The 904,537-nt window shown below is 47.2% G+C and overlaps 2 protein-coding genes and 1 pseudogene across 8 annotated transcripts; 2 read left to right on the plus strand and 1 right to left on the minus strand.

Annotated features, from left to right (window-relative positions):
* Window positions 1-17,976: 17,976 nt before the first annotated feature.
* ASTN2 (astrotactin 2) lies at window positions 17,977-767,479 on the minus strand. 4 transcript variants are annotated; one of them, XM_079789926.1, is made up of 23 exons: window positions 766,939-767,479; window positions 655,454-655,641; window positions 602,831-603,215; window positions 553,964-554,116; window positions 513,219-513,326; window positions 473,442-473,588; window positions 448,049-448,216; window positions 422,631-422,715; window positions 422,044-422,118; window positions 421,149-421,274; window positions 336,541-336,691; window positions 312,489-312,655; window positions 298,475-298,663; window positions 247,021-247,145; window positions 243,099-243,203; window positions 239,513-239,692; window positions 187,960-188,225; window positions 157,454-157,587; window positions 155,494-155,642; window positions 66,668-66,809; window positions 32,905-33,005; window positions 30,352-30,535; window positions 17,977-18,723 (listed from the first exon to the last, which is right to left on the minus strand). In XM_079789926.1, exons 1-23 carry the CDS (start codon window positions 767,411-767,413, stop codon window positions 18,486-18,488), a joined length of 4,041 nt encoding a protein of 1,346 aa, XP_079646052.1. In that variant the 5' UTR covers window positions 767,414-767,479; the 3' UTR covers window positions 17,977-18,485. The 4 variants fall into 4 exon arrangements, with proteins under 4 accessions (XP_079646052.1, XP_079646051.1, XP_079646053.1 ...); XM_079789925.1 differs by having other exon boundaries at window positions 421,149-421,286; XM_079789927.1 differs by lacking the exon at window positions 553,964-554,116 and having other exon boundaries at window positions 421,149-421,286.
* LOC307111038 (ubiquitin-conjugating enzyme E2 A-like) lies at window positions 89,632-90,046 on the plus strand (annotated as a pseudogene). Its single transcript has one exon. The product of its transcript is annotated as a ubiquitin-conjugating enzyme E2 A-like (transcript).
* TRIM32 (tripartite motif containing 32) lies at window positions 208,997-220,879 on the plus strand. 3 transcript variants are annotated; one of them, XM_079789846.1, is made up of 2 exons: window positions 208,997-209,042; window positions 217,816-220,879. In XM_079789846.1, the coding sequence occupies exon 2, from the start codon at window positions 217,893-217,895 to the stop codon at window positions 219,855-219,857; it is 1,965 nt and encodes a 654-aa protein (XP_079645972.1). In that variant the 5' UTR covers window positions 208,997-209,042; window positions 217,816-217,892; the 3' UTR covers window positions 219,858-220,879. The 3 variants fall into 3 exon arrangements, with proteins under 3 accessions (XP_079645972.1, XP_079645973.1, XP_079645974.1); XM_079789847.1 differs by lacking the exon at window positions 208,997-209,042 and adding an exon at window positions 214,431-215,036; XM_079789848.1 differs by lacking the exon at window positions 208,997-209,042 and adding an exon at window positions 217,056-217,710.
* Window positions 767,480-904,537: the final 137,058 nt, after the last annotated feature.

The following is a 904,537-nucleotide window of genomic DNA, read 5'->3' on the forward strand; positions in this document are numbered from 1 at the left end:
GGAAGGCTGTTCCCTGAGTCCACCAGTGTATTAAACAGTGTCCCTCCCCTTCTTTGAAGCGTCCTTGGTTTTCTTTGGTCTTCTGCAACAACACAACCCACCTAGAGACACGAGGGAGGGCACCAAATACAATGAAGGTCATTGGGAGAATCTGCCAGATCACTGGTTATTTCCCAAATAAGATAAATGATTACAGTTCTATTCATTTCTCTTGAATTCACTGTGAAGACTGACACGAAATTTAAAGAATGGTTTCATGAAAAGAGGCACATGTTTCCCGAATAGAAAGATTAAGTGACAAAGTGTGAATGTGACTTTGTGTACGCCCTGGTTTTGTCCGCAGAGACCAGAAGTCACGGGGCAAAGAGATTTCTCTCAGAGGATATGAGACATTCCTTCTGGTGTCTTCCACGCACACGCACACCAACACATACTTTGTGATAGAGAAGTTCACTGGGCTTTAGTGGTTTTGACTTCTCACTATCAAACAGGCAGAAACAGTCAGCATATAGATCTATATGTCACCCAAGGTTTTAGAATTTGTCTAACCACAGTATTTTAAAGTCTTTTTACCAAAAAAATAAAAATAAAAAATAAAAGGGTAGAGGCGGCTATCATGCGATGCTGGCATTGGTAAACCCAGTTCTCAGATGCCAAGAATAAGAACCTAGGACAAAAGCATGGCCCCTCTAGCCAGTAGCCCTGGAGACACTTTGCTTCCTCAAATGACTGTATTAAACCCTCTCAAGGAATGAGGTCTGAGTTAGGAATCAGGGGAACCAGACTCAAGAGCCATCTGCCCCTGGTGTCTATTTTCTAAGACAGGAGGAGTCAGTGATGTGAAAAAGGCAGGTGATAGGTTTAGCAAATGGGACCAACATGTGCAGCATCTTAGGTACTAAATTAAAAAACAAACAAATATGGCACTCTCGCAAAACTGAATGACAGGCCAATGCACTGGACCAGTGAGAGGGCAGGGAGGTGATCCTGGGCCCGTGAGCCATGCTGAGGGTACCGGGCATTATCTTAGCAGCAATGGGGAGCTGTGGAATGGCTTTTTTTTTTTTTTTCATCAGATTTGCGGTTGAGAAAGATCCCTTAGATGGCATGTGAAGGAGAACACTGAGGGAGGGAGGAGCAGACGTAGGGAGTCAGAGGACAAGGTGTGGACCAGGAGAGAAATGGTGGCTATTTGGATGGCAATGGATAGTGGGTGGGCAGAGGATGTTTCCCCTTCTATCCCATGGTGAGATTGGACAGAATGAGCTGCAGTGTGTCACATTCCGCAATTCTAGAAAGTCCTTGTACCAGCCACTGCTAGTGACTGATTTTAGATTCCTTTTTTAAAAAATTAATAGACTATTTTTCAGAGAAGTTATGGGTTTACAGAACAATTGAGCAGACAGTAGGGTTCAAATTGGATTTCGTTTTACATAACACACGATGGGGATGGGGGCATCTAACTATTTTCTAAGGTGAGCTATCAGGAAAACATACAAACAGAGCCATTTTTATCACGTGTGTGATTTCAAGTCATCTTCCTGCTGAGAGGAAAGCTCTGGAGAAGGAGTCAGGATAGGCTCAGGGGGGACCTGGGAGCCTCAATCATTCACATGCTGCACCTGCTTGCATTCCAGTGGCCTTGTTTATGGAATGGGTTTTATCATTCCTGCCCTAAATGGGCCCCAAAACACTATCATTTAAATACTCTAGGGATGGCAACTATTTCAACTTAATCTCGACACAGACTGACGGGTGGCGATTGCAGTGCTGGGTTGAGAAAGGTTTTCATAATGGGGCCGGGCTCCAGGGAAAAGAGGAATGTGACCTTGCGCAAGTCATCTCTGAGCTTACTTCTCCAGGCGGAGCTGCCCGGGTGGAGATGGAAAGGACGGTGGCTGTGTAAATGTTCCACTTGCTTTTTGGAGTTTGATGCAATTGCTTTTCTTGTCAAATGATGAACTGAAGTCTGCTGAAGGGGAGCTTCTCCAGGGCTGTGCACCACGCGGCCACAGGGCCCCATGGTGGCCTCCCTGGCCAGCACGCTCTCTCCTTGACCAAGACTAGAGATTTAATCATCTTCACGCTGTGCTGAGCCCCTTGGACAAGTGACCAAGCTGCACTATGACTGTTGCAAAGGGAGCACTTTTGACCAAGTTGCAGAATGTCCACCAGCAGATGAGTGATAAACAGACTGTGGTCTACTCAAACAAAGGGCTATTACTCAGCCAAGAAAAGGGATATAAAGTACTGATGTATGCGGCAAAGTGGATGAACCTCCGAGTCATTCTGCTGAGTGAAAGAGGCCAGACATAAAAGGTTACATGTCATTTATATGAAATATCCACAACAGATAAATCCATATAAACAGAGTGCAGATTGTCCAGAAGGTGGGGTCCTACTGTGTGGCTCCCACCAGGAGCCTGTCTGGGCTTCGTATGGAAAAGGAACAGCGCATCGTCCCAGAACCTTGCACCACAGAGAACACATTCCTCTCCAGGATTACAAGCACCTCAGAGTAACACGGACCACATGTCAGAAGGGAAGTGACCAGACATCCCATTTTCTCCTGAAACAGACACAAGGTGTCTTTCCGTCCATACATCTGTGTGCATGCATGCACGCAACACACACACACACACACACACACACACACACACACACGCGCGCGCGCGCAAGGAAGGCGCAATTCCCATTTCAAAACCTCTTTCCAAGGATCCAGAGAGAACTTGGTTTCCAGACGTTCAGTGCACCATCCAAGGCCTAAACCCAAACCTTGATATTCCTCGCCCACCAGGGGAATGACTTTCTGTCGAGTTGTTACAAATTTTTCTCTGTGTTGATATTTTCAAAATATTTTCCACGAAGCTCCCTGCCAAATGCTTTCATCTCAGACATCTGCAGCTCTCCTGGAACTCATATGAACACATACAAAGCGTCGGCTGTTGGGACTCCACTCACCTGTACGTTTCAAGTTGTGTTCAGAGCCTGAGATTGGTAAACAGCCTCAGTTCTCAAGAACACAGCTGCCCCACGTTTTAGCTAGCCTACCTGCCCCCTTCCCCCTGTGGATTCTGCCTACCCCCCTCACTGGATGCTGCCTACCTCGAGAGACTTATCTTTTGCCACCATCCCCGCACCACCACTTACCGCACCCTCACTTTCTGCTCCACACAAACTGAGCTCCCTTCAGGTCCCGTAGCATTCCATGCTCTCTCAGTTCTGAGCTTGGAAGTCAGGCTTGCCCTTCACCTGGAACACCCTCCCTTAACTATGAAGAGCTCACGCCCGTTCATTTTTGAGGTCCCAGTCAGATAAGCATATTAACAATTATTGTTATTATTATAGCTTTCGTTGACTGTAGGCTTGCTATGTACCTGACATGAAACAAAATACTTTACAGGCACTCCTTTAATAGACACAACAACCCATAGAAATAGAGATAATTATTGGTTTCCTCATTTTATAAAGGAGGAAACTGAAGCATGAAATGTCCAATAACTTTCTCAAGGTCACATGACTAGGAAGGGGTGAAATGTGAATTTGAACCCACGTGATCTGATCCTGAATCCTCAAACACAACGAGGCCGTATGATGCTCCTCGAAGCCTTTTTCAGACTCAACCTCGCCTGGCAGGCCTGCGAGCTCCAAACAGCCCTGATTTCTTCCACAGCTGCCTTCGCCATCCTACACTCATTAGGATGTCCCTTTACTCCTCCCATTCCTCAAACACACACACAATCTGCTTTTCATTCAACCACTACCCCGAAGCTCACAGTAGGTCTTCTGTGATTGTTTGAGGAAGATATGAATACATTTGGACAGAGTCTGAGTTAAATACCATTCATGGAGAAAATACATGCCGATCCAATTAGTGGTATAAACTCCAGGCTGTGACTAAACCAATCACGGGAACAAAAGTTTTCAGCATTTTGGTAGTCTGCCAACATAGAAATCATATGTCAATTATGAATCTTTTTCATTTATCCATCGAAGGAGCCCCCAAAGGCCTCCGATGCTAAGGCTTACCCAATATGAGCATGTGGTTAGAAATAGGAAAATCTGATTTTTTTTTAAATCAGTAATTCCAATGCTTAGCACATCCCTGTGGCCTGCGTTTGGATGAACAGAGTCATAGATGAATAAGAGTTGGTTAATTGAGGGCAAAGCTATGTTTAAAGTTTTGATGCAAAGTAGCGAAGTGGGCAAACAGAGAAGGACATCCGGGTACCTGAGAGGGGGTTGGTGTAACCAGGACTAACTCACCCACCCAGGTTGTCTAGTAAGTTACAGTGGGAAGACAGGTCTCAGCCTTCATAAGCTCGGACAGAAGCAAGTGCCGACCTATCTGACTCTGAACCTGCAACTCTGTCAAGAAAATGAGGTGGCTTCCTCTCTTGACACCTCCAGGCTCTGAATGAGAAGAATGTCAGTTACTAGACTACCAGCTAGTTCACAGAGCTGATGACTGGTGGAAGTCCTAGGCTTAGACTTCCTCATTGTGTAACCAGGGTCACCCAGACCTCTGATCTCTGAACCATCACCTAAGTCAGCCAGAAATGTGGTGCCATTATTTTCAATTTTCCCAGGTTTTCTGGCAAAGCCATAAACTTTCTTCTTCCCCAGGGCAATGGACAGAGAAAGCCATAAACTGGACAGCAGCCCTCCTGCTATCAGATGATACATAGAAATCCCATTGCACTGAAGCTACTGCCCAGATGCCATTGCCAGCCACATGGCTCGGAATGATCGCCGGGCACTGGCCCACGCAGTGACCGCCCAGCCATACGCCACCACGGAGCACCTGAAACCTGGTCTGTTTGAGATGTGCCAGATGTGAAAATCTACCAAAAAATAATGTGAAGTCTCACTAACAATTGTGTATATTGATCACATGTTGAAAAGATAACATTTTGGATAGTTGGGGTTAAGTTTAACATGTCACTAAATATAATTTCACACATGCCTTTTTCAGTTTTTAAATGAGGCTACTAGACAATCATAAACGACACGTGTGACTCACACTCTATTTCTCTTGGGTGGCACTGACCTAACAAACACTTAACAGTCAGCCTCAATGCCCGTCTCTTCCCATCACAACCTGCGCTCCAGGTGCACCGAACTCCTTCTAGGCCTCCACCCCGGCAAGTCTTCTATCGCCCCCCAGGCTTTACTTATAGGGAACATTTTATTTTCATTTCATTTACTCTTACTCATCCTTTGGGCCAGAGTTCACCTGTCACGTCCTTGTAGTGGTGGGGGGTGTGTTCAGCTTCCAAATTTGGGTTCAGGGCCCCACTCTGTGACCTCATGACCCCCTGATTCTATCCATCACAGGACTTGTCAGGCCCCTATGATTGACTCTATCACCTCTACTGATAGAGTGAGCAATAAGAGTGAAGAAATTGCTGCTGTACGTGGTACATAGTAAGTGTTCAATACATATTTAAGGAATGAGTAAAGAAGGAAAAGAATCTGATCACATCACATCAATGGCACCCAACACCCTACAACAGGGATGGGCAAAGTGTAGCCCAGAGGCCAAGCCTGGCCCACTGTCTACTTCTACAAATAAAACTTTATTGGGACACAGCTATAGTCACCCATTTACACACTATCTATCGCTGTTTTTGTAAAGCAGAGGTGAGTCGTTGTGACAGAAACCATATGGTCCATAAAGCCCACAAATCTTACTGTATGACCCTTTAAAGAACGTTTGGGATCCCTGCCCTATAAGATAATCCCTAGCTCTTCTCGCATCCCTGCTTTCTGCCCAGGCTTCTCCAGTGATGCTCCCCCTGCACTCCCTCTCCATGTCAGGGGGGCAGCCCTTCAGCAGGGCCAGGAAACCTCCCACACACATGCTCATCCATTCCATCTCCAGAGCCCACTGCAGCTCTCAACACTTTAACACATGTACCTACGTAATTACTCAGTCGGCAATAAAATGAATATATGTCCACTTGTAAGTCTTTCTCCTCTAGACTGAACTACTCAAGAGCAGGGGCAGTGAATTCATTCAATTCTTATCTAATAAGTGCCCAACATGCCCCATATGCTGTTTCAGGGGCAGAGACAAAATGGTCAGGGTGCTCAAGGCACTTACAACCAATGGACTGGGCGGTAAGACTGCTCTCCCTCAACTGTGGCCCCACTGAGCGCCAGGAATATTGTAGTTGCCCCGTACATACTTGAGTGAATGAATGAACGTCTCCTACCAGAATCACACTTTAATATTTATACAATGCTATAAGCAGAGAAGTGAAATTAGGACTCAGGCTTGCTTCGATTCCCAGTTTTGACAGGCAGGCAGGCAGGAAATAACTGTGAAGAACATAGATTTTGGAGGCAAACTCCCTGGGCTTGGATCCTGGCTTTGCCACAGGCTCTCTGTGTGATCCTGAGCAAATTTCTAGACCCTTGTGTGACTCACTCTTTTTACCTGTAAAGTGGGGATAAAAATGCCACCTTGTAGATATAACCTGTGGGTTCAATGACCGATACTCTACATGCAAACTGCACAGACCAATGCCTGGCCCAGAGCAAATGCTTTGTACGTGTTGGTAATCATCATTCTCATTGTCACTGCTATTGGCTTCACTGCCTGAGCAAGGACATGTGACAGACATGTGATGGCTTCAAGAGCCCAACTGGTCAAATGAGGACAGAGAGATGTGCTCCGCCCACTTTGCGTGGGACTCAGATTGGAGGCATCAGGGAGAGAACTTCGCAACCTGTAAAGTACTCTCCAGATGTGAGCCATGGTGATGATTATCTCCCAGATGTGGAGGCCAAGCCAGCACGGACACATCTGCAAGGAGCAAATGTCTGGAGGCCTGTCATTCCATCATCCAACCTCTGCCGCCCTGCCCGCCCCTGCTCGGCCCCCCTTCCCACCCAGCGCTTGCCGACTCCAGGCTTGGAGCAGGAAGAATAACATTCTTCTGGGTTCTGCCCAGGGTGGAAATTCCAGCTCTTCGCAGTTTCCATCATGTCAGAGCTGCATTAAGGCTTCTTATGGGCAGTGAGGAGGGTGTGGAGAGAGGGTGGGAATGGGAATCCCTTTCCCTGAGCGTTTTACTAGCACCCCTCGCTGAAATCTTTCCATTCAGTCACCAGAGCCCTCACAGGGGCACGGCTACTGCTAGAATGTGATCTTTAAAAATAGGCCAGCAGAAAAAGAATGCCTCATTGAATCGAAGCACACATCCATTGCGATTTTCCCCCCAACCATTTTTTTTTTCCTCTTTGCTTTCCAGAATACAACACTGTCTGGCTTGGTTCTCAAAGCAGTTTTGGATTTAAGGCTGAGGCTGATTTGTAGGGAGGCCCCCAAAGTAAGTCAATTCCCTTCAACACAGATTTATTCAGCATGAAGTATGTGCCCAGCATGGTGCTGGGCACTGAGGCTCACAGATGAATGGAGCACTCGGTGGCGATCTCACAGGCTTAGCAGGAGACAGTCACAGAACCAGAGCTTCCTGACAAGCTCGGGGCGGGGGAGGGGGAGTGCTAACATAGGCACTTGAGGATCTCAGAAGAGAGGATAGTACAGGACCAAGCACATAGTAGGTCCTCCTTAGGAATAACATGAATGAATAAATGAGCGCTATATGGAGTTCACTCAATAGAGTTCAAGGAAGGCTTCCCAAGAACCCCAACATAGTCTGGGATCATGGTTGACTATCCGTGCCAGAGTTCATAGTTTGCAAGCAGCAGCAAGAGAATGTGGCAGAAGGAGAATGTATTGCAAACATTCGGGGGAGGCTGCCCTCCCCGCTCCCCTGATGAAGCACAGAGACCAAGGCTTGAAGGAGCTAGAAAGCCAGGCTGTTCCGGAGGCTCAGCAGCAAGAAGAGCTAAAACATCTCCTGGCTCTACAGCAAAACACACCCCAGCAGCCCCTCTCTGTATCCCTCACTCCTGGGAGTGGTCTCCAGTTGGCACAGCAGGTCATATGTGGGTCATGAGCAGGAAGACTCCTCTGCAGTGGTGGACGATAACCCTTTAAATGCCACCACACCATCCCAGTGGGTTCTCTACCCTGTCCTTCCAAGAAATTAGGGTGTTGCTGAGAAGCAGTAAGTGTTACTGAGCAGCCAAAAGAAGACACTGCAAGTGCCTCACAGAGTTAGGCTGAAGAAAAAGAAGAGCAAGAGTCTGCACGCTCATGAAAGCTGAATGAGCAAAGTTAGGGAGGTCTAGAACAACAAGCAATGGCTGAGGACTTTCAAGCAACTTGGCACGTCTTAGTTATAAGGCGCGAGATGAACAGTGACCAGGTGTGAATAGGGGCACAACGTGGTAGGCTTAAACTTGACATTGCACTGTGCAGTGACTGGGACAAGGAAGAGGCTTCGGGACCCAGTGCCACGCTTGCCTGTGTCGCTGCTGCTTGGAAATAAAATACTGCCCAGCGTCAAGGGCTGTAGTGTGCGCTGTGACTGCTACATCCCACTGACACTGAGACAAATAGATTCAACAAGTCCAAATGCCAATAACCCGATTACAGATGTGCAGAATGAGCTCTGAGCTTGGCCTACCCCCTACTGGAAGCTTCACTTAAGACTTAAAAGGAACAAGGGCAAAGAATTCTCATCTGTGGCACATGCCCCATCCCCCGTGCCCCAGCCAACCACTGAAACTTCTGCTGACCAGTGAGGACCTTGTGTTCTGTCTGAGTTTGTTGACTTTGTGTTTAGCATAAGCCCATTTCTTACATAACAGAACAGGTGGTTGGGTGAGAAGCTCGCTCTCTCTCTCTCCCTGAAGTTAGGTTTTCCTGGAACCTGGAGTGATGCCAAAGGAATGGGCAAGTGAAAACCTAAGAGAAAGCCAACCACACACACCTACTGTATGCCAGGCCCTTTCTTATTTATTTGTAAGGTCTCCCCTACAGTGTCCCGTTGAGGTAGATGAATCTAGTGAGTCCTATTTTTCTGGTGGGAAAATTTAATTCCAGGTCTGTGAAGTCCCCAGGTTTGGAGGAGCTGGGATTTAAACCCACGTTTGTCTGACTCCCAGAATTCCTCTGTCCCTTAACAGTTCCTCCATCGTTAGTTTGTTCTTGGCCATGGGGACGAGAACTTCAACTTCGTTGACTCAATTTGTGCCTTTCTATGGATGGAAAGCACACCACCTCACACACACAACATCCCCTACATGAAGACAAAGCTGGCCTCCCTGGGCAGACCTCTTGTCTCCACTCTATTCTCTTGCATGCCAACAAAGGAGTTCATTCCTTCAGCTACGTGCCTACCGTTCTAATCTCTGAAGATGAGATTGGGCCTCGGTGTATTCTCTGTGTAAACTCACAAACTCTCTGTGATCTGGTTGGAAAAGTTCTTGGAAATCCTCTAGATCTGTAGTTCTGACACACGGCATACATCAGTCACGTGGGAGACATGCAAGGATGCAGATTCCCAGGTTGCTCCCGAGACACTGGAGTTTCAATGAGTGGCGCTTAGAAATCTGTATTCCCCCAGCTCCTGAGTCATTGGGACGTTTTGGTTTAATTCTCCAAATCATACTGCATGGGAGATCAAGATCCAAAGAGGAGAAGAAATCTGCCCAAGGCCACAGAGCCCATCGGTCATGCTCTCATTTCCTGATGAGGCAAGGCCAGACTGCTGATGCCGCAGATGGCCCCTCTAAACACACGCCTCTTTCTTGTGCTGCCCCGGGAAGGCTGTTCCTTGACTGTGGAGTTGAATAGCTTGCAAGTGAGTGAAGAAACTACGTCATCCCTGATCATAAAACCTGGTGAACTGCAACCAGGCTGGTATTTGTTCTACGGAGCCACCTGGGAGGCTGGCCTGACTTGGCACTGGCCTTGCTTCCTGAACAGAGGCAAGGCTTTCTTCCCTGCCCCTCCCTACCTGCCCGGACGTCGGGAAAGGAGATGGGCGTGGGGTGGCAGAGGGGGCAGGAAAGCACTGGAGATGAAATCAGGGAATATTCCACTCTTGGTTTTGCCAGCTGCATCGCCTGCGACAGGTACTTTCTCCTCCTGGCCCTCAGTCTTCCCATGTCTAAAATGGGGACATTGGCCCCTGCCATGGCTACGCAAACAGAGCTGCAGAATCACTGGGTCTTAACTCAGAACTGTACCCCAACTCCTAGGAAGGGCATGACTCCGGGCACCTCACTCAATGTCTCTATGCCTCAGGACTCACTCTGTAAAATGCAGTGTCAACCATTGCATCATGGGGTGCGAGATACAGCTCAGCAGACTATGGCCTTGGAAAGTGCTCAATGAATGACAATCATTGCTCTTATTGTGACCGAGTTTGTTATTCTAATCTGAATCCCCAGGATACCTTGCCTCTCTGGCCAAGGGGGAGAGTGCCGAGCTCAGCCTTACATCTGGACAGATTTTTCTAGTTCCTGCTAGAAGGTCTTTCAGTCCCCTTGGGCTCCATGGCAACCCCAAAAGTGGACCTTTTGGCAAAGGGACTGCTCTGCAGATCAAAAGAAAGACCCCAAAGGCTCACGCTGGAGACCCTGTGTGAGCACAGATCCAGCCTGTTTCCTTGTCTACAAAGTACAGATGGGAGCTGTTTCCTTGAAGACTCCAATAAAAATGGTCTTGAGACGATGTAGAACCACATCAGCCCGCATTTCTGACCATTTACAATACGTTTCCACCTGTATCAGGCAGACATTAAACATGGCTCTACCAGGACTTTACATCTTAGGGAGAAAGAGACACCTACAAGGTTAACGAGAACTCAGTGGGTTAAGTAGAAATAGCACAGAAATATGGGGATTATGAGAACCAAGTGCAGAAGCTCCTACCCTGAATTTGGGGGGCATGGTTGGAGCAGCTTTCCTGAATGGGTAATGATTCTCTCTTGAGAGTTTGCTTTGTAAACCTCAATATCTATCCTCTACACATACATAGACTTGTTTACTTTGCTTTCAGTTGTGGGCCCTGAGGGCTTGAGAAGCCTGGACTATCAGAGCTGAAGGGTCCTCCAGTGAAGGTCTAGTCCAACCAATCTCTTTATGAAAAGACACTGAGGGCAGCACTAGGGAGGAGCTGGCCCAGGGTCCCACCACCTGTCAGGGTCAGAGCTGGGTCCAGAATCCGAATTCTCAACTTCCCATTGGGGGGCTCACTGACACCAGAACTTCAGCTTCCTCCCTCACCTCATCATCTCTCTGTCTCTCTTTGCTTCTCTCTCTCTCTCTCTCTCTCTCTCTCTCTCTCTCTCTCTCTCTCTCTCTCACACACACACACACACACACACGACCATCAGAGCACACCTGTGGCCCTCGCCCTCTCCTGCTGCCAGCTCCCATAAACCAGGAAAACAGAGCAGCTTGGCTTCTGCTGTAACGTGTACAAACACATGCAGCAAAGTTTCCAAAGGGAGACAGACAGTGAGTGCCATTCAGGGTCGGGCAGTTTTACAGGCAGAGGCCCATTAAAAAGCACACCCCACACACAAAGCCCGTGGGTACCCCCCACACAGAGCCCATGGGTAAATCTACACCCAGAGCCTGTGGGTACACCCCACACACAGAGCCTGTGGGTTGTGTTTGGCTGTGGCCTTCTCTTCAGACCCTGCGTATACTACATTGATGGTACAAATGGGAAGGGCCACTCTTATCAAGGGATTCTAGGCTTTCATGTGCCTCCCTCAGGGTCCCCTCATTCTAGGCATCAAGCTCAATTTTCCTGGATGAGCTACTTTTATTATGCACTAAGTCCAGTGAAAGGCCAAGTACAGGAAGAATCTTTTCCAGTCCATGCCCTTGCATTGTTCATAGTCCTATGGGCGGGGGGTGGGGGTGGGGGTACGACAATGCAATTGAGAGAGAAAAATGCTGCAATGAGGCAAGGAGTCCAGAGACAGTTACCTTCTTCTGGGAGAGTCAAAGGGTCTCAGGGAGCCAGTGAACACGGTTTCTGCTGAATCTGCCCAAACTGGAAGGGCATTCCCAGCAGAGGGAGTGGCATGTGCAAGGCGGAGAGGCGGGGTGGGAGAGGGCATTTTCTGAGATTTTTTCAGTGCGGTTATAGAGTAGGGCGCTGAGTACAAAAATGACAACAACTAATACTTGTTACATGACAGGTACTGTTCTAAGTATCCAGTGTGTTGACCCATTTACTTTTCACTAAAACTTTGTGAAGGGTGCTGCTAATTCCCCTAACTGGCAGAAGAGAAAACTTGAGACACGGAGAGGTCACTTGTCCAAGGCATTGGACCTTTAACAACCAGTGGCATCTATGACCTTAAGTGTGAGACTGGGGTTGTCTTGGGGCAGTAGAGTTGGCTGGGGATCCAGGCTCTGCTCCAGCCTTGCTGGGACCTTATCCTCTCCAGACTGGCCTACTGGAGCCATTCATTCTGCCTTTTCAACTTCAAAGGGAGTTGGTGAAGAAAAAAAAAGGGAGAGAGAGGTGAACAGTGTTCCTTGTACACGAATCATCATGTGGTGTAACCCCTCATGTCCATGGCACATACATCTTCCCCAGTGTGGAGGGGGCATATGGAGAGCCTGAGGCCCTCAGAGGGTCAATGGCTTGCTCATGGTCACCCAGCCACTCTGCTACAGAGGCAAGGCTAGAATCCAGAGCTCCCCACCTGAGAAGGCAACAGAATATAGCAGTTAAAAGCCTGGGGTCAGATGACATCTGGATTGAAATTTTGGTTCTGCCACTTACTAGCTTCCTGAGTCCAGAAAATTTCTTAAACCCTCTAGGGTCCAATCCCCTCATCAATAAAATGGGAATTATAATTAATATAACACAAAGTTGTTTTGAAGAGTATATAAAACATTAAATATGTAAAGAATCTGGCAAATGGTAAGTAATCAATCAATTAAATGATAATGGTAATGAAAATAAAGATGGTGGTGATGATGATGATGTGGGGGAGGAGGAGAAGAAGAGGGTAGGGAGGGGAGAAGATGATGACAATGGTGATGAATCCAGCACTCTTTCCATAAGTCTGGTACTCTACACTGGCTTTCCACAGCCCCTCACTATGGTTCACACACCTGCATTTGGAAGTCATAACATATTTGTGCATAGTTACACACAGGCCCATGCAGGATTTCCACATAAAGTTGTATTTTTGGCTCTAATATGTTCCAATTACTTTACCTGCATGATGTAAATCATGCCTCATCCATGCACTGTATTGAACCCAGGTGATTTATCATCTACTTCATGCCCCAACTGGTTCTGCCCGGTCTAACATTCAGACACCAGAGGGAAAAGGGAAGGTAGCAAGTCCTGTTGACCCAACTTCCATAATACCACTCAGATCCAGCCTCAACACTGCAATGGCTCTGGCTCAGCATCATCATTTCCCTCTAAAATAACACTCATCTAGTCCCTATCCTACCCTATCTATTCTATCCACCCTATCCTATCCTGTACTATCCTATCCTAACTTATCCTATCTATCTATCTATCCCATCCTATCCTATCCTATCCCATACTAATCCTATCCTATCCTATCCTATCCTATCCTATCCTATCCTATCCTATCCTATCCTATCCTATCCCATCCCATCCTATCCAGTCACCATGCCACTGACTCTCCCCTGTACTCTCCTACCTGCAGCCAGAGGAGTCTCTTCAAAGTACTATTCTGCCCACGTAACATTCTTGTGTTCAATTCAATGCTTTCCAATGGCCAGTGTGGTATGGCTCTGCCAACCTTGTGAAACACAGCCTCCGTCGCTCAGCCCACACCAGTTGCTCACCATCCCTTAAACTGACATGCTGGCCTCTCTACTCATGATGCCCTTTCCATACTGCTCTTCCTACTGAACTCTTATCCATCTTTTGACTGTGAAGGCTTCCCTGGTGCCTGCCTTCCAATGGCGAGGCAATCGCACCCATCCTTTCTCCTGTATGGAAGACATTATAATAACTATTTATTGAGAGCTTTAGTTTTTAAGCACCAATGACTTTATATATACGTTATCTAATTTAATCTTTCCAACAGTCCTTTGAGATAGTGTTTATCCCCTTCATAGGTGAATCAAGTGAGGTTATGAGAGGTTAAGTTAACCTCTAACCTGAGCCTCCTATTATCAAGTCTCAGGGTCTAGCCCCTCCTCACTGTAAATTGCACAGCTAATATTTAAACCCAGATTGGCATGATTCCAAAATGTCTGATTTTATCACACAGTATTTAGTTAGCTAAGTTCTGGGAGTTCCTTAAGGGCAGGGTCTCAGTCCTGATCATCTCAGTGCCCCAAACCTAGAAATTAGCACTCAGGTATAGGCTGGAAGTGAGAGGGACTTAGCTTTTGACTTAGGTTGAAGAAGGGGGCATTACCCACATTTGCCCACGGAGATAGTAAGCACAGTGCTCACCAGTTTGAAATACTTAGTCTGCCCAATTTTAGATCTCAGTATTTCAACATCATTGCCTACTAGCTTTAGGATTTGGAACAGGTTATTCAACCTGCCTAAACCTCAGTTTCTTTCATTGTAAGACTATGAATAAGCACATGACTGTTTTGTACATAGTTAAATGAGATACACATGTAGAATCACTGATATGATAAGGACACCATAAATGGCAGTTAGCAGCATTTGTCCATGCAGTCCACTCTTTGTTATAAAGCCTACCCAAAGAAAACACTTTCTGACCACACAGAAGATGGGAGTCATCTAGGAGCGATTTCCTGTGCACCCCAACACACACTTCTGTGTTTTCACAACTTCCTTGTTCAGTAGTGGAAACCACACGAAAAAACCCAATTTTTGCCAGCACAGTGGACATGAGCTCCCCTGGCCTTTTCCGCAGCACCACATGAATCAATGTGGCCGTGCAGTGGCCAAGGTGGGTGCTGGACCCAGCAGCCTCATTTGCATTTCAAGAAGTTTTCTTTTTCCAATGAAACATTTTGTTATTATTTTTTTAATCCTCACCCAAGGATATGTTATTACTGATTTGAGAGAGAGAGAGAAAAAGAGAGAGAGAGAAATGCAGGGAGAAGAGAGAGAAATACTGTTGTGAGAGAGAAACATCAATCGATTACCTCCTGTACGCACACTGACCGGGGATCGAACCTGCAACCTGGGCATGTGTCCTGGCTGGGAATCGAACTTGCGACCCACACTGGCCAGGGCTCTAATGAAACACCTTAACAAATATTGTTCTAACGTCCGTTCCTGTCATGGCAGGGCAAACACACACACACACACACACACACACACACACACACACACACACACACACCTGTCCAGTCAGGATTCTGAAATCTCCCTCTGTAGGGCCTTGTGGCTGGGAAGGGCAATAGGCAATAGGCTCCATAGTATCAGGACATGGAGACTGAAACCAGAGAGAGACGTGGACGGAAGAATGAGTTGGGGACAGCCTGGTTGCACATATTCTTAGGAACCAGCTAACTTTGGCCAACTGAGAGCGATCCAGAGGCTACAGCTGTCTTTGAGAGGCTCAAAGAAACCTCATTTTCTTGCTATTGCTTAAGTGCCACCATCATTACAACTTCTCTTTGAGTTAAATTTTTGATACTATTTACAACTCATACATCCAACTGGCTATTGGTTATTAATTTCTACTCTTGATCAGACTTCCGTAGACCTTTCCCAGCCAACGTTTCCTAGTTATCTCCCCCAAGTTCATAGCATTATGTATAGTGTCTTTATGAAGAGAAAGAAAACGTGACTGTATATTGTGCTGGATGCATTAGCATTACCCTTTCACTCAGGCCTCACAACAACCCCACCAGGTGGGACTATCATTGAACCCATTGTGTTGATGATGGAACTGAGGTTCAGAGGTCAAATTACTCACCCAGAGTAATAGCTGGTGAATGGCAGCAGTCACATTCAGACTTAACCAGGCTCAGACCACAGTCCCAGCACATTGGGAAGTTTAACTTTCTGCCACTGATGAGCTAAGTTTTTCTTCAGGTTGGGTCAAGACAATGGAAAGCTACAGCAATGAGGAGACTCAGCAAAGGCGTGAGACCTATGGTTCAAAAAAGGGTATATATGAGAGGAATTTAGAACAGGGCTTGGCATGTGATAAAGCTACAGACTGAATGTCTGTGTCCCCCACCCCCAAATGTATATTTTGAAACATAATCCCCAATGTGATGGTATTTGGAGGTGGGGCCGTTGGGAGGTGATTAGGTCATGAGGGTGGAGCCCTTGAGAATGGGATTAGTGCCCTTCCAGAGGAAACCTCATAGAGCTCCCTTTCCCTTTCACCACGTGAGGACACCGGGAGAAGATTTCCACCTATGAACTAAGAAGAGGGCTCTCACCAGACACCAAATCTGTTGACGCCTTGATCTCGGGCTTCCCAACCTCCAGAACTGTGAGAAACAAAATTGTGTTGTTTATAAGTCACCCAGTCTATGGCATTCTTTTATACCATAACTGACTAAAACGTGCAATTGACAAAGTACACTGGTAAGTACATAATGAATGGTAAGTATTGCTTTTTTTCTGGTATAAGATGTGGGTTCCTCTCTGAACATACTGTTCCTGGGAGAAGGGTCATCCAAACTGTAGGGAGAATTTATTCAGCTGAACTCCACCTCTATACTTCCAGAATCGTAAATCCAATAGTCATACTTCTTGAAAGGACACCTTTGAGCTTAGATTGTTGGAAGTTGAGCAGATCTCTAGGTACCTGAGTCATTTGGAAGAATATCCTTCTGCTTTGTTTCCCCTGTGGATTAAAATCTGGAGGTGGGGCAGTAACCTCAGGGTGTAGATTTTCAGGAAGGGGGTTGTTGACCTCATCAGCACTCATCAATATTGAGAAGTAGGCATATTTCTAACTGCTTATATTTTACTGATATTCAGTATCTTTTTCTCTCTCAATCCCCAGTGCCCGACTCTCACAGGGATGGGGAACGTCGGCCCACAGGTTGTGTAAGGCCTGCAAAATCATTTGGTCTGGCTCTGCAGGGCACTAGGGGTTAGAAAATTAAATGTTTGACCAAATATAGCAGCTAATTTTTAAGTTGATAATGTTGTAAGGCCTGAGGATGATGATATAAATATCCAAATGGCCCCTGGCAGAAAAAAAGGTTCCCCACCCCTGCCAGGTGTCATCCTTACTTTATGAAATACCTGACCTACATCACACTTCCTCTACATCAGTCAGCTCCTCTGAGCTACTGTCCAGCTGTTAGGAATCTAAAATGCCTCTCTGTACTCATTACCCTCCCAGGTGACACACTGGAAGCAGCTCAAGTGTCATTTAAAAGATTTCAGAGGCGGACTGTCTCCCTCAGAACCACAGGATCCAAACCACCATCTCCTGTTGCCTGAAAATGACAACAGTCACCCTCTTTGGGGCTTTCTCCAGCCCCACCTCCACCCCGCAGCTGGCATGGTTTTGTCATAAAGAGCAAGTTGGCTATTTCACTCTTGGGCTCTCAGCTACTGCAAATACTGCCAAACCTTTTACTCAAGACTTCTCCAGCCCTGCCTAGCCCCTAGCCTTTCCGCTTGCTGCAATCTCTACGCTCAATGACAGTGCTTGCAGCCCTCGAATGAGTTCTGTTTTCTCAGTCGCTTTTGCTCATGGTGTCCCATCTGACTGGAGCAAATCCCATTCTTCTTCACTCTGTCTGGCTTACTCCCCCCCTTCTTTTGATCAGAGCTCTCACTCTTTAAAAAAAAATATTATTTTGTCTTTTTGTCTAATGACCCAACAATGCATTAAGAGAATCTCTACCCTTCACCCATAGCAGCCCAAAATCACTAGATTGCTTCTCTATTTCCATTGGACAATAAGTTCCCTGAGAGCAGGGACCTCCTCAGTCTTCCATTCCATGCCCATGCCTGGCAGATAATAGATAATCAATACGTATTTGTTGAGTGAATAAACAGAGGTCCCCCGTTGGTAAGAAACACCACCCAAGCAGAGAGAAAGAGAGAGAGAGACAATAGGAATTTTTAATGCATGGAAAGTTCTGCAGGGACACTGGGCAGACCCACAGGGAGTAGGAAGAGGCCGAGGTCCTGCAAAGTCAATGCCAGCTGGGAGTCAAGTCCTAAAGACCCACGCTTCCTCACTGCAGCTTCCTCGGGGCTTCCTTCCTGAAGCTGAGGAGGGCCGATCGGATCATCTCTCCATACATCTCCTCCCGGGGTCCAGGGCTGGGAGGAAGCTGAGTGTGGCCGCGGGAAGGAAGAGGAGGAAAGGCCGCTTGGTCTCCACCTGAAAGCTCCTGCCTCGGAATTGACCGCCATCCATAAGAAAACGTTGAAAAACGAGAGACTTGGATAGAGTCAAATAATATCTTAGAAAAAATAAAAGATAGAGAAAAATGGATAATTCCAGTGTTTACAAAGTCCTCTGTCGGCTATCCACAAGAGAGAGAGTTTGCTTTGGCCTCACTGCCAAGCCTAATTGGCCAAGCCCGTCCTCCGCTGTCTCCCAGCCCACCTAGGCCCCGGAATCCACGGGAGTGCTGCTCCCCCTCCCACGGAGAGTCTCTGTGCTCATGGAGGGCGGCGCCCCCCCTCACCGGCCCTTGGAGTCCCCATACGTGTTCCGGGCCATGGACACCATCTTCTCCTCGCACGTGATTTTGGTGTCCTTGAGGATGCTGTACCACACCATGCCCGCGGGCCGGACCTCCTCGCTGCGGCAGAAAAGGTAGGGCACGGTGTCCACGCGGCTCTGGATGTGGGCGCTGCGCAGGAGGCTGGAACAGTGGCTGCTCACCCTCTCCAGTCGCCTCAGGATCAGGTGGGCCTTCCTGAAAGGCAGGCGGAGACAGTGAGGAAGGAAGAAGCCCCGGTCAAGGGGCAGGTCTTTGGTGAATGAGGATCAACAGACAAAGGAGGCCTTGTCTGTCCCAGCAATTTCCTATCCACTCCTGACTTGAGTGTGGCACTTGAAATGCCCATTCCAATATCACCCTCTACCTTTCCTCTCCAATTGTTCCATGTCGAAAAAATGAAAAGGAGGGATAACCCTTTGCTGAGATAGGAGAGTCCCAGGCATCAGCTTTGGGCCTCCAACACAGTAGAAATTGTTATAATAATGATAAACAACAAGAACAATGACTAAAATTTATTGATACCATGTGTAAGAAATTGGTCCTTTACATACATTTTAAAATGTTTATTTATCTTTACAATAGCCCTGAAACAAAGGCTCGGAGAAATGGTATTACGTGACCAAGTTCAAACATCAAATTGACCTTGGAGTTGGGCATTTGAATGCAGGCCATGAAAACCCACAAGTCCCTCCCTATCTGCTTTCATGCTTCCTTCTCTAATTCCCTCCTACTCTTTTCACAGTCAGGAAATTTGGAATCGTATGTCAAAGCCTAGTATATATGTCCCCAAATCACAGGGTCTCTGCGTGTCATTGCTCTCACCTCTAGAACAGTGACGGTGGTCTTACCTTCCTCAGCGGGCTGTGAGATTATCTGAGAAATGCCCAAAGCCTGGCTGGCACAGAGTCAGTGCCCAATAAATGACAGCTACTCTTATAGAGAATTATGACTTACTATGGTGATGTCTCAGGATTAAGGTCATACTGAACAGTAGTCTGAGCAAGAATCACTCTGTCCTTGGTGGTTATCATTAGTAATTTACCCAGGGCCCTTTATCCAGCACCAGAGTGAGAAGCCCTGGAGAGAGATGAGGGCTGCATAGAAAATTAAAGGACCTTTGAGATGACCTAGTCTGGGGTTTCTCAAAGGCAGGGATATTACATTGGGGCTGGTCATTCATTACTGGGGGTACTGTCCTGTAGAAAGTTCAGCAACATCCCCAGACCTCTGCCCACCAGATGCCCAGAGCAATACCAGTTGGGAACCAATGACCCAGTCTGACCTCTCATTACAGATGTGGAAACAGGCTTAGAGAGGGAAAGGAATGTCCCTTTCCCAGGTCAGACCACAAGTCCACGTCATTGTCCAAGTGCCTGTCTCCTGTGGGACCCATGTTTCTTTATATCCCATTACCTTCTAGATCCCCAGGAAGCCCGAGGGGCTAAATAACAGGCTCTCCCCCGCTGTCCTCCTCATGGCCCTCCGAGACCCCAGGAGGCAGGCAGTTTTATGACCACAGACCCCACAAATGGGAGATTGTGTTAGGCACCTGTGTGGCGGCTGGAAAAGGGCCGGGATTATGTGTGTGCGTTTTGTGGGCACAATTTATGAGGTGCCTTTCAAAAAGTCCTCTTTGTATAGCTCACCACTTGGGTGGAATACTTCCTGAGGTGCCAAGAATTCATAGCTTCATAATCGCACTTGAGTGGCCGCACTACCCTAGTCCTCGCTCCCTCGGGCAGGCACCTCCCCGAGAGCAGCCTGGGGAGGCTATTCCTACCCCTCCTCCTTGGAGTGCTTAATCTGTTCCTTAATAGCTCCATGCCCTTGGGAGACTTACTTAACGTCTCTAAGCCTGCGTCTTCGCTTGAAAAATGGTGCTGTTGTGATGTCAGTGGGGATAAAGTCATCGGTTGCCTATTTATTGAGCATGTAGTATGTGGCTGAGCTCCCCATCCAGTGGGAAAGACGGACAGATTGAAAGTTACAGCACAGGTGGCAAGGGCAATGATGTAAGGAGGCACAGGACCCGTGGGAAAACGGAGGAAGGTGCCTGGGCAGGATTGGGGACATGCATGAAGATGTCGTAGTTGGAAGGGAACTTGTGTTGAGCCTCATAAATGAGGAGGGGTCAGGCAATGAAGAGGGCAAGGACATAACAGGAGGCAGGGGCAAAGGCAAAGAGAGAAGGGACTACACGGAAGTTCTTACGGCTAGAATCCAGTGTGTGAGTGAGGACACAGTGGGAAACCGGGGAAGCGGCAGGGGCCCGTAGAGACTGCCTGCTCCGGGAGAATCAACTGGGGGAGGGCAAGACCGGCAGCAGGCAATGAGGTAGACAACACACAGGTGCCGCTGCTCTTAGGCTAGGGCTTGCTTTTGCTCCCTGTGCTTTTCAGAAGCGACTTCCTCTTTCTGTTTCCTGATTTAGAAAAGGAAAATAACATCTGCCTACCTCATCGAGTTATAGCAATGATTAAATAATACGTGTCAATTATTAGTTAACCCACGTAAAACTCCTAGGCAAGTGTTTGGCACACAGTAAGCCCCTCATGTGTGTTAGAAAGTATCACCATCATCGCCACCATCATTATTATTTGTGTGCTGGTTTAAGCCTTGAGCATCTTTATAAGTCAGTGGCAGGAGACAGGCAGACAGAAATGGTAACAGCCTCTAATACAGGGGCCGAGTGCTGGGTTGAGAGCTTGCCTGGTGCTATGGGAATATATCAAGGGGACACCCAATCATTAGTTTGGGGGCTCAGAAGAGTCTTCCTAGAAGATGGAACATCTAAGCGAGGTCGTCAGTGATTAAAGAGTGTTTCAGATGGATAGAGAGGCAGAGGAGATACCCTCCAAAGTTAGACGAGGCAGCATAAAACCACCAACTGCTTGAAATTGTCAGCGCAAAATGGATAGAAGGCCCGTCAGTTTGGCAGAGAGCAGCCCATCAAGACTCTTCTAAGCCCTGGCCACGTATTTTATTTGTGGGGCAGTGGAGAGTTGCAGTCTGATCCAGACAGTCACAAAAATGAGCCACATACAAAATTAGGTTGGAAAGGGCAATTCCTCCAACATACCCACGTGCTTTGTCTTCACAGGCTCAGCCCTTCCCTCCAAGAGAATCTTGGAACTCAACTGGACCAAGCCTCCTTTTGAATGGATGGGGAAATGAAGGCTTGGAGAGAGGAAATAATTTGCCTCAAGGAATGGCTTAAGTTGGCTACAAAGGATATGCTAGAAGCAATATCCTTTGAACCTGCTAGCGGTTCTCAACCTATGGGTTGCGACCCACAGGTTGAGAACCGCTGCTGTAGAGCCTAAGACCATTGGAAAACACAGATATTTACATTACGATTCATAACAGTAGCAAAATTACAGTTATAAAGTAGCAATGAAAATAATTTTATGGTTAGGGGTCACCACAACATGAGGAACTGTATTAAAGGGTCGCAGCATTAGAAAGGTTGAGAACCACTGCCCCAGAGGGAGAGATCACAGGCAGAGTGACTACTTTTCTCAAATACCAAAGATGAAATCTTCCTCATTGCAGACAGGACTCAAGCCCGCTGGGATAGGAAGCAAGAGGTGAAGAAGGGCCACCACATACTAACTTACTGGTTCTATCAGCAGGCAAGATTGAGACAGGGCTGGCTTGTGAAAGAGTCAGGGGCTGGGATCAGATGCCACTACTCCGGGAATTGTAGAACCTTTGACCAACTATTCTATTCCCAGCACTATTACCCAATCAGCTGTTTGACACAGTTATCAGACAGAGACCTAATTTCTAAGGGGGCCTTGGAATGGAGAGGAAGAGAAGAGGCAATAAGGAAACATTCCTGTTGGCCTCCTTCCCTCCTCCCACCTCCTTGAGTTGAGCTCCAATGTGTCAGTGTCAGCTGACCTCAAGTTTAATGAGTCGAGGGCATGACATGGCTGCAAAAACTTGGAACGCAATCTCCAGAAGTGGAGGGGGCAGATGAAGGGAAGTACTGATGTCATTCATGCTGGCCGGGTCAGGACACAGCTGGAGATCCCCGGTCACTTCTGGTAAGAGGGACATATGCAAATTGCAGCCAGGTCATGATGATGAAGGTTGTCTCAAAAGCACATCTTCTGAGAAAGTACTGAAAGCAGGAGTAGAGGTGTCCACTGAAGGGGGAATTTAGGGAAATGGTTATGTTGTTCTAGTAAGTGAAGACAATTGGTGGGAAAAACTAGAATCAGGGATGATAATGACTATAATTGATTGAGTACCTATTATGTGTCATCATTCTCACCACAGTTCTAAAGTGTGTGCTTTATTCCCAGGCCGCAGGTGGTATAAGTGAGCCTCAGGCTGGTTACATGAGTTGACCAGGGTTAACAGGGTGAGAGAGAATAGGGTCTCCGATCTCTGCTACAAGGCGCCCGAGTTTTACGCATGAAGCCACTTGAAAATCGACAGAAGGCAAATTTTGACACAATATAATAAAAACTTAAAACTGGAGTCCTCTAAATATATAGTGAGTATTACCATATTTCCAGTGGGTTCCCCTTCACTGGAATTGATCAAATAGGTTCTAAAAAGGAGTCTGTCTTAGTCTATTCAGGCTGCTGCAACAAAATACCACAGATGGGGAAGCTTATAGACAACAGGAACTTTTACAGTTTTGGAGGCTGGAAGTCCAAGAGATCGTGGTGCGGTGTGGTGACTGGTGAGGACCTGCTTCCTGGGACGCTGATGGTACTTTCTCACTATGTCCTCACCTGGTGAAAGGGTCAAAGGCTCTCTCTGGGGTCCCTTCTATAAGAGCACTAACCCCATTCATGAGTGTCGGCCCTCTTGACCTAATCACTTCCCAAAGGCCCACCTCCTCATACCATCATGTTGGGGATTAGGTTTCAACACACACATTTAGGGGAGACATGAACATTCAGACCATAGCAGAGTTGGAGTCAATTTTTGTTGGTTTGTTTTTAATCTAAAAGAAACTGGGGGCTTGGTTCACAGAAAAATGCCATCTGCTGGGCATCTGATGAGCACTTCACAACAGGACCTGGTGTCACACCATTGCCAAAGAATTCAGTTCCTGAGATGAGAGGATCACATTCACTGAGGTCTACTCATGCTTCCAAGTCATGCTAAAATGGGGGTCTTCCAGCGCTTCCTAGGTACCATAAATCGTGCTTTCCCTTTGTTGCTGAGACGTTTGTGTATTTTGTATTGAGTCTCGTTTTCCCTCATTTGTGCACATATCATGGGATGCAGCGTGTTATAAGGGATAGGACACTGGCTTGATATCGGAGGACAATGTTTTGTATTTGGGCTCTGACACTTGCTGGCTCTGTAACCTTGAACAATTTACTTAACTCCATGATTCTCTCTTGCTTAACCTTCAAAACTGATTATTCAGGAAGTGAAATGAGATGTAAGTGACTGGACCCATAACAGGTGCTCAACCAGGATTTCCCGCCTGGTTCTCAGAGTACCTCTTCCCAGGTGTACAGCTCCTGACTGCAAGAAGATCAGTCAGTTTCATAAGGGTGAACCGACTTGAACTAAGGAAATTCTCAGTCCTCAGCTTTCAAAACCTAGCAATTCTCTAGGAAGGGTAGGTAAAGGGAATTCAACTGCACACGGGCACCATGTAGACCTGAGGAAGCAACGAGGCAAGAGGGAAAAATGCTTATACAGAGTTATTTCTGATAGCAAAGCAGCTGAAAGAAACCCAGTTGGTATTTAACAGAGGACTAAATTCATATAACTGCATGGTTAACGGGCCCTTGGAAGATACAACATATTTGCATATACATCCACGGGAAAAGACTTTTTCTTGGAGTGTTAGGTGTGGACAGTCAGATGACAGAACACAGAGTACCTGTGTTCTGTGGAGATGGAGCTGTGGTTATAGATGGAGACGTAGCCTCAAGCCTGTGCCAGTTTTCCTATTCACGTGCAGAGCCCCGTCACTTCCATACCTGTGTCTGGAAAGGTCTGTGCACACTGTTAATGATTTGGGTCGGGACTGTAGGGTTCAGAGGTGTCAATTTTTCACTTTGTGTTTTACATACGTCTTTATCATTTTGAATGTTATAGAATGAGCAAGAATTACTTTTAGAACAAAATACAATCGAGTTATTTTCACTTTGAAAACATACTTCCATACATGTATACTTTAAGCTGGTGTGATACATGTGTACTACAATAAAACCATAGTTTAATGGCTTCCCAGTAGTTCACTAGGTTCCCTTTCAAAATAAATCCGCATCAAATTTAACCTCCGACCATACCCACCTAGCAGAACACCAGAAGCCCAGGTATTAATTGTTCCTGAATATAGATCCTCAACACCAGGCTTGAAATATGAATTTTAAGGCGACTGGTGAAAAATAGTTACATTGGGCTTTGTCTTCTCATTCTGTCACAAGAAACTGTGCTACCTTCCCAAGAATCCATTCCTAAACTGATGGTAAGGATGACTTGAGTCTCAACTAACCCAAAACTGTTTCAGTTTGGGACTGACAAAGACTTGAAGATAATAAGCAATTTTGCTACATTATTGGCGGGAATCTGCTCTATGGGACACTTGTTCAAAGTCACAGTGTGCGCTGTTTGTATTTATCTGTTCTAAGACATCTTCAATGATAAGAGATGCTACTTCTTTCAAGAAAATAAAAAATACGCCCAATGTGCACAGTCCATCCTGATTTCAGAAATGGCAAAAAATGAAGAAAAAAAAAAAGTAACAGTGCATCTCAGATGATAGGAATATGGCCCTGGAAGCCTAGGTTTGCTCTTGTTCTTAATGTCCTAGAAATTCCAAGAGCGCTAATCCACAATATCTAAGGAAGAAACTAATATAATCTTGTACTGAAAGGACATCCAGGGACACCCCAGGCTTGATGCACTGAGGACACAGAAGCTAGGTTCACGAATGTGCCAACTCCTCAGATGGGAAACACTTCTCACCGAGCTATGCTGAGAAAGATCCATAAGCGATGTCTGCCGTGGAAGCACGTGGGGCTGACAGCATGACTACACCCTTCCTAGGCTAGAGAGATCGATCCCACTGAAACAAAACCGTTTCCAGAGCTTATTCTCTTCTCCCTACTCTATCCTCTTATTCTACTGTAACCGAGAGGATTGAGAGGCCCAAGAGTGGTCAAGGCCGTTCAGACTGGAGCCAGTGCTGGTCCCTGGCCACCTATGAGCTCAGATTTTCAAATCTCCTAATAGGAACCGTGTGGCTGGGACAGCTGTGTCAGCAGGTCTTTTCTGCGCAGCTGTTTGAAGTAAGCTGTGGTTGCCATGGGAAGCAGGCTCTGGTGGTCACTGGCCTGAAAGATTTACTAGGTAGAGGTAAGAGCTGCCCTTTTGTCACTGAATTTTATGGGGGTTATACGACCACAGATCCGGAGGGTTGGTGATTATAGACCAACAGAATCCTACCAGAGCTCATCCCATGGTATCTTCAGGATGCTCCCTGGAGATGCTCTTATCACCTGAGCCAGCTTAGTCCCTGAGAAACAGGACATGCTGGGCTGGTGTCTGTTCTCTGGTCGCTATACCTTCAGGGCTTGCTGGTTCCATGGCTTACCAGCCGGAAGGAACTTTGAAGTCCAGCCCTTTTGTGTAATTAAGCGAGGTGCAGAATGGGATGGAATTTGTCCAAAGTCACACAGTAAGTGGGTAGCAAAGCAAGGACAAAGACCCCATCGCTCCTGGCTCTGGGGCACTCTTGCTCTCTCTCCTATACCTTGAGGTTCTGCACACTGGCTAACCTTTGAGAGGCCTGGCACATCGGCCCATATGACTCCTCTGTTTAAAGCCAGCTTTTAAGAGAAAGAACAGACTCCAGAAAAGGGCTCAAAAGAGCCATCATGACCTGACCTCTGCTGAACTCTCCAGCCTTGTTTTTTACCTTTCCCTCTCACCTTGAACTCTCTGCCCCAGTAAGACTTCTCCTTCTTGACCGAAGTATAGTCTCTTGCCCGGCTCTCTCTTGTCTTTGCACAGGCTGTTCCTTCCAATGAGAACACCCTTCCTTTAATTGGGAGGACTCCTATTCATTCTTTAACTCTAACTTTCTTCTCCAGAAATTCTTCTTTCGGCTCCACGTCTGGGTTAGCTGCACCAGCTACCAGCATCCAGAGCCTTGTCACTCAAAGTATGCTTTTGGATCAGAAACATCACCATCACCTAAGAGCTTGCTAGAAATCCAGCATCTCTGGCCCATCCCAGACCGCCGAGTTGATTTGCATTTTCCTAAGGCCCCAGGCGATCCTCATGCACATTGCAGTTTGAGAAGCACTGCTCTAAAACCTGCTTCCCACCCTCTTTAGCTAGTGTGGTGCTTCTACCTCGTTTCACTGCACCTGCCCGCTGACCAGCCTTTTCCCCACGAGATGCTGAGCCTTGTGAAGGCAGACGCTGTCTTCTCCACGCGTGTGTTTCCAGACCACAGCACAGCATTTGGCATATAGTAAGCACATTAAATGAATTAATGAATCAATAAATTAATGAAGTGAGGGCTCATCAAGTCTCTTACTATTTGCAAGGAAAAAAAATGCATTATTTTACAAGGCTATTTTTGAGCTGCAAAGAGTTTAGAGTTTGTGGAATTCAGGTGTTTGCTACTGTGATCTATAGATCCTCGATAGCTCAGAGAAACCTACAGGACCCTTGGTGTTGGTGGGGAGTTGAAGAGGAGCCCCAGCAGGTGGGGCTCCAAACCACCCACTCTAGCTTCTCTCGAAACAACTCAGTGGCCCACAGAGTTCACACACCTACTCATCCCATTATGCGATTATTCAATAAGAGTTGGCGCCTGCTTACAGGAGTGAATTGGACATAAAGGATCGCCAGCTACACAAACTGACATTGTAGTGGGTTAGAGAGGTAACATATAAGTAAAGACCTGTGAGGTACAGAATACTAAAACTAACAGGTACAGTGCAAAAAATTAAAACATGAGGTGTCAGCGAGTAGAAGTATTAAGGATACTCTAAGGAGATGGCATTCTAGCTAAGACCTGGGGTTCTTTGTAAGATTTTCTTAGAAGATAAATTTTCCACGAATTAAAAAAAAAATACTAAGTACTACTAGACTAGCTTAAGTGATCACTTTGCAGATGAGGCGACTGAGGGCCAGTGAGCACCAGAGCCCAAGGGTGCACAGTGAGTTCACTAGCAGCGCCGGGACGGAGTAGGCTACATATGCCTTGGTTCCTGCTGACACGCCAGTGTGCAGTGTTGGCGGAATGCCAGAGGCCCTCTGGGGACTGGGAAGACCAAAGGAGGAGGGAGCTGTGTGCCCCGGGTGTGGGTTGGCAGACAGTGGCTGGTGACTGGCTGGCCAGAGGTCAGCGACTCATCACAATCCATTACCGAGTGAGCTGCCCAGTTTCCCTGGGCAGCCAGGTGGCCTTTCCAGAGGATTTATGTCCCGGAGGGTCATAAAGGGTCCCAAAGGTGTAAAGGCAGAGTCAGGAGTGGGACTCTGGTTCAGCTTCCACCCAAACTCCCTGAGCCCTGTGGGAAAGCCCCATGCAGTGGCATGTCTTTCCCTGCCCACAGCAAGGCAGCAGCCGAGGCTCAAGCCTATCTGCCCTCATTCCGCTTTTATCTAAAGAACCTTCCTTTTGTGAGAAAGGGAGAAAGGTATGGTCTAGGACCCCATAGAACAGATAAGGCCCCACCCAAGGAGAGATCCCTTTTATCCCTGGACCAGGCTCTGGTCTCTTCCCTTGAGGGCCTCGTGTTTTCAGAAGGTTATTGCAATTGTGAGGACTCAGGGTGAGAGTTCCGGGCAGACCCAGACTCCATAAAAAAAATGTCGCACTCTGGGCAGCTCATGTAACCCCGGTGGGCCTTTAATTCTTTATCATCTTGAAAGAGGGAGGATACCCTACTTTGTCCAGCTTACGGGGTGATTTTAAAGCTTTTTAAAGCCCATTAAATGTTTCAAGAAGTCATGTGATTCTCCCCAGCACTACCGATGCTATCCTGGCCCAGAGCATGGCTCTGTCTCTCCCCGCTATTATCACAACAGCCTCTAGGGCCTCCATGCCTCCCTCCTGTCTGGACCTCTCTAGTCCATGCTTCCAACTGCAGTCAGAGGGATCTTTCTCTCTTGAAGATCTAATAATATCACCCCCTCCCTGTGAAAAACACTTGAAAAGCTTCCCATTACCCCAGGGAGATAATCCAAACTCTTTAACCCTACTTAGCGGGCATTCAGGACTGGCCCCTGCTGACCTCTCCCTTCTTATCTTTTACAGCTCCTGCTGTCACACACTTTGCTCTGACAATTTGGAAATTCTTTCAGTTCTTATACACACAGTGTTTACCGAAGTGCAGAAGGAGTTCCCCTGAGGCGGGGGAATGGATTTGAGGTGGTGCTTGAGATGATCATATACCCAGTATTGAACAACAGCGAATCACACTGGGAAAGCAGCTAGCTCCCTTGTTCACTCTCGTCCCTTCCTCCAGGTTACTTAAACACACACACACACACACACACACACACACACACACACACACACATCTTGGTTTGGGACTGTGTCTTAGCACTATTCTAACACTCACCCATCTCCTCTTTTAAAGGAAGAGCCTTGAGTTGCTCCAGGATGGAACAAAATTGTGTGGTTTTTCCATTGTATGAATGTTTAGGTTTAATTTTCTATTGAGGTTAGATGGTGCTATGCTCCCCTTTACAAGATGACACAGTGTTTTCTTTTCAAATATATTTGCAGTAAAAAGTGAATGTAAGGAAGAGGTAGCAAATGAACAAAATATATATGGTATGGTGATATGACAAAAATCATACATGTGGCAGGCAAATGATCAAACTTTGAGGGAAAAACCTAGCTGTAGTGTAATATCATCATCTCCTCTGAGCATTTCCCAGGGAGTCCCTCTGCTCCAGACCCTCCAATCCTTTTCTCCCTCCACTTGCCTGACCCCTCCTCCCTGTTTAGGTCTCAGAGTGTCAGCCCTTGGGAAGCCTTCACCAGGTGTCTATGCCTCGCCTGCCCAAAGGGCCCTATTATTTTGCTGTCATGATACTTGCTATTCCTATTCTGTGCTATTGCTTGTTTAATTACCTGCAAAAGCAACCTATGTGTAGGTAGGGATTGCTTCTACCTTTTTACCATTGCACGGTCAACAACTAACATGCTAATGAGTATGTGCTGAATAAAAGAACGAATGAATGGATGGATGGATGACGTTGTTAGGTGCAAGGCAGGAAATGCAGCCACCATTTCATATGCTGCTTTATGAAGCTTCAGAAAATGGCAACTGCATCTTAGTCATGTTTGAATCCTCCATAGCACTTAGAACAGTGGTTGACAATAACTGCTGATGACAAAAAGCATACCTTAACATTCATGTGTTATGAATGTATTTAGTCATGGTCACTATTGGACTTCATTCCAGAAAATCTCGGGTTTCTTATGGAAGAGTGGGAAGAGCCCTGGATTTGGGGCCATGGCCTGTCAACGGTGCCTCTCCATGATCTCGGTTAGGACACAGCCTCTCAAGGAGCCCAAGTTTCCCATCTCTAAAATCAGAGGTGGAAGTTGGGCAAGGGGAGCGATTAATCAGAAGAGCACTGATGTTTCTCTCTTATCTGACATTCCAGGAGTCCAAGAAGCTAAGATTCCAAGATTCTTCCTCCCTCCCATGTCCAATCTCTACCTAGCCCTGACATGAGACCAAGGTGAGTGCAACCCTTATTTATTAGATAAAGCCCATTCTCAGCCTACAGGGAATAGGGTCCAGTCAAGTCTAATGAAAGCAAGAAGAATGTACCCCTCCACTCACACTCATATGTGCATACCTGGGCCCCAGTTCATCCTCGCTCCTCCAGACGAAGTCCCCGAACTTCTCATAGTGAGAGTTGTAGTGGTGCTGGACTCGGAACAGCATGGAGGCTGAGACCTCCATCAGCATGTTGTAGGCAGTCTGCTGCTCCTTTCCACTCGTGTACCCATTGTACAGATTGTAGATCTTGTCGGCTATCTCTGAGGTGGGAGAAGGCACAAATCACTGGACAGTAGGGCAAGTGAGGATGGAGACATGCTTTGCAACAAGGGAGGCGTATCCATGCAGGAATTCACTTGCATGGTCCTTGGGGGCAGACAGACCTCAGTTCTATCCTGAACGTGTCAGGAACTAGCTGTGTTCAGTTTTTCCTTTCAACTAGTGATAACAATGTCTAATCTGAGGAGCACTGGGAGGACTAAATTAAAAACTGAATGTGGAGGACTTGACACAGGGCTGGGCACAAAGTTAGTGCTCATAACGGCAAGCTTCATTATTAACAAAAGTTTTGTGCCTGCGATTTAACATTCAACTTTCAAGCAAGTACAGAGGCTTAAGTAAACTGTCTTGGGCTCATCTCAATAGTCTACTTCTGTCTCCCCTCTGCCATTTTCCCTGCATGTTTCTGTGATCAGGTCTGACAGGTCCCCATTCAGTAATCGTTCAAAGGAAATCCAGAATCTTCCGCTTGCCATTCATGGTAATTCATATGCCTTCCACCATTCCAACCAATCGATGGAACTTAATTGGCTGCTCTCCTGAGTAGAAAGCATATCTTTGTATCTTTGAAGACTGATCAAAATTTATATATGTCCCCAAGTCACTGCTAATAGCTGCCTCTAGGAGAACTGGGGGGCACATTTACTTTTACTTTGCATTATTTTCTACTCTGATTTTTATCTTTCTTATATTTTTTAGCAATGTGAGTGTATTATTTTAAGGTATCTTTTTTATTTATTTTAATCTCATCTAAGGACATACCCAGAGAGGAAAGTGTGTGTGGGAGGGGGGCGGGGGGAGGGGAGAGAGAGGTAGACATTGATTGGCTGCCTTCCATACATATCTCAACCAGGGATTGAAACCACAACCCAGGTATGTGCCCTGACAGGGAATCAGACATGCAACCTCTTGGTGTCCAGGATAATGCTCAACCAACTGAGCCACTCCAGCTGGGCTGCATTATTTTAAAGTAGAATTAATAAAATTCTCAGGAAAACATCTCAAGTCCCTTTGCCTTTGAGACTCATTAGTTCACCATTTCCTCTCGCCTACATGCACACAGAACATTTGTTCTCGAGCCTTTTGTAGAAATGTCTCTCCCTGTGGGACATGAACTTCGAAAAGGAGGTTACCGCGTCTCTTGCATTGCTTGTGCCAGGGCCTTAGAAAGCACTTGCTCAGCCTGAAGTGAACCAGCAGGGCTTGAGCTGCTATCTCATCTTTGCCAGTCCTGACATAGAAGCTGCATCTACACGTTGCCCAGAATGAAGTGTACGGTGGATCTGATTGACTCGTTCTATTCTGTCAGGTGTTTTGCCTGATATTTACAATTCCACGGAAAAGGAACAGCAAAAAGGTTTAATCTTGCGTGTGAACTCTGACTGATAGTACCGCTCGCTCATTGTAGCTCTATGGTGCAGAGGATTCTGAGGCCACCCCCGAGCTGGATGGGAGAGCGTGCTGTGCTCAGCTAGTGATGTCTACACGGGTGCAGCAAGCTGAAGTGGTGTTGGGGAGTACACGAGACTTGGTTGGAAAGTTTATAAGGAGGACATTCTGATAAAAGGGAAGTGTGCAGAAGGCCGCCTGCCCTGTTTATCAGAATTCCGACTTAGAGGAGTGTCGAAGGTGGTGCCCTTAATTATTCCTTGACCTTTCCAAACAAGCCTGTGCATGTGCAGATCCCCTGGGGGTTTACTGGAATCCTTAGACTTAATCCCTGGACGCCCTTGCCTAGAGGACAATGTAAACATGTGTCCTCCCAAGATTACTCACCCTATTGATTGTATCTAAAGATAAAAATTCCAATAAAGGCATAACGAGCCAGGCAATAGAGGCTGCTCTGGCTACTAAAACCAGGGGCCCCTTAGCCCTCTTTTGCACAGAGTCCACATCCCAGAGGCATCAATCTGTTCATCCGTCGTTTGGGGGCTGCTGGTCTGCCCCGGCAAAGTGGTCTTCTAGGTGCCACTGTTCTGCCAGCTGCAGCATCGACTGAAATGAACGAAAGTGACCGATCTCTAAGAAGTGCAGGCGAAGGGTCAGGATACAGCCAGGGGCCTCTGCCTCTCCCTCATTGCTTGACTCAAAATCAAAACACAGACAAACTCTATAAAAGGGGAGCAGGTCTGTCCACTGGCAAAGATATTGTGGACCATCCTGGGTTTCTTTTATGGCTTTGATGAACTTAGCTCCATGTTCCTCCTCCCTCAGTTCCTTTACTTTCTTCTCCCAATGCCAATAGATGTGGGGGGCGGGAAAGGGGTGGTGGTTAGTGACTGTTGGGTACAAAAGTTAGAGACAATATATATATGGGAGTCCCTGGGAAGTGAAGCAATGGGTCACCTACCTTCTGCCTTGTTGTCATCCACCAGTGGGCAGGCTGTCCTCAGGGTCACCGTGCTGAGCTCCGAGTGCCTCCCCCGCGTGTCCACAGCATACAGAGTGAATCTGCAGCACAGCAAGAAAACACAGCACCAGGCTGTGGCTTCTGAGAAGCCCTGGACAAGTAATACAAAGAGGAAGCCGAACCACAGCACAGGTATGGTCGGGAACACTCAAGCTGCAGGAGAAATGATTTCCCCCCAAAAAAGATAATTATAAACCATTTACTGAGCACCAATGCCTCCTGGGCCCTTTGGACTTAATCTCTTCATTTACAAGCAAGCAAACCTGGAAGGCCGGGATTATTATCGCCTGCGTTTCACCCTTGAGGAAACTGAGACTTAGACTGCGCATCTTTTGAGGGACTCATAGCTACTGAGGAACAGAGCACTTGAGAAGTGAACCCCAATGCTATCCTACATAGCGGGGTGCACTCACATATCTTACTCCATTCATTTATTTAATAAATACTTATTGAGCATTAAGTGTGTACCAGGAATTATTGTAGGAAGGTGCTCAGGTCATAAAGATGAGCAAGAGATTCAAGGTCCCTGCATGCATAGAGTGAATCAAAAAGTACACAAAATATTCTATAATGGTAAATGTGAGAAGTAATATAATAGGAGAAGGTGAAGAAGACTAATGTGGGGGGGTGGGGGAATGTGGATGCTTTAGACAGCGTTGTCCATGGAGGACTTGAGGTGGAGAGCAGGACTGGGCTGAGAACTGAATAATCAGAAGCACTGGCTTATGGGAGGAAGACCTGGGGGAAGAGCCTTCCAGACAGGGAGAGCAGTAAGAAAAGGCCCTGAGGAGAGAAGGAGCCCAGACTGTTGGAGGAACAGGCAGCGGGTATGGCTTTAGTAAAATGATGTGAGGTGGAAGGTTAGTGGGCACCTATGGGAGTCTCAGTATTATTCTAGGTACAAGGCATGTCCCCACCTTTCTATGATGTCACCTGAGGCTCCATGCTGTGCTAGGGGACGTAGACAGACAGTGTGGCTTTAAAAGGAAAGAGCTGGAAACCGCGGGCCAGGTGGATTCGGGTCCAATCCAGCGCACAGAATTCTTTCTGGAGCAGTCCCTACCCGCTGGCCTACCTTGAGAAGGCTCCCTGACCCTTCACGCCTCCAGATCGCAACGTTCTGTGGTTTAAACAAAGTCTAAAGAGACTTCCAAGAGGAGGTGAGCCTTGAAGGCCAGGAGCAACCTGAATAGGACTGTTGAGCATCTGAGTGTCTTGTCTCTGTCATGCCATCCTCTTTCATCTGTCCTCAAGGACAGAGGCAATAGTGAGCGTGGGAAGAGGCTTCCCAGGGTCAAGCAGAAGAAACTGTGGTCTCAGGGGGCCTCTTTCCTTTCCTCCTTCCCCAATACCTCAGTTCACCTCATGTTACATAAAATGGGCTAAGACTACGGTCTCTGAGCTACAGAATGATGAGCCCTGATTGACTGCACATGGTAGGCACTTAATAAATGAGTTTATTTTACAACTTAATTAATATGTATTAGGACTTTAATATGTGTCAAGCACTGAGCTGAGCAGTTTTACCTGCATTTTCACTATTAATTCCCCCCAAAAAATCCTAAAAAAATAGCAACTATTACTCTATTTTATATGAGGGTCAGGAAGAGGAAGTAGCTTGCCCAGAACCACAGAGTAATTCCTGGGACTGGCAGGTTAATTAAGCCTAGGTTTGTTTGACTCCAAAGCCCATGAATTTAAAAACTGTCAGCTGGCCAAAGGTCTCTGGATACCAACTCTGTACACATTTAATTCCATTAGGTACACTCGCCTAACTCCAACTATAATGAGACAGTGCCATTTTTATGTGTTGTGGGTTATTGTTTTTTAAATAAATGATCACATTTATTGTCTCCATCTTTCAGAAGAGGAAATCGAAGATTAAAAAAAAAATGAAGCAAAGTCACAAGGTTAGAAAAAGAAAAGAGCCAGGACTTGTAGCCTGGTTTGTCTTACTTTAAAGCCGTACCCTTGGCTCTCGACTCCTGCTGCTCCAGGTCTACCCTAGATGGCTTTGGAGGTCTGGACTGGGTGATCTACACGGGCCCTCCAAGCATGGATAACTGGTGGTCTGATGCCCCAAAGGATGTTTTTTACAAAAAACACCATGAATCAGAACTTCTTGGTACAAGGGTCACAGAAAGCAGAAACCAGTATCTTTATGGAAAAAAGACCATTTGTCGTGTGCGCGTGTTTGTGTGTGTGTGTGTGTGTGTGTGTGTGTGTAAACCTCTTTAAAATAGCTCAATTTCTCTTTTAAAGAACATACTTAGCCCATCCCAGGAATAGGTTTCTAACCTACTCCTTACTATTAATACGGAACCTCACTGTAATTAAGACAGTACAGTAGCAACGTCCTCTCTTTGCTTCCCCAGTTGAAATAACAAGCAGTAGGAAGCTGACATTCTTGGTGCACAAAGGAATTTGTCAGCCGATCAGGCCAGGTTTGTATCTGTGGTGCCACAAGCCAAGCTGGCAGCGAGCCCCATGACCATACATGCTCCACATCCTCGGCTGCAATGGGACATGCCACTGGGCCCGTGACAGGCCCACAGAGACACCTCCTCGCACTACAGGAATGTCAGCACTGAGCCCTCCGGCTGCAGAGGCCTTGGGAGAGGGTGGAGGAGGGATCGCCCAGAGCCCTGGTGGCATGCTGTTCGGAAGCAGCAGGAGTCTTGCAGCCCAAGGGGCACCCACTGGAGTGGTGCTTACTAGCGTCATGCCTTAGGCTAGTTGATTATCCTCTGTGATCCTAGTCTCCTCGTATGTGAATCAGGAAGAAACAGTCCTTCCTTGCACAATTGGTAGTTCAGGTGCAGGGAACCCAACGCACTGCCCTGTTGTAACACTAGGCATGGCTGCCAGCTAAAGAGTGCTCACAGGTACCGGGTCATTTACATGCATTATTTCATTATTATGAGCTGGGTACTGTGACTGTTTACAATTGGTGATAAGGACATTGGTTCCAAAGATGTAAGTAACTGACCGATTATTACATATTAAGTAGCAACAGGGGACCAGAACTTAGATCTGCCTGAATCCAAAGATTATGTTCTTAACCATATTGTACAATAGTCCCCCCTTACCCAAGGGAGATATGTTCTGTGACCCTCAGTGGATGCCTACAACTGCAGATAGTACCTGACTCTATGCGTACAATGTTTTCTCACACATACATACCTACAATAAGATCTTTTAGGCAATTTCATGGATAGAAGGTTTGTTCTTAGCAACCTCAGCGTAAGATGTTTTTTCTTTCCTTATTAAGTTATGAACTTTTTCCTTTTCAATGAGAGGAAGCACGTTATGGCTCCTCCTTGGCACGTCCAAATTGCCAGCATCACTACTCCTGTGCGTTGGGGCCTTTATGAAGTAAAATGAGAGTAACAAGCACTGTGATACCGTGGCAGTGGATCTGGTACCCGATGGCTACTAAGTGACTCGCAGGCGGGGCGCGTCTACAGCATCAGGCGTCGGTGACAGGAGGCTGCTGTCCACCTCACAGCGCAGCGTGCATGGATATGAAACGTAAGGGCTCTGCAAGGTGAGTTCAGATTGGGAAACCTTGCAGAGGGAGGTACTGAAAGCAAGATCGCAAAGGAACGTCAGGATGTGGAAATAAGTAGCAAAGTAGGGCGGGGGGGGGGGGGGGCGGTCAGGACAGTGTTGGGTAACGTTGAGTAAGTCCTTACTATACAACAACCCATCTAGAAAGTGGAGGAGGCGGGACCCAAGCCCCAGCCTGGGTGTGCACTTCAGCGTGGGTACTGCCGCGCCCCGGCATGGAGCCCAGCACTGTGTAGATGGTAGGCATGTAGTAAGTAGTTGAGTAAATGAAGGGACTCCAGCCTGCCACATCTCATTTCTCAGTGTCAGTTTCTGCCTCAACAATATGGGAACAGGGCGAGGCTGTCTCAAGGAGGACCATGCGGAAGGATGTGTGAGAAGGGGCTTGTAAGTTGCAGATTTTTATAAAGACCATAGAAGAGCACTTATTTGTGCAACAGTACACGTTTGAAAAATGCTTTCTTTGAGTGGGAGAGAAGGGGATGCGTTTCAATGGAGGGAAACATTAAAGGCTGCAGTGAGTGGCCTCTGTGAATGAGCCCAGACATGAGGAGGTGGATTCTTTTTAACTCTGCTTTCCCATTGGCTATGTAGGTTTCCATGGTGCTTCTGCAATACATCTCCTCCACCGAGAGGGTCCAGGGTCACCTCTCTGCTTAGCCAGGCAGCATGAATAACGGTATGTTGGGAAGAAGGAGTCTCAGGTTTTTAGGTTATAAAACCTGGGGATAATCCTTGCTTTCCCCTTCACCTTCCCTGAGCCTCGGTCTCTGCACCTGTCAAATAGGGTGACATTATCCACATCTCACACATGGCGGATCAGGACTCAACGATATAATGATTGGGACAGGCCTGGTTCAATCCTCGCTCCCTAAAAGGTAGCGACTGTTTGTGTTATGAGAGTAACCGAATGTATCAGGGGAGGCCCAGGATGGAGGCGGCCTGGGCCACCCTGCCGGCAGGGGCAGAGGGGTGGAGAAAGAGGAAGATGTCAACCTCACAGGCCTGGGTCAAAAGTCACAAGGCCATACGCTTTCTGCCTGTCTCAGCTGTAATTGAAGAACTGTTCCAGAGACACATCTGAAAGCTGTTAGGGGACCAGGCCGGGCCTCGGGGGCCCTTTGTGAAGGGAAGAGTGCGGAGGCCTCTGATGGGGAGAAGGAAGAGGGAAAGGGAGAGGGAGAGAGAGAAACAGACCCACGTCCACGCCCGCCCGGAGAGCAGAGTGAGAAGCGGGGAGAGCGAGCGACTGAGAGGGAGAAGCCAGACCTCTGCGTTTCTCAGGGATCCAGCAGGGTGCCAGCTACCTTCTGCTCAGGTCTTTCATTTTCTCTTTGCCCCTGGGACAGGCCGAGAGCCATGAAATTTGAACTGGAACTCCAGAGCCATCATAAACGCCACATCCTAATGTCACGGTGGGGAAACTGAGGCCCAGGGAGGAAAAAGACTCGAACAAGGACCCACCCTGGCTTTTCTAACTCCTCCTTGTGTTTCTTCGATGGCTGATTTTGGTCCCATTGCACCCCTGGGGCACCTGTATTATAAAAGAGGTGCTCTGAGGATGACGTGCACTGGGCTACGTAGGAACCTGGCGCTCCAGGCTCGAACCCTCGCTGTTTTTCCCTCTGGTCTTGTTTCAGGAGAAAGAACACTGGCCAAGGTGGCTGAAAACCTGAGTCCCCGTCCCAGCTTCTGCACAGATGCCTAAAGGCAAGAGGGCTTAGTGTATTGGGATTTCAACCTGTGGGGAAGTGCCTTGGGATTGACTATTTGAACGCAAAGTATCGGCCCATGTTTCTCCAACATCCTCAGGACAAAGTCTAAACCCCTTACCTGGGCCCCTTAGTGCCACTTCATCATGTCCATTCACGGAACAGTAATCATCACTGAGTTGCGAATGAACTCTGGCCACCCATCGAGCCTCGTTTACCAGTCTGTTTGCAACTCTGACCCACAGCAGGATCATATCCAGCTGCAAATGACTCTAGAACACGGATTCCACCTCTGCCTTTGCACGTGCTGTACCCTCTGTCGGGGCCACCCTTTCCCTTCTCCACCGGACCCTCGCCACCTTGTCCTGGAGGCACCAATCAAACCTCATCTCCTCCGGAAGGCCTTTCTCCCTGCAAGAGACCCTGTGAGAACCCATGCCACCTGGGCAGGCCAGTGCCCATACACCTGTCTCTTGCCCCATGAGTAGGTGAGTATCTTCAGGACCCACCCCTATCCACCTCCACCCCGGACTCAGCTACCTAAACCATGAGGTGCCTGGCAAATACTTCCCAGAATGAATGAATGACTGAATGAGTGCCTCGGTCAACTATGAGGCAGTGGTTCCCTTGTCTGGAAATCAGTTTTTCCATCTGTAATAGGAACAAAATGTGATGACACTGAAGGGTCGTGACAGGAGACAGAAGAGGGGAACAGCGAAAAGCATGGCTTTGGAATCAGGCGATGTGGTTTTTAACTTCTGGCTCCCTGCGTATTGTGAGACCTTGCCTCAGTTTACCCACCTGCACAATAGGAATCATACTATTAAATCCCACTGTGTGGGGTCCTCTTTGGAATGAATGAAATGTGGTATGGAAGTGCTTGCCATGATGCCCGGCCTGTGCTACCCTCCATGTGAGACGGCTGTGGGCATTATTCTCACTAGTGTTATTAGGATGCCACGGCCCAGGGCCTGAGTCCCTCACCCAGAGCAAGCTGTCCTGGTGGACATCAGAGGAGGTGGGTGGGGAGGAAGCTGCTGTTGGTCTCATCAAAGACCCCAGGCCCGGCGCACAGCAGGGGTGAGAGAATGAAACTGAGAAGTTAATTGGCGGTGAGAGCTTCTCACGGATCTGACAGGGGGTAAGAGCCGAGACAGGGCCCCTGAGGCCCACGTCAGGACGGTCCCGAGAGTACGGGGGAATGCGTTTGAAGTCTCCAGGCCAACGCCTGCTCTTCCCCAGCCGCCACATGATTTAGGCACTCTGGGGAGGCAAAAGTCTCCTCGCTGATTTGAAGGGAAACAGATGTTTCCAGGCCAGAAGCCCTGGTCTTGTAAAATGCTCTGCCCCCATCCCCCAACCCCCAGCTTTGGCAAACAACCTCACTGCCCCCCCCCCCCGCCCCCTTCAACCACCATCACTCCCCTCTAGGCTGTTCCCAGCACAGCGTGGAGGCTCGGCTCAGGGCTGGGGAGCTGGATGGCCAGGGGCACCCGGCCGCCCTCCTCTGGGTCTCGGTCTCCTGTCACCACAGTGAGAGAACGAAACCAGGATCACCTCTGAGCAACAGGCTAGATCTGACACTCTCCCAGGGCCTGGGGGATTTTCCCTCAGAAAGAGACGGGGTATTCCATTCCAGATTTTTCTCTATCACAGCAGATGGCACAGAACATGTGCTTGAATGTCAGATGGCTCTGGGTTCTAATCTCAATGCCATCAGCTACTGGACAAGCAGCAACTTAACCCTGGGCCTTGATTTCCTTATCTGTAAAGTAGGGAGAAGGGTTCTAGCTCATAGGGTTGTGAGAATTAAATCAGAATTCAATCCCCTTGCCCCCATACGTTAGGTTTCTTATGAACAAAACTGAGTATCATCCCTCTTCCCTTTTCCTACCCATGGTGCACAGAACAGTCTGGACCCCGAGCAGGTGCGTAAGAATGTTTGTAGTTGATTATTGGCTAGTAGGGAAACTTGCTAGGCCCCCAGCATTCCAGAGACTCGGGGTCTGAATCCTGCTCTGCCCGAGGAGTAGAAAGAACATTCTCGTTCCATGACCACAATGCAGCAGGGTATGGTGTGCATGGTTAGAACAGTCTTTGGAGCCTGACTACCCAAGTTCAAATGTTGGTTCTACCATCTATGACCTTTATGACCTTGGGCAAGTTAAAGAACCTCTCCGTTCTTCAGTGTTTCTTGTCTTTAACCTTTTGCACTCGGATGTCGAGTGTGACTCGACATGGTTAGCATTAGAATAAAGGAATCGAGAAAAAAGCAAGCGAGTGCAAAGGTTTAAACTGTGGATGATACTATTACCACCTTCAAAGGGATATTAGTGGGATAAAGAACTCAAAACACACCTGCGTGCGTGCTTAAATTGTTAATCTCTTCTATGATGGTCTTAAAATGAGCTCCTCCCCCAATTCGTTGACCTTGCTCCCACTGAGAGGCGGAGGATGCTTTATGTCCCTTCTCCTTGAATGTGGGTAAGTTCACAAGCACTTTGATTAACAGAATACAGCAGAAGAGACATCGGGTGACTACTGAGTCTGGGTCTTAACAGGCTATGCGACACCTTGCTCGCTGAAACACTCTCGCTCGGAGCCCTGAGCCTCTGTGCAAGACATCCCAGTGTGAAGAAGCCATGCCACATGGAACAGCTACTCCAGGTGCCTCAGGGGTCCTCGTGTTAGGGCCATCCAAGCCCAGGCTCCAGATGGATGTAAGAAGGAGCCTTCAGGTAATTTCAGCCCAAGTAGCCAAGTCACCCCCAACTTTTCAAGCATTGAAACTGAGGCCGCAGACTTCATGGAGCAAAGACAGTCCAACCTGCTGTGCCCTGTCTGAATGCTGGACCCACAAAATCCATCAGCATAATCAAATGGTTGTCCTAAGCCGCTAAATGTTAAGGTCATTTGTTGTGTCACCAATGATGACTGATGCATCTAGAGCAGGGTCAGCACACTGTGGCCCATGGGCCAGGCTGGGTCTGCTGCCTGTTTTGTAAATAATGTTTGAATGGACCACTGCCAAACTCATTTACTTAAAGTGTATTTTCTGTGGGCGCTTTCACAAGGCAGTGGCAGCACTGAGTAACTGCGACAGAGACTACATGGCCCACATGCCTAAAATGCAGAGAGAAGTGTGTTGACCGTGGTTAGAGCTTGGACAGCACTTGATGTCAGATCATTTGCTTATGTTATCGCGTTTGATCCCAGTGTTAGAAATCATTCCTGTCTTACGCATGGGCTCCCTGAGTTCGGGTGACTGTCCAAGGACACAAAGCCCTTCTGTTTCCAGGTCTAATGCCCAAACCACCTGCTGAAGATCTGAACTCCAGGTGGGTTCAGACACTGAATGAGCAGCATGGCCCTGGGCACTGCCCTGGCCTTCCCAGCCTGGGCATGAGGGCACTGAGAAGATGGTATGTATGGACCGGCTGCCAGAATCCCCATGTCGTTTTCCCCAGCTGGGTGCTTGTCACCAGGCAAAACACCTCTCTTCTCTTTTCGTCCAGGAGTGTCAAAGTGAGACCTGACAATGGACCCCTGCCCTGCTCCACAGGCAGCCCGCCCACTCCAGGCTCAAAAAAACAACCTTCGTATCTCCCAACTCGGGCAACAACCCATGCTTTCTACCAAGATAAATACTGAGTTCCAGTGCCCAGCACAGAGAGGACGCCATGGTATTAAGGACTCGGGTCCTTTCCTGTCTGAGGCATGGGAGACCCTTCCTGGGACAAAGGTGAGTCAGTCTGTGTTCGGACTCTAAACATCAGCTCCCCCGACTGGCACTCCCTTCAACCCCTCCAAGTTCATGAGCTATAACAGGCAAATAATGTTGGTGGGCATGGCAGCAAAGAGAGCTCTGAGTGGGGGCCAAGTCTGAAACCAAGGTTGGTGCTAAGCTCGGGCACAGGCAAGAGCAATCTAGAATCAGGGCTAGATACCCACTGCTCTCCCTGCCCTAGTCCCCAAAATTCAATGAGATATGAGCAGCACCCTAAAATTCACAGTGCCAAGAATTCAGAAATGGATGGTTGACATTTAAAATTAAATAAATACAAATTGACTTACAATTAAAGCACGCTGGGTATATCTCCAATACCTGAGTGAGGAGTAAGTGGTTACCACAGCAGCGTGTGTCTGTACCAATGAAAACCTGCCAGGCGCCTGGCACTCCGCTAGGCACCTGGCGCTTCACTAGGCAGGGGAGACACTCTCATGGAGAATGAGTGTGGTCCTTGCTTTCGGGGAGCTCACAAAAGAACAGGGAGATGGTCAAGTGCACAAGAAATGGGATGCAGGGCTACGAACACGTCAGTAAAAATGTATTCTTGCCCCCACCCAAGTTGGCTTCAGGTGTGTCCCTCCTTCCTTTTTTTAAAACACCAGATTAAGCATGGGACATGCAGGCCACCTGGGTCCTCTATTAGCTATACCCCACAGGAATGTCAACCATCTATAAGAATCTCAATTTTTCCTATTAAAAAAATGGTTGATGATCCTTACCCTCCCCACCCAAAAGCCTCAAAGGAGTGAACATGCCAAAGGATTTGAATATACAAATACTATGCCAATGACCTGTCCTAGTTCATTCATTCACCTGCCAAGTACAACCTGACCCCTCTTGAAAGAAAAATCCAGGTTAGCACTTTACTTGGCTTCTCACAGCAGTCCTTGTCCTTGTCCTTCCTTTTCTTCTTCTCCATCCCTTCCCCTTCTCATCCCCTTCTTCCCTTTTTTTTTATTTTCAGGGAAAAAATAGTAACACAAAGTTGGAGGGTGTTCATTGTTTGGTGGGTTGTTTTAGGACAAAGCAGACAAAGACTAATTTTATGGTTTCAAGTCAAGGAATGAATTAAGCATGGAATGCCTGACTATTCTACTTCAACTTGTAGTCCTGGGATCTTTAAAGCAGATTGTGGCCTTTTTCTTATCTTTATTGTGTACTGGACAGACTCTAAAACTCAGATAAAAACCAATAATTTTCAAGTGACTTCAGTTACAGAAACTTTTTGCAGGAAAGCATAACTTGGAAGTATGTTGGATTGAGAGACAGAGGGCATGACTTGTAGGTTTAATCTTGTTGTTAACGAGCTATGTGGCTTTGACCAGACTGTTTGATCTCTCTGTGCCTCAGGTACCTCTAGATAACCCCCCAGGGATGCTATGAGGACCAAATGGTCATTATGGATGTGAAAGTGGCTTAGAGGTTCCACACACATTTCCTGGGCACCTACTCTGTATCAGACCCAGTCCTGGGAGCTTTTATACAGTCGTCTTCTGTTCTCTTTATAAGTGCCTGAGGAGTGTGTGTTATTAAATCCATTTTACAAGGAGGCAAGTGAGCCATGGAAATTTGAATTGACTTTTCCAAAGACTGCACGGATATAGTTCAGCCAGGCGCCGGCATAGGTCTCCTAACTCAAAGTCCAGTGCTGTTTCCAAATAGATAGAATTATTAGGTATTCATTGGTCCCAACGGGGTCTTGAGTCACAGTTCAGAGGAGGTTAGTTTATTAGGAGGATGAACTCCATGTTCCTAACTTTTGACAAGAAGGAGTTCTTAGTACAGGAACACCATCACCCGTACCCCCCTTTCTCCTCACCCCGTGTCTGACTCGAAGGTCTCTCTCTTCCTACATGGTGCCTTTTGAGACTGTGTTTTGCCAAAGCCACGTCCAGAGGAGAGGAGGCCAAGCAGAGGCCACCAATTTGGATTTACTCTTGGACGTTGAGTTAGGGAACACTATGGGCAGGATGATTCTTATTTAGTTCAAGTTAAGCTCAGTCTCCACATCCTGTGTGAGCTGTGCTTTCCCGTGGGTGGAGGGATGAGTGTGGGCAGAAAGAACAAGCCTGCAGTTGGAGTCGAAAGGGCTCAATTTGTATCAGGTCTCCATTTCCTATTCCTATAATCTCTGAGAGCCTCAGTTTTCGTACCTATAAAAGGAAGTCAACAAAACCCGACTCCCAAGATTGTTGTGAGAAAGAACACAGAAAACACCTAGGACAGTGCTTGGTACGGTAAATGTTATCGTGCTGGTCATGCTTATTCATGGTACCCATGTAAGATAATGTGAGGATAATGTGTCTTGAAAATCAACCCCCTGGGCAAAGGCAATGCTCCAGAGGGTGTTATAAGCAATAAGGCCATTATTTTCCATAAGCTCAGCCACTGGGTGTGTAGGGAAGTCCCACCAAGTCTCTGAGCCTCCTTTTCTTCATCTGTTACATTTTGAGAACCAGAGACAATGCACACAGTGAACACTGGCTGAGATGGGTCTGAACCCTGGGCTCCCCTGCCTTTGCCCCCTGGTCAACACTATGACCTTGGGTGAAATCCTTCCCCGTGGACCTTCCTTCTTTTACCAGATGAATTTACCAGTGATTCTAGCAAATGTTAACACCAATTAATTACCAACACTTCACAAACTCTTCCAAAAAAGTAAAATTGTATAAATCCAGTAAGTATTACTTGGATACCAAAACCAGATAAAGACACCACAGGAAAAGTCCAATATCCCTTATAAATACAGACACAACAAGATACTAACACAACCCAATAACATGTAAAAAATGGTACACTATGACCAAGTGGGATTTATCACAAGATTCAGCATATGAAAGTCAACCAATATAACACTTGTATTAATGGAATATAAGGACACAAATTATATGATCATCTCCATAGACAAAGAAAAAACTTTCACAAAACCCAACACCCTTTCATGATTAAAACAAACAAACAAAAAACACTCAACAAACTATAAATAAAGGGACCTTCCCAAATGTGATAAAGGGCATCTGTGGAAAACCCATAGCTACTTAATGGGAAACAGTGAAAGCTTCCCCCTAAGATCAGGAACAAGACTAGGATGTCCACTTTCACTATTTCTATTCAACATTGTACTGAAGGTTCTAGGAAGGGCAATTAAGCAAGAAAGAGAAATAAAAGTCAGCCAGCTAGTAAAGGAAAATGTAAAACTACCTCTACTTGCAGATGACATGATCTTGTATATAGAAAAACAAAGGAATTCACAAAAATAGATCTAAAAATATCCAGTAAGGTTATATGTTAAAAGATTTATAAAAGTCAACTATATCTCAATATGCTAGCAATAGACCATCAGGAAATAAAATTAATAAATAATTACATTTACTGTAGCATCAAAATGAATAAAACACTTGGGAAATTTAACAGAAGGACTGTGAGATATATACATTAAAAACTACAAAACATCATCAAAAGAAATTTAAAAAGATCTAAATAAATGGAAAGACGTCCTGTGTTCATGGGTGGAAAGACTTAACATTGTTAAAATGGAAATAATCCCAAATTTATCTATAGATTCAATACAATCCCTGTCAAAATTCTAGCTGTTTTTATTTTGTTTGTTTGTTTGTTTGTTTGCAGAAATTGACAAGCTACTCCAAAATCATCTTGGAAAAGATAACAAGGTTGAAAGACTCACACATTCTGATTTCAAAAATTACTACAGAATTACATGAATCCATACTGTCTGATATTGATATAAAGATAGACATAGATCAACAGAGTAAAACTGAGAGTCCAAAAATGAGCTCAGACATTTATGATCACCTGATTTTCAACAACAGCACCAAGAAAATTCAATGGGGAAGGATCTCTTTAAAATTTCTGTTCCTAGGAATATACCCAAGAGAATTGAAAACATGCCCATAGAAAAACCTGTACACAAATTTTCATAGCTGCATTATTTTTAATAGCCAAAAAGTGGGAAACAACTCAAATGATCACCAACTGATGAATGGATGAACACAATGAACACAATGTTGTATTTCCATACAACTGAATATTATTCAGCCATAAAAATGAATAGAGTCCTCATTCACACTACAATTTCACTGAACCCTGAAAACATTACGCTAAGTGAAAGAATCCAGGCCGAAAAGACCATATATTGATATGAAATGTCCACAATAAGCCAATTTCTAGAGACAGAAAGTAGATTAGTGGTTGCCAGGCTGGGGATGGTGGGGGGTGATGGGAGTGACTGTTCATGGGTATGGGGTTCCTTTCTCAGATGATTAGAATGTTCTGGAATTAGCTGTGATGGTTTCACACCCTGTGAATATCCTAAAATCCATAGAATTGTATACTTTCAAAGGGTGAATTTCAAGGTATGTTAATTAGATCTAAAAAAATCCAAAAAGCTCTATTAAAAACAACAACAATTTATGTCCGCTTCAAAGGACCCTGCCTCCCTAATGTGTCATGGAAGAAAATTGGTGCCTGGGTCTCTTCTATCTGTAGCTTTCTGAATTCTGAGTTTGAACAAACACCTTCTGCCCCACCCCTAGCCCCGTACTTGCACATGGAATAGAAAGCGTTACTTAAAGGGAAAACAGGGACCTCCGATGGACAACGAGGTAGGTCGTGGTGGCTTTGGTGCACTTGGAAAAGTAGGAGGAGTCTGAGGAAGGCAGCAGGACTGCTCCAAACCTGAGTACGATGCCGAGCTTAGGGCAGAGTTGCGTGTTTAAATGTCATCTGAGTTTAAATATCATCTCTGTTGCTCATGGGCTATGGGACACCAGGTAAGTACTTCACATCCTCCCGCCTCTGCTTCCTTGTCAATAAAATACACACAGTTCCACCTGCCGCACAGGGTGGCTAGGACTCCTCAGAGTAGAGAATATGCCCTCAGCCAAATTCTTGACAGATGCTAACAGCTCCATCCATGGTTAGAATAATTATTTTTAGTGATCCTCATCTGCATTTTCTGTCTCTTTGATAAAAAACAAACAACTGTTTCAATCCAGCGTGGCTTCACCTTGAACCTCGGGCATCCTCCCAGCAACCTGCCTGGCCTCCTCCCTCTGCCTGATGTTTTCTCTCCAGTTTCTTCCCTCGCCTCCTTCAGATCTTTATGCCAGTGCCTCCTTCTCGTCAGGTTCCCTTTTAGATTTCAACTACATCCCGACTGCTACACCTAGAGTGCATTAGAATACCACTTACCCAGCTCCATTTTTGTCCATAATATTTATGATCTTCAAATATATTATATCATATTCTTGTTTGTTATCATTTTTTTGTTTGTCATTCCCACTTGAATATAAAATTCACAATAACTAAAGTTAATCACTGATCTATCCCCAGTGGCAAAACTGTGCTAGATCACATGGTGAGTATTCAATACATAGTTATTGAATAAATGATGATATAGATATAAAGATATAGATATGAATGTTCATGTGTCTGTGCATAGTTTGTATGTGTGCTTGTGTGTGTATGCACGTGTGTGCATGTGTCGGGGGAGTTGGGGGTAGAATGTAAGAAATAACATGCTCATTACTCAGGGCAAGGGCAGATTCTTTTCCCCACGCTCCGCCCTGGAAAGCTGGGGTTTAGAGGATGTGGAGAGAGGGAAGGAGAAGAGAATCACAGTTTTCACAAGTTCAAAGACTTAGGAAGACAAGTCCCTCTTGTCGATTTGAACAGCTGTTTGCTCACTTTACAGCATTTCTGGAAACCTATGTCCACCCAAGTGCCTTGGCTGAAGCTATTATACAAGCAGGTGCAGCCCAGCAACCCTACGCCCCAGAGGACACTATGTGAGAATAGATTAAAAAGAAATCTAAGAACCCAGAACCTGCCTCCCAAGGGGTTCCTGATTTACTTAACCAGACAAGATGTCTATCTATCTCATATGTGCATATCATCATTGCCAATCATTGGCGATATAATATCTACTTTACTCTTTACAACAATCCTAAGTAGTAGATCATATTATCTATATTGATCTTTACAGATAAAGAAACAGTCTCAGAGAGCAGAAATGAGATCCTTGGGTCACATGGGCTGTCAGTGGCAGAGCAATTTCCAATCCCAGAGCCCACCTGACCCCAAGTCTGCATGCTCTGTATTGCCCAGTATCCCCCACGCACCAATGAATGAGCAACACATCAGTCCTAATCCAAAAGACAACTGAACAGGTAAGACATGTCCACATGAACCAATGGTGAGCAGGACAGGATAGGGAATTAGGTGCTGGTAGAACTACTCAGAGTAGACGTAAGGGGGCTGGCAAAGCCCTCCCTTAGGTGAGAGCTGGGAGCTGTTCCCCTCTCCAACTTAGAATGGCCAGAAAAACAGAGGTAAAGTTAGGTGGTGCATACAGCATGACTTAAAGATCGACTATGCAATCCAGGCTGCGAATAAAAGGCTAGTGATGATGCAAGCACACGGGACTTGGCCTGGTGATATCTCAGCAGGATTCCCAACAGAGCAGGGACTGCAGGGGAGCTGGGCAGCTGCCCAGGAAGCCCTGAGGAGAGCCTTGCCTATGTCAGTCCTGAGCTCCAAGGGTGAACTCAAAGCTTCTCACGTGCTGAGATATTGCACCAGGACAGAGTCTGGTCAAGTTGCTCATTCAACCCTTGGGTAAGGCTCAGAGAAGCCCATCAACTGGCCCTAGGTCACACAGTAAGTTCAAAGCAAACCCAGGATTTGACCCCAGGCCCCCTGCCTCCAAGGCGGGATGCAGATTCACAGTGGGGACAAAGCAGGGCGCCGAGAGTATGGTGCCCTCCCCAAAGGTGTCACCTTGCCTCACCTCCACTGGGCATAGACTATCAGTGGGGTTCCCAGAGAGCTTCTCTACCGAACACTTTTTGCTCTGTTTTGAATGCTTTTTTCCTCCTCTCACTCCTTCGATGCTTGCTGGGCTACTTTATCCTGTTCTCTGCTCGCCCATACAACCCACCTTACTACCTCTTCCCATCAGCCACCATGCCTGGTATGTAAGAGTCAGGCAAACAGATGCCACATGCCGGACCCCTGTTTTCCCAAGGGACCTGCGAGGAAGGTGCCGGTCTCGTGCCCCCACCCCCCACCCCCCACCCCCCGGGTGCAGGCTACAGTAACAGGCTCAGAGCCTGCCAGTCACTCTGGCGGGACACCTGCCCGAGATGCAGCAGAATATAGGATTCAAACCCAGGTCTGTGGCCTCCACCCCTAGGGCTGCACACTCCCCACTATGCGGCCCCTCCCTGCCCAGCCAGCAGGTCTGATCACGGCTGTGAACTCCAGCGACCCCACACAGCCCTTGTCTAATATCTCAGAGCCACCGCCGCCAACCAGCTCCCTTTGCCCATGAAGATAAGCCTCTGCGCTCGACTGGACACAGTGGCCTGAGGAACCTTGAGCTACCGGAATAAGGACACAGCCTGGCTGGGCACAGTTGGGGCATCCGGCCCCGATAAGACCTCGCCATGGCTGGACAAGCTCTCAGAGACGTAAGAATTTGCGTAAGCAGGAGATTGGAAGAATACATTATTAAAATATTTATTTCTATTTGTACAGGTATTGACATAAAAAGGGGAGGGAGGAAGGTTCCCAGAGAGATAAGACCCAGTGGGACTTTCTGTACCTGACTTTTAAATACATGGCTGTTACAGAAATGAAATAAATATTAATAACAAATAATAACAAAAGCTGCAAGTGCTGGCTGGAAGCAGCTGCGGTTTCAATAGCTAACACGTGAGGCCAAGGAAATGAAAAGGCAGAAAAGCCAGCAAACGCACAGACAAGCAAACAAGAAAAACCTCACTTCACCAGGATAAATTAAGACACCATTGTGGCTGTGTCTTAGGAGGAAGGGGCGAGCAGGGTAAGACTGCTGGGGGCAAGACCGTCACCTTCGGGTGTGTGTTTAGTTTTAGTTTGTGTCAGGAGAACAGAAAGGGCTCCGAAGCAAATGCGACCGCATCCTGACAGGTCTCCATCCTGCATGGCGGCTCATTACACCGTCTCCGTACTTTTTGCATTTTATTTTCGTCTTCATGATTAAAGCAAACAAATGAGCCCATCCCTGACGCCCATCAATTCACACGTTGCAAAGCTTATTACAAAAATAACCTTGAAAGCAAGACAAAGCAGGGTGTATGGCCCACATTTCACATTCAGAGAATGTGATGCTCGCCGGGCGGGTGGGGAGGGGGCTTTCTCATCAAGGACAGACGTGGTGGCGGAGTGATAGAGCCGCACGCACAGAACTGCTGGGCCCAGACCGCCTGGTGCTGCGTTCACCTTGACTTGGAAGACAAAACTGTCCCTTCTTGCGGAAGCAGCCCCGGGAGGTCTGGATGGGTCCAAGGACTAGGCAGCACCCAGGCACTCCTGCTCTCCTGCTTCTTGGCCAGTCCACCCACCTTCCCTCTCTCTGCTGTCTGTCAACGAGCCTGGGCCTCATTGTTCAGTGAAAGCTTCCAGCCCCTGCTTCTGGTTCACACCAGTCTGTTCTCTCCCTGACTCTCCCTGCCTAGTCCCCTGTTGGGGGGTTGCTTGCCGGGCCTGAGTGGGGCTTCCCACCTCCTCGCCTTCCTCAGTGAGGCAGGACAGCACAGGAGTTAGGGATCCAGGCTGATGGCATCAGAAAGACCCTGACATGGACCCTGCTCTGGGCTCCATCCCTCTGAGCCCCTATTTCCTCATCTGTGGAATGGAATGAAGATGGTACACTGAGGACAACCATGTTTGCTTCGGTTGAGTTTGCTTCCCTTACCGAGCCTCTCCTCCTGCTTTGCTGGGAGCAGGGTGCCTGCATCCACTTGAGAACCATTTCTCCACTTGTGATTTGGGTAGGACTGTCTGTCTGATGTCCCCGCCTCCCACTATATAAGTGGTGACACCAACCAAGCAAGGCGACCACAATCCTTTCCTGGGGGTTGATAGGGATGTTAGGGAAAGGGTGTGTGTGTGTGTGTGTGTGTGTGTGTGTGTGTGTGTGTGTGTGTCTGAGATCACAGGCATAAAGGATCAGCAAAGCCCATGGCTGCCGAGGTCCATATCCACTCCCCCGTCTAAGAAACACCCACCCCAGAATGCAGCCAGTGCTCAGGGAAGTGGAGTAAAGAAAGAAACAGAGTCCTTAGCTATCTATCATCTGGACTCCTGGACCCCTCCAGGGCTGCCGTCAGCACACCTGCAGGACTTTCCTTAAGTGGATATATTCCACTTTTTCTGAGAAGCAACTGTGAGTTTCTGTCACTCACATCCAAGAGTGCAGACCCACATGTCCTTCAGAAAATCCTTCAGAAAGTTGCCCTGAAGATTAAACAAGATAATGCTGTTTAATCACACGCTTAACGTAGTATCTGGCACGTTTCTAAGTGCTTAAGAAGTGGTGTGAGAGGTCATTGTTATCGTTAACTGGGCTCTAGTGGACTTGTCCCGGAAGGAGGACTGCCCCTTGCTCAGCTCGGCAGCTCAACCTAGTGACCAGCAAACACAACTTCTACCACTGCCTGGCTACGCCACTTTGGTCAGGTCTCCCTCGCCTGGCCCAGAACCAAATGTCCAGGCTGTGGGAAAGGCCTACACCTGTTCATTTGGGGCTAATTGCTCCTTCCTCTGCATGTCTTAATATCTAAGACCCAAAGCCGTGAAGGACCCTGTCTTCATCTCTCCTTAGTTGTCATCCCCACTCACGTGTGAGCTCCCTGGGAGAAAGAAACCACATCTCATGCCTCTTTCAACCCCGTCAGCCCCTCGCATGGTAGTGACAGCCCGGAAGAATTTCTTGCTGTTTCAGAAACAGATGAGGCCAAATACTCTTAAAAATTAGAAAGGGAATAATGGGACTTTTGCCAATTTACATAGGCTTACTTATTTCATAACTCCTAGAGGAGAGCTACGGTCCATCGCAGGTGCTTGGAAAACGCTTCCTGGTTGCTGCTGGCCCTGCCCTGCCTTGAGCCAGCCGAACAGGCCAGGGATCGAAGTAGAATTCTGGCCAATAAGCATCAGGCAGGATATTTGCTGATGAGCTGCCTCTGGCTCACCCCTCGCCCTCTCTCATCCTGTTCATCGGATACTGCAGATTGCAAGCACCCTCCTTCAGGGCTGGCCCACACTAGACCTCTCTGCCTCTCCCCCAGGCCTTGGGAAGAGCTTCCTTATCTGCTTCCTACAGTTCTCTTCCACCTCCAACCCACTACCAGTCTATTAGCCAGAGATCTTCCGAACGAGCAATCTGACAATGCCTGCTGAGCAGCTGGCTCCAACCCTTAATGGCTCCCTTCCCGTCAAGATCAAGTCCACCCCTCAGCCTGGCAACAAAGCCCCTTGATGATCTGAGCTCCACCAGCCTCTTCAGCCTCATCACCCACATTTGCCCCATTGCCCCATGATGGCTTCAGCAGGGTTTGTAAATTGCTACGTTGCCTTGATCTTCAATAACTTTAGCCATAAGGCTCCCTCTTCCTGGAAAACCACCTCCCCTTCTCTCCATACCTTCATCTAACTGACCCTGTTCACCCTTTAAAACTCAGCTAAAAGGTCACCCTTTCCGCACAGCTTTCACCGGGCTGAGAGGCGTTCTTTCCTCTGAGCTCTCACGTCAAGGGACACATGTTATCATGAGCTCCATGGTGGCAGGGACGATGGGCTGTTCACCTCCGGGTCCCTAGAAGGCAGTGCAAAGCCATACTGAGAAAGAAGCCCACACTCTAAAGCAAGAGGAACGAATAAATAGCAATGCTTACGGGGAGGAGGCGACACCTGAGCACACCCTTAGGGAATCAGTGTGCTCTGGGTAAGTAGAGGAAGGCTGGAGGAGGTCTTTCCTGGCCGGCAAACACTTCCTGTTTCCCCGCCTTTTCCCCATAGCTGATCTGCTTGATGCTGTGCAATCAGTTCACTGATTATTCTTGGCTTGTGGCATGGTAGTTGTGTACACATCTGTCCCCTCCAGTAGAACAGGAAGCTCTATAGGGCAGGCACCGTGTCTATTCCTTCTGTTGGTCCCTTATAATAGGCCCCGCAGGAGGGAATGTAGTGCAGAGGCTCAGAGCGTGAGCTCTGAGGTCAGAAAAGACCTGCCTTCTAATCTCTGTTCTGCCATTGACACCCTCTGCGACTCTGCCCAACTCATGAAACCTCTGTGGGCCTTCATTTATTTTTCTCTAAAGTGAGGGGGAAAACCGTGTCTGTCTCATTGGATGAGAGCTATGATTAAATGTAATATTACATATATTCATTTATTTAGCCAATAACTATTTATTGACTGCTTTCTGCATGTCTAAAGCTGAGTATACAGAGATAAATAAAACATTCACCCTCTTCACCCTCATAGACCATCAAGTTTATGAGGACAGACTAAATAGGCCATTGCCAAGTTTAATCATTGCAATCATGGAAAGGGATGGGGAACGTAATTGAGATGATGGGTTCTAGGGATGCTATTCTGAAGAAGCACCATTCAGGCTGAGAACTGAAGGATGAAGAGGAGATGCAGCATGTGCCAAGGCCCTGTGATGGGTGAGAGCACAAGACTTGGTGTGCAGGAGGCTCATTACATGCTACTGTGACTTCCCCGGAGGCTGGGCTAGTTAATGATTAGGGACCGTGGGCTCTGGAGCCAGCCTGTCTGAATGTAAATCCTGGCTCTGCTCCTGACTGGTGCATGACATCAGGCAAATGTCTCAACTCCTCTGGGCTTTCTCATCTGTAAAATGGGAACAATAAAATACTGCCCTCCTGGGGTTATTGAGAGGAAGGATGAATTAGTTTATATAAAGCATTTAGAACAGTGCCTAGCATATCAAAACCACTCTTTAAATAATAGCTATGCCTATCATGATTCTTTTGCTTTTTCTCTAAAGTCTTTACAGGAATACTATTAGGAAAGAGAAGTCAAAAGTCTTGCCTGAAGGAGACATAGCTGGGCTAGTAACTAAAAAAGAGCAACGGAAAGGTATGGGAGGTTGCCTAATAAAATACGAGGAAGTCCGTCTGCCTCTCCCATGGTACAATCCTTGTGTCACCTCACATAGTGCCACTGGCGCTCCTGAGATGCCTCCGGGGGACTCCCTGGGGCCTGCCCTTGGTCATCTGGATTTGAACAAGGCTACTGAGATTCCTGGAAGCAAGTTTAAATCCAAGACAACATGTTATTTAAAAACTCACAGGATTAAAGCAAAAGCAAACAAAAAACTCTAGGGATATCCTCCTCTTCTTCTTTTTAAGATGCTTTTGTGGATTTAATATCCACCTAGAAGCCAGCAAAATTGCTGTTTATTTATCCTGGAGCTTCTGAGTATCTTCCTTCTCCCTGTTGCAGACCATAGATGTGATTAAGAAAGCTCTCGTCATGGTCTTAAATGACTGCACACCCCGAAGGAGAGAGTTTTGGGGGCAGGCCCCTGATAAGGACAAGAGGAGATGCGTCAGGCCTTGGGAGTCAGGCAGGCTGCTCCCCCACCCACTGACCTCTCCACAACTGAGGCAGATCCCCCTGCTCTCCCTGCTTGTATGAATCTGTGAATGTTTCCCAGAAAGAAACAGTAACTTCTCCTTTTTCTGGCAGGGACACCTGGTGAAACTCCCTGCAAACAGGGCCTCTCCTCCCCTTCGCGCTGGCCTCACACATGCTAATGCAAATGAGTCCTGACCCAGCCAGGGGTCTGTGGGAAGGCTGCCAGGAGCTTTAGAACAAACATGCAAAGAATGTTATTTCATTTCTGGCATCCTGGGGAAAGAGGGACAGAGAGAGGGAAGCTGGGCAGCAAGGGGGTGGAGGGAGAGAGAGAATGAATAGGAATGCTTACTGCAATAAGGCTGAAGCAAATGGGAGGAGACCGATATGCATAAAGGGCCTACTAGGTGCCAGAAATTAACATCTAGAATTATTTTTTATTTTCACATGTACTAGAGTAGAATTTATTATGCCCACTTTTTTTTTTTTTTTTTTTGGATGCAGGAAAAGGCTTGGTCTCAAAAGTTAGGTATTTTTTTTCAAAGGGTAGAGTCAGGATTTGAACCCGGACTTTAACATTTTGGAGTCCATGATATGTTTGCATGGAGGCTGGCTTATTAGTGGTCCTTTGATAGTTTCCCAAAGAAAACTGTGAGCACAAACACCCCACATCCTATGAGTCTCTTTATCCACTTCCTCTCCACATCCCCTGCTGCCATTGTTATAACTGCACATGCATTCTCTCTCACCAGGACTATTGTAACAGCGCCCTAAGTCTTCCTACTCCAACCCATACTCCACAGAGATCATTCAAAAACGAAATCTGTGGCCTTCTCACTGCTGTTCAGAATGGGGGAATGGCTCCTTAGTCTGCATTACAGGCCTCGCCAGTCCTGCTCCTCCAACCTCGTATGCTCTTTATCTCAACTACCCTGCACTTCTGCTGTTCCTTCCTGTGTCACTTCAACTCCCACCTCCTGGTCTTTATTTCAGCTATTTCCTCTGACTGTGCTGCAATCACCTCCCTGGTTCTAAAAGGTCAATGTCATCCGTTCTTCCAGACCCCAGCATTTGCACCTCCCCCAAGGCCCGTTGGCTGTTAGAGATTACAACCCCTCAGAACTCCCGTGCCTTCATTATGGGGAAAGTTACCTTCTATTCCAGGATAATTAGCAGCTTCCAAGTTTATCCCCAACACTGGGCACAGCTCTTTCAATCTGAGCCATACGATTTCAAATTTCGGCCACACCACTGCCTACATGAGGAATGCATGACATACTACAAGTGTAGACTCTGGAGCCAGATATCTTGGGTTAGACTCATGGTTCTGCCATTTACTGATTAGGTGAACGTGGGTAAGTTGGTTAGCTTTTCTGTCTTTGTTTTCTTATGTATAAAATGGAGTTATGGTAGTTTCTGCTACCTTAGAGCAAGCATGTCAAACTCACGGCCGGCACATGCGGCCCACCAGCCGTGAGTTTGACATGCTTGCCTTAGAGGGTACCATACTGTGAAGTTTCAGCGAGTTAGTGGAATAGAAATCTTAACACGTTACGTGGCAGGCAGTACAGCTGGATAAATGTGAGAGGCAGACAGGGGCGAGGAGCTATGTCCTCGGTTCATAGCTGTAGACATTTACAGGAAGGACTGACCATCCATTCAACCTGCAATCCCTATTATTGACCCTTGTTGTTTGCTGAATTGGGCACCTACAAATGCCAGGCCACATGTCAGGGATTCACAGATCCCTAAAACATGATTTCTGAAACCTGTCCCATTCAGGTCACTGACCATCTTAGTTTTCCTATGATCCTGAGAACTATATTAGAGATGGGTTCAAAAAAGATAAAAAGGAATGAGGGAAGGCACCTCTTGTTATGTTAGACATTAGGGGGAAACAATCCCAGATTTGCCACATCTTGTGTCCAAGGGTTCCTCAGAGATGCTGGGAGAGAACAGAGAAATGGGAGCAGCTTAGAGTGGGCAGGACAATGAGCTGACCATGTGTCCCCTCCATGGTCATCCCAGATAAAGACCTACCAAAGGCACATATGTACTTGGTGTGTTCCTGATACTGAGTACCGCCTGTGTGCTGGACATGTTATGCCTGGGAGCTCTGCATGTGTTAACCACTCTCTATTGTGTCGAAATGAAAACTCTAATATAGGAATTAGCAATACCCAGACCTTAACACATGTGAAAACGGAGACCCGGGGAAAATCAGTATCTTGTACAGCCAGACAGTGCCTGAAGTTTGAATTGACCCTAGGACAGTCTGAGTAAAAAGCCACGACACTTAGGCTCCCAGACACCCAGGCTCAGGGCACCTTATTGTTTGATCTGGGACAGGAGAGCAGCAGGGGGCTAATGTGAGAGCCTAGAGCCCTGGTGCAGCTCTGACCCTGGTTCAGCGCTGACCCTGGTTCTATGGGTGACCTCGGGCAGGTCTCATGCCCTCTCTGAGCTTTAGTTTCTCCTAGAAAGACAGTTCAGTCAATGTCTGATGCCTTGAGGTCTATTATGCATTGATTCCAATGTGAAAGCAGAAGAGGGTTGTTGGCACATGGAAGAGTCTGTCCTTAGGAGAAAGGAGAACAGAGCAGGAAAATAAAAAAATAAAAAAGCCAGAAATCTGGATTCTGTCTTGCCTCTGAGTTTCTACACATCATTGATGGCGATTCCCTGCAGTCTGCTAACACCTTTCCAGTGATGATGTCAAGACTATTAACAGCAACAGTCTCTCCACGGACGGAGGCAGGAGCCAGGGGTAGGTGGGCGGCAGGCCCTCAGCAGGCAGTGATGGGCCCACAGCTAGGACACTGGATGCAGGGAGAAGCTGGGAGACCTGGCTGCTAGCCTGGGGTCATTCCTATCCCCAGGAGTTCCCTGAGTCCTGGAGGGTCAGCAAGGAAGGAAAGGGACTCTCCATCTAATCCTCCCACTGGAACAAGGAAGACACTGAGCCCCTGGTGGATGGGCAGCCAAGCTGGGGTCAGGCGCAGTGCGGCTTGTGACCCCACCCCGGGAGCCCTCCTCAGGCAGAGCTGTCTCTGCTCTTTCCTCTTAACAAGGTGACCCCAAGGTGCAGGTAAGAGCCCTGGATTGGGTGTCAGGCCCCCTGTGTTAATCCCGGCTCTGCCTTGACTGTGAAGGCCCAGGGTGCCCCCCGGGCTTCACCTTCCCCATCCATACCCTGACAGCGTTGATCTAAATGAGAGGTTCCAAATTAGTGACCTGCAGGCTACTTGTGCACTGAAAAATGACCAACTTTAAATTGGTGGCTGGCCAGTACCAATTCAGAGATTCCACTTAAACACCTAAACTTAGGGCTCGTAAACATTTTCAACACTGGGTCTACGTGCTCCCACACGAATGGCTAGCTGTGGCTAAGTATCTGCTGCGTCTCTGGTTTACCACAGTCCCCGCTGCTCCCTGTTGTAGAGCACCTGGCACACTGTCCATTGGCATCACGTTCAACGTCCTCCTTCCAGAGCCCAGCTGAGAGCTTGCCTCACCTCCCCCAGCATCCTGCTGCCCTGAGCAGGGGCTCTTGCTGCCCCTTGGGACAGCCACCCCACCGAGGGCCTGCAGCAAAGTGCTTCCTGATAGTGACCTGAACCCTGCCTCCCTCGCAGCTTTTCACCTCGTCCTGCTCCCGCGGGTCCGAGTGCCCACACTTGTGGCCTCTGACTCCTGCATAGCTCTACTGAGAGTTGAAGAGGGGGCCACCCCGCTCTGTGTTTTCTTTTAACAAACGGTCCAGCTCCCTCCATGTCCCTCAGGGACATCATTTCTAGGGCCTTCGGTGGCCTGCTTCCTCTCCTCTGGACGCTTCCTGACACTTGGCCTTCCCCCTGAAAGCCAGCTCTTCCCTGCAGCCATGCAGCTTATTCACACCTCCCTTCCCCCTTGAGCCTTCGCCATGCTGCCTGGGCCCCAGTGTGGCTGACACGGTGCACGCCGCCATCCACAGCCCCAGTGCCGCACTCCCCCTGCCCTCGCCCCCACCCCCCCCCCCCCCAGCTACACTCTCTGCCACAACAGCCGTGCCTCTTGGCTCCCATGCTCCTCACAGTCTGTCCTCTGCTCGAAGCCCTCTGCTCCCCTGCATGAGTTTTCTGGGGCTGCCAACAGATGGCCACAGGTGTGGTGGCTTAGAACCATAGAAGCGTAGCTCCTCACATCTGGAACAGTGGTCGCTAACCTTTCAGACCTCACGGACCACAAGTGGTCCACATTCTACCGGTTGGCGACTGCTGGTCCGGAGGCCAGAGGTCTGAAATGAAGGCCTGGACAGGGCCATGCTCCCCCAGCAGCCTCCTGGAGAGACTCCTTCCCTGCCTTTCCCAGCTGCCGATGGCATCAGCACTCCTTGGCTTGTGGGAGCATCACTTTGATCTCCGTCTGCCTTCCCTGGCCTTTTCTCTAGTGTCTTTCTGTGTCCTCTTCTCTTCGTATAGTGACTCCGGTCGCCATCTTGGATTCAGGGACCCACCTAATGTGGTATGATCTCATCTCGCTTCCTAACTCATTACATTTGCAAAGACTCTAGTACCAAATAAGGTCACCTTGAGGTGTCAGGCTGGCATCAATTTGGGGGATTGGGGGGCAGCACTATTAAACCCAGTGCGCCCTCCTCCTCCCATTTCCTCAGGAAGACTGTGCAGTGGCCCTGGATGGGCAACAGCCCTTCCTTGGCGTCCCCAGTCCCTGGCTTTCCCAGCAGAGCGTGACGTGAAGCATGTATAACTGCCTTCTCTTTGGCCTCCCTGCCAGGACTGTGAGCAACACAGGGGCAGAGACCTGGTTTGGCTTCGTTAGTTCTGAATCCCAAGTACCTGGCTCAGTGTGAGGAGCTGTGCAGACGCCCAACCAGTCCGTCCTTTCCCGGCACACTCGGCCCTGCAGACAGTTACTAGGAACAGGAAAAGCTGTTTCCAGATGTTTCCAGAACCGTGCTGAGCCCACGCTGCGACGCTTTGGCCCAGCGTATGCCCGACTCCCCGGGGAAGGGCACCATTCCTTGGATCCCCAAATGTGTGAGGGCCCGCCCTTCCCCTTTACCTGCACCAGTTCCTCCCTGACAGTTCTCCACACCAAGGTTACCGTCATCACCACAAAACACAGGCTAACATACGGACTGTCCCTCCTCAAAGGCCGTTCCTGGCTCCCCACGCCTGCGGGATAGAGTCTAGCTCCTCCGCCCGGCATTCAGGGCCCAGCTCCCCGGCACGGCCTCAGCTCCCGTCCTTCCAGCCTCCACGCACTCACACACACATCCGTGCCCCGTCCCTCGGGAGCCCTGGCGGGCGTCCCATTCCTGGATGAAATCCTGACGCAGTTTGGGGAAAGAAACAGCCGGCCTGAGAGTCCCCAGCAGGTTCTAGGAGCCTCACTGTCTGTCGCTGAAAAACAGGGTTATTTTTCCTCCACGAGCCTCTCTTGGCTTGGGACACGCAGCTGTGTTTGCTTCTGGCCTGAGGACAGCTCTTCCCCTCTGTAGGGCCCCGGCTGTGCACTGCGGAAGGTCAGCATGACCTGGTGCTAGATGGAACTGAGTCTTAAGTGGCTAGGCTGCCCCCTGACCCCAGCCCCTGACCAACAGGACAAGGCACATTCCCATTCCACCAAGGTTTGGGGACATTGGAGGTCCTGGCCCCTGCTGAGCTCTGGGCCCCTTGGCCACACCCAACTGGCTACCCACCCCAGAGTCAGATAATAGGCCCGGACCTCTGTACCTTAGGGGTGAGGGGGTGGGCGGGAAAATGCTCAGGAGGGTAGAAGAGGCAAGGTCCAGGAACCCAGCAAGATGGAGACTGAGAAGTGATAGGAAGAGGAGACAGGCCGATGCAGAGAGAGCAAGTAGCCATAGGAGGACGGAATTCCCAGTGACACAGAGAGGACCAGGACCAAGGACCAAGTCAGGGAGAGGACAAGACAGTCAAAGGGGAGAAAGAGAGGGAAGAAGAGAAAAGAGTCAGACAGAAGCAATAACAAAAATGCACAAAAGGGGAAAGAAAAGGAGAGATGCTGGGAAAATGGAAGGGAAGGAAGGAAGGGAGGGAGGGAGGGAGGGAGGGAGGGAGGGAGGGAGGAAGGGAAGACAGGGAGGGAGAATTGGAGAGAAGAAAGGCAGAGTTTCCCAGGGAGAAGAGAAACCAGTAGAGAGCAGGGCAGGGATGTCGGGCGGCCTGGCTCCCTTCCCCAGTGTGTCCTGGATCAGCCTTGGGCCTCGGCCTCCACTCACACTGGCCCAGGATCCCGGGTCCACACGGGAGGCTTCCTCTGTGCCCATCTTTCTCCTGGGAGCTGAAGGTCTCCACAGATGCGGGTCTGGCTGCATCAGGGACGTGACTCAGGAGGCCACTAAACAGACTAGGTCAGGGAAATGCTCGGGGGGGGGGGGGGGAGGGGGGGGGAAGAAGTGTGGAGCCTCAGGGCTGAAGAAGCTCTTGGACCTGCGGCAAACCCTTCTCTTTCTAATGGCCCGGGGCCTGAGCCCATCTTCCCCGCTTCCGTTATCTCTTGAGATGCACAGACTCTGAAATCAGGAAGCAGCCCTCTGGGAGGGTCCCATTCAATCCCTCCTCTCCAGATGAAGACCTGGAGGCCTCCAAAGTGGCAACTCCTTGCCCAAGGCCACATAGCAGTGTGATCCCTATCTCTGCCTCCCGTCATCTGGGCAGGCACTTTTAAACCCAGTCCTGGAGGGCTCCTGACAACTTTCATGCTGTTTCCAGTAAGTTCTGTGCTGATTCTTGGCACGAAGAGAGGAAATGAAGAGGGTAGAGTAGGAAGGTAAATAACGGGAAACTTTGGGATTTCATCTACTATATAATTGTAGTATCCATGGTGGTGGCCCTGGCTGCTCCTCCGATGTGCTGGCCAGGCTATGTCCAGGGAAGGCTGTCCTGGGCTGATGAGGAACCCAGTGATGCTCCCTCCGAGGCTCCAAGCCCCCTGGGCTTTTGGAAGAGCATCCTTGGGCCAGGAGCCCGGACTTGTTTGCAGAAACACATGGCATTCCGGAGGCGCTGGAAAACGACTCAGCAGTGAGAGCTGGGCATCTCAAAAATGGCACTGGGAGGCTATGCCCGGGCAGAACAGGGCCCTGGTACCCTTCCAGGGTTTAACTGTTAGTTGGCCCCGGCCAGGGCTGTGGAAGCAGGCTTAGCTTGCCATCCGCTGGAATGCCCTGAGCACGACGGTGTCAGCAGGGGTGGCCCAGGCACAGCTGCTCAGGTGAAGTACGGAATCCCGGATGGCCGGCGTAGTGGTCACGCCTCTCCTCCCCCGTTTATGAAGTACTGACAGTGGGTTTGACACTCTTGTGCTCTCTACATGTTTCAGGTCATTGAAGCCTCACTGTCTTACGGATTAGGTCGAATTATGATTTCCTTTTATGGATGGAAAAACACACTCAGAGAGGTTAAGGTAGGAAGGCCACACAGTGAGCAGGTGTCCCAGCTGGGTTCTGATTTCAAAGGCCTCGTTAAACTATATGTGTGTGAGGTGGGGAGAGGCATGTGCCTTCAGACATCTACTGCCTTCTGCTCTGGCTGCTGCCCTCTGCCAGATAGTGATCATGCTAACCCTTCTCTCTGTCAGACAGTGATCATGCTAACCCTTCATGTGCACGGGACCCGGTAAAACATTCCAAGCCCTTTCTCATGTACTCTCTGGTTTCATCTTTGCAACAACTTGAGGAAGTATAATCAATGGTCTGCATTTTGTGATGAGATGAATTAGCTCCATTTCACAGATGAGGAAGATGAGGTGAGAAGTACCTTCCCCAGGGACCTGCAGGCTGGATCTGGCCCTTCCTGTCCCCAGTGTTGGATTTGTTTTTTTTTCCATTGCAAACAGGGTGGCTTGCAGTTAGAAGGCACCTCTTCCACTCTTCATTCATACCCTCACCAGGTACTTCTGCCAACTCCACAGGTGTGTGGACAGGACAGAGTCAGCATGTGGAGGGAGGGAAGGGGAAGGCGGGTGTGAGAGTCAGCATGGGTATGAACCTCAGCTCTATCTCTTTGTGTCATGTGACTTTTAAGCAAAATGTTTCCTCCTTTAAGCCCTAGTTTTCTCATCTATGAAGTGAGAGGTGATAATGAAGATGAAGATGATGATGATACCACCAGATCCATAGAGTTGTGGTGAGGATTAAATGAAATGGTACAAGTAACATCCTTCACAATTTCCTGGCATGTACTGAATGCTCAATAAACTGATTACCACGACTACTACTATCATCCAGGAAGTACTAGAGGTACAAAGACTGGAGCCTTTGGTGTGGAGCCTGCATCCCCACCTGAATGTGCAAGTCTTACAGCTCACTGAGTTCAACCTTTCCATTTCACAGATGAGAACACTGAGGCCCAAGGAGGGCTGGAGAAGCAGCCCCAGCTCTCACTGGGAGCAAGTGTGGGAACTGCTGTCTGACTCTTGACCTCAATGCTGGCATGTGGTTGCAGTACCCAGGCTCCCTTGGCATTCCTTCCATAGAGCTGAGGCCAGGGAGGTGAGGATGGGCCTGGGGCAAGCCTCCGAATGTGTGGGAATGAGCCCCCCACCCCAGGAATCAGGCCTGGCTGCCACTGTGTGTTTGCTCAGGAGCCTTTGGCCGTCATCCATGGTTAGAGAAAGGCAGGGCAGCCAAGACAAGACAGAGGCTAATTACCTTGGATAATAGGAAACCAGGGATCGGCAACAATGAGGGAGTCTAGGCCTCTGGCCAAGCAAGGGCAGGAGCCATGGATGCCTAGCCTGGCCCAGTCCATGTAGAGATTCCTGCTCAGGGTCACCCTCCAACTCCAACAACCCAAGGGTATAGGAGCTGGCCACACCGTCAGACCTTCTGCAGACCCCCTCCCTCTGCCGTTTTTTGTTTGCTTTCATTCAAAAGCAAAACAAATGAAACAAACAAGGAAATTCAATTTAAATAGGGCCCGAGCACTGGTGTTTCTGTTTTGTTACACCAGGGTGAGCTTAGGACAGAAACCCAGCCTTGACTTGCACTCCTCCAGTTGGTCTCAACCCCGCGGCACTATGTAAAATGGCATGATAGACGGGCTGCAAAAGCAATTGGCCTCTCTAGGTGGGGTGGAGAGAGGGAATGGGGATGGAGGAGGCCTGATTTAGAGAGGGAAAGAGACAGACAAAGAGAACAAGATAGCAAAACTCAAAGAAGAAATAGAGAAACTGAGACACACACAGTAACAGAAATTAAGAGAATAAATAAATAAATAGGCGAAGAGGGAAGAGTTGGGAGAATGGCAGGCAGACAAAGACAGGGTGCTATGCAGAAAAAACAGAGAGAGAGAATGAAAGGCAAGAAGAGACAGAGATTCAGAAAGGCACAGTAGGGCAAAACCAAAGTGAGAGAGGTAGAAAAGTTGGAAAGGCCAGAGCCCAGGAGGAGGTAAAGGGGGCGAATGAGAAAAAAACCCATGGCAAAGCTATGTATTCCCAGAACTCTCAAGCTGGGGTTGATCTCATGCGCCTTCATTTTAAAGATGTTGAAATTGCAAAACAAGGAGAGGGACATTTAGCTCAAGGTCCCAGAGGCAGAAGTGATGGTGGTGGGATATGAACCCAGACTTCCTGCCTGACAGACTGGTCCTGTACACCTGTGCCCCCTGAATCCTTCCAGTACATGCCCTGGCAGCATGGATGAGGGGTTTGGTGTCCAACGGTCCTTAATGAAAACTCGGGGGCCTGGACCCATGCTCTCTTTCTATCCTATTTCTTCCTGAAAGATCCTGTATGGTTCTTCTTTCCAGGGCTAGTGGGACCCCCACCTGCCTCACAGGGTATCGCTCCTCCAGGATTATCCTTGAAAGAAAGATAACCTGCAACTAAGTCAAGGAGAATGAAGCAGAAAGAGGAAGAAAGTGACTAACATGCTGCAGGCGTCCTGGAGGCCAGGTAATCTGGTCAACCCTGAGCGTGGAGTTTCTCATGTAGTGCTCTTCCCTGTAACCCTGTGGGATAAGATCAATGAACAGCCCTCTTCTTCCAGAAGAAGAAGCCAATGCCACCTCCTCTGTGAAGTCTGCCCAGATGTCCCACTGGAAGAGGTCTTGTAGCCTATTGCACTTTGGGGATTCCATGCCGAGAGCTCTCATTGTTCCCAATGGATGGTTGCCTTTCTGCATAAAATAAAACTTGGCCCCAACATCTTTGCAAGGTGCTTATTCAGTCAGTGGCAGAATCCGAGTCAGAAGGCCCAATGTTCAGCTTACAGCGACAGTCCTGAGTTTGGTGCTTGAATATGTTGGGTGCTGCCAATGAGCCTGAATATGTCGAGTGTTCACCATGGTCTTTAGAGAAGTCATGGTCTCCCCGAGGAAGTGGGGATAGAATGCTCTGGAGGTAAGGGAGATTCACAGATTGTGGAGGGACTACTACTTATTGAGTGCATACTTAGATACTTTGCTAGGAGGTTTCTTGTTTATGTTCATGCAACTCTGCATCCTAAGTTTTATTATTTCTGTTTTACTGGGGTTCTTAGAGGTACAGCGACTTATCTAATGGTCACTTATCTAAAAATGTCAAATCTAGATTGGAATACACAGTCTGTGGCCTTTCATACCATAATTAGGTTGTAAGTTATCTGAGGCTAGAACCTTTGTCGTAATCACATTCACACCTGCATTTCCTAGCCCAGTGCCAAGACATTGGAAACCCTCAAAATATAGCTGCTGAATAAGCAAATGAGTACTGGATGAGTCAATAAAAATGCAAATGAATAAGAGAACTGATGAACAAATAAGTGAATGAATGATGGACTATAAATGGATGAATAAATAGATGGATGAATGGAAGGAAGGGATGGATGGATGGATGGATGGATGGAAGAAAGAAGGAAGAGAGAGGTGAATGGAGGGAATGAATGATTGGTTGGGTAGATGGATACTTGAATGAATCACTGAGCGAGCAAATGAAAGAAACAAATGAATGAGTTTAATAACTGCAATAATTGTGATAATACTGCGCACCTTGTTAACAACTACAGCTTTCTAGGTTGGTAAGAGAGCTGGTCTATCGTTTCATGATTAGGGTACAGGAAGAAAACTGGTCTCTAGAACTCTTATGTTATAGCTTATGATGGCTGCATCCAGATGTGGCAACACTCACTGAGATGGGAAACAAAAGAAAACTAAGCCCCTTTTCCCTCTGAGATTACAGAGGAGGCTCAGAATGACCTCCTTTTTCATCTCCAAAAGTTTGGATGCAATGACTCCAATGTACTCTATGAAGGAGTGATAATGCTGCTATTTCTAAGGGACTGGCTGGATCTATCACTAAAAATTTATATGTATACTAGCGTTCCCGTTGCAGGAAAAATCCTGCAATAGGGTTTCCTGCTGCACTCTACCCTGCCCCGCCTGCTCTCCTCCCTTCTCCCCCGCCCCACCTTCTCTGCCAGCCCGCCTGCTCTCCTTCCTTCTCCCCAGCCCTGCCTACTCTCCTTCCTTCTCCCCAAGCCCCGCCTCCACTCCTCCCTTCTCCTCCCCCCCGGCTTGCTTGCTTCTCCGCAGCTTTGCTCCCTTCTGCAGCTCTTGGCTTCTTTCTATGCTGTCTTGATATGCAAATTAGCTGCCATCTTGGTTGGGGGTAATTTGCATACTCATCCTGATTGGCTGGTGGGCATGGCTTGGGGTAGCGAAGGTGCGGTTAATTTGCATATTTGTCTATTATTAGGTAGGATACATGTATATGCATATATACTTCTATACATGTATATGCATGTATATATGTATATGGATAGCATGTTTACATATGCATTGCATGTATATATACTTCAGATATGCTAACAGAATATTTTTCAGAGGAGATGTCACGGAACTGAGAAAAGAACACAAGGCAAGGGCACCTGCCCCAGCCCTCCTTGCTAACTTGCCTCTTCCCCTCTCGGCCTACAGTTCTTTGTCAGCTGGAGATATGGTTTTGGGTTTCCGGCCTCCCTGGGCCCTTCAGCACTAACCAGTATGATTCTGTGACTCACTGTGGCCACGCTTCTCCAGTGAATACTTGGAAACCTTAGCATCTCAAGGTGCACACACAGGCTGGCATATAAAACACTGGGTTGGCCTGGCCAGACTATGCATGCCTCGCCTCCCAGACTGAAACCAGCCCTGTCTGCTTCACACTCCCCGCGCACCCAGCAGGTCTTACTTGTAGAGGCCGTCGGGCTCCAGACACTTGAAGATGACGGAGTAGATACTGACTTCGGGGACCTCTCCATGGCTTCGACCAGCTGCTACACAAGATGTGCCCAGGCCAGAGAGTAAGTCATCGGCAAAACTCAGGAATTCTCCTGGAGGGAGATAGAGAAAGATAAGCTCCCCGGCTCAGGCCCTGGTGGGCAGACATTCTTGCTGCTGTCCAATTCCATCAACTGTCTGCATAGCACTGCTAAGAGGGTTAGTGGACAGAATAAGCACAAGATATGAAGATGACACAGGCCAGTACATAGCCCTGAACTCTTCATTTAAATTCATGCCGGGACTTTCTCAACTGTAAGTGGGGATACTAGTACCTACCTTCATAATATTGTACCAAGGTTTAATTGATGTAAATTATTGTGCAATAAAAATGCATAAAAAGGCTAGAGAATTGCATTTCCCTTCCTGTATAACAAAGGAGTTGAACTAAGAATAGAAAATGGGTTTTTTGTCACCTGGAGCTAGATTCATGGAGTGTTGCGATGGACAGAGACCTGGTTTAGCTAAGGAGGTAGGAATTCCGAGACTGGTCAGTGATGAGGGGCATGGGATAGAAAGGGACGATGGAAGAACAAGGGCTGGATGCTGTGATTTCTAGTCACCTAGCCATCAGGTTTTATTTATTTATTTTTAAGGTTTTTCAATTGATTTTTAGACAGAGAGGAAGGGAGAGGGAGAGAGAGGGGAAACATCAATGTGAGAGTGAGACATCAATCAGCTGCCTCCTGCATGCCCCTTACTGGGGATCGAGCCCACAACCCAGGCATGTACCTTGACTGGGAATCTAACCAGCCACCTTGTAGTGCACGGGATGACACCCAACCCACTGAGCCACATCAGCCAGGGCCAGCCATCCTATGTTAGAAAGCACCTGATATTTACTAGCTATAGGAGTGAAGCAGAAGATTTGATGAAGACTAGAAAGAATGAACATTTAGAATCCTGAGATTTCATCTTAGCTCTGTGAAGAATTTGCTGTATAGCTTTGGGCAACTCAATTCCCATATCAGAGCTGTGATTTTTCTCCTCTATAAAGTGGAGGTACTAGAATCACTATTAGGATTTTTGAAAAATAAAATAAAAATGTAGATGTGCACAAAGATTAAGTTATGAGGATAGACATCATGGCACTATTTAAACGAGCAAGAGTTTAGAAACCAAATGTTCAATGACATAGAAACAGCAATACCAATTAGAGTTCAATGGTGCAATGGAATATTTTATAGCCCCTAAAAGTAATACTGTGGAATAACATGAGTTACATGAAAGGATATTCATGACATATTAAGTTTATAAACAGGTTGCACTATTACAGAATAATCTCATTTGGGGTAGAAATCTTACATGTGTGTCTATTTAGAAAGAGAAAGGAAAAATACAGCAAATGCATAATAGTGGCTTTGTCTGTAAAGTGAGATAATGGGTACTTTTTCTCTCTTGTTTTTGCTTATCTCTGTTTTGCTTTTTTAATTTATCTACAATGAACATGCATTGCTTTTGTAATAAGGGGGGAAAAAACAATAAAATTTACTTAAAAATAGATAAAGTGAGTGAGCCAGACCAAATGGCCTCGGAGTTCCCTTCCAAGTCTGCAATGGGATGATTTCGGAGCAAAGCAGGCCTGTGTGGTATTTGATACCACACAGTACGAAACGGTCCAAGGCCTCCACACTGCTGAGTCCTGGTCCTGCCTGACCCAGAGGGCCCCACACTCTCTACGTGCTTATATTCTCAGGAATAAACAAGAGGAGGATGTCCGTTCAATGCTATCTTCTCTACCTGGGCTGAAGGACAATCCGATCTGATGGAACCATCACTGAACAGTGTCTGGGACGACTGAGACCCAGAGAAACCACGTGGCACATCTGTCCCAGGGAAGGGGGTGGACAGCCCATGCAGCTCGCTTCCTGCGCTCCCTGCTAAGGGCAGTCCACTCTCCACTCACAAGTGGCGTGTGTTAACGCTTGCCTGACGGGCCTGGATTCCAGTGAATGACAGTTCTCTAACGTATCGCTCCCTGTGGTCCAGGACAACAGAGCTGATGGGCAGTGTTTTCTGTTTTCCAATTTTTATTTATTATTTATTTAATATATTTTTATAGATTTCAGAGAGGAAGAAAGAGAGAGAGAGAGAGAGAGAAACATCAATGATGAGAGAATCATTGATTGGCTGCCTCATGCACACCCCCCACATTGGGGACTGAACCCGCAATCTGGGCATGTGCCCTGACCAGGAATCGAACCATGACCTCCTGGTTCATTGGTCGATGCTCAATCACTGAGCCATTCCGGCCAGGCCTCTGTTTCCCCCTTTTTAAAACGACGATGTACAGTGCACAGCCTTGATCTGTAGATGCCGGAGCGCATGTCTGGATCAGGCTGACACAGGCCAGTTCAGCGGCTCTTGCCAGACAGACTCGGGACCGAATTCTATTTCCACCCTTTATTGCAAATCCCTTAACCTCTTAAAGTCTCAGTTTTCCTTTCTGTGACCAGGGACCAATAACTCTTTTATGGGTTTTGAGTCTAGAAAGAAAAGCGGGGTCTAGGAAGAAACTCTCGGTGCAGAACCAGAGGTCTTGCTAGACAATAAAGAGGTAAATGAAACCCTTTTCTCATCGCAGACGTTCTCATCCCCTATTTCTCCTGGAGGCCTCTTGTGTCAGTGCCTTTCATAAACCAACAACATGCCTCTTCCAATAGGTACCAATGCAGAGCAACGCAGGGGATGAAAAGTGGAAAAAAAGAGAGAGAGAGTGGGTGGTGGTGGTGGACATGGGATCATTCACCGAAGGGAGTGGGACTTCGTTTCTCTTGGTTTCTTAGGATTCCCAGTCTGGCTGCTTACATTTGTTTTCTCTGAGCTTGGATCCATGTCTGTGTGCTTTTCAATTTGTTCCCAGATAGCCACTGGAAAAGTTGGCCCTTTGTGAGGGAATGCAGTATGCTGTGGCCTGTATTAATGAGCTGTCTTTAAGCCAAAAGATGGTTGACATTCACTTTCAAATGGGCATAGCTTTTCAGATATTTCCATGCATTTCAGGGTAATTTAGACCATGGACAAAAGCCCCATGAATGCTGGCGCACAGTTCTACGGTTTATAGGTTCAGTTCAAGGGAAGAAACTGGATAATGCGGAGCATGTAACTAGTCAGTCCAAGGGCATTCTGAGGACATGTAGGTCCCAGTTCTGTTTGGGACTAACTATACATAAGGACCTTCCAATGGAAAGCATTTAAAAGAAGAAAACGGACCTTTAGTGGTAACTTTTTTTTCCCCATCTAATCCTCACATATAATGAGGTAAATGGTAGTGTCTCCATTGTAAAGCTGAGATTACGCTTGCAAATTTAGGAAGAAATGGGGCTGAGATTTGAACCCCTTTTCCTCCTAATGCCGAAGCCACACCTTTTCGTTTATACGATGCTGCCTCCTAGAGAAAGTTTATAGAGAGCGAGCTTTCTCAATCCTCTTCAATTTGCCATTGAATTCCTGCCACTCTCTTAGCTCTATGGGCTTGAGGAGTAAAATAATAAAAGAAATGGTCCCTGACCTTCTACAGCTTGTAATCTGACAACGGGAAGAGTTGTTAAATACAAGAACAGACCCATAAAGTAAATTGTAATATTGCTTTTCTTGGCACTCTGTTCCAGAAGGTTTAAACGCGGCCTAGATGGAGGCAGGTGGATGAGGCAACCCCTCCCTGGCCCCCCTCACTTAGGGGAGCGGGGGGGAGGGGGGGTAAAAGAGGCCTGGGGCTTCTCTATGCACAAATGTATTTCAGTGCAATTCTACACACACATGTGGTTCCACAGGACAATGTACTCCGCCCCTGGCAGTGGTACAGCCGATGGACAGTAACACAGTGCAGCAGCGAAGAGGCTCGGCTCTGAATTTACTCCGCCTAAGATTAAATCCTGGCCCACCCCCACTTACAATGGGCCTCGGACAGGCCCTGCTTTCTCCTATGTGAAATGGGCATAATCACAGCAACTAACCTGCAGTGCTGTGGGGAATATCATATAAAATACCATGTACATTGTTAGAAACCAATCAGAACGATGTCTGGTAAACTGCAAGAGCTCAAAAATATTTCAACTATCAGCATTGTTTTTTTTGTGTGTTTTTTTTAATGTTTTTATTGAATTTTGAGAGAGAGAGAGAGAGGGGTAGAGAGAGAGAGAGAGAGAGAGAGAGAGAGAGAGAGAGAGAGAAAGAGAGAGAGAGAGAGAGAGAGAAACATCAATGTCGGGAGAGAATCATTGATCGGCTGCCTCCTGCACGAGCCTCATTGGGGACTGAGCCCACAACCCAGGCATGTGCCCTGACTGGGAACTGAACCCGGGAACTCTTGGACCATGGGACCAGCCTGGCATATCAGTATTGTTTCTGTCACTATTGCTGTCATAACCCAGAGAGAGACAAGGACCCTTAGAGATTTTTGTTTTTATCCAACCTACTCCTTTGCCCGGTGACAAAACTGAAGCCCCGAGAGGGAAAGGGGCCTGCCCATGGCCACGCACGGAGTGGGGGTAGACTTGGAACAAAGCTGGATCTCTCAACGCCTAGGGCCCACCAGATGAGGCAGAGCAGCCGAACTAGGAGACAGCGTCGCCACCGAGAACTGAAGAGCTTCCGGAGCTGCCCCAGGAGCGCTGGCTCCTCAGGTTCTGACCAGCTTTATTCCGCAGGAGTGTGAGCCACAGCTCCTGGGCATTCACTATGCGCTGGGCAGTGTACGAGGCACCAGGTGCCACCCGGCTAGCTTCTCCAACTTGGACACTTTGAGAAAGATCGAAGCCCAGGAGAGACGGAAGGAGTTCGGCCGGTTTCCAATGTGGAGCCTAGTCTAACAGCGGTCTGCAAATTAGAAAATCTAGAACTCAGGGCTGAGAAGGAATGGCCAAGGTGGGGGGAGGGGCCAAGTCTGTCTCCTCTACCCACACTGACCTTCCACCAGACAAACTCCACGTTAATCTGTTTTCTATACTGACGGCTTGTGTTTTATTTGGGTTGGGGGGAAACACTTTAAAAATAAAAAGCTTGGCTGAAAAGTTTTATTGCTTGAAGAGTTTGAATCCTAAAACCCTGCCACCTTCCCTGATAGAAACAGGGGAGTTCAGGAGTGTTGTGCGTGCGCACACACACACATACACACACACTCCTTCTCCCCCTCACTGCACCCCCCCCCCCACTCCCCGCCAACCAGGGCTTTGCTTCCGAGTAACCAGCTCCTGGCCTCTGAGATCCTCATCCCTTCCACGAGGACACAGCCTGGGCTGCCCCTGCCCCTGCTCCCGGGCACACTGTCATGGCCGAACCCTCCTGGACCAAGGCTGCTGCTGCAGCCAGCCTCACCCAGGCCTGTCCAAGACACTCACATTCTTTCTCTGTTTTCCTTTCCTTGAAAACAGATAGGGAGTTGGGAGTCGCTGTAGGAATGTGCCTGTTCCCCATTATGGCTCTTCTGGGGCTGTAACCCGAGTGGCTGGGGCCAGACCCCCACACGTTTCTTCATCCACTCAGCCTCGAGCCTCGCTCGCATTACGATCCACAGAAAGGGTCGACCAGGATTCTGCAGAAGCTCCCGAACCAGCCCAACGGAGCACTGAGCCGTTTTTCCAGAGGCCCCACCCCTGCCTCCACTCTCTCTCCTGCTCCTTTCATTACTCCCTCAGCCCTCTTCCTCTTTGGTGCTCCCTCTCCCTCTCTCTCTCCGTGTCCCCTCTGCCTCAGCCTCTGATTGAGGTCGCAGTCAGAGCTGGCCTCCAGAGCAAACTGAAAACAGGTTGGGAGAAGAGCAGCCGAGAAATTCCAAAATGGAAGGGGCGGGAGCTATTCAGCCCAGGTGGGGAGAAAGGTCCCCACTCAGGACTCCACACTCTTTTCAGCAAACACCAAGGGGATTTAGAGGCCACCCAGGCTGGCCTCTCCTAGCCTGCAGCTGCTCCCTGCCGGGTGCCCAGGGAGGGGCAGGGCCCTGCGTTTCCCCACCTTTCCTTGGCTTGGGCAAATGTAGGCAGGCATTCATTCTGAGACAGAGTGCCTCCTGGAGGACCTCACGCCATCAGCTGGAGTGGACTCTTCTTCCCATACATGATGCTGCTTTAACATGATAGGCCAGGGTTACCATGCAACATAGGGCAAAGGGGTGCATTTGGGGGGTGGGGCAGAAGAAACCTGTTTGTTTTTGTTTGTTTGTTTGGAGCCAGGCTCCACCACTTATGAACTATTTTATCTAGGGATAAGATCTTCATCTGGAAAGTGGGTGGTCCTCAGAGAATCCAGCCAGGAATCAATAATACATGCGGCATCCCCGCTACATGGATGGTTCCCCAATCTCAGTGTCCCGCACACTGCTACCTCTTCCTCCCTAGGTCCCATCAATTTGTCCCCCAAAAGAAGTAAATTTTAAAAGAAGTTAGAAAGGAAGGAAGGGAGGGAGGAAGGAGAGAGGGGAAAATGTTTGTTTACTATTCGGTATCAAAAGTGTTTGACATTTTTACTTATATTGTCTTGCTTAAATGTTCAAAACAACCCATGTTGATTAATATTCAATACGACCTAATGAATTCGGTTCATTGAGCTTTTACAAAAGAGGAATTAGGTTCAAGGTTGGTTAAACAACCTGCCTAACAAGATCCCCTAGAAATGGTGGAGTGAAGGCTAGAACCCGGGCATCGGAGGTGCAGAGTCTGTGCTTGACCTATAGCATCCTGGCGTTAGAACGCTTTTAGGAGAGGCAGGCTGCCTCCTGTGTGGCCTCCTTCCAAAGTGGATAGGACTCCCACGGTATAGGGCAGAAGGGACTGTCAGAAAATGAAGTCCTCCAAAAGGCGGTAGTGGTCCAGCAAGCATCTGCTGAGAGCCCCTAGGTGCCAGGCACTGTGCTGAGGGGCTCTGGCTCATCGCAGGCCAGTCCTCAAGTAGGCATCTGTTGGTTCCACTAATAGTACCCTAGTTTCTACTAATAGCACCCTAGTTTTCCACTGGGGGGTCTCCCCCCCAATTTCAGTCCATATGATTTATGTGTAGCTAAGGCCTCCTCCCTCCTCCAGAGATGGACATGAGATCAGTGGCCTGATATTCCGTGTCAAGAGGCCAAAAGGAAATAAACAAGTGACCCAGGCCTGATCAACCAGACTAACTCTTGGGACGGAGACCAGGTCCCGATGATGTCACTTGAAGGCTTGGGTCAGTGTGTCTGAACCTTGATATACCCGTGGATATTTTAAATATTGTGTGAATATTTCCCCTTTTCTCTCAAAGGCAGTTTCCATTTGTTTTCTGTTACTTGCAAATAGGAGTTCTACCAGATACAAATTCTGCCTGGCTACAATGGCTCAGTTGGTTGAGTGTCATCCCATGCACCCAAAGGTTGCCAGTTTGATTCCTGGTCAGGGCACATACCTGTGTTACAGGTTCTATCCCTGGTAGGGGCACAAATTGAAAGTAACCAATTGATGTTTCTTTCTCTCTCTTCTTCTTCTTCTCTCTAAGCATGTCCTCAGATGAGGATAAAAAAAAAAAGTTCTATGAAGTCAATTTTATGATTACCACTTTATACATGAAAAAAAAATTGTTTATAGGTCTTAAGCAAGTTGCCCAAGGTCACACTCCATCTAAATAACAAGGCTGACTTTAAATCCAGAGCTGTCAGACTCCAAAACCTGAGCCTTTCCCATCATAAAATACTACCCAGGGCAAGGCACACAAAGAGTCCATTCTTGAATAAAAATCACTGCATATTTCCAATGCCCTGCTTCCTGTGGCCTCGTCTTCTGGCCTCATTGCTCATGTTCCCTTCCTCACTTACTCACTCCAGCCACACTGGCCCTTGTCCCCCATGCCAGTATGCCAAGCACGTTCCTACCCCAGGGTCTCCAACCTGGAGAGCTCCTTCCAGATCACTGCTTAAATGGCACTTCCTCAGCGGGGCCTACTCCAGCTACTCAACCGCATCCACACCCTATCGCCCTCTGGCCCTTTTCCCTCCTTTACCTCTTGTCATTAAATGTATCTTGTTCTCGGGTATATTGATGGAGTAAAACGTTATCTGTATCTTTCACTTCAAACCCCAGGAGAAAGGGTCACCGTGGAGCCTGTACGCCATGGGTTCCCCATAAATATTTTTCTAGGGAGTGTATGTATTTACTGCGTAGTGTAAGCTGAGCTGATGGCTGGGAACATGAAGAAGAATGTCTCAGTCTTGGGGCCCTGGAAATCAGAGCCTAAGAGAAGGGCTCGTGTGCAGATGGCTTATCTGGGAGGTGCTTCTCAGAAGCAGGCATGGGGAAAGGGAAGAATGAGATGGGGAAGAGGGAAAGTCCACAGAGAGGAGTGTCATTAACCCTTTGCACTCGCTAGCGTTTTTCTCGATTCCTTTATTCTAATGCTAACCGTGTCGAGTCACACTCGACATCCGAGTGCAAAAGGTTTTAAGTTTGCTTCTGTGAGCGAAGGGGCTCTGTCCCACAGGGGCCTCTAGGAAGTGAATGAGATGTCTCCCAGGATTGTTTGGCTGAAAGTGGGGGAGCTGAGGCATGTACCCCTGATTCCTGATGACCACAGATTGAGAGCCTCCCCGGGAGGGTAAAGTTCCCCACAGTATTTTTTTTTTAGCTGTGCTCACTCATGGGTGTACAGAGCCCGCTCAGTCTTGCACGAGGCCACAGGGCAGAAGCTGGCAGTAAGCGTTCGGTACCACTGGCAGCACCTGGCTGTGGACAGGCGGCCCAGCATGCTCCACGGGCCGAGAGGAGGGGGCATGGCCCCTGAGGGGCCTGCTGCAGAGGCCCGATCTCCGCCTTTAGGACATTTACAGAAAGAGAAATAGGTGTGCCTTCCTCACTGAGATCTAGGACCTCCCTGGGCTGTTGAAACAGTCTGCAAATAGTTACTGCACACCCAGGAGGTGCCGGGGGAAAACGAACCGCTTGTGGACACAGCACACAGCCCCCTCCCTCCCTGTGGGGCTCACAGCTGAGCAGGGCAGAACCGTAGTGGTTGTTTTAATGAGCGGCCCATCGGAGTCCTGCAACTTATTATTAATACGGAATTCAATAATACTAGCCTCAGCATTAACAGGCACTTGGCTAATAGAGTCTGCCCTTTCCTACAGTTGGATAAATGAGGGCCATTAAAAGCCCTCGTCATCCCCACCGTCCCGAGGACAAATGATGCTGATACATTTGGCCGGAGAGGGTATTGCTAACATGTGTGAGGAGAGCCGACCTGGGGACCGGACTGCGGAGGAGGAGGAAGGGGACCCAGAGCCAAGGCCTGCCCCTGCCGTCCCTCTCTGAGGGCCAATGTGTTTACTGCGGGCGCAGCACTCACCCACGGAGGGTTTTCCTTCTTTTCTTTCCTCTTTTAAAATCTCAATCCTACGTGTTACACGACTGTGAAGTGGAAACAACCAACTGAACAAAATGTGCTTCTCATCAGGGTCTCCGTTCCTCTAGCAGGTCCTGCGTTCCCTGGGCTGGGCCCTTGAGTCAGCGCCTCCCTCCCCGTGCAAGCGGCCTGCCGTGGGTGCTGACGGAGGGAGGGCCGGAGAGCCCTCTGGCTGAGATGGTGACGCAACAGCCTATAACCTGAGCAGCTGGGCTTAGGACTCTCCTTTTGTGAAGAGGAGAAGGGAGGCTCGGGGAGGCGGGCGGGCTGCCAAGCACACGGCTACTGCAGCGCGCAGCGCGGCCTTGCACCCAGGCTGATCCGAGTCCAGGGCCTGTGGTTTTGTCACAACACGCGCTTCCTAATTGCTCTGTCTCCACGGCCTTGGTCTCCTTGTCTCTGTCAGTCCCACTCTGCCAGGGGTCGGGATGAGTGAATTAAATTAAGTCCATAAAAAATACAAAAGCAGTTTATAATCTGGGAAGCATGCTGCACACGTAAGGAGTGGTTGTGAAGGGAAACCCACAGGGAGCCAGGTGAGGCAATGAACACGTCAGAGGGGCGCTGCTGGGCTAGAAAGGGGGAGGGGGGCCAGGCTTTGTGAGCACTGTGGTTTGTGGGTGTTCAGAGCTAAGAACACACCAGGACACACAGAGTGTGGGGATGAAGAACCTCTCCCCAGGGAAAGGCACAGACACACCCACAGGTGACACAGAGGCAGTTCTGCAGCACAGGACAGGAGGGAAGAGCTGGGGGGATGGATGAGGATGCTGAGTGCAGAGGAACGGGATTGGAGCTCCCAGATTCCCCTCAGCTCTGGAGGGCGGCCTTCTCTTTCTGCCCGTCAGCTGAAGTCCCACCTCCTCAGCCCGCACCAGCCAATCTAGAGCAGACCTGGGCCACCCACTACAAACACTTCCTGGACTTTTCTTCTGGGCATCAGTGACAACCTATGGTTACTCTGTTTGCTTCTTTACCTCTTTATTGTCATCCAATTACTAAAATGTTAGCTCCAGGACTCCAGGAGCCTGTCCACTGTGGTCCAGCGTGTCATGGTCTCCCCAGTGTGTAGCAGAGTGTGTGTGTGGGAGGGGGGGGGGTGGTGGGCACAGTAGCTGCTCATTAAGATCCACTGATGAATGAGGGAGGAGGAGGCTGGAGAGATGGATTTGGAAACCTGTTGAGACAACTTGTGCTCTTCCCTTAAGTTTTGCTCATACCCAATCTTTCCTCCCAAAGCTTTCCTTGGCCACCCTTCCATTCACAGAGGGTCAGGCCCCTCCGGGGATCCCCACAGCGTCCTTGCTTCCCACCACTATGGTCCTTAACCCAATGCCCTGAGATCACCTACACCAGTGGTCGGCAAACTGCGGCTCGCGAGCCACATGCGGCTCTCGAGCTGCGGTTTGCCACTCTGTTGACTAATGAGTTTGCCGACCACTGACTTACACAGTGCCTCCCTCAGCATCTGAGCCCTGGGACTGGGCGTGTGGAATGAGCAAGTCAATGAACGAGCAAAGCTTCCTTTCTGGATGGAAGTCAGCCCAGGAGGCCAGGGGTGGGCTAGGGTTTCTGTGCACACTGTCCTTTGCACTGTGTCCCATGAGGCCAGCGGATCTAGTGGGAAGGAGCAGTGACTGCAGAGTTGGGGACATGAGCTGCACCCCCACCTCCCGGGGAGACTCTGTGAACAGGTGTTCACCTCGCTGCCAAAGCAGACGGCTGTGACCGAATGAAGGTGCATCAAACACTCCCCCAGCCTCTGCCTGACATGATCTTGCAACTAACCCCAACATTGTAACCCTCCTGACTTTTCTCTGTATTTGCCTGTCCCTTTGCTCCCTCAGCCTTAGCCTCTTGGGGTTCTTCGTCTAGCTGCCAGACCCCCACACTCCAGGAAATTATTTTTCCCTCATCAATAATATTGCTTCTTGATCTCTAACCAACCCTGGCATTTCTGCCCAGCAGAGACCTCTGCAGCCTCATCTCAGCGTCCACGCTGGCTGCCCAAGTCCTCTCTTGACAATGAGGATGGCCTTTCGCTTCCTACAGCCTCTCCTTTTGCCAAGCCCTTTATAGCTTATAATTCATGCCCTCGCCTTCTCGTTGCATGTAAGCTTTATAAGTGCTTGGTGAGGTCGGCAGGATGAGATGGGGGTACAAATGCCCTTTTTACAGGAGGCAAAACTGAAGATGGGGAGAGGGATGTGTCCCCCCCGATGAGGCAACTGGGCTCGAGCCTGCATTTCCTGACCCCTTGTCGGGTCTCGGCTGGGCCGTGTGCTCCAGCCTCCTGTCCCAGCCTCTGTGCCCAAAAGGACCAGCACAGACCGACAGCCACCCCTGCGGTGCTCATGAGACACGCACCTCTACTGAGCCCTCCACAAGCTCCCTGATCCATACCTACATTTATTCAGACACCAGGATCAAATCCCACGTGTGGAGAAAACCGTGGCAAAGGTAGTATTTTGCTCAGTCCCGAGTGTAAATCCTGGCTTTGCTAAATGACTCTTCTAAGCAAGTTCCTTAATCTCCCGGAAGCCTCATTCTCTTCATCTGCACAATGGGTGTGAAAATGCCCTTTGGAACGTAACCCCTGGAATCGGGTTGAGAACTGATTTAGGCAATGTACGCAGCGCTTAGCACAGGGCTTGGCCCATGGTCAACGTTCAATCAATGGCAGCCTTACTCTTCTTATTACTGTTGTTACGAAAAACACTGATTCATGAAGCAGTCCTGGGCACAGTAGCTGTTCATTAAGATCCACTGATGAATGAGGGAGGAGGGGGCTCCCTTGTCTACTGAAGATATCTCTGCTCTCTGCTAACCACAGGCCTCAAGGCTTACCTTTAGCAAAGGGAGGGAAGCTGTGGGCATTCAGCAGTTTTTAATCTCCGGGCCGTTCTGGTTTGGGAGGGGCATGAGGTGTTCCGTTCTAGCTTCTAATTCATACTTAGCCCCGCGAGTTTACAGCTTTACATATATATTTTTTATATATATTACACACACATTTATATATGCACACATAAGCACACAAATACATGTGTGCGTGTCTGTGTGTACATCCATCTCTCCACACTATGGGGTGAGAAGAGAGGAGAAATTCAACAATCCAGGAAAAGTGAATTATCCTTGGGAACGGAACACCTCATGCCCCTCCCAAACCAGAATGGCCCGGAGATTAAAAACTGCTGAATGCCCACAGCTTCCCTCCCTTTGCTAAAGATAAGCCTCGAGGCCTGTGGTTAGCAGAGAGCGGAGATATCTTCAGTAGACAAGGGAGCCTCCCTTTGTCTGTCTTCTTCTCCCCTAGGGTGGGACCAAGCTTCAAACCCAAATCTGACCCGAACCCATCAAAGGTAGCTCCTGAGGACCCCCTGCCCCAAGGCACCAGAGGGGATGACAATGAGACCCTGAGGCCATTCCACTGCCCGACCCACTTGCACACCAGACTGGCACATGCACACACACACACACACACACACACACACACACACACACACGCACGAAGGCACACCCCTCCTCGGCCCATCCCTGTGCCCAGGCCTCCAGCCGGGAGTTCTCAGGGTGGAGAGAAGGTTGGCAAAATGAGTCAGGTTTTCTGATCGTGCAAGCGACACCATTCCACCAGGCTGAGATGAATCATTGAGAAGGAGGTGGGACCTGGGAGGTGGCAAAGAGAGGTAGATTTCCAAATGGGTGGGGAGAGAGGGAGAGAAATAAAGGAGGACAGAGTTAGAAAGAACTATGACCAGGAAATACTCAGAGACAGAGAAACTGAAGTAGAAATACACAAAAAGGAACAGAGAAAGAAAGAGGAAAGTAGGGGGAGAGAGAGAGAGAGAGAGAGAGAGAGAGAGAGAGAGAGAGAGAGAGAGAGAGAGAGAGAGAGAAGGGTAGAGATTAAAACTTAGAGAAACAGAGATAGAAGGAGACTAAGATTGAGAAATAGAGAGGGAGGGAGGGAGGGAGGGAGGGAGGGAGGGAGGGAGGGAGGGAGGGAGGGAGGGAGGATATTATCTAAAAAGAGAATGGACAATAGCAAGACAAAAGCAGAAGCTGGAGAGACTGAGGCAGAGGATGCAGAGAGCGAGAGGGTGGACACTGAGAACCGCCCTGCCAGGTGAAGAACAGAGGGTGCCTGGCCGTCACCGCACACAGCGTGGCTTTCCTGAGGGCTGGCGAGTGCCTCTCCTCATTCCACGCTGCATGGCCTCACCGAGTGCCCCGGGCAGAGGGACAGACCCTGGGCCCAAAGTGTGGATGCTGCGCTCTTCCCTCCTCAGCTTTGGACCAAACACCAAGACCGCCAAAGGTCCCATTCCCACAGCCTGGGTGAGGGATAGCCTGGGTGCCACCTGAATCCCACAGGCAGAGGCAACTTTCTGGAGATGCTCGGAGGCCGGAAGAGCCTCCACCAGAAATGGATGCCCTTGAGCCCTTGACCGGGGCAATTTTCATGACTGTTTTCATCCAAATCGCCCCCATCGATCCCTCCCACACACATACAGCTTTTATTTTCACTCTCTAGCAAAAGGACTCCCTGGCTTCCCCATTTACACTGAAATTTTCCTTTAAATAGAGAAAGGGAAACAAGCTCTCTCTTCAATCCACGATGAAAGCTATGAAAGCGTTTTTAAGCTTGGAAAATTCGGCGGGTCAGTTTTTCCTACTGTTTAATACATGCGTTAGGTTACCCTGCATGAGTGCACATGGCGTATAAGCTTCTAATTCATACTTAGCCCCGCGAGTTTACAGCTTTACATATATATTTTTTATATATATTACACACGCATTTATATATGCACACATAAGCACACAAATACATGTGTGCGTGTCTGTGTGTACATAAGTAATCCCTCTAAGTTGCACAGCTCACTCACCTTTACAAAGAACTCTCTCTCACTTGATCCAAACAATGACCTTGGGGGCAGGCAGGGTGGGATTATCGCCTCCCCTTTACAGGTACCTGAGTGTAAGGACTGGGTGTCACCCGGAATTCTGTTGTTGAGGTGAGAAGCCACAGGGACCCACAGGTCTCCAGTGCACAGCCCGAATCACACTGATCTCATGCCCACAGGTCGGGCAGTGCCCACAGCTGAGCCTGCAGGACGCACAGCCGAGGGGAGCCGGAGCATCCTCTGTCCAGGGTTTCCTTTCCCAGATGGAAACACTGAAGCTGGGAGTCCCTGCCAGCCCGTACGGCATTGCCGTGCAAAGGAGACAGCTGGCCAGGGTGCCCACGCTGGGCTAGGACTGTACAGTGTACATGGCATTTCATGTCCAGCCCCTCCTTACCACGGTCCGTTGAGACCTAAGGGACCCGGGGCCCCATGACTCCTGTAGCCACAGCCCCTCTGCTCTCCCCTTGCTGATCCCACTCTGAGTCACCTTCACTGAAACGCCGGCCCCAACCTCCATGCATATACTTGCTGTTTTCTTCCTTTCAAGCTCATCCCACTCTCTGGCCTTACATTGTCCACATGTTCTTTATCATCGCTGCTCCCAGCTCCAAGATGGGAAGGGCTTTGTTTTGCTCAGTGCTGTCTCCTCAGCTACTCGGCTAGTGTTTGGTGCATAGTAGGTGCTCAGTAAGGATGCATCGATGGCCTAACTCATTGTTCCGCACAAAACACCCAGAGTCTAGCCAGGCTGGACTGCGGTTCCCAATTCACACCTGAGGCCCGGGGAGGTAAAGAAAGAGCCCCGACGCCCTTCCATTGGTGAGGGACTGGCAAGCCGAGCTGTCGGACTCAAATCCAATTCTTCCTATCCCAAGCCATATTTCCAATGGTCACTCCCCTTCCCCTTCAAGTGTACCCGGGGACTGGGTGTCACCTGGGATTCTGTTGTTGAGGTGAGAAGCCAGAGCAGATGGAGGTGTTAGGAGGGATTTTCCCACCCAGACGCAGGCCTGCCAGCGCCATCCTATACACAAACCGGAACACGGCCCTGGGCTGCGAGCACGCATGTTCTAGACCAGCGTCTGGCAGCCAAGAGCAGAACGGGATTGGTATCAAGTTGGTAGAAGGTGGGAAGAGGGCAGGAAGGGGCTGCCATCCACAAGGCTCTGAGAGGCAGGCGGGAGAAGCCCCATGGCCCCTTTAGAGCAATTTCCACCCTGTGAAGAGGTGCTGACTTTCTTCATTGCCCCAAGGTTTCCATCTGCCTCCTGGAGACAGCCAGGTCCTGCAGGGGAGGAGGGACTCGCTGACTCCTGGGTCAGCGAAAGGAAGGAACCTGGGATTGGACTTGGGCTGTGCGCTGACTTCCTCTGTGACTCACCTGCCCCCTCTGGATGCCATTTCTTCCACCTATTCAAATAACGCTTGGGCCTAGAGGAACTCCAGGGCTTGGTCTGGGGAGATGATGCTGAGAAAAACACGGCCCATAGCCCCAGGCCGGGCACTGTGCCCGGTGCTCTACATACACGATCTCTTTAGAATTATTCTACTCATTTTGCACTTGGAGTAAGGGAGGTGCAAGGTCAATGATCATGTCTAAACTCACATAGATGGTGAATAACAGTGTTGGGGTCAGAACCGAGAGCAATCTGTCTCCTTGGCTTTGAAATTCAAGGTCGGGATGCCTTCCTTATAGAATTGTGAAGGCGGGCAGTAATTACACAGAAAGATCCTAACAGTCCTTGGACCACAGTAGACCCGACGTCATAGGAGGCCCTTGTGATTTGGATAATGATGATCCTTCAGGGAGGCTCTGAGGATGAGCACAGGGGAGGCAGGGGTCAGAGAGGAGGTTCGGATGGGCTGGCAGGCTTGGCTTGGGCAGACACAGGCACTGCCTCATGAACCAGGCCTTTGACGCCTGCTTCAAACAGTACTTTCTAAAGTCATAATTTGCTAAACCAAGCAGTTCATGGGCCTTACTTCACAAATTATTACTTTGCTGTTTCAAAAGCCTCCCATAACGAGAACCAGCCCTCCGCCAGGCAGGCGGAGAGTCGGAGCGGAGTTCCGCGGGGAACGCATTGTCTCGGGGCAGCCGACGCGTGCAATATATTCCTGGCCGGTGCTGGTTGGATTTTTAGCAAGGAGAGGAAGGCCAACATGTTTTCAGAAATTCACAGAGCTTAGATGCTTAGATTTGGACTAAGGGCTGCTCACTCTAAACTTGAGGCACTGTGGGTGCTGCTTCCCTGTTTCACCTACAGGATATTTCTAATATGGGTTTGCACAGCCTGGCGAAAGGAAAAGAAAGTGATTCCCGGTGGGGAAAGACTGAGGTTCCTTTTTTAAATTTATTTTCTGTTAATCCTCACCGGAGGGTATTCCTCCATTGATTTTTAGAGAGTGGAAGGGAGGGCGAGAGACACACAGAGAGAAACACTGATGTAGGAGATATGCAACCCCGACCAGGGCCAGGAATAGAGCCTGCAACCAAGGTACATGCCCTTGACCGGAATCAAAACCAGGATCTTTCTGTTCTCCGGTCAATGTTCTAGCCACTGAGCCAAACCAGCTAGGGCTGAGGTTCCTATAGTTGAGTGACTTCTGCAAACGTCTGCATTACTCACCATAGGAGGGGAAAATGTCTTTTTACTTTGTTATCGTCTTGCCGGGTAGGTGCTACATAAAACGTAACAACGTCGACTGGAAGGCAAGGGCGCTGCTGAGACACAGAGCTTTACTATTCCAGCCATGGATCTCAACCACCATGGGGGAAAGTGTTTCCATGGGAAAATGTGGTCACAGTTCCCTTCCGTGAGGTGCCAGAAGGCCTCTCCCCGCCTCCACCCGCCGCCGTGTGCCGTCTCTGCGAGCAGCATGGTGTCATGGAAAAGCTCTATGTTTAGAGCATGAGGACATAAGTTCCAGTCCCAGATTTCCTGCTGTGCTAGTTGAATGACCCTTGGACTCTCTGGGGCTCAGTTTCTTTATCTGTCAAGCAGGCATGAAAACTCCTACTTCTCTGAGGCTTTCTGAGCTTAAAGGGAAATAACACTTGCAGAATCACTTTGAGAGCTGTGAAGGCCCCATACAATTTTTTAAAAATATGTTTTTATTGGAGAGAGAGAGAGAGAGAGAGAGAGAGAGAGAGAGAGAGAGAGAGAGAGAGAGAGAGAGAGAGAGAGAAATGAGAGAAACATAGATCGGCCGCCTCCTGCACGCCCCCTACTGGTGATTGAGCCTGCAACTTGGGCATATGCCCTGACTGGGAATTGAACTGGGGATCCATCGCTTGATGCATGGGACAACGCCCAACCAACTGAGTAACACTGGCCAGGGCACCCCATACAATTTTGAAGCGTGGTTAGCAACTCTCCAGTCTGTTAGGATGGGAGCCCCCTAGACCTAGACAATTTCTACAGGAAAGTGGGCTCCTTGGCCAAGGTTGCAGGCCTCTCTGTGGACATGTGCCTGCTTCTGCTCAGAGATCCCCAGGTGACTTCTCCAAACACTTCAACTTCCAAACTGGCATGAGCGCCAAGATGTGGAGAACTAAGAGAGCAATGACTGCAACACATGTGGACAATATGTGGTGTAGCTCCTGCCCCTGTTTGGGGCCCTCCAGACCGAGCGTAGGGAGGAGGCGGAGGGTGTGAAGTAGGAGGAAGCAGCAGAGCACAGGGCAGACGGCCTCGCAGCTCAGGGGGTGGGATTTCCTCACCTCCTCCACCCATGTCCAGCCAGAGAGGCTAAATACCACCGACAGTTTCCGACCTCGATGGCCACCGTAACATGTTAAATCAAGCATGAGATTAAAACCTCTATCCCAAAGCTATTCATCTCAATTCTACCATTGGTCCTTGTACCTGAGTGATAATGTTAGCCCAGGACAGTGAGCACAGTGCATTTATTAAAGCAGTGGTCGAAGGAAGAACAGAATTCCCAAGGTGCCAAGGGAGCTTTTTCGCTCCTTTATCCTTTATCCTGCTTAGGGTGCCGGCCCTAAGCAAAGCTCTCCCCATACAATTCCCTCGCTGAAAAGCCCTTCATTGTTCACCAGAGGCCTCAGAAAAAGACTGAAGCTCTTTAGAGTCACCCTAACCAGTGCAGACCCAACCAGTACTCCAGACCCCCTCTCTCCACAAGCCATCCCTTCTGGGGTTCATCCCCAAATGGAGCTTGCAGTTTTACACCTCTGCTTCTGCCTGAGCTGTTCCCTCAACCTGGCAAACCACGTCGCCCTGTCCCCTTGCCTGCCACCAGCATCATCCCTCTCACTGAAATCCTCTTCACTTCCCAGGCCCAGCTCAATGCCATCTTCCCTAGGAAGCCCCTCTTGATCCAAACCCCTCCACAGCCCTCTGCACCCCTTCTTCTCTAATCCATAGTTGACCACTCTTATGTGGTGCTAGTTTCATTCACACAAGGGACAAGGCATCCAAAGGCTCAGGCTGCGTACATGCACCTCCTACACGCATGGGCATCACATCATGTAAAACTCTAGAAGCCTCTCTTTCCTTATCTGCAATATGAGGATAATCATGATATCTGCTGTGTGGGATGGTGTGACGAGAGATAGGAAAGTAAATTTTAAGTTTGGAAAAAAGAAAAACCGGTCATTGTGACTTTTTAATAAGCCTCCCGACCCAGGTCTTTAATTTCCTGGTGAGCCTAGTCTGCTATCTGTATCCCAGGTGCTCAGATCCAAATCTGACCCAGCACAAGTGATTAGAAAATGCATACATTTTAAAAAATGAATGAGTTATACAAGAGTTAGGAAAGAGAACAGAAGGCTATTTTCAACATGAGAATGACCCCTTCTCTGTCAACTCCATCAGGGTTCTCCTGATATTCCTTTTCAGAACATCTGATTGTTCCCTTCACAGAACCTGTCACAATGTGACTGTCTATGTATGGATGTTGGCTTATCTCTCAGCTGCATTTGACAAGCCCCACCCCCAATGAAGGAGACCAATTCTCTTTTGTCCGTTGAATACCCAGCATCTAGGACAGCACATGGCATGCAACAACCACTACAGAGGATATGAATGAATGCACAGCTTTCATAAAACCAGAAAATCATGCCCAGATGAAGGGTGAAGAAAAAGTGTAGCCTTTGTTCAATAACTATTTATTAACATAAGCAGTGACACCTTCTTGCCCTCACTCATCCCCTAGCCTGGGGTAGGGGCACAATCTTTGTTCCCATTCTTCCACTCTCTCCCATGAAAACACGTATCATGCTGTTTTGCATTTGTCCGTATCCTCGTCTGCTTACCTAATAGACTATAATCTTCAAAACAGAACCTGCCACAGGAGATGGGTAAGATCAGAGAACTCTTTTGCTATCACAGAATCAGAAGAGCTGGGGCAACTGCCACATGGGAAACAGGATACTGGTATAGAATCAAAAAGTCAAATTTTAAGTCATAGGTACTGAGAGTGGAGGTGGTGATCACAGCCAGAGAACGCCAGAGCCAGGGCAGCTGGGACTGGGAGAGGTATCATCTGTAAACACCAGGCACTCAGGTGTGATTTCACAGAGTGACCACAGCAACCCTTCTAGGCTGCTATCATTTTACAGAGCAGGGAACGGAGGCTCAAAGAAGCTTAATAACCTGCCCACGATCACAAGACCTCTAGGTGGCCACGTCAGGACTGGAAACCAGATCTGTATGTTCCAACTTCACTCCTGGCGTCATTCTGTGACGATGCCTCCTGGTGCTTAGGCTGCCTCAGACTAACCTGTCAGGAATGAGCCAGAGCTGTGGTTGTCAATTCTGGATTAGCTTCTAAGAGAAATAAAGAAAGGAAGAAAGAAAAGAAAGAGAGAGAGAGAGGAAGGAAGGAAGGAAGGAAGGGAGGGAGGGAGGGAGGGAGGGAGGGAGGGAGGGAGGGAGGGAGGAAGGAAGGAAGGAAGGGAGGGAGGGAGGAAGGGAGATAAAAGAAGGGAAGAAGGAGAAGAGAGAAAGGAAAAAGTAGATAGATCCTGTTACAAAGCCAGCCCTATTGGAAAGGGATCTTCCGTGTTGTGACCTGTGACTTCACATTGAAAAACATTCTCCAGGTGATCCTCGCCCAAGAACAGAGAACCGTGGTCCTGTGGGGATTTATGCTCTGGTTCTGGTGTTTGACTTGTGACTTCTACTATCCCTTCAATCCATGCTTTATCAATTCTGAAATACTTCCAATAGCGCTGACATTGAGACGCGTCCTACAAGTGATGCTAAGGCAGGAATGGTTTCCGCCAGCCAGGCAGTAGCCTTCACTGTGTGCACCTGTGTGAGCCTGGATGCCATTCCTGGTGGGTCAGCTGGATACTTGGTGTTTCAGGGCACACACTACTCAAGAACTAATCGTGGAAGGAACATGAGTCCCAGCTGTTGTCTGACAGCCTTCTCTGACAACTACTGGTAAGATGATAGAAGTGCCAACATTAGAATTTAAAGGAAAATTCCAGAGATAACAATGGAGTCTTCTTTTTAAAAATGCAATAATAAAAATGAGTGATGTATTGATACATGCTACCACATGGATGAACCATGAAAACATGATGCTAAATGAAACAAGCCAGATACACAAGACCACCTAGTGCAAGATTCCGTTTCTATGAAATGTCCAGAATGGACAAATCCATACAGAAAGATTAGTGTTAGTTTAGGACTGGAGAAATGCGAGGACTGTAAGAGTGGAGGCTCATGGGGGCGGAAATGTCCTAAAATTGATTGTCATGATAGTTACAACTCTATGAATGTACTAAAAGCTATAAAATGATACACTTTAAACATGCAAATTGTATAGTGTGTACATTATATCTCAATAAAACTGTTTTAAAAAAAACTATGGGGGAGGGGGTGGGGGAGAAATAGAGCATAACCAATCCTTTGGCTATTAAAGAGACAATGGTATGTGGAAAAACCCAGAATTCAATGACCCTGAGTCAAAAAGTGAATCAGAAAAGGCAGGCAGAAGATGGACATGAAGAAGTTTCATGAATATGTGAACACGTATTTTACTTTTATATCACAGGAGTGATGTACTGTAAAAATATAATCAGAATAAATAAACTCTTCTAATACGTCTAAACATTTAATAGGTAAGAAAGCATTGGTGTATAGTTCCGTGGGCAGCATTTTCTTTTCTTTCTTAATGGCACTTAAAATAAAGTGGCTTCTCGATAGGATGAAATACAGCATTTGAGCCTCAGCTACTTGAGGCTGGTTTTTCCAGTCAATGACCAGCAGTGAAATATCCCTTTCCCTCTCCATCCCTAAGCGTTCCTCTCTCCACAGTGGATTTATTTCCAAGAAAGCTCGTGGCTCTCAGGTGTTCCAGTTATAATCTAAATTTCTATTCATGTCTGGTGGGAAATTCACCGTTCATTAGATCCTGCCCCAGATCATAGGCTTGAAAAGTAAGGAGGAGAGGACACTGCCACATCTGTCTGTATGTATCTTCTACGGAAAGAAATGTGCTAAGAAAGGTAAAATGATTTCCTGCACCTTTCCCTTGATTATCTGTAGATTTCATGGCTTAATCCTCTAGGAAGCCCGGATCCCCAGAGAGCTGAGAGTGAATGAAATAACACATTAAGAGGGAAAAACTCGGGGCCTGTGGTCAAATTGTTTTCGCCACCCAAGCCAACCGCTTGGGCCCCGGCGTTGGCCTCCGGGTGAGTTCCCCTGGGGGTGCGATTGTCCAGCTTGTAGGTGGCTCCCTGATCTGCGTGCAGGGTGCCACACGGGACATGGGACGCACTAGCCTCAGAGGCAGCTCAGGAAGAGAGAAGACTTTCAAAAAGAAAAGAAGCAAAACGGAAGAAGAGACTGGCCTCCAGGCTCTGCCAGAGAAGCACATCTTTTCCAGTAGTTCCAGGATTCCTTCAGTTACCAGACTTTTCATAAAAGATTATTTGTGTCTAACAGGCAAAGACCCGTGTTTATTTGAGCAGTCTCCAAAGCAAGTGAGAAATTTAAAATGTTAACACTGGAGAAAAGGTAAATAAAATCTGGGCTATAAAACACTAAACAGACACTAAAATGTTTGCAATACTATAAGGGAAGACTTGGCTTTCACAATGTAATAAAAGAGGTAGGAATTTTTAAAAATTATGTTCTCCATTATATAAAGAATATGCATTGTCTGGGAAGGAAATATGCCAGATATTCTGATCATCTCATACTGGTAGAGCTCTGAGTGATGTGTTCCTGTTTCTGCATTCCCATTCTATAATAAACGTGCAATGTCCTTTTCCATCATGAAATTTAATTCTACTAAACATAATTTAAAATGTTTTTCTCATTATAAAAAATAAAGTGTTCGTTACAGGAAATTTAAGAAAAAAGATGGAAATAGAAATCTGCCAGACCTAACACACATACACACCAACAACTTAGGATAGCATGTTGGTATATATGCTTACAGTCATTGTTGCTTGGATATATAAACAGCGCACACACACACACACACACACACACACACACACACACACACACACACGGGATCCATAATAGATGAGACACTGTGAGCTCTATGCATTCTGTCACTCTACTTCTGTTTTAGGCATGGTTTTTCTAGGTGACCCTATCCTTTGAATGGCAGATGACTGGACTTCAAGAGATTACAGGAGGTCCTCTAGCCAGAGTTAGTGGGGCTCCATCCAAGAACAACCTATGGTTTGGAATGCGGTTATTTGGGGGCCAGAAGGGACCCCATTTGAGGATGGAACATGTAAGTTTATAATAGAATTCACTGAGGACTATCCAAATAAACCACCTACGGTTACATTTGTCTCTGAGATGTTTCATCCGCATGTCTGTGCAGATGGTAGTATATGTCTGGGCATACTTCAGAACCCCTGGAGTCCACCTTAGGATGCGTCTCCCATTTCTACATCCTTACTGTGTCTACTGGATGAGCCCAATCCCAATAGTCCAGCAAGTAGCCAGGCCTCCCAGCTACACCAGAACAAGCGGGAATATGGAAGCTGTGTTTCTGCGAAGGTAGAACAGAACTGGTGCGATTGTTGACTTGGGTGAGCAAAAGAAGAGGCAAGGCATAGGAAAAATATACACTGAGAGGCCAGATTATTATGATCTCTGAATGCATAATAATCTGGCCACTCAGTGTATTTGTATCTCAAATGGGTACCAAAAGTATTCTAGACTTTTACTGGAGATCAACCACCTATTCGCCCTGAGCTTTCTATCAGCTAGTGCAAAGGGGAAAACTGATCAGGTGCACGATTTATAGTATCTTTGATATCAAATAAATGAGGTACTTAAGAGAAGTACACTGAGTGGCCAGATTATTATGCGTTCAGAGATCATAATAATCTGGCCACTCAGTGTATACTGATGTGGTTGTCACCTTCCTATTCCTCAGCGTCATTAAAAGCAAAGTACTGTGCTGTTTCCACCTTCCCTCACTGAGTTTTTCCTACCCTTTCTACCGCTCCTTGAACATCAAATAAAAAATAAAAAACAAAACAAAAATAATCCTCTACAAGATCAAATTACTGTACCTGGGTTACAAGCAAAATTTACTAATACTTAATTCCTTTTCTGTCGCATCTCACCTCCAGCTTTGGGGCAGTATGCTGTTACCATAGTTTACAAGAAGCTGTTGAAATGAGTTGTTATACACATGGTGCTTCTGCATAGCTTGGATGACTGGGATACTATTTTTAACAAAATGATTGCAATACTACTAGTATAAGAAAAGACTTGGCTGACGTGGTTCATCCACTGAGCCAAACCAGCGAGGGCAACTTTTAGTGGTTTATAAGATCTCTAAGATCCGCTGTCTATAAAGGAGCCTAATAAGTCCTATCACTTTAAGTTAATAAGTTGTTTTCAATTCAGATCAATTCAAGTTAGTATGTTTATTATTTTGGGCTGAAGATCATTGAGAGCAATACAAGCTCATTGTCAACTTTAAGAATAATTAGAAAAGTATGAACCAAGCCAAGTTATAGATTCAAGAGGGAAAAAAAGGGGGTAACATTTTGAAGCTCTTAAAGACCTTCATCAGTGCCATTCATCAAACTGCTGTTTTAAGAATATTATTTTTGAAATAAACTTCGTGTTTATATTTTAAATGTACAAAAAGGCCATATAGTATATGTGTTGGTAATATTGCCTTTTTGAAGCTAATTTAGATTGACTATTAGCTCAACTAAATGTGCATTCTAAGGACCATCCCATACTGTTTTTTGGTGCATAGAAAAGATTTGAAGGAAATGAAGGAAGTTCTTCATAGTCATGGGTTCTGGGATTATAGCATAAAAGAAGACTGACATATTCTTCAGCTGATTATGGCATAGTTTTGAAACAGATTGTCATAAAGGAAAAGGAAGCTTAAGAGGACATAGGATTGCTACTATTTCTTGGAGATCCTGAAATGGAACTGTTGGATCATATGGTAGTTCTATTTCTCATTTTTTGAGGAGCCTCCATACTGTTTCCTACAGCAGCTGCACCATTTTACATTCGCACTAACAATGTACAAGAGTTCTGATTTCTCCACTTGTTGTCTTGTGTTCCTTTGGTAATCTCCATTCTAACATGTGTGAGGTGATATCTCATTGTGGCTTTGATTCACAATAGCCAAGATATTGAAACAACCGAAATGTCCATCACCAGATAAATGGATAAAGAAACTGTAGAATATACATACAATGAGGCATTATGTACAGACAAAGGAATTTGGCAATGTGACAACATGGATGCACCTTGAGGACATTATGATAAGGGGAAGCAGCCAGTCACAGAAGAACAAATACCGCATAATTCCACTTATGTGCAGTGCCCAAAATAGTCAAACGCATAGACACAGAGAGTGGAACGGTGGTTTCCAGGGGCTGGCGGAAGGGAAAAGGGGAAGTTACAGATAAAGAGGCCTGAAGTTTCAGTTTTGCAAGATGAATAAGGCCCAGAGATCTGCTGTACAATAAGGAGTTATAGTTAACAACACTGTATTGTGCACTTAAAGTCTTGCTAAGAGGGCAGAGCTCATGATAACTCTTCTTACCACAATAAAATAAGATTTTTTTAAAAAACAAAGAAGCTGGAAATTGCATAAAAAACAGAAGCTGAACAAGGTAGACTAGCATACACTATGCCACATCCTATGCTGCCGAGCTGAACCAGCGATCCCTTTCCGATCCTGTTCCCTTAAGACGAAAGTCTTTGCTTTCCTCGTCCCCCTTTCCAGTGGCCTCTCTTGAAAAGTCACCCTCATCCACAGATGGTCAACATTATGATGGAATTTTGTTTTTCTCGCATGTGAATTTGGAGCTGATAGAAGCTTCCCGGCTCCTTGGTGGGACCCGCTGACAGACCCGCTGGCCCCAGAACCATCTGTGACTGCGAGAGGACACTTCTGAGGATCCTGTTGGCACCTTCCGCTGAGCCACGGGGCTCTGTGCACAAGCACCGATGAGGACCTGGAGGGCAGACTTTGTCACTGCCCCCCACAAGGCCAGCGTGACCTGGAGGGCATGACTGGCCCCTTCCCTGTGGTTTCCCCCATTAGAACGCGACAGAGAGAATGGGGAATGGGTTAGCAACGTCAAATTCCCCGCAGAAGCTCTTGGGAAGAAGCTGCCAAAAGGGACTTCTTTGTAAATTAAGGGGGTTGCACTCAAAACTCTCCAGGGGCACGTCATGGCTAACACCAGAGTCCTCTGTGATGAATCAACCCTGCAACTTGCACGGAGGCAGACGTTCTGAGGAACGTGCACTATCTGGGGAGCAGTTATCTGCATGAACATGGAGTGCCTCTAGATAATGGGGGGAGGACAAGGGAGGTAACGAGAGCCCTCCATGTCTCATCAACCAACTCACCTATGACCGTCACCCTTTCCCACACACACGCACACAAAGTGTGTATCATCTAAAACTGACACAGGGTATGGGTATCTTAGACATGATGGTGGTAGGTCTTTCCCTGAAATGGCCCACCTGTTATTTTTTCCATATTTATGGGTGATTTGCTATATTGACACATCCCAGCAGGAAAGGGAAGGATAACTCAGGCTCCTCTATTTACATAGATTTCATGTAGTTTTGATACAAAGTCTACCACATTTCTGATAGTTAACACATTTTTTGGTCTTGGGTTGTTTAGGTGATTATTTTTAAGGAGTAACATAAGTTTGCACTGGAACACTGTAAGGGCATACATACCTCTTAGACTTTAAACATTTTTTAATTGATCTTTTTAGAGAGAGGAAAGGAGAGAGAGAGGGCGAGGGAGAGAAGGAGAGAGGGAGAGGGAGAGGATAGGGAGAGAGGGAGAGGAGAGGGAGAGGGAGAGGAGAAGGAGAAGAGAGGGAGAGAGGGAGAGGGAGAGGAAGAGGAGAGGGAGAAGGCGAGAGAGGGAGAGAGGGACCGGAAGAGGAGAGGGAGAGGGGGAGGGAGTAGAGAAAGAGAAAAACACTGATCAGTTGCTTCCAGCATATCTTTCAACTGGGTATGAAGCCCACAACCTGGGCATGTGCCCAGACTAGGAATTGAACAGGTGAACTTTTGATGCATGGGACAACACTCAGCCAACTGAGCCACCCCGACCAGGGGAGACCTCTTATACTTCTGATGCTGAAGGTCACATTTTGGATCAGGTACTAGGGGCCAGGCCTCTAGACTACACCACAGGCGCAAATACAACAGCAATTTTCCAGGCCCCGAATCAGTGGGAAATATGGCAAAGAAGATGAAGCCGAGAGACATTTTTGTGGCTGTCTTAAGGACATAAAAAGTCATGAGGCATAAAAATGCCTCGGAGGGGCATGACTCCCTCTTCCCAGCGCAGAAACACCCTCCCTTGCTTGTTTTGGAATCTAAGCCAGAAGACCCTCGATGGGAATGCCAGTGCCCAGCTCCCGGCTCCCTGGATGCCTGAGCAAACACGGATGGGCCTCGCTCCCCTGCAGCCTCTGGGACTGCCGGGTTCTTGGGCTGTCCCAGCAGCTGCTGGCCCAGATGTGCCAACTCGCAGCCAGGGACACCAGACCTGGCACAGGGGGCCGCCCACTGGGGGCCGAGGGCTGTCCTCAAAAGAACCGAGAGTTTGGGAGGGCCTGGAGTTTCGACCCCCAGCATGGCTAGATGCCAGTGAGTTTCTGCAACTTCCACACATGTGCCTGCGGAAGCGCCTAAAGATATATGTAGAAAGCATTACTACCCAAATCGGAGAATGAACTGCCATTTGGAGTCTTCACATACACCACCAGGCTACACTCTGCACCTAATCTGGGGTATCCCAACCCCTTCTCATTCCATCAAACCAGTCATTTCTCAAACATGTCAAAGCAGTAGAACCCACCTTTCTGGAACGCCTTACCTACACATCCTGTATGAGAACAGATGGGAGTGGGGACATCTGATTGCACCCAACACTCTCCCTATACCCTCATCAGCTGTTCCACAGCGCAGCTCGCTGTCCCCTGAGGTCTAGCCACAGATCCTTAGGCTCCAAGGAACATATCTGAAACCATGATTTACAGATTTTTATAATCAACTTGTATCTTCCTTAAAATCCAATTTCCAACTCACCAATTTGTAGTGGGGAAAGAATGTTAAGCAAATGCACATGCCGTTGGTGTCAGAATGCATTTGGCAAACATTCTCTGAATACAGGGTGCAGGCCAGGCACTGTGCTTGGCAGTGAGGATGAAGAGATAAATAGGATGCAACTCTATCGCCAAATAGACCTGATTACTGAGTAGCCTTAGGAAAGCCACTTGCATTGCTCTGTGGAGTGAGATGTGCTAACAGCATGAGCGCCCATGACTGCTCGCACCTGGAACCTCTTCCTTTTCCACTAAACAGAGCTGGGTTCCAGAGCAGGACATCACACTCAACTCCTGGTCTCCTAACGTCCACAGCTGAGCAGGGTTTCAGACGCCAGGACTGCAGGGCATGGGAGAAGTCACGAGCACATTCTGATGACAATGACGTTGGGACAGCAGGGGTGGGGCTGATGCCTGAGTCCTCTGACCCAAAGTGCTGGAGACACTGAGTCTCAGATGATGGTGTGCAAGGACTCCAGGGGTCGGGCGCCCAGAGCCCAGCAGAAATGACACCGTCAAACATCTCAGTCTGGTAGACAATGAGTTCCCTTGCAACATGCCCTTCTGCTTGCCAAATGCTTTGCAATGTGCAAAGGATTTTCCCTGGTGGCATCATACATGATCCTCCTAGGTGTGTAGGAGGGACGCTTTCCCCGTTTCAGAGATGGAGAACCTGCGTCTCAGAGATGTGAGCTGACAAGTGACAAGTAGCAGAGCCTGAGCATCTGGACAAGTCAGGGGTCCTGAGCTCCAGGCTCCCTGTTCTAGTTGAGTAATATATTGAATCAGAGACAGGCATGGGTCTGAGCTTTGGCTTGGGAGTATAAAGATGGAGCAACTCCGAGAGAATTAAAGAACAGGAGTTTACATTTGTTGAGTATATGTGCCATCATATTAACTCATTGCGGACCAGTAGTTTTATTGCTAGCTTTACCCAGTGGCCAAATAAGTTTCTATTGAACGAGTACAAAAAATGTTTTACATAAATGTTAAAGGCACGCTTTAAAATTAAATACTCATTGCATTTTGAAGTTATTTATTACATGCTAATATCTTTTTAACCTTTTGCACTCGGATGTCGAGATTAAAATTACTCTTTGAATGTATCAATAATTTGAAATATAAAAAAATCCAAATAAATAAGTTTGTATGAAAAGAAACTCCAGTTTTTTATTCTACTGCCGCACTTTGTAAAATCTGGGGTATTTAAAAAATTAAATCCCGAGTAGAATAAAGGAATTGAGAAAAAAGCAAGCGAGTGCAAAGGGTTAAAGTATGATACTTTGTAAAACACTGTGTAATATGAAGCGAGAATTCTCGTGATCCGTCCGCAATGTGTTAAGATGAAGCACAGTTCTACCTTTGGAACATTACAGTAGAATGGGGAAGCCAGGCTCATCAAGAGGGAAATAATATTTCATGTGTTGAGTCCTAGTCCAGAGATATGTACAGGCACTTGTTATTTGTTTGTAGCAACTAGATGATAGATGTGTTGTATTCCCAACTTTCTGATGAGAAAATAGAGGTTCAGAGAGGCTAAGTCACCAGCCTCCGGTCCCTGCAACCAGCAGGTGGGCGGGGGACAGGGAGCAGGAGTTGAACTCCAGTGACTATGACGCAGAAGTCCTTGTTCTCTGGACTTCACCCAGCTGCCCTTGGCTTCAATGGGATCAGCAGCAGCCACGCTGGCTGGAGAGGGCAGGCACAATATTATGTCGTTGAGGTTTTATTTATGTGGTATTTATCTGGAAGCTTTCATCTGAGAGATGCGGAGTGTTTTATAAACAGGTTCTTATTCTTGCCTTTCTCCCCCTTCCGCTCCTCCACCTGAGTCCTTGGGAACCAAAGAGGTTGCCGGAGATGGCCAAGGTCACAAGTGTGGACAGGTGTACGTGTGAGGGTGGTCCCCTGGGTGCAGACACAGCTGTGTTTGGTGATAAGAGCAGTAATCTCTCACCTTGTGTAGCTCTCTGTTGTTTCCTAACCTCTTTCATGTCCAACCTGCATGTACTGGATCCTCACACCAGTCATGTGAAATTGGCAGGACGCGCATCAGCTTACACAGGGCAAAGCTGAGGCCCAGAGGGGTCAGTGAAAGCCTGAGGCACTCGGCCTGACACTTGAGGAGGGGAGGTTCGAACTCAAGTCTGTCGATCTGTATGCAAGCAGTATTGCACGGTGGCTGAGAGGCTGGGTTTTGGATCGGGCAAACCTGCTCCTGAGTTCTGCACCTGCCATGCACCTTCAGAGCTGTATGCCTGAGACAGTTTCTTTGACCCTGTTCCTTCCTCTGTGAAGTGGGCCATCCAATCACCCCTGCCCCAGTGAGCAGTGAACACATGTCTTGCCCCACATGAGAGTTACACACAAAATAGAAAGAAGGCATCATAACGCCTGGCGTGTAGGGAGCGCTCAATAAACAGCAGCTGTAACAAGGTCCCAACCCAGATCTCCTGCCACTATGCCCGTCGCCTGGGAGGAAGGAGTGAGGCTTGCATACCCCTGAGAGGGTCTACTGGGAGGCAGGTCAAGGCATAAGGTTTACCTGCAGCTGAGGTGCCAGGCCCCGTGCCCCCCTCAGGCCTCGGCTCCAGGGAGGAGGAGTGCATTCTCGGACAGCCCATTGGCAGCTGCTGTTGTCACGCACTCCCCGGCTTACCCTCCCAAGTGGCCCTGCCCACCTGTCTCCATCCTCCCATGTTGGCAGCCCCACTTCGCCTGGGAGAAGAGCAAACCTGCGTCCTCAGGTGCTCTCCTCCCTCTCTCCCACCTGGGGACTCCGCCAGAGAAAACCAAAGCACTCTGTTTGTTTTCTAAGCCGGAGCCAGAAGCCATTCCCGGAAGGCCCTCCTGGCTTAATGGGGCTGTGTCTGGGTGCTGCCCCGAAGCCAGGCTCCAGCAGAGTCCAGGCCGTCCTCTCTCCTGGCCCCGCTGCCCCCGCCCATGGTGACATTTGCTTAGTGGCGGCATCTCGGTTCTGGCTCCAACTCACCCTGCATCAACTCACTCTGTGACTCTGGACGTGTCCCTTTCCCCACTCAGGGCCTCAGTTCCTCCACCTTTACCAAAAGTCTGCTTCTGCTTCTTCCTTTTCTTTTCTTCTTATTTTATTATTATTATTATTATTATTATTATTATTATTATTATTATTATTACTACTAAGGCAGCCTCTTCTAAATCAGTAGGTGTCTACCAGGGCTGCACAGGGGAGTCACCCAGGAACTTGTCAAAATGAATGTCTGAGCCCCACGCCCATACATTCTCCTCTGATGGGTGTGACATGGGGTCTGGGCAACAGGTTTTCAGAAGCTCAAAGGTGACTGTAGCCGGCAGCCCGGGTCCTCAGGTGCTCTCCTCCTACTCTCCCACCTCAGCCCCAAATGAATCCTGACAGCCCCCTGGACTCTGCCATGTAACGATTCTACGAAAGAGGTCAAGGAGCAGAAGCAGAGAATTCTAGAAGGAGACATCCCGATGGCCCTTTGTTTCAAACCACCATCTAATCAAACTGCCTCCCTGGACAAACAGGCAAACTGAGGCCCAGAGAGAAGGGGGGAGTTTTAACGCCCTGGTCTAAACCTGCTCTCCTGAGTCTCATTACAAATAACAAAACGTGGATAATAAAAGGACACAAAGGAGGGAGAGGGAGAAGCTGAAAGTAAAGAAAGAAGGAAAGGCAGATGAGGGCAAATTATAAAAAGGAAGAAGAGAAAGAAGTAAAAGGAAAATAAAGAAAGCTAAGGGGAGGGGAGGGGGGGTACATGGAAGAGAAGAAATAGAGGGAGAAAAGCCGGGGCAGGGGCGTGTGCCCCTCGGATAGGCCCCGTGCCAGGGCAGCGCTGAGCCACTCTTGGCTGCAGGGTGCTTACTTGGTGAAGGTAACCTGGGCGGGAACTCCCATCCCCACTGGGGCCCCAGGCCGGCTGCAGCCCTGCGTGGGGCGGGCTGAGGTACAGCTGCTGCCTCCTCACCCAGCTTCCAGCCTCTTGCTCAATGGAGCAACAGGCAGGATGGATGCTCTTTGGTAAGGTGATCCCAGCGGAGAGGACCCCACCACCTTTAGGAGGAATTCCTGCGACGGGCAGGGAACAGATGGGCAGGGGACCCTGTGCTCCCGCCATGCCACCAGCTGGGCGACTCCGAAACAGGCCTGTGTTTCCCGCCTCCAGGCCCCAGTTTGATGCACACCTCCGCTGGGTGCCCTTCCCACACCCCCCTACCCAGCATGGCATTCGGGCCCCTTTTGCTCCTGTGACAGCTCCTTGCTCTGCATTCCCCTCCATGCTTTCCCCACCACACGTAAGACCAGATGTGAGTGGAAGGCTCCCACCTCCTTTGCTTATGGTGCGTCCATCCTCCTGTCCTGCTGAGCCCACAGGCGTCCTTCCAACCCCCACTTAAAGTCTCAAAGGGGTGTCCCTGTTTGAATCCCACTCCTTCCAAATGCTCCCCCGGCCACCGCCATCAGAATGATTCCCTCCACCTTCTAGGATTCCACGTCAAGTGTCCTGACCCTCCTCGGCCACCCTTGGCACCCTGCGCTTCTGTATGAGACCACACACACACACACACACACACACACACACACACACCACACACCACACACCACACACCAGACAACCCCCGCACAAATCCGGGGTGACCAGATTTACTCTATATAAAGTCTCTGGGCTTGAGCTGTGCACTCTGGACAGACCTGAGTGTCAATCAAGGCCCAACGAAGAGCACTAACAGCATTCGCGCAGCTGCAGCCTTGCAGGGTTAATGTTTATTTGCTCTTCCTTCTCTCCTGATCTCCTGGGTGGGGAAACTGAGGCTGGCAGCTCTGAAATAATTTCACACTCAAGATCTCACTGCCTCCTCCTAATAGCCCTGTGAGATAGAATTTCTTGGCCCTAAAATGGGAGAGAGACCCTATCTGATGTAGGCTCGCTTGGGCCCGGCCAGGGTAGATTAGAACTGGGACCCTCCTGACTCTAGGTGCCTGGTCTAGTTCTGGGGCTCTGCCTGCAGGACGAGAAGTGGGTGTGTCATCTCCTTTTGGGTACAAGGGGACCCAACTGTGGGCCTCAGGGAGGCGGGACACACTCAGGGAGACCCTGCCTGCTCTGCCTTTCACGGGAAGCCAGGTGTGGAGTGAGGGCAGAAGGGGCAAGCCAAGGGCCTGCAGAACCCTTTGGGGAAACGTTATTTGGTTTCATCGTCCCAAGGAGAGTCTCAATCCTGGTGACTCTCAAAGGTGAGCAGACGTGGAATCACTTGGGGAGTGTGTAAAAAGTAAGGACTCCCAGAAATTCTGACTCAGCAGCTTTGAGGTCACCCCAGTAACCTGCAGTATTAAAATGCATACCCTGGCGATTGTGATGTAAATGGACCACAGAGGGTGCTTTAGCCCATTCCCTGATCTAAGTCATCTCTCTCTCCTCCCAGCCTGGTCTGCCCTTCCGCAGAATTACCTTCTATGCGAACACTGAGTGAATCAGTGTCTATATCCCTTCCCTGCCTCTGCCCTCGCCCTTCCTGGCCTCCTGCCCTGTCTACCCTGGGCCCCTGACTGGAGGAGGAGTGCCAGGGAGGACAGCCCACCCTTCCTCCTCCAGGAGCCAGTCCCTCCCAGGGGCTCAGGTCCTGGAAGCCATCCCCTGGAATCTTTGGGGACTTAGTTCTATCTTCACTGTATCTCCTTCCCTCCAGAATTCTTCTTCTCCTCCATTAGTTTCCATTTGGGAAACTGGCCCCAATAACAACAGTCAGTGTCCTGGCTCAACCCTCAGAGTCTATATCCACTCTGCCAGTCCAGTCTTCTCCAGCAACCTCCCACTACACATACACATACACACACCATACACATACATCACACATGTACACACACACCATACATACACACACCTCATACACACCATACACAAACTACACACACCATACACCCCCCACACAAACACACACCACACATACACCCCATATACTTCACACACACACCACAGATCACACACATATACCCACACCAGAGACACATACACATAATACACACAGACACACACAGCACATACATACTCCCTCACCCTCTCCACTGTCCCATAGATTCTACCTCCCAGCATCCCTCTGTCCTCATTGCCATCACTCTAGTATAGACTCCTCTCTGCCTGGAGCACTGTGGTTCCATGAGCCTGGAGAGCAGAGAATGAGGGGTAGGACATCAGGTGGAGGATCAGAGCTAGGAAGAGCTGTGGAGAACGAGGGGAGTCAAGGTGATGTCTACCCAAGTTTGTGGCTCTATCCATAATGATAAGGCCAACCGGTTTTGAAATAGTCTGCCATATACATTATACATATACAATACACATACAGGCATATGCACATTTACATACATACACATGCACATATACATATTCATAGACACATCCTTGGTTGTAATAAATTTCAGAAAAACAAAAGCATCCGTTACACTTGCTTCCTGTCCTCCCAGACTTGGCCCACTGGACTCTTCTAACACCAAAGATTCTAAGATTCTTCCCTCGTGGAATGTGTGAAGGCGTGGTAAGTGAGAAAAGCATTTTCTTAGTCAACTTCCTTCCCGTGTGTCAGTTAATCTATCATCTGATGGGCATACTACTAGGAAAATAATATGTTTTGTTCATTTTCATTTCTTTTCTCTGGGAGCATTGTGTGTGCATGTGTTTGTGTGAAAGTGGATGCATGTGCATGGGGGGCGGTGAGGGGTTTGTCTCAGCTGACAGTGATCTAAGGAAACATGCATTTTTTCAAACCCTTTTATTTAAATAGAAAACCATTTATTCCTAATAAGATCTCATGAGAAAAAACCAACAGGTAAAGATAAGACACTCTGCTAATAAACAGAGGTGAGTGGGCATAGAGACTATCTGGCCTCACATGTCCCCCTTGGGATGGCTCTTGGGATACTTCATAGCATCGCTCAGGTTCTAATAACACAGTTTTGTAAACTACTGATGTGGTCCAAGCTCCTTATTTTGAGAACCAGAGAGAGTGGGGGACTCGCTGGAACTCATACAGCAGCCACAGTAGAACTGGATTGGAACCCTCGGTTTCCTAATTCCCACATCCATGTCCCTCTAGCTAAGGGGCTCTGCTGTGTGTGCTGGGGTGACACACCCAGCCTGGGGCTTGAAGGAAGAACTTGGCATCACCTGGGACCAGGTTTGGGGCCATCCACTCTGGCCCAAGCGATCACGGGCACAGGAAAGGGGCACCCCAGCCTCTGCAGGGCAGTCACGGGCTCCTGGGGAGCCGCCACAGCTTCCCTTGGAAATCCATGGGATTATCTGTGTCATGAAGAGAATGGGAAAGGTTCCCTCGGGGTCAGGGAGAGGGGGCTGCAGGGTGGAAGGCAGGTGGCCCAGTACAGAGAAGGCGGAGGCAGTGCCCGAGGGTGTGGCCAGGTGAGACGGAGCCGGGGGTGTCCCCTGCTGACAGTCCTAAGAGAAGTCCAGCTCAGCAAACCTCTTCTTGAAGAGCAGGTAGTCCCCTCCCTCTCTGTGCTTTCCTGTTTCCTTTTTAAATGTTTCTTCTTCTTTTTTTAACGGCCTGCTGGTTTGAGTCTGCAGACATGCCGGGGAGGAAGCCGGAGAGTCTGCCTTGGACTCTAAAACAAGACGGATCAATAACCAGTCTCACCTCACTTCATTTTAGTTCCCAAATTAAAGAGATATAAAAAGATGCAACTTGAGAGGTTCCGAGCATTCAGCTCCGAGGAGCCTTAGGTCGGAGCGCACTGGGCCACGGGTCGGTGCTGACTTCCTTCGCTTTTCCCTTCTGGGCCTCAACTTCCCTCATCGGTCACATCACGATTACCCTCAGCAGGTATTTCCTGAGCCGCATTCTATGTAGGGCACAGAGAGAGAATGGGGAGCAGGTGTGAGCAGAATTGTCTGCCCCCAAAATGCTTATGAGCATGTGGCTCTGAGAGGCAGTGGAAAGAGTGCTGGCTTTTGGAATCAGAAAGTGTTGAGCCCAAGTCAAAGGTCTACCTGCCCAGGCTGGAGCGACTCGGACAAAGCGCTTCAGCCAAGTCTCCTCTGCTCTGGGCCTGAGGTCGGATAGCGCCTACCTCCCTAGCACAGCCCTGGGCACATGGTTGACACTCAACAAAACCAGAGCCTCTCTCCCCTCTCCTACAAAATCTTCCAGAGTCTTCAAGCCTCAGGAGTCACAGGGCCTCAGCCTCTCGATGGGGTAGCGTGTCCCTGGATTCTATGACCTTGAGCAAAAGTCATGGACAGACAGGATATCGGGCTCCAAAGGGTCTTCTACGTGAGACAGGTAGATGTAAGTAGAGGTGTACATTGCTAAATGAGCATTGAATGAATGATTAAACTACGAATAATCAAAGTTCAGTGTGCTTCTGACTGACTTAAAGTTTTATAATTTCGCACAGATTACCTTATCACTATAATAGCCATTTAATTCAAATTCGCTTCTTAAATAGGGTACAAAAATATGAAGTGATAGCTAGAATGCTGAAAACCTATTATGTGTCTTAACAAACCACAGACACAGTGTCATGGTACAAAAAAAATAAGAATAATACAATCTTTTTTTTCCTAACAGATTTCTTCCCAGATGAGACCCCACTCCTAAAAAGTAAACAGTTTCCTGCATAAAGGACAGGTGATGTATGTGTTTGTTTTATAGAATGTGATGGTGTATTTTACTTTAATTTTATTATTATTTTTTAAGTTGTTATTTATTTATTGACTAGAGGCCCAGTGCACGAAATTCATGCACGGGGGGGAGGGGGTCCCTCAGCCCAGCCTTCTGCACCCTCTCCAATCTGGGACCCCTCGAGGGAGGTCCAAATGCCCGTTTAAACCTGATCCCAATGGGTAGGGCCTAAACGGGCAGTCAGACATCCCTCTCACAATCCAGGACTGCTGGCTCCCAACCACTTGCCTGCCAGCCTGATCACTCCCTAACCACTCCCCTACCAGCCTGATCGATGCCTAACTGCCCTCCCTTGCTGGCCTGATTGCCCTTAAATGCCCTCCCCTGATGACCTGGTCATCCTTAACTGCCCTCCCCTGCAGGCCTGGTCTCCCAACTGCCTTCCCCTGCTGGCCTGGTCACCCCCCAACTGCCCTCCCCTGCTGACCTGGTCACCCCTAACTGCCCTCCCCTGCTGGCCTGATCACCCACAGCTGCCCTCCCCTGCTGGCCATTTTGTGGTGGCCATCTTGTGTCCACATGGGGGCAGCCATCTTGTGTGTTGGAGTGATGGTCAATTTGCATATTACCTCTTTATTATATAGGATTTCAGAGAGAAAGGAAGGGAGAGAGAAACATCGATGTGTTGTGTCACTTATTTATGCATTCACCGGTTGACTCTTGTATGTACCCTGACCACAACCTTGGTGTATTGGGATGACACTCTAACCAACTGTGCTCCCGGCCAGGGCTCAGCTGACATGTGTTTAAAGGGCTGGGGAGAATCTGCTCTGAAGCCCCGTGTCCTGGGTCTGATCCCACCATTGTCACCGATTTACAGTGTGACTGGGATCCGGCCTCTGGTAAAAATGATTCTATTGGGTTCCACGGTGTTTACTAAAGTGTGGGATGCACCCAGATTAAATCATTTAATGGGGAAAATAATAGAGAATGTTCCAGTTTTCTCTCAGTCCTTCTAATCCAGTCACGGAGAAGGGCTTGGTGTAGTGCTGATATCTGTGACAATTCTGGCACATTTGCACCCTCCTCTCTTTCAAAGAGGCAAAACAAAGCCCCGGCTCAGAACCTTCCAGAGGCAACAGCATATGTCTAGAATTATATAAAACTGCTTTGTTTCCTTGTATTGTCTTTGGGGGGTTGTCTTCTAGTATGGCGAGTAATCCTGCTTTTCCATTTACTGGTAGTGACATACATTTCCATTCTGAAATCATTGATTTGACCAAAAATAAAAATAATGGAAAAGAAGTGAGTCGATTTCAAGAAGAACACGGTAAATTAATAATATCCCAGGGAGGACAAAATCGGGAGACGGATGCTTCCCTGCGGGGCGGGGGCGACTGTGCTTGAAGACTCTGTGGGGTCCTTTGAGGAGGGGAACTGGGGCTCCAGAACTTGCTCCCCAACACCGAGGGTGCCAGCCCCAATATCCTTCAGGGGCTCAGATGCACGTTGGTTTTCAGGGAAACCAGGTTTGGGTTTCCAGGAAAATGAATTTGGGTAAAGTGATACCCAGATGTTCAGGAGCGTTTCTTCTCCTCGACCCCGTTGCCCAGAAAGAGGAGAAGCAGGTCTGGGAACCGTTAGTGCCCTGTATCTGCCCAGGCCACAGAAAACAGCCCGCAGCTGCCCAGACGCCACCCCAGCGAGAGGCTGAGGCCCGGTGACTCCTCCGAGCTCCCCAGCCGGGGCCTCTCTGCGCCCTGGCCAAGGAGAGAGGCAAGGCCAGCTGTGTGAGGCCGGCCCACTCGTGTGCAGCTGGAATCTCGGAGCCAGAGCCAGTCAGGCCCCGACGCAGGCCCCTTCTCCTGCCCCCGCCTCCCCCAACCGCGGCTTGAAATAGAGCAGATCAAGAGGGTGAAACCAGGACAACCCACTGCCGGGTTGCAGTGGGATGGGGTGGGCTTCCCTCTCCCCGGTTAGCACACACCATCCAGCTCCTGCAGCTCCTGTCCCCGTCCCCCCTCCCACCCCACCCCCTGGTCCCCAGCTCACCAGAGCTCACCAAGACCCTTCCCTGAGGCCGCCCTGCAGGTCAGCTACCACAGAGCACTCTGAAGACCCGGGGAGGGAGAGGTTCCCAGCTCAGGAGGGGGAGGGGGAGAGGAAGGGAGGTGGATTTCTCCACGGATTCCACATGCACTGAACAGTAAATGGAGTCAAATGAATTAAAAACAAAACACAAATCTGCACCCTGAACCCAACTGCCGAAAGACAGCAGCTACTGGCTGTGCACTGGGGAGAGGCCTCAGGGAGTGGGGCGTGGGGAGGGGTCGACTATTGCCCACGATAATGAAAATTGCATCTCTGGTTAGGGGCTGCCAGTCCTGTGACTCACTGACCCTTCCCGTGGCTGCCTCATAAACTCTCAGCACAGGCAGCACCGGGCTGGGCAGAAAGGATCTACTTCTTTCTCCAGCTGCTCACCCATTCGGCAGCATTGTATTCAACTCCTACCAGGAGCACGGCTCAGAGCTAGGTATTCAAATACAGCGGAGAACCTTCCTGATGCCCTCTTTGCCCTGCAGGTACTTCGCATTTCATCAGCAAAAACAGAAAGCTGGAAGAAACATTTGTAACAAAGTGGGAAGAGAGCGTCTGGAGGGGGGCTTGAACCCCCCTCGCCTCTGCTCAAAGTTCCTGAGAGACGTGGAGCAGTGTCTACGCATCCCTGGCCCGGTGTTGCCTCATTGGTGCCCAGTCTGGAGGCCTCCATGCCTGGTGTTAGGTCCCAGGGCCCTTCAGAAGCGCCCAAGGGTGCTGAAAGGATGCGCCAGCCCAGACCCCTCAGCCACCTGCTTTCGTTGGGCTTTTCCAAATTGGGTCTGACAATGCATTCTGCTAATATTCAAAGGAGGAGAAGAAAGAGAAGAAAAAGAAGGGGGAGAGATGAAGAGGGAGGGAGAGTCCTAGATTTAATCTCCCTAAATTTAATGCAGTAACTCTGGGTCATAAGCAAATACATGTATGGCCATATTTACACGGGGAGATCGTTTTCCCCCACTTTACCCATTTGTTTACCTGTAAGCACCTAGGAAGCCAAAGTCATGAGTGTGTATGTACATGCACGTAAATACATGTGCATAATACAGCTATCGTGTATGCATAAAATACAAATATACACAGATGAATGTAGATGAGGAGATATGTAAATATAGGCACCACAGGGTGTGACTAGGGGTTGTTCAATTCAGGGACGTAATGGTTACAAGCACAGTGTTTCAGTCTATGTGATTACTATTTCCTGGTTCTGTGACGGGGGGGTGGGTGCTGACTTACTTTTTCTAAGCCTCAGTCTTTCATTCTGTGAAATGGTAAGAGTCATGCCTAACTTTGCAGTATGTGGGGGTGAATTAAACAAGAGTGTAATTACAGCACTTAGCGTGGTGGGCAGCAAGAACAGAAGCCCATTCAGCACCCTCTGAAGGATACTCTCTTTCCTTCTTTTGCTGCTTCCTAGATGCCTCGGCACGGATGGTCACCGTCTTTTTCTCTGTGCCCTCCTTGCTCTTAACTCAGACAGGGCCTTGCCGCGTGGAAACTGTCCTCAAGGAAAACACAGGTTGGTAAAGAAGGGAGAGAGCTATGATTTGGGAGCTCTTAGGTGGAGTCCCTTTTGCATTTCTACATAAATTACCTAAGTAATGCATGGTCCTGCACTTGGGACTGTGGAAAGTATATGTGAGCAAAGAGGAAAACAGAGTTACCTGCAATCACCCCACTTCAAAATAACCACTGTTGGCACCTCAGTGTATATTTCCCAAGCCTTTTTCTAAGTATATGTAAACAAGAGTAATATTTTCTATGTCTCTGAGCAACTATAAACCCCCAGGATGAAAGAGGCACCGCGGATAATACAGACAAAACACTACGACGGACAGACACACACACACACACACACACACACACACACACACACACACACCCCTTTCATTTTGCTTGTTGGTCCCTGAACAGCTCTGAACTTGCATTCGCTTCGACCTCTGCCCACGTCCCAAGAGGCTAGGACTGACTGCACACGGCTGGGTTTTTACGTTTACCTAAGTCCCACTACGGAGCTGTGAGCATAGAGATAGAATGACACATTCACTCCGCTGCGGATCGACCTTTCGGCCAGTGATACCGGGCTCTCTGTGCGCCATGGCCTCTGTGATGGGGACTCAGATGAGGGCACTGTCCCCATCCTCCCGGGGCTCCCGGGCTACTGTCACCACACAGTCCCCACTCCTTTCGGGTCCCAAATTCAGCCTGTGACCTAGTCAACCAGAGGGAGACCTTGAGATAAAACAGCAAGACGAACAGCAACAGTAGTGGCAGCTACGGCTGAGGAGGGCTCGTGAGTATCACAGCAACTATGCTAGCACTTTACATCGGCTGTGTCTGAGTCTCTCGACACCTCTGCAAGTTAAATACAGCCACCCTTGTTTAACTGCATTGAGAAGAAAATCAAAGTGTGACTTGACTTGCCTAAGGTCGTGCAGTCAGTGAGAGGTTGAGCCCGGGTTACATAATAAGGCTCCCTCCTCCTTGCCTTCTGTGGAGCAAGAAAGCGTATGGAAGGACACGGACCATTTCCCAGCAGGACCAGGGCCCACAGTCACAGGCCAGTGACTTGGCCTTGCCTTGGCCCAGGACGTTCAGCTCCGGGAAGTAAACCCAAGCAGCCCAGGAGTATCAGGTCTGAGAAAGCCACACCTGCTCGACGCGGTGAAGCCAAGGGTTCTGATTGGGCCAGACTCTCTCAGCCTCCGCCTCAGTCTGGAGGCCAACTGCCCCATTCTAGTCCCCTCTGGCACCTGCTGGATACCAGGGGAGCCTACCTTCCATGAGGCACCGGATATGCTGGGACACAGAAGAGCGAGCCTGGGCTGAGGCCAAGATGTGGGGCCTGTTCACGGGAGCGTGTCTGAGCCTCAGTGTCCTCAGATGTAAGACAGAGACGGGGACCTTACCTACTACATAGAATTCATAAGAGGATCAGGGAAAGGATGTAAAATGGCCTGGCTACATGATAGATCATTAGTAAATGCTCATTCATATTCATTTTTTTCACGCATTTAATAAATATGTATTATCGACTATGGGCCAGTCATTCTTTTTGTGTTTCTTGCAATTACAGTTTACATTCAATATTTTTAGTATTAGTTTCAGGAGTACAGAGAGCACAGTGGTTAGACAATCATCTACTTTACAAAGTGGGCAACCCAGGTTGGGCCAGTCATTCCTGCGCTTACAACAGAGCAGTGGACAAAACAAACCAAACGAACAAACAAAACCACAAAGCCAAGGGTAGCTTGGCTGCCCTGGTGGAGGTTACATTGGGGGAGAAAACAGTTCTCACTCCACCTGGACTGCCTTCTTTCTCGCCAGCCTGTGACAGAGGAAGGAGCATGCCCTGTGCAACGGCCCTGGGGGCGGGAGGAGCCCTCTGCCACTCTTCCCATGAGTGTCAACTGCTGTGCTCAGAAGGACTCCAGGAAACTCCACGCTGGCCTTTGCTCCAGTGTAAATCCTTTGCCCCAACCTTACTCGTACGGGACCGATTCAGAAGGCGGAGACCTTGGGAATCTCATCTGACCAGATGGACAAGAACATAATTTGAGGGGAAGCGGGGAGAATTCAACGGACACATGCTGAACACATCTCTATGCCGGGTCCTATGCTAATGCTACTGTGGGGAGAATCAAGATATATGGAGCACACACCCAGATCTTTTCACAACGTATTTAGAGGCAAATTCTGATCTCAAATAGCTGTGAGCTGTTTATGGACTTTTCTCTGTAATTCCACTGAGTGCCGTTGTATAAGCAGATGTATAGCTACAGAAGAACACATCTGATTATGGGGTGTAGGGGGGGGGCAGGGCAGCGCCATCTGAGAACCCAGTGGGGATGTTATAAAATATATGGTATATGCATTGCATTACCTTCCTAAAAAAGAAGAAGGAGGAGGAGGAGGAGGAGGAGGAGGAGGAGGAGGAGGAGGAGGAGGAGGAGGAGGAGGAGGAAGAGGAGAAGGAGGAGAAGAAGGAGAAGATCTGAATCCAGAAATACATCTAGTATCATGAATTCTGGATAGGGAACTGTGGTCAAGCTGCAGAGAACTTAAGGAACTTGTTCAAGGTCACACAGCTAGTAGCAGAACCTCGGGAATCTGCATTCCTGGCCTCTATACTCTTCTTTCTTACTCCTGCAACTATGATGTGGGACGAGGCACTTTATTTATTTATTTTTTGAAATTTTAATCCTCACAATAATCAAATAAGTAGTCACTACTATTGTCCCTATTTTGTTAAATAAGAAACAATTGCTGAAATCCACATACTTAATTAAGGTTATGCTGCTTAAAAGGTAGCAAGACTGGGATTTGAATCCTGTACTGTATGACTCCAAAGCCCTCATTCTTAGTCACTATATTATGCATTGCCACATACCAGTGAAGTTCAAAATGGGCTGCAGTTAAACATGACTTATGGACATCCTCTCTCTTACCTCCTTGCAATTCATTTCCCACATAACAGCACAATGATATCTGTAAAATGAAATCTGATCATAGCACTAATTCACTAACTCATTCATTCATTCAATAAACATTTTTTAGTAACTTCCTGCCAGGCATTTTTTGGTCACCAAGAAGTCAGGGATTAAAAAAAGAAAGAAAAAGGGAGTCTAGCCCCTTATGTTATGGAGCGTCAACCTCTTCGCCATACTTCCATTCTATGTAAAACACTGAGAGCCTTAAGGTTAGAACCAGATGATCAGAACCTCCCATCCTGCCTCCTCTTCTCTCTCCCTCAATTTCTCCTCCATTCACATTGATCTTTGGTGAGTTCACCTATCATTCCAACTTCCCTACAGTCTCAAGTCCTTAGCATGTCAGGCTTCTTCCATCAGAAATGGTTTTCCTTTAAAGTAGTCCCCCCTTTATCCATAGAGAATATGGTCCAAGACCCCCAGTGGATGCCTGAAACCACGGATAGTATTGAACCCTGTACGAACTATGTTTTTTCCGGCACCTACTTACCTTATCACTTAAAGGAAGCACTTTATAGCTTCTCTTTGGCATATCTGAATTTCCAGCATTGAGGCTCACGCTTTGGGGCCATTATGAAGTAAAATAAGGGTGACTTGAACACAAGCACTGTGATACCTCGACAGTGGATCTGATAATGCAGATGGCTACTGAGTGACTAACGGGCAGGGAGAGTCTACGGCGGGGATGCGCTGGACCGAGGGATGAGTCACATCCCGGGCGGGACAGGCTGGATGCCTGGAGATTTCATCACACTGATCAGAATGGCACACACTTTAAAGCTTATGAATTGTTTATTTCTAGAATTTTCCAGTAAATATTTTTTATCTGTGCTTGACTGTAGGTAACTGAAATCATAGAAAGCAAAACTGTGGATGGTGGGGGGAACTGCTGTACATTAACAAATTCTATAAATCAGTTTTAATGTTTGCCTTCCTCTGGGCCTTTTCTTATTGATGCAGGTATCTCCAAACTCTAGCAAAAGGTTTCAGGAACCCAGGGGCCATTCAACAAATAATTTTTGAATAAATGAAGATATAAACACTATGTTAGAGCACAGCTGTTTTTAATGCTAAACCAGTAGTATAATATTAAGACATTTATGTTCTCATATAACTTTTCGTTTTGGGGGGCTAATTATGGATCATTTTTTCCCTCCACGCCAGCTTTATTGACATAGTATTAACCTATAACCTATGTAAGTTTAAGGTATACAACATGAGGACTTGATAAATGTATGTATCCTGAAATTACCACAATAAGGTTAGTTAACACTTCCACCTTCTCTCATAATTACCTCTTTGTGTGTTGATAACTTTTAAGATCTACTCTCTTAAAATCCTTCCAATATATAAATAGGACTGTCGAGGATAGTTGTCATGCTGTACATTAGATCCCTAGAACTTGTTTATTTTAGGGCTGGACATTTGTACCCTTTAACTAACAAGTCCCCACTTTCTCCACCCCCAGCCCCATTCTGTTCTCCATTTCTTTGAGTTCAGCTTTTTAAAATATTCCACATATAAGTGAGAACATGCATATTTGTCATTTTCTGTCTGAATTAATCACATAGTACAATGCCCTTAAGATTCACCCATGTTATCATAAGCAGCAGGATTCCCTTCTTTTTTATGGCTGAATAATATTCAAATCACACACATATATGCACACACATGCACACACAGATAGATACACACACACACACACTCTTTGGTTTTTAAAGTTGATAAAACTTAGGTTGTTTCAGAGGCACAGAACTTAGGTATTAATATTTGGGCCTGGATGGGAAAAAGTAGGAGTGATGTAAAGGAAGAATCATGAATGGGGTTTGAAAGGAGCCACTGGAGGAAGGACAACCTGTGCATGTGCTAGGAGAGCTAAACATAGAATGTCTAGGTGGACCCTGGGTTGCTTGTAAAAGTGAAGCTGAGAGTGTTTGGGGGAGATAAGTCTAGAGACATCATACGTGTTAAAAACCAATGCTCTTAAAAAAAAAAAAAAGAGCTCCCCCCCCCCCCACTTCAAACCCATCCCAGGAGCACAAGCCCTCTAACCCCTCCCACCTGGGTCCCCTCTCACCTTAGACCCTTTAATCCAATGGGCATCACGATGCATTTGATCTCCTGCCTCTGTGAGTCTCCCTCACCAGGCTGTGATGGCTGTCTATTTTAGAGGCCCTGGTAGGAGTTCAAGAAATGTTTATTGACTTGAACCGAACTGAAGCAAAATAAAATAGGCGGAGGCACAATCAGTGGCATTTTCCTCATCTCTCTACTGTCCCAGTTGTCATCTTGCACTTCCTAAATTTAAGCTGGATTGTCAGGTTCCAAATTGGAAAAAGTCATTCCAACTTTACGAGACAAAGGAGACCACCAAAGAGAAAAACAGAAACAAAGAACAACTTTGAGACACATAAAAAAATGAGGCTGAGTCTCCTTGTCCAAATCTGGAGGGACCTGTTGGCGTCTCCCACCAGCGCCAGGGAGTGAAGATAAAGATCCTATCCCTCTGGGTAATCAGGCTGCATCCATGACACAGCGCCACTAATTTAATTGTTGTGGCATGAACTGACCTGCCAAACTCCACTTGTTGAGACTACTGGAGAAGGTAGCAAGGAGGCTAAGAAGGAAAAAAGCTATGCCCTCTTCTTCCAGGGCCTGGGTCATGGGTGTCCCTTTTCATTCCCCTGGCATTTTCCCAATGCTCCTAATTGCCAGTCTTTATATTTCATTAGGGGTTCCCTAGTGGCCAGCAAAATTTTAAAGTCTGAGGTCATTTCTCCTTCCTGAGCGGCCTTTTTCTCCGCAGGCAAAGCAGGCGGTAGAAACCAAAACCAAGGTGGCTGCCCTGGGCCATGAAGCTAAGAATGGCATTGTGGGCTGAGGTTAAACCAAAGACTATTCCAAAAGCTGGGAGAGTCCCAACCAAGTTTCAATCTAGTATTTCCCAGAGTGGGCTCCTAAAGATCGCTCCTGTGGCAAAAGGTACATCATAGCCAAATATATACACAGGAAACACTCTCCAACAACCCCTCTCTGAGCTTCACAATGCCCTTTACCATATCAAAGTGTCCAAGACGTCATTGAATAAAGAAACCCACTTAGATTTAATTCAATTTCCCAAGTTAACTGATCTCAGAACTCGTTTTATGTTCCATGGCTCACATATGAGTCCCGTAGGACTAATGTTTTTCTGGGAAGACTTTGGAGTTCCGGTCAAGGAGATGTAAGCAGGACCTTGTCAAGATAAAGGATGATTCTTAGAGAATACAGGCTTATGCAGGACCTTGAAGGATGAACGGTGAGGAGGGACTAACAAGGCAGACGTGAGAAGGAAGGTTCAGAAGGCTCCTTTGCTCATTTAAAAATGCATTCGATCAATATTCATTCCTGCCCATTCTCAGGCAGAGAGTCTTCTTAGTGCAGAAGACATGGGGACGACCCAAAGAGGCATGAACCTGGACTTCATGGAACCTCTATTCTGCAGTGGGAGGGCAGATGTAAGCTGACCATCACAGAGCAACTCCTCTGCCCAGATGCCCAGGGAAAAGGACTGGGTCTGCAGGTTAATGAAGAAATCTCCCAGCAGCGTGGCAGGGAAGGGAATTTGAAATAGAGAGCACCGTGAACAGTGGTTCCCTTCCCATCCCTTAATTACAGCAGGTGCACTCCTGCCTCAGGGCCTTTGCACTTGCTCTTCCTGCTGCCAGGAACACTTTCTCCAGGACCCTCATCTCCTTCAGGTCTTGGCTTACACATATTTTTTTCTGTTTTGTTTTGTTTCTTTATCTCTGTCTCCTCCTCCTATTAGAGGTATCCCTCAGAGATATAAGTGGTGTCCTGGAGTTAGGCAACACTGTGATCCCACCCTCCAGAATGTTGACTCTATAAAAGCAAGGATTTTGTCACTGTTTCACTCATGTGTCCCCGGGACCTGGTGCCTGGCCCACAGTGAACACTCAAGAGGTATTTATTGAATAAATGAATTAAGGAGTGGGAAGTTTGAAGGACAAAGCATGGAGGAAAAAAATAAACATTTATCATAAATGCTTTGCAAAGCACATGGATCACAGAAACATGATCAATATTATGTCCACTTTATAGGGGAGTACACTGAAGCTCAGAAAAGTAAAGTGACTTACCCAGCAAATAAATAGAACAGCTCAGATCCAAACCTAGATTGAAACAGTTAAATGACTTAGGCTTGGTTAACTTTTAGTGATCTCAGGTGGCCTTCTGGGTTCTTGCTCTTCACCTTAATGCACTCTTCCCTGGAACTAAATGTGCAGCTTTCTGAGGTGGCCCAGAGTGCATGGAACTGGTTGGCTCCTGGTCATGGGACTGATGAATAATGGCATGGCAGCCATCAAAGCTGGGGATGACTCAGCAGACCAGAGCTGGGGAAAAGAGCCCATCTCTCCCCACCCCAAACACCTCATTCATGCTCTGATATCAGGCGCCTGACTACCCCCATGCTGGGCCAGTTAATAGCTCACCCTATAAACGGGTGCGTAACAAAGTCTACTGCAAGGCCGTCATCACTCCCTCAAGTTTGGCTGATCTCTGTGCTGACCACAGGATTAATTCCAACTGGCTGTGGTCCCCTGCCTGGGGTCATTCAGAAATCCTTCACTCCTTGGCTGGGAGACTACAGACTCACAGTGTTACTGAGGGGATTTGAGAGTTTCCTTCCGCCCTCCGTCCCTTTTTCCCTCTCACCTCTCTTTCCTTCCTTTGTTTGTTTGTCCACCCAGTTTCTCATAGTTACACATTCATCTATTCATTCATTCATGAATTCACCTATTCATTCATTCATTCATTCATTATTTATTCAGGTATTGCTATCCCGTTAATTTATAATCTGCATTCATTCATAAAAGCATACACTGATCCACTCTTAATCAAACCAGGTGTTGTAAAGGATATTATGAGAATTGTCTGACCTTGGAGAAATCACTGACTTCTCCAAGCATCATTTTCCAACTGAAAGAGGCAGAGCGGGGCTCCTCGATGGCACGAAACTTCTAAGTCAGTGAGAACCAAAGGCCTCCTTTAGTCCTATAACTCCGTGCGCTAAGATTTGTAAGATACAATCCCAGTCCGATGAGCGTTCATAGCCTAATAAAATGTCATTCAAATGATTTTTAATGGTGATTCATATATTCTACATCCCAACCCAGTATATGCATGCATGTATATATAACTGAAACAAATTTTATGAAATACTATTTACCCTTGCCTGTATAGTCCATTCTATTTATTTTTTTAATGTTGGCCACAATCCAGTAAGTTAATTTCATGACCCACTAATGGGTTATGAGCTGAAGTTTAAAAATTACAGTCTGTACCATCTAGAGAGAGACTTGGTTACAAGTACTTATAATACAAGCTAGCTTCTTGGACATCATCATAGACTCTTCACTCTCATATTCTTTCAAATCCAACAGCCATCTACTCGTGGCAACTCTGTCTCTTAAATGCCTCTTGACTGGCTTTCCTTCTTACACTCAATGTCCCTGCCACCTCCCTCCCATGAACCTTTCTTCCCGGCCTGACTTCCTGCCCCCTGTCTTACTCCTCCAATCCACCCTGGAAACTGCGGCCAGTGATCATGCCAAAATATGCATTTGAAGAAAAGTCTGCAATGCGCCTCACGCATCTTTAGTCTATCAGATAAATAAACGCATCCCGTTCCTCAGCCTTGTCTGGCCTTGATTCCTTCTTCAGGGTCATTTCTCACTAATTCCACTCTTGGATCTTACCTTGAATTCATGTTGAGTCACTCGCAAGCCCTTGAATCTTCCCTCCTCTTTCATGTCTCGAGCCTTTGATTTTAAAGATTTTTCTGTCTAGAATTCCCATTCTACCAACACTGGGCTCATTCAAGGATCACCAAACCACTTACTTTTCTATGCAGCCTTTACTGACAGGCTTTTCCACCATCCCCTTACTTTTCACACGAGTCTGATTATGTTCATTTACTTGTCAATCTCCCTTGTATGAGTCCCTTAAGGTCAAGGACTATGTTCCGAACCCAGTCCTCATACAGTGTTTGTTACATGTTTAGGGGACTAGAACACATTTTAAAGGCATACAGTGTCATCTGGATAAGATGCATCTAATGGAACTTGATGTGTTATCTCTGGCAGCCATGAGAAGGCATCTTGGGACTCCAACTATAGGGGGTGCAATGAGCCAGGAGCCCTGGTCTGAGTGCTCCAGATTCCATTGGCCAGGAGGCCATGCTTCCTGCGGGCTCCTCCCAGCCAGTGCCTGGACAAGGCAGGGACAAGGTGGCAGGCCCATTCCTGGGATGCACAGGACTCGTCAGATGGAAGACCATCCGGAGGACTCCTCAGTGGCCCTGCCAAACATCCCTTAAACCTGTTTTTCTCTGTCTCCTTCACTCAGGGAAAGACCTGCACCACAGTCTGATGGCTTCCCCAGCCTTCTCTGCAACCTCACATCTTCTCTCACACAGGCATTTCCCCTAACAGAATCCTTGAATGGTCCGTCCCATCTCAGCACCTGCTTCTCAGAGAAGCTGACCAGCACACTATCCTCAATGCAGAGATGATGGAACTGAGGGTCAAAGCACTCACGTGGCTTGCGAACACTTGATGAGACTGAGGTCCAGTGGAGGACAGAGGACACCATTCTCTGGTATCCCCAAAGGGTCCTTTCTAGACATGGGGAGGCCTTTTTTGACCCTGACATTAACTGCTTTACCAACCCAGACAGGAAAGTGATGGGCCGAGCTTGGTCCAGGGAGCAGTGGGAAGGAAAGCAAATGAGAAGCTAGGGCCTCGGGGTCTTCATAATCGGCTCTGAAGCACTGAACAAGAAACTCCTCTTCTCAGACCTGAGTTCTCTCTAAATCGGGAGTGACTGCCCCAGCTCTAGGTTGGTCAGGGAGGCCGCAGACCAGAGCAGCTAGGAGTGGTTGCTGGGAGTCAGAGAGGCCTTGCTTGCACCTCGATGCTGACATAGACTAGCTGTGCAACCCACGGCAAGCCACTGCACGTCTCTGAGCCTTGGTGTCCTCAGGTGTGAAAACGACGCATACAGTGCCTGCCTTCAGGGGCGCTGTGAAATCTGATGAGGCAACGCGCGCAAAGCCCTCTGCGTAGCTCCTGGCACAAGAGTAAGTACTTAGTAAGTTACTGATATGATTACTGATCCAAACGTAACAGTAATAATGGAAGGCATGTTACTGCACCTCAGCTCTCCTACCTGTAAAATGACCAGCTGATCGCAGACATGCCTCCCACCTCTGCCACTAACAACCCACCACAGACCCTCGGTGACACAGGAGAGGAAGGTGTACTCCAGACTCCTGGCCAGGAGAACAGGACTCAGCCTCAGTCCATTTTCGGGCTCATCTTCTTTCCTCGACCTGTAACCCTAGGGAAACCCCAGAAACCAGAGATCTGTCCCTGACACCAGCTCACACATCAGGCAGCGTGACGATGGCACTGAGGGCCCAACCGCACGGGACAGAGTGCTCACCCCGAAACTGGAGGACAGGGGCCCCTGGGAAATGACCAGCAACGTTACAACCCAAGGTTTCCCCTTGTAGGTGGGAGAGTCCAAAGGATGCCCTTAGGCCCCCCCCCAACTCAGAGGCTCTTAGCTGGGACGCTCTCTCCCCTCTCCGTTGGCTCTCGCACCAGATCTGAAAAGCCAGAGGAAACGCTTAATTATTACCACGCAGCAGAAGAGACGGGGGCTTTGAAGTCAGGCCGTGAGGTCTGACTCTGCACCTCTGAGCGGGCTGCCCTGGGCAGGTGGCCGCCCGTTCGCAGCCTTGGCCGCTTCATCCACAGCCTTGGAGCTTTTAATCCCCGGGTTCCAGAGTTTGTTTTATGAGCTCAAACCAAGATAACGAATGGACGGTGCCCAGCACAGTCCACGCGGTCTGCTTTCAATTAATGTTCGCTCCCCCGGCCCCCTCTTTCCTTATCAATGGAAAAAGGACGACATTCTACACACAGGCGTGGGCAACGGTAGGGTTACAGTGGTGAGGACGCGAAGCACAGCGTTTATGCTTGTATTATTATTTATTAATTATTGTGTTATTTATTATTATTACTAATCTGCTTTGGTCCACCCCTGTATTTATGTACCCCCAGGCCCCTCATTTTATGAGTTTTCCATTCTATAATCCTCTACCCTCGTGAGAAGGTGGGCTTTGAGTCTCTTGTTTCTGTAGCCCAGGCGCCCTGCATTCGTCTGGACTGGGATGGTCGCACGAGAAGATTTGCTGATCTGATTCTGTCTCACTGAAAACCCTGCGCTTCCAGGAAGTGAGTTTTATTTGCTTTGCCAAGTCCTTTACCACCCTGACCTGGCCTATCTCCTCTGGAGGGACAGCCCCTCATAGGATCACTCAAGCGATGCTTTTCGTTTTTAAAAAAGTACACTTTAAAAGGGGGAAACAATATATCCTGAGAGTCTGGGTGGCTGTCTTTGCGATACTGCTGCCTGGGGACATCAGACTGTGGACCGGACTGTGAGCAACGCGTAGATCAGACTAAATGAGATGGGTGGGTGGGTGCTGGGATGGACGGAGATGCAGGGACCCAGGGTGAGGGGGCTGTCGTCCCGGCCGTAGCTTGGGCCCAAGCCCTGGGCCCAGGCCGGTGGCTCATTTTCCTGGCAGCACCACTGTCCCAGCTGTAGCCACCAAATCTGTGTGGCCTCCCCAAGGGTACCTCCTGATAACAGAGAGGAGGCCAGACCAGCTGACCTGGTCTCCAGCCTCCTCCCCAAGGCTGCTCCTCTCTCTCTTGCTTCCCTGTCCCCTGTTCCGCCTTTCAACCCCCTTTCTCCTTTCCCAACCACGCCTGGCCTCCCTCTCTCTTGTCTTATAGCAACATCTACTGAGTTCCAAGTGCTTCGGCTGCACGTGGACCTGTGCTCTTATAGTGAGTGTGAGCCTTGTATGGGGTGTGCCGTGTGAGCGGACGACATGTGTTAAGTGCGCCTGTTTGTTGGGTAGATCAACATGGTGTATGTCTTCACATATGCACAGAACATATGTCTTCACATATGCCTGTGGGGAGCTGGCTATGTTTGTGCTTCTGTTGCTTGCGGTGATCTGCCTCTGGAGGTGTCTGTTGTGTGTGGTGTGCTGTCCCCGGGGCCGGGTGTCTGCAGGTGTCGTGGGTCCACCGGGTGTGTCTTTGTTATCGGCCCCTGTACATTGTGCATGGCTGGAATATCCCTGTGGGGTAATGTGTTTACTTCCGTGTGTGTGTCTGGGTGTTGTCTTTGTTGTAGCCTAAGCTGGGCGAGATGACGGTCATGTGTATCCGTGTGCGATGGATGGCATTCATGTTGTGGTTCCACATCCTGTGATTCTTTAAAAAAAAAACCTCTTTGCTGTGTCCCATGTCTGTGCCGGGTGCACTGCATTTGTTGTTTGTGGCACCATGTGCATATGCTGCCTGCTTTCCCTGAGGCCCTGTCTCGGGGAGATGTTTGTCTGTTTCCCCTGCCAGCGTTTCCCCCTGCGGGTGCCCCAGCCTCCCTCCCTCCCCTCTCCTCCCTAGACTGTGACCGCTCTCAGCTGACACCTCTGCTGCTCTGGCAACCGGAGAACAGCCTGGAGAAAGGTCAGCTGGCCGCCTTCCCCCTGGCCTACCCAGAGCCCGGGCTCCCGGGTTTGTGGAGTGGGAGCGCCCTCTGTTGGCCACGTGGACAGTGAGCGGCCCTCACAACCGGGGCTTCCTCTTTCCAATCCAGATCCACACCCCCCTCCCTCCCCAGAAGGCTTCCCGCTGGGTTAGGAAAGGGCCTCAGAAAGGGAAATGGCCATGTACTTTCTCATTCAAAGTGAGATGCTTTTGAGAACAAAAGTGGGTGTTAAGTGCTTGGTGATGCTAAGTACACACCAGATACAAGCTGAGTGCACCAAGGAAGACCTCCCTGACCACTACTCAGGTCACAGCCCCACCTAAAGAGTCTGCAAAATGTGTGCTGGCCCTCGTTTAAGGGCTAATCCCAATTTATATTCAAGGGAGTCAGTATCTCAAACCCACCTTTACCTGCCGACTTCATGCTCTCCCTAAACCATCCCCCCGCCCCCCAAATAATTCCCTAAGGCTTTAATTTTCCCTTTGCCACAGCGACCCAAGGCTGAGACTCAGGCGTTGAAGGTTCAGAAAGAGGGAGGCCAGCTGTGCAGGGTGCACACTGATAGGTTCCCAGTGGGTGGACATAAGGAAGTCAGAGGCATCCTTGCCAGAGGGCTTCACTTAGTGGGAGACGAGAGAGTAGTCATGGATGCACCTGGGACTTGCACTCCCCCAGCCTTATGGTTCCAAGAGCCTCAACACGAGGAGAAAGGAGCTGTGTGCTCAAATGTTGGCGTGCACACCACACACACGCGTGCGCGCACCCCCCCAAAATGCAGAACTCTCAGACAGTCTCTATGGCAAACACCCATGAGGTCTGGGGGCAGGCACATTTACCACTTTTTGACTTATTTCTTCTCAAGCAGACCTAAACAGCACTATTTTATGCAAAAAAGTAGAATTTCATTGCGTTCCTTCTGCTGGTGACTAGAGAGGAGGCGGACACGCAGTGGCTGCTTCAGTAAGCTCCGGATGACAGGGTTGCACGGACACTCGGGACCACCTGGCCCAGGAGGTCTAAAGTGTGTGTTTTCAGGGCAAGATCTCTCATGAGACATTGCTAGTTATTTCAAGGTGTGGCCAGATGAATTTTTAAAATGCAGGGTTAAATAAAGTTAAACAAACTTGCTTCCCACAGGATGTCTCAGAGTCTTTAATGTGATATGTCTTATGAATTTCCGAGAAAGGGAGAGACTGCAGGCAGTATTTCTCCAAGTACATGGATAATAAACACTTTCTCTCTCCCTGAAATTTAAGAGAGAAAATTTAAATTTACACCCTGGCAAAGCAATATCCCAACTAGCACGAGTCAATTCCCATTTAATTCCCACTGCCTACAATAGTCACGCGTTTTGTTTTTCGCTTTGTGTGTCTGTTTGAACTTATCTCTTTGGATCTTATCATAACCTGAATAGGCAGGTCCCATGATAACTTGCTAAGTGACAGATGAGAAGAGAGACGTAGGAGGGGTGAGTGACTTGCCCCACATTCATGACATTTTGGTCAGTGACAGAGCAACACTTGACACCAGGCGTGTCTCTCCCCAAAACACAACTACTTCTACTCTGCTGCAGAGCATACCTTACAGAAAGTTTAAAAGGTGCTTGTGAACCTGTGCCTGGATGTAGTCTGTTGGGGATTCAACAGACCTAGTTCCCTCTTGAAAAGGGGATTGGCCTTCTCTCCTTGCAAGAAGTCAAGGCGAATGCTCAAGTGCTTGCCTGTTTCTGCATACAGGTCATGGACCACCTGCCCCTTTGCAGAGAGCCAAGCCAATCTGCGGAAGTCTTCATTCCCACCAAATGTAATACATCAGAGCCACCTCTCTGTTCTCCTTTCCCTGGCATAGGCCCCAGGGTGCTCTTCCTTGCACATTAGACTTCTCTAGTCTCCACGTGGTGTAGGGTCAAAGTCAAGTGCGCCGGCCTGGCGTTCAAGGCCTCCATCTAAGGTTCAAGCCTTGGTCTGCCAAGCATCCACTCCGGCTGGACTACACTTGCCTCTGTGTCCCTGGGCCTGGTGTGCAAGTTCCAACCATCACGCCTTTGCACTTGCACCTGGAACGCCCTCCTTCTGCCTTCCTCTCATCCAAGCCCTATCCTGACCTTCAAGGCTCTACTCCTAATTTCCCCGCTTGATGAAGACACCCCACTCTCCCCTCTAAACTGCCACAACCCAGATACTGGGTTTCTTAAGAGAAGTATGACGCTCCTTGGCTGTTTTTTTTTCTTTGTTTTCTAAAGTGAAACTAACTTTTTAATGATTATAACAAAAATACAAAGTCACTGCTTAAAAGATTGAAGCATTCTAGAAACTGTAACACAAATAGAGAGAAAAAAACTCAGAAGGGTAAGAAAGGATGAAAAGGGGTCAGAGGGCACAGTTCTCCAGGGAAGGCAGCAGGCTTGGCGTGGCTGAGTCAAGGGACCCTACACAGGAGTGACGGGAGATGATGCTGGGGAAATGGCAGGGGGCAAAGCACCCTAAGTTCTGTAGGCTTCCCTGAGACCTGCTTTATAGACTTGCAGGGAGAGAAAAAAAGGCAAGAAATCCGAATGGCACATCCCCACTGGGCACCTAGCCTGCCACACTGTAGGTGATCAATAAATACGCATTAAATTAATACAAGGCTGGTCGTGAAGTCTTTGGCTGAAAGCACTTCTGCCTGGATTTCCTAACCTTGCTCAGGGAGGACAGGCATTGAGCGAAAGAGAGGTCCGCAGTAGAAAGCTCAGGGGGACTGGCTCCTGCCGATGGTCCCGAAACTAATCCCTTCATCTCTCCCCTCCAAACACTGACCAAGCGCCTCTCCCTCCAGGGGGACCTGTGGGCTGAAGCTCAACACGAGAATGTGCGTGGGAAGTTCCACGGCGAGCTGCGTGGGGGAGCCCCCTTGTCTGCACACTGACCTCCTTGACGTTGGGAGTATCTCACCGAGTAGCGGAATCATACGTTTGGAAGAACCCCAAAGGTACCTCTGTCCACATCCGGGTGCCATTTGGCCCCGCCTTGCACACTCCCAGTTACAGGAAACTAACGTCCTGTGTCCAGGATGCAAGCACAGACGGAGCAGAGGAAGGGGGACTAATCCCCCAAGGAGCACCTGCCTGAAGCCAGGCGCTGATGAGGCATGCTCCCCCCATTGTTCCACGGAGCCCTCGGGACAGCCTTGTGGCTGGGGATTAGTACCCCTGCTTCACAGGCAGGGCAACCGGGGCTCCGGGATACTGAGTCATTGGGCCTGATCACACCTTTGGTAAGGAGGAAGGCTGGAATGCTAACTCAGGCGGTCTCCCACCTGGGCCACGGTAGCTTAGCCAAAGAAGAGCGTCCGGTCAGACCCCGAGAAGGCAAGACGACTCGGGTTTCCCCCACAAGAGGCTGGGGTGGCAGGGGAGGAGGGTGCCTGGCTGGGGCAGGAGCGCAGGAAATGCCCCGGGGCAGGATTAGGGCGCATTGGCACGGACAGCCCTGCTGGCTCACATGTCTTGGGTTCTCTGTATGTTTGCCTGTGCCTGCCCCACCGGGAACATGTGGGCATCCCCCCTTCCCAAGTCTCAAACAAAAGAGGGCGGGAGTAGGGCTCCCGGGGAGAGGAGTGCCCTGGCCTGATCCCATAATCGCACAAAGCAAGCCCCACCCTGGATCTGTTACCAACCCTCCCCTGAAAACCATCAGAACACGCATCCCACACTCCCCCTTGCTCATAAAGCGCTTTCATCTTTTCAACAACCATTGTATCGTCTCTGGGCCGGGCACCAGGGAGAATAACAGCAATAATAGCAGACATTCATCACGTTCTTTCTGTGTGCCAGGGGCCCGGCTGCTGGGAGCTGTGTGTGCATTTCCTTACGTAACCCTCACGACATCCTTGTGAGAGAGGCTGCCCTTGTTCCCATTTTGCAGATGCGGCATGGAGGCTCTGACGAATGCCTCCAAGCGATGGAGGTGGGATTATTCGAAACCAGAACCCACACGAGGTCCAGAGGAAGAGGAAGGCACAGGGCGGGGTCTGTGTTGGGCACTGGGCTTGGGAGAACACAGACTGAATGTGAGGCCTCGTCCAGGAGGTAGCGATGAGCATAAAAAAAAGGGGGAAGGGGGACTAGCCCTGTGAAAAGTATTTACTTCACGCCACGTGCTGAACAAGGCCAGTTATGAGCCTGTGGAGAGGGGATTAGCATCCCATTTCACAAAAGGGCAGTCTGCAGCTTGGAGAGGTGGAGTCCCTTGACCTAAGTGATAAATCAGGGGCGAGCTCTAAGACCGTGTTAACCTGACCGTGGACTCTTGAATGGAGTAGGTACGCAAGGGTATATCAGCAGAGGGACCACAGTGGGCCATGGCCAAGGGTGAGGGTGGCAGGCTGGAACCAGGGAGGTGAGGAGAGATGAGTCTGGAGAGACAAGGGAACCTTAAAAACCGCACCAAGAAATGAGGACGTTATTCTGAAGGCAAAAGAGAATGATGATGGTTTTAGAATCTGCCCACTGACTGCCAGGTAAAAATCAGAGGGGTGTCAGACAGGGGAAGGACGGGTGAGGACAGGAAGAGCTGTTACTAAAATACTACAACAACCAGGAGAGCAGTGACGAGGACAGGGCCCGAGGCTGCGGAGCAGGAACAAAATCACTCTATTCCTGGGAGGCAGAGGCTCTGAAAGGTAAGTCCCGATCACGGTCAAGGCTGGGATTCGCACCCTCTGGTCTCCTGGCTCTGAGGCCCTTTCTGAAAATGCTTACACGCTTTCTTCCAGAATTCTGTCTGGAAGAAAGAGTGTAAGCTGCTCACTGCTACTATTTAACAGTGTGAATACATCTTTAATTCTCCAGATATGCCTTTTATGGTTCTCATTTTGAAATGAAGAAATCACACAAGTTCAGGAAAGAAAAAAACAAACAATTACGTCTAAAAATCATCTAAATAGGAAACAGCAGAGGCAGGATTTGAACACAAAGCCTGTGTTCTCCTATTTTGTCATGCCAACACTGGAGACAGCCACTGCTTCTTTTTCCTCACACCCTACCTCCCCACCAATCTCTCTCTCTTTAAAAAAATAAAAATAATAATAATAAAAAAAATATATATATATATAATTTTTTTTATTTCAGAGAAGAAGAAGAAGAAAGAGAGAGAGAAAGAGAAAGAGAGAGAGAGAGAAAGAGAGAGAGAGAGAGAAACATCAATGATGAGAGAGAATCATTGATCGGCGGCTTCCTGCATGTCCCCTATTAGGGATGGAGCCCACAACCCAGGCATGTGCCCTGACCAGGCATCGAACCGTGAACTCCTGGTTCATAGGTCAACACCCAACCACTGAGCAACACCAGCTGTGCCGACATCTCTTTTTAATGTTGGGTTTTTTCAAATAGGAAAAATACTGACCGAGAAAATAAAGTCTGCAATCCATTATTGGGTGAAGTTATTTTTGTCCACGGTGCTTTCTCCCCTTCGGAAGAATTATAGACGGTTCAGATCAGCAGAAAAGCAGCCTGCAAATTTCATGCTTTAACAAGTTCCAAATATTTTTGTGTTATTATTTACTTATTTTCTTAGGAAGTGAATTCCGCATGTGGAGGAAGAGGAGGCCAATAAGTGGCCACAGACACAGGTTTTGGTTCACTCTTAAGAAATAAGGCACCTGGGAAAACCCCAGCCTCTAATCATTGATCCCCTAATGCAGGTCTATTATACCCACGAGCTCATTTCACTGTCCTTCCTGGCAAGCCCTGGAGAACCACGATATTTAATAGATGGGGTAACGGATGCCTAGAAGGGTGAAGTCACTTGTCCATGGTCACACAGACCAAAAATGGAAGGGGCTGAGATTTGAACACAGGATCTGCCCAAGGTTCTTCTCCCCCTACTGCATTCCACCACATCCACCTTGACAGTCAGCCTAGCCCATCGCTGTCTCTTCCCATGATTGGTTTTAAGAGAAGGTGGCAGATGACAGCACCGTCCGGGTGGAGTGGGAACAGGGCACACACTGCCCATCCAAGCCCACACTGTTTTCTCCCACCACCTGCTGTCTGAAATCGCCCCCTCAAGAGTCATCTGTGAGAGGGAGCGGCAAGCACACTGAACAGAGAAGCGCCTGGCCCTGAGGTCTAACCCTGGCTCTGCTGGGCCAGGTGTGGGACCACCCCCTAACTGGCCCTAAGTGCCACCATCTGTGAAATGAAATGGTAGAAGGCAACGAGCAGCCCCTCGTGGCTCCACATTCTAGGATGTCAACACCACAGAGGAAATGCAGGGGGTCAGTTCTGAGAGCAACGGTGGACGGATACTGGGCCCAAGAGGCGGGAGGGGCGGGCTAGGGACTGAAATGGGAGTATTTAGGTATTTGATATGAGGGGGCAAGAGGCGTCTGAGGTGACAACTCTGCCCTCTTCTCCAGAGCCTTGCTGATAAGCTTCATGGCCGATCAAAGGACCCAGGGCCCAGGGAGGAACATCAAGTGGACCCTGATTGGCATCTAGGACGGAGAAGGGGAGCAGGAGACAGCCAGTGGCAGATCTGCTTCCACTCTGTGCCCCGAGACCAGGCTGTGTGCTAACGCTGTTGTGGGCTGCACGGAGAGGGCCAGACATAATTGCAGAGCCAGCGCGGTCTTCCTCTCCTAATTTTCCCTGGCTGCCATTTTCACATGAAAACGATAAAAGATCCCAGAAATGGGAGGTGCACTTAATGGGGTTTTTTTGGCACCAAGAAATTAATCTTTTTTAAACCAAGGGGATTTTTTTCCCCTCCTTTCCTAAAGATCTTTGGCAAACAGAAGCTAAATTGCTTCCAGACCTCATGAAAGGTATTTTGTGCAAACGAGGTGTGATTTACACTTCCTTTAATTAGTCTGAACCCTGGAAAAAGGGAGAAATAATAGAAAACAAGAGCTATGTGGAAAACAAGTCCAAACAGCCCTAAAATAACAGTTTTGTAAAGGCATCAGTTGAGGGTGTTAGAAAGAGACCAATAACAACAACAAAATCCTCCTAATTCTGGGAGTGGAGCAATTACAAGTGAATTGAAGTTTTGTTGGACTCGGGTCCCTGGGGGTGGGGGTGGGGAGGCGTTTGGCAGAAAGGAGCCTCAGTGAGTCCCTTTCAAGTTCTGGTTGACCTTCCTTCCCTGGAGCCTCCGTCTTTCTGAGGGCGTTTGGGGTCTAGGGAGCCAGAGTCAGGAAGGGGGTGGGGGACAGTCCTGCTTGTGATCACAGACATTTTACCATGTGGTTTGTCACATAGTGTTTTGGAAGGGGCACAGCTTTTGGGATCACAGACCTACGTCCAAGTTTGGGCTCTGCTACTGCCTATAGTGACTCTGGGCAACGTGACCACGTCCTTACTCCCTTACCTCCCCTCCCCTGGCTGCCCAATCCCCCTCGTCTTATTGTCCTGTCAGGTTGCTTGCTCCTTCTTTGTCTCTGCTGCAGGTTCAGGCTCATCTACCTAGAAATTTCTTACTGGGATCACTCAAAGCTCAGACCCAAGCCCACTTCTCCCCCATCAACTGACTTTGTCAAGCCAATGTACCCTCATGAATTGGTTCACCTTGTCATCTGAGTACGTCTCAACGTTTGAGTGCCCAGCCACATCGTCTCCCTTGGCTCCAGTCTTCATATCCAATGTCTACGTCTTGCTCCATCTTTACCTGGAGGTTTCCAGGTACCTCACATTCAACACTGAACTCAAGCTCTCTCCCTTTAATCAGGTCCACTTCCCAGAGCAGAGCATCCCCCTCCATGCACATATTATTCTGGATCCTCCTTCTCCCTCACCTTTGGTATCAGCTCCAGCTGATTTTATCTTTGCACTGATATGGCATGGCACAATCCAATCTGTTCCCATCTCTGTGCAACATGGTGAAGTTGAGGGAGATGGCGTCTGAGCAGGTCCTTGCTGGAACACTGTGCGATGGCTCAGTGGTGATCATCTCCCTTCACCCACTCTCCTCTTTCCCTCTGGATTCATCCACAGCCTGGGCCCAGGAGCCCTTAGAGTTTACGTTTATTCATACAATACAGGACCCAGCAAGAACAGCCTCTCTGTGAATTTTAACTTTATCTTTGTTAATGCCATCCCTTCTGACTACTCATCTCCTTCAGCGAGGGGGGTGCGGGGGTGGGAGAGAGACAAAGAATAGAAACAAAAAACCATCATAACACCTCTGGGTAAAGGAATGGAATAGCCAAAGGGATGTACTAGGTAAGCTAAACAAATAATTTCATTGGACCTTGTCAATGTTTAAGGGCCTTGGGCTCCCTTCTGCCTCTAGAATACGGGAAATCATCAAGCCTGTTTCATTGCTAACTGCACTGTCCATACATGAGTGAAGAGTAGTGGACCAGAGGACCGGGGTTCTGTCTCTACCTGCTGCTGTCACTGGGGTCGGCTCCACTCTCCAGGGCTCAATCCTCACATCTGTACAACAAAGGGGTTATACCAGATGCTCTACGTGGGCTCTGGCAGCTCCGGGTTTGCAGGGCTTTGTTAGAAACCACACAGAGAATGAGACGCGGGTCCAGGGAATCTCCTTTGCATCGTCCCATGGCTAAGAAATGATATAACTGAAATTTCAAACTTCACACCCACTGATTCCAAGCCTGTGTTGGACACTACGCTCTCCATCTATCCAGATATTGTTTTTGTTTGTTATGCCTTTGTTCATTTATCATTCATTCATGCTACAAACATTCCCTGCGTACTTACGCTGTACGTGGAACTGTGCTAAACACAAGGAAGCATGAGCAAAGATCCATCAGGGGCTCACAGACTGGCTAAAGGAAGAAGAAACCATGATCGCGAGATTTAGAAAGTTACCCTACTGTCCAAAGCGCCACTCTGATCGTGTTCCTGATCCTCCACAGAAGGCTTCCAAGGCTTGCTTTGCCTACAGGATGAAGTCCAAACAGCTTAGCCCGTTTTCTAATCCCTCTGTGATCTGACTCCGGTCTCCTCGCCTCTCTACTGGGTTCACTCAACATTTGTTAAGAATTAAGCATGTGCCAGACACTAGAATATGAGAATGTAATGGTGAGTGACGAAGACTTGGGCCCTGCTCTTCTGGAGCTTACAGGGTTAATCAGACTATCACATTAATACAGGAGGGGGCGTTCCCTTAAGCTTTCAGTGGTCCAGCTCCACTACACGCGGGGTCTCCAACCCTCTCAGATGCGCACGGCCCAGTAAGCCTACCACGATGCAGTTCTCCTTGGATTCCTTGGACAATCAGCTGGCCGTTTTAGCAATGGGATCTGTCCTACTAATCATGCAGAAATATCTGCTTGTAAAGAGAGAATTTTTTTGATGTTGTTCCATAAAGAAATGTTTATTTTAGTAACAAAATAAACTGATGAACGGAGTGGATCCAGAGACATGGAAGCATGGAACAAGGTGTGGAATCTCCGAGGGAAGGCAGGGGAGGGTGGTTGGGTGGGAAGTAACCAACCAAAGGCCCTGTATGCATATAGGTGTAACCCAAAGACACAGATGTAACCCATAGACACAGACAATAGGGTGCTGAAGGCCTGGGATGGGGGTTGGGGGCAGACTGGAGGGGGTCAATGGAGGGAAAAAGGGGGCATATGTCATACTTTCAACAATAAGGAATTTTTTTAAAAAAAATCTTTAAGCATTATAAAAAAGAGAGAAATGTTTATTTTATTTCAAAAATGTTTTCCAACAATAGTTTACAACTCCTTGCTGTGAACTACCACAGAACACCATGCTCCCCTCCACAAGACTCGCTGTGCTGAAAGGCAATTGCTTGTTGTCTGGCTCCCTTAGTCAAGTCTGCATTTCAAGAAGGCCGAGTCCTTGTCTATGCTGGTTCACCTAAGAGTTCCCAGCAGGCAGCCCAGAGTGTGGCACACGGCAGACACTCAGAATCTGTGCTGGTTAGATTGAATCACTTTAGTGCGCCTTAGAAGCTGCATTCAAAAGGAGGCTGTGGCAGACATAGATTCTTACCCTCCCTCCACCCCTGACCTTTTTTTTTTTCCCTCCTGGAGGGGAAACAGAGCCTGAAAAAAAAAGCAACTTTCCAAAGGTTGCAGAGCATGTGGGTAGCTTAATTGAAGTCAGAAGCAAAGGGAATCCTACGTCCGTCCGGCACTCCTGCTTCACCACACCCACTCATAAACCTTGAGTCTGAAATGGCCAGGAAGACACGGCCTCGGGGAAAAGCAGTGTCTGACAGCAGCTTCCCAGCCTTCCCTGTGCAGGCACTTACTTCAGAGAGAGTCACTGAGCAGAGTCCCTGGGCGTGGGAGAAACCCTAGCTGCCCCCAAACAAGACCTTCGACTGAGAAAAGGATTCAATCACTCTCTCTAACCCAAACTCCTTGAAACACTATTTCCTATTATGTCTCAGTAACCGAGTTCAACCCGCCGCACCTCAAGATTAGATCTGTGAGCCCACAATGGCTCAGCCACTCAATTAAGAGGAGGGAAAATGTTATCCTCTCCAGACAAAGTGATGTGACATCAGCCAGTGGCCAGGATTATGTCTCACTCAGGAAAAAGGGGAGTAGGGAGAGATGGGTGGGTCATTTTCCAGGGAAATTTGAGTGGGATGGCCCTGCAAATTTCAATGTTCCAGTTCCCAAAACAATGCCGAAGGCAAGGTCCCAGCTGTCGGAGAGTCACGAGGGTGGGGCTAGCTCTTCTCCCCTTGCCCCAAATCTCCGGGCAATCTCCAGGTGTGTTCTGATTCTTCCCTGGACGACCTGCCTGGCATTGATGAGCTTTATCCCCAGGCCCTGAGAATCTCCTAGAGCAGTGGTCGGCAAACTCATTAGTCAACAGAGCCAAATATCAACAGTACAACGATTGAAATTTCTTTTGAGAGCCAAATTTTTTAAACTTAAACTTCTTCTAACGCCACTTCTTCAAAATAGACTCGCCCAGGCTGTGGTATTTTGTGGAAGAGCCACACTCAAGGGGCCAAAGAGCCGCATGTGGCTCGCGAGCCGCAGTTTGCCGACCACTAGAGGAAAGTGCCAATCTCCATACCTACTTGATTAGGCTAATGCAGAGCATGGGAAAATGTCTCTTAATGAACAATCCATTTCCTTCCTGGGCCTTAATTTCCTCCCTGGGTCTAACATCTTTAAAAGGAAGTTGACTTGGATAATATCTAAAGTCCCTTCCAACATCGAGGCTGAGTAATTGCAAGACAATTTGGCTTACCAGAAAGGGCAGGGACTCTGATAGACCTAGTTCCAATACCAGCTCTGCACTGGACAAGTGCTATCACCTGATGGAGCAGCAGTTTCCTCGTCTTTAAAAAAGGGAATACCAATGTCTGGCTCACCAAATTGCTGCAAAGACTTGGGAAAGGATAGCTGGAATCCTTACAACAGTGTCCAACATTCAAACATATGCAGTCAATGGTGGCGGTCCCTCCAAGAAGGTCTTTAGACTTTGGCTAATTAAAGACTGATTTGAAGAATCAGAACTTTATAGATAAAATCCTTGAGTTGAGGAAGGAGCCTGGTCTCAAGTGAAAGATTCTGCTCATTCATCAGCAACTGCTTGTCTCCCAGAAGCCACTAATTCACAGCTGGTGAAACCTGCTTTCCTAAACTCAACTGGCCACGCTGAAAAGCAGTCTGATTATAGAACACCCCGATCTCAGGCCAGCTGCGAAGGGAACTGTTGTTTTAAGGTGGAGGGTTCCTAAGCGGGACCTTGGTTATGGACTCAAGTTTAGACATTCGGAGCTAACATCTGGGGACTGAGCCATGTAATTAAATTTGGGCCATCCACATTACCATGCCCAGGTTTCAGCCTTCCCATTCATCCAGTGAGGACAATAAGAGAAGCAGCTAGGAGTTACTGAAAGGATTGACTGTGGGGTCCTCAAATCCTTGTGGGGTGGCTGGTTGGCAGTAAGTCCTCAGTATTCCCTCCCGCACCTCGTATTAGCTACATGTCCTCGGTTGCATCACTTTCCCTCTCTGAGTCTCCATTTTCATATCTGGAAAATGAGACCGAGGATACTCCACACTACACTGTTGAAAGTCATTGATGAGACAGACAGCAGAAAGCATTATCCAAGGGCAGGAAATGTTCACGCTGTGCCCAGGCCCTTTTATTATTTTTTTTTAAAATATATTTTTATTGATTTCAGAGAGGAAGGGAGAGGAAAGGGAGAGAGAGACAAAAACATCAATGATAAGAAAGAATCACTGATCAGATCAGCTGCTTTCTACACACCCCCTACTGGGGAGCAAGCCCGCAACCCAGGCATGTGTCTAGACTGGGAATCGGGAATCGAACCCGGGACCCTTCAGTCCACAGGCCGATGCTCTATCCACTGAGCCAAACCATCTAGGGCGCTAAGCTCTTTTAGGGAAGCATTCCAGTGTCTCTCTTACCCTCCCAGTCTTAAAGTGACTCTACTTCCCTGTAGACAGGAATTTGAAGGTTGCATTTCCAGCTCTGCCCTGGAAAAAGGTTACCAGTATATATATATTTTTTTAATTGTCATGAAAGTGACCTGAGGCAAAGTGTGCAGACTGTTATCCTAGGTCCAGAGTCTTACCACAAAACTAAAACTCCACCCAGAAACCTGAGTCAACCGAAGAATGAGGCACTGGGCACAAATCACGCCAAAACCGCCCACCCTCTGCTTTCCAGGATCCCAGATGACACTGGTCATTGAAAACCCATCCCAATAACCCAGAGGAAAACTTCAGCTCTGCTTAAGATAAAGTAGATGCCCAGCCTTCGTGTCAAAACCCAAAAATTCCTTCCAAAACTGTGACCTTCTGGTAAAAGACTTGCTCTTGTTTGGTTATTTCTTGTAAAACACTTTCGCAGCAAATTCAGGACTTATAAAATAGGGCCAATTGACAGCCTTGGGAAAGGAAAGTCTCTGTTTATTCACTGAATACAGACAGTGGAGGCGGAAGCAACAGATGAGCTGGTGCCTCTGCCAGGATTTCTGGAGCAAAGACATCTCAGAGCCCAGAATGGTAATGGGTCCTGGGGTGGGAATCAGGAAAGCAGAACCAGTTATAATTGCAGTGGGCTTGGGAATGACGATGGGTGAGAACAGACACCCACCTGACCTTGGATACTTAGCATCTCATTAATAAAATGGGTACTACACCTCCTACTTCATTAGTTCTACCGAGTGTTATTATGCCAAAGGGTTCAGTGAAAGGCAGTTTTCTTCTCTGACATCTCACAGTGACTTTTTTTTTTTAAATTGAGGAATCTCACTTACATACAATAAGAGGCACAGATCTTAAATAGATTTTAACCCTCAATGTTTTTGAAAAAATGGCCGGGTTCTCTATTTTTACATAGGCAGTGGACCCATGTTGTAGAGACTTAGGCAAGATAGATAAAGGGGAAGAGATGATCCCTCTGGGATCTGGGAAACACAGACCTACAAGGGAACTTACACATGAACTGGTACAACGGTTTTCTCTTTTTCTTCCAGTGGGGAAACTGACATCTAGAGAACTGACTTGGGGACCTGGATGTGGGGAAAGGTAATGGAATTCTACAGTGATGAAATGATGCCAATAATTTGCAAATAACTACTTTGTGCTTACTTTGTCCCAGGAAGAAAACTCTCCCCACTAAATGCTTCATCATCGACCACATTAGAAGGGGTGTAGCCTTTTAACCATCGGTCGCCATACCGGTTACATTAAGAAAGACGGAGGGATGGGAGACATGCTGAAGGAAGGAAGAGACTGCTGCAGGCCAAAGACTGAGCACACAGCTTACAGCACCTCAATGAACTGATGTATAATCTGCAGACAACTCCATCCACTTGGACTACAAACACTCCTCTTAATGTTTGGAATAACTGCTCTCTTAGTCCCACACATTGCTAAGTCCAGTGTCCCCCTCGAGGCTCGCTCCTCTCTCATTCTAGAGGTTTTCTCAGTCGAGGCGTTCTAGTGCCTTGTGGAGAGAGAAGGGAGAATGACACCAGGTCTCAAAGGGCCCTCTTTCCTCCTTTGCTTGTCATCCCCATCGCTGCCACACCATATCAGTATGGAAAACAGGCATTCTGTATGGCGCTATGCCAGGTCATGGTGGAGGAGGAGGCACGGGACAGTTGCCTTACCTGGACCACAATGGTTCTCCAAGGGCGGACAAGAGGCCCAAGCTTAGGCTCCCAAAGCTCCAGGTTAATTTCATTCCTCATTCTCCGTCATGCCCACTGTGCCGGGCGGCTGTGTATACTGTGGCTTGGAGCCTGAGGCTCTCTCAGACGCCTCCCTCCTTCCCTCCCTCATGCTGAGTTCCCCTACATGTTGGGACAATCTTAACCTACCTGAGGGGTTCTATACGTCACGAAGGAAAGGGGATCGCGATCTTTCACCCATTTGTTTCCAGCAGCTGCTGGATTTGTAACCAAATTCTCATAACTGCTGCCCTTGAGCTCCATGTAACAAATATTGAGGGGGAGCCTTTCTTAGGCCACAAAATGCCCCTAGTCCAGTGGTCGGCAAACCGCGGCTCGCGAGCCACATGCGGCTCTTTGGCCCCTTGAGTTTTTAGCAAAGGCCAGCTTAGGAGTACCCTTATTAAGTTAATAACAATGTACCTACCTATATAGTTTAAGTTGAAAAAATTTGGCTCTCAAAAGAAATTGCATTTGTTGTACTGTTGATATTTGGCTCTGTTGACTAATGAATTTGACTGTTGATATTTGGCTCTGTTGACTAATGAGTTTGCCGACCACTGCCTTAGTCAATTCTTCCCCCAGAGTAATCAGTGGTTACCTACTGGCCTTAAGTACCTGTATACCGTACATCGAAGAGAGGCCATTCACGGGAACTTCCTCAGGCAAAAAGGCTGAGCTCCAAGCTAACTTGCTGCCTCTAGATATCAAAACAGCTGCCACCTTTCTAAGTGGCAGCTTCCCTTAGAACCAGAGAAAAGAATAAAATAAAATGAAAAGCTACAATTCTCTCTCACGAGATGAAGGAATCTCACAGGATGGTGGACAAAAGAACCCAGGTACAACAGAATGTATATTGTATGATTTTATTTATATTTTTTTACGTAGAGTTAGATAACAGGTAACGCTAATCTCTGTTACTAGAAGTCCAGATAGTGAATTACCCTTGAGGGAGGGTTGTGCCGACTGGGAGCAGGAGGTGAGCTCCCGGGATGCTGGCAACATCCCGTCTCTTGAGCTGGGCTCTGTTACAGGGCTGTGTTCGCTTGGTGAGAAACTCATCAGGGTGTAAACGTGCGGTTATGGTACTTCTAAGTATGAGTGCCACGCTTCTGTAGAAATTTCAAAAAATAAATATGGGCACTCTGCCAAAAGGAACGAAAGGAGAGAGATTAGCATATGCATTTAACACCCCAGAGGCTTGAGATCGTAAAACCTTCAAGACAGAAAGACCTCGGAAGTGATCAGCTTCAACCACCTCATTTCAGAGAGAGAAAAACTGAGGGCCACGGAGGAGACTCCCAAGAGCACACGGGGACTCAGTGTTGGATCAGGTCTCCCACGGCCCAGCCCTTCAAAGGGTCGCTTTCCTTCTCCAGATGACAAAGCAGAGTTGGGGACGGAGTCTAGAGTCTAGTCATCAGGGTATCAAGGTATGAAATTTGTCCAGACACCAATTAATCTGCCTTGCACATGGCCTGAGCAGCTGAGACAAGACAGATGTGGCCGCCTAAATGTGCTGCCCATGACACATGGGGTTGGGAGAGTGAGGCATAGGCAGCTCTAAAGGAACAAAAGGAGAGCTTGTCTGCCAGGAATGCATTGGGAATGAGGATTCCAAAGAGGTCATCCAGGGAGAAGCTGCGCCTGAACCGGGGAAAAGGCTGGGTGCATTTACTGACATTCCAAACATCTGTGCTCTTGCAAGGGAGATAAAAGGGAATCCGCTTCCCTGCCTCGAGGCATGATATATGGGCTTCCGAGGCACTGGGTGTGGGCTGTTGCTGAAGGCATGAAGCGGTGTTTGATGGATGAAGGCCGAGCAAACTCACTAGGCCACACATTAATAAAAATTATCAAACTGTCCTGGTTGGCGGAATAGAATGCTAATGCCATTCTCCATGTGGATGTCAAAGGCAGAGGATGTCTGGAGGGAGCTAACCTGCTTTATATCTTTACCTTGATCCCACTTGTCCAAATTATGGCCTCTGTTCTGTTGCCAAGAGCCTAAAGAAGCCAAGACTGGTGGGGCCCACTCTACATGGAAACCACCCATGATACTCACTGGCATCTAGCCATTCTTAATTCAGAAGGTAAAGATGTATTCTAGTCACAGCTTAGGCTTAGCAATGTGTTCTGTGGCTCTCCGTGGCCCAAGGAAAAGGTCCGCATATCTTATCCTGGCATTCAAAGCCCCCAACCACTTGACCACAGACTCTAGCCTCGCTCGTGTCATATTCCTACAGGCGCTTTTCTATCTTCATGTCTTCTTTGGTTTATGCTCTTCCCTCTGGCTGAATGTCCCCTTCCTCATTTCTGTTGAAACTCTTCTCATCCTTCCAGGCTGAGGCCAAAGGCCACTTCTTCAGGAAGGCCTCCTTGATCACCAGTTCCCCAACCTGAACCAATCTTTCTTCCACTGTAAGTTTTCACATCCATTTAGTCAGATTTCATTGTTACTATAGTATCACATCGTTGTCTCTTTTTCATTCCTTTCTCCCCAGAATGAGTGCTCTCAGAGAGAAGGGTTTGTATTTATCATGTTCTCCGTTAGTTTCCAAGAACGCAGCCATGTGCTTGGCATGTGTTGTTGGTTGTTCCATATACACATTTTCTAATGAGTATGTAAGGGAAGCCTCGGGGTGGCCGAGCATACCTAGTTTCTGATTTCAGCCTCAATCGCAGTGGACAGTTCCAGCGGGAGCTGAGGCGCAGTCCCAGGGACCTCCACCCTGAGCACATGCCAGGTATGTCTCTGAGGACTTCTCTGAGTGCTCGTCTCGCACAGACAAGTGGAGCCTGGGAGTGCGGGGAGTGGCAATGTTCAAGCAGCATAGGTGGGGAGCCAGAGTACACGTACCCCACCCTTAGTGTGCAGAGCGGCTTTGCATACTCAGGCAATAATGCTGATGCTGGAGGTATTAGTCTCCTTCGCAGCAGATGCCAGCGGAACGGAGCCCAGGTTCGCTCCATAATGACCTTGTGAGCACAGCCCCTGTATTGGTTTTCTCTCCTGGTATCACTGCCAAGCTCCCGCACAACTGTTTCCGGCGTGCACCTACCAAGTAAGTGACCTGCTCCCAATCCTTGCTCAGGCTCTGTGGGGTTTTTTTTTGTTGTTGTTGTTGTTTGTTTGTTTTTAAATATATTTTTATGGATTTTAAAGAGGAAGGAAAAGGGAGAGAGAGAGAAACATCAATGATGCAATTCATTGATTGCCTGCCTCCTGCACACCCTCTACTGGGGATTGAGCCCCCAACCGGGGCATGTGCCCTTGACCAGAATCGAACTCAAGACCCTTCAGTCCTCAGGCCGATGCTCTATCCACTGAGCCAAACTAGCTAGGGCCAGGCTCTGTTTTTAAGTTAATCAACACGATAAATAAAACAAAAACAAGACGAACATATGTCCTCTACTTCACATTACAGTTAAGGAATCAACCCCGACACAGAGTAGATAGTCTATCATTGTTTGTCAGCCAAAATGACTTAAAAAATATGAGCCACTAGCTTCCACATAGCGTGTGGTAAAAGCCCCGCTTATAAACCACATAATCACCGAGACAGTGGTCCAACATTCCAGGCATAGCCCATCCTAGGTGAGAACATTAGGAGAGTCCAGTCTCGCTGACATTTGATTTCGTTCTGTCACTTTAGGTTCAGCCAGTTGAGCATATTCATTGGACCCGCCTCCCTCTGCTATGGGCCCGGGACTCCCCCCGAGAGGCTCCACTGCCGCAGAGCAGCCGGGCCTGACCTTCCCAAGGTGTGATTCATCATGCACACGCTGACAGCACATCTGTGCCCGATGCTCGGAACACGGAGACCTGCGGTCCCTGGCCCCGGATGGGACCCATGGGGCTCGGAGCTAAGGTTTCTCCAAGATTTCTGCCTAGAAAACAATCCCCAGCCCCCCACTCCCCCAAGTCCCCAATCAAAAAACACTCCTGAAAATTTGATTTATTTTTCATTATAGTCTCCTCTCCTTTCTTTCATTTAAAAAAAATTAACCCTTTTCCCTTCAGGAATTCCTTGGAAGCTATCAAGAGGAAGGGCAAAGAACATGAACTTCTGAGTGAGAAATAATTGGCTTCCAATCCTGCCTCTGTCGCTTAGTAACTGCACATCCCTGGGTAAGTGACTCTGCCCCTCAAAACCTCCGTCTTCCCATCTGTAAAATAGAGATAGTAAGAACTACTTTTCAGAAAAAGTATGTAATTCTGATTTTAAATATTATTAAATATATTTTTATTGATTTCAGAGAGGAAGGGAGAGAGATAGAAACATCAATGATGAGAGAGAATCATTGATCAGCTGACTCCTGCACAACCCCCAATGGGGATCAAGCCCACAACCTGGGCATGTGCCCTTGACCTCAATTGAACCCAAAACTCTTCAGTCCGTAGCCGATGCTCTATCCACTGAGCCAAACCAGCTAGGGCTGATGATTAAATATTACCCAGAAGCACTTGGTATATACATGCTCAATAAACAAAGGTTCTCTTTCCTTTCCCTGTAATTAGCTCTACACTTTCTGTTTACAAAGCTCCTGGTATAGAGCAGCTAGTCAACAAAGGCTACCCAACCCTCTTGCTTCAGGCGCACTTTGGCCCTTTATATTAGAGACCTTTCTCCTTCTTAACTTGTGGCTCCATTGTCTGGCTTTATGACCTCTGGCAAGAGCATAGGGTTGTGTCCCCCGCACCCCCAGGGTACATGTTCCAAGACTCCTAGTGGATGCCAGAAACCTGGAACAGCACTGAACCATATATATATATATATATATATATATATATATATATATATATATATATATATATGCTAGTATATTGGTATTTTTCCCCATGCACACCAAAGATAAAGTTGCATTTATAAAGCAGGCACAGTAAGAGACTAACAACAATAACTAATAATAAAATTGAACCATTATAACAATACTAGAGGCCTGGTGCATGAAATTCGTGCATGGGGTGTGTGTGTCCCACAGCCCAGCCTGCACCCTCTCCAATCTGGGACCCCTCAGGATTGGGCCTAAATGGGCATTCGACATCTCTCTCACAATCCAGGACTGTTGGCTCCCAACTGCCTGCCTGCTTGCCTAATTGCCCCTAACTGCTTCTGCCTGCCAGCCTGATCACCCCCTAACCACTCCCCTGCCATCCTGATCAATGCCTAACTGCTCCCCTGCCAGCCCGATTGCCCCTAATTGCCCTCCCCTGCCAACCTGGTCATCCCTAACTGCCCTCTCCTGCCAGCCTGCTCGCCCCTAACTATCCTCCCCTGCTGGCCTGGTCGCCCCTAACTGTCCTCCCCTGCCGGCCTAGTCACCCCCAACTGCCCTCCCCTGCTGGCCTGGTCACCCCTAACTGCCCTCCCTTGCCAGCCTGGTCGCCCCTAACTGCCCTCCCCTGCTGTCCTGGTCGCCCCCAACTGCCCTCCCCTGTAGGCCTGGTCCCCCCAACTGCCCTCCCCTGCAGGCCTTGTCCCTCACAACTGCCCTCCTCTGAAGGCCTGATCGCCCCCAACTGCACTCCCCTGTAGGCCTGATCACCCACAATTGCTGTCCCCTGCTGGCCATCTTGTGGCGGCCATCTTGTGTCCACATGGGGGCAGCCATCTTGTGCATTGGAGTGATGGTCAATTTGCATATTACCTCTTTATTATAGAGGATAACCTAATAAAAGTTTTGTGAATGTGGTCTGTCTCTGAAAATACCTTGTGTTGTATATACCCTTCTTCTTCTTGTGATATGAAATGATAAAAGCCCTCATTAAGTTGAGAATTTTCACTTTTTCATTTAAAGGAGGCACTTTACGACTTCTCTGTGTTATAGCTGAACTGCCAGTATCCAAGGTCTACAGCACTGGGGCCACTAAGAAGCAAAATAAGGGTGACTTACACACAAGCACTGAGCTACCCGAGATGGCTAGTAAGTGACTGGCGGGAGGGTAGCATATATACGACTTGGATACACCTGACAAAGGGATGAGCCAGGTCCCAAGTGGGACAGAGCTGGACATTGTGAAATTTCATCACATTCCTCAGAACGACACAAACTTTAAAATGTATGAGCTGTTTACTTCTGGTATTTTCCACTAAATATTTTTGGACCTTGGCGGATTGCAGGTAACTGAAACCACAGAAAGTGAAACCACAGATAAGGGGGAAGGGTGGGATACTGCACTTTCTATTTATGGCACTAAGGATACAGCATGGAATGAAACAGGCGAGGCCCTCATTTGTATAGAGCTTACATTCAAGAGCAGGAGAACAAAAAATAAACAGGCAAAAACATACGTAAATGATATTATTTCAGAGAATGATTAAGGGATGTGAGGGCAGTAATACTGGAAGATGTGACAAGGAGGGGCAGGAGTGACAGAGAAGCGACCTATGCTTGGCAGTCAGGGAGGATTCTAAGTGAAGATAACAGTGGGATGAAGAAATCAAACGCTGTGAAGGAGCCAACCATCCAAGCAACTGGGGCGGGAAGTTCTAAGCAGAGGGAGTAGAATGTGTCTGAGGATGAGAAAGAAGGCTGATATTGCTGCCCTTACATGTCGCTAGTTATCAGCTTCCGAAAAGCCAGCTCAAAAGGGAAAGAGCTTGAGTTGTATTGTTCTCTTTTACAAATATAAAGAAAACCTCTCTCAAGGATGGTTACAGAAAGAGAGTTATTTTTCTTGCCTCCTATAATGTATGGCTTCCACCTTTCTGAACTTTGAAAATAATATGTCTCCCCCCCCACACCCCTACCCCAGTCAGCATGTCTCAGTGACTGAACGTCGTTTCGACCTATGAACCAGAAGGTCACGGTTCGATTTCTGGTCAGGGCACATACCTGGGTTTCGAGTTTGATCCCCAGTGTGGGGCATGCAGGAGGCAGCCAATCAATGATTCTTATCATTGATGTTTCTATCTCTCTTTCCCTCTCCCTTCCCCTCTGAAATTAATAAGAAATATATTTCAAAAAGTTTTAAAAATAGGAAATCATATGTTCATTTCTTGGAGGTTATTCTTCCCAGAATTCAGACTCCCCCAAACATTAACTGCTGCCCAGGAATCTGAAATAATAAGTGAGTGAACCCAAATCCATAGGTTCGTGACCAAACTCTTTGGCACTTGAATTGTCAGTGTTGAGGGCAGAAATTATTCCAGGACTCTTTCTATGCCTCCTAGGACCCACACAATGACATTCATGAACTTGGAGTGGCCTCAGTCAAGTCACTTCTCTTTTCTGAGTCTTATTCCTCCTCAGTGATTGAGGGGTGCATGATGGGTGGGGGTACTGAGTAGAGGTTTCTCTTTGAACTCTATGGCTCATTCAGATTCCCTGTGATTCTAAGAGGCCTTTGCAATTATGAAGTGAACACTCTCAGAGAACTCTGATCTGCTGGAACGATCTCCCACATCATGGATGATCTCTGTATCTGAAGCTTATAACTGGGTCAATGGTCTCCAAAGATGAGCTGGAGAGAAGCCGGACAATTATGGATTAAAAGGATATTACAATGGGGCCCATAATTGTTCTCTTATAAGCCGATCTTCATTGTTGGTTATAGCCCAATTCCCTCTTTTCAGGGGACTCCACTCTTACCTTCTCCTACCAGGGCAGGTGAGGCCAGATCAGGGCAGGGTAACTAACTGAGTTCTCCCTGAGGAGTTTGGGGTCAGATAAACACGACTCTTTGATCTCGTCTCCTATGGCTCCAGGGATGGAAGGCAGGGCAGGATGACTCAAGGAGTGGGAAGTCAATTCCAAGAAGTGTCTGAAGACTGGGACTGGGATTTGTGGACAAATCCAACCTGGATATTCCTGAGGGCTCATGGCAAGGAGACCAATGCTGGGCCGGCAGCCAGGAGATCCTGTCTTTGTGCCAGCCCGAACTTACTCACTAGGAGACTGAGGGCTGGGGCCTTGGCTTCCGGGATTCGGTGTCTTCATCTGAATTGAGGGGACTAGCTTAACTGATCTACAAGGATCTTGTAAGTAGGATATCTTAGGAATCCAGGAGCATGTGAGCCAGTGGGATACTTCTGAGCCTCAGTTTCTACTTTTGTGAAAATGAGAATAGCAGCGATAACTTCATCACAGAATTATTGAGGATTACGTGAGCTTATCATGCCAACACTACTTCGTTCATTCAGTGTACTCCTGGTGTGGTTACCCAATAGGCTCCTGCCCTACACCAAACTCTGCTAAGAGGGTGAACAAATGAATGCAGTGATGAACTAGAGAGAGAGACCCACACAGCCAGAAGTCTTGTTGGGCACACAGCAAACACTCACAGATGGGAGCAATTGTAATAAGACCTTTCTGTTTTTGTCCAACAGTCAGCACAACACCCTGCCCATGTCATGCGCAAACAACAGGCAAAAACAGTTCGAGAAGACACGGTGAAGACAAAAGTCTCGGGGAAGATGGTCTCTGACCCTGGTCTAAGTTAGAGATGGCACATTCAAATACCTACAGGGGGGAAGCAGATAATAAAACTCATGTAGGGGGTTGGATGTCAGACACCCTGGAAGAGGGGGTCTATCACAAACTAGAGCTCCCAGGTATTCTCTAAAGTGGGCAGCCACTACTCACCTCTGCAACCCGCTACTGCCACCGGGAAACCAGAGTCCAAGATTGCTAGAACCTACTCTTTTCCAGCCAGGAATCCAGATTTTCATGTAAAAGTCATCCAGATTTCAAAGACAGCAACTTCTTCAAAAATTTAAACATACTATCTAGACACTGGTTTGCTACCTCTAACTTAAGGACAATCCTTACAGATAAGTGATTGTGTATATTTTCAAGACAAAGGGAAAAGGATGAGTGATTATTGTATGTCCTCTGTGTGCCTGACATCTCACATACATTGTACATTGTTTCGTTTATTGCTCACAACCGCGCTGGGAAGTATTGGTGGTTAGTTCTCATTTTTTCCCCTAATACATTCACATATGGGGAATGTGTTCTGGGACACATGTACAGACAGATAAGACTCTGGCAGCATGAGGAAAAATTAAATGGAGGGGCAAAACTAAAGGCAGGGAAGCCTGGTGAATAAGTTATAGTGGAAGTATCTACAGTGGTCTTGGTGGGAAAGAAAAAGAGGGCAGATTTAAGGTGTGATGGAGAAATAATTTACAAAGATTTAAAAAAGTCAATCAGTAACGTCTTAGAGGGAATTCATTTTCTTGTCTTTATTTTTCACCACTAGGTTATCTCTTTGATGCCTCTGCTTAGTCCCATACCAGCCAGCTGGGCACCAGAAGCTGAATCTCAATCCTACAGACTGGGTTACCTAAGTCCCACCCCTGATGCAACACAGAATCCTTTCTTAGAGCAATGGCGTTTTGCAGAAATGACCATTCAGCCATTCTTGATTCCCAAATCCAGAGGCTTCTTGTCTCTGGCTGGCATTACATTGCCAATGAAAAATGGGAAGGGGACCCAAATTCAATTCTTGACCCCACTATTCTTTGAAGTGTGGCCTTCAACCAACAACTTCACAAAACTGATCTTCAAGTCCCTCATCTGAAAAATGGAGATGGTAATTGCCTCCTAGTTGGATGAATTTGTGAATAAAATGAGAGAATAGCCCCAGCCGGTTTTGCTCAGGGGATAGAGGTCAGCCGGCTGACCGAAGGGTCCTGGGTTCAATTCCGGTCAAGGACACATACCTCGGTTGCAGGCTCCTCCCCAGCATGAGCCCTGGTCAGAGCGCATTCAGGAGGCAACCAATCAATGTGTTTCTCTCACGCCATATTTCTGTCTTTCCCTCTCTCTTCTACTCTCTCTCTCTCTGAAAATCAGTGGAGAAATATCCTCAGGTGAGGATTAAAAAAACAACAACAAACAAACAGAGAAAGATAATAGATTCAAAGGTCCTTCAATTAATCTTCAGCCAAGTAACCAGGTGCTAAAACTTACTTTTAGCATTCCTTAAACATTACCATAATCTCATTCCTTTTATAGTCCTTTCCCTTTTAATTCTACCACTCAAAATTTATACTCAGCTACACTGCCCTTTTGTTTCTTAAGGCCACTGCATATGCTCATCCCTCCGCCGGGCACACTCTCCATCCTCATCCACCCCTCAACCTTCACTCCATCTCGCTAGTTCCTGCTCACACTTCATGTCTTCATTGGTTGCCTACTACAAGCCTGGCATTTGACTAGGCACTGGGGACAGAGTGATGAAAAAGATAAACATAATGCCCACTTGGAGGGGATGGTGTTTTAGTGGGTTCAGCAAATGCTACACCTTCTCTTCCCCCCAACCAAAATGCAGTCATTATAATTGTGGTAAGTGCTACCAAGCAGTGTTAAATGCAAAAAATTTACATAATCCATGAGAGGGAAAATCCAATCTACAGATTTGGATAAGTGACATTTAAGCTGAGACCTGAGTGTAAAGACCCACAAAGCAAAGAACACTGGTGATATCAAGAGTAGATAAAAGACTGGAGAAGGAGGCAATAACAATAACTCATAATTATTAGGCCCTGTCAGCTTGTTTCCATTCAGTCAGAAGAGTTATTATAAAAAGCTCTTAAAAGGTTTAAATTAGGAAAGCAATACTTATAAATCAGATATCTATTCATCAAATATTTATTGAGTGTCCATGGTGTTCCAGGAACTGTGCTAGGCACTGGATCAAGAGCTGTATTTTGAAGGGTAACTCTGGCTTTAGAACTGAAGGGTAAAAAGTAGTGGTAAAACTGGTAAAAAGTAGCTCATATGAAGACTAATTACAAGGTGACTGCAAGAGATGAATGCTGGCTTAGACTAGACTAATGAAAACAGAAAGGAGTAGATTAAAGAGACAGTGTTATATGTCAATTACATCTCAATAAAGCTGATAAGGAAGATATAATGGAGATCAAAGCCAAATAACCTGGTTATGAGTTGAATATGAGGATGAACAAGAGGAAAAAACTGAATTTATAGTGGTACCAGTTATAGAGAGAGTAACTAAACACTTGGATAGAAGCATGTTTGTGGGCAGATGGTAACAAGTTTAGCTTTGGATGTGTTGAGCTTGAATCGCTTGCGATACATCAAACTGCAGATGCGTATAGTCATTTGGACATGGGTAGAGAGCTTAGGAGAACGAGGTGGAAACATAAATGTCAGGGCAGTGATTATATCGATTGCAACCACCGGATAAAAAAAGAAGAAACAAGTCTAACATCTAAGGAGAATGAAGATTTAACAATTTGATTGAGAGGCCCAACAAGGGAGGCCGAGTTGGAGTCAGAGAGGCAGGTGGTAAACCAGGAGAGTGTGGTATCAGAGAAACCAGGAGAGGCAAAGGTTTCAGGAGAGAATGGTTGGCCTTGTAGACTGCTCGAAGATATCAAGTAAGTGTACAACAACAACAACAACAAAAGAAGTTATGGGATTTAATGACATGGAGGTCACAGATGTCTCCTGAGATAAAGGGCTTTAGTAACTTGGTGGTAGCGGGAGACAGAGTGAAATAAGCTGAGGAATGAATAGCAAGTGAAAAAATGAATTCAGCCACCAGAAGTGTGTTTATACAGCAGAAGAGAGAAATAGTTATGGTGGTGGGCGATGAAGTGATTTGTTTTTTTCTCTGTTTGAAAAAGAAATACTTACAAGCATATTTGATCTACTAAAGAAGGAGAATTTAAAAATATACAATAGGGGGAGATAATTGACATGCAAATTCCTAAGAATTTAGTACAGTATAGAAAACAATGCAAGAGAGGGTTTAACATTAGAGAGGAGGAGGGTACCTCCCACAGTTTATGGAAAGGGAAGGGAAGAGTATGCATACAGAAGCATGTGGGTTAGAAGGTGAACCACTCCCTGTACTAGCTTCTCTCTGAAAGAGGAGATAAGGTTATCTGATGAAGAAGAGGGAAGGGTAGGGTGTGAGGCCTTCAATGATGATGAAGAAAGTAAATTGACAAGATCAAACAGATTGGCTGGGAAGGGCCCTGTTGACTTTGGCGACAGATGATGCATTGGAGTCAGGTATTCTCCATGTGTGCTTCTCTCTAGCTGACTGTGTGCCGGGGCACAGGAAATGGAGAGCTGCGCCCACCCGCATGTCTGGGCAACTGAAGGACAGAAAGGAGAGGAAGATCAGCAGGTTGTTAACAGGGATAAAAATACGAAGCATGGACTCCACGATGGTGTCTTAGTCCGGTTGGGCTGCTGTAACAAAATGCCACATATTGGATGGCTTATAAACAACAGAAATGTGTTTACTGCAGTGCTGGAGCCTGGGAAGTCCCAGAGCAAGGCACCAGCAGATGTGGCATCTGGTGAGGGGCCCACTTCCTCCAGATGGCCTTCTCCTCACTGCAGAGGTGGCGAGGGATCTCTCTGGGGTCTCTTTTATAACTCGTGAAGACTGTACCTATTTTTAAAATTATACATTATATATATATATATATATGATTTATTTATTGATTCTTTTTCTTTCTTTCTTTCTTTCTTTCTTTCTTTCTTTCTTTCTTTCTTTCTTTCTTTCTTTCTTTCATTCAGAGAGGAAGGTAGAGGGAGAGAGAGATAGAAACATCAAGGATGAGAGAGAATCAGTGACCGGCTGCCTCCTACATGTCCCCTACTGGAGAGCGAGCCTGCAACCTGGGCATGTGCTCTGACCGGGAACTGAACTGTAACTTCCTGACTCATAGGTCAACTCTCAGCAACTGAGCCACACTGGCTGGGCAAGGCTGTGCCTCTTAATACCATCACCTTGGGGTAAGGATTTCAACATATGAATTTGGGGGGGACAGGAATATTCAGCCCATTGCACAAGGTTAGGGAGATGATTAAAGAAAAAAAAAAACAGAACAGGAAGAGGGAGACAGAATAGTGATAAGAAGGGACTGGAAGTCCCATTGAACTTAAAGACATGCATGGTAGGCATGGGAGATCAATACAATCGGCAGGATAAAAGATGAGGGTCAGAGAGTAGCATGTTTTGGAACTAACAGTTCTTGCTGGGACAACATCATGTGAGGATAAAGTCCAGGTAGGACCTAGGATTGAGTGGCAGAGGTGGAATGAATGGAATGACTTTAGTTCACAGGAGCTGAGCAGGGTAAGGAAATGAGAGAAGATTGTTGGACAGGGCATGTGGGAGGATGTGAACTCACCTACTGTGGTAATGACGAGAGCACAGAGAGAAAGCTGCGAACCAACAGCTTAAGTGCTTGGAGAATCAGCTCCAGTTGAGGCAAGAAGATCAAGTCTGGAATGCATTTGACTTTACCTTTTGCTGAATGACTAGATTTCATGGACGTAAAGTGGGGTGGGTTTTGTCTTGACAAAGTCTTTGGATGGGAGGTAGGCACTTACCTACCATCATTCCTCCCTGGCCTATAGGAGGTTCCAGAGCACGTGGAGGAAAAGCTAACTTCTCTTGGCATCTGTGATGAGCAGCTGCCTATGAGGTCAAGCATGGCAAAGGTGGTGGCGAAAGGAAGTGAGACCTGAAGAGCATCTTTTTTCAGCCAGAGGGGTGAGCTCCACCTGGGGTCTGGTAGTCTCAAGTCTGAGGCCTTGATTGGTATGACTAAGTACTGGGACCAGAATCTCCAATAATGATGTTACTCTTCTAGGTAGCCTTTACTGACCCCAATGCAGAGTTAGAAGATTCTATGCTGTGCTCTTACTGCATCTGAATTAGCTCTATGCCTATCTCTAGTGTAGTTTCTTGCTAAATTACACCTCTCTCCTTCTAGACCATAAGCTCTATGCGGACAGGAACCATGCCTGTCTGTGACCAGGCCATGCCCAGCAGGTTCTGCAGGCTCTGGACCATAGTAAGAGCTCTATATACATTAATGGCATGAGGGAGTACGCTTTGCGGGCTGTAATAAAAACTCTGCGATATAGAGGGCAGGCTGGGTGGCATGGGGGGATGGAGAGAATTAAGACCCTCCAAGTTCCTTCTCCCCTTGGAGGCCCTTGACTTTAGAAACGTCTCACCCGAGGAGCAGCTGGAGTGACAGAAACATTTTCTGAGGACCTAATATCAGTTCCAGATGTTTGCAGTCATGTCGGTTTGTACCTCACCCTGTAAAACATATTTTCCTCACCACCCTCCCTCCACGCTAGCTGAGGGAGTGGGGCCCTGTGTCCAATGACATCACCTCCCTCAAGCTGGTCCAGCGCAGGCAGACAGCAGGCGGGCGAGGGCCCCTCTAGCTTCCCAGACAAAGCATGTGGTTCAGCCGTGTCCGTGCTGCCTGAGCTGTGTGTAATTTCCACAGGATTTCATACACAGCCCCAATAGAATTGCTCTCTTGGCTGCTGCTGTCACCATGCTCTCAGCTATGGGGGTGAAGGGGGATGTGGGGTCTTGCTGCCCCTCACCTTAAGTTACTCCCCATACAAACTCACCTCCATAGCTGCTCCCCTTCAATTGAGAAGGTCCTCAGTCTAAGGTCTAAGATAGGATGGTGGGCATAAGAGGGGCTATCTTTTAAGGGGTAGATTGGACTTAATGAAAACAGGGAGAGAGAGGATTTAAAGTGGGACTGGGATAGATGTGTCTTCTGATCACTCTGGATATTCTTCTTTTTTTAATACATTTTTTATTGATTTTAGAGAGAGGAAGGGAGAGGGAGAGAGAGATAGAAACATCAATGATGAGAGAGAATCACTGATCGGCTGCCTCCTGCATGCCTCCCTCCCCCGCTACCCGCTCCCCCGGGGGGATGGGAGGGATGGAGTCCACAACCTGGGCATGTACCCTGACTCAGGCTTGAACTGTGACCTCCTGGTTCATAGGTTGACGTTCAACCACTGAGCCACACCAGCTGGGCTGGACAATATTCTTGATCCAGATCTAGATGAGTCCAGATGAGCAGCTTCTACTTGAGCCAGCTTGGAGAGACAAAAACAGGAAAAGACAGGCTGCCACATGGGCAGAAGGTGACATGGAGTGAAAAAGACAAAAGAAGAGACAGACAGAAAGATATAGAGAGGAGACAGAGAAAGAAAGAAAAAGGAGGTGGCGGAGAGTCAGGACAGGATAGAGAAAGGAAGAGCGAGAGATGAGAGTTGCGAGTTGGCAGGAGGGGGGCCTGGTGCTGATCATCTGGGGAGCAGACCATCAGGCTCCCAGATGCCAGGACAGCAAGGGGCACTGGCCAGCGCCAGATGCGGCTGCCTTCCGAGCGGAGTGTGGGGGATGGTGGAAGGGCCTGCTGCCTCCGGGAGGGCAGCACAGCCGCTCGCCTCCCAGCCCCGAACCAAACAAGCTGCAGCTTGGAATCCCCCGGTGGGAGAGAGAGTCTCTGATTTTGAAAAGATTAAAGAAAAATCAAGCAGGTGACCCAGGAAATGCAGGGGAATGTAGTGGGAGATTATGACGTTGGGTGAGACCCTTCCCCTTCTCGTCTCCCCTCTTCTGATCCCCACAACGAGGAAATGGCACTCAGTGGCCAAGGTCCGGCTACTCTGAGCCGTGGGGTTCTCAGAAGCCGGCATATGTAACAGCAGTGATGCCAAAGAGCCCTCCAGCTGCCATCCGGTGGCTAGATACCCCATCCTGTCCCCTAATTTCTGCCTCTCGGTTTATTCTCAACCAGAGCAAGCCACATCGGGGGTAATAGGACTGGTGGAGAGAAGGTTGGACTTGGGGGGGGGGGGGGAGAGCAGGTCAAGAAACTGAAGCCCCTCTTCTAGCTCCGACTCTACCACTAAATCATCATGTGTGTGCCCTCTGGATAAACCCCTCCCCTTCCTCAGCCTCCCTCTCCATAGGTCAAAAGGGATTTGGAGCCACTCCATCTGCTTGTGCCATGGTCCCTTCTTAGTCCCACCCCCCTGCGTCTACCCCTGCCCCAGAGGCTGAAACCCATGTCAATTGCTCTGATGAGGCCACGCAGAAGAACCAAACGTCTGTTTTTAATATTGATGACAGATTAGCATGCAGGGAATTCAGCCACCGCCCCCTCCCCCCCGCCCCAAACAAGCCTCATTTTGCTCCAAAACAACTGGAACAGGAGGCTACTCATGCTTGGATTTCCCAACAGAGTCCAAGAACCAATAGAGCAATGGCTGCTCTGAAGGAGACAAAGTGGGCGCCAAACCAGGGGGCTGGGAGCAGAGGAAGGATACAAGGAGAGAGAGTTAGCATTTCAACAGCTAGTGCAAAAGCATGTAGAGCAGATGGCAGCCATAAAGTGTGTGCTCCTGTGCTTGTGTGTGTGTGTGTGTATATGTGTGTGTGTGTGTGTGTGTATGTGTGTGTGTGTGTGTGTGTATTGGGGTGTGTGTGAGGGGGGATGTTGTTTATATGCATGTATATCTGCGCACACGCACACGTGAGCTCACAAATAAATAAATAGTTCCAGCACTGCATTTGGCTGCCAGCAAAAAATCGGGAGAGATCAAAGGAAAAAGTCCACATTTCCCTATTCTGGCCTCACCTGGCCAAATGTGTGAGTAATCCTAATTCTCTATCCAAAGCAAGTCTTGGACCTTATTTTGTTGTTTTCTTCCTAACATTTAATTTTCCTTTTCATTTTTTTTTAAATTCAAGAAAATGAGAAGCAATTAAAATTTACTAGTAACTGTTTTGTGCCAAGAATTGTGCTACATTAGACGTTCAACGTAGACTGGGAAGTAGGTGGTATCTTCCCTCGTCCACAGAGAGGAAGACTGAGACCTCGGAAGGATGTTGACTGGCCCTAGATTTCTCAGTGAGATGTGGTAGAAACTGAAAGAAGAAGCCAGCTTTTCTGAAGTCCATACTCCTTCATTAGGCTTATATGCTCCCAGAAAAAACCCTCAGTCAAATAAGCTGAAATCCTTGAATTTGGGTTAGGGTCAGTATCCAGATGGTTGAGACATTGTAAAGATGGCACAGAAGTGCCTGGCAAGTGTGGCTCAGTGATTGAGCATCAACCTATGAACCAGGAGGCCACAGTTCGATTCTGGGTCAGGGCTCAATCCCCAATAGGGGATGTGCAGGAAGCAGCCCATCAATGATTCTCTCTCATCATTGATGTTTCTCTCTCTCTCTCTCTCTTCCTCTCAACTTCCTCTACGAAATCAATTAAAAAAAAAAAAAAAAAGATGGCACAGAAGCAAAGATGTGGGTTTTTTTCTTCATATTCCACCACAAATCTTCTACATATTTTAGAAAGCCTACATATACTCAGCTAGTCTCTAAAACTACATAAGACCCATAGGACCACAGAACACTCAAAGAATTAATGTCAGAGTTGGAAAATTAAGACATGGATATGCCTACAATTCAATTCGGTGAACAATGAACATCTATGTATGGCAGGCACTGTGGGAAGATCCCAAATTATCCTAATATATAAAAAGCCAGGGGCTGTCACAACCGAAACAACCAGACGGACGACCGAACACAGGTTGCATAGGGCAACAAGGCTGGCAGGGGGGTTAGTGAGGGATGACCAAACAACTAAACAGCAGACTGTGTGGGGCAACCAGGCTGGCAGGGGGGGAAGCTGGAGGTGACCAGGCCGGCAGGGGGGCAGTTGGGGGCGATCAGGCCGGCAGGCAGAGGCAGGGGTGGTCTGGCTGGCGGGGGGGGGGGGGGGCGGCGGGGGGGCAGTAAGGGATGACCAGGCTGGTGGGGGGGCAGTTAGGGTGACCAGGCCAGCAGAGGGGGGCAGTTGGAGGTGACCAGGCCGGCAGGGGGAGCAGTTAGGGGCGATCAGGCAGGCAGGCAGATGAGCAGTTAGGAGCCGGCAGTCCCGGATTGTGAGAGGGATGTCCGACTGCCGGTTTAGGCCCAATCCCTGAGATCAGGCTTAAACCGACAGTCGGACATCCCCTGAGGGGTCCCAGATCGGAGAGGGTGCAGGCTGGGCTGAGGTGACTCCCCCCCCCCCCCATGCATGAATTTCATGCACTGGGCCTCTATTATATTTTATAATAAAGTGTTGAATATCCATGTAATTTATTACACATGTCTCTTTTGCATCATTGTAGATGTGAAAAATTATAAGTTGACCCATAGTAAATTGGGGACCATCTGTAATTCTGGGCTTGGAGCTTTTCTTTGAAGACAACTGCCCACTGAAATACTGGATAATGGGGAGAGTGAAAGTCAAGTCACACAAGGAATTGTTAAAGGAACTGTAAGGATGAAGGCAGACACTATGTCATTATCTCCAAACTTCTGAATGACAGCAGGAAGGAGGAGGGGTAATATCTGTGGGAGGTGACTCCAGGCCAAGAAACTAAAAGGAAGTAAGTTTTACCTGTGTCAAAAAAGAAAAAAAGAAACGCTTAGATCACAGCAACTGCTTTTTTGGACTATTAAGAGGAAGAATCTTGGATTTTCCATTTCTGGACTAGATGGAGAAATGGGGACTAGAGTTACTTACCTACTACTATGGGGACATTCGGGTTGTCTGTGCCTTACTGAGTGATCTTTGGTAGCTTGTGGATTTCAAGGAATTTGTCCATGTCACATAAGTTATAAAATGTACTGGCAAAGTTGTTTGTGACATTCTGTTATTATCTATTATGGAATTCGTAGTGATATCACTCTCTCATCCTTGACACTGGTAATTTGTCTTATCTCTCTCTTTATCTCATCAATTTGGCTAGAGAGTTATGTAACTTATAGCCTCAAAGGGTCAGCTTTGGTTTCATCGATTTCCTCTAGTTTCTATTTCATTGATTTCTATTCTGATCATTGTTATTTCCTTCCTCTGGCTCCCTTAGGCTTTGGTTTGCCCTCCTTTTTCTGGATTTTTAAGATGGTGGCTGAAGTTATTGAGATTTTTCCTATAATATAGGCATTTCCTCTAATTACTGCTTTTGTGACTTACTACAGAATTTAATAAACTGTATTTTTATTCAGTTCAAAATACTTCTAAATTTTTATTTTGTTTTCTTTTTTGACCTATGGATTTTTTAGAAGCTTATTACTTAGTTTCTAAACATTTGGGGATTCTGCAGATATCTTCTGTTATTAATTTTTTACTTGGTTCCACTATATTAGAAAACATATTTGTTTTGTGAGTTTAATCATTTTACATTTATTGAGACTGGTTTATGGCCCAAAATATGGTTTATCATTGTGTGCAGTGTCCACTCTAAAATAATGTGGAGTGTCTAGAAATGCTAATTAGACCTGACTTTTTTTGTCCTCTTGTTCAATAATTTAGAGATTGGTATTGAAAACTCTGATTATAATTATGGATTTATCTATTTCTCTTTATAGTTTTATCAGTTTTTACTTCATGCATTTTGGAATTCTGTATGTGTGTGTGTTTAGCTTTAATCATGGCCATTGTGACTTCTCAGCATAGTAAGAAAAATTGAACATGATTAACATGTTGTATTCTAGGGATGGGCAAAGAGTAGGGGAAATAACCTTCTTAGAAAGTACAACCCGAGTTGGGAGGACCGAGGGGTGGGGAGAGAACCCTCCCCATGCCTGAGGCAAAGTGCAGGAGCCTCCCACCCCCAAATAATCAGAGTCTGGCCCCTCTGGGGAAGGTAGGGGTGCATGAACTTCCCCTACTCCACAGGCTCTCCCTGTGGCCCACGGTCCCACTGCCCTCCAACTGCAGCCCTCACATGAGCCATTTTACATAAAATACAAGTGAAAAGGTCTGAAGGTAACATACCCTGGTTATGTACAGGGCTTGGTGGAGGGAGACTGTGCCCCCCGCCTTCCTCTCAGCTGCTTCCCATCACTGGGGGAGAGGGATAGACAAGGGGAGCAGGCCTCACTGTGCCCCAAACTGGGAAGTGTAAAATAGCTTTTTTGGTGAGGCGGTAACCTTCCTGCCCACATTCCTGCCATCTCCATACTGTCCATATCCTGCTTTGTGTCAGATGATTTTGCCCACCTGAAGGCTAATATGTGTTCTGAGCACGTTTAAGGTAGACTAGCTAAATTATGATGTTTATTTAGTAGGTTAGGGGGTTTAAATGCATTTTTTTTTTTTTTTACTTAGTATATTTTCAGCTTACAATCCATTATAAGTCGAGAAGCATCTGTCCTTCACTGGTGAATTCTATCAAACAATTCAAGGATAAATATTACTAATTCTAACCAAGCTCTTTCAGAAAACTAAGAAGGAGGAACTATTTAGCAATTCATTTTGTAAGGCCAGTAATACTCTGATAGCAAAACAGACAAAAGCACGCATGACAAGGAAACTATAGGACAAAATCCCCCAGGAACACAGATGCAAAAATGCTACAGAAATTTTAACACATCAAGTCCAACAATATATAAAAAAGGATAACGCTTCGTGACTATGTGGGGTTTACTTATTCCAGGTTGCTTCATCATTTGAAAATCCAATGATGTAATTGCCATATTGACAAACTAAACGATATAAACCATACAGTGATAGACACAGAAAATGAAATAAACATTTCTAATTAAAATAAAACAGAATGAAAACCTCTCAGCAAACTAGCATTCAGTCTTCCACCCTCGAGTGTGCTGTTACATAAAGAACAGGTGCTGAGTTGGGAGGACCACAGACCGGGGGCAGAGCCTGGCTCCCCCATGCTTTGGGTGGGTGTGGGAATTTGGGACAGTCACATACCTCTCTGGGATTCACTTACTTAATCCTAAAACAAGGATGGTCATCATTCAGAGGATGATATTAGCAAAATGGCGCCATGGGAATTTCCAGCCCTCATCCCCACCCCCACCCCCATCCCTTCCAACCATCCTGTCATGCCCCAGAAAAATCCATTTGAACCACTATCCATGCCCCAAAAGACTTTCACAAGAATTAAGGTCTCCAGGCAAAAGGTTGTAGCACTTGGGTAAAGTACAAAAATGAAAGGATGCTTTGAGGAAGGTAGGAGAGATAGAGTCATATCACTGCCATAACCCCTCCCCAAGCCGGGGCAGCCTGTACAGAGAGAAACCCTCCCTATGGAAGAGAAGTGAGCACCCGACTTCACCAAAGGCCGCAGAGCAGCCCCACCCCAGGCCAGCCTGGCCCCCTCAGCTGTAGGTGGGCTCCTACAAGGTGTAAGCTCCTGCGAACCCAGGCCCCTGCTCACCCCAGTGGCCGCTGCTTCTCATGGCCCCAGTAGCACCATGGTACCAGGCTCCCAGTAACCCAGGTCCCCAACTTAACCTGGTGCCTTCTAGCTCCCATGGCCTGACGTGGCCCCTGTGGCCCTGTCTCCTAATCAGCTCCCATAAATCTAGGCTCCAGACAAATACCCTTCAACCCAAGCTCCTGGCTGGGTCCAACACCAGGGTGACTACCACAGACCCAGGCTTTTGACCCAACTCAGCACTGGGCCCCTGATACCCCAGCAACAGTCCTGCCCGAATGGCCACAGCCACGCTCCCATGGCCCCAGGCTCTCAACCTGCCCTAGAGCCAGCCCTGCCCGGGCAGACCCAATCTCCAGGATGACATAGCTCCTCAGGCATGTCACACTTTGAGAAGAACTCGGAAAGCGCTCTCAATTACAACCCTGTGCACACTCATAAGGGCCACGTTGCTCATCTTCTCCTGCATGTCTGAATCTTATGCAAATCCCTCTTCCCCAGCACTACAGACAACTATCTCAGCACATCTCACTAGATAAGGCAATTCCTTGAATTTCTTTATCTCAGTCCCAGCGATAATGTATTTAGAGAAAAGGCCAAATTCTCTTCTGAATTAACTAACCCTTTAACATATAGCATTGCAGATCGAACTCAGAATCAGAACTTTTTCCAACCACAATTTGCTGTCTTTCCCTTCTGAAATCATACCAAAAAAAAGCACACAGGTGTGGGTATGGGTGCTAGGAGACAATCATCAGACAATGAAACTTCCCAATGTCTTTTCAGGTCACATGACATCAAATCTCCCAAGGCATTAGAAATTCCTAGTTTCCCTCCTCTGTCCTAACATTAGGGGAGGTCGTGGACTTTCTACTTACCTGTGTAGAGGTCTGTGTCTGTGTACTCATCCACCTTCTTGTGCTGCAGAATATAGTCAGAGACCTTGGTCCCAATTGCCGGCTGAACGTCCACCCACTCCAAGGAGACCACGGTGCTGGAGGGCTCCACGGTTGGGGACAGCCGCAGCCTAGAGTGGGTGACAGGCAAGACTGTTTGTTTGCCAGTTGGCATGGGCTGGGCCCCAAAAGAGTCTGCATGTGCCAAGATTAAAAGCACAGGACTCAGCCTGGGTTAAAACCCTACTTCAACACACTGCCAACACCTTGATGAACATAGGCGATGCTTTAGACCTCCTTCAGGCTCCATTTCCTCACCCATAAAATGGAGCTAAGAAGAACTACCTTTCAGAATCAATGTGGAATCCAGTAAATTAATCCGAGCACACAGTATGTGCTCACAGGAAGTTGACAGGCTTTCTGTTTATTTAAACTATCTTCTCAGTGATGCCTCATTGTCCAGTCAATTGGCAGCACCTTCAGACTCAGTAGCTTTCCACCTCTCTGTCATTTTTCATCCCACAATATACCAACCAACTCTTTCATATCCTTAAATGAACGCTCCTTCACAGAGGGCAGGCATCCTGGGGAATCCTTCTATGAAGCAAGAAACAACTAACAATGATTTAAGGTCAGAACTGGGAGGGTCCTCACAGAGAGGGGAGGGCATTCCCCCATTTGACAGATGGGGAGAGTAAGGCCCAGGAAAGGGAAATGATTTGCACCAAGTCTCACAGCTAGCTGGGGACAGAACCATGATGGTGACTGCTTGTCCTCAACCGGGTGTCTTTCTGCTGTCTTTCCACACTAGCTCTTTAAGTACCATCCTACAATGTAATTCTTCTCACCCCACGGAGGTGTTATGGGACTCTGGTTCCCCTATGTGGGCTCCCGCCCAGCTTGCCTCTGCTCCTCACAGCGCTCCCCCTCTTGATTGCACGCCTCGCTGCAGATGCCTGTCCTTCCCACCCTCCGCATGGATTTTCTGCATCAGGGTTTTCACACACACTCTTCCTTCTCCTGAAATGTGATTCTTATCTCCCATCCAGACTTCCCTGACTACCTCCCTCCCTCCCTCCCCTCCAAGTAAAGCACCCCCACATCACTCTCTCCATTAGCACCTCTTTGTTCTGCTTTCATGTGTTTACTTAATTTTTAAAAAGCTGTATCTTATTTTCCTGTTTTTGCTTTGACATCTGTCCTCCTCACTAAATGGTCAGCTCCCTAGGTTTACAGACTGTGCCTGACTCATTTATTGATGAAGTCCCCAGTATCCAACACGTAGCAGGAGTTCAAAAATTACTCATGGACTGAATGAATCTTAGAAAAGGTTCTACACTTTCTCCATCTCAGTGGCCCCACTGTCCAGACCAGGAGATGACAAAGCATCAGTCAGCACCCAGCGAACCTTTGCTGAGTGGATGAGCCAAGGAAGTTACAAAGCATCGAGTAACATCATTTAAAAAGCACACGCTGCCCTAGCCAGTTTGGCTCAGTGGATAGAGTGTTGGCCTGCAGACGGAAGAGTCCCAGGTTCGATTCTGGTCAAGGGCACATGCCTTGGTTGCGGGCCCGATCCCCAGTGTGGGACATGCAGGAGGCAGCCGATCAATGATTCTCTCTCATCGTTGATGTTTCTATCTCTCTCTACCTCTCCATTCCTCTCTGAAATCAATAATAAATAAATAAATAAATTAAATAAATAAGTAAGTAAGTAAGTAAATAAATAAAAGCACATGCTGCCATATCAGTGTCGACCCTGAGCCGGTTTCTCCCCTGCCAAAGCCCCCTGCTTTCTTAAAGGAGGAGGCAGGCCCCAGAGACCCCAGCCATCTGGTGAGGTCCCCTGGGAACAGAAGCAAGTCCTGGCCGGGACTGGCAGGACAGGGGTGTGAGGCCATGAAAAGGGGTGACGGAAGGAGGAGGGGCCATACATACGTACACCGGCTGCGGGAGGGGGCTGCAGCTGGGGAGCCCACTGGCGTCGAAGGCGCTGAGGTCACACCGGCACCAGTCATCAATCACATCCCCTTTCCCCGAGCACCAGTAGGAGCTCATCAGCGCGCTCCTGAAGGCCTGCAAGAAAGGAGGACAGAGAAATGATGACGGCTGTGCTGGAGACTTGACCTGAAGGTGCCCACGGCCATGAGAGGAGCCGAACAGCATGTTAAGAGCAGCTTCCTGGGCACAGGACACCATCTGGTGCCTACATCGCCACCTAGCACTCTACCACCAGGTCTTCCCATTCTGAGCTATCCTCTACCCGGCAGCCAGAATGTTCATTGAGACGGGATCCAGAGAGAACCTCCTCTGGGCCTGGCATTGTACCTGCCTTAACTTATTTCATCTCTACCACTGCACATGATTGGTATGTATTATTATAATGACTAGAGGCCGGATGCATGAAATTCATGCAAGAGTAGACCTTCCTTCCCCAGCTGCCAGCACCGGCTTCCCTCTGGCACCTGGGACCAGGGCTTCCCTCGCAGCCCAGGCTTCATCCAGAAGGTCGTCCAGAAGGACGTCCGGTATAATTAGCATATTATGCTTTTATTATTATAGATCATTACAGTCGTTTCCCATTCTGCAAATTGGAAAACTGAGGCACAGAGGAGGTCAGAGAGGAGCTGGGATCTGATTCAAGGCAGCCTGGCTCCGGACCCTGTGCTCTCAAACCCCTTGCTACACTGCCTTGTGGAGAAGTCTGACCTCCCTGCTCAGTCGCCTTCGGAGGATCCCCGTGGCCCTCAAGGCAAAGCCTAAACTCCTCGCTCCAGTTCCTGACCAGCGGCCCAGGCTCACCTATCACCACTCCTCTGACATTCCTGTGCATGCTACCATCCACCTTCCTGCAACGGCTAACATCTCCACCAACAGTGACTTCCTGCCTGTGTGACGTGTGCTCCAAATCAGGAGACAGCAAATTGTTTCTGTAAAGGACCAGGCAGTACATATGTTTGGCTTTGTGGCTAGGTAGTCTCTGCCGCAATTACTTACCTCTGCCTTTGTAGCATAGAAGCCACGCAAGCAATGCTTCAAATAAATGGGCTTGATTGTGTTCCGATAAAACTTTATTTACAAAGACAGGCAGCAGGCTAAATTTGGCCTGAGACTCAGAGTTTGCTGGCTCTTGCTCTAAATGATGATCAATGTTCTATTTAATTGCAATGTGCTTCGTGGCCTATTTAAAAAATTCTTTTCTCTCTGGTGTTTTACTCTGCCACCCCACCCAGCCCCTTGTATGCTATCTGGCAATTCACTCTTGTTTTATTTACCTTTTTTTAGAGAGAGAGAGGGAGAGAGCGAGAAACATGGATGTGAGAGTAAAACATCAATCAGCTGCTTCCTGCTGATTGCCCCTACAACTCAGCCCACAACCCAGGCATGTGCCCTGACCTGGAATCGAACCAGCATCCTTTCTGTGCACAGGATGATGCTCAAGCAACTTAGCCACTCTGGCCAGGGCCCAATTCACTCTTTTGGTCTCAAGTGAAACATTCCTTTCTCTGGGAACCCCTCCTTGACTTTCTTCAGCCTGGGATCATGCTCCTCTCCTAGCTACCGGCACACACTAGACCCCGCCTACCACCCTGTTCCCTTGCTTGTCTCACCCAACATTTGGGTCCCACCAAGGGCACCCATGCCTTATTCATATTAGTGTGCTCAGTCATTTAATCAGTATTTATTAGAGAAAAGAAGGGACGCTGAAACACTAATCAGGAGACTCTGGCTCAGATGTACTTCACACTTTAGTCACCCTCTTTACACGGATATTTCAGGCGCTGGGGATTCACACTGTTTCACAGCTCTTTTTAAAACTCAGGGCTGTGGCTCAGTTGGTTGAGCATCATAAAGTACACTCAGGCTGCCAGTTCGATTACCGGTCAGGGCACACACACAGGCTGCAGGTTGGATCCCCAGTCAGAGTACTCGGGGTGCATATGGGAGGCAACTGATCAATGTTTCTCTCTCACATCAATGTTTCCCTCCCTCTGCCTTCCTTTCCCTCTAAAATCAAGAAAAATATTCAAAAATAAAAAAATAAAAGAAACTTAGGGCTTCCAGAGAATGTTGATCTCTTACACTTTGGCCAGGTAGCAAACTATGTTCTTTCTTTCTTCTTTCCCTCCTCTTTTTTTTTTTTTTTTTTAACTTTCTGTCCACTTTTTAAATGAAAGCTTCATACTGCCCATAACTAAGGTGTCACTTTTTCCATGCTGCACTATTCCGAAGACTCAAACACAGCACGTTTGTGTATATGGGCCTGGGTCTGCCTCTTGAGTGACCCGGAACACGGATCTAGAAGGAGAAGGTGTGTACAAGCATGCTACTGGGTAAGCCCCGTCACATTTCTATGGTGCCTGTGACGAGGAGGCTCGTTATTCCTGCCTCATGTTCTAACCCGTATCCCTTCCCGGGGTACAAACAAATGATGTAATTTCTCTTGAATTAAGAGTAGTGATCCAAACAAATAAAGAAAAATAATGATAATAAAAACCAATGTTCACAGAACACCCAATTCACACAGGGTAAGGTGCTTTAGAGGCATTTAAAAGTGTCACCTTCACAAGAGTCCTGAGATACAGACATCATGATCCTCACTTATAGCTGAGAGAACCACCAGGAATCAGAGCAGTGAAGCAATTCCCCCAAGACCACACAGCAAGTACCTGGTGGAAGGAGAACCCCAGCCCAGATCTCTGGGACTCACAAACTCAGATCTTTTCCATGTAACCATGCAGGGAGGGCCCTGGATTAACCCTGAGTATGCGTGCCAGATTTAGTCAATAAAAATAGGACGCCCAGTTAAATTAGAATTTCAGATAAACAACAACTTTTTTTTTTTTTAGTGTAAATATATCCCACCCAATGTTTGCACATCAGGTATGTGAGCCAGGATCTGGTGCATAGCAATAGCGCTGTTCCCGCCACACGTCAGAAGCTGTGTCTGTTCCCCTACCAGCATCAGAGGGGGCACTCTCTGAGGACTGCAACCAGATGGGATGGCATGCGGTCCTGCTGACTGACAGGCTGTTTGCTTCCTCCCTCGGCAGCTTCCCCCTCGCTGAATTACCATGCACAACTGCTCATGGCTGGGGATTCTCTAACATCTCCAGCCAGCAGGAAGGGCTCAATTACCATAATGGTGCAATCCAGGCCCTGGGTGAAAGTGACGCAGATGGTAGGAGATTGCCTGAGACTCCAGCAAGGGGAGCAGAGAGAACATCCTGTTTTGTTTGTGTATGTGGTTGTGTTTTTGCATGTGCGCGCGCATGTGTGGGTGGGTGTGTGTGTGTGTGCATGTGTGACTGTGTGTTCTGTACTCAACAGTCACTTGAGCTTGTGGAAAACAAAACAGAAAATCTCTCTGGACTCTGTTTCACCATCCAAGCAGCTCTTGGGAAGAAATCCTGTCTGTTGAGTCTCCACATCCACTGGCTCCTTCCCAAACCCCGAGGAACAGAATGAGGACTGGTGCAGCGGCCAGGCGAGCCCTGGACAAGAGCGCACACATGCCCTGATAAAAGGCCGACATCAGACAGGGAGCCCTGACAGAGCCGCGGAGGCCAGCGCTGTGTCAGCGAAGGCTCCCTGTCTCCTTGCGTCTTCAGCCCTTGCAACACTCCATTCGAATCCAATTCGCTCTCAGGGGAGGAGAATCATAGCGTGTTCCAGCTTCGGTGGGGGGGGGGGGGGGCGGGGGCTCTGCAGATCATCTCATCTAATGTGTTTTTCTGATGTAGATACAGTGGCTCAGAAAGACTGGCTAGCTGGTCCAGGGTAACAGAGCAACTCTGTGACGAAACCACTCTTCCGCCTTCTAATCCTCAAAAATTGTCCCTGGAGATGGGCGTCCATTCACGGATGAGCATGGAGGAGTGAGAACTTGAACGGGAGTCCATCTGAATCCTGGCACCTCTGACTTTCCCAGGTCACACAGGAACTATACGTGCCAAGATTTCATCCCAAACATCCTTTTCAGCTGCCCTGCTCCCACCACGTGCTCATGCGTTGTTTGTGTGTGTGTCTGTGTGTGTTCTCTGAGGGGAATGAAACCTTACACGGGAGGCATTGTTGACTCCTGGCTTTTGAGTAAGTGAAGGGACTTAAGAAACAAATCCTGCACTTAATAAGGGGCTAAGGGCTCTATTTGCATGGCCATTGGTTCTCATAACAAAGGAGGTTTGCATTTCCACTACTTGCAAATGCTTCCAACTTCTGGCTAATTAGCTAGCAAACCGACCTGGGCAGGAGGAGGAAAAACAGCCACAAAAATGTGAAGCAATCAAAATAAAACTAGGATTTATTTTTCACTCTATTGTTATTTTCCCATTTGAACTTGCATAAATTAGTCCCTTTCTTGAAGCCTCGATTTCTCCATCTGCAAAACGAGGACACAGAAGATAGATTTTCGAAGGTTTAATTAAGTTTAATAAACATTCACTCCAAATCAAGCGGCTGCCTAACTGCTGAGAAAGGGGATGAAAAGTCCCAGTCGCTGACTTCAAAGGACTCACGGTTTCATGGCGAAGACAAACACAATTACAATTAATATGGTTCAAGCGCTATGAAGTAATAACACACAAGAGGCTGTGGGGATACACAGGAAGTGGCCCTTCCAGCTCTAAGAATGTTGATGATGTCTTAGGAATCTTAAGCTGTAAGTAAACATTCCATATTTGAATAAGGTACTTGGGACCATCTAGATAGAATGTCACCAAGCCCGTGAAGTAAATTCCATACTCTACACTTACAATAACTGCATATTTCACACTAAAAATTAAACTCAGGCGTTGACACCAAGTCTGTTGTTTTTGATATTAAGAGGGTTCTAGTCGGTATGATCAGAAAGATGGCTTGAAGCCCTCACTCAAAGCTTAATGGGTTTTATTAGCCACACAATATAGATCTTATGGATGCCCAACCCATTGCAATTGGGGTGAAAGTCCTTCTAGAGACAAAGTTATTATTACCTTGTTACCTCTGACTCCCATTCAGCACCTAACACAGTACCTAGTAGATAACATAAGTCAGTCAGTATTTGTTTAATTAAATTAAAGGTTCACAGGAATGCTGAATGAAATAAACCTATAAATGATTAAAAGCAAAGGAAATATGTGTGTTGTGTGTGTGTGTGTGTGTGTGTGTGTGTGTGTGTGTGTGTGTGTGATCCTCTTCTTTTCCAAAATTACTTGCATCTCCCATGTCAGTGAACATCACCCCCATCACTGGACCTTAAGACACTGGACATCAATTTGGTGCCTTCAGCCAATAATGGAGCATCAACCTTGGCTCCTTCCTCTTCTCATAGCTTGTCTTAAAACCAACCTCTCTTGCCTGGTCCCACGTTGTCTCCCCCGCACAGGTCAGTAATGCCTCTTCCTTAGGCAACTTCTCTCCGGGCTTGCTAAAACTGCTTATTCCACCCCCTTGCTCAGGCCCTTAGGAAGTTCCACCATCATCTGGGTAATACCTCCGACTCTTTAACTAACCCAACTTTCAAAGCCCTTTGTTTTTCATCCTGGGGCTCATCTCCTGTCTTCTCCCCACTGTGCCCACTCTGTGACACAGCACGTACCATCTTCTTACAGTGATGCATTGTTCCATACCAAGCCTTTTCTCAGAACCCGCCTTCGTCTACAATGCCTGTTCTCTATTTATTGCTCCTTGCTGAACTCTAGGAAACTTCTTGTCCACCAGGACCCAGCCACACTTGGGGAGATTTTGTCTCTCCCCCGTCTCATTCCATTTTTGCACATTGCACATTTCCTTGCTATTTGCTTGTGGATGGGTCCTTTTTGCTTATCATACTGTGAACTCTTTCAGGCCAAGGTAATATGTTGGTTTATCTCCATGTCCCCAGCTCTAGGTAAGAGTCAACACATAGTAAGGGTCCCCTGAATTCCAGAAACATGTAATAGGAGCTCTGCCAGGGACTAAACTTGTAGACTTGCTCTTGTTTTTCTCTTCTAGCAAAAGTGATGACAGAAAAGCAATTGGTAACCATAAAAATAATGAATTTCCATGAAGCCATTGGAATGGGGTTTGGGGTGGGGTATAGAGATGGAATCCCTTTTGAAGATACTTGAGATTACTTCTCTGGAGAGTGGGTTGATAGTTTTTTCCAAGAAAGTGGTTGAAGGTCTAAAATAACAACCTCCTAGGGCCCTAGAGAGAGAGGAAAGTGGTTGACATCCTAGCGCTGTAGGGAAACTAATTCCTAAGCCCATGCTGCCCACATGTTTGATGGGTCAGGAGGAACTGGGGTTGATGAACACAGCAAGGATTGAAGAGGACATCACTGCAATGCTTCTGCAGAGGCAGAGAGAGTGGTTCCTAGTCCAGCCTAGACCTCTGGGATAGGGCCTACCTGGGCCATTACCATTCAGTCATCAGCAAGCTCTGTAGCAGTGGCTGCAGGAGATGCTGATCACTCATTGCCCTGGCAGCTATAGGAGCTGGAGAACGGGGGCTGGAGTCCCCCACCCCCTATTTCCCGGATAGTGAGGCGATGAACTGGTCATCTTGTTACACATTGATGACTGCATAATTGAGCAGCATGTGTGAGAACACATTTGGGGAGCAAAGTAGGTGATGTTCATTGCCTCAAGTTTGCTTATTCCATAACAGAGCAGAAAGGCAGAAGTGGTGACTTTAAAACATAACCCTAAATATCTTTGACCTTTTTCTCATCACGAAGTAGGATCTAGGGTCCCTCCCCTTGAGTCTGGGCTCTACGATTACTGGACCAAATAAGAGTGTTGCCACTTCTATGTCTGGGTCCAGACACTGGCAGCTTCCACATGTCTCTAGGGATGCTTGTTCTTTGAACTCAAGCACCCTGCTGTGAGGAAGTCCAGGCCACATGGAAAGGCCACATGGACATATTCCAGCCAACAGACCCAGGCGAGGTCCTAGCCAACAACCAGGTCATCTGCTGGGCATGTGAACGGGGAAGCCTTTGAGATGGCTCCAGCCATGGCCACCAGCTGGCTGCAACCACATGAGAGAGCTGAGTAAGACTGGCCCAGCTCAGTCCACTCAGTCTCCAGCATGATTAGACAGGATACAATAATCATTGCTGTTGTAAGGAATTTGGGATTTGGGGGATTACAGAGCAATAAATAACTGAAACAGCAGGTAATTCGCCTCTGAACAATCCTGAAAGATTGCCTGGAAGGGTAGCCACTGAGGAGCAGCTGGGCAAAAGGAAGTTAAGAACCTCAAGCTCATGCAGATCCCAGGAGCTGAAGGGCTCTGAAGCGCATAAGTGCATACTCATTGTCACAGGTCCCTGTCATTTCAGATCTAGAAGAGTCCTGAAAGGTGATACTGGCCTCACAACTTCGCAGGCCAAGAGGCTCAAAGAGGAGAAGGGAGTTGTCTGGGTTTACACCATAAGAATCTGGCAGAAACAAACCAAGATTTTCCTATCAACTAACATTCACGGCATGAGGTCTCCTGTCTTTGGATCTGGGTTTAAGCCACGAATATGCTGTGTTGCTGGACAGGAAACACACATACCAACATGTACCGAGAGTGTGCTAAGCACTTTCAAATACATTATCTCGAGAAATCCTGCCAATAGCCTTACTGACGCAGAACCTGTTGGTACCATTCCCATTTTGCAGATGTGGAAACTGAGGTTCGGAGGGCAAAAGTGCCTGTTCAAAGTCACCCCGTTAAAAAGTGGGAGAACAAGAACTTGAACTCGGGTCATTAGATCCTGAGGCCCATTCTCTCAGCCACTCCCATCATGAGCTGTATTCTCACCAACCAGAGGACATTAGTAAGAGTGTTTAACCGCTCCTATAACCCTCCCAACAACCTGCACAGCAGCAGCTCTTCCTGTCTGCGGTACCCCTCACAGATGAGCAAGTGTAGGGCCGGAGAATAGAGGATACGAGCCCAGAGGCCCCCAGATACAATGCAGCAGAGCAAAATCTCTAACTCCAAGCCCAAGCTTTAGCCCCTCACCTCCCTTGTCCCACCCCCCACTTTCAGCCTCTACATTAGACACCCCCCCCCCCCCATCACCATTCATAAGGCCACGCACTGGAGGAATACTAACTGGCAGGGACCCATTTCCTATATGAGAAACTGTGCAGCTTAATCTATGGCTCTATAAATCACATAAACGACACCTAATTTCCCCTGTCAGGATGAACTTGGCTTTTCCAGCCATTCTCCCCTGAATGATGAGAGCCTGACAGGACAGCTTGTTAATCTGGGTGACAGGGGGAAGACATTTAGAGCCAGCCAGACCCCCCCTCTTGCCACACTTACCTCGGCTAATGAAAAAATATTAGAGAAATAAATACACAGCCCGCTGAGACGCTCGTGCGCGGGGCTCTGTCAGCTGTCTGTTCCGCAAGATGTACAGACACAAGATGATAGGGTTATACTATCCTCGGGCGAGGAGCTATTTTTCTTGTCAGTTCGCCCCGTATTTCGGCTCTCATCCATCTCACGTGGAAGATGAAGTGCTAGGTTTTAATGCGTTAACAATAACAGTGAGGATTTTTGAGCATATATATGCCAGACACAGAGCTCAATGTTCGCCATGAAGAGAGTCGCTTCATTTCCACCGCAACACCATGAATTGCTCCTTCACCCCCTAACTCTCCCATCACACACAGGATGAGACTGTGGCCCCGGCAAGTTTGTGGTCCTTTCCTGGGTCACACAGCCATTATTTGGAAGAGCAAAATTCAAACGCACTTTCTTGGAATTCCAAAGCCTAAAGGCTTTACCACGAGCTAGTGTAATCCTCGCAGAAAGCCTGCAAACCAGGTTGCATTGTCTCCATGCAAGCTGGAAAAAGTTAAGATTTTAAAATGTTTGGGGCTCCTGTGAGCAGCTGACTTGCACTACGACAGGAACCTAGGATAACTCGGAGTTAGCATCCCAGCACAAGTCTGAGCCCAAAGGCTGGATCCTCCTCTCTGCCCCCATCCTTCTCCTACGAACCGAACACAGATGGGTGTTGAGGTGCAGGGCACATTCTCAGGAGGAGACAGGTGAGCAGGTAACCTTGTTCTGGTCATTCCCAAGTCCTTCTTCTCCAGAACATTCCAAAGTGTGTCTCCAGGGACATGACTTCAAGGGGATATTAACTGATTTGAATTAAAAAACAAAACAAAACAAAACTGGGGGGTGGGGTGAGGAAGGTTATCTGTGGTCAAATAAATTTGAAAGAGACCAGATCAAACAAAACCAAATAGAATGCCAATGGTCACCAGGAAGCCCAGGAAGGTAATGTCTAAAACATGGCATTTCCCAAATATGTTGTCCTTGGAATCCCTCCCCCAGCCCACACCCCTCCCACGCACACGGTATCTGGGGATCTGGCATCTGGAGAGCCTTCTCCATGCTGTGTGAGTCCAGGTTCTGGGCTGGACACAGAGCCCTCTGCCAGCTGGGAGCCACCCGGGAAAGAGCGCTCCTCCCCCAGGTCTGTCAGTAACTGCGATGCTGGCCCGATGCTGGGACTTGGTTATCTCATCTATAAAATTAGGGTGTTGAATGCTCTTATGTCTGAGGCCCTGACCTCTGGCAACACCATGTGTGCAAGAAGTACATGGATCTCCTCCCACGGATGCGCCCTATCTGCTGCTGGATCCTCCCCAGGCAGCCAGCTCAGGTGCCTGCTCTGGCTTCCGGGCCAGACCCTGGGCCGCCCTGATGACCTGGGCCCACTGTGATGGGCCCATCTGGACACAGCCTCCTGCCGCTTCTCACTGGATGCTTTTATGCTAATGTCAGGCCCCCCAAATCTCAGGCCTCTGCTTCTCCCTCCAGCATCACCTCTTGCCAATACCCTTTTCCTACTCTGTTCTCCAGCTACACTTTCTCACTTTTAGCCTTTTACATGCCATTTCCTCTCCTTGGAACACTCTCCCCCCACCCAATAATTTCCCCAATGACTAATCCATCAACTCTCAGCTAGGAGATCACCTCCTACAGATGGCCTTCCTTAACCCTCTAAAGCTGGGGCAGCCTGGCTGGGGTGGGTCAGTGGTTGAGCATCGACCTATAGACCAGAAGGTCACAGTTCGATTCCCCATCAGGGCACATGCCTGGGTTGTGGGCTTGATCCCCACCCAGTAGGGGGCGTGCAGGAGGCAGCCTATCAATGGTTCTCATCATTGATGTTTCTATTTCTCTCTCTCCTTTCCTCTCTGAAATAAATAAAAATATATATTTAAAGCTGGGGTAGACCCCTTCCTTTATAACATATCTCCTGCACTTTTCATGATAATAAGCCTTATTTTACTACGTTCTATTTTATTATCCATTTCACTGCTCCTCTGTCTCTCCTAACACACTGTGTGAGTACAAATTGAGGTCGGGGCCCTGTCCACTTTGTTGACTATTAAATCCCTAGTGCCTGACATAGAGTAGGGGTCCTGAAATTGATTAATCAATTGGTCTATCATAGGTTAATTAACGTTAAGAACCTTGATTCTGTTGCATCTGTCTCTGCTCCTTCACCCTATGATGACCTTAGCATAGAGGATTTCTCCTCTGCCTGAGCCTTAGGATAATTTTGTGCTCTTGACCTCTGCATGCTCGTACCAGTTGCTAACTTCATTCCTGAGAGCAAGCAGTCCAGGAGATCTAAGAGACAACGCTCTTGACTTTAAAATCTTCAACATCCTCCAGTAAAATATGGGGGGGTTTTAAGCTTTTCATACAAAGAATCCCAAAAGTCAGCAGGGTCAAATGCAACATTTCTGTGAAGTCTCTTTCTTAAAAATTGCACATGCCACTCCACAATAGATGTGGGTTGTTTTAATATTAAAATAATACATTTTCCCCAAAATGTTTCTCATAATGTGATACCCTGGACCTCTTGCCTTATTAATGATGTGAATCACTTGTTAGAAATTCAGTTTCCCAGGCCAAGCTCAGACCTACTGAGCTGGAATCTAGGAGAGTGATTCTTATGTACCATTACTTTCAAGAATCTCTGATATCTTTATCCTGTGCCTTGGGTATATTTTAGCATATCATAGTGTATCCCCCTGGATTAGGGGGACTCCAGTTTAAGAATAAAAAAAAGAACTACAGATTTTAATAGCTATCTTCTGAGTATCAGATATAAGAGACAGTTTGGTGGTGATATTTGAGCTAAATAACCTTGCTTTGGCCAACGGTAGTGAGACCAAAATTAATTACTTGGCTCAAACTGGACCCATCAGATTTTATTTTCTGGAAATTTATTTATTTATTTTAAATATATTTTTATTGATTTCAGAGAATGAGGAAGAGGGAGAGAGAGATAGAAACATCAATGATGAGAGAGAATCATTGATTGGCTGCCTCCTATATGCCCCACAGTGAGGATCGAGCCTGAAACCCGGACATGTGCCCGGACTGGGACTTGAACCATGCCTTCCTGGTTCATAGGTCGATGCTCAACCACTGAGCCACGCCAGCTGGGCTTTTCTGGAAATTTAGATTCACAGGTTCATGGGCATCTCTGAGGGCTTCAACTGGTATGACATACAAAGCTAGACTTGGCTAGGTGGGCTTCTAATTCTGAGCTATAGGCATGGAGACCAGAAAAGAAGAGAGAGGGAGAAAAAAAGAGAAGGGGAGATAATGAGTAGGGAGGGGAGAGGGAGAGAGAGACCTTAAGTGCAGCGAAAAGCAGAGATGACAGGCTCCAGGTTACTACTCAGAATGGATCCCTGCATGCCGGTAGTTCAGCTGTACTCTCTGCCCTCGAGTTACATGAGAAATCACTCCATCATGATAATAATTTTTCCTTGTTTTTTTTTTTTTTTTTGCTTAGAAAGTTTCAGTGTGTTTCTGTTTTTCACCACTAAAAAGCTTTGACTAATACAAGTATAAACATTCTGCTTCTTAGCCTGGCGCACAGGGCCCTTCGTGCAGTGGTGCCAAACAATCTCTCCAGCTCATAGCCCAGCACCACAGGCTGCCCCAGTCCTACATACCAGCTACATTGAACCACTCGGCATGGACCAGACGGGAAACAAACTTTATGCCACTGTGTGTTTGCATGTGGTTTCCCTTGGCTTAGAATGCCTTTCCTGCATTCTGCCTTTGATCACATCATACTCATTCTTTAAGACCCACTACAACTGCGATAGTTTTTGGAAACCCTTTTCGGACTTCCAAGCAGAATTGAAGGCCCCCCATTGCACGTTGGGCAACACATCAGTTAAGTGAACTACAATATTTTATTGAATTATTTATTTGGATGTCCCTTCTCGCCACTGAACATGGAGTTCTTTGCCTTATTGTATCATAAGGTCCTTGCACAAGGCCTGACCCAAAGTAGGTACTCCATAAATGCTTGTTACATGAATAAGCGGTAAACTCTGAAAGACAGAAGCCTGGGAGCTCTCTGGATGTCCCATCTATGTTATCCTAGTAGACCTGCTCAGTCATCGGAGCAAGAGCTCGTGCTTACATTGTTCCAAACTATCTCCAGACCATTTGTCCTGCCTGTCACTGAACTGATAGCAATTATGAAAATGATGAATAGCAGACCAATTATGAGCAATAGGAAACATCAGTTATAACTCCAGGGAGAAGACGCAGCCATATCAGTAGCCTCATCCATCTCACTGTGAGTCATCTTCCCAAGGAATCTTGCCCTGTGACCTTGAACTGCCAAGGGCTTCTTAGTCTTGTACAAATCCAAGTCCTTCTGAGGATGGCTCCTCCTCTCAGAGCCTGTCTTCTACAAGGCATCCTTCCTAGCCCTCTCAGTTCCGGGAGGGGAAACCTGAATGGAACTCACACGCTTTTCCTAAAGAAAGCCTGTAGCCAAGGATCCCAGCCCCACCCAATAGACAAGACCTGTCTTTTAAGGCCTGTTGTCCTTTAAGAGATAGCAACTCCTCTAGGCTGTGGCTGTGGTCGGAACATCTGGAGGTGAGAGGCGGGTGGGAAGGTTTCAAGTGGAGGCTTTGTCCAAGATTGTGGAGCTTATGTTGCTAAATGCTAGCTCAACTTAGTGGGGAGTTCCTGAAAGAAGGACTGCACAATTTCCCTTCTGTGGCCACTGGTGACCTCATTTTCCAGTACACCACATTTTCCCTCGGGAGGCATCGGAGGGAGGCGGTCTCCCCAGCCCGTGGGAGGTGGCAGGGAAAGAAAGGTCAGAGGACAGGAGGGGACATGCTTAGTCTAGACCAGACGGAGCTTATCTCTGCCTCTGGAAGGGAAGCCTTCAATATTGGGTTGAGGAGTGTGTGAAAAGAGAGATTTCCATTTCCAGGCTCACTGAGCCACACTTCCATCGTGGCATGTTGGATGCGAGAAGTCCAGATCCCTGAACCCAGCCAAGGAGGCCACACATGCTGGAGGGAGGGCACAACAGAGAGGTCCAGAGTGTGGTCTTTGGAACCACATCCCTAGATTCCAATCTTAGTGCTATCATTAAGCAAAGTGACAGAAGTGACTTCAACTATCTCTCACTTTCCATGTGTGTCGAATGGGGACATATGAATACCCACATCAATACGAATGTTCTAAGGATCACTTATAAACTGTCTAAAATAATGCCAGATCTGTATATGTATCCACACATATACATATACTTGATAATGAAATGACTATTGGCCAATTCCTGAACTTGGGTATTCTCTAGATGAACACAATCCGATATATATATATATATATATATATATATATATATATATACACACACACACACACACACACACACACACACACACATACAGACAAAGGTCATTCTAGACACATCTATGCTCATAATTATTTTTAGTATTTTTAATATTTTTCCAATGGGGAAAAACCATATCCTTAGAACCAACTGTCAGAGGCAAGATTCTTTGTTTTGGGGTAAAGATGCTTTTTTTAGTCTCTGTGAACTGACCACCCTTTTTGTTTTTTTAATCAGTGGATGCCTGAGGGCGAGGCAATTACTATTTATTTTTCACCTACTCTGCTTTAATCAGAAGCAAGAGCAGGAGCAGAAGAGAAAAGGAGGAACAGAAAGAGAAGAAGAGGGGAGATGAAAAGAGGGAGGAAGAGGAAACAAATTGCAGCTAATACTGACCAAGTTTTTAATCTTACCAGACATTGCTAAGTGCTCTTCACACAGAGTCTATTTAACCTACCAGAAACTCTATGCTATCCTCATTGGGGCCCTGAGTAATTAAGTTATCTATATATATATATATATATATATATATATATATATATATATATATATATATATAATCTATATATATATAAGGCTAAGAAACCGTTACGACCAAACGACCAGAACAACCAGTCACTATGATGCGCACTGACCATCAGGGTGCAGACACTCAATGCAGGAGCTGCCCCCTGGTGGTCAGTGCACTCCCACAGCCAAACTCCCCTGGCCTGCCAACCTCCTGCAGTCTTTCCTCTCCCCTATCCCCCACCTTCCCTGGCCGGCAGGCCCTGATTTTCCGATCAGGGCCAGGCCCCAGGCTGGGACGGGGAACCAGGGGTGAGTAGAGGCGGATGTGGCACCTTTCTCAGGGGGGCCAAGGGCCGGCTCCCTCCTCGGGGCCAATGGCCAGCCTCCCATGCCCTGTCCTTCCCCCCCGGCCGGCAGGCCCTGATCAGCCTGCTGCCTGCCTTCATTGGTGGCGGTGCGGTGGTGAGGGAAGAAGGAGGGAGGGAGGTGGGGAACCGCGCGGTGGCGGCATTGGCGTCAGGCGTCCGTTCCTTCCATACCTGGCCTGGCAACCGTTGCCTCCTCTCCGGACCCTGCCAGGGCCTTGGGGCCCCGATTGACCTGGCCCTGATTGTCGGCCAGACCTAGGGACCCCCACCCATGCACAAATTTCGTGCACCGGGCCTCTAGTCTGTATATATAAAAGCCTAAGTGATTGGACGACCAAATGACTGGTCAACCGGTAGCTATGACGCGCACCGACCACTAGGGGGCAGACGCTCAATGCAGGAGCTGCCCCCTGGTGGTCAGTGCGCTCCCACAGTGGGAGTGCACTCAGCTGACCGACCTGTGCTGGCGGCCCACCAGCCGGGCGGCAGTTACTCACTCCCTCAGTAGTCCTGCAGGTCCAATCTCTGGAGAACAGGCCAGGCACTGATGGACCAGCACTGCCAGCATGATCCTGACAGCACCCACTGGCCTCCTGGAAGTCAGCCTTAGGTACCGCGGCCACTTCCCCTCCCTAGATGCTCCACAAGGAAGAAATAATATAAAAGTGGCCACCAGGTGGCTCCCGACAACCAGAGCAAACGTCCACGGACGGATTCAAATCCCGAGCGGGAGCAGCAGGCAGGAGCGGCAGGCAGCATTGGACTGCTGGTTTCGGCCCAATCCCCGCAGGCCATGCGAGGGACTCCATGAATTTGTGCACCAGGCCTGTAGTATCTCCATAGCATGGAGCAAAATGAGATAGTCAAGGTCTATCTGATTCTTGCACCTCTTTGCTTTACAACTTCCATGTTATAAAATATCCAGAACCGTCCTAGAAAGCAGGTCTTCTTATCTCCTTCTTACAGGTGAGAAAATGGAGCCCAGGTAGGCTAAATCACCTGTGCAATGCCATCCAACAGGTGAGCATACCATCTGGAATTCAAATCTCTATCTGGTTGACTCCAAACCGTGGGCCCTATAAATGACATCTCACTAAAACCCTAAAATTTCAAAATCTCACTAATACGTCTGTTTATCTTGAATGTAATTAATAACCTTCTGAAAAAAGAAAGGTAAATAACCTACGAATATCTATATAAATATACATAAGTATTATGCATAGCAAGTCCTTGAAGAACATCATTGTGTTCAACTTCATTTCATGAAAATATTGACGAAATGCCACGGAACTTTTTTTTACATCAAGCAGACTATGGTAAAATTAGTTTCATGATACATTGTTTCATTTAATGACACAGAACCTACTGATGACGTTAAGTGAGGATTTACTTTATTTACATCAATATACCTACCAATAGGTATATACCTATTCTCCATTTTCTCCAACTCCATTCAAAATGAGTATCAACACCTAGGGGAGAAGTACAACACCTAGGGGAGAAGTACGATGGAGGGATGGAAAGGGCCTCATGGATGTGTACTTGCCTACCTCCAAGCGGCTCCCATGTTTCCACCGCCTGTACCTCATTATCTGAAGGGAAGCAATAATTTTTGGGGAAAATTCAGGCTAGGCAAGCTAAGGTTGGAGAGGCCAAGTCCACGCTCCCTTAAGAGTGGATTGATACTCCCAGAGAAGGGTTGAAGAAAGGGTTTCGGATTGAGTTTAGAGAAGGTCTTTGTTGACTTTTGAGACAAGAGCTCCAATTAGATGGTGGAACAGAACCCAGCTTCCAAGGAGCTGCGAAATGACTAGGTGGTGAGAATAGAACAAGAAGTTTTACTTTGGAGGGAAGGTGAACAGGAAGATAGTGAAAGGAAGGAATCCAAGAAAGGCTACTTGCCCGTGTCACAGTGTACAAAAAGGAGCCAACGATGGGGCCATCTCTATCACTTGCCTGTTGAGACCACAGGCTACGAAAACTAGGAAAGCATGTTAAATCCTGCCTCCCCAACTACTGGCTACGTGACATTGATAAGAGATTCCTCCTTCTCCATTTCAGTTTCCTGTAACCACGCAAAAGTTATGTTATGAATACCTACTATGTGCACTGAATACAGAAGCCATTGTGATCCAGGACAAATCCAAAAGTCTGGAGGAGAGACTTAGAGTCTACCTTTAATTCTGTGGGCAGGTGGAGCAGTGGCTGTGCACTCGACCTTCTTGCTTCCTAAGTCACACATCATTAAGGAGAACACAGACATACTAAGGTTCTTTCAGAGGCTGGGAGAGGCAGGAGGGCTGGGATGAGGAGAAGCAGACTGAGTTAAGAAGCAGACTCATGAGATGAAAACCTATTGAAGGGACTGGGGATGTTTACCAGGAGAAAAGTCCAACCAAGACCTAACGTACCTTCAAGTTCCTGAAAGACTTAGAAGCAGGAGAGAGGACTAACTTTTACTGAGCTGTTTCTATGTGCCAAGCATTGTTACTAATTGGAGTTCTTGTTCATGGACTGTCTTAATTTACAAAACAATTACAGCCCTAGACAGTGTGGCTCAATGGATAGAGTGTTGGCCTGCACACCGGAGGGTTGTGGGTTTGATTTCTGGTCAAGAGCACCGATCTCAGTTGCGGGTTCCCTCTGGGGGCCTGCAGGAGGCAACCAGTCGATGTGTCTCTCTCACATCAATGTTTCTTTCTCTCTCTCTCTCCCACTCCTTCCCTCCTTTCTACTCTCTCTGAAAAGCAATGGAAAAAATATCTACAGGTGAGGATTTAAAAAAAAAATTCCAGAAGATAGACATTATTATTCCCATTTTACTGATGAGGAAACAAAGACGGAAGAACTTGAGTAATGCAACCAAAGGCACAGAGAAATGTGACAAACCTGATATCTCATTTCTCAGATTTCAAAACATATGGTGTATCAACAAATCAACCGGTAAGACTATCTCATTATAGTGTTGATGGATGGAACTAGACACAAAAAGAGTAGGAAATGTATAGGGAAATATATGACTCAGGATAAAAGCTGGATGCTCTAGTAGTGAGAGAACAGGCTGCCTAGGGGTCACTGAGCAAGCTATTAGTTGGGAGTATTCAAACACAGGCTCTTACAAAGAGTGGTAAAGAAGAATTATTAATTTGGAGAACATAGTGAAGGTATTGAGGATTTTCCCTTTGTCCTTACCTTTTAGAAATACAAGCTTTCGCTTTTACACGTAAATTTACATAATATTGGAGGTGAGAACGGGTGATGCAAACTCGGTGTGAGTTGATCACTGTTGAAACTAGAAGGTGGTAGGTACATGGTAGGTTCATTACACTATTTTCTTTACCTTTGTACATGTCATACTTTTCTACACTAAGTTTTTTTGGGGGTTTGGGTAGCAGGAGATCCAGGGAGTTAACAGTGCTCCCCCACACAGGAAAATTTGGAGATGAAGCTAAAAATGAAAAGAAACACATGGTCCAAAGAGAAGCCACATTCCTTGAGGATTTCTCCTCCTCCTGGGACTTGAATTCGTGGCCTGGAACCATTCTGCTCAGACATGCCAGGAAGGCGTGACTCTGCTGACCTGAGACAGCTCTGTCCAGACTGACCAGCTGTGCAATGGTACAAATGCACGTGGCTCTCACTGCATCTGCCCAGTGACCTGCGAGGCCCATCTGGAATGACTCTTCTTACTTCTTAGATGAGAGAGAAATGGACAGAGAGTGCTGGATTGCTTGTGGATGCTCTCTGGGCCCTCAGCATCCCTAATGCCTGAAGCTGCCTAACAACCCAAGGAGTGCCCCCTATGAGCAGGCTCAGCTCCAACAGGGATGGCACAGTGTGCTCTGCAGGACTCCCTTAGGTAAGTGATGGCTGTGTGATGAATGCATGGCCGTGGGACAGCTGGAAAGGGATTCCAGCCCTAACTTTGACATGTGTTAGCCCTGGGTGGTTTCAGAGGGTGATACCTACCCTTTCTGAGCCTCAGTATCCTTATCTGTACCATGAAGATAAACAATGAAGCCTTCATAGGCCTATGGAGAGGATTAACAAAGCCAGTGTCTGTGAAAGCAACATGTAGGCAAAGCAGGGTAGGTTGGTAACTGACCTGTTTTTCACTCACCCATTCATTTCTTCTCAAAAATATGTTTCTTGCCCAGCCAGCATGGCTCAGTGGTTGAGCATCAACCTATGAACCAGGAGGTCAGGGTTTGATTCCTAGCTGGGGCACATGCCCTGGTTGCGGGCTCAATCCCCAGTGTGGGGTGTGCGGGAGGCAGCCGATCAATGATTGTCTCTCATCACTGATGTTTCTGTCTTTCTCTCCCTCTCCCTTCCTCTCTGAAGTCAATAAAAATATATTTAAAATATAATTATATTTGAAATATAATTTCTTGAATGTCTATTATGCATCAGGCTCTCTACTACAAGCTGTTGGTACAATGCTGAGCAAAAGTTTGTCCAGACCCTGGTCCAATGGAGTTTACCCCTAATGAATAGGAAAATGTTTTTATCTAATATAAGGAAGGTTATTCTAAAAGTGAAGGAACCAGGATGCTTAGGAGTCGCCGAGCAAGCTGTTACTGAGACTGTTCAACACAGGCCCCATAACCCTTGCACGTGTGGTAGAAAGAATCAAGAAATAGATGAGAGTTCAACTAGACGCCTGTATAATGCCTGCATTCCCGAGTTTACCAGCTCTTTCTTCCTCATAGTCACTGTTGTCATCATTAATGAAAATAACAAGATGTGGAGGAGGAGACAGACATTAATTAAGCAATTATACAATATAAAAGCATATTAGAAACTATAATGACTGCTATGGAAGAAAGATGAAAAGATTCAAGGAAGTAAGTAAACAAGCACACAGGGGGGTCTTATCAAATCTGGAAGCCTCAGCAATTTGGTAGATGAGCAGCAACTAACTCGGTGGACAGAAGTGAGTGGAGTGGGGAAGCACATTCCAACATAGGGAACAGCATGTGCAAAGGCTCTTGGGAACGATGAAAGTCATTGTTTCCGCAGACTGGAAGATCACTGTGACTAGAGCACAGAAAGCCAGGAGGGTAGTGGGACAAGGTGAGTTTTAAGGAGTCTTGGTCATTGTAGACACCTTGGTCTTGATGCTAAGAGCATTGGAAAGTCAGTTAAGGATTTTAATCAGGAAAGTGATGTGAACAAATTTTAGTTTGGAAAATATCACTCTGACTACAAGGAAGAGAGACTGGATTAGACAGGCAAGGTTCATTGTTAGCCAGTCAGGAGGCTCCTGCAATAGTCCAGGTAAGACTTGAACCAGACTGGGTAAAGGTGACTGCATTTGAGAAATCATTAAGAAGAGAAATCTAGAAGATTTGTTAATGGGTTGTCATGCTCAGGGTTTAGGTGCAGACAGGGAGAAATGAAGGATATCAAAGATGTCTTATTGTTTCCAGGATTATAAGAACTGAGTAAGAAAACACTATCAAAAGATAGAGAAAGTCATTTATGACAGATGAGGAAAAGCCACTACATTTCCATTGGGTGAGAGAACCAACCCTGGAATGAATGAGGGTGAGTCAGTGCAGAGAGCAGGAAATAGTCGACTTTTTCAAAAGTGGTGGCCATCATGTGAAGGCATGAAGACAGTAGATGGGGAAGGCAATATATTGCAGTGATAGTGTTAATAGTACACATTAGTTCGGCCAGTTGTGGCTCAGTGGTTGAACGTCGACCTGTGAACCAGGAGGTCATGGTTCAATTCCCTGTCAGGGCACATGCATAGGTTGCAGGCTTGATCCCCAGTGAAGGGCATGAATGGGGGGCAGCCAATCAATGATTCTCTCTCATCATTGATGTTTCTCTCTCTCTTTCTCTCCCTCTCCCTTCCTGTCTGAAATTAATAAAAAATATATTTTAAAAAATAGTACACATTAGACCTCCATTTATTACACTTCATTTACAAATGTAGCTAGTCGAGAGAGAGTGTAGCAAAGTGAGATCAGGTGTCCAAGTCACACGCTGGCTCCACCAGTTACTAACAGTAGGACCTTGGGGCATAGCGATCTAACGTCTCTGTGCTTCACTTTCCCCAATGAGAAAAGAAAGGTAATGACAGAACTCACCACGTGGGGTTGATGAGAGGAATCAGTGAGCTACGTGCATAAAGGGCTTGAGCAGAGCTCCTGGCACAAATGACGTGCTCAGTAAATGGCTGTTGTTTTTAAAAGCACATGGGAAAGACATCCCGCCATCCTCTTCTTTATTACATTTGCTAACTGAATTCCATGTCCCATGCGGTGGGAAAACAACAACCACAACAACCAAAAAAACAAACAAACAAAAAAACACACACAGCCTAATGCTCTAATCTCTGACAGGCAAAAATGTTTGCCTTTGCTAAGTCTGAACGTCTTGTCTCTTATTGAATCTGGTAGTCTTCTGGTCTCACGAGATTGCTACGTTTTCCAGTTCTGCAAGTAGGCAAGCCAAGCGTTAAGTTCCTCTGCTGTAATTGACCGTGAGCATGTTGAGTAATGTGTGGATTACTTCCCGCTCTTCCCTTTGATCTCCCCTCTTGCCCAGGATTGCCTGACAGTCTGGTTCCTGACCAGGTCACCTCCTCAGAATGCACAGGAGACGATGAGCAAGTGGCCCACAACAGCAGAGGAGATTTTCGCCAGATAACAAGAAGGACTTGACTTTCTTTATCCTTAAGCAAGGAGCTGCCTGAAGGAATTCCAGAAGGAGGACAGCGAGAGATGTATGAACCCTGAATTTGGGGCCGTGGTTCTCCAGCTCAGGGTGCATCACACTCACCCAGGACTCTTGTGACGATGGGGACTCCAGACTCACCCCCCGCCCCCAGAGAAACAGAATCAGGAAGAGGAAGCCAAGAATCTGTTCCCATCCAGGAGATTCTGATGGACTTGGAGACACTCTGAGATCCAGGTTTCCACACCCCGCTAGGAACTCCTCACCCCCTTATTCTGCTTCACTTCCCTCACCCCTTCACTTTCCAATATACTCTATCATTCACTATTCTGATGGTTTATGTCTCCCACACATACTCCAGTCCAAATTAAGTGTCCAGACGGTAGAAATATATGTCCGTTTTGCTCCCCGGTGTATCCCAAACGGCCAGAACAGGGCCTGGCCCCTAGGAGACCTCGGTAATTATTTGTTACAATGATTTGAACTGAGCCTCCCGGCCATCTCATACATGGACTTCTGCAGTGGACACCCCAGCTAACTGGCCCCTGTACATATTTTCATGTCTCACAACATATGAGTCAACAACATTTAGAAAAATGTGCTGATGCCATGTATCTTTCTTCCCCAGAAAAAAAAGAATTTACAAGAATGCATAGTGCTGTAAAAACTTTCTGACGATGGAGATCCAAAGACGCTTTAAAATCAGAGATCTGAAGACCCCAAAGGAGTAACCTTTGCTATAAAGCAGCCCTGGTCCCTGGAATTCACCCTTTCACTGTCGCTGTGGTGATTAGCTAAAACTCACTTCGGGTCATGTCTTTCCCTTGACTCCAAATCTTGAAGGCCTCCTTATAGCACAGCACCCAAAACCCTCAGCACAGCATTCAAACTTGCCCACAATTCAGCCTCCTCCTTATCACTCCTCCAGTTTCTGCTCTCCCAAATCTTTCAGACTTATCACAATAGTGAGAAACGCATAAGCTTCAGACCCTGACATCTGGGTCTGAATTCTGACCCCACAGGTCAGTAGCTGTGTGACCTCAGATAAATCATGTATCTCTTTAAAGCCTTCAGTGTTTGCTTTTGAACTGGTGAAGCGGGCATAACTGTGCATACTTCAAATGTGTGGTAGCAGGACTGAGTGAGGGGACATACATTAATATGCATAAAGCACTTTACAATGCTAGGGCTATAGATGGCACTCAGTAGCAGTTGGGTTTTTGTATCATTTCACTCATAAGAAACACACAAAACAAACAAACAAAACTAAACAAAAACACCTCAGATGCAGACAACAGAATGGTTACCAGAGGGGAAGGGCGGTGGGGGGTAGGGTGAAGAGGGTAAAGGGGGTCAAATACAAGGTGACGGAAGGAGACTAGACCTCGGGTGGTGAGCACACAATAGTGTACAGGTATTGTGCTATAAAGTTTTACACCTGACATTTACACAGTGTTATTAACCAACGTTACCCCAATATATTTGATAATAAAACTTTTTTAAATAATTGTTGGGTTTTTAGTCTTCTCTAGGGTTGGCACGTAGTATTTGACATGCTTTCTTTCCCCTTCTTGTCTAATACACCTTAGACCAAGGTTTGCCAAACATTTTTGTCAAGGACTTCCCAGGGGTAGGGAACCTTTTCTCTGCCAAGGGCCATTTGGATATTTATAGCATCATTCGCCGCCATACAAAATTACCAACTTAAAAATGAGCCTGCTATATTTGGTCAAACATTTAATTACTCATCCCTCATGCCTTGGCAGGGCCAGGCCAAATGATTTTGTGGGCCTTATACAGCCCACGGGCCAGATGTCCCCCACCCCCGACTTAGTGAACCTTTGGGGCTCTGTGCATCATACGTCACAGGAAAGCGGCCATGGATGACATGCAAAGAGGTGAGTGTGGTCACGTGCGGACATTTTCTTTATGAGAACAGGTGGATTGTACAGGCGGAGGACTCATTTTCCAACTCTGGCCTAGACTAGCCCTGGAGTTTTACAGACCTGGGTGCAAGCTCCTCCGAGCCTCAGTCTCCCCATCTATTACACAGGGATAGTCGGACTTCTCTCCTAAGTTGCCCAATGATGAAATGAGATAGAGGAGTAAAGCCCTCGGCACAGCTTTCGCAGATGATTTGTATCTGACAGTATTATTTCAGCAGCAGCCGACTTGCCTCGAGCTACTCCGCTCTCTTGCCCACATCCACCTGCCCTGCCCCAAGAATCGTGTCCAGATCCTCCCTTTCAGAGTTTCCCTCTCCCTCTTTTCTAACGCTGTTGGAACGCCTATGGTGTTATTTGAAAATAAATGGTGCGTTAATGCAGCAGATGCAAGTAATTAAAGTTACTCCTGTGGCTCTTCTGCCTCCTCCACCCCACTATGGGCTCCTTGAAGGCACGATTGATGTCTTCCTCCTTCTGTACCTCCTAGCCTGGTCCCCGGCACGCACCGAGTGCCCCATGCACGGTAACGGCGGTGATGGCGAGGGTGGCTGCGATAACCATAGTGGCAGTGGTGGTACTAATAACGGGGTGGGTGTTGGGGGGCACGATTTTGGCTGCTCACGTCTCTTCAAGGAGCAATCCTTGAAATTCTCTTCTCAGTCTGGGCCAAGAAGTGTAAATAGAGAAAACAAGAGTTTCTGGCCGAGAGGGAGGCTCTGCTGGAAGGTCCGACAACCACAACAAGACCAAAATTGCACATGGCTCTCCCTGGGGCAGAAGGAAAAAAAGAGAGGAAACACACAGCTCACACTATCGGAAGTCAGGGGAGGGGACCCGGGCCCTGGAAAAGAATGCTTCTGATCTACAGGGTACTTTACAGTCTTCAAAACAATAGCCAGCGGGCTCCTGATTTTTCTACACGAGAGCCCTGTGGGGCAGTTAGCACCCCCCGCTTCCCAATGGGCAAACTGAGTCTCCGAGAGGTGGCATTTCTGAGGTCGGAAGCCAGGCCTGACCACTCCGATTTCAGTACTGGCTACGTAACCTGGAGCAAGTCTCTTCATCTCTAGGTCTCAGTGTCAAGGAAAGAGGTTGATCTGGAGAACAAACAGGATATAACTTTAACATCCCTCTCCACTCATAAACGCTGTGAGCTTGGGATAGAGAACGAGATGTGCATATCGTTGCCTTCCCGATATTCACTTAAGGAGTTAAACTGGGACTATCTCTGGATGAAAAATGTGTTGCAGGTCCCAGGATGCCTCTTCCAACCTCAAAATATTTTCCTTATTTTCAGGGTAGAAGTTAGATCTGAATATCACAAGGCCAGAGGGGAATGTGGGTAAAGTTAACCAGGACTTATCATACAGATAAAGGCACAGAGACCCAAACAGTGGAAGCATCCATGTCTAATGTCATGTAAAAACCAAGGACAGAGCTCGGCCAGTAAGGCTTAGTGGTTGAACATCGACCTATGAATCAAGAGGTCACGGTTCAATTCCCAGTCAGGGCACATGCCCAGGTTGCAGGCTCAATTCCTGGTAGGGGGCATGCAGGAGGCAGCCGATCAATGATTCTCCCTCATCTTGATGTTTCTCTCTCTCTCTCTCTCTCCCTCTCCCTTCCTCTATAAAATCCATTTTTTAAAAAATTTTCAAGGATGGAGCCTGGGTGTCCCAGGTGTCTCTGATTCCAGATGCCAGGTGTCCCAATTCTCTAGCTCAGTGGTCGGCAAACTGCGGCTCGCGAGCCACATGCAGCTCTTTGGCCCCTTGAGTTTTTAGCAAAGGCCAGCTTAGGAGTACCCTAATTAAGTTAATAACAACGTACCTACCTATATAGTTTAAGTTTAAAAAATTTGGCTCTCAAAAGAAATTTCAATCATTGTACTGTTGATATTTGGCTCTGTTGACTAATGAGTTTGCCGACCACTGCTCTTAGCTCTTCCAAAGAAAACATTTAACCCCAAGATGGGTAGGGACAGATGGTGAAGAGTGACTACTTCCTACACGTGAGTAAAAGTAAGTCACCCAGGCAGTCGATGGCAGAGATAGAATTCAAATCCAGCTCCACCTGGCTCTTCCCCAGGACACTGTTCTATCTCCCCACCTCGGAGTCTCCTCCTCTTCTTCACCCAAAGGCTAAATTACCAGGCACACGAAGTCTTGTACATCAAGTACTAGTTATGCTTGGCCAAGCTCTGCGGCTTTGGGCTCTGCGTGGGTCAGTGAACACGTGAGGGAGGAGATTTACATATTAATCAAACTCTCCATCACAAAGCCATTTCCCTGCTTCACTTGTTCTAAACCACAGCGTGAAGCAGAATGATGGGTTCTTGTCCAGCTGGGGCAGAAGGCACGCTCTATGCCCAGTGGTCCCCAGGCTATCGGAGCTCACCCTGGCCCTGGTCCCGATGCAGAGGCCAGAACTTCCCCAGAGACCTCAGGCCAGTCACACCCACTTCCTGACGCTCCTGACTGCGTCTTGGAATGGGACAGGGAGCTGCCTGGGCACCTCCAATAACCCAAGGCGTCGGGCGCTCTCCCGTAGTAGAGTGGTTCCATCCTGCTCTGGAAGGGCTACAGGAGGAGGAAGTCGCTCTACTCAAGTTTAACTCCACCTGTGGTGTTCCTTACCCACAGAGCATGTGTTCCAGAAGTGTTTACAAAGCGAGAAACGCTCCGAAATGCCCTCCACGTGTGAGCTGCCCTTTCGGGCTCACGGGTGACTTCTCCCATTCAAAACACAGGTCCCACCCTACTTGTCCTGTCCCTAGCCCTTTGGGCATCTGCAGCATTATCAAGTACCACCTAGAAGAGAAGGTCCCAAAGGAAGCAAAGGTAAAGGAAGGGGCCGGTTTTAAATACACACAGTGTTTCTCATCATTGTAGAAAAAGGCTGCCTGTTACGTGCTATGAGCCAGGCAGGCACTACACGGTCATTATCTCATATGAGTCCCATGACGTAGAAATTGTGAGACCCCATTTTACAGATGTGGAAACTGAGGTTTGGAGAGGTCAGTCAGCATCGTCCGGGACTGCGGGATTAAGGCAGGATTCCAAGCCAACCTGGGTGGAGGGCAGAGCCTCTACTGTCTGATTACACTTAGACGGAGTCCCTTGCAGGAAATCCAGAAAGAAGTTCACTCCTCCTGGCAGTATTTTGTTTTCAGGTGGGGAAAGGAAGGCCCAGCAAGAACAAGGATGGCCCTAGCCGGTTTGGCTCAATGGATAGAGCGTCGGCCTGTGGACTCAAGGGTCCCAGGTTCGATTCCAGTCAAGGGCATGTACCTTGGTTTCGGGCACATCCCCAGTAGGGGGTGTGCAGGAGGCAGCTGATCGATGTTTCTCTCTCATTGATGTCTCTAACTCTCTATCCGTCTCCCTTCCTCCTGTAAAAAAATCAATAAAATATATTTAAAAAAAAAAAAGAAAGAAAGAAAGGACAAGGATGTACCCAGCCTTGCAAGGCCTCAGTGTCAGAGTCCCGGTCTTTTTGTGTTTTATGCATATGGCCTCTGCCGCCCACTGAACAGAAAGGCGGAAAGATGGAGAAACCATGAGAGAAGGAGTGATAGGGACTTGGGAAGAGGAAGAAAAACAAGTGACGGAGACCATGAGAACGGCTGCTTTCTCATCATGCTGCCGGCCTCCCTCCGTGCCCAGAGTCCCTCCTCCAGGATCCTTTCCGGATCTGCGATGCGGCAGTCCTACCCGCTCCCTCCGCAGCCTGGCTCCCTGGGAATGCCAACCACCACAGCCCCCAGGCTGCCGAGAAACTTAAACAGGCCTGTCTTGGGGTTCAAGGGTGGGGGCGAAGAAACTGGAGCCTCAGAGGAAGCCAGCTCTAATCAACCAGCTCTAACATTTCTGTGCGGGGATGACAAAGAGGGGCAGTACTGGGAGCTGAGAGTCTGCCGGAACCCCTCCATGGCTCCCCACCACCAGGGACCACACTCCTTGCCGCCCCAGCCTTCACAGCTCTACCTGGCCTGGTCCTGCCGCCTCCCCTCGGCATTGCCCGTGGGGCTGCCCCTCGGCCTCGGTCTCTGCCACACCGGTGGTCCCTCAGTTCCCCAGGGAAAGGGGCCGCCTTTGCTCCTTCTTCAGGCCTTCGCAGGAGCGGGGTCTTCAACCGAGCACGTGCTCAGCCTTCTCCCCTCCCCCAAACGCAGTCCGCCACACTTTGTGCACCTGGCCCCCGTTTCAGTGTCACTTCCTCAGGGAAGCCTTCCCGCACGGCCCTGGACTTCTCTTGGTGCTCAGCACAGCCTGTCTTTACTTATTAATATCTGTCTTCTCCAAAAGTCTGTAAACCCCATGCAGATAAAAGCCATGTCTGCTCGTCATACTCCTCACTTCTCAGGGTATGACAGTGTACTTGGCATACAGCAGGTGCTCAAGATACCGAGTTAATGAATCCATGGTTAGTGCGCCAAGGGCTCGAGTTCTGTAAGGAGAACAGTGACATCTAGTGGCCACTTCCACACCCTCCTGAATGGGCCTCAGGAAGACCTCCCTAAAGGTCCAGAGTTTTGACTATTGTAAGGGAAGCTGGCGCAGGATTCAGAAATGAGGTCATCTGACTCCTAAGCAAAGAAGAACAGAAATACCACTCCTCTGCTACCGTGCATGTGCCAAGAACACGTCGCAAAAGTCCCTGGACCCAGCTGGTATTGTGCCACTTCTAGATGCGGAGGGCGGGGTGGCCCTGGATGGCGGTCCTGGGGGCAAGCTCACAGAGCAGTACATGGGATTCTTAATAGCCTCACGCACTGTGGTAGCCATGTACGGGGAGATCAGCCACCCACTGCTCACTGACATAACACTGGTCAGACCCACCTTGGTCTTTACTGGAAGCTTCAACAGCTGCCACGGGGGCCTGCTCCCACTTACATGCCCACAGTGGACTCCTGCCCTGAAGCCAGAGGTGTGCAGACAGATGCGTACCTGCCTGTTCTGGTGTAGTTACTTTGGGGACCTCTGCTGCACAGAATTAGATCATTTGCGATGCTTGGTTCATGACTCAAGCTCACTGTTGCACAACACCTGGTCAGGCTTCATGTGACATGCAGTTGGTGCTAGTCAGTTAGCTAGTTTGAATTCTCTAATGAACTCCCACGAATCCACCACTTACTACGCCAGCTGGGGACCTGACTAGGTAAGTGTAGTGAATGCTCCCTCATGCCATCCCCCTGCCTCCCCGACTCAAGACGACCATCACCCTGAATCCTATGCTCACCATTTATTTCCTTGACTCCATTTCTAAATGGTTTATTGCATCTGTATTTATTCCTAAAAGGTAGTATATTAGGGGTGTGTGTGTGTGTGTTTAAACAAAATAATAGAAAGGGTATCATGCTATTTAAAATGTATCTTTGGAACTTGCTTTCTTTATTTAATATTGTGTTCACTCATGCCATACTGTCACCACAGTTCATTCATTTGGGCCATTGTGCAGTATTCTATCGCATGCATATTCCACACCTTAACTCCACCCCGTGGACGGCCATCTGGATTCTCTCCAGAGGGCTCCTTCCACCACACAAGTCTAACCCTATCAGCCTCCTGCTGATCGTGTACCTTCAGCATTGCAATGCCCACCAGATAGGGTTCAAAGCCCATGACCCAGCTTACAAGGTCCTAAATGACCAGACTCCTCCTTACCCCTCTGGCTTCATCTCCGCTCTCCTTGCATATCTTAGACCATCGTTGGGAATTTCTTTCCATCTTTGTGCAGGCCATGCTCTTTTCTGCCTCAGGTTGTCTATCTGATACTCTCCCTCATTCTTGTTCTCATCCCTTCTTAGTCGTCAGAAGCCCTCACTACCCTCTGGCACTTGCTCAGCTCATTGGGATGCTATGGGAGGGGCGTGTAAACCAACGCATCCTACTGGACTTGGTCAGGGGTCTACCAGATAGTCTCCTCTGGATGCCTAGAGCTGTAAAGGAGTTTCTGTAGAGAGGAGTGGGGACCAAGAAGAGACGCTTTATCCACCTTCCTCCTCCTCACTGAATGAGTGGCATCACTATTCCTGCTTTTATGGATCGAGGCTTCTGAAGACTGAATGTGAAAACAGGGTGCCATGAACATGAGTTTGCACACCAGTGAACCAAATCATGCAATATGGTCCCCTCCAGCCCTGGCACGCTGTAACTGAAAGTGAGAGGCGCAGAAAGAGGAAAAAGAGACGTCATTTCACAATAAAGCCTATTGTCTCTGGAGCAAACCAACTTTCAGCAAATCACTGAACATCGTTGAGGTTTCCTCAGTTGTAAAGCAGGTATGACATTAAAATGAACCATAAGCAATTGCCCCTTTCACAAACAAAAGATTGTCAAATGACTGCACTTTCTTTGGAAGCCACCCAATATTTATAAGAAAGGTAGAGCTTTGAAGGGTGAATTAAAGAAGGTAACCCAAGGACAGTGCTGCGGCAGATACCACGAGTTTTTCACCAGACCCATATCTCCTCCTAGAAGCACAGATGGAAAACATGTCCCTGTCTCACTGCACACAGGTGTGCCCAGGGCTGAGTTCTAGCCACTGGAATGGGAGCTGAAAGGACGGGTGCCACGCTCAGCCTTGACCCACTTCAGCTGCTCACGGCACCCCCCATGTTCTTTCCTTCTCTACCTCAACTGTGGATGGAGCACATGACAAAACAGGCTGGATCCCCGAAGTGCATCTCAGAATAAAGCTATGTGTTGAAAAAAATAATTGAGCCCCAGCCAGTTTGGCTCAGTGGATAGAGCGTCGGCCTGTGGACTGATGGGTCCTGGGTTCGATTTTGGTCAAGGGCACATACCTAGGTTGCAGGCTTGATCTTGGCCTTGGTCCGGGCGAGAGCAGGAGGCAACTGATCGATGTGTGTCTCTCACATCAATGTTTTTCTCTCTGTTGGTCTCTCCCCCTCCCTTCCACTCTATATAAAAATCAATGGAAAAATACCCTTGGGTGAGGATTAACAAAAAATGGAATATATATATTTGGTACTGACTTCGCACAAACAGGAAATAACCTATATTGTATTAAGCCAGTGAGATTTGAGGGGTTGTCTGTGATAGCAGTTGGTGTTATCAGCTATATATGTACTCAATAAATGCTAGTCATGATGATGAAGATGGTGGTGGTGGTGGTGGTGGTGGTGATGATGATGATGGTGGTGACAATGACAACAATCCCGACAGACCAAGGGCCCACAGGGCAGGAGTAGGAGGGTTGGTACTTAGACTTGACTTAGTGCCGGTGTCGGGGGCTGGGAGCTTACCTCCTTGGTGCCATTGTCTTGGATGAGGGTGTAAAGTGGTACCACACGGTTGATTTCTAGCAGCACCGGTGTGGGGCTCAGCTGCTCCTTGCCTGGTCGGCGGCAAAGGTGGCAGGTAGAGGGACAGCGGCCTTTCTCCTCACAGCGGATCTCCACACCTGAGATGAGGTGGTCATCTGACAGCATCTGGGCCGTCAGCAGACCTGAGAGGTAGGTGATGAAGGGCATGGACTTGAGCTCTTTCTTGCTGCCCAGTTCCGTGGTCTCTGGAGAGGGAGAGAGAAATTCAGCATTGTTCAAAAGGTCGGACTTCTGAACCCACCATGAGTCTGATGTGCTAAGGACCTTGTGTCAACAGGAAAGGAAAAGAGATGACAGAGTGGTTTATGCATGATGCTTTGCTAAGAGCACTGACCAGATGGCTCAGAATGGAGCCTTGTTCTACCATTTACATTAAATATCTCCCCTTCTCTCTTGGGACCTCACTTTCTACATATTTAAAGATGGCAGGTTGGACTAGAGGATTCTCCAAGGACCTTGCAAAATGTGAATATTCAAAGATTTTGTTTTCCCAACCAGGAATTCTTTTCTTCAACTGTCAATTTACAGAATTTCTACCTTTCTTTTTTTTTTTTTTAAAAAAAAAATATATCTTACTGATTTTAGAGAGGAAGGAAGAGGGAGAGATAGAAACATCAACGATGACAGAGAATCATCGATTGGCTGCCTCCTGCACGCCCCAGACTGGAGATGGAGCCCGCAACTCAGGCATGTGCCCTGACCTGGAATCGAACTGTGGCCTCCTAGTTCATAGGCCGATGCCCAAACATTGAACAACGCCACCGGGCAAGAATTTCTACCTTTCTTTCATGAACTATCTCCAGTCCTATATTTTTCATGAAGTCCCATGGAGCAGGGGAAACACACGCTTTGAAGTCAAGTCAATTTCCGTTTAAATCTCAATTCCACTTGATAATAGCAATGCAACCTTGGAAAAATCTCCCAACCTCCAAGAGCCTACAGTAGCTAACTCCAAAAAAGGGGTTGATGACACCAATGGAAACAGTTCTGAGTGATACATGTGATAGGAGGAGGTGGCCCTGTCTGGAAAAGACATCCTTTCCCCTTTCTTTCTGTGTTCATCTATTCCCCGGTTCAAACTCTTTTCCTTCCTTCTTCTCCATGCACACGCTGAGATCTGATTCATGCCTGCTCCATTCCGTGTTGTCTCTCTTCATCCTACAAAAAGTATCTCCCATTTCTGTGCCTTTGCTCACTCTGTCCTATGTTTCCCATCTGCTTCGCCAAATTTCTACCACCCATCCATGCTCCACTCCAATGTGACCCTCTTCAGGAAGTCTCTCCTCCTTGCCTCTTCTCTGAACAACCATTTCCACTTGTAAGATCTTATCTTGTTAAGCTCATCGTCTCATCCCATTTTCTGCTGACCTCTCCAACCATAGTATCAGCTCTCGGGGACCAGGGACCACTCCTGACCCCACCTCTTTGGGGCCTAGCACGGTGCTAAGGATGCACTTGAGACTTAATCAAAGAGGAAGACTATAGAACTCAGAATGGCTAGAATGACATTCATGACCAAGTCTAAAGACTCCAAAATTCTTCTGAGGAATTCTAGGGATCCCAGGAAGCATCTCAGCAGCTACTTGAAGAGGACAAGAGGAAAACCAAGCAGGCAGAAGAACTCCAAACCCACATCTCAAATTCAAATAGAGCAGTTCCACTTCTATCTGTTTTACAGACTGATTTCATAGGAGAGAGGGATCAGTGGCTATATCAAAAACCTAGAAGGAGCAAAATGATATGTACAACCCAGAGGGTTCCACTTACATTGCAGACTATGGGTAGGATATCTTCAATGCACAGTCCGAGTAGCAAAACAGGGAGTGGGGGGAGGCTGTACTAAGGGGCAGAGCTTGCCACAGATGGCAGCTTCTTCCAAGCCTGGTAAAGTCAAGGCAAGCTCCTGCCTCAGTGGAACTCCAGGCCCTGGGCCCCAATGCCTAGCAGGGAAAGAAGGGTTGTCTCCTGCTCTTGCTCTGGGCCTGCAGTGACATGCAGCTGAACTGGAAATGGGCTTACCAGTTGGAAATACAAATAAATGCAGCCTTCATTCATTACTCTCTGGGCCCTCGGGCCTGGGATCTGGGCTCCACCTTTTCTGTCTGGCTGTCAGCAAATGCTTATGAGCCTCAGATCAAAGGCTCTGGGGGAGGAAGACAAGACGTATTCCAGCTCACCAGTCCTTCAGAGGGATTAAAGATGGGTAGTTACCGAAATAAACAAAACAAAGATGTGAAGGAGGCATCTCGGCAGCTGGGGAGATGGAGACAGTCTTGCATACAGACACATCCAATGAAGGTGATGACTTTTGGAAGTGCAGGTCATAGGGACAGTTTTGGAGAAAAAAATGACTTCAAACTTGGGAGAGAATAACCATTCAAGAGAGAAGGGGAAGGGGTATTAGAGCTGCAAGGACATTAGGGAGCCATTAGCATACACTCTGACCCAGAGGTCAGTAAACGATGGCCCATGGGTCAAATCCAGCCCTCTGCCTGTCATTGCAAATAAAGTTTTATCGGAACACAGAAGCCCTCATTCTTCTTATTGTGTATGGTCACAATGGCAGAATTTAGTAGCTGCAACAAGGACTCCACGGCCCACAAAGCCTAAAATATTTACTACCTGATCCTTTGCCGAAAAAGTCTGGAAACCTTTGCTCTAGCCTTAGGTTATCAATGGGGAAACTGAGTCTCAGAGAGAGCTCCGCCCATAGTCAAACAGGAATGTGGAAGAATGATGGATTAGTTTAAGTAAAACCTTCAGAATTATTTAGACCATCAGTACACTTGGATTGCGCCTTTCCAAGGAGAATAAAGTAGGACATCTTTTCTCCAGAAGACATCTTTCAAAAACTAGTGAAAAGCACACCTTTGGAGAAACACTAATCGAATACGGCGTTCCCATTTTAAACAAGAGGCGATGGTGTCCCAAGGAAGAAAAATGACTTTGCAAAGTCACACGGTGAGTTAGTAATTCTTTCAGCACTTGGCCCCGTTCTGTCTGATAATCAATACACCACTTCAACCATCGTTTTTATGTCTTATTTTATGTATTTTAAAAAATTATTTATTGATGTTAGAGAAAGAAAGAGAGAAACATCAATTTGTTATTCCACTTATTTATGCATTCATTGGTTGATTCTTGTATGTGCCCTGACTGGGGATCAAATCCACAACCTTGGCACATGAAGTTGATGCTCTAACCAACTGAGCTACCCAGCCAGGGCTTATCGCTTGTTATAAAAATGCAGATGGCCTGCCCCTCTTAGTACCTTGCCATTTGCACATAAGGTCATTGAGAAGGAATGCAAAATCCCCTTGATCACACATTCATAGCCATTGGGTTAAATATATAACTACCCTTTTAACAACAGAACAGGCTACAGGTCTTTGCTGATCTGCCCTTGTCTAATAAATCTTTAGCTTTTTCAATCTATCAGGTCAACAAGTGGAGTTAAAAGCCTAGTGTCCGGGCTGAAAACGGCATTGAAATAGCAGGACAGAATTCACAGCCGAACTTAAGGACTGGTTTTGCAAAAGGAAGGCACTTGGGTATCATCTGGTCCAGCTCCATCACTAAACAAGGAAGGAACCCAATGCCTAAATGGAGAAAAGCATTTACCTCTAAGTCCCATGTGCACTTATTAACAATGGTCCTTTTGGTAAAGATTGTGTCCCGCCTTGAAAGCGGCAACAGGGAAGACCTTTAGCCATCCTATTAATGACCCCTCTGAAGACTTTACAACTGCTAAAGCTAACTGCTTCTGACACCTCACGCTGTGGCTAAAGTCATCTTTTCAAAAGGTGAAGCCTATATTTCCCTCCTGCTTAACACTCTTCCATGGCATGTCACTGCTTTTAGGATAAAGACCAAACTCTTTAAGTAGTGTGGGCTCCAGACAACCTGCCTCTCCAATTGGATCTCATACCCTGCTGCTCCTAGTTCTTTTACTTTCGGCCGCAATGGCCTTTAAGTTGCTTGCACACGTGCTGTGCCTTCCTAAGTCTCAGCAGATGCTCTTCTCTGTACAGAATGCTTTTTCTATCCCACCCCCAACCCCTGGCTTCTCCTGGCTCACTCTCACTCATCCTTTAGGTCAAGGGCCAATTCCTCAGCAAAGCCTTCCCTGAGCTCCACTCCACATGCCACCAATCTAGAGTAGGGTTTCACATTAAAGACCCTCTTAGCATCCTGCTCTATGGATCATCCAGCACTATGGAACTTTCCAGACTGAAAGTTCCATAAAGGCAAAAACAGTATTAGTCTTGCTGATCCCCATATATATCCACATTACACAGTATCTGGAACACAGTAGGCTTTCAATAATACTTTAAATAACTATTTATTGGAAATCCTATATAATAAAAGGCTAATATGCAGATCAAACGGCGGAATGACTGGTCACTATGATGTGCACTGACCACCAGGGGGCAGACACTAAATGCAGGAGCTGGCCCCTGGTGGTCAGTGTGCTCCCACAGGGAGAGCGCCACTCAGCCAGAAGCCCTGAGCCGGGCTCACGGCTGGCAAGCGCAGCAATGGTGGCGGGAGCTTCTCCCGCCTCCGTGGAAGACGAACATCCCCCGAGGGCTCCCAGACTGTGAGAGGGTGCAGGCTGGGCTGAGGGACCCTCTCTGCGCACTGCCCCCAGTGCACGAATTTTGTGCACCGGGCCTCTCGTATAATATATTTACATACCCCAACCGCTGTGCTCTTATGAAAGCACTGATGAGTCTCAGAGCCACTGTGAATTTCAAGATTGATAATGAACCTGGCTGGTGTGGTTCTGTGGTTGAACATTGACTTATGAACTAGGAGGCCACTGTTCGATTCCCAGTCAGGGCACATGCCTGGATTGCAGGCTTGATCCCCAGTGTGGGGCGTGCAAGAGGCAGCCAATCAATGATGCTCTCTCATCATGGATGTTTCCATCTCCCTCCCTCTCTTCCTTCCTTTCTGAAATCAATAAGAATATAAATTTTAAAAAAGGATTGATAATGAATTGGTGACTTCTAATCAAGTGACCTCTTCCCAACGTAAAATTAGCTCTCTCAACAGGAAAGTTAACAGATGAAGAGCTGATCGATGTGCCGGTTGCTCTGACCTCCTTGTGGTTTTCACATGGGGCCTGGCCACTGAGGGTGCGGGAGTGCCGTTGAAACAGGCTGTCTCTAACAGGCAAGGATCAAGAGCGTTTCTGAAGAGTCTTATCCTCTGTTCCCATTTCCCATCCCTCGGAACAATGCTCTGAAAATAGGATCATGTCTGGTTTCAAGCCCAATTCAGTCCCAATGACACTACAAGCCATTCATCTGAGAACCTGCCAACTGAACTCTCTTTTTTCTCCTCCCAAATTCCTGCTGGGCATTATTTTGTTGCCACAAAAAAAAATAAAAAAAATAAAAAAGCCTCCGTTGAAGTGATAACTCCGTGTTGGGAGGGTGGCCAGGGCTTTTCGGCAGGAGGTGATGGCACTGCTTGGCCTTGTGGAGCAAACAAAACAAAGGCTTCCGACGAAGGGCTTCTGGGAGAGCCAAAGTCGTGCGAATGTTTGTCCAATAGTCAGCAACAGCTCGGGGCACTGCCGCCCAGTCAGACGGGCTTGCTTGGCAGTAGGCTTGCACTTGGAGCATTTAAAGGCTCCACGGGGACCAGAGGGGCTCAAATTAGAAACGTCAAGGGTAGAGGGAAGAGGGTGAGCCTTTTATATCGTAAAGAATGGCCTTTATTGCAGCAATGGCCTCCCAGGAATTGCTAAAACGGGATCATTTCTTAGGCGGAGTTACTGTCTCCTGTTGGAGCTGAGGCCTGGCTCCAGGGCCCGCACAAAGGTCCTTAACGAAGGGGAAGGAGCCAGCTACACCGCCGTCGCCAAGGCCTGCGCTTGTGTGTGGTGCCGTCTGCACTTCCCAGCCGGTGGTCCGAGTTCAGCACCACGAGTGTGCCGATCCCAGATAACAGTGCCGACCTGAAAGCGTTACTGGGAGGAGTAAATAAGGTGCCGCAAGGTTAGGCGCTCAATCATGTTAGCTGTTATTACTGTCGCTGCTGTGGCGCAATTATTATGGTCACAATTACTCCCTATTACTGATGCTGGAACAGGATGTTCACACTGGACTCCCTCTTGAGACACCGAGACAGACTAGAAGTGAAATCCCAAAGCCAAGCCCCTGTATGCAGCATTTACGAAGGAGATGAACCCAAACTTGTTTCCTAACACTGGAAAGCCCAGCCAGAACAAGGAACTAAAGCGAGGTGAGAGGGTAGACAGGGAGGGTTGAGGGGAGGTCTGCTTGGCAGAGAGCTAGTATTACCTGAGGTTGCAGGTTTCCAATGACCCAGGTGGGGCAGGAAGAACATGCTGCCTTCTAATCCCAAGTCTTGTGAGAAGGGGCCTCCAGAGCGCCTCTCGGAGGACTCCCCATGCGTGGGCAGCTGGGAGGGTCCTACTCTACCTGCCGGAGCTCTGATAGGTCAGGCAGCAGAACAGGATTGGCTCTGAACCCAGAGGTTGCCAATGTGAGAAATGCTTGAGGATTTTTCCCGGGACCAGATACGGGGCCCTAGAAGGAAGGGCTGTCACCTCAGCATCATTCCATGCTTGTGTGCGTCTGATTCTGTAAATTTTCCCTCGAAACCTGCTGGCACTTTAACCGCCCTGTCGGGAATTTCTCCTTAAAACTACCTGCTTCTGGCCTGGCTGGGGTGGCTCAGTGGTTGAGTATCGACTAATGAACCAGGAGGTCACTGGTTCGATTCCCATTCGGGGCACATGCCCAGGTTGCAGGCTTCATCCCCAGTGGGGGGCGTGCAGGAGGCAGCCAATCGATGATGTTTCTCTCTCATCGATATTTCTCTCTCTCTATCCCTCCCCTTCCTATAGCTCTAAAAACCAATAAAAATCATATTAAAAAAACACACAAAACAATCACCAAAAAAATGACCTGCTCCCTCCCTAATGGAACAGAGTAGACAAGGGTAGAATTGGATGCTTAAATCTAAAGCTGTTGAGTTTGCAAGATCTGATCTGAGATCCTGGGCAAGTCACTTCACTTCTACTCACTTTCCTTTTTTGTAAAATGGGGATGTTAGTTCCTCACTGACCTACTCGGAGCATCCGGGTGAGGTGCAGCCCTCACTGATGTACACCTGTGTCCTGAGATGGCCCCCCTGTCACCCTACAGAGTAAAGACCGTTGCCCCCTCTCACAGGGGAGGGAGCGGAGGCTCAGAGTGACATGGAGGGTAACTGACGAGGAGACTCACTTCAGGTCCACCTCTGAGGAAGGTCATACTCTTTGTGTCCAGGGAGAGGGAGCCCTGGACACTGACCAGTATACTGCACAGCAGTGGCTGATGTCTATTGTTTGCAAGTGAGAATTACTTTATTTTTTTCTTTAAGTACAAACATACCTTTGTGGTTCTGCTGTGTTGTTTGACCTAAAGAAAGAAAGGCGCCCTAACCGGTTTGGCTCAGTGGATAGAGCGTCTGCCTGCGGACTGAAGGGTCCCAGGTTCGATTCCGGTCAAGAGCATGTACCTTGGTTGCAGGCACATCCCCAGTAGCAGGTGTGCAGGAGGCAGCTGATAGATGTTTCTCTCTCATCGATGTTTCTAACTCTCTATCCCTCTCCCTTCCTCTCTGTAAAAAAACAAAAACAAAAAAAGGCACAGAGTGAAGAATCCCAGTGCAGCTCAGTGGACCCAAAGGCGCACTTTCCCACAGACTAAGGTGTGCTCAGGCTTCCTTCCCTGCCCACACCGGTTTTGGTTTCTGTTTTTAATCCCTCTTGCTGTTCAGTCAGAATTAAAGCTTAGCATTTCCTTCAGCCACTTGAAACAAGGTGGGCTGTAGCCAGTAATGGAGGCTGACAGAGCCATGTGTGGTCTCCTGCTGCCCTCTAGTGTCGGTTTAAGATGATTGCTCTTGGGAAAAACTTGGTCCTCCTATGCCAAGGAATGAATCCTGTGTGCAAAGCAACTTGCTGCTCACTGAGGGCAGCAGGGAAGACAGTAAGGGCTTGGCTCTGACTCAAGGAAGCCTGGTGTCAAGTACAAGGTTCTGAACCAGCATTTACTTAGAGGGCGGGTACAGGGCCAGGTTTGGAGCTAGGCGTTGGAGGGGTGGGGGTGATGGTAGTGAAATTATGAATCACTAGAGGCCCAGTGCATGAAATTTGTGCACGGGTAGGGTTCCTAGCAGCTGCCAGCTGCCAGCCGTGCCCCCTAGTGGTCAGCGCATGTCATAGCGAGCGATCAAACTCCCAAGGGGACACTTTGCATATTAGGCTTCTATATATATACTAGCGTTCCCGTTGCAGGAAAAATCCTGCAATAGGATTTCCTGCTGCACTCTACCCCGCCTCCACTCCTCCCTTGTCACCCGTCCCGCCTTCTCGACCAGCCCGCCTGCTTTTCCCTTCTCCCCCGGCCCCGCCTCTGCTCCTCCCTTGTCGCCCATCCCGCCTTCTCGGCCAGCCCGCCTGCTTTTCCCTTCGCCCCCGGCCCCACCTCCACTCCTCCCTTGTCGCCCGCCCCACCTTCTCGGCCAGCCCGCCTGCTTTACCCTTCACCCCCGGCCCTGCCTTCGCTCCTCCCTTCTCCTCCCCCTGGCTTGCTTGCTTCTCCGAAGCTTTACTCCCTTCTGCAGCTCTTGGGTTCTTTGATGCTGTCTTGATATGCAAATTAGCCGCCATCTTTGTTGGGGTAATTTGCATACTCGTCCTGATTGGTTGGTGGGCGTGGCTTGGCTGGTGGGCGTGGCCTGGGCGTAGCAAAGGTGCGGTCAATTTGCATATTTGTCTATTATTAGATTAGATATATAGACTAGTAGCCCATTTGCAGGAAGAATCCTGCAAGCGGCCGCTGCGGCCGCGTGCGCTGCTGCTGCCGCTGCCATTGCGGCCACCGCGCCTGCACCGGCACTGCTGCCGCCCACCCCACTCCGCCCGGCTCCGCCCCGCCTGGGCTTTCCCTCTGGCAGCCACTTTGCTTTCCGCTTTTCCTCCCTCTTCCTTCTAAGTTGTCTTCAGTCTTCACCCCTCCCTCCCTCAGCATATGCAAATTAACCTCCATCTTTGTTGGGTAATTTGCATACTTGCCCTGATTGGCTGGCGGGCGTGGCTTTTGGCTGGTGGGCATGGCTTGGGCATAGCGAAGGTGCGGTCAATTTGCATATTACTATTTTATTAGGTAGGATGATTTGCTCCAGACCAAGTGATCCCTAAGAATAGAACTTTGATTGAGTATGTGAGCTAGGAAGGAGAAGCCAGAGAGAAGGAGAGGGATGGGGCTGGAGATAAAGCAGAGAGAAGAGACCATTGATGGAGCAGGATCCTGAAGGTACCAGGAAGAGATGAACTCCCAGGCAGCTGTGGAATGGATGTGGTCTTGAGGACAAGAAATGGGCCAAAGACTAACCTGACAAGGAGGCCTACATGGCAGCCTTACAAACTCAGGAGACCTAAAGTAACCACCTAGGATGGTCTGAAATGAAAACTTCCTAACTAAAAGCTAGGACATGGCTGGTAGTCTTATCCTCTGTTCCCATTTCCCATCCCTCGGAACAATGCTCTGAAAATAGGATCATGTCTGGTTTCAAGCCCAATTCAGTCCCAATGACACTACAAGCCATTCATCTCAGAATCTGCCAACTGAACTCTCTTTTTTCTCCTCCCAAATTCCTGTATTTTTCTCTAACAAAGGTCAATCTTCACCTTAACTGAGCCTGCCTATTGTCTTGTTTTGCATCTACAATAACATACCTGATAACTTCTCTTTGGAATATCAAAATAATTTCCTCCTTCACTCCTCAAAGCCAACCACCTCACCAGAGCAAAGACCACAAATCCCCTCACGGTTATTATCATCATGTGAATTGTTAAGAAGTATGAGTCTGTTCCTTTTTCTTTTATCCAATCCCAGAGATTTCCTTGCTTTGCTTTCTCCTGCCTTCCTATCACCACTGGAGTTCATGTAACCCCCTTAAGTCTTCTCCTTTGACTCTAATCCTATATAATAAAAGGCTAATATACAAATCAACCAAATGTCAAAACGACCGGTCGCTGTGATGCACATTGACCAACATGGGGCAGATGCTCAATGCAGGAACTAGCCCCTGGTAGTCAGTGCACTCCCACAGGGGGAGCGCCGCCTAATCAGAAGCTAGGCTCAGGGCTGGTGAGCGCAGCAGCGGTTCCTGCCTCCAAGGGCAGTTGGACATCCCCTGAGGGCTCCGGGACTGCAAGAGGGCACAGGCTGGGCTGAGGGACCCCCCTGAGTGCATGAATTTCGTGCACCAGGGCTCTAGTGTATAAAATAAGGTGCAAAACTGCCATTCTCGGGAGCATTTTCTCAATCCTTTGAGATTTTGCTTCCTGTCATCAGTTTGGCTCAAATAAACTCATAAAAATTCTTGCAGCCTTGGATGTTTCTTACGTTGACAGTCTGAATGTGAGGCAGATCTGGGTTTGGGTTTCTATGCATGCGACCAGGGCCTCTGGGCACAGGTGTGCAAGCTGTGCCGTGCAGGGGGAGTGGAAACTGGGTCCCACCTCAGGCAGCCTCACAGGCCATGCCTGTGCCCACAGGATTGAAGCCAAGTGGAAGAGCACCATCTCCTGATTCAAACAAAAGGTGACTGTGGCCTGGGGGAGGCCCTGCAGGGGGCCATGGACAAGCTTAAGAGGCTTCCTCTCAGAGCCTCTCCTCTTCTATGTATACAATAAGGATAACATTACGGGCATGGCAAGGTTGCTGTTTAAATTTAAAATAATGTATATTCGTGACACCGAAGGAATTCCAGTTCTTATTGTTCCAATCTATCTATATATATCTAATCTAATAATAGACAAATATGCAAATTGACCGCACCTTCGCTATGCCCAAGCCACGCCCACCAGCCAAAGCCACGCCCACCAACCAATCAGGACGAATATGCAAATTATCCAAACAAAGATGGTGGCTAATTTGCATATCGTGACAGCGTAGAAAGAAGCCAAGAGCTGCAGAAGGGAGCAAAGCTGCAGAGAAGCAAGCAAGCTGCGGGGAGGAGAAGGGAGGAGCGGAGGCAGGGCCGGGGGAGAAGGAAGTTGATCAGGCGGGGCCGGGGGAGAAGGGGCGGGGCCGGGGGAGAAGGGAGGAGCGGAGGCGGGGCCGGGGGAGAAGGGAGGAGTGGAGGCGGGGCCAGGGGAGAAGGAAGGAGAGTGGGCTGGCTGAGAAGGCGGGGCGGGGGAGAAGGGAGGAGCGGAGTCGGGGCCGGGGGAGAAGGGAAAAGCAGGCGGGCTGGCAAAGAAGGCGGGCCGGGGGAGAAGGGAGGAGCGGAGGCGGGGCCAGGGAAGAAGGAAGGAGAGCGGGCTGGCGGAGAAGTTAGAAAAGCAGGGGGGCTGGCGGAGATCGCGGGGCGGGGGACAAGGGAGGAGAGCAGGCAGGGTGGGGTAGAGTGCAGCAGGAAACCCTATTGCAGGATTTTTCCTGCAACGGGAACGCTAGTATATATATAAAAAGCCAGCGACCAGAATGCTGGAATGACCGGAACGACCAGGTGCTATGATGCCCACTGCAGCTGGCTAACTGGCCCGATCAGGGGTGGGGCCGGCCAACCACCCGCACACCGCCCCCGCCCCCACTGGCCTGGCCCCGATTGGGGTGGCAGGACCCCACCGAACGAATTCATCCACCGGGCCTCTAGCATTATCATAACAACCTAGTTTTATTTTTAAGAAAGGGTGGGGAAAAGTCCATAAAAAAGGGAAGTAGAAAGGAAAGCCTCATTTCTTGAGCTACTATTCTTCTTTGCAAAGCACAAGACATTATCACTGAATTCTCATAACCGCGATTTGGACTCAGAATGTTTGTTTTTATAACCCTCCTTTACAACTGAGGAAACTGGGTTTCAGAATAATGACATTGTTTTTCACAGAAATATTGCAGGTTATAAAGGCAGGAAGAATGACAGAATTAGAAAATTACTATTTTGCGCAGCTGACCTGTTGTTTAATGTTAATATCACTAAAAGTAGTAAATAGAATAAGTAAGTGTTTTTGATATGATGCCATAGGAAGTACATGGCACGGCCTGCCTACTTTAGCGGGCATTCCTTGGGCCCAGGCGTAGAATTCAAGGGTCTGTGAACTTGCGTAGAGGAAAATACAAACTTATTAACTTATTTTTAGTATATTCTAAGTGCAATTTAATATTTTTATTTATTGTTAATGGTGGAGAGAGAGAGAGAGAGAGAGAGCGAGAGAGAGAGAGAGAGAGAGAGAGAGAGAGAGAGAGAGAGAGAGAGAGAACACTGCTGTGAACAAGAAACACTAATCAGTTGCCTCCTGTAGATGCCTCAACTGGGGATTGAACCTGCAAACTTGGTATGTGCACTGACCAGGAATCAAACCAGCCACTTTCTGGTGTACAGGATGATGCTCCAAATAACTGGCTAGGGCATTTCTTTAAATTATGAATGGAGGTAATGAACTATACTAGTGTAGCACTTCCTGTGACTCTGACACAATCAGATTCACACATATTTCTATCATATTATGGGTTGTCACAAATATTTGAATCATTTATGTTCATAGCTATTAGAATATCCATTAAATATTGTCATTAATAAAGAAGGCTCTATATTACTCCATTACAAATTTGTTTTTTAAAAATACTTTGATAGTTCTATCTTGGTATAATTTCTTTCTTACATAGTCCTCATGTATCTCATTTTATGCATTTAAAAACATTATTTTGAGAAGGTGGAGGGAGATGGGGGGGTCAATAGCCTGCATCATTTTATAAAAGGGGCCCATGAAACAAACAAACAAATAAAAAACCAAACTGATGAATCCCTAGGAGAGAGGAACATGTTTAAAAAAAAAACATGAACAAAGAAACAAAAAACAAGAAAAAGCAATCAGCTAATCTGCAAATAAAAAAAAAATTCTAAATGTCAAAGAAGCCAATGTCTTTAACAAATAATGGCAAAATTTTACGGTGTAATTATTACTGATTAAGGAAGACCTAGTAAAACATGTAGACATTTTGATTCTTATTTAAACACACCTATTACAGAAAGATATTTTGAAGCATTAAAGGAAATTTGAATATGAACTGCTAGATGTGATGATGATGTTAAAAAAATAATTATCTGTTAGAGGCACATACAGAGGTATTTACAGGAGGAATGATATTATATCTGGGATTTGCTTTAAAAGACTCCAGCGGCAAAAAGCAAATTGGAAGTGAGAGATAGTTGAAGCAAAATTGGCAAAATATTGACAAGTATTGCAAGGTGATGAGCTCACAGGGACTCACTACCATCTTCTCTCCGTGTATGTGTACTTTCCCCAATAAAACACCGAGAGAAGAGGGCTACCAGGAGAATTACATAGAATCACTACAGACAGTTATTGCCGGGGAGTAGGATGAAGAGGGATTTTCCACAACTACATTATGTACTGTTTTGATTCTTTCTTCTAAACACATTTTCACTTGCAGTATATTTAAATATTTTTAAAATAACAGTAAAATTTTCCTATTTTTAGAAAAATAAATTAGAATGAATAGCAGTGACATGAGAATGTGTGGTAGAGGTGGGGGTGGGGGGTGGAGTAGAGCAAAAAGACTATCTTTTCCTGGGCTGCCAGCCAGTCTTACAGACACCAATTGATGGAGAGAGTAATGATAGCCATCAAGAGACAGCTGGCTGAAACCCTAGAGCCAAGAGGACAGGAAGCCTGCACTGGGGTTGAGAGGTGGGGCTTAGCAGAAATTAGGCCCATGGGATATTTCCCAATAGTCCTCATTTAGCTTTGAGTTGAGTTGAAGTTCATGACACTACCCAGCGAATATTCCCTGGGCAAGCCTTCACTGCTACTAGCATTTATCAAGCAACCTACTCGGCCAGTATTTGATGACTGTTGATCTTTGACCATCTACACTAGTTCAAATCATTACAAACTAGGTCTGGCCAATGTATACAAATATATGTGATATTAAAATAAAGTTTCAACATTTTGAATCAACTGCTTCCATATCAGCTCAAGGAAATAAAAAACAAAACAAAATGAAAACAACAAACCAAAAAAAAAAAAAAACACCCTCCCAGTACAAGGGCATTTATGCAATCTTGTTGTGATGGTTAAATTTTCAAAGATAGACTTGTCAGCTTGACAAACTCTCTCTTGCTGACTTGAATGAAACACGCTGGAGACTCACATGGCAATTTGAGGACAGTCTCCACCCAAAGCCATCAGGGGACTGAGGCCCTCAGTCCGACAACCCGCAAAGAACTGAATCCTGCCAATTCGAAGTCAATCCTTCCCCAGTTGAACCTTAGAATGAGACCCCAGCCCTGGCCAATAATTTGACTGCTGTCTTCTAAGAGACTGTGAAGCAGAGGATCTAGCTAAGCTGATTTCTGACTTACAGAAACTGTGAGATAAGAAATGTATTCTATTCAAAACTGAAAAGTTTAGAGGTAATTTGTTAATACAGTGATAGGTAAGTAATAAAGATAGACTGATATAATTTAATATTATTTCATAAACATTCTAGCAATTATAAAGTTCTAGACTCGGACAAATTTGGTTAGGATGAATTAGTGTTTTAATTTTCTCCCCTACAATCTATAAGCAAGAAATTCCTCTTCCTCCTCAGAATTCAATTGTTAATAAGGTAAGAGGGGGACGATATTTTGTCAAGAACAGCAATAATGATAATAATAATAATAATAATAATAATAATAACATAATAGTAGCTAACATTCATAGACCACTTATTCTTTATCAGGCAGTGCTCTAAAAGCTTAAGACCTATTAAGTCATCTAACATTTACAAAACCCCTATGTGGTAGATAGCTATTATTATACCCCTTTTGCAGAGGTAGAAAGTAAAGTTCACAGTGGCTAAGTCAGTTGGCCTAGGTTAAGTAACTTGCCTTACAACAAGTCACCAAGCATTATTTCAAATTATCTTCTAACCTATTCTCCAAAAAAATCTTGCAGGTGGATGGAACCAGGGTTCCAACCCTGATCTGATCTGATCCAAGCTGATCCAAGCCTTCACTTTTTCTACTGCATAATGGTGGACTTAAACTTATTTATTATAATAATAATTTAAGTCCATAATGGTGGACTTAAACTTATTTATAATAGTAATAATAATAATTATATATATATATATATATATATATATATATATATATATGTGTGTGTGTATATATATATATATATATATATATATATATATATATATATATCTATATCTAAGCAACCTGAAAGGCTGGAATGACCAGTCACTATAACATGCATTGACCACCAGGGGGCAGATGCTCAATGCAGGAGCGTCCCACAGCCAACTTCCCCAGCTGGCCAACCGCTCGTATTCCCTCCCTGCAGCCAGCAGGCCCTAATCAGCCTGCCACCTGCCCACTGCAGTGGGGGCACAGTGGCAAGGGAAGGAGGAGGGGGGGGAGGAGGGGAACCGCATGATGTTGGGGCACAGACAATGGCAGCGTCGGCATCCAGCGTCCGTTCCTCCTGCGCCTGGCCCTGATCAGCCTGGCCCTGATCAGCCCTGATCACCAGCTAGGCCTAGGGACTCCACCCATGCATGAATTTCATGCACCGGGCCTCTGGTAATAATAATGACAGTTAATATTAATAAATGTCAGGCAACATGCCAAAATGTGAGTGCTTAACATCCAATATTTTAAGTTGCTCCCCACAATCATGTGACTTAGCTATTGTTGTCCCCACTTTAAAGAGAATGGAAAGGAGGTTAAACTAAAGATCTTCTTTGTAAATGGAGAAAATAATACTTAGCTCATAGGGTGATGTTACTGGTTGAATTGGGTCCCCCAAAATATATGCTGAAATCCTAATGCCAAGTATATCAGAATGGAACTTTATTTGGAGATAGGGTCATTGTAGATGTAATTAATTAGATGAGGTCATGCTCGAGCTTTAATTAGGTAAGATGAAGGTCAAGCTTAATCTAATAAGACTGGTGTCCTTGAAAGAAAACACAGGCAGACATACACACACACACAGAGAAAATGACCACATGAAGACAGAGGCAAAAACTGGAGTTATGCTACCACAGGTCTAGGAATGCCCACGGCCACCAGGAACGAGGAGAGGCAAGGAAGTATCCTCTTTTAGAGATTTCAAAGAAGGCATGGCCACATGGACACCCTGATTCAGACTTCCAGCCTCCAGAACTGTGACAGAATAAATTTCCCTTGTTTTAAGCCATCCCTTTGTGGTACTTTGATATGATAGTCCTAAGAAACTGATACAGGTGGTGTAAATGTGAAATGAAAAGCCATTATATTAAAACTAGAGGCCCGGCCCTAACTGGTTTGGTTCAGTGGATAGAGCATCAGCCTTCGGACTGAAGGGTCCCAGGTTTGATTCCAGTCAAGGGCATGTACCTTGGTTGCGGGCACATCCCCAGTTGGGGGTGTGCAGGAGGCAGCTGATCAATGTTTCTCTCTCATTGATGTCTCTAACTCTCTATCCCTCTCCCTTCCTCTCTGTAAAAAAAAATCAATAAAATATATTAAAACAACAACAAAAAAACAAACTAGAGGCCCGGTGCATGAAATTCTGCACTTGGGGGGGGGCAGGGTCCCTCAGCCTGGCCTAAGCCCTCTTGCAGTCCAGGAACCCTCAGGGGATGTCTGACTTCTGGCTTAGGCCCACTCCCCTAAGCCGGCAGTTGGACATCCTTAGCACTGCCACGGAAGTGAGAGAGGCTCCCACCACTGCCGCTGCGCTCGCCAGCTGTTGAGCCTGGCTTCTGGCTGAGCAGTGCTCCCCTGTGGAAGCATATTGACCACTAGGGGGCAACTCCTGCATTGAGCGCCTGCCCCCTGGTGGTCAGTACGTGTCATAGCAACCAATCGTTCTGCCATTTGGTTGATTTGCATATTAGCCTTTTATTATATAGGAGGATGCTGAATAGAGTACAAGCATACCTTGTTTTATTGTTTTGCTTTATTGTACTTCGCAGTTACTGCGCTCTTTTGCAAATTAAAGTTTTATCACAACCCTTTTTGTTTGCACATTTTTGCACTATTGTGGCACCAATAGGTTTGAGGCAAGCCTATTGGTGCCATGTTCCCAAAAGTATTTGCTTACTGCATGTCTGTGTCGCATTTTGGTAATTTTTACAATATTTCAAAGTTTTAAATTATTACATTTGTTAGGATGATCTGTGATCAGTGATCTTTGATGTCACTACTGTAATAATGATTCAGATGAAGGTTAGCATTTTTAGCAGTTAAGTATTTTTAAATTAAGGTCTATAAATTTTTTGAGACATAATGGTATTGTACACTTAATAGACTAATTGGGAAACCAAAAAATCCCTATGCCTTGCTTTGTTATCATATTCCCTTTATTGCAGGGATCTGGAGCTGGACCCACAATATCTCTGCGGTATGCTGTATTTAAAAGGCTTCACAGAGAGTATTTTAAAAATGTTTCTGTGTAGGAGGGATGCTAACATAGTACCAGGGTATGCAAAGCCACAGGATTAGAATGAGTGCATTTTCCTAGTGTGTTTATTTTACTCTGAGATTTGTGGTGTGATAATTAATTAAACTGGTAGCTAATTTAAACATTAAAAACAAGATAGTTAAACACATATTTTTTTAAACACTTTTTTGTTGTTGTTGCTGTTGTCATTGTTTAAAACCTTGCTTGAACTACATCCCCAGACTATCAGAAGCCCCACTGGCTCCACTCTGTGATTGGGGGAACATCAGTAGAAAAATATCACCAGTCTTGAACTGAGACATTGGGCTGGCAACTGGCGTTCAGCAACCAGGGTGCAAATTCCCCACCTGTCTGAGAAGAAGGTATAAGTAAGGTCTGAAGACTGGGAAGAAGATACCTGACAGTAACTCTCCCATCTCTCCCACCTGACCGGGGCTGGTGGAAGTACCCAGGCCCCTGTCTACAGCAGCTCCTTGCCATTCTGGTGTAACTGGCCTCACTGAGCTCCAACACAGCAGAAACCCTAGGCGGGGGGTGGGGGGTGGTGGCGGGTGGGGGGCAAGGCCGCTCCTCTGGTGATACGGCTCAGAACAGTTCATGTGCGTGTCTTCCCCTTGGCAGCAACATGCTCCATGGTTATGACAGCCATGATTTGACTCGTATTCCTTGACTTCCTGAACATTGTCATCATCTCCTCTCTCTTTTGAGTCTTATCAACAAAGCTTACCCAGTAAAAAGAGAGCTGGTGTTGAAAAATGTGGGTAGTCTAGGTGGTGATTCAGAGTATGCCCTAGGCCCAACTGGCCTGGGTTTGTACCCCAGCCCGACCACTTCCCAGGCGGCAACTGTGAGCGAGCTAGTTAATCTTGCTGAACCTCAGCTGTCTCTTTTGAAAGATGGAGCTACTGCTATCTCCTTATTCATTTGTTGGTGGCATTAATTCTGATTTGTGATAATATCTATGAAGTACCTGGTATATTGCTGGTGTGTACAAAAATGGTTGGTTCTTATCCACCTGACCCCACGGAGCTATTTTGCAGCTAGAATAACTCTAGGTCAGACAGGGAATGTGATTTGCCTAAGGTGACATCTCTGCGTCTGACTCACTTACTCAGCAACTCTTCTGTGCTGGGCACTGTGCTAATAAGATCTGACAACCAATGCTCACTGTCCTTCAGGGAGCTCGCAGCCCACTGGCGAGGATGGCAAGGAAGTGGGGAATTAAAGCCCAACCCAGTATGTGCTTTATGAAAAATCACCAAATTATAAGTCCTGGTACTTGCTGAGCATGCAGTGAGCACCTGGGAGCTCCCAGGAGCCCAGGAAAGTGGGAGAAGCAAGCACCCCTGCTCTCCTGGCCCCACGTGGTTCTGTCTGCACCCACTGTCTGTGCTAATTCTGATCACAGCCTGCCCCAGGGTCTTCAGCCCACTCATGACTGGCCTGTCTGATCAAACCCTGGCTGGCCCTGGATTGTAAGCATATCCTTGAAGTCTCAGAGAGGCCCAGAGCTCTATGCCAACCCAGGTGTACAGAGCCCCCAGGCCCACTCAAAGGATGCCATGAAGCATGCCAATCCAACCTCCCATTGCCTTCAATATCTGAAATGCTGGGAACTGGCGCTCCTGGGACCAACAGTCGGAGAGTATAACAGCTAATTATAATACACATGTTTACAATTAATTAAATGTAACCACTATATATTAATAATCTTAGTCCTTATTTGCATTTAGAGATAAAGATCATTTCCATTTGGAGATAAACCTCATTTACATTTAGAGATAAAGAAATGGGCAGAGAGATTAAACAAGGTTAAGAGGGTGCATTCTCAGGTAGAACTGGGTTCCTATCTGGGCTTTATACTTATGAACTTGTGGCTTTGTCATTTAATCACCTGCGCATCAGGTGCTTATCTCATAGGTCTTTATGAGGATTAAGTGAGCCCTGTGAAGTGTTTAGCTGCATTCGATACTGAGCGCTCAAAACAAAAACATTGTGCAGCATCACACTCCTAAATGGGATTTCAAGTCCAAGCACATTCTACCGTAAATCCCTTCCTGCTCCTAAGCTCCTAAGCTAAACTGTAAGGTCACCTGCACTCAAGCTAAGGGGTCACGGGTCCTCCCTAGCCAGTAGGACAGACCACCTCCCACCTGGGAAGACTTGACTTTCCCTGCTACCCCAAAGCTGGACTTGGGTTTGGGTTCCTGGGTAGCTTCAATCTGCAGGGACAGGTGCTACAGAGTGTAGCTCCTCTGCCAAGTGTGGATGAAAAGGGGCCAAGTGCTAACCTGGCAACCTCAGGAAAGGCCTGTGTGGCAGCCTTGCAGACTGAGAGACCGAGAGTAACCACAAAGGATGGTCTGAAATTAAAACTTCTAAACTAAAAGCCGTTTATGGCAAGTAGTCATGTCCTAGGCTAGAATCTTCCCTGACAAAGGTCAATCTTTATTTCAACTAAACCTTTCTGTTGTCTTTTGCATCTACCATAACCCCTTTCTCCAGACCCTCAGGGCACAACCAATGCACCCCAGAGGAGACCATAAATCTCCTCCTTGTTATTGTTGTCATGTTAATTGTTGACTGTTAACTATCCTGTACCTGCATCTGTAAAAGATGCAAGTGTCTATCATTTTACTTTTCAACCAGTCCCAGAGGTTTCCTTGTTTTGCTTTCCCCACCTCCCTAACCTATCACCAATGGATTTCATGTAACCCACTTGCATCTTCTCTTTTTATTGTAATGTATAAAATAAGGTGCAAAACTGCCATTCTCTGGAGCATTATCTCAATCCATTGAGATTTTGCTTCTTGGCAACTGTCGGCCGTTTGGCTCAAATTAACTCACAAAAAACTCTCTGTAGGTTTCAGTGTTTCTTATGTTGACACAAAGGTGCCTCCTGAGTAGGCAAAAGACTCCTTCCAAAGAGCAATGTGTTTATCAGATAAACTTGTCTCTAGGCTTCTAAGTGTCCAGGGAAAACAGGGGCCCAGAGAAGCACTACCTTTCCAATGAGTCCAGGTTCTGTACTTGCCCCAGGGTGGATGTTGTAGTCTTCCCTTAGCCCATTTCTCAGAAGGGAAAGCTGAGGTTCAGAGGGGCCTTCCAGACCTTGAGGTGCCCTGGCTTTGCTGAGGACCACTCCTGGAGGTCACAGTTTAGCAAAGGGGTTAAGACACAGATTGGAGTCGGGGTTAGTTCCCGAATCTCTGGGCAAATTTACGAAGGCCTCTTTCAGCTCAGTTTCCTTATCTCTACAAGGGAGACAGAAAGCTCAACCATGTATTGTCAAGGTCCACAGTTAGCTTGCCTCTCCCCGCCCACTGGGCTCGGAGCACTCCGGTATGGCCGACTACAAGCCCCAGCATGCCTCAGGAAGCGGGGTCCAGTGACAGACAGGTGGCTCTGCGAATTGGAGCCGGCCAAGGGATTCGACGCGGCGCGTGCGCAGAGGGCAGCGGGCGGGTGGGCTGGAGGCGGTTGCCGAGTCGGAGCCACGGGCGGTCAGGTAGGGGGGCGGGAAGGAGGGTCGGGGAACCGGGACCAGGGCCCCTGCGGGAGTCGCGGGCTGCTGGTGAGCCGCGGGGTGTGGGGGCTGCGCAGCGGCCGTCCCACGCTTGAATGGCAGGGTAGCGGGACCAGATCGGAGGGGCGGGAGCGAGGTGGAGGTGGGGGTGGGGGTAGGGCTGGCGCTGGGGGGGACCCTGGGACTGAGGAGTCGGAGGACCTGCAGCTCTGGGCGGGGAGCTACGGGCTGGGAGACGCTTCCCGGTGCAGCTTGCTGGGAGGTATGCGGTAATGTGTGGGCCCCCGAGGTGGGTCAGGGTACAGCATCTGGGAGAGGGGAGGGGATCTATAGGCCCTGGAGGAAAAGGGTGCAGAATTTCGGAGATCTGATGACATTTGGGGTGCAGAATCTAAGGAGGTTTGAGGGAATCTGGGGGCGCTAGGATTCTGAGGCTGCAAGATCTCTGAGATCAGAGGGAGCAGCGCGAGGAGCTCCCCTAATTGATAAGGAAGAAGCATTTTCTGGGTGGCATTGGGGAAAATTGAGGAGGCGGGTTCTTGGGGGAATCAGTGGGAAGCTGTGTCTTGTTTGCAAGGAGGTGAAGGTTTGATGAGTAAAGAGGAAGGCGCAAGGTTTGAGGGTGCACAGTGCTTGATGGAATTGGGGGATCAGATTGAGGGAGGGCAGCAATCTGAGGTGTGGGGCTGGGGTATTAAACTGGGGTGCAGGGTGGAAGGCTGCAGAGATGAAAACAGATGAAAGGATCTGTTTCAGATTTGGGGCATGCGAGGGAAGAATTGGTGAGGGTTGCAATATGGAGCCCTAAAGACTTGAATTCTGTACTGTGAGAGGGTGGGGCACTGGGTTCGGGGTGGACTGAATGGTGGGGTAGCGATGTCATAACTATAGAATTAAAGCGCTCCGACTAGATTTGTGAGTTGTTGGCTGCTGAAGGAATTTTCCTGAAGTCTGCATGGGAAGCAAAGAGTTCTGGGGACTGGAGGACCAAGAAGTGATGCATGAAACCATGAGTGTATGAAGTTTAACAGCGTTCAGGGTTCAGCAGCAAAGTCCTAAATCCTGCAGGAGCCTGGCTTTCTCTGTGAGAGGGCCGAATCTCCCTCGCTCATTAACCAAAGATCCCTTTGCACGAGGCGGCCATGGTACTGCCACTAACTTGCCTGGGGACCCAGGCCCGAAAGTGGTAGGCCTGGGGGGAGAAGGGAGTGGTCAAAGGGGGCATGAAGCAGGAAACTACCCAAGGTCCTCCACCTAAGCTTTCTCTGCCCGCCCCCCCAAGCTGAGGCAGCAGATAGGATGTGAGGCCTCCAGAAAAATGAGAGGAACGTCGTGATCTCAGGCCTTATGTTCCTCATCAGCTAAATAAGTAGGTGGAATTAATCCTGCATAAGGTCCATGGTAGCTCAAAGAGGCAGTGGCTCTGTGAATGAAGTGTTTGGGCTGGGAGAGAGACGTGGGCATATGTACTGAGTATTTAGTCCTGTGCCACATTCTGCAACAGTGGTTCCTAACCAGGGCGATGTTGTCCCCCAGGGGATGCTTGGGAACGCCTGGGGACATTTCTGGTTGTCACGGTTGGCATGTGGGGCATCGCTGGCCTCTAGTGGACAGACACCGGATGGGGTTTAACATCCTTCCGTGCACTGGACAGCCCCCGCAATAAAGAATTATCTGTCCCCATGTCCATAGTGCCAAAGTTAAGGAACCCTACTCTATAGTGGGGTACCCTGGAATCAGAGCCTGGCTCTGTCATGTCCTGATTTGGTGATCTTGACCCTGACTTAGTTTTCATAATGGCCCTTCTAAGTAGGCTCTACTAGACCCAGTTTTACACGTAAGGAAACTAAAGCATAGGAAGTGACTTGTTTAGGTTGCATGGCTAGGAATGGCAGGGCTGGGCTCATACTCAGATCTCAGTAAACCTGTATATTCCCAGTTGCTTTGCTTTGTCCTTTGCTGGACTTGCTTAGTCTTATTATCCCAGCCGATTCCCCTCTAATGAAAGGACAGTCCGGTGAGAATGCCTGAAGATCCAGTTGAACTCTAAGGGGGTAAATCTGACTAATTAGGTAGGGAGTAGCCCTGACCTTTGTTCTGATTTGCTCTTAGATTGGGACCAGTGGGTAGATAAGGGAAGGAGCTTTAGATTAGCAGACACGAAGAGGTGTAAGAGACTAGAAGGTGAGGTATGGAGGTCTCTGGCTTGAAAAAAATACCTCATCGCAGGGGCTGCGGCTGGGGACAGTCATAACTGTTGTTCTCAGTTAGATCTCTTGGGCTTCTCTCCCTGGGACAGAATAACAGCATTTGTTCTCACAGCCCCAGGACTAGCTGTAGCATTGCTGAAGCCAGTTCAGAAACATAGTAGGACTGGATCGGAAGCCAAGAGACTTAGCTTGAATAGTCACACACACACACACACACACACACACACACACACACACACCCTTAAGGACAATATGTAAAGGAAGTGGAATCAGCGTGGGAACCAGAGGCTTGAAGTCCAAAGTCCTGCCTCAGCTGCTAATTTACTAAGTGATCTTGGACAAGTACTTGCCCTTATCATCCACAATCTATTTTTTTAAAAAATAAAAATAGCTACCATTTATCACATGCTTATTATGTGCATTAACTCTGTTAATCTGGTCAATGATTCAGCCAATAATCTAGGTGTTACTTCCCCATTTTACAGATGAGAAAAGTATTAATTAAATGATTCACCAAGGCTAAGTAGTGAAAGCCAAAACAGGGATGCAAGCCCGTTCTGACTCCTAAGTTACATTATATGCGTTTTACTAGAAGGCTTTTCAAACACTAGAGAATCCACAAACACATTAACGTCTGGAGAGGGGTTGGTAGTCAAACGCTGATAAGGCCCTTGAAGTGGATCACTGTCCATACACACTGACCTGCTGCCTCTGTGACACTCCCTCCCCAAAGTGCGTCTGGTTGAACAATCAGATTTAAAAATCATTCCCAGTCTCTCAGCCAGACTGCAGCCAGCTCGGGAGCTGTGACATCTTTCAGTCACTGTGGTTTTATGGCTGCAAGTGGACATACTTGGATTTGAACTTCACTTCTACTATTTATTATCTTTGAGACCTTGGACAGATTGCTTTTCTCTCAGCCTTGGTTTCCTTATTTATAAAGAGGAATAACACATACTTCAAATAGTTATTATGGGAATAAGAGGTTATGTATAGAAGGTGCCTGGCATTCAATAAACGGTAGTATTATGAGAGATTATAAATATGAGAGGAAGGGAATGCTAGAAGGGGACTGAGTTGCTTTGCCACCAAATTTCAGTAAACCTAAGTAGCCCCCACTAGGCTCCCCAAACTGCTGTCCCCTCTTGTACCTTTCCCAGGATCTGCTTCCTGAACCTTGAACCAAAATTTCCTGAGTAAATGAATGTGTGTTAATATGCAGAGAAAAAAACTGAAAGAAAGTTGAGTGGGTCAAGTTGAGTCGGGGTCCCCTGAGAAAAGACCATTGATTTCCCCCCCCCCCCTTATCCTATATTCTTTGGGTCACATTGGCGTTCCCCAGATGTTTGTGGAAGATGCAAGGGAACCTTTCTAGGTCCTTCAATTTTAGAGGAAGGACAGAAAAAAGGCAAGCATTCTTCTGGCAAACTATCATTGGTTTAACCTGTCCTTTGATTTAACCTATCCTGACATATTTTAGCCAAAGCTTCCTTTCCCACAAGTATTTCCTTCTGGGTTTTAAGTGCAGGCTGGTGCAGCTTTGAGGTCAGTCCTGTGTTTCCCTATAAGCCTTTACTTGTTGAGTTTATCCTAGCTGTTTGCAAGGTGGCTTATGTGCCTTAAATGAGTTTCAGAATCTTCTCCCACACAGGACAGGGTGGCAGGTGGGGACTTCACAGACTTCCTTAACATCAGTCCTGCTAGCCACTCCCAGAGAGTGACCACTGGTGGCCTGGGGTTGGCCATGCCCTGGCTTAGCATTCCGTTCAAATGCAGGAGGAATAAACACACTGTAGAAAGCCCTCACGAAAGGAAATGTGATAAGCCTTGCAAAAAACCAGTCAAACCGGGGCAGTGAGACCTCTGTGTCTGGTGGAAAGAAATGTGGTACTTTTCACGTTTTCTGGTTTTTAGGTGAAGAGCTGGTTTAGCTCACAATTAAATCTCCAGTATTTTCATGGGGCTTGACTCATAGTAGGTATTCAGTAAAGGTTTATTTAGTTGCTTAAAGTTCTCCAGTTTTGGTCATAGCCTAAGACCCCAAGGGGCTGATAGAACTATAGGAGATAAAGGCAGCTAGACAAACTACCCCATGGTGGGAATTCAAGCATTGGATAGAGATTGAAACCTTAGGTCATCTCTCAGCCATTGATTCTGAGATCAGGTAAGCCAGTCTCCAAGGAAGGCTCAGAATGTTTACTTTTGAAGTGTATGGGTCTGATATCTTGGGTATGGCCTGCCTATTGAAGTGCCTGTTCATTTCTTCTGATTGGCTGGGTGGTGGCCACTGCCGCCGCCGCTGATACTATTCAACTATTATCTATTGTACGATTAATTGTATGCCTTGCTTGGTATTGCACTAAGCCCTTTATTCACACCATCTCATTTCATCTTTACAATAACCTCGTGCTGAAAACACTATTTTGAAGTACCTTAGATAAGCTGAGAACTAGAGAGGTGGGAAACCTTGCCCAGGTCTCCAGGGTAAGTGACAGAGCTGGGATTCAAGCATTGAAAGCCTGATTCCTGAGCCCACTGTTCCCAGTTCTGCCACGTGACCTAATGAGGTCTTGATTTCTCTCTCCTGTCTCAGTTTACTCATCTCTATTACTCTGTGAGATCACTACTAATTGTAGCAGTCCATATTTAGTCCCTGCAAGAATGAGCTGGCCAGAGGATTCTAGCATGGCTGTTTCGTGTCCTCAATCAGATTCCTCCAAAGCTGACTAGTCCTTTTCTTCATCTTTATGTGCCATAAAAGGAAAGATTCTTTACCCTTTCAAAATACAGTTTGTAAACGGGACATTCTGTTAACACTAGAACTACTTTATTATTGTTAATCCTGTTCCTGACTGCTGCTTGTCATCATTTTAGTAACAGTCTCTCATGGCATCCCCACCCATTTCCAGGCTAAGCACTTCATATGCATTATCCCTAGTTGTCAGTAGCTTTTTTATAAAATAAGAGCACATGTTAGTGGGGCTGAATAACATGGGGTTCAATGACTGCTCATTTGATCCCAGGTCTGTCTGTTTTTCTGTTTTGTTTTTTTTCTGCTACTCTGGTTATCTCTGTCATGGACTGGGATGCCAGAAGGGACTGGATCAGGCTAGGGAATGACTAAAATGTTCCTGCTTAAGGGATAGATTTTCATCTGGAGCTGGAGAGCTGGGCTGGCATCAGATGGGATGTGCAGTGTTAGTCGTGAGGTCAAAAGAGTGGGGTACACTGAGGTGAGGGGTCAGGAGTTAACAGTACAAAGTGAACAGGACACATGTCCAAAATTTCATGAGACAGCCAGGGTTATAAATAACATGTTGGTGGTTCATTCTGATTGGCTTTAGATTTTATAGCTGGCAATAGTGGGCAGCTAACTTAAAGACCTGGGAGGGTAAGACAATTCCTTTCACCCATCTAGTCTTTCCAGGGAAACTAAGTAATAATGGAGTTTCCATCGGAATCCTTCTCAGTATGCACAGGACTGACCGGATCTGCCCTTCTGGAGGAGAGGACCTGGATCTGTCCATCACGGAGCTCCGTTAAGGCCGGGAACCTGCATTCCCAAATCATAGGAATGGGAGACACGGCTCAGGCTTTTTCCAGGTCTGAGGCTGTCTCCGTGCCTGCTGCTTTAGCGATGGGAACTCATGCTCCCTTGGCAGAGCACGAAAGCTTTGGGGAAAGAATCCTTGACACTGTTTTCTGCCTCAGAGAGCCCAGTGAAGGTGCAGACACTGAGCTAACTCTCTGTACGGATGTGCACACAGTAAGTTCATTTTTTAAAGGGGACAGCTTAGACGGGGAGGCAGGCAGGCAAGCTTTTTAATCAAAGAAAGTGGTATGGTATTCCAGAAATGTCGGGGAAGAATGTGTTGGTATTTTTACAAGTTGGCAGGCTTGTTCAATTAGCTGATCGGCAGTGCCAGCTCTGGGAAGCACAGATGTCCCTGTGCTTTGTAAGGTAACATGCTCTGGGTCCAAACACCAACTGTTGCCCTCAGTCTGTTGTCCCAGATGATGGGAGGACGGGAGCTATTTTACTGGTTTAGAACTGAGAGGGTTTGCGTGGCTCCTGAGTTCAGGTTTCTATCAGTGTTTCTCTACTATTACCCTCAGACCCACGGCATTTCAGAACTCAGCGCTTATGGTTTCAGATATCTACAGGAGACCTTATAGGTTCATGACAGGTGGTAATGTGTTATTTTGTTGAGGCATGGATATGAGTTGTTACAGGGCTGCTGTGAGCTTATCAATCACACGATAGCGGCTAACTCTCATAAGGTATTGATTGTTCCTCCTTCCTTGTGGAGAAAATTATATGCTATAAGGTTGCATGGAATCTAGCACATAGTAGGTACTATATGTATACTATTTCTCATCTAGTAAAAGAGAAATGGGTTTCAGGGAGGTGGGAGTGATGTTAGAAAAATTGTGCATGCCTGCTGCCATCTGTCATATTGCAGTCCAAAGCTGAGTATGGGAAAGTCTGTAATGTGTATCTCTGCATTGACTGCCGTTCTGTATGCCTGGGAAAAGAACTGACATTTGCAAAGCTTTCCTCGTTGTCCTCAAAACCAAGCTAACTTGCCTGCCACCTCCGTCTCCTCCTTGATGGTTGAGCAGCTGCACATCACGAGACTGTGCAGGTGCAGCTGTAGGATCTGCATTTCTGAAGAGATGACTGTATCTGTGCGCCTCACCTTGCTAAATCTATTCATTCTGATTCGGGGTATAAATTGACAGTGACATAAGGCTGCAGAGCACCGAGATTCTGTGGTTCTACTTCGTGAGCATCTGTGGATGGAGGAGGTTGGGAGTATTCATGGCATGTTCTGCGTGAAGCAGGGGTTGTTCCAAGCCTAAAATAAATTGTCTGGATAAAGCACTGCCGTGTTTAAAATCATCTGGGCTTGACTCTTTGGCTCTCGTGGTTCCACCACTTCCCCTGCCTGATCCACTCAGTTTATAAATCTTAGTGATTATATTTCTGGAATATTACTCAAATGTGTCTTTCCGTTTTCACCACCTGCTCGCTGCTTCAGGCTCCCTGACACTTCCGGCTGTCCCTCTGCATAGCTTCCAAACCAGTTTCTCTGCCCTTTCCCCCACTCCATTTGAACTTTGCTCATATCAGTTCCCTGCTCCAAAACACGCATTGCTTCACTATGCCAGAAGGTCACATGGCTCGTTCTGGCTGTGAAGACTTCTTACAGTTGTTCCCCAGTTTCCAAGCCAGTGAGTATAAACCCCCTGCATCCTCCCACAATTTTAACCTAAGAATGAGAGGAAAGAAAACAAGTTTGTTAAGACCGCTTTGGTGCCGAGTCAAGTCTTAGGGTTTTGTACACTACACATATTATCTCACTTAATGCTTACACTGAAGGCAGGGGAGAGGAAGAAACAGACCAGAGAGGCTACGTGTTCTCTGTTCTCTTCGAATCCACTGAGGTTCTATCCTTCTCCCTGCTTTCTAACCTTTCCTAAGACTGTGCCCTTTGCCTGGAACTCCTTTCCCCCATCCCCACACATCTGTGTGGCCTTCCAGGTCCCTATCCAAGGCCATCTCCCCTCAGAAAGATCCCCTTTCCCTTCACGTTAGAGTGAATCTCTATTAGGCTCCATCAAACGTAGTTTATATCTCATTATACTCCTTTCTGCCCTGATTCTTACTACCTATCTTGTCTCCTTTCCTCAAGTCTGAGCGTCTGAAGGACGGAACTTATACCCTGAAAACTTAGTGGCTAGTACTTGGTACCTAGTCTTAGGTGGGTGGAAAGGTGAGTAGTTATGAAGATAGATGAATGGAAAATGCATGTATTTTTCTGATCTGATGTTTTGCTAATCGTAATTTTCTATTTCTCTGGGTGGCTGGTTGCTAGGCCCCCAAACGTGACGCAGTGAACTCTATGTAACATGATAAAGAAAGCCTCCATGCTTTTGCTCACATTTTCTGTGCTTAATGCTGTTATGCCTCGTTGCCTTGTTTGTTGATTTTGTGACATATGTCAGGAGCATCTCTGCTTCTGGGAAGCCTTCGCCACCTCCTCTGGGCAGAATCTGTTGCCCCATCCACTGTGTAATCCTTTTCTGGACGTAACTTTTCTACGCTTTTCTCCTCGTATAAATGATGAGTTGTAGCCAGAAAAATGGTCACCCACATTTATCAGGATACTACTTGGCAGGGCTCTCCTAAGTGGATCCTATTCCTCATGTTATTTAACCCTTCACAACCCCATGTAGAGTAGGCACCGTTATTATTTCCATTGCACAGATGGGTGGTGGGGAAACTGAGCTTTGGGGAGCGTAGCTTCCTTCCTGCAGGTCACACCACTGAGTATCAGAGACTCCAGAACCTGAGTGTGAGCCACTGTGCGAAGCCGTCTGACTCGTTTCCTCTGTGTCACCTTCACCTGACAGGCAGACCAGTAACCACTTGTTAAGTAAATGAAGGACGGGGTGGGGGATGGTAGCTATTCTCGAAACGTTCCTTGAGTGCATGACTGTATCTAGGCAGTGGAATAACGGCTTCTTTTTCTCCTTCGCAGAGTTTGGCCTTGTGGAGCATGACTGGTAAGCCGTTCAGTTCTGCGCTGTGCTGACAGGACCCTTCAAAGGGAGCGCGATGGCCACGGCAGCGGCAGCTTCTCACCTGAACCTGGACGCCCTCCGGGAAGTGCTGGAATGCCCCATCTGCATGGAGTCCTTCACGGAGGAGCAGCTGCGGCCCAAGCTCCTGCACTGCGGCCACACCATCTGCCGCCAGTGCCTGGAGAAGCTGCTGGCCAGCAGCATCAACGGCGTCCGCTGCCCCTTCTGCAGCAAGATCACCCGCATCACCAGCCTCACGCAGCTGACCGACAACCTGACCGTGCTGAAGATCATCGACACGGCCGGGCTCAGCGAGGCCGTGGGGCTGCTGCTGTGCCGGGGCTGCGGGCGGCGGCTGCCCCGGCAGTTCTGCCGGACCTGCGGCGTGGTGCTGTGTGAGCCCTGCCGGGAGGCTGACCACCAGCCCCCCGGCCACTGCACGCTCCCCGTGAAGGAGGCTGCTGAGGAGCGGCGCCGGGAGTTTGGGGAGAAGTTGGCCCACCTGCGGGAACTGGTCGGGGAGCTGCAGCGGCGGAAGGTGGCCTTGGAGGGTGTGTCCAAGGACCTGCAGGCCAGGTACAAAGCCGTCCTGCAGGAGTACGGGCACGAGGAGCGCAGGGTCCAGGAGGAGCTGGCTCGCTCCCGCAAGTTCTTCACGGGCTCGCTGGCCGAGGCCGAGAAGTGCAACAGTCAAGCGCTGGAGGAGCAGAGCTACCTGCTCAACATCGCCGAGGTGCAGGCTGTGTCTCGCTGTGACTACTTCCTGGCCAAGATCAAGCAGGCAGACGTGGCGCTGCTGGAGGAGACGGCGGACGAGGAGGAGCCGGAGCTCACTGCCAGCCTGCCCCGCGAGCTCACCCTGCAAGACGTGGAGCTCCTCAAGGTCGGCCACGTGGGCCCCCTCCAAATCGGGCAGGCTGTTAAGAAGCCCCGGACAGTCAACATGGAAGATTCCTGGGCCATGGAGGCTGCAGCCTCTGCGGCCTCCACTTCCGTTACCTTTCGAGAGATGGACATGAGCCCTGAGGAGGCGGTGGCCAGCCCCAGGGCCTCGCCTGCTAAGCAGAGGGGTTCCGAGACAGGTGCCGGCATCCAGCAGTGTCTCTTTCTCAAGAAGATGGGTGCCAAGGGCAGCACCCCGGGCATGTTCAACCTTCCCGTCAGCCTCTACGCGACCAGTCAAGGGGAGGTGCTGGTCGCTGACCGCGGCAACTACCGAATCCAAGTCTTCACCCGCAAGGGCTTTCTGAAGGAGATCCGCCGCAGCCCCAGCGGCATTGATAGCTTCGTGCTGAGCTTCCTGGGGGCTGATCTGCCCAACCTCACCCCTCTCTCAGTGGCCATGAACTGCCACGGGCTGATTGGTGTGACTGACAGCTACGACAACTCCTTCAAGGTGTACACCCTGGATGGCCACTGTGTGGCGTGTCACAGGAGCCAGCTGAGCAAACCCTGGGGCATCACCGCCCTCCCGTCCGGCCAGTTCGTGGTGACTGATGTGGAAGGTGGGAAGCTCTGGTGCTTCACTGTGGAGCGAGAAGCCGGGGTGGTCAAGTACAGCTGCCTCTGCAGTGCCGTACGCCCCAAATTTGTCACCTGTGATGCCGAGGGCACCGTCTACTTCACCCAGGGCTTGGGCCTCAATTTGGAGAATCGGCAGAATGAGCACCACCTGGAGGGTGGCTTCTCCATCGGCTCTGTGGGCTCCGATGGGCAGCTGGGCCGCCAGATCAGCCACTTCTTCTCGGAGAATGAGGACTTCCGCTGCATTGCTGGCATGTGCGTGGATGCCCGTGGAGACCTCATCGTGGCTGACAGTAGTCGCAAGGAAATTCTCCACTTTCCCAAGGGTGGGGGCTATAGTGTGCTCATTCGAGAGGGGCTCACCTGTCCCGTGGGCATCGCCCTCACTCCTAAGGGGCAGCTGCTGGTCTTGGACTGTTGGGATCATTGCATCAAGATTTACAGCTACCACCTGAGAAGGTATTCCACCCCTTAGGGAGAACTAGGAAGTTTCCTCTGTACCCCGGCCAGCTTCCCCTTCCCTTAGTCCTTGGTTATTGGTGGTACTGCAGAGTAGACCTGCCCTGTGTCCCCGTTCCAGCTAGCTAGCCCTAGACTTTTAGAAGCTGCTTTAGTTTTCATTTGCATTATCCCCCCCCCCCCACACACACACACACATTTAGAGCTTTATCAGATGCATTGCCTCACATAAGACCTGGGGTTAGCTGAAGTTTGATGAGAACTTAGGCACTTGTGAGGCTTCAGTAGAGCCTTTTGCCCTGCATTTGAAGTCTGCCCTTGTATTGAAAGCACCCTTGTCCATTTTCCTGTCTCTTGGCTTTGAAGACCCGGGGCCGTGACTTCCCTCCTGTTGTAGTGTGTTTCCTCTGTGACACTTCCTCTTCAACTCTGCTGCCCTCAGTGTGGGTGCTCCAGTGGGGTCGGCCCCATCTTTCAGTGACATTCTGGACCTCGTATCCTGTGGCGTAGCATCTCAGGTCTGACCGCCTTGACCAGCGTGAGAGCTCATCATTCAGTGTCACCAAGGCAGATACACCGCCCCTCTGGGAATCAGCACCTCTCTGCTCCGGGTGCTTCGTGCCATCTCTGATTGGTCTCTACTTGTGGATGTGACAGAGAATGGATTGACCCTAATTGGTTGATGTTGAAGACTTGAGCCTGGATGTTGCTTGCCTTTTAAAGGAGCCTATGGATTGGAATTATGCCAAAGCACAGGAAGATGGTAATAAACATATGCTGATGTAGTCACTGTTGGATGGTCTCTGGAGCTCATCATTTTTCATCCTACCTCTGTCCACTAACCTGTGCTGAGAGCTGTCTGTGAACTTGGACTGTACAACACAGGCCAGCGCCAACCGCGTGGGGAGGGGGATGCATCTCATTTCATTAGTGAAACAAAATTGTTGAGTCCTTATTCTGTATTTCCCTCAAGTGAGGTTAAAATACTTGTTTTTGGGGTTTCTTTCCATTCCTCTATCAAGCATTAAATAATTGATAACTGTTCCTTTGTCACTGGTTTTCACCTTTTTTTCCCCGCTTAACATATTTTTATTGATTTCAGAGATGGAGAGGGTGAGAGAGATAGAAACATCAATGATAATGATAATTGGTTGGCTGTCTCCTGCATGACCCCCAATGGGGATCAAACCTGAAACCCGGGCATGTTCCCTGAGTAGGAATCGAATCGTGACCTCCTGGTTCATAGGTCGATGCCAGTCGGTTGGTGTTCGTCTTTTAATTAAATATGGGATTTGTGAGGTGAGGAAATGGGTTAGTTGTTTTGTTTCCATGCTGTTTCGCTTCCATGTCTGACACTGCATTCTTTGAGAGCCATAGGATATATCCAGGTCAAAATTCAGCCCAAATCACCATTATGTAAAGGTAATTCAATCTTATTCCCAATCTTATGTATACATGTGTATAGAAGCAGCCGCCAAGGTCTAGAGCTGGGGTGGGGAATGCCCGGCCAACGGGCAGTGTAAGGCCCAAGAAATCATTTGGTCTGGCCCTGCCAAGGCATTAGGAGTTAATTAAATGTTTAACCAAATATAGCAGGCTAATTTTTAAGTTGAAAATTTTGTATGGCCCAGGAATGCTATCCTATATAATAAAAGGCTAATATGTAAATTGGCGGAACGACCGGTTGCTATGACACGCACTGACCACCAGGGGGCAGACGCTCAACGCAGGAGCTGTCCCTTGATGGTCAGTGCACTCCCACAGGGGGCATGCCACTCAGCCAGAAGCCAGGCTCATGGCTGGCGAGTGCCGCAGTGGTGGCGGGAGCCTCTCCCACCCCCGCAGCAGCGCTAAGGACCCCTCGGGGGAGCGGGCCTAAGCCGGCAGGCAGACATCCCCTGAGAGGGCACAGGCCGGGCTGAGGACCCCCTTCCCCTCCAGTGCATGAATGTCCCGCACCAGGCCTCTAGTAATCTCTAGTAATGTTATAAATATCCAAATGGCCCTTGGCAGAAAAAAGGTTCCCCACTCCTGGTCTAGAGTCACCCACACCCTGTTCTAAACTGAGCCTCCCACTATCTGCTTTAACCTTACAGTGACAATTCAAAGAGGAAGAAGCCTTATGCTTTTCAGACTAGAAGTGGGTGAGAGGATTTGTGACAACAGTCCTGGAGCTTTGGCATTTACTAAGCTGCACATCTTGCTGTGGGTGCAGGGCTGATGGCAAGCCAGAGAGCAGTTACCTCGCGTTCATGGAAATAATGTGCTCAGCCAAGCTTCTCAAAATGGTGTTTTTGGTGGTGGAGGGTGTTGTTGCTTTGGTTCTTCTTTATTTTGCTTCTGTGGGAGTCGCTGCCACACGACATGAAAGGAGATAAAGTGATGTTGAACTAATCTGTCTTGTGCTTTTCACCTGGAGAAAAGCCCCATGTTCTGATTATGAAATTGCATCCGGTTTGCAAAGATTGTCTACTTGAGAAGAAATTGATCCAATTAAAAGTGCATCACAAATGAGGCCGCTAGTTATTAGAGCCGCTTTCTCCGTACTGCAGCCGACAGCAGGAGGTCCGTCTTGGCTGTCAGCGAGGGACTTGCTGAGGCAGTAACAGTGTCAGAGTCCCTCGGAACGTGGTTTTCAGCAGGGAAATGACTATCCCGGGCTGGCTTGCTGTAAGTAAACTAGGCCTGGGGTTGTGGAACTGCTGGTGCCTTTGGAAGGAAATGCTACCACTGCTGGCATTCGCATTCAGGTCTGCCCATCTCTGAACTGTACGCGAGTACAGCAGAGTTCCGGGGCTCAGGATGGAAATAAGTGTGGTCTGCATGTGTTTCTTTCTTTGATCTGAGTATTTTAGGCTGTGCTTAGCTTCAGTTATCTACCATGTTGACTAAATTGCAGAATATAACCCCCAAGAAACTAATTTGCTCAATTACAAGTTGTTTTTTGTTTGTTTGTTTGTTTTGTTTTAGCAGCAGTACCCTTATTCAAATAAAGTCTTACATGCAGGTCTGTGTGTAGACTAGATCAGAGAGCAGGTGCTCCGGTTGAGCAGGTCTGTGAACTGAAGGACAGGCTTCAGCAACCCTCACCCGCGCACCCCTGCAAAACTCCTGTGAGTCTACAGAACATTTGCTGCAAAGCACTGAGCTATAGCATTGCTTATCTCCTGTCCATCTCATTAGCCCTGCAGCCCTGGCTGAGTCATTTAACCATTCCTCTTCTTGAAAAGGATGAAAACGGATCTTGCATCCAGGAAGTATGTAAGACGTGAGATCACAGATGTAGAAGTCCCAGTTCTTGGGGACAGTTCTTGGCATTCCCATTCAATGATAGCAATTAGTATCTTCTTTTATTGAGTTGTTCCAAAGAGTGAAGCTGCCCGACCACTCCAAACAATACCTGCCCACTTTCCTATTTTATACATTCCCAATGGGCAACCAGAACCCTCCTCAGGCATCTCTCCCAGCCACACGTCTCCAAGTAAATCTGATCACCATTCCTTCTTACCATCTCTCTACCTGCTCATGTTTCCAATGCTGTATAAATAACCATGTTGCAATTATTGGCCCATAGAGTTGAGCTTTATTGAGGGCTAACTTTAATAGCTAGCTACAGGCACTTGGCATGGTGTCTAATTTGGAGTACACCCTCCGTTTTTAACTGGCTGTTACTCACTAGACTCAATGGTGATGGGTCCTCCTGGAACCTGTGTCTTTTCTAACACAGCCCCTTAACATTGGGTAAATACTCTCAGGCAAGCCCTTTTATAATGCATACAGAAGCAAAACAAAACAAACAACACTAAAGGCAAGCAAATGACGTACAGGTTGGTTACGGCCCAGCTTTCCTTTATCATTCTGAGTTATTTAGAATTTAAGGCCTCGGAGCCATGACCCATTCAGTATTTACTGAGTACCTACTGTGAGCCAGGTACTGTCCCAGGTTTCAGAAAAGAATAACTTAATGATAATTATATTATTGATGTGTCTACTTTCTCAGAAATTATTTCACAGTCTTTCCTGTCTGAAGTATTTGAAATCTAGTGTTCCATTGCCCTGGACTTCCTCAAAGGCCAGGGACAGGCGGTGTCTGAAAGACTGAGGATCATACCAGTGTGTACTACACTCCAGCAGGAGGCAGTCCACAGAGGGGCACTCATTCCAATTGATGGATAAACGTGGCTGAAGTCTTACAGGTAGGGTGTGTAATGCTTACATCGTGGTGCTTTTAATCCAGTACTAATTAATGGCGTCTGAAGAGTGAGGTGTTACCCAGGCCTGCAGGAGGGAAATGGAAGGGCAGAGCCTAGTGTGAAACTTGGGCCTCTACCTCGCACCTGACCAGCCTGCTGATCTACACTCAGGACGTGCAGCCCCTCAAGGGATCTCCAGATAAATTACAGATGTGAAACGGGAGATGCCTGGATGAATTTCACAAGCATGGCAGTGATGGGGCAGGAGGCTATTTAGCAAAACACACACTTAGACTAGAGCCCTATGGCTCTCTTTTGTCAATATCATTAATATTCATGGTCCCCTGGCTAAGTGAAGTTAGTGAGGCCGCTCCAGGATGGCTATTCTAGTGGGAAAGTCACTGGGCTCGGTCTGGGGCTGAGTCTCAGCTCTGACTCTTAAGTAGCTATGTGGCCTCAGGTGATCACCATACACCTCCGTCTCCTTATAAAATAAGGAGTAAGGACTAGATCATCACTAAAATCCCTTCTGGCTCTATGATTTTAATTGATTTCTTAATCAACTAGAATTTGGTTGAGTTTTCCCCCAATGATTTTGTATAACCCTTGCTATAACTTTTCTCGTGTTTACATGAAAGTAGTAGAAAGACCCTGCCTTTGGTAACCAGCCCCACGTTGGTCCAGTTGCTCACTCTGCCCCCAAAATACGACCTTAGGTCAGTTACTAGCTATCATCACTCTGTTGAGCTACAGTTTCCTCACCTGGTAAAATGCAACGATAGCTTATGTTTTAAAGGGTTGTTGCAAGAATGTAAAGATAATGGGATAGCACATGCAAAAGGATCTAATTCAGAAAATGTGGTTTCCATTGCAGGGAGCAAAGGCTTCCTTCTTCTCACCATGAGTGATGCAGATTTTTCACGTTGACACTGGGGGAGATTTCTGATTCGCATCGGTGATGCAGGGGCACTGCCTGGCTTCTTAATTTAAAACCTATTGGAGGGAAAGTGGGATTGCTGGAGGGCAGATGCAAAACTCCCAGCAATGTGTCCCAGTAGGAACTTTTTGAAAGGTTCAATGGAGTCAAGAAACACAAAACCATGCATATTTTGCTATTTCTGTAGATGGCTAGAGACTAGCATAAAATGATTTTTTTCCTCCAGGTCAATATCCATTAACACAAATAATTTAAAAATTAAAATAAACCATAAATATCACTGTTAGGTTGGAGGTAATACAACATATGATAGTTTAAAATGTGCAGCTCTCTGGAGACAAAACAACATATAAATGTGAGCAGGTAAAGAGCTCTCCCCCCACCCATCCAATTATATACAGTAACTACGAAAAGAAAAATGAATACAGGAAAAGGAAACAAGCAAACAAATAAAACTGAACAGAGGTCCACAATTTGAACCAATTAGAAGTTAGGTCCTGAGTTTAGTTCTGCCTCCCCCTACCCGCCACTTATTAACTATGACCACTGAGTCCTTTAGCCTCACAACCTCAGTTTACTCATTGTTAATAACCTGATGCGGCTTACTGCATTATTCTGAAGAAATGATGGATGTATAACACTTGGTGCACTTCCAGACATTCATAAACTTTCAGTAGTGGTAAATACTTTTATAGTAAATGTATCTCAAGATTACCCACACTTTTGTGATAGAAGGGTTATATGAAACCAGTGAGGGAAAACTATTTCCCTCAAAGGAAAGTCATTTAGTAACTCACTGAAATCCGATTAAAAACATGAAGAGTTTGTATGAGTGTGGGAGTGAGTCAAACACATGTCTTTCCTACATAGATAAAACCAAAAACTTCTTTTGGTGATTTACTCAGTTTACCCGGTTATGATGCCACTGTATATCTTCACAGAATATTAAGATCTGAGATTCTACTCATTCATTCAATCACTCCTTAAATATGTATAAGACATCTACTGTTTATTATTGGCAGTCATTATATGAGCATAGAATGCAAAGATGACTCAGTCGTGAATCCTGCAGTCAGGTAGCCTGCGGTCTAGCTGGAGAAATAGGACACGTAAGAAAAAATACGAACATGCTGAAGAGTAAGCGGTACAAGATAGAAGTGGAATGCCAGGCGTTGGGGAACAGGCTACTTCTCCTTGGGAGGATCTGGTTGCTGAAGGGCCTTGCAAGTAGAGGGAATATCAGGAACCAAGGTACAGCATTGTAGGGAAAAGTGAGATGTTGGTTCCAGCAGGAAGTTCGCCCCCCCCCCCCCACCCGCTTTAGGTAATGATGCCAGTGTTCCTTTCCCCTGCCCTAAGCTGTATCACTAATTCCTATCAGTAGTCATGGCTCAGTGAGGTTTCGTTTTCATAGAGGTGGGAGGGTGTGGATAAGAATCCCCTTGGAGACTGGAGTGGGGCTGAGGTGGAAGGAGACAGTGTAGTTTGAAAAGTCACCCCTCCCCATATTTCACTCTCTCTTCTTACTGAGAATCCCTGATGTCATCTGTCTCAGGAATACATGTTCTGCCTTTTTAAAATCCTGAAATAATACCCAATTGCTTCCCCTCAAAAGCCTGAGCCAAATGAGTTTCGACAGAGTTTTGTGAGAGTCTCACTCTCTTTTATGATGTTTGATGCTGACAGCTTTCAAAGCCAATCATCCCCTCCACCCCATCTGCCCCAAATCTGGACATGCTGATAAGAAAGCTTGAATACTTCCACCTTTGGGGCCAGTGGGAAGTTCAAACCACACAAGCCCGAGCCCAGCATGGAAGCTCTCACCGCCCCACCTCCGCACCACCCTATACTAACTAGTAAACCAAGCCAGTCTCCTTTTCCTGCTCTCAAGTAATCTCTGAACCACTTAGGAACCTACACCGCTCTCCCCAGAAAGCCTCGTTATGTGAGTTATAAACCTTTTCATACCCAATTGGTACATGCCTTGGTTCAGTCTTAACAGTTTTGGGGGTTCCCCTCCTGTCTATGGGATAACCACAACAACTGGCACACTAACCAGTGTTTTGGGCAATGACCACCATCACTGGGCGGCTTTCTTCTCGCTTTGATTAGCTAATGGCTCTGTTGCTGGCCAGCTTGTTTCTTGGGTCACTCACTGGCAAGCGTGGGCTTTGAGCTGTGCTGCCTGAGCTGCATTTGCTGAGCCCTGCCAGGAAATGCCAAGTCTCTGTTATAGATGTACTTGAACTAAGGGGAAAGCTTTATAACTGGCATTTAAGAACAGGAATAAAGTAGCCCTGGGTTCTCTGGGTCCAAACACGTGTGTCTCAGGTTGGCGCGTGTACCTAGAGTCCAGCGTAGGCTGTGACCACACTCGGGGAATTACTCTTGGGAGTAATGCCCTGGGACTACTGGCCATTTGTTGCAACCACACATTGCCCCCAGTCTATAGAGGGCTTGGGAAGCACACCCCGTGCAAAATGTGCGTTCATGTGCAGGGAGCACGGTCACCGTGTGGAACGCTGTGGACCACACTCTAAAAGCCGATGGCTCCCTAAGGTTCCACTGGCTGTCTGCACTGCTGCTTTGTCCCTGCTGCCCCCCAAAAAGGTCCTGATCTCCAGGGTTACAGGGGGAAGCACCCATCGCTCCCCCGTGGCATATCCAAAGGCTTCATTCAAGTCTGACTTACTAGTAAGTCCATGGCCCTTAAACCCTAATAATGTAATCATTGCCACTAGTCCTAATCCTAATGATAGGGACTTGCCCCTCTCGGGAGGAAGAAATTTATAAATACTAATGTGAGCAGGGTAGAGAGGACTCCCCCAACCCACCCAATGAACTATATACAGTAACCACCTAAAGAAAAAAAGAAAGGAATACCGGAGGAAAGAAACAAAAACACGGAAGCAGAGGTCCACAATTGGACCCTATTAGACACTACCATTTACTAAAAGATTTCATACAACAACAAAAAGATAAAAGGGTGCCAGTTGGCTTTTGCACCCCCACAATATGGGTTCTAAACTAAGTGTTAACATCTGCCGAAATGCACTAATATAGCCTTAATCAATACTGGGGCTCAAATTACAGTTACATGCACATGGGCATTCCCCTACATTTAGACAAAGTACCCCCTATAATAGGAGGGGAGTTACCAACGATATTCCAGGACACTAAGGAAGACAAAGAGGTATGCCTCACCTTAATCACTGTAACTACTGCCTTGCCAGAAATTCCCCATAGCTACAGCACCCGTTACCCTAAAATATCCATACTGGGCATGGCCACTCTGACCCAATGAGGAATAAATTAAAGTTGAATTAAGTTGCTGCCACATTGGCTTGCCAAAATGGGACCCCGGGGACCTCCTCCTCCCATTAGTTAACATGGTTAATGTGGCCCCGTTTAAACAGGGCCTTTGAGGTTTGAAACCCTTATAAAAGACCCATTTAGAAATAGAGTGATTATCCCCTCCACATCCTAATCTCAGAGCCTGTGCGTGCTTCACCCTCCGGATGGGTGCTGCAACCTGTTAATGCTGAGGTCCCGCCCATAAGGCTCCCATACCTAATACTGAAGTTACCGATTCCATCCAATCAACAACTGGCAAATGCTTTGCAGTCATAGATTTGCCTCAGATGTTATTTTCATTTCGCATTCAGCAGCCTCTCAGCCACAGTTTGTTCTCATCTTCAAAGGCACATGGGGACCTCCCCCACTCCCCCCGGCATTCCATCCCCCAGCCATTACATAAGAGCTACGCTCGTCTCCTCCCCCTGCTTTCAGGCCATTCTGGGACCTCGGTCTCCCCAGAAAGCTTCGTTATCGGAGTGACACATCTTTCTACATCCTCTCGGTGTCTGTGGGGCGTCACCAGTTCCATCATCTGACCCTGCATTAGGTGGGAGCCCATCTCACTGCTTCCGTGACGGCAACTGTGTCAAGTTAAACGTGGAGAACAACTTCATACTGGGATAGACGCAAGCTGTGTGAATTTAATTGCTGAGAAACCTCATGAATGAAACCATGTGTGTTTATGAAATGGCATTCAATATTTACACTTAACAATAATAATAACTATCTCAGGCCCAGGGATCTGAAATGTGTGTGACAGTTTTGGTGATTCTGTAGAAGTATTAGGAATCAAGTTACATTTTAAAAAGCATGGCTCTGAGGGTGGAGGGAGCAGGCATGCCTATTTCCTCACCCGATCCAAGGCTCAGGGGCTGCATCTGGGAGAAAAACACGTGATCGATACCCTGGAAGGAGTGACGCCCACAAATGGGCACATGTACCCTGCCCCTGCCCAGAGGACTGGCTAATTGTTAGCTACATGAGAGGGACAAACCCCTGGAAGTCTGTGCTGTGCCCTTCTGCTCAGGTGACTGTCTCCTCAGTGAAATGGGGAGCGTAGTCCCAGGCTTCTTAATGTGCACAAGGACTGTTCTTCACCGCCCATAGCATTGCACACAGGGAAATCCGGCCCGAAAGGAACAGCCAGGGCCACTCTCTGACTGACCTAATGCCTCTAAATAAAACAGAACAATCCTGGGTGTGGGAAGAGAAACAGCTGCCCATGGAAAGGCGTTGCAAAAGGGGAACTTTACTTTCATGCTGGAGGGCACTGCCTTCTGCTATGACTTCAATAATCTACACAACTAGGTCTCAAACCTGCATTTTTCAGGCCATACCTTTCTTTTGATCAACAGTATATATGTCCATATATATATATATATACACTGAGTGGCCAGATTATTATGATCTCTGAATGCATAATAATCTGGCCACTCAGTGTCTATATCTAAATCTATATCTATATCTATATCTATATCTATATCTATATACCTATATCTGTATCTATATCCATTTTATATTGCCAAGTGATGTGCCAATTGTGAGCTAGTGCATTACATGCCAATATCCCTTAGAAACCTTCCACTTAGCATATTCAAAACAGAACTCAGCTCTCTAATACCTTCTGTTCTTCTTTTGTTCCTCTTAAGAGATAGCAGCATGGACTCAGGCACATAAGCCAGAAACCTTGTCCCCATCTCTAATCATTTCCCTCACGTCCCACCTCCCACCACCATTCAATGATAATGTTCCCATCAAACTAGCAACTTATTATAATGTTGTTCACATGCATCTACTCTTTTCTTCAGCCTCACAACTATTAAGTATAAGCTGCTATTATTTTTTCTAGAAACAACTGCTATAGCTTCCTAACCACCCTTCCCCACCCAAATCTAGCATCCTGCACACACTTCCTCCCTTCCCAAATCAAGCCCCATACACATCAGCCAGAGTCGAACTCGGAGATGCAAATGCTACTACTAATAAATAAAGCCTTTAAATGGCCTTAAACTGCTCTGAGGAAAAGGACACATTCCTCACCATGGCCTGCGCATTAGTGGGTCTTGTTCTGGATAACCACCTTTCTAGGTTTATCTCAGCACTGCTTCCTTCCTCTGGCAATCTGCTCAATCCACGGCCCCCCAACCCCTGCACCTTATCTTAGGACCTGTATTGTACGTGCTTGCCTTGCTACAGGCATCACTCTCCCTCTCTCTGCCTACTTCTGCTACTAAAATCATACCTCCTCCAAGGTTTTGGGGGTGCCCTTCCTGACCTACCACCCAGTTGGAGTCAGGTGGCCATGGCACACTTCGGGTTTCCTCCTTCGGGTATGCACTGTGCTTTCCTCGTTCCTGTCTCTCCAAGACCAGGCTGAGCTCTGAGAAGGCCGAGTGACAATGACTTTACTGTTGCATCTACAGCACCTAGCACGGTCCCCGGCACAAACGGTTGCTGGTTAAAGCCAGGGCAGGGGCCAGCCAGCTCAGCTCCTGCGCGGACTTGAACACTTTGGTCGCATGCAGCACCAGCTGTTCCACCACCGCCTGCTCCTCCCGCCAGCTGCCTCCCTGAATCACTGACCATGGCTGCGACACAGAGCGGGCGGTGGCTGGAAGGTGGGAGGGAGTGCTTCCCCAGACTGCGTTTTCCTCAGAGACTCTTCTCAACGATCACATGATTAAACGATGCCTTCCCTTCTGGAAACCCAATCAAAACTTTGTCTTGGTGCAAAGTCGCCACTGGAAGACCAGGCTCGAAAGACACCTCTGATTGTGTGGTATGTAAACTATATCTCAATAAAACTGTCACAAGAAATAGATACCTTTGGACACATGGGCTCTTGAATTGCCTCTCAACACACTTTCTTGGATGAAGGAGGGAAGAAAGGAATCTAATTTGAGTCCTAATGCTTTCAAAGACAAAGTTCCCTTTGAGCAACTTGCTTATTCTCCCTGGGGCTCTATTTCACCATCTATATTAATAGATTTATTAAATTAAAGATCTCTCCGCTGTAAGTTTCAATGATTCCAGTGCCACAGACCTCAGGGACATCTTGGACCAAGATCTCCAAAAGGAGCCCTCCCTCTCCCTGGACACCTGTGGGATGGGAGAAAACAGAAATGCAGACCCCATGGACCCTAACGAGGAACCCCTGGGGCCTGGGACTGGCGTGTCAGATGTAGACAATCAGGCCAGCCCAATGGACCAATGGTCAAGTCCGTCTCCAGGGCCTGGCTCAGAGCCTGCACCCTGACCTACAGCCAAGGCGTTGCTAGGAAACAAGGCTCTGGCCCCAGCTGGCCGGCATCAGACTGGCCGGACTCATGCTGATCTGTCTGCCTTGTTTCTCACTCTTCCTGACCAAGTACTTCTAACCATTTCAAGGGAAAGAGAAATGCTACTCAGAGAACTCTTTCTGGAGTGTCCACCAAGGTGACGTGATAGCAAAATGCTGATGGCGAGAGGACTGGAGAAAGCAGGGATGGAAGAAAGAGAATGCCAGGGAGAATATCTTTTGCCAGCTATGCCTTTGAATGATGTATCCTCCCCCACCCAGAGCCTCCGTTTCCCAGGCATAAGGAACCAGCGTTAGAGGGTTGTTTGGGGGTCAAGTGAGATCATGTATGAGAAGTGCCCAGGGAACCTCCTGGCACATGGTTCGCAGTACACGGCGTGTTGTTACAGGGAGACAGTAGAGCATGAACTTCAGAGTCAGACAGTCCCGGGAAAACTCCTGCCTCGGCCTGTGACCCACCAGTGACCCTGCACAGGTGAGTGTTTCTCCTTTGGAAGATGGGAAGAATTCTCTCCACCTCATGGGGTTACTATGAAGACAGCTGGGGTCATGTGATTTATCGGCCCATTGTAGGAACTCAATGACTGACTTGTAAGTCAGTCCTTGTTGCCTGCTCCCGTCACCCCTCCATCAACATACACACACACACACACACACACACACACACACACACACGCTCCTATACATTCTTCTGGACCATGACAAGCTTGGTATTCAGCTTGCAAACATGCCTCAGTTTCCCCACACGTAAAATGCAGGTTGATGTGCCTCCCTACAGGCCTGTTACGAGGAGGAAATCGGAAGAAATAACGTATGTGGAAGAGCTCCGTGAGGTGCACTGCGCGGAGCACATGCAAAGGGTTATTATTTTTGGGACGCACCAATTGGAAAAAGATGAGGGTGTTCTGTTCCAGATGGGCTCGATCTAAACTGGAGAACAAATGCTTTTTTTGGTAATTTCATCTGGTAGAAACGGCAGTCTCGTGGGCCTATTTGTGTTTAATGAACCACATCTTGTATCTTCTTTTTACATTGTTCCGAGGAGAAATAAGTTGGCTCTCTCCTCTGGCATCTGCAGGCTAGAGAATGTCCAGTCATGTTTAACCTCTGCTCTCCCTGCCCTCTCCAAGGAAAACGTGGGGGGGGGGGAGTGGGGGAACAGTACTCAGCCTCTGGCCACCACCACACTGGGACCACAAACTCAGCCAGGCTGAGATCTCTGACCAGTGTCATAGTTAAGGTGTGAGGCTCAGTGTGACTGAAAGGCAGACAGCATGGGGGCAGGTGGGGCTGGAGAGGTGGGCTGGGGACACATCCCATCTGAGAGGGCCATGGGGAGGAGATTGAAAATGAGCCTCAGGGCAATGACAAGGCACTCAGGAGTCTTCATCCCAGGAGTGGCATGATGAAACATGTCATCATGCTTTAGAAACATCCGGTGACAGTTACTTATATATGTGAACTTGACTGGACCACTGATGTCCAGATAACGGTCAAGCATTAGTCTGGATGTATCTGTGAAGGTGTCAGATAATCAGGAGGCTGAATAAAGGAGATTGTTCTCCCGAATGTGGGTGGGCAGCATCCAATCAGTTGAAGGCCTACATAGAACACAAAGGCTGACCTCTTGTGAAAAAGAAGGAAATCCTCTGCCTGACTGTTTGAGGCTGGGACATTGATCTTTTATTTCCTTTTGGACTTGAACTAAAACATGGGTTCTTGGGTTTCAAGCCCTGCCAGCTATGGGACTGGCTCTCTTGGATTTCCAGTTTGCTGAGAGGATTTTGGCTTGGAACTTCACAGCCTCCATAATCACATGAGCCAGTTCCTCATAATACATATCTATCTCTCTGTCTCTCTCCATATATATATAGAACCAATGAAATAATACCATATTTTCTGGCATATAAGATGACCTTTTAACCCAGGAAAATCTTCTCAAAAGTCGGGGGTCTTATACCCCGGAAAATACGGTAACCCACCCATCATTTGGCAATAACTCACTTTAATTCTAAATTGTAAATACCGTATTTTCTGACGTATAAGACCCCCAACTTTTGAGAATATTTTCCTGGGTTAAAAGGTCGTCTTATACGCCGGAACATACGGTACCTATCTTTCATACATAAATCACATATGATATATGAATATACCACACATATCCTGCATATTAACAGTATAGGTAATAAAGGTATTTTTATCTATATTTCTTTCTTTCTTTCTTTCTTTCTTTCTTTCTTTCTTTCTTTCTTTCTTTCTTTCTAGCTATCTAGCTATCTAGCTATCTAGCTATCTAGCTATCTAGCTATCTAGCTATCTAGCTGCCTAACTTTAGTTCTATCTCACTGGAGAACCCTGGCTGATCCATGTCCTCAGGGCTGTTGTGTGGTTGGGTTGATGGTAGACAAGAGTGGATGCAGGGAGACCATAGGAGGCCAACACTGGAGTCCAAGCAAGACATAAAATCAGCTTGGGACAGGGTGGTACTTCTCTAGGTGGAAAGAAGTGGGAAAATTCCAGGGCTATTTGGGAATTAAACTGGGAAAGACGGGATGGCTTGGAGATGGGAGGAGTGAGGGGGAGGGAGAAGTTGGAAAGGACACCTAGCTTCCTAGGTGTCTGGTCTGGCTCTGAGCAGACAGCGGTGCCCTTCCCGGGAGCATAGGGAAGGACCAGCAGTGTGGGGCAGAGCCGGGGCGGGCAGATATCAGAGGGAAGCTTGGAGGTTGAGTGGGGTCATCAGGGTAGGGGTGGTAGCAGAGAGCATGGCTGAGATTCCCCATGGAGAGAATGCAGTCCAGAAAGGGGGTACAAGGGGGGGCTGTGAACTGCAGTGACTGGTTCGGCAGAGGATGAAGCTGCCCAGGAGACAGAGGAGGAGCAGGCAGGAGGGAGGTGGGCCCTCAGGAGGATCTGATGCCATGGAGCAAACTCATACAGCCTCAAGCTGGAAGCGGGCAACTCCATCAAAGGCGAATGAAAGGTCACACAAACAGGATTTGCCAACTGCCCCTGGGTGATTTAATCTTCGGGGTAACCAACTAGTACCTGTGCAGCTCTGAAACTAAGCCCTTCCATACCTGCTTGCCGCCTTTGAAGTGTGTTCCCCTAGGACAGTGGTCGGCAAACTCATTAGTCAACAGAGCCAAATATCAACAGTACAACGATTGAAATTTCTTTTGAGAGCCACATTTTTTAAACTTAAACTTCTTCTAACGCCACTTCTTCAAAATAGACTCGCCCAGGCCGTGGTATTTTGTGGAAGAGCCACACTCAAGGGGCCAAAGAGCCGCATGTGGCTCGCGAGCCGCAGTTTGCCGACCACGGCCCTAGGAGACTGAATGCAGGGACAGCTCTCCAGCTCACATCAGCCCCTGGCCACACCTGTCCTCACAGAGGAGGTGACATTTACTACATCTTTCCCTTCCTTCTCTGCTCCCACCCCAACCCCTGGGCTGCCTTTCAGACAGCCAATCTTCCTTTAAATAGTAGTCAGACAAGTTCCAGCTGACGTTCAAAAGGGCATTGTAATTCAAATGGAAAGGCAGAAACTCGTTCCCTGGACAGCCCTGGGAAATTACAACAGATACATCTTTTAAAGGTGGCAAACGGCATGCATCTGAGGGGGCAACTGTCTACTATGGACTCTCCCAATCCCAACTCAAGGGCAGTGCGGCCTTCACACCGAGAATGCCCTTTCACCGGGTCACCGAGGCTCCAAACTTGAAAAAGACATCTTAATTGCACATCTTTTCTCTTCTACACTTTGTCTCTCCATTTCTCTTTGTGGATTTACCTGCATTTATCTCTTTGTTTTTCTGTCTTTTCCTACCTTCCTCAGTCAATTTCTCTCTGTCTTTCTCCCCCCCGCGGTTCCCTCCCCCTCCCCACCACTGCAACACACACCTCACCTGACACACAGTTACCTGAGTGGATGTGGCACCTATTGGTAAAACAAATGGGTTGAACCCAGGCAATAATTAGTGCCAGGCGAGTCCATTACCGATCTGTCTATTCGCTCATTGGATCCTGTATTTTGCAAATGGGAAACTTGATCTCAGTGAAGATCACTCGGTTACTAAGAGATGGAGCTGGGATTTGAACCACGATCCAACTGACTGCAAAACCTGGGCTTTCTCTCCAGATGAGGAAGTCTATCCAATTTAGCCAGAGGAAGGCTACCTTCAAACCGAGTCTTAATCGTGATCTAGGACTAATGTATCAAGATCACAGGTAGGGAGAGCAGGTGACTATCAGGCCAAAGAGTGACATGAAGGCCTGCGTGGGAGAAAGGTAACTTTCCAATTGGAGGTAGAGTAGAGCACAGAGGCACACAGCGGAAGTACTGAGCTGGGACAAGAGACTCTGAACTTGGCACGGGGCTGGGGGCAGCAGGGCGGAGAGAGAAGCCTGACGGTGAACAGCTCCCATGCTCGTCCAGTTGCCTGCAGGGCCCATCTAACTGACCTGCCGGTGCTCCTGGTCCCTCCAGCCGGCTGGATGCCCAGGACACTGGGTGGTGGCAGAAAGCCCCGCCCCCCCCACCCCCCGCCCAGGTCTTTCTAGTCCTCTGCATGCCCAGGGCCCCTCTGGAATCAGTGTCAGACACTGGGCCTATTGTTCTAGCTTTCGTTTTGCCCTGTTACAGGGAAAACAATACACTGGATACAGACCACCACTCCTGTTTTCTGTACCTAGAGCAGACATTGCTAACTAATCACAGCTTTCTGCTTGAACTGTTACCTCTGTACAGTGGTCTAGGCCAGTGGTCGGCAAACCTCGGCTCGCGAGCCACATGCGGCTCTTTGGCCCCTTGAGTGTTCTAACGCCACTTCTTCAAAATAGACTCACCCAGGCCGAAAACCGACTTCAGCGCATGGGCCATGAAGTTTAAATCACACTGTATGTGCGTGCCCGCACATGGTATTTTGTGGAAGAGCCACACTCAAGGGGCCAAAGAGCCGCATGTGGCTTCGAGCCGCGGTTTGCCAACCACTGGTCTAAGCAAACCACCCACCTGATCAGAAATGGCACACGAACCGAAAGCTAGGAGCCACCAGGTGATAGTGGCTGGGTTCCCTCCCACATGCCAGCCCCTCCCTCCTTCTAGCTGTCCATCAGTGGATTAGCGAGTCCATGACAAAAATGAGGAGATGCTGGGAGGCTAAGACCGGCCCGTAATGAACAGCGTGGGGCAGCGCTCATGTCTTGTCCTTTATGGAGCCCCAGCGCCTGGCACAAGGTCTGCGGAGGGGAAGCAGGTAGGACATAGCAGTGAACTAGAGGATGAGTGATAGTAAACTGTAAACTGCTGTACCATGTCTGTGGCTGTCACCCCTGCCCTGCTGGGTCCCTTCTCCCCACCTCCTCTTCCACCTTTGGCCTCCTGTCAGGGAGAATTCTGGAAGCCCTCCCCGCCCGGATTGAAGGGAAATTTGTGGAGTGTCTTTCATGTGATATAGAGGCTGCACAGGGAGGAGTGAGAGCTGTGGCCGGGACCAGAATCCTCAGCTGATGCCCACAAGTTTTGTTTTAAGCCACTGTGGTTCATGTACCCGCTATGCCAGGCCTCTTACCTACATTACCTCACTTCATTCTCCCCAAAGTCACGCAAGGGAATCACTATCCCTTCTTTAACACAGGAGGAAATGGACCCTAAGAAGCTACTTCCACCTCAGACAGCTGGCAGGGGTTTCAGAAGAGCCATCGGGATGAGAAATCCTGTCTGTCCCACGTCAGCCCTGCTCCTCCGCCCGGCCTCTTCCCACAAACTCTGTCCTCCCCCCCCCCCTCCCACCGGCGTGATGAGCTTCCACACCCAGATCCTTCCCAGCTGGCTGCCGGGGGCCCTGGCTCAGCAGGTGTCCGTGACGCATACTTGGGGGCTGGGGAGAGACGATCACCGACTACATCTGAGACAAGAGGTTTCTCGATTCTTCAGGGGAAAACTCCCCACTCACTGCTCATCCTCCTACTCCCCAGCATCACTTCCAAATTAAAAATAAAATAAGCGATAGTGTTTAGATTAAAATCAAAGCATAGTATCCAATGCGCAGTCTAAGTGGCCACAGCAGGTGGGGACAGAGAAAGGAGGAAACACACACAGCGGTTCCGCTGGCCTCAGCGCAGCCCCTGATCTTCCTGGGTGTGACATGGACGACGGAGAAAGATACGTGCCTTTGCACAGGAGGCCCGGAGAGAGAAGCCCCACGCCACATCCACCCGGCAAGCTCACGGGAAACGTGAAGGGGGCCGAGCTTCTCCACGACATTCTCTCTGCCGCCTCCCCATCCTGCAACAGATACACGCATCTTCCATGCAAAGAAGCGCGATTTTTCTGGAGTGAACGAGACTGCGGCCATGAGTGGAGATGGGGTGGGAGTTGGCATGAGTGTGGTGCCCTGGGCCCCAAATGCAGGACGAGGCAAACGAGTCCAGTGGCCACAGTGCGCGAAGGTTTTTATAAACACAACCTAATTGTATTACCTCAAACTCTTGAAGCTTATTGCCCTGCTTAATGATGTGTCACATTATTTATAGGGTGGCCCGACGAGACTTCAATTGATTTAATGCACTTCCTTAAAGACCGTCATTGTCACAGCCATAAAACAGCTATTCCCAGACAACTCAATTACGTCCCCTGCGCCTATAAACCAACCCGCGCCCCACGCAGCTGCACACAGGAGGCAGGGGGGTGAGACCACGCGGCGGGTGGGGTGCAAACCCTTCAGGACAGAGGGAAGGGTCTGGGGGTGTTGAATGCAGATGGACCAGGCTTCATCTAGTTGGGGAGGAAGGCAGCGTAGGAGATGGACAGGGAGCGTGCACCCCACTCTGTCTCCGCTGGGCCGGGTTGGGTGGAGCCCTGAGATTCTGAGCAAGCTTCCTCCTCCCTCCGGGCCTTAGATTTCCCAACTGGGACACTGGAGGGCGACGCTCAGTGAGACCGGCAAGGTCCCCTCTGGCTCCGCATTCTGTGGTTTTGAGTTCTGGTTGAGCCTTATGAAGAAGGTGCAAGCACGTCTTTAACGTCATTCCCCACCTTTCCACCCTCCCAGAGCTTTTCTTTTTAATTCAGTGATAATAACAGTAACAATGATCATAGGGAACAATCCTCACCCTGTTCCTCATCAGTTGTTTGTCTAGGGGCACTTGATTTGGCATATCTGTGACTCCTTTTCTCATCTGAGAAATGGGGGTATGAATACATGGACCTAATAAAGTATGTAATGCATGCCTGAAATATTTCTGTCTTTCTCAAAATGCTATTACATACACCACTTTCCCTTAATGTGGGAGGTACACAAGAATAGCTACCTATGTACCCATCTCACAGGAAGGGAAAACTGAGGTGGGAAGGGAATGACTTTTGCAAGGTGAGTGGTGGAGATGGGTCTCCATCTGGTGTGGGAAATTCCAATTGTGGTAATAGCTGGAAGTCCAAGGGAAAAAGGATCTGGGGATGTCCCTGCGGATAAAAGCCCCTAGGTGGGAAAGATTTGAAACTGCCCCTCTGCCATGCGACATCCCTCCCAGAGGATCTGGGGCTCTTCTGGGTTCTTCCAAGAAGCCTGGAGAGATGTCCCCTCCCCTCGGCCCTCCCCAGACAGTTGTTTCAAGGCGAGAGTGGGAAACAGGGGCCTGCCTAGACCAGGGTTCTGGAGTCCAGAACACCTCCTTCTGGACTCAGAAAATGCTGATTGGAAGCATCTGTGAAATCATCACAGGGCCCCTCATTCTGTCCAGGGTGAAACTGAAGCCCAGAGAGGGGCAGGGGCTTGCCTAAGGCCACACAGCTTACATGCAGCAGAGCCAGGATTTTGTTCCCAGGGAGCTCAGGTATCTCCCCAGCTGGCTGCCACCTCCACCAAGCCCTCCAGGCTTACCTTTCTGGTACTGGAGCCACAGCTGCTGCTGGACCTTCTTGCTGGGGAAGTGGATGATGCAGGTGAGCTCGGAGCCATAGAGGGCCTCCGCCAGGTAGTGGGAGCCGTAGTGCTGGATGAAGGTCAGCAGCTCGTCCCGGCTGCTCTCCTTGCTCAGGATCTTGAGCACGTTGGTGAAGCCTGGACAGAGGAGGAGCATGGGAAGGGGTCAGAGTCTGGAGGCTGGTGGCTGGCAAGTTCTAAGAGGCAGGGGGCTCTTTCCAGCATCAGCCTGGCCGCACCAGTCCAGACAGGAGCAGCATCCCTCACTGACGTAGCAAAGGCTGCTCTCTCCGGGGGGCACACCAGACCCTGGGCTAGAGGGAATCGATCACGGAGGAAGGCCTACACACGGTGACCTCAATCACAGGGGCCTGAAAGTCTCAACCAGGAAGTCAAAGCTGGTGTCTATTGAGTAGCTAAGGTCCATCGGGCACACGGTCAAACATTTCACCCCCTCCCCCCACCCCCGGTCTAACTTAACCTCAGCGTCCACTCTGCAACCCACCACAACCACCCGTTGTGTCGATGAGCTCAGAAACTGTAAATGAACTTGCCTTGGCCCTCTGGCCAGGGTAGCTAGGATTCCAACCACTTCTATCAGTCCAAAGTACATGCACTTTCCACTGTCCCCCATAGCCCAGGGCTTGACTGTCCATGGCTGGAGGCCTGGGGCCACCTAGCTGGGGCTCAGCAGATACTTTGTATGCCCTTTCCTGATCCCTGACTTAACTCCCTGTAACACCACCTCCCTTTCTGTCTCAGCCATGGCCTCCCTAAACAGCCATATGATCTCTTGCCATGGAGCTCTTTGCGGCTCTGTTGTCCTTAGTCCTAAGCCAGAGTCCGGAGTCCGCAGGTCCCACCATGGGGCCTGCACGGCAGTCACTACTCAACAGCCACTGTCCTTCTTCCCTCTCCTTCCTCCAGCAGCCAGGTCACCAAGCTATGCTTCCAGGAGCCTCAAGACCTTCCTGGGCTCTGGCTCCTGGATAAAGCCAATGGCCTCATCTCAGCATTTAGGCCTCCAAGGTCACGGCCCAGGAGCCACCTGCATCAGGCTTTTACCTCCAGCTTAGTCAGTGTTTTCTTCTTTTTGTTTTTTTTGTTAATTCTCATCTGAGGATATTTTTCCATTGATTTTTAGGGAGAACAGAAGAGAGACGGAAAGACAGAGAGAAACATCCATGTGAGAGAAACACATCAATCGGTTGCATCCTGCATGGCCGGGGAGGAGCCTGCAACCAAGGTATGTGCCCTTGACCAGAACTGAACCCGGGACCCTTGGGTCTGCAGGCCGACACTCTACCCACTGAGCCAAAGTGGCTAGGGATTTTTTTTAAATTTTTTATATTTTTATTGATTTCAGAGAGGAAGGGAGAGGGTGAGAGAGAGAGAGAGAAATATCAATGATGAGAGAGAATCATTGATCGCCTGCCTCCTGCACAACCCACTCTGGGGATCGAGCCCACAACCCGGGCATATGCCCTGACCGGGACTCGAACCGTGACCTCCTGGTTCCTAGGTTGATGCTCAACCACGGAACCATGCCAGCCAGGCTAAGTCAGTGTTCTTATTTGTCCTGAATTTTACATAGGATTTCTACTATCGTTTCTTCATTTCTGCCCCTCATTTCCCCTCCAACACCCACTTCTCACACACACACACACATCATCATCATCATCATCATCATCATCATCATCATCATCATCACTGCCCCCAGCCCCACCTGGATGGCCTCCCTACTTCCTGCCTAAGTCTCACCTGCGCTTCAAGGCCCTGGGAAGGCCCCCCTCCCCTAAGGAATCTTTCTCACATCCTGATCAGGGAACCTATCTCTGCACCTTCAACACACTCCACCTTGAAACAGAAGCTCTGCCCACGGGTCTCTGAGTCTGCATATCCACCCCCACCCCCACCCCAGCCAGGTCCACGGCACCGTCCCGGCAGCCACACCAATCGCCGTTACTGTAAGAACCGCCAACTCCAGGCCACGTCAAGTAAAATGTAAACGAACAAGCTCTTTTTCAACATTAAGAATGAGCTCCGATTTGCCAACATTTGATTTACAAAGGGGTTCTCAGGAGCATCGTTAGTGATTAATTAAGGCCAATCCACCTTTGTAGTTCCAACAAGAACGGCGCCGTCTTACTCAAAAGTGCCATGTGAGGGTGTGGGTGGTGGGGAAACAGAACAGGGCTAGAGGAACGGGTGCCTGATTAGAACAACCTCTCTCCATCAGCCCGTTAACTCCTGCGGCCGGGTAATTAATGCCACAGTGTTAATGATGAGATGGTGCCTGTAGGTAATAAATAACATCATGGCGATGCCCTGCGGCTCTTTACCCGGCAGACAAAACTGCACTGGGATCCCTGCTCTGCTCCTGTGCTGCCACTCACGAGCTGTGTGATCCCGGGCAAATTACCTAACCCCTCTGACCCTCAGTTTCTTTCTCTGAAAAACAATGGAATAAAAAATGCCTTCCTTGCAAGACACTGAAAGATAGAAAATTTTATCAAGTTCTGGCTGATGTCAGAAATAATTACAATTTGTGCTCCTCAGAAGGTGAAGTCCTCTGATTCTCAGGCTAAATGAGCGATGTTACTGGAAAAGGGCACTGAAAAAGGCAAGCTAAGAAACGGGCTGGTGGATAATTAGGCGACGCTGGGACAGTCACCCAGTGGCAGTGTGAGGAAGGGCCAGGGTACAAAACCTGAGCTCAGGCCCATATTCCCAAAGTCCTTCTCTCATTCCTTGCTCTTCAGTTGTCCTTTATATATTTTGTATTCCCCGATCAAACATGAGCACCGGCCATGTGCTGATTCTCTGTTACAGAGAATACACAAACATTGGACCCCAGCCCTAGCCGAAGTCTCAGATCTGTGGGTGTGACAGGAGGACTCAGACAGGAATCAAGCACTTGATATAGGTAGTTGCCCACAGGGAATTTCTCGAGTTACTCTGAGGGGAATGGGGAATGTGGGAGGTGTCGCTGAGTATAGCAGGATTCCCCGGGAGATCCAGACAGAGGGAACAGCATGTGCAAAGTCACAGAGGCATGATAGAACATGTCCCATTTGGGTTCATGTGGGTAAGTGTGGGCAATGTGTGTGTGTGTGTGTGTGTGTGTGTGTGTGTGTGTTGGGGGGAGGTATGTGTTACTGTTGCATAGAAGATGAGCAGGGAAAGAAATCAGCCAGGAGGAGAGACCGGAGGAATCAGTGCCTGAGAACTTACACTTGAACTCTTTCAGGTTCATAAGTGGGACACAGATTGTCCTTTAGCCTCTCCCTCCATTCATCCTTCCACACACTCCCTGCTTAGACACTCCTTCCTCCAGGCAGCCTCTCTGGTGGCTCCCTCTCCTGTGCCTCGGCTGTCCCGTTATTGGGTAGATGTCACGGTCTGTCTGCTTGCCCGTCTGCTCGCCCTGTGAGCCCCTGGATGGCAGCTCCCCAGGGCCAGCACAGGGCCTGGCACACCTAGGTCCCCGGGAACGAGTGCTGAATGACGCCACGTCCCCTGGCTGCGCGGGTGCGGTCCTCACCTGCCGAGAGGGTGATGGTGCTGAGCTTCACGCGGTACAGGTTGCTCCGGACCCTCCACTGCTGCACCATGGGGTAACCCATGGCCTCGTCATACCTGATGTCTCCTGGGGAGGGAACAAGAGGGCCACGTGAGCCTAGCATTTAGAGGCCTCGCATCACCCCCCCGCCTGGCATCCCTGGGCTCCGGGGGACGGCACCTCTTCTAAACAGGCCGGCCCTGGGCCTCGGGTGCGGGCTCTCGCTGGGGCTGACAACTTTATCTGGACCCCAACTCCAGATCTCATCCTGGCCTCTGATTTCAACCGCCTTTCATCTCTGCCCAGCAGCGTGTGAGGCCCTTTTACCCGACAAACAAGACTGGCTTTATGGGCTCATCGGGCCCTGTTGGCAACATGCCATGGGAAACCAGACATCCCGGTGCCTCAGTTTCCCCGTCTGACACTGCTGCTACCAACGCTGATCTGACTCCTTAGGCACATTGTGAGACTCAAGTGAGGGAATGAGAAATGCGCATTATACGTAAGGACCAGGGTCACTGAAGTACAGCCCGTTCACCACAGATCGCCGAGGGCTGCTTTCACGGGAGGGCCCCAGAGGTGAGCAACTGCGATGGAGACACATGAAAAACCTCCCCCATGCCCTGTCCGACCCTCTGAGCCTGTGATGACCACTGCTTCCCAATGTGGAAACATGCGAGGGTCATGCAAAATGCACGTGTGAATAAAAGGCTCCCATTTCAAGACTGAGAAACGCTGGCTAAGCAAAGTCAAAGGTTTTGTTTTAAAACACTGTGGTTCCTCAGAACTTGAACAGATTAATATGCATGTAAAAGCTCCCAGCAGGTAGGATATAGCATTCTGCAAACCGCTTTAACTACGGAATCCCTTTCCTACAGAGAACCCGCTGGAATTCACATTCCATGGAATACATTTTGGCAGAGAATAGACAAAAAATAAACAACAACAACAAAAAAACACAACAAAACGTGAGCAAGCGGTTAACTTTGGTGGTGGGTGTATAAAGATTCTTGCTTCCTCATTTATATTCGTCTCCATTTTCTAAATCTCCTACTCGGAGGGTTTCAAACTCTCTTTTGTACAATCAGAGAAGAGACACATGAATAAGGCTGGTCACATCGGCAGTTATTATCGCTGTTGTTGTGTCTCCTCCACAAACGGCAGGCGCATCTGCCATCCTTTCCCTTTGCCCCCTGGTGCGGAGGCGCTTAAAGCGATATTTGAGACTGAGATTAGGACGCGAATCTCATTGGAACCAGTGATTTCTTTCTGGACATTACAGCGGTATTAAAGTTGTCCATTATTGTCAGCTTCCTGTTTTCCTCCGCAGCCTTTTCAAAAGTAATGCACTTTTTTTTTTTAAGAGGCTTTCATTTTAAAGTAAAATATTCATGGTCCCCAAAGATCTGTCCACTGGAGCAAGGCTGTTTTGGTATAAATAGGCCCTCTCTGTCCTCCCCTTCCTCTGCAGGGGCAGGGAGAGAAGGGCGGTGGGTGGGGAAGGTTGGGGCCGTGTTTGGAGTCAGGGCAGAGGCCACTGTCTTCGCAGGAAAACCAGACGCCAGTGCCCAGCAGCCTCTGCCCAGCTAGTCTTGCTCATCCTAGCTCAGACCAAGCGTGGAGGGTGTATTGGCAACTGGGCCCGATCCCCAGGAGAGAGGGCAGACCTATGAATGCAGGCTGTTGACACAGCTCGTCCACTGGGTGGCGTGATGTCCAAAAGAAGAAAAAAAATACTGCTGCTTCTGGTTATCGCGCCTTAGCCCATCGCTGGGCCTCCCCCGTAGGAGGTCATCACGCCACCCCTCACCTCCCCCCGCCCCCGGTCCTTTCTGGATTCCAACCTGCAATAAAGGTCCTCCCGTGGGAGGTCAGCTACTGGAGGTTGACCCCGTGGTCTGCATGTCTCACTTCTGCAGAGCCTAGAACAGCGCCTGATGCACAGCAGGCTCTCAGTAAGTAACGATGTACTGGCTCATTCACATTCACAAACCCACCCCTGTTCTGCCTCCACTCCCGAGTCCATCTCACCCGAATCTCTCCTGGTTCCCCACCCAGGGATTAGAGGTAGAAGGAAGCTCTGGGATGGGGGAAGGTATTTTTTCCTGGTACCGAAAAATAAAATAACTCTTGAAATGTAACAGTTCCTTTATTAGGACACTTCCAAAGACCCCCGGATCAAAACAAATAATCCTACAAATTCAAACCACTCATGTGCCAAGCATTTTACATCCGTGATTTCCAATTCTCACCATAATCCTGAAGAAAGTAATTGTTATACCCCATTTTTCAGAAGGAGAAACTGAGGCTCAGAGAGGGAAACTGTCCAAGGAGACACAACAGTCAGTGACAGATCCAGGTCCTTCCCATTGGAGCACAGCACCCCCGCCCCCCACCCCGCCATGGGCCGTGGCATTGTGGCTTTAACAGGTGGTGAATTTCCCGTCACTGGGATATGGAAGTGGGATAATCAGAGAGAGAGTGAAGACCTGATTTCCTCATCAGTAGGAGGAGTAGAAGGCCTTTCTAGTTTGCCAGCTCTGAAATTCTATGATCTTATGATCCATGAAACATAAAAGTTAAGGAAGGGACAGCAATTTTTAGACACGTTTTAGTAAACATTTTTACATCCATAATTTCGTGGGATCTCAAACTGGGCTCCTCCCTGAAGTAGGACAGGTCATGGAGGTGATGCGCATGCGGATACAGCATCCGTTTCCGAGTGAAGACCAACTGGACTTATATCCTGACTGGACTTCAGACCGCCATGTGGCCTCGGACGAGTTAACTGACTTCTTTGCCCATGAAAAGGGGACACAACACCTTCACAGGGTTGCAGGGATTAAGGCCCGCACAGTGCCAGGCCCCAGGAGACTCTCAGCACCTGTGGGTTCTCCCGTCTGCGATGAGAGGACGTGCACAGGTTTCCGAGAGCGTGCAAGTGCTGGAGGGGAATGACCCCAAACCTCTCTTGTTTCGGGGCTTCCCTGGGAGACAGTTTCCCTCTCAGCGAGATGGCGCAGCCCTCCCTCAGCCTGGCCATTCTCCCTGTGCTGTAGCTGAGAGAACCAATTCCACCGCAGAGAAGTCCCCAGGAAAAGGGGAGGAGAGGACCCGGGGAAAGACGCTGAGGAGGGAAAGGCACTGTGGGGTGGGACAGAAACATGGGGCCTCGGGAGCGGCTGCGAAAGGTCGCTTTCCATAAGGGGGAGAGAGCTGCAGAGGCGAGAGAGCAGGACGGACGCCCAGAGCCATGGCACCTGGCTCCAGTCCCAGAAGATGTGCTGTGTGCCCTTGGGCTGGTCCCTTTCCCTCTCTGAGTCTAGATTCCTCCTCTATAAAATGGGGGAAAATCATACCCACCCTACAGATGGCTCAGCACCGATGGTCAAAGACAAGCTGGGTAACTGAAGTGCTTTCAAGTGAGAGAGGCTTGGGGCAGAGGGGTTAGGGGGTCCCTCATTGATTTAAAAATGAACCTCATGAAATAAGCCAGACAGACAAATACTACATGATCTCACTTATATGCAGAATCTAAAAAAGTTGAACTTGTAAAAGCAGGAAGCAAAAATGGTTTGGGGGTAGGGTGGAAAAAATGGGGAGATGTTAGTCCAAGGGTAGAAGGTCTGGTTATGCAGGATGAGTAAGTCCCAGAGAGCTAACATACAGAAACGGTGACCAGTTAAAGATATTCTAGCATTTACTTGAAATTTGCTAAGAGCGTGGACCTGGCCTGGGCTCAGAGTCCAGAGTCTCAGGCAAGGCCCCAGTTCTGCACAGAGTAGGAGCCCCCCAAATGGCAGGTCCCTTTCACACCCCGTCCCTCACGAAGGCGGAGGTCTGGTGGCACCTGAGACCAGGTGTGCGGTCAGGGAGGCTGGGGAGGGGTCCGCACGTGTCTTACCAGTGAGCAGCTGAAGGTCCGGGAGGGGCTCGGAGAGGACCCCCCGGCACTGCTCCTCCACCGGCAGCGGGATCACCAGCAGCCCGTCGGCCAGCTGCGGGAAGTCCTTGATGAAGTTGTTCTCCCTGTGGAGAGGAGCAGAGAGACTGCCAATGGAGGGAGGGGAGGCCGCGAGCTGCAGGGCAGGGAGGCAGGAAGCCGTGGTCCGAACAGAGGCGGCTCACGAGTGGACAGGTGCCTTGCGGCGCTACCACTGGCTCCCGGATCCCAGCCCTGAGAACATGCTGTGATGACAGGCTCTGGCATCTAGCAGGCAGGGCTCAAACCCTGCCACCACTTACCAGCTGTGCCATCTTGAGCAAGCTAGGGGGTCCTCTTAGAACCTCAGTTTCCTTGTCTACAGAGGGAGACCTCAGGGCAGTAATAAACACTTCATGGGCTAACACTGCCAAACTGCTGAGGACACAGTCTGATGCTCTAGAAACTGCGAATTTGGCTGCTAAACGTCCATTGATTAGCCATGCTGACGGTGAAGGAAGCTGGGAGGGAACGGAGGACAGCATGCAGTGCTTTAAGAAGACGGGGTGAGGGCAAGCTGGAGAAAGAGCGGCTTGAACGACTGGGTGTTTGCTTGTTAAAGTAGAAGGACCCCAATGGTCTTTGGGATAAATCTCCTCCTTTTAGAGACGGGGAGGGCAACCAAGGCCTGGAGAAGGGCAGTGACTTGCTCAACAGCAACCAATGTGCTATCCTCAAACCCAGGCCTCCCGACTCCCAGGCTAGTAACCCTCCTGCCTTCACTTCTCCAGGTGCCTCTGTCGCTTACCTCGAGGAAGAGATGCAGGAGGCAGACTTCTGGGTGACCAGGTTACTGAGCCCAGAACAAAGGTAGTCTTGGTGGGGAGGGAGGGCAGTAACAGTGCACCACAGGGAGGCAGGCTTTAATCTTCTAGACAACAGACCTGCCTAAAACCAGAGCCGCCTGCCAAGAGAGGGGGTGAGCTTCCTGCGTCTGGGAGTATGCAAGCTGAAACCTGATAGCCACTTGGCATGGACAGCATCGAGGGCATTTCTGTATTGAAATTTGACTTTTGAGCCCTAGCCAGTTTGACTCAGTGTCAGTGGTGAGAGCGTTGGCCCGCAGGCTGAAGCGTCTCAGGCTCAATTCCAGTCAAGGGCATGCACCTCGGTTGTGGGCTCGATCCCCGGCCCTGGTCACTTGCGGGAGGCAACCAATCGACGTGCCTCTCTCACAGGGATGTTTCTCTCTGTCTCTCCCCCGCCCTTTCACTCTCTCTAAAAATCAATGGGGGAAAATATATGCTCAGGTGAGGATTGACAACAACAAAATATCTGACTTTTGAGATCCTCAGAACTAGAAACGCTGATAATAATCTGGAGGACGAGGAGAAGAAAAAAGAGGAGGGGAGGAGAAAAACAAAAAGAGGGGGATGCTTAGCACTTCATTTGCAGCCTTGAAATGCGGTTCAGAGAGAGGAAAACAGAAATCTGGGAGGCAGCCCGTGGACACCCTCAGGATGGCGGGGGGCCTGCTCAGGATGCCCCTTCTTGGAGGAAGGTGTTCCCCCCTGAGCTTCCAGGAATCAGGGGTGGCGGGGCGGGGGGTGTCTTGAGGAAGCACCTGAGAAAGATGGAGAAGATGGAAGGGTGGGAGTTCACAGGCCAGGCTGGGAGGGAGGCAAGGACAAAGCAGAAGTGACAAGACAGCAGCAGCAAAGACCAAGGAGGGTCCCTCAGGACTGGGCCACTCCGTGCCATCAGGGCGACAGCCGTCTTGTGAGGCCTCTGCCAGCAGAGGGCGCGCTGGGCCTTTGCATCAATCAGCTCTCTCTGGAGGCAAAGCAGGGATGGGAGCCTCAGCCAGGGGGGACGTTCCTCTGCACTGGAAGCCACAGTGGGAAGGCCTGCAGGACAGCAACTTTGGAACCCACCCACCTGGGACGGGTGTCGGAGGCTGGCAGGGTGCGGGCTGACCCTCAGGCTCAGGCAGAAACCAAACTCAGGTTCGCAGCTTGTGAGTGAGTGTGTGTGTGTGTGTGTGTGTGTGTGGGGGGGGGTTATGGATTGGGGTGAGGGGGCGGAGATGAGAGTGTGTATGAATGAGCGTGTGTGTGTGTGAATGAGACTGTGCGTGGTAAAAACTACCAGGCAACTAACTAATCCTAATACTAGGAAGAGAGGAAGGAGAATGAGTAATACTGATTGATCGATCATATTAATCATCAGCTCTGTTCTAGGTAGTGTGCCAAGATATGTATGTGTTAGACAACTATTTTATCTCCATGCTGTGGATGAAGAAATGGATGACCAGGGAGGTTAAGGGACTTGTCCAGCTGAGGTCCACAGGTAGGAAGTGGCAGAGGCCTGGACCCCACTGTAGCGAAAGGGGCTGCTAGCTCAATGCCTGGCACTCGGGAAACAGGCTCAGTGAATGGATCGGAGCCTGGGCTCTGGGTCACTGGGTTAATCAGAGACCAGGCCGTTCTCGTTTACAGTCAGAGCGGACTGTGCTTTTGTGCCCATGACTGTGGCTGCATGCGCACACACGTGTGTGTGTGTGTGTGTGTGTGTGTGTGTGTGTGCGCGTGCATAAGTGGACAATGTGTTTCAAACAGCAATGGGACCACTGTTCCTTGGATAAACATTCCTCCCAAACATCTATAAAACAGTTCCTTCTTGACTGACATGATATGGAAACAACAGATCAAATTTTAAAAGCAGACCCTGGGCCCCGTGGACTCGACAACTCTGGGAGTGACAGGCCTCACTCATCCCACATGCCTTGGGCAGTACGGGGAGGTGCCTCCACCCGTGAGGACCAGGAGAGAATGCAAGCGCTGCAGGAGGTCTGCAAGGCCTCCCACCCAGCCCTGCGTCCCCTCCTGCCTTCTGCCCTGAGCACTGCCCGGCCCACCCTCTCCAGCCGCACCCCACTGTTCCTGCATTCCTCTCACGGGCCATGCTTGCTGCCTACAAAAGGGCCTCCTGAGGTCTTGCCCTCTCTCTGAAAAGCTCCTGCCCCCGACCCCCTGCACTTGGCCAACTCCTCCTGATCCTTCCGCTCCCACTGATCCTTCATCCCACACATTATGTCTGCCTTTGAGGAACCTTCAGGGATCGGTTCTCCCATCTCATTCTCTCAGAGCACCTTGCTGCCTGCTTCTGCAAAGAGCTTCGCGGTTCCTCAGCAGAGGGGGCTCATGGGGACCTTATTTGATACTTAGCACTCCCACTGGACTCTGACTCCAAGGGACCAAGGCTCCACCTGTCCCATGTCCGGCCACCTTGCCCCTTCGTCCCCATCCCCCAGGCCTAGCACTGTGCGAATTGCATACAGAGTGGACGCTCAAGGAAGACAAAGAAAGGAAAACCAGAGACGCAAGTGCTAACGTGTGTATGACCTACGTCTTGATAGTCCGTTCTAATGTTTTATCACAGGGTTGCAGGATGCTTCAGGATCCAAGGCACATCGGGGACTGGTGCCTAAACTTCCACTCTTCCACAGAAGCTAAAAAACCTGCTTTCTTCCTCTAACTTCTTATGCACATAGGCACCTGCTCCTGTGTGGCTCAGCTAGGGACCAGGAACCCCCCTGAGCTAGGAGGACCAGGGAGGAAAGGTGATCTCTCCAAGCTGGGGCCGGTCGGACCTCCCGCCCTTGGAGTGCAGGTATGTGTGGGTTCGCATCACATCGGGGTGGAGGTACAGAGCTTGGGTGGGGTGAGCTGTGACAGCAGGAAGAGCCCGGTCAAAAACCACCTCTGCCATGAAACCATGCCCTTTTTCCAGCTGCAGTCAACCTTCCCTGTCACCGCTCTCGCATGCATCTTGCTTGTGAATGAATTCCAGGAGTGGCCTTGGGATCTGGTAGTGGAAAGGTCATGGGCTCACAAGTCTTACAGACAAGGATCCAAATTCAGGCTGAGCTGGGAAGCCTTAGGGCCTTTTATGAGCCTTAGTGCTTTCATCTGTAAAATAGGCATAGTGAGGTTAACTTCAAGGGGTTGGGAGGAGGAGTCATGTAGTTATCTTTAATGCTCATTCCTTTGCCTGCCTCCCACACTAGATTCTGAATCTCCTGAGAGCCTGGGAGCGCCCAGCACAGTGCCTGCTCACAGCAGAATGCCCCTAAGCATCTGTTGGATAGTTCGTGGAGGTGGGAGTCAGGCCTGTACACTTTCCTGCCACCTGCTGTGACCTCTAGGTGCCACAAACCTGCAGAGCAAGGTGCACAAAAGGCAGATGCACCTTGCCCGGTTCCCTCAGATCAGCCCTGCGAGCAGCAATAACAAGCCAGGGAAGCCGGGCTCAAACGCCACCCTCCCCCAGGTTTTCTCTGGCCCCATTTTTAAGAATATGTGTGAGTGTTTTGGATACATTAATGCACAGCGACCAGCTCGCAGGAGCCCATCACCCCTCACTTCTGGAGAAATTAGCATTTAAATTGAGGTATTTTAGGGAAGTAAATCATCCTGGAGAAGCCAGTGCTGTCTGCAGCCTTTTCTTGTGGAAGGAAGCTAGGAGCTTTGGCCTTGAGCTGCTGAGTTTGCAGGGAGGGGTCGGCTCCCCCTGGGCTGCCCAAAGCCACCTGAAAGGGTGGCATCAAACTCTCAAACGCCAATGCAGACACCTCCCTTGGTTTAAACCGTGCCCCATCCCTCGCCCCCAACTAAACACGAGCCTTTCTGCCACGTGAGGGAGGGAGGAGACTGGCTGAGGTGCGATTTCCTCTGCGATCCAGCAGTTGGGAGACCTGTTCTGACCGTGGCTCTGTCTCTGCCTGGCTGGGTGCTCTGGGAAAGCTACTCCCCGCGTCTGGAACTGGGACGGGGGAAGGCGGGAATACAATATGGCTCTCTCTAGGCTAGATTTTATCCATTCTGCAGGCACATGCGTCTCTAGGGTCTGGGAGTATTTAAACCAAGCCCACCCTCCAGCTCCGCCCTCCTCGGGCATCAGGGTGAAAGTTCTTTCTCAGGTGACCTGCTTCTTCATTATGGGTCTTTCTTCAAGTTCTCTGGTCTAGCACTCCAGACTTAGTCCTTCTTTCATCAGCCTTTCACCAACTCAGTCATTCCACACATGGTTACTATTATGTGACAGGCACTGGGGATGCAGTGCTAAAGCAGACAACCCCTGTCCTCAAGATGCCCGTAGCCTGGAAGTAGGCAAGTATACAAATGCCTCCTACATAGGCATGCACATGTGTGCAAGGTGAATATGGTTTTGAAAACGCCACAATGAAGCATTTTTCAGGCCCCATCAGTCATATTTGCCCGTGGCACCCCAGCTGCTAAAGCAAAGGCCTTCATCCCTTAGGAAGAAAAGCAGATATCATCTCTGGGGGAAGGGGACCACTGTTCAGCTGACTCTGTTGTGTCTTGAGCTACACAATGGTTTGGAAAGCCAGCCCGCACTGGCGGTGAAGATTCCATTTCAAATCAAAGCTAAGCCTGGCCGACTCTGGCCATAGTCTTATTTCAATGTACAGATGGTGCGGGCTGTGACCTGAAGGGGCTTCCCACCAGAGGGGAAAAGGGAGGAGAAAACTCTTTTTTTTTTTTTCTTTTTGCCAACTGTGCTGGAGGGATTGGTGAGGAGAAAAGACCTGAGAGTCACACCTTCTTTCTTGTCTTTGGAAAGTCAACATACTCTCCCCACTCACCCCCACCCTGAGGGTGGCGCCAACAAATTCCCAAGATCCTAACAAGGGTTTGGGGAGGATCCCAGGGCAGGTGAGCAGGAACAATGGGGTTTGCTCCCCCAGATCAGTTATAGACTGGGGAGGGAGTTTGGAGTCCCTTTATCTAACAAGCCAATGGTAGCTCCAGTGAGTGGGTGGCGGTAGGTGAGCAAGAAGCCAGTAAAATTTAGCCCCCCCCCCCAGTTTTGCACCCTCCAGGACAGAGAGAATGAAGCTGATAAGACTCCCTGGCTTATCCCCCTGCCATGGAGACAGGGATGGGGAAGCCCTCCAGTCCTGCACCCACAGGACAGAAAGAATGAAGCTAAGACTCCCTGGCTTATTTCCCTGCCATGGAGACAGGGTGGAGAAAGGGGCCAGAGATTAGAACAAGGGGCTTCAGAGTGTTAGGTCCCTGTGATTTTGGGCTTCCATAGTGGATTCTGACATGTTGCTCTCGCCCAAGAACACCCATGTCACAATGGATGACAATGCGGGAGTCCAGAGCCACGCTCAACAAGAAATCACATAGTGACTGCCAGCAAGGGTCTGGTTGACCGTGTCTGTGCCATCATTCTCCCATCAGCATCCATCCCGAGAACTGAGGAGGTGGGGGTGGGGAAACTGCCAGGTCAGGGAAAGACAGGACAGGTAGTTGGGGAGTTGAACGTTGGACTAAATAGTTACCCTAAAGAGGATGTTCTGTATCCTTAAATGGCAAGTTGAAATGCTTTTTTTTTTGCTATCAATGGAATGGATGGAGGGAAAGATCTTGTCAGCTATAGAAAACTGAGAAGACTACATTGTTTTGCCTGAGTTATAGTAGAAAAGTGTTTGAGCTTTTTACTTACTAAACAGATGATCATAGGTCAGAGTGACAAAGTGGAAGATTCATAGGGAGATTCAAAAATTGAGGGAGTGTAGGAGAGGGGCATTTAACATAGACTTGGGAGATCCGGAAGGCTCCCTGGAGGAGGTGATTCTTGGCAGATTGGAAGGGGCTATCTAGGGAAAGACCAAGGAAGGGAGGCGTGGTTGGGTATGCCTGCATGAGAGAGAGAAGGGAAAGGAAGTGAAGTGAAGGGAAGGGAGGGCAGGAGAGGGAAGGGGAAGGGAGGGGAGGCGAGGGGAGGAGAGTAAAGGGGAGGGGAGGGGAGGTAAGGGAGAGAAGGGAAGGAAGTACACTCACATAGTGCATTCTAGAAGCCGAAAGAAGCTAAGATTTAGGATGGACAAGCTTTGATTAAAAAGTGCAGGTGAGCTAGGGAGGAGCAGGCAGGGATCAGATCTCATGGCCTTCTGAGTGATGCAGAGGACTGTGGGTTTTATCGGAGGGCAAGGTGACCCGCTGTCGGGCTCTAAGCAGGAGTGCGATACAGCCTGACTGGAGCGTTGGAAAGCTGCCTGGATACAGGGTGGAGGCTGGGCTGGAAAAGGAGCAAGACTGGAGGAAGGGAGGCTAGTTCTGAGGCCCTGAGCAACCCGGAGAAGATAGGGTGGGGCAGCTGTGTGACAGAATGCTGAGGAGAGGCACCGATTAGAGAGACAGGAAGTAGAACCTGCAGGGCAACATTGTCAACTGCACGTGGTGGGGGGTAGGACACGGAGTTGTGGGATACGTTGGGCAGTGGTGACTCCAGGAGCCCATCTCCCTCAGCTTCCCTTTCTTTGAGCGCTAGAGCCCTCTGGGCACCTGTTCTCACTGACCGTGGCCGGAGAGCAGACCAGTGTGTCTTGGCCCATCATGGAAATCCTTGCCTCCTTTCTGCTTCCACCTACCCCAGCCCACCCCAGCTCCGCTGCTCTGTGTGAGACCCGCAGAAAGACAGCCAGATATCGAATAAAGCCCCCAGCACTGCATGGACACTCGACCACCTCCAGATAGAGGCTTTCAGGGTGGCCATCTCCTCCTGGGCAGAAGGCAGCTCACGATCGCTATCCTCCTGGCTGTTTTAAGGTTCGGGTGCAAGCTTGCTTCACTGGCTAAACCGTGGCCCCCATGCACAGGGCCATTCTCATCTTAGCCAATGCCCACGCAAGCGATGGGAGAGAGGGCAGAGGCAGGGCAGAGAAGGGACTTATTTAAAGGCTCCTGGGCCGAAACTGGTTTGGCTCAGTAGATAGAGCGTCGGCCTGCGGACTCAAAGGTCCCGGGTTCGATTCCGGTCAAGGGCATGTACCTTGGTTGCGGGCACATCCCCAGAGGGGGGTGTGCAAGAGGCAGCTGATCGATGTTTCTCTCTCATCGATGTTTCTAACTCTCTATCCCTATCTCTTCCTCTCTGTAAATAAAGGCTCCTGGGTTTGCAGGATCAGGACTGGCTGCCCATCCACATTCTCGACTCCCAACCCAGAGCTGTCTCCACTGCATGTTCTCAGAGGCTATCAAGAATGACCCATCTGAACTGGGGACTCCTTCAAATGAGGGGCTGTGTTGGACTCTCCTTGGCAACTTCTTCTGAGCCCTCTGGGGGCCTTGCAGACGGACCTCATGGTGTCATCTCCTCCAGAAGCTGTCCCTGAGGCCTGGCTTTGGGAGAAATGTCATTTTGCTTCCATAGCACTCGACTTTGGCTCTGATCTCAAGATGACCAGAGTCTGCCAGGTATGGTTGTTCTTTGCAGGTGTCTCCCGGCCTGATTCTGGAGCTCTCAGCTGCACGGATCTGTCTGTCTGATTCCCCTCTGCACCCCTCTCATCTACAGATCCCGACTCCAGGTTCTGGGACAGACACAGCATGTGAACAGACAGTCCCTGTTCTGACTTAGAGCACACCCCTCTCCCAGGGACCACCACAGCAGCCTGGCAGAGACTCTCTGCATTCAGTCTTGCCCTTCCAATTCATTTACCAAGCCACCGCCCGAATGGTTTTCTAAAATGAGGATGCTAACTCAAACATGGCATTGGCTGCTTGTGTTAGTGTCCTGTGGCTGCCGTAACAAATCACTTAAACCTCAGTGGCTCACAACAGCGTAACCTGGTCACCTCATAGTTCTGGAGGTCAGGCATCTTCCTTGGGTTCCTGGGCTAAAATCAACATGTCAGTGGGGCTGCATGCTTGCTGCAGGCGATAGGGACATCTCAGGGGCCGTTATTTTGCTTGCCAAGTTCCAATTTTTGTTTTGTTTTGTTTTGTTTTGTTTTGTTTTCCAGGAGGGTTTTGTCAATGCCTCTCCCTTCACATGGGCATTTAATGTCCCTTCGCTGGGTTCCTGCAGCACCCATCCTCCCCTGCCCCAGCATTTTCACACTGGACTTGTTCTTGCTCACTCACTGTCTCCCTCACTGGGTCAAAGGCACAGAGAGCAATGACCATGTATGTTTTACTCACTAACGTGCATCCAGTCCTGAGGCACACATGAGGGGCTCAGTGAATGCTTGGTCCATGAATGCATGCATGCCTCTTCGCCACATGGAGTGTAGGGGAGACCATATGTTTGGCCGTGGTCCTGCAGGCTCCCTCCTGTGGAGCCTGGGTTGTTGCCTTATACATGTCTGCCTCCCTTCCCAACCCTTCCTTCCTTCCCTAGACATCCAGCACGCACTGAGTTGTTATTACAAGCATCATTTTTTAAAGCTAATGTCTATTGATTGTTGACAATGGGCTAGACATTACTCTGAGGACTTTGCACAGATCTCGTTTCACACTCACAATGACTCTTCGCGGTAAGTACTCTTATTCTAATTTTTTTTTTAAGTGAGGGAGCAGAAGTATAAAGAGGTCAAGTACACAGAACAAGTAAGCTGGACGCTGAAAAGTCTAACTCCATGTTCTTAAAAGCTATGCACAAATAGGCTGGTCATGTTTCATTTTGCCCCTTAAATGAAATGCTGAAAAGTAAAAGTTGACTCGTTGAAAATGCCGGTGTTGATCAAATGTTGCAGGTGGATGCCCTCACTCATAACAGTAACAGCTCTTTGCTAAATAAATGCCACATATGGGGGCACAGGCTTTCTCTTTCCAACCGTCTTCCTATTTATAGACTGAATGTGTCCCCCAGGATTTATATGTGAAAACTTAATCCTCAATGAGGCAGTATTTGGAGGTGGAGCCTTTGGGAGGTGCTCATAGAAGACCCCCTTGTCCCTTCTGCCACGGAGGACACAGCAAGAAGGTGCCATCCACGAACCAGGAAATGCCTGTCACCAGACACTGAATCTGCTTGACCTTGACCTTGGATTTCCCAGCCTCCAGAACTGGGAGGAATAAATGTTTGTGGTTTAAGCCTATGGTAGCAGCCCAAACAGACGAAGACATGCCTCAACAATCTTGCAAGTTAGGTATTACCTCCATGATGAAGGTGAGGAAATGGGCTCAGAGAGGCGAGATGACTTTCCTAGGGTCATGTTCGAGGAAATCAGGGCTGTCAGCTTCACTCTGCCACGCACCTGTCCGACCACGCCCACACCTGCCTCTCTCTCTCTTGCCCTACCTTATTCACATGTTGCTATGAACACACACACACACACACACACACACACACACACACACAATATGTGATGCCTGGGTTACCCATGGCACATGCTTTCTTTCTCAATGCAAAACAGCTTTCACCAGTGGCACCCAAACTCACTTAAGCATTCCAGGCATGGCCATTACTAACTCCTGCCCGGGTAATTGCGATCCCTGAAATTGAAAGAAATTGCAGGCTAGAGAAACATTATCGTCTCATCAGCCCCCTCGCCCTCCATCGCCTCGCCTGTGTGTGTCAGCTCCAGGGTTCCTGTCCTGTCATAACACTGGAATGAGCCGAGCTGCTGTCACTGGGCCTCAGCAGCAGCTAGCTCAACTTTTCTTTAATCCTCACCTGAGGATATGTTTATTGATTTGAGAGAGAGATGAAGGGGGCAGGGAAGGGAGGGAGGGAGGGAGAGAGAAAAAGAGGGAGGGAGAGAGAGAAAAGGAAAGAGGGAGAGAGGGAGGGAGAGAGAGAGAAGATTGAAACATCCATGAGTTGCCTCCCATACATGCTCGACTGGGGATCAAACCTGCAACCTTTTGGTGTATGGGACAATGCTCCAACCAACTGAGCCACCCCCAGCCAGGGCACCTGCTCAACTTTTTCTGCCAGTTCTAAGGGAAGGATTCAAAGGCCCTGACTGACACCTGGACATAAAACATTAGAGTTGGGGGTTGGGGAAAGTTCGACATCACTAGCTCCCACCTCTGCATTTCTCTAAGTACTATCATTATCTTGCTTTCTCGGATGCTATCCATGACATCTGAAGAGGAAAATTGGCCTTGCCCAGGATCACACAGCCCAGAGGCAGCCGGAAGCTTAAAGCTTCGTGCACAGGTCCGCAGGGTCTGAGCGAAGCTTCCCTGGCCCCAGGTGCCCTGAGACTCTGGTGGAGGCCACTGCGTAGCCCAAATCTCCCTCGCCAGCCCAGCCCCCGGCTGCAGGCTCCACTTCACCTCCCCCACGCCCCGAGGGGTCTCGCTGCTTATTTCCTCACAGTCAAGAGCAGAAGCCAACATCCCAGTACCTTTCAAAATATTTCAAGCCCAATTAGGACCTTCATATTGTCATGCTCAGTGCATCCTGCTCTCAGGGCCCCTCCACTTGGGTCTCGCATGCCAGCAGCCCCCCAGCAAGGACAGACGCTCTTCCCTGAGTCCTAGGTGTGCTCACCAGTCCCCATGCACCCTCAGGCTGCCCTAGACGGGAGCCAGTTCTGGGAAGCTGTGCCACCAACCAGCCGTATGGCCGTGAGCAAGTCAGTTCCCAGCTCTGGGGTCTTTTCCGTGTGGGGTCACTTCTTTGACAGACTTAGGGATCCCCAAATGTCTCCATCCCAGAGGGCTAAGAGAAAGCCCCCGAGATGAGAGCCCGTTGCCGTGGGCACTTTGTGTCTGCTTTCTTACCTTTTCGGAAGCAGCCTTTGCAGCCAGAGACACTGGGCCTTGCACCTTGGTTCTACCTCCCATTCCCCATGGGGCCCTGGTTGAACCGTTTCTGAGTCTCTGTTTGCTCACCCGAAAAATGGAAACGGGAATCCTCCTTGCCTCACATACTGGCTGGAAGGACGAAAAGAGTCCATAATGCTAGGTGCTTAGCGGAGCACTGAGAACAGCAGACTCTCAATAAATGGCAGCTATTGCTGCGGGAGCGGGCACAGTGCTAGCAGCTCTAGTTAACGTTCTCAAAATGTCTGTCTTGATTAGCCAAACTTTAGAGCTGGAATGCACCTCAAATTCGTTTCTTTTTAAAGCATACTATTTATTTTTATTGATTTCAAAGAGGAAGGGAAAGGGAGAGAGATAGACACATCAATGATGAGAGAGAATCATTGATTGGCTGCCTCCTGCACACCCCCTACTGGGGATAGAGCCCACAACCCGGGCATGTGCCCTGACTGGGAATCGAATGGTGACCTCCTGGTTCCTAGGTCCACGCTCAACCACTGAGCCACACCAGCAGGACTCAAATTATTTTCTTTTACTCCTTCCCACAAAGCATACACAGCTTGTCCGAGTCTCATGATAGAGCTATAGTAAGACCCAGGACAGGAGGCTGCTAACGTGGAGGTCTCCTCTTTATGTCATGGAACTCTTTTGTTTCTCTCTTGCTGACGGATTTGATTCTTGCCTAACCTCATGCCCTACTCCTGGCTCTAGGAGAGTTATTACTGCCAGAGGCAATGGCCAGCACGCCGTGGAGCACTCTTCCCGCCAGAGCAAGGGCTGAGAACCAGTGCCGCTGTGCCTGTTCCCCCCGCCTCCCCCACCCCATGCTGTAGCAGAGCCTGTCTTCTCTCTCCTCTCCGGCCCCCAGCGCAGCGTCAGGTACATAGAAGATGCTCAACAATGTTTGTGAGACTGAACCCGAAGTAGGTCAGACTCTCAATGAAAAGAAAAAGACGTTTCAAAACTCCTAACTTAAAGCTACAGATAGGAAAAACCAAAGCCCCATTTTCACAGACCACATGGCATCTGTGCATTGATAATAACTTCATTCCTTGTAGTAGTTAGAGAGGAAGGACATTTTTAAAAATGTTAACATTTAAATCTAAGCCATGAGGGGCGTTTTAGCATCAGAACACGTGGCCCAGGGACAGCTGGCTCTGGGCTAAATGTGTGGCTGGGATCACATCGCTGTACGTTCTCTCTTCCCTTTCGTCTTTCCCATTCTCCCCAGGGCACCTTGGAAGTCTTTCCGTAGAGCCTCCTCTAATGAGCTTTGCAAAATGAGAAACCTGCCGAAGTCAGAGAAATCTAATAGCAGCTGCTTTTTCTTGTTTGCTCTCTCTCCTCGCTCTCTCTCTCTCTCTCTCTCTTTCTCTCTACTAGTCATTAGCAATGGAGAAAGAAAACCCCCAAAGGGAGAAGAAAGGCTACAATGTTTGCACATGCCTTCTGCAATACTGTGCTAATGAGAAGACCTGACCACCTCTCATGTCCCTTCTTTTTTAAATTCCCACAGACCTGCCCGCAGTTGCAGCGAAATCCAGAACCCAGCTAGTGTGGCCATTAGCCAGTTTACATCATAACCAAGGTGAAGTAGGCATATTGTTGTAGGACAGTTCGAAACGGTTTTTAGGTGTTCTTTAAAACCAATGCCTATCAAGACTAAAAAGTATCTGGGAAAATAGAAACCCAATTAAGGAACACAATTTTTGGTCTTTTCAAAATGTGACACCAACGTGTAAGTTAACCCAGGTTCCAAAACCCCAGCTTCCATCCAGCCTTGTTAGTTACTGGTCATGTTGTCATACACAGTCACGTGGTCACACTGAGTCTCGGGTTGTGTCTGTAATAACTCTACCCACAAGCACGGAGAACGGATCTGAAACTTCACCTCTTACTGGCCATATGATCCTGAGCAAGTTACTAGTATTTCATTTCAGGAGCCTCTGTTTCATTTGTATAATGAGCATCTTAAGAGTACCTACTTTTACCAACACAATTAGTAGGATCAAAAGGGGCAATGCATTTAACAGCCTGGCATATACTTAAGTCTGTGGTGGTTACTATTATTACGGCTATAATTCATTTCTTAGTCAGAAGGAACAGGCTTAAGTCTTGCCTCTGCCTTTTGCAACCTTGAGTAAACTGCCATACCTTACTAAGCTTCAGTTTTCTCACTAGTAATAGGGACGACATAACAGCAACAATACTGGTGACTGTAGGTGCTGTGGAACGAAATGAGATGATGTGTGCAGAATTGACACCTGGCACATCATACTATGTGTTCTACAAATTATTATTATTATTATTGTTATTAGATACATGATGTAGGTTTTAAAAAAATAGAATATGCAATTTAGAAATCCCAAAGAATTAACAACAGCAACAACTTCCTGGAACTACTAAGTGGTATGGCAATGTTTCGGGATACAAGGTTAATATAGGAAAGTCAATTTCTTTCCTATACACTAGCAATGAACAAGGGGAACTTGAAAGTAAAAATGCAATACCATTCACATTGGCACCAAATAAGCTGATACACTTAGGTATACATCTAGCAAAATAGGCACAAGATCTATAAGAAAAGCTATAAGACTTTGATAAAATAAATCAAAGATCGAACTAAGTGGGAAGATATTCCATGCTCATGTTCAATATTATTAAAATGTCAGTTCTTCCCAACTTGGTCTATAGACTCATTAAATCCCAGTAATTTATTTTGTTGAGATTGAGAAACTCATTCTAAAGTTTGCTATGGAAAAGCAGAGCCCAGAAACAGTCCCACATACTAGTAAAACCAGTCAACTAATTTTAAAAAAATGGTGTTTTTTTTTTTTAATTGATTTCAGAGAGGAAGGGAGCGGGAGATATATATAGAGAGAAACATCAATGATGAGAGGGAATCATTGATTGGCTGTCTCCTGCACGCCCCCTATTGGGGATCAAGCCCGCAACCCAGGCATATGCCCTGACCCAGAATCGAACCGTGACCTCCTGGTTCATAGGTTGATGCTCCACCGCTGAGCCACACCAGCTGGGCTAGTCAACTACTTTTTGATAAAAGAGCAAAGACAACTCAGTGAAGAGAAGAGTCTTTCCAAGAAATGGTATTAGAACAATGAGACAGCCACATATTGGGCAGGGGCGGGGGGACGGGGGAATCTAAACACAGGCCCTATACTTTTCACAAAAACTAACCCCAAATGATCATAGACCTAAATGTAAAGAGCAAAATTATAAAAACTTCTAGAAGATAACATAGAAGAAAATATTGGTGATAGTGGATTTGGTGATGCGTTTTCAGATATAATACCAAAAGCAAAATGCATTAAAGAAAATAAAAGATAAGTTGGGCTTTGGTAAAATGAAAAACAAAAACAAAACTTCTGCTCTGTTAAAATGAAAGACACGGTTAAGAGAATAAAAGACAAGTCACTGATTGGAAGAAAATATTTGCAAAACACATATCTGATAAAAGATGTGCATCCAAATTATACAGAGAACACTTAACAATTCCACAATAAGAAAACGAACAAGCAGATTAAAAACAGGAGCAAAAGAGCTGAGCAGACACCTCCTCAAAGAATATCCCCCAACAGATAAGCATAGGAATAGATGCACAACACTTGTCATTCTGAAACTGTGAGTCCATGAAATACCACTGCATAACTATGAGCAAGGCTACAATTGAAAACCCTGACAACGCCCAATGCCGGTGAGGATGTGGAGCAACTGGAAGAGTTCATGGCTGGTGGGAAAGCAGCCACTTTGGAAGAGTGGCAGATTCTTACGTTGATATTTCAGTAATTGATATTTACCCACAAAAATGGGAAACTTACACCTTCACAAATCCTTGCACATGAATGTTTGTGGCGACCTTATTCCAAACCACGGAGGCAGCCAAGTGATGCTTCAATGGGTGACTGGGAAAACAAACTGAGAGAGATCCATACAACGGGATGTTTTTCAGCAATGAAAGGAAATGAGTCATCAAGACCCAGAAAGACATGGATGAAGCATAAATGCGTGTTGCTAAGTGCAAGGAGCTGAAAGGCTACATGCTGTCTGACTCCAACTACATGACGTTCTGGAAGATACAAAGCTGTGGAGACATGAAAGATCAGTGGTTTCTGGGAGTTCAGGGATGAATAGGTGGCATGGGAGACGTTTAGGGCAGTGAAACTATTCTGTACGCTACTGTCTACTGTAACGGTGGATCCATGGCATGATGCATTTGTCAAAACCCATAGAACTGTACAACCTAAAGTGTGAGCAATGGACTTTACTTAATATTATATCAGCTTCTTCCTTCTCTCATTCACTACTACCTCTATCTGTGAGATACTTAGAATAGAAACAAAACAAAAACAAAAACATGGTCATCATGAACTCCAACCCTGCAATTAGGCACTTAAGGGAGAATGAGTGGCTTACCTTCGGAGAGGCTAAGCCACTTGCCCAAGGACACACAGCTACTCATTGAAAACTCTGGGCCTGAAACCCAGGTTCCCAAAGTGCCATCCACTACGCCACTATAGTGTTACACCTGCTAGACCTGGCTCTCCACATTCTGTACCTTAAACAGGGTGCTCCCCCTCCCAGCACCTCCTGAACTGGGTGCACGGGTTTCCTGCCCATAAGCCAGACTCTGCCTTCCACCCTGTGGGGACTTCCTTCTCCAGGGCCGCTCCCAGTGAGGAGGCAGATGGGACAACTCCAGGCAGGCGGTGGGAAGCCCCCAGTCTCTGCGCCCTTGTGGTGGAGGAGGTGGTGACTCACCTAATATCCATCCTCCCCCCAGGAAACCAGGAAACCGGCATTACCCAGAGCGTCTTCCCACTCTGTCAGCAATCCAGACCATATGGTTAATTAGCTAAAATTTGCCACCGCATCTGTGATGCTATTTTTCTTTTTGGCACGTGCGAACTTAATTACTGAAGCCCTGGGAAGCTCTTGGCCCACGGAGAGTGTGGTGGGCACGGGGGTGGCAGGGCAAACCGAGGGCTCAGGGAGTTGAATGGTGAGGGTCTGAGAAACTGAAGATGGAGAGGGCCATGTTTGGCAGGTGAGGATGGGGGGCTTATGGTGGTTGCATGGACTCCAGGACACAATGTCACAGGAAACCCACCTGGGAATGTTGGCAAGCACCCACACATAGAGGCCAACCTCCCTGCCTGGTAGAATGCAGGGTTCATTCCCAGGTTGCCCTTCAAATTCTGTCCTTCGTTACTCCACAGAATGTGTCTCCCCAGCACCTAACCACTGTCTCCCCAGAACATGAGACAGGGCCTGTAACACACAAAGCGTTCAATAAAGAAGGCTGACCGGCCCAGTGAATGAGCTAACCCTTCGGAGCCTTTGTTTCCTCATTTGTGGAATGATTCATGAATGTTATATTCTACCATTCTGTTAAGATTAAATGCGATAAAATACCAGGAGCACCTGTCACAGTCCCTGACGTAGTGATAGGTGTTCAACAAGAACTTGCTGAATGAATGAGTCGATGGAAGGATGGATGGGTGGATGAATAAATGAATGAACAGCAGAATCAGAGAGGCCAGTAGGAGAACAAGCCTGAGAGATCAGAATCTAGCCCAGTCCCCCCACTGAGCTTGTTTCCTCATCTGTAAAATGGGGACCGTGAAATCACCTCCCTTTCTGGGTTGCTTGGGAGTACAATAAATAACTTCTAGTGTTTAGCAGCATCCTGGGATGTAGCAAGCACTCAATAAATACTCCTGAGGCTGTTGTGAATGGTAATGAAATGGGGAGACTTGCTGCTGGCGAGGGAAGGGCCTTGAGCCAGCACCATCAGTCCCTGGTACATCCTGGGCTCCTCTCCACCAACACTGCTATTTCCCAAGCAGCACGGGCTGGCGCCATACTCAGAGTTCCGGAGCTCATCGGACGCTTGAGTGCCAGCCCTCAGGAGTCACTGGTATAATGAGGGAGAGAGAGAGCCCCTACTTTGGGGAACAATAGACTAAGAAGTAAGTCAGGATCAAGGGGTACCTTGTCCAATGTCAACAGAAGAGTCCTGCCCCTCGAGGGGGGCTCTTCCGGGCTCCCACATATGGTTTTGCAGATTGTGCCGCTGCTGAGGGTGAAACCCAGCCTTGCCCTGCAAGCCAAGCTCGATGCCCGCACAGGTGTGCGTCTGCCCAGAGGAGTCTCCTTTCTCCCATTCACACACAGGGTGCTACTGGCAGCCGAGGCCCTGCCGCTTTCTCTGGGGCCAGTGGACAGCTCGGGGGCAGAACCTGAAGCCTCGCGACACTGGGCAGAGGTTTGTAAGAGCAGGACCAATGCCGGCTGTACTCAGCTCTCCAGCCCTAGTGCCTTGTTGAATAAAGGAACCATCATATTCTTAATATCTATCACAGACCTACTGTGTGGGATGGGCTCAGCGCGTGCTGAATAAAGTGTCTGACTGAAGCAGCCAAAGCGTGTGTGAGGAACACCATGATTTCCTGAACCTTTAGTCCTGTGCGGTATTAGGAGCTAATTTAGCGAGCGGCGATTCCATGCAGGGGTAGCATAAAGGGCTGTCTGTGCATTATCCCCGAAAATCTCACATGAGCCTATGAGGAAGGTACTAAGACTGTTTGCGCTGCAGAAATGAGGGCGCAGAGGCTTAGTGAGGCTCAGGGATGTGCCTGAGGCCACGTGGCTCCAAAGAAGCAATGCTGACATTCGAGCTGGTGCTCCTTTCCTCCTCGGGGTCAGTTTTACCCAGCATGCCCTTCTCCACTGGGCAGCTGAGCCGCTAGTGAGGTATCAGGAGACTTCCCATTCCCTCTGTCTGCTACGCTATTTCCCTGCACTCACCTAGTGCTCTCTCTCCCTTCACTTCATGCAGGGCTCTGCTGTACCGTCACCTCCTCCGAGAAGCCTGCCATGACCACCTCATATAAAGCAAAACTTTCTAAGTTCTTGCCCTGTTTAATTTTTCTTCATATCCTTTTCTACCACTAAAGGGAGATGTTGATTTTCTCTTGGCGGCTTCCACATCCCAGTCCCTTTCCAGGAAATTGGCTTTATGAGGGCAAGGACCTTATCTGTTTTGTTAACTACTATTGCCAACATTCCAAATGGCACCTGACATAAAGGTACTTGCATGTATTCACGAAATGACTGGGTCACCATAGGTCTGTTATTTCAATGTCTGTCTAATGCCTGACATTCTCTTTCTGTTCTCATTCTCTTCCTCTGGTTTCTTCGTGGGTCAGACAAGAGAGAGATATCATACCTGATCCCCGCTCCCCCTACCCCTGAACTTATAAGGACCATCGGGACAAGTTCCCCAGCTCGCCCAAGTGTAGCCAGGTTATAAAACACGTGGGTGAGCAGGATCTTTTCTCCCGTCCAAGTGGAAAGTGCCCAGCTCACTGCCAAAGTCTGACACACACACTAACCTCAGAGCCCCCGTTTTTGCCACGCCCAGGACCAGGGCCTCCCGAGACACGTTGGTGTCAGGTAGAGGGAAGCTTTTCTCTGAACAGGAAGCAGGGACAGCTTGTTTTGGCGGCACCATTTAGTGACAACATAGTAGTGGCTCGGTCACTCTTTCACCTCAGTCGCCTCTTACACAAAACCGAAGTAATGACCACACCAATCTTCGAGGGCACCGGCTAGAATGGCATGAGCTGATGATTCTGAAAGCACCCCTTGCAGCATAAAGCTTCATACAGCTCTAAGGCCCGTTATAACCGTGGGAGATAAAAGCCGCCGGGGCAGTTCAGACCAGACTGAGGGCTGGGAGCCTGGAGGATTCGGAGCCAGGAAGAGATGCACGAAGACGTCATTTGGGGGGAGGGAACCTGAGAGTGTGCACACTCAGGACTCCCAGCTTTCTTCCTCCCCCACTTTAGATTGTGCCTGAGGAGGGGGGAGGGAGAGAGGTAGGATCTATAGGTGCAGCACCCCCCTTCCATGGGAGCAGAGGGAATGGGGGGCGGGGACCAGGCCTGGGTGACAGGCAAGACTTGAGCCACCCTGATTAGCTGGGAAAATGCAAATCGGCACTTCCTTCCCTGCAGCAGCTAACAAGATAATGAATATTTTCATCAGCTGCAGAGAATACAAACATCTGTAGGAACACCAAACCTACTCTCAGAGGTGGGGGGAGGGGAGGCGGGAGGATGCGGAGGTGGGGGAAGGCAGCTTCTCAGCAATTTTAGGCAAGAGGAGACTGCTGAGATGCTGGAGGGGGTGCTGGGAGCCGGAAGCGCGGGCTGGTGCCTTCGGTACAGGGCACAGTGGGAACAGACAATGCTCGAGTGCGACCTATGCCTGCTGCTCATCCGGGGCTGACACTTGGTCATGACTGGACTTCAGTCATCCCCCCTCCACCTAGATCTCTGCTCCTGCATCCAGACCTATGGCAGAACCCTATTGTGGGTCAGGCATGGACCTGGATGGAGGTAAATAAGACACTCCTGCCCTCAAGAAGCTCCCTCATTCACCAATTCACTTAAGAAATGCCCACGCACGGAGCACGTGGTATATGTACGCTGGGCACTCACAATCTACCTGCAGAGACAGACACGTGGACTGGCCCCTACTGAAGGGGGGTTCTGATAGAGAAGAGGGGAGAGGAGGACTAACCCTTCTGGGGAAGAGGTGTCCCAGAGAGACGCCTGGAGGAGGTGACAGACCCCTGATGTAAATCAAGGGTGAATTAGAGTCTTTTAGGCCAAGAAACCGGAAGAGCATTTCAAGTAGAGGGAACAGCATGTGCAAGATCAGGATGCAAGAGGAACCCCACAAGTCGCTCCGTAGAAATGGATGACACCAGGCAAAGTGTGGGCCAGGAGCAGGGATGGAGGGAGCCTGAGAGGTGGGCTTGAGCCCCATTAAGTGGAGCCTTGTCCATCCTTCATCCTGCGCGTAATGGGGTACTACAGGCGAGTTATGGGCAGAGGCGTGACCTATCAGACCTGCACTTTAGGAAGCTCGACCTGGCTGCAGCATGGAGAGGGGATTCGGAAGGAAGACTGGGAGGTAAAAAAGCGGGCTGTCGGGAATTCCGGTGTGAGGCAGCCTGGCTCTCATGCAATATGCAGCAGGTCCATTTCTCTAGGGCCTGGCAGACACTTGCGTGTGCAATCATGTGGCTTTGCCATTTTGCCGGCTCTGTGACTTTGCAGAGCATCCAGGAGCTACTAATAATGCCCCCTTCATGGAGTTTTAGTGAAGAACAAATGAGATAATGTGTGTCAAAGTGACCTACAAGGTCCGCGGCACTATAGAAACATTAGTTACCAGTTATTTAATTACAGCAGCGCTCCTGGGTCTAATCACTGCTTCGCTCCGCGGTCCTCCATTCCCGCTGCCAACGTCCAGAGACAGACACCGCACAACGCACAACATCGGAGCCGCAAGGCTCTGGTGCTGTCACTTCCTCTATGAGCTTGGAAAGTTCCCGAATCTCTGTGCTTCCTTCCATTGCTGCATCTCTTAACTCAGGGAGAATACTCTTCTCTTGGTCTATTTTTTTTCGGGATCTTTAACAACTTGAAGAGAAAGTGCTGTGAACTGAAATCTCAGGTTAGCCTTTGACACACTACCATCTATGGACCCAATCTAGCCGCTGCCCTGTGTTTGCACTGACCACAGGCTGATACTGGGTTCTTCTTCAATGACTAGAGAAAAAAAATCATAAAGAAAATGACATTTGTGTGACATATAAAAATTATAAGAAATTCAAAACTGAAGAGCCCACGGGAAAAGCTTTACCAGAACACACCTGCAACTGACCCTGCTTGGGCTCAGTGCCTTCAGAGAGGACTGCCACCCTCTCCAGTTACAGATGAGGAAACGGAGGCTCAGAGACACCGGGTCATGTGCCCAAAGCGACACAGATGAAAACTGCTTCCATTCCGTGGCTGCTGGATCTGAAAACTCCTTCTCTTTTTACTCATTCTGATGCTCCCTAAGGGGCTGATTCCCCCTTCTCCGAAGGCACCTCACAATCGTGGGCTCAGTGCCTGTCTACCCCACCGGACTGCACGCATTGTGAGAGTGAGGACCGGCCGCCTGGTTCCCCACTCCGCAGTGTGCACCATGGTCGGGGTCGTCCTTCTGTTCTAGCACATTCCCGCCTCCCCCCGGCCTCAGCATTCATAGGTATCAGTCACAAATATATAAAACACACTCCCTTTCTGCTCTGGAAAGGGGTGTAAATTTGCCCCCAAGTGCAGCAATTTGGAGGTGTCCGCAGACCCTCCGCTCATAGTTCCCCATAGGAGCCCACTGTGTGCTACGTGTCATTGCACGCAGCTCCCGCGAGCGATACCCACCCGCCTCTTCCTCCCGTTGCATGGCAGCTCAGGGTCCTGAAGGCCACCTTCAAACATCCTGAATTTCTACTTCTCCAGGCAACCATTGCTACACAGACTTCCTGAAAAGAGGCAAGAGAAACCCCACTGAGAGTGGATCGCTGAGAGGACACACTGCCTGTGGATCCCACAGCCGCGCCGCAAGAAGCATTCTGCTTGTTGGACTCAAGTTTCTGCAGCCTTGGCAACGACAGCTAGTAAGCGATGGAGCTACCAGTCAAACCACTCTTATTTAGTTCTCACTTCTAATAACCTCTTTCTGATAAGTTGACAACTCAAGCCATTCACTCATTCATTCATTCTTTCTTTCATTTATTTCTTCAACTATTCACTGAATCTCCCAAGAATTACAATCCCCTTCCTCATCCCTGCCTGCCTTCCAAAAGCTTGGAGTACAAGAAATGTACCTTTATTGTTTCTGATACCATTATCTCCCCACCTTTATGTGAGTGCAGGCGTCCGAGCATCGGAACTGCCTCCTGTTATTTTAATGGAAAGTAAGGGCAGCATGCATTTAAAAAAATAATCACCATCGAATGCAGGCATCCATCTGCCCCTTGGTCCTTCTGGAAGGCCCCTCTGTGCCTTTGTGCCTGTGCGTGCCTGCACGCTCAGCCCACATCTGGCCCTGCCTGCCTTTCCCCTCACCGAGTCCTGCTGACAGTCCTCCCTCTCTTTCAGAGACGCTGTGTGAAGTGCAGTGCCGCTACAGGGTGCCTGCTAATGACAAATCTGAGGACCAAGACAGCATGGGGCTGAATTAGGGTAATTCAGCCCAAGGGGGTTCCTTCGGAGTGGAGGCCAAGTTCTACAGGAGAGCACGCCGTCAAGCAGCCTAATGAGAAAGGCCCGGTGTCCTGTGGTCCCTGCACCGTCTCCCGGGCACCTTGCAGCAGAATCTCTGGACAGCTCGGGGCCCCCGAGTCCTGGACCAACCAGGTCTGTGCGACATTAAGTCTTCCCTGCAACAGTTCTGGGAGCTGAATCAGGATCCCCGACAACACCAGCTGCCTCCCCTCTGGCTGGCTTAGTGCCTGGCCAAGCCAGGGCCTCAGGGACGTGCAGTGTAAACTGAGCTGACCTTTCTGGAGGCTGTGTGGCTTTGGGCATCAATCGTTACATGTGCATACTCTTGCCCAAGAGGTTTTAATCCTGGATTTATCCTAAGGCGACAATCGATCAAATGCTCACAGCTGTATTTACAAAGATGCTCATCACCACACAGTTTATGGCAGTGAAAAGCTGGAGAGGATCTAAATGTCTGTCAATAAGGGATTGATTGGGTGAATTATACGTCTGGGGAATGGAGTCCTGTGCAGACATTAAAAAACATATAGCTGATCTTTGTAAATTAGAAGAGAAATATGTAGGGAATATTAAGTGAAAAAGATAAGCATATACGGCATCGTCCTAGTTACACAAAGTGATCTACACATAATATGTGGCCACAGCACAGAGGGTATTTGGAAGGAGGTTCACACACAGATGTGAAGGTGGCCACACACAGATGAGGTTTCCGGTGACTTTTGTTAAAAATATTGCTTGGATTTTCTGCAGAAACATATGTTAATTTTATGGGGCGGGGCGCAGATGGAGGACGTGTGGCCTTGTGCAAGTAATTTTCCCTTTTTTTCCTTCGTGAAGAGGGGACTAATATTACCTATCAATAAGGCTATTAAATTGTAAATAAAAAGATATCTAAGTGGCTCAAACAGAGTCTAGGGCGTGGCGAGTCTCCATCCATGGTCACTGGTAATAGTTACCATAAAGAAGCCAAGGTAGGGCAGGTATCTTGGACAAATGGCCCGGAGCTGTGACCAACAGATGTCAACCCACTGCGCCAAACTTCATCCTTCCCACTCCCATAGGCCCAGGCCCATGTGCACACACACCACATATACATACTCATGTATACATAAACACAGACCCACACACACTCACCCCCATATACACTTAGGCATACATAGATACACACATACGAAGACTCATACATAGGGCACAGGCATATTTGCACTCAGATACACACAAACAGACTCACACACATTTACATACAGACAGGCACACAGCAGCGCGCACGGCCAGGAGATGGAGAGGATCGAGCCTGCAGCACCCACTGAGCTGGCATGCTTCCCTCTCCTTGCCCTCCAGCCCGCTCAGGCCCTGGCCTGACTGCACTGACTGGCTGCTCTGTGCAGACTCCCAGAGCCTGTCTCCTGCCAGGAGAGGGAGGGGAGGCTTGCGAGAGGCAAGGCAAGGGTGATTGTTGGGGTTTAATTACGCATGATGCCCGGAGGCAGCCTTGGAGGATGCACCGTAAGAGACATTTCGCTGAACTTGGACCCTTGTTCTCCAGGCGTGCGTGGGCCTGACACAATATTTCAAAGCCGAGGAGAGCATCGGGCACAGAGGAGCCGACAGCTGCTAACAGCACGGTAACAAGGAGATGCTAATGACGAGTGTGTCTGTGAATGGAGCAGCTCTGCAGACGAGACATGGCCAGGCTTCTTCAAAGGCACATTGGCAATGCCAGGCCTTCCTTCTGGTCTCCTGTCCCCCATCCATCACAGCAGGAGGGGCAGAAACTCCTGGTGAACTGTGCTCAGACACCCTCTGCGATCAGAGGTCCCTTCAGCGGGTACCTGGGAACATGACCTTGATAGCCCCTGAAGGTTAAAAGGTGGAGAGCACAGCACAATGGAGTCATGCAGTAAATATCTCTGGAAGGAAGGGAAGAAGGGCGGGTGGGAGGGAGAGAAGGAGAAAGCTCTCCACTCCAGGACTGCACATCTGCAGCGAGAGAGAGATCTTTACCCCCTACCCTCCTCCCCCCTCTAAACAACCCTTGTCCTCCAGAATGGCTCTTGTTCTCTTTTAAGACGAAAGTTACGTAAGACCTACATTGTGTCAAACCCGATGTATTGAAAATGAAAGCAAAATACAACTCAGCAGAAAAATGATGAGCCTGTCTTCAAGCGCTTAGCGGCCTGGAAGGGGAGTCGTACAGGTAAAAAGACAATCATAATAAATTGTAAACTCCCCCAGTCCAATGTGCTGCCTCTTCTTTCTGGCAACATTCCTCTTCGAAAAGGGTTTATCCGGCTGACTCCCATTTCCCACGCTCATCCTTCCCTAACCCATTCCAACCTGCTTTGTCAGACTCATTCCACATCCCCCACGGTCACCGATGACTTCCAATTTGTCAAGCTCCCTGGTGCCCATCTTCCTGCCAGGTGACCTCTGAGCAGCATGGGACACAGATGACCACGCTCTCTCTGAAGTCTGTTCTGGGGATGGCGACATCCCCCCTCTGGGGTTTCCTCCTCCTCCTGCCTCCCCAGCCACTCCTTCTCTGTCACCTTGGCTGGGCGCTTCTCTTGCCCTAAGTAATCTGCCCTGACTCTTTACACGATCTGTCCTCTCTTTGATCTCAACTAAAATTTTTATTTAAAAAAATTATGTAGCCTGGCTGGCATGGCTCAGTGGTAGAGCTTCGACCTATGAACCAGGAGGTCACAGTTTGATTCCCGGTCAGGGCATATGCAGGCTGGATCCCCAGTGTGGGGCGTGCAGGATGGGCCCATGGATGATTCTCTCTCATCATTGATGTTTCTATCTCCCTCTCCCTCCCTCTCTGAAATCAATAAAAATATTTTAAAAGAATTATCTACATGCTGTTGACTACCAAATGGTTTTGTTTAGAACTCAACTCTGAACTAAATGGAGTAGACTCATCCTGTAGAGTGTCCTTGGAAGGTTGAAAACACCGGACTAGCTCTGAAGAAGGACCTGGGCTGGGGATGCAGGCTGGGGACAGAGCATCCGTGGAGAGGGAAGATGGAAAGAAGGCCAACGTGAGGAGGATCACGCTCACCAAGGCTGGGGTGCGTCCATGGAGGCGAGAGGAACACCAGGAGAATGGGGAGCAGAAACCAGGGAAGAAGTTCTCAAGAGAAAGAGAGTGAAGCACGGTGCTAAGAGAAGAGTTGGTGCAAGGAGAAAAGTGAGACGCGGGATAACCATGAACGGGTGCACTCGTGGCCTCGGGGAAAGCACGTGCAGGAGCCAGGCTGTGGTGGGTGGGAAACAAGTGGGAAGTGAGGGACTGGAGACCATTTGCACAGACTTCCCTTCCAAGGAGGCTGGCTGCGAATGGGAAACATACGGCGGTAGCTGAAGGCAATCAAAGTGTGGAGAGGGGACGGGATGGGAGAAATGAACACATTTATAGACTGAGGGGAATGATAGGAGGGATGGAGACATTTAAGAAAAAAAGGGGGGGCTATTGGCACCATCAGGTTTCTGAAAAGATCGAGGAGATGAACTCAGTAGTAGGCAGCTGAAGAAACATCTCTTCCCCTAAGACAGGAGTGGGTGTGTAAGCAGACACGTGTGAAGGGGATTGGAAGCTATGCCCTTGCTTGCCTGATGGTCTCATGCTTTTTCTTTAATAAGTAGAAGAGAAAGGAAGGCGGAGGTTGTGTTAGAGGCTTAAACAAGCACTGTTAAAAGTTTCAGAAAGCCATACAGAGCTGGGGAGAAGGCTGATACTGGAGACCATGGATGGGCATTGGCACTGTGGTGGAGATTATGCAGATTACACGAGGCTGTCCCTGGTTGCCAGGAATATAGCTGATTGGGGAATTTTGCAAGACTAGTCATTCCCTCACCTACATCCTCTACAGGACAACTATAGCGACAGCGGCTAGCATCTTGTTGAATGTTGGTTATGTGCCGAGTGCCTTACATACAGTGTCTCTAATTTTCAGGAGAGTGCCACAAAACCACTAACTAGTTCCCCCTTGACCCTAAAAAATTCAAGTTCCACAGAGGTGATGTCATTTTCCCAAGGTTTCACAAGCATTGCTGACTCCCAAGCCGGGCTCTTTCCCTTTATACCTTGTCACTATCTTTGAGACCTGACTTCTCATTTCTCCCCCGAGAGTTTCCTTCTCTAGGATAAACAACTCCTGACTTTGAACACTGCCTTGTGGGACCTTGTTTCTGGGCCCCTCACTCTCTCATCTTTCCCTCTAGTTTGTCAGTTTCACATTCACAAACACGTGTGTACTTGCATGCACCTTTTTCAAGGTGGTAATGAGATCCCTACGGGAAAGTGGAAAGTTCCCTACGCCTCCGTGGAAAGTTCTTGCGAAGGCCCCCCTGGAGGGTTTTCCCCACAGACACCTCCACGCTTCAGTCTTGTTTCCTTCCTACGCTACACTAATTTCCACCTAAGATGCCCTTCCAGGAGCCAAGGGTGCAGAGCCCCGCCTTACAAGACTTTGATCACCTCTCTCTCTCTCTCTCCCTCCAAAGACTGGCTCCATGTTCCCAAAAGACCAAACCATTTGGAGTCTTAAGTGCTTTCTTCCCAAGTTTAGTGCTTCTTCCTCTGTTGACTTCTCTGCCTGAAATAGCCATTCCTTTGTCCTTTCCTATAACTACTCGCCCTTCAAGATTCAACTCAGGTATCACCATTTAGAAACCTTCTCAAGTGACCTGGCTACATCATGTGCCCCCTGTTTTTTGTGCATTTTCTATAACACAGAACAAGCAGAGAACAGTGATTAAATAAGTGGCCTACTGGGCTTGTCAACCAGACTAGACAAGACCTGGTTCAAGGCACTTACTCCTTGTGTCACTCAACCTATCAGTGTTGCCATTTCCTCATCTATAGAATGGGGACATGTATAACCCACCTCATGGGGTTGTTGTGAGGAAGAAATAAGTGAATCCACTTAAAGCTCTTGGCATAGTGCTCAGCACATGATAAATGGTAGTTATTCCTACAACACTTGTCAAAGAGTACTTTATATTTACTTCATGCTGCGATCTCCCCTACCAGCCCCCGAGTAACCCAGAGGACAGGGATAGCATCTGGCTCATGTTTCTATCTGTAGCACCTAGCTCAGAGTCTAGTACACAGTAGGGGCTCATGAATAAATGAATGAATGAATCTAAGTCACCATAGTGTATATCACGTAATCATATTATCTGAAATTACCTATTACATATGCAATTGAGAGAATCTATATATATTAGTATAAAAGGCTAATATGCTAAGTGTCCCCTCGGGAGTTCAACCGGGAGACCAGGAGTTTGATCGCTCGCTATGATGTGCACTGACCACCAGGGGGTGGTGTGGAACATGGCAGGCGACCAGCAGCAGCGGGGGGTGAAGGGGGAGGCGCTGAGGGTAGCAAGGGAAGGAGGAAGTGGGGAGGCGGGGAGGTGGGGAACCTGATCGGCCTTGATCACTGGCCAGGCCTAGGGACCCTACCTGTGCATGAATTTCGTGCACTGGGCCTCTAGTATGAGGGGTAAGATATATCATCTTCCTTTCAAGGGCAGGAGGCCTCCCAAAGGAATGACTGGACGATGGAGAGATTTATGGGTCAAGTGCGAGGCTCCATTCAGGACCATGGACAGTGGTCATGGCCATACCCAACCACAGTACAGTCACATCCATTTAGAAGTGGTCAAGACCTAGAGGGTTCCATTCTGATTATTTGGCATCCATGCCATTACATTTATGAAATATATTAAACATTACCCTAGTTTCTCAGCAGATCTAGGCAAAGTGATGAAGAGCACTATTAAAGGATTGCAACCCCCAAAATTGGATTCCAGGTGGCCACAAGCTAAGGGCAAAGAAGCAGAGCTCAGGTCCAGCAAAGGCCAGCCAGCCATCTAGTTGTAGCAGTGCATTAGCAATCTGAGCCCCACCATGTAAGCTGCTCCTTAGAAGACTGTCAGCCAGAGTTTACCACAGATTTAAAAAATCAGTCCCATTCTCAGGAGTGTGTTCCCCTTGACCACTCCCTCCTTACCCCCTCCCCTGCCCCCCGCCCCAGCTCTCTTCTCCCCACACCAGAGCCACATGACTCTAGACAGCAGCCTCATCTTGGCTGCAGCCACCAGGACCTGATTTCAGCCAGAGGAAATTTATGAACCTCTGGGTCAGAGCTCAGGGATTTAGCTTCATGTTAGCACTTGGTACTCATGTCTGTTAAGCATGCACCAAGTGGTGTAGTCATTATTTCTTTCCAAACGTGTCTCCTGCTTGCCTGAGGCTTTCCTAGAAGCACAAAAATTTTTAATTAAAAAATAAAGACAGGAATGGAAGAGAGGGAAATTAGGCTGGCCTCTAAGTTTACTCTTCTGGAACCAGTTTGGACACTGGGACTCCATCCTATTTTCTTGATAACTGTCTTGATAACCTGTCCAGATAACCAGCTATGTGATTTTTTATTATTTATTTTTTTTTTATTTTTATTGATTTTAGAGAGGAAGTAAGAGGGAGAGAGAGATAGAAACATCAATGATGAGAGAGAATCATTGATTGGTTGCCTCCTGCACGCCCCCTACTGGGGATTGAGCCTGCAATCCAGGCAGGTGCCCTTGACTGGAATCGAACTCAGGACCCTTAGGTCCACAGGCGGATGCTCTATCCACTGAGCCAAACCAGCTATGGCACCAGCTATGTTCTTTTGATCCTTGATGCTGTCCCTCCAGGAGCTAGAACTCGATCTCTAAATTTCTGCTTCCTATCTGGTCTGAGGCCCCTAGTCTTTGGAATATACCTACTTCCCACTGTGAAGTCTTGGGCCATAACTCTGAACCAACGTGAACTTCTGCTGCCCAAGAGGCACCGTAGTGGACTTTCTAGCTTACAGCAGTAGTTCCTACCTTCCGGGAAGTCTCCTGCCAAAGCTTTGCCCCAGAGGCCTGTGGATCAAGGATGGATAAGCTGTAGGTGAGTGAGGAGGTCATGAGGACCAGGGGTCACAGAGAAGACAGCTAAGGGCAGGGAAGGTAGGTGAGGACTGTCTCCTTCATAAGGGGGCACTTCACTTAAGGACAGGCCTTGAAGAGTAGGACTAAACACAGAGTCCAGATTCAGGTGGAGAAGAGGGGAAGAAAAACATACATCGCAGTAGGAGCACTGCCCCCATTTCACAGATGAGAAGGCTAAGGTTCAGAGAGGTGAAGAATCTTCACCAAGCAGATGAAGCACCAGTACACAGCCCTGCATGGAATCAGCTCTGCCTCTGTCTGTCTCCTACAGAATCAGATCTCTACCCTAGATGGATAGACTCAGGATGTCCTCACACTTCTAAGATATGCCTTGTCCCCAACCCAGCCCTACAGCCCCAGCATAACTATTTTTTAGTTTAAGAGAGAGACCACTGTCCCCTCTGCTTGTCTGGCTTCTTCCACTAGGAAACTGTAGAATCATGTGCCGTTGAAACTATACGCACATCAGTGATCTGCTAGAGCTGTGGTTTTCACATTTCTTTCTTTTATTTGTAGCAGAATTTGCGTGTGGAACTCCCACACGTGGAACAGATATTAGATGGAGTACTCTCCAGCCCCCACCCCATCTGTGCCTCTTTGCCAGGGGCTCCGGAGGCTCTTCTGAAGACTCCATGCCCCTCCAAGAAACAGCCTTGCCTATTCCGGCCTCTCCTTTGTGGATGAGGAGGCTGGGACCAAGGGCAGGAAGGAGCTTGCCCAAGGTTACCCAATGACCTTGAGAATCTACATCTCCAGTGCTCTCTACTCTAGAGTGGCTGAATCAAAACCATCAGTGTGGAGGAGGTATCCCAGGTCTATGCAGGCTGCTTGTGTGGGATCTGAAGATAGAGATTTCCTTCGGGCAGAAGGGTTAGCATTACTAATAGTGGCCAATACTAAGGGGCAGGGAAAAGAGCTTTGCTTGGGTTATTCCACTCAATGCCCTCAGCAGATTATCATTCCATCCTAGAGATGAGGAAGCTGAGTCTTAGTTCCTTAGCACTAGGCTACCCAGCAGCTAGTCAAGAGCCGCAGGAGGATCTGAGCCTTGGTCATCTTGCTCTAGAGTGCAGCTCTTAACCAGTCAGCCATGTGGTCATCCTAGGAAGCCTAGACTTGTTCATATTTACCAACATATCCTTCCCGGTCCTCCTGCCAATCTCCCAGCCAACACTCTGCACGACCAGACAGCTCACTTTCCTCCCTGTGACCACCAACATTCAGGGTCTGGGGTATAAACTCAAATCCCCTACCCTCCCTCCTCCCACAGACCCACAGGTAGGGGTACACATGGGCAGTGTGCACACATGCATTATGCGTGATGCCGTGGCCTGGAATCCTGCTGAGCTGAGACTTAGCAGCTGCTGGGTCTGGAGCCACCTCAATGCCTGTGTCATTAGCTGAGCCCTGAGAGCCATCATTACTGCAGCCACTGGGGCTGACTCACTGCGACTGTGAGCAGGTAATAGAACTGCGGGGGCACATCATAAAAGGGACTGGAATAGGACTTGGGCCGGAAAGAAGGACTGTGTGTGCTCCAGTCCTGAAGGGTGATATGTAAACAAGGAACTCCCAGCCCCTGCAGATGGCATTTCTGCCAGGTCCCTGAGCGGAGGACAATGAATGGCCTAATTATAACCTCCACACTCGGAAGTTTCAAAGGAGAGGAAGGAAAGAAAAAAATCAATGAAATTAATTTACGTGGGCCCATTCTTTTTGTTTGTTTTGCTCTAGCCGTTGTATGAGATTCCCTTATAGACCCGCTCATCTTTCCTCCCCCACTGTCTTCACTTATAAAAGAAAGAAAAAAGCTAAGACTTCAGGTGTATTTGTTCATGATATCTCAAAGAAGGGAGCCAGACCCGAGCATCCCAGGGCTGGAAGAGGCTTTCAAATCTCATTGTTCATGGCACGGGGGAAGGCACGGGGCTTCTACATACAGGTGTGCAGGGTGAGCACCGTGCGAGGGAGCCCCGATGAGGGTTAGTGCAGACTGATCTTGGCAGGGGGTTACATCCACCTCTATGTAATTTACAGGGAGGGGTGGGGGGCCAAGCTAGGCCTACGGAGTTTCACTGAGCAAGGACTCAGAGATGTGCCTTCTGTGGGGTTCACATTCTATGAGATCTTTCCTGTGTCTCCTTCCTAGGTCTGCTCCTTCCTTTGTCAAGGGAGGGCACTGGATATGGTGCAGGATAGTGGGCCACAGCTAACAAGTTAACCACCAAGCTTCCAGCAGGCCCAGTGCTGAGAATATGAGCCATCTGTCCTGTTTTATCCCTCCAGAACCCCCTGGAGGTTCACTAAGTCCTATTTTCCAGATGGAAAAAGAAAGGTGAGCCTGGCCGGTATGGCTCAGTGGCTGAGTGTTGATATATGAACCACAGGTCATGGCTCAATTCCAGGTCAGGGCACATGCCTGGGTTGCAGGCTCTATCAGAGTCACCTGATCAATGATTCTCTCTCATCATTAATGCTTCTCTCTCTCTCTCTCTCTCTCTCTCTCTCTCTCTCTCTCTCTCTCTCTCTTCCTCTCCAAAATCAATAAAAATACATTTTTTTTTTAAAAGGTGAGATCCAGGGAGAGGTGTTCACCTGCCCCAAGCCACAAAACACTTGGGGGGAGAAGCCAGGCTTGCAATCCAAGTACCTCTGGGCTCTTTCCCCACAAGACGCCTCCTCTTGAAGACTGTTTCCACTTCTAGCTTCCTATCCTCCTATATGCACAACGGCTTTGGTCATTGGGGCGTCTGGGTGTGAAGGCTGAGGAATGCCTACACAATCATCAAACAGCTGGCAACGTCACCCAGCAGTGGCCAGTGAGTGTGCACAGAAGGAAGCAGAGGTCATTGACCAAACACAGAACTGGCTGTCCAAGGAGGTGAATGAGAGGTAATCCTGCAAATCATTGTCGAGTAAGCCGGGTGTCAATATCGAGTAAAATAATTGGACCGACGTACCCAGCGAAAATCTGTAAGCACTAGAGAGATAATGGATCAGTGAGCGAAAAGGAGCATACGGTGCATGCAGAACAAATCATTCTGGACAACTTGACAGCTTTTCCTGACAAAATTATGAAATTAGTGGTTGAAGGAGATGTAGCGAAGGTTATACGTGTCTGAGCTCCGGCGAAATATCGAATAGGGCCACGTGTGATGTTCAACTTGCCAAACTCATTCCCATTGCCTCTGATTCCAGCAGAAAGGGTCTAAATCTAGCCATTGATTAAGCGAATGCACGTGGAAAGAGGGAGGACTCCTGCCTAGCCTTCTCTTGAAGAATTTGGGAATCTCAAGACAGAAATCAAAGAGACTGTTCTATGCTGTTAGGTACAGTAGAAATGAAATAGCTAATTGTTGTGATAATTACTATACATGAAAAAGCCAGTTACACCTTCAGCTTGATATTGCAGAACCCTGTAACAAATAGAACACCACGTCAATTTCCCAGCCTCGGTTCCTTCCTGCCACCCTCTCCATAATCTGCGTGCCCTTCCCACCTGCGTGTGTTTCTCTAGCATTTCCTGACCCCGGTGCCTAGCATAACAGCAAATTCTAAATATTGATTTACTTCTTAATGATCTTCAAACACCAGGAAAGATACCACTAGTTTTGTTCACCTCCCAGGCTCTTTTTTTCCACTTTCCCAGAGTGACACAAATTTCCCCCAAAGCCATGGGACTTTTCTGGCACTCCTGGGCCAATGTCAGGTCCAGGGTCCTCCCATGTCCACCTGGGGGCAATAGTTAATTTATTCATTCATTTACCTTTTCAGTAACTTTTTTCATTATGTCAATAACATTCCTGCCTCAGCCATTCCCTCATTTATCTCACCATTCACTCATTTATCACTTCATGAATCCATTCATAGGTTCACTCATTTACACATGTATTCTCATATATATTCTCCAACATATTAATTACATTAAAATATATACTCATCTGCTGCCTCGGACATACCATTTTTCATTCTCACCAATCCCCTCATTCACTCACTCATTCATGCATTGAATGCCACAATGCTCACTGGATCTGACTTAGACACTAACGTATAATAGGTGTGGCATCTACTTTTAAGAAATTCACAAGCTGGGTAAAAAAGGTGAAGGGGTTAAAAAGTAGAAATTGGTAGGTACAAAATAGTTATGGAGATGTAAAATACAGCCTAAGGAAGATGGTCAATTATATTGTAATAACTAAATACGGTGCCAGGTGGGTACTTGAAATATCGGGGAGAACACTTTGTAAAGTATATGATTGTCTAACCACTGTACAGTACACCTAAAACTAATATGAAATAATACTGAATGTCCACTATAATTGAAAAATTAAATTAAAAAGAAATTCTCAAGCCAGCCAAAAAGACAAAGAAACAAACATATAATTGCAAATGCTGTGTGGTCGGGGTGGAGCACAGGAGGGCAGGAAGTTGAAAAGAAAAGGAATCCATGCATCCCCAGCGCCCCCTGTAAGCTCTAAAGGCTCCCTTCCTAGCAATGGATGATGAAACCAAATTTACTTAGTAAGTAAACTCAGTTGAGACCTGAGCCCAGGCATTCTCTTCCCACCATTCAAGCTCCTAACCACTCTGTGTGTTCACGGTCTATCATCAGGGCCCATAATGCAGACTAGCGTTTCAGGGGAGTGACGTGGGTGAAATCAAATCAGAAAGGCGTGAGAAGCAATTGGAAAGAGAGGAAGTAGAAACTACAAGTTTCTATTAAGGAGTGTGTCCTTCAAAGCGAGGAAAGAGAAGGTTGTAACTGAATTGGGGCTTAGGATCGAATCCTGGACAGGACTCAAAAGAATCTCATTTGGTGCAGCCACTGTGGAAACCGGTATGGGGGGGTGGTCCCTCAAAAAAGTATAAATGAAATTGCCTTATGACCCAGTGATCCATTTCTGGGTATATATCTGAAGAAACCCAAAATATCAATTCAAAAGAACACACGCACCCCCATGTTCTCTGCAGCGTTATTTACAATAGCCTAGATATAGCAGTGATCTAAGTGCCCATCAATAGACAAGTAGCTAGAAAAGCTGTGGTACATATATACAATGGAATATTACTCGGCCATAAAAAAGAATGAAATCTTACCATTTGCGACAGCATGGATGGACCTAGAGGGGATGATGCTCAGTAAAATAGTGAAAGACAAATACATATGATTTCACTTATATGTGGAGTCTAAAGAACAAAATAAATGAATAAACAAAACTGAAATAGACTCGTAGATACAGAGAACGGCCTGATGGTTGCCAGAGAGGTGGGAGGCTGGAGGATTGGGTGAAAAAGGGGAAGGGGCTGAGAAGTACAGACTGGAAGTTACAAATTAGCCATGGGGATATAAAGTACAGCACGGGGAATGTAGTCAATAATACTGTGACAGCTATGTGTGGTGCCAGGTGGTACTAGAATTATCAGGGGGATCACGTCATAAATTATATACTTGTCTAACTACCATGCTGTACATCCAAAACTAATATAAAATAATAAAAGTGTGAATAGTAATTGAAAAAAAATAAAAAGAATCCCATGCGTAAGGACAAGCATGTGTATCTCTGCAGCTTTCTTCCATGCTCTTCCCTTAATTGTCTTCATTTCTGCTGTCCCCCACCATGACCGTGAGCTGTTCTATGTTCTTCTGTAAATGCTTGGACTTCACACACAGCCTGTCGTATGTAGTTGCTAAGTTAACACTTATAGAACGAAGGTCACAGGTTGTACAATGGATTCACATACCACCCGGAACTGCTCTTTACAGAGAGGAGGGAGGTGCAGGTTGGCTGAGTGGGGCTGCCCACTAAGCAGCCAGTATAACCAGTGGGTTCCTGCAAAGCTGGGGATGCAGAGGGAGTGGCGTGGGAAAGCCAGAAAGATAAGAGAAGTCAAAGGTGATAAGAAAGTGTAGAGTTAACACAGGGAAAAACTGAACTCCGGCTCAACCACAGGGTTAAAGCAGGGCGCTGGAGTGGGTGCGTAGGATTACCTTGTACAAAGGACACGGGCCACAGAAAACGAACCCAATCAGCCAATGTCACGATCCTGCATTGTTTGCACAATTTCCTGGAAATGTGCACTGGTTCAGGAGCGACAGCAGAGAAAACAGTCTAAGGGGCGCGGAGAAAATGAAGGCTTTCGCTTCAGAGGGGTGGGTTTTATTAGAACTGTGATTAGTCCATTGAACAAAAAGCTCGTTAGAAAGTCGCTGGGGCTCTCAAAAGTATTACCCATTTTCGTAATTGCATTCCTTCTGATTCCTCCATGGGTTTCTCGGCGCTGCCTGAACACTGCGCCTATTAAAGGTGTGTGGGGAGAAATAGCTTCTGGCTCCCTTGTCACGTGAGTCCAGGGCCAGATGCCTGCAGTTCACATCCCCCATGTTGTTGAAAGGAAGAAAAGGAGCACATTGGTCCAAACGTAAAGACCAAAGGGCAGGCGGCTTTGACATACGTATTACAACAAGCATCAGCCACCTCAAGATTTCACAAGGCCACGCAGCTCATTAGGGGCGGAATCATCATTCAAACCCCAGTTGGTCTAAGGGCAAAGCCCACGTCCCTTTCCAGGGCCCCACGCTGCCCCCAACAATGGGATCAATTTTGTAAAAGCGGAGATTCCTCCTTCACGTTGGCAACCTAGGATGTGGGGAAGGGAGGAAGGAGGGGGCAGGAGGAGAAAGAATAATTTTGCGCTCGTTTCAGACTCAAAAAAAGATTACTCTCCAGCTGTCAGCTGAGCCCACAATCACCGTGGAGTTTTATTAAGGAGCAAGAGTCGGAGATGAGGGAAGTGACAGATTTAAAATTAACTTGCCAAACTCCCCATCAATATTGTGACAGTCCCCAAGCACCAGTTCAGCGACCCAGTGCGGCAACTTGACAACATTAACATAACTTTGTTGGAACAAAACCTTCCCCTCTGTCTTTTCAAGAGGAGCTAATTTTGGGGGCGACAGGTATTCTTGTCTCTGTCTTTTTGGCACTTCTGTGGCAGGTCCCTTTGGGCCAACCCAGGAGTGCATGTTTCATACACTTCCATTCTTCTTCCCCTCTCTCCCTGGGGACCATCACCCACAGCAGGGTGGCAAAGTGACTCAGAGAGATGCTTCTCCCTTTTAGGGACCTGCTGAGCGAACGAAGACCATCAAGAGAGGTCTTCACCGCCACTTCCTGGACACTGACATGAGTTCCCTTGAGTCTTTACACTTGGAGCAATGTGCTCTCTGTACCAACTCTTATCAGCTCACCACAGTCTGTCCCCTTTCTGCCCCTCACCCAATAACCTCTTACAACCCAGCTTTGACATTACTTCCTGAACAGCATCTGGACTCCAAAATCCACGTGAGTCCCTGTGTTTGTCCCCGGGGCACCCTGACTTCCACATGTCACTTGGCACAGCTCACTTGATGAAATTTCACTTGAATAAACATCTGTCTTTTGTCATCTACGAGCTCAGTAGGTAGAGTGAGTAAATAATTTATCATGTAATCCAGGTGACTTTTATCTGGGATAAATGCTAAGCCAGACAGGGCTCTGGGACAACAGGCATAAACCAGAACTGTCCTAATCAAACCGGAATGTAAGGTCACCCTACAAATACCGGCATATCTTTGTGTCTCCATCACTTTGCGCAGTGATTAAAAGTTCAGTGAATGAATGTAATAGTTTCTTTATCCTAAAGATAAGCTCATAGAACCTTCCTGTCTTCCTTCCTTCTTTCCTCCTGCCTTCCAAATTGTTAGTCAACTTCTATGCATCGAGCCCTGTTTCTTTTTATCACTGGGCATACAAATAAACATGCTTTAGCCTGGAGGATGGAAAGGGACAATAAACAGAATGTCCTGCGCATCTATCATGAGTAAGTGGATTTAAACACTGTGTGTTATTTAGCTACCAGACCAATGAGGTAGTTAATATATCCACCTTTTAAAAAAAGACAAGAACAATGAAGTTTAGATAGGGCAGGTGACTTGACCAAGGTCACACAGCGAATAGCAGCAGAGGTGGAATTTAATTCCAGGTCTGCCTGAGTCCAAGCCGTGGTCTCATCATCCAGCTGTGCCAATGACCTCAGCTTCGTAGAGGGAAGGTGAACTATGAGCAGTGAGGGGTATAAAGTGCTGTGAGGGAGGGTGGGCCCAGGTCTGCAGACAGTGTTAAAGCTTCTCTGACCCACCATTGCACACACTTTGTACACAAACTTAAAGAAAACCAACTGCTCACTACAAGCGCCAACAACGGTCGAGACCGTAGTTGTGAGGAACTGCTAGGTCTCAGGGATTTACAGTAACGAACGGTCAAAGAAGTTCCCAGGTCTCTTTTCAGCAGGGAAGGTAGACATTCAAGAACCACACAAATGTTAAGTTTTTACAAATATCTCATAGGAAAAATAGCACGAGGTCCAGACACAGGATTTTTTTCATCATTATTTTCATGGAAAGGGAAACTGAGGCTGGGCGGATAAATGACCAAGTTGACATTGCAGAGACGTGAGATTTGAACCCCAATCCACTTGACCCCAAAGCCCATATAGCTCTTCATTCCCCCCCTTTCTTTCTGAACAATGTGGTCACATTGTGGGCCACAGCACATCCCTCACCACCACCATCTCAGCTCTGTGACCTCGGGGTCTCCGTATGCAGGTATACAGAGTGGATATAGCACGGACTCATCTCCATGAACCTGCTGTCAGGATTAAAGCCTGTGATGCGCTTTGCAGAGTGCGTGACCCATGGCGACGAGCTCAGGAAACAGCGACCCTTATCATCACACTATTCTCCGGCAAGGTGGACTTACCGACCGCACTAATTTGGTGGTCCACCACACATATAAGGTCCTGCATTGTTAGCTAACTTTGAACGTGGATATATTTTTAGAATGTTCTCTCACTCTGCTCCCCATCCTCAAGTCCCCCAGCCTAGCACAGCGACACCAGGGAGTGGAGTGTGTGACCAGGTGGTGGATGAGGGGGCAGGAATGGCCACCTGAGGATGGGTTTCGGGTCAGACTGCCTCCATTCCCATCCTGGCTCCACCACTGGCAAGCTGAATGCTGCTGAGAAAATGAGTGCCAGACCCTCTCCTTGACACTGCGGTGAGAACTCAATGGGTTTCATGGGGTGCAGCTGCCCCCTGGCTCCACCTCTCTGTTCCCGGAAGCTGGCGGCCCTCCTCCTTGGCCGCTGGCTCTTCCTCTCTCTGGCCTATGAGAGCCCCCAGGCTCAGGGCTGGGGCTGGCTCTCCACTGCTCTCTCTACTCCCTGCTGCCTTTGTCTCCTCTCATTTCTTTTTATATCATCTATATGCTAAACAATCTGAAATTTGCATTTCAAGCCTGGCCTCTCTTGGGGACCGGTACATCCAGCTGGCTTCCTGACATCTCCATGAGGGTATACATTAGACATGACAAGATGATGGTGATGAGTACCTGAAGTTTTATTACACTATCGTCGGCTTTTATAAACGACTGGAATTTTCCACAAGAAAGTTCATTTTTTTAACATGCTCGAAATCGAATGTCTGTTTATGCTCCCCTCCCTATGCTGGCTCCTCACAAGGTCATTTTTGTCTCTGCCGATGGCACTTCTATCCGTCCAATTGCTCAGGCTAAAAGCAAGGAGCCAACCCTGCCTCCCCCCTCCTCTTCCTCATCAGTACATTTCATGGCTCTGCCCTGAGAAAACACCCAGAATCTGCCCACTTCTCTCCGTGTTGAATCCTACGACCCCGCTCCACGGTTCACCTGGACCCCTGCCTAAGCTGGGGATGTCTTTCTCTGCTCCCACCCTGCCCGCCAGCATCTATTCTTCTCACCCCTTTAAATATCTGAGCGAGGTCATAGCCCTTTTCCGCTCAATCCACACACTGGCTTCTTCCCAAGTACTGTAGTCACGTGACTCCCAGGACCTGACACTAATTGCCACGCTGCCCCCTCGATGTCCATTACCTTTTCGTTTACAACCTGTTCTCGTACCACTTGCCTCCCCTCTATGCCTACGCTCCATCCAGCGGGGCTGCTTTTTGTTCATGGAACATGCCAAGGGCCCGGGAACCTGCTGTGCCCTCAGCCCGGAAGCTCTCCCCTGGACAACTGCAAGGCTCACTGTCTCACCCCTGAAGGCCCCTGCACAGCTGTTACCTTAGCAAAAGCTCTTCCCTGTCCAGCCCCCATGAAATAGAATCCCCTGCCTGGACACCCTGCACCCCTTATCCGACTTCCCCCCATGCTGTGTTCACTTGACATAGTACATATTTATCTGTCCCTTGTCTCCTACACTAGAGTGTAATTCATGAAGGCAGGATTTTTATGACTTAAGTTCACTGTAGTATTCCGGTTTCCTCATGAGTGGCATACAGAGGTTGGCCAAAGTAGGTTTCATTGTTGTTCGTATGGAAAAAAAAATATACAAGACAAGAATAAATAATAACACAAGAATAAACTCTGTGTTTCCCATTATTCACAACTGCAAACCTTCTTCAGCCAACCCCACATCATAGGTACTCAATGAATGTTTTGATTGCATAAGGATACAATGGTGCCTAATGCAGGGTAAATCCTGCATGTCATTGCTAGCATCATTACCATGGTTACTACTACCATTCCTATCACTTTTACTGGTTCTAGATCCCTTACATTTATTATCTTAGCTGTCTCACGGCAACGCAATGAGACTTAAGGACCCTTATACCTATGAGGAGACTAGGCTGAGAAAGGTGATATCACCTGAATGAGGCCCAACATTCCAAGAGGCAGAACCACCCGTCTCCAAAACGCCATTCTCTCCACCTCCCTGGGACCCCTACTTTTTCCAGGGGCAGGGGGGCATGGTATTCATCAATGGGATGCCTATACTAGAATGTTCTCTGTGTCAGTGTTCAAAGTCTGTCTATGGGAAGAACTTTAAGAGATATCACTAAGTGGGGGAAAGTGAAAAACAATTTACTTTATGAATCTTTTATGAAATATCAAGGGCGGGATAATATTTAACCTTTTGCACTCGGATGTCGAGTGTGACTCGACACGGTTAGCATCGGTAGCAGCTCTTTTTATACTCTTTGAATGTATCAATAATTTGAAATATAAAAAAATCCAAATAAATAAGTTTGTGTGAAAAGAAACTCCAATTTTTTATTCTACTGCCACGCTTTGTAAAATCTGGGGTATTTAAAAAATTAAATCCCGAGTAGAATAAAGGAATCGAGAAAAAAGCAAGCGAGTGCAAAGGGTTAATCTTATTTGCTCAGATTTACACACCAAAAAAAAAAAAAAACAAAACCCAAAAACAAAAACAAACCCCACACACATCACACTGGAAAGACACCGAAGAGACTAATAAAAATGGGTGGAGGTCGGGAGAAAGGGATGGGAGGAAACAGGGAAGGAGTGACACTCCTCATTGGGTGTCTTTAATACTCTTTGTTTTCGAACTTTGTGAATTCAGTGTCTACAAAGAAATATAAGCCAACCACATTGCCACAGCCAAGAGGAACCCAAGGAGACGGACAGTAAGGGTAAGGGAGTGGCAAAGTGGCCTGAAGGTTTCCTCCGCCTGAGCAAACTCCAGACAAGCTTTACCCTGGCTCCGGGTCCCTGACCTCCCTTCTCTTAGAGCATTTTCTTTGGCAATGTGTCACCGTAAATTTTGTCTCTGCCCCTTTAACATATAATTTATTTTATTTTATTTTAAAAAATTAAAAAAAGAATTTATTTATTTTTTGTTGAGGGTATTACAGATGTCCCTCATTTTCCCCCCATTTCTCCCTCCACCCCACCCCACTGTTGTCTGTGTCCACGGATTATGCATATATGCATATAAGTTCTTGGGTTATTCTCTGCCCATAAATCTTTTTAAAAGCCTCTTGCCAGTTTTATAGCCCAGCAATGTCTTTCTCAAGGACTGGGGAGCCCCCTCTTTGAAATGTAATCATCAAGGAGGATGCAGAAAAGCACATTTGCAAAGTCTAGAATAACTGCAACGTACAGGACACAGCCCGTCGGTAAGTCCCACAGCACTTTTCCACGCTCACCACAGCCCTGAAAATACCCCTGCCCTTGTTTCAATGGGACGGAGCTCAGACCTCACTCCCCTTGCAATGGCCTTGAATATAGTCTTCCATGCCTGCCCGGTGTAATTTTTGCTTTGATAGTCATAACACTGGGTAAGATCCTGGATCAGAAAAAAAAAGGACAATAGGTAAAAACCAAGGTAATATAAACAACTGACTTTATTCAAGGCTATTGCAATAGGGCTATTGCAATCTAACAGACTTAGATAATACCAAAAAAAGAAGTATATTCTTTCCTACTTTCTATCATGTTTGATTCTGTGAGTCTTGTTCAGCTTTCATGTCCAAAACCTGGCACATAATAAATACACGATGTATAGTTATTGGCTGAACCATAAGGTGAAAGACAATTTAATTGCAATGCAGTTTAATTTCAAGCGAGGTTGGCAGCTCCTTTGCAAATACAGCTGTGGCAAACCTGTATGGCCTCAGGCTTGTGCATTCCCAGCGGCTGGGTCCTCATGACCTCCTTAGGAGCAGTTTGGAAGGAATAGACACTTAAAGGGGTATCACTTGGTGTAACTATTCTCTTAACCTTTTGCACTCGGATGTCGAGTGTGACTCGACACGGTTAGCATTGGTAGCAGCTCTTTTTATACTCTTTGAATGTATCAATAATTTGAAATATAAAAAAATCCAAATAAATAAGTTTGTATGAAAAGAAACTCCAGTTTTTTATTCTACTGCCGCGCTTTGTAAAATCTGGGGTATTTAAAAAATTAAATCCCGAGTAGAATAAAGGAATCGAGAAAAAAAGCAAGCGAGTGCAAAGGGTTAACTAGGAGCTGGCAAGGAAGACGAAGCCCTTCATCCTCTTTCTTTCCTTCCACTCTAGAAAGCACCCAAAGCAAGTTGCAGCCGCTTCAAGGTCACAGCCAGTGCCAGGACCCTCATAGAGAATAAAGAGGCGGCTGGCTGATTTGAGGGTTACGGTTCTTTCAAAGTGGTCAGGGATAGACTGAACTAAATAGGACTGGGTTATCCGAATGCCGGCTGCTTCAGCTGCGAGCTTTTGACTGCTAAGTAAATGCACATTTAGTGGGCTCCTCAGAGGATCTTAGGAGACATAAAAGTACATGCTCATGTTAGACTGTTTTAAGAGCCACCTTTGAGGTGTTCCACTAGATTATCATTAACAGTAATTATTCAGTGGCGATGTTACATCAAACCACAGCCACTGCCCTTGGAGCTTTAGGTATTAATTCATATCCAATAAACCGTGATCATGGCTTTCATCAGAATTGTTACTAAGTATATTTCTATTCAGGGCACCTCCCTGAAATGGAAATATTTCCCTAAAAATTAATTATCTTGATACACACGCGTAGACCGATTAATGTGATCTTAGAACAGACATGCTTTTTCATTTCTCTGGAAGGAATACAAAGAAAGCAAATGCTGATGAGTTAGCATCCACATGATTTCGAATGTGCCAGCAGACACACTCCAGCAAAAGGTTTCGAAGTAAGTGGTAACCCACAGATCCTCAGATTTATGCTAGGAAAGCGTCACTAACATTTGCGTATGTCCCTGCACTTTACAGAGCATTTTAACCTGACTTTTCTCATCAACTCTCCTTCCCCACGATAATTACCCTCTAGGGTTGGTGTTATTATGTTCCCGGATTTAGTGGTGAGCAAACTGGGCTTAGAAAGGTTGTAAGACTATGCGAAGTCTTATGGCCATAAATGGTCCCGTTCCTGTGGTCCTTAAGTAACCTTTTGTGTTTGAATGCCCATCCTTCATCATGGCTTATCTCTGAAATCCCATGATCCACCTGGATGCTCATGTCTGCAGATGCTCTGTGCTCTTACTTGCCTGGAGCCCTCTCCCACCTGGCTAACTGTGAACCATAGCCCCTAGGTTAGGTGTCTGCCAGTATCTCTTTCAGGAATCCTTCCCTGCCTCTCACCCACATCGACGCTGGACCAGCGGCCGGACTGCTTAAGAGTAAGAACCTTGACTATCTCCTTCATCTCTCCATCCCCAGTGCTTAATAACTCTTAGGCGCTGGACAGAAACTTGGTAAATGAGAACAAGTAAAAGCCAAGAGGGGAATCTCTGACCCCAAGTGCAGTCCTTCGGCCCCATCCCACACCCTCCTGTAATGAACAAAACGGAAATAACAACAACAAATGAAGTCTGAGGGGCTATGATTTCTGCAGAGAGTGACCTACCAGGGTTGCCTTAGCAAAATGCAAATCGCGTCAAATTTCAGTGCTGTGGCCTCCATCGATTCAAGATGCCTAATCCTTGGCCAGGGGATGGGCGGCGCTTGTACCTTTGGAGTGTTTATTTATAAAAGAGACTGCTAAGCACATTAGTGCATTAGCAGTGCAAACAAGATCACCAGGAAAGGCAGGAGATGCTTAGAAGAACAAACTGCCTGGAGTCACTCTGGAAGCACCCATTATGACCAAACAATCGCTGTGCTAATGACAACTGCTCTGCTAATTACAGTCGCTGTGCTAATTAGCATCTATCCTTATCTTCGGGGCAGGTTCCCCAGCGGACTTTCCCTTCCCAGCGCTTAGACCAGCCGGAGTTACTGCCTGTGCTGGTGTGGAATGAAATTGCTGCGGTTCCTTAAAAATGGTCTCTGCTTCAGATGCCCCAGTGATTCAGACGGGCTTCCCTCTCCTGGAAAAAGGACATCGTCAGGGATTTTGAAGCCAGAAAATTAGAAACAAAACCGGAAAAAAAAAGAGAGGGGAAGAGAGATGCGAGATGGACCTGGTTGCTTTGCTTGTTTTAAACACCTTCTGCAGACTAGACACACATGTTTAGGTTACTTGGAGGACATTCAGAAAATACTACGTCTAATTTGTTTTCTTTGTAAAATGACCGTGTTTGGTATATTCCGAGATGTGGACATTGAGGATAACATTTTCAAATTTTGAAGTGGCTATTTTTCTTTCTTCTCTTACTATAATCAGCGAGAAAGATTAGCGGGGTCTTGTTTAAACATGAATTGCGACTCCCCGCTCCCAGGAAGACACCAGAAAAACGAAGCTATGGAGGCCACTTAATAAGATGTGACTCAGGGCCTTCAGCTAGGGAACGAGTGGCTGCCACTAGCGAGAGGCAGCCTTCCTCCAGTCCTCACAGAGAGCCCTCTGTCTGGCCGGGCGTGGGCCGGTGGTGCCTCAGCTGGAAATCCCACATCTTACCCCACACGGTCCTCTCCCGCGGCTCAGTATGCACACGTGATAAGCAGACGGATTGAAAAGCGCTGTCCAGGCAAATCTTTCAGGAGCTCCTCAGGCTCTTTGCAGGCCACTCTTGAAGGTTCACGAGCAAATAGCTGCTGCTGGCAGAACGCTCTTACTCTGGACTGGGTTTTTGCAAAATCTGTCCGTGCAATTTGTGCAGCCCCCATTCCCTAGCAGCTTCTCCTCCCTGCCATTGCTGAGACTCCAGGCTCAGTAACAGGTCTTGACTGATGTTTATCTCAATCCAGGCAATCTGTAACCAGAGCTGACCTTTCTTACAGGAATGAGGTGGGATGCATGAGAATGGGGGAGGGAAGGAAGGAAAAATCAAACCACCAAACACCACCAACCTTTGATGAGTTTATCTCACTCTAATAGTCTGCCAATTCCCTCACTGATCAAGAGCTGAGAGAAGCCCGGCTGGTGTGGTTCAGTGGTTGAGTGTCGACCTACGAACCTGGAGGTCACAGTTCGATTTCTGGTCAGGGCACATGCCCTGATTTCGGGCTCAATATCCAGTGTAGGGAGTGTAGGAGGCAGCCAACCATTGATTCTCTCTCATCACTGATGTTTCTCTCTCCCTTTTTCTCTGAAATCAATAAAAAATTATATATATATATATATATATATATATATATATATATATATATATATATATATATATATTTTAAGAGCTGAGGGGAGGGGATTCTGAGAATGACCCTGCATGCTCACCAGGACCAACACAGAGCAGCGCAAGGGATTAATGCCAACAGAGCTTGACCTCACTTACTGGGTTCAGGGACAATTCGGGTGTGATCTTTGACTCTTCATGTTTCCACAGAACTTGACAGTTTACTAAAGATTTTATGTCCATGCATCTCCATCTGAACTGGACTCCTCATCCAGAACTCTCCTGGCAACAGCCAGTCTCTTAAAATAACCCTTATTGCCTCCTGGAGATAAATTCCCTTGTGACTTTAGTATGAGCTCTGTGTCTTTTTATTTTATTTTACTGTAGAGAGTAAGACACATGTTGTTCTCTATCACTGGAGGCCTCTCCTTTAACCCTTCCACCTTTCACGCCTCTCCAAACCTTTCCACCTCTCCCATCCCATCTCTTTGGTTATGAATCTGACTTCTCCCTAGTGCCCTTGGGTCCTCCCTCTCTGCTGAGTCTCACCACATGCTAACAAGGGCTATTTCTAAGTCATATGTATCCCTTATGACAGAACCAGAAACCAGGAAACGCTAACTTTTAATGTCCGAGGGGCCCCACATCAAGGTGAGCACTGGGCAAGTTATAGTCGTTCCTGGGCCTCAGTGTCTCCATCTGCACCACAAGGAGTTAGTTCTGAACTAACTGGTAGATCTTTAAGTGCTTGTCCAGTTGGCAAACTTGGAACATGAGACTTTCTGTAAAGCAGAAATCTGGGTTGCTCTTTTGGAGATTCCATAGAGGATGTGAGAATGCAGACCTGTCTCCTGTCAGCAGTTGCTAGGTGCAGGGATCTGGGCAGGGGCAGGGAGAATGAAGCAGAGCTGTAGCGTTCACACCAGAGACTCGGCGGGGAGAGAGTTGGAAAGCCCAGGCCAGGCAGTTGTCAGGAAAGGAGGCATATGGCAGGACAGCTGGTGGGGTGCCTGCTGGCCACTCAGGAGGACTGGACTGGAGATTACTTGCAGGAGGGAGGAAGAGGAGGTGAGAAATGATGACTGCCTTTGATGCTGAAAAATCTGCAGGCCTGCCTTCTGGAACTTGGGGGACAAGGGAGCTGCAGTGCCCCCACAACCTGTCTGAGGCTCAGGGAGGGAGACGTGAAAGAGATAAATTTAGACTCATCAGAACTGCCTTAGCAAGTGGCTCCAAGAGGTGACATAGTCTGGAGACGGAAATAATTGCAAAGAAAGTTTAAGTGAAGCCAACGATGAGGAGCTTAGTGAAACGGGCTACGCTGATTTAATAATAGTCTGGGAAGTTCTGTAAATCTGGAGGCTGTTGTCAAAAGAGAAAGAGTGGGCTGTTCACTATACTGCCCTCCAGGAGCAAATCAGGGCACACACAGACCCTGGCTATTCAGAGACAACCTCAAACTGAATGGTTGGGAACAATGGACAGCATGTGAGGCTGAATAAAAACACCTCATGGGGATAAAACTGTCTGAGCCTGGAGACTCCGCCGCCAGGCTTTAAGGAGCCATGCTCTCTCTTCCTCTCAGTCTGTTGGTAGGAGAATGGCATCCCTCTGGGGCATCAGGAGATCTGCGATCATGGGCTAGCTCGGCAGTGACTTGCTTTGTGACCTTAGCCAAGTCCCTTCTCCATACATAAAATGAGATCCGGGGATTCCACGAAGCCCCTTCAAGATCTAACATCTTGCCCTGGCCAGTGTTTCTCAGTGGTTAGAGCATCAGCCTGCACACCAGAGGGTTAGGGGTACAATTCCTGGTCAAGGGCACATACCTAGGTTGCAGGTTCAATCTCCATCCAGCCCTGGTTGGGGCACATGCAACCAATCAATCTCAATCAATCTCAATCTCTCTCTCTCTCTCTCTCTCTCTCTCTCTCTCTCTCTCTCTCTCTCTCCTCTCCTCTCCTCTCCTCTCCTCTCCTCTCCTCTCCTCTCTCTCTCTCTCTCTCTTCTACCTTCTCTCCCCATATCCCCCTCCCCTTCCTTTTCACTCTCTCTAAAAATCAATGGGAAAAATATCCTCACTCCTCGGGTAAGGATTAAAAAAAGATCTAGCATCTTACTGCCCAATGAACCAAGTTAATTTCCATACAAGAGAATGAGAGCTAATGCATTTGATCACTTATCACATGCAGCCACTCTGATGGTAGCTGTGAAAAATCAAACCACATAAAACATACAATGTGCCTATCACAGTGCCTGGCATCTGATGCAACATCCCTTTTTAAAGAGGAGGCAGGAGGACTATGCTTGTCACGTGTGTGACCAGGGTTTAGAGCAGGTCTTTCTGGGGGTCTGTTTTCCTAACTTTCCCTCCTGCTTATCCATATGTCTGAGCTTCTTCCTGCCCCTTTTCTCTTCAAAATCCTCATCCTCTGAGAAGCCATTTATCAAGACATTGGTTGCATTTTTACACACTAATAATGAACTATCAGGAAGGGAGACTAAAAAATAAGTACCCAATCCCATTTACAATTGCATCAAAACACACAATACCCAGAAATAAATTTAACCAACAAGTTAAAAATCTGTACACAAAAATTATAAGACACTCAAGAAAGAAACTGAAATAGATACATATAGAGGCATATACAAGATCATGGATAAGAATAATTAACATCATTAACATGTCCATACCACTCAAAGCAATCTATTGACTCAACGTAATTCCTATCAAAATACCCATGGCGTTTTTCACAGAACTAGAGCAAAGAAACCAAAAATGTATATGGAACCACAAATCATTCCTTGTAATTCCTCTCAAAATGCTTCCCATGGGAAGTCCTTGGAAATCGCTGGCATTCCTTGGAACTCCACTTTGCAAATTGAATTTTCATATATGTCTTTCAATAGCATGAAATCTACAAGCTTGTAAATTCCTTTCTCAACTACAAGGGGTAATTTACTTTTTTCCATGCAGCATTATTCTATCCATCATGATTCTCAAGGTAGAGTTTCATAGATTTTATTAAAACAACAGAAAGCCAGTATTGTAAAATCTCAGTGTCAAGTAATTCATCCAGATTGTCCTTAAATTTCTCCCAGAGTTTTTCCAATAATGAAGCATTCAGCTTCTGCTTGAGCCTCTGAGTAGCAGAAAGCAATTTGCTGGGAACTGGAGGGCTTGGCTCAGCCACTAAATTGCTGTGTGGCTGCCAGTCACTCTATCACCCTTGACTGATCCTTCAACCTTACCCTTTTGCCTGCAATTGCTCACTGGGCCTTGTCCATTATACCTCACAACTATCTCCCAACATTCCTTTTTATCTTCAATAGTAGTCCCATCATCCTGCTTCAAGGTGGCTTCAACAACAGACACCTTATTGACCCTCCATTCCACTCCTCCTGCCCCTCTCATCACAATCTACTTCAGAGGCAGCCACTGCGAGGGTGAAAACTCCAATGCGGTCAAGACATGCTCCCCTCCCTTAACCAAGTAAGAGCCCTCCCATCTGCTATTAGAATAAAGACCAGGCCTGCTAGGCTCCCGTGACCTGCCACTGATTACTGTGCCTGGCTTCACCGCCTACCATCCCCCCTCACTTGCTCAGCTTCAACCTCACCAGCCTTCATTGCCTGAAGTTTTAGAGTTTTTCCTTCTCAGAATATATGTCTCTGCTTGAGACCTTTTCTAAGGCTAACTCTCCTGCATCTTCCAGGTATTAGTTTAATAACACGTCATCTACAAAGAAGACCCCAAAGCCTTATTACTGGGTTCTAGTCCAACAGATGTGCTCCGTCCCTCTCTAAACTACATCCAACTGCATTAGATCCCACTGCCGATTGCTTTCCTGGGACCCTATATCTTAACTTCATAATACCTACTGCAAATCAAGAAAATGCAGAAGATCACGATCACGCGCACACACACACACACACACACACTCACACACACATTCACACTCACACACTCACACGCACACACACACACTCACTCACACATTCACACTCACACACTCACACGCACACATACTCACTCACACATTCACACTCACACTCTCACACACACACACTCACACATTCACATGCACACACTCACTCATTCACACTGACACACACACTCAAAAATTCACACTCACACACTCACTCACACATTCACACTCACACTCATACACAAAATACCTAAGCACCACAGGGTATGGGGCCATTTTCATCTCATTTTCCACTGTATCCCAAGTAACCAGCATGGGACCTGGGACATATTAGGTGCTCAGAGCGCGTGCGATTGCTACTGAGGTGAACGCTCTTAGGGAATTCACATTACATTTCCATTCTAGTTCTATGAAATGGGAAGCGATGAGGTGTGCTGAGCTAGAGGGCAGGAGCAGGGCTTTGGAGCCAGCCAGGCTGACAGGCGAGTCCTCTCTCTCACTCGATGGTGACCTTTTCCTCTCTGATGTTAACTGCTCAGGTGTGAAATGAAGGCCATGGGGCCTCCAAGGGTTTTACTGAGGAAGCTAAACTGGCATTCTCCTGGCCCTCCCTCTCCCTGGAAGGGGGATGTGGGAAAGCCACTAGACATTGCCATTTCTTAGCAGAGTAAAGGGGGTGATCACAGTCCCTGCTCCCTACGACCACGGTGAGGATGACATAGCATAATGGGTCAATGGTGCTAAGAATGCCCTTCGCATGTGCTGGACTAATGTTAGTGGCTCTTCTTCTTATTATTATTACCATTATTATTATAGCTTGACATATAGTAATTCTTATTAAATAGCAGCCACTATTACCACTCCAAATACAATAACCACTATTATTAATTTGATGATGGGATAAGGATGACAATTTTTATAATGGTGATGTTTCTTACTAGCTCCAACTTTTGTTGGTAAAACCTCAAGTAGTAGGGAGAATCTGCTTTGTAATATCCTGTCACATATTCATGCCTAACAGTATAGTTGTTCTCTTTAAAAAAGAGAATTTCTTCTCCCTCTACCATCTTCAGATTCTGAGGCATGAATACATCCCACCCAAGGTCTTTCTTCTCCCAAGAGAACAACCTGTTACTTCACCCTTCCCAGGAAGCCTTTCTCAACGAGACTGCACGTCTAATCCCCATATCATTTGGCCAACCCAGGCCCAGTGCTGTTTGCTCTCATAAGAGAGTAGTCTCATATTTTAGTTTCTCGTGTGCCTCTGTATTGGTTAATAGGGAAAAGGGTCTTTGACATATTGATAACAAAATAATTAAGGGGTTTCTAAATAGCTTTACTGAGATTTGGTGTATGTGTATACGTACGTGTGTGTGTGTGTGTGTGTGTGTGTGTGTGTGTGTGTGTATGTGCGCAGATGGAGGAAGAAGGAGAGAGAGAGGTGTTTTAAGAATGTTCAAGAAAATGTTAATTCTGCATGTTTCTGGGTGATGGTAATTTTATTTTCTACTTCATTAAATGTCTTTATTTTTTAACTGCTTGACTAGACTACACAGGACACTTATTTTGTAATACACTGAAAGATTAATTAAATTTTTAAAAAACTCCATTAACTATACTTACAGGAGGAATTTATATTGAATTGAAAATATGTGAACAGAGTTAGAAAAATGGGAGGGTGGGAGGAATAAGGGCTAGCTAGGTCAGAGAAGGAACCTCATGGTATGAATTTTCTGACTTCTAACACTCATGGGCGGGCATCAGTGAGCTTGGGGAGATGCTTGCCAGTGTAAGAGGACTCGATTCAATGGTGCCCATGGCTCCTCCCGCCCATATTTTGGGTCAATGACTCAACCAGTGAAGTGCCAAGGACGGCCCCCATACCTAAAGGTCATCTGGAAGACTTGGCCTTGGTTCACATGCTGGGTCCGGTTGTTGTAGCCATGTAGCATCTCTCCAAAGAGGGTGTCGTTGAATTTGGAGTCGGGCTTGAGGCACTTGGGGCCCTCGCAGACATCGGAGAGCATGAGGCAGGATTTCCCATCAGGCGCCAGCTTGTACTCCTCCACGCAGCTGCATGACAGAGCAGAGCCGAGAGTTAGCAGCGTGTGGGGATGCCCCCCCCGAGGCGACCTGAAATGGAGGCCTCCTTTGCCTGCAAAACAGGTCAGAGTTTAGGAACGGAGACAGCTCTTCTGGCGGGAGTCTATCTAGGGCACAGGTGTCTTGAGAGAAGCACATTAATCCTGCAAATTGGTAAATCCAAGGGAAGTCATTTGTAACATTTCGGAGGAGCCGAGGGGAAACCCGGAGTGCACATTCATGCACAAAGGAAATTTAAGAACGGTTTTCCATGAGCACACAGACTTCCAGAAGCATGACCGACCATTTCACTGGGAATCGTCAACTAGCTCCTCAAACTGGAATCTATTCCCAGTGTATCTGTCAACCAAGGTGAAAGACTAGTGCAAAAACAAGATTTTATTGCCCTGGTAGCTCAGAGGGGATTTTTCCAGGACCACGGACAGCGCAGGCAGCAGCTGCTGCTTCTGTTCAATTAGCAATGTTCACAGCCTCTGCTGGCCTATAAGGACCAGTCCTGACAGCACCAGGGCCCTGGACATACCTCTGAAGCAGGGCGGGCTCCTCTATGGACCAAAGAGGCAGCTGAATGGGATGTGGAAGTAATATTTATGATGTGTGGGTTTGCAGTGGGAAAGGAATCTCTTAAGAGAGGCATAGGGAGAAGGGAGGAAGCATAAAAATCAGCCCCTGACAAACATCAACCCAGAAACGGGACTTCTTTGAGTGTCCACCTGTTCATGGTCCTTTGCTACACACAAGGGATAGGGTGCACATAATAAAATAAACAAGAGCTGGACAATTGGAGAAACGGTATCAATATCATCTCTGCTCCTTTGGACCTCTCTAAACCTTGGCAAGTCATTTGACTCTTCAATCTCCAGTTTCCTCATCTGTAAAACGGGGTAGACACTCTGACCTTAATTTACTAGGATGCTATGAGGTCCCATGATACATTGGATGCAAAAAAAAAAAAACCCAAAAAACCCACACAGGCATTGCAGGTAGTTAACAAGATAATTGTAGTAATGGTGGCAATGGTGGTGTTTCTATTTATTGAACACATACGATCCAATGGGTACTTTGCATATCTATATTTGATCATGAAAAAAAAAAGTAGTGTCATTCCTGCTTTACAAAGAAGCAAAATGAGGACCCAAGAAATAAAGCATGTCACACCAAAAGTGGCAAAGCTGGCAATCAAATGCGGGTCTCTTTATAACCAATGTGCAGTGGGAAAGTCTAGGAAGAAGGCATGTCCTGGTGCCCTGGTCACGTCTATTTCCCTTTCTGCTTGCCTGTGTTAAATGTAAGCAATTAACCTTCAATAAAGTTGCAGTACAGCTAAAGTGAGTTATATAAACATGCAGAGTATATAACAAGGACTTGAAAAGTGTAAATCCATCCATGTATGCCAGGAGCTTCCCAGCAAATATGAGAAATGATTTACCCACTCATGAATAAGTACACTTTTTTTTTGTAAATGATTTAATATTACCAAAGCCTACGGAGTAAAATGTGGAAATTCCTCATTTCCCACGCCGCATATATTTTTACTGCCTGTTCTAGTGGTCATCATTGTTAACTATTATGTATTCTTCCAAAGTTTTTTCAATGCATTTAAAGATACACATTAAATATAATTTATATATAAAGTATCCCCTCAAAAATGTATATATATACTTTGACAGATAATTACATTTTGAAAATGAAATGTATTTTAATAAACACTGCCTTTATAATTATTCAAAGTGTGTATACATTTTTTGGGACACCCGCGTGTTTTTGTGTGTGTGTGTGTGTGTGTGTGTGTGTGTATGTGTGTGTGTGTGTTATGAGATAAGCATTTGTACCTAATACTATTTCTTGAAGATCTTTTCAAATCTGTATTCATAGATCTTTTTAATGGTTATTTGGCATTGCACATTATAAATGTACCATAATGCTTTTAACGAATCTTTATTGATGGGCATTTTGGTTGTTTATAACTGTTTGCTATTATAAACGGTGCCATAATAAAGATCTTTGTACATATATCATGGCACGTGTGTGCATTTCTGTAGAAGAGATTCTTAGAAGAGGGATTGCTGGGTCAATGTTTTAGGAATTTTAAAATTTTGATAGATCTTCTAAATGACTGTCTGCCGAGACTCTACGAGCTTACAATCCTATCACTGATGAATGAGAGAGCCCGTTGCCCACATTTTTCATGTTCATGACTGCTGATCTGGGATGGGGGAAAATAGCACGCTTTTGTTGGGATGTGCATTTCCTGATGACTGGTGAGGTTCACTATCTTTTCATGCCATGGTCTGTGTACTTCTCCATCTGCACATTGTCCGACCATATGCTTGGACCATTTTTCTATTGGAATACTTACCTTTTTCCTTACTGACTTGTAGATGTTTTGCCTATTTTGTGAATAGTGACCCTTCTCCTTCCATATATATTGACATTTTCTTCCAGTCTGGATTTGTATTTTAATTTTGCTTTTGAGATCTTACACCCTCTCTATCCTGGCTGGTCCTTTATTGCTTCTGAATTTTGTGCAATGCTCAGGAAGCCACACAATGACAAAACATCTTCCTGTATATTCTTCTAATATATATAGTTTTTACATCTTCAGTTATTTAATCGATGTGGAATTAAATTTTGTGCATGATAGAAGTGGTTATTTTGACTCATTTTTATAATGAGTACTAATGACCTGAGGGTCCTTGCTTTCACGACTTTGAAATGCTGTTTTGTCATGTACTACATCCCCACGTATACACGGTTGGAGTTTTCCCTACTGAATGATCTGTATACTCCTGCAATAATTCTACTCCAGTTTCATCACTATGGCTTTATAGTGTGGTCTGAATATAGTAAAGTAAGTCCCCTCCACATCATGGACACAAATTTTCTATTCAAAATGTTCCCATTGTTCTCACTCATTTCCCCTTCAGATGAATTCTGGAGTTGGCTTGTCAAGTTCCATATAAAACCCAAGTGGAATTTGGGCTGGTATTGCATTGAACTTGTAGACTACATTGGGGGAGGTTTAAATATATTTTTCTCATTAAGAAGTATATATTAAGAGCCAACTGTGTGCTGGGCACTGCTGACCACTGTGGCAGGGATGGTGTCACACGCTGGGTCCTCTTCCTGGACCTGTGCTGTAGACAGAGGTTCCGAGCCACCCTTGCAGCTGGGCTGGAGGGACCCTGTGACAGGACCGTGAAGGATGATGGCATCTGTGCTGAAAGGGCACATGCCATGGCCAGACCCGGCTCTGTTTCTCAGCCCTCTCCTCTCTCGCCACGGCCAGCCTGGATCCAGATGCGCAGTGCTGGATGGAAGCGGGCTGCCCATTGCTGCCCATTCACAATGGACCTCTCATGAACAATGCATAAAATCTTGTGTGTGAGCTTCCGGTTTGGAGGACCATTTGGGAGAGCAATATAGCTTCTCTTATTCTAGCTGACTGATACAGCATCTTCACAGTTGTGAGTCTTCTAATTCTAGCTTGCATCTCCATTTATCAAATGTCCCTTTAAACCCTTCACTGAACTTACCGACATTTGAACACAACAGTCTTGCACATATCTTGTGGGCGTGCGTGGGGGGATCCTTCATAGGCATTTGTGTGATGCACTACGCTCTAGAGCAGCCGTCCTCAAACTACGGCCCGCGGGCCACATGCGGGTGTTTTTGCCGTTTTGTTTTTTTACTTCAAAATAAGATATGTGCAGTGTGCATAGGAATTTGTTCATAGTTTTTTTTTAAACTATAGTCCGGCCCTCCAACGGTCTGAGGGACAGTGAACTGGCCCCCTGTTTAAAAAGTTTGAGGACCCCTGCTCTAGAGGTTACAAACATGCGTTTTGGATCCGGACCACCAGAGTATGAATCCTGATTCCCTTCCTTCCTCACTGTGTGACCTTGGGAAAAATGCTTAACCTCTCTGGACTTCCTCTGTTTACCTATAAAGAAGCCCCCACCTCATCGTGCCATTGTTAGGATTAAATGAGTTGTGTTTGGAATATAGTGTGAAAAACACACAGCTCCATTACAGTCTTCTCCATCTCAGGAGTAGGATCAGTTTTTCTCTTATGTTTTCCCTTATATTTTCCAGTGAGTTATTGCTGATATTGAGGAGAGCTATTACTGATTTTCGTACATTGATTTTTCATCCTACCACATAAGGAACTCACCATTTCTAATATGTGGACAGATTCTTCGGGATGGAGGACTTTATATGTGCCCAGTTTGGGGCTGAGGATAATGCGAGCATGTGGAGTACATTAGGACACTGTCCTTTTCTTTCCTCTCTCTGAGTCACTTTGTATAAGATATGTGGTCGGACCTGCCTATAATCCCCTGGGCTTGATGTCTTCTTTTCCACTGTAGCTCTTTAGCTCTCTTATCAGTTTATTTTATGTTATCTGTCAATTTAGATTTTCCACAGCATCGTGACTCTAACTTGGTAATTTATATTTTCTAAGAAAATATTGCATTTTATCAAGACTCAAATTTATGGGTCTATAGTCATACACAGTATTCTCATTAGATGTGTTTTATCTTCTGTGCTTCCATGGTTATGTCCCTAGCTCTTTCCTAATGTGCTTATTTGTATTTCTGTCTCACTCTCCTTTGAATGGGCTTTTTTTCATTTTATTGATGGGGCTCCTTTTATTTTTTTTCCTATTTTATTTATTTCGGCTTTTATTTGTATTAATTCCTTCCTACTGCTGTCTTTGACTTTGCTTCAGAATTCTTTCTTATGGTCTCTTGAGCTGAAGGCTTCTCTTGCTTGGTTTCAATCTTTCTCGCTTCTTGAAAAATGCCATAGGCTCCTGAGTACGACTTTGCCCATGTCCTGCTTGAGTTTGAAATGCAGCCTTCCAGCTCCCGCTCCTTTCTCAAGAGGCAGGGATTCGAGTTTGTGTTTTTCCTTACCCAGGTGTTATGCTGAAGGCTGTCTTTCTGTAATTCTCAAGTAGATAGATTCACTTGCTAGCTAGAGTGTTGTTAATACAGAACAGCATTGCCTTCTAGTCTGAGAATGTACCATGTACAATTTCAACTTTGAATTTATTGAGATTTCATGCCTCCTAACTTAAGACACAGGTGTCAAGTTCACAAGTATGTGGGACCTAATTAAATTTGACTTGAACAGAAGCTACACCACCTAGCAGCTATAGGACCCTGAGGAACTCAGTAAGCTTTCTTAGGCCTCAGTGTCAGAATCTATTAAATGGGGTAACACTAATCCTTATCACAGAGCTGATGTGAGGATTAGAGGTAACTTACATAAAGGATAGAATAGCATCCATCCTGCAGGAGCCAGGGCATGCATCAGGCGTTGTGACTGCCATCATGAGTGTTATGGTGACTATGCTGTTATTGATCTGTTAGCCCACTGACACTTCTCAGGAAATGCAAACTTATCTCCAGTGGTTCTCGGGTCCTGGTTTCTGACGTCTCTCTAGATCTAGATTTCTTTTTTTTAAAATTTATCTTTATTGTTGAAAGTATTATAGATGTCCCTCTCTTTCCCCCACTGACCCCTTCTAGCCTGCACCCCCTGCCCCCAAGATCTAGATTTCTTAAAGTCTGCAAAGCTGCTCTTCTTTGACTCTTCTTTAAAAAAATATATTCAAATTACATAATTGGGAACTTTTACGGGCCATTCATTGAAAATAAATCATACATATTTACATATATGTGAATATATAAATTTGTACACATATAATTACATGTTACATGTATACATTATACACATATATGGATGCACATACACATCACATGTGCACAGCTTAGCCCTAGATTCCAGATTCCACAGCCTAGTATAATTTTTTTCTATATGTGACCTGCTTTGCTCCTTATTACAACCCGTAGTAGAGAGAATAATAGTCCACAAAATGTTCCGTGTCCTAATCCCTAGAACCTGTGACTATGTTAACTTGTATGGCAAAAGGAATTTTGCAGATATGATTAAGAATTTTGAGATGGGAAGATTTCCCTGAATTATCTTGGTGAGCTCCATGTAATCCTAGGGAGCCTTATGAGAGCTTACAAGGTAGACAAGAGTGTCCCAGACAGAGAATGAGATACAGAGAGAGAGGAGAGAGTCTCTGGCCTTGAAGTCTTGCCAATATCTAGATTTTAGGCATTCTGTCTGCCAAAACTGTATAATAATAAATTTGTGTTGTTTCAAGCCTGCAAGTTTGTGGAAATTTTTTGCAGAGTCATTAGGAAACTAATGCATAACCTTCACAGGGCAGTGCAACTCCCAATTTCAGATAAGGAAACTAGCTAGAGACTCTAGTACCTTGGTTGGCAAACCGCAGCTCGCGAGCCACATGCGGCTCTTTGGCCCCTTGAGTGTGGCTCTTCCACAAAATACCACGTGCCGGGGCGCACATACAGTGCGATTGAAACTTCGTGGCCCAAGCGCAGAAGTCGGTTTTCGGCCTGGGCGAGTCTATTTTGAAGAAGTGGCGTTAGAACACTCAAGGGGCCAAAGAGCCGCATGTGGCTCGCGAGCCGTGGTTTGCCCACCACTGCTCTAGGGGATTTGCCGTCCATGGAGCTATCTATGCCTTGTCAATAGTGGTGGAAGGAAGTGAACCTTGGAGTTAATAGGGTGTGGGCATATGACTCTATGTGTGTGTGTGTGTGTGTGTGTGTGTGTGTGTGAGAGAGAGAGAGAGAGAGAGAGAGAGAGAGAGAGAGAGAGAGAGAGAGGGAGGAGAGTTTTAGCCAATTACAACTGTAGGTTCATGGTGGTTTTCTTTTGCCTGGGGTGGGAAAGGGCTGTGGCCCAGTAGGAGAGGGAGGAGGGAAGGTGAAAAGCCTGGGGTAGTTAGTAAGCCCCTAAGAGATGCAGGAAAAAAACAAAATAGGGACTCACCAAGACCAACTTTCCTCTCAGTTTTGAAATGTGGGCAACTCTCTCCCTCAAGCCCCCCTAGGGCACCAGAGGATTTATGCAAAGGTCTGTTTAGTTGCTGGTTTCTTTTTTTGTTAATTTTATTTTTGTATCAAAATGACAAAAATATAGAGCTCCTTTAGAGCTCTGTCGTCTGGGAGACTTTCTTACAGAAATGCTCAAGAGTGTTTGTTGGCTCACAGGAACCCTGCCAATATCTGCATGAGACTATTTATACACATGCCAAAATGAAAAACATAAAATAAAGTAAGTACAAAGATACAAACTGGGCATTTGAGCCAAAGGCGACAAATGTGTTACCCTTAACATACCCACCACATTACAGAGAATAGAACTAGATGGGACTTCTGAGGCCGCACCACAAAAGGGGAAGAAAAGGGGCCACATGCTAACCTGACTAACTCAGGGGAGGCCTGCATGGCGGCCTTGCAAACTCAAGAGACCTAAAGTAACCACAGAGGATGGTCTGAAATTAAAACCTTTCATTAAAAAGCAGTTTGTAATGTCATGTCCTAGGCCAGTATCTTCCCTGACAAAAATAAACTTCGATCTTTACTGAGCCTATTGTGTTTTTGCATCTAAGATAACATACCTGAGGAATGTCAGTGTAACTTATACTCCCCCCTTTCCCCTTTTTTTTCCAGACCCCCCAGGGCACAACTAATGGCACCAGAGCGGAAACCACAAATTCCTCATTGTTATTGTTAGTGCTAGTATTAATTGTCTACTGTTAACTATCCTGTATCCACCTATGTAAAAGAAGCATGTGTCCATCATTTTACTTCTTATCCAATCCCAGAGGTTTGTTACCCTCCTCCCCCCAACCCTTGCTTTGCGTTCTCTGCCTCTCTAATCTATCACCAATGGATTTCATGTAATCCACTTACATCTCCTCTTTGGATGGAATTTATAAAACTAAGTGAAAAGCTGCCATTTTTCAGAGTACTATCTCAATATGTTGAGATTCTGCTTCCTGGCAATTGTCGACAGTTTAGCTCAAATAAACTCACAAAAATCCTTTACAGGTTTGGAAGTTTTTTGTTTTGTTTTTTTATGTTAACAAAACTTTACTTGTGCTTAGGCAAAAGCATGCTTTCCTTAATCCTTGTAGCAACATCACAACACGGATACTCTCATTGCAACCTTGCCTTCCAAGGACCCCGAGGCTTGGCATGGCAGATTCCTTGACCAAGACCCCATGAACAATTTAGAAACGCCAGGGCCTTGCCATGGATCTTCTTACTCCAGATCTAGTGCCTGTTCCACTTCAGTACAAATAACTTCTTCCAATCTGCTTGTTTTTCAAAGAGAAAACTGGGACCTACAGAGAGTGGCCTTCATACAAATTCTCTAAAGGCAGATATTTATTTATTGATTCATGTATTTGCTCTCTCATTCATTCCTCATTGGTTTATGGAAGCAATGAATTATTTATTGAAATGCCTAGATTAGGAACTACTGATTTTTAAACAGGGAAGGGAATCAAATCCTAGAAAAAATAAGTATAGAGGAAAGTGAAGGGCAAGAAGAGCTCAAGGAACTGCACATCATACAGATGTGGACCAGTGTTAGGGATGGAGGTGAGCACTCTACTGCCAAGGCAAGAGAGGAGCAGAGGCTTCTGAGTTCTCCCGGTCTGACACCTGTGAGAAATCCCACCTGGGTCATCAGGGCAGGACCTTCTGTGACCTAGGGGGTATGGCCACCTAACACATGCACCCCACTCACCAGTGTCGAAGGAGTCTTTCTCATGAGAGGCCTCGGGATCATCCCAGTGTTACCCAAAATTAAGTTTAGTGAAACTCTTCTCAGGGAGGGTGCTATCTGAAGACTTCACTCATGGCAAAAACTTAGAGTTCTAAAATAGCCATTTTGAAAGTAATGTACTCAAGGGTATTCTTTAGAAAAGAAGGAAGGAGGGAAATGGAAGAAAAGGAAAGGGAAGGGGAAAAGAGAAACAATTTAATGGAGAACTTTGGGCTAAATTATATAACATATTGTATTTACGCTAAGACCCTCCCCCCCACCCCAAAACTTGAAGAAACTCTAGTATTACAACAAACACTAAAAAAGAGAGAAAACATCACTAATTAAATTTGTCAAAATAATAATGTAAAATCCTATCTAATAAAGAGGGAATATGCTAATTGACCCTCAGGCCATCGCAAAGATGGTGGTGCCCACAGCCAATAAGAAGGGAATATGCTAATTTACTGCCCTGTTTCCTCAAAGATGGTGGCATCCACACCCAATAAGGAGGGAATATGCTAATTGACTGCCATGCCCTCAAAGATGGCAGCGTCCACAGCCACAAGATGGCGGTGCCCAGTCCCCTTAGCCCTCCAAGCCACCCAGGGCTGGCCCGAGGTGCAGGCAAGCCTCAGATGGCGGCTGCCCAGCCACCCAGGGCCAGCCCGAGGTGCAGGTAACCAGGGGTGGCCGAGGCTTGTGCTGCCGGAAGTGGCAGCAGCAGAGGTGTGATGGGGCGTCGCCTTCCCCTGATTGCTGGGTCGCCTCCCACCCCTGAGGGCTCCCGGACTGTGAGAGGGGGCAGGCCGGGCTGAGGGACCCCCCTCTCCAGTGCATGAATTTTCATGCACTGGACCTCTAGTATATCATAATTTCAAAGATATTAAAATGTGGAAAACATGGGAACTTTAGAACCAAAGAAATATATGTTCCATCACTGTAGGACTTGTCAGAGCCTTTACCACCCCCAGGTGCACTGTGAACTTCCAAGAGGCAGTGATAGAGTGCAGTCTTCCCCACATGGGCTTGGTCACCAAGCTTCCCCTTTTTGTCTTTATGTAGCTCATGGAAGTAATGACACACAAAACCCACATTGGAAAACCCCTATCTGAACAAATGGATGGACTCGGTACACGTTTACCAGGTGTCTGTGAATATGTCCTACACCTGAGCTTTCAAAAATATTTCAAACAGCGGAGAACACAAGGCTGTAAAGCTATGGCACGTGGATGTTCTATGTTAACTATGAGAGGTTAACTGTCCTATATTAATTATGAGAGGTTAATTGTCCTATGTTAACTATGTTAATTATGAGAGGTTAACTGTCCTAAGTTAACTATGAGAGGTAAATTCCACATCCTTCAATCGAAAGTCAGAGGGGTGAGAGCTCAGGTCTAACCCAAAAGTTGGAGACCACCATAAAACAAATGCCCCACACCCCTGCATCTACTAGTAGTTACTAAGAGTCATGTTCAAATCGCTGTCTCCATTCTCAGCTTTCTGCTATTAGAGGAGGCTTAGCTTCAACGATGAAAATAAACAGCTTCCAGTTAATGACGGGTATAAAACACATGTATTTATCTCCTCTCCCTCCTAAAATCACTTAAAAATGACATTAAACAGAGAGATAGGCTAGTAAGGACTATTTGAGGGTGGACATGCTCTGGGAACCCATGTTTTTAAAATACATTTTCATTACATGTTTAATCAAATTACAGTTAAATACATTAAACATTCAAATTAGAAGACAGAAGCTTGGGATACCGTCTCTCTTCACCTCTTCACTGCCTGCGAGACCCTTCAGTTACCGCCTCTAAATGATCGAAGGAACACTGACACTTCAAAAATGTTGGTGACATTCCTTCCATAGGCATATAGGAAACAGCTTTTTTATCGCATTAAGTCAGGAAAAGATGTACACCCTCTGGGGAGGAAAAAGCAAAAAACACACAACCTTTCTATTCTCAAGCAAGGACAACTATATAACCAACTAGGTGTGGGTTGTTTTTTTTCCCCTGTTCACTTGGGTTGCCAAGAAGCACAGAGCTAAACGTATCTCTCTTGAGATACTCTCCCATTTCAGGCTCCTGAAATCTTATTCTCCCTCACCCTTTCTCTCCTTACAAATGTCTCTGATAGATCCTATTTTATATTATACAGGTTGGATTTATGTGGATAATATTAAACCCTCCTGAAGGAATGCACAGTATATACTGTACACACACACACACACACCAAACATTGTTGCTAGGTAACTTGCCAAGGTCTTAGAGGAAAGTAACATTCCCTCACCTATAAGATTTCATTGTAAATGCCTCTGCTTAGCATCCAATGACCTTATCAACCTATTTCAAAATCACCGGCTGCTCTCTACCATCCGGTACCTGTGCTCCATCAACATCAATCAGGTCCAAGGCTCAGCCACCTGCCCCCAGGGTCCACCTTTGTCCCTGGTAGGCACAGACTTGTGCTCAATACTTCTTTGCATTCTCAGCACTCCAGGAAAGACTGAGCACAGAGTAGGTGCAACAAATCTTAGGTAGATGAATTCCTAGTTCACCAATTACGGTTTGGAAGAAGTCTTTGGGCCAAGCAATGGGAAATGACAATGGGGACACACAGGTGACTAAGGCCCAGTCTCTGTTCACCAGATGTTCCCAGTGTGACTGGGACCAGACAGGAAAGCAGGTAAGTCAACAGAGCAGTGGGGCTCCCACAGGGAGAAGCACAAGGTGGGGGGGGGAGGTGCTAAGTGACCCCAGAGAAAGGATTCTTGGCTCACTTTGGAGGAACTTGGCCTGACTAGGGGCTAAGAACCAGGGCAGCTAGCCAGAGGTCCCATCTGCAAGAGGTGTCAAAATTTCATGAGAATAACTTAGAATTTAAGGCCAAATATAAATGGATCTCTCCCTTGCAAGAGGGTCTTGTGGGTAGAAATAAAAAATACAAAGCAAAATAAGACAATCAAAAGTCCTGCTTTGCATATCCTAACCCTATTCAGTAATTACTGAGCCAATATTTAAATAGTACCCCCTTGAAAGGAGGAGGTATTATGTTACCCAGCCCAGGGCAACTGCACTTCTCACCCTTGTACCTCCCACCACCCCTGCACCTCCCACCCCTGCACCCCTCAGCCCTGCGGGGCTCAGAGAAGTCTTCCTGGGGAAGGTGACCTTTGCACCAAAACTGGAGGATGACACAGCTGCCCAAGGTAAAGAGACACACACATGGTGAGGTCACAGAGAGGAGGGGAGAGGCCGAGGGAGCAACGTTATCAAATCGCCAGAAGCTGAGGCCAGGAGGCCTCATTCAGGAGGAGGAATGGCTAGAAATGCGGCCATTCCTAGGAAGACTGGACTGGGAACAACCTCTTAGCCCTGTTAACTAAGGAACTCCACTTAGCAACATTTTTTTTAATGCTGACAGTATCACAGATGTCTCCATTTCCACCTCTTACCATCACCCTCCTTTGCCCCACTCCACTTCACCCCCGTCCCACCCCAGGCCTTCATCAGAGAGCACCTACTATGTGTCAGGTCACCCAGCAAAGATGTGGGGCACTGCATTACTAGCCACATGACGGCAGGCACATTCCCTAACCTTAATGGAGTTTCATTCAATGTAAAGGACCCTGCACTCTTCACACCCATCCTTAGAGTGAGGTCGATATTATGAAAACGGCAGCGCTGAGGAAAGTGAAAGTCAGGGATCTGAGAGATTCAGAGGTGGAGAGCTAGGACCAGAACCCAACCTGTCGGCTCCCCTTGACCACGGCCCTGTGCTGTGGATAGCTGCTATGTCAACATCCACAGGTGCTGCCGCTGTGCTGTTACTGTTGCTATTTGCAACAGAAGGACACCTCCCCCGAAGGGCACAGGGGGGAAATAACAATGACAGACCACGACTGATTCTGTATTCAGCCTCGGATCGGAGCCCATGCATAATTTACTCCACTAGCTCTGCAGTCACTTAAGCGCGGGAGAGCCTGCTATAAATTCAGGTCTGCATACAGTAATTTATTTCTTATTTATTTTACTGACACATATCCCGGCCTCAGGTGAGCTCCCCCAACCCCTGCTGGAAGGCACCTGCAGCTCAGGTGTCACGGGGGCGAGAGGGCAGCCCTGAAAATAAGCCCCACAAGGAAAACTGGACCCCACAGATTAGAACCAGGCAGGGAGATTAATTTTCTCTGAAACCCAGATGAAACTCATACCCACTCCTCCACCCCCTTTTCCGTAACACGCGAGGCTGAAAAGGTTGTTCTGTGCCTTTAGCCTGCTTTGCTGTCTAGTGATGCACTGAGCGTGCCTCAATGACTAACACTCTCCCCGACCACAGGATTATTTTTCTGAGTCACAGAATGTCAAAAGGTGAGGAGGTTTTCTAATACGAAGACCTCATCAGAAAGGGAGCAAAGAGAAGGAAAAAGGCTGCTGTTTTCTTGAGTGATTGCTAAGGACCAACCAGCATGCTAGATGCTAGGGATGACGGGGTAACAATCACCGAGTCCTCAATGTAGGCATCGTTGTCCAAATGTCTCATTTCATAGGGGGTCAAACTGTGGCCCAGAGAGGGAAAGTGACTTGTCTCTGGCCACTCAGCAAGTCGCTAGGCGTGTGCCCCTTCTTTCCATCTCAGATTAAATTAAAAACTCCCTGAGTTCTTAGCTTTTGTCTGCGTGGTTTCCTGTCCATCTCCCCGCCCCCAGTTAACCATCCCTATAGACAAGGGCGCTAGGGCAGAGAGAGGCCAAGCCCTGCATCTGGCACTGCTACCTTCCTGCAGACACAATCGTTGGAACCTGGGCCCAGCCCACACTCTTGTCACCACACCTGCTGATCTCTTAGCGCCACCTCCATGGTGCCTGCACTTGCCTCCCAACTGCACTACCAGGCCTGCAGGGGGATGCAGGCTGGCCAGGGATTACATTTATTGTAACTATTAAGTAATTATTTATGCTTCCTCCCAATACCCAACGGGAGGTGATGTACACCCTTGCCTTCTACCTCTTGGGCAGCAAGAGCAGAGGCAGAAGGTCAGGCCCGACCTGGCCAAGCTGTCTTTCCAGGCCTTGGCTCTGTATCCCCTGTCCCTGGGAAGGGAGTGGCTGGGCCTTGGCAACACTCACCCGCAGAACATGAAGATGGTGCTGGAGGTGGCATCGTAGGGCAGAGGCAGGGCCTGCTGCAGGCACAGCTGCTCGCAGCCGCCGTTGAAGCCGTCGGAGCAGTCGATGCCTTTGGAGTGGTCGTAGCAGCCGGAGCCGTCCTTCATGGGCCGCAGCTCCTCGGGACACTGCCCAGAGAGAGAGCGACAGGGAGTTATGGCCGAGGCGGCGGCGGGTCCCATCACACCCTTTCCTCCCACACCCTTTCCTCCCACCTTATGAAAAGGTACATGAAGTTCCCTTTGTCCAACGGAGAGCTGTGTGGCCTTGGTCAAGTCCCTTCACCTCTCTGAACCTTGGTCTGCCCGCCTGTACAATGGGACTTTTGCCAGTATCTGCCTCGTAGAATTGTGAGAATGAAGGGAGAGAATGTCCCCAAAGTGCTTAGTGTGGGGTGGCTCATGGGGTAACACGGCAAATGTGAGCGGCTATTAGTATTGACATTGCTGGGATCACCACCACTACCGTGCTTACTGTAACTGTGGAATTAGGTCTGCTGCTAGGAAGGTCATTTGGAGAGGCAGCCGGATGCAATGTAAAGAGCTTCTACCCAGGATGAGTTTCCATTCAAGCTCTTCCCCTTCTCCCTGTGTGATCCACGGCAAGATACTCACCCTCTTTGAGCCTTAACTTCCTTATCTGATATATGGGCTGAAGTTGGATCATGAAAGTGCATACTTCACCAACTTGGTACCCATCAAAAGTGAGTTCTCTTCCTTCCTGCCTTAAATCTGCCACTTCTCAATCGCCGTGCTCGGAGCCCTACAGGAGATGCCCGCATACTCACACCAGGAGCCTTTGGAGGCTTCTAAGCCATTTGCTGGGCTCCAGCCTGCCCTCCTCACACCGTCCTCTTAATGGCCATTGGAGTGGCATTTCTAAATAGCATCACTCCCCAGGTTAAGTAAACGAATGGTTTTTAAGTGACCACAGTAACCTGGATCTTCCTGAAGCAGATAGCCCAGGTCCTCCATGCCGCCACGTGGACGTTCCTCCGCGTAGTCCAATGGGTGCCCTGTGGACCCCAACAAACCTCAACAATCCGAACCCTGAGTGGCTCAGACAAATGCTCTTGTTGGTGGGCCTGGCGCCTGCAAAGTGCTCTGTGAACGGAAGAACTTGTACTGTAGGGACAACTGGCTATTTCACTTAGTTCTCCACCCTTTGAGGAGGCTGAGCTCATCTCCACTCCAGCAGCTGGAGGAGCCGTTCCAACTCTCCTGTGTGCGGGAGAGACGGCGAGGCACTAAGTTTTAATTTCAGTCACCCTGCTGGCATTTCCTGTCCGCAAAGATGAACACGCAGGGCCCAGCCCTCCCCATCCATCACTGAACACAGCTGATTAAAACACCTCCCCTCCCCAGTGTACTCCCCTCTCCCAACCAGCTCCCCGATGCCTTTGCTCTGAACAGCATCAATAACAACACACATACACACACACACACATACAAAGATTAATTTACAAAAACCACAGCAGCAAACAAAAGGTCAGCCCTCCTGGAAATTAAATTTTGCTTAAGAAGGATTCATAATTACAGATGCAGGACGGAGTTCTTCGAGACATTTGCGACTGGCGCCAGGAAGGACGACGGAGAAAGTAGGTTATAAATGGCCTTTGTCAAACTGCAGAAAGGTTATAAGACTGGCCACATTTTGTGCTTAAGAAGAAAAATCAATTTCCCATGTGAGCAAAGTGCTGTACATATTAATACGAGCTCAGGGGAAGCCTCTGCTTGTCTGGGAACACTCGCTGGAAGACAGGAGGGCACCTGGTCAAGGGATCATTTAGGGTCATTGGCTGGTCCTGGAGCTGGTCTGTCTGTCTGTCTGCAGAAACTCAGGGATGTCATTTGGACAGAATGACTGACCTCACTAGGTGACGAGAGATATCTGGGGCAGGATATTATAGTTCTCATTCCCCGCTTATCCCCTACCACTGTTGTCCTTTCAAAAAGAATGTTCTATAAGCCAGGTCTATTCTAAACACTTTACCCGTTTTTACTTAATCTTTCTAGCAAACCTGTGAGGTAGTGCGGTGGGCGGATAATGCTCCCAGAGGTATGTCCCTGTCCTGCCCCCTGGAAACTGTGAATGTTACTTCTATTGTACAGTTTTTGCAGGTGTGACAAAATTAAGGCCCTTGAGATGAGGAGGTCACCCTGGATTAGCCAGTGGGTCTGAAGGTCGTCACAAATGTCCTCATGAGAGAGGCACAGAGAGATCACACACACACAGAGGAGAGACCATGTGGAGGCAGAGCAGAGACCAGACTGATGTGGCCACAAGCCAGCAAATGCTGCAGCCACCAGAAGCCAGAAGAAGCAAGGAAGTATTCTCTCCTGGAGCCCTTAGCTGACAGCTTGGTCTCAGACTTCCAGACCCCCAGACCTGTGAGAGAACACATTTCTGTTGTCTTACACCACCCACTTCATGGTACTTTGGTACAGCAGTCCTAGCCAAATGCAATGCGTTTTGTTTTAAGCTGCTTGATTTTTTGGGGTCATTTGTTATGCAGCAGTAGATAACCAATACAGTGAGCTAAATGTGTCATGTGCTTAGCCAAGTGCTCAGCAAGTGGTAGCTGCTGTTTGGAAAGAATTTTATAAATCTAGTTTAAGAGATAAGAAATACACGCATCTGTCAGACAAAGACCTAGTTACAGAAGAAGCATAAAGAAGTAAATCTTGAAAGGAAAAAGTGAAAACTCTGCTAAAATGAATGACCAGGGACTATTGGGGTAGGGAGGCCTTGGCCAGGGAAGTCTTGGAGGGCAGAGATGCCACTGGAGCAGAAGGGAGATGATGTACTAGGATGCTAGAAAGAAAAAGCTCAGAGCCCTTGCCCAGGCACCAGGATGCACTTGCCTTGTGATTTTGGAGCCTCAGTTTCCCTCTTTACACGGGGGAGACAGCTTGCAGATAAGACTATGTGGACTGAAAGCAGGTCTAAGTTTCATACAGGCTTTAGGACCCTGAGCACCCAGGCCTCAGCTCCCTCAGCATGGGAACATCAATGCCTCTCTTGGAGGCATTTCTGGAGACTAGGGGAAAAAAAACTAAAACAACCCAACAGGCACTCAAGAAATGAATACAGTAGGTGCATGTTTAATTCTTAGAAAGCTGCCAAACTCTTCCTGGGTGGTTGTACTATTTTTTAAAATATATTTTTATTGATTTCAGAGAGACAGGGAGAGGGAGAGATAGAAACATCAACGATGAGATGGAATTATTGATCAGCTGCCTCCTGCCTGCCCTCTACAGGGGATTGAGCCCGAATGTGTCCTGACCAGGAATTGAACTGTGACCTCGTGGTTCATGGGTTGATGCCCAACCACTGAGCCACACTGCCCAGGCATGGTTGTACTATGTTAAATCCCCACCAGCAATGCATAAGCAATCCGGTTTCCCCACATCCTAGTCAGTATCTGATGCTGTCAATATTTTTTATCTTAGCCACCCCGACAGGTGTCTAGCAATATCTCACTGTGGTTTTAATTTGCATTTCCCCAACGGTTGATGACGCTGAACATCCTTTGTGTTTATTTTCAGTCTCTATCTCTGCGGTGCGATGTTTCTTGCCCGTTTTCTAATTAGATTGTTTGAGGTTGTTTTTTTTTTTACTCCTAAGTTTTGAAAGTTCTTTATATTTTCCAGACACTAGACTTTTGTCAGACATGTGGTTTGCAAATATTCTCTCTCCCACTCCGTAACTTGTCTTATCTTCAAATGAGCTTCCACAGAGCAAATGTTTTTAATTTTGATAAATTCCAAGTTATCATTTTCTCTTTTATGGATCATACGTTGGAATCTAAGAACTTTTGGCCAAGCCCAAATCCCAAAGATTTTCTCATGTGCACACGTGTGTGTGTGTGTGCATGTGTGTATGTGTGCTTTAGAAATATTAATAGCATTTTGTTTTATGGTTGATTCTGTGATGCATTTCGAGTTCATTTTTGCATGAGGTGTGAGGATTACATTGAGGTTTGACATTTTGCCTATGAAAGCATACTTGAGCCTGGCTGGGTGCTCAGTGGTTAGAGCACCCCCCTCAGACTGAAGGGTCACGGGTTCGATTCCCATTCAAGGGCACATACCTCAGTTGTGGGTTCCATCCCCAACCCCAGTCAGGGCATCTGCGGGAGGCAACCAACCAATGTGTCTCTCTCACCTGGACTCTCCCCCCCCCCCTTCTCTCCCTTCCACTCTGTCTGAAAATCAATGGAAAAAAATATCCTTGGGTGAGGATTTAAAAAAAAAAAAGAAAAAAGAAAGTGTACCTGCCAGCACCCTTTTCTGAAAAAGCGCGCCCGCCTCCATTAAATTGCTTTTGCACCTCGTCTGCCTGGCTCACGCCTGGGTTCTGTGTGCTGTTCCATGGATCTTTGTCTCTGTTCTGCCACTAATCCTACACAGTCTGGGTTACTGGAGCTATTTCAGTCTAGAAACAGAGTCGACTGACTCCTTCCATTTTATTCTTTTTCAAAATAAGTCTCGCCCGTTGTAGCTCCTTTGCCTTAACACATACGTTTCAGAAAAATCTTGTCTGTATCTATTTAAGGAATCATGCTGAGGTTCTGATAGAGATTACATTAAACCTTCATGTCGAAGCGGAGGGAACGGAGATTTCTGCTCGAATGGTTATGTCTAAGAAGAGTCTGTCTTGTTAGCTGCCTGTCCTGGCACTTTGGCTGAAGAGAGCAGGCCTTCGGAGTGGTCGTCCTTTTTTGTTCTGTTCGTTCTGGTCTTCGCCAACTGTGTTTCAGTTGCTGGTTCCTTTAACCCCAAATTTGGGACATGAGGGGAAGAAAATTCCAAAACACTGAGCACCGTTTCTTTCGTCCCCCAAATCCCTAGCTGGCCTGCCTTCTTCTTCTTCTTCTTCTTCTTTTTTTTTTTTTTGACCTGCCTTCTTTTCTCCACTTTCCACTGTCCTCTGTTTGTTTCATATATAACCTACAGGCTTTTTAGTTGTATTTCATGGGAAGAACCGAGAAAAGACATATACTCCAAAGCCCTAGAGCTCAGAATGTATTCTTACTTAAAAAAAACATTTTTTTTGGCATTTTTAAAATTAAGAATATAAGATAAAGAAATAGACCGCATGTGACTTTCAGTGTCTAAAATATTTACTGCACGGTCCTTACACAAAGAAGTTGCTGATGCTCGCCCCCATCCCCTGCCCTCCCAGACTTCAGCCTAGGGAATGCATCTTAAGTTTATTCCAAGTACAGCTAGAAGGCATTGGAGGGCTGTTGGCAGGGGAATGAGGTGATTTGATTTGCTACTTTACAGAGATTACTGGTTAGTGAATTCAATTATCTGTAAGCACTTTATTAGAATCATAAAAGGAGCTTGGGGAGGCAGGCCCTGTGGGACCAGGAGTGGGCTAAAGAAAGGGGCAGGTCTATCTGATAATGACCCCCTTCTTTGGAGGGCTGCTCCTTTGCCTGGAGGTTTTGCGGTAAGTAGATGGGAGAGCTGGGCTCTAACCCCCTCAGCTGGGCTCCAGGACTTCACAGTCTCCACTGGGCTCCAACCCAGACAAGGACCCACAGGGAGACCCTGGGCCTGGGTCCCTGAGCCTGAAGGCCTTGAAGATTGAGAGGGAAAGGGCATCCAGGGGGATCCCCAGCTGTTCCCATCACAGGCTGGCCCTCCCCCAGCCTCCTCCTCCATCCCCTGAGCCTGCTCTCCCTCTTTCCCAGCCCAACTTTGCATCAGAACCAAGCCATTTGTTTCTGTTTATAATTATGCATTTTAATGTTCATTAATTATGGAATGCAAATTGCTCCGAGTGCAAACTTTGTAATGAGCTGCTCTCCCACCCGCCCCCAGGTCTAGAAGGTGGGCCAGCTGTTGTGAGCAGAAAGAAAAACAACCAACTTACAAAGCAGAAGTTTCCCTGGGCCCTGAGGCTCTCATAGTATATGAGCTTGGAAGACCTCCTGAGGTGCTGGAGGAGAGCCCTGCCCCTCTCCCTGGATCTGGGGGACACGGTGTGGACACTCTCTGGCATCTTGGGCCTGAGGGGCAGGGTGGAGTAAGAACTCCAGCCTTGAACCCAGCCTCTTCCAGGCTCACACTGAGCTAGTCACTTGGTGTCTCTGGACCTCAGTTTCTCCATCTGGTAGACTTGATCATGACCAAACCATCCCCAGAGTGGTCGTGGCAGACCAATGGATGCTGGAGAGGAGAAGCCAGCTCCCAGCAAGCCCTCCACAAATGCCCGGAGTGGCTCTCGGGACAGCTCAGTTCCTGTTCTGCCTGGCTGGGTGGCTTCAGGCAGGCACACCTCGCCCTCTGCGTCTGTTTCCTCCACTGTAAAATGAAGGGATTGGACAACAGGAAGTTGGGGAAGACTTTGAGCTCTGAGCTTCTGGGTATTTGTCGAAGCAGCTATGAACTGGGAAGAGGGGAGAAGCGGCTCTGAGTCCCTTTCCTGTGAGCTGACTGAACAGGCTTGGACAAATCACAGGGATGCCTCCAAGCTGCCTAGCAGGGCCACGCCTTGTCCTCCTCCAAGTGCCCGGCAGCATTTGCTCTCTCTCATCACCAGGCAAGTGGGATGATGGCACTGCCTAAGAGCAGCCTGCCTCCTAGCACTGCCTCCAAGGACCACGGGGTAACGGAAAGAACTCCAGTCTTGAACCCAGCCTCTTACCGGCTCACACTGAGCACTTATAGTCACTTGGTGTCTCTGAGCCTCAGTCTCTCCATCTGGAAGACTTGATCATGACCAAACCATCCCCAGAGTGGGTGTGGCAGACCAATGGATGCTGGAGACCAGAAGCCAGCTCCGGTCAAGACTTTCATGGCAACGATGAAATGAGACAAGGCGGCAAAGGTGAGGTTAGATGTGAATGAAAGGCTCGGCACACCGTCAGCCACATGGGATCCCGCAGCTGCGCAGGAAGTCAGCCACTTCCTTCCTGTGTGCCTTGCCTCTTGGAGCCTCAGTCTCCACATCTCTATGCTGGAGCAAAGAAGTCTGGCCTCCCTGGGCTTGTGAGAGAACCAAACCAGATCCAAGCCCTGCCCACAATGGCAGGGCCTCAAAACATGATGACGCTGTGGTGGATGCCTTGTTACCTGCCCCCAAGTGGGAAATGCATCCAGGAGCCATGGGAGTGGGGGTGGGGGGAGGGGGGCCCCACACCTGCAGACGGGGAGGAAGACTGCCACAGGCAGCTTTTGCTCTTCCCAGCAATGTTCAGGTGGGACCAGCACCATCCTGTTCGCTCTGCAGATGAGGAAACTAAAGCCCAAAGAGGCCAAGTGAATTGCCCGAGGCCACACAGGAAAGGGGAGTCTCCTGTGTCCACCTTAAAGGTTCCCCGACTGCCACCAGGTGCTCTCTCCTTTGATGCACAGGGAGGTAGCCGGCTGGGATGTCACGGTGGTTCAGACTGGTTCAAGGACTCTACAAACTTCCGGGAAGGTCACTGGTGGGTAAGAGGGGATTTAGAAAGGTTGCTGGCAGTGATCTCGCATACACAGATCCGAGACAGCAGCCTGGGAAGAAAAGGAAGAGGAGGAAGTGCAATGGATATTTCTTGAGCACCTACTATGTGCTGAACATTTTTCCACGTGCTGTTTCTTCAATCTCTACAACAAAACTCAGGGGCACCTCTAAGCTATACCCATTTCACAAGCAAATTTACTGAGGAGCACACAAGCTAAGTAAGGGCTGCTGAGCCCTTCGGCACGCACCATCCCTTGGACTGGAGGCTGGGATGGCCTGGCTCTCCTTGTCCCAGGAGATGTCGGGTGTACTTGCTGGAGTGGAGGTGAGTGGAGGAGGCCCCGCCAGGCCCAGGCCCCCGCCCTCTCACTCCTCAGCCTCAATCTGTCACCAAGGCCACCATCACCGGGCTGTCGCAGCCGACATTGATTTGGACGGCTGGAGCATCGAGAGCCCCTTATTACTAGGAGTTTTAATCAACTCATGCCAATTCAGCTGCCACTCAATCCACTCAATGTGTGCTGGGCTGGGATGCTGACAGGGAGGAAGGGGTGGGCATGCAAGAAAGGATTAAGGGATCAATAGCCCTGGTAATGGAGGGCTGAAGCCCTGGGCACCGCCAGGGGGTCTGGGGCCTCCTGGAGAAGGCAGAGCCTGTCCCCAGCCCCAAGGGGAGCTTCCAGACACACAGCCCAAGCCTCCCTGCCTCACCTGGTCCTCCACCTGGCTCTGGAAAACGCCCCGTGCACACCCAGCAGTGCGTGCTGCATGCAAGGTCCTTGGTCCCTGCTCTTCTGGGAGATTCCTATTTATCTATCATTTACAGCTCAGAGAGCCCCCTATGCAGGTCCTTCCTGACCCCCAGAAGCAGAGGGATGCTGAGGAGACAGAAAGAAACGATGTTGAAACCAGACACTGCTACTGCCTCGCTGTATGACTCTGGGCAGGTCACCACACCTTTCTGACCTTGGTTTCCCCATTTAGAAACGGCCTTGATAATGAAGAGCTGCCTGCTGGGGCGGCTGGGAGCACAGTGCTGCAGGGGTCGTGTGGAAGCCCCTACTTCCTTTCGATGCCCAGAGTCGGCAGGCATCCTTTTCCCTTCTCTCCCTTGTTAATGACTCTTCCAGTGGGCGGCCCGGGTTCTGGTTCACAGTGCGTCTTCCCGTGAGTCTCTGGGCCATTTGAGGGGAGTGTCACACACACAGTGTCCTCCCCTCAGCACCACCCAGTGCCCAGCACAGGGCAGGGAGTCACCTGGGGTGGCCCTTGGGGTCAGGCGGGCCCGGCTAGAGTCTGACCTGGCTTTGCCCCTTACTAGCTGTGCAATGTTAGCCAGTCACTTCATTAACCTCAGAGCCTCAATTCTCTCAATACAAAATGAGCCTAATTATACCTACTCAGACTTGCTATGGGGGAAAGAATCAGACATCTGATGATGTCCCTGGCATAGCGCCTGGTGCATGGGAAGCTGTCCACTGTTATAAAAATTTAGCTCTTGTGATTACTATCACTCAGTATTGGCTGCACAGTCAGTATTTTTGGAATGTAATAAGATGTCTGGTTGCATGGCTTAGCTCTGGCCTGAGCTCCAGTGAAATACCAACAAGCTCTTCTCCCCTCCTGCCAGCCGTCTGGGCTGCATCACACACTGAAGCCACGAGAAAGGGAAACTCAAAGGCTCTGAGCACCTACTGTGGCCCGGTTGCCACACTAGGTGTCTTCCTCTTTCTACTGCGGAAGGCCCGCCATTCTGTGAGCTTGCTCTTGGTACCCCAATGTTTCAGAAAAGGGAGCAGCTTCGAGGCCGGAAGTGCCTTTCCTGTGTTGCTCAGCTTCCCAGGACTAGAGCCGGGTGCAAGCATGGCGTGTCTGACTCCCAACCCATGCTCTCCCCGCCGCACCGCAGGGCCCATCCTCTGGAGATGTAGAGGAGAAGGGGTGTGCTGGTCCCTGACCTCCAGGAAAATCTAGACCAACTAAAAAAATCAGGAGGGCAACCCTGAGCGGTTTGGCTCAAGGTTCAAGATGGCTTATGCTTACGAATAGTGCTGAAATGGCCACAGTGCTGAAACCCAGGGCTGGATTTGCCTTACGCATGATCACAGCTGGCTAGCAGGAATATGATCACCTGTCTTTCCCACTAGAGGACCCAGGGCATTAGGAGACACCGGCTGCAATCCCTGCTTCGGGCGCTTCCCTTCCCATCTCTGGCCTCCATCTTCTCATCTGTTCAACAAGAAAGGTGCCTGTACGTCCCTTGGTTCTCTGCAAGAGGCTGGCAGGCATCCCAAGGGAGGTTAGGTGGGAGGTTCAGGTCATAGGTGGACCCCGAGCTGGGGAGCCCTGCAGAAGGGCTACTCTAGGGGGAGGGACCTTAGGGCACTGCTTGCTGGTCATCCCCTCAGCCTCTTCAGACCACTGGCTACTCTCCTGGTGGGAGGCACCGACCCTCTGCAGCTCTCTCTGGAGCTGGTGGTGGGAGGCACCAGGCCTTCGCAGCTCTCTCTGGAGCTGGTGGTGGGAGGCACCAGGCCTTTGCAGCTCTCTCTGGAGCTCCCCAGGAACTGCATGGAGAGGGCATTCGGTTCAACAACTGCCTCATCAAAGCCTCCTGTCCTCCAGGTCACCGAGGTGAGGAAGCCTTGGGCCCAGCCCTCCGGGGGCCTAGGTTCCAAAGGGGGGTAGGCCTGGGGAGGAACATGCGTGCGCCCATTCTTACAGTCCTTGAGGCTGTTTGTGTGGCACAGGTGAGCACGGAGGGCTGAGAGAAGGGAGGCCAGGGAACACTTTCCCAAGCACATCTGCCAGGAGACCTGAAGAATGGCTATTCAATAACTGTCTGGGGATGATAATGACTAGCCTTTGTATAGCTCATTAATAACAATAATAGATCGCACTCAACAGTGCTGAGCGTGTGCCAGGCGCTGTTCTAAATGTGTTGTGAATATCCACTCGGAATATCAACCGCGACCCGATGGCGTAGGTACCACTACGCTCCTCCGGTGGGGACCTTCCATTACCGCCTGGCTCGCACTGGCTGGTTCCTCTTCCCCATGGCGATGAGAGCTGAAATGATCTGAGTGCTCGTTAGGGTCCAGCACCTCTGAGATGGGTCTCACTGTTATATCCCTGTTCTTCCAGATGGGGAAACTGAGGCAGAGAGAACTTAAGTAGCTCACTGAGGCCCGCATAGCTCCTACATTCTAGAGCGGGACTGAAAACCAAGCAGCCGGAGACCAGAACCCTCATCCAGGGCACATTCTTCATAATGTCGTTTGCAATGGTTGCCTATATTCCATGGATGGGAATATACCATTATTTACTTTGTCTCAGTGATAGACGTGTTAGTGTTTCTAACTTTATCCATTATAAACAAGGTGACTCTGAGCAGAAGGCTTTGAGTTATTTGTATATTTAGAGTAGACATCTATAAGGACAGTTTTTCCATTGTGTTGTGTTCCACAATGTGGGATGGAATTTTTAAATTAATGCTCCTGCGGGAATATAGTTAGCCCGCGTGTGCTGAGTGGAATGTTGGGCGTTTCGCATATTTTATTCTTTTTTGTCGCAGACAGCAAGGTAAGAGAAAGAACAAGAAGGAAAAAGGCCTACCCCTGAATGGAGACAGACACCATATAGGTTGGATGCTGAGGTTCCCCAAGTCCAATGTGAATAGAAGTGGGCGGGACATTAAGCAGCAGCTCTGACACTCACCTCCCTGCCACCCACAGCAAAGCACCCACCATCCAGCCCCAGGGCGGGTGCTGCAAGTCTTCCTTTCCTTTTCTTTTTTCCATATACCTTCTTGTTATTGACTTCAGAGAGGACGGGAGAGGGAGAGAGAGAGTTAGAAACATCAGTGATGAGAGAGAATCATTGATCGGCTGCCTCCTACATGACCCCCCCCCCCCCACTGGGTACGGAGCCTGCAACCTGGCATATGCCCTGACCTGGAATGGAACCATGACCTCCTGGTTCTTAGGCAATGCTCAACCACTGAGCCACGCCGGCTGGCTGCAAGGCTATTTTAATAGCCTGTCTGACACTGTCCCCTAGCTGCTATTTACTGAGTACTACAGAGCGGCCAGACTCTGGGACACCATCCCTCTGAACTCCCCGGCCACCCATGTGCAGGTGCCGCCGTACAGGTTGGAACATTGACACATCACTGACACATCAATGTCCTCATGATTGCAACAGGGCCCTGTGCTCCGGGAAGCCCGCCCCCAGACCAGCACTTGCAACGCTCCCACCAAGGTTACCCGCGGCCGCCAGCTCTGGGTTCTGATCCTGTGCTGCCCATCACAGATGCAGAATGGGGGCGGCAGTGCCATTGGGCTGGGGTGGATCCAAGGTCCAAAGTGACACTGAGCAGTCACTCAAGAGACATTCGTTCTCTTTCTCTCTCTACCCCCACCTCTTGTCTCAGGCTTTCTTCTCCCCCAGCATGAACTCGAGCTGTAACATTTTAAAATATGTCTTCGAAAAAGCCTGCAAGGTTTGGGACCAGCTGGAAAAATAAATAAATAATGTGCGTGTGTGGGTGCTGGTGCTTCAGAGGACCGGAATCTACACCAGAGGGAGGCAGCAGGGCAGGAGCGAGTCTGTCCTGTGTGTGTGCCCAAAGGGGGTATCTATGTGTGGTTCCCGGGGGCAGGATCCGAAGCGGCAGTGTTTGGCTAGGTAAATGGACTGGGAGCTTCCTGCCAGCCAGGACCAGGGCCCAGGGCTGTAACTTTGGGGCCCGGCAGAGTGTCCCACACATAGTAGGTACTTAGGGTTGCATTGTGAATGCAGCTACAATTTAAATAAAACTGTGGATCACCAATTTTTGCTTCAACCAGCAGAGATCAGTTTCCCTAGCTCAGCGAGATGTGCCAAAGGCTGGAACTCCCACCAACAGCAATAAAAAAAAAAAGTGTGTTCTGTGTTTACATAGGTGGGGAAACTATAAAGAAAAGATTAGGGACATGATTAGTATAAAAGTCTGGGCTGTGGCTACTAAGGCCCAGTCCATGAGAAGTTGGGGAATATAAGGGAGAGGATATATTTTCAATTAATAATAATGATGATTATTTCTCACCCATGTATTCCAAGACCCATGATAACAGATCAAAGAATGATGATGAAAGATAAAAGGAAGCTACACTGTATAAAAAAGTAAATCTGAGACTATAATTTGGGATACCAGGGCTCAAGCCAAACTTAGCACTTGTGCTTTTGGGCTCCATCTGCTCATCTTTATTTTTTACATAAGGAAAGAGGTTTACATATTGTTAAGATCAAGATAGGGAGCTAGTTCTCTTTAAAAAAAAAAAAAAGAATAAGAAAAAGGAAATGCTCTTTAAAAGCATGTACAAAGACATGCAGCTCTGATATAGAAAGGTGCCCGCAAAAAACACAACTTTATGCTTCCATTTCTAAACTTACATGTACAAATCCTCATTTATATTTGCAAATGCAGAGGGGTAAAATGTACAGCAAGAAATATATAAACCAAAGTGTGACGAAGTTATTTCTAACGTGAGTGAGTAGTAGAGAAAGAGGACCTTGGTTTATACATTTTAGCAGTGTTTGGATTTGTTTTATTTTATTTTACAATGAGCACGGGTTACTGAACAACAAAAGAAAACGAAGAAGAAAAGTGTCTAATTATCGGCATTCCAGCGGCTATGGGCTCTGTGCTCACAGCACTCGGCACATTCCCCGAGAACCTTGCAGGTGCTGGGTCTGACCCCACCCATCGCCTGCCTCCTCGTTTGCCCTTCTCTGTGCTGACCCTCTGCGTTTGGACTCTCTCCCACTCGCATCGCATCGTGCACATTTCATCAGTCTCTACCCCCTAAAGTACCACTTTTATTTTATCATTCCTCTTTCCAAGGACTTGTTTGGCCAAACCCCGTAGCCTGTTTAAAAAAAAAAAAAAAAAAAAGCCCAGCTGGTGTGGCTCAGCGGTTGAGTGTCACCCTATGAACCCAGAGGTCACGATTGGATTCCGGGTCAGGGCATATGCCCTGGTTCTAGGCTCGGTCCACAGTTGGGGACAGGCAGGAGGAGGCAGACAATCAACGATTCTCTCTCATCATTGATGTTCCTCTCTCTCTCCTTCCTCTCTGAAATAAATTTAAAAAAATATATACTTATAAAAATTCTATCCCACATTGTGGAACACAACACAATGGGAAAACTGTCCTTATAGACGTCTACTCTAAATATACAAATAACTCAAAGCCTTCTGCTCAGAGCCACCTTGTTTATAATGGATAAAGTTAGAAACACTCAACACGTCCATCACTGAGACAAAGTAAATAATGGTATATTCCCATCCATGGAATATAGGCAACCACTGCAAACGACATTATGAAGAATGTGCCCTGGATGAGGGTTCTGGTCTCTGGCTGCTTGGCTTTCAGTCCCACTCTAGAACGTAGGAGCTATGTGGGCCTCAGTGAGCTACTTAAGTTCTCTCTGCCTCTGTTTCCCCATCTGGAAGAACAGGGATATAACAGTGAGACCCATCTCAGAGGTGCTGGACCCTAACGAGCACTCAGATCATTTCAGCTCTCATCGCCACCTCCACCACCATCACCATCACCATCAAGATCCCAGCATGAAACATCAGATAAGGGTACTAACAGCTCCCCGGTTCCCTGCCTGCTTCGGGCCAGGTGCTGGCCCCTTCTGTCTGCATCATCTCAGTGAGTCCGAATAGCAGTTTGTCAGGTTTTATTATCCCATGTCACTCAACAGGAACCTGAGACCAGAGGCCTTGAGTGATTTGTCCCAAAGCCACACGGCTAGTGAATGACAGAGAGTTCTGGGCCCAGGTTTCTCTAATGCCAAGAACTGAGCTCTTAAACACAATACTGACCTCCTGGAGGCGAAGGCCATAGAGATTTCCCCTGGATAGTCACTTTCCCACCAATCACAAGTTAAGCCCCAGGGTGTGTTTTCTGCCCTCAGGCCCTTCCAACATTAGAACCGCTGCCCTTTGAGAATATATATTGACAAGGTCATAGATTTCAGGAATCGAAAGGGATTTTGGCCCCTCCCAAGGCTGGTCCCAAACTGCTTCTCTGGTACTAGGGTACTGTCTACCGGAATGGCTGGCGCCTGCCCTGAAGTCCTTCATCCCACACTTGAAGCCCACAGGCCGCAGGACCCGGCCTCAGCTCCCATCCCTGCCTCCGGGCGTTCCTTTCCTTCCCCTGTCCTTCTTCCAGGAATCAATGGGTGAAACCTATCGCTTTGGAGGGGTGGGGGGCTGTTCCCTGACTGTAACAGAGAATGACTTCCACACAATGAGACCAGCTGACCAGAAATGCCATCAGACCCAGCAAATCCAGGTCCCAAAGAAATAAACCGGGGGGGGGGGGGGGGGGGCGTTGTAATAAAGAAGGCTTCAAATGTCACGCAAAGAATAAAAAAACACACGTCACATCACAAAAGGGTGCACAGGCTTGATGAGAATGCCACACATCATCTTAGAAACCTATCCTCCCCGGCCACCGCGCACCCGGAAGTTTACAAAGGAAAGATGCAAGCACAGAGCTCCCCGTGGAGGGACAACGCCTTCCTTCTCACCCCCAGAGCCTTGTGTGCAAGCACCGAGTCAATGGGCACAGTTCCAATTTCCTTCTTTTCTGACCATCCCCACCCCCCTTTCCCATACTCATCCTCTTTTATTTATTTATTTTTTATTAATCCTCACCTGAGGATATTTTCCCACTGGTTTCCAGAGAGTAGAAGGGAGGAGGAGAGACACACAGAGAGAAACATCAAAATCGACATGCCGGGGAATCGAGCCTGCAACCAAAGTAAGCGCCCTTGCCAGGAATCAAACCCAGGACCCTTCAGTCTTGGGGCTGACACTCTATTCACTGAGCCAAACTGCCTAGGGCTCACACGCATCCCCCTTTTTTTTTTTTTTTATCTTCCTCCAGGTTCGTGGATGCAGAGGAGGGAGAAGGAATCGTGGACACTGAAGGAGAGTGGAGAGAGAGAAGTGCCCCCTCCCTTGATGTCCCTGGCACTGAGGACGTTCACTTTATCCTGGCGAACCACCCTCAGCCGGTGGAAGCTGACATCTGATGAGTTAAGACAGTGGTCGGCAAACTCATTAGTCAACAGAGCCAAATATCAACGGTACAACGATTGAAATTTCTTTTGAGAGCCAAATTTTTTAAACTTAAACTTCTTCTAACACCATTTCTTCAAAATAGACTCGCCCAGGCCGTGGTATTTTGTGGAAGAGCCACACTCAAGGGGCCAAAAAGCCGCATATGGCTCGAGAGCCGCAGTTTGCCGACCATGGAGTTAGGAGAACGGGCTTTGGGATTACACAGTTTGAATACCTGCTCTGCTTTTACCTGGCTGGTTGGACGTGGGCAAGTTTTTCGCGCTTTCTGAATCCGTTTCCCCGTGGACAACAGGGGAGTGATAACAGTGCCTGTCTCATAAGGTAGCTGTGAGCGTTCAAGGTGATGCTGTTTACAGCATTTATCCCAGGGTCGGGCACAACACAGGCCTTCGGAAGCTCTATTATCTATCTCCATCTGTACTACTAGTGCTGATATTGGTGGAGCATTGATTTGTTCATCAATGGCATCAGGTCCCTAATGCTATCAATACTAACATCAGCACTGGTGTTGCTGATGAAGGTGTATATGGAGAATTCTCTGTCTCAGGACTTGAGGGCACTCGGGATGAAGATACCATATGGGAGATGGTCCACCCTTTAAATACTCATTCCCAATCCAGGCGTCTCTGAGTTTCCCTAAAGATGCTTTTGCCTCCTGACTTTGCGTATTTCTAAAGGGTTTTTTTTGTTTGTTTGTTTTCTGGAGGGGAGAAAAATGTGGCCAGCACCATTCCTCCTGTTTTGGACTCTGGCACAGCCTGTCCTGGTTGTGCTGTGAATCCATCACACCCCTGTCGCTGATCGGCAGGGATGGGCTGAGCTCTGAGTCTGTTTCTGGGGAGGAAGAACCAGTTCCCAGAGGCCAGGCCCCTGAGGCTCAGCCCTGCTCCACCCACCCCGGAGGGCCGGACACCGGGCGGATGGGGTTGGGTTTCCCCGGTCAGCAGCGCCTGGGCTGTGCTTCAAAGTGACTCCTCAAGCTGCGGCCCTTCCTCGCCCGCCTTCCCTGTCCCTCTTGAGTTCTGTTTCCTTTAATTATACTCCAATTGAGTCATTAAAGGGGGGAGAAGGAGGGGTGGAGAGAAGCCACCTCTCTCCTAAAATGAGCCAGATTCCAGGTTTTGCCTTTTGCTGAGCAGTGCCAAGAGGCGCCTGACCTATAACAAATGGAAATTCATATCTTTAGGCATCTTGACTTTTTAAAAGGCAGCATTTTTTTTGTTGTTGTTGTTGCCTCTCAGCATCTCTGGGCAATCAGGGGTCCTCAGGTTTTTCCATAGGGAGGCCAGGTAGCATTTTAGGTCAAATGGAAAGAGAAAAAGAGGAAGAGCAGGTGAGAATGCGGCTGGGTGACGAGGGGGTGGATCGGAGTGGGATTGGTCTGGAACCCAGAGGTAGGACTACAACTGCCACTAGACACACCTCTGCCCCCAACGGCACCATCACTCCCTAGGACCCGGCCAGGGTGCCAACCCCCGCACCTCCCGCTGTCCTAACTTTCTATGAAGACCTGGACTGGCTCACCGGGCCCCTCCTTCCTCTCTGCATCTTCCCAGTCCCTCTTTTTCCGACAGACAGTTTCGTTTTTTCTCTTGTACAAAGTGGAGACAGTCATAAAACCTAGCTCCGAGGACGACTGTGAGAATTAAATTGGCTGAAATGAGCAATGCACTCAGAATCATGCCTGGCACCGGCACTGTGTGGATGATTGCTCTTCTATGACTAGCTCTTCTCTCTTGTGAAAGGGATATAATGATACCCATCTAGGAGTCTAGTTACAAGCATTTGCTGCCGTGAACATAAGGGAACGGGCATACAGTCGGTGCTTAGTGAGTGCCTGGTCTTTTCTACCACCACCTCCCTCTCCACACCACACCTGCCAGTCCTATTTGATGCTCTTGTGCAAATACAAAGTGATTTGTGCCAGGTTACAACCTGGCACAGCCCCGCTGAAGTGCATCTCGTCTTGTGAACTAGCCTATAAAACAAGGCGGGGCTCTGGGTTTTGTCTCTTTTGATCGATTCACGGTCCTGCACACTAAATAAATCTTTGGGACGCTGCAGTGGCTGATGCTCTGCGGCTAAAACGGTAGGAAGGTGCAACCGGGAGGAGGAAAGGACCTTGGGATCAAGTCTTGACTGGATCACTGCTTCCTACAAGAGCTTGAGTGATTCCTGCATCTTCCCAGGCCTTTGTCTCCCTGTCTGTATAGGGTAGAGGCGCTGGCCTGGTTAGGTTCTCTAGGGTCCCTTCCTGCGGTGGCAGCTTTGGTCTGAGAGTTCACGCTGTAGGTAAGTGGGTAGATGAAAGACGGCCACACAATTCCTATGGACAGGCCAAGTGCTGTTCCCGCCCTTGGATCTGAGCTGACCTAATGGCGTTTGACTGATGGCACGTGGTAGGAATGATGTTCTGGGATATCTGAAATCCGTGCTAAGAAGCCCCGAAGCCCCTGCCTAGGCTCTTGGAACACTTGATGCTTCCTTTGCACACCCAGCCTCCCTGGTGTGAGATGCCCAAGCCAAATGCAGAGGCCATGGGCAGGCACTGGAGTCGACAGCCCCAGCTGAGGTCCAACACAGCCTGAATCCACCGCTGGCTGCCAGCCCCAGCCCCAGACAGATAGGTGAAGGGGCTCTTGTGGACTCGAGCCCCCCAGCCTCAGGTACCCCACATGTCCTGGACCAGAGGCCAATCACCCAGCTAAGCCCTTCCCATATTCCTGACCCACACAACTGTGAGCAAAAAAAACTAGTTGTTTTAAGCCACTGAATTTGGGGGCAGTTTGCTATGCAACCACAGATCATTGGAAGGAGCGGGGGGTGGGTCTGTGAATTGGCATTTATTTCACTTGATTGCCTGGGGTTGAGTCCATCAAAGGGCCCCTTCCTGAGCGGGGAAACCAGGATAACTCAGAGGAACAGCTTGAGTGACATGCTTCCGGGGGATCAGCGACTCAGAAGGCGGAACTGTCCTCAACATCATGCCATGATTAAGTGCTTACAGTTTTCTTTGGTTTCGTCCTCTATCTTGATTAAAGTTTTGCAATGTTTATTCTGCCACACACAATAAGTGGAAGCATAGCTGGCTTTTCAAACCGCCTCGCTGATGTAATTACGTTTGTCAGGTTGATACCATTTCTAATAGATAACAATTTTCTACTCCTCAGCACCTTGTAGGGGAACGCAAGTCTCCCTCCCTCTTCTGACGCTTTGCTCATTGTCACTTCCTCCACCCTGGTCAGGAGGCAAGTGTCTCCCTGGAAACAAGTGAAAACTGAAACAACAGGATAATTCCTTATGTAGTGTCTCCTGCATCACCCTCCCTTTCCATCGTCTCATGCGCCCTGCATTGATTTTCTTTTGCTGTTGTAACAAATTACCATGAACTTGCAGTTTAAAACAACACAAATTCATTCTCCTACAGTTTCATAGCTTAAAAGCCTCCCTGGGCTAAAAGCAAGGTGTCCGCAGGGCTGCATTCCTTTCCTGGAGATTTTGTGGGGGTTCCATTCTTGCCTTTTCCAGCGTCTAGAGCCTTTCCTTAGCGTGTACCCACTTCCTCCACCTTCAAAGCCAGCAACGGGGCACCGCTCTGAACTCCTGCCGCCTCCCTCCTCCACCTTTCAGGACCCTGGGATTCCACTGGGCCCACCTCATAATTCAGGACAATCTCTCTCTTTAAAATCAGTTTATCAGCAACTTTAATTCCACATGTGAATTTAATTCCCCCCTTTGATGTATTCATAGTTTCCAGGCATTAGGATGTGGACACGCTTGGGGGAGCCATTATCCTGCCTACCACACACCCTATGACCCTCTCCAATTTGGGCAACTGCATACAAGAGGACCACGTTATCCCAGGGGGAAGAGGACCACAGCCGAACCAGGAAACCAGGCAAAGAAGTCATTTTAAAAAAATTGGGTTTCAGAAGTTAAGGTCTAATTACAAGGTAAAATAATCCTATATAATATAAGGGTAATATGCAAATTGACCCTAAAGGTGGAACGACCAGAATGACCACGCGACCAGCCACTATGAGGTGCACTGACCACCTCTCGGTCCTTTCCCCTGGCTGGCAGGCTCCCATCACCCGATGACGAATGGGGACCCAGGGGTGGGTGGCGGGGAACGTGAGCAGTGCCAGGCCAAGGCCCCCGCCCCGCCGGTTGCCCCACACACAGAGGATGAGGAAAGAAGGGGATTCTTAAAGAAGAAAATCATGTGGGTTTAAGGGATCTGAAGGCAAAGGAGATCTGCGCCTCTCTTGCCGGGTAGTATTTGGTGGATGGCAAGCATGGTCCTGTGCCATCCCTGTCATAAAACAGCCACCTATAAATGGTCTGTCTAGGTCAGAAGGGCTCCAGCCAGCTCTCCTCAGATCCTGGCCTCAGGGTGGTATGGGAGAGCTGCTGGCCTTGCCTCAGGCTCCCGTAGGGTGGAGAAGCCATCGGATGAGTTCAGCCTGCTGGACTCAAATGACCTGTGGCAGGGATGCACAGAACACGGCAGCAGATGCTGGAATGGAACACATATCTATACATTACCTGGGAAAGGAGGGGTCCTGACATATGCCAGAGAGTAAAGAGTGGTGGCCCAGGGCCAGAGGAGACAGCAGGTAACATAACTGAGAGGTGATGGTCCAGCACAAAGCACCCCTTGACCTCCATGCCTTAGGCATACACCAGGTGCCCCCTGAACTTGGATGTTTAGGAAGAAGGAGGAGGCAGGAAACCTAAATTGACTGGAATTAAGTTTCCACTACTAATGAATGGAGCAAAACAAAAATGAAATTCAGTTACAGAAACATTAAAAAAATTAAATATGGTGTGTTCCTGAATTTTCAACATCCCAAATAGAACATAGAAACATCAGCATCTGAGGTTCTATCATCTCACACATAAATGGCACTTTGAAAATCCCAAATCATTTATAGTTATACTCTTTAAATTTTCAGAAAACCTATGAGTTCAAGAGCAATTGCTCCCTTTTTAACAGATTAATAAACAGAGGTTAATGAGGTCAACATGGATTATAAAGCTCTCTAATGACCACGTCAGCACTTAAGCCCAATTCACCCAGACCAGCCTTCTTTCTAATGTTCTTTGCTGCCACCTCCTCTCAGTTCCACAGGAGAGCAACCCAATTATCATTCTTCTGGCACTAAGAATAATATTGAAGACATGTCATTGGGCCTCCATCCCACCACCTTGTGGTGAAACCTTGAAAACTTCGTTTGCTTCCCACATGGGTGAGGGAAGCTACTGTCCAGGTTTGTCCTAAAGATGAGTTAGGTATTGGGTGTAGACATGCCTTCAGAACTCTAAAAGTGCTCTAAAAATATAAAGCGTTGTTTTGCCATGTGGATGTTATTAAAAGAGGGGCTGTCAAAAAAAGTTTCTCTTTGCAGGCATGAGGAAGAGCCTGCAGAGAAATGAGAGAGATGTTACATTTCAGTGTGAAAGCTGGTATTCATCTGTCTCCTCTGAAGGTGTGGAGAGAAAGCCTGCCTTACAGCCATCGAGCCCTGAAGTTGCAGCTTCAACATTAGATCCTTAATCTAGTGAGGAAGGTCTTTGACAACCTCATCAGACTGTGGAATTTTCTCTTCACCTCCAGGGACCGAATGTTCTTGGTTTTCCCCCTCTCTATCTCTTCATCTTTCCAGTTTACATTAACGAGAGGAAAAAAGACAATTCTTGCCTAGACAGACCCACGCGCACGCGCGCGCGCACACACACACACCGCATTCTGAGGCTTCATTCTTCTGGGACATCTAACCTCAAGTAGGAGCATAATTAGTTCAGGAAAAGAGAACTAATGGAAAAAGGGAAAAGAGACAGACTACTTAATCCTTTCAGAAAGGATTAAGTTCTAGAGACAACACCAACCTTGTATTTGTCTACTGAGTAGCTCTAAGACTCAGCCAAACCCTCCTCTCTCTCACTGGGCCTCACTTTTCCAACATGCAAAGTGAAGGGATGGGTTGCAATAGTCTGCAAGACACAGCTGCGGATGCATCCACAGCCCCTCTTTCTGTCGCTTGCACCCTGCTTTTCCTGGAGAGTCTATGCCTTCCCCGCGACTCACTACCACACATTTTAGGTGCGGTGGCCACTTGGCCCAAGCCCCAGGAATGACTGGTTCTGGGTTGAGCCCCATCCTTCCCCCCGACCACAGTGATTGGTACAGGGAAGGGCTGAGAACCAAGTTGGTCCATGACCTTACGAGGAATCCCGTGACTTTAGGAGGAACTTGGAGATATTCTTGTACTGCAGAACGCACTGAGTGGCCCGAGAAGGACAGGGTGCCGAGGAAAGCAGAGCTAAGAGAACGAGAGGGATCCCAATGACACTGGTTGAGCCTCTCAAGCCTATTGTGCCTCGACTTCCATTTGAGCCAATATATTTCCTCTTTTTTGTCTAAAGTAGTTTGCATTGAGTTTCTGTCCTTTACAATCCTAAGAATTCTAATCAATAAATTCCCCAATTGCCCATCCACCTCTGAAGGCACGTTGAATCTTTGAGTATCAAATACAGTTGCACTGCATTATCTCATTCTCTAGAAGCTTCTCTGTATTGGTCTCCTGGCCAGTCTAGTTGCCAGCTGTGTCAGCACCTTAGGAACCCACTTCCCAAGAGCCTAGTCCAGAGCAGAACTCCCATTCCTGGGCCCATGCCTTCCTTCCTGCCCTCCTTCCTTTCTTTCCTCCTCACTTACTGAGATGGCCACTACTGGGGCGCTGAGCTGAATCTACAGATTCCATGGGTTTCCCTCAATTTGTTGGGCGAGATAAACTTGCAAAGAGCCAGGCTGTGCAATAAATCACCACAGGTGACAGAACAGATGTAGGCACAGAGAACAGTGATGATCATTAGAAGAGCATGGCCCCTTCTGCAAGCCAGGATGGGAAAGGCTACAAGATGAATCCAGAAAGAAGTCTACTTGTTTGCTAAATAAAATGGGCTGGGGGAGCAACTCACTGTAGGTAACAACCCCCTCAAAAAGAAAAAAAAAGAACAACAGCAAAAAAAAAAAACAAAAAAAAAAAACAAAACAGCCTGAGCAAAGGCTCTGAGGCAATAAACAGGCACGTATCTGTTCAGAGAATGACCTCTGATTAGCTCCATTTGGCTCTAGTGTAAAAGGACGGAAAGGGGACCAAATCTAGAAAGGGCCTGAATGCCGGGGTAGGAGTTCAGTCTGCAGAGCAATGCTTCCAAGGCAGCCCCTGCCTCCCCGACATGCACACACACTCATTAAATTGTTACAAATCCTGGGACCTAAGCCCCTCTGTAGCACCCACATTTCTCACGCCTGCGTTTTAAATAAGCAGCCTAGGTCAGTGGTCGGCAAACTGTGGCTCGCGAGCCACATGCGGCTCTTTGGCCCCTTGAGTGTGACTCTTCCACAAAATACCACGTGCGGGCGCTCACATACAGTGCGATTGAAACTTCGTGGCCCATGTGCAGAAGTCGGTTTTCGGCTCTCAAAAGAAATTTCAATCGTTGTACTGTTGATATTTGGCTCTGTTGACTAATGAGTTTGCAACCACTGGCCTAGGTCATTCCTATGGGGGAAATCACCCAGTGACATCCTCTTCTATAGGCCACACCTGTCTTTGTCTGTGCCCTAATCCCACATTAGATACTAAACAAAGCTCCATACTACACATTCACCATCCTTTCGTCATACGTTAGCCAGCAATGCTCTTTTACTGATGTAAATGAACCCTGTATTTTTTTTAAATAATAGTTTATTGATTTTTAGAGAGAGGGAGGAAGGGAGAAGAGAGAAACATCGATGTGAGAGCATAACATTGATCAACTGCCTTCTGCACACTCCCTACTGGGATCAAGCTCCTAACAGGGGCATGTGCCCTAGCCGGGAATCGAACCAGCGACCTTTTGGTGCACAGGATGATGTCCAACCAACTGAGCCACACTGGCCAGGGCAGGGGCCCATCTTTTGAAACCAGTTTCAACTCCAGCTTCCCCAGGAAGCCTTCTACAAACCTGAGACTCAACTAAAACTTTCTCTTCTGGACATTGCATTGACTTGCCCCCTCATCGTGCTATTAGAGATAAGACTGCCATGCCCTACCCCTCCACCCCATTCCCAAATGAGCTGCAAGCTTCCCGAAGCCAGGAGCTTTCAAGGACCTATTGTATATTGGGGACTCAAGTTCTAATATCTTACTTCATTCTTTCAACAATTCTACAAGGCAGGTTTAATTGTCCCACTTTACAGACGAGGAAACCGAGGCAGCTGGTGTGCTGAGGCCACAGAGGTAGGAGTGGTGAGTAGTGTGATCCTCCTTGACTGTCTCCCCTCACAGGGAGGGGCCTCCCGCAAGCAGCCTTGGCACCGTGGGCTACCACCATGTTCATGAGCTGATGGGCACTTACCACACAGCCCGAGGAGTCCACCCGGCGGTCAGACACGCACTTGAAGTTGCGAGTGCAGCCCCCATTGTTCCGGGAGCAGTCGCGAACTGGCCCAAAGGAGGACAGCAGGTCATTGATGGTTTCAAAGTAGGTGGACAGCATCGCTTCTTCCCTTGGAGAGAAAGGGGATGGTTAAACCCCAGAGACCTCTGGGCCAATAGATTTTTAAAAACCTGTGCATTCATTACCTTTAATAGCATTTACTATACATATAATCAAGAAAATGACACAAAAACCTTTCTAAAAAGAAAACAAGAAGAACAAAATAATCGAATAGGTTTATTATCATATGACATGATGTGTGTCTACCTGTGAAAAATAAGGCTGTACTTGGAACTTTATACCCTTCATGTCATGAATCTCATAATTTTAGGAAGAAGGCATCCAAATTCCACTCAACCAATAGGGAACGGTGGCTGAGGAAGGTGAAGAAATATTTGTCTTACTGATGACCACCAGCTCACAATCGGGCAAAATGGGAGTTTGTGCCAAGCTCCTCCCACTGCCCAACTCTTTAACGTGCATCATTTATGTTTCTACAGATTCCTGACATCCCCGGGGTAACTCTTCAAAATGGGCACCCTCCTACTATTCTGACTTTGTGGATATATACCAAAACTATGTAAGGGGTGGGACTTAGCCCCAATTACACAGCCTGTAAAAGCCAAGCCACAAATATTGTGTACAAGTCACACCATCAAGACTGGTAACAATGGATGTGGGAAAGGTCATGGGATTCTAGGCAAAAGCATGATTACTCCCAAATGAGGTTCCCAAGAGATACAACTGGACGAGGTACCGTCATTCATGGCTCTTCCGGAATTCTGTTAGATGAGAGATACAGATGGAAGTTTCTGGAGTCTGTATTCCTGAGAAAGGTCCAGGCAAGGAATATTCTAGCACTGGAATATCTAAGATGCTCACCATTGCAGGAGATAATAAAGGGGCCCACGGGCCATGAGAGCGGCACTGTGCTGTTCCATGACATGTGACTCGTAGAACCCGGAACTGTGAGAGGGAGATGTCTGTGCATGTGCACGTAGCAAGCAGAGGTCCTGAGAACTGTTGGTGATGTCCTGGGCCACCCTCCATCCCTTCTCAGGCCTGGAGCTCCAGGGTTTGGTCTCCTAGCTTCTTTCCTGTCTCCAGTCTTACCGCCTTCTGTCCGATCTTTTGCACCGACTGCGAGTGAGCTGTTAAATTCCAGCTCTAATTGGATACCCCACTGATCAACAGCTCTCCATTACTTATAGAAGAAAATCTAAATTCACATCCTTGGCTTTCAAGGTCCTTTATAATCTGGTCCCTGCCCGCCTGTCCAGCTACATTTAACCTTCCTCATATTCTCTATCTGCCAGCCACGGGCCTCTTTCCATCCCCTAAACACAGTAACAGGTCAGATTACCTGAAAACAGACTCTTGAACAGACGATTGCACATGGGGCGTTACCAAGGAGCCCACGTGGGATACAGTTGGAGGAAGTCTAAGGCAGGATTGGGCAAAGGAGAGGTTGGCCTGCAATATGGTTGATGCTATGTAGATCGTCAGCCTCATCTGGTCCTAAGGGGAGCTCGGAGCAGCTGCAACGGTCTTTACAGATGTCCCTGATGGAGGCAGGGATCCGGCCAGTCATGGCCAAGCGCTGCCACCTGGAAGGGGTACCCTTGGGTGAGGCAGTTCCCTGTGGCTGAAGGAAATGCTCGGTAAGGGGCACAGCTGTGGGCCACCAGCCATGATCTCGAGATGGGAGGGTCAGCCCTGAAGAGGGAACCTGAGTACCCTATGTGCCTTCACCTCTCTGAATCCTTAATCATGCCGTTCTGTATGATTCCCAACCTTTTGCTGGCCACGCCCCACCTAAGTATCTCTCAAATTCTGATGCCCCCCTGTGACATATAATTCTTATTATTCAAAAAGTGAACTCGCATTCACATGGAGGAAGCCTAAAAGGCCATTAACTTGGTCTAAACAAGCTTCCAAAGAACATGGCATCCATGAAAGAGAAAAATAAAAGAACAAAAGGACAGCTGAAGTACTGAGGAAGAAATCATTAAGAAATTGTTAAAATAATAATAATATGAAGTGATATGAAAAAATAGCAAATAAAGTTTTAAAACATATAATAGAGAACTGAAATGCATAACTATGTCACAATACATATTTATATACTGTATATGAGGCCCCAAGAACCATAAGAAATGCAAAAAATTCACTATTAATAACTCATTCTCAAATTGCCCCCCTTAAAAATCAAATTGCCCCCGTGTGGGGCGTGTGCCCCACGATGGGAACCACTGGTCTAGAGTGCTCATCTTTGCCTTTTTTTTCCATCACATCCCTAAAAATCCTTCAAAAGTGTTCAAATTCATTCGTTCATTCATCCATATATCGCACTGCTTTCTGAGTGCTTGCTGTGTACCAGGCACTGTTATAGGTACTGGGGATGCAGCAGTGACATTGGGCAAAGCTCAGCTCCCCAGAGCTTACTATGTCTGACCGCCTTTGTGACCCCACCCCCCCGCAACCAGAATCAATTCCTTTTCCCTTTGAGAACACTGTTTTTTCCTTTTATCTTATTGATCTCAATTAGCTCTATGGTTTCCTAGAGAGACTGTACGCTTTTGAAGTGAAGAGTTCAAGATTCACTTATCTCTCCTTAGCCCCCAGCACAAGGCCTGGTAAGAACTTGTACTAAGTAAATGTTTTTCAAATGAAACAAAAAAGACACCAGAAGGCATGGATGCAGTCTCCACCCATCACTAGTCTTCCGGAGAGCCTCTCCCACAGGACCACCCTGCCCACCCCCACCTCTGGGTTCCTGGTCCAAAACCTCCCTGCTCAGGCTGAAGGGCAGGGCGAAGGAGGAGATGCCGAGGGAGCTGCCAGATCCCCCTCCCTCCCTAACTTTGTACAGAGTGCAGGCAGGTGACAGGGGGTGGGGGAAATGATAGCACCTGAGCTGAAGCCCTTGGGAGACATGTCACTTTTGAATCATGGAAAGAGTTGAGGATCCTGAGGCCACATTAAGGCTACTAAAATATTAACTTCCTGAGAGGGAGAAGTTCAAGTGGGAAATGACAGGAGGAGATAAAGACATAGGGAGAGATTGTCTGAGAAAGTGTGAGAACAAGAAAAGAGATCAACATGTACAGAAACTGCTAGAAAGAAAGAAGAGAAACAAAGAGGCAGAAACAGTCATCCAGAAGATAGATGTATGTATGTATGTATGTATGTATGCATGTATGTATGTATGTATATTTAGATGGATGAATGAATGGGTGAATGGGTAAATAAATGGATTGATAGACTGATGGATGGATGGATAATAGATGGATGGATAAATGGGTGGATAAGTGGATAATCACATGGATAAATGGATGGATGGACAGACAGATATGGATAGATATACACATAGATAGATCCAGAAGAGTATCATAAAGAGAAGAAGATGGAGGCAGAGGTGTAACAAGAGAGACAAAAATAAAAATTAGGAGAAAGAGAGGGGGAAGCAGAGATTCTAAAAGGAGAAACCGTGAAGGAAAACAGAACAACTGTGTGCATGTGGAGGAGGAGGAGAGGGAGAGGAGATGGGGTGGGGGAAGGAGACAGAGACAGAGAATGAAATGCAGATAAACCACTGCGTGAATGGGAAAGAGCACAGACACTGAGAGAAGAGACAGGGAAGGCTAAAGAAAAGGAAAGACAGAAGAAAACAAGAAAGAAAGAAAAACAACTTTCAGTGGAACTGGAGACAGCTGGCTGAACAAATAAGGAGGCTGTTAGCTTTTGAAAGGATTCTGAATAAACATCAGTTACATGGGGGACATGATTTAAAACACAAAAAGACCTGCCACGGGCCGCGGCTGTCTAGAGAGGAGACTGTCAGGCTGGGGAGTGAAGGATCTGGGCGCGAGAGGAGCAGCTGGAGGCAGAGCCTGCACTCTCCTAACACAGGACTCCACCCCTCACTTGGCTGCTGAGCCCTGGATCTGGGGTCTGCTGAGCTTAGCGCTGTCCCATCCAATCTCAGGGGGCAGAGGGGTCTGGGGAATGACAATGGGGGTGGCGGCAAGCTGGGGTGACAGGCAGATGTGGGTGAGAGTCCCAGCTTTGCCAGAAATCACATCATCGCCAATGTCACTATCATCTAGGATTTCCTGAGCACCTGCCTTGCGCAGAGAACTGCACGGTTCCTTCCTCTGCTGTCCCTCTTTTAAAAATCCTCACCCGAGGATATTTTTTCCATTGATTTTTAGAGAGAGTAAAAAAGAGGGAGGAGAGGAGAGGAGAGAGGGAGAGGTGGAGAGAGAGAGAGAGAGAGAGAGAGAGAGAGAGAGAGAGAGAGAGAGAGAAAGAGAGAGAGAGAGAAAGAAAGAAACATCGATGTGTGAGAGACATATAACTGGTTGCCTCCTCAACATGCCCCAACTGGGCTGGGAATCGAACCTCTGACCCTTTGGTCTGCGGGCTGATGCTCTAACCACGGAGCAACCGTCCATGGCTGTGCTGTCTCCTTTGATTACCACCACAGCACTACGAGGAGTGCAGCTTTACTCCCCCTGTGCAGCTGGAGGAACTGGGTCTCAGGGACGAAGTCCCTTGTCCTGGTTCACACAGGTGTGCAGGTCTGCCTGGTCCAAGCCAAGGGCATGTCTGTCCAGCTTGCTCTGCGCCTTTGGGCAGGTCAGGGCTCTTGTAACAATAAAGCCGGTAGAAATCTGGGTCCAGTCCCTCTGTGTCTTAGAGGAGGAAGACTGGGAGGGCAGAGACGGTGCCACCTTGGCGCACCTCCCCGCGCCACCTCCTGGCCTATGGACGTGCCACAGCAGCCGCAACCCATGTGGGAACAAAACGGGAAGGCACAGTGTCTTCATTTATTAGAGCTGCCGTAACAAGTACCAGAAACAGGGTGACGTCAAAGAACAGAAACGTCTTCTCTCACGGGTTTTGGAGGTTGGAAGCCCCAGGTCAGGTGTGGGCAGAGCCGTGCTTCCTGCAGGCTGTAGGGAGAACCCTTCCTCGCCCTTTCTGAGCTCCCGGGGCCCCTGGCAACCCTGGGCATTCTTTGGCTTGCAGCTGCACCGCTCTGATGTCTACCTCTATGGCTGCCTGGCCTTCTTCCTGTGCCTTTTCCTCTTCTTACAAGGATACCATCTATGGGTGTGAGCACCCGCCCTAATCCAGTATCACCTTATCTAATCCCATCTGCAAAGATCCTACTCCCAAATACGGTGGCATTCTGAGGTTCCGAGTGGACATGACTTTTGTGGGGGGACACCGGTCGATCCACTGCTCACAGCTCAGAGGGATGTCCTCCGCTCACACAGGGCAGAGCCGGGACGGAAACACCTGTTTCTGGGTCCTGTTCCAATGTTCCCACCTGACCCCAGCCCTTCTCACTGCAGACTCTGAGGTAACGGTGTAAGAATTACAAGGCTTGTAAAGCAAAGCCTCAGAAAAAGGACCACGAGGAAGCCACGTCTCCTTCATTTGAGAGAAGAAAAGACCAACATGAATGAAGTACCTCACACACCCCAGGCGGAGTGGGGGTCAGCAAACTTTCTATACAGGGATCCACAGTAAATATCTTAGGCTCTGCCAGCTACACAGTCTGCCCCAACTACTCAATCCTGCTTTTACAGCGCATAAGAGGCCATAGAACATATGCAACGACAATAATCAAAATGCAACGAAGGAGCATGGCTGTGTTCAGTAAAACTGTGTTTACAAAGAGACACAGCCGGCGGGATTGGCAGTTCCCGTTCACATGGGAAACCCGCAGGTCATTGCTGGAGTTAGGACTTGAACCCAGGTATGTCCAACTCCAGAACCTACATTCTTCCTCCCCCATGAAGTTTCTTCTGAGCCTCAGTCTTCTCATCTGTGAAGTAGGGACATCTTTCTAGCTCTCAAACATGTAGAATTATTTTTGAGAATGCAATGATGGTGCATAGAAACTTGTTTTCCAGACTCTAAAACCCAATACAAATCTACTCAAATATTCATTCAAATATTTGAACACCTACTGCATGCCAGGTACAGAGCAGATTAAGATTATCTCTCTCCTGTGGCCTCTCTCTGTCTCTATTTCTACATTTGAGCACCTACTACATGCCAGGGACTGAGCTGATTAAGATTATGGCTCTTCTGTGGCCTCTCTCTGTCTCCATTTCTGCACCTATTAAGTGCAGACACTGTCCAAGATATTTCCAAGCAGCTCTGACACCCTAATTATTTTTTCCGATAATACTGCTCTCAAAACAGAGTTAGCCAGACTTTGCCCGGCTGAGAGAGGCTGCCATCCCTCCCTGCCTGATGGCTCCTGTGTAAATGCAGCACCTGGGTTCCATTTGGCCGAGTTGGCTGAGCCCCACGCAGGGTGAGCATTAAGCACGGCTGGGAACAGATGCTGACATCGCCTGCTCTTAATCAACACCTGGGAAGGTCTGTGCCACTCGCAGAGAGGTGTGAATGGATGACACGGGTCCAGACAGGGACACAGGGACGAGGCCCCCAGGGGTTCAGACTAATCATTCTTTGCTGACAATAAGCAGCCTTGTTTCCTGGGCTGCCAGGGAGGGAGGAACCAGGACAGGGCTTGAGAAAAACCAAGCTTCCCTCCCAGCCCAACGCCTTGGGTTTCAGGGAGCTGTCTGAGCCTCAGCAGCATGAGCAGCAGTGGAGACTTGTGGCTAGGAGACAGGTTTGCTTCCAGATCCACTCACTGTGAGGCCATGGGAAGTCTCTGAAACACTGAGCCTCCATTTTCTCATCTGAAAAATGTGACTATCCTATCTAATAAAAGAGTAATATGCCAATTGACCGTTACTCCAACACACAAGATGGCCACCCCATGTGGTCAAAGATGGCTCCCCCATGTGAACACAAGATGGCCACCACAAGATGGCTGGCAGGGGAGGGCAGTGGTGGGCGATCAGGCCAGAAGGGGAGGGCAGTTGAGAGGGAACAGGCCTGCAAGGGAGGGCAGTTGGGGGCAATCAGGCGTACAGGGGAGGGCAGTTAGGAGTAACCGGGCCAGCAGCGGAGGGCAGCTAGGTGTGACTGGGCTGGCAGGGGAAGGCAGTTGGCGGGGAGGGGGAGGGTAGAACCAGGCCTGCAGGGGAGGGCAGTTGGGGGGGACCAGGCCAGCAGGGGAGGACAGTTAGGGGTGACCGGGCCAGCAGGGAAGGGCAGTTGGGGGGGCCAGGCCTGCAGGGGAGGGCAGTTGGGTGTGACCAGGCTTGCAGGGGAGGACAGTTAGGGGCAACCAGGCCTGCAGGGGAGGGCTGTTGGGGGCGACCAGGCCAGCAGGGAAGGGCACTTAGGGGCAACCAGGCTGGCAGGGGAGGGCAGTTAGGGGCAATCAGGTTGGCAGGGGAGCAGTTAGGCGTCGATCAGGCTGGCAGGGGAGTTGTTAGGGGTGATCAGGATGGCAGGCAGAAGAGGTTAGGGGCAATCAGGCAGGTAGGCAGCGAGCGGTTGGGAGCCAGCAGTTCTGGATTGTGAGAGGGATGTCCAGCTGCCCTCGAGGGGTACCATATTGGAGAGGGTGCAGGCTGGGCTGAGGGACACCCCTGCCCCCGTGCATGAATTTCATGAGGCGGGCCTCTAGTCCCATATAATAAAAGCCTAATATGCAAATCGACTGAATGGCAGAATGACTGGTAGAACGACCAGTTGCTATGAGGCACATTGACTAACAGGAGGCAGATGCTTAATGCAGGAACTGCCCCCTGGTGGTCAGTGCGCTCCCATAGGGGAAGCACCACTCAGCCAGAAGCCAGGCTCACAGCTGGCGAGTGCAGCAGCGGTAGCCTCTCCCGCCTCCGCAGTAGTGCTAAGGAACAGCGAGCCAAGCAGTAAGGAGCAGCAAGCAGGCGGGCGGTAAGGAGTGAGTGTTCCTGGACTGCAAGAGAGCTCGAGAGCTCAGGCCGGGCTGAGGGACACACACGGACACACACACACACACACACACACACACACACACACACACCAGTGCACAAATTTCGTGCATCAGGCCTCTAATATATATATTTTGTTAATCCTCACACTAGGATATTTTTCCATTGATTTTTTTTTTTTAGAGAGAGTAGAAGGGAGGGGGGAGACACACAGAGAGAGAAACATCGATGTGAGAGAGGCACATCAATTGGCTGCCTCCCATATGCAGCCAGGGATAGAACATGCCACTGAGTTACATGCCCTTGAGCCAAATTGAACCTGGGACCCTTCAGTCGTGGGCCGATTCTCTATCCACTGAGCCAAACCAGCTAGGGCTGAAAAATGGGAATATTACTACTTAACTGGCAGAATTAGCTTGAGAAAGAAATTAGATAACATATGTAAAAGGTCCTGCACACAAAAAGTGCCCAATAATTGGTAGTAATGAATGCTATTTGGATGTCCCTCAAAGTTTCAAGAATGGTGACTTGAGAATGTAAGGAGCTCAATGCAGGAGACGGGAAGGCGGACCTGGGCACCATATTGCCCACTGACTCATTGAAAGCCTTTAATTGCTGCCCAATTTGTTCTGGGCGCTGGCTGGTTCCTGGGGCACACGGGAACAATGTGACATAGTTTGCTAGGGAGGCAGTAAGACACATAGAAACAAACAAGTTAACCTAGAAATATAACTGGGGCCATAGGACCATAAAGAAGAGCTGCCCCCCTCCCCCCCGCCCTCTTGGAAGTAGGGCATCAGACAAGGCTTTTTGGAGGAGGTGATATTGAGACATAAACGATGAGCAGGAATTGAAGATGAGCCAAATGAAGGAGAGGGGGATGGGATAAGGGCATGCCAGGCAGAGGGGATGGGATATGCTAAGGCCTGGAGGTAGAAGAGGGTGTCCCCCCTGTGGGGGAACTGGCAGCCAGGCAAGGAGGCTGGGGTGTTGAGGAGGAGGTGGGTGTGGCAAGCCCGGGGCTGCCTGGCCGGACAAGGTTTTGAGTCCCAGGCCTTGGTGAGTCCGAGTTCAACCTGTGAACTACGGGCAGATCCTGCTTTTATTTAGATTAGTATTTCATAAAAATCACTATGGCAACAACAATAATCAGAGTTAATGCTTATTGAGCATTCATAATATGCTACAGAATGTTTCGAGTTATTATGTGTGTCAGCCTACTAATATTCATAAAAACAAGGAGGTAAATGATACGATCATCCCCATTTTATAGAAGAAATGGAGGCAGTATTTTGAGGATTAAAGCTGCTTGGAAACCAGCTGAAGATGACGTAGGTACAGTGGCTGGCACAGGGCTGTACAATATACCCCAGTGACAGAAACAACAATGGCAACTACCTATTAAGGACTATGACACAAGAACTTTGACTTAACATAGGCTATCTCATTTCTTGCCATAGCCGTGAGGTACTGCTGATTTTATCCCCAAGTTGTTGATGAAAGAAGACATGCATGCACTTGCATGCAGGGCCCAGCACTTACAGAGGTGTGGGTACTTGCCCTGTGTCAACAGTGGGTCACAGTGGCATTGCCACCCCCACCCCCACCAGTGCTCTGGTGTTTGATCCCAAGCCCGGTGGTGTCCTGACTTGCTCATAAGGGTCCTTCCCCCTTAGACATTCTGGGACTAGTGTGGCTGGCTCATCACGCCCCTTCCTCTTGCAGTTATGACTGGCACTCATTTAGTTCAAGAATACATATTGCTGTGCAGGGCGGTCTCATCGCTTCCTGCAAGTCTGTGCCTTTCAGGAGCTCGCAGCTTCCTGCGTGCCGGGAGTCCTCCTCGCTCACTTCCCCGGCATGCCAGGTAGGCCCAGCTCTTCACTGAATAAGCGCAGCTGGTGAAGGGAGAGGAGGAAGCACAAATGGGGCCCAGCAGCTGCTGGATGATGAGTGTCCATTGCCCATCTGTGAAATGGGGACAATCACATTCAACTTACAGGGTCGTGGTCAGCACACGATGAGATAAAAACATTTTGTAAAAGACCCTCATCACCACCAGGCCCAAACAGGGACCTTAACCAGAGGCTGGTGTAGTGTGGAAATGTATCTGCTCCATTTCACAAATATTTACTCAGCACTGGTCAAAGGGGCTGGAGGTTAGGGATTCAGAAAAGAGCAACACAGACAAGGGCTTCATTCTCCTGGAACTTACAGTCCAGTTAATGGAACAGTCACCCCGCAAGTACTTGTCTCTATGCATAAGCCCATGTCTATGTCTATGTCTATGCCTATGTCTATATCCCTGTCTATGTCTATATCCCTGTCTATGTCTATATCCCTGTCTATGTCTATATCCCTGTCTATGTCTATATCTATATCCATGTCTATGTCTGTATCCTTGTCTATGGCTAGGTCTATGTCTATATCTATGTCTATGCAGATATATCTAGACAAACTATGATCGATGCTTTAAAAAGACAGGGCACCCATGAGAGCAGACTGCAGAGGGGCCAATCTAAATCCAGGGGATTGGTGGAGGGGAGTTGGACATGGGGGGAGGCAGATTTCCCTGCAGAGTGCTAGTGGCCTGATGAAGTTTTGTCACACCAGGGCTTTCCCCACGAGGGTCAGATAAAGCATGACCCTCACTCCCACCCCCATCACATGCACAGTGACCGTGGAGTCCATCTGATCTCTGAGGACATCGTTCCTTGGCAAAAAGCCTCCCCTCCTCCCTGTACTTGCTCCAACTGTTCAGTCACAGAAATTCTCCTCCTCACCCCTTTTCCTGCCCCTTGCAAATCCCATCATCATATAAAGAAGAAGAAGAAAAAAAAGAGGTTCAGTGACTGATGCTAAGGCTTGAGGATTATGTATTCATGAAAAGCCCACATGGAGCCATTGAGAGCCTGCACGGCTCTCATCTCCGAGAGAAGCTCATTACCATGGGCTGCAGAGGGGGAGCCACTGGGTTCTCAGGAGCAGCTGCTCAGAAAGCCCAGCAGGGAGTGTGCCTGCCGCCCAGGAAGGGGGAGAACCTGGTGATCTGCGATGAAAGAGGGGGCTTCCCTGAGCCAGAAGAGCCCACCACTAGAGAACAAATGGGGCTGTGCCCTCTGGCAGGAGGGGTCTGGCTCTGCCTCACTCTCACTCTGCTGTGTGTCCCTAGGTGACCCCCTCCCCTCTCTGGGCCTCAGGTCCCACATTTATACAATGATGAGGTGATCTCTAAGGGTCCTTCCAGCTGAGATTTCGAATAACAATACTTACTAGCTGAGAAAACTTGAACAAGTCCTTCAAACTCTGAACCTCTGTTTCCTCATGCATGGATCATGGATAATAGCACCTAACGCTTGGGTTACCATGGCAACTACATGAGATGACAAAAGCTCCTTGAGGGCAGGGCCTCTGTCGTGCTCACTGCAGCCTAGTACCTGGAAACATGTCTGGGACATGACAGGCACCCAGATGTTGACTGGGTGAATGAATGAATGGATGAATGCACACTTATGTGAACTGTGAACCGCTCCACAATACCTTTGCTTTTATGTGGTGGTGGTCATTACTACCAAATAGCCTGCTTTACCTCAATCCAAAAAATTACCCGAACCTAGAGAACAGAGTTCCTAGCTTGGTGCCCAGGACCCCTTCGTCAGTCTAGAGAAGCAAATGGGCCACATCTTAAAATAATGTTTCTAAATGCATAAAATCAAATGCAAATGGTGTTTCCAAAGGAGCCACTTATCAAAACATTTTTAAAAAGCCAACTGTACTATCATAATAGCCTGTTCTTTATTGACATATTAAACAAAGAGCTCCAGTAACACAGGTAATGACAACCATCAATTGGAAGTAGAGATGAGCACAAACTATATTTTAAGACATCTGTGACAAAGGAAACAAGGAATAGAAGGAAGTGCCAACTTACAATGAGAGACTGGAAAAGTAAAAATGTAACATTTCCCCGTCATTTCCCGGACCTGCAGCATGGACCCAGGTGGACAGCCCCTGCCTGGAGACAGCTTTCCCTGAACATCTGCCGGTCTGTGAATATAACCGGAAGCAAGGGTCCAGATAAGGAAAGACAGGAAATTAAAATCTGGCTATGATCACACCCAAATCATTCTTTCCTGGAGGGACGCATGTACGGCAGTGAGAGAAGGACAGGGTTTGGATGCAGAAAAAAAAATTTGTTTTAAGTTCTCAAAGGTGTGTGCTTGCAAGAGTGTCTTTCTTCTCTCTGTTTCCGTTTCCTCGTCTACACGTGCATCATTGCAATGCTTCCTTGCAGGGAGCCTGGGAGTCTGGGGGCAATAACCAAGGCTAGGCACCTTGTGCTAAGATGCAACCGCTAGGCCCTCTCTGACCCCCTTCTCTTCCTTCTAGGGCTAGACACATTTACTGCAGCCACCCACACGTAGAGCTGCCAATGGGTCATGGTGGGGGTGCATTTCTCCATTCCTGGGTGCCAGGTATCTGCTGGATACCAGCTCTCAGAGGTCCCAGAAAACGCCCCTTCCCTTAAGCAGGGCACCAGACAACAAATAAAGGCTGTAGAAGATGAAGCACAGTGATCGAGAGTCCCAAGAGGAAGCAATGAATTCTTCAAGGACTGACTGCAAAAGGCTTCCTGGAGGAGGCAGCAATATACTGGCTCTCAAAGAAAGACAAAGACAATGAGGAGGAGGAAGAGAAGGAAAGGAGGAGAGGAAAGGCAGGAGAGGTGGTAGAGGACAGAAGAGAGTAGCCAAAATGTGAGTGTGGAGGGGGGGAGGGGAGGAGAAACAGGAGTGAGCCTATTATACAGGGGAGAGGTGGGCAGAAAAAAGGAAGCCCACCAGGCTCTGTTGTATGTGTTTTATAGACCTTTTTGCAGGTCAATCCCATTTTAGAGATGAGAAAACTGAGGCTCAGGGTAGTAAAGTCATGTAGGATTCCTTAGTTCAGTGGTTTTCAACCTTTCTAATGCCGCAACCCTTTAATACAGTTCCTCATGTTGTGGTGACCCCCAACCATAAAATTATTTTCGTTGCTACTTCATAACTGTAATTTTGCTACTGTTAATGAATCGTAATGTAAATATCTGTGTTTTCCGATAGTCTTAGGCGACTCTGCTAGCGGTCCTCAACCTGTGGGTCGCGACAGGTTGAGAACCGTTGCTGTAGAGCTAAGACCATCGGAAAACACAGATATTTACATTACGATTCATAACAGTAGCAATTACAGTTATGAAGTAGCAACGAAAATAATTTTATGGTTGGGGGTCACCACAACATGAGGAACTGTATTAAAGGGTCGCAGCATTAGAAAGGTTGAGAACCACTGCTCTAGTTCTTAAAAGGGGAGTCCACCTGTGCTTCCAAGTCCACATTCTCTCCCAGCATGGCACCCAATGACCCCTGTAGAATACGTGCGCCCTTGGAGAGAGACCACTGAGGGCAGCGGCGAGGGAAGAAAGGCCTCCATCATGGCTCCGTCTCCATCTGAAAGAGCATGGAGCAAGTAGGAGGGGAGGAGAAAAAGCAGAGAATGTACTTTGAGGCCAATGTTAATAGAGCTGTTTGGTAAACTTAATCTCACAGCCAATCAGGCAGGCGGACAGACTTTGTCTAGAAACCCCGTTTCTCATAAACCCAGGGCTAAAACTTGAGGGCCTGTGCTGCTGGGAGGCCCTGGGTACAGGAGGAAGCCACTGAGCCTGGAGTCTAGAAGCAGGTTCAAGTCCTCGCTCTGCTGCTAAGGTGAGAGATCTTAGACAGTCGCTTTCTTTTCTGAGCCTCAGTTGCCCTATTTTTAAAATCATTTTCATTGAATTTATTGGGGTGACATTGCGTAGTAAAATCATATAGGTTTCAGGTGTACGATTCTGTAATACACCATCTGTATATTGTATTGTGTGTTCACCACCCCAAGTCAAGTCTCCTTCCATCACCATTTGTCCCCCCTTTACCCTCTTCTACCTCCCCAAAGGGACAATGTTCAACTCCATCAAAGGCTCACTCCTGAGGAAAAGAAAGCAATAAAAGGGGGAGAAAAAAGAGGAGGAGGAGGAGGAGGAGGAGGAGGAGATAATGCGAGGGGAGCAGGGACATGCCATTTCTCCCCACTGTATCTCTGAATATGTGGCTATGACCTTCCTCTCATGTGACTACCTGGTGCTCCTATGCACTCTCCAGAGCCCAGCCTCCTCCATGAAGCCAGAGCCCCCCACCTACTGCATCACTCAGGCTGTGCTGTCACCTGCTGTCCACCTTCCTGAACCCTGGACCCATCTCTACTGAGGCACATCGCAGGGCATGTGAGTAGGTTGTTTGCTCACGACATTTATTCTTCTCATTTATTTGTGTATCCTCAGTGATCACACAGGGTGTGACATGTGGCCAGTGTAGTAAGTGTCTGTGGGAGGAAGAGCGGAAGAGACGAAGAGAAGGAGGGAAGAAGGGAAGGGAAGGGAAGGGAAGGAGGGAAGGAGGGAGGGAAGGAGGGAAGGGAAGGAGGGAAGGAGAGAAGGAGGGAGGGAGGGAGGGGAATCCACATCTTTCCTCTTCCTTTCCCAGGTAAAGCTAAAGCTCATTTCACCCTGCACGTGCTGAGTTTATTGATCCACATTTCCGAGGTATTGAACCGAGTTGCTATTGACAGCAATAACTACCAACCAGGCTGGGGGAGAGAGAAGTTGCTGACAGCCAGCAAATCATATGCCTGGTGGTGGAGTGCCTGTCTATGCCAAGGGAACAATCATTAATTTCCCGTTCCTTCACCGTTACATTTCTTGGTCAGACTGACAAGTTCATTTTGGGGATTCATCAGGCCCATTAGAAATAAACTCCCTTCTTGTTCCATGTTTCCAACAGCACCTGCCACGCAGATGATTGGCCGCTCAGGACTCACATAAACATTTCCAATTGCTAGCAGTAGCTCACCAGGGTAGTTAAAGGAAATCTTCCAGTGGCTGTGTGCTATAACCAAAGAACCCAGTTCCCGGGCATCTCAGGCACCTCAGTTCTGTGCACAGAACCAGAGAGGATTTCATTTAATTTCCCACCACCGTTAAATAAACAGCAGACATGCATTTCGCGAGAAAACAGTCTGTTGGCATGCAGAACTTGAAATTAAGTATGCTGCAAAAGCTGTGTGACTCGGAGTAAGTCACTTAACCTCTCTGAGCTTCCGTTTTCTTGCCAGAAAACGGTGGCTAAATTGTGAATGGCACTGTGGATAAGGAAGGCGGGAGGTAACAGAAGGGAAATGGGTAAGATTATCTCATTAAGTCTGAAGACGAGTCTCATGGTTACCGTGTCTCCATGTTTCAGACAAGCAAAGCGTCTCCAAGGAGGGAGGTGACCGACTCCACACTGGTAAGTGGCAGAGTGTGATATGAATCCCGCCCTGCCTGAGGCAGCAGCTCACAGAGAGACAATTTATCACAACTTTTCTGAGTGATTTTACTCCTGTGCCTGTGGCCGGGAGGTTAACATGGAAAGTACGCAGCTCTCCGCCAGCCTTCCCATAAACAAAGCCATTCCAGCCCATCTAGAAATAGTTCCGCAGGCTCCCGGTCATCAAAGCGACGTCCTTAGAATGCCGATGCCCCGAGTGGAGGCGGCTCATGTATTCACTGTGCAGTTTATTCTGCTCACAGGAGCCGGAGGTAGCCTGACATCTGCATGAGAGCACACTTCCTCTTAAAGACTGGGGATGTTCTGCAAAGGTTTTGAGTAGTTCTACCTGTGAACTTGGGCAGGAAAATCTCTCCGCTGAAAGACAACGGGCCCTATGTGGTGGAGCTTTTAGGCTGAGGTACAGGACATTTCGCTTCCATTTACTCACAGACATTCACCGAACACCCACTGTTCAATGGCATTCCTCGCCACAGCCATTCTGCAGGTTCCATTCGCGTAGGGAAGGGGAACGTTAACCCGATAACCCAGCGCTTCCTATGAGTCTGCCAGTGAGCGTGGTGCTTAACACCTCCTGTCTCACCACAAGCCTGTGCAGTAGCGACTGTGTTATCCCCATTTTACAGATGAGGAAACAGAGGCATGTGTACAGGGATATGTGCCATGTCCCGGCCTGTGAAGTGCAGAACCTAGGATTCGAACGTGAGCAGGCGCTATGGCAATGGGCTGTGATGGGCCAGACGGTGTCACTTCACTGGGCCCTGAAAGAGGTTATTACAACTGGGTGATAGTCACCAGGGGACCCAATGCACTTTTCTTTCTACTTTTGTATATGGTTTACAAGTCCAATAATAACAATAACAATAACAATAATAATAATAATAATAATAATAAAGTATATCTATATTTAAAGTACAAGCTCTGGAGCCAGACAACCTAAGGTTTTAACTATGAAACAAAGGTAACCATGCCACTCTTGACATGGGGTTGCTATGAAGATAAAACAAATTCATATAGACAAAGCATTTAGAACTGGTTGCCTCTGAAGTACAGTAGTCTCCTCCTTTTATCTGTGGTTTCACTTTCCATGGGTTCAGTCACTTGAGGTCAATGGAGATTCAAAAATATTAAATGGAAAATGCCAAAAATATCCATTCATAAGTTTTAAAATTGAATGTGATCCTGAGCAGTGTGTTGAAATTTCAGGCCACCCCACTCAGTCCCACTCCACCCAGGATGTGAATCATCCCTTGTCCAGTGTATCCATGCTGTATACGCTCCTCGCTGGTTAGTCACATAGTAGCTGTCTTGGTTACCAGACCAGTTATCAGAGAGAGAGGGAGAGAGGCACAGCATTGGCATGACTTTTATTACATTATCAATATACTAGAGGTCCGATGCATGAAATTTGTAAAAGGGTCGGCCTTCACAGCCCCGGCTGCCAGGGCCATCGCAGCCCCGCACCCCCACCCCCGCGGCCCCACCCTCTGCTCACACTCACCTTGGCCTGGTGCTGCCCGCTTCCGCCGCCATACACCTCCGGTTCCCTGGTTCCGCAGACCCCCCCACCCCAACCAAACAATTGCCCCGCAGAGGGTGGCCTGTCCTCCCTCTTTGGGGCGATCGTGGAGTCCCCCGATTGATTGCCCCGTTGGCCAGTGGCCTTGGCCTCCCTCTGCGGGGTGATCGTGGGGCAATGGTGGGCTCCCTGACCAATTGCATTGCACCCGCCTAGGCTGGCCTGGTGCCTGTGCGTGTCATAGCATGGTCATCTGGATGGTTGTTCTACTGTTCAGCCGTTCGGTTGATTTGCATATTACACTTCTATTATTATCTATACTAATAAAAGGGTAATATGCTAATTAGAACGGACATCTCCCAGACATCCTTCCGGACAAAGCCACAGTGGCAGGGGCCAAGGCAGAGGCCATTAGTGGCAACCAGGCCGGCAGGGGAGAGCAGTTCGGGGCGACCAGGCTGCCTGGGGAGGGCAGTTAGAGGCGACCAGGGTGGCATGGGATTGGGCCTAAATTGGCAGTCAGACATCCCCCAAAGGGTCCCGGAATGGAGAGGGTGCAGGCCAGGCTGAGAGACACCCCCCCCCCCAGTGCACGAATTTCGTGCACCGGGCCTCTAATTTATATATATAAAAGCCTAAGCGACCGAACAATGGAATGACCAAACGACTGGTTGGCCAGTCGCTATAACGCGCACTGAACACCAGGGGGCAGACACTCAATGCAGGAGCTGCCCCATGGTGGTCATTGTGCTCCCATAGCAAACCTCTCACAGTCCCTCCCCCAGGCTGGCTGGCCCACATCGGCCCCGATTGGGACTGGGCGAGATGGCCCTGATTGGCCCAGATTGCCGGCCAGGCCGAGGGACCCCACCTGTGCACGAATTCATGCACCAGGCCTCTATCCTATCTAATAAAAGAGTAATATGCAAATTGACCATCACTCCAACACACAAGATGGCTGTCCCCATGTGGTCAAAGATGGCTGCTCCATGTGGACTTAAGATGGCTGCCACAAGATGGCTAGCAGGGGAGGGCAGTTGGGAGGGATCAGGCCTGCAAGGGAGGGCAGTTGTGGGCGATCAGGCCAGTAGGGGAGGGCAGTTGGGAGGGACCAGGCCTGCAAGGGAGGGCAGTTGTGGGCGATCAGGCCAGCAGGGGAGGGCAGTTGGGAGGGACCAGGCCTGAAAGGGAGGGCAGTTGGGGGCGATCAAGCCTGCAGGGGAGGGCAGTTAGGGGTGACCAGGCTGGCAGAGGAGGGAAGTTTGGGGCAAACAGGCTGGCAGGGGAGCAGTTAGGCATCAGTCAGCCTGGCAGGGGAGTGGTTAGGGGGTGATCAGGCTGGCAGGCAGAAGCGGTTAGGGGCAATTAGAAAGGCAGGCAGGTGAGCAGTTGGGAGCCAGCAGTCCTGAATTGTGAGAGGGATCCCAGATTCGAGAGGGTGCAGGCTGGGCTGAGGGACACCCCACCCACCCCCCATGCACAAATTTCATGCACCGGGCCTCTAGTAGATATATAAAAGCCTAAACGACCGTTCAAATGGTAGCTACGATAAGCACTGAACACCAGGGGGCAGACGCTCAACACACAGGCATGGAAACATGAAACAGACTGATGAATCTCAGAGGGAAGGGGAGAGGGGGGAGGGCAGAAAGAGATTAATCAAAGATCTTATATGCATACTAGAGGCTCGGTGCATGGAATCGTGCACCAGTGGGGTCCTTTGGCTTGGCCTGTGGGGACCAGGCCAAAACCAGCAGTCCCATCCCCCAAGGGGTCCCGGATTGCGAGAGGGCGCAGGCCAGTCTGAGGGACCCCACCAGTGCATGAATTCGTACACCGGGTCTCTAGTATTGTTATAATTGTCCCCTTTTATTAATCTCTTACTGTGCTAATTCATAAATTAAACTTTATCATGGGTATGTATGCACAGGAGAAAGATAGTATATGTAGGTTTTGGTACTATCTGTGGTTTCAGGAATCCACTTGGAACATAAACCCTGTATTTGTATTCAAGATATGCTAGCTATTACGTATGTAACATCTACAATGGAAAATCCTGCAGTGCTGGGAGGGTCTAGCACGCCCTTCCCCATGCATTACTGAACATAAAGCTACTCACCCCACTCCCATCTTCCAGAGAAGGTTTGAGTCATTTGACCTCCCTGAATATATAAACTTTATAAAGTTTCTATGTACTTTATATAGAAAGAGAAATTAACCAGTCATATATCTACTTATAGTATTTCACTTATTACTTTATAATACCCATACCCATGTAAAAATCACATATTATACTAGTACATAATAAAGAAATTTAGAAATACCGCTGTTGCTATATTTTTGTTTGGAAAAACAACAACTTTATTCAACTCTTTACCCATAATTCCTGATCTAGCTTAATGCATCTTCCCCAAGCAGTTGTTTAAAATAAATTAGTTGAGAAAATACCCTTGATGAGTGAGAACACCATATTCCATGTGACAGCCTCTTTTCTGGGGAGTAACTCTGCAGAGTAAATGCTGCCCTTACCTACAAACATTTACAGTGGGAGGTCTGAGGGTAGATGACATGTTAATGAATCAAAGGAGAGGGGCCTCATTAAACTGGGTGGGTGGCTGGCTGGAAGTCTTGTTTTCTGGAATCCCTGAGCAAAAGCAAAAGACAGACCATACCCACCCACATCTGAAACCTTATGATCATGTTGACCAATGTCACCCCAATAAATTTAATAATAAAATAAAATGAAAAGATAGACGATAAGTGAAGCTAAATGTCAGTCCTAGTCAGACCACTGCATCCTGCTCACCAACCTCTAATCTATTTCTTTATTAGAGAAGTCATACATCAGTTAGTCACACAGCATTTAGATAACTGGAAGGATGCCCTTCCCTCAGACAGCCCCATGGCCCTGCTCATTGAAGGATGGCCCAATGTTAGGATTGCCAGATTGAGCAAATAAAAATGCAGGGCACCCAGTTAAATGTAAAGTTCAGATAAACAGCAAGTACATTCCATAAATACCACAATTATTCATTGTTTGCCAGGAATCCACACCTCTCACTCCAGCTTCTAGGCAGCAATGGCCAGCCATCCTATTTCCCTCCCAGAAGATGCCGCTCAGGAGATTCCTCCCTGCTGGGCCTGCCTCGACAGAGGCCAGAGGGGGACCCCAATAACTAGTGGACATTTGCCTGCCAGTTCTAGACAGAAAGCACATAGACCCCCTTTCTGCCCTGGACCTGGGGCTAAATTGGGCTTTTAGTCTAGATCTTCAAAAGGAAGTGGTGGGTAGAAACACAGGGTGAATGATAGTTGGCATTTGAAGGTGAACAAAGGCTCTTGTAAACAGCTCTTTAAAAAAAAAGTATTGCCCTGACTGGTTTGGCACAGTGGATAGAGCATCGGCCTGCGGACTGAAGGGTCCTGGGTTTGATTCCAGTCAAGGGCACATGCTCGGGTTGTGGGCTCAATCCCCAGTGGGGGGCATGCAGCAGGCAGCCAATCAATGATTCTCTCTCATCATTGATGTTTCTATCTCTCTCTCCCTTCCTCTCTGAAATAAAAAATATATTAAAAAATAAAAAATAAAATAAAAAATGTAATGACTCCAGGCCTGGACAGGTTGCTCAGTCAGTTGGAGCATCTTCCCATACACCAAAAGGTTGTTGGTTTGATTCCCAGTCAGGACACATACCTAGATTTTGAGTTTTTGGGGCATGTACAGGAGGCAATCAATCAATTTTCCTCTCTCACATCCATGTTTCTCCCCCTGCCCCATCTCTCTCATTCTTTCCTCTCACTCTAAAAATCAATAAAAAATATATCCTCAGGTGAGGATTAAAATATACCATATATACTTATATATGTACTAGAGGCCCGGCGCACAAAATTTCTGCACTGGTACAGTCCCTAGGCCTGGCCTGCAATCAGGCCATTTTCCCCAGCTTCTGGCAGCCGGCCCCATCCCCTGCATTGAGCATCTGCCCCCTGGTGGTCAGTGCGCGTCATAGCGACCGGTCGTTCTGCTGTTTGGTCAATTTGCATATTACCCTTTTATTATATAGGATTTTTAATTTATACATAAATATACATATACACATTTATATATATATGTAATAGAGTTATCATATATATATGTGTGTGTGTGTGTGTGTGTGTGTATATATGTATATGTATAATATATCCTATATAATAAAAGGGTAATATGCAAATTTACCCTAACAGCAGAACAACTGGAACGACCGATCGCTATGATGCACACTGACCACCAGGGGGCAGATGCTCAATGCAGGAGCTGCCCCGTGGTGGTCAGTGCACTCCTACAGGGGGAACTCCACTCAGCCACAAGCCTCTATATATACTAGAGGCCCTGTACACAAATTCGTGCACTCAGGGGGGTCCTTCAGCCTGGCCTACACCCTCTCGCAGTCCAGGACCCCTTGGGGGATGTCCATAGGGAACAGACCTAAGCCGGCAGTCGGACATCCTTAGCTCTGCTGTGGAGGCACGAGAGGTTCTGCTGTTCGGTCGATTTGCATATTAGCCTTTTATTATATAGAATATATATATGTGATACATATATATCATATGTGTGTGTGTGTGTATATATGTATATATATATACATATATATACACATATATATGTGTGTGTGTGTGTGTGTGTGTGTGTGTGTGTGTGTGTATATATATATATATATATATATATATATATATATATGATGGCTCCATTACAATTACAGTAGTCCCTCCTTATCCATGGTTTTTTTTTTTCACTTGCAGCTAAACTCAGTCTGAAAATATGCATGGAAAATTCCAGAATTAAACAATTCATAAGTTTTAAATTGTGCATGATTCTGAACAGTGTGATGAAATCTTGCCCTGTTCCACCCGGGACGTGAAGCATAACCACGCTGCATAGCTCCCCACTTGTTCGTCACTCAGTAGCCTCTGGTTTATGAGATCAACTGTTGGGGGATATGGCAATGCTTGCGTGCAAATCATCTTTATTTTACTTAATAATGAGCCCAAAGCCATTTACATAACTTTTATTAGACTATGTTGTTATAATTGTTCTATTTTATTATTATTGTCATTAGTTGCTTACTGTGCCTAATTTTTAAACTTTATCATAAGAATGTATGTATAGGGTTCAGCACTATCTGTGATTACATACATCCACGGGGGTCTCAGATATTATTCCCTGAGGATAAGGGGGGAATTACTGTATAAGGGTGGGGCGGGGGGAGCCAAATGTTAACAATCCCAGAATAGTAGGAGCTGGTGCCCTGCTGTGAGCTCATTGGCTTCACTGAATTCCAACCAGATCTTGACTCCTCTCCTTTCCTCACCTCTCCTTTAACCTGGGAAGAGCTGGGATTAGAATCCAAGGTCTGATAGGGAAGCTCCTAGGCGAGCACTGACTGAGGCTCCCAGCAGTTGCTAGAATGTGAAAGCAACTGGCTTTTCAGAAGTGTCCATGTTATTTATTGATGGCAAGGCATTTACTTCCTGTGCATTGGTGAGGATGGCCCTGAGAGAGGGAGAGTTCGGGTGGAACTCTCGGCGACCCAGTGCACTCTGAAAGCAAATTTAATACAGGCAGTTACCGATTTACGATGGCCTGACTTACAATTTTTCAACTTTACAACGGTGTGGAAGCAATATGCATTCCGTAGAAACATTACTTCGAATGTTGATCTTTTCCCAGGAGAGCGGTAAGTGGAGGATGATACTCTGTGATGCCGGGCATCTCAGGGAGCCACAGGTCCCAGCCAGCCCTGCGACCATCGGGGTAAAGGACCAGTACTCTACAGGGCATTCATTGTGTGAGATGATTGTGCCCACATGTGGACTAATGTACCATAAGTGTTCTAAGCATGTTTGGGGTGGTCAGCCTAAGCCATGATGTTCGGTAGGTTAGGTGTATTAAATGCATTTTTGACTTACAATATTTTCAAATTACAATGGGGCGTAACCCCATTTTAAGTCAAGTAGCGTCGGTACTCTATTGGTTGAAGCCGTCATACACATAAACCCAGTTTCAAGGAAAAGGGACAGAGTGGGGGAGTGGCAAGGTCCTACTGGAAGAAGTGCATGTGGGATGGGGGATATTGCTGTGGTTGTCTTTGGAAAATACAACCTATCACAACTATCTACTATGTGCTAGGTACTTTCTAGGAGCTAAATATACTTCAGAAAGTAAAATAAAGTGCTCTGCCACCATGGAGCTTACATTCTAAGGGGAGAAAACAGACAATAAAATGATAAATAAGTAAATTACATAGTAATATAAAGGTCATAAGTGCCTTAAAGATAAAAGAACAGGATCAGGGAGCTGAGTTCTGAGGGTGGGGTGAGAGCAGCAATATATATACATATATAAAAGCCTAATATGCAAACTGTCCCCTCAGGAGCTCGACCGGGAGTTCGATCGCTCACTATAACGTATGCTGACCACCAAGAGGGTGGTGTTCAATGAAGGAAGGCCCTCGCCAGCAGCCGCCAGCCACCGCCGGGGAAGGGAGGCCCTGGCTGGCAGCCAGAAGGCCCTGATCAGCCCTGATCACCGGCCAGGCCTAGGGACCCTACCCATGCATGAATTTTGTGCACCGGCCTCTAGTTTTAAATAAGATAACCAGGGGAGGTTTTCCTAAGAATATAGCATTTGAACAAAAATTTTAAGACAATGAAGAGAGAATGAGCAATCCTAGAAGAAGGAACCACCAGTGCAAAGGCCCTGGGGCACAGAAAGCCTGGGTGTTTGAAGAAGGATGTGCTCAGTGCTCCAGAGGAGGGAAGTGGGGACACTAGTGAGAAGTAGAATGTTAAAAAAGCAATAGGTGCTCATATCATAGAAGAACTCTAGTAGCTTTTCCTCTAAAAGAAAGGGAGGACTCAGAAAAAAAGATAAACACAATGCAACCTAAGCTTCAACGGAACAACTGTGGCTGCTTTGTTGCGGACAGACTGTAGAGGAGCAAGGAGAGCAGGAGGACAGGTAGGAGATACTGCAGTGCTCCAGGTGAGAGATGATGATGCTTGGGTCAGGGTGGTGGCCATGGAGGTGGGGAGAAGGGCTTGGGCCCAGGAAGCATTTTGAAGCTCAGATATCCTTAGAGTGTAAAGGGAGAACAACAGGCGTCAAGCATGACTTTACAACACCCCCCTTATCTGTCCTGTGACATTGGCTACTCTTCTCAATGGGAAAAAAAGGTGGGCTTCTTGTCTTGGCTCACCGGGTCCCTCTTCCTGGAGAAATGGTTCTTGCTTATTCTTTTAGAGCATTTCATTGGACTCTTTTTTCCCCCTCCTGACGTCCACTTTACGAAACTGGATGAGTGTCTTGTCCTTTTCCTGTGGAACGGTAGCCCTGTGCTACCATCTGGGACGATGGTTTTTATGACTGTGCAGGTGGGGAAAATGCTACCTTCATTTTTCCCCCGTGGAATATTTACAAGATGCACTTGCTCTGGGAGGCCTGGAGTAAAAGACCTTGCATTTCTCAAAGGCGCTGGACCAGGAACTTCTATAGCTTGCATACTTTCTCAGAGCAGCGGAGGAAAGGCCAATCCTGTCTCAGTGACCTTCTCCCCAGGAGGGGTCGTCAAAGCGGCCACGTCTCAGTTATCAGGCAATTTTGGAGCCTCCTACGGCAACCTGTTCGCGAGGCTGCTCTGGCCTTTCTGGCCGCCTGCACACGGTCCCCTTGCCTTCCAGCTGCTGCCCTTCAGGATAGGCCACCCACCCACCCACCCACCTGGCTGGCTGCACTGAGATGGCATGTGGAGGGAAGCTCAGGGGTCAGCACGCCAAGGCTGTCCCCGAGTCTCCCGTTTGTTCCTTGATCATTCACTGCCCGTAGCCTATGCCTGGCACAACGCTGAGCACGCAGAAGATGCAGAGACAAGCCCAAGCTGGGCCCTGCTCTCCGTGTGGTTCATGCACATAAATCATGGTCATTGAATGAGAGATAAAGAAAAAGTTGCTATAAGAATAATGCCGCTTTAAACACACACACACACACACACACACACACACACACACACACACACACACACTCAGGAGCCAGGACAGGGTCTGGGATTCAGAACTCACTTCAAATTGCAGCCATGGCCACTATATTTGACCTTGGACAAATTTCTTTATCTTGGTTTTCCAGAAATCCAGTTAAAAAAATTCTTTTGATGTAATAAATAGTTTTGCCCCCCAGTACGCCAGGAGCAAACCTAAGAGAAAGAAATTCTAAAGAAAAGAACCAGAATTCTGGGTCACTCCTGAAGTAAATTTATTTCCCCCTCGTCCTTATTTCCTGTGGAGACTGAGAGCCAAAGGGAGCTGTGGAGGTGGCAGGAGAGTGAAGGGAGGAGGGATGAGGGAGGAGGGAGGAGAAGCAGGGAGGACCTGCTTAGACTGGTGGTGAGGGATCTTTCCTGCTAGAGACCTAGGAAGAGGCCTGGAGTTTGTCATGCAGACTATTCTAGAAGCTGCTGGGGGTCCCGTCCTCCCCTGCTGTGTGTAGCTGTGCTGTGTTGCAATGATGACCAATGTCAGGCCCTCCCCCCATTCCATACTGTGGGATTAGCTGGAATGAATGGTGCTTCTCACCTGGAGGCATGCATCTTATTTAGGTCATTTCACAGGGCTCTGTTTTCTTCTCTCTGACTTGTGCTTTAACTATAAAACGAATCTTTTTTTCCTGAGGGCTATGCCCAAGGAGTACAGCCCTCAACAAGGACAATCTCTGGCAATGATTTTTCTCTCTACAAATCATGTAACACGGAAAGCACAGACCCCAGGAAGCCACGAACATGATAAGGGGGAGACGGTGTCAAAAAGCAGAGCCTCCTGGGAAAGGGTGACCCTGCCCATTCAAGTCTTTCCATATTCACTGAGCCTTGCTTTCTTCATCCATAAAATGGGGATATGGATGCTTAGGCCTAAGAGCTGCCATGGGTGGGATCAGATAAGAACCCAGCATGCACCCTGGTAACTAACGCTGCTTTCTATAAACAGTAGCTGTTGCCATCATCATGGTCATTCTTACTGGGGAGGGGAGGGGGTTAGCTGGGGGGTAGTTATCCACGAAGGGTAATGAGGACATTGACATGAAGAAAAACAGGATATGGAGTAGACAGACTTCCAGGCGGAGGGACTAGCCCAGTAAACATGAGCTCCTGAAAGCTTCTCCTGGTTCCACTGAACCAGCGGGTCTAACCCAGGGCCATCGGGTGACTCCCTGACTTCAACACCACCACCACCACCACCACCCCCCCCCCCCCCCCCCCCGGTGCTCTCACTGCGGAGTGGCTGCTCCTGAACACTCACTGACTCCCAGGAAGCAAGGCAAAAGGGCGCGTTCATGTTCAGCCAAAACCTTGCTCAGTTCCGGTGCCGACATTGTGACAATTAAGAAAACATTGAAAACCTCATTATTTCTGAGTCCATGAAATCAGATTTTTTGATTCCACGGAGATTAGGCAGCAACGTCACCTTTCAGCTCAATAAAGGAATGTTTGGTGTTTTTTTTTTAAGTATAAGAAGCACATCAAGAAGAGGCATGTCCTGTTCTCAAGAGCAGGGAACACCGCCGGGGGATGGAAAGTGCGGCCCAGAGGGAGGACACGGCGAGTCACTTTACTGGGGCTCGGCTTTGTGACATCAGTATCTCCTGTCTACAACTGCCGAGTTGGCAGAATTGCTAGGCATGAGTCCAGCTTCTGAACCCTCGTGGCATTACCATGCAGCCTTTCTCGATACCAGGCTGCGTACTGGCCATTTCTTGTTTTGTGTGTTTACTTAAAAATGCACAAATCAACTCTTTCATAAACGAGGACGATGCCACTAAAAGCAAAGATCTCTTTGAAGACCGCACTCAACGCTCATCGTCGCTAGCCCTAGCCTTCTGTTCTCTTGTTTTCTCCCGCCCCAAAAGTAGCCACCGATGTAAATGTGGTTTAAATCTTTCCAAGTCTTCCCCAAATAACGTTCAGTTTGTGTTGCCACTTTTCAGTCCTTTAAAAGACTTTTCCATATATGTGCCCTTATCCACGGAACAGCTCTGTGCGGGTGCTTTCTTCAACGGTGCCGCTCTATAAATATAACGCTCTGCATCTTGCTTTTTTTCCCTCGGAAACATGTTTTTGAGCTCTACCCAGGTTGACACATACAGATTCAGCTCATTCCCTTTAACTGCAGGGGAACGCTCCGGCATGGGAATATGCCAGTTTTATTCCGTTAGGCCCTGATTGGAGCATATTTAGGCTATTTGCAGTGTTTTGCTATTACAGACAACGCCTCGCTGATCACCTGATACATATATACCTCTGTGTATATATTCGAGGGCTTGAAAAGCTGACACTTAAAAGCTAACAAGTGGAACGCTCCTTGTAGATCATGCTCAGCTGGGTGAGAAGCCGTTTCCTGAAGGGCCTCTAATCCTCGGGCTCTGGATGGGACCATCTGGTTTCCTGAGTTACTGACACTCGGGCTTGGAGGCAACGCGAAGGTGCAAACCTCCCTTTTTAGAGTTAGAGTCTACCCAATCGCCAACAAATGATGGGCAGGAGCTGGTGGACAAACACCCCAGGTTCCTTGCCCCTTGGCGGAAAGCTCCTGGGCTCATCCTACCCCATCACTGCTGTAAGACTGAGTCTTTCCCACGTGGTGGTCCACTCCTTAACACACCCTTGTTGACTTTCCTCCCTTCCTTGTCTCTTTTCTCAGTCTCTCTCCTGCTCCCTGGGATCCCCTCCCAAATCAACTACCGGTACCCAAATCCTTGACCCAAGGTCTGCACTTCGCAGAACTCAATTAAAGTCTCTTCCCTCTGTGTGCCAGGGTCTATGCTAGGCAGAGGAGATTAAAAAATGAGTAACATTTGATTCTGTGCTCTTAACAAGGCACACACCAGGACCCAGGTCTTCTGACGCCCAATGCCTCGTTCTTTCTGGCATATCATATCTGTGCATTTTAATTCAATGACATTCTTTAAAAAAAAAATCAATTGATCTTCCCAGCAATAAATATGACAAAATGCAATTTTATTGTAATAACTTAATTCCACGGCCCTTTTTGCGTGTAAAGACCTGACTAAAATAGCCATCCTTAAACACAGACCTTCCCTGGAAACCCAGCGGCTGCCTTGACGTTCTATTGGCATCTCCATTTTTCTGATATATATGTTTCTCCTCCCCCTGCTCTTAGTAAATGTTGATGTTTGCTTCAGCCCATCACTATTTCGCTCCCTGGTGAATTTATCTTATTTATTGACCTGAGCAGAAAATCAATCCAGTCTTCATTTGCCATCCTGTTTAATTCGGGAGAATTGGATTCTGTGGAAACTGTGCCCAAGTTACTAAGGCCTCAAGAGAACAGGACCGACTCCACAAAGCCTCCCAGGGTCTAGCCCTCATGGACCTCCCCTCCTGGCCCCTCCCACTTCCACCCCACCCAATTAAGAACAGAGACAGCCAAGATTTGATTCCGGAGCCTAGTAAGTACAAGTGAGGAGTACCGGGAAAGTGATGCTCTGTGACTCCAAGGCTAGGTCATCAAAATGCCACGCACGCCCACCTCACTCTCTTGGAAACTCGGCCTCCATACTGTGCGGGAGCCCAAGCAGTGCATGCAGAGACCCACTGGACAGTCTCTGTGCCCTCAGCCGCAGCCCTGCCTGAGCTCTCGCCCAGTTGGCAGCTGGCTCCAGCCATTTGGAGTGCCATCTTGAAACCATCCCAGCTGACCCGCGTAGAACCGAGATGAACCACTCCTGCCGAACCTTGCCCCACTGGAGACTCATGAACAACATGAATGGTCAGCCAGACCTCCAGGCTTAAACTCTACCATCAGGGCTTTGCTGGCAGCATCTATTCACTCCCCGTAAGCAGGTCTGAGGTCAGGGGGCTGGTGTGAGAGGCCAGGCTTGGACACATCCAAACCCCAGTGCCAAGCCCATCTCATGCTTTCTGGACATGCGACAAAGTCCCTCTCTGAGTCTCAGATTCCTTGTGAGAAGGAGAAAATAAAATGACACAGTTAGGGGCTCCGACCAGGGTGGGTACCAGGGTCTCAGTCCTGAGAGTCTAGTTTGATTCTCCCTTCTTTCCCTGGGGAGGTCTGGAGCCCAAAGGAAACGCATCTGGAAAGACCCCTTTACCTCCACGACCAGGCAGGCACCCGGGGATGCGCTCACAGGGGATGCGCTCACAGGGGACAGAGACGATGCCCAGGAGGGACCTGCTCTCACTTGCTTCCAGGTCTCTGCGGGGGACACTGTGCATCCCTCCCTCCACTTGTGGCTTCACTGAGCCCTGCCAATCGTCTGAGTCTCAGACTCGTTACTACCTGCACCTGGAAGCCTTGGCCAGCCTCTCTCATTTAGGATTTCTGCCGCGTGTCCCGGGCACCTGTGCCCTACCATCCGGCCAGCATCACACCAGAGCGTGGGTTGCCTGCCCTCTCGTTCGCCTGCACATGGCACGGACAGGAGCAGGGACGCCCTCGCATCTGGTGTAGCTCCCGCACCTCCCACAGGGCCTGGCATAATGTCCATGTGCAGAACTCCGAGTGTTTCTCACAGGGGGAAGGAGCAGCAGGGGTAAGGTTACACGAGGCTCCTACGTTGTAGGGCAGACACTCTCATCAAGCCACATGACGCTTTTCCAACACCCGGGCAGTCTCGGGCACAACCATGAGGTAACAGGCAAGACTGCAGGATCCACTCAGAGTCCCGTCCGGTGGTTCCTATCCGAGATACCTTTCCATGTTGTGGTTAAAATCTCGCCCTGGGAGCCAGGCTGCCTGCCCTCCAGGCTTGGATACATCACTAAGAAGCTGTCCGACCTCCAATAATTTACTTAAGCCCCGGGGGCCTCAGTCTCCTTATCTGTAAAATGAGAATAATGACATCACCTAGCCCAGAGGGTTGAAACTGTGGGATCAAATGAGTTAATATGTGTACAGCACTCAGAACAATGCTTGCTTTGGCTTAGTGTACGTGCCAGGGAAATGCCTATTATCAGTCCACCTGGTGACGGGAATCTATATCTGTACTCGGCAGCAGAAAAGGCCAGGTCCACTTATATTTCTTTTAAAAAAATTCACATTGCCTGGCCGGTGTGGCTCAGTGGTTGAGCGTCGACCCTGGAACCAAGAGTTCACCTGTTCCATTCCAGGTCAAGGCACATGCCTGGGTTTCAGGCTTGATCCCCACCCAGTAGGGGGCGTGCAGGAGGCAGCTGATAAATGAAGTTCCTATCTCATCAATGTTTCTATCTCCCTCTCCCTTCTTCTCTCTCTAAAAATCAATGGAAAAATATCCTCCGGTGAGGATTTTTAAAAAATTCACATGACAAACAGGATGACAAAAATAAACCCCAGACAGGCTGTGTGAGGCGCATCCTTCCGTCCTCCATGCACTTCTGTGACTGTGCCCCAGGGCGTCGTTTGGGGTGGTGTCCAGGCTCTGTGTTTGCATGTGTGACTGTGAGGCCCTGGCCACATGCTTTCAGCACCCCTGACCCCCTAAGCCCCCTGAAGGCTCCTCTGCGGTCCTGAATTCTGCAGAGAGAGAGGGGCAAGCCCAGCCTCCAAAACGCTCCCCACCTTAAAAGCCTCCTGCCACTGCTTCCCTCCTAGGAGTCCCGGCTATTTTCGGAAACTAAAGAAACCACCCAGGGAGCTCACCTTGGACTTCACTTCTGGGGGGACTGGAGGGGAGGGGTGGGAGGGAGGAGGCAGACTTTCTCCTACAGAAGAACGTGTGTTCCCTTTGAGAAGTCCTAGCGGAAACAAATGTACAACCTATTGTGGGCTGACCGGCAGGAGCTGGTCAGATACAAAAGGGGCATTTGTAACGACACAAACCACTTAGCACTTTAGCAAGACAGGCACAGGATATAAAAGCAGAGGAGAGGCTGGAGGAATCCGCCCGGAGGGCAACGTGCCCTGAATGCAGGATGGCATTCGCTACGGCCCAACACGGCCTTGTTCCTCTAAAGACGCCACGGGCGCCGCCAGCACGCAGGGAGATTTAGTGAACGCAGGTGGGCAAGGCCAGGTCTGTCTGCCTTCGGGCTGCCCTGGCCTTTTCTCCCTAAGCAGACAGGCCCACCCCGAACGTTCGCGGTGCCCAGGGCAAGAACACAAATAGAAACCCAGGTATAACAACACTGAATATTAACACATTCCACAATAAAGCAAGACACTCGATAAATGTGTTTGTCCTCCCCCACAACAAGCATCCCTTCATAACAGCCTGGAAGGTGAGGCTCAAATTGAGCTTCCTTGGGTTTGCTTGGAAGGGCAGGTGGCCCTGGGGCGGACCCCCCACATGCACGGTGCTCAGGGAAGCCTGGGACCCAGTCCCCAGAGTCTTAGCTTTAAAAGCCTCGGAATCACAGGTCCAAATGAGAAGACATGCAGGAAACGTTTTCTGCCCTTAACCCCAAACTGGTCTCTCCAGAATGTTCTTTCACCCTTTTTACCTTTTCGTGCCTGCCCTTCACGGCCACACAGAGACCGAAGATCCCTGGTCTCCACTGACCTGCCAAGCCTGAGACTTCTGCCAAAGTCCAGGGAGAGACGGCCTGTGCGTCCTGGAGGCTGACTGTCCAGGGAAGGCTGCGTGGACCCTGAGCGTCGGGGCTGGGTGGGGCGGGGCAGGAAGCCAGGCCCAGGTGAGCTCATTAAATACCACGTGCGGAGAGGATCAGCGTGATGATGGGTTAAGCAGATACACCTGGGCCCTCTGCCCAGCCAGAGACCAGAGGAAGCATGTTGTTCCACGTTAGACAAAATTAGCAGCAGAACCATCTATTCAAACATTACTTTACGTGGGACCTGGACACAAGTGACTGAAGGAAGTGCTGCTGCTCACTCGGGTTGAAGCAGGTGGGGCAGGGCATGGAGCTCCAGCCTTCGGACTTTCCCCTCCTCCCTCCTTCCGTCTCTCCTATGGGCAGAAGACCCCCCTCCCCCCACGGAATGCCAGGTGTCTGGACAGCCCAATGTTTTATTCCATCCTCACCCCAGGATCAGTTGCCTCTCGTGTATGCCCCAACCAGGGACCGAACCCTTGACCTTTCTGTGTACAGGACAACACTCCAACCAAGTGAGCCACATCAGCCAGGACTGGACAGCCCTATTTTTTAACACTCTCAGTCTTCATTTGGAAGGAGAATGATTTGCTTATGTGACTATCACACCCTCTCGACAGTCAGCTTTTAGGAGGTGCAACCTGGGCCTTGTTGCCTTTTGCACTCTGGAGTCCAGCAGAAGGTGGCCGCTCAGGGAGTGTGAGTTGAAATAGATCAAAGAGAGATGGAGGCCTGGCCGGTGTGGCTCAGTGGTTGAGCATCCACCTATGAACCATGGAAGTCACGGTTCAATTTCTGGTCAGGGCCCATGCCCAGGTTGCAGGTTCGATCCCCAGGGGGCATGCAGGGGGCATGCAGGAAGCAGCGATCAATGATTCTCTCACATCATTGATGCTTCTGTCTCTCTCTCCCTTCCTCTCTGAAATCAATAAAAATATATTATAAAGAAAAAAAGAGAGATGCAAGCCCAGAATCAAAATACGGAGGGATGTATGTGAGGTCATGCAGCAAGTTAGTAGGGTGCTTGAAATGCTTTTTTACAAAAGCAAAGGAGAACTGGGAATACAGAGACCAGAGAGAAAAAAGGATGAGGTAAGAAGCTAAAAACACCTAAAGTCAGAGCCTTGTGTTATTATTGCAATACATATAATATATATCCATAAGCTTCTAAAATTTATTTATGTTTTTTTCTATTTTGTTCCTCTATTTAGCATTTCTCCATTAATTCTCTCGCTGACTTTCAGTAACAATTGCTAACAGTTATTGAGCAACTATTACTGTAGTCTATTACGAGTGTTGCATGAGTTTTCTCATCTAACTTTCTGAACAACCCTTTCAGTTATGACCACGATTCCTTTTACACAAATGAGGAAATGGAGAACTCAGAGAGGGTAAGACACTAAACCCGGATCACTCAGCCACGGCGTGCTGAAATGTGCGTGAGAACCCAGAGCATGTATTCACTGGCTGTGTACCAATAGGGGGTGATGGGTTCAGTAATTTGGAGGACCAGTGCCCTTTCCCTTGGCCTGTGGTCACAGGGCTGGGGAATGCACGCCCCTCACTGCAGCTTAGAAGCCTCGAGGTTGGGGTCACCTATACTCCAGGCTCTCCTTGGGGCCAAGACACCTCAATCTTCAGTCTGGAGAGTAAGCTGCAGCCCCCACAGAAAGGTCTCTGAGAAGGCTCCACAGAGTGACAGCCGGCCCAAGCTGCAGGCCCAGGAAAGTCTCCCAACCTCTGTTCCGAGCGCGCTGTGCCTTCATCCAGAAGGCGGCGTGCCTTCGTGGGCTCCCCCTGGCATTATGCATGGCGAAATGGGGGCCATATTTCACCCTGGAAGTGGCTGCATTTCAGAACAGAGTGTGATTAAGAAAGACAAATGGCAGGTAATATCCGTTCCCAACACCTGTACCGTGCGCAGGGATCCATTTGCTCATATGTAAGAGCAAGATCATTACGATTAGAACTAGAAAACAACAAGAAAAAAATGTGGTGGAGGCGGTGCAGAGTGGGAGGGGAGTGGGAGGAAGAAGGGTGACAGAGAAGTGCAGAAGCAAGGAAAAGGGGGTGCTGCAGAGGAGCTCGCCCCCTGGAACCACTGGGTCCTCAGGCCAGCTGTGCCTCTAACCCTCTAACCGAGGAGGCGGGACAGGTGGCCCCCTCCCTGGGCCTCAGTCCACCATAAGATGCTGTCAGCCTCAGAGATCTTGTCTTGCTCAGGTACCGAAGGCTGTAGGAGGCACCGAGACAACCAACACCCAACAAGACTAGATTAGCCCCCAAGAATGCCCAGAACCATTTAATCAAGTGCTGATGGCATCGGCCCTCCCACATTTTGAAAGGCTGTGGATCTCTGGCTGTGGAAACTCAGGGCCATATAAGGCTGAAGAAATCATTTGGTCTGGCCCTGCCAGGGCATTATGAGTGAGTTAATTAAATGTTTGACCAAATATAGCAGGCTAATTTTTAAGTTGATAATTTTGTATGGCCTGTGAATGATGTTATTAATATCCAAATGGCCCTTGGCAGAAAAAAGGTCCCCCACCCCTGTTTTAAAGGCTCTCACAGAGCAGGAGAGCTCGGTTGGGTGCCCCCGGAGGGAAGCTGGGATCAACAGGCATAAATGACAGAGAGGAGATGGAAAAAGGCAGGGTGAGAACTAGCATGCATTTGGGCACATCCATTTCGTGTGTTCAATGCAGCCACTGTTTACTGTACTAGAGGCTGGGTTTATAGAACTGCCTACAACATAAGTATATAATGTGTAACATTATAATAATATATGCATTTTGCATTAATAGCATGGGCACATATAAAGTAGAATCAGGAGATCTGGGTGAAGCCATAGAACCAACTACTTAACCATCTGGGAGAAGTGCATTCCCTGAACAGGGAATGGTGAGGGCAAAGGCCCTGGAGCTGAACTGGGCGTGGGGTGCTAGGAGGACAACAGACAGGCCATGCTCAGTGCATGAGAGGTGGTAGGAAATGGGAGAGATATGCAGGGGCCAGATCAGAAAGGGTCTAGGTAGTGGAGAGAATATTGGATTCATTCTAAGTATTCTGGGAAATTCAGTAGGGTTTGCATTTGGGCGGCGGGGGGCGGGGGGGGGGCTGTGTGTGACAAGATCTGATTTTTATTTCAAATGATAATTCCAGATGTTTTGTGGAGAATGGATTTGGTGAGGATGCATAAGAGAGGAAGCCTTGAGGCCACTGCCATCTCTCAGGTGAGGGGGGTGCTGGCTTGAACTAGGAGGCAGATGGAGGGGGTTGAGACATTTGCCATTCAAATAATGGATACATTTTCAAGAGGGAGCAGATAGGATTTGCTCACAGTTTGGAGGTGAATATGAGAGGCAGAACTAGTCAAGGGTGACTCCACGTGCTTTGGCCTGAGTAACAGGGTGCAATGGTGGCTTTTCCAGAATGAGACAGACGGTAGGTGGAGAGGGTTGAGGGAATAATGAGCTCGGTTTCAGACACAGACCGTTACAGATGCCCATTAGCCATTCAAATTGAGGCATTTGTGAGGTTGGGACTGGAGCTATTTGGCATTTAAAGCCGCCACACTGAGTGAAATCCCTGCGGGAGTGAGAAGTCAGAGGACTGCGCCTTGGTGCCCTCTGACATTTAGAAGTCAGGAAGCGGGGAGGATCCAGCGGGGAGTGAGAAACGGCTGCCTAGGAGGTAGGCAGAGACCCAGGAGCCAGGTTGTCTTGGAAGCTAAATAAAATGTTTCTCGCAGGAAGGAGTGCCCAGCTATGCTCCACAAGACAAGAGGTCCAGCAAACAGAGATTCAGAATCGGTCATTGGAATTTGGCAAGATGGAGATCATGGGGGGCATTGACAAGAACATTTTAGTGTGTTCCTGGGAGGGAGGGGGTCGAAAGCCTGGTGGGAGTAGATTCAAGAGAGAAGAAAGGGGAGAGATGGGGGGTGGTGCATACACGTAACTCTCTGGAGGGGTGATGCTATAAAAGGTAGGAAGTGAATGGAGTGGAGGCCAATTCATTAGGAGGGGGTCAAGGAAAGCGTTTTGCTTTGTTCTGTCAGATGAGAGGTCTTAAAGCATGTGTATATGGATGGGCATGAGGCAGCAGAGAAGAGAAATTGCCAGAGTAAAGCCCAGAATGGGAGGGAGGGAGCCCAGTGACCCAGTGCAAGGACAGTCCCAGTGCAAGGGCTGTGAGCCTGAGCCAATGCAATTTGGAGAAGCTTCTTTGAGGAAAAGAATCCCAACCCATGAATTCCAAATTAGGGATGGAAGTGAATACTTAGTACGAGAAAAGAAATCATAACAAATCACAAGCTCTTTAAAAATGCACCTACCCTGCTTCTGAGGTCTCTTTAGGCCAGGATTTCCCAGTCTCTGCAAGACTGACATTTGGGGTCAGATCATTCTTTACTGTGGGGAGCTGTCCGGTGCATTGCAGGATGTCTTCCTGCAGAATCCCTGCCATCCCCTCACTAGATGCTATGAGCACCCCTTCCCCACAAGAGTGACAAATAAAAATGTCTTGAGTCATTGCCCACCATCGCCTTGAGAACCATGCACTAGGTAATTTGCTTGAGATGCTTGCATGCAAATGTTCCTGGTTAGAATCTTCATCCCGAATATTCTACAAACCCCAGCGGCCTCCACACTGACAGGAGCCAGCAAGGGAAGGTTCTGAAGCTCAGGTTCCCTTTGCATCTGATAAATCCATCGCAACTGGAGTCGAGTGTTCCCATAAGGGGAGCCAGCATAGACCCCAGGGAGCCAGTGGGCTTGAATCTTCTCATTACTTATGCTTCTCTGTGCAACAGACAGCAAGAGCACCCAAAGGGAGGGTGATGGCAGAAGGGTGCATTAGAGTTGTGCAGGAAAGGAAGGAATAAAGGAGTCATTCTGTAAAGGAAGAGAGGGAGTGGAGACTTGCAAGGGCTTAGAAGTGGGGTAAAGGAAGGGGCCCAGCCCTCGTGGCTCAAGGGTGACATCAGTGCCTTATATAGCAGTGCACGACTCATTGCCAGAGCTCTCTGCCCTGTCATAGGTCAAGCTGCAATGGCAGGTCAGAACGAATGAGCCCGAGTCCTTCTTGATTCTGGGATTTTACTGCAAAGCAACCTGATGCCCTATAGTATACCATGAAGCATTCCTCCACAGCACCTTCACTCACCAGAGAGTAAGTCCAAGCCCATAAAACATTGGGCCTGATGGTTGAGAGCATTGGCCTAGGGTGGGGGGTTTCCATGCTTCAACTCACTTAATACCCACAAGGTAAGAGAGTTTAAGTCCCTTACCCGCTGTCCCACAGCTGGGAGAAGTGGCATGACCCACACTGAGGAACGTTCTGCAAAATGCCTGACCAGTATTCCTTGTTACTGTCAAGATCACACAAAAAATAAGACTGAGAGACCAGTCTCAGGCCGGAGGAGACACGGTAACTAAATGCAATGCCATGTCTTGGATTCTGGAACAGAAAGAGGGTATTACTGGGAAAACTAGTGGAATTCAAATCAAGTCCAGAGTTAGTTCATAGGAGTGCACCTAAAAAGGGTTTCTTAGTTCTGACAAATGTATTGCGGAAAGGTAAGAAGTTAACAGAAGAGGAAAACAGGCGAGGTGCCCACGGGAACCCTCAGTATCGTCTTTGTAATTTTTATTCTTTGTAATTTTTATTCAGGCGAATGATGACTCAGCCTCAGTCCCCCTATTAACCAACGGTGTGTCCGCAGAGAAATCACTTTCCAGCTCAAACCTTTGGTTGCCTGCATCTGTAAAAAAGCACCCTGTAATCCCCCTTCTCCTAGGCTTCCTGGGAAACTCCACACACAGACAGAGCAAACTATAGCACTTGGCACCCAGTAGGTGCTCCGTAAACCTGAGGTCAGCTTGCTTTCTTCTGAAGAGCAGAGAAAGGAGCAAGAGAACACCCCGCCTCTTTCTTTCTGACAAAAACTTTTCATGTTTAATTTATAGGCTGGCTTAGGTAGATGAATTTTCAGTAATTCATAGCCGTGCTGTTAATATTTGTAGCTGTTGAATTCCTCTAATAAAACATGAAGGGATTTCTTTCCTCCCTCCCCAAAGTGTATTTTGCCCGAAGAATGATTTGTTTTCTGAAATCTGGGGCTTGGCTGCCCTTTCTTTATTTTCCTTTCTGCATCTAATCCTGACTCTTGCCTGTGGGCTGTGGTGAGAGATGCCAGCTGGGGTTTAGTTAGGTAGGTATGGGGATGCAAACAGGGACGTCAACCCACCTGTGATGAGGGCTGGGGGAGGCGGGGTCACTTTATTAGGGCCTGCTATTGGCTTACTGTGTGAGCTCAACCAGGTAACCTAATCTTTCTGAGCCCTTTTGTTTTCCTCGTGGACAAAAACAGGCATGTTAACACTTTCGGTTTACTTTGCCTGCCACGCTTCTGCTTCTTTAAATTTTGCAGATATTCATGGAACCTGCGTGGTCTAACCTCTCCCAGCCTCAGCCCCTACCTCATGCATTTGGTGTGGCAAACAGACTTCTCATCGACTGTACTCTTCTCACCTGGGTTCGGGCCATTTTCACAAGAACCCCCGGCTGTTTCTTGGATGAAACCCCACCGGCTTGTCCTTTCTTGGTAGCCCTGGGTTTGAGGGCAGGGGAAGGAACTCTCGGGCATGCTGGGCATTTTCTGGAAGGAGGCTCTCTCTCAAAGACGCAGGGGAGTTGGAAACACAAGGAGAGCCTCACAGGTGCCAACTGTATTGTTCAAAGAACACACTCTATTTTTATAGCACTTATATTTTATTCTCTACTGCCACAATGGAGACGCATGCTGGGTTTCCGCATCCGTAATTGGGGAAGAACAGATGGGAGAGGCGCAGTTGGAAGTAATACTATCATTAAAATAATCTACACCGCTCGTAACTCTCCGGCGTGTGCGAGGAGGTGAGTGGAGCCACGTGGACCGAGCTGCTTCACAGCCGTTCCTCACGGAAATGATGGGGAGGCTGGTGCCTTGTAGGATGCGAAGATTCACATCCTCTCACAGCGCAGCTCTGTGGGTGTATCTCGGGCTCCAGAGCCCCGAGAAAAGGGAAGGAACAGAGCAGTGGAAATGTTTGTTAGGCAAAGGGAAAGGTGGGCCTACTGGGTAGATTGAACAGCATGGGCAAAGGTGCGGGGGCTGGAAAACATAGTTAAGTAGGGCAGCCTGGCTGGGCAGAGTCTCGTTAGGGAAAAGCAGGGGAGATGAATGGGAGAATTGGGGCTTCGGAGAGGAGACTCTTTATTGACAAGAAAGCCATTAAATGAGAGTTGCTATGGTGTGGTAGAGAGAGCACTGGACTGCCAGGCAGGCTCAGTTCCGGCTGTTACTAACCAGCTATGTGAACATGGGGAAGGCACCTATCTTTCATGGGCCTCAGTTCTCCATCTGTAACATGGGAATACAATAGATGATCCAAGAAAATCCTCAGTAACTTGTAGGACAATAGCTCTGAACTTCAGAAGAACACATCTCATTTCTGAATCTTCTTTTTCTTTCTGGCCATGCAGGTAAAGTCTAAACTAAACGTATGCCTTCCCAGCCAGTGTGGCTAACCTATGAACCAGGAGGTCAAAGTTCATTTCCTGGTTAGGGCACATGCCCAGGTTGCAGGTCAGTCACCAGTAAGGGACTTGCAAGAGGCAGCCAATCAATGATCCTCACTCATCATTGATATTCTTATCTCTCCCTCTTCCTTCCTCTCTGAAATCAATAAAAATATATTTAAAAAATAAATAAACTAAGCTTATGCCAGTCCCTGTTGTTTAATTAATAATAATAATAATAATAATAATAAATAATGCAGTTTCTCTTTACTGAGGGCCGACTTTATTCCAGGCATTCTACAGTGCTTTATTAACATATTTCAATCTTGCTCATCAGCATCAGAAGCCCATCATGCAGAGTGGTCCCCCCCTTCACATCTGAGGCTCAGAGGCAGCCTCAGTGCTAAGTGGCAGGGTTCAAGGGTCATGGTTGCCTTCACTGGCAGCTGCCTTCTCCTCTCTAGTCCCGTGGCCACTTCAACAGTGGCACCTCCTGAGGCAGAGCGTACTGCGGAGATGTTAATGTCCACTGGCTAATTTGATCCTTTCCACTGGCCTTCCAGGTAGATACTGGGATCCTCACTTTATAGACCAGTCATCTAAGGGTCTTTGAGAACTCAGCTGCCCACGGTAATAAAAGCAGCATATGACATAGCTGGTGTGGGCCTCAGATCAGCCTGGTTTCAGAGCTCTGTGCCCAGATCTACACAGAGGAGCCCAGGTTTCGGGGGCAACTCCACAACTCCTTCTTCCAAAGTATGGGATGTTCTTTGCAAACTTTTTCTCTCAAGGATGCCCATTTTGCCAGACTTCCAGACTGCCCTCTCCTGCCCTGAGGAGCGTTCTCCCTGCAGATACACCAATGCCACTGTTACAAGGTTAATACCTGGGCTGCTACCTGGCTGGTAGCGGCAGCTTTCCATTGGCTGGAGGGCCAGCAATTCCCGTGGCTGTGACCAGTCTTCTCCTTGGAAAAGGCTTTTGGCCAGCGGACCAGCACACAACTCAAGCTCTAGAAGTTGATTTTTCACCATTTACTCTTCATCTTTTATTTATTTATTTTAACATATTTTTATTGATTTCAGAGAGGAAGGGAGAGAGAAAGATAGAAACATCAATGATGAGAGAGAATCATTGATCCGCTCCCTCTTGCACATCCCACACTGGGTATCGAGCCTGCAACCCGGTCATATGCCTTGACCGGGACTCGAACCGGGAAATCCTGGTTCATAGGTTGATGCTCAACCACTGAGTCATGCTGGCTGGGCTACTCTTCATCTTTTAGATTTCAGATCAATTGTGACTTTCTCGGGGGAGCTATCCTGACACCCCCTTTGAGGTCACCCCCGCCAATACCAATGAACTCTCACAGCACTGCACTACTTTCCTCTCTGGCACAGAGCTCAGTGTGCAAGTACTGCTTAATCGTGCGTTGTTGGATTAATGCCAGCCTCTCGCCTTAGACTGTAAGCTCTAGGACAGCAGGGATCACATCTACATGGATTGTGACTGAATTCTCAGTTCCAAGCACAGTGCTCAGAACAGGGTCAATGCTCAGTCCGTGTTTACTGAATGAATGAATGATGCTGACATACAGATGCTAAGGTGCCCGCTCTGGCGACAACAGAATTTCCTAACTTGTGCTTTGAAGAGGCACAGCTTTCTCCTTGCCACTTGTGAGAAATGCAGCCTGGTTCCCAGATGACTCCTATGCGCATTAGTGAGTGACCAGCACTGCAAAGGGGAAAGGAAGGTGGAAAGAAAGAGGGAGGTATCCCATGTTAATGAAGCAGTTAATGGGTTAACCCCATGGTCGGCAAATTGCGGCTCGGGAGCCACATGCGGCTCTTTGGCCCCTTGAGTGTGGCTCTTAGGCCAGCTTAGGAATATCCTAATTAAGTTAATAACAATGTACCTACCTATATAGTTTAAATTAAAAAAAAATTGGCTCTCAAAAGAAATTTCAATTGTACTGTTGATATTTGGCTCTGTTGACTAATGAGTTTGCCGACCACTGGGTTAACCAATTAATTCGGTAAAATCATCTGAGCACCAACTGTGTGCCTGGCTGTGCTGGGCCCTGAGACTCTGGTGTGAACACAGTGGAATGGAGGGTGCCCATTCCTGCGTGGACCGGCCAGGTATCCAGAGCGACAGGGGAGGAGGGAGAGGATGCTCACTGACTGTGGAGCAGGGAGGGCTTCCTGCAGGTGTTGACTGGGAGTGGGAGGTGGAGAGGGGCAAGCCTCATAGTCAGCGGAACTTCCTGTCACATGTCACCAGGCTAAAGGCTGGGTATTGGGTCAGGAGGTTACTGTCATCAGCCAGGCTAGAAATTCGAGCAGTTTTTTAGTCCCTGTAGAGTCTCTCTCCAGCTCTTTCCTGCGTGCTGATGCCTTCCTACAAACCTGCCTAAAATAACCTGTGAATCAAACAACAGCCAAATCCCACAGGCTTCTCTCAGTCTCCCTTGCTCTTTTCTTATCTACATTCTGCCTCCAAATGCCAGTCTTCCCGCTTCGTCTGTCTCCCTTTAGGTTCTTCCCCCTTCCACCACGTCCCTTCCTGGCATCCCTCTGGCACACCCATTATTACATGGACTATTATGCAGCCATCAGAATTGACGTTTTCAAATATGGTGCCATAACATGGAACAGACAGGTTATAACAGGAAGCAAGATGCAAGGATGTATGGACATATAATTACAGTCTTATAAAAATAAGAACACAATATGTAGTCAAATAAAAATAAAAAACAACGAAGCAAAACTGCAGAATGTTATCAACCAATATTTATATTTACCTGGCCCTTAAAATACGTACTTTTAAAATTTCTCTATTTTCCTTTTTTGTTTATGACTTGGGATTTCTTTTATAAATGGGAAAATAAATAAACAGCTGCTATTTATTTACTATGTCATTGAAAAATATTTTTATTGATTTCAGAGAGGAAGGAAGAGGGAGAAATAGAAATATCAAAGATGGGAGAGAATCATTGATTAGCTCTCTCCTGCATGCCTCCTACTACGGATAGAGCCTGCACACCAGGCATGTGCCCTGACCTGGAATCAAACTGTGAACTCCTGGTTCACCGGTTGATGCTCAACCACTGAGCCGCACCGGCCCGGCAGGCACTATGTCACTTCTTTTTGCAAGTTAGTTACTTTCCAAGAGCCTTGGTTTTCTCAGCTCTACAAAAGGACTAAGAGATTGTGTCCTAAAGTGCTTGGCATAGAGCCTGGTACTGGAGGGAAGGTGAGCCCCATAGCAGTTATTATCATTGCGCTCAGTGCCCAGCTTACCTGTTCAGTGCAGGTTTGGATGGAAGAACAGGACATGCTTGATTGGTAGGGATGGAGGCTGGAGACAGGAGGTCACTGTTTAAAAGTCCTGGACATTGGAATTAATTTTGGTCCTATCTGGTTATATGACCTTGGTAGGTCCTGTCCCATCCCTGGGCTTTTGGTTCCCCACAGCCTCCCTGATCAACAGAACTTCCTGCCACATGTCCAAACGATCATGTCTCAACTCCTCTGGAACTCACCCTGTGAGTGCTTTAATGTCTCCTATCCTCTGACCTGTTAGTAAAGGTCCATCTTTGTCAGGAGGTCTCATACTTGCTTCCTAAGGGCTATGAGGCCCCTCCTCCCCTGCTGACCACAGAACAATTCTTGGAGTTTATTGTGTCAATTGTGTTTTTATTTTAAAGCCATTTTGATATGTTAGGCATTAGGTGTGGCGGTCCCCAGTTCATGGCTGGCATGAACACCCCTCCTTACTCCTTGTAATTCAGTTGTTAGAACTGATCAGTCTAAGTTTCAAATACTGCCTCCTATTCCTCCCGATGTCGCGCATAGAGCTGGGGGCTGGCTCCGATGCTCTCTATGGAGTCTTTAAGTTCTAAATCTCCTCCTCCCAGGACAGCAGCAGTTTTGTGGATGAAGGAGGACTTCTTCCTTGCTTCTCTCTCCGAGGCAGCCCCTCTTCCCATCCCCCACCCCGCCCCAGTCGAACTGTCAAGCTCAAAGCAGCTGGCCAGCTGTCTCTGTTCTACACGGAAACTCTAACTATTTTAAACGGCATGAAAGCTGAAGAGTTGTTCTTTAGCTCCTGTAAGAGGCAACATTAACAGGGAACAAATTTAAAGAGGAGACCATGAATGAAAGGAGAAAAAGAAAGGGAAGAATGGGAACAACCAACTTTCAGGATCTCCTAGAAGATCCTGGGTCAACATGCCACCTGTGTCTTGCAAACCCTCTTCATGCTCATGTCATCTTCTTGCCTTAGAACATGCTTTACTGTGTTCTAAGCAGTGTGTTAGGCTCTTGACCATATATTGCCTTGTTTCACCCTCAACTACAGTGTGTGATGCTCCCATGTGGGCAGGAAGGGTTTATGGTTTGTTTACTGTTGCAACCCCATTTTCTAGGACAATGGGTGACATCATGGATGGTGAGGTCACTAGGATGACTACCTCCACTTTACAGATGAATAAACTGGAGTTCCTGGAGGTTGTTACTTGCCCAGGTTCATGCAGGTGGTAGGAAGCAGATTCAGGACTCAGCCTGCTTATTTCAGACCCCATGCCCATGGACAATGCCTGCCCTTCTCTACTTCCCTGTTCTAGTCTCCTTTGTCTTGTATATTGGATCACCTCCTTCTGAAAGTCTTTGTTGATCATTTCTTTGGGAGGTGAGACTCCCCTAGGAATGATATAACCCACAGGCCTCCTGTCCTCTACCAAGTCCAAAGCCACCTTCCCCTGATGACCTCTTATTGTCTTACCCTAAGCTGTTCCTGAACATATTACACCTGGAATTGTTATTGCTTACAAACTAAGTGCCCATAACACATTTTAAGCTTCTCAACGAAGGCCTTGAGTCTGATTCATTTTGTGTATTGCCAGCATGCTTGACTTATAGTGCGTTTTTAATCAATGTGTGTTCAATAATGACCACTTTAACCCTCAGGTCACAGATTCAGGAAGCAATCTGGCAATGCCTATCAAGATTTAAAGTACCTTTATTTTTACCATGTAATTCCACTTGAAGGAACTTAAAAATGCTCAAACATAGGCAAAAATATATGCATAAGGCTGTTTATTACAGCACTGCCTATAAAAGTAAAACAAATACTGTAACTTATAGTCCCATTTTGGAGGGTGGTTAAACAGATCATGAGACGTGTGTACTATGGACTATGACTCAGCTATGAAAGAAAAGTAGCTATGTGTGAACTGACATGGAAGCATCTAAAACCTTTGTATTTTTTTGTTTGTTTTTGTTAATCCTCACCCAAGGATATTTTTTTCCCATTGGCTTTTACAGAGTGGATGAGGGGGGAGAGACAGAGAGAGAACATTGATGTGAGAGAGACACATCGACTAGTTGGCTCCTATAGGTGCCCCAACCAGGGATGGAGCCTGCAACCTAGGTACATGCCCTTGACCAGAATTGAACATGGGACCCTTCAGTCTGTGGGTTGATGCTTTAACCACTGAGACAAATCAGCTAGGGCTAAACCTTTGTATTAAGTAGAAGAGAGAGTTCCAGAAAAAAAAATATACAGTGTGACTCCATTTGATTTAAAACTTACCTAAGCAAAGCAGTGGGTACTTTTTAGCTGGGATATAAGTTTAGCAAATGAAGGATTTCTGCCTTTTTATTCTGAAAATGCTTCTTTAAAATGGTGAATTAAAAGGCTCATGAGATATGAAAATAGGAAGAGACCTTATGTGGTAAGAGGCAGTACAGAAGAGGTTTATGTTCATTAAATATTCACCATCTTCCAGAGATGCAAATATTCCTGGCTTACACTTGAAAACAAATTCTACGAGGTAGGGACCAGCAATGCCACTTTACTGATGAGGATGTTAAAGTTCAGACTCAAACACAGCCTAAGTATCAAGCTTGTCTTCCTCAAGAGCATGGCCCTAAGGCTCTAATCAAGTCTGTTTTGTGGATGAAGAGGTGCAGACTTGGGCAGGCTCACCCAGCTGGATGGAGGGCAGCAGTCCAGTCTCCCCTGGGCTGTATCTAATAGCTTCTCACATCTGGAGGTTATCACCTCAACCAGCCAATTGACTCTTTGGAGGGCAAGGATTTGCATTCTGTTTACTCCATGATCATCCAAGTCAGTATGACTTCTCTTGCCCTTTTGTCTTTATAGGGAGTTTTCCTGGAAAAATCGGACTTCTGCCTAGAGAAGAGTGCCGTCATCTGCATTTTTTGGGGAGAAAAGGGTGAGCAAGCAGGAAGGAGATGGAGAAAGTAGCACCCGTTTTGTGATTTTAAGCTTTTTTTTTTTTTTGCTCAGGTTTGGCAGAGCCATCCATCGGCTTTTGCTCCTGGGGGTGGTGACTGCTTCAGGGCCTCTGATGTATGGCTGGTCTGCATTGGGGGTGGGACCATCTTAAAAGGGCCAGAGGGTGGGAACTAAGAATTAAAATGAGAATCTTTAAGTCTCAGCCTTATGAGGAACCTTAGCAGAGGAGGCTTAATCCAACTTCTGACTCATGTGAGGGATTTCTCTGGCTCATCCAGGTGGGGTGGCCACCAGGCTCTGCCCGTGACAGGGAGCTCACCATCTCACAACAGAGTGTGTTCTATTGCTGAACAGGTCTCACCTGCCTCCCCTAAAACCTCGAGGACTCTGAGATGAAAGGACAGGAAGCTTCGGGCCAGGCCGTGGGCCCCTGGATCCGGGTGAGCCTGGCCCCGGGTCCGGGCGAGGCCGTGGGCCCCTGGATCCGGGTGAAGCCACGCGACCCTGGGTCTGGGAGAGGCCACGCGCCCCTGGGTCCGGGTGAGGCCATGCGCCCCTGGGTCCGGATGAAGCTGAATCCTGGGTCTGGGCGAGGCTGTGTGCCCCTAGATCCGAGTGAGACTGGATCCCGGGTCCGGGTGAGGCCGTGGGCCCCTGGATCCGGGTGAAGCCGTGCCCCTGGATCCGGCCGAGACTAAACCAGAGGGAGTCGGACCTGCATTACCACCATTTGTCCACCATCCAGAGCTGAGGGGTCAGTGCCGACATGTACTCATAAGGAACTGGTGGACATTGATATTGGGTCTCAAAAGAACTGTTGGACCAGAAAGAAACTCACTACAGACTGATTCGTTTGCCTGTCAGCATAACTATTATTGCTCGTCGCACATTCAATTCTTATAAGTATATCTCTAGTGACACATGATTTCGCTCATCTGGGGGAAATGATGAACGACATAGACTGATGAACAAGAACAGAACCAGAAACAAGGAGGCATCGATCGGACTATCGGGCCTCAGAGGGAGGATGGGGGAGGGTGGGGGGAGGGGGGAGAGATCAACCAAAGGTCTTGTGTGCATGCATATGAGCCTGGCCAATGCTTGAGGTCAGCGGGGGGTTGGGGCATCCATGGGGAGGGGGGTGGGATGGGAATGGGGGGATGAGGACAAATGTGTGACACCTTGATCAATAAAGAAATTTGAAAAAAAAAAAAAAAAATAAAACCTCGAGGACTCTGAGATGAAAGGACAGGAAGCTTCCCTGACTAATGTATGACTTGGGACAAGTCGCCCAAGGTACTTGGAGGCCTTAGCTGAATGATTCCTTAACATCTAACTTCTCATTTTACAGATAGGAAAAAAGGGAATGGATGATTAAAGCCCAAATCTCTTGACCCTTAGTTCAATGCTAAAATAATACACCTAATTTGCTTCTTCATATAAAAAAAAGAATCATTTCCTCAATCTCAATTACTAAAATATCAGGCATATCTTTTTAAGTACTCTGCTCAAAGCTCTGACCCATGTACCAGCATCATCACCTTCATCACCATCATTATCATCATGCAGTCCAATGGCCAACCACATGCAAGTCCACAGAAAAAGGCATGGGACATCTTATGAAAGGAGATGCTGGAAGCAAAGAGTCCATTGGAGGAAACTGAAAAGTACACTGACTTTTCATTGGCTGAGTTGCAGCCGTCTCCCATTGGCTGAGCTGTTACTGGGCAAGGAGAAATCTGTTCTGCCTCCTGCTGAGGAAGTTAAGCAGTGCCACTCACTGCTGGAGGTGTGAAGTGTGTCTCTTCCTGTTGGGGTCAGTAGTGGGCACTGAGTGATGTGTGAGAGTTCTCTCTTCTAGCCTTCCGACTTCATTTTAAATGAGGTTTCTGTTTATTAATTTCACAGTGATTATATATCATGTGTCTACCACGTACTAGGCATTCCGTTGAGTGTTTTACATTAATAGCTGCTTCTTAAGAACCTTGTGGGGAAGGGTGAGGAGTCTCCCGGTGAGAGGAGAAATGCCACCTATCGTGGTGGTTGTCTTTCAAGTAGCTTTTTAATGAAGTAGAAGACATGCTTCTTCCTGCCAGAGCTCAGCAGCAGCAGCGTGGAGTCTCAGAGCAATGCGAGAGCCAGGCTGCTTTCCTTTGCCTGGGAGGAAGCACGATGCATGTGTGTGCATACAAACCCGCACGGACTCACACAGGCTCCCGGGCACACAGATACATTAAAAGGAGCTCGGGGCGGGCTCCAGGAACCGCCTCCTCATTTGGAATTATCTACAGTCCCTGAGCACTTGTTTGAGTTTTTCAAACACCCAAGCCTGGCCCTGCTGCTCCTTTTGTATTTGTACACATTGTAGGCCATGATTAATGATTAAGGCAGACCAGGCTTCCTGATGCCCAGCTTGGGTCCCATGTACCTCTTCTTCCTTGCACCATTCTCTTATCTACCTCCCTGCACAAGGACACACACACACACACACACACACACACACACACACACACGTGTCCAATGTCCCCTCATGGTCTGTTTAGTCGTGGAAACCCCTAGCCTGGGAATGAGGTCCTTTATGATTAAGTCCCATTCTTTCTTCCAAAACATACGTCCTCCTTTCTTTGTCATGCTCCTTCCAGAGTGATCTACTCTCCTTTGTCCCCTGCCTAGTATGACATCCCCTGTCTAATCACCAAGGCCTCATTCAACTACCACTGGTCACAAACCTGACAATGAGGTTCCTGGGGTTCAACCTATAAATGCTCTCTCTCGTCAGAGCTCTTAGGATCATTTAAAAAAAAGTATCTCAGAACAAACATTGATCCCAATAATTTATGCAGGTGACTGAACTGTTACTGCCCGCCCTCCAAATCAGAGATGTCTTTTGGGTACTTCTTATGGCTTTGGTGACTGTATTTGCTCTTGGAAGACCCTCTGATTCCCCCTTCTTTCTGTTCTTCCCCTAGTGTCATCAGGTCCGTTTTCAACACCTCTGCCTTCATAGAACAAGTGTAGGTGCTTTGGTGTGGCTGTTATTTTTCACTGGGGTTACAAGAAAGGTGTGACTGGCTCTCATAATCAGATGAGCCCAGGTGTAGCTCACTCAAAAGCCCAAGGTCTTCACTGGAGAATAACTCAGAAATACTCAAGTTAGTTTGCTATATAAGCGGGCGACAGCCATGAGATCATTATTTAGAAGTAAAAGCAAAAACAGGATTTATAAGAAAGTGGGAAGGAAAGAGAACAGTCTGAGCAGGCAGTCTGTGAACAGTGAATTGTGGTTTACAAGTTTTGGGTAAATTAATTAGTCGGAATATAGCAGAGTTCCGCCTGAACAGTCTACTCATGACAAGCTGAACATGAGTACTAAAGAGACTCATTTTCATTGTCTGTGGGTAGATCAGAAAACCTTGAGCATTTAGCTGGGATGTGTAGGGGGCAGGTGTTTCTGTCCCCTTCCATCAGCACCTCTCCCTTTGTTGGACCAATTCTCCACCACTTCCCTTATCAGAACCTCTTCCTAGGGCACACGGCTTCCTATCTCCCAAAAGATTGATTTCTATGGTTAAAAGACATCAATCATGCTGAACCCTTAGCACGTGGTTTTGTCACATGATCATACAAAAACAAATGTAGAGTTAGGCTTTACAATCATGGAGCTTCTTCTTATTTTTAGACTCATTGTTACTAAGGGAAGCTAGCTGGTGGGGTTTGTTTTCCTGGCTTTCACTGGTGTTCAGGTTCCTTCTCAGCCTGCTCTGCTAACTCAGTTATGTAACATCACCCTCATGCGTATTCATAGAGCACACAGCTTTGGATGGATTGGCTCCATCAATTCAAATTGCCTTGGCCACCATCAATAGACAGTTATGACAGAAATCTGTGCCAGACTGTCCCTTTGATACCTGCTGGCTCCCAAGGAACAGTGCCTGGCCTCTACTGGGCTCTAATCACGTGTCCACCCAAGTGCTATCTCCTCTCTGAACACAGCATCTCAGGGGGTCTTTTCTGAAGTATCTTTGTCTTCCTTGTAGCCCAGCATCATGCCTGTGGCAGATGCTTAGGAAGCGTTCTTGGAATAAACGAGTGAGTGATTGACAATACACACAACTGGTTGTCAGTGCCAACAGCCCCCTGTGGTGTGTTCCCATCCCTAAAACCACACCCATTTAGCTTTGGCCACAGTTCTCTCCACACACCCTTTCATGCCTGGGCAACACCCCCACCGTATCACCTTGTTTTCAACTCCCTATAGTTCAGCATTTCCCATAACCCTCCACAGCTCATCTCAGCTTCCCTCCCCATCCCTGGTCTCTCAAACACCTCACTCTTCCAAATAATGCTAAATAACAGCTACCATTTACTGAGTACCTACTAATGGCAGGTATTTTATGTGCAAGACCTCAATGGATCCTTACAACAGCCCAGTAAGTAGGCCTATTCCTACTTGTTTCACAGATGAAAAAACTGAGGCTCAGAGAGGGGATTTTACAAGCCTAAGAGAAAAAGCTGAAGTGCAAACTCAGCTGTGACCGACGCCAAGTCCAGCATTTAACCATTACACTATATTATATCTTCCTATAGAAGCACTGATGGGCTTCTTCAGATACACAAGGAAAAAATGCACATATAAACTTGAATTCTAATGAGCAGTAACACACCCTGAACTTGCCTTTACTCACAAATCTTCATGGTAACAGCCCTTCTCCTCTAACCTCATGCATACTTCGAGTGTCTGCAGCAGATTCTCGGTTCTTCCACGTGCAAGGCAAAAGGTTGCAAAGTGTATATGAGTTTACCACGGAACAGAGAGATGAGAAGGAAAAGTAAAAAATGATATTGAAAGAGGTGACTATTAGGATACATAGACTTGTGAAGATGCAAAGACGTGTGAAGATGCAAAGAAATGTGTCAGAAATGGTAAAGAATCCAACATTTACTGTAAGCCTGACACTGCCGTTGTTCACTGATCACAATGGTGGCCATTTTAAGGCACTTGTTATGTACTATGAGTTTTTCTCCATCATCCTCTCAAGAATCAGCAAGGTAGAAATTCTTTTCTTGGAGAGTTAGGGATTGCTCCCAAACCCAGGGAAATAAAGTTCACAGTGATTCTGGGAGACGAAATGGTACTTGTTCCCCACTGTCTAATTTGAACAGTCCTTCGCTGACTAATTGAATTACTCTGGCCCACAAACTAATAGACAGCTGCTAAAAATGGTTATTGCATTATTAATTCGCTCCAGCAATTTCACATTAAACCTACACTGTTAATAATTTTCCCCTTTCTATTTCTTCCCTCTTAATTAGACTATTTAAAACTTTGAAGGAATAGTCTTCCTAAGCTAAATGGAGGCATCGGGCAAATTACATTTTTGATTGAATACTTCTCTGATAGGCCAGCAAATGAGACTGTTGGGTTGTTAATTATTGTCAGAGTTCCACACGATGCCTGCTAATGAGGCAGTCAATCTTGGCTGCCAGTCCCCAAATATTAATGGAGTCAATGGGATGCACTGGGAGGAATGCTTGCTGGACATCCAGAGTGTCCAGTTCACTGGCTGTACGTGGACCTCCCGTTGCTAGAGCTAATGGGAACTTGCAATGAGTGCAGAAAGGGGTGGGCAGTGACACAGAGGTGAAGGCAGCCAGAATGGCTTCATGGCACCAGGTGGACCCACGAGGATGCCCACGTGGTTAGTGTTCAGCATTTACCACTGCTGACCTGGCTCTGGAGAGCTTACCAGCAAGAGCTTCTTTGGAAGCTCCAGGTTTGAGGAAGTGGCTGTTGAGCAGTTAAGAGAAGGTAGACATCCTAAGACTGCTGGCCTGGGCTCACAATGACCCAGCCTCTGGCTCCAGTGCTGGCTGATGTCTTAGGACTTAGTCCTGACTTCAGCACCAGTCACATTATGGGTCCTGAGAGAGGGCAAGTCTTATTCAGCAAAACTGGTGTGACAGAGAAGGAGTATCATCCAAGATTGGGTGTCAGAGAACGCTATGGTTAATTGGGATAAAGCAAAGGCTCAGTAGAAGGGCAGAGAAGGGAGCAAACTTGGATTTGACTCAGTAAATATTTACTGAGCACTTTGTATGCATGGTAACGACTGAATGTCCCTGTGCAAACTCCCAGGACAGGCATTTTCAGAGAATCAGCCGTGACCTTTACTTCTGTTTCAATAACCCACGCCTCCTCCCTGCCATTAGATTGCCTCCTAAGGCTCTGATTCTCTTCCACCAAGGCTTTGGAAATTCATTTTCTTTCCCATCCCCATTTCTCCTCCCCTAATCCCTCGCTCGCTGGGTTACTGACACGATCCAATTATTGCTGGGTCTGTACTCTCCCACCCCCTCCTGCTATGACTTCTTTGACCTTATCTTCTACTGCTCCTACTGGTTTACTCTGCTCCTCAAAGACACCAGCCAGGCTCCCTGCCTCTCCTGTAAGTTTTTGTTTCACCATCTCTGAAATAAGGCATCAACCTGCTGACATACCGAGCAGAGTATCTGGTCCCACTGATGTTTAATCTTCACTCGTGGGTACCTCTGCCTATCCCTCTGATCACTTTATGATGACCTACACATGGGTCCCGGATGAGGATGGGAAGTTTGGCATGGCGAGGCTACAAATGCTGGCAACACTTAGGAAGCTGATTCCTAAAATGAAGACTTGCCTCTCATCTCATGGGAGAAGGGATGAAGGCAGATACCTACCCTGGGAGGGGCAGCAGGCAACAAGTCTGTAGATTTGCACAGATTTTAAGGCTGATTTCTAGATTTTACTTTGCAAATTTGTGGGGAATATATTTAACAAAAAGAAAAAAAAAGAACGGAGTTTAACTTGTGAAGTTATATCTGACCACTCGGCTAACATATAATTGATTTCAAAAATGCTTATTGACAGCTTACTAAACACAGTTTTAGACATCTAGGATACCATGAGTGACAGACAGGCAAGACCTCTGCCTGTTTATATTCTAACTTGGGATTCTAACTGGAGTTTATATTCTAACTTGGGAGGCAAAAAGCCAGCAAGTAAATCAATACCTACCTCCCTGCCAACATCCATACAAACAACAATTTCAGATCATGATAAGGGCTATGAAGGCCACCTCTCTTATGGCATAAGGAGAAGGAAACTACTATCAAGAGGTAGATTTGAGATCTCAGTGAAGTGAAACAGCTAAATGAACATGGGCCAGGCAGAACATTCCAGGCAGAGGTAACAGCACACATAAAGGGTGAAAAAGGTGAAGGGATTAAGCAAGTCAAAAAAACAGACAAATAAAACTCATAGACACAGACAATAGTATGGTAAGTGCCAGAGGGAAAGGGGGTAGGGAGAGATAGAAGAGGGTAAAGAGAGTATAAAAAGTGATGGAAGGAGATTAGACTTAGGGTGGTGAACGCACAATACAATATACAAATGATGTATTATAGAATTGAAACCTACATAATTTCATTAACCAATGTCACCCTAATAAATTCAATAAAAATAAATAAATAAAGGGCCTGAGAAGAAACAGCTTGGCAAGTTGCAGGAACAGAAATAATCTCGTTTGCCTGAATCGTGATAATGAGGGGTGGGAATGTAGTGCATGTGCGTTGAGAGGGATAGAACCTTAGAGGCCATGGTAATAGCTTGGATTTGACACCAAGGTCAATGGGACGCTGTTGGAGGGCGTAAGCTGTGGGATGACATAACTGGATGCAGGTGCTTTTGAAAGATTCCCATTGAGCACCTCTTCTAGGTACCCAGTGCCAGGTGGTGGGTGTACAATAATGAAGTAGATACAGTCACCTCCTTCTTAGAGTTCAGTCTAATGTTGGAGACAGACACAGAGCCAGGTATGTGATGCAATATCAATACAAACTGGCCGAGGGTGGACCCCAATGACCGCTCGTTCCTTCTTCTACAAAACAGATATTTTAATTTGGTTTCTGGCTCCCCAGAATAAAATCACATTTCCCAACCTCTCTGGAAGCTGGGTGTGGCCAGATTATTTTGTGGCCAACAAGATACCCACAGAGGTAAATTATAGCGGCTCTGGGTTCCTCCTTGGGAGACAGCTGGCTTTGCATCCTGCCTCTATCCTAAGCTTGGAGCATGACTGCAGTGGCTGCAGGGCCATCTTGGAGCAGCCACTGAGAGCCAGACCTCACGGATGGAGGAGCAGAGCTGGCAAGCGCCTGCATCTCTAAGTGCTGCTGGAGAAGAGTAACCATCCCGGCCCAGAATCCCTACCTCTATATCTTTACCCAACAGAAATACACCTCCATCTCACGGAGAAGCAAGTTTCATTCTGGGTTTCTGTCACTAAAGACGAGCTGAATTCTACATGTGCTGGTAAAGGAGGCAGTGGTTTTTTACGGGCATTCAGAGACAGGAACTAATTTCAACTCCTTTAAAACAAATGGCCTGCCTGGCCGGTGTGGCTCAGTGGCTGAACATCGACCCATGAACCAGAAGGTCACAGTTTGATTCCTGATCAGGGCACATACCCAGATTGCAGACTCAATCCCCAGTAGGAGCTATGTAGCAGGCAGCTGATGGATGTTTCTCTCTCATCACTGATGTTCTTACCTCTCTCTCCCTCTCCCCTACTCTCTCTAAAATCATTAAAAACATATATATATTTTTAAAGGCCCACATTTACACTGAGCTTCCCTCCTAGTTTCTTCTCTTCACCTCCTCTCCATCCCTCCCAGCTCTGTGCTGCAGGAATGGGAAGGCTGACTCGCTGAGACCCCGAGTGGCTTTGTTTGTGCTTTACCTCCCCGCTGGCTCACATCAGGCAGATGGAAGAGCCAGAGGAAGGCAAGCAGGAGAGAGTCCCTTCCCACGGGAAAGTCGCACCATCCTGTCCCAGGTTTTGGAAACAGGTGGGCCAAGACAAGTTTGGATTATAAACAAGAGCACTTAAGCAATTAAACCAGAGCATTCATTTCACAAGGCCGGAGGGAAACCGGATGGAAAGAGAACCGAACAAACAGGAGATGGCAACCTCTTTGAAGCTATTACTTATTTGGCAAAGATTGGTCCTGAATTTTACTAAGGAAAAAATAAAGAGGCCAAGAAAAATTCAGCATTGACTGAAATACCACCATTTAAAGCAGTAGGTAGAACATCCCAATTATGCTGGATTCCTCACGAATCTGGGCAAGATGTTACACACTGCAAAAAATGGTACTGAGAGGATAATACAAATGGGCCATGGGACTGTTCTGAGCCGCTCCGTCCTCTTGCTCAATAATGTCTCCAGGCAGAGGGAACAGTCAGAGAATTGAACAATGGGTACAGACCATACCACCAATCAATCTATCTGAATATGGTGCGGTCCTCTGCTGTGTCACTTGTTAGTCCTTTATTTCCTGGATCAAGGGGACATCTGGGGAGTCCTAGCACAGGGTTCGGGGTGGTCAGGAGCACTCAGGGGCTCAGGAAGCCACTACCGCAGACTGGCCAGAGGCACTTGGGTATTTTAACAGCCTCCCCGGTGTGCTGCTGCATATCTGCCGACTACCAGCCCTGCCTCCACCAAGGAGAGAGAAGCTATGGCTCCAGGGAGAGACCTGGATGCCTTGGATCAAAAAAGCCCCGTTTCTCTTCTCAGTAGCCTCAGAGGGGCCCATGTTCTGCAAGTTTACTTTCAGGTTCCTACAGGGCCCTGAGGTACTGATCAGGAGCTGTGGCTAATGCACACAAAAGGCTTCACAATGAACAGAGCCCAGAGTGCATTAAGACAACCTTATGAGGAAGGCAAAGCCCCCAATAAGCCTCAGAGCCTAATGAAGTTAGTCAGGCTGGTAAACACCTAAGCGGTGGCCTTATTAAAAAACTGCCTTTTGAATTCATTTAGCTCCGCAGGCTGAGGCATGGCGCAGACAAATGATGGCTGCTCCATTATTTTCCGTTGACACTTATATGCACCCCCGAATACGGTGGTGGCTGCTGGAGAAATAACTTTGGTTTTCTAGACTCAGAGTGTTCGAGGTGCACAATCCAGCTCTTTTCCTGTGCAAACTTGGGGAAGTTACTTCAATTCTTTGAGCTTTTTTTCCCCCCTCTCCTCTGTAAAGAAGCTTGGAGAATAAAACTCATCCTACTAGGTGGTTGTTAAGAGTAATTACAAAAGGTGCCACAATCGATGGTAATTCCCTTAGCAATCTTTGTGTCTGTGATGGTTGAACATATACTTCCAGATCTCACACCTTAAATAAAACAGGATAGTGAACTTAATCCCGAGGCAGGATTAAGGGTGAGAAAGAAAGGTCACTGTCTTAGAATTCCATGCATTTGGGGATGAAGGGTGAGAAAGCCCAGTGCTCAAGAGCATGGGTTTCACAGTTTGATACTCCCGCCCCTGCAATTTTACAATAGCTGTGTGTTCTTGGGCAAGTAACTTAACCTCTCTGAGTCTCAATGTTTTAATCTTTAGAATGGGAATAATATTGCTAGCTCATAGGGTTGTTGTAAGAATTAACTAAGTAAATGTGTAAACCTAGCAAATAGAAGGCACTTACTAAAGGTGAGCTTATTAAGAGATTCCCATTATTCCAAAAGTATGTTTTTCCTCAGGTCACAACTGGACTTTGAGGTGAGCCAGGAAAAGAATAAGGCTTTCGGGCACAAGCACTAGTCTTGCCATCTGGATTCAAATTCCATTACTGGCTGTGTGACAGGGACAACTTGTGTGATTTCCCTGTCTCAGTTTCCTCGTCTGCACGATAAGAAGCAATTCTTCTTTTATTTGGGGTTACGCATGCTCTACCTCATTGTTTTGAGCATCTGTTAGCTTATATATTAATTTAAGGCTTATTTATACTTACCATGTTCCAGGAACTGTCTTCCCACTTTACAATTATAATTCGTTACATGTAATCTTCTTATCAATCCTTTGAGGTAAGTGCTACAATTGTCTCTATGTTACAGAAGAGAAATTGAGTGAGAGATGTTGAGCAACTGGCCCAAGCTCACAGGGCTAGTGAATGGCAGGCCTGGTATTTGATCCTAATATATTCTGGCTTCAGGGTTGGGTTGGGGTTCTTGTCACCAAGCTGTGGGCCACTGGGATAACCACCGCTACAACCACCACTATCACAACCACATTTACTGGGTGCTGATCAGGTACCTAGCACTGTACTTGCATGGCCTCATTTCATTCTCAGGTGAAATGACCTGCAGGTCTCTGGCCCCTAAGCCCATGCTCTCAGGCACTTTGACTATTAGAACCGGAAACACATCCAGCACATCGCCAGGTACAAAACTGACATTCTCCAGAAAACATTTCATCCTTCAAGGACTTTTCCATCTGTAAAGATTGGATTTGCTGACAGTCCTGGAGCACCTTGGCATCAACCTTTCCCTGCTGTCTAATCTGAAGGTGAATCTGGGGGCTTCAGATAACAAATGGACACATACCCATCTCCATCTCGCTCTCGTTTAGCACAGCTTTGCTCATGGCCTGGCACCTTGCTTAGTCTTTAGAAAAGAACAATGATTAGCGGAGGTGGGGGTTGGGCCCTGCCAATCTCTGTAGGGCCCGGACCAGTCCTTGGATGTGGGGAAACATTCATAAGACTCTAGGGACCTTGAATAGAAAAGAAGGCGTGAGTGACCCATCGCTGTTTGCATTGTGTGAGCTGGATTTCTAATTTGGTGTAATTGTATAAACACGTGCCTATTATCGCTCAGAAGAAAGTTGGGCTCAGTCAATTCTAAGACAGTGACCTTGCTTTCCCTCCATACCATCTTCCACACTGAGCCAGAATAATGGTTCTAGAATCTAGAATGAAAACACAATAGCTCTCTCTCCTCCTTACAATCTTTTCATGCCCCAGGAAAAAAGACAGGGTCCCAGAATATAATCTACCAGGCTCTTCAAGGCCTGCCCCTCTGTCTCCTCACTTCCTGTCCTCATCCTCCCTCACTCCCTGCCATCACCCTCACTTCAGCTGTCTGGAAGGACTTGCAGTTCCTAGAATGTGGCAGCTATGATTTCCCCTTTGCCTTCCATCTCCAGTGTTCCCTTCAGATCCCAGTTGGGGCTCCACTTTTCTCTGAAACACCATCCCAGGCAGTTCAAACCTGTCCCTCCCCTAGTCCCTTATCTCCTGGCACTATCAATTATCTCACCTCCTAGTTCAGAGCCCCATACCCAGCAGGTGGGTCCTCCAAGAAAATCTGTTGGCTTAATGAATAAATAAAGGAGCATTTTCAATGATTAACAACTACCTTACTTTGTGGAGGGTGGATAGAAAGAAATATAAAGTTAGGACAAGATAAAGATACAAAGGGAATTGAAATTAAAAAAAAATTTTTTTTTAAATTTTGATGCCTAGTTGATCCTGGTAGTATACGTAATTCATTTGATAAATAACTGTTTATGCTGAATTGTCAAACAATGTGCTGGAGTCAGCTGCAGGTAATCTCTGCAGCTGAGTCCAGCACATTGAATATATATATTTGGCCTCAGAAAGTTCACAGTCTAATGGGGAGGCAGATACACCGAAAAGAAGCTCACAGAGTATGAATCAGCAGGGAGAACATGCCCTGCACCAAGCTCTTCTCCCACACCATTGCCAATTTTCCCTGCAACTACGAGAGAGGCATGAGAGAGGCATGGATCCTGTTTTTAACCAATGAGGAGGCTGAAGTCCGGGGAGATTGAAGTAGGGAACCTTCCTTTGTTCCATCATGCACTGAAGTCACAGAGAGATGACTGGCATTCCTCAACACCTGCACTCCTGCTCACTACATCACCTCATTCACACTGCACCCCAAACATGTTAGTCCTTTTGTCCACAAGAGACAGGGACATTTCTTTCTCGTGGTAGATGGCTGGCACTGCCCTGAAGCTGGATGGTGGCAGTTTTACAGGCCCCCGGGGCCCCTGAAATCCGCCCCATCCCCAGTCAGTGCTTACATTAAGTCTGCTTTCAGGCCTTTATCCATTGCTCCCCTTTCAAATGACATGGGAAAGGGCCCTGGAGACTATGGCCAGTTCTCCGCCCCCTTGAGGGCAGCCCATTGGCTCAAACCACAGCTCATTATCTGAGCCTCAATACATTACCTCAATGTTGTTTTCCTCAGACTTATGGCAATTCATTACTTTTAAGTACACAGGGGGATCATTCCAGAAGAGGACTGATCATCTCTCTGAGATATAGTTCTTGCTATTAAAAAAAAAAGAATATTCCCACGGAGGGATTCCTTCTACCCTCATTTTATTTCCTTAATCCAATAAGCCTTTATGTCCTTAATCCAAAAGCATTTACGTTCTTTACTGTATGCCTAGCTGTGTTAAGATTTGAAGGAACAAAGAGAAATATAATGGGGACCCTCCCTCTTAAGGTAACAACTCTATTAAAAAAGACAGATGTGTGAAAAAGTAGCTCTAACTCGGAAAGATGATATAGCAAGGTAGTAAGAAGTTCAGGTGTGCCGGCAGGCCAGTCATGACTTCCAATCCCAGTTCTGCCACTTAATTAGAATTGCTTCCTTGGGCCAGTGAGTTAACCTCACAGTCTGGACTGTCTCATCTGGTATAATGAAGACAATGCCAGTACCAAGCTCAGTGCCTTATTTAAGGATGACCTGAGGTAAGATAGAGAAAATCTTGTTGAGTAGCCAACACTTAGTAAATATTCAATGCAAATTATTTTTATTTTAATAGGCATGTTTTACTGTTATTATTTTCCAACTCTCTGGCCCTCCGAAGGGTTGTCAACCATTTAAGGATGGGATTGCATTGTTTTCATTTGTCATCCCTCATATTCAGCAAAGGGCTCATCACACATTTAATTCTCAAACACACACACACACACACACACACACACACCACCACCACCACCACCACCACCACCAACAACAACAACAAAACAAAACTCCCCAAAAACCATAAACTCACACGTTTTTTAAAATTAGTTGACTGTATTTCAGAAAGACAGAAATAAAATCATTCCTGTCATTCTTTTATATATGTTTCAAATTGACTACATTAAAAAAGTCTTTAGTGGCAGCCTACTGTGTAGGAGCCCTGACCTGACTGCTGGAGAGAGAGGAGCAAAATTCCATCCCTGCTCTCATAAAGGGCACAGCTCCAAGGTGCCAGGGTGAAGCGAAGAAGTAAGAAACACATCAGCTAGTCTTCCCACTGATTCAGCTGGAAAATGACAACTGAGGCCATGGGTCTGGGACAGAGGCCTCTGGATAGCCATTGTTCAGCACTGTGGTGAGCACTGTGTTCTCTTAGGACTTCAGAGTCCCTTGTTGGGGAATCATGATCATCTGACTGGCCTGTTTATTTTTAATCTTTTCATTCTAGAATAATTTTAGGTTTAGAGAAGAGTTGCAAAGCACAGAGAATTTCTATACCATTCACCCAGCTTCCCAGAATGTCACCATCTCATATAATTATATGCATTAGTTAGGGTTCTCCAGAGAAACAGAACCAGTAGGAGGTATGCAGAAAGGGACCGATGATAAAGAATTGGCTCATGGGGTTATGGAGGCTGCAAGTGCACAGTCTTGTCTCCGTTTGAGTTCCAGGGCTGGCAGGCTGCTCCAGGGGCAGCGGAAGTCTCAGTTTGAAGGCCACCAGGCAGGAGAAGCCCTCTTAATCGTGTGGGTCACTCTGTGTTTTGTTCAGCCCTTCAACAGACTGTATGAGGCCCACCCTCCGGAGAGAAAGCAACCTACTTAACTCAGCCTATGGATTCAAATGTTAATCTCATCCCCACTCTCACAGAAACACCCAGAATAAGGTTTGGCCAGATACCTAGACATTCTGAGGCCTGGTCAAGTTGAGACATAAAATTAAGCATCATAGCCCTAATCGGGTTGGCTCAGTGGATAGAGCATTGGACTATGGACTGAAGGGTCCTAGGTTCGATTCTGGTCAAGGGCATGTGCCTTGGTTGCGGGCACATCCCCAGTGGGAGGTGTGTGGGAGGCAGCTGATCAATGTTTCCCTCTCATCGATGTTTCTAACTCTCTATCCCTCTCCTTTCCTCTCTGTAAAAAATCAATAAAATATATTTTAAAAAATTAACCATCATGCACCAGATAGTACATTATCAAAACTAAGAAATTAACACTGAAACGATACTATTAATAGACTGCAGACTTTATTTGGATGCCAATTGCCTTTCCGTTCAAATCGCGTCTATGTCACACCAAGGAACATGGGAGTGAGGCAACCAAGTTGGGACTATTGGATCGGCACCTTCCAAAACAGCAAGATATTCTGCTACACGTCATGAACAGAGACATAGAAAGAACACTAGCTCAGTAGACAAACTACTTGGATCCCCAGTCCTCGCTTTGCTATTAATAAGCTCCATCCAGGTTCTTGTGCAAATTGCAACGCTTTTCTGATTCTTCATTAAAAATCAAACAAAACAAAAACTAGCCCCAGCCCATGCAGTGCAGTGGTTGAGCATGGACCTATGAACCAGGAGGTCACAGTTCAATTCCTAGTCAGGACATATGCCTGGGTTGTGGGCTCGATACCCCATAGAGGGTGTGCAGGAGGAAGCCAATCAATGATTCTCTCTCATAACTGATGTTTCCATCTCTCTCTCCCTCTCCCTTCCTCTTCCCATCTGAAATCAATAAAAATATTTTTTTAAAAACCCTAACCAGATAAACCAAAATAGTCCCTTCAAAGTCTAAAAGACTATAGAAATTTGAGGAGAATAACACACACACACACACACACACACACACACACACACACACACACACACACTGACTCAGTATGGTCCTACAGCTCAGAAGCACCAACTCCAATGGAGTTTGCCAACTTGCAGTAAGATGCAGCCACTCAGCCTTCTGCTCTTAGCACTGGTAAGCTCGGTCTAGGCTTCAGCCCTTCTCCAGCCAGCCAAGTACCCTCTCAGCTCACCTCGAAATCCTCTGAACTCACCTCTCTGCTCCCCCATGGCTCAGCCTCCTGTCTGGTCTGCCCCTCTTCTCTGAACCTGACCCTGCCACCTCCCTTAGGGGTTGACAGCTTCTCATCCTCCTTACCAGTGCTCATGACTTGTCCTTGGCTCTGGACCTCTAGGGTTCTAGATTCAGAGAGCACTCTGGGCTCTAGGATACTGGCCTTGCGCTGCCTCCAGCTCCCAAACGCTTACTGACCCCACCATCATGTCTATTTTAGGGCTGTGTGATTGCCATGAATGTCTGTGTTTCTCACTGAGACACTGATTTACTCTCAGATATATGTGTGCACACACATCCTGCCCCTCAGGGGCAGCTCGCGAGGGCTCCCCCGAGCAGGTGTCCTTTCCACACTGAAGACACTGCCAGAGACAAGCGATATGGCTTTTAGAGAACATGGCTAGAGGCCTCGTAGAGTGAAAATGATGGAAACAATGAGAGGCCAAGTTCAGCCCAGCTCAGAGCAAAAAGGTTCAGGGAACACTGAACAGCAACAAGTGCAGAAAACTGGGCGGATGATTCCCTTGACCCAAAACCTTTATCTTCACAGTTCTCCTCTCCGCTGTCCCATTTCTACACGCTCTCCTGGATGGATATGTGCTACAGGAATGTCAGCACATTTCCACAATGGAGTCACAGCCAGAATTGTAATTAATGACACGCTTGAGCTGCTTAACCAGGTCCTGCTGCCAGTAGGTATGAACTGGGTGGAAAGAGGTCAAGCAGCCATGATCTTAAACATTGAGGAGCTCACAGATGGGAGGGAAGGATGAATGGGAAAATTATGAAATAAATTATGGGCCTGAGTGGGGAGGGGAGAGACTGAAGGGCCCAGGACTCCCGGCACACCTGTGAGGTAGGGATGCAGAGGTTAGGGTCCACGGTGTCCAGGAATAGGCTCTCGGAGTAAAGACCAACCCCAATGTGCCTGCTCATGTCTTACAGTCCCCCCCCCCCCCCCACGCTGCTACAGCAGCCAGATTCTTCTGTTCTAAAACTGGATTCTGCTGGTGGTTATACAACTCTGTAAACTTATGAAAACCCACTGGAATGTACACTGAAACGGGGTGAGTGTTTTGGTATGTAAATTAGATTCCAAAAAAGTTCTTTAAAAAAGGCAGATTTGTCCTCTGGATCCACTTGTGATTGTGCAGTTCTGCGGATCCAGCTCAGCTCTGCTTCCCTATAAACCCAATCCCTTCAGGCTGACACTAAACACGGCACGCAGCGAGTGAGGGTAGCTCTGTACAGCATATTCTGCTTCAGGTCGGCTGGCCGGCCTCCCACATGCCTGTGTGTGGCATTCCATCCCCATGCATCCCGTTTCTGTCCATCCTACTTCATTCCCTGTCACCCCATCCCACGGGGCTTGGTTTGCTTTCCTTTAAGCCCCTGCTTCAGCAACACAAGGCTCCATGATTGGGGCCGAGGACAAAGGAATGAAGAAAGCAAATTTCTGCCTTCCAGGAGCCTGCAGACTCACCTGTCCATTTGAAGGCAGAAATGAAATCAGGCAAACAGAACCCTGATTGTCAACACTTATGTGGTGCTCACTGTGCGCTGGGCATTGTTTTCAGTGCTTTTACATATATGAGCTCATCTCACTTTTAAAACTACCCTGGATGGGAGGTCCTATTGTTATTTCCACTTACGAAGGGAGGAACTGAAGGAGAAGAGGATTAAGCAGAATGCTCAAGGCCACAGAGCAAGTAAGTAGGTGGCAGAGCCGGAATTCCAATCCAGACACCCTGGCTCCAGAATCCAAGCTCTTAACCTCCATGCTGAGGACACACAGGTCAGAGGTGGAAGGGTTCGCGAGGAGGTGACATCTCAGTTAGCTTTGGGAGGGGAGATGTATCTATCCTCAGACACAGGGGAGGGAACACAGAGCCAGAAGCATGGGCAAAGATATGAATGTCTGCAGCGGGGTGTGTTTGCGGATCATACACAACGCGGTGTAGCTGAAATGTAGAGAGAGGGGGAGGCAATGCTGGTTGGAGAGGAGGCCTGAGATGCTGGAGGGACTGGACTACACCAGGTGGAGGTGCTGTATTCATCAGGAAGCCCTGACCATGAAGAAGCAGAAGAGCATGGCCGAAATGGGCTTAATCCATTAAACATGGATTGCTGCTTCCCTATATCAGAAAGTCCAGGAATTACTTCTCCCTCTGTGATTTACCAAATAAATGTTCTCTTCCAGTTTGGGTCTTGGCTCTGAATTCTCACCTAGCCAGAAACCATGTACCGAGGTAAGGTTGCTGTACCCAGGACCCAGGTTTGGTCTGACCCCACCAGGCAGAGACCTGGTACCATTCCTGCTGCCTACAACAGTTTGGACACATCATGATGGAGCTCTTAGAAAGGGATGGGGCTCCCCTTGCCCCGAGTCACCTATGTGCACCAAACCCATGTCAATGAGCGAAGAAAGGGGGAGTGAATGCCAAGTAGGCAGACAGTCAGTGTCTCCCAGAGAAAAGTGTGATCTTTTTCCTGAGGGTGATGTTGGTCGGAGGCGGGGAAGAACTAGGCACTCAGTTAAGACATAGCCAAAGTGAAGTTTAGAAACAATCTTATTTGTAGATCTATTGATTTTTACCACTCTAGCCTGCATCCATGACCCCTCCTCCCTCCCTCCCTTCCTTTCCTTTTGCCACTTCCCCTCTATTGACCACAAATCCACTGAGGTTTAGAATTTGTTCCATATTATTCTTAGTGCTGAGATCAGTCCTGTGAGCAACACACACAGTTCCTTCCTGCATTTTCTATAACCACGAGGGTCTGTCTCCCTCTACTCTCTCCACCCCACCCTTCCTGCATGAAGCCTTTTATGAACACCTCAGCCCCCAGCGATCTCTCCTGTTCATCAAGCTTTTTCTCATCCCTGAGGCTGCTTGACAGTTCGTGTGGAACCTGATGTGAGAAAACGGGAGAGTCTTTGGACATTAAAAGCATCTCAGACCTAGAGAGCGCCTGTTTATTTCCCCCCCACCCCCAACTTACACCCCTCTCTCCTTTCACTCTCTTTTAAAATTCTCTGATAACCATTATTGGTTTTCTGTTGCCGAAGGGCAAAATTAATAAATTCCTAGCCACACAAGTTGCTTGAAATCTAATAATGATCTTCGACTGTTAGTGCTGGGATGAAGGATGAAGATAATAAAACAGAAGGAGGGAAGGAGAGGTAGGTAATGCAAGGGGGTGGGGTGGGGGGATCAAACCTGTCTACGTGAAACTGTTGTTGAGTAAGACCAGGGAATCAGCAGTTGAGAAAGGAAGAAGGATCTCATCATCTCAAGATCTGGAGGTGGGAGGGTTTCGGGACAGGAAGGGGATGGGGTACCTGAGAGCAGTGAGGGGTCCAGGACCAGAGGACTAATGTGCTACCTTATTGAAGGCTTTCGCACCTCACTCTCCACCTCCATATCTGGAATTAGAACCATAGGCTTCAACAAAAAGGAGATTGCCTTTACATTTCAAGACAGAAAAAAGCAGGACAAAGTTCTCCAACATGTATTAAGCTAATGCAGGATATGTGGGAAGAGGAGGGAATGATGGCAGTACGTATGGACCGACTATTGCCCTACCGTTATTTAAAAAAAATGTTTTGTTTTCTTAGAGAGAGGGAGAGGGAGAGATAAAAACTTCAATGAGAGAGAAACACTGATTGGCTGCCTCCTGCATGGCACCTACTGGGGATGGAGCCCACAACCCAGCCATGTGCCTTGACAGGGAATCAAACCAGTGACCTCTTGGTTCATGGTTCGATGCTCAAACACTGAGCCACACCAGCAGAATACCATGGATATTTCTTTCAGGGAGGGAGGCTCTATCTGACATGTATCTTGGAAGGCAGTGGGTAAACTTGAAAGGCTCTTGGAATCAGACAGTTGTAGGTTTGGTTCTATGAACCATTATCTGCCAGACAAGTGGTGTTGGGAGACACTTCACTTCCGGGGCACTGTTTCCTACTGTGTGGAATGAGATTCCCGTTCTCTGTACATTCTGCCCGCATGGACGGTTGGAGGAACAAACAGAATAATGAATTTGTGGAAGTCTCTTAGAGACATCCCAGTAAGTCCACGAGGTTGGTATTTCTTCTGGGATGTTAACTTCTGGCTTCCCAAAGGGCCTACACACAGAGCTCCCTGAGTAATTAACATGTAAAAAACTTTGATTTTTCATCTCAATGACTTTCTCTCTCTCTTCTGTGCCTCTGGGTATCTCACATCTCCAGACTCTTCTGAAAGGGAAGAGGGGGAGATAGGCTACATCTTTTATTTCCTCTTGAAGATAGCCAAGAAGAGCTTTCTTTGGCTATACACTCATCCTCAAAGAATAAAATTTTGATTCCAGCAATACTTTTAGAGTCCTAGTCAGACAAAAGAATATTTTCCTAGGAGCCATGGGAGAGTATGTGGCTGACCAGATTGTCCATTAGTCCAAACACTTTAGCAGTATTTTCCACAAACAAAAACAGTCTTATGTATAACGACAATATAATCATCAAAATCAGGAGATTAGCACTGATACATTACTATTACAGAATCCCCAAGTCCCATTCAAGTTTTGCCAAATGTCGCACAATTTCCTTTGAGGAAAAGGATCCAGGTCAGAATTAATCATGTGTTGCTTTTATTTGTCATGTCTTTTGGTCTGGAATGTGTCCTCAGTTTTTTGGTCTTTCATAATCTTGAAGCTGTGGATGAAAAATGGGGTTCTATGGAAAGTAACCTCACAGGGTGATCTGCGTATAAATTCCTAATTGGGCAGGTCATGGTGGGTAGTCATGCCTGAGGCATATAATTTGTTAGTAAAAGGTTTACCTTTGCCTTAAGCAAGCTCTGTCCATTGTTTCTGTGCATCTATGTTAACACACCTCTGAAATAAACCTTAACCATCCTCAAGAGAGCACAGAATCTTAACTGTCCTGTAATCCCATCCCTGCATTGCTTCCTCCCACGTTCAGGTTCAGGTAATCTTTTTCTTTCTTTTTTTAATATATTTTTATTGATTTCAAAGAGGAAGGGAGAGGGAAAGAAACATCAATGATGAGAGAGAATCATTGATCAGCTGACTCCTGCATGTCCCACACTGGGGATAGAGCCCACAACCCAGGCATATGCTCTGATCAAGAACTGAACCATGACCTCCTGGTTCACAGGCTGACCCTCAACCACTGAGCCACATCAGCCTGACTTCAGGTAACCTTTCTTAAATTCCCTCCTTAGTCTCAAATGCATGAAAGAAAGTGCAAACTGTTATTCTCTGAAACATTTATCTCAGTCTGTTGAGATCTTGCTTCAGGTGTATCTCCAGTTTGCCTCAAATACATTTTTATAAAAATTCTCTACAGATTTGTTACATCGACAAAGCTTTTGATTTACCGCTTCAATTGGGGTTTGTCTGATGTTTCTTCATGATCAAATTCAGGTAAGGTATCTTTGGAAAAGAGTATCACCGAAATCATGTTTCCTGGTCGGGGCACCTTATCAGGTGGCTCATGTTTTTTATTTGCCCCATTCAGACTGATTTCACTTCATTCATTCAATTAGGGTGCTACGTGCCAGCCAGTCTTCTCTACTGTAAAGTAACTTTTCCCCGCTCTGTAATGAGTTTTGGGGATGAGGAGGTACTATGAAAATATCTCTTCATCAAACAGTCAATGTATTTATTTATTAAGGATATTAGTATTGAAAGGTGGTTACTATTTTATTGACTGGGTTATGTTATCTTCTATATAATAACAGCCTAAGCGACTGTTATGGCAAATGACCAGAACGACTGGTTGCTATGATGCGCACTGGCCACCAGGGGACAGACGCTCAATGAAGGAACTGCCCCCTGGTGGTTAGTATGCTCCCACAGGGGGAGCGACGCTCAGCCAGAAGCCAGGTTCATGGCTGGGGAGCGCAGTGGCGGTGGTGGGAGCCTCTCCTGCCTCCGTGGCAGCTCTAAGGAGCAGCGAGCAGGTGGGCGGTAAGGAGCGAGGGGTCCCAGACTGAGAGGGATGTCTGATTGCTGGCTTAGGCCTGATCCCCATGGAGTGGGCCTAAGCCAGCAGGCAGACATCCCCCAAGGGTCCTGGACTGCGAGAGGGCACAGGCTGGGCTGAAGGACCCCCCTCCTCCAGTGCATAAATTTCGTGCACCAGGCCTCTAGTGTGACTGTAATTATTTATTTTAATGCCCCAATTGTACTAAATTTGGCCAATGGAAGCTTCTTTAAGCTGGCTCTGTGTCCTTTGATGTGTCTCCATCTTACGGACTTTCTTAGACAAGATGTTTTATTTTCCTTGTCTTAGTCCTGGAATCAGCCATTTCTTCAAAGAGAGTAGATTCCTTCTATTGAACGTGGTATTGAGAAGCCAAGATCTGGACAGTAGGTATGCTCATTGCTAGTGTGTGTGTGAGAGAGAGAGAGAAATACGTAGAGAGGGAGATATATATATATATATCTCCCTCTCTACGTATTTCTCTACGTTTTTGTATTATAACAATAATAATTAGATTAGTACTTTTTAATATATATTTCAATTACTGTTAATCAATAAGCTATGAAAAGGAGAGCCTAGGTCACCTGAGTTTGGCAAGCACTGGACTTCTTGAGGCTTGAACAGGCTCCTGCGCTTGGTGACCATCCCAAAGGGCTGCGCAGAATGCAGCCTCTATTGATGGAATGCCAGCCCCAGTGCTAGAATTCTTGGTTGCTTCCAAGTGATATAAACGGATATACTTTTAAAGTTTTATTTGAGTTCCCTACAGCGTATTTGTCATCACTGTTTCAAAACATGCTAGAGAAATACGGATTCCTCTCTCTCTCCCTCTTCCTCATGGATCCCTGCTTCACGGAATGCCAAGCTCCTCTTCTCCTTTGGGGGAGGAAGAACTGGGAGGGAGCTGGGTGCACACAGTGAGGGTGCTGCAGCCTGGGGGGAGCTGGGCTTGGGGTCAGGACACACTCACTTTTGGAATGTGCTGATGTCCAAGAGAGTCTGTCTAGGAGGAGGAAGGAGGAAGCCTGTCCTCATAGCTTCTAGGTGGAGACAGTGAGGATTGCAGGGGTGATGGGGCCTTTACAGCTTAGTGGTTAAAGGCACAGCCCCTGGAACAGATAGTTTGAGTTTGAATCTTGGCTTGCCCTGAGTGACGGGCCTATGATTTTCAGTACAATAACAGTCTCTATCTTAGAATGCCTTTGTGAGGATTAGATATGGCAGCTGCATGAAAACACACTGAGCCCACTGCCTGGCATATGGTAAATGCTCAATAAATGGCAGGGTTGTTTTTTTGTGTGTGTGTGTTTCTTTTTTCTTTGTTTGGTGGTGGTTGTTATTTCAGCATCAGCTGAGAGTTTGGATGGTTGATCAGGGAGTCTACAAAAGAATATGCAAGGCAATCAGGAATAAAGCAGATAGCTCTAGGAGAAGGGACTGAGATTTCTCAGTCTTGACACTAATGGTATTTTGGGCTATTCAGTTCCTTGTTATGTGTGTGTAGGGCTGTCCTGTGCATTGTAGGATGTTTACAGCATCCCTGGCCACCACCCACTAGATGCCAGCAGCACCCTCCCAGTTGTGGCAACCAAAATGACTTCCAGACATTGCCAAATGTCCAGGAGGTGGGAGCAGAGCTGTCCCTGGTTAAGAACCTTTGGGCTAAAGAAAGCTATTTTCCGTGAGCTGAGAACTGGTAGGAAATTACATACACAAACTATTTGCTCAGTAGATTTGGCTGTTAAGAAAGGGAAAAAGCTGGAAAAGCATGATTAAGAGAGAATTACTATTGCATTTTCAATGATCAGTATTTATTTTTAATGAGATATGGTTGAGCATGTTTAAATACTGAAAAAATAAAGGGCAGTACTGAAGGAGAAATGAAACATTGTCACGGGCAGTTGTTTTCCTGTGAAAAGCATCCCTTCCCATCTTGTTCTGGCAACATCACCAACGTCCTTTCTCCTTCTTTCTTTTCCAGTCTTATCTCTTTCACATTCCACATGGCTCTGGGGGAAGGGACGGGGGCAGACATGAAAGCAGCCTGCCCTTCTGGCCACAGCATATGCCAGGTTGACCAAGTACCTGACCCTGTTTATCAGGACTTGTCCCAGCGGAGGGCACGTGCACCTGGCTGGGCCAGTACACATCCTTCCCTGGGGCTTTACACAACACAGGGAGGAAGAGAGAGGCTGTTTCCTCTACTTCAAGATACAAGACTGTGTCTCCAGACTTCCTGGTGCCCATGCCTATACCTTACCCAGGACATGAAAATGATGTGGCCAGCACACAGGCAGGAGCTGGGTAGGAGGGGAGTGGCCGAGAGCGCTCTGTTTTCCTAGCGATGAGTATGTGGGCCCCCCTCTATCACAGTCCTCTCCATAGTCATGACACCACCAGGTGCCTGTTCACAGGTGAGCTGCTGAGGGTTGGTTTTTGTCACTGACGATGAGACAGTCTGGTTTCTATCACAACAATAAAGAAGGGTATAGTCCCCAGGGTGAGGGCCTTCCATAAACTGGAATGCCTGAGGTCCAGAGCCCGGGCAGAGTCTGCCTTAGACCAGAGTGGGCAGGGCCATGTCCTGGAGTCCAGCAAGAGAGGGGCAGAGGCAGACGAAGCCCCGCGGCTTATTTGGAGGCAGAGGTTCAGGGAGCCATAGCAGGTTTGGTGAGTGAGTGCGCAAGTCATCACCTCATGGACAAGTTACTCTGGTCACACTGTTTTCTCTTCCACTCCAGAACACATTCCAGAATTCAAGGGAGGGCTACTATTTACTCATCACCCGGAATCCACTGCATTTTAAAAATCCTCTAAAAAAGAAAATATTTCCAAACTTCAAATATTTCCTGTTACATCTCTTAAAATGTACCTGTGGCAAACCTGTGGGTTGTACTATGCTAGTGAACAGCTAATGCGCTGACTGAAATAACGAAGACATATAAGCGTTCATTCATTGTCTGTAACTGCACACTATGTTTTTAACTCCTTTTTAATTTATCCTTAATGCTGCTGAGGATCTGACAGAACATGAGAGTTGTATGAAATGATCCAGCCAGCCCCGTCGCTGAATGGAGGACTACACTAGTACATGAGGCATTTCTGGCTGCTTTGTCTAGAACTCCCAGCCCCCACCCCCACCCCCGCCCCCCAGCCATCGCTAAATGATTCCGCTTTCATTCCTATGGAGCTCACATGCAGTCTCAGGATCCTTCTCAGCGTTGTGCTCCAGGGGGCATAAGGCTGGGCTGAAACAGGCAATGCATTCGCTATTGTGGACTGGCTTAAGAGCCCTTGAGTTTTGCTCCTATTCATTCCCTGGTGAAGAAGAGAAGCCCTCAGAGTCCGCCCAGGCGGGGAAAGTCCCTCCGCGCCAGCAGCCTTGCTCTCCCATGAAGAAGAGGTGAGATGTGATGAGATGCACGGGCTGTGAGGCCCCGGCTTTTATCTCCGGCGATGACACGGGCAGTGTGACACGCTGGATAATGAATTGCCCTCTTTGCAGAAATGAATAAGTTGTGGTCGGTGATGCAATGATCAATTTGCTCCATCACGCTAAGCTGCCCATTCATCATCCATACCTGCTGTCAGGAGTGAGGGCCACTGACGTTGGCCTCAAGCCTCGGTCTCAGCCATGAAGCAAAGGCGTTCAGAGCTGCCTCCCCTGGGCTCCAGGCTGCTTTTCATTACAACCTCCAAGCAGGGGCCCAGTCCTGCTCAGCCGCCCGTGACTCAGAAGAAAGAACATCTGTGCTGGCCGGGGCCATGGAGATGCAGCTGATAAAATCAGAAGAGGCCCAGGTGGCCTGTTCCACTGTCCCACAGTGGGATGGTGGGTAGCGCCATGTCACCTCTGTGCCTCAGTTTCTCTATTCTAAAAGGAAGGGCTGGAGGAGACTGTCTCTCAGATATCCATCTTGGACCTACTAGTTCCCCTACAGATGTCTATAGTGGAAGGACCATTGGTGATTTGAACTCCCCCATTCACCGAGGCAACAAGAGGATTTAGTAACTGCTGATGGTTTGACATCAGTGAATCGTTAAGATGGCAATACTTTCCAAAACTGAGGTACAGGTTCAATGTCGCCAGCCCTATCAAAATCCCAGCCTTTTTATTTTTTGGTAGAAATTGACAAGCTTGTCCTAGATTCATATGGAAACACAAGGAACCCAGAATAGTCAACACAATCTTGAAAAAGAAGAACAAAATTGGAGAGCTCATGCATTCCAATTTTTCTTGTTTTCACTCTCCTTTATCTCATTTTCTCTCTGTACACACACACATACACACACACACACACACACACACACACACACACACACACTGAACCCACTGGCAGCTTTTAAAAACTGCCACTGTCTGAGTGCCACCACAATGTAGTATGTGTGTGTGTGTAGTTGTGAATGTGTGTGCTGTGTGTGTTTGCACAATATGTTCACACATATTTTGTTCTAAACTATTTGAGACTAAGTTAAAGATATGATGCCCCCGCTCTAGCTGGTTTGGTTTAGTGGATAGAGCATTGACCTGCGGATGGAAAGGTCCTGGGTTCGATTCCAGTCAAGGGCACATGCTCAGGTTGCAGGCTCAATCCGCAGTTGGGGGCATGCAAGAGGCAGCCAATCAATGATTTTCTCTCATCATTGGTGCTTCTATCTCTTCTCTCCCTCTCACTTTCTCTCTGCAGTCAATAAAAAAAAAAGGTTATGATGCCCCCTTACCATTAAATACTTCAGTGTCCACTTTCTAAAAGCAAAAATGTCTTTAATAACTATAATTCAGTTATTGACAGCAGGAGATTATCACTGCTACAGGACTAAGGTCTAATCTGCACATTTCTTTACGTGTCCCTGCTAATGTCCTTTATAGCAGAAGAAAACCCCAGCTTAGTGGAAATCCTCTCCCAATGTAAACATATATCACATCAACATATTGTGCACTCTGAATACATTGCCCTTTTATCTTTGAATTATATCTCAGTAAAGCTGAAGAAAAGAATCCCAGTTTATATGCCACACCGTTTCTTTGGACTCCCTTAATTTGGCTAGCTCCTCATTTGGCTTTGTCTTTCGTGACCTTGTCATTCTTAAATTATAGGTCAGCTATTTTGTAGGATGCCCTCCAGCCTGGTCTTCCCCATGTCTGCTGATGATGAGACCTGGGTTATGTGTTTTTGGCGGGAACACCCGAGAGGCAATGCTGTGGCCAGGAGAAGGTTGTAGAAAGAGGCCTGGGGACTGTGACTATGCTGTTCTTCAAACTCACACCTGAGCTCCCGCAGGCGCCCACGACTTTTAAAAGCTTGCCAGGTGACACACATGTACCCGGCTGGAGAGCCACTCACCTCATCTAACCTAAGCAGGTAAGACCTGGCCTCCTAGGAGAAGAGACATTTGAATTGAGACCTAAAGGACAAGTAGGAGTGATCTTACTCATTGGGAACTGGTAGTGGTGCTGAATGTTGTGCATCCAAAATAGACCTGGTGACAAGAAAGCAGACAGGATACCTAGACATGAATACCTGCAGAGTGCAATGTAGGGTGGAGCCAGGAGATGTAGGCAGGGGCATGCGAGATGTTTGGACTTCTTATAAGGGCAAGGAAAACTACGGAATGAGTTCCATCAGGAATGACATCACGAGGATTCTGTGTTGGGAAAAAAATATCCCCGAGGCCTGGATTTGAGGGTGGCAGGAGTGAAGGCAGGAGTGTGGTGAGGAGTTGATAGCCATGCCAAGAGAGAGGAAGCGGTGACCCGGGCAGGAAGGTAGGGGTCATGGCGCTCAGCAGCCTTGTGGTGAGGGTGAGTTCAGCGATGGGGCGATGTCAGATGCTGTGGGCAGGCAGAGACCGGGCTTCTACACGGGACTTTGGAGATTAGATAAGGCTTCCTGGGGGAGGTGGTGTATTCTGAGCCCTGATGGATGGGGAGAAGACAGCCAGATGAACAGGCCGATGATGCCTGTGTTGTAGGCAGGAGGGACAGAGGCACGAGGAACTACAAGCACTCAAGAAGGCTGGCGCTTCTAGGAGGGACCTGGGGGACATGACTGAAGAGAGAAGCAGGGCTAGACAGACGCCAAGGGCTGGGTTCCCCCTGAGAAGGGTGGGCTTTATCTTCCTGGCAACAGGCACAGGAGAGCGATGGAGAGGTCTAAAGTAGGCTTGCCATCTTGAGGAATATATTTTAGCTGCAGGCAGAGGGGTCAAGGAGGCAGGAAGAAAATCTAAGAGGCCAATTTGCCAATGCTCAGAAAGAAATATCTGCCCAGTGTTTGCATGGATTGGAGCTGAAGATGTGGGATCTATCATCATAACTCAGCGCGGGGAGCAGGCCAGGCCGGCCCAGCCGGGTCTTCCCGGGCTCTAAGGTTCTGTTTGGCAAACCTTCCAGGTAAAAGAAGAAATCTCCTTCCCACCCAGAACACTCCTGTTGGCTGGGGATGGCGCAAGGAGGGAAGGAGCCAGGGGCTCGCTCCGATGAAGAGCGAAGACACATGAGCAGTGAGTTCCAGAGAATCCATCCTTTCTCCGGAACACTTGCCTCTTCATCAGGCCCCACACAGGCCTGTCAGGCGCGAGTGGCTTTTTTGTGCATGTGCCCACTGGGCTCCCGTTGCCATGGTGATGGGGCCATAAGTCACGTCTGCTGCTTCTGCACAGAGGCGCTGTGATTTATGCCTGCCCGGCTGGGATTGTAAACTTTTTTTTAATGTTCAAAATCCGTCACAGCAAGGGCGGGTGGGGCGTCTCCAGCTCACTTTGCAGGAGCAGTTGCTGTTAGATCTGCCTGCGATGCTGCCACTCGCCCCCACAGCCCGGGCGCTGGACCCAGGCAGCCCCTGGGACCAGAGGGAAGGGTTCCTATAGCACTCTTGGGCCAGCGAACAACCTTATTCCTGAGACCTTCCTGTCGTCCCAGGTTCAGTCTATGCATGCCAGCTTTTCCCTTCATGCTGCAATTTCTGGCTTACGAACCTGCACCCTCTCCCAACCCCTTTAGAATTGGGACTTTATAGGGGTGCAATGGAATGAACATAAATTTGAAATCATGCCTCCTGAGTCTTGGTTTGCTCATCTGTTCAATGGGGCTAATGTATTATCATCTAAGGTAGGTTTTCTCAACTTTGGCACTACTGAAATGGGGGGTTGGAAGGGGTGCACTGTGCGTTGTAGGATGTTTAGCAACATCCCTGGCCACTACCCACTTGATGCCAATAGCACCTTCCCAAATGTGACAACTAAAAATGTTCCCAGATATTGGCAATGTCCTCTGAGGACAAAAACCATCCCCTTCAAGGCCCACATCACAGGTGAGGGAAGTGAGCCTTTTCCTTTTGACTGATGATACCTCATCTTTCACGGGCTACTAAAATCTTTCCCCGAAGACCAGGCCCTTCTGGAGTACGTGGAACCATGGGCTTCCCTGGCTGCTTCCCATCATGCCTCCCGAACATGCTGTGTTCACCCGCGGGACTGGGCACCTCACAGCTGCCTCCCTCACCCTCTGGCACCTGTGCAGGCCCGGCATCCAGATCCACGGATCCACGTCACAGGCCCTCCCAGGTGGTTCCGTTTCACCATGGCTAACACAGCCTTGTTGCACTTAGGAGAGAGTGTGTGGACAGGACTCTTAGAAGGCAACATGATTGCTTATCTTGTGACCCCTGAGGTGCTGCTAAAGCCTGGCCTGTCTGGGTGAGACCAGAGCAGGGATTTCTAAGAGAACACTGTGAGAGCCTGGCAGGCAGAGGGGATTCTATCCGCTTAGAACCACCGATGTGATGGCAGCAGGTCCTTCTAGTTGGTGAGCCTATAGTGGTTTAAACGTGTCTTGGAACTCCAAGATGCATTTCAAGTCCCCTGCAATATGGGTGGTCTGTTTACAGCTTAAATTCGAGCATTCCATTTGTAATACATTACAAGTGACAATGATAGGGCCAGATAGTGTCTAGGAAGCACCTATATGGAGGCTTCGACTCTGCCTCAAGCCAGAAATTTATCTCAGGGAACGTATTGGCATCAAGATGAGATTATCCAAATTACCCCCGAGGGAACAGGTAGGTGGATAAAAGCAGATAAAGGGAGTAAGACAGCTCCATTTCTAATTCAGCCTCAATATCTCCATCCACATGACTTTCTTCTGCATCTCAGCAAGCAAAGATCTCTCTTCATTTTCCAGGTAAACACAGCCATCAAGTAATCAGATGCAAAGCTGGAAAGACCTCTGAATTCCACCAAGTTTAGAGATGCCTCTGTGCTCACAACTCCCATCTGAGACTGAAGGCGGCCATCGTGGAAGGGTTTCCACACAGGCAGGAAGGGAGGCATGGTGAGATGATGAATGACGCAGGGTCCTGAGAGCACAAACCTATATTCAGATTCCAACTTGTCTGCCCACCAGCTGTGCTGTTCAAGGTCTTAGAATGTCAGTGTCCTCACGTGAGGAAAGGGGGCTTTAAAAACAGCTTCTATTGCCCAGTAGGTGTGGCTTCGTGGTTGAGCATCGACCTATGAACCAGGAGGTCAAGGTTTGGTTCCCAGTAGGGGGTGTGTAGGAGGCAGCCGATCAATGATTCTCTCTCATCATTGATGTTTCTCTCTCTCCCTCTCCTTTCCTCTCTGAAATCAATAAAAATATATTTTAAAAAAATAGCGTCAGGAAGATGGCTATGGGATCACCTAGGAGAAGCTGTGTGAAGGCCTCTACCCAGGAAGCATGCCCACGCTGCCCCTCATCACTGTCTTTGGTGTGGATTCAGGACTGAAACCCAGGTGTCCCGACTCCCAGCTCAGCCTGCTTGCCCAAGAATCATGCTTCCATGCCTCTCCCTTCTCTCTCTTTTTTCTTCTAAAAACCTGCAGTCCCATTTCAACATCAGAAGTTGAAAAGTGTTTAACTTCTAATGCAGATGTAACAAGTCATTTCTCAGTTTCACTGTATCTGCAAAGCCTTCTGTAATTCAACATCAAATATTTATTATTACATTTATTAAAGTTTTAATAATTTAGCATCTGCTGCATGGCAGCGAGGAGCTTAGCTAACTGGTTCTCCTGTATCCAACCGGGGTCACTTCAATATTTATATTGCAAAGTTTCCATTTGAGTTTCATTTAGCAGAGCCCGTGCCGTGGCCCTTTCGCCGGAGCTGACAGTTGGCGCATGCTCCAGCCTCCCCGGTGGCCAAGGCTAAGGGAGATCTGGTGCTGAATGGCGTTTGGAGAGATTTACCGAGTCTGGGCAGAAACTCATCCTAATAGACTTCACTTTTATTACGATCGCTAAACTCAAACGGGAGAAATATATATGTCTCCAGGCTTACTGGCTGAATGACAGGCAGGGAGGCTGTGAGGAGCTGTGGGCATACAGTACATCCACTTGGTAGGGCGCATGGAGGCCCTTGTACTAATGCTTCCCAGAGGGGCTTCCTTCTCCTAACAGGAGGGTATGGTCGTGCAGGGCAGGTTCTGATGCCCAAATTCCAGGAATGCAGCTGTGAGTGCCACACGGACTCCCTGGTTCTCCCAGAAGCTCCCCCCTTTCCCACTTAGCGCTTTGTCTTCCACCAGCATGGCATGGACTTCCACATGCATGGTAGACTAAGCCAGAAAGCCCCATGAGCCGATCCCTCGATCTTACAGAGAATCCTCCTCCACAGTAGTCAGCATTTCCTGACTGCTCACCAAACAGCCTGAGTTCAAATCCTGATTCTGTGACTCACCGTAATAGTTGGGCAGATAACTTAAACCTTTTGAGCCTCAGCTTCCTCATCTGTAAACAGTAGTAACCCCAGGATTGACTTGTTGTGCAGTCAGAACCAATGCATGCAGCGTGCCCCGTCAGGGCCTGATAGACAGGAAGTGCTCAATACATGGGAGCCATCACTATTTATAACTATGGGGCTAAGCATTTAAACGTATCTCATTCGATTCTCAAAAGCATCCAGAGATATAAGAGCAGTTACCATTCCCATTTACAGAGAGGAAACTGAGGCTCAGAAAGTGTAAGGAACTTAACCAAGATCAACTAGTAAGTGGTGGAGCTGGGATTTGAACCTGGGCACTTTGGCTCCAGCGCCCTCACTATTCCCTTCACCCAATCCTCCTCTCTTCTGTGTTTCAAGCAGGTAAGCGGATTGATTGCCTATTGAAGTTCTTTTCCCTTTGGCAATGTCTGTGCGTCTGCGTGAATAATTGGTGAGGAAGGGGAAAGTGGCAGAGGCATGATAGGGCTGAAATGCTAATGAGAACTGAGAAAGCCTACCCCTAACTCAATATCCCTGCTGGGAAGGGAAGTGCTCAACTGCCATGAGTGTGCCCACATGTGCACGTGCATACACATATACACATACACACACACACACACACACACACACACTCATTAACAAAATCCACTCAGCATTACTCATCTCTAATAGGAAGGAGGAATCTTGAGAATTGAACCAAACAAGCCTCTATCAGGTACTTCCCCCAGACTGTGTTGCCTGGGCCTTCCCATCCAGGTGTCTCCTGACATGTTATCGCCTGCCTTGGCCTGGCCTCACTCCTGCCTACTCCACACACCTGATGGCCTGCTATTCCTTCCCTCTTGCCTTTGCCATTGATGTCTACCGTGGTCAGGAGCAAAGATGACACATCCCTTCTCACTATGGTACTGCTTCTGTGCCAGGAACTCCAACTTGAGTCTCCTGACCTCACGGCATCATGTGCTCACTTCCTTATCTGTACTACAGCGCCTGCTTAAACTCCTAAAACTCCTCACTCCTTCAACACCAATCACACGTCAGATGTTGTACGGGTTATTCTACAAATGTTATGCAGTCCTAACAACAAAATCCGAGGAAAACACAACAATCTGGATTGGGCACGTTTGGAAATGGAGGTTTGGAGAGGTGAATTGACTTGGCCCAAGAAGTTCAGGGAGCCAACTGCGGTGTCAGGATTCGCACCTAGGTCTGCAGGATCTCAAGCCTACACTCTCTTCCTAGTCTTCCTATGTCTAAGCTCAGCAGCTGTGCCCATCACACAGGGGCACCTAGGGTGCTTCTGTGGAGGATTTTGCTGTAAGGCCGATGGTCCCCATTTCCTGAGCCAGAATTCTGTATCTGGAGTAGTCACACAAGAGCATCTGCTGGGGACCCTGGAGTGGTGGACACAGTGTCCTCAGGAGGCCTGAGGTTTTTGCTCACTGTGCTAGGCCAGGTGGCCCTCAGGTGAGGAGAGAGGGATTCAGTTTCCTCTCCCCCTCCCACTTATCCTCCACCACTTGCCCCTGGGCACTATACTCCAAACACTCTGAACTGGAACTTCCCTCATCAGGCATGCCACTTGAAGCCCCAGGCCCTGTCCATGGAGAGAACAGCTGAGGGTGTGTGTGTGTGTGTGTGTGTGTGTGTGTGTGTGTGTGTGTGTATGTGTATGTGTGTGTGTCCAACATCCAGTCACTGTCTGTCCTGATTTCCTGAGGGAACTACCTGCCTATAATCCACAGGGTAAAGGTCCCTCTAACCTTGCTGGTTTTAAGAGTGGGTTGGTGGCCCAGGTCTGGCTAATTAGAACACTTTTCCCCTATGGCACGGGGATATCGGCAAATGTCCCCAAACAGGCCAAAGAGAGGCATCAACACCTACAGATGAGGAGTATGGAGTAAGGAGTCTGATTCTCAGGTTTGAATCTGGGTTATGCTGTGTGACCTTGGGCAAGTAATAAAACTCTTTGTGCCTCAGTTTCCTCGTGCATTAAATGGGGCTAGTCATGAAGATTGAAGGAGCTCATTTCAGTCAAGCACTTAGACACTTGTGTCTTAAAATGCCACTTGTTATGGTCCCTTGGGCTCATGCAAATAATCCAGAGTGACCAACCTATCTCAGGATTCTTAATCACATCTGCAAAGACCGTTTTTCCAAATAAGGTAGCATTTCCAGGTTCTTGGCATTGGAATCTGATACTTTTGTGTGTCGGTATCTGTCCACCATAGGCAGAGTATGAGAATCTGCCTGTCAAACAGGTTTCCAGCTGCTGCTGATGCTACTGGTCAGGGGACCACACTTTTTGCACTAGTGACAGAGTGACTTCCAGCTGGTAGTTCACAATTTGGCCCAGAAGTCCTCTCCTCTCTAAGGTCTTCCCTGTAATCCCTAGGTGAGTTTAGTCACCTCCTCCCTGTGCCCCTTCCCAGCCTGAACTTTCCCACTATCTCTTTCCCCTGCCCCAAAGCATGGCATCTTCTTGTTTGCAATGGTGTCTCATTCCGTGCACGGAGATCTCTAGTCTTCACATTGTCATACCTCCAATACTGAGCCGGGCATACAGTAGGTGTGCAAGAAATTGTTAGTGCTTGGAATGGAGAGGCCGAAAGAACAAGGAACCATTCTCATTTCTATTCAGAACGAATTCAGTGAGAAAACTGTCACCCACTGAGCAATGCTAGTGTGCTTTCCGACATCCCATAGTTCCTTCCACAACATGCAGGGACTTAACAGTGTTTCCCCACTTCGTTTTCATTGATTTGAGATCATAGAAAAATCACTAAGGGGCTCCAAAAGCTGGGCTTCGTGGATGGTTATTATTCCAACGGTAACAGCTAGCCTCGCATCTCCCTTGTTAGAAGGACCCGCTCTGGCTGAAACGGTGAAGAAGGCCCAGGGCGCAGCAATAAGTGTTGTCTGCCATGCTTCTCTCTCCACGAGTATCTTTCATTTCATCTCTTAAGTCGGTCTCTTGTTCCATGCTCCTCGCTACACCACGGGGGTCCTTATTCATCTCTGTTCCCCTCCAGTCCCTGGCACAGTGGCAGGCACACAGGAGGGGCCTAGCCAAGGTTTTGGAGTTGAAAGGAAGCTGTCTGCAATTTAACGAGAGAGCGCTCGGCTCCTCCACCTTTGTAGCTGACATCATTAGAGTCTCCAATGCTGAAAACCTCACTCCCAGCGGCTTCCTGCTGGGCCAGGCTGGGCAAGGGAGCTGTCCAGGGGAGCGTTCTCATCTTTGGCCCTTCCACTCCTGGCATGTGAAAGCCCTCTCTCCCACCTTAGATGCCACACAGCCCAACGCTGTCCACAGTCCAAGGTTAATTGCTAATGTTTTCTTTCCTGCAAATGCTTTTCTAATTCCTTTGGTCAGGATTTTTTCTTCCTTTTCCAACCCCCTCGAGGCACGCTGTGTGTCCCGCACACGTGCCTCTGCATTCATTCTGCAAATATCTCCATGCACACAAAGCCCCCAGACTTACCACACGGTGCAGCTTTGGCATATTCATTTAAGTCTCCCCCACACCCCCTGACAAAGGGATTGATGGGAATGCTCAATACTAAGACACTATTGATTTTAAGATGCATCATAGAATGGATGTGGCCTTTCAGCAAAAGAAACAGAAAAGAACTAAAAAGATGAACATAAAAAACTGCTATACCATGCCACAATAACAGCAAAGTAATAACTGATACTTCTTGAGGTCACCATGTGCCTGACTCAGTGCTTTTCAACATATTATGTCATTTAGTTTCACCTTCTAGGCATAGGTGCTATCTGCACTCCCCACAAGGGCTGACGGCCACAGAAAAGCTCCTGCAGGACACAGATGAAGGACTGGGATCTGAACTCAGCTCAGCTGAGCTCCAAAGCCCATGCCTTTAAAACAATGAATGACCTTATATCATAAAGTTTATGTTTAATCAAAACAGAGCATACATAACGAAGAGTGCAAATCATAGCTCTAGAGCCTGAGCATTTTACAGATTCAAAACATCCAGGCACCTACCACTCAGATCAAGAATTAATTATTACCAGCGTCACAAAAACCTTTTTGTGTTCTCCCCACACCACTGCCCCTCTATCATGCAAATGTAATCCCCATCCTTTCTTCTACCTTCATGAATTAGTTTTACTGGTTCTTTATATATCTTTACATAAACATATATAGTTGACCCTTGAACAACACATGAGTTAGGGGTACTGACCTCCCCCATGACCTCCACACAGTTGAAAATCTACATGTAACTTTTGACTCCCCCCAAAATTAATTCCATTATTTGTGTGCGGCTTCCATAATTCAATGTTATATTTGTGAGATTCTTCAATAGTGATGGGTGTGGTGGTTGTGTTCTTTAATAGTCATTATTAATAGTATTCCAGTGTATGATCATTCCATAATTCATATGTCTTGTTTTTTATCAATTTGTGGATTTTCTCAAGCATTCTAGCCATACAAATGAATATACTTGAATGTATTATACACATTTCTGTTAGGTATATTATTCAGAGTGGAACCCATGGGTTATAGAATGTGGAGACATTCAACTGAAGTAGATACTGCTCAACAGGTTTGCAAAGTGGTCAGTCTAACTGCCATTTCCACTACCAGGGTGTGAGAGTTCCAATTGTTCCCTATCCTCACCGACATTTCTTATCATCAGCTATTTTAAATGTAGCCACCCAGATAGGTAGTGCCTGAACATTGGACTGCTAAATTGCTCTGCCTCCCATAATGTGAGATTCTTTACTTATGCAATATTCTGTCATAGACTAAAATACAAAAATCAACTAGCAAAGCGACTTCTAAGTTTTCTTTTACAATCCTACCAGAAGGCTGATCTTTTTCTTTCTGACTCTGCTTCTTATCTCTCTGTTGTGATTCCGTGGCATGTTATTGGCTATCTATAATTATGATCTATTATTTATTAATGTCGCACATATCATCTGGTTACAACTTATTAATTCTTTCAATGCCCCTGATATGCTTGCCTGGGCATTAGCATGTCAAACAAGGTTTATTCGTACAGCTTGAAAAACTCAACCTACACAGCACAGATTCTGCTCAATGGTGATGATCACAATCTTTTCCCCACCCTTGCAGTGAAACCAATGGGCATGTGAGAGGTAAATTCAAGAGAAAACTTAAAAGGCTGTCTGTCTGTGTGATTGCTTCAAGCCCAGACAAAGGCATGTGGGACAAGAAGGATAATAATTTAGCGCCTGAATCAAACCAGTACTCTTCAGTTATTTGCACAACTTTTCTTTAAAGGAGAGGCTTCCTGGTTTGTCGAGAAAAGGTAGAGAGGAGAGTCCATAGCTGCAGATTTTCATCTCCTCTGCAGTCCTGAGCAACTCTGCTCTGGCCCCAGCTTGATGAAAGCACACCCTCCAGGTAACCAGGCACAGCATCCTTAGCCGGAGCTCAAGGGGCATCTAATGCTATTGGACCATGCCCCTTGAGGTCTTCCCCCTTTCAACGTACTACAGTATTCCTTCCAACTACATCCAATACTCTCCCTGAAATGCATTCTACAACTTATATTTTTCTCATTTCTTTTGAACATTTCTAAAGATGTGTTAGAATCCCTGAAGATTGATACTGTGGGACCCTCTTGGCCGGCTTGCTATTTAATATAATTCAGATTGAAGGAGGTCAACCAGCTATTTTATCCTGAAGATTATGGTCTTTTTCAGCAGCATGACACAGTACATAACCTTCCCAACACTGCCTTCCCCCACTATCACCAGTTTCTACTTGAACTTTGCTGTAGTGGGACTCCAATTCACCTAAAATTGGTGCAATGTAACTTTGGGAGTATATTATGTACCAGCATTATTTAATCATTATAACTCCTGGGAAATGTTTCAATGAAATATTAGGAACATGGGTTCCAGAGGTGGAGAGATTTGAGTGGAAACTTGGTTCCATCACTTAACTAGTAAAGGCATCACCTTTATGGCTCAGATTATATTTTTGCTCTGTAGAATGAAAACAATAATAATAGCATCAACTCATGGGGTTGACGTAAGGATGTAATGAGACGTCAGGAAGGTGTTGGGCACATCGAAAATGATCAATGGATATGAATTATTACTACACTCTGTGAGGAAGGTGCTGTTATTATCCCATTTGGCAAAGAAATGGAAACTGGGCAAGTGGATGTGACCAGGATCACATAGCTCATATGTGGCAGAGATGGGATTCTAACCCAAGGTGAGGATTCCCATCAGTCAGTCTGACAGCTTCACCGAAACCACAAATTCAATGTCAACAGTACAGAACTCTGAGGAAAGTCAGTAGAGACCCTATTGCAGTTGATTTCAGGCAAGCTCATTGGATATCTTTAATAGTCTTTCAACCAGGTGGTCTCTGCTCCACCTTTAAAATGTGCAATACAGAGGAACCTTGCCACACGCTTTAAAGGTCTCATCGACTTCAATTTCTATCAAAAATGGAAAATTATAATCAACCATTAGTTAATTTATGTGTGCCTGAAACCATCTTAGTTCTTCATAATTACCACTTCATTTCCTAAATGGTATCCCTTTTGCAGTCTATTCTTTTTTTAAAACTACCTCTTTTGGGAAATACCAAGAGCCTGAAAAATCATGTCTGGTTCATCCCCCCCATGAAAAGTTGAGAAGATGAGACTAAACAACCTGTAAAGCAGGGATAGTTGGGTTCTAGGAGCTTCCTATCAAGAACATATGATAACATCTTGACTCAGAATGACCCAAAGGCAATGGTAGAGTAACAATCACTGGGGGTAGGAATCGCCATGACTCCAAGTTCAAGTTCAGGGGCTAATAAGCATGTACAAGTCAATTCCAAAAGTATACTGTGTCCATTTTTAATAACATTTAAATTTCTAAAATGCTTCTCCTAATCCAATTGGGAGAAAGAAAAAAACAACAACCCTCCAGTAAAAAGCTCCAAGATAGTACTAGGATCAGAGCTAAGACCACTGTTAATTAAATCAATAAACATTTAGTAGAGGTCCAGTATGAGCTGGGAACTGGGGATTAAGAAGCTAAATAAGTTGTTTTCTTTGACCTTAAGATAGTCTCCACTAATGGGACAGAATGGTATGTAAGCAACTGCTTGACACACAGAAGAGCCAGTCTATAATGAAGTTAACTACAAAGTATAAAACATGTAAGGAGGGATGCAGTCTCCATCCCTTCATGAGTAAAGAACAAACACATTAGACCTTGACATTGAGAACATATGAAGTAACCCAAAATCACCACAGAAAGCATCACATTCTCCAACCGTTCACTTTCGTGACTCTCCGATACAGGATTAAGTAATGGTCTTTGATAAGATAAGCCCATTAATGATCCCGTGATGTGCCAGGTGATGTTTTAGCCTATCCCATATTTTATATGTGCCCTGAAGTAGAGTAAGGATGTTGAAATACAAGGCTTCGAGGCCCACCAATGGAGGACACTATTTGGAGCATGGAGCATGGCATACTTAACAGAGATCCTCACATCATCTACAAGGCAGCTGCCTACTGCAACAATATGAAGGGTACTTCTTCACAGGAGTTCCTGTGGTCCTGAAACAGGGGCTTCCAGGGCTCCAAGAAGTCCTTGCTACGAGGATACTGGAGAGGACTTCCCTACCTGACATCTGCAGGGTCTTCTGTGACGAGCACGTCAGTCTTGCAGCTGGCCAGGGGGTTGATGGACAGCTCCACAGGCGGGACCACAAAGCTTTTGCTGACCGGAAGCCAGAGTCCTTGGCCCAAGCTGAAAGTAGACCTGCAATGTAAGAGTTTCCATTGGGGAACTCCCTAGGATGCAGAGTGAAAACTGAAGACATGGATCCCTCCCCCCATCCCTTCTCGGACCCTTTTTCTCTTCCCCACCCAATTGAGACCCCTGCATTCTCCAAGGCACAATTTAGGCCCACTCTGCCCAGACTTGGATGGTCATTTCTTAAAACTATTAATCATGGAGCCCATGTGAGTACAGGGCCTGCTCCCGATAAACAGTGGGCTCTTTGAGGACAGAGACCATCGCAGCTCTGCCTTCCCAAGCACTCCTGGTACTAGCCGAGTTCCATGCCTGACTGCTTAGTCAGCAGGGAGGTCTGCACAAAGGTTAAAAGCATGTACTCTGAATCCATTTGAACCCAAATCTGATTTCCAGTCTGCCACTTAATTTGCTGTACGTCTTTATCAGCTTAGGTATTGACGTTTCACACGAGATTTCATGGAACTAGCAGGAACAGGGCCTATAGTTATAGGATATTTTTAAACCACTAGACGAGATAATCAGTAATGTCTCTTCCAGGTTAACTACCTCAGTCCCTAAGTCTAGATGCCAGACAGATAAGAAATAGATCTCCATAGTAACCGAGGCTGTGATGGTACATCTGTGCCCATGAGAGTCCCTCTGCACTCATTACAGCCCAGAAGTGCACAGGTTCAATCAGCTAAGGAGGCGTAATCACACTTCCCCATGAGAACCCCACTTCACTCCCCAGCATCGTGCCCCGACAGGATTCTCAACTCACCTGAGAATCTTTTCTGGGGCTTGCTCCCCCGTCACCAAATCGTAGCCCCTCTCAAGTGTTGTGTAAGGCCAAGGTCTGTAGGAAGAATAGGAGGAAAAGAAAAGTAGTCAGGAGGTAATATTAGTCAGAAGTAGGTAGGATTCATAAAAGAGTAGCTTTATAAACAAGCAAGTTTTGCAGAAGTAATTCTGTACTGGGTAAGACTAAGTATATATTAAAAAAGAATGTCTCCATCATATGGAAGGACTCAGCCCCTTTAAATTCCAGCTTGTCCATGATGGAGTGATGTACAAAACCTTGCTTCTGTTTCCTCATCAGTCCACTTTAGGAAGTGTGCTTGGATTACTTGTGGTCTGGGAGGGGGTGCTACATGTCAGCATTTGTTCTCTAGAAGAGTCATCATGTACCTTTAATACTAACACAAAGTTTAGTGGGAAACAAAATTCATTTTCCATCGGGTTTTGAAGAAATAAAAATGTTACAGAAAGAGAGTCCTCTTTGCAAAGTGGTGTGGGGCCCCTGGGAACAGAACCGAGAAAATGGGAATGGTCCTCCATTATCCCTGCCCAATGTCCCTTGCCACTCACCCTTCGCTCTGTCCCCAGTCACTGCGCACACAGAGATGTCTGTGCACTGGGTCGGGGGCATAGCCTTCGTGGCAGCTACACTCTCCTGTAAGTAAAAAGAGAAAGCAGTCTTGTGAAATGCTGTTCACACAAAATAGTCTTCTCCCCTGGTGTCAGTGTTTTCTTAGAAAATAGAGCAAGCTGCTTCATTCTGCCCATGGAAAGAGGGGTTTCTGGTCTACCTGCCACGGTGGGGAATAAAGAACTTATTCATTTGTTCGTTTATTCATTCATTCATTCAACGAATCCCGACCACAACACCCTGCCAGGCTCTCTGCCTGGCACAGGGGATACAGAGATCAAGGTACAACCCTGATGCTGAAAGAGCTCATGGCTTAATGAGGGAAACAGAAAGTGGCCCGGTGGCCACAAATGGAGGGCTTGTCCTCAAATAGCTAAGTTATGATAAAGTACATTTGTACTAAAAGTGTAATCAGAAAATTGAATTCTCTCCAACTGAGTGAACAATCCATGCTCATTTGTAAGCCACAAATCAAATGCCATGCATCCAAAATTTTTGATTTTCGCTTTTGGAAAGGAATTGTTTTCATTTACAATCTCCATATTTTAGTTGTTGTTTGGTTATTTTAATTGGTTTTATTCTCCTCTCCTCCCTTCCTTTCCCCTTTTGTTCCCTTTCATCTACCTACCTATCTATCTACTCATCCATCCATCCACCCACCCATCCATCCATCCCTCTATCCCTCCCTCCCTCCATCCATCGATGTATTCATGCATCGTTTTTTGTTTTGTTTTGTTTTTTTCTGGTCATGTCTTATGCTTAGTTGAACAAATTCTTGCCAGCATCCCAGGCTGCCTTAAGTGTATTCCCCTTTGGCCAAGCTCATTTGGCATGGTCAGTGGATGTCTCATGTCCTAGCATATCCTCAGAGCTCAGAATCCTGGAAGGTTTTTCAGAAACTCTGTCCTACCCCATTGCTACTCTCTGTCCTGTTCCACTGTACACGCCTTAAGGTTTTGATCCAATTAGTTGTTCGTTTTTCCTACGGTGTATGTGTAAAATGTTCACAGATGCTTTACCAAAAATAGATCTATAAAAAAACGTGTTTGGGAAACACGGTACCATTCCTCAGAGCTAGTAGATGTGCTTTTGCATGAGGGTGATACACATACAGTTTTCCCTAAACTTATTTCACTTTGGGAAGCTTGCTGGTGAACAAGTCACAGGCTTAGTACTCTGTGGAGCACGCCTTGGGAAATGCTGGGAGGAAGTGGGCTGGTTTTAGCTCACTGCCTGGAACAGAGTAGGTGCTCAGCACTGCGAGCTGAATGCATAACCATGCTATGGCTCTGGTAAGTTTCCAAACTATTAATGTCAGGTTGCATTCTTTCCGGTCCTCTGGTGATCACACCCATGCACACTCCCAGGTACACCGCAGTTCTTCCATCCTGCAGGCATTCTATTTGGTCTGACGTGAGGGTTTTCAAACCAAGTTTCTTAGAAAAAAGTATATATTTCAATGAGGGAGATTTAGGGACTTTGCATCTTTCAGATTTTAATTGATTTTTAAAAAATTATGTTTCTCAGAGGGAAGGTGGGAGTGGAGAGATATTAAGCAATTAACTTATATGCATATATGCATAATGCATGGCATACACAATAGTGTGGTGAAGGCCTGAGGAGTGAGTGGGTGTAGAGGGAGGGGTTAATTAGGAAAAAAAGGGGACATCTGTTATACTTTCTACAATAAAGATGAAAAAAATCTCTAAAAGTAAAAAAAACAAAACAAACAAACAAACAAAATAACAGGGCTAAACGCTCAGCAGTTATATGCTAGAATTTAGGGCACTGGAGAGCGCCTCCACGTTATGTTTTATGCAGGCCTCATTACAATAATCTCCTGTCATCTCTGTTTCATTGAGGAGGGTACTGAGCCTGGAGTCCAGGTGCTAACAAGCTCATGCTATTTACAACTACATGTCTTACGAATCAGGCTTTTCTCACCCTTGTGCAACCCAAACAAAACGTGGCAGCGACTATGATGCTAGGGCAACACAGGTTGTACAACTGTCACCCATTACTCCTCATTTCAAAACGTTTGTATTCATCAAATAACCTTACTGTTTTTACTGATTCACTATACGCGTTATGCATTCGACCTCATACAAAGCACTCCTAGTGTTGAAAAACACACTAACTGGTTTTATATATCACAGTGCTGCTTAATCTTTGTACCCCCAGCATTAGGAGACAGCTGGCAATCAGCCCGGGCTTAATAAATGTTAGCCGAACTAGGTAGTAAGACAGAATACAGGGTGAAGAATGGGTCAGAGACAGTCTTCAAAATATTCAGAATAAGACTGTAAAGAGGCAGAGGGAGAAGTGAGGAGAGAGAGCAAGGTCTCCCTTTCCCCTTCCCTGGACACCTGGCCCATCAGAAGGGGCTGCGTGCAGGCAGGGGTGGTCTCTAACTCTCCTCTCAGCATCATGCCCGGGGCATTCCACTGAATGTGGCTGCTTATAAGTATGTGAGACCTAATGGGCCCATGATGGTTACTGGAGGTAAAACTAGTGGAAGAGAGGGCTGAAATCCTTGAAATGTGGATGAGAGCAATTCACCAACGTGGGAGGGGTAGGTCACTAACAACGTGTCAAAATGCAACAGGCCCTTCATGAAATATTCACCACTTGAAGCACGTCTAATATTAAAGATTAAAAGTCCTGGGATTTGTCCTCGAGACTCCCAGGACTGATTTATGATCTGCCACAAGCCACAGTCCTCATGATTCATAATGGGAGAGGTGAAAGTGTGAGCTCTGGCGAAGGGACAGGGCGTCAGGCCGGGGCGGGCAAGGAGGGCTGCTGGGAAGGGCAGTGGCAGAAGTACCTGTCTCTCTTATCAGTGACTCCGCAGCCCTAACCCTTCCCCTCCTTTTGGGAGTATTAGTGAGAATGAGAAATCTATACGGGAAAAGGGTGCTGCTCTATTTTGCTCGTTCTTTCTCATGTGCTTACGAGGCAAGTTTCCCCTGCCTCTGAACGGATCATTAATTACTAACGCTCAGTATACAACAAATATGTATTCTGCCAATGAGAGGTGTCCATGGGGTGGCGGGGGTAGGGGCGGGGGGAGGGCAGAAGGCTGCCTGGAGAACGGGAAGTGAGGCAGAGGGAAAAGTGAATGAACGCTGCCTGCAGACAGACCTGGGTTCCGGTCCTCACTTTCTTTCTCCCTAGACCCATGGTCTTGGGAAACTGGCCTTATCTTTTCGGGACTTGGTTTTGTCCTCTCCAGAATGGGACGGCAGTGCCGTCACTCTCACAGAGCTGATGTGAGATTACACTGAAGTGGTGAAGGGTGAAGCTCATGGTTCAGTTTCCTCGCCTTTCCTTTCCCTGAATTCTGATATGTCCCAACAGAGCAGCTCTAGGGGCTTTGTGGGGGCCTTGTGGGGCCTCAGTTTTCCCGTCTGCAAGATGGAAATCTGTAGTAGATGTTCCTCAATTCCGAGCACCAATGAGAGTCCATTGTCTGTGTTGCCTTTCCAGATCCCTAAGACACTGTGTGTTTCAGCCTTCGCTGTGATCTCCTTTAGCAGCTGGGCCAGGTGACTGCGGCAAGATGTCCATCAATGCCGGGGCTATTGGCTTTATTGACTTCTGTTTCCCATTTCGCTGGCTCAGCCTACCCTCCACTACTTGGAACCGAGCATTTATTTCTTGCAAGATGCAAGCCTCTGACAGCCAGAGCCGAGGATGGAGCCCTCCCCTGGGTGTGGCCGTTCCTCGGTCCTGCCCCTGCACACGCAGGGCAGCCAGGCTGCCAAAGAGCAGCTCCAGGGACTCAGGCGTACCAGGTGCCCATGCTCCCTCACTGCAGGCACTACAGAGGTTCTGGCAAGGAGGGGGCTGCACCCATTTTGCACACCGCTGCGCCCAATGCCTGCTGCACTGCCTGGCACCTACACAAGTGAGGGGTGCGTTTCACAATAGTAATCCTATGCCAATGGGATGGGGAAATTTTTCAAAAAATTTGCCTGTTCTCCCCACTAACCTGGGAGTTTCTTGTTTGCAGAAACCTTTTCTTAAAAAAAAAATTTTTTATCGATTTCAGAGCGAAAGGGAGAGAGAGCGGTAGAAACATCAATGATGAGAGAGACTCACTGATCGGCTGCCTCCTGCGCGCCCCCTACTGAGGATCGAGCCCACAATCCAGACTTGTGCTCTGACCGGGAATGGAACTGTGACCTCCTGGTTCATAGGTCGATGCTCAAACACTCAGCCACACCAGTCAGGAAGAAACCTTTTCCTAATCATCTCCACATCCTACCAATTAGTATAGCGCCCGATGAAGGGTAGGCAGTGCATTTGCTAACTAAACACATGAATAGAGGGGTGAGTTAGAGAATACATAAATATGTTCTACTGTTCATACATTCAGGGTGACTTCATTTAGAATAATGATGGTTCTGCTGAAGATTGAAAGAAACATTCATACATCTATGACATGTACTTGCCAAGGAGACGGAAAGTATAAACATGAGTGCTGGTAAAAAGTCTAAAATAGAATTCCATTTCACATCAGAGCAGGAAGAGCTCTTAAAGATCATCGAGTTCCAATAGTTTTTCAGAAGGGGGAACACAGCTCAGAGAGGGGAGGCTTTGGGCCAAATCACAGGATTAGAACCCAGAGTTCCTGGACATGACCTCAGCATCCTTTAACGGCACCGGTGCTTCCGTCATTCAACATTATACCTGGCAACATTTTCTAGGGATTCTTTTTCCCCCCTTGGTCCTCCTCTGACATGTCTGAGAGTCCTACAATGACAATGTATTGCACTTACAAACAGGGATTATTATTTTTATTTTTGGTTAATCTTTACCCAAGGATATTTTCCATTGATTTTTAGAGAGAGTTGTAGGAAGGGGGAGAGACACAGAGAGAGAAACACTGATGTGAGAGGACATTAATTGGTTGTCTCCCGCACGTGGCCCGACCTGGGACCAGGGATCGAGTCTGCAACCGAGGTACACGTCCTTGACTGGAATTGAACCCGAGACCCCTCAGTCCATAAGCTAATGCTCTAACCACTGAGCAAAATCTGCAAGGGCTATTTTCTTAATATAATGAATTTGAAATAGTCTTAATAGATTAAAAACAAACATTTATATGGAATTAATAATGCAGCCCTTAAAAGAAAAAAGAGTTTACTCTCTTCATTAAAGTAGTTCCCTTATGGGAATTCAATGAAATAGACTTTCATTGTGCTAATTACTAGAACTCTGTATTATTAGCTATAGATGAGTTGCATTGGTTTTAATGTATTTATTTTTTCCACTTATTGAATTCTCACTTTTCGTTGCATGCATTCTCACTGCATAAACAATTGGGTAAAAACAACAGAATCCCTCAGTTATGAACAATCTGAGTTTATCTTGTTTGAGGCTCTTCTAAATCACTTAGAAACAGACAGTGCCTCATGGGAACCGTGTCGGGCTGGTGGGATGGAGAGATGGTTCAGACTGTGGGCCCTGGAATCATCTCATTTTGGATGTAAATCAGGGCTCTGCCTCTTAGCACTTAGCATTTGTATGAACTTGACCAAGTCGCTTCGCCTCTCAGAGTCTTTTTCCTAATCTGTAATGAGTGATATCAACGATCTGCTGGAATGATCAAAGATATATTTGGAAAGTCCTCAGAGTAATCTTGGGCACATTTCTTCTTGTTGAAAACATCATACCTGTTTTGAGCCTTTGTTACTATTATTCCTGGATAAAAGGGGCCAATTTAGCCTCTTGTTTTAGTGGAAAGAGAAAACGCTTTCTAGAAGAAGGATGGTCTCAATGTTGATGTATACGCCCTTTGCAAAGCCAAAGGGACCTCCGTTTCTTTATCTGCAAATCAGGGCAGCTTTAATGAAATCATCTACAGGACTGATCCCTGTGCTTCCAGAACCAGCAACACCTGTTGCCTTTTCCTATGGCTCCTCCCACCGACCCGGGCACAGGAGGGTGGAGCATCAGCCAGAGGATGCTGCCCGCTCTGTCCCCCACCACTCAGAGGAGCCTGTCACCTGCCCATGAGAGGGCTAGATAAGTGCAAAGCCTTCTTCCCGAGTCACCCGGCTGTCTGGCTCCGCTCCTCGAACCCTGTCATCCTCTTATGATTCCATTTTCACTTGCTTCCAACACAGTCATCATGTATCGCCACAGGCCAGGGACACTAGCCACTGTCCACTTTCTTACTGACTCTTCTTGTGGCTGTGGCTTCGAAAGCCATCTCCCTCGGCCCTCGGAGAGACAGCGTACATGGCACCCTTTTCTGTTCAACTCTGAGTGGCTGCCTTAGCCTCTTTACTTCTGTGCCACTAGAGTCCAACTCAGGGCCAGGCATGTGGTGGGGAGGCATGGGCTCGGCCGAACATGACTGGGGCTGCTTTGTGCTAGGACTAGTGGAAGACACTCGAAATAAGTTATCATATGTCATCTCGCAGGTCACCCCAGGACTAGTACGAGGAGGAAGGGACGAGTGTCCACATTGTAAAACAAGAAAGCCGAAGCTCAGCCTCGATTAGTCACTCACCGAAGGTCATAGTCAGGTCTTCAACACTCACGTTCTTTCACATCATCGCAAACGTCACAACAACGAGCATGACCACAAGGGCAAGAGCAGGAAGGGCTGCCTTTAGTGCAATGGTCATTGGGTCATTGACAACAAGGGTAGGAGAAGAAGGCACCTGCAGTCACATCCTGCTGATTTCTAAACTTTCACCACATCCAAAGGCTAAGAATGGCTCTTCCAAACATCCCGTCCAAATGAAAACACACTATGCAGGACTGTACTGGATTCATAACCTAAGTAATGAGGGTTGTTGGATTGGTTTTCTACTAGCAGGGGCCAGACCCAGGGCTGACGTCAGACCTTCTGCTAATTGAGCATCTACTATGTGCTGACCTCAGCCAAATAACTTCTGGTATCCATGACAACATGGGGACGAAGGTTTATTGGCTCCACTTTAAATAATGTGAAGTTGAGGTTTCGAGAGGGTGAGTAAGCTGCCCAAAGTTGAGAAGGAAAGAGCCAAGTTCCCAGCCCAGCATCTTTCTGATTCTTCCTTCTCAAGCTATATGATGGCTCTAGGAGGAATGCCTTAAGCAGTGGTTGGCAAACTCATTAGTCAACAGAACAGAGCCAAATATCAACAGTACAGCGACTGAAATTTATTTTGAGAGCCAAATTTTTTAAACTTAAACTTCTAACACCACTTCTTAAAAATAGACTCGCCCAGGCTGTGGTATTTTGTGGAAGAGCCACACTCAATGGGCCAAAGAGCCGCATGTGGCTCACGAGCCACGGTTTGCTGACCACTGCCTTAAGGGAGATGGAAAAGGACTCAAAAGTAGGAAATCAGGGTGTGTTGAAGGTCAGTCTACCCTGTGGTGGATTGAATTATTGGTGTCAACTCTTCATGTCTCTATAGTAGTGTTAAGTATTCATATCCTTGTCGTGACTGATAGTGAGGGTAAAATTTCTTCCCTAGCCTTTGTCTCCAGGCTTGTCATGTGACTTGCTTTGGCCAATGGGATGCAGCCAACAGGATGTAAGCTGAGGTTTAAAGTGTGCTGTGTGGCTGGGCTTGTTCTCTGTATTCATTGCCTCTTGCCATGAGTAGACCTAATCCCAGAAGGACAAGGGGCAACAGAGCTGGATACATGAGCTTGGAGCTGAGTTCTGGTTAGATCAGTCCACCGGGACATGTAACAAAGGGGGAAATGCTTGCAGTTGTTGACAATAAAGTGTGTGCTTGTTTGTTACGCAGCATGGCTATAGTGAAAGCAGCTGATGCACCTCTCTATGAATAATGGTCTCACTTTCTTCCCAAACGACAAACCTTAGAAAAATCTTTCACTGGATTCTACTTTTATTTTTAAGTCTACATGGAAACTTGCAATTTTCCACTCTTTTAAAAATATATATTTTATTGATGTTTTACAGAGAGGAAGGGAGAGGGAGAGAGAGTTAGAAACATTGATGAGAGAGAAACATCAATCAGCTGCCTCCTGCATACCCCCCACTGGGGATGTGCCTGCAACCAAGGTACATGCGCTTGACCAGAATCGAACTTGGGACCCTTGAGTCCACAGGCTGATGCTCCACTGAGCCAAACCAGTTAGGGCTGGACTCTACTTTTTATACCCTCCACATCCAAATGTTACCTGGACCCCCCTGATCCTATCTCATTGTTGTCAGTCAAACCCATTCCTCCCCACCTCTCCGAATGGCCACTGCCCTGGTGCGGGCCCTATGGAAAAAGCCTTATCACTGGTGACCTGCGTTTAGTGTCCCCTTTTAAACTCACTGAATGTCAATTATTTCTTCAAAGAACAGCTGACCCACAGCTCATCTAGAAAACTCTAGTGGATGCCAGTTGCTTTCAGGGAAGAGTTTATATACCCTGGTCGGACATTCAAAGCCCTCATGCCTGGCCCCAGCCCATCTTCCCAATTTTACCAATTACTCTTCCTCCTTGTACCTTTCATGCTCTGACTTCCTCCGGGTTTATCATCAGAACAGAACCATCTGAGAACACCCCTGCCTACTAGCACCTGCTCCTTGCAGCACGTCTTCCCTGAGAACTGGAGAGAGTGGGGTCCATGAAGGAGAGACCACAGGCTGAGAGGGAGTGAGAGGTGAGGGGGAAATTAAGTAGCAAAATTATTATTTAGTAAAGGATTGAGATCCTCTGGGCAGCTATAAATGCAAGCAGCGCCATTGGGGCATACATTTTCTAATGCAGACTCCTGTGCAACCTTGGGCAAATCACTGTTCTTGGCCGCGGTCTCCCCATCTATAAAAATGAGTACCTAGTACTCAGAGATACCCAAATACCCTCTCATACCATGTTCAAATTCTAGTCCCTTTTTCCTCCTCTAATATGCTCTGGTCTTTTAAAAAATATATTTTTATTTATTTCAGAGAGGAAGGAAGAGGGAGAGAGAGATAGAAACAACAGTGATGAGAGAGACTCATTCATCGGCTGCCTCCTGCACACCCCACACTGGGGACCGAGCCGGCAACCCAGGCATGTGCCCTGACCAGGAATTGAGCCATGACCTTCTGGTTCATAGGTTGATGCTCAACCACTGAGCCATGCCATCCAGGCTAATGTATCTTTTGAAGTCAGGGTCTCCCTCGGGACTGGAGGAGGGGATGGGTATGTGGGGGAAGGCTAGGAGCTTGGGAGGCAGAATCACGTGACTGGAGTGAAAGAACAAGTGACCATCATTCAGACATTTATAAGTGAGGCTGCCTTCTTTAGAGGTCTAACAGCCAAATGTGCAGTGTGAACATGGCAGGCCCCTCCATCCCTGGGACTCAGCCTCTCGAACTGCATAGTGAGGAGGTTGGTCTTGATGACATCTAGGCCACCTCTCTTGGCCATCTCTGATGCCCCTTTTCTCCTTTCGCTCCTGGGATGAGATGTTTTAGCCTTGTTCTTCTCAAGGCATTTGAGAAAACGTGGGCACCAGCATTTCAGCGGCTAGCCCCTCATTGTCATTCATCATCATACCTCTGAGAGCAAGAAAAAGGAAAAAATAGAGGCCAAAAGGTTTTGGTGGCACCAGCGGGTGATTGGGTCAGAGAGAGATCAGAGTCCTTAATCTCGGTGACTTGGGGACTAATTGGCATTGACCCAGATCACGTAGGTAGCCGTGATGGGTAGCCAGGGGTCTGAGAGGCCACAAGACAGGCCCCCGCTTCAGGGTCTCAGCCAGGGTGACACCTCTCCACTGGCTCCATTCCCTCTCCTCCTAACCTCCTCCATCCCTCTATCTACAGATTCGTGCTGGGGAGAAAAGCACGTGGCTAAGAGACTCCCTGAAAATTATGGCTGACTGAGAAGGAAGGGGTGAAGAAACCTCACCGACAGCCTGGAGCAGATACAATGCAGACGTCTCCAACATCCAGAAAGGATGTCATTCCAGTTGAAGAACCTGGAATTCCTGACACAGGAGGGCCTGCTGGGCGAGGGGTCCCTGCAGCTGTGACCCCACCGGTTAACACATGGCCTTTCTCCAGCCCCTTCGCCTCTGAGCCTCATCCCTCTCACCTAGAAGATGGGGAACAGCCCGGCCCTCTCCCATTCACAAGGATGCAGTGAGGATAAAATACACACTATTCTATTGAGAACGCATGATGATTAATCATGCACTTGTTCACTGCTTGAACAAACCTGAAACAGCGAAGTGAAAAATACAAAATAAATTAAGCGGAGGGTAATTACTCACTTTGCAAAAGAGTTCTTTACAAAAAAGAAGCAGTGATGGCTTTTTCAAGCATCGGCTATTTTATGGGTTTAAAATAAAAATCACTTATAAAATTTGAGCCAAGATGTGCCCCGAGTACCGTGGGCCACATGTACGTGACCCGCCCAAGCCACAGATGCCATAATGCAAGGGGTTCAGACACCCCGGATGGGAGAGCCTGTGGGGAGCGTGTGACTTCTGCCCTCTGCTTCAGATGGTCCCTTGCTCAGAGTGGCTCCAGCCTCAGTTGCCGGCAGATGGCCAGGGTCACAGCGAGCCTCCATGGAAACTGGAGAATTGTCCTTCCCACTTCCTTCCATCTGGAATATTATACCACTTTACATAATGTGTACATTCAGCTGAACCGGCCAATTTTCACTTCGCTAGTCTCACGCCTGATTATATGCAATTCCTGTTCTTACTGCCCCCCACCTCCGTGTCTCTCTTCTCTTTCATGGGTCTCCCCATCCGCCACCTTTGTTTCTCAATCTTTGTGGTTTTGTAGCTGCCTCCATTTCTCTCTTTGACGTCTGCTTCTCCAATGTTCTCTTTCTCTCTGTGTGTGTTTCTGTCTGTTTGTCCTGCTCTACACCTCGCTTCCCTGGATAGCACCGTCAGTGCAAAGAAATTGAGTTTGGGTCAGAGGCCCAAGTTAAATCCCGACCCACCTTAATTTCATCCATCTACAAAGGGAGTCTATAAAAGGAGAGTGTCTCTATAACTCCATGGGTTAACGTGAAGATCACATAAACTATAGCATGTAACGGTGCCTGGAACAAAGACAACATTCATTTTCTGCTAAAGCCATCCCTTCTTTTCATCCCACACCCTGGCCAGCCCCCACTTTCTGGCATTAATTTAATTGAAAATCAGTGCCACTTCCCATCAGTTTCTCTCCTTTTTTAAATTGAATTTATTGGGGTGACATTGGCTAATAAAATTATATAGGTTTCAGGTGTATAATTCTATACTACATCATCTGTATATTTACTGTGTTTTCACTGCTCTAAGTCAAGTCTCCTTCCATCAGCTTCTCTTACAAAACATCTTTACGCCACATTGGCTGGTATATGATGGAGAATTGTTGTGAATCATTCAAATTAAGCAGCGTGTGTCCAAGTGGCCCACGCCAAGCCTCACAAGGGAGTCAGGATTCACTGGTATGCCCATTTTCGGTCACTAGGGAGATCAGAGCAGGCTGTGTACCCCTTCCTGGGAGAGGCACCTGACCTAGCGTGACCTGTGTGACGCGGCGTGAAATCCTGATGCGCTGTCCTGCGGGACAGTCTCTGTGTGCCTCCCCACCCCTTGTGGTTGCTACAGAGCCAATTAATGAAGTCTTAATTAAGGGACATTTAATACTGCAACCAGGAGGTGGGGATGGAAATACACACACACACACACACACACACACACACATACACACATACCACACACGCATGCACGCACGCACGTGCACATGCGTGAGCCTTTAGTCATCTACACTGACATGAAAGCTGCCTTCAGTCGAGAGAAAGGAGAAAGGACAATGTGGTGCAATGGGCTGGTTCCTTATCTGTGGTATCAAACAACCAGAAATGGCTATTGCTAAGTGCATGTGTGTTTTAAGTGGTTTTTGTGGAGATCCTTTCTGCTCAGAATCTGTCTTCATGCCTTCAAATCCATCACAGTTAAGTCCTTTGTGGGTTAAGCATTGCCAACATTGGGAGTCCTTTTTGCCCCTGATTTAATAATTCCTATTTGTTGAATATTTGACATATAATGTGGCAGGTACTTTGTATTGATTATAATCATTATAATAACCTGGCAAAGAGCAGGAAATTGAAGCTTGGGGGGAAATGAAGCCATTTGCTCAAAACCATACACTAGTTAGAGGCAGAGCCAAGATTTCAGCCCAGGTCTGTCTGAATTTGATGCCTGGACTATTTCAGTTTTGGTCTGACTGCCTCTCTAGAAACAAAACAGAGCCCACCATGCGGGCAGTGCAGTTTGGAGCAAATGAACCTTTTGCACTCGGATGTTGAGTGTGACTCAACACGGTTAGCATTAGAATAAAGGGATCGAGAAAAAAGCAAGCGAGTGCAAAGGGTTAAGGGGGTGGCAGTGTCTTGTCTGTAGTTCCCCCAAATTCATATGTTGAACCCTTAGTCCCCAATGTGATGCTATGTGGAGATGGGGCCTCTGGGAGGTAATTAGGGTTAGATGAGGCCCTGACGGTGGGGCCCTCATGATGCAATTAGTGTTCTTAAAAGAAGTGGACAGTGCCCCCCCTCTCTTCCTCTCTCTCTCTCTCTCTCTCTCTCTCCCCCCCTGCACCAACCCAGGAAAGGCCATGTGAGGACAAAATGAGAAGCTGACCATCTGCAATCCAGGTGGAGAACCCTCACCAGGAACCAATTCTGCGAAATCTTGATCTTGGACTTCTAGCCTCCAGAGCTGTGAGATACACGTTTCTGTTGTTCCGGGCCACCAGTCTATGAAATTTTGTTGTGGGAACCCGAGCAGACTAAGACCTTGTCATCCTCTCCTGGGCCCTTTATGTAGAGACAGAGTGAACACTGGTCCTGGGACCCCTACAAATGGAGGGGGACACAGCAGTAGCATTTTTCATCTCTATTGTCAAAGTATGAAACCAGCTCATTAGACAGGAAGTTCTAAGGGAAACGGAGGGAAGCTGCTGTTGCTCACTACCCCCAATACAGAGCACAGTGCCTGGCATACAATCAGTGCTTGCTAAGCAACTGCAATGAATTTAATGCACTATCTGGGTTCCACACACTCTCTCCACCTCCATGGCTACGTCCCTGGCCCAGGCCACCATCAACTCTCGCCTACATTATCCCATTAGCCTTCTAAGTGGCCTCCCTCCTACCACTCTTGCCTCTGTCCCTACATATTTTTCTCAAGAGAGGGGCCAGAGAGATCTTCCCAGAATATATGTCAGCTGGCATACGTCCTCAGCTCGAGTTCCCCCGAGGCACCCACTGCATTCGGACTGGAAGCCGATGTCCTTACAGTGTCTGCGGGGCCCCACAGGCTCTAGCCTTTGGTCCCTCTGTGACCCCATCTGATGTCCTCTTAATATCCAGGGAAGCTGAGCCACCTTCCCCTCCAGGATCTTCCTCAAACATGGGAGGCCCAACCTGCCCTTGAACAGCCTAATTAAACTTACAATCACTCCTCTCGTCCATACCCACAGCCCCCTCTTGTCGCAGCGCTCTTCACATAAAGATAACATATCATCTTCTAGCCTATGATCCAATCAGTTTATTTGTTACTACACACATTCCAATGACCTGTCTACCCCTTGCCCCCACCTGTCTGCCCCCTGCCTCCACTGCTCCAGGATGGTGGCGATTTTTATCTGTTCTGCTCATTGTCAGGGCCTGGCATCCTGATTACATTAGGTGTCAGAGTTGGGCAGAGCATTGCTTTCGATGAAGTTGGCAGCACCTAGAATTTGGGAGCTGGAGAGCACTTAGAAAGCTTCTCATGTAAATTATAAATGGGGAAACTGAGGCCCAGAGAACAAAGAGGCATGTCAAAGGTCACAGCAGGAGTAAAAATTGCAGATCTAGGAAAGAAGCCCACGGAATTTGTCTCCAAATCCAGTACTTCTTCCATTCACTCATTCCATTACTCATTGCACATCAACGGTGTGCTAGACAGTGGGCTGGGTTTGGGGACAAAGCAATGAGTAACACAGACACGACCCTGCCTTTTCCCAGCACACAGTCTCTCAGATGCTAGTAATTAAACAGAATCACACAAGTAGGTTTGTGATTTCAAGCTGTGATGATGTATTGATAGTACAGGCTAGTGGTGAGGAGGTTAAAGAGATTTCTAGGATTCCAATCTTAACCCCACCACTTCCTAGATGCGTGACTCTGGGAAAATCCATTAACTTACGTGATTTATTTCTCTCATCTGCACATGGCGATAACAGGGCATTATATGATGTAACTTCCCACATTCTAATATCCCTGAAATGAGGACTTGTCTGGTAACTATTGGTGTCTTATGGTTAATATTGACAGCCTGCTTTCCTTACTGGCACATTAAATATGGCTTTATTTATATTTGATTTTCTCAGTTTGGTTTCAGTCTGACTGTATCTACTGCACAGGGTCATGGAGAGGATTATATGAGGTCAGATATGGGAAGTGCTGAGAAGACTGCCTGGTGCACACGTTTGCACTATGTAACGTGCATCATCATCATCATTATTATTATTATTTACCATAAAGAGGAAATTGAGTACTCTAATGGAGCGTAAACGAGGGACAATGACTGAGTCTAGAAGGCCAGTGAACACCTCCTGGAGGAAATGGCATTTACGCTGAAACACGGAGGAGGGGTGAAGAAGTAGCGATAGGCTGGAAGCAGACCTGCTTCCGAAGAGACCAGCACCGACAGAGACCCTGTTAGACTGGCTGCTGGAAATGACGTACTATTTACACGTGTGGGAACACTTCACAACATGGAGTGTGGATCCCAATTACTCTCCAACTCCAACCTGTAGTTGTACCCCATCTTCTGTTTCCATGCCCTTGTCTGTTGATAACTCATTGGTCATAAGGTATTACAATACATTGAGAAGTTCCCTGGAGTCTTTTTCGAAATACCATTTTTGGAGGCCCTTGTATGTTTTTGTAATATACTTGTTAAATACAATTAAAATAGAATCTAATTTAAATGCCATTAGACTATATTTTTTAATGATAAATTCTAGTCTCAGAAATTGAGAGGCGCCTTCCTTTTTTGAAAAGTACCCCACAGATCATCATCAGAGATACCTCACACTATCTTCCTACATGCGACTTTACAATACGAGATTTCAGATCTCTCACATCGTTTTATTTTTTCAAGTTCAGAAGCAAAAGTTGCCTTGAACCTTCAGTGGGATTGGCAAGGTCCCAATAAGGAAAAATGTTCAAGGTCGGTTTTGCAGCCCTTTCTAACCTCATCCTTCCCCAGGTTTGTGCAGTCAGTCCTGTTGCCTGCCATCGTGGGCTCTCTGACATTTTATGACCTCATCTTTGACACAGATTGTCCTTTTCCAAAGGACCGCAACCCTCTTCCACAACATCACATTTTACAACCCATTTAAACCAAGTAGAGCAAGACTCCCAAACAGAGATATAAAATGGTTTCCCGGCAACTCAAAAATGCTGCCACAGGTCCACCTCTCAGTTCTGCACCTTTCCCTTGTCCCCAGAGTCCAATTGGGTCCTTTCATTTTTTCACATCAACTCCTTCTATAAATTCTTTGTCCAAAGGCTTCATACATGCCCCTGAGAATTCTCGGCAAACACTATCTAAAGAGAATGCCAGACTGCCTCTCTCTTTGCTAAGCAAACTCTCACACACTGACTCCTCGAAATAGTAGCTTGTCACTCAGCTTGGGTCCAAATCCCAGCTGTGATACTTAGTAAATATATGACCTTGGGAATGTCAATCATGTACTTTAAGATACAGCATCTTCTATGGAAAATGGAAGCAATAATAACTACCTAGAATGTTGTTATGGAAACCAAGGTAGTTATGTAAAGTTTCAGCATGATGCTTGGTACGCAGTAAGTGCATAATACATTGTTATTGTTACTCCAGCTCTCATGTACCCCCTCGATATCTCGCCACAATGATTCTCTTCACTGGAAGTTATAGCGGGTCCTTGTCTAACACCTCCATCTGCTATATATAGATAATGAACCTGCACAAACTGGATGAGTCTGGTGAGAGAAATGGGCTTTTATAATTAACGTTCATTTACATGGACTTTAAGCAGAACAGCCTTGGTTGGCTGTTGTTCTTTGAATGACTTTTGTTGAAAATGGTTTTTTAAAGTTTGATTCCATTATCCTGCATGTCTGAATAATAAGACATGGGGAACATTAATTGACAATCAGTTTAGACAAGGCATTGTTTAAATTGGGTCCCAGTAAAGTTCAAGACCAAGGAGTGCTGAGGTACATCCAGCATTGTGGATTCTAAGGACCAGAGGGACTCACTTCACGGAGGACTGATTTCCCCAGTTGAGGCCCCTTGGAGTAGCAGCATAGTTGACACAGACCAATTGTGAACAGGTAAGAGATAGAGCTTACTTTAACTGAATTCAAGAAAGACTAGTACCCATTTCGAGAGAGAAGGCAACTTCCAGAAGAGAATTAGCTGCACCAGATAAAGGCTCAACAAAAAACAAATCTCAGCGGGAAGGCGGGGGTGGGGAATTGGGGAGAGATTGACAGGGGAACTTATAAGCGCATAGCCCAAGGACACAGACAGTATGTGTGAAGGCCTGGGAGGGGTGGGTGCAGAGTGGAGGGGGTCAATGGGAAAAAAGGGGGACATCTGTAATACTTTCAACACTAAAGATAAATTAAAAAAAACAAAAACGTTTAGCCTAAATGACATTGTCAGTGCCCAAAGAGCTATGTATGGTCCTGACCTCAGAACAAGGCACCCAATCTATTGCCCAGGCCTTGATATTTCAGTAACTGAAACTTGCTCCTCATTAATCCATCCATCCATCCATCCACCCATCCATCCATTCATCCATCCATCCAAAAACTGCATTGATGCAGGAACTGTTTGAATCCCTGCGATATGGCAATAAGCGATATGAGCGAAGGCCAAGTTCTTATAAAACTTATGTTCTCATATACACATTTCTCTTTTCTGCTGTGACAGAAAGTTGGCTCTCTCCTGCTCATTTAACTGCACATCTCACCTCTGCACTAATTGACTTAAATCCTACATGTCTGCCACGTTACCTAGAAACCCACCATGTTACAATCTCCTTCAAGGCAGGGCGGGCTCCATCTCTGTGAATTCTTGGACTCTGTAACTTCGTAACGTCCTTGTGTCCCTTTAAACTTTAGTAATATGTGGCTCCAGCAAATATCAGAAACCATATGTGAACCTGAGAAATATTTAGTGGGATATAAGACACATGTATGATGACATAACTATACCCAGGGTATTATCATTTCATTCCAATTGCAAATGAAAAGTGGCTGATGAAGACAAGAAAATAAACTGATTTTGATGGTGAACATGACTGAAGTTCATATCAATTTGAAAAGAAAATTCAATCTGCTTTAAATGCCACCTACAAATTGTTTCAATCATACTTATGCTCTACGTTATTAGTGCTGAGAAGGTCATAGAAACACAGATTTTGAGCTGGAAAATACCTCAGGAACTATTCAAGGTTGTAACTTGTCTCTTGCTACTAATTTATTGAGTGACACTGGGCAACCTGCTTAGCCTTGGTGGCCCTCAGTCTCCCCATTAGATGAGGCTAGATGACCTCTACAGACCTGAATTACCTATATTTAAAGTATGTGTCCACTAAGCTCTTTGTTGGAGAGAGGGAACATACAGTTTGTGGTATGTGACATGCCCAAGGTTACTGGCAAATATGTGGTAAAGCTGGCACGAGGATTGAGGGCCTGGGACTTTGTTAATTGCACACGTTTAAAAGTCACATGGGGACTCAAGGAAAAGTCAGCAGACAGGAATGTCCAGGTTATTATAAGTTTCACGTTAGGTGGTCAGCCCTAGAGGGCAGGGACTCCAACTAACTTTCTTCTCCCATAATCTAATACAGTTGTTCATTGCTGGATTCAAGGTATCTCTTAAAATACAGGGTGTCCTAAAAAACGTTTACATACTTTTTTTTTGATAGCTCAATTGATGTTTCTTTCTTTTCAGATTTAACCCATTGGAATGAATAATTATTCAAAGTGTGTATACATTTTTGGGGACACACTCTGTATTTGGTACAGTATTTGAAATTTATTAAATTAATTAAGTGACGACACAAATGACTGAATAACTGATTATACAAATAAAATGAGGCACTATGTTTGGAGTGCCCACTGTATATTAAAACACTATAGTCGGTGAATTTTAAACTTCATTCTTCATCTCATTCTCACAACAACCCTGCAGAATAAGAACTATTCTCCTAATTTTTGCATAGGCAAAAAATGAGGCATGTGTATGTTTAATGACTTGTCCAAAGCTCCACAACCAGCAATCAGAGAAACAAGGATTTGAACCCGGTTCTGTCTTACTCTGAAGGATATCCCAGTTCTACTCTGGTTCACTAAATGCTTGGATGAGGCAATAAATAGATGAATGGATTCATGACTAAATGAATGAGTGTTCTGCTGTTGTCTCCTGTGGTTTGGGCCATAAGATTTCTATACAGAATTTAGCGTGATACCACACACGCACAGAACTAGAAATTTCACAGTAAGATTCACCTAAGATGACATTCTTCAGAGACAAAGCCTGACCATTAGAACTGTTTGGTGCTCCGTGTTATGAGACTAGAGCACACAGACTTTGCATGCTCTTTTCTGTCTTCAAAGTGGGAACAAGGAGCAATGGTAGTCTATCCTGGGAAGGAACAAGCCTGCATTGAGCCTTCACTGAGGCACGTCTTTGCCTTGGTCCTTGATTGGTCTGTTCTCATCCCACCCACTGTTATGATGGTAAATATTTAATGATTGGCCTTCCAAGGAAAATAAGCCGTGCTTTGTAATATTTACTTGTTTTAGTAAATATTAGCCTCATACTAGCCAATTTCCAAGCTAGCTACATGACATAAATGAACAAAGAGATGGGAAGAGATGATAACAATCAAGTCTCAGGAGTCCATACAAGCCAGCTCCAGTACACCATGGATCCAACTCCATAATCAGGTCTGTGAGTGGTCCTAATTGTTAAAATCCCTGGAAAACACACCCGAGCTGGGCTACAATGCAACAGCCAGGAACACCTGGCCAAGTTCACCCATGCATCGTGACCACTACATATTCCTCAGCAGCGGCATCACCCCACTTTCCTCCTTTTCCCCACTCAGTTGGGAGGAATGAGCTTTCCTACTGACATAGCCAGTAAAGCTTGTAAGGTATGATGAGCAATGCTCGGACTCCATGACTTTGTTCAACCCTATACATCCCACCCAAAGGAGAAGGGGCTTATTTGAGGGAAGCTGAGCCATCTCTGACAGATCCAAGGCTTGGGTATGTACAGTGCTTGGGGACTTGGTTTTTCCATGACGTCCCCCAAATTCTAATTCCCGATGAAAGGCAAAAGAGGGGATGCCCAGCTGTTCCCTCAGGCGTGGATGTTCCCGAAAATGGTCGGACAGATGTGAAGGGCAGTTTCCCTGCTTCAGTGGCCAGCAAAGTCTTACTAAGTCCTTGTGGTTCTCAGGATCCTTATCTCACTATGAGGTCTCTTCACATTACCTTCCCAATGTCATCCCTCGCCACTCCCCTAGTCCTCTCCCTCCAACCCATGTCAGCACATTCACTAGGGAACAACACGACTGCTCCACTCTCTGGTTTCTGGAATCATTCCAAACTTCCCTCCTCTTTTTTGCAATGATGAAGTTCCTTCGGCTAAAGCGCCCGTCCTACTCACTGTCGCTACCGATTACATAAGGCTCTGCTAGAAGGCCATCTTCTCCATGATGTAGCTCCTGAAAGCCCCACCTAGAATACCACCCTCCCTGTTCTCTAGGCACAGGGTACTTTAGGAGTGCCTGCCCTTGATGTATACCAGATGGTGTCTTTATAGTCACTGTATATGAGCATATTCCTTTCATCCCTGTGAAAATGTGAAATCCACGAAGGCAGGAGCATTGTCCAATGTGTCTGTGATTTCTCATAGCACTTGACACAGAGACTTAAGAGTTCGGGAATTAAGAAAAATCTTCATTGAATCAAATCTAATGAATTGAAGTAAATTTTGCAAAGTGGGTCTGAGTCAAACCTCATGAAAATATATGCAGGGATCTTACGTGCCCATTTCCACTCTTCATTTGTAGAGAGCCCCAGCCATGTATGGCCTGAGGGACTTGTAGCAGTAGGGTGCTTTGCTGGGCACTGGGGTGGGAAGGATACAGGGATAAATTAGATATAGTTCTTGGCTTTAAGGAGGTTACATTTAGAAGGATAGATAAGTTTTTAAGCAATAACTGATGGATTTATACACACGCACACACACACACACACACACACACACACACATATACAGTATATATAATTGATTTCAGAGAGAGAGAGACAGAGACATCAATGATAAGAGAGAATCATTGCCTCCTGCACGCCCCACATTGGGGACTGAGCCTGCAACCTGAGCATGTGCCCTGACTGGGAATTGAACCGTGACCTCCTGGGTCATAGGTTGATGCCCAACCACTGAGCCACACTGGCTGGGCAGCAATAACTGGGATGTTTTAATCAGATTTTTAGTCAACAGAGGTTGTTCTCTGATGATACTGTAAATGTCACCCATTCACCAAACAAAGATGAAAGATAGTTAAGTGAATAGAACTTTGGAAGGCAAATAATTAACGACAGAAGACATTCCAGGGAGAGGGAGGAGACAGAACCTTAGTGGGAAGGTAAGGGTGTTTGGGGGACAGTGTGAGTAGGGCGGAGTGGAGAATGCAAAGAGGGATGGGTCTGGGGAAGTGGCTCAGTGGAAGGGTGAGACCAGAGCATTCTAGAGGTCAGGCAACTGGCACTGGGCAGTGCTTTGTGGTCTGATTTCTCCAGAGCTGGGGAGTACTTAATTTGAGCACATATATAAGTGGATACGGAGGAAGAAGCTAAATAATAGTGCATAGGATTGTTTCAGGGAGCATGGGGAGGGAAAGTCCCTCCCTCCCTCCCTTCCTCCGTCATTATTTTCTGTGAACTAATTATATGTCAGCATTATGCTAAGTTTTTTAAGACAGAGAGATGAGCGAGGCACATGTTTTGAATCCCCCTTCCTCAGCCCCTAACAAAACGTGCAGTCGGGTGATAGATCCAGACAAGGAAAGGATAGACTGTGGACGGGGACAAGACTATGCCACATGAAAGCACAGAGGGTTTTAGAGCAGAGAAGGGGGCCCCTTTATGTCAGGACTAGGGATGGCAAGCCAGGAATTCCTGTGGGAGGAAGGACGTTTGGGTTGAATAAAACGGAAATTAAAAGAAGCCCCTGGTCTCCGAGTAAAAGGGGAAGAAAGGTATTTCAGGGGGCAGACACAGTCTGTGAAAGAGATGTAAGTGTGCGAGGGCATGGGGTCTTAGGGAGCTGCAGGTATTGTGCCTGGAGCCCTGGGCACATGGCAAATAGAAGCAGAAGATGAGGTGACATAAGTGGGCTTGGTCTTGTCGGATAATTAGATTAACAGCTAGGGTGGCTGGGCCTTTTATTGCTTGTGTAGAAACAAAGGGACTACTTGGGAGGGAGAGTGTGCAGAGCCTTGCCATCCCAGGGTATCCTTTAAGCCCAAAACATCTGCAATCGATGGCAGCTCGTTAGAAATGCGGAATCTTAGGCCCCACTCCAGACCTGCTGAGGCGCCACAAGCAGTGTTTCCTTCCAGCACAGACTCCGGAATGGGAATCTGGCTCTGCCATCTGCAGGGGCTACGCCTCTGGTCCTCTCACCTGTCTTCTCTGGATGTCAATATTCGCAGCAATAAAGCTGAGAAGGTCAGTGGATTCTGTTGACATTTTCAGCTATAAGGTTTGTGTGTGTGTGTGTGTGTGTGTGTGTGTGTGTGTGTGTGTGTGTGTGTGAATGTGTGTGTGTGTGCGTTTAATTCTAGGGGATACTGGTGGAAGAGCTGCTCATTTTTAAAACCGGCTAACGCATGGCTGCTGCCTGGATGGCCCACTGTTTGGAATTGTGCCCTCAAGCCTGTGGCTAAAGGAAAAGGTCATTAGAAACCACAGACATGCACCTGAAGGCAGATTAGCAGGGGAAACCAGGTCAGACCCTCCGTACTCAGCACTCTGCCGAGCTGGGGTTTCAGGGATCGGGGCAGAGAATAGGATCTCTTCTGTTCCCTCCCACCAATAACCTTCCCTTCTTTTTAAGGAAAGAAAGACAAAAAGGAGCAGGGCCAGATTGAGAAGCACACAATTCTACAAGGCTTGGGGTGAGAATTATCAAGAATGTTTGTGTGTGTGTGTGTGTGTGTGTGTGTGTGTGTGTGTGAGAGAGAGAGAGAGAGAGAGAGAGAGAGAGAGAGAGAGAGAGAGAGAAAGAGAGAGAAAGAGAGAGAGAGAGAGGTGGGGTGGGGTGGGGAGAGAGAGCTCTAAAGCCCAAATGTCTGACTGAAGAGAAAGAAGACCCAGCTGTCTGGTCAAATGGCACACTAGAGCTGCATCACATTTTCCAAACAGCTTCCCCAACAGGCCTATGTAAAGGCTGCGAAAGTGTGTCTGAACAGGCTCCCAACTACACGGTAAGAGAGAATGGTGGTTATAAAGCCAAATCCTGGTCTGACTCTGCAGAGACAGGGTGAGCCTGGAGAAGCCCTGTCCTTACTTCTGAACTGGTGCCCACAGAGAAGTGGGTGAGCCCTGGCCAGTGTGGCTCCGCTGATTGAGCATCATCCCATGCACCAAGAGGTTGCCAGTTCGATTCCAGGTCAGGGCACATGCTCAGGTTGAAGGTTCGATCCCCAATAGGGGGCATGCAGGAGGCAGAGGATTAATGTCCCCCCCCCCCCCCCCCGCCGCTCTCTCTCTCTCTCTCTCTCTCTCTCTCTCTCTCTCTCTCTCTCTCTGTCTCTCATCAGTAAAAACATAATCTTAGAAAAAAAGAAGTGCGAGAGAACTGGGAGGAGGGAGCACCGGGCCACAGAGACCACTCAGTCTGGGCAGAGGCTGCCCCTGACATCTGTGCATGAGTTTTCCAGACAAGACTGCCAGAGAGGAATGAGGCTCCAGAAAAAATACAGCGACACACATGGCAGGAAGGAGCAGAGGGTGGGAGGGAGCGAGGAGAACGGACTTCTAATACCAGCTTCATTCCTACTTGCCTGTGACCTTGGCAAGTCTCTGTAACTCCTGTGTCCCTATTTGTGGACATTAATACCGGCCACTTACTGAGCAATAACCATGAATAAGATATTGTGCATTTACCATAAAGAAGAGAGTATCTTATGGGTTTAAAGGTCATCTCTATGCTGTTGACTCATAGATTTCTGTCTCCAGCTGAGACCTCTGCTTTGCATTCCACTTTTGGACCCCAAAGCCCACTTTCCATCTCCACTTGGTGATTAGTAGTCACCTTGAACTTATATTCACAACAACACTTGGGATCTCCCTCACCTCAACCCTGACCCTCCTCCAGCACCTACCTCCTGACCCAGCAAACGACCTCCAAACCCCTCCACTCCACTGTTCAGACAGAACAATTTACAATCATCATCGATTCCTATTTCTCATCTTCCATATCCAATAACACAACTTTATCAAATCTACGCCCTACATATATCTGGAATTGGACTGTTTCTCACATCTACTCCCCTAACCTCCTTGGTCCAAACCACTTACCAAGTCTTGCCTTGATGAGAATAACAGTGCCCTTGAGTGCCCCTGTCAATTGGCCACAAGCAGCCGGAGCAATGCCACTGAATGTAGGTTAGAAGACCCATCCTGTTGAATGCAGGTTAGGTCATGTGGTTCCTATGCTCAGAATCCTCCAGTGACTTCTCATCTCACTCAGAGTAAAACCCAAAGTCCTTATCATTCTATCAAGCCACCTAAATCTCCCCTCCACAGTCTTCCTCTTCTCAAGTCTGCCTCCAGCTCCCTCCCCTGACTCCCCTCAAGCCAAGGCGGGGGGGGGGGGTGCGTCTTCCTGCTAGTGCTGAACCCTGGGCACCTCCCTGTGCTCCTGCCACAGGGCACTGGCCCTTGCTTGTCTCCCCGTCTGGAACGACCTCTCCAGGATAGGGGCAGGCCTCCCTCCCCGCCACCCCCCCCCCCCGCCCTGAAAGCGCCTGCTCCAATGTCCCCTTCTCAGAGAAGCCTGCCCTGACTCTGTCTGGGTAGTAACAATGCTGCTCCCAATCCCACCCAGCTTAGCACTAGCTGTGCTCTGTGCTCTCCCAGCATTGACCATCACCTGACAAGCTGTATGTATATTTACCTGCTTGTGTACTAAGATGGAAATCTTTCTTTTCCTTCTTTTTAAATATATTTCCTTCTTTTTAAATAAATTTTTTTATTGTTGATAGTATTATAAGCTATGCATATAACTTCTTTGGTTTATCTCTTCTCGTCCCCTGAACCCCTCATCACAATGATGGAAATTTTCTATACCTGAGTTGTCGAAGAGGTAGCCACTAGTCACACGTAGCTATGGAGCACCTAAAATGTGACTGGGGACCTGAATGTTTACTTTTATTTAATTCTAATTAAGTTACATTTCAGCAGCCACATGTGGCTAATGGCTGCTATGTCAGACACTGCAGATGTAATGTCTCCGTAGAATTTCAATGTGATCAGGGCAGAGATTTTGCCTATTTTGTTCACTGCTATGTCCCCAATGCCCAGAAAAATGCCCGGCTGCTCAATAAATACCTGTTGAGCGGATGACTACAGTATTATGCTAGGAGCTTCCTAGGCATTAGCTCATTCCATGTGAACAACAGGCGTGCAGGGCAGACGCTATGTTCGTTCTGTGCTGCCGAAGAACACCAGGTAGTCTGTACCCTGTGACCAACATCTCCCCATTTAGGGTGAGTTAAATCCTGGAGATCTAATGTACAGCACAGTGAATATAATGAACACCCTATTATACATTTGAAAGGTAGTAAGATCTTACATGTCAGCATCATAAAATACGGTATGTGAGCTGATGGAGGTGTTAATTTCATCATGATAGTCATTTCATACTATGTACGTGCATTCAACCATCACACTGTACACTTAAACTTACATAATGTTATGTGTCAAGGATATCTCAATGACGCTGGAAAAATGACAGGGAGACCACACTGCTAGTCGGAGGTAGACAGGCTCGAAGCTCAGGGATGTGCGATGACATTCAGACACTGCTTTGTTAGAGCTGGACTACAGACTCTCTGAGATTCTGTGATTCTGTGGTTTCCTGAGAACTTTCTCCCTCGTCAGCCAATGGCAGCACATACTTTAAGCACCAACTGGATTGATGGGTCTTTACATGAAGCCCCTTGTCAATCCCTCAGAAGCCATGATTCTTAGGTAGAAGAAGGGCAGCCCACGCTCCAGCCCAGATCCTCTCTTCCTCTTTCCCAGCCCCGCCCATGGCTCACCGGTTTCTGGGTCGCAGAGCTGCTCACAGGCGTCTGTCGTCCTCTGTCCGCAGAGGTCCCTCACCCACGGGGAGGTGGCGTTGACCTGGTAATACAGGGACAGCTTGGCTGGGTTTAGCCAGTCGGAGATGTCCAGGTAGCTCCCTTCGCTCACCACAAAGCTGCTCCCTGTGGGCGAATAAAAGAAAGACAGCTACTTTCTCCCTGATTTTAGGTGCAGGTGTGTGTCTCACTGCTGACGCTGCCACCAGGAACACAGACAGTACATATAAGTCACACAATCCCCGCCCCCATACACACACCCAAAGTCTCCTGTTCTCATTGTCTACATGCATGTACACAGTCTACATGCATTTACAATGTGCCCTTATGGTGTCAGCAGCCAGTGGAGACAAAGACAAGTGAGGCATGAGAGACAGTTCAACTTAGTGATTACGTCAGGCCCTGCGACTGAGCGAGACCTGGGTTCAAACCCTGAGCTCACCCTGGCCAGTCACTGATTTTGGGTGAGTCACTCAATGCCTCTGGGCCTTGTTTACCTCGCCTGTCAATGGGAATTTTAATGGGACCTAACTCAGAGGGTTACTGTGAGAATGAAATAAAATAATGCAGATAAAGTGCTCAGCCAGTATCTGACTTGTCCTAGTAAAGAATGATGCAATATTAAAATAGAAAAGAAAAAGAGAGTGAATGTCCCTGTCAACCTAGCCATGTCCTCTGGAACAAGGTTCATTGCTGTCCACTGGGGCCAGGTGGGAGAGACCAGTTGAGCGTAAGGGAAATAGCATAGCTTCTTGGCATGGCTTTTGTTGTTGTTGTTTGTTTTTCTATTAGAGAGAGAAAATCAAAGAAATCTTGAGCACCTCTAAAAAAGAGCAGCACCTGTGCAGCAGAAACACCTCAATGCTGGGAAACAATAGGGAGGTGGAGTTTGGGGTGAACTGGGCACTGCAGGTTCTATTGAAAGGGAGCAACTGCACCCCAGCTCAGCCAGCTCTGGCCAAGTGGGGGGAAAGGCCAGCGAGCAGATCTTCAGTTTCTTCAGGAGAGACTCGACATTCAGATTTTTATGGTAACCAACCAATGCTTAAACAATGGCTTAAATTTGTTATTGAAAACAATTTATGCTCTAAAATGTTCCTCTTTAACACACACACACGTATGCACATATACATATATTCATGTGTGTTTATGTATGCACATGTATATGGATTACATACATATATGCACATATATACATTCTTTGCGGGGCAAGGAACAGACATCCATCAGGATGGCTGCATTAAGAGTGTAAGTGGTGGTGCCTGTATTTTGCAGCATACCAGAGGTAAAATTTTACAGGGGGAACAAAGGTTCAAATAGGACCAGACTCCACCAAGCTGGATTGGAGAGCTGTTCTAGATTCATGCAGATCTAGGGATCTCAGTAGCAGATCTTAAATAGTTTCATAATGAACATGACTCAGCTCCTCTCCCTGCATTTTCTTTTCTCTCCCTCACTCTCTACCAACAAAATCTTTCCATGTATACAATGCTAATTTCCAAAGAAAGGACTCAGTTAATAGGCATCAGATGGGTTTGAGAGCAACCTCTCTGCCAGTTCATATCAGACCCTGCTTGTTGACCAATGGTTGGGCTCCTCTCAGCTCTGGGGCCCTGCTATGGTCCAATGGGCAACAGCCAGAGGCGGGGTCACATCAGACCTTACCTGACTGCCCTGAGGATCTAAGATGTGCTGAGAAGGGTAAGGATAGGGCAGGCAATGTTATCTTTTCTAAGTCACACAAATGTTGTGGCTGATATCATCCCATAGAATAAGCACAGTAGACAATGGGATTTTGGGTGATGATGAAAGAGGAGTCAACGGGAAAAGCAAAAGGAGTAGATAGCATCAGGCTCCGAGAGAAGAAAATGGCCGTATTTGAAGTTGGCCTTAAAATCTTTGGCAGCTGAACAGAAAAGAATAAGTTTGCTGGATCCCATATTTCAAATCTCTGGCAAGGGAAGATATGCAAATCTATCCGCAAAGCCATATTTCCCCCTTTGGAACTGAGCCCAAGCCGAAACATGGCACATGGGTCCTTATGTGAGGCACCAAACATCACTATCGACTACAGATTTTTCTTTTCAAAAGCACAGTCTTGCTGTTTAAAAGGATAATCTTTGTATTTATTCTCACTAAAGACTGAGGGATGGATATTGAATTCTGTCCCAGGGCTGCATTTGGCTAATACCACCACTTCGGGAAAGCTATGGTGCAGGGATAAAGAGAAAGGAGTCAGCAAGACGTGCATTCAGATCTTCCCCCTGCTGTTTACCAGCTCTGCAAACTTGGGCAAGAAAACAAACCCTCAGTCGTCTCATATGAAAGTGTGAATTGTGACTATCTCTGCACAGGGTTATCATAAAGATTAACTGAGTCAATGTGATTCTCTCAGGTCCGATTCCCCAGGAACCAGACTCAAAGGCAGAGCCTGGCATGCAGGAGGCTGTGGAGGTACACCCTTGTAAAGGGATGAGCAAAGTGGGATTGGACAAGAGAGAGAAGTCGAATTGTCATACCGCTGCAGCCAAGACCTTAGCTCATCTCCTAGGGAGCCGGGAGCTGGAGAGGTCCTTCAATTTTCCCAAATCAGGACAAGAACATCAGGTCATTGTGCCTCAGCATTAGCCAGTCACAGGCTGTGGGCTATTCCTGGGGAAGAGACGTAAACTTGGGTGAAGTGGTCCCTTTTGATGGATGGCATTCCTCCAAGACAGACTTGGAGCAAGTAGTCAGCCACCAACAATCCTGGCAGCTGGGAAAAGGAGTGCCTACGTTCTAATGAGAGATGTGGACACAGCAAATCTCCATACAATATGCACAATATGTGAAGTCCCTGGCACACAGTGAAATCTCAACTCACGGGAGCTATTTTGACGACTATTTGGATTTCTTACAAATTGGGAAGCTCTGAATGCAATACCAGTTAATAGATCTCTCTCAAATCTGAGGAATGTGAGTCTCTTTGGAAGGGACTAACTCAAACGCAGGTTATCCTTGACTTCTTCAGAAAGATGTTCTTACAAGGTCTATGGTTGCTTTAATGGCAGAAGGGAGTCACTATCCTTGGAACACCCTCTCTGCTCCAGTCCATGGGGTGAATGTGTTACGCATCCTGCTTTCTAATCCTTATGAGAGCCTTGCAAGATAAATATTTCCCCATTTTACAAATGACAACAGGAGGTTCAGAGAGCAATGGTTTTAGCCAAATTTGTACAAAGAGTAAATGGCCAAAAGAAACTGCAGCATCCAAGCTGGGACCCGCCCATTATTCCAGGCTGTCATGAGAATCAGGGGCTTTGGTTGGATTCTCTGGCCCTCTGTGGTCCTCCCACCCTCTGTGCATCCCCCATCAGTGTGCATCCTGTTGCGTGGGAGGGCTTTTGCTTTCTCTGATAGACTATGATTTCCTACAGGGACGAGGTCATGAGTTATTCATGAGCCCTTATCAATCAAGCCCTCAGTAAAATGGCTGGCACATACTGGAAGTTTAGTGAGTGTCTGCGGAGTGAATTAATGAAATCAAAGTTCCACGCTTGACTGGAGGGAACTTCCACTCCCTCTATCATGGGATTGTGAGGCAGGAATGCCTCCAACACTGATCTCAAAGTTTAAGTCTTTCCATCCTGTGAGAGCCAGAATACAAAATCAGCCCTTCAGAGCCTCCCCGGTTCCAACCCAAAACTTGAACTTCACTCTCATGCGTCCTGAGCTCTGGTTCGCCCCAAGGGTTTGTGATGTGGGTGGTTCAGGTGGAGATGCTGGGGGACTCAGTGTGACAAGGCCAGGCCACATGGCATAGAGATAGCACATCAGGTAGTGAAAGGAGGTAACTGTGCAAATGCAGTCATCAAGGCTTAAATCATGTGTCCATTTAACCATTTACTAAACCTCTCTCGTATAGGAACAGACAGAGAGAATGAGCAATAGCCTGGATCCATCAAGAACATGATGGACTACCAAGGGCGTGGGCATTCATGGCTATAATACAACCTTGAGTGTGGTAAGAACTGCCAGAAAAGAATGGGCTTGTCTTGGATCTAAGAGAAGGAAAAAGGGGTGTCGGAGACCAGTTTGACATGCTGGTCTTTAAGCCAGACATTGAAGGACATGAAGAAGAACGATGAGCGAGGCAAAGTTGAGGTGGCATTTACACGTTAAGGCTTGCCTTCTGAGTTGGCTCATACTGTTTTTAATCGCTCTAATACTTAGACAGCATTCCGCTCAACCTGTAGCTATATATGCCATGTTATAGATTCATTCATTCACTCATGCATATATTCTTCATTTAACAAAAAGAAGACCTACTATGTGCTAGTTCCTGTCCCAGGATCTGGATGTGTGTCCACTGAGAACTTGAAGTTCAAGAAGGGAGTTTGAGATGACAAATCTAAGGCAAAACACAAGTGCTTTTTGTCCCCCCTTTCTTACTCTCTCATCTAGAATGCACGTTTTTTGAAGGTAAAGACCATGAACACAAATGCATCATTCCATGTGTCTCATACTTCTCTAGTTTTCCAGTGGAACCCTGTTTTATTTTCTTGGCTTTAGATTAAAAGTGCCCTGCTTTTTCTGGGTGCTGAGATTCTTCTCTGTGCTCAAATCAATCTCCCCAGAGAGTAAAGACTCTGGAATGAAACTTTGCCAAAATCTCAACTTCAAAATGTCATGTTTCCTTATTTTTAAATATATATATATATATTTCCCCCCCACGGGCTTGTGGGAATATACATCATCTAATTAGGCAAATGGATTTTCAGTTCAGCCCAATCATTTCCTTATCTACATCTGAAGCTCGGCGTTGCTCAGGGGACTGCGCGGGCACGGAGGTCCTCATTAACTCTGATCTCCAATTACACTGATTATAAGCCTGCGTCTGTGATTGTGCAGCACAGATCAGGGGTGAGCTGGGAGCTCAGGCCACTCCGTAGTGTTCTATGAAACCCAGAGGCACATCAGTCCCCAAAGAAACAGAAGGTTACAGATGAGAACTAAAAATACTACAGATGGAGGTATCACCAGCCAAGACTGCCCGGAGAGCCAGACGGCAGGCACAGAGCCCCTTTGTTACATCTTGAATCACGACACAGACCCCTGAGAACTATGGACAGAAGGTTTCAAAGAGGTCTCTGGACACAGAGCTGAATGGGGAGCAGAGGGGTGAAAGGTTACATCTATGGCTGAAAGATGCTATTCACTGATGAAGCTCAGGGAACTGTTCTGGCCCAAAGTATTCCTCCCTCTTTTCCTTCCCTCTTTCTCTGGGTGCAAAATAATTAAAGATTTCCTGTCTTCTGTTACATTGTGTGTCCCCCAGAACCCATCAATCAATGCCTTGAACCTGGGAGAAATGTCTTTCCAGGGGACAGGGTGAAAAACAAACTGTGACGACGCAGAAATGAGGAGCCCATCTACCTCCCACCCCATACACCCAGGGAGAATACTCCTTCCTCTCTCCCTGGTCCACAGAGCCCTAGGTCAGGCTTGAGTACATCCCACCGCCTGCTATCAACTGGGAGCTACTGAAGGAGTGAGCACCTGACCTCTGCAAACATGGGGGAGAAGCTAGAGTGTGAGGGTTTGTGAGTGGGCAGAGGCTACCTGGATGGCTGGGCACGCTCAGTCTCCAGGGCAGGGGTGGGGAACCTTTTTACTGCCAAGGGCCATTTTGATGTTAATAACATCATTTACAGGCCACACAAAATTATCAGCTTAAAAATTAGCCTGCTATATTTGGTCAAACATTTAATTAACTCACTCATAATGCCTTGGCAGGGCCAGACCAAATGATTTTGTGGACCTTATGTGGCCCGAGGGCCAGACGTTCCGTAACCCTGCTCTAGCATCATAAGGTGGAGTGTCTCCTAGTCCTCAGACACTTACCTCTGTGCCTTCACCTCCTGATCTACTTCCAGCTCTCTTCCCTTCTGCCATTTTCTTTGCCTTTTCCCTGGATCAACGTCAACCTATTCCTCTGTACTGTTTCTGCCTGTTAAAAACTGACTTGTGTCCACCCCAAAATTCATGTGTTGAAGTCCTTACCCCCAGGACCTCAGAATGTGCTGCATTTGGAAATAGGGTCTTTCACGAGGTAAACGAGGTTAAGTGAATCATCATGGTGTTTCTACTCTAATATGACAGATGTCCTTATAATAAAAGGAAATTAGGACGCAGACACATAGAGGAAAGACCATGTGCAGACACAGGGAGATGCCAACCCTCTGCAAGTCCAGGAGAGAGGTCCTCAGAAGAAACCAGACCTGCCAACATCTTGATTTTGAACGTCCAGCCTCCGGAACTGCGAGGAGATAGATTTCTGTTGGGTAAGCCTCCCAGTGTGCGGTCCTTTTTTATGACAGCCCTAGCGAACCAATACGCCACCTGTCTTATTGGACAGCTATCTCTTACCCCTGCCATTGCCTCCATTTATTAACCTTTATTTGTGTGGATCCCCAGGGATCACTTCTCAGAATAAAGTTTCCAAATGTAGAAAACATAATGGCTAGTATCTGATCCAATAACTGGAATACAGTTCTACCCATGGATCCCTTGGGGCTCCGTGGAGCCCAGGATAAAAATGCTAGTCTGAGCTAAGCTATTTCCATCCATCCCACAGGCGACCAGTCTGCCAACTGACCTGGTTCCAAATCTGTCCAGCATCCCTGGATGCGAGAGGGCGTGGCAGCAAGTTCATGATGAATATGCAGTCCTGGTAAAGTGTGTGACTGAGGTGCCAATGACAAAGAGAAGAAGACTAAGAAAACACGGAGCCATTCCAGGGGCCATTTTAAAGAGGGTCAACTTCTTCCTTTTCATTTGTTACAAGGAAACAGTTTTTTTTAAAGCTCTGAAGCATAGATCAGAATTTTAATTTTTAAGTGTGTTAGAAAACTTTGAGTTCCTCTCCCCCAGAGTTTCTCAACCTTTTTTCTTTTCAACTAAGGAGTCTTTTTAGACTTTTTCTTTCTTCAATCACCTGCCACCCATAAAATGTAATGTATATACATTCATATACGTTTTGCTGTACATGAAAAGAGTATAGTGCTTGTATCCCCCCACCCTAAGTCAATATTCATGTCTTTTAAGTATTGCTGTCCACACTGAGAATGAATGCTCTAGTGAGAGATGATCGGAGGGATAAGGAAGGAGAGGGATGTGTCCAAGATCCCCCTGGGATTAGTGAGATAACTAAACTAGAACCTAGACTTTCTGACCCCCGACCTCTTAATGCTGTGAGGGAGATGAAGGTCAGAGAGGTGAACTGACTTTCCCAAGGCAACAGGGCTGGACCAGAACTCAAGCCCAGTGACTTTCATCCCAGGGCTCATCCCAGGATTTCAGGCTGACAAACAAGAACAGATCCCGAGTCTGGCTGGTGTTGCTCAGTGGTTGAGCCTCAAGCTATGAACCAGGAGGTCACGGGAAGTAGGGGCAGGCGGGAGGCAGCCGATCAATGATTCTCTCTCATCATTGATGTTTCTGTCTCTCTCCCCCTCTCTGAAATCAATATATATATATATATATATATATATATATATATATATATATATATATATATTTTAATTTTTATTTTTATTTATTTATTTTTTTAAAGAATAGATTCTAAAAGAAATGTGAGCTGTCGGGAAGCTAGAGCTCCCTCTCTGGGAGTGTGACACGGTAACACCCTTGAGAGGCCCAGGTCATGGAACACAGAGGAACTCATCACTAAGGATCCCTACAACAGAAGAGTGGAGAGAGGGACAGGCCACCAGTTTTTTAAATGTTCTATGTTAGAAAAATAGTGACTTGCAAATGAAGCTGTATGGAAGCCTCATTTCTTCTCCCCAAAAGAAGGTTTCCCTAGAGAGCCAGACCCCCATCTACTGCAGGCGATACAGGCAATTGTTATGTTTCTACCATTTTCTGTCACCCCACCTCAAACCATGATCAAAGACTGACTACCACCAACTGCTGCAGAACTCCCCACGCCTTTACGTATCCCTGATCCTGCTTCAAAGTTCGGTGAGGGGTGTTTGAGTCTGGACAAAAGAGGTTTGAAGTATTAAAATTTCAAAAAATTATTTTTCTCCTCAGGAATATCACAATGTGGTAGCAAGGTAGGCAGCGGGGTGGGGCAGGTGGAGGGGAAGAACAAAGTCCTGAAATGTTTCTCATTCTAGTTTAAGTGTGGTTAAAGGAAGGCATCCATGTACTTTTCACTTCAGATTTTTTTTTTTTTAACTTTCTTCATTACTTCATTGGGAACTTATGCATCAGACCCAATTTCACTGTTGGATTTTCTTTTGATCAAAGAGCAGTTATTCTTTTTTTTGTTGTTGTTAATCCTCACCAGAGGATATTTTCCATTAATTTTTTTTTTAGAGAGAGTGGAAGGGAGAGGGAAAGACAAAGAGAGGGAGAAACATTGATGTGAGAGAGACACATCAACTGGTTGCCTCCCACACATGCCCAGACTGGGGCCAGGGATACAGCCTGCAACTGATGATGTGCCCTTGACCGAAATCTAACCCGCAACCCTTCAGTCCACCGGCTGATGCTCTATCCACTGAGCCAAACTGGCCAGGGCAAAGATCAGTAATTCTTGAATAAACACAGTGGACAGCTGCCTCCAAACCTCAGAGGTCCTTTAGGCTAAGAGTGAAAAACTTTCCTTTCTGTCTGCTGCCAAGTGAGATATGGGCTTAGATGGGAGGTAGCAAGCCGGATTCTGGCATTACATAAGCCTGGATTAGATCCCAGTATAATCACCGAGGGTCCCTGTGACCCTGAAATGAATCACTTGACCTTGGCAAGCCTCCTCCATTTCCTTATCTGCACAATGGGAATACTTCAGAGACACTATAACTGTTAAATAAAATGCATGGTACTGCCTACAGACAGGGTCGTGCCTGGCTAAGGCTGCTGTGTTCCAAGGAACACTATTCCAGGGGACAAAATTTACACATTATTCTACACATCATTGTACATATAGCCATGTACATCCTCTATGTTATTGTGTATTCCATATATGTATATACATTTGGATAATTGTGTGCGTCTATGTATAGATGCATACATATATGTACACATAAGCTCAGTTAATTCTATGAATAATTGTATCCAATGTGACTAGTGCCTTCTGGAGTTGTGCAACATGGTGATCCTACCTGGGACACAGTAAGACAATAGGCCCATTTAAAGAAACACAAACCCAAAAACTACCATCCCCCTACCTAACCAAGGATGCTCGGTTCTCCTATGCTGACTCACAGCTTATCCCAGTAGCATCTGCTGTCAACTTCACAAGGTCCCAGGTGAGTTGTGCAGGGCTGGGGTGAGGGATACTACTTTAAGATGTGCTGCGGGCATGAGGCAGCACTGTAGAGGCCCTAGGAGAATGCCTGGCGCATGAGTGTGTAATGAGCAAACACAACGTGTGGCTAAGATAGGACTGGCTGACTGGGCTAACATAGGAATGAATGCACCGTGTGACTTTTCAGATCTACCAACTAAACTGCGTCCCCTGCCCTTTTCCCACTTCTCTGGGCCCACCCTCTTCTATAAAACATACACTGATTTTTACCTTTCCCAAAATATCTGCACAAACATCAGGCAAAGCCGGCTCACAACGGTGAGCCCTAAGAATAAACCGTTAGCAATGCCTCCCGGATCTGTTTCATGAATACATTGTGGGTTCCTTATCAATGGACCAAATTAGGCCCAGGCACCTGCCTGCTTCTGTGTCTCTCATTGTCAGAGTATGTGTGTGCGTGTACACGTGTGTGTGTGTGTGTGTGTTCCTTTCTCTCTAGAACTCTAACCTCCTATTCTCTTTTGTCCAGAAATAAATTAGGTGGGGAAAAACAGACGTTGGCACGGGCAAACCTGGATTCAAAAAGCGCCCTTCCCACTTATTATATCTGAATGACCTTGAGAAATGCTTACTATTTCTTTTCTCTGCTTCTCCATTTAAAAGAGAATGAATACTACTTAACTTACTGCATTTGCATTGAAGATTTTTTTTAATTACATTTATTGGGGGTTACATTGGTCAAGTGCATTGAATATTAAAGGTGACTGAGTGAGCACCTGGCTTATTGGATGTACTGACCAAATGGGTGTTTTTCTTTTTATTGCTGCTATTAATCTAATTGACCCTAGAAATAACTCTGGAGGGCAGGTGTTACATTTATCCCTATTTTATAGAAAAGGAAGTTCAGGAAGGTTAAAGGTGCATGTCTCAAATTGCTCAGCTGGGAAGTTGATGATTCCAAATAAGAACTCAGTCTGCCTGCCTTGGAAGTCTTGTGTGTGTGTGTATATGTGTGTGTGTGTGTGCGTGTGTATGTGTGTGTGTGTGTGTGTGTTTGGCGTGTGTCTATGTTCATCTCTGGTTACTTCTCTAAGTACTCAGCTTATCATGGTGGCTGAAACATAAATCAGACCATGGTAAGAGCGTGTGACACAGAGAGAGAGAAATGGCAGGGGGAAGGTGACATAATATTGTAATTCAATACTTAATGTCTCCAAAGACATGTAATACATCCTCCTGACATTTCCAGGAGATATTTTCTGGAAACTGGACAATAATTCAAATTAATGCTAAGCCTAAATCTAATTGTTTTATGATGCTACCAAGGACTATGTGCGGCAAAGCTTCCAAAAATCTGAGGTTTCAAGTCAGATTGATGGAATAGATTTCAATGCCTGGCGCAGATGAGAACAGCTGCCTAAATGTTATAATATTGGTACCTGGAGCAATGTAACAAAAGAGATTCGCAGCTCAGCCAAAGTGTAGTGTTTGCGGCAATCAGCCCTTCACCAGCCAAACCCTACCATGGATTCTGGGAAAGGTAAGGGGAGAAAGGTAAGATTTTTACTGAGGCCCTAATGAAGGTCTTGGAGCATAAACAGGACACAGAAGGGCTGAGATCTACGTTTCTGCCAAATGAGATGTGAAGGGTGAATTTTTTTCATTCTGTTATCAGAGGGGTAGGTGGGGTGTAGCTTGCAGACACCAGGCTCTGGAACTCCAATCCTGCCACTTACAAGCCGACGGACTTTATGCCCATTAATTGACTTTGTGGGCTTTGGGGCTCCCCTTCAATAAAGTGGGGACAATAATGCCTACCCCTCACTCCTGTGCACCAAGGCACATGGAGATGGCTGATGAGGAAAGCACATGACCCAGGAATATATAGGATCTTATCTCAGGTTTCAAACACACCAATAGCAAATGAGGATGTGTGTGTGTGTGTGTGAGTGCGTGTTGGCTTGGAGAAGGAAGGGTGGTAGTATCAATGAAATAATGTTCCTTGAAAATAAAATGGTATATATGATGTTTCTGAGATAGAAAATAAGTTGAGTTCAGTTTTCAGTTCAAACTACCAGTATACAACATAATGTTAACTGAACTGTGGTATACACAGATCACTTGCGCAGTGGTCGGCAAACCGCGGCTCGCAAGCCACATGCGGCTCTTTGGCCCCTTGAGTGTGGCTCTTCCACAAAATACCATGTGCAGGCACGCATGAACAGTGCGATTGAAACTTCGTGGCCAAGCACAGAAGTCGGTGATGGCCTGAGCGAGTCTATTTTGAAGAAGTGGTTCTAACGCCGAGCCACACTCAAGGGGCCAAAGAGCCGCATGTGGCTCGCAAGCCGCGGTTTGCCAACCACTGACTTAGCATATATTTATATGTTTGCTTTCAAACTTGATTGACCTTTTTGGGGTGCTAAGTAGCTGAAAGAACGCAGAGGCTAAAACCCACACTATGATTTTGTAGATCCGAACCAAAATCCATGGTGCAGTTTACCATTTACACAACGGGAATGGGCAGTAGCAGAGGCCACATGAAAACCCAGACATAAACTAACAGGATTTTGCTTTTGCAAAGAACCTGTCAATGTTCTATATGTTTGTTGTTATTAAATTCATTTAGATGATGAGGTCCTTTTGTCTTTTTTTAGAGAAAGAGTCTAGTACAGTGTTTAAGAGCAGAAATATGAAGCCAGGCAGCCAGTATTTATGTTCTAACCCTGCCACAAACTAACCGAGTGATAATGATCCAGGGAAATAGGCCTTGGTTTCTCAGCTATAAAACTGTGGGTAATAATCTCCGCAATGTAGGAGGCAATGTATGTAAATTAAATTTCTGTTGTTTCAAATTACTCACTTTCAACGTAAATGAGGTAATATATATAAAGTATTTAAAACAGTACCTGGCACATAATAAATGCTTAATAAGTGTTAGTTATTCTTAGACTATTTCTACCTACACATATGTGAGAATACTATTGTGAAATACAAGGGCATGCTGTCTCGTTCAAATACGATTTGGCAAAAACAACAAACACAATAACTGAGATTCCTGCTTAAACAACGTATTAGCTTGGGATATAACAGTGTAAACAAAAGCTCCTTCTGTGACTCGTTCCTGTTTTCTAATTGCCTGCTCCTGCTCTGGCCCTCAGCCAAGCGCCAGTCGTTAGCCACGCCACGGACACGTACATGTCAGATGTGTACATATAGGAACAGGCACACACAGCGCCTGTTGCTTCTCGTGGCTGCAAAGAAATGACATTAAAAGTGAGTGATTTGAAACAAGTGAAGTTTAATTAAAAACAAAATTAAAAGTTGTTCCAAGCCCGTTACTTCAGCCAGCAAGACTCAGAGGAAATTAGGAAGAACTGTTAATAGCTGGATCCAATTCAAGAGCCTCTATGAAGAGAGGGTGAGGAACAAAGTCGCATTCTCTTTAGATGAAACAATTAAAGATCTCTTCTGAGAAATACTCGCCAACAGTATCCCAGGGCCAACAGGCGCGTGGTCTGCTGGTGGGTTGCTTCTCTGACTCTCTCATTTCCATGATGGGAAAGTGCCCTGAGATTCCCCCAAGTGGCATCTTCCATGGCAACAGAGAAGGACAGGGATTTCGAAAAACCAGACTTAAATGAGTAGAAGGTGGGGATGAATTCTTTAAAAAAACAAAAAAACAATTGTCACTCCCTGTCTGAAACTCTACCTTACCTTTGAAATTTCAAATAATCAGGTTACTAAGAAAAATTCTAATCCCTCTCAAATTATGGACCTCAAATAATGAGTCAGCAAGTGTCGGCTAAGAATTGGGGACTGGGTGCTAGGATGACTATATCATTTGGCCAGAGCGCAAAGGTAATGGGAGATGGTCAAAGATAAGGCTAAAATATATTCTGGCTCTCATGTTCTACAATTTAGAAAATTTTGCCAAGCTGCCTACTATGCAATATGCCTACACTGTGCCGGTACCTACACTCTTCCTCCTCCACCATTAAAAAAAATATAGACACTTTTATTGATTTCAAACAGGAAGGAAGAGGGAGAGAGAGACGGAAACATCAATGATAAGAGAGAATCACTGATCGGCTAACTCCTGCACACCCCCACTGGGGATCGAGCCTGTAACCTGGGCATGTGCCCTGACCGGGAAACGTACCGTGACATCCCAGTTCCTAGGTCAATGCTTAACCACTGAGCCACACCAGCTGGGCCTCATCTGCCATTTTTAATTGATCCTGTATTTCAGATGCGACACCAACTCTGGGCCTCCATTCAGGACTCCACTTCTATGGCAGGTCCCCTGCCCCAAATGTTAATGCTGCATTTGAGTTTATGCAGGAAATGGCCACACCTGGAGTCTTCCTGCTCACATGTCAATCAGCACCAGTATGGGGGCTGGGGACAGACACTTTCTCCATCCCTCATCCTGGCCCTAATACTGCAGCAAGACATCACCTGAAATATTATTCGAATGACTTCAGCCCTCAGGAGAGCAGCCTTCAGAACACAGAGGCAGCCGGTACAAACAGTTTTCATCCAGGCAGGACTTGTAAAGGTCCTAACCCTGCATGTTCCTCAAAGTTGCTTGCATTTTTCTTTTCTTCTTTTTTTTTCTACAAACACAGCCAAGGCTCCTGCACTGAACAACAACGGAGTCTTCACAGTCAGTCTGGTTTGGAGTGTGTCAGCATCCGAGTGTTGCAGAAGACTGAGCTGCATCACGGGGAAGGTGGAGTTAGGGTTTACACCCATGTATTCTGGTGTTGGCGTTCATGCTCATCACCCCACACTTCACTGCTGGGTAAAAGTGTTTTTATTTTTATGTTTAGAGTCACCAACCTCTCAGGTAGAGGTTGTCTCTGACCCCTTCCCCTTCTCTGCCCTTCCTTACAATTAGTTGCTAAATTGCCTTGGTTCTAGCGCTACAGGAATGCCCTTACGCTCTTTCCCATTTCCAATGCCCTTGTTCAGACTTTATCACATAGACTAAATGTAACAGCGCCTCTCCCCCACCCCATAGGTTCCCTGCCTTGTCCCCTTAAATGTACCTTCTACACTGTGCTGGTTCAGTCCACAAATCCTTATAAAATATTGAATGTGTACCGGATATTTCACAGGAACAAGACAGGTGTACTCTCTGCCCTTCAGGCTTAAAGGAGCATTAGCAGGTGCTATTGTTTACTGAGCACTGACTAGTGCCAAGCGCTGGCCAAGTGTGTCCTAGACAGTCATTCAGTTGCCCTTTGAGGTGGTTTATTGTTATCACGCCATTTCACAGAGGAGCAGACTGAGGCTTAGAGGTGAAATAACCAGCTCAGTGCTACACAGCTAGGAAATGTTCAAGCTAGGTATTGAACCCAAAGAGTGTGGTTCTACAGCTGAGACTCTTAGACATAGAATAAGTCATTTTATTTTTTTATTATTATTTTTTAACATATCTTTATTGATTTCAGAGAGGAAGGGAGAGGGAGAGAGATAGAAACATCAATGATGACAGAGAATCATTGATCAGCTGCCTCCTGCATGCCCCCTACTGGGGATCGAGCCTGCAACACAGGCATGTGCCCTGACCGGGAATCAAACCATGACCTCCTGGTTCATAGGTTGATGCTCAACCACTGAGCCATACCAGCCGTGTGGAATAAGTCATTTTAAATGAGCTGAGAGCCAAAAGGAAAAGTCTGGGACCATTTAATAGGAAAGCCTAACTTAGATGATGAGGGCAATAATGACAACCATGCCAATAAAAACTAACATCACCGAGTGCTTCCAGTTTGCCAAATATTCTACTAAATATTTGACAAATATCTCATTCATTGTTCCTAAGAGGGAGGGACCAGTACGTCTGCTGTACAGATTAAGAAACAAGCCAGAATGGTTAAGTGACATCAAATGGCTGTGCATTCATAGCCTGATCTTTTATTTGACATCTTGCATTGCTTTTTGCATAAGCAACTGTGTCCCCTAAACCAGCGGTCACCAACCGGTGGCCCATAGACCACTGGTGATCCGTGAGGTCTGAAAGGTTGGTGACCACTGCCCTAAACTCCCTTGTTTAAAATCTTCCAGGGGTTTCATGAGCCCCGACCACCTCCACAATAAAAGTCCAATACTGAAGACACCTGCTCTTCCTGTCTGCTCCCCGCTTTGTCCTGTCCCGGCCACATGGAGCCCCAGATGTTCCCGGTGCTGGTCCTATTCCACCTTTTCTCATGCTATTTCCTGTGCTAGGAAGACGCCCCTTCTTGTCCTCACTTTTATCTCCAACAGAGCAAACACTCTCGCGCCCAATCCCTGCCCATGCAGTTTCTTCCAAGGGGACAAATCCTCTTGCCCTAGAGCTTTGCCCAGATGTGCAGTGGAGAACACTCCAGGCCTCCCTGGCAGCCTTCTGACTTGTCTGTGAGCCCCACCTGGTCCAGATTATGCTCTGTCTTCTGTTGTAGTCCTGCTTGATAGCTACCCTGTCATTTAAAATAACATGCATGATCCCCTTGAGGGCACAATTAGCACTTTCTGGGTGCCTGTTATGGTGTATTTTCATGTCACTCTCTACTTCATCCTCACTGCCACCCTGTGACTCAGGGGCTAAGAGCTGTACTTTTATAGATGGTGAAATTGATGGTTCGGAGGAGTGAGGTGACTCACCTCAGCTGCATAGTTAGAGGTGGAGGAATGCAGATCTGAACCTGAGGTTTCCAGATTCTACTGATTTCAGAGAGGAAGGGAGATGGCGAGAGGGACAGAAACATCAATGATGAGAGAGAATGGATTTCCCAGTTCTAAATCTCACACTGCTTTAGGGCTGACTATGTGTGTTTGTCCTAGAATACAAGCCCTGATACTCAGCTAGTCAGCAGAAAAGACTTAATGCATGGATTCACCAAGAAAGCCCAAACGGGAATTGGGGTTAAAGCAGAGGAGGGGCTCAGGGGTGTCCAGGCTTCAGGTGTGATTCGGGCTGAGGGCAAGATACCCAGGTCTTTAGCAGAGTCTCAGAAAGTCGCCAACAGCTGCCAAAAGGCCCAGGACTGTGCAGCTGCAGATCTATTTTGCTTAGGTTATCCAGGGAGCGGTCAGGGAGGATGCCAAACAGCAAGATTCTGCTGGGCACCAGAGCCAGGATAGGAAGCGGGAAGGAAGTTGAAAGAGAGAGTGCAGGGCAGGAGGGATGATTCCTCTCATCTCATCATTTCCCCTCTGAATGTGATGCAGAGTTCCCCTCCCACACTGTTGCTGACACCCAAGATGTTCAAGGTCCCTCGGCAGCTGAGCTGGGAGCTGAAGCTGGAGAGGCAGCCTTCCCACCACGGCCTGGCTACCCACCACTTCCTTTTGCATCTGGCAGCCCTGGGAGCTGCACGAGCTCCCAGTCCCTGCACGAGCTTGGCGGTGATCCTTCTGTGATCCTTCTAAGCTTTCTTCAAATGGCAACTCGTGGGCTGTAAAAGTTTGCTTAGCTGCCTCTGCTTCCAAGATCCTTGCTCAGGGGGCTGCCTGGATACAGAGCGGCCCAAACAAGTGATGCTAATGGGTGGCTGCATAGACACTGCGAAGGTCACGTGCATAATGAGATGAGTAAAGGGTAACTCTGCACCCCAATGTGTCTCATTCTACTTTTAGAATGTCAGGGCAGGGGGAATTTTAAGTACCATCTTGTTTATTTTCTTTCCACATTTTACAAAGAAGTAACGAATGTCTGGAGAAATACAGAGGAGCCGAAGGTCATGGTGAATTCACAGCAGAGCAAGAACACAATCGTAGTCACTGAATTCTCCGTCTTCCACATTCTGTAGCTGCTAATTTGAAACGAGTCTTTTCAACCCCTTTGTGACATTAAGGTAGCCATGTAAATTCCTCAGGATCTAGTTTCCTTTACATTTAAAATGGGGATAATGCCTGGATCTACCTCATAAGGTAATAAAATTAAATGAGATAATGCTTTGCAAGACATTAGCACAGGGCCCGTCACTTAGCCACGTTCTGCAAATGTGACCAATTGTTAGTGCTGTTACACCACAGTCATAGGGAGGCTTGAATAGCAGGGCCCAGCTCAGGTATTGCCTCCTCAAGGCATCCTCTCCTTACATCACTCCCATCTGCAACCTGAGCTAGGGTAGCGGCTGCCCCTCCTCTATGTTCCCACAGGTCCCAGTGCAACCCCCATTATCACTCCCACACTGCATTTCGCATTTCATCTTCTTGGTGTGTCTCACTACCACCAACTGGGGGAGGCCAGAGATTGTGTTTTATCCATCTCTGCCTCCCTAACATCTGAGCATGCCACAGATAAGGCCGTGTGTAATACACTCACATGCCACTTAACAACAGAAATACATTCTGAGAAATGCATCGTTAGGCGAATTGTCATTGTGCAAACATCATAACTCACTTCCACAAACCTAGGTCCTATGGTATACCACCCTGGCAAATGTGCTCCATCATTGACTGTTATACTGAGCCTGACTGGATTTGTTGACCACATGAAGTGAGAGAAGAAGGAAGGGAAAAAAAAAACAGGTGCTATACGTATATAACAAGGGACTAGTATTATTTACCAAGAATCTTTTAACTATCATATTTTCCTTCTCACCAAGCTAAGCCTCCCAGAAGTTGTACCTTCTATTCACTTGGCCCCACCCACTAAGACCTCTTTCCAACCCTTTCACTGTCTTCATAAGTAAGAAAGCTATGAACAAACAGAAAGGGCAAAAAACAACATTGTCAGGAATCTTACAGACACTCACAGCGGGCCAAGGTTTTCCACACTCATCAGCCTACTAACACTCACTGAAGGCAAGGAGTATTATCATAGCTTTTGGATGACAAAACTGGGGCTTGGGGAGTGAATTAATATACCCAAGGCCACAAAACTGGAAATCAGACCTGAGTATAGAACCCACATCTTAACCTCTGTACCATGCCACCTTCTCTCATTCCCAGCACCACACCACTGACTCAACACTACATCTCCGTGCAAACACCAAGCCAACATTAATGGACCATCTAACTCCATAATAGTCAGTGGAAAGTCTGAATGTGTGCATTCACCAATAGAGCCCAAATGGTAGCCAGGGCACTCCAACTCATCAAACCTCCCACTCACCATTTGCTGCTCCCAATCTTAAAATCAAAGTAGCCTTCTCTTCACAACAGCAGAATTGAATTATTAAGGAGAAAAAAAATCAAATTTCCATACCTCTCTCAGCCATCCTCTGCCCCCAGTTCCAGAAACATAATTTTGGACTCCATTTGCTATCAAAACACAGAAATTAGTCTCCAATTTTGGACGTCAAACTCAGTTATCCCTTTTGTTAAGAAGGGAAATTAGCAACAATTCATCCTGGTTGGAAGCCAAGATCACATCTCAGCTCAGAGTGTCATTAAAAATCCTTAATGACACTGGGTATATGGCGGCTGGGATGTCTTTAAAAGCGTGAACTCGCTCAGCTGCTTGAAATAGGCTTACAGGGTTTATTCCCCCTCAATCCCTTGTCACTTTAACCTGGGTATCAGTTCGTATTTAAGGACATGGCATTTTTCCCATCCATGATTTTGTGCACTTAGACTTTGCTAATGAAGATGTTTGAGGAAAAAACCCCACACACAACAAAAACCCCAACAATTACACTCTAGGGGGCATCCACAGCTTCCAGCACCGGCTCAGGGCCATCACTGAGCAAGTCGTCCATTAAGTAGGAGAAGAAGGAGAGAGAAACAGTTTTCACAGCATATAATTACGTTACCAGCTCCATCACAGATCTCGTTTTCATTCTGACTGAAGGCCAGCCTCGCCTTCTCCCTGTGCTCTCTCTCAAATAGTTATTAAATCTGGGTTGGAGTTCAACCTATTCTTCCTGATTTCAGTATATTAATATGGTTTATTGGTGTTGCATGGCCACCTCCCACCTGGGTGTTCTGAATCTCAGCTCAATTTATATTTTCCCCTCTTCTGGGCTCTGGGATAAAGCTTGTTTCGTTTTCATGTTGGGGGAGAACTGTGAGGTTGATTGCAGGTTCTTATCTTTGGGGATGGGAACAAAAACCTGGGGAGTGAAGTCAATCATAGAAGAGGAGGCGGCCTCCGATTTCTTGCACTGTCATTCCCCAGGACATATCTTCTCAGGACATCTGGTCCAACTGTCAGCTCTCCCTCCCTTCATGTGTTTCACAGACATACTTTATTCTATGTCCACTGAGTCAGAGGCTCTGTCAGGGGTCAGAATAGGTTAGGGCATGAATAAGCTCTGGCTCTTGCCCTTGAGGAAATTTAAGTCCAGCCACTGAAATCATTTCTTCAGGGCACTTAACTCTATGTGGACACTGTCCAAGGTGCTGAATGCAATGTGCAAAGCAAACGAATGTAACCTCTATCCTTAATGGGCTTACACTGCAGCAAGAGACCCCAACATCAACTAAATACATATAGAATTGCAGATTGACATCAGTGCTATCAATGAACAGAGCAAGGCTCAAGAAGAATGGTTAGTAGGGGACCTAACAAAGGCTAGGTTATGAAAAAAAGAGGCCAATAACTGCAGGGTAGATGAAGTTTGTCAGGGAGAAACTGGCTAGGAGAGAGAGGTGGGGAGAACTGTTTCAGGCAGTGAGAGAGGCCTTGGGGTAGGATGCAGCCAGGGATATTTAAGAACTGATGTAAAGAGAGTGGCAGAAGGTGAGGCTTGAGATGCTGCAGCTTGATCTTGCAGGGACCGAAAGGTCATATTAAGAAGTTCGGTCTCATCCTAACCAGCTTGACTCAGTGGCTAGAGCATTGGCCTATGTACTGAAGGGTCCCGGGTTCGAGTCTGGTCAAGGGCACATACCTTGATTGCAGGCTCCATCCCCAATATGTCTCTATCACATTGATGATTCTCTTTCTGTGTGTTTCCCCCTCCCTTCCACTCTCTCTAAAAACCAATGGGAAAAATATCCTTAAGTGAAGATTAACAACAAAACAAAGAAGTTTGGTCTCTATAACAAGTATAATAAGAAGTACTTGCACAGTTCTCAGGGCAGATGCAACATGTTGAGATTTTTTATTTTAAAAGATCTGTTTGCAGTGTTGAGGAAACACTTGGAGGAAGCAAGATTTAATGCAGGGGGCCGGTTCTTAGGACTACGGCAATTGTTCAATGACACAGATATAACAATAACGAGACAGGAGGCAGATGGTGGGATCATTAGAAAGGTAGAAATACAGTTCTATGTAACTTTCAAACCTGCATAGAAGAAATTATTTCTGACTGGGGTTTTCTTTGAAGAAGTTTTGGGTTTTCAATAACATTTTCTGGAGGAAGGAGATAATTAAGTGAGGACGCAGAGATGGGTAAGTTCCAATATATGGAAATGAGGAAGGGTTTTCCTGGTGGACAGCAATGTTTAGGCAAATGTATATCAAGAGGCAGATATAAGGTAAGGCAACCTATTTGTGTATCCAGCATTAAGTATGTGTGAAGGAGTAATGAGCCAAAAAGGCAGAGGCCATGCTGTAGAGCACTGTAAACCTGAACAGGGTCCATGGTGCCCAAAGATCTGCCATCAACCTGGGGATGGGGGGGGACGGCTTAGGGAATATAGTCACTAATACTGTAATAACTGTGTACAGTGCCAGGTGCGTACTTGAATGATAAGGTGGATGACTTGGTAAATTACATCATTATCTAACCATGATGCTTTACACCTGAAACTAATATAACATTAAATGTCACCTGTAATTGAAATATTAAAAAAATAATAAAACGAAGCCCAAGATGATTCCAGAGTGCAAATTTTCCGAGGAAATCCTCTTTATAGACAAGTTGCTTGGCAGTCTGTGGCTCAGCACCCACCTCTGGTGTGGTGGGATTTCCCCCTCTAAGAGTTGAAAATCACTGCAAACTAGCCCTGAAGTCAATTAGGAACCTCATTCTGCATTAAAGACACAAAGCTGCAGATTAGCTCACTCTCCTGCTGGAAGGCATGAATTAGGAGTGGAAGCAAATAAATGTAACCAAGATTCATTACATACACTTCTGTGTTCAAAAGCAGCTACACGTGTGGCATATAAATAAATAAGGTCATCTAATGATGAACATTTCTTAGGCTGGCAAGGAACCTTTAGAACCCAATTCCTCAGTCATAGGAAACAGATAAGACTTGAATATCATCTTACTAAAACCCCAAACATGATGCTAACTATTTAACTTGACCTTAAGTGTGTGTGTGTGTGTGTGTGTGTGTGTGTGTGTGTGTGTGTGTGGTTTAGCCAAATAAAGTATTCAAGAGACATCCCTGATCTTCACCCATTCCCGAGTCTCACTCCATTTCTGAGTTTAGGCAAAGGATGGTAATGCTCATGGAAGAGATAGTAAAGAATAAACAGTCTGCAAGCCCTAAAAAATAAGTGTTTTTAAAGTTTATATCCAGATAAAAAGGCTCTGAATCAAAATACCATGTGCCCAAGCCAAATGCATGCCTTCACTTTTCTTCTATAGCTTCCTAGAAATGCGGTCATCTATTCTCAAGAAATTCTCTATGACGGGGAACTCATTACCTTGCAATGACCCCCTTCCAATATTAAAAAAATATTATCACAATGACTAACATTTATACGATTTATTGAGCCATTGCTAGGTCTCAGGTACTGAGCTAAAAGCTTTACGGGCATTATTTCATTTATTCATCACAATAACTCTATAAGGTAAGTACTGCTATTATCCCTACGGTATAGACAATGAGGCTGAAGTGAGAAAGTAAAGATATTTTCAGACTAACGTTAAATCTTCTCCCATCTCTGACCACCCTCATCACCCACAGAGTTCTAATTTTGCTTCCTAGGGACTTTCAGAACAAACCTGAACCCTTTTTAAGACAAATATAATTTCCATGGTAATTTTTGTGGAAGTGTGGGGCATGGGAGGGTCTTGGATCAGGGATCAGGAACACTTGGGCTTTCAGACATTTGCTTCACTTGTGTGTGTTAATCTGGCACAACCACATGTGTGCGAAATGAGGATGCTAAGCCCTGCCTCACACTTCTGCTATGAGAACTGAATAAGTCACTTCATGCAAAGTATTTTGAAAATCACAGTGTTTATAACAGACATGCTCAAGAGTATTAAGTTTATTTTTGTCTAGGTTCCTTCAACTCTTATGGAATGATTCTATTCCACCCTTTCCTTAAGAGGTCACTAAATATCTACAAAGTTTTTTCAATACCTTGACTATAACCCTCTCCTTTGGATAACTTCAAATACATCATTCATCTTCTCAAAGCACAACTCCCAGAACTGAAGAGAACAGAACAGGGAACTTTATTTGTCATGTTGTCTGTCTGCATTAGAGTGGAATCATCTCACTCACTTAACCTAGAAAATGTAATCCTTTTAAAGCTGTCTCTTCCACTGGCCAGAATATTGGGTGACTATATCCTGACTTACATTGGGAGCCTCAAGGGATGCACAAACTAACAGGAGTTTTTAATATTAACCAGCTACCATTCATTAATAATGCTACCTGCATGGCAATTTGGATGAAGCCCAAAACCCTGTGATCAGGGCCGCTTTATTGTAAAACTCATAGTGGATCATTCACATTATATTCAGTGCTATGAGCAACCACTGGAGTTGTGCCATGAGGCAGCTCCATTAATATGACATTGATAAAATCAAAGATGAAAGAAACCAAAGCCTCTTACCAGGGCTGCAAAGGGTCTCAAGGAGTTATTACATCTATTAGATAGAAGGAAAGTAACACAGAGATATTGATACAGCTCTCAAACTTCTGTTAAGGGAACACCTAAAGTTCTCATTGAAAATGTTAATACTTGGGCTCCACTCCTAGAGAACATGATTCAGTATTCTGGGTATCACTGGTCCCGAATGAACCAAATACAGATGATTTATAGGCTCCAGCTGAAAAAAACAGGCTGTATTCAGTAAGTTTGGATGCAAACCCAGGCCACCTCTTCAGTATGTGCTTAGCAGGGCAAAAAGCCACTAGTGGCCTTGAGAAGGCTCAGACAAAGGAAGGGGTGCTATCTACCAAGGGCTTGGATGGGGCTGTGTATTTATTGTTCTTGCCAGCTGGGCTCTGGACAAGTACTATATCGTGCTGACCTTTCCCTATAATGGGCAGTATCAAGTATAACGACGTTGTAGCACAAGGGCAGAATGGCAAAATTCATTTTCTTCCTGAACACCAGACCCATTACTCAGCCCCATCCAATATTTCAGCACCACGGACAGCTCACAAAGGCAGGCTGAGCACTCTACTAAGACTAGGCTGGCAGCTCTGCAGCTACATAAAGGTTCATGGGGGCAGGTGAGAAAGAGGAACTCTACCTCGTCCATGGTCCATCTTAAAGCAGTAAGCCATTCGCTGTATAGAAGCGGTAGGCAACAGAATGAGTATTTGAATTCATGTTTGTATTATTCTATAGTCTCTGCTCTTAGTTACTAAACTATTTACCACAACCTTGATCACGTTACTTAGCCTCTTAAGACTCTCATTTATACATGCATGAAAATTAATGTTGAAAATATAAACGTCTCCAAGGCATTCTACAGTGAAGAATGAGGGTAAAACGTAAAGTCCCATGCCATCAATAGTGACCTTAGCATAAGAGTGCTAAACAATGAGATTGGAAAAATCAGTAGGTCAAAGTTTGCCTCTAATTTGATAGGCATAAACCAAAAGTCTTTAGGCCAGAAACTGAATATATACAATATGAGAAATACTGAACTTATTTGTATTTTAAAGGAAAATCATTCACCATGGTGAAGTGGGAGCAATCATAGGATGTATTTATTAGAAGTCTGGGTGTTTCAGAGAAAGGAGGTGAAAGTTCCACTATGAACAAAAAATACTAAAGGAATTGGTGTCATTTTCTAAACCCTGTCACTTCCTAAAATTGGAGATGAAATTGAGTTACACTGAGGCAAGTCTGACAAATAAAGGGTCAGAATCGCAAAAGCAGGCAATATATATCCAATGGAAAACTATTTTTTTAAAAAAACATAAAAGGTATTAATATGGTGGTCCCCTCAAAGAAGGGCCTTGATTGGGAAGGAGCATAAGAAAGCTGAGGTGCTGGACATGTTTCTTGTTTTGATCTGGGTGGACTCCTATGTAAAACGACATTAAGCTGCATAGTTGAGATGCCTTCTTTACTGCATTCATGACAAACTTCAATATATTTGAAAAAGGCAATGTCAAGTGCGAACCAGGCTTTGGAGTGTGTAACGTAGAACAACTTTCTGGAGGGCACTTTAGCAATAGACATCGAACACCTTAATCAGTTCTTTGGACCATGTTTTGTAAATGATTATACTGACTATAATATCTCATTAATTCAAATTAATTGAGTGAAGAGTAAATGGTAGGATATAAGATACTTATAAAGTACACTTACAGGGAATGAAATAAGAGTATTCTTCAGGAAATTCCAACCAAACTTGTACAGGCTTCTGTGTCATATTTTTTAATTACTAAATACGATTTTGCAGGGAGAGGTGACATGTTTAGTTTGGAATAGGACCCACAAGCATTATAACCAACCATGGGTTATCTTATATAGCTCAATCTTTCTGCACTCACATTGGAATTTTTTTTTTTAATCCTCACCCTGGGGTATTTTTTTCCATTAATTTTTTTAGAGAATGAGAAAAACACATTGATATGAGAGAGAAACATTGATTGCCTGCCTGCCACACATACCCTGACTGGGGCCAGGAATTGACCTTGCAACCAAGGTACATGACCTTGACCAGGAATTGAACCCGAGGCTCTTCAGGCTGTGGGCCAAATGCTCTAACCACTGAGCAACCTGGTCAGGGCTGAAATTCTCTATTTAAGGAACCATATCCTTGCCTGTGGCATAAATGCAGTGTTTAGTTGTATTCAAATAGCCCAGGACTCTAAAGGATAAGGACCTCTTCCAAAGCCTTTGAATGCCCCCTTTCCCCTGTGACATAATGCTAAGGTGGGGCCATGCGTGGCGGATATTTGACCAGCCAGGGGTGCAAGGTGCCCATTAGGCATGAGGCGTCTTCAATGCTCAGCTCTTACCGTCTGCAATGAAGTGCTCGGGCACATGCAGGGTCACCTTCACGGTGAGTGGACAGGACATCTGAGTGCCGCACACCATGGCCAGGATGCAGGAGCTCACGGCGATCAGCGTCAGTGCCGTCCTGTTCACGGGGCTTTTCAGCAAACCTAGTGGCACAAAACACACAGACACCTAAGTCTTTGAGGCGAGGAAATGGGCATAGAGAGAAAATGAGGGTGGAAAACTTGTTATTTTCCAAATGGGGAGCTGGAAAAAGGCAACCGTATTTTCCAAATTCTGTGTTTGCAATGGCGTCTCAGTGGCCTCTCGTTTGGGCTTAACTCTTGGAACATGGGCTTATCATTCCTTTCGGTAAAGACAAAAAATAATAATAAAGCTTCCTGAAAATCATGGTAGTTCTCCACTCCTCCACTCCCATTTAAGTTGGTCATTCCTGATAATAATTAGATGATGTTAAACTGTCCACTGTCTTTGAGGACCAGTGAGAAGACTCTGTGATGTTGAATTCATAAGGCTGAGCGGAATGAGTGTGGGCTTTGGAGTTTGAAAGTCATGGGTTCAGATTGGAACTTTAGCTCACATTGGTGGTGGGACCTGCTTCATCTCTGAACTCTGGTTTTCTTATCTTAGGGGGAGGGTAATAAAACACAGCTCACAAAGTTGTTGTCATGATTACATGGCAGTGTGTACTTACCATGTCTGTTACCTAAGAGGATTTCACTTTTAGAAACTGTCAGAAGCTGATCAGTTCTTATCAATTTCACAGGCCTTTACTGATCACCTACTATGTGAGAAACAGAAGAAGAATAGTTTCTTTTCTTTGGGAACTTATCGGCTGGGCAAAAGGAGGCTTAACCACAGCTAATTAGCATTCAAGGTGAGTTGTGTTAAGAGCTAATAGACACGGTGTCGGATGGGGAGGGGAGTTTTGCCTGGGAAAATTAAAGATAATTTCACGGATGCAACAGAGTGAGTAGATTGGATCTGCATGGCAAGGAGACCACTGGGCCAGCAAAGAAAACCCATGGATTATGTCCCGAGCCCCCAATGTGTCTCATTCTGTAGGCTTTGCTATTCATATCTATTTCCCAGGTTTGATTTACCATTTTTTAGAGCAATGTCTCCCAAATTTCTATTACCCACAGGGATGTTCTTTCGAGGAAACCTTTATGTCCAAACCTCCTGGACATCTCTCTTTGAATGTCCCATGAGCATGACAAACAGAACACGTTCAAAGCTGCACACATTATCTTTTCCTGAAAGCTGCCTCCTCCTCCTCCTCCTCCTCCTCCTCCTCCTCCTCCTCCTCCTCCCCCTCCTCTTCCTCTTTCTGGGCTCTCCAACTTATTGAAATACCACCATTTACAATGCTCAGAAACCTAGATGTCACCTTTTAGTCTCCCCTCTTCCTCCTTTACAGCATCTAAACAGCCATGCAGTTTTATTTATCCTATGTCCTCAGCATTTTCCCCTCTTCTCTCCTATCAGGTGTTGCTTTTGGGAGGAGGGAGGTGTAGGCACATCTTCCCATCACATTCCCTGCTGGAACCCCTTGAGCTGCTCCACAGCATCTGGCTACAGGAGGGACCCCATGCTCCTCAGCCCAGCATCTGAAACCTTTCAGGACAGATCCTCATACTCAGACCTCCTGTTGCCCTCCCCGACCAGGTGCTGGCGGAGCTGCAATACTACTACTACAGTGCCACTGCAATCAACACTCTCCATCCTGCCACTATTAGCACAGACATGATTTCTTTTGCATAAAATTCCACCTGCTTCCTTGCACCCCATCACTCACTGAGATTACTGATACATACAAATTTTTCCATTTAAACAGACAACTGCATTTAATGTGTTTCCCAAAATATCTTACTCAAACACTAGAGTCTAGTAACTGGATGGTAAACCCCTTGAGGGCAGGCACTGTGTATTTTGCTCACTAATGTCATCCAATGCCTAGTGCAGTGTCTGGCATATGGTAGAATCTCAGTAAATGCATAATCATTTCCAGGAACAACAGTAACAGTATGAATAACCAGACATGGGCTGACCAATAAAAAAAAATGCCAAAAATAGCCAACAATGCCAGGCTGATGGATCCTAAAGGAACAAGGGCCCACCTGACAGTCCACTCTGGGAGTTTTTGTATGAAATCTGTTTTTCTTAATGAACAGCGAGCTGCTTGAGAGAAGGGATCCTGTCTTCACCTTCTTGATGTCTCTCATTCTAAGTTCACGGGCTGGAACCTAGAAGTTGCTTCATTTGAGAATAGGATCCTTATCTTTACTGCCAGTCCTAGGACAATGCATAACTGATGGTGCAGACTGTTCTTGTATTTGTGGCCATTATATTTATCAAGTGAAATAGCAGATGAAATAAAACAGATGTTTCTGGTGAGATGAAGAATCCCTAAACCTAAAATGACCTCAAAAAAGGAAACACTTTTGAAAATCTATATTTTTATTGATTTTTTTTTTTTTAAAGAGAGGAAGGGAGAGGGAGAAAGGGATAGAAACATCAATGAGAAAGAAACATCAACATTGGTCAGCTGCCTCCTGCACGTCCCCTACCGGGGATTGAGCCGGCAACGAAGCCATGTGCTCTGACCGGGAATTGAACTGTGACCTCCTGGTTTATAGGTTGATGCTCAGCCATTGAGCCACACCAGCTGGGTGGAAACACATTTTATCTCTCAACTTGGAGCCACGACAAACTATATCAAACTCTCATAATATAAACATTTACTAACTATATAGCATAGCAAGCTAACATCAAAGTTTTCTCCTGTAGAGTATAGATTAGAGCAGTGATGGGCAACCTTTTGAGCTTGGTGTGTCAAACTTCGCCAAAAAACTAAGCATAACTCGGGTAGTGTGTCACTTTGAGGAAAAAACATTATTTCGCAAATGTTTCAGGAGCAGCAAATGTTTCATCTTCGGCATGCGGCCACCTCAGCAGCCGCGTGTCATCAGAAATGGCTACGCGTGTCAGTGCTGACACGCGTGTCATAGGTTCGCCATCACTGGATTAGAGGTTGGTAGCTTGCACAAGTCTTTCCCTAAAATGTCAACATATTAACTTGAGCCTAGCTTCGTGGTCGGCAAACTGCGGCTCGCGAGCCACATGCGGCTCTTTGGCCCATTGAGTGTGGCTCTTCCACAAAATACCATGGCCTGGGCGAGTCTATTTTGAAGAAGTGGCATTAGAAGAAGTTTAAGTTTAAAAAATTTGGCTCTCAAAAGAAATTTCAATCGTTGTACTGTTGATATTTGGCTCTGTTGACTAATGAGTTTGCAGACCACTGGCCTAGCTAGTTAACAAAATCCCCAAATAATAGTTAGCATGACCAGCATGCAGTTTTTACTTTACATTCTATGGAATTTGTTCTGAGGGGAAGAAGATGTTGGGTTGGGTCCACAATGAACAAATTCTTGGGAGGTAAGCCAGGTCAGAGAGTGAGAGATAGTGAGAAGCCCCTGGCATTGGCGAGGTGGATGTCCTGGATGGCCAACAGCATCTCTGAGAAGGCATCTCTGGGACCTGGTCAACACAGCCACAGACATGGGTGTGTCAAGACATTCCTTTTCACTAATCAACCAACCACCTGGCCTCCGCAGGCTGATTCCTGAAGCAGGAAGAGCTGATACAGAGCAGGCGTGGAGTTGCTCATACTGTCTCCTTGGACCCAGGCTGGGTTAATTGCATCTCCCATGGCATTTAAACCTTCACTGGAACAGGGTCTTTAAGAGTCAATGGGGTGGTGAGGAAAGTCACATCAGCTTAATGGCCCTCAGTTTTCTCATCTAAACATCAGGAATAAAATGACATCTCCTTCAGGAACCTTGTAAGAACTAAAGGAGACAGCAGATGTCAAATGCCTCACACAGTGTCTGACACAGGGAGGCGCTGGTAAATGACCGTTTCCCTGCCGTACAATGGTATTCACCTCCTCACTGATGGAAGAAACCAGGACTCATCTACCTCTTTGTCCAACACGTTATCAGAACATTCTAGGAACTGATTCATTCTTTACAGAAAGGAAGACAAAAAAGAATGGCGAGCAAAGGGAGTGTTATCAGAAGAGGGAGGGAGTGGGAAACAAAATGAAAATAAACTGCGTCCTGGGGCGGCCACTTGCTTGGTGAACGCTTGAGCCACCATAGCTGGCTCTGAAGTCCGAGGAGAAGAAAGCATGCAGGTGAAGTCTCCACTCAGGCCAGGCGACAGTGGGAGCAGCCACGGGGACTGGAGAGTTTCTATGGCAACTGGACCTGGCAGAGACTTCACAGTGGGACTTTTTAAGAGTTCCTGGCCCAGGAACCTAAAGAAACATCAGCACTTAGCTCTGAGTATGTGCTGTGGACAGCAGCAAGGTGGAAACTCTACCTCAAAGTACCCACCCCTCCTCTTCTAGGTTCTGCACAGCACTGTAGAAACAGGGACAGGGAAGAGAGACTCCCTTTGTCCAGTACTTACTGTGATCCAGGCACTATGCCTAGCATTTACATCTATCCATCCATCCGTCCATCCATTCATCCATCTATCCCTCCATCCATCCATCCACTCATCCATCCATCCATCCATCCATCCATCCATCCATCTATCCCTCCATCCGTCCATCCACTCAGCCATCCATCCATCCATCCATCCATCCATCCATCCATCCATCCATCCATCTATCCATCCATCCATATATCCATCCATCCATCCATCCATCCATCCATCCATCCATCCATCCCTCCATCCGTCCATCCACTCAGCCATCCATCCATCCATCCATCCATCCATCCATCCATCCATCCATATATCCATCCAGTCAACCAACTTTTATTGACCGTCAACTCTTTCCCTGCACTGTTCTAGGTACAGGGGAAATTATATTGAACAAAAGAGCCAACATTCTTGAAGCTTACATTTTAGTGCAGAACAATCACTCATTTAATCTTTACATCGAACTTTTATTACTGCCCTGTTTTACGAACAGGGGAGCAGAGCAGTGAAAGGACTTTTCTAAGGTCACCCAATCACATGTGGCAGAGACAGAATTAGAACCATTTCTTCCCATTCTCTGCCCCATATCATACTGTCTCCTATTTCACCACAGAGTAAGGATTAGGCAGCAATGGCATGATGCCACCCTGGGGCCCTTGTGGGCCTTTGCAGCCAGACATGCCTATGTTCACAAACATGCCTCGCTTAACCACACAATCTCCACGTGACACCTACCAATTGGTCTAACCCTAAGAAGACAAAATGTCTTCATCTGAAAAATGGGAACAGTGGTCTTCTTTCAGAGCTGATATGAGAACAAATAAGATTATTCATGTGATTGAAACAAAAAAAAATAGTTTGATAAGTGATAGTTCCAGATCATGACATTAGTATCCACGGACAGCCAGGGTCACTGTTACCCCTGGCATACACCCCAGCTTGCAGTTCCCGTCCCATCCCTTTCAGGGGAGTGAGCTGGGCTGTAGGAACAGAATTTAATCAAGAATATTGATGGCTGGAGCTGGAGAAAGTTAATCTAATTTTCCTCTCATTCCCCCTCCCGCTCACCCCCCAACCCCTTTCATGGCAGAAGAGGAGGGCGTAAAATGCATTGCTGGGGAAATTCGACAGGAAATAACTCAGCATTGTTGATCCGCATGCTGCCTATAATTTGGGGTTTGATTGATTCCCTGTTTGGAAATGCCAGGTTGAGAGAAGAAAATCAAATTTAAGTTAAATTTGGAATTAAATCAATCACATTTTACAATGAAGAAAATAGATCTAACCCCATCAGTCCACTGTGTGTGGAAAACTTAAAGCTGCCACACGCCCATTGATTCCTTCCTCCCAATATTCTCGGGGCCCTAGAGACTAGGCCCTATGCCAAGAAGTCATTTCTTTCTTTAAATGGCATGTGGGGTGAGAGTGGGAGGGGGGAAAACAGGGATTCTAGATACCCAGGACATTAGGGTGGAGGATTCCAGGAGGAATAGGCTGGGGCTTGGTTTTAGATGTAGAAATTTATATCCAAACTCTTCCATTTCATAGTTGTTTAAGTTTTGGCAAGTTCCATACACTCTCAGAGCCTCAGTGCTCTAACCTATAAAGTGGAAATGCTCATCTCTGATCGATAAAGAAGTTGTGTGGATTAAAGGGGAGAGAGTAATTACAACACGAAGCACGCACACTCAAGAGATCTATATGCTCTTGGTATCTTCCTTTCATCTCAAGTCCTCAAAACTTCACTGCCCGACATTTGTCATCTACATGGATATCAGCAGGAAGTATGGCACTTTGGCTTGAGTTAAAACTCTGGCTTTTACACTTAGCTGCTAACCCCCATGGATAAGTCGCCTTACTCCTCTCCACTAAGCTTCAACATCCTTACCTGGGAATTGAGTCATTCAATAAGTAGTTATTTAATGTGCACCTGCTATGTGCCAGATGTCATATTTCTTGCTCTCCGATGATTTCTGGTGTCTATAACTATGTCTGAATATATTAGGTTTGATTGATTCCCTGTGTGGAAATGCCAGGTTGAGAGAACAATCTATGAAAGGAGTGAGTGAATGAATGAATGAATGAATGAATCTATGTTGAAATGTTGTTCCTCATTCTACCAAGAGGTGTCAGTATTGGAACATTGCTATTGGTACTTTTCTAGTCAAATGCATTCAGTCACTTTCTTCAGCAAACACTGGTCCCTGGCTGCCCAGAAATCAATCATACCTGGAGCCCTTGGGAAGTCGCCACTCATCCCGCACACCAGGGCGACCCGTGCAGACTGCTGGTGCCCCATTAACCTCACTGAGCACCTCAGGGGTTCCTGTCACACGTACACTCCAGGACCTCTGTGCTTCTTTGCTTATTTCTGGAAACTAAAATTGGGACACATCGTCTGACATCAGCCAGTGTCACGCTGGAGGCAGGAGGAAAGAGTATCTGAAATTGTGGCTTTCTCAGAACTCTAGGAGAGACGGCCGCCTCTCCTAAGCCTGACTCCTTTCGGGATGCTGCACATGCTACTCCAACGCAATGTGCCAATACGGAGCATCCTTTCCCCCGTCTCTCCCACCTGAGCCAAGTCTCCATCTCCTTCCCCTCTCTAACTCTGCCATGAGCTAGTTTCTGTGTCCTCTGGCTCTCTGACCTTGGCACGCTCAAGTCCATAGAATCCTTTAAATCATTTGTAATTTCCCCCACCCCCCACCTTCCCTAGCATTTTCCTCCATGAGATCTGTGCAAGTGTGCCTCCAGCCTTTGCACACCTGCAAAGACAGCAAACTCAACCCTTCCCAAGCAGCGATGCTGCTCTCAGACATTTGTACCAAACAGTCCCAGAATCTCCCTCTCTGAACCAACTCCTGCTGCCATGTCAAGCAGGATGCACCTAATACCTCCTCTTCAGGGCAGCTAGTTAGTTAAAGGTGGCGATGAGGCTACCTTGAGCCTCTTTTACCCCAAACCAGACATTACTAGCTTTATTTTGCTAAAGTCCTATTTTGAGTCTCTTTATTATACTTTTCTTTACAATGGCTTTCCTAGTAAATTATACGCCATCATCATCATCATCGTCATCACCACCACCATCACTATTAACATTTATAAAAATGGGTGAGCCAGACAATATAACTAAAATTTTTGCACAAGCCTCTCTGTATCCTTCACAGAAACGTCATGAGATCCTGTCTATTATCATGCACGTTTACATGTGAGGAAATTAGGCCTCCATTGGCCAAAGGCTATGCAACTCAAAGGTAACTGGGCGGAAACTGGAAAACTCTTTGACTTCAGAGTCCAAGCTCTGACCTTTTTTAAAAAATATGTTTTTATTGATTTTTAGAGAGAGAGAAAGGGAGATAGATAGATAGATAGATAGATAGATAGATAGATAGAAACATCGATGAGAAGGAACAAATCCATTGGCTGCCTCCTGTACACCCCCCACTGGGGATCAAGCCCACAACCCGGGCATGTGCCCTGACTGGGAATCAAACTGGTGACCTCTTGGTTCCTGTGTTGACGTTCAACCACTGAGTCACATTGGTGGGACTCAAGCTCTAATCTTCATCCTCCATCACCTCTCGTTCAACATGCTAGAGGTGGCTAGATCACTGAATAAGCATCCTTACCTGCCGAGCTGCTTGTAGACCTCAGCTTGCCCTGTGATCCCATGGAGATGGTGGGTGGAGTGATTTCATCATCTCACCTGATGTTGACCTCAGGTTTTCCAAGGAACCTCTCTTAAGTGCCAACCAGAACTTTACAAGGAGGGCAGAAGGTGAGAGGAGCTAGCTAAGCAGCTGTGTCTCCTCCTCTCTGACCCCAGAAAATACTACATGGCCTCCACTAGTTCATTGTGCTGCTTGGGGCCACAGTGTTACCTGTGAGGTCGCTGGGGGACACTGTTGGCCACCTCTGCTCCACAAATAAGAAGAGTTTCTATAGTGCAGGTATGGACTGTGGCACCCACTGACAACAGGTGCTGAGAGCCTGGGTTTCTCTATGGCACCTGCAGATGGCTGTGCCTGTAAGTGAAAAGAGGACTTCAAGGTGAGGACAACTGGGATGGGGACAGTGGTAGTGAAAATGGCACAGACAGTGCCATAGTTTTTCAGTTCTTATTTTCCAAATTGTTCCCAAATATCCCATTCACATTTCACCAAAACCCTATGCAACAGGTCTTGTCTCCAGTATACAGACGAGGAACCAGAGAGTTCATGGTGAGTGAACGCATGTGTAGACACCAGAGGAATAACTGGGCCAAGGAGCCACAGGTCCTGACCCACAGCCTAGTGTACTTTGTGTGACATGACACCCAGGTCACACTGGCCAGGTTGGAAGGTGGGATTCGAATCTGAGCCGCTACCTCCTGACCCACTGACCACACGAGTGTATCCAAACGTCACAAGGAGCCAGAGAAGTATTAGGCACAAAATAAAATGTAACATGGAAAGAAAACGTTTCCATTTGCAAAAAAATGTTGGCACATGCGATATTAAATATTCATCTCTTGAAGTGCTAGAGTAGATATCTGTTATCAAAATCTCCGAGAAGAAAAAAAAAGATAAGATAAAATCCCTGAAAAGGCCTGCATTGAAGTCTCTTTAGCAGAATTCCACCTGATGTTTTCTAAAAGTATTAATATATTGCAGAACTACTATTCTATGGAACAAAATAGGAAAAAACAATGGTTTAGCATAGTCATGTATACAAGGGTTGCTGTCAGTGATATCAACATCTGTCCAAATTCACTCTTGCCTCTATGCCAGGCACTGTGTTAAAGATTCTATGTGCATTCAGTTATTTAAACTTCTCAATTGCCTTGCAAGGCAGGGAGTACTGTCTCCACCCGAAAATGGGAAAACCCAGACTTACCCTTGGGGAAGTGACAGAGGAAAGGTTCATGGTCGGTGTTGTCTAACCCCAACATCTGCACCCTTCTGATTCCCGAGGGTTCAAAGAAAATGGAGCTTTAGAGCCACAGGAAAACGCGTGCAAGGAAGGAAAAGAGGCGAGTACAAGAGGCCAGTTCAGGGGGATGAGACTATTCAACTGCGGCTCAGTAGGCTGATGGAACGCATTAGGGGCAGGAGAGAGATGCTGTGCTCAATAGATGAAATTGCTGTGTGCGGGTAAGAAGCTGTGGAGAGGCTGATTCAAAAGAGCTGAAGTTCCAGGAAGGCTCAGAGGTAACTAGGGAAGAAGGAGGGAAGACAGGTGCCACTTGGGTTTCAGATTCACAGGTGCTCATCAGCTGGCATTGACTTTCTTTTTTAAAGACCCAGGCGCTGAATCCTGGGTTCCCCCTCTTGTTTCGCTGCACCTCCCAATTCAGCCCATACCACTGGTGGAATGGGGAGCGGCAAAGGAAAGCTGGGGACCTCGTAGTGGGTGTCGAGGCACAGAGAGTGGCCACAGTTCCCAGGGCTACCGACAAAGACCAGGGCCGGTCATCTCCCACCCCTGGGAAAGGCTCGATTCTCCCTGCCGTTTCCAGCTTGCCAAGAAAGCCACTGTTCCCTTCTCCTGGAAGTTGCCACTGGACTTTGGCCCAAGCTTTGTGAAAGCAGAAGGAGAGGCGTAATGCTTACTGTGCATTAATATTCCCTAGGTCTGCTGCCCTTTACCTACAGAACCTCTTTTATTGCCTATGTCCACTGTCTCCTCTAAGCAATTCTGCCACTATCTGACACGGGAGGAAATAGAAATTCAGAGAGCTTAATGGCCTTGCCCAAAGGCTCAGAACTGGTAAGGGACAGAGATGGAATATGAACTAAGATGTGCTCTTCTGGCTTCACACGAGGCTTGCTGACCATCAGCTCCCTTGCAGGTCTGAGACACCGGAAGGACCGGTGGCCCGAGGAAGTGGGTTCCAACATCAAGGGTCTTGCTTAGCATCCAAATCCTTATTCTAGCAAAGAAAGGCACTAGGGCCCCTGTCTTTTCCTGGGTGCAGGCGTTCAGCTGCTGCAGACCTGGGGACTGAGTTACAATGAGCACAGCCATCTCCAGCTCCTTAAACCAGGACGGCCTTTGTTCCTCTGGTTTTCCAATCCATCGCCTCCTCTTCAGACCATTAACATTTCAGCAAAAGCACGTGCGCATCGTGTTTAAACAGCCAGGTGCAGATAAACAGCTTTGCCTTTAGGCCTTTGAGAAGGGAATATATACAAGAGGATATGAGAAGAAGAAAGAAGTGAGGAGAAAATGTCCCTGCGAAGCATTCCTGTCCACAGAGGCCTTTACCCATTTCAGGCTGACATTCTGGGCCCAAACCTTTCAAGGCTGCTGGTTTAAATCTGCCACCTACAAAAGAACAATAGTGATCTCAGGCTCAGGGACACGCCAGACCCACAGTCTGTCTTGGTCTCTAGTGGCAAGGAAGTGGCTGAGGAGCTGTGAAAAGATCTCTGTTCTGAGAATCTAGAGACCAAACTTCAATACCGGCTCTGCCCTTACTCACTGTGTGGCCTTGAGCAAACCCCATCCCTCTCTGGACTTCTGTCTCTCCTTCCATAACAGGGAAATCCATTCGTTCAACAGTAGTTATTGAGGGCCCACTCTGCATGGAGCCCTGTGCTGTGATCTGGGAACACAGAGATCAGAGTCATCAAGGTGTCAGTGTCCAGAGAGATAGCAGGCTTCTGAACGAAAAATGTAATGCAAGGGGACCACCACGGTGGCAGAGGTCAGTGCAGAGGAGGGGACCTTAGTCCACTGAAAACCACTGAACTGGTTTCTCTACCTTCAAAGTCCATGTTCTTCCATTCCCCTAATCCACAATGCTTTAGACTTTACACCAATCTGCTGAGGTTCTTTTGAGGTTGATTTGGGGACCAGAAAACCATTCCTGAGAGCCGAGGCGTGTACCTTTAAGAGTTGTCCTAATGGAAAAAAAGAACGTGTGGTCCAAGAGAAGGAACAGCAAGGGCAGATGGGGCATTACACCTGAACTGGAATGGTGGCAGCAACAGCTCTGTGGAATACAATATTGGCAGGAGAGGCCAGAGGGATGGGTGGGGAGCAGCTCACACAGGCAGTCATGGTCCACTTCAAGGAGGGAGAGCTTCACCCTACATGATGTCTGCAGTCCTTCCCGGCCAGCCCTCCGGGCATGGCACAAACCTGAAACACACCCTTATTCGTTCACGTTGTCAGGATGTGATATCTACTAAGCGTCAGACATTGTGGTGGGTGCTGAGGGATCCAAAACCTTGTCACAAAGGATGAGGTCTTGTAGACCCGTGCCTCTCCAGTAGAGGACAAGGAGAGGCCCTGGGGTGAGAGGCAGAAATCTTATTTGCCAAAGACAGTCTCTAAGCACAGCAGGCCTGTTCCACCCTAGGAAGCTGAAGAACATTTGGGATAGAATTGGAGGACCTGAAGCTTGGTGATCAGCCATTCCTCAACTCAATGACACGAACAAGCATGAGTCACCTGAAGTGAAAGGTAGATTTGATTTGGAGAAAAGGAGAGAGGTCAGGGGAGCAGGGAGGCAGTTCTAGAATGGTTCCCAATGGTCCTCGCCTCCTGGTATTCACACCCTTGGGTAAGTCCCTCCTTAAGTTGGTTCTGTTAAATGGAACGCAGCAAAAGTGTGACCTGTCACTTTGAAGACGAGGGTCCAGAAGGCTGGGACTTCTGCTTCATCCCCACTCTCTCTGCCTCTTCTCATTTTCTTGCTTGGGCAAAGCAGATGTCATGTTGAGAGTCTCTCTATAGAGGGGCCTGTGTGACAGAGGATGGAGGGAAGCATCTGGGTACCAGCCCTCGTGGAAATGAATCCTGACCACCACTCCAGGGATCTGGGAGGCAGACCCTGCCCCAGTCGAGCCTTGAAATGAGCACCGGTGGACAATTCCATGCAGCCTCATGAGTAACCCTGAGCGGGAGGACGACTCATGTGGGCCTAATCCCTGGCCCACAGAATAAATGTTTGTTGAGATAATGAATGCTAATAAACACATGTTTGTTGAGGCAATCCATGTCTGTTGTCTTAAGCTTCTAATTTCAGGGTTAGTTGTTAGACAGCCGTATCTACTGAAATCAATAACTGAGGGAGAAAAGTCCTCACCCCTCGCAAAATATTCAGAGACCTTCAGGTTTTCAGGAGACCTTCATTCATTTACAAAAGGTTCCTCAACCGTGTATTGTGCACTCCGCCCTGAGCACGTTGCAGGGTTTCCCTAGGAGCCAGGCACAGCCCAGACCTGGAGGGCCCTGGCTGGGGTGGCTCAGTTGGTTGAGCACTGTCCCATGCACAACAAGTGAAAGGGCACAACAAGGATGCCAGTTCGATTCCCTATCAGGGCACATGCCTCGGTTGTGGGCTCAATCCCCACTAGGGAGTGTGCAGGAGGCAGATGGTCTCTCTCTCTCTCTCTCTCTCTCTCTCTCTCTCTCTCTCTCTCTCCAATAAATAAAAACATAGTTTTTTGGGGAAAAACCTAGAGGGACCACAGCCAGGTAGGCGAGGTCAGGGGGAGACATGATTATGCCAGACCAGGGCAACTGCCAGGTAGGTTATCTTCGTACTTCATAACCTGGTAAGAGCTGGGAGTAGGGAACCACTGAACTGTGCCTGACAAAATCAGCGGTGGCTTCACGGGGCAGGAAGCTCCCTTTATCTCTACAAAGTCATTTCTTTCTGGAAGACTGTATTTCCACATCAATCGTGGAAGCTAAGTTTGTGAAAAGGAAGGCTTGTGAGCTCTGCAATCAGACAAATTAAGCTTGAAACCCAGCTCAATAATTTCTCAACATTGCCGACTTAGAAAATCGATATAAAGGAAGAGCTGAAAAGAGGTCCTTATGTTCCCACAGAGCTGTACCAAGCACCAGCCCTGCCCAGCTCTAGTCGAGGATGCTGGTGTAAATCATTTCATCTTTTCAGGTCTCACAGTTCCCGCGTGTAAAGCAGGGATAATTAAAATACCGGTTTTGCAAGATTACCTGAGTTAAGCAATGAGTTTTTGCCATGGTGGCTGATAATACAAAGTTCGGTCATTTTTAGCTAATATCATGGAAAAAGTTACCTTACTTCTTCATACCTCTTGTGCATGTCAAGTCCTCAGTGCTTTGCTTGGTATATACTGAGTGCTCAGTGATTGTCCGCTGCTATGCCTATTATTATCAGCAGAGACCCCAGACCCAGTGAATTGTCAGTTTCTCCTAGACTAAGGGCTGGCCAGCAACGATGTGTCCAAGTCAGGCATCCTCGTGTGTTTATAAAAATGCCCCCTACCCACCCCGGGGGCACTTGGCTCCCTGTGCTGGGGAAAAGGGCTCTGATTATTTCTGCAGGAGCAGCTGCACGGAGGCATCGCTCAGGCAGAGATGCCGGGGACACGCCCGCAGTGGTTCCCTGAGTTACGGTAATTCAGATGCTACACACACCTGCAGCTTCCTGCATGTGCCGTTAAATTTACGGTACAGCAGTAATAGCGACATTAGCACGTACTTATTTATAAAATGCCCACACCTGAACAGCCTAAAGAGCTCAAATAGACCCCTACTAAATTTTATAGAAACCTACACAGGTCCCTCTATGCGAGAATGTGAATATATGTGTAAATGCATGAGAATTGAGATCAGGATGTAGGCATGCTTAGAGGAGGAGTAACAGCAGCCCTGGGAATCATAACTATGAATTCCTTCTTCCATTTCCATCATGTATCAGGACCAGCATCAGCAATGTTGTTTCCTTCTTGGTTTTCCAGTCATCTTCAGCTCCAAGAACAAAATACACTATTGCAAAAATCAGCAGAGTTCAAATTCCCAGCTTCACCAGTTTCTGGCTGCACGACCCTGGGATTAGTGTTTTGGATTCTCAGGTTCCTCAAATGATAAAATGGGCACCAGAGTACCTTGGTATAGGGTGGGAGATAGATACCTCCTCCTTCTCTCCTTCCCTTTATATTTCAAACGACAAAGGACAGGGTATATCAAAATTCCTTGGTCTTATAGACAATCTCACAAGTGACTGACTATTTGCAAAGCTTTTTGAGTAAAATCCTAGCACCAGCAAGAGAGGAATACAGAACCTCCCACTCCCCTCCCCGTGTGTGACTCCACCTTCCTTTAGCACAGAGCCCAGTACTGTGGAGCAGCGAAATTTCCATTTGGTTAATGAATAAATGCATAAGTGAATGAATGGACAGCATCCCCCACCAATCATTTATTGCAGAGAGAAGGAGCAGGCTTCCCGGGTTCTTTCCAAAGGAGAAGGAAACACAATCCAGTCATGACCTCCTCGGTGCAGAGAACGAGGTAAGCATGAAATACCACTGAGGTATCACGTTGTCTGACAATTAAATAATAGTATCTCCCCTGGTTAAATACTTTCTCTGTGCAGAGTCCTGGGCTGCGCTTTACATGAAATGATCTCCTCTAATCCATACAGCACCCTGGGATGGAGTTATTAATACAACATCTATTTTACAGAGGAGAACCCCTGAGTCCATATGAATGAAACTGCAGCCTACAATCACAGAATTAATCAACATTCATGCCCAAGCCAGTTTGGCTCAGTGGATAGAGTGTTAGCCTGCGAACTGAAGGGTCCCAGGTTCTATTCTGGTCAAGGGCACATGCCTGGGTTGCGGGCTCAATCCCCAGTAAGGGGCGTGCAGGATGCAGCTGATCAATGATTCTCTCTCATCATTGATATTTCTCTCTCCCTCTTCCTTCCTCTCTGAAATCAAAACATGTTTTTAAAAAGAATTAATCAACATTGAACCCAACATGGCTGACCCCAGAGTGCAGCCTCTGAAACTGCCACACTGCCTCGCAGGTGACAGCCTTCTGAACAGACAGGAAGCCTCCCGGCAGAGCTACCTCTTCTACACACGAGGCAGAGGGTGTGAAACAGAAGCAGGCGTGGCCCCACCCTCATGAATGTGTCAGTCTGGGGGGGCGGCATTTACATGGTGGATACATCATTGGTGACTATATCATTTACACTCACATTCATGCTAGGATGGAGAAGAACACAGTGGGGAGAAAAAATATACCAGAAGAAACTCTTTCACAAAAGGACAGTTAAGCCTGTTCCTGATGATGGAAGGGAAGGGTGTTCTAAGCCAGCAGGATGGATATTCAGGGTGGAAAGCAGTGGAAAAAGTGATGATTGACATGCGATGAGGCTGGCCAGGGGGCCAGGGGCTGGGATGGCTTGCAGGCCAAGTTAAGATGTGTGTTCTCAACCAGAAGAGAGCGGGAGCCACTGAAGGGCATTGTGGAGGAGGGGACTGGCTGAGGTTAGGTACTGAGATGCCCACGCTGGCTGTGGGGGCAAATGGTGTCACTGCCAGAGTGTGGTGAGGAGCAAGAGGTCACATGACTTGATTGCGGTGGCCACACTGGAGAAAAAGAAAAGTCACCAAAGCAAGGTGCTGGTTTGCGATGGATCAGATCTGCTGGAAAGCCGAAAGGGGAGAGGATAAGTAATGTTTCGACATTTATACCCAAACTCTACTCCCAGGCAGCATTCCTTCACCAGACAGCTCATTGCCACAGAGAGTGCAAATCAGCACATGGCATCTAGTAAGAGGATGCTGTGTCCTTTTTAATGCAGAGTGGACAGCATTTCCTGCTCTCTTCACCATCTTGATTATTCACCTATCATCCAACTGCTTATTATTTAATCAACAAATATTTACTGAGTCCCTGTATGGGCCAAACTGTGCTCTGCATTGTGGATATGGGGGACAAGACAGCAGTTAAAGAGAGAGATGTGTCCTTGGTGCATGGGTGGGGCTGGAACAAGGGTGTGCTGGACCTGGCTCCAATTGGCTCCCTGGAGCTAATCCTATATAATAAAACCCTAATATGCAAATCGACCCAACAACAGAACGACCAGTCGTTACGATGCACTGACAACCAGGGGGCAGCTCCTGCATTGAGCATCTGCCCCCCGAAGAGGGAGGCGACCAGTGGTGGCAGCGATGGGGGGGGGGTGGCCAGTAGGTGGCGTGCAAAGCACTTAGCATCATAAGCACTCGATGAATAATATGCGTTATTATCATTGCTCTTCTTTTTTCCCCTGTTATTTTCTAGTCTATGGTCACCCCCCACTTTACTTTTTTTTTTTTTTAAATACTTATCCGAGGATATTTTTCCATTGATATTCAGAGGAGTGGAAGAGAGAGGGAAAGTCAGAGAGAAACATCAACGTGACAGAGACACATTGTCTGGTTGCCTCCTGCACGAGCCCTGACCAGGGCCTGGGCCAGGGAGGAGCTCGCAACCAAGGTACATGCCCTTGAATGGAATCGAACCCGGGACCCTTCGATCTGCAGGCCGACGCTCTATCCACTGAGCCAAACTGGCTAGGGCCCACTTTATTCTTAATTGTCCTTAGTAGCATCCAGCTGTCACTTACATACTTCCTAAAACAGGGATCTCACCACTCTCAATGCAACCCATTCCATCTCCAGTCTGCTCTGGGTATAAGAAAGATCTTTCTTATCCAGAAAACAATACAATTTCTACCATGAGTCGTCATTTATCTAATAATGTGCAGTGCAAATATTTTCTATGTGCACATGAAATGATTCAAGTTGCATTCAAGTCCCAGGCCGAGCAGTCAACGGTGCAGTATAAACTGTGTATATGGATGCACTGCTGACAAGGAGAGCCCTGGTTCTGGAAGCATAAGACCTGGGATTAAATTCCAGCTCCACATTTAGCAGCTGTGTGACTTCAGGCAACGCAACCCCCCGCTTTGCTGAATGTCCTCCTTTGCATGTTTGTACTCTGCAGATTGTTGTCAAAGATTAGATGAATTCATATGCCCTCCCTGCTTAGAATAGCGGCTGATAAATATAAGCTAAAACATGTCTCGTGACACACAGGAGGCATCACTGTTCCTGAGAGTCCCTGGCATGCTCTGTGGTAGGTACCAAGGGCGTCAAAATGCATAAGAAACAAGCCTGCCCATGTCGGCCATGCATGGCAAAGCGCTTTAGCGGCAGGGGCCATTTTCAAAAGGAAGAAGCCAAGGCCCGGGGTGACAACCCATTTGCCCCAAAGAAGTATGCATTCTGTGCATAAGTAAGCATCATCCGGGTCCCAAAGTCAGGGTCCCTGCAACTCAGCATGAGGACCTACTTTATTTCCTGGCCTGCAAAATGAGGACAATAGCGGTATCTACCTACAGGTTGCTGTGGCGACTACGTGGAGTAGCATCCACAGTGTTTCTGATACAGGGGCTGGCTCCTGGCAGGTGTTTGACAAAGTTTTAGCTTGAGGGTACTTCTCCCGAGTCCTCAGAGCAGCATGGGATTAGAACAGCCCATTTCCATGTTTATTACTTTCCTCAGCCGTACCCGCCCTTTTGCAGGGCATTCATTCTTGCTCACTCAAATCCAGCTCAATTCCAATTCAATTTATTCCTCCTTTATCTTTATGGAAAAATAGCCCCCTCCCTCCTAAACCTGCTTTGCTGATTTGTAGTTTAGTTTTATTGTTTCCAACGTTTACATAGACTCATGGGGGAGAAGCTGCCTGCCCGTTTCGAGGTGATGTCTTTGCACACGGATGATTTAAAAGCATCTCAAGGGTCCGGCTTAAACCCTTGACATGCAGAAGGGAGTCAAGTGGGTAAATCCCGAAGTTAGTGGGGGCTGTAAATCGTGTATGACAAATGTGCATTATGTCATGCGCTGTGCATACTGTTAATGCCGGGCAGGGCTATGGCTTGTTCACATTCTCCGCACAAGGAAAGAAATACTGTGATTCTTGGACTCTCAGGGGGAGAATGAAAGGAGGGGCGGGGGGGGGGGAGGAGGCCCCTGATTCAGACCTCAGGCTTCTTGCCTCTGTGCAAGGAGGGAAGAGGAAGGAAGAGAGGAGGAAAGAGATTTGAAAACCTACCACGTGGCACATGGTATCATAGTTCCTTCACCCTCATTATTTTGCCTAAACCTCATTACAATGTTGGTGGTGCTTCTACAGAGCAAGACAAGTGGCTCAGGGAAGCTGTGTTTCCTGCCCCAGGCCATGTAGCTGGGAAGTGGTGGAACGGGGCCCGAAGCCAGGTTTGAGTTGAAGGATGAGCCCTCGCTTGTGCAGCCCATCGACCTCTGCACAGCCAGGAGCTGGCCCTACAGCGAGGCTGCTGAGTGGCCTGGCCTACCTCCCACGCACACCATGCCCATGGATTTATCAGCGGTCCTCCTCCTTGCCTGACCTGCCGATCCAGCCACCGTCAGAGCATCTTCTCACCTGGATGAGCGCAGGGCCACCACTGCGTCTAGACAGCCACTCTCAGACCACTCAGCACCAACCAGCCCTCAAAGGGAGCCTCCATAGCACCCCACGTTACCGAGCAGACAGCTCTGCGCGCTCCCTGGCTCAAAATCCCGTCAGATGACTTGTTAAAAATACCGTCTCTGGGCCTCACGTGACACCTACTAAACGAGAAATCGGATTTTTAAATGTTTTCCCTCCAGAATTATTCACCATTGTCCCTGCCGAGATGTGCTAGATATTCAGTGGAATCTGTGCTTGGGCCTCAAGCCAGGCTCTTGGGTGCCTGTGGGTGTTGATGCCGTTAGCAGTGGTGATGGTGTGTGTGTGTGTGTGTGTGTGTGTGTGTGTGTGTGTGTGTGTGTTCAGGCACACACACGCATGCTCTTCTGGCACACTCTATAGGAATACTCAAGATGGATTCCTTAAAAATTAACTCCATAAAAGATATTTATGGATAGTGAATACAACACTATTCCTATTTCTCAGATGTAACAGGTTAATTAATTAGGCTTGCAGATGAGATGGGAAATTTAATTCTTATTCATAAACCTATCGATTTATAGGATGAGTAGGGTTCAGAAAACTTTTGAGGGACCAGCCTTGCCACCCCTCAGACACACACCAGAGCAGGGGTTAAGGAGCAGGCTGTGTCTGGCCTCAGCAGCTAGCCAACCCTGTTCTCTTTCTGACTTCACATGCATTCCAGATAAGTACCATTGTTACCAAATAGCCTGGATGCCTTGCCACATTCGCTTAGGTGGATTTTCGTTATAAACTTGCTATGTTGGGCATAGCTCTAATTCAAACACATCACAAGGTCAAGTCCCAACTAGAGCTCTTCTTAGAAATAACCACAGTTTACAACCTTTAGCCCTTAGGGTACATTTCTTCAGTTTAGAGAAGTATTTGGGGCTCGTGTGGGCACCTGCTGGGCATCTCCCTCGTACTCTCAAATTTTTAAATATATTCTTATTGGTTTCAGAGAGGAAGGGAGAGGGAGAGAGAGAGAGAAACATCAATGATGAGAGAGAATCATTTATCTGCTGCCTCTTGCACACCCGCTACGGGGATGTGCCCTGACCTGGAAGGGAACCATGACTTCCTGGTTCATAGGTGAATGCTCAACTGCTGAGTCACGCCAGCCAGGCAGTACTGTACTATCTTTGATCCACTAGGCCAGTGGTCGGCAAACTCATTAGTCAAAAGAGACAAATATCAACAGTACGATTGAAATTTCTTTTGAGAGCCAAATTTTTTAAACTTAAACTTCTTCTAATGCCACTTCTTCAAAATAGACTCGCCCAGGCTGTGGTATTTTGTGGAAGAGCCACACTCAAGGGGCCAAAGACCTGCATGTGGCTCGCAAGCCGCAGTTTGCCGACCACGGCACTAGGCCATAGGTAAACTTCCGTGGGCTAGCCTGGGCACTCTGGCCTTGTTTGTATGCTTGTTTTTACGAGGAAGCACACTTTGTGTGCTAAAAGATCTTAAAAGGCAAACTTCTGGCCACTCAGTGGGCTCCTAGGTTGGGCTTCTAGGGGATGTAGCAAAGACGTACGGGGTATTGGTAGCCACAGGCCAACGGAGCTGGATGGAGGCTGTGCTGGCTGAGAGCTAGAAGTAGCGTGCCAGAGACCCTCCGAGCTCTTCAGTCCCTGAGGCAGCTCCGACAGCTTTCTCTTTGGCTACATGAAAGCGGCTGCAAGGACTGCTTCCCCCAGAGCTTTCCTACTGCCCTGAGCATGTCGAGGGACTTCGCTGCTTCTAATTATCTCCCTTTATGTTCAGGCCCAGACTTGTTAATACAATAAACCGTTGTTTCCAGGATGCGCTCACCACGCAGAAACCTCTCAAGGTGTTTTACAAGCAGAAGAGCTTGTTCAATCAAATCAAATTCCAAATAACAATTAACAGCGGTGTCGGAGAACTGGTATCGCGGTCCAGCCAGGGCCCCGGGGACAGCGGTGTTCCCTCCAAGCTGCAGCGGTCCAGCTCCTGCCCGCAGTATTATTTTGAAATCTACTGGACAAAACAATCTTTGCCTGAGGTCAAGGTCCCAGAATATCAACACTGCAAAGATGTTAAAGATCATTCCAGCTGAACCCGGTTGTTTCAAATGGGAAAACTGAGGTCTAGAGAGACGGGGCAATCCTGCCTCACACAACATCAAGAATCAAAGCTCCTGGAGAAGGTCCCAAGAGCCCCTGTCATTGACACATGACCCTCATCTCGCTGCTTTCCAACACGTATGAACACTGTCTCTGCTTTCCACTTACAGGTGATTGAATGGTAGCCCCTCCAAAGACTTGTCATTTGGGACCTCAGACTGTAACTTATTTGGGAAAAGGGCCTTTGCAGATGTATTTAAGTTCAGGATGTCAAGATGAGAGCACCCTGGATTTAGGACAGACCCTAATTCCGACGACTTGGGTCCTCATAAGAGACATAAAAAAGGGATATTTCAGACATTCAGAGGAGAAGCCCACATGAAGACAGTGGTGGAGATTGGGGTGATGCATCTACAAGCCAGGAAGTGCCAAGGACTGCCATCAGCCACCAGAAGGCAGGAGAGAGCATGGAACAGATTCCCCCTCAGAACTTCCAGAAGAAAGCCATCTGCCAACACCCTGATGTTGGACTCTGGCCTCCAGAATGTGAGAGAACACACTTCTGTTGAGTTAAGCCAGCACGTTTGAGGCCATTTGTTACAGCAGCCACAGGAAACTAATACCCACTTCTTTGTGGAATGTCCTTGTTCAACCCTTCCACGTAGTGGGGACCCACTTTGTGTTTAAGGCTCATCTTTAATACTCCTGCCAGCTTATGTGTGAGCCTTTCTAACTCAGCCTCCAGCTAGAATCGATCCCAACTTCCCTGGGGTCCCTAAGTGCATTTACCCATAAAGTTCACCTCAGCATCTGCTACTAACTATTTTAATTACTTGTCCCTTTCCCCTATCAGGTTCTAGGTTCATCTACAGTGGTGATTTCCAATCTTTTTCACTTCATGGCTCCCATATGCTAATTACTAAAATACAGCAGCATACAAAAATATTCTTTTGCCTATTTGACAAAAAAATAGGTATATTTTTGATTCACTCACATTGGACAACTATTATTATGTTGGCTGTGTCATTTTTTTATTTGACAATCTAAGGAGAAAGGGGTAAGGTATTGCATGTTTTAAAAATTCTTGTGGCATACCGGTTAAAAACACTAGTTAACAAAATTATACAGGTTTTAAGTGCACGATTCTACAACACATCATCTGTACACACACCTCAATAAAGTCAATGAAGGAAAAAGAAAAGAAAATTGCCGACCTAGAGCATAGACCACAGTGGTTCCATTTTGCGCCCCAGAATCAATCTCGTCCATACAGGTGTTCAGAAATGCCTGTAGAATTACTGTGAGCATAAATGCATGATTTAATTCTTGTTCTCTTCCTTCCTTTCCAATGATAGAAACCCATACCCATGCATCTCCATGCCTGTACTAACCTCCCCCCTTTCCCTAACTTGAAGTCTATTAAATCATAAACTTACGAGATTTCAGGCCCAGACATGAGGCAGTACAATGTATACAGCAAGCTTTGGGGTCAAACATATCCAGGTGTGTGCCTATTCTACCACTTCCGAGTAAGTAACGGGACCTCTCTGCTCTTCGGCGCCCTCATCTTGGGAATGTGAGTGAAAGCCCGGCCGGTGTGGCTCAGTGGTTGGGCATCGATCCAGGAACCAAGAGGTTACAGTTTCATTCCCAGTCAGGGCACATGCCCGGGTTGTAGGCTTGATCCCCAGTAGGGGGCAGTGCAAGAGGCAGTCAATAGATGATGTACCTCTCTCATCGATGTTTCTATCTCTCAATCCCTCTCCCTTCATCTCTAACAATTAAAATATATATGTAAAAAATAAAATAAAATGTGAGTAAAAGATTAAATGAGTTCATGTAATTCATCCGGACTATAACTCCTTTCACACAATGACACTACACTCCCATTTTACAGATTAAGACCTGGAATCTAAAGGAAGTGAACTGTTCAGGGTGTCACAGGCAGGAAGTGCCACTGCAGGCCTTGGACTTACATCCAAGAGTCCAATATAGAACTCTTGTCCAACATATCATATAGAACCCCAGGGACTCTATCGCCCCAACAAGCTTCCCCCAATCCGTTGGCTGAGTGATAAAAACATTGCCTATCATTCCCAAGAATGCGGCATCCCCGGCACAGCACACATCCTTGAATTAACTGTGTTTGGTCGCCAGGCTCCTTGGGAGTCCTCTAGATCTGCATGTAACGCAGTCTCTCGAGTCTCAGCAGGTTTGAGACACTGTGAATCATGATGCTGGGAGGAGGAAAACAAATGCCTTCTGTGCAAACCATCGTCTTTCAATTACAGATCATTCTATTTGTAAGCCCTTTCCTTTGGATACAGATATCTCGCAGTCTGGCGCTCCTTAGAATAGAAGAACATAGAGAGAGGGGGCGTGGGGAGAGGAAGAGAAGGGTGAAGAGGGAGACAGGGAGTGAGGGGCGGAGAGAGAAAATGGAATCCCCACCGTGAACAGATGCTCAGAGCCCGGGGAGGACTGTCTGGGGACCCAGTCCTTGTGGATCTACGGACTGGCACCCAGGGAATGAAAGTGGCTCCTGAGTTGTGAAATATGGTGACACAGATACAGTCCAAGTATTTTTTTTAACAGTCGATGAGCCTAAGGTACAGAAGTTAGATAGCTTCACCAGCCACTCAGCAAGGTGGAAGCAGAACCGGGAACTCTGGCTTCTAATTCAGCGCCCTGTCGCCTCCAGGGCGTTAGGGATCCCAGTGAAAACTTGGAGGTGTGGACAAAAGGAATTTTACAGGGAAGGCAAAACAGAGTTTTTGAGGGAAAATGAGAGAAGACAGGACTAGAGAGATGGACATAGGAAGAGAAGACGTCTACAAAGGAGAAGGAGAGAGAAGGGGAGCAGGAAGACAGCGCACGGAAGGTGTGAGAACCACGGAAAGACAAAGACAATAATTACAGTGCAGCAAAAAGTCAAAGAAGAGAGGGTACCACAGGGATAAAAACACTGGGTTAGGGAACTGTTTAGTCACTCTCTGATGAAGTTGCCTTAATGCATCCCCACGGCTTCTATCCATAAACTGCTTGGTCCTTACCGAAGTCCCCAGCCTTCTGTGCCTGGGCCTGGCAGACCTTTGCCACCAAGCCCCACTTTCTGTCTCCAGGAGTGCCTACCTCCTGGACTGGTATTTTCCTTCACTCCGCTCCTGGGTATTGCTAGGTTCATCTCCCCTAAGGCTTTAAGATCCTCTCCTTCAGGAAATCCTCCTCTCCCCTCTTCCTACTGTCCACCCTCTGTTCCAGACAGGGTTGAACGGCTCTTCTCTGTATTGCAAAGACACTCCCTACCCCCATCGTATTATTTATCACAATGAACTTGAAATCTGTTTTAATGTCCTCTTTCCCCCAGTGAACTGTACATTTCCAGGGCCATGAACTAGGCTTGATTCATATTTTATCTCCAGCACCTACCATGGGGATAAACATGTATTCTACACCCAATGCATGACTGATGAACACAGGACTGATGGATGCATGATTGGACAAACCGCACCTCCTCTAAGAGGAGTAAAAAATTATGTCTACAACCACTGGAGTAACTCCAGCATTAGACCCTAGGGGAGCAGATGGAGCAGAGTTTCTCTCTACCAAATACCTCTGCAAAACACAGAAGGCAAGAGCAATTCAAAACTGGAGAGATCCTTCCAGACATGACCAGGTGAGGCTGAGAATGGAACCAAGCCTGCCCTGGTGGATTAAAGACTACAGTGAAAGTCAGAAGCATTGAACTCCTCTGTGGGACTGGTTAGCTCTGTGGCCTGGGGAACTCACTTCTCAGCAAAGGGCAACAGTTCATTCCATTCATGCAAGCAAGCCTGGGTGGTGGCCTTTGTTATCACTGCCCCTCCCCTGCCAGGAATGACAGGATGAATGAGCAATAAAGCATTCTGATCTATTAGGGGAAATACAAGGAGTGAGGTTATCTCAGCTTCTTATTCTAAACTAGAAGCCTGGCGCATGAAATTTGTTCACAGGAGCGGGTATCTCCTCAGCCCAGGCTGCACCCTCTCACAACCTGGGACAACTGGCTCTTAACTGCTCACCTGCCTGCCTGCCTGATTGCTCCTAACTACCCCCCTGCCAGCCTGATCACCCCTAACCGCCTCTGCCTGCTGGTCTGATCGCCCCTAACTTCCTCCCCTGCCAGCCTGGTCGCTCCCAACTCCCCCCCCCACCAGCCTGGTCGCCCCTAACTGCCCCCCCCCACTAACCTGGTTGCCCCTTACTTCCCCCTTGCCCCTCACTGCCCCCCTCTTCCAGCCTGGTCACCCCTCACTGCCCCCCTCTGCTGGCCTGGTCACCCCTCACTGCCCCCCCCTGCTGGCCTGGTTGCCCCGCAGCCTTCTGTTCGGTCGTTTGGTTGCCCCTCACTACCCCCCCCCCCCCCCCGCTGGCCTGGCTGCCCCACACAGCCTGCTGTTCAGTCATTTGGTCATCCCTCACTAACCCCCCTGCCAGCCTGGTCACCCCACGCAGCCTGCTGTTCAGTTATTTGGTCATCCCTCACTAACCCCTCTGCCAGCCTGGTCACCCCATGCAGGCTGCTTTTCAGTCATTTGGTCATCCCTCACTAACCCCCCTGCCGGCCTTGTCACCCCACGCAGCCTGCTAATCAGTTGTTACTGTGAGGGCGTCCTGACCAATTTACATATTACCCTTTATTAGTATAGATGGGCAACATTGATTGAATCCCTACAAGGTCAACCACAACTTCAGACACTGACAATACAGGTGGGAGCAAGTCTACGGCCCTGGTTTCCGGTTCTCTAGAGGGAAGCACAAACATACAGGACTAGCCATGCTTTTCAAAAGGAGACAAAGACTCGGCAAAAAAAGAGCTATAAGTAACATGCCACGGTGACACTTTGTCTGGAGTGATCAGCCTCAGAAAGGTGGTGGCATGAATCCCAACCAGACCTAGAAGGACGGTCAGTAGGCAGAGTGAGCAGACGGTAGCAGGTGGGGGCGCGCCTGTGGGTATCTGAGCAGAAGAGGGAATGGAAGTGAACGTGAGAGAGACAGGTCTGGAGCATATTAACTGCAGGGAACAGCAATAGGAACAGAAGAGGCAGTAGCGGCAGGTGGAAATGGCGGCAGCTATCAGGTGGCAGCTGCCCTGAAGGACCAGAGTCCAGAACTGTGCTGAGGGGTGTGTATGCAATGCCTCTTAGAGCTCTAAGTAATTCCATTCACACACCTGCATGCATGCATATAGGTATACATGTATGAAAATACGTATAGGCATGTGTATATCTAGCAATAGGTTATGTTTATTTCCACTTAATAAGTGAAGAACATGAAACACAGAGGGCTTAAGTTATGTGTCCAAGGCAAGTACACAGTGAAGCCAGAATCTACACTCAGGTCTGTCCCTCTCCGAGGCAGTGTTTCTAAATGCTGCGCCACAGCTCACCACACGTCAGGCTAAGAGGGGGAGGCTTTATCACGAAGACTGAGGGAGCCATGCAAGGTGTCTGCGGAAGAAACAGGGTCCAGTGGTCGCTTTCAGAAGATGACACCAGCGTCCCTCGTACCCCATCAGCTGCGGGCGAGTCCTGCTCTCCTAGGCCGGAGGAAGCCCCTGTTGGGTGAGTGGGGCAGACAGGATCCGCCTGCAGCAATCCCAGGCCTCCTGGACGGGCCCAGCCCCTCTGGGCAAGCTCCCATCTCCCCTGGGCCCAGGGAATGATTCATCAGAGCAGCCTCAGCGCCTGGGCCGGCCCAGCAGCCTGCGATCCAAGGCTGGCGGCCAGGCTGGGGTTTTTAATTAGCTGAGAGAGGAAGAGTCAAGCCCTCTCCCACAGAGAGAAGGAGAGACACCCAGCAGGCTCATAAATCCTGAACCAGGGATCCACAGGCCAGAGAGGGCCGTGGAGAGGGGGGAGGGCAGGCGGGTTTGTTTTTTTTTCTTCTTTCTTTTTTTCTTTTTCATAGTCTCCCTTGCTTTCTGGTCCAGGAGCGAAGATAGGAATCTATACCACCTTCTACACAGGAATTCTCTGCCCTCCCCGCCTGCCCCGGATGCCCCAGTTTCCAGCCTAGCTATGCGACCAAAAGTTGGGGAACCTCATTTCCAGTGTCACCTCCACTACCATGTTAAGATGCAATTTGAGGCAAAATTACAACACAAAAGCTGGCAGGCTTTGGAGTTAGAGTTAAATTTCTACTCTATGATCCTTGCTAAACCTGTGACTTGGGCAAGCTGCTTCCCTCTCTGTGCCTCAGTTTCCTCATCTGCCAAATCAGGATAAGACCTTGTGTTGCAAGGGTTAAACAAGAGAGCCCACATGAAGCACCTGACCCATAATGGCTGGTCAGTGTATATCAGCTGTTTTTAAACTTTTTTCCCCGCTCTGGGCCTTAGTTTCCCCATGTGTAAAATGCAAAGTTGTGCTACATGACTTACAAGAGCTGATTTCCTCTGGGTATTTTAAGCTGAATATGAGAAGATGGGTGTGGGGAGAAACAATACTATTTCTACATCCAAATCTGAGGTGGGGGGACCGGCTCACTTAGGAAGGAGGTTGAAAATTTGCTCTTAGTAGGGGTCCAGAAGGCAGGACTGGAGCTAAGGCAGGATAAAAATCTTCAGGGATGCACACTGCATGCCAGTGTAAGCAAGGCGATTCTGAGAGTCAGAGCTATCGGCTGCCTAGGTGGTAAATGAGCTCCCCATTGCTGGAGGAAAGCAAGTAAAACTTGGACAATGGTCTGGGGCAGATGCTCTGAAAGAAATTTAAACATTGGATGGGATGCCAGAGTTTTTCCTTTAAGGATCTTAAGTGCTGAAAATATCATGGCATAATGCTCAGGGGTGTCAATCACTTACTAAATAGTTTCTCAGTTGATTCTCACACCCGAGAGGTAGGGGCATTACCAGCCCTACATTACAGACGGGAAACTCAGGATGCAGTTGCATGCTCAAGGCTGCACCCAGACAGCAGCAGGCAGAGCAAGGACAGGAGCCCCGGTGACTAACTCTTAAGTCCTTTTCTTTGTTACACAGCTGACCTCCCATCTCTGATTCCACACCTGGTGGCAGAGCCTCAGCCTGACTCATACTGATTGCAGCTGTCCTCTCCCCTGACCCCCCCAGCCCTCCTCTGTCCCCTGCCGGCTCCCCCACATGTATTTACACTGGGCTGCCTGGTAACAAGCTGCTGGGCTCCTTACCATGCGCAAGGCGACAGCAGGGCGATTAGTGAAATTTGTTACCCATGCGTCTCTGAACAAAATTAAATTAAAAGTGCAGCTTCGCTGTCAAGATAAGGGCCAAGCTGCTGAGATAATTTTTCACTCTCAAACACTCAATTACCCAGTGAGGCTGGATCAGATACAATCAAAGGGGAGAAAAAGAAGAAAGAGAAAGGAGAGAGAGATTAAAAAAACAAAAGGAAACAGAGAGAGAGAAGGAGAGAAGAAGAGAGAGAGAGAGAGAGAGAGAGAGAGAGAGAGAGAGAGAGAGAGAGGAGAAAGAGGACTTCCAGAAACAGATGTTAAAGAGGCTGTTGCTATGGTGACGGGGCTGGACCACCAGGAGGCAGGTATGTGGGTGTGGCCTGTGTCTATATCTATAATAATAATTAAAAAAAAAACAACCACAAAACCCCGATGCTCTTCCTCCCCACTGCTCCTGTCCTGGGCCAGATGGTGTCATTTTTCACCTGGATTATTACATCAGTCTCCCAACTGGTCTCCCTCACCCCATCTTGTCCACCTCCATCCAGGCTTCAATGAAAGCTTGAGTGACCTTTCTACCACAGAAATCTGAAAGCATCCCTTCTTTGCTGAAACCCTTCGGTGGCTTCTCATTGCCATCATGATAGAGTCCAAATCACTTAGCTAGTATCACCTCCGGCTCTCTGCTCCTCAGAGTCTATGTTTCAATGAAATGAACTAGACATCTCTGTCCTTCCCTCCCTACCTCCATCCATCCCTCCCTTCCTCCATCAATAGGAATTATTTTGAGGTCCCACAATATGCCAGGCATTGTGCTTGGTCTCACTCTATTCATAGTCCCCTTGTCTCAAAAAAGGTCTTCCCACTTCCTTCCCCTCAACAATCCCACCTTGTTCTTCAAAGCTCAGCCTACATATTTCCTGGGCCACTGTGCCTACTACCATTCCATCAAACTGGTCAAGTGCTCTTCCTTTGTGCCCACAAGGAATTTACTACCACCCCTAGCACAGCCCTTTGCACCCTCTACTGTAGTTGCCCATCAGACTGTCTTCCCCCACCACATTGTGGGACCCTCCAGGGCAGAGCTGTGCTTCAGGTACCTCTGTATTCCCAGGGCCCGTACAGCAGGCTTCCAGGCAGAGTCCCGTGAACTGAAATTGCCTTGGATGGGAAGGGTGGGGCACCTGCTGAGATCCCTCTTCTCCTGCCTCCAGTTCTCCACCACGATTTCGTTAGGCACCTGTTTCACAGTTCTCCTCCTCTGGAGAGCCATCCGTGATTGATGACCCTACATATCCCAAGACCTGCACTCCAAACTGCCTCAGCCATTAGCACACGGCGTATACTACATTATCTTACTGTTGTGTGTGTTTTTAAAGTCCCTTGCAATTAGAATCACAGAATTGCAGAGCCAAGAAGGATACTGTAGAATTATAATCTATTTCACTGGAGAGGCCACCGAATTTGATTGCTCTGGTATTCTCCATTATTTCCCACTCCCTCTACCAGCTTGAAAATGCCTTGAGGGTAGGGACCACAGGTCTTATCCATCTTGTGTATTTTCCTAAGGCAGCAATGCTCAACCATGGCTGTACCTGGAGAGCTTATAAAAAAAACGAAGATACCCAGGCTCTACCCCAAACTTTTTAAATCAAACTATGCGTTGAGGTCCAAGGGTAGACATTTATTAAGCCCAAGCATGTTTACTATGTATATACGGTTGGGGACCACCCTAAAAGGGAAAATTAACCTTTACTCAAAACATGATTCAAGGACCAAGTATAATAAGGTAATTTTCCTGGTTGAGGATCCTTTCCACCTCGATATTTAGTTTTGATTCTTCCTCATTCCTTTCTTTTGTTTTTCCCATGTTAGGTAAAGATAAAATACGTTCATGCCTCTGGGGATCCCAAGACCGACACAATGGTTTGAATGAATAATGGATGGACAACACTTTTCAAGAATTCAAATCAATTTAAAGACATACTAGATCGTTAAGGTAATCTGACTTAGCTACTGAGACACGGTCTCCCTGTGTATACAGTGAAGTTTCAGGACTGGATGCTACTGTTTATTCATCACTTACTGCCTCCCAAGACCTGTGCTAAATGCTGTACTTGTTTTATTTCAACCTCAAAACCACTCTTAGGAGAAGGAACTATGAGTATACCACTACACAGTGGAGGAAAGCAGAGGCCAGTAGGTTAGAGTAATCTTCCCAAGATCACTCTGCCCAGACTCCTAACTAGCTATGTTTGGCCTCAAAGACCATAAAGACTGTACACTGGGCTACCTCCAGTAAACCCACCCACCTCAAACCCATTTTGGGAATAGGCAGGGTGTTGATGACAGACAGAAGGATAAATAAATGCACACATGTATAACTATCATGATCTGCCCACGTATGCTGTTTAAATAAATTGCTCTGTTTGTCCTCAAAAGTACTCATTGTGGTATTTAAGTTCAACCCTTTTTAAAAAACCATTCTTCACAGTTATTTGGCTGCATAATATTCCATCAGATTTATGCACTGTAATTTACTTAAGTCAGTCTCCTATTGTTGGACATTTAGGCTCATTCTAATTTTTTCAGTGAATCTGATTATGCTATAATGACTATCATCAGGTTTAGAGTGTCATGAAAAAAAATATGGTCATGTCATAATAAAGTACAAATGTGAGTGTTGCTTACAGTTGTGTTGATGGGAAAGTATGTAAATGAGGGTGGGGGGAAATTCAATGAACTCTTTGGTCTAGAATAGTGGTCGGCAAACTCATTAGTCAACAGAGCCAAATATCAACAGTACAATGATTGAAATTTCTTTTGAGAGCCAAATTTTTTAAACTTAAACTTCTTCTAACGCCACTTCTTCAAAATAGACTCGCCCAGGCCATGGTATTTTTTTGGAAGAGCCACACTCAAGGGGCCAAAGAGCCACGTGTGGCTCGCGAGCCGCAGTTTGCCGACCACTGATCTAGAAGGTTCTTGTTTGCTTCTTTTTTTCTATTTTCTTCTAGTAGTATTATTGCATCATTTTACCTGGGTGAAAACAATACACATGCCACCCCCAAAATGGTGGAAACCCTTCAGTTCCCTGGACGGCCTGAGAGTAGAGAGATGAGCTTAGCAGTTACTGGTCTGAACTTCTTCACAGACAACGATGAGAGAAGCTTCTTAAAGGTTGGACCCATGTCTTGTTCACCCCTGATTCCCTAGAGAGGACACTGTTCCTGGGATCTACAATGTGCGTCAAATGACTAAAAGCACCTATTTCAGAGGTGGAAGAGGCCTTGCATGCATTTTATTCAAACATTGCGTCCCAAATGAATGGATGGAGAGCCAAAGAGGCTTGCCCAGGGCTCCCTGGCATTGGACTGCAAGAGCCACAGTTCGCCCCATGTTTCCTAAAATCTGCTCTATTTAGAGGAGGAAGATGGTTAGCTAATTTGCTCAATGGGAGCCATGAGGGAGAAGTTCTCCACCAGAGTCCGACTCAGAATGGGTTTGCCTCAGTGACTCTGGGCCCTGCACATGGTCATGCTTGTTGCGTTAGCAACACAGCTTTCCTGAATCCCTACGTCCTGCAGCCCGTTAGCGGGTCCCACAACAAAGGCTGCTGAGTTGTGGTATCTGCTTCCATCCATGGAAAACCAGGTGGTTTGACTGCACCCGAGATGTTGAGAGAAGGACATTGGCAACCTAGAACCCATGACACTTTCAGCCTCTTCATTACCCTCTCCTTAGGATAATCTCTTCTTCTCACACCTTTATTTACCTCCCTATGGGAGACCAACTTGTAAAATGGTCCCCAAGAGCCCCATCTACCTCCCCAACTCTGTATATGCCTCTCCTCATGAATATGGGTGGGGGTATAATATGATGTGGACTATCACTCTGTGATTAAGGTATGTTCTATGGCTGTAATGAAGGGATTTTCCAGGTGTAATTACAGTCCCAAATCAGTTGACTGTGAGTTAAATGTAAGTGAATGTATCTGGATAGGTTTGGCCAGACCAAAAAAGAGAGAGCTCTCCAAAGAGCCTGGGGCTTTGCTAGAAGAGTCAAAGTGTAGCAGATGCTCTCCTGCTGGCCTTGGAGAAGCAGGGGCCATGCTGTGAGCTACCTGGGGAGGGTCCTGAAAGTGGCCTGTAGGAGGTGGGTGCGGTCCCTGGCTGACAGCAGCAAGAATCAGGCACGCCCGTCACTCAGCTACAAGAAATGAATTCCATCAATGACCCTGTCCGGGCCTTTGGAAGAGGGACCCAAACCTCATCTGAGATGAAGCCCCCGCGTGAGTCCTAAGGGAACATATTTGAGACGCGGGCGGTCACAATCTCTCAGTGTAGGGAAAGGGGAGAAATCCTGCCAAGACTCCTTGAAAAACAAGAAGGCAAGAAAGACTGATTATTCCTTCTTGCTAGTGTAAAGCAACTAAAAACGACATGTTTGCTTTATCGCCTTTGGTCTCCCATTTGATTCCTGACAGCCGTCTCCCTCCCTTCCATGCCCGGCTGTCAGGTGCGGAGCTGGTTTCAGAGCTGGTTTCATCACAAAGGAGGAAGAGGGTGGAGAACAATGGAAGCAGTGTGTCGGAGGCCGCACAGGCCTGGGAGGGGGTTTTTGAAGTTGTCTGGCTCCCTCACTGCCTTCAAGGAACCCTCATTTGCTCAGACTGCTTGATGTTTCTGCAGGTTGGGGAGAGAGAGTCGGGAAGGGACCTTTAAGAGAAAAAAACAAAAAAACCCACAACAACAAAAGCCAATGTCTGTTTCCTCTGAGGTTTGAAAGGGAGAAAAGAAACATCAGACAGAAGTGGTTTTTTGTGTGTTTTTTTTTTAGCCCAGTGCAATTTATGAATACATAATTTTCTCTTCTCTAATATCTCGTTAAATAGGGCCAAATGCAGGCAGAGATCAAAGCTGGGTTTCTGCATTTTACAGTTCTTTCTGCAAGAGAAATCCAAATTCCAGCCTCATCTCCCCATGAGGGAAACCAGAATCTCTCCAAAAAGCTACTGGAACCTTCGAGAGGAACGCATTCACCTACCGCAAATCACCAAAAGCTAATGACCGGGGCAAGAGTTCTGATAAAGAGGGAAGGAGTGGAAATCTATGTCTTCGGTGTGTGGTCCCCTGAGCAGCGGGTCCCAGGGGTCCGTCCTACAGCCGGAAAGAGGGAGCCTGCAGGTACACCTGTGAAAGAGGCTGTCCTCAGGCCGGTCCTTAGGACGGTGGGAGGAAAAGCCATTCCACAATGCCCCCCGAGAGGCCCCGCCCACCAAATTCATGCTCTTAGTGAAAATGAGAATGTCTACTTTTTTCTTTCCGCCCCCTAGAAGCAAGACCGATCTGCAGACCAGCACGTTGGGAAAGGGCCATGGAGCCGTGTCTGGCCCAGGCTTAACTTAGCAGGTTACCACTTAGTGAACAGTGATCACATGGCAGGCACACCGCCTACGCATGTCCTCAGCATACATTGTCTTCTTCAACCTTCTCAGTGAGACTGAGGAGGAGTAGCAGGACTAATGGCAGGATACGTCCTCCTTTACCCAGGAGAAACAGGCTCAGAGAAGGCAAGTGTCTTGTCCTAGGCCACACAGCTTGGAAACAGCAAAGCACAGATGGGGACCTCTGTCTGCTGCAGATTCTGAAGGCTGTAAGCAACCTAGAAGGACCCCCGATTACTTAAGGTTTTAGCGTGAAAATAAGTTCAAACTTACAGTAAAGCTTCAGGGATAAGAGGAGTACAGGGAACACCCATGCATTGTTCTTTGCTCAGATTCACCTATTGTGAACAAGAAAGGCAACCATTTAACCTTGGGCAATGCGCTTCCCTTCTCTGAACCCTGGTTTCCATGTGCATGAAATAGCAGAGTGGATGGACTCTCTATCGCTGGACTGAAAACACCTTGCGATCTGATGCGAAGTGATGGATGAAGGAGGCCATCATCCCTGAAACCACAGACGTGGACGCTGCTCAGTTTCTGGCATCTGGTCCCCCCTTGGCCAGTGAATGCAGCTCTGTCTGCACCCGTGGCAGGTGCTGCTCTGCCGGGGCCCAGCCTTCACCCCTTCGCCCCACCCCACCCCCACTTCCTTGGAGTCCCCACTCCGTCTCTGCATTCTCAGCTTATATTTCAGAACAGTCTCCTACCCTCCATCCCCAAAGGCCTCCTTTGCTGCAGATGTGGCTTGAACATTCCCTCACCTGTTCTTTTCCTTCTAAATAGGATTCATTTGTGTGGGCATGCATGCGTGTGTGCGCGTGTGCACGTGTTTTGTCAGGGGAGAATCAAAAAGAAAAAAATGTACACATCCATACAAAGGAGCACGACATTTTGTTTACGATTCAAGAGTTCTTATCATGATAGAAAAATCCCAGCTTAAGAAACGCCAAATTAAAACAAGCACCTAAAACAAATAAGCTAAACAAGGAACACTCATGCCCTGCTTCTCTCTGCTGATGAATAATAATCAGCAAAGTTTAGAGGGGAAGTACACAGGATTAGTAATCAGAAAACCTGGGTTGCTAGAACTGGTGAAGCAGCCAGTGGCTGGGAAGAGTGAGGACCAGAGAGGGAGGGAGCTAGCCTAAGGCCACACAGCAGCCTACAGAGCTGGGCCAGGAGGCCCCTGCTGGTGCCTGCACTGCTGGAGTCACCCAGCAGTGGTGTCTGCTCTGTCTCCTGCTCAGCACTGTGCCCGGGGCTGGCCATGCTTCTGCACTTTTCATTGGGACCTTCAATTATGCCCTGTCCTCATTAGTCAACAGAGCCAAATATCAACAGTACAACGACTGAAACTTCTTTTGAGAGCCGAAAACCGACTTCTGCGCATGGGCCACGAAGTTTCAATCGCACTGTACGTGCGCGCCCGCATGTGGTATTTTGTGGAAGAGCCACACTCAAGGGGCCAAAGAGCCGCATGTGGCTCGCGAGCCGCAGTTTGCCGAACACTGGACTAGAATGAGCTTCAGACTTGATGACATGAGGCATAAATATCCTTGTATGACAGAGAGAAAAGCTCAGGCTCCAAGGAGGCACGTTTGCCAAGGGTCCCTGGGTGAGTCAGGGTTGGGGCTACAGACTTCAATACGCACCTCCTCATCCTGGGCCCAGTGCCTTTGGCTGTCTGGCATGTCATCTCTGATTAAGAAAGGGCGAAACTCTGCCCACTGGGCACCTACATATCCAGCTACTTCATTGGTTGCTTTTGTAGAACGCCATGAGAACTGGCAAATCCAAGCAAGTGATGGGTTATTTACTTCTGCTTGACAAACAGACCTCTTTAGGCAGCAAGGACATGAGTGACAGGAGACCAGATTCACTTCACAAATCATTGTGACATGTCACCCATGCCTCCTGGACCAGCCCTACAGGTGAGGGCCACCGGTATGGCATGAATGGATTATCTGGGGCACAGGTCAGCAAACTGTTGTATTGGTGTGTTTTGTTGTTGTTTTGCTTTTTGTTTGTTTTTTTGTTTTAGGAATAAAGTGTCAATTGGACACACTACGTTCCTTCGCTTGTGTGCTGTCTATGGCAGCTTTTAAGGTCCAACAGCTGAGCAGAATAGGTCCAACAGTGACCATCTGGCCTGCAAAGCCAAGAAAAAGGCTGCTGATTCCTGCTTTAGGAAATCCCACCAGACACACACCTGGTCTCTGAGTCTCTGTTTCTCAGCCCCTTTGTCTCTGCCTTTACGCCCTCACCATGCTGATGGCCACAGTTCTTTGCTTGGGGATGGGGTTCCGCCTGGCCATACCAGACGCAGCTGAATAACATACCCATTTCCCTTACCAAGAGACTGAGGCTCAGAGGAGCCAGAGGTGATTCTCAGACTATACCATAAATCTCGTGCCCAGTGGATCTTATTGCCCCAAATCAGATTTTAGCTGATTCAGTTTGGGGTTCAGAATATTTTCAAGGAAAGGGGAATTTCAGGAAGAAAGAACAAAATTTTTTGAGCACCTCTGGGTGAGTTCTGGAACCTTCCATCTCCACACTTGAGTACTCTGTGATGTAGGTGTCAACAGCTCTATTTGATACAGAGGCAAGCTCCTGAAAGCTCCTGAATGCTAAAAGCCCAGCTAGACACAGGCGATGAGGTAAAGTCAGGACTCACAGCCAGGTCCAGCGGAATGTAATGTCACTTCTAGCCCTGTCATGGGGCATGCTGAAAATAGAGATCCAGGTAGGAAAAAACCTGCTTGATGTTTTTTTCTCTTCTCCCATTCCTTTGCTCTCTCTACCATCAGCACTAGGTATATCCATCCCTGGACTTGCTACGTCTCTTCAAATGCCACACCCTCCAATGTGCTCCAAGCACCCAGGCAGAGTGGGTTTCCAACATCAGTCCTCAGGCCCTCCTCCCCTACCAGGCATGCCACCTGATGGCCTTCCCCGGCGACCTGGAGGTGGAAGAATGAGCAGGGCTGAGGCCTCCGTGCTGCGCAGCAGGAGCAGGAGGGAGAAGGGAAAGGAGAGTGGACCACTTCCAGCCAGTGACAATGGAGTGAGAGAAAACACGGGGAGGCGCCACAAAAGCAGCCTCCACCCTGAGCACTTATAGCCATCCAGACCCCGGGCCAGGCATGCCTGTCATTCATTCATTCATTAACCATTCATTCACTGAAAGCGATTCACGCAGTTCCCACTCTCAACCCGTCCATGCGGTTGGTGCCCGGGATGGAAAGCTGGGCACAGAGGACAATGCACCCATCCTTGTGCAGCGCCCGGTTCAGTGTGGTGTGCAAATGCAGCCCAGAGGACATACCTGCACATGTAAAGTGAAAGCGGCATGAGGTCTACAGAGGGGAAGAACACAGGAGCTGGAACAGAACAAACAGGGAATTCGGTGTGGGGATGGTTTCCCCAAAGACGTGCCATTTCCGTGGAGATGCCAGTGAGTGGGAGGGAGGCAAAGGGCAGGGCAGTGTGCCAGGAGAGAACATTTGGGAGGTTCTGGCAGGACGGTGCCGGGGAGGAGGCCTGAGTGGGAGGAATAACCGCCCTGGGAAGACGGGCAGGCCGGACCCTCAGAGGTCTGTAGGTGGTAAGAGGTTAACATTCCATCTTCTAAGCAGAGAAGCGACGGGATCCCTACTTACATGTTACTGGGTTGGAAGACAGTTAAGTGAGGCAATTGAGAAGGTGACTTTAGCGGTTTTTAAGCAAAGAATGTAGGTGACAGGGGCTAGGACGGCTATGATGGAAAAAGGAATAACTTATTGCCGAGACTTATAGCTACAAAGGAGATGCCTGTGTTCCCATTCAACCCTCCCAATTACCTGAGAGGGAGGCACTGCCACCCCATTTCAAAGACAAGAATACCGAGACTATTGGCTCACGTGTGTGGATGGGCAGCGACAGAGCCCTACCTGGGCCCAGGTCTCTTTCCAGCTTCAACTATTCTGGGAAGCCCCCATTTCTTTGGTGTCCCCCATCTCTCTCTTTCCTCTCAAAGCTGGGACAGTGAGAACACCCAGATAACATTTGGTTATACTTTTTCTCCCAAAAAGTATATCATAATCTTCCCCGGCACCACTCAGCCCCCTGCAGGGCCCGCAGAAAGAGGGGTACTGAGGACGAAGAGAAAGATGTGGGGGGATCAGAGGTGCAGGGAGAGGGACTGTCACTCTGGACAATACGTGGGGGGCGGAGATGAAGCAAGTGGCTCTGGCATTCAGCTGGCAAAGGGCCTGGAGGAAGGTGTGTGTGGAGGGAGGGGGTGGGGAGGGGTGGGGGGGGAGGGGCACCCCAGCCCTGGCATCCTCGCCATCCTGAAAACACAGCCCGGCCTTGGAGTGTACGGAGGCACTGGGCCAAGTCACTTCCCTCACGTCCTGCGGTTTGCTTTTGCTTTGCTAAGTTTACCTCTGATTTACGAGGAGAACGCTCCATGATGGATGCGTTCCCAATTAGCTATAAATAGCCCAGTCCTGCAGAGGAGACCCACCACCATGCCCAGGCGAATTCTGGCAGCAGTTTGGGGAGAGGGAGAAGACAGGTCAAGAATCATCCATCATCAACTTCTAAATCTCCAGTGCCGCAGACACCAGCCAGCCCAGACACGGGGAGGAGGGGGAGGCAAGGCCACTTCTTCGAATGGCTGCAGAGGCTGCAAAACCTTCCCAGGTGACGTGCCAACCCAGGCACCCCCACGCGGGGACCTTTCAGTGAAAGGCACCAGCAATAGCGAGATATGGAAAACGAGAAGTGAACTGACATTAATAACGTCTACTTCTTTAGCCCTTAATAGATACCAGGCGCCACGATACATTTTTTAATATGTCATAACCAGAACCCATCTTCAAGTTTCTGTGAGGCAGTTATGAGACCCATTTCACAGATGAGAAGACTGAGGTATAGGAAGGAAGATAACTTGCTTAAGAGCAAAAGGAGCCCAGAGAAGCTGTGCCATCTGGGCTCTTGGAGCACCATCACGCACGGGTGGGATGCACGCAGGATCATTTTGTGGGGAAGCCTCTCTAAAACACAGCCACTTCTTGGAGAGGCATGAGGGCCACGGGCTGCCATGTGCCTTGATGAGCTGCCTTCGTGGTTGCCAGAGGACCCTGCTTTTTTTTTTTTAATAATATATTTTTATTGATTTCAGAGAGGAAGGGGGAGAGAGAGAAAGAAAGAGAGAAGCATCAATGATGAGAGAGAATCATTGATTGGCTGCCTCCTGCACACCTCCTACTGGGCATCGAGTCCACAACCCGGGCATATGCCCCTGACTAGAATCGAACCCAGGACCCCATAGTCTGCAGGCGGACACTCTATCCACTGAGCCAAACCAGCGAGGGCAGGACCCTGCTTCTTTCCAGGACCTGCTCCACGCCCTCAGAGCTGCCCTTCATCACCGGGATGCTGGCACCCCAGGTTCTCTTCCAGGAATAAGATCTTGAACTTGCTAATTTCTCATCCTTACAAAAACGCTCAGGGGTGAGGAACTATATTCACAGGTAACTGCCTGAAATATGGTCTATTTTCTCTTCAGAGCACACTTTATCCCCGAGAACGATGGACTTCAGCCCTTGGTGGATTTAGCCCTGCCCCAGCGTTTTGATGTTTACGCGTCATTGTGAGCAATAATCATTGTGAGCAATAATCATTCGGTGACGCTAGTTTCACCTGCTGGAGGCACAGCCCAGAGAATCACAGGGTGTCGTGTTCACAAGGCCCAACTGTCCCTCTGGTACTGGTGTCAGGTAAGTAGAATTTCCTGAATAAATGCTGGTTCTGTCCTGTAGCCTCTGCCCATTGTATTGCCGAGTGTGTTTCCTTTGGCCCTTTGATGGCTGAGAATCCTGCCTTACACCGTCAGCTGGCTCTGAGAACTACCCAGCAGTACGGCACAGGTGACCCCGCAGCGATTTCACCTGCCTTTCAATAACTTCCCTTCTTCCTCTTCCCTTTCCATCTGATTCTCTTAGTTACTTCATTTCCTGTGCTGACTTTTCTGTAACTGTACAAACTTAAAAAAAAGCACCCCTAAATCCTTAGAGGAATGAAGTGGGACAGAAAGCACACAAAGGCTGAAGGGAAAAGGGGTGGTGATGGCCACTAGTCTAGCCAGGGCTTCGCTGCCAAGCTCAGTGCCGACTGGACTGGGACCACCAGGGTGAAGAAGATTCAGGGTCTGTCATTCAACATGAAATCCGCTGCCCGGGTTTTCCTCCTACGAAGTGGTTCTGGAACCTTCCCAAGGCCTCCGTTACCTTTGCTGCGGCGGCGGCTGCGGTACTGCTCCGTGTAGAACGTCAGCTGCGTTTCGTCGTCTGCCTCTGACCCCGATGTCCCCTTGGTTCTCCCAAAGCTGATGCCCCCTGCGAGGAAGCACATCCATCAGTCATCACGGCCTCTGCAGCTTCTTAGACCCACCTCCTTCCCAAGATGGACAACCCCACCCCGACTTCTTTCTGTAAATCCCAGGACCCCCCAGGGGTGGGCGTGGCTTAGGGAAGGAGTTGGGGTTCTAACCCGTGCCTTGGCAGCCCCAGGGCTGTGTGACCTTGAGGAAGCACAACCCTTTTCTGGGCCCCAGGTTCCTTCTTGCTAAAACAGGGACAACAACTATTAACCTTGCAGGATTGCCTTAAGGATGAAAGGAGACAGGTCATGTGAAATGCCTGGCCCATGGTGGCTGCTAAATAACTGATAGCTATATTGGTTGCTTAGTGCGATGAGGCTGCCTCTAAGAAAACACTCCAGGCAACTTCATTTCACACACATTTCAGCCAAGTGCTTACTGTGTACCAGGCCCAGAGCCAGACACTGGACACACAGAGATACAACTGTTCCTGGCCAGCCAGGGGATCACAAGCTAGTCGCGGTGACAAATGGGGTCCCATGGTGATTTAACCTATTTCATGGCTATGCTTTCCACACTTCAAGACCCCAGAACATGGGGGAGAGCAACCCGTCACCACACAGGTGACCTGAGAGACTTTGTGGAGGAAGGGAGATGGAGTCAGGGCTGGAAGGATGGATGAGGCTTCGGTGGAAGGAAATGGAGTTCCAAGGAGAGGTGAGAGCTGGGGCACCCCTGGGTGGGGAGTGTGGGCAGGTGGCAGCCCCATCGGGTGGAGCACTGAATGGGAAGGACATGCTAGAGAACACGTGGAAGGACCTGGAGCACTGAGGATGGATGTCTCAGAAGCTTCTGGAGCAGGAGAATGAGCTCACAGCTGTGCACACCAAGAAGGGCATGATAGTGGCACGCAGGTCTGTGGCTTGCTCCCAATGCCAGTGTGCGTTTTCCACTTCCCATAGCTCCTGCTGTGAACCCCTGTAATTGTGCTATTGGTAGGAACTCACTCAGGCTTAGCTATATCCTAGGGATGCCTCCGGCAATCCACGTGTGCAAGCACATACATGCCATGCCCCTGGCTACCGTGGATGCTTCTCCAGTTCCCCTGCCCGATCCCCACCCATCTGACCCTCACCTCCCCACTTAGCTACCAAGGTATCATTTTCAGAATGGAAACTGAGGCTCAGCAAGGCTGCCTCTACACCAAGCTGTCCAATAAAAATATCATGCAAGCCACACATGCAATGTTCAATGTTCTAGTAGCCACGTTAAAAAGGTAAATGTAAACATTAGTTTTTAGAACGAATTGTATTAAACCCAATGTACTAAAAACATTGTCATTTTTAACATGGAGTTAGTGTAAATTATGATACTGAAATAGTTTATAGATTTTGCATACTAAGTCTTTAAAATCTAGTGTGTATTTTATACATAAGCACACCTCAGTAGACAGTAGCCAGGCGACAGGCGCCCACCGTGGCGGGGAACGCCGGTCTGGCAGCACTTGCACAGCCACTATTCCTGAGCATAATTAAGGACCAGGATCCGGGCACAGGAGAGAGACAAATAAGCCACGGGCCCCACGAAGGTGTTGAATCATTTTTTAATGTGACTTGGAAGAAAAATGGCGCAGCTCAGATTCCATTAAAAGACAATGGCCATTGCTTCTGCCCTAAGGCACTTAGCCTCTAGCAGGTTTCTGCACTGGCTTCATCCACGGGCCCGGGGAGGTCATGCACGTCTGTGGGAAGGAATCAGGGCACTGAAGTCAGACCCGAGTTCTAATTCTTCGTCTCCCTTATTAGCAGAGTGGGCTTGGGCAAGGCACCTAACCTCTCTGAATGCATCTTTAAAAGAAGAGGGACACTAACTCTCAGCTCACATGGATATTATGAGGGAAGGTACGTGTACTGCAGGTAAATAGTTGACACATAGACCACAAACAGGGATGGTAAGGCACATTCATTTATTCGAGGCTTGCCCAAGTTTATTAGGAGGAAAGAAGCACCGATGGGATTGGGGGGTGACTCCCTGGCCTCTGTGACATCCTGGGGAGGTGGCAGCCACCCAGGACGTCTAGCCTCCGAGTGTCCACATAACCTGATGGGGCCACAGACCAGGTACAGTCTGGCTTGGAGAGGATTCAGTCGAATGGCAAAGGGCCCCCTCTGCCAACATTTTCATATGAAATTGTTGACTTCGTGACCTAAAGTACAGCCGTTCATTACTCAGGGCTGCTCGCGTACTTCCATTTAGGAGCCGAGAGAAAGTGAGAACGGCCAGAGACTGGCAGGAGGACAGAAGAGGAGCCGTAAGGTCCCCTGCCCTGTTCCAGGAGCCCCTGGTTCTGCTGGTTCCGAATGAGATGAGGTGGCGCCCTGAAGAAGATGGGCCAAACACAGACCTCCGCGGGACGTGCGCTGCTCTGGGCCCTGCCTATGCAGTATCCCATCCACACTCCACAAGCGGTCTGAGAGGCAGGGATCATCTCAGGTTTACAGAGGGCAATCCAACCTTCAGAATTTCACAGCTGCGTACCAATGATCACATGTGTTACAAATGGCATCGCCCTCAACCTAGCTTCCGTCTCATTGAAAACCCTCTGCTCTCATGAAAAGATTAGTCATTAGGGAATTGCAAGTCAAAGCCAAAGGAAAGCAAGTGGTTCACATCTACCAGGCTGACCACAGTCAACTACATGGGACAAGAACAGGTGTCGGAATGGATGTAGAGAGACTGGACCCTCATACATTGCTGGTGGGAATGCAAGCTGGTGCAGCCACCGTGGAACATAGTTTGACAGTTCCTCAAGAAGTTAAACACACAATTATCACATGACCTAGCCATTCTGCCCTAGGGCTATCCCCAAAGAATTGAAGATAGGGCATTCCAATACACGAATGTTCACAGCAATACTATTTACAATAGCAAAAAGGTAGAAAAAAACACACACCAATGTCCACCCACTGATAAGTGGATAACCAAATGTGGAATATCTACATAATGGAATATTATTCAACCCTAAAAAGGGAATGCTGATATGGTATAATGTGGATAGACCTTGCAAAGGTTCTGCTAAGTGAAAAAAAAAAAAAGCCAGATTTAAAAGTTCATATGTCATACTATTCTGTTTATATAAAATATCCAAAATCAGTAAACCCATAGAGACAGAAAGCAGTGGTGGCAGCCAGGGCTGGGCAGGGGGAGAAGAGAAATACAAAGTGATCATTAATGAGTCTGGAGTTTCCTTCGAGTGTAATGTAGATGTCTGGGTCTACATAGAGGTGATAGTTGCATAAGCTTGTGAATTTACAATATGGCAATGAATTATACATTTTAAAATAGTTAATGGATAATGTTATGTTATGTGAATCTTAGATCAATAAGTAAAATATTTTTTAAAAAATAGATCATCTGTTCTCTTTGTAACAGCACAAGACTGAGCCACACTGAAGGGGACCCAGCTCAGGCACCCTGAGTCTTGATCCCATGCTTCAGAAAGCAGTGGGTGACTCTTCCATTGGTCTTGGACCCACTGGTCATCTCAAAATAATAATAATAATAATAATAATAATAATAATAATAATAACAACTTACTCATTTGCTTGTTCATTCATTTAACAATTCTCAACTCAGTGTCTGTTCATACCAGACACTGTTCTAGACATTGAGAATAGCGCGGCGAACAGCAGTCCAAGACTTCCTGACTTCTTGGACCTTCCTTTCTGGTGAGGAAGCAATTAAGATACTCCAGGCATGATGCTACACCCACCACAGGGGAGTTCTCTCAATTTTACTGATAAATAAACGAAGATATTCAGAGGCATTTAGAGGCTCCCAGAGATGACACACACATATGGCAGCAAACTAGGAACCTGAGGCCAAGTTTGGAGCGAATCGGGGCAGCCAAGCAAGTTGAGAGTCATATGATGGGAGAGGCTGGAGCAGAAGCGAGGCTGAGCGGTCTTTCCTGGGCCTGGGAAATCAACTCACTGTTCTCTGAGGCCTCCCTTCTCTGACTGGGCTGTCCTGCTCGGCAGCCTCGGCAGGCCCACTGCTCCACCCTCCATCGCCCGCACTCTTGCTATCATGATGGATGGTGGTGACATGTTAAATTATTCAGGCTCTGCGTCTTCCTCGAGCTGGTGACAGCGATATTGCATTTTCAGATTGCCCAGGAATGCGCCAGATAGAGAAATATGCAGCTTGGGAATGTAAAAACCCACCTGACCCCCAACCGCCAAGGGAATGCAAATGGTGCCAGTTCTAGAAAGAGGAACAAAGCAGCTATAACTTCCAGTCCCTCCTAAACCACACAAGGGATCATCGTTCTGAGCTCTAGGGCTACACCTCAGATGTGCGTAGGCATCTACCCCTTGAAAGGCTCTGACCTCAACTGCTACCTGCCATCGGGCACTGCCATATGCCAGGCACAGAGCCAGGCACATTATGCACATGTGACCACATATTCTTATTCCTCCAGATGTGGAGACAGAGGCTGAGAGAAGCGAAGACCCATATCTGCAGTCACAGGATCTGAATTCAAACATGGCTTATCTGATCCCTCAGGAAAGACGATCCTGGAGCATTCTGGGGACTCATGTTGAATTTTTTAAACTGATCTTCACGGTTAAAAATTCTTTATGGTAAAATATAATTAAATGTGACTATTTAAAACTTCAGAAAAAAAGTAGAAATGGCCAGAGGCCCACGTACAGGGAACCTATTTAAAAAACGATGGCACGTCTCTAAAACAGACTTTCATGAGACCATTAAATACAGTGACATAGATCTATATTTATTGACATGCAGTCCTCTCCATGATACATTGTTGAGTGAAAAAGTATCCAGGGAAGAATGCCAAGAGGACATTCACGTACACTTACTTATACACAAGTGCAGGTATTTAGTGCGACTTCCACTGAGTGTGTGCAACAAAAACAAATACATTGTAGTCTAAAAAATGGACAAGAGAAAACTGAAAGTTATTCTGAAATGTTCATGATCAAGAATTAGGAAGTGACTTTTAACAAGCATATTGGGAAACTATAAGTGTGAACGATCCTATTCTGTTTCAAAAATGTACACACAGAGAATATGTAAATGTATGCATATATATGTATATACACATACATATAAAAATAAATATATCAAGGTTATTCTCTGGATAGTAAGATTGGGAGCATTTAACATATTTTTCCTTACTGTTGCTCATCTGCATTTTTAATTTTCCTCCAATGAATACTAATAAAAAAAGACAATAAAAGTGATGTTTATTTTTAAAAATTGGCTGTTTACTGCTGCAGGGTAAGCTTATCCCTCAGCTGACATTTTCTATAAAATGGCCATTTCAGAGATGGGCATTCCACAAAACAAGAAGAGAGATCTCTCAATTTATTCTCAAATTCTGGCCCAAAAATCTATCTATGGAGGAGAGGCTCTCCAATCAAGCTCATCTCAGCATGTCATGCAAGGACAGCCTTGCCTTCTGGAATATCCCTCCGCTCCCTGTGGGAGGCTGGCTTTTCCAGAGAAGGCCACAGCACACTCTCCCATCCCACATTTTCTTCTGTAATGGGACTTGGCTGCTCCCCCATCAAAGATGGAGATTAGTTCCAGGCCCCTGAATCTGGACTGCGGCAGGGGTGTGCTTTTAATAAAGAGGCTGCAAAGGAAGTGACTCCTCCGACCCTCTAGGACTGGGCCATATGAGGCAGCGCTTGAAATGCTGACTATAGATGCTGACTCCCTCTTTGGAAACTGGCCACGGCGCTGTGAGAAGTCTTAGCCATGTGGAGAGGCTGAGGGTAAGTGGTCCAGTCAATAGTCCTAGCTGAGCCCAGCTTTTCAAACAACCCAGGCAAGGGGGCAAACATGTGAGAAAAGGAGCTTCTAGTTGATTCCAGCCCCCAGACATCGGAGTCGCCCACAGGTGTCCGAATATTTCCCGCTGAGTCTTGGTCATTGTGGAGCTGAGACAACTTACCTTCCCTTTCTCCTGTATCAATTCATGGCTCCTAGAATCCATGAGCATAGGATTGTTGTTATCTTCAGTCACTAAGTGTGGCAACCAGAACACACCCCTTGGCTAGTCCTATGAAAACATCCATACTCCTTCTAACCTGTCACCTGTCACCATATGGCAGCACTGGGCAATGGAAAGATGAACTGGGTGTCCAGAGACCCAAGTCCTAAGTCTGTCCTGTTACTAACATACTGAATGGCTGGAAAAGGCATGAACATCTAGCAAATACTATATAGCACTTAACAAACCTTTACTTTCTCCCCAAAGATAGCAACTCATGTGACCCTCAGGATAATGGAGGAGATAGGTTTTGTTGTCCCCAATGGAAATATGAGAAAACTGAGTGTGAGAGACACTACAAATGACATGCTCAAGGTCACACAGGTCATAAATGGCAGATATTAGAATGCAGAGGCCGATCCAGAAGGTACAATAGAATGGAAGAGCAGGTTGGGCCTGTGAGGTTGGCCAAGAATCAAGTTCCCTGCAGTTTCCACCCTGTAGGCTCTGTCCAGCCGGTTGGAGTCACAGGCTCAGGCTATTTCGTACCCCATACGATGGCCCTTCAGGTGGCCAAAGATTGCTCATGTGCCCATTTGAATCTTTCCATACAATTTAGTTTCCTACTAATACCTTCAACATTCCTCACATCATATGCTTTACAAAAATTATGTCTATTTTTGGATTACAAAGTCAATGCATATTTATTGTAGAAAATTTGAGAAAATAAGAAGAAAATAAAAATAATACTATCACTTCCATCTGACTTCTCTATTTCTAGTTTCTAACCATGCATCTATTTGCAAGTTTTTACAACTGGATTTTACTGTCTTATAATGTGAGTACATTTTGTAAATGTTGTTTAAAATATTTAAGCATATATCTATTCATTCACTTATGTCAGAAATACATACTGGGATCCAACTATATGCTTTGCACTTTTGCTATTGCATAAATTACACTATATCATATATGTATGTATATGTACACACCTAGATATACATCTAGATTTACGTGTGTATCAACATCTTTATCTGTAACTATATCTATACCTATCTCTACCAAAGTATTAATAGTGTTTTCTGAACACTGAGATTTTCATCTTTTTGTTTACCTTTCTCTCTTCCTTTTTTTTTGTTTTAACATGAACTGAGATCACTTGTGGAAATTAAAATTAAGCTAAATAAAAATATATCTATATCTTACCCATTATCCCATGTCATTAAGTATTGATTAAAATAACATTTAATGTCTGCAATATCCCACTGTATCAATGGATCATCATTTATGTAACCAATCCCCTATTGTTTAATTTTTATGTTGTTTTTATTTTTTCACTATAATATTGCATTGCATGCTCCTAAAAGATATCTCTTTCTACACATCCCTATGCATCCAAGTGTAGAATTTTTTTTTAAAATATATTTTATTGATTTTTTACAGAGAGGAAGAGAGAGGGATAGAGAGTTAGAAACATCGATGAGAGAGAAACATCGATCAGCTGCCTCTTGCACACCCCCTACTGGGTATGTGCCCGCAACCAAGGTACATGCCCTTGACCGGAATCGAACCTGGGACCCTTGAGTCCGCAGGCCGACGCTCTATCCACTGAGCCAAACCGGTTTCGGCAAGTGTGTAGAATGTTTTGAGAGTAGAAGGATGAATGGCTTGGTCAAAGGATAGTGACATATTTAAAGGTTTTGATCCATGTCAAGATGTCCTCCAGAAAGGTTACACCAATTTCATCCTGACCAGCTGTCCACAGGAGTGATTATCTCACTATATCCTCTACGACTCCGGCTATTATATCATTGTTCAGTCTTGTGATTTTGATATGCATCCCATATTTCAAATTCATTCTGTTGAATTTGCTCAAGTCCTTTTTGAGATCTGATGCCCAGAACTAGGCATGACAACCCGGGTGTGAGCTGACCCACACAGAGACATGGACTCTCACCACCCTTTCTGTGAACATGAGACTTACAATAATGCGGCCCAGGACTGCGTCTGCTGTGCGGGCAGCGGACTTGTACTCAATGTGCCCTCGGTTCTTTCTTCACACGCACTGCAAATAATTCTGGTCTTTCCCACCCTGTATTTGAAGAATTGATTTTTCTAAATCAAAGTAAAGAATGTTTTGTTACCACCAAATTGCATGTGTATCTTTTGGCCCTTCTTCTAATGTCTCAAGTTTGTTTTTTGCTCCTAATCCTATGATCTCATGTTTTCCCTCTTCCCTGATAGCACGCCCTCTGTGAACTGGATAAATATGAAAGGAACAGCATGTAAGGAAAAGAAACAATAGTTACGGAGTGTTTACAGCATGTGAAGCCACAGACTAGCAGGTTATGTGTGTTAAAAGCATACAATGTATAGGAGAATATAATTAGGTTGGTGCTGATATCCTTGTTTTAATATTAAGAAACTAGTGGCCCAGTGCACAAAATTCGTGCATGGGGGGGGGGGGTGTCCTTCAGCCTGGCCTGCACCCTCTCCAATCTGGGACCCCTTGGGGGATGTCCTACTGCCGGATGTCTGACTGCCTGCACCCTCGCAATCCGGGACTGCTGGCTCCTAACCGCTCACCTGCCTACCTGCCTGATCGCCCCTAACCACTCTGCATGCTGGCCTGCTTGCCCCCAACTGCCACCCCCCTGCCAGCCTGCTCACCCCTAACTTCCCCCCTTGCCAGCCTGATTGCCCCCAACTGCCCCCTGCTGGTCTGCTCACCCCCAACTGCTCCCCCACTGGCCTGATCGCCCCCAACTACCCCCCATGCCAGCCTGCTCACCCCCAACTGCCCCCCCTTGTCAGCCTGATCACGCCCAACTGCCCTCCACTGTCAGCCTGCTTGCCCCCAACTGTCCCCCCCCCGCCAGCCTGCTCACCCCCAACTTCCCTCCCCTCCTGGCCTGATCACCCCTAACTGCCTCTGCCTTGGCCCCACCACCATGGCTTTGTCCAGAAGGACGTCCAGAAGGTCTCCTGGTCTAATTAGCATATTACCCTTTTATTAGTATAGATATTAAGAAACTGATGTCTGCAAGGGTTTTTAGTCTTGGGCAAGGCCACCCAGTCAGTGAGGAGAAGGGGTTGGGTGGGAAGGCTAATTTTGGTCCTTGCTATGCCCAGTCTTCCACGCCAGTCTTCCCTGATCTAAGGCAAAGGCATCAGCGTTGAGGAAGCCTGAATGAGAACAGACCATGATAGCTCATGGCTAGAGAACTTCCTTCAGGTTGACATCAGCCCCATAATACAAACTCTTCCAGTACATGTAATCAAATAAATATGAAGCATCTGACCCTACTACCAAGCAGTCTACAGCCTCCCTCTTAGGAAACAGAAACTCAGTAAATATCTGTTGAGATTCTACAACGGGCCAGGCAGAGGGGCAGGGAATATGCACGGGCAAGTGAAACAGACATACTCCCTGCCAGCACAGGGCCTGCACTTACCTGGGAGATAGACAATTCAGATAAATACATGTAAAAATTAATACACTATGCCCAGCCAGTGTGGCTCAGTGGTTGAGCATTGACTTATGAACCAGGAGATCATGGTTCGACTCCTAGTCAGGGCACACCAAGCTTGATCCCCAGCAGGGTGTGTGAAGGAGGCAGCTGACTGATGATGTTTCTCTCTCATCGATGTTTCTATCTCTCTATGCCTCTCTCTCTAAAAATAAATAAAAACATAATTTAAAAAATTAATACACACACAAGAAAGCTCTATCAAATACCTTGCTGACACTCAGATCCTGTGCCGGTGGCATCTCCCTGTGCAACAAAGCTATTCAAAGTTGAAATGCAGTCGGCCTGGAGACTTATTCTGAGTGAACCCATGATGGCTTCTAGCGCTCTCAGCTTCCCTCCCTGCGCGTTCACTATGTACACCGACCTTACTGTTCTTGAGAATGAAAATAAAGTTTCAATGGTGCATCATCAACTATTGGAAAGCAGGATAAGATTAATTCTTCTTTAGAATGTTAGAACCTCTTCTACCTAAAACTCTGATTCTTCCGTGAGTATAACTAACTCTGTAGTTCTGAAAACATCCTTTCAAATTAATTTAGCCGGGGAAAAGTAATTTGTGGGGTTGGGTCTGGAGAAGGAAGTTGAGGCAGACACTTCAAAGTAAAGGCTCAGAACCTCCTCTGTGTGTTAGCACTCCATTCCTATAAGCATCTTTGTTCTCCCTTTCCTAGTTTTTATATATTTTTTTCTGATAAAAGTGACAGATCTGACAGATTCAGAATGAATTTAGTTTTGTACTTTCATCTGGTAATAAGGTTTCGGTTATTTCATGCAACGGGACAATCATATTCTTGTTCTTATTGTTTCAAAACCAGTTTTAAAAGTTTGTTTTAGTTTTGTTTGTTTTCTTTCAAATGTTCCCACTATGCATTGACAAATTTGAAGTTTCAGCCTTTTGGGGAGTATTTTCATAAGTTTGGACTAAACTGTTACACATTTTTGGGCCTTTTCTCCATCTTTTAGTTTCTGTGCAAACATATTTTCTTCTTCATGCTCCCCAAATTCCTCCTTCATTGTTATTCACTTTAAATATTTGTTCAGATTTTCATTTTTCGGAGTCTTCCTCTCTTAATACATGTATTTCATTTTAGACTCTCCAGTCATAAAACCAGAAAAATCTCTCCTCTGGCATGAAAATAGTATGTGTCTTCATAAATACTTGGTTATAATTCTTCCTCTTTGAAATAGAAATGTTATTTCTTCGTTTAATAATATCCAGTGCTGACAAGGGTTTTATGAAATAATTATTTTCCCAAATTGCTGCAAGCAGTGTAAATGTGTACGGCCCTTTTGGGAAGCAATTTGGCAATATAAAGAAATGCCTTAAAAATGTCCATCCCTCTTGACCCACTTCTGGGAATTCACCCTAAGGGAACCATCCTAAATACAGAAAAAGAGTTATGCAGGATTATACTCATTGCAATGCTATTTATAAATATAAGAAAATGGAAAATAAACTTAATGGGAAACTTGAGTGGAATGGTTAATTATGTTGGAATATTAAATGAGCCTAGATGATGATAAGATATTATAGAAAATGCTTGTGTCCAATACTAATTTCAAGAAAAGGGGGGGGGTGGCAAAAAACATACATTCTATATTGCCAAATGAATACTACTGAATATAGTGGAGATTTTGCTTCTGCTCTGGAAGATATTCACGGACCAACTCTCCTACAGATAACAATAAATTCTGGACAAAATACAAAAACAAACAAAAGCACTACTCGAAGGCTCTGGAAATAACAAAAGCAGGTATGTTTTAGAAAGGAGCTGAGACATGGGGAAAGCAGGCAACACAGGAGAAGCCTCCCATGCATCCAGCTTTGCCCCAAGGTTAGGTTGCAATTTCCATATGGCTCAGGGCAACTGAAGCACCAAGAGAAAATCTGCCGTCTTTCCAAACTGAGGACCCAGTGGATGGATCCCACTCAGATCAACCAAGTCCACCAGGGAGAAAAGGGCAGCCTAGGGAAGTCCTCACACTCAGTGTGTAATCTCTGCAACCTCTCCGGCTGACCTCTGAAACACTCATGTGTAAGGCAGACTCCAACCGGCTCAGTCAGCTAAGGAAAAAACAATGGCTGCTCTCCCCAGGCACGGCAGCCTGAGTCTAACCAAGTCAACTGCCTGCGAAAAACAAAACATCAGCATTCTTGGGAGAAATAGAATCCAAAAAATCTTCATCCAATAAATTCACAATTTCTAGCATTCGATGCAAAATTATCCAACATGTGGCGAACCAGGAAAGTTCCATCCATTCCCAAGAGAAAAGACAACGGGCAGAGGCCAACCTAAGATGACCCAGGTGCACAAGGACTTCAACACAACACCACCTGTGCTCAGGTAGGTTACTCAAAGATGATTACAATGAACATAAAATATGAAAATTATTAGCAGGAAAATATATAAAATCATTATGAAACAGATTTATGAATATTTTTTTAAATCACTGGATGGGCTTAAATAGAATGAAGATAACACAGAAAATAATCATTGGCCTTAAAGGCCAATCTGAAGAAGAGAGAGAAGAAAGATTGCAAAAGAGTAAATAGTGTCTAAGGGATTCAAGGGACCACATCAGATGTTCTTAATATAGATAAATGGAGTCTCAGAAGGTGAGGAGAGAGAACAGAGTCTTAAAAAAAATAAAAATATAATGACTACAATTAACCAAATTTAGTGTAAGAGATAAAACACCAAATTCATAAAGCTCAGAGGATACCAAATGGAGCCTATACTTATAGTCAAATTGCTGAAAATCCAACATACAGAGACCTCTTTACTCTAACCATTTCAATAGGGCCAACAAAATTTTTTAAGCAGACAGATTAGAAACGAAGGAATAAAACTATTATTTTCGCAGATGACATGGTTTTTAGAATTAAAAACACAGTAAGTGACTTTAGAGTGGTTGAAAGATAAAAGATTAATATATAGAAGTAAATTATATGTTTAGATACAGGCATCAAATAATTGGAAAGTAAATTCTCAAAATCAATTCTACTTATGATAGTATAAGAAACTCTAAGTAATTAATAGTATGTTTAAGAAAAGGCATGTGAGAGCTCTTCATTAAGAATAGAAAACTGTTAAAAGAAATTAAAATAAAAAATGTAAATGAATGGAGATATACAAACCATGTTTGTAGATTTCAAGACTGAACATTATAAAGATGTGATTTCCCCGCCATCTTACCTGTAGATTAAGTATAGTCCTACTTATAATTCCAGCAAGCATTTTTTGGGGGAGGGATGGAAATTGACAAGATAATTCTAAAATTTATATGGAAATGCAAATAACATAGTATAGTCAAGCAATTTTAAAATAAAACAAAATTGAAGGACTTACACGACCTGTTTTCAAGATTTACTATAAAACTAGAGTAACCAAGAGTGTATTATTTTTTAATTTACTTTTATTGGAGGCAACTATTATCTAGGACACATGTATATATATCTTGTCAAATTAAAAGAAATACTTTTATAACATATGAGTTTCTACAAAATACTACAGATTATTGTTTTATGGGTTTCTAATTGTCATATTGTTTGTATTTTGTAAATTGCCACTTGCTTTGTTCCCTTAATATTATAATTTCAGAATTTAAATGATATATGTAGATCTAAGTCATTAATTTTAAAAGCTGTATTATAATTCATTATATATTATCATATGTGTGGCAAGAGTATATTATTGGCTAAAGGATAGACCTACTGATCAATGGAAGAGAATAGAGAGCACAGAAATATATACAACTGATTTTTGATTATGATATCAGGAGACAGTCTTTCCAACAAATGGTGCTGGAACAAGTGGAGAGCCACTTGCTATAAGAAATGGACATAGGCCGAAACCGGTTTGGCTCAGTGGATAGAGCGTCGGTCTGCGGACTGGAAGGTCCCAGGTTCGATTCCGGTCAAGGGCATGTACATTGGTTGCGGGCACATCCCCCGGTTGGGGGTGCGCAGGAGGCAGCTGGTCGATGTCTCTCTCTCATCGATGTTTCTAGCTCTCTATCCCTCTCCCTTCCTCTCTGTAAAAAATCAATAAAATAAAAAAATAAAAAGAAATGGACATAGGCCCTTAGTTCACAGCATGCACACATATTAACTAAAAAATGGATCACAGAACTAAATGTAAATGCTAAAACTACAAACCTTATAGAAGAAAACAGAAGAAAAATCTTTGTAACTTTGGCAGAGGTAAAGATCTTAAATAGGAAACAAAATGCATAAACCATAAGAGAAAAAAGTATGGTTTTTGGAAATTTGTAAAAATGAAAAAAATTTCCTCTCCAAAGGATACCAGTAAGAATAGGTAAAGTGAGGCACAGAACAGGAGAAAGTACCTGTAATACATATACCCAACCAAGGACTTGTATCCAGAGTATAAAAGACTCCTGATAATCCTATTTTAAAAAGATAACCCAGTTTTAAAAACTGGCAAATAATTTAAAGGATCACTTCAACAAACAAGTGACGAATGGCAATACTCACTGAAGAATCTTTGGTCACCAGGGAAATGCAAATAAAGCCGCAGTGAGATACCACCCCACAACCACCGAATGGCTAGGTTTTTCAAAAGGATCAGCCTCACCAATTCTGGCAAGATTTTGGAGCCGACCAGACTCGCACACGCTGCTGATGAGAACAGGCATCCTGCACCTTCTTTCAAATAAAAACGGTTTCTCAAAAAGTTAAAACTACAACAAATATAAGACCCAGATATTCCAATCGTAGTTACTTACCAAACAGTAATGAAAGCATGTCCATACAACACCCTGTACATAAATGCCCACGGCAGAAGTATGCGCAAGAGCAAAAACCTGGAGTAAACCCAAATGTCCATCCACAGGTGAATACGTAGAATAAAGCAGATTCATCACTAAAAGGAACTTCTGGCATGTGCATCCATACCAATGCGCCTCAAAACCATTAAGCTGAATGAATAACACTAGACTTAGAAATGACATGCTGTATAATCCCATTTAGATGCAATTCTACATGAGGCAAATCCAAGTTCGAGTGACAAAGGGCAGATCTCGGGGTGCCTGGTGTGGGTGGGAAGAAGGATGTGCTACCAAAGGTCCCAAGCAATCTCTATTAAAAGAAATTAAAATGAAAAAAAAATCTAAATAAATGGAGAGCTATACATATCGTGATGGAAATGTTCACCGGTATATAAAGGTTCCAAAACTCGTTGAATTGTATACTCTACATTGATGCAGTGTACTTTATATAAAGTACGCTTTAATAAAGTTGATTTTTAAATTGCGCATAGGAAACTATAAATCGAGCTTGGAAAGAAATTAGAGCGAGTTTTAAATGCTGGTAGTAGTATGTGGGTGATGATGGCATTACAGGAAATTTGTATTTTTCTGGTTGCACTTCTAGGAACTTTACAAACTTTCCTTAATGAATATGAATCGTTTTAAATTAAAGCACATAAAGTAGTCTATGGCATTTATTAGATTAAGGCCAGTATCCTGTTCCCGGTTAAAGGTATGACTAAGATATATATTTTTGCCCAAGACATATTGTTTCCAAATAACCCTCTTCCTGTTAGTCAGACTTAAGGGCAGATAGGTCATCCTGGAGAGATAAGTGTTCTCCCTTCTCCTCTACACTCAGGCATGACATTGGAACAGAGACAATTTAATAAGTCATCAAAAATTGTATTTTCAGTTGAAGAATATCCACCATAGGGTAACAAAAAACACACACACACAACTGGATTTGGAGTTTGGTTCTTTAATTCGGTTACTATATTGTGCGCTTTTTCAATTTTGCCAATTTTATTTTATTTATTTTTTGCTGAGAGAGAGAGAGAGAGAGAGAGAGAGAGAGAGAGAGAGAGAGAGAGATTGAGATTCTTGTAAGTGCCCTGACCAGGGATCGAACCCACAACCTTGGTGCATCGGGACAACGCTCTAACTGACTGAGCTACCCAGCCAGGGACAATAGTGGTTATAAACATAGTCCCCAAAGTCTTTGCCACAGCTCCCATTGAGAGATGGGACCTCCCATTCTTGAATCCGGGTGGACTAAAAGAGAATGACAGAGGTGAGGCTGTAATCTTCCTAGGCCCTGTCGGAAGAGCTGTGCAGCCTCACCTGGTTCTCTTGGGAGGGCTGCACTGAGTAAGCCAATCACCATCCAGGAAGTCTGCCTGCCCAGAGACATCCATGCTGGAGAGGCCAAGGGTAGCAGCAGCAGTCAACAGCCCCAGCTGAGCTCCTAGCCAACATCTGGTGTCAGCAGCCAGCCATGCCAGTGTCCCCCGGGAAGTCCAGCCCAGCTGAGTCTTTGGATGACTGCACCCCACCTGGTGTTTGACTATAATCACGTGGGAGACTAAGCAAGAACTGCTTGAATTACTAACCCAAAAAATTTGGGGCAAAATAAAAGTTGGTTTTAGCCAGTATGTCTTGGTATCATTGATCATACAGCAATACTAAATGGCACCATGATCTTGGGTGAGTTATTTGACCTCTTTAAACTCTTAAGCCTTGCCTGGCTGGTGTCACTCAGTGGTTGAGCATCAATCTATGAACCAGGAGGTCACAGTTCAATTTGGGCTCAATTCCCAATAGGGGTTGTGCAGGAGGCAGCCAATCATTCTCTCTTATCACTGATGCTTCTATCTCTCTCTCCCTCTCCCTTCCTCTCTGAAATCAATAATAATAATGATAAAAACAGTAATGACAATAAACAATTTTTAAGCCTTACATTTCTAATGGGAATACCATCTACATTTTTTGCAAGACTTAAAAGGATGCTGTGAATCTTGGAGTACTGAGCAAATTCTTGCCATTTTATTTCATTCTCTTATTTATATGTTTAACATGTTGAGTACATATGTGAAGCCTGTGTAGGAACCATTGATAAGATATGGAATATGATTCTTCACATCAAGAACTCACATTTGGATTGAGAAAGTGGTCAAGAAATAAGGTGGTAGAGTGTGATAAGGCCACCAGTCCAGGTCAGTGCAGGAGCTGTGGGAACCACAGCAGGGGCAACCTCCGATTCTCCTGGGAGCAGAGAGAATGGTCAGATTCTGGAATCGGTGTGAAGGTGGAGAGGCCTAGGAGTGGAGAGAAGATCATTGCACAAGAGAATCAGGGCATCTGGCTTAGCTCTGTAGCAAGTGAGTGTAAACTAAACAAGGGATGCAGACTGTTGTGGTGAAAAAAGACACGTGTGAGCATGATGGAGACTCCCTAGTGTCTATCTTCCATGCATCTTTCTGGCCACATGAGAATCTACACTAATAAAAGAGAAAGATGCAAATTGACTGTACCTTCGTGACACCCACCAGCCAATCAGGAGTGAGTATGCAAATTAACACAACAAAGATGATGGATTAATTTGCATATGCAGGCACCGAGCGGCCGGAGGTAGGACGCAGGCGTTCTGCACTGCCCCAGCTGCTCAGGGCCTCTGGGCAGCATGGGAAGGCGGAAAGGCGGCTCCGCGCTGGAGCGAAGGCGGTGACGGCAGCCAGGGCAAGGAAGGCCCATTCTTGCACGAATCTTCGTGCATAGGGCCTCTAGTAAAAGAATAAATAGGCAAACAAATAATCAAGAAAAACAGACTTAAATAACTGCTACCTTGAATAGTCTTTGTGACTTTGGATCTTCAAAGCATTACACAGGGCTCAGGTATGAGATTTCATTAGTAACGTCCCATTCTGCTGGATGCAGTGATGGACAAAGGGGATACTGGGAGGCAACAGGAAGATGGGTCAAAATCTTTGCAAAATCCCTTTTTAAGTCAGATTTACACAGGGATTTTCCTGCCTCCCATGGCCTAATGGCTGTCCTGTGGCAAGTAGAGTTATTCCTTGACCATAATCATCAGTTGTGCAAAGAGTATGCGTGTCCGTGTGTGTGTGTGTGTGTGTGTGTGTGTGTGTGTGTGTGCGTGTGCGAGCACGTGCCTATGTGTGTGTGTGTGTGTGTGTGTGTGTGCATGTGCGAGCACGTGCCTATGTGTGTGTGTGTGTGTGTGTGTGTGTGTGTGTGTGTATATATGTTTGGGGTCAGCAAGAATCCAGGCATCAGAAAAAGAAAGCACCTTCCCATTCGTCATTTAAGTAGGTCAATTTACCACCTCCATGATGGAGGCAGAATGTCATATAACTGATGTGTAAGGTCATGTGTCTAGATGACGGAAACAGAGCTGATTCAATATCAACTCCTAGATTTCCATACCCAGTGCTCTCCACCTGTACCTCCTGTGAACAATAATATAGCTGAGCACAGGGGTGATAGCAGTGAGGTTTTAGACATCAAGGCCTCAGCCAGACGGAGAAAAGCGAGAAGGAGGACCTATTTGGAACGAGGAACCTGGGCACCCCCTTCGCTGGGAAAGGTCCCTGATTCTCTGAGGCAGACACACGAAGGACTCTAAACAAATGCCAAGTTTAATTAGCTCAGATCCAAGTGAAATGGACTAAATTCAATTTACTATTTGCACACCTTCTTTTCTCCCCTGGACCAGTTTAGGGTTTTAAACAGCTCAGGGAGATGGGAAAAAAGTAAAGTCAAAAAATGAAGGAAAGAGATAAGCAAAGCAGCAAGAACACTCCGAGTTGTGCCCATGAGGTTATTTCAGGAAAGAGTGGGAGGATTTGCTGGGCGATGGGAAAATGCCTTCCACGGGGTCTCATGATGTGGACAAGGGGCCTTCCCCTCCTTTGGTGGCACCTGGCACACAGAAGGGCTAAAGCGTATTGGCCAGAAGGAACTCGGCAGGAGGAGCTGTGGTGCCCTAAACCTCTGAAGAGAAGCTCTGGGCTCTAATGCTGTGTGCTGAGGCATTAGTCGGCTGACCTCAAACAGAAATACCTCACCGAGTGGAGTTTTCCCTTTCCCCTCCCCACCCTCCCCCAGCAGCACCCCACATTTCCATCCCAGGAGAAGACAACTTCTTTCCAAAGCTGCCTCCACACCGCACCTTGCTTCAAACATGGCCATCTCAGGGTGAACTTGCATCCCTCTGGGGTTAAGCTCACACCCAAAGGTCCCTGCATCTTATGACATCAGGGTACAATGCAGGTGAAACCTCCTTTTAAAAACACTGTTCTTCAAAACCACACACAAAACAACAACAAAAAACACATCATTTTCAGCCTCTCTTCACCAACCCTAACTCCACCAGACCCCCCCATCCAAGGGCAAAAAGGCAAGTTATGTAGTTATACAGGTTCATTAACTAAGACTTAGGTTTCCTGGGTCCTCATCTTGTTTCTACCGATGCTGTGGCTTCAGGTAAGTCATGTGACTTCCCGTTTTCTTATAAGAGAAAAAATAATTCCATCTGCCCCATACATTCTGCAAAGCTACTATCCGGTTCAGATGAAACACCCCCAGGTGGCCACAGTGTAAATCTTGATGACCCATCCTAAACCTGCTAAACTTCCCATTTTCCCCATCCTCAAAAATGATGATCTCCAATCATGCATTCACTCTGGCCAAAATATGGCAGCCTTTAATGGCCCCTTCCTTTCTCCCCCAGAAAACAGCTAGTCCAACCTTATCTCTTTCTCTCCTTTTTCTTATACATGGGCTCCATTCACCCTCACCTTTCTGCTGATCATCGAACACATGAACCTGGTTCTTGCCTCAGGGTCATGACATTGCTCTTTCCGTTCCTCTCCAGTTCATGCAGGCTTCTATTCAAATGCCACCTCCTCTGAAAAGCCTTCCCTGACCACTCCTATATGAGCAACCCTCTTCTTCCCCTTTCATACATTCTACACCAGGCTTTGTTTTTCTTCATAACGTTTATTGCTATCTGAGATGATACCATGCTTTGTTGCCTCTCTCTTCCATCAGAACAGAATGGTCAGGAGATTAGGATATCTATCTTTCCATCACCATACTCTCTATACTTATTTAAATGCCCAGCATACAGTAGGCACTCAATAATTATTTGGGGAAGAAATGCATATATAATGCATGTGAAAATACATGGAAAAGTTCAAAGCTGCACAGTTGATAGGAAGATTACACATTATCAGCTCTGCCTGCCCACTGTAATGAAAAGAGGATTTGCACGTAGGTTTGGAAATTTCTTGAAAACAGGCAGGCAGGTTTCAAATCTGCAGGTTGCAAGTATTTGGGGGAAAAAATCCCAGAGAATTTCAAAAAGCAAAAATTGAATTTCCCACGCATTGAACACTATGCCAAATTCATGTGAATGAAGTGGTGGGTAGGTATGTCCTACTGAAGCCTATATGTAAATACAAACCACGGGGGATTGGTTCCAGAACACCTCCATCCCATGGTTATCAAAATGCACTGATGCTCTCAAGTCCCTTACATAAAGTAGTATTTGCATATAACCCATATTTGCATAGAAGCTACAGCAGGCTACGCCTACATATCACTTCATTGGTATGGATTCAGCATATAGTGCTTGGTGCCTGGCAAATTCAAGTTTTGCTTTTTGGAACTTGCTGGGATATTTTCCCCCAAAATATTTTCGATCTGCAGTTGGTATGAATCCTGCAATAACAGGGCTGACTGCATAGGTTGTATGCAAATACTATGCCAACCTATCTAATAAAAGAGTATATGCAAATTGACCATCACTCAAACACACAAGATGGCTGCCCCCATGTAGTCAAAGATGGCTGCCCCCATGTGGACACAAGATGGCCACCAAAAGATGGCCTGCAAGGGAGGGCAGTTGGGGGCAATCAAGCCTGCAGGGGAGGGCAGTTAGGGGTGACCAGGCCAGCAGAGGAGGGAAGTTGGGGGCGACCGGGCCTGCAGGGAAGGGCAGTTGGGGGGGACCAGGCCTGCAGGGGAAGGTAGTTAGGGGTGACCAGGCCTGCCGGGGAGGGCAGTTAGGGGCAATCAGGCTGTCAGGGGAGCAGTTAGGCATCAATCAGGCTGGCAGGGGAGTGGTTAGGGGGTGATCAGGCTGGCAGGCAGAAGCAATTAGGGGCAATCAGGCAGGCAGGCAGGCAGGCAGGCAGGCAGGCGAGCAGTTGGGAGCCAGCAGTCCTGGATTGTCAGAGGGATGTCCGACTGCCCGTTTAGGCCTTATCAGGCCTAAACGGGCAGTCGAACATCCCTTGAGAGGTCCCAGATTGGAGAGGGAGCAGGCTGGGCTGAGGGACACCCCCCTCCCATGCACGAATTTCATGCACCGGGCCTCTAGTTTCCTATAAGGAACTTGAGTATCTGTGGACTTGGGTATCCTTGGGAGACCTGGAACCCATCCCCCACGGATACTGAGGGACTTGACTTTATATGTTCCAGGAACTTGCCTGTCTGGTTACATGAGGAACTCTCGTTAGATATGAAGGATATGAAAGAAATGAATTTCTGTCTGCTAGGCATGATGTGTTATTTCCCAAATTGCTCTGCATTTCCCAGGGACTGGATTTAGGCTTAGGGGTGAGAGTGCCAAGGCTCCCTGCAGCCAGAACAGGAGGCCCCTGCAGAGGACCAGATGGGCTGTGTTCTGAGGGAGTGGCCTCCAGGGCCAGGCCCCCTCCAACGCCTCCCTCACCCACTAGTCCCAGGGTTTCTCTCTCCAGCTAATAACAAAGCCTTTCGTTATTAACAGCCTTAAGTGCGAGCACCCTTAAGTGCTAGAAAAAACACATGTCAGGGACTAGATTTGAGCTCTGGCTCTTCCTTGCTGTGTGACTTTGAGAAAATTACTTAACCTTTCTGATTCTTTTTTAATTAGAAAAAATGTTGTTGTAATATGAAAAATAGGGACACTGATTCCTGTCTCCTAGATCATCTTTGAGATAAGGTATTTGTAAGAGATGTTAGGGAGCCCTTTGTGACGCGTCTGGTACCCTGATTTTCCCCAGAAGGTGAGAGCCCGATTTTAAACAGCTTTTCTGTGGGTAGACTTTGCCAGGTGGATGTGAACAGATAAATAGCAGGGGAGCATGAAGAGCTAATTCCACAGCACTGCACGGCTATTACTCCCCATTAGAGGAAATTTGTATTAAAAGATTATGTAATTGTGAAATGCCGAACAATTACAAAATATTTTGGCTCCTAGTGGGTACGGGGGAGGGATGCAGAAGCCCAAAATAGAAGAAGGTGGTGGCTCAGAGGGAGAGTTTGTCATATCTGCTGGTGAATGACTAAAAACTCCACCTTCCCACACACATTGTGAACACTTCCGGCAAAATGAGTCATTGTGTTATGATGGCGAGTATTTGCTGAGCCTCCACCATACGCCGGTTTCTAGATCTGGCCTGGCCCTCAGAGCTGTGGCAGGCTGTTTTCAATCCACCGACTGAGGGAGAGCCTGAGTGCCTGTGAGAAAGGCTGCGAACCCACAGCAAGTGCACATAGCAACCTTCCTCCAGGCCTTCCTCAGAGGGCCCTACGCCATGTACATGGGTCACCATCACCCAGGTAAGAGGTACATCGTATTTTCCTTTTTATTTTTTTTTATTTTTATTGATTGGTTTTTAGAGAGAGAAACATCAATTTGTTGTTCCACTTATTTATACATTCCTTGTATGTGCCCTGACTGGTGATTGAACCCACAACCCTGGCATTTAGGGACGGCCCTCTAACCAACTGAGCTACTGGGCCAGGGCAATATTTTTCAAACACAGTAGAATACAAGTTGACACAGATACTGAGGGACACAAGGCCTATGCAGATGGGGGGGTGTATATGAACTGCCAGGTAACAGAACCATCGTTTTCCCAGCCCCCACATGTATAATTCACATGGACATATGTAATATGTATTGCTCCCTTGGTCTCTATGAAAAACTGTGATAGTGGGAAAGGCAAGTAAAGGCATTTCCATCCCCAGCCAAGAGAGGAAACCCAGACCAGTATCTCATCCTCAGAGGAATGGGTGTGATAAGTGACCCTCTTGAAGACCTTGAAGATGCAGGGTGTCATCAATGGGGTCCCTTAAAAACTCATTCGGGTCCAGGGATGGCAGTGAGCAATTGGTTTGACAGATGCAAACCCATTGTCAGCTCAAGTGCAGCCGCCAGATGTGGTGTCCATGCTGCAGCCAGTTCACACAGCCTCGGGCAGACAGTCTGTGGCTACTGACCTGGAAGAGAGGGTCTTTTCCGTCTCAATCTGGAAGGAGGTCAGAAGCAGTTTCCACTCCCATGGGGTGGGAAGCACTGCGCATTTACAGTCTTGCCCCACAGCTGTATTAACTGCCCTACCCGCTGGCATGGCGGTCTGAAGGGATTTGGTAAGGCATGTCCTGGAAATCCGATGAAGAATCGGGGTTTGCCACGTCAGTGAAGAGTTTAGGTGCCTGTGGTCTGTGGCATGCCACGCATCTGTCCCAAAATAAATGAGAAAGCCCTGCATCTTATACATCCAGGGGGGAAGCAGAAGGCTTGGGGGGCCTCTTTGGGCTCTGAAGGCAGCACATTAACTACTTGGGGATACTGCCCTGACCCTCTTCCCAGTGGCAGGGAAGGCTGCCAGCTCTGAGTGCATCGCAGAGGAAAAGGCTCTGCCACAGGGCAGGCTCGGGTACAGACCCTGCCCTTCGCACTAGATGATCCAGTGGACCCTGTAGTCCAACAGCCGTCGGTGGTAATAAATACAGCGTGGAGTTAATAACAAAAGTGCCAATTAGGAAACTTAGAATGCAGACCCCTGAGCTTCTGGAAGAAGGCCAGGCCATCTGGAGAATAAAGCTGTGCATTTGCGGGGGGAGACGGTCCTGGTAAGCTGCTGGGTCCAATCAAGACACCAGGAAGCCAGAGCTGCCTATCAAGAGCTGGATTCTGTCACATCCACTAAGCCAAGTGGGAGTGTTAGTGTAGGGAGCTACATATTAATACAGGGAGGAAGCAAGGGAAATCGGGCACCATTAAGCATAATAAACTAGGGAGCATAAGCCTGCTTAACCAGGAAACCACAGCTTCACACACTGCAGAGGGCAGCAGCATTGCCCCTCCAAGGGGATTAACAACCCCCTTCACCCATCCAGGGAGCAGCCCACCCTAGGAATAGGATTGTAGGGGGGGGGAGGGGACGGGGTGATAAGGGTATACTCAATAGGAGCGCAATGGCACCCCTAAAGGTCTGCCACTCTAGCCGGGGAAAGGACTGGATTGAATAAGGAACACAGAACCTCAGAAGATCTAGGAAATGGATTGGTTAGGGGGTGGAGCCATCAGAAGTCCCGAAAGCGTGGGAAGCTGATGGGTCACTCTGAAGAAGCACCTAGTCCTTCCCAAGCCCGAGATGATATAACCTAAGCCTAACAAGACAAAGGCCCTTCTTCTCTCTCTCGCCTAGAAACATACGCTCATCCCACTGTGCACATGCTCTCTGTGTCGCAGCCATGTGGCCCTAGCAACCTCTTCCACCGTAAGGTCACAGCTGTAGTGTACTGGACAGAGAAATAAGCTGGGGGTCAGTAAAACAGGGTTGGGGGCCCAGATCTGTCATTAGCTCAGGGTAGGGAAGTCACTTCACCCTCCCTATGCCTCAGTTTTCTTGTCGGTATTATGGGGTCATTTCCAAGTACTCATTTCCCACTCCACAATCCTGAGTTCCTAGAATATTTTATTTTAGGCCTCTTGGGGCGCAAGGTCAAGGCATTTACCCAGTGGCCACATTTTACCGGAGGCCTCTCGGATCTTACTGGATGAACTCTCCCATAATAATGCAGAGTAATAATGATCATTAATATTGCATGTGATCGTTAAAGTAAGTAGCATCATATTCCCCTTCATTCAGATGGCATCTTTTAGCCGAGAGTCTGCTGATGCTTGAGCAAGACCAAGGAAGGCAAAGAGGGGTTGCTATTTGAGCCACTCCCTTCAATCTTCCCTGCGTGCATTTTCAAACCCTAAAGGGAGGTGGCCTAGGTGGTGAAGAAAGCCTGGGATTTGGCTTTAGATGCTGGAGCTTCATGGCCAGGTTCTTCTACTTTCTAGCTGTGTGACTGTGGGCAAGTGCCTCAACCTCTCTGAGCCTCAGTCTCCTCATCTGTGAATGCTTCTCCGCTCCCATCCCAGGGCTGTTGCAGAGATCACCTCCGATAACGGATGTGAACATGTCTTGTAAACTCTTAGTCTCTTTGCAAACACAGGCATTGCCATCCTGGTATTCAAAAGCAAATGGCACATGGATATTTCACAAGCATGGACTGGAGCAGATTATTTGCAAAGTATGCCCGTCTAATGGGGTTTTATAAGTACACACCGCCCCCCCTCCTTATTACGATTTTCCTAATAATCTCTTTCCAAATCTTATCTTTACACTCCCTTTGTCTCTCTCCCCTGTCATTTCTCTTTAATATCTCCTCTCTCTCCGAGCAATTTATTACTGAACACTGGGGTGGCATTTGGGGAGACAGTTTGTTAGGAAAACACACAAATACATATTTTGTACAGAGACGCAAACAAAACGAAGCAAGGACACCTCGATTCTAAGCTAAGATATTAAAAAATATACATCTTCCTTTTGGGCCTGTCAGAGCCGCTCCTATTAGTGATACTTAGTCTGAAATTAGGTTTAACAACCCCATCCCCGTAGGTGGCCTCAAATCCATTCACATGTGGCACTAACGTGGGAGGGAAAGAAATGAAACAGGCTTAGACGCATTTCTTTTCCTCTTAAAAAACAACAAAAAAAAAACAACCAACCTATAAGAGTTTTTACAAAGCCTTTTGGATCCTCTCTTGGCTAAAAAAGAAATCCTTTTGCCATTAACGGCCCCTGCAGTGAGGGCTCGCTAGCTGCAAGATTATGATGAGGGTAAGCATTAATTAAATCTACTGCGAGAGAACAATTAGGTACACAGACCCGTCAGGGCGAGTTGTCACCATCCAGTCGCAAAGTTGGATAGGCGCTCCATCAGCAGAACTGTCAGGCGGCTGTTAAAAGGATATAAATGTATCCCCAAAGTATCATTTCATTTGGGGGGAGGGGGCGGGGAGATTGGATTGCGAAGGATTAATGAGGCGAGGGGTTTGTGTTTTGAATTGGATGTAAAATGCAAACCAAGTAAAGTTGTGATATAATCATTTAACCTTAATGTTTCCTTACATTTGGGTTTCTAACACATGGCGGGGACAATTAGACCTCGTACATCAAACCAACATTTCCCGTCATGAAATGACACGAAGGTTAGATTTTTTAAAAACGAAATTGCACACAAGTTTACAGCAGAATCATAAAACCTAATTTACACAGATGGCATATTCTTAATAATAATTAGGCGAGAAAAATGAATGCGAATCCCACCAGGGCAATTAGGGGATGGAGGGAAGGGCCCTTCTGTGCGGCTGCCTTTATTCCTGCCAAACTTTGGTGCAACCTCGGAGGCCTGTGTATGTGCCCAGCCCCACGCGGGCGACGGGAATGCAAGTGTAGGAGGTAAGCCCTGCAAACAGGCAGAGCTATAGTGCAGGGGAAGGGAGCGCAGCTGGGGCAGGCGGATCTGAGTTTATGTCCGGGCTCCACCACTGCCTGACCATGTGAGCTCGGGCAACGTAACCTCATGCCTCGGAACGTCCATTTCTTTTACAAGTTGGGGAAATGCAAGGGTGGTTACCATTACACAAGGGAAAGCACCCACAACAGTGGCTGGCACAAAATAGGCAGCCAGTTATCGCTGTTGATTCCTATCAGGGACCTATCCCAAAGTGAGAAATGGAATAAAACAGAACAGTGCTGCCCGGTTTGTGTGGCTCAGTGGTTGAGGTTGACCTATGAACCGGGAGGTCACAGTTCAATTCCAAGTAAGGGCACATGCCTGAGTTGTGAGCTCGATCCCCATGAGGGGATGTGCAGGAGGCAGCTGGTCAATGATGTTTCTCTTCCATTGATGTTTCTATCTCTCTATCCCTCTCCCTGCCACTCTCTCTAGAAATAAAAAATAAAAAAAAAGTATATTTTTTAAAAAGCACCATGCTGGGGGAGTCATGGGCCCTGATGGCTTGCAGCCAAGGCAAGGAATAGGAAGCCTGACTGGTTTCACTGCAGGCCGGGTGGACAACTTAAATGGCCAGCACCAAGGTCATGTCCCCCAATGCACTTAGAACAATTTGTAATTGTCGCACATGAATGCTTCCTTGCTTGATAGATGGCCTGCCTGCCTCCTCTGCCATGCCTTGAGTCCACAGAGACAGGGACATTGTGTGCCTGGTTTTCCACTGCCATCTCAGGACCTAGCAGGGTGTCTCCTACATGGTAGGCACCCAACTGAAGGCATGATGAAGGTCATGTTGGAGGTCATGGATAGGGATCTAGCAGGAAATCCTGGAATCTAGGAAATGGGACTCAGCAGCAGCAGCAGCACTAGAGAGAACTCAGGAAGGACTCTCCTAAGACAGAGGAAGTACTGGGACCAGGGACGCTGATCTTAGCATGAGGCCAGAGAAGCTACCAGGGATCTTGGGAGGCTATAATTATCAGTGTAGCGACCTGTCTCAAGATCGTGTCCATTTATTCCCATGCATTCTGCCTGCAAGCAGAATTTCGTCAAGACCCTTGCCCATCTTGGACTCTATGAACAGAGCTACTGACATCACAACATTCCACTAAAGGGATAGCACACCGACCTTCTCAGCCAACATTTCCAGGAAGGTAACCAGGGCTACAGATGCAGGGGGAGGTCGGATGTCACAGCTACTCCCCAGAACCTTCACAACTAGACCGCACATAGGGCCTTTTTATTTCTAGAAGCTATTCTGACAAAATGGACTATTGCTATGGCCTGAAGGAGAAATATGAGGACTATGCACTGAAACAAAATACTGCCACTCTGTCTGGACAGTGCCCATCGTTTCTGCAAGTGGTCTCTTTCAGCCCCAGTCCCTCCACAACGCCTTCTACCCCGAAAAGCAAGATCTAAATAAAACCAGCACACACAAACCACTTCCCCCTCCTCTCACCCCCGAGGGAAAGAATGTCTTGCAGAGGCATCAAAATGAAATCACATTTAGTCATCAACGTTGCAAAGAGTCATCGTGGAAAATAAAATAAAATTTCATGAAATGGGGCCAAAGCCGGATAATTGAAGTTATAAGATGTCAAGGCCCATAAAGAGAATTTCTCACTTCCTGAGAAAAATCTTTAAACTCTGATTCTTGGGGACAGAATTGTATACATGCCCATATGATTATATTTTTAGCAGCAGAGTTCAATTTATCTAGATTATTACTTTGCTTACTTGATCCACTAGGAAGAGATCTATAAAATCTCTCACTTAGATTATATATTCATCAACTTGCTGAACATCTCTCACTTGTTTTCTTTACCTGTTTGGGAGCTGTGCTGTTCCAGCACATAAGCCCAGATTTCATTTGTCTCCTGGTGAACCGTCCTTTTAATAATTAATTAGTGACATTTTTTAGACCAAAAAAGCACCCTTTATTCTGCAGGTGACATGATTTAAATATATAAAATCCTAAAAACTCCACCAAAAAAACAACTTAGATCTAATTAACACATTCAGTAAAGTTGCAGGACACATTAGCGTACAAATATCTATAGCATTTCTACACACTAACAATGGATTCTCTAAAAGGGAAATAAAGAATACGGTTCCACTTATAATACCACCCAAAACAATAAAATACTTAGAAATAAATTCAGCCAAAGAGGTGAAAGATCTCTACATTGAAAACTACAAGACACTGCAAAAAAAAAAATGCAGAAAATTTCAATAAATTAAAAGGTATTCTGTCTACAACAACTGGAAGAATTAATGTTGTTAAAATATCCATACTGCCCAAAGCCATCTATAGATTCAATACAATCCCCATCAAGATTCCAAAGGCATTTTTCCCGGAGTATTTTGCTATATATTCATATTTCTTCCCCAGCTTCCATTTGATTCATGTTTGCTTAGTATATATGTTTTCTTTTCCTTCTCTGTCAAACTTCTTGTTTATATTTTAGGAAAATAATATTTCTGAACTTTAATATGCAAATTATATTTACTGTGATTCCCCCATGCTCTTGGCTTATTGCTACGTTACTTTTCATCTTTTACTTCCTTGTCCTTTTCTCTTCCCTTTTATCCCATCCCACCTTCCTGCCCACCAGGACACCAGCTTCTAAGCTCAGAGCGCAGGCTTCACATTTCTTCCTCATTCCTGACACCTGAGGACTTCTCTTTCTTCATTTTGAATTAAACTTCCATTTATTGAAAGAAGCTATATTTCACCCAGCATGGCGTGTGCGTGCATGTGTGTGTGTGTGTGTGTGTGTGTGTGTGTGTGTGTGTGTGTGTGTAAGGAAGAGGACCCCATCAGCTTAGAGCACCAACTTGTTCAAAGTCTAACCCATTTGCCAGCTTTCTTTCCATATAGGAATGGGAGCTTCTGTCACAAATAAAAGCATTTCTGTCTTTCAAAACATATGTTCTAGAATTGGGACTTTTCCCCAAAGTATTGAAGCCCAATATAGAAGTATAGAATAGGAGCTGATGAAAGAGCCCCAACTGCTCAGCAGCATCCTCCACACCCTGCCCTGGAGCACAGCTTGCTGAGGCCCCTGCATTCCACCCCACATCCTCAGCAGGTTTAACCATGTCTTCCCCAAACATGGGGAAATCGGAGCTTCTCCTGGTAATCTCCTAAGGGACTTAGCGGTTTGATTCCAGTTGTATTGGAAAGAGCCCCCGCTGTCAGCTTTTAATAATGTGTTTTACCCCAATGCCCCAACAGTCAATTCTACTGCAGGTTTTAAGGCCTATGGTACATGCTTTCACACGTTCAAATGGCATGCAGAGAGGGCAGTTTTGTAAGTGGGGGAGACCTCCATTCTGGGGTCTCCTAGTTCTGTCTGTGGCATGGATGAGGTCTCCCCTCTACATTCTTGGCATCTACAAGCAGGTCAGATGAGATGACCTTGACTTTCATTTCCATCTCAGATGAACGAAGAGAACGTTGGAAACTGTTTTACCCTCGGTATGTGCTCGGGAGGCTGAGGCAACAACGACTCTGAGACATCAAGGCTTTGCCTAAAGTCACACAGCCGTTAGGGTCAGGTGGGGTTGGATCTAAGATTCTCTAAGGAAAAACCTGAGATGCCCCCTTACACTGGGGGTTGCAGGACAAATCTGGCTACTGCCAGTTTTTGTATCATCTACAAGCTAAGAAGGGTTTTTTACATCTTTAAGTGGTTAGAGCAATCAAAACAAGAATATGTTAAGATATGAAAATTATATGAAATTCACATTTGAGTGTCGTTAATAAATTCCATTCTTCTCATTAAAACTTCATAAAAATGGTACTTGATAATTATTATATATTGAATTCCATCAATAAAATTTATAGAAAATGTTCTCTCATTGTATAAGTGCCTTCATACTATCCTTAAGTTTGCCTCTTGGTCAGCGACGCCTCAAATATTTTCTATCTGGCCCTTTACTGAAAACATTTGCTGATCTTGCACTAGACAGATCATAGGCCTTTGCCAGGATGGAGCCAGGATCCAAAGTCCATACACCATAAGCCAGGCTGTATCTCACTAGCAATGGCTTGAGATCCAAACCTCTTTAGCACAGTTATAGACAGGCAAGGTAGGAGAGGTACAAAAAAGTATACCACCATACCTTGCAGATATTGCGGGTTCAGTCCCAGACCATCGCAATAAAGCCAGGTGTAACCTTTGTGCTGGTGGAGGGCCATGCCACCCACGTGTAAAAGACACAGCACCAGTGGAGCCCAATAACGCAAGTGCAATAACACAGGCGTGCCTGTGGCTTTCAGATCACCTACAAAAGGACGAGGATCAGAGGCTGGGTCCCCCCTTAACATTATGGTTTTGTCACATAGTTCAGCCTCAGTTTTTCCGTCCACAAAGTGGGAGTGATGATGCTTACCTCAGGAGCCTGTGAGGTGCAGCTTAGGTTTTACCATGAAACAGAGGCTTCATGGAATATCTATACTTTCAGGTTTCAAAATTCACCCCAATATTTTGTCACTTTCTCTTTCAAAAAGTGAAGTCTGTTCCTCCACTCTTTGAGTCGGAGACGGCCTCGTGACTCTCTCAGCGATAGAATGAAGCAAGGAGAATGATGCGCACCTTCTGAGCTTAAGCCCCAAAGGCCCTGCACCTCCTTCTGCTGTGCTTGGAGCCCTCTCCCTGTGGCCCAGCCTCTGGTAGCTGGCTGATCCAGGTCAGATTAGCCTGCCCCACCCGGACCAGAAGGCCTGCCCAGCTGGGCCCCAACCCAATCCCTGAATTAAGAGCCAGATGAATGGTTGCTGTAGTAAGTCACAAAGTGGCAGGGTGATTATTTGCCACTACTCTCCCTCACAGAGCACGGGAGCCCTCCGAGGAGGGAAATAGCCCTGAGTTGTGTCGGCGGACCCCGCCAGGACCACATCCAGAGCCTTCTGTTTAAGGCTGTTTGCAGTTGCCTCTCCACCCGGCCATTCCAGACGGAATGCGCTGACAGCCACCTGACATATTTCAGACGAACAAAGAAAACCGCCTGGAGGAGACACACACTTTCAGGAACGCAAACTTCTCTGAAAGACACATCAGGGAAGATTTATGGAAGCAGCTGTGTGCTCAGACTACCAATCAGCTCTCCTCTGCCTCAGTCCAACACGACCTGGGGTGGCTGGGTTGTCGTGGTATCGGCCCTGGCAGCTTCTCTCAGGAGGGGCCCGAGGTCAAGAAAAGGAAAGCCAGAGGCCCTGGAAAAAGGCTCCCAGATAACAAACAACAACACACACACACACCGTCCCGTCTATAAAGAAGTCAGGGCTCTGATTCCAGGATGCAGCTAATCTGCAGTGTGCGTCAGAGGAGCGTTTCCACGAGCATTCCAACACGTACTCACCGCAGCCCTGGGAGACAAGAGGGCAGGTATTGTCACGCCCCAGGTGCTAGGGATGGAGTCCAAGATCGAGCAGTTTCCTCAAGGACCCACTGAACTTAAGAGCTGGGTTCAAATCAAGTTTTCTGACTCCAAATACTGGGCTTCACACGAGACAATAGATGCTTCCAATCTGATTTATAATCAAAGGCCATTTGAGCTGGAGGAGACCCGAGGAAATGGTCCAGCCCATCATCACCTGTGCTCTCCAAATGAGCAACCAGGATTCATTAGTGCTCACTGTGCTCAGTGTGGCCTGCTGAGCTATTTGCATACATTAACTCCAGTGCTCCCAGCCTCCTTAGAAGGAGGCTGACTGTACTAATTGCAGACTGTGTAATGGGGATGTAGCACAGTAAGTCACTGCCCAAAGTGGAGCGAGCCAGAGGCAGAGCTGGGATAGGAGTCCATATGGATCTGACTCCAAACCCTTAGTTCATTTCCACAAAGCCACGCACCTCCTTAGATGGGAACCTTGAGGCCCGGGAACTGAAGGTCTTGTCCAAGATCACGCAGCCCGTTTGAGTTAATTGTCCATTAACTCATCACGCATGCACTGAGCATCTGCTATTTGTCAGGGACCAAGGCTGGTATGTGGAAACGAGACACGACCTGGAAACAGTCACTGTGCTTAAGGAATTAATTAAGGGAGAAGAGAAGTGGCCATAAATTACGCTAATGAAAGGTAATACATGACAAATATCATAAGGAAGATGGAGAAAAGGTTATCGAAGTTTGGAGGGAGTTTGCATGGCTTTTATTCGGGAAACTTCTGAAAAGACTTCATGGACCCCTAGCTGGTTTTGCTCACTGGGTAGAGCATCGGCCTGTGGACTGAAGGGTTTCAGGTTCGATTCTGGTCAAGGGCACGTGCCTGGGTTGTGGGCTCGATCCCCAGCAGGGGGTGTGCAGGGAGCATCAGATCAATGATTCTCTCTCATCATTCTATCTCTCTCTCTCCCTCTCCCTTCCTCTCTGCAATCAATAAACACACACACACACACACACACACACACACACACACACACACATATATATATATATATACACACACATATATGGAAGGCTGCTGAGGGGGCACAGGGCTCGGGGGCACCAAGACGGGAACCACAGGAATAAAGACTTATCCTGTTCAATATGCAACCCAACAAGGCAAATGATGTAAAGCCATTAACGTCTCTGAATATTTTTCCCAACTAAGTGAATAACTTATATACAGTTACTAATAAACAGGAAAAAAAACATGTTAACGTCAGCCTGCCTTCCGAGGTCAGCGTTGCACAGTGATAGAGCATGTTGGGGCTAACCTATCAGGGCGGAGGAAGGAGCGGAAGGTACCTCTCCCCAGTGTGGAGCGCCGCTGTGAACTGTGGAGGGACTTCTAGGGTCTGCCCACCTCACCAGCATCTTCTTTGTTCATGGTTTCCCCCAGATATTCCCATGATGCCCTGCACAGTGTCACTCCCATGTGCCTTCCCATATTGTCTTTCTTCTACCAGCAATGCCTTCCCAACCGCTCTCCCTGGTCCACAGGAATGCATTCTTCAAAGCCCACCTCCGCTGTGAAGCCCTCTTTAATTATTTTCCCAGCCTAGTCAACAGCCCACACCGCCTTCCCATGGATCCCACTGTAGTGCAAACGACTAATGCCCTGCCCTTCACTGGAGGATGAAGTGCTGATGGGCAGAGATCTGGGTGGAACACCTTCTACATGCATGACACACCAAAAAAAGTGGAGTGAGTGCCTTCCAATCTCACGGAGCACGGGACAGTGCATAACCACTGGGGTTGCCACTCCTGAGGACTTGGCATTGGGCTCCTGGGGCCAGACGCAGCCTGCCAGGGACAGTCCTGACGGCTCGCAGAGAGATGCCTCCTTTCCTGAGCCTGTAGCTCCTACATACCCTCCCAGCGGCACGGACACTACAGAGACACCTGCCAGGGCAAGGAAAGCTACAACTTACCCCCAGCATGTACAGTCTTGCACAACTTCACAGCCCGGAGATCTTGGTCTGGCTAGCTAAGACTTAAACTCAACTCATCTGAGAACTGAGATGTGGGCCCTGCCGGGGCTCTGAATTCACTAGGGCAAGTCAATGAACCCAACTGAGCTTGAATTTCCTCTTTTGTAGAGTGAAATTTGGGGGAGTTTTAAAAGGAAGTATACTTGATGAGCATAGAGCTTAGAACATACTAAATGCTCCATAGATGCTGGTTGCACCACATCTTGTTAACCCCTTATCTACCATGAAAATCTCAATTATTTTCTTCTATCCATCCACCAGCCACCCATCTGTCCATCCATCTATTCAGATATCCTTCCATTCAGGCAGCACTAGTCTATGCCAGTTCTGTGTTAGGCCTTTGGGCTACAGAGAGACATACATCACTGCCCTTTCCATCGCAGGACTGTCAAAGGAAGGAGGCAAAAGATGCGTCCACGTGTATTTATGCCGAACTGAGAAGGCCTGGGACAGAGAGCAGCACAGGGCTGCAAACACCTGGGAAGGAGTGGCACGCTCCGCTGAGAGAGGGCTGAGGGCAGGCTGGGGCCTGGGCGTCTTCACAGAGAAGACTTTGAGTTTTGAACAAATGAGTATCGGTTTATTGCCTGGAGAAGAGCGAGGGAGAAGAGGGAGATTGTGAGCAGTGCACACACTTGGAAGGCATGTTTGGAGAAGGGAGAAAGGGCCAGTATGCTGGAGGCCACAGAATACAGTGACCGGGGCCTGGCGGGGGTTGGAGGGAGGCTGGAGTCCAGACCAGGAAGGACTTTGTGTAGCAGGCGATGGTGACTTAACCCTATTAAACAGTGTGCCATTCATCCTATAGATTTTGCTTCTCAAATTGTGTAAATGGATCCCTACTGGGTAGTGATACACACAAAATTAACAGTCATAATAAACTAGTAGTGATAAGAACAGTAAACAATAAAGCAACAGCCCACAGGTGCAATGTGGCCATGTGCCCAGTGCTTTCCCAGCAATATCTCATTTGATCCTAAGGGAACCCTTTGAGGATGAGACATTATCACCCTAGGGCAGTGGTCGGCAAACTCATTAGTCAACAGAGCCAAATATCAACAGTACAACGATTGAAATTTCTTTTGAGAGCCAAATTTTTTAAACTCAAACTTCTTCTAACCCACTTCTTCAAAATAGACTCGCCCAGGCTGTGGTATTTTGTGGAAGAGCCACACTCAAGGGGCCAAAGAGCCGCATGTGGCTCGTGAGCCGCAATTTGCCGACCATGGCCCTAGGGTAATCTTCTTCCTAGGATCCCCATGTTCCCTACAGATTTGAGACAATCTATATATATAAAAGGCTAATATTCAAAGTGTCCCCTCGGGATTTCGACGGGGAAAATGGGAGTTCAATTGCGCACTGTAACATGCGATGACCACCAGAGGGCAGCACAGAACATGGCGGGTGACCAGTGGTGATGGCAGGGCACCAAGGGAGGGAAGGAAAGGGTAGGGGGGCGGGGAGGTAGGGAGAACCGCGTCGTGGTGGTGCATGGGTAGCAAGGGATGGAGGAGGCCGGGAGGCAGGGAAGCAGAGAGGTGGGGGAACCTGACCAGCCCTGATGGCTGGCCAGGCCTAGGGACCCTACCCATGCACAAATTTCATGCACCAGGCCTCTAGTATTAAATAATCTGACAATAAAACTTAATTTAGACTAAAATAAGCATCCTTTGTGAAATAGAATATCATGGATTATTTAAAGATGGACCCTGGGATTTTGGCCTTGGACCAATGTCTTTGGAGCACAGCTGCAGACCCTGTGGGGGTGTGTTGATTCTCATCGGCCTTCACTGCTAATGCTTGAGGAGCGCCCCTGCCAGTGACAGAGCATCAGGAAAGCGCCTGGGCAGGGGAGTGACACGGCCAGATTTAGTGTGTTTTTAAAAGATCATTCCAGCCGTCTGGAGGGAAGACGGCTCTGTGGATGAAGAGGCTGCTGCAAGATACGAATGAGGGATAATGAAACCTCTACCAAGTCCGAGGCACTGGCCCGGACATAGGGGATAGAGGTGTGAGCCTCAGGAGGCAGAATGAGCAGGGCCTTGACAACAAGAATCTTAGCTACTCTTGCTCAATTGGCATGGCTCGTGGTTGAGCGTTGACCTATGAACCAGGAGGTCACAGTTCGAGTCCCTGTCAGGGCACATGCCCGGGTTGTGGGCTCGATCTGCAGTGTGGGGTATGCAAGAGGCAGCCAATCAATGATGAGAGAGCTCATCATTGATGTTTCTATCTCTCACTCCCTCTCCCAAATCAATTATATATATAAATATACACTGAGTGGCCAGATTATTATGATCTCTGAATGCATAATAATCTGGCTATATATATTAGAGGCCCAGTGCATGAATTCGTGCATGGGTGGGGTCTGGCCAGCCTGGCCAGGGGGAGGGGACATGGGCGGTTGGCCGGCCTGCCTGCTGGTCAAACTCCTGGTCGAGGGGACAATTTGCATATTAGCCTTTTATTATATAGGATATACACTGAGTGGCCAGATTATTATGCGTTCAGAGATCATAATAATCTGGCCACTCAGTGTATACTATAAGAATATTACTACTCTTTACTGAGAGGGTCAGGTATGTGCCAGGCACTGGACTATACCTTTTGCAGGCATTGCCTCACAACTTAAATAGGATGTTAGTATTACTAACCCTATTTTACATATGAGATAAGGGAGGGAAAACACAGCTTCTTCATTTGCTTAAGGTCATTCTATAATTGAACTACATGTCAAAGACAAAACCCTGCTTTTAAAGACCCCTGCGTCTCAGGAATCCCTTCCTCACATCCCTCAAATCTTACGCTGCTTTATTTGAAAGCCAAGGTCTCCTTCACAAGGCACATGGCCTTGGGGGAGTGACTACCCAACAGCTGCCCATGAAACCCCACAGGGATATGAAGGCCGCAGTCAAGCCCTGCACTGCCTCCCCGCCTGCCTCCAGACGATGCGTTTCAGCATCCACTGGCCTCTCAGGAGGGGGCCACTGCTACCAAAACACATTGGAGCCGCTTCTAACCATGTATTCAATTCCACGACAACAGCTTTTCGCTTCGCACTGTGCCATGTACCTCTGGGCACCGTGGACTGGGCGCAGAGCCTAATGAAGTGGAGGGAGGCCAGGTGCTCCCACTCTGGGCCAGCAGGCCCTCGGCCACCTCCGTGGCAGGAGGAGGAGAGAGACAGTGACAGATTGAGGATTTAGACCATCGGATTTGGAATTTTTGACCAACAGTGTAGGCTAAGAGAGCACTTCCAAAACTGCATTTCTATGTTTGCTTCTGTTCCTAAATGTTCCGGGTGGGGGTGGTGGTGAATAAACTCTGTGGCCAGGATGGTTTCTCAGACACTGAGGTAAACAAAGCAATTCAGGTCTCTGGGCTGCAGGACTTCCCAGGGTCTGAGATGCATTTGGAAATTTCCAAGGGGAAGTAGGCATGTGCAGAATTCCCCAGACTTTTATGAACCATGACGTTCTTTTGACCATGGAAATCCTGAGGACCTGCGGTGGGGGGGGGGGGGGGGGGGGAAGCTGGGAAGTGCAGGGCTGCTGCCTCCTCTCCTCGGACTCGCTCTTGCAAAAACCTTACCCAATGGCGGCAGTACATCACGGGCTCCATGTTATAAAGCCATGAAAAAAACTGTTTTCACAGCACCCACTTGAACACATTTAACACCCTATGTACCGGGCAGTCCATCTCCGAGGAAACGGGATCCCCGGAGGTCTGTACCGGGAGGTGTTGGTTTATGCTGGATCCCTCGGAACCATCCATCCAAAAGAGATAAAACTGGGCCACTTCCCAATGATCCAACATTGAGGTTCATATACTCATTTATTCAACAAATATTATCCAATACTTTTTATGTTATTTGGTTTAAGAATATGAAATATATTTTAGAGAGAAAAACAGGAAACAAGCAAACAAATAAGATACCTTTAGAGCATAATATTACGGAGGAAGTAGGGGGTGATGTCACAGTAGCAGGTGGAGGGTGGGAAGGAGGAACACATTAGAGGGGTCCTCATGGAGGACAGTTCTGAGGAGTTGACATTGGCATTGAGAGCTGGGAGGTGAGATGGGGCCAGCCAGCCAGGGGGTGGGGGTGGGGGGGCAGCTGGGGAGTGACAAGAGGTCTGGCCCGGGGAAGGGACAGGCGGTTCTCCGACTCTAACATGGAGAACCATTTGCTGGATTCTTGCAACAGGAAGGCAGTCCCTGTGGCTGCAGCGTAAGGAAAGGCTAATCAAGCGAAGAGAGCAGGAGCCAGACCCAGAGGGAACGGGGTCTGAAGGCTGGGCATGGAGTGGGGATGGTCTTCCCCGGATAAGAGGAAACCACTGAATGATTTAAAGCAGAGGAGTAACCTTCTCTGGTCTATGCCTCTGAAAGGATTGCTCTGGCTGCCTCAGGAGACTGCATCTGGAGGCGGGGATAGTTGCAAGGGGGAGTGGAGAGGTGGCAGTGGTCAGAATGGTGACAAAGAAAGGGAGGGCGATTTCAGATGCATTTGCGGGAGGGCGGGGGGGGGGGAATGAATGTCTTCCTGCATTTTCCTAGGCCCCATTTAACTTGTAAATTAAAATAACTTGATAGCTAATTATGGCCTAAGTCAAACAACAGATTTTCTTTAATAATCTCATTCTGAAATTCGGCTCTAAGAGAAGGAAACAGATTCCGAAGTGAAGGCCACATTTATGCCAAAAAAAGGAAAAGGGTTCCATGTGGTAGTGTTTATGATGGCGAACTATTATTACAAAGAGCCCAAATGTGTAATGATGGGGGCCTTGTTAAGACAGTTGTGCTGCATAAAAGGAAAATTTTGAGGAAAGACTTGGGTGACATAGAACATATTTAGGATATAACACTGAGAAAATGGATTCAGGCTGGTAAAGACAAGGAGGTTATGAACTTGGAATAAAGCGTATTTATGGGAGCTGTATTGGTAGAGACAAAGGAGCGTGATTCTTGGTGAATGGTGGAGGAAGGAAGATGGATAGGTATGGCTGAGCAAGATTACAAGTGACCCTGAATGTCCAACCCAGAACACATATAAGACAGCATTTATTCAGGTCCTGATACACATTAGCTGAGCATTCCAAGGTAGTCTACACTCATCACTTCATCAGATTTTTACAGCAATCATCTGATGTAGGGATTGGCATACCCATTCTATAGAACAGGAAAACTGAGGCTCGGGGACATCCGATGACTCTTCCAAAGCCATGCAGGTTGAAAGTGACTGGGCTGGGACTAGCACCCAGGCATTGCTGACCTTGAAGCAACTGTTCTTTATCATTCAAACAGTTCAACCCGGGGTTGACCACAGGAGTCCAAAAAGGGACTTCACCATCTCCTTCTGCCTCAATGTGTGACCTCAGCATCACGTGTGGATCTTGGTTTTTCAATGGACTCAGCATCTCACAGGGTTAGGACCAAGACATTCTCTCAACAAATAGCCAGTGTTTACCATGTGTGCAGGCACTGATTTAGGCCCAGAAGTGGGAAGATAACTCACACCATAAGATAATTTCCTCTCTCAAAGAACTCTCTGTCTAGCTAAGGAGAGAGCCAGACAAAAGGAAATTATATTACTAAAAAATGAAATCAGGGCTTCACACATGTATAAAGATATGGGCGAAGTCACACGGGAGAATTCAGAGTGAACTGTGACAGTCAGTGACGTCTTCATGGAAATGTTCCATTAAAGTGAAGCTTGAAAAGACAGGTAGGACTTCCCTAGCATAGAACACAGTGGTTTAATGGAAAAGTCAGGAACTCAGACGGCTTAGCTCTTCCTGGCTCTAGTACTTATTAGGGTGTCTCTTTGAGCAGGTTACTGCAGCCATCTGTACCTTAGTGATATCATCTGTAAAACGGAAATTAACATTGTGCCTGCTTCTTAGGGTGGCTGAGGATCAAAAGATTACACACACACACACACACACACACACACACACACACACACAAGCATTTAGCCTGCTGCTTGGAATAAGTGTCAATAGATGGCAATTATTCTCAGAGTCCAGGTAGGAGATTTCAGGCAGAGAGAATGGTATGGAAAAGAATGTGGGAGTGGAAAACATGGATCCAGAAGAGACAGCAGAGAGGTTGGAGCTCTGTGGTAGCCTCAGATGTCATCGTCCTAAGCCTGAGCACTTCTGAAGGTACCAGACAGCCAATGAAGCTCAGAGAGAGGAGCAGTGACATAATCAGAACCAAGTTCATAGGGACTGGAGAAGTGACAGGCAGAGAAGACTGGCCAGCTGGAGACTACTGAGTGGATTGAAGGAAATGAGACTTGGAAATCAGGTAATGCTAAAGGGATCTGTCCCCATGCACAAAGTCACACAGATGGTCGGAGGAGGAGGAGGAGGAAGAAGAGAAGGAGGAGGAGGAGGAAGGAGTTGGAGGAGGAGGAGAAGGAAAAAGGAAGAATGAGAAGGAGGACAAAGAAGAGGAGTTGGAAGAGGAGGGAGAGGAAGAAGGAGGAGGAGGAGATGGGCAAAGAGGAGGAAGAAAATGGAAGGAAGAGGAGAAGGAGGTGGTGATGATGATGATGATGATGATGATGTGGAGGACAGAAGGGGAGGAGGAGAAGGAAAATGAGGGAAAGATCTATTTTCTTTGAAGATCTATTTTTTATTGCATGGTGGACTATGTGCTAAGATATTATAACAACTCTGTGAGTTGGGAGTAGCTTGGAGAAGCAGAGTGACTCTCCACGGTGACATGAATTGAACAGAAATTCAAATCTGAACCCAGTTTGAACCAATTCTGTCTAACTTACAATGTTCCCACTCCTAACCCCATATTCAGGCTGAGAAAGAATGAGCAGGAACTGTGCTCTGGGACCCCAGCCTGGGGATCCCTCCATGAGAACATTCTCCCCTCGTGCCATCCCCCACATGACACCAGCCTCCATTTAAAGAGCATCTGCTCTGCTCGGACCCTGGGATGAGCACTTTCCACAGACTATCGCTAACCTCTCAACCGCTCTGAAAGATGCACGCGGCGTTCTCATTCTCAGAGGGGGCAGCAGACTCAGAAACCCTAGCCTGCACCCAGGGGCACAGGTCTGCCGTCTCCAAGGCCCCCGCTGAGAGGACCCATCAGGGAGACAGAGGCACAACTACCATGAGCACAGGGCAGCAAAGGGAAGAAGGTTCAGCCCTTCCTGGTATCTTCAGACACAGGGGGCAGCCCGCTGATGCCCCGCAAGAGGTGGAGGAGAGCCTACCTCGAGACTTGCTCCTCCGCTTCCGCTTCCCCGCCGAGGCGCTGCGAGGCGCTGGCTGCAGCTGACCGATCTCGATGGGTGTGTTAGCGCGGAAACTCTCCTTGAACTTCTGCATCAGGGACTCCACGGTCTCCTGCGTCGCCTCTGCTGTGGCTACAGAGTGGGCAATGGGGCTGAGGTTAGGGCTTGCTCCACCTCCAGTCCCTGGAGGCCTGGGACTGGCCACCCGGAGTCCCTGGAGTTCCCTCCCAGACCCAGGGATGATACAGAAGCCACAGGTGCCAGTATAGAGGCATGTACTGGCTTACACACTTATTTCTTGAACATCTATTATGTTCCAGGCACTGCCTCTAACCCTTGACATCTGGTGAGGAAAAGTTAGACACAATCCACGATACATGGAAATCTCAGCTTGGCAGCAATTTCTAACCTTGTGCCAAACCTCTGTGATAAGAAAGCACAGAATATGAGAAGAGCAGCGAGAAGCGTCATCTCTCCCATTCTGGGAGTCAAGGCAGGCTTCCTGGAGGAGGCAATATGGTCACTACGATGTTAAGAATGAGTAGGAATGAGCAAAGAAGGTAGGATTTGGGATATGAGTGCTCTGAGTAGAAGCAGAGGCACGTGTAAAGGTCTGAAGCCAGAAAGAGCACAGCACTGGAGCGATGGAAAGGAGTTCGGTGTGGCTGCAAGAGACTGTGCGAAGAGATGAGGCTAGAGAGGCCAGATCACCTGTAAGTCACACTGAGGAGTCTGGATTGTATCCTAGTGGCAAAAGTTCATCACCGAAAGGTTCTAAACAAAACTAGCATCTTCAAGTCCCTGGGATAACAATTACGAACAAGAGGATGAACAATCCAAGCATTGGTGGTGAGAGAGGCCAGTACAAAGCCTTTTGCGGTAGCTGGCAGAGGCAGCGGTGGCTTGAACCAGAACAGGCCAGTGAAGATAGACAGCAGTACGTGGGTTGAGCAACATTTCAGGAGATAAAATTACGGTATCGTGATACGTAGATCACTTGGCACAACATTCCCATTTCCCTTTTGTAAATGTACTTAAGGAAATCGAGGCCCCCAAATAAGGCATACGACTCACTCCGAGCTTGCACGTGGCCAAGTCAAGCTTTCTAACTCCTAGTCCAATGTTCCATGTGTCTCAATACTGTCCAGCGATTTATCAGTTAGGAGCCACATTACCACAAAACTGAAAATAGCAGAAAGTTCCAGAGAACAGACAAAGTGAGGTCAGTTGGCAGAGAAAACAAGAACAAAGATGAGAAAAATAAATCAGAGAAGCTTGAGAAGGGAGGAAAGCGGTCACATCAAAGGCGAGGAGAGTAAAGGAGAAAGGAGGAGGAACATGGCTGAAGGGCCAAAGTGCCTTTGTTCTGAGAAATTCCCAAAGAGAGCCCCAACTCTGAAATCTTCAAACGCAGCCCCCACCCCACCCCCCTCCACCTATGCCTTCAGAGGCTGGGGAATTTCTCCAGTCTGAGCTACATGCCGTCTGATGCCAAGAGATGGGACGAGCCAACGGTTCCTGTTCCTTTGAAGGGGTTTCACTAGACTGGACAAAGGAGGCTCTGAACATCCCAGCACGGACTCCTGAGGCACTCCTGTTGTCCCTGGAACGCTTATCGGCTGAGACAGGTGTGTCTGCGGGGAAGCGCCTACCCAGAAGGCAGGCTTGTGCACTGGGCCTGTGAGAGCCCCATCGCTGGGGACACAGTGGAGAATCCATGTTTGCTGTGGAAAAGACAAAGGGCAATACAAGCAAACCATGTGGTGGCATCTCCACTTGCTCACCTGCCTGTCTTGCCGTCCCTCTCCCCAGGTAATCAATCTCCTTAAAGGTGAGCAAGATCCCAAACCTGGACCCCTCCTCCAAACCTGTGACACAGAGCCCTCCAGCAAGTCGCTACAGTCCAATTCTGAGAAGCATGGTCAGGTTCAATACTGATGCTTTAAAACCAGCAGGAGAGAGATTTGCTTAAACTTGTAAGAGTGGTGCTATACTGCGGTCCAGAAACCTAGAGCAACTAAGTCTACAGCCTGCTGTGGATTGAACTGTCTGCCCCCAATGTCACATCTTGAAGACTTAACTCCCGATGGGACTGTATTTAGAGATAGGGCTTTTAGTGGGTAAAGTTAAATGAGGTCCTAAGGATGGGATGCTAACAACAGGGTTGGTGTCTTCATAGGAAGATGAAGAGGAACTCTCCTGATGTGCACACCAAGGCAAGGCCACGCACGCGCACGGTGAGGAGAAGGCTGTCCAAAACCCAGAACCCAACGTGCTGGCCTTCCAGCCTCTAGAGCTGAGAGAAGATTCATCCTGGTGGTTAAGCCACCCCGTCTACAGCGTCTGGGTATGGCAGCCCAAGTAGACAACACAGTCACTTGGAAGGGAAAGCTTCAGCAAATGAATTGGTGGGGGATACAGATATGTGTCCACTACAAGGTGCAATGTTGAAAAACACACACCAAACAACCGTCTTGATGCCCACCATGTGGACAGGAAGGCTAATATTAATGAAATGGTTGACATAGAACTGTGAAATTTACAAACAAGATATATACATATACACTGAGTGGCCAGATTATTATGATCTCTGAACGCTTAATAATCTGGCCACTCAGTGTGTGTGTGTGTGTGTGTGTGTGTGTGTGTGTGTGTATTAGAGGCCCGGTGCATGAATTCGTGCATGGATGGGGTCCAGCCAGCCTGGCCAGGGGGAGGGGACATGGGCAGTTGGCTGGCCTGCCTGCTGGTCGAACTCCTGGTCGAGGGGACAATGTGCACATTAGCCTTTTATTATATAGGATATACACTGAGTGGCCAGACTATTATGCGTTCAGAGATCATAATAATCTGGCCACTTAGTGTATATATTAAAGGAGATGTGGATGATGATTTAAGAGGTTCTATTAGAGGAACAGGACCTAGTCTAGGAAAACTATGGACACTTCCTTAATGAGCGGTGTGAAGATCTGAAAAGAATATGTGTTAATCAGGTGAGAAGGAAGTGGAGGGAGGGGAGTGAGGTGAAAGGAGCAAAAGAGGCAGAGGGAAGAATCTAAACAAAGACTTCCCTGGGAGAAGGAGTATGAGAAAGAGCTACAATAGCCACTGGGCTTGAAACACTGGTGAGTGACCTGAGATAAAGATGGAGAGGTAGGGAGTCCTAACGCTGACCCTGACATTAACCTTGACCCTGACCCCGACCCAGACCCTAACTGTTCTGGGACTTGTTAAGGATAGAACATGTTGATTTCCATGGCTTATTTCCTCCTGTGTATCATTATCCCTCCAACCCCAACCCTCCCAATCCCATTCAGTAGCTCTATCAATATCAATATCAAGTTGTCCATGTCTTCATTTAGGGAAGACTGCTCAGACAACAGAGAGAAAACTCATTGCAGAAGGACAAAAATGGAAGTGAGAAGATCAAGTAGGAGACTGTGCAGAAGTTCACACATGGGATGACATATATACCTGGATAGGGTAGTAGAAATCAAGTGGACAGAGTAGCAGAGAGTAGAGACAAAAAGAGTAGATTAGTAGAGAGAGATAATTGGGCAAAATCAAATAGTTATTTTTTAGGTACAATTCCTCCGAATGTGGCGAGTGACTGGAAAAGGTGGACATGGGGGAGGGAGGTAAAGAGGATGACTCCTGATCTTCTGGAATGATGGTATCTCACAGTCTGCAGAGGAACCCTGGGAGAACAGGTTTGAGATAGGAAAACGTGTGGTGCCTTCCAGATGTCTAAGTGGAGGTGTTGAGTAGACAGTAAGTTATGTGGGTCTCACCCTCACAGGAGAGAAATGGGCTCTATGGAGACCCCACAATGCATCCCTTAGAAAAGGTAGAGGGAGTGTGTGCATGCTCAGCATGTGAGCTTCTGGCACAGTACAGGCAAGAGAACAATTTCCTTCCTCATCTACACCGTCTGTTCTCCGTCTGCACCCCCAGATTCACCCTCCACCCCAGGTTCACTCCGCCTCACTCTATGTCCTGGAGGCAGACCCTCTGTGGGGTGCTGCATGGCTCCTTGTTACCTGGCTCTGAGTTTCCCCAGTGAGATCTCTGCAGGATGTGGAAGGACAGAATCTGGGAGTGTGTCTTCCCATGCCCTTCCCTGTCGCTGTGTCATATTTCTGATAGGGCCTGGGACCCTCAACCATGACAGCTTCTGCCCTTTTTCACAGACCCTCTTCTCACGGCTCCAGAAAAATTGTTTCCTCTCCCTGCCGGTCCACAGTTCTAGGGGCGGGCGGTGGTTTCCTGAACATTCTTGTCCCTGGTTCCTCAGTGCCCCAGGTTGATTCTCTTCACTCTGCGTGCACCTCAGTCAATAGTCACTTCAGTGAATTTTTCCTAAAACTCCCATTGGAGGGTGCCTTCTTTGTCCATCTAGGTCTAGAACCTTGACGCCTCCCTTTTCATCGTGGCCCTGACATTCAGCAACTCCTAAAGGTCAGCTTCTCCCCACTCTGCTATCTCTGCTTTGCTTTCTCCTGAGCTGATGCCCATAGCACTGGCAGGAGGAGAGGAAGACACACAGAGAGGGAAGGCTCGCTGAGCTGCGGGGTTTCTGATCCCGACCACAGCAAATCCCTTCCATCTGTTTGGCTGTTCTTGCCTCAGCGACAGTGCCAGAAGCTTAGAGGGGGAAGTGCTTGTGCAAAACCCCCTCCATGGATCCTTTCCTCCTGGGCACCATTCTCCCTCCCACACCAGCCCTCCCAATCCCATTCAGGAGCTCCATCAATATCAATAGATCAAGTTGTCCAAACAAGCCACAGCACCTCCTGGTACCCGCTGAGCTCTGCCTCCCCAGAGCAGCAAAATGTTTGCTCGTCGCCTGGCTGAATGCAACAGATGGTGCTTGATCTGAGCATCGCGGCAGGCCCAGGCAAGGGAGGGAGGGAGGGGGCTGCCTCCTAATTGACATATGAGAGATTGTCAAGTTTAATGAGAATGAATGACTGGGGCCTGTGCAGAGGAGCCCTGGTCCCCAAGTCATGGCAGAGAGGGAGCGGGAGAGAGAGAGGAGAGAAAGAGAAGAGGAGAGGAAAAGGGGGGAGGGAAGAGGAGGAAGAGAACATAAGAGTGGAAAGTAAAACTGTGTACAATAATTAAGGATAGAGGTAGGAAAGGAAGAGGCAAAGAAGAGTGGAGAGAAGAGGAGAGAGAGGGCAGGAAAACTCTGGATAGAGAAACAAAAGGGAGGGATGGAGGGATAGGAAGGGCAGGCGAGGAGACAGAGAAGGCACGAGAAGAGAAGGAAGGAAAGAAGGTGGGTCCTGAGTGCCTTTGCCAGGCATGTGCCTGTTTCCAGACACCGGCAAGCTTCTGCCTGATGCTCCACCCCGCAGAAGGCACCATACGCTGTGTCTACACCGATACTGGGCAGTCCTGAGACCCAACTCTCACCTGCTCTTCTCTTCCCCTCGCAGCCCGGGATGCTTTACCACTAAACCTCGTATATGTTCAGGATCAAGTGCCTGTAGCACTTTAGCATCCACTTTAAGTTTTCTAAACTCACCTAGCAGCTGTAGAAAGAAAAGTCACCATTCTTGAATACCCATCAGCCAGACAAGAAGCTTGGCATTTTCTTGTGTTCTCTCACTGATTCCTCCTCATACACCTGAAAGGTGAGCATCCTTAGCCGCTGTTCAGAAATGAGGAAACTCGGACTCAGGGAAGTAAACCATCGCCGAGGGTCACACAGCTTAGAAATGGCAGAGCTGAGGTTTGGAGCCAGGTTATGGGGACTCTGATGACATGGGCCTACCCACTGTATCACCCAACATATTCTCTCTCTCTCTCTCTCTCTCTCTCTCTCTCTCTCTCTCTCTCTGGGCTGCTGGGTGGGTGGAGATGAGAATCTCAGTCCTGGAGTTTGTCTGTGACCTGGAAAGTGATGTTGACAGCACAGCCCCTTTTAACACCTGGGCCAGGAGCCCCAGGCAACCGGGCTGTGGCTGGAGTGGGGGCCAGTGTAACTGTGCTCAATGCTGACGGTCAAGACTGTCCATCCTGGAGGTGCCAAGCTCAGCTCATGCCCCATTTCCCCAGTTCTGTCTCTTACAGACTCTGCTCAGAGAACCAAGACACAAGTGGGCATTAGTTGGCCATATTGCCCACCTGTGCCTGTGCAAGTAAAAAAGGGTCCCAATGTAAACTCTGCCTCTGTGTACCCTTGAGTCACTCCCTTCTCTTTTACACCCCTTAGTCTCCTCCTCTGTAAATGTCTGCAGGTCACTGGCGGATGAGGGTAATTATGTACGTAAACTGTCTCCCAGAGCTTCAAGAATGCAGTGAGCGCTCCAGAGGCCGTCATTACCCACCTTTCTCTCACCCTTAAGCTTCATACTGGGTCAATCAATCAGTTCATTCATTCATTTTGAAAGTCGCCTTCAGTATAAAATATCCACTTTGGAGATTATTTTAGACAGTATATACTTCCCCTCGTATTCAGATGTGAAAACAGGAGCAGCGGGAGACAAGTCATGATAAAAATAAGCAGTAGCCCATGGTCCCGCATTCAGGTCTCCTATTTCCACTACTCTTCCGCTCTCCCAAGTTCTAGGATAACTTCAGCCTCAGATCTTGTGATGTTTCACGTATGTGTCAACTTGTCTAGGCCATGGCACCCAGACATTTGGTCAGACGTTATTCCAGACATTTGTATGAAGGTATTTTTTAGTTGAGATGGACATTTAAATTAGTAGATTCTGGCTAAGGCAGACTATTCTTCATAATGTCGGTGGACTTCATCCAATTAGCTGAGGGCCCTAACAGATAACAGACCACCCTCCCCCCAAGGAGAAAGGAATTCTGCCAACCGACTACCTTCAGACTCGAGCTGCAACATCAACTCTGCCCCTGGTCTCCAGTGGACCAGCTAACCCTGAACATTTTGCAATTATCAGCCTCCACAATCACATTAATCAATTCCTTAAAGTCAATCAATCAATTTGTCAATAGATAGATATAGAGATGATATAGAGATATATAGAGCTGATCCTTGAATAACACAGTTTGAACTGCATGGGTCCACTTATATAAAGATTTTTTCAATAAATACAGAGTCAAAAACTATGTGTGTATTTTTCTACTGTGCACGAGGTCAGCATCCCTACCCCCACATTGTTCAAGGGTAAATTCTATAGAGAGAGGGGATGCATATAGCCAATCTATACCTATATCTCCTATTGGCTCTGCTTCTCTGAAGAACCCCTAATATAACCTCAACTTGCATCCCTAGGCTTCGGACTGGGCACACTCAGATGCCAGGATTGGAAGTGCAGAACTAAGAGAAGACCGCTCCGGCCTAAAGCACACCTCAGCGGGGAAGACATGATGGAAATGCAAAGAAAGACGAAATTTGGAACCGGTGAGAGCCCAGTCACGGACCCAACATTGCATCTCACACCTCACATTACCACCTCATGAAAAGAAAAAAAAAAATTAAGTAAGAAAGAAAACAGTCAAGTGTTTCTTAGCCAGAAGAGAAGAGTCCCCCAGCAAAAGACATTTAAAACCCATGTACACATTTTTAAAAAATTGCCACCTCTTCCCAATTCTCAGGGATAAAAAGTTGATGGATAGAATTTTCTCACTTTGTAGTTTTTTCTCCCACATTTTTTTCTTAAACCTTTGAGGCCTGGCACAGCTTATCTTCAAGCAAGTGCCTGCAGACAAGAAAAATGGACAAACAGCAACAAATATAAATTGGAAAGCGTAGAAATAGCCTTTTCTTACGTACACCACCCCGGGCCTGCCGGGGAATACAGCGGATGTGCAGGGTGGTCATATTTCTGCCGGAGAGCTGCACTGAGTTCGAATGATGGAATTGAACTTAGTGATATTCTCCTCCGCTCTGTTAAAAACACAGCCCCTTCCCGGTTCTCTGGAGCTGGCTCACTGCCCCTCCGGGGACACCGAGGGCCTCTAAGATTCTGCCTGCTCCACGGCCCTGTCATTCCAAATGTCAATAAACTATAAGCTTTCCACGAGATGGATGCAGTGAGCACCGGACTGCACACTTCAGTTTGCAATGCCTTCTCACCTCTTTCAACAAATGCCGTCCATACAGGTATGGAGCCAGAGAAGCAAAGGAGGTTTGCAAAGGTCTGGCTGGGGCTGAGACCACAGGCCCACAAGTCCAGTTCAAGAAAGAAAGGGGCCAGCAACTAGACAGGATGGGACAGAGACTTCTTGGTCACTTATTACCACCTTGGTGGCAGGGCGCGACTGTGGAAAAGGCGCCGGAACCAGGCACAGTTTGGAATATTAGCCGTGTTTCTTCCCAGCTGTGAGATGTGGGCAAATCGTTGAACCACTCAGAGCCTCAGTTTCTACGAGTGTTAAAATGGGGATTATATCTCCAACCCCATCAAGCTGCTTTTGGATTAAATAAAATGTTAAACTGGTATCACAGTGCCAGGTAGAGACAGGATTTTCAAGATGAGAGTTACTAGTATTATTGCCCAAAAGATCTTAAAGCAGCAGTCAGAGCAAATCCAGATTTTCCACCCAACCGGTGGCCTGCGCATGCCCAGAATCCTATGGGACTCCCAGTCACTAGCCCGATTCCTCTCCTAGACTCATCCCTTCTGTAAATGGACGGGAAGGCCGTGTGTGTGACTCAGCACCCCTTGCCCCTGGAGGGCACCTCCGGGACACATTTGGAATTCTCCATCCAACCCTTGACTGAGCAGTGTATCGGGGGTGGACACGGGGGACACAGTGATGAGCTGAACAGTGCCCCTTCTTGCAAAGGTGACACTGTTTACTGGAAGAAGCAGGTAAAGACAATGAAAATTGACTGTGCTGAACATCCAGATAGAAAGAGACGTGTGACGAGAACACCGAAAGTGAGTCCTCCAGCTCGGCTGAGCCTTAAAGAATTCAGAACCAGGTAAAGAGGGCGATGCAAATAGAAGCATCAGCAGGCGGCAGGGGCGATGACTGTAGAGAAAATGCCACAGAGTTTGGTTCTTCTAGAGCTTACAGTGAGAGACGATTTTATTACCCAGAAAATCCACCTTCGAGTGAGGAAGGAGGGCGGACTTGCCCAGATCCTAGCTCAAAAAGCCAGTTACTTTGAGAGCTCTGCTTTCCACACTCACTGTCGTCTCCTGTCCCTGTTACTGTCATCTCAGACACGCGCAGTGTACAACAAACCTGGGTTTAAACCTCCCTTCTACCACTTACACAGCATGGGCCTGGCTATTGGGTATGTTCCTTTCCTTCTCTAAGCCCCAGTTCCTCATCTGTAAAACCTTAAGCAGAAATCTCCCTCAAGAATTGTGAGTTTCTGTAGGTTTTTGGTTTTTTTTGGCATTTAATTCAATGTAATAATATATGCAAAGTTTTAGCACAGAACCCCCAAACGGATTAAGCACTCAATAAAGTAGAGCCTTTGTTATCATTACTGTTATCCAGCTTAATTGAGATAAGCTTGTAGAGGGGGCCTGCACCAAGGCAGAGCTCAATACAGGCTAAGTTCTCCATTTCCCTAGTGGGTAACTCTTGGCCTTTGATTAACTACTGGACTCTAATTCCCCATTTTCCTCTCATGTATAAATTTCACTATCATCCCCGGCCTCTGTGACAAGCGTGGATTTCATCAGCACTATACGTCAGCCCATCCCCATCATGGCTATGCCTCCTATGTAGCTATAACCTGGGACCTGAAAATGTAGTTCCTGCCCATGGTCCTCCGTATACTCTCACCACCGCTGTGCCATGCTCATCAAGTCTGTGCTTCGACCTCTCAGAGATCAATCACCAGGTCCTGGTTTCAGTTCTATTGTGGCAAACACGTGGGAACACATATATCCATTGCAGACGAAGGTCTAGCTCCATCATTAGGAGCCAGAGCAGTTGTTTTTCTGCCAGCTGGTGGGCAAGGAGAGGAGAGTCCCACCCACACTCTTACCCCTAGTCCTTTCCTCCCCAGACATTTAACCTCCTCTTGGTTTCCTTCTGCCCCCGGAGACTTACCCTGAAACTGGCTGATTTATCTAATCGCAAGGTTCACCTGAACCTACCATTCCAATTTGCCAATATTATCTCATTAGTCACGCAAGCACAATCACGACTGTAGTAATGACATTTACCATTTATGGAATCTTTATAAGGTGACAGGTATTATTTTAAGGTAAGTATAACCATCATGGAATGTAATTCTCATAACTGACTGTAGTCTATAGAACTATTAGCCTCGCTTCTTCACCCCTCCCTGCACCCATACCCTGGGTACAGTCTCCGTCAGTAGAGATGGAGTGTGCTTCATTGACCTTTGACTTGTGCCTGGCTCTATGACCTGTTTGGGCCAATGGGATGTGGGTGGGAATCAGCATGTACCAGTTATGAGCCTGAGCTTCCAGAGGCACCACATATTTTTGCTCACACATGTACACCTGCCACCAGCGCGAGGAGGACCTGTCCCAGCGAGCCTCCTGGCTCGAGGAAGAAGAGCAACTCCTGGGAGAGTCACAGCTCTACAACACAGAGGAGTCACCCGACCTACAGCCCAGGTCACTGACCCCAGCCACCCCGGGGAGGATGAACAAACCCATCTGAGGTGAGCACAACACTCTCTCCCATCCGATCCTCAGATACGTGGCAAGTCAATGTTTATAACTGGATGCCACTGAGATGTTGTAGTTATTTGTTATATAACATTCTGTGGTAAGAACCGACTGATACACAACCTTCCAAAGTAAATATAATTATATCAAGCTTACGAATGGATAACAGGCGCACACCAAGGTTAATTAAATTTTCAAGGGTCATATAGCCTATACATAGCAGAGCTGGACAAATACCTTCAAATACTATTTTGTGGCTTATTTTGGAGTGAGACCAACGAGCACGGCTTCATGAAATGACTTTGGAGTGGGGGAAGGAGCCCTGTCAGCCAGCTTCCCTTTAGACCATATTACTGATAATTATGAGGATGATCCCAGAAATGGCAGCCATCTCTTCACGGGCATAAAGGCTGTTAACACATCCTTTCAGAGCCTTCAGGATTGGCTATGCTTGCTGAATGAATGAACACACATTTTAGAGTCTATATAACTGGGCACTGCATGAGAAATATGAAAAAAAATGTGTTGTGACGTAGGTACCTTACTGACCCATGCTGTGGTGGTGGGGGGCGGGGCGAGGAGGGAGGTGGCTGACCAGAGAGTTGACTATGAACCTGTACAGTTCTCACTGCTTCAACAGGCGGCTTTTCCCACCCATCTTCCTTTACACTAAGGGCAAATCTTCCCACTGCAAAAGGGTGGTTATAAATTTAAACACATGTAAGTCAACTATAGCAAATGGCAGGGACTGGGGAGTAAAATTAATGCAGCTGCATTATACGTATGTCCTATTTCTCAATATTAAGCTCTTAAAAATAGACTAGCTAAATATATAGACAATAATGGATGGTGGCTGAGTTGGCGTTACTATGAGGCTCAGGATTTTCCATTTAATGACTTATAATTTCAATTTCCCATTTCTACATGATGGCTAGAGCAGGCTTGCTTTATTGCTTGAGATTACATGGAACCGCCACACAAAGACAGAAGCAGAAAGCTAGAGAGCAACCTCGGGGGAGGGGATAGCACGGAATCCTGAGTCAGAAACTCAGCAGACCTGGGGGAAGACCAGGTCTCCAGTGGGAGCCTCGCTGCTGTGTGACCTGGGACACCTCACCCAGCCTGTCTGAACCTTGGGAAATAAACACTTCTATGAGGTGCATGTGAAAACATTTGCTAAGCCAGGTCACTATAAAGTCTGCAACATTGCCACTTCACTATTACTAGTAAAGACTGGGGTTCTAAATTCTGCTCTTCACATCCCTAATCAAATAGACAGTGTGCATACAAAGAAAGGAGACAAAACAATGTGGTAAACACACAGTGTCGACTTATCTTATTATGTAGCTAAGGTTCAAGTCCTGGCCCTGCCTGTTAGCATCTGCTCACCCTCGTGTACAAAGATAGAGCCTCAGCTCTTCCTCATTCACTAAGGAAGAGGAGGACAACTATAAGATAGATGTAAGTGAGCACACCAGTGATACCATGAAGCCATACTGCTGACTTGTTGACTTTACTCAATGCCAAGGCCCCACGACCTCATATGCTGCTCACCATGAGCCTGGGAAGTGGGTGATGCTAGTTAGCCCCATATGGGGACAGAGCTTGGCCTGGAGTCCAAGCTTGTCTGACACCTATGATCTCAACCACACTGGAATGATGCAAATAGGAGGAGGAGTCAAAGAAGGACATGGAAGGAACAGAAAAGGGATCAGCCTATGGAATGGTGGGGCCATCCCAAGCACCCATGGGTGGGTACCACGTGGATATGGGGTCACACATGCATCTTAGGAGTTAGTTTTATCCCCTGGCTCGATAATCCTGAATTATCTTCTTCCTTCCTTCCTTAGCCCTGGTTACAACTGCCTCAGCTCAGGTATGGATACCTCTTTTATTCTCTATCCTTTTCCCAAAAAGCAGACAAAAAACTAAGCTACGGCAGTAGAGAGGGCAGGAAATCATGCCTTTAGTGGAGCAGAACAAATTCCTCCTCTGATATTTTTGGTGAAATAATAGAGATCCATCGCAGGGAGCCATTTGTACAGAGAGCCTGCAAGCATGGGCGGGTAGGTCTTGAGGAATACTCTCATTTTGCTAGATGTGCACAGCGAGGTAGCGAAGTGTGAGAAAAGGAGACAGACAGAGGGGCTGTGATAGAACCTGCAAACCAAGCTCGTCTGGCAGCCCTGGGAGGAGGCTCCCGTGCCAGCTGCTGCTCTGATAGGCTGAAACAGCATTCTCTCTCTCTCTCTCTCTCTCTCTCTCTCTCTCTCTCTCTCTCTCTCTCTCTCTCTCTCTCTCTCTCTCTCTCTCTCTCTCTCTCTCTTCTCTCTCTCTCTCTCTCTCTCTCTCTCTCTCTCTCTCTCTCTCTCTCTCTCTCCTCTCTCCTCTCTCCTCTCTCCTCTCTCCTCTCTCCTCTTCTCTCTCTCTCCTCAGAGTGGCCCCCTCTTCTTGCTCACCCTTTGTCTCTTATCTGTCATCTCCTAATTTTCACCTCCAGAATTTGGACACCCCATGCCTAGATTAGACAGGGTGCCCAACTAGATCTTGGGGGACTTTTCTCCAATAATGTAATAAACACACGTTCTGCTTGGGTGTCTTTCCTCCTCTCCTTACTATGATTTCCATTCAGTAATTTGGGCATCAGAGATCTCAATGTGAGTTAACAGTAAGGTGACCACTGAGAAAGTAACATATATTTCCTAGGCTACATTCATAAAAGCATAAAGTCTTAGGACCAAGAAGGGGGCATCTCCACTGTGCACTGCTCAGACCACACCCGGAGGACTGCATTAAGGCCTGAGTGTCATGTTAAGCATCTTATTAGCAAAGTAGGAACAGGTCCAGCTATGAGAAGCTAGCCCGATATGAAGGCTGTAATGATATCATAAGAAACAAGTAAGACACGGTAAGGGAGTAAATATTAACGGCTTCGATCATCTGAATGGCTATAGTACTAGTACAACTTTTAATACTAATGGTTAACATTCTTACTATGTCCCATGCCCCATGGTACATGACTTATATAGGTGATAATTACAAGAGCTAATTTTTTGAGTGCTTAAATTGGGCCAGGCACCTGCTAAAGTGGGTGAAATAGGGAAGAGAATAAGAGGTACAAATTGCCAGTTATAAAAACAGTCACAGGGATGTAAAGAACAGCATAGGAAATGTAGTCGATAATATTATAGTAACTAAATGAAAGCTGTCAGATGGACTAGACTTATCAGGGTGATCACTTGGTAACTTACATAAATGTCTAAACACTATGTTGTACACCTGAAACTAATAGAACACTGGATGTCAACTGTAATTAAAATTTTTTTCTTTAAAAAAATAAAGTGATTTGCCAATATAATTTCATGTAATTCTCAACAATACTGTGAGGCAGACTCTACATTTCTCTCTTACTGGTGGGAAAACTGGCCCTGAGACAGGTAAGGTTCTGCACTAAGACAGGGTTTGCGATCTCAGCATGATTGACATTTGGGACTGGACAATTATTTGTTGTGGGGACTGACCTGTGTATTTTAGGATGTTTGGCAGCATCCTAGGCCTCGGCTAATTAGATGCTAGTGACCAAAAGTGTCTTCAAATATTGCCCAATAGCCCTGGCAGGGTAACAATCAACCCTAGTTGAGAATCACTGAACCAAGGTAACCTAGGGGGTAAATGGAAGGGCTGTCTGGAACCAAATCCATGATCTTAAAATTAATAATTACAATAAAAATAGTAACATTTATTTTATAGGCCCACTATATGACAGAACTTTCTAAACATGGAAAGAGGAGCTTGAGGGGTGGGGGTGGTGGGTAAGTCCTCTGAAATGGGAAGAAATAAGGCAGAGGTGTCACATTGCAAAAATAACACAGAAGAGATTCAAGTATTACATAAAGTCAGGGAAGACCAGCAGTAATTCTAAAAGTCCATTATTCTGTGAATTTAAAACTTGAGGCTCTAATTTTTATTCTAATTGCCTTTCAATAATTATAGAGGAATTTAAAAAAATATTAATTTGAATTGCCTTCTTCTTAGCAGAAACCCAGAGAAATCCACCTTGCTCTTATAAATTCAAGATTAGGAAGATGCCATTCTCAACTCCTTCTTCATCCCTCCAACACACACAGACACAAACCTTCTTGTCCATGCACCTGGGCTCACAAAGAATTGATTAATTATTGAATGTTAGGCAGAAGAAAGCTGAGATAGAACAGCAAGTTATCAGCAGCGGTGCAGCAAATTGTCAAGTCTCCAATGGCATGGAATAAGTTAATGATGCCTGAAAAAGGAAGACATCGACAAGAGAAAGCTCACACCTCCCGCCTGCCTCTTTTCTACAGGCGGTACATCTACATCCTGAACTGTATTTGAACACAGAAAAGGGAAGTGGAGGGAGAACATGAACTCTCTAGCAATTAGAGGCTGGAACAAAAAAAGTCCCATAGATCCAAGTCAGTAGAAAACCCATCATCCAGGTGGCATTTCAGAATCAGGTCTCCAAAAAGCCTGATGATGCAATGAATGGCACTAAGATGAAGTTAAATTAAGGGTGGGATTAAGTTGGGCTGGACAGGCAAAATAATTCTTCAATGAACTGGCAACTCAATCACTAAAATAAACAAGGACAAGAGGAGGATGTGAAGTTCTACTTCCAGAAAGCCGAGTGGAAAGAGGGGTCCACCTGCCTGGTTGACTTAGGCAATCACCTGCAAAGCACAGGGACGGAAGCAGCACATGGATGCTGGCTGTGGTAGACCACGGGAGGAGGAGAGAGCTTTCCTAGGTGGCATATAGAAAGATGCAACGTTTAAACTCATCTTCAGCTCAAAAGATGCCAAGTCATTTCGCATGGCTGCAATTCAGTATTCCGGGAGGTGCAGAGGAGGTGAGAGAGATGTTCTGACTACATCAGGAAGAGATCTGAATACCAAGCCAAGCATATGAACTTTAGTCTGTAAAATAAAGAAGCGTATACATAATTTATTATAAGATATATGTGTATACAGAAAGATTTTGATCAGAAGAGTGACACTGTCAGAGATATAATTAAGAAAGATCAATGTGACTGTCGGGGTGGAAGAGGAATCTGAAGGGGAAGAATGAATAGAGATAATAATGATAAAACGAGCCAAAATGTATTGAGCTACTCAGCATGTGCCAGGAACTGTGCTAAGCACTTTATCTGAATTTTGCAATTTACTACTCACAACAACCCTATGAGGTAAGTACGTCAATAAATTGCTTTTTGTAGAAGATGAATTTAACCTTAGAATTCAAATTGTGTTCAGGGATCCAAACTATTGTTAAAGTTAAGATACTAACCAAGATTCAATTCTGGTAACTATGCATTTTATTCCAAGAGGATGTATAGATCTAGACAAAAGACAATGCAGGTCTTGACTATAGCAATGTCAAAGCAAATAGAACATAATATTATACACACACACACACTCACACACACACACACACACACACACACACACACACACACACACACGTTGATATGGACAGGAATAACTGAATTTAGATCTAAATTGGAGGAGACAGGGAAAAGCAAAGAATGCATTCTAGTTTTCCCCTCAGAAGGGCATATAACAATATGATTTGAGAGTTAACTACACCCCAATATATCCAAAAGTTACCTGAATGTTCCCATATTCAGTAACAAAAGGATGACTTTTCTGTGATGCTTCCTCACCATGATCAACTTGCCTACAAAACTAATCAAAACATTCATTACAGAAAAGAAAAAAGTCACAGCATAAATAATTTTCTTTTTTCTAAATATATTTTTATTGATTTCAGAGAGGAAGGGAGAGAGAGAAAGAGATAGAAACATCAATGATGAGAGGGAATCATTGATTGGCTACCTCCTGCACACCCCTGACTGGGAATTGAGCCAGCAACCTGGAAGTGTGCCTTGACCTGGAATCTTACCATGACCTCCTGTTCCATAGGTCAATGCTCAACCACTAAGCCACACTTTCTGGGCATGCATCAACCTCAGGGCAGAGGTTGTTGGGCAAAATTACGAATAAGACTCTGGGATTTGGGCAAGACAGACAGTCAAGGGCATTCAGCCAGCCAGCCAAAGCGGGCATGACTGCATGAATGACCAGGAGGGCTGGTGGAGGATTGAACTTGGAACTGAAGTAAACAAAACTCATGTAATTATTCCCACTCACCTGTTCAATACGCTTCTGAATATCTCCACAGCTTGTCCTATAAGACCAGTCCTTGAAGTTTCACTGCTCTTCCTGAATATATTGCCTACTCTGACCTTCAATATTTTCCAACTTTAACAAAGTCTAAATCCCTTTCTCCACCCTCAGGCGCCTGGATGTGGCTGACCCTCCCTACCTACCTCATGCTCTCTCCAGTTACAGCCCTCATTCACTTCTAAGCTAATTGTCTCCATCCATGTGTGCCGACCAGCCATTTGTGGGGAATGCCACGGAATGTTAATTTCATTTGGAACTGGGTAATTGCAAAGTGCTTCCATTTTATTTTTTATTCTATAGAATGAATAAGTATTGTATTAACAGTACCATTTCCAATTATAACCACAAGCGCAGGCCTGTCATCCCCTAACTGTGAGTTATTTTTCAAGGAACATTTTTCTGAAGTTTTCTCTTTAAATCCTCTGCCTGGCTCCCTTCCTCACATAATTGTAATTAAGATAATGCAGCATAATTATAAACACATAGTGGAAGCTCAAATGCCAGCATGAACTACGCAACTCTTGCTACACGCTTATTGAAATTTCTCAAGCAGAAAGAAAAAGTGTTGAAGTGATTACTGAGGGACAAGCATGAAGACTGATGAAGGCGGCAGGGAAAAAGTCAGCGCATCCAGAAGACCCAGCAGAGTCCTTGTGTGGGAAGCTGAGCTTGACTGAGTATTTCTAGGAGGAAGTCAAGAAGCATGCTCAAAGCTTTTAGATATTGAGAAAAAATGTATTGAGCATCTACCATATGCCAGATGCTTCATACACATCGCCTGATTTCTGCATGAAAGCAAATTCATGAAGTTTGCTTTTCATTTGTTTACTTTTTTTTGTTTACCATTTTATAGATGAAATAACTGAATATCTAAGAAGTTAAAGAAGTTGTCAAAGTATTGGCCAAAGTAAAGAGCTAGAGCAGTGGTCGGCAAACTCATTAGTCAACAGAGCCAAATATCAACAGTACAATGATTGACATTTCTTTTGAGAGCCAATTTTTTTTAAACTTAAACTTCTTCTAACGCCACTTCTTCAAAATAGACTTGCCCAAGCTGTGGTATTTTGTGGAAGAGCCACACTCAATGGACCAAAGAGCCGCATGTGGCTCGCTAGCTGCAGTTTGCCGACCACGGAGCTAGAGTGAAGCTAAGTTTTATTTAATCCTTGAGTCTACTATTAGCTAGTTACTACCATTAAATACCACTCCAGCCTTTTTTTTTTTTTTCTCATTCAAGACTGTATTCATCTATGTGTCTGTGGGTCAAGTGAGGGTCAGATTGCTCAGACCGGGTTTTGCTTACTGCAAGCTGCAGGTTGGGTTCAGGTCTACCTCACGGGTGTCTCATCCTCTTTGGGCCAGCAGGCTACATGGGGCATCTTCCCACAGAGATGTGAGAAGGCACAAGAAGGAAACTCCACGGTGCAAGCACATTTCGAGCTTTTGCTGTGTCCCACCTGGTAATAAGCCAATGATCAAAGTAAGTCAAGTGGTCAAGCCCTGTATGGATGGGAAAGGAAAGTATGCCTGGCTCACAGTGGCAGATGGAGAGTGAATACTTGCTGAACAATAGTCTAAGGGATTGTACCTATAACTCTTTCAAGTTTCCACTACACCATGACAACCAGAGCACTTCAAGTTCAAGTTCCTGGAGTGTAAGGGGTCAGTCCACGGGAGCTGGCCATGATGACACGGAAGCAGTATTGAGGTGTATGACTGGAGCTTTTCTCACCTGTATAAAATGACAATAACTCAGAACGAACCTTCCTAAGAAGGCTGTTGGAAGGTGACTGAGATGCCTACAACAGAGTTGTAAAACATAAGAGTGCTCATGTTCTAACACCTTGTTCTGCTTTATTTTTCTTCATTAAACACATCACTCTTGACATTATACTATGTATTTATTTATTTGTCCCCCTCAGCCCTTCTAAATGCAAGTTAGATAAATGAAAAGACTTTGTTTATTTTATTAACTACTAGGGGCCCAGTGCCCGAATTTGTGCACCTTGAAAGGAACTGTGGGTGGGAGGCTGTGGTAGGCACAGAGGCGGGTCTCGGCCCATCTTCCACGCACCCGCCTGGCCCCTCCCGCTGTGACCCCCGGTCCCCTGTCTGCCAGTAGCCCCGCTTCCACGGCCGCCACTCCCATGCACGGACTGCGCCAGCCCTGCTCACACCTTAGGAGCAGGGGGAGGTGGAAAAACCCTCAGTAGTGATTGGGGCTGGAAGCCGCTGCTCGCACCCGCTGATGGCACCAAATGATCGGGACTGGAGCTGGGCACCAGCAGCAGGTGCAAGTGGCAGCTCCAGTGCCGGCTGCAGGTGTGAGTGGGCAGGTGCCGGCAGCTGGTGCAAGTGCCAGGCAGGACTGCAGCATGTGGGAGCAAAGAATTTTCAGTAACCACCAGAGGCTCGCCCCAATGACAGTGTCCAGCGCCCCGCCTTGGTCTGGCGCCCCCGCTCACCTGTTCCACCATCCCGCCACGGCCAATGCCTGCCATGTTCCGCACACACCCACTGGTGGTCAGTGCACATCATAGCGACCGGTTGTTTGGTTGTTCTGCAGTTCAGTCTATTTGCATATTAGCCTTTTATTATATAGGATTATATTGACAGCACCTAGAGTACTGACTGGATGTAGTAGGCTAGCAATAAATATTTTTTTAAAAATGAAATGTAAAGTATGTGACCTCCAGTATATAAATACTCTGTGCATGCAACACAAAAAACTCAACCTGCACCAATCCAGGTATTGTCTTGAGCTCTGAAGAAGGGACAACGACTTGGAGAGCTATAATGGAATGAGGATGATGATGATGAAGAATCATGGTGATAATGATCCTCTACGTCTGTAGTTTTTCTTGGGAAAGGTTTCTAATCATAGTTCTTGTAAGAGCAGGCAGAATGAAAACCTCACAACAGGTATAGCACAGGGTTGGGAGTTAAGAGTTGAAGAAAGCTTCACAGAGTAAGGGGCTTTTGAACTAACTCTTAAAGATGATGTAAGATTCATACACAGAGAGACGAGAGAGCAAGATCTCAGAAAGGGCAGGACAAAAGAGGAAATTCCCAAAGGGAGAAAACGGTTCAGGTCACAGTTACAATGACCCCAAAAATTTCCACACTTATTTTAGAATTTTTGGTTTACCTATCCTATTTCAGATTTATTATATAAGTTGATCCTTATAACAAGGATCAACTTATATAATAAAGATATATAGAGAGTTATTTCTATGCTATAGATGAGGAAACTGGCTCAAAGACATTGCATAATTTAACTCTGCCACTCAATAAGAAAAGGCTCAGTTTTTGTATCTGTAAAAATAAGGGTGATTATCATACTGACATAGGACAATGTGAGGATTAAATGAATAAAATATTTAGCACATCATAAGTGCCATGTAAGTGTTAGCTGCCAAACTTATCTGAAGTTCTGAGAAATATTCACTCTAGACGGGTGAACAGACCTCACCAGAGAGAAGCTGGAGAAATGATCAGAGTCTGAGAATGACTGAATGAGCATAGGGAAACAGGGATGCACCCAGCTGCCTAAAGAGACCTCAGTGAAGGGTCATTAGGATAGGGGCTGGTCTCTGAGGAGATCTTGAAAACACCTTCACACAGACAGCGGCTATAACCCAATCAGGCTCACTAATGTAAGCACTACAACATATCCAGATAAAAATTACTTAGAATGGAAGTGGCAGAATTTGACTTGAGTCTATACCTCCCAACTCACGAGCCACCTTCATACCATGATTCAATTGATATGTACAATTTGTGGTTCCAAATAATGCATTTTTCCCCCTCAAACTTGGATTGACCATTAAGTCTTTCTTCCATTGTGTAACTGATTGGTTTGTCTATATACTCTATATTGCCATGGTCTCCTTGCTCATGTAACTTCTCATATTTGCAAGATGCATGGCTGCTACCTTTCCCAATGGAAGTGATTTTCACATCAGCAAAGACTGGGCTTGCATAAAATATTACTACTTCTCCAGTTTTCCTCTAGGGCATGGAGTGCCTGGCGCAGAGCCTGTGATCGGTATATGTCAGATAAATGAAAGAATAAATTGATTCTTTAACAGGGACTCACCATGTTAACTCTGGCTTTCAAAACACTGATCTTTGTAGATTAAGCTAGTATTTTTATTTGTAAACAATTGACTTGTAAATTATTTAATATATAAAGTTCTGTGTGAAAATACATTCCCAACTAAACTCACTTCTATTTGTTTCTAAAATCCATTTTAGAACTCCTTTTAGAAGTATGTGAGGCCTTCAAAACCATCTTTTACAGGTGGCAACACTGAGTCCCAGGGAGTGGGAATGACATGGGAGGCTGGGACAGGACAGGTAGGCGGGCGGACAGGCATCCACCTCTTAGTCAAGGGCGCTTTCTGCTGCACCGAGATGGCTGAAGAGCACTTTGGCCTTGTGTAAACTGATTGGCTTCATGGCTTTACACTCCTGGGCATCACCTGGTCACCTGGTAAGACTATCACTGGGTGTAAATGAAAAGTGAGCAAAAGCCCGGAGCAAGTTTCCACTCTGGCATTAATGAACACACGGCACAATCCCAGCCTAATGTTGCATGAAGTGTGGGGAAAGATCAATAATCATCAAGTCAAAACAGATCTTCAGCCTCCTGGTCTCCCGTGATGGCCAAACTCACCCCTGCTGGGCAGCCAGTGGGCCCTGGGTGTGTTATTCATGGCTGAACATGAGGCTGTTCATAAAACCTCTTTATGAAGCATGGGTCTGAACCGAAGCAGGCAAGGTTCTTCTGAGCACAAGACACAGGGATTTCTGACTTTGCTATAAGGTGTCAGGCTTTGGAAAAAGTGTCGTCCCTCTTGTATGAACTCTGCTGGGAGCTTTTCCCTGTCCCCAGCAGGCATCGGATTCTCAGCAGACATGCAGGATGACAAATGGTGATGGTCAAGGTCGTCTCAGTGCCTTCCCTACATTGGCACTGCACTCAGCACATATTTGGATTCTCTTACTTTCCACAATAATCCTCTAAGTTAAGTTACTTCTTATTAGGGCTCTTTCACAGACGAAGAAACTGCAGCTCAGGAAGTTTAATTAACTCCCCCTAGCTCACAGAGCTAGCTGAGGGTAGAGGACGTGTTGGAACACACAGTCTGACTTCAGAGCCCACGCCACATCCACTAAGCTTCATAACTCCCACTGTTAGCGTAGGTAGCTAGATATTAATAAAGGAAAGGAGCAAAGGGAATCAGAAATAAGAAGTCTAATAAACTGGGAAGCTAAATCAAATATTAGGCCTGCTTCACTAGGAAGCTCCAGCTTCACATACTCCCTAGGGAACCACCTGTCTGTCCCCCCAAAAGACTACTTGGGGGAAGGATAGAAAAATAAATGGGAAATTCCTGTGCTGAGTGAATGCCCAGTAGAAGCCAAGATGGTACAGGTGGAGGTGCTTCTATTATATGCATATGTGTAATCGAGCCACGATGGCAATCATAAAGGCCTGTCTGTCTAGCCTGAGAAAAGATCGGATAGGATAAGGGACAGAGAACCCCGGAAGATCTAGGAAATTGATTGGTTAGGGGGAGGACCCAATGCTGAACCCAGGACAGTCCTTTGTGTTTGTTGCTTTAATAAACCTCACAACTGCACCAAAACCTCCCCCATGTGAGTCTCCTAAAATGCTATTCTTGTCAAAAGGCTACTATTTCCACCGGCAACCCCATTGCCCATGTGGTGGCCATGCAATAGCTTGCAGAGGTCAGGAACTCCTCCTCAAATACCCACATGCTACCCTGCCCCTTCCACCTCTCGCCTGCCATTCACATATGCACTCGGGTAGAGGATGTGTGTCATTTCCTGAACACTTACCACATGCCCTGTGTCATTTAAATACATTAGCTTCAACACTTTATTTCAACCTCTGCAAAGTAGGCATTGCTGCCACTGCCTCCCAGAGAAGCAAATGGAGAGTCAGGCACATGGAAAAACTTAGCCTTGCCAGCAAGAAGCAAGGGTGAACTGCCGCGGGGGAGGCCTGGGATCCCTTCCAAGGGCCCCAGGACAACTCTAGCTGTCCTGGCTGAAAGAGAGTCCCTCACCGGGCAGCCGCCAGTCCTCTGTCCCTGCTCCTCTCCTGGAACGTGGGACTACATAGCACGAAAGTTCAAAAGTTACTCATGCTGATGAACTGCTTATGCCAAAGGACTGAAGACTGAGGTGGTTCCTGAGAGCAAGGGCCATGGAGTTCACTGAGGATTGATGATTCTTGTGTGTGCCCTGAAAGGGAATTAAACCCATCAGGACGATGCTCTAACCAACTGAGCTACCCAGCCAGGGCACAAATGGCATCATGTGATTCGCCAGTTTAAGCACCTGTAATGGTTTCCCACTGCCCTTCAGACAAAGTGAAAAGCTTGCACATGGCTGGCGAGGAAAGCCCTTGATAACCGGGCCCATAACTTGCCACCATCCATTCCTCTGTGATCTGCACCCGGCCAAACCTAACTTCTTACCACCTCCCATCTCCCCCTAGTGAAGTGCTACTTGTCCTTTAGATCTACAACCAGGTCTCTTCTACTCAGAAACACCTCTGCTGGACTCCCTATTAAATGGCCCATAGCACCAACTAATTCTCCTCTCGGTGTATATGCTTATTGTTAAATATCTTCTTTTTCACAGCTTACAAAATCCCCTAGAATCAAAGATGGAAGTCCATGGCTAAGAGTTCAGTACCAGGCACATATGATGTTTGACACCTTCTTTCTCTCTGCTTCAGTTTTCCTGAAGGCCAAATGATGTGGAAACATCCATTCTTGTTGTTACATTGGGTTGTTGGGAAAGAAAAGGACACAGATGACAAATAGAGAAAAATACCATCAGCTGGACCCTGAAACGCCCAAAATTGCATAAATGCAGTGTAATCTGTACCTATTTCTTTACATCTATCTATCTATCTATCTATCTATCTATCTACTAGTATATTGTGTTGTTCATAATAAATTCTTTTTCTGAAAATATCTTTCCTTAATTGCTAAATTCTTGTAAGTTTAAGGAGAAATGAAATCTGTGGAGTTCTGAGTCATCCACCATTAAATCATTAAAACATGATTTAGCAATTACATTTTAATGTCTGGGAGGTTTGGGAATGATTTAAGTAGATTCCCTAAAACTACTGTATATTTTTTTCTTCCTTCACTTTAACTACCTTTCAAATACAATGTCGTGTTAAGCAAAGGAGCAATGCTCAACATCAAATGATAGTGAATGCTGAAAAGAATGCAGAGGCATGAACTCATCAACCAAGAAGTGACTTTCTGGGAGTCTGACAAGTTGGCTGCAAATATGAGTGTCTCTCCTCAAACCTGAGTGTGGTGGACAAAACAGACTGTAAGCCAGAATTTCAAAAGCCCAAATCATTCATTCAGCAAATATTAGACACCTATGATACAGTAGGCTCTGAACAAGGAATACATTGACCTTCTTCTTACAGGACTTACATACCAGGAAGAGAGAGAGACATCAACTCAAGCCATCAGGAATGACCTGCACTGCCCAGGGGACTCCGTGAGCAGGTAACGGGAATCTGATGTGATCTGAGAGATCAGCACACTTTCTCTTGAGGAAAGAATATCTGTGCTGGCATTTGACTCTGAAACAATGTTTTTTAGTCATGAGAGTGGTAAGACTTGTCTGGAGACATTATCAGGACAAAGGACCACAGGCAGTGGTGAGTGTGACAGGGTCACCCACAGTGACTACCAACCAAGGCATCTCCAACACTCCATTTCCTCACCTCTAAAATAGGGGTGACAATTCTTTTGCCTCTTTTGCGAAGTTGCCAGAAGGAGCTAAGAGGATTGTGGGAGGGGCCAATAAGATGGTGGGAGGGGCCACAATGATAGTGGGAGGAGCTCTGAAGATGACAGAAAAGCTAAGGGGATGATGGAGGAGCTACGGAAATGATGAGTATGCAAATACCTCACAACCTGAAAATACTACACACATTAAATTAACAGGAATAGAAGTTGCTTTATCATTATCTTTATTTCCATAATTAAATGGACAGTGTAATGGCTTATGCACACAGTCAATGAAGGGGGACCTGATGAAGTATAGGGGTCCTTAACTTTTGGGAACAATTCTAACATGGTGGGAGCTCAGCATCCTTGAGAATTTAAAGAAAGAGACCTTTCCTTAGAAAATGCTCAGTACAAGACAATGATCTGCAATCCCCGCTGGTCGTCATCCATGGACCTCAGGTGGAAGTCCAGGGGTAGAAGAAAGCATTTGGTGGCTATCACAGCAGGACCTTTCCAACTTGTCAGATTAAAGCCCATCATGAAGTATGCACCTTCTACTGCTGCCCGAGACAGCAATTTTCAACCTTTTTCATCTCCGGGCACACATAGACTAATTACTAAAATTCTAAGGCACACCAAAAAATAGATTATATTTTTGGCCGATCTGACAAAAAAATAGGTATAATTTTGATTCATTCACACTGGATGGCTATTGTTGTGTTGGCTGCTGTCATTTTTTAATTTGCTAGTCTAAGGGAAAAGAAGTCAGTGCCCCTGACAAATAGGCAGGTATTGCCTGTTTTAAATAAAATTCCTGTGGCACACCGAGTGAAAATTGCTGGCCCAAGAGAACAAAAGTTGCATGAAGCAACAACTAATATGATATACTACTGTGTTTTCTATTTTCTCCGACTTTATTGTTCTCTGCCTTATTTCATCGCAGTTTGTTTCTTCGTGTTTTCAAATGCTATGACTCAATAAATGGAACCTGACTGGCAGTCTGACAAACACTGGTTAAAAAATGACAAGTATACTTTTGAGTTCTGCTTCTGTCCATTCATTGTTGGTGTGATCTCTGACACAACACATCCTCTGAGTCTCCATTTCCTGAACTGTGAAATGGGGATAATAATGTCTACACTTCAAGAGTTGAGAGCGTTTAAGGTAATAGCATGGGGAATTACTACACAGATTTCCTGGCACAGAATAGGTGTTCAATAAACATAGTGATTATAAGCAGAGGCTGTTAATGGGGGAATTAGAGCAAAGCTAAATCCCTCTCACCCAAGGGTGGAAAAAAAAGAAGAAGAAAATCACATTCGCTGTCTTCCCAGGGGGTCTTTCTGTCTTCCCAGTGTAACTATTTGCTGCTGGGAGGGGAGCCGGGTCCAAATGCCTCTTTGCTGTGACAGGCTTTATAAATAAGTGAACGGCTTCATGAAACATTTATGGTTGTGTGTGAGTCAAAAACATAACAAAAGGCACATGGGCTTCGGGTTTATTTATAGTGACTCTCTGTTTTCCCTCTCCGCCACAATTTCACAGTTTAGCTTTCATTTGCTTACGATTGTTCTTGGAGACACTTGACTTGCAAGCAGAAGGTATTAATTATTAAAACACAGACCAGAAAAAAAAGAGCCCACGCTGCTCCCCCAAACAATGACAGGCTGAGGCGGCAGACGGGAGGTGCCAGAGAGAAGGGCTTAGCATCGCTAGCAAGCGCTTTCCCGCGGAGCCGACCTGAGGCAAGACTCATGTTAACAGTCTGTGGGTGCAGGCTGACACGCGGGGGGCTGCACCAGCCATGGCCAGGGTGAAGATGTCAAAGATGAACTGGACTAGTTCCAACTCACCTCCCAGTGAAGGGCGGGACCTCCCAGCCAAGGAGGGAGGAGGCATAAAAGCACCACATACAAGAGAAGGGACTGTGCCTCTGCATAAACTGAGCTGGGAATGCAGAACAGAGGGAATCCCTCTGAGGAGCAGCTGCCCTGGGGAGACAGCAACTTTGATATCAGCCCATTTTAAGGTCCAATCCTGGTTCCGTGTCCTGGGGCATGGCACAGCCATCCCATTGGTGACACAGGGATGGTAATACCTCCCTGGCAAAGGTCAACGCTCTGATTAGACACAAAAATTCATGTGACTTGTTAGCCATACTGAAAGCATTTATTACAGAGAAAATATTTAATAGTAATAACAGGGGTACCTATTTAACACACAGTGGGAGCTAAAAAAAAAATAGTACTTCCGTCTTCCTTCCCTTTACTTGAGAATATCAATTTGATTCCAAATCTTACCCACCTCCTGTTCGCTCCAAATGCAATATGCTCATATATCGCCGATATCCGCCCTTCCTCAGTCAATGTACCCCCCTCACCTGACACAGCTTCCATGTGGTTCAGAATTTGTTAATTAATTCATTGATTCAGCATCTGATATCACCAATATTGATTGGGCATTTGCTATGGGACAACACTGGGTACGTACTTGGGATTCAAAGAAGAGAGATAAAACCCCCGACCTTCCTGAACCTTCTCATGGGGGAAAGAGGGTGATAAACACATCAATAGGTAGAATACAGGCTATGTTGGATGGTGCTGACACTAAAGAGAAGGTAAGGCCAGCCAGAGGAATTGCTGAGAAAGGGGGATGCTATTTAAAACCAGGAGGCCTGGGAGGCTTATGGGGAAAGCAGCATCTGTGCAGAGACCTGAGGACTCACTAAGCAGCCAGGTGGGTATCTGAAGGGAAGAAAATCCCAGTAGATGGAACATCAGGGGAACATGCCCTGAGTTGGGGGCTGGCTTGCCCCCCAGACCATCCCTCACTTTGCCCTTCGGATGGGGAGAGGGAAAAGAGTAAGCTGATTCTGCAAAATCACTCTGCTTTTCCCACACACGAATATGTGTCCCGTGCCCACACTGGGTTCCACAAATACATGTAGAAAGAGACAGACTTCCGGCTGTGCTCCTGGTTCCACAGGAGGAGGGAGTGTGGTTCTGGGCGTGGCTCAAAGGGGTTGGTGACTGCACTGTCCCTCCCACCACACCATTCGCAGGCCCTGGGTACCACGGGGACTTGAAGTGTTTTTAAATAGTCTTAATATACGAGGAATAAAAGGGTAATGATTTTCAACAGCTTCCTAAATTTTTTCAGCCTATTTGGTTACCTACCAACATCTACAGAAACATGATACATAATGGTAGGATTTTAGGATTCTTCCCTTTAACAGAACAACAACAAAAATGACATGTTGCATCATCATTTTTATTCAATACTGAATAAAAGTCCAGGCCTATAAGAGCAATAGGACAAGAGAAAGCAAATACAAGATACACAGATTTGCAAAATAACTGTTAATGGTAAATTATGTGATGTTTTTCACATGGAAATTAAGAAAAATCTAGAGGCAGAAAGTAATAAATAATGAATCCCATTTTTTGGATTCAAGACCAATGAAAAACTAGTATTCTTACACACAAGAAAACAATTAAGAAATATATAATAAAATGGAAAGATATAATTTGTAATAGTAACAGAAGTGGTGATACACCTAGAAACTAGATATAATAAAAGTGGTGTGGTTTAGTTGGGTGTTGTCCCAAGCATTGAGAGGTCGCTAGTTCGATTCCTAGTCAGGGCACATGCCCAGGTTGCTAGCTCGATCCCCAATAGGGCTTGTACAGGAGGCAGTGTAGGATGATGTTTCTCTCCCTCAACAATGTTTCACTCTCTCTCTCCCTCCCACTTTCTTTCTCTCTAAAAAAAAAATCAATAAAAACATATTTTTTAAAAAAGAAAAGAAAGGGTGTGTGTGATCTGTGTACAGAGAAAATTTTAAACCTGTATTCAAAGACATAAAAGAAAGCCTACATAAAGAAATATATTATTTCATGAATGGGAAGTCTGACATTTGTGACTTTTGCAAAGTAATCTGTAAATTCAAAGCAATCCCAATCCCAATCACAGCAGGGCTTTCCCCCAAATCGGAGAAGTGTATTTTAAAATTCACATGGAAGGGTAAAGAGAAAAAGAGTAACTAAGACACTTAAGCCAGAACAATGAAGGGGTACTGACCTATCTGATAGCAAAACTATAATAATTAAAAGCAGCGTGTTACTGGAACAGGGCTCAATAAACAGACCCATAAAAACGAAGAGAGAGCTGAGAATCCGACCTCCGCATATACAGTTTCATAAATCAGTGAGTACAGATGCACGTTTAGAGAGCAGACAGAACAACGAGCTGTCCTCGGGAAAACAATCAAGCCAATTAGATCTCTAAATCCTCCCATATACAAACAAGTCCACTGCTAAAGACCTAAGTGGGACAAGCAAAATCTTCAGAATTTAGAACATAGAGGAGCATCATTAAGACATTAGGATAGTGAGAGCTTTCTTCCATAAATTACAAGAAGTATGAAGTAGAAGTGGAAAAATAATGGTGTGGCACTAAAACGAAAATCTTCAGAATGAGAAAATGATTCTCTTAACGAAATAAAATGTAAGTCATACATTGGAAGGAGATACTTTCAAAAGGCAAGGGGCTACTTATTTTTAAAATGTGATTATCACTAAGAAAAAGAAAAACGACCCATTAGAAAAAATGTGCAATGGGTATAATCAGGAGGTTGACAGAGGAAGAAAACATACGGCAAGAAAAGATGTTTAACCTCATTAGTAAACTCTGACATGCAAATCAAACCAGCATCGCAGTTATCGTTTTACACCCCACAGATGGGCGAAACGCAAGTCATCTGATAATAAGTATTGTTGAGAAATTTGGAAAATGGTAGTTTACACATGCTGGTGGGAGTGTGAGAAGATACTACATTTAAAAGCACCGAGGGCAGTCCGAGTTAGGAGCGTGGGTACTACATATGAAGTAAAAGTATAAACATTCAAACAGGAGAGAAACGCCACATTTAGGGTACTGAGGCATGGAGTTGATGGTGGAGATGATTTTAGCTGTGTAATTCGTAAATAGATATTTGATGTGGACAACAAAGTATTTATATCTGTTCTAATTTGGTAAGAATATGTGTATATTATTACATGTATTATGTGATTAAAGTAACTTGTAATTTAAAATAAGATAAAGTTTAGGGGCATTTTTAAAAGGATGCAATTCAAGAGACAGAATAAGCAATACAAGGTTATCAAGATGAAGCCAAGGGGAAGGGCATTCCTCAAAATGAACACTTAGAAAGCTCAGGACACTTCCTAGAATTTCAGCCTCAAATTAGGCTCCGGGTGTCCCAGCAGACAGCACAAAAGGGGGTGGGGGGGCTGGTGATTGAGATCCAGATTCCCGTTAAACTACCTGTCAACACAGCCCCCTTGGTTCTGATTCCTGGGGCTGCTGTTCATACCTCCTGCCCTGTGCAAGCAGGGAACAATATCCTTCCACTAGACCCTCTCAGAAGTTAGACGAACTGCAACAGAGACTAATGATAAAAACAGGACTTACATAGGCATGCCAGGGCTCTACACAGGTTTATGCTTTATAACGTATTTAATACTCACAACTAGCTTTATTTTATTATCCCACTGCAGGTATAAGGACATTGAGGAAAAGGGGGTGAAGAGCTTACCTGCACCCTGCAGCTATGAAGTGGAAAGACCTGGAACAGAACTTGGACAATGTGACTCTCCACTGTCCTGCAGTCATGTCACCAGAGCAATCTAAGCCCGTTCCAGAAAGCCGTTTCCCGATCTCAGAGTAAGGGGGTCGGGTGTGTGGCAACTGCATTTTTGGAACAGCGAAACCAGTGCTCATTACTCTTGCTTGCATCTAGGAACTAGGGATTCTATGGCCAAGCAATGGAAGACACCCCAAGTTATGCAAAGAATTTTAGGGAAAAACTCAAACATGATCCCTCCCCCACCCCCATGAAAACCCCTATTCTGGAGAGGAGTGAACAAACTGCATAGGCTCAGGGACTGAACCGTGGATATCAAGGCTCACCCCTGGGTAGCCTTACTTTGAGAGGCGTGTGAATGGAATTCAGAGTGCACACGTACCGGTTGTGTTTATAGTAGTGGTTATGGTTATTGTATATGCACCAACTTCCTAACCGTTCTCCCAGCTCCGGGCTTGTCCCCCACATCCCCTGTGTTCCCCGGAGCAGGGGGAGGAACATCCGTCGGAACTTGCGGCTCCCTAGCCTGACACCCTCCAAGGGCTGCAAGTCACCCCTGGAACAGAACCCAGCTCTTCACCACCACCAGTGTAACCTGGGACCATGTTGGGTCTCCAACTTCATCGCCTATAATTCTCTCCTCTTCTCACGCCGCTCCATCCCCACTGTCTCCCTGGTTGTTGGAACCCATCTCCAAGCCTTGGGAGTTGCACTCTGCTGGGCGGGACTCTTGGCAATAGCAGGGCTACATCACATCCCACTCTTTGCCCCACAACCATCTCCACTTATCCCCACCCTGCACTGACATTTCTGTGAATGGCTTGCTGTGATTATGTCTGTCTTGCCCTCCACCACCTCCTTAGAAGGTAAGCTCTCTGAGGACAGCAACTTGTCTATTTTGATCATGGCTCTACCCCCACCATCTGAAATATGCCTGGCACACAGTAGGTGCTCAGTGATGATCGGTGAACAGAAGGAAAGAAGGGAGAGGGAGAAATTAGTTGGTTTTTACAATCGTGATTTCTGGACACTGTTTTAGACCCATCTGTGTGCCCAACCTTGATGGCATTATGGGGTACACTGGCTTTACCCCCAGAACTTAAAGGATAAGAAAAGACGTGTGTCTAATACTAGGGGACGTCATAGACAGAACATCGTGGCAGCAATTTCCTTAGCACCCGTCACGAACGGCTCAGGGGCAGGCAGAGAAGTGACAACACAAGGCTGGAAGGCAAGAAACAGAAAGGAAAAGGTTCTGGGGTCCAGCCGGCAGGGCAAGGGGGCTCCTCCGGGGACACCCGGCCCGGCACCAGACCCTTTGCTTTCCCATCTAATCTACAAGGCCCCAGAGAGGAAGCAGGCCAGGGAATCAAAGCACCAAGCACAGCAAACAGCATCTGCGGCGTGAGAGGGCAGGGCCCCGCTGGGCCTTGCCAACCGTGTGGGCCTTAATTGAGTGATTAGACACACGCCGCTGCAGCCAGGATGCTCCTGGGCCGGGCGCCCACGGACGGGGCTGGCTGGGGGAGGATGACACGGAGGGTGGGGCCTGGGCTGCCTCCAGCTCTCACAGCCCCTTCCCCCTTCTCCTTCTTCCTTTATTCTTTTGTAAACATGACAGACAAGACAGGTACTCCCCCACAAGGGTGGCGACAGATAACTGGCATGTGCACAACCCTCTACAGTCTACATTCCACACCATTAGCTCATATCTTTTAGTTACTCAACCCATTTGTGTTGAGGGCGTACTACAGGCCAGGCACATTCTAAGTGCTGGGGACAGAGTGGGTGGGAACAGATCTCAAACTCCATCTTCCTTGCGGCTTGTTTGTACTTTAGAAGGGGTCACACTGTACATGTATATACTTACATGTGTGTGCATGTATGTGTGTGCATGTGAAAGCTGTATACAGTTGATTCTTGAATAATGTGGGGGTTCAGGCTAACTCGCTGTGCAGTTGAAAATCCATACATAGCCTTAGCCGGTTTGGCTCAGTGGATAGAGTCAGCCTGCGGACTGAAGGGTCTCGGGTTCCATTCTGGTCAAGGGCACATGCCCAGGTTGCAGGCTGGATCCCCAGTAGGGGGCATGCAGGAGGCAGCCAATCAATGCTTCTCTCGAATCATTGAGGTTTCTATCTCTCCCTCTCCCTTCCTCTCTGAAATCGATAAAAATATATTATATTTTTTTAAAAAAGAAAGTCCATACATAGCTTTGATGACTCAAACACTTAACTACTAATAGCCTACTGGTGACCAGAAGCCTGACAGATAACATAGTTGATTAACACATATTTTGTGTACTATATGTATTATACACTGTATTCTTACGATTAACTAAGCTAGAGAAAAGAGTCTGAAGAAAACCGTATTTACAGGAAGAAAAAACCTGTCAATAAAGAAACCCATTCAGTTCACACCATCTTGTTCAAGGGTCAACTGTGTATTTTACAGATAAAATAACACACACATGTTAAGTATGAAATTCTACGTGTATGTACAATGAGCTGGAGAAGAGATAAGGGAGCCAGCATATTACCATTTCCATCTCCCACAGGAAGGGACAGAGTCGCCAAGAGCTAAAATGGGCCACACAGCAAAATAGGAGACCCTGCGTTTGTAATGATAGGAAAGAGATGAGGGATGTTGTCCTTGCTCCTAAAAGGAAGTCTCACCTTCCTCTTCTCAGATGCCTCCCCTCTTGCACCTCCCCCTTACCCCATCTCTCCCCTTCGCCTCAATAAATCCAGGTGCAACAGGACATCAGGGATGCCCCGCCCCCACACGCAGCATCCCAGGCTGGCTGGGCCAGGGCAGGGGCAGGGCCTGTCTTATTCTCTCTTAGGTCCCCAGCCCGGGGTTCCCTTCCGGCCTCCCTGTAGAACGTCCTTCATTCACAGATGTGTTGAAAATCAGCGTTTAGGGACTTATCTTACTCCCTCCGCCGCCATCTCCTTACCCCAGACTCACCCTTCCTCTCTACCCTCCTCCTTAGGATCTAGGATCTAGGATGCAGGAGGTAAATGCTCCCCGGCGATCACTGGGTTTCCTTTGACAGATGGCACAATGAGGACCAGAGTAGGGTCACATCAAATGGCACGTCTGTAGACGAGCTTGAATAAAACGCAGGAGGTCCGTCCCCAGACATACGGTGGCGTCTGCTGCTCCTCACCTCTCACTAGATCACAGCGGTGGTCTCCCAGTGCGCTCCCTGCCCGTACTCTGACCTACACGCATGCTGCCACCCTGATAATCTTGCTGGGAAGAAAGATAGCTGGATGTGGCCCTCCCTACCTCAAAGTTTTCAGTAGCTGCCCAGTGGCACGGATAAAGCCCAAGGTCCCTGTCTTTCTCTTCCTTCTGCTGTTCCTCTGCCTGTCCCCTTGCTTCAGCCGTGCTGGGCTTCTTGAAGTCCCCAGAATATGTCCGTCTGCCATACATGCCTCAGGGCCTCTGCACATCCCCTCCCCCTGCCACTGGGGTTAATTGATGAATTTCTTACCTTCAATATTCAGCTCACGTCACCCCTGCGGGAAGCCTTTCCGGCATCCTCGGCACATTGAAATGTTGTTGTTTTTTCCTGTGTGCTCCTAGAAAACCTGTTCATACCCATATTCCAGCACCTGCCCAGCAGTAATTTATGGACACTCACTATGCAGCAAGCAGTGTTCTAAACACCTTACAAGGAATGTCCCACTTACTCTCTACAGCATTTTAAAAATTGATTTGAGAGAGAGAGGAAAGGGAGTGAGATAGAGAGATTGAAACACTGATGACAGAGAATAATCCATCAGCTGCTCCTACACGCCCCTTACTGGGGATCGAGCCCGTAACCAGGCATGTGCCCTGACCAGGATTTGAACCAGGGACCTCTTGGTTCATGGGTCAATACTCAACCACTGAGGCACACCAGCTGGGCTCCACAGCAATGTTTAATCCGGGTATGCTCATATACCTGCTGCAGAGATGGGGGCACTGAGGCCCAGAAAGGCTCACTAACTTGCCCCAGGTCACAGAGCTGGTAAATGTCAGAGCTAAGACTGTACCCTCTCAAATATTATGTCACCTGCTGTGATTACCGTTTACCAAAATCTCTCTCACACGCCATGAACTTGCCAAAGACATTAGTCCTCCCCCAAGCCCCAGGCCTTGACACGGAGACCTGGGTCTCTGCATGGAGTGTGCAGCCTAGAGACGGCCAGTAAGTGATGAGACACTCTCTCTTGCTTTCCGGTTTTCACAGCATGCTCGATAGCAGGATGGTGTGGTGGCTAAAACCCCAGGCTCTGGCGTGAGACCAACACAGGGACACGGGTCCCGGTCCTAGCTCCTGAGTCCCCCTTTCACTGGTCTGTAAAATGGGGCGTGTGGTGACACTACATAAAACAGCCATGAGGATGAAATACAGAAATGCATCAACAGGGCATAGCATAGCACCTGGAACTCCACAGATAGCAGGGGGTCCGCTAAGTATTGGTCACGGTGGCCGTTATCACTCATCGCTCAGGGTTTTCCTTCTCTTGCCAGTTCTCGCTCTCCCTCCCTGTGGCTCACCTTAATCAAGAGGCATGCCCGCTCAGCAAGTCTCGCCTGGGGTCTGTGAAGGCCCGGAGGGGCACAGGGCTGCTCTGGCCCACTGAGCCCAGCGCCCTCTTCCCACCCCACACGGCCACCTCCCAGCTGTGAAATAGAGTCCCTGCTCCACTGGGCCCGGAGCCGTCAAGGGCCTGCCAATTTCACAGTTCACGAGACTGCTGCTCCCCCCTGATTAATGGGGTGCCAGCAGCCATGGGCCGGGCCGTGACACCGCTCACATGGGGCTCTCCCCATCAGCACCCCCGCCGTCATGCTTCCTCGGGAGGAGAGAGCAGGCCAGCCTCATGCATATTTATGAGGGGGAGATGATTTGGTACTGCATGCCTTCCAAAAAGTAAATAAGTAAATAAGGTTTCACCCAAGTCTATGCATTTCCCTCCATGAACTCCTCATGTCGGCATGCCTCAGGGAAAACACACACACACACACACACACACACAGACATATGAAAAAAAAACCCCACTTCATACCCCTGATCTAAGCAGCGCGCTCTCGTGCCAAGGATGAACCAGGCACACAGGAGACATGAAACCCTGGAGCGTGGATGGGGGCATTCTGAAGTTAATCCAGCTCCACCCTGTACCCCAGGGGAACTGGAACAACGAAGGTCCAACTCAACTGGGCCCATGAGGCTGCCCCACCGCCTCCCGAGTCCCTATCCTCCATCTCCATCCTCCATCTCCATCGCCTCTCTGCTCAGACACTCTCTTCCCTGTGAAAGCAAACCAGAGTCCGCTCCCCAGGTATTCTCCCTGTGGGGCTGGACGAAACCCTTTCATCTCAGGGAGACCCCACCCTTCATTCCAGATGCATCACCTCCAAAAGCCACTTCAGCGTGCTGTGCCTTAGTTTCCCCATCTACGTACAATAGGGTGCTCTGGTACCGTCCCCTCCCACCCCAGACTCTGACACTGCAATGAAACCTGTTTCATAGATGAGGAATCCGAGATTTTAAAAGATGAGTTCTCTTACCCAAGATCAAGGTGCTATGTGGGTACAGGACCCATACCCACGTCTGCCCCATCCCAAACCCATCATCCTATAGCTGGCCAGCTCCCAGAATGCCCTGCTCTCATGGTTTTGCTTTGCTTCCTGGACTAGTATCCCTTTAAACCTTTCTGTAAGTTAACAGCTGCTTAAGCCCCACCCTCCCTGACATGCACTGGTGGGGTGCTGGGTACTGAAAGGAATCCAGTGGCGAGGGCTGCTGTAAACTGAAGAACCATTTAGGAAAATAATCTGTCACTCCCTGATTTATCTCTTTGCTAAACTGAGCTGTTCACCCACCAGGCTCTTCTGAAGCCAGGCACACCAGTCCTGCTCAGAGAAGGCGGGCTCCCCATGGCTCTGGACAGGATGTGATGCTTTGAGGGAGTGTGGTACCCACAGACGCCTACCTTAGTGAACAGTAGCTGCCTTGGCACCCAGAGGGCGCCGTGCTGAGTGCTCTGAGGCTGCACCATCCAGGCTAAGAGGATGGCACCAGAGCCCCAGATCTGAGCAGCGGAAGACGGTCCCAGAGGGGCGTGTGGAGGATGGCGCGGCCTGCAGTGAGGACTGGCCCATTGGGCATCCAGGATTGAATAGGACAGATTTCCTCACGGAGTGTCGGAACAGGAAATACAAGGAGATAGTCCGAGACAGGAGCAGTGGCCGTGAGGCAGCAGAAGCCAGGTCAGGAGACAGAGAGGTCACTCCTGACTGGGGCAGGAGGGGAGAGGAGACACCGATGCATGAACTTAGCAGAGCTACATGCTAACAACGGCTCTCTTCGCCGCACCCCGGACTGTTCTATGATCAGCCCCAGCCCCGGTGTTCTAACAGGAAAGGCCACTGGGTATTGGTGAGGAGTGAGCATTTCAAGGTCATGAAGCCCTAAGTACAAATCCTGGCCTTAACACAGAGCATGTGCCGGGTCCTGGGCAAGCTACTTGAGTTCTCACGATACAGTTTCCTCCTTTGAAAAGGAAAATAAAATGGTCTATATGAGAGCCCCCCTCTCCATCCCCTCCATCGCCTCATGCACAGAGATAACTAGTATTAATTTGCCCTACAACCTCAGATAAACCCTTTCCCCTCTCTGGGCCTCTATTTGTTGAGTACAGTGAGCATTGCAGACAAGATAACAATAAGAGCTTTACGTTATTAAGTCAAAGCACTGCACTAAATATGTCACATAATCTCCTTCGATTCTCGAAAGAATCCTGCAAAATGCATTTTAGAGATGAAGAGACTGCGGCTCAGAGAGGTCAGTGACTTGCTCCAGTTTTCACACTTTGTAAATCGCAGAAGCGAGACTTGACCCTGGAGTGTCTGATTTGAGATCTGGGCTTCTTCTCTACTTTGCTCTGCCGCCCAGGTTCGCAGAGGTCCCCTGGTCTCGGATCTGCTGCCTCTCTCTGGCTGGAGAAACAAAACTCAAGAAGGTGGAAAGAAGAGAGGATGCTTTCCTCTGCCACCAACCTGGGCACCCCTTTTCCTGGCGCCAATGGGGAGTGGGCAGGCATGCGTTCTGGAAGGTCCTAGAGACCCTAATGTCCGCCCATCTTGATACACAAGAGGAGGTGAAGTTATTGCTCCTAGGGGCTTCTCTGTTCCCTCAACTCCTCCGAGGTAAGTGACGTTCAAGAGCCCACAGGGACCAGGGAGGACTCAGGTTAGGGCAGTGTGTCAGGTGGGGTCTGTGATGAAATGCAGACGGCAGCCCTCCCAAAGGAGGTGCGACCCTCAGGCCCTGCCAAGTGCTGAGAGTTTCCAGATCCTCCGGCAATCAAGTGAGACAAATGTGGATTGGGATGTGAAGTTTCCCGGTTTATAAACATTGACAACTTTATTGGAAAATATAAAATGCGCTCTTAATGAAAGCAAAACACACAGCCGGGGGCTGAATTCTACCTGCCAGATTCCAGAGTGCAGCCTCTATTCTCCGATTTCCCCAGTCTTGTCCCTTCTGAATGTCAACTCCAGGCCTAACCCGCTCCTTCTCATTTGGCCCTATTTATTACCACCTTAAAAAAAATACTTCCCTGTTTTCCAATGGTTTCTCACCTCACTCGCAGAAAAGCCAATGTCCTTACCTATCAGGCCCTATGTGACCTTCTTTTCAATGATTCTGTGACCCAGTTTATCCCACTGCTTTCTTCCTCAGACTGCCTCTTCCTATTTCTTAAAGGTGCCCAGCACACCAATGCCCCAGGGCCTTTGCACTTGCTATTCCCTCTGCCAGGAAAGCTCTTTCCTCAAATAGCAAAATGGCTAATTGTTTCATTTACTATAGACTGGTCCACAAACATCACCTCATCTGTGAGGCCTTTCCTGCGGGTCCTAATTTCATCCCTTCTTTTATCCCCCCCCCCCTTGCAGGTCTCATGATTTAATATTATACCTATATAACTCTATACAACCTTATAGATTATACTAGAGGCCCGGTGCACGAAATTTGTGCACGGGGGGGGGGGGGGGGTGAAGGGTGTCCCTCAGCCCAGCCTGCACCCTCTCCAATCTGGGACCCCTCGAGGGATGTTTGACTGCCCGTTTATAGGGATCGGGCTATGGGGTGTGGCCAGCCTGGGTGAGGGGCTGAGGGCTGTTTTCAGGCTGGCCATACCCCCTTCAGGCCAGCCTGGGTGAGGGGTTGATGGCTGTTTGCAAGCTGGCCACACTCCCAGATGACCCAAGCTCCCAGCCCCTCCTTTTTTTCTTTCATTTTTTTGTTTTATTTTTGTTTTCAGCACCTGCATTAGCAGAGGCCAGAGCCAGCTGGAAGCAGGTATCTGGGATTTATTTATCTTCAATAATTGAAACTTTGTAGCCTTGAGCGGAGGCCAGGGCCAGCCAGGGCGGGTGGGAAGCTTGGCTTCCTCCATCACCAGGGGCAACCCAAGCCTCCTGTTTGCTCCAGCTCTGTGGCCACTGCCATCTTTGTTGAGTTAATTTGCATACTTGCTCCTGATTGGCTGGTGGGTGTAGCGGAGTGATGGTCAATTTGCATGTTTCTCTTTTATTAGTGTAGATATATATATATATATATATATATATATATATATATATATATTTCTCATAATATATATCTATAAAATATTTATATTTTATAAACTTTTTTCTTGTTCATTTGTTTATGGTCTTTTCACACCGGCAAGTAAACTCAACAGAAATAGACTTGTAAATATTTTATTCACTGCTTTATCCTCGGTGCCCTAAATAGTGTCTGACACTTGATTAAAGCTTATTAAATTAATGGATAAAAATAAGTGAAAAATAGTTCCTTATTTAACAAACATATATCCAGAATTCCCATCACAGGGATGTTGAGCTAAACATATATCAAGAATTTAGAAACATTCAGACCATTTGACCCAATAATTCCACCCCTGGGAATAGAGCCCGAGGATATAATGCAGAATGACAAAAAAACAAAAAAAAACCACAACAACAAAACACACACACACACACACACACACACACACACACACACACACACACGTTTTAGCCCAAAAGTGTTTGTGGCTGATAACAACAAAATAGCAGGGGAAAAAAAAGGAAGAATGGGAGGAGCAACTGAAATATACACCAATAAATAGACCACAAGGAGGTTAAGAATGACAAACATGTTGAAATACTTTCACTTTCAATATGTAAAAGAAGACAAAAAAGTGGTAAAAAGTTACTGTGGCTATTTGATGAGGTATTCTGAAAGATACAAACGTATACTTAATATTTTAAGATGTCTACAATGAGCATACACTGTTATAATGGAGAAGGATTAGGAAAAACCAGGGCCAGCCATGTGTGGGTCAGGATGGAGACGGCTGCTTCCCGAGATGGATGGGGACATGGGGGCCCGCGACAGGCAGGTCCCTGTGGGAGGCATGAGCTGAGCTGCCAGGACTCTGGGTGCCAGTCAGGCCCCACGGGGTGGTTTCCAGCCACTGCGAGGGAGGCTGGGACGGAGGTCCAGGTCCCTGACTGCTGGGAAATTGCTCCGGCTCTGCCCAATCAGGGAGCAGCCTCGCCAGCCCCACATCAAACCTCCTTCACCCTCACCTATCACTGTGTGGAGGCCGCCTTGCCTGGCTCAGTCTAATCAAGTCAGATGCCCCGGGGGTCGCTGGAGATAGAGAGGAAGGGGCTCTGTGGGCGCAGTGAGAGGGGAGATAAGGAGAGGATCCTGAGAGGAGAGGGGAGAGCACATGTTCAGACACTGTCCCTTTGCTTTGCTATCGGCAATTAATGCTGGGAAGTGACAGCTTTGGTGACATTCCTGCTTGTGATCCCGTGACAGATCTCTGTCTGTATCTTATTTTAGAGAGTGTGCCGCTGGCTCAGAGGCTGGCTGGCTGGCAAGCCTAGCTCCTGTCTGTGGAAGCTCTGCCACACCCCCATTCCCCCCCACTCCCCCCACCCCCACCACCTTACCCCCTGCAGCCCTGCCCACTTCACCAAGTACCAGAGCCCCTGTCCAAGGCCCAGAAATCAAGGCCAAAAAGCTTTGCTACAAGTTAGGGTCTGGTTTTCCACTAGGTGATATGGTTAATTGGGGTGGAAATGAACCTCCTACTATTCCATCAGTGACCAGCTGGAGTTAAAAAGAAAAAAACAAAACAAACTTCTCAAGTCTGAATACTTCCCAGGCTGGCTAGTTTAAAGAAGCCTACTTTTTCAACCTTTGTTTCCCAAGAAGTACAAAGAAGAAAATGGAGTAGAAACAAATTAAGTTCCAGCTTTATAACCTAAGACTTAGAAGGCGTTACTTGGACGGTGTGAAATCTCTTAACCCTGTTACAGCATGCTGGACAAATGGCTCTCCAGTCTTGTTTGAATACTTCCAAGACAATGGGTTTATGCTCTTTAAAATTAAGAGGGGGAGGGCAATGTAGATGGAACCTGTTGTTTGCCAAACGATATTCAGGCTGCTGCAGGGATAAGTACAACATAGCAAATGACAGCCAGTCGTGGACCGCACTCTGGAAATGAGGGTTTAAGTTGAGGCTCACCACCCCACTCGCTCTGTGTCGTGTGGTGAGCGATTTGATTTCTCTGAGCCCAAGTTAAGACTCTTTGTCTCTCAAACAGGTTCAGCAGCATACGGAGATTATCAAATACTGTTTATGAAACCATTCTATACATGCTAAAGGACGATATAAATAAAATAAAGAGGCTATTGCTGTTTTATAGCCCTCTAAACTGTGAGACCCTAGGAGAAAACGATTGCCCATCTTGCTTTGTATCTTCTGCATTCAACACAGCGCCTTGCACACAGTAGGTGCTCAGTAAACACCTGGCAAATTAGCGAGTGAATAGTGGATACAGGGCTGAGTCATGAGGGTGAGGTATACCCAAAGAGAAGATGCAGGGACTAAAATGTCAGCCCATCTCCATAGGAACAGCAGATGCAGGGGCAGAGCAGAGAGAAGACACCAAACAGCCTCTGGGATGTTGCCCAACACAGACTTCAAAGAGTGCTTTGAACAAGAAGAGGGACTAGGACATCAGGGCACTTCGGTGTAAGAAAGCCATGCACAAACGAATCTTCTTTTCATCCTGGACAGCCGGCCTTTCAAAATCCCAAAGTGAGAGAGCCTTCCATGGAATCCCGAGTGTGAAAGAGTTTAAAGCAGTCTGGCGAAGGTGATCTGTGCACCTGCCTTCCTCTTGTCCCCAGGCACTCCGGCGGCTCCCGCAAGGCTCTGTCCAAACAGGACCTGTTGTGACAGTGGAGTTTCCCGGGCTTGTTGAGAACCTCCATCCAGGCCTCCAGGACAGGTGGGAACAGGGAGGTGCTGAGCTGGAGCTTGAGGGATGGGGGGTGTTTTCCCAAGCAGAGGGCAGAGGGAAAGACCTTTGGGTTGTGGTGAGCAGGTAGGGGGGAGAAGAAAAGAAGGAAAGAAGATAGAGGACACACAGAGGGTCCTTTGTGGGGGCAGGGTGACCCCTTTCCACAGAAAGTATGACGATAATGGGGCCAGTGGGCAGAGGGTGGGGTGAAAGGCACCCATGGGTGGGCCACAGGGAGGGTGTGGTGAGACACAGTGCTGCCCTGTGCACCCTGCCTGTCTCAGGCACCACTGCAGCTCCCCCATCTGCCCCTTACCTTCTGTCCCTCGGACTGCAACACCCTCAGGTCTCTGGGCAAGGGGCACCTGCAGGACGCACCCCAGACCCAATGACCCAGGACCTGTCCCCCTGCGGCTCTCCCAGCAGAGTACTGTCTCTCTGAGGCCCGAAAGGTCTTTGAAATTCAGGTTACGACCCACTCATAAACTGTGCAATCAATTCAGTGGCTGCCACCGGCATTTAAAAGATGACATCAAAAGAACAGAAAATGTCAGAGCATGTCACGTGCAACAAGGGTGAGTTTTCTTCTGCAAAACCCACCTAGAGACGTGCACACACATTCACGTGCATGTATGTGTGACCGCTGCGCAAAATACACTTCTCACGGGGGTTGCTGTTCAACATTTTTGATAAAAAAGACTTAGCCTGCTAGCATCTCAGTGCATGCCTTACCTCCCCCGATCAAATAAATGGGCAGGGTTAATGCAGGCTTTCCTCAGAACATGCTGGGGGTTGGGAGTCCAGCAAAGCTGGGTTCACATTATGGCTCCATTGCTTTTAAGTTGTATTGAGATGATTTTGAAATTTTGATAATTTCTTGTTTATGAGATGGATGGGAAGATTCAGCTGATCATTGATGTGAAAATACTAAATGAAGTTTGCACGGCTCAGAAAAGGGTACACAGTCCATGCAGAGGTTCCCACCCTACGGAGAGGCTCTATGGTAAGGATGTACCCCTCCATCCATTTATCCATTCCTCCACCTACTAACCCAACACATACTTCTACACCTGTGTGTGCCTGTCATTGTATTAGACACAGAACACACTCACCAGACCCGGTACACAATCACATGCACTCTGAGTCTAGTAAGAGGATTCAAATACTGAATAAATAAATGCAAACAATAAGGAACTACTACAGAAACAAACAGGAGAGTGGCTAGAAGACAGAAGAGGAGAATTCATAGAGAAAAGATTTTATCTGATGAGGTAGAATTTGAGCTAAGACCAAAATAATGAGGAGTCAGCCAGGACAGATGGGGGAAGGACAGAGAATTGTTGGAGAAAAGATAACCATGGCGTATGCAAAGGGCCTGTGGAGGAAGAACCTCCTCGTGTTTAAAAACAAAACAAAAAAGACAGAAGGCCATTTGGCTGGAGCACGGAGAGTGAGGGTCAAGAGCAGTGAGAATTCTGGGAAAACTTTAGGCATGAGACTTCTGTAACCTGGCGGGTCCTAACAGTGGCCGCTGTGTGTAGGAGGGAGGAGAAGGAAACACACACACGTGAGCAAGAAGGTGTGTGAGGATGCGGTGTGTGGGGACATCAGGAAGACGGGTGTGGCTTGAAGAGGTTCTGTGGGGAGGGGGAAGGTGAGGAGGCTGCAAACGTAGGCTGGAGCCTCTGTGTGAAGACGCCTGGGTACCCAGACAAGGCACCGAATGGAGCGTTGACTGAGAAGAGCCCTTGGATTTGAGGAGGCGCTGTACAAGGATGACATCTGCTTGGCATTCCCAAGGGGCTGCGAGAGGGCGCGTTAACAGGCAGCTCCTCGGCTCTCTGTCACCCTAGAGTGCTTTCCTGACACCAAACATGAGTTCCCCGAACCCTTGGGGACCACTGAAACTCTCCAAAAAACTGGGACCTCCCAGTTGCAAAGTCCCTTCTGCCAACCGAGCTCAGCATCACTGTGGAGCAGCTTCCTGCCTGGGAGAACAGATGTTAATTACCTACTTTTCTTCCCAGATTTGTGGGAAGCTCGTGGTTGCCACACTTGAGCTATTCCTGGGACTGAAGAGCTTGGTGCCTTCCCAAGCATCACGAGATTCCCTGTGGTGCAGGCTGTTCGCATCCCAGCTCTGCCCCTGGCCTTGAGGCTTCTGTGCCAGAGTTTACCCTGGCCCTGCCACTTTCCAGCTGTGTGACCTCAGACACGCCTCTTCAGCCTTCCTTGCTTCAGCCTCCTGTTCTGCAGAGGGGAGGCGATATTAGTACATAACTCGTAGGGTAACTGGGAGGTGTAAGTGGCATAATTCCTGGGAAGTCCCCAGAACAGCGGTTATCGCTAAGCAGAGGTCAGCTGTCCTCATTCGCAGCAGCAACAGCACTGGTTTCCCAGCCAACTTTCCATCCACCTGCCCCTCAGGGTTAATTACAAATGGCTCAACGAGACCAAGTATAGGACAGCATTCCGGTTGTTACAGGGACTCAATAAACACCCCTTCCTCCCCGTCCTCTCAACCAAGGTCCTGTTCACCCTGAGACGTGCTGGTCGGTGATCCTGAGCGACACTAATGTTTAGGCGACTGGCCCCATGTCAAAGGGACGGTGACCCCTCCCTCCTTCTCTGTCACTCGGGGGCTCTGCTGGTATACGAGGCCACACTTCTTTCCTTCTTCCACCCTAGGTCCTGAACACAAGTAGGAGAAAAAGGCAAGTCTTTATCCTGCACCACCCTCCCCCGAAAAATAATCCTAGCTTGGGGTGACTATGAGACTTTTCACAAAGAGAAGAATGTGGGCCTATGTTAATAAGAAGAAAAAAAAAGAGAGAGAGAAAACTGCACATGTAAAATAAAATGGTGCCAAGTAAATAGATAAAGGCTAGGAAGGTCCATGGTAATAAACACCTAGCCAATGTGATGTGATAGTAGCTGTTTGTGCAGACCGGTGTGCTGCCCTGGAGAGTGTAAGACCAATTTTTTAAATGAATACATGTGACAGTACTTAGCAAAACTGCAAAATGTGTAATTTGTCCTCGCAAACGTATAATGTGCACCCTTTGATGCAGAGATTATGTTTTTAGGCATTTTTTCTTACAGAAATATTATTATACTTTACAAGATACGTGTGTGTGTGTGTGTGTGTGTGCGCGCGTGTGTGTGTATGTGTGTATTGGTACAGGATGTTTATCAAAAAACTGAGATAATGATCACTAAACAGGAGGTAGTAAAGTAAATGCTGGTGACTTTTGTCATATTCTTGACTCCTATACAGCTTTCAACGAGAGTAAGATGGGCGTGCCGGGCCGACATGGAAAGATGCTTTTCTTACATTGTTTGGTAAGTGATCAAACTGCTTTTGAATGGTGTATGTGGCTGAGATGGCCCCATCAGTGTATATCTGCATACTTTGGAAAATGCTAGAATAACCTAAGTCAAACTATTTTACAGAATTACCCTTTGGATCCTGTCCGTGGGATAGGATAGAGACAAAGTAGGACTTTTAGTTATTGCTTTACACCATCAGACTTTTCTTCTTTCATGTCTTTTTCTTTTCTTTCTCTCACTTCTCTCCCCTTCTTTCCTCCCTACCTCCATTCCTCCTTCCCTCCTTCCCTCCCATGCTCCCTCACTCCCTCTTTCCCTCCCTCCCTCTCTTTCTCCTTCCCTCCCTTCCGTTTATTACAAAGAGCATGCATTTCTTTCACAATCATAAAACAAAATTAAGGAAACCTAATATCCATTCAGCAGTCCCCTACCCTATCCCTTGATAAAGTGACAAATTTGTTATTTTAATTGCCTTGCAATTCCATGTATAATATTGTGGGAAGGGAAACAACCATTTAAAGCCGGATAAGAAAAACGGGAATTAAAAGGTATCAGGTTTCTGTCATGTACTAAACACAGTGCTGAGCACTCACACCCTGACATGATCCAATTCTCACTTCTGAGGTGACATCAGGAGTGATGGACACATACCTGAGAACGTCTAGAGCACAGACATTGACTAGCAGGATGGGGTGCCAGCCCTGACACGGGAGCAGTGTTCTAAGGCCACCCCATCCCTGCTCAGTGGGCAGTTCAGGAGGGCCCTTGGGGAGGGGCTGGGACTGGCAGGCAGCAGGAGGGCATTGTGGGGGCAGGGGTTATTTTCCAGGGCTGTGAGCTATTTACCAACAGGCACAGAAGAACTTCAATATTTAACGAAGGTACCACCCCACAGGTGTGTATCACCCGAATGTCAAACCTGCCTAGCATCCGGGAACCCAAGCAGTTGTCGCTTGGTAATGAAACTTTCTCCTCCCACTCTCCAGAAAGCAGGAAGACAGAGCTCGAGTGTGATGGAGCAGTTTGAATGTACAAGCGGAATTAGTCCGGGCAAGGTAATGTCCAAGGCTCTGGGTTACTCAAGGGCCACCTGGGGCAACACAAGCAAATGTGGTCTGAGCTGCTGCTACTAGATTTGCAATCGTCCCTCTCCTGTCCAGGCAAGGAGGACCAGGTGCACAGGAATGCAGGGACCATGATGCTGCACGAACAGCCACCAGCAGCCACGTCCCAGTGGTTAGGGTGACCAGAGTCCAACCAGGCGTCAGGGAAAGTGTGCCCTCTACTTCCATCTCGCCTACTCCCTTCCTGTCCTGCCCTGATGGTGGCTGGGACTCAGTATTGCATGAAGTGCTTTGCTTTATTTCAGGTTGTACTTTATTGTAAAGCCTACCCAGAGGAACATTTGAAGAACTAATTTTGCTCAGATGAAAACAGGTGAGAGGAGGGCATGGATTGCAGGGTGGCTGAGAGTTTTGCCAGAGGCTTTGAGGCCGTGAACTGAAGAGCCTGGTTCCAGTCAAATCCTTTCACCTCTACTCCCCCCACCTCCACTGGGAGGACCGGGCCTTACTCCTCAGCACCCACTACTCACTCTCTTTGGATCTCTCTTTTGTGCTTCTCAACACTAGAGCTAAGATTTCAGAAAATAAGGGCCTGGCTTTGTTACTGTCTGAACAGAGTTCTTCTCGAAAGAAAATACGAGGGAAAGAGCATGGGAAGAAGAGATCAAGAGCAGCCTCCCTTTCCGCTCAGCAGCTTGTCTTGTGTACCCCCTGGATCCAGCACGATTCTGTCCCCTGTGCTGTCTCCGTCATGTAGACAGCACCCCTCCCCACCACCACACACACACACACACACACACACACACACACACACACACGCACCATGAGAGCAACTCAGAGAGGGTTTGCAGGCAGCTAACATGCACAGCAGCAGGAATCACAAGACTTTGTGTTCTCTTTAAGGTGCATGGGACCTGGACAGCCCCACCTCCCAGTGAAATGGGCCGTCCATCCCCATGACGCTAGATGGGCAGGACAGGTGTCTACAGCAAAGGTTCTGGTGGGTAGCCAAGGCTTGCTGCCAGGGACCTGGGCTCTGACCACGGCTCTGCCACGACCTCGCTGTGTGACAGAGACCCGGGGCCACGTGGGCCTCAGCATTAGCTTTCTCACCCCCATCCCCATTTTTCTCCCAGGAAGACACGGTGAGGTTAAGGACAGAGGCTCTGCCTCCCTCACCTCCACTGCAGTGCCTATCCTAGTGCCCGGCACAGTGGCACGACTGTGAAGATCGATGGGATGAGCAGCAATAACAGAAACGTGTGCTGCCCACTGACCACTCACCAAACCCTTCAGGTGTGTCTTCTCCCTTAAGTGTCCTCACCATCCTCACCACCCTGAAAGGTACAGTGTCCCGCCTCTTTAATGGGAGAGGCCCATGCAACTTGTCCATGGTCACAGAGCTGGTCAAGCTCAATGGAAGACTTCCTCTGTATCATTCTACCTCCTGAGGGCAGACTCTTCATGGCACTGTGTATGAGCTTCCAGTTTGGGGAAGGGAGGGAGGGAGGGAGGGAGGAAGAAAAGGAGGTCCAACAAGATAATTGTCAGTGACCTGCCTCCACGAACCCCTTCCCCACTTTGAAGAGGTTTGCTGCTCTCCATTTGGGGCTTGGTAGAGGCCTATAAGTGGGGGGGGGGGTGGGGGGGAGCTTATAAAAGATGCATCTGAGAGGCAAGATCTTAGGAGCAGAGGAGAAGAAGGTAGAGTTCAGAGCTGCAGGGCTGGGCCAAGCAGTGAGGGTTCCTCTCAGCCCACGAAGTTGAGTTGGCCAGTGTCAGAAATGGGAAGTCCTGGCCTAACCTCCCACCCATTATCACCAGCATCCCAAAGATGATGTGGAGAAAGGGCAGGGCGGTGCCTCAATAGCATTTACCTAAAGACAAATAGCATTTACCTAAAGAAAAATAGCCAAATTCCGTCTATAAACCAGCTGGAGCCATAGACACTTAATAAATACAAGTGGAAAGACATCTTGGGTGTATGTCCACATCACGAATTGTCCACCAGCAGACCACATGAAGGTGTGTTTGAAACAGCATAGGTGAAAAAGAGCGAGAGGTTTCCAAACATTCCAGGGTGAGCCAGGACGAACTGTAAGATAGAAACGTGAGCTCCAGCCACATCAACAGAAGCAGGAGAGCTAGCGGGAGGGAGGCGGAAGTCCCGCTTTGCTCAGCCCGGGAGCATTCCCACCTCGCAAAAGAGAAGTGTCGGTTCTGGTGTTACCCCCAGGAAATCCAAAATTAGAATCTGCATCTAGAGGACACTGTCGAAAATGATAATGTGTCTGAAAACCACATCACGTGAGAGGAGCTGAGGACACTGGGATTGTGTATTGAGGTTGATTTCCAGAAGTTACAGGAAGCCTTTTTTTGTTTTTTTCCATTGTCAAATTTCCCAAGTGATGCCTCAGAGAGGGAAGAAAAGATTTATTCTCTTTGTGGACGTGGAGGCCAGGAACACACATTTCAACTCATGATAAGAAAACACTTTCTAATTATAGAGTCTGGAAATGAGATGAGCTTTCTCCTAAGTAGTGAGAAGGCCATCAGGGGAAGTAACCAAGAGATACCTGAGAGATGTTGGACTACATACCTTCTGATGCTCCTCAAAACTCCAATTCCAATAACACTGACACCCCACCCCCTTTCACTGTGGAAGAACCAGAGAAGACAAACTCTGATAACCCAACAGAGGTTGGCCATCTATCGGAAATGGCTTAGCCCAGAAGACAATGCCAGTGCCCCCAACCACCCAGCTCCCAGGCCTCTTCCCAGCTCCCCAAAATGCCCCCTGGAAGGTGGGATGCAACAAGGAGGACTCACCTTTCTTCTCAAAGTCCCCCTTCTCTTCCCCCGACCGGCCCAGGCTGTCCAGGGTGTGGGTCACCTGGCTGCCAAACTCGTCCTCGCGGGAGACGTGATTGGCCCGCCGGGGAGGGTCCTCCTCCTCTTCATAGTCATAGTCATCCAGGATGGGGGTCTCCCGGATGGGCACGCCGATGACGGAGTTGTGGGCCTGCAGCCGGGAGGCGCGGAAGCTTTCTCGGGCCTGGGGGCCCAGCAGCACCGACGGGATGTAGTGGATCTCGTGCGTGGCTTCCGTGCTGGCGCTCTTCTGGGGGATGCGGCGACGCTTCTGCCAGCGCCGCTGGGCATACAGCGCCACCGTGAACACCAGCAGCAGCAGCAGCAGAGCGATGAGGCCACCCTGCAGCAGGAGGGAAGAAGGACAGCAAATGGGCCGCTGTTCTTTGGGTTAGAGAACCAGAGGGCATTTTCTTGTCCACCGCACACAGCCCAAACACCCGGGTTTGGCTCATAAAGCCTCAGGAAGCAGCAGCCATGGCTCTGAAGCCAGAGAGATGCTCTTTCCCAACCTGGCTTTCTCACCAACAAGCTGTGTGACCTTGGGCAAATGACTTGGCTTCTCTGAGCCTTGCCTTTTGCATGTCTAAGGATGAGTAAGAATCCCTGCCCTTCCTTCTTCATAAGGTGGCCACAAGGAGCAAATGGGATGGATGATGGACGTGCCAGAGCCATGCAGACTGCTAAATGCTGGTTACAGGCCGGGCTGCGGCTTCACACAAGGAGTGCCTGAACCCTGGCACTGCCTCCTTCCAGCTGCCTGGCCCCAGGACATTTGCTTACACTCTCAGTCTTGCTTTCTCTTTTCTAGGCTGAGTCCACTAAGGGCTCAAGAGATAATCTGTCTTCTACCCTGCTGTAAGATGATGATTAAGTCAAGTAAAACTTCTGCATAGTTTCCACTTCCTTCATTATCAGAAATACTATCTTTTAATGCTTGATCCCAACAAGGGACCTGGGACAAAGTAGATGCTTCCTAAGTATTTGTGGAATGCATGAAAAGAATGTATCTTTCTAGGGGTCCTTTAATCAAAGTTTAAGGCAAACTAAAGTGTTTTTTATTTTTTTAATACAACCCAAGAGTAAGTATTGGATTGAATCTGTACACCGCACATTAAAGTGGAATATGGTAAAGGGTTTATATCATAGCATATCCTACATGATTCATGAGATTCGTGAAACACCCTGCTCTGTGAGCTCCCTTGAAGGCAGGGGTATTTGCAAAGCATGTCTGTATTTCCCACAGCACCTATCCAGGGCTTGAGGTGGAAGGCATGCATCCTCCTGGCCTCCCCCTCATTCACCAGATACATCTCCCAGGAAGGGGGTGGGCCCTCTCAGTTACCTGCTTTTTCTCTGTTACACATTGTCCTCTATGTCTGGGAGCCTAGAGGCCGCCTGGCTGAGTCCCTGCTGTGTGACCCCCACAGTTAGGAAGGACGACCCTCTGTTGTATACAGGAGGGAGATGAATAAATCAAGACTCAGAAACTCCGATGGTGAGTAGCCGAGTGAGATCTGAGTCTCGGTCTCATTTCTTTGTGTTTGTTTGGTTTGGTTTTGCTTTCTAGCTCTAAAGCCAACATTCCTTCACCCACGTCCCTGTGGCTGATTGCTCATCCTTACCTGTGATCTCACTGAAGGCAAGGATGATGTGTGATAACCACCTGTATAACCCCTAACAGAGGTGACAGATGCTCACCCTGGATACACTGTGTTGGGGTGGGGGGAAGGGACGGCTGCTGAGAATACCTGCTCAGGCCAAGGAGAGTACTCAGTAAAATGGCTCTGCTGTCCTGCTGACAGCATCGGGAAACTATTGTGTTATTCTTGCAAGGCCCTCAGCTCTCTAAGCTGGAATTCATCACCTCCACAGCGGGTGCGGGGTGACGGGTAAGCAAGCCAACAGGTGGCCAGGTGGCAGATGTGGCTAATAGCCCGGCCTTGACTATGGCCATGAGCTACTGCAGGATCCCCAGGACGGTTTCTCTAGATGTCAGAACTTAAAAACAGATACTAAACCAGACAGAGCTATAAGTATGTGTTTCTATGTATACGTGCAGGTGTGTGTGTGTGTGTGTGTGTGTGTGTGTGTGTGTGTGTGTGTGTAACCTGCCAAGAAAACAAAATGTGTGTATAGTTTATCACTTCTGAGTCCTAATAAACAAGAACAGGTCCTTCTCCCTCCACAGAACATATTGTTCCTGTGTCCATAAATCATGTGCGACATGGTGTTACATCAAAGACAAGAAAGGAAGGAGACACGGGGGAGTGAGGGGGAGTGAGAAGGAAAGGTAACAGGAAAGGAGACTGGAGAGAAAGGAGGCAGGAAGAACACTAACCCTTGTTAAAAACATAGCAGGCCTTCTCCTTACTGTTAAGTTATTTTATCTTAAAGATTTAAAGACAATCACATGTACTAGGGTTTATAGCTTCTATTGTATAAATACAATGTGAAAAAGGTGGTTCCCAGAGGTTAAGGAACTTGCTGGAAGTCACACAGGATTTGATCCTAGTTCCAACTGGTGCAAAAAGGCCAGGATGTGGTAATGCAGGGATTTGAACCCAGCTCTTCCCTGCATAGTCATGGGCTATTTCACACCACTGTGGTTCACAAACACCGAAGTGGAGGGGGGGTGCGCGGGGCGGGAGGGGGGGGAGGGGGACATGGGAAAGACAATAAGGGTGCATGAAAAGAGAGGGGATCCTGAGAAGGGAAAAGAAGAAGATTATTTTCAAATCCGGGATTCTATGGGCACATCTTGAGGCTGGCTATTCATGGAAGCTTTTAATTTGGGTTCACTGATGCCTTTAGGGACATCCTGACTGAGTCTGCCCTCTATCTTCTCACCTTTGGGGGTTTTACTTGCTCTCAGGGTCAGGCCCGGCCTGGTCGAAGTCCTTCACCCCAGCCCCTTCTTCATACCCCTATTATGGGTATGGACCCTGGGGTCAGATCTCAGGACCAGCACTGACCCAGGAAAGATGAGGCCTAATCAAACAGTCCACCGGCAACTATGGCCCCTCTCTGACCCACTGCATCCCCAAACCCTCCCTTGTCAGCCTTGCAATCCTCGATCACTTTCAAGTTTACTCACTGTGATCTCAGATTTCCCAGCTTCCCCTATGGAACTGGACTTGACAATAGCACACAATTAAGGGTGAAGGCAGGGGGTCAGAGAGACTTCTTTGGAATGTTGTGCTGCCACATATACGCTGGGCGATCTTGGACAATGGCCTGAATCTCTCTGAATCACAATATTCTCATCCATAAAACTGGGTCAAAAATGTCCTCACAGAGGGAGATTAGAAGTGAGCTCTCCCTAACCGGTTTGGCTCAGTGGAAAGAGCGTCGGCCTGCGGACTGAAAGGTCCCAGGTTCGATTCCGGTCAAGGGCATGTACCTTGGTTGTGGGCACATCCCCAGTGGGAGGTGTGCAGGAGGCAGCTTATCGATGTTTCTCTCTCATCGATGTTTCTGACTCTCTATCCCTCTCCCTTCCTCTCTGTAGAAAATCAATAAAATATATTAAAAAAAAAAAAGAAGTGAACTCATGGACATGGAGCGCCTGGCACATGGTACATGGGCTTCTCATCCATGCCACCCACAGGGCTGATGTACAAACCATCTGAGCACTGCTTTGACGACCCTGACAAACTGAGGGTGCTGTGCAAATGCAGAAGAGCTGCAGAGAACCCCTGGCCACCTCTGTCTGGGCGGGGCATCTTATCCAAAGGAAGGAGAGGGGTAACTCAGGCCCACAAAGGAACTGCGATCTGTTTCCACCTGGACCGGTCCAGGCTACTGCCCTGCTCTGTTCTGCATGGGCCTCCTTCACCAGGGACGTCAAACAGGAGCAGGAGCTGTCGCTAGAGACATGGGCAGGGCCAGGGCCCAGCCACCAGGTCCACACGCCAGAGGCAAACCCAGGCCCTGGCGGAGGAGAAAACTCTGCGGGCAAGCAGGGAGTGGAGGTAGAGGAGGAGGAGAGGATGTAGGGAGAGGGCTGGGCGTTTTTAGAAAGAAAGTGCGGAAGAGGACAAGGCTCCAGGGGTGGCCTGCGGAGGCCCTGCTGGCCTCAGAGACGACCCACTGCCAAATTCTATCTGGACCGGGTAGGAGAGGTGGCACCCAGCTCCAGAAATAGAAATGCCAGTCTGTGAGCTGGGGTTGGTTTCTGCAAGATCGCAAGCACACAGGCCTCGGGGTGACGAGTGATACCTTCTTATCAGTCAGATTTCACTAAGCTGCAGGCAGAAAGTGGGCAGGAGACGGAGAAGGACTATGTCCCCACCCCTTCAGAGTCGTCCCTCCTAGACGTCTCTCTAGAGCAGGGTCAACGCACTCCTCTTGTCCTGTTATTGACATGGTGTCTCACATCCCTCAGGGAGACCGACAGAGGGACGGGCATGTGTCCTGGGCAGAGGGGTGTGACCGGGAAACCAGGAGTCGGGGCACAGCTACAGCATTTTGCCCTCTTGCCTGCAATAGGCTCACCTGTAAAATGTGCTGATTGTTCCCAATGAGACGGGTTATGCTAAGGATTAAACAGAACAAGAAAAGGTCTGGCAGCACAAAAGTCAACAAATACCAGCCTCGTGACTTCACCCTCTCTCTTCCTCTACTTCAAACCAAAACGTAATGCGCGCGCGCGCACACACACACACACACACACACACCCTTCTGGAACCAGTCCCTGGCTCCCATGGCCCTCAGAATAATGTTCAATCCCCAGCTTAGCACCCAAAAGCCCTTCAGAACCACACACCTGCTCCCTTCTCATGCCTCAGCCCTACACATCCCCCTTACACCCTGCCTCAGAGCTACCCTGAGCGATTAGCATCCGGGCCACCCTGAGTCATTGCATCTGCCAAAGTGTAATGTGCTGAGCTCCTCCCTGCTGGCTGTGCCTTCAGCCCAGGGCCTCACTCACTCGCTGTGGTGGTTTGAATAATGATCCCAAAATTCATACCCACAGAACCTCAGAATGTGATCTTACTGGGAAATAAGACCTTTGCAGTTATCAATGGTTAAAATGAAGGCACACTAGATTGGGTGGGCCCCACATCCAGTGACCAGTGTCCTTGTAAGAAGAGGAAAGGACACACACACACACCCACACACACACACACACACACACACACACACACACACGGCCATGGGAACATGGAGACAGGTGGGAGGGATGCATCTACAAGCCCAGGGACACCAAGCACTGCAGGCAATCGTCAGAGGCTATTGGGGGCATGGGGCGGATTTTCCCTCAGAGCTTCCAGAATGAATGAACCCGGGTGACGTGTTGACTTTGCACTTCTGGCCTCCTGATCAGTGATACTCATTTCTGTTGTGTTAAGCCGCCCGATCGGTGGGAATCTGCTAAGGCAGCCCTGGAAACCAATAGCCAGGACACCCTTCACCGGCTCCTGTCTACTCACCCACAGCTCAGTGTGGAGAGCACTTCCTGGGGAGGTCTCCGCCTCTTCAAGTGGGACGGGGCTGTGCTCTCCTCTCAGATCCCCCAGCTTGTGAGTCACCTGGCTGCACACCCTCCATCCCATCATCTGGTTGACTTTTCCCACTCGAGGTCCTGAGCAGCCACTTGCCCTACAGGTACCCAGCCTCAGACGCAGTGCTGGCCCGGAGAAGGTGCTTAATAAACACCCAGAAGCCTCAATGCTTGCGCAGACGTTCAGCGGCAGGTAAATCTCAGTCCCTGCACCAGCACGGACCGCAGCCTCCACGGGGCACCTGATCAGACCCAGCACGGCCCTCTGCTGCTATCCCGATGCGAGAGCCTACGGCTGGTGGGCTGCTACCACAGCAAACACAGAAAACTATAGGGAGGGGAACACTGAAAAGCACCCCCAAACCCCGCCACTGAGAGAGCCTTCTGAAAGTCAGAGCTGCATCATCCAGCCTGGACTCATTTTAATCTATTTTTCATGTTAAAATATCCGGGCATGGGAGAAGAAGTCAAAGAAAGGAAAGAAAGGGATAATGTGAGAAATGCTTTATTTGACAACGTGTCATTTGGACACTGATTATTTCTGTCTCTGGCCTTTTTAATATTCCCTCACTACGGCGAGCTGCCGGGGATTTGGTATTCTAAGGCTGGATTTATAATACTCTGTTCAGCAGTGATAAGAACACGGGCCTTTAATCCTCAGAGCTGTGAACATGCATATTCTCCCAAGTAATGGCCTCTTCTCGCCACTTAATGTCTGGACCCGACAGCCACAGCCAGTCCCAGCATAACTGAGGGCTACTGATCCCGGGGGGTGCCCCCTGGCCCTCTGCAGAGCGACAGAGCTCGCAGGGAAGGCCTGGCCTCCAAGCTCTCTGGGAAGTCTCCTTTCAGGCCTCAGTCTCTGTTTACGCTGGAGAGGCTACTAAAAAAAATAATCCAAACCCTTGGTGTTATAGGTAAGGAAACCGAAGTTGAGAGAGAAATGACTTGACCAAGTTTACAGAACATCCTAAATGGCATTGGAGGCAGAATATGGAGCCGGCACCCCCCAAAGCTGCTGAGAAATCCACCAGCTTCTCTCTCTCCATCCCTTGGCCGGTCTAAGTCCAGTCTCGTTGCCTTTCACTGGGATGATGTTCTCACCCCAACTCCCTGCCATACCTGAGGCACAGCTGGAAACAGCCCCTTCCACGGACGAAGCTGGCAGCCCTGCCCTTTCACAGTTCAAGTTCCAATCACGCTTCCACTTGGTGGAAAACCTCGTCTCCAACCGCATGCTTTTGAGGTTCCCTTCTCAGAACGTCTGCCTCACCGGTCCCTGCTGCCAACCTTCCCGAGTGCCTACTGCAGAGGAGGCGCCATGCTACATGCCCGACCACACGGGAGCTCGCTGCTCCCACTCAGTGTCCTGAGACTGTGCTCAAGCCCTTTCTCCTTCGGGAATGCTTCCCTCATTCCCACGTCTGCATGGCCAAGCACCACCCCGATTTCACCGCGAACTTCAATGCAGTCTCCCCGTGAACGCTTCTGGGATCTCCCCTCTCCAGGCTCAGCCAGAGGAACCTCTGCCCTCTGACCTCCCACAGCGATTCATCTTCACCCTCACTTAAGGAATGTTAGCATGTTTTACCTTGTCATAGAGGTATAGATGCTCACTTCTTAGTTCCCCCTACTGGTTAGATTATACCCACTGCACCCAGCCGGTGTGGCTCAGTGGTTGTGCATTGACCCATGAACCAGGAGGTCTCAGTTCAATTCCTGGTCAGGGCACATGCCCTGGTTGTGGGCTCCATCCCCAGTGGGGGGCATGCAGGAGGCAGCCAATTGATTCTCTCTCATCACTGATGTTTCTATCTCTCTCTCCCTCTCCCTTCCTCTCTGAAATCAATAAAAATAGATTTTAAAAAAAGATTATACCCATTGCAGGGATGGCAAAGTGGAGGCTCAGAAGATAAGCTTTCTTGAGAGCACACAACAAGGTGGCAAATATATGGAAAGAAGCCCTGCCGCTGGGGTGTTTCCAGGAAACATGAGGCTTACAGTCCGCGGGACAGGAAATGCACCCTGGACCCCTAGGGAGCTGCAGGAGAATACGGTGATAATGCAGGTCAGAGCTATACTGCAAAAGGCATGACCCGGCTTTTGGCATTAGGATTCAGATTTATTATTTTGCAGGCAATGGTGTGTCAAGATCACATTGGACCTGTGTGGTGGAGAGACTGGAGATAGGCAGCTGGTTGAGGGAGCTGTTTATTGTGTAGGACAGGAAACATTTGGTAATAGAGACATTTTTGGTTGTTAAACTAGGGAGAGGGCATTTTGTGTGAGGCCAGGGATCTGTAAGCATCCCATATGCACAGGACAGACACATACAGCAAGAGGTTATCTGGCCCCGAGTGTCAATAGTATATAGAGAGGATGAGACTGGAACTTAGGGCAGGTAACGTGGGGAGGTAGCTAATGGAGTAGGAATGAAGTCCACACCACAGGGTGAGAAGACTTGGTTTTTGACTGGCAGGCAAGGGGGAGCAGGAAGGCGCCAACAGCGACACTGAGGTGTGGACTCTGTCAGGGGGCTGGAAAGGAGTCTACCTCTTTGTTCATGTTTTTCCTGGGTAAGCTCCCAGAAGGTATGAAAGACCCTGGCACATAATAAATGAAGAGACAGGTTTACATGTGTGAACAATTAGGAGAACATACGTGTAGAACAACAAAGACTTGCAAGTATGTAATGTATGTATGTATCTAGTCACATGTATAAAATATACTCACGCCTACCTTTATGTCATAGTGAGCTATATTTATCTCCAGGCATCTCTCTGCCTCTAGAGAGGCATAGGTGACCTATTTAAGTAGGTCCCATTATAGAACATGAAACATTTTTCTTTTAAAGTAATCATCTACTTATAATGTATCTATAAGAGACACTATTTTATTTCCCAAGATGATGCCAAGGAGATAAAGTGGAAACTCAGTGGTTCTTTGGAACAGATTCATCCCCCACGCAGGTCAATGTGCCTTCATCATCTGTGGATCAGATCCGAATGGGGGCCGACTCCCAGGAGACCACGGTGATGCCAGAGGGACTTCTCAGGGGAAAGCTAGTGATCACCTGGACAGCAGCGCCTGCCCATCAGCCAGGCCGACATGGGTTTGAGTCACGGCTGGGCCATGTTTTACGTGTGCGTCTTTGGAGGGGCCTCCCCTTGAGTTTCCTCGGTTTTCACATCTGTCAGTTGGGTTCCTAACACCAAATTGAGAGGGTGTGGGCCGATTAAATGAGACTGCATTGTAGGATACATTTAGCACAGTGGCTTACAAGTGGCAGATCTCAGGAGATAGATGCAACCTTACTGATATAGGATTCTGTTTCCTGAGATATTATATACAAAGTGGTGGTAAGGCCACCAATCCCCGCCGATGCAGTATGAGCTAGTCTGTGTACAGATTCCCAGCTTCATGTTCAGGTTCACGCCTGCTGCTCCCCTACTCGACCGTGTCCCTTCCCCATCTCAGGGTGAGTAGGTGAGGTTGGATGGTATTTTGTTATAGGTGTGTTTTTTTTTCCACTCTATATGTTTTATTTAATTTTTTAAAATTTATCTTTTGCTACATGAAATAAGTCAGTCAGAGAAAGACAAGTATCGCAGGATCTTATTGTTATGAGGAATCTAATGAACACAATAAACTGACAAACAAAATAGATCTAGAGACATGGAAACATGCAACAGACTGAGGGTCCTTAGAGGGAAGGTGGTGGGGAGGTCAACCACAGAATTTACATGCCTAGCCCAGGGACACAGAGATTGGGTGGTTTTTAACAGTCACTCCAGCTCCAATATTCTGGCTGAGAAAGGCAAAGGCGAACATGAAAGCGCTTTTGAGCTGATAATATATACATATATAATCTTAGGGCCTCCTGCCCAGTTTTACAGCTGTAGATGCAAGTACTTACTGCAGTCAAATCCTCTGTCCCTCACACCATCTGAAGCATCCTCTGCCTGAAACGCCCTCCCCTCGCTTCTTGGTCTAGTCCTTTAAACCTCAGCTCTTGGGTCATGCGTTCTCAACAAGCCTTTCTGAACCCTGCTCTCCCCGACAGAGTTTATAAACCATCTCTCGGGCCCCTCAGAGATCCCTGCTTCTGTCTGCCAGCTCCCCTCCCGTCACCCTGAGCGCCCTGGAGGGCATCCTTAGCCAACGCTGTGTACCTGAGACGCAGCCTCCTGTCTGACAGTGATTGCCCTCATTACACATTTATGGCATCTCTACACCGAGAGGCGGTGGAGGGAAGGGCAGAGCTTTATTTATTTCTGAATGTATTTGAATGGTACATGGTATATAGTAGATCCTCAATTGCTTGTTGAAGGAATTAATGAATAAATGCCTCTCTGAAGGCAGGTGACTGAAATATGCCTACATCTGTTTGGCAATTCTCCATTTGTTTGAGAGAGCTGAAGATAATTCACATGCACCATTTAGCACAAATCAGTATCCTACGCCATATCCTCAGGCGGCCTCTCCAGTTCCTTCTGAAATCCCACTCTGAAGGCGGGATGGATGAATGGAGAGGGGGGAGAAAGCATCTGTGATGGGATTGATTTTCTTCCTATCCTTTGAGTCATGAAGATAAACTTCAGGTGACCAGGGAACAGCCTCGCTCTCATTCATTGATATATTCATTTGCCAGGTTAAGGGCATGCCTGGAAGCAGACAGACGTGATTTCAAGTTTTCTGCCCACCCCCCTCCTCCCCCGAGATGTGACCTTGGAAAATTCTCCCTACGAGGCTCAATTTTCATAGGTGTAACATGGGAATCACACCACTCACAATACCTACTATTACTGGTATGCCTCCACCCTGTGCTAAATTTTCTGCCTGGATTTAGGAACAGAAAGATAAGGCCTGGAAGAGCTTGAAGTTAGTTTGGGGAAGTAGATAAGTGAGCAGGTAATTACTGGAATGCACAGTTCGATCAGTTCTGTGCTGGAGGGAAACAGAGTAAAGGCAGACTTTCTTATAGCTTCTAAGTGCAAAACACGGAGGAGGAGTGAAGGAAAAGGACTTCCTGCAATGGCAGTGACAGTCAAGTTCAAAGGTGGGGGAGTGGGCTGGCCCCTCCAACCAAGCATACTCATACCCAAGATCTGACAGAAAGACGAGATAAGCAACCACACAGCACAATGGCCGGCGATGCGGGCTCTGGAGCTGACAGCCCTGGGCTCCTGGGCCAGTGCTCGCACTGACCACTTGTGGGGGTCGCTGCATTTTACTGAGCCTGGCATCTTCCGCTGGAAGTTGAAGGCAGCAGTCTACAAAGATTGAGGCTACTGTGGGAATTAAATGAGTGAGTGCACAAAGAGATTCAAGACAGTGTGTAGGACACAGCCAGTGGGCAATAAATGCCGGTGTTAAAAATGCTGGCAGAGGAAAGGCAGACGGAGAAAGAAATCAGAAAAGGCATGTCCTAGTTTTGGTCCTGCCCCCTTGGGAGCTAAAGAAGCTTGCAGGACACTCACAGAGCCCTCCCTGTACGTTCTTTAAAGAGGTGGCCATAAAAGCCCCATTTCACAGACAAGGAATGCCAGCTTTCAAGAGGCGACTTTGCCTAATGTTGCAGAGTTGGTAGTCGCGGGTAAAAACTCAGCCTTCTGAGATAGAAGCCGGAGGCCACTCAGAGCCAATACTTACTACACACAAAGTAACTTTCACATTGTCAGGGAGCTTCCCATGTGAGCTGGCTGCTTTAGATACCCTGGGTGTGGGCGTGGGCCAGGGAGTGCTGGTCTACCACTAAGACAGAGCCTCATCAGGGATGGCTTCCCTTGACTCCCTGGGGACAGTACCCTCTCCCAGTTCTCCATCACAGGTATCCTATCTCTTCTCCTTTCTTTAACTTCCTTTAGAATAATTACCTCCCCCTGCTGTTATATTTTACATTAATGAGCTCACTTTGTTTATGCCTCTAATAAAAGAGAGCTTCATAAGGTGGGTCCTTTGTTTTGTTTATTACCCTATTGTAACAAAACAACTTAGTGCTTGGTGGGTGCTTACTAAATAGTTTTTGGATGGATGGATGAATGGATGAATGAATGGATACATCTACCCTGAAAGGCCAATAGCCCCTACAGGGCAAGGGCTGGGGATGAATAATCTATGAGTCGAGGCCCAGTGTTAAAGGACTGAAGATACTTACTTTAAAAATATATAAAACATTGACTTAGTTGTTTCCTGGGGCCAGAGAAGGAAAGCTGGTTAGAAGGGCAATTAAAAGACACACATGACAACTTTCTGACTACTTCTCCCTGCTTTGGGGGCACAGGGGGAAGTTGGTCTGGATTCCAAACATGTTTAATCATTTATTTACTTACAAATACCAGTACTCAGGAGATCCTGAACCAGAGAGTAGCAATGTGAGGTGACATCAGTCCCAACTCCTCACGCACAGCCACCTTTCCGTGGAACGTCACTGACAGTTGTGTCCTTCTCTATCCCTACTCCCACATCTGCATGGGAATCAGGAGCTTTCAACGAACACAGGCACCCATGATCCAGCTCAAAGAGCACTGCCTTTGCCTCCACATTCTGGCTGCCACTGGTCCGCTTGGGAAACCTTAGCTTCCCCACCTTTAACCAGTCATGATAACAGGGCCTTTTCCTCTTCCTTCAAAAACCCCATTAAGAATCATGTTTATGAAAGAACATTCTATGTTGCAAAGTGACACACCCATGAATGCTTAGTACCAGAAACGGTGTAAAAGGAAGAAACTACCTGGCCAGTGTGTCTCAGTGGTTGAGCGTCCACCCATGAACCAATTGAGGTTCAATTCCTGGTCAGGGCACATGCCTGGGTTGTAGGCTTGATCCTCAGTGGAGGGGTGGGGGGAGACATGCATGCTAGAGGGGGCCTATCCATGGTGATGGTTCTCTCTCATCATTGATGTTGCTATCTCTCTCTCCCTCTCCCTTCCTCTCTCAAATCATCCAGACACCAGTGGTAACTGGGGTAGAGAGAAACTGAGGTCACAGGAAGCAAAGCTGCGAATCCAGAGGCTTTCCAATATTTCCAGTGCCTCCCTCATCTGTCCATCAAGCTTCTTCACACTGGGGGTCTTTCAAAGGCCCAGTTTTGCTGCCATTTCCCAGCAAAAACAAAACAAAAACAACTACTTAAAAACCCTGGTGATGGAGCTTCCAATGGCCTTGTAGGCATGTTATGATGGCCCTGGGACTCCCCTATTGGGCCTGGTGGGAAAACCCAGGACAGTACTGACTGGGGGCAAAGAGTCAGGCACAAAGCGCCAAGCGGAGGGAAAACAGCGAGGCCTGGACTGGAGGCTGCTGTGTGCAGACAGGAGCACGAAGCAAGGGCTGCCCAGTGTCCCGGCTGCACCCACCCAGAGGGAGGGGTCTCCCTTTCCTCTTCACCCTCCTGCTCCTTTGTCTCTGCAGTTTTTAAAAAACAGAATTCAGCATTTCCCAGGTATCCCCAGGTAGGAGAGAATTGCCCAGCCACCTACCACCTTACCCTTAGTAACCCTTCTTCTCTGGGAGATGCCCCCAACCCAGCCAACACTGTGGGCAACCAGGGCCACAGAATGTAGGAAGGAGAAGCTGCTGGGCGGTGCTTTTTAAAAAATATATTTTTATTGATTTCAGAGAGGAAGGGAGAGGGGAGAGAGCGATAGAAACATCAATGATGAGAGAGAATCATTGATCGGCTGCCTCCTGCATATCCCCGACTGGGGATCCAGCTCACAACCAATGCATGTGCCCTTGACTGGAATTGAACCAGGGACCCTTTAGTCCGCAGACTGATGCTATATCCACTAAGCCAAACCAGCTAGGGCTGGGTGGTGCTTTTTGTCCTTGTTCAGGGAGCATCCCGATTGTAACCCTGGTAACCTCCCCTGCCCCCACTGTGAGCAATAACACCTCAACATCTGTTCACTGAGGCCTTGCTGTCACAACCTGGGCTACCCCACGAAGGCTCCCCAAGCCCTGCCTCACCTCCCTCCCTAAGATTCTGTCTCTACTGTATGTCCTTCCAAGGCCTACCCTCAGATCCAGCCCCCTGGGCTTCCCAGACATCCCAGCCTAAAGCAGTCAGTGGTCTGATCACTCCCCAAACCAGCCACCCAAGAAGACATGTCACCAGGGGCTACTAGAGCCTTCGGCTGAAAGGCTCAGGTCTGGCAGAGCCGGGAACTGTCTCAAGTTCCGAATTAGACACAGTTCAACCTACTAGTAAATGCCCAAGTCACAGAGATGCCTCCTTCCCATATCAGTGAGGGGCTGAGCTCACACAAGAACAATGAGCCTGGGTCCTGCCCCTTCAAAGGGAACCTACCAGGACATCCTAGGAGAAGAGGTGGAGGTGGGATAGGAACTGCCCTGGAGAGGTTCCTGTTTCTGAATCTCATCTTGATCCGGGCCTCCAAGGAAGTTGGGCGTATTAGCTGCTTAGGCTGCCATAAACATCTCTACTAGCTCCTGCCCCCATACAGTACAGACCCATTTCCATGGAGGCCTGGGCCAGGTACGCCCTCAGGTCCCCGGGGCCAGCCATGTGTGTCTGTGGCCGTGACACAGCACTCAGACCTAGGGACAGCAAGACGTCTGGATGTAGGTGACAGAATTCAAACCTAGGTCTGCCTGACTCCAGGAGCTTTAGGAGTGACAGTGATCAAGCCCTTTCCCTTCTCAGAGCCTCAGTTTCCCCATCTGAGAGGGGACTGGATCAGAGGGTGGGAAGGGTCCTCCCAAGTGCTGACCATCTCTACTCTATGGGTTGATGAAGCCACAGCCAGAAGTTCTGGCCCAGCCTGTGGCTGAATCTCTTTCTCGACTCCCTTCAGTGATGACAAACTTATTAGTCCCTGGCGGCACAGTGGCCTGGAAGGAATTCTGATTGAGTCTTTCTCTGATGAGCTGTGTGACTGAAGAGGGTGAATTGTGGATTCTCCTCTCTTATTCTCAGTTTAATCATTAGGGACTAATCAATGGGGGTGCTGGGGCCCACCTCTGAGAATGGCTGCAAAGATTAAATGAGCTCCTTGGAGTGAAGTTCCTCGCACCCAGAAGTCGCTCCAAAACATTGGTTATTTATTATCCAAGTTGCTAAGCTGCCACTCTCCAAAGAAAACCAAACAAACCAAATGAGACTGTTCACAGGCAGACCTTGCTCAGGTCTTTCCCAGCCCTAAGATGTTCTAAAATAGTCACGGCGCAGTCAGGCAGGGAGTTCTTTGTAGAACCAAAGACTCATCACTTTACCAATGTAAAAGCCAAGAGTGGTCCAGAGCGTGCATCAGCCTTGCCCAAGGCAGCACAGCAAACAGGAGCAGAACCAGGAGGCTTGAATCTCAAGCTCCTCACGTCTCCACTTGGAGAACCCAGAAGTCCTGCCATCCTGGGCTGACAGCATCTCCCAGAGGCAAAGGCAGCTCCCTGAGTCCCACAACACAAGCATCCAGAGTTTCCTAAACTCCTTAGAGCCAGGCGCTGGGCGGGGCCTGGAAGCCCTGAGATTAATGAGAAGTGGCCCCTCCTCCTCAGGGGATCACCAGAGGGGACAGAGCAGGCGGGGAGAGGGAGTGAGACCTGTTCACACATTTCTAGAATAAGATCCTTCCTTGTCCCTTTGTTTCCTCTCTCTCTCTCTGCAAAAGGCCAGGGAAGCAGACAGATGTTGGCAACATCTGGACCACTGTTGTCCGGGCAGCAAGGGGCTCTGGGCTGCCTCTGGAGAAAAGAGGCTGTTGGTGTTAGGAAAGATAATAAAGAGCCTACATTTGCATAGTGTTGTCTCCTGTTTCAAGAGACATCCCACCCCATCCCACTCCCATTCATGAGCCCCAGGGAGGGGTGCAGAAGGCAGCTGACAGCCAGGGAGAATGGTTTCCATTTCTTAGAAGGCCAAACTGAGGCTCACAGCAGTTGTGCTTCCTTCCCCCAAATCACAGAGCTAATACGGGAGGGAGGGCTCAAACATGAAGTCACATGGCTCCTAGACTGGCGCTCCTTCTCTGTGCTGAACTCCAGCAAGGCTGTGAGCCCGTGTAAACATGCATGCAGCCCTGTCTCTGTACTTAAAGAAAACATTTGATGTGTGTTTCCTAAGCACCAGGAACCTCCTTAATGCTCTCAACATGACACAAACATTCTTTTCATCCTCCTTTTCTGGATGCAAATGTTGAGACTCCGAGAGGAGAAGGAATCTGCCCGTGCTCACACTAGTATGTACCAGGGGCCACCGGTGACGTGGGAGGCCCAGTGACCGGGACGCTAGGGTGCTGGCCCTGCCGTCTTCATGGACTGTGGGACACAGTAAGTGGCAGAGCTGGGATTTGAACCCATCACTGTGTGAAGTGGTGGGTGATGGTGGAAGGGGACGGGGCAGGTTTCAGGAGGAGGAACGGAGCCTTGAAAAGTAGGACTCTGCCGGGAGAAAGAGAAGGCCATTGGAGGCTGAGGCAATACCCGCCGTGACTTCTGCATGGCATGTCCCCAGAACGGGAGGCTGCTATGGCCAGAGCCGAGTGAGCGAGGAGGGACGAGGAAGAGATGAGGCTGGGGATGCGTCGCGGAGCCAGACAGCAAGGCCAGGAGAATAATTTAGTGCAGTTGCTGTAAATTCAGAGCAGCCGCTGGAGCCCTTAGATAAACCTTTTTACAGCCTTGCCCTTCAGTCGGCACCTTCCTCCAGCTACACAAGCCAGTCCTTCCTCCAGGAGGAGGGTCTCTGAGAGGGTTTCTGGAGCTTCTCTAGACCAATCCCTGTTTTGCAAATGGGCGTCTGAAGCTCAGAAAAGGAAGGGTTTTGCCCAAACTCACTGGCCACATCAGGGGCTGGACCGGATCCAACCAGGGCTTTCTGCTCCCGGGCAGGCACTTGCAGCGCCACACACACCACGTTCTCTGGGCCCTCGTGTTCTGCAAATGACAAGGCTGTAGCTAAGGCTCGCATCTGCTCCCTGCCTGCCTGAGTCCCCGTTACAACTCTCCTTCCCATCGGAGCCTCTCTGGGTTTCCCCTTTGTCCGCCGTCAAAGAGCCACTGGAGATGAGAGCGAGGCCAGGACAACTGTGTCTGCCCGCTGCTCTTTCTGAGCCCGAGGCCACTGAAAGCCAGTGGGACCCTCAGCCCCGACATAAACTGAGCCCAACAAACAAAAGGCAACGGAGGGGAATTTGTCCTTTTGATGATTTTCAGAGTTGACACAGTATCTCCTCCGAGTCTGCATGACTCATGAGTTCTTCCAAACGGATTAGTATGGCTACGCTGTCAGCCGGAATAAGCGACGACGACTGCACTTTGATTCTCTTCTAAAGGATCCATTTGGTTTCCCTCAGGCCAGAGGTTATTTTGACATTTGTATCACCTCAAGCAGGGATACATATGTGAAGAGAGGCCTAAACACAAGTGTCCTCAGAGGACATAAACAGGGGAGTGAGCAAGATAGAATGAAAGGGACAATCGGGAGAGGTAGGGACTGTGGCAAATGAGAGCACATGTGATCTTTCTAAAGGGGTGTCTGCTACAAAAACCCAGCTAATCCTCACCATCAGGAATGTAGGCCCATTGTCGACAGAGCAAGTAATTTTCACACACACACACACACACACAAAATCTATATTTTCATTTGAAATCTGACTTTCCAATTTGGGGCAACCAAATTTTCTAAAAACCGGGTGGCCCACTGTGGACACAATGAGACTCATCTGCAGCCTAGATATGGTCTTGGGGTCCGAGCTTACAAACTCTGTTCTACGGGGTCCAATTAGTTGCTTTTATTTTGGAGTGAACTTTGACATTCACATTCCTATAAATCTTCCTCAAGAGCCTTTCCAGTCGGCATGGCTCCCCTGGACTTAGCCGGCCCCCTCCTGAGCATTCCCATAGATCGCTGGGCTGAAAGTTGGCAAGTTTCCACCTAGAGGCTGCAACTGATAAATATATCTCCACCCTCCCTTCCTTCCACACTCTGCCGGTGGATATAATCGAGTTTCTCTCTGTACCAAATGAGCGCTGAGTTTTTAGGACTTGATGTGTCTAATGGATGCAAGTCCTGAAAAGGAAGAATAACATGGAAACGGAAGAGAGGTACGAGGGCAGGAGGTATCATAAATGTTTTATCACCTCCTGTTAGAGCTGAGAAGCCTAAGTAATGCTGTAATCTTACATGTACAATAAACACTTTACGACACGTGTAACTGTGGGCCTAGAGACACAGAGGAAGCCCCAGCCACTGCCAGGAGTTGATTCTCAACAGGAAGCGAGTGAGCCTAAGGACCACTGTAGGTGATGTTTGCCTGGGGGACCTGCCTCCCCAGGGACATGATAAGAGCTCCCTAAGGGTCTCCCAACAGGTACCATGCAGTCCCTGCTGCTGTGTGCAACCTGCCACACAGGCTGAGGCTGCCCAGAGCAAAAGCCAGTGTTGGAATCGCACAGGGAACTTAGCTCTTCCGCATTCCCCTCCATGTGGCTTGAAGAGGGCGTACACTAACTCCAGGCTTCTAGTGTGCGCACTGACTCATTCGTTCTTTCATCTACTCATTCATTCCATACATACCGAGTGATTCACCCTCAGCATCATCAGCCTCATCATCCACACAACCATCACTGTCATTTATTTAGTCTTCTATTTTTTTAGGCACTTTTTATTTGCATAGACAATTTCCTTCCATTTGTACAAACACATCTGGCAAGGAAACTACTGTTATTCCTTTTTTACTAATAAAGAAACCAAGACTCAGAAACATCACAATGTGGCCAAATCCACATTTCTACAAAGTGGCAGAGCTGGGGTATGAAACTCAATTGTCTGACTCCTCCAGGTTGTGATTTTCTCACTAGAAAACACCACCTTAATAACAGTATAGCATTCTGTTGTGTGTTGGAAAGTAATTTTTCAATTCTCATACCTGGGTGTCGATCTAATTATCCTTATTTGCCAGAAGTGAGATTGAGCCTCGGACTAGCTATATGACTTGCTGGAGGCTACACAGCCATTACCTGGATCTCAGGCATAGGTCGTCTCACTCCAAACCCAGAATTCTTTAAAACAGGATACAGTACCCACCTCCAAGTCCCTTCAACGATAGGGAAAATCATTAATCATCTCGGAAGTTATCAATACAAATTATGGATGTCTCATTCCGTGCCAGAGCCCTGCTAAGAAGCACTTTCACAGAATTCACTCATTCCATCCTCATAACCACCTGATAAAGTCAGTGTGGCAAGTACCATAATAAAGAAAATGGGCTCGCAAAATTAGACAAAGCTTGCCCAAGCTACAGCTAGTAAATAGCAGTGTCAGCATTTATACCAAGGCTTCCCTGACCTAAATTCTTAAACCTAAATTTTAACCCTGCCCATCATATGCGAGGAAGGCTTTGGGAGGGGCAGGGAAGCTGAATCAGACCCGTACAGGCGGCCAAAGGCCTCAAGGTGTCTGCTCAATATACCTTCTCATTTTCTTCCTTGGTAGCAGACACCGATTCTATTTAGATGAGTAAACTTCCAGCTAACAACTGCATCTGAGTCAGATGACTAAGTACTGGCCAAGGAAATATAAGTGTTGTGATTTCTCAAAAGGATCCTTAAAGGGAGCTACGAGGTGTGTCTCATTTTCCCTTTCTTTTTTCTCCCTCCCTGCGCCGTGGGACTCAGATATGATGGCAAATTTCCTGTAGTCCTCTTGGACCTTGAGGGTGGATGTCACCTTAGGATGACAGGGAAAAAAAGAAAAGAAAAGGAAGGAAGGAGGGATGGAAGGAGGGGTGCAGAAAGAAAGGAAGAAAGGAAGAGAGGGAGGGGGGAAGAGATGTGGAATAGGAGGGAGGGAGGGTCGCTAAATCCTTCAAGACACCAGCCCTAGCTATCCTATCATCAGATTTGTGTGTTTTCTTTTGAGAGAAAAATAAATTTTATCATGTTTGAGGCACAATTATTTTGGCCTTCTTGCTATAGGGAGTCAGACCTGATGCTAATTGATGCGGATCTGCCCTCAAGTGGCTCACAGTCCTGTAGGGAAGATGGACAAGCAGCACACGGATAACCAGGATACCAGAAGGTGGCTGCATCCCCCCCACGCAGGTGAGAAAAGGGCTCCATTCCCCCTCCCGTGGCCTCCACCAGAACGGCCCTGACAGCAAAATCCATGGGCCCGGGCGCTCCCTGTGTAACGGCAATGGATAAGCTGTCCGTTCGGAAAGGCGAAGGCATCCATTTCAATTAGATGTGCCCAGTGCGAGGATTGTAGCCAATTAATCCTGCCCCCATCTGCAGGCTGACTAGTCAGAATATTGGGTGAATGCATATAGAACAGGCTAATCAACCTGCTAGCTGAGTGCCACCGCCCGTCTTTTCTGACACAGTATCGCAGATGCGTTCGTCTTCAAGTGGCGGGAGGCCCAGTTGGCAGAGAGAAGGTGGGGTGCAGCTCAGGCTCAGGGGTCTGGGCAGCTGGAGCCGGCTGGGTTGGTCATCTGTTCCTCACACATGCCCTCCTGCTTCCTGTAAGGCGGAGGCCTGCAATGCGGCCAAAGGGGTGGGTGCAGGTGGGAGGCGGAGGTCTCTGCTGTGGTTTCAGATCCACCCTGAATCCATGGGGTGACTCAAGACAGTCCATTCCCTTCCATGGCTTTCACGTTACTCCTTTGTTTTACTCCCAAGCATTATTTTTTCAATTGAGGAGGTAAGAACACGTAACACAAGATCTACCCGCCTAACAAATGTTAAGTACAACACAGTGTTGTTCACTACAGGACTATGCTGTACAGCAGATTCCTAGGACCCATTCACCTTGCACAACGGGAAATGTACACGAGTTGAAGAGTAATTCCCCATTTTCCCCACCCCGCTCCTGGCAACCACCACACTACTCTCTGCTTCTACGGGCTTGACTAGCGTAGATACTGCATATAAGTGGAATCAGGCAGTATTTGTCTGCCCTATTCACTGATCATGTGGTCCTCAAGGTACATCCATGACATTGCACGTAGCAGGACTTCTTATGTGTGTGTCCATCCATTTGCCCGTGGACATTCAGGTCATGTCCACATCTTGGCTGTAACCTTGAGCTTCGCTTATGTCTGCCTCCTAGCATTTGCACGTAGCCCCTGCCTAGTACATTCTTTCCCACCTTGTTCACCTCTTCCTATTCTGTAGATCTCTGTCTTCCTTTGGAAAACCTTTCCCAGCCACCCCTTGTCTTGGGCTCTCTGTGCTACACAGAATCCTGTGTTTCTGGCATCCTAATGCAACCAATATAACAATCATCCTTGCACCCTCTGATACTGCTGCATTGACCAGTCCATTCACTTCTAAGCTCCGGCATGGCGAGGCCACGTGTGACTGCCACAGTTATATCTTTGGTACATGGCACGGTGCTTGGCACAGAGGAGGCATAATAAACATGGGTCTACCCTTCCGCTGAGTCAAATAAGGGGCAAATGGGAGTGGGGTTGGAAAAAATCACGTTGCACACGTCTGAATTGATATCCGAATGTGAGGAAGTAGGTGTAATGGGGAAGTCCTTGAAGTAATAGAAGGAGAGAAAACATTTCAATTCTTCAAAGAGCTTCACACTTGCTCAATGTGTCACCAATAATTACCGTGGCTTTCTCTTCCCTCTTTCATTGTAATTAAGACACAGTGTCTTCGTTAGGGGAGAATCCAAGGTCCAGAGCAACAGAAATCAGGTGGGGCGGAAATCCAATGTGTAGGATAGTGTTTAAAATACTTAGTATTCGTGTTGCAAGTGCTGGGAAATATGTAGGAACGTGTTTGAAAACACTTATAATTCACAATGAAAGAGCTGGGATATATGTAGGAAAGTGGTTGAAACACTTAGAATTCATGTTGATAGAGCTGGGAAAGGGTTCTAAGGGTTCTGTGGCCCCAGAAGAATCACACAGCCCCTTCGAGTCTCCAGTCCTCCTCTGTGAAATGGAATGAACATCTTCCCCATGGAGCTCAGAGGTGGTTGTGAAGTTAGAGTTAACGTGTGTAAAATGGCTTGTGACCTGCCAAATGCTCTGAGTGTCACTTCAAAACCTTCCTGCTGGCGTCTCTCCCAAACAGACAGCAGATACTAGAACTCACATTCCCAATCTCTAAATCCTCGGGAAGAGGACAGCGGGACAGGAGAATGGGGCGCCTAATGCCTTTCTCCACTAAATTCACTAAACATTCACTAAGCAGCTAGTATGTGCAAGGTGCTGGACGGGACACCAGGAGATGGAGGTGAATTAAGCTTGCCCTTCCCTCAAATACCTTCCAGTCTGGTGGTTGCAGAGTGAGGTGAGCAGGCGGGCAAAGCAAAGATTAGCACGTGGCAGGCTGTCTCCTCAGAGCCCAGAGCGGCTGGAATAGAGCGGATGGTGGACAGCGACCCCAGGCCACTGTTCACACCTGACCCTGATGCAACTTCTGGAGTAAGTGAAGGTACATGGGTTCTACCTTGTGAGGGATTTTGAACAGGAGAATCACCAGGTCAAATCTACCTGGAAGCAGGCAAGGAGGCAAAGCAATGACAAGGGAGACCATTCAGAATTTTGGAGAGGAAAATATAAAGAGAATGGGAGAGACAAATCAGAGGGGATCAGAAAGGAATGTTCATTGAAAACGCGAGGAGAGAATGTCTAATGAGAAGCTTGTAAAGATAAAGGCAGTAAAGCAAGGATTAATGGCCCGCCTCCTTATCATGAGGCCTTCCCAGGAGGCCACCCACTGCCTGCATCACTCCTCTCCTTCCTGGGGTGAGAACTTGGAATAGAAGGCTCTACTTTTATTCCAACCCTCCCTTTACAGACTGTCCAAACTGGAAAGCCACTTAAGATCATTCTGGCCAGAGGTTTCCTAACTTTGTTTTGTTAGCAGAAACCTTTGTTCAAATGGAATTTTATACTCAAAATCCAATATAAAAAACCTATGGAAGAAAAGTTTCTATAAGAGTGAGGGTACATGTTCCTTTCCTGGCGCCTCCCCTGGCCCAGAAGGACAGCCACAAATCCCTAAAGTCCCAAGGAATGTGATTTAAAAACCACTGACCTAATCTTTTCCGTTTTTAACCCAGATTGAAGAAGGCACTTTGCTCAAGATGCACTGTTAGATGGTAACAGAGTTGGAAGCAGAATCCAGGTCCCTGGGCTTACAGACCACCACCTATGCCACTGTCCCACTGGCTGTCCTAGTCCCTATCTGTTGAGACATCAGCCTCAAGGGCCCTCAAGGTCACATCCTGTCCGGAGAATGCCGCTGCCTCCTCAGGTCCTCTCTTCCTTTCCCGGGAGAAAATGCATTCACCGCCCACACTCGGTGCCAACTCTGCTCTGTGGATGCAGATGTATCAGCCTCCCTGTCCTCGGAGGAGACACCTTCTCAGAGCCTCTGGCTTTTCCACTGTCTGCTGCCCTGGCAGGGACTTCTGTGTCCAGGTGGGACCAGAAGGCTTCCCTGAAATGCCCCTTCCGCCTTACACACACACACACACACACACACACACACATGATGCACACGCACTTATACCTAGGGTCTTTAGTGCTTCAGACAAAGGAGCTTGTAAAACCTGCGATGTCAGACGCTGGGTTTGAGTGCTGGTCCCATTCTTTTCGACCTCACTGATCTAGTTTGAAGCATGTTTCTTTGCCCTTTGTGGTCTCCCTGACCACCTTCCACCTCCCTCCACCAGCCATCTCACATTTGCTGTGAAGATCAAGTGAGACAGTAAAGTCAGAAGGATCGATAACCTGTAAAGTCATTCATACATGTAAGGGATGATTTTACTTGGTAAATGTTTTATCTTTTTTCCCTTGGGCAGGACCTTCTCAGCTATTTCAGTTACTACTGAACAAGTATTTCCATATGTCTATCAATGTTTTACTGCATGCTTTCTGAAAAAGACCTTTCTAATCATCATTTGATCTTGACCTCTATTAAAACCATGAGACGGTGAACTTTGTGAGGCTGTCAGAGCTGGTGGTTGGCACACAGTAGGTGACAATCACTCAGGGAGCACCTACTACGTGTCACACACTGGCTCTGATGGTTTCGGAAAGCTCACAATCTCATGAGATGCACTGATGCTATCCATCCTGTGGGCAGTGCTGGGAAGGGAGGAACCAGAGAGGCCTTGGGCTATGTCGCCAAAGGCTTCCAGGAGGAAGCGATGACTAAGCTAAAATCTGAAGTTGATGGAGGGATCCAGTGAAGAGAGTGGGGTGGAGATAGACTGGGGTGAAGCAGGGAACCATCCACATGGACAGAAGAGCAGGTGGAAAGAGGCTATAGTGGTTGCATGTAGCTGGACCAGGCAGGGAGTGGTCAGGGGTGAGGGTGGGTCAGAAATAAGCAGGGGTCGGAGCATGAGTGGTTCCCTAAGTAAAGCTAGGAAGGTAGAACTCTCGCAGCATCCCTGTCTTACAGAGGAGAAACAGAACGACAGGGGTGAGATGGTTCGCCCAAGGTCACAAATGGAAAACCATTTGTGGAAAACTTGTTTGTAAGCTCACATCTGGAGATGGCCATCTTTCCTAGAAAAAAACAAACCAACATGTTTCGTCTGAATTAAAATGATGCCCACGAAAATAAAATCCTCTCATTTGGATCACTAACAAACTGTGGCCTCATCCTTTGTTTCTTTTTCTAAGGATTTTCTCATGTTTTTCTTTAACATAAATAAAAGAATGACATTTTCTCTTTTGTGGTTTTATTTTACTGAGTAAAATTTAATTGAGACCTGGTTTTTGTGATAAAAGTCCACATATTCTATAAAACAAGTTTGGGCTAAAGAATATAATGTAAAAAATTACGTAATTGACCATTTTGAGGACGGAAGAATCACTAGCAGCCTTAAAACCTGCCTGTGGACTTAGCTACTGAATACTAATGAGGACACACTTGGCTTACACGTCCCTAGATGTGCTTATGTGGAGTATTTATTAGGATGGCTTAGCTTAATTTGTATAAACCCTAATGTTCTTTTTTTAATTTTTATTTTACATTCAATATTACTTTATATTGCTTTCCGGTATACAGCATAGTGGTTAGACAATCATATACTTTACGAAGTGTTCCCCCTGAAATTTTAAGTACCCACCTTGCACAATACATAGTTATTACAATACTAGAGGCCTAGTGCATGAAATTCATGCATGGGTAGAGTCCCTAGGCCTGGCTGGCGATCAGGACCAATTGGAGCCTTCCAGCAGCTGGCCAGGGCCTCCCTTCCCGGGCTGCCGGCTGCCAGCCGGGGTCTCCCTTCCAAGGTTTCCTGCTGCCGGTGGCCAGGGCCTTCCTTCATCCTGCGCAACCCCCTGGTGGTCAGTGCACATCATAGCAAGCGATCGAACTACTGGTCTCCTGGTCTCCTGGTCGAACGCCCGAGGGGACACTTTGCATATTAGCCTTTTATATAGAGAGATTACTAACCATATTTCAGAAGCTGTACCTAACATCCCCAGGACTATTTTGTGACTACCAATTTGTAGTATTTAATCCATTCATCTTTTTCACCCAGCTCCCCAACCCCTCTAACCTCTGGCAGCTGTCAGTCTGTTCTCTGTATCTATAAATCTGATGGGTTTTGTTTTTATCTTGTTTGTTTATTTTGCTCTTCATATTCCACACGTAAGTGAAATCATATGGCATTTGTCTTTCTCTGTCTGACTTATTTCACTTAGTGTAATACCCTCCAGGTCTATCCATGCTGTTGTAAATGATAAGATCTCATTCTTTTTATGTTTGAATAACATTTCACTGTATATTTGTACCACAGCCTTTTTAGCTAATCGTCTACTGATGGGCACTTGGGTTGCTCCCATAGCTTGGCTATTGTAAGTAACGCTGCAACCAATGCCCCATTCTTAAATTTATTCGATGCTCACACCCAGCCTGTGAGGTCGGCAGGGGGAGACAAGCGTTTTCTGAAGAAATGGAGCCTAGCTGTCATGACTCAGGGCTTGGTGTTAGCCTCTCCCAGGAATCCTGTTACAGCCCCATGCTTCCCCTTTCCAAACCTCCCAGGGAACATATTCTCATCTCCTTATGCAAAAGCTGTATGAAAATGAGGCAGCACAAATGTTGATTCCTGGAATCCTGAGGCAACTGCTGCTGGCACCAGCCTCAGAAACGCCACTACTTCCAGAAGAGTATTAGAGAGATATTTGCCACCAAGGAACCCTCTTAGAGAGAATCAGACACATCTCCCTTTACTGGGTCTGGATTCAGCCCAATCCTTAGTAAAGAGACTGACTTCAACCTATGCAAATATGAGCCTGTCTGAGAGTGGGAAGCTGGGAGTGGGTAGGATAGGATAAAAAGACCTATTACTATGTAGTTCTACTATGTGTCATGCACATCGATAATTCATTCAATCATGAAGCCTTGTCATTGGCTAGGTGCTGGGGTTCCCATCTGAAAGGTGAAGCAAATGAGGCTTAGAGAGGTTAAAATACTTGTCAAGGTCATACAACCCATGAATAGAAGAGGCTGAATTTGAACTTAGGTCTGCATGTTCAAAAAGCTAAAGTTCATATAATTAATTATGATGTCCCTTTATTTAAATCAAAATTTAAAAAAATAAAAATCATAAAAGGAGGAGGGGGAAGAGAAGAGGAAAGAGAAGTTATTACTATTCTTTCTTCATGGTTACTAGCAACCCACCACAACTTTTATAACTCAGTCCCTTTCACACTGTAAATTATATTCACATTCAACACCATATTTGATCCTCAAAAAAATGCTGTGAAGGCCACTTTCTCTATATTTACGAGATGGAAAGACCAAGGTTCAGAGAAGTAAGTAATTGCTGAAGGTATTCAGTTACAAACCTGGAAACATAAACCTGGTTCAAAAAAAGTTTAGCGTAAAAAAGTGAATACTGTGAACAATATTCCTTGAAATATTTTTATAGCACCACACATGGTAAGAAAATATTTTTCCAGCTTTATTGAGATATAATCGACAAATAACATTGTGTAAATTTAAGAAACCTGGTACACTGTTGGTGGGAATGTAAATTGGTACAGCCATTATGAAAAACAGTATGAAAAATACAAATAGAACTGCCATGTAATCCAGCAATCCCACTTCTGAGTATATATCTGAAAGAAATAAAATCACTCTCAAAGAGATATGTGCACTCCCATGTTCATTGCAGCATTATTCACAATAACCAACTCATGGGAAAAACATTTTTCAGTGGGACCCAGGCCACACAGGTAAACACACACACACACACACACACACACACACACACACACACACACACGTAAACATCAGCATTTCAGAAACAAGTCTTGCCCTTACTTTCTGCAATCCATCCTGATTTTCTCCATTCCATTCTAGTCCATTCCATGCTATTTTGTTGCAGAAAAAATACTGTTCCTGAATCATTAAATGGATGTAATATCTTACTAATGGATCAAACACAGGAGTCTGGAAAAGATTCATTGACTTTCAGGGCATGAAAGCATGAGAACCAGCTCAAAGGACCCAAAGGACTCCCACGTGGAAGAAAAAATAGATTCAAGCTTCACTGCTGGAGATCGCAGAACTATGACCAAAGAGAGGAAATTACAGGAACACACATTTCAGGTCAACGTGAAGAGGTCTTTCTAAATAAGCCAAGCCGTACAAAAATAGAAAGGTCACCTTGGGAAGTAGTGAGCTCCCGGGCACCAGAACCAAGCAAACCAATGCTTGAAGATCCCTTGACAGGGAAGCTGCAGGTGAAATGGAAGGTGACCACTACATTTCTTTCTAGGCCAGAAACACAATTTACTGTCTTTTTCTCCCTATGACAGCAGCCATCACAGGAAATTTGGGCTTGTATGTCAGAGTCAGAGGACACAGAGGGAAAATAGAGATGCTGAATTTTGGTCCCACTGGCAAAGTGGGAAATGTAACACGGTTCTCTTCGTTCTCACAAAATAGAAGAAACGAGGAACAAAATAGCAGTCTAGGGGAAGACTCAAAGTATAAAAGAACACAGGAAATTAGAAAACAGGAGAGATGTGTTGCAGGTGCTGTCCTGTGTTCTCATTGTGGGACATAGGGCCAGCCTCATTTTTTCCCCAGCTATGCAGCGGGAATAACAGTTGAACTACATCTCCAAGGACCTATTCAGTTTTCAGGTTTCAGGTATTCCTTGTCGTTTTACTTCTGGGTCCCCTTGTCACCTCTCATGATGCCCGTACAGCAGCTGAGGAAGGTAAAAGGGACAGGGGGATGGCTTAGCCTCGCCTGGAGAGGGAAGAAGGAACAATTACGGCCCATCCCCAATGGCCTGGTGCTGGCTTAGAGAGCCTCATCCCATCAAACGCGTGGGTCATGAAGTTCAATTCATTAATTTTGGTGGTGGAGGGAGGCTGACAGGCCTGTTGCTGACATGAATAATGATGGATCACTAGGAGAGAGCCCAGCAAAATCTGCAGCCTAATCAGACCCAGAGAGTCTCCTCGGGTGCTAATGTGGGCCAAGTGCTTTCCAGCCAATCAGACCCAATTTCAATTTAATGTTGCAAATCGTGACCACGCAGCTCGACCTCTCAGCGTGCACAACTCAGACTCAAACTGAGTCGCTCATTTGCTCCCTTTTCCCTGTTCATTTGGAAACACCTGCCTGGCCATTGTCTGCACTATGGCTTGCAGCAGGGGAGGTGGCCAGACTCCGGTGACAAAAATACACAGAGGGCCATGCATCCCTGCTCTACCACTTGGCACTCTTGTTTCTAAAGCCCATTCTCTGCGTGATTGTGAAGACCTGTTGTTTCACCATAGCCCACAGGAGAGCATCCAAGTCTTTACCATTAGACTTCTCTGGCCTTGCCACCCACTATGCTTCCCCCAAGCAATCCGTGCCTCAGTCACAACAAACGCTTTCTGTCCCTTCCTAAAAAACAAAACAAAACAAAACAAAACAAAAAACACACACTGTGCCCGGGCATCCTGAAGCTGCTGGTGTCTGCATGTGCTGTGCCCTCTGCCCAGAACACCTTTATTTGCTCCCCTCTGTCCTCCACCTCACCTGTATCTACCATCCTTTAATGCAGAGGACACTGGCCACAGAAAAAGGCACACACCGCGCGACCTAACAGATCCTTGAGGGGCAGGGATTGTCTATGTCATTTTTTGCCCCAAGTAGACACTCAGTAGACGTCGAATTAATGAATGGGTAACTATGAAGAGGACATTTCACGATTCTAATCTTCTGTTTTCTCAGATAGAAAATGAGAAAAATAATAAAACTTTAACTTTTACACAGATGTTAGTGTGACTGCTCACGAAGGACAGCTTCTCAGAGCCCTTCTTGGGTGACATTGGGTAGGCTCTAGTCCCACAAAACCCTCTCCTTACCTGCCCATGCTTCCCTTCTCTGCAGCTCAGGGTCTTGAGATGTAAAGGTGTGTACTGAATCCTAAAGGGTTGGGAAGATTTAAAGCACTCACTCATCCCTGCTTTCAGTATATGTCAGATGCACATTATTGAAACAATGAATGTGAAAGTGAGTTTTGTAAGTTGAGGTGCAGAGTGGGTGCTCAATAAAAGCTGTATACCTCTCTATCTCATATCCTCTTCTATGTCCTGCCCTTACCTTTCTTCCTGCCTTCCTTTTTTTCTTCTCCTACAAGCCCCTCTCATCTTCCTTTTTCTCCCAGATATGATTTTGGAGTTCTTGTGTCCTTAGGGGAAGTGGATTAGCATAACTTTAATCCTGAGCCCCCTCCCCCAATACAACTTTAATGCCATCTATTCCTTCAACAGACACTTAATACAGAGTAGTAAGATGTCAGGGATTCTGGCCCTAGCTGGGTAGCTCAGTTGGTTAGAGTGTGGTCTCAATATGCCGACATTGTGGGTTCGATCCCTGTCCAGGGCACATACAAGAATCAACCAATGAATGCATAAATAAGTGGAATAATGAAGCAATGTTTCTCCTCTCTTCTCTCACTCTCTATCTTCCTCTCTCTCTCTCTAAATAAAAAAAAAAAAACCAAAACACAAAATAATATGGCAGGGATCCTACCCCTACTAACTATTAAATATATTGGGCTTTGTGCTCCTTTGAGCAAGCCACCATATAAAAAGAAGGTGAGAGGGTTAGTATGAATTACCTGAATTGAGAATTCCTGCTATTCAAAACTCATCTCCTCATTCCACTCTACCTCCTAGTAATCAAGCACAAAGATTGAGGGAAGATTGGAAGCAATGGGTTCCAGTTTCAAATCTCACTTCTTGGTAACGTAGTTCATATCCTTTAATATATAAATAAATTCCACCCCAACTATATAATAGAGATCCATCTATTTAATAGAGATCCACAACCAACCCAGTGTCAGCACAACATCAGTGTTATGGAGAAGAATCAGGTCAGGAATTGTGATTTCTTGAGGTATTTTTAAAAGTAGTCACCAAAGTGGGGCAACGGAGAGGTCTGGAGACATGGCATGGAGGTAGAGGAAATGTCATAGTTCTCCACCTTTGCTGTAGGACCTTGGGACACCCATTTCTCTCTGAACTTTAGGGTTTTACTTCGTGAAATGAAGCTAGTTGAGTTCAACAAGAAATACTGGGCACTCATCATGAGCCTTCCAGGCATGGAGCTAGACACAGATACAGAGACTAATAAGATATAGCTTAACTGACTGGGAAGCTTGAGTTTGAAAGTATTCCACACCTTATAAAGTGTGCTACAGAAAGACCCTGTAGCTCTTTTGATTCTTTGTGTATGTCCGTTTGTATGTGGGTATGTATGTATATGGGAATGTTTGTATGTAGGCATGTATATACATGCTCAGGTATGTATTAGTCCAGTGAATGAGTGGGAAAGTAAGGACAATGTGATTAGTAAGTCCATCTGACTCACATTTAGCAAGTGACTAATAGAAAGGATCTATCATCATTCTCAGCCCTGCATACAGAGCAGTGAACATAACCAAGTCCCTGCTTTCATGAAGCTTACATTCTAGTGATAAACTGTCACATGTTCCACCCAGTTACTGAGGCATAATTAGAGATGGGCCTTTGGTCACAAACAGGAATCAGGACAAAGCAAAGCTGTGTTCCTCCCTAGAAATCAGGCCAGAAATAGTTTGGCCAAGTGCGTATTCAGCACCTGGGACAGCGCTCCACCTAGTAGCTATGCTTCAGGCATTCATTGCAGAGGGCAGGTGGGGGGGGGGGGGGGGAGGGGGCAGGCAGCGGATCTGTTCAACTTGTCCAGGAATGTAAAAGAACCCACGGAGCCTCAAGGCACATGAGGTGTTAATGCAGGACCTGATTCCACTTTCATAGCTATGCCTGAATCATTCAGGAGTTTTCTTATTGGCAAAGGTCTCCCCAGTAAGTGCTCAGCCTGGTCTCCTGCTTGAACACCGTGGACTCTAAAGCCAGACAAAAAAAATTCAATACCACATCACTTTCCCTAAAATGTCTCCCCTGACTCTCTCCTCACTCTTACCTCTGCTTTCTATCTCCTCCACCATCTGCAGCCCTGAAGTGTGCATTTGACTGGAAATGTATATCACTCCAGGCACCTGTGGTGGAGTAAAATTGGTTAGGATTTCATGATCCCATCCAATTTCAGCTAGCAGCAGGCAAGGAGGGGAAAATGTTTGGTTATGGGAAGCCCCATACTTTTTTATTTTCTTAAAGCCAAGTTTGGGAAGAGAAGGTTTTTATTATTGTTTTTCCTCTAGAGAACTTTGTCCCTTTGGAATTATGTTGCTGAAGGCTTTCATGGACTCTTTTAAGATGTGTTCTTAAAAATATCCATCTTAGGTAAGGAAGATAGTATTCTTTATTTCGTAAAAAAAAAAATTATATCAACAGTTTTTTGTTGTTGTTGTTTTGGATTAGCATTATCCTAGTAGTCAAGCCTCATGCTTGAACAATTTGGACTCTAAAGTCTGAAAAAATAAACTAATACTAAATCCTTTCTCCTAAAATACCTCCCATGCCTCTCTTTAGTTGATTCCAGCATCTAGGGGCCAGGGAACAAAATAAAAAAGATGGTAAATTTGGGCAAAGAGGTAACCAGGGTCTTATCTAGGAATAGAGAATACAAATTATATCATTAGACAGGATTAGCTATTTGCTTTCTCTGCAGATAGGCATAGCCATAGAATATGGTCTTTTATTATTATTATTATTGATTACAGTGAGGAAGAGAGAGGGACAGAGAGCTAGAAACATCGACGAGAGAGAAACATCGACCAGCTGCCTCCTGCACACCCCCCACTGGGGATGTGCCCGCAACCAAGGTACATGCCCTTGACCGGAATCTAACCTGGGACCTTTCAGTCCGCAGGCCGACGCTCTATCCACTGAGCCAAACCGGTTTCGGCCGAATATGGTCTTTAAAAACAGAATACACATATGTATATATGTATATATGTATATATGTATATATGTATATATGTATATATGTATATATTTACAGTCACTAATTTCATCCCCTACCTAATACTCTATATCCCACTCCATCCTGTGGTTGAATTTTTTTAACACCCATAGCATCTCTTTCCTCTTTGGCAACAAGGACCTGATTTTCCTTTGAGAGATGAAATGACACTCCCTTAAACAGTCTCAGTCCCATCGTCTGGCTCTGGCTTACCTGAGTCCAGGTCCAGGGTGGCCACCTGACCCAGGGTTAACCAGTTGGAGCATCAGAGGGACTTGCTTAGGGTTCACAGTAGGCAGAATAATGCCCAAAGATGTTTATGTCTTTGTCCCTAGAGCCTGTGAATCTGTCAGGTTTCATGGCAAAGGAGAGTTAAGGCTGCAGGTGGAATTAAGGCTTCTGATCAGCTGCCTTTTTGATAGATAGATTGTCACTGATTATATAGATGGGCCCGATATAATCACAAGGACAGAAGAAGAGGTAGGAGTGATTGTGTGAGAAGAATTCGACTCCCTTCTGTTGGCCTTGGAGATGGAAGAAAAGGGCCTCAAGTCAAGGAGGGTGGGCAGCCTCTGCACTCTGGAAAGGGCGAGGAAACGGATTCCCCGCTCACTCACTCACCTGCCAGCAGCGTGGCGAGTGTCCTCCAGAGAGAACGGTTTCAAATTCACGAACAGCACTGTCAGACAACAGGCCTTTGTTTTTTGAAGCCACCGAGTTTGTGGCTTAAAACAATACAGGCCTGTTCCTACTTGTGGTAATATGCTACAACATCAACAGGAAACTAACATAGGGATGGACACATGAGCAAATGATGTTTTGCTCACACACTTTGGTTAAAAATGAGAATCACTGTCTTTTCTTCCTGGCGATGCTAAAGTATCGAGTAATCTTATCAGGACTTACCAGGAATAGACACATCCTGACGACTTTGTGTGGGCGTTGTGATCACCCCATCCCTGCCCTAAAGGTAGGCTTAGATCCTTCACTTCCTTCAGGAATTAAAGACCTTATCTGACTGACCTTTAGCCAAGTTTGAATTGGATTTATATCACTTCCAAATATATATAAAAACATCCTCACTAACACAGGCATGATGGGTTACACACCTCCTCTTGAAATATCCTATTCCAATTCTGGATGTGTATGTTATTGTAGCTTTTTAAAATAGAAGTGGAATCAGCTGTCATGTAGCTCGTCCCCATTGCCTCTGATGTCCTAAGGCCACACAGGACACATTCAACTCCCAGCTCCCCTTCCCAGAGATGTTTAGGATTTGAAGAAGTCACCCTCACCAAGATCCCCAGGTCTCCTCTTCTCCACACTCATCCTCGCAGAGTTTGAGAATTGTGGTCATGTGGTTTTGAATGCCTTCACTACCCCGTGGTTAATCTTATCTGGACACATTCAATTCCCATCTTTTTTTTTTTTTTTTAAAAGATAATGCCACATCTGAGCACAATATTCCCCCAAAACGACTAACTAGATCAGAACATCCCCTGTTCTAAGTGAGACACTTATACTGATGAAGTCGAAATTGAAAAGAAAATGTGTTTTGTTGTTGTTGTTGAACACTGTTATTGCCTTCAGTTTACTGTCCAATAAAATCCATGTGTTTTCCCCAGGAGCTGCTGAGTTGATTTCTCTGCCAGTTCTTATGAATAATATTCCGAAGAATATAGACGTCTTTAGAGTAATACCGACTGGATTTCATGATGTAGAGAAGCAGGGAATGAGTAAAATACAGGATTTCAATTCAGACAAGCCTGGATTCCAACCCTGGCTTCACCCCTAACAGCTGCCTGACCTTGGACAATTGCATAATCTCCCCCAATCTTAGCTTCCTGTGATAAAACAATAATAGGACTTCCCTCATAGGACTGTTGTAGACATAAACAAGACAATGTATGGAAAGTGTCTGGCAGAGTGCCTGGAGTGTACTAAGCTTTCAAAAAGCAGCACCTATTATTGCATTCAATCAGGAAAAACTAGGTCAGAGCTTTCAGCTCAGGGCCCTCCTCTTCCGTGAGTGCAAATGGAAAAGGTGGTGCGGAGAGAGGGGGGTGGAAGATGAGGCTGGGAAGAGGAAATACAACTAGCCTTCCTCATATCCGGTGTTTACATGTGGGTCTGACTCCTAGGAAAACAGGGCATCCACACTTCCCTAACCCCAAAAAGTGCTAACCCCGAAATTGCTCAATGTAAGAGTTTGTTTTGGAAACAGGACTTGGTAAGCAGAAAACCTAAAAAATATCCTTAAAACGAATGACATACAGTCCTGGAAACCACGTTAAAATGGAGAAATGAAGGTGTTTGAAAGCGGAAACCTCAGGATGAAAGGGTTTTTGGCAACTGGAGAGTCAACCTCTCCCCTTACAAGTGAGGAGCACAGCCTCAGAGCCGGACAGGGTCTCACTCTGGTTCCACCAGCAACTCTGTTTCAGACCCAAACAGAAGTCGAGGTCCTTTTGTTTTTCTCTTCTAGCCCTGAACTTCCTGGTCAGAAAGGTCACAAGAGAAGCCCCTTTGCCTTTCTCCAGGCGAAATTCAGAAAACAAGGGGTTGAGTGTCTGTGGTCATTGGAGAAGTGATTCTGGGAAACACTGGTGGGAGAGCGGGGCAGGGAAGGACACGGGTAAAGGATGGCTTACGCAGCAGATACTACAATGGGCAACAGGAGGGTTATGCTGCTGGGGTTGCAGGGGCAAGTGTGATTTTACCGAACCCTCCCATTGCAAGGCCTGGGCCCCCCGGTGCTCTAGGCTGCCTCACGCATGGACAGAGGACACGGGGCTGCAGAGAGCCTCTAGCCAGAGTCACGTGTGCCTCTGAGTCGGGCCAGCACTCACGGAAAGGGCTGGTTCTGAGGGGATCTGAGCTGGACACCAGCAGCCCTGCTACAAAGTTCAAATGGCATTGAGACAGAGTCGCAGGGCTACCAACCAGAGGACCCACCAACCCACTAACCAGGAAAGCTACTAATATTGCTTATGTCAATGTTCCAAGATGTTAAAGAACAGAGAGAACCATCAAGTGCCTGATCACGCTATCTATGCAAGTAGCCACGACCCTACACCACGGTTCCACAGAATAATTCCAGGCAAAATCGGTAGGAATTCCCCACATATTTTCATGGGTAGAGAATTTCTTAATATCCTTAGAGTCCTACATGCTAATTTTTGTCTGGAATGCTTCCTTGTTAATCTCATTTTTTTCCCAAACACCATCTCAATGTCCACCTTTACATTACAATTACCTCCACTTGTGCTGGTCTAACATACTTACCTCTCAGTGACCCACACCAGACACCCCAAGGAGGTGTCAGTCCACACACATTCCTGCACTTCCTCATCCTTGAGCTTCCAGTCAGTCAAGTTTTATAAAAAAGAGAAAAGAAAAGAAAACGAAAACCTTAGGGAACCTCACCAGGGGTTTAAGCTGCTCTAAGTGAGGGGTTTAAGCTGCTCTAAGTGACAACACAAAAATCCCTCCTCTCTAAAAGTCCCGGGACCCAATCATAAACATACATGCAAGGCAGAAAGGAAGCACACACACATACACACATGTGTACACACAGAAGCCTAGAAACTATCAGGTTCAGAGACTCAGCTCTACAGGCTTCCTCAACTGGCAGTATTTTAATATGAACTCGGGTGGGGGGGGGGCGATGGGCAATGTAGGTGTGACTGCACCGCTCCATACTGACCTTCCCTAACTGAGTTCCAGAGCCTCCCTGGCCTCAGAGTGAGGCATACAGCCCAGATCATGCAATTCCAGGGGTGATGCCAATCAGACAGCCCCGAGATGGGACAAGGTCAGCAGAGGTGGGGACAGTCCATCCCCCTCCTCCCTGACACCTACCCTCACCCCTCTCTACCACCTAGAAAAGTGGTTGGCTTTAAGAAGTCCACACCTTCTTTCCCCCCCTTCCTTTCTTATCTCTTTTTTTGTTTTTGCTTTAAAATCCCTTTCCTCCACTGCAGTAATAAATCACTGCCGGCAAGATCCACTGATGAATGCTAACGTCAGTGGGAAAGCCTTCCTGAGAAACAGGCTATTTGCAGAGTCTCGGAGTATCGCTCTGAAATGTTTATTAATTACCGTGGGGTTTTTAGCAAATACCCACGGTTTCTTTGGCACTCCTCCCTCCAGGAGGCAGAACTTCAGTCTCCCTCTACCTGTGTGTGCTGAACTTAGTCATCTGCTTTTAATAGTAGAGTGTGCAAAGAGAAAAATACGTTCTTTTGAGTGCAGAAGCCTGGCAGACACCACCTTAAACAAGCGGATGATCAGCAATAGGTCCTGTGGATACCGCGTACCTCCTGACAACGTGGGATGAGAAGGCCGCTCCCCTTGATTCTTCCTCCTCTGTGTTCCCACTGTCTTTGTTGGTGTGTCTCTGACCCAGAGCTACCTTGTCTTCGCTAACTATCTATACCTGACTCAAGGTCCCTACCTGAGGACAGGGAAGCCTTCATCCTGGAACCCCCTGCAGTGTCTAAGACAGGGCCTTGTGCCTAGGAGTTGCCCCATGAAAGTGGAGGGAGTGAATGAACTTCAGGCCTCCTTGTCTTGAAGAGATCAAAACAAGACGCCAGCAAATCTAGGCTTGAACCTCAGCTCTGGCAGCTCCTGCACTGTGACCTTAGACGCATCCCTTAGTGTCCTCAATCACAAGTCAGACTCTGGTTGGTCAAACCCTACAGGCCAGATGATGCAATTCCAGGGTCTAACTGGGCTCCACACAAGGTGGGTAGGAGTTCAAGAAATATAGGTGGTATACGTAACTAAATCGTTGCCTCTCTGAACTTCAGCTTTGTTATCTGTAAAATTACAGCACAAATACCTACCTTGCACCTTTATGGTGAGATGGAATAGCAGCACATAGTCTTGCATTCAGCAAGCTGCCTGGTGCATGGCAATTGCTCAATACATGTTATTTCTCTTCTAGTCTCTTCCCATCAGGTATTCTCTCCAATGAGGGGACTAGCTTAAGCACTTCTCCCAGCCCTGTGCTTCATCAGGGAAACCAAATTAAGAATCCAAGGTGCTTACATTGGAGGAAAAGCAAAGGATGCTAGACCATGGCGTGCCCCATGGGGTGTAATGGATTCGCAGTAGCTCTGCTAAGTAAACATCCTGGCCCCCAGTTGAGAGACTGAGCAGCACCATTTGCATAACAGGTGTTTCTGCAACAAGAATGGCACTTTAAAGACAAATCCCCCCAAGGCATTCCCCAAAGGTAGGTGTGCATATTTAATTACATTTAATGCCATCTTTCCCTCTAGCTCTGTGCTTGGAGGGGAGGTATCACTCCACAAAGTTGGGAAGATTTTTATAGAAATGGCTGGAATCCAGAACGGCTTCTTCGCTGCAGAGCCCAAAGGAAGCGTCTCCACAGGCCGCTTCAGGAGAGGAGCCCCGGGCTGGCTCTCTGTGCGGGAGGAGCATCTAGCTGAGAGGGAAAGCATAAGATGGGAAGAGCAGAGCATACTGGGACCCAGGAGAGGGAGCGGAGGTTCACTGTGGGCAAGGCCCTGGGCTCATCTTGATCAGATTCTTTTTAATTTACACAGCAGCCCTAGCTGGTTTGCCTCAGTGGATAGAGCTTCGGCCCTTGGACTGAAGGGTCCCAGGTTCGATTCTGGTCAAGGGCAGGGACCTCAGTTGCAGGCTCCATCCCTGGCCCTGGCCAGGCACTGGCAGGAAGCAACCAATCATTGTGTCTCTCTCACACTAATGTGTGTGTGTGTGTGTGTGTGTGTGTGTGTGTGTGTGTCTCCCCAGTCCTTCCACTCTCTAAAGTAATAATAATAATTTACACAGCACACAAAAGGCATAGGTAAAAGCATCCGGCTAATATTGATAGCAGGAAACTGAGGATTTGAGTAATTTTTCTGAGGTCATCGAGCTAATGCAGCTTTGAGTTGAGCTCAGGCTTGTTGGGCCCCAGCCCATGTGTTTTGCACCTTGTCCACGGTCGCTTAGTGGGCACATGTTCTGTGACATGCATTGTGCCACCAGTCTCATGCACATCACCTCACTGAATCCTGATGTTTTTTCCCTATTTTATAGGAGAGAAAACCACGGCTCAAACACATTTGGGGTTTAGCACAAATTTGTCCATCTTTTATCCTCAGTGTCATGCTAATTTGCTATGCGAGTCAGAAGAAATGGGATCCATTCAATGAGCATTGGTTTTTCTCATTTTTTTAAGTGAAGGTCTTATGAGCTAAGATCTTAAATGTTCCTCGTGACACTCACATGCCATGATTTTATGTGCTACTCAGCCAGGAGCTCTTCCCCGTTTACCCCTCAGGGCATCCCTAACCTTTCAACTATCCACATGGGATGCTGAGATATTTGGTTAAAGGAGGCTTGGCTTACCACTGAGTCATTGTGTGATCTCAGACACAATGTATCTTTCTAAGCTTCAACCAGAGCTAATAATAATAGCTGCAACATCAGTGCCTAAATACCCAAGGATGCTTTTGAAGATAAAATGCAATAGTAGCTGGGTCACGTGGCCTTCAAGCTGCCAAAGCACCGTGGAAACATTAGCTAGCCTGAATATTATTGTTGTTGCTGAGGTGAAATGCGTTCAGAAGGGCGATTAATTTCTGTATCAACAGTGGATCCATGAAAGCATGACTGGTCCTCACTGGCCCCCAGGAGAATCCTTTGTAAGATCTGCTCTTCCAAACCCCTCCCTCAGCTTTTCGCTGGCACTTAGATATCTGTTACAACTGGAAACCTTGGAGACCCTTCACAGCAAGGTAAGGATGTTCTACTACAGCACAGCAGCTGAAGGCAGAGACCTTGGACTCCAACAACACTGGCTCAAGCCCGAGCAAAACCCTTTTTAGCCAAAGGGTTTGCCCCTCAGAGCCTCGGCTTTCTCACATTTAAAAGGCAGTTTATAATAATAGCCTCCCTCAAGACTGCTGTGGAGATTACATGAGGAATCTCTAGAAAGCATTTAGCACTGCTCCTGGCACATACAGAGCGGGCAATGCTATATTAAGGCCAAAATGTTACCGATGCATGTGAACAGGGCGCACAGAAGTGGGACAAGAAGGGGCTCAGCTGTTCCTTTCGATGCCTGTTTCCTGGAGTCCCCGCTCTCGCAGGTCCCCTTTTCACAGAGTGAGAAAGGGTGAAAAATGCATTTGCTTAAAATCTATCTGCTTTTTATAACTTCCAGAGACCAGAATCTGCACGGGCAGCAGTTCTTTGCTGCTCCTAATTAATTTCTAAACAAAGACCGTGCTGGCAACGGCACCGTTTATGAAGCCAGTTGACCTCCTGGTGCAGAAATGATGACACAGATACTGTCGCTGCTCCACAACCTCATTTTTCACATTACACCACTTGGTCAGACCCACCATGTCCTCACCTCCCGAGGAGCAGGGGATGGCCCCTGGGGCGGCTCAGAGACCCCAGCGGTCATCTCCCATTGCCGCTGGCCTTTTTCCACTCAGGGGTCTCCCGACAGCAGCTTGGGGTAGAAAAGCCCAGAAAAACGTCAGCTCGGCCTTTAGTTTATCTAAGAGGTTCCCGAGATGAGGTCTCTCGCGTCTGTATGGTGTTTGGGAGGCTACAGGTAATGATAATCAGTCATCACGAACTGAACATCTATTACGAGCCAGCACTATTCTGGGCATTCTGCCTGGGTTATCTCATTTCATTCAACACAATCTTTCAAGATCCGAGTTCCTGTCCTCAGTTCAAAATCCAGGAACCTGGATAGTGGAGGGATGAAAAGAGGTCGCACAACTATAGGGCTGCCATTACGGAGCCCTTCCTGCAGGTGAGGCACCAAGCACTCCGCCTTGTGAGCTCACTGACGCCTCTCTCCACCTCTGTGAGGACCTCTGACAGGTGAGATGACGTTTCCAGGTCATCAGGCAGTAAGCAGAGGAACAGGGACCTCAAAGGGTGAGGGCCTCTCCTCTGAGTTAGCTGTCCTTCTAATGTTGCGGGGAGAACACTGGCGTAAGACACAGATCCCAGGTCGTGGGTGGCCATGTGACCTTGGGCATGAATCTGTTTTCTCATCCATCAGATGGGCATATTCTCACGCACCTCATCTGTGAATGAGCATGAACAGGTTTGTGAATCTTAAGGAAGTAGCACGTGACAAAGACCATGCTGGCATGTAACATGCAATGACTATGGACTAAGTGGAAGCTATTATCATCGGCTCCTCTCCCTGCAGCCTGTGGATCTGGCCCAATGCGAAGATGCTGTGCAAAGTTCACAACTGTTACACGTGATGAGATCCGATCACCTGTCTGCCAATCCACTTACCTAACAATTTGGTGAGCTGTTATGAGGTGCCAGACACTCCCTGGCTTCTCAAAGCCTCTCTCTCCTCTCCATACTTCCCTTCCCATCCTCTTCCCTTTCAGCTTCCCCAACATCTCCTCTAGTTCTCTCTTACCCTGTTGTCCCAGGAACAAGAGCAGAGGAAAAGGAAAACATTTATTCCAGCTTCCCTAATTCCCTCAGCCGCTGGTGGCTGGGGAGGCACCAACCGCAGTCCTCTGCTGTGTGAGCTTGCTCAGGCTGCCGTAACAGAGTTCCACCAATGCTGTGGCTTAAACAGCGGAGATTTATTTCCTTACAGTTCTGGAGGCTGCGAGTTCAAGATAAGATGCCAACAGAGGTGGTTCATGGGAAGAGCCTTCCTCCCAGCTGGAGCCGGTCGCCTCTCGCTGTGTCCCCACATGGCCTTGCCATTATGTATTTGCATGACTGGCATCTCTCCCCCTCCTGATAGGGACACCTGTCCTATTGGATCAGGGTGTCACTCTTATAGCTCATTTAACCTTAATTACCTTCTTAAAGGCCCTGTCTCCAAATGCAGTCACATTAGCAATCAGGGCTTCAGCATATGACATGTAGTGGCAGTCTATTACACCTGCCACTCTGAACTGCAAAACAGGCAGCGGCCATCCCAAATGTCACCCTGGACCTTAAATGACCTGGCTTGGGGCAAATGTCCACTACAGGCACACCTACCCAGGTGTGCAGGGGTTCCAGCAGGAGTTCAGGAACTTCCTGTTCTGGCACTGACCGACCTAAGCTAGCCCCTTCTCGGCGACTCAGCCTGCCCTGCTGTAAAATAATGTCAAAGAGAGCACCTGCTTCATATGTTGTCAGGAGGTCTTAACGAAACATTAAACAGGAGCGGGTTCTAGGAACAACTGTGGTCTACAGTGTCTGAGCTTTAAGAACAGTGATACTTCATTGAGAAATGTATCAGACACTAAGTTGGCCCTTACCATGGATGCTTCCACTCCTGGCAATGATTTTGTTGGAGGTGCTGTTGTTACACCTATTTTGCATTTGAGGAAACCAAAGCTCAGAGAGGGCAGTTAGCTAGCCCAAGAGCACACAGTTAGCAAAAGGCTGACTGATCCAGGTCTGCTGATTGCCCTCTCCCCTGGCCCGTGCTGCTAGAATTACTGTAACAGCCCAGACCCACCCTGCAGGTGAGCTTCCTTCACCTGAGATCATCTGCCATGAGGGGAGGCGGGGCTGCCCCCCCTCTCTCCCTGGAAGGCCTCTGGGGGCTCTGCCCACCATCTAAACAAAGCCTCTGGCTCGGACATGGACATGCTTCACTCCCTATTACCAAAGGCGGAGACAGGGCAGGCCTCCGGTCGCCTCATTAGGGGAACATCGGAACACGCGAGGACTGTAATAAAACAGGCACGCAAGAGGCTGTCCACGGGGGAAGCCCAGGCCACTCTGCTCGTGCTCCTGCAGGATTTTAGAGAAGGAAAGAGACTGGGACACGGAGGGTCAGAACAGGAGAAGATCGGATGGGGACACCAGGTGAAAGCAAGAGCTTGAAGGCCAATGAGGCAAACGCAGGCTTCTAGAACCCAGCTTGGCCTCTCCCTCGCTGTGTGACCTTGGACAAGGCCACTTAACTTTCTGTACCTCAGCATTTCAGCCTGCAAGCTGGAGACAGCAATGCCTGCCCGGAAGGGCTTTATGAGAAGTCAGTAAAAATGTAAACCAGTAGTGGCTTGAGGCTGTGGCTTCCCCACTGCTGGGCTCAGGGAGCTGCTGGTTAGTGATTCTCCTCCTGGGCCGCCCATAAGCATCAGAGGCAGAGCCTGCCATAATGCGGGTCCCCAGAACCCCGCACCCGGTGCTCTGACTGGCATACCTGGGTCGGGGCCCAGGAAACAGCCTTTTAAACAAACGCCTACAATAATTCTCATTGAGGAAACAGATCTTGCTCCATATCTAATGATATACCAACAGTAAATATTAGGTGATTTTAAAAAATCCGAACACATAGTGGTAACGCAAGGGATGAAATGCCTATTGACTTCAGTCTCCTCCCCAGTCTTATGAAAAAACCAGCCTTAATTTGCATGAAGAATGAAGTCAAATGATGCCCACAAAGTTCCCAGCATCTTCCCTGGCATGGGGTAAGGGCTCAGCACTATTTCTATAAGAGTCACTTTCTCCTGGCCCTTGAAAGGAATGTGTAATCCCTCCATAACTGTGGAAACCCAGGAGGGGAAACTAAGGCACAGAGTTTTTTCCCCCTACCTTAATTCCAACCTCACATTTTGTTTAATGAAGCAATTTACAGGGGCCAGAACTAATTAGTGGTTTAAATGCTCTGATACGAGCAGGCACTGCAATCTTGATCAATCATCTCCCACATATGCCGGCTCCTCCAAGTGACAGATGACAAACAAAAGCAGGACAAGGTCCTCCATCACAGGCGGAATCATGGAGTTAATGGGAGAATTATTGCTTCTGAAATCCACTCCAGTCCTATTGAGGGGAACGCTCCAATTTATCAAAGCCAAATGAACATTAATTGCAGCAGTCTGGTACGTTTTCCAGACGCTCTGACCTTCATTGAATTTTAATCCAAAAGAGATAAGATTTCCTTCCACACAAGAGGAAACAACACAATTAGCTCAAAATGACAGCTGGATCACGGAGCAGGCACACACCAGCAGTGCTCACACGTGCACACTCACACACACACCCACCCCCCCAGTGAAAATATTGATCCTGCCAGACTTAACATTCAGCACAAAGCAGGTAGGCAGAGAAAAGGCAGGTAAATACAATCACACATCTGCATCACAGCCCCCGCCCTTCCTTCAGGAGGGAAATTTTGGAGGCGGACGCCAGGATGGAGAAGGTGGCGGGCGGTAATGGAGACAGAATTTCCGTTAACTGTTGTAATTAATGTTATGTCTCATCGGGGAGAGATTAGGAAAAAACAGAGAGGGAAGGATGAAAACACAAGTATTATTTGGCTATTAAAGACACCCTTGAGCCGGGGAACACGAGGCGCAGAAGTTTGGATTGGTTAACTGTTTGCCTGTACTGGTGGATTTGCAGACAGCGGATTGCCTCAATACAGTGAAGCAGGGTGCCCGCAGCACGGAGCTGACCGCAGTTGGGGAAGGGTGAGGAAGGAGCACACACACCCCATTGTGAGATCTAGGTGGGAGGGCCTGGCTCCGTCACTGACCTGCCACGTGACATCCACTGGGTCACTCATCGAGACCCACAGGCTTTGTTTCTATTTCTTTTCGCTCTAAAAGATAGGAGTTGGATTCGAGGAGTTTTAAAAGAGCTTTTTTTGGAGAATTAAGTCAGAAATTCCCACTTTCCTCACTTTTAAGTGTTCCTGGTCAGGGAGAACCAGCTGTCTTCTTCCACAGTTCAAGGTCAAAGGTTCAAGGTCGGGCCTGCCTTAACAACAAATAGAGCTGGGTAATCAGATGATGATAGACATGGGCCCTAACATGACCATACAAATCCTTGCCCCAGTATGAAGAACTACTATGGCGTGAGAGATCACTGGAAATCAGAAACTTGAGTTTAATCCTGGGCTAAGGCCCTAACTGTGTGATCTCAGCAGAGAGCTGTCTTACGTTTTTAGGTGTTGTTTTTATCATTTGTGAGCTAGAAACAGTAACAACAGCATTGCTAATGAAACTGATGATACAGTGTTTGTGTAGTTGTAGGGTATGATGTTAACTGGTTTTAATTCCAAGAGGTATAAAACTATAATTATTCCCATTTTACAGGGGAAGAAACTGAGGCACGGAACAGTGACATAACCAATGTCCCACTGCGAGGTGAATGGTGCGGCCAGGATTCTAACCAGGCAGTCCTGCTACAGAGTGGAGATTCTTCCTCTGTCTTCAACTCTCTTATTTTTGAAATAACTATATTCACATAAAGTTGCAAAGTTAGAACGGAGAGTCCCTGTATACACTTCACTCAACCTCCCCGAAAGTAAATGTCTCACATAACCAAACAGAATCATCAAAACCAGGACATTAAGAATGAGACATCACCATGGACTACACTACAGACCTGACTCAAACTTCACCAGGTTTTCACTAACGTTCTCTTTGTGGCCCAGGCTCTCACCGGGATCCCACGTGGCATTAAGCTCTCATGTCTCCCTAACCTTCTCTTACCTGGGACAACCCCTCACACTTGCCTGTCTCCCAGGATCCTGACACTTCTGAGGAATGCCGGCCAGTTGTTTTGCAGAACGCCCACACCTCATGTTTGTCTGATGTGTTCTCACGATGAGGATGAGGTTACACAATTTTGTCAAGAAATGTCACTGTGCCCTTCTCAGGGCATCATCTCAGAAGATTCCTGGTGCCCAGATGCCTGATTTCTGGTGATATCAGCCTTGATCACTTGGGTTTAAGTAAGTGGATTGAATGGTGGACCCCAAGAAGATACTACGGCCACATCCTGATCCCTGGAACTGGTAAGTGTGAATTTATGTGGAAAAGGGGGCCTTTGCAGATGTGTAATTAATTAAGGATCTTCCAAGGAGGAGGTCATCCTGAAGCTTTCAGGTGGGTCCTAAACCCAATGACACGTGTCCTTATGTGACACACAGAGGAGAGGACATAGAGTGGATATTCTTGGAGACGGTGCTATGAAGACAAAACCAGAAGCTGAAGTTATGACACCACAAGCCAAGAAACGCCTGGAGGGGCCGTAAACCGAAGAGGCAAGGAATGAACTGTCCCCAAGAGCCCCCACGAAGGCATGCAGCCCTGCTGACACCTGGTTTTGACTCCCAGTGCCCAACTCTGTGAGAGAATAAATTTCTGTGTGTTTTTTAAGCTCCCCAGTTTACGGTCATGTGTTCAGGCAGCCCTAGAAAGCTAATACAAAGGTAGTGGCCCGATTTTTCCTCTGTAAAGTCACCGTTTTCCTTTTGTAATTACTACATATCCAGGGGTGAAGCTTTGAGACTCCTTCTCGAAGGTTCACCCATTAATTGTAGCATATACAGTGGTGGCTCTTGATGCTGGTAACTGTTACAGCGGCGACTACCTAATGTTGATTTCCCACTTCCCTTTTCCCTTTTACATTTATTAACTGGGATTGTACTGTGAGGACGAACTAGCTCTTCTATCTCATTAATTTATATAGTCGATTATTTACATCAGTATTTTAAATTTTTTAATATATATTTTTATTGATTTCAGAGAGGAAGGGAGAGGGAGAGAGAGACAGAAGCATCAACAATGAGAGAGAATCATTGACTTGCTGCCTCCTGCATGCCCCTATTGGGGATCCAGCCCTCTCAACCCAGGCATGTGCCCTTGACCGGAATCGAACCCAGAACCCTTCAGTCTGCAAGCCAACACTCTATCCACTGAACCAAACTGGCTAGGGCTACATCAGTATTTTAGAGTCCATATTCTTAAAAACTCTTGTCCAACTTAGCTCAAAGGATGTTTGCGAATGCCCACATAAGGGTGAAATTAGAAGGGAATAGTTTAAGAGGCAACAAAGAAAAGAGACATTCTTTAGTGCTGTTTTAAGACAGTTTCTGTGTCTTTTATCATTTACTTTTCTCCTTGGCTCTGTAAATGAGGGATCCACAGCAACACTGAAAATTCAGGAAAAAATAGGAATCAGAGACATGACCTCCTGGTCCATGAGTTGAAGCTCAACCACTGAGCCACCCAACCAGGTGACCCTGCAGGGTAGGCTGTTAGTGAACCCTTGTTGAGACAAGTCAAGGCCAAGCTATAAGGCTCACGTAATTCACCTTTTTAAATTTTTTAAAAAATTGATTTTAAAAGTTCTACTTTCTGTTTTTTTTAAAAAAAAGTAAATAGGATTCATGAGTTATGGCCCACTTACATAAAAATGAACCTGGGATAATTGTAATGTCAAAATTCATCATGCCTTGGCAACTGATAGAAGCTTGATGATCTCAATTTACAGATGGGGAACCTCAGGCTAAGAAAGGAATGTGACTTGCATGAGGTCATGGAGCACATGAGTGGCAGGACTGGGACACCCGAGTCGCAGGCCCTGGCTTTTTGTGCTATGTGTATCACACTAGCTTCGTCCCTTGTAAGTGAGTCCCTCCTGGTCAGGATGCTTCCCCCACCACTCTGCCTTCTCTCCGCCAGGCTTCTAGACTTGCGCTCTGGGACAGCTGGGCTTCTCCTGCTGGTAGTCCTGGGCGTCCTTCAGTAATATGACTTATAAGTAACACAGCAATGGCACTTACTGTTATCAGTTAAATTGTGTCCTCCTCCCCCAAAAAGATATGTTGGACTCCTAATCTCCAGTCACTCAGAATGTAACCTTAAACGACCTGGGTCTTTACTATAGAAGCGATCAAGTTATAAAGAGGTCTTTAGGGCCAGCCCCATTCTAGCTTATAAAGAAGGGAAAACGTGGACAGAGAAGACAGAACTGCACAGGAGGAGAAATCTGTGTGAAGACTGGGGTTGTGCAGCTGCAGGCCAAGGAGCTAGCAGATGCCAGGGGAGAGTCCTGGGGCACATCTGTCCCCAGCTCCTTCAGGCGAGCCTGACCCTGCTGACTCCGTGATCTCAGCTGACCACACAATCTCACACTTCCAAGTCTCCGGAATGGTGAGCCAATGAAAGTGTGTTGTTTTAAGTCCCTTACTTTGTGGTACTCCGTCGGCAGGACTAGGAACTGATACAGATGTACACCCAACAGGTGCTGACACTATGCAGACCTCGCTGTGTGTCGGCACTAGCTCTGTGGACCATTTCAGGTGCCTCACAGCAGCCCCTCACGCAGACCTGCACCCTCACTCCCCTACAGGTGAGGCGACAGGAGCAGAGGGAGGAAAAGTGCCCAAGACACATGGCCAGGAAGTCAGGTGCAGCCACAATGTAGGCCCAGGGACACCAAGCCCACCGTGCTTGCCCATGACTGACATTCACTGGGCCTACATTTGCTCAAAAGTAGAACAGGAGTAATAACAATATGGTGAATTAGGTTTGTTGTAAGCATTAAATGAGTTACATTTCTGTCAATGACTGTAACACTAACTATTCATTATAACAGTGCTGTTAGCATTGGTATTTTAAGGTTCTTCATTGTCTTGATTATTTTCTCAAAACTTTCCTAACTAGTTGTTTTCCTCTGGACATGCAATCCAAAAAGTAAACGAAATATTTCAAGTCTCACAGAAAATCTGAAACTAGTTGAACAGAAACCTAGTTTTTAGCAGTCAGATCCCATAGAGCTGGCTTCTTCTGAGCTTGTCGCTGATTTTTTAAAAGTTCTTTTTGTCCCCTTTTTTCTTTCTTTCTAGCAGATAGAATTTTCATTGTTAGGTAGAGGAGGCAAGTAAACCATTGCATGATTGAGTGACTAAATCAATACACTAAGGAACGGGTGATATGCTCCGAATAAATAAATGTGATGGTGGGGGAAGCGATCTAAAGCCATTTTCACAAAAAGCTTTAAAAAGCATTATCCCCATAGCACACAGATGCTTTAAACAAAGATATTGATTGAGAACAGTAATAATAATTTCTTAGATTTATGTGACATTTTATAATCCTCTGAGTATTTTTCTATATATTATGTCATAATATCATAGATCTTCTAAGTTGGAAGCAACTACAATAGTCATCTAATTTAACCATCATTCCTCTCAAAATCCTGATGAATAGGGCTTTTAGTCTTTGCTTGCATACCCTCAGAAACAAGGGAACTCACGACCTCCTGATTCAGTCCACTCCACGGCTGTATAGCTCAAACCCTGGGAAAGGTTTGTCCATTGTCCCGCCATGAACAGGAACATTGGTCCCCCCTCAGCGGAGCTCACCTGCATACATCCGTATCTTTTTCTGTGGGAATGATTCCTTTGAATGAAATGTGCCTTCAAGGGTCTTTCCTTCTCACTCATCAAATCAAGTATTTCCTTTCATCCCCTTTCTTAAAATATTCTGTCCCTGATGTCGTCACTACAGCTAACATTTTCATCACAGTTACCGCTTTCCAATGTCAGGCACTGACGTGCAGAATTCTGCCCAAGAGCAGCGACTCTCATTTTGGACGGACGGGAGCTGGCATCCCAGGTTCAGCGCTCGTTGGTGATGTGAACTGCAGCCAGTTAAAAAACCTCACAACTCGCAGGTTCTTCATGCATAGCACTGATCTCACAGAGGTACTGGGACACTTACATGGGACAAAGCATGTCTATACCTAGGCTGTGAAGGACACGTGATGTGCAATCGCATTTGGTGCCTAGAAAAACTCAAGAATTGGGGAATACTGCATCAGCTTTACAAATGGTGAGGTTGATCTGGCTAAGGTCATAAGACTGGCAATGAAGACAGTGTTTGACCTTGGAGTCGACTTCCAAGTCCTACACTCCCTTAAGAGAGTTTAACAAGAATTCCATGTAAGGAGGGCATCTTTGTAAGGATTTATCCATCCTCCCTTAGAATCTCAGCCAGCAACTAATGTGCAGAAAGGAGAGATCATGGTCCACCATGCACAGTAAGGGAGGAGGTTCTGGAGTCGGCCTATACAGAGCGAAGTATCTATTTTACCATTTAACCTTTGTATGACCAAGTCACACCAACAGGTATTCATTGCTTTAACATCTCAGGTCCCTCATCTAGGAAATAAACATAATAATAGCATCCACCTTAAGATTTGTTGTGAGGATTACATGTAATACTGCATGTAAAACAAAACTGGAACACAACTTAGCATATAGTAAATACTCAATACATGTCCAGTATTATGATTTTGTCTCTAGATCAATAGCAAAATAGCAGCAAGAATGAGGCTGAACCCAATGTCTTCCTACTCCTAGATTACCATGGGCTGCAATGGTAATGGTGCCCATGCTGTACCAGGTTGGAGATTAGGAACTATATACCTATTTCTTCCACTCTTCTCAATAACCATGTGAGACTTGTAGGACCCATTTTGTTGCATAGGTAAGGAAACTGAGGCTCAAAGACACGCAGGGACTCCCTCAGGGTCAAAATATCATTAGACCGGAAGTCAGAGAGACTGCGAATTCCAAACCTCTGCTCTCTTCCCTGCATCATGCCACCTGCATGGTGGAGGTGGGCATTGGGCGGCTCAGAATAGCTGAAGCTGGAGCAGTGGATGAGCTGAGATGACCCTCCACTCTCTCTCTCACCCAGAGTCCATTACTAGTATGCCCTCATTGCATCTCCCTTGGGATATTAACAGTCACAAGGCACACCTTCTGGGACAGAGTAAATGCTCAACTGAGGTCTTAAGAAGCCCCAAAAGAGCAAGCTGGTTCCACAGGCATGGGTTGTGGCAGGTTCCAATGACTGAGCCAGAGATGAGTGCCCCGCATGGACGGGCAGGATGTTTGTGCTAAGAAAAGGGGATGGAGGACATTGACCCTGGCCTGCAGATTTCTGAGACTGGACTGATCTATTTGGGTCTCCTCACAAACAATCCCAGATCTTCGCCAAAGATGAAAAAACTGCGAAATGTGACAGAGTGAGAGTCACCGTCTCACGAGTGGCCATGTGACATGAGTTTGGAATCTTGGGAAAAAACTCCTCCTAGAACTTCCCTCTCGTTAGCCACGTAGCCTTAGTCAAGCCAGTTAAACTCACTGAGTATCTGAGTTCTCACCTGTGAAATGGGGAGATATATCCAAGCCAAGGCCATTCTGTATAGTTGCTTGTGGGGGGTGAGGGGGGGGGGAGATGATGAGAGGAGCAAACACACCCTGTGTTCTTGCTGAATTGTCTATGGCCAGAATAGCAAGGACAGAGTCTGAGCCACAGAGAGAGGCCTATTCTCCAGGCCAAGCCCCGTGGAGATCCTGGACATGCCCTAACCTATATTTGGACCTTGGTTTATCCATCCGTGAAATGCAAGGATAGAATATATCAACATATCGCAATAATAAAGGAGCCCCTAATAATAAAACCTAATGCACTTATGCGCCGGACTCCTCTGATCAAAGTACTTGGTGTGCCACCTACACAGTAGGTGTTAGCATAACCCTCATTTACAGATGAAAAAACAAGGCACAGTGGGGTAAAATACTTTGCCCAGAGGACTTATAGTGTTAAGTGGCAGACTTCACATCCAAGCATGTGGGCTCTGGAACCTGTGCTTAAAACCTCCGTGTCACCCTAACTCTAGGTAGCAGGCGGTGTATGAGGTGTGTCCCACCTGGAGAGGCTGGGCTGCCAGCATGGACACCTGGGAGTTCCAACATTTCCTGGGCAGGACTCTGTCTCCTGGGGGTAAGATAAGGGCAGGAAAGATACAGATTTTGGAGCCCTGCGGGAGGGAAAGAACTGGTGGAATCACCAGGTAGGAGCCATGGGCCACTTTAGTGCATAGGCAGGGAGGGTCTGGAGTGTGCCAACCCCTACATGGTCTACTCAGTAGCCACATCCTACATCACAGAGGACTTCAGAGACATCTGGGTCCCTGTGAGTTCTTCTCCCGAAGCTGATCTCACTGAGCAGAAGACAGAGAAAGCACACCCACAGTCCTTACTGATACAGTGCGACTACCACTGGGCCTAGAGAAAGAGCCGGCCCGTTCAAGATTATAATTGAGTTAGCACTATCTAGGTTACTGGGTTATGGCAAGAATGTATGTAAGCAAAAGCTGTGCTGGAACACACAAAATGCTTAATAGATATTAGTCCAAACTGAGTTTTTCCTCTCAAACGTTACAGGAACAATCACGCCCCCTCAGTCCTTCTTAACATTAGAGGGTGCCCATGCTCCATGAGGAGCTCAGCAAGTCCCCTGAGACGGTACTTACAAACTAGCAACCCAAAGTTAGCATGCACACACCCCCTTGGCTTGACATGTGGCTGCATCATTTGCTAAATATATATTTGGGAGAAGTCTATCACACTCGTTCCATGAATAACACAAAGGCCTTGATTTGTTCCTCCAAGTGATGAGCACGCGTTAGGTCCAAAATTAACATTGCTGTCTAGCTGGGGTTTATGTGTGTGTTTTTCCAAAAACAGAAAACTTCCAAGCTCTTGCTCAGCCCTAATCAGAGTGTCTGCTGCACAGTGTTAGTTGAAGAGGAACCAGGAGAACAAAGACCCAAAGCAAAGATTTGCTCTCCAAAACACCTGTTGACTGTTGATGATGAGGAGGAAATGAAGAGGTGGGTGGTAGCCTTACTTAGTTGGGTGGCCTTCTGCTAATCATATCACCTCCCCGAGTCATGCCTTCCTCACACATAGGTTGGGAGTCCTACTTTCTATCCTCACACGCCTGGCAGACCTGTGCTAAAGGAGAAAACAATATAAAAGAGGCTCGAGGCCTGAAAAACACTATGGGGGTATCATGTATAGCTATTATCTGATATCTTCTCCGGCCAACCAGACCCTGCACATTCTGCATACCGAATCTGTCTTCTCCCATCGACCTTGCAAAGTCATTAATTACAGCTTTTTAAAGAAACCATTCATAGCAGCCCATTTATATTTTAGATGACCAGTCACGTGACTTTGCCCTAGGAGCCATCATGGAGAAGGCAGCAGATTCAGAGAGTTCCAGATTATGGAACCAACGGAGTGGAAGGCCACATCTCCTCTCTGTGCCCATAACTTCACCTCCAGGATGGAGGCCACACACCTGAATGCATGTGACAACACAATGAGATAATGTCCACAAGGGTGCCCAGCACAGTCCTGACAGGTGGCAGACAGGCATTCTCACCCTAAGAGAGCATAGAGGACATCGTTCAGGCTTCGTAGCCAGACATGCTTGGGTCTGAAGAACAGGTCTCTCTCGAACGAGCTGCGTGACCTTGGAGAAGTTTCTCTGCCCACTTTATAGTATTCAGAACTATAAAGCTAGGGCAACGAGAGGCTCTGTGTGCAACTGCACCAGCTATGCCCAGCCCCGCTCCGGGGCCACCATGTGGTATGTACACTGCAGGGGTGTTGTGAGGGTTAAAGCACCTGGCACAGCAAGGGCGCTTGGGAAAGAGCAGCCCCGCTGTGCGATTTTGTTGGTTCAGCCATTCTTGGAAAGGCCAGTTGTATTTTGGAGCACTGAACCTCAGCCCTCAGCAAAGCAGGCCAAGCACATGACAGATGTTAAACAGCTATTCCCAGAGATGTCAGCCAAAAGGCCAAGGAATTTGGAGACCCTATATTTTCTTCTCTGAAGCACAATTAGTTTGTCACAGCTGACAGATGATGGATGGGTATGCATCAGTCCAAGTGACACCACGGGATCCATCTGACTTTCCCTTTATCATTCTCACCTCTCGCACTCGGCCAGCTCTTTCCTGCTGTTTGCTGGCCATCCCCTGCCTCTCCATCCACCCTCTCTCCACCTTGTTGTCCTCCCCTGTCTCCCAGGCCCCCCACCTCGTTCCCACTCACTCACCATCACGGAAATGTGGAGAATGTGCATCTGCTCCTCTACAATCTCCGAGGGCTCCTGGAGTGTGGGGGCGGTGGCCCGGGCCAGCTGCCCGGAGCTGCTCATGGAGACATGGAAGTACAGGGTGCCGTTCTCCAACCACTGCTGCCTCCAGTGCACCAGCGAGATGTCCGCCGCCGTGCCCGACATCTCTGCAAGACAAGACCCAAGGTGCTAGGTGAGCTGCCTGCCTGGCCTCGTGTTCCAGGGAGGGAAGAAGCCACACCTACTCAGGAGCTCAGAAGGTACCGCCTTTGTACCAGGATGCCTGTCCTCACATCAAATCTATGAGCCAGAGGTCATCACTTCCATTTACGGGTCAACCGTGGCCAGGATTCACCACAAGCAACAGAGTGGCAGAGGCGGGATTTGAACTCGGGTCTGTCTGGTGCCTTTTTCTATAGCACCATGCATGGTAAGGTAATTCCTTCTGCGCCGATTATGAAATCAAACTAAGTGAGAGGGTCAACGTGCTGATATGGTTCTGGGGCCATAGAGCAAGAAGGGAGGACATGGCTGAGTGTGTGCCTTCCTCCGCAGCTGAGCTGGAGGCGCTCCTGGCAGAACAGCAGAACCTCAGAGCTAGAAAGGCCCTGGAATCCGCCAGCCAAGGAGCCCAGAGTCATCCTTCATGTGAAAGGAGCTTGGCAAGTGGGTTGTCCTGTGCTTCCAGCCGAGCTGCTCCACTTTGCGGTAGTGTGTGCGCTGCACTCCCAAGCACAGGGGTGTTGGCAGGAAGGTTTCCATGGCTTCAAAAAATCCTTGAGAAGCCACTGCCCACCCCAGTTTTCTCATATATAACCACTAGAAGGTTCGGACGATCTGGTCAATTGAAAAGTCACCTGACTTGAAGTTCCTAATTCTTACCTCTTTGCTGTTGTTCCCTCTGTACATACTTGATAATTTGAATAGTACTTCCATTCAAGGTAATCATACCTACATACCCTCTTAAGTAGAAGGGTGATGGCATCAAGTACCAAAAATGTCCTTGCACTGGGATCATACAACCTCTTCATAGTTCTGTCTACTAAAGGGATGTGTCCCTGGAAATGTCCTAGAAGGACAAGGCCTGTTGGTGTGTCTTGTGAAGAAAAGGAAAGGGTGGTGGTATTCTTGGGGGATCATCAGGTATTCATTCAAGTGAGAGTCCCATAGGAGACATAGGCCACCCACCAGTAGACAAGTAGCCTCAGTTGTGCCTGAACCTTGGACCTTTGAACCTTCTCCCCAAGACACCAATCTGACCTTGAGGCAGTATTTTTAGTCTCTGTAGACTTTACATACCCACAGCCATGAGCTCTTGCACACACACAAACACACACACCAGGAGAACTGATGGGGAGGCTGAGCTAGAACTTCGTATCAAATCAGCTCTCCCCATGCCCCACTGCAGCCCCTTTTATATCTGGTGACATTGAATGCAAAAGAGTTGCCATGAAGACATGCGATGATGCTTGTCCACCAAATGCTACTATGTTATTCTTATATCATCCTTTCCCAATAGAATCTAACTCCTGAGGTTCACAAATAAAACTCCTTAGAGGAAGAGCACCTGGCACTTAAGTGCTATAAAAAGTTAGCTATTAATATGTATTATCATTATTATTCACAGGAATAGGATCTATTTACTCTTCAACTTCTCTGAAATAAATCTTGAGACATCCTTGACTGCTTGCTTTCTCTCCCACTCCTCACCCAGTCCATCAGGAAACCTTCAAAGCACCCCGAATCCACCCCCTCTCAGCTCTGCTACTGCACCCACCTGGCTTGCTGCGAGGGCTTCTTAACTAGACTCTCTCCTTCCAACTTTGCCTCTCCTGTCTATTCTCAACCAGAAGCCAGAAGAGTCCTGCCACAGCATAAGTCAGCTCATGCCACTCCTCTGCTCCAAAGCTTCCATGCCCTCCCACCTCATTCTAAGCAAAACAAAAAGTGACTGGAACATAGTAAGTTACTCCAAGTGCAAATTTCCTTGGGTTTCCCTTGCTGCACCAAGAGCTGAGCAGGGTGGAGATCATTACTAAGAGTCCATTGGCTCCTAGAGCATGGGACCTAAAGGACCCGGAGAGCTCACTGTACAGCCTCAGGATAGGAGATGGGCTGGGTGTGCCATCTGTGAAGGTCTCTCCCCAGAACCTTCCGTCCTCCCACCACCGACCTCCTAGCCTCAGCACCTGAGGCCTTGGCAGTGGCTTCTCTGGCAGCCAGCCAGCTGGGCCAAGGCAAGGTGAAGACATCATGGAAAAAGGCCAGCCTTAGCACCTCAGTGCATAAAAGTCCAGAGTCTAAGGCCCAGGGGAACCCAGTTGCCTCTGGAAACAGTTGTCTCTCATTCAGCAGCTTAAGAAGGAGGGTCCATGTGCCACTAGGTGGGTTGGCACTTACTGTGCTAAGAGTCCCGGGAATGGCACCAGCAGAATGCCCCGGGCAGGCCACATCTGGTTGGCACAGCCTAGTATAGATGGAGGCACAGGAAGTGAAGGAATGCCTGCTGAAATCTGTGCTCCTTACTTCTAGAGCTCTCCCCAGCCTGTGCCTGCAATCCCACCACTAAAGAAGCTTGGCCTCCCCACGTTCAGTTGAGAAAACAGAGGGTCACAGAGGGTTAATGGCTTGCTTAAGGTCATTGGTGAATTGTACCCAGCTGGGTTTCCAGTCTGTGCAATTTCTCTGATACCAGTTGCTCTGACCATGTTCTCCTTTTCTATGACTAAATTAGCCCATGAAACAAAACTAGATTGTGCTCTTTGTTTGCTGTGGTGATGAGTGCACAGTCAGCAGACAGTAAAAGTTAAATGATAATAACAGTGTGTGAAACACAGTAAATATTGAATCACAGAGAACAGCTCTGGACTTACTCTATTAAAAGGAAAGAAACTGTTGTTGGAGTGGGGAGGAGGGGCGTGAGACCTCAAAGAGAAAAGTGCCTTGGCGGAAACAGAAGGCCTTGTTCATTCATTCACTCATTCATCCATCCATCCATTAATTCACTCATTCACATTTGTTTCTTTATTCATTCAACACACTTTATTAAGGATCTTCTCAACTGCAGTCAGCTTAGTAACTCTGAACATGAAGTGAAATGAGACACAGCCTTGACTTCAGGAAACTCAGAGTCCTTTAGTAGAACAAAATATACCCACACCCCCTTCCCCATGTCACTGTCCACACATGTGTACACTCTCCATTTAATGTGGCCCCGGGCATTGTGAACTAGTCTGATGAACCTCCTATCATTGTCCCTTTGTCATGTGCTCCAGCCCTTCAGGACTTACAACTGTCCCTCAAACGGGCCTGGCTGCCTCCTGCCTCAGGGCACATGCACTTTCTGCCTAGTCTATCTGGAAGTTTCCACCCAGAGCTTGTAAGCATTCATCTCAGCATTCATTTCTCAGTCCAAAGGAGACCTGCTCAGAGAGACCATGCCACTCTCAGCTAAAGTACTCCACACACATCCACTCCACATTCTATCCCTCTTACAAAAACTTTCCACAGAACTTGTCACTATGATGAGAAATTTACCTCATATATTTTCTTGAATATGTGTTTAATGCCTGTCTCTCCAGGAGAGCAGGAACCTTGCATGTCTGATTTCCTGCCACATCAAGTACTTTCAATAGTGCTTGATACATATAAGTGCTCTGTAAACAATTACTGAATTGCTGATGAATACACACACGCACTTAACATGTCCATGGTAAGGTGAAGGAGGTAGTCTTAAGCCTCATTAGAGAATTAAAGTAAAAGTAAGTAAGGATCCATTGGGAACTCAAAGGTGGGAGAGGACTCTCCTGGCTTGGAAAGTAAGAACTACTCCTCGAACATGGTGATATGAGCATTGCAGAAGATGGGCATCTTGTTGGCCCTCAGTGGAGAGAAGGAGGCATGGATATGGGCTGAGTGGCTGAGTATCTCAGGACAGTGAAGGCACATGGTTAAACAGGGAGGGCAGCAAAATGTCAGGCTGGAAATTCAGTTCAGATGCAGCGTTAGGGCTTAGAATGCTTGGTAACAGAGTATGGCTGATTCCGAATGCAGGAGGGAGTCGTGAGAGTACACTTGATCAGAGAGCCAGTCCTGTGTCCATAACAAACAGGTCAAGGAAATAGTAGCACAACCCAAGCCAGCTCCTGAAAGTCCCTGCTGATTGATTTTCCAATTGCATTTTCCCTTTCCACTTCCCCTAGTCCTTCCACATAAACATTTCATTGAATTCTTCAAGTCACATTACAATCAAACTTAAAGCAAAAGGGGGACTAAACGCATTTGGTCGGGAACCAAGACGATTCCCATAAAGGCAGATTATGCTGACATGATGAATATAAAATGAAACAGCAGATATTAAAGTGGGAGAATTGGTGCACCGTGCCTTCCGGCTGTGGACTGACTGCAGTGTCTGCTTCCCTCCCACCACGAAGAGCTTGATTTTATATTGGAATCATAAAGAAACACAGAGATTGTCTTTTCACCTTTCACTGTTCTCCCTCCCTGGGCCACAACCCGTGAAATATTCAATAGGCTCAAATCCCCTTAACCACCCCGCTAAAGCCAAGCTAGGGGATCAGCCCTCATCAGTGATTCTGGGTAGACCGCCATCCTGTTTCAGCAGCCATGCATGCCTTTCAGCTTCCTGGAAAAGAAATAAAAATAATCCCTAAGGCGTGTTGTGCTTTTAATTGGCTTGTTCTTCCTAATCTATGGCACTCATTGTATTTTTATTTAATTCCTGAAGGTCATTATGAAAATAAGCAGCTCTCCTGATCACCAGCCATCTTGATAACATCTCCCAAGTGGCCAACTAACCCGTCTTCCGATGCCATAGCACCAGCTGACCCCCTAGCCGATTATTTACAAAAGACCAGAGAGCGCTTCTGACGAGTTTGCAAATGGCCTCTGCCTGGCTGGGGAGCAGACACTATGGGAAATGAACTCACGGCCTAGACAGCAGTTGGGAAAGTTCATGACAGTGACGTTGACTGCAGACACCCTTGCCATTGGCCCTTCCAGCATTCACGGGTGTCCATCTCCATTGCAGCACATCCTGCTGAGAAGGGATCAGAAATATATCTGAAACACACACCCTCATTTCCATCTCTGCGATGGTTGTCTGAATGCAATCCTTCATCATCTCTCATGGAATACTTCAAATGGCTCTGTGGCAGTTAGGGTATTATCGGGGGGGGGGGGGGGGGAGACACACTCAGTAAAGTCATTGGAAGTATTTAAGGATGGAACCATGTATAAAGGTTTTGGGAATGTATTCATCAGGGTCCTCCAGAGAAACAGAATCCACAAGGCATATAGAGATACATGGAAAGAGATTTATTATGAGGAGGCTAAGAAGCCCCACAACCTGCCATCTTCAAGCCGGAGACCCAGGAAAGCCGGTGTGTAGTTCCAGTACAAACTCGAAGGCCTGAGAACCAGGGGAGCCAATGGTGTAAGTCCCAGTCTGCGTCTAAGCCCAAAGGCCCCGTAAATATGAGTGCTGACGCCCGAGGACAAAAGAGGGTTGTCCTGGCTTTTTCAGAGAGGAAATTCGCCCTTCCTCTACCTTTTGGCTCCCTTCAGACCCTCCAGAAGGAAATGATGTCCAGCTGTATCGATGAAGTCCTTTCTCTTTTTCTTGGTCTAATGCTTCAAATGCTAATATCTTCCAGAAACTCCCTCACCGACACCTCCAGAAACAGTGTTCTACCAGCTCCTTGGACATCCTTTGGCCCAGTCAAAATATAAAATTAATCAGCACGGGCAGGCAGGAGCAAGGCAAATCAATGATGAAGCACCTCACGGTTGGCCACAGCAAGGGGCTGATGCCATCCTGGACCTGAAGGGGTAGGAGGAGGAGAGGGGTTTATGAAACTCTGAAAGAGCTACGGAAAAGGGCTGCTAGACAGGAGCTACTGGTAGGGCCTGACCACCATGCAGATGGGTGGGGTTATAAACGTTCCTCTACCTGTGAACCTGTTACAGGTGGCGTATATGGGTCAACCTCAACCAAAGGCCGAGGGGTGAAGTAAATCATGCAGGTCTGCTTCCCAGGGCACATAGCAGGGAGGGGAGAGCTGAGGAGTAGAGACTACCCCGAAGGCCCCAATTGGCATCCCTGCCTCCAGGCTTCCTTCCTTCCAACAGTCCTTCAAAGGGCTACTATGATTAAGTGTATAACTTATACATCTGGCCAAGTCACACCTTTGCTCAAAACATGTCAAGGACTCTTGATTCCCCTCAGAGTAAACCTAATTTCACAAGCCTGGCACCTGCATTTATCCCCCACCCACTTCTTTCCATTCCTTTCCTTGCACTTACATGTTAAATGTGATCGAATATTTATGTGATCTCTCACATACTACACTATGCTGTTTATTTGATGTCTCTGAAGATGAATTTTCAGAGCCTGAAAGAACCTTCCCTGCTGAACCCCATCTCCTGGTCTGGAAGATTTCCTGATCCCCGTATGAGCTGGGTGATGCTTTATGCATGTTGCATAAGGTCACAACCTCTTGAGACCAACCACTTGAGTTTGAATCCCAACTCCCCGTGTTCAAGTTGTGTGTCTCTGGACCAGGATTTTAGCTATTTTGTGCCTCAGATTCCCCATCTGTCAAATGCGGTGAATAATAATAGAACCTGGCCCATTGGGTTGTGAGAATTAAATAATACAAATAATTTAGCTTTCAGCATTAGTCTTGATCCTCTAAGCATTCACTCATTACACATTTGCTACATATGACTCACACTCACTGTTATAGCATCCTATTTTACCAATGTCTTAGTCTTGGTAGTTACCTATGTTCAAATGATCCATTTATACAGTGTCCTCTCTCACTGGACTCTAGTGCAGGACACATCAGAGCCATGCGCATAGCCCAGTGCCTGACACAGTGGCCAAATACCGAGTAGAGGGGTCTATAAGTGTTCGGTGAGTTGAACCATCTGCATATTTGAATTCACATGGGCATCCCCAGTGAACAAAGAGAAGAGATGGCAACTCAGGATGTCAATGATGGCTGGATTTCCACATAACAACTCTACAGAAATTTACTCAGCATCTGACTCAAATTTAGGCACTCTGGGGAATGCAAATGGAGAGAAAGACAGAACCTTAACCTTCAATGAGCTTGCATTCTCATGAAGAGAGAGAGAATATTTACATAAAAAATAGACAATCATCTGATTCAGTTTACACATAAACATGTGTATGTATGTACAACTGGAAAGAAATGTACTTGAACATCAAGAATGATACTCTTAAAATGGTGGGATCAAAGGTGATTTTAATCATGGTCTAATTCATTTCTGTGTACATTTTCTACATAGAATATATGTTGCCTCTGTCACAGATGCAAACACATGCTCATTTAAGAGATTCATTTACTCAACCAACTTTTTCTGAGATCTGGCATTGTGGGACTCTATCCTCGGAAGTTCAGCCCAGGGGATGGAGAAAAAACATGATATAAATATGTATAAATCAAAGTAGGGAGCTTAGAGTAGAGGAGATGACTTCTGAATAGATCTTAAAGGATGGAGGAGTCTTAGAAGATGGGCAAGATTTCAACAAGTAGCCATGTGACATTGGGTATTTCAGATGGAGGAGTGGCACAAAGGCAAGAAGGCAGAGGGTTGAAATGTGCAAAGGGGTGCAGTGGGAGGATGCCATTAGAAAATACAGAGGTGTGGCCCAGCCGATATGGCTCAGTGGATGAGCATGGACCCATGTACTAGGAGGTCAAGGTCCAACTCCCGGTAGGGGCACATGCCCAGGGTTGCCAGCTCGATGCCCAGTAGGGGGCATGCAGGAGGCAGCCAATCAATGATTCTCTCATCACTGATGTTTCTCTCTCTCTCCCTTCCCCTCTGAAGTCAATAAAAATATACTTTAAAAGAAAAGAAAATACAGAGGTGCATCACTACAGAGGAAATGGAGAGACTGCTATAACAAGTCTGCAGAGGGGAAAGTAAAAAGGGGGCTACCACTTCTGACCTGTGAAGTTATCTCCTAGCATAACAAAAAGTGCCGGGTCCCACTCTGACTCCTTCATGCCATCAGATCAAGCCCTAGTTCAGAGGCTAATGAATTACATGCCATAAATTAAAATGACAAGATGGATGGATGGATGGATGGATGGATGGATGGATGGATGGATGGATAGATGGATGGATATATCCCAGTCTTTCTGACATATCAATATTCACACACCTTGGGTTAGTGAGAAGAACACTGAATTTGGAGTTAGAAGCTTAGATTTGTGTGATGCCTCTGCACCAATTAGCTGGTTTACCTGAGGACAAATCACAAAGCATCTCTGATTTTCTTTCTTTTTATGCAAATTGGGGGGGTGTCATGACTGTCTCATTTGCATAACTTCTAACTTAGAATTGAGAGAAAATAAGGCCACATCTAGCAATATGGTAGGAAATATGCAAGTCACACAGTTATCCCCAAAATGCAATCACTATCCCCATCATTCAACAATATACCACCCATAAATATTTATCTTCTTTCTAAAGCGTGCCAAGCACAGTGTTAGGTCCTGTAGCTAGATTAAGTAAAAAGTTAAATTGGTTTGCTGCCCTCACAGACCTCCCACTGTAGCCTGGATTTTCCTCAGCGCCCACTAAGCAGCCACAACATCTCCCCTTGCTTCAGTGTCTTCATTTATTCATGCCTTAATTGTTCATTAATTCATTCACAGCATAAGGCTGTGTCTGTCTGGGTAACTCCTATCCTCAGTGCTTAGCATGCAGGAGGTGCTCAAATATTTGTTGAATAAATGCCTCTCTCAATGCATATTTTATATGTTCTCTGCCCTAAAGAAAATCTCAATCTAGGAGAGAGAAGAAAAAAAAAGAAAAAGAAAATCAACGAAGGAAACGATCGTGCAGCACTGGCCATGAAAGAGGATGTGCGGAGAGTTACAGGAACACGCGTGAGGGGTGAGTTAATAATGCTCCTCCTTCGTTAGGGGTTTGGACAGGGCAAGCAGGCAGAGTCTATAATGTGGACACTTCATAAATCTAAGCGATCCTGGTGTCAGGCCAGGTTAAATGCCCACAAGATGACATCATGGCAGTGCTAGGTGTGGGCATTTGCCTGGGAGGGAACAGAAAGTACTGCAGTGGTGGGGGCCTGACAAAACCGGGCTGTGCAGCAGCACTGGAGGAAAATGTCCCAGGGGTACCCAGACCCCTCCCTCCCCACCCCCATCTGTCAGTTCTTATCTCTGCCTTTGCCTCCAATCTGCCCATTCCCGCCCCCTTTGGGAACTGCGTCTTTTACGCAGCACTGTGTTCCCCCGCCATTTGGTGGAGATAAATAATACAGTTATACCCGATTAAATAAGGAAGGGGAACAGAAGAATTAAGAGATATTGGCAAGGGAGAAAAGCATATCGTTTCAGATTAGATTTGAAAATAGATGGAGGGTTGATGGAATTGATTCTCATTACTCCTAGTTATTCTCTCCTGAACCATTTCCCTCCCTTCTGCTGCTTTTTTTTTTTTTTTTTTGGGGGGGGGGGCGGGGGCTGGTCTTTCTTTGTCATTTAGCTTCACTATATGCCCTTGGTTTCTCTGTGTGTTAGCAGTTTCTTTTCTTCTCCTTCTCCTTCTTTTTAAATGCATACAAATAGTCAATGACTTTCTCTCCTTCCCCCTCCCGCCGTTGTACAACAGTTTGCAACTGATAGAGAGATCACCAGAAGATGCACGCAGGGACTGACTTCCACCAACACCCACGTATGTGCCAGGCACTAGGCTAGGGGCTCTCGTTCACTGTCTCCATCAGCCTGCATGGGAACTCAACATGGGCAGGACGGATAGTAGAATACCCATTTTTCAGCTGAGATATCTGAGGCCTCAACAGGTGACAGGACTTCCCTGAGGTCTTTCATCTAGTAAGTGACAGAGCACGAATTCAAGCTCTGGTATCCTGACTCCAGGTGCAGTGTCCTCCCCGTTCTCCTAACTGGGCTGAGAAACAGAGCTTCGCATTTGAGTAGAAAGACTGAGGGACCAGGCCCACGCTGGGGGATGTGATAAGGTTCCAGGACAGGCATTCTCCTGGTCCTTCAGATGCTCTTCATCCTTCATCATCTCAAGGTCACTTGCTGGGGTCAAGTGTTGCTCTTTCTGTTTCTCAGATGCAAATCTCTCCTGGGAGAGAGGTGTAAGCAACATTCTGTCCTAAGGTAAGTGTATTAAGAGCACTTGGCTCCTTCCTGTATTTCGCCTGGTGACCTTTGACAAGCTAAGCTTCCCTCTCTAAGGTTCACTTGCCTCACACGGAAAATGGGAATCATAAAAGCAGTCTCTTAGGATGGTTTGAGTATCAGGGAGATGAAGTTTTGGGGGGAGCCCAGCACAGTATTCAGCATATGCATATTCCCTGTCAGCTGTCTGTCTTGCTTCAATTTTCTGTCTCACCACTATCAAGACTAGAAAAATCAGGTTGTTTTGAGAATAATGGGAAATGACACAGTATCCAAAGTAGAGAAGAGGAAGGCAGAGGTCACGGACCTAAAACCTCATAATTCAGTTGAAAAAATTTCTCTTAGACCTTTCCAGCGGGTCCCCAGTATCCCCCTATCCTTTTTAAAATCACCCCTATTGTCTATGACCTAGAATCATAGACAATCACAGTAGAAAGAGAATAGGTATAAAGACATGGAGATCAGTGGTCTAATCCCCATTTATTGGTGATGAAAATGATGTCCAGAGAGGGGTAGCAACTTGCCCTATGTCACACAGCCTCATAATTCCGTGCTCTTCAAAAATTACAAGGGCACAAGAGATAATAATTTAGAAGGGAGCCAGGGCAGAGGCGAGAGGAGGTAGAACCTCCCTGTCACCTAAGAGTGATTTAGCAGCATGGGGTTGGGTCTGGGGGTGGCGGGGGTGGGGTGCAGAACCGCCTCAGAATCCAGGCTCCCTCAGCCGCTCCTGAAGGTGCTCCTAACATGGCCCTATGTCTCCACTGCAGAGTCTGACATGTTAATCCCCAACACCCTCACCTCAACCAGAGGGCTCCCCTCCTGCGTGCTGCATGCTGGGACCCAGACCTGACAGGTAACACAATGTGAGGAGTCAGGAGAGGATGGCGCCAGGCAATGTTGTGAGTGAGGGAGGAGAATGAAACCCGTAAAAACCGGCAACGGAACAGAGACTAAGAGAATGGATTCCACCAGCGAGCTGCAGCAAGGTGGGATGGGCTGGACCCGGAGGACTGCCTTCACCGGATGAATGCATCATGACGCCAGGCCCTGGACTGACCCCATTGCCTCTGTACTCCAAGCCACAGTCCAAGGTCCCACGCTGCATCCCAGGCTCCGGGTCTTCGTTCATGGGGGGCCTCCTACCCGGAATGCCCTCATCTCCTCCACACACACAGACACCGCCCACCTCCCCAGGCCCAGCTGAAGTGACTCCTCTGGAGAGCCGGCCTGAATGCCCCTTCCCTTCTCCAAGCTCTGGCATGTGTCTACTCCCTTCCCTGGCTGGCTAACCTCACCAGTCCATACCTTAGCAGGTGCTTAACAAATACAGGCTGACACGAGATTAAAACAGAAGCCCAAGAGGGTGAAACTCGCTATTCCATTTCTCAGATGGGACTATTGAGGCACAGTGGCTGGAAAAGATGCTTAGAGAGATGGAGACCCAGATGTGGGAGGAGCCAGGTGAAGGTCTCTCAGCCTCAGAGAATAGGAGTCCGCTTGCCCCCCTTCCACTTTCTAGCTCCTGGCAGCATATATCAAACTGGCAGCCACCCGGATCAAATGGGTTTGCTATGGTCAAAGCATGACAAGATCCGTCTGTGCCTTGCCTGTGTCTCCTGCCGTGCCGGTCCCTCCCTGCTCCCCTGCCTGCGGAAGCGTAACTCCCTGCTCTTGTTCACATGGTTCTCTCTACCTGAGCTGATCCTCTCACCCTTTTTTGCCTGCCTAACTCTTCATCGTTAGAACTCAGCTGTGAGTAGGCCATCTCAACAGTCACCGATTCTTCTCCTTACATCTACAGCCGCTTGTGTGACACTGCGGCTCCCCCATCAAGAGGTGAGTCTATTGCTTCTCCCCTTGAATCCAAGTTGGCCGCACGACTCTCTTTGGTCAAAGGGACAAAGGCACAAATGATCCAAGTGGAGACTTGCACAGTGGTTGTGTACCAGGGCTTGCTCTCTCCGGCTTCTCCCGAGAACCCTGAAACTGCCCTGTGATGAAGTCTGGGCTAACCTGCTGGGTGATGAGAGAAGCATGGCCCGTTTGCCTATGTCACCCCAGACAAGGCCTGGTGCTAACCGCCAGACATGTCCGAGATCATCCAGCTCCCAGCAAAACTGCCAGCTGACCACAGACACAGGACAGAGCCCAGCGGAGATCCCCCACGACAAGCAGAACTGCCCGACAAAGCTCAGCCTGAAATACCAGCCCATGTAATTGTGAACCACAAAACTGTTTTAAGCCACAAAGTTTTGGGCGTGTTTGTTATGCAGCGAAGCTTACTTAAAGAACAATACAGATGGATCCTTTGGGAAGGCTCCCTCCCCCCAAGGTGGGCTGGGTGCCCCTGCTCTGTGCCTCCTTCCTCACAACACTGTCATCATCCCTTTTGCTATCTCACACCTCACTCACCATCTGCTCCCCAAGGCTCCAAGCTTCTGAAAACTAAAGGCCCTGCCTCCCTTGTCACCTAGCTCAGAGCAGCTGCTCAATGGACAGCATCAAACTGCAGAGCGAACAGATACTGAAAATCTCCCCGAGGTGGGATGCGGCCGTATTTCCATCACCGCTCCTCCTGCTTATCAGAATCTCTGTGGCCCTGAGTGGAGAGAGTGAGTAGGTATTGATTGGCTCTGACTGCACGGTTTGGGGAGCATATTCCTTAAACAAGCTCCACGCCCCTCATGGCAGCCTTGATTGCAATGCAGCCTCTCTCCATTACCCTGATTCAGAGCCCAGGCCATCGGTGGAATGATGATAGGACCCTTTTGACTTGTAATTGCACACCATTCAGGCCAATTTGGACCTGACACAGGTGGTGCCCAGTGGCAGGAAGGGACATGAGAGGATGCCAGGCTGGGGTTGGGAGAGGGAAGGACCCTCTCGATTGTCTGACTGCATCCAAGAAGGATGAGAAAAGGCTCAGGTGCCCAATGTCCCTCCTGACCAGGACATTCAGTGCCTGAATGATGGCAATGTATGCCGTTCTGGAGAGGGCCAGGCACGAGGACTCCTGTACCACTCCGGGGACACCTTTTTACCTGATTCAAATGCCAGACTCCTCTCTACAGTGAGAGGATAGGATGTTGTTCCCATATGGCCAGGTTAGCAGTTGGGAAGGTCCAATTCCATTCTGTGACCGTAGGTGGGAGGTTGGTACCTCTGCACCTCAGCCTTCTCCTCTGTCAAATGGGAGCACAGATCCCTCACCTGACTCCTTCACCTGGTTATTGGAAGAAGTAATGGGAGAAGTTCATGAGAGAATAAGTTCAATAAAACGTTCTCTGTGCCAAGGTTATAGTTATAATTAACACTAATCAACCTGGTGGCAGATGCTTAGAAAACTGAAACGAAGCCACTCAATGAGAAAGGCTAAAACTCCTTCCCATTTGTTAACACCCAGCACTCTAATACAGCCCAGGGTCAGGCTCAGCCTCAAACCTGCCCCCTAATTCCCACCTCTGACAATCTAGTTACTTGTTCAGTAACCTTGCAGAAGTCACCTAACTTCTCAAGGTCTCCTCCTCATATAAACTGTTAAGAATATCCTATCTAATAATAGAGTAACATGTAAATTACCATCACTCCGCTACGCCCACGATTGGGTGGCGGGAGGCTGGGGGGCGGGACTCGGGGTGGCCTATCTGGCCATTGAGAGGCACGGATCTGCTGCCACTGAGGGGGGCTACCCTGCTGTTGAGAGGTGCAGGGGGCGGGACTCCCGCCCCCTGTGCCTCTCAATGGCCAGATCCGCGGCTGCTGAGGGGGCCTGCCGCGGACACCCAGCTGCGCCTCTCAACGGCAGGGTAGCCAGGTGTCCGCGGCAGCCCCCCTCAGCGGCCGTGGACCATCAAAAGTGGGGGAGCTGGGTGTCTGTCCGCTGGTGCACCAGGCCTTTCAGAAGCCTCCGCAGAGCCAGAGGCTTCTGAAAGGCCTGGTGCACCAGCGGACAGGCACCCAGCTCCACCACGAAAAGCGAAAGCGTGTAGGGGACCCTACACGTGCATGATTCAATCATGCACTGGGCCTCTAGTATATATATATAAAAGCCTAAGTGACCAAATGACTGAATGACCAATCAGTCAACTGGTAGCTATAACACACACTGACCACCCGGGGCAGACGCTCAATGCAGGAGCTGCCCCCTGGTGGTCAGTGCGCTCCCACAGCAGGAGCACCTCTCAGCCAGATGCTGGGCTCAAGGCTAGCGAGTGCAGTTGCGGCAGCACGAGCCTCTCCCACCTTCGCAGCAGCAGGTACCTCGGGGCAGGGATGAGTGGAAGCGACTCCTGGCCCTAGCTAAGATGGGAGCAGCTCCCGGCCCTGGCTCGGGCTCCTACCCAGCCACCTGTGGCTTCGTGCACTGCTACATCCCCCGAGGGGTCCCAGACTGTGAGAGGGCACAGGCCAGGCTGAGGGACCCCACCAGTGCATGAATCTGTGCACCTTAATATCATAAGGATTACTGAAGTGTGGTGTCAGGAAGGCAGGGACTGACTGTCCTATTCATCCCTGGCTCCCAGTGCCTAGAAAGGTGCCTGGTACAGTGCAGCCACTTAATCAAAAATGACAGAATGACGGACGCTTATTAAGCAGTACAATGTGCAAGGCTCAGTGCCCAGCCATTTGCACATATTATCTCCTTTCATCCTCCAACATCCTCACGGCGGATGGGTAATAAGTCCACGTGTACACAGTGTTGAGATAATGTGTCAGCATAAGGCCTGGCACCAGTATTTGCTCAATAAGGTCTGCAACAGTGCACGCTGCTCCTGCCACCACCCTTTCTGTGTTACCCAAATACATTGTTTTGACTCCAGATAACATGGACTCTGAAGCACTAGGGCCTTACTGGTCAATTTCTGCAGGATAGGAAGCGCATGTATCCAGTGACCTCTCCACAGGACACGACATTTACAACCCAGAACACCATCAAGGTATGGAGCTAGGAATTCTCACCCCTCGGACTGTCACTCGTCCCCTACCTTCACCCCACCTTTTGGCTCCACTTCCAAAAGCACAGAAACTAACCTAAACTTAGATGGAGTTAACTGAGCGAGTTTCTGGGGAGCCTTCCCTGCAGCAGGCCCTGGGCTCAGAGCTCTCAGGCATTGTTTCCCTGAGTCTCCACTCCTCATTTAGAATCAAGAAAACCAACTCAGAGAGCACGGCTGATGTTCCAGATTGCACAGTCAGTCAGGAACTGGGCTGGCAAAAATCCCGTCTCTTGACCTTCAGGACAGACCCTGGTACAGTCCTTCTGGCTTCAACACCGACCTGCTGTGTCACCAGGGAAAAGGTGCTTCCCTCTCCCAACCTCACTCTTCTCACCTATAAAGTGGGAGCGGCCATGCCATCCTCAGAGGCTGGTTATAGGACTCTCTGGAGAATGGTGTGAGACAGGTGCCTGGACCTCATCCTCAATCTTAATAGAAACTGTCATGCTATCTAATGGAGAACGGCGCTTTCCACTCCACAGTTTACTGGGGTGTCTCAGCCACGGTGTCAGTTCTGTCCCACGACAATGACAGATGGGAACTGGGAGGTAGGGGCCCACTTAAGTGGTATCCCATGCATTCATCCCACGAACCTCTGCTATAGGCCCTTTACCTTTTCTGGGTGTTTCCCTTTAGTGACGTGGTGATTTAACGCCTACCACCACCACTGTGGTTCCCGTCCACAGCCCGATGTGAAATATGCTACAAGGAAGCCCGTTGCCAGAATGCCCTTGCGGTGGGCAGGTGTGTCTCTCACAGGAGGAACCAACCAGTTGCTGGCCCTGGGAGTGAGGACAAAGTTAGACACATCACCTCTAGAGGATATACAAGGGGATCAGGTGAGAGGGGTCACAGGTACACAGGAAGTCCAGTTTGCCCAATCTAAAAATACCTTCCGAGGTGCCAGCCAGGGGAGCGTGCACTTTTATGTCTGTGCTTCCAAAGCACGGGTGAGCTCAGATACATGCACCTCCTCATGAACTGATGCATGTGTGTAATGCCAGGGAAACACCCTTGCCACACAAACATGCAGCCACTGTCTCATGCATATGCATGAATGCACAGATCATGCATACATATATGAATGCAGACAAATGTTACAGAATACATGGCGTTGCATGTAGACTCACATGTCCATTCTGCAAAACTGTTCCCTTCCTCACACTGGCATCATAAGTATTTGCATACATACACATCCATGCATTCCCTGACATATGTAAAAGGTTACTATGTGTACATACACACAATCATGCATGGACACTTTGACGATGCAGCGGCCACACACATATGAAGGGCCCTCAGTGTGTTCACCTAGTTCAGTCCATTAACACACTACCATGAATGCTCCATCCTGCATGTTCAAGCTCACACGCATGTATGTGCACTGGTGTCTTCACACATAGGTGGCTGCACTCCTGAGCAGAAATCCACATGTGCTCAGACATGCCCATGCCCACAGATCCAGGCACGTTAGCCCAAGGACATACCTAAGTTCCCGTTTATGTCCTCACATGCACAGGCCACAATTGGCACAGGAAATGTCCCTCCGCGCCCCAGGAACCTGTTTGGATCTGTCCTCCCAGAGGCCTGGGTTTAGACTCAAGGGGGAAGACCGAATCCTCTCCCATAGTCTCTGCTATCGCTGCTTCTGAGGTATGACTGACAGATCATCGGGGAGCAGGGGCGAGAAGTCTCTGTTCCGGGGCTGTCCATCCACTTAATCCTTCCTGACTGTGTTACGGGGGGAAATTCCATCCATCCGCTATTTCATCCCCTCGCCTGATGTCCTTGAAAGAGACAGACTGACAGGGGCTGAAAGAGGCCCGCTGACGCCGGCCCCAGGCAATCCTGGTGACATTGCCATGGGCTTCCACTACCCAGTGCTCTACAGGGAGCCTGGCAGGAAAGCCTAAGCCGGTGCCCTGGGCATGGAGCATCCGAATCCCGAAGCAGAAATAATGCATTAAACTCCTCACTCTCCTCTTACAGCCACACACTATGCTCGGCACCACCACCCACTGCAATGCCTTTCATCATCAGAACATTCTCCAGGGAGCTGTAAGCTGGCCCATTCTCCAGAGAAAGAACCCGGGACACCCAGAGGAGAAGCCCCATGCCTGAGGGGCTTCTCTGGTTACTAAGGGGCAGGAGTGGAGAGCTGAAGGCAGGTCGGCTTGCCCCAAAGCACTTCCTAAACTCAGGTGACTCTGGAAGGAAGCTGGCCAGCCAGGTGTCACTGCCTGGTTTCTGGAATGTTCCTCCTTTCAAAAGCACTTTTAGGCATTGCAGTCCAGAGATGACTACCCAGGGCAGAGGCATCTTCCCAGCCTGATCCAAAAGCAGGGGACTGGAGAAGGAGATAAGGAAGGAGAGGATGTTTAGGTGAAAAAAGGAGGAAATGAGAAGAATGAAATAATGGTGGGAAGACGGAGAAGATGGAGAAGGAAGTGGTTTTAAGATGCAGTAGAGCTCACCTTCCTTTTCTCTGATAACATGCTCTGATGCCCTCCTCTGTGCTGGGCCTGGGAAGAGATGCTGAGGGAGCTAAGGGGCAGGGCAGGACTTCCGTCGGGGAACTCCTAGACTCGCGGGGCTGGTGTCTGTTTCATAGAGCACGTTCAATCTTGACCAGGTGTTTTTAAAGCATTTGCACAATTCATTTCCAAATCAATGAGGAAAGACAGATGCAAAAATGACCTCCAACTTTTTGCCCCTGCAGTAAGTCTCCTGCCAATAATGAGCATTAATGATCCAGCAAGCCTGTGGCACACATTTTCTCACATAATTCTCACAACTGCCTTTCAAGACAGTTATCGTATCCTGTTATTCATTCATATATAGGTGGGTGCATGTATATATATATATATATATATATATATATATATATATATATATATATATATATATATCACACATACATACCTTCCTATTTGGCTCAGAGACATTAAGACACTAAGTGAAAATCTCACAGGATTCCAACAATAGGAGCAGCATTCAGACCCATTCAGCCTAACTTAGGTCCCTGCCCCGAGGCATTCTTCTCACTACCCCTCCTGCAGCTGCACCTCCTACCTGTGGTGGCCCATTCCCCACAGTAATGGCGACCTAGCACAGGATAGCACAGCCGGAGGAGCCCTAAGAGATAATCCAGAGATAGCAAAAAATGAGGTTGGGGGAGGCTTGGCCAAGGTCACTGTACAATCAATGTCTGGACTGAGACCAGGACCTGCCCTTGGGACCCCAAGCCTGACACTCATTTGAGGGTGCTTTTCGGCCGGCTCTGGGTTTTCAAGTTGAGAACCCTGCCCCCCAAATCACTGACCTAGAAAGCAGGAGAGCAAGGCGATGCCTCGGAGCTCTCCTCGCCTAAGCTAAGAGGGCGAAGTGCTGTCAGGAAGGCAAGCCTTCCGTCCCTGGACCTCAGCGTTAGAACCTTTATTTTATAGACGAGCCCACTGAAGCCTGGAGAGAGGAAGGGATTTACCTAAGAAAAAAAAACAGAGTGGCAGCCTTTTCAAACAAAATCCGGCTCCTCTCCCAGGGATTCTCCTCTGAAAACACCCACAGCCACCGAGTGTCCTGGCTAAAAAGACAAGGTGAGGCAGGCAGACCCGTGGCTCCGGAGGGGTCATTAGCAGCTCTGAGATCTTGGACCTGGGGCAGTGTCACAGGTGCGAGACTCTAGAAGTCACCCAGAGACTGGCGTTTAGAAGGTCCCCATGCTTACTCGAAGGCTCTGCTGTCACCGTCTTGGAAATTTTAATATTTTTTAACAAAGGGCCTCACATTTTCATTTTGCAATGGGCCCGGCCAGTTTTGTAGCTGGTCCTGTGTTTGACACTTCCCGTTTCTAAGCCTCCGTTCCCCCAAACTGAATGGGGTTCCTCATGGTGCTAACTCGGCATGGTGTGCAGCTGACCCTGCTGTGCTTTGCCCCCATCCTCCGTGGCACCCACCTTTCCATATAGGTCGACAGAGCATCCTCCTGTGGATACCGGCACTCGGCCCACGGCCTTCCTAACCCTCATTCAGGGCAGGCCAGAAAGAGCAGGGAGTGTCCCCCATCCCTCAACCTGGACCAACCCTCAGCCAATGACAGACGGGAGGGGAGGTGTAGGCTCTCTTGCCTGTCCCATCTCACGTGTCCTACTGGTGCTTCCTGGGACCACCTCCCAAATCAATTATTTGTACGCATCTCCTCACCCCTGGGTCTGCTTCTGCGGAACCCAATTTAAGACAGAGATGCTACGAGCTTCATTGAGATAATGCATGTAAAGTGCCCGATACAGCATCATGCACAGACACGAGCCCTCAATAAATGGTAGGCTCGTCCAAAAAAAAAAAAAAAAAAAAGTCACTTTCCGAGAAGACAGGAGGAAGACAACAGAACGCTTCTAATTGATTTCTAAATTTACCCTCCTAATGAAATCATCCCTGGCAGACCCTGCTCATGACCATCAGAAATGATTTTCAGGGCCCCACTTCCCACCAGAGGCGGGTGCCAGTCATTCTGGCTCCCCAAACCCAGTCCAAGTGAAAGTGCATGTGATCACCCTGCATAGCCTTCCCGGCCTCAGCAGCTAAAGGACGCATGAACCTGCCCTGCATCTCAGAGCCAGGCGATCGGACATCTCGTCTACCCCTTTGTCTCACAGATGCCAAAACTGAGGCACAGAAATATGCCCAGAGGAACTAATGTGTACTGAAGAGTCACTTAGCCTCCAAATTGACTTACCGATTTATTCTTTTTAATTGTCATGCACACACATGCATACTAGAAAGTAAGCTCCAAAGAGGCAAGACACTTGCCTATTTTATTCAATGCAGTAACCCCCAGGAGCCTAGCACAGTGCCTGGCACAGAGTGTCCATTAATATTTATTAGGCGAACAAATACTCCCTTTATGAAGCTCTTTCTTGCCTGCCTCCAGGAGAACAACAAATCCAAAGAGTCTCAGAGCCCCACCCCATCATGATCAGAACAGCATGGTCAAGAAGGGGGGCCCTGGAGCCAGGCCACCAGAGTGGAACTCGACTCTCCCAACAAGTCCCTAGGGTCCCTAGGAGACCCTCAGTCTCCCCATCTTTAAACAGGGCAGCTGCCAGTATGTATCAAAGGAGGTACAGTCTGTAAAACAGCAACCCCTGGATACGCACTCATCCAGATGAGCCCTGATTAATGGAAAAAGAAAAGCCCTCTGCCCGCGGCTTCTCTCTTGCTGCTAATACATTAGGGGAGAGTTCCCAACGTGGGAGCAAATGCGTTAATGCTAGTGCAGGCGTGATTGCAAGCAGTCCGTGTTCATCAAACTAATGAGCAGAGACTCTCCACGGGAGAAAAGTCACATCCTCTCCTGCCTCTTCCAGTCCTTGTGCTGACCTCAGGAGGACGTGTGGCTGAGATGCTGCACTGCCTAAGGACCCAGAGGGGGCAGGCCCCAGGCTTCCAGCCCCTGGCTGCTCGCACCAGCTGGCTAGAACGGAGAGCACTGTTTGCCTTCATTGTATTTATTTTTACAGTGGCCTTCTAATTTTAGAAAGTGAAGCTGCTTTCCCATTTATCGTTATGATGTAAAAGTTTCCATTTACAATACATGCATGGATTTAGAAAGAAGAAAAACAGGAAGTAGTGAAGAGAACACAGATGTCTGTCTGCAGAATATCCAATAATCAGAAGATGTCCTGCAATGACTGAGGTTTGGAATTCTGACCCAGTCTTGGCTTAAGGAGCCCCTTAGGTCAGGGGCAGGGGGTCCAGGGCCCCTACCAGCCCTGTCATTGACTTACCCTTTGACTTTAACAAGCCTGTCTTCCTCCCTGGGCCTCCGTCCTTCTATTTTTTTAAAATGAAATGATCAGAAGTCCAAAGCTTCTGAACATCTTTTAAATGCATGGAGTCCTTTCAAGATTCCAGTAAGAACCGCAATACACCGGGGGAAAATGCATCAAGGCCACGTGACCACCCTGCCTCTCTCCTTGACCTCTCACTCCCATATGGAAGCTTGCAAACTCCAGAGACTTGTTGGAACCCTTTTGTTGATGAACATGAATTTGCTTTTTATGTCACGTCTCTCTCCCTGCCTAACTTATGACTCAGGAAATGAAGCCAGCACTTATTAACCCATGTTTCGAACCTCACCCCTCACAGCACCCCGTGCTCACACACACAGCATCGTGTCCCTTTCAACCCTCTGTGCCCCCCATTGTCAGCACGGATGTCCCCTGTGTGGTATGTGACAGAAAGAGCCTTGGGGAGGGCACCTGTGTGGTTACATCAGGTTCTCAGGACAGCGGGCACCTGGGTGTTGGTTCTGACCTGGCTCTTGTGTTTGGATTATCGCGTATTTACTGAGCTGCAGCTCCAAGGCAACCTGAGATAACAGGAGGCTCGAGAGCCAGGGAGGAGTCAGACCAGGTCTCCCTCTGCCCCAGGGAGGCCTCAGATGGGGGGCGGGGGAGAACCCTCAGCTCATCAAATACACCGGATGCTGCATGAGACATGCAGCCCGGAAGCATGCACGGGACAGAGCCAAGCACCGAGGACACGGTGACTTAACTCTGCCTTCAGGGGCAACCACGGGAAGTTGTCGGAACAGATGATGTCTGCGTGCAGTCATGAAGGGAGGACAGATGTCTGCCAGATGAAGGTGGGGAAAGATTTCTGGGCACAAAAATGCAAAACCCCGTGTTGAAGATATACAAGTCCTTGGGTGCCCCTGGCTCACACAGGTGAGCCACTGCCTCCTGGGTGACCTCGCCCAGTCGCCACACATGAGCATCAGTACTGCTCAGTCCTGACAGGCACTGGACATTGGGGAGGGACTCCCATGTGGACATGTATCCCACCTGTGAACTAAAGGGGCTCCGGCCCTAGCTGGGTTGGCTCAGTGGATAGAGCATCAGCTTGCAGACTGAAGTCCAATTCCAGTCAAGGGCACATGCCTGGTTTTTGGGCTCGATCCCCAGTGGGGGACATGCAGGAGGCAGCCAATCAATGATTCTCTCTCATCATTGATATTTCTATCCCTCTTTCCCTCTCCCTTCTTCTCTGAAATCAATAAAGATATATTTTTTAAAAAAGAGGGGGGCGGGCCTTGGGATACGGTGGTGGGTGAGCACTGAGGGCTAGGACCTGCATCGCAGGGAAACTTGGAAAAGGTCTGTATGGAGAGTCTGACAGCCAGACCCATGAGACCTACCTCCACCTTCTAAACTTCCTCTCAATCATCTTTTCTCCTTTGTGATTTCACACTTCTGTTCTAGCTTCCCAAGTTCTCCTTCCCACCACTCCCTTCCTGCAAATACCCTCCTTTTCAGGACAAAACACACACACACACACACACACACACACACACACACACACACTGAGCATCACTTCCCTAGCAGCAGGCAGAGGCTTTTCGCAGGTTTTAATGCACCGCTAGACAACGCCTGAAGGCTTGAATCCCCAAGCACACCTCTCTGCAAAGGAGAGAATCCCTAGTCACGGGGCCTCGGATTCTATTGTTTTCATAAAACACTGCTAACAACTGTCTGTTTCACTCACTGGGAGAGGCACACAGTCAGCCTACCCACCCTCACCCTAACTGTGTAGGTGCAGTGATACACGGATGGACACACAGCATCCTAGGAGCCCCAGGTCTGCACTAGCGGTGACGATAAAGGGGTCAGAGGATGTGTCAGCGGCCAAACCTAAAGGTGGTTTCCATGTCCCAAAACCTCGTTGAGACCTGCGTTTTCTCGACACATCTCTATTAGCCCTAACCTGGGTAGGGTTATTTAATGACGGATTATCTCCGATCCTTTCTCTACTGGTCACCAAAACCTGCCATTCCTGTGTCTTATCCCGTAACCTTTTTTTAGGTGATGGTTTCGATTCCTAGTTATTAAAAACGTATTCAAGTCTGTTTCCGGAGGCCACCCATGTCAGCAATGAAAACTCTTGGGAAGTGTTTCCTGAAGGAATGAACTTGGAATGATCTGAAGTTGAGATACGGTAACAACAGGTGGACGAGAATGCTCTCCTTGCTCGATGCCCTCTGACTGACAGCTTTACCACCCTCCTCCCGCGTCCCCCCCACCCTACCCCCACCCCGGGATCTAAGCACCTGCCCCCACTCAATGGCTGGACTCTGGCTCCCTAAAATCCAAACACTGCTGGGCCCCCTACTTTCAGGTGTCCTTGTGGGTGCCGTGGAGAGAACAAACCACCAGCCAGACACACAGCTGGTAGAAACCTTGGCACCAAGTGGACTCAGGCCTGTGATCCTGTCCTGGGCGGGGGCAGGTGGGTCAGAGGCTGGCACAGAGTCCCTGAGGGTGGAGTGGATCTGAGTGGAGGTCAGCAGGTCCACTCTTTGGGTACCAGAGGCCCCAGGAGCACAAATGCAGAGCCCCCTGGCTCTGCCAATTTTCTCTTCTTCTCAACTCCCTTTCGTTACTTCTTTTTCTCCCTCTTCCTTCCCCTTTTCATTCCCCTCCCCTATCTGCTCCTCTCATTCCTCCCTACATATACACAGATTCTCATCTTCCTCGGAATGCTGAAATGAGACAAATTTGGAGCCTCTTGTGCTGTTGAGATAGACTTAACCCCCTAGATGAGATAGTGGCCCCATGTTACAGTGGAGAAACTGAGGTGCCAAGAGCGCCGAGTCTCCTGCCCTGGGTCACATAGCAACTTCATAGCAGAAACAAGATCCTGACTCACATCTCCTGACGACGGGCTCCCTTACTCCCCGCACGATCGGGAGGGGGACCCCAGGCCTGTTAGGGGAGACACTGAAAGCAGCCCTGTTAGCTCCCGATTCTCCGGGAGGAGCAGCGCCTCCATCCACTGCCTCATGAGCCCCGGAAGCAGGGACCCGCTTCTCAGCCGCCCAGCCTCGGGAAAACTGATGTCGGGATTTCCCAGAGCTGGGCCCTGGGGAGAGAAGCTGCACACGCCGGCCCCAGCCCTGGCAGGCCCCCTGACACGCCGAGAAGGCAGGCCAAGAGCCAGCCCTTATCTATCCACTCCAGACATGGGCTGTGAGCCAGGGCGGCGAGCTGGCAGGACCGAGTGTGGCTACGGTGGTCAAACCCCTGGTCAGAGGTGCTGGGCGCTCAGCAAGATGCCTGGTCCAGAGTGGCCGAGAATACCTCCCCTTTTCTTTGGGTCCCTGTTGGAGCCACAGGAGAATGCCAAGGGGCATGATACTCACTGGTGAGGCGGCGTGGCACAGAAGTAAGGGTGTGGTCTCTCTCTGGGGCCTCCCTGACTGGGTTCAAATCCCACCTCTGCTACTTTCTGGTTTGTATGCTTTTTAAAAGTCGCTCATGGTCTTGGGGCCTCAGTTTTCTCATCTGTAAAATGGGGATACTAGTAATGCCTCCATCTCTGAATTTTGTGAGGATTAGACACATTTGGAGCCTTTTGTGCTGTTGAAATAGCCTTGAACCCCTAGATGAGATTTCAGAACCTCGGGAAGATTCCCTATATCTCTTATTATATGCAGCACACTTTGCAACTGTGCCTGGAGGAAGAATGCACATTTTATAAATGTTAATTATTATTATTATCACTGTGCATCTGAACAACGCAGCCATAGCAGTCTTACAGGTGAGTACTCCAAACTCCCAGGTCCCCGCTCAAGGCTCGGTCCACCTTAGACTTTCCTTCTCCCTGGCTGGTGGGGAAGGCGCCTGGGAGAGTCACCAGACACGGAAGAGCCTCTGGGACAAGCAGGCCAGCAGCCAATGTCTAGGCTAATTCAGCCTCCTGCTCTCTGCGGAATGAGTCACCCTTTTCTGTTGACCCGGCTTGGGGCTCTCTCAGTCAGGTTCCAGGTATGAATGAGCCGCACGGCCTCCGGACATGATGCTGGGGGGCGGCTCTAGAACCAATGCATCCCGTGCCCTCATTTTGCGAAGGTAAACTGAGGCCCGCAGTGGGGAAGGCTCGTGTCCATGGTCCCCAGCAGGTACCCACACTGGGTGATCACCTAAGTCCATGTGTCTCCGCCATGGGCGCTGCTTCTCCCCCAAGGCGCTGCCCTGCGAACGGCCTCATTGTCACAAAGCACTTGAGGCGATGAAGGACTCCAGGAGGACCCGGTCTGGCACTGGTTCTGCTGATCCGCTGAGGGGAGGGGACCCCACCCGTCACTGTGGGAGGCAAATGAGGCCCATTTGTTTTATTCAGGGCACCACTTAGAAAATTGCTCCTCCCAAGGACTCATGGGAAAAAGTCCTTCTCTTCCAAGGGAACCATTTATTCTGATAAAATCCAAGTAGCCACGCAGGGCCGTGCTCCCGTCTAGACATACGTGTTTGTTAAGTATGTGGCGAGGCCCCGTCACGGGGTGCTCTATGAAGATGTAGAGCCGCACCTTCCGTGGGAAAGCCTAACACTCCATCAGCTTCCACCCGTGGGTTAGTCCAATGCCGTCTCTCGGCAGGCATTTAATTTAGTACAGCGCTGAAACAACCAAAACCCTGGATTCTACCACTTCCTAACTGCTCCGCCGCATTGTGTACCGCACTACACAATGGGAATGCTGAATCTGTCCCACTCTCGTGCACGGAATGCTACCACGAGTGAACAAGGGGTCTGGGTTCACTCTCTGTCAGCGGCCGCCCTTCACACATCAAGAAACTGAAATCAAGAGATGGGGACATGGAGAGAGTGATGCCCACGGCCCAGGAGACCAGCATGGGAGAGAGACCCAGCTGCCCAACTCCCAGCCCCATCGCTTCTGGACGACACGGTGGGGCAGAGCTAGTAACACTGCCTCGATGCACTGGCAGCTGACTCAAACGCAGGCATTGTTTTAGTTGGGCCCGGACGATGCTTCACTGCAGGGGCCCATTGTGCACTGTAGGACGCTGAGCACCAACCCCGGCATCTACCTACTAGATACTAGTAGCATCTGCCCATCCACCAATCGTGACAACCCAAAACATCTCCAAACACGGCCAAATGTCCCCTACCCTACGGAGGCACAGTAGCTTCCCAGTGAGAACTATTGCTTTAGGGAAAAAATAATAAACAGAAATCGTTAATCTCATAATACAGAACTAATCCCACATCCTTGAACACGTGATGGTGTGTTCAACATCCTTGAACCTCTTACCACCCATTCCTGCACCTTCTGTTCCTCCACGTGGAATCTCTCCCCCTGCCCCACTCCCACCTCACCACCTGGCAAACCTCTACCGGTCTTCAACTCAGGGGTCACTTCCCCTGCAAAACCGCCCGGGGTCCCCTAAAACTGGGGTGGCAGAGAGACACTTCCCTTGTTTGAAAGCAAGCTGTGGTCCTCTCTCTCTATCACACTGTGGTTAGTTCTCTGTGCCCTTGAACTAAACCTGCATTCCTTGAGGGCAGGATCTCTGCCTTATTCTGAGTTAAACTCCTAGCTCCTAACACCATGGCCTCGGATTGCATAAGTAGATGCATGCGCAGCATGCTAACACTTAATCATCACGCCTCCCATCACAGCACGTCCTCACACGGATATGTCGATGCCCGCGTCACAGGCCATTATTGCCATGTGTTCCTGGAGGGTAATTAACTCCCAGAGAGCAGCAATAACTCAGCCCGTGTCACGCAGCCCGCAGATGCATGACTGGACTTGGGAACGTCACTGGGAGGCCCCCACTCGGCCAGCCTGACCTTCTGTCCTTCCCCTAGCAGGCTCTGCTGCCTTGTGTCCTGCAGAAGCCCCCTGCAGAGCACTCTGCCTCCGGCCCTGGGTCCTGGGAGCACCCACCCCTGCCTCTCGCCAGAGCCCGGCACTGCTGGCTCGGGGCAGGGGAGCAGCAGCAGCGGGTGGGTGTGGGTGTGGGTGTGAGTGATGATGTGTGCGCCCGCCTCTAGCACAGGCACACGTGGGCTCCGGCCATGCAGCCGGCTTCTCCCCGCAGCAGCAGGGACTAAAACAAAGGAGTGTGGGCATTTTCAACACACTTCCCTGTCTCCGGGGGTATTATTACACTCCTTCCACCCGCCCGGTAATGGGGACCTCCGGGGCTGGAATGGAAACAATGATTTTTTTCCCTTCTCCTAGAGTCAAGACCAGAATTTAATAAAAGTAGAAAAAAAAATACTAAGGTATTCCAATTCCCCCTCTCTGCAGATTGTTTTGTAATGCAGTTTTAGCCATGATGTTAGATTGACAGGCCTGAGGGCTGAAGTGGATCCATTCCCATAACAGGTCTAGTGCAGACGTGGAGTGAGCCATGTTTATGTGTGTGCGTGCTCACACACACACACACCCTGAACAAAGCAATTTCTCTTAAAAAAACAAAAGCCGTCTGCATTAAACTGACCGGGGCACAGGCTGTCTGCCCCACCTCTGACCCCTAACGCCGCATCCTCAAATGTAACCTGACATTCCAGGCAGCCAATTTCGCCCTTCCCTCTGGCAGACCCCACCGCCATCGGACCCTACCTGTTTCCACTCGGTGTCTGGGATCCATCTCGGCTGTAGCTCTTCCCAGACAGAATCTCTTTGGGGGGCATGGACCTCAGCTTCCAAACTGTTTTATAACTTTCCAACCTTAGGACCCCCAAATATTGCCAGCCCCCAAGCTAGCCCCCACCGGACAGGAAACCATCTCACCTCCCCTTTTCCTTCTAAATCACCAGCACTGGATTCACGCAAAGGGAAGCCTTCAGCCTTAGAAGTCAGGCTCTCAGTGAGAACTATTTCTGGGATTGACTCTCACCCTCATATTAGTTATTTCCCTCGTAGGGAAGCACGTGGCAGGTGCTCTGTGTTTCTTGCTTCACGTACATTTTTACTTTCTGTCCTCGGTGTAGGCAGTGGATATTACGGCACACACTCTGGAGATGAGGCAATAACAACTCAGAGTAAAACTGAATAGACTCTACTTATATTTAAATCGATTCATGCAATCAATCAACAAACTGCCTGTCGGCTGATCCTCATGACACCAAGAGACACTAGACAGACGTGGCCGTGAGCCCGCCTAACTGCACCAATCAGCCCCTATAGTGCCCAGTGCCAAGCAGAAAGGAGCTGATGGGGAGCAGGATGCTGCTATGGGAGCCAATAGGAAGGACGGGCCCCAGCGGGGTCGTGCAGGCCCCCAGGAGGACGTGGCATCTGCAGTGACAGCTACAGGGCAAGTAGAGTTTTCAAGGGGAAGAGGAAGAACAAACGTGCTCCGCCCAGAGGGAGCAGATGTGAATCTCCAGGAAGAAACACTGAATATGGACCCTTCCAAAAACGGGGTGGGAGGGAATTCAGCATGGCCGGTACGTGGGTTTGAGGAAGCAGGGACAACCCAGCATGGCCGGTACGTGGTTGAGGAAGCAGGGACAGGCCAGAGCAAGCGATGAGGCTGGAGAGGTGGGCTGGGCTGGGTCATGCCGGGCCTCGCAGGCCATGCTCAGGATTTGGAGTTTTTCCTGATATCCAAGGGGAAGCACTCCAGCAATGTAAGCAGCTTAAGAAGAAACGGGCATGCACAGGCTGGCTCTCTGCTACCCTTCCTCCAAAAGTAGGAGATGGGCCCTGGAGGCAGCTGGAGGGGGGAGGGAGTGGGGGGGACTTACGATAGAAGGCAGGACTCGGCCTGGGTGACCCTATGGCTGGAGAGGCAGGAATGGGGTGGGCCTTCAAGAAACAAGGCGTCTAAGAGACTCCATGCTGCGCTTCGGGAGCATTAAACTTGGGAAGACAGGAGTTAAATGCTGCGGAGCAGCCGGCTGGAGAGACTGTGGCATCATCCATGTAGCTTATTTAATAATAAAGCAGGCAGACAAGAGACGCCATCTGATGTGGAGATGCTTGGCCCTGGTCCCCGTGGGAGAGGCCGATGACAGGCCAGACTCCTGCAGGTCCAGACAGCACCAGACCATCCCAGATGAGCCACATGAGGATGTCGGGGCCCAAACCACACACCAACAGCCAGTCCCTCCCCCCATCTCCTCCGCCGCCATGGGCTTTGCAGGCCCCCTCGCTGATGGTCAGGAGAGCAGCCAGCTCAGGCAGACCTGAGTCTGAGCTGGGCCCACCCAGACTGACCATGTGACTGAGGAGCAGGGCACACGGGCCCAGAACCCCCTCTCCTTCCGGGATCCGGAGTCTCCGGTCCCCTGTCTCCTGTTACCACCGCCTCCTTAAGAAGGAAGAGCGTCTCATCCATTCCGCTGCTAATTACCTCTGCATGTCCTCATGCAGACTGATAAGGAAGCAATTAGGGGACATGCAGGGATTGCCGGGAGGGAATATGTCCCATTGTCAAGATAACGCCACTTTCCCACCACCCCTTCCCTGACAAATGACCGAGCAGGGCTGGGGGATTTTGAGGAGATGGAGAAAAGAAAGGGGGCGTGAGAGAAACTGAGTGGGCGAAGGGGGTGGAACTGCACACGTGGGAGCTGCAGCAGCCCTTACCCATCCTCTGACTCAGGAGTTCCACCCTGACGGCCCGCCCTCCGACACCAGGCAGGGAGTTAAATGAATGGAGGCGAATGGATAGAAGAAAATCCGCAGCACATGCGTGATGATAAATGACAAGTGACACTGGAGTCACCTACCAGGGGAGCTAGGGAGGGCAGGGGAGGGCACGCCTCTTTCAGAAGAGACAGCCCAACAGCCCCCTCAGCACTGCCATGCAGGAAGCAAGCCTGGTTTTGGCCTCTCTCCCAATTTTTCCAGAGAAGCTGGAAATCCAGCTGTCATGTGAAATTTCTCTCTCTCTCTCTCTCTCTCTCTCTCTCTCTCTCTCTCTTCCCATTTTGGAAGCCTCTCCACTTTTTTAAAAACAAAACTATTTTACGAGCCAAGCAAAACGATATCTGCGTGCCAGATGTGGCCTGTGGGCAGGCGGTGTGTGATGGCTAATTTTAGTCCAGCGCCTGCTTGACAGACAGGGGAACTGAACGTGCGTTTGTAGCTACAGGGGGCCTGGTCCAAGGTCACAGAGCAAGGAGATAGTGGAGCCAGGACTCAGGCTCTTTGCTTCCCAACCTCCCTCCTCTTATGTACAATCTGGAGGCTGATCACAGATCACAGGCATGCGAATAATATGAAGGCGAGCAAGTAGAATTATCCAATCGCACAAAGAAAATTCTGCGGCGAGCAATGAAGGGGTAGCTTAAAGGGGTGCCTGTGGGGGACAGAGGAAGGGCCGACGAAAGGCTTCACACAGAAGGGGCTGAGCCATTGCTTCAGTACCTGTAAGATCACCTTGGAGCACCCACTTCTGTATTAGGCAATTGGAGCTCGAGATATGGGCACAATCCCAAGCCATCACGCAACTAGTAAACTAGAGTAAAGGGTGAGAAAGTGCTGCAAATGCCAAGAACGGGAATCTTCAGGAAACTGGGCTGAGCCAAAGAAGAGCAGTGCAGAATCCCTGTGCAGGGATGGCGACAAGAAGGTCCTCCAAGACAAGATGGCACGTAAGATAAAGTATGAGGGGTGAGCGTTCTACCAGTGAATGGGGTGGGGGCTATAAGATAGAACCTCAACGATATTAAGGACCTAGTGGATTCCAGACAGCGGGAACAGACGAGCCCCGGGCCAGAGATGGAAATGCATGGGGGTGTATGTAACTGGGAAATGCAGGTCATTTTAGCTACAGTGCAGGTTCGAGAAGGGAGTCATGTGTGGAGGAAAGTTGAGTCCCCACCCGACAATGCTGAGTGTGCCAAGCAAAGAAGTACGTACATATTAGGTAGCAAATGGGCAGCTGCTAAAAGCATGTGAGCAAAGAGCAGAGGTGGTGCCCCCCTCACTGCTGTGTCTGGGAGAGCTCCCGGCAGCACACAGGGAACTGCGGAAGCCCTCGGGAGGTGGCTAGCAGCTCACACCTCCTCCCTCAATAAAAATGTGCTGAACTACCACCAAGCTCCAGGCACTGTGCTTGCAGCTGGGGGTGCCATGCCCAATACTGCAGTCATTCAATACAGTTCTCACACCCCTAGCGTGTACCACGCACCGTGTGAGAGCAGGGTTTCCGCCAGTCATTTGAAAGCCAAGCACCGAGCCTCCCCTACACACTAAGTGCTCGGTACCTGTTGGCTCCGTCGAACTGAGCGGGATGAAAGGGGAAGTTGAAGGACGAGCTGGAGTCATTCCCGCAGGGCTCGGAGGCAGGGATGAGAGAGGAGATGTGTGGTGGGATTAAAGACCTCTGGTTCTGAGATCAGGCTTCTGGGTTTGTCTTGAGTCTTTGCAATTGTTATATAACCCTGAACAATTCCCGTCCCCAGCCTACCGGTCAGTTTCCACATCTGCAAAATCGAGGCGCTTGGGCCAGTTCTATGTCCCGAAGGTGAAACTGAAAGCAGGATAAAATGGGGAAGGCTGGGATGGAGGAAGGTAGTATGGGATATGCAGAATCTCTGGGGAGGGCGGGGGGAATAGTGCCAAGAAGAAGAAGGGGAGGAAAGCCAGATTTGGGAACCTTGGGGGCTACTCAGAGCCATGAAGCCAGATATCTGCCAACTTCTGAAATCACCTCTCTACCTTGACCTGCCCCTGGAAAGACCTCAGGCTAAATGGCCACTGCGGTTTCCCACCACTCGCATTATTATAATGACTGAGTTCACTGGTGTTCTCCAGGCATTCTGTGCAGGGTGGAAAACACTTTCCTGATGACTGTTAATTAATCTTTCGCCAGTCCTGCGCATGGCAGGGACTGCTAAGCAGCCTCATTTTTATTCCAGGGAAATGGACACAGAAAGGGGGCTGAAGGTCACTCAGGCTAGGGCTGACTCAGGACTGGAACTTGGTGCCTCTGTCCAGCCACTCATCACCTGCCCGGAGGCTGCCCCAGCTAGAGGGGCACAGAGAGACGGAGCTAAGCAAGGAACTGCTTCTCCAAGATGCCCTGCCCCGGGGAAGGGCAGGTGCTAAGGAGGGGGAAATAGCAGACTTAGGGAGGAAACAGTAGGAGTGGACGCCCTTGGAGACTAAAAGGGAATGGAGGGTAAATGGAGGCTTGGGTAGCATCCCAAGAAGGCTGGACTCTATAGAAAAGGTCTAAACGTTTACCGGGAGTCAGAGAAGGGAAGGGGACCATGTGCTGTAGGAGCAGAGGAAGGTGAGTTCTGGTCACTGAAGGGTCGGAAAGGGTGACCACAGGCGGGAAGAGCAGAGCCAGGTAAACCGCCACCTCGAGGAGCCGAGAAGGGTGACTTCCAGCTGGAGAGGCAGGGATGGGTGACCTTCTACAGGAGGGCTGGTGACACTTACAGGGCTGACTGCCCTTAAAGAAATGCAGATGGAAAAAAAATAATAGCAGACATACCAAGCCGCTGTCAGGCTCTCAGCAAGAGGCCGCTGCCCTGCCTTCTTCAGACTAAGCTGTTAATTTGTCCACGCACTGTTTTTCTGGCTCCTCACTTCTGAACATACATTCAAGGTCCCGGTCATGGTGGGTTAGGATGATTCAGGATTGGGTTCCGAAGGAAGGCAGAGAGAAAGAGAACCACCAAGAAAGGGGGAGAAGGAGCCCTGCTGGAGAGTGAAATAAGCCGGTCAGAGAAAGACGGGTATCACGTGATCTCACTCATACATGGAATCTAATGAACAAAATAACCTGACAAATAAAACAGAACCGGAGACATGGAAGCATGGAAGAGACTGTGGAATCTCAGAGGGAAGGGGGATGGGGGGCGGGAAGAGATCAACCATAGGTCTTATATGCATACATGCATAACCCATGGATACAGACAATAGTGCGGTTGGCCTGGGGAGTGGGGTGTGGGATGGAGGGGGTCAATGGGAGAAAAAAGGGGGACGTCTGTAATACTTTCAACAATAAAGACAAATAAAAAATAATAAAATAAAAGACAAAGCATGGAGGGCAGGTGAAAAGAGGGGCTTTATACAGGCACTTCCTTCGCCAGGATCACATGGCAAAGGCGCCAGCTCTCAAGACTCCATGTAGAGTGGCCTGCTCAGTTGTTGCTGGGGCCAGGAATGCAAAGCCCCTGTAGCTCTGTGGGTTGGAGCATCATCCTGATATACCAAGGCTGCGGGTTCGATCCCTGGTCAGGGCACACACCAGAAGCAACCGATGAAAGCAACCAATACCAAAGTGGAACAACAAATCAATGTTTTTCTCTCTCTTAAATCAATCAAGAAATTTAAATAAGTAAATAAAATAAAAGCATGGCCTGGAAAAGCCAGGAGCTTGTAATGCTGGCGCCACCATTTATTGGCGTTCCAGGAATTGGGCTCCAAACTAAAATATGAATGGGCCTGCCAAGCATGTTTAAGCGCACACTGTCCTAGGAGCCTGTGCTTGGCACTTCTAATGCACCATCACTGCTCATTCTTAAACTGCCCTGCAAGGTGTGAACTGCTACCCTTCTCATTTCTAAGAGAAGAAACTGGGACTCGGGAGTTCAGTAGTTTCACCAAAGTCACCAGTAACTGGCAGAGTATGTACTCAAGCCAAGGTCTGTGTGACTCCACAGTTCTTGCTCTTTTTATTTTATTTTTATTGATTTCAGAGAGGAAGGGAGAGGGAGAGAGAGAAACATTGATGATGAAAGAGATCATTGATCACCTGCCTCCTGCAGGATTAGGGATCATGCCCCAACCTGAGCATAGCCCCAATCAGGAATTAAACCTTGACCTCCTGGTTCATAGGTCAATGCTCAACCACTGAGCCACCACTGCCTGGCGCTTAACCACTGTGTATCCATGTGAGGACTCATTCTCTGTGCCTACAGCTTCGCCATCACCAAGGAGATAAGCTGATGTGGCTGTAGGGTCCCTGAAGGAGAGACCTTCCAGGCGAGCCTGCCTGTTCCCATCGCACATTCCCATGAGGTCATTCCAGCCAGTTCCCAAGAGGGGAAGATTCTGAGTCTGAAGGGTGGTAAAGAACGCCTGTTCGGGGTACACGCTCTGCCTAAGGCTGCAGGAACCCCAGCTGACATGGTGAGAAATGTGCCCGGCCAACATGCAGAGACAGGGAGCTTAGTCAAATGTCAGGGAGGAATGGAAACCCAGGGCAGAGCTTGGCACCCTGAGTCCCGCTCCCAATCCCTCTTGGTTGGTTCCGGGGGATTTCCTGAGGATCGGGCAGTGATTCCGCTGCAGAGAATGGAAGGGAAGTGGGGGAGGCAGGAAGCCTTGGACCCAGGGCTTGAACGCAGCCAAGAGCTCACGTTTCCCCATCCTGACTTCAACCCTTCAGCTTGGCCTCTGGTGCCAGACGCTGCCTCCAGCCCACATGACCTTTCTCTGCCCATTCCTCACAGCATGCCCCTTCTCTGAGTCAGCCTGCTCGAATACACGTAGAGAGAGCACACAGCAGAGAGGGCTCATGCCCCACCCCACCCCAGCAAAGACACCATTTCCCCTTCAGCAGTAACAGGACCACCTACGTCTAGCTGGGCCATGGCCACCTTCCCCGGGAGCTAGCCGAGACTAAAAGCTGAGACCTGGCTACAGGGATGTAAATGGAACTTAGCTGAATTTGCAGAAAATTCCCGAAGTGAGGGTACGTGCCCTTCTCCTACACTTTTCTCCTTCGCGTAGCTAGACTTCGGACACAACGGGTTTTGCTGGGGCAGTCAGGTTGGTCTGTGAGGTGAGTTTGGGAATGCAGGCCACGTACAATAGATACGCACATCAGAGCAACGGGACGAAAGAACCCGAGGTCCCCCACTCAGTGTCCTACAGCAAGAAACGCCTACGAGACAAACAAGCATCCGTCTTGGGTGAGGCCCTGGAACGTTGGACTTTCTGTCACTCGTGAACAAATCAATACTAACACAGGGAGAAGGAATTAGATAGTGCGGACTACAGGTGTCTGAGTAGCAGAATCACATTTCTGATGTCTTGTTTACCACCAAATACTGTGGTTCAACAGAAAAAAAAAAACAAAAAAAAACAAAAAACAACAACAAGGGCTCTGGAGACAGACAAGAAGTCCAATAGGGTTCTACCATTCACTGGACAGCTGAAACTTACTGAGCCTCAGTGTTCCCATCCATTAAGTGGGGCTCTGAGGATTAAATGAGATAAACTGTACCCTCATGCAGGAAGGGATGTGTGCAGACTGGCCTATCTACCCAGCAACATTAGCAAACATTAATTTACACACAGTAAAACGCTTGAAAAGGAACTGGTGGATAATGAATAGTGTACGCTAAGCACATGGCCTATCGTGGGTGCACCTGGAACATGATTAATTACCAACACATTTCTGATCTGCCTTCCCCATTCGAAGTTTTGAAGATTAAACCAAGAGTCTATCAAAGAAGTGTGGTGGGGGCGGGGACCTAGGAGGTCTGTGAGTTAAAAGTCTGGGGTTTCTGCAAAAAACACACATAGGGTCTCCCTGCCCTTTTAAAGTTGAAAACCAAAAAGATAATTACCTTCTTTCTACCGCCCTCCTAGTCCCTCTCTCCTTCACAGCCCTCTGTTCATGCTCCATTTAATTTTCACACATATACTAAGATGCTAATTTCCTTTCAGACTTCACTGGGCAGGCTCCTCAGCTTCTATCTGAAACAGACCGAACCTCAAAAGCTGAAAAATATAAGGGCCATTAGGGGGGAGCAGCGCCCTGCCACCAAGGAGCCTCTAGATTTAACACAAAAGGGGAAGAAGAGAAGACAGTAACTTTGTTTGTTTGTTTTTCAAAACCTGCTTTGTCTCATGATAATAGCAAACAACTGTTTATCTGATATCTATTCCATGTCAGGCTCTATGCTGGATGCTTTACCATGTGTTTCCTTATAAACCTCACGGCTCAGCCTATTCCACAGATGGGGGGAAAAAGAGGTTCAGAGTGCTTAAGCCACTTGCCTAAGACAAGAGTTGATGCCTGCCTACACACAAACCTATACCATGTACAATGTTTATAACAGCATCATCTGCAATAGCCAACAGGCTACCATACAACAGAATAGTAAATGGTCTTTAAAAAGGAATGAAGTTCTGACACATGATACATGGATGAATCTTGAAAACATGATAAGTGAAAGAAGCCAGGGGTAAAATACTATAGATATATGATTCTGTTTATATGAAACTAGAGGTCCAGTGCATGAAATTCATGCACGGGTAGGGTCCCTAGGCCTGGCTGGTGATTAGGGTTGATCTGTGGGGCGACCAGTGGGGTGATTGGGACCCCTGTTTGCACCTGCCTTGGCCTGGTGCCTCCCGCTCACCGGCCTCACCCCACGCTGCCGTTGCTGGTTGTTGCCTCCCTCTGTGGAGTGACCAGCAGGGTGATCAGGGGCGGGGTGAGGGGGGACCCTGTTTGCACCAACCTTGGCTGGCCTGGCACTGTCCATTCACCAGCCCTGCCCCCCACCACTGCTGGTGGGGGCCTGTGGGCTGGGGGCAGCTCCTGTGTTAAGTGTCTGCCCCCTGGTGGTGAGTGCACATCAAAGCAACAAGTCATTCGGCCCTTTTGTTGATTTGCATATTAGCCTTTTATTATATAGAATGTCCAGGGAGCAGATTGGTGGTTGCTTAGGGAGGGGTTAGCTAAAGGCATAGGGTTTCCTTTTGAGATGATGGAATGTTCTAAGACTGACGGGTGATGGCTGCACACATCTGTGAATACAATGAAATCCACTGAATTACACACTCTAAATGGGTGAATTACAGAGTCTGCGAATTACATCTCAATACAGCTGTTTTTTAAAAAACAAAAATGTGTTGCCAGGACCCACGTCTGGAAGGCTCCCAACTCCTGTTTCTTCCATCTCATCACCTGGCCCTTGGCACATGCACCTCACTGAGCTCTCAGGCGGTGCTGGGAGGTGCATATGACTGTTCTCATTTCATAAATGAGGAGACGGAGAGTCAGAGAGGAAAGATAACGTGTCCTCTTTCCAAAGAAGAATTTAATTTGCAGAGATGAAAACTGATTTTCTCAACATCTCCATGTATGAGCTACCCACCCAGAAAATGTGAGAGCCAGAGCAGACCCTAAAATGGCCTAATCTCATCATTTTCAAATTGCCCTCAAAGTGTCATACCCTGAGGATGCCCGTGAAGGTGCTCAGGGGCCATTGCAGGGAACTTGGGAGGTTCAATTAGAGCATTTTTAAATTCTATTTTAGATATGGGGCGTCCACAGAAGACTTGAATTGAAAATACTGCTAAGGTAGCTTGGAAGGCACTGATCTTTTCCAACCTTCCCGTTATAAACATAAGATAACGTAAGAGAAGAAAAGGTCACATGGTGAGTGAATATCAGTGCTGGGCAGGGGGCCATTTTTCTTCCCTCTCCATATCACCCGTGCCTCTTAGTCCAGATTAACGGCTTGATGCAAGATGGTTACCAACTCATGCTCCAAACCAGAGGTCAGCACACTTTTCTGTAAAGGGCCAGATGGTCAACCGCAGGCCATATGGCCTCTTAGGCAATGAACTTGGCCACTGTGGTGGGATAGCAGCCACAGACAATACATTCAAAAGGGGTATGGCCGTGTTCTAATAAAACGGGTGGGGCGCCACAGTTTGCTGTCTCCTGCCCCAAACAGATCCCTTACTGTGGGTCATTCCTCTCCCCAGGGATGAAAGGGGCAGGATGTGATGAGGAACATGAGGAACGGGTGGTTGGTGGAAAGCACTTGGCATCGGCAGATCTGCTTCCAGGTTTGAGCTTCCACCTGTTTACCTCTGAGTGGAGGCACCGTGAGACGTCCCTTCATTTGCAACACAGCGACAACGCTCACACTTGGGGATACTGCAAGGATTACAAGAGAGCTGTGTGCCGGGCCTCCTCTGGCACTGGGGAGAACAGTGATAACATACAGCGCTAGCTCCACTCTCCGGCCTCACTTCCCATCATTCTGATGTTACCCACCTGACTCCCTTCCCTCACCCAGCTCCGGCCACGGGGCCTCCTCGCTGGAAGTCTCATACACGCCACGCAGGCCCCAATCTCGGTGCCTTCGCATCACCACTGCCCTCCTTGAGATGTCTTCTCCCCAGACCTCCCCATGGCTCATTCCTCTCCTGTTTCCAGTCCCCACCGGGCCACTTCCTGGCAGTTTTCCTGACCATACCATCTAACGGCAACCCCCACCCTGCACTCCCAGCACTCTATCACACTGCCCCGCCTTATTTTCCTCATAGCCCTTCCTGCTATCTTTGGTGTCAATGCTGATGTATTCATTTGCTTGTTTATTTTTGTGTCTTTCTATGCTCCATAAGGATCTGATTGGCTCTTTCGGGTTTCCTAGAATCAAGAATGGTGGCTGAAATAGCAGGCACCCAGGAAATGTTTGTTGGAAGGAAAATAAGGGAATGATGATCTCCCGAATTGCTATACTTACTTGAATTACCTTCTCCGCTTCAAGCCCCTGTGCTTGGGAAGTACTAGGCTTGAACACCACACAAACACCCCCATGTTAGGGAGGAAAAATCTAATGATATGCCCCTCAGGTAGGTACAGATTTACGTGGAACACAGAAATCCTGTGTCTGGAATGATCTGGGTCTCTCCTGGCATTGACTGCCAAGAGCTGCCATTGCACCCAGACTGTAGGAAGGCCATCTCATTCACCTCCACCCTAAATTAGACCCGCAAGGGTCCCTTGGCCATCCCTATGTAGTGTTTGCTGATGGGGAAATTGAGGCTCAAACAGGAGAAGGGACGATCTCATTCTCATTCTTTAGCCTCTTGTTCTTCATTGAAGGAAAAATCCTCTAAACCAATCTTCATAAAAAGCTAGAGCCGTAGGTTTTTTAAAAAATCACCCCATCTGATAATACAGACAAAGAACTCAGAGCAGTAGAGAAACATGGCCTTGTCAGACCTCACACCGCATGCTGGTATCAGGAGGAAGACTAGAACCCATGTCTGCCTGCACCCAGAGTTGAAATCTCACCGACCCCGTCCCCCGCCTCCCCCCCCCCCCCGCCCCCGCCGGCTCTGTGTTGCTCTTTGGACAGAAACAGAAAAGGAAGGAAAGGACAAGAAACTATTCCACGCACACATTTAGCAGTGCTCATAAATCCTGACAATATTAACACAAGACAGCTCCGTTGAACAAATTGGCAGCCAGTGTAGGCAGTTTAAAGAGGCAGGAGGTCTGGAAAAGAATAATAAAATAAAAAATAAAAGACCACCAGGCACACAGAAATCTTCCATCTACTCTTTTCCAAGTCGTTCCGTAAACCACGGGCTCAGACAGGAGATGCTGGGGTAGGGCAAGAGTTTGAAGAAGGTGCATACACAGCCTATGAGTGTGTGTGTGTGTGTGTGTGTGTGTGTGTGAGAGAGAGAGAGAGAGAGAGAGAGAGAGAGAGAGAGAGAGAGAGTACACGTGTGTGTGTGTGTGTGTGTGTGTGTATTCATACAAAGCTCCCAAGAGACTGCATGGGGAATAATCCATCTGTAAGATGTCACTCACCTTTTATACAAATGAACCTCCACCCCCTCCTGCCTAGATTAATTTGTTCTTTGTTTCCTTGACACTCAGCTGGGGAGATCTCAGAAGAATGAAAGAAAGTTCTTCAAGAGGTGAAAGGGCGAGTCAGGGCTTCGGGGGCCTGCAACCTAGGCAACCAGCACCTGCTTCTCCGCTTGCCCACGGGGACAAGGAGGAAGCCTGCCTTGGTCCTTATCTCCTCCTCTCATGGGGGAACCATCTCAGCCTCCAGATCCAGTCAATAGTTTCTCCTATTGACTCTGTGCCTGGTCTGTGCTGAGTGCTTTGCGAGCATCATACCAACTCCCACCACCTCACTGCCAATCGGGTCCCAGCCAGCTTTTCACAACATTCCTGACCTCATCTGGGATGTTTGATGCCCACGGCAGGAAAACTACAGCCTATTACTCTTCTCACTTTCAAGATGGCCTCTGTTTTCTACTCAGAAATTACAGGGCCATGAGGTATGTGCCCTGATGGGGCCATGTCACGTCACCTCCCACGAGCGCAAGCTCAGCCACTGTGACAGTTCTGCCATAAAGGGTGAGCGTAAAGAGAAGTGCAAGACACCATTCGACACACACCTAACAGTAGGCACCTTGCGTTTTCCCCCTTCGCTGTGTACGGTGTTAGCCGTCACAGTTTGCATGAATAAATAAGCCATCTAACATTATTTTTGGAAAGAGGAGCAATATAAATAAACACATCGAACATGAATAAACAATGCTAATATCAAATTAATGAAAAGAGGTTTTAAAAATAGATATATGCAAATCACATTTAATGTGAAGGATCCAAAAATCAACATATCCCAAGGCACCTCTGCTAGACTCAACGAATTACCATGAAATGGGTAGTTTCCCTTGCACAGATGGTCCACGGAGGACAATGGGTGACCTGCAGCCATAAATGCAATGGCCTAGTCAAGGAATTGAAATTATTTAGTAGCAGGGCAATGCCCTTGACTTCTGGTTCAAGAGATCCAAATTCCTGCACCTTAGGTGCATCCTAACATTCTAACAGTGAGAAGTTTGAACAAAGAGCAGTGAAAAGAGAGATCATTTTCATTTATCACGTACCATACATTGTCCAAGACCACAGGCTTGATCTTGCCTGGGACTAGATTAGGTGGTTTGCGAGAATTATTCATTCAATTTTCTTAACAAACCCTGAATTAAAAGCAGTGCTCCCATTTTTCAGATGAGGGTATTGAGGATGAGAGAGAGACTGACTTTCTGGAGGTGGAACAGCTTATAGATGTAGTCTGTATATCTGTTTAACTCCAAGACGTGCAATTTTCCTCTTAAGGACACGAGATATAAGGTAAGGAGGCATCACAGGGAAGAAAAGGTAGGAAACGTCTCTGAAAATATCCAACAAGTAGAGACTCTGTTTCGAGTGACAACAAGGTGTGGGGCTCAGAATGAGCTCACAGTCAAAGGGAGAAGCAGGAGTCACACAACTAGCCTATTAGCCAAGGCATGGGGGTGGGCAGCAGGGTGAGCAGCATTTGGCTGAGCAGGTGGTGCTCATGATCTTGGGCAGCCAATCTAATGGATTTAATAAACTGGCTCATTTTCCCTCATACAGTTGAAGTGTTATCAAAAATCCATAATCTGCCCTGGCCAGTGTGGTTCAATGGGTTGGGTGGCATCTTGTGCACCCAGAGGTTGCTGTTTGATTCCCAGTCAGGACATATGCCAGGGTTGCAGGCTTGATACCCAGTAGGGGCTGTGCAAGAGGCAGCCAATCAATGTTACCCTCTCACATCAATGTTACTTCTCCCTTCCTCTCTCTCTAAAAATCAATAAGCTATTCTTTAAAAATAAAATACATATCCCATGGATTTATCTGAATCTAATTCTGTTCTAACTCATATGAAAAAATAAAACAAATAAGGAACCAATGAAGATCTATCTACTTTTCTATCATCTACCTATCATTTCACAATATTTAATATTTCCCATTCATCCTCTCATCTTCAGAGACTACCTGGAGAGAATTGGAGAATTAGAAAATATTCCTACTTTGTAAAAGGAAAAATGAGGCTTCCAGTCATCTGTGTAATATTTGACCATTTTAAAATAATTTTTATGTTATACTCAAATTACTCTTTAGGATACCTAATATCCTGAGCCATTTCCATGTTCAACATGACCTTAATGGATATGTCCCACAATGTTTTAATTCCCCAAATAAGATATGCTCACTGAGCCTCTATTTCTTTTTAGATCTACAACTAAGAACTGCCTTTGCTAAGCATAGAAGCACTCTCAACTTCACAGATCTCTCCATTTACCTGTTCACCCAACCATTCATGCAACCACCCACCCATCTGTAAATCTTCAAAAAAAACCAACACTTCTTCAGATGGCCTATCTGGTGATGGACACACACAAGACAGGGCCCCTTGCCCTAAAGGGTTTAGCAATTCATTGGAACAATAGATGATGTCCACAATACACTCAGAGACACCACAGACAGTGATGCGTGTGCTGGTGGGAGAAGCAAGTGCAAAGAAAGGAGAGGGGATGGTCAGGGTGGACCTCATGGCAGATGGGCGCCCTCATTCATTGCACAACCACTATGTTCCCGGCATCACCCAAGCACGTCAAACCCGCCAACTACGAGTTTGACATGCTCACTTTTCTGCTTATCACTTTACTTACTTTTAATAATTAGATAAATGATTCATATGGGATAACTATAGGGGAAGGATTTTCTACTGTCTCCCATCACGACCACTGTCCTACTGAACCTCAGCTCTTAAGTGGCTTGGTGAGCCCGACAAAAATGATGGGATCACCTTCATCTTCAGACTAGGTCTCGAAACTGAAGAACGCACCTGTCCACAGGAAACCTCTGGTCTATGTCTCTGCACCCCACAGATGGGTTGGTAAATTCAGTCACCGGCTCGGGTGGCTCTCTCTCATCAACCCTGTGAGCAGCAACCCAAGGACAGTCAGACCTCACAGTCTACCCTGGCCGGACACTGAGGCTGGAGGACGTGTCCACTCGACCTGGGCTGCTGCCTAAGCTGCTGGCTTCCTCCCAGCCTCAGCCACGCTCTGTGCGTACCCCTCCAGGTGACCTCTTGGCCTCCGGAGACAGGCCGATAGTGGCCATAGCAGGGTACAGGCAGACCTGGCTCCTGCTACAATATTGTCAAGCGCCTCCTTTTTCTCTTAGCACCTAGTATTAGTGTTTCCCACTCTGCCAATGAGGAAACTGAGGTTTGGAGAAAGGAACTGATTTTGTTCCAGATCCCAGAACTTCTCAAGGTCAGATAGGATCTTTTTATTTTTTAAATATGTTTTTATTGATTTCAAAGAGGAAGGGAGAGGGAGAGATAGAAACATCAATGATGAGAGAGAATGATTGATTGGCTGACTCCTGTACACCCTCTAATATGGATCAAACCTGAAACCCTGGCACGTGCCCCAAACCATGACCTCCTGGTTCATGGGTCGACACTCAACGACTGAGCCACACTGGCCAGGCAGTCAGATGGGATCTTAGATGAGGCTGACTCCACAATGAGTGCTCTTTGCTCTGTGCCACAGGACATCGGAGCTGAGATCTGAAGGGTGCCAGGGTCTGCGTGCCATCCAGGCAGGAGGAGGCGAGGGAGCTGTCTCCCACCCAAACAGGTCCTCTGAGGTCACCCACACACCATCTGTTGCTACCATGTCACCCCTGTCATCAGACCAGCCGAGGAACACCATGCTCTTTTTTTTTTTTCCTAGAGAAACTTCTTCTCTGTTGAGAAGCAAGAAACAACAGCTTCCCTGAGACCCATTTTTCATACAATTAATGTCAGGCCTCCCGTGTTTCCTAATGAAATCTGACACTAACAGAGAAAAATGAATACATTAATATTGAGTTCATTAGTAAATAGATTATCCGACTGTTTGGGGTGAGTCGGGGAGGAAGGTGAAGGAAGAAGGAGAAAGGGGGGAGACGCGCACATGCCCACGCAGCTATGCTGTCAAGCAAGAGCCTCTCCGAGGACCACACGCTCATCAAATATTTATGGATTTTAATGCACTGATCTGTTAAGTCTGGAAATGTTCTCTAATACCAAAAGTTATTTTTTAAAGAGAGACAAGAACTCAGCTGATGCTACAGCATTTTACTGGGATGCAAGCTCACAGAAGAATCTGTGCTCTTTGCTCCCTGCACAGTAAGTACAAATGACTACTCTCCTGAGAGGTCGCACCACCCATCCCACCCACACCTCCAGGGCAAGAGGAAGTGACAAGAGGCGAGGTATGGCAAGGCCCTGTGCGGAGATATTAGGCTAGCACAGTGGTCGGCAAACTGCGGCTCGCGAGCCACATGCGGTTCTTTGGCTTCTTGAGTGTTTAGCAAAGGCCAGCTTAGGAGTACCCTAATTAAGTTAATAACAATGTACCTACCTACATAGTTTAAGTTTAAAAAATTTGGCTCTCAAAAGAAATTTCAATCGTTGTACTGTTGATATTTGGCTCTGCTGACTAATGAGTTTGCCGACCACTGGGCTAGCAGGAACAGTGGCTGCAGAAGGAAAAATGCCTGCATACCCTGCCAAGTTCTTCCTCCCCCTCTAAAGACTCAGTTAATTGCCCCACGGTCACCAGTCTCTCCCATGCTAAGCCCTGTGTAGGGACTGACACCAAAACAGCAGCAGCAGAAGCAGAGGGCCCGCAGCCCACGGAGCAGCAGTCTGGTTCCACCCCTTCCGTGGTGTGTTACCTTGGACAGCTCTCCTCACTTCCCATCTCTGTAACCGCCTGGGTGGTGTGGCTCAGCAGTTGAGCATCAACCCATGAACCAGGAGGTCACGGTTCAATTCCTGGTCAGGGCACATGTCTGGGTTTCGGGCTCCATCCCCAGTGGGGGGCGTGCAGGAGGCAGCAGATCAATGATTCTCTCTCATCATTGATGTTTCTATCTCTTTCTCCCTCTCTCTGACAATAATAAAAACTTTTTTTTTTTAAAGGAGATGTTAATGGTAGTCTTCGTCTGTCTCACAGAATCACTGCCACCATGGTCAAATGAGTTCACGGGCAGGGACACTCTTAATATAAACTGTAAACTGCCATAAACTGCACGATGTTACTGTTTGCACAAAACATCCCCATCCCTTTATGTCTGTATGATGAGGTGGAAAGTGAAAGCAAGGCCGAGCTATTATGTGTGACCTTGGGCAGCCATTACACATGACCTTCATCCCTCTGGGCCTCAGACTGCCCATTAGCAACACAGCCAGGCTGGACCACAGATAGATAACCCTTTGGGGCCTTTGCACAGCCTGGTGCCTACGACAACCAGGAGAAGATGTCAGCAGGAGGCCTGGCATGATGATGCTGGCTTCTCTAGAGACCAAGATCATCCTTAAGGTCAGAGTGGGGAGGGAGGGAGGGAGGGAGGGAGGGAGGGAGAGAGAGAGAGAGAGAGAGAGAGAGAGAGAGAGAGAGAGAGAGAGAGGATCTCTGGGAACCACTGTAGTTCTTGCATTGTATGAGATGGCACATTTTCTGTCTCTTAAAGTCCTTGAGCAAGGGAATCTCATGTCATGCTCTGAGGAGAAAACAGCTTAATAAAAGTGAGGGCAGGAAGAAAGAAGGAAACAGCCCAGGTAGAAATGGGCCCCAGAGAGAGTCGATGCTCATGAATCAAATAGTTTCTTTTCTGGTCGCTGCGTTTCGCTCTGTCATGGGCACTGTATTCACTGAGATCGGAACGATCTGCCAAAACATTTTCACACAGAAGAGATGGAGATACACAGACAGATGGTGAGAGGCAGAGGCAGACACTGCTCCACGCTGCAGGCAGAAACTTTCCTGGTCTTCGGGAGCAGGAGGTTAAGAAAACACTAAGAGGAAGAAAAGGAAAGGAAAATAAAACAAAATGGCGGTAAAGTCGCAAACCATCAGGAAAGGGACAATGCCACATTCAGGGCGTGGTCCTTGCATTCCACACAGCAGTGACATTTCCTTAAAAAGCAAGATGGTTTCCCTTACGTGGGCCTTTTGATATGGGCCTCTTGCTACCCAATTAACTACAGAAAAGAGAAATGCATGGAAAAGAAGGCATGGGGTGTATGGGAGGCTATGAAGCAGAAACCAAAAATGCATTTTGTTCCGCAAATCTGCTAATGTAACTCTCTAGCTCTATTGCGACAAAGGGAGAGGTCTCTGAGTTCATTTCATGTCTCATCCATCCTCGGAGTCATGGGAAATCTCACCTTGTTTTTGCAAAATACCGGCACACACTGTGCACCACCAACACTCAATTCCATTAGACGTAATGGAACACGACTGTCCCAGAGTTGTTTTCAATTGCTTCAGTGCATCCTTCATTTCGGGGAACAGGGATGTATGAGCTGTTTGACTCACGCTGACATGTGGACCCAGGACTGCAGCGAAAGTCATGCTACTTCCTATGGATGGCCTGATGGAGACGGGGTCCACTCTCCCGTCCCCACGGATGAAGGGATGAGAGCTCTCATCTCCATTTCCTGTCGCATATTACAAAGCAGCACACAGCTGCTCACTGGCTGCTGCTAGTGGAACCCAGGTCCATCCACGGTCCACACCCACAAAGGCATTTGCATTCTGTGACCGTGACAATGGGGTGGAGATGAAAGAACCTGAGCTACAGAGCCAGATGGTCGGGAGTTTGAAGCCCCCACTCTGCCGCGTCTAGCTGCTTGACTTTGGCAAGTCACTGAGTCCTGCCTAACCTCAGTTTTACCAGGTGAAAAATGAAACCAAGATGCTGCGTGCTTGGTGGGATAAAAGATGTAATGTGGCAAGGATGGTGACAAGCCTGTGGGAAGTGTATAGAACTTGGGAAAGGCTACTTATCAGTGAGCTGGAGAGAGTCCTACCTAGAGAGAGTCCTACCCTCTGTGTCAGTGGGGGGCTTAGAACCGGGAGGAGGAGAGATGTCCGGTGTAACTCCTGGTGCTGCAGCTCACTTACCAGGAACAGTTACTTGGTCATTTGCCTCCCCTGACTTCCCCTGTTTCCTGACCTAGAGAGTGAATGGGGTCAATGTAATATGTCATTTAGTGGTTTCCAAACCGTGTTTTTAGAACTGAAACACATCTTTATGCAGAATTAAAATATGCCAAACACATCTTTATGCAGAATTAGAATATGCCAAACACATCTTTATGCAGAATTAGAATATGCCAAACACATCTTTATGCAGAATTAGAATATGCCAAACAAGTAAGAGCGGGTAGGAGCTGGGCACGGGGGCCAGAATCCCAATACACCTGTGCCCCTGCCCACCTTTAATAGCCTCTCCCCTGGAGGACCCCAGGGAGGCGTGGGATTCAGTGAGAAAGCCACGGTCTCTATGACGCGGAGGTCATGCCTAAGGACATTCTGAGGAGAAGTGGAGAGGGAATTTTATGAGCTTGGTTGGTTGGTTGGTGGTTGGACAGGTCTTTCCTGACGTCAGCTTCCTACACTAGCTTCTGGTCACCATGGCTACAGGCAGGCTGCTCTTTGACCCTCATGGCAGAAAAACCAAGACAGGGAGAGCAGGTAAGAGAGGTGAGGCTTCAGAATGCTCGCGGCAGCCAAGAGGAATCCTATCCGCTGTCATTCCATCCCCCCTTGTGGACAGCCTACTACTAAGCGGCTCTCCCTGGGCTGGCCGGACTGGAAACCCATGCCCTTATCCTCACTATCTGTATTTGTTTCTTCTGGCTCTGTAACAAAGCACCACCCACGCTGTGGCTTAAGCCAAAATAAATGTAATATGTCACATTTCTGGAGGCTAAAGCATCCACATCAGATTCACTGGGCCAACAGCAAGGTGTGAGGAGACCCACACTCCCTCTGGAGGGTCGACGGGAGAACCTGCGCCTTGCCTCCTCCAGCTCCTGGTGGTACTGGCATCCCTTGGTTCATGGCTACCTCCCTCCAAACTCTGCCTCTGTGACCAATCCCGCCTTCTTCCCTTGGGTCTAAGGTCAAATCTCCTGCCTCCCGCTTTTCCTGGGGCTGTGCTTTCTTTGAGGACCCACCTGGATAAGACAGGAGACTCTCCCCATCCCGAAGTCATGAACATAATTGCATCTGCAAAGACCTTTCTCTATGTCAGGCAACATGCACAAGTTCCAGGGATTAGGATGTGGCCGTCTTGAGGCGGAAGAGCATTATTCAGGCCACCGCACTGCGTTCCCATTCATAGTCTCAGTGCAAACCTTAAGGATGCAGACAGGCGCACCTGGTAATTCACCCAGGGACGGTGTTTAAACTCCACAGACACAAAGAGAAATCTCCAGGGCCCCTCTGTCACGCTGCTCATCTGTTCCTTCCATTAGAACTACACTCCGCTCTCACCCCAAGTTCACTGGTACACAGACTACTCACCCTTGAGAAGCAGTTTGAAAATAACTCATCCCAGAAGCTTTCTCGGATCACCCCGGCGCCTGAACTAGCTTCTTTCTCTCCAGGAGAAACTCACCGACATCATTAGCTGAACTGTCGTGGTATCACTGAACCTGGTAACAATAGACCATGCTTGTGCAGCACTCGCTGGGACTCGGCACCATGCTTTACATCAAGAACATCGCTGCATCCTCACAAACACCTTAGGAACTAGATCCTACTATTGAACACATTTATAGATGGGCACACTGAGCTCTGGCGAGGTTAATAACTTGCCCAAGATGGCTCAGCTAGTGAGGGATGGAAAGAGCATCCCTCACCCACTGGTATGGTTGCAGGATCCCAGTTCTCAGCAGCCTGTACTGTCTACTGTCCCACCCACTACCTTCTACCCAGTACTGATTAGTTCTAGGCCAACTTCATCTTTCCTCTTGGAATGTGCCTTTGTTAGAGGCTGAGCTAGTGCTTTCTGTGTCTTTGCACCCCTCCCACACCCGGCCTAAGCCCTGAGGTTTCATGAATGAATGATTTGAGTGGAAAAGAAATAGAGAAAAGTAAGGAAGAAGAGATCAAGGGAGGCAGAGAGGACAGGAGAAAGCAAAATCAGAAGGAGGGGGAGGGAAAGAGGAGGGAAGAAGGGCTGGAATGTCTCAGGAAATATCTCTCAGAATGTCTCCCTTTTAGATGTTACTCCAAAAAAATCCAGAAGCAGGAAAAACAAGTCCCAAGGTGGCCCCATCAATTCTAGTAGACAGGCGAGAGAGGGAGGATGGGAAGGAGGGGATAAGGGAGGGAGGGAGGGAGGGGGGGGAGAGAGAGAGAGAGAGAAGAAAGATCTTCAGCATGGCATGACTGATAAAAGAAGCCAGCAAAACTTCATAACTATCCACACTAACATGAAGGAAAAACTTATCCCTAAAAGCAACCTAACAGGAGAAAATAAAACCCATGGCACCGCCATTAAGACTTTGAAGCCCTCTACATTCATGGCGAAAAGAATCTGGCAGGCAGTTGGGGAGCTAGGACGCCATGCACCAAGGCTGATGAAAACAGCTTCAGGCATCTCCGGACCGGGGGAGTCCCCGGAGGAAAAGGGCTGTGTTCGCTCTCAGTACTGCAAACACCTGGGGAAGGGATCCAGGCTCTGGAAGACAGCAGCAGGCAGGGTGGCTATGTTAATGGGTGTGTACACACACAACCCCTGTCCACCCCCGCCCCCACCCCCGAGTGGCACGGAATCGCAGACAGCCTGTCTCCCTGTACAGAAAGCTATGTTCCCTTCATGCAATCCTCCCCCCAAACCCCGCATCTCCTTGATGATTTATTTTGTTTTCATTTCTTCGTCCCTGAGCCGCAAGCTAAGGCAAGAGGAAAGAATAAACATGGGCTTCAACTCTAGACCTAAGAGTAATGAAAAGGGTGAGGAGAGAGGAGCGCAGGGGAGGGAAACAGTCTGGTGAAGGGTCTGTGAGCAATACTAATGCGAGCACCGCCCTCCCTTCGCTCATTTCTCCTGAGGGCCCAGTGTATTCCCCATCCACACATAACTTAGCTGTGCTCTTTTGTTTATTTGCTTTCCCTCCAGAGCGTGGACAGCAACATGGACACCAGCAGCCTGCACCAGCGTGGGGGGCATTTTACTCCTGAGGCACGGACAGATTGTAGCTGCGTGAAGAGACCCAGGATCCTCACACAGCCAGGCTTACAGTGGGGAGGGTCCATCAGAATGAAAGAGGACACCCCAGTGCTTTTCCTCGGAGCTGTGTTTTCTGTAAGAAATGGATTCCTGGAGCCCAGGCTGGAGTCTACTGAATCCTGCAGCCTGCACAGCTCATTGGTGATGGTCATTCTTTGTCTTTACTGTTTGTTTGCTTTTTCTTAATTATTTTTTACATTCGTCCTCTTATGCATACAATGTATGTTGAGTACCTCATATGGGTCAGACAGGCACTAGATCCTAGATGTTTAGATAAACAGATAACACCCTTGCCCTTATGCATATACAACGCACAGGAGGGCACAGGCCAGCAGATGGGAATCAAGAGCACAGCTGCTTTGTGAGAGCTCTTCATGGACCCTGCACAGTTCTAAGTGCACAAGATGCACTTCGAATTTAATCGTCACAAAACCCGTAGATAATAGATGAGGAAACTGTGACTATAAACGTGCCTGAGGTCACGCAGCTGGTAAGTGACAGAGCTGGGCTGTCAAACCCAGGCAGTCTGTCCTTAACCCCAAATTGAAACAAAGCCAAAATTCATGCCTGGTTACAATTGGTAGGTGTCACAGAGGAAATGAACAAGATGCAGTGAGACAAGAACTGAGGTCAGGGAGGGCTCCTCTGAGGAAGTGACAGATGAGAAGAATGGCAGCCATGTGAAAGCAAGAGAAAAGATTGTTTCGAGGTAACATTCCCATTTTCTTAACATCATTCGCTCTTATACACCATCCTTTCATCCTCGCTTCCTCCATCACAGCATCCTTAATTCTGCAATTTTTCTCTTTTTCTTCTTTTACCTTCATATTCCCATTTCCCCTGTGAAATCTGTCCAGGTATTAGAGTCAAGACTAAACCCAAGTGTACTAATTCTTTGTCCAGGGCAGCATACTATTCCATTACAGTCTGGGTGACTTTTCAAAGGACTTGCAGATATCAAATCCAGGTAAGGCAAGAAAATAGAAAGAGTATGACCATTATAGCATTTCTTCATTTCTCAAGTAGACCTCAGATCTGTATGTCCTACTAATCCTTGAAATTGACCACCTATCTTGACAGTATTTGTCCAACCAACCAACCAACCAACTCCTAACAGGATCGCCTACACTCATTCCCTAGAATTCTATTATCTTTTTTCTTTACTTTTATTGTTGACATTATTGCAAATGTTCCCTTTCTCCCCCCTGTAAACCACCCCCCCCAATCAAGGGAACCTTAGAATTTTATTATCTTAATGCAGGAAGGGTTACCCAATCCTTTCATTTTGTTGGCAAAAAAAAAAAAAAATATTGACCTAGCCAAGAACAGAAGTTATGTTTACGGATAAATCATTAAGAAGAAATTAGCAATTAAATATGGAAGAAAACATACTCTGGCCTCATAGGTGAAAGAGTAAGATAGGCGCCCTACACTTTCTCTGTAATCCCTTCTCCTCCCCATGGTGGGAATGAATCTGCCCTGAGCCATCTCTGTTTTCTGAAGGTGATGTAATCATACCTGGGTATTGAGATTACACAGACTCTGGCTCAAATCCTGCCTCTGCCAACCTAGACCAATGTACCTAATTTCTCTGAGCTTCACTTTCACTGTCGGTGAAATGAGGACACAGACACCTACATGTTTATTTGTTATAAGGATTCAATGGGAATATATGTGAAGAACTGAACATTTGCTGACAAATAATCTGTGCTCAATACATGCCCATTCCCTTTGACTCTTGGGGAAAAGGAAATGCAAAGTAACTGACCAGAGTCGAGATGCAGTTCATTATCATTGACTTGGTCAGAGCTTACTAGTCTACCGCCAACCTCCACCCTGAAGGGCATCTTGCTGCCTCAGTGGTGGGAGTTCCCTGCGGCAGCACTACCTGCTATATCTGGCACCCATGGGCATCCGAAGAGAGGGCTTGGGGCGGGGGTGGGGGGACTGTAGAAAATGCAATGGAGGTGAGGACAAGGAGAAAAGGCACATGCAACATTTTTCCAAAATCATTAAAGGGGTGACAGTTGGGCAGCATTCTCTATAATGACTCAGAGCTTCATGGAGAGGTGTGTTTTTTGAGTGAGACACTTCAGAAATTGCGACATAAATACATTATTATAATGCTACCTCCCACACAGATGGCTCTTCACAGTGACAGACGCACTTCCTAGTTCAGCATCTCATTTGCTGCCCCCAACACCCTGGGCGGTGGTCCCATTTCCCAAGAGTCAGCTCTGCACTGTGCATACTGTACGGGGGAGGGGCACTCCTTCCATTCTCCCAACAACCCGTGTGTGCAGCCTACCACCAGTCCCGCTGTACAGTGAGAAAGCCCTGGTTCAGAGAGGTTAACAATTTCAGAATCATCCAGCCAGCTGGTAAGATCCTCTGCCTCATGGAGTGTAATTCCCTTTTCCATTATACTCAACTCTCTGTCCTTTATGGAGAAATACATATGTGTTTCTAGAAATCAGAAATAGGTCATAAATAAAAAGTGAGAAGACAGTGGCTATAACCACACAAAGACAGAAGTGGCTCTTGAGGGCAGAGAAGGTGTGAATTGCTAAAAGGGAACCAAAGATGCACCTGACCTCACATCTCCAGCAAAGCCCTGGGCACCCTCTGACAAGAGCACATGTGCTAACGGGCAGCGAAGGCCCAGGGAGCTGGGTGTTATATGCTCAGCCTCCTGAAGATGAAAATAACGAATTCACTTAAATTGCAAAGTCTTATGCATGCTGCTTAGCTGGATTCTGGAGCAAAACACACACACACACACACACACACACACACGAAGAAAAGCACATCTGAGAGTCTAGTCCCGTATCAGAAGATTGCAATTAATTAACATTCTCATTATTTTTAATGTTTTCAACCAACACAACACTAAGCTTAAACTCAGAGAGGAGTGTAATCTATTCACTAGCCCAGTGGTCGGCAAACTCATTAGTCAACAGAGCCAAATATCAACAGTACAACGATTGAAATTTCTTTAGAGAGCCAAATTTTTTAAACTTAAACTTCTTCTAATGCCACTTCTTCAAAATAGACTCGCCCAGGCCGTGGTATTTTGTGGAAGAGCCACACTCAAGGGGCCAAAGAGTCGCATGTGGCTCGTGAGCCGCAGTTTGCCGACCACGGCACTAGTCAGTAAGTAGGTAATTGGGGAGGCCTGCTCACTGCCCAGCCGGGGCCTGAAGGTCAAGTCATCCCGGCTGTGAAGGAGGGAAGGAGAAAGCAACCTGGACAAAGGTAAAATGAAATGGGGACTCAAGGCAACTTTCCAGGTATATCAATCCAAAATTTACTCCCCTAATGGAAGAAGCAAGACAACTGAGGTCAAAAACAAAAGACTGGCAGTACCTCCCTTATAACTCTCCAGATTCTTATTTCAATGTGCCTCTCTTAGTCTGCATGGACATGCTTAGGAGGTGCAGGGTAGTGTCAGTAACATGCATTTTTATGAAAATGTATTCCATTTGTAGGAAACAGGGTATTCTATGGTCAAATAAATTTAGAAAATGTCCAGATAAGCAAAGAAAAATGAGGCTATTGGCTACAGAGCTGCTCAGGGTCTATTCGCTTAAAATGCTGATTTACAGTGAGAATCTCTAATGCGTCCGTATATGCATTTGTTTCGGTGAAGATCGCCATTTTTCCACACTTATTCTGGACCAGAGCTTGAAAAATTCTGGATTAGGTGGTTCCAGCTTTACTTTACTGTGGGAAAGAGAGAGGCGAGGAAAAACATCGCCGCCGTTATTTCACAAGCGCCGAACACTTTGCGTAAAGCCCAGGGCTCCATGGCTGTGAAATTCGGCGCGGTGTCTCATTAATAACGGATCTCTTTAATTCATGGTTTATGACCCTGTCAGCTCATTGAGGCATTTGTCTTTGCCCAAAAAGAAAGTCTATGTAGCTTCTAATTGCGTGCCTCCCCTCCCTCTGCCCCATTAACTTGGAAGAGAAGAATCGCTGGAAAAGGTGGGCGAAAGTCAAAACAATTGAGTTGTCTCTTTATGGATTTATCGAGTGGCAACCGGTGCCACAGCGAGATAGGCGGGGGCGACGAAGCATGCCGGGAAGCCCATTGATCATCAGGCGCCGGGTCAGAAAGGATTTCATCTTCTGCCCTCAACCCTAAGTGGCAAGCTCCACTGCAGACTGAGGGGCTGACCGAGACTCGGTCCTCCCCTCCCAGCCCCTCCACAGGAAGGTCTCCAAGATCACCGGAGGGTAAAAGAACCCTAGTTGGGAAGAGGTTGCGTCTAGCTTATGACTGAAAGTCTAGCATGCAATAAATTCTGAGAAGGCAGACAAGTTAGACATGGCCCCTGTCTTTGGGAGCCCACCGTTTAGTGGGGGGTGGGCGGGGGAGGACAGACAGGTGGATAGAAAATTATCAGCTTCAAAATTAGCCTGGTGTATATGGTCAAACATTTAATAAACTCACCCCTAATGCCTTGGCAGGGCCAGACCGAAGGATTTCACAGGCCTTCTACGGCCCTCGGGACAGATGTTCCCCACCCCTGCAAAGGATGAGAAACCTCACTTCCCCGGACTCCATGGCATACAGAGATGAGCATGTGACTCACTCTTGGCTCATGAGTCATAAAATAAAACCTTTGGAGCCACTTCTGGAAAAGACCTTTCTTCTAATAAAGGAAAAAGCTCCAGGAGAGTTCTTTTGTCTGCCTGCCCCCCTTCATCCCTGCTGTAGATGCTGTGTTAGCTCATGAATCTTGGGGTGCCAAAGCCACCTTGGGACCTGAAGGAGAAGACCAAGACAACCAGAGCTATGCCAACCCTGGGCACTGACATCTTGAGCTGAAAGGTCCTCTACCTCCCAACTTTTTGTCACATGAGATAATTAAATGTCTTCATGGTCTAGGCCTCCAGGATGTGGGTAAACGTACTGAAGTAAGACACTGCTTAATATCGTTTTAATTGAATAGAATGTGAGGATTTCCTATCATTGGAGGCCATTTGGAGAAGCTGCCTGGCCTTCTCAGTGACCCGCTATTGAGAGAAGCAGTCCCTGGGAACTCAGAGTCTATGCCTCCAGCCTTGGACTGGGGAGAACAAGGGTCTGACCCAGCAAACAATTACGCTCTCAGGTGGTTTTCCAATCTGGCCCAAGAAACGTTATTCAAGGCCAAGTCATCAGCTCCTTATGACTTCATCTACCTTTAAATGTCAAGTGCTGATGTTCACCACACTTCCCCTGGGAGAAACTATTACTTTAATGAGGAGCACGGGCCGTCACCTGCATCCCAGGACTTGTGACACTTGAGTGGTATTATCTCTATCCAACTGGAACCGCCCACACATTAAACACGCCGAGGTCGAATTACATATTCTCCTCACATTCTACAGCCCACGAACCAGAGCTGAGTTAATGGGCCCAGGCAAGAATCAACAACTGGCAAACAGGTACAGAGCTTCTAATACACAGGGTCCAGGCACCAAGAGGGTGACAGAGGAGGACTGGACGAAAAGGGGGAGGAAAACAATCAACTGCCAAATGAAAACTTTATCCCAAGAGCTTTATGTTTGGTGTGCCTTCTAATCCTCACAATAACCCTAGAGTTAAGGATTAATATATTCATTTCATAGAAATGGAGCTTGAGGACATTACAGTACATAGATTATTCAAAATTGTATCACTAAACCAAATATCCATCAACTGGTGAATGGAGCCTTCACTGGTTTGGCTCAGTGGATGAGGCTTCAACCTACTGACTGAAGGGTCCCAGGTTCAATTCCTGTCAAGGGCACATGCCTGGGTTGTGAGCTCAATCCTCAGTAGGGGATGTGCAGGAGGCAGCCAAGCAATGTTTCTCTCTCATTGATGTTTCTATCTCTCTCTCCCTCTCCCACTCTGAAATCAATAAAACTATATTAAAAAAAAGAAGAAGAAGCGAATGGATCTACAGATTGTGGCGTATTCATGCAAAGGAATAGCATTCTGCCATAAAAAATGAGTCAGTTCTTATACATGATAGAACATGGATGAAGTTTGAACATATTATGCTAAATTAAAGAAGCCAGACACAAAAAGACAGATATTAAATGATTTTACTTACATGAAATATCTAGAATCAGCAAATTCATAGAGACAGAAAGTATATTGAGAATACCAGGGGTCGGGGTGGGTGCAGGTGTGTGCATATGGAACGGGCTTCTATTGCTGGGGTGATGAAAGGTTCTGGAAAAACACAGTGGTAAAGATCATACAACACTGTGAATGCAATTAATGCCACTTAAGTTTACACTGAAAAATGGTTACAATGGCAAATGCTATGTTATAGATCTATATTACCACAATAAAAAAAAATCACATCACTAAGGAATGTTTTGGCAACAACTTAAACCTATGTTTGACTCTGAAGTCAGTCATCTCACCAGCAAACCATAAAGAGGTCCTCAAAGACTTAGTCCCGTGTTGTCCGGGGGAAACTTCTGTGATGATGGAAATGTTCAACAGCTGTTAGGGCAGCCACGAGCCACGTATGGCTACTGAGCACTGGCAACATGGCAAATGTGCCTGAGCAACTACAATTTTAATTTAATTAATTTACATTTAAATAAAGGCCAGTTGTTGGACAACACATATCAAGTGAAGCAAAGATGCCTAAGGAGACATTATAACAGAATAATGACAACCTGGCCACTGGAAGGTACTTTGAAGATAAGACTTCAGGATTAGCCCTAACTGGTTTGGCTCAGTGGATAGAGCGTTGGCCTGCAGACTGAAGGGTTCCAGGTTTGATTCTGGTCAAGGGCCTGTACCTTGGTTGTGGGCACATACCCAGTGGAGCATTTCTCTCTCATCGATGTTTCTAACTCTGTATCCCTCTCCCTTCCTCTCTGTAAAAAATCAATAAAATATATATATTTTTAAAAAGACTTCAGGATTAAAAAATGAGGACCCCAAGCTCCAAAGATGACCTGTCTCCTTGATTTTGTTTCAGCACTGCCTCTATCTGTCCATCAGGAAGAGCCACTTTGTCAATAGCAGGTCTGATCATGCCATCCGCTTTACAAAACCTACACTAAACAGGAACCTTAAGTGCATATACTAAGTGAAGACAGCCAATCTGAAAAGGCTACATAGTAAATGATTCCAACTATGGGACGTTTTGAAAAGGGAAAAACTATGGAGACGATAAAAAGATCAGTGGTTGCCAGGAGTTGGGGGAGGGAAGGATAAATAGATGAAACACAGAGGATTTTTAGGGCAGTGAAACTTCTGTAAGAGTAATAATGGTGGATACATGTCACTACATATATTTGTCAAAACTCACAGAATCTACATCACCAAGAGTGAATTCTCATATACATTGGGGGCTCTGGGTGATAGCGATGTGTTAGTGTAGGTTCACCTGTTGTAAATGTATACCTCTCTGGTGGGGGATGTTGACAGTGGGAAGGCCTGCGGGTGAGGAGCAGGGGGTATATGGAAACTTCTACTTTCTGCTCAATTTTGCTGTGACCCTAAAACTGGCCTAAAAAATAAAATCAATTAAACACACATACACACACACACCCATGGTCAACCCCCATTAAAGCTCAGCATCCCATGAGACTCATTGCCTGGCTCCTGCCTCTCCTCCAGCCCCCTTTCTTGTGGCTCCCTTGCCCCATGCATGCCATGCACAGCCCCCTAAACACTGCAGCGATGTCTCACCACAGACCCAGCACATGCGATGCCCTGAGGTGAGTGCTCCTCACCTCCCTACTAGAGCTGCTGGGCAGACTCCCTCCCATTTTTCCAAACTAAAACTCCCTTTCTGAATACTTTCTTAAGCCACAGAAAACTGAAATAACAACTCCCTCCTTTGTATGCCCATGCATTGAGGAAATGCGGCAGCTTTTATCCTTGTTTTGTTACTGACCTCTCTCCTCTAACCACCTCTGGTTGCTCCAGGGTAGGTCTTTCTCCTGATCTTTCATGATCTGGCCCCAGGCACTCTCTCAGGGCCTCATCACTCCTCCTCTCCAGCCGCACAGGCCTGGCCATCCTGGAGCCCTTACAGAGCTCCTCCCTGCTGCGGGCCTCGGCCTCTCTTCCCTGCCAGAGCCCACTCCCCAAGGGACTCAAACAGCCCTCAGCTCAAGCTCCACCTCTTGCTTGTGGGAGGCTTCCTTGATTTCCGAGAGTAAAATAAATGCCCCCGATCTATGTTCTCAAAATACTCGATGCTTTTCCCTTCAAGGCCTTTATTAAAAATGTGTCTAAATAATTATTTATGAAATTTGTTTAATTTTTATCTCCTCCTTTAGGCTTTAAGCTCCTTCTCCTGTTTTTTGTTTTTCCCCCCTGGCAGTTCTACCTCTGTTTCCTTCCATATCTGAAGTTCCCAATATATACTTGTGAATAAATGAATTAATTTATTTCCAGGGTACAGGTGTGTGTTCAATAATTATTAAGTAAAGGGACTGTGTTCTTTTATCTCCAGAGTTTAGGACAGTTCTGACATCGAATGAGAGGTCAACAAATTCGGTATTTATGAAGGAATGAGTGAAGGAATGAGAAATTCCAGTATTCCTGCACAAATGAACTGTTCCACCTCTTCATGGTAGAAACTATTTAGCACCATACACAGAGCTTCAGGCTGAGGAAGTTGTTGCAAGGTATCCAAATATAATCCTTGAGAGGATGATGACAATAGTCCACTTACTGATCTTTCAAGCTTGCTCTTTTACCTATTTTTTCATCCATGTTCCTACTGAGTAATACAAAACCCTATACGGGCAATGGGTTCAGAGAGAGAACCTGGCCTGCCACATGGGCCATAGTGAACTAGGGGCCAACCAGATGCCAGGCCGCCTGGCTCCCAGGAAAGGCACAGCGTGGCAGCTGAGGCCAGGCAGCACGAGAAGCCTTCCGATTCTGGAGGACCGCAGCGGATGGGAAGAGAGAATGGACGCTGATTACAATCTGAGGGGGATTCTCCCGCTGAAAGAGAGTTGATTGAATTGCGCTGTGATGCTTGAGTCTGTCGGCAATCAAACTTCCTCCGGCTACCTCCCAGCAGCTGAAATTAGAAATTGGGGGCAGAGGCTGGCCGGCTGCTGAGGGGCAGGCTGGAGGGCACAGGAGCAACTCAGAGCCGGGCTGCAGCTAACGTGGGAGATGCCAGTACTGCTGATGGGAAACGCTGCCCCAGAGAAGCCAGAGAAGGATGCAGCGTGCCCAGGGGACAGGGGACAGAAGAGTAAGGGGAATAACCCCTTATAACTGCAGACTGCGCAAATGCTTACAAAGTGTTATGACTTGTATTCTCGCTAGATCCTCCTGCAATCCCTACTGAAGTCAGTGTTATAACCCCCATTCTCTAGATGCAAACATCCAGGTTGGTAGAGAGGAAGTGTCAAGCTCAAAGTTTTAAGGAATAAAGTTGGAGCTGAGATAAGAATCCCAAAGCCGCCTGACTCTAAAGTACACTGGAACCCAAAGCACAAGTCTCCAAGATGAAGTCAAAATCTCAAAATACTGAAGTGGGTTAGATGTTCCCAGGAAGATGCTCCCAGTTCTGAATTCTTCTCATACACCTACTAGTAGCATAGTAGGACCTCCACATGGGCCATCATAAAATGTATGTATGTATGTATATATCCTGTGCCCCATGTTTGATATGATGAAGCTGATTCACATTATGAGAGGTGAAACCATTTATTGTGCAAGTGGCAGGGCCAGCTGTTAAAATCAGACCAAGTTCTAGTCCCGGTAATGTAAAGTACAACAGAGGAAACCTAGTCAATATTGTCATAACTATGCACGGTGCCAGGCGGGTACTGGAAACATCAGGGGAACGCTTTGTGAATTACATGACTCTCTAACGACTCTCACGGACAGAGTTAAGGTTCTGAGAATTACCAAGAGAACTGGAAATGTGCCCCTGGGTACATGGGGCCATTTGCCCTTTGGATATGCCCAGCTGACAAGGCTAAATTAAAGTCACCTTTAACTTGATCATTTTCTCCATCTCAAAAATCACACTTATTATGGGGCTGTGGGACATAACAGTACCCTGGAGATTGCAACCAATGTCTAATCTCTGGTTAGGGAGGCCTCTTTTGCCTAACCCAAATCCTGCCTATTGTAGCTCCATTCTTTAAATTTGCATTCTACATTCTATGAGTAGAAGTGTGTAAATGCTGCTTTTCTGGCATTGCTGTGAGGATTCCTTGTGATGAGGTCCATGTGGGAGTGTGGGCGCCTGAATCCTGAGGGATGGACACACACCTGGATGGCAGTGAGAAGCTGTAGACTACTGTAACCACTCAGCCACAAGTCCTGGGACTGCCACTCCCGCTCCCTGGCCTTGGTTTCCTGTATTTAAAAAAGGGGGAGTCAGTGGCATCTGTAAATTTGAAGGACTCTTTGATATGAACATTAAGAATAATATGGATGGTCCTATCAAAAATCCCCTTAGAGTTAAATCAGTGTTACAATGAGGGTCTAATGTGTTTGGTGCTTAAGAAGCCTTCTTCCCGTCTGGCCAGTGGTGCTCAGTGGGTTGAGCATCATCCCATGCACCAAGAGGTCACTGGTTCAGTTCCCAGTCAGGGCATATACCCAAGTTGCAGGTTTGATCCCCAGTAGGGAATGTGCAGGAGGCAGACGATCAATGTTCCTCTCTCATCTATGTTTCTATCTCTCCCTTCCTCTCTCTCTAAAAAATCAATAAAAACATATGAAAAAACAACAACAAAAAGAAGCCTTCTTCTAATTCGCCCCCAAACTGGGATATACCTATTTTCTTCCACACATGCAGCATCATTTCTACGAATTTGCAGAGGAAAAGTAAAAGTCAGATAGGTTAGGTCCATGGTCGGCAAACTGCGGCTCGCGAGCCACATGGCCCCTTGAGTGTGGCTCTTCCATAAAATACCACGGCCTGGGAGAGTCTATTTTGAAGAAGTGGCGTTAGAAGAAGTTTAAGTTTAAAAAATTTGGCTCTCAAAAGAAATTTCAATCGTTGTACTGTTGATATTTGGCTCTGTTGACTAATGAGTTTGCTGACCACTGGGTTAGGTAATACACACACACACACACACACACACACAACCACAGAGCAAATTAGGAGATTATAAAGGGGCAGGGGTGTGGCTATGTCCCTTGCACAAACTGTCACATTACAAATACCTCAGTCCTGGAGTTGCAAACTCTGATTCTGGGCATGGCAGCCCAATGAGAAAGCCCATTTCCGACCCAATTATTGGAATGACAAAGGGGCCAGCATTAAAGTGGGAGCAATTGTCTTTACATCACCCTGGGCACCACTTCCAACCACAAATTTGCGGACACCAGCCTCTTGTGGCACCGACATGGGGGGTATGGAAATTGTCATGTAATTTACAACAGGCAGTGCCTGGAAGTGACTTCCTCAGCATCTGCTCTCTAGTAGTCCCAAGAGCAGGGAATGCAGAACGCTCTCGGGCTTGCTTGGAGAAATGTAATCTCCTCAGTTGCATCCAACAGAATTCAATAGCTTCTCTGTAAACTCTTCAAGTGGACCTCTTTCCTCTGCTCCCCTCACCCTGCCATGCCTCTCCTTATTTATGCTGTTGAAGTCGCATCCATAAATCCAACCTTTCTCCAAGAACCTGCCCAGTCCAACTCAGCTCTCACTCCCTTCTCCTGGAAAGTGAATAGGAGGCAAGTTAAATATGGTCTGAATATGACCCAAATAAGGATTTGCAGAGGGAAAGGGAAAGTCTGTGAATAACCCTGGTTGGACCCTGATGTCTCTCGGAGCCCTTTTTTCTGTGCCACAGAGAACACAGATTCATAGCAAACACTGGCTAATGTAAGAGGATCGATCTCATCTCCTGGACCCCTTCCTTATCAGTCCCCTTCCTAATGCTGTGCCCGTGGGCACGTCCTTTCACACCCCTGAGCCTCAGATTTCCCATCTTCAAAATGGGAAGAAGGTGCTTAAATCTTATTGTTGCATTTTGAGGATCAAGGGAAGCAAAGAAATGATTGCAAGTAGTGACATGCAATGCACATGCAAGAAAAGATTATTATTGTCACTCCAACGAGAATAACTGACCTATTAAGAAAAGAAAGAAACTGGATATTCCCCCTTTTTGTGGCTCAAGAATGGCAAACACCCTCTTCAAGATTTATCTGTTGAATCCTGGGATCAAAGCTTAATCATTCAAGAAGAAATCAAAAGACATTGTTAATCACCTTCTATGTACCCATTTGGGTATATATATAGAAAGAGGGTCATCAAAACACCATGCAAAGCCTTAGCCTTGGTGCCTTAACTCTGTGGAATCACATGGTTCCCTGACTGGAGTAAGGGAGTCTGTAGGTCAGCAGCCAGCACAGTGTCAATATGTAGCCTGTATTTGTGAAGTTATTGGTTGGATATTTTATAGGAACTTCCATTATTATTACCATACAGATTTGAGCTGTATTCTCTGATGATAACAGAAGTTTAAGAAAGAATACAGGAATTTAGATCTTACTATCTGAGCCAGGGGAAAAGAGTAAAGTTAGGGGTTACAAACCCAATTCCGATCTGGCTACTCTGTCTTGGTGGAGCCTGCAAAAGTGACTTTATTTCTCTGAGCCTCAGTTTCCCTGGAAGTCAGGAAGGAGAGGAGACTATATGAACCAAGACCAACTCCATGAAAGATGAAGTAAAGAGGGCAGGAGTTAAGTAAGGGGGGGAGTTAAATAAGGGGGGGGGGGGGGGACAGCAGCTCTTCTCGGCAGGAATAAACCACAGAATGAAAAAAAGGGGAAGCAAAATCCATCGGTGGTGACGGCTAAACATGAAGTAGCAGAAATCAATGAATGTCTTTATGACTCTGACTCCCAGGGCACGTGGGCAGCTGTCCAGCAATCAGAGATCCTTGGACTATACTTGGGACCACGTCAGTTTCACTTCTTCATGTATTCATCAAACATTTACTGAGTATGTTTGGCCCTGGGCTAAGCATACTTAGGGGAGAGGGGCTGGGGGGGTTCCGGGGGGAAGAGTAACAAGAAAACGATGATCACTGCTCTCACAGAGCTCACGATCTAAATGATCAGACAGACAGACAAGCAGGTAATGAGATTAAAGTGTGATGTGGAAATCAGCAGGAGGCCAGGGACTATGAAAATATATGACAAGGGGTACTTGATCTGCCTGGCAGTTAAGAGAAGGCCTCACATTTGAAATATTATGTCATGTTAGAATCTAAGGATGAAGAGAAGAAGACAGGCAGGCAAGGAAGAGTGGAAACTACACCAGAGTAAGGAAACAGCAAGGCATCTAGAGATACATAAGCCATAAGGGCTGCCAGTCTACTAGATAGAGATTGAGCAAGCAGTCATTCCAACACAGTGTTGTATGAGCTACACAGATTAAGCTGAATCACTCGAAGTTTCTCTCCACTTCCATGACTCTGCATCCACTGTGGCCCTGTGCAGGGGACATGAGCTGAGCAGCCAACGTGACTTCAAGGCAAGGCTGTTAGATTGTCCTTATGTGACCCTCTGCCCATTTGTGGCCTCCCCGTCCCCCTCTGTCAAATGAGGAGGTTACATTAGATCTCCAGGTACATACATTTTAATTGGAGAAGTCGATGCTCCAGGATGACTTAGCAATTTTCAGGATTTATTCTTCACTTCTAATATAATCACAGTTTTTATTTTTTTTTCTTCCACATTACGCCCCTTTCTGTGGAATGGTTGACGTTATTTATTTCTCATATCCCCGGGACCTAAATCCTTGAATTATTCTAAATCTTGCCCAGGCCTGACATCACAAATAAATTCTCCATCCCAGGGGGATGGAGATAAATGGGGGCTGCCACGCCTGTGACCTCCATCAGGGATTTGGCTCCAATGCTCAACCCAAGGAAAATGTTGTACCAAGTCAGGCTGGAGGAGGCAGGGAGACATTTAAAAAGAAGAAGAAAAGAAACACATAAAGCTGGGCATTCATGAAAAGGCAAAAGCAGCAGCTTCCCTCTGGATTCAACGTAGTGGCACCCAGGAGATGGAGGGGACTTATTTTGGATCTTGCCTTTGAAAAAAAATGTTTTTATTGACTTCAGAGAGGAAGGGTGAGAAAGAAAGAGATAGAAACATCAATGATGAGAGAGAATCATTGATTGGCTGCCTCCTGCATGCCCCCTACTGAGGATCCAGCCTGCAACCCAGGCATGTGCCCTGACCAGGAATTGAACTGTGACCTCTGGGTTCATGGGTGGACACTCAACCACTGATCCACGTCAGCTGGGTGGGTCTTTCCTTTTTGTTCTCAGAAAGAAAGGAGCTACGTGGGAGACAGCCAGGCATAGCAGGCAACTCCCAAGCTTGGGGGCTTGTGGAGCTGCGTTGGAGCTCCCCCGCCTCATTAGAATCAGCAAGCCAGTCCTTTCATTCATTTTGGGACTTGGTTTCCTCAGCTGTAAATAAGATGCCAGCACTTCCCCAAGGAATTACCAAGAGAATAAAACAAAACACGCATGTGGAAATGCCCGATGCAGGCCTGTGGCACAGAATGAAGAGGAGCCAAAACTAAACCAGGGTGGGGGCTGGGTGGGAAGCTGGCAGGAAATGTCTACGGCTCTCAGGTAGCCCAGCTTGCAAGTATGGGTCGGCTTTGAACACATGGATATAAGGGAGAGCAAAACAGGGACAGTACTGGGGACACAACACGGAGATGTGAGACAGACAGGTTGAATCAGGGCCTGAAAGACCTTGCATGTCGTCAGCCATCAGTCCTTACTCAATGTAGCCACACCTCATCCATGTTCATCAATATACCTTTCCCCCTGCCCCTCTAGGGTTGTATAGTACTTATTGCTTCTTTATAGAAGCTGTTTCCTTGTCTACAAAATGTGGGCTGTATTTTTTCACTCACTTAAACATGGCTAAAAGCCATTAGCAGCATTCCATTGTGTAATGGATCCTAAAAGTTAACACTTGCTGACTCATATTCATAGTAATGGATGTCTCATCTTACCCACCCACATCCACTAGCCTAGGAACCATGTGACTGAAGGCGGCACCCATCTATGTCTCCCCCTTAAGCCTCCATATTACCTACTACAGGGCCGACATCCAACACTCATTCTCAGAAGAGAACGTTAACGTGGTGCAGCCCTCCTCTGATAACTTAGAAAATCAAGGACCAGGGAGGTAATGACCTGCCCAAGGTCTCAAGCAGATGCATGGCTCCCTCATGGAGCCAACCCAATAAAGAACCCCCCCACCTTACAATTCATCCCCAGGGCTTGTTTGCAAGCCACGGCCCACCGTGTGCCGACTCCCATTTGGTACCCCAGATGGGAGGTTAAAACAAAGCAGACCAGGTGGGTCTTTCTGTGAGCAGAGAAGAATACAAGCCTTTGGAACGTGCCTGCGTTCTCTGACAAGTTTAATCAAGTTCTCAAGTTCGGAACAAAGGTCAGGCATGATTTACTTAGTTTTCCCAAACCCTGTTGATGAAGGACCTCAAGAAAGACAATGGACGAAGATAAACAGCTGGGGGGATGGGGTGCAAAACATGGCTGCCGAACAAGAGGCAGTTCAGCCTCAGGGAGGGGCCGTCTGGTCACTTAGGAGAAGAAAAGATGCTAGTTGAGTAAGCCCAAGAAAAGCAGCCCAGACAGAGAGAGGTTGCTGGGCTCAAGCCTGGGTCACAAGGGATGTCAGGAACTCTGCGCCCTGTACTGCACCACTGAGAACCCCAGAAGGAGGCACAATGGCCAGCAAACAGGCATCTGTCTGCTCTGTCCACACCTGTCGCAGCACTGCCCCCACACCAGTCAGCCTTAGCGTGGGCTCAGTAACAGCCCTACCCCGCAGGCCTGCAGGGCAATGGTGTATGTTTCTTATGCTCTGTGCTCAGCCTAGGCTGGGGGAGGCCGCTACTCACTACCGTCTTTCAGTGACCCTGGCAGACGGGGCTGCCACCACCTGAACTGCTGCCAGTCTCCACGTGAGAGGGGACGAGAACTCTGGAGAGTCTTCCCCTGGCAGGTACTGCTCAGGCTCACAAGGATCACGTAGCATTCTCCTCCCGATGAGAAGCAGACCAGGAAGTGCAGCCCCAGCAGGTACCCAGAAAGGAGGGAAATCAGAAATGAGACCCTCACAGGAAAGCCTGCAGGTCCTGATGATGTGGGAGCCTGAGTGTCTGCATTCAGCGAAGGATGCAGGCAGCTTGGACTCATCGGTGGAAAGGCACTGGCCTGGGAGGCGTGGGTGCCCCGGGCAGGGCACCCCCTTCCTGCTGCATGCAGGTGATGCTCTGGGAGTGCTATCCCGGCACTTGGAGGCAGCGGATTCACCTCGGCAGAAGGTGACAAGTTAACATGGCATTCTGTCTGCTCTGTGCTCTGACACATTACATAACCCAGCCGTCTTGCACAGTCAGCCCTCCAAGGCCGCTGCTCGTTTTCCTGGTAAACTCCTTGAGGGCAGAGGACTTGTCTTACTCTACACGCTGACGGTGCTTACTGCGTGTTTATTTAGTAAATGAACACATTACATTTTCCGAAAACGATGACTTCCAGCCCATGAATACACACCATGATACTACTGATGATGTCAAGGATCAGCTGATAAATAACGATGATATTAATAATGAAAAATAACATGGATGGAGCGCTTGCCTATGTACAGGTCCTTCTCAGTTTTATTCTCTTTTGAAGCTCTCGTTAGCCGTGTGTGGGAAGCAGAGCGGAGACTCTTGTCCCCACTTTAAAGATGAGAAAACTGAGGTCCCAAGACGCAATGGGATTTCCCCAAGGTCACCCAGCTAGTTAAGGTAGAGCTGGGATAAAGATTTTAGGACCTTGCCCATGATCATCCCAGGATAATTTTTCTCCTGTCCCTGAGAAAGCCCATACTGTAGTATGTGGACAGGATTTTCCCCTGCATCTTGCAGATTAGAATCCTCATGACATTGGTCTTGGTGTCTGAGCTCCCCATACCCACTGCAGCCACCAGTTTGCTTCCCTACGTCTTCTTCCATGAGATCTTTAATCATCAAGGATGTTTTCAGAGCAGAATGGAGGCTCATTCTTGCGTGGGCCACACTACTTCTCTGTTTTGGGTGCTGTTTTACAGGAACAATAAACATAAACAAACCACAATGAAAACAAGTCACCTTATAGTGCAAGCGTCTCTCAGCAATTTCCTGTAGCAGAGCTTCGATGGAGCAGTGCCACCCATTTCACAGATGAGGGGCATGAGGTTTACTGATGCAGGGATGGGAAAGGCAGGACGGTGACTGGGTCTGAGCACGATGGTCAGCCAGGTCTTAGGTCTATTGTTGGCTCTGCGACTTATGAGCTCTGAAACCGGCTGCTGCTCCCGACACCTCTAAGTTGCAAATGCATTCTCCGCAAGGTAGGCTCGTGTTCCTGACCCTCCAGGGTTGTCGTAAAGATCCATGGGAGGATGTACATGAGGCTCTGGCAGAGGGACCTGCCCACAATGAGCACTGAGCACACAAACTGCCTCCCTTGTGTCTGGCTTCCCTGCAGATGGAAAGCTCCTAAAGGCTGAGGTCTTGTCTGCTTGCTCACAGCTGATTCCCGGAGTCAGGCACATGCCTTAGCCACGGTCAATGCTTTATAACTCTTCTAGTTGTCTTGAGTTCACCTAGATATCTAATTTGTTTATAAAAATCACTGGGGCTCTTCTCAGACATATACCACTAGGTTAGCTTTCACCCAATGTTATGTTTAGGTTCCGTTAGAATCACAGAACTTTGAGGAAAGAGGAACTTGAAGCCAGCCCCATCCATCTGCAAGGCTAATCTCTGCAATTCCCGGTCTTATTTCCATGCGATGAGTTCTGGACCTTATTCCCCTACACAGCGTGCGGCACGTGCTCTTTCAACAACTCCACTTGGCATTCTTCAGTTCCTCACTTGTAACACGGGATAGTGATCCTAGGTCTTAGCCAGACCACAGAAAAGGGAGGGTGAATCGCAAAGGACTTTCCTGTAGGTCTGGATGGCGGGGAAAGGGGAGGAAGTGGGTGTGGCTTAAGCAGCAACTAAAGATCCGAAATCAGAAAAGTATAGTAATACTTATGTAGCTATTCTCTTCTTTCTTTCTTCCTTCCTTTCTTTCTTTTTTTAAACTGATTTCAGAGAGGAAGGAAGAGGGAGAGAGATAGAAACATCAATGATGAGAGATAACCATTGATTGGCTGCCTCTTGCACCCTTTGGGGATCGAGCCTGCAACCTGTGCATGTGCCTATGACTGGAATCGAACCTGCGACCTGTCAGTCTGCAGGCCTACGCTCTATCCACTGAACCAAACCAACTAGGGCTATGTAGCTATTCTTCATTATTCTTGGAAAATTATGATAGATAACAAGAACAACCTTGAGAGATCTAGAATTCTTATGAAACAGGGGTTCTTAGAATCACTCAAAAAGCACACACTGTGTGCACAGACACACACACACACACACACTTTCACAGTTTTGGATCTTACACAATACAAACTAAAGAGGAATCCACTGAAACATAAAAGAAGTCATAGGAACTTAAAAAAGAACTCGTAAAAGTAGCCAATATACGAAACAATGACCTCTTTCCCTTGTTCAGGAAGCACTGCCATGGGTGGGGGGAAACTGCCAGAAAACATTGTCATACATGGCTTCCATCACAGAGCTGGTACCTCCTTCTGGTGGTTTTAGAAAAAACTAATCTCATGTGTTTGGGGAGGGTAAGCATCCAATTGAGTTCTCCATCGCCCGTCTTAATGTTCCCAGTGTATGAATAGGTGGAACAGATACGTCTTTAAAATTATCCCTGGGTTAAGGACACAAGCGGTGGGAGAGAACATCCTAACCCTAGATTAAAAGGCAACAGTAAACAGCTCTCTTTTGTCGATACTAATCCATAGAACTACTTTGGTTTCCCAGGCACCAGAATAATGATTGACAAGGGCTGTTTAAGAGTTCGGATCTGAACAACTTACATATAAAAATAACACACATCTTAGTTTATAAATATAAAATCCCATTATCACAAAGCCACAGTTGGCCAAGTCTCCTAGTATTACTGTGCATTTAACACAGTGGGAAGGATAATCATTTGTAAGCTTAAGAAATGCCCTGAACCTCAATTGCAGGTGCCGGCACAGGAGGGTCCTGCCCGCACTTAGGTCACCAGAAATGGGGCAAATCCATACACATCATCATTTACTCAGAGGAAACTGAAGTGCTGTTAACGAAGGCAGAAAATCCACAGGCAACACAGGCTAATACTTGCCAACCAAAGTTCAGTCCAGCCCAGATGAATACGTCCTCTAAGTGCTCTTCCCTGCCATGGCTATTTGTTAGGACCGAAAGAGTGCTATTCAAACGTGAAGTTCTTCTTCTTGTTAATAATATTATTTTGTTTTCCTAGGCACCAGCCATCCTGATTGCTCTTGGAATCTCTTGGGAAATGAGTCTCTATGTAACGTGATTATAATGATTCATTATATTTGTGTAGGGCTTCGTAGCTTAAAAAGCACTTTCCCATCCATTATTAATATTATCATTATTAATAATAATAGCTACCATTTATTGTGTGCTTTTTTAGGGGCCGGGCACTGTTCAGTGAACAGTAAACACACTATCTGTAATCTTTACAATAACCCTGCCGGGAGGGGGAACACCCGTTCTGTTCAGGAGGAAACGGAGGCTCTTAGAGATCAAATAACCTGCCGAGGACAACACGGCTCATGCGTGATGGAGATGGGCTAGAACTCCTGCCTGCCGACCCCGAGATCCAAGCCATTCTCACCCTATCACGCTGCATGCGATCCTTAAAATTATCTGTTTGCTACCCATTATCTGCCATCCGTTTGAACTCAGCACTCTTTGAAGGTAGGAAATGTATCCTGTTCAGAGTCGGAACACCACTACCTAGCACAGTACTTGAACACAATAGGCACTGGATGGATATTTGGTAAAAGAGTCGACGAGCCAATAAGAGAGTGAGTAAGCAAATTCTTACATCTCTTGTGAGGCAAGGAGATTACTTGGTAACTAAGAAACAGAGATGGGGAGGCTCTAAGAGGTGAGGCGACTTCCCCAAGGGCACACAGCTGTTAGGTGCCGGGGACTAGACCCCATCCTATGCCCTATGACTCTCGGGCTGCCTCCTTCTTGCATGGAAAGCATGTACATTTGCTGTGTCATCATGTGTTGGCTAAGAAGCAGAAGGTAAGGGATGCAAGCCAGGCCTGAGCTGGGGTATATCTCCCACCCCCTTCACATCCCCTCCCCTCTTGTCAGCCCAGACTGGAAGCCCACGGACTGGACTATAACGCGGAGGCTCCAGCGTGCAGATGGATGAGGTTGGGGAGAGCGAGAGATGGAGAGCTGACAATTCAGGCAGCCAAATTCAATTTGAGGGAATCTGGTCCAGTGCTTTCCATTAACAACACTCTAAGAAAAATATAATTCCAGGACTAAGTCAGGAGAGGAAGGAAAAACGAAAAGAAACAACTTTTCATTGAGCACAGTCAGTGCTAAGCAAATCAATCACACTGTTCCTCCCAGGGCACAGCCTCTGAGTTGTGGGCCGGTCCTCAGGGTGGCCGTGGGAGAGAGAAGCATCGGATGAGAGGCAGCAGACCCACGAAAGGTTCTCCATATCCGGGGCCACGTGCGATCATCCAGAGGAACCCTAGCACCGTTCACAAAGCACTTCACCTACATTCGTTTGGTTCTCACAAAAACTTGGGAAGCAGGCATTAGTCGGATCCGTATTTTATAAAGGAGAAATTGCATGGGAGAAATTAAATAACGTGATCAATATATGGCAACTAGTAAGTGGCTGGCATTTGAACCTCGGTCCCTTTAACCCCCTAGACAGAACTCTGAAACTCTGCACTATCAAATGGCTCCGGCCACCCAAATCCCGCTGGACGTTCTGCACACACAACTGGAAGTCTTCTATTCCAATCCAAGCTCAGCCCAGCCCAGGAATTAAAGGGGCCTATGCATTTCTTATATGGCAACAGCAGTCCCTGCCTCGCCTCTTTCATCGAAGCAAAACTGGAACAAAAATAGCAAAGCTTCAATTTCCCAGAGTGCTGTTCCTGTGGGTGTCCTCTCGCCTGCCATCATGAGTTGGGGAGCAGTGTTTCCAGGGAAGCCTGACCAAAAGGGAGGGAAGCACAGTGAACTCAGGAGCCAGATGACCTGGATTTAAATCCCTACTTCACCTTTATAGTTGTATGACCTTGAGCAAGACTTGTAACCTTGCCCAGCCAGTGTGGCTTAGTGCTTGAGCGTTGACCTATGAATGAGAGCAGAGTTCCATTCACAGTCAGGGCACATGCCAGGGTTGCAGGCTCGATCCCCAGTGTAGGAGGTGCAGAAGGCAGTCCATCAATGATTCTCTCTCATCATTGATGTTTCTCTCTCTCTCTCCCACTCTGAAATCAATTAAAAAAGAAAGACTTGCAACCTCCTTGAGCTCCAATGCCTTGATCTATAAAGTCAGTATCTCACCTCATCGGCTTGTTGTGAGGGTTAATGATACAATACCTGAAGCACTTTGACAGTGTCTGAAAGATGGAAAGAATTTCATGAAGTTTTGTTATCACTGCTAGACATCAATGCACCAGTGGATCATAGAAGGCTAAATCCGGGAGGCCCTTGGAAAGTCTTCTAGTCTAACTTTCTTAATTCTTTTTTAAAATATGTTTTTATTGATTTTTAAAGAAGGAGGAAGAGAGATGGAGAAAGAGAGAAACATCAATGAGAGAGAGAGAGAGAGAAACACCGGTCTGTTGCGTCCTGCACACCCCCTACTGGGGATCAAGCCTACACCCTGGGCATGTGCCCTGACCTGGAATGGAACCAGCGACTTCTTGGTGCATGGGACGATGCTCCACCAACTGAGCCACACTAGCCAGGGCTAATTTTCTTATTCTTCAAGGGAGAAAACTGAGGCTAAGAGAAAAGAAGCCCCACTTTCACCCCCATGCACCAAAACACTCAGAAAGCCAATGACTAGTCTCCTATGCCCAGATTGGGGGGAGGGGTGTCTTTACTGCATGTACACACCTTCCTCAACGTCTCCCATCTCCATAGGACGGCTCATCTGAAAAGATCTTCCCTTCTCTTCCATGTGAGAGGTGGTGATGTGGGCTTGGCTGAGCAGGGTGTTCAGGGAATCCTTAATACCATTTGGCAAAGCAGCTCCTGAGATTTGTGGAGCATCCTCACTCCAGAAGCTGCAAAGGCCAGACTGCAGTCCCCAGGGCCAGTGTGGGCACATTCAAGTGCAGCCGGCACAATGACTCAAGGGCTGATTACGTCCTTGGTGGATTAGCTGTGCGTCTGGCTTCTCCTCTCTCAATCAGATAGATGCCCCTTGGTTGCTTCATGACTCATTGACTTCCCTCAGAGGGTGAGAAGGGAAGAGAAGAGCCTCGGAGTCTCACCGGTACTAATTAGCAAGGCTTACCAAGGCTTCCCCTGCAATGGCTCTATCTGCCAGCACAGACCCCATTCGGATGGACATTTGAGAGCTGAAGATCATTTTCATAGCAACCCAGGATCCTGGATTTAAAACGAGCAAATCCCAGGGCTGCCACTTATTAGCTGTGTGCATTTAGGCAACTCCCTTCATCTCTCTGAGCCTCAGTCTTGGCATCTGTAAACCAGGAAGAATAATAGTATCTACCTCTAAAGGTTGCAAAAATAAAATGAGATGATAAATGTGAAGCACACAGCACAATGCCTGACACACAGAAGTTACTGAACAAACTTTACCTATTATTAAAAAAACAGTTTTAAAAATGTGCTGGCTAATAGGTGCGCCAGCTCCTTAGGTTTTGCTGTTCACGTTGCCTTCCCTGCTAACTCCTGGCTGATGTTGACTGCATGGAGGAATGCTTCGCAAATTCATCAAGCAGGTTCTTGTTTGCAGGCACATTGGAAGCAAGAAGCATAAAGCGAAAACTTGGACTTGGAGCCAGAAGATTTCCACTCAATTCCCAGGGTCCTAGCATCTCTAAGTCATAGCATTGTGTCTGGTAAATTGCTAGAGCTCTCTGAAACTCAGTTTCCTCATATCTACATCGGGAATGCTGGGATTTCCTGACCTGCCACCTGAAAGTTGCTGTCGCTAGCATCATCAGCATTATTATTATCAGCAAAGAGCATATTTATAACTATTGAGTGCTAAGTACAAACCACATTAGGTAAACATTTACCTCATGTCCAAACTGAACAGTCAGAGTTAATCATTCCATTTGGCAGATGCAGAAGTTGTGGCTCATCCAGAAACTTGGGAAAACCTTGCTTCTACAGCTTCCTCTGATTTCAAGCCTGGCTTGCATTCTCTCTGCTGATAACGTGACCTTTCACATTTTATTATTTGTGGCTTGAAGACATGTTTATCTACGTGAGGTGCTCAAACCAGGGGCACATCATCATTTCTGCATCCCTGGGATCTCACATGGTGCCTTGCATCTAATGAACATCAATGAATTACTGTTTATCGCAGTGAACAATGTTTAGGTCCAAATAAGAGACACGAACCAGTGAAGACGTGCTCCTCCAGGGTTAGGAGCCTCCCGTCAGAAAATCACAGATATCGAGAGACAGTATGATCTCAGAGGAAAGGCAGGGGTGGGTGGGTGGTGGGAAGAAATCAACTTGTATGCATGGACAAGGTCATTAGGGTGGTGAAGGCCTGGGGTGGGGGGCGGGAGCAGGCTAGAAGGGGTCAATGGTGGGAAAAAGGGGACATGTGTAATACTTTCAACAATAAAGATTTTTTTGATTGTAAAAAAAAGAACAGTTCTTAAAAACTATCCAAGTGGGAAATTAGAGAGCAAACTGGAACACATCCCTGCCCTCGTAATGAGGGAGAACCGAAATTAATGATGACTCCAAAGTGGCAAAGATCCCGAACCCATCTTTGATCATCTGTCTTTTGCCAGGAAAAAAGAAGAAAAGAGAAGACGTGGACAATTAGGAAGTAATTAAGACCTCACAGACACAGCTATGGCAGAAAGCAGTGAAGGGAATACATAGCGATTTGGGGAAAATGCAAACCAGCCGTCGGACAGCAGGTGCCTTAGGTGCGCGGAAAAGGAGCTGATACCGTTACCAAAGCTGTTACCGATATTTCTGGAAAGTCGTGGAGGAACAGCAGCAGAACATACGCTTAAATTTTTTACAACATCAAATGTCATATTGATCTTTTAGACAGAGAGGGAAAATGCAAGAAGTAGGAGCTTTAAGAACTTTGAGAGAAGGGGGAAATACTGCCAACGGGTACGTGACAGGCATTTTCAGATACAGCTCCCCAGTCAATCTCCCACCTGCACGCCAGGCCTGTGGTTCTTCCCATTTCCCAGATCAGGAGGCCAGGTCTCCAAATGAGGCAGCGACTTGTCTAAAGGGAGCCGCCAATCACCGCCTGAGCTGGCAGGGCTCGAGACTTACCATTTTCATTGCTCTTCTACAACAAGGATTAACAAATTGGACACAACCCAGGAAAACAAAGGAATTATGAGGCTGTGTAAGGCCAGGGTTATTATAAAAAACAAAAAAAGGACTAATCACAGCCCACAAACATAATAGCTTTTCAATAGAATTACAGAGACAGTGGATGAGAAGATCACAAGATGACTTAATCTGGACCACAGTAAGTCAAAAACGCTTCTTGCAAAATTAATTCAAATGGACTTGGAGAGGCTGCATGACTGGAAGTCTCAAAATTAGCTCAAAGGCATTACACACCAAATAAGGGTGGAAATAATTCAAATATAAGGGCAGGCACCAGGTCCGATGGAGCTCACAGCCCCTTGCAATGCCATTTTATGAACCCTCCTGCTAGTCAGTAGTCTGTGGCACGACTGAGCGAAGGTACTGGGTGAGGGAGAGCCTTGTTCAGGGAAGCCTCATCCTGGGCCTGGGGTTAATGGAAGTTAAGGCCCAGACAGGGGCTAGTTTCCTTTCTCACCATTAGCACCTACAGAAGAGGAGCTGTGGCCATTGCATAAAGAAGCTATGAGCCAGGCCAGTGTGGCTCAGTGACTGAGTGTCAACCCATGAAACAGGAGGTCACCGGTGGCACATGCCGGGTTGTGAGCTTGATCCCCAGTAGGGGGTATGCAGGAGGCAGCTGATCAATGAGGTCTCTCTCTCATCAATGTTTCTATTCCCTTTCTTTTTTCTCTAAAATCAATAAAAACATATTTAAAAGAAGAAGAAGAAGAAGAAGAAGCAATGAGTCAGGCCAGACAGAAGCCTAACTACCTGGATGAATCAAATCCCATCATCCCAGCCTTGGAGAGCCATTATGTCAGACCCTACCTAACTACTGTGGTCTCCATCCTGCCCTTGGCAATGGACCAAACTTTAGAACCAATTCTTCCTCCTGATGGACCTCCCCAATCCCTCTTCCTACTGTCCTCTGAGGTCTGGAGTTTACTCTGATAATACCAGACCACACTCCCTTCCATCACAGTTCAGTTTGTGCAACAAACATCTCCATGCACAACTATGTGCCACTGTGTTAGGTCACAAGGACAGAGAGATGGACAAGGCAGGCATCCTTGCCCTGCCCTCCAGGAGCTCAAGCTAGAGGGGGATGTGTGAACCAGGTTTGTACAGTGTATTCATTCACCCTTGCCTAAATGCATGTTCAGAAGGTTCACCTTCCTTCATAGAGATTTAGGTCACAGAATTAGCAAATATCAGAGGAGGCATTCAAAGCTGTGTCTCTGTCATAAGAACCCATGTTTTCTCCACTCTACTCATCAGGCTCACCGAAGCCATCAACACCCAATGACTGCGCCGTCCTTTCATGGCTCAGGTCAAGAAAAAAAAAAAATTCATGATTGAGCATCTATTTTGTGCCAGGCATTACCTTAGCACAATTGCATGCTATCTTCACAAACCCTTTCACAGCATCAAAGAGGCACAAGGGCACACACAGCTTGTAAGTAAAGAAGCAGGAGATCCAAGTTCAAGTCTGTCCGCCTCACCGATTTTAAGAAGCCCACCATTGGGTGAGGAAGTGTATCCATTTCCTATTGCTGCTGTAACAAATGACCACAAACTCAGTGACGTAAAACAACACAGACTTATGATCCTATAGTTCTGGAGGTCAGAAGTCAAAAGCAGGTGTCACTGAGCCAAAGTCAAGGTGTCAGCAGGGCTGTGTCCCTTTCTGGAGGCTCTAGGAAAGAACCCATTTCCTTGTCCTTTCCAGAGGCTAGAGCTGATTCTTTGGCCCCAGCCCCTCCCCCCTCTTCAAAGGTGGCAGCATAGCATTTTTAAGTGTCTCTATGCCTCTCTCTTTACATCTCCTTCTCTGACTCTAATGTTAGTGCCTCTCTCTTAAAAGGACCCTTGTGATTATATTGGACCCACCGGATAATCCAGAATGACCTTCCCATCCCAAGATCCTTAACTTCATCAAGTCTGCACAGCCCCTTTTGTCATATGCCAGAGCACCATAGCGTATTCACAGGTTAGGAGATTAGGACATGGACATCTTGGGGGGGGGGGGGCGGGGCGGGGTTGTAGCAAAAGCATAATCAACTACAGTAGAAACCAGAAATAATAGTCCCACTGCTTTAAAAAGACTTGATGTTCATGGAGGTAAAATAATGTTTGGGGGGGGGGGGGTGTGTGCAGTAGGCGAGGTAAGAATTGGAACCCCAATTGGTATAAGTTGAGAGTCCACTTTTCCCCCTTACCACAGCACACAGCCTCCAGGAAACTGTCACAGTCCGATAAGCCACTCCAATGTATAAACTGTCAAATTCAAATGAATAATCATCAGAAGGTTCTAAGACCGAGTTGGTGATGATTCTCTGGGTTGGCAGGAAATGGCTGTGGGTGATCTGACGCTTGAATCTTTGGAAGTACCAAAAGTACATGTTTTGGGGGTTAGTACAGCGCTGATGGGTGTGGCTAAAGATATAAAAATATTCCTCCTTCTCAGCAGCTGGCGGGCAAGAGGCGCTGAGCCTGAACCAGGGTTTCAGACAGATGTGGATTCAGCTCCCAGGTCTCCTGACTCTACTCATGAGCAGGTTATGCCACTTCTCTGGGCTCAGCTTCCTCATTTGAAAACAGGGGCGGTGATGTTTTCTTGGGAAGAGCCAATGAGGTAATGACTGTATGGTACCCAATACTGCATTCAGCACACAGTAGGAGCTCAATATATGTGGGCACTTTCATTTCCTCACCTTCTCCATCCTGATTCAGGTTTAAGAGTGAGAAACAAAAACATCCGGGCTTGGTTTGAAGAAAAACACAGCTAGCTGTGCAACTAATCTTCACAAAACCAACCGCCCCCTCTGCTTGCTGTGCTCAAGGTGTGGCTGAAGGCTTAGAGACTCTAGGCAGACAAAGGAACACAAACAGGCAGGTGCAGGGGAAAACACAGGCCTCCGTCAGCCAGAGAGGATAAATACAGCGCATTACTCAGGGCATTCGGTGGTGGGCCCCTGTCAGGAACGGGCGAGGGAGCCAGAGGTCTTTTGAACTGTTTGGGACTTGGCCGCTCTCCAAGCGAGGCCAGATGCAGCAGCCCCTATTAGTCAACTGTTTGCCAGCCCTTGGCGATCCACTGGGACCTTCGCAAGAAACCCAGAGCTCTGAGCAGGGCGGGAGGTTAATCACGCCATCTCCCCGTCCTGGAAAGCCTTTTCTAAAACGCTGTTCTGGAAGCCATGTGAGCTGAACTGCAGGAAACCAGATGCGGACGGCATGGGGCAGACTTGCCTCACCTGTAGACAATCACCCATGGCACGCAGAGTGTCGTTTGAAGGGTGATGGGCATGTACCGAAACAACAGAGACGCCCTTACCATTCCTGCCAATCTAACATCCCACCTGGACTCTGTAACTGGCATAGCTATTCTGCAGGGCAATTCAGCATTCTCTATGCAAGTTGACAATGGCCACAGTTTTAGACCTGGTAATACTACCCTCCCCTCCTCCCCCAGGCATAAAACCTACAGAAATACACACACCCAGTAGAAAGTTACATATACAAAAAAAGGTTCACTGTCATATCTATCTTCTATGTATATAAAAGGCTAATATGCAAAGTGTCCCCTCGGGAGTTTGGCTGGAAGACCGGGAGTTTGATGGCTCGCTATGACGTGTGCTGATCACCAGGGGGTGGCACAGAATGAAGGAAGGCCCTGGCTGGCAGCGGGAAGGCCCCTATCGGCCCTGATCACTGGTCAGGCCTAGGGACCCTACCCGTGCAAGAATTTCGTGCACCAGGCCTCTAGTATTTTTAATAAAAAATTAGAAAAAAAAACATAAATGTTCATCAATAGGCAAATGGTTTGGATAAGTTATAGTGTATCTATACTACAGAATGAGGTCATTAGAAATAATGAGGTAGTTCCAAATGTTCTGATATTGAAAGATTTCCAATCATGTTTAAATGGAAAACATGCACATGCAAGTCTCAGCATAGATACAGCAATGGTCCTACATACGGGGAAAATGCAGGTGCATATTTGGATTGACACCTACATGTGGGCGTACCTAAAGAGGAAAATAATTGGGAAGGCTTCACATTAAACAGTGAACAGTGATTGTCTCTGGGAAAGTATGTGAGGTGTGGACGCTGAGGGCAGACCACCTCTTTTTACTCCATGTAATTATATTTTGTTTATATTCTTACAAAAAGAATGGGTTTGTATATTACTCATGTAATTTATAAAAGTATAAATTTTTTTAAAATAAAGCCCATTCCTAAAGACAAGGAGAAGAGGACGAGGCTTGGCAGGTGGACTCGTGTCCTTTATTTCCCAGGGGAGGAGAACAGGAGAGGCTGGCAGCAATCTGTCCAAGGTCACTCGGTGGGTTTGGAGAGCTGAGCTCCAGGCACCCAGTCTAGAGCTGTTTGCGACACCTTCAAGAAGGTGTGCGATCCTTGAGTGCCCATGTTACTAGTATGAAGCCAAATTCCCACTAGATAGCAGGGGACTTTAATTACTACCAGACTGACTCCCTGGGGGCAGCGTGCCACAGAGGCCTGGGGCAGGATGCTATTTCTGGTGTTGGCTGGCCTGGGGCCTTGGCCAAGTCACTTGTTCCTTCTAAGCTTCTGATTTTTCACCTGCAATGTGGGGACCACTACCACCTTCCTCATGGAGATGCTATGCGCACCAACATTAATTCCCCTTCCTCCTTTCTAAGAGATACTGACTCCCTGTCCTTCTTTTCTAAGAGGGATGCCACTCCTGGAAAAGTTGAGAGACAACGTGGTTTAGTGTGTCCCCAAGCTGGGGGTGCAAATTTCTGTCTACCCTAGACCTATCTGGTAGCATTTGAGAAAGTCTGAGAATGTTCTCTCCACTTCATTGTCATCCCCCTCCCCTCCAATTTTCTGAATGCCTTTGCGCCCTTCCTACATATCAGGAGGAACAATGAATATGTCTTTGGACCAAAATGCTCTCATCTCTAGGGTCTGGAGCAAGGAGGTCATCTACAGGAAAGGGGCCAAGATGCCCCTTGGAGGCAAAAAGGCACCTGGTGTTCTTCTGAATCTGGCAAGAAGGAGAGTCACTAAACTGCCTCCAACTGATCCAAGAAGAACCAGCCCAAGTTCATGTAGAGGAGGCAGCCCTGACAAGGTGAGATGATGGGGATTGGCTGGCTCCAAACATACCCCCCAACCAGACTGCTGCAAATGCCTGGAATCCCACCATTAATCTTTCCAGTTAAGTCTTTATAGGCTTCTGTTAGCATGTAAATGTGTCTCCTGGGAGGAGTAATAAAACTTCATCCAAGTGAATAAACATCTACAGACAGTTGCTTCGAATCAGACACTTTGTGAGGGACAGTGGGATGTCCTAAGATGAACATGGTACTATCCTGCCCTCCAGGAACTTTTGGGAGCAGTACAATGTGCACCAAACACTCAAAACAGGGGGGGAGGTTGTAAAAAACCAGGTAAAATAGAAAGGGTTTCATGATTGTTCTCTCTTCTGTGTACTTTATTAAGAGCTCAGCTATATTGCACATGACCTTGATGGGCTTCATCCAGATGGCTCCAAGTGTGTGCTTTATTTGGACTATCATAGTCAGCCATGGATGTTTTCTGAAGATCATTGTTGTTTTAAGTAGTTAAACTCGGATCTATTAGCAGTGGCTGCCTGGAGCGCTGGGTTAAGACAAATTCTGAGCCCAAGCCCAGGCCCAGCAGGAAAATAGACCATGATTGATCGGGAATGCAAGGCACAGCTCAGAAAGAGGCAGTGCTGGGGGAAGCGCACTCACCATATATTCCTGCTCCAGGAGTTCAGAAAGGGAAAACACAACATCTGCCTGACAGGATTGAAAATAGCCACCTATGAACTACTGATGCACTCAACAACAGGCGAAGCTCAAAAACACACGGAGCAAAGGCATCCGCAACGAGGGCACACGCCATATGAAGGCCGAGAAACTCTTCCTGAGAAAGGTCAGCTAATGAATATGTTCGTTTCGGGGACCGGTACGTGCATGCATGTCTGTGTGTGTGTGTGTGTGTGTGTGTGTGTGTGTGTGTGTGTGTGTGTGCAGGCAATCTCTAACACAACCACTCAACTCTGCGGCCGTGGCATAAAGGCAACTACAGACAATACATAAACCTATGAGTACGGCTCTTTGCCAAGAAAACTATTTATGAACACTGAAATTGGAATTTCATATACTTTTTATGAGTCATAAAATATCATTCTCCTTTTTTATTTTCCTTCCAACTATTTAAAAACGTAAGAACCATTCTTCATTCACAAGTCACGCAAAAAGAGACGGTGGGCCAGATTTGGCCCAGAGGCCATCGTTTTCTGTCCCCTACCCAGAGGTCAAGAATAGACAAAAATTTAATGAACAGTGGCACGTGTCAGCCTAGTGGCTGCCTATGCGTGGATATGTGTTGACAGGAGGGGATCACCAGGAAACGTTCTGGAATGATGGAAATGGCCTTAAGCATATATACATGTATACAAAACCCACTGAAATGTGCACTTAAGAGCTGTGCATTTCATTGTATGTCATTTTAACTATAGTTTAACACTGTTGCTTTGAACTGAAACCCTGGGGTGGAGTGGGGAGAATGGCTGCCTGGAGGAGGTGCCATTGGAATGAAACTTAAGGAACGGATTTGGCCTCCAAGAACGGGCGGGAAGGAGACGCTGAAGGGGAGGAGGCCTACGGTTCAATTAGGGCTTAAAACACTCACAAAAAAATGAGGTGAAAATTCTTTTTGGCAGGAAGCAATGAAAGCATGGCTTTATTTTCCAGCTCAGAAATAATTGCCTTGTACAATAATTGGGGGCCGCCTTCTGGGAGCTGATGCAAGTGGAGCTGGGTGCAATTTGGGGAGATTTGTTACGCTCAGCTCCCTCCAATCAATTCCGGCGGCTCAGATGTTCCTGACCTGTTGCTTGGCATATTGTGAAAACAGCTTTCATTTACTGTACTTCCATTAAAAGATGAAATCCACGAACAGGGGCTCACAGGCCAGAAAATCACCATTTACGTCCCCACTTATCTCCCGTCAGCAGCCAAGAACCTGGTCTCCGCGGCGCCTGGGCTCTGGCCTCGGCTGCCAGCTTCGGTGGTGCCTGGGAATGCCTGCAGGAACCCAAATCTGGGCGGTGGCATGGGGCTGGGCGGAAAGGCTGGACCGGGTTAAAACGGGAGTCCTCCTGAAGGTAAGCAGACGGCAGGGCCACACGGGATTACGCGGGGTTGCGGGGAGGTTTCAGACAGAACTCAAGGTATCTTGGGAAGTCTGACTGCACAGCATGGTTGGCTGGAGAAAATACTAGAATGGTGATTCAAGACAAAAGTGAAACCTAAGAGAACCTTAACCTGAGCAAGTCGCTAATTCTTTTCCAGCATGACATATGTCTGAGCCTAATTACCAAGACAGATGTCTGCTGCAATGTCAGTTTTGCTGCCAGATGCGTGACTAGACCTGGGGTACTAGTCCCTTCCCACCTCTGGGCCTCACTGTTCCACCTGTGAAAAGGGAGGAGCAAGCTGAGCGCTCTATTTCAGCCCTGCCGTTCTGTGGATCCAACCTTGGTTGTCCTGCTACCTTGATGAGTACCTTTGAGCAAGTCATTTCCTCGGGGCCCTGGATGCCACATGACACACTGTGAGGGCTGAGGGGGACAATCTCTAAAGACCCTCCCAGACTCAGCATCCTCTGTTGGTTCCTTCTTGGGAGACCCAGGGCATTGTTCTCACTGCTCTTCGCAGATGGTGCCTTGGGTTATGGTTGAGTACTCCTTCCTCCCATGCCCATGTCTGCTAGCCTGACAATGTTCCTTCAGGGTACTGCCCCCTGAATTCTTCACAAAGAGGGTGGATGGATGGATGGTTGGATGGATGAACAGATGGATGTATAGCTGGATGGATGGATGGATGGATGGATGGATGGATGGATGGATGGGTGGGTGGAAGGGCAGAGGGTGGATGGCCGATGAATTAATCAGTGGTGTGAATAAATGGATGAAAGGGAGTTTGGGAATCCTGGAGAACAGAGAAATGGGAGGAAAGACATTCACAGGTATCACCCCGACACCCTTTTACCACCACAGCTCAAGCCCAGGTGGACTGGGTGCCCATTGTGATAAAGTCCACGATATATATTCTCAGAATTTCTGAAGCTTTCTGACGCCCTCACTTCAGCAAAAAGACCATAACATTGCTTTTATTTCAGAGCAAGCACATGAATTATAAGCACACGTCACGCCTATTAACATGCTCACCGTGAAAGCAACATAAGGGAGCGTGTGACCCTTCTCCTGTTGGGAAGCATAACTCAGACCCAGAAAGGCATGCAGTGTAAAAAGTCAAAGAATTAAAACTTTTTACAAACCGTTTCTAAATGGCAATAAGAATGAATAAGAAGTTTCAGGCCAACATGAATGTGTGTGGACAGGGGGTGCGGGGAGTGGGGGTACACTAGATGGGCGAGATTTCCCAGGGGAGAGCTTTGAGCAAGGAGTGAGGCAGGGATGAGCATAGAGAATTGGGGTTCAGGGGATGCAGAGGAGGGAGCATAGGGGATACTGACAGCTGTGTGATCAAGACCAAGGGGCAGGAGAGTCCAGGTGGGCTGGAGGTGGCTCCGTGAGAGACATGCTAAGCAAGAGTGCACAAACCTCCCGTTGTCTGCCTATCTTAGGAAGACGGGGGAAGCAGAGAAAGAAAGAGAGAACAGAAGATGGGGGAAAGGAAGAGAGGGGTTAAAGGAGAACTAAATAGAGAAAGTACAGAGATGCAGGGCATTCTCGGCACCCGGGAGCGTGAATCCTTGATTGAGAAGAGAAGAGGATGCCCAGGAGCTTTGGAGCCAGCCCCAGTGGGGTGGGGGCGGGGTTGCTAATGTCTGAAGGGGGCAAGGGTGCCTGGCCCAAAATGCCCAGCGCTCAGGCAAGGGGTGCACCTGGAACCGGGCCTCTTCCCCCACTGCCAACTCCAAGTTGCTCAGGTTACCTCCTCAACTGCCTAATTAGCGAAGCTGTCACTCAAAGATTAGGAGGGAAGGGGGAAAAAAATGAACCAGACACTTCAGACTCTGGGGCAAGAAGAAAGTAGCAAAGCTGGTCCTGCCATCATAGGAACCCTGCCTGCAGTCAAAGACGACTGTGTCTTCATCGGGACCACCCTCTGTCCCCAGCGCAGAGAGAGCTGGGAAAGAGCAGCTAGTGTCCCGACGCCGGAAGCTGCGGGCAGCCAGGAGCAAGGTTAAATGGGGTGTAAGGCGAGTCGGAAGGAAGGTGCCCACTTTGCTGCCGTGGTCTGGTTAAGTCTCAACGACCTGGAAACACGGCACCCCTCTTGGCCAGCAGAGCTAAGCTGAGCTGATGCAGCCTCTGCACTGTGGGGACCCACCATTGGGGGGGGTCAATGGTACTGGGACCAAGATGGAGCATGTCTTCTCTCAGGAGGAGTGAAGCAGGAATGAGCATAGAGAAGTGGGGTTCAGGGGAGGGAGCTGAGAACGATGGGAAGTCGGGCAGAGCAGAAGGGATCAGGAACACAGAGAGAAGGCAAGCTCCCAAGTGACTGTCTCCCTCCCTGACAGCAGGGGGCAGGCCACTCTAAGATGCCAGCTCAATTCCTCCGCAGCCTGGGGCACCACCTGGAGCATCCTGGACTGGGGAGGCCCATGGGTACTCTAGCACCTTCCTTTGCTAGGCACCCCCTTATGTTTCTTCTTCTGCACCCACACTCCTCATCCTTCCCTAGCCAAGACTCTTTCTTCCCTAGGGGAAAGAAGGGCAGGGCTTTGTGTCATGTGCGAGGAAATCCACTTTCACTAATTACACTTCATTATGCTCTGCAGGAATGGGAGAAGCAGAGGAGCACTGAGCCAGGAGTCGGCTTTTAATCCCGGCATAGCCGCCAAGTCACTGTGTGGCCCTGGTCAGATCCCTTGACCTCTCTGGGCCTCAGAGCTCACACTCTGCAGTAGGTTGGGAATTGAACGGGAGAACAGGAAAAATGTATCCTGCCCAAGAAAATGAGCAACTCAAGGGCTGGATCTATGTCCTATACAGAGATCCAGCCCAGCCCCTAAGAGAGGACCTGGTATACAAAAGGGGTTCAATAAATGCTCACTGAACTGAAACAACACTTTGAGAATGGTATGCTTCATATGTATTTCTTTAGTCCACATACACCTTTTAGCAACTAACAGAGATCTGACTCATGCCTATGCTGAGCTTACAGGATGGTGGAAAATATGAACAACAAAAGGAAATAAATATACCATTAAAACCTGTAACTAAGTACTATTACAGAACCTACATGAGAGGTAAACAGGCAGCCACTTGGAGCCCATGGAGGCAGAAGGGAGGGAGGAAAGAATGGAGCCCCTCTACATGGTGGGGGTGCTCGGATCCCCAGAGCTGCCCTTTCGGAGCCCGCTTCTTCCCTCCTGCTATGAGCCATCCCAAACCCTTCTCATAAAGGCCCTTTGCCTACGTGAACAGAGTTCACTTCTGTTGCAGCAGCCCCACGGATACAGCTCTAGAAGGAATGGGTGACTTGCTCGAGCCACTCAGGAGTGAGAAGGGTAGCCAAGGTGAGAAATCGGAGCTCTTCTCCCGCCTGGGGGCCGCCTGGGCTGGGGACCACTTGCAGCTCCATGTTAACTGAGCCCTCCATCCGGCCTTCCGCCTTGTCTCTGCAGCCTAAGTCTCACAGGTACCAACATACAGTCCCCCACCTTCTTCTCCATATCCTCCAACAGAACCGCCCGGCTCTCCTGTCCTCGGGGCCTTCACCGTAAATCTGACATCAGCCCCTCCTCATCGCCGTAAAGACACTGAATGTGCAGAGACACAAGTACAGATGTTCTACCAGGAGCTGGAACTCAAGCCACACAAACACAAGTAATTTCTTAACTGCTACCTCAATGTGTGTGTGTGTCTCTCTCTCCTACCTGAGCAAAGATTAAAGGAATCTTTTGCAATTTTCTCTGTTCCAGAAAGCACCTGCACATACGCTGTTTCTACATGTCTTTTACCTTGTCTCTCAGTCTAAAGGCAATTTAATTTCTTATATGAAAGCAGCAGCAAAGGGGCTGGCGTTGGGGGCTGGGTGGGAGGGCTTATGGTCTTTCTTCTTTTCTTTTCTTTTTAATATATTTTATTGATTTTTTACAGAGAGGAAGAGAGAGGGATAGAGAGTTAGAAACATCGATGAGAGAGAAACATCGATCAGCTGCCTCTTGCACACCCCCTACTGGGGATGTGCCCGCAACCAAGGTACATGCCCTTGACCGGAATGGAACCTGGGACCCTTGAGTCCGCAGGCCGACGCTCTATCCACTGAGCCAAACCGGTTTCGGCTGGTCTTTCTTCTTTCAGCGTCATCTCGGACTACAGAGCTGTTTCCCACAGTAGCAGAACTCACTTCCAAGGCACATGCAGGAGATCGGAAGACGTGAGCCTAATTGCATTACACTGTGGTTTGACCAAGCAATGGCTAATTTTATGGCAGGGCAAGCAAACGGAAATGACGGAGACACATTTAACTCCTCCCTTCCCCAACTCAAACTCGGGACTCAGGCCACCAACCGGAGGGGGATGCTCATGGGTCATGAAGGGAGTATGTTCTCCATCTTCTGCAGCTCGTCTAAGCATGCCCACTTCCTTTAACCTAGCTCCAGCCAGAGCCACCCACCACGCTTCCCCGTGGTCTGCTCTATAATGTTGGCAAGAGGAAGGAATCTATTAAATTGCAGGACCTATTCATTCCTTTGCTCACTCACTCAGTAAATAGGTACTGAGTACTAATTATGAAGCAAATGCTTGGAGAAGCACGTTGTTTGAACACAGTACCTTTCCTCAGAGAGTATGCAGTCTAGACACAATAAACATGGAATACGGATCTCCAGGTACAATTTAGGCCGAATGGTCAAGGAGGGCTTCCGTGGGGCCTCTGGCAAGCAAGAGAAAAACCACAGGGGTGAGGCGGAGCAGGCCAGGGCACCTCTGCTCAGGGGCCCTGGAGCCCAGCTGTGGATCAGAATCCCCAAGTCACCCTGAGTGATGGAAAACAAAACAGAACGGTCATGCTTAGTTATTCTGATTTCACTGGCTTAGCACAGGGCCCTGACATTTTAAGAGCTGTTTTAGGTTTACAGAAATATTGATGGGGAAGCACAGATAGTTCCCACATACCACCTCTACACACACACACACACACACACACACACACACACACACACACACACACCCGTCTCCCCCATGGCTTACATCTCGTCTTAGTATGGCACATTTGTTACAATTGATGGGCCAATATAAATACATCTGATGAACTGAAGTCCATAGTTTTCATAGGGGTCACTCTTTGTGGGGTGCACTCTATGGGTTCTGACAAATTTGAAACTGCCTATGCGTCCTGTGCATGCGGGACAGTTTCACTGCTGTTAAACCCCCCTGGGCCAGTGGTCGGCAAACTCATTAGTCAACAGAGCCAAATACCAACAGTACAACGATTGAAATTTCTTTTGAGAGCCAAATTTTTTAAACTTAAACTTCTTCTAATGCTACTTCTTCAAAATAGACTTGCCCAGGCCATGGTATTTTGTGGAAGAGTCACACTCAAGGGGCCAAAGAGCCGCATGTGGCTCGCGAGCCGCAGTTTGCTGACCTCGGCCCTGGGCTCCACCCTCTTGTCCCTTCCCCGTTTCCGCCAAGCCCATAACAATGGCTCTTGTGCTTGCCTCCATAGGTTTGCCTTGTCCAAAATGCAATATATCTGCAACCATATGTAACATGTGGCCTTTTCAGATTGGCCTGTTTCTCTTAGCACTATAATTTTTAAGGTGCCTCTCTGTCTTTTCCAGGCTTGATAGCTCATTTCCTTTTATCACTGAATTACAGGCCCTCATCTAGCCGTATCATCGATTGAGGAACATCTTGTTTGCATCCACGTTTTGGAAATTTTAAATTAGGCTGTGGCAAACATTCAGGTGCAAGTTTTTGCATGGGACATAAGTTTTCAAAGCATTTTTGCAAATACCAATAAATAGGATTGCTGGATTATAGGGTAAGAGTATTGTGGAATTTTACAAGAAACTGGCAAACGGTCTAACTCCCATTTATACTTATTTAATTTGCCTAGGGTCCATTCTAGGTCCTGACATTTTTTAAAGCTTCCTGATATCCCAATGTGCAGCTAAGGTTGATTCTCTTGCAGGCCTTCGTTGGGAACAAAGTTCTCCATGATAAGCATGATGGGAAGTCATTGTGAATATAAGCAGAGGAGAGGCAGGGTTTGATGCTCAAGTTTACACAGTCATGCAGATAGCATGTGAGGACTGGGAAGGGACTGGGCAGAGATGAAGAGCAAGAGGGAATCTGAAAGATGCGAGGTGTCTACTGAATTGCCTGTCAGAGATGAGAGGAACGTGTACAGGGTAAAGACGTAAAGAAAGGGGTGGATTCCAAGGATATGCTGGGAGAAACAGTAATAAGCTTTGGTTATAGGTTAAATGTTGAAACTGTGGAAAACAAAGTAATAAGTCCAAGGATTACAAGAGATACTCCCAATCCTGCTCCAGAGTGAATTTCAGTCTACCCTGCAGACAGGCACACAGGCTATTAGTCCGTCTTCTTTTCAATCTTCATCTCCCTTCCCTTCCCCTCCTCCTCCTCCCCTTCCTCCTCCTCCTTCTTCATTTTGCTCTTTTGTTTCTTTTGAAACAAGAAATCCCCTAGACTCAAGATCAATTGCTGAAGTACTGCTGACCCTTGCAAGCTACATGGAGCATATGCCCTCAAGGTCAGTCTCAAGAAGGGACATGTATTTTGTGGATACAGTAACTGGGCTCAGTCTCAAGAAGGGACACGTATTTTGGGGATACGGTAACTGGGCTCAGGTGCCTTTCCTTGTCAGTTCCAGCCAAGTGTTGACATTTTAGAAGGCATGATCTCTTAAGAAAGTTTATCATTCTTGAAACTTTTCTTCTGAAACTATTCAGCAGATGTTGCCAATGCCCTGAGGGGGGAAAGCTTTAAAATAGGGCTGACAGACTAAATAGGGCAAGAGGAGCAGAGGCTGAGAAAGAGGGGCCCACCAGAGCTTCAAATATTTAGCAAATCAGGAATAAGCCAAGCCCCTCAGGTCCTTTCCACCAGCTGCTCTCAATGTCACACCTCACACTGAACCTCGGGATCATGGCCTGATTTGTGCAAGATGCATCCAGGGCCTCAGAGGCCTCTGAAGTCCTCGGGGACATCTGGAGTCACATGGGACAACAGGGGCAGCGAGGGAGGCAGCCCGGTCAGGGCGCCGCCCCTGTCTTCTCTCCTTTGCTCTGAGCTGTGCGTGGGGCCAACAAGGGGCTTGGGCTGGCTTCTGTGGTCAGTTAGGCAGACAGACAGGAGTGACTTGTCCTCAGGGATGCTAAACAGACTTCAAGGCTGAGGGGAGCGGACAGACAGAGGGAGATGAGGACAGACATGGAGAAAGACAGACAGGTACACAGAGCAAGGGAGGGAGCAAGGAAAAAGGAAACATTAGAGGGAAAAAACGGAGAGAAAGACACAGAGGAAAGCAGAGAGGAAAGAGAAGAGATGACAGAGAAAAGTGGGAATGAAGAGGAGGAGGAGAATGAGAGAAGGAAGGGTGGGGGAGGAGGAGAGAGAGGAGCGAGTCTTGCATTCCATCCCCATCCATCACTCACAGGGGAGAGTTTTGTTCTCTCTCGAAGAAACACTCATAAATCTTCCATGAAACATCCACGGAAGCTCAAACCTGTGCGTTCATGTCAGACAGCTCCGTCAGCACCTGCCTCCCAGCAGGTGAGAATGAGAACCTCTGGGCCCCTCTTCCGAAGGCCGAGCTGTGGGGGGGGACCTGCTCTGAGCAGGGAGCGAGGAGGCTGAGATGAAAGGAAAAGGCTGGGCTGAGAAATGACCCATTAAGGTCCAGGAATTCCTGCCAGTGTGGATTAATCTAAGAAACCCGGTCTGTGGGATGCACCAGACTTTGCAGAACAAAGCTTATGAGGCAATACCTGTATTAGCAAACCTTGGTGTGTTTTATAAGTAAATGGCTGTGAAGTTCCCCCTGACAACTGCATCTCTCTGAGGTGAGCGGTGAAGCAGCCTTGCCCGAAGGTCAGCTCTATCGACATTGACTGACACCCATCCAAGAAGGGATAGGAACAGGGTTCAGAAAGCACCAAACCCCTTCATTCCCCGTATGGACCTCCTAGCAGTGCTGTTCAACAGAATACTCTGCAGTGGTGGGCATGCTCTATACCCGTGCTGGGCGATGTGGCAGCCATTACCCATAGTGGCTATTATTTATGTTGAAATTCATTAAAATTAAGTGAAATTTAAAATGAAGCCCCTTGGTCTTGCTGGTCACATTTCCGGTGCTCAATAGCCACCTATGGGCATTGTCTACTGTACTGGACTACGCAGACAGGGAATGAGATAAGACCCGGACACACACATCTTAATGTAAGACTGGTGGCCTCAGAGGGACCTAAACAAGGTTTTCTGAATCAAGTTATTCGAATCTGAACTAGGGGAGGAAGGAAAGAGGAAAAGGCGATAAGGATGGAAGTTTCCATCCAAAAAGTAGCTATAACCCTCCTACAAAGGTGTGTCTGTGGTTCCCTGTCTATGGACACATAAGAATTGGAGGCAAAGAAATGTGGAATTGGAGAAGTCTGGAGCCAGCTTGCTCCCTGCAGGCTCAAGATCAACCATCCCACATAGGAAAAAAGGAAAAAAATAAGTAGCTATAACGAAGGAGAGACAGGGTTCCACCAGCAGAGACAGCAGGGAAAGGGACATTCCTTGACAGAGGACTCCTGGAGTCAAGTCACGGGAATGGGGAAGCAGAGCTTGACTTCTGGGAGCAGTGCAAAACCCAGTTTGGCTGAGGTGTGGGCAGAGATATAGTGAGAGAGAAGGGTGAGGTCCTTAGGTGGCGGGCTCAGGTGCCAAGGAGTCTATTCATCCTTTTCGCAGTGAGGAGCCGCGGAGGACCTAAGCCAGGGAAAAGGGACCTTGGGAGCGATGCTTCAGGCAGCAAGGCAGGTATGAAGGAAGAAACTGGAGCCGTATTGAAGAGAGACTGGGAGAGGAATGCAACCTGGCGGAGGGTGAGGGACGTGAGGCCGGGGCAGCTGCTGTTGCATTACACGACGGAGGGCTACACGGGAGCCTTGCTTGGCCTAAAGGATGGCATCTGTAAGTCCAGCTCTACGAGCGGCAGGCAAACCCATGAAGTCACTTCCTGAGCCGATGTCTTTGCAGAGGAAGAATCCACCAAGAAGGGCGAGCTTTTGCACAACCACCTGCAGCCCAATAACCTACTAGTATACAGCAGGATCCCTACCCCAAGACCCTCCCCCACTGTGTCCCCTCATAAGCGCCCAGGAGCGTACCGTCCAATGAGAATTAGGTAGGAAAAAAGGAAGCATAAAATAAGAGGAAAAGAAGATGGAAAGAAGAGGTATTTTTAAAAATCTGCTGGAGACGTCAAAACAAACTCCCAGCCATTCTTGCCAGAGATTTTATGGGACAAGACATCCCCAAAATGGATTCTGAATTATCCTCTGCGCCTCGTAAAGCACGGCACTCCTGGCAGCCAGCTCACACCCCGGCCCTCTCCTTAACTGCTCGTCCTCCCCAGCTAGTGAGCGCTCTGGGAGACCCAGGGCTACACAGGCAACTGGGTGGGGGTAAATAACACGGGCTGGGTGCCCTGAACTCTGCCTCCGTAGCGATCTCAGCCCCTGGACTTCCGGCAGGTGTTCGCCTTTTCTGGGCCTTGGTCTCCCTCTGTGCAATGAGAGGGCTCGTGTGGATGGGCCTGAGGGTCCTGTCCGGTCTCAGCTCGGATGGCCTAGAGAACTGGCACATGGACGGTTCCAGAGAGCCCCTAAAAGCCACGTGTGCATGGGAAGGGGGTATGCGGTGACAGCAAAGAGGAATTAACCGGGAAATCCTGCTCTCATTCCCACCCTCATAAGGTGATGCAAAAGATCAAGTGTGGTCACAGATGAAAACCCAATTGTTGATAAGGTTTAGTTATTTTTAAAAAAATATTGCAAAGCTTCCCCAGAGTAAAAAAAAAATACTTGGAACGGCGTTCAGGAAGTCAAGGTGATCTGAGAATTAAACAGCAGCTCTACTCTGCTCAGCATCCTGTACTCGATGCCTTCATTATTTGAGCCACAGTTTTCTCATCTGCAAAACAGGAAGAGTGTTGGGTGTCTCCTTTAAAAGGTTCCCCGCAAAAGAGAGCCTCAGTGGCCATCACTGTGGAGTCCCAAGAGGGGCCAGGAACTCTGAGAACCCAATGACTTGAGTTCCTGACTCTGCAATTCAGTTTCTTTCTCTTGATTTTTCATTGAGTAAATGTAGTGTGCTGTGGGTTGATTTGATACACTTACATGTTGCAAAATGAGCACCACCATAGCATTTGCTAACTCCTCCATCATGGTACATAATTACCATTCGTTTTCGTGGTGCAGACTTTTAAATGTAGCTTAGCTACTTCCAAGCATGTAACACAGTATTGCTCACCACAGTCACCATGCTGCACACTTAGATCCCTAGGACTTACTCACTGTATAACTGGAAGTTTGTACTCTCTTACCAACATCTCCCCATTTCCCCCATCCCCCAGGCACTGACATTCCAGTCTCTGTTTCTGTGAGTTCGGCTTTTTCAGATTATATACACTTAAGTGATATCAAACAGCATCCATTTTTCTCCGCCTGATTTATTTCACTTAGCATGATGCCCTCGAGGTCCATGCGCACTGTCGCAAGCGGCAGAACTTCCTTTTCTCTCCTGGCTGAATAACATTCCATTGTAGGCTTACAGCACATCTTCTCCATTCATCCATTGACTGACTCAGAGCTATTTCCACATCTTGACCATGGTAAAGAATGCTTCAGCGAACATGGCAGGGGGAGACGCATATACCTCTTCAAGATCCTGTTTTCATTTCATTTGGATACAGACTCCGGAGTGGACTTGCTGGATCATTTGGTAGTTCTGTTTTAATTCTTGGGGGGAAGCTCCATACTGTCTTCACAGTGGCTGCAACAACTTATACTCCCATCAAGGGTGCAAATGAATTCCCTTTTTCTCTTCTGTAAATCAGAGTTTTAGGCAACATGTTATCTAAAGGCTCAACCACTAAAATCCCTGTGACTTTATGCCTCTGTCGATCTGAACCATGTATTTATTTCAAAAGCTTTTAGCTGGTTTTCTCTGCGCTGACCACCTGCTTTATCCTGGGGCTCACAGGCACCGAGGGCTCACTAGCAAGCGACTTCCTCTCCAGCACTCTTAGGACAGGGCTGTCACTTGAGTTGTGTTTTTACAGAGAGTTACTTTGTTTCCCAAACCTGTTTATGCTGTGTGTTTCTTATCATTATAAAATGTAATGAAATATTGTGCAAATTAAAAATTTTATTAGCATCAAAAGAAAGCAGTTCCTATGAGGACTAATGTGATTTTACTGTAAAAATAAAGTCCCTTCATATTACTATTGAGTTAGGTCAGGTGCGACAACTATAAAATTGTAGAAAGGAGTCATAAAACTCTAGAAGAATTACTTGGCAAGCATCTTTAGGTTCTCAGTCCCCTTTAATGAAACATTGGAGATCATATTTGGTACATTATGAGAATGGTTTATACAAGAACGATGTCATGGAACTCTAATCAGCTGACCCAGAACAAGAGGAGAGGCCCTGGACTACATCAAATAATTGGCAAATGTATACACAGTTATGTGTGTTAAGCTACAATATAATGTTTGAGGTGCATTACAAAATTTTATGATTTCCTGCTTTAATAGACTTTTCTATTAACTGACCAACTGCCAACCCACCTGGCCTTATAAAGGAGGGTTTCTAAGGTAAGCAACTCAATCTACACCCAGGTAACCCTCTCCGGAATAGTCTGGCTCCCCACTGAGTGCGAAAACAGTTTAAGGAAGAAGAGGAGAACTGCTGCGTCAACCTTGACAGGAAGAAAGAGACACCTGCCTCGGACTCTGGGATAATTGTTCCCTTCTGGCCCTGCCCTTGCTGGGTTCAGTTTCTTCTTTTAGTTCGCCTGACAGAAAAATTTTCATATTCTCTCTCTCATATGTATCTGCATATAAGTATACTAGAGGCCCAGTGCATGATTGAATCATGCACGTGTAGGGTCCCCTACACGCTTTCGCTTTTTGCGGTGAAGCTGGGTGCCTGTCCGCTGGTGCACCAGGCCTTTCAGAAGCCTCTGGCTCGGCGGAGGCTTCTGAAAGGCCTGGTGCCAGAGCAGACAGGCACCCAGCTCCCCCACTTTTGATGGTCCGCGGCTGCTGAGGGGGGCTACCCTGCTGTTGAGAGGCGCAGGGGGCGGGACTCCCGCCCCCTGCGCCTCTCAACAGCCACTGAGGGGGGCTGCTGAGGACACCTGGCTACCCTGCCTTTGAGAGGCGCAGCTGGGTGTCCGCGGCAGGCCCCCTCAGCGGCCGAGGATCTGGCCGTTGAGAAGCACAGGGGGCGGGAGTCCTGCCCCCTGCGCCTCTCAACAGCAGGGTAGCCCCCCTCAGTGGCAGCAGATCCGTGCCTCTCAATGGCCGGATAGGCCACCCCGAGTCCCGCCCCCCAGCCTCCCGCCACCCAATCATGGGCATAGCGGAGTGATGGTAATTTACATGTTACTCTATTATTAGATAGGATGTGCATGTATGTAATGTATCTATTCTTACATACACTGAGTGGCCAGATTATTATGATCTCTGAACATATAATAATCTGGCCACTCAGTGTATATATACTGTATATATATTAGGAGGCCCAGTGCATGAATTCGCGCATGGATGGGGTCCGGCCAGCCTGGCCAGGGGGAGGGGACATGGGCAGTTGGCCGGCCTGCCTGCTGGTCCAACTCCTGGTCGAGGGGACAATTTGCATATTAGCCTTTTATTATATAGGATATACACTGAGTGGCCAGATTATAATAATCTGGCCACTCAGTGTATATTATATGTATATATATGCACACATTTATGTAAGTATCCATACCATGTGTCAGTGTGTGTATATGTGCATGTATATGTATAAGCATAGATGTATGTGTATGTATATATGTATATGTACCAGGTATATATGAGTAGATGTATATGTATGTGTGTATGTATATGTATGTGTGTATGTGTATATGTATGTAAAGGGTCAGTAAACAAAGGACTTCCTGCCTGAACCCTGGAGAAAACCTGAGGTAGATTCCAGGCCTGACCATGTGGAGTGGTTCAGTAAAGCTGGCTTACTACTAACCATGAGGTGGTCAGAGAGCCTTCCGCAATCATGGTGCCTCCATAAAATACTGTGCCAGGAACATTACCCATCTTCTTTCCAATATATTGTGCATGGGGCATGGAGGATGCTGCTGCAGTCTAGACATCGTACCTTGCTTGTAGGACATGTTTTTAAAGGCGTGGAATATTTTGCCCCAGTGAAACTGGAGCTCCAGTGTTACAAACAGATAAAAGTGGAGCATCTCTTCAGCTGAATCCCAGGGCAACGCATACTCCCTGATCTTCAATGGAACCCAGACTGAAAAACCAGTGCCTTCCCCGGCCGGGGTGGCTCAGCAGTTGAGCCTATGAACCAGGAGGTCTGGGTTCAATTCCCAGTCAGGGCACATGCCCAGGTTTCCGACTTGATCCCCAGTATGGGGCGTGCAGGTGGCAGCCGATTGATTATTCTCTCATTATTGCTGTTTCTATCTCTCTATTCCTTTCTGAAATCAATAAAATATATTTAAAAAAAGAAAAACCAGTGCCCTCCTGAAAATATATTTTCATTAATATTCCTGAGCTACCTGCAGAAAACCTGCAGAGTGACCTTGGACAAATCACTATCTGTTGCGTCACCAAAGGTGGCTGTTTGGGCACACACATTCCACATTCCACAAGGAGGCCAGCGCACTCCTCCTCACGCTCACTCCTAGGGAATGAGGCTGGGGAGGGCTGAGACTTTCCCGTCTCCCCTTTATAAAACTCCAGAATGGTTTGAATTCATTACAACCGGCTTGTATTTTTTTAATCGTTTTGTGAAAATTTTAAATGAAGGTTAAGACTTCAATAAGCATGCACGCACTAGCTGCTGGAATTAAGCATATTAAAGAGGCACGATGTTTGACTTAGGAAGCTTACAGACTAGCAAGAGGAGCAGGCAATTAAACAATCACAATATTTCCATGAAAACACAAGTTGCAGTGAACATTCGAAGTGCGTGGGGGATAACTGTTCCTGGGGGAGCAAGGAAAGGCATGGTGAAAGCTACGAAGGTATATTCTACTTGGGTCTTAAAAGACGGGCAGTAGTTATGAGGCGGGAAAGACATTTTTAATGTATATATTACAGGGAAGTCTGACAGCTAAGAGGGCAAAATTTAAATTTTATACAAAATTAGTGTCTTTGTGTGAGTGGTTGGGCTAGGTCAATGTTTCCCAAGGTGAGAGATAAATTTAGGAGGCACGTGAAAATATATGCATATATAACGTCAATAGTTGCATTCCTTTTACAGGCTATCTTCCATTTATAGCCACGTACTCTGGTGTTCCATTCATGACTGTGATAAAAAGCTTCCTTTGGAAAACAAGCACCGCTAATCCCATGTGACCTTGTGCAATTGACTCGATGTCCCCGAATGGCCGTGTCTTCATCCATAATATGCAGACACTGGAAGTACCCATGAAAAGGAGTTCGCTAAATTGGAAACGGCAAAGGTGATCATCCCAGCAGACTGCTGCCTCCTTGCATTCCGGTGCCCCCAGGGACACAGCACAGGGTTCGGGATGGAAGGAGCCCTGCAAATGACTGAGGGGCTTAGCTCCAGGCAAGGGGAGTTTGAGGAGAACTGGGGGTTTTCGGGGAGGTGGTTCAGGCTGGGGAGCGAGCACAGAATTCATCTCCCAGGCAAATCCCAGTTGATCATAGTGACTGATGAGGGCGCTGCCTTCAGAAGGAATCTGAAGCTGCAAGGAGGTCATTGCCGGGCAATGTCTAATCTCACATATTTCCCCATCTATGCATTCCTTCGCTCAGCAAATATTGACTGAGTACCTACTATGTGATGGGCACAGCTCTGGGCACTGGGATTGTGAGAGCAGACAAGACCGGAAGGTCTCTCCTCTCTCATGAAAGATTCTATGCAGCCCAGCCTTGCCCGGTGTCCTGGGGGAGTACTGGCTCTGACCACCCTCACGTAGGCCCAGGAGGAACTGACACTCATTCCATGTCACACAGCAAGTGAACGGCAGGAACAGGACTGGAACCCCAGGCATTTGCTTCCCAGTCCAGCACAGCTTAGTAGTCAGCAGACTTGCAAAAGCGGCTCGGTTTTCGAAGGTGTGCAGCTGTCCTTTCTCAGCCACCTGCTTGCCTCCCCACCTGCTGTCTCTCTGGGGCGGGGGGGGGGGGGGGGGGGGGAAGGTGGCCTTCTGTTCGCAGGCTGGAAGCAGGGGACCAGGTGAAGGGGGCCATTTCCCTAGAGGCCTCTGGAGTTTGGAGAGGTGGCAGAGAGGCTGGGAAACAAAGTGGAGAGAGGAATAAAGGGAGGGGAGACGGCAGGAGTCCTGCTATTGGCAGACAGGTAATTGGGTACTTTGGGTGGTCAGCTTCTCAGTCTCCCTCCCATGGGGAGGATGGAGGGAAAGTAATTAACTGAAGAAAGTTGTCTAACAAATTAGTGTGAGACGGGGGCTTGGAAATGCGAATCGCACCAGGGTTCAGAGCTGAGGACTTGATCCTCAGAGGCCCCAGGAAGGATGCAGAGAGAGAGGGAGGGAGGGAGGGTGTAGTCTTTAGCCTTCTGCTGCAGCATCCAACCTCAGAAGGTCCCTGAGAAGCGGTTTTCTCTCCTTCCTGCCCTCGGGGACCAAGGGGGCGCAGAAGAACCTCACAGATGGCTGGGTTTCATCGCATCACAAAGAAACACCGGGAAGCCCAGAAAGCTGTAGGGACCTGACCACTCCCAGCAGAACTGGGGCCCAAGCCAAGGACTCCCCGCTCCCAGTCCTGGCCACCAGATTACCTGCCCGCTGGCATCCATGAGGTCTTCACTCACAGGGCTGCCTCTGAATTGCCCTAAACTCCCTCCAAGGCAGAGAAAGCGGGGAGGGGCAGGTCCTAAGGATTAGGGTACAGGCCTATTTAGTTTTGTTTATTTAGCCACCACCTAGACAGCATTCGCTGAGTGTTGGGCACTGCTCCACGTGGTCTACAAACTTCAGCTCTTGGAATCCTCATCACAATCTCCTAAAAGGCAGGGGCCAACCCGATGAGGTGGAACCCTCTAACGTGGTGTTCGCCAAACTGCCCATGTTTCAGTCACTTGGCCAAGAGACATCCATCAGCACCTACTCTGTGCTGTGTCCTGCAGTATATAATCTGGAAAGCAGAAAGATAAACAAGACATATCCCCTACCTTCAGGGAGCTGTCAGACAAAAGGTTTTAAAAATAAATGGAATAGCTCAGCCAGTGTGGCTCAGTCGGTTGAGCATCGTCCCATACACCAGGGGGTCGCTGGTTTGATTCCCAGTCAGGGCACATGCCCGGGTTGCAGGCTCAATCCCTGGTGCAGGATGTGCAGGAGGCAGCCAATCGATGTTTCTCTCTCATTGGTATTTCTCTCTCTCCCCCTTCCTCTCTCGGAAATATTTTTTTTAATTTAAAAATAAAAAGTAAATAGAGTAAGAAAGCTATGGGGGAAGATGTGCCAGGGTGCTAGTGTGGTTAGGGAAGACTTCTGGGAAAAGGTGATATTCGCGTTTTGTGAGCAAGGAAGAAACTGGAAGATGAACTCAAAGAAGAAGGGGCATTTTTTAGGATTTTCTAGACTCTTAAAATGAATTAGGATTTAATTCTTAAAAGCAATGACAAATAATTAAAGGTTTTAAACAAGAACGCAAAGAGATCTGATTTGCTTTTTAGCAAAAATCGCTCTGGCTGCTGTACACAGCAGGGTTGGCAAAGATTTTCTGTAAGGGGACAGTTAGTAAATATTTTAAGCTTTTCGAACCAGATCGCCAATGTTCCTACTACTCAACTCAGCTGCTACAGCATGAAGGCAAACACAGAAAATACATACATGAATGTATGAGTGGGCATGGACTCTAATAAATCCTTATTTATGGACACTGATATTCGAACTTCACATCATTTCCATAAATCATGAGACATTCGTCTTCCTTTCATTTGTTTTTCAACTACTTAAACAGGCAAAGCAGCTTACAGGCCGTACAAAGGCGGCAGAGGCTGGATCTGGCCCATGTGCTATGTCTCTAATGATATCAAGAAAGGATGAGGCAGGAAGGCAGCAGGGAGACCAGCGAGAAGATGGATCTCACAGCCCAGGTGAAAAAGGACGATGGCTTGGACAAAGGAGATGGCAGTCAGAAATTAGGAGAAGCAAATGATTTTGAGTCATTTTAGAAGCAAAACCAACAGGGCTGGCTGACTGGAAGAATGAGGTAAGTCAGTGAGGCCTCCCTTCCCTTGAGTCTAGGGGCGAATGGTGGTGTGCTTTCCGGAGATGGGGAGATGTGGGGAGCACAGGTTTAGGGGGACAAATCACATGTCAGTAGTGTGATCCTTGACGGGGAGAAAGAAACTGGAGTCCCTGTGGGCTGCCATATAAGACACAGGGTGCCTTGTTAAATTTGAATTTCTGATCATCAAAGAGTCACTTCTAGTAAAACTATGTTGCAAATACTGTACGTGACATAGTCATACTAAGCAAGTTTTCACTGGCTGAAATTCAAGTTTAGCTGGGCATCCTGTATTTTTTAAATTTATTTTTTATTAATGAAATATGTCAACCCTACCAGATGTAATATGAACATTCAGGGGGGGGGGGGGGAAACACCACCACTGCTATCTAAGCCTGGGAGGAAAAAGAGAACGTTCCACGGAGGAGGTAATAGTAAGCTAAGGCTAGGAGATGGCCGGGGTATTGGGGAGGGGGAAAGTATTCCAACCTGAGAGAATAGCATTGCTGTGCGGGGTCAGATGGGGGGATTATGCCTGGCACCCTCAGAAACTGCAGGTGGTCAGTGAGGCTACAGGGTCAAGTGCGAAGGGGAACGTCAGGAGGCGAGGCTGAAGAGGTGCACAGGGTCCTCCAAGGAGGTGGTACAGGTGCTCAAGCACAGGTTCCCAGGTCCCTCCCTGGTGCCTCGGCAGGTCTGGGAGAACCTGGGTGAAGGCGATTCTGAGGAGCAGCTGGGCTACAAAATCTGGGAGCTTTCCCACCTACAATCCAGGAGCCTAGGACATTGCTACTGGCTCTGACAGTAACCCAGGGAATCCGAGCAAGGGCAGCATGGGATGAGTGGGCGGCTCCCACCAGGACCCCTGAGAATGGGGCTCCATCCATTTGGAGGGAAGGGGGAGGTCCAGCACGTTTGTCCAAAGACCAGCGGCCCCAGAACAGGCGCTGTGCGTCGGGCACCTGGCTCCCACTGGCTGCTGGCTGCGGTCTCCAGCTCCGTGCAAGCAGACCAGAAGTCTCCGGGTGCCTTTCCCTGCCGCCCCGCCCCTCCCCTCCTCTGCCCACAGTCTCCACTGAAATGATTCCCCCAAATGCAGCTATTACTGTGACTGGAAATCTCTTTACTGCTGATTCTGCTAATGGAAATGTTCCTTCCCTTTTCGGCTGCTTGCAACGCCACTCGTGACTTCCCTGGGCGGCTGAGAGCAAGGCTTTTTCAGCCTGCTGCCACCGCCAGGGAGAGGACTCTACCCCGCCCGCCTCCCCAACACCCACCTGCCTCGGGCTCAGCCTCTGAGAGCTTCTCTGTCCAAGCTGTCCTCGGATGACCCCGGGGTTCCTGGCTTCCCCAGCTCCCCGGGAACAGCAGACATCAATGGTCAATTGCAACCAGTTTTGCCTTGCTGGGGGGAGGTGGGGGGATAGGGGGTGCCTAAGCCAAGCCTGCTGCAAGGGAAAGCCGGGGGAAGGGAAAGGACGTCTGCAGCCTGCATCCACTATTTATTCATACCTCCATCTCCTTTCAAAACAAGGACTCCAGGTGGCTATGAGGCACAGAGCACACACTGTGCGCCAGATGCTGGGCTAGGTGCTCGGCACACAACTACCTCCGTGACGATCATATGGCCGAGTGCAACTAAGAAGGAGCACAGTGCTGGGCCTGCCTAAAGTTCCCTTTATGGAGGGGGCTCCAAAAACAGTGACCACTGAGACCCGGAGCAGTGATTATGTCACTTTCACTTCACTGTCGGGCGAACAGAGGCTCAGAGCGGTGGCATACGGAAGTCTGCAGTTAGCAAGCTGTGCGTCAGGATTCGAACCCAGGATTTCTGATTGTCCGAGCTGCACGTGATCCACCCCAGCACACTGCCCAGAGATGGTTGCTATGTATTACCTGTGCGACCTTCATAATGTCCTTCTCTTAGCTGGGTGAATGAAGGAGCTGAGCTAGATCTCAAATGCATTATTTTACCCAGATCTGATCATATATTTTATTTTTATATATTTTTATTGACTTCAGAGAGGAAGGGAGAGGGAGAGATAGAAACATCAATGATGAGAGAGAATCATTTATTGGTTGCCTCCTGTACGCCCCCTACCGGGGATCAAACCCGCAAGCACCTGGGGCATGTGTCCTTGACTGGAATTGAACCCAGGACCCTTCAGTCTGCAGGCTGATGCTCCACCCACTGAGCCAAACCAGCTAGGGCGAGTTCTGATACTATAGAAGTACACACTATTTATTTAGACTTTTACAGCATTATAATGTAGACATAAATATTACATATTATTATACATATCCCATATGCATAGATAATGTAATATAAATCCCATTTTCAAAACGGGAAGTAAAATCTGCATAATGCTGCTAAGAAGCACTCGGGTGGACAAAACTCACCTTGAGGTGGAGCAGAGGAGTGACAGAAACATACAAATAAGGGCCTGATCTCCAGCAACCCGATGCCTTGACAATTTCTAGAAGGACTATAAAGACTGGATCACAAGTCTCCTAGTATGACACTATGCCTAGCCAAGGTGGGACCTCCACAAAGCATTGGGGAGAGAGGGAATTCTGAAGGGAGAGAGAGGGTGTGAGGAAGGAAAGGAGAAAGAGAATCAAAAAGGCACAGAAACTCGGAATGCCAGCGTCAAGTAGCCCAGGGACAATGAGTGGCACCTAGAATAAAATGAGACGAGGCCTGGTGCTCTCTTGGCAAATGAGCGGAGCGGCAGGGCCTGGGGATGCTGAGTCAGCTCCTGGCAGCACAGACACAAGGTGTGCAGTCCCTTGGGCCTGTGAGGCTGTCGCACCTGAGGTCCCTACAGAAGAGACATCTCCAACTTCCTGGTAATGAGCAGAGGAAGAGAAAGAGAGGAAAAGAGGCTGTCAAAGAGATGAGAATCCAAGAACACTCCTGGTTCTGTGCAGCAGGGGAGGCGGAGAGAGTACCGGGTTCGGAATGAGGCAGGAATGAGCTTGGGCCCAGCTCGCCTGTACACCAGCTGTGTGATCGTGGGCATGTCCCTTTACTCCTCTGAGCCACCATGCTCGCCTATAACATGGGGCAAATGTACCCTGCCTTTTAGCATGGGGGAAGGATGGAGTGAGATAACAGAGGTACCAGCACAGCACCTGGGGCATGGTAAGTATGCAATACATAGTTGCGGTTTCCACAGCCTACACCAGTGGTCGGCAAACTGCGGCTCGCGAGCCACATGCGGCTCTTGGGCCCCTTGAGTGTGGCTCTTCCACAAAATACCATGGCCTGGACGAGTCTATTTTGAAGAAGTGGCATTAGAACAAGTTTAAGTTTAAAAAATTTGGCTCTCAAAAGAAATTTCAATCGTTGTACTGTTGATATTTGGCTCTGTTGACTAATGAGTTTGCCGACCACTGGCCTACGCCATGCCAGAATGCCACCATGTGGGAATTTTGGCTCCCTTCCTTCTTCCTTCCCTGGAGAATATGGACACCCTTCCCTAAGGCGGGAGGAAGACACACGGGAGTGGGACTCAAGCACATCAGAATCTGGTGCCCTGCTCCACCGCTGACTTGCTATGGTGACCTCGATTCCCCGGCTTTTATAGAAGGGATTCCTTCAGAGAATGTCCTAATTCTTACCACCTGTGACATCTGATGATCCCACAACCATGGTATCAACTCCTTCGACATATCCAATGCCTCTGTTTGCCACCAGGCACAGGTTCTAATTCCTTATCTGCCTGCCATGATTTTCAAGATAAGGTCTTTCCTCTAATCAAAGGGCTCCCATCACTCAGCTGATAAGCATCCCAGAATAATGAGGTGGGAAAAGGTGCAAGAAATGGCTACGGGATCCCTGAAAAGGGAGAGCTTTCTGGAAGAGGAGGTATTTCCAGCTCAGACTTCACAGATGGCTGGGATGCCCACGCCTCTGGTTTTACTCAGTGTGGGTTCTGGGATAATACTTGGCAAACGCAGGGTTCTAGTCATGGAAGATGCTCTGAGCACCTAGGATGTGCCAAGCGCACGGTGAGTCATCACAGCCCCAGAGGTGAATGAAGCATGTTCTCTGCATATGGATCCATAGGCAAGACAGACAGAGAAACACTCCTGCTCCAAGCCACCACCATCTCACCTGAACAGACTGCCAGGCCTTGCTGCTCCCACCTCTGCCTCTCGACAGAGCAGCCCGAGTAATTCTTTGGAAACTCTTTTGCTCATAACCCTGCAGGGCTTCTCCATTTCACTCGGAGGAAAAGCCCAGATCGGGACAGCAATCTGGATGACCCCAGGTGACTCCCTGGTCCTCTCCCGTCCTCCATCCTGTCCTGCCCACCCGTGCTCACTCCAGCGGCAGCACGGGCCTCACTGGCCCTTGGGCACTCCACCTGTGCTGCGGAGTCAGGTGTGCTGAAGCCCTCCTCCATCCGGAAGGCTCCTCTCCTAGATCCTACCTGGCAAACTCCTCCATCGCCTCCCAGTCTCTGTGCCAACCCTACATTCTCCACAAGCTTCTCTCAGTCTACCTACTTAACATTAAAACTGATGTCTCGTCACAAAACTTCCCGTTTGACCAGCCCCGCCCCCTGGTCAAACTCCAGGTCGAGGGGACAATTGCATATTAGGCTTTTATTATATAGGACTAGTGGCCTGGTGCACAAAATTCATGCATGGAGGGGAGTGTCCCACGGCCCATCCTGCACCCTCTCCTATCTGAGACATCCCTCTCACAATCTGGGACCACTGGCTCCTAACTGCTCACCTACCTGCCTGCCTGATCACCCCTAACCACTCTGCCTGCCAGCCTGATAACCCCCAACTGCCCCCCCTTAATTCCCCCTCTGCCAGCCTGATTGCCCCCAATTGCCCCGCCCTGCTGGCCTGATCACCCCAACTGCACCCCCTGCCAGCCTGCTCGCCCCCAACTGCCCCCCACCAGCCTGATCGCTTCCAACTGCCCCCCTGCCAGCCTGCTTGCCCCCAATTGCCCCCCCCCCTGCCAGCCTGCTCTCCCCTAACCACCTCTGCCTCAGCCATGGCTTTGTCTGGAAGGACATCCGGAAGGTCTCCCAGTCTAATTAGCATATTACCCTTTTATTAGTATAGATGATTACTATTAATGTCCTCTCCTCACCACACACATACCGTCACACACACACACAGTCCTAAGCACTTGAACAGTGTCTAGCACATTGTAGGGGCTCAATTGTTCTTAAGAGACCAGCATTGTATCTCAGTCTTTATATTGACAGTGGATGCCAAGGCCCACAATGTTCAACTTCAGTGTGAAGAGGTCAGGAAAGACTTCAAAGATAAATCGACATTTGAGTTCACTCTTGAAAGGTAAGAAGGAATATTCCCGGGTTGGTGGGGCAGAGTTTTAGGAACAGAAGGAAGGATTCTCAGGGTAGGACAGTCTGAGCAGATATGATTATGGACCTTGTACCATAGTGAGGAGCCTGGACTTCATACTAAGAACTATGGGGAACCAGTGAGGTGCATTAGGAGAGGATAGACATGATCATATTTGGACTTTAAATGAAATCACTCTGTCTGCACGTACAGACAGGAATTAGGGAGGATCAGACAAGAGGCGAGACCAGTGAGATGACTGTGGAAATCTTAGTGGAGAGAAGTGTTGAGGTCGGACGCGCCAAGGGCCGTGACATTGGGGACAGAGAAGTGTTTCCTCTTTGTGGTTAAAACCCTAGCCGTTTATAAGATACACCATCCTTGTCCATGTCTGATTCACAGACTGTGCTGCCTGCGTGTTCTCGTGTGCCAGAAAGGAAGCTACACATATTCCTGTAAGTCACCACACTCCCCTCCCAATCCAAAGGGAAACCTCAGTGGGGGCTGTTGTGCCAAAGAACTCCTGCAGACAACAGCACAGCCAGTGAACAGAGTGTCAGCGATGGAGAACGCAGCCAGTCCTCACAAGCACTGCTGCCTGCCTCCCTCTGGGCCAGAGGGCTGCCTGCTCTGCTGAAGGAGGGAAAACCCAGCTCGCCTGCGATAGCTAATCTTCGGTTGCCACTAGCTGGTCAGTGTGAGAACTTGGGAAAGTATCTGCTCTGTAAAGGAAGCATCCCCGTGATGCTGCTCTGCCTCAAAGTCAAATCCGACTCTTCCCTTCCTTCCCTGGAAAACAGCAGGCTTTCTCTGCTCACCACCCAAGGCAGCTGTGAAAGAAAGGCAATGAGGCTTCCTCCTCCCCCCAGAGCAAAATCCACCAGCTCAGGTTCTCCGAAGGGATTGGCGCCAACCAGCTGGATACCTGGGCAGGAGAACAAAGTCAATTTCCCTTGGGAAATGTCTCCTTAGATTTGGTGTGTTTTTTATTTTTTATTTTTGGCTTTCGCAGGGGGATCAGGAGAAGGTGGTGCATTTTATGACCTAGTTACAGACAGAGATGTTTTTAAACGCAGAGCCACCTGTTGGAGGTCCAGTGTTGTGATGGAAAGAAGCATGGATGGGATTCAAGGCCACTGGGTTGAACTCTGAACTGCTGAACCTGAAGTAGCTTTCTTCCCTTGTCTGGCCACAATGTTGCCATATAACATGCCCAGTGGGTTCAATGAGCTCTAGGAATCTGTGATACTGTGAGTCCCCCAGTGTCCATGGTTGTGGTAATAGTTTGCATGACTTCACCCAAAGAAGCCATTGCACATCCTTCTCTCCCTCCACCACGTGTGGTCAGCCAAGGACTAGTTTACAGCAAAGCAAGGGGGTGAGGACAGGAGCCTTTGCCAGCCAGAGGTCTAGTCAAGACCTCCTGCCGGACCTGCCATAAATGACAATTAAAGCATGACCTTATGGCCTGGGGGCCCAGTTCAGGAGCACTGTCCGGCTCCGGGTCACACCAAAGTCTGCTGTGCCGTCTCGGCTGGTGAAAATGACCCCCAGCAACAGCAAACCTGGTTGGCCTTGACCAAGCATGAGCCCCTCTAACACAGTAAAGCAAATCCTCTTCTCTCCCACCCATTACCCTCTCAGGAACAGAGAACTTTCTGAGGGCAGACAGCACCCCGCTCTCTCTGCCCTGAGTCTTCAATGGTCATCACATTGGAGCTGGGGATGGAGTGAGGGAAGTGAGTGAAAAGGGGAAAAAGACGCAGATCAGAGACCACTGAACACCATGCACTCCCAGGACTCTTTTTACAGTGACCCAGAGGCCTGGGGCATCAGAACAGAGAAGGACCTAGACCTTTCCGTGCTTCCCAAACTCTACTTATTTATTTGATTGTGTGTGTGTTTGTTGATTTTTAATGTATTTTACTGATTTCAGAGTGGAAGGGAGAGGGAGAGAGAGAGAGATAGAAACCCTTTGTTTGAAAACATTAAATTATCCCTCTTATCTACCCCAAAATCTTCTCTCTCTCTCTCTCTCTCTCTCTCTCTCTCTCTCTCTCTCTCTCTCTCTCTCTCACACACACACACACACAAACACACACAGTAAAAACAGTGGCACTGATTTTAACAAATATTCTGTGGTCAGAAATCTCTTCAGAAACCCCAGCTTACTACTGTCTGTATCTGTTCTCCCTCCCTTTAACGACCGGCATCAACCTGCAGAAACCAAAAAGGGCAGATAGCCCGACTGTCTCCCAGGGCTGAGGTCCTTTCTCCAAATGCCTGCCCAAAGCAGCTAGTCTCTGCTTGAAGGCTTCCCCCACATGGTTCCTCCCTGGCCAGCGTCAGAAGGCTGGGCTGCTGGACAGCTCCCAGGGACACATCCTTCTGGGGGGTTGAACTCTGTCTATCCCCTTCCTATCTGCACCTTTTGAAGATTCATTCCTTAGAGCCAGGCAGGGAAAATAAGCACATGCCTCATTCCCTGCTGGCATTTGAAGGAAGCTCCGCCAGCCTTTTGTGGACTGTTCTTCTTAGGCGAACCTCCGCGCTTCTAACAACCCCTGTGACCTGCTTCCCGGTCCCTCCCTCTTTGCAGAGGCTTTTCTCTTCGGGCATCCATCTTTGCCTGTGTTTTAAGGAATCTTTGCAGACCTGACCAAGTTGGCATTTCAAACAATATCTTTCTCTCCCACGCAGGCCACTCACCTCCCGGTGGGCACAGATCTTCAGGACGCTGTCCTGTCTACTCATGGAGGCGCATTTAAAGACACTTGACTGGACGGCTCTTCCCTCTTCACCAGCCCTCCCCCAAGTGCAAGCACACGCCTCCCCGGTCTGATTTATGTGACAAAACAAATTAGTAAGAAATTTTGACAGTGAACAGTTGGGTACTCAATCTTATCGCTTCTTCCCTCTTTTGCTGAATCAAGGCTCGTGGTAAACAGCCCGGCCGCGCCACTATCACACACAGGAAGAAGGATGTCCCTTCCCTACCTGCAGACATGAAAGCTAAATCCACAAGCAAACTCCAGGGCTGCCCGGGGGCGGAGAAGGACTGAGTGATGTGCAGGGTTACCTCCGAAGCCCTGCACTGGCAGTGGCTCCTGATCAAGTTCTTCCTTCTCAGTCAGTCCTTCCAGGCACTCCCATGTTGCCGGCAAAGGAAAGGCGCCAGTGAAAAGCAAGGGGAGCTCGTCGAGAGTGACAGACAAGGTCAGGGCACTTCAAGTTCACAGAATCTTTACACCCGAGGATTATTTTAGGGCTCATCTACCCACTCCTATTACAGCACAAAGAACTGAAGCTCTGGGGGGGGATAAATGACATGTTCAAGGTCACTGTGGGCCAGAGCTGAGATGCCAGATCCTAACCAAGCTCTACGGGAGCGTTCAACTTCTCCAGCGTCTCCTCCAAGGCCTCGCCGGGGGCTTTTCCTGTCCGGGAAGTGACCCCAGCCTTCTCCCACTCTATAGAGATGTCTTCCAGCCTGATGTCACTGAACGTGGTGTGACCTCCATCACTCATGGGCACCATTAAATGCAGTGCCCTTTGACATCCCGTGAGTCACAAAACTTTGTGCTGGCAGGGCCACCAGAGGTCATTTCACTCATGCCTCACATTGGAACTCTCAGATTGCAGCTCACTCCTGCAGCTGAAGTTCCTTTAGAGAAACGTTGCCATGTTGATGACTGTTCTATTTCTCTCCAGAAGCAGGCACCAGAACCTGCATGCATGTATAACCAGCACCTCAATACATATTTGGCTCAGGATGCCTACTTAGCAATTACCTGCCCTCCCCCAAATGCAGAGCACACGCCTCTCCCGTCTGATTTATGTGACAAAGCAAATTAGTAAGAATTCTCTTATGTCGGCAGGTAGGCATATGGTAAACTAAGATTCCAGGCCCTGGTCTGCCACTGATTCACAGTCGGACCTGGGGTTAGGTACTCGACCTCTCCATGAATGCTTCCTAGCCTGTAAAGTGGCAATAACAGCAGTGCCCTCTCCATATATTTTATGTGAATTTACAATAACAGGCAAGAATACAGCTCTGACACTCACTATTCCTTGACCACTTTTAGGAAAATTCACGTTGTCAACACCACTGACTCATAATTCTATTCTAAAGCAGAGGCCCAACACAGAAACTGGGGGCTCTTTCATCTCTGAGGGAAAGTTACATCTACATAACGCAGGCTGGAACATGATGGGAAGTGTAGACGTATGAAGAGGAAGAGACCTTGAGAAAAGTCATTTAAGTCTGGGCATGAACAATAACACAGCCAATAACTCGAACCACAGAGGCGCAGTGGAGGGAGGGAGAGCCAGGTATGTAGGTGACTTGGGTGACAGACGATGGTAGGCAGTGTGGGGAAATCACCTTGAGTTCCCCCAGTGGGACTTGAGTAAAATGGGAATTCTACCCTTTATGTGTTCAATCACCCACTCCCCTTTAATGCCAGGAACATTTTACCAACAACTCTGGGCCCACAAAGCTGTGCCAGAGGGCTTTGGCAGTCACCATCACCCCCTAGTGGTGGCTCCACGTACCCCACTATTGGCAGGCCTTGGTATTCACTGATGGCTTGCCCAGAAGTGGCCTGTGCCATCTCCAAAGCCCTTGAACTGGCGAGTTAGTAGTGAAAGATTAGCCCAACCCAGCAGACACAATTCCTCAGCTTTTAAACAAAAGCTGTTTAAAAGGTGTTGGAAGGGGATGGGGCTGCCTCAGGACCCTGGGAAAGATATGTCCATAAATGGCTCCCAGTCCCCTCCACCCCCCCTCCCCAAGCAGCAGCCCTCATTTCCAGCCAGCCTGGCCCTCCCTGAGCTCACTGTGCACTCCGTGTTTACACGCAAACAGTGGAAGACCAACACAAATAAAAAGCCCACGCCTCCCTACACAGCTCCTGCTATACTTGGCCATCTGGTGACTACCTCGCTAGCCAAGTCCCGGGGGGAGGGAATGCCTTGAGCTGCCAGTCCAGGGCACAGAGTGGGAGGGGAGGAGGAGGAGATGGAGGGGGAGGAGGAGGAGGAGGAGGAGGAGGAGGAGGAGGAGGAGGAGGAGGAAACCCAATCCACTACATACATCCGAAAGGGCTCAGAGCTGACAAGGAGGACAGCAGCACGGGGCCACTCCATGGCAGGCTGTCCCCAGGCTCCAGGCTCAGTCACCTGTGTCAGAGAAGGCGGAAGGCTCCAAATGGAGGCGCCAAGAGACTCTGGAGCTCACTCCCCAGTCCTGGGGGGGGGGGGGTCGAGACTTCCAGCTCCCCACCCATTCCCTCTTGAAAACCAAAGTTTAAAGTGGCAGAGACTGACAGCTCCAGGAATTTGGGGGCGACTCATATTCATGGACTGAACTGGGTCCTCCACATCCTTGGGGAATTGTAATGCTCTGGGGTCCTCTCTTCCAAGTAACACCACATCCAAGAAAGTTCCCCTTCCCCTGCCTTTGACCAGGCATTTAGGGAGATTTGCACTCCTGACCTCCAGGGCGCCCCACTGTAGAGAGGTTGCCAGGGCCATGAAAGAAGGTGGAGACTGGAAGTGACCACCAAATGTGTCCCTCTGGGGGAAGTAGGAGGAGTTGGCCCTGAGTCCAAAGTTAGCTGTTCCCCTAAAGCAACCCCATCTCCTCCCTCAGTCCCTTCAGTGGGAATGAGCAGCCCCACAGGTGCAACTGTGTTTGCGTGTGTGCATGCGTGTGTGTGTGTGTGTGTGTGTCTCACATGACAGACAAGGGAAGTCTCCCGGGGTCCTGCAGGCGCCCTCCCTCTGGGCCTCCCAGAAAGCTCGGCATGCTCCGGTTACAGCGGGATGGGGAGCGAGAGCCCAAGGCCCAGAAACCCCAGACTCCAGCTCAGAGCAGGAGGGGCCTGGCAGGAGCTCAAATCTCCAGAGGCAGCCAGGGAGACAGGGAAGGGGCAGGGGTCACACAAAAAACACATTGACAAATAGGGAGGCTCCCAGGAGAGAGGCGTCTACTCCAATGTTCATTCTCTGGGGCTTCTCGGGCCAGCAAGGAGTTAACCTCAGAGGTCCAAGCCAAGATTCGGCAGGTGCTGACCACGAAGCCTCATCACCCCCGGATGACTGAGCTGAGCCGGTTTCAAGAAGGCAGGATCCCGGGAAGCCGAGCTCGGGAGGCTCGGGGCGGGCAAGCCCCCGCGCCTTGTAGGCGCCGCAGCTGTTGACCTGACTCCCACAACCAATGGAGCCCCCCAGCCCCGAGCCCCCAGCCCAGGGAGGGGAGGGGAGGGGAGGGGAGGGGAGGGCAAGCGGCCGGCGAACGCGGGAGAGCGAAGGGGAGCCGCATTTTTGTAACCGCTCTCGGAGATAATTAAGCGATCAATTACTCGGGTGGGAAATCAGCCGCGCTTCCCACAGCTCCTCAGAAGGCCGACTCCTCTGGGATTCGCGCTGGGAACCAGCAGGCAGCCAGCTGCTGCAGAACTTTCTGATTAACTTTTCCGTGGGAGCCCCCACCCTACCCCCACCCTCTCCTCTCCCCTTCCATGTGTTTGACTTTAAGTTATTATTATTCGCCCAGTGGCTGTCGGCGGTGAGGGGGGTAGAAAGGCGAATGTGACAGCCAAGGGTGTAGGGTGAGGGGGGCGATCCTGAAAGTGGAGACCCTGGGCGCAGAATCCCAGTCTCAGAAATCACTCAACCCTCCCCGCCGCACTCACAGACGGCCAACGCAGAGGCCTCGAGGGAAGCGACTCGGCCAAGGTCACCCAACCCACTCGGGAACTCTGTTTACGAGGGAAGGGCATGCTACTGGAGCTTCTCCGCTCAGATTTTGGATGAAATCTATCCCTTAGAGCAGAGACCACAACTCCGACCCGAGGGCGAAGGGGCGGCAACCCGCCGGCGGTGACCGTGCCCACCGGAGCAGTGGGCGCTGGACCGCCCCTGGCCTGGGAGCGGAGGGGTGCGCCGGCTCCAGCTCCTGTTCACTCAGCGCCGGGGGTCCCCCAGCTCCAGCACCCTCAGCGCCGGGGGTCCCCCAGCTCCAGCACCCTCAGCGCCGGGGGTCCCCCAGCTCCAGCACACTCAGCGCCGAGGGTCCCCCAGCTCCGTGAGCACCCTCAGCGCCGGGGGTCCTGGGTGTCGGGACGGACCCAGCAGAGCTCAGCGTCTGGGCTGAGACTGAGGCGCAGGTCCCCGCCGCAGAAAGGCTGGCGCGCCCCGGGCTCCCGCCACGCACTCTCCGGGACCTCCAGCCCCAGAGTCCTCTCCAACCACCTGTACGCCCTCCGGGCCCTTCAGCTGCCCTCTCCCAACCCCGCTCCGGGCCGCCCGGGTCGGGGATCCCCAAGGCGCCCCCACCCGTCCGACTTCACTTAGGGCTCGGGGTTCCTGGGGACGCCGCGTGCGCCGGCGCCAGCCTTACCCAGAGTGAAGAAGGGCAGCTCGGTGTTGTCCAGGTCGTCCTGCACCGCGATGCGCCCCGGCAGCTCGTTCCGCACAAAGAGCAGGAGGCGCGCCTCGGCGGGGGCGCCCGCGGAGCTGGCGGAGCCCGAGGACGCGGCGGCGGCAGCGGCGGCGGCTCCGGCTCCGGCCGCGGTCCCAGTCCCGGTCCCGGTCCCGGTCCCGGTCCCGGCCCCGGCCCCGGCGCGGGCGCCGCTCCAGCCGATGTCGCTCTCCCGCAGCGCGGGCAGCGTGGACACCGTGACCGTCTTGAGCCGGCAGGGGCTGTCGGGCTCCCGCGAGGCGGCGGTGGCGCCGGCCAGCAGCGGCGGCGGCGGCAGCAGGAGCAGGAGCAGCAGCAGCGGCGGCGGCGGCGCCGGGTGGAAGCCGAGCCTCAGCCGCCCCCGGAGCGCCGAGCTGGGGCCGGGGCTGCGCCGGGCGCCGGCGGCGGCGGCCATGGCGGGAGGGGCTGCGGTGCGGCGAGCGGCGGCCGCGGCGGCGAAGGAGGAGGAACGAGCGGCGGCGGCGGCGAAGGGAAGCAGGGCGCCGGAGCAAAGGAGTCGAGGAGACGCTCGCCAGCAGCCCCCAGCTCCCGGCTCCGCCTCCCGCTCGGCCCGGCCCGCCCTCCCGCCCCGCCTCCTCGGCCCGCCGCCCGGCCCTACTCCGCTCCCCGGCAGACCCCGAGCGTTTCGGAGGCTCCGCCCGGCCTCGGGCAAATCCCAGTCGCCCCCTCTCCTTTCCCAGGATCCCCTAATGCCGCTCTCGCAGTGTCATTCGCCGCACCGCCCTCTCCAAATTCCTAACACTTAGGGACCCGCTCACGCCTCCCCCCAAAACCCCCTAGCTCAGCCCAGCCGAACCACCTTCACCCCACCCCTGGTGCAACCCAGCGCCTGCACCTGGGGGCGCGCCTAGGTCCAACATTGCTCCAGGCCCCGCCTTCTTCAGGGGAGAGGGCGCCTCTGGGTGGCGGAGACTTAACTTTGTCTCCCCTCAAGCCCAATAACAAGTCCTGTGCCCTTTTCTAGTTCCTGAAATAATTCCTTGTGGCCTCAGAACCCCCTCCCCACCCACTTGGCAACAACTCCGGCAATCCTCCCACCACCAGGACCCCTCCCTCCTGTCCCCTCCACCCCGGGCTGCACTAACTTCTAATTGACAGAGGGGAGGGGTGCCCAGCTCCACCCTCCAACTCCCACCCTCCCAATCGACCCGGGCCCGGAGGCTCGGGGCCCCCAGCTGCCGCCTGGCAATCCCGCCCCCTCACGCGCTTTTATTTTGGATCCCTACTCCTAGCTTGGAGCTGCTCTACTTGGCTGCTTCTGCTCTCTGCGTGAAATTCCTGAAAAGGGTGAGAGAGAGAAAGGGGGCGGGGGAGGACGGAGGAGAAGGGAGAAGAGAGAAGAGATGGGAAGAGAAAGAGGAGAGAAAAGAGGAGAGAGAGAGAGGGGAGAGAGACCTAGTACTCTGCCTGGGGCTCCCCAGGGCTTCTCCCTCCTCTGCCCCATTCCCAGAGGAGGAGTCTGCTTGCTAATTCCTCACCGCCAGTCCTTCTTCCTCTGCAGTCAATTTGAACCGTAAACCTAGGTCCTCAGACACAGGGCAGCCTTTGGCCCTCAGCTAATTCTGCCTGGGACCCACATACCTTGGGTCCCCCAGGGAGCCCTCACCTCTGCCGGGACCCAGTGCTAGAGCAGCCCCCTTCTCCTCTCCCTCCTTTCCTTCATCTTCCCTCTCTCTGGTCTCTCTTTCATCTCCCCACTCATTTCCTTCTTCCTTATCTTGACTTTAATCTTAGAAATGCTTTCCCTCTATAATTTGTGAGCCATTTCCCATCTCTCCACATTGCTTGCCCATCTGAACCTTTTGTATGGTCTCTGCATTAACTTCTCTTCTCTTCCCTACTCTGCCTCTTCTTTCTTTCTTTAACCCTTACATGAACAGCCTTTTCCCCTCTCCCATCACATTTTAGCTACTTTTTTTTTTATGACTTTGGATAAAGACAGAGGACTGAAAAGGAGGAAACACCAGAACCTGTTTTGTGACCTTGGACTTAATGTTTATGAAGCGTTTTCCAACTGTTACAGTGCACATGTCCTAGTGTTTACGCATAATCATAATCCAATGAGATGGATATTATGATTCCCATTTTCCAGATGAGAAAACTGAGATCAGAAGGTTAGGGAGGTGAAGGGACTGCCCAAGGTCACACAGGTAGTGAGCAGAAGTGCTGTAATTTGAACCTCAGGCTCCCAATTCTTGGCTGTTTCCATTAAATTGCACTGTCCCCAGTGACCTTGGAGAAGCCCACCAATCAAAGATGTGAAATCCACATCAGCCGGCGTGGATTTGGGCCTGTTTCAGCTCTGAGGTTTGTAAGGAGTGCTTCTCCTATCTCAGTTTAGGAATCTGTGGACTTGGGGGCGGGGGAGGATCTGGCCTTTCAAGTCCTCTGGTTCCAAATCCTCTCTGCCACTCTGATGCCTGCTTCAGTTCTTTTACTCCTCCAAAATATGTCACCCTGCTTCCCTCAGTCTCTCCTTTGTACCCTTACAAACCACCACTACCCTCTGCAGTGGGGCTTTCCGATTTTTCTATGCCCCTTTCTTCAAATATGCTGACACAGTCCATTTATAGAAGTGCACACCAGGAAAACAGGGCTCCCTTATGTAAGGCAGAATCTGTGTGAGTCCTTCCTGGACCTCTGGTACAAAGGCCTGTCAAATGTGACCAACACTTCCACTCATTCATTCATTCATTCACAACCAGATATCCAGGGATCCTACCCGGCACTCTATGGGGATGCAGAGATGGATGAACACAGCTCCCGCCCTCAAAGAACTTATAATGATAGGGTGTTAGGGGGTGGGTGAGGCAGGCACGGAGATATCTGAGATACCAGGCAGACAGGCAGCAAACAGGCTTTGAAACTTATGCTTGGAGAAATCCAAGAAAGCTTCCCAGAGGAGGTGGCATTGGAGTTGAGCCATGAAGAATTAGTGGCCCGGGGGTGCACAATCCAGGCCACAGCTGGCATTTGGGATCTTTGCAACTGCTCAGCATCCAAATGAATCCCTCCCCTACATCAGAAAGTGCTTCATTCTCTGAGGCACAGTCCACCTCCCACAAAGAAGCTACAATTTCCAGATACTTTCTCAGCCTCCATTGCAGCTGGGACTTGGGCACATGCCTCAGAATTCACCAATCAGATCCACCCACCCTAGATGCTGTGAAGGAAGCTGGAATCAGGTAGAATGCACTTGGAAACCACAGTGGCAACTGTTGGAGCAGGTACATGCAGGTCTCCTTGTTAGTGAATGTGGTTCCTACAGCACTGCCCAGACCCGAGGGTCACTGGGGTCAAGAGTGTGACTTGCCCTCTGTATGCCTGGCTGCAATAATGTCTCCATCAGCCAGTTCTGTGCTGTGGTTTGGAGGGAGGCTCTTGACTCCATGGACTCTAAGCCCAGATCCCACGCCATCCTGGAGATTCTAAGTAATCTGCTATCACGTTATTGGATTCTGTTTCTGTTTAAATGATCCAGAATTGGTACCCGTTGCTAGCAACGAAGACACCAGCCTGAGAACACAGAATGTGGAACAAATGGAGGGCAGAGAGGGCAAAGCATGTGAAGAGAAGTGGAAGAAGTTCCGTGAGGGGGAGAGGGAGGGATCAAAGACAAGGCGGAAAAGGCAGGCAAGAAATGTGCCCTTCACTTTGAAGAGGACAAACTCGCGTGTCGAATCGGGGATGACCACAGGAAAAGAACTCCTGTTCCTGAATGCATATTTCACTACTTCAGAACTTGGTACAGGATGGCAGTGACAGATGATAATGCCTGCCTTCTGGTGGCAGCGAGGCTTCAGAAATCATTACGCAAAGAACTTAACATAGTAGGTGCTCCATAATTTATAACTGCTGCTGAGATGCATACTCCCGGCAACATCTGCAGGAAGGCTTGTTATCCCCATTTGATGGATGTGCAATTTGAGGTTCGGGGAAGCTAAGGAAGTTGACTTGGGTCATGTAATTATCAAGTTCTGGAACACAAGGCTGTCTGATTCCTGAATCCTGGCTCCATCTTCCAAAGCACGCCACCTCCCTGCACCCACCCTTCCCCAACACACGGGACTTCCCTGTTCATACTCTAATGTCCTCGGCTAGTGGCACACTCTTCTCCCCGCCCCGTCACCGTCTCTCTTCCCCTTCTCCCTTCCTCCTAACTCAGTCACTTTTCAGTATTGATTAAATTAGTTACATTTTAGTATCGATGTAATTTATTCCCCTTTAGGGTCCCCTTATACTCCCATCTCTGACTCCACTGATCTGAAATTCCTTCTCATTCTTTCTAACGCCTTCCCAGTCCTCCCAGCAAATGCTTTCTCTTGCTTCATCTTTAATATTTCTCTTTATAGGAGTTTTGCAACATTTTTTTCTCTCCCCTTTCCCTCCCCCTTCCTTCATACTCTATTCTGTTTGTGTGGGGTGTTTTTTTAAGTCCTTCTGCTCATACTGCCTGACTGAGGCAGCCTTGTGTAGTTGGAAAAGCAGGGACTAGGGAGGCCTATGGCTTTGTTTTAGGTATCATCGTTGCTGGTTCCTTACTGGTTCAAGTCACTTAGTCATGCTCCTACTAGACCTTTTATGTTCTCACTTGTGAAATGGGGAAAGTAGTACCTGCTTTTCCTAATTGTTACAGGAATTAAATGAGATCACATGTAGGAACGTCTAGAGCCCATATTAGGTTCTCATTGATGTTATAAGTAAATCCAAACATGTTATGGTGTCTCACTCTCTATTTTCCAATCCAGCCTCATATAACAAGATCCTCACCACCATGACTCTGTTCCAGCCATTGGCATCTCTTTTTTAATTTTGAATGTTTTAAGCTCTTATTCTGTCTTTCTTTTCTTGGTGGGCCAGATTGTGGAGGGAGGGAGGGAGGAGGGAGGGAGGAAGGGAGGGAAGGAGGAAGGAAGGGGGAGGGGGAGAGAGAGAGAGGAGAGAGAGAGAGAGAGAGAGAGAGAGAGAGAGAGAGAGAGAGAGAAACATTGATTGGTTGCCTCCTGTGCACATCTTGACCAGGGATCCAACCCACAACCCAGATATGCGGCCCCTCTGGGAATCAAATCTGCAACCCTTTGGTGCAAGGGACAACACTCCAATCAACTGAGCCAACCAGCCAGGGCAACAGTCTTTGTTGCCCTCAAGATCTCTAGAACCCAAACTCCAATTCAGGAGGAGAGTTGATATCTCCTGCTTTGTCTCTACTCTGTCTAAGCTCAATCTTCCATCAGTCCTTTTCATACCCACAAATCCACCATTTGTTTTCTTCCTGTCAATCATTGATTGCCCTCTCTGTAACTCACACTGTCCTTTTAATTCTGCTCATCTCCCTGCAGCATGGTGACTGATTCATCACCAGGTCCATTGTTGCCTTTCCTTCTCTCCGGCACCTTCCCCCAGGTACTCTTTGTCTTAGTTCTGCCACCCCCTCAGCATCTTGACCTATGCAGATCCCAGCTCCATCAGTTGGTAGAGGATCAATTACAAAATTGAGGTCAACTTTAGAGCTTGTCATTTCACTGTTGATGTCTCCAAAACAGATCACTGCAAACATATCTATTACTGCTGTTTCTGTGCCTCAGAAACCTCTCTGATGTAAGTTCAGATTATTTTTCTCTACCACATACAAGTTGGCTAATTTTGAGTAACAACCTCTCTGAGCCTTAATTTCTTTTCCTCTAAGTGGGGGAATGGGTGGGGGAATGAGCCAGCAGATGTAAATGGGAGCACCTGGTGTTCTCTGGTACATAGTCAGTCCTCGGTAACAGTAGCTCAGTAGCTTGATTCTACCTCCAAATGTCTGTTTATTCAGTCCTTCTGTGACCTCTGTGTCTCTTTGCCTTCATCTCTCCATTTCTCATTTCCCTTTTCAGAACATTGCCACTCTATCTCATTTAGAGCCAACTTTCACCATTGTCTCTAACTTCTCTTTCGTGAAAAATGAAAGAATATTTTAATCACCGTTGTCTTTCCTCATTTGTACTTGCATCTGTTTGACTGATTTCTGCTTCAACCCAGTACTTCTCTCTTTCCCTTAACAATTCTCAAATTTATTATCTTTCATCTCCAGCTCATACCTCTCACTACCTTCCGCTCTCCCTGTTCCCGGCCCCCTAAATCAACCCCCTTCTTGTTCAGTGATTTACTGCAGTCATTCATATCCTTCTTACGCCATCCACTCGAATTCCTCCCGCTACTCCTTGAAAGTCTCTCTCTCTTTCCTCGTTCATTCTGTTGCATTTTCTTTTTTAAGCCCACTCATCTTTAATTCATCCCCATGATTCACTCGCTTGTGCCCAAATCTCGGTACCTCTTTGCCTAGTTAATCATTTGACCGATTCCTATGCCCTTCCTCCTTCATTATATACTCATCTTCGTTCACCATTAACAACTATTAGCGGGGTGTGTTTCTTGGGATCTATATTTCTTACAAATCCTACTACTGCTGTATTTTTAGGATCCTCTTTGTGGGCCCCATTAGCTCTTCCTGAATAGAACCCTTTCTCTCTGGGACCCTGCTTTAGGTAAAAAAAAAAAAAAAAAGTAGAAGCCTTGCAGCATCTGTTCTATGTTTATTGAAGCTGAACTGCTAACCTGGTACATGGGGTTAGTGTAATAAAAAGTGTAAGCTTTATTCTCTGCTATAGAGTAGTAGGTCATTTTTCTTTCTGTATCACATTATTTGTATTATTCCATTTTGAAATGGTGAAGGCAATGTCAGCATAGAGTGACTATTTTCACATTTTCTGGATGCCTACTATGAGTTAGGCAAGGAACACAGTTTCTTATTTAATTTTTACAACTACCTCAATCTCTGCTTTACATGGGAAGAATTGGGAACACACAGGAAATGCAATATGCTGGGCAATTTACGTCTAATAAAGTCCTAAGTTCTCCTTGCCACACATGAGGGCAAGGAGAGAACGAAGAAAGAGGTGGACTGCTCCAGATGGGTAGGGGACATGTTTAACAAGCAGGGGAACTTACCTATAGGTCTTATCTTGGGCAACCAAGGCCTTAACAGGCTTCATTCATGTTATACTGTCCAGATAGTCTCAACAACACATTGCTCTCTCTTGAAGTGGTTCAGGCTGTGGGAACGGTGGGTGGAATATACATTTCAAGGACAGGAGAGGGGGTTAGGGGCCTCTGATGGCCCATTGTTTGGGTCCAGCTCATGGGTCCACCATCAGTCACATCCTCCAAGAAGACCATCCAGTGTCAGGGTTAAGAGTTTCCATACTTTTGTAACAGGGATGATACAATTCCTTTGCTAAAAGCACAACCTCAAGCATAAGACAACACTGGTTTTTAACTTCACCTCTGCCATTTAAACTTGTGTGACCTTCGACATAGTAGAAAGAGAGCAGACATCTTCTCACAGTCTGTATCTTTAAGTCTGTGGATGCCTGCTGTTTTGCATTTTTAAGTAATACTATTTAGCAACCTTAAGAGCCAGGGCTCAAATCCCAGCTTTCCCAGTTGCTAATTTTATGTATTTGATGGCATGGGCAAGTTATTTCTCTCTTCTAGCATCACTTCTTCATCTATAAAATGGGAAAGGTACAACCTCTCTATTAAACTGAGGGACAGGTGCTGGTGTGGCTGATGAGCTGTGGTGAAACCCCAAGACTGCCTGCTTTTCAAGTCTCCTGCACGTTTTATGACAGCATGGGTCGCATTGCCCGGACTCCCAGCCCCAGGCCTCCTTTCTCGGGTTCTCTCGCTGTCTGAAAGAGCTCCACGGAAACATCACTCCCAGGGCCATGCTCCATGGACCTCAGAGAGGCAGAGGCCGTCCCCCACTCCTGACCCACTTACCGAGCTATATTTGATGACTATTGTACGAGAATCTGCACACTCAGCAACTGGGCGCTGCAGCCTCCCTGTGTCTCCTGAAGGTCCAGCTGCATCCATCTCGTTCTAGAGACACTTCCAGCAAAACCTATTGGGAGTCCCTCTTCCTAGCTCAGGGCACCATATATAATACATATGTAATTTTCAGTGTGGTGGTGGTGGTGTGTGTGTTTTTAACTGAGGCTCTAGTCTACAGAGCGAAAAAGAAAAAATATATATATTTAAACTCAAAAGAGCCCTTCCTTCTTTCTCCATCCCTTCCTCTCTTTCTCCCTCCTTTTCCCCTCTCATCCCTCCTGCATGGATCCTATGGAAGATGATGCTCCAGGAACAGGGATACAATGATGAACAAGACTAAAAGGGTCCCTGCACTCATGGAGCTCACAGCCTAGTCAAGAGATAGACAAAACTAATAATCAAAAATGAATATATGGGAGGAGGAAATGGTGAGCAGCTAGTCAATGGGGATAATGTTATAGCTATGTAAGATGATTAAGTTCTTGACACTTGCTGTCCAACGTTGTACCCATAGTTAACAATAGTATATTTGAAAGAGGGTAGGTCATGTTAACTGTCCTTACCGCAATCAAAAGAGAATATAATGCAACGTTCTGTGATGGAAAAGAAGATTGTTCTACAAAGTAGAATACTGAGAGAGGTATGAATTTCTATTTGAGGACCAAGTGATGCATCTCTGAAAATGTGGCAATTAATTAGAAACAAGAAAGGATGAATAGGAGTTGTTATGATGGATGTGGGGGGAGGGGGAGGGACTAAGGGGGCAATTGCTGGCAGAGGGAGCAGGAAGAACAAAGACTCTAAGAGAGACTTTGGCAAAATCTAGGGGCCAAGCATTGGAAGTCAGTATGGCTGGAGAGCTGAGAGGGAAGACTAAGAAACGATGGAATGAGTCTTGGAAAGTTAGTATGGCTTCCATTATGCAGATCTATGTAGGCCATGGTAAGAAGTTTGGATTTCATTCTAATTTTAAATGGAAAGCCATGGGCAATTTTACGTAAGTCGATGGCATAATCATATATTTATATTTTTAAAACGCCACTTTGGCTTCAGGTGGGGCATGAACCTGAGTAGATTCAACATGGAAAATATAAATTGGTTCAAAATGATTCAAATTCCCTATGTGGGGAAAATCACATGGAGTAAGTTTCACGATAATTCTCCAAGTATCTGGAAGGCATCTATATATTTTTTCTCCCTATCAGATAATGCCTGTCCATGTTGGCCACCTCCACAATGATCTGCCTGGGTATTAAAATAATTAAAAAGCCACAATAATTAACAATAATTTCCACTTACATTGAATGTGTCTATACTCAGCAACATAACATTTGCCTTCCACAACCTTGTGAGCCATTAAGACAGGGATGTCTAGCCTCATTTACAAATGACTAAGAATAAAATTCAAAGATGTCATTTATCCAATGTTGGCAGATAATGAGTTTGAAGAATTGGGTCCTGAATCAAGTCCTACAACTAATCCAAGCTTCTTTCACCCTAAAGTGAGAGACAGCATAGATGGTAAATAAACTCATGGGTTCTAGTATCAGATTGTCTAAATTCAAATCCTGACTCTAATACTTGCTGTGTGACCATAGTAAAATTACTTAGCCTCTCTGAACTTGGTTTATTATTTTGTTTTGTTTTTAATCTGACAACAATTAATGCCCATACTTTGTGGAGTTGGATGAGGATTAAATGAACTAATAAATGAAAGGCATGAAGTCTATATTAATAATCATTAAATGTTAACTATTTTAGTAACTTAGACTTCCTTGGTCAAAAGCAACGGTAGTGAAATAAAAGTTTCTGTTGGGTTAGTACAAAGTATCTTGGTTTAGAATATTTAACTCTGCCATAATGTCATGGGTAAGATACACGAACAGTGATATGATTCTTCATCTTGGCATAATCACACCTACCTCACAAAGTTGCTGTGAATAGTATATTCTACAACTAATAAGAGAAACTGCCTAGCATCAAGAACTACGTACTTAACACATGTTATTTCCATCCTTTCTGCGTTGACTTAGCATCATTCCCCGAGGAAGACTTCTCTGATGGCCCAGGCTGGGGTACGCAGCCTCCTTTCTTTGCTCTTAGCACCTTGCACCTACCAGGAGCGGAGCATGAGAGCATCCGCTTGTCTGTCTCCACCTTTAGACTAAAGTTGCTTGAGGTGCCAGGTATTGTGCTAAGCACTTTGCAAATAATGACATGTTTAATCTCCCTATGAATCCTAGGAAGATGGTGGTGTTCTATCACCTTCTTCTTACCAATTAGAAAACAGAAGCAAGAGGGGGGTTGAGTCACGCATCCCAAGTTGCACACATCCCCTGGCTGGTATAGAGGGGTGAATCCCTTGTTCCTTGCTGTTGTTTGACCCTCAGTGCGGATGTCTTTCCCAGAAAGAGGACTTCCATGACTTCCTACTCCAAAGGGCTCACCGATTCACCATAATTTCCATGTCGACGTTTCTCCACTACAGCTGATTCGTGGACTGATTGATGGATTGTCTCCGTCACTCAAATGAGAGCTTTACGGGAAAATGACTTATGTTTCTCTTGCTCACTGTGGTGTAGCCAGCCTTTAGCAGACTCTGGCAGCCAGGAGGTGCCCAATCAGTACTTGTTGAAGACATGAACACATGCGTGCATTTATTAACTAGTGGATATACTTTGTAACTTAAAAACAATGGCTTGTGGACATTATGCTTTGTGTTCTTATGAATGTCAGTCACATTGTTAACTGAAGACAGGTTGGGGGATGAGGGAGAACGCACAGACAGAACCAGCACTGCCTTCTGCTGCTCCGGGGCTTCCGGACCCTCACAGCATCCCTTCTCTCTGAGCAGTCTGCCAACAGCTGGTGAGACACCCTCCCCGTGGGAGGCAGGAGGGGTCTCTGCTCCAGCTGACAGGATGGGAGCCGCCGGGAGGAAACTGCCCTGGGGAGAGACATACTGCAGTCATGGCATTAAGCCTGAGGTTTGAGACGCCCACTAAGATTCACTGGGAAAAAATAATACTTGAAAAAGTGTAATGTCTACCATTTATCACCTTGGCCTACCGGTAGTTCATTCTCCCTGACAACTATGGAGATTCTTAGGAACTAATATATTGTCTAATGCCTACCTTGCCAAGACACAATGTGCTTTTTTATGGTTGTTAGCTTTAATTCTCACTTGTTATTCTCGAATTAATTTTTGTTGCTCTAGGTCTTATGTAACCCATTAGTGAGATGTTTAAGTTCCCAAACAACCTTTCTGATCTACTGTCTCGGATTTTTTTCCCTGTGACTTTTGCTCTCATCAAAATAAATCTCCTTACTATTTCCGGTACACACTCCAAGTTCCCTGTTACCTCGGTCCAGGTTATTTTTCTCTAACTAGTGCTCTGCATGCACCTATAGGATCCATCCTTCAGGGCCATTTCTGGTTCTCACCATATCATTTATATGCAATCCTTTCCTTTTGCAGGTCCTTATTCCTTTTTGTTAAAAATATTTTTTTATTGATTTCAGTGAGGAAGGGAGAGGGAGAGAGAGAGAGATAGAAACATCAACGATGAGAGAGAATCGTTGATCAGCTGCCTCCTGAACTCCCCCCACTGAGTATCAAGCCCACAACCCCGACATGTGCCCTTGACTGGAATCTAACCTGGGACCCTTCAGTCTGCAGGCCGATGCTCTATCCATTGAGCCAAACCAGCTAGGGTGGTCCTTATTTCTTATGTAACTTACTTACAACATTTAATATTTTAGCTCATGTGCTACTGGCATGTAAGGCTGGGATGCTTTAGATTATTGCCCAGCAAATATTCATTCTCTTCCTCCTCTCACTGTGAGGGGAGAGAATTTGCTGACGTTGAACTTGGCTGTGTGACCCGCATTGGCTAGTGAGATACTGGCAATCCTGATGTGGGCCAGCGCTTTTGTAGTGGGGCTGCCTCTTTGTGCTTCTGCGTTGTCATGGTCACCAGACAAAGTAGGGTGACAGATATGAGAACAGAGCTGTACCTAACCCACAGTTTGGAGACAAGCGTAGCCAAACCAGCCTAAATCAGCAGGTTCCCCGGGTCAACCTTCAGATGTTTCCCTGAGGACAAATGATGGCCCTTTTCAGCGATTGACTTTTAGAGTGGTTTTTTTATCACGCCGCATTGTTGCAGTAATAACTGACTGATACAAAGTCTCATCTCCTTTCCTATACTCTGAGTTTCTTGAAGCTAGAGATGGTCTGATTCATCTTTTGTCACATATGCAAAAACCCAAAGCCAAGCCAAGTCCTGGTACATATTTGTTGAACAAATAAATAGATGAATAAATGAGTGGTGAAGGAGCTCTGGAGAGAGATTCAAGAATCAGGAAGACTGATGCTTTCATTAGTTCAACAAGGATTTACTAACCATGCCAGTGTAGCTCAGTGGTTGAGCATCAAGCCAGGAACCAAGAGGACACTAGTTGATTCCCGGTCAGGGCACATGCCCAAGTTGTGGGCTTGATCCCCTATTGGGGGCATGCAGGAGGCAGCCAACCGATGATGTTGCTCTCTCATCAATGTTTCTCTCTATCCCTCTTCCCTCCTCTCTCTCTAAAAAGTCAATAAAACGTATTTTTTAAATAAGAATATATTAAATACTTATTTTGTGTCAGGCATTGTATTCGGTGCTAAACAAGCCAGGCAGGCTTGCTTTCCAAGGCTCCTTGGTGACTTGGGAAAGCTTGAGGATCAGGGATTCACAATGCAGTCAACGTACAAACTCTGATTATCCTTGAGTTGCATGCGAGGGCACCAAAATAATCAGAGGAGTGATAATGGATGGAAAAGAGTGAAGGATCCCTCTTTCGCTGCTGATTCCCATTATCTCAGGTTAAGAGCAAATCCCCAGACAGATGGGAGGAATTTGCATCCATTTGAAGCAAATGAGTAGAAGGAGCTGACCCAAGGGGTAATGCTGAAATCTATAGAGATGAGTATTGGTTGGTCATGTTCTGATTGCTGAGTGACACCTCTGTCCCTTTCCACTGTTATGAAGAAGCTGCCAGCATGCTGAGCCTCAAAGTCGTTACAATCTGTAAATCAAAAAACTGGATGCATGACACCTGGATCGGACAGTCTAACCTCAATGCCCTTTTCTGAGAGCTTTTATCCTGATTATTAAGTGTTTCTGTCACACTTTCTGCCCCCCCCGGCCCCCCATGCACTCCAAAGGTAGCTTATGGCCAATGACTTCCATTTCCCAACAGGAGGGCCTCCAGGAATGAGGGTCATCGTGCTGAAATTTGTAAATCATGAAAGGCATCAACAGAGCCAAGACTTAGCCCATCTTCCCTTGCCTTGGACACAGCCACCGGGGAACGGATTCACCCAGCATGTTCTTTAGTTTCGCCTAAGGTGTTTTTGTTTGTGTCTATGTTTTTGGAAGAGCAGGTGGCTGGTACAGATGGACTGTGAGACAGAAAAGGCAACATTCGCAGGGTTCACAGGATGGCACTCCGAAAGAAATGCATGTCTAGTTCCAAAACTAGCACCTCTCAGCTTGAGAGAATACGTTGGGATTTTTGACTACCTTCCATAAGTGATATTTTGATATGCCAGAAGACCCTAATGGGGACAGCCGCTGCCAGAAAATAAACTTTTAGGTCAGGGAGGCAAAATTCAACAGAAATCTCTTGACTAATCACTGTGCAATTTGAATGTGATAATGCATGTACAGCATTTAGGACACTATTTAACATATGGCCGCAACAACAAAAATAATGATAGTAACATTTATGGGGTCCCTACATTTATGTACCAGGCAGCATGCTGAATGCTGTGAAGGTCTCATCTCAATGGTCCCTTTCAGCAATTCTAAGAGCGGAGAACTGTACTGTCGTTTGACACAGGAGGAAACTAAAGCCCAGAAAGGTGAAATTCTGTATCCAGGGGGTCACACAGCTAGTAAGTGACAGGGCCAGGATTCCACCTCAGGCAGTCTTATCTGAATTCCTGGTTACCACCACTGCTTCCTACTCCCTCCCAAAATCAAGATCAGACATATCATCAAGGAAAGCGAACATCATCACTGCCATCCTTGTTTCCTTTATCATAATCCTCATTATTCGATGCCGTAACAAGACAAGTCCCTGCATGAGGGTAGTGTTTTTGGAATGTTCCTACTGAAAAACAACTTGATCAAAAAGTGAGGAGGCAAGTTTAAGTGAGGCCTTTGGGGCCGGCCCAGCTGGAGGAGACAGAGGCAAAGGAAGGGAAAGGTCTTTAAAGTCCAAAATACTTGTTTCCGACTTCACCATACAGGAGCCTGGACAAGGTTCTCCCTGAGTCGTTGGAACGCGGAACGCAGTGGCTTATAGTCTGGCCCCAGCCTCGCCTCTCCCGGCGTCTGCAACCTTGGCAGGTGTCTGCACAGTTCCTCCTGCTACAGAGGCAGGGCCTGTCTCCTCACCCACTGAGTCAGGGCTGGGCCATGTGACTTCTCTTGACCCACAGAACGAGGCAGAGGGGAGGTGGGCCAGTTTGAGCCTGTGTGTTTCGGCTTCCTGTCTTGTACCCTCGGACAAGCACGGGCCAGGACTAGCCTATAGTCTCAAAAGGGATGAAAAGCATGTGCAGCAGAGACTTCCCAGCTACGGTGCTGCAACCAAGCTAAGCTCAGAGCTGAACCCCAGCCGACTCCTAGACCCAATCATGAGCCTTGACTAGAGAGTTGGCCTCCACCAAACTACAGACACGTAGCTGTAATAATAAATAACCATTGTTTTCAGCCACTGAATCTGGGGGTGGTTTGTTATGCAAGAGCAGGTAACCTGCAGAGAGAACAATCATGCACACCTATGCCCAGTGCCTGGCATAGAGCAGCTGTTGGATACAGGGTAGTCCCCTGGCATATCACTTCAGTCAATCAGAAAAGCCTTAGTTCCTGACAGTTAAACTCCCCAAAGTATGTAAGATAGCCAGTCACACAGGTAGGGGAAGCCAGCTCAGGGATACCAGGTATAGAAGCGTTCACTTTGGCTCCTTGCTGAGGTGCGGATGTGCAGCCACAGACACCACGTGAGCCTCCTGCGCCAGAAATGTGCAGCACCCCCCTCCCCCCTCCCCCCTCCCCCCTTCCCCCTTCCCCACCACCTCCCCCCCCCCACCATGCTCCCGTCAATGCCTGATGGCCTGCCAGCCCAGAGCAAGTTCCCTGGAGTAATCACTTCCACTGCCCACTGCCTCGCCCAGGTATTTCTGTGTCAAAGTCAGTTCCCCTCTTCCCTCCTGAATTTCATGTCAGTAAAAACGAGGGTCTGATTTAGCTCTTGGAACAGGACATGGAGTTTAGGGAGGGATGGGGCACAGAGGAGAAAGGCAAGGGAGGAAAGGAACAACATTCTCTCCAAAATGGGCTGCCCAAATTTAAAGCGCTAATGAAATTTGAAATAGCAACAATAATTATGCTTTCCAGGACAAAGCCTCACGTTTCTCACCATGAATATTCATCTCCATGTTGTCTCTCGAAGGAATAAAAATTGGGTGAAACAGCAATGAGCATATATACTTAAAATTTTTTTTAAAACTTCTGTTCTATTTTTACCTGGACTAAGGCAGGTGCCTGGCTGGCTTCATCTTGTCCATATTCTAATATACGTTGTGTCTGTGACTTGTGTCTGACTAAGTCCAGGTGTAGACATGTTAAATGAAAGATGCTTAAATGTCAAAATGGAAGTTGGAAGTTGGGGGAGAACATTGGAAACGACTCTCTTTCTGGCTGCTAAATGGTCGCAGGTGCAATATCACTTGATTTTGAGCTTGGTCGCCAGGAATCTGACAAGGAAACAGTTCATCTTTTATTCGCTGGCAGAGAAGACTAGGAGGGTATTGCTAAGCTAGCAACGGAGGGGTGCATCCTGCTATCTCAAGTGGCCTTCTGTGACTCCCAAGCTCAGAAGAACATCTGTGCAGCAACAGTCATTACAACGCCCAGCAAACGTAGACACAGTGTATTAGTCAGCTCCGGCTGCCATAACTCCATACCACAGGCTGAGGGGCTTAAACAACAGGAATTTATTTTCTCACAGTACTAGAGAGTGGAAGTTCAAGATCAAAGTGCCAGCCAGATGGGTGTCTGGTAAGAGCTCTCTCTCTTTGGGGTGCAGATGGCTGCCTTCTGGCTATATCATCACGTGGCCTTTCCTTGGAATGTGTGTGCAGGCATGGTGGGGAGGGGGGGGGGAGAGAGAGAGAGAGAGAGAGAGAGAGAGAGAGAGAGAGAGAGGCGCAGAGACAGAGAGAAGGAGATCTCTTTCTCTTCCCAAAAGGCCACCAAGTCTATCAGATTAGAGCCCCATGTTCATGATCTCATTTAACCTAATTACCTTCTAAAGGCTCTATCTCTAAACAGCAGCACACTGGGGGTTAGGACTTCAAAATATAAATTGTGGGGAGTCAGACTTCAGTCCATAGCACACGGTATGTCTGCAGACACTTGCGAAGGAGGCATGGTTTTGGCTGCCACCGAGGAGGAAGAAATGGTTCAGATTACCCAGCTATGATGTAATCTCTGGCCTATATTTCAGGGCTGAGAGTCAGAATGTCAGCATGGATAACACCCCTCCCCAGGGGGTGAGGGCCAGGGAGTTGGGGGCAGAGGAAGTGAAGGAGTGAGACAGGAATCACACACTTTAGCAAATCCCAGGGGAGCAGCAGGCCCGGGAGCTGTGAGCCAGCGGGCTTCCTTTCCAGGGCCCTGAGAATCAGCGAGGTGTGCACACCTCAGCCATCAGGCCCAGAGCCCAGGTGCAGGACAAGGGCCTCGGGGAATTGCTGAGCGAGGTGTGCCCTGGGAGGAGGAGGCCCGCAGGTCAGTAGGCTGATGGGGTGAGGGTGTGAGACAAAGCATAAAAGACTTCCCCCAAAATAGCTCCCGCTGTGGCACCCACAACTTTGCTTAGAAACCTTCCGCAGCTGTTTGGTGCCTTTCTAATCATGGCCTGAGGTTCTCAACTTGGCATCCGTGGCTCTGTGTGCCGCGGTTTCAGCGAAGTCTTCTAGCTTCTCGCGATGACAGGCACAGCTATCCTTTAGGGAGTGCATGTTTCACACAGCTACCGCTCTGAAAACTATACACACAGACTTACTTAATTCTGACAACAGCCTGGGAAAGTAGGAGTTACTATTCTCATCTTATAGATAGAAGAAAAAAAACAACAACAACACAAAGGGAGCCCATGGGAGTTAGAGGGTCAGCCAAGGTCACAGTTAAAAAGTGGAGAGGAAACCGCACCCAGGGCACGTAACTCCACAGCCCATGCTCATCAACATCGCAGATACGCTTCCTCTATGCACTTTACGGAGCAGAATTCCTGCCCCGCTCCCAAACACATCCTCTATTTTTTGTTCCTTGGGTGTTCACCCTCATCTCAGCCTCGGTTGATCCTAATTCTCCCTAATACGCAAGGCTAAATGTAAGGACGTCTCCTCCGTGAAAACGTCCATGGTCCCGCCCACTGTAAGTGGTATCTCCCCATTCATATCCCACCGAGCATTTTATCTTTTCTTCTCTTGTGGGGATTACCATTTGGGGACTGATAGAAAATTAATACAACGGGAGTGTAATGTGTCAAGTAATCATCAGATATGGATGCATCACAGCCCTCTTGCAGGCAGCGAGCTCCTCGCAGGCACGAGATAGGTAGGCCAGCGTGCCTCACTTAGTAGTTCTATCAGAGCAGTGCCCTGCACTTTAGTAGTTCTATCAGCTGGGATCGGGTTCAATGGCAATGAACAGGAAAACTAAAGCAATACATTTAATAATATAGAAATCATGTACCTCTCACATAAAACAAGTCTGGGAATAGTGCGGAAACGTGCTAGCATTTCTGTGGTCACCGGGAACCCAGCTGACTGCCATTTTTCTGCTCCTTAAGCCCTAGGTGTAGCTCTGATTTTCATGGTGTAAAATGGGTGCTGGAGCTCCAGCCATCACGTACATGCATGGTCTCAGTAGCAGGGAGGAAGAAGAGAAGACTAGTTACACAGTCACTCCTAATTGCACAGCAGCTGGAGATGTCCTTCATAGTTACATAGTTGGAGGCAAGGCCTCCTGGTTATGAATGAAATTGTTATTAAGGAAGAAGAGATATGTAGGTGTAGAAAGCAACCAGCAATGTCATCATAGCAGATCCTCAGTAAATATTCGATTTAACAGCTATTTCTCAAAATCTACTCTGTGCCAGTCCCCATTGTGAAACACTGAGGATATAGAATTCAATAAAGAAAGCCAAGGTCCCTGCTTGCTAAGTATTTATACTTTAGATGGGAAGATGAATAAAACAAAAAATAATAAACAAGAATTGTGATAGGGGCTAAGTTGGGGTGATAATCAAGGGTGCTATAGCAGCCCTGAGTGGATGAGACTTTGACTACCTATGGAATGAATAAATTATTTGCATACAAAAATAAAATAAGCCCTTCTTTTGTTCCATTCTAGTAAATGTTGGTAAGCAGGGGCACACAGTGGTGCGTGGACTGGGGAGGGGGATGTAGGTTTGGAGGAAAGAATGTCATCAGATCCACCATATTCTAGAAGTGGCTGGCCAACTTGTTATATTTTAGACAAATTCCTTAGCACCTCCAAAACTTAGTTTCTTCCATCTGTGAAATGAAATAATATTGACTCTTTCATAGAGACTGTGGGAGAGCTGATACAGCACATAGTAGGTGCTCAATGAATATTAGCTTTTTTTATTTGAAGCCAAAGGGATGCAGCCACATCGCATGCCCTCTTTCCCTTTTGCTCCTTTCTGCCCTCTAACACCGGGCACAGCCCTCCAGTTTCAGCACAAGTCAGTTTTCGATGAAGCTGAGACTAAATTTTGATTTTTTTTTCTCTTGAGTGGACATAAAGGGGGTCTGTCCCTTAATTACTAGTCATTGCCCTTTACACACAAGAAATGGTAACCCGCTCAGCTCATCAAAGCATGCCCTTTGCAACGCTGAACTAGACAGTGAACAGAAAGTACCTGCCAAGAGGCATCTTTTCTTGCAGTGATGAAAGCAACTGGAAGTGCATGTAAGTCCCGAGCCCTTGTTAATTAATCAGGATGCCTATGAAAAGCTTAAACGTCTTTGATGCGGAAGCTCGGCGAGCCTGAACGTTTTTTTTCTCTTCTGTAGACAGGAGATGGGTAGACAGGGCAGCGCAAAGGGGTGTGTGGGGGGAGGAGAACGAAGCACAGATAATCTGCTGCCTATGGGACAGATGTCAGAGGCAGGGAGGGGACCAGTTCCAAAGCGAGAAGACTACCAAGCTTGTGTGGTTCCACCCAACCCGTAAGAGAAGCACAACCAAGGATTCTGACATGGCTTTCTTCCCAGCATTCATTCATTCATTCATTCATTCGTTCAGTAAGAGTTGCAGGAGGACCCTCATTCATGCAGCACGTGGCTAACTGCCTTCTACTACAGGCCAGGTGGGGGATGGAACGGTGAGGAAGACACATTCTCTACCTCCTGCACAGACTGGTGCAGTGGTTCTCTAACGAGGGTGCTCTCGTCCCCCAGGGGACATGTGGTGATATCTGGAGACAGTCTTGGTTGTCATCACTGGGGAAGCAATACTGCCTTGTGCTGAGTGCAGGCCAGGCATGCTGCTAAGCATCCGACCATGCACAGGGCAGCCGCCACAAAGGGAGCCGTCACAAGGGAGTTATCCAGTCCAAAACGTCAACAGTGCCAAGGCTGACATAGTGGGACGGAGAAACATTTCAACAAGCACTTTCCATAAAGCATAGTAAGTGCCATGTTCGAACAGAAGCAGGAGGCGAGCTTCAGGGAAAATCACTCTGCAGAAATGGCACATAAGCTGAGGCATTAACGAAGCGTAAGAGGGAAGGGGTGGGGCAGGAATAGGGAGGGCAAGCAGGGGGACAGGTGTGAGGGCTCAAAGGCAAGGAGAGCAAGGGAGGAGGAATGGATAAACTTCGAGGCCAGCGTAAGTGGCGGGGAGAGGAAAGGGACAGCGGTGAGGCTGCAGGCTCACGGGGGCCGGGACTTGTGAGCCCTGCTGAAGGGTAGAGATTTGTCTGAAGAGTAACACAGAGTCGCTGAAGTTTTTTAAACCCAAAAGTGACACGACAGAAATTGATGCTAGAAACTATATTGCTGGGCACTGTTCTAAGTACTTGGGAGGAAATAACGAATCAGAGAGCTATGATACCAATTACACGTGAAGACGGCTGGAGACAGCTCATTTCCACTCCCACGGCCAGGGAAAGCAGCCCTGTCTCAGGCAGGGCGGCCACCATACGCCACCACAGAACGGGAGACGCCAACCACAGCATTCATTGCTCACAGTTTGGGAGGACACAGGTGTTTCCTCCATAGCGGGTCTCTTTTGGGAACAAAGGGAAGAAGGGATCCAACTGTTGGGCGAAACTGGGGAGGTGACTGATAGGCTGTGGGGAAGGGAGTTGGAGCTAAAGTTTCAATTCCAACCAAAATGGCAGAGCTTAACACCAAGTGTGAAGGTGCCAACAGCAGGTGACGCTGGAAGTGGGGAAATAAGTAAAGCAGGTCTCTGTTGTTCCCTGCTCAGCTTTGTCCAGAATAAACATTTTTCAGTGTCTTCCACTCAGCAGGTCCTCTTTTGCCTCCCAGATGTACCACTTGGAATACCTGCCTTGTCTTCCTTCCCAAACCATTACCTACGTATCTTCACCCAATGAACACCTTCTCGGCCTGCAGGCCTCAGACTGGACATCACCTCTCCTGGAAACTTCTCCAAAGACTCTCCAGCCGGAAGATCGGAATTGCTTAATTGCCTAAGGCCCTATTCAGTCATAACCTCCATGAGGACAAGGCACCTGAGTGTTGCCCATTGCTGTACCCCATTACTTAGCACATTTCTAATATTTAGTGACTTGAAGATGGAAAGCAAGAAACTACAAACAGGGTGGAATCTAATCAGGGTCAGGGTCAGGGGTGGAGTTTTAGGACACAGGCTACAAACTCAGAGAGGGCTGGGGATTCTATTAATTTGGTGCTGAAAGCTGTGGGGTTGGCTTGGGTGCTTACAGTTCAGGGCGACACCAATAAAGTGCAGCAAGTGCATAGATCCGGGAGAAATTAATTTTTTTTTGCAGGAAGAAGAGGAGCCCTGGAAAGCTACATTGGATACAGCAGTATTTCAGCTTGGCCTTGAGGGGTGGGCTTGGTGCTGCTATTGGATGGCGGTGTCCTCTCTGTCTTAGCGTGTGTGGATCTGCCAAATCCTTCTCCGCACACCACTGTCTGCCAGAGCGCAGGTGCAGCTCAACGTGCTGAATGTCACCGAGGCTGCATCCCACAGAGGACACCGCTTATGTGCTGTCACAGACTGGTATCTCCAGGTGCAAAGCACAAAACACCTACAGGGTATTCAACGCAGAGCATGTTATGTATTTATGATTATGAATAGTGCATGTGTGTGCGGATCCATAAAACACACATTTCATTCAGAGGCTGACTCGTAACTTGTCAAAGGGCTTCCACAACTAGCTCCTCCTTTCTTCTTCAAGCAATAATGGGAGGTAGGCCTGGAAGACACTGTGAGGCTCCCTTTGCAGAGGAGGAAGCAAGGGCTCAGAGAGGTTAAGTGACTTGCCCAAGGCCACACAGCTATTGTTATGCATTTGGGAATGGGGCCCAGGCCTCTTAGTTGCCAATTAACCAATCCCTTCCAATCCAGTGGAGGTAACTTTCTAAAGAGAAAATATGTTTGAATGTGTTCAGAAAAACAACTGCCTTTAACTCAGCCAGCTGTGAACTGTGTAGGAGAGTATTAATTTGATTGTTTGATATGTGAATGATCTTTAATTAAGAAGTTGTATCTTTCTGATTTGACCAAAGACATTAATTTCTTCTATGATAAAATTCATACTCTTGTTATTTAGTATGTATTATGGTGAATTTTAAAATAAATGAATAATTGGCAACAGCATAAACTTGTATTCATCTAAAGTTCAAAGCATTTGTTGCTGTTCCAGCCTATATTGAAATTAACCAAAGTTAATCACTAAGAATCAAAATCTTCCGGGAAAATCATCTCTTTCCTGAATTTGAACAATAGGCCAAATAACCAGAGAGTTGATGTTGAAATGACGCGGCTAGTGGCAAGGCATATATAACTATGCAACTGCATCTGGTTACACTAAAGTATAGGGTCCTCATGAGCCCTTGCAACTCAAACTTGAAGCAAATGATTCTCTTTGTCCCATACCTGGTTCTCCTCCATCACTCTTTTATTTTTTTCCTTTTTATTCTTTTCTCCCACCCATTTCTCTCCAATATTGTTTCCTTTCTCAAAACATTAATGGGAAAACATTGGCATAATAAAACCAATGATAATGCAGGCTCACTAATTCTGAAGAAGAAAGAAGGAGGCTATGTTGAATTAGGCACAAAGTCATACATGTGGCCTGAAGTCTTTCAGCATCCTATGTTTTCCAGCATTCACATAAAGAAGTGCCCTTTCATAGTATCATGGTATTCACATCGTCTTTACTTTTCACTCTTGCTGCTTTACACACACACACACACACACACACACACACACACACACACACGTGTGTGCATACAGACACAGAGGCTGTTCCTATAATAACTGCTGAAACAGCATTCTCCCACAGACATATCACTTTCTTCCCAAGGGAGCAATGCCTTTGCTACATGCCTGGAATGGGTGGAAGGACTGCTTGGCCTGAAACACTCACCTGCCTGTCAATCATTTAGCATGGAAGCAAGGAGAGCCGCTCTGAACGCCGAGCAGGCAGGAGCTTGCCCACACTGGACATCCGAACCGAGGCCCTTTCCTCAAGGTGACCCCAGGGCCTGGCTTAGGGATAGTCTGAGGGACCCAGTGTCAAGAGAAGATCGGATTAGCCCTAACCAATTTGGCTCAGTGGATAGAGTGTCAGCCTGCGGACTCAAGGGTCCCGGGTTTGATTCCGGTCAAGGGCATGTACCTTGGTTGCGGGCACATACCCAGTAGGGAGTGTGCAGGAGGCAGCTGATCGATGTTTCTCTCTCATTGATGTTTCTAGCTCTCTATCTCTCTCCCTTCCTCTCTGTAAAAAATCAATAAAATTCATTTTTTTTTTAAAAGAGAGAAGATTGGATTAGTGTAGGAGCCCTCCAAGATGACTTCCATGAGCTGACTGGAGAACAAAGCATGCGTGAACTTCCCAGAACTAATGTCAAAGCCAGGCAGAAGCCTTGGACAGATGAATTATGGCTCAGAGATCTTGTGAAGAGCACCTCACTTCTCCCACGTTACTCAAGGCGGGGTGGGAATCAAACACCATGTACAGATAGGTTGCAAATCTAGGAATGTTGCTAATGTGCCTCCCCGGTTGTACAAAGGGAGAAAACACATAAGTGGGTTCATTAGCTCCGATGCAGAATTTAATTAGAGCATCTTTGTTCCCTCTGCTTCAACCAGAATCTCAAGTACCGATCCCTACTTCCAGGGGTTCGGGGCGTGGATGCACATTTTCACTTGGGGCTCCCCACCTGATGCATGAGGTCTTGGCTGTCTTCCACATGGCAGTGGCAGCCTGTTGCAACGTGCAATTTTGATTACTTTGAGGTCATCCCATTATCACAGGGAACAATGACTCTTTTCAGCACGCCAAAGGCACACTGCCCTCTGTATGTGTGTAACGATAAACAGTTTTTTGAAAAGTCCAGATGGGAGCCAGGGCTGGGGACACGGTGACTTATTTTTCCATAAGATGAAGTAGTGATAAGTGACCTTGATCATATCATAATGCTCTGAATTCTCACAGCTATCTTCTAACGTACTATTATTACTATTAATCATCAGCATTTGCTAGACAGAGTCACAGGGAGGTAAGGAGTTTTGTCCAGAGACTTGAAGCTATATGGCCTGGATCCTGGGTCCACACTCTTAATCATCCTCCTCCTCCTCCTCCTCCTCCTCATCATCATCATCATCATCATCATCCTTCTCTTAATAATAATACAATAGCCTCTTGCTGTAAGGATGCCAACATCAAAGCTACTGGAATCATAAACTGAAACAACTCTTTCACTTACAGGCACAACACTATTTTGAGCTATTTGGATTCTGAATGACAGAAATCAGACCTTTACCTAACTTTTGCAAAAGGGGGAATTTACTGTAGAGGAGGGAGTGGCTGTCTCGTGAGGAAGCCAAGGGCAGGGATGTAGCCGGCCAAGAGAAAGGACTGGGATGGCCCCAGGACCCTCTCCTTGTCTCTCTTCCTTATTTCTTCCTACCGTCACCTGCACCTGCTTCCTTCACTCTGCAGTCTGTACAGTCGCATCCTGCGAGTCCCTGCTCCACAGAGAAGCACATGCCCACAGCTTTGGAGCTTCGCTTCTCACACTTTTGGACCCAAAGAGAAGCCCATTCAATATGTGCTCCTGCTATGTCCACAGAGGCCACAGGGAAAGTGGTTGTTATTAGTGCTGCTATCATGGAGGCCCTCGTGGTGGACAACGCTATTATTGATTTCTGGGCCTGGTGCTCAGAGTAGCCCCTTCACTCTGCCCCCCTTCAACCCCCACAGAGGCCTGAAGTAGAGGCAGCTGCATGTCAAAGCATAAGCATTGCAAGGGCCCAATCCTCACTGGGCCAGCGAGGAGCTTCCTTGGACTTTAAAAAATCTATAACAGCTTTCCAGAATTTAAAACTTGAAACAGCATCAGGAAGTAGGCAATGTGGTTACTATTCTTGTCCTTTTTCAAAACAGATGAGGAAACAGGGGCTCTGAGAGATGACAATTCATATCCAATTTCCCACTGCTATCGAGTGACAAAGTTCTTCGTTAGCGACTCTTCGTACAACTAAACCAGAATTCTAAATGCAGGCTTTCGTCCCGGTCCACCCGACTCTGGAGAAGCCAAGCGCAGTGCCCCTGACTCAGGATGAGGAGCCAGGTCTCTGGACTTCCGGTCTTCCCACAAAATACTTCTCTGCATGCATCAGGGGTTTAAAGCACACATTATTTTGTCGGCCCAGAATTCAGATTTTAACCGTTTTTCCTAGAATCATTCCTTTTTGGCACTGAGCACATACAATTCTCTTTTATTATTTTCTACTTAGCTCCTTGTTTCGCTGCCAACTCTGGATTCTGAGAAAGTGGCCAACTTGTAGATGTCAAAACTATTGAGTGTTAGGATTCCCCACATAGAAGCCACATGTTTCTTTGCTCCTCCCCCCTCTTCTTTTAAGAGTATTTCCTCCACTAAACAACCTTCAGTTGTTGTCATCGGTTGATACATATGGGTCCCCACTCCTCGGAGCTTCACACTGAGCCAGACAGGTTCTCTGCAGGAGCCCGGCAACAGTTCCAGGGAAATGAGAACAGATCTCTTGCGTGGATGGTGTCCTACGAATCATGAATACAGCAGCCCTCACTCGGTGGCACAAGCAGTTGGTTTTCATGCTGAATTTCAAACAAGAAAGATTCAGGTTGCATCTAAAACAGAGCTTCCTATTCCTCTTCCTGTTCTTCTTCTTCTTCCTCTTCCTCTTCTTTTTTGGTTAATCCTCACCTGGGGATATTTTTCCCATTAATGTTTAGAGAGAGTGGAAGGGAGGGAAGTTGGGAGGGGAAGGTGGGGAAAGAGAGAGAGAGAAATATTGATGTGAGAGAGGCACACCAATTGGTTGCTTTCCACACGAGCCCCTTCTGGGGCCAGAGATCAAACCTGTAACCAGGTATGTGCCCTTGATTAGGAATGGAACCCAGGACCCTTCCGTGCTCGGGCCAACACTCTAACCACTGAGCAATACTGACCAGGGCAACAGAACTATTTTTTTAAAAACAGTTTACATTCAATATTATTTTGTATTAGTTTCAGCATAGTGGGTAGACAATCATATATTTTACAAAGTGTTCCTCCTAATAGTTCCAGTACTCACCGGCACCATACATAGTTATTACAATACTACTGACTATATTTCCTATGCTGCACTTTACATACCCTAACTATTTGGTAACCACCATTCTGTACTTCCCAATCCCTTTACCCTTTCATCCAGTCCCTCAAGCCCCCTCCCCTCTGGCAACCATCACTCAAAGCAGAGCTTCTTCATGGCCCAGGGAAAACACTGGCTCAAGTCCCTCGATGAAGATGTATCTTTGTCCCTAGAAACCTGTACTAATGCAGTAGCCCAGCATCCAAGGTGATCCTCACCACCTGGCACTCATGCCATGGCATAGTGCCCTCCCACCATGAATATGGCTGACCTGTGTACCCAAGAGGATGTTGCAGAAGCGACAGTGTGCTACTTCAGGGGACAGGTCATACGAGACATTGTCGCTTCCGCAAAGTCTGTCTTGGGTTGCCTGCTCCAGGGAAAGCCAGTTGCTCTGCCACCGTTCACTCAAGCAGCTCACGACGAGGCCCAGATGGGGAAACTGAGGCCTCCTGGAAAAAGCCAACATGTGAGTGCACCTCCAGCCCCTCCCTTCTTCAGATGACTACAGCCCCAGCTGACATCCTGACTGAAAAAGCATGAGACTTTTTGAGCTAGAACCACTCTGCTAAGCTGCTACCAAATTCCTCAGCCACAGAGACTATGAGATAGCAAACATTTATTAGTATGTTAAGCCACAAGGTTTGAGGGAAATATTGTACAGCACTAGGTGGCTAAGAGTGTGTTCAGATCCTGCTCTGCCCATCTCCCACCTCCCTGGATGAATGAGCACAGCGCACTATGTGCCCAGTGATGCCCCGTGCCCCACGACAGCAGGCTGGAGCAGGCAGCCAGGCACAGACACAATCAGATGCCTCTTGAGAAGAGGGAGTGTGGGTCCTGGAAAGACTGAGTCAGTAACTGGTGGGCACTGCTTTTGAAAAAGGCACCGAGAGTTCGGGGTTGTGGCAGCCACCCTGAGCCAGGGACGAGCAGAAGGCAGAGGACACTTGTGACTGAGGGAGGACAAGAGGCAAGAGAGAAGCAGAGAAGAGAAACACAAGTCGTTACAAATGAGAAAGTAGCTTTGGAGCCTGGTAGCCTCTCAGTGCTCCTTTGAAGGGGACAGGAAGCCACGTTGAATTGCTGGGTCCCCATGAAACGCCAGACCCTTGGATTTAAGCCAGTCTACGATGCACCCCAAAAGGTCCGGACACAGAAGTGCTTTCAAAAGTCACTAGGTGACCGCCTTGCCAGATGTTGGGATATGTACCTAGAAGGGGGGAATGGTTCCGGACTCAAGGCCTTAAGAAGCAGTAGTTGACGGGGGAAAGAACATATTTTCCTTGCCGTATCTTCATTTTAAAGGCAAAGCAATGACTTAGAGAACGTGCTTTGCATATAGTCCTATTGTGCTTTAAAGAGATAATTCTCTCTCTCTCTCTCTCTCTCTCTCTCTCTCTCTCTCTCTCTCTCTCTCTCTCTCTCTCTCTCTTCTCCTCAAATAGGGACATAACCCAGAAAACCATACTTTCTGTAGATATCTGTTCACTCCTTTCTACTAAGCCCAGGTTCAAGACCAGAGGAGAGTCACGTGGCTTTGGAACAAGCTCTTCCCTCTGATTCCCATGAGTGGCCACGATGGTAGCTGGAGCAGCAGGTCCCTGGAGAGATGCCATGCCCCTGCCCTGCTTCTTGGTGCGGACCTTGTCGCAGGGAGAGCACACTCCCGGGAGGGGCCCTGAAGCGGCTCGCACACTAAGTTGGCATTGAGACTGAGCCTCCTGTGTGCAAAGGAGTGCTGGGGAGGAGCTTTCCCTTTTCATAAGCCAGCAACGCTAGGTACGCGGGTTATGTTCCAGCTCCCTCCCCTAGAGAGATCTCACAGAAAGGGGCCCTCACAGGTGAAAGGTGTCCACAGCTCGCTTTGTCGCTCATTGCAATAACGGACAGTATATTTGCACCCGAGAACATGAGGTGTGTGAGGTAGTCAAGCCAGAAAAGGTCAGACCAGGAAGGTGTAGGTGGGGATGGGGGCAGCTGAGGAAGTCTGTACACAGGAGATGCACCTTGCACAGGTCGAGAAGGGCGAGGTGAGCCCTGCAGACCAGAGGCCGCGGAGTACAGCTCTGGTGCTAATGCTCAGAGGGAGACTGATGATACTTCCATCATGAATACGAAATGACGTCTTCTGCAAGGAATGTTTCACGCTTCCATAAACGGCCCACGCCTGTGTGATTTTATGGGTGAAATTCTACATAATGGCGAGGGATTTCTACTTGCAGGGAGTTTTTAAGTGAGCTGCAATGATGTGTCTTCAGTGAAAGAAGAAATGAAACGTCAGCTGCACAGGGATGGCACCGGAACGTGTCACTGTCTCCTTTTGGGGGTCTCTCTGGGGAACACTGGCTGCCTTGCTTTTGCTTTTGCTTCTGTCCTGAGTCCTACTCACCTCTCTACCTCAACTGTGACCACCCCCTTCCAAATCTGTTCCAGCCACACCGAACTATTGCTGCTTCCCTTCTCCAAGCTGTGCACCTGCTATTCCATGTCTCAACCACTCCTCTGACCTCCTTCACCTGGCCAACTTCGTCCCTTGTTTCGGAGCTCAGCGGAGACATCAGCACCTCTGAGAAGCTCGTCACGTCCCCTTCCACTCTCCCTCCCTTCCAGTCTCCACTGGGATCTGTTATGCAGACTTGTCTTGCTATTCCAGTTACCCAGCAACTTTTAATCAATCTCTCTCTCTCTCTCTCTCTCTCTCTCTCTCTCTCTCCTCTCTCTCTCTTCCTCGTTAGGCAATGCCCTGCTTTATTCCAATTCGATTAGTTACAGCTCCGGCCTGACCAATGGGGTATACCCATGTGAGCCCTTTATTACAGTCAGGGACATAGGAAGGAGACATGCACAGAATCTCTTTCCTGGAGAGACCAGCAGTAGAGGCGCCGGGCATTCAGGCCACGGGAGGGAGAGGTTCCGGTGTCCAGCAAGCAGCCAGTGGAATGTGCTGCCACCTCCAGTCAGGGGGCAGCAGGATAGGGTTTGCGGCACATGCGCACACCACGGTTTGGGTCTTGCATGGTGTACAGACAGGTCCGGCTCTCTGTCAGCCACCATTAACCATTATTTTCGTCAATTCCCCTTCTGCTCTGATGACCTGAGGTAGTGCCCCTCCTCTTTGCCCCTGAACTTCCCCTGCACTCTGCGTTGTGAAGTCTTTTATCTGGACCCATCTTCCTATTGTCCCATCACAATTCCCACTGAGGTCTGGGGCCAGTATGCCTTTTTCTTAATGAGACCCATGTTCCTATTGGGATGTATGGTAGAATATTTACTCATTAAAGAAATACATAAATGAAGATTTTCCTAAGGGCCTTTGACCCTTCTCTGACTCAGGAAGACTCTCAGCAGCTATGTTTTTGTCCAAAATGTGTCAACCCCGGAACATACGTTTGTGGGCACCAGGGTAGCCCAAAAGCACAGGTGTGGACTAGGATGGGGTGGACAGTTGCCCAGAACAGCCAGAAAGAAAACACGGACAACCGGACTTGACGAAATAGACAAGTTCATTCCCAGGCAAGCTCGCTATCAGGGACTTCTGTTATATTCCAGCAGTGAGTGCAAGTTCATGGACAGGGATACCAGGCGCAGGAGCAGAGGACAGAAAGCGGCCTCCGTGTCAGGTGGGAGGGAGAAGGAGCCAGGCTTCCCTGGGGATGAGTGGGGCTGGCAGAGGAAAAGCAGCTGTACAATGACCTTGAGGTGGAAAGACTGGGCATGTGCCAGAAATGGAAAGAGAGCTAGCGGGGCTGGGAGTTGTGCTGGGTCCAGAGCTACTGGAAGTACAGCCCAGAGAGGTAAAGGGATGAGCCCAAGGCTGCACAGCCAGTGAGCGGCAGAGGGAAGATAGGAACTCAACTCTGCCTGATTCCAGAGCCTCTGTCCTTGCACATCAGGTTACGGTGACTTAGGCTGTGTCTCGGCTGAGTAGAAAGAGCTAGTTTTCTTACCCTTTTAAAGTTCAAGAGGCCGTATGAAGCTCCAGGAGTGAGAAAGGGAAAGAAACTGTCCGGGTGACACAGACCGCGATTGGCAGAGCTTAGGAGGGGAGGGGAACTGGACTGCGGCTGTCTCGGCTCATCCCGGATGGGCATCTTGCTCTGGGAGAACATGGAGGAAGGTGAGGCTGCCCAAGGAGAGGGGGGTGGATGCGGGAGGAGGAAGGGGATACCAGCCACCGGCTCTCCGGATGTGCCAGCTACTCGTGCTCAGAGACAATGACTTCCGCACCGAGAGTTTGCAAGGCTGGTAATTAACGTCTTGTGTCTGGACGAGCTGCTGCCACCCAAAGGCAGCAGAGCCTGCACAGTCTTGCTGCTCCCTTACCTGACATATCCAGACATTCGCCGCTTCGAGGGGAAAATGCTTCTGATCTGCATTGGCTCCAGTCCCAAAACTCTGAGATTTATGGGCAGCCCCGGGGGAAGGGGAGGACTGAGACTGGCTCCGGGCCCTCGTCCAGCTGTCTCCACGGGGGCCCACCCCTCTCCTTACCTCTCAGCTGACAGCTGAAGGACACTAGAACTGTGAAACCCTAGACCTGGCCATGCCTCTGGGATCCCCTTACATGAGGACCTTGCTGGTCCCTGCAGTTACCCAGGACACTGTGACAAACACTGTGAGTCCCATTGAGCCCCTGAGGCCCAAGAATCACACTTTTGAGTAGCACCTTGAGGGAGGCCGATGATCAGGGTGGAGGCATCTCTGATATAATCGCACAGAACGACAGTCACATTTTATAGACAGGAAAACAGAAGCTTAGGAGGGGGGGGAACAGGCAGTGTAAGAAAGTGGTTAAAGCCTGAACCCTGCCTCATTGAGCCTTCCTTAGCTCCAGTGATCACACATGTGAAAACAGACATAACAGCCCTGGCTGGGTAGCTCAGTTGGTTAGAGAGTTGTCCTAATACACCAAGGTTGTCGGTTCAATCCCTGGTCAGGGCACATATAAGAAGCAGCCAATGAATGAATATATAAGTGAAACAACAGATCGATGTCTCTCTCTGTCCTTTCTTCTCTGTCTCTGTAAAATCAGTATTTTTTTTTTTAAAATAAACAGACATAGCAGAACTTATTTCATAGCACTGTTGTAAGATCCTATTTAATGAAAACCTAATATGCAAATTGCCCCCTCAGGTGGTCTTTCGACCAGGAGTTTGACCACTCGCTATGATGTACGCTGACCACCAGGGGGTGGCACAGAACATGGCGGGCATTGGCTACATGGCGCTGGCAGCCCCGATGGGCCCAACGAAAGCAGGACTGCAGCAGGATGATGGAGCAGCTGAGCAGGCTGCGCCAGGTCAAGGCAGGTGCTAGCAGGGGCCCAATCACCCCACCGATCACCCTGTAGAAGGCAACCAGGGGCTGAGGGAGCTGGGCGGGGGGCCTGGCTCCAATCTATCGCCCTGCAAGCGGGATGGTGGAGCAGGTGAGGGGGCAGCGCCAGGCCAAGGCAGGGTGCCAGGCTGGGCTGCAGGACTGCGAGGCTGGGGGCGTGAGCTGGGGCCCGATCTCCGCAGGCCATCCCAAGGGATCCCACCAGTGCATGAATTCGTGCACCAGGCCTCTAGTAGAAGCATAAAGATCCTAGCTCAGTGCCTGATAACAATGCTGGAAGTTATTTATCCTACTAGGCTCTAATTATTTATGTTATTTGTCTACTCTCCACATACTGGTTAATATGCTTTTGCATATTATCAGCTAATTTTTCTTTTAAAACTTTTTATGGGATTCAAGACTGCTCACTGGTCTTTCCTTGGTACCTGCTAGAGGGAATTATTCCCTAGACCACAAGCTGACCCCCGTTCCATGTATATTTATACACATGGATTCCCTGCTGTCACATGGGTTTCCTTTTGTTCTTTGAGTGTTTCTCCCCCACCAGGTCAGCCTGCAAACACCTGAAAGGACCCTACAGTCTGACCTTCCATCCAAGTCCCTCTGAACGGGCCTGTCTGAGAGAACTGGCCGGTCCCACAGTCCAGGGACACAGCACCAAGGACATGGCCAATTCCTAGGGACACTGGCCCAAGGCCTGGCCGCCAGGCATCTCAGCTCTGTGGAAAGACACCAGATGCAGAGAGCTGGCCAGGGTGTGTCCGACCCTGGGTGCAGTAGCGTCTCTGTGTTAACTAGGTGCTTTGTGTTTCTATGTGCATGGACGTATGTGCACTAGTTGCAAGCACAGAACAGACACATCCACTGCACTGAGACTGGGTGGAAAGGAGAGGCACCGGGCTTATATGTCATCTGGGGTGACAGGCATATAACCCATGTTTATTAAATGGATGGATGAGTAGAAGATAGAAGGCGCGGATCATGACTAAACAAGCGAATAGAAGCAGGAGTGTCTCACATGGAAGCCAAGGGAACTGTCTGTGACTCTGAGGCTGAAGCCAGGGCTGTGTACCTCCACGTGAGGGGCAGCATTTTGAAAGTCCCACAGATTTTAGAGTTGGACAGACTTGGTTGAGAGCCTTAGTATAAGCAACTGAGCCTCTCTAAGCAGCAATTTCTTTGTCTGCAAATCAGGAATGCCAATTTCTAGTTAATAAGATTGTACTGAAGATTAAATAAAATGCCATATGCATGTTAAATGCTAAGGACAATGCCTGTTACAGGAGAATTTAATACGCCCGCCCTCCCTCCTTTCCTTCCTCCTGATCTCCCTTTACCTCCTTCTCTTCCTTTTCCCTTCCTCCCTCCCTTCCTTCCTCCCTCTCTTCCTTCCTCCATCCCTTCCTTCCTTCTCCTCTTCCTCCCTTCCCCTTTCCTTACTTCTTCCCTCCCTCCTTCCCTTCCTTCCTTCTTCTCCCCCCCCTCCCCCTCTTTTCCTTCCTTTCTCCCTTTCTTTCCTTCTTTTTCTCCTTGCATCCTTTTTGCCTCCCTTCCTCCCTCCCCCGCTCCTACACTCGTTTCTTCATGGATACAGTAGTGCATGCATCACCTTTCAAAGCACTCCACTGGGCATGTTTGCAGAAATTGCCTAGGCCTGGGATGGTGCCTAGAAGGCAGCCTTGGAATCAGGAGAATATTCTACATGGGGCCTAGATTGTTTCCAAACTCGAAGCCCTGTTAGGAGTTTACTAATGCAATCCATTTTTTTTAACAGTCAATATAATGCATTGCAAAGCAGAAATATGCAAAATAGAATTTTGTCCAGGACCTGCCCATATGGCAGACCAGTGACCTTAGATCAATCCTTTCCTCAGTTGTCCAGTCATCAGAGGACTGAGTTATAGGACGACCCTTACAACTCTGCAGTGCTCCATGGGGTGCTGGCGGGGAGGGGTTTACTGTGTCCAGTGTGCAGGCCCAGACCTTATGTGCTAAGGCAGCTCAGGAAAAGGAGGGGTCTTTGGGAGTCATGGTCATTTGAAAGGCTCTCCAGATGTGAGGTATTAGAACATCCTTCAGTAATGCCACCTCTCATTAGGAAGAAATGATAATTATAACAATGATAACCCCCATTTATTAAGCCTCCACTCAAGTCCAGGACCTGCACTAAGTGTTTTCTATGCAACACCTCACAAAACATGGGATTAATACTACCACTACTATCCCCATTGTATAGGTTGTCAGTGGCTTGCAAGGCGAACGGCAAGGTGGGCTGTGCACTGAGACCATGTGATTCCACAGCTGGCGCTCTTACCAGCAACCAAACCAGCAACAACCCCGCAGACACAGCCAAAGCCACTGCCCCCAGCAACGGAACTCCTGTAAGGACTACAGGTGCTGATGAGGGCCCACCCTTTCTGTCGGCATTTCAGACTTTTCCAGAATGCTTTTTCATGCACCCTCCCCACTGCTTCTCAACACCATCCGAAAAGGAAGCTGTGATGGGAATATTCCCATTTTGCAGATTAAGACAGGGAGGCTCTGGGAATATGTTTCTTGCATAAGAACATACTTAGAAAGCAACAGAGATCACACCACGACAGTTGGCTCTACATGCGGCACTTTTCCTCCAGGTGATGTTGACATGCCCCCACGTGAACATCGAATGCAGTGAAGTGCCACTGTAGCTCTAGCAAGAGGGTAAACCGAGGCGCAGAGCAGTTCGGCTCTGTTCCATGTCCCTTTAGGCAGTCCTGCACACATTGGGTGTAGGACTGGGCTCCCGGCTCCACACCCTCCGGGCTTTGGCTGCCCCATCTGAACCCTGCTGGAAGCTTTCTGGGTGACATTTCAGATGCGCACGCAGCCACAGGTAGATCAGGTTCTCTAACCTGCATGCCACAGTTCAGCACGCAGCAGAGAGAACTCAGGTGACATGAATCACTATTAATAATCACCGTTCTGTTTCCATAAATGCTGTCATCCCCCATCCCAGGCTGAGGCAGACATCCCTAGGGGGAAGTCTAGAAACAGGAGCCGAGGCAGGCACCCAGCGCCAGACAGGGAGGAGGGGGCGGAGGCGGCTGCAGTGTGGGCGGAGGGTGAGGAGGAGGGTGAGGAGGAGGAGGAGGGAGAGGAGGAGGGTGAAATCTTTGTGCGCTCGCTCAGCGGGGAAGTAGCTTTGCTGAGAGAGCAGTCGGACCACTAGAACCTCAGCCTGGAGGAGCTACTCACCCAGAATTAAATCCTGATGCCCTCTGTTGGTGTTTTCCAGTAATGGTTGAATTTTGGAGATTCAGAAAGGAAGCACAAATTTGTGGGGCACAGACATGAACCCCAGACGCAAACATACACACGAATCTACACACACCATGTAGTTGCTCTCAGTGTCTGCAAAACTGAATCACAGACAGTCGACCGGGAAGGACTTTGTAAACTTCAGTCTCAGTCCTTCTTTTTTTCCCCCCAAAAAAATAATTTTTTCCGAGGCAAAATATGATATGGTGATGGCATAGTTTATGAGCATTTACTATATGCCAGCAGTGGGCCGAGGTCTTTACACACGCTATCGCATCGAATCCTTCCTGCCACCTCACGTGGGAGGCATTACTCGCTCACATTTACAGAAGGGGAATAGCAGGTACAGGGAAGTATGGGATGTGCCCGACGTTAATAAAGCTACTAATTGGCAGGTCTAGGATGCTGATCCAGGCAGATTTGGCTCCAGAATCCATCCCCCTCCCAACTTAGCCCTTCAACTTAACCTGGATCTCCTAACCTTCAACCTTGTGACCTTTACACAAATGGGTACAAAATAGAAATATGCCATTTTCCCCAGTCCACATAGAGCCACGATGAGACAGTTTTAAGTTCATGCCCCAGTTTATACCACCATGGAACATAATGTCTGTTTCAATAAATAATGCCTTATTTTTCCACCTGTACTGAGAACCAGTTCATACACACACACACACACACACACACACACACACACACACACACACGGGAGCCAAAAAGAGGAAAATCAGGTTATCGTCGCTGTTTCTTTTAAAGCTCTTTGAGTATGTGGCTTTGGGTCTACTGCCCACGTGGGCCTGGAAGTACGTCATCTGAATAAGGCGAGCTCACCTGAACAGTTGCTGTTACGTTGGATGAACACAGGCCTCCACCTCCGAGAGAGAAACTGCACAACTAAGCTTAGCATTGGCCGAGAGCAGTGGAGAATGCACCTGCCCTACAGGCAGACAGACCTGAAAAAGCAAACAAACAAAAGATACATACTGTGTGCAGGTCTGTTTCTTTCCACAGAATCCACCAATGAGATGACCTCCTCTGGGGTCATCGAGAGGCCAGGAACATTAGGCTAATGCAAGGTCCTCCACATGGAAACAAGAAGCTGAGCCTCAGCCATTCCACCTAACACTGTTATTTTAGGCATCTACTTTGCATTATCGGCAAAGTTCGCCAAGTGAGTTAAAGCTATACTACAGAGTCCACAGAACAATTAGACACAAAACAGCAACTCTCAAGCACTTTGCTGTAACTAACGAGCTATACTAGTTCCCAAGGACTGTCTTCCTGTTTCCACCGGCATGTCCCCACAGGGCCTGAATGAAATTCTAAAACATGCTCATCCGGAGTTCAGACCGGCTTTCCTTTAACTGTACAAAGGACAGGTCTGGCTCTAGGTAGATGAGTCACCTGGTTCGCTCATGTGGGCTACATCGCAGCACAAAGGGCAGTTTTCATTATCAGCCCAACTTTCACCTGCTTGAAATTCTCCGAAAAGTCTCCTTTTGGGTCGCAACTTGTCAGACCCATTTCTTGTCATATGTTGGAGTAAAATCAATCCCACTACTCGGGAACTGGACCCAATCTGAAAGCAATAGGCTTGTCACATTTAATTATTTCACACTCCGCTCACCAAGCCATGAAAGTGTCAATTTCACCTGAGGGGAAATGGGGACCAGGGAAGAAAAATCTGCCCAAGGCTGGGAAAACAATAAGTTATGGCTAACAACAGGCAGCAACCTTTGGAAGTTAGCAAAGTTTCCCCAGTGAGGAACTAGAGGAGGGGGGTTGAAAGGTAAATTTGCACATCGATTTTCTCTTAATTTTTTCTCATAAGAAATTAGAATTCTAGAAAGTATGTTGGGAAAGGAACCTCATACGTTTTCAAATCAAATTGCTTTAGTTTATCGATACAGTGACAACCAAACAACAACAATGGCCACTGTTATTTATTCATCATTGATTATGTGTCAGTTACTTCCAAGTTCCCCAGCCAGTCCGTGGGAGAACATAGGCCAGGAACTAGGTTTTCCAATGGCTATCTTTATAGTAAATACTAAAAGGAGTGAGCACCTAAATGGACACAAGAGAGCCTGATCATTTTGAGTTTCATCCCCCTTATATGCAAATGCCCTAATGAATAATATTATTTGTTTAACTCTGGCACAGACCAGAGCATTAAAATCTCCCCTTGCAGAATCAGGACTAATAGACTTTTTTAAATAAAAAGACAAACATTGAAAACTGAAAGGTCACAACATGGTACAATGTCTTTGTTCCTGGAGGCTATGATTATGATATGAATAAAAACATATTCAAGCATGGTTGTTTTCAATAGTTGGTGGGTTGGAGGAGTCAGGATTAAGATTCTTAAAGGGCACGATCTAATATTATGGAAAACTAGATGCCCGGTGCATGGATTCGTGTACCAGTGGGGTCCCTCAGCCTGGCCTGCAGGGATCGGGCTGAAACCAACTCTCTGACAGTCCCCAAGGGGTCCTGGATTGCTAGAGGGTGGTTCTTGGGTGACGCACTCCGGAATCGGGCTCCCTCCTCTCTGGTTCCAGGTGCGTCACCCGAGAACCGCAGCTACCAAGTCAGCACAGCTTGGCAGCTCCTGCATTGAGCGTCTGCCCCCTGGTGGTCAGTTTGCATCATAGGTACTGGTCGGACAGTTGAACGGTCTGATGGTCAGATGGTCAGACGGTCGCTTAGGCTTTTACATATATAGATGATACTTTGTTACTTTGTTCCAAGTTGCTGTATGCAGGAGACACGGATACAAGAGTTAAAGAAATATTTTCTACACAAAATAAAGCAATTAATGTTAGAATATGTCTTCATATCCATCTGCAATCCCCCCAAGTAGAAAGGTAAAGCAATCTGGTATTTAAAGGAGCTGATTTAGACAGATGTGGCTTTGCCACTCACCTCCGACACTTACTCACTGGGTGTGTGGTAACACAATCTCTTATTAAAAAATTGTAGCAATATATAGAAAATTTTCCATTTTAACCATGTTAAATGTATAATTCATTGGCAATTATATTTACAGTATTATGCACTCATCACTACTATTTAAAAAATATTTTTAAAATGTTTTTTTATCCCCCAAACAGAAACTCTCTACCCATGAAACATAATCCCCTATTAACTCTCTCCCCATCCCCTTCTACTGTTTGTCTCTATGAATTTGTCTTATTTCATGTAAGAGAAATCATACAATATTTGTCCTTCTGTGTCTGACTTATTTCGCTTAGTATTATGTATTTAAGGTTCATCCATGTTGTAGCATGTATGAGAATGTCATTGCTTTTTAAGACTGAAAAATAGTTCAGTGTATGAACACACACCACATTTTGTTTGTCCATTCATCTGTTGATGGGCACTTGGGTTGTTTCCACCTCTTGGTGATTGTGAATAATGCTTTCTGGTTCGAAACCTCTGGAGCTTCCTGGGTGAAATCTGATTCTGGCCTTTGTATATGGGGGCCACAATAGTAGGTGGCAGTTTTAATAAACAAGGGAGGTCACATAGGAGTCTTGGCTTGGGCCACAACGTGAGATGGTCTCTGCACCCATCCTCTCTCTATAAAGGTCCTGATGCATTCCGTGCAGGTGGTCTCAACAACGCATTGCTCTCTCAAAGCTGCCCCCTTGAGAGTAGCTCCCACTGTGGAAGTGGTGGGCAGAAGGTGCATCCCAAGAACAGGGGAGGGGGCGAGGAGACACTGACTGCCCAGGTCCAGCTTGCAGGTGGGCCCACGGGCAGTCCTGCCTTCTTCATGACCTTCTCCAACACGCTGCAAGGAACACCAATGTACAAGCATCTGTTTCAGCCCCATTTCCAATTATTTTGGGTGTAATCCTAGAAAGTAGAATTGCTGGGTCATATGGTAGTTCTATGTTTAGCTCCTTGAGGAAACACCAAACTGTTTTCCACAGCAGCTGTACCATTCCCATCAGCAATGCACAAGGGTTCCAATATCTCCACATACTTGCCAACACTTGTTGTTTTGTGTTTTTTTAATTACTTTTTTCTTTTTTCTATTGCTTAAAGTATTTCATATAGTAGTGTATATATCTCCTTTTTTTCCCTTATTGACCTTCCCCAAGCCTCCCCTACCCCCTGTCGCATGCCCTCATCCCACCCACCCAGTGTCTTGTGTCCATTGGTTGTGCTTATATGCATGCATACAAGTCCTTCGGTTGATCTCTTTCCCCCTCTCCCCAACACTCCCCAGCCTTCCCGCTGTAATTTGACAGTCTGTTCAATGCTTTACTGCCTCTGTATCTATCTTTTTGTTCATCAGGTTATAATGTTCTTTATTTTCCATAAATGAGTGAGATCATGTGGTATTTTTCTTTCATTGCCTGGCTTATTTCACTTAACATAATGCTCTCCAGGTCCATCCATGCTGCTGCAAATGGTAAGAATTCCTTCTTTTCTATAGCAGCGTAGTATTTCATTGTGTAGATGTACCATAGTTTTCTAATCCACTCATCTGCTGATGGGCATTTAGGCTGTTTCCAAATCTTAGCTATGGTGAATTGTGCTGCTATGAACATAGGGGTACATATATCCTTTCTGATTGGTGTTTCTAGTTTCTTGGGATATATTCCTAGAAGTGGGATTACTGGGTCAAATGAGAGTTCCATTTTTAGTTTTTTGAGGAAACTTCATACTGTTCTCCACAGTGGCTGCACCAGTCTGCATTCCCACCAGCAGTGCACGAGGGTTCCTTTTTCTCTGCATCCTCACCAGCACTTGTCGTTTGTTGATTTGTTGATGATTTTTAAAAAATGATAGCCATCCTAGTAAATATAAGGTGGATGACATTGATTTGTGTTTCCTTAATGAAGTAACTCTACATCTTTGAATTCAGAATCACCATTTATAAAATGGTTGAAGTGATGCTTACCTTGTAGGTTCTCTGTGTAGAATAAATAATATATTTTTTTATTGATTTCAAAGAGGAAGAGAGAGGGAGAGAGAGATAGAAACATGAATGATGAGAGAGAATCATTTGGCTGCCTAATGCATGATGCCTCCTGCTGGGGATCGAGCCCACAACCCGGGCATGTGCCCTGATCAGGAATCTAACCATGACCTCCTGGTTCATAGATCAATGCTCAACCACTGAGCAACAAGGGCCAGACAATAATATTTTAATGTCAAAAATATAGTAAAATCCAATCAAGTGTAGATAAGGGAACTGATGCTTTTGGAGGTGATGATGCCTTTGTTAATCTAAATTATCTCCTCCTTTTTTAATATCTCACATTTCCAGGATTTCAAATTGTACCCATCCTCCTGCCTGTTCACACAGGGGGCGGGAGGGGGGGGGGATCCTAAGGAATACACAATCAGCATTACAGGAGTGATACTGGGGTCAATGCTTTGCTGGCAAGTACCTAGAAAACGTCATCCTCGTCTACTATGTATTCCCCCTCATCTTTAGTCATCAGAAATAGGAAGACATTGTTCAGGCTTCTAACATTTTTTATTTAATGTGTTTATTAAACAGGGACACTTGTTGAGAAACCATCCCCTCAGTTTTCTTTTCTTAGAACATTTTCCTTTGCCTACTAGATGACATGTAGGATTTAGGCATTTTTATTGTATTTCTAATCTATTGAGGCAAGATATGAGCAAGGACCAGATGTCTACATTTGCAGCAAGACAGTGGGAATATGATTTCATTGCCACTTAGATAACTGCGTCTTGAACACAACACATATGCAGTAAGTGAGTGTTGAATTAACTGGAGGGTAGACTAAGGGGTTAGCAACTTCAAGAGTTCCTCTTTTCAGAGATTTTTATTTTATTTTATTTTAAAATCTGAGGAGATGTTTAGGAATGAGCAGGGAGAGACATAAAATGTGACTGATTGAGTGTCTCCTACTACATGCCGGAAACTTCTTTACCATAGCCTGCCGGGTCATTTACACAAGAGGAAACTGAGGCTCAGAGAGTAAATCTCTTGCTCACAGTCAAGGAGCTTGTAAGTGGCAGAACCAGGCTTCACACCTGGTTGTGTCTATTTTAAAATCCATGATCTTTTCATTCCTCCTTCCACCCACTTCCCAGGTACAGGGCTCAGATACTGAGTCGAAAACCCCTGCCAGTGGTATTCAGAGATAAATTTAACCTATGTGTGTCTTAATTTAATATCTGCAAACTAAGGGTGCAGATACTTAATTAAGTAGGGTGTATTATGAGAGTTAATCAGTGAAGGTTTTCAATGGGAGGTGAAAATATAAAAGTAGCATCTAATCATGCCATCATTATTTTGAATAATAAGATCATCAACATTGGGTTCATAATTTAATCCATGAAGCATTTGACACACCAGCTCTGATTATTATTGATAATTAATAAGCATAAGACATGGAGTTAATGAGGGTTCTTTGCCCCTTCATACATTTACTGGGGAGGGAGAGAGGAAAATTAATCCTTTTCTTTATACCAAAGGTAACTGAATTTGGATTTGTTGTATATTTTTGTGTTTCTTTATCTCTCCCTTAAAATTCTGAGAGGCCCACTTAGAATAGTGGAGTAAATGAGTCTGTAAAGATTTGTTTTATTTTATTTTAAATACTAGAGGCCCGGTGCACGAAATTCATGCACGGAGGGGGGGTGTCCCTCAGCCCAGCCTGCACCTTCGCCAATCTGGGACCCCTCGAGGGATGTCCGACTGCCCGTTTAGGCGGGATCAGGCCTAAATGGGCAGTTGGACATCCCTCTCACAATCCAGGACTGCTGGCTCCCAACTGCTCACCTGCCTGCCTTCCTGATTGCCCCTAAATCGCTTCTGTCTGCCAGCCTGATCACCCCCTAACCACTCCCATGCCAGCCTGATTGATGTTTAACTGCTCCCCTGCCAGCCTGTTTGCCCCCAACTTCCCTCCTCTGCCAGCCTGGTCACCCCTAACTGCCATCCCCTGCAGGGTTGATTGCCTCCAACTGCCCTCCCTTGCAGGCCTGGTGCCTCCCAACTGCCCTCCCCTGCTGGCCATCTTGTGGTGGCCATCTTGTGTCCACATGGGGGCAGGATCTTTGACCACATAGGGGCAGCTATCTTAATCTTGTGTGTTGGAGTGATGGTCAATGTGCATATTACTCTTTTATTAGATAGGATATTTTTATTAATTTCAGAGAGGAAGGGAGAGGGAGAGAGAATCATTAATCTGCTGCCTCCTGCACACTCTCTACTGGGGATTGAGCCCACAATCCAGTCATGTGTCCTTGACCAGAATCGAACCTAGGACCCTTCAGTCTGCAAGCCGACACTCTATCCATTGAGCCAAATCAGCCAGGGCTGTAAAAATGCATTTTAAAGACCATAGGGGTGGCGGTTGCAAGCATGGTAGTTGAGACATCGGCCCATCAGGGAAGTGTTCAAACCCAAACTTGCTTATTTTCTGAAATTCAGAGGGAAGTTCTTAAGAAGATAACCCCCTATATATGTGAACCTTGGAGTGACGAAACCTCAGAGTGGGCTCTGCCTTCAGGACTGACCAATAGGGTGGTTAACTAAGTTGTGGTACCTCCATGATCCAATCTGCAACACTGGAGTGACAGTCGTTGTTCAATTTGCAAGGCTGTTTTTAGAAACAGAGGATGTGATGTATACAAAAGTCCTGTTGGTTATTAGCTTAGTTGCAAAGGTGGTCAGAAAGACAAATCAAAGGATTGGAATCCTAGACACCCATACAAATGGCACGCTTGAATAGATTCATTAGAGAGTTATCAAGTCAGGGGAATGATATTTGGAATTTGCTGTTCCAGGGTGATGTCAATAATGCCTGAAGAATCAGCCCATCCTGGGCTGAGGTCATCTACCTTGGAACATGTGAGTGCTTAGCAGACTCCCCTCCTCAGCACAAGTAGAGACTCAGGTACCTTGGAAACTCCTTATAGAAAGCTTGTTATTGAATACATTTGACTGGAGAAGTGGCCCTACATTTTTTTTAACCTTTTTATCAGTTACAAACTCAGCTTCTATACAATACGATGTAATGCTGAATAGCAGTTGGAACATTAAAGACTGTAGAGTGAATACAAACATTGCCACAATTCCTTGCAGTACAACTTGGCTGCCCCTTCCATCCAGTGGTGGTCTGGTGCCCTCTCCCTTGAACATGGCCTTGTGGCTTCCATTGGCTAAGATAATCTAGTGGAAGTGACAGTGGGACGTCTCTAAATCTAGGCCTCATGAGGTATTTTTCTCACTTTCTCTGGGAAGCCAACCATTGGTCACGTCAAAAGCTGTGGTTAAGCCTGTAGAGGATCAGATTCCTTAAAGAAGGGAGTCCAGCTGAGGTCAGCAAAGAAGAATGAATGGCCAGCAGGATTGAATGCTTGACACACAGCTGTGGGCAGCTGCACAAGGAAGGCAAGTGAAGAAGAGAAGAGCCTCTGAGCTGGTACACAGACTCAAGGGCGATAATAATGGGTGCTGTTTTAGGTCATTAAGTTTAAGGTGGCCTATTAGGCAGGAGTTGCTAACTCATATAAGTAGACAATGGAGATCTTCAGATATAACATCTCTTCTTGTGACTTCATGAGAGAAAGAAAAGTAAAGGGAAAAAATACCTAGCATAAGTTTACCAGTAACCAAATTTGTCCAATATCTAATCACAGTGTTGTTGTTGTTGTTTTTTAAAATTAATTGTGATAAGGTAACTAATTGTGGTTTTATTGTTTACTAGTGGCCCAGTGCACAAAATTTGTGCACATTAAAAGGGGATTAATTAGAGGAAATATTTTAATATTGCTATTTGTCCTTTCTCTATAATAGAAGTATTAGAGATGAAAGAAAATTCGTAAAATGTATATGAAAATCTTCCTCCTGTCATAGTCTGGGGTGCACTGCGGGACCGAGAGTCAAGTCCCCGCCCACCTGTGGCACCTCAAACTCGAGAGAGACCCAGACCCAGCTGGCCACACCCCCATTGGGCGGGATTGAGACCCATTTGGCCCAACCCCATCAAGCCCTGCTGGGCAGGGGGCACAGCCTCAGGTCCCCCGTCAAGCCCTGCCAGGTGGGGGGGCGCAGCCTCAGGTCCCCTGGCGCTGGGGAGGGGGGCATGGCCTGAGGTCTCCAGGCCCGGAGCAAGGGGAGCAACCTGAGGTCCCCCAGCCCAGCACCAGGGTGGGGGGGCGCATGTTGAGGTCCCCTGTCAAGCCCCTCCAGGCAGGGGGCGCGGCCTCAGGTCCCCTGGCCCAGTGCCAGGGCAGGGGGCACACCTTGAGGTTCCCCATCAAGCCCCACCAGGTAGGGGGCACGGCCTGAGGTCCCCTGTCAAGCCCTGCCATGCGGGGGGCGCAGCCTCAGGTCCCCTGCCCAGGTCCAGTGCCAGGCAGCCTCAGGTCCCTGCTGATTGCTCCTTAAGGCTCGTTACAGGAACTCGGCCTCTGCTGTGGGTGTAGCCATCTTGTATTACAGAAACCCCACCTCTGCTGTGGATGCAGCCATCTTGTGTTACAGAAACCCGGCCTTCGCTGTGGATGCTGCCATCTTTGTGACATAGGATGTCTTTATTAGATAGGATGGCAGGAAATATTTTGACCACCTATAGTTGAACGTAAGAGACCATGAAATGACCTGTTTATTTACCTCATTGAGTTAAAACACAAAACCTAAACACCTCATTTGAGCACCTGCTCTGTGTCATAAACGTTGCTAGCTGCTGAGATATGAAGTCAATTAAGGCATGTTGACATTTCATCTTTAGTGAATTATTATTTGAAAATCTGCTTTTAAATATTCCCAGAAGTTATACCATTTTAAGCTGGCCTCAACAACCAATATAGATGGATTTCACTGTGTATTTTCACTCAACGCTCTTCCCCTCACTGATGATCAATTTTCTCATTTGAAAAGCAGAAGGCTGGAGCCAAGTTCATGTCCATCTCTATTAATTGACATGATGAGGTGTCCTCATTTTCATTCCCAGGTGGTATATGACAGATTGAGTGACTTAAGGCATGCCAGTGACTTAGCTCAAAGCAATGACATGTTAATGGTAAAAACTGTGGGCAATGGATTTCAGCTCCAATGTGTAAAGTAATCACTTCCATCCTAACAGTAAAGAAAAGCTGGACAAACTGGAACAATGACCTTCCTTGGACCCAGGAGAGGGCTGAGGCTGCAGGGCAGACTGCCACTCTGAAATCTGGAGAAACAGTCTTACCCAGAAGGACACAGCTACACCCCCTCCAGATAAGGATACTGTGATGACAATGTTGAGAATTGCTGGGGGCTGAATATGAACTAACATGGGAGTGAAAAATGCCCGGGGAACTCAGCCATAGGGGACTGTACACTATAATGGGCTTCAGGAACCCAACAGATTCTCATTTTAAAGAGTTTGGAAGACCCTTGTGTCTCTGGTAGGTGGATGGAAAGAGATAAGTCATCATTAGGGAACACTCCCAGAACCTCTTCATAACAAAGGCCTGCACCCCAGGGGAGAGCCTCACTCCAGTTGGGGGAAGGGGAAGGACATTCCTATGTTCCAGCTCTTCTAGCATTCCTGTCTCACCTAAGGGGAGAGGGAAGATGGGCATAGTCATTAGGGGTCTGGCATTTAAGAGAATTGATTGGGAATGCTTCAACCAGGAAAGAGTCAGGTAAGAAAAGAATGTCATAGGACTGGGAGGCACCTGTGAAGGTCACAACCCTAAGACACAGCCTCAGTAAAACACTGAGTTTTAATGAGAAGATTCCAGAACGCTTTTGTGGTATGCTGATTAGTGGCCCACAAAAGGTATTTCCATCCTAATTCCCAGAACTTGTGAATATGCAATCTTACATGGTAAAAGGGCCTTGCAGATATAATTCAGTTAAATGATCTTGAGATGGGAGATTACCTGGGATTATCCTGGTGGGCTTTAAATTTAATCACAAGGATCCTTATAACAGAGAAGCAAGAAGGTCAAAAGAGGGAGTAGGAGATATGAAGAGAGAAGCAAGAGGTTGGCAAGAGTGATCCAAGGAAAGGGCCACCAGCCAAGAAATGCACGTGGCCTCCAAGTTAGAAATCAAGTAAATGGATTTCCCCCCAAGTCTCTAGAAGAAACCAGCCTTGCTGACATTTGCACTTCAGCCCAGCGATACAGATTTTAGACTACTGTTCTGTTCTGCAGAACTATAAGAGAACACGTGTGTGCTGTTTTAAGCTGCCAGGTCTGTGCCAATTCATTACCACAGCAATAGAAACTAATACAGCTTCCCTCCCCTACACCTTACCAGCACAATAGAGTTGCAGTATAATGGCAGTGGATTATACCCAAGAGATCTGAGAAACAGTACTTAGGAAACCCCTAATTTAAGAGGGGAGACAAAAACAAAGACACCAGAGGAATTTGAAGTCTCTGGCACCCAAAGCTACACTAAACATTAAACACATCCAACTCCTAGCCAGATAACCATAAATCCTCACACTGAAGGCCTATTTACTGTAATTCCCATTACCTGATACATGCCTTTCAACAAAAAAATTATAGGACACATCAAGAGGTAACAAGAAACACAGTCTGAAGTGACAAAGCAAGCATCAGAATAGACTCAGATACGACACAGATGTTTGAACTATCAGACAGGGAATTTAAAATAACCATGATTAATAAGTTAGAGTCTCTAATGAGAACAAAGTACACAACATGCAAGAACAGATGGATAATGTAACTTCAGAGATGGAAACTAGAGAAAGAAGAGAAATTTAAATCTTAACACCATAAAAAAGACCTACAACCAAACACACAATTAAAAAATGGGCAGAGGACCTGAATACACAATTATCCAAAGAGGACACACAGAGGGCCAATAGACATACGAAAAGATGCTCAACATCACTAATCATCAGGGAAATTAAAATTAAAACCGCAATGAGATATCACCTTGCACCTATAAGAAAGCCTATCTTCAATAAATCAATAAAAACAAGTATTGGAAAGGACATGGAAAAACGGGAAACCTTGTACACTGTCAGTGGGATGATAAATTGGTACAGACACTATGAAAAACAGCATGGAGGTTCCTCAAAAATTTAAAAATAAGACTACCATATGACCCAGCAATTCCACTTCTGGGTCTTACCCTAAGAAATCCAAAACCTAATTTGAAAAAAATATATGCACCCCTATGTTCATTACAGTAGCCAAAATATGGAAGCAACCTAAGTGTCCATTGATAGAGAAATGGATAAAAAAGATGTAATGTGTGTGTATACACACACACACACAAAATGGAATAATACTCAACCATAAAAATAAAATGAAATCTTGGTCATTTATGATAACATGCATGGACTTAGATGGTATTATGCTAAGTGAAATAAGTCAGGCAGAGAAAGACAAATGCCATGTGATTTCACTTACATGTGAAATATAACAAATAAACAAACAAGCAACATAAGTAAACTCATAGATACAGAGAACAAATTGATGGTTGCCCTATGAGAGAGGGGTAGGGGAATAGGTAAAAAGAGTGAAAGGATTAAGAAGTACTGATTGCCAGTTGTAAAAACAATCACAGGGATGTAAAGTACAGCATAGGGAATATAGTCAATAATGTTGTAATAACTCTGTATGGTGTCAGGTGGGTACTAGACTTATCAGGGTGATCACTTCATACGTTATATAAATGTATAATCACTATGTTGTACACCTGAAATTAAGATAATAGTGTATGTCAACTATAATTGAAAAACAAAAAAAATTAAAAGAAATAAAAAATAAGAGTAATGTAAGCCTAAAGCAAACAAAAGAAAGGGAATAATTAAACTTAGAGCTGAAATAAATGAAACTGAAAGGAGAAAATCCACAAAACCCAAAGTTGGTTCTTTGAAATGATAAGAAAACTGATAAACCTATAGCCATACTAACCAATAAGAAAAGAGAGGAGACACAATTTGCCAATGTAAGAAATGAAGGAGGGGATATCACTGTTGATTCCATGGACATGCAAGGAAAAATAAAGGAATATTATGAAAATATGCATGGTCATACATTTGATAACTTACGTAAAATGGAACAATTTCTTGAAAAACAAGAACTGCCAAAACATACACAAAGAAAAACATATAACCTGACTATATATCCCTGTATCTAGTAAAGACATCGAATCAGTGATGAACCACCTCCTCCCCCACCAAAGACAAAGCAAAACAAAACAAAAAGAAAAAGCACAAGGCCCAGATGATGTCACAGGTGAATTCTTCTAAAGACTTCAGGAAGAAGTAAAGCAATTCTTCCAGGAAATAGAAGTTGGGATAGGAAGGACATTTCCAAACTAACATTATGAGGCCAGCATAACCTCAATACCAGAAATTACTGATAAAAGTCATTACAAGAAAGAAAAACTACAGAGCAATATCACTCATGATCATAGATGCAAAACTCCTCAGCCAAATATTAGCAAATAAATCCCAACCTTGTGTAAAAAGAATTCTATACTATGACCCAATGGGGTTAATTCCAGGTATGTAGAGCAAGTTCAACACTGGAAATCAATGCAGTCTAGACTAAAGAAGAAAAATTATATAATTATACCAATTGACACCAAAATACATTTGAAAAAATTCAACACCCACTTTGATAAAAATCCCTCAGAACATTAGGAATAGAGCGTATTTCCCCAGTTTGATCAAAAACATTGACAAAAATTCTACAGCAATGTCATATTTAATGGTGAGAGATAGGACGCTTACCTACTAAGATCAGGAACAAGGCAAGAATGTCATCTCTCACTTGTGTTGGGGAGCACAGGAGACTTGGTTGGAAAGTTTGTAAGGAGGACATTCTGATAAAAGGGAAATGTGTGGAAGGCCGTCTGCCCTGTTTATCAGAATTCCGACTTAGGGGAGACTTAGGGGAGTGTGGAAGACAGCACCCTAATTATTCCTTGACCTTTCCAAACAAGTCTGTGCATGTGTAGACCCCCGGGTGTTTACTGGAATCCTTATGCTTAATCCCTGGATGCCGTTGCCTAGAGGACAATATAAACACATGTGTCCTCCCAAGATTACTCACCTACTGATTGTATCTAAAGATAAAAACTGCAATAAAAGGCTAACGAGGTAGGCAATCGAGGCTGCTCTGGCCGCTAGAGCCAGGAGCCCCTTAGGCCTCTCTTGCACAGTCATACTGTGTCTGAGTAACCTGTTCATCCCTTGTTCAGGGGCTGCTCATCAGTCCTGGCATCTCACCACTTCAATTCAACATCACAATGGAAGTCCCATCTATTGTAATTGGAAAAGGGTCATAACAAGTCTACAGCTTGGGAAGGAAGAAATGAAACCATCTTTCTTCTCAGATGACTGTGTATGTAGAAAACCCCAAAGAATCAATTACTCAAACTATGGAAACTAATAAGTGATACTAGGACATAGGAATACTATACAAAATCAATTGCTTTTCTATATGTCACTGGTGAATTATACTATGAAAATACCATTACAATAGCACCCACAAAATGAAATATTGAGTATAAATCTAACAGAATATGTTCTAGTCTCTGTATATGAAAATTATAAAACATTTATGAAAGAAATAAAAGCAGAAGTAAATAAATGGAGAGATAGTTCATATTCACAAGCTGGAAGACTATATTGTTAAAATTTCAGTTTTTCCCAACTTGATCTACAGATTCAGTGCAATCACAAGCTGCAAAACGGAATCAAAAGTTTGTATAGAAAGACAAAAGACCTAGAATAAGCAACACAATACTGAAGAAGAACAAAGTTGGAAGACTTTACTACCTAATTTCAAGTCTTATTATAAACCCAAAGTAACCAAGACAGTGTGGTATTGGTATTGGTGGGAGAAAATAGCTACATCGGATGATGGAACAGAAAAAGCCCCCAAACAGATCCATACAAATACAGTGAACTCATCTTTGGCAAAAGTGCAAAGTCAAAATAATGAAGAAAAAAATAGTCTTCAACAAGTGATGCTACATCCATATGTGAAAAAACATGGAACATAGGCACAGACCTTCCACCTTCCACAAAAATTAAGTCAAAATGGATCATCTACATAAATTTAAATATAAAAGTATGAAACTTCTAGAAGCTAGAGAAACAAACATACATAACCTTGGATTTGAAGATATGTTTTTAGATTCAACAGCAAAAGAATGATCCATGAAAAAAAATTGATAAATTGGACTTCATTAAAATTAATTTTTTCTCTGTGTAAGACATTTTTAAGAGAATGAAAAGACAAACCACAGCCTGGGGAAAATATTTGCAAAACACATGTCTGAACTTGGATCCAAAAGACTCTAAAAAAAAATGGAACAATAAGAAAACAACCCACTTTAAAAATAGGAAAAAGATCTAAACAAGCCTCACTAAAGAAGATATACACATAGCAAGTTCACATATGAAAAGATGCTCAACATAACATAATTTATAATTGCGGAAATGCAAATTAAAGTGGGACATGACCTCACACCTATTAGAATGGCTACAATTCAAAAAGCTTACAATAGCCATTTCTGGCAAGAAAGTTGAGCCACAAGAACTCTCATTCGTTGTTGGTAGGAATACAAAACAATACAAACACTTTAGAAGACAATTTGGCAGTTTCATCCATAGCTAAGCAATGCCTTACCACACACTTCAGAGTAATCTCACTCCTGGCTATTGTCCCAATTGCTTTGAAAACTTATGCCATATAGTGACTAGCATGTGAGTATTAACAGCAGCTCTATTAATAATCACCAACAACTGATAACAACAAAGATGTTCCTCAATATGCAAAGGCAAACTCAAATTGTGGGACATCTACATAATTCTCTTCAGCAATAACAGGGAATGAGCTAAAAGCTATTCAAAGACATGGAGGTACCTTATATGAATACTGCCAGCCAAAAAAGGCTACCTACTGTATGATGCCACTGAGACTGTATTATGGAAAGGGCAAAACTGCAGAAACCGTAAACAGGTAAGCTGTTGCCAGGGACTTGAATTAGGATGAACACATAGGTGATGCACAGGGCATATTTTAGTATCCATATGATATTCTAATGGTGGGCATACGATCGTAGGTCAAGATACACAGAAATTTACCCCACAAAGAGTGAAACTTACTACATGCAAACTTAAAATAATTGTTTTGGAGTTTAGAGAATCCCAGAATGGCATGCAGAATGTGACATAATAATCTGACTATATTATAAACACTGGAAACCACCTCACTGAAGGGAGGGGGGCAACGTGCTGACCTAAGTAACTTGAAATGAGTGGAGTCCTGAGAAAGGCAAAAGGAACTGTATACAAGCTTTGCACTCTATCGGAAAAGTTGTTCCCCTGCCCGGCCAGGTGCTGCTCGGGTGTGGCTCAGTAGTTGGGCGTCGACCTACCAACCAGGAGCTCAGGGTTCCATCCCAGGTCAGGGCACATACATTGGTTGTGGGGTCAATCCCCAGTAGGGGGCGTGTAGGTGGCAGCCAATCAATATTCTCTCTCATCACTGATGTTTCTATCTCTCTCTCCCTCGCCCTACCTCTCTGAAATCAGTAAAAAACATATTTTTAAAAAGTTGTTTCCCATGGAAGTACAAGTTTACAATTCTGAAACCAATAAAACGTATGCTGGAACTGGAAAATTAAGTAAATTACGGCAGATGGTAGTAGCCAGGTTTCTCACTGTTGAGGGGGGAGATAATAGACAAGCAAGGACAAGCAGCTAGAATGACCCAAGTGGTAGCAGATTAAGCTGGCAACATCAGGATTAACTTGCATTGCTTAATAAAGATACAGATGGTTGTACATAGAACCATTTATAGACGTGTTTATAGGCCTGGGTTAGTACACACACATATCTCCTTGCTGTGCCAGCTGTGGGGCTTTATAAAAAATGACACCCAAGTACTACTGAGCATACATAGTGCCCATATCTTGGTTTCTAATATAATTCGCCAGTGAAAGTACCTGGAGCCCGTTGGGGAACAGTCTGATTTGAAGACTGAGGCAGGAAACAGAGAAGGTGAAACTGGAGCATCTCATAGTGCCAGAAATAGAAACACACACACACACACACACACACACACACACACACACACACACACACACAGTACTGGGATATGTCAAAGGGACACAGGAGCCAATCGCAAGAGCTCCCAGTGATCAATGCTGGCACAATTTGAGCAACTCACAAGTTGAATGTAGCATTAGATTATAACCTACAGTATAAAATAAATATTTATGAGTCCACACTCATTTAAGCAATCGAGTAGATAAAAAAATGGGAGAAGAATTCAAAGTGATTCTGTATCTTCTCTGTCTTCCAGGGTTCCCCAGTCCCTGAATGTGGGCTATACATGATGACTTCCTTCCAAAGACCACAGTATGTAAAGGGGAAAAGGGGTGACTGATAATAGAGAAACCAGCCACGTGATCAGGTTGAACATTATCAGTGATAACTCATGTTGATAACATGTACCCATGACAAGAGGTGATGAAAATGACATTTTTGTGTCATTTGTGATCTCCCCTCTCAAAACCCAACTCCAGTTCAATTGTGAGAAAAAACATCAGACACATCCCAATCGAGAGACATTCTACCAAATACTTGAAAAGCACTCCTCAAAACTCTCAAGATAAAAAACAAGGAAAGTCTGAGAAATAGCTCAGTGAGAAGAAGGCTATAGAGACCTGATGCATAAATATAATTTTGGAACTTGAAACAAAGAAAGGATATTAGATTAAAAAAAAAACAGCTAAGGAAATCTTGATAACATGTAGACATTATTTAGTAATAATATATTAATATTAGTTCATTAATTGTGACATGTTAATGTGAGATGTAAATAACAGGGCAACCTGGGTGTGGGTTATATGGGAGCTCTGTACTATCTTTACAAGTTTTCTGTAAATCTAAAAGTATTCTGAAATTTAACAAGTTTATGTAAACAAAAAAGCACTGGGCACTGCAGCAAGCTTGGTGAGAAGAATATTTTTAGGTGGAAGAGGCAGCCAAAAAATCAGTCTAGTGTATGGATATTGGGCGTTGGTGTTCCAAGATCAACCCTGCCACTTCCCGGATGTGCTGTTCCCCATCTACATTAACCTCTGCTTCCTATGTGCTAATTGGACATCACGTAATGATTGCAGTTGAATTATATTGGGCATATGGCACATAGGCCATAGAGCTGTAGCTGTTGCTGGTACTGCCATTCTCATGATGACACGACTCCTCTTGGTTTGGCTATCCAGGATGATTATCACGGCGCACTAGGTAGGTGTCTACAGGTCTTTGGGGGACTACTGCATTCAGATGGCCCTTCCTTGAATTCCACCCCAATCCAGCCTGCTCTCATTCAGTAATGTCTCCTCCTGGGGAGACAGAATGCAGATGCTCTCCTTGACCTGAACCAAGCCATCAATTATTTAGTCAGATTTCTCTACAGTCTTAAGGCTGTTTTTCTGTCTTTCATGACCATATAAACTGGTCCTTTTTTGATTACCATGGAAGGAGACTTGAGGCTGGGATGTTTGTTATGCATGTGATAAATAACTGCTCATTAATTTTCCTCTGTAAAAAAATCACATACATTCATGATAGAAAGTTAATAATATGCTAATCAGCAAAAAGAATTAAAAAAACACCTACAGTGACAACGATCATAGAGTTTTATAACCTGCCTTTAAAAACTAACATATATCTTAGAAGCACATGATCATGTTCGTCTCCCTAAATATTGTCACACAAATAATTTGTAATCGCTGCATAGGATTCCACCTATAAAGATTTGGGCCACAGTTTATTAGTTCAATCGCCTACTTTTGGCTACTTGGGGAACTTCCATTTATTTATTTATTTATTTATTTATTTATTTATTTATTTATTTATGTATTTGATACTATAAGTAGTTGGATGCTGAACATCCTGTAGTTAAATCTTTGTGTAAGTTTTTAATTATGTCCTTGGGGTGTTATTTGTCATCGTTGCCTGGACACCATGAGGCTCCGGAAGCCAGTACTGTTCTTAGGCCAAATGATGTGTGAGAGGGAGGGGTGGGATGTAAGGGGTTCAGAATTAGTACTTAGGTCATTCCATATAAAACAAAGCAAAATAAAACTTGTACTTATTCAAAGTACAAGTGTCTCAGTATCTACACTCCTTATTCCAGTGGCAAAGATGTTTACTGCTTTGTCATTCCTATGGGGGCAAGTACCCTTTGTGGCTAGATGTGCTAGGGTGTGAATCTCAGTTATGCCACACATTAGCAGCCGGACTCATAGTCATCTGTAAAGTGGGGGTGGTCTTAGGAGAACTGGAAGAGATAATACATGTGAAGCTCCAGCACCTCACAGAGGCCCAATAAACAGTGCCCTGCCTCCACCGAGCGATGCTTGGATTTTCCCACAGCCCACAGCAAGGCATTTTTCCCCCTCAACTTTGGTCAATTTATAATCTCTATCCAATATTTTCCTTCTGAGAAAAGAGCAAGGATATTTTTCTCTCTTCTTCTTCTTTCGACATCCTCACAGCCCCAGGCCCTTCTGAGATGCCTGAGACCACAAAATCACTTCCATTATAATCAGCGCTAGAAGAATATCTGTCCCTGACAAATAGGATTTTAATTCATCATGGGCCCCCTGATACCTCAGTGTCCAAAATGCTTTATCTGGCATTTTCTCAGCCAAGGCATGGGTAAGGGAGAAGAGACAAGATTCTGTGTGAGGCATGAATCTAATAAGCCCTAGAAAATCCAACTCCTGCTAATGTCCCAGCCCCACTTTCTTTCTTTCCTTTTTCTTTTCTTTTTTTTTTTAGCAACCCATTTGTCGACAGCCTCAATGCCACATCAGAAGGGCCTGAAGCAAACGACATGAACTGATTAGCCAGGCATACCAGGGTTCTAGTCCACAGCTCTGATATTCACTAGCTTTGTGAAGCAAGTTAATTCACCCCCAGCCTCAGTTTGCTCATCTACACAATGAGATTAATGACAGTTGGTGGATAATAATCTCATGGTTAATGTAAAATGCAGAGCACAGTGCCCAGAATATAGTAGCATTTCCTGATTTATTATCACAGCTCTTCCTGACCACACTCTATTAGCATTTCCCTAGGAGAGAGAGAAAATCATTCATTGGTATATCCCTCCGCTGTGCCTTCCAGAGTGCTAGGGTTATAACAACTGCCTAAACACCTAGACTTATTTTTCCCCAACTGGAGTCGTTCATTCATCCATTCACTCATCTTGGGCCAGGAATTATGCTGGGCCCTGAGAATGCCAAAATGAACAAGACATTCTCTGTCCTCAGGGAGCTCATAGCCTAGTGGGAGACAGACAAGTAAACATGAAATAATTGAGCAACAAAGGACTTGTATTATGGCAGGGGGATGTCAGGACTGGGGAGGGCATGGAGTAGGGACACTTAGCCAAGGCTAGTGGGGGACATCATCATGAGAGGGGGGACAGCATAGCTGTTTGGTGAGCAGTAGGGATTACATTGATATAAGTTAAGCCATTTAGTCTTTATGACCATGCTGAAAAATAGATATTTCCACTTTACAAACATGAAAGCTAAGGCTCAAAGAGACTGTTATTCACGATCACCCCCCACCCTGTGCCCTTCTTTTTTTCATGTAGATGCTCTTCCTTTTCCACAGATGTGCTGGGGACTTAGGGAAGGCAGGGACTCAGCTTTGCTTCCACAGCCAGCCCCAGATGTGGGCTGCAGGAGCCCCAGCCACCTCCCAGTCATCACTCTTTCTTCCTGGGACAGAGTTATGGCCCCTGAGAGGCCTGTTCCACCAGAGTAGTCGGTTAGTAATGAGCTTCATGCTGCTTCTCTGCCCCCAGCCTTCCAGCCATTCTCCACCCCCAGGTCTCCTAAGTCACCTTCCTCTGGCAGCTGGAGATGAGAGAGAGAGAGAGAGAGAGAGAGAGAGAGAAAGAGAGAGAGAGAGAGAGAGAGAGAGAGAGAGGCTGCTCAGCCCAAAGGTGAGTGAGTGTCCCGAGGTCCCCTGTGTATTCACTGGCTATGAGCCAACCGCAGAGGAGAGGGGTTCAGCTTCTTGGACCACTGCCAGGGACAGACAAGCCTGCCCTCAGTACACCAAGCTTTGTGGCTCCCTCCCTTCTGGGGAAAAGCCAATTTCCCTGATGTCCACCAAGTTCTGGTCTTTCTGGGCCAGAATCCCAGGACCCCCCTGCTAAGCCTGTTCTTAATGCATGATAGGAAGGCATGATATTCTATGGGTGCAAATTTGGAACATCAGCATCATAATAGCTACTGTCTATTAGGAACTTGCTACATGCAATACACTCTGATAGGCTTTATCTGAATTGCTTCATGCGCTGCTCAGCCTAACCTATGAGGTGAACAAAATTATGATTCTGACTATATACATGAAGAAATTAAGTCTCAGAGAATTTAAGTAATTTGTCCGTCTTCCTGAAATTGAAAGTGATTGATACAGGACTTCACCCCAGCAACCTGATTGCAGAGCCTGTATCCCTAACTACCCAGATGCAGGGAAAGGAGCTAATGTTTGATCACTTACATTGGCTCCTTCTAACTAGCCAGTGAAGCAAATATTGTCCCTATTTTACAAATGAGGACACCGAGATTCAGAGAGGCTGAGAGATTTTTCTAGGTCCCAGAGGGAGCAAGTGTCTTATCTGGAGTTACAATCTCAAGAAGCCTGAGTCCCGAGCCCACCTCCTAGCCATCATGCTATACCATCTTCACTGAGTAGAATAGTGTCCCCCACCCCTGCAATCATACCCATTTCAGAATATGACCTTATTTGGAACTAGGATTTTTGCAGATGTAATCCTGTTAAGATGAGGTCATACTGGCTTCTGGTGGACCTTAAATAGAACGATTAGCATCTTTATATATAAGGGAGAGAAGAAGTCGTTTTGGACACAAATACATAGACACACACTGAGGGGAGATGGCCCTGTGAAGACGGAGGCAGAAACTGGAGTGATGCAGCTACAAGGCAAGGAAGGCCAATTGCTGGTAACCACTAGAAACAAGAAGTAGGCAAGGAAGGATTCTTTCCTGGAGCCCATGGAGGGAACACGACGGCCCTGCCAACATCCTGGATCAGGACCTCTTGTCTCCAGATTGGTGAGAGAATGCATTTCTGTTGGTTCGTGTGGTGATTTGTTATGGCAGCCCTAGGAAACCAATATGCAATCTGAGTGCCAGATTGTCTCCTTGAAAACGGGAGACCAGGCTTGGTGCTCCTTTGAGTTCTTTTTGGTTCCAAGAACTATAATTCTATGATTCTTAATTAAACCAAGGGAGGGCTCTAGAACTCCTGGGGTGAATAATCTGGGAGAGACCATGGCATCCAATGGGGTTTAGCAGCACGAATCTCTCCATCAATCATTCCATGAAGCAGGGGAAATGGATCTGAACTTTCTAACAGCAAGGCCTTGGATGAAGCTGTCAACCTCTTAGCCTCAATGTTCATATCTATAAAATGGGAGTAACTAGATCCTAGAAATTATGAAGACTGAATAAGGTATTGGATAACAGTGCCTGACACCTGGAAAAGCAAAATGTATGCATTAGTCCCCCACACCCACTTCAGGGAAGTTTCTCTGAAGGTGACGATATTTCTGTAAGGATGTTCCCAACAGGAGAAGGGCCACATTTATTTGTGGTGGGATCTGAGGCGACCAGGACAGCATTAGTGGGTCTTATGGAGATGTTTGCTCGGCAGAACTTCGCAGGTGGGGAGGGATGTTAGGCAGGACTCAAATCAGTTCAACAAAACATTCACTGACCCTCTATTATGTCCCGGGCACTGGACTAGATGCCACCCTAGGGAAGGAACCCAAGGAAGCTGTGTGCCAGACGGGGTTGCTCGCTCTGCAGGGGAGTGTAGCTGTACCTTTCTATATTTAGATTCGGTCTTTGTCAAATCAGAAGACTTGTTTGACAGTACTGTGGTTTTTCCATCTCTGAAAAGCCACTCATCCACGGAGCTTGGGTCTAGGGGAGAGGGAAGTGGGAGGGGACCTGGCTCCTCTCCCCCACTCCGTACAGATGGGACCTGAACAGGGCCCTTCCACATCCCCAGCCAAGATGCCCGAGCCTTGGCAGCTGTCCCAGGACACAGACAATGGGGTCTGCCGGCAGCTTCTCAAGCCTGGCTTTCCCTGGGCAGGACGCTACCCGCCCCCCCCGCCCCTCCCCCACTGCCCCAGGGGTGGGCAGAGCGGGTTTCTTCAGGCTCAGAAAAGGGATACGGGAAAGGGAAGAGGAAACAGCTTACCCTGGAAAACTAGGGCGCAGCTTGTGGGATCCCAGCCCAGCGACCCTGCCATCCCACCCCTCTGTCTCTGCCAGGACCATTGTCTGGGGAGACAGAGGCAGAACAGGCCCAGGAACCTTGATCTGCTGGGTCTAAAATGGAAAAGACTCAGCGTGAGGTGGGGGGAGGGGGTCCATCTGCCCACATGTCTTAGACACAGACCTGAACAATGAAGGAATCAGGTCCTGAGGAGGCTCTCAGAGGTGCTTGAGCCCAGACTGCTGCCTTCAGAAGGATGAATTTTGAAACCACCCAGGGAGGATGGCTGAACACAATCCCTCCATTCATCTCCTGTGGACTCCGTATTGCAGCCTAAGCCACTTTCATTCCCCTTATGTCCTCCCTTCCTAAGGAGACGACTTACTCTTTTCTTTATCAAAATTAGGTCCATTTGGCACCATCTCCTTCCACCTCCTTCCTCTCTCCGAACGTGTGTGAATCTTCCACTCAGCAGATTGTAACCTCCTCAAGGGCCAGTGCCCTGCCTCATGCATCCTTTGTCTGTGACCTCATCATAAAAGCGAGGGGAGATATGTAGCTAGACAGAGAGAAATGCAGCAGAGTAAAAGAGAGGCCTACCGAAAGAAAGCCAGAGACAGGACAGCGAGGCACATAAATTTCCTTGCTAGGGGCTCTGCGCTAGGCACAGTGCTGGCACCATTTTTGGAGGGAGGAGGAAACACTTCCTTGGGTTTTCTCTTCAAATTATGAAGGGCACTAACTGCCAGTGGATAGGCTGATGCCTACCAAACAACTGAGATAGGAACACAGATAAAACCAGTAATATTCCCTTCCCTGCGCACATTGTAATAAACATCAACAATCAGGCACATAAGCTTTTGTCCTATCTGCTTTTCCACATGCTTGCATCAGCGTAGGCTTCTTCATATTCTACTTCTTTACAAAAAACAATATCCTATTATACCTATTTACTCTGCATTTTGCCCTTTTCACTAACAAATATCACAGACATCCCTTTCTGTCAATACACATAGATCTCATTCATTCTTTTAATAACTAAACAACTCTCCATAGAGTAAGTGCATGATAATTTTTCTCTTATTGATGGACAGTCAGGTTGTTTCCAGACTATGTTTTATGTTATGATAAATACTTATCTAATAAAGATTCTTGGTTATGTCTATTTATGGATAGCGGTGTTTTTATTTCTCTAAGCTGGATTCCTCTAAGTGAGATTGCTATGGTAAAGGTATTCACTCTTAAAATTTTTATTAGATGCTTCCAGCTTAATTTCTAAAAATGCTACAATAATTTATATTCTCACCAGCAATATGAGACAGTTTTTATTTCCCTACACCCTGGTCAGCAACCAGATGGAATCAATCTTTAATTTTCATGCACTGAATGGGCGAAAGTGTTATTTCATTTTTGTTTTCATGTGTATTTCTCTAACAACTAGGGGAATCTCATCCTACTTTAGGCTTGTATTGGCTATTAGGGTTTTCTCTTCAGATATTTGCCTCACACATTCTTTGCTTCTTCTCCTGGATGTTCCACTTAAAAAAAATCAGTTTGTAATTGATACAAAATTGTATATTATACATATATGGACTTAAGGTCATGTTTAGAATGCCTCCCCAAATGTTCCATGGTGACTAGGGGGCCACAGAAAACTCGGAGGGGCACCAAAAGATATTGAGTGCTTTAGAGAGAAATTCAATAATATCTGACATTTGCTTGAGCACCAGGACACACTAGGTTGAGGGGGTTCAACCTCAGATCACACTGCAACCCTTTCAATGACATCATATAAAAGTGACGCTGGGCTTTAGTGGGATCGTGCAATAAAAAAGCAAATAACAGGCAAAGATCTGGGTGGAACAGGACATGAGGATTAAGGTGTTCCATCAGATTTCAAGTTTTGAGAAGTTTTTGCTCTGCCTATGGCCCAGGCCAGGCATTCCATGAATATTCCATAAGTTTACTTAAGAAAGAAAGGATGGTACTATCTTTCCCTTAAATGATGTGTATTAATCGATAGGACTGTTAAAAAATAAAATCCAACTGAGTACATGTGAAGTTCTCATAGGCCTTATTAAGTGATTCATGAATGGAGAAGTATTCTGCATAGCAACTGGCAGGGTGCTCCAAGGGGCTGTATAAAGTGGAAGGTGACTATAGGGAGAAGGGTGGGTCAAGGAAGCTGTTAACAAAAGAAAAGACTGGATTCTTTTTAGACAGGATGTTTTCTTTTGGGGAGAAGGGAGCACAGAGGGGTTTTATCATTCAGATTGCCTTGTCTTTTCCTGACAGGATGGAGAGAGAGGGCTCATGTAACAGATTACCTCATTGATGTTGACCAAAAAATTCCACACTGGTGGATTAAGACGATATTTCAGGGAGATGTTGAAATAGCAATTAGTTCAGGTAGTAAGATTAAGTTTGGTATCATGGGCTTTGGCACAAGTGATACCATTTGGGGCCTGTGGTTTTCTCTTTAACAGGACATACTTTCTATATTGTTTGAACCCAGCCGCACAATGAATGGAACTGCTGGGTATTTCTTTGGCCCAGGGGTCCTGTAAAAACATGATTGAGATACTAAGGAATCTATGACTTGGGCAAGCTTGGGAATCTCTGCTTTGAGACAGTCCAAGAAGTTGGGTGAAAACATATCTGTTTTGCATCTTTTTCATGTAGAAACTGAGGCTCAGGGAGATTAATTGGTTTATTTAAGATCAGAGGTAGAAAGTGACAGAAACCAGATTTGAACCCAAGTCGGCTTTGCTCCTACCCTGAGATCTTCCCACTCAAGAAATCTGATATGATTCATTCATTGATCCAAGTCTTTACTGTGTTTGGGTTCTTAGAGGAAGGTGACCCTTCTTTCTGAAGTGCAACCTGCCTTTAGTCCGACTTTATCTTTGATCCCTTCCATGTATTTGATCTTTCCCTCTCCACCAAATCCTTCTGTAGACCATGAAAACGTTCAATTCTTATCTTAAAAGAAATAGGGAAAAAGTCCATGGACCTTGATAATCCTTTAAGCTATGTTGCTACTATGCTCCTTTCAACCACAAACTTCTCCATCCTCTGCTGTTCCCTGCCCTTCCTCACTTCCCAGTACGCCTCCACCACTCAGTGTAACCCAGCCTCCTGTACTCTGCTGAAACGGAATTCACCAAAGCTACCGAATGATTTTACAAAACCATTACAAAGTCCAAGGCTATTTTTGTGGTTCCCCATCCATCTTGCCTTTGTGCATATTGGAATTGCACGCACTAGGTGCTCAGTGCGTGAGTGCCTGGGACATAACTGTCTCTGCAGGGTTACCTCTGGTGACTTTCCTCAGCTCCAGGCCCCTGCAAGCTTCCAGCTGCCTTATGAGAGCCCCTAAGTGAATGGATTATCTATGTGAATCCATTTCCCCTACTGACTCCAAACTCCCCAAGTCCCCACCCTAAATCCTCTTCCTCACTCACCTCCCACTTTTTTCCTTCTTCTGTTGTTTAATAGAAGTGTAGAAATTTAAAATTTATTCATAGTTAAGTTTGAATAACCTTTTACATGACCTTGGGCAAGTCATTTTATCTCTCTGTGCCTGATTATTCATCTGTAGGATAAAATAAAAATATTCATACATTTTATGGCTGTTTTAAGGATTTCGTCAGTGATTTCTTAGTAGGATTTGAAACATTGAAATAACATGTGTTAATTTATCAGCATCACTTGTGTCGATGGTCATTATTAGTATCAAACTACCATCTTCCCCACAATAAACCTGTTCTTTTTCTTGTTGAACGAAAATATGCTTTAGTGGAAAAAACACTGAGGTTGGAGTCAGAAAGACCTACATTCAAAATGCAGCCATCCACTGAGCAAAAAGGGTGACTTCCGCATTCATCCAGAACACAGTGTCCAATGAGACGATAGGTGAGAATATACTTTATAACTCACATATTACAATGCAAAGGTACGTGTTAGCTTATGGCTTTCCATTGTGTCCATGGGGCTACCATTCTCACAGGAGAAAAGGTCAAGGTGGTCTTTGACACCCAGTCTCTGCCTCTCCCACTCACATCAAGGCCAGTGTCCACATGTACTTCCCAATCTTGCTTGTACTGGTCAGACACACGTGCGTTGGATCAAGAAGCACTTTCCCTGCGTTGTGTTCACTCTGGACTCAGATTCATATTTAACCCCCAGCAGGGCAAGAGATCTGGCCCCACCGGAGCTGTTCCAGCATCTTCTCCGAACACCATCTGCTGTCTCCTTGCCTGATAAGGTTTTCTAACAAGGTGAACAGACATTCCGAGTATCTCCACATCTTAATGGGAAATTCTCCTGCAACTTTTCAGACCTTTTATCTGTGATTACATATTAACATTCCCAACCAGCATAGTTTTCATTGGAAAGTGTGAAATATTATAAGACCCTTTCGTGTTGCCTGTTCATGGGGCTTCCTGAAGCCCGTGCCCTGTGGGGAAGCTGATTAGAAATGCAAAGGACATTAAAAGGGGGGGGCGGGGCAAGGAGCATGAAGGTGGGGCTGGGAGGGAGAAAGGATGCAGACAGACCCTTCGAAGACTGGAGGGCTGGCATGGACCTGCTCTTTTCTCTATTATGCCCTGGCTGGCAGACACCGTACTGTGTTCCCAGCTATCTCCTCTCCAACCTCTGGCCCCCCCCTGAGATTTATTTATATGATTCCGCAAACAGGGGGAGCAAAGGGCAACTGTCAGGAAGACATTATAACCAGAATCTCCTTTTAATGCAAAATCTTTAACTCACCAACTTATCCATCTCCAGAAAAAGGTTTCTCTGTCCAAACCCCTTGCATCAGAACTCCCCGAAATGTATGGAGGAGAGAAAGGAGTTTGCTTTAACCGATAGCATTCACCGTTTTTTTACGGGGCTATTCGTCTAAGTGACAAAGCCAGAAGGCAAACCTATACTTCTTTTTGACTTTTTATTGCTTTTCATCCCAGTGGAAACCAGCAGATGTGGAGGGGGGAAACACACACACACGCACACACACACACACACACACAAAAGAATGGTGAAATGTGCTTAAGATTTTTTAGAAGGAGGGAGGGAAAAAAATGTCCAGCAAATATGCTTCAAGTTTGTTACAGTCTGGAGAAAAATATTGAAATTTGGCTTCCTATAATTCTAGATGATGTCTGTGAACCCAGCTAGAGCTAAAGGGCAGAAATGGGACAAAAGGGAGAATCTACAGAGACTTGCATTTTTGGCTTCATATAAGAGAGCTTAGCACACAGAATTGTGTGCAGAGTGAGCTACTGTACAAGGTGCTGAGGTTCCCATCATCAGAGATATTCAAGTATATGCTGCTCGGTGGAGTGCTGTGGAGAGAATTCAAACATCGGAGGGAAGGTCAGGCGGATGGCCTCTGCAGACCTCTCCGGGCCTGTGAGTCAATGATTCTCTAAGATCAGCTGAAAGGAGAAAAAAGATGGGAAGCTTTGATAGTAAAATTACAGAAATTTTCTTATCTCTCTGCTCTAAATAGAACTAAGTTCTGACTATTTTACTGGGTGAGAAGATATATTTCCCGTTTTATAAGGAGAGTGGTTACTGATCTATAATAATAAAAGCATAATATGCTAATTAGACCGGACATCCTTCCAGACAACCTTCCAGGTAAAACTAGGGCTTCGAGGAAAGCCCAGGTCCTGGGTGCCAGAGGGAATCCGATGCTGGCAGCCGGGCGAAGGTCTACTCTTGCACGAATTTTGTGCATCGGGCCTCTAGTAATAATAAAAGCAACAACCACAGTAATGATAGCTACTTTATATTTAGCATTGGCTATGTGCCAAACATTGTCTTTCTAGGCATTATCCACTTTACTCCTCAGAATAACCCTATAAGGGAGAATTTGTAATTATTCCTCCCAATTTAGAGTTGAGGGAACTGAAATTCACAGATAGGTTGTATAAGGACACTAGAACCTCCTTTACAGAAGGGAAAATTGTAGCCTGGAGGGTTAAATGATTTACCCAAAGCCTCAGAACATGTTTGAGACAGGACGAAGAGAAAGGATAAGGGGATTTAGACTGCTTTCCTTAAGTCCTAGGTATCAAATGTCAGTGTGTGTCCATTACTGTATTAGATACATTATCTCATTTTATCTCATGAGAACCCTGAGAGAGTGATATTACCTTTGTCTCCCTTTTATAGATAAGGAAATGAAAGATCAGAGAGGTTAAGTAACTTGCCCAATATTGCACAGCAAGGTCATGGTAAAACTTGACATTTTCAGATTATTTGCCCTCAGTACCCAGAGACGTTCCAGGCTTCAATCAGATCTCAGGAAAGTCACAACATCTTTTGGGCTTCGTTTTCTCATTTAGAGAGAGAGAGAGAGAGAGAGAGAGAGAGAGAGAGAGAGAGAGAGAGAGATTATGAGTGCCCCTGGCTTGTCAGTTGTTCAGGATTTTTAGAACAACTAATAATGCAGATTAAAGTACACTGTGGATTAAATGGAGAGTCCCGGGATCCTTTTACTTGCTACTGTCTTTCTTGTTCCCTAGAGCAGTAGCCCGAGGCAGGGCTCGGAGGTTCTGCAGGCGAGTAACGTTCCTTAAGTGCCCGGGTCTTGGTGGCTAGCGGCTCTGTGTCAGGAAGCAGATGGAGTCGATGCTGCTGTCCCTGCCGGCATTGTACTTGACTCAGAACGCGGAGTCCCGAGAAAGATCCCCTTGGAGTAAGGCTGACATACTGGTCCCACATGCTGGTTTTCTTCCACAGGGTGAGGGGTCTCGCAGCCTCGTGTGCACCAGCACAGTCTCTGTGACAAAGCTGTGCTCTGTGCCTCTGCCTAGGGCCGTGATGGCGAACCTATGACACGCGTGTCAGCACTGACATGTGTAGCCATTTCTGATGACACGCAGCTGCTGAGGCAGCCGCATGCCGAGGATGAAACATTTGCTGCTCCTGAGGATGAAACATTTGCGAAATAATGTGTTTTTTTTCTCAAAGTGACACACTACCCGAGTTATGCTCAGTTTTTTGGCGAAGTTTGACACACCAAGCTCAAAAGGTTGCCCATCACTGGCCTAGGGGGTGCCTCCTCTTTGGGCTCTTGCCATAAACCTCTCCCATGTTTCCCGTCTGGAGGATAGAATCTGATCACAAGGCCCATAGCGACACCTTCTTTCCTCTCTGGCACATCTACAATTGTTCCTTCATAAATTCCATGTTGGACAATTGTGGTCCCCCCCACCTCAAAATATGAGATCTATGGAGGGAGGGGACCAAAGTTTGAGGTTTTCAAAGCACTTGCCATGTTCTTCAGCACACGGAGCCCTTGACCCAGGAGGAGACTTAGCATGACCTCCTGGGGAAGTCGTTCTTAGTTAACAATCCCCTGTCTACTGAGCAGATGGAAACGCAGTAAGAGGAATGCCTGCCAAGTGGAAGCATGGGGTGCTGCCATGCCCAGAGCAGGCACCAATCCATCCTGGACTGAAGAAGTGCAGGCAGCGAAGGCTTCCTGGGGGAGGTGTGATGAAGCTGAAATTTGAAGGATGCGTCAGAGTTGACAGGTAAACAGGTGGAGGAAGGACATTCTGCAGAGAGAACAGTTTGTTTAAAGACACAGAGGGCCAGTGAGAGGCCTGGTGCATTCAGGGATCAAGCGCCCATATATGTGGCTGGGGCATAAGGTGAACCTCAGGGGATGGCGAGGCCAGATCATGAAGAGCCTTGGGTGCCAACAGAAGGGTGAGCCTTTTTCTAGCAGCAGTGGGGAGGCCTCAGGGAATGCCAATCAATCAGCCATGGAAGGAGCACATCCTAACAAGGCCACTTAGGTTGCAGTTCCAACGGCAGGAGGAAGGGGGCAGTAGAGGCTAGGACCGGCTAGGACGCTAGTGCCTAAGTCCATGGGAGGAGAGATGCAGCAGGATCTAAGCAGCAGTGGTGAGAAGAGAACTTCCCAGGTATAGCTTGCTTCTGCGAGCTCCCTCCTCCTCATCTATAAAACGTGCGGATCTCTGTGGTCCAAATCCTTCATCGCTTCACACTAAGTTTTCCTTCCATAACTCTCTTTCCATACACACTCCTCCCCTCCCACGTTTCAAGAGGTTATGTCTATTAAGTTACATTTATTAAGGGATAATTCATTTTCCAATAAGTACTGATTTTAGTTGCTGTGATTCCCACCAGAATCAATTCGTGTCTGATTTTATTGGGAAATATATGATTCCCATTAGCATTTTTGAAATATAGGAAAGAGTTCACAGACAGGCATTACACCTGCTGGGTTCTTCTTGCCAGGGAGCGTGACGCAGAGGTTGGGAATCCCTGGCTATGCTCACCTGCACGGTTCCTCTGAAATTTCATGAGTCTAGGACATAGCCCTCTTCAACAAGTGCTTTGTAAGTTGTAAATCACCGTGTAAGTGTGAGCGGTTGCTATAACTCATCATGATTATGGAGATGCTTCCAAAATATGAGACGTCAGACACAGGAGGGAGGAAGGTGGGAGTTACCATCATTTAACTTATGAGAAACTGGAGGCTTAAAGAGGCTGGATGGCTGGTTTCAAAATGTCAGCAAATTAGCAAAAATAGCAGCGCTTGCTCCCTCTGCTCCACTTTCTGATTGTAAAGGATGTTAGAAGTTATCCTCTCTCCACCTTCTAACACCCCCACTTAGTGGGAAGCGATTCATTTCTTGGTGCAAAGGAGCACGTGATCAAACACTGGTGCTAACAGGAAACTCAAAGGGGCCGTCTGGGAACTCCCATGTGGAACGGATCTCAGGTTTGGGATCCAGGAGATATTGCCTTGCACCTCATTCCAAAGGGAAGGGCAGAGACAGGGAGGAGTTGGGGAGATGCTGGCAGAGAAAAATCATAGGCCTTTAGAGAAAGGTGATTTGAGGGCACTCAGTTCAGCTGCCAAGTGGGAGGAAACTAAGGGCAAGATTAAAAATTAGTAAGTGGGCCCTAGCTGGTTTGGCTTAGTGGATAGAGTGTCGGCCTGCGGACTGAAGGGTCCCAGGTTCGGTTCCCACCAAGGGCACATGCCTGGGTTTCAGGCTCGATCTCCAGTGGGGGGGCGCAGGGCATGTATGACGCAGCCGATCAATGATTCTCTCTCATCATTGATGTTTTTATATCTCCCTCTTCCTTCCTCTCTAAAATCAATAAAAATATATTAAAGAAATAAAATTTTAAAAAAGTATGTTAATCCCTAAAAAAAAAATTAGTAAGTGGGGAAAAAGCAGACAAACCAGTAAGTGGCTAGACTGAAATGAAAGCCCTATGCTCATCTGAAATGGTTATGGGAGAAACAGGTGAGTCTGAGTTTAACCATCAAGGTGTACATAACTACGCAAAAGGCATTTTAAGTGGGAAAAAAGCACACGATCCATTTATATGTTTAAAAAATAGCAACTATGCCTCAGCTGCCTTATCTGCAAATTGGGGTAAAAATAACGAGGAGGCTAAAAGGGGCAATTCCAATGTAACCCTCATATTTGGAGGCTAGTGATCTGAATCCAAGCCAGTAAGCTCAGTGTACATTCCTGATAACCTATAATTAAGTCATTACCTCTTTCCCAGATACTGGTCTTGCAGAACCGGTTACAGAGGCCATGGGGCTGTGGACAGTGCACTGCCCTGGAGGGAGGGTTATTAACGCTGATGCCAGGCCAGACCATCAGATATGGCCTGGAGACCCCCAACACCTGGGGGGCCTTCTTGCAAGCCCCGCGAAAAGGACCGGAAGCGGAATCCATATTTGCGGGACAAAGACCACAGGGAGGGAGATATAAGGGAGGGCCCCATGCGTGTTCCTTCACTCACATTTGGAAGGCTGTTCCCTGAGTCCGCCGGTGTATTAAACAGTGTCCCTCCTACTTCCTCAGAAGTGTCCTTGGTTTTCTTGGTCTTCTGCAACAATAACACTTATGCTACACTGTTGCTGTGGAGATTAAATGAGTTAATATACCTAAGTGCTTAGAAACATACAGGCATGTAGTCAGTACCACAAGCATTTTTGTGACTACATCTAAACATGTATATGCCTGTGACTGAATAGGATCAATGGGCAGAGATTATGCAGCTAGGAGTGCCTCACTGTTGGGAAGAAGTGGGCTCAGGTTACTGAATGAAGGGAGCCCTTTCTTTGCCATAGTTATTTGCATAATTTTATTTTGTGTTCTTGCAGTGTTCATTTATTTTTTTTCTCTATGAGACAGTACTCACATATTAAGGAACAGATTTTACTTGTTTGAAACTCTGGTAGCATAACACATGGTTCTGGAAATGGAAAGCGAATGAACGAAATAATTTTATTTATTCATTTATTCATTCATCCTTCTTTCAATGAGTACCTGCAGCATGCCTGGTTTGTACCAGGTACTCTTTCAGGCCCCGGAGGTAAAACGATAAACAAAACAGACAAACCATCCTTGCTTTCCTGTGAGAAGTAGACACAAGGTAAATAAACAAGTAAAATATTAGTATGGTAGATGGAGGTATGGTCTGTGGGAGAAAGTAAAGCCACAAGGGGTGGTGGTGGGAAGGACCAACAGGGAGAAGGATTACAATTTTAAATGGGGTGGACAGGAAAGGGCTGGAGTTGCAGGAGAGAGCTATGCAGCTCTTTGGGTGAAGAGCATTCCAGGCGTTATTTCCTTTAATCCTCTCACTAATCCTCACCATAATGTTAATTAGCATCCTCATTTGCAGATGGGGGGACTGAAGCTCAGAGAGGGGTAGGTTGCCTGGTGAGGAAGGGAAAGGCTTGAGGTTCTGCCTCGTGCTCTTCATAATGTGCTTGTGGCTTTCTTGCTCCTGAACCAATCTTCAGAAAAAGACCTGCATGTGAGTTTGGGGCAGTTTGGGGAGGACTTAAGCCTGCTCAGGAGCTGTGGTCTGGTGGAATGAATTCTCTAGTGAGGAGGTGACACAGCATTTCTCCCTCCCTCTTTCTCCTCCTCCCTGGTCCTTTATGGCATCTCTGTCCTGAGCCTTGGTAGGATACAGAGGTTCAGGCAAAACACAGCAGCTCTTTTCAAACCTTCGCACATGCCTCTGCATCCCCCAATGTCCTCCCTACACTCTGGAGCATGCATCAGAGTCAGCCTAGTGATGCGAGGAGCTTGGAATTTGCAGACAAAAGGTCAGGCATCTTTCCATCTGTATGAATATGGCCAACCCTCTCTAGGCCATCATTTCCAATGTTATGTGGCTTCCATCAGAGCAAATGGGAAGCAACATAATGAAGATTCTGGTCACCAATTCTAATGCGTGTGTGGGTATCTGGAGTTGGGGTTTCCCCACACCAACAAGCAATTCCTAATTCCAACACTTTCTATCTGGAGAAAATGTCAGATTCCATAGTTTAAGGGCTCATTTCCACAAGACTGTATCCCCCTGCCAACCGCCCCACCCTGCCAACCGCCCCCCACCCCCCCACACACATACACACCATTTTGTTAGCATAGGTAGCTAGACTTTTAGTAAAGGAAGGGAGCAAAGGGCATCGGACATTATTAAGCATAATAAATGAGGGAGCGTAAGCCTGCTTGCTCACACACTCCCCAGGGAACCCCTGATCCATCCCCATTCTCGACACATCACTGCAGGGAGGGACAGAACAATCAAGGGGAGGTAAGCACATGTACAATAGGAGCCAAGATGGGGACCAAGAGGCCTGTCCATCCAGGGGGAAAGGATGGATGGGATAAGAGACACAGAACCCCGGAAGATCTAGGAAATACACTTGTTAGGGGAGGGACCCACGGGAAGCTCAGGAAAGCTTGGAAAGTTCACTGGTTAGTTTGAAAAGCACTCCTGGTCCTTCCCAAGCCTCAGAAAATAGAACCCAAGCTTAACAAAGAAGCCCTGTCTCACCTGCTAATCCCTGCTTGCCCTGTTCCTTAGCGCATCCTCTCTCCATAGCAACCGTGTGGCCCTACCAGCCCCGTGGCCAGTAGCCACGCAGACTCCAAACACAGGCTCCAAGCGGGAGCCTGGGCACAGCAGCACAGCAATGGATCGCAGCCGAGAACAGCGCTACGCTACCTGGCCACGGACTGAGGCTGCTGAACTTTTGCTCTTGGCCTTTGTTTTGGCTTGTTAAAGACAAGATTGGGCTTTTTCCACGGTGGGATGAATGGAGATGAGACATTCCAGGGGCAGCCTTCCACCCCGATGAATGCTACCACCAAACCTCGTCCCCCCACATGTGAGTCTCCTGACATGCTTTGCTCTCGACTCTGTGAAAGAACACCATTTCCACCGACAGCACCTTCAGACACCAGCACAAGCCTGGATGGTCACCTGTGCTTCTGACTGACTGGCCAGAAACAGGTGGTGTGGTTCCAGAAGCCCCCTCCCTGGGTTCTATTAATTTGCTACAGCACAGCTCACAGGGCTCAGAGAAATATTTTAATTACGAGATCAATGGTTTATGATGAGAGGATAAAACTCAGGAACAGCCAGATGGAAGAGATGCACAGGGTAAGGTATGGGGAATGTGAAACCAAATGCCCTCCTCATTTTGATTTGATTTGTGATTATAGCTTTAGACATCATTTTCCCCCTTTCGCTCTACATGCCTCGGAGACCTAGCTTGTCCCCCTGCCAATCATGGACCCCTGAGGCAGCAGAAGACAATGGCTGGGACCTGCCTAATCCTCAGAAGGTCCAGACCTCTGGCAGGCTAGAGATAACATCTTGCCCCCCCCCCTCTCCACACACACACACCCTTCCCTCCCCCGCCCCCCTCCCCCGTTATGTTTCAGCTCCTGGCTACTTTTCCATGACACTAGACAGAGGCCCAGCTGAGCAGACCTCAGAGCTGTCCTTTAGACCTGGAAAAAAATGATTTTTGCCTTAACCTCACCTCCCACCATCAGCTTCTAACCCCACTCCAAGCCCCTGACCCATCATGGTGTCTTGTGATCTTGCCTGTATAAAACCTACTTGCCACTGGAGAGTAGCGACACGAGCTTGGCCGTTCTCCGGATTGGCCAGTCCTATAATAAACCAATTCCTCTCTTCACTGCAAACGCCTGCTCCTGCAGTTCTTTGGGACAGAGTGCAAGCAGAGGGACTCAAATATTGGGGTTAGATAAGTAAGGGGTGCAGAGCTTCCGTGCCCTCTCCAGGCTCAGCACTCTGCCTAAATCTCCACATGCTCACGCACCCCATCCTTTCGGCTTTTTATGGAGCCTTCATTAACCAGTTAACTAACTCGTCCAAAATGGAAACCATCCCCACACGCCACGATATTTTGAATTTAATTAAAAAATCAATTTGCAATGATTATTGTAAAATAAATATATTACTCACAATTCAGGTGTTCTTGAATGGTTTCAGCTGAAAATTCTCACAAAAAATGATTTTAAAGTTGGTCAGGGCTGCCACTTAGGGAAAACATTATTATTATTATTATTTTGGACGCATGTGGCACGTGGGGAAGGTCCGCTGCCTGCATCTACAGATGCTTATGGCGTACAATGGGTTAAGTAGGTGAGGTTGATCAAATTATTGACCCTTTGTTGATTGGTTCAACACCCAGTCACTCTCCCCTCCAGGAAATCAAGGAAAGGGATTCAACCCTTCATTTGTGGTTGGTTCCCCTGACAACCAGCCAGCACCCTTAGGTGCTTTCCAAAAGTCACCTCATTAACATAAACCCCATTGTGGTGGAAGGGGATGGTTATGAATAACAAAGCCACTCACTTCACCTTTAGGTCTCTGCAGTTATTGCACAAACTGAGTTCAAGAGACGAAATACTATGACAAAAGATGGTCCCATTGCTTTTAAAGCTCAGGCAATTCCACGAACCTTGGACAAAATATATATGAGAAATATATGTTTGAATGAACAGATATATATTTCTTATAAATCACCATATCATAATAACCTTATTAGCAATAATATATAGATGTTGGACATGTAGATGGCTAATAAATGTTCCCTTTGTTAGAGGTCTGCACTGAGGTTTAAGGTCCAGACAATAAAGATGGCAAGAGCAATTGAAGCAAGAGCTCATTTAGGGATCCAATCGCCCAGATAATGGTGCTACTGTTTCATTTTCTAAAACCGACTCTAATGATGTATGGTGAGAGAGAGAACAACAAATATTTTATTTCACTTGGAAGCAAGACTCAATAAATGTGATGACAGATACTGTTCCATGCCCACTCCACTTTCCTCAACCAGGCCACCATTTACTAATGGGGTTAATTCATAGCTCCAGTCTTCTCTCATTCAGTTATGTGCAGCCGCATAGTCAGAACGAGGTCCTTAAAATACTAATCTGAACATGCTACGCTTCTGCTGAACACTCATCCGAGGCCCCCATGGCCCTCCAAATAATTTTCTAGCTTTCCAACATGGCTCAAAAAAACTCTTTATTTAATTTTAAAAATATGTTTTTATTGTTTTTGAAGAAATAAGAAGGAGAGAAAGAAAGAGAGAGAAAAACATGGACATGAGAGAGAAACATCGATCAGTTGCCTCTTGTATGTGCCTGTCTGGGGATCAAACCTGCAACCTGGGCATGTGTCCTGACCAGGAATCCAACCCATCACCTTTAGGTGTTTAGGTGTACGGGACAATTCTCCAACCAACCGAGCCACACCAGCCAGGGCTCAAAAAAGCTATTGATGACTATGTCCCTACAAACAGCTTCAGACTCCTCTCTTATCACCATTCCCATTTTCTCCAGACCAGCTGTCAACTTCAGACAACCTGAGCAGCCATTGCTTTTGCCTAGACACTGCCCACCACTGCCAAGGCCAGGCGGGATGACCCCTCCCCTGTGCTGTCCAGCACTCCTGCCCGTCCAACCCTAGCACTTGTCACCTCGCACCTTAATTGTTGGCAGTCAGTTCCTCCAATTAGATCATGTCTGTCTGCTTCACTTTCTAACGCACAGAACCTAGCACAGTTTCTGACATAGAAAAGGCAGTCAGTAGAAATAGGAGATGTCTATAAATAGCAACCATTTATTGAATTTTTCCTGCGTAGCAGATACTGTGCTAAGTACTTGACACAGTTATCATTTAATTGTCATAATAAGGGCATAGAACCTTCAGAAAGGACTCTCTCCAGGGTGTCAGAGCAAAGATCTGGATACTCTGCTGTGTCTGGTGTTAATCCTTTAGTAACTGGATTGTCTACTAGTATTTGTCCAGTGCATCCCAGAGGGGGAGGGTGGGCTGTCCAGGTGTGTGTGTGTGTGTGTGTGTGTGTGTGTGTGTGTGTGTGTGTAGCTGTTGCTTACCAAAAGGAATGGAATTATTTGAGTAAATAGTTTAGGCAACATAGCTATATTTCGTGTGACTATATAATTTATTGTCCAAACTGGGACATTTGGAATTGAAAGAGGCCACTATTAATAAGTAGCTAAATCAGTGATTTAAAGTGAAACTCTAGCATGCATCAGAGCCTCTTGGTAGGGTCTGGTAAATCACAAATTGCTGAGCTCAACTCCAGACTTTCTGACTCAGTGGATCTGTGGAGAGGCATGAAAATCTGTATTTATGGAAAGTTACCACCAAGTGATTCTCAAAATAAGGGGTGGAGGAGAGGGAGGGAGAAGGAGAGGGGGTTGGGGGAGAGAGAGAGAGCGAGAAAGAGAGAAAGAGAGAGAGAGAGAGGATACATATGAAGAAAAACAATTACAGAGTCTAGAAAAAAAACAAAGAAACAATAATTTCTGTCTTACTTTCTTAATTTTCCATGCCTTATTTTTTTGTAGTTTTAATGTAGTTATTATAATGTACTTCTCTTAATAAAAGGCAATGTAGTTAGGTAGGTAATTCTCAATTTTTCCCCCTCATAAACTAGTTCCAGGATGTGATAAGTGATTCCTGAGTGTGTGTGTGTGTGTGTGTGTGTGTGTGTGTGGAGCAAGGCGGGGGGGGAGAGGGGGAAGCATCCATGAGTCAGATAGCACTTCAAGCTTAAAGGCACTGAGAAGGTCTGCATAATGAAATTTGCATAATTGAAAAAGAACACATTTATTATCATTTCATAAAACTAGACTTCCCTGGAACCTGATTTGGGAAATGACTGTAGAAGTGAAAAGGTTTTCTAAAATATAAATAGCCATTTAAATCAGAAAAACCCTAACATTTGTATGATATTTTTATAGTTTGTAATGCACATTAAAATGCATAGGACAGTTTAATTGTCTTAAATCTGGAAACTTGACCGAAAAGAATATGAAAATCAAGACTCAGAGAAGTTGTCCAAGATTACCTCAAGAAGAAGTGGCAGAAGCAAGATTCGGACTTAGGTTCCCTGGCTCCCTGACACCAGGCAGGATGCGGATAAAAACACGAAGTCGAAAAAATCTAAGTGAAGACACCAGGCAAAGAGGAGACGTGTACATTTTTGTGGCAGAAGAGACTATCTTGAGAGAAAGCAAGTCCCAATCCTAGCCAAGCTCATGTCAAGGAAAGTTACAAGATATTCATCTGATATCAGCAGGGTAATGAGAAGAGGGAAAAAAGACTGTTCTCGGTCAGGGCCCTCGGAGGGCCAGCGAGCAGGTTCTGGCCGGCTGATGTTTGAACGATATTCTGTAATTAGTTGGCAAATAGATGCTGATATTTCTTTTAACGGCCTGGAATACGGCCCCGGCACTGTGCCTTCATCCTGCTCGAGCCAAGCACGAGGTCCCAGCTGCTGTCACAACTGTAGGTCTTTCGCTGTTTCCCTTGTCAGTTCTGATCAGGCCCTGTGGACACCTGACTGCACCACTCAAGAGCTCAGGTTGCCACAGCAACCACCTGAAGCTGCTCAGGTGCGGAAGCTCATATTCAGCATCTGAATACATGCCACTGGGTCCCCCTGGGTCATTGCTTTCTTCAGGAGAACAGATGCGGAACAAGAGAGTAAGACAAAAGAGAGTATTGCAAAAGAAAGAGGAAGTCGATTGATTTATGTGAATGCCTCTTCCGTTTGTTCAGACTATTACCTCTGGTTGGACCATTTGGTATTATTATTATTCCATCCCTCCCATTTTACAGATGGGAAAAGTGAGGCACGGGGAAGGGAAGTGCCTGGTCAGGTGTCTCATGGTGAGTCACAGGCAGAATGAAGACTAAGCTAAAACCTTCAGGCTCCTCGCACAGTGTTCTCTCAACTACATCAGAATTCTATTTAAACGATTTATGTCCCGTTCTTTTCACATTGTCTTCTCCAGAGACTTAAGATTTGAAAGAAAAGCTAGAAAAAGAGGGAGTAAAAGAAGAGACCTATTCCCCTCACCACCATGCACACACATTTTCACCAAGGCAGCTCCTATATTGTATAGTATGGTTTTGGATACGACTTTATTTGGCTAGAAATTTGAAAATAATTCCTCCAGAGGAATTCATAGAAAAATTATTTTCCAAGTTTGGATAGCTTTGTATTTCCTTGTGTGATGCATTCAATGGGACAATGGATGGAAGTTGTCCTGGCATTTTGAGCCAGCCACCGGGAAAGTGGGACCTTTCTTTGTTCATTCCACAAGGCCCCAGCTGAAGAGCATGTTTCTGGCCATCCACAGAACCGGGGATATTCTCCTTGACTTCGCTACAAGCAACTCTCCCGTACACAGACCGGGGGGCCTCTGAGAGGACAAGGCTCCCCTCCACCTCATCTCTCACTGGCGAGTCTCATGCCACCTTCTAAACAGAAGCTCATGGTCACAGAGCAGGAAGCAGAATCAAGCCTCTGAGTCTCACTGAGAAATGGTGTCTGACCCTTACAATCCTGGAGTCTAGCACAGTTTCTGGGACACTTAGCTGACGGAACTGTGTGGACAACAGAGATGAAGACAATAATTAATATCTTGTCTTAGTCAGTGTCCTACAGAGAAACCAAACCAATGTTACAGCATGAAACACTGAAGCCTAGAGAGTCTCACATGTGGTGGCCATTGTGCCACATAAAAAGACCTACTGGTTCCATGTGTGCATAGGGGGCTTTGGAAGACTTCCTGGAGGAGGTGATATCTAAGCTCGCATTTGGATCGATACATCTGGAGTTTATTGTCAGGTATGATAGACAGAATGGTATTCCTGTCAGAGCTGCTCCAAGAGAAATGATGGTGTGAGAACACAGGGAGAGCTGAAGAACAGGGGAGTTAGAAGTCAGATCCGGATAACCCTGGGTATGACAGTAAGGGGCGTGGAGTGTGCACATCTGGGCTGGAGCAAGGTTTGAGACATGATTTTCCTTGAGTTGCAAAAACGACTGTGAGGTTTTGCAAATCCAGCGAACATCATACTCTCTCCACGTAATGGATTCTGACAGATCCATCCCTGTACCACAGCACCTGGCACCAGCCCGCTCCACGCACATGACCTCCACCCACTGCACTGGTAGGGAAGGATCAAGCTGGGCCACCTTTGTGGCTCCATCATCGTGGACTGCAATAAAGGGAGTGTCCCAGTAAACCGAGTCATCCTCTCTTTGCTGGCGGAGGGTCGACCCTCAATCTGTAAAAAATGCTACATCGGTGAAGCACGAGTGAGCGAAGCACGAGAAAGCGAAGCACGAGAAAGCGAAGTCCAATAACGTGAGGTGAGCCTGTGAGGGAAAGTGCTCCTCCTGCAGGTGAGAGGTCAGGCCCAGAGAGGACCAGGGCCCCACCCACGGGCATGGAGAGGGGTGCTGTCAAAACCACGGCACAGCCGGGCTACTTCACAGCAGGGGCTTTGCCCGTCCTCCACCCACGAGATGTTTGACGGCGTCATTTGTCACAAACTGGAAAAGCTACTGGTCTCTGATGAGAGGAGGCGGAGGGTGCTGCGCAGTTCCCTACGACGCACAGGAGACAACGGTCCAGGCTACGATGTCCATCACAGCGGCGGAAAGCCTTGCTCACACCACGCCTCCATGAGCTCTTGTCGGCGGGGCCCTGGGACACCATGCGGCTCCCCTCCAGCGGAGAACATGGAGCACATCGAAGCCCAGGGAAGATGAGTGACATCCTCAATGTCACTCTTGGAGCTGAGGCTACGGGTATGGCCTCATTAACGTCCCGTTTAGCCCTGGCATTGATGACCTCTCAGGAGCCTGAGCACAGTCAGGGATAGATACGGTGTCTGACGGGGAAAGGAGACAGATGCTGCTCCGGAGGCCAGAGGAAGCTGTTCGGGGCAAAGCTGCAAAGCAGCCACTAACATCCTCCATTAGAGCGAAAGCTTGGGCCCTCAAGGAGCAAACAGGCGTGGTCGTCACATGGGAGCAGAGCAGAGGCTTATGGGGTGCCTACTGCCGTTCAGACTCCGTGCTGAGCGCTCACAGGGTCCCTGCTCTCTCAGCCCACACACAGGAGGATAAACACTCTCCACCACCCAAACCGAGGGTCAGTACCTGAGAATCCAGGCTCTGGACCTGCACTAACTTATTTCATACCCTTCTTCACCACATACCGGCTGGTGGAGCTTAGGTGAGTAACAAGCTCTCTGAGCCTCAGTTTTCTCATCTGTAAAATGGGAATAATAACAGTACCTCCCTCGCTAGTAGATATAATTATTCTAGGCAGGGCCCTGACATCTTATCTGTCTTCTCCCACTCTCAGCTAAGTATCTGAGATGCCTTGCTCTCCATTTCTGAGTCTCAGCAAAAGGAACAGATCAGACTGGCTCTGTGTGGGCTATGAATCGTATCCTCTGTCCCCGAAGGGGCCCCTGGGTCCAGCAGTGTCCTCCTCTTCTAGAACCCGGCCACCCCTCCCACCCCAGGATAATGCTGTTTAGGCCCCTGCATTGCCCACAGTCCAGCCAGTGCGGGTGAGCTGGTGCCCTGTGACTCAGCCGAGAAGAGGTGGTGACGGAGCTGTGGTTTCAGGTGGGCTGGTGCCCACGGCTGCCCTGGCTGCTGGCTGCACATCAGCGCCAGCCTGCAGTGATCATGGACACAGTCACCAGGGGGGAGACAGCAGTCTTTATTTTTATTTTTAACAAAATGACTCACCCCTCCGGCTGTAAGCTGTCCAGAGCTCAGGAGGGCAGCGGGAGATGTTAGGAGTGTGAGTCCAGGACGCCTTCGCCTCATGGGGAGCCAGCGCAAGGGGTGCCACACCCGTGTGCACTGCTTCCTGGGGTTTGGAGAAGGTGCTTAAACCACAGAGGCTGCCTCGGGCTGCGGCTTTCAGCGCAGAAGGAGGGCAACCGCAGCAGAAGGGCGGTGGCAGGAGCAGAGCCCTGGCCGGGCCTGGGGAAAGGGGCTGATGGGAGGTTAATGTAGGGGTGGTCAGGGTGGGGCCTTGCTGGAACCTGGTTTCCAGTGTAGGCTTAAGGCAGGAGCTTTGAAATTATGTTCTGCAGAGCCATGGGGCTCCCGGTAGCTCCCAGTCCATCCTATGTAGTTCTAGTTCTCTTTGCTGCTTCAACTGGGATGGCTGGTCTGCTTGCATCGCTTCACATATTACAATCTCAGGAGTTAACACAATTCCTGGGTCCTCGTTATGAGCCAGGCATTGCCCTGAACACTCAATAGGTGTGAAGTTATTTAGCTTCATAACAACCTTATGCAATATTTACAATCACTAGTGCTGTGAAACGGAGGCTCAACGCCAAGGTAAATCGTTTGCCCTGAGCCACAGGCTCTTAAGCAGCTTGGCCAGAACTGGACATCAGACCTGCCCGTCTGCAGAACCGGCTGCCTTAACCACAATGCTGCATGCCCCCCCATGCCGGCTGGCCACGTAAGCTTTCATTTTCAAGAAGTGTTCCGTGCCTATTTTAAAAGAAATAAAATAACGGTTTGAAAGTGACTGATTAGATGTTTGAGATCCCTCCCAGCTCCACCTTTCCAACTGTCTTAACTTATAGAAGGAAGCAAGCAGAGGTCCAGCTACAAAGTTTGGTGTTGGGAGACAAAGGACCGGCTCTGGGATGAGCAGAGCAGCTGACATCTGAGCACTCGATGCTGGAAACCCTTCACACACATGAACTCATTTAACCCCTGCACCAGCCCCCTACAGTAGGTGGCGTTGCTATTACTCCCACTTCTACACAAGAAAACGGAGGACAAGGTTATAACTCGCCCAAGGTCGCACGGATGGAAGGGAATGGGCCAGGTTCCAGAGCCCCGTGCTCATCGCTGCTGTGCTCTGTTGAGATGCCTGAGTCTGAAGGAAAACCACTTCCCTTAATATCAGCACTTATTGTTTAACATCACACCGATGCAAATTTATGTAAATAGACAAGCAGATCATCTGCTGCCCTGGCATTGGTGCCAGCTTCCCGTCAGGGATGTCGATGCGACAGAATTTGGCCCTGGTCTCCGATTTGAGCGATCACAGTGGTAGACATTTCAATCATTCCTCACGTTTCTCAGGCGTGGAAGGAACGAGCACATGTTATATAGCTGTGTGCCTATCCATGCTGCGATTCTGCATTTTCTTTCTTAGAGATATTTTAACAACTGTGGATACTTGGCATCCATTGAAAACGAGATGATGTCCAGTACCGTCCTTTCTTACTCATCGCTGCATTCTGGGCCTTGCCGCAGTCCCGTGACGAAGGTGAAACACACCTTTGAGAGCGGCAGCAGAGGGAAGGGGCTTTCTTAGGATACCCCCGGAAGCTGTCGGCCTGGCTTTCTTTCTATGTCTCCTAGCCCCTTCCCCAGAGATTGTTTCCCCACACGAGCTTTCTTAGTCGGTGCAGGAAACCTAGTGTCCAGGTTGCCCCAAGAAAGAAAGGGAGGGAAACGGCATCACCTGTCCCTTTAAATTTATTTGCAGATTCACAGTAGAAGACCTGCAGCCTAATGAAGGAAAAAGACATAGGATTCGCTGAGTGGCTACTACACCTGGGGGTGTGCCCTTTGCCCCGAATAAGCCAACCATCTCATTTACCATCCATAGAACGAAAAAGGGGGTGCTAGTCATAATCACATCTGGAGCGCAGGCATCAGCGGAGACTATCCTGGGAAAATTGGGATGTATGGTCAGCCCTGACGAAGAGACATCGTTCATTTCATATTCATCATACGCCCAATAACGTGGGCGCCTTTTTCTGTTTTGAATCTCAGGAAGGCAAAGCCTGCCCTGTCTGATTCCAAATCAAGGATGACATCAGAGACGGGGACTCTTGACACTCTAGCCACACAAGGGCTGACTCTAGAAGTTGCTTAGTTGTTGAGAGCATTTCTTCTCCCCACCATATTCCCAGCCATTGCCCTTGGTCATCCGATCTTGGGTGGGGCGCAACATCTGAGCTTCTCCAGCAGAGGGCAGTGTTGCCATGCCGGCCAAGGAGGAGGGTGACAGGAAACAGGAAGGAGGCTCAGGCTAAGCAGGTCTAGGGGGCCTGGGCAGGGTCATTGAAGCTGCCAGCCTCATACATAGGCTGCCGGCCGGCCACCTGCTTCCTTGGCTCCCATCCCCTTCACACTCTCCGTGGATAAACCGGTTGTGCCCCTCACCTGTCTACTGGCTCCCGAGATGCAGCAACTGAACACGTTCAAGAGCCTGGTGCCCCCTGGGATGGAAGGAGACCCAGGGAGAGTTTCCAGATTGGAAGCAGGAACTGTTGCCATTTTCCTGTTTGCTCAGAATTACTCCAGAGCTGGGAGCGCTGTTGACATATGTGTTACCGCTTAATCTTTCATAAAAATCTTTTTCATGGGGGAGCTGAATTCTGGATCCAGGCCAGTTTAGATAATTACATTTCCTCAGAAGACTGATGCTGTGAAGGCTGCATTCTTTTTCCAGGATTTAGGGGTTGCAAGAATGCCCTTCAGGCATTGGGGGCAGGGGATGGTGGTGGCAAAATAGTCCTTGGAAAAAAACAAAGACCAGGATTTGATGAGGAATGTAAACCTGAAGTGTTACTCCCTCCCTGTTTTGTTTTCTTCCCTTGGCCTCATTCCCAGTGACATTCATTTGTAGTTTTTCCCTCTACCCAGGAATTCAATTGTTGCTCTTTTAAAAGAAACCTGATTCACAGAGGGGTGTGAAACAAAGCAGAAAATGATAAGAGGAGGGGGAAAAACATAACAATTCAAATGGAAAAAAGGAGAAAGAAAAAAAAGTCCTTTTTACAGTGTCTCTCCTCTAAAGTGAATGGGGCAGCATTTTTATATTACATTCAGCATTTTGTCCGTAGGACTGAAAATGCCCCGTGACCCTCAAACTAAGAATTGCTGGTGAATGTACACCCTCCTGCTGGCTAAGATCTTAATCAACTGGAAAGCCTCAAAATGACAACCAGAAGACAACTTTGCTCTCTGAGGTTCATTGGCTCAGGCCAAGGTTGAGGAGACATGCTAGACACAGGCAGGCTCAGAGTCACTTTGTGGGTAATTCTCCCCTCCCCCTCCCAGCCCCGTCCTCTCCCTCTAGAAATCAGTGGCCTTTCTTCATTGTTTCCTGGAGCTTGTACCTCTCAGAGTCCAAGGTGAGAGGAGTTGAGGCTGAGGGGGCAGATGGGGAGGAGGAGGGGGCTCTCTGATGTGCTGGCTCATGCAGGACCCAACGTCCCTGTCTCTCCATTCAAGGACACTGGCCAGCATCATGAGAACCACAGCACACCCAGGCCCAGCTCCAGCTCCTCCTCTTCCTGCCCAGCCCAGCTCCTCTTCCTGTGCTCCCTCCTCGTGTCCAAAAGACACCACCCTCTCCTGGACCTCTGATTAGAGACTCCACTGACACCTACTCTTCCCCTCTCTTTCTTGGACCAGTTTTCAAATCCTATCAGAATGTCTTTCTAATCTCTCTTACACATCTCCGCTTCTTGTATAGCTAGCTCCTGGTCTGGCCCGCAATATCTTTCCCTGAATAATTTCTTTGCTGTTCTCTCTGCCCCTCTATACGTGAAGGAAGTAAACTTTCTTGAAGTCCATTCCTGATGGTATAATCTCTCTCTGAAATCCTTCAGCAGCTCACCACTGCCTACAGCAGCAGTTCTCAACCTGTGGGTCGCGACCACTAGCAGGGTCACCTAAGACCATCGGAAAACACAGATATTTACATTATGATTCATTAACAGTAGCAAAATTACAGCTATAAAGTAGCAACGAAAATAATTTTATGGTTGGGGGTCACCACAACATGAGGAACTGTATTAAAGGGTCCCGGCATTAGAAAGGTTGAGAACCACTGGCCTACAGGATCAAGTCCCAATTCCTTAGCTTGGCATTCAAGGTCCTTTGTGATCTGGCTCTCACGTGCCTGTCAGGCTTCTGTCAGCATCATGTCCCTGTGCCCCAGCCGTACAGAGCCTCCCATTTCTCCCCAGCATCTTCTTCTCCAGACCCATTGCGTTTTCTCAACTCAGTGCACTGACTCACATGGTTCTCTTGGCCGAGGTGATCTTGCCCAAACTCAGTCTACTCATCACGCTTCAGCTGAAAGGCCACCTTCTCCTGAACAATATGCTTTCCACCTTCTCCTGAACAATATGCTTTCCACCTTCCATGTCTGTACAAATGAAGTAATTCTTCCTGGATGCTGAATTTCCACAATGCTTTATTTGTAACACATATATTTTTTAATTGATCTAATATTTAGCCTTTATTTTTGCTCCTGTTTCCCCCTGACCCCTCTTTTGTATGTATTCCATGAAGATATGGAATTATCTTCATTCCACACATAGCTTTCTGTATGATAAATTTTAAACTGCAATTTAGTAACAAGATTAATGAGTACTTGTGGAACCCATAAAGGAAGGAGTAAATCAAAGTTGCATGGATGCACGAATAAATGACTTTGGGCATGGATGAATAAGTGAAATTGTGTACGTATGCATGCAAATATATATTGGGAGCCTACTATGCAAATTAATCCAGGAACAGATGAATGCTTACATGCATAAATGAGTACAAGCACGCATGCATGAATCTGTGAGTGAATGACTGGCTGGCTGGACTCCTGGTTCTTCGGATTGTCTCTCCCAGAGACGTTGCCTAAGTTTCTCCTACAGACTGCTGTTGTCCTGTTCTCTCACCATTTCTTGAGTAAAAGTTTGTTGTTGTTGTTGTTGTTTTCAGATTAAAAGCCTTAACTATGCTCACATCTTTAACAACAACAAAAAATAATATTTTTCTTTACTGGCCTTTAGATGAGGGTGGTCCACATTTGCACCATACCATTGAAATTGGGCATAAAAATAAAATTAACTCTAGGCAGCTCCTTAGGCCTTATCCTACATCTTGACCAGGCTTTCTCTTCAACTCTCAGTCTTCATTCTTTCTCCATTCCGGCACCCACTGGTTTCTATTGAGGATGGTTTCCACCAACCCCACGCCAACACATCCCTACGAGGGGATGGTATTCAGATCACGTTTGTACTGAAGTGGTTTGGCTGCTTCTCTGGGAAGCAGTAAACAATTCGTTCTTACGTGTTCTCAGAAGGACGGTATCGTTACCTCTCTGTATCACACAGTGGCCAGAGTCTAAGGGCTTTACTTTAATCCACAATAGAGATTATCTGCACTCCACATTCTCGGTAGAGGATCTGACTGTGAATCGAAAGGGAGCCAGCACTTCTTATGCGCTCACTTATGAGAGCTGATGTTTGATAGAGAAAGTATAATAGACATGCTAACTATCCATTCATCTGCGGTCTGCACTGGAAAGGAAGTACCTGAGTCATGTTATCTCAGCCCGTGGCAGAAATGCTTTCCCTGACTGACGACTTCATATTTTGTTTTCTGCCTTTACGAAGGGTCGCTAGGTAAACTGTCCAGAAGAAAAAAAAATCATGTCTGTATTTTTCCGAAAGTGTGATTGAAGATTGGCTCCACTATCTACCTCAAGGGACTTCAAAGTCTCTGTATTGTAGGAAGAGCCCTAACATTAAAGAACAGGTCGTACCATGAAGCTAACTAAGGAGCAGGGGGCTGTGTGCTACTGTGATGTACATGTCCCAGCAGAAGGATATGGCACACTTGACAATCGGTGCGGCCATATCTGACACCAGCAATACCACAGCGTGAGATTTAGGACCTGGAGCCAGGCCTGGGTCACAAGGTATTTATTGGACAAAATGGGGACTCGGAGGCCACTAATGGTTATTTGCCTATTTACCTGGCTTATCTCCAGGTATCAGGGGTGGTTGTCCAGAGAGCACCTTTGAACAGAGCTCACACAGCTACTGCCCATGGGCTGGCTGCCTGGTTTGTAAATAAACACAGTGGGACATGATTGAAACACAACTAGCCATTCACTTGTGCATTGTCTGTGGCTGTTTTCACATGGTAAACGGCAGAGTTGAGTAGATACTACAGAGACCTACAGCCCACAATGCCTAAAATGTTTACTCTTTAGTTCTAGAAAACCTGGCATTGAGACAGAGTTAAAGGACACGAGTTAGAATACCAAGTTCGCCCACGTTTAAAAGTCCCCGCACCATCTGAGATTCAGTATCCTCAGCTGTAAAAGGAGACCGGTAATTCTGCCTGTGTTATAGGCATTTTTCAAGACTGCACAAGGAACCATGGGTGTAAATAACCAGCCTGGTGCCATTTCCAGCCACTATGGCTAAGGCGCCATGCTCCCTCCGAGTGAGGCTTAGGGATGAGGACATGATGACAGCTCCTCTGGGGCCAGGCGCAAAAAGGGTCCCTTCCAAACACACACCAGTGCCTCACTCTTGCTCTCCAGAGGGGCCACTATCGGAAGGCATTTTCTCCCAAATCCATGGCCTGGAGGAAGTATTCTCTGTCAGTTCTTCTTATTGAGCAGGAACTAGAAAGAGATAATCTCAGGTGGGAAAAGCCCAGTGCTTTTCTCCCAGGGCCTCATATGTCAGCTATGATTTTAATTTCAGATAATGTCCGAACGAGATAAGCATCACGCTGGCAGTGTGAGCTGCTCGGCGGGTGCTGCCTGTGACTGAGGCTGGCTCCCGCCTCCCTCCTGCAGCCCAGCTCTAAGCGAGGGGAGACCCATTGGGATGAAGATGTACTCACCCTTGCTCTCCCCCATGTTTCCTGAAGCTGGATGGACTGATGGAAACCACCATTTGAGGTGCAAGTTTGCTCCAGTCCCTGAGTGGAGCGGTTCCTGACATCTGTTCATCCCCAGTGGCTGGTAATAGTATGTCCAGTGCACTCAGACCACTAGAATGGACCAGGCCCACCCAACAGCACAAATGCAGAGGACAGAACCATACCGTACGGCACACGGCAGACACTTAGTAAGTTCAATTCAAATAGAATTGAATAAAATTGGCTTTGAGTCTTGCTGGGGATGATGATATAGCAGGAGCAGTAGAGGAGGTGGTAGAAGGATGCCAGCCACAATTAAGGAATCAAGATGAGGTTTTGAAAAATGGGAATGTACTGCACCAGGAATTTAATAAATGCTCAAAGCCTAGCCTGCTGCTCTCATAAGCTGGTGGCTCTCAACTGAAGGGAATATGTACCTAAGGGGAAATATCCATACAGGAGACAAGGCTCTTCTCTACTAATAGGCGAACCAATACTCAACACCCTCCAGTGATGAGCTCTGATAAAAGCCTCCTTGCAGCGTGAGGGTTAGGGATCTAAGCTGGTCTAATTAATCCTGTTTCTTAAATTTGAGGTGGCTGAGTCTGTAGAGGAGGTTACAGCACACGTTACTCATTTATAGGCACACATGAAATGGGGTAGGCATACAGACATGGCTTATCTTTCTCCAAGGTGGCAAAAATGTACCCAGATGTGCTTACCACACGGGAGTCTAAAGTGACCCTGAAAATGAGCATGGCCAATTCAATGTCCTGGGGAATAACCAATTAGATTGGCTACTAACAGGATGGAAGCATAAGAAGATATGATAGAAATTTTCCTTTCCCTACAATTTATCATTTTTTAACACCTTGCAAAGCACTTACAAACATATTTTTCCCTTTAATCCTCATAACAACCCTAGGAGATAAATAAAATCATTTTTCCTGGCGAGAAGAGGTGCAGAGTAATTGAGTGACTTGTCTGAAATGACTCAACTTAGACGTGGCTGAGCTGGATCCCAAGTCTGCCAGACTGCAAAGCCCATGCTCTCTCCTCTGCACCCCGGCTACTCACAAGGAGATCCATGGACCAGCTGCCACATCACCTGGACGACTGGAAGCATTTCAGGAGAGCGAGTGTCTCAGGCCCACTCCAGGCCCACAGAATCAGAATGTCCAGGCGGTTCATCTGTGATTGAAGTTAGAGACACGCCATGCTACACAACACTGCCCAGCTCTTGGTATTCTTATTTCCCCCCCAGAATACAAGCCCCCTCATTGTGGTCATACCATGCAGAAAAGGAGGATCTAGATTTGGGAGCCCCTGTGCAACTGGAAGTACCCTGCTGGCTGGGTTGGGACCCTAAGTGCTGCCAGACCACGGCTGAGTTTCCCAAGACCGCTGGGCACTTTGTATTGACTGACTAGTTGCTCTTACTAGAGCCAATGTCCCAGCTCCTACTCCATCTCCCTGTACTGGCAGGCAATCTGAAACAATGGATTCCCAAAAGATGCTGGGCAGATTTTGTCCAAATATCCTATTGAGTAGCTACGTCAGACCCTCAAAGGAGAAGAGAGTCTGTTATATTTTGCCTTCAAGGAAGATAATATACAGATCTATACGTGTGCAATCCTGTGGAAATGAAGTCCCAGGATAACCTAAACTAAAGAGTTTATTATGAATTTTGAGCCATTTATTTTCCCTTTTTCACTTTTGATAAAGTTTTGTTATTTCTCAGCATAGTTTCCTAGGGCAGATTAAGATTCATAATGTTCCAAGGTACTGTGATTCATGCATAAGAGAGATTTGAAATGAACGATACATCTGTTGACGCTTACAGCTCAGGTGCTTGATAAATATTCTTTCGCTACAGCCTCAAAGCAACACTCTGAGGAGAGGGGGATTATCCACATTTTGTAGGTGAAGGCAATTGGCTCAGTCTCCAGTCTCCAACAAAACCAATTCTCAAGAGTAGTTTGGCACTATACCCAAGATGCGTGTGGTTGAAGTGAATGATAAGCAACATGATAGGAGTGAAGGATGCCCCCAAAAGAATAAGACTTAAGGGTCCTAAATCAACCATCTTCCTCCCCCTACTGCCTCCCCTTACTGCCCTAAGACTTTTGGAGTGGTACTTTTCATTGTGTAGTTTTTCCACGGTTGTGATTAGTTTTGTAGTTGTGGGACGTCTGGTTCCGCTCTCTAATGTAAATACCCTGTGCCTGTCTTTCCCATTACTATATAGATGTTTATTTTCAATGCCTCCTAAGTAGGTGCTCAAAACATTTGTGAATGAATGAATCAGTGTATGATTAAAAGACAGGAGGCCTGGATTTTAGGTCCAGTTTGGTATCTAACTTGGTATATGACTCCTGGAAAGTCACTTCTCAGTCTATTTTTATGACAGTAGAGAATGGAAATGAATGATCTCCAAAAGCCCTTTTAGCATTAAATGCTGTGATCTAATTTCTTGTCTCTTTTAGATGTAGCAATTCAATACTCTCCCCTACAAATAGGATATTGAACACCTTGGAGATGTGAGAGAGTATGTTATTGGCAATGAATGAAATAGGGTCTGTAAAGCACTCAGCACAGCATAGTACCCGACCTCTAGTAAGCCTTTCTGCTCTTGTGGCTGTTGAAACTCAAGTGCTCTGCCTTCTTATATAGCGCTCTCCTAAATTCTACTTGAATATACCTAAGGCTTCTCATATACACATGTGCCATAGGACCAAGCACATGAGGGAGAGGGTGAGGGAGAGAAATGTGAGAGAGAAACATTGATCAGTTGCCTCCCCCGTAAACCCTGACTGGGGATTGAGCCCACCACCTTTTGGTGTATGGGACTGATGCTCCAACCAACTGAGCCACACCAGCCAGGGCTGCACAAGCATTGTTAGATAATACATATATTAAGCCAAATAAATATCACCAATGGAAACATCCCCAAATAGTACAAGGTGAAATTCCAAAATTCCAAGCCAACACTTTCCTCTTCATATGTTTAGACCTATCACAGCTTAAATTCCCAACTGTGACTAAAAACACCAACCCACGCTGTCCATGAGGGCTGTGGGGTTCAGGGCATGTGGAATTTTTCTCAAGTACAAATTGATCAAATTAATCCAGATAATATCAGATTAAGACAAGAATGAAAGATGTGCTCAAAGAAAGGATGACTGAGTAGAATGAGCAGAGCAGAACAGATGGTGGGAGAGAAGTACAAAGGCCCACGGGCATTAATGAACGTATGGGAAATCAGGAAAAGTCCATGCCCTGGTGCTCATAATGGTGAGGACACTGTAGGCTGAGTATGTGTGCATGAAACATTGCAATCACGCTGTCCCAAAGGGTAAGGGCATGGATGACCTGGAAAATATTATGCTAAGTGAAATAAGCCTGAGAAAGACAAATATCACATGATCTCACTTATTTGTGGGATCTAATTAACACAATGAATTGAGCAACAAAATAAGACCCTGAAGCATGCAGGCATAGAACAGACTGACATATGTTGATTGGGTTGGGGGGACGAGAAGAGATAAAGCAAAGAACTTACCTACTTATATCCACAGACCGTGGACACGGGCAATAGGGTAGTGAAGACCTGGGTGGTGGTGGTGGGGGTTAGGGACTGGGAGGAGAGAGGTAAAGGGGGAAATGGGAGATATCTGCAATACTATCAACAATAAAAATATATTTTAAAAAAATCACTGCATTATTTCAAATTAGTCAAGAGAAATATAGGGCACTGGACACTAGCACATTTTAAAACACTGTATTATTTTTAGTCAACGTCCATTAAAAACAAAACCAATGCATGGTACTAAAGCATGCTGTTATAGTGGGAAGAGTGTGGTGACAGTATGATGTCATGGGCAGGAAGTGACTCCTGTTGATGTCAGTGTGGCTCGGGCCACTTCACATCCACAACAGAGTGTGGCTTCTACTGGACAGAGACCATGAAATCACAGAAGTGTGTTAGTGTGTGTGTGTGTGTGTGTGTGTGTGTGTGTGTGTGTTCCAGATAGGTTTGACTGACAGCAATTTTTAAGCATTAACTTGCAATTATGCAAATGCATATATATTACATGTTCATTTTAAAAGCAGTTTTAAGAGAACCAACTTCCACAAATATAGTTGCTCCAAACAGAGCAAATTCAAGACATTCCTTATAAACTATCTCTTGCTTTTTATCCTTTGTCCTCCCCTTCCTTCTCATCCACTCATTATTTCTTTATGGCTTTCCGATGAGTTTCCTAATGTGAAACTCTATATGGATGGGTGGGGGGAGGTCAGAACATTTCATCCAATTTTGTTCATAGAAGCAAATGCAGTTTTGTTTCTGGAGAGAGTGTCATACTCACAAAGGGATGTGTAAGAGCATCTGTTCCCTTGCCACTTCAGTGTTAAGGATTCATTATGTTAATTGGGAGGAACAATGTTCTGTGAAAATAACCATAGGTTTTAAGAGGAAGACAGATTTGAATTCTAGCTCCATCAATTCCTTGAACAAATTACCAAACAGATCTACGCCTTAGACCCTTTCTTTAAAAAATGAAGTGACACTTGCTCTGCGAGGTCATTATTTAAATCAGGTAATCAAATAAACCAAATAAATGTGTCAGAGCATCTACCTCAGTACCTGGCAAGTAGTGGATACTCAGAAAGTGAGAGCTGACACGATCATTATGATTATTCTTGGAAATGCTCTTTCCAGCACCAAGGGGCCAGGTCACACCCCCTGGCTGCCATTCCAAACGTTCTGTCCACCAGCCTTAGCTCCCCTTTCATCAGCGGCCCACCCACCTTGCCACCCTCCACCCTCAGATCCATTTGGCCATTCCTGTATTCCTACTGTGTTCCTACTTCATTGAAAAGGCCTTCAATTTCCCATCTCTATCTAGCCAGCTAGCTTAATCCAAACCATTTCTGACAAAGAAAAACAAGACTGGGTTTATTAAAGAGAAACCTCCTTTGATCTTTAATCAAGGCTGAAGAGAATTTAGTCTGGTTGTCTTCCCTGTGCTGATTGTAACCAGCAGCTGTAGCCTGTGACTCAGATAAATGCTCGCCCTGTATTATTACAGTAAAAACCAACATCACAGAGTGATATCTTATTCCCCCTTTCTCGATGATACCATCACAGAGAATTAATGTCCTTTTTCTTTTCATTACTGCGCCACTGTGTGAAATATGGACTATGTCAAACCTCCGGTCAGATATTTTCATCTAGCATAGGGAGGAAGGGGGAAATGCAACCATGGAGTTCAACAGGTGAGTGCCACAATGTGGAAGAGTCAGAGAATGTTGGATGCATGTTCACAAAGAGAGGAGTTAGGGTGTGCTCTGTTTAAGGCTTTTTCTGGCATCTAAACTGTTCTGAGTCCTCTGTTTGAGCCCACAGGATTTCTGTCCTCACTAGCATAGACTAGTTTACACTCATCTCCATGATGGGTAAGTGCTGGGGCATGATTCAGTGGGGTTTAGCTAGGAGACCCATAGAACACCTGAATCCTGCCCTTTCCTTTGCAAACATTCCAAAGGACAACAAACACATAACCAATGACAGTAAATATAAAACCAAACTTTCACATTATTTTTGCCAGAAACCCAAATCGCATCTCTTTGTTGAACTGGACCAGAACTGACGGCTAAATGGAGACTGAGAAGGAGAAAAGGAGATTATTTCTCTCTTATGCCCAAATCTAAAACTTACATTCAACCCAGTGCCTTTGAACCTTGCCTGCATATTGGAATCAACTTGAGAGCTGTTAAAACACCACTGCCTGGGGCCTAGCCCCAAAGGATGCAGACTGGAGAGTCAGGGTGTTTATAAGTCTTCAGGTGGTTCCACTGTGCAGCCAGGTTGGCGGTCGTGCTTCCTCACTAGTTGTCAGACACTGAAGTGGTCATTTCCTAGAGCAGTCCTGCTTTTCTGACTTGACTCTGCATGGGATCCCCTGGGATCTTGTTAAAATGCAGACCCTGATTCAGTAGTGCCCACGTGGGGCCTGTGGATGAGCATTTCTGCCAGTTGCCCGGTGCTGCTGCTGCTGGTGGTTAATGGACCCTGTTTTGAGTACTAGTGTCCTGGAGTTCTCAACAGGAGAGGGAAAAGTACATTTCAAGTTTGATCAACTAACCCAGGCATCCTCAAACTACGGCCCGCGGGCCACATGTGGGTGTTTTTGCCATTTTGTTTTTTTACTTCAAAATAAGATATGTGCAGTGTGCATAGGAATTTGTTCATAGTTTTTTTTAAAACTATAGTCCGGCCCTCCAATGGTCTGAGGGACAGTGAACTGGCCCCCTGTTTAAAAAGTTTGAGGACCCCCGAACTAACCTATTGATCTGTAATGAGAGGAAAGAACAGAAGAGAGCATGACAATTTTGTGTATAATTCAGTGACCCTACTTGGGGTACTCATCCCTGTCTCTGCCCTGGAATCCAACCTACATAAATTGGAAACAATTTTTTTAAAGTGAGGTTAGGTTGAGAGAGGAATGGTGTAGGAACGTCCCTTCCAAACAATGTTGGCTGTATGAGAGGGATGACCTTCATAGAACCAAGTCTTTGAACCAAGTCTCCCAGGAGAATAGTTTCTTTCAGGAGGATAAATCAATTTTGAGTCCAAGAACTTAGGCATGAAACAGAGGGCATCAGGTTCAAAAAAGGTACAAATGTCTTGTAGTGCAATTTTAGGAGGCTCCGGTAGATAGGGAAATATAATGAATAGACTAGAGACGCAGGTTGAGAAACGGTGGAGCCCTGAGATATATCGCAGGCGGCAGAGAACCTAGAAGGATTTTATGCTAGTAGTTATACTGAGGCCCACCTTTTGGCATTTGTCTTTGTTGTTCCCTTGCCCTGGAACACTTTCCCCTCAATTTCTCCTGATGCAGGTCTCCTCATCCATGCTTTAGTTGGAATAACCTCTCTCTACAAGAGAGAACCGTCTTTCTTTCTGCACTATGGACTCAAGTTATTTAGGTGACATGTGTCTCTTTGCCTAGATTTTGAGATATTTAAACAGAAAATATGGTGCTTTATTAATTTTTAAATCTTTTTACCTGTCAACATCTAGGCTTTCTCCTGGTACATGTTAGCTATTTAATAAACAGTTGTTGAATTCAATTAAACAAGATAGGAAAAGCCATGTCATCAATTATGGTTTAAACATTCACCATCTCCACTCTTCTTATATTTGACTTGTGTGATGATCAAAGAGTATTTACTAACAAAACCACATGTTCATTCAGTACTATCTCCACGGAGACAGTGCTGAATAGCAAAGGGTTGGGAGTTAAAAGGCTTCTTGCATCACAGCCAAGTTGATGGCTCAATTTACCCTGTCAGGGAGCCAAGACCAGATGCTGAGTACCACCTCAAGCACAGCTGGATCTTCTCATGCCAGGTTGGCATGAAGGAACAGAAGGATAGCAATGGCACCAGCCATTCCACCTGCTTTTGCTACTAGCTCTGTAGAAACAAAGCTACCTATCAGGCATTCATGGCCCAAGGTGTAGAGGGCATAATAATAGTAGCTATTATTTCTAGCGTGCTTACCACAACTCAGACACTGTGAGAAGCATGTCCTGTGAAGTACTGCACATGATTATTTACAATAATCCTGCAAGGTAGACATTATCATGCCCCTTTCACAGAAGTGGAGACTGAGGCAGCAAGTGATTAAATAACATGCTGAGGATCATTCAAATGGTACTGATGAGTGTTGGAATTGGGAATTAAGCTCAGGCTGTCTGACTCCAAAGCCCAGGCATTTCACTATTCTGTCATGTTGTCTCAAGAAATTAAAAAGGATGCTCTGAGAGTCAGGGAATATTCTGACAGGTGCAGGGTTGGCATGAAGAAATCTATGCCAACTAGGAGCCTTTAAATCTATGCCCCCATTGCCATCAGCTCCCACTGATGCAATAGCAGCGGGACACATAGGAGCATTTGAAAATGTTCCTATTGATTGGAATTGAATAATTATTACTATCTCTATATTACGGATTCGCTATCAGAAAGCAATAGCAGAAATGCTAAGCAAGATTAATAGCCGTGTTTCATTATTTTTAATGTGAACTATTGATTTTAAAGTGGCATAAGGTATAGCAGTTTATTACAATAAAACAATAAAAGAGACTGTATGAAATAATTGAGAATAATCTTTTCCCTTTTTGCTGAGGCTACGGGAGGTAATACGCTGTGCATGTGAAGGCATTTATAGCAAGCTCTATCCAGATATGGCAGCTTAAGCACTCTATAAAGAAGCACTTTGAAACCAGAGTATTATAAATAATCAGCAATAAAGCTGGTAAATGGGCCTTTAATTTGATTCTATTATGCCACAGGATCACAAGGACAGAGGGGGCCGAGCATCAAAACCACAAACTACTTAGTGGAACGCAAAGGTAGGTACATCAGATGGCTTTGAGATGGCCTTCCCACCCAGGGCATTTCCAAGAAAGGCTAGGTCAGTGGCATTGAGTGTGGGGTAATATCTTACTTATGTAACCACATAAATAACACCTCCCCTCCTGTCACAAAACGGTCTTCTAACAGTCTTCCTCACTAGTCATTGCTTCTCCTAGTATCTCCTCAGCCTCCATTCACTTTGTCCATTTTCACAGTTAACAGTAGAGACATTCAGAGGCAACTTCCTTCTGGAGTTATTTCTGTTGATTGGGGTCTTACAGGCTGCCAAAATAATGTATGACTTCATTGCCAGAAATAGACCACAAGGGATGAAGGAGGTGACAGGCCAACTACATATATTGTGCTAATCAGACCACACCTGGAGCAGTGAATACAGGTCTACACCAATCTCTAAAATCAGATTAACATTGGACACACTGAGTCAAGAGAAGGATGATGAGAAGATGAAGGTGAAATCATGGCAAAGGACGAGTGTTGGCTGCACCTGTGGTTGTTGAAATTAGAGGAGGCTTGGGGAAACATAAGACGTTTCAGCTAATATTTAAAGGAGGATTTAAGTTTGTTCTTTGAGGGCCTAGAAGCCAGACATGGATTTGGGTCCTATTTGCCCACTTTGAGCTGTTTGACCCAATTCAAGTAATTGGATTTTGCTGGCTTTCAATTCCTTTGTCTGCAGCATAGAGGTAATAATAATTCTTACCCCATAGGGTTTGAAGAGAGGTAGATTAGGAGAGACCAAACAGATCAAGTGCTTAGCCCAGTGCTTTGTACAAAGCAAGAATTCTATAAACACCAGTTTCAAAAGTCAACACTGACAACAACAAAAGCAAAACTGGAAGGCAAATAGCATCACATTGGAACAGATATAACTGACACTGTAATTTGGGTTACGGGGACTTGAACTGGCTCCATAAAACTAACCAAAGCATCAGGGAATGGATCCACGTTGGGCAGGAAAGTCATGCAGTCCTTATCTTTTAAAAGCACAGTAGATTAAAACTGTGAAAGCCAAAGTCAGTCCAATTTAAGAGGCAAAAATGGGGCCGAACACAAAGCCAATAGGAGGGATAAACAAGGGAATGGAGAGAATGTGAGAGGAAGGGGTAAGAATGAGAGGCAACCTCAGGTGCTCACAGGTTGTCTGTAGCTCACTTAGGTGGCCTGTGGTTACATAGTGGATAGGGTGATTGGCTTGTTATAGTCCTGGGTTTTAGAGTGGACACCAAAAGACAGAATCCAAATAGGCATGAGGGAGAAATTCCTGATTGGGAAATTCCTATCATGGGTTTATGGAAGGAAGTTGAATGCTAATTAAGAACACAGGCTCTGGAGCCAGACTGTCTGATCCTAGTCCTGACCATCCCCAGGAGACCTGCCTGACCTCCCTTTGCCTCCAATTCCTCGCTTGAACAATGAGGGTAATAATGAAATGTACCTCTTTAGGTTATAAGGATTTAATGAAATAATGCATATAATGGTAGTTATTCCTATAGTTGGACTTATCCACAGTGTGGGTTTCCACCCACAGAAGTCCAGGGTCAGGAGCTGAAAATAGATGTACTTTGATTAATTTCACCACCAGCATTCATTTCTGAGCAGCAAGGCGAGCACATCTCTCTTGGGGGAGAGCCTATAGTCTCTTCTCCCACTCACAGCAGAAAGGGAATCGATTAAAATAGGTTTTTGGTTTTTCAAAGTGCCAGGGACATCTGGGGATAGGGTCCAAATACCAGCACATGATCCAAAAAGAATCATTGGGAGGAAGCAGCCCCTTCCCGGGACATACGTGTGTGCGGATCCCAGAGGAGGCTGCAATTATTGAGGGCAATTTTAACCCTGGCCCTGACAGAGCTCGAGGTCCTCTCTATCTGGAGTGTCATTCGCTTCCCAAACTCTGAGATATGGACAGTGGGGCTGGAGTGGTGTTCTTTGCTCTCTGGAATCCTTTCATCCTTCTTCTACCTAAGAAAGCCTACTTGGTCCTATATCCTCTAGGGCCATCCTTCACTGGTCCCCTACTTCTCTGAAGTCCTCTAATTTTGTAGGACACCACAAAATCAGGCATCTGGGCAGACAGGTAGAGTGAGGGATTTCACAAAGATGCAACCCTCACCTCACTCATGACTTACAAAAAATCCCCCAACTTAAAGCTGAGTATAAACACTTTGGGGGAAAGCCACTTTTACTTCATTTTATCTCTCATGATACCAATTACCTTGGGTACGTAACACTTATCCTCTGGTCCATGATTACCATTCATTGAGGAATGGTTCTTATGTTGAACAGATTAAGAGCATGTGTGGAAGGCAGTGGTTGATCTCTAAACAATAGTTGATTCCCATATTCCTTTTACCAGACCACAGTACCAAATCCAACGTGATGAAACATGGTCGATCTAAATCAGTCATTTCAACCTACACGTTACTCTCTCAGCCTCCCTTATAGCTAAGATTGGCTTACCCCACAGATATGGCCAATGACATAAGGGGCTTCTAGGAAAATGTGTTTCCCTGATGAGAGGGGCCTGAGGCCCATCCTTTTCCCCTTCTTCCTGCACTGCAGGCTGACTTGCGGGCCCGGGCATTACTGAGCCTCTGAACCAATGCTGGCAAACACTAACCTTGAAACTCATAATAAGAGCCTCTATTTAAGCCATTCTTAGGGTTTTGGATACATGAAGCCAGGAACATTCATAACCAATATGCAGGGCAGGGGGTTAAATTTTAAGTTGAAGAAACTCAGTAAGTAGAAAGGAAGAGTTTATGAAAGTGGTTAGTGTATAACACAAGGAGAGGATGTTATGGAATAGTGTTAGGGGACTGACTGGCAAGACAGAGGTGAAATTATAGAGGGAGGCTGGGCCAATCTGTAAATTCTAGCTTTCTAAACTGATACATGCTCATGATCCTCCCCATGATATTCAAAGTGAATTAATTTGGGGTAATGACAGGGCCTCTGTTAACAGAATTATACAGGTTTCAGGTGCACAACTCAACTCATCACCTGTACAATTGTGTGGTGACTATCCCAAGTCAAGAATCTGTCCCTAAACAATCCTCTGCCTCCATGCCCTCTTTCCCTCTGACAATCACTACACTGTTGTCCGTGTCCAAGAGTTTTGTCTCTTTTTTTAATTTTTTGCTCAATCCCTCCACCGACCCTCAACACCTTCTCCAAAAAAAATTGTCAGCCTACTCTTTATGAGTCTATTTTGCTTATTAGTTAATTTTGTTCACTACATTCCACATATGAGTGAAGTCATATAGTACTTGTCTTTCTCTGACTGGCTTATTTCACTTAGCATAAACCAGGTCCATTCATGGTGTTAGATTTCCTTCTTTTTCTTTTTTTATAACCAACTAGAATGACCCCATGATTGCACTTGTGGGAATTTATCCAAAGAAACCTGAAACAATGTACCCCTATGTTCATTGAAGCATTATTTACAATAGCCAAGATTTGGAAGCAGCCCTAGTGTCCATCTGTAGATGAGGGCATCCATAGTTTTTTAAAAGTTCCCCAGTATTGACCATCAGGGCTGATGTTGACCATCCTATAAGGTATTGCATAGCCAGGCCCCTGCTGCCTGTCCATCTTCACTTCTCTCCTTGAGCAGTGGGCTTGAACAAGCCATGAGATTTTTCACCTCCTCCTCATGTTCTAGGCTTTACCTAAACTGTCACTCCCTCAGATTCAGAGACCTCCCCTGGCCTCCTCATACCAACCTAAGTTGGGTCTACTATCATATTATCTTTTCTATCCTAACTAGAGATATCAAAACTGTTTGTTAGTTTATTTATTTACTAGAGGCCTGGTACATGAAATTCGTACACTGGGGGGGGGGGGGGGGGGAGGTCCCCTCAACCCGGATTGCCAGAGGGCACAGTTCAGGCCGAGGGACCCCCCTGGTGCACAATGGGGGCTGGGGAGGGATGTGGGAGGTTGGCTAGCCAGGGAGAGACCGCGGGAGGGCTCCAGGGCATGTCCGGCCCATCTCGCTCAGTCCTGATCTGCTGGACCCCAGCAGCAAGCTAACCTACCACTTGGAGTGTCTGCCCTCTGGTGGTCATTGCACATCATAGTGAGCGGATGAGTAGCCTTAGCATATCATTAGCATATTATGCTTTGATTGGTTGAACAGATGACTGGATGACCAGACACTTAGCATATTAGGCTTTTATTATATAAGATTTATCAATATTTTTATAAGTTATTTCAGAGAGAGGAAGGGAGAGGGAGAGAGAGATAGAAACATTAATGATGAGAGAGAAACATTGATTGGCTGCCTTCTGCACACCCCCTACTGGGGATCGAGTCTACAATGGGGCATGTGCCCTGACCTGGAACTGAATAGGTGACTCCTGGTGCATGAGTCGATGCTCAACCACTGGACAATACTGGCCAGGCTGCACATTTATTTCTGTGTTCTTGCTTGATTATTTACTTACTCATTTAATTACCTATTGTGAGAGCAAAAGTTGTTGTCTATTTTAATCAGTGCTATATCTCCCACTGGTATACCAAATAATATACCTTCTAACCTTCTGTACCTTTTAACAGTATACAAAACAATTATTTGTAAAGTGAATTAATAAACTAGAGGCTCTATGTCCCAGCCTAAGCTGCATAATGGCAATTTCTGCAGTCACTGGAGGGAAGCAGTCACACTAGTGCTTTATCAAAGTGTCCCCAGGTGCTGATGGAGGAAGGACCGGAGCAAAACGGGGAAGGGACACTAGTTAGAAGGTTATTGCAGCCTGTAGGGGAGAGATGGGGCAGAAGCACGGGCAGCAGATACACATTCAGCCTCACGTACCCAGTGTCCAGCTCTGTGCCTCGCACCAAACAACCCAGGGTATTTGGAAAGAAAAGCAACAGAGGGCTGGATGATTGATGGGCGGGTGTATTGAAGGGAGCAGATTTCAACAGAGTAGAACTCTGGATTTTCCAGGAGAGCAAAGGATGCAGAGAGTGTGCACAGCGGTTTGGTGGATGAACTCTACGGACTTCACATCGCATTTGCAGACATGAGGAATTTTCTAGTGCGTGCAGTTGAGGACAGCAGGTTCAGGCAGCTTGTGGCATTTTGTTTTCTTCCTTTGTTAGGAAAGGGAGAATTTAAATGAGTTTAACCTTTGATGATCTGGTGATTGTAAAAATCAACCCACCAAAGTTCAGGTGGTGTCAGCTGCGGAGACACCCTTTCTGAACAGCTCATCTTCCCAGACCTTTCTCTGTCAAATGTCAGAGCCCAAATGAGCTTGTCTGGAAGGCAAATTACATATTGCAAACAGTCATTTCCCATAGCTGGCAACTTCTGTTCTGAATAGTTACATAATACAGCAACAGAAATGCTCTGTCTCTGAGTCTAAGCATAAGGATATATATTTTAAACTGTCCTCATAGTCCCTGGACATTGGGGGCATTCAGGTCTTGAACCAGACATAAGCAATAATCTTCCCAGGATTAATTATTATTTAAGGACTACAATCTGATGTAAAGTCTAGGTGATGAGCACAGTATTAATGGGGCAAGAGCAGAGAAAGAAATTAATTCTTTCTGGAAAGGGAAAGGGGGTCAGAGCAAGATACTGCAAGGGATTAATGAATGAACAAACCTTGGTCTATGAAATCAAAGGAAATGGTTTCTGGAAAGGTATGGCCATCATCACTTTCATCCTTATCCTCTTCCTCACTCTCCTCCTCGATACCTACATCACAAAGCCCCCATATTTACACCATAATTTAATAGCTGTAAAGCACAAAAGTCAGCTGATCTGTTCTGCATGTAAGCAAAGCAGATCTCCTTGCCATCATGTAGCCTATGGGGAAACAGAGGCTCAGAGAAATAAACTGGCATCTCAGATAACCCAACTAGTATTGATGGTGGCGAGTGGGTGGGGTCAGTGATATCTCAAATCTACTGATATCTGAGAGACACTGTGAAGTAGAGAAGGCCTTAAAGACTGTAGTGTCAGAGAGTATGCGTATGTACAAACTCATCAAAATGCACACATTAAACAGGCACAATGTTTTGTATGTTAAGTACCTTGATAAAGTTTAAAAACAAGGGACTCTAAATTCAGCTGTGTGGCCTGCAGCAAGTCAATCTGTGTTGACTCTCCCCAACACTGCTTCCTGATTCATGTGCACAAATCTCTCACCTGGACAGCTCCAGGAGCCTGTTCACTGCTCTCCCTGCCTCCAGTCTGAAGCTCATCCTTGTCCATCCTCCACCAAGGGAAGAGAATAACCATTCTCAAACATGCACTTGACCAAGATCAAGGTCCATCCTCCACCAAGGGAAGAGAATAACCATTCTCAAACATGCACTTGACCTTTGATCACTCTCCCATCACTCTCCATCATCCCAAAGCCAAGCCCTAATCCCTCCAGCCTACCAACAAAACCACTGCAATCTGGAACCATCTCCTGAACCTCATCTCTCCGAATGTCTTTCAACTCCCAGAACCTGACAGTCTAGCTGTCCAATGAGTTACACTCTGTAACATGTCCAGACCAGGGTCTGGCACACGGAGAGTGCTATGCAAGTGTAGCTAGTATTACTAGGATTATGTCTGTCGCTGCCATTATCAGCACTCTCATTGGATTCCATACATGGATTTCCCAGCAAGCATCATGCTCTCACCCTGTATGGTCTACTCATGCCCCTCCTTCACCTGGCTAACTCCAGCTCCCCTGAGAACCTGGCTCAGATGCCGCTCCTGCTGGAAACACTGCCTGTACTCATCCCGCTGAAAGCAGTGCGCTGTGCTGCCCATACAGCCATGGCCAACGATGACTTGTGCTCTCCCTCTAATCAAGGGATGCAGCATGTGCTTGGCACACAGTGCGTTCTCAGCACACTCTTGGGAATTGCTGATGACATGGTGGAGGCAAAATGAGCAGCTCTTGGTGCCTATATTTTTGGAGCATTGTGTCTTGGGGTTCTAAATAGCCTGTAAATGGCCTTCATTCTCTGTTCTTTTTTTTTTTTTTAAACATTAACTATGGGTAAGCTGGTTATTTTTTCTTCTCAATTTTTAGCCACCATTGTTCACACCAGTTAGTAAGCACAAGTAATGAACACCCCCAGCTCTGACCTTGTAGCTCCGTGCCGATGAGGGTGGGCAGGTTGCATGGCCCAGGAAAGGGTCTAAAACAGAGCGGCACTGCAGAGGTCCCTGGAGCCATTCCAGTTGGGGAGGCTCAAGTGTGGGGCAGAGCTGCAGGGGCATGGAGGAGAGAGCCAGCCCTTCAAGACTGCAACACACACACACACACACACACACACACACACACACACACACACAAGCACACATACGTAGAAACACACTCATCATGCACACACAGGCAGTCATGCACACAGTCACGCAAGCACACATACACACGCGCACACACACACACACTCACATCACACTTTAAAAGTCTTTGCCCAGCTTCTGCTTTCCAACATGCATTTCACAAATATTTGAGCCCATTCTGTGTATCAGCCACTGGGTTAAGAACCAGTAGAGGGCAAAACAGGGTACTTGATCTCATGCAGCTTAGAGTCTTGAAAAAAGACTAACTTGAAATAAGTTGATGTAACTAGAGGTAACTGCCACCAGCTCATGATGATGGTGACGACTCTGACAATGATGTGCTAAGCATATTGTGTGTATTTTCTTGTTTAATGTTTCCGATGATTGCATGAGGTATATGCCACTCCCCTGGTAATAGTGAGGTGAAAACTCAGGCTTAGAGAAGTTAGGTAACAGGATGAAGTTCAACTGCAACCCAAATCACGTTTCTTTTCTCCAAAAACCAGGCTTAGAGGAAAGAGGAGTGAATGGAAAGAACAAAACAAAGAGGAAGGGGGTAGGGAAAAATGAGGCTACCTTTCTTCTGGAAATTTAGCAAGTTAGGAAGTCAGAGGTGCTCTTAAATGCTATGGGTTCAGATATGTCTAGGGCATTCATGACAATGGTCAAGCATCAGGAGAGGGGCTAACACAGCCATCTAAGATATCTCAGCTAGCTAGAAAATAGATGAAATTCATAGTTGCCTCTAATTTTAGCAAAAATCTCCATCATACATTTTCAATAGTTCACACATGCTCAAGTTTGATATTTTTTCATAAGTAATTATAAAGCCAATTGGATTAAGTGCAATTAAAGCCAGAAGTAATAAAATGATAATCAGAGGTAGGCCTGGGGTCAGGCGTGTGAAGATGCTAGTGTTGCCATGCCAACAGCAATGGTACATGGAGACATATGCATCAGCACTGGGGGTGGAGTGACTATTGGAGTTGGCAGAAGAGTTAACATCATGGTTAAGGGCATTTCTCAGAAAACACATCCACTATGGTAAGGTTTTTGACAAATATCCAAATTACTAAAATCTTGGGTTTTCATGGTAGCTCTCCCTTTACTTTTCAGATGCAAACAAATAGGGGTGAGAGACTTGTCCAGAGTCAGAAAACATTAACTGTGGTGGAAATATGATGAGGAATATAATTCACTGTGCTCTTTCCCTCTGCCTCTCCAGGCAGGTTTGCTTCTGCCATGTGTCCTGGCCCAGCACAGGTAAGAGCGGCTCCCTGTGGCTGGGCCGACAGTTGCTTTTTTTTGCGAATTTCCTCTGCTTTTGGTTCCTTTGCTGTGGCCGCCTGCCAGCAGGTGCAAAGCTCCTTGGAGAGCCTGCTGGTCACAGCGGCTCAGGTTGTACTTGAGTGGGGGCATGGAGTTCCCTGTCGCAGTGGAACTTCCTTGAAGTGCAGCGCTGGCCCAAGCAAATGCCATCCCTGTACTAAGTGGGACCAGCCTTCGGGGCCTAAATCGCAGGTCCTGCACATGTTCCTCTTTCTCTGTCCACCTTCCCCTACCTTCTCCTCAGACCACAGAGACCCTGGTGAGAAAATCCAGCTCTGGGCCAGGGATGTTTTGGTAGGACAGTACATTTTTATATATCGTTCTTTAAAAAGTGTATGATGGGTTGAAAGTACAGATATGAAACTATAAACTACCATGCTGTAGGGAAGGGTCCTTTTCCAAATAGCTAGAAAATGGATACAATTTATAGTTACCTCTAAGTTTTGCAAAAAAAACCTCCATGATACATTTTCAATAGTTCATACTTGCTCCTTAAGTTTAATATTTCCTCGTGAGTAATTAAAAAGCCAATTGGATTAAGGGCAATTAAAGCCAGAAGTAATAAAACAATACTCAAAAGCACAAAACAACCAGGTACCAAGCACTGAGGATTTGCTATATGGCAGATGCATTTTTTAAATTTTCATTTCAAATCCAGGATAAACATAATATTCTTCTAACGTTGAAGATGAGGAAACCGAGGCACTAACAGGCTGTACAAAACACCCCAAATCACACAATTAGTAAGAGGCAGAAACAGAATTTAAGCGTCGATTATTTAACTTCTGAGCCTGGTTTTCTCCATCATAGCTTACAGTGGCATCAGCATTAGGGTGCATCCGAACATCTGGATGGCTTGGCGACACCCAGGTTGCTGGGCCCACAGCCAGAGCTTCTGATTCAGTAGATCTGGACAGGGGCGGGAGGACTTGCATTTCAAAGTTCCCAGGTGACACTGAGGCTGCTGGCCAGGAAACTCTACCATGAAAACCACTGCCTTATAGGGTCTCTACACAACATTGTTCTTGATTGTGTCACTTAATTCTCACACAACATGGGAGAAAGGAATTTTATGATAATCCCCAGTTTATAGAAGACAAAGAAGCATTTTGCCTAAGCTTATCCAGCTAGTATGTGAGGGAGCCTACATCCCAGCAGCCCACACTCTCAAGCATTACGCTGGAGTGATTTCCATCTTCTCCTTGATTGTATTAAGCGTATCATAGCTCTGCTCTTGCTACAAGTAGCAGCTCTTGTGTTTTTCCACTTTCCATTCACAGTTGTAAGGCAGCAAGGTCAAATGCAGTAAAGAAGGCAATCGCTTGGACAAACAAGCCCTGCTCCACAGAGGACGTGGCTCAGCCGCCCAGTCTGAACTGCTGTCTGGCAAGCAGTGCCACTAGGTGGTAGCTCAAAATGTGGAATGCACTGAGGTCCCAATTTGATGTTTTATACTGTTGAGTAAAAGTTAGAAAATAATAGAAAATGACTTCCACTGATTTCTGAGTCTGGGGTCTCCTAAGTCCCTGGCATTCTGGCATCAGCTGGTGCAACCAGGTCCATAAGGCTAGTGCCCAGTGTGCACAATGGGGGCCAATCTGACATCTCTGCCCAACCACAGACACACTTCTCCTGTTGCACAAATAACCAAACTCGGTGAAAGGAAAGAAAAATGGGGAAAGACATTAAGAAGTGAAAAATACTTGCACTGGCTGTTTATGAAGAAATCTAGGTTAGTTGGTTCAAATGATTCCACAAAGAATCTTCTTTTTGTTTGTTTGCCACAGGAAAGAAAAAAAGTTAATATATATTTTTTTAATTTTTAGAGAGAGAAGAAGAGAGAGGGAGAGAGGGAGGTAGAGAGAGATGAAAGCAAAGCATCCATCAGCTGCCTCCTGCACACCCTCCACCAGGAATGGAGCCTGCAGCCCGGGCATGTGCCCTGACCAGCAACCTTGAGGTGCACAGACGACACGCAACCAGCTGAGCCACACTGGCCAGGGCAGGAAAGTTATTTTTAAATTGTGTATATTTGTTTTGTTGGTGAGGATGAGAGAAGAAGGAGTTTTACTTTTTTGTTTAGCCCTCTATGTGGCCACTACAGAGATTCCTCCTTTTCCAAACTGTCAGGCTTGGGTTAAGTGAGATCACACTTGGTACACTGTAAAGTGAGGCCAGAGAGGGAGAGTACTAAGATGAAACACAGTGGAGTGCAGTGGGCAATTTTCTAGCTTTGAAGACAGACAAATTGAAGTTTAAATGCCAGTTATGCTAATAGTGGTGTAATTTTGGAATGAAAATTAACCTCTCAGAGCCTCCCTTTCTTAATTGCAAGATGGAAATTATAATTCTACTAGTGGCCAGGTGCATGAAATTTGTGCACGGGGGCGGGGGGTGTCCCTCAGCCCGGCCTGCACCTTCTCCAATCTGGGACCCCTGGGGGGATGTCTGACTGCTGGTTTAGGCCCGATCCCACAGGGGTCGGGCCTAAACCGGCAGTTGGACATCCCTCTCGCAATCTGGGACTGCTGGCTCCTAACCGCTCACCTGCCTGCCTGCCTGATTGCCCCTAACCACTCTGCCTGCCAACCTTCTCACCCCAACTGCCTCCCCCTGCCAGCCTTCTCACCCCCAACTGCCCTCTTCTCCTGGCCTGATCGCCCCTAACTGCCTCTGCCTCAGCCCTGCCACCATGGCTTTGTCCAGAAGGACGTCCGGAAGGTCTCCCGTCCTAATTAGCATGTTACCCTTTTATTAGTATATATAGAGGCCTGGTGCATTGGTGGGGGCCGGCTGGTCTGCCCTGAAGGCGGTCCCGGATCAGGATGGGGGTCCCCTTGGGGGGTGTGGCCACCCTGGGTGAGGGGCCTGGAGCAGTTTGCAGACCAGCCATGCCCCCAATTGTGGTGGGGGTCCCTGCTGGGGGGCATGGCCAGCCTGGGCGAGGGGCTGAGGGCCGTTTTCAGGCTGGCCTCATACCCTTCAGGGTGGGGGTCCCTGCTGGGGGTCATAGCTGGCCTGGGCGAGGGGCTGAGGGCCATTTGGGGCAGTTTGCAGGCCAGCCAAACCCCCGGCTTTGTCCAAAAGGATGTCCAGAAGGTATGCGGAAGGTCTCCTGGTCTAATTAGCATAGTACTCTTTTATTAGAATAGATTTCATGAATGTAATTGTGGATTGAAATTAAGAAATCATATATGGTCAAGAATGCATTATAATCATATATTAGTATCGGGTAATACTGGTTTGGGAATTTTTTAAGAGCCAAAATGTACAGAAAAACAGGACAAATCTAGGATACATAGACCCAAATGCTTAACGATGGATATAAATTTTGTAAGCCATTCTCATTTTGTGCTGAACTGATATGTGAAAAATCATGAATAAAATATTCACTCCTGCCTAAAATCTGGCCTTCGTGAAAATTTTAAATAATCCATAAAGTAAGAAATTGCATGATGGTATCAAAAGTGTAGTTTTAAGACATGTGAACGATTTAAAGTTCTGCCCAGTACACCCTCTCAGTCTGACAAGGGACTTCTCACAATCTCAAAGGCATTTTTTCCAAAGCAGCTTAGCACTGACACATGGTGAAAGTGAAGAGGGCATGTCAACAGGATGGCAGCAGCTGCTTCTGCCAAGTGAATTGGACATTGGACTCTACATTTCTACATTGATATGGGGAATGGCCATAAAGGTTTTAAGGGAGTTGTATCAACAATGGACCAGCAGCTTCCACTAAAAGGGACACGACTGCTCACACTGCTGAAAGACCTCTAAGCTCCCAACTTCCTATAGGCAGGAAACAGACTGAGAAATAGACTTGGTTATAAAATAAAATAGTAAGACCAACCCAGAGGGTGGTGGTCAAGATCCCAGAGGGCCAAGTGAAGAGCTGAGGAGAGTGATCCATTCAGGAGCCACTCCCAGAAGAGGACCCAGGCCCTATGTAAAGAGCCTTACCTGGTTCTACAGTAAAGAACATTTACCCAGAGCAATGACAACATTTACCCAGAACTGTGACATCTGTGGCACTTCCATTTCTCTTCCTTTTAAGCAGAATTGTCCTTTATGGCTCTCCAGTCTCTATCGCACTATTGTATGCTGCGTCAGTGGGGGAAGATGTTGCCTTTCTAGGTCATAGGTTTTTGGATAAAGAAGAGTGACACCCAAGGAGATGTATCTGGGGAGCCTAAACCATGTCTGGGCCTGATTTAAATAGTAAGATTCTGGCCTTGGAATCTGATCCCATAAAGGCTTTGGTCAGTGGCTCCTCCAGTGGCGTCAGTAGAATATAAAGGGAGAAGCTACCGATGTCTGGGAGGAGAGGGTCTTGGAGGGACACTCCTTGGCAATGCTGCAGAAACAGATCCTGGCCTACCTGTGTCTTGCTACAGGAAAACCTCCAGCTTGGAGGTCCCTCTGGGAGTGTCTCTCCACTTAATAAAAGTTCTGAGATGACAGAGGGTCTGCCACGTTAACCTCCGAAGGGCCGCCTTTCAACAATCTTTTACAGCAGTGCAATTCTAAAATGTATCACATGCTTCCCTGATTCTTGAAATAGCAAATTCAGAACATCAATTTTGTGCTTTCCTGCAACACCTGGCTCATGCTGTCCCTTCTCTGAGGACACCCAATCCATCTGATTTCTACCTAGGAAAATCCTCCCCAGCCACCAAGAGCTACTCAAATGCCATTTCTTTCATGGAGAATTTACTGATTCTTCCTCTCCAACTAATTTTAATAATAACATATAATTACCATGATAACAGCTATCATTTATTGAGCAGTTACCATGCACTAATTACTTAAATTACATGATTTAATTTTTACAACAGATAAGTGTTGTCTTATTATTATGTTATTCACAGAAATGGGTTAGAAAGCTACAGGATTTTGCAAATGAAAAAACAACACTGAGGTTCAAAGAGATTCACTGAACCTTCCAAAGTCATAAAACAAATGGCACCTGTTAAGTGAAAAGGGTCAGGGAAGGATCCCAAACTGCACTTCTCCCAGATCAGCCTGCTTCCCATCCCACATATAAAGATCTGCTCAACCACAGAGAAAAGATGATATTTTTTTCCCCTATTCCTTCCTCTCCTAGGGGATTTCTCCATTTCACACCAGTTTACCTTGTCAGGCTATATATGGCAGGGATTTTAAGAGCCAGAATGGCTGGGTTAAATGCTGACTTTCCCTCTTAGCCACTGTTAGATTTTTGCCAAATCACTCAATACCTTTACACTTCTGGGGAGAACAGGAGTAACCTCCCTGTAGAGTCGTGGTGAATAGTAAGTGTATTAATTCATGCAGGACACTTAAAGCAGTGCCTGGCACATAGTGAGGACTCAGTAAATGTTAGCTATTAATATCTTATTTCCTTCCCTCTTGCTCTCTCCCTACCTCTCTCTCTACTCTCCTTATGTTTTGAGCTTTAAAAAAATAACAATTTGGCTTCGATTGATGAAGCTGAAAAGTAAATAAATAGCAGGTGCAGGCAGAAAGCAGATGGGATTCACTCTGGGTTTCTTTTCTTGTGCATGTTGGACAGGTTTGGTGTTTGCATAACTGGTTCTCTGCCTTCTCCCAAAGAGCTCCTTGTGGGTCTCTGTGTTTGTTATTTAATTTACAAACTCTATCCACTTCCTTTCCTTCCAGCTATCCCACCCCATCTTTCCCCAATAAAACCCTAATATGCAAATAGACCGAACGGCAGAACAACTGAACAACCGATCGCTATGACGTGCGCACACGGAACATGATGGCAAGTGTTGGCAGCTGGTGGCAGAGCACAGAACATGGTGGGTGTTGGCCATGGCAAAATAGTGGAGCAGGTGACCAGGGGCGTGAGACCAAGGTGGGGTGCTCGTTGTTGTCATCGGGGCAAGCCTCTGGTGGTTACTGAAAATTCTTTGCTCTCATGCACTGTGGTCCCACCGGGAGCTCACACCTGCTGCCAGCGCCGGCCCTGCTCACACCTGCTACCCACGCCAGGCTTCTCCAACTCCCCCAGCTCCTGAGGGGCGAGCTGGGCAGCAGCTGCCACTTGCACCCACTGACAGCGCCAGCCCCACTCATACCCACTGCTGGCAATGGCCCCAATTGCACAGACAGGACCAGGGGCTGCAGTGGGAGGGGCCGGGCAGGGGCATGGAGGATGGACTGAGACCTGCCCCTGTGCCCACTGCAGCCTCACGGCCCACAATTCCTTTCAAGGTGCACGAATTCATGCACTGGGCTCCTAGTAAATAATAGTTGTCATGTGTAGAGTCCATACTCTGTCAGGCATTCTTTCCCTTATATAATACTCACATGTTCCCTGAGACATGGTTCTTAGCCTTTCCTTTTCATAGATGAGGACACTGCCATTCCACAGAGACAACCTCTTGCATTTCTGCTTGTGTTTGTCTAATAGTTGCATGACATTAAAAATAAGACAGGCTTCAGCCCTAACTGGTTTGGCTCAGTGGGTAGAGCGTCGGCCTGTGGACTGAAGGGTCCCAGGTTCGATTCCGGTCAAAGGCATGTACCTTGGTTGCGGGTACATACCCAGTAGGGGGTGTGCAGGAGGCAGCTGATCGATGTTTCTCTCTCATTGATGTTTATAACTCTCTATCCCTTTCCCTTCCTCTCTGTAAAAAATCAGTAAAATATATTTTGAAAAAAAGATAGGCTTCAAAGTGGTTATAGACATTTTTAACTTCAGGAATTCTCTCTCACAGAAAACAGAGAATAGCACTGTTCACTGCATGTGTGTGTTTTGACAAAAACTATGGCTGCATCAAAGGACATCTTTTAGAAAATAGGATCCGTGCTGAAGAAGATTCTTTTATTGGAAATGTTGTCCTCGGTAAGAAAGGGAGTTGAATTCATTGCAGTGAGATGCCCTCTCCATCTGGTCTTAGGAGGAAATAAGCCAGTGAGGCCTGAGCCCCTCACTTACGATATCAGGCCTTAGGAAGAGGTCTCAATGTGGAGCTGCTTCTGCTGGGGGCAGGTGTAGGGATGAGGTTATAAGGCCCCAGTCTGATTCTACCCTGGGGCTACTGCACCTGGCATTGCACTCATCTTGCCATGATAATGTCTTGAGACCCAACCATATTCCTCCAGCTATCCGAGGGAAATGTTGAAATATTCTTTAATTCTTTCTGAGGACTAACTGCCTTTGATTTCTTATGGGTTCTCTGTTTCTTTATATCTACAATTGCATGTAGCTTTGCAAATACTGTTATTAGCTCCAGGCCCAAGTGTAAATGGATTGGTTGGTCAGCTTTTATGTAGGTTACTGCTGTGTAACAAACAACCTCAAAATCTTATCAACACCTATTTAATTTTCACCCACATTTCTTGAGGGTGGGGCCAATTATAGCTCTGTTTGACTTTGCTGGATTCCATGTCCTCTTACTCTGCAACTCAGGCTAAAGGAGAGGCAACTCTCTGGGACGAGCTGTTCTCATAGATGTGGCCCAGAGCAAGAGAACTCAGCCACGCCGTGCCATCAAATTGAAAGCTTCTGTTCATGTGAGAGTAGCATCATGTATATATCACAGTGGTCAGAGTATATCACATGGCAAAGATTCAAGGACATGGGGCGACAGCGGGCCAGTGTTGCTTAGTGGTTGAACATTGACCCATGAATTAGGAGGTCATGGTTGGATTCCACTTAGGGCACACTCCTGGGTTGTGGGCTCAATCCCCAGTAGGGGGCATGCAGGAGGCAGATGACTGATGATTCTCTGTCATCATTGATGTTTTTCTCTCTCTCTCCCTCTCCCTTCCTCTCTGAAATCAACAAAAATATATTAAAAAAAAGAACAAAACCTTTACCTGAAACTTCTTGAGGGTAACAACCTTCTTCTTTATTTAATCAAGTTTTATTATTTTTTATTTTTACTGATTTTACATATATAGAGAAAGAGATTGATGTGTGAAACATCAATCATTTGCCTCCTGAACACACTCAACCAGGGACTGAACCCACAACCCAGGTATGTGCCCAGACCAGGAATCAAACCCGCTACCTTCTCGTATATGGGATGATGCTCCAACCAACTGTGCCACACTGGCCAGGGCTAGAAGATACTTTTTTCTATAAATAGCTTTGGCATTTGGAAAAAAAATTTCCTATATTTTCCGCACCATTCATATCAACAAATCTGTTGGTTCTAAAAGCAACTCTGGGCATAAATAATACATTTTATGTTCCAAAACTAATAAAGTGTTTTTATATCTAAAAAGCTATTCTGAAAAAGTACTCAATACTGACTGTGCAGGCAGCAAGGCGGGGAGGGGAGTACATTGGATCAGCTCCCTTCTTGACTGAGAACCCAGAAGCCCACCTTCTAAGAGTCCCAACCAGTAATTGGCATGTGACCTTGGGAAAGTCCTTTTCATCCTCTGGATTTTAGTGTCTTCATCTATAAATGGATAGGGTTAGCCCAGGTCCTCACTAAGGAGCCTTAGATTCCAAGCTGGTTTTTAGATTTTCTGAGCAGTGGGGAAATGTTATAATAGATTTAAACCTATTAAATCTATTACATAGACCTGGACAAGTCATATGTCTAAGTTTAGCAGCTTATAAATTTATAAAATAGAAGTAGAATCATAGACTGTCAGAGCTGGAAAGGACCATTGAGATCACCTAATGCAACTCCCTCACAGTAGAGATAAGGAAACCAGGGTCCAGAGAGGTTAAATCACTTACCCAAGGGCACCCAGGCAATTTCATGGCCATACCCTTTGCCCACTCTTCATTATCTATATTTATCTGATTTTCATGACATAATCCTGCTTTATCATCTCTGCTAAATTGAGAATACACCAGTGGTAGGTTATTTTTTTCCCTTCCTCCCATAGCAAAGGCCATGAGCTCTTCCAAAGGAATTACTTAGTTCTCTCCTTAGCTTCCAGTCCTCTTAGCCTGACAATCAAGGCAAGTTGAATGAATGAACCTCAGTGAGAAGTGAAGTCATTTCAACCATTCCCCTGTCTCTGTAATGCTTTCATTGAACTATTCCAAATGAGCTGGTTGGGTGACTTTTTAACGTTAAATGAATTAGGTTGGAACCATATTGAAGCCTGTCTCAAAGCTATCTAGCAGATGTTAGGGAAAGACTAAGAAAGAGTCTCCTAAAGTCACCTGCATTTGTATACCACAGACCCATTTTACCTGTCTCAAATTTGCCTTCTACTTCAACACACCTCCCAGGTAGTCATGGCTAATGGGCATAAATGGTTATTTTATTTTCCACTGTGAAATTGTCAGTTCTACCAGCTAACAACATATTAGCCTTCCTTGTCCAAAGTGAGGAGGAACAGGTCCTCCATGACCTTTGCTGACCTCCAGCAGCTGAGAATCCAAAGGGAGATTTTGTTTCGCAACTATAAGGAGTAATGCAAATGGGGGCCAGCATTTGAAAGTGGCTCCCTGAAGTTCCTCTTTTGGACTAAGATCTGTAGTGGAGGTCGTTATCTTATTCTGTTTTGTGAAACTTGTAGAGGTCACAGCAAAATCATACTCAAAGTCCCAAGTTCTCCTTAAAAGAAAAAAAAAATCTAAGGATATTCTGAGGAAACATACTTGACCATCTCTGTAGGGAGCTAGAGACCCATCTCCTGCTCAGTTTTCTCTCTGAAACTAACAGACTGAATATGAATGAACTTTCCTCCTTGTGACCTTCTTTACCTTTTCTCCTCTGTCGGACACAAAGACACAAGCAAGGTCATGGCTGCAGAACATGAGTCTCACAGAATGCCCTTCCTAGAAGCAAGGATGTCAGGAAAGCAGCTGTGGGGTCATGGACTGAGAGTCAGGAGATCTGAGTTCAAGCCCTGGTCATGCCACTTTTTGTTGTGTCACGTTGTCACTTATGCCTATTTTATTCATCTTTTAGGTGGGACCACACCTATTCCATGTAAATGTGACAGTTATAAGTAATATAGGTAAGATATTTGTCTCATAGTTGGTACTCAACAAATAGCATCTGCCATTATTATTACTTTAATAGCCACCAGGTTGGGAGAAAAATATTATTTAGGCCATTAAACTCAGGAACAGCATTTGTCTACCTTGAGGAAGCACAGAAATGTCACCTGGGGAGCTTATTAGAACACCAATTGTAGAAATTAGGCCCAGAGATTCAGATTCAGTGGGAGTGAGTCTAAGAATCTGCATTTTTAACATGAGCTCCAGGTGATTCTGATGCATATGATTTATGACCCACACTTTGAGTAAAATGTTGTGAAGAGGAAAATGAGCAGTAAGCAGGATTAGCAAATATTTGTTTATTCATTGATTGGCTCATTGGAGACTCTAGCTCTCACCTGTAGAGGAAACTAAATGTAGGCATCATTTTATCCCTGTAGTAATCAAGAAATCTCTCCATTTATCTAATTGCATCCTTGCTGCAATAACCAAAGCCCATTCCTCTTATTAAAAATGAGAACAAATGATCAGCAGCCCCATCATAAAACTCTATAGATAATCTCAGAGAGCAGTCACAAGATAACTCATTTATTTGCTTTGATTTCAAGTCACTATTGTCAAAAAATAATCTCTTATGAATAAAGTCCTGATAAAACAAGAATACGAAACAAAAAAATATCAGAATTCAATAGGACTTTGGTGATTTTCTACCATAATTCTCTCATTTGGTAGGTGGGGAAATTAAGACCTATAAGTCCCACCACACATTGGTGGTAGGACAGGGATTTAGACCTCAGGTTTCCGGCATTCCTTTCTTCTTGCTACATGGATTTTAATTCATTTTAAACCAATGAACACCTACCTTTTCCTAGGCATTGTGCTGGGCACTGTCAGGAATGAGGAGGTCTACTGACCTAAAAATATTAGTCCCTGAATTAAAGAAGATCACTGTCTGGCAGAGAAAACAAAGCTAACATGCAGTTGACAAATAATGTAATTGTGAAGTACGCATAATTTCCCCCATTTTCCTAAGATAGAAATTGAGGACCAGAGTGAGTGACTTGTCCAAAATCTAAGAGTATCTGAAATAGCCTAAGCTTGGTCTTTTAATTCATTCAATCAACAAAAATTTAGGGCAGGCTTACCTACTATGTGCCAGACTTAGGCTAGTCATATGTTATGTAATGACAAACAGGACCTCCACCATGTCAACGTATTAACTCAAGCATGAAGCTAAATAAGTCAAATCCTGGAGCTCATGGACTGCAGATTTTCTGCTGTCTCTCCCTCTTTAAACAAAGACCCACTGCCTTGCAGTCATCCTGGAAATGGCGAAAGGAAAGAAAGGCAACTCTGGAGAACTCAAAGAAAGCGGATTCCTACTTGCTTAGCAAAAGTGAAGACATAATCAATCCATGGAACGTCAAAGCAATGTTTCCTTACTCTGTGGAAGCCCAACTACTAAAGACACCAAAGATGGATAGCTCATCTTGAGGCTGGAATTACATGAGCCACAATTATGTTCCCAGCAGTCAAATGCCGGGGCGACGAGGGAAAGAAACACATCCTGGTGGCCCCCACCCTCGTTAAATGTTGAATTATCTTACAGTTGATAGTTCCCTAGATCCCTCAACCTTTAAATGCCGAACACGACATGCCTGTTGAATTTTAATCAATTTATTTTTTTCAACTGGAAATGTCAGCCTTCTGTATGGAATAACTCGGCGGTGCTGCTGTGACAAAGACTCAAAGTTCAGTGTCTGAAGGCAAGGAGTAGCGGGGGAGCCTGTGTGCAGCCAGAGACATGATATGCAGACAGCCCAATCAGGAAGTGAGAGCGCATCTATTTTTCATTAGCTTGCACTGATAGGATTGGGGATCTGAATTTATTTTGCCTTCTATCTTCCAGCATAAATAAAACTAGTCCGGATCGCTAATGACTTGGAAAATGTCACTAGGAAAGCTGAGGAGGGAGCGTGATTTCTTGTTTGTAAAGTACCTACCAAGCGTCTGAAAAAGTAATGTCATCTGATCCTCATCAAAACTCTGTGATAGAATAAGACAAGTTATGATTCCTATTTTGTAGAAGCGGAAGCTGATGCTCAAAGAAACTTGCTAGTTACTGCAGAGCTTGTAAGTGACAGAGCACAGTTCAAACTGTGGATCTGGGGAATCCCAAAACTCATGCTCTTGGCAGTACATCAACTGCCCTGAACGGAGGCAATATTCCTTGACTCACTTCTTAGAACAAGAGTCAGTTTGCAAGCGTGTTTAGGCCACACACAAGTGGCTGGATCCCGTTACCCAATTTCCATCTAATGTTGGTTTCACTGACCCAGAGACTTCATATTTGTGTATTTTTGTATTCAGATAAATAACTTCTACAGTATTTGTCTTCTGTGAAAAACTCATGTCGAGCATGTTCTCTATCGTATGGTCACCAGTTTGACCAACAGGAAGGCTACATGGCACACAGTAGGTGTTGAATAAATATTTGCTGATTTTTTTCTCTTTTCGCAATTCTGTTTTTTTCTCTCCCTCTCTTTCCTAGAAGGGGGGTCCAGAATTTACCTCCAGGTTAAGAAAATGCCAAACCAATCTTAGAAATCCACGGGGCTCCCCCTGCCCTGAGCCACTAGCATCTACCTGGCTGGCTAAATAAAGCTAACATTTCAGTCACAGAACAGGCCCTGAGGTAATAATGGAGAAGTAGGTCTTCGCTAATCGCCAGCTCGTTTTACCTTTTAAGAAGAAGACTATTTTGTCACATACACAACTCCACAGACCTACCCCCTCCACAGATGTCCTCTTTCTGTCTAGAGAATTATCTGCCTAGCAGGTTGAGCAGACTGTCAATTCCTGGGCAGGAGTCGACTTGTCCCGGCTGTCACTGCATCCTCGCTCCATCTCCTCACAGAGGGAAGTGCTAAAAGCTGATTTCAGCAGCTAACAGCAGACAAGCCCAGTCCCCTTAGCTGACTTTCCCATCAACTGATCCCCTGGGGATAGAAACCTGCCAATGCCCCATCTATCTTTCTAGCTTCATCTGTTGCCACTTACTTTACATCTTCTACTCAAAGGGTTGAACTCAAATGCACACCGAGGCTGAGCAGATAACACGAATGTTTATGTTGGCCCAAGAGAATTGGAGAGTAGATGCTCCCTCTGAAAGGGGCAGCTGTTATTCAGCGTCAGCTGATTGTGCCCAGGGGGAAAGGTGGCCCTGTGCTATTAAAACTCCAAATTTTCAAAAGGATTCTGATATCTAATATATATATATGAAATCTGTCCACCTTAATACCTTTTCAAATGTTCTAAAATTAGGTGTGTGGCTACAGAAACCTCTCTTCTTTAGTCCTGTGATTCCTTGTAATCTGTGTTTTCTGAGCTTTGGGGTTTGTTTGTTTGTTTTTTCCATATTGTTCCCTCTACCTAGAATTTTTGGCCCTCTGTCCTCATCTACTCATACTCTCAGATGTCACCTTTGGGACGGGTATCTGCAGCTTTAACTGGGCTTTCTCTCCTCCATGTTACCATGCTATGTTTCATTAAATAAATGCAATACTTTATAGACTTTGAATTCATTGGATCTTACTCAAAGTTTCATTCCCCTTTGCCTATATTATCTAATCTAGCACTGTACTCCATAAGTATATTTTGAAAGACGGCTTGAATGAATGAATGAATGAATGAGCAAATAAAAAGAAAATGTGTTGTGATAGAGCATAAACTCTGGAGACATTCTTTGGGTCAAATTTGAGATCTGCCATTTAATTTGTGATCTTGGAAACACTACTCTTGTCGCCTGTAAAAGGAAGACAAAGATGTCTACACTTCAAAGTTGCTGTGATGATTAAAAAAATGAGGCTCAGAGCGTGAACCTCTGCTCTCATTACTGCTATTGTGCTGCTTTTCATACATGGCTGATCATAAGAATCACTGAGCCACTTGCTATTAATCATCTCGATTCAAGGCCCCACCCCAAGCATATTAAATCAATGCCTCTAGGAGAGGTTGTGTGTTCTCATAATCAGGAGAACTTGAAAAAATAAAGCACACTCATTATTATCATTTTTATATCTCCAACAGCAGCTCTCTAAACGACAAAGTATTTCAACCTGCTGGGGCCACCTTTGCTGCTAATATTTAAGTAAAAATGGAACAAGGGCTCATTCTTTTCCTTAGTCTCACCAGGAAGATATGCCTAAAGTAAAAGCAGCCACTGAACATTTATCAATAGGAGTCTTACTTTGAAAGTTATGAAACAATTATTTCCTGACTCCTTAAGTTCCCATTAAAATGTGAGCACTATAAAAGCAGAGATTGTGTCTGTTTTGTTTGTTGCTGTATCCCCAGAACTTAAAACAGTGCCTGAAAAATAGGTGTTTTATACATGTGTAATGAGCTGGGATCAGATCACATCACAGATGCACCAAGAATAGGCTCGTCTTCTGAATATTAACTGGTTCTTCCATAAAAATGATCTCTCCAAAATGGCCCATGGAGTAGGACCACACAAAGGATGCTTCAAGTCCCAGCTTGAAACCTCAATAACTAAAACTTTAGAAGGACAGTTGATGGTTTATCCCTGTCTGTTTTCATCCCATTAGTCACTTTATGGATCGTCTGTCTAGCCTTCATGGTGCATAGGGATGGATAAGAAAGATGAATACGAGTATCAGGATGGTCATTCTCTGTGGCAGGCCCCAAGGAATATGTCTGAAGAAAACCAAGTTAGGAATCCAGAATTTTTCTGTGTTAAATCACACTGGGAAGAAGTAGAAATGACTTACTTACTTAATTGACATATTGATTTAAAAAGAACCCCCTCTCAAAAAAAATTCCAAGAAAAACAACTATTAATTGGGAAAATTTAAAAAAAGATTGTATTAACTATATATGTTTGTTTACACAATTCAAGGCAGCAATATTATAACCCACTGTTTAAATCAAAAGTTATCTGTAAAGAGAAACAGTCCAGAGATGGAAGACGCTGACGACGCCTTGCCATACTAGCAGTCAGCAGCTGTGCGTCACTGCAGGTTGCCCAGGACCAAACCAGAGAGGGTCGGACCTGCATTACCACCATTTGTCCACCATCCAGAACTGAAATATTATTGCTGACATGTACACATAAGGAACTGTTTGACATTGAAATTGGGACTCAAAAGAACTGTTGGCCCAGAAAGAAACTCACTACTGACTGATTCATTTGCCTCTCAGCATAACCATTATTGCTTGTCTCATTTTCGGTTCTTATAAGTGTATTTCTAGTAGCACATGATCTCACTCATCTAGGGGAAATGATGAACAACATAGACTGATGAACAAGAACAGACCCGGAGACAAGGAAGCATAGATCAGACTGTCGGACCTCAGAGGGAAGATAGGGGAGAGTGGGGATAAAGGGGAGAGATCAACCAAAGGACTTGTGTGCATGCATATGAGCCTAACCAGTGGTCACGGACAACAGGGGGGTGGGGGCATGCATGGGGAGGGGTTTGGGATGGGAATGGGGGAATGAGGACAAATATGTGATACCTTAATCAATAAAGAAATTTAAAAAAATAAAAATAAAAATGGTGACTCTCAGGTCCCCCCCCCCCCCGCAAAAAAAAAAGTTATCTGTAATTTTATGATTTATCACAAAAAAAAAAATCAAGCCCACATATAGGAAAATTAAAATGCCTTTAGCCAAAATAGGATGCAAGGTAAGCATTAGTACCAGGTGACTAAGACACACAGAGCCATAAATAAATAATTAACAAATAAATAGATTAATATATAAATAAAAAAAATAAGAGCAAATATTTCAGGACCAGGAAAAAATGAATATGTAGCTGAATGTGTAATACCAGGAAAGAAAAATTAAAGATTTCACAGTCATCCTACCTAATAATAGACAAATATGCAAATTGACCATACCTTCGCTATGCCCGCGATTGGCCAGGAGGCGCAGGGGGGCGGGACTCGGGGTGGCCGGGGTAGCTGATTGGGCCGGCGGGATGCTGAGCTCGCCTTGCCAGCAGCGGCTCGAGCTCAGCGTCTGCGCCATGGCTGTGCTGCGGCACAGAAGGGGCCTCTGGGGCAGCGAGCTCACGTCCCACCATGGACCATCAAAAGCGGGGGAGCTGGGTGCCTGTCCACTCAGGCACCAGGCCTTTCAGAAGCCTCCAGCTGGGCGGAGGCTTCTGAAAGGCCTGGTGCACCAGCGGACAGGCACCTAGCTCCCCCGCGATCGAAAGCAAAAGCATGGGAGCTGGGTGCCTGTCCGCTGGTGCACCAGGCCTTTCAGAAGCCTACGCCCTGCCAGAGGCTTCTGAAAGGCCTGGTGCACCAGCGGACAGGCACACAGCTCCCCCCCTAAACATGCATGATTCAATCATGCACTGGGCCTCTAGTTTGAAATAGAAGACTTTTGGTTAAAGTTTTCTGTAACAGTATTTCTTCGGTAGAATGATTTTTTCCCCTATTTTTTACTCCTTCCCTTTATTAGAATTATACAACCACACCTTTTATTGTTTTCACATGGCTTTGATGTGCCTTTAAAGGAGAGTAGGTGGAGTGTACTAGTTCGTCCCAATTAATAATGCGGATTTTTTTCAATAGATGGAGTTACACATATGTTGATATATATGTGATTTGATATGTATGCTATTTTGTTGTATTGACAACAAGCTTCAAAACTTCATATGTTAAATTTTCTGAAGGTAGGTGTTAACATCATAGATATTTTTACGCTTAAAAATGTCCAATTTTGTGCCAAAAAAAAAGAGCATTTGTGGGAAGTTTTAATTCATTACTTTATTTTGAAGAAAAGTGCTGCTGAAAGTTATCGTATACTTTGGGAAGCTTATGGTGAACATGCTCCATCTCAAGATACTTGTGAACGCCGGTTTAAATGCTTTAAAAGTGATGATTTCAATGTGAAAGACAAAGAACGTCCAAGTCAACTGAAAAATTTTGAAGACCAACAATTACAAGCATTATTGGATGAAGATGCGTGTCAAACTCAAAAACAACTTGCAGAAAGATTAAACGTTGCTCAGCAAACAATTTCTGATCACTTACAAGCAATGGGAAAGATTTTAAAGGAAGGAAAATGGATGCCACATCAACTGAACGAAAGACAAATGGAAAACCGAAAAGTCGTCAGTAAAATGTTGCTTCAATGGCATGAAAGAAAGTCTTTTTTTGCATCGAATTGTGACTGGCGATGAAAAGTGGATTTATTTTGAGAATCCCAAGTGTACCAAATCATGGGTTGATCCAGGTCAACCATCAACATCTACTGCGAGGCCAAATGGCTTCGGAAAGAAGACAATGTTTTGGGTTTGGTGGGATCAGGAAGGTGTGGTGTATTATGAGCTTCTAAAACCGGGTGAAACTGTTAATACTGATTGCTACTGACAACAAATAATCAATTTAAACCACACTTTGATCCTAAAACCACCAGAATGGGCCAGAAGACACGGCAAAGTTACTTTTTAAAGTATATATATTTATTGATTTCAGAGAGGAAGGGAGAGAGAGAGAGAGATAGAAACATCAAAGATGAGAGAGAATCATTGATCAGCTGCCTCCTGCATGCTCCCTACTGGGGATTGAACCTGCAACCGGGTATGTGCCCTTGACCGGAATCGAACCTGGGACCCTTCAGTCCGCAGGTCAACACTCTATCCACTGAGCCAAACTGGCTAGGGAATGGCAAAGTAATTTTGCTTCATGATGACACACCATCACACACTTCAAAACCAGTTAAAGACACGTTAAAATATCTTGCCTGGGAAGTATTAACCCACCCGCCGTATTCGCCAGACCTTGCTCCTTCAGATTACCACTTGTTCCTCTCGATGGCACACGCACTTTCTGAGCAGCACTTCAAAACGTATGAAGAAGTGGAAAATTGGGTCTCTGAATGGTTTGCCTCAAAACAAGAAAAGTTCTATTGGGACAGTATCCACAAATTACCTGAAAGATGGGAGAAATGTGTAGCTAGTGATGGATATTACTTTGAATAAAGCACTTTTGATGTTTTTCTTGAAATTATCATGTTTTCTTTGATTACAAAATCTCCATTATTAACTGGTACACCTAGTACATCTCCATTTCAAAGCCACTTCCATTCACTTAGGGCTTGGCCATCTGGCTTCTTTGGCCAATGATATGTTAGCAGATACACCATGAATAGAGAGTTCAAATGTGTTTTCTCAATTTGTGTTGGTCTCATGCTTTTGCTCCCCATCATGAGAAGATCATGCCCTGAATAGCCTCTGTCCCAGAACAACACACCTGTAACACGAATGGCACACAATCTAAGGTAGAGCACCCCCTACTGTTCTTGCAGGCATCCCATAAACTAGTGAATGAGAGAGTCAAGATCATATATGATTTTGCTGTAAAGCCTCAAAACTTTAAAACACTAGAGGCCCGATGCTCAAAATTCAGGCAGGCACCCAGGACCCAGGCTTCCCTTGCAGCCCTGGCTTTGTCCAGAAGGTAGTCTGGAAGGATGTCTGGTCTAATGAGCATATTATGTTTTTATTATTATAGATTATCACAGTAATATCACTACTACTTTATATTTTATCCATACACCTGTTACTTCTGATAAGGATTATCATTGTTCAAGGTGACATTCCCTTTACCTAAGTTGCTCCAGACCCTTGCATGCATGAAACTTGGATTGTAGGAAGCTAATGGAGATGATAGAATGCTCTGGAGCTGTTTGTGACTGACTGGGTGGTCTGTATACAGAGACCAGCCATGGGTCCTAAATTTTAGTGCCACCTGGTCTTAGCTTGAACACTAACTGTAAATGGAAGTAGGGCCATATAGCATTGTGACTAATTATAAGACATCTTTATTAATAAAAGCTAGATTACACTGCGGTGATTTAAAAAAGCCACAAATCTTAGTGATTGAGCAACATTCAGGTATATTTATCACTCATGCAAATTCCAGGTGACTCTCCAGAGCAACAATCCTCCATCCGGTGGCTCAGTGACATAAGCTGGTGGAGGCTGCACTGTCACACACCTGTGCCAGCTAGAATACACAGCCCTCCATGGTCAAGGGTGCAGGTAAAATGTACAGAGGTCTTATGTTGGCCATTAGATACTTCATCCCAGAGATGAGGATAGCACTCCCTCTCATAGCCCATTGACCAGTACTAGACACATGGTCCTACTGACTACAAGGAAGCAGGGAACTGTAATACTATCCTGTGCCTGGGAGGAAAATAGAACTAGACGTGGATAAATTCTGGAAGTTTTAACCACCAAATTATATCATTCTATTTTATTACATGAAGAAGGTAATCAGTGCATTGTCAATGAGCTAGTGTTAACTACGGTGTCAAACATGACACATGACAAACTTGGGCTGAATGACATGTGAACACAATTTTTGAAAAGTACCTTGGTAGATAACGAGAGATATATACATTTATGATGTATATCTCTATTTCCATGAAAAACTATTTAGTACTTGCTTACTGGTACTCTGAGTGGTAGAAAGCCTAAGGAGTTACTTTCTATACCATGATCTGGGGTAATGAACCCGTCTATATCATTGGAATCCCACATAGAGAAAGGCACAACCTTTTGAACCCCTTTTGGAGTAGAATTGTAAAGGACATGAGGTAGAGGGATGGAGCATTTTAAGTTTTTCTATCGACCTAAATGGCTTTGGGGTAGATAAAACAGCCCCAAATTGCTCTGAGGCCATCCAAGCATTAAAAATTCCATGCAACCGAGAGCTCTGTCAAACTAAAACAAGACACCATGTAGACATGCAGAAAGAACCCCTGGGGGAAACACCCAACTCTGCTCTAGAGGTTATGTCTGGCAGGAGGGGGGCTGATTGTGGGAATTTGTAGCCACGGCTCTCAATGCATGATCCAGGCAATGCTTTCCTGCTATAAAATGAGCCAGACTCTCCAATACGACATCAGTGCCTGAAGTACCAAACGTGTGAAGGGGGCAAAATAACCACAGGGATAATAAAACTCTTTTATAGGCTTTGAAAAATAGAAAGCAGTGTTTCAAAATGCGACATATGTGTAGGCCCATACAGGAAGAAAAATTGGTAATAGTTAGGGAGCTAATAAGAGAAAACTGGATGAAAACTGTGCCTTCATGTCTTGGGTGTGATTTTATTTATAACATCTCCGTTGGGTATAGAAAGTAAGACCTGCCTGGGAAGAAACATTGTCCAGGCATGACTCCCACTTGTATCATTTTACGTCTGTTCTTCCAAGCAATTGTGTTAAATTTGTGACTACCCCAAGCATCCACCCCTCCGAGTGTGGCCCCTGGACCACAACGTCCCATTTCCCAGCTCAGCTCAGGGTCCTACCTTTACAGTGGGCACGATTGATGACCCTTCCTCAGACAGTGAGAAAACAAGAAGCGATTCTAATACTGGGCAGAGAACCTGCCTGTATCCATGCAAACAAAGTGACGCATCCATCTGCCAGCGCTCTCGGGAGGGTCACTGCCCCCAAAGGGATGGGATCCCTAATGTTAGAACTGTTTTATTGGCTGAGGGTAAATGGCACATCAGAGAAGGAATCCACAATGTTTGGGGGCATTTTAAGAGCTAGGCATGTTATTGTTGAATACAACATTCTGAGGTGAATTATCACTTACCTCATTTGTAGGGCATTATGCATAAAGTTGAAAACACATGAGCCTAACACCACACACACACACACACACACACACACACACACACACACACACACACACAGGTTTTCTGTTGTTATTTAATGGTCCTATGCTCCCCAGAAACAACCAGCTTCCTTCTTTAATTTACCCTGAATTCTGGTCAAATTCAAGGATTTCTATACCTTGAAGTATACAGCATTCACCTTCTCCCCCGCCCCCCACCTCAATTTTCAGGAAAAATCAAATGATAAAAGGTACCAGAGACTCTTAGAAAACCCTTCCCTGAAAGCCTAGGCATTTTGCCCATGTTTATAATGATGATTATTTCTTCATTTGGGGACTAGCATTGACTTGATGCATTGTTACCTGAGCGCATGGAACACAAGGTGTGAGCCTTTCAAGGCTCAAGGGAGAATTTGTGTAAGTTACCACAAAAGCAGGAAAAAAAATATGGACATATCATGTAGTCTTTATCTTACATCATGACAGGATACACATTTCATGTTTACTACTTTGTCATATTCCTATTAGTAAAATGGAGGAACTTGACCTACTTTTCAATGTTTTTGCCAGAGAAGAGAGGAAGCCCCACCCACAGAGCCCCCATGTAAAAGGAACAGTTGTAACTGGATGCTACTACTGCCCAGCATGTTGAGAATGAGGGAGAGAGGTGCGTTTCTCACCCCCGGGAGCAGCTGTGTGCAGATGCAGTCTGTTGAGGCTGCCAGGGGTGACCACCACACCTGTCCGCCTCTTCTAAGACGCAGATGGAGGTATTGTCTTCATTTCTTCCAGAAACAAAAATAATGTAAAAACCCACCCCAGGAACGGTCCAAGAAGCCAGATTAGTTTTTTCCCCACTTTACAATATGTTTTGGTACAAAATGAAGAGATTTTTCTAAAGGAACTATGTTTCCTTATGTGTGTCCTGTGTGTGTCTTTGAGCACATCATTCGCTGCCTTATAAAAATCATCAAGTGCATCTCTGCTGATCCCTAGATATCAGCTTTCTCCTAGTACCCATGAAAAATTCTTCCATTTCTCTCTAGTCAGATCTTTCTTGTATTCCTTGCATTTAAATCATTTATCTCCTTCGCAACTTACCTCTCAGAGATTTTCCATCCTCTTGTCATTAAATCCCGGGATTTAGATGGTTTTACGTGAAGTCTGAAATATGCCCCTCACAGAGAGATTGGAGGTCCTGATGGAATTAAATCGCAGCACTGGTAACCTGAAATTGAAAGTGACAGAGTACAAGGTTTCAATGTGGGGGGTTCATAGCCTTCTTTATTTCTAATGTCTTTTTTTCTCAAGGAGGAAGAGAGAAGTGTTATTTATCCATCTCCCATACACAAAATTATAAATCCTATGTAAATGTCAACATTCCAGGGCACCAAAGTCCCTTGGCCATTATACAACCAAAATTTTCTCACTGATTATCTCCTCCTCAGACCCAAGCACCTTGAGTTGCCCCTCTCTCCCAACAACACACGTCTGTGAACACACTTGTATAAACACACACAATCTTTGTCCCCACCTGATACCTAATCCTCTTTATTTTTCTTCTTGGTTTACCCAGGAAACTTAAAATCCTTCCCATTCTTTTTCTTTTTTTTTTTAAATTGTGGTAAAATACATATAAAATATTTATCATTTTAACCATTTATAAGTGTAGGTAACTCGGTTACATTAAAGACAGTCACCATTATCTATACCCCCAATTTTTTCATCCTCCTCAGCAAATACCCTGCCTTCCTGGCAGCTGTTGGTGACGTCCGCTCTTCCTTCAGTCTCTGTGAATTTCCCTATTTTAAGTACCTTGGGTTTTTCCAGCGCCATTTGTTGAAAACACCGTTCCCAGCCCATCCACTGTGTCCTCAAAGCGGCCCACAGAAGTAAAGAGTAAAGGCGTTTATAATAGAGAGACAAGCGCATGCTACTCTGAGAGCAGGTCCAGGAAGTCCTGATTTCAGAATGGAATGACCTCCAAGTTCCATGAAGGGGGGCCTGTTCCTGCCGAGTTCACCTCTGTAACTTCAGCTCCTGGAATTATGCCTGGCACACCGTACGCTCTCAAGAAATGTTTTCGGGGGAAAATCATCGAGTAAGTGATTTACCCTTCACCCTCTAAAATTAAAGGTAAGGAGAATGCACAGATTGTGCTGGTGGAGCGAGTGACAGGGTTTCAGTTTCCTCTGACCCTGGGGAATGGAGAGACTTCTGGGGAGATTGGACCTTCCCACATGTCCTCAAAGACATAGGTGCTACCATCACTCAACACAGCCTCCTGCCACCTGCTGGCCTCCAGGTCCTCTCCGTCACCAGAGTGAATCTGTGAAGGCAGCGGCCCTCTAGGACCCTCTTCAGTGTCTGTCCACACTCCTCCCCGGGCCTACAACACTCTTCACTCCCCAGTTACGCTCATCTACACACTCCGCACACAAGTGAGGATACACAACACAGACAGGCACGAATATACTCTGCCTAGCTAACACCTCATCCTTTTGAATATCTCAGCTTAATATCACTTCCTCACCAATACCTCCTCTGTCCCCGTCCTGACTAAATATTCTGACTAGGCCAGTCCTCTAGTTTGATCACCCTTACCATTCTCCATGCGGCAATGTAGGTAACTATATATTGTGATGTGATTTGAAAAACCTTCCTTTCTATCGACTGGTGTAAGGCACTCAACACTGTTATGTACTTAGTAGGATCTCAAAAACTGCCCAGTGTATAAGCCAATAGGAGGCACTCCAAAGCCAGTAACTGTCAATATTCTCAGTGAATCATTATCTGGATCGAAAGCTAACATTTAAATAGTGATTGGACTGGTGAGCAAAGAACACAAGACCATAACCATGAGCACAATGACAAAACCAACTCAAGAGAAAAGCTTCTCACCACGTACCTCCCTCACTAATGACAAGCACCGGTCATATTTGGAAGTCAGTTTGGCTGAGGACTATTGATTTCCTCTTTTCTCTGCATTAGGCTTTGTGCTGAGGCTCAAGCTGCTAAAGGGCGGGGGGGGGGGGGGGGGGAAGGTAGGAGTGGCGGGGAGGGAGGAGAGGAGAGGGGGAATCACACCCTGCCCCGATTCCACATGGCCTTGGTTTACCTCCAGCTCAAACATGCCTGCCTGGCTTTCAGGTTTAATTAAAGGGTAAGACAACAGCGACAATGACAGACACCGGAGAGCCGGAGAGCCGAGAGACCTTGCTTGTTTTGTGAAACAGAACATTTAGAGGAGATTTTCAAAAGGCAAATGAGAGAGCAAAGCTCTCCGGAGCATCTCTCTGCTTGGCGATGGCGAAGAAGGCAGCCCCACAGATCTTTGGGCCCCCTGCCTTCTGGGTGGGCAATGTGGGAGGAAGAAGAGCTCTCTGCACTGTAGCCCCAGAGGGTACAAACCAGAACTTCTGGGGACAGAATCAGGAGGGGCTCACAACAGTCTCGCCTGGTCCTGTTTTGAGATGGGAGCTGGAGATGTTTAATAAGGTATGGTTCTTCCCATAGCCAAGTCAGGCCCTTGACATGGGGTGGTGCGATCTAGTGGCTAGGGCAACTGGGGGTATGTTAAAGGACCACTAGAGGTGGGGAAGGAGAGTAAGGTGCCCATAATAAGCAGAAGGTGGTGATGGTGCTGCCCAAGGGTGACCTTGGGGCCAACATTCCGTCCCCCCAGGATGTCTATCAGCCCCCTTCCAGCCACAGCCTCTTTCCCATCGTCGCTGAGCACAGTCTTCTCCAATGTTAGCCCCCATAACTTTCCCCTCTGTTTTACCCTGCTTCAGCATCACAACAGCCCAAGTAAATCTTCCCTATTATAAGAAAAAAACACACATGTATGTGGTGGGTGAAAAACTGAGTGACAAAGCCTTTTGTAATGATAAAGGCAGAAAAAATGACAGGGATATTCTAGGCACTTTTGTTCCATCACATAAGATGCCCTCAATTTTTATTTGAAAAAAGTCCCAACTCTCAGAGAGTCTGAAAGAATGCTATAATATATATATATATATATATATATATATATATATATCCATCCTTCATCTAGATTCACAATCACATTTTGCTACATTTACTTTATCTGCGCACACACACACACACACACACACACACACACACACAGGCTTTTTTTTTCTGATTCTTTTGAAAGAAACTTGCAGGCATCATAACATCTCAGTCCTACATACCTTAAAATATGTCTATCTATAGAGAAAAGAACTTTGGCTTACAGAACCATATTGCTGTTATCACACCCAAGAAATTTAATACGGATGTGATAATTACCTAACATGGAGCCCATATTCAAATTCCCCCAATGGCTCCCCAAATATATCCCATAGCTCTTTAAAAATATCCCACATCTAATTAAGGGTTTCTCATTGCATTGGTTTTTATGTTTTCTCATTGTCCTTTAATATATAAAACGCTGCTCCTTTATTCATGTGTATACTTGTTGTTTGTTTTAATTCATGTGCAATTTTCTGAACGTCCAGGATAGCTGTCTTGCAGAATTTCCCCAAATTTTGAACTTTTCTATTTCCTCATGACTAGATTCAAGTTAAACATTTTTTGGCAAGATGATATGTAATTGACTGTGATTCACTCGAGGAGGCACAGCATTCCAGTTTATTCCATTATGGGTGTTGCAAAATTTGATCACTTGGTTAAGGTGGTAGCCACCATGACCTGTGGGATTCTACTTTGGAATCCTACAAAGATCTTATTTTTTTTCAAGAATCAAATTTTATTCAATGACTAAAACTTCTACTGTTGACCCTTCATTGAATCAATAATTTCTTATGTTAACCAAACTGTGACTTTCTAGTCTATTATTCCAATGACATATTAGTTAATATTCTTCTGTAAATAATTCTCTTTTTCTCTCTCAAGGGGGGAGGTGGAAATTGTGTCTTGAAGACCAGATCCAAAAGTGCGTAGGAATAAAGCCCATAGTACTGACCGCATCCTGCTTAAAATGTGCTTAAAGGCTTTCCTTTCTGAATGGTCCTCCTTGATGCGGGTCACAAACCAACACCTTTGGATGCCCCAACACCACCAATGTCTGCTTCTTCCTAACTCTCTGAGCATGTAAAATCACCTGTGTTGTATGAGGAATTTAAATAACCAGGAGTTAAAAGTATGGGAACACTATCATAAACTACACACATGTAATTCCTTACTAAAGATGAATGAAGTTAACCCAGTGGGGTACCCATTCGTGGTAGAAATAGGATGGGAGATATGAGGGTCTAGATTGGAACAGCTGTAGCAGGGGAGATGCATGAAGCCTTGCCAAGTCCATAAAGGTTTACCTCTAAACATAGAAACTGAATGGGGCAAGAGGAATAAAGGGGAAGGAGCAAGAGACAGAGGTTCCAATGGGTGTCAGAGACAGGTAGGGAAGGGGGGCACTGGGGCTCTCTTGTCTAAGTCAAAACCCTTTGAATTTTCTGTAGGTTTAAGGCAGATTCAGCTCCCCTGAATGGAGCCTATTGCTATGTAGATGAGGCTGAGTTAATTGAATCCCAGGTCTAATTGGGGCATTTATGGCAGTACAGGTGGCTGTCCACCATGACACTCCTGCTCCCCCTCACCTGGTCTGTTTGTCTCATTTCCTGTGTGGTTTGGTATGGTGATGTCAGCAACAAGGCTCACATGCACTTTCTCCATCTCAAACTGGCGAGAAAGCTGCTGCAGAGATTAGAGAAGGGGAGAGTGAGTGTGGGTGTGGGGCATGCTGGCAGGGCCCGGAGGGAAAAGACAGGTGTGTTTAAATCAGCACAACAGTCAGTCCTAGGCAGGGGCAATTTTGAGATTAGGGCTTCTGGTTCTATTTTATTTTATTTTATTTTAATAACAAGAAACGATTTCTCTCTGATGAGAAAGTCCTGCTGCTCTACTGTTGTAATCTCACCTCCACTCACACGGTTTCACGCAGCTTCATTTCTGACCCACTTTCTTCATCTTCTTTGCTTGTTTCCTTCAAGAGTGGTTTTAGCTCCCAGCCCCAGCCAGCACCTTGCTTAAATTGCTTTAATCTCCAAGTGCTTCTTATATTGATTTTAAACAGTTAAGCTGCCAATCAACTCCCCTCCTTGTGCAGCAGACGAGGGCAGAGAGATTAAAACAACAAACAAATAAGGCTGAAGGGAGGAAGTTGGTTAGAATTTCCAAATGAATGTCAGCAGCTACCGCAGAGCCTGTCTCCCCTCCCACCATGGAGGACAAGATTATTACAAAGAAACAAGGTCTAGCTTTATGATGTTAATAATAGCCAGCATTTAATGACTAGGTGCTCTGTGCCAAGAACCCTTGTAAATACGGTATTCAGATGAACTCATCTAATCCCTGCAACAATCATATCTGGTACTAGTAAGTACTATCATTGTTCTTTCTTTCTTTTTTTTTTAAACAGAATAGGAAATTGAGGCACAGAAAGGTGAAGTGACACATCTAAGGTCGCACAGCCAGTGAATGGCACAGTAGTCTGGCTCTACAACATGAACTAGCAGGCAGCAAGCTGTAAGTGCCCCTTTGCCTCCTTACAAAGTCTCTACCAGGCTGTGTAGCACAGAGTGAAGCACAAATGCCACTTTCAAAAACAAACAAACAAAAAACAGGAGGAAGAGTAGTTTAAACAGGTGGGAGTTAGATACCTTTTAATCCAATAAACATGCCTGAAGCCCTGATTTTGTACAGGCAGGAAACTTGACCCTGGAGATACACAAAGAAAAGATGCACTTACAGCTCTCAGAGATCTCAAACTCTAACGGAGATAAGCAGTCTCCTGGGGCAGATGTGATGGTGGAGGAGGAAAAGGCAAGCGAGTGATCAGATTGCTCTTCATCCTTCAAGTTATGACCCAAACCCCACCTCTTCCAGGAAGCCTTCCCTAACTACCTTCAGCTGCTTTCCTCTTGTCCTGTCACTCACTGCTGAACACTGCAACAGTGGGATCACTTGTTTGTCTCTCCCACCGGACTAGGATTCTGCAAATCATATATTGAGAGCAAAATTGGCTGGCCATCTGTTTTTATAAATAAAGTTTTATTGGAACACAGTCATTTGTTTGCTACAGCTGCTGAGTTGCACGGTTGCAACAGAGACTGTCTGGCCTGGAAAGCCTAAGCTAGTTACTATCTCTCTGGCCCTTTTCAGACAAAGGGTTCTGACCCCTATGCTAGCCTCTGAGCATTTTTAGGGGAGGGAGCGTGCCCTTTATTTCTTAGTCTGCAGTAGCCAGCACTAAAGGAGCAGGGTCATTCTAGGTCTGCAATTCCTGCCAAACAGCATCATCTGAGCTTGGCCTGGGGTCAATTCTAAAAATGAAAGATTTCTGCTGGAGAGAGAAGGAGAGGAGATGCTGGAACCCCTATGTAGGTCTTCTGTTTCTGATTCAAAATGCAACTACCAACGACACAGCAAATGGCTAGGTGATTTCACAACCGAACACAAGGCTGAAATGACCCTAATAACTAAAACACACAAGGAAGAGAGGCTCGGGGGCAGGCAGAGAGAATGAAGTAGAGGTAAAGGGAAAATGGACCACACATGGGGTGATTTGCCACTTTAATTTTCTTCAGGGGTGACATAACTTCTGTGACAGGTAGGCTAGTTAGGTCTTTATTAGGATTCTTACTAACATGGCATTGGATGTATCTAACGGCACCTGCTGTATTAGCGGTCGTAAAGTGTGTAGAATGTCTCATTGATCTTGGGAGGAACTGAGCAGGAGCTGGAGAGAGGATGGGGAAGCAACAGATTAGATGGCGAGTAGAAATTACCTGCACAATTCCGTGATCTGGGCTGGTAACAAGCTCAGCGTGTTGAATGAACACTCTATTTAAGCAATTGCTCGCAAGAGGGTCATCTGTCTTGAAAGAGAACATTTTTGCCCAAATTGCAGCAACGCCTTGGAGGAGCTGAGCTGGTGTGAACACTGCCGGAGCCGTGTTCAGCACGTTCCCCCAGATGGTTTGTGGGCAACAGGGCAGACTTCAAAGGGCTGGCTGAAACCCGCAGAGAGGCCTAGGAGTCACGAGAAAGATGTCAACCTGCTGAAGAGGGGGGACCCAGGACCCCCAAAGTATATAACTAAGATATTGCCAGAGTGAGGCAGGCTGAGCTTTTGATGGTTCTTGAAATCTGGCTGTGTTAGGTTGTGCTTTAGCTTCGATCAAAAGGCCCGAATGCTGGCAGAGCTCATGTTCTTCCTTCCTTGTAGGATAACCGAGGATCTCAGTTCCCACCGTAGACTGGGAGGCATTAGCAACGTCAAGATTGGAGGGATGTTACAAATAAAGTTCCTGCACTTAAGTGACTATTAAAATTCAATTAGGGAGCTCTTCAAGATGAGAGTGAACAGGCTTTCCTGAACACCTCCTTTCTCAGAGAGAAATTAGATCTTCTGAAAGCACTCTCTAATGTGTGGGGCCAATTAACTATTAGAAAGTTGTACAGTCTACTTCATATTGGACTAATAGCTGTCTTCTTGATACTGTCTTCTTGATATTAGAGAATGAGCCTTATCTTGCTTTTACTATATATATATATATATATATATATATATATATATATATATATATATATATATTTTAATTAATTTTAGAGAGAGGAGGAAGTGAGAGAAGAGAGAGAAACATGATGAGAAAGAAATATGGATTGGCTGCCTCCTGCACACCCCCTACTGGGGATCAAGCCCGCAACCTGAGCATGTGCCCTGACCAGGAATTGAACTGATGGCCTCTTGGTGCATGGTATGATACTCAACCAACTGAGCCACACCAGCCAGGGCTACATCATATATTTACAGATAGTTTTCTCTCTACCCATATCACTCACATCATGAGTATTCTCTTATCTATGTTATATAATCTCATTTCCCTCTATGTTTCCCATAAGATATGGTTTTGATTGCACTCACAACTTCAATAGATTTTTCCGTAACACGCCTCAACCGTCTTTAGCCTTCCTTTAGTTCTCTATCCAGAATGAACACAGTGGCACAATGTTCCTTCTGCCTGCTAAATGAGCTTCCCTCACTAGGCAGAATGCATTGAGAATGAACAATTCTCAGGTGACAAAAATAATCCACTCCCAAAGAGAAGCCCTCATGCCCTTGTCATGAGTTTAAGTACAAAGGCAAGAAAGCATTTAATTGGGAGCATGGGGGATCCCCTGATTTCAGAAGCATTCACCCAGTCACTGGAACACTGAGTGTTCTCATTTAAATCCGAAGTTTAGTTGTTATTTTTCTTGGACTTGAAAAAAAAAGTTCTTTAATTTTAAAATTATTGTTTCTAACACACTGTTCTGGAATATTCTGGAATAAAATAATAGTACCCTGAATGGTTGTTCGAAAAAAGCTTTGCTAACTTACACCACTCACCTGTGCACTACCGACTTCGTGGTGCTACTTGCTTTGAAAATGCAGAAATAATTTCCATGAGTTAAACCAGTGAGCTTGCAAAGTTTTCTTCTCCTCTGTGGCTTTGGCCAGCGGTTTTCCTTTCATAGTTATTCAAGTGATTCCTGAACTATTCTATGGACAAAGGGTGTAGCGTTTTGCTTGGGCCAAAGATTTTTTTTTTTTTTAGAAAGAACCAAAGTGTAGGATGTCACCAATGGAGGAATCCAAGAAATGGTGAAGCCCCAGCTGTCACTTCACATGAGGAGACAATGAAAGCATCCACAGCTGATCTTGGACTGAGTGTGAACACCAGCCGAGGCTTACCAAGAGTCGCTAACCTCTGCCGAAATTGAGGGGCCTCACTAAAATTTATTTTCACTCTTTGGTAACATCAAAAATGCAATCATGAAAAATTTGACCTCCCCCCCCCCCCTCCAACCCAGTTTAAATTTTCTTTTACTTTCCCTTTGGCTCTTTTGTAAAATTCTCCTTGAAAATGTCTATCTGTTTCAGCTCTACTAGGGGGAGGTAGGAAGGGGGACCTCCCAACACTGAGAGGGCTGTGTTCTTAGTAGCTTGTGCTGAGGGTGGCAACACAAGTCAAAGTTAGAGAGAGAGAGAAAGAGAGAGAGAGGGAGAGAGAGAGAGAGAGAGAGAGAGAGAGAGAGAGAGAGAGAGAGAGAGAGAGATAGCCATGTAAAGCCATCCACCTGGGGCCTGGGACACAGCCCGCCCACTATATTCCACAGCCCCAGGGGACAGGGCGTGGGCAGGGAAGTCTGCAGAAACCATAGCCAGCTCCAAAAAGTTTCTGTCTCCTAATTTTATCTTAAACATGTTATATGAATTGTCGATTTTACTCCATAATACTAAAATCTATTAAAATTGAAGATACATTTATTGTAAGACACATTATTGTTTCATCACTAAGAAAGAAAAAAAACATGCTGCAAATTAAACTGTAACACAGCATTGATTCTAACATGCATTCTAATTTCAAAGGTGTTAAAACATGAGCGTTGGAGAATCAATGAAATATTGAATATTTGGCTGTATTTAATATAGAAGGATCATTTCCCCCATGTCCCCAACCCCAATCTTTAAATAAACTTGCTTCAAAAAGATGGACCATGTTTCCCCTTTGGATCTGCGTCCCTCTGGCCCATCACCACAAACACCCAGAAGTATGCATACTCCCATTAAAGAAACATTACACCATTTCCTGGAGTCAGGAATACAGAGCATCTTTGGGGAGATGGGTAAAGGGAGGAGCTATGTAACTTTTTTCATTTAAAACCCTATGAACCCAAGAAAATTAAAAACATATGTTAAAACAAAAAATTGCCCATAGAATGTTGATGGCATTATTCATTATAGCCAAAGAGGGGAAACAAACCAAATGCCCATCACATGATGAATGGATAAGCAAAATGCGTTCTAGTCCTAGAATATTATTCTGCCATGGTAAGGAATGAAGGACCCAGACATGTTACAAGAGAGATGAACCTGGAAAACAATGCTAAGAGAAAGAAGCCAGTCATAAAAGCCATATTATAGGAGGCCATTTATACCAAAACTAGAGGCCTGGTACACAAAATTTGTGCACGGGGTGGGGGGGGGGGGGTTTGTCCCTCAGCTCAGCCTGCACCCGCTCCAATCTGGGACCCCTCGAGGAATGTCCTGGTAGGATCGGGCCTAAACGGGCAGTCGGACATCACTCTCACAATCCAGGACTGCTGGCTCCCAACTGCTCACCTGCCTGCCTTCCTGATTGCCCCTAACCTCTTCTGCCTGCCAGCCTAATCACCCCCTAACCACTCCCCTGCCAGCCTCATTGATGCCTAACTGCTCCCCTGCCAGCCTGTTTGACCCTAACTGCCCTCCCCTGCAGGCCTGGTCCCCCCCAACTGCTCTCCCCTGCAGGCCTGGGTGCCCCCCAACTGCCCTTCCCTGCAGGCCCAGTCACCCCCAACTTCCCTCCTCTGCTGGCTTGGTCACCCCTAACTGCAGTCCCCTTCAGGCTTGATTGCCCCAACTGCCCTCCCTTACAGGCCTGGTCCCTCCCAACTTCCCTCCCCTGCTGGCCATCTTGTGGTGGCCATCTTGTGTCCACATGGGGGCAGCCATCTTATGTGTTGGAGTGATGGTCAATTTGCATATTACTCTTTTATTAGATAGGATGTGCAGAATAGGCAGATCCATAGAGACTGAATGATTTGATGTTGCCAAGGGGCCGGGGGAGGAGGATACAGGGAGTGAGTTTAATGAATATAGGATTTGTTTTGGAGGGTAATGGGAATGTTTTAGAATTAGATAGTGACAGTTGTACAACATTGTGAATATACTCAAAGGCACTGAATTGTATACCTCAAAATGGTTAAAATGTTACATTTTATGTTATATACATTTATCTCAATAAATGGGTAAAAAACAAAAACAAAAACAAAAACAAAAAACTACAACCAATTTCCTCCTGTACCCCTTTAAAAGTAGAAGCAACTCTGTTTGTTGGAAATAGGATTGGGAGGGTCTTTTAGCTCAGCTTTGCTATTGTTCCCCAGGGTGACCTCTGAGGTCTTGCAACAGAACCCTGGGGCTCTGAGGAGCCAGCATGAAACCTTAAACTTTCCTCCCCAAATGGCCTTCTCTTCCCTGGTGTATTGAAGGCTGAGTCGCCTTCTCCCAGGAGCAGTTTCCCTGAACAGCAAGGATGATGTTCTGCTCAACATAAGTCCCATCTGTCCCTCTCCAACTCGTCCCAGTACTCCAGATCCAAACTGCCCCTCTCTGGCACCGAGTTCCTCACACGTTCAGGAGCCAAGGCTGTGTACCACCCACGTCCACCATGAAAGGCCGGCCAAGAGGACTTTGGAAAAGCAGCACATTCTGCCAGAAAGATTACTTCCTATCCCTGCCTCCCCTCTGGAGCACGGCACAGGAGCGTGCCCATTCCACACTCATGCGTAAGGCACGTGGTTTGTAAGGCTGGGTGCTGCATTGGTCAGAAACCTCTAGGAGTGCCTGCCCCACACCCAGCATGTTTGGAGAGTTGATTAGAGGAGACCCACGTATTTATTCCGTACCCCTTGTTTAAAGGCAGACAGAGTGCCTTTGCCTCGAACCCAGTTTCATCTGTCACTCATGTCTGCACTAGTGTAGCCTCTCCTAGAAACCCAGTCTGTTGGCTCTGATATAGAGGCTCCCGGAGCCCCAGGCTCCACCCACCCTAAGTCACCAAGATGGAGCCACATGCTCCCTGCCTCTTTTCTCAGGCATTTTCTCTACCTGACAATTCCTTCCCTCCTTCCTTCCTCTTTTTACCTGAACAACTCATTCATGTTTTAAGACTTAGCTCAGACCCAGTAAATGGAGGCCTGGGTATACAGGGACAGATTCATCTCACCTCCTACTCTACATGCATACAAATGTTAGATAACATATAATAAAAAATATAATACAGAGACAATCTTAATGCATAGAGAGGGAAATCCACAATGTCAGCACTGAAGTGGGACCTGGAGTTGGGGCTGTGTACATAGAAGGATCCCTAACTCCTAGGGTTGGGGAGATATTCTATAGTTGAATACTTAACTAATTGACAAATACTTATTTTACTTACCACCTACTATGTGCCAGGAACTGGAGATTAAAAGCTATATCTATTAGGCTTATGTCCTCAAGGTTACATTCTAGTCCAATGAGTAAGGCAATCAATTCCTTTTCATATAAATGGGGGCCCAGATTCTAGGATCTGTGGGACATACCATCCTGAATAATTGATTCTGCCTGCCCATAAACCCTTACGATTCAGAAAGAGAAACAGGAAGGCCCCTAAAAAAATCAGGTAGCAGACAAGCTGCTATAAATGCAATATCTTGAGTTCAATACAATATATAATTCATTCAGTCAATAATTCATTTGTTCATCTGTCCTTTGAGTGAACATTTCAAAGAGTTTACTAGATATTAAGCACTGAGAGGCACTAGGTATATAGAGTTCTGAACAAGATCACATGGTCCATAAACTTACAGATTATAAACTAGTAGGAAAGAGAAACATTCTAGAGTTACTCATCAGGAGACATATAAAGGCAAGTTGCCACAAGTCTATGAGTGAAGAAAACCAAGTGCTATGAAGCAAGGTTATGAAGGATACCCTGATTTGGCTTTAAAAGTTATGAGAAGCATCGCAAATGAACTGACTTTTTCGTTTGTTACGAATAAAGGATTGGGGCAAGCAAGTAAAGAGTGAAGTAAAGAGTATTTTCAGATGCAGCAAAAGGAATCAAGGTTTCTGATGTTGGCTGGCATTTAGCACAGATGGGAGTTAGCTGGAGAATGGATGGAGTGAAGTGTAGGGGCCAGCTCATGCATTACTCTGTGGGGACTCATGAAGATTTTTGAATTTCATTCAAATATAAAAGGAGGACCCCAGAAAGTTTAAGTAGAGGGTTGATATAATCCGATTTGTGTTTTTAAAAAGATTCGTATTCTAGAGTGGAGAATGGGTTGGAGGCAAACAAGGAATGATATGAGAAGGAAAGATAAACCACTGTGCAGCAGTAAGAGGATAGTGGTTTCATGTAGGCATGACAGACTCAACATGTATGTTGAGTGTTGGGTGGACAAAGCTGGAGGAGGTAGATTGGCTGTGAGGGTTGATGGAGAGGAAGACATAAAGATGATTCTAGATTTCGGGCTTAAGCAACTGGATAGATGAAAGGCCTATAGACTGAGAGGCAGGAAGACGGAGTAGAGATTAATTCTGACGAAGAAAACTCAGAAAGTCCTTTAGGGGAAGGTCAGATCTGGACAGGAGTCTTAATGGAAGACATTAAAAAGATTAACACAGGGAAACGGGGTTGTTTTAGGAGAGAGAATAATGTGAGCAAAGGCTGGGGATGTGCATGGCTCAAGAATGGCGGTAAAGGAATGCAGCACTGGGCATGCAAAGTGTGGGGATGTTGTCATCAGGAGGGATACAAGATTGAAAAGCTAAGTAGATGTGGGGAATCAAAGTCTGAATTAATTTGTAAAAAGAAGATAATCTTTGGAGGTTTGGAGGTAGTGCATAACATGTTTCAGACTTTTAATTTTTATTTTAGGATGATCTCCAAAATTTCTGGAGCTCTGTAAGAGAGAAAAAATGGTTGGTGTTTGAGAAAGAGACATTTTGGGAAAACTGAAATACAGGCAATCTTTTTTTAGCATCTCTAACAGATCAGTTTAAGAATATGAGCATACATTATGTATAAATTGGGTTTGTTTTTAAAATGATCATGTTTCATGTTTGTTATATATAGAGCTGTGAAGGCCCGGACAACTCTTGGAATAGATTTTATTTTTCCATTAGGATGAAATTAGGGGTGTTGTGGCTACCCATTGGTCAAACATTGCCTTGTCAAATTTTATAATTTCCAACCTGAATATTCATATCTCTTTTATAATAAAAAAAAAGGCTGAGTTTTGTTTTTTGATGGCCTGCTCTATTGCCCACTAAAGTGTTCTTTGGTCCAAAAAGCAAAGGAAAGGAAAACAAAACTGAAGAATTAGGGACAACATGTATTATTCATGGAGTGGGATATAGAAAAAGATATAGAAATAATTTTCCTATTTATGCTTTCTTGGTACATTATACATTTTTTTAAATCAAAGCAATGTCCTTGAACAGAAGTCAATAAAGTTTTTCTGGAAGGGCCAGATAATAAATATTTTACCC

The sequence above is a fragment of the Cnephaeus nilssonii genome (assembly GCF_951640355.1).
Source record: "Cnephaeus nilssonii genome assembly, chromosome: 14".
In the NCBI taxonomy this organism is placed as follows: domain Eukaryota; kingdom Metazoa; phylum Chordata; class Mammalia; order Chiroptera; family Vespertilionidae; genus Cnephaeus; species Cnephaeus nilssonii.

Coding starts and splice junctions, on each gene's coding strand:
- TRIM32 (XM_079789846.1), top strand. CDS start 217,893: ATGGCCACGGCAGCGGCAGCTTCTCACCTGAACCTGGACGCCCTCCGG.
- ASTN2 (XM_079789925.1), bottom strand. CDS start 767,413: ATGGCCGCCGCCGCCGGCGCCCGGCGCAGCCCCGGCCCCAGCTCGGCG. Junction 655,642..766,938: donor GCTGCCCTTCTTCACTCTGG/GTAAGGCTGGCG, acceptor CTTGTCTTGCAG/AGATGTCGGGCACGGCGGCG. Junction 336,692..421,148: donor GAAGACCCTGCAGATGTCAG/GTAGGGAAGTCC, acceptor TTTCTCTCCAAG/GGAAGAAGCGATGCTGTCCA.